We start from the raw sequence: 1,085,105 nt of genomic DNA on the forward strand, positions 1-1,085,105 counted from the left end.
ACATATGTGTGTTTCTGAAATGGAATTTTGCTCCATATAGCAAAAGTCACCATTGCATTAACGTTCCATTAAGAGATCTGTTAGACTCTGTAGGTCAAAACAGGGACAGCTACCAAAGGTACACTGAAGAGAAACTGGAGTGGGATACTGGTCCATCAAGAGTCATTCTCATGGGAAGTGACTGTTTATATCCAGCTCTTCTTTATGTGCCTGGGTCCCCTACTCTGGAAAATATGTACATCTTACAAGTGGAAAAATCTGACCCAAATGGAAGAATATTTTCCTTTCCCATGGATGCTTAATATTCCATTGTGTATATGTTCCATGTCTTTATCCATTCATCCACTGATGGGCAATTTGTATTGTTTCCGTATCTTGGCTATTATGAATAATGTTGTGATAAACAGGGGAGAATATGTATCTTTTCAAAATTCTGTTTTTATTTCTTTTTTGTATATACCCAGAAGTGGAATTGCTGGATAATATGGGAGATTTATTTTTAATTTTTTAGGAACCTCCATATTGTTTTCTTGGAACTTATATTCCCAACAAAAATATATAAAGGATCCCTTTGACACTACATCTTCTCTAGCACCTCTTGTTGCTTGTTGATAGATGTTATAACAGGCATGAGGTGATGTCTCATTGTGGTTTTGATTTGTATTTCCCTGATAATTAGTGATGTTGAGCATTTTTTTCATGAGTTTGTTGGCCATTTTGATGTTCTCTTTGAAGAAATACCTTCTGCCCATGTTTTAATTAGATTTTTTGGGGTTGTTGTTATTATTGTTATTATTGAGTTGACTGAGTTCTTTATATATTTTGAATATTAACCCCTTATCTAATATATGGTTAGCCCCATTCTGTAGACTATCTGTGACACAGTAATTTACAAAAACAAAAACAAAATTTCTATGAATGATTAAATTATGGGTGAGCAAAAAGGAATGTTGAAAAATAGTTATTTAGGTAATAGAGAATCATCATTTTATGGTGAACAGAGATGAAGCATTTTTAATTACTTTTTACTGATACATGGTGAACAAAAGACAAAACTTTATTTAGTAGTTATTCCTTTAAAAAAATTAAAGCTTAATATAGGCTCACTAAAAATAATTTTTGACAATATTTAGATTTGGGATATTGATTTTGAGATATGATAAGGATCTCTGATGAAAATTCAATAGTGACAAATTTATGATACTTAAAATACAGAGCAAAGAGTAATAGGCTTCAGAATTAGGTTGAAACAAAAAAATTGTTCATTTAATTGCTTTAAGCTTAACACTTTATATTATAGCTATGATTAACAAATATTCATAAGCCAATATAAGTTACTTGTGTTTTTTATGCAGTTTGTTTACCAAAGTAAAAGATAGATAATATACAAGTGTACCAAATAATAATCTATAAAAATATTTAATTAAAAGAAAACTTACCATATTTGGCATGTAAATTCTCAGTGAATGTTTGTAGTGGGTTTTGTATTGTTTTTTTCCATACATTATATCTACCTTTTCTTAAATCTTCCTGTCTTGGCACCTGTATTTCTTGTTAAACTTGAGAGTGACAATGGTGTCTCAGGTCATAAGATAATTTGGAGAAATCACTAGCTATCTAGAACAAAAATGTTTTTGAAATATATACATTTGTGAGGCGGAATCATGATAAATATAAACGGCAATTATCTGAGAAATAATTATAATAAATATTAATTCATCATCACTTCCATGCTGCAGTGAAAATTGTGTGGAACATTAGGAAATCAGTCATAATGAAATAAAGTTGATTTCAGTCTCCAAAAGCCATGTGATCCTGCACCACAAAATAACACAGTCATTATATATGAATAATCCAGATAAATGAGTCATTTGGGAATGCCAAAATTGGATTCCGAATGGTGATATGGCCAGAAGAAGAAGCATTTGGAAAAATGAGCTAATCAGACTACAAGATATTTTGCTATTGTCTGGCCACAATCCTTCTCTCCTTTCTCAGAGAATCAGGACTAAATATTATTAAGAGTTCCTAATAGCATCTGGATCTACTTTTTGGAATATGGATAATTAGATCATCCGTAAATTATCACAAATAAGTCTTACCTTATAAACCCAATTAAAACTGACAGATAAGTGTAAGTGTAGCCCCTAGATTATAATTACGGAAATAGAGCATAATTTTATTTGTTCTAAGACCTGATCATTTACATGCCTCATGTAGAGATCGTAGGGGTTGGGAAGATATCCTTTAGACTACAGACGTTTCTCAATTATAAAACTATTTTCATGAGTTTCATTAAAATATTCTTTAAACCAATACTAGTCCCTTAAATATCCTGCATTATTACTAAAGTGTGCTTCTGCACCATGCATTTGCATGCACATGCCAGGAAAGGCTATGTACCAAGATAAAAATAAAGCATTTCTCTCCTACCAAAATTTTATGTCTAGAGACATTTCAATTCTTTTAATCCTGTAAATCCAACTTTGACTCTTTGTCCGTTATTTTGCATACAAATCTGCATTTCATAGGCCAAATAAATGTTTCCCTTAAACTCCAAGAAAAAATGAGTTTATATGTCGCTTATATTGAATGATGTATGTTTAAAATATGACATTTAAATAATAATAATAATAATAATAATAATAATAATAATAATTAATAAAACAGAAATCAATTGTGTAGACAGCTCATATCCGATCAGCATATCCAGAGGAATCGAGAGGCAGGAGTAAATCCTGAGTCCCTAAGAAGGACTGAGATGATCTGTGCTCAGATAGCATTAATCTACACTGTTCAATCAGTAAACATCTAACTATTCTGAAAAAAATCTTAATGGTTACATGTTATTCTGGCCCTGCTGCCTGGCAAGAGTTGGAATAGAGTCCAGGGAAAAAGATTTCTCTCTGATCCTTTACCACTAGGTAACTAAAACTTGGTAAGAATTGAGGTCTCTTATCCTCTATTTCAGTTTTCACTCCATTTATAATTTAACTTAAAAATACTGATTAAAATTAGCTACACTCATAAAAAATTTGACTTTTTCTTCATTTATACCCATGAGGTCTTTCCCCTGTATATAGCCTTCTTCATATTTATTTATATTGTAATCAAGCTTTTCTGATTGACTTAGACAATCAACAATAGTGACAATTGCAAAAACAAAGACTGATAGATACATAGCCATTTCAGTGGCATCATGTAAACACAGCCCGGGTGTTCAGAAATATTTACTGGGTCAGAGAAGTTCTGTAATTAAGAAACTTCATTAAACAGTAAATTTTTCTTCCTTAAATTTTTGTTTCCCTTGTAAACATTGTATTTTACAGTAGTAATGAAGAAGTCCAGTTCATGGAACATTCTGAGATAGATGAAAAAAACTAATGCAGTTATGTGTTAGGAAAGATGGATTAGATATACCTTACCCCATTCTTTCCTCTAAATACATTAAAAAACATGGCATATGTCAAAAACAAACATAAGACGACTCTGAAAGAAGGGAAAATAAGAGCAACCGGCTAGGAACCTAAGGACCTGAGGAACAACATGGCTCTGCATTCCCTGGGTTTTCCTTTTCCTTCATGAATTAGACCAGTCTGAGAAGATGGCAACTGGGAAATGGCAATAGGCATAGAGAAAAAACAACACAAAAGAAAACAAAACACAAAATGAAACAAAACCTTGCCAAAAAAAAAAAAAGCCTGCCAGAAAAGGGGCAGACTAGCAAGAAGAAAGCTTTCAGACAATAATTGCTCTATTCCTGCCAAATACCACTGGAAAAAAACTACATCCCCACACCACCGTCGCCAGCAAAGGTCCATGAGGAGAATAACTAGATTTGCTGGGCTGCAACAAATCTTCCCAAATTCCTTTTCCTGCAAGGGTAGGTAGAGGTAAAGGGGTTGGGGGTTGGGAGTTTGAGGGGAGGGGTGATATTAAAAAAGGGTGAGTTGAGAGATGGCAGCTATTCTTGTGGGCACAGTGTAATGTATAGAGCTGCAGAATCACCATGTTGTATAGCTAGACCTAATGTGACACTGTGTGCAAACTATACTTCATTAAGTAAATAGATAAATACGTACAAACATATATAAATACATACATACATAACAAATAAATAAGTAAATAAAATAAATGTGGTTGAGTTGAGTGAGCAGGATTTTCATCCCCACCAGTCAGCAAGGACACACCGCTGTCCATCCCTGCAATGATGGTGTCAAAGGTGTCAGGCCTAGTGGTCGGTCAAGTTTCATTTTCACTCGTAAGGACATTCTTCCCACTATGGTGTCAGTGGAGGCCATGTGGTGAGCAATAATCAGGGTTCAGCTCCCCTCCCAGCTAGTGTAGTATCAGTGGAGACCTAGTGGGAACCTGATTTTCCAGAATAGCCCACTAATAATATGGAACATCCCCACCCCCTTGCTTGAGGTGGAGCAGAAACTTCCATCATGATCTGGCATAAAGAGGTGATACCCTCCTTCCCCAACAGAAGTGTGTTAGAGGGAGACTACTAAAACAGATACTTTAAATAATTTCCAGTCTCATAAGATCATACCCAATTAATCAATTTTCTTTTTTTCCAATTAATCAATTTTCAATTAAAAATCATTCATCATAGCATGAACCACAAATATTTCAACTTGAATGAGAAAGAGAAATCAACAGATGTCAACACCAAGATGACACGTATGTTGAAAATAATTCTTTAGAATTATTTTCATAAAAATGCTACAACTAACAAGAAAGAATATGCTGGGAAAAAATTCAACAAAGAAACAAGACAGAGTGTGAGCAAAGAAATAAAAAATACAAAGAAGAACTAAAATGACATTTTAGAACAGAAAAATAGAATAATTAAAAACTCAATGAATAGACTCAACAGTAGAATGGAGAAGACAGAGTAAAGAATTAGCAAAGTCAAAGATAAAATAGATAGTACCTAGTCTGAACAAGCAAGAGAAAATAGAGTGGAAAAACAAAAGCAAAACCAAAAACAGATCCTTAGGAACTTGGAGGACAAGAGCAGAAAATCTAATATGTATGCCGTCGGAACCTTGGAAAGACAAGATAAAGAGATTGGGACTGAAAAAAGTATTTGAAGAAATAATGATTGATGAGGTCTCAAATTTGGCAGGAGATATAGCCTACAGATTCAAGAGGCTCAGCAAACCCCAAATAAGTTGAACCCCAGAAAATTCACAGGAGACAAGCCATAGTGAAACTTGTGAAAACTAAAACATTATTTTTGAAAATGGCACACAAGAAATAACACTTTACCTATAGAAGCAGAATAATTTAAATGAAAGAAGTTATCTTTTTAGAGAGCATGAAGTCCAGAAAGAAGTAGTCACATTTTTTATGTGCTAAAAGAACTGTCAACTCATAATTCTATACTCAGCAGAAATATACTTCAGGAGCAGAGGAAAAATCAAGACATTTTCAGATGAAGAAAAACTAGGGGGATTTATAGACGTCAGGAAAGAAGAAGTAATAATAGAAAGAGCAAATATATGGGTAAACATAATCAACTTTCCTCTTCATCTTGAGTTTTTCTAAATTATTTTAATAGTTGAAGCAAAGCTTATAATGTCATCTAATGTTCTCAATGTATGTAGAGGAAATACTTAAGTTAATTATAATACAAACAGAGAAGCTAAACAGTATTAAAGGATATAAGGTTTCTACACTTAATTTGTAAATGTAAGATTTTGAAACTAGTAGACTATGACAGATTTGGTATATATAATGTAATACCTAAGACAACAGCCTATATATACAAAGAAATATACTGGAAAATACTATTGTAAATCAAAATGCAATTCTAAAAAGTTTCAACTCTGTAAGATGGGAGAAAAGAAAATAGAAACAAAAACCAAAAGGGCACAAAAACAAAAATAATAAAATAGTAGAATTTATCCTGGTTTATAAATTAGTAAATTAAATATAAATAGTGCAAATGCATCAACTAAACAATGTAGATTAATAGAGTGGATTAAGAAAAAAAATGACTCAGCTATATACTGTGTGTATATCATCATATGGCTGGAATAGTGAAATAGTGAAAGGGATTATAAGGAGAGGATGTGGGTGTTATACCATATGTTGGCAAATTGAACTTCAATTAAAAAAAAGAAATAAATAAATCTTTAATTTTTTTAAACGGGCAAATAACATGAGATTTACACGGAAAATGATTCAAGGGTGGAAAATAAGCATATGAGAAGATATTCAACATTACTCGTTATTAAAACCACAAAGAATGAAATATGAAATGAAAATTACAATGAGATAAAATACAAAATGAAAATCATAATAAATGAGATATTTGTATTTGATATCACTACAGATTAGGCAAGCTAAAATAAAAACTAGTGCCAATAAGAAAATGCTTTGAGGGTGTGGAGAAACTGGATCTGTCATACACTGACTGCTGTTGAAATACAAACTGGTACAGCCACTCTGTGATTAGGTTGGAAGTTTCCTCTTAAAAAACTAAATGGACATTAACAGGACCCCACAATCATACCTCTGGCTATTTATTCCAGAGAAATGAAAATAAGCCTGCAAAAAAAAAAATGTAGACATGATTTTTAAGAGTAGTTTTAAATGTAATAGCCCCAAACTGGCAACAACTAAAATATCCTAAGATAAGTGAATGGTTATACAAAGTGTGGCACATCCATTGTGCAGACTACTCTGCAATAAAAGGAAGAAACTCTTGATACAAGAAAGTTGGATGGATCTCAGAGGCATTGTGGGTGCAAATAAAAGTCAGCTTCGAAAGGATACATGCCGTATGATTCCACGTGTATAACACTCTCACAATGACAAAATAATAACAACGGACAACACATTTAGTGGGAGTCAAATCCAAGAGGTGACTGAGAGACTGGTGTGAAGTTAACGAGCCCACCTGAAAAATAAATCTGATCTTAGGGAACTTGCTGGGCAGGAGAGGCCTATATTTGTAAACAGTCTTTCTGAACAATGCTTGACATTCTATTCAGTTCATAGGATCCCACTGGCTCTAACAGGAGTGGGTCTGTTAGTTCAAGGTAGGGATGTTCCAGCATTTTCATCTGCCCAATTAAAGTTTATTTTTTCTGCTATTATAGTTTTGGCATAAAGGCATGGTATAAAGGTTTGGTATAAAGGGCTGTGATTAAAACAAACACAGGCAACTTCATTAACAACAACAAAATAACAGTTGTCTCCTGTATTCTTCATCTAATATGATTTCAGAAAAAAAAAACAAGCCTTTTTAATGTTATGTGTTTGATTTAAACAACGAGATAATTTATAACACTGATTTGAAATTTTGTCGGAAAAGAATATGAGGCGGTCAGGGGTTGGTATCTTAATAAACTCTTACTTTAAACGGAGAGGAGGAAGGCCTACCCATCAGCGTAGCCATGAACTAGAACTAAACCACTGGGGTGGTTAATTTTATGGGTCAACTTGACTAGACTATAGTGCCCAGATATTTGGTCAAATACTAATCGTGATGTTGTGAAGGAATTCTGTAGATGAGATTCACATTTAAATCAATCAATGGACTTTGATTAAAGCAAAACACCCTCCAGCATGTGGGTGGGATTCATTTAATCAGCTGAAGGCCTCAGGACAAAAACTGACTGAGGTCTTTGGGGGAAGAGTTCGTTCTGCCTCTAAACTATCTTTATCTGCAATATCAGATCTTCTCTGGGTCTGCAGCCTGCCTCCCTAACTGCAGATCTTGGACTTGCCAGTTTCATGACTGTATGAGCTAATTCCTTAAAATACATCTCTCTGTGTGTGTGTGTGTGTGTGTGTGTGTGTGTGTGTGTGTTTCCCACAAACTTGCAGCCCAGCTTTCCTCAATCTGGGGGATGTTTTCAGCAAGAACATTCACACCATCATTGTATGAGATAGAAATGGAAAACATAAACGTCTGTCAACAGTATAATGGATTATAATGGATACATATATAAATTAGTTGTATGTTTATACTATGGAATGCTGCATAGATGCAAAAAAAAAAAAACTGAAGTGACAACAGCTGTACAATAGCATAGAGAAATTTTAAAAGATGATGTTCAGCAGAAGAGTCCAGACACAAAAAAGTATATACTGTATAAGTGCATGTTGTATGATTGCTATGACTTTGTAAAAGTACCTAGAAAAGCAAGCCATTGTTTAGAAGAGATGCAAAACTTACTGGTAAAATGTAAACAAACAAACAAAAAAGAGGATATGATAATCATGAAATAAGTTTATTGGTTGCTTGTATTGTCTTTGTTTTTTTATGCAAAACGAAATAGTGAAAATATAACGAAAATGAGGAAATGAAAACCATGAAAAAATTATAATGTTCACTTTTATGGGAGAAAATGGAGGTTGGCATTAAAAGATGCTTCCAGGAGGCCTCTAGAGGGGGCAGCAATTTTCTGTTTTTTGTTTTGTTTTGTTTTGTTTTGTTTTTTAATCTGGGTAGAATTAAGTGGAGGTTAACTTTAAATAATACTGCACTAAGATACACCTTTATATTTTAGGTACTTTTCTGAAAACGTGCTGTTAAACATGTGTTATTCATTAGAAAAAAAAAAAAAGATACCGTGTACATGGGTGGCTTTTCTGAATTTGCAAAGGTAGTTCATCTAGTCCTTTAAAGTTATTTCACTTCAAACCTGGCAGGTTTTCTCTAATCTAAGGAAAAATAATGACCCACTTCACTAAGAGTAGTATCACTGCTTACTAAAGAACAATAAAGATCCCAACAGTTGCTAGAAGTAGTCATGGAATGAAATGGCAAAAGCTCTTTTCTTTCTGCTTCGTGCCATGTTTTAAAGCCATGATTTTACACCTTTGCTATGAAGACTACATTAGTAGTAAAAATTCATCCTAATTAAAAAAAATTACCAATTCCAGTCAAGATGGCTTCTAAATCTTGAGGACCCTCACCTTCGGTATATATACAAAATATCAATTATGAAAAAAAGAGATAAAAGAATAAAATTAAGCCATTTAAGATTTTAAAGTATATAACGGGCCTTATGCCCTTCACAGCAATTAACTCAAAAAGGATCATAGACAAAAAAAATAAATAAATAAAAAAAATAAAAAGGATCATAGACTTCACAAAACTCTAAAATTCTTAGAAGACAACTTAGAAACAAGTATAGATGACCTTGGGTAAGGCGATGCCTTTTTTAATACAAAACACAATCCAAGAGAGAAATAATTGATAAGCTGGACTTCATTAAAATGAAAAACTTCTGCTTGGTGAAAGGCAGTATCAAGAGAATTGGGGAAAAAAAAAAAAGCCAGAGTGAGAGAAAATATCTATTTACAAAGGACATACGGATAGAAGACGGTTATCCAAAATATGCAAAGAACGCTTAAAACTCAATAATAAGGGAACAGGCAACTTGATTAAAAAATGAGCCAAAGATTTTAATATCTACCTCATCAAAGACGAAAAGTAAACATACTCTTACACATGATCCAACAATTCCAGTTCTTGGTATTTACCTGAAGGAGGCGAACATTTACGTCCACACAAAAACCTGCCTGTGGCTGTTTATCGTAGCTTTATTTGTAACTGCCAAAACGTGTAAGCCATCAACATATCCTTAATCAGGTGAATGGCTAGATCGACTGTTGCACATTTAGGCCATGGGATATTAGTCTGCATTGAAAATAAATGAGCTATCAATTTATAGAAAGACATAAAAGAAATCTAAATGTCTTATTACTAACTGTGAAATAAGCCAGTCTGGAAAGACAATGTACTGTACGGTTGCAACTATATGACATTCTGGAAAAAGCAAAACTATGGAGACGATAAAAAGATGAGGAATGGCCAAGGGAGCGATGAATAGGTGAGAGCACCGAGGATCTTTAGGGTAGTGACGACACTCCGTAGGGTACTATCGTGGTGGCTAGCTGTCGTTAAACGTGTCTAGACCCTTAGAACGAATGTACAACATCCAGAGTGAAGCCTAAGATAAACTAGGGACTTTGGGTGGTTTTGATCTGTCCATGTAGGTTCATCTTTGGGTTAAAAAAAAAAAAAAAAAAAAAGTCTTTGTGGTGAAGGATGCTGGTAATGGAAGAGGCTACATGTGTGGGGCAGAGCGTGTGAGGGAAATCTCTGTACCTCTGTCAATTTTGTTGTAAAACTAAAACTGCCCCCCAATACAATCTTTATAAAAATGCACATACAAGATCTATTGTATATATTCTGCAATCAGAGGCAGAACTTTTTAGGAAATAAAAGGAAATAGCATAGTAAAATAAAATATAGTTTGAAAGTGTAAGATTTTATATCCCCGATAGTCCAATAGGAAATGTTAAAATTGACATTTGAATAAATGCACTCGAGGTCCCTATAGTTCTCTTGAAAGTAGGTAAGGAAAAATCTTAAATAACTAATGATAGAGGTATTTATTACTTTTTTTTCCCAGAACCCATGCAAAATATATGATAGTTTGAGCTGTACTCATTACCTTACAAGTGAAAATGATAAAAATGTCAACACTTTAAAAATAATTTCCACCCACCTTTATTGTACGACTTCACTGTGGTGGAAGTACTTAGGTGAAAGTTTCAGGGCCATTCTATGGGAATGGCTTCAAGAGCTTTGAAAGTAGCATAGGTATTCTTACAGCCCTCCTCAAACCCACTTCTTATCTCTTTGCTTAACATTTACATTTAATAGATAAGGTGATAAAAATGCGTAAGTGAATAAATTAACGTATGACTTTTACATAGAGTCAACAGTGAAATGGCTTTGTTGTTTTTTTGTTTTTTTTTTCCTTTCCTGTATTCAATAGCCATTTCCTGAGTGCGTACTCTGTGGCTGTCGCTATTTAAAGAACACAAAGATTTAAGTTAGTTCCTAGTGCCATTGACATTTGATGAGAAGAGGCCTGGGATGCTGCTACACATTTTCCAATGCACAGGGCAATCCCCACAGCAAATTACCTGTCCCGAAATGTCACGGGTGTCTACCTTGAGAAACTTTTCTCTACCGGGATATTTTCCTGCCCCCAACCAGATTCTGGAGCTTTGTGAGTTCTCACAGCGACCCGCAAATCATTACTATAGAGATAGGTCATTTAAGTTGGCAACGTGTTCCAGACCTAAACCAGCTTAATTCAAATAGAGAATCAATTATGGCCCAAGTTAGAGAGCTATTATTCATATGTCCTGTTTATAAGGGCTACCTGACCAACTCTCAGGGATTACAAAGTGCTCTCATTAGCTGCTTCCATTAGGTCCTGGGACCTGTCTTGCCTAAAATTTCTCATGCCTAGACGGAAATATCATGAAACATGGATCTGGGTCTGCTCACTCATCATCAGAAAACAAATGTGACTTTACATTCTATTTTTTTTTTCTAAGATGAATCTCACACTGTAAAAATAAAGCTTATTAAACGACGAAAGCGTAGAAAACTTCCTTATAACACCCTTCCAAGACCTCTGAGGTCTCAGGGTATGAAAAGCCGAGATGTAAACCACTCTGGATAATGACATAGTTAACACACACACATTAGGGCTCCGCCTTCTCCTTCCCAAGGAACTCAAATTAGTTGCACATTTCTCGGAATATCAGAAGTCGAGCTTTGAAAATAAAATAAATGTACGTGATTCAAAAGGAAGCAGCAATTCCTTCCAAAGTCAGGTCTTAAAGACTCTGACCAAGTGACTATCCTACATCCTGCTCTAACCACTCCAACCCTGCCCGTGGAAGAAGTTCAAGCAATGCTGTTACCTTTTCTTGATATTAAAAAAAAAAAAAAAAAAAAAAAAAAAAAAAAAAAAAAAAAAATTCTTCTAAGGAACCAGGTGCTATCTGAGCTGGGAGGTTTTCTTTCTTTCATATTGTTATTTGTTTTTTCCCTCAGAAGCATCCAAGAGTGCCAGAATGGAAGTGTCTGCTTGGAAGAAATGTAGGACTGCAAAAGCAAATACTGGGAACCTTGTAAGATCGTCTCCGAAATATGCCCTTAGAAAGAATGAAAAGAAAGTCCTAGGTGCTCTTAAAATCACATTCCTCCCTCCTCAGAAGGACACCAAACGTACACCTAGTAATAGGGGCTGCCTGATGTATGGGAAAATAACCTTCCCAGTAGTCCATGCATCTAGACTAGGTTTAGTTATTGCTTCCTTTGGATGGGTTTTGGGAGACTTAAGTGCTTTGTGATCAGTGAATGGCAGTTGAGATAAAAACTAGGAATAAAGAAAATCAACTCTTTGCCTTTAAATAGAAGTGGTTCCAGTTTCCTTTTACGAGCCCGAAGGGTTGTCGTACATATTAAAACTGCTGCACAGCTCCATCCCTGGTCGCAGAAATTCTCCCTCCACCCCACAGCCTCCCCCCACCCACACCCCCCAGGAAGATGTCAGATCTCTGGGAAACAGCAGTTACAAAAGGATGCTTTTCATAGCTTGTACTAGAAAACGCTGGCATCCCATCCCTGCATAAAATAGCACTAAACTGAGTCACAATGCCGGAAGCTGTGCCTTCTGCTCCTCTTCAATGGGATCTAGATAATTTCTAGAGAAAATATGAAATAATATATTACATAGTTGTTTTTTTTTTTTTTTTGCCCGTGCATGTGACACGCTGGTTCTTCTCATCTCCCGCTTGCCCTAGATAATTTTAAGCTTTATCCATCCGTGTACCAGGCGAGAGAGAGAGAGAGAGAGAGAGAGAGAGAGAGAGAACGCAGTTAACAAGATGACAGTGTTATCTAGGTATTTGGCATCAATATTAGCAAGAGTCTGTCATTTGACAATTATTTCCCTGGCATGCCAGACGCTAAAGAAAATGTTTTCATTCATCTGCAAATGACTAACATTTTATTGATGTCTCGGAACGCGGCTGAACACTACTGCGCTCTCCGTTTCCGAGCCGGGTTTGGGGGGTTCCTGCGTGAAGACCCACAGCAGCGGCAGCTCCGCGCTGCAAGCGACTGGGGGAGCGGCGGGCCCGCGGGCCGGAGACGCCGGTTAGGGACCCTCGGCGCAGCCGGTGCGGGCGCTCACAGGTGGCCAGGTGGCGGGAGCACCTGCCTGTCCCCGTGCCCCCCACACACACACCCTCGGTCCCGGCGATGCAAGTCACCCGGAGCACCCAGAGCGCCAGGCGAAGCCTCCCGCCCCCCGCCCGGTCGCGAGCCCGGTCCGGGGAGGCCGCGGGATGCTGACCCCGCGGAGACCCTGCTTCCTCGCGCTGGGCCGGGGGTCCCGCTGGCCCTTCGGGGGAACGGGTCAGGGACGGGCGGCTCTGCTGTACCCATTAACCCCGGGGGAGGAAGGCGAAGAAAGCGTCGAGAGACTGCCTAAGGGGGGTGAAGGGGGTGCAGGGCTGCAGGGGGTGGAGGGGGCGGGGTGGGGGGCGAGACTATTTTTTTAAAACATTTTATTCATTTATTCATGAGAGATAGAGAGAGGCAGAGGGAGAAGCAGGCTCCATGCAGGGAGCCCCACTTGGGACTCGATCCCGGGGACCCCAAGATCACACCCTGGGCCGAAGGCAGGCGCTCAACCACTGAGCCTCCCAGGGCTCCCGAGCCTTTTTTTTTTTTTTTTTTTGATTACTTGTTTCCCTCCACTTCCTCGCTGCGCTTCCCCAACTCCTGAGCAACACTGGTTGGCGTAACTGCCATCGACTCCAGCCTCGGTTCCCGCATTGATCCGCAAATGGCCCGGAAGAGCTGAAGGTTCTGCAATCTGGAAACGATAGTTTGAGAAGCAGGGTGGATGAACGGGGGGGAGGTGGGGGCACTTGATGGGATGAGCACTGGGTGTTATGCTGTATGTTGGCAAATTGAACTCCAATAAAAAAAAAAAGGAAAAGAAAAAAAGGAAAAAAAGGAAAAATAGAAAAAAAGAAAAAAGGAAAAAAGAGAAAAAGAAAAAAAGGGAAAAAAGAAAAAAGGAAAAAGAAAAAAAAAGAAAAAAGAAAAAGGAAAAAAAAAAGAAAAAAAAAGAAGCAGGGTGGAGGGGAGGAGGAGGGTGCGGGGAAGGGGTCGGGGGCGGCCCCCGGCCCGGAGGCTGCAGCGGGAGCCGCTCCGCGCCGCCGAGCTGGAAAACCTGTCCCACCTGCTTTGGGGGCTCTTGAAAAAAAAAAAGAAAGAAAAAGAAACCCAAGTGCAGCCGTGGGAGTCGTTCCACCAAAGCCGGGGCCCTGCCCGCGCTCCGAGCGCGGCTCTCTACGCCCCGTGAGCGCGCACGGGGTTAAGGGGCCGCTTACGTAACGGGGCAGCGCGTCTCTAAACAATTAGAGCGCCTGATTACAGCCCCGGGCCCGGCCGCGTCCCTCCGCCCCCCGCGCGCCTGCGCGCCGCGCGCGCCCGCGCACCGTGCCCGCGCATGCGCATGCACGCCTGCACGCCCGCGCAGGCACGCACACGCCCTCCCTCCGCCCCCGAGGCCCGCGCGCTCACACGCGCACGCGCGCCGCCCGGGTCGGGGCGCCTCCCGCGCCCGCGTCTCCGCCGCGGGGCCCCGCGCACGCGCACCCGCACGCGCACCCGCACGCGCACGCGCACCCGCGCACGCGCCCGCTCGCGGCCGTCGAGCAGCCGCGCCGCCGTCCCTACCTGGTTTCCGAAACGAGGTAGAGCGGCAGCGGGTCGGCCGAGTCCCCGCCAGCCCCCGGCGTCATGATGGCGCCGGCGGCAAGTTGGAGGACTTGAAAGTTACGGTGTCTCGGGAGGTAAAGCGCCCCCGACGGGGAGCGCGGGGCGCCCGTCCGCTCCCCCTCCCCCCTCCCCGTCCCTCCCCCCGCGCGGCGCGGGCGCGGGCGCGGGGACTTTTCCAGCGACACCTCACGGGGAGCCCCGCGGGCCCGCCCTGGGCATCACGGGCCGCCCGCCCCTGGGGTGGTTGGGCGTGTTGTTGTTGTTGTTTTCTTCTCTTTTCCTTTTCTTTTTTTTTCTTTCTTTTTTTTATCCCTTCATCCCTCCTCCCCCCTCCCCTCCCCCCCGCGCGCCCCGCTGCAGCCCCAGTCCCCGCGCGCGGTTGCTAGGCAACGGCCGCTTGGCAACGCGCGTGAGCCCGGGGGCCGCCGAGCGCCGCCGCGCCGCGCGCTGCCTGTGCCTGTGCCTGTGCCTGTGCCTGTGCCCGTGCCCGTGCCTGGGCCGCCGCCGCGACTGCAGCCGCCGCCGCTCGCCCTGCCTCCGCCGCCGCCGCCGCCGCCGCGCCTCCTCCCTCGCTAGATGGTGTGCGAGCCGCCCGAGCCCCAGACTCGCTCCGGACGCGGCCGGGAGGAGCTGTAGCGCGGTGCCAGGGGGTGGGAGGGAGGGAGGGAGGGCCCGCGAGGAGGAGGAGGAGGAGGAGGAGGAGGGGAGGAGGAGGAGGGGAGGCCAAAAGAGGAGAAACAACAGCCAACAACTACAGGGGGAAAGGAACAAGAAAAAAAAAAAAAAAGAAAGCAAGCAAGCAAGAAAGCAAGAAACAGGGAAGCAAGCTACCCACCCACCACCCCCACCCCATCGCGCTCCCCCCCCCCAAAAAAAAAAAAAAAAAAACAACTGCACAAAAAAAAAAAAAAAAAAGAAAAAAAAAGAAAGAGAGAGGGGGGGAAAAAGAGAAAAATCCTGTGGCGCGCCGCCTGGTTCCCGGGAAGCCTCGCCAGCAGCAGGGGGTGGGGAGCGCGAGCGGAGAGCTGCTGGAGAGTGAGCAGCCCTAGCAGGGATGGACATGATGCTGTTGGTGCAGGGCGCTTGTTGCTCGAACCAGTGGCTGGCGGCGGTGCTGCTCAGCCTGTGCTGCCTGCTGCCCTCCTGCCTCCCGGCCGGACAGAGCGTGGACTTCCCCTGGGCGGCCGTGGACAACATGATGGTCAGAAAAGGGGACACGGCGGTGCTTAGGTAGGAGGAGCGGCGTGCTGCTCGGACTTGTGTGTGTGTCTCTGCCTCGCTTTCCGCCCTTCTTGCCTTTTTCTTTTTCCTTTTTTCTTTTTCTTTTTTTTCCTTTTTTTTGCACTAAGTGATGACACGGATGCCGAGCCCCATCAGCATCCTGATCCAGGTGCTGGTCGCGCCGGGCCGCCGGCCGCTGGGGCAGGGGCTGGGGCAGGGGCTGGGGCAGGGGCCGGGGCAGGTGCAGGCTGGGCGCGCGCGATGCGGACGCACTTTGCGGGGACGCCAGGTGGCCCGGGGGGGAGTGAGGCGGGAGCCCCGGGAGGGGCAGGTGCGGCTCCGGTGCCGGCTCCCGGGGTCCGCGCCTCGCCGTCGGGGAGTCTGACAAGTTTATCAGGCCGCTTTCCTTTTTTTTTTTTTTTTTTAAACTCTCGGCTGAGCCACTTTTTCAAACTGCTGGCTCCCTGCTCCCGTTTATTTTTCCCTTTCCCTTGGACACTTAGGCTCAATTCTCTGCCCCTTGAGCTTGCTTGCTTTCCGCTGATGCTTTTCTCCTCTCCCTCTCTCCCCCTCTCTCTCCTTTTTTTTAATTCCTTCCCCCCTTTTCTTCTTCCAGTTTCCCTCCCTTCCTTCTTACTCTCCCTGTCCTCTCTCGCCTCTTCTCATCCTTTTTTTTTCTGTTTTCTCTGCAGTCTTCCCCTTTCTGTTTTCTTCCTGCTTGTCTTCAGCACTCCCATTTCTGATGCCATGTAACCGCCTTTCCTTCACTCTTCTTTTTCTTCCCATGTGGATGTCCCTATTCTCCCCCCTTTTGAGTCCCATTCCCCATCTCCCCCCTCCCCGTACCCCTTCCCATCCCTGTCACAGACACCCGCAGGTTCCCTCCAAGCCCTTCCAGTCCCTTTCTCTCACACTCACAAATCTCTCCCCCTTAAACACACTCGCTCACATACTGTTTCGCACCCTCACACACACTGGCACTTCCATGCTCCAACAGCCACTTTCATATCCACGTTCTCCTTCGCTGTTCCACACGCTGTCACTCGCACGTGTGCACACGGGGTCCCTCTTTCTCTCCGTCCCTTCTTCCTCCTCTCCTTCCATATTCAGTCTTACTTCTTTTCTCACTCTCTCTTCCTCCCTTCTTTTCCCCCTAAGCTTGAGCACTGAAATGTTTTGTCATTAATGAGCATCCACAGCCTGATCCTACCCCTAAGCAACACCGCAGAGTGAGCTTCTGGAAACATATTTTTGTTTTTTCTCCTCTTGTGAAAATACCAATTGATGATCAGCGCTGCTTAGATCTAAACAAGGCTAAACACTCTCATTCCTTCATTGCCGGTCGCCCTACCTTCTCCCCCTGACACCCCCAACTGACGTACACTCCAGATCTCCCTGAAAGATCTTCTTTCTCTCCACTGGGTGGTAGTTGCCTTGTAAGTGTGGATGCACAAAATCAGTATACACGGCATGTCCTAGGTGACAGAGAGTGGGACATGTTTCTGTTTGAATTGTGCAACATATCTTAAGTCTAATGATCTGGGATCTGGGTGTGGTGTAGGTTTTACACCTTCTGAAACATGCTTAGGAGTCCAGATTCGTGTGGAATGCTATTATAATTTCTGATACACTCTAATAACTCATATGCTTTTATAATACGTTATCTTTGCTGCTGGAAACACAAAATGCCACTGAACGTATACAAAAGTAACCCATGATTTGTTATGACTTAGTAACACACCTTTTCATTGCTGGTAAAAGCTATGAACTCTATGTGACATGAGGATACGAATAAAACCCACACGTATGTTCTTTATATTAAGTTTGTTTTGGAAGTTTGAACCACAGTGGAAAGCGTGAAGCCAGCCCTACCCGTAGAGGCTGCAAACACGTATCATGGGAGCTGCAGTCTATGTGTGTGTGGCAGCCTGTGGCTTATTGGTAACGGGCATGAACACTTTCAGCCCAAAGGGTCTGATGGACTCCTTGCCTTTGGATGATCTGTCTTGGCGTTTGCCTTCTAACGAATCTAATACGTGCTATATAGCTAATTAAAATCTATGTGGAGCCACATCCTGCTTCTCAGAGACCTGGGCTTATTAGTTCTCTCATTGCTTACAACAGTGAAGCTTCTCCAGCTGGTGGGGGCAATACCTTTCCGGCGTTGCTGCTCTGGGCGCAGTCCTTGTTTACTTGTATACACTGGAGCACATCCATTGACAGGCTCTATGCTGACTTCTATGATATCTTAATTAGGGAACTTTGGACTCTTAAACTTTTTAAATAGAATAAAATCTCTGCCTCTTCTAAGTGATGTTTGTACCAACTACAGTGTTCATTCATTCATTCATTCATTTATTTTTAGTAAACACAATGATTTTTTGCCATATGAAACAGAAGTCTGATCTGCATTACTTTTTACCCAAAGTAATTTGTTTATAGTAATTCTGTAAATTCTCTAGGGAGTATCCCACCTCTTTACCTTTTTATACTGTCCATAGGTTTTTAAACTATCTTAACGTATGCATTTATAAGAAACTCTCTGTTAACAATTGTGGAATCCTATCAGTTATTTTTCTTGATGCTTCTGCATCTGGCATTTGCTCTGTTCGTAGACCGATACAGATAGAGCTTAAGGACTAATTGAGTGTGTAAATCAGGTGCCGTATTTTTCATCAAGAGTAATGTCACTCATATTTTATGTGTTTACATTAGAGACTTTAGAATCATATTTGATGTTATTCCCGAATTCATTAGGAAACAAAACAAAACAAAATTTACCCTCAAACATACAACCCCTCCCATCAAAGTACAAAAACCTGGTGCTCGAAGGAACACTTTACTGAATTACGTGATATCACTTATTAAGATTTACCCACTATGCTCTATTTTTAATGTAATGCGTTCCTCAAAGTGTCTCTAATAAAGAACAAATAGTAGTATAACAGTTATCAAATAACTTTAAGAGCTAAAGGCCTGAAAGTGCAAACATGTCAGTCAGTGACTCCGTTGCTTGTGGTTACATTAATGAAATAGAAGTTTAAAGGTCAAATGATACATTTCTATCTCCAAAATGCCAGAATGTCTGTTTCAGAGGAAAAAAAAAATCAAGAAAAACAAAACTTTCCTTAAGTGGCATTATAGTACAACAGGGAACTCATTCTGTGATCTGCTGACTGTATCTATCATTTTATCAATCATCTTCTCTGTTTAGTTTAAATCGTGGACTTACAGTGGAATTCCTCTTAGTAATTGCAGCATTCCTATTATTTCAATTTTGCCTTTCAAGCCAGTAAAGCAATTTATTAAGTGTCAGAAATTCCCTTACTCCTAATAATGTTCCTCCCTGATAAATCTCTGAAGGATTGACTTGAGCTATTTGGACCTTCTTGATAGAGTATCTAATGCTGCCTCTGTGCAACTTAGGACATTTGGTAGCCCTATCACTAAACTTTGGATTTCAATACATGCATGTATGTCTTAGAATACGTTGTAATTTGCTACAAACACAATATTTTCATAGACTTACCAAGTACTGACCTCAGTTGCTGTGTTTAATGCGTGTTAGTATTTATTTTGTGCCTAACAAAATTTGTTAATCTGCCTAAGGAGAAATTACCTTTTTCTCCGGTCTTCAAACTACATCTTGTAATACATGGAGGACAGGAGTTAATGTCTCGTGGGGTGACAGAGCAAAGAACTGAAGATGCTAGAACCACATTGGTCACATTTCAGGAGCCTCTGTTCCTAGACCTGGAGAATCAATGGATTCTCCATAATAATGCTCTGGATCAATGCATAAATTTCAGAAGACTTTTGAAATGTAGTTTTGCAGTCACTTTCACGTGAGTCAGTTGTTTAATTCTCACCAGATGAACAAACACAGTTATGTTAACATGTCCAAAATGTTTAATATTCTTTGGAAACAATACAGGGAACATCCCCATTTATATCCTCCTAGTGACTGAACATTTCTTAAACACATGTCATTTTTAAGCTAATTCTTTCAATCTGTTTCTACTTCAGCTCTTCTGTATGAATTTTGTACATTTTAAGCCGCCTTCCTGATATGAATTCAAAATATCCTATTCTTTGCTTGTCATACTTTAATCAAAGAAAGGAAGAGAGATTCTTTTCTTAAATGTGATATCTTCTTTTACCTTAGCAAAGTTGAACACAACTCTGTCATTTTAATACAGTAGGTTTGAATGGAAGTTATATATGAGATCCCAGTATGCTGTTGTAATAAGAGGGACGATTTTTGCTTACAACAGGGAACATAGAGCCCATTTCTGCAGAAGACATTTTCATTGGAAGCCACAGAACTGTCACAAGTAGATTTACAGGTGGATATGATGAGTATTTATCACTTCTCAGAACTATTTGTCCTACACATTTGCCTTTTGATTAGACTACATTAGTTTTGTTTTGAAATGCCTGTTATTGGATGTAAGAGAGTAAAGGATTTTTTTTATGGAAATGCAGAATTACCTATAGCAGAAGAAATCAATTGTGCTGTACTTTTGGAATATCATTGGATTGCCTCAGATTGTCTGTTGAGTCATTCCTATACATTGATGCACTACATATTTCAAATACATTGTTTAACTATATAGGCATTTTCAATTTAGAACATCAAGGCATTATTTAAAGACTTGTGTGCTTATTCAGTAGTTTTGGACAAATATTTTCCAAATTCTGAGTTTTTTTTTTCCCCCTTCTTTAAAAAAAGAAGGGGAGATAGATTATCTTACTGAGTCATTTGGAAAAAAATGTGTTCTGGAATACAGAATAAAACGCTACTCTGTTACCTGTAGTGATTTGCAAAGCTCTTCAATTAGTGTGACTTATTACTTGGCGTATTAATACATGATCATTTGTTATATTATAGGACAATGTAGCATTTTAGAGTTTTCTAGCTAAATTAATTTTGCCCAGTCTTTTTTTGTATAGAAGAACTGATAAACCCACGTGATTGTGTAAATCTTTGAACACATTCTTGTTGATAAAGTACTTATTTTAAATGGATTGGGTTTGCAATTAAATAGCTCCATGAGGAATACGTTCGTTCTGCAATACCTGACTTCTGAAGAGCATAGGGAAATGTTCACGTCTTGTTTGTGACAGCCCTTGACCCGATTGCGCACTCCAACGTTTGTCATTCGGCTGCCCTTTGCTAGTGGAGATAGATGGTGGAGCTAATCCCCGAGCCTGCACTCCCCAGGCAGCCATGGGCATCCGTCTGTCTTCACCTTAAGCCGTTGCCCAGTGGAGGGTGGTGGTTTTGGGAGAAGGGAGGACTTGATGAGTCAGGCTCTACGGTGTTTCCCCCTTCCTTCCTTGCTTTGGACAGTGTCCAGCAGTGTCTCTGTCCCTCAGTGGGACCTCTTTCTTCCATCTTCTACCAGATAACTGCCTCTTAGGCTTCTGTTTACACTCTCATCTCTTTGTCTTTCTCTCTTAGGAGGAGTAGTGGCTTCCTGCTCTTCTGATGCCTGGGTTGTCTTACCATTACCTTTAGCTTTTCTACACATCTTGCAATTAATTTCTTTCATCACGTTCCCTGTTTTAAATATCCAGAATGTTTTAAGTTTTGCTCGTGGAACCCTGATTGATATATAGTGAAAGGTAATAATTTCAGTGATTTTAATTATATTTGATTAAATGACTGCTTTGCCCGTGGCACCATAAGTATTGCTTACCAGCGCTGGATATAATCCTTTTTGAAGGAGACATGCATCGAAGTTTAACCATAACAACATTGGAGCATATTACAAAGAAGAAAGATGGATTTATTTTCCCACGCCCAGATTATGGTGAGAATGATAAACCACATGTGTAAATATTTAATTAAATATACATTGGTTAACAATATTTGGATAAATATGGTTGCTAAGGCTGGGAAAATAAAGAGGTTGATGAATATATATTGGCAAGATTCAATTATTCTGTATCTCTTTTTTTTTTTTTTTTGGCTGAGCAAAAGGGAAGGAGGGCTAAACTCTGTTTGTGGCTATGGGATCAAAATGCTGAGATAATTCCTACAGAGTTGCCTATTGAAATCAATAGGAATCAAAGGCCTTTCTTTTATGTAGCTTAATACCTGAGAAACTAATAAAAATTTCCAGTTTCTTGTGAAGTATATGGTCATAACAATGCCCATGATTCTAGTATTTGACCTCTGTAGAAATTAGTCTCTCAAGGCATTTGAATCTTTTGATCAGAAATCAGATCATTTTCCTATCATATTTAAATGACAAATTAAAACATTACAGACGTCGTGTGACTTACATAGAAGAGCTAAGGGAAACTTCATTAATGAGTTTTTTCCCCCCTCTTCCTAACTGAGCGTTAGGTCATGTGGCAACTTCCCTTTTACTTCTTCACAGTACTACAGAGGGCGTTGTGTAGGTGTCTGGCCACAAGTACTCAACATAAAGTCCTACTTTTGGTATATTTCCCCATGCTTTTGCAAGAAAGATGTGAATTTAAACCCATTTATTAATGAGATGACCCTCTCTCATGGATGTTCAGGAGAGGATTTCTGAGTTGGGAGGGAAGTTGGACTTGCTGATCCATGCCATCCTTTGCAGAGTTTTGCTGATCCATCATAGATTGTCATTGACGCTTTCTACGTAAAAGAGAAAATAAAATTTATTGCTCTTTCCTTCCTAGGAGTATCATATTATCTGACTTTTGGCTTTCGTAAGGGGAATTTTAAAATGGGCCACATGCATTTTTGTCAGGTATTTTATGTGTTTCAGATACACCAGTGGGAACAAGATCTTCCTGTACTATTAGAGAGTAAAATTTAGGATTTTCCTAGATGGTCATAATCATTATCAAATTGGGTTTTAATTAGTCCCCTGTATCTAAAAATTTAATGTCATTTAAGAGATATTGAAGAAATTTGCTAATAGCAAAAAGTTTTCTGATGTTTTGTTAAAATGTACTTTCCATTCTTTGCTGTATTAATTTTAATGGACAGAACAGCTGGGTGTATAAGCATTATGACTCTCGTCCATCGATTTCTAGGGCCTTAACACAGAACCTTACATGTATCAGGCTAACATCTACTATTTTTTAAATTAATGACGCCGTGGAAGGATAAGTGAAGGGGTAAATGTTTTTGTTCTTTAGTTTATTAATTGTTTCACATTTTAATGATTATAATATACTTAGTACTATGTTGGATCTGCATATTTACAGTGACTAAGAACTTTTTGTTGAATCCATATATTCCAAGTTTCTGCCTTAAGTAATTCCTGCAGAAGTTCTAGTGGGTTAAGACACATACGTTGGAATCACTCAGTATCTTTTAATTGTAGGATATAACTACTAGCATTTTTAAAAATATTTTATTTATTTATTCATGAGTGACACAGAGAGAGGCAGAGACACAGGCAGAGGGAGAAGCAGGCCCCATGCAGGGAGCCCGATGTGGAACTCGATCCTAGGATCCTGGGGTCACGCCCTGAGCCGAAGGCAGATGCTCAACCACTGAGTCACCCAGGCAGCCCTCCTAGTGGGTTTTGAAGAAATGTCCTGGATATTTGCTAAAGGTATATCTTAAGGTAAATATATTAAGTAGAGTAGAAGGCATTAGATGTACTAAAGGTAAGTACTATTTGATGAAACTTATTTTATGGGTGTGTATGTGTACACACGCATGCCTATATTATGTCAAGATTTTAGATGTATTTCTTACTGAGGGTTTCAGCAGGGAAAGTTTGAAATGCAATGGTATGGTGGTAAGATTTTGAGTTGTAGTAATTTTAAGAAGATCCAAGATTTTAAGGAATGAATATATTAAGGCTTTTTACTATTTCCAATCATAATCATCAGATAAGAGGGACAGTTCAAAACAGTAAAATGTCTATTGTGATCTCCTAACATTTTTGTTTGTTTGTTTCTATCTCAACTCATGAGCCTTCTCTTCCTTTCTCCTAAGGTTTCAATTAAATCAAATCAATAAAGATACAGAGGTAGAGGGAACTGGCTCTTTGCTATGGACAAATAACTCATTTGAAAAGTAGCTATAAGCCCCAAACCGGAGCAGAACTTTTGTATCATTCTAACCATCTCCCAGAGGTAGGTCAACAGTACTTTATAAACCACAGGGTATTGATACTAGCTGATAGAATTTTAATGCGGTCATATGGCTTTGATTTATAACGTTGAAGAGGTTATCTATTAGCATAGTGGTTTCTAAGCCATATCAAGTTCTGAGTCCTGACAGAGGACCTTTGATGCTCTTAAGCAACCAGCTGGCATGGGAATTGGTCTTTTAATCACTTTTTCTAGGAAAAGGGGAATATAGGAAAGGAGGAATTTGGCAGTGTTGTCAGCATTAAGTGTTGCTCTTTTGAACAGTAGCCAATGCATTATACTTTACAGATAGCTGGTAATTTGTTCAATTTAAGGAAGATGTTTATAACCCTTTTTGGTCCAGAACTAAATTGTTCTTTAGTGAATTTCACTAAGTTGTTTGGACACATCCAGTGCCCATGTTCATGCTACAAGCTATTGCTCTAAAATACTGAAGGATTTTGTGTGATTTAAATGGGTCATGGGGAAAAATGTATTCTCTTGTCTTCAGAAACCCCTTTCTTCTCGTGTACCTAAATTAAATTTAGAGATATTCAAAGGATTTAAGAGACCTTGTGAACAGAATTGCTGTAATCAGAAGACAAGGGTATTGTTTGTGTACTCTCTGCAATAACATTATATAACATTGCATTGGGATATTAAATGAATAAATCAAAGGAATCATAACATTTTTCTAATCTTATAGATAACATTTTTTTATAGGTGAACATATTTAGATATATGTGATTTATAACTAACATGTTTTCAATCGATATAAGTGATTAGCAGAATTGATGGCATCTCTTACTGCCTAACATATTGCTTGACACATTTTTAGTACTCAAAATCTGAATGTTGACTGAAGGAACTGAAGGCAAGAAAGAGGAAGGGGCAAGGAGAGGAAAAGGAAGAGGAAGGGGGGCAGAAAACTGTGCTATGCGATATGAGCAAGTTCTTAATCAAGTTACCTAAAACTTTAGGTCACTGGGATGACCTAAAATTAAGCCCACGATTTATACTATATAACAATAAAAATGAATAATTAAATAATACTTTGAAATAAAAATAATATATAGTAATAAAATAATTCCCATTCAAAATGAATACATTTCATTTCATTTAATTCATTAAATAATAGGGATAATCCTATACCCTTCCCTACATGATGAAGTGATGTATGTTATACAAACCAAAGTTCTAAAATCGTATTTTACATTCAGGTGTATATCTTCCTTCCCAATTACTAGTCCATTTATGTTTAGTTTAAAAGATAATTAGTAACTCTGGACCTTGGCCTGCAGTGGGGTCAGGGGCTAATTTTTTGGAATATGTTCACAACAGGAAATTATGTATAAATCTTTGAATAATTGCTCCCCTGTCTTATTGAGCATATGTCACTGATCGATTTTTTTTTCTCAGACATCATTAATGTGAAATAATAGCTATAAAAAGCTATTTTTGCTTATGCACAGCGTTTATCTTCTTTTGCAGTTGTTTAGTTGCATTGAAACCCGTCATGCTCCAGGGTGTCCAGAATGGGAGTGATGAGAATTTGAGTTCCTACTTCTTTAATTACTCACTGGCTATGTAACCTTGAACCAATGCCTTACCCTCAATTAGTATGTCCCTAACAGAACCACATGGATTATATGAGATAATCCAAGTAAAATGCCACCATAGTACCTACGACATAGTGAGCACTACATTTGTATTGGCTAATAATTTTCTGTTGCCTTTTTCTCCTAATCTTAATCTGGAATTTGTTGGCACTATTTATTACCATTATTGGTATATATTTCCCCATTTAAGTCATTGCTTCAATTATCTGTGAACCAACTATACTGTAATCGTTGAGCATATATTTTTGCTGTGACATTTGTTAAATAGAGCCCCAGGACATCAGATAGCAATCTGTGGTTGAACAAAAAAACGCAAAGGAAACTGCAGTAGAGGAGCTTATTATGCACAGGTCCTGGAGGAGGCATGTGGCACACTGCCAGGGGCCCCATGGAGGGTCCAGCCAGAGAGATCAGCCAGGCCTGGGCCTGGAGCACTTGCCTCTATGAGGGCCAGCGGGTGGAGTGTTCTGGGCTTCCTTGGGTCCAACCTTATTGGTCAGTTCTAACCAAAAAAGAACAGAGTTTAATCTTAGGCTCTCACAAGGAGAAGGTACACAAGGGGAGGCAGGAGAGAATGCTGCTCACAAGGACTGCTGGGAAAGTGCACACACGAGCAAAGGGCCACTCCATTCAAGGTTGCTGCTCGCTGCTTGGCTGCATGAAATGGATGCGTAGGCAGTGAGAGCCTGGGGTAGTTTAACTAAACTCCTGACAGTTTGTATTTTACAGATTCTGCTTAATGGACATACTTGTGTGTGTCTGTGTTGTTGAGCCTGATAAGCACATGCAATGACTACAAATCTGAAAGTAGAAACATACCAAAAGAGGCTTAGCAGTTACTAGGGTGCAGACCCAAGGCCCTCCGTAGCAGAGAAACCACACATTTTATGCTCAATGGACTGATGACGGTGATTTGACTCACTTAAGAGAAGTAAAAGATCACCGTAATTGGGTGATCACACGAAACATTGGGACTAGACGAAGAAATGAAAAGAGACAGAGAAGAACAAACGAGAGATGAGAAAGTACAATGTGATGGCCGTGGAAGAGTTAGAGGGTGATGATTAATATTTGTGACAGTTCAGGAGAGAAGAAGTGATAACTAGTGACAACATTGGAAAAGTCGATAAGAGAGTGAGAATTAAAAAAAAAAAGCCAACTGTATTCTGGTTGGGGTAGCAAATAATTATTCAGGATTCGGTAGGCTCTTGTGACTCTTCAAGGCATCTGCGTGTTATGCCAAAGGCAGGAGAGTTCAGAAGCAGCCTGTATGGGCAAGAATTTTCCATATATATCACCATCTTATCCATAGACAATAAACTCAGGAGAAGCTCAGAAAATATGAATGCTTGCTTTAATTTTGCATATTTGCCAAACACACAGCAGAATGATTTAGCTTCATAATCATGATGAAGCCATCATCATCATGATTCAGATTCAACTGACAGGCACTGAGTACCTACGATATATATGACGTACTTTCACAACAATATGCAGTAAGCTATTGCTTTCCCAGTTTTATCACCAAGTAAATTCAGGCTTAGAAAAATGAGGTAACCTGCCCCGGGTAAAAGGGAGCCAGAATTCAAATCTAGGTCCTTTAATCCCAAGCCCCATGGCTTTTCTACTGTCTTGTGTCTCTCCCTAAGAAAAAGATCAAACGATTGATAAATTTGTCGCTTATTCATTTACTAAAAATTTATTGAGCACCAGTTGCATTTTACCTATTGATAAGCCAACGATGATTAAAAAAAAAATCAAGATGTGTTACATGTTTGAAGAAAAATGTGAGATTATCTTAAATGAGATTAAATGCGTAGCATATATTACATAGTCAAGCATTTACTAGATTGGAAAAGAGGGAATTCTTAAAACTATAAATATTCTGAAATAAAATTTCTCATCCAATTATGATTTCATCCCTAATGAGTAGAAGCTACAGATAATACAAGAGAAAAAAATGAACAGCTTTTGAGTAACATTTAAGGTTAGGCATTATCCATTGCCGACTTTATTGAATCCTCATAACCGCCTACAGTTTTTCTACTCTGTAATGGAGAAGCAAATTCATAGATGAATAACTATCTGAACATTATGTTCTTACTTATTTTTTAACTTTAATGCAGATAGTAAATGGCATAACCAGGACTTGATCCTAGGCATGTGTGTCTCCAAGGCTCGTGCTCATTTTTTTTTTTTTTTTAGAAGTCATAATATTTCTTGGAGCATTTTGACAAAAAGGAGAAGCAGTAGTTGCTTGCTAGAGTATTCCAAGTTCCCCGTTAAATCATTTGAATACTAATTCTGGCATAACTCCAAACAGCTGTACAGAGTTGATTTCATACCCTCTCTTGAAAAGGGCTAGGCAGCCGAAGGTGTTGAGCTGGTGCTTATTTCCCAAGATAGAATGGGAAGATAAAAAAAAAAAAAAAAATTGAGGACTTACGTAAAAGATGTTTGTATTCTGATTTCATTAAACATGTCCATGATGTTATTGAGTCTTGCAGTTAATTGTAGTCAGTGAATAAAACGAAACCTATTGGAACTAGATAGGTTGCCTTTTTCTGCTAGCTGCTAGGAGTGTATATAGTTTATAGTCTAGTTGAATGAAAATTTGTTTTTATCTGATGGTGTGTAACTGAAGCATCTTGTGTAGTGTGTTTACATATCCACCTTCGACAGATTCTACATGTGCACCCAAGAGGAGACTTTCGTGTTGACTTGTTTTGTATACCTAAAGCTTTCCCAAAATAAAGTCCTATTTTTGTCTCATATAATTCGAGAACATTTTCGACCTCTCTAGCCCCATGCTACCTCTTCCTTCTCTGAATTCCAAATTCCTACACTTTCCACGTTATAATGTTTATTCCCATCAGCTTTACATTGCAGTAGACCGTTGTATGTTTGAGTCTGCAAAGCAATACAACAGCTACCGTCTTATGTAACAGTCATTTGGCCTTTATTATTGCAAATCCTTCACAGAACTTTGCACATTGTTATTTGCATAGGATGTATTTAGTAAGTATACTTTGATTCTTCATTTTTTTTCCATTTGGGAATTTGTTTTGTATTTTTTCCCCACTCATCATATAGGTTTTTTTTTTTTTCCTCTTCTAGGGAACATGTTCTTTGAGTTGGTCATTCACCCATATGACAGCATGTGTTTGTTGAGTCCCCATCAGACACTAGACACTTCCTAGGAGTTTGGGATATAGTCACGATGAGATATAAGGTCCCTCCCATTGAATTTACATTCTGGTTCAACCTGTACCCTTTTAACAGTGCTGTGTAGTGTAAAGAACTTACGTTTGACTTTTCACTTTACCAACTATTAGCTCCGAGACTGATAGTTTCTGAGATCCTGTTTTCTTATCTGTAAAATGGAAATATTGATCACTACCCTCTACGCGTACTTTGGATCGTAGTAATAACACCAGTGACTGTGCCCCAGACAGTTTTCTGCACATAGTTGGTGTCCAATGCCAGTGTCTTCTCTTTCTCCCTTCCTCACGCTTCCTTTAATACAGCTGTAACTTAGGGCCAGGACTATCTAGGTGAAGGAATTGTTATGTATTTAATGGTGTGCTTCCTGTTTTCTGTTTGATCCCCAATAACTTCTGAGGCTTACCTATTTTTAATTCAAGGCACCTTTCTGATACTTTTAAAAAGTAGATTTGACCTGAATATGGGATGACTATCTCAATCATCTTGTTTCTATTTCTTGGGACTCATTTTTTCCTCTGGGGTGTTTTGCATCCTTCATACCATGCTCTCTTTTGAATACTTTTTGCACATGGATTTCTCCCTAAATATATTGTCAGTTTTTAACATATTATGAATGTCCATGAAGATTATATATTCTTCACAGTTTCTTCTTTTGACATCAAAACCTTGTCATTTGGTGGTTTCTTTTTTTTTTTTCCCCTAAAATCCTACCCTTTTCTCAGTATACATTCATTATGGTTTTTCTTGGTTGGAATGATAATATATGTAAGGAACACTTCATAATTTTCACCTGGTCCTCTGATTAACAATTTGGAATTCTTCAGCACATGATTCTTCATTTAAATAGCACTTCTGTACTTTTGCCACTTCATTTTCTGAATTATTCTGAGCCTCCTACCCCTAATAGAATGGATGACACTTCTCTAATCTCAACAATTGATGAGCTGATTTTCTGACTTTTCGTGGAGTATTCTAAAAATTCTCTTCATATGTGACATACACAATCAATTGGTTTCTAGCAGGCCATATCTAGACTTTTCTATATCACCTAGTTTCAAGTAAGATATAGTTTAGTGTTTATATAGGGAGAATTGCTAAAAGGTTAATTCTTGTTTATTTCCTTCATATACATTAAAAATCTCTGTTCACCCTTTTTTCTCCAGTACAGGACCATTGTGCTTTTTCATATTCATCCTAAACTTTTCAATATCCTCATCGTTTTCCTACTTCTAGCTACTCCAGATGTGTATCTAGGTTAGGCCCTTAAAAAATAGTGGCATATTTCTTTGAATCATTAAATAAAATTTAATCAGGAAATTTCTTAAGATAAGCTCTGTATAAAATGAGTTAGTGATAGCACTAACCTATAGGTTGTAAGAATTCAAGTTTATAAACTCTGTGGCATCATGTGTAGTACAAAAATAAGTAAATGCTAGCTATTAGGGCCTCTATAAATAGCATTAACAGTAGATTTTCATTAACAATTTTGGGGATTACCTGACAGGCAAAATCAAGATTCTCTGGTAATGTGCTTGCTCCTATATGATCCCGCATGCCTTAGGGACTTACCTCATGAATTATTCTTTATTTCAGATGAGGCTTCCTGCTATTGCCTCTTCTCTTGTGGGACTTTCTTTTTCTTATCAGCTGATTTTCCAAAATGGCTTTTCAATAATTTCTAAGTTCTGTTCATTTTCTACGCTTACCTTAATGCTATTTTATTTTCATGGAACCTTCACTAGTTGCCCATAATTGAAAAATTGAAAGCAAAAATGTACATGGATGTATTTATATATGTCCCCAAATTTACATATCCAAATATATACATATATGTATGTATGTGCACATTTATTTCCTTCATGACTCTGTGAGCCTAATTATCTTGCATTAATGTTGGATTTAACAAAATGGGTTTGGTGAAAATAAGAATTCCTTGAATTTTCCTTGAATTTTAGTTACATATATACATGTTTTATGAAATACCTCTACCCCACTATAGGCCGTATGAAGGCAGAATTGTTACCTTAATTGCCTTTGTATCCATTGGGCCTTGAACAGGCTTGGTGAGTAGATAAATGTTTGTGGAAATGAGTAAGTGAATCTACAAAAAATTAGTTTCTCACAGTAGAGTCATCGCATGTTTGGTTTGGGAGTTATATATGTATGAAATACACATGTATTTTTAATTTTTAAATTTAGTTTGTTAATTAACATTTTTACACAAAGTTCCATATGGAGTACGTGTTAAGGGTAATATGTATAGGTATCTCCATTTCTTTGTGTTCATCTTAGTGTCATATCAATTAGCAGAAATTTTGTGAGGTAGGGGGACCTCTTTGTCCTGTGACTATCACTGCCATGCTCTCAGAAAATGTTAAGATCTATAACATTATGAGGATAGAATAACATAGATGGGAGATATTTTCAAAAAGATCATCTCAAGAATCTGCAATGTGTTACTTTAAAAAAAAATAACAGTACCTAAAAATAAGATTTGGGGGGATTTTTTTTTTTGTATTTGATTAAGTAAAATCACTTGAGTTCTAGACTGAAGGGTGCTATAGTGTTTTCCCTCCAATTTTTTTTTTCTTTTTTGAGTAGAAGCTTATTAAATAGGATATCACAACAGAGGAGGAAGAATTAAGTTCCAAGCTAATGGGACCAAATACTTGTACGGGTGGGAGAATTGTGAAGAATAATATATCATGATAATGATGATAATGCCTGTGATTTCTATAGCCTGGTACAAAATAATTTAAAATTCATAAAATTAGGAAGGACACTCATTGGAGGTTTTCCATATCCTATAAGTTCCCAGTGGTGGGCATACTTAATATTACATGCCTTAGAGATTTAAGAAACAGATCCTTAGTTTGGTTTTAAAAGTAAAAACTTTTGGTTTTTGATGCTGCAGTATATATCACCAGGCATCAGTGGGACGTTCAGTAAATTGTTTTACATTTCCTTTAACCGCTGACTTGTTATTTCTAGTAAACTAGAGATGTATTTTAATTAATTGATTATAAAATATTTATTTATTGATTCGTAAGAGATACAGAGAGAGAGGCAGAGACATAGGCAGAGGGAGAAGCAGGCTCTTCGCAGGAGCCCGATATGGGACTTGAACCTGCATCTGGGGATCACGACCTGAGCTAAAGGCAGACACTCAACTGCTGAGCTGCTCAGGCGTCCCTAGAGATGAATTTTAGGATGAAAATTAATGCATAATATTTAAGTTAGATTGTGGCATTCATATCTCAGTTATTTTCCTTAGAAAAAATTCAAAAGAAGAAGTTGGATGTATTTTGAGATTAAATGGAAATATTGAAGCTGATCACCGTTAGTACCAAAAAACTAAAGTTAAAGGCTAACAGAAATCATCTCCTTAATGGAAGAGTCAACTTATTACCTATTTGAAATTATTTTCTTTTGGTATAAACACATAGATTGGTAGTGAAACAAGCAAACAGTTATGGTCAATCAAATTAATTAAAACAAAAAGATTGTCCAAGAGTTTAGATTTAATTTTGCATGGAGAAAAAATTTGACAGATAAAGTTATATAAATTATAATGGTGTAGTAATATAATGGTGTAGTTATATAACTTTTAATCAAGAAAAATGTTTTTATGTATAGTTATTAAACTATTTTATGAAGAATGACAATTGAATATTTAAAATTTACTTGGCATGGTGGTTTATTTAATGAATTACAAATTTATTGCATTAAAATAAATACTTTTATAAGGGACAAATATATAAGTTCTTGCTAATGATATTCCATTTATAGAAAAATTAGACTTCGGTACATTTTTTTCAAATTTTTCTTTATGTTCAATAATAGTTTTCTAAGAAGAAATAAAATATTGACATTTTAAATGGCAATTACTTCATTCCCAAAAAAGTCTATGCATTTGTAAACATTTTACGGATATCACGGACTAAAGTTGCAGTAATTAATTATAATTGACCTATTTTAAGTATTTTAAAATATTAGAACTTATTTTTTCAAAAATTTAAATAATTTGAGAACTTTAAATATTGCTATAAAACTATTGTCCATATCTTTTTGCTTTGAATGATAAACAATAAAAGATATTGTAGGATGATGGATATCAGAAAGTGAAAATGATTTAATTGCTAAAATTATATTTAATCATTTAGTATTAATTTTTCTATACTTAAAAGCCCATATAGAGTCTCTGGCTATTTAATAATAGACTATAAATAATCCCAGTAAAGTAGAAATCAAAATATGATTGCAAATATATATTTTGGATTAAAATTTAAACATAGTCATTTCATACTTGAAAATAATAATTACATTTTGAGATACAGTGTCATTTATATGTTATCTTACTTAAATATCACAACCACCTTATGGGGGAAGCAGGACCAGTGTGTTAAAATTCCAGTTTCACAAAGGAATAAACACAGGTTTAAATGTTTAAAGTCTTCTTGGTTATGAATAGTTACAATGTCTTTTCAAACTAAAGTTCAGTCTGAATTTTTAATACATTTTTCTTCATATTACTGATGACATATAGATTTTATCTTATTATTTTTTTTTTTTTTAGATTTTATCTTATTTTTAAGGGGCTCCAGAACATTTGATTTTGGCCTCCATAGTGAATATACGTATCATAACTAGTGATCTAACTTCCACTATTTGTGCTCCATCTCCCATCACACTTTACCCTATCCCTCAAAATAAATGTGTGTACAGTAAATAATGGAAACATCCAAGAAGAAATAAAATCACACGAAGGAAAGAAAATAAAGAATACTGGAGTGGAAATTAATGTTTCCCACTGTGAATTTATAGCCATTCTCTTTTGTCACTGCCATGTTTTTTCTTTTTGCTTTGATACCATCTTCCCTTCACTCTGTGCTCCAAGAGATGAAAACTACCAGGAGATGGTGAATATCTCTTAATGCCAGTTCTGTAGCTAATTACCGAATGGAGAAATTATGTTACCATCTCGCTTAATTTGGGATATAGAGCTCAGAAGAAGAAAATTCTTTGCAGAAAGAAGTGCCTACATAGCAGTAGTTTAAGAGAGAGAGAGCAGATTTTTCAAGTAAAGAACTTTAAATTCTACAGGGTCCGCTTTTTGCCTATTTTGTTTTCACTAGATGTATTCATCACAAGTTTTAAAAAAATGTGTTATTTAAAGTTGTTTTTATTAGGCATATATTTCACTTTCACAACAGATTTTCTCTTTTAACTAACAAACAAAACTACTTAAATATAGAAAGCAAGAAACATTCCTTTTGGAGAAATAAAACATCAAATTTGCATGGATAATTTCCAATAGTAAGATAATAGGAGACTTTGATCAGTTTTGGTCAGAATTTCCCTAAATGGTGTCAAGGAGGAAGTTAATCTATACAATGTTAATACAAAAGACATTCTTTTAGTTGACCTATATGTGATCAACACTCTTTATTTCTTCTAAAGATTTCCAACTGGTACCCACAGCATGCAATAAACTTTTCTTTAATGTGTACTTGAACATTTCTTTCTGTCAGTTGAATTCTGAGATTAGCAGAATCGGTTAAAATATGTGTGATGAAAAAGAGTTTTGTTTCTACAAAAACAATGTTGAATGCTTTGAAAATACTTGATAAAGGCAATCGCTAAAAATAATTATGTTTAGCTAGAAGTAGGTGGAGTAACTGTAAAATATTTGTTGGAAAATAATTAAAATTTAGATGCATTCTAACTGAGAATGCGTCACAAGTATCTTTAAATTCCCATTCCACTTTGAAGAACCAGAAACAGAACGTTTGATAATCCTAATTGGAGCATTATGTGGTACAAGAGAGGTAGTATGGTAGTTTAGTGAGTATTCATTTTTGTTAACAAAAGAAGTTTACTCAGTCTTTTGACTGGTGTATGAATATACATTTTTAAGTGGAAACAATATGTAGAGTATGCATACAGTGAACTGCTTTTTGACTGACTGATAAGTATGATCTTTTTTTTAAAGATATTTCTAAAGATTTTGCCATGAAGAAAAATTTTAGAAAGCTATGTCTTTTTTATTTTTTTATTTTTTCAGAAAGCTATGTCTTTAAAGAATGTGCCCTGGCTATCACATGAAGCGCATACCTTTACTCCATATTCCTGGAGAGGAATTAAAATGACATTTTATTTTATTTTTTATTTTATTTACTATTTTTTATTTTATTTTAGAGGTTTATTTATTTATTTTACAGAGAGAGATTGAGAGAAAGAGAGAAAGAGGATGAGCAGGAGCAGCGGCAGGTAAAGGGAGAGGGAGAAGTAGACTCCCCGCTGAGCAGGGAGCCTGATGGGGGACTTGATCCCAAGATCTTGGGGTCATGACCTGAGCAAATGGCAGAGGCTTAACCAACTGAGCCACCCAGGCATCCTTAAAGTGACATTTTAAAATAGATATTAGTGGGATGTCTGGGTGGCTCAGCGGTTTAGCACCTGCCTTTGGCCCAGGGTGCGATCCTGGGGTCCCGGGATCGAGTCCCACATCGGGCTCCTGGCATGGAGCCTGCTTCTCCCTCCTCCTGTGTCTTTGCCTCTCTCTCTCTCTCTCTATGTCTATCATTAATTAATTAATTAATTAATTAAAAATAAATAAAATAGATATTAGTAAAGGACAAAAAACTATCTCTTGTTCTTTGAGGGGAGGTGATAATCATGATTTATTTATTGATACAACTAATATTTCTTGAGCACTCAGTATATGACAGTACTATTCTAGGTTCCTGGGATTCATTAAGACCAAAAAAAAAATTTTCCCCCATCCTCAAGCATTTTATAATCTGGCAGGTAGACCAATTGTGATAGGAAAACAATTGTAGAAGAAAACAATTATTCCTAATAAGGAGGAAAGTAATGGACACACTATTCTTTTCCTTGAATGTTCAACCTACATGTCTGCTCAGGCAAAAAAAAAAAAAAAAAGTAATGATTCTTGAGCTTTCACTTCAGAACTTTCAGTCCTACCAGGATTTAGAGGAGGTCATAGCCTCATCTCCCAATTCTTCACCACCTTGTTTTTTATAGACCCTGTTATTTTCACGTTTAGTGTTGCACTTGACTTTCCCAACTTTCTGGTAGGTTAGGGAAGTAGTATTCTAAACATCTCTCTTGTTATTTTAGGTCTCAGCTTAAAAAAAGACGGCTATCTCTCCAGGAGCCTGTCGTGCCACCCAGCCTGGGGTGGACCTCTAGTCAAACATGGCAGGCTTTGGACATGAGATACCTGCCTCTCCTTTCTGATACGCTCTTTCATATGTTGTGTTAATTGTCTTTCTCTTGCTACTTTTATATAAGAGTTGGCCCGGGGGCGGGGAGGGTGCGGGGGTAGCGGGGGATCTCGCATGCTTTCTGCCAAGTTTTATCTCCAGGGCCGAAATAGTTCCTGACCCCAGTGGGTGCTCCATAAGGTTTTGTTGATAGTAAAAACTAAGGCTTCGAAACAAGATTTTTTTTTTAAACTAAAAGCTTCTCACTATTTAATGTGACAATGTTAACTATTCATTTTACCAAATAGGTAGTTTTACCAAAACTATTTTATCTTGGATTTTTTTTTTTTTTTTCTGAGAAGTATCTTTTCAGATCATCGTTTTGCGTAGCATAGTTTGGGGAACATTAGAAGGCTTGCTTATTCAATTTTCTTTTTTTAAAGAGATCAAATCAAGAATATTTTTAACATACCATGCTAGATGCTAAAATCACAATACTTGTTTCCAACTTGGTCATGAACTTAGATGTCAACAAATAGGAATTTGTAAAAAAAAAAAAAAAAAAAAGAAGTGAAAAAGTTGTATATTTCCACAGCCATCTATTTAGGCTAATAGTAATTTATAGTATTCCTTGTTTACTTTTGACATTACAGTAAAGCATGATTTTTTTTCCTTGAGTAAACATACTCTAAGGATATTTTCAGAACCTGCTTTTTTGTGATCCTTTTCAAATAAATCTCTATGAAACAAGCAAAAGTCATGATCTTATAGCTGTATTTGAAATCTTTCAGAAAGAGTATATTGGCATGCTCAAACATTTCTTACCAAAGCTTGTTCTTAAAATTTATTATTTTGAAGTCCACAAGGATCATTTTAATTATATTTTGCTTCTAGACCTTTTAAAAATAATATTTTAACTTGTTAGAAAGAAATGCATTTACCCAATCTACGTGTAAATGGTGGCTTTTAAGAATGTTGGCTCCGTATGATGAAATACGGAATCAAATGTGGGGTTGTATTGAATTCCAATTGGAATCCATCTAAAATATTTTCCAGTTTGAGCAACTATTTCAGAGTATTTCATCCACGGTGTTTTTCATGGGGACAAGGTAGTTTGAGGAGTATTTGACAGGGTTACAGAGGCACTTTCGTCTTTAGAATCACACTGTTTTGTTTTGAATCACAACTTTGCTACTAATTGTGGCTTTGGACAAATTGCTCACCCCTTGTGCCTATGCCCTGATCAGTAAAGTTGGGATAATAAGAATGCATATCCTATAGAGTTGTTATGAGGATCTATTTATATTAATTTATATAAAATTTGTGAATTAGTTAAAACCGTGTCTGGCTCACAGTACATGCTTAGTCAGTATTATAAATTATCACATGCTGTTTATGTAGTTCATAGGATTTGATGGGTGAGAAGAAAGTTTGTGTTCAGATATATTCTTCATACCAATTAGACTTACCGGTAGATAATCAAAATGGTTTTCAATGAAACCAAGGGATGATGGACGTCTCTATAATGTATAATCACCCTTTGGGGAAAGTATAGTCTTTAAGTCCTCAGATTTCAAAGTCAGAGCAGTGTTGATTCTTTTGCTTCCTAGCTGTTGTGTGTTCAGGCAGTTTACTTAACCTTTCAAAGCCGTGGTTTTGTTATCTATATAAAGAGAATGAATCCGTGCTTCATAGCGTTGCTATGAGGATCAAAAGAGGGAATTTACATAAAGCACTTAGTGCATTGCAGGATAGGGAAGGCGATTAATAGGTGTTAGTTATTGCTATTATTATTATTGTTTTAACTTTATTGTATAGCTAAATGTTTCAGAAAATCACTTTAAATGAAAAAAAGAAATCTACAAACACAAAAATTGTACGGTAAAAATCAGAATTACTACTGAGAATGAGGAGTACGAACAATAAAAGAGATGAATGATAACAAGAGATAAACTTTGCCTGCATTGCAATTTTGCCTAAGACAAAACTACATACAAGAATAGTTTTATTTGTACCTCATTATTGTCAATGAACATTTATTAGCTTGCCCGTGTTCGTGCTCCTGTAAGGGTCCATTAAATAGACAAGATACTTACCCTTTAGGAGGATATAATGAGATGTATTCTTCCTATGTATAAACTCTCTTCCTATGTACCAGGCTTGATGTGTTGGAAAACTGTGTTTTGTTGCTGCAGAATATAGTAAAAATTTCTCCTCTTGTTACAGATAAAAACTCTCCCTCTAGTTTTGAGATGTAGCCTTTACTTTTATTATCGTTTGTTTTTAAAATATTTTATTTATTTGAGAGATCAAGGGCAGGGGCAGAGGGAGAAGCAGACTCCCCACTGACCAGGGAGCTCTACCTGGGCTCAGTCCCAGGATCCTGAGATCATGACCTGAGCTGAAGGCAGATGCTTAACTGACTGAGCCACACAGGAGCCCTGAGATTGAGCTTTTAAATACTAAAATCCACTACTGTAATTTAGATGATGTCTTCATGAGCCATAATTTGTGTCTTCAGTTGCTACAAGGAGTCGCAAAGCCACTTATTTGGTCTTGCCACAGTTCAGATCACATGATACAGACTGCAATTAACAGAAACTGATTAAAAATATATAAAGATAAAAAGCTTACAAGTCAGCATAAAAAGATTATCATATTTTGTATTGATAAACACTTTTTAGGGAGCTTCCATAGCTTTCTCTTCTTGTGATCCTCATAAAGGCTCAATGAGGGGAGAATTGTAAAAGAGAGAAAATAACCAAGGTCACGTAACTATTTAGGAAAACAACCTACTTGAGATATTCTGACTGCCAATCTATTATTCTCATGAAACTGAAAAGTGACAGGTGAATTTTAATGCATAAAAATGTTAGTGCTTTTAGAATTTATTATATTAGATTATTTTGCACCTATAGGCTGTTTTTGCACTTATAGGCACTGATTATCCTTTGTAAATTTTTTAAGGCTAAGTTACAAGGTAAGAATCTACATTCTATATATTTGCATCATGTTCATTACAAACTTATATTACATATACTAATTTAGTAATAATACTCTTATGGTCTTCATAGTAATAGTTAATTTTATTTCATAAATGCCTATAGCATATCTATGTATAATTAATCTTACTTTTTCGGGCCATACTTTCTCTTGATAATTTTAATAATACAAGATGACTTGGGATGCTTGGTGGCTCAGTAGTTGAGCCTCTGCCTTTCACTTGGGTCATCCCTGGGACCTGGGATCAGGTCCTGCATCAGGCTTCCCATGGGGAGCCTGCTTCTCCCTCTGCCTGTGCCTCTGTCTCTCTTTCTCTCTCATGAATAAATAAATAAATCTTAAGAAACAAAAACAAAAACATGACCTAGGAATGAGGGTGAGCCGATGTTCAAATACACACAGGGCCATCATATAACTCTGAAAGCTCATTTTAGAGATCCTCAATAGTCTTGGCACTATTGACACTGTGGGCTAGTTAGTTAATTGTCTGCTGTGGGAGATGTCCTGTGCGTTGAGGATTTGTAGCAGTATCCTTGGCCTCTGTCCATTTGATACCAGCAACACCCAAACCCCTGAGTTGTGACAACCCAAAAGGTCTCCATGTATAGTCAGATGTCCTCCGGTTAAGAAACACTAAGTCATAGCTCATTGACCCAAGTTTAAGAAAACCTGTATGAATGGAGATTTGAGAATGGCTGGGAATATTAGGAGAGACCTGTTTGTCTATTCTCATCCTTACCTCAGGATCACACTTTTTAACCTCATCTTTACCATAGAACAATGATAAAGACTTTTTCTAAATTAGAGAATTTTAAACATGGTCACTTTGAAAAAAGAGTTCAATGATTCATCTGGGGAAACAATTCCTAAATAAGTGACATTTCAGTTTTCATTCTTGATTCTTCACAAATCCAGGATATTTTGCCTTTACCAGCTTGGTTCTGAAAAAAAGAATGATTAGGCAACTGCTGTGGCCTCAGATTATAGTTAACATCTCTGGACTGAGGACATAAAATAGGCACAAAAACAGATGCACATCCCTATCCCCAGTGAGTAACAAAGAAATACTTCATTAGATATTTCGTAGAGGTGAATATTAGGTTGCCTTCCCCTTTTAATCTTTCAATTTATTTGTGATGGAGACATTCCTACTTAAAAACAAGAAAGTATGTGAATATAAATAAGTCTCGAAATATATGGAGGAAGGACATAGAATATAGGATACATATATTAATATGGCATCGTATGTATGTATATATATCAATGTTTTTTATAAAAAGTGATGATAACAGTTCCCGTTTATTAAGTGCTTACAGTTTGCCAGGAATAGTATCAACCTACACATACATTTATGTTTTCATTCAATACTTATTCAACCTTGTAAAGTAAAATGTTACTATGAGCTATTCTTACGTGTTTGGCTAAAGAAAATAGACATAAAGGAATTAAACCACAGACATAATTTGGGTTTAAATCAGAGTTTGACCTACTCTATGTAGAACATACTAGGTTGACTAATCCAATTCATGGATTTTTGTATGCACATTCCATTTTTGTTTATCCTTTATTTTTTTTTTTTTAATTTATTTATGATAGTCACAGAGAGAGAGAGAGAGAGGCAGAGACACAGGCAGAGGAAGAAGCAGGCTCCATGCACCGGGAGCCCGATGTGGGATTCGATCCCGGGTCTCCAGGATCGCGCCCTGGGCCAAAGGCAGGCGCCAAACCGCTGCGCCACCCAGGGATCCCTGTTTATCCTTTAATATAGATTCAAATTTCAGAGTTAAGCTCTATTATTTTTCTGATCAGGTAAATAAAATTTGATTAAAAACAGTAAATAAAACTAAAAATTTTGCTTATGCATGGAATATATATTCTAGTTTTTACATAAATTTTAGCTCATTAATTTTCTTCTGTGAACTACGTAATGAAATAGATGTTAGGAAACAAATTATCTTTGATATGTATAAAGTAATGAAGTTACATGGTTAGAGTAATTATAATTCATAATTTAGTTTCAGTTTCAAATATGTATTTTCTATCTCCTCATCAGTTTAAGCTACATAAAGTAGATAAACAAACAAAAAAGCACATTCTTCTTCTTTTCTGTTATGAGTGGGGTAAAGGGAAATGATCTGGCCAGCTGGTGCAGAGTTAAAATTTACAGTAAATGGCAGTGAAAACAGACTTGTTTGGAATCTCCAGCTGGATGAGCATTGTGTCAACACTTTTGTGATATTTCTTGATGATATCATGTTAGTCTGAAGAGCACTTAGCAGACACTAATTATCATCTGGTGAACACTCTTCAGATGAAAAGGTGAAAATCTATTCAGTGTGTGCAGTGCATGCACAATTCAATTGTTAACCTAAACTGCAAGCTACAAAGACTTAATGTTTTGGTGATAGTTTAGGTGTGAACAAAACAGTTATTGTGCATTGTTCTATAAAATATATGTTTCCCAGTGATTGGATTCCAATTTCTATTATTTTTATTAATGAGTGGGTCAAATAGTTTAGCTCTATTTATTGCAGTTCATGTTATTGTGCAATTACCATGTAAAACTCTACATCCAAAGTTCTAGATTGCTCTTCTGTATGACTTTCAGCTCTCATTTAGCTTGAGAGAAAAACATGAGAAATATTTACTCTATTTCCCTGAAAGTTTAATGTTTTACAATTAATATGTATTTTTGACACATCATAGTAAACATTCTTCAATAAGAAAAATTAAGTTCCCTACATGAGACAGAGTATGTTAATGCTCAGAGTAAGTTAAGGTGATGTTCTCTTTTTTAGGGGAGGGTGGGTGATTTTTAAGATGGTGTGTTTTTTATTGTATTCTGGATATACTTTCATTCGTTCATTCATTTATTCATTTAATATCTATTTGGTACCTATTATGCACCAGTTATTTAACTATTATTTCATGGTTTTGTAAATAAAATAATTGGTTTTCATGATTTTGATCTGAATTGTCTATCGTTTGTGCTATTATTCAAATCATTTGTAAGTGAAATCAATTACTTCAAAAGCAAACAGAATTTTATTATTAATGATGTTTGTGTTAGATTAGTAGAGAAGGAGAGTATTTTACTTACCTGCACTTTCTACTCAAATATGGACTTTTTCACAGATTTATTTTTCATAAGGCTTCAGCTTCATTTCAAGGCATATTAATTGTGATAAAACCAAGTTGACAGACTGACAGAATGAAAGCTTGAGCATTTGAGAAAACAGAAAACCTGTGAATAATGAGAAAAAAACCCGAAACCACAAAAATATATTAAAATGTAGATAGAAATATATTCATTTAAACTGCATCTGTAGAGTTGGATATGTAAGTCTTCCAAGAGGCTCTCTGAAGAAGTAGGGATGGCTGTTAAGTTTCTGGAAAATTCCCTAGAAAGAAAATGAAAGATAGAAGTCTTTTGAAAAAAACAAGTATAGTTTAATGGAAAGAAGAAGACAAGACACTTTATATAAAATGTCTCAACATTTTACTGGCTTTGAAACATGTTTAACCATATGTTGAATAAAATGCTTTTTCTTGATGTATACATGAAGTGGGAGCCAAGGTATCATTTTTGAAAACACAAAAGCTTTTAGAACTTTAACTTGATGGCTTGAAAGGCAGCAGTGTTCCTCTTACATTCATTCCATCCAGGCTGCAAGCATTCTTTGAGTGCCTCCTAAATACATACAATTTTACTAGGTATTGAGGGAAAATCATAAAAGTGTTGTTCATTAGGGAACATTTGATTGCAGCTGTAAGAAACACACCCATGAAGGAGTTCTCGGTGTACTAACATATCAAATGCAGTGTAAAGACAACATATGGGACTCACATCCAGAGAAGACAGAGTGCATTTGACATAGAGACAGAAAGATAAGATTTGAGATGGACACGAGAGTGTACGAAATTTACGTTAGGAGGGTTAGTCTTGGTTCTATGAGAGCATGTCATCCAGCTCTGCCTTGGGAAATTCATTTCTTGGCCTTGGGGAAATCATTTGTACCCACTTAAGGTTTCAGTTGTTCATATGTAAAGATGGAGTTTTAAAAAGTCTCCAATTCAAGGTTTTCCTGTTGCATTAGTCTTTCATTTCAGCTTCAGCTAGTGTTTCTTTGCTGATTACGTATCTGAGATAAGTCCCCATTTCCTAGTTTCTGTTTCAGTATCGTGATTCAGTTACATATTTATTATCCTCGATATTGCATCTGTTGCTGGTATACTGCTATCCAAATACTATTGCTATTCATTTCAGTTAAAGACATTTATTGGATTACTTTTTCCTGTCTTATTTCTTATATCTATTCAGTTATAAATGACTTTGAAATCTTTTATAAATACATCATTTTCCTTTCTATTGGTAACACAATGTTCTGGTGTTTATCTCTTCCTGGGTGAACACTTACTACTTCCTGTATAACACTCTTAGCTTATTTTTCTGTCTTCTTAGTCTTTTCTGTAGTTGAATGTAAAAAAGATCTGTGCTTGGATTTGTCCCAAGGTATGGCAGAAAGCATAATGTATGGAAGTGAAGATGAGTGTTGACTTATTATTTAATCCTTCTTCAGGCTTATTGTCACTCCATAGAAGTATTCTGATTCTGTGACTTGATCTCAAATTCACTGTATGACTGACTTCCTTGCCCAAACTTCTGGGCATGTAGCCTAATGAGATGGAAGGATTTCCTAGAGAGTCCCCAAAGCATCCTGACATGAACTTTCAATTCTTCAAGTATTTTCAAATGAGAGAATGAAAATGGAACTATTAGAGATTCTTTGTTGACAAGAGGGAAGAGATGATGGATGAGGCAGTGGAGAATTATAACCCAATGTCTTAAACAAAAACCACTACCCAACAAATTCAGGATAAATTCTGAAGCTACATTCTCAGATAATTTGAAAAACCTCCACATCTTTGGGGCAATTAGAATCAATACGTCCAACTATATGAAAATTCCTAGTATTCATACTTATCAAGCTATTGTTTGGGGTAAAAAAATATCGTTTAATTAAAATAACAAGCACGATTGTAATAGCAGAGTTGCAAATATATAGCCCTCTTGTGTAGGCATCACCAATTTATTGCTTTTTAGCAATTGAGTTCTAAGAGGGGAGGTTGGTGGGGATGTGTTAAATGGGTGATGGGTATTAAGGACATTTGTGTTGAGCACTGGGTGTTATATGTAAGTGATAAATCCCTAAATTCTGCTCCTGGAGCCCCTATTACACTATATGTTAACTAGAATTTAAATAAAAATTTGGGAAAAAAAGTAAAAAAAAAAAAAGATTGCATTCTAAACTTAGAGAGTTTTTACTTTGCCCTAAATGTGATCCTTTATAAGCAAAGGTCTGAAATAGATGGTGTGAGGTTATATCATATACTGTTAGTTCCAAAAACCTCTACGGTGTAGATCATGTGGGGAAGGTATATCTGTAAATCCTCAAATGAGTACTCATCCTGACTAATTTGCAATGTCAAAAGAAACCATATATTAAAACCATTCTCTCTGTCTCCCTCTCATGCGTACCCACAGACCCACATTCCATACCCTCTCTACAAATTTTTAAAGCTAAAGTAATGCATAAACTGTAAAGCCTATTCCATATAGGAATTATGTTTTACAAGAAAGATTTTATCCATTAATTTGAGAGAGAGAGAAAGCATGAGCAGGGGGAGGGGCAGAGGGAGAAGCAGGCTCCCCACTGAGCCAGGAGCCAGATGCTGTGGGGCTCCATCCCAGGATCCAGGCATCAGACCTGAGCTGAAGGCAGACACAACTGACTCAGCCACCTGGGCGCCCCTCCATATAGGAATTATAAAGGAACAGAACATAGTTATGGAAGAGGAGATAACAAATGTGTTACAGACGTGAACCAGATTTGCGATTGTTAAGCCCAAGTCATGGTGCTAGGATTTGGTACATTAATGTTCAAAATGGTTTTTGAGCGCTGAGAGGAACTTGACACTAGACTCAGTGGCAATAGAATTCTTGAGTAAATTAATTGGCTTCCTCAGACAAATCCCTAAGAGGTTAGATTGTGTACATTTTTATGTAAAAATTCACAAATAGATGCTCTGGGAAAATTCAAATAAAATGCGGTTACTGAGAAAGATGTGCTTAATTTTTTGTAATCAAAATACTATGTTATCTACAAAATACAATATAATGTGCTAAAGTTTTTCTAAATAAAACTCTAATTTCTGATAAATCTTTTTGAGGAATAACTAACTAAATTCACCTGGATTATATTTCTTAATACAAAGGAAAACAGTTTTGAAGAAATCTTGAAATAAAAATGTTTCTAAAAAAAAAGAAAGAAAAATGTTTCTATGTAAGGATAGAATTAAATCACTCAAAATAGTGTATATTTTGTTTGTCCTTTACTTTTGTGTCTTTTTGAATATATATTGTTAAGTAAAGATTTTGTGCTTATCATCCATCAATTATTAATCTATTTTATCTATTAATAGATTGCCAACTAATATTTATGACAAATACAACTCATAGGGTAAGAGCTAAAAAATGCATAAAACTTCTTTTGTTTAAAATCATTACTTCAAAAGAATCCGTGTATAACTTACAAAGAAAAGTTATAGTGGTCAGCAAAACGTAATATGCTTTTTTTAAGGTATAGTACAACCTATCAAGATATAATGTGGTACTGGTCTTCTCTTTCTTATACATATTCACAAGAGCATTTGTGGTAAGTAGGAGTCAATTTTAATGTCCCATTACTCCTTCCACACATTTTCTGTTTTGCCAGAGGATCTCACATAAGCATAAGAAATCCTCTGGTGAATTCGGCTGGGGTTCCCTACAGGAAAAGAATTCAGGAGTTCATAAATCCTTCAGCCCCTTCAATTTATCTGGAGAATTATGGATAGCATGCTGGGGAGCAGTACATCAGAGCAGATCATCTTGAAAAATAATGCTATGTCCGTGATAGGGAGGTTGCGATTTCCCAGTGGGAGTGAGCTGTTTAGGCTGTATAGATCCGGCCCCGTTGCAGACTGCCGTTGGCAGAGACAATCACAGTCTTCTCGGTTTCCATATTGCCTTGACTATATTTTGGTGGCTGACACTTTAATTAACGGGGTCCAAAAGAGCATCTGTAATTGCTCTAAAGGTTCTGGCAAAAATGGGCAGAAGAAAAGAATTTCACAGTTCAATGTATCTTTCTCTTTATTAAAGCCCTCTAATGTGTGAAGGTACTGCAGGATTCTGAGATCACTACAAAATATTCTGTGCTCTGTATATTGTCTCTTTTGACGCAATGGCAAATAAGAAAGTAGTCTTCGTTGACTTGTTTTCCTTATTTTTTTTCTATTTGATTATTTATTATTTAAAGGTAGGGGTTTGTATTTCACTGTCCCTAATTAAACAAAACAGCAGCTACATTTCCAAACACTTTTTTTTTTCCTAACAAATTACCATTTCCCTTTTGTCTGAGTGTCATAATATGCATGTATATGTAATGACTAAAAATAATTTTCTTCTTAGTAATTAGGGAAGTAATTAGTTACAGTTCAAAGGTAGTGTATCAGTCAGAGTTCTCCAGAGAAATAGAATCTATGTGTACATCCTGTGTGTGCGTATATCTGTGTGTGTACGGATCTGTTGAGAGAGGTTGATGTAAGGAGTAGTATTAAGGGCTGTGAGGGCTGGCAAATCAAAAATTTGTAGTACGGGCTGGCAGGCTGGAGACTTACATAGGGGGTTTGCATGTTAGTCTTGAGGAGAATTCTGTTTTTCTTTAGAAACTTCCATCTTTGTACCTGATGCCTTCAACAGATTGGATAAGGCCCACCTAAAAGATGGAGGATAATCTGCTTTCCTCAAGATCTACTTATTTGAACGTTAATCACACCTGAAAAATACCTTCACAGGGAAATCCAGACTGGTGTCTGATCAAACAGCTGGGCACCATAGCCTCGTCAAATTGGCATAAAAAATTAACAAATATAGGTAGTAGAATGCAAGTTTTTGTCGTCTCTCTTTTTTTTTTTTTTTTAAGATTTTACTTATTTGAGAAAGCGTGCACAGGGATGAGTGGGAGTGGGCACAGGGAGAGGGCGAAGCCGACTCTGCTAAGTGGGGACCCTGAGGTGGAGCTGGATCCCAGGACTCTGAGATCATGACCTGAGCCAAAGGCAGATGCTTAACCCACTGAGCCATCCAGGCGCCCCTCATCTCTAATATTTTAATATAGATTTCCCAAATGGCTTGAAAAGGGGCAAGCAAACTAACCTTTTTTTTTTTTTAATTGGAGTATAGATATCATAGAATGTTATATTAGTGTCAGGTGTACAACATAATGAATCAACAATTCTTTACATTATGCAATGTTCATCTCCGTAAGTGTAATTACCGTCAGCCACCATTCCACATCATTACAGTATTATTGACCATATTCCCCATGGTATACTTTTCAGTCTCATGCCTTGCTTATTTTATAGTGGGAAGTTTGTTCCTCTTAATCTCCTTCACCTATTTCATCCATCTTCCTACTCTTCTTCCTACTCCACCTTCCTACTCCATCTTCCTACTCCTTGGGTTTGTTTTCTGGGTTTATGAGTCTGTTTTGTTTATTTGTTCATTTATTTTGTTTTTAAAATTTCACATATGAGTGCAATGATAAGACACTTGTCTTCCTCTGTCTGATTTACTTCACTCAGCATGGTACCTTGTAGGTTCATGTATTTTGTCATGAATGGTAAGATTTTATTCTTTTTTATGACTGAGTGATATTCTATTGTAAATATGCTACATCTTTATACATTTATCTGTTGATGAGTAGTTTGCTTTTATATCTTGGCTGTTGTAAGTACTGCTGCAATAAACATAAGGATGCATATTTTTTCAAATTAGTTTTCTCATTTTTTTTCTTTTTCTTTTCCTTTCCTTTTTCCTTTTTTCTTTTTCTTTTTCTTCTCTTTTTCTTTTTCTTTTCTCAAAACCCAGAGTGGAATTATTGGATTATATGGTATGTCTATTTTTAATTTTTTGCGGAACCTTCATATTGTTTTCCATAGTGCTGTACCGATTTACATTCCTACCAACAGTGCACAAGGGATGTCTTTTTTTCCATATCCTCATCAACACTTGTTAATTCTTGTCTTTTTGAAGCTAGCCATTCTGACAGATGTGAGGTGGTATCTCATTGTGGTTTTGATTTGCAATTCCCTGATGATAAATGATGTCAAGCTTCTTTTCACGTGTCTGGTGGTTGTTTGTATATCTTCTTTGGAAAAATACCTATTCAGGTCCTCTGCCCATTTTTAAATTGTATTATTTTTTGTTTGTGTTTGTTTGTTTGGTTTATTTTATTGCTGAGTTGTCGCTGAATTTGTTATTTTACTGCTGAGTTGTGTGTTTACTGCTTTCATATTTTGGACATTAACCCCTTACTGGATACATCATTTGTAAATATCCTCTCCCTTTCAGTAGGATGCCTTTTTGTTTCATTAATGCAAAAGCTTTTCAGTTTGATGTAGTCCTAACAGTTTATATTTGCTTTTGTTTCCATTGTGTGAGGAGTTACAGCCAGAAAAATGTTGCTATGGAATGAAAAGGGGCGTGGAGATAACTTTAAAGATTAAAATAAAGTTAGTAGGTATTATCAACAAATAGAGTGTGTAAACTTGTGTGGCTCTTGATTCCAACAAAACAGGTGTATGCATATATTTCAAAACACTTGAAATTTGAATATGAACTGAGTCTTATCAGTTTTGTCTTATTTATATTTATCATGATTTAGTATTTCATCTTCAGAAAGTTTTTACATTTTACATATTTTTAGAACGTAATAGATTTGTATATTAATCTTATGGATATGACAAAATACCAACAATATTCTGATCAGAAGTTTTGATTTTTAGTGTTTCAGTAAAAATTTTATTTAATCAGTATAGAAAAATAAGGTATGGCTTCTTATTAAAATGACAATAATGTATATGTTATATACAGTTAATATAGCACTACATATTCAAAATGTCTAAAATCTATAAAAGTAATATGTTAACACAAAATTCATATGCAATCTATATATAATTATATATAATAAATATATATTAAATAGAAACTGATTTGTAACTTTTTTGCCCTAATATATTCATCTTTTAAGCCAAAAAAGCTTAATTCTTTTAAGAAGAAAAATAACTAATTTCTGTGATTGTTTCCTGTGTTTATGCATTTATGCCTTGAAAAAATAGAAGTAACATTACAGTAGATGAAGGGAATTTTATATATATAATATCTATATTTCTATATATAAAATATGTAAGATATTATATATATAAAATATAATACAGTATTTAAGATACAACATTTAAGATAAATATTTTATATGATATATGCAACATATAATGTGCATCATATAATATACATTTGATATGTGTTTAAATATGATTCTAGTTCTATTAACAATCACTATCTAATGAATCTTCCATTATGAATTTAAATAATGATTGTTCGTTTATTCAATGGATTTTTTTTTTTTTTTGTCTAGAGAAATTTTAACAGCAATTTCTCAGGAATATTTCTAGGAAAGCCCATTAAATGTTTTACATATAATACATGGATACTTTAAAATAAAAAAATTGCTTAAAGTCACTATAATTTCTTATTGCTATATGAACATTCTCATGTGCTTTCCTTGGGAAGATGATAATTTCTGAGATACTTGTTAGGAACTTTTAGTTATTCCTTTTGTTTTCAAGTATAGATTCAGGAATGATATAAGCTTTCCAGTAATAGCAAACTCTTTGACTTCCTATCTCAGGCACTTAGCCATTGGATACAAAGCATACCATAGACACCTATTGAAGAAATGAAGAGAGAGAGAGAGAGAGTTTAATAGGTGTGCTCTCTTTTCATTCCTCTAGATGTTTCATAGTTTATTCCTCACAGTAAATTAGAACATCAGAGTTCAAAGCATTTGGAGCCTTTGAGCTTAATTGCCTACAGAAATATCAACACTCACTGAAACTCAGTTTAATGTGTAACTTTTTTTTTTTTTTTTTAATTTTTTATTTATTTATGATAGTCACAGAGAGAGAGAGAGAGGCAGAGACACAGGCGGAGGGAGAAGCAGGCTCCATGCACCGGGAGCCTGATGTGGGATTCGATCCCGGGTCTCCAGGATCGCGCCCTGGGCCAAAGGCAGGCGCCAAACCACTGCGCCACCCAGGGATCCCCAATGTGTAACTTTTATACCAAATAAGGCACTATGTCTTGGAAACACCCAAATTTCTGTCCCCACTCAGTCTCTTACTGTTTGACAATGAGCAAATTACATAAATTTGCCAACTCTCTTTTCTCAAAATAATACTAAAACTATACGATTCTCAGTAGGCTGTCTCTTATCCAGTTAGTCAACAGTGATTATTAAGATACTAATACATGGCCAGGTGCTAAAATGCTACTTTACAGAATTGTTTTATAGAATAATATGCAAAGTACTTGGTCTGGAGTAAGATCTTTTTTTTTTTTTATTTTTTTTGGAGTAAGATCTTAATAATTAAAAAATTATTTGTATTTGCAAAGAGTCAAAGACAGTGGAGACTGTAGTTTATTCAAGTCTAGCTGTTATTTCATAGCAAGGGTGTAGTGACATCTGCTGCATCTTTCTCTGACCTGAGCAGACAGGGTATGGAGTAGTGATTAAGATGATGAGCTCTGAAGTGGGACTAGTCAATTTGTGTCTGGCTTCTGCACCCACCGGATGAGCAACCAGGGGCAAGTGTTTTGCTATTTTTTTTTAACTTCTGTGTCTTTGTTTTGTTTTGTTTTGTTTTGCAGTGAGGATGAAGAAAGTAACACCTGAATCATTTCATGCCATGAGGATTAAATGAATCAATATAGAGACAGTACTTAGAATCAATATAGATACGGTACTAAGAAGTACTAGAAATTTTTTTTTGCTGTTATCTGCCCTATATTTTATTGCATTTTGTTTCTGCTCTTATACAATGCATACAGTCTTTTGAAAGTAGACAGTTTTTAAATTTAAGACAAAAGATGAAAATTGAGATCACTTTAGTGATATTTGGTGAATTCATCAAATGCTTAATATTAACTCTTAATCTGAGTTTTGTTAATGTGTATAATGAAAATACCCGTTTTCTGTTATTACTAATGTATCTTTATTGAGTGGACACTGACACTACTGTTGTGTTATGTATTAAACCAAACTGAAAGTGAATATGGAAAGAGACTTTTAATTTCATCTTGTCACTCAGCACACATTCATTGATCATCTGTTGATACTGTGCTAGTATTTGGATTATCAAATAATACAAAGTAAATAATATTAGCATAATGGCATTCCAAGTCTTTCGGAAACCTACCCCTATACGATAAAGCCACCAACAAATGGATGTGAAAATTTCCCATCCAAAGTGAAAAATGGCCCACATATTTCTTAAGGCAGGGAGGCAAAGTTTCATAGAGAAGGCAGTGCTTGAGTGCTGAACTCAAGTAAGAGTTCATTAGGCAAACTAAAGGAAAAGGAATTCCAAGATAGGGATGCAAAGCACAGAGATACAAAACAATAGCACACATTGGGGTGAAGTAGAGTTACTAACCTCTTGTTAGGCTGTAATGTGTGGAGGAAGCTCAGAAGAGATAAGTCTTGAGAACTGGGCAAGGACACGATCATAAAGAGATTTTTAAGACTGGTGATAACTTGAGTTTTATTTTGTAGGCTGTGAATTGTTTCAAGCATCAGAATGATCTAGTCAGAATTACATTTTAGAAAAGCAATTGATGGAAAGAAAGCAATAAGACTAGAAGAAGTATTAGTTTAGGTTATTGCAAATAGGAAATGGACATATAAAATCAATTTGATTTTTACTGAATGGGATAAAACACTTTCTGATAATTGCAATTCATCTCATTGTAAAGTTGGAATTTAAATATTTCAAGGGAGCATGCACTTTTGAGACATACTGATAAGTATGATAGTAAATAGTATTTTGATTTCTTGTTTCAAAACTTATATTTGTACAATGTGTTAATCGCCCCCCATTTAGGATTTAATTTTTTATAGCATAGAATTTTATGTCAATAATTTTAAACACTTAGGTTGAGAGTGTTAGGTTACAAAACAATTATATATATTAGAAGTCTAGAATTTAGAGTTGCTTTTAGATTAATGTAATACTTAGCTATTTATTTATTTATTTGTTTATTTATTTATTTATTTATTTGGGAGGGTGGGTAAGTAAGGGGCAGAGAGGGAGGGAGAGAATCCCAAGCAGGCTCCATGCCCAGCACAGGGCCAACAGCGGAGCTCTGTATCACAACCCTGAGATCATGACCTGAGCCGAAATCAAGAGTTGGACAGTTAATTGACCCAGTCATGCAGGTGCCCCTATTTAGCAATTTTGTTAAATTGAAATGGGAATGCCATATTTCATCACTATATATGCAGAAAATTTTTATGCCTAAAATGTTTTTCTCATCTAAATTTATTTCTCCTATATTTAAAATTAATATTTGAATCTTCTAGAAGAGTAGCAAAGTACAGTTCATTTTCTTTTTTTTTTAAGATTTTATTTATTTATTCATGAGAGACACAGAGAGAGAGGCAGAGATACAGGGAGAGGGAGAAGCAAGCTCCATGCAGGAAGCCTGATGTGGGACTTGATCCCAGTACTCCAGGATCATGCCCTGCACCGAAGACAGGTGCTCAACCACTGAGCCACCCTGGCGTCCCTTCATTTCATTTTTTAAATAAATAATAGCATCCTAATGTATTATTGTGAAATGCTGTGATTAAATAGTTGATGGGTAGCTGACTATTTGTGAAATTTGAATTATTAAAATAGAAATTGATGCCGTATAACTTTAAATTTTCTTTGGTCTTTTAAGAATTATTAATGGTGCCATGACTGTACCATTAACTCAGAAGTTAAGTAGAACTTGTGATGTAGAAGAATCTCTTTACCTGATGGGGCTCAGATTATTCTAATAGATATAGCTTTATAAGCCTTTTAATCCCATATATTTCTTAAATAAATTTTAGTTTGCTTACTGAATAAATTATTTAAATCTGTTTAATCAATTCTCAAGAAATAAAAAAACAAAACAAAAAACCTCTATTGGGCTGGGAATTTGACAACATACAACAGCTGATCCTTATTATTTGTGGATTGTGTATTTGTGAATTTGCTACAATATATTTCTAACCCCAAAATCAATACTTGTGGCCCTTCATGACCATTTGTGGACATGCACAGAGCACTGCATTGGCCAAATGCATACATTCCCACGTGAGGTCAAACAAGGTGATGATCTTGTTTCAGCCCTCATACTGTAGACTGTCCTTTTTGCAGTCTATTTAGGGCCACACTTTTCACCTTTTTTTTTTTTTTTTTTTTTTTTTTTTGCTTTTTGTTTATGATTTCACTGGTTAAAATGGCCCCCAAGCACAATGCTGAAGTATTGTGGAGTGTTCCTCAGTACAAGAGGCTGTGATGTGTCTTATGGAGAAATACATGTGTTAGGTAAGTTTCATTCGGGCCTGAGTTATAGTGCTGTTGGCTGTGAGTTCAATGAGTTAATGAAGCCTTAACTCTTGTTAAGCCTGTGAGTATCAATGTCTTAAAATGTTAAAGGATCTTTAAACAGAAACACACACAAAAACAAGGTTATGTATTGATTAGGTGATGAAAATATTGTGACTAGCGTCTCCCAGGAAACTTAAGGTTTTATTTCCCTTAGGAGCAATTGTTCAGTATTTGCTGATTCAGTGGTTGCAGCAACTTAATAGGATACAACTACTGAGGATAATACAAATTGACTGTATTTACAATTCCCAACTGGTAACTTTGGCATTATGATAGAAGATGCATAAACAAACAGTGTTTTGCTTTCATGCATACATGTGTGTGTATTAAGCAAGATTAAAAATATATTTAGTTTCTTATTTTTGAGCAGAAAACTTCTGAGTCACGTGTCATGCTACGTCAAGTAGATATGAAATCTAACATCTAAAACTTTGTGAAATTAACATCTAAAACTTCTCAATCTCTTGGGTAGTGAAAATAAGCTGGGTTCTGTCAGAAAGAGAACAATCTAAAAGTTTGTTCATCTTAAAATTAATAAACAGTAAAACTAAGGCATTTGTAGCAGCCTAGATGCAGTAATCTTCTCTCACATCCTGGAATATATATTTTGAATGTGAATAAATAAGGGATTCACATATACATGGAAGGAAAAGTTCTGTACCACATATTACCAAAACAAAACAAAATGAAACGATAGAAGAATGTAGAATAAAGTAAATTATTAATGAGACATAGAATTAACTTAGGATCAGGGACTAAATATGGTGTACTGGAAAATCAGATTAGGATGCTAAACTTAGATAAATCTGAAAGGATAAATCTAGCTTTCTCTATAAATCTCCTATTAACCTAAAACAAAGAGAATTTAATTTCCAATTCAAATTTAGTTAAAAACATTGATCAAGTATATACTAATAGCACAATGGTGTTTATCCAGACTTGCATCATACAGAAATTAATATACTTATTTTTAGAAATAATTTGAAGTGGCATAAAACAGCACTATAATTAATGCAATATTTGAGATTCTTAATGCATATAATTAGATAATGAGCAATAATAATTATATGTTATCCAGTAAATTTATACACTAAAGAGATCTCATTTTTCTACATCATTTAATTATAGTCAATTTGTGTTTTTTTGTATTATTTATAAGAAAAACAACTTTTTAAAATTTACTTAAGAAATGTATCTAGTATGAAGAGAGCTTGGATAGTAACGCAGAAATGTGACTATGACAAGACTCTGGTTCAAAATCCAATGGTGAAGACAGACACATACACCATTCCTGAAATTCTGGATTATTTACTCTTTCATTCTCATAACCGTCATATGAGGTAGATACTATTTTCCCTAAATAAATGAAAGCTTACCCATATACTTATATAAGAGACTTACACTTCTAAAGAATTAAAGTAACCCTTTTAAGTTTAGTGTTTGTAAGGATATGTTCAGTGAATTTTAATTGAGGCTAGAATTGTAACTTCATGTTGTACAAATAATTTGATTTCTATGACCTATCTTGAGTAATACAACTAAAACATTCTCTATAATTGTAGATATAATCAGTCATACTTAGAGAACATGTTGAAAATTATTTTAAGATATATAAATAATGAAAAAGGGAAAATTTTACTTAATCATTATTAATTTATACTTAATTTATATCTTAGTTCGTATTTTTGTTTTATTGGCATGATTAATGTGAGTATAATTAACATTACTTTTAGTAACCATATTACATAATGGTTTTCAAATACATTATTAATATGAAACTACTTTTGCCTTTTTAGAAATATGTTATCTTACTTTATAGAAGTATAGCATCATACCCTGGGGATTTAATAACAATATGCTATAGGAATATTTACATAAAAATTTCATTTGCCTCCAGGCAGAGTTAATGCTCCCTTCCTGTGTAACTATAATGCTGTAGTTATGTAGGAGAGTTGCAGGAATGAGACAAGAGTTTGAATCTCAGCTTTATAGTTTACTAATTTAGTAGTTTTGGGCAATACACTCAGCCTATCTACTCCTAGATTTTTTTGCATCAGACAAATGGAAATAAAGTATCTTATAGTTTTGTTTATTAAATTAAATAATACATTTATAATCTATTAAGACAATCTGAAATATAAGTACTGGGTAGATGAATATATTTTATATACAGTATTATGAGCAAATTAATGACTCATGGTAGCCAAAACTAGTAAACTGATCAGAGGTTCAATAAAGAGCTGGTGAATGAATGAATGAAAGCTCTTACTTATCATATGGACCTAAAATGAGTCAAGAGATATTTACTAAGTAACCATGTGTCAAAAAATAAATAAATAATCCCTAACTATACGATTTCACCAAATATGAAAATATTTTTCTTTAAAAAATAATTAATGCGTGTTAAATGCTTAGTCTATGTTAAACATTGTTCTAAGGACTTTCCGTATTATATCATCTTATTAACTCATAATGTCTCTTGGGTAGGTATTATTTTTAAACACATTGATAGAGAAATTGAGAAAAAATGAGGCAAAGTATTGTGTCCTCATTCACAGTCCAGTGACTGAGTTAGAATTCAAATCTAACTCCAAAATTTTAATTCTTACCACCTGTATGCTGTACTTTCTCTATTATGAACTTGCTTTATTTTGAATGATCTAGAAATAAAGGAATATGAGGATCCACTAAACTTGTATTTAACTCCCTTTGTTGTCGTTTTTCATGATTTTATGTAAAGGTCTACAAAATTTAGAAAGGTAAACATGATATTGCATGTTTTTAACTATAAATTGTAGGAAAAACCCATTTCACAGAGTATTTAATAAAATGCATTACACAGATTTATGTTGTAGGTTTAGGGTTATACCCATATCAGTTCCTTACTGTTGAATCAGTAACACTAAACAAGTATTAACTAATGTAAAACTTGAAGTCACGTTAGATCTGTGCTGTCATTTTTGTTTTATTTTACTATAAGTGATTTTTAATTTGGATGGTTTCTGGATAAGTAACAGCTCAAGAAAAAAAATAGTTCAAGGATTTAGAGTATCTGGAACATAGAACATCACTGTACTTCATGGAATGGAAGTATTGGCTACTGATTGTAAGCAAGGCACATCTTCAGAATCTTAACATGTCTAGGCACCCCCTAGCTCTTGGCGACTTAGTGTCGAAGAAGAAAAGTATGTATGGTCTCTGTTGCATGTATTTTGTAGAAAATGAGCACTTGGTCTACATTCTTGGAATTCAAAGCAAACAAACAAATTATATGTGTTTGTGTGTTTGTGTATAATAGGATTAATTAACCCATGTTTAATTAGCCTAATTTTAACTTCAGTAGAAAGGGAAAATCAGGTATCTGGAGACCAGGGTTGTGGCCCTATCTGAATTTTTGGTATTTGAATTTAAGTAATTCACATAATCTCTTAGACTCAGCTTTTTTCTAATGTTAAGACAAATAAGATACCATTTCTCAAGTTATATTCTTGACCATTTTATAACAACAGATACGATCTAATTTCCAAATCAAGATACCATGTTATAGAAATTTTCTTATATTAAAAAAGCAAGCATTTTCATAAAATTATCATGACTCATTTCCATTTCAGTTTTTTAGTTGCAGGATTTATGTGGATTATGGAGGGAAGGAGTCATACTTTTCTCATTAGATTTTTAACTTTACTGAATACGAAAATAACAACAACAGTTTTGCTGAATACAAGTCATTTCAAATCCCTTTTTGGACTCCTTCTAGCACAAAATGAGGGAAGGCTGTAGGGCAGATTTTAGGAAAATTCTATTCCGAATTTTAATATTTCCTCCTTTAATATTTTTAATATATTTTTAATATTGTTTGAGGAACTTTGTCATTTTTATTGAATGAAAATTAGATAGCTTCAATTCAGATTGCATCTACAGATTTTAATTTTAGAATAGTATTTAGCTACTCAAAACAATAGAAATTTATGTGAACAACAAATTAAGTAGCATAAAAAGAAAATGGTCAACAAATCACTGCTGAGATTCTTAAAAGGTTATATATCCTTAAAGATCTTTTGGGGTGCTTGGGTGGCTTAGTTGGTTAAGTGTCTGCCTTTGGCTCAGATCATCATCTCAGGGTTCTGGGATTGAGACCTGCATCAGGCTCCTGCGTGTTAAATGCTGTTATGAATTGCTCCTTCCTCCTCAAGACTATCTTAGCTTTTACACTTTGCCTTTAACAAAAATTGTACCTTAATGTATATGTACGTATATGTCAACATCTTTTTATTGATTTTCAGTTTCTTGAGGACAGAGCTATATTGCATTTCTTTATATTTCATTATATCTGCATTCTTCTGTACATAGATTATGAATGCTTGTTAAAATTTGGTGAAGGCAAATATATAATAGATATCTTTACCTATAAATATGGATTGAGAAGTGAAAAACCTAGCTGCAGAGCCAGCTGGTTATTTTTCAAGACTACTCTGTACACCTTTATTTTTAAATTTTATTTATTTGAGAGAGAACAAGAGTGCACAAGCAAAGGGGAGGAGCCAGAGGTAGAGAGAGCAGCGACTTCCCTCTGAGCAGGGAGCCCGAAGCAGGACTCAATTCTAGGACCCTAAGATCATGACCTGAGCTGAAACAGATGCTTAACCAGCTGAGCCACCCTGGTGCCCCTGTGTACACCTTTTAATTCACTTTCATCTTCCTGCCTTCTAGATGTCTCATGTCCTTCTTTTGTTTTCTTTAGAAGACTGAAAAAGAGGCTCAGAGGAGGTTAGATATCTCCTTACTAGTGTGGTAATATGAAATTCGTGGGAATATAAAGATGGGTAATGACCTGTGTTGTTTTAGTCGTCTGTTATCTCCTTGCTTCTTCCCTGCCCACCTTTAGAGAATGGAGTATACTTTCCTTATCTTTCCAGGGATACAAAAATCCCTTGATAAAAGTAAAAACAAAGCAAAACAACCACAACAAAAACAAAAAGGGCCCTATGATGCAATTGAAACTATTTTCTGTTATTTTAAGGGGAAAAAGTATTGCTTAAAAATCTATCACAGCAGTTTTATAGGTATTGTTTTTCAAGGCTAGGCTGTCACACAGTTATGGCTATGGTAATGGTTGGTAACACAACTCATTCAGCTACCTAAGGAGATTTTTTTTGTCTTGCTTTCTCTCTGAGGAAGCCAGCTCGTCTTACTTGAATGGATTAAAATGCAGCACAAATGTGGTTTATGTGTTTGGCTGTGCGTTAGAATTACCTTGAAGGCTTGTTAAAATAAGACTCTTAGGCTACTCTTAAGAGATTCTGGTTCAGTAGAGGTGACTGTGTCCTGTTTGTAGTTTTAAAAATGCCAATCCCCCATGTGATCCAGATGTAGGCAACTCCTGGACCAGTATTTAGTAGAATCCTTCTGCATCTGTATGAGTGAGGCTGTGTACTGGTGAATTATTAGAGGATCTTTCCAAATCTATGCTATAGGGCAAGTCCAAAATCTTCCTTCTTTTTTTTTTTTTTTTTTTTTTTTTTTTACAGAGCTCTACCCTATTTATTCCTTCATTCCTTGTATTTCCCATTCTTCCTAAAAAATTAATTAAATAGGGACCATCAGTGTTCAGATGTGATTAATTTAACATGGCTCCTGCTCTTTACCTGTTCACAGTATAGGTAGAGAACCACACAAATTAATAAGTAAAATTATTACGTAAGGTATTTGGAATATATGTACAAAGTCATTTGGGAAGAAGCATAATAAAGTAATAAATTTTGTCATGGTGGGCAAAGTCTACATAAAATTAAAAATGTTAATAATAGCAAACACATAATACTGTGATTACAAGTTCTTTTTATATATGAATCTTTAGATTAGAACAATCCTGAGATAGGTACTATTATATATATTATATATATTATATATATTATATATTATAATGTATATTATTATATACTGTTATTATCCCCATATTAAATGTGAGGAATGTGATACAAAATGAGGTCATATACTTGTCCCAGATCTTAGTCTTGAACGGTAGAGCAAGGAACCATATCCAAGCAATCATGATTTAGAATTTGTGCTCTTAGTTAAAGTAAGTGATGGAGGAGGCAGTATTTCAGCAGATACTAAAGGAAAGGAAAAATCGTTTCACAAAAAGAAAGGAAAGATGGAAAGGCAAATCCAAAAAGAAGCTATGAAAGATTTCAGAAGGACAGTCTTCCTTCTAAAGGAAGAGTTAGTCTGAAGAAATAAATATGAAATGAGTATAAATACCGTGACAATTTATCACTTTCTTTTATGGCTCTACTTTCCTTTGTTGTTCCTCTAGCCAATAAGTTTCAACCATTTGTTTATTTGGATTTGCAGTGTTATTTTGGGCAGAGCATGAATCATGATGTGGGCCCTTCTGGACACTTTTGAAATTCTTCCATGATCTCTAGAGATGACAATGAAAAATTTTAGAAATAGTAATGATTATTATTGGTAAAGTTGCACCTGCTTTTAGAATAGCTTAAAAATGTATATCAGTGACTCAGTGTTGAACTAAAATGCTATATTGAATCTTAGGTGGAAGAATGTAGTTACAAGATCAGTATTGTTTCATGTAATTCACTGTTTGGGAGGCTGAAGCAGCAGCATATTATATATCAAGTTCTGGATGATAGGAAGTTGTACAAAGTTGATAGGATCTTGGATACTAAAAGAAATAATCTTGGACCCTAGAATATTAGAATTCAAATTAATTTTGACAGATTTGAGAAATATTCAGCTTTATAGTAGACGAATAGGACCAATTCAGAGTATACGTTGAGTATAAGATGGATGAAAAGATAGAAAGTGACTAGCCAAGAGTCATATTGTAGAAATTACCTGAGATTAAGGGCTAGCAAAAGGCTCTGATTGCTTCATTTATATTAATTGAGCATAAGTCTGGATTTTTGTTTGTAATGAAGATCACCGTAATTTGATTTACATATGACTTGTGAAATACATATGAAACGTATTAGGGATTATCTGATATAGGCAAACCAGTTTCTAACAGTAAAGGTATAAAAATAACTTCATAGGTGTGGTTTGTGCCCATCAGCAATACATTTTTTGAAGTTAGGTATTCGATGCAAATAATTTTTGAAATCGATTATCATAGTCATTACACCAAAGAGAATTTTTGTGAGGGAGATAAGTAAGTCCATTTTTAAAGAGCACATTTTAACTTTTGGGGTGAACGTTACACTGCAATTCTTTGTTAGAATTAGTTTGGCAAATGATTCATGTGATATTTCCAGCAGAGAAATCTGCTAAGTATTCTTCCCAATGTGGTTGCTTAAATAGTTAAATCTTCTGCAATCAGAGAACTCCCACTGAACTAGTGATTATCTGTATGATATATTCTAATGTACTGAGCAACTGTGTAAAGATCATGTGGATTGATTGTTCATTTTACTAACTTCTTAAAGGGATTGAGTGGAAAAATTACACAGTGTACCGTTCATTGTACAAAATCTGCTTTTTGGTAAAAGCAGAACGTCTTAAAAGAATGTGGAATTTAGAAATGTAATTTTCATTACATGTTGGAACAGATTTTCTTATTTGGGAAAACATCATTGAAATCAGAGGGTGAATCTAATTCTCTAAAGAAATTTTAATTTACAGGCATTTTAGAATACATTAAAAACTGTGATCATTAGTTCTCTTTAAAAACGTACTTAAAAAACAATGAGAAGATAGATTGATTAGCATAAATATAAAACCGAAGCATTTAACAAATAGTTTAAGTATATCTTCCAGATTCTAAATTCCTTTTCCCAGACTTCAACACTGCTTCTGCAATAAAGATTAAAAACTCTCAATTGATAAATATTATCCTTGTGGAAATACTGATCATTTGTGTTGAAAAAATATGAAAATTGTTACATAATTCTGGCCCATTTTAAAAATTAAATGATGGAGTTGACTCTTGATAACTACAATATCATTTACAATTAAAATATTGATTTACATATAAGCATATTTGTGTGTGCTTATCTGACTGTAAGCAAAAAATATCAAAAAGAGCTAATTCTTTTGATTTCAATATTAAGTTGCTTAACTAACCATTATAGTAACATTGGATGATACTACTTATGTCAAGACTCTACAGAGTTTTCTACTAGTGGAGTTGGGAAGATAATTTTGGAATGTAATGGTTTTAAAAATATAAACGATTTAATTTAATATGGAAATGTAAGTCCGAACATTTGTTTATTAAATTAGGAATTAAATTTTATTGAATGCCTGCATTGCACTTTAGAAGAAGACATGTAGAGGAAGGTAGATTAAAGCTGAACACTACACAGACCCTTTAGATTTTTTTTTTCTTGTTTCTTTCTTTCTTTCTTTTCTTTTTCTTTCTTTTTTTTTTTTATTCTGGTAGTAAAGACATTAACAATAGGGTGACAGCAGTATACTCAGCAAAGGGAATTTTTGTGATAATTCCCTTACTCTATTTTTCATCACCCTACTTATGACCTCTACCTTAAGAAGCTAAATTGTGAGGAGCAGAACTTTATTAAAACGCCACAGGATTAGACTGGTTGATTTTTCCTCAAAGAAATATAGCTGAATGAAGACATGAAAGCTTTACCCTTCACAAATTTCTGATCCTTCTTTGGTCCGTAGGTATCTCAAGACTTCCTTCCTGGTGCCTAAGACATCTCTAGGACACTAGTATATTTACATCATAATAATAGCTACTAATGGAAGGTCAGCTGAGACTTTGCTAATAATAATAGTAGCCTTTATTTAAAGCTCTTTGTATGTGCCAGACGTCCTTCTAAGCATATTACATTGAATGCCTAAGACATTTTGTCAGGTAGGCTACTGCTGTAATTGCTGCCATTACCATGAGAAAAGGGAGACACAGAGAGGTTAAGTAACTTGCCCAAGAACACACAATACTGAGAAGCCAATATTCTTCTAACTTAGGCAGTTTGGCTCCATTGTGTAGATTTTTCTTCACTTGTGCTCTGGATAACACTGGCTAAAATTATAGGTCCACAGCCTATGAAATTCAAAGTATTTCTCTAGAACTTTGTGCATTCACAGTAATGCTCTTTTTTCTTTTTCTCTTCTTCTTTTTTTTTTTTAATGCTCCCTTCTGCTATTTACAGATATACAATTACTTATCCCTACCACATCAACCAGAGCTTCTTACTTGATTTCCACAAGAGAAAAATCCCTATTCATAACAAAGGGTTTGTTATGGTAAAGGAGGGTCTAAATTTAGTTTAGCAAAGCTGAACACTTTGAATGTAACATAAGCATTCACATTCTCAGAATTTTTTTTTTTGCTCCTTCATTCCAACACGATGCCCAGCTCCTGTTGCTCTACAGATTCCCGTATAGAGATTCCCCTAAATATTCCTCTACATATTAGAGATTCCCCTACAGATTAGAGATTCCCCTATAGATTCCCCTATAGATTCCCCTACAGATTAGAGATTCCCCTATAGAAATTCCCCTACAGATTTCCCTTCCAATTTTGTAATATCATCCTGGTTTTCTCAGTCCTTACCTCTTGGGAATGAAATGATTCTTGTCTCACGCAAAGCAGTCTCTTTCAGTGTTTTCCTTCATGGCCTTACTTTGAGATTTCACCTTTTTTACCTCAACCCGTCTTAACTTTTGGGTATTATCCCAAGGCAGCACTTCACACCCTTAGCTAAGGACTCTGGGAGTAGCAGTCAGAGTGATAGAATTTTAAACAACTTTCCCTACCACTTTATTAGGTGCTCATTATGAAGTGTGTGTTTTATAACGTGGCTTCTCATTCTCCCGACCTTCCCATGAGGTGGGTTTTATCATTCTCATTTTACAGATGAAGAAACTAAGGTCCAAGAAAATCAATTGGCTTGTCCAAGGTTTCAAAACCATTAAGTGCAATAGTGCACATCCCGGCTCAGATTCTGAAGTCCAGACTCTTTCCAAAACTGTCTTATCATTTAGGTCATGAATATTCTTAAATACGTTATTTAACCTAAGTATTTTGTCATTAAATGCTTTCTTTGCATGCATATAGGTTCCTTTTCCTTTGAAAAAGCTCAATTCAGTAGCTGTTCTATAAAAATGAGAACGGATGGCCATTTTGCCTACTCTAATATAACAATAATTGAGCCTCCATAGCTCTGAGTACCATTTTTAAAGTTAGAATAGAAGTGTAGCAGAAAGGCTGCTTTAATTAGTTTTCTTTCTATAGAGCTCGGAAATATAAAGGTAAATATACGTGAAAAAGATATTTTAGTTTCTGAATCACTTTATTTTCTGAACTTCAGAGGACCTTATGAATGAGAATACCATCCTTTTATTGAACAATAAGTAACATGAAGAATATTGTAAACATACATGTATATATTTATTTTATATAGTGTAAGTTATATATGTAAGTGATATAGTAGGTTATGATTAAAGGTCAAATCAGTCTCCTAATGCAACTTAAGAATTTTGAATGTTTGAATGTATGTATGGAGTCAAATGTAAAATCTCTCTAGAAAATTAGGAATTGAAGGTTGTAACATTTGCCATTTGAGAAGATAATTATTCTCTAGATATTCAATAAAGTTTGTGCCCTCTGACATGGATGATTCAGAAGCAGGTGAATGCCCACTATGAAGTATTGGCTTTGAGGACAAAGACAGTAAGTGTGTCATTTGCTAAATACAACTTTTTGTTACTTAGGTTTCTAAGTGATCTTTCATTTTTATAGACATTTATTCCTGATATTCTTATCTTTAAAAGATCTGTAATGGCAAAATAACATTTTGTAATATGTTTTGTAGCAAGTTTCTAACAACAAAGTTCCTGATAAAAAAATTCACATAGTTTGTACATAAATACCCATTTCCATAAAAGCTTAGATCCTGACTGAGCCAATAGATATTTTGAAGATCTGTTATTTTTTCACTCAAACAATATTTATGTGGATTACAATACATTTAATACATAAATTAGTTTTTTTCTGAACCTTACCTTCTTTGGTCTTTTATTCTGTAGTATACTTTTCCTTGCTAAGTCAGTTCTTCAAAATATATATTTACATCTTAATGCAACTATAAATCCTCAAGAACCTACTCCTTTTCAAAATCATCAAACATCAATAATTTTTAATAAAAACTGGGAGTAATCTGGATCCAATTCTGTATTAGTTATTGTGAAGACTATTGTCCTCTTCACAACTGTCTTTTGTCTGTCATACAATAACTATGTGAGGTTATTTGAGAAATGATGAGTTCTGAGGAAGAAATAAAAATCACTAACCAAGATAGACTATCAAAACTTAGCCATAACCTCTTAGTAAAAAAAAAAAAAATGCTAGATGGCTATTAATGACATTGAATATATGCATAGAATGAAAAATTATAATGGCAGATATTTAGGAATAGTATTAGTTTCTTAATTATATATTTTCCTTATATCTTTGCCTTCTGTTAACTATTGCTGTTCAAAGAAATAATATGCCATAGCACAGGGTATGAATAGTAGGAAAATTTTGGTAAAAAATTTCTTTAATAAAATGAATTTTTCATAAGAAGTCATTTTAAATATGTTAAAAATCAGTTTTTATCTTTAAGGAATGTAAATACTGACAAGATACTTTTCAAATATAGTATTAGTGCAAAAATCATATTTAAATAAAATAGTTTGTTTTACACTTTATGTAACAATCCTAAACTAACTTTATTTAAAAGGATACCCCTTGAATCTATCTCATTTAATCCTGCTCTGATGAGAAATGAACAGTGTGATACACGTAATAAATCATAGTCACTTGACTCAGATAGTCCTGGGTCCAGATAGAGTTCTGTCGTTTGGTCATGAGGGGATATTTAGTAAGTGACTTTTCTGGTTCTCAGATCATTCATCTGTAAATAATAAGAGACACTTCTATAAGGTTGTTGTGAGAATTTTATGAGGAAGTATATACATGGCTCCTGGCAATTACAATAAACTGAATCAGTAATTGTAACATTTGAAGTTTTTCAAGCTGATTTTAGGTTATCCTTATAAAAGCCCAGTTCTTTTTTTTTTTTTAGCCCAGTTATTTTCATTTTACATCATTTTTATGAACATTTTCTAAAATATATTATCTATTTGTTTCTTTTAGTAGGCAAAATATATTAAAATATTTTAAAATTTTCCCAATAGAATTACTACCAAGAAGATGATTGATTCTTGCCTTTTTGCTCATTTTATTTAAAGATTTTATTTATTTATACATGAGAGAGACAGAGAGAGGCAGAGACATAGGCAGAGGGAGAAACAGGCTCCATGCAGGGATCCCGATGGGGGACTCGATCCCAGCGCCCCAGGATCATGATTGGAGCTGAAGGCAGATACTCAACCACTGAGCCACCCAGGTGTCCCTGGAATAGAAAATGTTTAAAAAGAAATAAATAATGCCCTATTTAAATTATAAGCAGTAGTTTTCTTGACTATACGATACAAATTCTGGTCAAAGGCCTCAGCTCATTATCACTGACATTTGTTTAAGAGCATGGGCATTCACTTATTTTGTGCACATCTGTTGGATTTCTGCTGTCTAATGGAGAAACTAGGGCCAATAAAGATTCAGCTTTGTAATCAAGTCTTCCTTCGATGTTCAGATGTCTTCATTGACTCCCTTTTTCAAGACTATTGAGAAGATCCCAAATAAATTCCAATGCATAGTTTTAAAAACCACTGGAAAAATTGTAGCCTCTAACATGAATCGTGGTGTTAAATTAGTAAAGATAAGAACCGTTCATGTCTTTGCATGATGCTGTTTACTTAGTTAATCTTTGATATAGTCTTAAACCTGGAAACAAATCGCCTTCAGAACAGACTGGATGAAGATAAATTATGGAGTATATTTCAAATGTACTCCTGAGTTGTTGTCTCTCTGTCTCTTTCTGTCTCTGTCTCTCTGTCTCTCTCTCCTTCCAAGCATTAGAGGTAGCATGGCTTAGCAGTTAATAGCATAAGCTCGGTAAAAAGAATCATGTTTTAATTCAGATTACAATACACTACCAGTATAACCGTGGGCAGACTGTAAAGTTAGCTAATTGTGTAAGCTTGGATTTATTCATACAGTGAATGAGAATAGTATGACCTGCCTCATGGGGAAGTTACGAGAATTACATGAAATATTACATATGAAGAGCACAAAATTCAATGTTTTTGCATTTCTGCACGCCATGCGTGGAGCTTTTCTTGCAGATACTAAATGCATTCTTTCAGAGAGAATTATCCTCACCCCACTTTATTTTTTTTATCAATTTTTTTCCACACCCCACTTTATTTTTTTTTTTTTAATTAACTTTTATTGGTGTTTACCAACATACAGAAAAACACCCAGTGCTCATCCCGTCAAGTGTCCACCTCAGTGCCCGTCACCCATTCCCCTCCAACACCCGCCCTCCTCCCCTTCCACCACCCCTAGTTCGTTTCCCCGAGTTAGGAGTCTTTATGTTCTGTCTCCCTTCCTGATATTTCCACACCCCACTTTAAATAACATCCTCCACATTGCCACTTAGTCTGTCCTTAGATCTCCAATGATCTGGTCACACATTAGAATAAAAGGTCAAGGAATTTGACAGCTTTCCGAACCAGTTTTTTCTTAGGGTCATTCATGTTGACATAGTTCTCAAGATAAATATTGTTAAAAAGGAACCCCCTTTTCAAAACTTAAGGCCATGTTGCATGCATACATTAGTGAGAGCCTGAGTTCTTGCGGGACAGTAACTTCAGGAGTCAATCTGGTATACTTAAAAGCCACGATAGTCTTCGAATCTTTGTCAAGAATATTTTTAATTAAACCAATTGTTATGCAGCTGTAATGTTGTCATTTATCAGCATAATGAATTTAAACTGAAGGCCACTCTCGCTGTGAGAATGAACTGATTAACTGGAGGGTCTGCACTGGTAATAATTAGTCAGAAAAGTGCAGTGGTGCAAATCAATATCTTGGTGCTGAGACTCTCCTTGGAGAATTGAAACCATAACAAAGCTGTCAAGCTGGGGAGAGATGGGGATGTGGCGGATTTGTGTTGCTAATTTATTCTCTGATACTTTTAACTTGTATACTGAATACATCAGAAAAGGGAAAAGAGGTATTTCATTTAATAAACTCTTTTGAAGCCTTACGTGGTAAACTAATCAATTTTTTGAAGGATGCGAGTCGATAATCAGAATTATTGTAATGTTGTTTTGGGGGTCAATGTTTAGCATATATGCGTCGTTTTCTACTGAGTATTATAATTTGTATGCAGGCAGTTTTGTTTTCAATTTTTTTTTTTTTTGGCATTTTTAAGGAAAGATGATATTATAAAGTGGGAAGGACCTAATGGGATTATGGTCCTTCTATGGCCACTTACACAGCATGTTTCAGGAATGCATCGCATAGAAGAGAACCACCCCGTCACTCATAGATTTCATAGTTTGATAACTTATTATCAAAAGAGTCCACTTCTGGTAGAATTTTCAAAAGTCTCTTTCCTGTATTTTAATTTTTTTCAGCAAACCAGTCACAAAATTTTGTGCAGAAACACAACTTTTGGACTAGTTTGTTTATCTCTAATACTTTGAAGAGGCTGTAATTCTGCTTCAGAATCTGAATGCCACTCTCAAGGACATGATATTATCAGAAAACATGTAGTTGGGCAAATTCAATCCATATATATGATGACTGCTGTGTTAGAGGTAAGACAGGGTACTGTGGGAATGTGAGGAAGGAGGATCTCGTGCGGACGAGACAGGGCTTCACTGAATAGAGGGCCACCTCCTGTCCTGATCTCTGTGCTTATGTGCATTTGAGAATTTAGGTGGTCGTTATCATTGGGATTCCCTCCCCGTGATGACAGGGACGGTGGGACAGTTAGGTGATAGATTTGTGGAAGTTTGTAGAACTTGGAGGTACCTCCAGGTTACTTTGTAATTATGTTTTATTAGGAAGCAATTGTCTCTTTGAAAATAAACATTCATGATATAATAGGAAAACACATTTTTTTTTTTTAGATTTTCACTAAACAAAGTATGCCATTATATGAGCAATTTGTAAACTTCTGGACTGACCACATTTATTGGTGTCAGAATATTTCATTTTCAATATTCTTTTTCTCCCTGTAATAAAGTGTACCTGGATGCTTTCTCGTAGAAAGATGACTTAATAGTTGGTAGTAACTAACGAAGTGATTATAGGTAGTATTTCTTTTGTGAATTACATGCATGAGTCTTCATCATAACTAATAAACTTTTTAGTAAGGGTTTTTATAATCTATATAATTTATCACCATATTAGATCCATGTGTATTTTTGTTGTTGTTGTTGTTGTTGGAAAGAACAAAAATAACAAAATGATCTAAGCATATGGAAAAACTGAGTCAGTTTTGCAAACGTTTTAAAAGACTCAACAGGACAAAAATACATCTGGCTCCATAAATACCGAATTTGTCTTCATGCATTCTCATAAATTATACCCTGTTTTCACCATATACTCAGCCTTCCCTCTCTCTCTGCTCCTCCCTTAAATAACCAGAGTATAACCTAAACACTTACCTGAAATTTATAGCTTTAGAATTTTTTATGCCATTAACGTCTTCAACAGTGTGATCAGAAAGTTGCAAGATTTATTCCTCTCCATCAGAAATATTCCTGTTTCCATGCCTATTTACCTCAAATGCCCTCGCACCCTTCCTTCTTCCCACTGCTTCATGGCCTCCTGGATTGCCTACCTCAGTTGTCTTGTCTTAACCCACTCTTCTCTGTTGTTCCATCTCGGTACTTGGTCCCTTCAGTACACTTGATACGTAGCAGGGTCCTGCTTTTAAAAACTCTTCTTTTATACTTTTTATGGCAACTTTATAAATTTTACTCTTATTAAAATGTAAGTTTCAGAAAGTAGGGGTATTTTATATTTCTTTTTATATAGCTCATAGCCAGTTCTGGTTCTCCATCTTATATTCATTACATCTTGTTGTATGCATGGAAGAATTTTAAAATTATTTTTTTTTTTGAATTTTATTGATTTATTCATGAGAGACACAGAGAGAGAGGCAGAGACACAGGAAGAGGGAGGAGAAGCAGGCTCCATGCAGGGAGCCCAATATGGGACTCGATCCCAGGACCCCAGGTCACGACCTCAGCCAAAGGCAGACACTCAACCGCTGAGCCACCCAGGTGTCCCAGATTTTAAAATTCTTAATCTCATCTTTTCTACTTCCATATTTATTAATTTCTACATAACTTCCACATGGACACTGTCTATTTAGATTGTCACCTCCATATTTTTTCTACTTATCAGACAGAAAGGTTTGTAACAATTAAATGCTCAGAAGTGATAATTAAGGGTGAATATTAAATAGTGATCTAGATTATAAGACTCCCTTCAAAAATTGAACATTTGTGTCTTTAGAAATTAATCTTGGCTTCCTTTGTTGTTGAGTTTTTGATATATTTGGTGTCCAGCTGCCCACCACCAAGCTTGGCTTCCTGAGATAATTTTCAGCCAAATGTTTTAATTTGGTCCTGTCCATTTCAGGCACCTAACCTATGAGCCATCTGCCACACTGGATATAAGAATTACTGAGAAAAAATTATTTCAAAGCACAACATAATAAAAAGGCAAATAAAGCTTTTTCAGTTTCATTTGAGCGCAAAAAAAGAAAAAAACGACCATGGAATAAAGTCTAAAAATATTTTCAGAAAAAAAAAAGGCTCTATAACTCTGTTGCAAAGTCAAACCTAAAGTTATTATTTGTGTTATATGTTTTTTTTTTCAGAAAATTGTTTATTCTAGAAATTAGCTTGTAGTTTTAATTATAAACTAAGTTTTATTAAATCTAAAATAAAATAAAATTACTGTCATAAAAGGTACTTAGAACACCAAGGAGATTCTGCTTATGTGGGTTATATCTATAAACATTTATCATATTAGAAATTAAAATTGAGAAATTTCAAAATATTAATTCATATACATAACAGCAAACCTATTACATTTAATATAAATAACATGTCCTTATAAAATTAATACATTTTAAAATGAGATGAATGATATTGTCTTACTTCTTTTACATGTCTCTTTAATGTCTGCCTTAATAGAAAACAGATTCTTATTCTGATTCTGCATTCGATTTGGGACAATATGATATTTAATTACATATAGAAAGAAAATCTTGCTTTGCCAATGTAGATTTGAAAGAGGATAAGTTCTTTAATAGCCTTTTTGGGAAATTGTGATATTCTTCTTTTATACTACACCAAAACTTGACAAGTGGTGTTTTCAAAATGATTAATTACAAAATAGAGTCTCAAACCCTATCGATAAACTCTGTGTGCCCTGTTACTTAAAAAAAATTAATATATCCTGCACTTTGAATATATCTTCATCAGATAGAAAATATTGGTTTGCTGAAATGTGCACATATCCTACACTTGTATTAAATAATATTAGGAATCACATGTGTTAATATCACCACTGATATCATCCAAAAAATAATATGAGAACTGGAAAGCTCTTATGCTCATGGTGGTGGAATCAAGATGTTAGAAATGTTAATTTTTGCTGGTTTGCAAATTTTCAACCAAAGCTGTCACAACAGTGCTTTATTTCCAGGCACATGTCTGCCAGAAACTTTACTTTGTATAACTTTGATTTTGTTCATTAGTTATTCCTTCAAGTAAAAAATGATGTTCCATGAAAAATGTGAGTAATTCAGCTTACGTCTGTCATCCAAGTGCTTTCTTCAAGGCAACTGCTATAATTTGGAATGCAACAGAAACCCTTTATACATAACATTCCACTTCATTACATAGAATCTGAAAAATGTTCCTTCTCAAGGTTTTATTATTATTTTCAAAATTAGTGGCACGCACTCTGTCACTGAGTTGACGTTTGCTAGTTTTAGGTATTTTACCTGCCATTGCTTTTGCAACATCATTGCAGAGGGTAACACAGGGTAAAGGGCAAACAACGTCTCATAATTATTATGAACATAGTTTTACTTATGAAATAAATGACACTCAGGGACTTTGAGGTGTCTGTGGACCACAGTTTGAGAACTGCTACCCTAAAGAATAAAAAGTAAACTTTCCTGTTCCTGCAAGTTCAGGAATATCTTTCAAAGTCTAGTGGTGCATTCCTCAATTGCCTAATCTTTAATGCATAAAAGTGAATAATGGACATAAAATTTCAAATGCAATTCAGTAAGTATTAAATTTCTGTGGTTTGATTAGTACAAAGAAATGTCCCGAAAAAATAATTGACATTATTATAATTATAGGTACCATTTACTGAGTACCTAGTGTATGTCTGACACATAGATGAAGTACCTTGATTCCTTGCAGTAAATCTGTCCTGTTGAGGGTAAGAAAACTTGGGACAGAGATTAAGAATTCTACCTTTAACTGCAGAGTCTGTGCCTTCAATATTTCCTTTAAAAAATGTAGGAAAAAGGAAAAGATAAATAAGAAAAATAATTCTAAATGTCTCTTGGTATTGAAGAAGTGTATCTCCACAAACTTTCCTGAAAATAATAGTGCCCGATTTATTCTAAAAAAGGTATATCTATTTTTCATTTGATTTTATAACTTCATAAGAAAAATACAAAAGTAAAATTTTCAAAAATTTTAGAAATGATTCTATTACTTCTGTTGTGGGGGAAGATACAAGCAAGCAATTCACAGTGTTTTTTGTTTTGTTTTGTTTTGTTTTGTTTTGTTTCGCTAATGGTTATTTTAAACCAGTGAAGCACCCATTGTTTTTAAAACTCTGGCAGTATATTTTACCAAAGTAACACAGAATTTAACTGCTTAATTTTGTGTCTTGTTATCATACATATCAAATTGCTTTCTAATGGCATTGAATATAAAATAGCTAGCATCTTGTTACAATATATAAACAATTAAAATATTCTAACTAAAGAAACCCTTTAAATCATTACATAATTGTCAAAAGAAAATGATATATTTCTGTTGGAAATGAGGTTGCCTCAAGAGACTGATATAGACTGTAATAATGAAAAGTGTTTTCTCATTTCTGAAGTTAGCCATGTTTCAGAGGCAGTGCTGTTTAACTAATTATAATCTACTTTATTTTAATATGCCTATCATTTTAAAAATACCAATTCTAAACTTTCCAAAGAAGCTTTATTAGCAGTTCTATCCTAGGTATTCAAATCCTTATCCATAAAAATTATATGGGAAGAACAAATATCTGCAGTTTTTTTGTGGAGAGCTGGAAATATGTAACTGTAGTTCATCATTTGAATTAATAAATGTAAAGTAAAACAAAATCCCATTTCTATTCAGAGTTAATAACAAAATCTTATCACAATTTCTTGTCAACAGAAATATGTTGACATAAAAGGAAAGCTATACTTGCTTTGATTTATATGTACTATGACACTTAAAATTATATAAAGTAATATTTGAAATTTATCAGTGTTTCATAATTTGCCGTCATTTATATATATGTGTGTGTGTGTGTATATATATATATATATATATATTCCACTTTATTTTTTTAAAGATTTTATTTATTAATGAGAGAGATACAGAGAGAGGCAGAGACATAGGCAGAGGCAGAGAGAGAAGCAGGCTCCCTGCAGGGAGCCCAATGTGGGACTCCATCCCGGGTCTCCAGGATCACGCCCTGGGCTGAAGGTGGCGCTAAACCACTGAGCCACCGGGGCTGCCTGAGATTGTTTTTAATTCAAGTCGATAATCATTCAATAAACATTTTTTTAAGCAATGACCCTAACCAGGCACTGAGCACGATGGCATATCAAATCATTTATATATCAGCATTTTCCCAATGACTAACTTTCCTAAAGGAAGCATAAGATTAGTATTTTGTTGAACTTGGACTTTCATATATTTATAATATTTATAAAATACATATAAACTATTTGTAAAAAATCCTATATCAACTTAGTGCAGATGAATTCTTAATAGACATTGTTTATCAGTGATTTGGTTTTATGAAAATGTGTTTACTGGGATGCCTGGGTAGCTCAATGGTGGAGCATCTACTTTTGGCTCAGGTCCTGATCCCCGGGGTCCTGGGATTGAGTCACATTGGGCTCCCTGCAGGGAGCCTGCTTCTCCCTCCACCTGTGCCTCTGCCTCTCTCTCTGTGTCTCTCATGAATAAAAAAATAAAATCTTATAAAAAAAAGTGTGTTTACTGTTTCTCACTGTTTTATCCACAAAAACCTCTTCTAAGTCTTTATTCACCAGCTTCCCTTTTTCCATTTCTTCTGTCCAAAAAAATGACATCAATTTTTATTTTAATCAAAAGATCAAAGCTCCTGAGAGCACATACAATGCCACCTCCCTTTTTACTGTGTGTTCCACCTCCATCCTGCCCCTTTTATTTTATTTTGTGGTATTATATCCTATAAGTGCATAGTTTATTCCATATTATTTTCTTAATCTAATACTTGCTTCTTGAAGCCATTCAGTTTCCTTACCTGCTTTATTATATTAACATTCTTAAGTCCATACATTGACTTTTAGATTAGTTTAGTTTTGCCTTTCTCTCTTCTCAAACTAACATCATCTTTTTCATTCTTTTAGAGTCTTTTATGTATTATTTTTCATCCATTCCCTTTGCTTTTTTCTTTTTCTTTACTTTGATTCTTTATCTTTTGGTCCTAAACACCCTCTAACAATATGTGCCTTCAATTCCTCATGGACCTGACACTTGTTGGAATAACTAATTCCTCCTACCTTAATATATTCCTGTAACATCTACACTGTTGAAAACTAACCCTCTTTTTAAAATATATCTCCATATGTCCTTTGTTAGTCTTTGTGACTAACATTTTTGTGGTTCTTCTATTTCTCATCCCACTCCAATCTTCAAGTGTTTGTCATTGTTTGTTTTTTTGTTTTGGTGGTTGTTGTTTTGTTCCATTCCTATTATAAAACTATATATATCACCAGATCCCATCCTTAGCCTTCTTTTGGACTTTCAGAAATTTTAACCTTTTAAAGTTTGGTTTTATATAAAAGTTTCAACAAATCTCTGTCTTTAACCATAATCTTTCTGGGATACAAATGCTCAATTCCAAGAGAATGTATGCCATCTTCTTAAATTCAGGTGCCCAAATCAGCCATCATTGTATCCTTGCTCAATCCCAAATTACCCTCTCTTATATATTATAGATCATATCTTCCCATTATGGCTCATAGATACAGTATAGGAGGTATTTAAAGAAATGGATAAAGTCATATGAAGCATCATATGTGAAAGACAATGTTTGGGGCTTTAATCATACTTGTACTGCATTCAGATAAGATGTCCACAGATGATTAAAAATGATCAATTTAACATTTGCTATTATTCAAAAAGAGGTCTTCTTTAGGAAGGTATTTAATTGCTTACTAATGACTTGAAAATTTGAATTAAAACTAATATAAAACATTTCTTGAAGAAATTTACGTAAGAAAATGAATACAAGTACAAATTCTGTAGAACTCCTAGTGCTATTTATATAACATTTAAACATTTTTTTCTAATGAATTTTAAAGACACATTCATTCAGAAATATATACAGTTATATACTTTCTGAATTCTTCATCTTGGCTTTTCAACTTCTGGTTAGTGTAAAAAAGGATCCATGTATGTTACTTTTTGTTAATTGTTGAAATATTTTATTTATATATTATATATTTTTAATATTTATAACATTTTAGTATATTATACATGCTTTTCCATATAATTACCATTTTTTGAATAATGAAAATAAATACAGTGTCAGTGAAAATATAACGTGCATTTCATTTTAAACTTGTGTGAAACTTACTTTACATTATAACTTATGTTCATGTTTTTACACTCAATTCAATACATAATTCCTTCAGTACTTTGAAGTTGGTAAGGGCACTACTTATTCAGGAAAGAGAGCTAATGTGATATTATCCTGAGGCCTTTAAGCAACTAAAAAGTAAACAAACTCAGAAGCAATTTTAAGTTCTTTGCACTGACAACAAAATAAAGTCACTTTAAAGCAGTAACTGTAGTATTATGCCCGTATGGATGAAAATGAAAATGAGGCTTGATGAAACAAACTGTAAGTTGACTTGTTTTCCCTCATTTGATGGTTGTCTTGACTATGAAGACTCAGCCTCTTTGGTCTCTAACTCATTAGTCATCCTCATGTGCTGAAAAAAAAAATCAATTTGTAGAGTGAGAACAAAGTAAAATGTCAAGGTTAGTTCATCATGAGATGTGGCCATTAAATAAGGTCAGAATTGTAAATGTAGAAAGATAGCAAGTTATGTAAATAGCAGCATCAAATTATGAGGCAGTTTAACACCCCTTACAAAATTAGTATCACTGGGTACTTGCATGCAATGAACTTTAGGACACTGGTATTTCTTGAATATTCAGTGTGGCTGTTGGTTCAGATACTTTCATAAATGTTGAAGTTATTTTTGTTTTCTTCTTGTAGCATGTTACATTTCTCAGAAAGAGATTTGTGCCAAGGCTCTAGTATAATCATCTGGTAATAATGTGTATTTGATGCTTTTAAAAATAGCATTTCCCATACACATCACAAAATTTCCTGACCTTCTTCTCTCATAGAATTAATCATGCCATCTGTGCTCACACTGTATTTAATCATACTTCTAGTATAACATTTATCACATCACACTATATTAGAGTTAGTTGTATATCTCTTTGTCTTTTCCACCAAACGATAGGCCCTTGAGAGTGGGGAAATCTCATTCATCTCTATATCCTCAGCATCTGGCATCATGTCTGACACACACTAGACATTTAATAGGATAGTATCTTCATTGCTTTGATAAGCAATCAAAAAAATGAATGGAAGCACTTTTTTAATTTAATAAAAATTACCTGTTATGTATCACTTATGAATATGAAGCTTAGATTGTTTAAAAAAAAAAGTAGTGAAAAAAGTTGAAAGACTAGCAAGATTCAAGTTTTAGTTCTTGTTCAATAGAAAAAAAAAAAAAAAACAAAAAAAAACAAAAACTAGGCCAGAGCATGCAGTTTTAGCGTTCTTGGTCCAGTGTTATCTTCAAGGCAGTTTCTCAGTAGAAGAAGCCCAGAGAAGCAGTCCCTTTCCCTTCTGGCTCATAGAGTCTTGCTATGGGTGTCAATCCTTTCTAGTTTTCCCATACTGGAAATTCAAGTAGGTCGTGACCTGATATCAGGCTGTGGGTTGGGTAAGAATGGAGAAGTAATAGAGAGTCAAAGAAATTAACAAAATATAAAAAAAAGGAGAGAGGGAGGCAAGCCAAGAGACAAGACTCTTAACTATAGAAAACAAACTGATGGCTGCCAGAGGGGATGGGTAGCATAAGTGATGGGGATTCTTAGTGCACCTGTTGTGATGAGCACTGGGTGTCGTATGGAAGTGTTGAATCACTGTATTGTACACCTGAGAGTAATATCACTATGTTAACTAATTGGAATTTAAATAAAAACTTGAGGGGATCCCTGGGTGGCGCAGCGGTTTCGCGCCTGCCTTTGGCCCAGGGCGCGATCCTGGAGACCCGGGATCGAATCCCACGTCGGGCTCCCGGTGCATGGAGCCTGCTTCTCCCTCTGCATGTGTCTCTGCCTCTCTCTCTCTCTCTCTCTCTCTCTATCATAAACAAATAAAAAAAAAAAATTAAAAAAAAAAAAAAATAAATAAATAAATAAAAACTTGAAAGAAAAAGAAAATCAAAGAACCTGGTCCCTGCAAGTTGCGCATGGTTATTTTAACTCAAAATTAATTTCAAATTATGTATTAACAATGCAGTTTGTTGATACAATATTTTATATTTTGCTAAAGAAAATTGTATTTCTGTTTTCTTCCCAGTTACGATCCTGTGACAGGAAAATCCTACATTTGCAGCATAATAGAGGTTTCATAGCCCAAGCACTTAGTTTTGACTATCACTAATACAGTTTCACATTTGCTTATTGTTTTATATTGTACTCCACAGGGGCATATAACTTTATTTGTAAGCATTGTTATATGTCTCTACAGATCTGACGACTTGATTTAAATTTGCTATAAAAAGTTGTAGAAGGGAAACTGGAATTATTTTTTAGTGTTTCTCACAAATCAGATTTGAGGGCTATAGGCTATTAGCATCTTTAATTACATAACATTATATTTTCATTTTGAAATTGAACATAAGAGTCTTAGTTATTCTATATAAGGACCTTAAATTGGAAATGAGAATCTGTCCATGTATGTATGTATGTATAAATCATATAGTTCATTGACATTGGCAGGTTATTTATTTTTATACAATTTTTTTTGTCCTTGTTACCCAAACTGGAACAATACTGGAAAGAAGTCAGCATGTAATTAGTTTGGATATATGAAAAACAGATTGCATTGTTTCACATGCTGTGAACTGTGAGTGATCCACAGTGCTGTAAAAGATAGCAAGCATCAACAGTTTTTCCCCCTTAAATCTCAACATTGTTGACTTTTCACACATCACTGCTTAAAGAACTGAAAAACACAGAGGTTCTACTGATATGATGACTATTGACTGGAATGGCTGCACTGGTTAGCATTTATTGGCTTATGGCTTACTTCTTCAAAGAGTTTTATTCTTAAAATCAATCTTGATCTTATTTGGAGATTGTGTGCTAGAGAGGGGAAAGAAGGGAAAATGGTGAGGAAGGAGGAAATGATGAATCATTTTTCTCATTAAATGGGGAGTTTAGAAGATCTAAAGACTATCACAAAGATCCTATTGGATGGTCTTTTAAAAAAATATTTATTTATTCTAGAGAGAGAGAGAGAGAGCGTGAGCATAGAGGGGGGCAGAGGGAAAGGAAGGGAGAGACTCTTAAGCAGGCTCCATGCCCAGCACGGTGCCTGACTCGGGGCTCAGTCCCATAACCCTGAGGTCATGACCTGAGCCGAAACCAACAGCTGGGCGCTTAACTGACTGGTTACCCAGGTGGCCTTGGATGGACATTTTGATTATAGGTAAGAAGAACAATTAGGTAATCATTTACATAATTCCAGCTGTCACAAAATTATCACTGTGTGACTTTGTTTGATACAATTTTATTCTTGTAGCATTTTTACTTCTTATCCTGACATTTCACTCTTTGGATCTTTGGATCCAAAGCCAGAGTTATGTTAAAATAAGGTTGGATGATTTGGTGGTTGTAACCCTTCTAATTTTCATTTCTTAAGGTTTTCTATTAAAATTGGATGTCCATTAAGATGAATTGGCCTTCGGAAAATAACTAGTAAATACATACATATACCCTACATTTCATTGATTCCAAGACACTGCTCACCCTTCCCACATATTAACATCTTTGAAATTATGACGCGTCATAAAATCCATGGAATCCTAATACTTGTGGTCAGTCAGGCAGTAGTAATGACATAGGTGTCTTGTCCATGCATGTACAAACCTCTTCCAAACTATTCATATTTTTCTCACTTTACTTGTTGTATTTTCATTGTAAAGAGTCTCAGTGTGGAGTTTCCTTGCCATTCAAAATGTCTTCGACTCTTGCCCCAGTCTGCTACGTTAAAGAGAAAGTCTGAGTATGATGTTCTCAAAAGACATGAAAAAAAAAAGCAAAAGGTACACATTTGCTATTAGTGGGACAAACATTCACTCTTGGAGGAATTGATACGCTTTTTTTTTTCCGAAGCTGTAACCAAATACTTTATAAGATGGAACAAAAGAAGGTACAATTAATTGAAGATCTGTTGTTTCTTACTGACATATCTGTAGCATAACTGTCACTTCCACACAACGTAAATGAAGACAGTAGACATTAGCAGATCCTTTGAACTAAATGAAAGAAAGGTCAAAGGATATGGAGCCTGGTATTAACCACTCATGTATCAAATATAAGTATTGTTAAGTCAATTTATAGTTGTATGTAGGTAAATTTTTTTTGCTGCTGGTTCATAGAGGGAGCATGTGTTTTACGATTAAATACAACTCAGAAATGGCAAAAGGTGTAAGATAAAGGTGCTTTATCTTAATTAATTAATATTGAAAAGCTAGGTTCAGGATCATTATAACTCAGTGTAGTAGCCACTCAGTCTTACTCTGGTGTCAAATGTTGAGCTGCCTTTAACTTCCGAGTATTTGGGGTGATTTTTAATTTTGTACTTTCTGAGTAGAAGGAAGTGATGTCATTCATCACCTTTGTTTCATTTTCTGGCCAACAATTTCTCCAAATTTATCAAATTATTTCCTAAGCTGGCATGATCTATTTAATCTCTTCTAGTTATTCTTTAGACAACATAAAGTAGAAAAGGATGAAAGAAGAAAATGATAAATCAGAAAATACAGTATCTTTAAGAACAATAACATTGAGCACTTTTATATCAGGAGTAGATTTGGCCACAGTGATAGGAGACACTAAAGAGCAGTTTGAAACAAGAGAGAAACTGATTTTTGTCACACATTCCTCCCCCCCAACCCCCGCCAGAAGTCAGCAGTCCAGGGCTGATGTGATGTTCCCGACCGTCCCAGTACCGGGTTCCTTCTGCCTTGTTGGTCGGGTTGGCATTTTCTCCATCTGCAGTGACCTAATGCCTGAAGGTCCCTTCAGTTCCAATATCACACCTTGTGGTGGGGAAGGAGAAAGTCACGCACTCTCCAAAGTCCCTAGACCAACTGTCTTAACCTTTTCCTTCACTTCCCATCCTAAGGCCAACATTTAGTCATATGCATGTCCCTAGCTATGAAGGAGGCTGGGAAATGTCCTCCTGTGGGGCAGCCAGCTAAAACATGGGCATACTTTGTTATGATGAGCCTTGGTATTGAATGTAAGTGATGAACCACTGAATTCTACTCCTGGAACCAATATTGATTGCATTATATGTTGGCTAACTAGAGTTTAAATAAAATTTTGTAAAAAAAAAAAAAAATTCCTTGAAGGGGTGGAAACAAAAAGTGGAGATACTTTTCCTGCTTAAGAAGAGAACTGGCTGGTAGCAATGCCAGCAGCTTTTGCCTCATCCTCCCTCCAATCATAGGACATCTTTTGGCTACCAGGAGAGCAATGGCATATTAGACTTTGAAAGAGAAGACTTTATTTTTTATTTTGCTTAAAACATTGGAGATGAATATAATATTAATTTACTACCAAGGCTTCATTATTTCTTACAGGCCTTTATGCCCATTTCATATAATAAATATTTATTAATTATGAATTTCATGCTTTGTACGTAAGGTACCACATTTATGAACAGGATCACTTACCACTCAAATTGAATATTGTGGTCCTCATGGAGTTGTGCGATGCAGTGGCTGCATTAAAACCAAAAAGGCAAACCTGAATACTCAATCAACTTTTAACTGGTTTCATTAAAATCTGATTTCTCTATGAATAATCTAAACTGACTCTTTATTAATCTGTAGCTATGGAAAAATCTTATTTTGTCTTCCCGTCATGGAATAAACCAGATGTAGAAGTGTCTTGCTCCACTTTTGAGAGTGTATTTTAATGTACTCCTTTGCTGTGGTCTTTTATTCTTAGATCTGTAGGTTGGGAATCCAAATGCTTTTTTCTTGTTTGAATATTATGTAGTAGACAGTTTTTCTTATAGATGAAAGTAGAGAAAGTTCATTTAGAAGTTCACATTGCTGGTGTTGAACTGTGCACTGACCCTGTGCTAATGAATGGAGTGGCAGGTGCATAACTACATGTTGTTAGTCAGTGTATGAATAATTACTTTTGAAAAGCTCATTTTAAGTATTTAATCTTCAGTCTACAGTAATCTACTTCTTCTGCCAAAGAGATAGCTGAGTTAAGTGATTGATCAAAACAGTTATTATTGCAAAGTTCAATATGTAAAAACACTATCTTGAAGTCTAAAACTGAGACAGTGGAAGTAGTACTTCTGTTGATTAAGGTTTTATTTTCAACCATGCCACTTTGCAAAATAAGACTGAATAAATTAAGGTATTATATGCAATTTTTTGGTATTGTTTCTTAAATACTAAAGAGTAATGTTTTCTAATCTTTGGTTGGTATTTTTATCACTATAATGATTAAATTAATATGAGCACTCATTTCCTTCTATCTTGACATCATATCATTTTGAGAGAAGGAACAATAAAACGTTGGCTGTTGGTGAAACATAAAGGACCCATATTATATAGCTCTTTGTACTTTCTTCAATTTCCTGTGACCCAGGGAACATCCCTAAAATTTTCACATAATTTTAGCTACATAATCTAAGTAAGATCTTGTAGTATTCGACTGTGATAGAAATTTGATGCTAGATACGTTTTCTGATTGTCCCAAATTATATGTTAAGCTGTTGTCTACTTGCGACTGTTATATGGAACACAAGAAAATGAGGAAAAGGTCATTAAAGTTTTAACTTTAATCTCAATTATTAAAATGACTTCTTGTGGGACTATGTCTTATTATCTCAATTTGCCAAAACTCTTTTATTATCATTACATGTATGTCATTTTCTCTCCTTCAGTGATCATTTTTGGAAGTACAGAATTGCATCTACCCTGTAATTTTCACATTAAGTGCATATTTTTGTCAGTATTTCAGCATGTAGTGAGGTGAAAATAAATAAATGTTAGACTCAAATATAACATTATTAAGAATTTCCTTTGGTACACTTAACCCCTCCCCAAAATGCTTCCTTCATTGGCATCAGGTTTTTAGATTGTATCATTTGAAGGAAAGCAAAGGCAGGGAGTGGGCGAGCGTGAGGGAGAGAGAATGCACTAGCAAATTTACTGAAAGCTAATGCTGGAAGTACTTTGGGTTATGCCTCTGTAACTGCTCTCGGCTTTCCTCAAACTTAATTCGGCATCATCACAACAACAAGAAAAATTGCAGCTTCGTTGTTGATCTTTAAGACATAGTATTTAATGCCTTATAATTCAGTGACTGCATAGGGTATGCAATATTTTATGTGTGCAGTTACAAAGGGTACAGTTATTCCTAATTCTATTTGTATTTGTAGGAATTTCACCTAGGGTGTGTTCTGTGGGTATTATGATACAGAGTAATAAAGCTGTGAAGGTGTTAGGCCTCTCTCCTCCCACCAAAAAAACAAACATAAAACAAACACAAAACAAAACCCTCTTTAACTGTATTTTGTAGGCCTTTTCAGAAATTTGCAATCAAATATTTTGTTATTCCATGTTTCTATAAAAATACCATTTTTGCTTCTCAGATTTAAGTCTTTGGGTTTCTCTTTACCACATTGCTTGTTTTCAAACTAACATATTACATTATCTAGCAAGAAACATGATCTGAGATATTATATAGTTATTAGAAGCATAATTTTAATTAAGATTAGCATAGGTCTTTAAAATTTTAATTCACTTAGAATACATAAAGGGAGGGGAGTTGTTGGGCAGAGGGGAGGAAGAGAGAGAATCTTAAGCAGGCTCCATACCCAGCATGGAGCTTGACTCAGGGCTTGATCTTATAACCTTGAGATCATGACCTGAGCCAAAATCAAGTGTTGGATGCTTAACCAACTGAGTCACCCAGGCACTCCAACATAGATTTTTTTTTTTTTAAATTTATGTGGTCACTAAAAATGTGGAAGCACTTCAGGTCTGTCACCCCCTGGGAAACTAATTTATCTAAACGTTGTAGTGGAAATTGGGAATGGGTTGATAGAGCCACAAGTGGTGAAATTTGAAGTTACTAGGAAATACTGTCAACAACACTAATAGCAGGGACTTTTCACTCTCAAAGTGTTATTCTCACTTTTCTAAAGCACTTTGTTGATGGCTGCTTAATGATGTCATGATAAGAGCCTCCTTCAATTGGGCCGTTAGCCTATTACAGTGGTTAAGCTCGGATACTGAATGCAGGGCTCTGTGTCCTTGAAAATTCCTTGCGCCTCATTGTCATGATGTTACAGTGATATGTTGACAGAATGATGTCATCAGATACGTGCGTGAGAAAGAAGGTGCCAGATCCGACCTCCTGCACAGGTACTGTAAGTACCTATGCTGGATGCATGTTGACCACTCCACACAGCACATGATGTAGCAGGTCTTCTCCCCACTGAGGACTCATCTGGATGGCTTCCAGTGCGTGGGAAGGAACTGGAAACGTGAAAAAAAAAACATGAAAATCCAATTGGGAACCCCGAGAAGTTCTTTTTGCCATTCACATATGCATATGATCAGAAACCAAAATCTTCAGAACGAAAGAGAGAAACAAGAGAAACTTACAAACTCCTATGTGAAAGGCAAACCGAGCTTCCCCAAATCCTAACCTGATCATGTCTATTAGATGCTTTCATGATTCCAGCACCCTCCCATGTGCCCAAGTAAACAGTCTTTACCATAAGGTTGGGGAGTTCACAGTCAATCCCTGTTTACTGTTTCCCTGGAAGGTCGAATGTGTAATCTTGCTTATACTCTGGCTCTCAGTCATACAGTTGATTTTCATATTTTCGAGAGAACCAGCTAGGGAATCTTGGCAAGTTCCCTGAACACGTTTGCTCTGGACTTTGACTTTAACAGGGATTATTCCCTGAAAAGTTCCCTACTTATGAGACCTGAAGTTAGATGCTCAATAAAGTATTAATTTAGAATAGCATGTTAACACTAAGAATAAAAACTTGTCTCTTCTTTTATCTTGTTTTTTACTACTTTGTACAGGAATACTATTTCCCTACCCTTTACGATCTGATACGTGTATATGTGGAGAGGGCTAGGCTTCATGGCTCTGTCAGCATTTATCTTTGTCTGGTAAAGAAATAGGCGGCTGTCTTCATATGTACAGAGAAGTTATATGTACAGATGAACATTTGGACACATTAATGCCATTTATTGTGTTCAAATACTTCCTTTTGCAATTTCAAATGTGGATTGAATTTCCTGGTTTTTTAGTATATTTGGCAGCTCTACCCTCTTCAGATTTTCATGATATTAAAATATTTACCTTATGTATTGTTTTCTTTATAGGTATGATGTTCATTGAAGTAATGAAATAATGCCTTAGACCAACATCATTAATAGTTGTGATATTATCACTAGATTTTGTATTCCCCAAGTATGCCCTCATATTATGTACGGTAAACCCTTAGAGTTGATGAACAGAGCTGAGTTCCAAAGAATGAACATGGCACATAGTGGATATGTTTTCAGGGTTATAATTTGACCTAAGATTCTATATGTGATTGAAAATACATGATTTTAGCAAAATATACATAAAATCTTCTAAAATGAAAAGAATACCGTATAATCTAAGAATAAATAAATCTATTACATGAAAAAAATAATATCCCTGATACTGAGTTAGAAGAAGAATTAAATAACATTTCTGGCCTTAGAATATAGTTTACCCTTTTTTTTTCTTACGAGTAGGCTCTCTGCCCGATGTGGGGCTCGAACTCATGACCTCTAGATTAAGAATTGCATATTCTACCGATGGAGCTATTCAGGCTTCCCTAGTTTTACCTGTTAAGGATCCTGTAGGTGCAATTCTTTGATGCCAAAAATCTCAGCAATATGAGCGTCCAGAAGAAGTGTCAGAACAAAATAGTTCATAAATTTTCAGTTGTGAGCCTCAAAGAGATCAACGTTAAAGAGATAATATGGATTGTGTACCTGTTTTACTGACACTTTATGTTGCATTATCTATGTATTGATATCAAACTTTTTATATGCTGGCATTTTCTTGATTATTCCTTATGAAATTATTGAAAGATAGGCAAGGGAAAACTCACTTTGTTTTTCAGTTATGAAGCATCCTAATATCAGTGTTAAATTGGTGAAAGAGACAAAGTAAAAGCAATACATATTCAATTATCTGAAAAAATTAATGTTTCTATTGTCTTGAAATACTTGCTCCTTTTATATAAAGCACAGAGAAGTTAAGTATATCCTTAAAGCTCAAAGTTAGTGCTTCCATATTTCTTAGAGAGTTCCTTCCTTACAGTACCCAAAAGACATAGACTGGAAATGAATATTCTTTTCCTTAAAAAACTGTGTTAAATATTGTTGGTGTACTGAATTGGAATAATAAACAAGACAGGTGTAACCAGGCCCCTATAGCCTTATACATAGAAAAAAAAAACTCTATAAAAAGCAGGATATTGAACTGAGGGGAAACTGTCCTACTACCCAATGCTTGAGTTTCTGGGCATTTATGGAAAATCTGGATAAGATAAACCCCGTAATCCACAGACTATAATATGGTAAATCAAAAGTACCATCCAAAAAACCCACCATTCTAATTTGGCAGTACCCAATTTGATGTAATAGTGGTAATTTGTGGAATATTTAAAGCTAATTAGTTTTTTAGTTACATAAGTGAAATATTATTCTTTTTACTGAATCACTGCTAAGAATATGTCTCATAAAGACATGTGCATATGCCCTCCTAGACTGTAATTTACATTTTTAATATTTGTAATTTGCAATTAACACTATCACTTGCCTTTTATATAGAAAAGCATACTGAAGCAGTACTCTTAAAATTTTAAGAAAAAAAGTCCATATTTTGTAATGTTCTTCCTAGAGTATATTATACTGTGATGTATTTTACTATCTGCCAAAACTGCTCTCTTTTACAGCAGAAGATAAATTGTTCTTTATCTCTGAGCAGTGCCTTTTCACCATAGCCAGTGGGATTCAATACCACTGATTCTTTTTACAATCTTGGTTTAGAAAATTAAAGAAACTCAAGTAGCACTGCTGCAATCCATTCATGGCTAGTACATCTTGTCTCGCATGACTGAGGACAAGTGCCCTCCAGATTAAATTTTGCTGCTCAGCACCCTGCATTTTCATAAAATATAGTCCTTACATAGCTCCATGAATATCCCGAGCATGTGGTTTAATTTAAACCAACATGCTTGAGTCACCCATTTAAATAAAATGTTTGTAATGTTCCAAAACTATTTTATAAATGCGGCTTCTTAAGATAAAACAAGCAAACGCTGTAATTTCAAATGAGATAAGACAATATCTATACTCAATGATAAGCAGAAAGATCTTCAGGGAGGATTATCCTGAGTTATTTTAGGGACTAGGCATTGGTTTCTGAATCGGGATTTTTGAAAGAGGAAGGTGGCACTGACAGCTGGGCTACAAGTCCCTTTAAGTCCTGGACCAGCCCAGCCTGGTTCCTTATCCCCACGGCCAAAGCAGCAGAGCTACAGTTGATATGAATGGCCTATCAAAAAGTTACACTTTCCTGTAATGCTCTACGTAGGCTGCATGCTGTCCCATTTTCAATCACAGTTAAAATGTGATCTTTGATATGCATTTTGATAAAATTTATTCATAAAAATGATAATTTGTGTGTGAATGTGGCAAGGACAAATAAGAGAAAAAGGGAATGGAGAATGTATAAAGGCAGTTCCCACTAGAGAGTTACTTATTGTAATATATACATGTACCATACGGATGGTTTTTATTATAAAGAAACATACCCTGATGTCTTGGGAAGCCCTGTAGACGTGTATGTGCTCAGGAAGCAAACCAACTGAGATAGCATCTGATGCTACACGTTTTTCCTGAGGGTACGTGTGTTTGTGTGTGTGTGTGTGTGTGTGTGTGTGTGTGTGTATGAGACCAGCCTCATAATGATGAAAAATTGGGAACTATATCCATGGAACTTTTGACCACATAGAAACAAGGACAGGACCAAAATGAACCTAAAATTTTAAGTCCACTCTCTGATATGTGTACACAAGAGTAGTGTTCTATGAATCAGTTGAAGGGACAGTGCGGTCTCTATTAGGAGAAAACTAGTCCAATATCATGCATATAGGACCTAGCATGTGTGTTGGGAGTTTTAGGGGAATCACATCAAGCGATCTGTATGCATAGGGATAGGGGTTCTTAGTAATGAATTATCATGTAAACCTTTAGATAAAACATTGACTAGCATGGAAAAAAACAAAATTAATTGAGCCCCTAACAAATAGTTGAGAGTATCAAAAACCATGGAAATGACAAAAAAAATAGGTAACAGAATCTATATAACATAAAAACTAAATAACAAAGAATAATTTAATAGGTTGAAGTGCTTTAACTATTGTCTAGCATATGTTGTCATATATCAAAATTTTAAATGATTTTTATGAAAATAAAAAAATCAAGTAGTTATATTCTACATCATGGGAGTAGCAGATAATTTATTTCCAAAAAACAATTACGTGACCCTAGCTGTTTTTATCCTGCAACATTACTAGCTCTCTGTTTACATTAACAGTATATACTTTATTGTCTCTATCATAAGTTTAACCAAACTTGTCTGTGAATTTAACAGACATGACAGTTGATTATGTTATATTAACCTAATAGAAAACAAAATTAAATTGAAATGGATGTTTAGAAAAACCATTTTTTTGTTGGCAAGAAGGAAAATTTGTGATTATCTGCATTATGGATTAACAAAACTATTTTTTTGGTTTTTAATGGAGTAATAAATATCTGAATAAATATTCAGGTATCCAAAGCCATGTTTCTATTTAAGTTGCTTAGTTAAAGGTAATTCATTAGTAATTATCAGCAAGCATTTTCATATATTTAGCATTTATCAAGTCATTTCATGTAAATTACATCCTAGAATCTCACAGAAACCTGCATACAGTTAGTGCATTAACTATGTTCTGTATACACATATACACAGAGACCCGGGTACATATACAGAGCTGAGGTTTAGGGGGGTTAAATACACATTCCCAAGAAAATATGCATGACATTTCGTATAGTTGCAACATGTATCTATTTATTTGGACTCTACTTAACATTTATATTTCAAATCTCCTATTCATGTGTAATTCATTCATATTGGCCAACGTGCCAATGGTTTTCTTTATTAATAACATATTTAAACATTTTTAATTTATGGAGGCAAAAATTCTAAGGCAATGACTTCAAATGCCATGAATTAAATAAAGGAGGATTGGGAGAAGAGAGAGAAAAGAAATGAAAAGGCAGAGCCTGCACATTTCACCATCTGATTGATAGTAAAGGCACAGATAAGGTCTTTAAATCAGACAGACCTGCCTCTGAATTCTCTTTCTCCTCCTTAAAACCCATATATGTTTTAGCAAATGATTTGAGGAATACAGCCTTATATCATGAACAACATAATGCCAGTTCTTGTATGTCTCTCATTATTATACTTAACCTGCTTTGTAGGAAGGAAAATATGTAAAACGTGAAAATTAACATTTCTCAAGCAATGTAACTGCTGCCTTCTGATGCAGGTTATAATGTGTGGTTTCAATGATCCAATCATCGAACAAACACCATTTCTCCAAGGCCTGCTTTGGGCCTCCTTAAGACTAGTTGCTCAGGATAAAAAGATTAATACAATGCACTAAGCATTAGAGAGCTCATTGTCAAGAGTGAAAAACATATGCAGTGAGGGAAGCTTACGGCAACACTATTTTGGGAGCTCAGAACAGAGGTAGAGACCACAGAATGGGGGCATCAAGAATTCTCTAAAAGATTCCTAAATTGTACTTTAAAAAACAGAGTGGAATTTTCTAGATGCTGAGGCAAAGAGCGTGAGGTTAGTGTGAACAAACGGAAAGAGGTGAGAAATAGTGTGAAATTTCAAGCACATCGGTGGTATTTTCTAGTAAATGGAGTGTAGGGAAGAGGGAAGGGAAGAAGTGCTACATTGTCCTGCTTTTGGGAGAGAACACTGCAAAAATGAGCACATAGTCAAAAACACAATTATGTACTTAAAGAGAAGGAAGATACAGCAGTCGATTTTTATAATGTGATTAAAAAGTACAGTTTATCATTTGAATAGAGAAACTGTTTTCCTGCAGCTAAAAAATGAGGTAATGGGCATTGAGCTGGCTGTTGGCAAAGTATTAAAAGTGAATTGTCCAATGTGTTACATTTCTAAAATATCATATTTTCAGGTCAGGCCATGAGGAAAAGACTCTGTGTAATGAACATGTACTTGTGGACCTAAGAACAGATATTGAAGAAAGAGTAGTATTAAGAATTAATTCCTTTCTTGTTTTTGTTTTTAATTGCTCCTCGGAGCTGGCACTAAGCCATTCAAAATTGAAGTGCCAATTCTGACTTCATGGCCTGACTATTGTTTAAATAAAATCAAAATAATCACTTAATTCTTATTAGAATAGTAGAAGTGTAGAGCTCAGAAAATTGTTTATAAATCCAAATTTAATATCACCGTGAAACAGAAGAGTGATAGCTAAAATTAATATGCCAGCAGTTGTTCTCTGAGATCTTTGTGTAACATTTGCAAATAATGTAAATTTGCAAACATTTTCTAGAATGAGTAATAGTAATTGTGTAGGACTCTTTTCTTGTTTAAGCAGAAGGCTAAAAACACTATCTCGGATACTCAATAGAAATCAATTCCATTGACTTTAAATAAAAGTCACTGAAGAAATTCATCTTTAGAAATACAGGCAGTAAAAGGAAGAATATGATTAATTTTACTCCAATTAATGAGCTGTTGCCAAGAATTAAACAATGCCAATTCCATAAGGGAAGTACCATGCAGCTGAAGTATTAAATATAAAGAATGTGAAGATTTAAAAGGATATGTGGATTGGTGGTCACATTAGAAAGAGAAATTTATGTGCATAGTTATTGAGAAAAATCCCAACTTTCTTGATCTCTATAAGTTCATAATTTACTGATAAAACTGAACCTTTTGAAAGGTTCATCTTTCTAAAATAGTTTGACTTTGAAACTTAATTATGCCATTTTCAAGCACAGATATGGTTAGAGAATGGCATAGGGCAGCTAGTGTGAGTCCCTTCATATTCATGTCATGAGAGTAAAGAGATCAGCATTTAACATCAATTTAACATTCCTTTGACTTGAGGAACCAAAACTATTCTAAGGCTCTGAATGATTTAAATATGCTTGATGGTCTTAAGCTCTTCCTTATGCATCGATTAAATTTACCAGACCGGAGTGGTCCAAAGAAACATTGCATGAAGCGTACATGTAAATTAGGAAATGCAGCATAGTAATTAAAATCTTTTATCATCGCCGGGCATGCCTGAATTCTATGGCCACCCCAACTCTTGAAGTCTCAGTTACCTGTTCTTCAAAATGAGTTGAAAATAGTACCCAACCTAACAGGGTCTTGGTGAAGATTATGAATAAAATTGTGCGTGAAAAGCTGTTAGCACTCTCCTTGGCCTGCCTGTGGCTCAGTAAATGTTACTTGCTGTCGTTATTATCCCTTTAAAATATACTCGCTTTCAATTGAGAGTTATATGGAATGTTTTAAAAAAATAGTGTTTGCACAGTATATATATATATATATATATATATATATATATATATATATACTTTTTGTTTTTTTGTCCTGGACATTCAACAAAGAAGAATAGAAAGTAGAAGCATCTCAAAATCTTACAGCCTGAACCCAGGGAAACAGCAAAACCTAGAGCACTTTGTATTATCAGTTGTAAGCTCTTGTGTGTTGCATTCAGGAAGGTCCAGAGGCCTGGTCTTTGGCTTCCATTATTTTAATAAGTGTTGTTTTTTTTTTTTTTGAAGCCTTATAAAAATTAAATAAGCATCTCCTAGGTGACAAAGACTGATAGAGCTTGTTGATAAACTTTTAAAAGTCAAAAAATTTTACCATTAAAGGCTGAACTCTATAGAGGGGTGGAAATCTCAGCTATGGGTGGTTATGGGTGAGGATAAACCCAAATAAAGCAAGCCCTCATCCAGCTAAAGAGAAAAGCACCGAGAACCAGAATGCCATCTCTTCAGTAAAAGGGGAAAATATATTTTCAGTGGATTGAGATTGGCCACCTAAAAAGACAGCATCCCAAGTCCAAAGTTATTAGGCCGCAATGGTGGTTGCCTTTGAAGCAGCGTGAGAAAAGAATATTGACCCAGATTTTTTTCTTTTCCTATTGAAGAAGAAAGTTGGCAAGCACTTGACTTTCAAAAGAAAGGAAAAAAAGAAAAACAAAAACCAAACACGATGGGTATCACTTCCCTCTAGTGGCGAGTCAAGATCCCACAAAGCGCCCCGAGGAGCGTGCTGTCAGAAGACACGCCGGTCTTTTTGCAGAACATTTATCATTTTCAGAGTTCTGCCTTATGTTTCATCTCATTGACTCTGCAAAGGACCCGGTGAGGTTATGTCATTCCTCCTTTAAAGATGGGGAAGCAGACTCTTAAGTCAGAATAGGACACCATTCTAAGAGTAATACCCTAAGAATTGGGAAGCCTCAGATTAAGACTGCAGTCTGAAGATTTAATACTGATTAGCTCTTGTATTTCTTGAGGTTATATAAATGAAATGAAATGGTCTCCGTAGCATCTTAACTGCCCCTTATAATGTTAACATTGCCTCGGTTTGTCTGGTTCTATGACTAGTAAGTAGCTAAAGTAAGACTTTAGCAGTGGTCGAGTGTCAACCTGGCCCATTCTTTTGTTTTTTGGTTTTTTTTCCCCTGTTGCTGCCCCCCTTCTTGACTGGCATAGGATATACCCTACCGTAGTAAGGAATTAATGCAGTTTGCAAGGTGAACTATTTTTAAAGATACACATGCTCCAATACAATAAAAGCCACTTAAATTGAATAGGGGGAGAACAGAATGAGTGGAAAGCAGACAATGGATGTTCAAGACTTACCTGTTTTCTTGAGATACACTTAATAAATACAGTTCTTTGAATAGAGAAACACTTGCTGAGCTTGATTATACTTAAGTTTTAGAGCATCACGTAGGAAGTTATCACAATGGCCTGTTAAGCTTTAGCTAGCTTGGGACAAAACCAACAGGCAGCCAGACGAACGGAGCTGTGTCAGATGACGTGTTCCGAGTTCAGTGTGGAGAAGAGTAGTTTTTCCTGGAAGGATGTTTTTTCACCGGGTGGAGACAGATCTACTAATCTTACTAAGACCAGTCTTGCTTGACCAGTTATAGGATAAGTAATAACCACTTACGTTCCTGAAGGTTGCAACTAGCATTTAGTAAATTTTGGAACCTAGAGCCTCATTACGTATGATCTTCTGTAACTCACATTAATCAGGGTCTAAAGAGTGAAAACTTGTAATGACAAAATAGAGCATTTGTTTTTCCCTCATTAGATTGGATATAGTGTTTGTTAGCTTAAGTTGATCAGTGACACAAGGTTTTATGAATCATCTTGCCTGATTGGTTGCTTTGGATGCAGGAAGACTTCCCATAAATACAGATCTTCGGCACTTCTACGTTTACTGTACAACTAATTATACTAAGAAACATCCAAATAGTAATTTAAGAATAATTCCCAGCAGATACTGCTTTTCATCGCAGGTTTTGACCTAATAAAATAGTAGGTAGGATTTTAATTTTTGTCATCTGGTCTCCTCCCCTCACCGTCTCGGTGACCTCAAGTCGGAAATACAGTGTTAATGGTAGGAGCCCTATTTAATGCATGGAAACATCTCAATGAATTCCATTTCCATTCGTTCAGTTTTTCTCCTAATCGCTTCGCCATTCTACAGCTCTCCCGGGAGAAGGCAGCTCTTATTGTTTCTCTTCTCAGGCCCTGTGCAAGTAATTGCTAAGTTTATGAAGTCAGTCACAAGAGGTATATTCATATTTGATTGATTGCTTTGGAGAGTTCAGCTCTTGGGTTCTATCATATTTTGTTGAACTATTATGCAGTCTTCCCTGTACTCATAGTTCTTTAAGGCAGAGGCAAGCAGAACTGCAGAGCTGCACAGTGTAATTGCTCTTACTCGGAACACTCTTTAAATTATGGTCTTTTCCTTTAATAGTTGGGTAGATATTAAGATTTATGTAATTGGTGACAAAATAATAATAATAATATTAGTGATAATTAAAAGAGAGATGGGAAGAGTGAAAGAGAAGAAAAACGAGGGACACAAAGTCTGCTTTAAAGGCCTGCCATGTGCCGGGCACCATGCCAATTGCTTTGTGCTCATGTTCGCTAATCCTTACAACTAAGTGTTGTTATCCTCACTTTAAAAATAAGATCTTCAGCGTTCAGAGAGGTTAGATAACTTGCCGAAGACGATTAAAGTCGTAATAATAGCTTTTGTTGAGAACTTCCCGTATGCTATAACCGAGCTAAGCCCTTTTTTCATGTGTTATCTCATTTTAATTCTCAGAATAACCCCTTGAGATGGGCATTGTTTTTATCCACCTGTGCAGGTGAAGAAACTTCCACGTAGAGAAGTTAAATAATTGCCTAAAATTGACAAGTGGAATTGCTTGGCAGTGATTCAGAACGCGGTAACTAGTACTCAGGCCAGATGGTCCATAAAGATCAACCAAACATTTGAGGATACTTGCCGGAATTTGCTTGGTAAAACTGTGTGATGTTATGATCTAAATATGATGACTGACTTCTGTGTAACCTGCATGTGGATTTAGCTGTGCCTAAATCACATGAAGGGAAAACCAACACTTGGGCAGGGGCGCCAGGGCTACCGATTGAGGTTCGTTACCTGGTTTTCTCCTGTCCTCCCCTTCTGTCATTTTTCGTGCCTGGCATGAGGCTCACCATCTCCCTCTTCAGTTACTCGAGAGGAACCACGGTTATTTCTCTCATTGGTGATTTCCTTTCCCAAACTGTAATTTGTCACAGTCTCGCTTTCAGATCATAGAGCTTACGCCATCTCGAGTTCTTTCTCCCCTGCGCTCTTTGCTCAGTTCTGGTGCCCATTGCCTCTGATTTTGCCATCTTTCTCTCTAGCTCTCTTCTTTGGCATTTCCTTTGCTCAGTGTCTTTCTGCTGCTTTCTTGTATCTTCTGTTCCCTGCAGTCTAAACACCCTCTGTGCTGCCAGGGGTATTGCCATCGTAGCTCCTGGCCCAGACGAGCATGGAGATGAATCTCTAGACTGAACGTATTCCTTTAGTTTCTCTCATTTTTGCTTATGGCATGTGGGACCCTGGCTGCCCCTCAGCACTCCTTCCAACCCCAGTGCAAAACCTGTCCTGCCTACAGAGCCTATTGTGTGTGTGTATGTGTGTGTGTGTGTGTTCAGCTTTGGGAAGGGAAGGACCATTTGTCTGTTCAGATAACTAAGAAGAAAGTTTAAAGAAAGCAAATCAATAAAAATTTGCCTTTGGAAGCATCTTATCTGTGGTTTATGATTATAGCGTAACAGAAAGTTAAAGCTATTGGATATCCCTTTAAACATGTTGTGTACTTTCTCGCAGCTTTATCTATATTCATGTGGATCCTTCTACTTGGAATGCCCTCTTCCAACCTTCTTCCCCATCGCTGTTTTCCACTTAAGAAAATATTCATACTTGAAGGCCAGTTTCAAATGTCAGCTCATTTGTGAAATCTTTTATAGCTTGTCTTTTGGCAGAAGAAGTAACATTTCCTCAAGTTCTTATGCCTTTTGTAGACCCCTGGATTATAGAATTCATTAAATTTTACTGAATGCCATACAGGTAGCCCTCCTTGATACTCAATTTTGAGCTCCATAACTGAAGGCAGTTCCTACTCACTGACATAGCCTCAGCCATGGTATTAGACGCAGTTGGTGATCAACAGGTATTTCAGTATTTGTTTCTAGCAGGTCAGTGTAGGTACTCTGAGAAGCAGGCATCAACCCAGGATTAGATGTGTCAGGTCTCCGCAGTAACCCCTAGAAGGATAAAGGGGCTGAAGGAGAGGTAGACAGGGTTCTACCCAGGGAGGGTCTGCAGACACTGACACAGGCCTGATGGCTGTGGAAGGGAGTGCTCAGGCGAGGAAGAAGGCCTGAGGAAGAAGAGCCTCAGAAGGCAACACAGTTCTGAGACCACCTTGAACTTGCAAATATGAAGTCCCCAAGCCACAGTCAGAAGACACCCCCAGGGGTAAGAAATGTCCTAGCCTCATGCTTGGTCATTGACCAGAGGAGCTCAGGCATGCTTGGGCTTGGCATAAATACCATGGACGGCTTAATGGTGGCACACCTGGAGCTGTCAGTCGACTCTACTCCCTAAAGCAGGATCTTTAGAAGGTTTGAGGGGCCCACCCTTGCCACCTCCATGCAGTGCCTTGGTAAGAGTATTTCACTTCAGTCTCATTAAGCTGATGTATCAGAGGGAGGGGTGCTTGCCTTTAAAATCATATGCCAGGGGATCCCTGGGTGGCTCAGCGGTTTAGCACCTGCCTTTGGCCCAGGGCGCGATTCTGGAGTCCCGGGATCGAGTCCCACGTCGGGCTCCCAGCATGGAGCCTGCTTCTCCCTCCTCCTGTGTCTCTGCCTCTCTCTCTCTCTCTCTCTCTCTCTCTCTCTGTCTATCCTAAATAAATAAATAAATCTTTAAAATATCATATCCCAGTGACACTAAATTAGGAGGGCAGGAGACCTAGATTTTGGTCTTGCGTTTGGTACTTAGTTGCATGACTTTTGCATGTCATTATATATCGTTTGCCTGAATTTTCCTCTGTATGATATTATATGATATCGTTTACATTTTAAAGGAAATGTGGTGCTACAAACAGGACTATTCTTCAAGGCCACAGAGCAATGCCCCTATTTGTCCTCTTTCTAATTAACTGTGAATGGTTAATAAAACACACGCACACACAGAATGAGAGAGAGAGAGAGGGAAAGGGAGTGTGAGCACATGAGCACATACTAGACACTCTTCTGAGCATTCGATAAGCATTTTACTTCTTACTCTTCTGTGTTTGTTATCGCCACAGAAAGGCTCAGTGTAAGAAATAACTATAGAATCTCAGCAGCATTCAAAAATAAGCATATATTCAGGGTACCCATCTCCAGAACAGTCTTTAATTTGGGACGAAGGCATCAGTTGCTCTGCCTGAACCATTGTTCTGGTTTCAGTTTGGCTCATTAACAGATGTAGGGCTCTCTGGGAGATGCCTCTGGTTTGTGTCTTTCATCTCAGTTCGGGGATGGCCTGGGCAAGATCTTTTCTTGGTTATGTCAAAAGTACAAGTGGGTAAATAAAAACACTGAAGGTGTTTTTTTGAAGTCTGAGCTCAGAACCAGCACATCGTCAACCTCGTTCTGTTGGTCAGTGCGAGCCCAAAGCAGGCGAGACACTGGGAGGGAAGCTGTGTGCACAGTGCGGGTGTTTTGTGAAGTTACCGGGGACAGTGTGTGACCTTGAGAAGGGCGAATTATCGAAAATAACAATCCAATGTGATATATATGCTGAGGCAAGTAATTTTCTCATTCCCATTTCATAGATGAAGAAATTAAGGTACAAAATATAAAGACCTTCCCTAACTTTTAGGAAGTTTATATCTGGTTGGAAGATACGGAAAAAGTATGATTTTAACATAAACAGAACATGCAAGTACCATATGATTTGAGGAAAAATAGAACTTTCAATAATTGCTAGTGTAGGGTAGAAAAATAGTCAACATTGTGAGATGGAGAACTTGAAGCAGATCATGAAACATGGCTGGAATTTGAATAACCACAGGAAGAAAGATGGCATTGAGGTAAAAGATAATGGGACGCCGCAGCCTGATATCCATGTATTCGTAGGGCTGAGCCAATGAAATGTTCAAGAAAGGAGATAGAGGATATCTGACTTGGAAGCCAAGATCAGTGATTAAAGTTGTGTCTTGGGAAGAACTGATTGTCCTGGGCTGTGCCTAATGCTGAGAAACCAGCTTGATGGTTATTATTTTGAGTAAGTATAATATTACGAAGCCCAAATTTAGGTGGTATGAGAAATGGAAGAGCTGTTAGGGGACACATTGGGAGTGAAGAGTAAGTAGTCTTGCTAACTAATCCCCTATTAGGGAAGGCCCCTGGGAATTGTTAAATTTAACCACAAGTCTTTGAGCCTGAGCATAATGAAACTGTGGCCAGAAACAGGAATATTAGGAACAAGGTCCGGGGGAAAAGATGCTGATTTTGGTTTTGTGTATCTTAAGTTTTAGAGAATAATGGGGTAATATAAAGACACGGTTTTCCAGCAGAGAATTAGAAATTAGGAGCAAGCGTTCATAAAGAGAGAAGGGTGGAAGGCGTAGGCATCATTTATCCTGAGGTAAGAGTTAAAGCTTTGACATAGCCTGTTGGGAAGCTGGTATGTAGGAAGGAGCTCTGAGGGTCAGGAACTGAGCCTCGAGGAGCCCCTGCACCGGGGAGAAGGCGACAGATGGAAAGGATGACCCTGCAAGGAGCACAAGTGTGCCATCCAGGCACCAGAGCAGGATGGTACGGGGAGAGGGAGCTAAGCACAGATCAGTTTTTTGTTTTTTGTTTTTGTTTTGTTTTTAAATGTGTAATTGCCTCCAATGCCACACTCCTGTATCTACAAAAAATGTACCAGGTTTGACTTTTTGGAGGATATTGTTGACCTGAAAGGATGCTGTTTCCAATAAATTCCAGATATTTGATTTAAAAGAAAAAAAAAAAAAAAAGGATGGCCAGAGAGGATACAAAGGAAAATCAAGAGACGGCTCAGAAGTGCACTGAAGGCAGCGCAGTTGGTGTCGGCGAGGAGAACAGGGTGGGTGGCTTGTCCCCAGAGCAGGAGAAGGTGTAAGCCTCTGAGGCTGGTCTTGGGAGGAGCGTTTGAGCTTGGCCTGCTTTCCCACCTCCACGACACCGCGCTTTCAGGAAGACAGACACTCACGGAGGTCAGCACTATCCAGTTTTGCTCATTATTAGCTTCTGCGGAAGAAGAGCTACCTTGAAACAGTGTATCGCAGGGATAACGATGAATTTTTAATCTTAATTATGTTTTAGATCTTATGTTAGTCATCCCATCAAGAACTTCCAACTACACTGGCGATGGATGGTAGTAGATCATTTCATGTAAATACGGTAAGAATGCAAGAAGTCAAGATTATTTAAGCTACATCTAAAATAACCAGAAAAAAATTCATGTAAATATCCTGCAACCCCTATTAGTTTGCCTTTCTGCCATTCTTTACGTAATTAAATCAATAAATATTGCCAAGTTCTGAGATAGGTGCTGGAAATAAAACTGCGTATGAGCAAGAGCAAGAGTTCATTGCTTCTCCGTAATTATTAGGTATGCGAAGTGTATGTTTTATGTGCACACAGACCTAGATACAAATAGATGCACAGACGAGACGGTACTTTGTTTAATTAATACCTCCCGTAATGTAAGCCTGACTTACTGGCAGGCTGTCTCATTGGATACACATACGCACCAGAATATTTTTGAAGTAGATGAGTACTTACGGAAGATGTGCCCTTTACATTCTCTTTGTCTATACTTTTTAAAAAAAATTTCATTCTCGGTATATTTTAAATCGTGAGGCAGTTGACAGTTATTTCAAATAGACAGTGCTCCTAACTTGGACCATGCATGGTTCGTGTGTAGGCTTTCCATTTTTGAATTTTTGAGCTAATGCACCTGAGATCATTATGGTAATAATATACAACATCCAGTGTTGGAGCCCTTTGTAAAATTCTGTGTCTGACTCGTTTTGACAACACGCTTTGGCCTATTTCATCAGGTGGCTGAGGAAATCCAGTGCAGTCGCAATATAGAACGTACCTGGCAGGATAATGAAAAATGTAATGAACACATCTGATAAGCACATAATTGTTAGAGCCAGGGATTCTCTTAATATAGGAGAAAAGGCAGGATTACGGTGTTGCGAGACACCATCTAAGCAAGAAGAGCTTAAGAGGCCTCCAGCCTCTGTGAGTCATTTGTGTCCTGATTTAGCCTCTTGTTCTTGCAAGCTGTCAACTAGAGTCGGTAGAGGGCAAGGGAGGTGCTGTGACAAGGTGCCACCGAGAGGAGGACTAATTGGGATTCTGCAAGCCAGCGGCTGCCTGAGGTTCAGAGAAGTGGACCAGCTAATGGAATACTCTGTCTTTAGGGACTGGCCATAAAAGTCACAAAATACAATTGGCCGTTGATCACAAATTCACATCTGTGATTTTAAAGTAAAATTGACCGTTGAAGGTAAAAGAATAGAGAGAAGAGTAGTCTTTATTTCAATGAAACCTGACAAATTGTTCTCTCGAGTCTAAACCCCTCCCTCTAAAAGACGAACAAAAACAAATTAGGAAAAAAGAAAATATTTGTGCAGTATCCTGACTGCCAGTTCCACTGCATTAAATTACATGAAATATCATTTAAAAATACCCCTTTAAAGACTTTTGAGAACTGGGTTAATACCGTCCTTAATTTTTTTTTTTCGTCCTTAATTTTTTTAAGGGCCTGAAGTTCTAGAAAGGCCAGACTTTTCCAGAGCCCACAGCTGGGATATGAAAAGCAGCCGGCCATGCCCCATGTCATTGTCATTGCCTGCGCTTCCCCATGGTGGGGGATCCTGCTGGCCCTCCTTGTACTGTGTGCGTTATGGGTATACCACAGGGATCGTAAAAATAGCCTATGAATGGAGTGACCTTTTTAGAAGATGTAGACAAAAACAAAACAAAACAAAACAAAAGGAATGTCTTCTTTAATTACATTTAAATAGTAATTTTGTTTTTGTTTTTTATTTTATTTATTTTTTTTCAGGGGGGCTGTTTGGTTTTTATTATTCCGATGGTCGGAATGTTAATGCTTCAGGAAGGGGAAAATTAACCAATATGAGTAAGTTTTGGAAGAAATTATTATTTTCATATACTGTTGGTGTAAAGACTGAGTACACATGCATTAATTCCTACAAGAAGAAAATAATTCAAAACATGGAATTCTATATGCACAATGATATTGGATTTAGTATTAGTTACAAAAATATTGGGAATAAATAAAACAGATATCATTAATAGGAAAGTGGCTAAACTGTGGTATATACACTAAAGTGCTAAAATGAGCTTCTCACCCTCAGAGGCCTAGCATTCTAGTAAATTTAGCCAGAAACTAGGCATTATCTTTGACTTTTCCCGTTTCTTCTCTTATCATACTACATCGGTATGCCTGGCTTTGTTTGAATCTTAACTCTGTCAGTTGCTAACTATGCACCCTGAGTAAAGTTCCATGTCTTCCCCCTGCCCCATCTCCATCATCTGTGAAGGATCACAGTACTACCTAGAACCCATTAGGTTAGCCAAGACCATGTAACTACAGCACTTTCATCCCTGTCTGACAGATAACAGATTCTCAATGAATGTTACTTATCACTGTTGTTACGGCAATGATATAACCATTTCTCTACTTATTCCATTTTACATGTAGGATGTTCATGGAATCCATCTAGAAATTCACTTTTAATTGGTCCCAAACTTTGATTCTTTTCCCTCTGAAATCCAGCTCTTACTTTGTAGCCACTAATATCTATCCGTTTGGCCGTTCCATTCCCCAGCTCTCAGTGATCTACCCCAGTATATGTATATATATATACTGGGGTAGATATATATATGTCAAAGCATGTAGGCCCTCCCCCCATTATTTTTCCCTCCTTGTAATTGCAAGTTCCTTCTTGCCAATGCCTTCTTCTTCATTTTTTAAAATTTATTGGAGAGAGCGAGAGAAAGAGTGAGAATGAGGGAAGGAACAGAGGAAGAGGGACAAGCAGACTCCGTGCTGAGTGTGGGGGCTCAACCCCAGGGCCCTGAGATCATGACCTGAGCTGAATCCAAGAGTCAAACACTTAACCGACCGAGCTACCACTGCCTCCAATTTCATGTCCTAACCATTCTAAAGTGTTCCTCCTTTCTCTTGTAGAATTCCAAGCTGTTTTTCTTTAGCCAGTGCCTTCACCCATGTCTCCTGTGTCTGGAAATAATCACCTGTACCTAAAGTTGACAGGTTAACTTCTACTCATTCATTAGCACTTAGCTCAATGAGTGTGATATTCTTCTGGAGCTTAAGTTTTTTTTTTTTTTTTTTCCTTTTTTGGATTCTCAGGATCCTGAGTGTCTAACTCTATCGCCGTATCTACTACCTTATATTTTAATTATCTACTGTCTTCTTCCCAAGACAGTTTGGGTACATTGATAGCAAGTTCTTCATTTTTTTTAAAGATTTTATTTATTTATTTATGAGAGAGAGAGAGACAGAGACAGAGAGAGAGAGATTCAGAGACAGAGGCAGAGGGAGAAGCAGGCTCCCACAAGGAGCCTGATGTGGGACTTGAACCTGGATCCGGGGATCACACCCTGAGCCAAAGGCAGACGCTCAACCGCTGAGCCCCAGGCATCCTTGATAGCAAGTTCCTAGGAGTATGTACCCCTAGTGCTTGGCACAGTGCTCAGGGCATAGTAGCTGCTCTATAAAGGTTTTGAATGAATGAATGTGAAATTGATGTGACCATTGTGAACATTGTAGATGTGGTTATAAAAAATTATTAGTCAAAGGGAAGTATTTGTGATACTATGGAAGGTGAAATAAAACAAGGGACAAAATTTTATTTAGAATTTTACTTAACACTGTTAAAACTGTACAAAATTGGAGGGAAAAACATCATTGGCCTGTGGATATCACTAATGTAGATTTTCTAATTTCCAAGAAGAATATGTAATATTTCTTTCAGTACTAGTGCAACCAGTGTAACTTTCTTAGAAATAATATTTCTAAAAATATTTGCAAATAATATTTCTAAAAATATTTAGTCCTTGGGACACCTGGGTGGCTCAGCGGTTGAGCATCTGCCTTGGGCTGAGGGTGTGATCCTGGGATCAGGGATCAAGTCCCACAGTGGGCTCCCCACATGGAGCCTGCTTCTCCCTCTGTCTGTGTCTCTCCCTCTCTCTTTCTATGTCTCTCATGGATAAATAACTAAAATCGTAATATATATATATATAATCAATAATTAGTAAAAAGATATATATATATATATATATATATATATATATATATATATATATTTAGTCCTCTTCTGGTTGTTAACGGACTTTTAAAGCCCATAAGGTATCTTGCACTGTTCATAAACTCTCACTTCCTCCTGTTATGTATATAAGGGTGACATAAATATATTCAAACTAATGACATAAAAGAGTTGTATTCACAGTGCCCAGGCCTCAACCCAAGGCTGACTTAAGGGGTGAAGGGTATGGAATCTTTCAGTTAATAAAACGTAAAAAACTGAAAAGAATTAAAAAGCATAAAAAAGCATTTTTCAGAAAAATAATGATAATCCCAAATTTCAGTGCCTTTGTTCTATATTTCCAAAAGTTATAATCAGTAATTGTTTTAATAGAGAATATCAGCATTTGTATTTATATACTTCTTAAGTTTATCCTCCAGTTTGAACACTTGCTTGAAATAAACCCCTAGTTTTATTCTCCAACATATTTTATCTCCGCACCTTTCCTAGAAAACTTGAACCAATCATGGTGCTCTCACATTAGTAGTAATTTTAGACATTTACACACAGGAGGAGTGAACATTTTGCCAATTAGGTTACTTTTGGAAACCGATTCTGAAAGCCCAGTAGCCCTCTACCGTAAATAGAGGAAAGGACAAAATGGACAGCGTATTGACTGGAATCAGGAGACCAGTAGTATCTTCTAGATATGATTTCCCTTCTCTGTAGGTTAATTTTGGATAAAAAATAGTTTCTGATCAATTCTTGATCATTGCTTGAATCAACTCACAGACTGTCTTTATCCTTCGTTGACGGTTAGACAAGCACATGTAGTAATTACCATGTTCCATTATATTTAAAAGAACTTCATAATTTACGAGGTGATTTCAGGTGGACCCCTCTGGACCTACCACATGGTTCTTAGTGACTGAAAACATGAACCACACATTGCAGATAAAGTCTCAGAAAGTTTAAACAGTTTGCCAAAGCTGAGTGAACTCTTGCCTTCTACATCTGTGTTGTGTTTGTTTGTTTGTTTTAATCCCACACTGCTTCTCTTGCATCATGGTAATGCAATAAAACATGTTTAAAGCTGTGAAAAAAAATTGTTTTTTTTTTTTTAAGTTTTACATGAAATTACTTCTTGGCCTTTTAATCCAACAACATTAGGATGTAAACTTATAGTATTATTTGGAAAGAGTGACATGTTTAAAACAAATGCACTTAACTTCATAGGCTCAAACGATCTTCATTCTAATCCAAATCTAGATACTTCATTGGCTTGAGGAATGGCAGTGAACTTCCCAGGTTGGAGTTTACTCACCTGCAATACAGGATGTTTAAAATGCCCCGTATAGCAAAACTATGGAGAAAGTAAAAAGATCACTGGTTGCCAGAGGTAAAGTGGGATGGAGGGATGAATAGTCAGGGCACAGACGATTTTCAGAACAGAAAAACTGCTTTGTAGAATACTTTAAAGTTGGATACAAATCATTGTACATTTTCAAAACTAATAGAGCGTACAACACCAAGAGTGGATCATAATGCAGAATATAGATTTGGGGTGATAATGATGGTGATAATCAATACAGGTTATTGATTCTAACAAATATACCACATTTAGTGCAGGATTTTCATAATGGGGGCGGTTGTGTGTATGGGGTGGGGGAGATATGTAGGAAATCTCTGTACCTGCAGCTCAATTATTCTGTAAGCTTAAAACTCCTGTAGAATAATAAATTCAATGTAAGGAAAGCAGGGCAATAAATTATACAGCTTTATACCATTAAATGTAAACCTTAGATAAATTTTAAAATTTTCTTAAAAATCAAAATGAAAACAAAAGCTACTGTGCCTGTGTAAGAAGATGGTTGTGAAATTGAATGAGAGAATGAGAACCTGTTTTGATAATTATTGAGCACTCCAAAAGTTAGAATTTTTTAGCATTGCTAAAATTATTATTTAATAGAAAAAGAGTAACAATCACAAAGATATAATGAGATATGTAGCCATGGTACGAAATGGAGATGAAACCATTATCTACAATTTAGGTAGCTTAAAAAATGAGAGAGAAGAGGAAAAAAAGATCAATTAATTACTGTAGAATTTTTTTAAATTAAATTTTTAAAATCATATTTTAAGGAACGTGTTTATTTTAGTTCTGTGGAAGTTGCTAATACTACATGAAATTACAGTGAAATGAATTAGTCCCCAGAACGTGTGAATATGTTAATTTACATGGCAAAAAGGAGTTAAAATGTCAGATAGAATTAAGATTGCAAAACAGTTACTTTTGCGATGGAGAGAGATTATCCTGAGTTATCCAGGCAGACCCACCGTAATCACAAGAGTCCTTAAAGGTGGAGGAGAAACAGGAAGGTGGCAACATGGAAGGACTCAACTCCAGATTGCTGGCCTTGACGATGGAAGAGGAGGCCAAGAGTTAAGGAATGTGAGGACCCTCTGAAAACTGGAAAATAGGGATACCAGGGTGGCTCCTTGAGCTCAGGGTGTGGTTCTGGGTCCAGGGATCGAGTCCCACAAATGGGCTCCCTGTGGAGAACCTGTTTCTCCCTCTGCCTATGTCTCTCATGAATAAATAAATAAAATCTTAAAAAAAAAAAGAAACTGGAAAATATAAGGCAGCATATTCCCCCTTAGGGCCCCCAGAAGGAATGTGGCCCTACTGACACCTTAGTTTTACCCTAGTGAGATCCACGTCCTTAATTGTAATAAGTTTGTATTGTCTTAAGCCACTTGGTTTGTGGAGCATTGGTACAACAGCAACAGGAAACTAATATGTTATGTTCAGCAAGACAAGGATGGACTGCAACATTTTTTATTGAAATTTTTGTGATTTTATTTTTTTATTTTTATGAGAAACTAATTTTGAAGCTTTGTGTGCACGAGCAGATTTTTATCTGTTACTGGGGCTTCATGGAGAAGGATTATATCCTCATTTATGATTAATACAGTATTTATATTTGGATATATGGTTGTTTATAGTTAGATACGAAGTTCCTTAAAGCGTTTTTCAACGTTCCATGTTCTTATGCTAGTGCTGTCTTGTTTCCTTGGAATAATAGTATATTTTGGCAAATAGAAGTAGGTGCAGTCATGGTATTTAGTTATAATCACAAAACTATTGAAATGCTTGAAAGAAAAAGAACTACCATGGGTAGTTCATATACCTCTATAATATGGATGTAGAAGGAATACTATTTATAATTGTTTTATTGAAAAAGAATCATATTGGGCTAATAAAAAAAAGCAAAGGCCTAATCATTAATATGCTATAATCTTGGTGACTTTATTTGTCCCACACTGCTGACGATCATTTCACAATATCAAAATAGCTTTGTTTCGGTCCACTAGTATTTCTCTTCAGTTTTCTGTTAAGACAACTTTAAAATTAATGGCCTGTCAAATATGGTGTCCAGTCATCTTTCTGGAAGTCATTTGATACTACAGAAGTTTAGCTATAGGGAACACTGGATTCACAAGCTGATCAATGTGTTAGTGACCTGATAAAAAAATGTTCAGTTGCTGAAGGTATAGTTTGATATTTCAATATGCACTTCTCATAATGTTCATAATTTCCCCATAAAACTTCCACAGAAACATTACTATTCCTGTAACAGTTCTTGGGATCATTGATTTTTTTTTTCTATTAAAAGTGCTGAAATTGATTGTAATTAAAAGTTTGGCTGTTGATGTTTTCATAAATGACGTTTCTATCCTGTCTGTAGGTAGGGTATTGCTAGTATTTGTCAAGAGTAAATTACAACAATATTCTATGCCAAAGCAAAACAAAACACAAGGACCGCTTGGAGAGAAATCAGAATAACAGCAGATAAAGAATTGGCAGCAAGGATTAACTTCAGAAGCCTCTAGAATCACAGCCTAAGTTTTCCTAGGCAGACATTTACCTACCAATACCATCTCTACTTGTCAACAGCTTGTGAACTTGACCTTATTCCAAGTTTCTTTGAAAGAATCCCCAATAGATGCCCGAAAGGGCATAAGGATCCTTTGTGTTTTCTTATATATCACCGTAGATTTTTGATGCTCAGTATATACACCCCAATTTAGAGAAATACAGCATCCTAATGTGTTTTTGCAAAAATTCGTATAACGGAAATAATAGTTGTAGTCACTGTTTGACTCTGTTTCTTGAATGTGCGCTTTTTCTTTTCACTTGTAATTTTTCCACATCAAATTAGCTCGGAGAAAAAGCCCCTCATGCTTTTTTGGCAGGGGGAGGGGGGTAAGTAGCCGTGCTGAAATACCCTCAGATCTGTTTTACCAGAGCCTCGCTCCTTGGGCTTTACCAGTGCCGAACCCACCTGGGGAAGTCCTCTGTAGTCTTCCTGCCTCGTCTGAGGGTGGGGACTGGGGAGAGGGAGAAGAAGAAGCACTTGTTAAGGACGCAGCCTAGGGACACAGGCTCACTGAGGGATCCAAGGAATCACAGCGATATAAAATGCTTCCCTTCTCACCTACCTCACCACCATCAATAGAGCTCCCGTGTAATAACAGATGAATAGAACTGAAAGAGGTTCCTATCTCAGATCTCGTTCAGTGAGAACTCTCTGTGGAAACCCAAGACAACAGCGGATACATAAGCAAGGGCACCAGAGGAAATGTTAGCTTCCCATACCTACAGCATGACAAACAGTAAGGATGGAAATGAGCAAACCTGGGTACTTTTAGTGCAAAATTATTTTTTTAAAAAAGTGCTCATCGAAAGGAAACAGAAGCTTACAAGGACTGACATTGAGAAGATTAAGTAGGGACCCCTGGGTGGCTCAGCGGTTGAGCGCCTGCCTTTCAGCCCAGGGCGTGATCCTGGGGTCCCGGGATTGAGTCCCATGTCGGGCTCCCTGCAGGGAGCCCGCTTCTCCCTCTGCCTGTGTCTCTGCCTCTCTCTGTGTCTCTCATGAATAAATAAATAAGATATTAAAAAAAAGATTAAGTATATTCCTGGCTTCGCAACCCCCTAAAAGTTTCTGAGTTCCAAGAATGACAAAATTTGCGTTATCTGCTCTTTGCACGTTTCATTTGGAATACTTGCCATTAGTGTAGAGATCACAGCAGCCTAATTCTTCTCATGGAGCTTACATTCTACCGGTGGTGTCAGACAAAAAACAAATAAATGAGTAAAATTTGTACGGTGTTAGGTAGAAGTAAGTTCTACAAGATAAATCAGATAAAAATAATGAGTAAGTTTGCAATTTCAAAGAAGATGGACAAGAAAGTTCTTTAAAAGGTGATGTTTAGAGACAGGTCTGGAATACAGATTCATGTCAATTAAAAAGTGACAAAGGTAGAGATGAAACATTCATTTTTTAATTAAAAAAATTGGGAGTGCCTAGAAAGTGTGAGACCCTGAGTGCTGTGCAGGAGCACAAAACCTACCTAAGGCAAGAGAAAGATTTCTAAACCCTGAAGAGCTTACAACCTCTCCCGGTATATATTGATCATTTTGCAAGAGAGATTTATTAAAGAGGTACTGATAAAGGAATTTTGTAAAAGTCTAAATATTTGATATTATTTAAAATATGAGGACATGCGGAGTTGAATTTTCTGGTTAACTATAAACTCCAAAACCCATATTAATGGTCCGACACTTCTTATTTTTCAATGTGGTGGTCTCAAGAGATCCCTTTTACTCCTCTTCTATTGAAAATTTGCATGTGAAGTCTTCCAGTTGTCTGTCTACTTACCTCTGATTTGTCAGTGAACTTTTATCTGACATTGGTTAAAGTCCACTAAATTTGGAAAAGATTCTTAAGAATTAGGACGTGTCAGACATAATTCAGTGTTAAAAACAATGGGTCAGAAGGAAAGCCTCATTAGTATACATCCACTTAATGGAGAGTTTGGTTTAAACTATGGATCGCATAAAAACCCTTGCAGAAAAAAAAACAATTGCATGAAGATAACCTTGGCCATCTTAGACTTCATTCACCTGTTGAATTGTGCAAAAGGTCAGAAGGAAAAACAATATTAAAGACCATAAAAAAGAATTTAGTAAAGACAATATACTTACTTAATTTCTAAATTATAAGATTACATGCTAAGTCTTGGCCTGAAGCAAAATGTCTTAGAATAGATAATTAGGTTAAAAATCAGAATTAAAATTCTATTCACCAGTATACCCATTATTAAATTAATATAAAATAATAAGTTGTTCATTATGGACATTTGAACCCTTTTTAAAGTCCAGTAAGGCAGTATTTAATAGGATGTCCTGAAAGTTGCATCTTGCTGATTTTCAGGGAAAAAAATTGTCTAACGGTGATTAAAAAATATGAATGTGATTTTTAGGAGTCTGATTTATATTCAACACTTTCCTAATCTAGACATTATAGAATTTTGTTCAACAACACTTAATGTATTTTCTTTATTATTTTAGTATTGAATATGCATATTCATTGAATATGAATTTGTGACTCCTTGCAACTTCCTACTAATTATCCTGATTTTTTTAATTATGGGGGATACATTTAATTTGTTTTTCTAATCGTAGTCTTTTAAAAAAATTCCAAAAACTCTTGCCATGTCCTCCTTTTTCCCTTTTGCTTCTCCAGTTATTCTCAGTTTTACCCTAATTATTTCAGCTACTGTTCATTTGTTAAGTTTCCAAACCTACACCAAATGTGTAGATACTTTTCCCACCTCAGAGTTTCCGTAGACTGAAGTCACCTCCATGGCTACTACCTAGTAGAGCAGGTGCTTTCTCTCATGGCCTGAAAAGATAATCTCATTCTATATTAATAATACTAATTCTACCGAAATTAGTATTAACTTTTTTTTTTTTTTTTTGACAGATACACTGCAGGTCCAGAGAGAGAGAGAGAGAGAGAGAGAGAGAGAGAGAGAAATACCTTATTTTCCTCCCTTCTGATTTGTTACTTGTGTGTGTGTTCAGATAGAGAAGAGGAAAAGACAAGACAGCAAGAAAGGAGAGGTTGACTTTTCTTTCACTTCAGCTTCCAGGACCCAGTGTAAACATCTTTTAAGTAATGGCTTCGTTTTTCTATTTCTGGCAAAGAAGTTACTGCAAAATTTGTAAAGAGCCTAATTTGTAGATGTGGGACAATTCATATTTAGAAATAAATATGTGCACACCAATCAATATAGAGTGATCCTTTAGTTTGAAAGGAAAGCAGTTGATTCAGAAGTGAGAATGACAGTGTGATGTGATCCTTACAATTTCAGAGAAGGAAGTGAAACTCTTCCAAGGTTTGTTTAGATTTCATTTTCAGAGAAACTCAATTAACCTAAACTATGTCTCTGAAAAAAAGTTTTTGTTGAAAAGATGCAAAAAACACAAATTAGAGGATAATTTTCTAGTGACAGAAAGCACTAGAAAAAAAATCTCATTTAACTTTTCCCCTTTCACTCTAGATGTATTTATTTAATTATTTTATACAAATTCTCAAAATTGCATACCACTATATATGGTGGATTTAACAATTATTTATTCTATTTGGTTTACTAAAAAATTGCCTACTTAGAATATACAATAATACTGTGTGAAATTATTCAGTTCTCAATTGCTTATTCACAGTTCAGTAATTTTTAAAATATATTTCATGCATATTTTGTTTTTTCTTTAACTTCTCCCTACTATAAATAGCAGAGTAATTTTTAAAAAAAAATTTCTCTGTATTCTGTGAGATTTATTTTTTAACACCTTTTCTAACCTTAAAGGGTGACACCCAAGGAACCCAAGTCAAAGAAAAGACTAGAGGAAGTGCTGTTTGTGATACAGGTAATATGAGGGAACAATAGTTTGGCCACACAGAGTTCCTTTCTCACTTTTGAAGGAGTCTAGCTTTGAGGAACTGCTTTCCACCTCAAACTATCAATATTGTCCGAGTGGTAGTGGCCATGGTTTTTATAAAATCTCATCTCTGTACCCCCAGGGATTGGTGAGGCATTAGATTCTGACTCAGGGTGGGTCAATCATAGCACTTGACCATATCTGACCATAAAGATTAATTCAGGAGACAGTCCTTTGAACCAGATTATTTGGTTGCTATCTGGGATTTCATCTTTTTTAACCTGATGCTTGGCAGTAAAACTCCTTTTCCTTTTTAGTGATAAAACTCAAGATGTTAGTCCAAGGCTTCTCTGGCTCCAAATTTGAAGAGAAATCTCTATTTTGAGATTTCTTTTTTTTTTTTTTTAAAGATTTTATTCATTTATTCATGAGAGACACACACAGAGAGAAAGAGAGAGAGAGGCAGAGACACAGGCAGAGGGAGAAGCAGGTTCCCTTTGGGGAGCCCGATGCAGGACTCGATCCCGGGACTCCAGGATCACGCCCTGGGCCAAAGGCAGATGCTCAGCCACTGAGCCACCCAGGTGCCCCTTGAGATTTCTTTTTAAGAGAAAAAGGAACATAGCAAATAGGAGAGAAAAGAGAGGAAAAAGTGCCTGGTCTCCAATTTTGTCAACCCTACCTGTACCATTGTCCTTCCTAATTATAGAAGCTCTTTTTGTCTAAGGCAGTTTAAGTGGAATTTCTGGCACCAGAAATTAAAACAGGTCTCAATAAGACATTTAACCAAACAAAAATATCAAGTCTCCGCTCATACCTGATGAAAAGGCGGGAGGGTCTTAGGAGGGGAGGTAGACATCTAGAAATCATCCACAGACCCCCTTCCTCCCTGTCACCTATCTCACCAACTAGCAGCACCTGAAACTTGAGAGTAGTGGAGCGGACGCTTCTCAGAGCAAGAACGATATTTTATTCAAAACCCACAGCACTCTTGCCAGTTTTATGAATGTTTAGATACCGAGGATGGACATCATGCCTCGCTGCAAAATCTTCTTGAGGCTTTCAAGAAGTCAGACTTGGTAAAGAAGAGGCGGAGAACGAAAGGAAGAGCAGCAGAGGACTAGAGAGGAGCGTCGTGAAGAAAGCAAGTGCAGTGATGAAGGAGTAAGAAGCGCTCCCCGCCCTGGTGCGGGTGTGGGCAGGTAGCACCCAAAGGCGGCTGGTGATGCTGTGCCCTCCCCAGCAGTTCCTGGGTGTGCTCTTGCATTAATGACCTAGGGAACTTCCTAGAGTCGCAGCTACAGCAGAATCACTGTGTCTAAAACTGCTCAAGGCAATCCGTGTACGTCCCTGCTTCCTCACTTGTCTTTTTTGAACTCATATTTTATTAATATTGACATATTTATTTAATATGTTGTTTTGACCCACTGTTTCCTTACCCAAACCATATATCTTCTGGATATCAAAATATGTTTCACCGCAGGAGTATTTCCTCAACATAAGTGACCTTTCTAATTAAAACTTCTAATGCAGTGATCCATAAATCAGTTGGAGACAACTGTTGTTGATGTGTTGCTACGTCTCTTTTGAGCATTCTTAGTTGTTAATGGGTAATGGATCATATCCAGTGGATATTGTTCTGATAAATCATAATTTTTAATATAATACCCACAGTAAAAAAAACCTAGTATTGTGAACTATGTTGAGGCTCCTACCATCTGCACCAGCCATCCTATGGACGAGGGAACGGTCATCGTAGTTAACTTAAGAAAATTACCGAGAGGGATCCCTGGGTGGCGCAGCGGTTTGGCGCCTGCCTTTGGCCCAGGGCGTGATCCTGGAGACCCAGGATCGAATCCCACGTCGGGCTCCCAGTGCATGGAGCCTGCTTCCCCCTCTGCCTGTGTCTCTGCCCCCCCGCTCTGTGACTATCATAAATAAATTTAAAAAAATCAAAAAAAAAAAATACTGAGAGTCAGATTTTAAAGGATGTTTTTAAGAACAGAGAGGAAACATCTTAATGTACTTTTGATTGGGAAGTTATTTATAACAATACTTAGCATAAGCATGTGATATTTGAAACACTTTTCTGTTTCCTACTAGACTATCCCATGTTACAAGCATTAGTCTAACCACGTATATGTTGAAAACTCCCAATTTGATGTACTTTATTTGTTTTTTTCTACCTTGATTTCTTTCTAGACTGCCGAAAAAAAAAAAAAAAAGTAAGAAAACAAGGGAGAAATAGTAAAACAATAACAGTGAGCCATAAATATAAACATTTGAGACCCCGATGGTGTAGAAAATCGTAAGCATTAGGTAGTTTACAGAAAAAAAGTGTAAGTTCTAAAGGCAGAGAAAATATTTAAATAGCATGTATTTCAAGAGATTTTCAGTTTGATCTTAAAGTATTTGTATGAGTAAAATGATAGCTATTTGGAAGCTGAAAAAAGGGATTAAATGTAATTTGAAATGGGGACGCAGAGTACCAAGTAGAGAATTGGGGAAAGATCAGAGCTGGTGTCAGATGCTTATGACACAGCACTTGAGACAGATTGATCTCCAGAGTGAAGCCAGCAGGCGGAGATAAGTAGGGGTGATAAACAGGGAACAATCCCTGGCCTTAGGCCACTCAAGGATATTCCTTGCCTCTATCACCAAAAAAGTTTTCAAGTCAACTGGTTACATTCTGAATGTAAGCTTCATTCTTTTAGAAATGCATTAGGTCCTCTAAGTGGTCATTTAGGATCTCAGAGGAGCAGTTAACACAAGGTAAGCTTTAGTTTGAAGGAAATAATAGGCTCCGAGCCAGGCTCAGGGGACACTTCCTTCAGCGGCCTGTACACTCGCTGAACCTGGTGAAAGCCTACCCTCACATCCACCCTTGTGCTGTCGGACTTTAAATCATTTTATTTTTACTTAAAATTAAAAAAAAAAAATTGTCTGAAGATTTATGTGAGTAGAATTACTTTATACTCCTGGTATCCTGGGAGTTTTTACTCCTGTGGTATCTCTGAATGTCAAGCACAAACCTGTATTACAAGAAAATGTTCACTGTCTACAGTGCTGTTTTTATTTTGTTTGTAATTGTTTATTTTTCACTTCCTGTTAGAAAATAGGACCCCAGGATGCAGTAATCCAAATAATAAAATATAAATAAATACGTATTTTATATATGCATAAATAAATACAAACAAAAATTTAAAAGTAACACTATATTTTTACTTTCTTATGTTTAAGAATTCTTAAAAAAGGACAAAACAGTAAAAGCATATATATGCGCATATTTGACCCAAGGAGTATAATGTATCATTTGCCTTGACATCATTTAAGAGAAGGACAAAATTCATGTTTAGAAATTTCGACTTAGCTTTTATAAAAGTAGCGCCTTCAGATAATTTAATAAATCAGATAAAGAGGCCTACTCCACTCCAAGCCTAGCTTAGCAACAAAATTGTTCTAAAATAACATTTTCAGTTTGGTTTATGTGTTCTTCCGACTTCTAGCTTGAGTATTTTCAGTAGCTAATCCTTTATAATCATATTTCTGTGCTTATGTTTTAGGGCATAGTAGGAAAATTAGCCAGTAAAAGAAAAATAAGCATAAAATAGCAACAAGAATTCTTTTAAAGTGTAGAGTTATTAATCAACAGCTTTACTGCTAATGCTGAACTTCATATCAGATCAGCTGTATAGGCTGCAGAGGCTGGGTTAGGGTCTGGGGCGCATCACTTACCAAAAATAACCTTAGGCAGGTCATATATACTGTGTTTCCTGATAAAACGGGAAAAATATAGTATCTCTTACAAGGATTAAGTGACAATTTAATGATTACTCAATATGTGTAATCATCCTCATATGCTTATTGTAAAAGAAACATAATCTGGAAAACTAGCGTGCTTATATTTAGGATAGCAACGCTACAGAATACTGATGAATAAGTGCGTTACACATTTCTAGTGAATCTCACAATATTTTTCTGATTCTTTTCCCAAGAAAAACTGGCTCTTATAAAATTTTATTATGTGGATTCATTTCATGAATGGAAAATAAATGAGAGATAATATAAACCTCTATTTCCTACACACCAGCACCGTACCGCATTCTTGGAAAATCGTCTAAAATGTGGCATTCCTATTTTATCAGAAAACTACATCTCTCTCAAGAAATGTGAAGTTTTCATTGGTTATCTTTTAATTCAATATATACATGGCGGGGGGGGGGGGGTACGTTATTGCAATTGCTTTTTAATGTTCCCTTCCAAAGAGCAGGGACCTTTCTGTTTTAAACTGCTGTGTTCTTAGGGCTCAGACATTGCTTATTACGTTTATAGATGTAGGATTGTAAGTATTGAATGAAGCATCACTTAAATGCTTCTAGTTTCTGCAGCCGAGATGAGGTCACGCGGTGAGATCATGATGACTGTTAGCACCCAAATTATTAGTGTTCAGGCCTACATTGATCTAATTGCTTCAGCTTGTCTCCTGGGAATTTCTGGCATATCCCAGAGCTTCTTTGCTCTGTTTCTAAGAAAACATTTCTCATGTTCTTCTATTCTGGCTTCTCATTTTCTTGGCCACGTTGCTGTGTTTGCTGCCCTTGTCACCTAAGATGTCATTGCTGGACACAGCAGTTTTCATTGGTAACTGTCACTCTAGACTTGGGACGTTGGGAGCAATGCCTTCCCTTTGTGTCTCTATCATTTTCTTGTGTACTCAGCATCTAGTTTACTTTAATTCAATTATTGGGGCATCCGGGTGGCTCAGTTGGTGAAGCATCTGCCTGGGGCTCAGGTCATGATCCCCCAGTCTTGGGATCCAGCTGAGTACAGCTCTCTCTGCTTCTCCGCTCCCTCTGCTCCTCCCTCTGCGTGTGTTTCTCTCTCTCTCTCTCTCTCTCTCTCTCTCTCAAATAAATTAATAAAATCTTTTAAAAAATTATCTCTATTCTCTAAAGCTGGTTATGGTTACTACCATTTCCATGATTTCCAACAGCTCAACTAAGGCTAAGTTGTACCTTTTAATACGAGTTGAATGAATAGTCATGGATCAGGCTGGGCAAGTAAAAAACAGAGCCATAATGCCCATCCTGCATCTAGGGGTTGGGTTTCAAAAAAGCTGTAGTATTAATATTTTGCACTAGATATTATTTTAATATGTGCTTGCCCTATGCATTGTAGGGCATTGAGCAGCATCCCTAGGGTCACTGCTCAGGGATCGCACAGGGATCACAATTCTTTAGACATTGCCAAATGCCTTTTAGGGGCAAAACCTCTGGTTTAGATCCCACTAATTTGGGGATAAGGATCAGTTTACTTCTAACCCTTGAAATGCTCCGAGCCATCACATATCTGAGAGTCCAGATCCAAACTTCCCAAGGGATGTTGGAGAGGTTCATCCTCAGTCTGAGGCCCGTCGCCGGGTATCTTCTCCGCTGCCCCAGGAATGGCCTCTTTCCAAAGTGGGGGGTCTTTGTGCTCTCCAAGTCCATCTCTTTTCAAAATCTGTCCCAGATTATGGTTAAGAAGCTCTCGGAGCTGTGGATTCCCTCTATGGGATGTAGTTCCCTCTATCCAGGTTCTGGAGTTCTTGAAAGAAGTGTTCAGAGTAACAACTTACAAGTCAGTAAACATGGAATGAATGGATGTATCCACGCTAATTGAACATTCCGAACAGCAATTCTCTTCCTTTCACGGAATTCAATCTGCCATGAAACATGGATAGATTCTTGCTATGGAGCTATTTAAATAATGGTTTGACCTTGCGGTTTTTGTTTGTTTTTTCCTAAGAACCCGGGGACTGCCAACAACAACAAAACTCCAGGTCTCGGCCTTCAAAGGCAGAGCCTGCTTGCACATTTTTATATGGCATTCTTCTATCTTCAAATGGTTGTAAATTCTAGCCTCAAAAGGAAGGCTTTGTTACACAATGGCATTTTTTTTTTTTTTTTAACATTCTGAGAAAACTCCATTTATATAAAAGGCTTTCTAATGACCTTTCTGGAAAACACACACACACGTAAAACCTCCTTTGTTAGTTATTTTCAGTGACATGATAGTGCCAAGATAGAATTTATGTATTCCCAAATTGGGAATTTGGGTTCAATTTAAAGTTCCAAAGTTGGATTTTAATGCTTGGACTATTTAATTTATTTCTGCAGCTCCTCTGGAATTTCTCTTGTTGAAATATACTTTTTTAAGATTTAAAAATATTTTCACATAGAGTCATATAAACAACAACAACAAAAAATCCCTGAAATGTAATATCCCCTTTAAAGTCATAATTCTTATAATTGCATATTGGATTTGTAAGGGGAAGGAGAACTAATAAAACTATTGAAATATTTTTAGACCTTTTAAAGTTTAATTTGCCTTCCCACCTGGGCACTTTAGGGAATTTAAAAGTATTTTGATATAATATTCCAGTGAGAAAAGTCATCACCAAACGGTCTGTTCTTTTTAGTGCTAATATTGTTCACGCATCAACACCTGCTTCTTCCGAGATGGTAGCAGCTGTTTGAGTTGGAAAAAGGAATGAAACCTTGATAGTTTCACACTCAGTACTACTGCATAATGAGCTGAGCCAGCTTCTGAAAATCCATCTTCTCTTTTGGAGGAAAGTGAGACATTGATCACGGAATCTTTGATTATTCATTCAGAAATGAATGGTTATAAAAAAAAATATCAAGTTTTCCGAAACGCATATTAAGTGAACAAACTGTATAAAATCTACTTAGTTTAACCACTTTATCTTAGTGTCAAAGAGGCAGGAAATGCTTTTGGAAGTTACCATACACCTTAATTGTAGTTTGGTTGGTAACATGTGTCGTTTGTGAGTTTGTTTTTTATTCGAAAGCTACGTTGGTTCCAAAATATAGAATGTAAAGCCTAAAATATGGATTCCATCCATAAAATTGCCCATTTGCCCATCTGTGTCTCTCCTGCAGTATCTCGCTTAGATATGGATGATCATGTCCCCTCCAAATATTTAAGTTTTTATTTAAATCCCACTTGGTTAACATACAGGGTAATATTACTTCCAGATGTACAATACAGTGATTCAACACCTTCCTCCCCGCAATATTTTAAAGTTGTTGGAAAATAGCCAACAGCGTCTGGTATCAGAACATATTCGAATTAATTATGTGGCATCAGACACAAAGAAAACCGAAATACATATCGCCTAAGCAAGAGTCAGCCTTCTTCCATGTTCTTTAAATTCACCGAGACCAAGTATTTGATTTGTGGAGAGTGGGTATGTGACACGCTTGCAGTGTTTCATGTTTGGAGTTAGCCAGCCATTGCCCTTCCTGCTGAAGTCCTGCGATACTTTACACTTGGAGTTGTCCTTGAAGACCATGGGGAGGTTCTGTGTTGTGCAGAATTCAGTGACCCATTTACTTTATGAATGTGAACCCGATATTGCACCTGTGCTCTGCGGAGCCTCTTTTTACCTCTGAGTGATAGTCAAGGTGTTGTGTTTAATCAACCAAGACCTATATGGTTTGGCCTTTCGTTTTCTTAGAGACGAGAGTTTCTTATGAAGGATAGAAGTTATAGAAGCCTAAGGAGACCATGGGAAATGCTCTTCGTCACCTTAAAGACTCTGATCCTCTGCCAGAAATAAAAGTTTACAGCCATGAATATCACTTGAGTAGATTTTTAAACCAAAGTAACCAAAACTGAGATGGCAATAGACACCTACAGGCACAGAAGCAAATGCTCACGCCAAACCTGTAGTAGACAGTTATGGTCTATTATACTAATTTCACATTATCTAGGCAAAGTGCTCACCACCTGCAGCCTCAGCAGATGTATTACCCAGCCCCATAAGAACCTTACACCTGTGTTTGATTTCATTTCAGGTTCAGTTTAACATGTTGAATTAGAGCCTCTTAGGTCTCATCTTTATTGACTAAATTCTTAGACTAAATTCATGCCACAGAGTACTTATGATTTTAAAACACCCAGCAGTATCTCACTTCAATTCTGGTCATCATATTTTAAAACTCATCTGAAGTAATGACCTTGGGGCACTTGATCAACGAATGTATACTGTGGACCGTAAGTTTTTAGTGTTCGTTTTCATGATAGCTCAGTGTATTGCATGAATGGTCTTCCGATCTGGAATGTGGTGACCTAGAGAAAGGGCTTCATTTTATTTCTGTATAAACTGCTATTTTTCAGTTCACTCCCATTTAAAATTGCTTCCAAAATTTTGGAAGCAAAAGCATCACCCAGGGGCAAAAGGGGGAACTGGGGAACAGAAAGTGCAGGAATCATTGATGTACTGTACATTAGCGGGTGGGGCGAGCTGGAGCACAGTGCCACGTAAAATATAAATATAAAATGATCCTCCAGCACTAGCCCCTTCAACTACGTCAGTGGCCAAGGGGGCCCCGCTTCCTGAGCCTGTCCATAGGGCAGCTGGGCAAGAGCCATACCAGCACTTGAGGTAAAGGGGATGCTTTCTGCCGTATATCCCATTCCTACACTACATCATCCAAGAGCCTTCTACACCTCGCCAGTATTACAGAATATTACATTCATAGACTATTTCCTCGGGATGTCTTTTGACCCTGAGCCAACACTTCAAAATCTCTACGTGCCCCTCTTTCACAGATGACAGCATATGTAGTCTCTCAGGTGGCAAAGACCCCTGCCTGTCCCTAATGTGGAGCTTTTCAGATGTGCTCCTGGAGAAACATTCCAGGATCCCTAACCCCTTCCATGGCTAATCTGCACTCCACATGCTTTTTCCTCTGTAGGCCCACGCTCTGGCTTTGAAGAGCCCTTGCTCTACCTTCTAGTACTTCCATGGATCCTATGGTGAAAATGTGGGAGATTTGCTCAAGCAAATAATGCCAGATGTTTACTTTGACAACAGCTACTTTCTGTCCTTTTAAGCGGGGCATCGTGTGTGTGGCTTTGTTCTGAAGTGATCACTGTGTGTGGCGGTGAGAACTTTGTCAGGTTGGCGTCTGTTCTCGGCTTGAACGAGGAGCGGAAAAGTCTTCAAAGGGAATCCAATAGCGTGCATGTCAGTGGTGATGAATGGCGATTAGCACGTGAGGAGGCGATGCTGCCTTGGGTTCGTAGCAGGTAGTGGCTGTGATTAGGGCCCCACTAAGTTCCTTTGGTCGTTGTCTTCTTCGTGGTGACCCAGCTGCCGGGCTCACATCAGATCGCATGTGTAACCGAGCCTTGCTCAGGCTTAGCAGATACTGTCTTCATGCTAAGAACGGTGCTTTTATAGTCCTGCACCAGCTGCCCGTGTAAAGGGCGCAGTGGTCACACTTACAGACCCACCTGTGTGTGTGAAGCATACTTGAAAGTCACAACATGCAGAATCTGGACCTTACTGTCACAGACGTAAGTGACCAAAATGCTGAAATTAGGGATTGGATCCATATTTGCATTGAATATCTTTGTTACAACGTTTAGTTTTTATTTTTTTAAAGATTTTGTTTATTTATTCATGAGGGACCCAGAGAGAGAGGCAGAGACACAGGCAGAGGGAGAAGCAGGCTCCATGCGGGGAGCCTGACATGGGACTCGTTCCCGGGACCCCAGGATCACGCCCTGAGCCAAAGGCAGATGCTTAACCGCTGAGCCACCCAGGCGTCCCGACAATGTTTATTTTTGATGTTTGAATGAAAATATCTTTATATTTTTGAAAGCATGAGGTATTTCTATTCATCTCCTATACAACATTAAAAAAAAAAAAAAAAGAAGACATGAGCTCTGCATTATTTGGAGTTCAGCAAGTAACCTGAAAGTGTAGGCTATTTTACATCAAACAGGGTCTAGATAATTTATTTGTTACCAAGTTTTTAGAAAGCAGACAACAATGCAAAACAAATTTTTATGTTCAAAATAAGAAAAGGAAATATTTGTCATTGTGTTGATTCATTTGTGTGACACTTTATCGACTCCCGTTTGTTCTAGTCTATTAGTGCTGCTAACTGGCTCATATTGTATAGAATTTATGAGATGAAAGCACGATGATCTCAGAAACACTATGGTGCCCTGGTTAAAAAAAAAAGAAAGAAAATGAAAAAAGGAAAAGAAACCATGGCAATAAAGCAATAAGAAAAAAGAGCAACAAAAATGTGATTTGTGCACTTATTAAATAGTCCGTGTGAATAGAATCTGCCATAGACACAGTACAGTTCTATCAAGAAAAGTCAGTCTCTCACTGCAGAAAAGGGGAAGCAGTTTGCACAATAGCAAACTGCACTTAAAAGGCAAAACAATTTATTTACAAGAAACGAGATGGTAATTTTCTCCACTGCTTCCAAAGATACGTCTTTTTGTTCAAGACCTACGTTGAGTAGCTCCCTTGAAACCTTGAGAACAGGTACTAGATGGTCTCACTGACTCTCAAACCTCCAGATCGTGGGTAAGTGCTCTAGAGCGATTTTTATATTAATTGGAGATTTATAACAGGATCTGAAATAGTGTTTATGAAACATAAACCTCTGAAACAGAAGAACAGTGATCTCACAGGTAGAGGCAGAAAACATAACATCTAACCTCTTTCACCCTTCTACTGGTATGTACATTTGTAAATAGGACCTTTGTCCCCAGAGATCCATGTCAGCTTCTCATAAGAGTAGCAGATATCAAAAAAAAAAAAAAAAAAAAAGTAGCAGATCTTTTCCAAGATAATTTCCTTACGTGTAAAATTCTCGCGTAGACAGGAGCACCCTTGTGCTCGGGTGTAGTGCACCCTCTGCGCAGGCTTGTTGTTGGGTCCTTGGCTCGCTCTGAGTTGCTTAGTCGGCTCGGCTGGCCGTGGTTATCGTGGTTTGGTGTGAGAAGGATGTTCAGACGACTTCGCGTGAGGACACTGCCTACCCCGGGAAGTGAGAAGATGCGTACGGGCCGGGACTGTGCACAGGTCAGTGGCAGCTAGAGCCACAAGCTTGGCACAGAGCAAGCATTTGAAGTGTATTTTTCTTTATTATTTATTATTTATTTTATTTTATTTTATTTTATTTTATTTTATTTTATTTTATTTTATTTTATTTTATAAGATTTATTTGTTTATGATAGACATAGAGAGAGAGAGAGAGGCAGAGACCCAGGAGGAAGGAGAAGCAGGCTCCATGCAGGGAGCCCGACGTGGGACTCGATCCCAGGACTCCAGGATCGCGCCCTGGGTCAAAGGCAGGTGCTTAAACCGCTGAGCCACCTGGGGATCCCCTGAAGTGTATTTTTAAATGTGTTAGCTCCTGTGTCCCCCCATTAAAATCGAGGCTGTGGGGAGCTGAGAATGTTTCAGTCTGACCAGCAATCCCTAGAAGATCTTAAATGTGAAATACAGAAGTCTCAAAAGTATGCTTTATCCACTTCCAAGTTTTGGCATTGGCCTCCTCCTTATTTCCTGGATAAATCGCATGTGGCACTTCATGTAAACCTGCTTCGTCACTTCTTCTCCATCTTCCCTGTCACTTTAATGTTTGGGGTTTCATGTCAGTAGCTGCCCACTACGGAACCTTCTCTGCACGTCGGTGCCAGTGTTTTACCTTCATCATCTCACGTAGGTCTGCAGTATTGGTCACTATCCCCATCATGCGGTTAACAAAACTGAAGCCTAAAATTATTTGTCCAACTTCCATGCTCTTAACTCAGCATGTCCTTCTGCCTTGTAAAGAGCTCGAAAGCCTAACCCGACCCCGCAAATATTGGAATAGATTATTCCTGGCCTAACAAATGTATTAAAAAATGTTTTATATCAAAGGGCAATGAATTTAAATGTTGTCTTTTCAGTTAATAATTGCACTAGGTGAAAATATCCAAATCTCTTATGAATCACGGTGTAATTAATATATAATTTTTGAGGAATGTGGATTGGAATAAAGGACCAGCTCTAAAGAGCTACCATCCTTGCTAATATGTTAATTATTTCAAAAGGGAGATCTGATTTTTTCTTAGGAAAATTGACTAGGCCACTAGGTCGGTCATGGGATTTGGGCTGCTCATGACATTTCTTCCTTTGCAGGGTGATTCAGAAATATTATGAGGGATGGGCTTCTTCCACTGAAGTTGATAATTTTTCAGTGTCCTTTAACTGCTAACATTTGCAGAGAGCATTTTTATTACTAAAGAGAGATGCTTTTGGAACCACTACTGGGATAAGAGTCATAGTGGTTTTAGCAATAACGAAAAGGTCAGAACAATTAGAAAGTACTCATGGCATAATTGAGATGTATGAATTTCTAGTACATTATGAAATGCTTTTAAAGGATTGGAGAAAAAGTGGAATTAAAACAATCGAAGAACAATCTAACTTTAAGTCATAAAACTTCATTTGAGAATTCTCATTTTCTACCATATATATATTTTTTTCCCCCTCTGGGATAAATTTGTGGGATTATTCTCTAATATTTACCATTGTGTATATTATGTTTTATATCTGTTATTATGTTCAAACAATAAAGTTATTCATGGCCGTTCCTCTAATGTTAGTCTCATCTTTCATCTATCTGGTTGAAATACGGCACGTTGACATTCATTCTGAAGGATAATTTATTAATGTATTAATGTACCCAGTGACCTGTAGACATCTAAGAACTGCCAAAACAGCAGGGCTCAGATTTGCCCTGTGAGTCATGTGTAAAAAATACTAACCTAGAGTTATGTATGATCTGAGGATATGACTCTGAGATGTCATTACAAAGTTCTGTATACACATTGATATTCTGAGTGAGGTAGATTTTTCCGTAAAGCTCAGAGTATCTAACGTTTTGTGGATGTTTGAACCAGCTCGATGTTATTTCAAATTTGGTGAATTTTTTTGAATTGGGCATCTCTGGGATCTTTCCTGGTATTTTTATTTTTTTATTTTTTATTTTTTTTATTTTTTATTTTTTATTATGCTTCTGTTTGAAAAATGTAAACAGCCCCATTCTGACCCAAAGGAAACAAGAGCTTTCTGAACTACCTTGATGACAGAAATAAACTCCGTAAGAAGCTCTGGAAAGACTGGCTCTGACAACAATGGGCCAATCATGAACTAGAGGTCAGGAAAAATTATTTGGGTAATAGTTTGAGTGTCAGTGAATTTGGCTGAAACAATTCCTGGATTCTCAGGGACTTCCCCTCATCCCTTAAAATGTTTACTTCTATGTCTTGAACCTGTCTCACTTTATTGCCATAATCATTGGCGTGTATCCATGCTCACCCCTTGCCAAAAATTAAAAACAACCAAGTTCACCCACCAGTCTTCTTTTGGTCCAGATCTATCCCAGCGACTGTGTAACTTTTGTCTACACATTTGGAAAGCTCTTTACACTATTTTAGATTATATGTTGGCCCTGTCCTTATGTGTTTGTTGCCGATCTCATTAATTTTTTTCTCTATGGCCTCACTTTTCCCATATTTCTGAATGCCCTTAGCTAGATATCCCTATGTTTTCTTATTTCTTAGGTTGGATACTGAATTACTTATCTTTGCCTTTTTTCTTTTCTAATGTATTTGTTGAAAGCTATGGATGTCCCATTTAAGTACTGCTTCCCCTGCACTCTTTAACGTTAGATATGTACTATATTTGCTATTCAAGTCTAAGAACTTGAAAAGACTCATTATGATTTATTATTGGATTATACATTGTTTATATGTTTTAAAATCTCCAAATGTATTATTTTGTTATTTCTTTTGAAAAAGTTAATTGGATTATCACGGAATATAATTTTCTGGCCATTTTTTTACATCATTTCTATACTTAAGTCCTATTATGTGGACGATTTTGTATTGCATTATATAAGCCTGAGAAGGATGAATATTTTCCATATATTTCACCTATGTCCATTAAATCTGTGTTATTGATAATGTTTTTTTAAATATTCTATGTCAGTACTATTGTTGTTTGTTTGCTTTCTTGCCAGCATGATCTATCAATATCGATAGAAACATACTCTGGCATCCCCTACTTTGGTAATTACTGTATAAATTTTCTTCTGGTTCTGTTAATTTTTGTGCATAAAAGTTTGGCTATCTTATATACATTTTGGGGATTATTATATATTCTGGATGAATTTATTCTTTTCTCACATAATAATACTTCTATATGTACTAACTTAAGATTTTTTATAATCTGCCTGATTTTTGTCTTATTAAAGAAATCAACTCTGAGGTCATAGTAGTATTTTTTTATATTTTTTGAGATGGTGGCAATGTCATTTATTTTTCTTTTTTTTTTTTCTTTTTTTTTTTAATTTTTATTTATTATGATAGTCACACAGAGAGAGAGAGAGAGAGGCAGAGACACAGGCAGAGGGAGAGGCAGGCTCCATGCACTGGGAGCCCGACGTGGGATTCGATCTCGGGACTCCAGGATCGTGCCCTGGGCCAAAGGCAGGCGCTAAACCGCTGCACCACCCAGGGATCCCTTATTTTTCTTTTATAATTGACTCATCTCCCATTCTCTTATTATATAGACTGTGACTTTAAGTACACTTTGCATAGTAGCAATAATAGTAAATGACCTTATTTTTTTAAAAGTGCTTAACATTAACTGTGAAGTGTTAACATTTTATCATCAAGCATCATGCATATGTGAATATGTATGTGTGCACATGTACATATAGTTTTATACACTATTGTATTTTCATTTCCTATTTTTCTGTCCAGCATCCTTTTCAGCTCTAAATTTCTTCAGAGGTAATCTCCTTTTTTTTTCTTTTCTCCCTCTTTTAAGCAGTATGTCTGTATTGGCTAACATAATGCCTACATGTGGAACATATTAAATAAGTATTTATTAAATAAGATGAATAAGTATATACCATCAGAAGCAAGTGTTTATTTACTAAAGAATAAATGGTGAGAGAACCATTGTACAAATCTTTGATCCTTATTCTTTGGAGTTTTTTTTGTTTGTTTGTTTGTGTGTTTTTTTTTTTTTTTTGCTTGTGTGCTTCTATTTTAACAAATTATTTGTCTGAATTTGTATTTAATGAGGGAGATGTTTGTTTAATTAGCTGATTGTTGTTTTCTTTTTCGCTTTTTATGTTCTCCCCCCACCCCAATAACATTTGCTAAGAGTCAGAGGAGTTATTGTTGGACCAAGAAATAAACCAAGTAAAAAAGGACAGGGGACTCATGACAGTGGTGATTATGTAAGCTTTCTACTATTATATTTTTGTTGTTCAACTTGTAGAGTGGCTGTGCAAAAATTATGTGAACAATTAAAATCACCATTTTGGGCTTTATACAACGTTTACAAGTTTGTTTTATAGTGCAGACAGTAACGTGAATGTGCATATTTTAAAGAACTAAAAACTAACTTAACTTTTTGCAATTTTCTGACCAGTTGTGGCTGTAGAATTCTAGGCTTTTCCACAAACTCTAATAAACCATATTATAGAACTCTAATCAACCATATTATAGAACCATTCACTTTACAAAGTGACTGCTAACCAAATACTACCAAAAATCTCTCTATTCAAAAATTTAAGATTTGAAATAGACATAGTAAAATTTGATATATTGTCTTGGGCATTTGCTAAGGTGCCCAGCAGACTTATTTAGTTTAGTTTGAAAATTGTCAAATAATTATTGGAATTATGATTCTCCTCAAATTTATTTTCGTTCATTATTGTAATAGATTCATTCATTGTAGAAGCAAAAATTCCGATCACAGTCCCTTAATATCACATCCTTAAGAGGAAATCTCAGTCAGATTTCCTCTTTTATTATACATTCTTTTTAAATGAAGCAATGAATGGCTTTTCTTCTCAAGTCAAGGTGTGTCAGTTACAAATTCATAGTACTTTTCTAGCTTGAAAGGCTTGTGCTTCATGACAGGTGTCAGGACTGGTGGTGATTCAAATTAATATTGAAGAATAATAAAGGAATGGTAGAGGAAATTTGCAAAATCTTCTCTGAGACACTCAGCTTTGGGACTTTAATGTCCATCGAAATGAATTGCTACTATGTAAATTATGAGAGAGTTCCAAGTAGTAATATATGAAGACAAAAACACAATGATATGTGTGACAAGATTTTTGAACATGAGTCTGACACTCAAGTTATAAAACTGGTCTTACAGTTATTATATAAGGTTTTAGTATTTGGTAGATTTAAAATACCAACTTTGTAGGTAAGGTTAATTGTTTTGTGTCTCATTTTTTCTGAACAAGGTTGGATGTTAAAATATTTTATTTCTCAATACTTATTTAAATGTAGTATATAAATAGCCTATGGCATAGAATGCCAGATGATTTTAAGAACTTTCTGCTTTTGCCTTAGAAAATGTCACAGATATTTAGGAAATATCATATCAATGAAGATGTGATTGAATGTATATTTGAATGTACTGAATGTATGTTCTTAAAATGAAGTTTTTATCATCTAAATGTGGCTTATGCCGTATACATATAAATGTAAACACACACACACACATTGTGCTATTTCTAATCATAGGAGATTAACTAAGTCAGCCATAACCAAAATGCATTAATTAGAAGTATAGGTCAATGGAGAAAGTGTAAATCCCTGTGGACTAGAAATTGCGCATGATTGTGCAGTAGGAAATTACAGTTTTCTCAAAATTCCACCATAGATTCTACTTACAAATGTAGTCTCTGAATTGTATGAAGGCACACAAATGACATGTGCTATGTGCACTTATACCACCCACCCACCAGTGTTAAAAAAAATTAAAACAGCTTTACAGGGGGGCCCCGGGGAGCTCAGCGGTTTAGCGTTGCCTTCAGTTCAGGGCCTGATCTTGGAGACCCAGGATCTAGTCCCACGTCAGGCTCCCTGCATGGAGCCTGCTTCTCCCTCTGCCTCTTTCTCTGTGTCTCTCATGAATAAATAAATAAAATCTTTGAAAAAAAAATAAGTTTACAGATACAGTATTGCTATTGACATAGTAAAAAAAAAATTGCACTGCCATGAATTAAAATATAATTTTGTGTAGAGATCTTACCCTACCCCCTACCACTACAAACCAACAGAAAAAAGAAATGCCAGGAATCACATAGCATCTAACATATATATGTATGTATATTCTGAACAATAATATTCTTCAGCTTTCAGAAAAAGAAAAGTAATTCAATTCTGGAATGTTAATATAAGTCATAGCAGATAAAATTCTTCATAGTTGAGTAGAAAATAAAATTAGGCATGTAAAGTGGGTGGAATTAGTAAAAGGAAGCCCTAATTGGAGTGACAATCATGAAGGAAAAAAATCCTTTAAAAGAAGTAAAGTGATATTTTTGCAGGGTCGTTTTATGAAAATTCTGACTAAGGAAAAAGAAAAAGAATAATGAAGATGGAGAATAAAGACTGAAATGGGATCACACAGAAAAAAAAAAAAAGCCCATTTACCTATGGAGAAGCAAAAAACTAAGTTTTTATCACCCTAGCCAATCAAAACTGAACACCCAAATACCCTACTCCATAAAGCAGGTCAAGAAACAAATCCAAGAAAACCAACACCACGTATATTTTAGAAAAGTTTGGTACATGCATATTCACCTGCCAACCTAAAGCTTGCACGTGGCTGCGTCAGCGCCCCGAAGAAAACTCTCTGCTTCATCCCGACGTGCAAACTCTGTTTTCTGCTCTCATGTGTAGTGTTCAAAGCTAAGAAAAATGCTGTTCAACAACTCAATTCACTTGAAGTGAACTCCCAGTGATTAATGCACCTGGAATGAAAATACAACCGCATGGGCATACTTTAACGAAGGCAGAAGAACATGCACCATATACATTTTAAGTAGTTGGCTCTGGGAATGCCGTATTTGAGCATGTGTTTCTACTTAGTATTATCTTATCCTGGTTATTTAAAGAAGTTCTTAGCATAGGTTATTTCTCAGGAAGTTTTTTTTTTTCTTTCACTTTCTTTGAGGACCATGTAGACATCTTTTTACTCTTTTATAAAACCCTCCTTTCACTGTTGTGAATTCCAATGTCTCCTATACAATTCTTTGTTAAAAGTGACAACTGCATGACTCTGACATGCTTTTATCAAGAGTTCTTTTTTTGTAGCATAATACATGCAGATTATAGAAGGACAATACAAGCCCCGGGGTTGAGCTGCATTTCTAGATTTGAATGAAGGACCAAGATCAAGTCTTCTCTAAAAATTTTCCAAGGTAAGGGAAATTATAAAGAAATCAGAAAAAAAAATGCTATTGGTTCTGGGAATCGTGGAAGAGCAGAGAAACATAAAGAGATTAAAAAAAATCCACAGATTCTTCTAAAGTGTAGAGATCTGCTCAACAATATCCTTTTCTGTATAATTTGGATATTCTCATGAGAAAGTGAGAAGCTGTTTGGGAAAAAGTATTTGAATATAGTTTGGTTATTTGAATATAGTTTGGTTATAAATAGAATACTATTAAGGAGTACCAACTATAATAAGACTCTAGAATACTTTTTTAAATATTTTATTTATTCATGAGAGGCACAGAGAGAGAGAGGCAGAGACACAGGCAGAGGGAGAAGTAGGCTCCCTGCGGGGAGCCCAATATGGGACTAGATCCCAGGAGCCCGGGGTCACACCCTGAGCCAAAGGCAGATGGTCAACCCCTGAGCCACCCAGGCATCACAAAACTCTAAAATATTTTTGGTTTCCTAATTTCATGTGTGAAATATGTGGATATCTGATTACAAAAATGTGTGCCCCATGCACTTGTAAGTTCTATGTTCTGAATTTCTAACTTATATCCCAGAGCAATTAGCAGTTTATGCACATATATATGGTTCATTATAGATACCTTTGAACATGGGTTTCTTACAGTTTTGTGATTATTTCCTCTTTATGTTAGTAGGAAATATTTCAAATATAAATAGTATTGGAAAATATAAGATAATATTGAATGATTATGTCCTTTCCCTCACCACTATGCCCATACATAAGCCCATAGTCTAGCACATGCCTGGCTACTCAACAGCATATATTTAAGACACATGAATGAATGAGACGTAAGTGCCCGCAAGTCATGGAAGGTTTTGCATAATTTAAAATGGACAGAAAGATGACGCATGTTTAGTAGAACATTCAACTCAGAATTAGTTATGCATTTGTTTTTCAGAATCCTATTCATTTAGGAAGTGATTTTCCTTTTTAAAAAATCTTACTCCAGAATACCTGAAGAATACAACACTTCTCCATCAAAAATGGAATTGATGCAAAGGGGAAAGGGTAATGAGAAAGTCCCTAGTCATTCTGACAAGTCCTTCCCCATTTGAAAAGCACTGAATTGATGAATATATACATTTAAAACCATTTCCTTTGTTGTCAGTACATTTCCTTGGAATTAAACCAGAGTGACCTCAATTTATAATATAATGAGATACTAAAACATTGTCAATATTGAGTAAAATGTGTACCTGGAGCATTATTTTTCTATTGCTTTTCATAATTATTTAGAATATATCTACTATTGGTAGAAGAATGGCTGCATTAAGGGGTATTCTTTTGTGAACCAGACGAATGAATATTTACTCATGAGATGCAAATCCTATAAAAAGTTAATAAGGACGCCTGGGTGGCTCAGCAGTTGAGCATCTGCCTTGGGCTCAGGTTGTGATCCCGGGGTCCCGGGATTAAGTCCCACATGGGGCTCCCCGCAAGGAGCCTGCTTCTCCCTCTGCCTGTGTCTCTGCCTCTCTCTCTGTGTCTCTCATGAATAAATAAATAAAATCTTTTTTAAAAATCAATAAGAAAACTAATAAGCTAATATAATTTTTGCAAATTATACAAATTTTCGAATCCAAAATTGTTTTCATTTTATTAAGAATATTCAAGGAATGTACAGTCTAGCAGTGTTTGGCCACATTGACTCCTTATTTTCCACTCACGTTGTTGTCTCTAGCATGAAGGTATGTCGACGTATCGAAATCTTTTCCTCACCTTTCCACTAACTCTCCCTCAGAGGCGACATGATTGATTGTTAATGTGGAAAGTGTACATGGAAGTGCAAGGCCCAGATTTTTCAGGGGAAATCTGGTTGTATCAATATGACATCTTCTGGGGTTCAGAATTACTAGGCATAATTACTAGGCTGGCACATTTAACAGGTTTTCCATTTTCAGCGTTAAAAATATACTTATATTCACCTGCATTTTTCTTTGCTTTGTTTTTCTGGTAGTTCAGAAATAAAGCAGGAGGGAATAACTATTGAGTCCTTCAGCTCCCACAGAAATTTTTCTGCCAAAACTTAGAAACTATTTTTTTTTTAAATCGTGTAAAGAACACGGACACAAAATTTATCTTCTAACGAATGTTTTAATGTACAATACAGTGTTGGCAACTACAGGTCCTGTGTGGTACAGCAGATCTCTAGAACTTACTCCCTTTGTATAGCTGAAACTTTATAACCAGTGAACAACATGGCCCTATTTTCCCTTCCCCCCGGACCCTGGCAACCACCCTTAGACTTCATACTTCTTTGGCTTTGATTGTTTTAGGGATCTCCTGTAAGTGGAGTCATACAGTATTTGTTCTGTGACTGGCTTATTTGACTTAGTATAATGTCCTCTGGGTCTGGCCATGTTGTCACGTATGGGAGGGTTCCCTTATCGCGTTGTGTGTATATACCACAACCCCTTTACCCGTGTATCCGTCAAGGGACCCCTGTCCTTTCCATATCTTGGCTACTGTGAATAATGCTGTAATGACATAAGAGTGCAGACATCCCTGAAATCTTGATTTCTTTTTTGATGGAGGTAGACCTAGTAGTGGGATTGCTGCATCCCATCATAGTTCTATTTGATTTTTGGAGGGACATCCATGCTGTTTTCCATAGCAGCTGCACCATTTTAACATTCCCACCAACAATATATATCTACCAATCCTTGTTACTTTTATTTTATTTTTTAAAGACTTTTGGCCATTTATCTGTGTTCTTTGAAGACATATTTGTTCAGTCCTTTGCCATTTTGTAATAGGAGTTTTTGTTTGTTTTGGTAATTGAGTTGTAGGAGTTTCTTATATATTTTGAACGTTAATCTCTTATCAAATAGAGAGTTTGCAAATACTTTCTCCCATCCTGCAGGTTGCTTTTTCGTTTCATTGGTTGTCTCCTTTGCAGTCCAAGGGCTTCCTGGTTTGATGTAGTCCCACTTGTTTATTTTTGCTGTTGTTTTCCTGTGTTTTTAGTATCATATCCAAGAAAGCATTGCCAAGACCAAAGTTAAGAATTTTTCCTGTTTTCTCCTAGGAGTTTTACAATTATAGATCTTACACAAAAGTCTTTAATCTTGATTAAAGTTGATTTTTGTCTACGGTGCAAGATAAAGGTCCAATTTCATTGTTTTGCTTGTAGATAATCCAGTTTCAACATCATTTGTTGAAGAGACTATGATTTACCCTTTGTGTATCCTTGGCTCCTTTAGTGAAGATGAGCTAACTGTATATGCATGGGCTTATTTTTGGTCTCCCTTCTGTTTCATTGGTCGTATATGTTTGACTTTATGCCAGTACCATACTGTTGTAATTACTTTAGCTTTGTAATACACTTTCAAATCAGAAAATGTGACACCTCCAGCTTCACTCTGCTTTGTTAAATGTTGTGGCTGTTTTGGATCTTTTGGGGTTATGTATGGATTTGAGGATTATTTTTGCTATTTCTGTGAAAAATGTCCCTGGGAATTTGACGGGGAGAGCATTGAACCGTAGATTGCTTTGAGTGGTTTAGCCATTTTAATAATATTAAATCTTCTAGTACGTGAACATAGATGACTTTTCATATATTCTTGGCTTTAATTTCTTTCATCAGTATTTTACAGTTTTCATTGCACAAGTCTCTTAATGCCTGAAGTTTATTCCTGAGTATTTTATGGTTTCTGATGCTACTGTTAGTGGGATTATATTATTAATTTCCTTTTTGGACATTCCATTGTAAATAGTTTGCTGTATATTAGTTTATGTATAGAAATGTAACTGATTTTTGAATGTTCATTGTATATTCTTCAACTTCATTGAATTTATTTATTAGCTTTAACTTTTTGTGCTTGTGGACTCTTTAGGGTTTTCTTTATATATGGTCATTTCATCTACAAAGATAATTTTACTTCTTCCTTTCCAATTTAGATGTCTTTTATTTTTATTTATTTATTTTTATTTGATTTGATTTTTACAAGATTTTATTTATTCATGAGAGAGACAGAGAGAGAGAGAGAGAGAGAGGGAGGGAGAGACATAGGCAGAGGAAGAAGGAGACTCCCTGTGGGCAGCCTGATGTGGGACTCTCCAGATGTCCCTATTTTTATTATTAATTTATTTGTTTGCCTAATTACTCTGGCTGGTAATTTCATTATTATGATGAATAGCAGTGGAGAAAGTGGTCATCTTTTTCTTGATCTTGATCTTAGAGGAAAAGCTCTCAGTTTTTTTTTTACTGTTGAGTGTGGTGTTAGCTGTGGGCTTGTCATATGTGGCCTTTATCATATTGAGGTACCTTCCTTTTATACATAGTTTGCTGAAAGTTTTTATCATGAAAGGCTGTTGTATTTTGTTTTATTTCTGTCAAATGCTATTGAGATGATCATGTGATTTCTATTCTTCATTCTGTTAATATGGCCTATCATATTCATTTGTGTATATTGAGCCATCCTTGCCTTCCAGGAATAAATTCCACTGGATTATGCTGTATGATCTTTTTACCATTCTGTGAAATTTGGTTTGTTAGTATGTTATGGAGGACTTTTACATCTATGTTCATCAGGGAGTTGGGCCTCTAGTTTTTTTATTCTGGTGCCTTTGTCTGACTTTTATATGAGGGTGATACTGGCCTCAGAAGATGAGTTGGGGAATATTTTCTCCTTTTCAATTTTTTTTGAAGAGTCTGAGGATTAGTATTAATTATCCTTAAGTGTTTGAGACCATTTGATCATTGGCTTCCTTTTTGGGAGGTAGGAGTGATTTTTTTTTTTTTTAAACCAGGGAGAAGGAAGCTCTTATTTCAATATTTTAATCAGACTTCATTGCCCACAAATTTCACCAAAGTTTTCTTTGGTGAAATTCGTACATTTTTTCATCAAGTTTTTATAGAACTTTATTCTTTGGTTTAAAAAAAATCATACATACATATGAAAAAATATATAATGTATAAATAAAACTGTATATAGATATAGGTATCTCATCTAACTATCTCAATGTTCATCACTGGATTGATACACTCAAATAAAGTTAATTCTGTTATGGCCTGATTTTGCATATCACTAAGCCCCTGTCCCTTTATCATAAACAGTAAACTACATGACATCATATATTCTCAGGCAGAGCTGATTAAAAGTTTTACAGAGCATATTTAACAAATGCTGACAGAATGTCTTCTATGTATCAGACACATGATAAGCTTTCTATATATATCTACTGAATTAATTAATGAATAAACACATTTTTAAAATTACGAGGTTTTTATAGACACTTGGATGTGACATGAAAGAAATCTGTCTCCTTAACAATTTGGAAAACCTAAAAGTAACAACAGAAGTTGGTGATAGTTGTTTCTTTTGCATTTTCACTTTCGTTCCAAAATTATCAAATACCACATTAGTCTCTGTATTGGTGTTTATGTTTTACTGAATTTACATGTGGCAGAATTTGAGTTAGGTGATAATCTACATGTCACTAAAAACGTTTCCAAAAATTAAAAAAAAAATTGTAAAGGTTCACAGCAATGGTGAATACATAATTAGCTTCATATTTTTCTGTTAATTCACTTCAAGATATAAATTTTATTTTTTGCCACTTGACGATTAATAGCTCCAGAAGTAGAACTCTATACTTTGAACTTTTTGGACATAAATTTCCTAACTCTGTATGTAATATGATTGCTTATTTTTTTGGCTAAGTATAAATCTTGCATAATATTATTTTAATCCTCACTACACTCCTAAGAGAAAGACAGTATTATAATCACAATTGTTCACAAGAGAAATGAAAGCACATAAAAAGTTAATAAATTGCCTCATTGTACACATAAGCTTTGAGGCTGGGTGACGAATCCATGTAGTGTGGCCCTGGAGGCTGTGATCTTAGTAAATTCGAGTACGGACTCTCTGAAAAGGCTTTTGTAAATAAATGGTCATGATCATAGGTGAGTAATGATTCCCATCATTTTACTTCCTAGTCAATTTGTGGTCCTTTTGCCGTTGCCTAAAGATGATGAGGAAGTATTTGTTTCTAAATAATGAGCAGTATTTTAATGTTTCATCACTCATGTTCTTGATTGTATTTGTTTATGTGCTTTTCACCGTCTCATTCACCAAGTGCTTCTTGTTTGCTAGTTTCTGTGCTCTGCATTACTCAGAACCAGAAGGGTGCTTGAGTTTGATTACCTGAAGTGAGAAGAAGGGCTAAGGTATATACAGAGAATGAGTTACTCATATATTACTAAAGCCTAGACAAAATTAAAATAAAACAAAATATCATAAGCACAGGCTTATTCCACATGGTACAGAAATAGCAACATTTATGAAATTTGTCTGGTGTAGTGACCTTTGTGTTCATTCTTTATCAATCATCAAATACATCTTTACGGAGCACCACTTCTCCAGGCACTGTTCCAGGTGTGGACATAATAGGACAAAAGATGGACATATCCCCAGCCCTCAGTGAGTCTTACCCTACCAGCCATTGTTAACACGTGTCACCCTCTTATTCTCTGTTCACCACCCTGTCTCTGACCTCCCTCAGCTACTTTCCTGCTTATATTCAGCACACACAGTTGCCCCACAAATGCAGACACACACACACACACACACACACACACACACACGCGCACACATGCCTTCAGTGATTGCAAACAACTCCATATATCTGGGGAAAATATAAACTAATCAGACTGTAATTAATTTGAATGTGTTAATGAGAAATATTCTAACAGATCTTGGATCCTCTCCTTTGTAAGTATTATGCATTTTAAGTAAAGGAATATGGTTTCATGTAAACATAATTGGACCAGGAACCGAAAAAACCTAGTGTAATCCAGATTTGGTATTTGTGTTCCTGATGCTACTAGGATTAAATGAGATTGTTTATGTAAGGTCCTGTGGAAGATAATAGATACTCAACAAATTGATTATTTTGTTCGTATCAGAATATATCTACCTATTTTTAAACCCTAAAGTGATATGTATTCTCTCTCTCTGTCGTATCTATCATCTACCAATTTATCTATCAAATTATGGTTGATTAACAATTGGCTTATTTAGCTGCCTAACTGAAGTATCTCTGTCTCTGTTAGTGGAAAGTATTTCTTTTATGATGATACATCAACATCATAGCAGGTGGTAGACCAAGTTTTTTGGTATCACAAACTTCACTCTGTCCTAGAATTATATTCAATAGATGTGAATCGTGTTATTAATGTTGAAGATAATCTTACATTTTTCATATCCACAGATCTCTTTTTCCATGTGTCTCTGCTAAACAATCAGAATTACCTTTTGCCTGGGAGAAAAGAAAAGAAAAAGAAAAGAAAAAAATCATTCTCTGACAGAGTAGGACCTCCCTAAAGAAAAATTAAATTATACAGTCTTAGTACCAATTACCTCCTTGGTCGGGAGGGCATGGAATTGGAGTCTGGTGAAGTAGAATGAATAATGAACTATGGGTTCCCTTCACTTTCCACTGTTTGGTTCTCTGATCCGAATTACTGTGTTAAAGAGATGGTTACACTATTGGTTTATTTATGATGATTGTGAGTACAGTGTTCATGCAGTAACTTCATTCCTTTTCTTTATTAGCTTCTGACTTTTTTATTATCATGCTTTTCCTTTTCCCTATAAATTGTTAATTATTATCTTGATAGCACTGGGTAAAACTTCTATTAACTGTCATTGTTTGACTAACAGTTATGGAGATTTACTTTTGCTAACCCCCTACAGTACTAGACAGCCATAAACTAAGGGGCACAGTGCACTAAAGAAAAACCCTTCGCCTTTTGTGGGCCTCAGCCCAAAAGAATGTGTGTATGAGGAAGCTATTTATTGAGGGGCTGTAGATTGTGTTAGAAGGGTATAGTTAACCATCATTTAAACTGAGAGTTCCACTCATCAAATCCTTGAGAAATCTGTTGCTTTAAGTTGTCATCCTTTGACTAATATTATTATCATTGATTCACTATAGTTTAATAAAAGGTCCCAATGACTTAGTGGCAATTGCATTGATTGCATAATATTTTAACAAGAGAATAACTTATTCAAATTTTAGTAACCAATTTCCAAATACATTCAAGATAATGTATACCATAAGTCTGAATGGATGATACTATTTATAGAATGCATGATTTTTTAAAATATCCTTTAACCTAATTCCCTGATGCAAACTCATATCATGCCAATACTAGAAAATCTGGATAAAATATAATATTCATATTTAATAATTCCTTGGAAATAACATGTACAGAAATTTGCTTATTTCACAATGCTTTTTCACATTGCCCAAGGATTGGCCCATGTGTTTTAAGTTGCACCTTTGGTATTTGTGGCTTATGCTTATCTAATACAGAACTACTTCTTGGTTCCCTGAATATAATATATGAACTCATATACAACATGTGGGTTGCACATATGAGTCTTTTTCCCTTACCCTTTTCTAACATGCCATTCCTAATTTAACATGCTCCCAAGCATTTCCTGCATAATTTCACCATTATGTAATGGTGAACATTTCATTACATGCAATATTGGTGTACACAATGGTAGGGTCACATCTTTAATCTTTATATACACAGTATATTGTAGATTATCTTGCACATGTTAGGCATTTCATATAATTTCATTGGAAAAAAATAATAATCGTAACTCCTTTTCAAATCCAAATATAAGTTTTCATTAGAGAGTTACACAGAAAGAATGGATAGGTAAAAATTTTCCACCTTAACTAACTGTAGTAGTTATTAATAATGCCATATCCAATTGATGACGACCAATAATTAAGTATTTTGTATCTATTACATTGCATACATAGAATTATTTGATTGCATTATTTCTTTAATAAAATTTAACAATATATTTTAGTTTATATGAAATAAAAGTTTTAATTTAGTTCACAATATCTATTGAAAAACAGTTTTTATATTGCTCAGATTACCTGGTATAAAATTAAGTCCCTTATATTAAAAATACACATATTAAAGATTATCTCTAAAAGTTTATTACTAAAAATATAAATACCTTTTTGGATTCAGAGTTAGAGCTCTGCCCCCCAAACTGCAAGTCTTTGTTCAATTCTAACTCATTTCTAGTATTATCTTGTTATTCCAATAAATTACTAGTATCATCTTACTATTGAAGTCATTCCCTTAACTACAAATCATGTGTGACTTTCCTGAAAGCAAAAGTAACAATTCCAACCATCTACTGCTTAAGCAAGAGAAAACCTATTATTTTTAAGCAAAAATATACCATAATTGAGATTACTTGTAGTATGTAAGAAAGACAGTATATAAGGAAATAAGTACTGCTGTTTTATAATTTCTGCTAGGACCACATTTGCAATGTTTGTACAATAAACTGCTCATTTGGAAAATGTATGCTTTTGTATATTTGTGTGAATATATACAAATGAAACCATCTCTGCAATTAAAATAGTAGACATATGCTTCACTCCTCAGATTTTCCTTATGCTCTGTTAATCTTTCCCTGCTATACCCACCTAGTCTGCAGCCAAACACTGATCTGCTGTTTATAGAAGAGTTTGCATTTTGTAGACTATTACGTGAATGATATTTCACAATAAGTGTTGATAGATGATAGATAGATAGATAGATAGATAGATAGATAGATAGATAGATAGATATCTAGAACATCTCTTTGTGAGTAAATGCTGGTCATTTGTGTATCTTTCAAAGAATTTATCAACCTTGCTGAATTTGTTGGCATAAAATTTTACTTAATACTATCTTTTTATATGTTGAATATGTTGAATCTGTAGTGATGTTACCATGTTCATTTCTGATAAATTATTGCTTCTCTCTCTCTCTCTTTTATCAGTGTGACTAGAAGTTCTTTAGTTTCTTTCTTTTTGTACATAACTGCCTTTGGCTTGTTTTTTTTTGTTGTTGTTGTTTCAATTTCTACTGTGAGCTGTATCATTTTCTTTCTTATTACTTGGGTCTTATTTTCTCCTCTCCCCCCCACCCCCCAGTTTTCAGTAATACTTCAGTATAATTAGTGAAGGATAATAGGTGATGAATTAAAAAGCACTTAAAGATAATTTATAAGTTCTTTTTTTATAAGTTCCATGGTAATAATCATTTAGCACATATAGTGCCATAATACCATCTTAATTTATTCTTTAAAAGATTTATTTATTTGAGAGAGAGAGAGCAAAAGCAGGAGGGGCAGATGGAGAGGGAGAGAAAAGCTCAAGCAGACTCCAAGCTGAGCATGGAACCAATAGGACTCAAATTCATGACTCTGAGATCATGACCTGAGCAAAAACCAAGAGTTGGAAGCCTCACAAATGCACCACTGAAATGCCCCCCTCTTAATTTTTTTTAAGATGGCATTTGAATGAATTTCTTATAACAAATAAATCAGTTTTACAAGATATATGGTTGTTTTTATTAAGGCAAAACATCACAGCATTTTTTCCATTGTGTGGAAATAAGTAAACATTGCTTAGTAATTTAAAAAAATAAAAAAGTGATTGTAACATTGATATGAAATTTACTTTCCTAAGTATTTTATTCAAATGGTTAAGTATACTATAACTAAAGCTAATGTCCTTTTAGAATATTAACTACAAAGTCAAAACAGAAGTCATTCTTTGTTCTATTATTTATGTGCTAATGATTGTCTCTTAAAATATTCTCAGCTTTTGCCTAAAACGTTAATATCGTGTTTCTTTGCCTTTTTAAAAGTTAACTAATTTGAATACTATGTTTAGTTACAAATATAAGTGAAATTTTAATCACAGTGCCACTTTTTTAAGGAACAGAACACAATTGAGTACCAACACATAAATGTGGTACAACTTTGAGTAACTAAATATGAGTGGAAGAGAAACTACTGCTTGATACAAACTAATGTGATCTTTTTTTTTTTTTTTTTTGAGGAACCTTCATACTGTTTTCTATATATCGCCTGCACCAATTTGCATTCTTACCAACAGGACGTAAGGGTTCTCTTTTCACCAAGTCCTCACCAACACTTGTTATCTCTTGTCTTTTTTAATGATAGCCACTCTAACAGGTATGAGGTGATATCTCATTGTTATTTTTTAAATTTGCATTTCCCTGATGCTTAGTGTTGTCAAGCACCTTTTCATGTACCTGTTGACCATTTGCATAGCTTCTGGGTATGTATCTACAGGAAATGAAAACAAGATCTCAAGAGTTGTGTACATCCCCGTGTTCATTGTAGCTCTATTCACAATTGCCAAGATACGGAATAGCCTTAGTGTCCTTAGATGAATGGGTAGAGCAGATGTGAGCTATAGAGATAGATATATATGGCAATTTGGGGGATATTTGGGTAGCTCAGTTTGGTGTCGGCCATTGGCTCAGGTCAAGATCTTAGGGTCTTGGGATCCAGCACCCCCGGGGCTTCCCATTCAGTGGGGAGTCTGCTTCTCCCTCTTCCCCTGCCCCTGCTCCCTGCTCGTACATTCTCTCTCTCTCTCTCTCTCTCTCTCTCTCTCTCTCTGTCAAATAAACAAATAAAATCTTTAAAAATTATATGTGAGAATTTTTATACATCCCTGCAAAAGAAGAAAGTCCTTCCATGTGCAACAACATGGATAGACCCAGAGGACATTATTGATATAAATCAGACAGAGAGAGACAAATGCTGTATGATCTCACTTATGTGTGGAATCTAAAAACTTTGAATTCATAGAAACAGAGAATAGAATGGGGGTTACCAGGAGCTGAGAGGTGGGAGAAATGGGGAGAAGTCGATCACAGGTTATAAACTTCCAGTTATAAGTAAGTTCTGGGTGTCTAATAGACAATGTGGTGCTTATAGTTAATGAGGCTTTATAGTTAAAAACTTGAAATTTGCTAAGTGAATGTTAAATGTCCTCATCACAAAAAAGACATGGTAATTATGTAATCTGATAGAGATAGAGGTATTGGGTAATTCTGTGGTGGTAATTCCTGCAGATTTATGTGGCTGCTATTTTTATTTACTTTGCATTACTTTGATTAACAACTTGAATGGAGAGCCAAACGCTCCCTCTTCACCTGACCAGCGATGGCCCTTTAACTGCAGTAGGAAAAAAAAAAAAAAAAAGAAAGAAAAGAAATGGAAACCATTTTGTGTGAAGATTGGTGACAACCGGCACTTAAGATCAGAAAAAGAGTTGTTTATACCAGATGCTTTAAGATGGTGTCTGCCCAAAGCTCTGAAAGACTTTAAGATAGGAAGTAACACCTAACCACAATACCATTGAGTTTTCGTAGAATTGTTACATTTGATAATAAAAACCTGCCTGTTTAATCTCAAAAAAAATCATTGATCATTTTGCAATATATGTGTATCATATCAACACGTTGTACGCTGTAAATTTACAGTGTTATATGTCAATTATAGCCCAATAAAGTTAGAAAAAATACTACACAGTGCAAAAAAGTCTACACTGTTTCTTCCCTTTTGTTTACCTCTATAAAAAAGAATCTTTTATGAAAAACATTTCCTATTGCATTATTATGCTATTACATGTACAGTTCAACATCAAAAAAGTAAATTTTTCTTATATGAAAGAATTTTTTTATTTACCAATGCATATGAAGAGTTTATTTCCAAGCAGTAATTTGAGCCATCAGAGGTCTGTATTTTAAGCTAATCAAATTCATGGTGGATTTTTTTTTTTTCTTACATAACCACAGGAGTGCCAAGCCAGATAATTTAAAGGTATGGATTGATTAGCAACTCTCGTAATAAGTCTTTATTCACAAATGAATACAGTCCTGACAAAATAATTGTTGAATTTTAAAAGAACGGTACTTATGCATTGTCAAGGCCAAAAAAGTCTGTAGTTTTTCAAGACAAAAAATAAGAGAGTTAAAATCTAGGAGAGAAATTAGCCAGGTAGGTCTCTTTTCTTCTAATATATAACATCTCAAAAACATTCGTTGAAGCATACTTCAGGATTGTTTATTGAGGTGTGTGTGTGGGAAGGGGAATTGGTCACCCTGCTTCACTCTTCACTAGGTTTTTTTGCTTCACTAAATAGATCTTTATAATTCTCTGGCCCTTGCACTATGTTATTTATTTATTTTTTTTAAAGATTGTATTTATTTATTCATGAGAGATGCAGAAGGAGAGCGAGGTAGAGACACAGGCAGAGGGAGAAGCAGGCTCCATGCAGGGAGCCCGATGTGGGTCTTGATCCCGGGACCCTGGGGTCACACTCTGAGCTGAAGGCAGCTGCTCAACCACTGAGCCACCCTGGTGCCCCACATCTTCACCTTTAAATTTCCTTTCCAAACGATGGTTCTTTCTGAATGGTTTGTAGGCTTAGTTGTAACAGATTGCATAACGATTCTTAACATTTTTTACTGTAAGGTTTTTTTTTGTTGTTGTTGTTCCATGGCCCAGGTACCTGTTTTATTATAAGATACCCTTTTCTCCCTTTTATTCTAACCTAGGTTTGCTCTCTTCTAAACACGGCCACTTCTTGGCACTTCAGGCAAAATGACCTATAAAATGAAATTCACGCCTCTATAAAGAGAGTAAATAAATATGATTCTCTAATTCCATAATTACTTGACCAAAGTATTGAGGAGACCTCCTGAGTTCACAATTCATATTTGTGAACCAATTCATTTCATTTGTGTCCAAATGATGTCCAATTCATATTCATGGACTTTAGGAGTAAAATAATTCTAAATGGTAATCTGTTATACTAGGGGCTCACTAATCACAGGCATAAGCAATGTAAAGTGCACATGATATATTCCTAGATTCATCACCTAAGTGCATTAATATTATAAGGTGATTTTTTTAAAAAATCAATTTATTAGATGTGGTTTGTAGTTGTTGATCTAAACCATTTTACCTGGAAGGGAACCACTAAACATCCCCAAGATATCTCTTCCTAACTTTATAAAAATTAAATTGTGCTATTTCTTCAATTACTTTTAGTCTCCAAGTTACTCCAAAACATACAAGTACTTTGTTTGAGGATAGAATATTCACGCGAGTATCATACTCTGGGCCACCATTGTTTAGAAAGCCTAACCCCACTCAGTAGGAATTTGTTTTCTTTGTCTTAATCTTTATACCATTATCTTATATAGTCTCCCCTCGTGTATGTATGCATGTCGTGCTCCCTGATTATTTTGTAAGAGCCCAAGGAAAGTAGGTTCTTTCGTTATTGATCTGTATAACCTCAGAGTGCCAGGCATAATGTAATAAGTATATAATCCATATTATCATATATAAGTATATAATCCATAGTATCAGATATATTAAAAAATCGGCATATGTGGTAGATGATTTCTAGGTATTAAAGTATATGAAGTTGACCTTCCTAAAGGACCTTGATCGAGACTATGGGAAACTATGTGAACAAGTTCATCAGGAGACTCAGGTGACAGGATTTATAATGTAAAAGTGTTTTCCAGTTATATGATATAAATATGACTTAACAAATAAGACTAATAGAAAATTTGTTTTATAGAAATTAAGACCCTATAGACAGATGTTTCTTTATTGAGCCATTTCCCCATCTATTTCCTTATCGTTCCTTCCTTTATTCTATTTTCCAGCCAGCCAGCAAATATTTATTAAGAACAGTCATCGTTAGGAACTATGTTATGGGCTAGAGATGGACTCAGGTAAATGTCCCTGCCCTGTGGAGCTGTTGGGGGTGTGAGGCAGGGATTCAGGGGTATTTACCATGACTGTGGTGGCCCAAATGGCGGGAATCAGCTGGAGGGGAACAGGAGATGAGGTCTCCCAGGTAATGGGGGTAAGGGGAGCACAGGCTCTCCGTCCACCATTGTAAGGACGTGGCTTTAACTCAAAATGATACGGAAAGTATTGCGGAGTTTGAGCCCAGGTTACGTTTGAATAGGACATAATTCTGGTGCCTGGATTAAGAAAGCGTTCTAAGGGCGAAACCAGTGGAACAAGGTACCAAATTTCAGATTATTGCTGTAATCCAGGCAAGAAGCAATGGTGAAGTTGGTCAAGGATGTTAGGAAGTCATGTTAGCGAAAAGGCAATTATATTTTGAATCTATTTTGAAGGGAAAGGTAAGCAGGTAAGGGTAAGCAGTATTTTCCGATAAATCGAGTATGGAATTTGAGAGCAAAGGAGTGAAGGGTGACTCCAAGCTGTTTCTTCTGAGCAACTCTCAGTGGAATAGAAATGTCATGAACTGAGAAAGTAGTCGATATTGTTTACTTCCATTCCTTTCATTCATTCCCTTAGACGTTCCGATTCGATTCTACTCCAAACCCTAAAAATAATTGGACCTCCAGACGTCTTCCTGCTTGCCTACCCTGCAGCATTTTATCGCTTGGGTCTCTTAGGAAACCCTTTTTTTTTACTCTTAAATTCCAGTACATTTCTTTCTCACTTTCTACTTGGGATCCCACTTCCACTGATTTTCCTAAACAAAAAGTTACTAAAAAAGCTCTGTACCTATTACCAAGTAAGGATATTATAACTTAAATACTAATGAGATGTAGTTTTATTTTATTTTGCTCTAGGATGTACCTTGTCATTAGCATGATTACACATAGAAAGGTAAATGTATTTGGATTAAGCAACTGAATCATATACTGATCAAACAATATAAACGTGCTTTCAGAAATTCTTAGCCTTATTCAAGAAATTTAGGAATAACATTTAAAATCATTGAACATACTAAAATCAGAGCAAATTGGTAGAAAATGTTTATTTCACCTTTTGTAAAATAATTTTATTTAAACATATATAGAATTTTCCAAACTATTTTATATATATCATATTGAATGGTCGCTTTTATATGGCTGCCATATATATTTCTGTTTCTGAAAATCTTGTTTCATATAACTGATGAATAGTATCTATTATTGTTTAAAATTTCAAATTATTATTGTTAGTTATATCTATTTTGAGGCATCTCTGTTTGTTATACTTTCCACCCAGGGGGCAGCAATTCATTTTTTTCAGATGTACAAATTTCATGATTTATTGCTAGACTTTAGTACTGTCTTAATTGCCTGAATGTTCCACACCTGTACTCTTTGAATATGTGTTACTCTTAAAAAATTTAGCATCATTCAGACCCTTAATGTAATGTTTTGTCACGATCCCATGTGATTGTATTGTGTAATACAGTCTTAGCTTCTTATGTTGTTATAGTGCTAGATTCTTTGAGCTTTTAACAACCTATATTCCGTAGAAAATTAAAAAAAATCATGCTTTAAGTAGTATGGCCATGAAAGGAAGATAAAATTTTTATCCAGATAATTTTAAAGTCAAATTAAATAGTTCTTTAAGATTATGCTATACACGGGTAAGTCCACTATTTTTTGAAGGTAATTATTTCTATTTACCTGACTGATAGAAATACATGTTCTCATAACTATTTGCTTTCTATAATACCTTTCTAGTTAGAGTTTATTAAATATTTGTTTTTGTTTTGATTTTGTCCTTTAATTAGTTAGAGATAACAATATCTCGTTCCACTTTTTCTGAGCTTTCAGAAAGGATGATATAGATTGTTGATGTATAGTTGTATATAAAAATATTTCCTTTCGGGATCCCTGGGTGGCGCAGCGGTTTGGCGCCTGCCTTTGGCCCAGGGCGCGATCCTGGAGACCCGGGATCGAATCCCACGTCAGGCTCCCGGTGCATGGAGCCTGCTTCTCCTCTGCCTGTGTCTCTGCCTCTCTCTCTCTCTCTCTGTATGACTATCATAAATAAATAATAATAATAAAAATTAAAAAAAAATATTTCCTTTCACTTTTAGTAGTAGAAACATTCTATTTTTTTAAGATTTTATTTATTTATTCATGAGAGACACACAGAGAGAGAGAGAGAGAGAGAGAGAGAGACAGAGACACAGGCAGAGAGAGAAGCAGGCTCTGTGCAGGGAGCCCAATGTGGGACTCGATCCCGGGACCCCTGGGTCACACCCTGGGCCAAAGGCAGACACTTAATCCTGAGCCACTCGGGCGCCCCAGCAGTAGAAACATTCTAAACCATTATTCCCTGACTCTGATCAACTATGCGTGTCTTTCAGAGGCTGTTCCCTTAAAGACTTGGGTGCACTAAAGATAGTTGCTACTTGTTGACCTATTTATTTTGCACATGAAATGCACCCAAGTAAGGTGGCAGGCTTTGCTGAGAATTAAGAAATTAGACTGTTATCTCACCTTCAGAAGCTTTTAATTTTTGCAATTAAGTAAACAAAAGCCATGTATTAAAAAATAGTGCTGTTAACTTACTAATATTATATATAACAAATTACAATTTTTACAATTTTAAGTGCCATTATTCCTACATTCTGGCTGTCAGTAGTCACAAGATGGTGTTGTTAGCTCTTGCGACCAATTCTTTATGGCATTTCTACACATCTTGTGGCCACTCTTGGCCTTTACCTCTTTTTCAAGGATGTTTCTGAAGCAAACATATTTGGAGCAAAACATAATATATTCCTGCAAAACAAAGGCAGTTTGTTTGAATCCAGTATAATCAAGGTAAGATTTCCCTCTAAGGCAAATGTTGGGTAGAGTTGCTTGAAACCATCGTAAATGATTGGGGTTTTCCTAAATTCAGGGATCTTCCACTGTGGCATATGCCCACTTTTTAGATCTACATGGCTATCCAGCTTTGCCCCCATGGTTCTTGGAAGGTAACTGATAAGAATATAAGAGTAATAAAATTCTTTGTTTCTGCCTCCAAAAGTCTAGTGTCTACCACCAGTTTTATTTTTTTAAATTTTATTATTATTTTTTTATTAAAATTTTTTTAAAAATTTTATTCATGAGAGACACGGAGGCAGGGGGGCAGAGACACAGGCAGAGGGAGAAGCAGGCTCCATGCAGGGACTCGATCCTGGGTCTCCAGGATCAGGCCCTTGGTCGAAGGCGGCGCTAAACAAATGAGCCACTCGGGCTGTCCTACCACCAGCTCTAATGGAAGTGTGGTAAGCTGACATCTTAGCTTTCAAGTAGGATAAGATCTCTGACCTTTGGCAGTTCTTGACACTACTATTATTTTTCAGAAGAAATAACAGGCATGGGGGGGGAAACCCCAAAACCCTAGTTCACGGCCCTAAAAGCCATTAGTGACAGGAGAACTTGAGCTCTAGTCTTTGGCTTGTGTTATGGTGCTGCATCTAGGGAGAGGACTCTCAGCCCGTAATGTTAAATTTATGTTTTCCAGGGAAGTAACTGAGCTAAACACACAGGCAAGACTCTTTCTGGCAGCTCATTTTGGTAGTGAAGACTTAATCAGGCATAAAAAAATAATATGTATTCATTAAGATTCCGTTACATCTAACATAGAAGGGACATTTCAAAAATATTGTAATTGCTGTTTCAGAATTTTCTAGCTCCAGTTCTTTAAGATTGTAGTTTGATTTTTAAAAAAAAGATGTTCCTGGAATTTGCAAAAATCTGGGAATAAGTTGGAGGTAGTAATAAAAGACTCTCGTTTCTACTACTGCCTTTTTCTCACAAAGTGCTTTCCTAATCCATCCATCCATCTCTCCCTACCCTCTTCCTCTTCCTCTGCCTCCTTATCCCTCTCTAACACACACACACACACACACAATTGCATTTTCTGATGGCTTTCGGGAGGGAATTACATCACCTAGTAGACTATCTCTAGTAGTCCTAGTGGTTTTACGTAAGCATTCAGTGTTCTTGCCGTCATAAACTAGAATTATTTCATGGTTGGGAAAGCTGTCTTTGAGGAACACCAAAATGTAATAAAAATTCTGGATCGAGGATCTGGACAGTGAACTGTATTCTCACCTGTGTCACTGACCATTGACCTATCACACTTAACCTTGTTGCTTTTTACCCTGTCGTGCTGCAAAAACAACGTTAATACTTTCAATACTTTTAAATGCCTTATTTCTTTTTTTTTTTAAATTTTTTATTTATTTATGATAGTCACAGAGAGAGAGAGAGGCAGAGACACAGGCAGAGGGAGAAGCAGGCTCCATGCACCGGGAGCCTGATGTGGGATTCGATCCCGGGTCTCCAGGATCGCGCCCTGGGCCAAAGGCAGGCGCCAAACCGCTGCGCCACCCAGGAATCCCTAAATGCCTTATTTCTAACAGTGAAAGTCTTTTTAAAAAAGATTTGTTTATTTGAGAGAGAGAGAGAGAGCAAGCAGGGGCAAGGGCAGAGGGAGAGGGAGAGAAGCCGACTCTCCGTTGGGCACAGGGCTCAGGGTGGGCTCCACCTCAAGACCCTGACCCTGAGATCACGACCTGAACTACAACCAAGAGTCAGATGCTTAAAACTGAGTCACCCCAGCGAGCCAACAGTGAAAGTTTTTCGATTCTGTGTGAGAACTATAAAAACTTTCAATTGTAACAAATGTCTTACTAATCTATTGTATTACTTCACATATCCTTTGAACACAGTAAGCATTCGCTGCTATAGTGGGTCTATTCGCTATACTATATGCTTTACAGCTATTCATAATAGTAATGCTCTTTTCTTACTATTTTCATAAAATATAATGAAATTGCCATTGTATCTCAGTACTGGAGTTTCATCATTTTGTTTACAAACAATTTATAGATAGAAGCAGGTATATATAATTCAACATATAATTTATGGACTAAATTTAAATATTTTGTTTGGCTACATTTTTAAAAAGATTTTTATTTATTTATTTGAGAGAGCAAGAGAGAGCAAGAAGGAGCAGGAACGAGGGGAGAGGTAGAGGGAGGGGAGAAGCACTTCCCACTGAGCAGGGAGCCCGATGTGGGGCTCGATCCCAGGACTCTGGGATCATGCCCTGAGCGGAAGATAGAGCCTTAACCGACTGAGCCACCCGGGTGCCCCTGGCTATTATTTTTATTGCTCTTTATACCTTAGCCACTTACTAGCACCACTTCCCTTGGTGCTATAGTAATAACAGTGCTATGAAAATTGTGTTTTTATCACTCTTTTTTGCTATTTGAGAGACTGTGAATAAGTTCTAAAAGGAAAATTGGTTTAGTCTTAAAAAAGTGAAGTTAACTGAAGTGCATAAGCCACTTCTTGTTTGCTCATGTGGCCCTTTATTTGGGACATTTGGTTCTTCATTGTAAGGACTAAGGTTTATTCCATTTCTTGCACATTATTTCTCTTTGTTTTGCTTAGATATAACATGAAACTTGAAGAAAATGTGATCACAAGAGTTCAGTTAACAGTAACATTTTTGTACGGATGTGATTCCTTTTAACCTATTTCCTAGGGTTGCTATTCAGTGACATGTAAAAACGAACTTCTGACTTTAAACCTTAAGCATTTGGGATCCCTGAGTGGCGCAGTGGTTTAGCGCCTGCCTTTGGCCCAGGGCGCGATCCTGGAGACCCGGGATCGAATCCCACGTCAGGCTCCCGGTGCATGGAGCCTGCTTCTCCTCTGCCTGTGTCTCTGCCTCTCTCTCTCTCTCTCTGTATGACTATCATAAATAAATAATAATAATAAAAATTAAAAAAAATATTTCCTTTCACTTTTAGTAGTAGAAACATTCTATTTTTTTAAGATTTTATTTATTTATTCATGAGAGACCACAGAGAGAGAGAGAGAGAGAGAGAGAGAGACAGAGACACAGGCAGAGAGAGAAGCAGGCTCTGTGCAGGGAGCCCAATGTGGGACTCGATCCCGGGACCCCTGGGTCACACCCTGGGCCAAAGGCAGACACTTAATCCTGAGCCACTCGGGCGCCCCAGCAGTAGAAACATTCTAAACCATTATTCCCTGACTCTGATCAACTATGCGTGTCTTTCAGAGGCTGTTCCCTTAAAGACTTGGGTGCACTAAAGATAGTTGCTACTTGTTGACCTATTTATTTTGCACATGAAATGCACCCAAGTAAGGTGGCAGGCTTTGCTGAGAATTAAGAAATTAGACTGTTATCTCACCTTCAGAAGCTTTTAATTTTTGCAATTAAGTAAACAAAAGCCATGTATTAAAAAATAGTGCTGTTAACTTACTAATATTATATATAACAAATTACAATTTTTACAATTTTAAGTGCCATTATTCCTACATTCTGGCTGTCAGTAGTCACAAGATGGTGTTGTTAGCTCTTGCGACCAATTCTTTATGGCATTTCTACACATCTTGTGGCCACTCTTGGCCTTTACCTCTTTTTCAAGGATGTTTCTGAAGCAAACATATTTGGAGCAAAACATAATATATTCCTGCAAAACAAAGGCAGTTTGTTTGAATCCAGTATAATCAAGGTAAGATTTCCCTCTAAGGCAAATGTTGGGTAGAGTTGCTTGAAACCATCGTAAATGATTGGGGTTTTCCTAAATTCAGGGATCTTCCACTGTGGCATATGCCCACTTTTTAGATCTACATGGCTATCCAGCTTTGCCCCCATGGTTCTTGGAAGGTAACTGATAAGAATATAAGAGTAATAAAATTCTTTGTTTCTGCCTCCAAAAGTCTAGTGTCTACCACCAGTTTTATTTTTTTAAATTTTATTATTATTTTTTTTATTAAAATTTTTTTAAAAATTTTATTCATGAGAGACACGGAGGCAGGGGGGCAGAGACACAGGCAGAGGGAGAAGCAGGCTCCATGCAGGGACTCGATCCTGGGTCTCCAGGATCAGGCCCTTGGTCGAAGGCGGCGCTAAACAAATGAGCCACCCGGGCTGTCCTACCACCAGCTCTAATGGAAGTGTGGTAAGCTGACATATTAGCTTTCAAGTAGGATAAGATCTCTGACCTTTGGCAGTTCTTGACACTACTATTATTTTTCAGAAGAAATAACAGGCATGGGGGGGGAACCCCAAAACCCTAGCTCACGGCCCTAAAAGCCATTAGTGACAGGAGAACTTGAGCTCTAGTCTTTGGCTTGTGTTATGGTGCTGCATCTAGGGAGAGGACTCTCAGCCCGTAATGTTAAATTTATGTTTTCCAGGGAAGTAACTGAGCTAAACACACAGGCAAGACTCTTTCTGGCAGCTCATTTTGGTAGTGAAGACTTAATCAGGCATAAAAAAATAATATGTATTCATTAAGATTCCGTTACATCTAACATAGAAGGGACATTTCAAAAATATTGTAATTGCTGTTTCAGAATTTCTAGCTCCAGTTCTTTAAGATTGTAGTTTGATTTTTAAAAAAAGATGTTCCTGGAATTTGCAAAAATCTGGGAATAAGTTGCAGGTAGTAATAAAAGACTCTCGTTTCTACTACTGCCTTTTTCTCACAAAGTGCTTTCCTAATCTATCCATCCATCTCTCCCTACCCTCTTCCTCTTCCTCTGCCTCCTTATCCCTCTCTAACACACACACACACTCAATTGCATTTTCTGATGGCTTTCGGGAGGGAATTACATCGCCTAGTAGACTATCTCTAGTAGTCCTAGTGGTTTTACGTAAGCATTCAGTGTTCTTGTCGTCATAAACTAGAATTATTTCATGGTTGGGAAAGCTGTCTTTGAGGAACACCAAAATGTAATAAAAATTCTGGATCGAGGATCTGGACAGTGAACTGTATTCTCACCTGTGTCACTGACCATTGACCTGTCACACTTAACCTTGTTGCTTTTTACCCTGTCGTGCTGCAAAAACAACGTTGATACTTTCAATACTTTTAAATGCCTTATTTCTTTTTTTTTTAATTTTTTATTTATTTATGATAGTCACAGAGAGAGAGAGAGGCAGAGACACAGGCAGAGGGAGAAGCAGGCTCCATGCACCGGGAGCCTGATGTGGGATTCGATCCCGGGTCTCCAGGATCGCGCCCTGGGCCAAAGGCAGGCGCCAAACCGCTGCGCCACCCAGGAATCCCTAAATGCCTTATTTCTAACAGTGAAAGTCTTTTTAAAAAAGATTTGTTTATTTGAGAGAGAGAGAGAGAGCAAGCAGGGGCAAGGGCAGAGGGAGAGGGAGAGAAGCCGACTCTCCGTTGGGCACAGGGCTCAGGGTGGGCTCCACCTCAAGACCCTGACCCTGAGATCACGACCTGAACTACAACCAAGAGTCAGATGCTTAAAACTGAGTCACCCCAGCGAGCCAACAGTGAAAGTTTTTCGATTCTGTGTGAGAACTATAAAAACTTTCAATTGTAACAAATGTCTTACTAATCTATTGTATTACTTCACATATCCTTTGAACACAGTAAGCATTCGCTGCTATAGTGGGTCTATTCGCTATACTATATGCTTTACAGCTATTCATAATAGTAATGCTCTTTTCTTACTATTTTCATAAAATATAATGAAATTGCCATTGTATCTCAGTACTGGAGTTTCATCATTTTGTTTACAAACAATTTATAGATAGAAGCAGGTATATATAATTCAACATATAATTTATGGACTAAATTTAAATATTTTGTTTGGCTACATTTTTAAAAAGATTTTTATTTATTTATTTGAGAGAGCAAGAGAGAGCAAGAAGGAGCAGGAACGAGGGGAGAGGTAGAGGGAGGGGAGAAGCACTTCCCACTGAGCAGGGAGCCCGATGTGGGGCTCGATCCCAGGACTCTGGGATCATGACCTGAGCGGAAGATAGAGCCTTAACCGACTGAGCCACCCGGGTGCCCCTGGCTACTATTTTTATTGCTCTTTATACCTTAGCCACTTACTAGCACCACTTCCCTTGGTGCTATAGTAATAACAGTGCTATGAAAATTGTGTTTTTATCACTCTTTTTTGCTATTTGAGAGACTGTGAATAAGTTCTAAAAGGAAAATTGGTTTAGTCTTAAAAAAGTGAAGTTAACTGAAGTGCATAAGCCACTTCTTGTGTGCTCATGTGGCCCTTTATTTGGGACATTTGGTTCTTCATTGTAAGGACTAAGGTTTATTCCATTTCTTGCACATTATTTCTCTTTGTTTTGCTTAGATATAATATGAAACTTGAAGAAAATGTGATCACAAGAGTTCAGTTAACAGTAACATTTTTGTACGGATGTGATTCCTTTTAACCTGTTTCCTAGGGTTGCTATTCAGTGACATGTAAAAACGAACTTCTGACTTTAAACCTTAAGCATTTGGGATCCCTGAGTGGCGCAGTGGTTTAGCGCCTGCCTTTGGCCCAGGGCGCGATCCTGGAGACCGGGGATCATATCGGGCTCCCGGTGCATGGAGCCTGCTTCTCCCTCTGCCTGTGTCTCTGCCTCTCTCTCTCTCTCTCTCTCTCTCTCTCTCTCTCTCTGTGACTATCATAAATAAATAAAAATTTAAAAAAAAGTAATAAAAAAAATAAATAAACCTTAAGCATTTTATCATTATTAATAAATATTTTGGTTAAGGAAAAATTAGTATGCATTCTAAAATGTAACTTATATGCTATCCAAAAGGCAAATTATAATGCCTTAGCCATTTATTTTACCCTGTATGACATATTTTCAAGACAGATTATTTCTATCAGTATTTTTTAGTGAAAGTACTAGCTCAAGTTTAATTTCACATCAAATCTCATACACTTATTAGTAATTTTCTGTAAAATCCAATCTGATTCTACGAATAAAAAGTATTCAGTGCCAAGAATGCGTTAGCACCTATCACTTCTATCACTAGTGTATTTAAAGGTGGTTATTAATATAACATGGTTGGGACAGTAGAATTAGGTTTCTGTCATCTTGTGTATCCATACAGGCGACCAGAGTTCTTTCAGTTAAATTAATCCCGAATCTGTGAGCCATTTGGTCTTTATTTTCTGCTTACATTGTAGCTAAGTATTGCTGGGTTTCCAGTTAATTTTATTTATCTTCCATATTGCTCAAGTTTTATTGTTGTTTTTCTGTTTTGCTTTGTTTGTTTTTTTAAAAACCAATTTAAATTTGTCAGCCAATCTTAAAGGCTTAGGTAGCTCTGTACTACTCTTCTTTTCACTTCCCTTTCACTGTATTCCATGGGTTTCCCTGGAATTCTACAAGGGCAAGTACTGAAGGAAGGGTGACCGTAATAGCAAGAGGAAATAACCTGGAGAACTTACATTGAACCTGACGTTAGCGGAAAGCACATTTTTTTTTACTTAATGCATGTTCATTCAGAAGTGGGAAGCGTCCTAGAGATTATGGCAGAACTAAAGACTGCCTTGGTGATGGCTTGTAAATACTTTTTTTCCCCCTTACTTTGTTGCTGTTAATCATCAACAAATCTCAAGGCAAAAGATTTGCAAGCCAGCCGCTTCTGCGGTTGAAGGGAGAAAATATGTTTTCATTCCCTTTCCAGTTCCTCAAACATTACATCTCAGATTATATAAACTCCATAAATGATAAATGTCTAGTTTCAAAAAAGATGATTTATACATAACTTTAAAAGAACATCTATTTCTTAAAGTGGCTGAAGCAGCACCAGTAGTAACAGAGGCTGAATCATCCTTCTGGGCCAATGTTTGCTTTTCACTTCTGTAATTTTACATTTGCAGATAATACCAAATAAATCAATCTTTCCCTTCTGCTGTTACAGGTGTTCAAATGCTAACAACCTCAAATCCAGTATCATAATAAATTTTTTTTTAAATTCCATCTTTAAATCAATTACATAAGAGAATATGTTATCTCCTTTTAGATAATGATTTGTTCATATTGAAGAATAATTGATTAGGCTGAGAATTTTACAAAAGGATCACGGTTTCTTTGCCTATGTCATGTGCCTTTCTAGAACTTTTCCTGTTGCTTGAAAGCTGTGACAAGCTCTTTATACTTAAAAATTTTACCTTTTTCTCATAAACTTTAGACACTTAATGTATTGTTTAGTATTTAATTTTTCACCCATGCCAACACATTTGCCTTTTTCACTCATAAATGACCACCTATAGTTAGAGTTTATTGTTGCTATGATCCTAGGGCATTTTTAAAGCACTTTATATACTGTGGTATTAAGCAAAAAGTATATCTGGGCCTGCTTCCATGCTTCTAGGGGAATTTTGCCTTTTTACTTATTATATACACCTACATGAATTATGCTAATGTAATCTCAGGATTATATAATGCAAACTTAAACATTGTGGCAACATTTTATTCTTGAATATTTCTTTTGCTTATATGGCCAAAATCAACCTGTAAAATAAAACATTCTTTTACTGCAGCAGAAGATGCATGGAAATGAATACTCAAGGGTAGAAGCAATTACAAAAGAAGAATTGGGGGGTCTGTGATCCCAGTGATGAAGGAAATGGTTATCAGTTTCAAGAACTTTGCGTGGGGATTGACTAGGGCTCCCTAAATAAAAATATCTGACATGATTTCATAACCATGTACAACAAATAACAAATCTTTTAAAGAGTGTTCCAAGAGGTGTTATATGTCCTCACAGTATGTCTTGCATTATTTAGGTGTATTTACAATATGTCCAGAACCCACAAGTTACCATTATGGAATATAGAATCGTTTTATTTTATATTTTGAAAATAATACGTTTCAGTGTAATCACAGGTTAACTTGCCCTGTACCTCCCTGCTTTGTGTTAAAGTTGTTACGGGATTGCAGAGAAGAACCGCACTCCAGTTGGGTAAGGGTTCGTGACATTCGCTACTGTAAATATGTTCTGGTATTTACCTGCAGTATTTTAAATTATAATATCCTTTATTAGGTGCCTCAGTGGGAATGGAGCACTCCTTCCAGCTTAGTTTCCCTCCATTTCATATCATGCTAATATTTTCTGTAATTAAAGAGTTCATTGCATAAGAACTGCTGTTAAGATACATTTATTCCACATTAAAAAAACGACATATAACCATATACAGGCATACGTAGACACACACACACACACACACACACACACACACACGTATATTGTCTTCATAAATTTGCCCAAGGTCACAAGTTTATATATGTTTTTGTATGTGAAAAAGCATAAAGTTACTAAATGAATTGGGAATAAAATTCACGGGTTTTCTGCCAAGTATGAAACTGCACATTTGTGCATGTTCTTGCAAAGGCCATTTCTTTACAAATAGGGTCCTAGGGGATTATTAACACTAGATGAAGCTTCCTGTTTATTCATCCGCTCTGGGATTTCCCATTTGCCAACACTACAAATGCATTGTAGTATAAATGAGAACAGCTTGTTGAGAGCCGTGGTTTAATGTTTTCTGGAAATAGATGAAGACAACATGTTCTGAGATATTTGTAGCAAAATCCAGTTAGGAGTTTATTGAGTACAGGGAGGCTTTTTATGGTTTTTTTTGAACACGCATAGGAAATATGTTCTTGTAGGGGTATCATTGATAATTACGCATTCTTCATAAAGACAGTAATTATGCATACTTCAGAGTAAACCTCCTTTTAGGAAAACAATTGGTATCCAGTTTGGTATCCAGGTAAACAATATTTACATAAAAATACAAGAACACTATTTGCATATGAACCTTAAAATTCCTCTGCATTGCCCCACCAAAAAAAGCTAAAGTAGTAATAATTTGTTTAATGATTATAGAGAAGTGGTAAACCTTCCTTATTCCTATTTATTTATCTTAATGGATTTTGAACAGTATCTAGGTAATTATCATTTTTCCCGGAAAAGGGGTGGGGGGGTAAAGTCTAGTCTACATGGCCTGCCACAGATTTTTCATCTACCTTTACAGTTTTGTTTATTTCATAGTCCTAACCTAGACTTCTGTTTTTTGAGAGGTATTTACTAACATCCTTAAAAAAGTAGAGTTTAGGGCAGCCCCGGTGGCACAGCGGTTTAGCGCCGCCTGCAGCCCAGGGCATGATCCTGGAGACCCAGGATCGAGTCCCACGTCAGGCTCTCTGTGTGGAGCCTGCTTCTCCCTCTGCCTGTGTCTCTGCTTCTCTCTCTCTCTGTCTCTATGAATAAATAAAATAAAATCTTTAAAAAAAAAAAGAAAAGAAAAAAGTAGAGTTTAAAAGAGTTTTAACAGCAATTAGAAACGACAAATACCCACCATTTGCTTCTACGTGGATGGAACTGGAGGGTATTATGCTGAGTGCAGTAAGTCAATCGGAGAAGGACAAACAGTGTATGTTCTCATTCATTTGGGGAATATAAATAATAGTGAAAGGGAATATAAAGGAAGGGAAAAGAAATGTTGGGAAATATCAGGAAGGGAGACAGAACATAAAGACTCCTAACTCGGGGAAACGAACTAAGGGTGGTGGAAGGGGAGGAGGGCGGGTGTTGGAGGGGAATGGGTGACCGGGCACTGAGGTGGACACTTGACGGGATGAGTACTGGGTGTTTTTCTGTATGTTGGTAAATTGAACACCAATAAAAATTAATTAAAAAAAATAAATAAAAGAGTTTTAAAAAGTATCTTTTCATAGATAAAGATAATCTAGATGCTTGCATATGATATATTTATTATAGTTTTAGTACTTGGCTGAAGTAGAAATTTGAATGTGATGTGGCATACTTATTACTTACATAATTGCCTTTTTAATAATTTGGGCTTAGACCTCTGCAATTTTTAAAAATTTTCAGCAAGTTTCAAGAATGTCAGGGGAAGTTTAGATATTTCCTAGGTGAGCCAAAAATTGATGTGTGCTCGGAGGAACGATTTTACCCTACCCTTCTAAGGTTCTTCTAGCCAGCCTAAGAATTAAATTGACATGTTACAGATCACCAGGAGAAAATCAAATTTAGTTTCATATTGAGGGGAACCTCACATGTAGGAAAGACTCAAAGACAGAAAAGTGAAGTAGGTAGATAGACCATCCTGAGCCAGGGAATGGGATGGGGCCTTCAAAGGGGAGGAAGGCACTCCACAGGGAAAACGAAGAGCAGATGTTTGGTAATTAGATATTTGCCCTGCCATGCAATTGGGTCACTGAGATAAAATTTGTCCCTGCTATAAAACTCTCATTCTGGGCAATACCTTCAAAGTAGATTCTACTAGATAGTTAAAGGGAGGAGCAAAAACATTTTTTGAGACCCAAAGGTCTTGATAGCCTTTAGCTCAAGATAGCTCATGTGCCACAGTGGCACATTTTGGAGAGACTTGTCCTTAATCCTTTCAGATTTGTGTGGATGTGGGTGTAAGCAAGTGTGTGTGCAAATGCCAGTGTAAGAGGTGTATCATGATATGATAATAAAATTTGGGGTATGTCAGCATAAGCCTAAATAGATGCAGTTATAAGTGAGGCAAAGAGTTGATTTATCGTAAATTTTAGCAGCGTATAATGGTGAGGAAAGAATAATAATCTTCCGTCTACTCCTCTCTGTTCTTGGCTGAGATCCCTATGATAAAAAGATAAGTTAACGGGAGAAAAAGGGAAGTTAAATTACGTGTATACCTCCCGTACATTTGGGGAGAGACCCTAGAAAACCGAGTAATGTCTCAAAATGACCTAAGTCACCACTTAAATAGCATCTCTCGCAAAAGATAAACAAAGATGTTGGGAGGTGGAGGGGGCAGTTATGGGAGGTTCCTGGAAAAAGCACAGTAAAAAGGCACGGTTGTTCCAAAGATTTAAGTCATTGTCTTCTTGATAAGAGTTTCTGGAGATTTAGAGTGATTCTTCTCTTCTTGGTACAGAGAGGGAGACACTCGTACAAATGGAAATTTCCCTTGTAAATGTAAATATCTTTTTTTTTTTTTTTTACAAAAGGATAACTTCTACTCAGAGCTTTTCCTATGTCTGCTGCTTCATAAAAATAATCAGCCTAAAATAATCCTTATGCTAAAGAGGCATATTTTGTGATGGTATATTCTGTTTTGCTTCATAATGAAAGTTGTTTATATTAAAGTACATAATAGAAATATAAGAAAATGACTAACTGTAATGTGTACACCCCAGAATTTAAAGTTTAAATACAACCTTGGTATATTTACATGTGCAAAACATTTGTTCTGTCCTTCTGTAGTTAATCATGTTTCATCAGGATAGGTAACCTCCATTGCTGATCATTTTTTAAAAGCAAAGTTTTATATGACAGTATTATATGTTAAAATGAACAGTAAATATATTTTAAGTCATACACCTTCAAAATGATACATAGTCCACTGCAAATTGCAAGGGTAAGGAAAAATGGAATGTGTTTCTAAGAGACCTTAATTTCATCTTTTTAAAAAATAGGGTTTGTTAAACAAGCATCTTAAGAAGTATTAAATTATGCATAGATACATAAAACATTAATAGGATATTTATATTGGGTGGCTAATTTCATCCTTAATTGCTGAGTTTATATACAGGTTAGATGGTTATTATTCCGCTTTCCTATCTTTTCACTTCTACTCTTGAATTACTCAGCCATTTTTCGTAAAGGACTCCATGGCATTAGCAAATCACGCTTCCTTCTCATTAAATATATTTTGCAGATTGACCTTTGTCTTTTTGCATTGCAGTCAAAATGCTTTTTAGATATAAAGAAAACATGTCTAACTCTCCTTTTCAAGTATTCCTTTTACCACATTCATGCGCAACATTTTTTCTTCTTTATTTTGAAGTTTGGCATCTTTTAAATTACGTGCGAAATAGGAGATAGGACAGTGTACAAATCTAAAGTGTATACAGCTCAGTGGCTTTTTACATATATGTGAATCTGAGGTAACTATCATCCGATCGAGATATAAAATACTCCCCTCATCTCACAATGTTCTGTCTTGCCACTTGACCTGCCCATGCAGGGGTATTCACGCCTCTGGCTTCGGTAAGCATCAGTTCCCTTTGGCTGTTCTCGAATGTGATATGATGGAATCAGACGGGTTTATGATGACTTTGTTTGCTCGACGTAGCATCTGTGGGATTCCTTCACGTTGTTGTGTGTATCGGTAGTTTTTCTTTTCAAATGATTGCTCTGTATTCCACTCGAGGAATGAATACGCGGTAGACTGGCAATCCGTTTTCCTGAGAGTGGGCATCTGAATTGTTTCTGGTTTTTGACCATGTTGGATAACGCTGCTCTCAACATTCTCGTACCTGTCCTCGTCCACATGTCCATGTGTACTCATTCCATTCACATACCAGAAGTAGAACTGCAGAGTCACAGAGCAGGTTCATGTTCACCTCTAGTAGATACCGTCTAATACTTTCCAAGCTCACCTTCTCATCGGCAATTGTAGGAGAGTTTCAGTTGCCTCATGTCCCGCCCAACACGTGGTGTTTTCAGTCTTTTAAAATTCAGACTTTCTGGTGGATGTGTAATAGTATCTTGTGGTCTTAATTGTAATTTCCCTGATAAGTAATGATACTGATCATCTCTTCATACACTTATCGGACATTTCGATGTCTTGATCTATGTGGTACTTGTTCACGGTTTGACTATTCTTTAGATATTTTTTATTTGACTTGTATGAGCTTTTAAAAAATATTCTATTTATTTTTTCATGAGAGACACTCAGCGAGAGGCAGAGACACAGGCAGAGGGAGAAGCAGGCTCCATGCAGGGAGCCCGCTGCAGGACTTGATCCCAGGACCCTGGGGTCACGACCTGAGCCAAAGGTAGATGCTCAACCACTGAGCCACCCAGGTGCCCCCGACTTGTATGAGTTTTTTATTTTTTATTTTTTATTTTTTTTCTTGTATGAGTTTTTAATATAGTCTGGATATAATCTAATAGGCAGATAGATAATGTGATAATTCATACAATAAAAGATATAATTCATAATTATATAATCTTACATGATATATAATTTTTACATGAATTTATATGTCATGTATATTTTGACTAACAGATACGTGTTTTTCTGCAGGGCTCAGCTAATGTAACAGGAGACACCGTAGTAGTTTTCAAAACAAAGGGATTTGATGTAGGAAAGTGGGTCATGTTTCTAGAAGAGCTGGAGCATCAGGCTCTAGGCTGGGCCTCCAGTAGCCTTCTAGAGCAACATTGCTAGAACTACTGCTTTACCGCGATTAGAGAGAAAGGAAAGCACAATACAGCTGTGCTGACCCCAGGAACCCAGCACCCTTGCCCCTGCCACAGCTGTCGTCACCTGCCACAAAATACCTGCTTGATCCTCACTATCACAATGAAGCCCGCATGGCCCACCACCTCCCTGTACACTTCCTAACTCTGATCCGCAGCACCCAAGTCACTGCTGGAGTCTTAGCTGCAAGGGGGTATGGGAGATGTTTTCGATTCTGTGTCCTGGGCAGTACGTGCAGCGCGGTGCCAGCGGAGACTGGACGACTGAGGAACCCGATCCGGGTGCCCTACAGTTTGTAGGGTACGTCCGTGCTCTCAGGGGTCGCATCCAGCCTTGGGAAGATGAGCTGGCGGCTGCCTGAACCGAATGCTCAGCAGCGCTCGTGGCTTCCTTCCACCCCCTCTCCAGCCAACGGATGCAGGTGACTTTCTAGAGTAAGTAGCTGCAGGGTTCAGACGGTTCTCCGTAGTCACAGGATGGCTTTGCCATACTTGATGCCCCTTCTCTTAGATAACATTTGGCTGCCGCTTTAGAGCAGGTGGTGCTTGAGAATCAAAAATACCTTGAAGCAAATGAACATCCCTCTGCTTACAGTCTGGCCTATATAAAGAATGTTAAACTAGCAGGTGTCCACCCCCGGAAACATTCTGTCCGCGCACCAAAAAGAGATCTTTCTTTTCCCTTGGGAATCTGTTTCAGGCTTTGAGGGATCGGGGGACAGAAAAAAAAGTCCCTGAAATATTAGCACCATTAGGGACACGGCACGTGTAAGCGGACAGGCTGTCCCCGGTTCCACCGCCTTGATGCTACAGAGATGCTCTCTGTCTAGGCACCATGGGATTCGCCTTTTGTTTTTTGTTTTTTTGTTTTTCATCCGAGAGAACGTGGTTAGAAATCTCTTTGTAGATGTTTTTCTTTGTGCCTAGAATGCGGCAGGGGAAAGCACCGACGTCAGTGTCAGCCGCTGGATCCTGGTTTGTATTGGAGCTGTTTCCTCCGACAGGTAACTCAGCGCCCTTTCCGAGGGCTGCTAATGTGAGCAATAGAGGAACACAAGTAACCACTGAGCCTTTTTTTTTTTTTTTTTAAGAAATCATCGAAGAGAAAAAGAAGCCCTGCCAACACCTCTAGGTCGAATAAAAAAAGGGAACAAGTTAATTCAACACATCCTTAAAAGCCAACACGGACTGTTGCGGGATGTGCGTCCTAGCATGTGAAAACAGTAGGGTTTCCTGCTCCACTATATTTTGATATTTATTAGTAAACCTCACCAAGTGGAGACGAAGCTAAGAAGACAGAGGGAAGACAGAGATTCAGCTCAGCACGGTTTGCTATAGTGTCGCTGGTCTGTTCGGTCAGAGCCCACAGAAAACAGCATAAGCTCTCGCCTGAGCTTTTGGGGCAGCTGCAGTAAACGCGGATAAAAATGCTTTCCAGGGCCACATGGCAGGAAGCTAAGCGGGAACTCCCTTACCGTGCCCCTCATGAGCACGTTGCAGTTAATATTCTTGTTACAAATATCAGCGAAAAAGTCTTATTAGACATTTCTATGGGTGTGGATGCTAGAGGATATTTTACTGTTAGTAGATTGTTTCAAAAGAAATAACTGGAAATAAACATTTTCACCCACTAGCCATTTGAAGATTTAAATATTAATCTTTATATAATTAAAATGTATTTTTAAGTGTTAAGCTGTTATTTGAAAGTCAGCATAAATTGTCTACTTAAGGCAAATTAATCAAAGTACGCTTTCCATTGTTAATAGACAGTAAGAGATAAATGTGTGTGTGTGTGTGTGTGTGTGTGTGTGTCTGTACATGCGCGCATGTGTGGCAAGAGGATGGAAGTCATGTTGGGATATTTTATTTTTATGAGGTGGGAATTAAAATAACTGTAATTAAGACCACTTCTATTTTCACTCAATAGATATTTATTGATCACTTTCTATATGTACAACAATGCGCTAATGATTATCTAGTTAAATCATTAAGGCTGAATATGACTTTAATGAAATCCAAATTGCTAAATCTGAGGTTGCAAATTGGATGTTATTATTCACAATTCAAAGGGATCTATGCTTTGCAAAGCAATTCTCTTAAAATGCTGTCTCTAATGCATTTGCTGCTTTACAGATCATAGTTACTTTTCAAAGGGATTTGATGGATAGATAGATACATTTTAACTTAAAGTCTATGGCTCTACTTTTTTTTTTTCTAAGTATCTTTTAATGTGCAAAAGTTAAAAAATCAAAAAGGACAGAATGCTATTATATAAGAAATAAAAGTCTTACCCCAACACCTCCTCCACTGCACTCCCCAGAGTGGGGCTTTTATTTCCTGTATCTGTTTTGAAAATGGACATTTCTGTCATCTTTCTACTCAACTCGCAGACAGGGCCGTAGGATAATTCTGCCCAGGATTGTTTGCTTGCTGACCTGGTACGTTCCTCATGTTTTAGATCGGCCGTTTGACGTCTGCTCAATGCGTAATTCAGGGTATCCATGGAAGCATCTCAAGGTTAAGTGTAACTCGGAGGTTCTTAAGTCCCATCATTGGTGGGATCCGAATCGCTCTGTGGGTTTCAGGGGCCGGCCTGTGTGCGATGAGCCCCCCTGTGTCCCCATCCCACCGCCCCGCGAGGCTGGCCTGGGGCAAGGAAGAGCTAAGCCCCGTGCCCTCCACGCGCGCCTCCCAGTCTGCAGGTTCCTGCCGTTCGGTGGGTTGCCCAGGCTTGATTTTAGGTCAGTCTGTCCATTGTCCTCTGGGCTGCTTTCTGCATGTGGCAGGAGTGTTTCCATCTTGGGCACCCTCAGGAAGTGCCTGGGGCCCTCTCCAGCTGCCTCAGAGCCCCCTCCCTCCCGACTTCTGCACACGCACATTCCAGGTGTTACTCCCGCTTAAGATCCGTTGTGAGGCTGCAGTCGGCTCAGGCCCGCTGCGTCCAGGAGCTCGCCAGGACCAGACTTTCTGGAACAGGTGTTGTCTTCTGAGTCACTGCTGCTCATGGTCCATTGGCCTTCACACGATTACAGACCCACACTGTGGAGGTCACACTGACGGTGGATAAAACTTTCCATACGTAGAAGAGAGCTATACAATGGGTGAGCTTTAAACTTGGTGTTAGATATCGCTATGAAGCCTAATATCGGCCACATTTTTCTGGGTCTATTCAGGATGTTTCCTCCGTCTCACCTCTGATCTATGACTTAGGGTGGGGACTCTCCTCCTTTTCAGGGAAATAGCCATCTCAATCCAGAGCAAGGCAACATTATTTTACATGCTCAATGGAAAAATCATATAAAAATGTAAAAGGCCCAGGGGACCCCTGGGTGGCTCGGCGGTTTAGCGCCTGCCTTTGGCCCAGGGCGTGGTCCTGGAGTCCCGGGATCGAGTCCCGCGTCGGGCTCCAGGCATGGACCCTGCTTCTCCCTCTGCCTGTGGCTCTGCCTCTATCTCGCACTGTCTCTCATGAATAAATAAATAAATAAATCTTTAAAAAATATATATATATATATAGGGCCCAAAGCAATACACTGTTCACAGCTTCTCAAAGACTTCTATTGCCTTTTCACTGGCGCTTTCCATGTTTGAAAAGCCAGCTTTCTCAAGATTCTGCTGATCTCATTTTGGCATGAAAACCAACAGTGATGTATATGATACTATAAGTCTTAACTTGGTCAAAACCTGAAACTTTTCCTAAGTCCATCAACTTCTCTCTTGTAATAAATTGCAAGTACAGTGGACTAAAAATGTTGCTGCCCAACGTGACCAGCTGGCTCAAAAGAAGTATGTGCTTTTGCACCTGTGGAAGATGGGGAATAGAATAAAGTTTGTTTTGAGGGGGATCCCTGGGTGGCTCAGCAGTTTAGCGCCTGTCTTTGGCCCAGGGCGTGATCCTGGGGACCTGGGATCGAGTCCCATGTTGGGCTCCTTGCATGGAGTCTGCTTCTTCCTCTGCCTGTGTCTCTGCCTCTCTCTCTCTCTCTCTCTATCATGAATAAATAAATAAATAAATCTTTAAAAAAATATATCTATAAAAGTTTGTTTTGAAACCTTTCTTGTTTTCTCTCTCTAAAAAACAAAACAAAACAAAAAGTAGGGTCTTCCAGAAAGCTTTCTCACAACTTGAAATACGACAAGGGAGTGAAAATCTCCCTCCCAAGGAAGAATCTGTTTTTGTTTGTGAAATCATGTCAAGTACTGGTTTTAACGTTCAGTGTCTTAATCAGGGTTATGGATCAAACAGACTCAATGGGAGGTACCTAGATATATATCTAGATCTGTATATCTGTAGATTTCATATATGATCTACATTTTTGGGGTGAAAAGGTAGACAGCTGTAGGGAGCTTGAAGGCTACGGGGGAAGGATGCCAGAGTCTGGGGTGGACTTCATCCTGGGCTTGCCTGTTTGCGCTTTCAGTTTGGTTCTGGGCCTGGCTTCTGAGGGAGAAAGGCTTACTATCTTGGGGGGCAAGGAATTCTGTTATGGAATACATTTTTATTTATTTTCTTTATTTATTTTATTCTCTTTATTACTCCTATGCTGTATTGAACGGATGAAGACCCAACCGTGTTGTAAATAAATGATTTTTTTTCTTGTTAAAAATTGGAGAGAAAGAGAAAGAAAGAGGTTTATTTTAAGGAATTGGCTCACATGATTGTGAAGGCTTGGCAGGACCCTCATCTCTAGGGTAGGCCGAGGGAAGAGTTGCCGTTTGAGTCCAAAAGCAGTTTGGTGGCACAGTTCCTTCTTGGTTTTTGTTCTATTAAGGCCTTCCAGTTATTGGATGAAGCCCACCCAATCATGCAGAGTAATGTTTTACTCAAAGTCAACTGACTCAAATGTTAATCTCCTCTAAATAATAATAATAAAAAAAATACCTTCACAGAAAATTCTAGAATAATGTTTAACCAAATATCCAAATATGTGTCCAGGCAAATTGGCACATAAAACTAGCCATCACATTCAGTTCCGAAACCTTCAAATATAAAATTACTACTTAAATCGTTTTATGATTCATAAATGTTAACATGACGTTATCCGAGTGTTTGGAGGTGGAGAAATAGGGGCCATGGCTCAGTGGGGGCGATCTGGTAAAAGTATAAGCAATAAGATAACGGTGGCAGTGCCCTGGTTGGTAGAGCAGCCTGTGTGGTGCTGTCATTCACAGGAGTTAAATTTAGTCTCTTAGTGCTGGTTGTACTGACTGAGAAACTGGCCGCCTGATGGCATTTGCGGAAAATGAAAACCACCTACGTTTGAGAGGACAACGTCTATAGGAAATCCGGGATTAAGGGAAGAAAGATTAAGGGAAAGTCTGAATCTGCTTAAGAAAGACTAATGCAAAATACTTACCTAATGTAGGTACAGTTCCTCAGCGTGGCTCATCCTTTACCACATTTCCCCCCATGCTCTTACCTACTTCTCCACTTACCTTCTAATTTCCTTTTCCCTGATGTTGCTTCCCATACGCTCCCTTTCCTAAACACTCGCACACCAATACAGACACACACGTGCACACACACACACACACACAATCTCCTGTAACAGCCCACTCCCACTCCCACCTCCCATCACAAACGATAGCGCCTGTAAATTCTTTCCCATCGAGTCGAATGTGCAGTAATTACACTTTGCTTTTCTTTATTTGAATTTCTGATTCTGAGATGGCATTCGTTTGGGTTGGCTATAGACCCATTTGTTTGTTTGTTTTTTGGCCTTCTGCTGCTCCTGAGTTTCAGAGTCTTTTGTAGCACCATGATTCAGGCCATTTGTCCACACAGCTCGCTAGTAATGGTAGGTGCATCATCCTGGTCATCATGAAACCCTTGGGTCTAGTGCTCTCTGCGCCTCTCTGTGCTGGGTTGGCACCTTGACTTTATGCCTTCTTGGTCCCATCTTTCTAGATGCATCATGTGGCAAGGCTGAGTGTGCAATACTGACGTCTTAGGTTGCTGATGAATAAATAGATTAAAATACAAAACTAAGTGAAGTAGGTCAGACACTCCTTCTGATCACTGCCTCAGATGGCTTCTTGCCAAAAAGAAATATGTATTCAAGAAAATATTGGTGGGTAGCCATGGAGGTGATGCTAAAAGAAGGAACCTGAGGAAAAGGGAAAGTAAAAGAAAGCAACACTAGGAAAAGTAAGGGGATAGTTTGGAGGAAACTCAAATTCCCCACCAAGAACCTACTTAAGCCAGAAGCTGAAAGCATGAGGAACTATGTCTCGCCAAGGATGGTAGTCAGTGAGGAAGGTGGGAAAAGGATGATGATTTTCACTGAGGACATCATGGAAGTCTTAAAAAAAAAAAAAAAAACAGGAGCATAGACATATTAACCATATTGACTACAGATATTCCTAAAAGCTGAGATCTAAAACCTTTACATCTTTTCCGATAAACCACCCCACCCCTAGGTGGGTGGAGGGCTTTTTTCAGGTGGAGAACAGAGGAAACAGGGGGGTGGGGGATGAAAGGTCCAGAGGTCCCAGTAGTGACATTAGCAGAAAATTGAGAATAAGATATTTATATGTGCGTGTAAATACACACACACACACACACACACACACACAGTTGGGGTATTGCATGCTGCCATGGTCTTACTCCTGAGAAGATGGTGTAGATCCATTGTCTTATGTGACCTATAAACTACTCTCTGTCTCCTCTCCCCACCACTCTCCAGTCTAGGGAAATTATTACTTTTTCTCTCTGTTTTTCATCACCCAGCATGTCACGTCATCTGTGTTATGTCATTTCATGTATGTGGGCCATTCCTACTGAATTATTAATTAGGTAGGCCTCAAAATTGTTACTAATCATCTCTGTCCAGAATATATTAGTCCTTATAGAAGCAGTGTTCTCTGGGTGCTGTTCTTTTTGCAGCTGCCCTTTGCTTGTTTAAATGGCAGGATTAGATATTGTTCAAAAGAAGGACCAAATTGTATACTGAGGCGACCGAGCCTTTGTTCTTCCATATTCCTATATAGATGTGTTATTGTTACTTTCTTTTATACCTACACTATTTTTTTTCCTTCTCTTTGCACCACCCTAGTTCAGGTTTTAAATTACTTAATGCATTAGTGTCTTAAAAAAATAGATAACAATAGTTTTTTTCTGGCTCTATCGAGGTATTATTGACACATCACAGGTAAAGCTTAAATAGACAATGTGATGATTTGATGCAGAAATATATTGCTAAATGATTACCACAATCGGGTTACCTAACATCTCCATTCTTTCACATAATTACTTTCTGTGGGTGTGTGACCGTAACATTTGAGATTCCTGATAACTCTCAAGGATATTATATGGTACTGTTAATTACAGCCACCATGCTGTACATTAGATCCCTAGAATTTATTAACCTTGTAGCTGGAAATGTGGAGGAAGCCATTTTTTTGGTCAGGAAAAATTGTCTCCCTTAATGTTAGTGACCAAGACTCATATTCCTTTGGCTCAAAGAGCATAAACTTATCCATTTGCTTCAATGCAGGGGGGAAGAAATCAAATCATTATTAATGTATCATAATATTAACCAGGCCATACAAATAATATGTCAACTCCGATCTGACTGATGATTAGAAAACTAGAAAACTCTGTTTTAGAAGGAAAAAACTAAGCTGATGGAAACAGTGAATATGTTATATTCATTTCAGAACAGTGACTATTTTATTGAAAAAAAGTGGATTATGAAAAAGGTAATGGAGATATGAACTATACTGAAGATAGGACTCTGATTATCACTTTGCATTTTCAATAATTATATTAGAAAAAAATCAAAAGGTAAATAACAAGAAAAATAGTAAGACTCAGAGCATTAATATTCTAACCATAGATAAAAATTGAAAAATTGTAAAGAATTGGGTCTATTTCAACAATGCTCAGGCTGGAGAATGAAAATGGAGGAACGATGTAGGCTGTTTTGTGTTATGGATAGACCATAGGAATGGAATAAAACAAATGAATTTAAAATGTCATTCTGCTTTTTTGTCACTCTGTGGCCTCATATTGAGAACACCGAATTCCATTTTTTTCTGAGAATTCACAGAACTAGATTACTAGTTTACCACAGAACTGTGAACTAGATTACCACAGAACTGCGGACTACTCTGAAGACTTGATCATCACCATAATCAAAACAACCCAGCCCATGGTACATGGTCCGAAAAAATTGATCTACCTTCTTGTTAGTTACCTCTTGTAGGAAACACAGGGATGTATGTATGTGCAAATTCCTGCCACAAACATTTCAGGAAATTGGACAATAATCCTTACCATTCTCTGCACTTTTTCTTTGTCTGGCTCTCAGATCTCTTTTGCAAAATCAGTAATTCTCTTGGTCATATCAGTAAGGGGGTTTTGTGGAACAAAAGGTTTCTACAACTTCAAAGTGTGAGAACTTCCATAATTTGGATTACAAAAGAAAGTGAGATTTTTAAAATATTTATCATTACTTGTTTGTCATGAATGTCCTTTGTCTGTCAGTCACCATTAAATTCTAATGTCTTTGTGCACCCGTGTTGGATCTTACTCGTCTTTTCATATCATTCTATTTCTAACACTGTGCCTAATACTTATTAAAATTTGAGACAAATTGACTTAATAAGAGTACTTTATGCATGTTGGTATAATTATATTAATGAATCACTTTTTTCTCATGATGTTAAGTTCATGTTCTGCTAAGCTTTGAGAAGAAAGAGAAAAGAAACGAAGCCACATAGTTTCTATAAAACCCAGTATGAAAAGCCAAAATAAATCTAATAATTATAATTATAATAGCTAATATTCTTAGCTCCAGCTACATGCCAGACACTGTGCTACCTGCTTTTCATGGGTTACCTTACTTAATCCTCACAACAACTCCGTGAGATAGGCATGCACTGTACAGGGAAAGCTAAAGCTTAGAAAAATTGAATAACCAGCCCAAGGCCATGTAACTCATGTTCAGTATATAGTGGAGCCTAAGAAATCTGCACGCTGCTCCATACAATTACCAAATTTGTGTAACTACCATTGGCTCCTACTCAAGAAGTCAAAACTAAATCCACAAAACCAAGTAATGTATGCAACAGGATAGAATAACTAATTTATATATTGTGTTTCTATTTTTTCTCATATTCCCAAAGATAATACCTATAATTTTTGCTGACTATATCTTGATTATGAAAGCAGCTTTCTATCCATAATTAACAAATTATTGGAAATAACTTATGTATTGAAAAACCACAGATCTGATATGTGCAATATAAAGTAAAAATGAGGTGCAAAGATGTGAAAACCAGGTATGAAGGGTTCTTCACATTTTCTTAGGTCTGAGCATGTTGATTCATTGGTTAAACAATACCCTTAGGTTTCTGAATTAATAGAAATCCTGTTTGAAGTAATTAAGCCTTGATTATATAGCTTTTGATTGCAGAGGGAAAAAAGCTGTTCTACTGGTTTACAATATTTTTTAATTGTGCATACACTAAATTTTTTTAAAAAAGAACTCAGCATCAAAAAGTAGCTAATGCTGGAAAATAAATTTCTCCCATAGAGAAAGTTAAATTACCATGGCTACCATAATAAATAAAAAGTTAAGCAAACCTGAGAAAGATTTTTTTCTATTCATCCTTTTATATTTGGTACTTTCTTTGGTTTGTACTTTAGACCTATAAGTTTATGAAGTATATTTCATTTAGTGTCTAGGAACACATCTGTGATTAAAAGAATTATTCCCAAGTGTCATAAAAACAGACATGTAGAATTTTTCTCAAATCAGGAAACAAGATTCTTGTGTGTTGTATATAATTTTTATATACATGGATCTTAAAAGTCCTGGTGGAAATTGCATGTGTAAAATACCTCTTTATCCTCACAGCAAACTGAAAATTAATCCCCTGATGTTTTAGAGTTGAATTATCTCACATGTTTCCCCAGCTGGGGAATGGACAAATTCTAGAAGTATTCATTTTAAACCCTCGATTCCTACCAGTATAAATAACGGACATTGTATATTGTGGATTCCTAAGCAGTAATATCTATGTTTTCATTCTGTTGTGTATAAGCTTGATAGGAAAAGGAAGGGTTTTCTGATTATAGTTTAAGAATTTCTAATAATATAAGTAGTCTTTTACAGACAGGCAGACTGGTCCAATTTTCCCCCATTGTCCCAATTGTCACATTTTCTGGCTTCAAAAACATGAAAATAAATATGTGTTTGCTCCATGCAAATTTTGAGTATGATGTTTAAGTTAGTTAGGTGCTAACATTTGAAGTCAGTGTTTTGATTTTCTCCTAGTGGGTCCTAATCTTAGGAAGGAACTAAAGACAATTCTCAAGTTCCTGTCTTAATACTAAGAACAATGAAATTTCTGAAGCAAATAGAGAGATGAAGAAGTAACATATTTATAGTTTTGGAAGATAAAAGGTATCTGCAAAAAAAAAAAAAAAGCAGTGACTATGTTTGTCTCAGAAAGACTCTATAGAACCAGTTGAAGGTGAAAATGTTTCTGTAGCCACTTTTCAAGGAAATTTTTTATTAACAATACTTATTTCTGTAGGTATTAAAAGAAAAAGAATAAATGAATAAATTGTAGATTCATTGTACTTACACATGTTGAAAATTAGATGAAGTATTTTTATTTATGACCCTTCCTTCTTTTCCTCTGAACCATTAACCTCAATCTTCCTTGGAATAAAATGAAAGATTCAGTTAAAACAGTGAAATAATAACATAGATTGTGAATTTTTTCTTGGCATTGTATTTTAATATTTTACACAATTTTAAATATTTAATATATTTACTACTTTCCTGTAAGCTTGTTATTCCAGGCTGGATGCTGTGATGTCAAGGAATTTGTCCAGACAATTAGGTTGTTTAATTTTTTTTTTTTTTTTACTTTGTTTAGGTGAAAATGGGCTTATGTGAAAATGAGATTAAAGTAATAGAATGACACCAGCTTTCCGGATATGATAACCTTGTCTGATAATGTTGTTTGTTTACCTGGGAAGCTATTGGTTCATGGCAACCAGGAGAAAGGAGACTTTAAGTTTAGTTGGGTTTTAAGTGGGAGGAAAAAAATGGATCTAAAAAATGGCTAGAAATAGCTGCTTAATTATGACGTGCACTGGATTAAAACGAATACCCAACACAGACGACCGGAGGAAGCACAGAAAAGGGCAGTTCACGAAGAATTATGAGGCTTGGCTCATGGTCTCAGTTTTGCCATTATCTGCCTCTGCGGGGCTTTGGACAGCCCTCAGAATTCTTAAGGAGGTTGAAATATCTATTCTTTTAAAAATCGATTCTAGTTCTAATCTCCTATAATTATGCTCTCTTTGGCTTATTACTCTTCATATATATTCCTGAATTGCATAAAGCATTTCTCTAAACTATCATCTATTTCTTCTTAGAAACATGTCTTATGGGCAACACGGGTGGCCCAGGGGTTTAGTGTCACCTTCAGCCCAGGTCATGGTCCTGGAGACCCAGGATCGAGTCCCACATCGGGCCCCCTGCATGGAGCCTGCTTCTCCCTCTGCCTGTGTCTCTGCCTCTCTCTCTCTTCTCTCTGTGTCTCAATAAATAAATAAATAAATAAATAAATAAATAAATAAATCTTAAAAAAAGAAACATGTCATATCATTGCAATGATATGATACACTCCTTTCGCTAAAATTTTATATGTTTAAACGAATCATATTGTTTTGATATAGCCTCAGGCTCTAGTCTTATAAGTTGTAAATAGAGTATTATATGTCTGTCTTGGGGATGGTTAAGCATATTGCACATAGGTCGTATTTGCCAGTGTAATGGTATATATCTGAAAATAATCAATTATGACACAAAATATGAAAAATTACAAGTAGAAAAAAGGTCTGACTGAAGATGCCTCAGATGAATTTAGGAGAGAATATTAACAGTTCATAATATTGAAATTGATAAATAAGGAATGGACACAATGATTAGTCATAATAACAAAATCTTTCTGAATCTCTTTGCAACAAATGTCTGATCTTACGGGTGTGAGAGTGCATATAGGGAAATATAAGGTGTTTAAAAATTATATTTAAAAAATAAAAAATAAAATAAAATAAAAATTATATTTTTAATAGTATGTCAGATTTTTCACTTACTCATTAAGATTTCCTGACACTTGTTTGGCTATAGGTTTCATTTTATGACCCTTGAAATTTTGGTCTTTACTGAAAATTGTTCTCCCTTTTGTAGAAATTTCTGCTGCACTAAAAAAAATATTTTGAACTTAAAATATTAGATATATTTAGCAGACTGAACCACATTTTCAAAAATAGATGAAATAGGATAAAAACTCAGCCCAATATACTTTGCTAGCCTTGAAGAAAAATTGTGTATATAGAATGAAACAGTCTTATTAGATGAACCAATATATATGTGTGTGTGTGTGTGTGTGTGAGATCGAAGATTCTGTTGATATAATTATGTATTTAAATAGAGCAATATAGCTTTAGAGAAGAAAGTTTTAGAGATGTTATGAATAAGTAAACATTTTTAAGTCCAAGGCACAATGGATATGACATCTTTTTGCCTAAAAAATGCTAAATTTAACTTTTCTTTAAATGAGACTAGAAACCCAGCCAAAGGAAACATATCAAACTTTGGTTTAAGTAGGTAAAAGTGTTTAACATATTTTAAAATTTAATGTAAAAAGTTTCTTTAAAAAATTGCATTTATGCATCTACCATACTTTTCCAAGCCCGTTTTTTTTTTTTTCATATTGTTAAGTACTATTTTGTTTTGTTTTTTTCCCCAAAGCAAGGCCTTGTTCTTTGTTAGATGTGCTGAAATATATGTAAGAGTAATGAATTTTTTGGAATAGATCATTCTATTTATAAGTATGGTTTCACAAATCTTTAGTGTGGTAATTTCATATAATGAAATTTATAATATTCTTAATGTAAGTTAATTTTCTTCCTATGTTATCATTGCAGAGCAGTTCTGCAATCAGTTGATTCATTGTAACCTACTTTTAAGATGTGTGATTATTTCCCACCTTAATGATATTCCATTCAAATCATTGTATGTAGACTTAATAAGAAGAGAATTTTCTTAGCTGAAAAAATGGTTTCTTGAAGAAGCTGTATAAATCAAGCTTGAAACTTTTATAATTTGAATTTTCTTGGGTTGTTACAAAGCAGCTGAATATCTCTTACCATGACAGGAAACAAGAAAATTTCATATATCTAAGCCTGTATTTATAGCTATACTCTAATGATACTTTTGATTTTGATAGAGAGGGAACACCAGAAATACTGAATCCCAATAGATACTTCATCCACAATTGTGTCTAAAGATTTATCCAATATTTAGAACCTCAAAGTTGTAAATTAATCTCTACTACCTTTGCTCTCGGTCATTCAATCCTTCTTTGTCGAAAAGTTTGATGAGTTTCTTATTCTAAATGCATTGCTGTCTTCCTTAGTCATATTTTTATTTTAGTTTTCCATTCGAGGCAATGGGAAGAAATTTATAACCTGTCATTTTAGAGGCTAAATCCAATCATCCTAGAAATCAAAACCTTATTATTCAAGTCCATTTTTTCTTCCTCTCCTAGCCTCCCCGTTTCATAGTTGGGATTGAGAACTGATATCTGAAATTTAATATGAGTAACTTAAACTAACATAGTTAGCAATATCTACTGAACTTTTCCTACATAATGAGGCATGCCTGTGAGCAAAGAACTTTGGAGAAGTGGACAGTGAAATTTTCACATTGCATATGCCTGGGTCACTGCTTTCTCAAATTGAATTGGAGTGCTCCAATGCATCTCGCTTTTCGGCCTACAGCGTAGAGTAGCAGGGAAAGTTAACTATGAATTTTCAAATCTACCATTGAGTTCAACTCCCATTGCTTTTATCTAGTAAGTTCCTGATGTTGTTTATAAGTAATGAGTCTTTCTGCTTCTAGCTCAGCAGAAATTGTAAAATTGTACCTTTCTTAAATGTTCTTTGTACCATCATTATTGCTTTCTTACAGCTTAAACTCAGCATTATCAGCTAATACTTATCTTTACATTTTCTTCATCCAAATGCAATCACTTTAGATAAATTGTAACCTAAGTATCTTTTTCCTGTTCAAAAAAAATTAAGTTTAGATCCTACCTTTTCAAGGACAAATTTATATTCGTCATTGTATATAGGTTCTCACCGTCATCTGGCATCTTTTACGGACCTTCCCTTTTGTTTTCCATTCAACGTTTCCAAAAATCTTCTAGTCTCTGCAAACTTAATAACACTACTGTTTCTTCTCAGTTATGAAAGAAATCTACTCTCTTAAAGTAAAGACCTTTAATACAAATTTCCCCCTATCTTAGCTATGGAATGTCCACCTCCATTCTTCTTCCTTGGTTTTCCTTTCCATAACTTCATCCATACCCTAATTTTTTTCTATTATTATCACCTGTGTAATTATCGCTCTCTCCATGCCTAATCTTCGAGTTTTCTACAACCTATGGGAACCTGCCAGTCCTTAAAGTTATTTTTATTTTTCTGTTGATTTTTCCTTTATTTCAAACATGCTCGGTAAAATAATCTGTCTTCTGCCAAAGTTTTGTAATCACTCACTCCTCATAGTCACACTCCTGCCTTTTTTTGAAACTGTTCTCTCAAGTATCAGTGGTGACTTCATAATCAAATCTGGTGAGACTTGGGATGCCTCGACTATTGTATTTATCTCCCGTGAGTGCATAACATATTTTGATGAGTAAATATCTTTGGGACAAAGTAACTACTACACCTAATTTTAAAAATTTGTCCAGTAGCCTATATTAAGTCCAGTGTAACTACAGATCTGTGATGAACATGTATTTTTATGGGTACACAGATTAATTAATTAAATGCTGATTCAAGGAGGAATCAATTTTTGTCAGTTTAAAAAATACATCTCCCTTAACTGAAAACAAAATGTGATATTATAAAATCAAATATATTTCTATAGGGAAGCTGTTTAATTGTAAAATATAAGCAGCTATAATGTTGATTCTCATCAGTAAACCTGCCTAAGATGTGTATATTTATCAGGTTAACACATTTTTTTTTAGGTTAACACATTTTAATGAAATTTGTCAAATAGGTTAGGTGCATCTAAACATAGTCATACTCATTTAATATCTCCTGGAAAATGTTGAGTGGTAGACAGTTGGATAGGGAAAATGTGAAAACAAAATGAAACACATAATTTCCAACATCAGGCATCCACTGTCTCCTTCAACATGGAAGGAAATTCAGGAATATTGTGAAAATAATAGACCATGATAGAGATACGTATAAGGCCCAGGCTTGCTAACATTTCTAGAGGAGGTAATCAGAAATGTTCTCTATATAAATGATGTCTAGTGTGAATTTTAATGGGTAAGATTTTAGCCATAGGAATGTATAAGATAAAAGGGTAAGATAAGTCAAGACATTCTAGGAAGCTCAAGAAATTCAGGAAACCTAAACATATAGTGCTGGTAAGAGTGGAGGGAGGGAACTAGAGATAGGCTAAGATTGAAGGAAGGGCCACATTTTAAAAATTCACGTATGCCTATACCAGGGAATCCGGGCTTCATACTTAAGCAAAGTAGACCACTTGAGGAGTTTAAGGATAGGAATGACATAAATCAAATCCAGTTCTGGCCATAGTATGAAGAATAGACTGGAGATGGGAAAGATTAAATTTGCTATCCTTGAGTTCTATGATAAAAAGTAAAAGAGAGAGACAACCTTTAGTGTTGCTTATTATTATGCATTTGCAACACAAAGTCTTGTAAGAAACCTTTATTTAAACTATTTCTTATGTGAATGGAACGCTATCTTCGACGGAGTGACGTCAAGGCACAACAAAAGCCATGGTCATAAGCTACTCTTGATAAGCTCAGAACTTTTAAATTTTTTCTACTTGTTATAATTACAAATAATAGTTATATTTGTTTACAAATGACAGCTTGTTTTCGTAATTAGGAAATTTAATGGTGTGCTAAACAATGAGATACAAGGACAAAAAGAAAAAAAAAGTTTTTGTTTTTATAAAACTCAATGGAATGATGTAAGGTGGAGAAATTCAAGGTTCCTAAAAGATTCTATCGAATTAGTTGTGGGTGTGATAATTATAAATGAGGCTGGTTGAGAAGAATGTATTAATTTCCTCCTGTTCCTGTACCATATTACGAAGAGAATAGTAGCTTTAAACAATATCTGGAGGTCAGAAGTCCATAATCAGTCTCGGTGGGATAAAATTAACTTGTCAACAGGGCCATATTCCTTCAGGAGGCTCAAAAGTTTAATCTACTACTCACCTCTCTTAACTTCTGAAAGTTACCCTATTCCTTGGCTTTTGGTCATCTTCCAGCTTCAAAGCCAGCAGTGGCATCATTTGGACTTCTGCTTCCATGATCACATCTCTTTCATTAATTTTGACCTTCCTGCCTCCCTCTTATAAGTACCAATCGGATAAATCAGATAAATCAAGATCCTCTCCCAATCTCAAGATCTTTAATTTAACTACCTCTATAAAACTGCCTTTGCAACGCAAGGCAACATTCTCAGGTTCTGGAAATTAGGATTTGAACCTCCTTTAGGGAGCCATTATTTAGTCTACCATGAAAATAAACCCAAAATGTATACTATCCTGTACTCAAAATTGCATGTTCTCCCTGGAAGAAATCAAATCCAAATAAACCAAAAAGAGAAGAGGATGGATGTGTTTCATTGAAAGAAAGGAAGAAAGGAAAGAAGGAATGAAGGGAGGGAGGGAGGACCCAAGTGCCAACTCTTGGAACATACTAACAAGTCTTAAAGTCCTTAGTCCTTTATTAAAACACATGTATGTTGTAGCTTAAAATCAAATGTATTAATTTCTTAAAAAGGATTCTTGATTTAACTTCTTTGTTTAACTTACAATTTCATCCTTATAGCACCATGCCCTATTGACTTATACTCATCTGCTAGATGTAGAGAGGATGAACTAGCTTAAAAATAGTCCCCTAAGAGTTTCCTATTCATTATCACTCCTCTCCACACCCCACCTCCTGCCAGGGCTGAGTCAGACAAAGGTTCTCAAGGGTGACAGGGAGAGTGGAAGAAAAAGAAAGAATATAAACCAAAAAAAAAAAAAAAGAAAGAAAATAGAATCACTAACCACTCTCTCATGTCCCACTGCAGAAATTCCAGCTTCAAGCAGGTGTGAGTCAAAGGAGTTGGTAACTTAACAGTAAATCAAGTCCAGACTCTTGAGTGATATATTAGACTTTGCCATTCTTAGTAAGTTGAGAGGGTGACCCATGAGTGTCTATTATCTATGAATGAGCAGGAAAGTCAGGAATCATGCTGGCTATTTCATCCATGGGCAGAGGAGGATTTTCCCCATTAATAAGGCATAAAGAATTTGGTGGGGAATAGAACATAAAGTCTGTATTTTGCTTACATAGTGAATTTTTTTTTTTAGTGAATTATTTTTTTTTTAAGTGAAGTCATTCAATATGTTCTATCAGCATACCATATTAGGAAAGTAGGATTGGACCCAAGAAGAAATGAAGTCTGTGTGCTTTAAAATTGTCTTCATTCCCTCTTTACTCAAGTAGACTTAGTGGAACATAGTACAAAGTGAGAAGCAAGCTCATCGAGTTTTAATACTTTAATGGCCAAGCGTCCATGGTCAATGGAATGGTTTATAGAACTTTACTTTGTAGCAAATACAGAAAAGATAGTATAATGTTGAATATTTTTAAAAAAGTGTTTTTAATAGGAAGACAAAAGATAAAAGAAAAACAGTTACAAGCAATGGTGGACATTTCACAAGAAGAACAAGAAAGGGTTATAGTGATTGCTTTTGTTATGTACCTTTCCCCCCCAGCTATTCACTTTGTTTTGATCGAAAGCAATTGCCATTCAGCAAAAAGCAGAATTTTCTCTTAAAAATCATTTCATATAGTACATCTGCCGCTGAAGTGATTCGCCTCATAATTTTTTCTAGCATTTATTGAAAAGTGGATTCATTTGACTTCCTATAATACTGCTTCAGCAACGAAATGAGCAATAATTAGGTAAAATTACTATATCGGTAAATGGAAATACAGCCATAATATCGAAATATATACATAAAAGTATATGTATGTGCATATATATGTTTATATATGTATTATCACATAATATCTTATTTCTTTGTTACATAATGAGATGTAACACTCCAGTTTGCTTTAGTAAGGATTCATCTAACAAAAACCTTACTTTAAAAGCTTTCCAGTTACAACCTCATTAGCAGAGAGTTATATAGCTACCATGTTTACAGACTTAGGTGGTTTTTACTATCTTCCAAATGTGAGTAGTTCATTGAACTTAAATGCTATTTTCTCCCATTTTATAGGTGCAAGGTCACAGTTAGAGCATAGGATATTGCCCATAGCTGAGTTTCTTGTAAAATAGCAAGACTGCAATACTTATGCAAATTGGCACTTTTTCAATTTAGCATTTTAATTTTGAAGGTCACACTCATAAAGACCATGGAGACTTTTTACCATAAAGCTTCTGAATTTTTTAGAGCATAATTGAATTGTCTGGATGGGGGCGGGGGGAGATTGAAATACCAGCTATGTTTTCTAACGCGACATATTACTTACACAGAATATTTTTCGTAATGCTCGTAAAACTTTTTACAAGTATGGTTCTTTCCCGAATTGATTATAGCGTTCTTTGTAAGGCACACTTCATTCACAGTCGTTGAGTAACCTAAATGTGTCTTTAGTTTTCTCTAGAGTAACCTATTTCTCCTGACTGTTGACAGGCTCAAATGTTGCTTATTAGAGCTGCAGGTCAGCACAGCAGTTTAGATGTGAGCCTCAGGAATAGATGAGAGATGGAGAATGATGGTCACATGGACAGAGAGTCATTGAAACATATGCAAAGGCCTAAACTGTATTTAAAATAACAATCTAATGTTATTAAAGCTTAATTAATACAAAGCAGAATGAAAACCAGCTGTAAACATTTTAGCTACTTGTAACTTGACATAGAGCATTTATTTTAATAAATGCCTACATTGAGGAGTGCCTCCAACCCCTTTACTTCCTGTGGCCATAGTCAGCATTCCCCGGTCTTTGCTGTTTGAAGTGAGCATTTTGCTGGTTCTAGAGAAATCTGAAACAAAGCTTTCAGTTGTGTAGATCATCATTTTGGTTTAAGTATGTCTCTCTCTTTGAACCTTTTAAAAATCTATATTTTCCTTTTCTTATTAGTTCTTGAAAAAGAAAAATTCTCTCTACGCCTGGCCTTCGGTTCTGGTGAAATGAGTCTGCGTGAGCTTATTTATTTTATTTTAATTTTTATTTATTTATTCATAGAGACAGAGAGAGAGAGAGTGAGGCAGAGGCACAGGCAGAGGGAGAAGCAGGCTCCATGCAGGGAGCCCGACGTGAGACTCGATCTCCGGTCTCCAGGATCATGCCCTGGGCTGAAGGCGGCGCTAGACTGCTGTGCTACCGGGGCTGCCCGAGTTTATTTTATTTTGTTCAAACTTTCACCCTTAAATACAAGTTGAGATTTACTAATTTGGATTTTTAAAGTGCCAAGCTTAGTTTGATATAGTCATCACATTCAAAGTTTACGATTTAGCAATTATTTTATTTATTTTATTTTATTTTATTTATTTTTTAATTTTTTTTGTTAACTTTTTATTTATTTATGATAGTCACAGAGAGAGAGAGAGAGGCAGAGACACAGGCAGAGGGAGAAGCAGGCTCCATGCACTGGGAGCCCGACATGGGATTCGATCCCGGGTCTCCAGGATCGCGCCCTGGGCCAAAGGCAGGCGCTAAACCGCTGCGCCACCCAGGGATCCCTAGCAATTATTTTAAAGGTTTTTCTTTGTAGGGCACCTGAGTGGCTCAGTCACTTGGGTGCCTGCCCTCAGCTCAGGTCATGTTCCCATGGATTTGGGATTGAGCCGGGAGTTGGGCTCCCTGCTCAGTGGGGAGCCTGCTTCTCTGCCCTTCCTCTGCTCTTGCTGTCTCTCTCTCTCTCATATAAATAGAGGAAATCTTCTCTTTTTTTAAAGTATTTCTTTGCTTTTTTTCATGTTAAATATTTTATCATAAGACTTGAGAGAACTATTGCAGCTGCATACCTCTTTTCCTGCTGGAGACTCCTTTAGCATCTCTGTTTATTGTGCAACAAGTTTTTCTTTTACTGGATCTTCTGTTTTTATTTTGTATACTGTTATTTTTGTTGAAACTCAACTATACAGATGCCTTTTACTGAGTTTTGTTCTTTAAGATGCTTTAGAGGAGAGGAGAGAGAAAGGTAGGGTCAAGTGCATAAGTTGTACTTACGTATTGTGATGGAATGAATTGGCTCTAACCCCCATTCGCTACTGAGACCCTGTCCTCCCAGTGTGATAGCATTTGGAGATAGAGCTCTTGGGATGGAGTTTGCATTAAGTCATGAGAATGGGTTTTTTGGGGGATGATACTGGCATACAGAGGAAAGACCATTGAGGGCACAGAGAGAGAAGGTGGTCATCTGCAAGCCAGGAAGAAAGCTTTCACCAGAAACCAAATATTTCGGCTCTTTGATCATGGACTTCCAGCATAGTTCCAAGAACTATGAGAAATGTAAATTCTGTTGTTCGAGTTACCCATCCTGTAGTATTTTGTTGTGGCAGCCTTAGCAGTCTCATAAAAGGATGCGGTGTGAATACAACTGCAAAAACTTGGTGTGTAGGTCTTAGCTTATTTTGTCCTCCATAGATGAAGTTCCATATCCTATGAAACACACAACAATTAATTCTAAATAAGAAATATAATTTAGAACTGTCTATGCGTGTGCGTGATGAAAACCAGACCATACTACTTCCACAGCTGGAACATATCATTAAATTGCTCTTGATATTAATATGATTACAGTAAGTCAAGTTTAACTATGTACGCAAGTGATTAGATTCTAGAAAGGCACCAGAACTCTGAGCTCTGTAATACACTGATGAATATGTGGTTAAACAAGATCTCGTGCTGGCTCCTTTTCATGAGCAGAGACATAATGAGTTAATAGTTTTGGGTGATTGTAGTGATAAAAAAGGAGGAAGTATTGAAATTGGATAAAATCAATTGTAAGTTAGAGCAGGTTGCCCATGTATGTGGTTTTCTCTTCAGGGACTGGTATAAAAAGTTTATATTTCTAAAACTTTCCGTGTGGATGTTTTAAAATTAAGTATTGATTTGGTTTCTAGTTACACACTTGGGCCCTTGGTGATAACTACAATTCCACTGTTGTCTCTTTATTCCTCAGAAATAGAGAATCAATCAGAACATTTAACTGTATTTTAAAGAGTTATTTTAGCCCTCAGAATCAAATCAGATCATTTTATTTTTAGCATCATAGTATTTAAATATCATGTTGGCAATGCCAAGATCATTATTATTGCTTTATTTATATTTAAATGGTCAAGTAGTGTGATATATGAGGACATTTGACAGTTAAGATCCAATTCTAGATGGTATTACACCTATAGAAAGATGTTTGAATTTTTATTCATTAAAGTTGTATAAAGTTATATCGACTAAAGATATTTTATGAACTATTTACAGAGGCAAAAATAAAATGGCATGTATCATATAAAAAATAATGTCTAAGGGTGCCTGGATAGCTCGGTCGGTAGAGTGTGAGACTCTTAATCTTGGGGTTCTAAGTTCAAATCCCATTATTTAGTGTAGAGATCACTTAAAAAAAATAAACCTTAAAAAAATAAAAAATAAATAAACCTTAAAAAATGATAATATCCAAGTTTTATTTTATCATCTATAAAACAGCTTGAATGCTAACCATATCAGCAATAATTAAATTGGTGACAAAATCAAAGTTATAATGTAAATGAAGGGCCAAAGCACGGTGCAAAATAAACAAAATATTAGCTCTGAGAGGAGAAAAGTTTTTACTAAATTTACTTAACAGACTCAGTGTGAAGGGTAAGTCATTTCGTATGTATCACTAAGGAGAAAATTCCTGGGTGTAAAGACTTTTATTCATTTTATAACTTTTTTGTGTCATCCAGCTAGGAAATCAACAGGCTTAAGGCTACCATCTGTTTACAAATATGTTATTTATTTTCTTGAAACAATTTCCCTCTTTTCCATTTTTTACTTAAGAAGGAAAAAAATCGAAATCTCCAAAATCGCAATTTCTTAGTAGTCAACAGGACATAGTTTTTTTTTAGTGTCTCACTCATATTTAAGAAATAAAATGCATTCGGGACGCCTGGGTGGCTCAGGGGTTGAGCGTCTGCCTTTAGCTCAGGGTGTGATCCTGGGGTCCTGGCATCGAGTCCCGTGTCAGGCTTCCTGCATGGAGCCTGCTTCTCCCTCTGCCTGTGTCTCTGCCTCTCACTCTGTGTCTCTCATGAATAAATAAATAAAATCTTAAAAAAAAAATACACTCAACTATTTAATCAATGTATACTAGGTTACAGGAAACAGTCATTGTGTGAAATAAAATCATCTTTACTCTTATGCATAACCAAGGAATTTTAAAATATGTAAGAGTGAGAAATAACGGAGCAGGAAATACTACGGAAGTTCACTATTCAAAATAGTCCTAAACTCCTGAAAATTACCCTGAGAAACCTTAAAACATAAAATTGAAAGTAAAATTAAAGACATCCTGTAATAATTGTGCATTTTCTAGTTTAGAATAAATTCTAATAAAAATAATATATTTTTAAAATCCAGATAACATTACTGAGATGAATAAGAACTTAAAAGACTTGAAACAAATCTTAAGATTAAATTCCAAATCTTGAGAGGGAAAACATAAAACAAGATGAAATCAGAGAGGGAGAGAAACCTTAAGAGACTGTTAATCATAGGAAACAGGGTTGCTGGAGCGGAGGTGGGTGGAGGGATGGAGTAACAGGTGATGGGCATTAAGGAGGGCATGTGATGGGATGAGCACTGGGTGACATATGAGACTGATGGGGCACTGAGCTCTACCTCTGAAACCAGTAATACAGTATATGTTAATTAATTGAATTAAAAAAAACAAATAAATTCCAAGTCTTACATTACTGCTAATTTGAAAGTGAAATCCTTCAGGAAGTTTAATCAAAGTTAGGAGATTTTCATTTCACTTAGTTTTACTTTTTATTTTTTATTGTGTACTTGGAAAGGGCCACTTCACCTACAGAAGCTGAATTTTAACACAAAGAACTTGGAGAAAATGGTGTGGCTCTAAAGAAAAGGTTACATGTTAGGTTGGCAGAAAAGGAAACAAAAAAGAAGGAAGGAGGAGAGTTATCCTATGACTTGTAATGAACCACAGTCAGGAAAAAAACAACAACAACAACAACAACAACTTCTGCTATAACTCTGTTACTTGCAATTTATCTGTTATTATTAGTTATTATTGTAGATTTCCCGAAAGCTACTAGAAAATCTTGCTAAACAAGCAATGCTAAGATAATTAGATTTAGTTTAGTAAAGGGGAATATTGATTGCTTCCATAGATTCTTAGTAGATAATCCAAAAAGGAAAATCAGAAAGGATTATTTAAGATTTTTGTTTCTGGACTGGGTGACTTCCAGGTAGGTCTTGCAAAAGTAAATAATTGGTTGGGATTGGCCAGAATTATGAGGTTAATGACTTTACATTGATGGGCACAAAAGAGTCAGGAAGTAATTCTTTTTTTTTTTTTTAATTTTTATTTATTTATGATAGTCACAGAGAGAGAGAGAGGCAGAGACATAGGCAGAGGGAGAAGCAGGCTCCATGTACTGGAAGCCCGACGTGGGATTCGATCCTGGATCCCCAGGATCACGCCCTGGGCCAAAGGCAGGCGCTAAACCGCTGTGCCACCCAGGGATCCCCAGGAAGTAATTCTTAATGAGCAATCAGTTTTATCTCTTAGAAATAAGTGTAGCCAGAACTATGATTTTTTTAAAGTGGCCCCAGTATTTGGAAGAAGGAAAGAAAAGTAGAGTTGTCCTCTGTATTGTTGAACGTAGGGCAGGGGACTATGACTGTTCCTAATGGTGTTTCCTACAGCATGTGGATTAGATTGTTTCAGGTCTCTCTTTTTTTTTTTTTTTTTCTTTTTGGTCATTCTTTAGCCTAAAATGGACAGTAGACCATCGTGGTCCCAGGACATGTTCAACCCAGGTCTACACAGTTGCTTGATGTGTCATGGTCATAGTCGGATATTTTTTGAAGATAAATATTCCACATTTTTGTTTTAAAAGATTGATTAATCTACCATTTTACAAGACCATTGCTGTGCAGCAGCCTTTAAACTCTGGAAGTCACATTCGACCTTACAACACAGACAAATACTAAGAGAAGGAATGTAACCAGGGTTTTTAAGCCAGGGCTAAGAATGAGTCAGCTCATGAGGTCAATATTCAGTGTAAAGTGGCGTGTACAGTTCCTCCTTTCAGGCGAGGCATTCTCTAGTCCTAGTGAAATTGTCTGGAACTCCTGTTATTCTCTGAACCACAAAGCATGTAAGATTCTTCCCACTTTCCTGGCCTTTTGTAAATCATGAAATGGAAAAACTTTGGGGGTAGAAGCAGAACACAGTTTCTCTTCGGTGGTTAAAACTTTTGAACTCAATCAAGGCCCAGCTAACCTCTTTTTTTTTTTCTTCTATTAAACCATGTAAGACCCCTTTGAAAAGGGAAATTGGTGCCCTGGAGGCATCAGAGTTCTGTGCCCTAAAGGAAAATAATGAGACAGGGTGGAGAAAGCTTCAGGCTCTTCCTTTGACAATCTACATTATTAAATAATCTGGATAGTTTAATAGTGAGCACTTGTATTATACTTTGGGTGGGTGTCAGATATTTAGCTGTTTTTCATATTTACTCAATACTCACGGCAAACCCGAAGAGAGGTACTGTTATAGTCTTCACCTTGCTGAGACAAAGTGGGTTAAATAACTTCCAATATCTGTTAGCTAGAGGTGGGGTTGGTGGTAATGGTGGATTTCAAGCCCAGCCTAGGAGTCTTCACTTTAAACCATCATGAAACATGACCTCTCAGGTCATGAATGTGTTAATTAACTCAGTTGTGAAATCCCTTTACAATGTGTACGGATATCAAATAACCACAGTCTATATTTTAAATTTCTTAAAATTTTGTCAGCTATACCTCAATAAAGCTGAAAAATAAAACAATACCACATCTAAAGCCAGTAAAACTTGAAGAGAAAATAAAAACTAAAACTAAATAGCTCCGGGCAAGACATTATAGAATTTTATTTTGCCTAAAATTTTAAAATAAAAAGTCTTAAAATGTTTACCTCGTACAGTAGTTCCCCCTTATCAGTGGTTTTGCTTTTTGTGGGTCTTTTCCGGTTTGATCTGGAAGCAGGTGACCCTCCTGATGTCGTGTCAGAAGGTCATGCTTACAGCACTCACCTCACTGCATCTCCTCTCGGGGGCATTTTATCATCTCACATCATTCCAAGAAGCGTGAGTGTGGTACCCCGAGGTCATTGAGAGACAGAGTCCATGTTCGTATGGCTTTCGTTAGAGTAATTTGTTATAATTGTTGTTAGTCTCCTCTTGTGGTAATTTATAAACTAAACTTTATCATAGATTTGTACACGTTGCAAAAACGTAGAATGTATAGGGCTTGGTCCTATCTGCAGTTTCAGGCATCTCCCGGGGGTCTTGGAATGTATCCCCACAATGAGTGGCTACTGAATTATGGACTTTTTGAAGATACACCTTTCACATACAAATGATTTTCCTGAATGAATTCGACCCTAAAAATGTCAGAAAATGTAATTAACAGGTTATTTAGTGACCATGAGTTTTTCATCTATATGTAAAGCTATATTTTAATACGGAATGTTATATTAGGTTATGTTTGTTTGGCTCCTTCTAATGTGAAAATAAAACAAAAGAGGCAAAATCCGACAGCTTTTAAATTAGTCGAACCAAATTTCACTGAGTTGTCCAATTAATTCAACTGATTATTCCATAGTAAAGTTTTTTTTTTTTTTTTTTACATAGTGAAATAATTTGAAATAATCCTTTGCTTTATTATCTTATCTGCTCAGTTTCTGTTTACTCAAGGTCTGGGGTCTCCATAAACCAAAGACTGGAATAAATGAAGCATTTGCTTTTTTAAGAACATTTAAAATGAAATGAAGTTCAGGTTCACCTTGAAACATCAAACATCATTTCTAATTATTTGGTGTTTTTTCAAGCTTAATTGGAAAATTGATCATATAAGACTAGTATTTGAAGTGTAAAGAAATGTGATCCACAGAGAGAAGAAAGTACTACAAACCGGGTTTGAGGCCTTGTGAAAGTCTTAGCAAGATGCTTAGTCATACTTTAAGAAACACATACTTTAGATCACAGCTTAGAGAAAAAGACATTTCTAATCCATTATTTTGGTTATTAAATGTGGGAGCAGGGGAAGCAGAGATAAGAGGTGGAAGGGAGAGTTGGAAATAGACATTGCAACCGCCAAGTTGGAAAGAAAAGACAGCAGTTCTGTTTTCACTATAAATAAACCCTAAGAGGCATTCAAAACCAGAGATTGGCTTGCGGTAAGACTTGCTATCAAAATGGCAGCAGTTTTGGAATTTGTGGATTCCAAAATTTTACGACCTATTAAATAATTGTTTAAGACAGGATTGAATTAATAATTACATACAGTAGCTAATTTTAAAATTATTAGAAAAAATCCCCACCATAGTATATGTCAATGGGAAGGATGTGCTTTGATTTTGAGAAATGCAACCAGTATGTTGAACCTGGCACTCACAAAAGAACAGAACTTGATCTAAACAGGGATTTTTATTGCAAAGAGTAAGTAGGGGATAGGGGATTCATTCCTTAATATAAAGCATTCAGGGGAAATTTACCATACTGCTCGATTAGCAGAAGTGTTCCTAGGTCTTTGATTAATTTCTACTGTAATAAAGTTACACACTCTTACCAGTAGCATAATTTTGGGCACCTGGGTGATTCAGTCAATTAAACGTCCGCCTTTGGCTCAGGTCATGATCCCGGGGTCCTGGGATCGAGTCCCACATCAGGGCTCCCTGCTCAACGGGGAGTCTGCTTCTCTCTCTTTCGCCTCTGCCCCTGATCACACTCTCTCTTTCAAATAAATGAATAAAATCTTAAAAAAAAAAAAAACAAAACAACACAAACAAGTAGTATATAATTTTGCCTGAAAAAATAGCAAGCAGGAAGTTCTTGATAAAGTAAGGAAAATATGACCATTCTTATGGTGGACAATAGTTTTTCTTTTAGATTTCCAAAGTAATGTTTGTGCTTGAGTACAGGAAAAACATATGAATTATCATTGAATTATTTGATGTAGGATTTTAATGCAAAGTCACCATTAATCTATGTATGTATTGTAAAATGTGAATTCTAAGGGAGATTTATGTAGATAATGTAAAGACAAGTTTGAAAAATGAGATGTATTTGCATTTCATCTTCGTATCAGATAATTCAATTTCATTATTTTTAAATTGTGCTTTCTAGGTTTCAGGCATTGCCATAGGTAGAATAATTTCTTTTGTATATTCTGATGGTTGGGAGAATACTGGAATCTGCTATATTAAAAGAATAATTCACCAGATGAAGGTACTTGATGCTCATAAATGACCTTTTGCACTAGCTATTTACCTTTGTGAATTATGATATTTTTACAGTGTATAAATCCAACATTTTGTCTATTTCATCAACTTACTTACATCACTTTTATTCCACTCTATAGGATTATAAATGTTCATATTCCCTGCTAACATTGATATATTTTCTAACATTAGCTTCCTTTAAACATTAGTACCTTTCAAAGTTAGATTGATGAGTCTAGTAATTTCTGTGGAGACATTAGTATGGAATAATTGGGCTGTATGGTTTGTTTGGTTTCTTAATTCCTCAATGTTTAGGCATACTCAGAAGAAAAAAAATAATAATAATTCTAAATCCTTTCTAGAAGAATCCCATTATGGTTTTTAATAATGTGAAAGTACCGAGAACATTCCTTGAAGACGGTGAACGTGAATGCTTATTGAGACATCTCATGGAAACGGATCTGGGGTTAATTTCTTATTCCAGTAGCTTGAATTTAATTAGTAAATATATGTGTGTTACACGTGCATGAAGACTGAGGGAGAACCCTCGTTTTTGCAAGGACAAGAAGAAAAAGAAAGAGGAGAAGGGCTGGGCAGGCCAAGGAACAGAGGCTAACACAATGCGACAGCTAAGTGTCTGGAGGGCGTGCTGGCACCCAACTACAACTACACGATTAAATGCTCATGGGGTAGATGTTTCGGAAGAAAGGTGAACATGCAGGTCGGAGCAAACAGCTTGTGGAGGGAGGCCTTTTGTTTCTTACGCCAGCATGCTGTTACCTGTGTTAGAGTAGCTCCAAGACGGAGTTCCAATACTAAAGACATTTATTCGTGTGTTTCTTTTATAGAACGAGTTATTAAAATTAGTTTCAGAAGCAGTTCTTTTTAAATGAGGAAAATAGGATTAGAAAACAGCCAGTGAATTTCAGAGTTTCAATGGCAAATTGTTTTTTTTTTTTTTTTTTTTCTGGAGGAATTTCAGAAGTAAAATATTCTCTAGCTATAAATGTAGAGCTAGACAACTTAATTATCATTGAGAAAAGTCAGCCTTTGATTCGATTTGGCTTTTGCTCAAGGGTAATGGCCTTTCTTTCTTTCTCACCGGAGCAACAGCATCATACCATTCCCTCTTTTCTTAAAATTCATATCACCAATAAACAAACAACACACCATCCAGACAGAGTAATTGTGATGCCAGCCTAATAAATATTGTCTGGGGCTTTTCGTTGTTGTAGATGAGGGTCACAACATGCTTTCATAATGAAAATTGAGCTTCATAATTAATCAGTCCAGTTACTGCCAATTCACATTATGAAAACTTACAGCCTGTGTGAAGCATCTGTACTCATTAAATGTTTCATTGAGATAGAAAGAGCAGGAACCTCGCTTCTGACTCAGCTCCGGGCCTTTGCACAAGTCACTCTTTCTGTCCAGCATCCTCTTCTCTTCTAACATAACTGATGCTTCCCTTCATAACCCTTCCCGTACTTCACAATTACAGATTTGTGAGCTTATTTTTCAGTTCTAGTCTCCTCTATGTTTAAGCACCAGAAGAGTACCAGACTGACACTATTTTAGATTATATAAGGCCGCATCTGATCTTTTATTTAAGTGAGAGGGGACACTATTAATTATTAAATAGTAAGAAAAATTGAGGAAAGAAGTAAAAAAAAAAAAAAAAAACCCTCCGTACTTGCAATGCCTTTTTGTTACTGACTTTTATACAATGAAATTCTAACTAAACTTGTTATATTGCTTAATTCTTTTTTTTTTTTTTTAATTTTATTTATTTATGATAGTCATACAGAGAGAAAGAGAGAGGCAGAGACACAGGCAGAGGGAGAAGCAGGCTCCATGCGCCGGGAGCCTGATGTGGGATTCGATCCCGGGTCTCCAGGATCCTGCCCTGGGCCAAAGGCAGGCGCCAAACCGCTGCGCCACCCAGGGATCCCGAATTGCTTAATTCTTTAAAAAAAAGATGAATTAATCGCTCTGTGATTTCCTTTCTGTTTTGAAGCTAGATATTTATCTTCTGAGAAATGCTAGAATTTATGCTGGTTGAACAACAGCATGCTAATTATCTAACCTTTTCTGTTACAAGGAGCCCATTAAGAAATCAGAACATTAAGTTGAGAATATTTGGTGACAAGATTGATAAACTCGATCTAACCAAGCTGTGGTTTTAGTAAAATACTGGTTTATAAGTAAGGGCTTAAATGAATCTCACTATTTAACAAACATCTTTCTAGGTAGAAAAGTATGTTAACAATATCATGCAGAATTAGAATGTTCTCAAAGCTCCTGAGGTTTTGATATGTAAATATATCACATAAGCCCCTGACATCACAAATACATGATGGCTACAGAATAATCTTCCCTTTACGCCTCTGTAAACAACCTCTGACTTGCAGATAGTTTGAGAAATTTAGAGTCAGAAGCCAAAGCCAAAGATTACTAAGATAGATAATGTGAAATGGTTACCCTTATATCCCTAAAATGTTTTACTTTTCTCTTTGACATTTGAGTCTCTCTTTTTAAGGAACTTTTGTGGTACAGACTCGGCTTTCAATGTATCTGCAGTAAAATTAAAGACTCACCAGTAATGATAAGAATTTGAGGTCACTGTACATTGTAGTGCAGCAAAGACGAAGAGCTCGTCTCCAAGGCATTCATTATGGATTGGAAATGAGAAGGAGGATAATTGTATTTTACTTGTCCATTATGTCAACTGTATTACATAAAACTTTGCTAGGTCAATGAAAATTTATGGCAACACGGGTTTTAAGGCATATTTCTTTCGGAAAAAAAAAACAAATCCTCAATATATAATATATAATTATATTTTTCATATAGCTAGAACTCTAGCGCCTAGTGTGTTGCCAACAAGAAGTGGGACACATCAAGTCAGAAAGCCCTTTCTCTGGTTGGTAGAGGTGCATTTGGGCTAGACAGACTGTCATTTGCTGATAGTCTTTGCCGAGGACCATCACGTGGGCTATTCCCTGCTTCCCTATATGCGGGATGCCAGTGTGCCGGGGAGGGTATTTCAAGCTAGTCTCTACCTTTCCTGACTTTTTCCTGATACTTCCAGACGTACTACCTGAACCCTAGTTGTGCTGTCCGCATCACCCAGAACGTTGAGCCCTCACCCCTCTGTCACTCACATAAATGATACAGAATTCATTTTCTTCTTCATCAGTGTTGGGATGGAGTGTGTCTTCCCAAATTCATTTGTTGGAACCCTAATCCCCTGTGTGACTGTATTTGCATAGGGGGCCTATGAGGAGGTAATGAAGGTTAAGGGAGGTTAAAAGGGTGGGGCCCTGACTGGGCAGGATTAGTGTTCTTATAAAAAGAGACAGCAGAGCAAGACGACAGCCCCTACAAGTCAACAGAAGAGACCTTAGAATGACACCTTCCTGGCTAGTCCAGTGATCGTAGACTTCCAGCCTCTGGCACGGTGAGAAAAGAAACTACTACTATTTTGATCACCCGGTTGTGGCAGCCCCAGTTGACTAATATAATCAGTCTGATTATTCTACAGAACTAAAAGAAACCTCTGTAAGAATTCTGGAGTCCCCCCGACCTTCCGCCCAAGCAAAATTGGTTCCTCCCTGCTTTGTACTTTCATGAGACTTACATGTCACTGTAGTATGAAAATGCAGTGTCCGTTATTTTATTTATTTATTTATTTATTTATTTATTTATTTATTTATTTATTTATATTTATTCATTCATTCATTCATTCCTGTCTTTCCCATGGAGTTGTTCTGTCCTTGAAAAAATCTAGCTCAGAGTCTTCGGGTCGTCTGGGCGGCCCCGCCAGTTAAGCATCCAGTTCTTGGTTTCCAGTCAGGTGGTGATCCCAGGGTGGTGATACCAAGCCCCGCGTTGGGAGTGGAGCTTGGCGGACTCTGCTTAGGACTTGCTCTTCCTCCCCCTCTGCCCCACTCCCCACCCCTGTGCTCCCACCCTCTCTCTCAGATAATTAAATACATCTTTTTAAAAGAATAACAGTAAAGTCTGACAGTCTCTTACTGGGGCAGGCTATAGCTTTGTCTTATTCCTAGTGAAACTTCTCTAGGTTTCTTGAAGGATAGAAAAGCCTGGTTGATACCATCTTTTACAATTTGTGGGGAGGATGTTGACCAGTAGATGTTAAATATTTTAATATATCAGAGACAGATAAGGACACATGTTTTTCCAAAAAAACTCCATAGTTGAGAATTACAGCTTTATGGACACTGAGAGCTATTAAAATTATCTCCAGGAGAATTCAAAAAAAAAAAAAATTAAGGCTACTGTGCCGTGTCATAGAATATCAGCTGATAGCATCTTGGAGATCTGCTCAGTCCCTTATTTTTCAGGTGTGAAAACTAGGACTAGGGGGTTCGACGACTTACCCAAAGCCCCACGCTCTCTGGTTTACCCAAGGACAAGGCAAGCAGGCAGCTGTTCTGACTCCCTGTGAGTGGGCCTACTGCCCGCTGAGAATGTGCTCATTTTAATTTTCATGAATCTAAAGTTGTCGTTAGGCAAGCTTAGCAAATGTGTTCAGTGAGCAAACTTGCTTCCTGTTAAAAAAATTATCCAAATTATCAGGTAGATGATCCTGGAGTTATTTTAATTAAAGGCAATGGAGAAAAAAATTAGGCACTTAGATAGGTTCCTTGGACTCATAAAATTAAAGAGCCTCTTCTGTCAATATGTAGGTTAGAGGTAATTCCTGTAAATGTGAATGTAAATTAACTGTGTAAATTCCCATGCATATTAATTACAAAATAAACCCTCACTACATTATCCTTTATTTCCATGGTTGGAGCTCTTAATTTTTAAGGAAAAGAAGGCAAGAAGAAAGACCGAAAGGAAGAAAGAGACAGAAAGAAAAGAAGGAAGAAATTCTATGTACTGAAGTTGGAACATGTTAGCTTTCTCTCTCTCTCTCTCTCTCTCTCTCTCTCTCTCTCTCTCTCTCTCTCTCTCTTTTGACCCTCTCTGGCTCCAGACACCCAAATATATAATTACTCTTTGATGAATCATTTGCCTTAGGTTATTCCATTTAATATAATGATTATATACCTAAAGGACTCCCAAGTGGCATCATCTTGAGGGAAGTAATGAAATCTTTAGGGACTCCTGCTATATATATTTAAAGAAAGATGTAAACGACTATCTTTTTTAATATGAAAATTTGAGTTAGCTCTTTGGACAGTCAGGAATGATTTTACATTTTTTTATCCAACTTTTTGATTGAGGTTAAAATCTAATGAATGGTAAGCTGTTGGTCATCTGGCAAATCCCTAACTTCCAACTTTAATTTCTAATTTGACCACTTATTTGATTAAAAGGCTCATAAAATATAGTAGTAATCATTTTTCTATTTAAGAAATTAGGAGAATGTCCAACCACAAATCCCCTACGTTAGGTATGATTCAGGATTTCTTATCTCAACTAACTATGAAATTAATCAGTAGGCTAATTAGTTACATATATTTAATAGTCCATAATCTAATTTTCTGTCTTCAGGACAAGAATCTATTTAAAGTGCCCCACATGGACGTTGGGTATAACTAATGAGATGGAGATAAAGAGAAAAAAAAAAGACTATCAGGAGAAAAAAAAGGCACAGATAGAAGTTATTGATATTATCATTGATGGGGTGATGTGTAAGCACTAAGAATATGTAATTTGACCCAGGAGTCAAACAGTATTTCTTAAGAAAGAAAACCTTTTTATTCTGTTACTTTAAAAATTATTCACTTTTTTCTGTAGGATATGTGGCTTCAAATGCAGTATTTATATGCTACTTTATATGGATTAATCCCTTGAAATCATGCTTAAAAATGACTGATTCATTCATGTAGTGATAGGTAAAAATTTTTTATCTAAATATTAAAAGCTAAAAATTAATCATGTACTTATTATGTATACGACACTGTTTTAAGCATTTTGTGTATATTGACTCATTTAATATGTCAGCCGTTAAAAGATAGGCACTATTCCTAGACCCATTTTACAGGTGGGGCCCAGGAGGATTTGCTAAATTGCTTAAACTCAGATGATTATAAGTGGTAGCGGGTGGCCCTGGTCTGACTGCAGAGTTGGTCCTCTTCAACTCCATGCACTTGCTCCACCACGTAAGGTCCTTGGAACAACAACGGTACGTTTTAAATGCAGATTGCAGATTCTAGACTTTATCCTAGACCTAAGGATTCAAGATTTGTATTTGTATTTTTTATTTATTTATTTTTAAAGATTTATTTATTTACTTATTTACTACATGTTGCAGGAGGGGCAGAAAGAAACCCAAGTAGACTCTACGCTGAGCACAGAGCTTAACTTGGGGCTCAGTCTCACAAACCTGAGATCACAACAAGAGCCAAAATTAAGAGTCAGTTGCTTAACTGAGCCACCCAGGTGCAACCTCAGTATCTGTATTTTAAAAGATAGCGTAGATGATTAAAGTTTGACAAGGATGACTTTGTAAATACTGCCTCTTAGTAAAATGCTTCTTTTAGAACTATGCTGTATATTGTTTTATATTCTTAACGGGTAATCCTATGTTTCTGTTTTCTAAAGGAATTAATTTTTTTAAAGATTTTATTTATTCATGAGACACACACACACAGAGGCAGAGACACAGGGAGAATGAGAAGCAGGCTCCGTGCAGGGAGCCCGATGTGGGACTCGATCCTGGGACTCCAGGATCACGACCTGAGCTGAGGCAGACGTTCAAGCACTGAGCTACCCAGGTGCCCCTTTTAAAGGAATTTGAAAGCTCCTAGGGATCAGCACCTTTAAAACTGTATGTAAATTAAAAACCAAGATTTCAGATGTTGAATCAAGAATTATTATTTTACTATTTGCTATTTAGTATGCTTAATGGGAAGAATAAAGGTTACACATTTGAAGTGTTTAAGGGAGTTCTGGATTCACTTGTTTCAGTCCATGCTTGCTGATTGACTACAAATTCCCTAAGCTTTATTTTCTAATCTTTAACATTTGTGATGAATCAGGCCAAATGTATCTGAAATACACTAAGCAGCTGCCTTCTTCATCATCCATAATGCCAGCCCGCTGTGATAATCTAAGCCAGTAGTTCTTTAAATTTAGACTGTATTAGAATCCCCTATTGACCACCCTCTCTATGCTCCAAAGTTTCTGATTTTAGCAAGTGTGGGATGGGATCGAAGAATTTGCATTTTTTTAAAGCTTAATTTATTTATTTGTGAGGGGAGAAGGGCAGAGGGAGAGAGAGAATCTCAAGCAGACAAGCCCCTGAGCGCAGACCCTCCACCCCCAACACCAGGCTCTATCTCAGGACCCTGAGACCATGACCTGAGCTGACACGGAGAGCCTGACACTTAACTGACTGAGCCACCCAGGGAACCTCCCCCTTTTTAAAAGGTTAATTGATTTATTTTAGGGAGAGTGGAAATTTGCATTTCTAACACACTCACAGGCTGACGCCCTTACTACTGGTCTAAGGACCACGCTAACAAGTCACTTGCTCTCTGATTTCATCCACATTGATTACCAACAGTATTTTCCAAATTAGGTTAATTAGCCATTAAGGAAGGCTCTAGGCTATCCTATTCTCATTCTATACAAAACAGCCCCCGGTCTGGAAATTAGTGAGTGAAGTGATTCTTCTGAGCTGTGTAGACTTACAACCCACTTGGTGAAAACTTCTTAGGAACTTGAGGAATCCGTACTATTCTCGACACAGATATTTACCGTTTCCCCTCTGTCAGTTATTTTGTTTATTGTGGCATAGAGGCATCTCTTCCATATTAAGCAAAAATCTTCTCATAGGGTTGTACTCGTTTCTGCAAACGTACTTCTGATAGGTAAATGCCATTCTAGTATTCAATGCTTTGAATACAACCCCTGCATTGTGCGGATGACTTTTGTTATACTGAAGTTAAGACAAAATATTTTAAGTATTTGTAGATCATAGAATTTTGAGACCCTTCAAATTTATTCTATTTTATTTTTTTTTATTTTTTAAAGATTTATTTATTTATTTGAGAGAGAGAACGAGTGGGAGGTGCAGAGGGAGTGGTACAGAGAATCTTCAAGTAGAGTCCCCCGCCTCCCGAGGGGAGGCTGATGTGGGGCTCGGTCCCATGACCCATCATGACTGGACCCAAAATCAAGAGGTGGACACTTAACTGACTGTGCCACCCCGGCCCCCGTGACTGTTCGTTTTAAAGGTGAATAAGGTCTGAGGAGTCTTACCAACAACCACACAGCTCATCACAGTGCTAAAATATGATGAGATAGTTATGACTCAAACTTCCTAGGCTCTAACTATGTGTTTTTTGTTTTGTTTTGTTTTTTGTTTTTTTTTTAACTGTGTTTTTAATCATACTATAACTTGCTATACTGAATAACAACTTGTTGATGTTGGAAACTGGTTTTAATTATCTTTAGTTTGAAAATTATTAAATATTTAGTTTGAAAATTATTAAGTATCTATTGAAACAAAAGTTACAGTGTGATTATTGATTCAATGATTAAGATTAGAAAAAGTGAACATATAGTAAATAAAACTGTCTTCATAATAAATATCATAAATGACTCACATAATTTTAAATAGGCCTGTCAACACATTCCACATTCAAGAATTTATGAAATTAACCTGAACAGCCCTAAATATAGAGGAAACCAAGCAATCTGATGTCACAGTAGTATTTGCTCAGTTAAAAAGGAGCACAGCACAAGCAGTGATAGCAGTAAGTTCGACAGGTTAGGTGAGCTCATGTGCTAAACAAAATTTCTTTTCATGCTATGAATAAAGTCGGTGCTCAGTATTTTAGACAAGAAGGATGGTCTAGGAAAGAATCGGGCTCTCTTTTTTTTTTCTTTTGCTCTCTCTCTTTCATTTTTAATTTTGTAAAGTACTTTAAGGATTCCTAATAGTAATTTCTGGAAAACAAACAAAAAAAGGCAAAACAACCAATTTTGTAAAAAATCGCCATTTCTGTCCTTATGAATGTGGGGGGGGGGGGAGGCTAGTGTGGTACAGTCTGTCTTGTGCTCATTTGAAGAAATCATAATATCAGCCTCTGAAGAAAACACATTAATTGCTGGTGTTGGCAAGAATTACTCATGACTCAGTGATAGAACTTGCAACTGGTCATTCAAATATTTTTATTTCATTATCAAAATGACTGTAAATGTTGTATGGATGATGAGAAGTGCACACCGTTTTCGTAGGTGACTTAGGAGAAATGATTGCTGCTGCTCTTCTAAGTGTTCAGTGTTGGAGATGAAGGCCTCTGATCTGAATTCTTATTTGTAAGAACATAGTTTGTTGGCAAATTTAAAATTTGAAGGAACATGTTAATATTTGCAAAATGTTTTAGTTTATGATTGGATTATGTGTAAATTGTTCAGTAGCGTTACATGGTAAGGAATATGGAGAGAAAGCAAAAGCTAGAATTGCTGAGGCAATTGGTTAAGAGAGCAAAGAAATGTGCAGTATATACCTGGTCTGACAACGGCAACTCAAGGAAATAAAATTGTTTAAAACTTTTTCAAAACTGAAACTACAAAGTAAGCAGTTGTTAATTGGTTATAATAAATATTTCTAGCACATGCCAAGACCAAAGTTAATATTGGCAAATTGTTTAAAAGATTTTCAAGAGTGAAACTGCAAATAATGCAGGCCTTTTCTGCAAAATCAAACCTTCCCTGTCACTGTTAACAGGGACATAACAAATGCCAGTCATTTATATATCTATGGATGTGTAAGCCTGTGTCTGTGTCTTGGTGCAGATACTCATTATTGTGCATTGCACTTATTTCACTTAATGAAATGCCTTATCTTTACTAAAACAGAGTTGCTAATACTAAATAATTTAAATACAATTCTTTGTTCTTTTTACCCCTTGGGGCAATCTAGAAGCTGCCTAAAACCAACTGTATATGAAAACCTGAAAAATCTGCTCAATCCAACAGGTGTTTCATTTTGTCTGTGAATCTGACCATTCCACAAAAGGTGACCCAAAGTACTTCTTTTGCTTTCACTGAATTTAATGCCCACTTTTATAATTGTTTCCCTTCATTCTAAATATAGCTGCGTTTTCACTCTATGATTCTTATTAATATGTACATTTTATTTTATTTTTATTTTTTTTAAAGATTTTATTCATTCACTCACGACAGACACACACACACACACACACACACACACACACACGAGAGAGAGAGAGAGAGGCAGAGACACAGGCAGAGGGAGAAGCAGGCTCCCCGCATGGATCCTGACACAGGACTCGATTCCAGGACCCTGGGATCATGCCCTGGGCAGAAGGTAGCATCAAACTGCCAAGCCACCCGGGCTGCCCTAATATGTACATTTTAACAGAGATTTCAGCTTAAACATGATTAGTTTTTTTATTTTACTGTTCAAATAATCCAATGAGATTTTTTAAATATGCAAAATTAATTGGTCATTAATTTAGAAAATGTTGTTAAATCCTAGTATTCTTTCAAAGTATTATTAGGAAAAAAACAACAACAAAGTATTATTAGGCCCACATTAAACATTTTTTTTGGTAAATATTCTATTCCTGTAATCAACACATCATTATTAAGCTGTTATGTTCCAGACAATAATATAGGCTCTGGGATATAGTTATGAATAAAGTAGACCAAAATCCTAGCCCTCAAAGAACTCACTTTCTAGTACAAGAATATAGACAAAAAAAAAAATAATAAATGTAAGTATAACAGTATTTTGGCATTTGATAATGACTATTGGAAATAATGCAGGAAAGAGCATTAAAGGTTATGAGGAACTGTTTACAATTTTGGATGGAATTTCCAGAGGAAGCCTCAACAACAATATAAAATTTAAATAAAGCCCTGAGGAGAGAGCCATGTCGCATGCAGAAGTGTGAATAGCTTGTGAAGAAGTCTAGGACATGTGATGGGCTCCTTGGATGAACTCATCAGGTGTTGTCGTTCTTACACCCCAAGGCCAAAAATGAGTGGGTGAATTTCTCAAAGGAAAGTAAAAATACTGCTGAAAGGTCTCCAGAGTGTATGATTCCAATTACATTACATTCTGGAAACAGCAAAACTGTGGAGATAGAAAGATTAGTGTTTGCCAGGGATTAGGGGAAAGGAGAGATAAATACACAGAACACAGGATTTTTAGGGCAGTAAAATTGTTCTATATGATACTGAAATGGTAGGTAGGTGCTGTTATTTAGTTGCCAAAACCCTTACAAGGCACAACACCAAGAGTGAACCCCAGTGTAGACTATTTACTTTAGCTGATAATGATGTGTCAATGTAGGTGTATCAGTGGTAGCAAATATATGGCTCTAGTGGGAGCTGTTGAATGAGGGAGGTTGTGTATTTGTGAGGACAGAGGGTGTGTGAAAACTTTGTGCATTCCCCTCAGTTTTGCTCTGAACCTAATAATGCTCTAAAAGTATTTAAAAAAGCAAATCATAGAAAAAAAAATCCCTCCTCGCAAAATCCTGATACTAATGAGAAGGGAGGGAACATTTGCCGAGAGACCGTTAACAAATGCCCACTAGTACTAAAATGAAATCAGATAATTTTTGTATCCAATCTGATTCTAATAGTTCTTTTTGTATATCTAATTTTAAATTTATTTTTAAAAGACAGACATAGACTCTCTCACTTTCTAAAGTGTTCTTCCTTGATTGTAAATACATACTAAATATTTTAAATGTGAGTAAATATCATTGGGAGAGCTCCCATCATTGATTTATGTCTATAATCCAGAGATATTGAACCAAAATTTAAAAACCATGGGCTAGTAGTATTTTAGTTGATTTTAATTCACTTGTTAAAGAGAAATTCAGAGCATGTTTCGTGTTTTGAGTAAGATGATTGTTACAATGAAGGAATGACCACTTATAGGGATATAGCACATGTAGCCATATAGCCCTGTAGCAAGGAGACACTGCATAAGATTAGAGTCTTCTTGGTAGGATCCATTCATTTATTTTTTAAAAATTTTTATTATTTGTTTGAGAAAGAGAGAGCATGAGCAGGGTGGGGAAAGACAGAAGAGAGAGAAGCAGACCCCTGCTGAACAAGGAGCCCAACTCGGGGCTTTAATCCCAGGACTTGGAGATCTTGATCTGAGCTGAAGGCAGATGCTTAACCCACCGAGCCATTCAGTTGCCCCAGGATCCATTCATTTTTTATTTTGCTGTTGTTGTTTTATGAGCATACATTTTGCCTTTTGCCATGCACAGTATCAATGTTCATCTTTTTATGAATAACCCAGTGAGAAGTTTTGCTGAGAAAACAAAATACCTGCTTCTGTGCTGTGGTTGAAACAACAGCATAACAGATTGATAGTTTCTTTTTTTGACAGTTTTCTTCCTTTTGTGTGTCCTTAGATAATGCAAAGTTTTCTGTCTCCAAGATGGAATTGTGGTTGAAGAAAATAACGAATATCTTTAGATGGAATGTGGATTCTTATGTGGACACAAGGAATAATAAGTAACTTCTTTTATTTAAGTTAATATATTCATAAAAATGACATTTGAATTACAATAACATTATTATCCCTTTTCATTTTAATGTCATTCTTTATTGTCAGTTTCTTAAGAAACATCAAATAGTTACTGAAGAGTATGCATGATAATAGCTGTCAATTTCCAAGAAGAAGACTATTAAAGAGGTCTTTCCATTCCTCTTTCCTAAGTCCCCTCTCTCCATTCCTATTCTATTCCTTGCTGGTTAAAGAACTCTTCTCCTGGGAGAATCTAAAAGGCACGTGAGGTCTCATTATATTTTCATTGGTAAATGGGCACACATTATTTTATTTCCATGATCATAAGATGAAGAACCTATTTATAGTTTTAGACAAAATTGTGAAATGGACCAAGCTAGTGTTTAATCCTATTTTTACCACTTACACTGCTATCCCCCTTGCTAAAAATCTCCAAATTCAAATCTTCTCTGAGTCTCTCGTAAAATAGACAAAACATGTTCATATATTCGTTTACATGAAGGTTTTAGAGACATGCAGTAAGGTCTCTTGAAAAAGTGCTTATTACAAAAAAGGTGTCAGAGAGAATGTGATTAACACATGGTCATGTACTGCAACTAGGATAAGGCAGTAGATCACAATAAAAAAAGCTGCTTCTATGTGTGCCTGGATGGCTCAGTAGCTTAAGGATCCAACTCTTGATTTTGGCTCATGATCTCAGGGTCATGGAATTGACCCCTGTGTCCAGCTCCATGATAATGCTGCTATAAACATTGGGGTGCATGTGTGGTTCGAATCAGTATTTTTGTGTCCTTTATGTAAATACCTAGTAGTGCAATTGCTGAATCATAGGATAGTTCTGTTTTTGACTTTTTGAGGGGACCTCCATGCTGGTTTCCAGACTGGCCGCACCAGTTTGCATTCCCACCAACAGCGTAAGAGGTTTCCAACAAGGAGAGCTCATGGCCAGGGAGCCAATCAAAATAGATATAAGTTATATGTCTGAACTTGAATTTATTTTTTAACTATTTATTTATTCATGAGAGACACAGAGAGGCAGAGACACAGGCAAAGGGAGAAGCAGGTTCCTCATGAGGAGTCCAATATGGGACTCAACCCCAGCACCCTGGGATCACAATCTGAGCCACCCAGGTACCCCTGAACTTGAGTTTAAAGCAACAATCACAAAGATACTAGCTGGGCTTGACAAAAGCATATGAAGAAAGCAGAGAGATCCTGACTCTAATATAAAAGACCTAAAAACTAATCAGGCCAAAATAAGAAATAAAAAAATACTGTAACTTTGATACATAACTGACTGTATGTATTGACCACAAAGATGGAAGAAGTAGAGGAACAAGTAAGTGATGTAGAAGATAAAATTATGGAAAATAATGAAGCTAAAAAGAAAAGCGAGGAAAAAATATTACATCACAAATGTAGACTTAGGGAACTCAGTGATGCTATAAAGCATATGAACATTCATGTCATATGTGTCCCTGAAGAAGACAGGGAAAAGGGGGCAGAAGGTTTATTTGAGGAAAATATAGCTGAAAACTTTCTGGGGAAAGAGTCATCCAAATCTGGGAGGCACAGAGAACTCCCATCGAAATCAACAGAAGCTAACCAACGCCAAGACATATCATAGTAAAATTTTTAAAATATAGAAATAAGGAAAGAATCCTGAAAGCAGCAAGGAAAAGGAACTCCCTAACCTACAAAGGAAGACAAGTCAAGTTAGCAGCAGACCTATCCACAGAAATCTGGGGAGTCAGAAGACTGTGGCAGGATATATTCAAGGTGCTGAATGGGAAAAATCTGCAGCCAAGAATCCTCCATCCAGCAAGGCTGTCATTCAGAATAGAGTCTCCCAGACAAACAGAAACTAAAGGAATTCATGACCGCTAACAGCCCTGCAAAAAGTAATAAAGGGAACTCTTTGAGTGGGAAAGAAGTACCAAAAGCAACAAAAACTAGGAGGGAACAGAGAGCATCTCCAGAAACAAGGATTTTACTGGTAATACAAAAGCACTAAATTCATACCTGTTAATAATCACTGAGTGTTAATGTACTAAATGCTCCAATAAAAAAAATTGGGTATCAGAATGGATAAAAAAAAAAGCAAGACCCATATATATATGCTGCCTACAAGAGACTCATTTTAGACTTAAAGACACCTCCAGATTCAGAGTGAGGGGATGGAGAACCATCTGTCATGTTAGTGGACTTCAAAAGAAAGCCAGAGTAGCCATACTTATACCAGACAAACTAGATTTTAAAACAAAGACTGTGACAAGTGTTTACAAAGGGCAGTGCATTTTATTTATCCCTATGATGCTCATAGTACAGTAGAGAGAGATTGATCAGGCAGATATACAGATACGTAACTTTAAAATTTGGTTAAGGGCAATGAATACAATTTGTGCAGTTTGAGAGTATGTAATTTCTGAGGTGTCTCATTTATAATTTTATGGAATAATAACTGTAGAATTCTTGATTGGGATTTTGGGAGAGATGGGAGAGGTTTTGGATGGTGGGTCGAGGTAGGGAGACTTCACTGAGCCCCTATTATTCCATTCTTGGGGCAGGCAACCTTATTTTTGCCTTCAGGTACGGCGAGGCTTAATTAAGGAAGGAATGTTGTCTCAGCTTTCTGTTAGTTGTATCTGTTTTCTCCAGAATGTCTTGAATTTAAGACTGAGGATTACACTGCCCTTTCTTTAAGACTTCGAGGAGAGACTTCCACATCTCTTCTAAATCGAGCCCACGTCCTATGTTATTCTGAATAGCTAGAACCTATGCACGTTGAATCATTTCATTGATATCATGCTATAGCCTCACGAAACTACAAATTGTTTCCTTGAACCTACATTTTCATGTCTCTGCCCTTTTTGCTTTAACTCGTCCCTTATTCTGTAATACTACCACTGTCAGTCAGAAATTCATTTGTTCATTCATTCATTCATTTCAGGCACAGTGCTAAGTACTACTAAGTACTACAGCCCAGATCATCTACTAAAACTTGCAAGAAACCTTCCTTGATTTCTACAGGGAATGTTTTTAAAGATTTTATTTTTTTGGAGGCAGCCCGGGTGACTCAGCGGTTTAGTGCTGCCTTTGGCCCAGGGTGTGATCCTGGAGTCCCGGGATAGAGTCCCACGTCGGGCTCCCTCCATGGAGCCTGCTTCTCCCTCTGCCTGTGTCTCTGCCTCACTCTCTGTGTCTCTCATGAATAAATAAAATCTTAAAAAAAAAAGAATTTATTATTATTATTTTTATTCCAGAGAGAGAGAGGGAGCACAAGCCAAGGGAGGGGCAGAGACAGAGGGAGAAGCAGACTCCCCACTGAGCCGGGAGCCCAATGTGGGGCTTGATCCTAGGACCCTGGGATCATGACCTGAGTCGAAGGCAGACGCTTAACCAACTGAGCCACCCAAGCACCCCTCTACAGGGAAATTTGATAAGAAATAGCATGCATTTAAAAAAAAAAAAGAAAGAAAGAAATAGCATGCATTGAATGCTTTCTATGGTTAAGCATCTGTGCTGAGGACTCTTCATTCTTTCATTTCATTGAAACCTTCAACAACTCTGAGAGATACTTCCTCTTATTATTCTTATTTCACAAATGAAGAAATTGCACCCATAGCTGATAGATAGCCAAACCAGAATGCAACTCTAGGTTAGTGATTCTAGAATCTCAACTGTGAACTGCTTCACTCTCCTTCATTTTTATAGCACTTTATTCATTATCTCAGCATAGTGCTTAGTGTTTATGAATTCATTATACTTTTTAGAATTTAGATATCTAGAGAATATACTTTATGAATGCATAAATTAGTGAATCTCGTATGTTGTCTAAAAACCTATGCAAGTATTTAATTAGTGCAGTAGGTTTTGAAAACATATTTCTAGATTTAGTCTTTATCTCAATAAGAAACTGGACATTTGCACATAAATGGTTAATACATTTGAAATACTGAAAGTTGATAAAGATATAAAGTTACTTCCAATGTGTCATATTAAGTATTTTATTTAAATTTCAAAAACACTTGATGTTAAGCCCTAGAAGCATGTCAAGTGGATAGGTTACATCTCAGCTGCAAAGACAAACAATAACAGTACCAACATATGAATATCACGGAGTTTAGAAATTGTCAGAAAAAAAGTATCTCTTAATAGGAGGCTGCTAAATAAAGTAGTTGGAGTGTTATTAACTCAAAAAAAACTAACAGTTTTCTATCTGGTGAAAGAAGCATAGTAATTGTTAGAAGATAGCTCTTCCAACAAGTAGATAAATACCAATCTTGGATCTTATTAAGATAACCAAAAGGAGAAATGGAATTCAAAAACCTAGGTTTTTTGTTCAGTGATCTCCAGTTTTTAATAGATAAGGTTTTAGATAACTATATATATAGTTATTTAGTTATATATATTTATATTTAGCTATATATATACATATGTATATATATAACTAAAGTAAATGAAACAATTTCATTTTGAAACTATTAAATAGTACATTTTAGTGCATGGATATATATTTCACTACTCCAAAGCAGAGTTTGGGATTCTCTTTGATATAGATGGAAGACTGTAGATGTGTATGTATTTAGGTCTTTATTTTGGTCCTTAATGGCTTTGAATTCAAAGATAATTTGATTGCCCCAAATTCTGATAATTTTGAAATAATTCACAACTAGCATATTTTACGTATATTTGTGTTAACTGAATATTGAATGTGAAATACATGTAAACACATATATATTGTAATTATTGACAGTAATTTAGTTATCAATTTCCTAAGGAAAAAATATGTATTTCCTTTAGTTAATTATCTCTTTGCTTGTGTACTAAGATTGTTAAGTAGGACTTACTTATTCTTATATCTGATCCTGCTTTTCATTTTAAAAAATTTGGGGAAAAAATAATTACCAGTTAGCATAACATTTTCCTATGGGTTTTAATAACTGGGACAATGACTTAATTGGGTATATTTTTCTTCCCACTGGTGTATTAATTAGGTGAGATTTACTGTAAATTGGAATTGATGTGATGTTGTAGAGTTGCTTATGAAAGTAAAAAAAAGTAAAATATGATTATCAAGCAACTATATGTCACTCAAAATCACTTAGGAAGTATATTCTTAAATAAACTAATGAGTATTAGGAATGCTGAAATCACTGTCACATTCAAACTTGAATTTATGTCATTTTAGTCACGGATATATGAATATTACCTATGACACTCATTTAATTTAAATATATATATATATATATATATATATATATATATATATATTTACCTTGCAGTTGGTAACCTTTGACATGTGTCTATTAACTCCACTAATGCTTGTGATGTAAATAATTAGTTTCATGAACTTATTCCAATTTTATATGACCATAAGTTTATTTATAATTTGAGTTGCTGTTATATTCAGACGTTCTCTATCTTGAAGGGAAATAAAATTAAAAATTATGTAAGTTTATGGGAGGGTGTGCTAATAAAATAATTCATACATAGAAATATTTATATCCCTTTTATTTTAATTTATGGCTACAGGTGGGGAACTTTCACACTTAAGCACATGTTCTTTCTACTGATGTCAGTGGAGGCAAGAGTAGATCCATAAAATCTGTAGTCTTCAAGATTGTGTGTGTGTGTGTGTGTGTGTGTGTGTGTGTGCGCGCATGTGCATGAATTTCTAAAGAACCATGCATGACTTTTAATGACATTTTTAGCTCAAAGGTAAAAGATTGAAAAATAACAGTGGTGTTCAGATTAGTTTAAATCATTTTTTGTGGCCTTATAGTGAAGTAAACTCACTGAAATGTTGTAATACTAAAGCTGCCTTTTCTGATTTGACATTTGTACACCAGTGAGCTGCATTTGACATCTCTGTTGTATATGATTTTTGCTGTGACATAGGTAAGTCTTTGGGTTGAATTAGGGAGTAATAAAATGCTACCCATAGTTGATCATGGGTGAAGTAGGCTGTCTAATGGATGGGGATGTCAGAATTCTTTTCTTTTGAACCAAGTCATTGTTAGTTCCAGACTAATACATAGGGAATAAGCATTTTTTCAGCAGGGTGGCCATTAGTTGTTGCTTATTTCCATTGTGTTCTGATTATTTGTAATTATTTACTGCATGGTAATAAAGAAAAAAGACTTAAATCAATAGTTGATTTATCCTAACTTCTAGGGAATGTTCACTATTAATTTCTAGTAATATCACTTTCAATTCTTTGTCATTGATTTAAAAAGAAAAAAGCAAACCCACAGTTCTAAAAATAATCATTCAGTAAGTGAAACAAAGATTTCAATACGTTATTTTTTAGATTTTATTTATTTATTCACGAGAGACACACAGAGAGAGGCAGAGACATAGGCAGAGGGAGAAACAGGCTCCCTGCAGGGGAGCCGATGCGGGACTCGATCCCAGGACCCCAGGATCATGACCTGAGCTGAAGGTAGATGTTCAACCACTGAGTCTTCCAGGTGCCTCAGACTTCAGTATCTTTAAAAAAAAGAATTTAGTAGAGTTTTTATGTGAAGGAAAGGAGAATTTAAGTGGCTCAGCTTGCATTAGATCCGACTGCAAGTGATAAAACTCCCCCCAAAAGCCGTGGCTCTTTCTACCATCCCCAACACATGGCTAATACCTCATAGTTCAATGTGGCTGCTCTATTTGCAGACATTACATTCATGTTCCACTAACAGACAGCAGAAAAGAGTATGAGAAAAACACATAGTTTTATTCAAAGTTTTTGGAACTTGAATATTGGTTCTGGTTCTGCTTACCTCACATTGGCTAGACTGTTGTATGACTGCTTTAGATGTGAGCGATTCTGGGAAATATGGTTTATTTTTCAAAGTTAAAAAATTTTTCAAAAGCTTACAATAGAAAAATGGGGAGAAATAACCCTTGGGGTGGGGAGAACCAGCATTTTTTTCCACAGGGTATTACCACTCTTGTCAAATAAAAAAAAAAAAAAAACACTAGACTAAAAACTATAAGCAAATTGAAACTTAGGTAAGAAAATACTTTGTTCAGAAAGATTGCTGCAAGAGAAGTGATGGAGACCTTTGCAATAAGGGGATTGAGAGTTTTGAAGTACGCTTCAACCATGCAATTTGCAAGCATCTCAAAAGTCAGGCAGATAAAGGGCTTTTCTTTAATAGGGAAAAATCAACAAAACTAGAGAGAACCAGGTGTGGGGAAGTGGGGTGAGCAAGAATGCTGTGATACAACAGTAGATCAGAAGATATTTTAGGTCAGCCAATTCCTTGGAGTTCCATGGTGGCTCTGGTGGAGGGCAGGTCAAACCCAACAACAACCTGTAGGAAAGTTTGACTGACAAGCATTTTGTTCTGATTGAGCAGTGGGGACAGAATAATTCAGGTAATAATAGGAAGCAAAAAAAAAAAAAAAGAGAGAACTTGAAGAGTCTGCATCTGGCCATGCCATAGGTAAATAAGGGGGAACAGCCATTTGTTTTATCTGAATCATGTAGGGAAAGATGTTTCTTTGCATTGAGCCTTTTTCTGAAACACAAATTGTTGAGGGGATTTCCTTAAAATTCTCTTTACCAAGATCAGAGGCTTTGGGTAAAAGTGAACCTTGTCACTGAAATGGACCCTAAAGTTTAAGTCTGCTCAGACTAGGATAGATCTTGATACCGACAACACATAGCTCAGCGGTGAGACTAGTTAAACTTACCCTACTGAAGCCACTGGTCCAGTCATTTCTTCTGGGTACATTGGAATGGATTATCTCCAGTTGTTACTCATGAAGGTGAGAGACTCATCCGTAGACAAGGAAACTATGTCCTCAAAAGCAGAACTTGGACATGACTAGGAACTGTTTTCTCTGTCTTTGACTCATTCTTTTCAGTCTGAGCATTCAGTTTATTCTTTAACCTTCAGTAAAATTTAGAGATGGTCTCTGACTAGGAAGGCAGGTGGGGGTTTAAGCCAAGCATGCTCGAATGAGCTTATTTTGAAACTGAATTATCTAGTGACACATTGCTTTCTTTGTGTATCCTTTTTTTTTTGCTACTTCCAAATGCAGTAAGGCTTTTAAAATTTGCAAACCATTTCTCAAACTTAGACTTTCCTGGTATAAGAAAGAAGCTACCGTAGTGGCGATTGCAGTCGTTAGGGAAGCGTCTGGGCCATGATGTCCATCCGCCATTCCCAATGAAAAATACTTCTGCTTCTTCACTGTTGTTGATGTGAGAAGTTATGGGTGAAGAGTTATCTGCTTTTCTTGAGAAGGATATTTTACTCATTATGCCTTGGCTGACTAAAAACATATCGATAGACTGTATGAGGAGACCAAATAGATTTTTAACCAATTGAAAAGTGAAATTAAAAATAAGGTAAATGGAGTTCAAAATTACTGATATGGTCTAGGTTGAGTTCAAAGGCTTGTTCCTTACCTTCTTGGAACATTTTATCCAGGGATATGGATGGAGAGGAAAGGAATAAGAGATCCTTCTTGAAAAGTTTTAATAAACAAAATATGCATAATAAAAATGTGTATGAATCGCTGTTGGCCACTATCTTATTCTATCTTCATCATCATCAGGGTCAGTGCCCTGCCTTCTTTTCACATGGCGCCAGTGCTCTTTCATAGTTACCTTGCAGTCTCACGCATTGTGATATGGTAGGCTCATCTTGTACATTTTTTTCATCTTGTACATTTTTTTGACCCAGACTCAAGAATAAGCTTTTTTTTTTTTTTTTCCAAATGACCTTGGTCATTTTAGTAGCAAATTAAATTTGGAGACTACAACTAGATACTAAGAGTGGGTCATTATTTTATCTTTGGTCAGTTTAAGTACTCATGAATGAGTGAGTTTTAAAACTATTATATTTTCCTTACACAAATCGTTTTCCTTTTACATTATGTTACCCATTTGAACAAAAGAATAGCCAGAATATGGCAGACACATAACTCACGATTCATCAAATGTTAATATTTGTCTTATTTGCCTTATATTCCATAGAGTGAGATATGTGCAAATGTTACTATCTAGAAGTTGATGTGGGTCATAATATATGGGTGTGTTTTATACTTAAATATAGAGAAATGGCATAATGAGGTATGCATACTTCTTCAACTTGCTTTTTTAGTCAACATGCTATTTTTGAGATTTTTCCCATGTTAATATGAAGATATACTTTGCGGTATAGTGTTACGTTGAATGGATAAACAGCTGGTTAATTGTCTACTTTCCTACTAAAAGACAGTTAGGGTTGTATTTTTTTTAACAGTACTGGAACAAAACATTCTATCACATGTCCCCTGTGCTCCTATACAAAGATTTCCTCTAGAGAAGATATCTGCAAGTGGAATTTTTGCTTTGGAAGATACATACATGTTCATTATTACTAAATATTAATACATTTCTTCTCCAAATTGTTTGTATAAGCTTACATTCTTACTAGTGTGTTTCTATTGACTTAAGTCCTTATTATTATTTGGAATTGCAAGATAATATCTGTAGAGTAATAAGTTTTTAATTTGTATTTTCCTGATTACCATTAGAGTTCTGAAGTTTTTTAGAAGTCCATTTGGCTTTCTTCCCCATATTTATATTATAGGACAGTTACAGGACTAGTCAGTTTTTCTTTTTCATCACAAGTCAGTTTTGGTAATTTATTTCTTCTAGAATATTGACTTAATTCATCTAAATGTTTAGATTTATTTGCATAAGTTAGCTACTTATAAATTTAAATATAGCTATTTATTTTCAGTCTTTAAGTGGATCCTTGTTTGGCCTTCCCTATCTTCTCTCCACCCCCACCCCCAGCTTTATTGGAATATAACTGACAAATGACATTGTGCAAGTTTAAGGTATACAAAATGATGATTTGATACACATATATGATAAAATGCTTACAACAATACAGTTAGTTAACACATCCATCACTTCAGATAATTACTTTTTTTTTTGGAAAGATTTTATTTTTATATAATCCCTACACTCAGTGTGAAGCTTGAACGCACAACCCTGAGACCAAGGGTCATACACTCCACTGACTGAGCCAGCCAGGCACCCTGGTGATTACTTGTTTTTATAATGAGGGATTTAAGATTTACTCCCGTAGCAACTTTCAAGTGTATAATACAGTATTATTAGCATAGTGTAGTCACTGATATACATTCTCAGAATTTGTTCATCTCGTAACTGGAAATTTGTGCCCTTGGACCAACATCTCATTTTCTCCACTAATATTCCTTGGGAACCAGCTTTCTACAGTTTCTGAATTTGGCTTAAGTTCCACATATAACTGAGGTCATACAATATTGTATTTCTCTATCTGGCTTATTTTGCTTAGAATAATGCCCTCAGGGTCCATCTGTGTTGTTGCAAATAGCAGAATTTCCCTCGTTTTTATGTCTGAATATATCCCATTGTATATATATACCACATTTTATCCATTCATCTAGTGGACATTTAAATTGTTCCCAAGTCTTGGCTATTGTAAATAATGCTGATGTAAACATGGAGGTGCTCATGTCTCTTAGAGTAAGTTAACTTTTTGAGATACAAGAAATTGGATTGCTGCATCCTATTAGTTCTATTTTTAGCTTCTTGAGGAACTTCCATATTGTTTACCATCACAGTCATGCCAATTTACAGTTTCATGAACAGGGCACAAGCATTCCCTCTTTTCCACATCTTCAGCAACATCTATTATTTCTGGCCTTTTTTGATAACAGGTATTCTAACAAGTGAGGTGATACCTCATTGTGATTTTGATTTGAATTTCTCTGATCATTAATGATGTCAACATGTTTTCATGTATCTGTTGGCCATCTGAATGTCTTCTTTGGAAAAATGTCTATTTGAGTCCTTTGTCTATTTTTAATCAGATTGTTGTTATTATTATTATTTAGTATTGGGCCATTGAGTCACTCCTATGACTGTATATCTCATAATTAGATATATGGTTTGTAAATATTTTCTCCCATTCCTAGGTGGCCATGTCATTCTTCTCACCATTTCTTTTGTTGTAAAGAAGCTTTTTCTTTGATGTGGTTAAAGAACATTGATTTTTGCTTTTGATGCTTGTGTTTTTGGATGTGTATCCAAAAAAGTCATTGCCAAGACCATTGTCAAGGAGTATCTCCTCTATGTTTTCTTGCTTCTGTCTCCTCTATGTTTCTATGCTTCAAATATTATATCTGCTGGGGATAAAATTAATTAAACCTGCATTTTATGGTTTCAGGGTGATCTTTTCTATTTTCTTGGTCAATTTTACAAAAGTTTATCAACATTATTAGTCTTTATAAACAAGCAGCTAGAACTTTTATTGTTTTATTAGGTTGTTTGATTCAGTTTTTGTTATCAATTTTTTGACTACATATTATTATTCCCATTAAGAGATGGAGACCCTGGGGTTCAGAGAACTTTAGATTTGCCACATACACACAGTATAAACAAACAATCACCCCAAAACACACACACATGCACACAAAACTAGGAAAAGTGTTAAATTCTAACTCAAATCAAGTATTCTGACTTTAATCTTAGTTCTTTAGCCTGTTTACCAGTAATCAGGAACTGACAGTCTTGTTCATAGAGTTTTTGGAAAAATAACTTAGTAAGTACCAGAGAAATTCTATGTAGTACATATCCAGGCACATTTCCATTTTTCCAGCATGTTGACAAATGGACTTCCTAAGGATCAACCAAAATATATTTTTCCATAGCAGCAGGCATAACTTCAACTTCTGTTGAAAGGACCTGGCTAGTCATCTGTAGCATTCATTCATCCAGATGGTCAGCACCATAACAATTTGGATGAAAATTAGTATATGCAGATGAGCTGTAGATGCTTCACAGCTTGACACTGCTGAAATGATCTTTAAAAAAAATGTGCCTGAAAGCTCAGTTTTTCTTATTTTGAAACCGAGAAAGAAGTTGCCTTTTACATATCAATTGTTTTAACTCTAGTATATAATTTTAAAAATCAAACATTGTGTAATGTTTAAAGGACAATTGTTTTAAGCTTTTTTTTTTTATAACAGAATTTAGAGTAAAAGTAGTTTACCTCAATCAGACTGACTTGTCTATTTTCTGTAAAACGATAGGGAACCTTCCTTTGAAACAGGACGGAAAACAACATTCCTTGAAGAATTCATCAAATCTGTACCCTTATTTGCTACCCAGATAGTTTTTTAACTTTAATTATAATATGATATGTAATTTGTAAAAATAAAATATTCACTGAACTTCTCTATATCTATTTGGTAGCTTGAAATACTGTAATGTTCCCCAAAACATCTATTGTTTAAAAGTAGTTTACAGAGCAAAAATAACTCATTTTTTCCCATGCTTCTAATATTATATCTGTTGGGGATAAAATTAATTAAACCTGCAGTATTTTAACTGAAGATTCTTCTTACTTATGTCCTTCAAGATGAATTTGGAATTGTCAGGAAAAATATGCACTATATGTATCTGGCCCTGAAAAGAATTCTCACTTAATTAAATTAGGAACATTAAGAAGAAAAAGGAGGAGGAGAAGGAATAAGGAGGGGGAAGAGGAGAAACCCTTATTGGAAGTCACAAAATCATAACTTCAGAATAAAATATAGTAAGGCCAAAAATGGAGAAATCATTGTGTTTTGAGTTTTACAATATGAGAATGATAATCTACCTTTGTAAATGCCATGCTGTAAAAAAAGGCTTATTTGAAACTATAGAATGAAATAAAAATAAATAAATTCTAATGCTTATTCACAGTTTTAAATAGGTATTCTAGGAGTTCATTATATCATTCCCAAATAATGAAAGTCAAATTTAGACTTTTCCTTATTATCAAAAAGCTGGTGCTCTTTCAGTGCTGTAGGGGTAGCGTAGGAGAAGCATAGGAGAAGTTCCTTTTTACTGTCAAGACCCAGTGGGAAGAATAATAAAGGATGCATTTTAAAACCTGAAATAGCAGAAGATGGAGATATTTTACCCCATTATATATGTGATACATGTGCACATAAAAATGATAGTAAAGAATAATATTAATAGGATAGATAAGCTGTATAAATTTATCTGGGGCATGTGAAGATCTAATAGTTATTTTATAGGACTTCTAATATGGAAAACTATATCTTGAGTTACAATCAACTGACCCACAAATAAACTTTATGTGTATAGGCATACTAATTCATAAAGTTGTCAGACCCATTTAATATGTTTTCACTTTTATCACTTTAGGGGATAATACCATACCTCATCAAATCTAAGATTTTCTTTACATATTCGTTATATTAATCTGATCTAAAGTATTATTTCAGGTCTGTGATTTCTTACTGATTTTCTGTCTGAATGATCTATCCTTTATTGCAAAGTGTTAAACTTTTTACTATTATTGTATTGCTTTCTATCTCTATAGATCTGTTAAATTTTGCTTTATATATTTATGTGTATTATATATTATGATCCTATGCTGAAAGTTTAAACATTGACAAATGTATCCTCTTGTTGGATTAATCCCTTTATCATTATATAATAGCTTCATAATCTCTTATTGTAGTTTTTGCTTTAAAAACGTCTTTGTCTGATATAAGTGTAGCTATCCCAGCTTTCTTTTTGCTTCTGTTTATATGGAATATTATTTTTCCTTTGTCCTCCTCACAATTTTAGTCTGTGTATGTCCTTACATCTAAAGTGAGTTCCTTTTTTTTTTAACTGCATTTCTCATAGGTAGCATATAAGTAGGGCTTTTTATTTTTAATCCATTTAGCCAGTCACTCTGTGTCTTTTGATTGGAGAATTTGGTCCATTTACATTTAAAGTAATTATTGATAGGTATATTCTTCTTGCCATTTAGTTGTTTTCTGGTTGTTTTGTTGTTTCTCTGTTCCTTTCTTCTCTGTCTTTATCTCTTCCTCCTTCCTTTCTCTTCCTTTTTGCTTTGAGGCTTTCTTTAATAGTATGCTTAAATTTCTTTTTCAATGTCTTTTGTGTATCAACTATAGATTTTTGCTTGGTAGTTACCATGAGGCTTAGTTATAACATCTTATAACAGTCCATTTTAAGTTGATAATAATTTAAGTTTGAATGCATTTTAAAGCTCCACAATTTTACTTTCCCCCACACCACATATGTTTTTTGATGTCACATATTATATCTTTCACCTTGTGTATCCCTTAACTAATTATTAGAGTTATTTTTACCCCTTTTGTATTTTAGCCTTCATATGCATTTATATGTGATTAATCCATTACCTTTACTATAAATTTACATTTACAATCAGATTTATTCTTTCATATGTTTTCCTGTTATTAGTGTGCTTTATTTTCGGCTTAAATAAGTATTTTTTACATTTTATAAGGCCAGTTTATTGGTGATGGATTCTTTTAGCTTTTGCTTGTCTGAAAAACTGCTTATTCCTTCTTCAATTCTGAATAATTTTGTGGGGCAGAGTATTCTTGGATGGAAGTTTTTTGTTTGTTTAGTTTTGTTTTGCTTCATTTTTTGAATATATCCCTGGAGAGAATCCCAGTAGGACTCTGCCCTCCAGCAGACACGTTAAGATTATCAAATGAGTTTCCTTCAATATAGTCAGGGCACTATTCAAACTGCTGCTTCTGCACTGGACCCTGGGGCGAGTGAGTCTACATGTAGCCCTCTCAGGAGTGATTCTCAGTTCATTACAGTTCTCTGGGTATTGTGGACACAAACTCTGATGTGGTTTTCAAAGTCAGATGTTTTGCGGGTATGTCTCTGGTGTAGATCTTAGTTCTTGGGATGCCTAATGTATGGTACAAACTCTTTGCTCTCCAGGGAGGAGCTTGTGAGATCCCTTCTGATTGTGGGTTGCTGCACCTGTGGTGAGGTTTTTGGTGAGACCACATCTTTGCTTCTCCTACCCACCTCAGTGTGGTCTTTTTCTCCTTTGCTGATGTGAAGAAGCTGTTCATCTAGTTTTCAAATATTTTTCAATGGGGGGTTGTTCCACAAAAACCTGTAGATTTGGCTGACTCATGGGAGGAGGTGAGTTCAAGATCTTCCTATTTCACCACCTTGGACAGTCTCTTAAATGTTTGTTGTTTTTTTTTTTTTTTTTACTTTATTAATTTATTAACAGTATCTGTTAAGAGAATGAAAAGACAAGTTATAGGCTGAGAGGGAATATTTAAAAATCAAATATTTGGCAAAAGACCTTTATCAAGAATACATAAAAAATTCTTTAAAAAACTCAACAGCAAGAAAACAACATAATTTTAAACAGGCAAAAGAGTTAAATAGACACTCCATCCAAGAGGATATACAGATGGCAAATAAGCACATGCAGAGATGTTCCACATCATTAGCCTGGGGATAAGTGCAAATTAAAACCTCCATGACCCAGCAGTCCCACTCCTGGATATTTACCTTAGAGAAATGAAAACTTACATTCACACAAACAGCTATACAAGCGTGTTGGTAGCAGCTTTATTCACAATCACCAAAAGTTGGAAGCAAACCAGATTGGGAGAGTGAGTAAATGAACTGTGGTTCATGTATGGAATATTATTCAGCAGTAAAAGTGAACAAAACAATTCCTTCCTTCCTTCCCTCCCTCCTTTCTTTCTTCTTTCTGTAATTGATATACAATATTCTTTTAATTTCAGGTGTATATCATAGTGATTCAATATTTTTATACTTTATGAAATGATCCCCTGATAAGTATAGTTACTGTCTGTCACCATACAAAGTTATTTCAATATTATTGGCTATATCCCCTATGCTGTACATTATATCCCCATGACTTATTTTATAACTGAAAGTTTGTACCTCTTAAGCTCCTCTGCCTACTTTGTCTATCCCCCCTTAAATGTTATTTTAAGTTGATATATCACATTGTTTGTATATCACTTGGGGACACGTGGCTGGCTCATTTGGTAGAGCATGGACTCTTGATCTCAGGGTCATGAGGTTGAACCACATGCTGGGGATATAGTTTACTTTAAAAAAAGGGGGGGGGGATCCCTGGGTGGCTCAACGGTTTAGTGCCTGCCTTCGGCTAAGGGCCTGATCCTGGAGCCCCGGGATCGAGTCCCATGTTGGGCTCCAGGCATGGAGCCTGTCTCTCCCTCTGCCTGTGTCTCTGCCTCTCTCTCTCTCTCTATCATAAATAAATAAAATATTTTTTTTAATTTAAAAAAAAGCTGTCACCATAAGCCAGTCCTGCAACTAAAGCTCAAACTTTAATCTCAAGATCCATCCCTAGTTCAGTATTATCTAAAATGAAGCTGGAAGACATATAGTAAGAATAAAATAAAAATGTGTTTGTAAAAAGTAATAAAATAAATTTAAAAAATCATATATCACTTGCAGTAATTACAAAGTTCTTAAAATATTGCTAACTTTTTAAGCTATAGGCTTCTCTTTATCTCACTTGAATAGTTTAAGATGGATAGATAGATAGATAGATAGATAGACAATGGGCAACATAGTCCCAGCATAAAACAAATCAAAATTTAGTAACTGTGGTTGATATACAACCCATGTAATTTTCGGGAATAATAGTTATTCCTCTCATTCCTTGGAATGCTGTTAAAATATGGCCCATCACAAAAATAAATAAATAAGAATAAATAAAATAAAATAAAATAAAATAAAATAAAATAAAATACAATACAATACAATAAAATATGGCCCATCAAAGAAAGCTGCCTTGTTCAAAGTCAGGCATTGTTATGTGGTAGTCTGCATCCTGTGATTGATCATCACAGGACCTATAATGTCCTGGTGCCTTTGACCCAAGTGGAAATAAGTATGAAGGGAATAACTATGAAGCCATCAACTATAACTATGATGTCATCAGAGTTCTTCATGGGGTTGGCTGAGGTCTTTGTTTAGATTGTATCACTGCTCAAAATTTCCCTATGGTCAATCTTTCCTCCCACTCCTATGTGTTTAGTACCAAGAGCATTCCCTACTAAATGTCCTGCTTTCAGATCTCCATTTAGGAGTCTGCTCCGTGGGGAGCCCTGCTAGGACAGCAAGCTGATCTAAAATTTACAAGTGAAGTATGTAAAGATTTTTCTTCACTGAGGGGCATATAACACAAGGTGGACATATTTTGCTATTATTATCTGTATGTAGAGGTAGAACCCGCCAGTTATTTAGTAATATTTGAATGAGGCTGTCCAGCAGGTTGTGCTTTTAGCCGCACAAAGGAGATTCTCTTTCCATAAGTTAGTGGACAGAAAGCGCCAACAAAGGAGCCAGATTGATGCATTTGAGAATGTGAAGGGTAAAGTACTCAGGTTAAAAACATCATGTTAAGATGCTCAGTCTTTGTTTTATCCAGAAGGCCTGAATTCAGTGCTTTATAGGCTACATCAAATCCATTATTCGTTCTCACATTTTATTCTGAGGCAAAGATTATACGCAAAGGAATGTAGTTTTATCTCTAGAATTTTATTTGTGAAATTGTTCTCCCAAATGATTGATGCAGGTCTGTGTGCAAATAAACTTTACTTGTAAATTGCATATTTTGTCCTTTTTTTTTTAAAGATTTTATCTATTTACTCATGAGAGACACACAGAGAGAGGCAGAGACATAGGCAGACAGAGAAGCAGGCTCCATGCAGGGAGCCCGATATAGGACTCGATCCCAGGACCCCAGGATCACACCCTGAGGCAAAGGCAGACACTCAACCGCTGAGCCACCCAGGCGTCCCAGTATATTTTGTCATTTTTAAAGACTATTTTATTAGCATAAATATTTTAACAGCTGTATCTTGGCACAATAAATCATTTCTTATCTAATCTTCTATGTTTCAGCCACTATTCTAGGTATTGGAAATTCAGTGACGATTATGACAGTTCTGGTCTTCAAAGTATTCAGACATACGGGATGGAGTTCATTTATTCTACCTACAAAGCAGTATAGTAAAGGTATATTTGAGGGATATGCAAAAACACAATTCAGTGTGATTTTAAAAAAATATACTAAACTCAGACTGGTTTGTTGGGGTTTCTTATAAATAAGGGGATTGTATTAGAACTGGACTTAGGGGAAAAATAGGAATTTGCTGTGGATGGAAATAAGGAACTCTATCAATGCTGAGTAACCAAGGTTAGTAAAAGCAGAATATATTCTTAGGATGGGGTTTGCTCTAACGGTTCTTGGGAGGAATTGACGAGAATATAAAGAGTTTGGACTTTATTCTAAAATCCGCAGGGGCCATCACAAGTTTTGTAAGCAAGAGAGCATGATATTTAAATTTGTTTCAGAAAGCTCATAGCTTGGTGGAAGATGTTGGTAGTAAAACTAGAGAGGGAGGATGATAATGTCAAGGAGACCTTTTAAAACACTGGTTGTAGAAAGAAGGTTCAGGTTTCCAACAAGGGAAGTAATTGTGGGTAGGAAAGGAACTCCTTGAAGGGTACTTCGGGGGCATATTTAAATGAAATAAGAGAATAATCTGACACAGTGCAAAAGTGGGATGAGATAGAAAGGAGAGGTAAGAGTGGCACTCAGTTCTTGACTTGATGAAGAAGGAGACTTTATAAGGACCATCATGGGCAGCATGTGCATACAGACAAACTCTAATGGGGATGCTGAAAAGTGGGCCAAAAGAACAGCTCTTGTTGAGAGATCTTGATTTTTCCATATGCTAGCTCCTATTCTATAAAACTAACCACATTTTTGTTTAACAGTTTTAGTAGATAGCAGAGAACAAAGTTAAGGATCAAAGTTTAGTTGGATGGGTTTGTAGGATATATATTGTCCTTGATGTTTTGGTAGGGTCCAGGATTACGAATACCAGTGGCTCACATCTGTGCATTAGTCTAGGCTTTAATGTTCTACTGCTAGAGAACTTAATATAAAATACCTCATATTTTACTATTTTTATTTAAATATTTAGATGATTTTAGAATCCATGCATTTTTATTACTTCCTACAGGTCTGTCTGTTTTTTATTATATCCAAAACTTTTGCTACATGAAGCAATAAAATTGAAACAGAGGAAATTGCATTACTAAATATAAAAACTTGCTTGACCAAGTCACCACCGATATCTAATATTCACACAACTTCAAATGAGAATCTTATGAATCTTTGGGGAAGATAGAGAACAAGTTCAAGAAACATAGCCATTAGGAGAGAAATTTCAATTTTGTAAGTGCAAGGGAAACAACATCAAACTATGAGTTTAAAAAAAAGCTATTAGAGATCTCTAGAAAGTTTGAAGCCAATTTAATTAATGCAACCAATCTACTTTCCTTTGTACGCTTTAAAAAAAATATCTGTAATCTAAAGATCAGCTTTCTAAAGTTTATGGAATTTTACAATATACATTTTTTAAACCAAAATAAATTTTTGTTTTCCATGGAATTAATCTTAGTGTTACCCCTCTAATGTGAAGTCCACTGTTAATTTTCCTGGGTTATAGATTATGACATAAATAAATCATCACCTCATTAATAAGAACCGTATATGGCCATATGAAAAATTAATACAACCTATTTTAAAAGAACTAAAATATAAAGGTAAATATTTGAAATTATCTTGTGGGTTTTGGAATCCTGTAAAGAAAGAATGGCATTATCAAAACTGCCAGGTAACAAACAGATCATGCAATTCTGGAAAGACTAGATCATTAACGTGCCGCAGGTATTCTGCATGTATGATTGGTGGAGTGTTCAGAAGGCCTTTGTAGAACAGTTGCAGTGTTAACACAACAGGGCTCAATTATAGATACAAAATGGATTTATTTTAATAGGATACTATTCTCCTTGCCCTATAGAATGTTATTTCAGTAGGAAATTCCTGGAAGGAGTAGGGAATAGAAAAATAAAAGAAAAAAAAAAGGAAGACAGAAAGACGGGGGGGGCGGGATGGGGGGGCAGGAGGGAGACAAAGAGACAGACGGATACTCTTGGGGCAGGTAATTGAAGACTTATGACATGTAGACACAATATGATATAAACCATCTTGATCAGATTCCTTCTTATAACAGACATAAATAGTTTAGACATTTAAGTGGATATAAGAAAATTATTTTAGGTGGTTACTGACTAAAACCTGGAGGTTTCTTTATTAACCAGGATATTATTATTATTATTATTTATTAACCAGGAAACTATGATTTCCCTAAAAAAATCATTTTTCCAATAATTAATTGACCCACATATTCCTGGGTTAATGTGTCTTTGATTTTTCTTCCTGTTAAGCAGATACAATATTAAAGGGAAATATCTGTTTCATTCAATTTAAATAACTAAATATTTCACACACAATATATGCTTATATTTAACAAATTCCTTAAATATAATCCCAAGCTGGTGTTTGGAGATGAGCCATTTAATAAGATTATTGCATAATCATTAACAATAACTATTAATAGTTATCAATGCAGATAAAATATCTTTAGTCTACTTATACTGCTAGTCTTTTAAAATAGCTTCTTATTATATATGGTTATTTACTTTAAGAAGTTGTGTTGCCTTATGCAACCTTTTGAAAACCCAAGGGTAGAAGGTGTATGTGCTAAAATTCACAAACTATCCATTCTTCCATTCTCTTATGCCTCCATTTGCCCATCCACATAATGTGAAGTATAAAACAATAATTAGTCAACTGCTAATTGCACTTTGTGATATTACTAAAAAGGGATGACCCCCTCTCGTAGTACTGGTTCCTGTACTTGCCAGTAAGGATTTCACAGCGTAATGTGTCAGATATGAAGGAACAATACTTTGATGCCTTCTGGTTGGAAAGTGTTCATCAAATACTTTACGACAGTTATAGTCTTCAATAACAATAGCCATCGTACTCAGTTCAGCTAAATTTGAAAATAGACAACAGCTATTTCTTCCCATGTCTTAAGTAGAAAAAAAAAATCTGCTAAACGCTTTAATTCAAATGATATATTTTAAGGAGTTTTTTTTTTTTTCCCCCAGAACATCATGTCTATTTAAAACCCACAAAGCTGATTATTATGATGCACCGCTGACTATATTTCTTATTGTAGTGGACAACACAATTGACGAGCTAGAGCATAGATTAGGAGAATCATTCAGTCATTCAGTGTAAAACTATAGTTGAAGCAGGATTTAGCGCAAGTAAATTGTCTGTAAATTATAGCACCTTAAATTCAAAGTTTTATAAATTGAGTAACTTGTACTTCCTAAAATTGGAGTAGACATCTAGTCAATTTCTTTTTGTAGTAAGAAATGGTTATGGCGTTAAAGTACACATTTTATCTTCTGTTTGGTGCTTGAGGTATGACAAGATGAATCTCATCTTTACATAAAATCAAAATGCATTTCACACCGTGAACTTTTTACAAACCAGTTTGAGCAGAACACTCATTAAGAGTAATGGAAATTGAACATATACAGACACTGTTACACCACAACAAAATTTAAATCTCTAACGTACAGGGTATTACGAAGCATGAAAGATTCATGAGTTGAGTTGGGATCTTAAAATTAAAAGGTATATAATTTGGTTTACAAATCAAATCCATCTCTCCCGTGTTTGCAGAACTTGCTATTTTGTCACCAAATGTTGCTACAACTAGAAAAGTAGTTCTTTCCTGTTTTAACCAGGTGCAATATCACTCCCGAAATCAGAGTAAGACAAACGGATGCATGTGTGATCATACTGAGAATTTATGGCAAAAACTTAAAATGGTTTTTTGTTGGGGGGTGGGTGGGGGAAACTAAAATGTGTCCTCTCCTGCTCTGGAAATGGTTCACTAGCACCCTAACTAGTTTTTGAAATTATTTCTTACACCTCCTCTCTCGTACCTTAACTCTTCTTTCGTCGCCAAATTGATATGTGAGTTGGCCAATGTCTTCATCAACTAGGGCTGCCATAACCAAATGCTCTAGACTACGTGGCTTAAATGACAGAAGTTAGTTTCTCACAGTTCTGGAGGCTGGAAACCCAAGATTCAGGTTCCAGCAGAGCTGGTTTCTCCTGAGGCCTGTCTTTGGCTTGCAGGTGGCTTCCTTCCCGCTGTGTCCTCACATGGCCTTTCCTCTACACACTCATGTCCCTGGTGTCTCTCTCTTCTTATAAGGTCAGTGGTCCAATGGGATTAGAGCTCCACCCTTACAACCTCATTTAACCTCAGTTACCTTCTTAAAGGCCCAATTTGGAAATACAGTCACATTGAGGGATAGGACGTCAACCTGTAAATTTTTTTTAAAGGTTATATTTATTATACATATATATATTTTTTTTTTGAGAGAGAGAGAGAGAGCAAAGTGAGGGGGAGAGGGAAAAAGGGAATCTCCAGCAGACTCCCCACTGAGTGGTGTTCCCACCTCGGGGCTCAATCTCATGACCTGGGATCATGACCTGAACTGAAACCAAGAGTTATACGCTTAAACAGCTGAACCTCCAGGTGCCCCTCAACCTGTGAATTTTGAACAGATACAATTCAGTGTGTAACGGTCATTATATATTCTTTCTCTTGTGACCCTAAAAGTTAAGATTTGGTTTCAGTTGTAGCCTCTATGGGTATTAGATTGATTATGTGTATTTAGGTCATGTTTTGCACAATTATTTTCTAGTAGGAAATATTTACGATGTGATGAATATCAGTAAGTAGTGTAGTTTAGTAGCTTAGCCCTTTGAGCTGGGCCAGGTTGCCTGGATGTATATCCCAGCTCGACACTTGTTGGCTAAGAGACCATGGGGAACGTTACTTACCCTCTTACACCTATTTATGTATGGAATTGATCTAAATGCTTTAAAAGCAAAACTCCAGGCAAATAGTGAATGCCTTACAAGTATTAGCAATTTCGATTATTGAGTATATTTTTCTGTATACTTTGAATATTTAGAAGGATACTCTTTTTTAAGTAAAGGAAAATCCTAAAATTCTAAAAATGTTTTTAATTGCAAGTTGGTGGACTGGTGTCAGGCTGCCTTGGTTTATATTTTTGTATTAAAAATAGCACTTCATAGGGGTGTTGTGAACGTCACATGCAGCAACGTAGACTTAAGTATTTAGAGCATTGCTTGGCACGAAATAAGAATTATTGCTTTTATGAGTGTAATAGTGAACACCCTGTAACGTAACTGTTTACTAAGTGTCTGTTTCATACTTATTATTTTTTTAATTCAGCCAAACTGAAAAATAGCCCTAATCTCCCCAACTGCCACGGCTGTGATTTGCTTTCCTTCTACTTCCAGGGGCAGTTTTGAGTAGGCAAATGGAGAAGGTGCTCAGCTCCCAAAGCAGTCTCTGCGGAGTGATTTTGTTTGTTTGTCTGTTTGTTTGAAGTTTGGGTAGATACTGAGCGGAGCCGGTGTTTCATGTCTAAATCTGTGGGAAAGAAATGCCTAAGTAGCTCCTGTATTCCGATAAAATAGATCAAAGTCATCCCATTTAGAGCCGTTCCTTAAATGACAGGTGCAGTAGAGGAAAGCCCTGCAAGAGAATACAAGATTTTAAGGCAGAACTGGGTGATTTAATGGCAGGTCAGTAGCCTTATTAGATTCCTTAGGACCGTGCCCATTTCTTCAACTCAGAAGTTACACATCTTGTCATTTATCCTCCAAAGGTAACAAGGCAAGTTGCAAAATGCATATATGAAGATATCCTGTTAAAAAATTGGGTAAGTAGCTTATAGCCTTGTATACTTGTATGCTTGTTATCATTGTATATGCATATGAAAATACACAGATGAATATGTATCTATACATATATACATAATATATATGTAAATAAATAAATACACACACACACACACACACACACACACACCAAAAAACAGAGTTTATCTTGGGATGCTTGGAATTTGTTTTATTCAGGATGTTGATATTTGATATTGAATCTACAGTTAAATATGCAGCTTTGTCGTCATCATCATCATCATCATCATCATCATCATCATCATGACATAATAAAATAGGACCTGGGCTCGGCAGTAATTTATAATTCAGAAGCTGCAAGTAAGAGTCATGACCCTAGGCCAAGTGATGTGCGCTGTTTCTTACTTCCCTCATTGATCGAAAGGAAACAAGAAAACAGGCTTCTATCTCATAAGGTTTCTGTGGGAATAAGCAAGATGCAAGAAATGAAACTTCTTTGCAATGTTGAAAGAACAATTTAAATGTCAGATATTAGGGTTAGTGGCCATAAAAGTAATGATGATGATTCTCATCCCACATGATTAAGAGATGCAGCTTTACATTTTGCTTTTCTATTTTTTTTTTTTTTGTAAAGCATATTCTTTGGAAACACAGATCCCATTAAAAGCCCATTCTCTGCAGAAATTTAAACTAAATGCATCATAAATTGACAAGAATGACTGTATTTGGACACTGCCGATGAAAGAATGAGGCCAGCATAATGGAAGCCGTGGTGCTCAGGGCCAGTGTGCTATAGTTTGATCCCAGCTGGCCGAACCGCGGGAGCTTTTGCACAGACACTATCAACATATTGCTTGTTCAGTCAGAGTTTATCTTGCTTCAGTTATTGGGGCTCTAACAAAGCTGTGAAGGTAAAGGAGCCTCAGCTCCTGTACATGCCTGGAGAGAGGATTAGAGGGTTTCTTTTCTTTAGGTAACTGTGTCTGGTTTCTGTATTTGGAGGGCTTATTTTTAATAACTGAAGAGAAAAAGGTGAAGTGAATTTTTTTTTTCTTCTGAGAGACTGGAAAGGCAATATGATTTGAGATAAAGGCTGCTTCTTTCTATAAAATGAATGACACAGATTCAATTGCCCATCACTTCTGTGCATCCGACTTAAAGCCCGTTCCTCTTGGCCTGCACAATTTTGAGTAAAACAAATGCAAGAAGGAAGGAATTTCCTTCTTCGTCTTCATCATCGTCCATGTTGTCATCTTCTTTTTACCTTTTAGCATTTCTTTTTTTTTGGCTTCCATATAGGAAAATGTCTGAAATGCATCGCTTGAATTGTTCTTTAAGCTGAAATGGAGCCTGTAACACCATCTCATCTCTAGGCATCATTTTATACGGCGGTGGCTGTCAAAAAACTGTTAAATCTAACATGTGGCAGGCTGCCTGTTGGAGTCTGTGTGTCATAAGAGGAGCATGTAGCCAGGTACTCAGTGCTGAAGTATTAGCTTTGCAGGTGGTCACCGCACTGAAGGCTAACAGCCATGCTTCCAGTTGTGCACATATGCACATGGTGGGTTCCCCCAGGATACTACTTTTAGGATGGCACGTAAGGTAGTTTTATGAGCAGCTGAAATGTTTAATCTACCTATTTAAATCTGCATACTTATAATAGAAACCATGCCCTAGATTCATATTGTGCTAAGAATAAAAGTGGCTTTGGGTTCAGGTTCTGGTTCTGTCATTTACCGGGAATGACCTAAGACAAGTGGATTAAATACTGTGAGTCCCAGAATCTTTATGTTCTGTACTAGGGCATTTTGTAAGATCAGAGAATATGCATGTAAAAAACGGTGCCTTTTAGTTCCTTAGGATAATAGATAATCCAAGGAGAGTATTTAGTGTCAAAACTTACAGATTTATCGTATAAATGATGTCTACTGATCTAGACTCAGGAGTAATTTGGGAGTGAACAAAGCTTATTTTGTTTCAAAAGATTCAAAAGAAATACCGTATCCTGATCTAGTCTACATTTCCAAAATGCACCTTTGAAAGTACAACATATAAAAAAAAAAAAGGAAAAAAAGAAAGTACAACATATAGAAAGAACATCCTTCTTTGCCTTTCCTCCCACTTTTTAGTACTGTTGATTCATAGTTACACTCAGCTTATATACTAACGTGTGTCCTTTGGACAGAGAAAGGAGGATGGAGTTGGAGGTAAAGTCTCTCTGAAGGTGGCTAAATTGATTAATGAGACTCCATGGGCAAGTTTCTCTTCAGTGCAAGAGGTTATCTTGATAAAAATGTTCTGTCTTGGTGAAACACGCCTACTTGGGGTTTGACCGGCAGAGACCACTGTGGTCCCCTCGGTTGACAGGTCCCTTCCTGTCCCGGGTAATGGAGAACCAGTTACCCTGTGTTTACTTACGGTGGAAAGCTACTTGCTAGCGGGAGACTACGGAGACGTGTGGTGTGAGCCCCGCTCTGTGACACGGGGAGGAAGGGACTACAGGAGGTTACACATGTCTGCTGGGAGGTCATCATTCGAGTCACTAGGCAAAATACGTGTGTCCCCAAAGTCCTTCGTAACCACTTTATTTCATGCTCTGTTTATATTTATTGAACTCCTTCTGCATCTGCGCACGACTGTAGAAGCCAGGAGTTTAAGGTGAACAAGGAGAGTCTTTTTCCTTTCAAAAGAAGGAGAGGCATAAAATACATGAAGTGCAAGATACAGCACCTAATAAATATTACTAATATTGGATGTGGTAGGTGCTATCTTAGAAATACATACCAAACATTATGGTGCAAGACAGAACAGGAAGTATTTAACGATGCCTGGAGGGTTCTAGAAGGCTTCAAAGAATGGGTGATATTAGAACTGGGCTTGCCAATTGAATATAGAGGATTGAAAATCGGAAAACATTTTGTAGATGGAAGACCCAAAATAAAGGCTGAGAGGCAAATTTCTAATTCTTGGGAATATTCTAATAGGCAGACAGTAATTATACTTTGTTTAGAGGTGCACTTCAAGCAGATAAAGTTGGGACCCATTTGGAGGAGATCTTGAATGATGTGCTGAGTAGCTCGGACTTTATTCCCGAGGCGATGCAATGCTAGCTATTCGGAAAGTGTCATTAGGGAAAGACGAAGATAACATCATGTTGCCGAAAATTACCTCCAATAGAGATGTGGGAAACAGCCTGCAGTTGGGGATTGGGCTAGGACGACACTGCAGGCAGAGTCCATTATAAGAACCGTGAAGTAATCTATGGAAAGAACTCAAGAAGGTAGACCTTGCTTGCGGTTCAGCTCCTGCTTCATAGGATAGGATTTTGTTGACTGAAGAACATTAAGAATCTCCGTGAGGCAAGAAAATCTACATCAATAATATAAACAATTCTATGTAAGTTACTTGGATAAGGTTGAAAATTTCTGTGCAGACCATTTATGAAAATTAAGCTTTTAAAATTTATTTTCCCTTCCTTCTTATTCTAGCTAAGCGTCGGTGGGTTGGTAAAAGTCTGCTGATTCAATCACATAGTCAATCCACATTCCGTAAGTGTTTATGGATTGTCTTCATATGTTAGAATCCATGAAGTGCAGGAGATGGGTTAGATACAACCTCTGTCTCTTAAGGTCTCGTTGTTAAGTGACCACTGAGAAATGATGCTATGGTCAGAGAATAGCATTATGAGTCTATGTTTCACGATTTTATGTGTGATATTTTTGGAAAAATTCCCACTAGATCCCCGAGTAAATCCACTTGTTTTCAATAGATCCATTTTAAAATCTAATTTTGGGACACAATGTCTCCATTTCATCTTGAGGAAATAATGGCACACTGTTGGTAATGAAACCGATGACACTGGGCTCAACCATTGGTACAGTGAGAGCTTCATCAGGTTATTGTGTTCCTATATTTTGGATAATCCTGGACCACAGAAGACGTTTGTTCACCTCTGTCGTCCATCTGTAAATGCACGATTTTCCTTTTCTTTCCTTTATTTATTTATTTTATTGACATAGGCCCTTTCTGCCAGATAAAACTAGAGTGCCCACAAGAGTCATCCAACATTGTATTAGGGGTAAGGATGTATCTATGTCGTTGGTTTAAGCCCAGGGTGAGGAAATTCAGAAATGACCATTTATTTCTTATTTCGGGACTCGGCATATTTAGCCCACCAAAGCCTCTGTGCTGCAGAAAATACAGTTTGGGAGTAGGTGAACATTTGAGAAGGTGCTATGGAAACCATGAAGGAAAGTTTCAACAGTTCTGTTTCTGACAAAAAAAAAAAAAAGATCTCTCCTTAAACAACTATTTACCTATAACGTAAATCATTAAACACACACGCACACACACATACCCCAGTCTTGTCGAAATGGCCCTACTCAATGGCCAAGAGAATGGAGTTTGGAGAATATAACATAACGGATGGCACTAAGGTATCCATCTTAGTTAATTACATGGAAACTTCTGAAACTTGAACGCTGTTTATTGTTGATGTCCATTTCCTGCTGAGTGCGGCTCCAACTGAATGTCACCGAGTTTTATTTACCCTCAATTTGAAAAGAGTGTTCTGTAATCCCAGAGCTTATTGTATTAACTCCTCCTCTAAACAAGGGCAGAGATGCAAATAAAGAGGTTATTAAAACCGGCTGTAAAGACATAGATCTTTCATTAAAAGTTTCTAGACAAGCAGAAACACATAAGCTTAACTCAAGGAGATTAACATGGTTAGGTTAGAGGCTAATTGTGTTTTGCATCTGAAATGTAATAAAAGTTTGTACCCTTCGGGGGAAAATACAGCTAAGGTTCATCAATTTTTACCATCTTTAATTCTGCAAACCCTGGAAAACTAATTCAGAGCAATAGTACGGCTAGTTAAGATGATAAATCTCTAATTAAACATGGAGCTATCTTCTTAAATGAATAATCTGTATCTAGATCTCAATGTGTCTCAGCATATTTAACTGTCTGCATGTGGGAGAAAAATCAAAGTAGGCCCATAATTTTCAAGGTAGAGAGTTTGAGTTATTTTGGAAATGCTATTGACATGAGTGTAAATTATTAATATCATAATTTCCTAAAAGCAATTTTTGCCACTTCATGAATATGAACTTTATGAAAATTTTATTATAATTTTTCCAGCCAATTACTTTGTCAGAGGACTACAAGATGGATTCTTTAAAGCCTGAGTTTCAGTCTAAATCATGTTGAAATCTGAATGTTTCAGGGACTGTTACGGAAAGGCACCGGTCTTATGTGTGAAGCAAAGATTACAAGTCAAGAGGGAACATTTTGTTTTCCGAATGTGATTTTTGCTGTTTGTTTTATGTTTGTAAAGTAGCTTTTAGTAAAAATGTGAGTTAAGATTTAACATGCATGATTTATAAGTTTACTAAAAAGTATTTGATTTTATAATCATTATAACATGTTTGTGGAATGAATATTCATGGATAGTTCAATCTGCAGTAAAGTTGAGAATTTTGCCCAATATATGAGCAAAACCAAAGAAAAGGGAGGAAAGTACTGTTTCACTTTGTTGCACATGTGCGCACACACACATACACACACACTATCATTCAAATTATCTATTAAAATCTGTATATTACTCCCCCCCCCCCAAAAAAAAAAAAACAAATGCTGGCCAGGTTACCTGTGTGCTTATAGTTGGTTGTATATTGGATAGCTAAAGTCAGCAATGCTAAAGAAAAGAAATAATTTTAAATTTTGAACAGTTATAAGGTGGAATGAATAAATAGGCTTTCATTTGAAAATTTCTGGATCTGGTATCCCTGGGTGGCTCAGTGATTGAGTGTCTGCCTTTGGCTCAGGGCGTGGTCCTGCAGACCCAGGATCAAGTCCCACATTGGGCTCCCTGCAGGGAGCCTGCTTCTCCCTCTGCCTGTGTCTCTGCCTCTCTCTGTCTCTCATGAATAAATAAATAAAATCTTAAAAAAGAAAAGAAAATTTCTGGATCTGCTAAGCAACAACTTGACATGTCAGGGCAAAGAAGCTTTTACCCTCATGGCTCCCAAAGAACAAATGTTCTGTGAGTCTGCAAAAGAAGGATCTGGAAGAAAAAAAAAAAAAAAAAAAAAAAGATGGAAGATCTGCACTGTTAGGGATGATTAGACCATTTATTGTGGACTTGAACTGTAGACAGAATTGTGTGACTTTATTTTTTTAAAGACCTTTATCCATTTATTCATGAGAGACACAGAGAGAGAGAGAGGCAGAGACACAGGCAGAGGGAGAAGCAGGCTCCATGCAGGGAGCCCGACGTGGGACCTCCCACCTCCGGTCTTCAGGATCTTGCTCTGGGCCGAAGGCGGAGCCCAACCACTAAGCCACCGGGGCTGCCCTTGAGTGACGTCAGATGCATAGGCTTAACGCTAGGAAATCAAGGGCCCTAGTAAAGAAGACTCAGGTTATAACTAGATGCTAGCCTCAGTGCAGCTATTTGTTGACACTGTGCCCTATTCGATTACTGAAGTTAGAAGTAAAAGAAAGGAAGTAAGAAAAATGGAAGTAAAACAAAACAAAACAAAAAAAAATTGTGTTGCAGTAGGTCTTGGGACCAATCTGAAAAGATCGGCTTCTGGTTGTATTTCCAATGTGCCTTTTTCATTTTGTGATGTTGTAAAAATAGGGTCTTCATTAGATACCTCTGGTGTTTACAATCCCCACAATAGAAATAAAAAGGAAATGAGATGTTCCATTTTTAATATTACACATACAATCGTTTTAGAGTGTGGAGGTTAATTCCCCCCACGAATGTGCATGAAAGGAATTAAAGGAAACAATTTGAACATTTTAATTCTTTTCATGCATTTCAAGGAGAGGAATTAGGCACCAAAACACAAAACAATTATATGTGTAATTTAAAATACATATTGATTTTTTTTCAGAGCAATAGATAGGCAATAGCACTAAAGTGTAAAGCTTACCTTGCTCTTGCATAAAGGAAACATCTGTCTACATAATCACACAAAACTAGAAGGACAACTGTAGGAGATGCCTCACTCAACAAGATGATATTGATGGTAACACGAATCCTAATCATTATTACTTAGAAGGAACACCTGAAACAAACCAGACATAGATAAAACTACATTTAAAAATTTCATCCCAACTCCCTGTTAAATTAGAAAATTTACTGCCATGTTTATTTAGAAACCATTTGTTTTTTTTTTTTATTTTTTTTTAATTTCTTATTTATTTATGATAGTCACAGAGAGAGAGAGAGAGGCAGAGACACAGGCGGAGGGAGAAGCAGGCTCCATGCACCGGGAGCCTGATGTGGGATTCGATCCCGGGTCTCCAGGATCGCGCCCTGGGCCAAAGGCAGGCGCCAAACCGCTGCGCCACCCAGGGATCCCCTTTAGAAACCATTTGAATCCCGAGCAACCTTTGGTAGAATCAACGACCCCCAAGTCCTTCAACTTGCTCTTAACCAGATTAAAGGGCAGATATCATAGAAACTCAGAAGAACACGCTTTGAGTCCTAATGTCAGAGATTATAAAGAAGGTTCTTCTCCCGCTACCCTTTGGCAAGCTCCTCTGCTTTTGGCACTTACGAGTGCAAACATTTGTGGGCTCCATCAGCCCACAATGATGATCCCTTCATTTCTTTTCACATTACAAGACTGAGCCTTATTATACGCGAAGATCCACCCTGTATTGGGCGCAGCCAAGTTGCATGTGAGGGGAAAGCCCAGATCCTGAGCTCCAAAGGCAGATGTGTTGTGTGAAACTTCAGTGGGTGTCCTGCTTGGTGAGTTGTGTTCCGATGTGTACAATCAAGCCACGAAATATCAGGGGAAGAAATGTGAGGGGAAATCAGAGCCTGTGCATGTGCTGTGGGCTGAACTGTGCCCCACAGAATTCGTGTGCTACAGCCCCAAACCCCGAATCCCAAACCCCCAGTGTGACTATATTTGGAGATAGGACTTCTAGGAAGTAATTGAGGTTGGATGAGGTTATAAGAGTGGGGCCCTCATATGATGGGGAGTGTGCCCTTTTGGGAGGAGGAGGAGAAACCCGAGGTCACACTTTCTCTTTGCCACGTGAGGGGTAGTAGGGAGGCAGCCATCCGTGAGACTGGGAGAGGGCCCTCACTAGACTCGACCCGCTGGCACTTTGATCTTGCACTTGCAGTCTTCAGAGCTGTGAGAATATGAATGTCTGGTGTTTAAGGCACGCAGTCTACTTTTTGTGATGTTTTACTATGGGAGAGCAAATTGAGGTGAAGGAGGGCTCTACTCAAGAGTTGTGCAGAACTTATGACAATACCTCATGCTCCTCGGGGCGCAGGCTTCTACCCATACCTCGTGTCCAGGGAGTGAAGAATAGAAAACCTTTCTTTAGTCTTCTACTAAATCCTAACCTAAGTGCATCGTGAAACTGTTCCTTACTTGAGACCATGACCGAAGAAAACTGTGAAACTGTGGTAGATATGAGCATTTGAATATTTCTAGAGACTCCAGCCACCCGGCCTGGTACAGAGTCCATTTCGGTACCAACCTAGCGTGTAGAAAACTAAGTGAATGCCTAAAAAAAAAATCAAATTTGAATTCATTATCTCCCAGTTATGCTCCATCTGAATTATGTAGCCAAGAATTTAACGAGGAATTCCTTCTTCCTGAAGTTTAGACTGTGGTAAAGTAACTTTTGTAATATATTATTTTACCCATCGATTCATCCCGCCATCCAATAAATAATATCATATACCAGGCATTTGGAGAACTAATAGGACACTTTTATGAACTCTCGGCAGTGGAAGTGGTGCAGTTGAGGTTGGAGTGGGGAGGGTGGTGGCTTTAAAGAAGAGGGACGTTGCCAAGGTAGGAAGTGTGGAAAAAAAACAAAAAGGAAGTGTGTATGTACCAAGGGCTGTGGGAGTGCAAAGCACAGGGGACCCGCTCCGCCTCCGTGCAGGGGGCCTTGGCAGTGAATCCAGCTGCAGGAATGGTAGGAGGTGGACGTGGAAGGATCCATGCGTGGTTTACCTGTGTGGAATCAGAGAAACAGCTCAGAGGCCAAGTGCATAGAAATTGATGACTAGTTGGACATATAAGTGGGCAAATACAGAGAGTTTGGTTCAAATAGACTTCAAAACAAAAGTTAACTTTTACATCCTATTAGTTCTTACTTAAAACACTGCTATGTGTAATGAAAAGGAACTAATTCAATAAAAATGAATTACTGGCTACTGTTCTACATTTTAAATATAATCAAAGGACATAGATCAGTGAAAATAATATTATTAATGGGCAGAAGGGGACATTTGTTTCTTAAAATAGTAACTTAGTTAGAATCCAATAATATTCTTATCACTTCGATGAGCTTCTAAAGTAAATCACTGTAATTCCGGCAAGAACTTCACTTACTAGATAGATTACTCTAATTTCAATTTTCACCATAGACTCTGGAAGGGCACTGACAATACTAACTCTGAAAGGTTCTGAAGAAAAAGCTGTTCTCTCATATTCTTACGCAAGCCCAGCCAAGAATATCTTTTGATCCTCTGTGTGGCCATTAACAAAGTAACCCTCCTTGAACTGCCAGATTTTTTTTTTTCAATAAATGAATAGTAAATAAATTTCTCATTCTCTTTTGGGCATGTGCAAAATTAAAGTCTCTCTTTTCACTCATACTCTTCCCTGAACCAAGAAAGATCCACAAAGAGAAAAAAAAAAAAGACAAATCTGATTAACTCCTTAAGAGTAGTAGATTATTAGCTAAATCAGAACATCAAAAAGTATTATTGACTCATTATACATAATTACTCTTTTGGAACTGAGAGGGATTCAAATCCCACATAATACATACTCAGATCTCTCAAAGAGCTTACCAACTTACTAGTGTGGTGAGAATAATAAATAGGAACTAAATGGAGAAGCAAAAAAATATGCATTCAAATCATTTCACAGAATGATTGCGACCAAACTGTATTTTATTTTTCCCAAACACATCTGAATCGGTATTCATTTTTCTGCATTGTTATATTTTTGCTATAAACATTTAATATATTTAAGAATAGAATAGCACCCTCTTTTCAAATAAAATAGTCAACAAACGGTGTTTGGAGTTTCTAAATGTTGAAACCAAAGCATAATCTGTGTACCAGCATATTTAGCCATATTTCATTTTACTACCATTTTTGTAGTAAAGTTTAAAAAAAAACACCTACATTTTTATCTCTAGAGAATCAAGGGGAAGAATACATTTAAGCAGCAGAGAATTTTGGAATCGGTCAAGTCGATCAGCATTGAGAATCAGAGTGGAGAAGGTAGAGATAACAGTAAAAGAAGTAATTATTTGCTTAGCACGGGGTAAAAAATTTCATTCCACTGTGTTAACTGAAACTAACTGTAAATGCCTTGTTCAAAAGCCCTGGTCTGTCTCACTAAGGACAAAGATAATGTAAATTTAATCTTTAATGTAAACTTTTAAGCTTTGTTAAATATTCTCATAATATTAGTGAACCTGAGCTGATATTCAAATGAGCAGGAGAGATAAAAATTTGTAGTATTTGGTATCATCAATGAAAAATATGTACTGAGTTTAGCATAAGCACATTGTCATGTTTTAAAAAAATAAAACACATGGTCCACATATCACCTATTGAATGTGTAATCTTGGTAATTACTTAATATTTGGGAAAAGTCTTTGAAGATGAGGAGTGCCATATGTGTTAATATTATTTATTATAACCTCCATAAATCAAATTTATTTGTAGATGAGATAATGTTTCTTTGATCTCTAGGGATAATTAGTAATTTTTGGTCTCTCCTAAAATTGTAAATCATAACTTCTCAAAATTTATATTAGAATTCCATCCTACTAATGTAGAGAGAGAACTCTCTTTTTTAAAATATAGATATTCAGGAGAAAGTTTTTATTTTGTGTACCGATAAAGAAAGGACAAGATACTAAAAAGTGGTATTTTATTTCTATAGACAACATGTGTGGAAAATAGAATACCATAGCAAATTAATTAATGAAATACTATTTTGCAAAATAAATAAATAAATAAATAAATAAATAAATAAATAAATAAGAAATACTATTTTGCTTGTGGTGACTATTACTCTGACATGGCAAAGATCAGAAAACTGACTTTACAAAATAAGTCTGTCATCAAAGAAATTAAATAGATAATTATTGGTGAATAGAAAATCATGGTGTTTATAGGTATAATTGGATGTATTAGAGACAATTTTTTAAAAAAATAAAATTGATTTTCAGAAATTAGTTGTTTGAAATCATGCATCTTAGCTTGTAGAATTGAACCAGGCAAAATTGAATAATAAAATATTCCAGAGTTTGTGGTCTAAGACTGAGGGTTCCGAAAAGGGTTCTAAGAGAAAAAAAAAAAAGAAAAAAGAAAAGAAAAACAGAAAGAAAGAAAAAGAAAGGGAAAAGAAAAAAAGAGGTGGGGAGAGAGAAAGAGAGAGTGAGCACAAACAGATGGAAAGTGTTATGGTATCACTATAGATGTAAATAACCAGAGAATCAGGTGGTCAGTCGTCTGCTCATGGGCAGGGACCCTCTTAGGGGCTTCCTGTAGACCAAAGGGTTTCTGGTTCAATACGAAAAGGCTCTGATGATTTACTTTGCACTAGGATACAAAAGACATTTTCTTTACGGTTTTATTTTTGCCACATGTTCTATTTTTTATACAGAAGATACTTTGCTGTAATTTTCTCTAGCTAATGTACCTATTATTTTAAAATTATTCCCCAGAGCTAATTAACTTCAGCGGGTTTAGACCTTATCATCTTACCTTATGGCTTTATATTGTTCTAATTGCTTGAACAATGCTTTCTGTCAGGAAAGATGGTTTCATTCTGAATATTTGGAGTATTAAATTAAGTTCAACAAACATTTAGTTGAAATTCTCATATGCGTAAGGTATAAAAATCCTCAAATAAAATTAAGATAGAAAAAAATGTTCCTGTTAATTTTAGAGACAGTTGAAATCTCCTGATATTGAAATTCTATTGTAAATACAAAACATGAAACTAGTTTATAATTAGATATATTAGGTAAGTCTCTAAAGGGCAAGTAGGGATTGAAAATAAGGGCAGTATCTAAATAATTCAGCATTTCTCATGCTTCCTTAAGTTATATGAGTAATTTAGCTAATTATAGAAAGAATTTGGCTGGAAATATGTAGCCTTTGAATTTAATGTTAATTACCTTATCATGGTTTCTGGCAATACATTTTAGAGAATGGATCAAGTGACTTGTATCTAGAACCAAGTGCAACTTACGTGATATGAAAAATTAAAAGGATGATTTTTAAAAATCGTCATGCTGTATAGATTTTTTAATTTAATTGGCAAGAGTTTAATTACTATGTTTTTTTTTTCCTATATGGCCAACTAAGTCTAATTTAAACAGTGTGTTAAGTAGACTTTTTTTTTTTTTTTTTTTTTTTTTTTGCAATTTCAAGGTGACTGTTTACTTGGTATTGGGTAAAACCAAATGGTCACATACCATTTGTTCCTATAGGATTGGTCTTACACGGTTACCAGATCACTTACCTTTACTAACAATGGAGATGAAAATATCTTCCCACGAAAAATGATTTATCCTACAAACACAGGCTCCTGGGGGGAGAAATCAAAACAAAGGGCGTGTTTATTTGCATTTATTCACTTATGAAACATTTTGCGGGCTCCTGTCATTTCCAAGGACTTCCTAATATAGGTCCTGAATGCAAACATGAATATATACTTCCCGTCCTGAATAATTGTGATATTTCACAATCTAGTGGCATGAGAAAGAAAACTGCCATAAACCTGATGAGCAGAAAGTAGGAGCAAGAGCGTGGTGGGACAAGAAGGGTGGCGATGCTGACTTGGCCTCGCTTTAGAGAAAGCTCTGCCTAAGAGGTGAGGAGCGCGGCTCCTAATCCGTGCGGCCATCACATCCTTGGAGAATCTGCTGAAGCCCAAAGAGGCCTTACACTGGAGAAACGCAGATATGACATAAATGCAAAAACTGTTCATAAAATTTATGTAATGCATTCACATCTATTTTATCCATATACCAAATTAAACTCTTCACAAAATGTCTCACTATTTTTATGCAAAAGTTAATGGTCCAATTCTATAAATAAGGGAAAAAAGAGTGAGAAATAGAACTTGTGCAAATTAAAAATAAATTAAACTTTAACTCTGCTCAAAATTAATTTCCTTGATAAGGCAGCTGCTTGAATAAGAATTTCAATGCGTTATTTTTTTTTTAAACGTGGTTATGCACACATCATCTTTGACATAAATTGAGGTTGTCTTCCTTTTGATTGGAAATGTTTCAAACCTTACCAGTGATACCAAAAGGAATCCGGGCTTCTGTAAGTCAGCTCTGTATGTTAGGTTTTAGCTATTTTCTGTAAGACTAAGAGTTCCCCAGGATTCTTCATTTGAATTCATGTGAACACGTTGTAGGGATCAGACCACGAATGCTTTTCTGTTTTTTTTTTTTTTTTTTTTTTTTTTTTTTAGGTCAGTGTCAGAATTTCCTAGCCTGTGCTCAATTTAAAAGTCATTTCAGCAGAACCATTAATCAAGAGTTCTGTGGTGATTCCAGCGGTCTAAAGATAGTTCCTGGAAGGATGGAGCAAGGTTTCGTCACTATTAGTCCTAAAGAAGTGCTTTTTCATAACATGGGAAATTCACGTAGTTGGCTACCTCTAGACTTCTCTCCCTCATTAGGAAGCTGAACAAGGTAACCTGACATTTATTATCACTCTCGAAAATAGCATCTCAAGGGCCTGCCTGAAGAAAGCTTATTCATTTCTGTGGCCAGGAATACCCGCCTGGTCGGTCAAGCCACAAAGAAGCTCTGTGAAATTATTCTGAGGATGAGCTTTCTTCCTCGTGAACTTTTTACTCAAAGTTCAATCAGGGGTTTGGAACATGTGCTCTGGCAACTTGGCAAACTTCTATGTAGGAGAGGATGAACTTCGCATCCTCTTTTTGTCTTCTTGACATATTTCTTAAAAAGGCGGTGATTCAAGACCCTGGCTCTGATCAAGTTGAAAACTTTTAGGACAGCAGACAAAAATCCTCTCTGGGTTTCTGGCAGTGTTTTTTATTGTCAGTGTATTCCGACTCAGGAATCAGTGAGTCACGGTCTTGTGTGGAGCTCCTTTCCTCACCAAGGCAGCAAAGCCACGGATGTTGCCAAGCCTCACAGGTGCTCCGTCTGTGCTACGAGTTCCCAAGCCTCCTCTGCCAAGCTGAGTTTTCCTTGGCAAAGAGACTTTTCACACTTTTGAGATGTCAGTGGCCCTTATAGTTTTCAAAGAGGGCATTTCTAGAATATAGGCAAACGTCTTCAATCCTATAAAAATAAGATATCATAATAGAAATGTCAACAGCGTTTTGGATACAGTCACTGACAGTATTTAATTTTGCTTCAAAGCACAAATGAGCCAGGTTCTTTCCAGGGTTCATAGCATCATCATGGTCAGTACAGAACAAGTGTTTTCTTAATTTGCTTGTAAATGTAACATTTAAAACCAAATATATCTATCTTGGGGGGGGGAACAGATTAAGTACAGATGCATTCCTCTCATCTCAAGTTGTCTTCTCATGACAGTAATTTTGATTGTGTTGTATACTTTCGTGATGGACAAATGTAAGATGCTTCATCAAAATCGTTGGCCTCAGACTTCCTCTCACTAATTTTGCGCTATATTACACGCTAATTAAGTATCCTATGAAATTTGAAGTATCAAGGAGCAGACATTAACATTCAGAGAAGGTTTGGGCTTAAAATGCCTTGGGAACATCATATATAAAGGCAAAAATTACAAATGACTTTGCAGATAGTAGGTGGTTTAATGGGTGAACGTTTGGGTTATTGGAGGCCGAGAAGAATTTTTGAATGAGTCTCGAGGGTCCATGCATCAAGAACGACGACAACAAAAGCAGATCCCTCCTATTGCATTCTTTTAACCAGGAAAAATAGTTTTGTGTCGAATGAAGACAGGTTGTTGCTTCACGGTCAACCAATGTAGGCTACCAGAGGTTGTCATTATTCAAGGTCAGACCTGATGGTTTGATTGTATTTAAGGAGCTGATTCCAAGATGCCGCACTCAGGTGACTGGCAAATGGTGCTGGCTCTTGGGAGGAGACTTCAGTTCTTCTGCATGTGAACCTCTTCTTACTGCTCTGGAAGTAGCCTCGTGACACAACCTGTCTTCAGAGGAAACCATTCATGAGGGCACCAGGTAGATGCCAGAGTGACTTTTGTGGCCCAGCCTGCAAGTCCTATGTAGTCCTCTCCCCATAGACCTCTCCGGTGACAAGCAGTTTCATTCCGTGAAGGAGGGAACTGTCCAGGGTACCGCTACCAGGAGGCAGGTTATTGAGAGCTGTCTGGGGGACTGACGGCTATATCCAGGGATACTCCATTGCTATCATCACACAGGTGGACCCTCTGAAATAGTCACCCGTGGATAAGAAACAGCAGCGACAACAACCCGTCATTCCTTGTTCCGTGTCTGTTAGAATCGAGGTGGAGAAATGATTTGAGACAGTTACCCAGTTCTTTAAGGGATTGGAATGAGTCAACTAATAGACCCAACAACATATTTTCAGAGAAATGTCACACCGAAATCAATTATTCATTCCTTCATTTGATATTGCATGGACCATACCATTGTATGACAATTGTTGTTCCCGACTTAAGATTTAAAAACAATTTAAATGGTGCTCATTATATATTATTATAGAAATATCTTTCAATACCAGCGAATGCATTATGTACATCAAGTCAATCATTTATAATGCATTTAGTTTATTAAAGAATGATTCATTTTTCCCAATATGATTTTAACATTGTTGCAATTTACTTTATATACTATATATTAATTCATTTTAAAACATTGATGGCTTAATTTTTTTTTGAATTTCCCCCTTTTAGAATATAAAAATGCTACTTTGTCTAGAAAAGCAGTGTGGACTTGAACAGAATCAAATATTATAATGTAATTGAAATTTATTTTTATCTTATATTAGCAGCCATTTTTCCCACAACAGTGCAAAAACACTCAGCTATTTATAACAGAAAGTCTTTTTACCAGGTGTAGTAGCAAAAAATATAAGTACTTTTCTCCCTATTAGCCAGGGGCTGATGTATATATTGCTTTGGTCATTCAAACTTGCTGTTGTAAATCATTCTGAACTTTTTAGTCCAATTTATGAAATACAATAAAATTTAATTCAGTACCAGTTCAATTTTTATGAATGCCCTGGAATATGCTAAGAATTGGAATACAGGATGGTTTAAAGGTTCTTACCCACAAAAAGTTCACCTTTCAGCGGGGGAAACTGACGTATCCGAAATTAGCCAACTTCCTGGCTGTGGATGCACGTATTAGCCTTGTGCATACTGCTGGTGGGAACACAGAGGAATGAACTTGAGGCTAAATGCTCTGTGTAGTGGTGCTCTTCTTCCAAATAAAAAATGTGTGAAAACAACTTTCGGTTGTATACTGTATATGGTTGTTTCATTTTAAACCATGGAAAAATTCGACTTCTGATCCATAGGCCAAGCTATCACATGTGGTCATGTAAATATATCTTTGCACTATTTCCTCAGTGCAATAAACTTCTCAGATTCTTCCTGAGGCTGGTTGTCATCTCCCTTTCTCAGTTTAAACGTATCTTCCTCGCGTAAATCTTAAATACCACTCTATCTAAAATGCGCCCCCAAATTATTTTCTAATTCATCATCCTATATATTTCCTTGCAGGCTCCATCGTTAGAGTGGAAAATCAGTCTCTGTGACTTTGAGCAGGGGATATAGGGATGGTGCCGGGAGCATCCTATTCCCAGATAGTTTTTTGTTCGTTTGTTTATTTAAGGTTATTCAGTTGTTCAATTTGGTTTTTCAGGTTGTCTGAAGAATATAGTAAGAGCAGAAAAGAACTAGCCTTCTGGATATGCTTTCACTTTGACAATGTCATGGAATTAACCACTGCAGTTTGGGGGAAAAGACTAGAAGGGCATCTTAATATTAATAGTCTTTATCCTGTCCCTAGAGAATTGTGTACTCCCGAGTAGAATCAAGACTTGTTCCTGCCTACCCCGCCTCCCATTCCACCCCATTCATCAATTATTTAAGCTTGCCCTCTATAAAAAAGTTGCTGTGTAAGTATATATTAAGAAAATATGAAACTTGAAGGAGCTTATCTATTTAAAGGAATGATGAACTCCATGCAGGTCTATTCAAAGAACAAGGTAGGAAAGGAGACAAGCAAATAGAAGGTATACAGTCCCTTTTTATCTTTAATGGTACGCTCTTAAGCTTTTCGTTTAATACAGACTTCAGTTTTCTGATGTGCCAAAAAAAGAAAAAAAAAAGTGTCATGGATGAAATTACCTCTAAAGTTCCTTCACCTCTAACATTCTGTATTGTAATAAGTGTCAGAACAAATAAAAGGTCCTATGGGATTTCGGTGCTGTTCATAGCACTTCTAGAAGGAGATTTAAAAAAAAAAAAAAAAACCTTAAAAAAATAATTTTGTGTCTGAAAGTTCTCAAGAATGCATAGGGTGGCTATCGTATCAACACTTTGTAACGTGTAAGAGGAGAGATGGGGAAGGGCATTGCAGGTGAGTAGAACAGCCAGACGGCAAAAGCAAGAGTCAAAGGAGTCAGGAGTAGTTGATCCATTTAGGCTCCTTCGTATGTGGCATATATGGCCTTGAGTGGCTGGCTGTGCAGATTGGATTTTCTTTCTGTGCAAGTGAAGAGTGTTTACATATTTGGTGCAATATTCTATACAGAACAGAACCTGAAGGTATAAAGACTTCATGACCACTGGTGTATAATAAAAATTACAATTATTGAGTGTCATTGGATAAATCAGATGCTTATTAAGGTATTAATAATAACCCTGGCTAGTAAATATAAATTTTTATAGTTGAAAATTTTATTTTCTGTATTTTCTGTGTTTTTAATACATAAGAATTGAATGATTGCTTAAAACGGAAATATTCCTTGCAAATTTAAATAAGTACTGATCAAACTCAGCCTTTCAAAAAGAAGTTTACATTAGCATCGCATATTATTATGAAAGACTGGAAAAACTGTTTTTAATTTTTGAGTTCTAGTAGTTTACTGATAATTTTATGAAATTCATATTTACTGATATTTGAATGATGAATGCCATCAAGCTATCATTAACTTTTATATTAAAATGTGAAAATTTCTTTAATTATTTATCAATACATTGTATTTAAAATCATGGATTGGATGTGATTTAGAAAATAGAATTACCTAGCATAATTACTCATTAGAATAAAATGGCCTTCCGTCAGATTTTTATGTGCTCCAATTTTTATGTGCTTACATACTGGGTTGCAAGAGATACTCAGAGATAAGGGGTTTAACTTTGGATATTTTATTAATATTAAATTTCATCCTTCTGTGTGTTTGAAATGCTTGCTGAAATGGTTGAGTAGATATTAAAAGGCTAAGAACAGATTGCTGGTATGGAAAAAGAGAGAGAGAACTGCAAAAACTAATCTTTAAAATGAACTTGGGCAGAGGCCAGGAATATGAGAATGCTCAATTTAAAGTAATCTGAGCTTTTTGATGGTAAGTGTGGGAGGGTGGTTAATCTTTCTTACAATCTGTGTACCATTCTGCCTATTTGAAAATGATAGATATTTGAAGGGGATGGATGTTTATAGGTCACAGACTGCATCCCAGATAGTCTGTAAGATAGCATTCTGATATTTTTGCCCACAATATTTTTCTTTGTTACTTATTGTAGACCTTCTGACCATTTTTATTAGGATTCATTTCTTTTGTACATTGAGTTTCTTTCTGGCAAATGTCCTTATGTTGAATTAATATTTCCTTTCTCTAGTGTCTGGCATATTTGAACTGTTTTTATCCTGGTATAGTAAAGCATGCTACACGTGGAACTCTGTAATGCTTGTACGAAAGTATTTTTCTTTCATAGTTTCAAAAGGTTTATATCTTATTTTCCTTTTTAATGTTTTCATCTTGAATGGTTAAAAGTTTTAAACAATTAAAGATTTCATTTATTGCTGACTAAATTGAATCATTTACCTGCTTTGATCTATTCTAAAATAGATGCCTGTTGCTTCAGGTCATTTATCTGACTATAATCTAGAACCTATAATTGGGTTATCATTTTGAAGGATTGCAGTGACCTAAACCCAATGTGATTGAATACAAGAGTCATCTCTTTCTGAAGGCAGCTTATTGTTCTTTGTATATTCTTCCAAAAGAAAATTATTTTAAAGTTATAAACTTATGTACTTACTTCGGTTCTTTGTCCTCTTGGCTTTATTCTTCTTGATGCATCTTTGAAACACTTAATTTTTATCATTTCATCCTTTAAGTGTCAAATTCACTTTCCTAGATTTTCAATATTTACTCTCTCTCAAACTTTACCTTTTGTTCAGTTATAGGGCATTTATGTAGGACTAAGGCTAATAGTTATATATGTGGGAATGAACAATGTGGTTGAATGACTTGTTTGATAGTTAGAAATACAGGCTTCCCAGAGGCAGCAAAGACTGGGTGACAGCACTGAAGGGGTGTAATGATGACTTGTTTGTAGCATTTTTGAAAACGTGTCTTCACTGGGACCCCCCTGCTCATTTGACCCCAAGCATTAAGATGTCTTTGGCCGAGCGCCTGGGTGGCTCAGTCAGTTAAGCATCCAACTGTTGAGGAATCTTGATTTCAACTCAGGTCTTGATCTCAGGGTCATAAGTTAAGCTCCTTGTTGGGTTCCATGCCGGGTGTGGAGCTTACTTAAAAAAAAAGATGTCTTTAGATCTTTGGATTAATAAGTATGTGCCCAGATCTCTTACCATTGAAAAGGTGTTGGAGAAAAAAGGTAGTAAATCCTTCGAATGCTTTCCAGGGGCTGGGTTCCAAGCTGCCTCCACTTGTCAGAATAACCAATAAGCTTAAAGCTAACTCAACGTCAGAAACTAATGGTGGTCAGAAACTCTGTGCAGTGTATTGCTAAAACTGGTTAGCTCATAGACACTGCTATGCTCAAAGATGAATATGTATATATTTCTAATTATCTTGCAAACCTGAATGTGGAAAAAAATACAAGCCCATTGGTGGATATGTTTTTTGTTAGACTAGATTTTTTTAAGATTTTATTTATTTATTCATGAGAGACACACACACACACAGAGGCAGAGACACAGGCAGAGGGAGAAGCAGGCTCCGTGCAGGGAGCCCGACATGGGACTCGATCCCAGGTCTCCAGGATCAGGCCCTGGGGCTGAAGGTGGTGCTAAACCACTGAGCTACCCGGGCTGCCCTAGATTTCCTTTTTTAACAAGGCGCAAAATACTTTTTATATGACTAAAAAAAAAAAAAAAAGGCCAACTCTTCAAAGGCTAATTACCTAACCAGCTTGTGTTGGCCATCTTAGAATATACATTAAATGACTTTTTATAGTTTCCCTTCTAAAAAAAAATACAGGTTTTTTTTTTTCCTCCATTAATCTCTCTCTTTTCAAACACTGAATCTTTCTATTTTCCCTATTAGATCATTATCTTTTCTACTGATACTTTTCTTTCCTCTCAAGTGTCTTATTTCAGATCGAACAGGTTTCATTTATTTCCCAAAGGAATTTACAACACTGGATGAAATCATATTTTTTCTCACAGTCTGGAAAAATCTACCAGGACAACCCATGTCATTTTAAGATATTATTTCAAAACCTTAGTAGATAGGTCTCCACAAAATTACATGAATTTCCTTCAAATCTCTCAAACATTCTTCTCTTCAGGATCCTCCACTTTGGGTATTGAATTTGTTCTGTTGCTGGTAATTGAGAAGCTTATGAAATGAGACATATTTAGATGCCCTACAAATAGGCATGAGGATAGACACTGGCTTATCAAACTTGTTTCTGGTTTTAAAAAGATTATTTGATGTAATATTAAATATTTTCTCATTATTTCTGCTACTAGGATGTACTTTCAAGTGGCCATTATTATATTTTACAATATATATGTGATATATAGAAACCACTAGAGAAATTTGGAAGAACTTCCTTTCTATTACTTATGATAAAAGTAGATTTCAGTCTTAAAGCAGTTCTGTTATGCTGAACAAAGTCAGTTATGTTGAGAAGGTAAAAAGAAAGAAAAACTCAAATCGCATGTAATTACAGACATGTACTAGGATGGTTCTTAGCAGTGCTGATACAATTGCTGACTTTTTGATATTGACTCTACAGTTTATTTTAAGGAATGTGCTCAATTTGACTTTCAGTTTCCTTTACTTGAGTTAAACTGATTTTTGATATTCATTCTGAAGTCATTTAAAAATTATGAATATATTTGAATATACATTAATATATTAATATATGATATGTAACCCAGAGTTAGCATATTCACAGGGCTCAGTCAGGAAACCAAAAGCAATGCTAGTTGTTTCAAACAGAGAGCATTTAATAAAGCAAGCTGTTTATGAAAGTATTGAAAAGGCTGAAAGAGAAAAAGGAAAGTATGAGATAATCCAGAGATTACTAATTACAGGGCTCAGGGGGGCAAAATGTTGTGAGGAAAGCTCAGGAATGAATTCTGGGAGGAGCTGGGGATGAGCCTTCATGGCCTAAAGGTTCCGTGACATGTGGCCTGGGCAGCTGTATGTGGCCCAGTAGGTGGCCCCAAGGGATTCACGTGTAAATGACTAGCTATGCTTTAAAAAAGTGACACTCTGGAGTGCAGCACAAAACAGTTTTATTTCTGTCCCTGTCCCTCATGTTTGTCTGAAACTGCTACAGGGAACAGGTAAATTGGATATTACCTGGCACTGATCCTTTGAATTTTCTGGATGGTCTGGAGTAACGAAAGTCCCGGTGACTTACCGTTAGTCGGAAGTCACGTGTGTGTTAAGAGCTGATGTGTCCGCTACTTCTAGACAAGTGTGATGGACAAAATTCCAAATTTTACGCAGCCTCCTTTGACATGTTTTGACCTTCTAGTCTGTTGTGGGAAGGAGGGTGTGGGATTGGCAGGTAACTTCCATTTCTCTATGTTCTTGTCTGGTGTTTATGTGATTTCTAAACTGTTTAGTGTTGAAGAGGGAGAGGAGGGGCTGGGAAGAGGGAAGCAGCAAAGAAGGTATCTTTTCTTTTCTTTTCTTTTCTTTTCTTTTCTTTTCTTTTCTTTTCTTTTTTTTTTTTTTAACCTGGGTCATTGTAATCTGCTCTCCAGGGTTCTTTTTTACTTGGCAGATGTTCAAAACTAAGACTCTCTCAAATGTTTTTCCTAGACATTTCTGCACCAGGAATATCCGACTGCATTTCTTATGCAAGATGTGCATTCGGTGGCTCCGTGCTGCCGATTTCCTCCTCATTCTCATAATTTCTGCAGGTTCACCATGACCCGAGAAGCAGTTTCCCTAAGATGAAATGCCTCTAAGTCATCCCGGGGTGGCGTTTTCTCCATCAGGGTGCACAAATATTGCAGGTGAAATACTTACCCCTTTGCTCTGACAACTCCAGGGAAATTCCTCACACAGCCTTCTTACCTCCCCCCGCTGTTTGGGAAACAGGGTTGACACAATATCTTTCCTTTGTGTCTGTGGCTCAAAGACCTCTGGATTCTGACTGTGGAAGACCCTTTCATCTGACATGAGGTGGAGATATACCCCCACAGGCCTGCAAACATTTCTTCCAAAAAAAAAAAAAAAAAAGTTACCTCTCCCCGTCTTTTAAGTATCAATCATGTTATACCTTCAAGGCCTGGGGCCTCAAAACCAGTATCCGACTACACTCTTGGAAGCGATAACACGTAAGTGACTTAGCACCTCACTCTGAAACATTGGGGTCCCTTGCTATCTCTCCACGTTTTAGTCTTCACTCTTTGTGCAAATAATTCAAGAAGGAAACTGTCCGAATTTGATGGAATGTGTAACTTCAGAAGACCAGGAAACAAAAACAGAAACAAAACCAAACAAAACACACAGAAGGGAATCCCTGGGTGGCTCAGCAGTTTAGCGCCTGCCTTCGGCCCAGGGCGTGATCCTGGAGACCTGGGATCGGGTCCCACATCGGGCTCCCTGAATGGAGCCTGCTTCTCCCTCTGCCTATCTCTCTCTCTCTCTCTCTCTCTCTCTCTCTCTCTTTCATGAATAAATAAATAAAATCTTTAAAAAAAAACAAAAACACACAGAGAAGAAAAGAGAAGATGTGGGTGAGAAGTTATGCAAACAAAAACTATAAAATCTTGAGTATTTGCAAGCAAGACAGGAAAGTACCAGGGCGCCTGGGGGGCTCAGTCAGTTAAGCATCTGCCTTTGGCTCAGGTCACGATCTTGGGGTCCTGGGATCCAGTCCCGCATCAGGCTCCCTGCTCAGTGGGGAATCGGCTTCTCCCTCTTCTTCTGCTTCTACCCCTGCTTGTGCTCTCTACTCTCTCTCCCAGAAATAAAATCTTAAAAAAAAAAAAAGACAGGAAAGTACTATCGTATATATATTATCCAGGCATCAAACATATATAAAGGAAATCTAAATCCCTGCAAAACATTCTAGAAGAATACATGAAGGGACAAAGGCCTGGGAAAGTAGGATTGGGATTCAGTGTATTACAAACAAGTGCAAAAAAGAATTGATGGCTAAAACTCATCTGATATACATACAGTATATTTATAATTATTACCCGATTAGTCTAACTTTTAGATGGATTTTTAAAAATTTTATTTATTATTTATGATAGTCACAGAGAGAGAGAGAGAGAGAGAGAGAGAGAGAGAGAGAAAGGCAGAGAGAGAAGCAGGCTCCATGCACCGGGAGCCCGACGTGGGATTCGATCCCGGGTCTCCAGGATCGCGCCCTGGGCCGAAGGCAGGCGCCTAAACCGCTACGCCACCCAGGGATCCCCTTTTAGATGAATCAAATGCTACTTCGTCTATATGCTCTCAGGCAAATGGCTCTTTTTGTAACAAATCCCAACTAGAACCCCCCAAAGTGGCATGGGCTCCTGGAAACACACTGGCCTATGGATGAACCTAAACAGAAACCAGATAATGATGAGGTCGGTGGCCGGACAGGGGATAGACTGCCTGGATGGGGACTTGCTTAGCCATGGTCTGTAGTGGAGAGAGGAATGTTGAAAATTATGAAAATGATGTCCTAGAAATAGTTGCCAGAGGTAATTTGAGTTGGATTTAATATTTAACCAAATTTAAAGTGGCTCTTTTTCACAACCTCAATTGGAGGTTTCTTTGACATTCATCATCATCTGCATGTACTTAGTCACATATTTCATTACAAGAACCTTGTAATAGTCATTAGATCTTCTTTCTTTCTTGCATGCATATGCATACACACACGTACACACACACGTACACACACACACTCCCAATTTCTTTCCTTTCAGTGAGGTTCAGAGTTGATGGACTTGTTCTCTGATTTTTTTGTCAGCGCTCTTACCGCACTTGCCAATTTAACTGCCGAGGGTTAGCCGGCTGACAAGTTCATCATAATCAGCATCTATTCCATTTCCATTTTATACTCAGGGTCTATTGTTGCCAATTCATTCAAGGAGGTGTTTTTATTTAAGTGGTGCTTAAGTGCTGGCTTCTGTGCACTGTGAATGCAGTCCTCAGAGGGAATGATTCTGTAGAATGGTTCATTCTGTGTGATTCTGGGCCGCTGTGATGCTCTTGTCTCGTGCAGGTTCATCTGAGAATTTTCTTCCCTCTAATGTAACAAGTGTTTATCTGGCTTGTTATTATTCTCCAGCACTTTGTGAGCCGCTAGGAGGGATTCAGGGGAAGACTTGGACAAAGCCTTTACCAGCAAGGAGTTCCGAATCTATTTTGGACTTGGCAATTAGAACATGCATCACGCGATCTATAGATAGTTAATAGTCAAGCGTAAAATATGTGGTTGAATCAATTTTTTCAGGAAATGGATTTATCGAAGGTTTTGTACGTGTCCTGATACCTTACTTTCCAGCTGCATATGTGCCCAGCGAGTAGGTTTCACGGCTGTGTATATTGAACACTGCATGTTTCCCTTTCCTCGGGATGTTTGGGAAATACACTTCTGACTTACATGCCCACAGCCAGCATTTTATGTCATCAGAAGCTCTTCTAAAATATATTTCCAGAATTACCAATGATTGTCAGCAGAAGTAAAAACCTGAACAAGTCTTTAGACCCCCTCTGGTCATAAAAGATTTCCCTGTTTCGGTGAATCTGAAGATCCCTTCTCTACATTCTTGACATGCTGTTGGTGTTGTACTAAGCACGAGAAGACAGTCCTTGAGTATTTATTCCTTGCCGTCATATTCGTTCCTCTTCTCAAGTTGCTGAGAGTTTCTTTATTATGCTTTATATCCTTCAGGATTCTGCGCAGTAGAAAATGCAGACTCCTCTTGGTCCTCTTGATCACAACGTTGGGCCAATCTCTGGGAACACGAAGTATTTTGTTGTTGTTGTCGTTTTTTATTTTCTCTCCAACACTTAGATGGTCCTTATTGTTGAACAGATTAATATTGGAAGGTTAGAAGCCTGGAGAAAGGTGATTCTTCATTTTGGAGCTTTAACAGGAGCCAACCTCTGAAGTATCGCATGTTTTCTGGTGCTTATTTTCTCATCGTTGCTGGCATGATTTCACGTGACGTCGTCCGACAGGGCCACGCCACACTCGCCCAGCCATTCCTTATCTTGCTTGTACGGTGTCCTCTTTGAAATGAAGACATGTCCATGGCACGTTCTTTTTTTTTTTTTAATTTTTATTTATTTATGATAGTCGGGGGGGGGGGGCAGAGACATAGGCAGAGGGAGAAGCAGGCTCCATGCACCGGGAGCCTGACGTGGGATTCGAACCCGGGTCTCCAGGATCGTGCCTTGGGCCAAAGGCAGGTGCCAAACTGCTGCGCCACCCAGGGATCCCCATGGCACGTTCTTGATCCGCAACCTCTGTGGCTTCTCCATACTTCAGGAGAGGAGCAGTCCTCTGGCCCGATGTTCACATGCCCTCGACGTCCGACCGTCACTGTTCTCATCTACTGCTGCCCTCACATATCCTGAGCTGGGACTCTGTTGCACCCTTTGCTGTTTGGGGGAACTTTTCACAATCTGTGCTGCCTCTACGTCCTGACTCATTCTGTTCTGCTTGCCTGGAGTGGCCATCCCTGACATTGTTACCTGGAAAGGTGCTGATTCTTTTTCAAAGTCTAGGTCAGACTCTCCTGCCCTCATCCTTTGGGAAAATTTCCCTGTCGTGAACTCACAATGTATTTTGTTTATATTCATATTATGTAAATTATCTTAACCTGACCCATATGATCGTTACATGCGAATGTTCTCCTTCTCTCCTACTCAACAGTAGAATCTTCAGTGACTTGGATGACACATCCCTCACGAATCTCTGTGCCTTGTGTTCAGGGTTATGTTGGAATCTCTATATTTCATTAAAATGTGTTACTCATGGAACACCCATAATAACACCTTTCCTGTATTTTTCTGGTGTTGTTTCTAGGCGCACAGTCTTTGCATGCGTTACTTCACTTATCATCAGAGCTCACTAACGAGTGATTTAAAAGATCACAAGCTTTTTGAAATGATATATTTTATCAAAACTTTTACCAGAGTTTTTTGAGCAGAAATCATTGAGCAGATAGAAACATTTTTGAGCATATAGAAAATTATATGAGACATCTCAAAAAGGTACGCCTGAGCTTGTCTACTCAGCGGCAGGACACATCGTCTCAGCTAAGTATTCTGACTTGCTGAATAGTTCCCTTGACCTTGAAAACTACCTTTTTTTAAGGCCAACATCATGGTTTTGTGGAAGACATATGAACTTCCCATAGGACTAGACCAACTCTAATCATAGGTTACACATATAAATCTGTAATTTATTATTTAAAAATACAATCGTATGATTTATGTAAATAATGTTTTACCACCTGTTGTTGTGGTGGTTTTCTTTTTTTTTTTTTTTTTTTTTGGTCTTAACTCTATGTCATGGATTTTTCTTTCCTCACCAGCATCTGTAGAACCACTAGCTCATGCTTATTTACCACTGCAGGACATTCAGTAGTATGGATGTAAAAGACTTATTTAAAGATTTTCTAAAGAGGAAGACACTATAGGAGAGTGGTTAGCAGCTTTGATTAGGTTCAGACTTTAAACCTCTTAAACCGTGCTCTGCTACTTAACCAGTATGCATCACCTTTGCTAAGGCCTGACAGGTGGGGACGGAGTCTTTAGGATACAGCGAAGAATTACTACCACTAGAATATATGCTTAGCAGAAGAAACGTTAGCTCCCTTATAATAAGGGGATATCACCAGCAGGTGGCAGCAACTTTGAGTGGTAATCATCAACCCCGAAAATGGTGCTTTGCTAATTACAAGATGGTTCAGGGAGCAAATAAAAATAAATGACCTGGCAAAAATTACATCCTGAAAGCACACTTATTGATAGAGTTGTGCTGCATTGTTACATATTGCTCAGTATCGCGTAAAAATGAACTGATATCCGTGCTGCACATGATGAAAATGCATTCAGATGTTTGCAATGGTGCAGGTTGCATCAGTTTTGTACACAGATCTCCATGAAATAGTTTGTGGCCTGATTCTGAAATTAATTCCATTCTTTCCTCTCTGGGTATTAATAAAGGAAGTGAAAAAAGGGGCTAAGAGTGATAACAAAGGGGATTGTAGTTTAAGTTTGACAAGCAGACTGTCTTCCAAAGAACTGCTACAACAGACCTGGTTTAACAGAGTGAAAAAGTAGCCTGGATCTGCCGTGTAATTGTCTAGGTTTAAATCCTGGCTCTAGGGACGCCTGGGTGGCTCAGTGGTTGAGCATCTGCCCTTGAGCTCAGGGCGTGACCCCAGAGTCTTGGGATTGAGTCCTACCTTGGGCTCTCCGCAGGGAGCCTGCTTCTCCCTCTGCCTGTGTCTCTGCCTCTCTCTCTGTGTCTCTCATGAGTAAATAAAAAGTTTTCAATAAAACACAGCAATTATCTTTTCTAATATGGTCTGAAACCAGATTCTGAATTTATTTCTATGAAATATCATCCTTATATCTGGTTCAAATTCCGTTGTATTCAAATCAATCTCACTTTTTGTTTGTTTCCTGGATTTTATGCTTAAAATATAAGAGGTCATTTTTTTAAAAACCTTTATGTTTAAGGCAAATATCCAGATACAAATTTTTTTTTTAATTTTTTTTTTTTATTTATTTATGATAGTCACAGAGAGAGAGAGAGGCAGAGACGTAGGCAGAGGGAGAAGCAGGCTCCATGCACCGGGAGCCCGATGTGGGATTCGATCCCAGGTCTCCAGGATCGTGCCCTGGGCCAAAGGCAACAAAGATATATGTTGAAGTGGCAGGATGCAGTCCTAGGGATGAGCACAGAGTCCCAGCACTGCCATCACCCTTGTTCCATCAAATAGATCTGATATGTATCTGAGAAAGAAGTGATATTTTTGGTAAGTAAAAATATAAAGTTTATTGTGTGCATTTAAAAAAATCTTATTTTACTGTGTTTTTCTCTACTTGGGTGTCACACACTTTAATATATGCTTCATCATACCCTGCCTTCTTAAAAAGCAAACAAAAAAATTAACTACATCGTTTTTTTTTTTTTGAGTTATTTGGCCTATTTACAGTGTGCTTAATATTCATCTTCTTAACTAGCTTTACAGCTGAGAGGAAACAGTTTAGAAATATGTTTTTTCCTTTTGAACATCTTAATGTGATAGCATAATAGAACACGATTTTTAAATAAGTATAAATATTTAATTTTCCATCTTTGTAATTTAATGTAGCTTTTAATTGTAACTCTGTAGATGCCCACATTTTTTTTGCTACCATAGCCTGGGAGGACATAGAACCATATAAACATTTGTGACATTCAGAAATGTTAAATGCTTATTGGGAATGCTTCGCACTTCCCTGTAGAGGTTTTACATTTCAAGATTAAACTCATTTCTATATAAATAAATAATTTATATGGAATATCTAAGTAATCAGTCTAGGAAGACAGATCCTCTAAACGATTCTCTTCTCACGGCGTCACATCGGGGCTCACTCAGATGCGCTTATGCTGAATCAAAGTGCTGTTTCAGAAGCTGTGAATTGTTGACGTGGTGTTTGATAGAACCGAGCAGTTGTAGTATCTGAGAGAACAACTTTTGAGTCATGCACCTTAAAAAGTTCCAAGTAGGATGCACGTCCCTACAAGGACAGCGGTTCCTAAACGTGTCCGTCTGTGATTTGTGAGACTTGCAAGGCAGTGATTGAGGCCTTGGGAAGAACCCTCCTGGGGGACAGGGGAAGTGGGAGACTGTCCCGATTCGGCCACTCAGGGGCCACATGACCTTTCATAAATTATTTTAACTTTCCGGTTCTCTTTCTTCATATGTGAAACAGGGGGGTTGTAAAAGGACCTGAGCTCGTAGAATTTTTGTGGAGACTTAATGAAATCATAAAGTGCCAATCTGGCTCAGAGACCTTCTCAATTCATGTGAGTGATTTTCGTTTTTAGAGAAGCCTTTAACCCTTCACATGTTTTCTGTCCGAGTGCCCTTCCCTAACCTGGTGCCGTGGCTTCCCCGCTCCCACCCATCCATGCTCGCCTCTAAGTCACTGCGCATAAGAATGACCCTAGACATAAATTCTAAAAAATAAGTAAGTAAATAAATAAATAGGCTCTTGGGCCTGAATTCCATGATTTATTAGCTTTTTTTAAGAAAAACGTTCAGGGGGGCACCTGGGTGGCTCAGCGGTTGAGCATCTGCCTTTAGCTCAGGTCATGACCCTGGGGTCCTGGGATCGAGTCCCACATTGGGCTCCCTGCATGGAGCCTGCTTCTCCCTCTGCCTGTGTCTCTACCTCTCTCTCTCTCTCTCTCTCTCTCATGAATAAATAAATAAAATCTTTATTAAAAAAAAAAGAAAAAATTTCAAGCTTCCGGAACCCCATCTCCATGTGCACAGAAGAGGAAACTAGGCTAAATCCAGTGAGATCATGGAGGAGATGTAAGTCTCCATCCTAGTGATGTTGTGAATATCATTTGTTGTTTGTTTGTTTGTTTGTTTGTTTTTTTGATCATTTGTAATCCATCATCAACTATTCCGAGATGTTTTTCCTTTTAACTGTCATTCCACAGTAAGGTTCAGAAAAGGCGAATGCCTTTGCCGACCGATCTGTAGGCCTGAGTCAAGGAGGGCAGTTGCCCACGAATCTTCCAGTTCCTTAGGGACAAGAAATATTTCTTACCTGCTCTATTTGACATTCTGTTTAATGCAGTGTCACCAAAGAAGGTTTTTGTGGAGGAGAGGGGAAGTGGGAAACATTTACCAGAAGAAAGAACCTGAGGTACGTAGAGGTTGAGATCTCCTGCGTGGACCCCGGAGTCCGTTAATGGCAAGCGAGGAAGGAAATGCTCAGTAGCCCTCTTCCCTTCCCTTTCCTGCTCACTTACAGGGAGATACAATTTATGCTCCACAGTCGGCGCTCGCACCTGCATGCACAATAGAACCCCTTCTGGTGCTTTCTTAGGGCCAAAGAAATAAAACAATGCGACAAGGAAGTAACACACCTGTGTGCTTTTGGCCAGGACCATTATATATTGTAAATGGCCAAGTGTTTCCAAATAAGAGTGTTCTGAAGCTAATTTTATATAAAAATCAAAAAAAAAAAAAGTGTCATTTCATTCCGTGTGTGTTCGAAGGTGTCTCTGCTACCCAGCTGCTGTGCTCATTTCATTATAAGAAAGGATACAAGAAAATAATACCGCTCAGGTTTGTTCCACCTTCCTGAAACTCATGCGGTAATTGAGGTTTGCGTTCTTTAACAGAAAGAGAGCATTTCGTTACTTTTCTTGTTTAACGTAAAAATACGAAAATTAAGCAATAAATCATGGCAGGCCAATGTTTCTGTACGACTGTAGCACACCTTAGGGGATATTTTAAAGCGTGGGTCCCGCACGGCTTTGTCCTCTTCAGGGACATGGAATAATTCCCCAGAAAAGTACTGCCTGGAGTGTTATATTATTATTATGAAATAGAATTTATACATAAAAAGGAAATCTATGTGGATCTGTGCTGTTATCTGGCAGTATACACATGGCAAAACATTAACCGAGTTTAAACATGGGGGACAAAAATGCTTGGTCTGTAAACCCGGTGAGATGTCTCAGCTTGTTGATGACTCCAAAGTGGCGCATTTCCTAAAATCAACGAAATGATTAAAAGCAGACAATCGATCCTAAGATGATTGCCTTTGTTAACGCGGTTATAATTTAAGGTGTATGAATTTACTTGAAAGTGAACTAGCGTGAAAGTTGATGATTAATGTTTCATACTTTAAGAAATGGCATCATTTATGGAAATACACGGTATCAGAATAAAATTCTAACCTGTAAAAGCTTTCCTTTTAAGAGTGCTTTAAAAAAATCTTTCCATTATTGCAGGGTAATAGCTTGACTATAATGTCTCCTGTTAAAGGAGCAAGTGCCTGTACAAATATTAATCTTACATTATTACTGCTAAATATTCAACTGATTTGAATATTAAAATAGCCCAAAGGCTCTTCAATAAAATATGTGATTACTGAAATAGTGCAGTCCCTTTTATCATGCCAGGCATATCCCATACATATATTAACGGATTTCATAGTTGCTTAAGTTAAGTAAATATATTAATTTATAATAGTGGCAAAGCCTGAAGTTTAATTTTGTGCCTTTAGAAATGCTCTTCCCGTTATATTTGAACTTATCTAGTACATTGCAATAAAATTTTGATTCTGCGAGTACAATTTAACCATTGAAACTTTGTACTATGTTTTTATTTATGGGAATTCTGATAAATGTTTAAGCATATGTTTCTTTAATAATAATAATAACAATAATAATAGCTGACACCTATATAGAAGCTGTTATATTCTAAATACTTTGAGTTATTAAATTTTTTGATCCTTGTAACGGACCCATCATTATTCCCATTTTATAAATGAATAAATTGAGTCTGAGAGGGTTTAAGTAAACTGCCCAAGGCCGCATAGCCAGGAAGTGAAGAAGCCAAGAGTCTAGTCAATGTGGTCGGACGTCATGGTCTATTTATTCTCTTATTGGCTCAAATCTATTTAATGAAGACACATGTTAAATATACAAGATGCTCTTTTTAAAAGAAAATACACACATATCACTGTGTGTGTAATAACACTCTGTGAAAACATTTCATATGTGTCAATTGGCCTCTCCATTTCTGAGTGTGAATAAGCCCAAGGAGACTGATGAGAGTCAATTATGAGCTTGAGTCCCGGCGTCCTGATTTAGAACGTGCATCTTACCATCTAGAACTGATTCATGAAAGCTGTGGCGAGTACAGGAAAGCTGAAGACCTCACCTCGGGCCCTTAGTCCCCAGCTTTCTCTCTGCCATCCTGCGATGAGAGGCACCGCGCGAGCAAGGACAGGTCGCAGGTGGCAGGAGCTCCCCTCCGCCCCCCGCTCCACTCCGGCTCCTGTGCACCTGGATCCCCTCGGTCCCTGCTCCCTCCACTCCCAAGCTTCTGGTCTTCTCCACTTGCATCTCAGTTATTTAGAATTCTTACAATCGCTCGCCCCACAGTAGCCCCCACCCACAGAACCTAGATGTTAGGGGCGTGTGGAGTTATCAAACCCAACTCTTTTAAAAACTCTTGACTCCCTTATAGACACATCTATGAGAAGTGAGTCCTCTTCTGCGTGCAGGATGCTTCCTGTTAACGTAGGTGAGCAGTGATTCGAAGTAAGACAAACCTGAGTTTATTTTCCAGCTCTGGCACTTTTTAGCTGTGTGAGTTTGGGTAAGGTACTTCGTCTGGCCACATCACTTTTCTTATTTGTCCAATTGGAGGAGATAGTGGATGCTACTTTCACTGGGCTACGGTGATTGATTTTTTAATGTATGTGTTGTGCTTACCCCATGGTAGATACTCCCGAAATGAAGCTCCTCTTCTTCTTGTTGAATGTGCCCAGTGGTGGAGAGCATGTGGCTTTATGAGACATTCCATTCCAAAGGATGACCTTGTATTAGGCCGTCCTCCTCCCTCCAGATCCTTTCTACCCTTTCCTGGATCCCCCTCTGGATCCTGACTCATGTAACATGATCTGAGTCCCAGGACTTTTCTGGACCTCACGGTTCTCACCTGAAAATGGAAGGATTTCATATAAGACATTTTTTAGCCTCTTAGCTTTAAAATTCAGCAATACTTTGTTATACCCTCAGATTTAAGTCTTTCCCTTTTGTTATTCAGTAATTGTGAAGCTTGTGAAGCTAGTGACAATGTGAATATAGTTTCCTTCTCCCTAACTTGTCATTTGGGAGGGGGGTTGATTTTAAGGAGATAATTCGGATGATAATGTTTAAGGCAGGCAATGCATTTCTTGTTCAAGCAAAATCTTATGCTGAATGTCAGCATCTAATACAATTACGATTGGAATAACCCCTAACTAAAGTAGGGCTGACGATAAGGAGCCCCGCTTGGCCTCCTGGCTTCCTGGGCCTCAGATCTATCCCATTGCTACCTCTTCCCTATCGTCAGTGGCTCTTAGCTTCACTAAGACTTTGAAAATTTCGTGAAATACAATTTTAAAACCACTCCTTTAAGTCCAGAGGTGGTTCTTACGGTGGGTCTTTAGTCACTCTGACAGCTGGTGTAAGCACCTGTGCTGTTGGGGCTTCTGGCCCAGGAAGGGTCTAATTTCCAAGCAGCCTCTGGCTGCTGTATTTTTCTCTCTCCTGAATCTCAAAGGACTGGTTATCCCAGGAGTTCATAGAAAAGCCTTTTAGCATAGTCCATCTCCAAGTTGTTCCGTGAAAATAACAGAGAAAACACAATATGTAATAGAAAATATTACGACTCAATTTTAAGCAACAGTTCACAAAACACGATTAAGAGTACCGTGTGAAGAGTCTCTCTGTCAGTTGGTTTTCTTCCTGTGTCTGAATTCATCGAGTTGATAGGATTACTCTACTACTCCGTGAATAAATATAACCACATATCATATGTGATTATAATTTTAAAATGGTAAAATCCCGTTTCTTCTAATGAGACATATGCCAGGAATTAGTGTATAGTCTTGTATCCTACATATGCCTCCTCATAGACCCCTGTTTATATTTTTTGAACCTCCAACAGATGATGGTACCTAAGTACTATCCCTGGTTGAGACCTTACATGTGACAATTTTACAACCTAGTTTCCAACTTGTCTCAAGTAAACACTAGAGGATGCAGATTTGACATATTTCGCAGCTATATGAGGACTGGCTTTATATTTTTTTAACTACTGTTTGCAAAGCTGTAGACAATTCTCTACACTTCAGCTCCTTTTTAACATTTCTTAACACTTAAGAATTTTTGGAACATAGAAAAAAGCCAGTAACAATTTTTATAGCAGGTTTACATTTTTCAGTATGAATATGATTATATTTTATTCACATACTTTTTATCCATAAACCTACTTCAATTTCCAAATTAGACAGGGCATAAAGACTGAACAGTACACTATATTTGGACTTTCTGACTTATTTATCTGTTACATCTTATTATTCCTTTAATTAATCATGCATGAACATATTTTCTGTATGTTATTGAAGATCTCTTGAAATACGCTTTCATCCTTAGAATATTTCCATATTATTTAAATTCTTTTTCCATTTTGTTGTATATGGCTTTTGAGGCATAGACTATAAAGCTTGCTTTTTTTTTTAACGCGCATTGTTTTCTATTTAAAAGCCCATATTTTTCAATGTAGTATGTTTACATTCTATAGGAGACAGCACTGCTTGTCAATAAGCACATCAAAATGACTCCGTTATAGGCACACGGTACTTGATAGACTGTTAATGATCCATCCTATAAGTGCCATAGACTTAATGATCCAGAGCTGCGAGCTCACACAGCCATTTCAGTTGCTAACTAGCCATGCCTTTAGCTCACTTTTTCTTGTGTCCTGACAGCCTACAAGGCAATACTGAAATTGCCTCTGTCCCCCTACCTTTTCTTCTATCTCTAAATAAACGTCTTTGTCATTTTGTTCCCTTTCTCCTTTACACCAGTCTATTTTCTATAGGTTCTGTATTTTCAAATTATGTGTTTTGGACTCTGAGAATTAATCTTTGCATATCAATCTAAATAACTGATTGACCCAATGTCTTCCTTTACCAGTCAGTTTGACTTGGCACATTATTTGGATTTTCATACTATTTAATATTCTTAAATTTCTGTTTTTGTGATTGCTCAATTCTTTGTATCTTTCATTTCATTAATTTATTAAACACTTTATTGAGCATTAGGCACTAAGGAATATAAGTTTTTTTTTTCTTTCAAAGATCTCATGGTTTAATAAGGGAAATAAACATCGAAACTCATGCAATTTTCAAACCATACAATAGAGATATGTGTAGGATACAGTAGAGAATATAAAGCAGAAAGTGATGAAGTTTGTCTGAAGAAGGTCAGAATAATTGACAAAGTCAGAAATATTTGAGCAGGCTCTTGAAGGTTGAGTAGACATATTTCTGATTTGAAATAATGAGAGAAGTGTCGCCTGGGTGGTATAGTCAGGTAAGCATCCAGCCCTTGGTTTCAGCTCAGGTCATGATCTCAGGATCATGAAATCAAGCCTCGTGTTGGACTCTGCACAGCATGGAGTCTGCTTGAGATTCTCTCTTCTTCTCCTTTTGCCCCTCATGCTGTGCTCTCTCTCTTTCAAAAAAAGAAATAAATCTTTTAAAAGTAAATCAAAGAGTGGGAGAAGGCATTTTAGGTAAAGGTATCACTGTTTTACAAAGACAGTGAGATGAAATGACTTAATGCTTTGAACCCAGTGTTATGTGTTAAGGAAATAGCAATCTGTGGCTGAAGTGTTAAAAGAAGTATGTAGGTACTAGGAGATGGAGAGTTTATCCTATAGGCAGAGAGAAATCGTTGCACACATTTATTTTCATTCATTTATCAGATCTTCTGATCAACAGTGTATTTTCATGTGGATTCTGTTTATGCTTATGTGAAAATAGATATTTTTGTGTGAAGACCTTCAATCAGGAGAGTATAAATAAGATTTGTGCTTTTGACAAAAGGCATTCCTATATAGTGTGAAAAACAGAATAAGGATGACATAGAGTCAATCTGAAAGCCACTGAGAAAGCCAAGTTAAGAGGTGATGAAGGTTTGGATTATTGCTATGATGTGGTGAAAAGAACACATTGGAGGACCATTTAAGCTGTCAGTGAAGTAGGATTCAGTGATTGAACGTGGAGAGTGAGGAAGCCTCCAAAATAACTGATTGGATGACTGAGCGGATTTGTGGAGCCCATTATAAGGATAGAAGTTTCAGGAGAAAAAGTTAAGTGGGAGACAGGGCAGAGAGGGAAATGTTGACTATGGTGGAGGGAGAGTATTATGAGTGCAAAGTGTTGATGGCAAATCCAGGTGGAAAAATCTAGTATGACACTTCACAAAGCTTAATGCACATACGGGTCACCAGGGCATTCTCTTCACTTGCAGGTTCTAATTCAGTAAGTCCGGGGTAGGGCTTGAGCTTCTGGAATTCTGACAAGCCCCTGAGACATAGCCACGCTGTCTATCCCTGGACCACACTTTACATAATAGCAAGGATCTAAGAAATAGTTGGCTTTGATCCTCAACAAAAAATGTGAACTGGGGGTATAAGTTCACAAGTTCTCAGCATATTGGTGACAGCTGAGGCCAGGCTAGTGATTATTTATCCAGCTTAAAAAGAAACTCTTTCCTATGAGACCAAAATTTGAGAGAGTAATACAAGTACTCAGCTGGTACTGGAAATGATGCTGTTCTTTACAGATTTAAAATGTTCTATAAAGTATAGTCTTTTCATTAAATTCTGCTCTTTATTCATTCAACCTATCAACCCGAGAAGCTCATATTTACAGTTTATTTAGGAAGAAATTTGCATATATTTTACATGGAATCTCATGAACTAGTGAATCAATAATATGGTGCTGCTAAAGGTCAATTCCTTTTTAAGTGAGAAAGATCCCGTCCTTAAACCAATCATATGAAACCTTTCCTAAAATATGATAAAAAAAAAAAAAAAACAAATTGGCAGGAGAGGGAACCCAAACATTCAGGCCAGTAGTGCTTGAATTGAGGAAGGATACATAAAAGGAGAAGCAGAATAAGGTTGATCCCTGTGGAGCCAAGAACAGTTGAGAGGCAAGTAGAGAAAGGAGCCAGCTAACACATGGAGAAGAAATAAAGTCAGGAATTCATCAAAGTATTGCAGTCAAAAGAAAAAAATGCTTCCAAAAAGAATTGGTCAAAGTTATAAGCTGCAGGGAATGCAAGTAAGAGGGGTTACAGACCATGTTCATTGTACTTGGGATTTTTGTAGTTATGCCGCTGATGGCCATTTCGAGGCAACTTCCGTAGAGAAAGAGGATCAGAAGAAGGCAGACAGCCATGGCTTGAGGGTTGAATTGGGAGGTGAGGAAACAGAAGGAATGAAGATAAATAGGTTTTTGTTTGTTTGGTCAGTTAAGGAATTTCATTGTGCATAAGTGTCAAAGAGAGGAGTAGTTCATAAAATCTCAACGTTAACGTATCTTAATTTCGACATTCAGTTTTGCTGAAAAAAAATGTTTTTACTCCTTTTTGATGTAGAAGACTCCAACACTTTGGGAAAAGGAGTAGATTGGAAGTAGAGACAAAGGTTTTAGTTTGTCATGAATAATCCATTCAGTAGAATTGGAAAATAACTCTTGAAATCAACCATTCTGAATGCTGTGTTCCCATCTCTTCCCCCATCGTACAGCCCTTAATAGTAAATCAGTTGAAATGAGAACCACTTCACAGGTTGTGTAGGGATAATATTTTATTTGATCCAGTGAACCATCTGCTTTAACTATGTCACTTCTGGAAAGTGGGGCTCTTTTCTCCAGAACTGCAACTTAGATTTTGGCACAAAGTACAAAGAAAGACAAAAATTACCCAGCCTCTCCTCGGTGATATTTTTAAATACTGCTAACTGAAAAATCAGAATTCAGTACAGGATCCCAGGTAGATCACAGAAATTAAAACTTTGCTTTATTCTCTCCATTTAACCCTGGGCATGTTTATCTCTCCTTCAGTCACCTTTTCTCTCTCGGTGCCACTGACTGGTTTTGGACTGATTGTGAACTCAAAAGAGTTTGGATGGTATCTTCTTAACTTTTGATTCCCAAGCACTGGCCCAATGCCTGGAAACCTAGAAGATGTTCTCAAGATATTTACTGGGTCAATCAATAAATGATTATATTATTTAATAAGGGCTTTAAAAATCACAAGTAGTAGTAGTACTAAGCCACTTAAAATTGCCATTTTTGTGAATAGGTTGGTGTGGCTAATAGGCACTGTGGAATCACCTAGTTTCCAATATGGTAAGAATATCATGAGATAATTTTGGTTCAGTATCTATATAGGTCTTCTCCTTATTTTTAAAATGTTGTAAATAGATAGAATTTGAGCAGCTTCTGGCTTTGTGTATGTGTGTGGGGTCAACGCGAAGGTTGTATTATATGAGACGTAAAAACTTAGCAATATGTTTTATGAGTTATGTTTTGGTGTCTAGAATGAAAAGTGCTCCTTAAAAGTTTAATAGACTTTCTTGATTTTTGGAGCATAAATCATTTGTGGAAAAGTGAAATTGGATTGTTTCACTATATTCCCAAGTGGCAAATCATTTCAAGAGCTCTAAGAATAGGTGCATTTGCCCAATCTGATTGGCTACCCTAAAGGCAGAAGCAATTATGTTATGCTAATGTGCATATTATGCTCAGAATATGAATTTACTATTCTAATACATCAATGTATATTGTCTTTTTAAAGAGGTAAGCTTATAGCTGTCAAGTTTTGTGTAAGGAGAGGTTTTAAAGATTAGCAATTGTCAGCTTTAGGGAGCTTGAAGCATTCTTACATTTCATGATAATGATTGAATCTTTCCTTTGACAGTAAATACAGAGCTGAATATAGTGATAACCTTGATTAAGTATAACAGGGCTGTGGAAACATTCTGGAAGAGTTTTTTGCATCTTTATGTAAAATGTGTAACAACATGAGGAAAATTATTTTGAAATTTACTCATTAAGAGCTTCCCAGAAAAACCATTTTGTTTGTATTGTCGGATAGAATGGACTGGTGGATGCATACTTTTTCCTAAGGCATGTAGTTTATGGTCAAAAGTGTTGTGATGCTTTTGTGACACCACTTACCAAGGATTTTTGTGTATTTTATTTCATACCTCTTCAGAAGGCTTAACATGGAGAATTCCCTTTACAATTGAGTAAACAAAAGAAGATGCTAGATCTCTTGCTTCAATACAGAAACATGAAAACAGAGTAGTTACTGTACAGTTTTCAACTTTTATTTTAGATGGAGAGAAAAATAAACAATTTGGTGGCTAAAATCTTTGGTACCTAGAATTTGTCTCAAATAATTTCTGGCCTGTTTTTCAGTAATAAGTCATGTAGCCAGATGGCTGTATATGAGAAATTACCTGTGTAAGTCAAACATTTTATTCTAAATTTTAGCAAGGGTAATTCCATGAATCAAAGAGAATAACTTTTAAGGTAGAGATGGGTTCTGAATGGTGATTTTCTCTGGAAATATGATAGGTTATATAATGCTTTTTGAAGTTCTTTTCTTAATATAATTAAGGTAAGTGATATGCCCCCTAGCTGTAAGCGACCCGGTGAGTTCATGTCTTTGTCTATACCTATGGTTATTCTTTTGTTTAAACAATACGTTATATCAAGACAGGAGAGTGTGGCATAATTTGATATGAGAATATAATAAAATATAATGACATTTACTAGTCCCTAATACTCCTAGAATGTTATTTTGTTAGTTCATTAAACAGTTTTCTCTTTCATTTTAATGTTTATTGATCCCCAGTGAATATGAAAGCCTTTACATAGCTCAAGTCTTTAATTTGTTATTTCAGTAATTATTGTTCTTATATTATTTGTTAAGTTTTTTTTTTCATTAAAATGTTTTAAACATGAAATGTAATCTAGCAGTGAAGCATTATATTAACTTTAAAAATTCTTAGCTTTAATTTACAAGATATTTTCTAATCTCATTATGGGGGATTTAGCAGCATAACTCTCATTTACACCAAAACAGGCTGACTGGCCTCTCTATGAGGGGGATTTGCATCTGCATTTTAAAGCACTAAGCCTTTTTAATATACTCCTGATAAATCAGCTTTTAGGACTCATCCAGCAAATGAGTGTGGGGGAAAAACTGTAAACACTTAGTTAAGTGGTTACAGATACATAAGCAATTAAAATGAGGTAATTTTATTTGTATGAAGGGTTTAGGCTTAATTTGAAACAGGCAAGTGTCAGGGGCTTTGCTCAGCTTCCAACATCACCACAGCAATAACAATAAAAAACCCAATAACCTTTGCCTGAGCAAAGACATAAAAAGGAGTTAAGAGTTGTGTCACCTTTTTTTTTTTTTTTCAAAAACTTCTGCTGCAAAAAAATGACAGTGATGTCACTCAAATGTGAGGATTGAAGAAACAAAATGCTCTTTAATGAAAGAGATTGGATATATACAGATGTTACTCTTCTTCAGGTGCTTTTATTACTTTAGGGCATTTCATTGCACTTATATTCAATGATTTATGAAAATAAAATAACATTTAAAGACAGAAGTAGGATATGCAGAGGCTTTAGTTTTACTGCTTTGAGTATTTCTGTTGTTCTCCACTGTTTTATATGATGAGTTTTTGGTACCTTTAAAAATGCAAATAAATAAATAAATAAATAAATAAATAAATAAATAAATAAATAAAACATTTTGTTTTAGTCAAAATAATTTAACCTTAACTTGTAAATATTACCTTGTTAGATTTATTCTTAGATACCTTGTATTTTTTTTGTTATGTAGGCAACTTAAAAAAGATAGGTTCTGAATGTTTGCTGCTAGTACATAAAAATGCGATTGTTTTCTGTTATGTTGATTTTAGATAGAACAAACTTGCCAAACAATTGCTTAAACAATTGTCGAATTTAAATGTGAATTTGCATATTCTTTTGGTGCCTCCATGTGGATAATTATATTATCTGTGGATAAGGACAATTTGGATAAGTTTTCAATAATCTATAACCCTTATTTCTTTTTCTTGTCATATTATATTGGCTAAAGTATGTTTTAGATTTCAGAAGTAAGTCATGGTAACAAATATTGTGTCAAGTTCCAAAAGGAATGCATTTAGTTTTTTATTATTCTCCAAGTTTATTATAATCTTCAATATATGTACTTTATACATTCAAGCATTTTTGTATATATCTTTTTTTCAGTTTGCTAAGCTTTTTTATAAATAGGTATGAATTTTATTGGCATCCATTGAAATGATTATTTACTTTTTCTTTAACCCATTAAAAAATAATTAAATTTTTGAATAAACAAAGCACAACGTGGTCAAATGACATTATTCTTTTTATGAAGGTTCAGTTTGCTTTAGTGTATTTACTTTTGTATTTATTAATGAGTTTTGTTTATAATTTTCTATCTTCATAGTTCCTTTGTCTGGTTTTGGTAACTAGTTTGTAATTATCTCAAAAAATGAGCATGGATTCTTTTCCTCATTTCTATTCTTTGAAAGAGTTTAACATTTGGTTAGCAGTCCCTCAAATAACTAAAAGAATTTCCTATAAAAAGAAGCCCTGGTGGTCTTTAGGCCATGATGTTTTTATTAATAATTTAACTTCTTAAAGGGGTAAAATAATATTATCAAAGTCCTATTTTTTGAACAAGTTTTTCTAGGACTTTTATTAGTATGCATAGGTTCTTAAATGTTTTGGCATGAAGTATTTCAAAATACCATTTTATTGTCTTTTCAATTTCTATCTCATCTGTAATTATGTTCCCTTTTTCATTTATAACATGGTTTTATGACCTCTTTTTTTCTTTATTAACTTTGCTTGATGTTAGTTAATTTTATTAATTTTCTTGAATTAACATTTCATTCTTGGAACATTATTATCTTCTACGTTATATTTGATTTTCTAATACATTAATTTTTGTTCAGAATGTAGTCATTATAAAATTTGTGAAGGCTTTAATATGTATTTAATATCTGTAAGTGTTTCAAAGTTTCTTAGAAAGATGTGTTCTTTTAACTGTTGGGAACAAGTTCATTTATGACCATTATGTCAGTCTCATTAATTAACTTGTTTACATCTTCAGTATACTTTATTATTTTTTTTCTTTAAGTCTACTTGATCTAACAATTATGAAAAGACTTGTGTCAACACCTGCCACTATAATGATATATTTGTTATTTTATTCTAGTATCAATTTTTTGTTCAAATGTTTTGTAGTCATCTTATAAGTCTATCTAAAATTAACTATTTTATGTCTTTCTGCTGAACTTTCTATCGATTTGTAGTGACTCATTACGTTTGCTGCTTTTTTTTCATTGGTTTGATTTACTATTTTATTTCATGATTTACTTTGATATTAATATAACTATATTAGATTTCTTTTGTGTAGAATTTGCCTGACATATTTTTTTCTGTCCTTTGACTTTGAACTAAGCGAGCTTATGTTTTAGACATTTTTTTTCTGGTAAATTGCATAAATCTGGGCTGTGTTTTCTTTTATCTAATTTAACATTTTTTATTTGATTTGGCCTATTTATAAGGCCCCAAATTAGCAAGTATTCCTACTATATCTTTTTTTCCGGGAGGACTGTTTTTCCTGGTTTACTTACCAGAACTGTTGCTTTTGAGAAGTCTAGTATTAATGGAAACTAATTCTTTCAACCTCTCATCTTTCCTGGTCCCCATGTTTTATCTATTGACTTCAAGAGTGGTTTGAGATATCCAATGTAAGCTACTCAGTAAAAGAGATTTACCCATCTTTTATCAGAAAGAGTGTTTAAGTGAGAAATGCCTTTAAAGAGGAATTGGAAGTGATGAAACAAACTGCTAATGATAGGAAGAATGATTTAGATTAAAATGAATAGCTTCAAGTTTACAGTGATGCATGGAATAAAATGAAGAAAAGCAATAGTATATGGCAGATTAGCTACAGTGTTGGAAGTTCAACCGTTATTCAGCTTTTATGGAAAAAGAAGTGGCAACCTCAAAATGAAGACAAAACCATTCTAAAAATGCCTATAGTGTCTCAAAGCTTCTACTTTGTTGAAATTTATTCATTGATCTGATCAAGGCTTTTTGTCTGTCCTTGATGGTACTTTCATTTTATTAGTTCTACCTAGCTTTCATTACTCAGAGAATTTTCAGGTTCATGCTGATGGAGCCAAGATATCACAGAGATGCATTATAATGCAATATTGTCTTCTATTTTCTTTCTTCTGTCACTGTTTTCTAGTCTAGAATAAGAAAAGGCTCTTTAGACTCGAGACTGTTTTATAGTAGTGCATGTGCTTGTGCAAATATGCTTGTATGCTATGTCCATATGATTGGGGCTATATATACATGGGGAAGAGGAAAAGGATTCTAAATAGATTCTTTTACTATCCTATTTTAAGGCACTAAAACCCTGCCTTTTTATCTTTTCAGTTAGATGGAAATACATAAGCATGAAACATCAAGAGTTATGAGCCCAGCACTGCCGTTCACTTTATTGCTTGAGCTTAAAACTCCAGAATCATCATTGACTTCCCTTTTTCCTCACATCATGTCCAATCCATGAAGACATAGCCTCATTTCCAACCCCAAAATACATATATTTCTTGATTTCCAGTGATACTGTCTATCCCAAGGCTACAATCCTTTCTTGCATATCCTGACTTGTCTTGCTGCTTCTACTCTTGCTCTTCTATAGCATATTCTCTATAGAACAGTATGATGGTTGTCTCTGAAATCTGTGTCACATCATGTTATTATTCACTAAGATTTTCTAGTGTCTTCCCATCATACCTAAATGAAAGCACAAAATCCTTATAACAACCTTTGACTATTCCCTTGAAAAAGTGTACTGTGCTCTGGTTTGCTTCATCCCAGCCAGACTGGCCTTCTCTTGGTTCCTGAAATGTTCTCTCCTAGATACACACAGACTTGCACACGGCCTCTGCAAGCCCCCCCGCCCCTGCTGGCTTGTGTTACATTTACCTCATATCACTTATCATCACCTGACATTATATTTTATCTCCTTTTTGTTTTTTTTTAATTTTTTTAATTTTTTTTATTTTTTTTAATTTATTTATGATAGTCACACAAAGAGAGAGGCAGAGATACAGGCAGAGGGAGAAGCAGGCTCCATGCACTGGGAGCCTGACGTGGGATTCGATCCTGGATCCCCAGGATCGCGCCCTGGGCCAAAGGCAGGCGCCAAACCACTGTGCCACCCAGGGATCCCTCTCCTTTTGTTTATTGTGGTGGTTTTTTACCTTAGCTCCATATCAGAATTGTTCGAGAAGTTATCAAAAATTCTAAGTTATACACACATATCAGAATTACTTAAGAAGTCACACACACACACACACACACACACACACACGTAGACATGTGTAATATTTCATTTGGTGGCGTGGAGAGGAGAAGTATCCCGAAGTATTGGTAACTTTTAAAAACTCTACAGCTGGAGTTGAGAACTGCTGCATGTTTGTTTTGTTTTGGTTTAGTTTTCTCCTCTCAGACTATAAACTCAGTAAAGGCAAGGACATTTTCTATTTTGTTCACTGTTCTACCCCTAGCTCTCAGAACAGTACCTGACACATTGTAAGCTTTCAATAAATATCTGTTCATAATTTTAAAAATAATTAGTACTGCCCACCTAGAATATACAAGCAAATATGCACCATCAGCTCTATATAATTCAGTTAGCTCTATACCTCTCATTTTTCATCAATTTGTTCACTCATTTAAGAAATACTCGGTCCGTTCTATGAACCAGACAATATTCTAGGCTGTCAGAAATCAAGAATGAAATAAGTAAATATATCTGCCCTTGTGGAGCTTACATTCTCATCCTAGTGGTAAATGTGTAGATGATTGTAGCTTTAGAAATTAAAAAAAAACAAAAAACAAAACTAAGTTCTTGTAAATAATTTTTCATTATTCAGTGTGCTACCTTGAAAAATGCCACTAAATCTCTTTGGGACTAGTCATAAAAACATTTCAAATAATCCTTCTTTAATTCAATGTAATTGGAACTGTTATTTTTATGCTGCTGTTTAAAACAACTTTGTAAAGTCATTTCAGAAGATTCTTTCTTTCTTAAACTATGACTAATTAAAAGAAAACCAATTTTCTGCAAAAGAAAATAATTGGATTGTAACAGACTCACAAGACCCACTACATCTGTCTTAAGAAATCTCATAGTCTGCAGAATAAAGCCAGCCGGGGTGATAGCTCTGGGATATCACGGATGGAGAAAGAGTGGAAACCATTAGTAAGTTTGTTCCAGTTTTGCACAAAATGATCATTTATTTTTTTTTTTCATTCATTTATTCAACAAACATCCCTGGGTGCTAAAAATTACTAGGGGTTTTGCCAAAGCATAAGGTCATAATACATGTTCTCTGCTCTTAGGAAGCTCATTTTATAAATACTCATTTTATATAGAAACAATTGCAAATATTATGACAAAAGGAACATAAACCATTGCACATTGGAAGGAAGCACATAGAATTAAATTTAGGCCCTGCCCTGAGTAAGCTCACAAAATTTCTCCTTCTTTTGATGTTCTATAGCATTCAGCTTCTTTTTTGTCAACGGACACAGTCTGCTTTTATTCTAGTTATTTACCTACTGATGCTATCTATTCCTGTAACTGCCTTTGCCTTGTACATGTATATGGTACATACACTGTATTTTTATATATACGCTGTATATCCTACATATGTATGTATTCACCTTGGGTGGGATACCACATTCACTTGATACGTATATTTTGTTACATTTAAATTAAAATCAAGGATGAATTAAGATGCCTGTAAGAGTTACAGCCATACAAATTTAGAACAAAATCCAGTCAATCCAAATGCGTAGGAAACTCCAAGCCTCCCAAAGAACCTAAGTAAATTCAAATAAATAACTGTGCTCAGGTATAAAACAGAAAGAACCAGAGGTTGGAATTTACTGGGTACAACCCCAGAATTCCTAGAAAGATCAAAATGTTGTATAGTATTGTAGTGGCTGCACTGTAAGCACCATTTGGTAAACCCCACGCCCTGCCTCTGAGATGGGGGCAGAATGGTGGCTCTTAGTATGAAGCCAAGCACTTGAGGCCTTGATACCTGGGCTGTTAGGAATTGCTGCGCGTCTTCTTCCAGGCTTCCTGATTAGGATTTTCCATGTGGGCGAAAGCAGCATTTAAGAGGAAAGCCTTTTGGGTTCAATCTTATTACTTTTATCCTGGATGTATTTGGGGCCCAGGGACAATTCCAGGAACTTCAAAAGTTTACCAATTTATTGCCTATGTTTTCTTGGGTTGTTTCCTGGCTTTTTTTTTTTTTTTTTTTTAATTTGGGGAGGCAGATGAGTGTAGGAGACAGAGTTTGGGCTCCAGAAGCATATAGGCCAGAATTTCAAAATAGGTCTGTCACTCACAATTGCAACCACCTTAGAAGAATGAACTCTAATCCCGTTTCCCTGTAAAATAGGAACGCAGTTTATACCTCACAGGTCTTTTGAGTGATTGCATTAGAAATTCTTGGTAAAAACAAATGTTATTTTCTTCTTGCACCTCCCTTGCTTGCATATTACGTCAGTTACTTTCAGTTTAATTATTCCCTGTTCTTTTTACTTAGGTCAGTCTGGATTATTGTTGGTCACTCTGGGTTAAGATCGGGACTAAGATTCAAACTGATCAGTGATGCAAGAAATTTATTTAATAAATGAGGGCATTGAAACACAAAAATGTACGATGGCATGATCCCAGAATGAAAGACAATTTCTTAAATTGGGAAAATTTAACTTTATATAAAAGTCATGGCACTATTCTTGCTCTTCTCATTTCTCTTTGGACCAAACAAAATGTCAGACCGAATTTGTGTTCATGTTTAGAACGGACTAAATAACTTCAGAGGCCTGTGTTTACTGTGATATTCTTTGAGATTATTTTGGTCCTGGACACTGGACTTCCTAGCAGATTACCTAAAAAAAATATAAATGGTGACTTTATCCATGTTAAAAATCTAAAGGAGAAACTTGTAAATGACTTACAGGTTAACTATTTTTTCTCCATAACAACCTTAGTGGAATAGTGTAGATAGATACTCAAGCAAATAGAAAAATAAAATGTGCATTTTCTGTGACTGCAAAATTTTAATTCATCAATGTGCTTGTTTAATGAAACGATAAAACGTCACAATAAGTACTTTAAAATTAAAAGCAAAAATATCAGGCAAAACCAATTTTAATTAAAAACTAATTTTAATTATGCTTAGAAAAGCATCACAACGGTGATAAGCTCTTTCAAATTCAGGTAGATTTTTTTCATAAAATATTGAATTTTCTTTTTTTAAAAAAAATACTATTTTCTGGCTTAACTTCTATGAGCGCGCCTCTCAAAATACGTTACCGGGATGTTAACAATAATTGAAACAAATAAGGTGTTAGCTGTAGAATTATATGGAATGTGGTCTTACTTACTTGAGTTTCTTAAAATAGATCCTTGGAAAATACCCTGTAATATAGTTTTAATGACAAGCAAATGCTTGAAGTTTTTGTGTATTACTTGGTGAAAGAATACTTTCATTTAGTATATTCCAGGGGACTCTTGATTGTCACATTACTGCTCACTCTAAGGATTTGTGAACAATTGTTAGGAAGAAAGCTGCTTTTGTTGTAATGGATGAATAAGGAATAAGTATTTCTGGCTTGATAGGTGTGTCAGTTAAATGAAGAGCTACCTTTGAAAACTCAGTATCCGCACTGGTTTAATGAGAATATAAGATGGTAGTATTGCATCTATAAACTGGAAATTATTACTTGACACATTATTTAACTAAATCTTGGTAGATAAATATGGCACTGTTAATATATCTGAGGAAAATTCACTGCTTTAAAGGTTTCATAAATATTTAAATAACCGTTATATATTACGCCGTGTACAGGAATGACTAATATAATTTAGGAAAGCCTTAAGAAACCTGAATTTTAAAGTGAGGCTAGTAGGAATAATAACAATAATGTGACTGGGAAATGTTACATCAAGTGTCCCAGAAAGCATTTTTCAAGTGAGTTTAAAAACAGAAATTCTTTGTAAGTAACGTGGTATTGCATAGTGCCTGAGTATGTACTTTGTGGGACTCACCAGTCCCAGGTTTAATCTTTGTTATGCAACTTAAGATTTGTGGAATTTCAAGCCAGCTCCTCTTCCAGGCCTTGGGTTCCTCATATCAGAAGAGATAAAATAATCCCTAATAAGATTATTAACCAAGATAATATTTGTACTGCACCATTCTTGGCAAAGAGTAAACAGCCAATAAATAATAATAGTACTGCGATAATAATGTTGATACATATCACTTTAAAATTCAAAAAGCTATATGGTTACACAAATTTCGGAAATGCTGCATACGAAAAAGATGAGCAGTTTTTCCCCTCCTTTGGCGGTCCTCAGAGCTTTTAAGATGCTAATGTGCATTGTGAATCTTTAAAACTTCTACAGTTCCCAAATTTAATTAACTATGGAGCCACTCCCCCCCCCCCCCAACATCTCTTGGGACTAGTGTTCTTCCCACACATTTTCTTAAATTATTTCTTAGGTAAACACCTACCTATTAATCATAATCCATGTAAAATTAATATTACTTAGGTTTTCAACTGCTTGAAGTTTTACAAAAAAATTTAAATACTAAATGTCAAATGTCAGAATAGTGAATGTTTAAAAAACTTTTCTCAAGAACATGACAGTCTGATAACCAGAATTTTAAGAATGAAGTTTCCAACTGCACCAAAATTAGTCTTTCCATTCTAGAACTGTCCATTATTGCCAGAGCATAGTATTCAATTCATACCTTCTATTATTATTAATTGTTATTAATAAAGGAAATCTATTTACCTATAGTTACCTTATGTTAGCAAAAGTATTACATTATAGTGCCTGAGACCATTAACTGTCACAATTCTGTTTAGATTTCAAGTTTCCATGTTTCTAGGAAAATAATTTTAAAAATTAAGAAGCGTTAAGCTGACTTTTATTTTGCCCTCCAAAAAAAAAAAAAATCATGGATTATTTACGTAGTGGAGTATAAAAGGAGGCTGTTGGAAAGGGCACTAGTTATATATGAGACTGAAATTTAAGCCTTGGAATTTCGAAGACAAGGTTCAACTTGCATTATATTTGGTCTAATTGGTCTGCCCGCGTGCAGTCTGGAAAATACGCTTTCGGATTGCATCAGAGCGATACACTTCAATCAAAAGCTGACTTCCCTTGGTTTTCAGGGAACCTCTTTGCCACAGCAGCAGACCCTTGGCGGCCTCGCAGATGCCCACTCCCCATCGCCACCACCACACTCCCACTGTGCACCTCCTCACTTGGGGCTCCCTCACCTTTTCGAATTCTCTAGGTCCCTGCACACTTTCCATTATTTGCCTGCCTCCCCTCAGCCCTCGTGTGTTTTGTTCTTACTGGCAGCACACTGCAGTTCATCCCGTAAGGATCCCACCTGGACGCCTCTAGCCCTAGAAGCATCCTCTGACTCCTGAGTCGAAGACTGGGTTTAAGGCCGTTCGCCTCTGTTCCTGTTTCCCAGTATTGCTTCCCTCCTCCACTCGGGCATGCTGTATTTTACTAAAGCTGTGACTGCCTGACAACGTGAGTGTTTTGAGGGCAGATATTGTGGTATACTGATGTCTGGCATCTCATCGGTACCTTGCTCATTGTGGTGGCATGTGATCAACTTCACTACGTGTTAAGAGATGTTTCCAGCAGCGGAATTAACCCTAAGAATTCGTGGACCCTCCAAGTTTTCCGTCTAGTCCCTGAGCGTGTTTGATCTACTAAGTCAGAATTCCTATGTGAATGCTATTATATAACATTGAAAGATCATCCTTTCAAACCCTAAACTTGCCTTTCCCAAAGATACCAGCTCACCCACTGATTTCCTGAATTATTCTAATACCAACTGCGTCTTATTCAGGCACTTGCTGGTAATGAACTTCTCAGACATGCTGAGCCCAGTAATGTCCTTTAAATTCTTATGTTCTCTCTCGGCCCTCTTTCTGGGTAGAGTCTCAGAGTGTTCATCAACCCCCATGGTGCCTCAATTGATCTTCATTGACATGACCAAAATCATGCAGAGGGTACCATATTAGATAATTAAAAACAAAATACAGGAATTTGAAAGGAATATTAGTTTTAAATATGTACTTAATTTTTCTCCTGTTGCATTCTTCAGGCTGAATCAATCATTTTTTATGGCATCACTGATCCATTTTCCACTGTCAATTGCACTGAAAGGCTATTTGGGGGCCTCTTTTATTTATTTTTATTTTCTAAAGATTTTATTTATTTATTCATGAGAGAAGCAGAGACACAGGCAGAGGGACAAGCAGGCTCCCTGCGGGGAGCCCTATGTGGGACTCGATCCCAGGACCCTGGGATCACACCCTGAGCCAAAGGCAGATGCTCCACCGTGGAGCCACCCAGGTGCCCCAAGTTTAAAATTATCTTAAAAAAATCTAACCAAGATCCTGTTTATTTCGTTCCAATACTTAAGAAGCTCCCCCACTCCCGTCCACTTGGTCTCCTCCCAGGCTTTCATCGGCAGATATGTGCTCAGGACCTTCTGCACTTGGGCCCATGTGACCCCTCAGTGTCGTGGCCAGAGTCGGGGATGCCACACAGTTCTGCTTACGGAGAATAAATCCTTTCTTTCCACTGTTCTGGTTCGAGTGGGCCAGTGGGGAAATGAGGGGAAAAAATAGAATATAAATAGCCAGAGGAGAATATCGGGATGCTTCAGTTGAGCCTGGCAGGTATCTAGAGTTGTATACTGCACATAAGGCCAAAGCTGTCATTTTTCAACATTTTCATCACATTCTCTTCAGTGAGCAGAAGGAGGAAAAAAGAAGGAGTATGACTTTGTACTAATTAGAAAAACAAAGATAAAAATGGACGTTTTGAAATTGGACATTTTGCAGGCACCGCTTGTTCTCTCCTTTTCATCTGTTTGCGTCTAGTACTGCTTTCCTTTTGACTTTTCCCCCGGCTTGCATCCTCAGCTCACTTCATCAGCTGTCTCTAGCTGCATCTGACCCATCTCACAGGCATGGGAGGTGGCAACCACAGGTGTCAGCAGCTCTTCACAGCTGGCGGCGCCGTGCTTTCACTTGATTTCCCCCCATTAAAAAGAGAGAGAACAACAACAACAACAAACACCTGTTTTGACTCCTCAGCCTTCCTTTTCTCCAGTTGCAAATTTAACTGACAAGCTGGCTGGACAGTGGCAGAGGGGACTTAGTTCTCAGTCAAATTATTTCTGTCTCTTTGTTGCTCGTGTATTTTTTTCCTGTCACCTCCTCCATGTATGTTTGTGACAGCTGGAATTATTTTTATTGTGCATTCCAGTCTCTGCTTTTCACAGCTTGGATTTTTTTTTTTTCACTTTCCAGATTTAAGTAGCCTAGAATCGCTGTCTGACCCCAAAGTTACCAATATCTACCCTGGATTTCATTCATTCTTTGAGAACATAAATGTCCATGATTTGCCAGTGTTGCCAGAGTGAGGCCCAAGGTGTGAATTACCCGTGGATCCCATTATTGACCAGTTCAGTGAGTAACGGGCAGGTGCACACAAAAAGGGGGACTCTGCAGACATGTGGGGAGACACGTGTGGAAGCCCTGAATGGGTAATCCCTGATGCTCCACCGTAAATGCTCACAGAAGATTTCCTGCCGTGAGCATGAGGACACCACTTGTATGTTTGTAGATGGGAGTAGGGTCTTTGAGGACTACTTTGTTCCAAGAATTTTTTTTTTTTAATCTGGAGACTGTGCTTTTTATAAACAAACAAAAAACCTTGCATTTAAGAGTAGAATGATTTAAAAAAGACGGAAGGAAAACATAAGTTGAAGAGACTATGCTAATTTTGGATTTAAATGAATCCAAATTAGAATATTATATAAGGATCCATATGTTAACCTTCCCAAAGATTGGGAGAACTTAGAAGAGGAAGTGTCCCTGAGATGTAGAGGGATGTAGAATGCTTTGGGGAATCTCCAGGCCACTTTCTGTAGCTGCCGATAAAGGAACTGCCTTCCATTTGAGCTCTGATTGTTGCTGTATGGAAGATAAAGAGGAGGATTCAGGAAAGAAGCTTTGGGTTCGTTGGTCATCTGCTACAGAACAATATCATTGCATAAAATATTATGACAAAAATATCATTTAATCCATATGACAATTCTGTGAGGTTGGTATTATTAATACTACTCCTTTTTTCCTCCCTTCCTTCCCTGCTTCCTTCCTTCCAGATGATAAGTAGTTCACATAGATTTAGTGATTCTTAGTGGTGATATGTGCTAGGACCATATTTTAATGCAGACACGTTTGACTTCACTCTTTTCACTCAAGTAATTTCGGAAACATCTGTGATATAACCCAGGAGTGTGCATTTAAGAGACGCTACAGGCAATTCTAATGAAGACGGTAAAAGGAGAAATATATGTTTTGACTCATCTTTTGTTTCTGTCATCACCTACCATCCTGGGCAATGTCTATTAAGCCCTGACTCAAACATGACAGTGTGAAGTGTTGTGCAAAGGGCGTGATAGAGGCCAAGGCTCAACTTTCAGTGAATTTGTTATCAGAGATGGTTATGGAAATTCAGAATAATAAGATTTAAAAATATATGTGCACTTACTGTATGTCAGGGCCTATAGCAAGTGCTTTACGCAGACTGTGTCTTCATTCTTCAAATCAGAGCTCTGATGGGTTCCATTTCTTGAGGTACCATTGAGGTGGGTACCATTTCTAGTCTCATTTGCAGATGAGCAGCTTGAGCTTAGTACGGTAAAACAGCTTGCCGTGTACACTAGATTTATGTACAGGAAACTATAAATTTAGAGGAGGAAAATGTAGCGATGCATACTACGGGGTAGAGCACAAACAAAAAGTGCAGGCATTCGATTAGGGTAAAAAAATAAAATAAATTAAAAAATAGATAAATAAAACCCCATTTTCTTTGTAAAATGGTGAGAGAGGCTCCATAGGAGTGGATTGGAACTCCCGAAAGGAAATTTCTAGCCCTTATTTGATTAATCTATTTATTAATTTTGTGGCCTTGAGTACATCATGTCTACTAAATTCAATTTGCCATTCTATAAAGATGAAGAAAATAATTATTGACACCAACAAGAAACGCCAATGAATTGTATATACACACATTATATATTATTGTTTCCTCATCTGAGCAAAAGTGATGTTTGTGTTCTTTAAGTAAAGTTCCAGAGGAAAACAAACAAATATTTATTCAAGCAACAAGTAATACTGAGACCCACAGACTTACTTTTTTAAAATTCAGGATTTCATTATATCTCTTCTAGTTCTTCATAGTCCAGAACCAGTCCCTGTCTCCTTATCTCTTAAGAAAGTCCACTTGACATATTTTCTTGAGAAATGAAGAAAATATGAGTCAGGCCTTTGATAAAGCATTAATGTACTTAGGAAGAAATAGCTGAAATTATATAGTAAATGTAAAAAAAGATAAAAAATGGCCTTCAGCCTCAGAGTTTGTTTTGTAGAATCAAATTAGATTTTCTTTAAGTTTTCAAATTTAAAACACGTAGATTTTGAACAGAAGAAAATGATAGTAAATGCTGTATGTTTAAGAGTAGTAATTCGGTTTTATGTAGGAAGCTGTAGTTTTGCCTCTCTATTCTTTTTGTACTGACTGGCTGTAATATGCGATTTCTTAAAATAATTTTTTCAGCTGTTGGCCACAGCACAATTGGGACCCTCGCATAGCTGAGATAGAAAAAGAAAAAAAAAAATCATAGCAAGCATAGACAATGACTTTCTTCAGGAACACCCTGGATCCCCCTCTGCCAATCCATCGAGCTCTCAATGAGCTTGACCCAGTGAGCTTGACTGGTCAGGTTAGGTCAGAAAGGAGAAACTTTATTTTTCTTCTTATTCCTCTTTTTTTTTTTTTTAAGTGTCCTCTGAACTTAGAAGGAGGAAAAAAAAAATCTTTAAAGAGGGCTTAATGCCTGAGTTTACCCCAGGATGCTAATTTCAAAAGATTTCCAAACTGGAAGAAAAACATGAGAAGTCACGAAAGAAATGGCCATTTGTCGGTGAGCCCGAAGACATTCAGGATTGCAAGTGAATTCCTATCAGCATGTTTGCTTCTGGGAATAAACCTGAGATTAAATGACACCCTCTCCTTTTTATTTTTAGACTGACCCCATGTTCATGTTTATTCTCCTCCCTCATGAAAGGAAGAAGTTATGTATTTTTACATGGAGGTTTTTGACCTTTGCAAGGAAAAGAACTAGGCCTCTAACAGTAAAGCACTAGGTGGAGAAATGCACATTATTATTGAAGCACATGAAAACACACACAAGGCGGCCTCGTTGAGTTTTTTTTTTTTTTTTTTTTTTTTTTTCCTCGTTGAGTTTTTGACCTTAATCTTTCACTTTACTGGCTCATGGACTTATCCCCACTGCGCTTTGGGAGGCAGGTGAGGATGCTGCACAGGCTCTGACGTTGGGCCGCAGGGACTGTTAAAGGCTCTCTAACCTTGCCTTTGCAAGCCCACCTCATTCATTCATTCATTCATTCATTCATTCATTTGTCTGTTTATTTATTTATTTATTTTTTATAGTTTTCACCCCAGTAGATCACGAAAGTACTTTAGAAAGGGAGCCTCACCTCCACCTTGGGGTTGCTACTATTGTTATTTTTAGTGGGACTTTTGGAAACACTTTTCTTCTGATGTGGACTGCCGTGTGTCCCCGCATCACATGGTGCAGTTAGGTGCTTGGCCCATGACTGGGTGCTTCATGTCAGAGGTCGGTGAATGCAGCGCTTCACCTGCCATCCCAACCCGCCAGCAGCTCCAGGCCGTGTGGTGCCCAGGAAAGAATGGGGGGACCGCTGGTCCGGCGACCCTGGTATGGATAGAGGAAAGGACATCCCATTATTGTGCTAGGACATATATTGCATTTCGTGGTGGAGAATTATGATCACAGGCATTTCAGATGCATGGAATGTTTCTGCTCTACCTACGTTGTCCAGAAGGCCGCCTTTACACGAGGCTTATTTACTCCCAGAACTCGGAATCGACCGTGTCGTTTTAACACGTTCTTGGGGCTGACAGAGCTGGAGACACCCTCACAGGCTAATGGAAGTGGACACACAGAAGTGCCAAAGTGCATTAGGAAAATGGAAATCTACTCTGCTTCACGGTTGAATTTACCCTTCTCCAGAGACTGAATTTATTTGCATATTTTACTTCAGATATATGAGAGTTACACGGAAGAAGGTCTGAAATTAAATAAATGCCACGATTCAATGACAGACGTAGCGATGGCAAAGCGGGTACCCTCTCCTAAATTTTTCTTTTCATAGGAATTTAAGCCTTTGTTACATTTTGGTTTAAAAAAAAAAGGACTCTGAAAATGAGTGGAATTTTATTGGAAAGGTTGGCCACTGAAAGGTGTATTTGATAATTGCTATTTGTATTACTAATGCATGAAAGTTGGAGGATAAAATGAATCGAAATATAGGTGGTTATATTGTTGATTTCCTTAAGTGGCTCTTTTGACTAAATGTTCTTTCCTGAACCTGTGCATGATTGTCTGTTGCCCAATATTTCGAAACATTGAAGTCACTGGGAACATGTTATAGAAGATCAACTTAGTACTTGAAAGAAATATGAAAAAAAAAACTTAAAAAAAAAACATTTATTATAGCCATGTGTCTATTATAATTCAACTGAAACTCTTTAAAGCAATTCTTTTCCAAGTCTTTAAAATAATATTTTATACATTTCAAATAAATAACAAATCTGATATATTTAATTATAAAATAGGAATGCTTAATTTAAAAGAATATTAGGGCAGCCCGGGTGGCTCAGCGGTTTAGCGCCACCTTCGGCCCAGGGCGTGATCCTGGAGACCCGGGACTGAGTCTCACATCGGGCTCCCTGCATGGAGCCTGCTTCTCCCTCTGCCTGTGCGTCTCATGAATAAATAAATAAAATCTTTTTTTAAAAAAAAATTTTATTTATTTATGATAGTCACACAGAGAGAGAGAGAGAGAGGCAGAGACACAGGCAGAGGGAGAAGCAGGCTCCATGCACCGGGAGCCCGATGTGGGATTCGATCCCGGGTCTCCAGGATCACACCCTGGGCCAAAGGCAGGCGCCAAACCGCTGCTCCACCCAGGGATCCCAATAAATAAAATCTTTAAAAAATAAAAAAGAATATTAACAGTTTGATATTTTACCATATTTTTAATAAGTATAATTTATAAAGAAAAACGTTTCATCAGTTAAGATTTGTACTTATGGCTTGGAGATAGACTTGGATCTTCGTGATCGACTTCTTCATTGTGTGCATACACATAAAATACACAGGCACACGCAGAATGGATAGGCATACAATGAATCAAGCAAAGGGAAAAGAAAAGAGAAGAATAAAATTGTGGCTTAAGGTAGTTGTTGGTTGTAGGAAGGTCATTTACTTGTATCGCTATGGATTAAATGTGTGTCCCCCAAACCTCCGTATGTTGAAGCCCTGCTCCCTAATGTGATAGCATTTGGAAATGGGACTTTTGGACAGAAGCCCTTCTGGTGGGATTAGTGCCCTTATCAGGAAAGAGCTTCCTTCCTCCTTCTCCCTGCCATGTGGGAGCGCAGCAGGAGAGCTGTCTGCAAACCAGAACGTTCTCGCCAGAAGCTGACCATCCTGGCCCCCTTATCTCACGCTTCTTACCCTCCAGAATGGGGAGAAATAAATTTCTGTTGTTTAAGCCACCTATCGTCTATGGTATTAATTATAGCAACTGAACTAAGACCTCTATTTTTGCTGAACTTCTTTACTCCTCAAGGAAGGAGGCATGCTGATCTCACACACACAAACGGAGGAAAGTGTATTTTTTTTTACCCATTTATCTCTAAATCATTGATCTGTTCATTAATCTCTCCCTACATAAAGCATGGCTCACGTAAATGAACTGTAAATTTGTGGTCCTGGGTTCACTATACAACGCCATAATGAAAATAAATGAATTATGTGCTTTATAAATATAACATTTTAGTTCTATTTATTCTGCTCTTTCAGGTTTTGCTTGTATGGAATTAGTCCTGGAAAAGAGAATGCAGTGTATAGTCCTTCAACTTGATGTTTTCATGGAAGGCTTTATATCTTATTTTGTACCATGCTTATTTACATAAGCTCAATGGGATAAGGAAAGCCTATCAGTATAACCAAGTTCAGTTAATATGGTCTAAAACAGAATTTAATCCTATCTTCCAATGACTTCATGGCTTCCTTCATGGCCATTTTCAAGTTCCCCATTTTTCTACCAGCTTAAAAGTATCCAAATATTACCTGTTTTTTTTTTTAATGTCTTTATTTTTGCAATGTCACTCTTCTCCTCCTTCTCATGTTTTCCTTTTCCACTGATATTTCCTCTTTGCTTATTTAACTTTCTAATTAAATTCTGTCAAGATCCTTTTAGAGTGGTATCGAATGTTTGCTGACAGGCTGCGTTTGCTGTGCTGCCTCAGCTTGAGTGTAGGTACAAAACTGTTGGTATTTACAAAGCTTCCTATAAAAAGTCAACATTGCACCAGACATAGCAAAACAACAGTTGAATTGTAAAGCCTAACCTGTAGCCCCAATATTTCAGGTATGGTTCAAAGACATGAAGGTTAAATGGATATTGCAGGCATTTGAGTAAATATTTTAGGTTACGTCTAAATCAGAAAAATTTCTATGGAAGCAAAAATCTGAAGATAGAATTTAATTTCTTTCTAGCTTTTCTTTAAATCTGTTTTTCCAGTTGTGATGTGCTAACCTTGAAGATGTCCATCTGAACATTGCCTATTTTTAAGTGATACTTTCAAGCCACTTTACAGGTTAATGACAGGTGTCACCTCTTAAAATGTTTTTATTCTTATGCATTTAAATTGTACCCCATTAGCAGCGATTATTTTTAGTAAGCTTAGAAACATGGAGCATTTTACATTTGACGTGTCCTTTGCATTGATTTAAGGATACCATAAGAGATCAGTGGTCAACTCTTTGGTGTAATTTGTAAAGAATAATTAATGAATTGCTGAATTGCATTTTTGAAAGTTAGTATTGATTTACTTTTAAGAGTAGACAATCCATATGACATTATTGATTAGCAATATGAATACTAAATTTTTTATAACATTTCCTCATGTTATATGGTTCATTATCCCAACACTCCTCCACCCAAATCTTTAAACTCTTATTGTACATTTAGTCTATAGGCTATAAAATGAAACTCTACCAATTATGTGCTTTCTTTTACTGTTCTCTAATGATCATATCTATCACTACAGTGGATCAGGGCTCCTTGCGACTGCAGATTCTATCACATTGCTAATACACACCAGGGTTTGAGCAGCTCCTGTTAATTAGTTGACATTAGAGTCATCATTTTATTTTTCCAGGTAGCACTGTTGAGCTGTGCTTTGCTCATTCTCTATAGTCTGGGGACTCTTAGGAATTCAATAGGAGGAACTAAAGAAAAACATGCAATTGGAAAAAGGCAATAGCTATCACATTGCTGTACTTTAACATTTGTATTGTGTTTTTTTCTGATTTTAAAATCACCTTTTTAAAAAGATTTTATTTATTTGAGAGAGAGAGCACAAGCAGGGGGAAAGGCAGCAGGAGAGGGAGAAGTAGACTCCCTGCTGAGCAGGGAGGCTGATGTGGGGCTCAGTCCCAAGACCTTGGGATCATGACCTGAGCTGAAGGTAGGTGCTTGATCAACTGAGATGCCCAGGCACACTTTTTCTGATTTTATAATAAATTTCTTAAATCCTTATATAAAATTTTATTAAAATAAGTAACGAAGAACAAAAGTTACTTCATTACCAAACTCGCAACTTGCCCCCCCGCCATGTCCCTTATTGTATTATAACATGATTTAAAGGCACAAAAGAAATGAGCTTAAATCCAGGACCAAATTAATTTTCTTCCAAAGCAGTTTAAGAATTTTCACGTGTGGTCAAAGAACTGCGTATGTTAAACTTAGAGAAGCAGTGTCAAAAAGAAAAAAAGAAAAAAAAAAAGCAAAACAAAACAAAAGCCACCAGAAGACTAGAATTTGATTACTATCCCAATTTCAAAAGAAAATAAAAGAAAGGAAAATACTACACATAGCTAGGGCTGGGTTTTTTTTTGTTTTTTTTTTTAGGGCTGGGTTTTAAGGCTGATGACTTCAAAGCATAAGAAGGGTCATTAGCAGACCGTAAACAAAGTGAAAGGTACATATTTTCAGTGATTAAAAGTGACTACATGGAACACCAGGGCTCAGAATTGAAAGTAAAGGAAAAAAAAAAAGTATATTGGTCCAAATGCAAATATACCTTAAGGAGCCCAGGTTGGCACAGTCAGTTAAGTGTCGACTCTTGGTTTTGTTTCAGGTAGTGATCTGGATTGTGAGATGAGCCCTGAGTTGGCTCAGCACCACTTAGCACAGAGTCAGTTTAACTCCCTCTCCCTCTGCCCCTCCCCTGGCATTCTTGCTCTCTGTCTGTCTGTCTCTCTCTCTCTCTCTAAAATAAATAAATAAATCTTTAAAATATGCACAAAATGCAAATACCCCAGAATCTTGGGAATGGGACACAGTATTTCTTAGACATTTTCAGAAGACAGAATCAACAAACCCGAATGAAAATGATACTTTTAAATAGATGAGGAGCTTTGGTTCTGAAACCAGGATCCATCTGTCACAGTCCATGCTTATTCTGATATATTTAACTTTCTTAAAATCTTTTGGTGTTATGTCATCTTTCCAGGCAGGAAAAAAGAAAAATAAATGGAGAGAGAGAGAGAGAGAGAAAAAAAAAAAAAAAAAACAACTCAGTAATGCTTCAATTACCTTGAAATATAGTCTCAATCCTGTTTGTGGGAGTTAATAGTGGACATTATTAAACACAGAAGGGTTGAGTGAAAGGGGCAAGTTGTGAAATCCTATTCAAAATTGAACCCTTTGAAAATAGAAGATATTTTTCCCCCTCATTGAGTCCTGGAGTGGACATTCTTATGTTCCTTTTCACTCCTATAATTTTGTGATGTCAAAATAATTGGTACTCAGAAAGCACATTTTAGAAATTGATATCTGTCAGTGAGGCAATACTGAGAACCAGTGTAAGCCTGGCATCTGTGTATTTCATAGATGATGAAACATAAGCCAATTCATTCAATCACATAGTCATACATTTAAGAAAACTGTATTGATCATTTAATATGTGCTAGACACTGAGCTAAGATACACATCTCAGAGCTTATGACTTAGCAGAAGAGAGTTATGTACCTGAGTTATTATAATTCCAACTGTGTATGTTTTATATAACTTTACTTAAATATAATCTATATATCCTTGAGATTATATATTTGTATATATTTATATGTTCTATACATTTATTCAAGTTTAAGGGAGTATAGTAAATGAAGATATTTTGGGGGATGTGATCTTCATTTAGGCAGTATCTTGAGATCTGAGTAAGACTGTATAGGAAGAGAAGTAGGGAGCAGGAAGGGCATTGTAGGGAGAAGAAAAGACATCAGTCCTAAACGTGCATAAAATATCTTTTATTTGGCCTTAATATACTGTGTGTGAGATAAATAATAGCATAATATTGGAATGGTTGATTAGCCTTAAATTATGGAACGTACTGAATTCTAGTCCACTGATTTTGGATTTTATTTTGTGAACTGTAGGAAGCTATGTGAATTTTCTAAGCAGTAGAAGATCATAATTAGGACTGTGTGTTAAAAAGATAAGAGTGGCAATAATGGGAAGCAGTAGGATTGAAGTGTTTAGAAAGTTATTTCAGTAGTCCAGGTTAGAGATGACAGGAGCCTATACTGGGGTAGTGGCATTAAGAATGGGGAACTGAGAACTCAATCATTGAAGATCTCATGAATTTTCATAGGGATCTTTCTCCCTTTAAAAGCTGACCTTTGTTAATTATAAGAATTCAAAGTTTTGCAGAAAACCACGTAATTGCTCTGATGGTTCTAGCTTATTTCACTCCTTGTGTGCTGTAATGACACATAAATGGGGGCTTTTTTAAAATGATAAAGCCAGAAGAAATTGCAAAGGAATTATTCCAGAGTATTCTTTGAAAATTAATTTTTATGAACTGGCCTATAATACAGGTATATGATAAAATTATTTTCATTGAAACAGCCTCCTGCCTAGAAAATGGGGAATAAGATAAAATTAATGAATAAAAATGCACATTATTTATTGAATTATATGTATGCCACAAGTTATAAAGAACACATTATATGCATTCTTTTGTTTAATCTTAAAATAAAATTAAAAAAACTTTGACAGTTTAAGATAAGCCCCATTTAACAGATGAGCTCAAAGAAATTTAGATAATTTAGGCTCGCTGCAAACACAGGTTGTGGATTAAAAATCCAAGTTTATCCCTGAAGACTTTTAGACTTACCATTCACAGTTAAGACTTTTGGGAATTTCTTTTTGGAAAAGAAAAACTAAGAATTCATTTCAAAACTGTTAGTTTTTACAGTCAAAGATAAGTCTGCTAATGTGAAGAAACGTCAATGAAAAATCTTTTTAAAAAGTTCATTACACCTGGTATTACTTCCAGTAGGAAGTAGAACAGAGACAAACATCATATAAAATAGCAGGGAAGGTTAAATATTTGATAGACAGCCCAAAGATTGATCTTTGCTCTTTGGTGTGTTGGGAGAACAGTTTTCCTCTACCCTTCTAAGATTCTTCCAACTGGTCTAAGATTACCAGGAAAAAATCAAATTTAGTTTCCTACTGAGGGGAACCTCACTCACAGGAAATAATCAAAGAAGAAAGGTAAAGTGAGGTAGACATGCCATCCTGAGCTAAGGAATGACATAGGGCCCTGGAGCTTCAAGGAGGAGGAGGGCAGTTCACAGCAAATAGGACATGTTTGGTAATTAGATGTTTGCCCTACCACACAGAGGAGTCATATAGATAAAATTTATCCTTGGTGATATCTCTCATTCTGGGGAATGCTCCCAATTTAGGTTCTTCTAGGTAGATAAAGGAGGGACAGAAATATCTCTTGAGACCCCAGGGTCTTGGTTGCCTTCAACTCAAAATAGTCCACACTGCAGAGTAGCACAGTTAGGGGACACTTGATCTGAAGCCTTTCAATAACATAATAACTTGTTTCAATAAAAATAATTTTTGACTTCTCACAGCTCTATTTGGCTGCAGGTAGGTTAATGGACATAGGTAATTATTATATTGTCAAAAAAATATCCAAAATTCAACTGAGAAATGTAAAAGATCTACTTGGCTTTATTCAGGGATTCATTAATTATACAGCATCCCATCCGGAAAATAGAAAGGAGCTCCAAGGAGTTGTACAAAACGGAAGGGATTTATAGGAAGGAGGGTGGGGGCAAGGAAGTTATTAGCAGAAAAGAAGGAAGTCAAGATCACTTTGCCTTAGGAAGCAGAGCAGAGTCTTAAGCAGATTATACCCTGTAGGTGCTGATCGGGAAATTCCAGACTGATTAGCTTAAAATTCTACTGGGAGAGACTAAAACTACAATTAGGTTAGGTATTAAGTCTTGGTGACTTAATATAAGTAACTCCATGTTGGGCCTATTTCTTTTTAACAACATGAAGAGTTTTAAAGTGTATTTTGTAAGATGCGAGCAAGTTGGCTTGATCTTTTACAGCACCTGTTTTTTTATAACGGTGTCATCGTTACTGCAATTTTATTCAACACCCAAAGGCACAAAATGCCTACAAAGGACTATATAGATAGTAGTTATTTCTCCATGAAGTTTCTAATGTGGTGTATGTATTATTATTGTTATTATTTCCCATCAAATTGCTTTTCCCTAATTCTTTTTAAAGTTGCAAAGTTAACAGGTGTACACCCCCATTTATACTCCCCCATATGAAGTATCCCCAGTTCTGAAGGAAATTCGTTTTCCGAAATAATGCCAAATCATGTAACATCTTCAACAAAGCTAGCTATAGGAAAAGCAAAGGAGAGGTTTTAAAATCTCATGAATGCCATTAAAAGCAAAAGTTCAGTTAATTTGACCTGGAAAGTTGTTCTTGGATATCATGTTTGAGTTATAACCAGTGACTGATGAAGTGACCAAAGAAGGAAAATGTTGATTGTCCATTTTTTTTTTTTTTAAGTTTAGGTTTCTTGTGATTATGCACACAAACAAAGCACTGGTTTTCAGCATTTCCTTGAAAATGTTTGAGGCCTACGTGATAAAGTACGGCAGGAGAGAAGTCAAGATGCATTCAAGGTCTGTGTGGTACACTAAACAGACTAATTCCAATTGGTTCCTAAGTACAATGAAGATGATAATGGGAAAAGTTTTAAAATATTAGAATTCCCACTTTCTTCAGCTTTGTGATTATTTAGCCTATTAGTATTTCTCTGATATATTCGCATATATCCTGATTTTTTTCTCCCATGTTGTCTGACAGTGGCTTCCTAGGCATGTTGTACATGGTGTATTCAAAAGGCATAGGATTGTGTGTCCATATAACCTTCATTGGCTGTTCTTAGGGGCACTGGACAAAGGGCTTAAGCCATCCATGTCCTCACACTAATAAAGCTGAACTTCCTTAGTTCAATTAATAAAGGAGTCTGTTTAATTCTGATATGTATACCGACCCTTAATTTTTTTTTTAAGGATTTCACTTGAGTGAGAGAGAGAACATGAGTGGGGTGGGGGGGAAGAGCAGGGCAGAGGGAGAAGCGGATCCCCCAGTGAGCAGGGAGCCTGATGCAGGGCTCTATCCCAGGACCCTGAGATCATGACCTCAGCCAAAGGCAGACGCTCAAGGGACTGAGGCGTGCGGGTGCCCTGTGCTTACCCTTTTTAACCAAGGATCGATGCCTACTCTTAAATCTTCAGATCCAGCTGTGACTCAGCTACTACTATTGAAGGTTTTCTCTGCAGGTAAAGGCATGCCTGGGATTTGGTGCTTAAACATTGAGCTCATGAATTACGTTTGACTTTAGTTTAGTCTTGTTTTAGAAAATGATGGCTATTTTTGGAGGATTCCTGAAACAGGAAAGCTGTTTCTTCTTGTAATTTAGGGGATTTAGAGATTCCCTGTGCCTATATGCCTCTGCCATAACTCCCGATGCCTGGCAGGGAGGGTGGGTTTAGGTGTGAGATGCTGATGATGCCACCCTGGAATTCAAAGTATGGGTGAAAGAAATGAGTCCTGGTACCGTCGATCTCTGAGGGGCTTTGACTTTGCCCTAACAGGAAAGTCACAGAGCAGAATTGTTTTTCTAGGTAGTGAGCTCTGAAATACTCACACAGCCTATGTTTACGTGATAGGGAACTTTATTGAATAGGTTCTCTTCCTCTTCCCTTAAGTGTTCTAGGAGGTAGCCCTCTGGGAAACAGAGTGGTCTGGAAACTTTTATAATAATACTAATAATCTTTTACTGCTTAACTTCTTGGTTCTCAGCAAGCGTGAGAATGTTGGATTTTTAATGGTAAGATATGTAGGCATTTGGTTTTTTGGTATGGGTTTATATAGCACGTATAATGTCTACGGCCTTTAGCCTCATGTTTTTTTTTTTTTTTTAAGATTTTATTTATTTACTCATAAGAGACACACACAGAGAGGCCGAGACACAGGCAGAGGGAGAAGCAGGCCCCCTTTGGGGAGCCCGATGTGGGATTCGATCCCTGGACCCCAGGACCACGACCTGAGCCCAAGGCAGATGCTCAACCACTGAGCCCCCCAGGTGCCTTAACCTCATGATTCAGAAAGAAATGGATCCTGTCTCATACATTTGCTCTTTCTATATTAACAAGCTAAAGACTCATTTTTGGAAGTGATCAGCAGTACTCTACATGGCCAGCCTCATTCATTCATTTGTTCATACATTTCTTTAGCAACAGAATCATGCTGGATGTTCTTTTGGCTCTTGGGAATGTAAAGGCAGGTTTTCTACTACTCATAGAGTTTTCTACATAGCAGGTCATAGGAAGAATCGAGAAATTATAATGCATAATCCTAGGAGCCAGATCAGATGTGCCCAGATAGAAAAGAAGGACTTCTAAGAAATGGTTGGATTTGGGAAATACTCTAAGGCTCTATGGGTAGCTTCTCAGATAATAACTGTGGTTAAGATCATGGCATTGGAGGGATGCCTGGGTGGCTCAGCAGTGGAGCATCTGCCTTTGGCTCAGGGAATGACCCCGGGGTCCCAGGATCAAGTCCCACATCGGGCTCCCTGGAGGGAGCCTGCTTCTCCCTCTGCCTGTGTTTCTGCCTTTCTCTGTGTGTGTCTCTCATGAATAAATAAATAAAATCTTAAAAAAAAAAAAAGATCATGACATTGAAGGTAGAGACTTTAAATCCCGAATCTGCTACTTGCTAACTGCACGACATGGAAGAAATTCTGGATTCCCTCTTACGTCAGTTTATGCATCTGTGTGATGCCTGCGTTATAGTGAGGCCGTGAAGAATAATTTAGATGATGCATTTAACACATTTTGTGGCACCTAGAGTGCATTTAACATATGGTTGTTCTCACTATTATCATCATCATTTCTTAAATGCTCCCCAACCTCCATTTTCTTATAAGCAGAGGCATTATCCACACTTCCCTTAATAATGCAATCCATTTTTGTATAACATTAGACTTTTCAGAAACTTGAGCGGCCCAGGTTACGTGAGTTCTACAAGTACCCTCTCTCAGGTAAATAGATGAAGCGTTATCTTCCCAAGTTTGGTCCAGTGCAGCGTGAGACACAAAGAGGGAGGAGTGGCTTATGTGCATGGCCCGTCGGTGGCCAGCTCCAGCCAGAAGGTGGCCCCCCAAGTCCCCACTGCCTTCTCTCCCCATTGCGTCATGTTCATCTGCTTAAGAAGCCTTACTGCCTGCAACGTTCTCTTAGACATTTTAAGAAAGTTGTGAAGGGAGCCCATAATATTCTAATAGTTTAGAACTCCAGCTTGGGACTGGGGCCCGAGGATTGTAAATCTTCAGCTGAGGGGGAGGGCGAACTGCCGGAGTTAACCACACCAGATCTGGCCGTGAAGTAACCTGCTGAGCAATTTTCCTCATTGAATAAACCATCTACTATATTAAAAACTGCCTCCAGCAATCTCTAGTAGAGGAAACTGGCCCTCCGTAATGTGCTTTCAAATCTGCAGTCAGGATGTTTTGTTCTTTTGGCTTTAAGTGACGATAATGTGAAGGGCAGCCCCATCTACCACGTCCTGAGTCATCCTTATTTTATATGGAAGATATCCCTCCTGGTGAATTCTTTTAAAGTAATTTCAAATTCACTTTGGTCTTAGCTATTCCTCAAACAAACAAACAAAAACAAGTTTTTCTAGCCATAGCTCAAGATTTCCTTCAAAGCTGCAGTTGAGCTGATCCGTCATGGGGTGAATTTAAACCTAACAATTCCTGTGGGCCTCCCAATCCGGTAGCCACTAGCCACAGGCCGTTGTTAGACACTTATGGTGTGACTATCCTGAAATGCAATGTGCCATAACTTTAAATTGGCCCCAGATTTGGAAGACTTTGTGTAAAAAAAAGTTGGCATAAAATTTCATTAGTGACTTCACATTGATTATGTGTTGGAATGATAATATTTTCACATGTTTAAATAAAATACATTATTAAAATTAATTTCATCTTTTCCTTTTTTATGTTTTTTCTAATGGCTACTAAAAAATTAAGAGTGACATAGGTGGCTCACATTATATTTCAATTGGACATTACTATCCTAGACATATAATTAAGGATACCTTCAAGAAACCACGCATTAGTGATTATTTCAAATGTTTAAGAAGTTTTTGGTGGTGCAAGATTTAGAGTCTTACAGTAATGTGTATTTAAGTTCTAATTTTCCACATTAATATTCATTTTCAGGTATTTCTGAAATATTACCACTAATTTAATTTCAGTAGTAAATAATATATGTATGTGCATGTGTACCCATGTATACATTCCAGAGTCTTGTTCTCAAATAATTTATAACCTAGTAGATTAAACAGACAGGTGAGTATCAGTGAGAATGTAAAGAGATGCACTTTGACAGGAATAAACATAAGTTGTTGTGAGAGTACAAAGAGTAGGAAAGTCTTCCCAGAGGAGTTGATGCTGCGTTGTCAAAGCCCCATAGACCAATTAATGTTTATCAGATGAAGAAGAGGGAAGAGCATTCCAGGAGCAGCATTAGCCAAGGTACAGAGGCATGAAACGTGACCTAGTTAGGAAATAAATGTATTTTCTCTGGCTTAAACAAAGGGTGCACTTGTTCTTGGCGGGAGGAAGTAGGAGCTGAAAGTGAAGCGAGTAGTGGCAAGAGCTGAGGTTGGGACCAATGATGCTAATATACGTGATCCTAAAAGTAGGAGATCTGTTATATAATATTAAGGAGTATTAAGGAGAGCAGAATTTCAGCTCATGAGCGAACTCGGACAGAATACCAGAAGGTAAATCTCAGGGGGAGAAGAGCAGAGTTGAGGGAGTCAATTAGGAGGTTACCGCAGTAGTCTAGGCAAGAATTTATGACCATCTCAGCTACAGAATTTGTGTTCTATAAGAAATAGGGCAGGGAATAAATAAAATATAGACATCTAGGCTAGCAGTCAGGTTTCTGTCTTAGATTATAGGATATCACTTTCAAAGATAGGAAACAGAAGGAAACAAGCAGGATTGGTGTAGGGAAAACCTTGTTCAATTTTGAACACATTGAATTGGAGGTATCTGTGACTATCTAGTCATTAATTATATATATGGGCCTGGATAGAGATTGAGAGAGTCATTATTTAAGAAATAGTTCTGTTAATGTGTTTGTGGGTTGAGCTCTCAGAAACGAGATGCAGAGTGACAAGAACAGAGGCCCAGGGACTAGTTAAGTCTTTTGATGAAAATGAGGAGATATTAGAGATGTATCCAGAGAGAATTTATATTATGCATTTTTCAAAATTACTAATATAATCTATGGCTTTGGTAGGGCAGGACTGTTCTAAACACAGATGTTCTATAATTTCACTAAATTATCATCATTTTACCAGTGATAAATGATGGGAACCCATACTGCTATTCAAAATTGTATAAATCAAGTATAAAAAAATACATTTCTTGGCAGGCATTTTATGGCTGTGACCTACAATTTGCTCAGTATACCATAACCGATATTAACGTCAGATGTTAAGATGCTTCATAAACTGACCTCAAAGAGACAACCGGATCACAGGGAAGGTACCAAACCCTATAACCCTCAATTGTAATGGTCACTTACAAAAATCTAAATGAGAATGGTTTATACAGTAGAAAAGAGCAGAGCTTTTGTTCACTGATATTAAATAACAATGCTGTTGAAGAAACTGGAAGCCTTAGATGTTTCAACAAACCTGAACCTGAAATACTCTCAAATTCTGGAGAGTATCTGGGGAATCAGGTGGCTGTGACAGGTGGAATTCAACTTCTCTGTATAAGATCAACAACTTTTACAAATCCGACCTGCTCTTTGTAGCTAAAACTAGTATAACTATTGTATTGCAACCATTTGGATTCTGTGAGGAAAATAGTACTGCACATGGTAAGGACAATTTTCTATTGCCCTTCAGTAGTTAATAATAATAAAAATGCTTTGTGCATGAAGAAAAGGAAAAGTTTTATAGTAAAATGGCATGATGACTCCATATCACATGATGCATCTTTGCGATACATGGTCCCAGTTCGATTATTTCATTTTAAGACCTGTATTAGGGATCAAAAAGGTTCAGAAAAAAATAGCCAGGGTAGTTAGAAATACATTAGGATTTACATAGGATGAGTGATTGGAAAACAATGGGCAATGGTATATAAATGAGAAAATCTAGACAAGGAGTTTTGGTTGAGAGACTCGCAAATGTGAAAGCTGTGATAGAAAATGACTTCCGTGCCTTCTTTATTCTGCTTTATATTTTATAAAAGAAAAAAAAAAGATGGAGGCTTTTGGTTGTTGAGGTTGTGAGAAATATAGTGACCTATACAATTTGATAGAAATAATTAGTAGTGATTTCAGCAAGGTACTTACTGGTGCAATTTGTGGTGAGGCTCTATCTTCCCAAAATTTACAGAACAAGCAGACTGGCAGGGATTTTTTATTTTAATGGACTTTGGTCATTTTTAAAGATGGATTAAAATCATTAATAACATTTGCAGTTATGTAAGCTCATGCCATAAAATGCCATTACTCATTTGTCCTACTTAGGCAACACAAAATGCAGTTGCTGGATTGATCAGATCTGCAGCTGGATCACTTACTGGCTCATTAATTTTTATCATATATTGAGTATTCTGACCTGGTACATCAGCTTTGGAAATAGCCACTTGTCTTCTTTCCCTGGGCAAATAGCTACAGGATGCACTTTAAAAATGTTGATCTAATTTATTTTGTTCTCATTGAACATCTGTGGGAGGGAGAGCTGGTAAACATGTGTGTAGGCTTACATGTACTCGGGGACTTGTACCACCTCTGCGGAGACTCCTGCAGAACCGCCTTAGGCCAATTTGTTTAGATGGCAAAACAGGCCTTCAGCATTTCATTGCTTTTCATTCCACTCTCCCTTCTCTCAGCACCTACCCCAGGCGTTTAGTTTGCCCCTCTTACCAGCTGGTGGTCCCAGAGAAATTAAGTAATTCGGATGTTTGAGATGGGGGAAAACAAACAGACACGAAAACCCAGTGTTGTAATAATTAATATTCTTTTCCTTGGGGGCCTGGCTGGTTTACACAACCCTGAGGGTCATGAGTTCAAGACCCACACTGAGTAGAAGATCCCTTCTAGAAGAATAAAACAATAAACTAAAAAATATATATTTATTCTTCTCCCTTCATAAATCTTGTGCATCTCTCCAAATCATCTCCAGCACACAGAAAACCATTTCCCACCCAACATGATAGAGCCCGATGCCTTGACATTAGGAATCTTCGTCCAACGTATTCATTCCCTTCACCAGGAGAGTCAGAGGGCCAAGGATGGCAGTTCTGTGCTGTAGTGACCTTCACTCCCTCGTACACTGTTTTCTTCTCTTACGGCAGCCACTTGCTACCCCTTCCCAGCCCCAGTCTTCTTCTTCTGTCTCCCAGATTGATTCACCCTGGATACTACTTCCTTGGACTAATGGGTTATAAGACTCTGAACTGGCCACATTAGGGCCTCCCAAGAGGGCAATGCTTAATGCAAAGATGACCAGTGTGATTTCCAGTATCACTCGTCCTCCTGCAGCAAGGCATTGGATACGTGGCTTTTCCTTGCGCTCCAGCTCCAAGTCATCTGTGTTTAGCTACATTATCATTGCCATTTTGCTTGTTTTCAAACCATATAAAACTATCACAGACGTGATTCCGTATGCTAGACTATCCTTGTATGTGTACTGTTGTTAAATTCATACAGATACTCAACTCCCCTTTTCAGTTTAGCCTCTTTCTATATTTCTTCCATTGTATGTTTTCCTCATCTGAAAAGTTTGTAATTCTGTAGCCCCCTTATTTTTTTCTTTTATTCTTCATATCATCCCCATGACAGTTCTTCCCCATCCCTCCCTTATTCTATGTCTCTGGCCTCTCTCTATTTTTTTTTTTTAATATGTGTATATGTTTGGCAGGGAGGACCCATCTCTAAGGAGTTTAGCGACAAAAAAAGAAAGAAAGAAAGAAAGAAAGAAAGAAAGAAAGAAAGAAAGAAAGAAAGAAAGAAAGAAAGAAAGAGAAAAGAAAAGAAAGAAAAGAAAGAAGAGAAAAAGAAAAAGAAAAAAAAAGAAAAAGAAAAAGAAAGAAAAAGAAAAGAAAAAGAAAAAGAAAAAGAAAAAGAAAAAGAAAAAGAAAAAGAAAAAAAAAGAAAAAGAATTGCTGATGTATGGCATGGCTGCCATGGTGTGTCAGCGACATCATGAACTCCCCTGGGCATGGGCAGGACAGTGTCAGTAGAGTCAGGGGCTCTTTCTCCACATGCTCATCTGAATCCCTGGAATGGTCTTAGGGAACAAGAACTGCCATGTTTCTTTATTACAGACTTAGAGCTGGAGAGACTTTTCCAAATGATGTTAAAAACCACCCCAAAACATCCCCTATGAAGGGCTGTCTTTCAAATTCCATATGGCAACACTGATTATTTTATACACATCCACATCCTTTCAGTGAGTTAATTGTATAGAAAGGGAACTAAGAAGAGACTCAGAAAAAATAAATGACTTTGAAAAGGCATATTTTACAAAAATCCACCAGTTTCTTTAATTCATCATAATATTCCAGAGATTTTTTTCCCCCAGGCCCTGAATAGATGTAATTTTCTCTTTTGTGCCACAAATGGGGGTATTTATTTTCCTGCTGCTCAATGGTAGCTGAAATGCTGTGGGGAAGTGTTTCTGTGGTATCTTCTCCAATGTGCTATATCCCAGCGTCGTCAAATAAATTAGATCATTGAATACAACTAGGTACATTCATGTTGCGGCAATAGTGAGTGAGAGGGTCAATGCCTTGCATTCTGTTTCTGCCCCTTTCTTTCATTGCTCAGCAGTGTACTATTTGGTCGACATTATTTAGTCTTATTTCTGTACTCTCTCCCCCTTTGCCTACCCTTTCCATAGATCACTACTAGGTGAGTGGTTTGTATTTCTCCCTGGTAGCTGTTGCTTCCCACTCTCTCTCCTGCCTGTCCCTTTATCTCTTCTTTGTGTGCCAGACATGAAGCTGACACCAGGACTTGATTGAAACCCTCGAGTAGCTCTTTCACCACTTGCTATTCCTACATCTTGTTTCTTTTATCTGGATTCAGTAAGTGAGAGTTATAGAACATACAGGATTAAGTAGGTCTGGGAAAGAATTGGACATTAACTCTTTAGGAATTCCAGCGTGGCTGATGAGACCATCCTACTGAAAAACTAGGTAGTTACTTCCTAAGAAGCTTGATTCCAGAGACAGCAAAGAAATAAATGTCCCTTCCTGGAAATCTCTTGCTCACAAAACACTCAAAAGTCTGCTTTTCAAGCATTGAATCTTTGAGTTAAACGTTTCTACTTTAAAATATCAAGGTAGACATTGGAGTGTTTGACTTTTATAGATTGTTGTAATGACCTCTGGTTTCTGCAATTCCCTGCTGCAAAATTATCATTTACTTTTTGCTCTCAAGAACTTTGTACTGGGGCAAGGCCAAAGGACGGAAGAACTCTGAGTAATCTCTACCAGGGGAATAACTAGAAGGCAGCACTTTAAAAATACTGGTGAGAATGGGCCCTGAAAGTCTGACACAGGCCGATGAAGCTACCTATGGCAGGTCAAGATACCAGGCGCGGGTCTATCATGTTATAGGTGGCCCAGGGAGACCAGACTCTAAGAAAATATCTTGAAACATCAGTCTTTTTTTCCAGACCACCTTTGGGAGAGTCACATCACGGAGCCTCTCTGTATGTGTCTGGAATTTGGAATCGCTTCATGGTATATGTTCTTGGAGGAAAGCACAGAAAGGATGGAGATCGGGGGTAGTATGTGAACAGGTTGGAGGTGGAAAGAAGGAAAATTACAAAAAGGCACAGAGAAGCCGTGTAGGATGAAGGGTAGGTCATAGGGCCTGGCCAGATAGGGCAGGACGTCTTAGAGTTACTGAGCTGTAGAGTCTGAAAAAGTGGAAAAAGGAAACTTGGAAGCATTCATTTAGCCAAGACAAATGTTTCCTTTAAAGTTTCATAACGTACTATTGTGTGGAACATATCTGGTAGATTAATGACCAGCTGTAGAGAAGGCCTAGAGCCCAATTTTAACCCAGTGATAAATATTTTAGATTTAGAGGTTTAAACGTTTTTTAGGAGAAGGTAAGATATATTTTATGAAATGATAAAACTAATTACTACGTATAGAAGTCTCACACACTGAAACCAAGTTTAATTAGCTGTGTCTTTCCAGATGAGATTGGAGGACAAAGAAATATCAATATAAATACATACGAGCATTTTCAGTTTCGTGTACTGAAGGTTTCGCCTTCCTTTCCCTTTTACTGTATTTGCTTATGTATTTTCTTAGCTAACACATTTCAAGTGCTCTCTTTTCCAATTTCCTTCTCATGAGCAAAGTTATCCTCATTTCAAACATGAGAAACCCTGATGGTTGGAGAAAATTATTTCATCAAGTATAATGCACTTCCAAGTATGGTGAAGCAATGTGAGTTGTCTACCAATTAGAGAGTGAATAAACAAGTCTGTCAAATACCCTAATTTTCTAGATAGTCTGGGGAGCCACTGATGTAAAATAAATGGAATTCTTAATGGATTCAAAGAGATAAAGTAATTTTGCTTCTTTTCTATGCATTACTCCATGGTTACCATTTCTAGAAACTGTAAAACTGTATATGTGGGTAATCTAATATATTTATCTATATATTTTCAAAGTTATTACATGAAAAATCTAGGACATGAATATACTCTTCCCATTTCCTCCAGAAACTGTGTAAAGTGCAACATATAGTTATGTGGACTCCAGTTTTGGGCTGCCCACATTCAAATCTCAGTTCTGAGATTTATGTGTGATATAACCTTGGGCAAGTAACTTAACCTCCCTCTGCACTCCAGTTTGCTCATATACGACATCCCTATGAAGATTAAATGAGCTATTACACATAAAGTGCTTACCACAGTGCTTTGAATGTTTTTATTATATAGAATTGCAGAGAAATGTTTTCATGACTTGAAAGGTACACTGAGGAGAAGGTTCAAGGAAAATTCACCCCATCTTCATATTTTTTTCAGTATTCCAAACACTTTAATATATGTGATACTTTGCAAATTATTACGATTTATGCTTCTTTTTATTTATGGTTATGATTTTGCCTGTGACGAAGAGATTATTCTTCTTATGATATAGCAGAGGAATCTGAAGCTCACAGAGATCAGTGCCGTGTGAGGCAGAGGTTAGGAACCCAGGCTGTCTGCTAGAGACACTGCCTGGTTCTGGCATTATGCTGCCACTTGCAAGCAGGGTGGTCCCGGATGATTAACTTCTCTGAGCCTCCTGTTCTTCATCTATGAAATGGGGATAATAATAGTACTTGTCACGTATGGTTGTAAGGATTAATTCAGGTATAATATATGTGAAAGGCTTATTAAGTGCTTAGCTCGTAGTAAGGGCTCTGTATGAGTTAGCTTTTATTTTATGTCATTATTGTTATTATTAAAAGGATTCTTAATTTTATATAGCTAGAGAACAAATAGTAAAGACAGATCTAGAATCCTGGCCTCGTGAATGATAATATTTGTGTTGCTATTAGAATATTAGGAGTTTCTCTGAAAAATAAAAGAAGACATTCACTGAGCTCTTACTGTACGCCAGGAATTCTTAATTTGATCTTTACGTGCATTCTTTCAATTATTTTTCATCACAACTATATAAAGTAAGACTTTTTTTTTAAGTAAGACTTCTTATTATGCCTACCTTACAGATGATCCAACTGAGACCATGAGAAATTCAATTATTTGCCTGAGGTCTCCAGAATTCCTGCAAAGATGATCTGACTCCAGAGTCTGCATAACATTTGCAGATTTTAATTTTATTATTTTTCTCTGTGATTTCTAGATTTTCCTTGATGAGTATATGTTAGTTTTACAGGTAGGAAAAATGAATGTTAAAAGTTATTTCAACATAACTGTTCTCTTAAGCAGTAGAACCCTGAGGGAATTGTACACAATCGGTGATGACCAAGTTGTAGACTCAGAGCAAGTTGGGATCATGTGCTTGTGGTTGGGTAGGAGACAGTAAAAAGGAAAGAGGGGGAAAGGGAAAGAGAACCAAAGGTAGCAGAAAGATAACTGAAATGGCAAACTTCAACTTCTCAAAGCTTTTACTCAGGGCCAGATGCACATCATAGACTGTAATGGCACAAAATGTTTCAAAGAGATGCATTTTATGATAGTTGGATTAATGGAAGCATTGACACTCCTTTGACATTGTGATTCTGTGACTCATAGAAGAGTTTCATAAATGTGTTAAGTCACAGTTATTTAAGGAAGAGCTGATTATTTTCAGTTAAAAAATATGTTGAGGACATTTTAAAGTTACAGATAGAAGAAATAACCAATTGCGATAAAAGCAGAGTTTACTCCAGCGTGCCTCCGCTGCAGGCGTTCCTACCGTTGGGATCAAGGGACTCCGTCCATATTTGTGAACACATACTCCTCACTTGCACATGCCCGCATCCCTTTGTCTGACCTCCCTTGTGAGACTCATGATCATTTGTTCTTTAGAGGTCTTTTCTTTCTGAGGCTAGAGTTGCCTGCAATGCTGTCTGAACTTCTGAAGCCGTAGCAAGAGCAGTTGGAGAGGAGTGAAGTGTGTTTAATTTGATTCTATTTGCTGAAGGTAAAACTGACTCAAGTCAAGACCCTGTGGAGGGTGCAGACATTTTTGGAAAGTGGTGAACGATGTTCTGCTCTGCAAGTGCAGGCAGCACCCTCCCCCATTACATGCTCCAAAGGATTAAATGATGTCAGTTAAAAAAAAAAAAATCCTATTTTAATTGTCTTTACCATTAAATTAAAAAAAAACTAATTAATCTGATTTTCCTCTTAGGAAAAGAAATCTGTTTTCCATGATTTCATTTTTCAGGTATCATTGTGTAGAAATATTTATATCTTCATCAACATGTATAAGCAAAATTGCTCTCCTTAACTTCCTAAGTTCTGTCATGATTAATAGTTTTAAGAACTTGAAGTTTAACTTTGAGACAGTATTTTTTTTCTTAGCTTTTGCAGATATAGCCTGCAATAGGCAAAACAATTTAAAATGCAAAATGATCTAAATGATTAACAAGTGATTATGATTCATCCTATTTTCTCTATGACTAAACTATTAGACATAGTTTAAAAGGAACAGTTTTTATCTTAAACTTCTCAAATCTAGCTACCATGTACAGAGATTTTGTTCTATGTACAAAAACTACAATGGCGCAGTCACATGAACACCAAAGAGAATTCTGGAGGAGAAATATTCCCAGTGAAATGCGCACACATGAAATCGAATGCAGTTATCTTTCCGCCTGTGCTGATAGAAGGAGGCTCGTGACTTTCTTGATCTTAGATGTTTAGCCCCTCAAGGATTTCTCCCCTTAGGAATAGATTTTTGTGAATTATACTTCATTTGCACTTGTTGATATCCTCCTTAATTAATCTTTGTGTCAGGCACTCTGTAATTGAAATCAGTTTAATTAAATAATTTTGCTTTGTCTGTCCCTCTACTTGAGTACCTGAATCCACTTGGAGTTTTAAATGTGTCCAAACACCATGTCCTCTGCTCCACGTTAATCAGTCAACATTTATCGAACCCCTGCTGTATGCATTTTAATGAAATGAGTGATGTGGATTTACTTCAAGGAAATAATAGATGCAATTGCTAACTATATGCAACTCAGAAAGCAGCTGGAAGATAGGAGTCAAACATTTTGAAATCAATAAGTTATTTTTGGTGGGAAGAGAGAGTGGAACGAAAATTAAAGAAGCTGGAAACCTAGGCTGGCTGTACTGAACAGTTAAGATACTGTTTTCTGGGCTGTGCCAAATAACTGGGGAAAGGGATTGTACCTCTTTGAGCAAGAGTCAGTGAGGATTAATTAATGTGGTATGCTGAAAGGTGTTCAGAAGAAAAAGAGCCATGTACATTCCCATGGGCTTAATATTGAACTTTGATGTTTAAGGATTCAAAGCCAACCCATTTTTATACCTGGGCTATAGTTTAAATTTGTAAAACCTAAAGATTAGGTTAGAGAGATTGCATTTTTGAAAATCAGGGTTTCATTCACTATTGTATTTTTTTATTTTTTTTTGCTTAAGTATCTTGACATTTTTTTCTTCTTTAAGTTGAAAGAACCAGATAGTAAACATGTCACAAGTTACTTGTTTATGGGACATTATTCATCAGATGCAAAAGACATAAGTCGTTAGGCATATTGCTACCTCCGCAATATATGCAATGTTAATATATGGTTTGTTCTTCCCAATGAGAGCTGAATGCTTCTAATCCAGGTGTGGATTTAAAATTCAACAGATCACATCATGAATATAAACCACAGAGCAAGTTTCTTTTTTTTTCTTTTTCTTTTCTTTTCTTTTCTTCTCCTCACCCCTGCCCAGTGATCCATGAAGCCTTTAATCTCTCGAACCCTCTCACATCTCAGGAGACGATCTCACTTTCTATGGACTGGAAATCCTGGAGACATCAGGCGTAATCCATAGTGTTGTCAGAGTGCTGTATTCTTCAGACACTGAGATTCAAAATCTTGGATTCATAGTGACATTTCCTCCTCATTCACGTTATTCTTCCCAGTAAACCTTGCAGAGCCTATTACCTAATAGGTCTTCATAACCTTTCTTTGTTGTTCTCCACTGCTCTGTCATGATACTTCCATAAATACCTTTCAACAGCCACCTTTCCGCTGCCTACTCCATTTCCATCAAGTGTGCATCTGTCAAATACTTCAGGTACCAAGCCCTGTACTTCCATGCTCTGGAACTAAACCTCCCACCCTACACATTCACAAAACTGAACTAATCTTTCTTGGAAGGAGACTTGTGCTTGCTTCTGGCATACATAAGACTTTCTCGTATCCTTTACTGGGTAATCTGTCCTCTTTTTAAATTGTGTAATCCGGGGATCCCTGGGTGGCGCAGTGGTTTAGCGCCTGCCTTTGGCCCAGGGCGCGATCCTGGAGACCCGGGATCGAATCCCACGTCGGGCTCCCAGTGCATGGAGCCTGCTTCTCCCTCTGCCTATGTCTCTGCCTCTCTCTCTCCCTCTCTCTGTGACTATCATAAATAAATAAAAATAAAAAAAATTTAAATTGTGTAATCCGTGCAGTGATGCTCTCCTCTCACAACAAATCCTCTGTGTTACTTCTTTCTCCAGACACTCAACGAATGTTACCCATTTCTCATGGTAGCTTATCAATCTCTGTCTAGAACCGTGGCTTTCTGTGTGATTTTTCTCTCTACTATTAGATGCTAAGTTCTTTACGGTAAGGAACACTGTCATTTTTTCCCCAATTGCTGTGAGGTCTAATGAGAAGTATGACAAAGTCTCTCACAGACAAAATATCAACCACCTGCGTGTAAGTGACGAGATAGATGAAGATCCTGTTGCTACAGAGGCACAGAAGAGGGACTTATAATTCAATCTCAGAGTTTGGAAAAACTCCTAGGAAGGGATCACACATAGACTGGAATATAATCACTGAGGGTGGGCACTTGATGGGATGAGCACTGGGTGTTATTCTATATGTTGGCAAATTGAACACCAATAAAAAAATAAATAAATTTTAAAAGAGACTGGAATATAATGAAAAATGGAAGTGAATGAAAAAGAGGAAGCCAAATAAAAGAGGATGGGAAGAATATTTTTGGCAGCGAGGATAATGGGGGGAACACAGGAGTATTGAGGCATGACGCTCCAGTAGACTCTGGTATTTACAGAGCAAAGTGTATGGGTGTGACGTGCAAACAAGTTAGACTGTTGGAGCCTTGAGTTGATAATATGTGACCATAATATGGCATATTTGTGATGTTGGAGTGGAAGCTTGGATGATATTATGTGATATGCTGAGGTCTTGGACTTAAACATTTTGTGGATGAAAAGAAGCCATTGAAGGCGGGGGTCAATTATGATAAAGGGATTTTGGAAGCAGATGCTTGTTTATAGCGTAGCTTTGCCACATGCTGTGTGCCAGTGGGGGGAAGAGATGGTCCTCACTTGTAAGACATACAGGATAATATTCGACTCATTGGTAGAAGAGTTAAATGAGATAATGTAGATATGGAATCCTATGGGATGGTACTTAGATATTGTATTTTTCTCTATTGCCTAGAATACATGTTAGCACAATAATCTTTGTGAAGGAACCACGATGCTCTGCATAAAAAAACACATTTGAGGGGCACCTGGGTCGCTCAGTAGGGTAAGTGTTGGCCTTCAGCTCAGGTCATGATCTCAGTGTCCTGGGATTGGGCCCCACATTGGGCTCCCTGCTCAGCGAGGAGTCTGCTCTCTCTCTGTGTCTCTCTCTGCCCCTCCCCTCTACCCATGTGTACATACTCTCTCTGTCAAATAAATAAAATCTTAAAAAAAAACAAACAAACAAAACAGAGTTGCCACTGTGTTGCCAATGAAAATAATGGCTTTTATTTTTTCTTAGTTGTGCTTTGGATTGATTTTTATTTCCATCAAAATAATGCATATTCATACTTTAAATGTCAAAAAATAATACAGGGTTTCCCACTACTGTGTCAGAAGCAACTTCTTACAACTGTTACAACTACTTCTTCCAGAACATCTTTTTCCAAAATAATATATCTATTTCATTATTTGAAGATTTTAAATCTGAGGCATTTCTTATGAGTTACAAATAGAGAAGGTGAAATTTTAGGTCTCCTACCCCCTTGTGCCTATATGTATTTTCCCACTCTTTTCTCTATTTCTCTCTTTTACCGATGACCCTTGAACAATATGGATTTGAACTGCATGGGTTCCCTTATAGGTGGATTTTTTTTTTTTTTTAGAAATACAATTTATTACTATACATGCATTTTCTTTTTTTGTTGTTGTTGATTGTCTTAATATTTGCTTTTCCCTAGCTTAGCTTATTGTAAGAATACAGAATATGTACTGATCAACTATTTATGTTAGTGGGGCTTTTGGTCAACAGTAAGCTATTGGTTAAGTTTCAGGCGAGTCAAAAATTATATGAGGCTTTTCAACTGAAAGGGGGTTTGGTGACCCTAACCCCCACACTGTTCAAGGGTAAACTGCGGTTGTATCCCATTTTGAAGTTAAATGAATAGTCACTGACCACTATATCATGACTGTAAAGATTGTTTACTCCTGAACTGTGTAGTGTACCATGATTACATTTTCTTTCACTTAAAGTGAGCTTTTTAAAAACCGTCTTTTTTATTTCCACTTGTATAGTTTTTGAACATCTACGTTTTCATTGTCTGAAAACTTTCTAATTTAACATTCCACATGTTCTGTTTATTTTTTTTTCTTACACACTTATATTGTTTTTAGCCAGCAACTTTTTGTTGCTTCATGGTTGCAGTATCCTCTTTTACTCCTCTAAAGCCATTAATGATGTGGGGTTTTCTTTCCCCCCTAAATGTTCTGCTTTCTATATCACTCTTATTTTATTAGTGTTTCTTTGTCAGTTTCATTATTTGTCTCAAATGCTTGATGATCCCTTCTGTTTATTCATATTAAGGAACTAGATAAGTGGTAGAGCTGTGTGTAGGACTAGTTGACTTCCCAGTGGAAGGATTAAGTGTATGTAATTCAGTCATTTCTTTGGGGACTCCAAATACCAAAATCTCTTGATCATATCTTGGGGTGTGACACAGTGTTTTCTTAAAAGAAAAAAAGAAGCTGCCTATCACCTTCCTGGGACAGGATGAGAGCCTGTTTGCCAATTTTCTGGTAGATGCACAGGGAAAAAAGCTGTGCATTTCATTGTTTTAACTTCCCATTTCTATGCATGTTTTCACTATGATGTCTTAACCATCGTTGGGCACAGTGTGCCTGACTTTGGAGTCTCTGGTTTAATATTCCTGGCTTCAAAAGGCAGAGAAGTATCTAGGTTTATGCCAATTTGGAAGCAATTATCTATTTATTCAGTTTCACTCCCCACTTAGACTTTCTAAATGTCGTGCTTCTGATTTTTGAACTCTTCTAAGGTTCTGTGGCTCAGATTGGTTTGTTGGGTTTTGGTCATAATCTCAGAAGGAAACTAATTTCCAGCCTTTTCTACTTTACTAAGTCTGTAACCAGTCATCCACCAGCTTCCCGGCATCTAAAGTTTCTTCTCATCGATTCTCATTGTCCTTGTGGGTTATCCTTTATTGACATTTGAATGTGATTGTGGGAGTAATTGATGAGGTAAATGTATTTAATCTGGAACTTCAACCCCTATTTGAAAATTTCAAAATGCTTTTATATTGAACATCTGATGTGATTCTCACAACATCTGGAGTGTTTCACAGATGGAGTAAGTATTATCTCTGTTTTATAAGTTGTGGAAACAGCTTCTTGAGTTGGATTTGGTTGTTGTTATGTAGCACTTTTAGGATCTTAATGTGGTTTTCTCTTCAGTGCTCCTTTTGGGAAATGAGAAAGTCCAGGGTAGCAAACATTGTGGGCATAATATTGGGATCCCAGGCATAAATATAGGAAATGGAAAAAAAAAAAAAAAAACTTTTAACATCATGGCAGAAATAAAAGATCCTTTAAATATCTAGAGTAGTCTACATGATTTTTACATTTAACTCTTCTTTACTCAGAGAGGACAAAAGATTTTCCATATTTAAACTAAGTTATGGTTGTTGCTAAACCTCCTTTACGTGTTTGGCAGCCCCTAGTTGCCAGTTTTTTTTTTTTTTTTAATTGGAGTTCAATTTGCCAACATATAGCTTAACACCCAGTGCTCTTTCCACCAAGTGCCCCCCTCAGTCCCTGTCACCCAGTCACCCCAAACCCCTGCCCACCTCCCTTTCTACTACCCCTTGTTCATTTCCCAGAGTTAGGTGTTTCTCATGTTTTGTCACCCTCACTGATATTTCAGGTTTTAGTATGACCTATGTCTTAAGACCATTCATTATGAAGATGCACTTGATTATGAAACAGAAGGCTCCTACTTTATTAAATGTTGGAGTTCACATGAATGGCTCTAAGGAGAACTCATCTTCTCTGAAACACACTGTTGAAGATATAGGGTTATCAATTTAAGAAATGCTCATTACTAATAAGTTGAGTATAGACCACTTGCCTGGACTGTGCTATTGGTAACTCATTCCTCAAACCTTCCCCACCTTACTTGAAGCAACAACAGCAGCCACTGAGAAGACACTGTGAAGAAATAAATCCTGATAGCTAGTGATATTAGATATTAGCTATTGAATTACGTCTTTTAAGGATGCTATCTCCCCCCCCCTTTTTTTTTTGCTTTTCCTAGTTCTATTTCTTGAGATTCCCTTTTTAAAAAAACTTTGTCACTATTTTCTCTAGTATTTTGTCCAGTGTGATTTTTAGAGAGGAAAATATTCTTGTAAAATTTTTAGTAATGACAAGACAGTAAAAGTGCAATCTGATATGTGCCATGTGTTACATATAATATATATGATATATAAAACACCCTGCATTATATAAATACGTAATAAGCAGATATGCATATTCCAATGTATATATTATGTTTCACAGTGATATCACAGTGATAGCTTTAAAAAATGAAGATAGTTTAGACTTAGGTCTTTTGGAAGGAATCGTTATAGTGGTCAGCTAGACAATCAGTTTTGGGGTTTAGTCTTTCACCATTTTGAAATAGCCTAGTATCCCTTCAGGCAATGGATGGATCTCAACAATAGCATCTTTAATATTTCATAGTCTTTGAAATCCACGAACAAATAAGCCCTTTCCAGTTTTATTTTTATACTGCAAAATACATAATATTCTATAATTGTTATATAGATTTTCCAGATTTAATTTGGTTTGAAAAAAATCTCCAAATAGGTGAAATACAGTAAGGCACAAAGCCGTCTGAATTAAATATCTCATAATTAAAAAAATAAGCATTTTACATAATCTCTATATTCAATGTTGTGAATTTGAGTCTCACAATAAGATCAAGAGTTGCATGCTCTACTGACTGAGCCAGTCAGATGTCCCTTGTTTCACTATTTTTAAATTATTTATGTGAGCTCTGCAATTAAATTCATCGAAAAATGTACTGAAAATAATATGTCTTTTTTTTCTTGCTGATGTCTTATTCAAAATATATCTGTAGCTTTTAAAGGCAATGAGATTGGGGCACCTGGGTGGCACAGTTGGTTAGGTGTCCTACTCTTGGTTTTAGCTCAGTTCGTGATCTCGGGGTCGTGATCTCAAGGTCATGAGATTGAGCCCTGTGTAGGCCCTATGCTCAGCACAAGTGGGCTTGGGTTTCTCTTCCTCTCTCTACTCCTCCCACCCCCACCCCTGCCAATGTTCATGCACACTCTCTCTCAAGTAAACAAATCAATCTTTAAAAAAAGAAAATAAAGGCAATGAGATTAAAGTATTTGGAAAGAAAGATTTCTGCCCTAAATGCCCTGGTCCAAAGACAAATGCAAGTTCTAAAAGGAAATTTTCACAATGATTTGTTTTGTTTTGTTTTACTTACAAACTCAGAAAGCATTTGTTCTCAAAGTAACTTAAAACAAAGCAGAACAAAACAACTATACTAAATCCCAAATAGTGAGAGATAATTGTCTACGGTTGAGATCACTCAAAAAAATGCACCAGCTCTTATAGCCACCAGCCAGTCTCCCTCAATAAGATTCACTTATCAGGTGTTAAAAATAAATGGAATGGAAATCCTCTGGCTGGATTCAATATATTCCAAGTATGCATATCCACAGGAAATCTTCCAGTAAATCATAAAATAAAACAATAGCACTGAAATTTCAGAATACCGTCAAAGGCACTTGCCTCATTACTCTTTTATCTCTTGGTTCATGTACATATTATATAAGCTGATGGGATCCGCATTGCATCACTGATCTACATTTGGATGGATTCTCGTAACTGTGCTTCAAGGTTATGATGTTTTGTTGCAAGTTTTTGAAGTAAGGAAAAAAACAAAACAAAACCCACGAATATATAAACTTTCCTTTTGGGAGTTTTAGATGAATTCATTCTAGTTTTTGTGCTTATGCCTGTATCTTATAAATGTAAACTGTTCTATTTTCATAATGAGTAAATATGATTATGGAGCCTAATACTGAAACACTAGTAAAGACTCAATTTGTTAAGATTTTTCTGTTGAAAACTTCATGTAGGCTGAGCAATCTGCCTGATGATGACCACAGAAAACAGTCAAAGGCTCTGCACTTGGGAGGATCTGAAAATAAGTAATTTTCTTTTTTGTAAATATTGGGTGATTAAATTCATTGATACTCTCTTCCCAAAAGAGATGACTTTGACTGCATGGTAAAATAAATCTAATACTTAAAAGTTTTGAACTAGATGGGGTTTTAGAGATTGTTCCAGTTAAAGCCTTTGTTTTATAGAGAAGAAAAAGCCATGAAGAACTGAAGGGACTTCACTTAGTCACATGGCTAATAGGGATCCACAAGTAGGACTCAGCCCATTATACTGAGAGGATGTGAAATTTAGTGTCAGGCATTGTTTTCTTTTACAGAGAATATGTTTTGAGGAAAATTATGGACTCTTACCTAATATTAGATCATGCTTGTGTTGATTTCATCGTACAGATCTAGGAGCTCCCGTGAAAGTGGTGTCAGACCTTGCTTCACAAATACTGTTTATTTCCAACTTTTGTGTGAGAAATGGACAAAAAAGAATAGTTTGTAGAAGTGGCAGAGATTTAGGTTAATTCCATAATACTGCTCCTATTCCACACTATTGCATCCTTCTTATCAAATTTTCTATATCTGTTTAAGTTGCAATATTTTTAAGTCCTAAGACACAGCTCTGGCATATTAACACACTTCAGAGAGCTGTGAATAAAAGGAAAAGAAATATAAGAAGGCAAAAGAGAGAAAGAAAATAGCCACTATGCACGCCTCCGCACCTCCCAAAATATAAGCTTACATTGTTTTCCTACTTCTAAAATTATGTTGACTATATCCTGCCTTGCCACAGGAATACATTTAACATTCTTTATATAATTCTTAAGAAATGTCTGGATTCCTCTTTGACATTGGCAAGGCTTGTTCAATAAGTGATTTAACATGTATGCATTAGGAAATAACCCTTTCTGGAATTGAGAATAATGACTAAAGAGTTGCTGTGTCTTCTCCTAATGTTAGGTTTTTCCACTGGACTCCTGTTAGCATGAAGCCTATGTATGAGCACCAAACTGATAGGGAGGTGCATTAATGAAGGAATCGTTGACACAAGGGGAGAACATTCATCCTCAGTCTTTTGAGCTAGTTAAAGCTTCTGGCAATTTTAATGGAGCTTGATTAAAAGATGGTGACACACCATGATTCTGTTATATACCTTTTAATAGATTGCCTGCATTATCCTGTTGTATTTATGGAATAAATAAAAGATACCGATCTCTGATGTTGAATAAATAGATTCATATGTAAACATTTGCAAAATAATATATCATCAGCAGTAAAGGAACCTAATTAAATAATTAAATAATTTTAAAATATTACTAGTGAGTCAGGACATATGATTATTACTTTCATTAATTTTCATGATTATTTCATTAGTGCTATATTCAAAGCTAATAAATGGTATGCTTAATTTTATGTGTATAATAACTTTATGTGTATAAATTTGTGGAATCTTTTTATTTTGAATAGTAGAATAGTTTAATTTAATAATCTGTAAAAAGTTCAAAGAAAGAAACCCCAGATTTAATAATATAGCTTAAAAACTACAAAAATCCAAAATGTAGAGGCATGACTATTATTTTATTCTTTCTAGTTACTCAGATAATAATACCTGCTATTAATTAGGACCTAATCTAATTTGACTAAAATATTGTTAAGAAAGGAAAATCCTAAACCCCTTTTAATGTCAAAACAGTGAATAATTTTATAGAGAAAAATCAACATGTCAGAATCAATAGTTAGAATATCCTGGAGAAAGGTGGTTAATGTTCATGGGACCTGTTCTTTAGACTAGATTACTGAGGCAGTGGTGTGAGTGTCTGCAGTGAGAAGATAAAGAGCTCCAGGTGAGTGGAGATGATGATTTTGCTAAGTAACCTACATCCTTGACTGCATTCTGTAAAAAATTAAATTCCCCTGGTAAAATTTCTTTTGGACAATGAATGAATCAAATAAAAATACCGGATGAACAAGAGAGTGGGCTCCCAAGGTGCTCTAGAAAAGAAGGAAGGAAGAGATGGAGGGAGAGAGGGAGCAAGGAGGAAGGAGGGAAGGAAAAAAAAAGTAAGGAAAGAGGAAAAAGAGAGAGAGAGAGAAAGGAAGAGAGAAAAGGAAAAGAAAGGAGAGAGAAAGAAATCATCCTTTACCGATGCAGACACAGGATACCATAGACAAAGCCTCCACCCTGGAGCCAGGCAGTCTCTTCAGGGCATCTTCTTAACTTCTGTTCCCCTATTGTTATGTCCTCTGCATATCCTTCCCTTCCAAATAAAAGTGAGAATTGTCTCACTCATATTTATCACAAACTTGACATCTGGTTTTATCATCTCCTGTGATATATTTTGCTCAGTAATGGGGAAAAAAGATAATAATCAATCATTCACTTTTTCCCCTAAGTAATTTTCAAATATTGTTTAAAGATAAATGTTTTAAATAAGATTTTTTTTTGTCCTGTCTTTTGGCATGGTATGTTAAGTTCCTAGTGAACTTCTGAATTTTAATTCTGAATTAAAATTAAAATGTGTATTAGTTTCCAAATGTGGTGGCTTAAAACAATAGAAATGTATTGTTCCATAGACTAGAGTCCAAAAGTTCAAAGATAGGGTACAGTTAGGGAGTGTGCTTCCTCCCAAATCTCTAAGGGGGATAATGTCCTTGACCTCTTCCAAATCATGGTAGCTCCAGTTACTCGTTGGCTTCCAATCTCTACCTCCTTTATCACTTTGCTTTCTCCTCTTCCGTCTGTTAAATCTTCCCTTTATGTCTCTTATAACAACACTCATCATTGGGTTTAGGGCCCCCCTGGATGGTTTAGAATAATCTCTTCATCTCAAAGTCTGTAACATAATTATATCTGCAATTAACTTTTTTTCCCAAATAAGGGAACATTACTAGGCTCTATAAATTAGAATAAGAATGCATATTTTGGGTGCTAGATTTTGTTTGGGTTTGTTTAAAAATCTTCCTTTTTGTATGCAGTTGAATAGAGATGTAATCAGTATAATCATTAGAAGCATTAGAGCAAAAATACTGAAAACATCAATTGCAGAATGAGATGGACCTAGATTTGAATGATAGTGTCTATCACTTAATAGGTATGTGGCATTAGGTACATAATTTCCTACAGTAGAAAAAGATATAAAATACAGTATTCCAGGCATGATGACAGTAGTGCAAAGGCTTCAAATCTGGTACAAATACCTGTAGAGTACGTGACGTTCTAAGGGATGTTCTAAGGGCTATGTAGGCACATATAGTTTAAGACAATTTCTTGGTCTTAAATTTGTGTGTGTATTATTTCCTAAAAGTCATCTGATGAAAAAAAAAAAAAAAAAAAAAAAAAAGTCATCTGATGGAGAATAGGTCCTGTGGGCTCATTCCGGTTTCTATCTCACAGAATTATGGTGACAATTAAAATAATATAAAATTCCTAGTACCATGTCTAAACACTAAAAATGGTCTGAAAAATACACTTACAGCAGTATTACAGTACTTAAAACATGTTAGTATTAATATTTGTTTTTTATATTGACCCATTCAAAATGGCTTAGCATCTAATTTGAGTGCATGATCCTAGCATGACATACATTTGTATTCTCTCACACTTTTGTAACTAGAAAATCACCAGTTTTTGTTGATCAAAAATTTAAAATGTTAATAACATCAACATAATCAATTGGGGGCTGCAGAAGTAATACAGATTTCTATCTCTTGAAATGTTGGAGTTGCCAGAGCTCTTTTAGGTATTAAATATATATTAAACTATTTGTTCTATAAATATTTATGGGACACCTGCTATTCAAGATACTGTATTACAACAAAGATAGGAGATGAGGCATAGTCTCTACATAGTCTCTACACATCCCAAGGAACTTATAAAAAATAAGATGTACTGGGCTGCCTGGGTGGTTCAATCAGTTAAGCATCTGACTCTTGATCACGACTCAGGCAGGTGTTGATCTCAGGGTCGTTGAGTTCAAGTCCCATGTTGGGCTCCTCACTGGGCATGGATCCTACCTAAATTAAAAAAAAATGAGATGCATTAATATAGACAAACAAAAATATGATCAATAATATGAGGTACTACATACCTCAAATCACGAAGAAAATTATTTTAATATGGTTTATTAAAACGAAAATATTTAAAAATTACTTACAGTCCTATAGCATTTTTTATCTTAAATATTATAATTTCTTACTTGTTAAGTCTTTATCTTCTTTAAGCAGTATAGCTTCATAGAAAAACTGAGGGGAAGGTACTGAGGTTTCCCATTTTCCTTTTCTGTGCCCAAGACATGCTAACCTCCTCCCGTTATCAACATCCCCATCCAGAATGATACGTTTGCTACAGTGGATGACCCTGCATTGGCACATCATTATCTCCCAAAGACGGTAGCTCCATTAGGGTTTACCCTTGGTGTTTGGCTTTGGACTATGGGTTTGGACAAATGTATAATGACATGTTTCCATTGCTGTGATATCATACAGAATATCTGCACCACATAAAATCCTCTGTGCTTATGCTTATGCCTTCGCCCCCCAATCCAACTCCACCTAGCCACGGATCTTTTAATTTTCCACATAGTTTTGCCTTTTCCAGGATGTCAAATAGTTGGAATTCTATGGTATATAGCTTTTTCAATTTGGTTTCATTCACTTGGTAATATGAATTTAAAGCTCTTTTATGTCATTCCATGGCTTAATAGTTCATTCTTTTTAGCACTGAATAATATTCCAGTGTCTGGCCATACCACACCTTTAATCATCCATTCACCTACTGAAGGACATATTGGTTGTTTCCAAGTTTTGGCAGTTATTTATTTATTTTTGGCCTCAGTCTTTTTTTAGTTTTATTTTTTTAAATAATTAATTATTTATTTATTGCCTCAGTCTTTTTAAAAAGGAATATTAATTTATTATCTTACAGTTATGGGGCGGGGGGGTCAGAAATCCAAAATGGATTTGCAGAGCTATATTACTTCTGGAAGCCCTAGGGGAGAATCCATTCGTCTCTCTTTCCCAGCTTCTAGAGCCACCTGCATCCTTGGCTCATGGCTTCCTCTTCCATTTTTTTTAATTAAAAAAATTGTTTAATTATTACTCTTATTACATTTTTAATTTTAATTCCAATGTAGTTAACATAGTGTTATATTAGTTTCAGGTGTACGATGCAGTGACTCCACAATTCTATACATCATTCCTCAGTGCTCGTCATGATAAATGTGCTCTTAATCCTCTTCACCTATTTCACCCCTGCCCCTACCCACCTGCCTTCTGATATGCTTTATTTTAAATGAGTCCTCTCAATTAAAGTTATTTTTTTCAGGAAGAACATTTCTTACTTGAAGCATACTTCAGAATACATAGTTCCAAAAGCTATATATAAAACATTCCATCTCAGAAAATATAGAATACACATTTTCCTCAAGTACACACAGAAGAACCCCCTGGTTAAATCACATGAAGAGTTATTAATAAAACTGCTATATACATCCATGTGTAAATTTCTGTGTGGATGCGTTTTCACCTCCTTTGGGTAGATATCAAGGCGTGTGATTGCTGGATCTTATGGTAAGAAACCGCCCGACTCTCTTCCAAAGAGCCCATACATTTTACATTCCCACCAGCAGTAAACCAAGTTACTACTGTGGCGCATTTGCTGTTATCGATAATCTGGTTGGAATATTCCAACACGTTTGTAATGATATTTCATTGTTGTTTTAATTTGCATTTCCCTGAGCTAATATGACGTGGAAGATCTTTCTATATGCTTATTGGCCACTTGTATGTCTTCTTTGGTGAGGCGTCTGGTAAGGTCTTTGACCCGGTTGGATAGCTTGTTTTCTTCTTGCTCGGTTTTTAAGTGTTCCTTGTATATTTTGAGCAACAGTCCTTTATCAGATAGATGTGTCTTTTGCAAGTGTATTCTCTCTGCTGGGGGTTGTCTTCTCATTCTTTTGACACTGCCTATGGTAGAGGAGAATTTTTAATTTTGAGGAAAAGCAGCTCTTATCAATTATTTCTTTCATGGGATGTGTCTTTGGTATTCTATCTAAAAAGTCATCACCGTATGCGAAGTCTTCTAGGTTTTCTTTCCATGTGATCTAGGAGTTTTACAATTTTGTGCTTTATATTGAAGTCGGTGACCTATTTTGAGTTAATTTTTGGGAGGACTGTAAGGTCTGTGTTTAGATTTATTTTTTTTCAATGTGGGTGTACAGTTCTTCCAGCATCATTTGTGGGAGAGATTATCTTTGTGTCATTCCATTCCCCGTGTTCTTTCGTCAAAAATTAAGTTAACTAGTATGTGTCTGTTTTGGCGCTCTTCATTTTATTCTGATGATCTATTTGTTTATTCTTTGACCAAATACCACAATGTCCCGATTACTGGAGCCTCAGAGTAAGTTTTGAAGTCAGATAATGCCAGTCTTCCAACTGTGTTCTTTTTTTTTAAGGCTGGCCATTCTTGGCCTTTTGCCTCTGCATATAAACTTTAGAATAAATTTGCCAAAAATTAGCTAAAATTTTTATTGAAATTGCATTGGATCTATAGATCCAATCAGAAAGAACTGAGATCCTGGAAATACTGAACCTGTAACATCTCTCCATTGATTTGGCTCTTATTTTGATTACTTTCATCAGAGTGCTAGAGTTTGCCTCTTAAGGAGCTTTTGCATATTTTGTTAGATTCACACCTAAGCATTTCATTAATGAGATGCTAATATTTATGTTGTGTTTTTAATTTCAAAACCCACTTGTTCATTGCTTGTATATCAGAAAGTGATTGATTTGTGTATATTAACCTTATATCTTGCAACCTTTCTATAATCACTTACCTCAGGAGTTCTCACATCAATTCTTTTGGATTTTATACTTAGACGGCCTTTTCATCTGTGAACAAAAACAGCTTTATTTCTTCTTTTCCCAGTCTGTATGCATTTTATTTCCTTTTATTGTCTTATTGCATTAATTTATTGTATAAGACTTTCAGTACACTGTTAAGAAACAGTGGTGAGGGTGGAAGATTTGCCTTGTGCCTCATGTTAGTGAGAAATCTTTAAGTTTCTCACCATTAACTGTGATGTTAGCTGTAGGGTTTTTTTGTAGTTCGTTTTTATCAAATTAAAGAAGTTCCTCCTTGCTTCCTATTTTACTAAGAGTTTTTTTTTTTTTTATCATGAATGTGTAGTAGATTTCATCAAATGTTTTTTTCTGCATGTATTGATATGATCATTGTGATTTTTCTTTTTTAGCCATTACTGTGATATATTACATTAATTGATTTCTGAATATTGAACTAGCCTTGAATACCTGGCATAAATTCTACTTGGTCATGTGTATTAATTCTTTTTATCATTGTTGTACTCAATTAGCTAATATTTGGTTGAGGATTTGCATATGTGTTCATGAAAGACATTATTGTTTAGATTTTTTTTCTTTTTGTTTTTTTGTAATATCTTTGACTAGTTTTGGTGTTAGGGTAATGCTGACCTCCTAAAATGAGTTGGAAAGTATTCCCTGTGTTTCTATCTTCCAAAAGAGATTGTACAGAATTACTGCAACTTCTTCCTTAAATGTTTGGTAGAATTCACTAGTGAATCCATCTGGGCCTTAAGCTTTCTGTTTTGGAAGATTTTAACTATTGATTCATTTTATTTTATAGATATAGGCCTATTCAGATGATCCATTTCTCTGTGTGAGTTTTGGCAGTTTATGTTTTTCAAGCAATTAATCCATTTCACTTAGGTTTCAAATATTCCCACATATTTAGGCATATGAATTTGGCATAGAATTGTTATATTATCCTTTATTAACCTTTTAATATTTGTGGGATCTTTGATAATGGACCCTTTTTCATCTGATATTAGTAATTTGTTTCCTTTCTCTTTCTTTCTTACTCTGACTAGAGGCTTATTCATTTTATTGCTCTTTTAAAGGAATCAGCTTTTGGTTTTATCGATTTTCTCTATTGATTTGCAGTTTTCAGTTTCGTTATTATAAGGTAGGCTTGACAACAAATTACCTCAATTTTCTTGTTGTTGTAGGAAATCTATTTCTTCACTTTTGAAGGTCAGTTTCACAGGTTAAAGAATTTGGTTGGTAATTTTTTTCTCTCAGTACTTGAATATTTCACTTCACTCTCTTCTCACTTGCATCATTTCTGAGAAAAAGTCAGCTGTACTTATTTTTGTTCCTCTATTTGTAAGGTGTTTTGTTTATTTGTTTATTATTTTGTTTGTTTGTTTTCCTCTTCTGACTTATTTCAGGATTTTATCTTTGGTTTTCTGTAGTTTGAAAATGGTATGCCAAAGTATAGGTTTATTTTGTTATGGGTTTTTTTTTGTATTATTTTCCTTTTTGTTTCTGCATTATTTTGTTTGTTGTTCTCTAAACTCCCTGGGTCTGTGGTTTGTTGTCTGACATTAGTTTGGAGAAATCTCAGTTACTATATTCCAAATATTTCTCTTTACTTTCTCTCTTTCTTCTTTTTTTAGTATACCCACAATTCATGTTACACCTTTTGTAGTTGTCTTATGGTTGCTTGGGATATTCTGTTGTGTTTATCAGTTTTGTTCTCTTTACTTTTTATTTTTACAGCTTTCCATTACTATATCTTCAAATTCAGATATTCTCTCCTCAGCCACGTCCAATTTACTAATGAGCCTATCAGAGTCATTCATTTCTGTTATAGTTTTTGTTGTTGTTTTGTTTTGTACTTGACCTCTAGCATTTCTGTTTAGCTCTTTCTTAGAGTTTCTTTTTCTCTGTTTATGTTGCCTATCTGATCTTGCGTGTTATTTACTTTATCCATTACAGCCCTGAGCATATTAACCAGTGTTGTTTTAAATCCCCCCCCCCTCTGGTAATTCCAATATCCCTGCTATATTTGGGTATGATGCTTGTTCTGTCTCTTTAAATAGTTTTATTTTTTCTTGTCTTTTAGTATTTCTCATATATATTTTTTTCTTAGTAGCCAAAGATAGTGTAATGAGTAAAAGTAACTGCTCTAAATAAGCTTTTAGAAATATGGTGGTAAGGTATGAAGGGGAGGAGGAGTCTTCTATTGTCCTATGATTAGGCCTCAATTTTTTATTGACCCTATGTCTCTGGACTGTGAACATCACAAATATTTCTCAGGGTCTCCTTCTCACCCTTAATTAAGTGGTGTAGAATATTAAGAGTGATGTGAAATTGAGTATTTACGTTCCCCCATGTGGAAGGCTAGAGTGGGCTGGAATAGAGTATTTATCTTCTCCTTCATCAAAGCCTACGGCTGGTTGGTTGGCATTTCCCTTTCTCCAGATCAGTTTCTGATAAAACCCTGGGGAGGTTAGGCTCTGGTTAAATTAAAATTCTTTTAAGGGAAGACATTGTTAAGAACAGCAAAGTGCTCTGGTATGTTTCACAATGGTACCTTTTCCTCCCTCCCTGTTAGAATCACAAGAGAATTTTCTTCACTATTACCAGAAGAAGCTGGTTGAGCTGCTGGAGATAAAGCTCACAAGAGAATGAAAGTGTTCTTATGACTGGGTCCGCCTCCAATTTTTTACTCTCAGACTGTCCATGCCAAACCTTCACCAATTTGTCAGTTGCCTTTTAGGTATTCCCACCTTGGTACTGGTTTCCCCAGTCATTTCCATCCTTGAGTTCCTGCTCCGGTGAGCTATGACTCTTTGTATTCACCTGTATGTCCCTCCAATATACAGGGGGCAGTGGTTTGCCCTTTGTCTTCACTTTCTTCACAGCTGCAAGGATAGTTGTTGATTTTTTAGTCTGTTCAGCTTTTTATTACTTGTTATAATGAAGTGGCAACTTCGAAGGTCCTTACAGGTAGAACTGGAGATGCGAAGTTATACCATAACATGTTTATATATTTTTAGTAAGAAAATATTGAATTTACCAAGAGAATGCATCTACATGCTATTTTAATTAAAGTAAGTTTCATAAAAAAAGTACTTTTGGAAACAAATTTTAAAACATAATAACTCTGTGCCAATAGTTGATTTCTTGAAAAGTTTTAAAATTAATTTTAAGAAATAAAAGCTTCCTCAGCAAAAGCCTTTTTATTTTGGCATGTACCTATTTATTTGTGTCCAAATAATAAGCAAACCTACTCAGAGAAATCTAAAAGCAGTTTATGAGAAACTACATAAGGGCTGTAGGGCAAAAGCAGAGTAATAAAAATAATTAAAATGTTAGCTTTGTGACTTTCCTCATTTTATTATAGTTTGAAAGAAAATGATATAATTTATGTTTTAAAAACTTACCCTTTCCTGTATTTTTTGATATGTTCACTCACCTCTGCAAGTGAACCTTATAATAATTCTTGAGACTTTGTGAGAAATGCCGTTGTTTAGGGTTGTAATTTAAAATTATGTTTATTGTGTTTCCATTTTCAAAAAAAAAAAAAAACCCAGCAACAAACTAAAGTATATATCTTAAAGTGAAGAATCAACTGGGTAACAAATATTACCTAAATCATCTATATTCAATTCCACCTCATAAATTAACCTTGGGTTCTGTCATATCAAAAAAGAAAAGAAATTTCATAGCACCCAAGCATAAATAGGAACTAACTAAATATATAGTATCTATGGGTTGGAGCATAAAATTGTAGTTGTTTTGTAGATTTTGAAATCTTCTCTAGAGAGATAAATACTAATACTTCCAGCCAGTGGAGAGTGTCCTTTTACACACATCAAAAAAGCAACATAAATAAAATTTCAGATATAAAAGGAGAGGAAAAAATATAGCTAAAGTTAGGTATGCCCAAGTTCTTCCTAAAGAAATATAAAATACATTTAAAATGGCAGAAGTATTTGTGAAGAAAGACCATACAAGCAGAAGAGGTTATGTTGGTCTTAGTTTCTGCTTCTCATTCACCTCTGTCTCTCTGACTCTCTCTCTCTCTCTACACGCATATGTACACGTACACAAAGGGGGGTGGGGATGGTGAATTATCTGAATCTTTAGGTATTTTACTTTGTAGATATAGGTGTTCCAGCTTGGTGTCTATTTATATACCTGCCATTTCTAATTTGAAAAGCTTTATAATACCCCAGTAATAAATGCATTCATAACCACATCTTCTCTAATCACTACAGTGCCTGTACTGCTGTTTGGCACTCATTAGCTGAAACTGCCATTCACCTATAATTTATGACTAGCATACAATTATGTGCTAGCACTACTCCAAGTGATTACTACACTGCATGTTTTTCAGATAATGGCATGCAACACTCCATGATAAATTGTACTGCAATGGATAGTTCATTTTTTGTCATTTACTCTATTATTTTCCTTAAAACAATCTCAAGAGAATTATATTGAAATGTGAGTACCTTCTTAAAATAAGATTATTGGGTCAATGCTCTTCCTACACAAAGATGGGAAAACTGCACTTAGTGAGGGAAGCCGACTTAGTTTTAATAAATCCATTTGAAAATATTCTAATAAAAATGAAATATGCAACTTTAAGGACAGAATTTGATTTTTTTCCTTAAAGTGTATGATCATATTTTGATTAAAGCCTGACATATTGTATTTAGTAACTCTACCACAAAGTTAAGTATATTATTAACGATCATGGAGTGTGCCAGTGGATAATTGAAAAACATTACAAAGTATATGTTTCGGTACAATGCTTTACAAATTAAATATTTTGAAACTTTTAAACATTTTCATTGTACTATGTATCTATAATTTTAATTTTCGCAGTAGTTATGAGAGCTAGCTTTAATTATTTACTCTGCATCAAGCAAAGCACTGCTTTAAGTATTGCACAGATATAATCTCTATAATTCACATAGCAACTTATAAGTTAATTATTACTATCCTAACTTTACAAAGAAGGAAATGAGACACAGAGAAGTTGTGTAGCTTACCCAGGAGCTCACCACAAGGGCATGATCGTGTTTATTTTCTAGGGCTGCCCTAACAAAGTACCACAAGCTGAGTTTCTTGGAAAACAAATCCAGAAATGCATTATTCTATCAGAGTCATGGAGGCTAGAAGTCCAAATTCTAAGCGCTGACAGGGTCAAGCTACCTCTGATTGCTCCAGGCAAGAATCCTTCTCTGCCTCTCTCAGCTTCTGGTGGCCCAAGCACAGCTTGGTTTGTGGCAGCATTTCCAGGTCTCTATGGCCTCCTTCACATGTCATCCCTTATATGTCTTTCTGTGTTCTCTCCTTTCCTTATAAGGATGCCAGTTCTCAGATACAGCCCCTCACCACCCAAGTCCAGGAGGATTTCATCTTAAGATCCTTAACTATTTATATCTGCAGAGACTCGCTTTTCAAATAAGATCGCATTATGAAGTTCTGAGTGGAATTGAATTGTGTGTGTGTGTTGGGGGGGGGGCACGATTCACTCCACTACAATGTAGAACAGGAGGGTTTATTAAAATACAGCCACACTCCAGAATCTGTTCCCTTAAATACATGTGATTGTTCCAGGTTCTGTACCTAAAACGGTTCATTTAATAACTCTTCCAATTATCTACATAATGTTCCATCTCTTTTACATGTAAGAATACCCAAGGTCCTGTGTCACGGAGCAGCATCGTTTAATTTCAGAATGGATTTTCTGAAACAGACTTGGGTCGTTACCCTGCTGAAACATGTGCTTATGCCTCCTTGTTATCTTCAGAAGAAAAACCTAATTCCTTGAAGTAAGTTTTAGGCTCTATCAGGATCTGGCCCCTACCTTCCTCAGCCCATGTCTGCTTCTCTTCTAAACCTACTTACTCATCCTGGCCTCCAAGCTTTCTCCAGCGTTGTTCCTTCTGCATATAAAACTTCCTGCACCCTTTTGCCTTGCCTACTGAGTTCATCTCACTTTGCCACTTCGGTTGGGCTGCCCGCCCCCCAACCAAGGTGACCTGTAGCAGGCGTGTTGAACCTCCCATGGGCCTCCATGGCAAGCCAGGCAGTACCTGCCCTACTGGCCGTTGTGCCTTGCCAATGATTACTTGTTTAAGGGTGTGGAGGTTTCTGAGGGCAAAGCCCACAACTACATTCTCAACTGCATTTTCAGTGTCTAAGTAGAATGACTGACACTCAAAAGCGTGTTGAAAGAATACACAAGAGTGATGAATGAGAACATAAAGGCAGAATGTTTTTATGCCTGGGATGAAGCAGCATCAGAAAACTGCCTAGTAATTTATGACTCAGTGTCTTCATCTTGTTCCAGAAAGGTCTATTCTAATTTCCTGGTGCACTGTTCCTCAAGAAGGAAACACATCTGGGCTTCCAGTACGCAGCTGACTCTCAAGTAATGTGTCTATATTGTCATTTACTCCTGCTTTTTTTTTTTTTTTTTTTTTTGTATATTTTTTTCTTGGAGTTCGATTTGCCAACATATAGTAAGTATAACACCCATTGCTCATCCTGTCAAGTGCCCCCCTCAGTGCCCATCACCCAGTGACCCCATCCCCCTGCCCACCTCCCCACCTCCCCTTCCACCACCCCTTGTTTGTTTCCCAGAGTTAGGAGTCTCTCATGTTCTGTCTTTCTTCATGAGTCTAGAACTTCCTAATCATCCTCTAAGGTTTCAGACGGAATACTTACATTGCTATTCCATTTGCCCCCACTTCAGTGGTTAAGTGTTGAAAGACAATGACAAAGGTGTGGAGGCAAGTAATGATTTCAATGACAGGAGAGTCATGACTGAAAAGACAGTTGAGTTAGTGGCTTGCCCATAGCCCTGTGTCTGCAGCCTGGGGTTGCACCAAACCTAAACTCAACCACATGCTTCCTACTGTACTTCTCAAAATCACATGGTGACAGAGGCAGGGGAATGCTCTATAGCATTATTTTGCCCGGAGAAGCTCAACTGTGAGAATATGATGATGTATATACGCCACCTGCAGGATTAGACGCTTGCTGCAGGCCCCCAGCCGCCATGCTCTTTTAGGTTCACACACAGCCTCCTTGCCCTGTGGCACAGGGCACCACCCTGAAACAACATGGTAGGTGCAGCTCAGAACGTAGTTTTCCATGAGAAAAACATTACCACTCACAGCAGGGCCTCTGATCAATTTATTTCTTGCCAATAAATAATAATAACTGCCACCATGTAGAGTGTCTGAAGCTCTAGTGTACAAATGTGTGTGTGATGTGGCCTAGATGTTTCCAATTAGAAAATACATCAGATTTAGAGAGGAGCAGACCACTTTTTTCCCCAAAAGTGCTTTTAGAACATTCGGTCTTTATTTAGCAGTTGACTTTGTAAACTTTTCCTGTGCCAAATTTGGTAAACCTTTCTTCCTAGTTGCATTGTTAAGCCGGAGAATGATTATTCCACATCTCTTGAAGATTTGCAATTGATGAACTGAATGTCAGTTCCATAAGATTTCTATGTGTTCTGTTCGTTGGTATGTCCTGTGTCTAAAACCAGCCCATAAGAGGTACTCCTTAAATATTTAAATAAATATGACATGCATAGAGAACAAATGTAAAGAAATGTATGATGGGTTTAAATTCATTCACCGACCACCAGAAGTCAGATATCCCAATGGCCTTTTTAAAAAATCCTTCATTTTTCATATCAACTTCAGGATCTATTATTCACCACTTAAACCTAGCATTACACCTGTTATTGGGGTGTTGTGTCACCCGTCGATTGAGGAGTGAGTCACTTCAGACGTTTTTGTTTCAGTGAAGGATTGAAATGGAAGGTCTAGTAACGGTTCCTGTTTCCTCCTCCAAGTGCAACATGGATTTTTTTTTTTTTACACAAATATGTTTTCTACAGGGAAAGTTGATAGAGTTGCAGAGTTGTTAGAGCAGATAGTTGAAGTGATTGGTAGCAGGCTGAAGAGTGAAAGTGGTATCCTTTAAGGCATATTTGTTTAAAACATGACAATTTGAGAAATTAGCTTGGCTTCCTTAGTGCTGTTCTTGATAGTTACAAAGATGTGTAGTCTGGCTATTTTTCAAGTCTTCGCCGCCGCCGATTGCATACATTACTACAAAACGGTTTCCTACTTCAGCACATGAATCTTTTAGTAAAAAACAAAACAACACAAAACAAAAAACAAAACAAAACAAAAAACAAAATTAGTGTGTAATTTGGAGGAGATTCCACACAATCATTGGGCATAAGCTTTTGCAACCACTTCTCTTCCAAACACATGATTTTTAAGAAAATAGTATAATGTACCTGACAATATTTGCTTCATTTGCTTTATGAAGAAGTGTAGCCACCTGTGGATTATTTACATTTGAAGTAAAGGTTGAAAGAAAGGAGACGTAAGGGGCTAGTGCTACACTGTGACTGTATGCACGTATTCATGTGTGTATTGTATTTTTTGTCTCTTTTGGAATTCATCAAGCCAGAATTGTTGATCCTGTGGATATACTCTTCATTTTTAGATGTATATTTATTATGGCAGATGAACTTGCTTTGAGATAAAACTCTAGATTTAAAAATTGTCATAATGTGTGATTTCCAGTTATTCAACTCATCCATGTCATTAAAAGACTCCCTAGTAAGATAGGATTGTATTCCTTTAAAATTCAGACTTAATGATTTCTCCCTTCCTACAAAGGCTGTGGTGATATAAAATTTATATGCACCATTGTCTGGGAGTACCATAGAAGAAAAATTATTGGTGCTTTTGGATGATGGTTGGATTGAATTGCTCTATTTTCTTTCCTGGACTGCTTACTCTGAGAAGGAACACCCAGCATGGACTCTTCTCACCGTCATAATCCATTTATTACAGAGTTGTGGCATTTATTTGAATTTTGCAAGTATAATATCAGTTCTTCATTCATTATTTTTTCATAAGTGCATCCTAGTGTAATAATCCTCTGCTCTCTGCTCTCATGTTTTTGTCAGAACCTATTACATCAGTAAAGAAATCTTTGTTTTTTTTTTTTCCTTAGCTTTGAACATACTCAGAGCTCATTTAGGTTTTCTAAAACTGAAACAAATGCAGCTAATTATTCCTTGACCTGTATTAACAACCCAGCTGGTGGAGCCCAAATTTAGCCTTCTGAATATAGAATTATAATAAAATTGACTTGCACCCTTCCTCCAAGTTGTGAGCATGTTAAGTATTACGAAGAATTTTAAAAGCTGCTTTTGGTTGTTGTTCCTTAGATATGATCGACTATTTTTCTATGGTCTCAAACCGTATGTTGCTTTTTAACTCCTTTAATAACTGTTTCTCTGCTACAGAGCAGAAAATCAGAAGGGAGAAGTTACCATCTGCATTGGCTGTCATCACCTGCAGGAATTTTTGACTTGCCTGCTAAAGTGATTGAGGCAGGGTTGATTTTTCAGATGCTTTTGTTTCACTGAAAACTCAGTCTGTGAGATCTTGTATGCACGTAGCTCTTTAAAAAGCCATTTAATTTTTTTAAATAAGTTACTAACAAAAAGAACTTTATAATTTGCAAAAACTCTTGGAAAACCAAGTAGAAGGCATATTTAAAAACTAGCTTTTGAGGAATTTTGCAAAGAGTAGGTGTAGGCAAATGAGAATATAGCTCAGATATACATGGGCAGCATTAAATAGCCATCTATTCAGTTCGATTGAAGGAACACTTGGATTTATTCCCCTTTTGTCATAGTATGTGAAATTTTAATACATAGGACATTTTTTAAGGCATACACATATTGAAGGAAAATGGATGCTCTAGACAAAGGGCATTGTTAATTATTTATATTTAAAACCTTAATGTGGGTAAGCTTGATAGGTTAACTAGCTTCATTTGAAGAGGCAGTTTGGCTGTAAGGGAATAAAAAATATCTACATTTGATGAACTACTAACAATCATGAGGCATCATTATTTTTAAACTAAAAGAAAGCCTGGACATGTATTTTTGAAACTGAGACTGTAACGTTATTTCTGGGATCTACTAATATCCAGTATTATTTGAATGCTTGGAGGGAATTATTGAACTTTTGATGGCATAGTTATTAGCATCAATATTTTGTAATAAACAAATCAACAAATGCAGTAATGTAAGTATTCCTAGATTGAACATTTTTATCACGTGGCATACTATAGGAGCCCAGAAAAACATTGACACTGTTATAACCTCTTATTCTCTAACCATGCTAAATGAATATTGCTTTCTTTTCTTTTTGTATTATCAGGATCAAATGAACCTGATATCTATGGGGGTGAGAAAAATTAACCTTGCAAACATTTTCCAGGTGATTTGGATCCGAGTTCAATATTTATTTCCCAAATGTAGCTTTCTAAATGCTAATTTATTATATTGGATTCTATTTGGAAGGTTAATATATTCTTAATCAAAAATGAATCTTTACATTAAATGTAAGAAATAGTATGTGAAATCCCAAGTTGCGAGAGAGAATGGGAATATGGACAACATTGGTTTTCTTTACCAGTTCTCCACGAATAAATTAAAGCTCATCACCCTGACCAAACTTCCATTCAAAGCAGAGATCCTAGGTCTACAATGTATAATCAATCAAGAAGCTTTGGAGAAATCAGACATCCCTTTAAAAGTTAGGAAAGAGACTCCAAAGCACTTTCCCAAAGGAGATTTTTTCAGATCAAAATATCTCTCCAAAGGAAAAATATTGAGGGAATTTCTATCATTAAATTAGTTTTGGAAACCCTTACCACTCTATTCCCCATTGAAAATTTAGAATGCGCATCAGCCAGGCCACTACATTATACGAATCCAGTAATATTCACATCATAGATTATGAAGAATGACCAAGTGGCTGTATGGGGAGAGTAACTTTGTCTAAAGAGAAGCGTTTATAATACATTCAGCTGCAAGCAGCAGAAAACCTCACTGAAGCTGATTAAATCATACAGACATGCAGTATCTTGCAAAAGATAGGAAATATGTGATTCTAGGTTTGTTCAGTGGCTCAATGATGCCATATTTATGCTTCATTTCAGAGTTTCTAAAGTTCCTTTGGCATTTTGTTCACAAGATAGCCACCACTACTTCCAGCATCAAGCCTCAAGTCTTTGTATGCAAATTTTAAAAGCATAAGACAATGATAACCAGAATATTGGAAAATAACTCTCTGTGTGACCCTTGATTATTTTATCACGGACAGAAAGTATTTACCTGAACTTCTCCATTGGGTCTGAGTCTGGTTTTATTGGCTAGAACTTACATACACATCTACTGCTAAACCAATAACTTAGCAAAGAGAAGAGAATGACCATCTAGATCACCATCTAGAGCTGTTGGGCAAATAACTGACATTGTCCACTGTGTCCAGTATTTCCTCAAACTGAACCCTCTTTCATAAACTCCCTATTACTCAACACACTTAGACTATTTTTTTCTTGGGATAATTTGTAAATTCAATAGATAAATATTATTTCTTACTTCTCACAAATATAAAACAGTCTTTCAGTGATCTAGCTATCAATTACTTTGTTACAAACCACCCCGAACATAGTGGCAAAAATAACAGCCATTTTATTTTGCCAAAGGATTCTGTGGATTACGAATTCAGGCAAGGCATAATGAGGTTGGCTTATGTCTGCTCAGAAATGTCTGGGGCCTTGACCAGGAAAAATTGAATGGCTTGTGGTGACTTGAATGACTGGAAGCTAGAGTTATTTGGAGGCCTCTCATATCTGATACCTCTACTGGTAGGATTCAAAGGCTGAGCTCCTCTAAGACTGTTGATCTGATCATCTATACATGACCTTCGCCTGGCAACTGGATTAAAAAACAAATCCTAAGAGAAATAATTTGGAAAGTGAACATTACAAAAGAGCAAAGCAGAATCCATATGGTTTTCTTTGATCCAGCCTCAGATTTCCTGTCTCATCATTTTCACCATGTTCTATCAGTTAGAAGCTAATCACTAAGGCTAGCAAAGATTTAAGATAAGGGAACCTAGATGCCACCATTTGATCAAGAAATGGCAAGGTCTTCATGCAGAAAAGTGTGTGGGCTGCAAACTCTTTTTGCCATCTTTAGAAAATATAATCTGCTAAAAATATGGAGGTAGAATGGATAATGGCGCTATGATTATTCATATTTAAAAATTTTCAGGGGTAACCTTTGTGCAACTTGAACTTCCAATTCAAGGTGTATTTTAAGGAGAGAATAAGGGAATGCTGCCCTCCTCATTTTGATGTTTAATGAATCTGCATGTAGGATAAAGTCTGATGTAATGTGGAATCATAATTCCTGAACAACGTGGCTGTATAAATCACCAGAGAGATTTATGTTATATTGTCTTGTGGGTTCAGTTCATATTTACTGCATTATAAATTCTGGTGACAAATTTCCACAATATCTTTGTAACAAATCTGGTATGGTTCAAAAAAGAGGAAGTGATTACTAAATATGCTTGATAAATAGGATTATCTTTGGGATCTTTTCAGAAAAAAAAAAATTGTATCTCCAGACCAGTCACAGAAGCTCTAGTTTATTGGTTTACAATGCAGTCTTCCTCTCCATTTTATATATTTATATTTTTCACTATTAATACGTGTAATATATGTTATATATAAATGATAAGTATATATAAAATATTCCCACCAACATATATAAAATATTTCCACCAACACAGGCATGTTGGGAGTATTAACTAACACAACATTTGAGAAGGCAGTTTGGTAAAATTAAGGATGCATGTAGCCTTTGACCTCGCAATTCCACTTTATGAATGTATGCTTTAACTGTACCTACATTGTTAGCATTCAAAAGCTACTCATTGCATCCTTGGATTAGCAAAACATCTACCAGAGGTAACTAACCATCTCCACGTAAAGACATGAAGGTCAACAGTGCTCTGTATTGTCTCTATAAAATTAGAATGATTGCGATGAACCCACTGAGCTAGAAGGCCCTTTTCCCTTTAGTACACCTCTCAGTCTGATTAATGAATCATGTATGTCTTCTTTTGTAATTAATTCATGGATAAGCCTTCAAGCATTTAAAAGAAGAAGGATCTACATACATGCAACACAGAAAGATGGATATTTTATAAAGCTGAGCAAGCTACTCATAGTATATTATGTATAGGATGGTCTTATTTATGTTAACAGAAAATTTTAAATAGATATAAGTATGAAAAAATATTCTTGCCTATATAATTTCTGGAAAGACTACAAGAAATAGTCAAGAATAACTTGGGGTAGGAACACTGTGGGTTTGAGAATAAGAAATTACTATTTCTGTATGATTTGTTTAAAATCATGGGCATTCATTGTATTTGAAAACAAAAGGATATTATATTTTTGTTCTTGTGTTTAAAATGCAACAGAAATGATTCTGATATCTATCTATGGTTGAGAACAACTGTCACTTAGGTGATTCAGGGTTTTTTTTGATGTGGGGGGAGGGGCAGGTGAGAGTCAGGAAAAGAAAAAGCATACTTGCAGAAAAATACTTGGGAAATTCAGAAGGAATAAAGTAAAAGTCCAAGATTTCTCTGCCAGTGTATTCTGTGAGGGAAATCAATAGGAGACATCTTTTATTCTACTAAATTAGCATTTGTAAATGCAATAATGAGATATGCTTTAACATATCATTATCCAGGAAATAGGTGCATCTTGATTTGTAAAGGATTTTTAAGTATATTGAATAGAACCAACTAGGGCAGATTTTCATTATAAAGTGATATCATTATACCAATGATTGCAGGCTAATTCCCCACTTACACAATCTGACCACTGACCATGCTAGATCAAGAGGGTTTAATTTCCTTTATAAATGTTCATTCCTTGTTCATTTTACTTGAGAGCAACTAAAATGGTAGTTTAATAAGGGAAGAAATCATTTTTAAATGATTTAAATGTAAAAGCAAATGCTGTGGATTTTGTCACAATAATTATACATTTCCTTTTACCATCATCCCCTGACATATCTGTGTAAAACCAAAAAGAAATCATGTTTTCTGATTTGTTTCCAATAACCTTTTAAATGATGCCCACGATTGTACTGACCTTTAATGTTGACAAGAGCACATTGGACTGTTGTCTTCAGGAAATAGGTTGTAGTAATAGATCCTTTCCTTCTGTCTCATCTGACATTTTGGCATTCATCACTTTTTAAGATTGTATTGGATTTTTTTTTTCTTGAAAGCATGACTATACTTTTTTTTTTGAAAGCACGACTCTATACTTGCCAACTGTCAAGTTTGTCTGTCATTTCCCCCATCTCCAAGAATTCCTTAAGAATAATAAGAACATGGATATTAATAAAAATAGCATATTTAGATATTGCTCCCCAGCTTAAGATTATTTCATTAATTCTAGTGAAAACTGATGTCAGATTTATTACTCCAGTTTTACAAGTGAAAAAAAAAATTCGAGCTCAGAGAAGTTATGTCATTTTCCTAGCTCACAACTGAGTGACAAAATGGGATTCCAAACTAGGTCTGTTAGACCCTATATCTTTGTACTTATCCACATTTTACTTATAAGGATAATATCTTTGCAAAGTTCTTTACAGTTTACCAACTATTTGTATAGACATCATCCCATCAGTCATAAAACAGCTCTGAAGTCTGTTATTAATATTGAGATTATTAATATTGAGATTTAGCGGTATAAAGGATTGAGAAATAAAGTAAGATTCTCAAGAGATAGAATCAATAAATGACAGACCTGGAATTTGAACTCTGGCCTCTTGATTCCCATGACTCTCTCTAACATGCTTCACATGCCTAAATGGTTTTATACCCAATATAGCACCTAATTTAATCCTCACTACCACCTGTACGGTTGGTGAATTTGTAATCTTGATTTTATGGCTGAGAAAACCTGATGTTCTGGGAGGTTAAGTGACTAGAAATAGTAAGTGGCACTGCCAGCGGCTGGATCTCACATCTACAAGCTCCAAAATCACTTCTCACAAGAATGCCTCTTATTTAAGCCTTATCCTCTTGGCATTTTACACAGGGAACAAAATTAGTGTCATCTATAAATGTAGAATTTCAGTTTGTAATTCCCCTTTTAAGCCAGAGACAAATAATGTTTAATAGAACGTGTATCATGGCTAACTCCAGCGTTCCACCTCAGGATGTAGGAAGGGGAAATGCTTGACTTAGAATCATACACGAACTTTGGGGATGAAAGTACTAAACATTGAACACTTACTGGATTTGAGCATAGCCATCTGCTCACCCATAACTAAAGTTTAGTTTAAATTGTGGACTTAATAAATATCTTAGTCCATTGGACTGCTATAACAAAAATGCCCTAGACTGGGTTGCTCATTAAAAAAAAAACAAAAAACAAAAAAAAACCAATCTCTATAGTGCTAGAGGCTGGGGAGGCCAAGATCAAGGCACTGGTAGATTTGGTGCTTGTGGAGGGCCTGCCTCCTGGCCCATAGACGGTTGCCTTTTGCTATGTTTTCACACAGCAGAGGGGTGAGTGAGCTCTCCGGGGATTCTTTTCTGAGGGCTTTTATGCCAAAGCCCTCATCTAATACCATAACATTGGGAATTAGGTTTCCACATATGAATTTTAGGGAAATGTAAACATTCAGTCTGTAGCGATACATGAGCGATGCTTCTTAGAGAGCATGATCAGGGAATTGCTTAGGCGCTATGAGAATATGATACAATCCTCCCCTGTGTGTGTTTGACAATAAGTCTGGTATATGGGCATTATTGTAATTTGTTTATGGAAAAGTTAGGAGTCATCAAATTATACAAGCCATGGAGTTAATAGTATACTAAATGATGCCTGAGGAAAATAAGCATAATTTTATTTCGTATTCTGGCATTTAAGGAATTTTGCCTCAACGGGGACATTTTTGCATTTCTACAAAACGTATAGTTCATTTTAATAAAAGGTAATTTTATAAGAGCTGTTTCCAGACTGAGCTGAATTTACTACTATGACCTAGGCAATAAAATTAACCAAAATTAGATTTCTGCTTATTTCTAAGTCAGGGAAAAGCAGACCTTAATGATGGAACAAATGTTTAGCCCTGTGGATTAACTCGGAGCCTCCTAATGAGCCACTAATGTTCATGGGAATGCTGGACAGAGTTTAGGATGGATACAAGAAATGAAAGCCTAATAATAGTAAAATAATTAATTTGAGAATCTGCTCTGGCCATTAAAAATCCAGCTTTAATAGGAAATAAAGGAAACTTACATTTTCATTTTATGCTATGATAATTTTCTGTTCAGTATAAAATCTCTATAAAATTATATGTAGTTGCTTTTTATCAGATTCAAATTTGTGTGGCAATAAACCTTTCTTTAAAGGACCTACTTTATTAACAAATACCTTCTTGTGACTTTGAACATAATTTTTTTAAAAAAAGAAAAGGCGCAAATAAATTGGTAATATTATTTATAATAGACGATTAGAAGAATAAATTTATTCAAGAACCAAGGCCAAAAGATGGTTCATAAGGCAAACACAAATGTGTTACATAGGAGGTGGTCAGTAAATGTCACTGAGTTAATTTGATTGAACGAGATACGTGAGATTTTTTGAACATCTATATAAGCATAAAAAATACGCATAGACTATGCTTGAAAAATGTTTGAAAGTCCATTTTGTTAACCTAAAAGGATACCATACATGAAGTCTAATGCCATCTTTTGATACCTTTCAGAGTGCCTACCCACAGAGGTTATTAATTTAAGAGTTGGGGACAAAGGAATGTCTGTGTGAATTTACATTGTTGTCATTTCTATGACGTACAATTTTCAGCACAACTGGTAGAGAAAATATATAGTGTAATATAATTTGGATTAAACTTCCGTCTTTTGATGATGCCTTGTTTTGGGTTTTCTTATATTATTTATCAAAATTTCTGTAGAATACACTGAGAAAAAATGTTTTCATATGTGTAAACATTTTCAATTTGGAATGTGTCAGTCAAAAATAATAAATGAGGTGACTTGATGGACTTCTGTTGTGAAAATAATTAAAATAAAAATTAGTATGAAGAGATAGGTATGAGATTTGGAAGCACTGAGGCAACATGAAAAATTAACTACCCACAATTACACTATTAGGAAACACATATGTCAGGGAAAAGGTGACTAAATTAAATAGTTGCTTAAGTTTTTTATACCCCAAATAGATTTCAAAGACACATAAAGCTGTGTTGGAAAGGGAGATATTTAAAAACTTTAGATTGGGGATCCCTGGATGGCTCAGTGGTTTAGCGCCTGCCTTTAGCCCAGGGTATGACCCTGGAGTCCCAGGATCGAGTCCCACATCGGGCTCCCTGCATGGAGCCTGCTTCTCCCTCTGCCTGTGTCTCTGCCTCTCTCTCTCTCTCTCTCTCTCTCTCTGTATCTCTCAAAAATAAATAAAGGCTTTAAAAATTAAAAAAATAAATAGATTGAAGTTTATAATATATTTTGCTGTGTACTAGGGATAGAGGGGGGAGGAAGAAAGTGTTAACCCAACTAAGTGGGTAGTGCTACCAGTTAGCAAAAATAGTGAAAATAGGAAAAGATGAAAGAATGATTCATTCAATTTTAAACAATTCAGTTTGAGATGTGGATGCTTGGCCCCAAAGTTCTGGAATTCAGGAGAGGGGTCTTGGCTAGTTTTAGATTTGGGAATCATCATATTATAAAAGTGATAATAGAACAGTGAAAGTGAATTAGATCACTTACAGTGGGGAGGTAAGTTACTTGTCCTCTATTTTTTGCTTTGGTATAATGAGTGAGATCCTAATGGTATAAACAAAAATACTGAGATAATATTAAAAAAGGATTAATTTAATCTGTGTGGGAGGAGATAAGGAAGGTTTCATATAGAGGACAACATGGAGACCAAGAGGTTAAGTACTCTTACTATATACTAATTAAGTATTCTACTCTTCAAACTTTTGAAAATGATGAATCAGTATTATATTCAGAGTGAGTCTTAGGAGTAGTATGATTTCTTGGACCATGAGAAAGTCTCCTCTTAGTCCTTTCTTGATCTTCACTTCGTAGTTTATAATCTAGATGTTTTTAGTGGAGAGACAAAAATTTCAGTGTTCACTTATAAATTAGGCTTAACCATGCAAATGTCTGATTAAGGTAAAATTGACATGAATAAATATGCATTTTTAAATCTGTTCACTCCTACTTTGGGAAAAGGGTTATTAAATTGGAAATTTTTGTGATGAAAATGCTATAGTTCTACTCAGGATGTGGGAACAAATACAAAAATTTTTAAAAGCTCCATCATGACCTACATTAACTGCTTTAGTGAAAACTCTGTTCATGTGGGATGAAAAGAAAGAAGAACTTCAAAGAGGGAATTTACAGTGGATGTTAAAGGATGGATGAGGTTCTACAATGTGGTAAATACAATGGGGGCATTTCAGACAAATTTATCATTAATGGCTTATTATAATAAAATTATTTGTGGGGGAAAAAAAAGAACCTAGGTGCCTATTACCCTGTGGTCATATATGAAGGTAGTGGGAGAAATGGCTGGAAAGTAGAGGTCATATTATAAAATTTCTTTGACTCCAAGATAATGTCCTTGGGCTTAATTCTGTGGGCAATTAAGAGTTATTTGATGATATTAAGCAGAAAATTGCATAATCAAAGTAGAATTTGAGAACAATTAATTAAATAAAAGTAGATAGAGTGGTGGTAAGGTGGTAAGGTTATTCTATAAGTTCTCTGATGGCAAGGATTTTTGTCTTGTTCACTGAGTACCCCTTGCGCTTGGTAGAATGAATTACATTTTTTTTTACATTTATTGATTTGCCAGCAATAAGTTTTTATTCATCTGGATATTTGGTCTATGTTAAACAATTTTACAATACAAATGAGATGGATAGATATGCTGAATTGATTCCAAAACCCAAGTGACACTTTAATACAATTATTAGTAAAGAATGATTATTGAGAGATATTTTGGTCACATACAAAAATAATATCTTAGAAAGAACTTATTTAAGCAATGCTTTATTCTTCTCAGCTCCAGAAACTTAAGCATTTTCTTGCTACACATTTTAACAATTTGATATTTATTATTCATGAATCACTATATTGATTTGTATTTATCCATATAAATGCCAATTACATATCTATCTTGTTCAATTCATTTTTATATAAAGCAAACTAATTCTCCACCTAGGATTGATTTGATATAATTTCGGTGCTTCTAAAACTAGATTTCAGAGCTTCAAATTACCCAAGTAGATCAAACACATGATGATATCATGCTATCCTTGAATTTAATCATACTATTGTTTGCATTTAGGTTTCTGCTCTATAGACCAAGTCTGTAAATGAGCCAGAGTGACTAAAGTGAAGTTCACTGAAACAGTCACTAGAATATAGGCATGATTTTCAGTTTGTCATCCTTTTTTGCTCTCTGTGGAATATTAATTCTGCAAGATTAATCTTGGACATGGTGTTTAGAGACAAATCAGTGTGGGGAGACCTATGTATTATCTCTCTTGGAGTGTATGAAAATTAATAAACTAAATGTTCGGAGAATTCCTGCAATAAGGAAACCTGATTATTTTAATTCATTTATATGTATACACGACTTTATTTCAAAGGTACATAGGGAAAGGAAATAGTTCCATGGAACCCACTTTGAAAAATATTGATTTTACTTCATAAATGAGGCAACTTCGATCTACAAAGACTAAATCAATAGCAGTTGATTAGTCATTATTAGAATAAAAACTAGAGTCCAGGTCTTCAGATTTGATTTTCAAGCCATTTATACTAGATTATGTTACCAAGAATCCCACATGCTCTGCTGTTAGAATTTAGACCAAGTGTACTTACATGACCATTAAAATTCACAGAAAGTAAAACAGAAATACTTCCTGCTGATATGACTGAAATGTATTGACAAAAAAAAAATTCACAAACATTGTATAGCTTTTAAAGTATCAGTGTTAAAAACATTGATTTTCATTTCTCACTTTGACTTTAGTAATAAATTTTTACTAATCAAGGGTATGGTTATTTATTTCTCATTATTTTTACCATGTATGGAAAGAGTTCTCCTTTCCCCATGCTACCTGCAGTTTTAAGCAATAAACATATTTCAGAGAGCAAATTGAAAGGTGAGAATTTAGTTTTGTAAGAGGATAGTACTTCATCATTATTTCTTGGGTTGAAGATGTGTTTTTTAATCCTCTTTAATGAACCTTGGTATACTTGTAATTTATGTTATTAATAGTAATTCTAAAAGATGACTTACTTAATTCATGATTTATTCAACCAATAATTGTTGAGCACTTGGTAGGTGTCCAACACCGTGCTAGGCTCTGTGAATATATATTGACAGCATTTGTACTTAAGGAGTTGGTAATCAAGTTTAGATATTGGAGATATGTTTAGTATTGAAACAAATTAGAAAAAAAAAATGACTTTGTTACTGTTTGGTGACCCTAACTACACAATAGTAGCTCTGAATTCTTAAAATATTTACTTATATTCTTTTTTTAGAAGTATTTATTTATTTATTTATTTATTTGAGGGGGAGAGACAGAGGTAGCAACAGAGAGCACGAGTGGAGAGGAGAAGGAGAAGACTCCTTGCTGAGCATGGTGCCTGATGCGGGACTCAATCCCAGGACCCTGGGATCATGACCTGAGCAAAAGGCAGACGCTTAACTGAGCCACCCAGGGGCACCCAGTTGCCCCTCTTTATATTCTTGAGCTATGCCTGGTTTACTGGTAAACACAAATGAATAGAAATGGAACTTATCCATTTTAATGCTGTCTTCAGCACCTCTTCATTTATAAAACAGAGCAAATGTTCTGTATAGACAACATGTGAACATAACCCTCCACACAGAAATGTGACTTGTTTACAAGCCGTTCTTTCCTCAGCAACAGCATGGTTAACTGGTTCAGTTAGGTTTAGTTTCCACAGGCTGCAGGTTCTGGTGAAGCTAAATTTCATGCCCTCAAGCACAAAGGCACAAAGGAGGATAACGTCAAAGATGTGTATCATGACCCATGTCACGGCTCACCTACCACTGAGGTTTAGTTACAAACATTGACCTAATAATTCCCACTGGCAATAATTCCCTAATAATTCTTGGAAAACATGGATGCAAAATTACAAACAAATTAATAAAATTTCCTCATTTAACGCTGCAGCAAAAGACTGATTGAAAGCAAATGATGACTGGCTTGCACTGGTTTACTAGGGAGGATAAAGACTTGAACTTTACGCATGGTCCCTGGAGTACAAAGAAGGGAGCAGGCAATTTTATGCAAGACACAAGCATATAAGAGCACCTCGGTGGCTCAGTGGTTGAGCATCTGCCTTCGGTTCAGGGCGTGATCCCGAGGTCCCGGGATCGAGTCCCACATTGGGCTCCCTGCATGGAGCCTGCTTCTCCCTCTGCTTATGTCTCTGCCTCTCTCTCTCTCTCTCTCTCTCTCTCTCTCTCTCTCTCTCTGTCTCTTATGAATAAATATGTAAATCTTAAAAAAAAAAAAGACATGACCGTATAAGTGAAGAGGCATTCTTTGTTCTATAGGGAGGCCTGCTTGACCTTTGGTGGTCAAAGCTGTCTTCAGGGAGTTTGCAATCTATTATAACAGAGCCCTGAGTTCACTGCCACTTATATCTGTAGGGTAGGAAAAAGAAGAATTAGTATTCAAGAATTTATCCCCTACCATGTATGAATTGCTTTTTATGCAGTATTTTTTGCTTCCCTGTTCCATTACTAAACATGTCACTAGGCCCATGTAGGAGCTGACCATGACGTACTAAAAATATTATTTATTTCCTGGACTTATTCACATAATTCATTGTAGCATACTAAGATAAAAAGGATTGTTCAGTGGTATATGAGTAAACTAGTTTCATAATAGTCTGGAGACTCTGATAGAAAGGGCCAGGAGTTTGGATTCAGTTGGATCTTGATTTCAAAACCCAGATGTAACCATTTCTAGTTTGTAGCTTTGGGCTATTAATTTCCTTGAGGTTCATCTTATTTTCCTGTAAAATATAGCAACAACAGGTATATTTTAAAGTGCTTTTGCATATTTGATTAGTGTTTAGTATATATTTAATGATGAAATGGTGGTAATCATGATTTGATCATTTACAATGTGTGGCTGACAGCTACAAGACTGCAATGGTTTTCATTAGGATTGATTGTATTATTGAACTTTGTATTTTCAGCAATGTGCTCACAAGGATTTTCATTTTTAAGATCTTGACTCCCCCAATTGCCTTTTTGGAAGACAGAAAAGCATGGATTATTGAAGATAATTGTGATTATTCCAACACTTCTCTCATCCTTGAATTTAATGTTCATTTAATATTGAGGTATTATCTGTGTGAATTATCCTGATAATTGCCTAGGCCAGTAAGATTTTTTAAAGAGTCTACTATGTTATTTAGGTTTGTATCCAACTAAATTTAAAATATTGTCATTCAGATTTTCAAAGCCTGAATTTATGACCTAAGGTACACAGTCTTTCAGAAAAATAGAGAAAGAAGTTGAATCCATGACAATCAGTATACAGTAAATCAACTTATGTGAAAGCCTTTTTCCCTAAAGTAATTTCTCCCTTCCTTGGTTTGTCTCTGCTATCTAAGTATAGCTGGCTATAAAGTAGCCATTTTTGAATGGCAAGAAACAGGGATATACTGTTTAAAGATTACACATACTCCTCCCAGGACATGTGGGTGGCTCAGTCAGTTAAGCATCTGGCTCTTGATTTCAGCTCAGGTCTCATTTTCACGGTCCTAAAACTGAGCCCCAGTGAAGAGTCTGCTTAGGATTCTCTCCCTCTCCCTCCTCCCTTCCCCAGCTCAGCTCTCTCTCTTTCAAATGAATAAATAAATAAATCTTTAAAAAAAATACCCTCCCACACACAGTAATTGAAAATGTAATTATGAGAAGGAAATAAATGATCTAAGAAGCATTTTTGTTTTTCTACGGTCCTAAGTGAGTAATAAGCATGTCAGATGCTGTCCCAGAGTCATACATTTAAAATCATACAAATAAGTTAAATGAGATGGAAATATAGAATCTAGTGATTATATTATTTTTTGGACAAAAAATATTGATTAGACTATAAACAAACTTTAGTACAAAAATATTGGCTGAAGACAGACTTTGAATATAATTTTATTTTTATTTTTTTTATTTTTAAAATTTTTTTAAATATAATTTTTAAAAAAGAAAATTGTTGGCAGTTGAACGATTCTTGCCAATTTGGTGATGACCAGATAGGGAGGATTTGTGATTTACGCTTTCAAAGGCTATAGGTCCTGGATGTACATGACCTAATTGGTCAGTTTTATCTCTGACTAAAGGCAGCTGTACATAAGTAGTAAACTAGGAGAAGAATACTTAGAGACATTAGATGCAATGAGATTGAAATAACAGGAAGATTGGGAAAGCTCCTGAAAGCTTTATTTTTCCATAAATCTAGTTCTTATAAAAAGAGTATGATTGAGCACTGATGAACCTACAGTTCCTGTCGATCCTCATTCTCTCTCATAAACCTCTTGAAAAACTTACTTCCTTACAGCATCTCCACTCTAATGAAACTGCTCTCTGTAATGTCACTGAGAAATAACCTAGTTGATGGCATGTTTTCGGTTCCCCTCTTTGACTCCTCTGTAGTGTTAGACACTTAGGAATGTTTTGTTAAAACTTTCCTTGGCTTTCATGTTAAAATATGTTTGTTTTCCCTACTTTCCTGAATATACGCAGGATTTCCAAATTTCTGTCCTTCAGACTCAATTCATAATATCCTATAGCATGACCATATGTAATTCTACTATGAATAATTCTTAAATATGTCTTTTTCCTAATGACTGCATTTATAATCACTTGTTGCCCACCTTCCCTTGGTGATGCTACCTGTGACTCAAGTGCAATATGCTAAAAAGAAAGTAATTATTATTATCCAGTCCATAGGTGAGGCTAAGAAAAAAGACCTCTTTCCAGACTTTTTCAAGAATATCACTTACCTACTCTAACACATCTTTATTGCCTACAAAAACTGTTCCAAAATCTTTAGGTTGGTATTTGGAGTCATCGGTCATTCACCTCCAGAAGAATTTTGGAAACTTAATCCTCACTTGTCTCTTATACTCCTCTTCAGTCATGTCAGAGTGCATGTAACTCTATACTTTCCCTATTTTGTACTCTTTACCTGTACTTCTGTTCCTTTTCTTTGGAGGACAGTTCCGTTGACGGCTCTTATCTTTTTCCTTTCTAACTTTCGGAACGATTCTTGTCTGTAAACAGCCATCTTGCATCCTGATCTTTGAGTAGTTTCCCTAATTATTTTAATCCAGTGAGGTGCAATCTGTACCTTCTTGAAGTTCTATAAACCACTGTACCTACTATGGTACTTATATCATGGCTATATCGTGGTGTAAATATTTTGCATATCCTCCATTCTTTTTTGTAAACCTAATGAAAGCAAGGAAATATTCTTTTTATTTGTCTTAATTTTCTAGCATACCTGCATAGACAGAACTAATATGAAAATCTGTTGAGGGAGTTGAAATGGGAATTGGCTCAGGCTCTGCCTCAAAATAGCAATTTTGAATTCATTATGAAGTGTGGTTATTTCCCAATAAGATATATCTGAGTCTCACCTTGTTTTCTGTATTTAAGCACAAAGTGGAGTTTACTTAGTGATAGGTACTATTGGTGATTGGCCTGCTATAGTTGCCTGCTCATTAATAGCTGATTGGAATGAGCAACTCATTTCACAAGGGTCACTGGGAATTTGTTAGTGGCGACTTTCAACCATTCCTGAAGATGAAAGACAAATGTTTCTCATTATTTATAAGGAAATTTGGCGTTTGGCAAAATCAAAAGTACACTTTGCTGAAAATGGTTTCTTCTAATTATTGGACCAATGTGTGTTTCAAAGGAAAATCAATACATTCATGTACTTATGATTTAGTAAAATGCCACTTTAAAATCTATTAGGTCTTCATAAAGTACTATATTTATTTTATAACTCATTGTTTTTCCTTTTGTACTAATACATGAAAAATAAAGTAGGGCTTTAAAAGAACTGCACAGTGTTGATTTGAAATCCTGAAAATACTTATATGATAAACTGATACTTTACAGAAAGCAAAGAGAAATGTGCGATAGCTTCTTTCAAAGGCTCATAATTAGAGGCCAATTAGAGAGAGAGAAAAAGATGCATGTGTGTATGTGGTCCGACGTATATGAAGTCCTTTTGATTCAGACGATAGTCGTAGATGAAGGAGCTCAGGAGACAAGCAAGCCAGGAAACAATAGCCCCGTGTGCTCAGTATTGATTGCAAAGACAATCGTGAAATATTGGTAACAGAAGAAAAGCTAAGGAAAGTGTGGCTGTATTTCTAACATGATTTTTACAAGGCAGTTTGAGCTTAACTAACTTGCAGGGCCGCTTGGAAATAAGGCAGCGTGAAAGATAAGAAAAGTGGACACAGTACACTTCGATTTTCATAAAGATTTTGACAGCTTCACATGAGAGATTAATGGCTAAGGTAGAGAATCACAGAATAAACGGTAAGAAGTTCCTTACATAAGAAACCAGTTCAAGAGTAAAACAAAGTCTTTGAGGATGAAAATGTTTGAAATACAAAGAATTCCAAGGGTAGTAAGGCTCAACATTTTAAAGTTCATTTAATTTCACATTTCTAATTTTATTATTTTTTTTATTTGTTTTTATATTTCTAATTTTATTTTTTAAGTGGTTTTTTTCTTTTTTTAATTTTTTTTAATTTTTATTTATTTATGATAGTCACAGAGAGAAAGAGAGGCAAAGACATAGGCAGAGGGAGAAGCAGGCTCCATACACCGGGAGCCTGATGTGGGATTCGATCCCGGGTCTCCAGGATCGCGCCCTGGGCCAAAGGCAGGCGCCAAACCGCTGCGCCACCCAGGGATCCCTATATTTCTAATTTTAAAAAGCACTTAATGTCCTTTCTTTTCTTTCTCTAATTTATTATCGCCATACATGTATTATGTATAATTATATTCCCCCAAATATATATTGTGTTACCTACAAGTTATACTAAAAGCAATTACTATTACGTTCATCAGGAAAGTACAGATAAATTTAAGGAGAGTAAATGACATGGTTATCTTTTGCTAAGAAATGGAAGACTTGCTGCCTCGAACTAGAAACTCTGAACTAAATGACATGAACATTAATAATATTTAACCAAGAACATATCTATAGATCATCAAATGAAAATTTACAGACCTACTTTTGCATTTATAAGGACAACTATTAAAAATGTCATACTGTCTGATCAAATGAAAGTCAAATGAGTAAGGCTTTCCCATATTTAGACAAAATATTTCTTTATTAAGTGCACTTTCATTGTGACTACTTCTCAACCACTTTTTATCGAACCTGCCCCCACCCCCGGAATTTTTCCTCACATGTTAGAGAAATTTAGGAAAGAAAATATCACAAGATGAGCTTCCATTATGTTTTTCTGAGACAAATAGCATTTCTGCTTTCAGTGCCTGAAAGCTAGATTTCTGTATCACTATTATTTTTATAGTACAATGGACAAGCAGTAAACCCTGTAGACAGTGGGCTTGCCCATTTGTTCTAGATGATATAGTCCATTCTGAACCCTAGAGGCAACCCGGAGATTTCTGTATGGGTTTCAATTTAGGATGACCAGGAGCAAAGGAATTAAAGAACAACAGGAGTAAGGAGTATGCGCAATGCTACTACCTCTTGTATTTAAGCCTTTTTCCCCTGACCTAGTCTTACCTCACTCCTGTTTCTGGCAGTTTATGATGTCTCCTCTTTTATTCACCAGTCAAGCAGTATTTTCTGTAAGGTTCCCATAGTATTCAACACACACACACACACACACACACACACACACAACTTTTTGTTGTTGTTTTTTAAAGCACTAACTATGTGGCAGACACTAGACTCATTTCTGGGCTTCACCATGAATAAGTCGACCGGGGCCCTTAATAGTTTAGCAGGGTCAATACATGGTTTAAACAAGCAGGTTTACAATGTGGGTTAGTAAAGCCACACGGTTAATGTGCCGGGGGCAATGCAAGCTTTAAGAGAGTTCCATTAAACTTGTCTGAAGGCTTGGGATAGGGATGTCAGGATGAACTTCCCAGAGAAATAACATCTGAGGTTCAGAGTTAGGTCTTGTCCTTGGGACATTTCAGTTTAATCCTCATAAAATAGCCCTTTCAAGTATATGTTACTATTTCCATTTTAAAGAATTAAATGTGAAGGCTTAAAAAATTGAACAGTGCCCAAATTTCTAAGGCTAGCAAGTGTCAGGATGTATTGTGATTCAACCCTACGTTGTTCTAAATTCGGGGTAGAATCCTTGGAGAAACCGTATCAGCATTTCCCCAGATTCCAGTTCACCTGTTTTTAGAGAACAGTACGGTGGGGGGTTTACTTCTCTGCTCTTCGGGTTTACTTGCAGAGTGACTTGAGGAAGTGATGGCAAAATCACAGAATTCTGACCTTGAGAAATGATTTATTCATGGAGATAAGAAAATATGCAGCATTCCAGCAAGGAAAGGTCCAGCCAGAAACCCATGGCTGAAATTTCAGCTTCGCCTAAGTCACAGTGGAATTTTACATCCCTTGGAGGCACTTGATTTTCTGTGCCAGCCAGGCACTGAGATATGACGGGGCCAGCTGTCCATTAGATGCTACTGCTGGATGGATTCTCAAGCAAGAAACGCATTGATATTTGGGGAAGTTCTGGTACTTTCTGTAGGAAAGAGTTCAGATCAAATGAATATAAATTGTATGTTGGTTACATATTCAAATTTTGCCATAATTTACTATTCTTGTAATTATAAATATTCACTTTCATTTCTTATTTATTTTAGCCCAAGATGTCTTCTCTCTCTCTTGCTCTCTCACTCTCTGTCCCTCATGCACTTGCACACACACACACACACACACACACATACACACACACTTCTTGAGGCACACAAGTATCTCTCAAAGCAGCAAAGATTTAAGAATAACAAAAGAATTGATGATGATAGAGAAAGGGTAAGTATATTTTAGGTTTCTCAAGAGATTACCAACACATATATTTTAAAAAATGTTGAGCAAACAACAGCAACAACAACAAAAAAATAAGCTTATGGGATTTAACAAAACTAAGACATTATTATTAGTATTAAGAGACAGGATATTTTTAGTTTACTGATATATGCATGGGCAATTATAATACAGCCTGTCCTACCCAGGTTATGTCTTTAACATATTTCTAGCAATTTAAACATAGAATTAGCACAGCGGGAAAAGACTTTTTTAAGCAACTATACTTGAAAAGTAAATGTTCTTTATAAAGAATGTTTTTGGGACACTGTAGTTGATCTATAAGCTAATATTCTAATAATTCTCACACAAATTCTGATTCCCCTAACCCTGTGTAGATAGAAACTGAAGGTTAAAAGGTAGAAAAATTAGAGGCAAATATGCTTATAGTTTTAAAAAAGTAGTTAAATAGCTTAACAGTAAAAACAGTAATATATATAATATATTATAATAAATTAATAATTAGCTTTAAAATAGTAATATATGTATATATATCTTTTAAGAAGTAGTTAAATAGCTTAATGGTAAAAAAATATAAAATACAATATTAATACATCATATTGTGTTACAATATAATAATATTATATATATATTAGCTTTAAAAAAGTAGTAAAAGTAGTTTTATATATATAGCTTTAAAAAGTAGTTAAATAGCTTAACAGTAAAAGCAATTTTATATATAAAATTTTATATATATATATATATGTTACAGTGCTCCAGGTACCAGAAAGTTTTAAACTGTAGAAAAAATATCCTTAAGGGTTATGATGATTTTTCTAAGTCTTGTGCAGAAACAGATAGGTTTTAAATATTTTTCTCTTAAATTATCGTATGAATTCTTTCTTAAAAGTCACCTGCCTTGGAGTAGGTTGGATTGGTAGCTCCTGCTTTCACCATTGTCTTTCCCAAAATCTTGTGAATGTGCAGACACATCAAGGAGCATCACTCAAAGTGCAAATCCTTCAGTCACAAAACCAAGAGACTAAAATATTGCTGTTGACATAGAGACAGTGAGTAATTCTAGAGTCTGGCAAATCCTTCCACAGTTTAGGCAATTCTCACTTTGCTTCCAGCATGTCTGCAGAAAGATCTAATAGTTACACACTGATAGAGCATTAGGAATTATAACAGAATTACATCACCCTAATGGATCTAGGGATTTGAGTGGTGTCACTATAACGGGACTTTTTCCAGCCTTATTTAAGAGAACAAAATTTCTCAGAATTGATTCTAGACCTTGTCTCGTGTAAGCAAATCATATGCTCATTTAAGCAAGGAAGTTTGTTCATGTATCTTAATAAAACCGCCTCATTAAGACATCCATTATTAACTATGTGAAGTAAAAAAAAACGTTTAAAAAGATATGTATCAAAATGTGACATATATAATTCGATCACTTATACACTCCTAAGTAATTGTAAAAATAAAGTCATCCAGAATATTGTTTTCAACTTAGATTCTTACAGTCATACAGAGCTTCTTATAACCACTTTTTATATGTTTGGTTTTATTGAAGAGAAAATAAAGTATCAATAAAATACTTGAAAAAAATTTTTTTAAATTGGCTTAGGATCAAACTACATGGCAGAAATAGAATGGAAATACGAGTTAGGGAATAAAAAGAAACAATATAACATTTCTTTTAAAGTAGAACTTGTTCATTTTTTTTAAATGGATGATTTGAATATCCAATCACTATGTTATTTAGATTTCCTTGGACACATTTAAAAGTGAGAAATAACAAGTTTATTATAAAATAGCCATATTTATAATAACCAGAAATTATCATTTTTGCAAATATATAAAATTATGTTAAAAATTTTAGGTGGCAGTTTAAAAATTAAAAGAGTTTACATAGGATAGAAAATCATTTCATGGACCATGGGAGTAAAAAGGAAACAGTAACCTTTTTTTCATCTCACCGAATTTGGGAACATCATCTTGCTCATGTAATCTCCAAACAGAGATTCGTATAACCGTGGTCTAGAATTCTGAGGAAAGTTAACTCATAAAATGCTGTAATATAAAGTATTTACAGTTATATTTTGCTGTATAACTTTATAAATCTATCTCCCATGCACAGTCTCATTTGATCTTATTCCAAAATTGGAGTTCTTAGTACCGGTGGTACTGTTTCCTTTTTGCAAATAAGTAAAGCTTTAATAGAGATTGAATTACTTGCCCCAAACCATAGTTAGTAAACCAGGGAGCTAGTTTCTAAACATAAGTGTCCCATCTCAATATAATTATATATTTATTTATTGAATATATATAAAATGCCAACGCTCTCTTTTTCTGTATATTCTGCTTATAAGTTATAAGATAGAGAAAACAGAAAGAAAAAAAAAAGCCTTTCTGAAAGTTCAAGAATGATAAAATAGGAGAGGTACTTTAAGGTTCACTCATTTATCTGTAAAATTATTTCATGCGATCCAGCACTTTGCTATGACACTGTAGATAATGTTTTGCAGTATCAAGCCAGACTCTCCAAATGCCTCTTTTCCTCTTCTTTCTCTTATGCTTCATATTGCGGGGCCATTTGTTGGTGGTGATGGTGGTAGTAGTTGGTTTTGGTTTTAAACAGAGCTCACTGGGTGTTATGCTATATGTTGGCAGATTGAACTCCAATAAAAAATATTTAAAAAATAAACAGAGCTAACCACAGGAAGGTATTTTAATAATAGTTGCTCTTAATTACACACTAACCACATAACTGTCTTCATCCTGAACACCTTAAACAAACCAATATGATCATCATAACCATCTTGTCAGATGAATTTTACTAACCCCCTTTTACAGGTTAGAAAATTTAGGTAAATTAAGTTGTTCAGTGTCCCACAGCTAGTACACGTGAACACTTGCATTTGAACTCCAACATAAACTATGATAATTAATCACTCCACTGTGCTTCCTCTCAGTGACAAATAATTTGTCCATGTGATCTAACAAAAAACCTTAAATTTAAGACTTCTTTTTAACATCTTTTTGAGGAAATATAATCAGTTTAAATTTATTGGCAGGAAGCGATGGAAAAAAAAACTACTTTTTTTTTCCTCTGGGGCATATTTCCTAATTTATATTTTAAGGCATAGCTCATACTGAAATATGGTTTAGTCAATTTTCTCAAGAGAGGACAGATAAATATGGATTAATGGCTACTTTAGTTAATGATTGCAAGGCTGGCTTTAATTAATTGTGCTATGTAGCCATTCTTTATTCATAAAATAAAATTTGTGCTCAGAATATTTTTATTAGGAAAAAAATGTGCAAGAAGAAAAATCCAGCAGTGACCAGCAGCATGTTTAAAGACCAACACAAGCAGAGAGAGCACGGGGGAGAATAATCTTTATAATTCTTTTTGTTTTCTGAATTTGTGCATTCACGATGCTGTAAAGAAGCAGCGTATACTGATAATTAGTTTGACCTAAGAGATACGTTCAGATTTTCTGTGTACCCATTTGGTATATCTCTTATTTTATCATCTGTATTTACGTGCACATAGAATACTTTCTAAATGACTTAAACAGAAAGCTGGTTGTTGGAAGAGAGTAGAGTTGCTGATAATTGTCTTTAGTACAGAATTCCATTTTATTTTTCCTCTTGTTTTGAGAATGAGGTGTCTGTCCCTGGCTCCATCCCAAAGAGGCTGTAATGGAGAGGCCTGCCTAGGCCCCAGAGCTTTCGCAGCCACTTCTCCGGGCCTGACTGCATTCTCCCTCTCTGGTGCTGCTATTTTAAACATCTCCTGCCTGCATTTTGAATGTAGTGTTCATTCCCTTTATTGCTCCTGAGGTGAAAGTCCAACTTCTCCAGGAAGCAGCTGCTGGGGAGACAGTACTGCAGACAAATTCTCCCCACAGCGGTTCAGAGCACCTGCCAGTTAACAGAAAATTTGAAGTCCTTCCAGATCCAAATATCTCACATTCAAGTCCATGTGGGAGAAAGCAAGCTGGTTTAGTTGAATTCGAAAGCTAAAAAAGTGGCAAAGACAAAGAAATTTTTTATTTGATTCATGGTTAAAACCATTGGAGCCAAGCTAGTCCTCAACTAAATTTTCAAAAATGTGGCACCTCTTCCGGTTTACGTTCTCTGCCTCCTTCATCAATCCTGCACTCATGCATTCACGGTTCGTAATGCAGGGATAGTAGGACCTACCTAACTCGCAGCGTGGTTTTGTTAGTTTTAAATGAGACCATATATTTAAACGTTTTTCTCTACCTCTTAACCCAGAATCGTCATTCCGCAAGTGGGACTTACTACTATTATCAGAGGATGATGGTTAGACCTCAGTAACGACTTTCCTACTTCTTTTAGTTATAATGTACCCAGGCTCTTTTTCACTCTATCTATACTTACCTTATGTAATAAATGAGAATTTATATGTTGAGTGATTTACAAATAGTGTCTTGAAGAACTCTAAGCATAAGCGTTCTTAGCATTGACCCTTCCAAAAACATATACACCCAAAAAGTATTATTTACAGGTCTTCCCCCTCCAATTTACAGTATCAAAAATATATAAGTAGTTTGAGAATTTGGTTGTATAGGTAGATAGTAGCTGATAACTTTCAATCTCTTATTCAAGATATTTTTTTTAATATAGCTGTATTATTGAAAAGCAGTGCTGGAATGAAATATATAGGAAAGAGATTTATTTCTCTTGCAAAATAAGAAATCAATGTTATTGGATATTTTGTTTATAAAATATGCCCAACATGACATAATATCCATTCTAGAAATAAATGTACACGTGTCATTAATATTACTTGGGGAATGTTAATTAGCTAATAAGTGCCTAGATATTTAATGCAATTGTTTCATAATAAAGATATTTCCATGCATTACGGATTGTGATAAGCAGGTCATCTGCAAGTTACTCACCCTCTCTATACCTCACTTTCTCCTTTGTAAAATGGGCATTGTAACAGTACTCGACAGGAGCTATTTTAAAAGTTCTTTGTGAAGAAATGTATGCGTTGGGCTTACAACAATATCTGGCCGTCGTGATATCATGTTATCATAGACGACATGCGGCATTACTGAACCATTACCTGCAGAAGGGCATTTTCACCTACGTATCTCTTAAAAATATTTATTATTTATTTATTTATTTTTACATTTTTTAAAATTTAAAAGTATAATTCTCATCATCTCTAGGGGCGAGTACTTCACCAAATTACTGAAACTCGTTGGACAAATCACTGATTTGGTGGATTTCCCTTGACAAAAATCTCACACTCCCTGCACATGAGAAAATAGAAAGATAATAGAGTTTGTTTTCTGCCCCAGGGCGGTTTCTACTATAGTAGTGGTAAAGGAGATCTGGAAATATTAAATCAACCTAATGTTATATATAATATTATTATCTAGCAAACATCATGCATTATATAATGTAGATATCCATATGTATGATATTACCTAGGGAATGACTATCATCAAAGACATTAAGAAGTCTGTGCCTTAAAAGCAAAGGCAGGTAGGAAAGGGAATAGAATTTGTCCTGGTCTGTTTAATCTCTGCTTTACTTCCTTTACTTCGTTTCGGTCTGGAAGCCAGGATATCAAAACTCTTTGTAGGAGGAATTAGCATGGCGATTGTATGGGATTGTGAATTATTTTTTCTTTTTTCTTTACGCTTTTGAAAGCTCTCCTGTCACATTTAGAACTTTGTGATACAATGAAAAGACAGCTGTGAAGGTAGCTGGCCAGCTCCTTCATAGGAATATCATTTTCACATGGTTTAGCTTTGATTCCAAGGGTAATAGCACTTTTCTTCTTTTATTAATTAGTGCCTTTAATGGGAGCTTTCATTAATCAACATGTCTTATGAAAAGCTGGTCTCTTTCCATAGAGCTGAATAAATCCTGCTGTGTGGGGTACTGGTAATGGTGCTAAGGCTTATGTTTTTGGAATGTGTTATGGAGAATTAGAGATATGAAAGAAAAAGAAATCAATCCTCAGCAGCCATAGGCTTTTTTTTTCTTAATAGAGCTTTAAGAAATAATAAATAGCCCCAATACGCTAATTTCTGCCAAATTTTCTGATATCCACCTTTCAGATTTAATCATCACAGGAGGTATCATCACAGAGCCTGTTAGAATTATTCCACCATCATTTTGATCAACTAGCAGCTCACCAAATGGGACTTTTTACCCCCCCAGATCAGGGCCTGCCTAAGAGTGTGTAGTAATGTCATTTCAGAAACAGCAATGGCATTCTTATTAAAAAACACCCACTGTCTTAAGCCCAGGTTTATATAATTAACAACCATAAAACAAAATTAAATATTCAGGTTATTTTCTATACATTTTCCGGCGACCAGATGTTTGGAGCTATGATTACAAAACATCCAGATGATTGACTCAAAATGTAAGTATTTGTCATGATATTTGGCATGGTGTTAACGCAGCTTATGGGGAAGAGTGTATTTTTGGATCCGCTTCACTCATCTCCCAATGAAGTGTAGGTAGTCTAGCAGGTTTTTCAAGTGAAAAAAACCTTTTTTTTTTTTTCAAGAAAAGCCACGCCGTACTCAATTAAAGATATATTCATTATCAAATATTTTTTTATTCAGATAATGCCGTTGTCTCTACTTCAAAGGGATCCTAAGATCACTAGCTGTTAAAATGTTTCGTTTTGGAGTCCAGAGGGGAAAAAGGATCTGAGTCTGTGACCTGAGAATTGTTGTTCCGTCCAGCCTGTGATCTGTCTACCTCACCAACTGGTCCCTCATGCATTAATCCCTCCAGCACCAGTGGGACAATCCCTCACCCTGGGAATGTCTGACATAGTTTAGCCCAGGGTTGAGTGTAGACCAACTGGCTTCGTTCAAGACACAATCTCTCAGTCCCTTTGTTTCTCCATTATTAAAATGGATAATAGTATCTGGCTTGTATAGGGTTATGTGAAGATTAAGTAGGATAGTAATTGCAAGTGCCTAACAAAGTGCCTAGCACATATAAGGAGGATATGCAGTGGGTTAGAGGGGTTCCTAAAGTATAGGGTTAAATGCAGTTCGTTTTATTTCCAGTAGTTCTGAGCCCAGTTCACCTGTGCCTCATACCTCCCACTTTGCTCTCTTCACTGAGCTTGGTTCCCCACCTGCTGTCTCAGATCGCTTAGTTCATCCTGGGTATCCTGCAGCAGTTACTGTTTGTACCGCATTTATTTGCATTTAATTGTACGTTATTGTACGTTAATGTGGGCTTGGCTTTGCTTTCCCGACGACGAGGTTGCACTTTGGAAGTTTTCGTTGACCTTATCATCGGGTTCCTTCTTCTTCTAAAAGTATCTTAATTTTTGCCTTCATTCCTCCATTCAATAAATATTTTTATTTATTTTCAACTCTATGTAGGCCCCTGGAATACACAGAAGTGACCAGATAGAGGTCCTGAATGCTATTTCTAGCAGGAGAGACAGAAAATAACCCATCAACTAAATAGATAATGCACCTCATGGGACTGTGACGGTGGTGTTATTTTTGCTTTAATATGTAAGAACTTCAGTAAAAACCTAAGGAAGATAGGGAATAAGTTATATGGATCTCTGGGGGAAGAGAGTTCCAGGTAGGAGGAACAGCAGATGCAAACTTCCTGGGGCACGAGCACACAGGACATGGAAGCACAGCTAGGGGACCTCAATCTGGAACAGAGAAAACTGGAGGAGGGGTAGCTGCTAAGGTCAGAGAGGCATCAGGGACAAGATTACGTGAGATCATTGACCACTGTCAGGATTGGAATTTTTCCTATGAGGGAAATAGGAAATGAAAAAGAAGGGTTGTTGATGATCTGATTTAAACTTTGCAAAGTTTATTCTGTTTATTGTAGAGAGAATAAATGATGCTCTACAGATGTCAGGGGCAGAAACCAGACACTCAGGCAATTGCAATAATCCAATTATAATAACAACGGAATTATTTATTTTTACTTCCTATTCTGCATGATGGGGCTCTTCAAGAATGTATTTTATCATCCTTCCTAAATTATGAATTTTATATGGGCCAGGATTCCAACATGCTTATATCTTTAGACATTAGAATTCTTAAAACCAGAAAAAGAAATTTTTGTGGTGCCCAAAAGTACAAAACTAAGTTATCCCCACTTGCCATTCTTCTTTCATCCTTCCCCACACACCTACCTTACTCGGTCATGCCCTGATGATCTTCCTTCCAGAATTCCTTCTTAATATACTATATGCATGTCCAGCAATACCTCTTTCTATTGTAAAGGGAAGAAAATAGGGTGGATGTGAAGAACAAAGAGGAGGTAGAAAGAAGACATAGTCCTTATAATTAGGAAACTTATGTGTGTGTTTGACCTATTTCATATATTTGATAGAATTATCTCATAGTTCTCCTTAAAACTATACATCTCTATGTAAAGTATCTTATGGTTTTATATATATAAAAAAAAAGCCATTCCTAGATTCTGCTATTCCTAATTCATAAAATTCCATCTAGGATAATTTGAGAATAATGCTACAGAAATTGAAAGAAGTAATACCAAAAAAAAAAAAGTTTTTGGCTTTTGTTTTTCAGTTGAGTCTCATTCAAGGATCTTTATAACGTATGTCTTGGGAATCTTTGGGTCAGGACCAATAGCAATTGTGAGATATACTTATCCAAGCAAGGAGACATAGAAAGCTCCCTTTTCATTTTTTCATGGAGAAGAAGTTAAATTCTAAGATGATCCCAGAATGGAGGAAATAGTGCTTATGCTAAGACCAGGATTTATAACCCAGATTTGGTCTATGAACGCTCAGGTATCTAAGGGCTAGTTAATCTCTGTGGTCTTCCTGATGATACCTCCCCAAATAAAGATAAAGCTGTTTCTGTCTCAAGGGAAAGGAAAATGCCAGGCCGAGGGTTCTAAGTCACACTTTCACGGTAAAACGTCCATGAATAATTAATTTTCTGCTTCCTTTAGAATAGGACAGGTTAAACAGTCGGTCATATTCGGTAAATAAGAAATTACTTGCAGTAATTTCTGCAACATTCTGATCATCTTCCCATTCCTGAAGCCTATCTTAAAAGTCTTTGATCTACATCATGGAAGAAAGGATATCGGATAATATAGAAACACCAGGCTTGATTCTGAATTCCACTTTGTCACCCACTAACAGGGTGGTTTGGGCAAGTCATTTGACCTAAACATTCCATTTATTTTTCTAGTGATGAATCGGGCACAGCAATCCATACCCCGGAGGGTTGTAATGAGCACCGGATAGGATGATGTGCCAAGGCCGTGAATGCAGAGGTCACGCAGCAACCGCTTGATGGACCCATATATCACCTACAAGCCTTGTAATGATCAGAGTCCTGGTCGCGGTGATTCCGTGATCTACGCTATACCAGGGGACACGTTATCTTGTGAAATGGGAACTATGTCCCCTCTATCTTCTTTCCGCACAGCATTAAGGATGACAGTATTCCATAATTGTTTAATTATGTCATGAAAGTGGGTTTTATTTTCTTCATTAATTACATAAGGAAAAGCTTTTCAATTAGCAATGACCTTTATGACTTTACTAGGGTGGATTCTGTAGATGGTGAAGCTGACTGCAAATTAGATTTTGCAGCGTACCTTGTCCCTTATTTTTTTCCCCCACTGATGAGTTTTATACAGTTTGCAGGAGCCTACCCTGTTGCATTCAGCCTGCAGTTTTGTAGTAATCTCAAACCCTGTGTTCCATCCCCGGAGGTGTTCTGTAGAAATCCTGTCAAACTATTTCGATGTATGTGTATTTTCATTCCGTAGATGTGCTTTGTACTCATTTAAGAAAACTAGTCTTTAATTTGTGTCAGGACGTTTTCCAGATGAAACACAGAATTCCAGGCCTCAGCAAAGTCATAGGACCGCAGCCTTCTTCTCTCCTGAATCACGATGTCTGACTTCTAGTAGATACAAAGCTGTATTTCTGAATCTTGTAATAAATAGGCAACTCTGAATAAATGGCTTCAAAATTGGCCTTAAAATCTACTAAGTGTCATCACCCCTGCTGTCATCATCTGGCTCCAGTTTCCCTTTCCAGTTTCACCTCTCGCCCCTCCCACGCCGCACTCATGCTTCTTTGTACTTCCTCGGCATGTGTGGCTTTCTCCCTCTCACCTTCCCCTGGTGTTACCCACAGATGGCACCTCTGTCTAAGTGTCACGGCTCCCACTCCTTACCTCTTTATCCAAGGCATTCCTTGTTCCATAAAGTCTTCCTCTATACCCCCAATGGCTCCTTCTGAGTCAGATAACTCTCTTCCATACTTTGTGCCTGATTTAATCAAACGATCTCTCTGTCTAGTGTTGATTCGCTTGCTTGACTCTCTTCCTTACTGGACTAAAAGTTTTGGGGAGCAAAGGCAATACCGTTTTTAAATCCATAAATAGTAGATGCTCCCTGGATGTTTGTGGGTTAAATGAATGCTTCCTCGAGAGACTATTGGTTACTTTATTGAAAAGACAGCAAGAATTTGCTCCTAAAGGTAGCCTGTAAGCCTGGTCTTCCTTAATTACAACAGCAATATTTTCAGTAAAATGCAATTTATAGCTTCAATGTACAGGCTTACCACTCTTTAAAGGCATAATTTTAAAAATAAACATGGTATGGCTCTCTATTCTCTGCTTTCTATCTAGTATCTGGTCCACTGTATTAGAATTGGATGTGGTTAAAACAAGCCAACTCATTGACCTTTCCCACTTCTAATTCCAGAGGAAAAATGTTTTAGTGTTGAATATGGCTATTTGAATGAATTTAACTTTATTTAAATTTACTTGTCATCCAGACAGAACAAAAAACGGTTTTGACTGGTTTCAAGTTAAAACGCGCACACACACACACACACACATCCCACACACATATTTAAAACAGCACAAAACGGTATATACGTATTGTTTCACAGTTGCGTTGGGAATGGAAGATGTAGCGGTGTGTTCAGATGTTCGCATTTTCTGCATTTCTGTCCGATGTTTGCGTCGGATGCAGTGCTATAATTCAGCATATGGAAATGTACTCGGAACAAAGATAATGTTGTCTTCCATTTTCATTTTGATTAATAGTGTTCTATCCCTGGTAATTTGTAGGTGTTATTTGGAAGATGGAGCTTCAAAGGGTGCCTGGCTGAACCGGTCAAGTATTATTTTTGCTGGAGGTGATAAATGGTCAGTGGATCCTCGGGTTTCAATTTCAACATTGAATAAAAGGGACTACAGCCTCCAGATACAGAATGTGGACGTGACAGACGATGGCCCCTACACGTGTTCTGTTCAGACTCAACATACGCCGAGGACAATGCAGGTGCATCTAACCGTGCAAGGTATGCATTTCTGAAACTGCTATACTGTGAAGGACTAAACAATGTTCAATATTTGGGTATCAGAATGACTCAGAAGTAACTGACAGTGTTGAAAGGTACGTTGTCATTGTCTTCAGGGATTTATGTTCCTGGATTCCATTAAGTGCAACGGCTATTATAGACATGCAAATCCCCACTTGCCAAGATCAAAAATTATCCATTAACACCACATTAGGATTTTTTTGTATGTATGCTTCACTTAGTATCTTTCTTTGAGTCACCCCTTCAATAAATCTTTGAGAACCCGTGATTGATACATTAAAATTAATGTTTGATAACCCATCATGGATTCGTTAAAATATTTGAACTTTTTGAAATATATATAGTAACTCTTTAAAAGTAATCCTGCAGATTTCCAACACTCTGTCTCAATCCAAATTCTGCTTACTTTTACGATTCGAGTCACAATGGAAAGAAACAGCCTTCTAGAATTACTTTATTTAAATACAGAGTAATTAAAAAAATATGGTACACAATGCTTTATAGTTTGATTTACTTTCAGTAGATCGTAAATCATTCTAGCTAACTTATAATCTCCAAATACGAACAGAATCGTCAAGTTATTTTATTTTTCCTGAATACTAAAATGTAACAGCATATTTATCCCCAATATAAATACTTCTCAAGAAAAATGCAATTATAATGCTAGTAGAATAGAAAATGTATATTCTTGCCCTTTTACATTATTTCCTTGTGCTTTACAGATTAATCATGTGGTGGTTGCATAGAAATATTATGCTGTGGATCTCAAAACGACATCATAGCATTTCTAAGTAAAATTAATAACAAATTATATGATAATGTGGTGCCGGGGAGTGCATGTTTTATTCCTAATAAGAAAGCTGAGTGAGCAAGCTAGTTGTTTTATCTCTGAGTTTACCCTTCAAAAATTAATTTAGGTACATGGCTTACATCTGGAACTTTATTAACTTACATCTGGAGCTTTATTTCCTTATATAAAGGCAAACCTGGATTCAAATACAGCTTCAGTTATAAGGTAAATATTTTAACTCTGTGATGAAGTCTAAACATATTAAATAATTAACTTTAAGGAGGTAAGTATAAGGTAAACAATAAGTCCAGAAATTTCCCCAGTGGTTTTTCTTATTACAGACCATTGCACACCATGGTGATGTTCTTATGAGAATATAATAAAGTTTTTGCAGAAGTCTATCTTTATTCAGAGATTACCAGGGATTCTAGAGGGCAGAAGAGTTTGTCCAGCTTCAGAAACTGGCATGGGATTACAAGTCAAAAACACAATTCTTCTGTTATCCAGGCCTAATCTTGTTCTCTTGTTTAGTCTGCGCCCTTTGACTTGACTCTCTAGCTCAAAGACTATGAAAGATTTTTATTGGATGAGAAAAAAGTACACTTGGTTAATAATTATATTTGAATCACTGGAGATATAGATGCTTTGCTTCTGATAAATCTAAATGATGTATTTCTGGACACTAAATATGTCCTCTTTTCTTTTGCCCATTGTGTCCTGTTCCATAGTAGGCTTATATTTTTAAACCAGACTATGGATATATGGATATAGGAGCCATGGGCAGGCACATATTAATTTCATAGCATGTCTTTATAACTTTATGCTACATAAATTGTTTGACATTGTCCAGATTTTTAAAACCCTTACACACCTTACTATGGCATTCTTTTTTGTTGGCCATTTGGTGATGGTGAACTTTTGAACTCCATTTTAGGAAGTGCATTGTAGGAACATACTTACTGAATGTAATATTTTGTTCTTCTAGAAAAAGAAAATCCATGTTACTCTTTTGAAAGTATGTGTTTGGGTCAAATTAAAAGCTAATAATTTTACAGTATTTATGAACATAATTACTTATTAGAAGTTGATTGACATGTGGGCCATTTTCCAATTACATTAATAAAGTTCAGGGAATACATTAATAGGCTTGTCAGTCAATTCAAGAACTAAGCAAATGTCACAAAAAGTCAACCCCACTTAAGCTACATTTCCTCTTGATGAATGAAAATAAGCTGATGTGCACATCTCTTCGGTCTTTATATTTCCTAGGTTGTCTGATACTCAGGTATATCTCAATAGTTTTGAAGTGTACGCTCTTTGCCTAACAATTTGTCAAGTCTTTATTCACCAGGATAAAGAAATTTAGCAACTGAGAGAAGATTGTATTAATCACTGATGTCAAACACATGCATGGGTAGTAAAAACAAAGCTTGTCTTTAATTGTTGCAACTCTATACTCAAGGAAGCTATTTAAAGAAATCATTTGAGAAAGGGGATAATAGAAGGGATATCTTGCCAACACAGACATTGTGCACTGGAGATTTGTTGGTGCTTTGATTTCTTAAAGCTATTAATACCAATGGTTGGAACAATGGGGGGAAAATACTGAAGTAGGAGTTGGAAAGCCTGGATTCCAATTCTGAATTTTCTCTCATGGATGGGTAATTATCAAGCCTCTCTAAACTCTAGTTTTCTCATCTGAAAGAGCAAGACTTGGGTTAGAAGATCAAATGGTGCATGCCAACGGAAATCAAAAAAGATGATGATAACAACAACAACCACCAAAAAAAAAAAAAACAACCAAGCCAAACAAAAACAAACAAACAAATGAACAAACAAAAGGCCACAGATGATTTTCAAGGGAAAAAAATGTTATCTAGGTTAAAAAATGAAAAATATTCCATAATACTTGCGTGACACTTGCAATGAACACAATGCAAACTAAGTTTGACATAGTAGTACCTTTCAGTATATATGCTGCAAGTATGTTCTCTTCTATTTTTTGCACTTACCAATTTAGCAGAACAATATACATAATGATGGGATGTGAAGAATATGTAGAACTGGAGTTTCGCTTCAAGGGCTTAGAAATAGACTCAATGAGAAAATAACGTTTTCATTACCTATATAATATATCATGATAAATGAAGTGACCTAAATATCCAGTGTTTTAAATAATGTGGTGCAGCATTTACTAAGAGTAACATTTCTTGTTCATGAGTGTGAGAGCGTCCAGGGCTGGAGGGCTAGCTATGAAGCCAGGGCTGCCTATTAACAATCCTGCAATAACAGGGATCGTGGAACGTAAATACTGCACACTTGAGAATATGATAGAGATGGCTTCTATTTGAGTCCATGTCTGAGGTCTAGGTTGCTTTTATAGCACAAAGTAGACACTCAGAGATACTGTGTATTAAACAAACACACGTAGACCGAATAGCCCCCAATAATACCTTGACTACAGTTTTATGAGACTATGGACAGATGATCCACTAAGATGTACACGGGCAGAAAGTGAGGTAATAATTGTGGAGTCAAAGATTTGCCCGGCTCACATGACTCTGTGACCAAAATAACTTCTTAAGGTGTTTAAGTTAACTTCCCCGGGTCGTTCCTATTTTCTCAGCCTGTCTGGCTTACCTAGAGTATCGGTGATCGAGGGTTTGGCACACTTCCCTTTCCAGGGATGGGTTTGGTTTTCTCGCTGCTGGGAGTGTTTTCAACATACAGCAACATTGAGATTCTCATGAATAAATAAATAAAATCTTAAAAAGAGAGAAAATGAGAGAGGCCCCTCCCTTTCAGCCCAAAGTAGGATAACTCTTATGAGTCATTTCGACTCCAGAACAGTGGACCAGCTCTACTGCTGAACTTTTTGCTCTCTTCCATCCTATCTCATTCCTCTTCCTTCTCCAAGGATTTACATGGGAGTATTCCCTAATAAATACCCTGCATTGTAGACTCCTTCTCATGTCAGTGTCTGCTTCCCAAAGATCCCAAACTATGACAGTGTTATTAGCCCCTTGTCTCTGGCTTAGTCATTGTTTGGAGAAGGCCTTTGTAAAACAGAAAGACAACACATTCAAACACCATTTATTATTAACATTCTGTTTTTACATCGGAAAGGATTTAAAGAGGCTTATAAAGAAGTAGTTAATACACCAGGATAAATAGAAGAAATTGGAGGCAATGATAACAAAGCAGAGCGGGATGCAGTCCGTGGTGAGGTTAGAACATAAAAGTTAACGTCATGATTTCCAAGTAATTTTCGAGCTCGGTTGGGGGGGGGGCGGCGGGGGTCAAGTTAGCTCTAAGATTTGTAGCAGCCAGTACATGGAGAGAAAAGGATTAATTATTTATTCCATGATCCACAAAGTTAACACTTATATTTTTTAGTATCCTGGTCCTGTCACTCAAGACGGAGCAGCATCTCTACTGTGAATCAGCCCAGAGAAGCACTGTGAGCTGTAAGGGGCATCTCAACAGTAGCTGTACGGTACTCCCCGCACTGGTTGGGAGACTTGTTCTTTATAGCACCTCTTAATATAACCCAAAGTGCAGGGGAGTAAAGAAAAAAATTAAAAACCTGCAAGTAAATTTACGAAGATGCCAGTTCAATAACAGGAAGATAGCTTTTTGATTATTACCTAAATCTGTAAGTAAATGTTAGGACCTGTCCTTTCTTAGTCAAACTTCAACAAATATTATTTCTCTCAGTGGGTCTTTGAAAAGGAATTCAGGTACAGATATTTCAAGATTAGACCTGCCAATGAGTATCTGGAGAGCAATTATTCCATGTGGCCACAATTATAGAGCTGTATTCTTTAAAGTGCAGCACACTTTAGTATATTGTTAACATTCTTTTTATGAATATTAAGGCCTTGACAAGGTACATGGTGGAAGAGAAAGACACCACACTTCTGCTCCAGGTTGAACTGATGGGCAATAACACAGCATCACAGATCATAGACCTGCCTTCCTTGAAAGACCCACAAGCTATGATGGTCAAAAAAGCATGTCAAAATACCACATGCATTAGAAAATTCAAGTTGGCGTTCTGCAACAGTAAACATTAAAATTTTTTCAATAAGCTACAAAATGAAACCAAAGAAAAATTGTCAGCACTAGGAAAAGTCTTACAGAATCCACACATGTCAAAATAGTCATTGCTTGAGTAACAGCTCAGGACAAGGCCGGCAGACTGCCTGCCACTCGGTTTTGTTTACGCTCCTTTTATACTTGTTGGGGAGATTAAGATTATACATAGGAACCCAACTTTGGACGTGCTGTCAAATGCAAAGAAAAGACCCAAAATCTATACCCTTAATAATTTTAGCATAGAAACAAATAATAAGCCACCTGAAATAATGGTCCTTACAATCATGATGTTTCATTATCCCATCTGAAGAACCGTTAGCTTTAGGGAAGGTAACGTCATTCCCTGTATACATAGAAGATAAAATAGTTATAAAAGATAGACTTTAAAAAATATTACATAGAATTGACATAGAACATTATGTTATTTTCAGGCATGCCATGTACAATGAGTCAATATTTGTACATATTGTGAAATGATCACCACAAGAAGTCTGGTAAACACCCATCACCACACATTATACATTTTTTTTTATGGTTGAGAACTTTTAAGATCTATTCCCTTAACAACTTTAAAGTATGTACCACAATATTATTAACTGTAGTCCTCATGATGGGCATTCTATCCCCATGACTTACTTTGTTTTATAGCTGGACATTTGTACCTTTAACCCCCCCCCCACCCACCCATTTTGCCATTCCCCGCATTATCTTGCTGTTGGCAACCACCAGTTATCATCTCTGAATCCATGAGGTCATTTTTTTGGTTTTGGTTTTTTAAGGGAGAAATTAAGAGGAATATTTCCCAAAAATAAATTAGTGTCTTATACACAATCCATATCATTAATGTATTAACTATATATCAGAGACATATTTCTAAGTTCACCTTATATGTGATAATAAATATATATTATCTACCTATAAGAAAACATAGTTCACTCTCTAAAATTAATATCAAATTATTGATATAAAACTTACATGGATGGGGTGTACATACTCATTCTCGATCCCTCTACAGGGAATTCCTACTTGTTCTACCGTTAATCATTCTTTGCTTGCCCCACTTCTCATTATGGTGAGAGCCAAGAGGAGCCAAAATACACAGAGCTCACCCAGACTAATGAATATCTGATAACTGATCACTGCGTCAAAAGTTGAATAAATGATGTAAATAAGGGTCTATAAGTCTAGTAGTAATGATGGAGCCATACCTAAAATTATGCCTTTTTCTATTTCTATTGGTTTAAAATGTCCAGATTTGCAATTTATGGAAAAATAACTTATAAGCATTTTGGAGCATACATCTTATTATTTAATTGGACTGTCATTGTATTCCCCTGGTTCTTCATGCAATGGGAAGTACTTATATTGACATACATAAGGTAGTATTTATTGATGTTCAGATAGATAACGATGTGGAATCTAAACAGTTAGAACAATTTTGCCTAATTTGTGAAACTTTGGAAAAAAATAAGTCCTTTGGGTATCATTTGGGATGTAGACTTCAATAAAATTGTTCCCTCAAGAATATCTTCACAAACTCTGGTTTGCTCATCTGGATTTATGTGAATAGGCTTTTTTAGGCAGTGCATATTAACACAGTAATTTTTTTTTAAATAATGCATTGTTTCTGGTGGGTGTTTTCGGTTTTTTTCTTTTTTCAGAAATTCCAGTCCAGCTGGAATCATTGTGGTTACATGGCAGTTGGCAGTGTGTATCAGGCCAGCTTCCAGGAAATCTTTACCTTACTTCTACCTATGAGTGTATCGACATTGATTAGGTTATTGGTTTAACTATTAGAGTCCATGAAAAAATAAGGTTAATTGAGCTATTTTTTAGTGAAATTCTCATTTGAATAATGGCACTTCTTCCAGAATAGACACTTTCTTCTAAATATTCTTTTTTCTTTTATAGTCTTTAGAAAAGGTTATTGGCTGTGATTTTTCTGTAATCGAAGTAAAATAAAGGTAAAGAGAAGGTAAATTCCAATGAAATAATATTTTTCTTTGAAAAAGATTTTCTCAGTGAGGTTAGTAATCCTATTTTCCTGGCCACAAATTAGTACATGAAGTTTTATGTACTGTCAATACAAGATCCTATATTAGAACAGTTTTGTAGATCAAAACGGTGCAAAAATCCATAATGTACTGCTTCCTGTACATAGAAGGAATGAGTAAGTTGATGGTATTTCTGATAAACTTTCAATAGGCTGTCATTTGTGAATGAGAGAGAAATGAGAAAGAGAAAAAAAAGTAATATTGATAGATATTGCGCACTGTTGGCTTCCATCTGAATCATCCCTTTTTCTATAGAAGGAAGTTTCATGAAAACTGCTGAGCTTCATAATTGGAGCAAGAAGGATAATATTGGAATTTAAATAAGCAGCTTTGCTTACTAGTGAGTTGTGACAAGGAAGGTTCTTCTTCGGTACTTCTGATTTGCTCACGAGTTGCATCATTTTTGAGGTGTGGCTGGATAGGGGCAATGAAATCAAAGGGTTGAATAGTTTGTAGCCCGTCCTGTTGAAAAGAAACTCTGCTCTGACATGCTTTGTCCTTGCTTTTAAGTTTTAAATCACGTCGGCAAATAGTAATTAAAGGGATATCTAAGAATGGATGTATAAGAAGTAGGACAATATTTATCACTCATTTTAAGACTCAGTAAAGTAGTACTTGCTTTTTTTTTTTTTTTACCACACTGTTCAAAATACAATGTGACAATATTTTAGAGGAACTAACCCTCTAAGCAAGATCTGCTGCCTGTTAAAAGTCCCTTCAACAATTAATGGATATTTATTCTACTTCTTGAAACACGTATTTTGGTTAAGTATCTAAAAGCTCAGACTGATGACATTTTTATTTTCTCGGTTGTAATTCTGAGTTGTTTTATGTGTTGAATTTCAGAATAGCTGCATTTGTTGCCTATCTTGGAGTATCTTTATTTTTTCCCCTAAAAAACAAAGAAAATAACTATGTAAGTAATACGTGTCAAATCCCAATGCAATGTACACTATCAGTATGAAAATCTCTCTATAAATAAAAGATTACCAAGCTTTAGCTGGTCTGCTTATTTTGAGAAACCCTGCAAATAAAATGAGAGCCTGGTGAAATGATTTGTCTTCTTGGAAGTCATTGCAATACGATTTGATCTACGAAATAATTTTACTGTTTACTTCCCCCAAATTATGTGGCTAGTTAAGAAATTACTGCCAAGATAATTAGGGTTTTGCTGTTTCCATTAACTAAATTCTAAATGGCATACCCCTTTAGAACCCTTATATATGTCAAACTTAGCAGAGTAGAAAATTTGGATCTCTGAATGCTATTGTTTTACATCTTATGATTTGCAGCAGAACAATAAGAATTAATTATGTGTAGGGCCGAGGGGAAGATAGGCATAGTGAAGGCTGGTGGCAAAGTTCGGTTTGCAGAATCGTAGAGTGGCTCCATGTCCTCGCGTCTCTCTGCCCCACACCACTTACCTCCCCATCCCTTCAGCATCTTCTGGTTCGTGATCTCACGGGAGCAGTAGAGGCTCAGAAAAGGTAGCGTCTATGCTAAGCTGTCAGAACTTCCTCACCCACACTTGTCTTGCATCCAGACCAGTGGTCCTTACACATTTTTTTGTGGTCACGAACCCACTTGAAAATCTGATGAAACTTGTACACCTGGGAGAAAAATATATATACCGTTAACATTTTACTGACTACTTTATGTGAGCAGGATGCACGCGACCCCCCTCAATCTGCGTGTGGACTCCCATTAAGAACCCCAGTGAACTCCTTGTAGGGAGGGCTGAGTCTTAATCCTTTTATTTTTTGACTCCGAAATATCCAGGAAAGTGCCTGACAAATGTTAGGGACTCAATAGCCATTTATTGGTTGTACGCACGTACATACTTCTTTCTCCCTGGCTTCATGCCAGTCACTTCGCTTAAGCTGTGACTTAATGTATTGATGCTATCTTTAGGGCATAACATCAGGAATGCTGACATAACAGGAAAAATTTTAAATTAAAAGGATTAGTTAGGCATTCATGACTTAGGTTGCTTATTTCCATTCCAGGTCATAGCATCTTTATCCTCTGCTAATCCCCATGTTTTTACAAGTGCAGAATAGTGATTGCATTTTGTAGTGAAAAAATAATAAATGGAATACCAGCATTTTTTGAATATATATAGATTCATAATTTATGAATCTATATATAGAGCAGTGTTATTTTGAGAAAAAAATATATATGTATGAGACAGAGTTAGCTACTAAGATAATAGCCAAGGGTTCCTTGTCAGACCAAGTAAGAGGTTAACTTTTTAAAAGCGATAAGAATAACACAATTTGAATTTCCTCTCAGATATTTCACTCATTATTTTAGGGTTTTGATTTGAGCCAGTTGGTGGATGGACACATTTTAAAATGACATATTAAAGAGTTGAGGAGGGACAGATTTCAGAGCTATTTGAATTAGGCAAGACGTGTATATTGTTTTCCCTTTGCTTATGACCTTTTCATTTAAAGCTAATCATTTTAAAGGGACATCTAGGATTCATTCAGCTTAATTAAAAAAAAAATACTTGGGTGGTCTCATTTCAATTCAGTACCAAGTCTGTGCAAATAACTTTGCTAAAAGTTGCACATGTGTTCTTCCTTATGCTACACAGAAGGGTCCCTAGAGATGACCATGTCCTCATTTCTGGAACCAATGAATATGTTAGATTACATGGCAAAAAGGAAATAAGTATGCAAACCACCTAACCTGAAAACGGGGATGGTATCTGGGATTACCCAGGTGGACCAGATGAAGCCACTAGGCCCCTTAATAGTGGGAGAGGAAGCAGAGGCGAATCAGAGGGATATACGACTAGGGAAGTAGGTCAGGGCAATTGATAGAAGGAGGACTGGACGTGCCTTTACTGGCGTCAAAGATAGAAGATGATGACTTGAGCAATATGGGTAGCCTCTAGAAGCAGAACAAGGTAAGGACATGGATTCTCCAGTAAAGACTTCAGAAGAGAAATCAGGCCTGGCAATACTTTGATTTTTGCTGGGAGAGACTTATAACATCTAACATATAGAACGGTAAGACCAATTTGTTTAAAGATAAATTTATTTTAAGGGGCGCCTGGATGGCTCAGTCAGTTAAGCATCTGCCTTTGGTCATGACCTCAGGGTCCTGGGATGGAGCCTCTGCTCAGTGGGGAGCCTGCTTCTCTCTCTCCCCTATCTCCCCCCTTCTCCCCCAACTCGTGCGATCCCTTTCTTTCTTTTTCTCTTTATCTCTCTCTCATTTTCTCTCTCAAACAAATAAATAAAATCTTCCCCCAAAAAAGAAAATGTATTTTAAGCTTCTTAGTTGGTAGTAATTTATGGCAGCAAATAGAAAACCAGCGCACACACACATTCAAAAATAAAGACAACTTCTTATACACCTCGAACAGGATTTCTCAACCTTTGCACTATTGACATTTTGGACCATAGTGAGTGTGTGTGTGTGTGTGTGTGTGTGTTGGAGGGGGTGGGAATGACTGTGTACTGTAGTATGTTTAGGAGCAGTCCTGGCTGCTAAAGATTGTATGCCCCCAAACCTAGTGCCCAATGTGATGGTATTTAGAGGTGGAATCTTCAGGAGGAGCGTAGGTCACGAGGGTGGAAACCTCATGAAAGCGATTACTGCCCTTACCGAAGAGACCCCTGCAGTGACCGCTCGCCCTTCCACACCATGTGAGGCTGTAAAAATGAAAATTTGGCCGTCTAGGAAATGGGTCCTCATCAGACATTGGATCTGGTGACATCACGATCTTGGACTTCTCAACCCCCAGAACTAGGAGAAATAAATGTCTGCTGTTTATAAACCACTCCGTTAATGATATTTTGTGATAGTAGCCTGAATGGACTTAGAATACTGGCCCCGACACTAGAGACACCAGTAGCATTTCCCGATTGTGACACCCCACAATATCTCAGGACCTTGCTAGGGTAAAAATCACCCCAGAATTAGATACTACTCAACTAAGAGAAAAGATAGAGACGTGCTTTAATTCTCCAATGTGTGGCAGATTGTGATAAGCTCCACGAAACTAGAAATCTCATTCATCTTATTGCCTAACCCTTAGTGAATGGAACAGGGGCTGGCAAGTACTTGGGCCTAAAATAAATGCTGTGTACACAGTAGAGCGACTGAGTGAAGTTCCTTGGAGTAGAAGCTAGCTAGTGACCTGAAAAAATTCCTCCAGATTCTTTTTTTCTCATTCAATAATGATTTGGGCTATTTCTCCCTTTGAATCTAGTTAAGACCAGTGTTCTCCTAAGTAGTTTAGTGTGGCGTTCGTATTAGATGGACCGCAGGTGGCAGCCCGCTCTGATGTGTATAAAGTTGATGAGCTTAAGTGTCTCCATCTTTTTACAACTCATTCTCTTTCTCTGAGAAGTAAAAAATAGTACCTAACGCTCCAGCTTTCTGTGAATTTTTTTTTAAAAAACACAATTAGGCATGTGAACAAATCCTCTGTCTGATTCAGAGTAGATATTTAATAAATTTTACCGTCTTTCTACTCCAATGAACCAATCATGTATAGGCAGATCCCTTCCTCTTTCCTTTTTTGAATTAGGACGTAATTGAGATTGCTCTCACTATTGATTCCCAGTGACGTCTGTTGAAGGATATAGATAACAGAGTTAGTTGTAAAATATTAATAAAATTGATGATTTTTCCTTCCAGGGGACAAATATCATGTGAAAAGATATGATTGGTATATACCAATGTTAGGTATACCTTGTTAGGTATACATTTTGAGCTACAATAATTAGGATTCTACATTTTTTTTGGAAAGCTAATTACTACCTAAAATTAAGGAAAGGTACAGCAGTGGTCACTTTTGCCCTATTGATTTCAGAGTCATGCTTCGTACCTCTTCTGCTGTGCCCTGTATAGTGGAATTGGCCGACCCCGTGGGCATGTTCCCAGGCTGTTACCTTTTCTGGTTTCTGATGGGACTCACCCAGTAGGGGACCCTGGCAGGAGGTCAGGAAGGGAGGAAGTCGGGCTACCCCCTGTCTCTTGGCTGCAGGCCGTGTGTTCTGAGAGCCCTTCTCCTCCTGGGCTCCAGCCCCACTGGACAGCCCGTCCTCCCGTTGGCGCAGCTCCTGCAAGGCCGGCCCATGCTGTGGCTCTCCTCCCCGGGAGCGCTCCCGAACTCTGGGTTCTGATAACCGTACGTGTTTGTGGGAGTTATGAGTGTCTTCTCCCTGCTGCGAATCCGAGTCTCTCTGCTCTTACATGCTTTGGTTTGTTAGCCCTTTATAACAACTCACTGTATTAAACCCCTTTTATTTGAAATACTTAAATTGGTTTCTCTTTTCCTGGCTGGATCTTGACATTTTTTTTTTCCTAAAATGTCAAGCGTTTCCTACTTGTAAATACTCTCAAGAGGTATGTTTTAAGCTCTATCGTCTATATAGGTAACCATTTTATATAATGATGATTACCTCTTTACATTCTGGAAAAAAAATTTATATCTCGTTCCTGAGTATAAAAGAAAACAAATTTAAAAGCAAATTTTAAAATTAATTACGCATACATTGGGATCTCAGATTTACTAAACTAATTATCAGAAAGTAAGATAAATTAAGGAGAAAAGATAAAAGTATGCATAATTATTAAATGCTGGCATTTATGTGAGCCTTGGGCTCCTCTTTATTAGCTTTTTGGGTGCAATTATCATTAACATTTCAGTTGCATCTTTAATGAATATTAGAGCTACATATACACAATGGCGTGAGTGGAAATGGCAGTCTTTCATTATTCACACAGATTGTAACTTTAAGAAAAATAACCTAAAGAGAGGCTATAGAGCTGTGGTTGTGTATTTACCCCGGGAGCTATGAGCTGTGCAACAATATCCTGGGTCTTGATTTTTACAGCTGCCCCTGTGCCTTGTGGGGAAACCAGTGAAGCACTTTGGGACTTCTTCTCTCGTAAACCAGTCACCCTACTTTGGACACCACTTCTAAGGCAACCTAGGCACATTCCGTAAGCATCCGCCCTATGCTCAGCATTGTTGTAGGCGTTATGAAAACGAATACCCACAAATAAGGATTCATTTTTCCCTTCAAGGAATTGTATACAAATCAGTGGGACAATACTGTCATGAGGCAAATGAGTGCACCAAGGGTAGATGAGGGCTGGGACACATGTTTACCTGGGTGCCTATGAAGGAAGTGGCCCTTTTGACGGAGGTCGCATCTAACTTTCGGAGTGAGGTAGTTGGGAGGTAGAGAGGCTTGAGGTTTGATTACCATGGGGGAAGTGATGGTCAGCCATAGGGAAGTGCATGGAACTTCCTCTCTGTGTGCACGACAAATCACTCAGAACTGAGTGAGAAGCTACTTCAAGACCCAGCAAGTGCTGAGGAAGCAGTTAAAAGTCTGACATGACACCACATTGGCTTGTTCCATAAAGTGGAATGAGGGTTGGGGGGTGGGCTGTTTGGGAACAGGACCAGCTCTTAAGATTGGGGGGAATGGCTCCATTAGAGCATTGCCACGAGACATCCTTTAAAGCGGTGCTGACAAAGAAGTGCTCGAATGTGCAGCTGCTGGGGGATCAAGATGCTGTTGGAGGTTGTTTGAGCATGTGAGAAGCAATGGGACTCTTGGGGAGCAGCTGTAGGAGGCTGTAATTGCTGGGCTCGACTGCTGACTGGAGCCATTCATTGCTGAGAGGAGCAGCTGCCGAGAGTTTAAGCAGGGGTCCCCGGGGAGCTACGGCTGGGAGCTTCCCCAGATTGAGAAGCTGCCACGGGAAGCGCCAGTCATGAGTGGCATCCTATGGCAACTTTAGAGTCATCCATCCAGTCCCACCATCTCGGCAGTTGGCCATGGTTGAAACACAGTCCTACGTACATAAAGAAATGATGAGTGAATGAGTCACAAGATTGACAAAGTAGGTGTGAGGTTTGTTGTTGTTGTTATTTTTTTTTAAGATTTTATTTATTTATTCATGGGACACAGAGAGAGAAAGGGAGAGGCAGAGACACAGGCAGAGGGAGAAGCAGGCTCCATGCAGGGACCTGATGTGAGACTCGATCCCAGGACTCCAGGGTCATGCCCTGGGCCCAAGGCAGACGCTCAACCGCTGAGCCCCCCGGGTGCCCCAGTTTGAGATTTTTAAATAGCAAATTTCCTCAAACTCTGACCCAGGCATCCTTGGCTGATGTGCTGTGTCATTTTGTTTTTGTTTTTTTGTTTACTGAGGAACATTTTCACCCTGAAGACTGTTGAGCTGTTACACCAACTAAAGAAGGAGATGTGACTCTAAAATGAGGGATTCTTTAACCATAAAACGTGTGAGAATATATCTAAAGTTTGATACTTTTTCATATTCCCACCGCCCCCCGGGAAGAATAATTGTCATTTTTATCCTGTTCTTAAAGTTCCTGACACTAAAATAGGTTAAGACATTTGAATTAAGAAGGCAGAAAAGAAGGTCAGCCATGGAGAACTTGGTAACATCTGTCACCAGCTTATCCACACACGGCACTGTTGTTGGATGAATTTGTGTTACAGTCACGTTAGCACGATCTAGCATTCCTATGAGACTGCCCTTCTCAAATATTTTGTGACATAATATACCTTGATGCGTTAATGATTCAATTTGCATCTTTGGGAACCAATATAGACTCACTTAAATGGGGTAAATAAAAGCAGAATAACAGATTTTTATTTCTTTCTTTATTTTTATTTATTTATTTATTTATTTATTTATTTATTTATTTATTTATTTTGAGTAAACGAAAGATGTGGTGTAAGGACTTGAGAAAGAAAATCCAGTTGGGGAAGTATCGCAAGAGTCCGCACTTGAAGAAGCTCTGAGAACTAACATGGAACTGGGGGAGCGGAAGGGACGACATGAAGGGGGAGATGTTTAACTTGTGAATGTGAACATTTTCATCTTATACTATATCTAGTTATATGGTTATCTTCTTTAAATCTTGCAGTGTTGCTGATTTCCTTCAAAATCATTTCATCTAGAAAAACTCCATGTGGATTAAGCCACGTGAGAGTCCGTTACCCTCACTTAATAGAAACTTCATTGCTGTGGGTTTTAATCAATAAACTTGACCTTCAGTCCTTGCCCATTATATAATCTGTACTGAGCGTACAAAAACATGAAGGGAGGTGAGTCAGATTTTGAGTATATTAGTGAATTGGGGTTTGAGGGACCTGAGAATGCAATGTCAGAATAACAACAAAAAGGAGAAAACTCATTTTTTTTTTTTTTTTAGGTTTGGCATACTCATTTTTTTTAGGTGCAACAAACCGTATTCTTTTTTTTTTTTTTTCAAAAGACCATTTTTAACAGGAAAGCTAGTGTTTTTTTCAAAGTAAATTTACCCTTGAAGCTCCTGACCTCCTAAAGACTCTTGGAAACAGTTACTTTAAGTCTGATCTGGACAAATAGAAATTGGTCTCAAGGTATTTATTTAGCGAATGAAGATGCCTCGCAGAGCATTTGAACAATTGTTCGAAGGCAGAGAATGGTCCATGTGGCTCTTCAGCTTTGCGTACCTTGGAGCGTTTCCCCCCCCCACCCCCATCTCCAAAGGAGGCCCTGCCCCACTTTCTGAGACTTGGCATGTGGTTGGGATTACTGGGAGGCTTTTGAGCTTGCAGTTCACACAGCCCACTTGTCTTTGACAGTATGATATGTTCCTCTTTTAACTTCGCAGTACACAGCAGCGAGATCTCCGTTAAAGGCAACCTAACTCAATCTGTGCTTTCTGAAGTGTGGTTTGTTATCCACTTTGGCTGCTGCCAAAGTATAATATGACTTACTTTTTGCATTTGCATATAGTAAAAAAAAAAATGGTGTGGCCTTATCAAGATCAAGGGAGGGAATGCATGAAATCCCTGGACACTTTGAATTCACAGGAACTTCTTGGAGCACACTAAGGCTTAAAATATGGTTTTAATCAAAATAGGAAGAGCTAGAGATTTCAGAAGCACAATTGTCCTTTACTTTGTTTCTTTAAGATAGGGGTAGGGGTCAGCCTTCTGGTTCCTCACCTTCTGAAAGAAGAGGGGTTATTTTTAGATTTATTTTATATTCATTATTTAATGTCACGTTACTATCCAAATGTTATGTTACCACTCTGATTTAATATGCTGCATAAACTTGAGTCCTGTCCTTGTCCCCCTCGCTGCAGTACTTGCCATTCCCTGTCATCCTCAGAAGGATATTTAAGAGTAGCCACGTACTGTGCCAAGAATGTCCTCAGTTGTCCCCGAGTATCACATACAGGCGGAAACGTTCACCTGGCCAGAGACGTAGAGGGCACACACATACACATGGAGCTTACCCCAGCCTCTACCTTTGTTTCCTGGGCTCCTCTCATCAATGAAATAATCAAAAGTTTTCCATCACGTGCGGCTCCAGGGCACCCCCTTGCCCAACAACTTTGCATATGGCTTAGATAAGACACTAACTAGCCTTATCATTTGGAATAGCCTCTCTGATGGAAATGATACTCCGTATTTGGGATCGAAAAGTCTCCGTGTTCTGATATTTTGAGCTGCTGATCCTACATGTTGTCTTTATATTTTCAGTGTTTCATGACGAAGGGGTATTTTTTTAAGGATCTCCGGATGATCCAGAACATTGCCACCAAATTGGCAATTGCTTACAATCCCGATGGCTACAAGAAAGAATATGAGGCTCTAGGTTTCTAATAAGATTCATTATGTTTTTCACTTCTACTTTGATTTTTTCAGTTACAAAATTAACAAAGACTTATGTGAATGTCAAATAGTACATAATAGGCCTCGAAGTAAATGATTAGAGTTGGAAGCAGTCTCTGGCAAGAAGTATGGCCAGAAGGACGAGCAAACCCTTCACTACCTGTTTCCCCCAATGAAACAATCCTTACCCAGCAGGTGCCGCCTTGAAGAACTCCGGTGTTTCACACCACTGGGTTCTTGTTCTTTCTTGACTTTCTCCTTTCCCTCCAATTAGAGTTAATCACCCTTTCTCTCAGTTGTCCTTGACCCTCTTCACTTCTTTCATAGTTTATTATTAGTTAATGTATCTTGTGTTTCTGGCTAAGATGTAAAGCACATGAGGACAGGCAATATGTTTCATTTGTACTTAATAAATATTTTCATAATGAATTCATGCTGTCAGGATTGCTGTGCCTCTGGTCCTAGGACCATGTTTTGTAAAAAAAAAAAACAAAAACAAGAAACAAAAAATAGCTTCTCCAGCACTATGATGCTATTACAGGGTTTAGGCCGTGGAAAGGGCTAATGTGTTGGAGCCTTACCTGAGCATGTGTCTTAGCTCTCATGCTTAGTAACTGTGTGAGTTTAGGTTTAAGACACTTAATCCCTTTGGGGCTTTGTGGATTATGAAATCTAGGTTACACAATTACCTTAAGAATTAGAAGATGAGATATGTTAAGTACTGGACAGAGTCAGTACTCAATAAATGATGCTATTACTATTTGAAGTGCAGGTCTTCTAAAAGATCTTAATGTATGTTTATAGTCAGATGAAAAGATCCGTGATTTATTTAAATGCTTCAACTTCTCTTCCGTGTTGCTCTAACTTCTTATTTAATAGAGGTATCAAAGAGAATCTTTATAAATACTAGTTGCCTATTTCTCTAATTTCCTATATTTTTTCTAGGTCTTTTCTTTTCTTTCTTTCTTTTTCTTTTTCTTTTGGAGGGGAGATGACCACTAACATAGGAGACTGAATAGGCCAAGACATTTTTCAACTTCATAATGACAAAAAAGGCTTTCTTGTCAAAACTAAATGTCTTAAAATGCCACCCAAGCGCTTTATTAGAATTGATGAAATTCTTGCCAATCTTTTTTTTTTTTTTTTTTTAGACCCATTATCTCCCAGGCTGACAAATAAAGCTATTTAAAAAGTATATATATTTCATTGTGTGGCCTCTAACTTGCATAATGGCAGACTAATTACAGACCATATTAATGGGAAAACTTTTGGTGTCAGCTAAAGGAAGAGATTTCCTTACGAATCTTATTTTTACATTCCCATGTCTACTGAGAGGTCGCCTACGGAAACTTTGGTGATATACTTTGGAAATCCAGAGGCAAGTGGTATTTCTAGTTAGTTTGTTCATTTGCAGCAATAGCCTTGTGCCTCATGTACCTTTTCTGTGAAATACAGTGGAAGAAAATGTGAGTGGAGGGAAAAAAACAGAAATGATAGGGTTGAACATGTATCAACATAACAAGCACTGACATTTTGATTGTTGAAGTCAAGGATGAAGTCTGTCAGTGGTGAGACTGGCCCCAGGGTCCTGCATTCCCATGAGTGTCCTCTTACAGGATACAGATGGTAGCGTGGGTTTGTTCAGAAAGGGTTAATTCTCACTCAGGCTTGCTGTCTGTGAGTCCTCTCTTGGGTTGACCATAAACTCTGGTCTCAAGGGCCTGAAATACCTCCCAATCTTCTCATATTGTTCAAATTAGAATGCTTTTGTTTTAAGTTTAGCATTTGTTATGTTAATGGGAGAGAACGTTCCTATTGTGATCAATTCTTCACGTAAGAGCTTATACCAACTGAGGGATTAGAGATATGCCCAGAAATATATTGATTGTCTTGCTTAAACCAAAGGCTGTACTTAGTTATCAGTGTTTTTTCTTCCTTTGTCTTCAGAGAAATATTTTGTGTCAGAGTTTGTAACCATGTGTTAATGACTATAAAATAATGAAATTCAGGAATGGCAGCTCTATTTTTTTTTCTTTTGTGTGTATGTGCCATCTATTCTTTTGTTATAAGAGATTAGAAAGTGCTGAACAACTAGAAAGAAAATAATTGGAAATGAAATCAGGGTAAAATGAATAGAAAAAAAATTCTAATCAGTTGATGAAAGCATGCCATTTGGCATTGGGTCTTCTTTCAGTTCTAACATATTGTCTTATTCTTAAAAATCTAATCTCTAAGACTTAGAAATCCAAAACTAGGAAAAAGAGGAATATCACACAAAAACCAGGAGTTTACAAGTGACATCATGCAGGCTTCCTTTTTTGTGTCTTTGCCTATTCTAAATAAAACTGGAAAATGTAACGTAGAAAAGTATTCTTTATTTTAGTATTAGTACATTCTTTATTAGTATTACAGAATAAAAGTATTCTGTATTTTAGTAAATATACGCGGCTAAAAATATTTGAATTAGGGCCTATTGTGAACTTTTAAACCCATTCAAACTGATAAGGATTTCCTCTACAGAATTGCACTGAATCATTTGTATCAAACAATTAAAATTAGTGCTAAAGATATGTCAGAAAAAAAGGGAAAATTACTTCAAAGAGTAATTTACTCTTTTTCAAAGAGTAAAATTGGAAATTACTATGAAGTAATTAAAATATGCAATCTAATAGTAAATTTTACTTATTTTTATTTATTTTATTTACACATATACACACATATATAACAGTATGCATACATACATATACATATACAGGTGCATGTAAATGCTTGCATACACACTCGTGTGTAAAATCGTAAATGCATTGGAGATAATATGGTAGAAGTATGATAAATACATCATTGTCTAAAGTATATTCTTTGGAGCAATAATTCCAAATAGTAGTCTGCAAATAAACGGTTTCAAATAAACTTAAAAGCTGTAATTACTATATTCTCCTCTAAAACATGTACAGAGTAAATGTGTATAAGATTCTTTAAAAGCAATTTTTCATCATAGCATCTGTGGTAGTCACGATATTGGCCTTCAGAGGCGTTCATGTCCTAATCCCTGGAGGATGTACATATGTTACCTTAATGGTAAGGAGTAATTAGAGTTGAATATGGAATTAAGGTTGCTTATTAACTGAATTTAAAATAGATTATCCTAGATTATTGGGTAGGCTCATTGTAATCGCAGGTGTCCATGAAAGTCGAAGAGAAGGATAGAAAATAGATCATAATGATGTGATGTGAAGACTAACCTAGCTTTGAAGATGGAGGAAGGAGCCATTGGCCACTGAATGTTGACAACCTTTAGAATTTGGAAAAAAAAAAACGAGAAACATCACTCCTAGAACATTCAGAAAGGAATGCAGCAGACCTGCCTATGTCTTAATTGTAGCCCTGGAAGACTGTTTTTGAATTTCTAACCTACAGAACCGTAAGACAGTAAGTTTCATGTTGTTTTAAGCCAGGAAGTTTCTGGTAATTTGTCAGAGCAGCCATAAACAACTAATACATGGGTTGTGTCTGTTGGATTATTTACTGTGTGCCACTCTCTGTACTAAGTGCTTATTATATTATATGTAATGAACCACAAAGTAGATGAAATATAAATATTATAATTATCCCTATTTTATGAACAAGGAAATTGAGGGAGGGGAGCTCATGTAGGTTTGACAAATTATACAAAATAATACAAATAAGAAATAGCAAATCTACGGCTCAAATTAAAGACCAACTACAGAATTGGTGCTTTACATTTCTTATCGTTCAACTTTTACCAAACTTACTTGACACTAAAACTTTCCATTTCTCTCCAATATGCCTGTTTATTTTGGGAAACTCTACTGTAAGTGGAAAGACACTATATTTAAGAGACAAAGATCCAAATTCCAAATTTGCTATTAAATTCCCATATAATTTTGGCTAAATAATCTTACAGTTCTTGGCCTCATTTTATTTAGGTATTGATGGCCCACAAACACTCCTTGTTCTCATGGGACTGAGTCCCTTCCTTGACTTTATTTATACCTACAGTTAAAAGGATTTTGTATCCATCAACTTATTTGCATTATTTACAATTCCCGAAGGGCTGATGAATAGGTACATTTTTCCCATTTTATAAATATGAAAAATTGAAGTGCAAGGAAAGTTGAATTTCTTGCTGCAGATCAAAGAGATAGTAAATAGCAGAGCCAGGTCTTAAATGGATGTCATCTGTCTCCTAACCAAAGCTCTTTCCACTGTAATCCATTTAGTCATATTTTAATAAACATTGCAATGCAAGATTCTAAAAACTGATAACATTAATATACTGCCAGCCAATGTATACTTGAATCAAATCCATTGAGGAAATGTCACTAACAACATATTGTCTTAGTTTTCCTTTGCAAAATGTTTAATATATTTACATCTAGAGAATAATTCCAATAAAAGAAAACAAACAGAATAATGTTACTCTTACCATGGTGGTGTCAGTAGTTGGAAATATTTTTGTAAAGCTCCACAGGATACTCTGACTAAAAGCCAAGGCTATAAGAAAAGCTTGAGATATCATCATGTAACCTATTCTAGAAGCTTAGAATTTTGCCAAATAAACTGAATGCTACTTTGAATATAATTTTACTTATTAATTGATGAGAATGTAGGCAGAGCTGTAAATCAGAAATAGAATGGAGTTTTTAAGTGAAATTACCTAGATTTCAATTCCCACTCTACCGTGATTAGCATCATTTCCTTTCATGAAAAATGTTAAGTTATATAATCAATGAGGGTCAGTTTAATCAGCTGTGAAATGAGGATAATCAGGCCTGTCTTTGAGGGTTCTTCTCACCTAATAGGTATGTAAGTATTTCATTTCATTACTGACACACCTCTAAAATCAGTTTGGACTAAGAACCTTTTCAAAATATTCCAATATTTAATGCTCAAACTTCGATCGTAGTTATTTGTTTGCCTATTTATCCACTGGATTCTAACTGTCTCAGAGGTTAAGATGATGTCTTATTTACGGTTTATCTTCAGCTTCTAGCATGTGGTCTGTCCTCCAAGAGACATTCGTTAAATATTTGTTGAATGAATGAGACTCTTCCCTGACTATTAATTAGCTGACTTAGAATGTCTGACTTTGTGGAGTTATTTTTAAAAATCAGTGATAAGGAGGGAAAAAAGCTTAAAACGAAAAACAAAATGCACTTTCCTACTCCATCTGTCAATTCTAACTTTTTCCTTTTCTGTCTGTAAGCATCCAATCATATGATAGTCTCATTTGAATCTGTAACATATTTAAGTAAATCTCTGTACTATATATAGAGTCTATGCATAACTACAATTGATGACTTTGATTAAACATGTTTAACATATCTGTTGTAAAATTTGCTATCTTTTTGTGGTTAATAAATCTTTCAAACACCTCCTCAATATTAATATATTGATTCAGTATTCATAATGTTTGTGAAGTCTGATTTATTTTCCATATCTGGCCAAGAGAGACTTACATCTAGAACTAACAAGATAAATCTTACACAGATTTGTGTAAAGTGGAACAAAATAAATATTCAAAAGACTTCTAAAATCACATAAAATCCCCTTTCCAGTTTAAAACTGACAATTCATTACTCTTTTAAATTGTGGGTACTTGAATGGGATGTCAGTTTTGGTTATAAAATTAACTCACTCTTGCCAGCCACTGTTATCATCTTGTCCTAGCTCAGAACAAAAAGAGCAAGATAGAAAAAAAAAAATTGCCTTTGAATTTAGAAGTGGTTTGGTGAGATTAACCAAACAATAACAAAGCAATCATGTTCAACAAACACAAGGAACATTAAAAGGCTATGTTTTATTCCAGGGTGTATCTTTGAAGAAAGACAAAAGTGAACTTTCAGAATCATGCCCAGTAGAGAAACACTCTTCGGTTTTCAGTCCTATTTTGCCTGATTTTGGGGGCCACTTTATGAGAGAAAAGCCACAAGCCATTTCAGATGGGCTCCTGCAGATACGCCCTGCTATGTAGCAGCATGAAGCAATCCCTTCTCCAAAGCAGTCGTCTCTGTGAAATCAACCATTACACCTTTCATCTTTAGGATGGTGCCCACAGAGCATTGTAGCAGACTTAATTGTTTTGAATGCCTCATAAGCAATCCAAGGGGAACTCTCCAAGTATCTCAGCAGCAAGAGCCCTTAAAACCACTGGTACCATTGGAAATCCATATTTAAAAATCCGAGTGCTTTCAAATGATTTGCCCTATGTCAACAGTTAAACTTTACCCTGTTTTAAAACTGCACGTGTATTTAAGAAATAAGGAAAGATAAGTCAGCTCATTTTCTTAGAGTTGAGAAAAGAAGGAAATAGAAAATAGGAAATAGAAATATCAACACACGAATTAATTTGGAATAGAGACACATGATGGTTTAGATGCTGCTGTAAGGGATTAATAACTATGACAACGGATTACACAGAGTTAAGATAATATATTTTATACGTGGAAGATGTTTTAGACATCAAACTGAAATTACCATAAGGGTCCCAAGACCCATTGGAGTTGAGCGATTTGATAGGTCATAAAGGTAGTAACAAAAGGAGTCAAGTAGACCTAAGTTTAAAATCTGTTTCTTTCCCAGTTGGAGGACCTCTTAGAGCCTCCTTTCTTCAACCTTTTGAGGTGAGTTGTCCACCTTCTGAGGACGTTATATAGTCCTGAAGCATCTGACTGGGTTCCTGCCACACTTCATGTTGGACTCATGTTCGTTTTTTTCTCTTTGTGTTCTTCTCTTTAGAGTTCCAGCGCATTTGCTAGAATAGTTCAGTGTTTGAATTAAAATTGTCATAATTCAGACTTGTAACTGTGGTTAAATTTTTGGACATATTTGCATTAAATGAGGATGAAAGCTGTGCTGGAGAAGATTTAGAGGCATGTTATAGAGAAGAGACCAAGTGACTATTTCAGCTGGACCTAACTGGTGTCTTTTTCACATTCTGTCTCTGCTATTTTTTTTTTATCTCTTTAAATACATTATTTCATGCTTTTAACAAAGGTTAAGTCAATGTATTGGCCAGTTATGTTCACATTAAATTGGAGTCAGTAAGTGCTATGTAGTTTCTAGACAACTACTTTGGAGATAGAGTAATGAACACAGAGACCAGACCTAGAATTTGCTTTTAAATCTTTATGAAAATGCTCTTTTCTTATGTGTTTCATCTGCATTGAATTAGAAATAGTATATTCTCTTATAAATATTGATCACTTTTGGTTTAAAGTTTTTCAAATAAAGTACTGATAGAGAATGAAATAATGCACCATATGGCAGAGACAAGAGGAAATTATTTCCTATCATGTTTTTCCCTAGAAACAACTGGAGTTACCTCATGGGCTGGTAATTAAAATACGAATAATAAAAATAAGAAAATCCTAGAGGTGAAAGTAAAAGGGAGAATCTTTCTGATCCTCAGCTGACTTACTAAAGACTGTCTTTACTAGTTGCTCCTTGGAGGTAGGTAAGAGTTAAGCATAGCTAAGAGATAAGGGGCTGCCTCAGGAACACCTTCTGAAATCCAGGTTATCAGGATGCAAAATACACAATATTCACCTAATACTGTATTGTGTTGTTTAGTATTGTGTTGTTTAGTTGGTTGGATGGTTCTGATAGAGAGAAAGAGTTAATAGACCGTATATTACTAATGAGGCTTCAAAATGTCATTTTATTAAATCATAAGTGTATTTAATGTGCTTGTCCAATCTGCCTGTGAGAATAATGTGTTAAATCTCTTACTATATATGGATTCATTTCTTCGGAAAGCAATTACTTTTGGATCCTGTTTTAAACATATTCTCTTTTTATTTTACTTTCTAATTCTTCCTTAATCAGAGAGACTATCCTAGACTATAGTTAAACTCAGAAAGTAAATTTTATTTTATTTGTTCCATCAAGAACCTGAAAGACGAGTTAATGGCCAGTGGGTCTCAAATTGTTTAACTTAATAAGTAATCTTCATGATTTTGATTTTTATTGATTATATTTACATTGTTCTAAGAATTTGATTCTAGATCAGAGGAAAACTCCAACTAAACAGTGAACTTCATTAATATGAGTAATATATAAATGTAAAGAAAACTGTTTATCTAAAAATACAGGAATCCATGGGAATTTTACATTTTAATTCATCAAATATTTAATTCAACGAAAATATTATGATTTTAAAGTAAATAAATATTATCTAAACACACGGTTTCAGTTATAGTGAGAAAAAGTTAACTTTTTGTTGTTGCACACAGAAGCATTAAAAACTCATTTGAAAATTGAAACTGAGTATTTTTTCAAATATCTCAACCAAAATATTGGATCAAATATCTGTATTCTTAAGACAGAGTTACATAGTGAGAAAAAAAAAAAAAAAGTTTATTACACAAGAATGCCCTGATTAAAGAAGAAGAAGAAGGAGAAAAAAAAAAAACCTTCCATAATCCTTTGGGAGCATTCTATTTCTGCAAATACTGAAGGTTGCTGCTGTAGCATTCATTCAAAAGTTGTACTAGGGATAGACTGAATTACTGAGCCTGTATGGGAAGCTTTGTACGGAGTAAGCTTGCATGTTTGGTATGTTTCGTAGTAGAATCCGCACTGCTGACTGTGGGGTCACACAGCCTTGTTCTACACAGATGTGTGTATCAAGTAAAATTGCCAGGTGCCAGTGTTGTCTTGATTTTGAGTTCTTTCTGGACACCAATTGAGTGCGTGGATGCCAAATGAGTAGAAATTCTAATAAATGTGACCATTCTTCGGTGAGTTTGCTTGCAGAAACAGGAAATTGTGTAAGGATTGGCTTATGCAAACTCTAGTGTAAATTTGTTCCCAGCTGCCTTCATGCAGACAGACATTACTTCTTAAGAAGAGACTGTTAGTCTTGGGCAGCCCTAGTGGCACAGTGGTTTGGCACTGCCTGCAGCCTGGGGTGTGATCCTGGGGACCTGGGATCGAGTCCCACGTCGGGCTCCCTGCATGGAGCCTGCTTCTCCCTCTGCCTGTGTCTCTGCCTCTCAGTCTCTCTCTCTCTCTGAATAAAATAAATAAATCTTAAAAAAAAAAAAAAAAAAAGAGACTGCTAGTCTTGCCAAGCCCTATGTTGGAAGAAACACAGAGATTATTCCTGACTTACAGTGTTCAAAACTTTAAGGAACATTGCTACTACATTAAGTTTATAGTACTTTATGAGACTTTGTGTCTACCATGACAATTGTAGAATGAAAAGAAAGTCAACTTGATTATTATTTGGAGATCATGCCACAGACATCAAACAATTATGTCCAGTCATGTAGAATTGGCACATAAAAGTTATTAACCATGCTATTTTATAATGTATAATATGATTTCTTTGTTAATAATATAAATTAATTTCATTAAGTAGTATCTCTGAAATAATGTTATTTTTTTAAGAATTTATTTATTTATTTATTTATTTATTTATTTATTTATTTAAGAGAGAGAACACAGCAGGAGGAGGAGCAAAGGGAGAGAGACAGAAAATCTCAAGCAGACTTTGTGCCAAACCCAGAGCCTGATGGGGGATTAGGATCCACAACCCTGAGATCATGACCTGAGCCAAAATTAAGTCAGCCCCCAACTGACTGAGCTACCCAGGTGCACCAAAATAATGTTATTAATAAACATACCCAAGCTCCCTCTTTTTCTCTTGGTATGATGCTGATAGATGTAGCTGCTCCCCTTAGCAGTGGCATCACAACTGCTTTTGTCCCTAAGGCACTGTTTTGTACTGGATTTCATTTGGGCTCAATAAAAAGATAGACTACAGCACTTTAATATAATACATACCAGAGTGATGAAGTCATCACTGTAAGCTCTTGTACCATGTAAATAGTAAAAGCAAAGTAATAAATCAGTTGTTATTAAATGAATAAATAAGACTGATATAAATTATAAGACCAGAAATTTGTTTCTGCACACTAACATTAAAGTCAATAAATAATAGCATGCATACCACTTATCTGACTGATTAATCGATAGGAAAATTATTATTTATATAAATATATATGTGAAATCCCTTAAAGAAAGAGAGAAAATGTGTAACGGAAATGTGTTTGAGCACATACCAAAATTTATAGATGATCAGTCTTGTCACATGATTAAATGCATCACCTTAGTCATGGGACTTCCAGGACATCTCTAGATGAAAGATTGAGGTCATAATGGGGCTCGTTGACTGATTTAAAGCTAACAATACCTGACATATTAAATGTCTTAGTTGAAATGCTATCATCATATAAAAATCTTTTGTCAAGTTTGGTTAATATTTTATAAAATGAAGTGCAAAGAAATAGCATTGAAAATAAAATTCCTGCTTTAATTTTGCTGGAGAGCAGAAGAATTTTAAGCCAAATAAGATTTATTATTTTAGCAAATATACTAAAGATATGACCGGACATTAAAAAGTGGTTATATACCATCACAGTGGTATCAAAAGTCAGCAAGGCTTGTATTGGCGCAGAGAAGTGAATGTGGGCTTGCGTAATAGTAATATGAAGACAACTTAGTTTTATGATCTTTTGACTGTGATCTCTGGAGGTTTACATATTTTGAACAAGTTTCTTCACCTTTATTTGATCTAAATATCCCTATTATTTTTTTAAAAAAGATTATTTATTAATTTGAGAGGGAGAGAGTAAGAGAGAGAGGATGCACTAGTGCAGGGGGAGGGAGAAGCAGACTCCCGGCTGAGCTGGGAGCCCAATACAGGGCTCGATCCCTGAGCCCTGGGGAGGTGCTTAACCAGCTGAGCCACCCAGGTGCCCCAGGATATCCCTATTCTTAACGTAACTAACTTTCATAGATAGATTAAAAACTACAAATAGGAAATTGATAAAGGAGGATTAATCATAGCATTTTAACAATTCATTGGTCTATTCTAGCCTCAAATAGTTTATCCTGGTCCCATAATATAGCTAATAAGTAATTATCACAAGGAAACATGAAAATATAATCTATAAGTGAATATGAATAACATATAATAATAATAATAATATATAATAATATATATTAGAAAGTGTATTTTACAATTAGCAATAACATCTTGTTGCTTATATTGTACTTATTGTACTACCTAAATGTATTCATTAAAAAATTTATAGGGGTGCCTGGGTGACTCAGTTGGTTAAGCATCCCAACTTCTGATTTTGGCTTAGGTCATGATCTCAGGGTTATGGGGTCGGGCTCCATGTTCACCAGGGAGTCTGCTGGAGATTCTCTCTCCTTCCACCTCTCCTCCACACTTGTGCTCTCTCTCTCTCTCTCAAATAAGTAAAATCAATCAATCAATCAATCAATCAATCTTTTTTAAAAAAGGATAAATTATATGTGCTCTAGTAGAGCACTTAGCGACGAATGTTTTAAAAATGATCATAGTTTCAGTCATGACCTTACGGATATTGGGTTAGAGTATGAAAAGGTAAAATGTATTAAGTTCTGAAGTGATAGATTCATATTTGAGATAAAAGAACAACTTATAAGAGGTTTAGGTCAAACTTGAATTGAAGAAGTGGGTGGATCCCACTGTATAGCACTGAATTTTGGGGCTAAATAAATAAACAGTATCTGACCAAGCAAATCATCACATGGAGCACAGCTGCTATGAATACAGTGCCTATAATAGGTTTGAGCTCCTCGTAAGAATAAATGATTCTGAGTATCTTGTGAATTAAAATGAACTAAGATATTTTTCAGTAGTAACCCTTATGGGAAGATTCTTAAGTGCTATTAATTTCTAACTTTTCTGAGGGGATAATAAAAATACATAAACTGACAAATGCCCTTGTATTAAACAAGCCTTAATGAATGCATATCTGGGTTCTTCAGGATTTAAGTTTTTAAAAGCACACTGATCACATATTGCACTTATATTTTATCATCTAGGAAATAAGTACTGGAGCAGTGGGTCTTGGTGCTGTGATATCCAGTCTTGTCCTTACTAATGGGTCCTTAAACTTATATATACTTCTATGTCTGCCTCTTTCAGTTTCTAAGAAAAAGGAATGAGAAGACCTTTTCTTCCTTAATTTGCCTGAACTTGCAATTAACAATACAAATATTTGTGATATTTTGAAGAAAAATAAACATTATGATAATTATATTATTTCCCCATTTTTGTGATGTTATGGTTAAAAATCAAATATAAGATATTTATACCTCGGGCAGCCCAGGTGGCTCAGCGGTTTAGCATCATCTTCAGCCCAGGGCGTGATCCTGGAGACCCAGGAATGAGTCCCACATCAGGCTCCCTGCTTGGAGCCTGCTTCTCCCTCTGCTTGTGTCTCTGCCTCTCTCTCTCTCTCTCTCTCTGTATGTGTGTCTCTCATGAATTAAAAAAAATAAAAGGTAATGGGCTTACAAAAAAAGATATTTATACCTCATATTTAAGAAAAAGTTCTTTGAAAAGACACTCATCTGGTGTTACAAGACCCTGCATTGGTTAGGAGGTTCCTATCCAACTCCTCTCCCAGGGTTCCATCTTGATGATTGTTCCATCTTCTGTAAGCCAGTTTCCTACGTTAGTAATCAATGAACTTGGTTGTTCATTCAATAATAGTATTTTTAGCACTTAGATCATACCATGTACAGTAGGACCTAGGGATTCAGCAGTATTTAAGATAACCTTTGGAAGTTGTTTTCATGAAGTTTACATTCTAGTTGAAGGGAAAAGCATAATAAATAAGACATGTATCAAGTACTAATAATATTACCTATATGTCAGAGGTAGTTAATAAAAGATACTTATTATTAGCACTAGTAGTAGCAGTAGGAGTAGGAGTAGTAGTAACGATATAGTAGTAGTAGTAGTAATGATAGGTTCTTAGGGAAATAAGTATCAAGGTCATTCTTTATTTTTGCATCATTTTGTTTCTACTTACAATGTCTCAAATTCAAACGTCATTTTCAGATTTCAACCACACGTTAATATAATGTTTTGGACAGGTCCATATGGCTGCTTCATTGATACCTCAACAAATACAGATCACATAGCTAAGATTAATGTCAACATCAGATGACTTTAGTGTAGAAAAAGGTTGTTTTAAGGTTTGATGGATTTATGTTCAAATCACTTTCTTATACATTACGTGAAGATTAAATAGGAAATATTTTTAAACTCTTTTACACCTTTTAGCTATGAAGATAATAATGGTGATGATGATTATATATTTTCTTTCACTATTCTCTATTTCATACCTACACACAATTAGAGCCTGCATTATTTCTCTGTTTCAGTCTCTTCCATTCAATGTATCTTTCCCAGGATAAATTAATATTAACTAAGCAAAACATCTGCATTTTGTGTGGAATAATTCTGTACATACTGAGAGATGAGTTGAGCAAATAAATGTGCTTTCCATCTCTATCTTCTGTAATTGTGGTTACAGCTTAAATCTTATGTTTCCTCTTAAAAGTTATTAAAACATGCAAACATTCTTTTCCCACATTAATTGGAGCCCTGCCCTCATTTTCCAGTCCATAGTTGGCTACCCTGCAAGTTAAATAACTCTAATTATTAAGATTCAAAACATTACATGTATCAGTGAAGGCAATTAAGATGATTTGAATATTATTAAATGAAAATGAACTATTTCTGTTTCAAAAAACTAAATAAATATGCTTAGGGATTTTTTACATTGTTAAATTGCCTCAAAAATAATTGGACAATTCAATATAATAAAGTGAATGTAATAAATAATTTTAATTCATAACAATAAGTAATGTGCTTATTTGCATGACTAGGATAAAGAATGCATGTGTAAATACTAAACCAGAGACTAATAGGGGAAAACATGAGTTATTTTACTTCTAAACTTCTGGTTCACGAGTTATGACACTCTACTGTGATGAAATTTGGTCTAACTCCACTGTACCATCCTTTATAAGAGTTCTTAACCCCCCCCCCCATGTACCATGTGATAAAATATCAGATCAAAGAAATTGCATAGGCCTTTCCTTGAGCAGGATTTCACACTCAATGGCATAATTGTTTGGTGTGATATAGAGAATGGAAAAATACTTAAGCAGTCAGTGCATCAGCAAGGGTTCTACTGGTTGTGTAAAACTCAGACATTTTCCTTCATTAGTTATGTTTTCTCTGTAGGCCTTTGAAAAGACTCAGGTGTTCCCGATGGTTATCTTATAGGAAGGCCATAAGGAGAACTGCGGGGCCAGAGGAGAATTTACACCCATGAGAATGGACCCTCTACTCATAGTACCAACATTTTGGATAATTGATAAAAGCCAACAATAGTTCCTGTTGGATGAGATCTGGATACTAAGAGGCGAATATGGAAAATTTCAGACCAACCTGCTTTGAAACGAAAGAAAATGGCTTCTTATCTAAATAAAGTAGTTCCTAACTATGAATAATACGACCTTGGGTTAAAGACCTTTTAACCCTAATTAAAAAGCTTTCACACATGAATTTAGATCACATTTAATTGGAATTATAAATATTGATTTTAATTTGGGTAATTGGGGCTACATGCATATACTATAAAACTGAAATGCAGTTGTGTAACATTTTAACTGTTTCAAGGAGTTGGGGCTCCTAATGTTTGTGCTCTCAATAATTTCTTCCTCAGTATTTGTTCCTTTCCATTGTAAAACTATCCCTGCTCAAGGACTCTTTCAAGGCTTAAATCCCTATCTTCTTTTCCCAACCATCTGGTATCAAAGAATCTCTGTCGACTACTTGTTGATCCTTTGAGCAGGTCAGCTCCTACAGATGGCCTTGCTTGCACTGTCTCCCTATTAACCCTTGGATGATCCTCCATTTCTGAAATGCAGAGGTCAGTACTGACTCAACGTGGAACTTCCCCCTTTCCCCAGGTCTCATTTTTTAAGGTCTACATTCTAAACTTTTATATATTTATGTAAGCAGTTCAGAAGCCAGTGACAAATGACTTGGTGCAACTGTTTAGCAGGCATCCAAAGAGGGACAATGGTTTGATTTTCCAGTTTTCTGAAAGAGATGAAAAAAAAAAATGGACTTTTTCCCCATGGAATTTTAACTTTGCACACGTTTTTCCATGGTAGTCCTAGGCATATATGTAAAAGATGGCTTTTTTTTTTCACTGAAGCAGAACGTTTGGATATCAATTATTTCAAGATATGTTTTAAACTTCAAAAGTTTATTTAAACTTTAAGGGAAACAAATTGTATAGTGATTTTTTCATTAAAATTTTTTTGATGTCTATAAACATTTTATAGGATAAATCTTAGAGAGGATAAAATTTATTAAGAAGAAAACAAATGGGATGCTCAGTTGGTTAAGCATCTGGCTTCAGCTCAGGTCATGATCCCAGGGTCCTGGGATCCAGCCTCATATCAGGCTCCCTGCCCAGCAGGAAGTCTGCTTCTCCCTCTCCCTCTGCCTCCTCCTCCCTGCTCATGTTCTGACTCTGTCTCTGCCTCTCTCTCCCTCTCAAGTAGGTGAATAAGATCTTTAAAAAATAAAATAAAAAATTTTAAAAAGGAGAAAAAATTAAAAGACCCTGACTTACCGCTGAGAAAGAACATATTAGCCTCCCTAGTCACTGATACTATAAACACCAACCAGACTGATTTTAAAATGTCATTAGGTGCCTTTAGTAAGTCAGACTTGGGAAGAAAAATTATTTACTATTTATAGACTCTCCGTCATTCCTGGTTAATGAATCTTATGATTAGTCATGGCGCACTGGCCATTGTGACGTTGAAAACGTAAAACTTCTCAGTTCGTTCAAAAAAAATACTATCTCTAGGCCAAAATCCTCTTCTGACTTTGTGAATGAGTCAAACTATTATCTTAACATTTCTAAATTGAAAATGCTTTTCTTCCTCTGAACACGTGAATAGGCGATGTCTCATTCCTCTGATCATTATTAGGTGAATATACTGTTAAACTGACTAATTTTAGATTAGTATTCCTCAATTTTTTAATAGAAACTTAATATCTAACACCAAAGAGATTGACCAATTTGAGATAAAAAAATACAAATACCCTAAAGTTTTAGATACTTTTTATACTTTTACTGTAGAATTTCTTTGATTTTTATGCCATCGGTAAGTTTTTATTGTAGGAAATCAATCTACTCTGTATTTTAAAGTAGAGCTAATATGCTTTTTTCTTCCTGTGTATAAATATCAAATATAAGCTTTTTGTTTACAGATTTTATTTTTAAGTAATTTTTACATTCAACATGGGGTTTGGACATACAAGCCTGAGGTCAAGAGTCATATGCTCTACTGACTCAGCCAACCAGGCCCCCCTTCAAATATAAATTTATAAGCTGTATTTGTTATCAGCCCTAAATAATGTCTTTCAAACTAGGGTCACAAATATAGAAACAATTTTAAATATTTTAGACTAGTATTTCAGATTTCTCCTTTTGCAGGTGAAAAAGGTTACAACAAAGCGGTTGCAGGATTTATCAAGGAACAAGTAACTAACTAGCTGCACAGCTGGGATCTGAGAGCTATCTTTTTTTATTTTAAATCCAATGTAGAACATCACCTTTTTGTCCTGCTTATCTGATTTTATGTTATATTGAGCTATCCATATTGGGGTGTGGGAGAAAATCTGATGTTTTTGCATTTATACATGTTTTCAAAATGGAAAACAGGGGCATAATACTTTGAGTTATAGAATATACACAGTGATACTGTACTTTAAACCTGAACAAAAAAGAAATACTCAGCAATTATTTTATCAGCTGAGAAATTCAAAAGGGAGTCAGTCCAGGATGGATCAGTGTAGATGGTATGTGTAACACGGCTTCAGAAGTGCGTAAGGACACAACATTTGCAGTCAGTCCAACCAACTTTGAATCTCAGTTTACTAGATTGTTACCTTTGACTTTAATCTCTTCACACCTCAATTTTCTCATTTCTAAAATGGAGATAATCTAAATTGAGAATCCAGAAATAAACCTTCATATTTATGGCCAATTGATTTTTCACAAGGATGGCAAGACAGCTCAACAGAGAAACAATAGCCTTTTCAACAAATGGTGCCGGAACTACTGGATATCCACATGCAAAAAAATGACATTGAACCCCTACCTCAGGTTATGTCCAAGAAAAAAATGAACTCAAAATGGATTAAACACTTGAAGGTCAGAGCTGCAGCTATGAAATTCTTAACAAGAAAACATAAGAGTAAATCTTCAGGGCCTTAGGTTAGGCAGTGGTTTCTTGAATATGGCACCAAGAATACAAGCATTAAAAGGGGAAAAAAAAAGATAAATTGTACTTACTGAAAATTTAAAATGTCCTTGCTTCAAAGGATCTCATCAAGAAACTGAAACAACTACAGAGTGGGAGAAATTTGCAAATCATGTCTCAGGTAGGGCACTAGTACTAAAATATATAAAGAATTCTTACAAGTAAACAAGGAAATGACAATCCGATTAGAAAATATTCAAAACATTTTGAACATATGTTTCTCTAAAGAAAATATACAACTGGCCCATAAGCACATAAAAATATGTTTAACACGTTTCAATAGGGAAATGCAAATCAAAACCATAATATACCAATTCACACACACTGAGATGGCTATAACTAAAATGATGAATGATAACAAATATTGGCAAAGATGTGGAGCAATGATAACCCTCAAAACATTACTGTTGGGAATGTAAAAAGGTATAGGTGTTGTGATAAACAGTGTGGTGGCTATTCCTCAAAAACTTGAAGAGTTTACCATATGACACAGCATTTCTACTCCTATGTATATATACAGTAGAACCAAAAATATATGTTCACATAAAAACTTGTACCTGGGTGTTCTAACAGCATTACTGACAACAGCCCAAAACTGGAAACAACTCAAATGTCCATTAACTGATAAAAATATAAGCAAATGTGATATATGTGATTATGGAATAGTATTTGGCCAAAAGAAGGAATAATGTGCTGATATGCTGCAATATGGTTGAATTTTCATATATTATATTAAGTGAAAGAAGCCAGAAACAGACAGCCACATAATTTATGATTCTGTGTACATGAAATGCTTAGAACAAAAAAATCCCTAAGGTTGAAAAATAAATTGGTGGTTGCCAAGGGCCAGAGGGAGAGGGGAATGAAAAGTGAATGCTAATGGATGGGATATTTCTTTTTGGGGTGATGAAAATATGGGGATGGTTGCATAATCTTGTGAATATACTAAAAACCATTGAACTGTGCAAATAAAAGGGTGACTTTTGTCGAATTTAGATTTTATCTCCATAAAAATGAAAAATACTCATCTGCTTTAAAGGACTATTGTGAGAATAAAATAATATATGAAAAAGGAAGCACTGTACCTAGTAAATAGTAAGTACCCTTTAGGTTATATAATAATGATGATGAAAATAACAAAATCTTGGACCATTTGAGACATACAAGAAAGATACACACTAGGACCTAACTTAAAACCTAATATACCTATTTTCTTAGTCTCTCTTGTACAAGGTTCCAAAATGTCCTTATGAGGACAAAATTGTAGCTAACGCCAGAACCATGCCATGAGTATGCTTGGAGACCATAGATGTTTCTGATATATTTTAGTAGTATATATATGATCTCATTTCCTAGAGTTCGTCCTTCTCCTTTTATTTTTTTCTTTTCTTTTCTCTTCTCTTTACCTTCTTTCCTTCTTTCCTTCCTTCCTTCCTTCCTTCCTTCCTTCCTTCCTTCCTTCCTTCCTTCCTTTCCTTAATGAAACTCATTGAAGGACTTTAGATTTTATTAGGGAAAGATATTTGTCTTTAGCAAATTAGCTAACATTAGTAATCAAGATCCTCTAGTCTCAATCGAATCCCAAACAGTATCCCAGTTACTTAACATCTTTGGTTTTTATTTTCCTTACCTATAAACCATAAACTGAGGATAAATCATATATCTCGGTGTTGTTTTAAGATGAAGTGATATCATGCATTTAAAGCATTTAGTATAGTACTTGTTGCATGGTAACTGCTAAATAAATAGAAATATTGTTATTATTAATTGTTATTAATTCTAGCAGGGTTCTTCTAAGGACGCCTACTCCTGCTTGAATTTACCTCCTTTTATGCTTGAAGTATTTAGGATATTTTGTGCGGGTCTAATTGTAGGACTCAAGAGAATACCAAAAGACCGTCTGTACTTCTATTCTAAGTCAGTTTCTTTTTCTATTCATAGAAAACTCAGAATTTAAAATGATATAGCACATTGGCTAACCACTCTGGGAGAGGAACAAAATGAAGAATAAATTATGGGACTGTCCGGCTATTCAGACATATGTTTGTCATTCTAAAGACATGTAAATGTGTAGTCTTAGAAGTTTGAGCTCCCTGAATTTCTCTCTTACTAGCCATGGCAGCAAGATCACAGCAGCAAAGGACATGTGAATAGTATTCGGGTATGGCATGTAAGGATGGTTAGACTGTAGGAATTCACACAGAGAAAGTTTACTTCCACCCGAGTGTCCAAGAGAATATATATTTCTTATCCTTAGGAAACAAAGAAATGATGTAGAGCACAATACAGGGGAGCAAGAACCATGGTGGTAAAATAAAAAAAAAAGAAGAAGAAAATCCTAAGAAGGGGGAAAAAGTAAATAAAAGGCTTGAATTTTAAAAAGCTGTTAAGGGGAGCACCTGGGTGGCGCAGTGGGTTCATCAGCCAACTCTTTTTTTTTTTTTTTTTTTTTTGCCTCCAGTCGTGATTTCAGCGTGGTAAGAATCAGCTAGTGTCTGGCTCCCTGCTCAGTGCAGAGTCTTCCTAGGTTTTCCTCTCCCTCGCCCTGCCCCTTGACTCCTTCAAATAAATAAGTAAATCTAAAATGAATAAATTTAGACAGATAAGTTTTTTAAATATTTTTTCTTTATTTATTTATGATAGTCACACAAGAGAGAGAGAGAGGCAGAGACACAGGCAGAGGGAGAAGCAGGCACCATGCACATCGGGGAGCCCGATGTGGGATTCGATCCCGGGTCTCCAGGATCGCGCCCTGGGCCAAAGGCAGGCGCCACACCACTGCGCCATCCAGGGAGCCCGACAGATAGATAAAATTTTTAAAAAATTGTTAAGCTTTCATATAAATGCATTAATAGTTTGTGCCCTAAATGGAATCTTGTCTTAGCGCTGGTCAATATAAAAGAAGCTGAGTGACAAGAGTCAGCTCTGCTCGTTCCTCACTTGTTAGTATCTCCCTGCTTCAGACAACTAGTAAACATAATGAATATAAAAATATAATAATAAATAGCTCTCAAGTAGTGTTACATCTGGTTTATCTTCACTGAAGATATTGCTGCCTGTTTAAGGCAAATTGAGGAGGGGCTGAAATGATATAACAAGTGTAGTGTGGCTCGCACAACCTATCATTCCATTGCAGAAGATGATTAATGTTAAAAAGTGAAGATAAGTCTGGTACCCAAAATAAAATAAAATAAATAACTTACCGGAGGAGATGTAAAGAACTATGGACTCATTTATCTGTCCCACCCACAATTTCCCCTTCCATCTCTCCCTTCCTTCAGTATCTTTTCCCCCATAACCCTTGACTAAGCATGTACTCTGCACACGCCCTTGTAGTATAATTGGTGGCCACGGAGACAGATAATATAATATCCAGTAACCGTTGCCATGGAATCCCCACGTTAAGATTAGGGAAGAAGAATGCAATGTAAACTTTAGGTCTTAAGTGTTCTCAGATCATCGCTGCTACAGGAAACACTAACATTTTTGTTTACTATCCTTACTAGGACATAACTAATCATCGTCATTCTCAAAAGAATATGTTTATCAGGTTTTGACTTCAAGAAACTCCCCTGGACTGGTCCAAGCCCTTTGTTAAAGTTTTCAACACCTCTTGTTCCTTTGTGTATAATTAGCAACTCCTTTGAAAGCCTGCAAACATTAGAGTTCAGGTTTGTCATAAGGACTGTTAATTGTTTATGGTCTTTTCTCAGAGGTGCATAAATGAAAGAGCTCTCTTTTGATACAGAAACTTCATCATCAGATTTAGTTAGCATTTTAAGTCTTTCCAAAAAGAAAAAAAAAATCTGCTTATTGAAAGCATGTTTACATCCTACTCGTTTTATAGTTGGTGAAGAACATATTTTGTAAGTTTTTATGCTGAATGTAAAGACCCACAAGTATGGTTAAGAAAAACGTCCAGGTAAATATTGAACAGATGAAAGTTCAGAGAGAAACATATTTTCCTAGATATTTGGATAAGTCATAATAATGCTAATATGTATAATCAAGGAAAGACTCCCTACAATATTAAGTGCTTCCCTATTCTCTAGTGTTTCTATGCATATTAAAAAATCATGTTCAGTGTGATTAATTAATGTCTTGCGAACCACTTTCTAGGAAGTTTGGAGATTTTATTGCATATTCCAGCCTCAGTGTGTAAACTTCATGTGCTTTCTGTTCACCCAGACCCTCTTACGTATAGTTGCATTGCTAATTTTGTGCTTTACTGAAGAAGTTTTAAAAAGTGCTAATGTGAAATTTTTCCCCTTATAATAAAAAAATCTTTAAAAAAAATCTAAACAAGTAGAAATCTTGCAAGAAACATTGCTACGTGAGTCAGGTCTTCTGGGAGAATTGCAAGCTGGCGTTCAGCCCACTTATGCAGGGTTTCTTAATTTGTTCTACTACAAAATATTGTGAGTCTTTTCCCTAGCCATAAGTACCTCACCAGTTTGAAATGCAGAAATTGTAATTAGACTTGAAGTTGAAAAGGAAGGTACCGTGGAGAGTCCTGGCTCTTATTAGCTCTAGAGCTGGGGACAAACAGATGCCACAGACTATTTGAGGGCTGTTTCTTGGATGATGCTAATTGTTTATTGTGCTCATTATTCTGTGACATCCTTAGAATCACCCAGGTGCAGAGATGTTAGACTAAAATTACCAGTATCTGTGCTAAGACAAATTCACCCCTCCCCAGTTTAACTCCATTTTGGCCAAGGCCAAGGGATTCAAAAGCCGTTGTGACTTTCATCAACAAGATTAAGAAAGCATTTGACACTGGCCTTAGCATATGAAAGTGGAGCCCTCAGTAAGTTGTTTTAGATTCTTTTGCATCTTCAAATATATAGAGAAATATGTTTACAAGAAGAAATAGGATCAAGTATATAGAGAAATATATAGAGAAATATGTTTACAAGAAGAAATAGGATCAAGGACAAGTCCAACTATTTCCCAGGTGAATTTAAACTAACAACTAGGCAACTGCTTTGATTCATTACAAGTTATTACCTATTGACAGGTATGCCAGTCTTATTCTGAACAATCACTATTTTTTTTAATGCAACTTTTATTTGGTGAACTTGTTTCATGAAAGTGGTGAGTGAATGTGTCATCTAGTTCTCAGTTCCCCACATGCCAATGACAGGCTTTTGTATACCATAGATATAGAATAAGAAATTCAGTTTTCAAATTCTGTGATTTTAATCATTTTTGGATTTGGTTTTGTCAGTCCACTTATCAAATTATCAAATAGAAGAGAAGTGTTTTATAAACCTATCAATCAAAGGCACTAATATTTGAATGTTTCACCTATACAGTGTTCAACTACAGTATGAGTTTAGACCGTGGGTCTGTATGTGTGGGTGTGGTCCAGTCACAGCGAAAAATAGATGACTTGCAGGACAATTGGCATTCTTTGAACAACTTTCATACCCTCTATTACCAAGAAATGAGGCAAAATATCACTCTTAAAGCTAACATGATAAAAAGCAAGATATAAGCTGCTCAAAAACCAAGGTGGAGGAAAGAATAGTCAATTAACGATAGTGTTGGAGAAAATATAGAATAAGGAAGGGATAAATAGAATTACTTCCAGTACACTTTAAGAAGACTTTTAGAGAAATTGAGACATTTGATTTTCATTGATTTGAGTAAAGCATAAAGACCATAGCATTATAGTTAAGGACGCAAAAGAGTCATTATATCAAGAGAGTAAAGAAAATGATTTTAAATAGCTGTTGTTAACTCTTCCGTTTACTTTTCAAAACTTTTATTTTGTTACATATTTGGTATTGTTTCTAACAATAATAGCAAACAATTTGTGTTATGTGTGTTTATCAAGTTGAGTCAATCTTAACTTTGCAAAAACACTTTGTTTCACTGTGAAAAGTACATTTCAATAACCTATAATCATCACTATGCTAGACACACTATATCTCCTCTGGGATGTTTATTAAATAGTGAGATTCTCGTGTTGTATTATCTGTGCTACAGTTTTAGTTAAACAGAAAGATCATCCCTTTGAGTTTTCTGTTTGTTTAGCAGAAATTCCAAAATTGGCCATCATGACAGGATATCAAATAACAGAAACTTAATGTGTGTGTGATGATTTTATAGTACAAGTATTTTAATCTAGAGGAAATTATGGAAATAATTTTTATTATTACAAATAATGTATAATGTCATAAAATCAAGATGGAATTTTATGTTGTCAAAGGAATTTAATTGAAGACATATACTTCTGTAGTAAGTAAAAAAATTAATAAATCCTACAGTAGTGGTATTGATGAGGTGAATGAGGCAAATACATTAATAAATCCTACAGTGCTGGTATTGCTGAAGTAATGCTTTATACATAGAAGAAATGAGGCTCAGAGAGACTGAGGTTCCAAAGCCAAGCAGTAACAAATCTGAAATTATACCTTTTGAGTTCACAAATATTGATGTGAGTTAAACCAAGGTAAATATTGTGGCATTTACCAAATGATTACAAAGTATCATTTAAGTACTTATCACTATGGTAGATATTTTTCACAAATTTTCTCCAATATTTATAACCCACAAAGTGGATAACTCCCAAATGAAACAATAAAACCTCAGAAGGAAAAGAAAATTATCCATAATCACATAGTTAATAATTGTTGTTAGCAAAAAGTCTTCCTGTAACCTCCTCCAGATAGAGATTGAGAACGACTGAAACTAAGTCCTCAGGAAGAGCTCAGTTCAACTTGTGTTTTTGTTTTGGTTTGTTTTTTTTTGTTTTGTTTTGTTTCTAATATCTTGAAGATGATTTTTTTTTTTTTTTTTTTTTTTTTAGTGTGTGGAGCTGATAACCTGTTATCACAAGGACTGGGGGATGAAAAAAACAGGGCTACTAAAGATAGGTCCCTTTTAAGCCTTATTAAATTTCAGTGTCTCTTTAATTTTTAAGGAACTAAAAATTTTACACATTGTGTTTGCAAGAAAGTCAGCCATGAAAGATTCAGTGTTCTTATGGGAAACATTCTCTTCTCTAAATGAAAAAATAAATTCCCTGTTAACTCTCTTGAAAGGTCTTCTAATTGAGGAAGTCCATTCTTCCCTCAAAGCACGTGGGCAGTTTCCATTAATAATAAAGCCCTTAGGAGAAAAATAATTCCCTAAGATGCTATAAAATGCCCAAATAGAATGAAATCTTCTGCCAAGGTTTATACTGACTCTGAGTTTTGATATAAGCAACTAACGGTGCCTTCCACAGGACTTGGAGAATTTTATCAGCAGTTATACAACTAACTGAATTAAAGGGAAAGGGGCAAATGTGAAAGTCAACAGATTTAAATTGCACCCTCTAACTACAAAGCAGCGTTTGCATCTGTTTATTTAGATGACAGTCCATCTTGGTGCCGTGCTTTAGGATCCAAAAGTCTAGGAGAGTGAGATAACAGTGCTCTTGAATTCCACAGGAAAGCAACATGTTTGGAACAGAATATTCCCAAGCTGTGTTAATAGGAAAACATCTGTCAGTTACAGATTAATTTTCTTCACAGATTTTCTACCTTTGGAAACATCTGCAGCTGAAATGCATTTCTCTAAAATGTAGATTACAGAGGTCAACTAGTTTATCAGCCATTCTAAGAACTGGCTGCTTTCTACAGTACACAGATATAGCTGAAATAGCAAGATTAAGTGCATACCCTTAAAATCACAAGCAAAAAGCAGTTGGGTGAAAGGGAAAGTCTTTCAAAAAGAGGATATTAGTACTAAAATAATTCAGCTGGGAACTTAACTTGTAGTCCGCCACATTTTAATAGAGTTATGTGATACTCATTATATTCAAGAAATATTTACACCAATCTTGTCCACATGGATTTTCATAATAAAAACATATCCCTGCAAATTTAATAGTTGATAATCAAATGAAAATAAATAGAGCAAACATATGCACCTTGCAGAATCTTTGTTTTAAATGGTTTATTTATAGCTTCATACTTAGTTTATTTTAAAATACACATGCCTATTAGCAAGTTAGGAAAATGTAAATGTAGAAATCTGTGCAAACACCTAATTGAGGTGAACCCTGCCAAACTATTAACAGTTACGGTTTATTTTAGACTAAGATTTAAGTCTAGGGAACTTACGTGCAAGTGCCAGAAGGCTTGGTGATGTCACAGATATTACAAGGAAGAAACTGTCAATAGTATTCTTATTAAAAGCTGAATTTGCTGCGAAGCAGATCGTTTCCTTTTCTCCTCATCCTCTTATCGTCTTTCTTTCTTTTTTTTCTGATACCTTTCTGCATCAGACCCCGATTGTCCCAAATGAAAGCCTCTCATAAAACATCTGCATATTTGGGGATCCTGTTATCTACATAATCTTTAGAAGAGCAATTTCCTTCAAGCTTGAAACATGCTGCATTGTAGGAAGGATTGAAACTGAATAGAATTCTCTTGAGAATCCTTTATAGGTAAAAAGTGTGAGATACCAAGACCAGGTGGGTCCATAAAATAAATTTCTTATATATAAGAATACCACCCATCTTTTGTTGTTCTGAGTATTTACCACTGTTATTATAACTACTAGATATGTTGCCTGTCATTCCCATGGAATTCCAGGAAGTTTAATTTCAGGCTGAAAATCTAATCTAAATATTCAAGGTTAATAATTAAATAAATATTAATCCCCCTCCACTATTAATTCTTTATTGTGGCAAAATGTGAGGTCTTAAGGGAAATTCTAGCGGCTGTAAGCATAGAGCCTTTGTCCGAAGGTCTTAACCTTTTCTGAGGTGATGCATTTGTGGGTAGGGAGAAGGAAAATATTTATGCATACAGTCGGAATTGAAGGCAGTAGGTTATCTTGGTAGGGAGTTGAAAAATAATATTTTACTAGAGGGTAAAAGAGTACTTTGAAAAGCTTCATTGAAACTATCAGTATCAAAATGCTTAGAGCTCATTTCAAAGGAGTTTAAAAAAAAGTCTACAAAAAGAATATTCATATGGAACCAAAGGTTGTCTTAAATTTGAACAGAGAACAGTTAATGAAAAAATATCAACAAGGACTCTTTGTTCGGCCAACACTAGCTTGCATATATTCTAAAGGATTCATTTGGGTAAGTAATTGGAAACCACCATTTTGGACTCTAGAAATACATTTTTAAATGGATTAAAATGAGAAATTTATTAACCCTAGGAAGATTTGATACAAAAAGCATTCAAAATACAGCCATTCTTCTTTGAAATATGAACAATAAGAATAGTTTATTAGGGAGGATATCAATAAAAAGCTGAAAGATCATAAAATATTCTCTATATAAAGTAGCTAAATTTTTTATTATTATGAAAACATATCCTTATGGTTTGCTACCCTTGATACCTGGGGGAGTTTTGAAATATAAAGCTTTTATCTTTCCATTATAAAATCCTAAGGTTTAAAGTTAAAATTATGCACTTCTAAAAATCCTACTGTAAATTGTTTTTATATTGTTAGCTATCTTGATAATCTTGAAATGTTTCAAGACAAGTTGTACTAAAGTTACCATGGTTGGTGGCTATGAAAACGTATTTATTCTTATATAACTCACACAAATGCTTCAATTTCTAAAGCAAGTGTTGGAAATAATATTTTACCAATGTTTACATTAGTCTGTTTAAAGTTTCTAAATTGGGCCTTCAGAAAAGAGATTTTTAGTTCTTTTACACTTTGTCTTTAAATAAAAGATTTTCAGTTAAAAAAATCTGAAATTGTACTCAATACTCCATCTAAAGATAGGGAGGAAAATTATACAGCCCCAAGAAATGTTGTGAATGCCATGTTAAAAACTTGGCATTTCTAAGATTTTTGTGAAATGCTTTAGTAAAGAGCATGAAAGTTATCTTAAGGTATTTTTCATAGAGAACAAAGAAATATTTTTAAATTTGTGATAAACTGGAACATTTTGCATGTTTAAAGATTTTTTTAAATAAAACACTCAGACATCATTTTATTCTGTCAACTTCAGCAAATAAAGAATATGTATCAATTATAAACTCTTGAACAAAGGGGTTTGTTGTGTAATTATCATGGTGCATTTAATTATCTTCCCACCTACAATGTCATCAAAGGGTCATCAGAAAAGTTTACATTTCCATAAATGTCTCCTCCTGTGGTTGATTGGCTTCACTAATAGTTGGGCTTGAGCCAGCTTGCGTATGGGTCTTGTCTTCTTGAAGGCACCTTTAGTCTTTAAAAACTATTCTCTTGTCTTAGGTACTGAAGTTCTTTGTTCCTTTTACTATTCTTTTTATATTGCTGAATGGGTGTCGAAGGAGCATATTTTATCCTCAATTTATTCCTCAGCCTCAATTCCAGGGCAACAAGAAAAAAGATACCTCACCACTCACCATCCTTTACACATTTTTATAATTTACATGATGGCTAATAGTTAGGACGTGCCTATGTTATACTTGTTGCTGGGGGGTGTTTTGTTTGTTTGGGTTTTTTAAGATTTATTTATTTATTTGAATAAATAAGAGAGAGAGAACTTGATCGACAGAAGAGGCAGAGGGAGAGAGAGAGAAAGAATCTCAAGCAGATTCCCCCCATGCTGAGCAACCAGGCTGTACCTCACAACCCTGTGATTGTGACCTGAGTTCAAATCAAGAGTCGGGCGCTCAACTGACCCAGCCACCCTGACGCCCCTACTTGTTGCTGTTTTTTTAAGGTTTCAGTACTGGTCCCTATCTCATCCATTGCTATGTGGCAATAGAGATATATATTTCATTGACCCATAAGGAATTCATTGGTAGATATGATTTTGATCTATATTCCTTTTTATTTTCCTCACACTAACATGGCCAAGCAACATGCTTAACATGGTCAAGCAACAAATATTTTAAGACTTCTTAGAGCTATTAACCCCTTGAGTTAGATCTTGGTGGTGATACTGCAATTAATTCTATATCTTCTAAGATACCATGCATTTTGTAATCGCTTCTAGAAATTTTTTCATCATTCATAATAGTGACTTCAATGAGTTTCTTTGGTTAAAACTATACATTTCCATGATGGAAAATATATTCTCAAAGTAAAATGGCATAATTTGATTCTTTTTTTTTTTTAAGATCTTATTTATTTATTCATGAGACATGGAGAGAGAGAGAGAGAGAGAGAGAGAAGCAGGTTCGATGTAGGGAGCCTGACGTAGGACTCGATCCTGGGCCTCCAGAATAAGGCCCTGGGCTGAAGGCGGTGCTAAACCGCTGAGCCACCCGGGCTGCCCGCATAATTTGATTCTATAGTTACAAACAGTGGGGCAGAGGTTTCCAGAGTGGTCCCTGCACCAGCAAACTGAGCTGGTTAAAAACACAAATTCTGAGGCTCCACTCCAGACTACGAACAAGAAACTCCAGGTGAGGTCCAACCATCCCTGTTTTAACAAGCCCTCCAGGTGATTCTTATTTATGTCAAAGTAGAAGAACCACTGCTAGGTGCTTTATCCATAAATGGATAATTTTGCTAAACAACTTTATGAGGGAACCAAATTTTAACTTATATGTTCTAATTTTTTTGAGTTAAAGAATACACTGACTACAAAAATCGTCCAAAATTTGTTTTGGATTATTTATTGATTTAAAATCACTCACTCTCTATTCTCCACTCACCGAACAAAAATTAAATAGTAAGAGTAGACTTTTTTTTTCTAATATTTGAAATTATGGTCAGGAGAGGATGATTTTGAAGTTATTTCAAATTTGAATGAGGAAAACCAAAAACAGTAAGTTATTACCCTGACATCCCTATGTGAAGCTTAAATGAAGTCCAGGCCATTACAGGCCATGGTATATTTTGTCGTAATCCTTACACTACCATGTAAAAGATGGAGGACCATCTCCATCAAGGACTAAGGAGTCAGTCTTTCGTGCTGGGGCAGCTCAACAGAATGTTCACATTGGATACGGACTATCTTCAGTGGCAAATAATCCCTAAATAATGTTTTATTGTTTTCTTCTTGTTTAAAAAAATATTTTACTCATTTGAGATAGAGAGTACAAGCAGGGGGCAGAGGGAGGGGGAGAAGCAGGCTCCCCAAGAGCAGGGAGCCCGATGTAGGGCTCCATCCCGGGACCCTGAGATGGTGACCAGAGCTGAAGGCAAAGGCAGATGCTTAACCAACTGAGCCACCCAGGTGCCCCAATATTGTTTTTATCTTACAAAAATAATGTGTAGTGGATGGTGAACTGATTTATGTTTCTCAGATTGTTAGCTTAAAATCATAGAATCATCACAGTATAGAACTGTATTGGACTCACACACACACACACACACACACACACACACACGCACACAAACCCTCCTGTATTATATACAATAGCTGGTTATTTTTTAGGGTCAGCATGTTTAAGAAATGCTTAAGGATGCTCCCCAAAAGAATCTAGAGCTTCTTGTTATCTTCATTAGCCTACAAAACAGAGAATCATAAGTAGTACTAACTTCAGAGAAGAAGCAGAGTGTGGAAGCCACATGGAGGCTTGTCTAAATCAGAAAAATATTTTAACACTAGAACTATTTTTACCTGGTGGGTAACATTTCTGGGTCAGGATAGGCTCATGAAAGTAACATGGAAGGGTCTCATTTAACTGAGTCTTTCCATCTATTTAGTTGTGCCTTAGAATAGGAAGAAATCTAAGAACAATATTTGTAGAAAGTTATTTTCTATTATTTTCTAAAGAATGGTCCATGTTAGCCCAGATGTTTAGGTGAGTCCTTTACTAAAATATTGGTTCTTCTTCCAGGGACTCCTTGGTGGCTCAGTCAGTAAAGCAACTGACTCTCAGTTTGGGCTCAGGTCATGATTTCAGGGCCCTGGGATTGAACCCCGAGTCAGGCTCCACCCTCAGTGGGGAGTCTGCTTGAGGATTCTCTCTCTCTCTCTCCCCTCCCACCCTTTCCCCCACACTCTCTCTCTCAAATAATTTTTTTAAAGTCTTGGTTCTTAGTGCTGTTAGTATTTAAACTGTATGCTCTGAAATGCAGATGTTTCCAGGTCTCTAGGATCTAAAACCAGGACTGCAGCATGCCATTTCAAAAGGTTCCTTGCACAGGGATGCCTGGCCAAGAGAGCAAGCTTCGGCTTAAATCCAGTCCACATCTGCTCACCAAGATGTAATCCCTGGCACTGGTCTGCTCCTTTTCTATTTAGTATGAAGACATTTTCCTGATCTTCAGCAGCACTGTTGAAATTATTTGACATTATCAACTGCCACCGTCATTATTGACAGCATGAATTAGCTAAATTCCAAAGATTCAAAATAGCAAGAAATCTGCTTTTATAGAGAGAAACAGGATTATTCTGGAACCAAGTTAGGAGATTTAGTTTAAGATTTTTTTTTATTAATCAGATACTTGCTTTCAGTACAATTAAAGTGAATAAGTGGCAGCAAAGAAGCTTTCAGTACAATTAAAGCAAATAAATGGCAGCAAAGAAGGAGATGACAAATTGTGCCTAGGATTTATTTTTCTTAAAACTCATTATAAGACAGTATCTACTAGATTGTCATTTTTAAGGTATACCAATTTATGCTTTGTCTTTGTGATTTAATAAAAGCATATTTCATGTAGAAAAGAAAAAACATTGCTGTGGAAACCGTAGTTTCCTGGGCAATCAATATGCAGAATATTTATTTGTGATGTTATAATACTGAATGAAAACCCGAGTTTTCTAGTCTTGAACATCTTTTAATTGAAGACGCTTGGACCTCTAGGGGGCTAACACACATAAGCAGCAGGCCTGGCAGCTTTAGCCCATTTCAGTAAAAGCAAATCCACATCCTTTCAATATTTTTCAGAGCAGGCTAATTTTAATATTAGGTTGATATACTTAAAAGGCAGAAAGTAATGATGGAGAAGACACACCATAAGGTAGAAGAATCAGACGACACGAGCTTGTGAGTAGGAGAATGGCCACCAGGGATGCAGTTAAAGATGGAGTCTTGCAAACCTAGGTAGACAGGAAGAGGAAAATGACAAATTGGTGCATAAGGATAATAAGCACTATAACTATTTTATACTCAAACATAAGGATCAATTTTTATTTTATTTCCTACCTTGTACATCATTCCAGAGTACAGTGTTCAATTCTTCTATTTTCACCTATTAAATAATGTACTTTCATAGATGCTTTGAGATCCTTAGATGAAAGGTACTAAGTGCAAATTAGTGTCATCTAAAAGCTGTCTTAATGACTTCATAAACAAGAGTGGAATGGCTTCCAATTTAGTTCTAAATAGGTGTAAATCATTTCATGTGAAGAACCAAGTGAATTAATTGCAGAAGAATAGTTCAGCATGCACCAAATCTATTAGGATACTTGAACACAGCTGCAACTCAGAGGATAAACTAGATTAGAATACTGTTTGCAGAAAATAGCAAATCGAAGCCCTCTTTGAGGCAATTAACAAAATCAGAGCATCCTTTGAAGCAAATAAGCATGAAAAATGCCTTTCTTACTCTGATTTTTCCAATTGCCTAATTTTGCTACTGTCTTGAGTGTCTTAGATTATGTTCAAAGCCCAACACAACAGAGTTTCTGTCATACAGATGAGATTTTGTTTTGATGTGAACTAAACAACCACAACTAAATGCACATTTTTAACCATAGCAATGATGAATATGAACTATTACAGTAACACCCACTACAGCCTGACTCACTGGTAGCATTACCCATCATATTCTGCTTATAATTTTTCCATTGATTGTGCAGGGGGAGGGAAAACTAGAAAAAATTATTAACAAAACAATAAAATATATTTGCTTATGTAGATTATTTGCGATATATAGTGTCTTTGTATACATTATCTTAATTGTATGTAGCTATCTTATGAATTAGTAGGGCAGATGTTTTTTCTCTATATTTGAAAGAAAAGACAATAATAATCCATATGCATTAATTAACTGGTGCAGTGTCAAATATTGTGAGAGAGTTGTACATCGGGGATTTAACCTATTTTTTTTTTTTCGAAAACCTTTCTACTAACCCATGCTACAATGACATTTCTTCTCTTAAAATTTTTTGTAGTTATTTTTTTCTTGCTAATAGATATTTCAGCTACTCCACACTGGGGGAAAAACATTGGAAATAGTATTTTGCCATGGGCTTTATTTACTTTATATATATTTTTCTATATTAAAATGTACACATTTTGTTTCAAATCTGAAACTCAAAATACTTTACAAATATAAATATTATTCTGTAGAAGTAGGTAAATAATTCCTGCATTAATACCAAACAAACAAAGGAGATTTAGTCAAAGCATCCTATTTGCCCTTTCTCTTCTACAGCTAGGAATGCATAAGAATTGAGAGATATGGGAAGAAAGAATATGTTTCAGGCATAAAATGTAGGTTATTTTGTCTTCAAGTGTGAAACATTGGTGAAGCCTAAGGGCAACCCATCTTCCACTAACCTCCTGAAACATTTTTAGGAGGAAAAATAAAGAAGAAATGAAGTAGAAAAAGACAGGTAAAATATCCACGTGGGAACAAATAAGAATAAATATTTGTGGTAATGTTAGTTTATTTATCAAAAATCTTATATGCCATAAATTGTTGCCTCTTCTGAGCCATGTGGCCAGGAGTGTACTACTGAAATTTAAACTAGATTCAGCCTATATCTATCAGAATGGGCTAAATAAATTACATCGCAATGTTATAATTTTCAGTGACTAAAACTTGTTTTGTATTTTGCACATATTTTATGTCTGTCATGGTAGATTGAGGCATGATGTTCATGATAGTCACTAAGAGATCCAGGAAGACAGAGAGGCAACCATCTTGAATGTTATGTGTTAAAGGGAAAAGAAAATGCTTTGGAAAGTCCCACACCAAACAGGAAATGACATATCCTTCTGCTCATTTTACTTCCTGGGCCCCTGGTAACTGGTTTTCCATAAAAATATTTGGCAGACAGTGCCAATGTTTATAACACAACAATACTAGTTTAGTTGTTAGAATAATCCATAAAATCATGTCTTGGAGCATCACGGAGCCTAAGAAGACAAGTGGTTAATTCAGCAGAATGTATCACAACTATCTCACAAAATCACAGTGTACCACTCACATGAACCTAGAGGAAAACATCGTCAGCTCTCTGTATGTTACACCTCTTCAAAGCAAGTTTTAGACAATATTTAATTATATGATTATTTCAGAAAGTGTTTACCAATTACATGCACTACATATTTTTTTATCAGTCTTTTGACATCTCTGATGATTGCCACCATTTATTTTTATGTCTACTGTATTATTTAGTGGGCCAGAATACGAATGTTAAAGACTGCACAACCTAAAAAACCCTAATGTGGTGTTTCTGAAAGCATTTGCTTCTATGCAAACCATATTAAGAGGGGACTGCTGTGGGTAATGCTTTCCACACTTCTCAGAAAGGACAAATTGATGTCTTTCTTATTCTCAAATAGAAATAGATCATTTGAGCTAAAGTTAACAGAAAACGCAATTCATGAGTTAAACCTAATGGAAAGAGAACCCAGATAGGTAGTATGGAAAATAAATCTCTTCTAAAACAAAGGGAAAAATTTGAGTCTGAATAAAAGCTATTTTGTTGACAGTAAATAAGGTAATGAGATTAAAGCCTTCATTACTGGTTTTATGGTTTCAAAGTCTGCTAGGTTCTTATTTGTCTAGTACAAATTAATTAAAATTGCCATGTATCGGCATACCAATATAAAGCATATTGTTTTATGACTGACAACAAATGTACAAGGTGTGAAAGGTGCATGCAATTTACAAGACTGCTTAATATGCATTCTGGACTTGGAATGAACATAAAGCTACCACAACAATGAAGACACATGAAAAGGTATGTGTTCCTGTCAGTCACTCTTATTTTGACTTTTCTCATGATACTTGAAATGCTGACCTTAGAGGTGCCTTGAAAAGCAAAATGATCACAAAACATTGCAACCCACACACACAAAAAGTCTACCAGATACACTGTTCCATCAATTTTGAGTCTGAGGAACTATTGCAATTTTAGAGATCCAAGATTGAGATAAGACCTTCCAAATAACTGGGTCACTCGCTTCTGAGCCACTCCTAGGGCTGTGTCTTTCATGTGTCAGCACAGTATGCCATCTACAGTCATAAACCTACATAAGTAATGCTTTACAAGATACACTCTACACTTCCCAAGTCCCTGAAACATTGATGATAAATAGTAAAATACTTGGTATTCTCAACATACAATAGAGTAAAAGCTCTAAGAAGAACTTCTGTACAGCTCTTCTACTTAATGCAATCCTGCAATAGAATTTAACTTCTATTAGACTTGCTTCTCACAGTTCTCTTATCCCCAGGTGTTCATATGAAAGCTGAGATTCTTACAAACAAAATATTCTAGCCTTCAGGGTGAATTTTCAAAATCCTGCTTAGGCAAGGCACATACAAAACCTGTTTATTGCATTTTGGGTACATGTTGCCTCTGTAGTGTTTTGAACATTCACCCCTTCAGGTTAACACATTCATTAAAAAACATCTCATGAGTGTGATATGAACTCAAATTTGAGCACACAGATTTGAATGAATAAAAAGCCACTTACAGAGCCAGATAATAGTCACATTCATAGGTCTGTGATTTTTCAACCTAGCTCTAGGCCAACATAATTTCACACAGTGTAAAAGAATGAACAGTAAAGTTATTACCTAATCTTTAAGACAGCACAATATGAAATTCTGAAATTAAAAATATGAGGCAGCTATGCTTAATTGTTCCCTCCCCTCCACAAAGTTTTAATCATAATGTTAATGAAGTATGAATTTAATTTAGGTTAGATATGTATGTGTGTATTTTACATCTTCAACCAATTTCTGAATTTTAAGATGTTTTTCTTTGACCACTGGTGATCTTTTAAAACTAATATCTGCTTTTTCACCAAAGTCCAGGGAAGAACTTATTAAATATTTAATATTTAATAATAAATCAATTATATAGTGCTCAAATATTATTGTGCATGAACTATTTTAATTACTCATATTTAAATTAATCTTTAAAAATTATAACCTTTTATAGCAGATTTTTGTCAATATAATAATACCTATGTCTGAAAATGCTCAAAGTGAGTGTTGTGTTTTACAGTGCTGATGCATTAGAATGATCAGTTAATGACAATACTTCACAAAAATTTCCTTATATTTTGGTGAATCCATTAATATATATGAAGACTATTATTACATATCAGAGATTATTGGAAAAATGCAATTATTATATTATTAAGTGAAAAGGAGGCAAGATAAAAATCAAAATTATTCTTCAGAGCTGTTATATTCTTTTGACCTGACTACATATTCCATATGCTTTTTATTATGTTTCAATTTTTATCTACACAAATATTGGCTGGGCAAGTTTCCAACCTCCACTCTGTTTAGCTTACCTTTTCCATGCTACTCTGTTACTTGAATATAACAAGCCTTGTATAGATAGCACTTCCTGTGTTATCTAGCAAGCAGTGCCTATAATATTAAATAAATGTGAGACTAATTGAATTTCCCTTATGAACTATCTGTCTTTCAGAATTCTGGTAATCACTTTTGCCTGCTATATTTTCCAGTAAGACTTATTTATTACCATAGAACTATATTCTAAGTTTTTTTCTTATCATTTTCACAATTATTCATTTCTTTTCTTATAATACTATAGATTTACTTTATGGGCTCACTATATTTATATTTATCACTTTCCCTCTCTATATATATGATCAGGGTTTGGAGGACTTACATCAGTTTTCGTAAATATTTCATCTAGAATTCTTTTCTCCCATCTATTCACTCATTCAGCAAATATTTACTTAACTATTTTAATCCAGGAACTCTACTTGATATTGAATATTAATCTATAAACAGGATATGGAAGTAAAACCTAGTGAAGGATTCAGATAAGCTAATAAGAGTTTTGGTGTAGTGTAGTGTAGTGTAGGGAGAGTGCAGTGTGCTGACAGCACTCAGGAGGGGTCCTGGCTAAGATTTTGGAGATGAGGGAATACTCCTAAGATATATTGATGTCTATGCTAAAATACAAAGGATACGGAGAAGTGAACCAGACAAGAGGGCTACCTTCTTGTGTGTGCGTGTGTGTGTAACAGAGAAGAGTGCGCATGTGTGTATGCTAGGGTGTTATTAGGATAAGGAGCAAGAGAAGTAGAAATGCAAAGTGGAGCAAGAGTGGGAGGAAAGAGTAGAAGTGTGTTTCAGAAATAGAATACAATTTTCAGTGAACTAGGAGAAGTCTGATATGGCTAAGATAATACTGGAAAATGCCTCGAATATTGTTTGGCAACAAAAATGGATTGCCCATGAAGCTAATGAAAGTTAACTTCCAAGTGTCCTCTTTTGTATAAGCATCTTCCAAAGCCCTGGGAGGGACAAAAGCAATGTGCTTAATTAAATATGTAAAACTACACTAATGAAAATAAGGGATTTTACCTCAATTGATCAAGTCCCCTGTGTCTTTCTACACTTTCTCCTATGTCGGGAGACATTGGAGAGGCTCCCTGAAAGAAACTGGAGTTGGGGATTCATTTGATTGAGGCACAGTGGGATAATTTTTTTGTGATTCACAATTACTTCTATGTCACATAGTTATTTTTTAGTTTTACCCATGAGACTATCATCCAGGAATGTCTCTTCTGAGTAATGAGGAGTGGATTAAAAAATACATTGGAAAACATTTAAATTTCTGGCTGATTAGACGTGAAAAAATGAATTAATACAGCTAATATAAAAATCACTAAATACAATATAATGGGGGGGGGACATTGACCACAAATTGTTTAATGATGTCCCCAATTAAAAGAACAAAGACTTGATACCAAACATATTATATCTGAGACACAATTGATAGAGCTTTTTCCAAATTCATAAAAATTCTATTTTCAGCACAAAACTATTAATGAATTTGTGTGCTGAAATATATTTTCTTAAACTAATAAAGTGAAGAAGCCTGAACAGTGTTGCTAAGGGAGAATTAGAAATAATATCTTTTTCTCTATAGAAAATTTAACAAAGTAATTATCCTATAAAAGGCAAAAATATCTAAACACCTTGTAGGAAAAATCATTATAGAGGTGAATTAGACAAACTAATAAAGATATTATATGTTTTCTGAATTTTGGGTGTTTCTAATATGTGTCAGGTTTTAAAAATTTGTAATCTATTTTTGTCTGAATTTTGTTCTCTCAATTTTTTAAAAAATCTTTTTTCTTACTGGAGAGGAGGTAGTGCTGAAAATGTAAAAAGCCCCTCAAAATCCTGGACCTTCCTCTGCCTGGCAAACAGTTATGCTCAAAAAATGGTAGCTGTATTTTTTGAAGACCAGATTAATTCACCAAATCCATTAATTCTTCCCTCAGTGTCACTAATTTTGGCACTTCTAACAATTTCTCATTGTAGGACCATCGTGCTTTGCATGCACTTTGCACTTGGTAATTTTTTATTGATAATGGCGAACTCATAAACACAAATCTGGATTCTCCAAATCTAGGAAAATTTCAGATTGAAGGTTTACCATTACTACTTTTCAAAGGAAATCTAAGCACTTTAATTATTTCAAGTTATCCTCTCTCTGCTCCTTAATTCTGGTTATTTCATCTTAATCATCTTTTTCAGTGTTGATATAGTTGTATCTTTGTACTTGACCCTGAGTTTCAAATAGAAATCATCTTCTTTTCAAGAAATCTTATAAAAACCAGTATCATTATTTCATTTCATTGTCTGTACAGAACAACAACAATTGAATCACTTACTTTAATTTGACCTGTGATGATATTTCATTAATTATGTGTACTGTCTGGTTCAAACCATCATGTTCCTTGTAATTATCCAATAGATCATTGCTAGTTGATTTAGAATTTTGCAATTTAAAGTTGACTTTCATTTGGGTTTTTGAAACTAAGTAACAAATAGATTTTTTGTTTTTGTTTTCATTTTAGTTTTTATAGAGAGATGGGCCTCCCAAAATAATGTTTCTTTAAATCAGTCTGTGTGTTTTCCTTTATTTCCTTGTGTATAAAATAACTAATTGACACTCAGATGTGTAAAATCTACAAAAAAAAAAAAATGAGCAAATGTGTTTCTGTGTTGGTATTATGTGATGCACATGTTTGAAAGGATCAGAATGAGAGAAGATATTTGCAAATGACATATCAGATAAAGGGTTAGTATCCAAAATATATAAAGAACTTCTAAAACTCAGCACCCAAAAAACAGATAATACATTGAAACAGTGGGCAGAAGGCATGAGTAGACAGTTCTCAAAAAGAAAGGCATACAGATGGCCAACTGATACATGAAAAGATGCTCCCCGTCGCATCACTCACCATCAGGGAAATACAGATCATGCATTTTCAAGTTGGGAGGGGACTTAAATGTCCATAGCCGATAAAATACTTTTTTCTGTTTTTAGTGTGACAGTTTCTCATTCACTGGTAATCTGTTCCTGTGGAGACAAAGTTATAGTGTCTATGTCTGATCCCAAGAGCCTTAATTAACAAATTAGTCCTCTCAACACCAAAAGAGAAGGCTACCCCTTTATCTATTTCACTAACATTCAGATATCTTAAAATCACTATTGACTACCTCTTAAGTATTTCTTTCTCTAAACAATCCCAATTCCTTCATTATTCTTTATCTGTCATAATAGTCAAACAAGTTGGGTTCATTCTTTCCATTCCAGTAGATTTAAATCCCCTTTAGGATACAGATAAGTTACCTATCTTTTCAGTATTTCCCCTTTCCAAAGCACAGGTACAATGATACTTACCATTTGTATGATCTTTATGCCTTACAAATAGCTGCCATTTACACTGTCTTATTTAATAGTTACAATAAAAAGGTGGTAAATATATTCCCATTTTTCAGTGATGAAACTACAGTTCAGAAAGGTTAAATGATTTACCAAATTCATAATTCTAGGTGTAGAGCCTCATCTTCTGACATTGCATCCACAGAGCATCCCCATTATATTATCTCTCCATACCACGTTTATTTATGGAATATATAATCACTGTTAAAATATACTAGATTTTTCTCTCATAAACATGATTTATTAACCATAAAATCAGCCACAAGTTAAACATAAAAGTAACCCTGTGCTCTCAGGATGAATCTATAAACTACCAGTAATGATGTTGAGAGTTGCTAAACAGTGCAGACTATTTAAAGGGTCAAAATATTGGAGGGAAGTTTTGATGAAACAATTTAATATCTCAGCCATTTTAATTAAAATGTGCAAAACTTGGTAGGGTCAGATATTTGTGTCATTATTTAAAGTACAGCTTACATTATTCACAATAGCTATGGCCTTTTATCATTTTTTAAATATTGAAATATTAAAAGAATTAAATGGTTGGGAAAGTGTCTGCTCTTCATTATTATTTGATTAGCCTATTCTTACTGACATTATAATGGATGAATATGATATGTTGTGGAACATCATGTCAAAAACAATTCCAACATTGCCTCTGAAGCCAAAATTCTTTTTTTTTAATAATACTTAATGGTCTAGTTAGGAGATACTTTACTATTCTTCCTGTGTTTTTTTAAAAATTATTCTATTAGAGATTTTTAAATTATTTAAATACTTTTTTTCAACCCAAGAGAGAATACCATTGGCGTTTCACTTGCCACTTTTTTCTTTTTCTCCACATCTTCCATTCCTTTAAGTAAAGAATTTAAGTAAAGCTGTTTGCAGCCTTTTCTGTGTATGCTTATATGGTAAGGTGTTTCTACCTCTGTTGGGAAAATTGTGGACTATTTTAAACGTTGGCATTTTAAAACTAGTGCTTTGAACACCAAAGAAGAACAATAGGATATAATAGTATGATTCATAAGACATGTTTAAGATGTAATTTTTTTGTTCAGTACAGGGAAAACAAACTATTCAAGATATTTAAAACCCAGAGGGATTTTTATCCATGGGATTAGTTGCTTACACAATTGTTGGAGATGCTCTATATGGAGCCTCCAGCCATAGCTAAACATATTTCAGGTCTGTTCTTCCAGGGAACTAAAACTGAAATAAGAAAGATGGAAAATCCAGAAGTGACCACTGGGAAGTTCTGAACATTTTATTCTTCCTATTGTTTTCCATTTCTTTTTTAGCCACCATGTCATTCCTTGCTAGGGTTCTGCAAACATCAAATCAGAACTGACCTCGAACGTCTCTTCATTAAAAACCTACTAGAAATTGTCCTCTCGAAAAAATGACCCATTGAACTGTTTTCAGTGTATTGCTTTTCTTCATAGGAAATAGTCTATACGGTCCTCCTGTTCTCAACGTATTCCTAAATCAGCAGCCCTACAGGATACGGTTTTTGTTTCTCGTATGATATTCAATAGTATATAAAACCATGTGCACCTACAGCACTGTATAAATAATAAATAATAATATTTATGTCCTTCAGGGGAAGACTGGAAACTTTCCTACTTTAATTGAGTTCTTCTGTTTGTGCTTTTGATGTTTTATTTATTGTGTGCTTTGTTGGAGGGATTTTTCTGTTTATTGTGTGGTTCCTGTTCTATTTCAGCACTGGAAATAGCTCCTGTCTTGTGTTGCCCTTTTCTTTGAAATTTTGTTTAATTTCTGTCAGATGAAGGTGCTTTGGAGGCTGGAGGGCACTTGTGTCAATAAATTAAGGATATAAAAAATGTCATCTGCTACTTTTTCACCTACCCTACAATATTTATCAAGGTATCAGGAAAAATTACTTTAGTCACAATTTCCTTACAGAGATATTTATTTTCTTGTTTTCCTCTGATGACCTTCTAATTTTTAAGTGTAATCAAATTCTAGCGAAAGCCAGTAAATTATGCGCATGTGGTTGTTAAGTTTAAACTCTAGCCACTGCTAGAGCATTCGGGCCGTGGCGCTACAGCCCTAGGGACAACGTGGGGAATGGGACAGACTTCCCGTTCAGGGAGCATCTGTGACAATAAAAACCCCTGCATGCCTGTGCCCTCCAACGGAGAGAAGCTGCACAGCTACACCTGCAAGTCCCTAAGCATGAGCAATGTCAAGAGGTCATATCTTAAAACCTGTGGGACCAGGTGGCCTTTTGCTACTATGGCTTCCTGGAAATGTGGTCAATGCATCAGTGCATGCAGCCCACCAGGATGGAGGGAGACACCAGGGAGAGAATATAAGTTAGTGTCGTAGGGAACCAACTTTGTGTCAGAGAGATGCGAGGTAGTATCTGAGCTCTCCCGTGTGACTTAGGGTATTTCACTTACTTTGCAGACTTTCAGTTTTCTCATCTATAGAAACAAGAAAAAAAAATCATCTTAAAATGCTGTAGGAGGATTGAATAAGATGACATATATAAAGTGATTAGCACATAGTAAATGTTAAGAAATGGTATTTTAATATCCTATTAATAATGGACAGTCTTCCTGTTCATTAGCTATAATCACCACTTTGGGTGGGTGCCAGACTAGTCAAAGTTATACTCCCTGAGGGAATCTGGAAGACTTGCACTTTCTATTTCTGATTGAGGAGCATCCATCTGCTTTGGGATCTTAATAACCATGTGAAGGAACTCTAATTGGGGGAAAAATAGTGATAACTAGTGTTGTCTTCATTGAATCACCTTCCTATTCAAATACATTTTGGGAGGTACATTATATGCTCAGCATTGTGCCAGCAACTGAGTCGCTAAAGATAAATAAAGGTATGGTCCTCTTTTGAGAAGCACACAGTATGTGAAGAGATTGATTTTGGTGCAACATAACCTAAAATAAAAGGCAGAGGATACAAAATCGAGTGGAGAGCCACCGCCCTTTAGTGGAAGTACAGAGCAGAGGAACCTCATGCAATGCCAGGATTTAACTCAGGAAGCACGTTGAGTTTTTGTTTTTGTTTGTTTGTTTTTTTTTTTTTTTTTTTTAATCCGTAGGCCAGGACAGTTTTGAGTAAGAAACATCCAGGAGGAGAGTGAGAGAAGAAGTTACCTCATGCTAACTTTTTTTTTACTGGTGAATAGTGGCGTAGTGGAAAGGAGCATGGAATGGGAACTTGAGCATAGCTTTGTAGCACAGTTAGGGGCGTGAGTTATAAGGTCAGTACATCAAGACTTCTCTCTTCTGCCCTCTTCTAGCTGTGTTCTTAATCACTTTCTGTTTGAGGTTTTTTTTTTTTGTATTTAGTAAATTTTGCAAGGGCATTGTGAAGATTAAAGAGATTTTTTAAGTGATTAGTAGAGGACTTGCATATTATTTTTAAAAGCTGATTGTTATTCATATGAAAAAAATAACCAATATTATGAACTACACATAATGCAGGGGAAAGCATACAAAAGTGCAAAAAAATATCTTAAATGTTAAGATACATTCTGTCTTCTACCTTCAATAACTAAATCCTGTCTTCGGATTTTTACTGCGTTGTGTGTTAAAACCTACATAAGGTCCTAAAAGAGGTGGTATGATTTTCAAATGATATCCTGGCAGGGTGTACATTATCGAAACACATGGTTTCTCTTCTTGTGGAATAAAATCTTGTTCATTCGGTTCAACCCTGTGAAATGGTTAAAGAGGAAAAAAAAGGAAACAGTGATAATTACTCACTAACTTGAATTAATGTGACTGCATTATGCCTTAATAACTGCAGTTTACTCATGTCTCCCCTGTAATAATCCGAAATTAATTTCATTTTATGCTTGCAAATAATCAGTTTATTTATAAAGGTTAGCCATCTTTCTTAGCAAAGTTATTCCTTTCTCATTACTTGCTGGATTGTGCTAATGAAAACAAGCCTGCAGATGCAGACAAATCTATTTCTCCTGTTCTTGGCGTGGAAGGAACAGCGTGGGTCTGCAGACAACTGGATTCGGGGCCTAGAAATATGATTCCAGTCTCAATCATTTGCAATAAATATAAACACTTAAGTGTCTCCTAACATCCTCAGTGGAGGAGACCAAAACTGCCCCTAGGGTGGCACAGAAGCACTCCAGACTCTCTCAAGGAACGATGCAGCCCACCTCCTCAGATACTAGTAGTAGCACAGAGGCTTTTTGTATGCCCGGAACTCTTCTAAGTGTTCTACACTTAATACTTACATTGATTCTGGGAAGTAGGTGCTGTTATTATCCTCATTTTATAGGTGGGGACACTGAGTCACAGAGAGATTAAGGAACTTGCCCAAGTCTGCGCAGCTATTAGATATTTAAGCTGTTATTCTAAGCCAGGCTGCTGGCTCCAGAGTCTGACCTCCAAAACATGAAGCTCTGTGGCTTCTAAGTATACAGGACCCACAAAACATCCTATGATTTACAGGTGATCATCTGTTTCCCTATTTCAGATGAAAGCCAAGAATAAAGTTCTTACCTTTTGGTAGTTTGCAAACTAGCAACTGTCCTCTCCTCGGCCTCTTTCCACTTTGGGTTTCATTGGATGCCCAACTATACTATTTTAATTTGATTAGACAGACTTGCTATTTTATAGAAATAATCTTCAATTTTTGTGTGTGCCCATATGTTCCCCATTCCTAAGCACAGAGATGTTTTTATAACTTGGGAAGTTATTTATCCTTTCCGGAGCTCAGTTTCTCCATCTGTACACAAAAGTCAAAGATAAAACTTAAATCTCGAAAGACTTTTCCACTCTAAGTGTTGTCCTTCTGTAGTTTCATGAGTGCGACCGAAGTCTCCTATTGTTTTGCTTTTGGTATTTATCCATCCCAGTAAATTAAGTTCTTTGTTTTGTACATATGGAATTTTAAGTAAGTCTCTCATTTTGGTATTTTGTAATGATCTAAATTCTACTCTCGTGACCTTTTAAAAACTACTTTAATTAGACATTGAGGTGGAAGGGTTACTCAGCCACACAGGAAATTTCAATCATAATATTCTGAAACTTAATTTATGTTGTTGTTCTGAAACTTTGAAAGTTCTAAAACAGAACTGAACGTGCCTGGACAATACCAGGTGGCACGTAAGACCTACTGGCAGGCATTGAATAGGCTGCTAGAGGAGGCATTGCAAGGATCTTGTGATGAGGAGAGTGGCTGCATTGTGCGTGCCCCCCACCCCCCACTTCTTCAAAGACGTGTGAAGTCATGTTCTCAGAAGTACGTGCTAGAAGGGAAGAAAGAAACAGGACCTTGCCCTTCTCAAGCTTCCCCTCTGAGATAGCTCAGGACTGAGTAGACTTTCTGTCCCTCTACTCCAGCCACCCATGAGAACATACACCACAGGGCTACCAGCTTCGTGGCGCACCCAGGATAACAGGGTCCTGGATGACCCGGATTGGCAGATTTTGGAAGGGAATGCTCAGGCATATTGCAAGAATTTGCAGAGCAGTAGGGATCTGGAAACAGCCTGTTGGCAGCTCCTCCTCCTTTATTAATCATCACAGGTGTGGCAGATGGTCCTTCTGTTAGTATCCCAGAGAAGGGGGAGCAGTGGTGTGGAGTGAGAGGGCCTCCTCTTCTACTGCCCTCTCTCAAGAAGGTGAGCTATTACCTTGAGATTTAGGTGGATAAGTCAAAAGCGTTCATTGAACAATTGATTTATTGAATGTCACTTATGTTCCAGATACTGTCGTAGGTTTTGCTAACAGAGCAGTGAATCAAACTCTTACCTTCGTGGAGTTTGCATCTAAATTGTGGCAAGAAACAGACGATGGACAAAATAAGTAAAAGACATAAAATACAGTATATTCACTGTCAGCAAATTAGGGCCTTTGCACCAAATCTGCACCACCAGATGGTGATAATGTTTTTCAAATAAAGTTTTATCAGAACATGGGCATGCTGGGGCACCTGGGTGGCTCAGTTGGTTGGGTGTCTGACTCTTGATTTCGGGGACCGAGCCCTGCATGGGGCTCCACGCTCAGTGGGGAGTCTGCTGGGGAATCTCTCTCTCCCTCTCCCTCTGTCCCTCCCACTTGTGTTCTCTCCCCCCCCAATAAATAAATCAATCTTAAAAAAAAAAAAAAGAAAGGGACACAGTTGTGCTCCTCCATTTACCTATTGTCTGTGGCTGCTTTTGTGCTACAATGTCAGTGGTGAGAGGTTACAACAAAGACTATCTGGCCTGCATCTGTCCTTTTACAGAAAAATGTCTCTGACATCTGGATTAGATACTAGTAAGTACTATGGACAGAAATAAATGCAGGAAGGAGGAGAACAAGGTGTTTTTGTGTTTCTGTTTTTTGTTTTTTTAGATAGAGTGACCAGAGGACAAGCCACTGGGAAGGTCATGTTTGTGTAAAGCTCTAAGGAAGTGAAAGAGCAAGTTGTAGAGCTTTTAAGGAAAGATCATGCTGGGCAGAGAGAACCACAAGTTCACAAGCTCTGAGCTAGGAAACAGCTTGGAATATTCTATAAACAGCAAAGAGGCTGATGCTGGAACGGCGTAAGGGAGAGGGAGGTTGGAGATCATGTCAAGCGGCAAAAGTGTCAAGTAGTCACGTAGGGCCTTGGAGGCAATCATATTCAGAGTCAGTTGCGAACTTTGGAGGATTTGGACCAAGTGACTATTTGACTTAGATTTTAACAAGATTTCCTGGTGCCACTGAGTTGAGAGTGCAGAGACAGGGAACAAGGAGAGAGCACGGAGAACTTTGGGTGAATGCAATAAAGAGTGGAGTTGGTAAAAAACCTCAGTGATAATAATTGAGACCTGATTTCCAATTAAATGCTACTTTTATTTAGTTTAGGGCAATAAAATGATGTCATTTTGAAATAGAATAAAATATTATCTCTTATTTTCATGCAAATATATTTGTTTTGTATAGCTTTCGGTTTATATACAAATGCAGGGCTAGTCATACGATGTTTACTAATTAGGATTTAAGGGTGTTTTTGTTTGTTCATTTGTTTTTGTTTGTTCATTTATTTTCCATAAGAATGTCCCATTTTGAAGATGCACGCAGTCTGAAAGGGGGGATGAAATATCAGCTACGTTCCTTTATATTCTCTTTCCTTTACTTTTCTTCAATTATCACTGAGAAATTCAGCAATTTAAAATAGGACTCTCCATCACTAAGATGAATTAGCAAGGTTCCACTGTAATAATTTCCCATTAAAATCCATGAAGTTCAGGTTTTACATGATGAGTTCAGAGATGGCTACAAAAACTCGTTGCTCTGCAGGCAGTCTGTTTAATCTAATGTAAAAGCTATCATGGCTTTTAAAACATACCTGCAAAAATAGCTGGAAACCACAGTCTGAGGAATAGAGTCCTGAGTTTTAGAAATGAATATTAAAAAAAGAAGAAGGAAAATAAGAAGAGTGTATTCCACCTTGAGCTTTAGATAGTCGTGTGAGAAAGACATCTCAATAGTAGTCTCTAGGGTTTGACCACTAGTCAAAAATGTGTCGTGCTGCTGCAGAGTGGTCATCGATAGTCATCACTTCAGCAGAAAACTAGAGAGAATACATTTAGAAGAATGGAAATCGGCATAAAAGAAAATGAAGGCCAAATTACAGCACTTGGTGTTCCAGAGTGGGAGGGAAAAACTAAGTTTGCCAAATTCAGTGCCCTAGAGAATATTCTGAGGGAAAGGAAGTCCTGAAAGATTCTTCAGCTTTTCGTGGAAGGAAAGAAGAGAGATTTTCTACAGCATGCCTTTTAGAAAAACCATCCCGTCTTTCTCCTTTCTCCACATCCTCACCAACAACTACTGTTTCTTGTGTTGTTGACTTTAGCCATTCTGGCTGGTGTGAGGTGATGCTTCACCGTAGTTTCCTTTTCTATTTCCCTGATGATGAGTGATGGTGAGCATCATTTCATGTGTCAGGTGGCCAATAGACATGAAAAATGTCTATTCGTGTCTTCTGCCCATTTTAATTGGATTATTTGTTGTTTGGTTATTGAGTTTTATAAGTTCTTTATATATTTTGGATACTGACATTTTATCGGATATGTCATTTGCAAGTATCTTCTCCCTTTCCTAGGGTTGTCTTTTAGTTCTGTTGATTGTTTCCTTGGAGAAAGGGGAACCTTCTTACACTGTCAGGAATGCGAACTGGTACAGCTACTCTTGAAGACAGTAGGGACGTTTCTCAAAAATTTAAAAATAGAGCTACCCTATGGTCTAGCAATTGTACTACTAGGTATTTACCAACGGATACATAAATACTAATTCAAAGGGATACATGCCTCCCAGTGTTTATAGCAGCATTACCTACAATAGCAAAGTATGGAAACAGTCCAAGTGCCCATCAACTGATGAGTGGATAGAGGTGAAATATATGTATATACACAATAGAATAATTATTCAGCAATAAATAAATGAAATCTTGCCATTTGCAGTGCAATGGATGGAACTAGAGAGTATTACACTAAGCGAAATAAGTCAAAGACAAATATTCTATGATTTCACTCAAACTTGATTTCTATTCATATGTGGAATTTACGAAACAAAACAAATGAGCAGAAGGGAAAAAATTGAAAAAGGGGGGGGGCAAACCAAGAAATAAATGTCTACTATAGAGCACAAACTGATGGCTACCAAAGGAGATGTTGGGAGGTGGGAATGGGTGAAATAGGTGATGGGGATTAAGGAGGGCACTTGTGATGAGCACCAGATGTTGTATGGAAGTGGTGAATCACTATGTTGTACACTTAAACTAATATTATACTATATGTTACTAACTGGAATTTAAAAACTCAAAAACAACAGAGGGAAGGAAGAAACAAAAAACAAAAACACACTTGCCGTTGTTAATTCTCTTCTTTGTTCTTTTTTTTTTCTTTTCTGCCATTTTACTTTATTGGACTTATTTGTTCTTTTCTAATTTCTTATATCAGTGGTTAGCTCATTAATTTTTAGAATTTTCTTTTTGATATAACCATTGAAGTATATAAATTCCCCTCCAACTACTGCTTTAGCTGCGGTAAATAAATTAGCATTCAGTTCAAAAAAAAAAATCATCCCATTAATTACATTACATTGTAATTACATTACAATTCTTTACATATTATAGGGCAGCACAGAATTTATAGAATATTTGAGATAAAGGGAAAATGTATTTTGTTGAAACCAAACTGGACAGAATTAATTTATCATGGTCAAGAGGTATGTAATAGCACCATATTATTCTACAGATCTTTATAACTTATAAAGCATTTTGAATACACTCTCTCATAAAACCAAGGAGGATTGTGGAACAGAATCTTTTCCAAGGGATAAAACTTACTTAAATTAAGTGGCAAAGAATTTTGGAACCCAGATGACAACCCTGTTCTTTTGAGTTCTAACATAGGACATTTTCAATATCCATGTTTTCTTTGAAATCAATGAATATTGTATTCAAATACGATATTGGACTTTTATCATCAGCTAGAAATTAGAGGGAGAGAATCATTAGCTACCACCTTTTATCCTAGAATTTTCTCTCTGCAAGTCATTCCTATAGTATCTCATTTGCTCCTTCTAATTTTCCCGATGAGGAAACCAAGTCTGAGGTACTTGTCCAAGGTCGTCAATACAGGAATGATAACGGAAATCTGGCTCTTGTGATTCCAGAGCTCTTGCTCTTTCTATTACCCATTACACCACAAAAACCATGCACAAATCATATATATTTATTTATAATTACATACCTTTAATCTATAATATATTTATAATTTATAAATATATATAATTATAATATATTTATAACTAAATCTATATCCCGCCTTAAAAAAAAACTCATGATAATGTGAATCATATGCCTTGCAGATCCTAATGACATCAACACTAATAAAAATAATTCCCATTACCTTAAACGTTGCTGTTAGACTGTGAACTTCCCATAGAGGAGCTGACATTTGAGCTAGGACTCGGAGATTTAGAGTATTTTTACAAAACTATTAGCATACTGATAATAAATATTAAAATGGACAAAAGAATAAGTGGATGGATAGATGGATGATATTTGTAACAAGTGTGAAAGTCTTTTTATCTCAGTATTGAAGAAACCTTATTTGAAATGTTTGAAACCTTGGAAGCCTTTCTTGACATTGCCCTGCCCAAGCCGAGTGATGGTACTTGCACATCCTTGTCCTTCCACAACGTGAGTTCTATTAGACTGTTAGTTCCTTGGAACAAGGAATAGAATTTTGCTAACTGGGGATCCCTGGGTGGCGCAGCGGTTTGGCGCCTGCCTTTGGCCCAGGGCGCGATCCTGGAGACTCGGGATCGAATCCCACGTCGGGCTCCCGGTACATGGAGCCTGCTTCTCCCTCTGCCTGTGTCTCTGCCTCTCTCTCTCACTGTGTTCCTATCATAAATAAATAAAAATTAAAAAAAAAAGAATTTTGCTAACTACTCTATCTTGGCACACCCTAAGGACACATATTTGTTAAGTGGATGAATACAAATAGATGAAATGATTGAAACAAATGGTTAAATAAGTAAGTGGTACAACAGTTCTATTGGGAATCACGTCCCTCCTCACAGAACTTCCATGAAATTTTCCCTCATATCACCTCCTCAAGCAGAGCTTTGCCCTTGTGACCCTGCATTATATTATGGAGGCCTCTTAATGAACGTGTATGTGTGTGTGTGTGTGTGTGTGTGTGTAGCATGGTAGGGCACTGAACTGAGTAGGTAGCAGTCTTTACCTTAGACGGAGAACTCCATGAAAATAAGCACTATTTCCTACTCTTAATTTGACTTAAGTATTTTGAAAATAGATATTTTGTAAGTATCTGCCTTTTTAATGCCTCACCCTTACTCTCAGCCAGAGGGCTTGTAGGGATAGGACTAAGAAGGATGGGATAGTTGTGGAGCAAATGCAGCATGCCAAGACGTGCCAGGACATGCCAAGACGTGCCAGGACATGCCAAGACGTGCCAAGAAAATTGTACAAAGGCATCTGGTATAGGTAGAGGGTGTAGGTGGTGTATGGCTGCAGACCAGAATGCAATGATATCCGCTTACCGGAATCATGGTCCATAGTCCATATGGTCCATATCTTTAGGCGTGAAATTCCCAACATGAAGTACTTAGAAGATATTTCTGTAAATTCAACCATTTTTAACAGAATTTATTTCACCTTGTCACCTTAATTATCTATTGAAACAGTGTTTTTTTTATGATAGTATAAATATTACCTGTGTCTTCTAAAATGTTTTGAGTACCTTAAAGAAGAATGTGATGCAAATTTAAGAAGGCATTATTAATTTTAAGACTCTTAAAAATATATATATATATACATATATATATAACTTGAAGTTGTGACTATGGTGCCATAGGATAATTAAGCATAATCGAGATAATAACTTTATTCTTCTTAATACAGTCTAGGTCTCAAAATTAAACATCTTTTCAATTAATTTTCAGCATCTTCCAAATGCCAATGTGCATATCTTATAAAGGACTTTTTATTTTTCTTCTAGAGGTTAAATGCCTGTGGCAGCTTCCTCCAGAGTTGGGTTGACTATTTATGCTTCATAAATCAACTGCTTTTCTCCTAGGACTGAGGAAGCCTCCAGATTCATTTATTCCATTTTGAAAGAAAAAAAAATATATTATTAAGGGTCTTCCAAATAACCTCACTAGCGGGAAAAAAAAAAAATGAAGTTTCTTCAAGGTCCATCAGGGAAAACCAGAGATTATACAAACATTATTTGTCAGCAAATACATATCGATCGAATAAAAGTTGTTTTGCCTTCTAATTGCCACATTTCCTTACAAGGAACTTGGCAGGTCAGGGATTTGAGTTTATTGAAAGAAAATGAAACGAGTTGCAGTTTGACCTGACAGCCTGCATATGGGAAAATACGCAACTGAGTTACATTTTTCGAAAGGGACTTTGAGCAATGAAAGTGATTTAGAGAACCTCTGCATCCCTAAACTTGGTGTTCACTGGGGAGTATTTACTGGTACAAAGCGTGAAAGAGCTTAAACTCAAACATCAAAACTCCTGGGTCAAGAAAAGGGTAAACTCAAAAACAGAATACGGCTGATGTTGCGCTGATACAATCTCACAATTCTTAGGTCTTGATTCCAAGGGTCAGCAGCCTTTACAACCCTTATCTTAATTCTCATAATTCTCATTACCTCCCGACTGATGAACTGATTTACAGTATTGAGATTAATCTATTTTTATTGAATATTTTAAAGTATCAGGCACTGTTTTCGATGTTGGGGGTACAGCGTACGCTTTAATTCATTTATTAATGTCAATATACTTTTATTCATTCACTCATTTATTCAACATGCATTTACTGAGAACCTACTGTAATGCAGGCCCTCTCGTAGATTCTGGGGATATAGAGATTAATATAATTTGGGCCTGGAGGGGATCCCTGGGTGGCGCAAAGGTTTGACGCCTGCCTTTGGTCCTGGGCGCGATCCTGGAGACCCCGGATTGAATCCCACATCGGGCTCCCGGTGCATGGAGCCTGCTTCTCCCTCTGCCTGTGTCTCTGCCTCTCTCTCTGTCTCTCTCTCTGTGACTATCATAAAAAAAAAAAAAAAAAAAAAAAAAAAAAAAAAAAAAAAAAAAAAAAAATTTGGGCCTGGACTACGAGAGCTTACAGAGCAAATATTTCTAGAGCTCACAGGGGAAGTAATTTCTAGGCCGTGTGCAAAATAGAGAAATAGAGGTCTATGAAAGGGACCAGATAAATTTTGAAGGAAGGAATTAATGAAACTTTCAAAGAGGTTGTAAGGGCTTGAGATGTGTTTTAATGAGTAAATAGGCGTTTTCCAGGTCGACAAGGTGTAGGACAAAGGAGAATGAACAAAATATGTAAAGACAAAGAGATAAAATAGATTAAATTTTCAGAGAAAGCATTCACAGAAGAAATTAGGTCCTCAACAGACCAGAACACAGAATCAACAGCATCAGCTGGAAATGGCTCTGCCCTTTGCAGTGTGGGCTGAAAAGCACAAGTCTCCTCTCACGTTTAGTGATTCATTTCGCATATTTCATGGCTGCTCCATTTTGCCGTGAACCAGACACATTCATAGGAAAACAGACATACAGCAACGCTGCCAACCAGAGTGGGTAGGACCGCACGAATGCACTCTTCTCTCAGTGACGCAGCACACAACTTTTGGTACCTTTTACACAGAAATTTTAGTTTGTGATACCAGAAAGCTCCTTTCTTTCTTTCTTTCTTTCTTTCTTTCTTTCTTTCTTTCTTTCTTTCTTTCTTTCTTTCTTTCTCTTTCCCTGTCTCCTTTCTTCCTCTCATTGATTCTTTTCTGGATCTAGCTGTTGTGAACAGGCAGCCTGCGGATTCAGAGGCACAGAGGAATGGACCAAAGAGAATCTAGGTCTGTCCAGTTAACCCTCGGTCTCCGCTGCTAGGAACTCCTCCTTCCAGCCTCTTTCCGACTACTTTGAATAAATGAAATCCCTGGTGTGCTACGTAGCCCACTCTCAGGCCAGAGGCACACTTTGGTGGAATTGCACTCGCTATCAAGGACGCTGTGGTCTCTATGAAACCTCTCACACCAACATGTATCTTTGAAGAGCCTTCTAAACATAGCTCAGAATCCTTATAATTATCATTCATCAATGTCACATTAAATTCATATATGTCATTACCGCATATGGAATAATTTACAAAAGTATGTAAATCTGTGTGTCTGAGACTCTGTTAGGCTGTAGATTTTAAAATGGCCAAGTATTATCTCTTAATTGCAGAAAACATTAGTAGATCTGGGAAAATATGCCAGAATTCTAAAAAATGGATAAAACTTGTACGTATTTTCTATAATTCAATTCCATAAATATTTATCATGCTCTTTGACAAATCCGGAGATTACACAAAGAGAAATCATTTCATCCTTGCCCTGAAGGCTCACAATTTATCACTGATTAGGACCTGCAGACATTTCTGAGGGTCAGCATAGATTTTTACCATGAGTCACGGCAATGGGAAATTTCCTTAAGTTTTCTTAAGTTTAAGTTTACATTGGAAATTCAGGAGTATGCCCTAAGTTGAAATTTCTGCCCTCTCTAGTCATACTCTGATTCATTCCATTTTGATTAAGTGCACTAACCATCCTTTAGTAAGACTAATCTTTTTTTTTTTTTTTCCTCCCTCCTTCTTTTCCCAACTAGTTACCAAAGTCTTCTTGATGATACCTTTGGAATAACTTTCACCCAAACTCTTTTCAGGCCATTTCTGTATCTTAACATCTGTTTGTTTCTTGTCTATACAATTGAAAACCTTCTCTTTACTTACCCCCTATCTCATCCATCCCCTACTCAAATCTGCAAATTGAAGAGACATAATACTCCTGAAAACATCTATACAAACCACCAGTAAATCAATATTGGCTTATCGTCCTTAAGGTCACAAAATCAAGTGCCTAAAAAGACCAAGTAGGGAATAAAATGAGTGAAGTGGGTAAAGTCAAGGCAATAGAGAATGGTGGAGGCTCGGGCATGCATGGGTTCCAAATAAGAACTTAGTTCTAATTGATTGTTTTTGTATCAGAATATGGAGTTATTTTTTTGGAAAATTTTAGAAGAAAAAAACATGTAAAATTTTGTGATTTTTAAGACACTGTGTAGACCAAACGAAATATTCTATATCTGTAGCTGTAGTTCTCATACACTTCCCTCTTGGCTATGGAAGGCAGGCCAATGGCACGTCAACTCTGGTTTCCAGAATTACTTGAGTTTGTGTCGCCTGGATTGTAAGGCTCTGCAGAGTTAGCCCCGGTGTCTCTTTCCAATATCATCTCTTATTATTATCTACCATTGATATTATACCGCTTTTATGGGTATAATGCCTGGTATTTACTCCCTAAAACCACTTAATGCAATCGGGATTGTCATGCCCATTTAAAAGATGAGAAAGTTATGTTACTGAGAAGTTAAAATGTTTAACAGTAGCTACCTGGTTAGTAATTGGTAGCTTTTGATTCGACTAAAACATTGTCTGATTCCAAAGTCTATGCACTTCACACTTCGCCGTTTCCCAGATACATTCATAGTAAGGATAGGTGTCCTCCCAAGAAACCTGTGAAACAGGAACTAATTTTGTCCTTATTTTACAAGTGAGGGAAGTGAATTACATGACAGGTCTAAATTCATGAAACTGCTAATGGGAAGAGCCAGGATATAAATCCGGAGTTTCAATCTAGTGTCTCTTTTCTTATTAAACTTTATGCTACACTAAATTAATAGAAAAATGAATAAATAAGAAATCTTATTTTGAAAGCCAGCTGAAATGCCACTTTTCCTACAATAATTTCCTTGTTCCTCATCACCTGAAGTAATCTCTTTCTCCACTGAGCTACCATATTACTTCACCAGTATTTCTCTCGTCTACCACGTGTTAGAAGGTGCATACCCATCTTCACCTCTTTCACAAAACGTGTTAAAATCATGCGGAGCCCCTTGCTCATAGCTGGAGCTCGATAAAATGGTATTGAATGAAACCAGAAACTTGCAAATTAAGCAGTTTTATATATTTCTTGATGCAGGAAGAGTGCTGTGTCTAAATGTAGTAAAAATAATAATTAAAAATAAAGTGCCGTTTAAAAGAAAACTCATGTATTTCTCAGCATACCTCCTGCTGGCAATGCTTAAAAATCTTGGTTCTGTGGAAGCCATCAATGCCATTTATTAAACTGTGTAGAAAGCAAGATGTATGTGTAAAATATTAGGAGGAAAAAAAAAACTCATTTAGTAGGGAAATAAACTAGGCCTTATGTGTGGGCAGTAGTGTCAACATGCAACCCAATTCCCCTGGTAACACATTGCATAAAAACATTTTGTTCAAACCAGGGTGTCATGCTGTGTTGTGTAGTTTCCTGCCAAAATGTTCCTTTGCTGTCGTGTAGATAGCCAAAACTATCTGTTAGGAGAGCTCCCCTCTGTACTCAAACAGGCCAACTCAGCACTTCCAAGGGTCTAAAAGGAAACAGACACTCATCTTGAAGTCACCAGGGATGGTCAGGGTAAGTACAGATAGCCTGTCATATAGTCCAAGAGACTCCCCTCTCCTAAACTCTGACCCAGGAATGACTTAAGCCATATCCCTCGCTCTCAGGGAAATCTCAGTGCTCCAGGATTGGTTTATTTTTTAAGTGTACTTTGCTAAGGAAATTTCCTAAGAGCAGGGCTGGGATCTTTACAGATAACTGTGGTACTCAGAGATGGTAAACTAGACTACATTCTCTAGACGCCCTATAGTTTAATTAGAACATCTGAATGCATGACATGACGCCAAATTTTTCCCACTTCACTGCTCTCTTTGCCATATTAACACGAAAAAATATCACTCTAAAATCAAAAGGATAAGCATTTAGAAATAATCCCCCATCATTCTGCTCCAAAACAAATAAGATAAATAAATAGCATATAGATGATAGCATCTATATACAGACCCACTTAGCAGAAATTCTGATTTGTCCGGCAGAGAACGTTCCTAAATAGGGCTGGGCACTACAGGTAACGAAATTCCCAGTAGTAGTTGAGATAGTCCATCTCAGCGTATCAGAGGAGACATCGTGAGTCTTCACTCCCCCACTGTAGTCAATGTTCTTAACCCTGGGGTTCCTGATCTGGGATCTGAAGCAGACTTGGGTCAAGTAGTCCATAGTGAGGGAATCGGGGGTTTTGCCTGTCGATACTAGTGAAGAAGAGTGGTAATATGTGGGAAGAAGAAGGAAGAGGTATTCATTTTTGAGAGTAGGATACAGGCCAAGAAGAAAATGTTGAACGAGATGTTAGAGAGTACGCGGTGTAGAAGGAACGAGCGGACAGCTGGAGAGGGGGACATGGAGATTGCTCCTGGGGGTTGTGGGATGGACATCGAAAGATGAATGAGACAGGCAGGAAGGTAGAAAGTGGCCATTGGCTACCTCTACTCTTTGCCCACTTTTCCTGTCCCAGAAAACATACTCCAGAGAACATGTCAGCGATCCTAGTTTAGTTAAATTGTGTAGAAAATAAGATGAATTCTTCAAAACTTGAATGCTCACCATTAAGGTTTAGATAATTAAAGATAGTTCTGAAAAGTCTTCTTGTTGCAGAGCAAGTGTGATTTTTCTTTTTTCCTTCTTCCCCCCACCCTTTATTTATTTATTTATTTATTTATTTACTTTTGTCTTAACTAAAATGGATGTTGATTCATTAATACACTTGTCTCTTTTGTGAACATTAAAGTGTTATAAGCATCAGGAGGCCCTGATTTGCACACTGTGGTGACTCAGACCCAGGTTTTTATGAGGAGAGGCCTACTTCATAAAATTCTTCCTTTCTGCTCCTTTCCCCGTTGAGGCGTTACGTCTTCGTTAAGGGATGGTTACATCCATAGTTCTCATTAGTTTGATTAATGGTGTACCTCTAATAGAGGCCGCCACCTGACATTTGGGGAAAAAAATACATGGCAGGTAATTTTTAAAAATACAGAACCTGTCCCCTTAACCTAGTTTCATTCCCTTTGGTAAGGGTGGCAATTGGATGTGACACTCATCAATGGGAGCAGTCTGACATCTTCTCTTCCCTCCCTCCCCAGTTCAATTAAAAGAACGATAGGCTGGCTTTCTGGAGAAACTGAAGCAAATGTACGGAGAGAGCTATTAGATATCCCCAGTGCAGTAGGTGCTGGGTTTCACGTCCACAAATTTTAAACTTTACATTTCCTGTCAATTAGACACGTTAAGGTTTCACTAGAATATTGAATTAATGGAGCGATTCTGTTCGTAATAGATAATGCATCTCATGTGCCTTGCTTGTCTTTTCAATTAGAAAAACAGCGAGGTGTAAAAATAGGCCAATTCCAAATTTTTCAAACGCGGAGCTAAAATTTGTATTTAAAAGTCTTGGCTTTCGAGCTAGCTGTGGGTCTCACTAATAAGACTACTTACTTCTCTTTCACCCTTCAGAATTATTTCAGTTGTTTCCTCTGGTCCTGATGGTTACTGACTTTTATTCATTTATGATAGTCACACAGAGAGAGAGAAAGAGGATGTGATGTTAGTTGCAGAATTTATTTTGTTCTGAGAGAAAGCCCCTTTAATGCTAGGAGCTACAAAACTCGGCCTTGGCCAACCCTTGTCACCAAGGCTTGGCTTGGTCAGTGTGCTCCTCCTAGAATCACCCTGTTTGCTTCCATTTCAGCGCACAGTACTCAGTAACCCCCCCCCCCAATTTCTGTTCTCTCATGGCTTAATGAGAAAGGGGCTTATTTTAAATTTCTTAAAACGAATTGCAAGGTTCTTCTGTTGGTTTTCATCACCTTGCTTTTTCACTGAATGCTGAGTTTCTGTACCTAAGCCTGTCTCCCTCCAAAGAACAGACAGCCCATGTCTCTGAGCAACAGTGTAAGCCCTTCCCCGTGCCCACACGACAAACAGGATGTTGCTTCAGCCTGGGAGCTGATGACAGCAGCTGTCCTTGGGCATGGATGTCCTCTTTAATCAAAGTGAGTTCCCTAATGGGTCCTATAATGACATTCATTTGCCATTTGGATGTACCTGATGTGACACTTGAGGCAATGCCACGATTACGTTCCCTTAAAAATGTGAAATAATTTTACAAAATCAAAAAGGCAGAAATACTGCCTAAAGAAGTTCAGTTAAAAAAAAAACAATATTATCATGGATTTGAGAAAGTGCTGTAATCTTCCATCTCTCAACTGATAAGAGGGTCATCTCCTATTTTACTTGGTAACAGAATTCTGCATTTGAGGATAACAGGTCTTTTGGTTACAAAAAAATTAGTCCATAGACTCCATAACAGGATGTGCTGAGTTAAGATCCAGGATAACAACAGTAATTTAATGATAACATTGTTAGGCGCATCCTAGAAATCCAGCGTTTTACTCTTGAATTTTAAAGGTGTTGAACAATGGAGGAAATCACCCTCCACCAGAACTCATATTTAGAACATTTAGAAAAGATCTAATATTTTCAAGTTTCTTTTTACATGAAATCTCCAATACTACTGTAGCTAAAATGCATGCAACAGTTTGTCCCATGAAGAGCTGAAAGACATGTTTACTAGTGGACATGGACACATCTCTCCAGTGTGTCTATTCCTATAGTATTTATTAGCTGCAATGAGAAACATTTTCACAAATTTTAGAAAAATGCTTTAATAGTTTCTTATTTTGTTAAGATCATAGACCTGGGGATCTTCAAGAATCTTCAGAACATACACAATGTATCTTCAGCCTCCTGAAAAGGCATCGAAAGGTAGATGCTGCCCATGAGGAGTTTGTATCTTGTCCAAGCATGATGAATCTAAAAAAAAATTAAACTCAAAATATAGTGTATTTTCCCTTCAAAAGATTCACCAGGGAAGACCCTTCCATAACCTTCCCTTTTACCCTGTTTTGCTGCCTAACAAGCCATAACAGCCAGACTTCCAGCTCCCAAAGTGTGACAGAGCCAAACCATCAAACAGCATTAAAAGGAAATAAAAGGACAGACTATTGTGGTCGATGGCAACTTCCCATGTGATTTTTGGAAGTAACAAATGCCTATTACCAAGCATCTAATAGGCAGCGACCGTGAGTTGCAAAACAAAGTGAGCCCTTTGGATTTTTGACCTGAGTTAAAGGCTGACTATTGTTGAATTAGCTGTGTGTGATCTCCAAAGCTCTTATGCTCAAACCTCGGTTTCCTCATTGAAAAATGGGGATAACAGTAGTTACGTTGAAGGGTTTTGTGAGAATTTTTAAAGAATTCATTCAGGCATGTTATAAACACACAGTGATTGCTTGCTATTATTTTTAGTTATTGACAGACCAAGTGAAAAATGCTGAGCCAAGTGACCCGTGGAAATGTATATGAAACCCCATTCGTGCTCTTTAAGGAGACTAAAAGCAAGAAATGGACTCCTGCAGTGTTCTGTGGAAAGTGCTGCATTTTGGAGGATACGAGAAAGAGGTGTTGTTATTCCAGTTCTACAAACGAGGGACCTGAGGGTTTGAGGATTGATTGCCTAAACTCCTAGCATCGTGACCCCAGGGTGGGTGCTCATAACCTATTATACTGAGTAGTGCACTGTCTCTAGGGGAAAGGACAGGTACAAACAATCTGTAAAACAGAGTAAATGAGGAGATTTTTGTTGTGGGGCACAGAGAAGTGCTTCTCTGTCTCAGTCTTTCAAATTTAGGAGTTGACACCGTGGAGTACAGTGAACTAATAAACTGAACCTAATTTTTGGTCATACACTTTAAAGAGCTGATTCTTGAATCCTGGAATGATAGAAAGTGTCCATACTTTTTTTCCCAAAAGGAGCCCTGTTTCTTCTGAAAATGAAGGGTTTAATTTAAATTCACACTTGATGTTTTCATATTTACATGGAAACTGGGGGAACATTTATATTTTACATATTCCTCTTCACCACGGATTTCCTGTATAACTCCTTGTTCCTTCTGTTGAGTGGGTACCTGGAGGCCATGCATGGTGCATTAGCCAAGGTTCTACAGAGAAAAAAGAACTAGTAGGATATCTATCATCTATCTACCATCTATCTATCATCCATCTATTGATGTCTTGTAAGGAATCTGCTCATGCAATTATAAAGGAAGACAAATCCCAATTCTGAAGGGTGCACCAGCAGGCTGGAGACCCAGGGAAAAGTTTATGAGGTAGTTCAAGTCTAGAGGTCATCTGCCAGCAGAAGTCCCTTTTGCGAAGGGAGGTCAGTCTTTTGTTTTATTTGGGCCTTCAACTGATTGGATGGGGCCCATCCACGTTATGGAGAACAAACCTCTTTACTCAATGTCCACCGATGTAAATGTTAATCTCATCCCGAAATATCCTCACAGAAACATCCAGAACAATTCTGACCAACTATCTGTCCGCCGCGGCTCAGCCAACTTGACCCATAAAATTAATGACTGCAGAGGTTTTGTTGCAGCACAAACCTACCTACAGTATTCCAAATGTCCCCATGCGGTCGTTCAGCCCCTGGAATACTTCAGGTTTTGATTACTGCATGTATTGTGACCTTTATCTAGTAGACTGAGCCCTGTGTACTCTAAGTGAGCTTTACTTTTGAAAGTAAAAAATGAAAATAGGTATACCGAATCGTTTATTTCTCAATGTGACAGTGAAGAAGGAGAATAGTTAAAGCTTTAGTTTTCATGCCGAAATAACACAGAAACAGTGTAATGTCCCTGAAAAGGGACTCAGTTTCTTGAATGGACTCCCATTACACTGTGAATCTACTTCTTAGGAGTCTTCTCATTTATTCTTTTAAATTCTGGAGATCAAATGAAGGATTGCTTTGGAACATATATAAAATACTGGTTTTTAGCACCATCTCATGACACGGTAATTCTGAACATTTTAGAGTAATTATGATGGCAAACCTCTAACCCTGCTTGCAGCAGTTGAACCATATTTTACTCACTATGCATAATCCTACAGATGTTGATGTACAGTGTTTCCTAATTCACTTAAATCAGGTATGATAAAGAACCTCAGACTGAGCCCACTTCTATGATCCTTCCATAAAACAAGCTCTTCCAGGAATTATATTTACAGAAAAAGAGAAATCTGCTTGGAGATAATGCATATAATCACATTTGCTAAAAATGGAAAAGCCTTATTACATTCTTGTTTGGTATCTATTTTACATCATCACCTGCAGCTATGTTCTGTGCCAGTAAGAAGAAATCGCCACTAAGAACCTCAAAATAGAGGACTTACTTTGTAAAGCTGTAATTATGTAACTTGGGCTTCACCATCTTCAGAGAATAACAATGTGAAGGCTCCAAGACTAGTGCAAAAGAAGCACTTTCAAGAACCTTTTGTGGACATATTTTCTCCAAAAACAAACTCAACTCTTTGCAGAAACAAGGGTGAAGTTTCTCTTATGAAGAAGTGATTAAATGCCTTGTTTAAAAGAAATCATAAATAAATAAATAAATAAATAAATAAATAAATAAAAGCAAAAGCAAATCTGGAATATTTGCAAATGATAGACTCAGTTTTGCTAATGAAGAAACAGCATATTTTCTAAGCCTTATTTTTCTGTCGATCTTGATTTTTGTGTTTCATGGTTTTGATATTTTTACTTCTTTAGAAAAGTTTTCTTCCTTTGAAAAGTTTGTAGAAAATTGTCAACAATTCTGATGTCATTTCATCCAGCTGTACTTCTTTTTCAATTTTTTTCCCCAAGGATTTTTTTGTAGGATCCTAGTTCTTTCTATTGGGTAGATGTCAGACGTTCATAAAGGTCCTGTTAAGCACCAAACATCCATAGCATTTCAACTTTTCTGTTGCAGTCAGTCATCCGCCACTAGAATTTTTTAGGTGGTGATTACTATGAGGATTTCATATTCATTTCTATTTTAAAATAGTTTGCATTTTCCCAAAGCCCATTACAGAATATCAAATCAACTTTATATTAGCTATTGGAAATACCTCTTTATTGAAACCAATTTTTAATTTTATTTCAACTTTTATTGGATCTATTTTTTAATCAAATACTGGCCTTGCAATTGAAGATTAAATCTCATTTGATTAATTTCAGGTGTTTTTTTTAGTCTTTTCGTATTATATTATATGATGTTTCGCTGCTTGATATTCTCTCTCATCTGAGAATTTAATTAATGTCATTAACAACCAACTGCAGATCATTTATGAAGATGTTTAACAGAGTAGAGTTCAAGTCTACTCTGAATGAAACAAAACACTTCTCACTCACTACCAAAGACTCTTAATATGCCTCTATATGTCCCGTTTGGGTCATCGGTAAATGAGATACAACCCTTTATTATGACCTAAATAGTTCCCAGTGGGATTTTCAGTATCTTAACATACCAATAATTTTACCTTCATCAAAACTAAGTTTTTTTTCACTTGGCAAGGATAATGAATGCATTTCTTCTGTATAAAAGGTTCATTTGTAGTATTAAAAACTAATTCCCAAAAAGGCACCTAGCCCCAAAGTATACAAAATCATGTGTTTTATTTCTGTGGTTCAATATTAAAAATAATTTTTGATGCCATTTGACCTGTGTGTTATATTAGAATTTTTTTTCATTCGGTGTCTAACCTCTGGATTATTTGTATTATCCAAGTTAATTTTATTGTAAAGTGAGTACTTTGCTTAAAAGTATAAAAGTATATAGTTATGTTTAACTTTTTAACCAGATTAACCAGATAACTTTTACAAAATATGTATTTTAAGTATATACTATTTTGAATTTAAAAAAAACAAATGAGACCATAGAACCTGGAAAAATAAGATCATATTTTTTTCATAAATGTACTTCAAGTAATGTGAATGAAGAGGATATAGTCTAGGGATTATAGAACTTTTAGAAAAATAGATCCTGCCAGTTTTATTTAATAGTTTTTTGTGACATTAATATATTTAGAACATCAAGGAGAATCCAAATGCATTTTGCATGTTCTTTCTATTGATCTATCTGGAAAATAACTGAGAAAACTGGAATATATAGCTTAGTATTTCTCTAATTAGATGAATGCCCAATTGTGAGTGATTAACAATAACTCAATATCTGTTTCATGGACCTGACTTGACTGTCTTAAATGGATGTTAATTAAAGCTGTCCAAATGGCAGGGGTGATTGCAGTCATATATTCAGAAATATTAAAAGTACATTTCATGTAGGAAACATAAGGTTATCTACTCTTTTTTTTTTTTAATATAGGGTAGGTAGAGTGCTGTGTTCAATCAGGGATCCATTAGTAAAAGATAGAATGTGGAGAGTTTATTTCAAGAAGCTGAAGAGAAATACAATGTCAGTGTTCAAGTATTTTTACAATAACAGCACATAGTCTGGAATTAGAGAAACTTGTGTGTGAATAATAAGTGTTACTCTTGTTGGCTGGCTGGCTTTGAATCTCTCCTATACATAAAACTGGAATAGTATCTACTTTGCTAGACTACTGTTAGGAATAAGGATGATCTAAGTAAAGTGCCTACAGTAGTGTCATATATATGTAAAAGTTCTTCTGTAAATTATGGTTGGTGTTATTTCCACTATTTGGGTCAGAGACTCCTCACAAGCAGTTGCCTGGCTGTGTCACAGGGGCCCAGTGGAATTGCTGACCATCTAGTGGCCTGGTACTAGGTCATCAGTAGTATTGGGGAAGGATGGAGAACCATAGGAAGAGCCTGGTTGACCATAGGACAAGCTCTTTATGGAACATACTAATACACAGATAAATTTAGCAGAATTCAAGTTTTGCTGAATACAATGAGGTATGACTTTGGTTTCTGTTTTTTCTCCCTCATTCCTCTCTCCCTTCCTTCCTTTCTTCTTTCCTTTCTTTCTTAGAAATGTTGCTAAATAGAGCTGTGTGCCTCTGCAGGGGATTCAATCATCAGGTCTAATGTTGCCATATTCCTTTTTTCAGAAGTGTGGTGTAGGGTGATAATGGCAGAAAAGTAATCAGGGGTTGGTTGGATTTTGTTTCTTCTTTGTTTGGAAACAGCAAGGGAGGGTGGTGCCTGGATGACTCAGTCGGTTAAGAGTCTGCCTTTGGCTCAGGCTATGATCCCATGGTTCTGGGATCAAGCCCTGCATCGGGCTCCCTGCTTGAGCCTGCTTCTCCTTCTCCCTCTGCTGCTCCCCTTGCTTATTCTCTCTTTCTCTCTGTCTAATTAATTAATTAATTAATTAATTAATTTTTAAAAACCCACCAAAGATATACACATATATAGGCTCACTGTATACCAGGCACAGATGTAGATAGATAAATACATAGATAAATACATAGATGGGATCTCAACTAAATTTCTCAGTAACTCAACTCCATTATAGAGACAAGAAAAGTGAAGAAAAACGCACAAGGCCACATAGCTCTAAATGGGCAGTCGTGATTCAAGACAAAGTACCTACTAGAGACTGTTGTTCAACCATTATGCCTTTCTTGGCTTCAACAATGAATTGGAAGATTCAGAAACCAGAGGAGTAAAGAAAAGAAGAAGCCATCCCTTGTAGGTATTGGTTGCCCTGTGGGGGACTGACTGGGGCACTAGGTGGATAGCCAGGTGGTTTCCTTCATCAATCACCCTCTTTTGTTAGAGCTGTGGAATTTCACACATAAAAGAAATGAGGTGAGAGTGAAAGAAAAAGGCTACCAAGCATAGACTCTTGGTTAATAATAACAAATGCTATTTATTAAACACATACATGCATATACTATGGCAACATTCTTCTTTTATGTTGTGGGAGACTACAAAAATGGTGATGAGTCTCTACTGTTCCCTTTCTCCTTGCCTCTTTGCAATGTGACTTTGCTGTTCTTCCCATTAAAAGATAGAATCTCTGTCCCAATCCTTGAATCTTGGCAGCCCTTGTGACTTGTTTTGGCAAATTGAATATGGCAGAGGCAGCATTGTGACAGCTCTTGAGTTTTGGTTTCAGGAGAACTAAGGGCAGTCATTTGTTCTCGGTCTTGAACCTCTGCCTACCACAAGAAAAGGCTGATAGAAACGCACGGCTCAGTTACCCTCATTGCCCTGGATGGCATTTAGCCAACTACCAGGCAAAAACCAGGAGAAGGTCTTGCTGAAACCAGCCAAGCCTGGCCCGAATCGATGGAGCTTCCCAGCTGTTCCACACACTTGAGAGCAAAAGGGATAAGCTGAGAAGTCTGCATGTTTATTTGAGCAGCAAATATAAGTGTTCTATGCACGTTGTCTTCTCAGTTCAAAACAACACTATTTCATTGATATTTTTTAACGTTTCAGACATAACAGAGCTCTTTTTGGTAACCTAGTTAATGGGAGAGGCCAGTCGTTTCTCTCAAGTTGCATGACCTTATGTCTAGGTCTTGTCTTGCTCAGAAGAGAACACGTTAAGTAATTACCAGTTAATGAAGCTCTAGATACACAACTCACTTCTACTCCAAATCTCTAAATCAGGAATCAAGTTTTGTGAAGCAAATTCCAGTATCCATGGAGGTGGCTTCGCATGCCAACACAAAGCCTGTTTATGTGGTTAACATTATAAAAGATAGGCCACAATCCAAGATGAAGCAAAACTCATTTATTTATTCCATAAACATTTATTAAGTGCCTGCCATATGCTAGGCCCTGTGCTTGGCACTATTACGCAATTAATTCAAAAAGAATCTATGATTTTAGAAACAACTCTAAGCTGCCTAATTTAAGGAGAACAAGGCAAGTTACTCATAAAGATGCAGAGCAACTGGAAATGTCCTAGTTTAAATGCTATACTTCTACTGCAGCGAGAGTGCTATGGATCTAAAGGGAAATGCATATAAAGTTCTAAAACAATTTGTCAAAATAATTATGCTTATTAAGAAGGGGACTTGGAACCAGATTTCTTCAATGCACTCTGCAGAGAACACAGGATAAATCTGGTGCGACTGCTTGATAACACTGGGTCTAGTACAAGTCAAACACTGAAAGATTGACGTAGCTTTATATATTGCCAGAGACAGAATAGGGAATCACATCAAGGACCGACATGCTAGAGCCACCAACTCGGAATGGCATTTGCCATTTGTTTTGTATGCAGCTTTGCTTTCTTCTCCATTGCCTCTAGCTCATAAAAACACTGGTGTCTTCCAGAAAGATTCTCTCTGTAGAGAATTCTAGGCTTGACCAACCATGGAGAAATAAATTTTCTTTTCTCTCACAGTGTATAATTTTCTCTTTCTAACTCCTGAGAAGGAACCATTGAGAGGAGTTAACGGTATTTGCCTTTAGAAAACAATAGGGTCTGACTCAGAATTTTACAAGGCCTATTTTATTTTCCTATTACAAAGAAAAGTTCCAATACTTTTTCACTGACAGCTGCATGGCATACTTTCCTCAGGTTATCAAACACACACACACACACACAAACACATACACACACACACAAAACAAAACAAAAAAAACAAAAAACCACACGCACACACACAGTTCCACTGTATTTGACTTAAATTTATATTACTGAGAATAAATACATATTAAATAATAAAAATTCTATTTTCTGATGATCTCAAAGATGGTAAGCTATGTTGATGAAAATACATAATTTCTTTTTACTGGTTGACGTAATAAAAATCTATTCCCTCTGTATCACATCTGTGGACCTGTTTTCGTGATACTTTTATCTCCCTGTATCTGTGTGACCCGAGAGCCCAAGGGCATAACTGATTCTTTCCACTTTGACTTTACAGATACGTAGATAACTCACTTATTTAATAACCCTGTATGTTGTAAACATGTTGTTTATGATCCAGACCACTCTGTCAAGGCCGACCATGCAGAAGGTCAGAAGGAATCAGATCTCCAGAGATGATGGGCGTCCTTGATTGAAATTCTCCATGGAGTAATTGCAACGCACTTGACACTTGAGTTTTAGAAGAGGCCATCCCATTTTGCCTAACTGGGCGTTGGCTTTGTAATTTATTAAAGCTGTTCTTTTCTCCACATTGCTTGCGTGGTGTGCAGTGTTAAAGAGTTAGACCTAATCCCCACTGACTTGTTAACCCCCTTATCCTCAGTCCAGTTCAGCAAATCTTTATTGAAAACCTACCAAGTATTGTTATTTGATGTTTTATTATGGTTTATAGGTGACCTGAATGAAACTTCACAAGGAGAATGTGATGTCTATTTGCAGTTTCAAATTGTATAGACATCAGAGCTGACCCTCACTCTGTGGGCCTTTAATTTGGTTTGACACATGAGGTCACATCAGCTAGTGCCTTAGAGGACTTCTTTTTGTAAAGTTCATCATTTACCCATATACTCCTGCGCAAGAAAAATCCAGAGACAACTTTCCTTTCAGCTTTGTGTTTCTGATGAAGAGCTTTCAGATACATGGCACAAGTGGTATGTCACTTTGATCGCCTGGTTGTCAGTTCCTAGTGCTGTGTTGACTCTGTCCCTGGTATCACCATTCTTCCAGACTATCTTTTACTCTTCCCTCTCATTCAAACCTAGTATTCAGGCTGTCATTGCATCCTGTCATTTCCTCCTTTGAACTGTCTTTCAGTGCCTGCCCTCCCCTCCTTTCCCATTACCACCACGCTAATCTAGACTTGTCATTACTGCAAGGGTGCTCAGGTGATTTTCTCATTCTAGTCTCTACTTATCTCTCATCCATCTTGGGTATTTATACCGGTCCAGTGTTCCTAAAGCCATACTTTCCCTCTATTACTTCCTGTTCAATAACCTGGGTTTTTTCCCCCTCTTACCATTTTGCAGACATGTTCTTACTTTCTTCAAACCAGGGCTCAGACTCCCAGGGCACCACATGGACATCACACTTATAAATACCATGCTTATCCCTGCCTCATCTTTCCTCTAATGTTTCTCTTGTAAGCCCAAATTTCCTTAGCATCCTCTGTCTTACAATGTCCTCAGAGACTGACACAAGTTCCAGTTCTTCCAGCATCTCTAACCACTTCAGCCCATCCTCACATCCTCTGATTCTGTAGATAATACTAATCAATACTCTGTTGCAGTACCCATCACAGTGTGCTGTAATTGTCCGTTCACAGGATTATGTCTCACACTCAATAATGAGCCTTCTGATTACAGAAAACAAACTTTCATGTTCCACCTTATAACCCTGTGTGCCCAGAAGTGTTTGACTTATAGTAGGTTCTCAGTGAAAATTTCTCAAAGTGGTTAATCTCTTCCTTCTAGAAATGCTTAACTCTAATAAGTCAGGATAGAAGTTTAGCAATATGCCAGGTATCTAAAGATAAGGAATGTAGTAAATAACATCCATGATCCCTGGATAAAGGAGCTTGTATGGACACAAGCAACCTGTTTTATTTGTAACTGTTTTTTTTTTTCCTAAAAGCTTTTTAGGGGTAGAAACCCCATATTTTGAGCCTGTGGATCCTTTGCTACTGTCTAGCATAGTGCTGATAACAAGAACCTGGTGACTTGATTTTTTAGGCTTCTAGAACACATTTTCCAGTGTCTATTGCAGCAACAATTGGCTGAGATAAACCATTTTAAAAGAATATTGATTTTCTATTTAGGAAAAAAATACATATATATATATATATATATTTTACTCACAGGAAAAATATATATATTTATAGGGAAAATATACATATTAAAGTGTGTGTATATACACCTAGTTTGTGTGTTTGTATATATACATATATATATATATAATATATTTTACTCACAGGAAAATATGTATATATTTACAGGGAAAAATATATATATTAAAAGTGTGTGTGTATAGACACCTAGCAAATACTATATTATATGTATATATATATGTGTATATAAATATATAAATGCTTTCTAATTAGCAAATACTATATATAGTATAGTATCTAGCAAATACTATATATATATGTGGATATATATGTGGATATATATATGTGTGTGTATATAAATATATAAATGCTTTCTAATTTAACAGGTTAAAATGTCTTCAGAACTTCTAGATCCAGACAATGCTAACAGTACACAAACTGTCCCTGCAACTATGATGTGATCTTCTTAAAGGCAATTTGGCCTATACACTTGTTTTTTGCGATAGCATGTGGTATTTTGCACACAGTAAATACTAAGCAAATATTTGCTGAGTGAACAACTGAACTAAAACAACTAAGCTAATCTTAGTGACCCGAGAGGGATATCTCAATACAGAATAAAGTAGAGAACTATCCTAATGGAATGGTATTTCATACCTTCCCATATAAACATTTCTTACCTTCCTTTGTGTTTTCTCGAACGCAGCCACTCCCATTGGATTGCATGCTGTCGGTGACTGTCGTAGTGCTATAATCAGCAGAATGAAATTGTTGCAACAGGCACTATATGGCCCCCAGAGCCAAAACATTTACTATCAGCTCCTTTCCAGAAATGGTTTTTACACTTTGATCTTAGAGCAATGCCTGACACCCAGTAGATATTCAGTAAATGTTATTTGAATAAATAAAGTGATAAATACACGAGTCACAGATAAAACTCAGATAACACCCCATCATACCTTCAAAAGTCCTTTGTGTGTCTTGAAATATTTGCAGGCCCTGAAGTAGATGTTCAGACATATTCCCTGATCTATAGGAGGCCCACAATCCTGTGGAAGAGAATTTTAGTTTAGCTTAAAATTAGGATCGATTTATATACACCTTTTCTCATGGGCTGGTATCTTTAAGGAAGATCAGATTAGAGGGAAGGATGCATGAGATTACTGAAAGAAAATCACTATTGCGTAAAGAGATCTGGTCATGTTGGGTTGGCTGCGCATGGAACTACTTGGAGAGACTCGTTATTCTGGGTAATGAAAGGCCGTGTCATCTCCCTACCCTACTAACTTGGGAGAGATTGTGCTGCAATATCAAGAAAAGAACTAGATACGTCACTGTGTGCCCAAAACTGGACTGTGAAGTCCCTCTTCTTGGAAGAAATATGCCAAAGGGAACAGAGGTTTTTCCCTGCTGGCCAGAGAGAGAGGGAATTTTTGTATCTTAGTTCAGGCTACTATAACTGAGGTAGGCTAGGTGGCTGATAAACAACAGAGATTTATTTCTCGAAATTCTGGAAGCTGGAAGTCTCAGATCAGCGTGTCAGCCTGGTTGGATTCTGGTGAGAGCTCTATTTCTGGGGTGTAGATGGCTGTCTTTCTTGCATCCTCACACGGCAGAGAGCAGAGAGAGAAAGAGAGGAAGGAAGCTCTCTACTGTTTCTTCTTATAGAGGCACCAATCTCAAGTCTCAATGCCCTTCTTATAAGGGCGCCAGGTGGGCTCTATTTTTATGACCTAATATTCTCCAAATGGCCGCACTTCCTAAAATCATCACATTGGGGACCGTGATTTGAACAGGTGCCTTTTGGGGGAGGCAAACATTTGGTCCCTGACATTTTGGTCGTTACTATTTTGGTGGAAACGAGCACGTAGTTAGGGGTCAAATCACAAGTTAGAGGTCAAGAGATCAAAAGGTGTTTGGAACCTCAGAATCCAGAGCTGAGGTATTGCGGAGCTGCAGGCAGCAGCTCTGGTTATAGATCAGAATCCCCTGCCAGAAATAATTGGAGTGTGGTATCTCTGAAAAAGACTAGCTGTCTGCCTCATCAAGTTGATAGGAGCTTATTGCATTGAGATTTGGAGTATTGCTGGAAATGTAGCAGAGTCTTACTTACTGGTTGGCGATGCCAGAGATATGCTGCATCCAATATCTGTTCAACCTCAGAAGAAATAATTTCTGTTTAATTTTTCATAGAAAAGAAACTGAAAGGAACTTATACCGTGACTAAAAAAAAAAAAGAAGAAGAAGAAGAAAAAAGGGGGGGGGATTTAATTCTAATTGATTTAAGTTTGATTTTACATAATAGCCAAATCCAGGCAAACTCCCATCTCCTCCAAACTCAGGAATCATTTTTAAAAATTACGAAGTACACCGAAAGCTTGTTTCCAGCGTAATTTGGATTCAGACTTCAAGTAATAGCAATAGACTGTGAGAAGAGGGCTAACCCATACGTATGTTGTACAATTTCCAAATGTGATCATTTCCCTCCTCCCTTTCAGAGAATGGAGCCTGCCCTGAAACCTATACACGGGCCCTGGACTCATCTAATTGCTCGGCTGTCAGTAGTATTCATTGTGCATTGATTGGGAGGAAAACATAAGCCAAACCTTTTTTCCTTGAAGGAGCACAGCTCACACTCAGGCAATAAATAATGACACAGAATCAGAACAAACAGCTTCTCCTGTGGAGTGCAGGACAGCAGGTGTACTTTGCTAGAAAGTTAGAAACTCAAGAATTTGGTCTCTGATGGCAATAGGCATAGGTTACTGGGAAATATGAAGCGATGTGGACTTGTATCCCACAGACATGACCAACATACTCATTAGAAGAGTGAAAAGACAGAGTGGAGTTGTGGGGAGCTGTGTGGGTTGTATAGGTGAACAGCTGAAAAAAAAATAAAGGGAAGAAAGAAAGGAGAGAAAACCTATCTTTTGTAGTGAGAGAAAAAGAAAAGGTCAAAAGTATGTGTAATGACAACACGGTGTGTTTCTCAATTGTGCCCTTGAGGACCCAAAATACAACTGCTCTTTCTTCCTTATTATGTCCCTTTTCTTTGTTTTCTAGTCCTACTCTACTTTCCATATGAAGGGGTAAAAAGACAGAATTCAGGGCTCTAGAAATATTTTAATCATTTATTGAGCACTAATAAAAAGCAGAGAAGTGAATTAAATAATATTTCACACACACACACACACAATCTTGCTCTGAAATTCACAGTCTAGTTGGCTGGAGAGTAAGAGAGATAAATAATTGGGATCCCTGGGTGGCGCAGCGGTTTGGCGCCTGCCTTTGGCCCAGGGCGCGATCTTGGGGAGCCGGGATCGAATCCCACGTCAGGCTCCCGGTGCATGGAGCCTGCCTCTCCCTCTGCCTGTGTCTCTGCCTCTCTCACTCTCCCTCTCTCTCTGTGACTATCATAAATAAATAAAAAATTATAAAAAAAGAGAGATAAATAATTATAATACAGAGTAATAACAACCAATTAGCTATTCCATCCCAATTGCCACAAAATATTTAGTCCATATCTTTATTAGTGTACTTATTACACAGTATTATAATGGTATAATTCCATAATTTGAACACTCCTCTGGCTTTAAAAGCAATTGCTGCTATTTATCTGATTCTGAAATTTCAAATGTGTTAGAAGGAATCAAATTCTTATAGAAACTGTTGGAAATGGAGTATTTATTTCCCGAACTTTTAACCTGACTTTACATTTGGCTCCACGCTTTCTTCCCCCTCATTTTTACATGTTTAGAGTTGACATGGAATTTGTATTTTTATCTGAGTTAGTTAAGATAAAGAGAAAATCTTGAAGATGGTTTACTGACTTTTTTGTTTTGTTAGTTTGGTTTGGTTTTAGTGCATGCTTATCTCTTAGCATAGTTATATAATGGTTCCGATCCAAGGAGCAAGCACAGTTTGGGAAAAACAAAGTACAAATTCTGTGGTGCTTGTTTTTGTCGTCAGATAGTTGACTTCAGAAACAAATGTGTTAGAAAAGAATTCTGTGTTATCACGTTTGTTTAATTTCTGTGTTTTCTGAGTCACAAATTGAGAACAGTAAATATATATACACACATATATATGTATGTATGACTGACCAAAGGGTTCAGCAAGTACTGGTGCTAGTCATCCCTTTCTGTTGGCATTTACCATGAAAACACTGAGTCGCAAACTGTAGGGGAAAATGTATGGCATCCAAAATTGAAGAATGATTATCTACAGTCTTTCATCCTCTTGACTGATTGAACAGGGTCACATTAAAAAATAAGTTTTGGGGAGAGATGTACACTCTTCAATTTACTTGAAAAATGGAAAAGCAGTCATTCTTATGAGAATTTTCAGCAGCCTATCACACTTTACCCATCAAAGTTAAAGTTGGGATTGTTCCTATCTCTCAGTAGTAAAAAGCTTTATGTATTTCTCAAGGAAAAAACTTTTCCTTTTCTTCTCTGTTCCATTTCCTGAATAAATAAAATAGGAAACAAAAAATAAGGACTTGTAGAAAACTTTTCTATACAATTATTGGATATCTACTGAGCAGTCACACCAAGCGGGATGTCACCATTAGTCTCATGTTTTCGGAAACTACTGTCAAAGGAGAAAAGCCAAGAGTGGAAACTGCTCTGAGCAAAAGTTAAGCATAAAAGCAGTAGCTTGCTAAAAGCCCTATTAATAAAAGTTAGTTGTTCTCACCTTTCTTCACTAAAGGAATGTTTACTGTCATTATTAATAAATGTTACTTATAGATAAATCTCCATTTAGTTTTAATGGATGTTCCTTTTGCCTTTGTCATTATCCCTCAGTCCCACTAATGCATTAAAAAGTATTCCATAAAGAGAGTCATTTTATTTTAGTATGATAGAAATATAGTTATGTAGGTAACTAGCTAACCCTGTCCTCATCAATAAGCAGAAAAATTTAACAACTCGAAAAGAATTGTCCTTTTTCATCTGTATACTTTCAATACAGATGCACAACAGAGGAATCCGGGGAGCTTGAAACCAAGATTTACACATTACTCTTCACAGAAAAAAAAAAAGGCAAAGGGAGGGGGATCTTTTTTCTTCATTTCCAGAGGCTTACCTATAATCTTAAGAGAATGAAAATCTACTTATCCCTCTTGTTAGAAAGTGTAGGTCATGTTGATTACAAATTACTCAGGTCCAGGAAGGAAGGCCCATAGAAGTAGGGAGCTTTAGCTGACTTATAAGCAACAACAAAGCAAAACAAACAAAATACCGGAAACTAAAAGGATCTCAAATATGGAAAACCCATGTTTTAATTTAAAAAGAGAGTAGATTTAGTGAATAGAATGATTAGTAGGTAGAATCATGGTTACTATGGTAGGAAAGGTAAACTCTATACTGATAATCAAAAATATCGTTATGGGAGTGCTAATGGAGTAGAGCTATGCAGATGCATAGATGAGAAAAACAACCTGAGGCAGGCAGAAAGAGAGAAGGTGCTTAGTAGTATATTTTGTATTGTATGCATGAAGGGAAGGGAAGAGAGAGCTGTGAATCCAGAAACCAGGACCCAACAGTTTTAGATGTGAATATCAGATGGAAAACAGGGAACTACGGGAGGAGGCCAGAGGTCATCCATGAGACTTTGCACTGGGAGGTAAACCACTTGACAGAAGCACACCTTCTACAGCCTATCACTTACGTGGTTGGTGAAAATGGAGAATGTCGGGACCTGGACAATGTTTCAGTCTACAAAAGTGCTTATAGGGTTGGGAAAAAGGCAAAATAAAGTAAGAAAACAGTTTGGAAGAGTATCTCAAGTTTATTATTGAATTGAACAGTAGTAGTAAAGGGGACATATCAAGATAGTAGCATTAAGTGCTCTGATTTGTTTAGCTCATTCATAGTGTTTTCACATTTTATCCACTCTTCTCCTGTGTATCGAGTGTTTACTATGAGGTTGGCAGGATAGTAACCATTTTATATGCATCATCATGTTCGATCTTCTCCGCAGAACTATGGGATAACTATTATATGAAGAATCCGAGATTTAGAGAGAGTGTATAGCTTGCCTCAAATTACATAGATAGTGTAAACTAGTATCCAAGATCTAGTCTTCTTTATTTTAAAGTCTATGCTCTCAGCTATTATTGTGCGTTGCCTTGTTATGATCTAACAAAGATCAGTAGTATAACAAAACCTGTCACATACCTGGAGCATAATCCAGTGGTTTGCTTGTGAATCAGAATCATATTTCTAGCCTTTACGCCAGATTTTCCAAATTAGAAAGTATGTAAATAGGGTTAAAGCATGTGCATGTGCATGTGTGTGTTTTAAAATTTTTATTTATTTATTTTAGAGAGAGAAAAAGAGCACATGCAAGCAGGGTGGAGGAGCAGAGGGAGAGAGACAAGCAGACTCTGTGTGAAGCGCTGAGCCTGATGCAGGGCTTGATCCCAAGACCCTGAGTTCAAGACCTGTGCCAAAATTAAGAGTCAGACCCACTGACTGAGCCACCCAGGCACCCCACATGTGTCAATTTTAAAAGCTACGTAGGTGACTAATATAATACCAAGGGAAAACTAGTTAGTCTAAGTTCTATGCAGTTTACATATGTAAGGGAGCTTAGCCTCGGTAGTCATCTGAGAAATAAAAGTTAAAACAATGAAATGATATTTATACTTAGCAGAATGAATAAAATTAAAAATGTTATAAAACCAAGGTTGGTGAAGATGGGGAGTCTCTAGAACTTCCGGCGAGAGTATGAAATAGTATCACCTAAAAAATCAAAACAAAACAAAAACCCGCTAACACAAAAACAACATAAAAACAACAACAAAGGGATCCCTGGATGGCTCAGTGATTTAGTGCCGCCTTCCACCCAGGGCGTGATCCTGGGGTCCTGGGATTGAGTCCCACATCGGGCTCCCTACATGGAGCCTGCTCCTCCCTCTGCCTGTGTCTCTGCCTCTCTCTCTCTCTCTCTCTCTCTCTCTCTCTCTCTGTGTCTCTCATGAATAAATAAATAAAATCTTAAAAAACAAACAAACACACAAAAAGGAAATAATACCACCATCTTGGAGAACCGCTTGGCAGTTTCTTATAAAGTTAAGCACATCTATCCTGCAATGCAGAAAGTTCACACCTAGACACAGACCCACGAGGAATGAAAATGTATGTACAAACGACTTGTACATGGATGTCCACAGCAACTGAACTCGTGAGAGTCAAAAATTGAAAATAACTCAAATACCCATAAACAGAAAAATAAAAGAATTGTTGTATATTTGTGTACTGGTCTGCTCCTCAGAAATAATAGAGAGCAAACAAGTGGTGCACCCAGCATAGACAAAGCTTATAGCCATAGTGAGCAAAAGAAGCTAGAGAAGTCTTTTATATGAAGCTCAAAAATAGGCAAAACTAATGTCCGGTAATAGAAACCAGAAAGTGCTTATTTGTATGTGGAGGGGCCTGGGGATAGATTGAAAAGGAGTGTGATAAACTTTTCTGGTGGGATGGAAATATTCTGTATCTTGTTTCGGAGGATGGGTTACAGAGAAGTAAAAACTCATTGTTTTGAACACAGTGCCTGTGCATGTAAATGATTGCTTTCTTTGATTAAAAAACATATATGCACTTTCTAGTATCATTCCCTTTCCTCTATTTACAGAAGAGAAAACTGCGGCTCAGTGGGGGTAGGTAAGATTGTACGGCTCTCACGTTGTAGAACCAACATCAGAATCCAGCTCTTTTTACTTCCAGCTTCATGCTTTTTTCCAATAGTTCTTATATAATCATAAATCTCTCCTTAACAACGTATCTATATAACAACCCCCCAAAAAATACACCAAACAGACAGCAACATTTTTTTTTTCAACAATAAACGTGTTAAGATGAGAAAATTGCAAAGGCTAATGCATCAAAATTAACTAGTTTGGGTGCTTTTCTGGACCGATGCCCATCACCAACGCTGATACTGCCTTTGTGCAGATGACAGTAGCCTCGATGTCCAAGAGGAACCAATTGCTCTTTCCTGAGTGCCACAGTCTATACCTCTGGAAACAACCTCCCTGGTTGTTGGAAGATGACTTGGCACCTTTCTCGGGATTACATTTGATGTTAAAGGAGTCCCCCCTCCGCTGGTAAACGTAATGAATAGAGCGCACTCCATTTCATTGAATCGCTTCTGTAGACATTCACAAAAGATCAGCTTCTGTGCACTTCAGTCAGACGTGCAGTTATGAAAGTGCCATAAAACCTGTGTGATCACCACCTGCATGTAAAAAATGCCAGCAATAACTTACCAAAATATTTCCAGTGAAAATATGACTTTGACCCAGATGGCAAAATAGGCTGCGTTGGCCATAAATCTGCAGGCAGTAAATGGGCAGGTGGTAAATCTGCTATCATTGCTACTGTTTTCTCAACACTTTATCTGTACAGCCTTTTCCTAAGGAAATAAAAATTCTGGAAATATGGAAGGAGAAACAAAGCACTGACTGCAAACTCTAGTGTGAGGCTCTAAGTGTCTTGAAATTTAGGAAACCTGTCCTTCGAGGGAAGCTCGGGTCTGAGACTGGAAAGTAGAAAATAAAAAGCGTTCAGAGAAGGGAAGATGAAATACAGAAAAGGCCTGAGGTTCATTCCCTATAAGTTTGGTGACAAGGATCACCCTGGAAATGCGAAGTCTGTTGTCTTGTTCAAATTGTTTTGGACATGGGAAGACCTTTCAGCTTAGAGGGAAGAGTAAACATTCCTTAAACACTCAGTACCGTTATTTACCTCCCAACCTCCATCCCGAATCACAGTTGCCTCCACCCAGCGCACGGGGGAAAGGGTAAACAAGGTTGCCGTGAAGATGGTGGAATAAATAGAGTCGATTTAGGAATAAATTGTGATTATCTAGGGTAGATATCAGGGCAAGATTGCACCCTATTAAGTGGGGATTTAGTTTTCATCAGAAGAAAATGGATTTGTTCATTGCCCATCGTCCTATAAAGAGGAGTTTGATCCTGGGGCAAGAAATGATGCAGAAATCTGGACTGTGGAGGGAAACACCTCCATTACCCTTTAGACTTGAGATATTTGAGCCTGAACCCGAGCCGTGCATTCCAGTGGTCAAGGGGAGCTTTCATGTTTATGTAAAGTTACATTAGGATCAAGTTACTCCTACCCTCTGGACTCCTGGACCTGTGACTTATTCTAGACAGCACCGTATGAAGGGCTTGATTCAGTGCATATCCTGGCTCCTGGACAACGGTACATTCTCTTCAGAAAAGTACCTGCAACTTGGCATTTACTCCAGCGGGCCGTTGTGACGCATCGTAAGGTCAGCAGTGTAGGTGAAGGATGTGATACAGTTAGGGGATCACGGGGTGAAGGGCCCATTCCTGTGCCTCCCTTCCTGTAGAAGGGGAACTCTGGTCCGTGAGATCCAGGCCTGTGGCTCAAGTGCACTGGGAGCCTTTGACTAGTGGGGCTGAGTAAGGCCCGAGTGGCGGGAAAAGAAAACCTATCTGGGGAGTAGATGCCTGTGCCTATGGGAACAAAACATGTGTCCTCTCTGGATGCGAGGGAAATGAGGGAGTCCACTAGCCTCCTCGGGAAATGCCGCGTCCGCTGCCCAGCACTCCAGCACCGGCTGTGCTTACAGGCAGCTTGCACACTTGGCAGCAGCCGCAGCCCCGTCAGCCTTGGGAAGCGGGAGCTGATGCTCTTGGACCCACGTGCATTTGCCGTCACGGCTACTTGTTTATACGCTCACTGTGCCAGCGTCTATGCAGCCAAAGACAGGAGTCGTTTTTATCTACTTGGTCGGATCATTTTATCTACGTGGTTTTTTGGTGCCTCCCCCATCATCGACTTTCTCTAGTGGGTATTAAGAGGTGATGATATAAAGAGCTTCCCGCTCCGTGCCCACTCCCTCGGGGCCGTCCACTTGCTTCTCCCTCGCTGCTCCCTTCCTATGACGTTCCAAACTTTGACTGCAGGCCATTTGGGTAGGCGACCTCTTAAACACTTTCTGAGCCTTGTCTCTCTCCACGGGATGTAGAAGGCCAGTTTCCCAGCCCGAATCTCCCACTCCTTAGGAGACTCTTCCTTGGCCCTGTCTTTTAAGGGTGCCCTGAGTGTCCCAAGTCTGTAGTGCAGTCACTATGTACTTCTGACTCGTACATAAAGAGAATCTTCCACGAACTGAACTGGGACTCTTTCCCCCACTATCAGTCGGTCATACCCCATCCCCATGTGGAATAGATGTGGGCTGAGGATGGAGGAACTGTTACAACAGTGCTGGGAGTCATGAGGTTCCAAGCTATCTTGTGTCTTCCCATCCTGCTCATCGTCCCATACCAAATGAATGACGGTTGCAAGGAGGGATACAGCAACAATCCCAAGGACTTGGTAGATCTGAAAGGACCAAGCTCAGGATCACGTAACTTCTGACAGTCACTATGCGGTGTGTCATGCTCATGATTAGGTGCTCTGTCTCAACCAGGACCCAGGGACATGCCAAGAAGTGTTCCTCAGAAAAGCATATTGTCCTTCCACTGCAAGTGGCATGGCATTCCTTCAGAATCATAGGGCCCCGGGTTGTGATTCTCCCCCTGGGCCTTACCACACCTTCTGGGTACCATCTTTTTTCCACCCCTGATGGCTCTAAGACCACAGGGTCTACCAGGTTTATGACCCACAGGGCGGGGCATCTTCACCTTACCCTGCACCTGCTGCAAAGCTCTTTTCTGCATGGGGCTTTACTCAAATGTGTGTCAACTTTGTGTGTCAACCAGTATATTTCTAGGTATGGAATGAATCTGTACTGGTTTAGGACCTGAAAAGACCCACTAAGACGTTGTGTTTCCTTCTCTGTGTTAGAAAGTGCAAGATGAAATAATTTATCCTTTACTAGGGATCTTTCAAATGGCTTTGGACATGGGAAGACCTTTCCTCTCGTTAGGTTTTCTCTCACTGGAATGCACGTGTTCTGGGAAGGCCTCTAGAAAGCCGGCTACCTCTTGCTCATCTGGCATGATCAATATAATGTCATTGATGTGATGGTTAATGGGAAGTACTATGGGTTGTCCAGATGGTTCAGATCTCTTCAGACTAGATTATGATAGAGGGCAGAAGAGCTAATATAGCCCTGGGGCAGAACCGTAAATTACTATTGTTGTTCAATCCATGGGAATGTGAACTGTTTCTAATTGTCTTTTCTGACTGAGATAGACAAGAATACATGTTCCAGAAAAATGGCTTCCTACCAAGTTCCTGAGGCCATATTAATCTGCTCTAGCAAATATACCACATCTGGCATGGCAGCTGCCAAGGGACTATTACTGGGCTATGCGTGTAGTTATCTTCCAGGATTTATCTTGTTCCTCTAGGTTTCGGACTAGTGATTTAAATGATGATGTTATGAGAACAAATCCTCCTGCATCCTTTAGATCCATACGATGGCCATTTTCTCTCCAACCCCTTTTCCCACTCTTAGGATTCAACAATGTTTTCTTATTCCCTATTGTCTGGGTATGCCGGGATCAGGCTTAGGGGCTTTCACTTGCTCTTACTCAGTAGTATAGCTATTACTCAGTGACCAAAGATCCAATAGCACTTTTCCACCAACTTCTGGGTGTCATTCTTGATTATGCTTTTAAGGAAAAGAGAAATGACCACTGGTGGATATACCATAGGTAGACATTGATCGCAACTCCATTTATTCATTTATCATTATGTCCCCTGTGCCTTCACTCTAACAGGAAGGTCATGATGCTGGTTTCTGGATATCAGTGACAATTCAGATCCTGTATCCAACAGTTGTCAAAATATCTGGGTATTTTCCTTTCTCAAGTAAATGGTCATAATCCCTTTGAGGAAGGACTGGAGGAATCCTGACCGTGTACACTTGCCATACAATTGTGAGGTCCTTCCACCTCAACATCCTACCACACCTTCAGCAAATGGGTCCTCCCTCTGGGAACTGTGTTTCCAGGTCTGGAAACTGTGGAAGGATCATGAATTTTTATTCATATGGCTACCCTCAACATCCTGGGAATCTAAACTTGAGTTATTTTGCTAGTGCAAGTTGAGTAGTATTGCTATTCTTGGCAGCTTATCGATGTTGGACTTAAGGATGCTATATTTCATTAGCATCTTTACATTCATCTTTGGGTCATGCCCCCTTAAATACCAATCTGCTGTTGCATTCAATACAAAAGAAAAAGGAAAACCAACCCTCTTGGATTCTGGGAGTTAGCTAAACACTGAGTTGACACTCAGTTTCAGTTGGTTGGGGGCCGTATCATCCATACTGTTATCAGTGGGATCTGTAATAGCCCCTACTCCTTCCAGCCCTATCCAGAGGGTTACCACTGAACTTTTACTGAAGCTGGTGTCATCCCATTAGTATATTTCCCAAGGCCTTAGTAAGTAGTATGTCCTCTATCTTTCATGAGGAGCAAAATCAGCTCCTGGGTCTTCTAGCCATACATTGAATATCCATTCCAGCATTTCCTCAAGTCTCTGAAACCCTCCCTCCAGAGATTGCCATGGCAATTCTAACATATCAGCTTTGCTCCGTGTGGGCCACCACTGTTTCCGTTGTTCTTGGAGTCATCCTATGAGGGATTTTCTGGGGTGGATCTTGGGTAGTTAAACCCAGTACCCTGGGAAGACATACTCAAGGCAATAAATCCTTCCCTATCCAATTGTATTTTCTAGTCCCCTTGAATAAACATCCTTAAAATCAAGTCCTTTACGCACTTACCCAACCCCAGTTAATACTTGCTGGTACTAACTAGGTGTGGCAGCTCCTTTAGGATATAGGCCGTTTCATCCCACCTGGGTTATGCAGTGACTTTATTGCATTTGAGGCCTAGTGCCAGGAGGGGTGGGAGGGCAGGTCTTAAGGTGGGTACTTATTGCTTTGGATGGGAGAGGACTTTGCACTACCTTCCAGCAGGGCTGGCATCACATGCAAGCTCTCAATAGGGTAGATAGGGCATGTCACTGTCTACCAAACTCAGAGAGTCTGGGGAATCATAATTCTTAGGGGCATGTACCCAGATGTCTCCATCCTGCCCCTGGCCTTTGTTGGTATTTAAACTTCTTTCATGTTTGTACAATCTGACTATAAAATTCAGAACTGAGCCCTCAGCTTTCTCCAACCTCTTACTAGAGCAGATGCTAACAACTTTATATAAAACCAGAGAGGCCCGCTGGCTGCTATATCTAGTTTTCAGCTTCCTGTTACTCAATTTCAACTGTCTTATTTTGTTTTGTTTTTCTGTAGAGCAGTATTTTACATTAGAAATATAATGTGAGCCACGTTATACTTTCAAATATCTCTAGCAGTCACATTTTTAAAAAGTAAAACAAAACAACATGAATTTAATTGATATATTTTATTTAATACAATATATCCAAAGTATCATTTCAACATGTAATCAGCATTAAAAGGTAACGTGATTTTTTTATAATAAATCTTTAAAATCTCATGTAGTTACCTCAGTTTGGACTAGCCACATTTCAGTTGCACAACAGCCACACATGCAAGTGGTTACTATACTGGGAAGCATGGCTGGTGAGTACCTGGGGTACTTGGCTATAGCCACCTAATCCTGTTATGCTTCCATCTATTATTTTCTCCATACATTTCAACAGCAGCAGTGACATCAGCTGCTAGTGTATGTCCGTGCATCAGCATATACTCGTGCTCTACCAAATTACCAAAGGTGAAAATTTCAGTTGGATGGACTTTTTGTCCCAGGTTCCATCTGTATTCCCTCTTTCCAATGATGGGTTGTCATTGCCTACCAGATAACATGTGATCCACTTTGCAAAAGCAAACCCCATCTTACAACCCACCTTCTCAAATTGCCCCTGGTACTGACTGTCACAGGGTGGATTCTCTCGAAGCAGATACTGAATTTGGGTAGAAGACATTTATTAGGAACACACCTATGAAGGGAAGGAGGAAGGAAACAGGTCCTCGCAAAGGTAGATGTCACTCTGCAATGAGCACCTGACAAAGCTTTGGCCATCCTGGTGGGGAAGTTCTAGAGCAAAAGTGAACATGAGAATTGTTCCGTGTCAGCACAATGGCTGGGACTTTATATTCCTCCCTTGCTCATTGAATGTTGGCTGTTCAGAAGAGGCGCATCTCTGCCCCTAATGCCAACTAGGAAGAAGCTGATGGCTAGAGGTAGCCTGTTCACCGCACTCCCTCACAGCTGCACAGCAAATCCTTTATTAAAGAGGAGTGGGGGTAGCACACTCCACATCTGTGCAGAGGCCATTGGTAACTTTCAGGGAGTCTCTGCTAGAGGGATGGAAGCAAAAACCCAACCGGAGTGGGTTAAGGAGAGAATGAAGTTATAGAAAAACTTGGTAAGTCGGTCTGCTATGAAGGCGAATAAAAGATGGGGTATGGATGGAGGGGATTGAGGTGACTTTTGTCATTTTTTTAAAAAAGGATATAACAAAAGATGACCCTCTAGAAAATGAGAAATAATACGGCTGGTAAACAAGGGATAATTTGAAGAAGACAATCTCTGCGAAGCTGTAATGGATGTAATATAGGCCCTATTTGAAGAGCTGACCTTTGATAGAGTCAGAAATAATTTATCAGGGGATGATTTATTCTTTTGATAGACTCAGGAATAATAGTGAAGAAGAGAATATGGATATAGATGCAGATTAATTAATAGATTTCGGGGTGAGAAGAGGAGAGATTTCCTATTTCTGTATATAAACAAGTATTCCACTAAGGTAATGAAATGGAGGGGCAGGGGTAGGAAGGGAGAGAAATCGTACACAATATTTGAGGAAAGAGAAGGCATAGAATTGTTAAACATAGGAAAACAAGCAAGCTCAAGAAGTCATTTGGATTTCATGTATTACTATGATCTAAGTTTTGTGGCCATGAATTTGAATTCAAACCATACAGCACATAGGTAGGCAAATATTTTGCTTTTACTGGGTTTTCTGAGTTTCCCAGATAAATACAATAAAGAACAATTGAAAAAAAAAAGTAAAAGAATTGAAGTGAGTTAATTAAGGGTGTCTGAAAGGAATTGATCATATTGATACATTTTGAAATCCAACTTGAGTAAAGAGCAAATGAAGGACATGAGAGGGGTCCTGACTAATAGTGGAAAACTCATAGTGCAAAACTCCATGAAAGAATAATAGGTTGAGTCTTTTATGACCTGTAAGTATGGTCCCATTTATCAAAGATCACTGGCTCACTTAACTGGAAAGAAAAAGCGATGAATAGAAGAAAAGAAGGAAGAGGATGTTGATGATGTATTTCACCAGTAACACATTGGATTAGAGAGTTTTTTCCTTCGGATCTGCAAGGAACAGAGACACAGATTGGAATCCTCAGATTTAGAGTATCTGTAGACAATGTGATGTGGTATAAAAAGAACATTGGATATTTAATAAAAAGGCCTGGATTTGAATGCTGACTCTATTATTTCCATTCATTCATTCATTCATTTATGCACACGTGCATGCATACACTTATTCAACAAATATTAATTTTGCAACTATTAAGTGCCTGACACTTCCGGAAAAGCTGAAGAACAATAAACTAATTGAAAAGATTTTCTTTCACGGGCTTACATTCTAGTGGAAGGGAGAAAGACCATACACGAGTGAATGAATGAGTGAATGAATGAATGAGGTAGTTTCAAATGGTAAGTACTACATAAAGAAAATAAAATGAAGTAGTGAGATACTCACTGGCCTGTAGCTGACCCTGTACAGTTACTACTGAATTAGGTGGTCACGGAAGGGCTGCCCAAGGAAGTAAAGACTTGAATGGCCGCAAGGAGCCATTTATACAAAAGAAATACTCTGGTCAGAGGGTTGAGTCGCTAGCTTTGTCATCTGCGATGAGGCAATGCGACATTGTGAGCTTTAATTTCTTCATTCATAAATAGTAATAATATTCTTTTCAAGTTTGCTCTAAAAATAAATAACATCTGGCCCAAAGTCGAGGAGATAGTCAGTAATCACTAAAATGAAATTTGCCTCTTGTGTTTCTTCACAGAGATGGTAAATCTCTGAAAGATTGAAGGGTGAATCTGATGCACCTTTTGTGCTGACTCCTTCCTTTCATTGCTGAAGTTCCTACAAGGTGGTTCACAAAGCCTACAGCGCAAGTTCTTGATGTTGCATCTGCTGTTAAAAGCCACCAGAATGGCACTGGAAGATTTTCTTGACACTGAGGCCTAGGGATGTCCCATTCAGGGGAAAGCAAATTTGCGAACTCCATATCTTAATAAATAAGAGTTAACAAATTTGACAAGTCTGGTACAGTATCCCTGTTTCAGTAAACTCATTAAAAAGCTTTTAATGTGTTTCAATACTGTATGTTTGATATGGTTTTAATCCTGCCTCAGTTCTAGCCATGGTGATGATTAGATTACCTGGCTGGAAAATTGTGAAATTAACTCTAAGGTGAGTGGCTCAAAGGCATGCTAGAGATTGTGCAGGGAAATCTCATGCTGTTCATTCCAGTCTCGTGTAGAACGAAAGCTGGGATTTTAAAAAAATCACTCTAATATCATTGGACATGATTTTTGAAAGTTTAAAATGAACAGGAGAGCTGTCGTCAGGTCCTAGAACACAAAGGAAAGTGCACCCTCAGTGTAGGAACCCTCTTCCCAACCCAAAAGCTGCTCCTCTGTCTATCGCCAATTGAGTCAGAGTTTTAATAACTCTAAATAGTACAGATTTCTAGCTTGAATAGATGGAAATGTATTATTTCCTCTAACATAAAACAGCTCATGGCTCATAATCAACTTTATTTGGATCAGCTATCTCAGTTTGCTGACAGTAAAACCCTTCAGAAGATCCTTTTCTAGACAATCACCATTTGCCTGAGATGGTTTTAGTTTCCCTCTGTACGCAGCATTTATGCACACATGCATGCACGCGGCTATTCAACAAATATTAGTTTTGCAACTACTAAGTGCAAAATCTTCTCCATCTTTTTTTTTCTTCTCCATCTTATGTATTATTCTTTCCTCCTTGACTTGCTCAGCATAATTTTTCCTAACCTACACATATTTCAGGATCGCAAGAGAGCAAAAGCCTTTGAGAACTCATATGTCACGTTTCTGTATCTGCCACCCAAGCCCCGCTGGCGTCCCTTTAAAGCGTTAAGCATACTCGTGCATGCACACTTACGCACACACACGACTTCTCGGTACCGATTAGACATACCAGCTTTCTGTCGGCAGAAAATCACATGCCCTAGATGATAAGGATATTACCATGTAAACTGGGAGCATAGTTAATAAATCTCTATTTTTATTTGCTATTGTCATGAATACCTTTGATGAAGAGGGGAATTTTTAGATGTGGGATGTTTAATTAGTATTTTTTGATCATCTAGATACATTACATTGCTAAGACTCGGAGGGCAGCCTTCAGGTATCATCGTGGCCCCGGTGCCTAGGACAGAGCCTGTGAAATAGGCGATGCACAAAGAAATCGTTTGTGAATGAGTGAATGCATACTTAGGGCCGCTGTTGTTGCACCCTGTGGGGGGCACGTAGATCACTCTCTGGCAAGGGAGCTAAAGGAGATAGCTAGCTCGATTTCCACAGCACCGAGTTTCTAGAGATGGGACTTAGAGGTCTCTTATATCTGTTTTACTTAACTATTATGTCTCTTTACTTACCCGCCTGTGTAATGATGCTGGGAGAAGCGTGAGGATACAGGTTAATCAAAACCTCCAAAAAGCACAACTTTCGACCAGGGCCCAGACGCTTCTGCAACACCAGTAAATTGGAAACAATGAGTGGAGGCCTGGCCATTTTTCTTTCCTCCGGAGCCATCACTTATCTTGTCACTCCCCCTGCTGCTGCCGCTTTTGCACACATGGAGATGTATGTTTAATAAGCAATAGGTGGAGATCTTTAAAGGGATGCTCTTCAATCACAATGCTGTTAAGGATCTAATCATGTAAATGGCAAAAACCACATACACACTCTTATTAGGTTTTGCCAGCCGTGATGAATGGCCATATATAGAAAACAAGCTACAGCTAGACGGGCATCGGCGTCATCATTTTTATTTGCGTCGAGCTAATTTGGTGTGCGTTGATTTAAAAGCTGTAGATCATTTACTGGTAGGGGAAGAAATCACACCTCCTTTTAGGGTGACTACCACTCTGCGAGATCTCTCATTTCTCCCCATTGTTCTCCTTTGCCGAAATAACAATACGTAACAGAAGTGGGAGGAAGTAACTATGCAAAAGATCCTATTCATTTTCACTTTAGTGCTTTTAGAAGAACGAGGCCACCTTGGATTCCGAGGCGACGAAGCACGTTGGTTTGTGTGTGCAAAGACTGTGCAGCCGCAGCACTAAGGCCGGCAGGCCCGCTGCACCTGCGTGCAGTCGAGCTGCAGGCCCGGGCCAGCCCTGGGGCCTGGGGGCTCCCAGCTGCCTCCTCCAGCGGCTTCCTCACCTGCCCATCGGGAGGTCCTCACCTGGCCCAGTGAGTGTGGGAAGTCAAGACCACGAGGCATGTAGCTGGCCTGGCCCGCTGCACCTGGTAGGCCCTGCGGGGTGTCCGCTTCACACGCAGCCTGGGCACAGGGCCCAGCAGGCTCTGCCTGGAGCTGACCCAGAACCTGAGAGATCAGGAGCAGCTAATGAAGAAGTCAAAGTGAGTACCAAATTTCATAAAGTCTGAACGATTTTGGCACATAGACGCCTCCTTGCGCTGGACTCAGGTCCTCATTTTAGGTGATTCCGTGTGGTTTGGCCTCATCCGAGTTATAACTTTTGGCTGTTTGGTGGTGGTGTTGGGGGCGGGTAGGGGGGAGCTTGCTTTACTTTCCCCAGCACAGAGCTGTATCATGCCGTCCGCAATTTTATGCTTTAGGAGCCAAGATCCTTCCTTATAGTCATCTATCTCTGAGATGTTCGGTTTGATATAAATAAATGAAGTTTTTTAAAAAATTAAAGACTAATATAAAAGAATTGAGGATAAAATATTTTCGAGTAGAGCGTAAGCAGTCACGGCACATGACCATCTCTTTATATTTTTTCTGTTTATGAAAAGAGGAGGGTAAAAAGAGCCTCCCCCAAAATCTCAGGGCTTCTGGATGGGACCCATTATTTTCCTCTAAGTTGCAGACGAGCTTCTGTAGCGTGAAAGTTATTTATGCGGGAAGTCAGAATAAGCCTTGTTAAGAGAAACCACTTACTTGATTTCTCCCCCTCTGAATTTCGGAATTATGTTGCCAGTACTCAGTTGGGTCTCCTTGGTTGCAATGTTGATTTTCAACATTTTGAAATGGTTTGCAAAGACATGGATGGAGCTAGAGAATATTCTGCTACGCGAGATAGGTCAGAGAAAGACAAACACCATATGATTTCACTCATATGTGGAATTTAGGAAACAAATGAGCAAAGGGAAAAAGAGAGAACATTCCAACCCAAGAAACACTAACTATAGAGAACAAACTGATGGTTACCGGAGAGGAGGTAGGGTGGGGAGGGTGAGATAGGTGGTGGGGAGTGAGGAGGGCACCTGTCCTGATAAACACCAGGTGATGTATGGAGGTGTTGAATTACTAAATTGTACACCTGAAAGTAATATTACACTGTATGCTAACTACCTGGAATTTGAATAAAAAGTTTAATTTTTTTTCAAATGGTGTGTTACCTTAGACTCTGTAGATGTAAAGAAGCAGCATGAGCTGTAACTAAATCTGTACCATAGAATAAGAATCACATAAGGCATTGTTTTGTAGTTGAAAATTAAAAATTTTTGTCAGTTCCTCTTCACAAGGAATTCATTAAATCATTAGATTTGTGACATAGTATGTCACATAGTATTGTCCTTATTTCTATTTTTATCCATTGTTACTTCTATTTATCCACTCCTAGTAGGTCCATTTTCAGGATGTTTTGTTATTATTTCTTTGTTTCATTGATTTATATTTTCTTACCTATATGGAAAGGGTTCAATCTCTCCATAAATGTTAAAGTTTGCATTTTAAGCCGAGGTCTTTATTAGCCATATTTTGGTGTCACATTATGAAAAAAAATCAATGTTACCTGCTTCCGAGTAATTCTTCAAAATGCCCCGTATAATATTTCAAAAGCAGAGACGGACATGACAGTGAGGCACTTAAATTTGTGTGGCATACGAGCATTATGGTGATTAAGGACGATGATTTTAGTACCGAAGGACATCCAAGCTCAGCTGTGCTATATACTTGGCTCATAACTGCGGCAGATTATTTACTCAGTTTTTAAAATCTGTCAATTAGGAATAACAAATATAGCACTTATAAGGCCACTGTGAGGATTAAATGAGAAATGTATACCAATCGCTTTCCATATTCTGGAAAAATAATAAGTTTTAAGTATGAACTATTATTTATAATGATTTTCTGGGCCAGTTTATGGCCTTCACATGTGGAAGCTATAGCTGAGGTGAGAAAAATACCTGCCAGATTTTTTTTTTTTTTTTTTTTTTGGTAGAAGGAGGCAGTAGGATTTCCAAGAGGATTTTGAGTTGCGATTATGCCTTACATTGCATAGATCTACACACTCATTTGATACTTCTTATATTACAGTATTAAAAATCTTTATTACCTTAGGGCTTTACTCTGACCATTTTAAGCCCCAAATCATAGGGATTCCAACTTCAGTATGAAAGAGAGAACTTTAAGATCCTTTAAGTCAAATGGTGCTGAGCTTCAGGAGTTAGATTTGTGAATGTCTTATGTATTTTCTTTAAAAATTCTCAATATCATATTCACTATATTTTCTTGGCCAGACTGAAAAAAAACAACTGATGAAAGGATTAGGCCAGGGAACTAATATTGTCCAAATGGGCATATTAAAGCCTTGGTTATGATGTGATTTTTCATGGCACATGATTATTTTGATTATTTCTTATCCATCCCCAAATTGAGACTCTTGAGTTGCAACTTCCTTAACTTTAGAAATAATAATGATTTTTTGAGGTAGATGGGTGGCAGTTATTTTGCATATGCAAAAAAAATAATAATTTCTTGTATCATTTGAGATGATTTTGGGTCATTTTTATTTTGATCACGAGAGCCTGAGAGGTTCGCAAAAGCAAATTTTTTAGACTGATTGTTTTTTCGTTAACCTGTTAATTTCTGCTTGCCTTTCCAATGTCTATAACTGAGTACATGAACAAAAACGTATTTAAATCAACCAGGTGGACACAGACTCCACTTCTCCCCCTGTTATACATCACAGCAGGCAAATAGTTAAGCATTTTACAAAAAGAAACATGAGAAATTGTAAATATTGTTTGCAAACTGCAATGAGCTTGCAGTGAAATCTCTAGCTATACACAACATTCTCCAAAATTGTGCTAGTGTGGTATCATTGAAAGTGATATTCAAAAAGAGTGTAAAGCCATCTCTGTGATTCCACATGTGAACCTAACTTGGATGATGTCTACGTATGAATATGTACTTTATTTACACTGTACTGTGAAGCCAGCCTCTGGACCATGGCCAGATCTCTTGGAACTGCATTGCATCTGTTCTTACTAATTAATTCACCTTGTACCATTCACAGTGTTGGGAAGATTGGCTCCAAGGCATGTGATTGCTGTTTATTATCAAGTTTATACCACACGAGTAAACAAACATACTGCATAATAACTCTCGTATTGTTATTAATCATTTACAAATAGTCCATAGAAACGTTCTGATAGAAATATCAGAAATGATAGAAATGGTCGGGTTGTGATTTTCGATTCCATGTTCCTTTCCCTAATAGCATCAAGCATTTAGTCTCTCACTTAAGGCTGATGCTTGATTTATTGCTTTGTTTTAATTCCATTTTGTATTTAATAAGATATAAAAAAAATTCAATATAAAATTTAGTATTGTACATTCACCCCATAGGTGCTAGTGATACAAAGATGAAGGAAGTTATTCTCTATCAGAGAAGAAAATCTAAATATAGTTCAGTTAGTTTAATAAATGTTTATTGGTTTCTGTCCTGTTCTATGTAGGCTCTCTGAGATGGCTCCAGGCATTTTTCAGGGGCTGCCTACCCCATTCAAACCCAGGAGTTGCCTCCCCGTCTTACACTGGAGGAAGTAGCCTCGCCTCCTGGGCCTGTGTGCTCCAGACCTCTGCTGGCAGTGGCAGCCATCCAGATCTCTGGAGTCTTCAGGTTCCATTTATTTTTTATTTTTTATTTATTTTTTTTTTAAGGACAAAGCATATTCATAGCTGAATAGCTCTACTGTCCCATCCTGGCTGTTGCCAAAGGGACAGCTGATTAAACCCATGGGTAATCTATCTCTTTATGGAGTGATTAGCCAGCCACATCTTGGGTGTTCTCTCCAGAACAGGCTTTCATCTTTTACAGTATGAACGGGCTGAGAATTTTTCCAAATCTTTAAGTTCTGGTTCCTTTTTTGCTTAACAGTTTGTTCCTTAGTTCGTCTGTCTCCTTTCTCTTTCAACTATGAGTAGTAAAGACAACCCAGCTGCAGCTTCAACACTTTGCTTAGAAACCTCTTCTGCTCAATATCCAATTTCGTAGCTTGTAAGTTCTCCCACAAAAGAATAGGTCACAACTCAACCACGTTCTTTGCCACTTTATAATAAGAACCACCCTTCCTCCAGTTTCTAATAACATGTTTCTTATTTCCATCTGAGATCTCACCAGAAACACCCTTAATGTTCATATTTCCACTAGCATTCTGTTCGTGATGATATATATCTTCTCTGAGACGATAGGAGGTTTTTGTGTGGCTCTCTTCTCTTTTCTTTCTGAGCTCTCACCAGAACTGCCTTTAGCATTCATATTTTGACCAATAACACGATTCAGTCCACAACGGGCAGGAAGAAAACTATTGGAATGTTTTGAGCAGAATAACAATGCAACAATGCAACCTGATTTATTTTATTGGGATTACTCTGGCTTCTATGTTGAGAATCAATTGCAGAGGACAAGCATGGCAGCGGGGAAAACAGTTAAGAGGCTCTAAAGACAAAGTCAAAAAGAGTCGCTTCCATTGGATGTGGAGGGTGAGAGAAAGCAAGACTCTAAGGGTGATTTCAAGGATTTTGGTGTGAGCAAATTGGGATTACCAGTTATCGTTAATTGAAAATGAGGAAGACGGATAGCAAAGAACATTTGAGTAGTGAGAATGGGTTCTTGTTGGAAACGTTAGGGTTGCGAGATGTATTAGACACCACCACGAGCTGAGCGGGAATTTGTATACGTGTGCCTGCAAGTCCGTGGAATGATTTGGGAGAGATCTCTACCTAGAATTCAGGAGAGAGTTGTCTGCTTTTGACTTCGTATTTAAAATGATGAAATTGGGGATGCCTGGGGGGCTCAATGGTTGAGCATCTGCCTTTGGCTCAGGGCGTGACCCCGGGGTCCTGGTTTCGAGTCCCGTATTGGGCTCCCTGCATGGAGCCTGCTTCTCCCTCTGCCTGTGTCTCGGCCTCTCTCTGTGTGTCTCTCATGAATAAATAAATTGAAAACATAATGAAATCTGATGAAATCACTAGTTATGTAGAAAAAGGAGAGGTCCAAGGAGCCATCCTTGAGATGCTCTAACATCAGGAGGTTGGTGAGACAGCAGCAGAGCTGACTGGGGGACGAGGCCAGTGAGGGAGAGAACCAGGAGAGTGTGATATCCTGGGGACAAAGTGAGAGAGAGTTTCAAGGAGAAGAAAATGATCAACTGTGTCAAGTATTGGGTAGGAGGTTAAGTAAAAGGGCGACTGAAAATGACCGCAGGACGCAGCAGCATGTGGGTCACTGTAGGATAACAAGAGAGGAGATAATGCACAGGAGTCGTGGTGCCCGAAATCTAATGAGTGTGAAGCCAATGAGAAGGGTATTAAGACCATTGGAACTGGAAGACTAGAAACTATCCTGAGAAACTGTCCTGTAAAAACGGTGCAGTATTTGCAGAGGGAAGAGGTCTCAAGAGGTTTTCTTGGTATATTTCCATTTCTGTGTTTGTTTTGTTTTTGTTTGTTTTGTTTTTGCTTTTTGTTTTTTTTAAGATTGAAGAAATTACACATGTGATGGGAAGGATCCAGTAAAGGTGGAACACTGGGTAATAGAAGAGAAAGCCGGAGAATTAATGTGATGAATCCCTTGAGTAGTTGGGGATTGGGGGACTCAGTGGTTTCGTCATAGGCACAGAGGGATGTATGTCTTCTTTAACACAGAAGAAGTTGAAGCATAAGGGCACAGGGGATTGTATGTAGAAAGGAAGCAAATAATTTTGATTGAAAGTGGAATGTGGAGGGGAGCGTACATGGCTCGGTCATTTGGGAATCCAACTCTTGATTTCAGGTCAGCTCATGATCTTGGGTTCGTGAAATTGAGCCCTGGCAGGTTCCACACTGAATATGGGGTCTGTTTAAGCCTCTCCCTCCACCCCTCCCCACCGCTCACATGTATGCGCATGCTCACTCTCTCTCTTAAATAAAAAGTGAAGATGTGAATAGCGTGTTTGGGGGATAAAGAAAAGGAATGAGGAGAGGAGTGGACTAGGAGTTTTGAGCACCTGCAAAATATCAGGGATTTTGCCAATGACTGAGAACACAGATCGATGCAAGACCTTTCCCCCTGTGCTCCAGAGGCACCCAGTCGGGGTAGATCAGGCCAGTGACACAGGGGTGTGATAGCGAGGGAGGTAGATGTCTTGGGACAGGAGAGCGGCTGCTTGCATGGACCGCATACGTCCCCGTCAGGAGTGCATCCTGCACAAAGCCACCACAGGATGCAGAGGATGGGAAGGCCAGGGGACCAGCACCTTGCCCTTGCGCTCCGAGCGCTGGGTTTTCTCGTGCAATATGCTTCTCTTCTCAGTTTGCTTGACACACGTCTGCTGCTTCCTCTGCTGTTGCTGTGTAGACTCGGACGTGGAGATTGGGCTGAAGTCACAATCAGCCAGCTCAGCGGAATCCTGGAGTCCCAGTTAAGAGCCAAGCTATCAAAAAAAAAAAAAAAAAAAAAAAAGGAGCCAAGCTATCCAAGCAAGTTAATGAAGCTGCCTCAGTCTCCCCGTCAGCAAAATGGAAATAACGTCTCATGTAAACACTGTGAAGATGGGCTTCCCTAGTATAGACGAGTCTTTAGAAGCGTGGCGGGCATCCAGGGAACTGTACTCCGTGTTAGTCATTTATATAGCCTGTGGTTTTAAAAATTTTTTTTTAATTTTTATTTATGTATTATAGTCACAGAGAGAGAGAGAGAGAGGCAGAGACACAGGCAGAGGGAGAAGCAGGCTCCATGCACCGGGAGCCCGACGTGGGATTCGATCCCGGGTCTCCAGGATCGCGCCCTGGGCCAAAGGCAGGCGCCAAACCGCTGCGCCACCCAGGGATCCCAGCCTGTGGTTTTATTGCGTGTCAGTTTTTGTATTTTCCACCTGGTGGCTTAGCTTTCTTGGCCATCTTTCTTTATATATATATATAAATATAAAATCTTTTTTATAGATATATATAATATATATATATATATATATAAAATCTTTTTTTCTTGCTCTTGAGTGGGGAGTTCATTGTTTTTCTGTTGGCTCTTTGCACCTTTTATTTCCTACTTAGGATGAGTCCTCATCTTAACTTTCTCTTTAAGACCAACTCTTTCTGCATTATTTTTTTTGTTTTTCTGTTGCTGTGTGTCTTTGGGCTAACCGTGGGCATTCTCTGCTTCTCCAGGTCTGGCCCTTCCTGCTACAGGGGTGGGGTCACTGGCGATATCAAAAAGCCGGTCACAGCCTCAGGTGAAGCTGTGCTGTTTGCTTTGTGTGAAGAGAAAACAGCTGGGGCTGGAAGGGTGAGCATGTTGGGTCTTTGTGTCCTTCAACCTTGGCCCTGGATGGGCTAATGTTAAAGACACATAGGATTTTTCTTTTCTTTCTTTTTCTTTTTCTTTTTTTTTTTTTAAGTGACAAGGAGTGACACCTAATGGGGAAAAAAAAAAGATATTTTTATACTCGAGCACATTCTGTAACTAGATACTGCCGCAATTCACATTAAACAGAATAAGGCCTGTTGGGTTTTTCTAAAGATGCTGGGCACAGAGAGAACATGCACGACAAAGCTTGGGGGGCAGGTGGCCTGATGGTAGAAGAGGAGTCCGAACCCAGGAAGTTTTGGTAACAAGGAAACAAAGACGACCAGGCATATGAAGAGAAATGTATACGCTGTCCGGAATATTTTTTTTTTTTTAATTCCCCTGGAAAATTACTACAATGTGATTGCTGAAGCTGTTCAGTGGGAGAATATTTAATTCTTGTATGAAGGTAACGTTTATCAAGTGTGTCGTTTAGGTCGGGTAACAGTCTAGTTCTGTACACCTTATGTCACCCATTCCCTCCCTCTCCCCCTCCCTCCCCCTCCTTCCCTCGCTTTCTCCCCCTCCCCTCTCTCCCTCTCTCTCCCTCCCTCCCTCTCTCTCCCTCCCTCTCTCTCTCTCCCTCCCTGTCTCTCTCTCCCTCCCTCTCTCCCTCTCCCTCCGTCTCTCTCTATCCTTCCCTCTCTCTCGCCCTCTCTCCCCCTCTCTCTCCCTCACCCCGCTGGGGTGACCAGCCCTCCCCGGTCTCCACCGCCCCCCCCGCCCGGGCCCCCACCGAGTGTGACCAGCCCTCCCCAGGCTCCTCTGCCACCTGCCACGGGCCACCTGATGCCACCTGCCAGGGCTCTCTGTCACCTCCTGGGGTGGGGGCATCCCTGCGGGAGCAGAGAGGAGACAGCCAGGTGCCGGGAACCCAGGCAGGGGTTGCCCCCCAGGTTGGCAGTGACACCCCAGATCCCAATTAGCGCGCAGTCGACAGAGTGAAATCCACCCTTTATTGCTGCAAAAGCGACATTTTCACGACCAGAAGTTGGCTTCTCGGGGACCTATGTGCGTCCGCAGAGATGCAGCATTTCTCTGGGACCGGATGCACCTGCACGATGACCTCCGGGGCCAGCCTGGGTGCACGTTGTCACTGCCCTTTATTTCACAGGCAGCACTGCTCCCTACCTCAGGAACATGATCGTCCAGTTTCCAGGAAATCGGGGGAAAGGACATCCCTTTAGTATCCTGACAGGCGCCCCAGAACTTCCTAGACATGAAGCCAACCCCTAACTAATGCTTTTCCATGGGATGTTGTGTTTTTTCACATATTTGTTGCATCTGTTTTGATTTTAAAGGATCCAGCTGGATCGCAACACCCACCATCCCATTAGGTCGAACACATTAATTCCCTGACAGAGGGAAAGTCTTTGTCAAAACTCGAGGATCATTTCCTGGCATAACTGCTACATGTCACCCTCAGAATGCATCTCGGGAGAAACAGGAAAAATGTACAAAAGGAGACGGGAAGCAGGAAATGTGCGGATTGCATCCCGAAGCAGTGAGCAAGTAAGGATGAGAGAGAGGAAATAGGAAATGGAAAGAATAAGGTAAAGAAAAAGGATGGGGCAGAGGATTAGATTGAACCTCCCCACAAGATGGAAAAACCTAAAATTTAGGGAAAGAACCACTGGAAAGAAGCCTAGTTACAAGTCTGGAAAATGATGGATGCTTTTGGTCCATTTTATAGTGATTTTTGTGTCCATCGAGCAATAAGGTAATATTTGTGATTTTGTCATAGTTTCCATCAAAACACTTTTACTGATAATGCCAGTGAGCACCAAGGTCGCATTCCCTTCCTCCAAGCATCATGTCTCGTGAAACGAGGGCCCTTTTAATTGAGATTTTGTTGGAAATTTTATTGTTTTTTTGAATCCTGAAAAGTACAGACACCTTAAAACAACATGAGCATCAATATACCAATACTCAAACTCAACTACCTAATAGTATTGATTCCGTTGACTTAAAAAATGGAAATAACATGTGAAGCCGAGCTAACCATTTCTTCCTAATTCCTCCCGTGTTTCCTCTCTACTCTAAGTTAGTGGGTATCTCACCGACTAAAACTGTCTTTGCATTTTTATTACATATATGTCACCCTCATAATTTGCAGAATATTTTACATATTCTAAATATTTTTGTTAATGGTGTCACACTTTCAGGTCGCATAATTCTTTCTCCGCTGGTGTTTTTTTTGTTGTTGTTGTTTTTTCTCTCCCTTGAACATCTGTTAATTTTGAAATGTTGTAAGATGAGTAATCTTCTATTTATATGCTTCTATCTTATGTTGCTTTGTGTTTTTTTGAAAATTGATTTCTTTATTGGAGAGAGAGGAAGCATCCACACATGAGCCCAGCAGCGGAAGGGGCCGAGGGAGAGGGAGAGAGACTCTCAAGTTGACTCCACACTGATGATGGAGACCAATGGAGGGGGCGGGGGGGCTCCATCTCACAACCTGGGCTCCCGACCTGAGCCGAAACCAAGAGTCAGATGCTTAACTGACTGGGTCACCAGGACTCCCCTTATTTTGTATTTGCATTTTTTTCTTTTTCTTTTTTTTTTTTTTTTTACTTTTAGGGCAGGTTTAGGTACGTGAAGGGGAGTGACAACCACGTGTCATTACCCCCTGCCTCCCCCGTCATCGACACCCCTGAGCACAGCGGTGCGGCTGTTCCGACCCATGAACCCACATGGACACATTGTACTCACACTCAGCCCAGACTTCACGTTCCGGCCACCCTCAGTATTGTCTGTTCTGTGCAATGACGTGCGTCCATCAGTAGGCTGCCATGTAGTAGTTTCATAGTGTTTACACTACCCTGAACGTCCTTCATGCTCTTCCTCTTCATCCCTCTGCCCACCCCTTTCACCCCTGCCTGGTAAACTCCTCGCCTTTTCACCGTTTCCATATTTGTGCCCCAGCCAGAGGGTCATGTAGGTGGAATCGTGGTGCGTGTGGCCCTCTCAGATCTGCCCTTCCACTCAGAAATAGGCATTTGAGCTTCCTCCGTGTTTCTTTATGGCTCAGTAGGCCAGTTCTTGTTTGCAGTGAATACTCTCCCCTCTGCTGCAGGTGCACGGTTGGGTTTATCTGCTCACCGACTAAAGAGTGTCTTTGCTGCTTCCAAGTTGGGGCAATAATGAAGTCAGCATAAATATTTGGGTGCAGGTTTTTGTATGGACGTAAGTTTCCAAATCCCTTGAGTGGACCCCGGAGAGCATGTCCTATGCTAAGAGGATAACAATAAGCCAGAACAACACCATCTGCCTCTCCCAGTGGCTACGCCGTTTTGCTTGCCCACCAGCAATGGGGGAGGGTTCTGTTTTCCCGTATCCACTCCAGCCTTTGGTATTATCAGTGTTCCAGGTTAACAGGTGTGTAATGGTATTTCATTATTGTTTTAATTTACATTTCCCCGATGACTTATAATGTGGAGCAGCTTTTCATATGCTTATTTGCCATCTCTAAATCTTCCTTTGCGAGAATGTCTGTTAAGGCCTTCGGGCTCATCGTTTAATAGGGTTGTTTGTTTTCATATTGTTGAATTTTCAGAATTCTTTGTATATTTGGGCAGCAGTTTTAACCGGATGTATCTTTTGCAAATATTTTCCCCAGTCTGTGGTTTGTGTTCTTATTCTTGTGACACTTTTCCTTTGCATTGCAGAGGTTTTTCATTTTAATGAGGTTCAGCTCATCAATTATTTCTTTCATGGATTGTGCCTTTGGTGTTGTGTCTAAAAAGTCTTCACCATACCTGAAGTCTTCTAGGTTTCCTTCTATGTCATGTTCTAGGATTTTTTTAAATTTTCATGTTACATTTAGGTCTATGATCCGTTTTGAGTTGATTTTTATGAAAGATGCAAGGCCTGTGTCTGCATTATTTTTATTTATTTGTTTTTTAACATGTGGGTGTCCAGTTGCTCATTGAAAAGGCAATCTTTGTGGGGTTCCTGGGTGGCTCAGTGGTGGAGCGTCTGCCTTTGGCTCAGGTCGTGACCCCAGGGTCCTGGGATCGAGTCCCACATCGGGCTCCCTGCAGGGAGCCTGCTTCTCCCTCTGCCTGTGTCTCTGCCTCTCTGTGTCTCTCATGAATAAATAAATAAAATCTTTAAAAAAGAAAAGACAAGACTGTCTTTGCTCCATTCTGTTGTCTTTGCTTCTTTATTAAAGTTCATTTGACTATACTTATGTGGGTCTATTTCTGGGCCCTCTATTCTATTCCATTGACCTATTTGCCTATTGGTCACCAAGTGTCTTTTTGCACTCAATGTTTTATTTTTTAGAGTAGTCAATATTAATACATATAGACCCAGTTAAAGCATTCAGTCTGCAGTTCAGGATACTATTGTCTAATGTAATAGTTTATAAACCTATGGCCTTTTAGGATTTATCCAGATTTTTGCTTTTTTTCGAATTGTATTATCTTTGATCGATTTCCTTGTGCATATGTGAGATTTTCTCTAGCACAGAGGTTCTCAACCGTGTAAACCTAGTGAAATCATCTGAAAAGCTTTTGAATACTATATATAAATGACAATTCAGTTTGTCTGGAGTAGAGCATTGGAATATATTAAGAACATCCCAGGTTCTCCTAATGTGCATCCAGTCTTGAGAACTACTATTTTTGTCTAGGACCATGCTTCTTAAACTTTCATATGTGTCTAAGTTTCCTAAAGATCTCATTCAATTGCAGCTTTTGATTTAGTAGATCTGGGTGCACCTGAGAATCTGCATTTGAAACAAGCTTCAGGGGCTGGAAAACCACACTTTAAAGCAACAAGGCTCTAAGATATGTAAATACTTAGAAATGAATTGTAGAGATATATGTGCATCCTCAGTTTTATTAGCTGTTTTCAAGTTGTTTGCAGACTTATACTATTTTCATCACTGTATGACATTTCATTTTTCGATATCCTTATCACCTTGGTTGCATTTAATTTTTAAAGTTTTGCCAATATTATGAATTTGAAATTATGCTGTTTTAACTTAATCTTTTGTGGTTATTCATGAAGTTCTACTAGTCAAAGAAGTGGCCATTAAAGTTACCTCTTTTATGAATGTCCTACTTATATCCTTTATCCATTCTTTTATTTTATTTTATTTTAAAGATTTTATTTATTTATTCATGAGAGACACAGAGAGAGAGAGAGAGAGGCAGAGACACAGGCAGAGGGAGAAGCAGGCTCCATGCAGGGAGCCCAAGGCAGGACTCGATCCTGGGACCCCAGGATCACGCCCTGGGCTGAAGGCAGACGCTCAGCCGCTGAGCCACCCAGGCGTCCCTATCCATTCTTTTAAAGACTTATTTATTTTTTAGAGATCATCAGAGAGCACACACAAGCAGGGGAAGGACAGAATAAGAAGGAGAGAAGCAGATTCCCCGCTGCCCGTGGAGCAGGACCAAGGCCTCATCTCATGATCCTGAGCTCATGACCTAAGCTTAAATCAAAAGTTGTTTGCTTAAAGACTGAGCCACCCAGGCACCCCTCCTTCATCCATTTCCATTATACTGTTCTTTGTACTTTTTAAAACAATTGTCTCCTTGAAGTTATTTATATATTCATGATACTAATCTTTTTGTTTATTTGCTTGCATTCATTATAAATACTCCCAAAGTCTGGAGTTTTACTTAATTTGTTTATGGTGTCTCACGTGTACACAACCAAGTACATGCTTTTAAATTTAATAAATTTAAATTTAATACAGTCACATTTATTGATTTATGATTGGGATATGTTTTATATCTTACTCTTTCCAACCTAAATGTAATATAGTTTCTTCTTATATAATGTTTTCTCTATAGCTATTGGCATCATATATATATATATATATATATATATATACACACACTTCTCATTCAATCTGTTTCTGTATTAATTTAGTATATTGTTGAAAAAAACACCAGTCTGGTAGTAATGCATTGTATATATATATATATACACATATATATGTATGTGTGTATCTATATATATGTATATAGATGATAGATACATACATAAAGATATATATGTATATATATATTTGAATTTCACTTAATTGGTTCAATATTATAATCATATTTTTTCTATGTTCATAAGTGAAATTACTCATATAGTTCTTGTCCATGTTTTTAAATATCACATCATATGTCTTATAAAATGAATTGTTGATGGTTTGGCGCTCCTGGGTGGCTCAGTCAGTTGAGCGTCTGACTCTTGATTTTGGCTCAGGTCATCATAATCTCAGGGTCGTGAGACTGAGCCCTGCCTTGGACTCTGCACTCAGCTGAGAGACTGCTTGAAATTCTTTCCCTCTCCCTCCACCTCTACCCCTTCCCCTGTTATAAGCATGTGCTCTCTCTCTCTGTCTCACATGAATAAACAAATCTTTAAAAAATAAAATAAAATGTACTAGTGATGTTTCTAATTGCAGGAATAGGTTCTATAATAGCAATTACTTCCTTACATTTTGTTTCTTTAATCTTCTTTTGTAATAAAATTACTTAAAGTTATAAAACATAGAGATTCGTTCCTCAAATATTAGTAGATCTCTTTTATGAGAATGGGCATATTCTTTATTTCTTGCTAAAGAACATCCAAACCAGTTGTTCCTTAGGGGCAGGCTGCCTTCTCTAAAGACCAGTTCTCTGTCTTGTATTTCTGTCATCTTCAGTAAATGATTTTCAGTTCCCAAGGCCCCATGCACAGCTATGTATGGGGAAATAACATGGAGGAGCATCAATGGGAAGTTTCTGTGGGCCACAGCTGGACGTATCACGCATCACATTGTTTAAAATCAGCTACAAATAACAGCAAGGGATTCTGGAAACACAGTCTAGTCATGTGCCAAGAAGAGATCAATTTGGTGATCAATTAGCAGACTTAACTGCACCCACAAAGGAATATATTAAATTTCCCTACTACAAAAGTTTTTTTTTTCTCCTATAAATTCTGTTTAATTCCCCTTTCTACAAAGCATCATGTAGTATAGCAAGTGCACAACTCAGTCATTTAAGGTGCCATTTGAGGGGTACAGCTCTCAGCCTGATAGAAACAGTTTGATATTAAAATCTTAGCACAGTGCTACCGACTTCCTACCATAAACCACGATGTTATATACATAACAAATCCGCTCATCAGCTGGCGACTCTGCTGTCATTTGGTACATGTTTTCTTCCATAAAATAACTGACTGGAAGAAACCAACCATAGCCACTGCTGTTTTTGCAATATGTTTGAAAGGCAGGTGGTCATCCCATCTCTGGAGATTAAAAGCAATTCAAAGATAAATGTTGAAAAAAAGAGAAACCAGGGCAGAAAGTGTGTGGGTTTAGGTGTTTGTTGAAACAGGATGAGAAGGGCTCTTATGTTACTCATCAACTGAGAAACATATTTCCATCTGTTTACACTAACACACTGATCTGGATGCATACACTGTGACTGCTGTAATGCACACAAACTCAAAAAAAAATGTGCTTAGGTTTAAACACGTGATGTAATACTCATATTATTTTGGCAAAGGAACCTATGAAATTGGCCAATGGAGTTTTCAGATAGCAGAGAACAGTTTTTTTTCCCCTACAAAGATATTAATCAAATATTCTTTCCATGACAAAAATCCAACAAGAACTTACTCGGGCCTCTTATGCTTGAAGCGCTGAAAGGAAACATAGTAAATAACCATTTATCCAGGCCCTTTAACATGTCCGTGGTGTTTCACCTGGATTGGCTTCCTCATATGTATTCAGTACGGAGAAGAGTCAAAGGACACGACTGTTGAAAAGTCCCAAGAGTATATTTGACCCACGCACCCAGACCATGGTGTAATCCTTTCTTTGATTCTATTGTTCGTCCACATTCTCTGAGACCCTCTTGATGATGGAGAACTTACATCTTAATAAAATAATCTCTATCATTGTGAGGACACATTTTTTTTTTGTATACTTCATAATAATTAACTGAAATCTACCATTATTCTGTTTACTGGAACCAATCAGAATAAATTCACAGATCAATCCAAAAAAGTGTCTTTCCCTACATTTCTTTTTTTTTAAGATTTTATTTATTTATTCATTTGAGACAGAGAGAGAGAGGCAGAGAGACAGAGACACAGGCAGAAGGCGAAGCAGGCTCCATACAGGGACTCGATCCCAGGTCCCCAGGATCAGGCCCTGGGCCGAAGGCGGCACTAAACCGCTGAGCCACCCAGGCTGCCCCATTTCTTACCTTTATCTACACATTCTTAACCCAATTTCTTATCTTTATATACACATTCTTAACTCCTTACATGGTGTCCTTACATGTTTATTGTATCCGGCCACTTTCCTTTTCTAACTGACTTATAGTTGTGAAATAACACGTCAGTGTTTCACTCTTAAACTGTAGAGACTATAATTGAACACATGCCCCTTGATATAATTTTATCAATAAATATGCTTCCAGGAGTTTTATCCAAATGGTTTAAAATTGAGGAGTGGAAGGAGCCAAGCACAGATTCCTGTGGTACTCCTCTGACATTCCCCCCATCATATTGACTGAATCTACCCATCAACATTGGTTATAGTGGCTTAGCCAGATAAGACTCTTCCTGGCTGCATGAGCTCCTTGTCCACACTTCTCTACTACTCCATTTTATTGCTTAAAGTATCATTAATGACTGTCAAATGACTCCTGAATATATATATATTCATTCTATGAACAGTTGGTTAACCTACTCAAAGGGTAAATTTGGTTACTTTAACGTGGTTAACCTTACTCTTCATTTCTCTCAATGCTCAAAACAAAAATTTAGATATACTTTCTACTCTTCCAGTATAGTAGTATCTGTGAAAAAAAGAAAGTTATGATGGGTATAGGCAAAAATACAGAATGAAAGAATTAATGTTTATTGAGTAGGTTATTTGAGTTTTCCAATTTTCACGAAGAACAGGGGATTTGACTTATTTTTAGAGGATTTGCCAACTGATAAGACTGGAGTATTCAAAAAAAGAAAGTTCAGTAGGTAGGAGAGGTAGTTCGGAACACTCATGTACAAGGGAATATACTTTTCAGTCTTAACTGCATTTTTAAACTCTTAAAAATATAATATGACATTATCTAGGAAGCCAAAATAAAAATGTGTGATACTTTTTGACTGAGATATGAAAATATGTGAACACCTCATACCTTGGAGAAGCTAAATTAAACCAATGATTTTTTTTTTTTTTTTTACTTAATACCCCAAGGAGTTTACTCACAATGTTCTTTAATTCAAAAAGGAGAAGTAGTAAAATATTTGTTTTTCAGAGTGTTGCAATTAACATCAGGGAGAATAACTTTTTAATGAATGTGTTAAAGACTAGCTCTCCAAATAAGAAACATTTAGAGCAGATGAAAACATTCTTCGGACACCTGGGTGGCTCAGCAGTTGAGCATCTGCCTTTGACTCAGGTCATGACCCCGGGGTCCCGGGATCGAGTCCCACATCAGGCTCCCCACAGGGAGCCTGCTTCTCCCTCTACCTGTGTCTCTGCCTCTCCTCTCTGTGTCTCTCATAAATAAATAAAAATTTTTTTTAAAGAAAACACTCTTATTCAGCACTTTCTGAGCTGATGTCCAAGTGTTATCCTATACAGTACTCAAGGATCAATATAAAATAGTTCCTGCGTTCATATTACTTTTCCTGAAATATGTAAGTGATAAAAGAGATTTGTTCAGGTCTTGAAAGCAGATAAAGGGTATAATTTTTGTTGTGACCAGCCAAGTAGTTCAATCAACTATTGCAACCATGATGATGTTCTATAAATGGACCATGATAATTTCCCAGCTCTGTGCCTTCATACATGTGTCACATTCAACTTGGCATGCACTTCTCCAGATAGTTACAGCTTATTATCCTAAAAATTGTATCTTTGTATCTTCATCACAACCCTTCCATCTCCATCTGGGTTGGGTGATTTCTTCTTGGATTTACATAATATTTTATGCACTTGTCTCTCCTATAACTTTATATAATTATATTTTTAATTTACCTCTGTTTGTTTCTTCCCATAATATATAAGCTACTGGAAAGCAGCAATTCTATTTTATTAAATTTTAAATCACTAGCACCTAGCATAGTCCCTGGTGCATAGCAAGTGATAAATAAATATCTTCTAACTAAATGAATAATATATAAATCTGTAGAGAGAGACCTTTTGAGGTTAGCTTCCTATAATTACACTTGCTCCTTTATTATCATATTCTGGCATTATTAACAAAGGCATGTAATGATGTTAAAAGATACATAAACACATAAATACATATATCCAGTATAATGCATGCCCCCATTTGACAATATTCATGCATATACCCATGTATATAATTTATATATGTGCATATGTATATATAAGATATATAATTGACTGGTTATATAGATTTCATATTGTATTCAAAAATAGTAAATGAACGAAAGTCATCAAATTTCAGTATTTTTATATGGATCCTTTCTATCACTTTATCATAACTTACAAAGAACTACCTATGGATATTTTCCTTACAAATGCTCAGACTAGCTTAGACCAACACCTAGATACAAGACAATTTGTAATATTTAATACACTTGATGGAAATCAATGAATTAAAGAGACAAACCTTTTATTCAATGCCAAAAAAATTATGAGTATCTGAAATTTCCAGAGTTTTTGTGATTCATATTTAAATGTAAGTCCCAGAAGCTAGCCCCAGTATAAAACAATTTCTGGCAAGGGACTGACTTTTTTTCCAATGAATAATTTAAAATGCAACTTTTTCCATGTGAACTGTCTTATATCTTGGCAGTAGGCATAGGATTTCAATAATTTATACAATTTTGAATATAATACAGTTAATGCCATAAAAGCAATTTCTTTGATATTGAATTATAAGAGAATGCACTTAGGCCACTGTGACTAATGATCCAGGAGCCAGCAACATGGCAAATTACCTTTTAACCCAATTTTAGAAGGAATCTGTACATGTAACCATAGGACTGTGCTGAGATCTCCTGGTATAGAGTCACATCATAACACTTGGTTGTTACATTCTAAAAACATAAATAAAGCATTATCATAGAGAAGACGAGTTAAAGAAACATGATTTTTTTAAAGGTAGATGAAAATTATTTTGGTGGGAGTAGAACATTAATAGGAATCATGATTTTTTAAAAATTTCTAAATAAAACCTATTCTCAGAATATTTCCTAAGGCAAGACTATAGTCACCCTGCAGATCTAATCATGGTTATTCCATGACAGGTGAGCAACTGCACATTTGTGTGATAATGTACAGCTTTTATGAGAAACCAAGCAATGTAATGTGAAAATAGATTCCTTGGGTCCTCCAAGGCAAACGGAGAGGCTCAGGGCTTGCCAGGATGTAAGGCAAAACTGGCAAGATTAAAATTCCATGACTGAATCCAGACTGCACAGGGCCTGCAGGGCATGGTCAGGATTTTGTAAGTACGTAACTCCATGGTACTGTTTACTTTCATAGACCATATAGAGTTCTACATCATGACAGTTTTCATCACGTGATGATCAAGTGTCTCCAATAAGTGTCAAATGTTTCTAATTCCCAGGATGGTCCAATTTGAGTCAATGCCAGGAGAAATCTACAGATATTTTAATGTAATGAGTTTTTTTTTTAAAAAAAATGAAAATTTCATGTCTAAAGATCTGGCAAGCCTGGACTTCCATTTTCTAAATGGAAATTATCAGTGATCATTGCCCTCTTCAGACTGGTGCTTCCACTCGGCCCCGTCCCTCGCAGTGTAAAGGTGCACATTTTCTCTTGACCTACATTACTCACTCATGTTTTAGATATCTTAGTTTTTAGTCAAAGTCATTAGGGGTTTGATCCTCAAGGGAAGTTTTCTCATCTATTTTTGGAGTCTCCATTTTGTTCCACTGTCTATCTTGATGCAAAGCCCCACTGTCTTTGCTGTAGTTTTATAAGAGTAAGTCTTGTAGTCAGATGGTGTAAGTCTTCAAACTTCCAATTTTTTTTTTCAAGCCATGCCTGAACTGGGTGATTTTAAACAACTACATTTATATACCTTACTCACGACACTGTGTTGAACACAATATTTGGAGTCTTAATTTTCCTTAAGAAAATTCCTGGAAGGGTATGACTGGAAGAGCTAAGAGCCCAGAAGAGTTAGCGTGTTTCCTAGGTGCCCTTTTTGTTTCTATTGTCTCAAAACTTCTCCATGTGGGGTCCATGTATAGGGTCTCCATGTGTCCTGTCCACCATGGTGGCTCCAGGGGGGTTGGTCTAATTATATGGCAACTCAGACCTCCAAGAGTGAGTGTTCTGAGATAACAGGCCAAAACACAAGTGGTACCTTGTGATCCAGTCTCAGAAGTCACACAGCATTACTCCTTCCCCAACTCTATTATTTTAGGTGGCCAGGAACCTACTCAAATTATAGTGAAGGCACTACTAGGCCCTCACTCATGATGGAAGAAGTGGTAAAGAATTGGGGGCCACGTTATAAAATTGCTGTATGAGCCAACTCACAAAATAGCAGGTGAGTGGGGAGAAGAAGAAATTGGGGACTGAACGTAGAGAACTCTGCCCACGATAGACCCCACCCCTGTCAACAACAATAAAAGTGTCATTAAATTCTCAGTACATCACAGATGGTAAATGTCCAATAAATATTGACCTTTGCTGCATGTATCCTTTTGTTAGACATGTTCCCAATAAGAAAGGGAAGAGAACCATGATGTCCATTTTTTTTTTAATCCTTCTCCAACCACTTTCTAGCTCAATTTCCAAAGGACGTATGACTTAGATAATCGGACAGTGTTTTTTGCCAAGGCTTAACACAATTCCTTGGTGAGCTCGTGGGACCACATGGAAATCTCTGGGATCTATGTAAAAAATATGCTGCATAAAAAGGCCAGAATGAAACATAGGAAACTATTCGTAGTGATTCTCTCAAAACTGTGAGATTATATTACACTGAATGACATGAAAGCATCGGCAGCCATCTGTTTGTAACCTACCAAAGGACAATTTTGGATGTTTCAACCTAATAGGTGATGTGGCGGTTGTTTTCCTCCTACCTTCATAATTAGGGGAAAAAAATATTACAGTCAAAGAACAAAGACACCGGAGTACTTTAGAGAAGGCCTTATTTTTCTGATTACGCTGAAATGACACATCTCCTCTGCAAGTACAAAAAACAGCATAGCAGCCTTTAGATACAAAAATCTGCTAAAACATATTTATAGAAACCTCAGCCTCACAGGGAAAACTCACATAGAACCAGAACAGGCTTTACCTCGACGAGATCGGGAGCCAGGTGTTACATCATAACTCCATGACTCCGAGGGTAGACATTGGGCTTTCTTGTGTTTCAGCAACACTAAAGCAAGCTTTTAGCTACGGGAAATATTTGCTAAGAAGGCAGCTGGGTTGTAGTATGGCACAGCTGGGCCGTTGCCTCTGTTTTATGTGCAGAATAATTCAGCGCCAAGGATGAGGCGAGGAGTGTCCACCCCGGCCATTGCAGAGGGCACTTTGCTGGCACATTTTCAAACAGAACAGCCGAGCCGGCCCCCAGGTTTATGGCAATAGTGACTGTACTGAAAGAAGTTACCCACTTTCCTTAAGAAAATTCCTGGAAGGTATCATTAGCTCACTAGGCCGGAATTTTTTTTTTTAACGTTCTTAAAGCACACTGCCAGATTGTTTCCAGGAAAAAGCTCATGATGAATTCTTAATAAAATGTGACCAGGTTTAAAGATAAGGCATTGGTTCCCTGAGAATTCTGTGTGCCTTGGTATAGACAACTGCACGTGCGTGCTCCAAGGCATCTCCGTTGCGATGCTCTTCCTCTGGATCTCTCCGAGGGAGGCGGGGTGACCCAGGCAGGCAGGCGTCCTGGATCCTTGGGACATAGGCCCCGTGGAAGGGGTGCCCCAGCCTTCCTGCTGCTGCCGCCTGAGGGGGGAGCTGCTCTTATGGTCCTGATTTTAAGCAGCATTTTATATCTTTGAACCATGCAAGTAAGCGCAGCTGAAGCCAGCCTGAGGTACAGCAGGGATTTGAACTCTGGTGTATAAACACTCGTGTAGGAGAGGCCAGCTATTGATCCTCTAGCTGAAAATGAAGCAAAAATAAAAATCTCCACGGTCCAAAATATTGAAACCCTTGTTAGAACCATGTTGCGCTTTTTCTGCCTTCAATATGTTTAAATAGCAGGGGAGAAAGTTGCCATCAACCAAAAATTTAAGGATCATTAAATAAACGGTAGCTTACCAACAGGTGATCCTTTCCAAATCGGTACCCTTTATTCTTTTATCACGTTTAATCCTCACGTATGCTAAACTGTCTTAATATAGCCTATTTACGCGGAAGAAACGTATATTTCTTTTGCCATGGAGAATCTACTTGGCAAATACACCTTTCTTCAGTGAGGGGATCTGTCTTAAATTTAAAAGATTCCTTGTGTCCTTCTCTCATCCTTCTGATGCATAGCCCATGGATTAGGTAATCAAAGTCAGAGGGACAGAAGGGAAGAGATGGAAGCTATTTCCACGTTGTTGTTGTTGTTGTTGTTGTTGTTGTTTTTTTTGATAACTCCATATCCTGTGAGGTTTGTTCCCCTCGGAGGTTTATTTCCTTCCCTCCACCGCTGATTGCCTTGCTCACTGCCATGCAGAACCAATGCTGGGTTTTCCCAAGAGAAAATTACAACTGGGGAAAAAGGTACCTGTAACATCTTTCTACCTTCAGTGTGGAGTCCTCTCTACAGCCCCCGTGCTGCTCCCAGGAAGTGTGAAAATAAATACAAGCTATTAAGGCATCATCTCTTCTAGGGGTAGCTACACTTTAATATTAAGCCCTTGAAGGCAGATAACAGCTCTGAAGATATGAAGGAAGGCCTCTGGAATTACAATGGAGACTTTGGATAAATAGGAGGGAATATTTATAGAGAAGGCTTCCTGTTGGCCTGTGAAATAGGGTTTCCAAAGTCTATAGGTTTTGGAACTCACTCTACACTTTTTGGTCTAGGATCTCCTGAATCAGCCCTTCCACCGTCCCAAGATTGAAAATACGCACCAGATTATGCTGATGCTTAGCTGAGTACAGGAAACTACTGTTTTAAACCCTCAAAAGTCCACTCAAATCCCATCTGTTTCATACGGCCTTATCTACTATCAGTAGCCCACCTAATTCTGACTCCCTAGGCAGAGGTAGATTTACTACCTCTTTGTGTTCCCAAAACTCCTTATATTATATGATCTACTTTGTAGGATTTATGATTCCGCATTGTAATTAATAACGTTAGGTCTTTCACTCTGCGGACATTGACTTCTTAAGATTAGTCACTGTAATCAAGTCAGTGCTCAGAAATATTTGTTCAATGAAGGGATGGATGGATGGCTTAAGAGAGGTCACCACCTGTTTTGCCATTTTATATCGCTGACCTCCGAAAGGTCGATTGAGAAAAACGTGGACATCGATTTTCTAGAAAAGGAAAAACACTGAGTTAAGTAAGCAATATGATTCAAAATTTGAACCCAATTCTGAGAGATACATTTTTTCCCCTCAAACATGTTCTTCGCCCCCCAAAGTAGTACTGGCATGTTCCATCGGTAGGTAGTCACAGATCTCGCAAGTTTGCATTTACAAGTCACACTTGGGTTATTTTTTCCTCCTATCACTATCTGAGTGATGGGATGAGAGGAGAAGCCATCGAAATCTCTGAAATGTCATAAGCTATAAAAAGTCGGTTGTAGTCTATGAGCTGGAGAAAACAATGTTGCTCGTTAGATGGAAGCCAGGAAACCATCAGGCACCCACAAGCAAACCAATTTAGGAAAAAAAAAAAAAATCATGAAACCATTTCTTCTCTCAGTTTGAGAACAGCACCTTTTCCAGGAGGTTTGTTATGTAACGTGGATCCGCTTTCCCTTCCTGGGGGCTGGCCAAGACCGAAAAGGGAAGTGCCAGCCTAGGGAGACGAAGACTGTTCTTTTGATGCTGCCAGCCATTACCAGATATGGGAGCGCACAAAAAGCCAATTCTCCAAAGATTTATAGTTGTGTCTAGCTTGTTGACTCAAGCAGTTTGGAAAATCTTCAGAGAGAGAGTTTATTCGAACTAACCTAGACTCGACGTCTGTGGAGAGGGGAAAAAAGAAGCAGAGATAATATGTACAGACTCTTAGAGGCAAATCCTGTTGACCCCAAATTTACATACCTTTTTAAGTAAAAATAAATAAATAAATAAATACTCCTAACCAGTGCAAACAGTACTGCCTAAGATGTGACGGCCTGTTCTGTTGAATATAAATGCATATGATTATTGTTATTTCTTGGAGTTTGCATGGCAAAAAAACTATGGCAGGGAGTGAAATAGGAAAACACTGTGCCTTTAAATGAGTTAAAAAGAATATGAAATCGCCCAAATTGGAGAATCCTTGAAAACAGTCACAAAGGACCCTTGACACTGTAATTGCATGTTCACTGTATTCTCAGAACTTATAGTTTATCATCCTTGCAGTGGTATGAAATCCTGGGGGAAATCCTCATTACGAAGTCAAGGAAATATTAGCTCAGCCGTAAAAGAAGAATAAAACAAGTATTTGTGGAATATCTTCCCCGGGCCAGGCCCTTTCCTAGGCGTTGGCGACAGGCTGTTGAGTAAAGTAAACCAGGTTCCTACCCAGGGTCTTTACTTACGTCCTATGAGGAGAAGGGGCGATAAACAAAGAAGTAAATATCAGCGACACTGACAGGTTTAAAAGGTGTGGTGACAGGGACACTACAGAAGCAGCAGTGGGGCGCTACGGGGAGAGGCAGGTGCACGCGGTCAGTTCAGCAAGTCACATACCTGCAAACGTCTCTCTTGCTTTAGGATGATCAAAGCCACCCGTGACCCGGTGCTTTAAGATGAAATTTTAACCCTTTAACCTTCACTCCGAAATTCCCATTTCAGTGTTCCTTCTTTGTAGGAAGTTTTTAGGGACAGAGGATGTCCCTGTGGAGAAAGGTAGGTGGAGCAGGACACCAAAGAGATGGAGTAACTTTTTCTTTTCTTTTTTAATTTTTTTTTTGTAATCTCATTTGGCCTAGTGAACGTTGGGAGAGCAGATCTAGTGACTGTGTGCCTAATTCAACTGGATGTGCCAAAAGCTTTAGGGGGTTTTAGCAATAGCTTAAGACATGGGAAGAGTGCACTTGCCCATAAAACACTGCTGTGATTTTTAATGCCCTGACTAAGGAAACCAGCGGGTTTGCGCCCTGAATGTCATGGCTGGGATAAATACCAAACTGATCCCGCTTTTAGTAACCTGCGAATGTTTGGGACCAGATTAAATATGCACTTCACCCACTTTGGGCCCTGGCGACCTTGGAGAAGTCTTCCACGTGGATTCGTGTGTGCTGTGGTCTTTCATGGACTCTTTCAACTTAAGAATTCAATGGGGCATTTGGTTGATTGCAGTGAGCCAGTGCAACTCTCTAGATCCAAACATTCGGTGTCTTGCCCTTGTGGTTAAGATAACCATCAGCCCGGTCTCCTAGGGTTTTCAGTGTAATGGGTGACCTGGCCTCACATCTGATGGAACTTCCTACAGGTGTGAACTCTATTGTATCTATTATTTATGAAAATCATCTGCACAGACATTTAATATGACAAAACACTGTGTTCGCCGGATTCCTGTGATGTACAGATTAGTCATCCTTATGTTGACTTCTCAGATTCTTATTGGTTATGTTCCAGACTTCTAAGATGGGTTCTTTAGAAGAAATTTAAGTTAAATCTGTGAAGGCTGCTCATTAAACAAACAAGCAAAAAAAAAAAAAAAAACCCTGATGTTATTTATGTAGATAAAAAAAAAAATGTACACGTGAAAAAAACAGAACAAAAAGCAGATGAACCCACTCATAGATTCAGTTGCACATCATGAGCTAAATGGTGGCAAATAATCCCAAATGGTTGGTTGTATAAAATCATTAGTATTTCTCTGACTTATTTCACTTATATGTGGAATTTAAGAAGAACAGATGAACATACAGGAGGAAGAAAAAAGAGAGAAGAGAGGGAGACAAGTCATGAGAGACTCTTAACTATAGAGAATCAAACCGAGGGTTGATGGAGGGAAGTGGTGGGGAATGGGCTAGATGGATGATGGGCCTTAAGGAGGGCACTTGTCACGACGAGCACTGGGTGTTATATGTAAGTGCTGAACTACTGAACTCTGTTCCTGAAACCAATATTGAACTGTCCATTAACTAGAACTTAAAGAAAAGATCATTAATATTTGGTTTTGATATATATTGTGCGATTTTCCCTACTGATACTGCCCCCTTCCCTTCCTGAGGACACTGTCATAGATGACTGAACCGAGAGAAGGTAGTCGGGGCAAGTCAAACTTCACAATATTCAGTGAAAGTGAAACTAACAAGAAATTTAAATTCTAACCTTTAGTGAATTGAAATCCAGAGATACACCCAAATGTGTGCATCATCGTGTCACCGTGGCATCCACTGAATAGGAGTTGAGGGCAGAGTAGTAGGTAGTTGAATTGGAGGCCCGCAAATAATTAAAGGCAAAGCAGATTATCAATGGGAGGGTCTAAGAGTGATTTTTTATTTTTATTTTTTTTAAGAGTGATTTTTTAAATGCATCTGGGAGTATAAAAAACATTCCACCCCTACACAACCTTTAAATCCTCTTCCAACCTCTGTTGTTCAGAAAGTTTCCAGTGGCTTTCAGTCTCTCTGACCGGTAATATAGAGCGATTTATTATGACTGCCGTTGCAAAGTCCTGTATGCCCCCAATTAGGGTCCCATTAGGAGAGAGATATTCTGTGATTTGTAACGAAATCTAGAACTTCCACCCTTCTTTTTTTTTTTTTTAAGATCTATTAATTTGAGAGTGAGTGCACATGGTGGGTGGGGGGCGCAAAGGGAGAGGGTCTTCAGCAGACTGAGCTAAGCAACGAGCCTGACGTGGGGCTCAATCTCACGACCCTGAGATCACAACCTGAGCCAAAACCAAGAGTCTGACACTTAACCGACTGCACCGCCCAGGCGCCCCCGCCCTCACTGTTTTCACATATGGTGTCATGCTGCTGCTGATGACAGTGATGATAATGTCACAGTAATTACTTCCTGTGAATTAAACAAGTCTACATTTAGATGAATAATTTATTCCTTTATTATTCTGCTCTAAGTCATAAATACTTAAATATGTGCACAGCAATTCAAAATATTACTAAAATCCGTGGTTACTTAATGATTTAAAAAATCGTGGAATTGGCTGAACACATTCGCTCCTTTTCAAACAGATTCATTTTAAGCTAAATTTCTAAATGAGAAGAGTTTGAGGAAGTTTAAAATAAGGTGTACGGAAAAGGAACCTACCCTACCATAGTAAGGTCCCTTAGGTCTCCTCATTGTTCTGTTCTAGGCAAGTGCATAGGGGATTGGAAATACCATAGGACGTGTTGCTTTGTTGTTCCCAGAGCTCAGTAGAGTCCTCCGACCCGTGTGCATTCATGATTTATGCACAAGCTATAATGTAGGAACAGCTACCAGAGCCAGTTGGTCTTCAGATGCCAGAGACGTTACCGTTCTTCCCCGCTCATGTCACCCAGAGTAAAAACATCTTTTTTTTTTTCCTATTCTGTTTTCTCCTAGTCGAGTGCTCCCTCAGATCATACCAAGTCCTTTCCCCGTACCATACCTTATTCTGGATGCAGAGCTGATAATACTTCTATTTCGGTCATCCTACACTGAGGTTATTCATGGTTTTTCTCTATTGTAAACAGCACCACACTGAATAGCTTGGTGCCTGAACTCTCCTGCATGATTGAAGAAACCAGGATGAAACTAAGGTTTGCTGATTCGAACCCAGAAGGCATACCTATTAGACACGTGTTACTCATGGAAAATGGAAAAGGAAACATGGAAAATATTTGTCTTCTCTTAGTTACTCACCTGTTTGGCTCCCTCTTTTAATTTTAAGTTCCTTGAGGGCAAGGATTATGCCTTGAAAATTGTGCATTTCCTGTGAGTCCAGAATTACTCCCTCCATAATACTCAAAGTTTGCAATCTTGAACAGGCTATGAAATGGCTTTGAATAGTCAGCAAGCCAACACCTGTGTTTGCCTCCACAAGCTGCGATGCGCGTGAAGGATTTCACTGGTTCTCTTTACATGCAGCATCTGCTGCCAACAGGTGATGCATTTTAGGGAGAAGAGCCTTGCCAGAGGGATTTTCCTTTACTAGCATCCTCTTTCCAGATGTTTCTTCCCTGTAGTATATCCTGAATGATGAGGCCCCGGGAGGCAGTTGCCATCACTGAGATGACATGTCACACCTGGACTTTGACACTCTTCCCCCACACCACATAATTTCCCAAAGTTAAATGTCAAATCTAAGTTTATTGCTAAGGGACTTGGTTGTTTCTCTGTGAAGCCAAATATTGTGCTTTGTACTAGTTTACCGCTCATGCTCGCCACTTTAAATACAGGTAGACGTGTAAAGATGAAACTAAACTATTTTTAAGATCGGATTGAATTGACAAAATAATATAGAAGATAGAATTCACGGTCTTACAGCCCTCCATCATTTTTCTTGAATATACATACCACTGTTGAAAATTGAGTCAGTTATATGTTTGGAATATGTGAATAAACTAGAATGATCTCTGTGTGCTGTCTTCTGTATGAAGGAAGAAACTACTGTATAACTTTTTTTTAAAAAATAATGGGTGTTGGTATGTAATTGTGTGTATGTATATATGAACATATGTACACATATATTTCATGGTTCATGATTTCTAACCTGTACCTACGCCCACATATCCAGATGATAGTTTTTTCATGTAAGTTGATTGTTATGAACTTTCCTATTCACCAATGAGTCATGCACACTTTGCTCTACTTTCCTCATAGGATATCTTCATGTCTTTATTTCTGTTCTGTTTCAGTTAAGCTGAAAAGAGTCTTCTCTTTGGAATGGTTTTTATTTTATTTTATTTTATTTTGCTTGGGAAGAGCTCACTGAAGAATTTAATGATAATATGTTTCAAATGCCAATTAGGGAATGTCAAACAGTCACAACGGTATATATTACTTAGGAATAAGCTTTTCTTCAATCCTAACAACAGTTACATATGATCGAATACTTTACATTTACAGTCAAATCATTCTAGGGTTTTTTGGTGGTGGTGGTGTTGTTGCCAAGTTTTAGTTTCATTTTAAAAAAATCAAAGATGATATTCAAAGTATAGATCATTTAATTTATCCTTGTAACAAATTTTAATTACCTGTGAAAATATATCTCTTGTATACAGGAAGCCTAAGAATGGAACAATGAAAAGAATTCCAGTAAAAGGCATATTTTCTCTAAAAATGATCTTGATCTCTAATTGTGATTTATTAGTTTCAACCTTGAGTGTCCACATACTATAATTTGTATGGAGGAAACGAAAATTTATGGCACAGGCTGGTCTTATACACTAACAAACTGATGAAGTGATGAAAGCGTGAGAAAAGGGCAGTACTGAAATCAGATTCAAAAATCATATATGTCTTTTAGGGCATCTGATACTAATAAGCTAATACTGATGCCAGGGCCTTTTCAAAATTCTTTAAAATATTCTGGCTTATTTAATCCTTATAGAGGCTATATGGGGTCTCCATCTTTCAGATGAAGACACGGAGCCTGAGATATATGCATACCTTGCCCTGGGTAACAGCTAGTAGAGAACCCAGGATTCACATCCAGGCCGTTTGAGGATGACGTGAGACCATTTGATATTTGAGAGGATGTGAACGTTTTAATTGGAAGCGCATTCAGAGATTTTCCCATACGGCATTCCCAAAGTGCATTCTGTGGTCACTAGTTTAATCAAATACTCTTGGATAAAAGCTTTCGTCTTCTAGTATGTCAGAAGAAAAAAACAGAAACAAATACAATATAAGCTTTTTCCCTTTACTTGTGGAGATTTACAATGAGCATAACAAGGTTTCTAAGAAATCCCAGGATGAAGAGATCTATTTTTACTGGTGGTTTGCAGCCATCACTGACAAAACAACATAATGAAGACACCATTCAAGCCCTTAGGAAATGAGTCCCTACGGATATAAATGATTAGAAAGTCCAGCCCTACTAAGTGGCACATAGAAAACTGAGGTCGCCAATGCCTTTGTACCGCTGAAATCTTACCTCCTAATCTCACACGTGTTTTACCTCACTCAGCTCTTAAAACAGCATGTTGGCATAACTGTTCTGCTATTTTAAGTTTCGTTCAGATTTTCATTTTTTATTACATCATCTCACCGAGGAAACCATCATTATAGTGAAGGTACATGGAACAAAGAGTAGATACATTCTAGTTTACTTAATACAAGTCCGCACAATAAAATTTTAACTTAAGTAATATTCGTGTTTTTCCGGTTATTAAACATCTCATTTATCTTCAAGTGTTTAATATCTAAAAGTTAGAGAAAAACAAAACCAACCGATGAACAGAAAACTCTAGGAGAGTCCTGAGGGTCTAGAGAATCTATCTTTGGAGTGTTGACCATGGGCCACAAGTGGATTTCTCCACCACAGCTTGCTGTCTATCGTGGAGTTGATCATATATATTTCAACAGAATTTTGTATGTGTCTTTCTGACCACTGCGTGTTTTGCTATTTCAGTTCCTCCGAAGATATATGACATCTCAAGTGACATGACCATCAACGAAGGAACCAATGTCACCCTTACTTGTTTGGCCACTGGGAAACCAGAGCCTTCCATCTCTTGGCGGCACATCTCTCCATCAGGTAAAGTAAAAATATATCAGCGTCGTTTGTGCTGCTGTTCAACAGTCCCCCGTAACCTCACGTGTTCAGAACCTAAGAACCAGCTTATATTTTTTACATCTTTTTCACGAGATAAGCGGGGTGCGTATTTTTATACTTAATCTTTATACCTAAAGGCACTGCGGTTCACCAAAGTTAAATGAACAGTTTCTGTCAGAGCCCAGGAATAGAATCTATGTCTCTTGATTCTCAGTCAAGGTTATTTTCATTTTAGTGTACTGGATAATCACAAATCAATAGACAAAGAGCTCAGATGGAAATATCACAAGAGAAATATCTTCATTTAAATGTGTAAGGCTTTTATTCAGTCGTCATTCACATGTTAATAGGCCAGCATGAACTGCTAAGGTAATCAAGAGAGAATGAAATTATACAAATTACGAGGTTGCTGGGTCTAATTTCAAAATGCAGTTCAGAATCAAGGATTTGGCAGTTAGAATTAAATTTTAACTGATGAGGGATCTAAAAACCCAAGACTTTCAGTAACTTGTACAAGATCACGTAGCTCGGTGAAGTGAAGAGATATGGCATTTCCAAGGGCTTCTGGCTACCATGCACAAAAATGGGGACAATCATCATCAAAACAAGGCTTTGCACAGTCACTCGTCACCGAATCACCAATTTGTGTCAAGTTTCAGTACTTGAATTATAGAGCTTTGCGTCGTACCCTGGAAGTAACAGTGGTAGCTTTAATGAATAGGATCCCGTGATGTTTCCGGTAAGTGAAATTCGGTTTTATTTGCGTTATGCAGTTTTGGTGGAAATAGCTCTAATAGGGCTAGTGTGATGACATGGCTTTTAAAGAAATCAGAAAGGCACCTTTACGTAGGTGTGGAGAGAGTACAATTGCCACATCCTTTTTATCTGCTAATGCTTTCTTGAGCATCGCTTATCCTTAAGTGTCTTTCAGTTTCCTCATTTGTGCAGTAGGTCTAATGAGACCTGCATCACGTGCTAAGTATTACTATTAATGTGCGAAAAAAATCGATATAACAGCAGTGTACACTTACATAATATGCATTATGGCCTCTATAGTATTTCTGAAGCATGAGTGTGCTCTTGCCTGCCAGTACTCCACTCCTTAGAGCAGCTGCGGGATCATAAAACGGGTAGATAAGCACTGGATTAGTGGCAGGACTCGACGGTTGGAGCCGTCAGGATACATGCGCTTTGATCTCCAGGTCCTCATACATCAATTCAGCCAATCCTACTGCAAATCTCGTAGCCTCAGTTACCCTCAGCTAGTTGTCTACTTTCCAAATATCGAGCGATAAAAACCCCTAGCTATTGTGAGACTCGAAAAAGAGAATGAGCGTAAGCGTGCTTTAAAAAGTATAAGGTGATATGCAAATGTATGGCTGACTTTTAATCATCTTTCCAGGGATTTAAATCTGATACGGCAATATAATTTTTGTAAGAATGAAGCACATAATCTCCATCTTCATATAATTTAAGATTAATATTTTGGATTGAACTCTCCTGCTTTGCAGTGCTTGTTATTATGCATATTCTTCTTTTTTAAGTGCTTGGATACATTTTGGTTTAATTAAATAGCGTGAATGTTGGTTAGTAAAGTTATTAGAATAATGATAATGGATAACATCATGAAGCTGAAAGAAGACAGATTGGGTTTATAAGTTAAACTGTGCATGGATTTATTTTTCTGATCCTGCCGTACAGAGTAAATGAGTAAAATTAGCATAAATATTAACCGTTATCCAATGAATAGCTAGACATGGCTGATATATTTATAAATGCTCCCAATAATTTCAAATTATAATTTAATGATCTGTATTCAAATGCACACCACTGTGGAGTTTCTGCTTTAAGTAATGTGTCTGATAATTCTATTAAATTTCTTCAACTTACATATTTATATTTGAGAGCCAAATTATAAATGTCATTGATCTGTCTATATTTTACCTAAGAAATATCAACATTTTGTATACCCTCATCTTCTGTTACATCACAAAAGAAGATGTGTCTCAAAATAGCGGTCACCATATGAACAGTGGAGAGTGTTAAAAACATCCAGATACACGCCCTGTCAATACGAGAAATAATGGCTAGTTTTTGTGCAAGGGTGATTCGTCTAGGTTTTTTTGTTTTTTCTTTTACCAGTACTTTTGTTAGTTCTTACTGACTCATTCATGGTCTATATCAGTTTTAAAAATCAATAATAAGAAAAAAAAATGTCTGGTCCCAGGATGATAGCTCCACAGAGCCTCTCCCTAATTCACACAAAAATTAGGTTGTGGGTCCCAGCATATCCCCAACATTGCCTGAGCTAACCGGAGGTGTCGTTCTACTTGGTCATTCAAACCGCTCGGTGTACATTCTTGCAAAGACGTCTGTCTTGAGAAGTTTCTGGATATATGAGCTTCCGTAGGGTTTACGTATACGGATGATTTATTTCTCCCTGCATTTTCTATTCTATATTTAGGAATTAATTTCAAATTCGTGTAAAAACTGTTAGAGAAATAATACAATCTACGCCCTGTACCCTTTACTCGGTTTCGTCCATCATCGTTTCCCATTTGCTTCAACATTTGCTCTCTGGAGAGTCTGTGGAAATTTATATATTTTTCCATCGAGTCATTCGAGAACAATCGGTGTATACTGTGCCCTCTTCTTCCTAGTTATGTCAGGAATAAGGACAGGCTTTTATCTAGTCACAGGGCCGTTTTCAGCTTGTGTACGTATCATACTTTTGTCCCATTGCTATCCGTATTTCAATTTTGTCAATTGATGGAATAGTGTCCTTTATAGTTTTGGGTTTTCTTCCCCTCTAGTACAAAATCCAAGTATCACATTTGACTGTCACATCACTTTACTCCTCTTTATCCTGGGGTCTAATTCCTTGGTCTTCTTTGTCCTTTCCAAGCATTGATAATTTTCAGCAAAGCATGCGCCACCCCCACCCCTGCTTTTTCAATAGGATGTTTCTCATTTGAGGTATGACTCCTGTTTTCTCATGATTAGGTTCCATTATGCCCATCTGGGATCAAATAAGTGAAGTTATAGGCTTCCCAGGGAATGATATCCAGAGGCACAGGCCATCCATCTGTCCCTCATTTGTGCTGTTAATTTTGATTACCTAATCAAGGTGTCTGATTTCTGCATAGTATAGTTCCTTTTTGTTTTTTTCCTTCCCCATGCTGCCAATAGGCAATAGGGAGAAATTTTAAAATCATAAAATACAAATGTCTGTTACTTGTTAACCTTCCCGCAGATTTTACATTCTCAGTGATTCTTTTGTGAACTAATCTTTACTTTGATGATTATGGATTGATGATTTTTCTAGCTTGAGCAATCCTACTTAAACAGCACTTGGCCTTCTACTAGAAATAAGAACCTTACTTCCCCCCATTTCTTCCTCATTTTTTCCTTTTATTCCTTTCTCTTTCTCCTTTCTTTCTTTCTTTCTTTCTTTCTTTCTTTCTTTCTTTCTTTCTTTCTTTCTTTCTTTCTTTCTTTCTTTCTTTCTTTCTTTCTTTCTTTCTTTCTTTCTTTCTTTCTTTCTTCTTTCCATCTTTCTGTCTTTCCATCTTTCTCTATTATGGCAGAAGCTCATGGATTCCCAACATTTAAAAAATGTTTATAATTCATTACTGTCTTTAGTTATTTTGATGCTCAGATTGTTCCTTATTCGGGGAGTGGAAGTCACTTCATCCTGATTCTTATGTCCTTGCAATGTGATCCCATTATTATTATTTTTTTTTTAGCATTTTGCACTTTCTGGCATGACAAAATATTCCAGTTTCATCTTGTGTTTTAGCTGCCCTGTCTCTGGAATCAGCCATTTTACATTCCTTTGATGACTGGATACTCTATATGTGGGGTTATGATAATTATATATTGGCCTCAAATATATAACTCCAATGATCTACTTTATAGTAAAATTATCGGAAACTCAGACACCTAGACTAGTTCTTATGATAGTCTATTAAGCAGTAGAATTTAAATAACTTTAGTGCAAAGGATTAACCATATTATATTTGGTTTTATCTAACAATAATCCTGGAATAGGGCCTAGGAACTGGTGTGCTTGCAGAAGATGATTATAGAATTAGTAGTAAAAAATATTTATATTTAGCAAAATATAAGGAGGCAATTGATCTATCGTGAGATATTAGAAAGGTACATACATCTTTATTTACAAGAAATACTGCTTTAACTAATCAATGACTCATTTCTTAAATACTTAGGAAATTTTTAAGGTTTTCTCAAAATTCAACTATAAGATAAATGATTCCCTTCATTTCTACCTGTAATTTCTTAGGCATCACATGGTACCAATATAGTACAGTAATTAAAATCATTAACTTTATATCAGTCAGAATTGGGTGTGAGACCCAGATCTTTGTCTTACAAACTGTAAGATCTGAGACAAAATTGTTAAATCTTTTTTAAACTTTAAATATACGATAGTGATACTAATTTCCCAATTCACAGAATTGTTATGAATATTAAATGGAATAGTATAAAGCTTTGAACAGAGTTCATGACTTACCGTAACTATGCCATCATATTAGCTATTAATTGGGATGCCTGGGTAGCTCAGTGTTGTGCATCTGCCTTTGGCTCAGGGCATGATCCTGGTTCAGGAATCAAATCCCACATCGGGCTCCCTACATGGAGCCTGCTTCTTCCTCTGCCTGTGTCTCTGCTTCTCTCTGTGTGTCTCTTGTGAATAAAATAAATAAAATCTTAATATATATATATAATATAATAGCTAAGCTGTTAATTTACTAATAAAGTGTGTTTCAGATTTTGATAAAATGGAATCTCCAACCCTGTTTCTAACATTGAAGGTCCTACTTATAGCTGTTGAATGCAAGTCACACAGCTGTTCTCAAATGAGGGTATCATAAAGCTAAAACTCCTAGAGAACATTGACAAATTACAGAAGGCATTTGATTTTTAATATCTTTATATTCAAAATAAAATTCTTAATCATATATCACTGTATTAATATATCTAGATAGTAATCAATTACAAAAAAATACCAGAAAAATACAAAAGAAAATAATAGATTACAGACAGATAACAAATATGGAGGCATTTTGAAAGCCTCTATCAAGTTTCCACTTATTAATTGCTACTCATCTTAGTCTTTGCTTCCAGGTCATTTTATACTTTGAGATCTGGAATCTCCAGGCATGTTCTCACTCTACCCTGCTGGTGTTTATTAACTGACAAAGATATTCTTTTGTCTCTGGAGCTAAAATATGATCATAAACACTGGTTTGTATGTCTTAAACTCTTTTTTGTCTAGTTTCCATATGCTTCATTCTGTTTGACGGAATATATCACTCCTATATGACTCCATAGGAGTTAAGGCCTAACTCAAAATAAAGACTGTTCAATTATGTCTCTTTGTCCTATTATGTTCTAGATTCCCTTCATTCCTTCATATTTGTCAGTTCCATATTCTGTTAAAATCCTTTCTCTCCTGCATCTTTAACCTCTTCCCCTCCATTAACTCCATCCTGTCCATAAACTCAAGTTATTCTTTATTGACATCAATCCCTCGGCATTTTTGTTTAAATCAACAGCTATTGAGCTTGCAAAAGGAGATTGCAAACAAGTAGTCAAAGATGTAGGAATAAAACCAAAAAGCCATAATTTCAAGAGACCAAAAGAGGAAAAGCATTTCTGGAATGGTGAGTAATAAACAATGCAAGTCAGGTCAAGTAAGATAAGACCCAAACAGTTACTTTTTAGGTCAGGTGGTTTGTTGACCATTATGGCAATTCAGTGACATAATGGTCCAGAAACCCAGTTGTGGAGAATTAAAGAGCAAATAAGAAGTGAAGAATCTTGACATGGAGACAAAACTATGCATCCAGTTAGTCATAATGGAAATTTGGTTTCTCCACTTTTACACATGCTATTTCCTCTATTAGGAGTATTTTTTCCCCTCTAGACAAGTGACAGACTCCTACTCATCCTTCAACTTTTTGTAAAATTATTCCTGAGAAATCTAGGAAAAATTGGGTGCTTCTTCTTCCATAGTCACATTGTACAGTATGCCACCACTTGTGTGGAACTAATTCTCTAAATTATAGTCATTGGTCTAAATATAGTCATTTATTTGTCTGTGGCCTCAGGGAACAGAGAATCCCTTCTCCCAGAAACTGTTCATCTTTGTAACTCTTGGCTTAACTTAGGGCCTGGTACAAAGTAGGGACTCCATAAATATTGAAAAGTTAATGGATGCTGCCATCTGTCCTTGCTTCCCCCATAGCCTCTTAGAAGTTGAAATTAAAATTTAAAGTAATAACAGTGTAATGACACAAGCAAGTATTTCTGTTCTTATATTCCCCCAATCCCTACCCCTAATATAAAGACTCACATACCCCTAAATATAAATCAGCCCTTTACTTTTCTTATCGTTTCAGTATGGCTGCACATCTGTGATATTGTGATTTATCATAAGAAATATATATTTGGGTTTTGTCCCAATTCTTGCGCACAGCTCCCAAAACCCTTGAAATTTCCTATGATGAAACCAGCAAAGTTATCTTTTGGTATGTTAATGAAGCAACTTTGGAGACCTACCTAAGGTTGGGACTGGGGTTACCATGAGAACCAACCAAGAGAATGGAGAGTTGGAATTTTCAGTCTCACCCACCTAGACTTTGCGGGAAGGGAGAGGGACGGGAGGTTGAATTATTCACCAATGGCTACTGATTCAGTCAATTGTGTGTATGTAATGAAGCCTCCATAAAGACCCAAAAGGACCAAGTTCAGAGAGCATCTGGGTTGGTAAACAAGTAGACACTCAGGGAGGATGGCACACTCTGAGAGGGCGTGGAGCTCTTCATCATTTCCTCATACTTTGCCCTATCCATCTCTTCCATCTGCTGCTCCTGAATTGTAGCCTTTTAAAATCAATTGATAATCTAGTAAGTAAAATGTTTCTCTGAGTTCTCTGAGCTGTTCTAGCAAATTAATTGAACCCAAGGATGGGATTGTTGGAAGCTCTAATCTACAGCCAGTTGGTTAGAAGCACAGGTGACAATCTAGATTGCCTCTGAAGTAAGGGACGAGGGCAGTCTTGTGGGACTGAGCTTTTACTAGTGGCAGAACTGAGTTGAATTGTAGGACACCCAGCTGGTCTCGGATAATTGTTTGTTGATATGGGAAACTTCCCCACTACATTAGAATTGGGTTCTGAACCTTGACCGCATTAACATATAAAGAGCAGCTTGCACCAAAATAATTTTAGCTAGCAGGGTTCCACTAAGATGTATTCATTACCATCCATTCATTCCACAAAGTGGAAGGTTCTTGCACAAACATGTCCCATTTAAACCTCAAAAATAAAATGTGAAGTAAAAAATAACATGGGTCTCATAGTACTTACATAAATTACCCCAAACAAATATGAATTCTTTTTTTTTTTTTTTTTTTTTTTTACTTTTTGCTTTGAAAAGTTATAAGCTTATGGGAGGTTACAACATTAGTACAGAGAGCTTCCATCCATGTATCTGGTTTCTCCAATTGGTTACGTTATATGTACCAATAGTGTGACACCAAAGCAAATGGACGTTAGTGCAATACATGCGTGTGGTTCTATATCATTTTTATCATATGAGTTGATTTGTGGAACCACCACCACGATCAAGAGACAGAACTGTTCCCTCAGCACCAAGATTTGTCTTACGCTATCCCTTTGTAGTCACATCCACTGCTTATCCATCCACCATCCCTAACCTGTGACAACCTGTTTCTAACCTCTTCCTCTTCTCTATAATTTTGTGATTTAAAGAATGGATGTAAATGGAATTATCACTTGAAATTGGCCTTTTTATTCAACATAATGCTCATGAGATTTATCCAAGTTTCACATATAGCAGTACTTTGTTCCTTTTTATTGCTGAACGATACCTAGTGATGTGAATGCACCATAACTTGTTTAACCACAAACATACCATAGCATATTTTGGGGTTTTTTTTCCCAATTTTTTGCTATAACAGATAAGGCTACTATGAACAATCCTGTTTCTTTTTTCTTTCTATCCTTTTACTTTAAATCTACATGTTGGATTATATTGTAAGTGATTCATTTGTAGAAAGCTTATAGGTAAGACTCTTTAAAAAAAAGAAAATCTACTCTGACAAGCTCAGTATTTTGCTTGGTGTATTTAGGCCGTTTACATTTAATTTGATTATTGATGACTGGCATCTTATTTTTGTTGATTCATATTTGTTCCTTCTAGTCTTTGTCTCCCTGTTTTCTTTTTCCTGACTTTCTGTGGGTTATTGAGCATATTTTGAATTCTGCTTTATTTTATCTATAATGTTTTTGAGTGTGTTTCTTTACATAGGTTTAAAGTATTACATTGTATAAGCATAACTTATTGTAGTCTATGGGTAGCCACATTTTACTTTTTCTAGTGAAGTATGGAAAACTTACCTCCCTTTATTCTCCTGCTTTTTAGAGTATAATAATCTTGAGGTTTTTTTCTACATATGTAAGAACTACCTCAGATAGTGGCATAATTTTTATTTCAACTGTCAAAAATATATTAGAAAAGAAGGGAAGCGGTTCGTAGTTATCTATTCTTTTACTCATTCTCTTGTCTATTAGAAAACTTCGTTTAGCCATTCTCTTATGGTAGGTCCACTGCAGACAAGTTCTTTTAGAGTAGTCTCTGAGAATGTATTGATTTTGCCTTTTTTCTTGAGAATATTTCTGCTTGGGATAGAATACTGAGTTTAACAAAACATGCACTTACTTAACATTCAAGTAACCTTAAAATGGCCTAAAGGCAACATTTGGAAATCTTGCAGATTAAAGTATAGAACCTTTGAAAACTAAAGAACAGTGTTTTCCATGCTTTCCATTAAGTATTTCTATAGATTTAACATATAGCTATAACATATAGTGTAAACTGTCCATTAAAAATATAATAGATATGGGGATCCCTGAGTGGCTCAGTGGTTTAGCACCTGCCTTCCGCCCAGGGCGTGATCCTGGAGTCCTGGGCTCAAGTCCCATATCAGGCTCCCGGCATGGAGCCTGCTTCTCCCTCTGCCTATGTCTCTGCCTCTCTCTGTGTCTCTCATGAATAAATAAATAAAATCTTAAAAAAATATATAATAGATATTGCCAAACTAAGAGATTTTAAGGACCTTGAAATTGTCAAATGAGAGCCATTTCAGAATAAATAAAGTCAGCATTTATTAGGCCATGGATTAGCAACCTAAGGCCTATGGGCCAACTGGCTTACTGTTTATTTCTGTAAATGATGTTTTAATTATTGTTGTTGGAACGTAGCCATGCTCAAATAGCCTATCACTGCTTTCTCATGCTACAGTAGAGAGTTGAGTAGCTGTAGTAGAAACCATATAACCCACAAGGCCTAAACTATTTACTGTCTGTTCCTTTAAGGAAAAGCTTCTGACTCTTGCCTTAGGTATTTTAAAAGAGGTTTAGGTTTTAAATATGATTTCCTAGCTGTAAGACATACAGGTTTAGCCCATTAAAATTTCTATAATCTTTAAAGAGAATTAAATACAATCTTAAGACAGAAATGTTAATTATGAATGATCAGCAAAAATAGAAAAATGTAAAAAATGGAAATTACTAACCCAAAACCATGTAATACCATTCAAATCTATCATTAAAAATAATTCTGAAAATAATTTGAGTCTGTACAGGTACAAACTGGAAAGAATTACTTTCTATTAGTGCTCTTGATTCTGTTGTCATTTCCCTCTTGTGAGAGAAAGTCTTCTTTGAAATGCCTGAGAGCTGGGCCAACACCGAGGGTGATATGATGAAGAGGCTGTGTGTGTGATCCTTGCAAGCTGGCAGCCTGTCGCCCAAACACTGTAATTCTTTAGGAGTCTTTTCGTAGGTTTGCAATCCTGACACTGCACTTTACTCTTTAATGTTAGGAAGAAAAATTTAGTAAAACTAGCAATTTATGCTGATGACATTCCAACAATACCAGATCTTCAGATTACAAGCTATGGTTCTAGTTCCATTGTAGAGTTACACTCTGTGTGGAGCTTTTGTGAATTTCCATAATGGTTTAACAGAATGGATAATTATATAATGAATGAATCTACATAATGATGGCAAGTTAAACTTTTACCATAAGATTGCACACCAATAATTTATACATGCAGTTAAAAGTGCCTCTTTGTTCTGAGAGTTTTCTTTATAATTTTAACTTTCATTTGTCTGTTCCCAGAGTCCTCTCTACTTCTATTTAGTTTGTGGTGGGCTATGAGAAATTGTTTGTATTCAGAACTGTTAATGCCTGCTATTTGAATTTAGAAAGCAAGAAAATTTTCATTATTTTAAGATATATGTAAGGCTAAGCAATGAGTCTGATGATATGATGAATCAATATAAAAAATAATCCACTATTCTCAGAGGAAAATGCTTACCCTATAAAACAGAAAACAGGAACCATTAAGCATTTCAAAGCATTTTATAAAAGATTTTTTTTTCCTATGAAACTTGGTTTTCTGAAGGAGATGGGCATTAGGAAAAAAATACATGTATATACATACACACTGTACTATGTCTCCCCTTGGTGGACTGAATTTGGGCATGATCGCTTACATATGTGTTTACATAAATTTTTAAAATTTAATTTATTTTGATGAAATTTAAGCATAATAAACATGCACTTTTAAGTTAGTTTCAGATATTCAGTATAGTGATTCAATAATTCTATACATTACTCAATGCTTATCATGATAAGGTACTTTTAATCCCCTTCACCTATTTCATCCATCCCCATACTCTACATTTCCCTTCTGGTAACCATCAGTGTATTCTCTATAATTAAGAGTTTTTAGTTTGTCTATTTTTCTTTGTTTCTTAAATTCCACATAGGAACAAAATGATACAGTGTTTATCTTTCTCTTATTTCACTTATGATTTTGCCCTCTACATCCACACATGTTGTTTCAAAGGGCAAGGCTACATTCTTTGAGGCTGTTTATATTTTAGGAATTAGATTTTTCTAGAGTATTTTTTCAGAGTGATTTCAATGTCACATTACATATGTTAGGAAAGGGCGTTACATAAGTGTATAGATTTAAATAAGTTAGGAGCTTGTTTATATTATTGTTTATAATCTTAGAAAATGCAGCTTTTAACTTGGTTATAAATTTCATGCTAATTCATGCTGAGGTGAGACACCGTGGGTAAAAATTTCATTCGTAATACTGTATTAGATCCTATAGGGATCCCGGAAGACCACCAGTAGGTTGTGTGAATGTGTAGAATGAACCCAGCTAATATGTATGTTAGGTACTATTTATTGAGCATTTGGTATGCCTAGGCACTGTTCTAACATATGTTAGGTTAACATATGCTACTATTTTACATGCAAAGTTTTATAACTTCCTGTATCACATTCATGAAGAAAAAAGCATGATGTTCATTTGAAGCCAGGTTGTACTAATCTTTGAGCCCCAGCAGTCAGTGAAGATACCACTTGGTTTTATAGCCCATAAATATAAGATCATGTCCATCAAGGCTGTATGTATATACAAACAGGCCCTACTGGAACTTAAGTGCCATTTCTGATGTATTAATAAAATATATGTAAGTAAGAAAAAGAAAATATCTTGGCTCCTCAGTGGCTCAGTGGTTGAGTGTCTGCCTTCAGCTCAGGGTGTGGCCCCAGGGTCCTGGGATCAAGTCCCACATCAGGCTCCCTGCATGAAGCCTGCTTCTCCCTCTGCCTGTGTCTCTCCCTCTCTCTGTGTCTCTGATGAATAAATAAATAAAATCTTTAAAAAAGAAGAAAATATGTTAATAATGATTTTAAAAAAAAATCAAGACCCAAAGTGTCCTTGATAGTTATAGACATGAGCATATGGTTGGCTGGAAATAAATTAGAGGAGTTACGATTTCTAGTGTAAAAGAACACCATATCCATTTTTCTTCACTCAAAATTAATATATTACTATTGAATTTTAATTATACTCCACCTTCTTCTAAAATTATATTTTTCTTGATTAACTTAACCATAATTAGGAATAATCATTACTAGTGGAACATTAAAATGGTTTTAGTAATCTTGGATTATAGGTCAATAAAACTGCAAAACACGTTTTATTCTCCCTTTTTGTGGTCTCTTTATGACTCATGATTCAGACAAATATATCTACATAGTAGGCATTCAATAAATATCTGCTAGAGAATATTTTAGAATACTATCAATTCTTTATATGATTAATAAATTTATATTTACTAATTAATGGATTCAAAATTAATATGACTAATCATTATTTTCCTTATAACCTTTATGAATAGATCATTCCCCAAAGAAGTTATAGAAAAAGCTAATAACATTTTTTATAATTATCAAGGTCCTATTAAACAAGACACAATAGCATAGTGCTACAAAAAAACACTATTCTGCATGTGTTAAACTGGGCAAACCTCTTAAGCTCTCTGTGCATTTTCTTCATCTGCAAAGTGGAGATGATAATAGTAATAAAATACCACAGGGATGTGATTTAAAGCAGATGTTATAAAGAGTTTGAAAGAATACTCAAGCAAAATTAAGAGCACCAAATTCTTAGCTACTATTATTAAATTTCTTTTATAGTTCACTTTCAGATGAAAATTGCTTGAGGACAGATGATAAAAGATGGCGATGAGACATACCAATAAATACAATGTTCTTATGTGATAAAAATCAGGTAAATGCAACGTAATGATTGCATTTCTAAATTTGTGAGATGTTATTTTGTATTTAGTTGTTTCCCTATAGAAGATGGAAGAAGGATTGCTTTACTGAGCACCTAGTTCGAGTTCCTTATCCAGATGACCCAATGGTGGCTGGGCCATGAGAGGAGAGGACAAGAACACTATGTATTAGAGTAGGAATACGTTTGTTTACTTTTATTCTTTGCTGTAGGAAAAAATCTATAAAAATCAAGAATAGAAGAAAAGTCTTTCAGGCATTTGTAGAATCCTAAGAAGTTGTCCTCTTCTGTGACCAGGAGACCAGGACTTATGGTACCCTATTTTGCTGTTTATCATTATTATTATTTACAAATTCCCCAATTCTGGTTTATTGTGCAACCCAATTTCAGGCTGTTAAAGTTCCCCAAAATTTTATGGAACATATTCTATCAAAAGACAGTACTTTCACTCTCTGTGAAAATATTACGAAAGTAATTTTGTCCGGAGGGAAGAGGTTCAGCATTCATGAAATGTCTGCTAGTAAAATACATAATGAAGATGTCTTATCAATGTTGAGAGACTAATTTTGCCAGACTGACAAAAGAGGCAAAATGCAACATTTATTGCATATAAACTTTGTGTGTAAACTTTGCCTGAGAGATTAAAACTAAAAAACTAAAATAAAAATCATTGTGTATTTTTGTCTAACTAAGGCTATGTTTCATTGTAATCTTCAGAAATTTACAAACGATATTCCTGCATACATTTGCAAATTAATAATGGACCATAGTAAAGTTTCAAAAACTCGTCTTTAAAATATACAAGATTAAAAAAAAATAATAAAAGAATAAAACATATAGGATTATGGAATTCATTAAAGTGACATTTTTTATTCAGGGTTCTTTTTTTTTTTTCACCTTCGTTGTTAGCCAGTTTTTAAAAATGTTTCCTTTTGCATTAGGTTTGAATTTAATCCAGTACCAGCTGTATTGTTTCTGGACAGTGCTGAAGCTCTGAAGATGTATTATACCCATGCATCATCATAGCATTGTCATTCTGAGGATATATTAGTGTAATACATCTTCAGAGCCCTCAAATGAGAAGCTGTCTGGGAGGAATGGGGCGAGGAGCAAATTCAATTCAATTACAGGACAAAAGAACCAGCTGAAGAGAAGGAGAGAACTCTCAAAGCGGGATCCTCAGTGGAGTTGATTACAACCAGGAATTTCACGGAAGTATATTCCGTTTTTCCTTTTGTGACATGACAAGGAATAATTATGGATTTTGAATACACATCTGTAAAGATGAAATGGCTTCTCAACCCTGTGCTTGACTCAGGAGAAGCCCGATGGCTTTTTGTGAAGCGTTTAATTGCTTTTTGAGAAAGTCGTCATAAGCATTTGCGTTCATTTAACATATAAACCTAAAGCATACAATCAACTTACAGTTTGGCTTATTAAAATGCGATAAGTACAAAGGAATGTTTGCCTTTCTAATAAAGTCTTAGTTTATTAACTTTTTAAAATTTTCAGACATAAGAGAGACAGCAGCTAACTGAAAAGTGATCAACAGGCAAGAAATGAGAAAACCACCTCTTGCTTAGCCAGCGCTTGACTATTCCGACTAGGCTGGGCTGTCTGGAGTGATCAATAAGTCTTATTGCTAGGGTAAATTTTTCTTGGATAGTTCTTGTATGTTAAAAAGCGGAGAGATTCTTAATTCTGTCATGGTACAGATGCATTCAGCGTTCAAAGTGTTCGGTCGCTTACAAAAATAGATTGCTTAGGGAAAAAATCTCTAGCTCGTTATATAACGGTTATATTATGAATATTTATTTTACATTTATTTCCTTAAAAACCATCTATTAAACACTTACAGGCCAGACGATTGGCAAAACCCTGAGTACACAGATGTAAGGGGAAAAAATATAGCTACTCCCTTGGAAGAGTTTGCAGGGGCGTTGGAAGACACAGGCAGAGGGGGAAATAGTTGCCCATTGACTAAAGACTTTGTGTAAGGTCATCGAGACCCTGAATGCAAGAAGGTGTCTTTGAGAAGTTGACTTTTAAACCAAGCCCTGAAGTTGGCAGAAGGGAGACTGCTGCGTGAAGCCACCGTGCGAATGGCTGGAGGCGGGAGACAGGTTGGTGTGTTGGGCCTGGAACCAGCAGAGAAGAGGGAAGAGAAAAGCTTCGGGTGAGGGTGCGGAAGCTTAGCTGGGGGTGGCCAGGTCACCAGGGGTTGGAGGCCGCGTGAAAATAGGAGAATAGGTCTTTGTTGTTGTCGTAGGGTTTTTTTTTCTATATGCAGAGGGAAGCCTTGGGAGCATGGGAGTGACCTGATTTTATTTTACTTTATTTTTTTAAAGGTTTTATGTATTTATTGGAAAGAGAGTGAGTGAGCGAGCATGAGCTGGGGGAGGCACAGAGGGAGAGGGAGGAGCAGACCGGTGCTGGGCTGGGGCTCCATCCCAGGGCCCGGGGTCACGACCTGAGTCGAAGGCAGTTGCTTAGCCCCCTGAGCACCCCCCCCTTGCCTGTACCAGGCCAAGGATGTTTCTGGTCCTGGGCAGAATGTGAGTTGCAGGGAGCCCAGAGCAGAAGCGGGAGAGCACCCAGGAGACCAAGGCGACCGTCGCAGAGGGGCACGATGCCACCTCCACCAAGGGTGCTGGCAGTGGCCGGAGACAAGTGGCCGAGTCCCTGTTGCGCAGGTAAAACCAAAGGCTGAGGGTTGGCAGGTGGAGAAGGCCTGTGGGTTTTCTGGTTTTACCCACTTGGAGAACTGGGCATCCTGTTAAGGGAAGCGAGGCCAAGCGGAAGAGAAACAGGTTTTCGAGAAGGATCCAGGTTCTCCTTTTGGCCAGGTGAAGGCAACCTGCGTGGTGGCCGCCAGGGATCCGTGAATCCTGGCTCCGTGGGGCTCGATCTCACAGGCGAGGCCAGGGCAGAGGTGAGACCTGAGGTCAGGAGGGTGAGGGAGTCCAGCCCAGAAGGCAGCAGCCGGAGAAGGTCCAGGACCACGTCCAAGGCTTGGGGGGCAGAGGCCTGCACGAAAAGCCAGTGTTGCTAGTGTGGCCGGTGAGGACGGCGGACTCCGTCGTGGATTTAAAAATAAATGACACTAGAAGTAAATGCACAGCACAGAGAGGAGAGGTCTTAACAATTAGAAGGACAGCTTAAGGAGTTGAACTGTAGCCAGAGGTGGGCCAAGACCTAGGGACAAGTGTCCGTTGTGTTCGGCAACGGGGACACCATCCCTGACCTTGATGAAAGCCGTGCTGTGACCCCGTTGGAAGCCGGAGCCACACCGGGTGGCCTAATAGGGACCCCGGGGTGGGGGATGCTCATCTCTCTCGGGAAATGTCGTGGTGTGATGGGGAGAAGACGTGGTGTGATGGGTTGGGCTGCGGGTGGGGTCCAGGAGAGGAATGCCTGTCTGCAGAGAGGGCTACTAGGACCCGTCCGCCCACCCCTCATCTGGTCCAGCAGTCATCAGGACGTGGCTAATTCTGCTCATCTCACTGTCTTTCCCCACCTGAATGAGGATTTTTATTTTCCTTTTCTTTATTTCACAAAAACGTCCGGGTTAAAAGGCCGCAGTGGTGCCCTACCACAGGAATCGCACGACACTTAAACTCCAGCGGATCGTAGAACAAAACAGAATTAGTGGCGATTTAAAAAAAAAAAATAACATCCCCTTCTCTTTTATGTTTTATTCTTAAACCCACGATGTAGAGGCTCCGGTGTGACCAACAGGGAGTGTGCAAGGAGCCGAGAAACTCTCAGGAGCGTATCGTGCAAGCTTCTTGCCCTCAGCTCCTTCGTTGGCACATTCTTGTCACTGAGAGGGACACAACGTTTCTCAGTTCCAGCTCTTTCAGGAAAGCTTCTATTTTCCTCTTTTTTGATAACATGCTCTGTCTCTTAGTTCTGTTCCATTGCTTTGCCCTGAAATCGTGTGTGCTTTATACCCAATTCATCACCCCAGGTGTCTGCTGCCCTGACTGGCACCAGCCTGGAAATGTCACCTGGCAGTTTATTGCTCAAAGGAATCACAATCCTTTACCTTTCCTTGTGGTCTGTAACAGGAGGTGCAGTCTTCGGAAAAGTCAGCCTTTCTCTTCCCAGGTGTTCTCTTGCTCTGCAGCCATCACATCTTGCCAACTGTTCCTATCACCATTCTAAAATGTTACAGAGCATATGTTGGATCCACAGAGGTAAATCAGGAAGAAGGAAGAAAGTGAATTGATGTCGTTTCTAGATAGTTGGGGGGGGGGGGGAATGCTTCTATCGACACACCTGTTGAATCTGATTTGTCCAATAATAGGTGTACTAACTCACTCTGCATAAGAAGACACTCAGTGAATATAATTTGAGCCTATAAGCCAAAAACACAGTCTTTAGATGATATGTTCGATGAGTTTGTTAGACTCTGAAATCTGTGTTGGATCTGTCAAATGCTGCTTCTGTGATACACTGAGCCCGTGTTGTCTAAGCCTGTAATCTAACGGGGTTAAGGTGGAATTAAAATTCTGATTTAGGTAGTTTGGTAATGGAATTGGAACTCAACCTTTACTTGGCTCCGGTATGCAAATTTATCCTCTCTAGGATTTCTTCCTACAGATGGTGGGGTAATCAGATGTAAGGGGGTTGAATAGAATATGATTTCTCCAAACCCCACTAAAGCAAAGAAGGACACATGTTGAGCTTGTTAAGGCCCTGACATAATCATCTTTAATCATGATGTCTAGACTACACATCAAACATGTCTAGATTAAGATATGCAATTTGGATTGTTGTTCAGCATCAGTTTTCTTATACATCACCTTCCAATTTCATTATTTTGGAATTATTCTCTTCCTTTGTGTCTCCAAAACACTCACAAATCTGAAATCTATCAATGAACAGGGACATATTTAGTAGCAGGCCATCCTCAGAATATAAAGAAGGGCGTGTGTATAATGGCTAGAAAGTCAGAGGAGGAATCTTGTTAACAGTTCATAGGCCGAAGACAGCGTCGATATGACCGATTTCCTATTGTTAATGTTGGGAAGGGCAGCATGCAGTCCTACGGCTGCTAATAGGGAGGTGTATACATCATTCTGGAAGTATTCGGACTAGTAGAGAGGTGTATACGTCTTTCTGGAAGTATTCAGACATGGGTAAAAGACTCCTGAGGTTTAGCAAACCCACTGACCATGACCCACTTCTGAGGATTCATGTGGCTACAGACAATGCCATGTTTTATCTCTGCTAGGATGTAAGATCCACAAGGGTCAGATCTGCTTTTTATCCTGACCGTTGTGCTTGCAATATGATGAGGGCCTAAAAATATTTTTGAACGGAGAGTAAAACTTAAAATATATTTTTGGTGACTTTGGCAAATGGTTTGATCTCTTCTTCTACTAACATTGGAAGCTAATGGTGTCAATAGTATCTTTTTGTGAGAACTTATTATCTGCCAGGTAATTTATATTTATTTTCTTAATTAAACTTCAGAAAACTCCCTGTTTTGTAGGTGGTGTTTGTTATTTGCATATTGGAGCTAAAGAAGCTAAAACTCAGGATGCCTGGGTGGCTCAGTGGTTGAGCGTCTGCCTTTGGCTCTGGGATTGATCCCAGGGTTCCTGGATCCAGTCTCGAATTGGGCTTGCTAAGGAGGTGGGGGCTGCTTCTCCCTCTGCCTGTGTCTCTACCTCTCTCTCTGTCTCTTTCCTGAATAAGTAAATAAAATATTAAAAATCAATCAATCAATCAAACAACCTAAAACTCAGCATTTAGTAAATTTACCAAGAACTAAAACTAGTATGTATTAGGGTCAGAATCTATTTATTTATTTATTTATCTATTTATTTATTATTTATTTATTTATTTATTTATTTATTTATTTATTTATTTATTTTATTTGTCAGAATTTACACTCAATTTTGATAGACCCCAAAGCCCAAGCTATTAACCATCACTAAAAGTAGGCTATAGGGTATAAAGTCTGGCTATGTAGAGGTGTCAATAATAGAATTAGAATTTAAAAAAAAAATAGAATTTCTGGTTCATGTGTTTACTACTATAGAATGATATTTGTCTCAAAATGGTCAAGATTTTCTAGAACAATTTCCAACAAAGAAAGGTATCATAAAATAGAATTGATACTCTATGTCTTAGGTAATAAACTCCCTATCACTGAGGTAATAATAAAGACTGCATAATTTCTTATCGGGAATGCTGCCTGTATGAACTCTGGCACTTATGAAAGTGAGAAGGTGCTCTAATGATTGATACCATTGTCTTTTATTACAGACCAGTGTATTAAGGTCCTCCAGAGAAACAGAATCAGTAAGTGAGAGACCTATAATCAACTATCTGTTTTTACGTAGCACTGGCTTTTATTCTAAATGTATGTCCTATATTCTTACTTTGCACTAATATATTTTTATAAAACAAATGTGAGACCAAATGACAAAATTTTGTTTAATGTACATATAAAAATATATATCATATTTTCATTAACATTATAAAATTTTGTTTAATGTGTGTATATATCCATTATATTTTTATTAAGTTTTTATTTTAATTTTAGTTAACATACAGTGTTATATTAGTTTCCAGTGTACAATATAGAGATTCAACAATTCTATACAATAGCCAGTGCTCATCACAAGTCCGCTCCTTAATCCCCATCACCCATCCCTTCCACCATCCTCCCCTCTGGTGACCATCAGTTTGTTCTCTATAATTAAGAATCTGTTTCTTGATTTCTCTATTTTTCTCTTTTTTTCCCTTTTTGCTCATCTGTTTTGTTTCTTAAATTCTACATATGAGTAAAATCATATGGTATTTGTCTTTCTCTGATTGACTTACTGAGTTTAGCATAAGATTCTCTAGATCCATCCATGTTGCTGCAAATGGCAAGATTTCATTCTTTTTGATGGCCGAATGATATGCCATCATATATATGTATATGTATGAAATATCTGTATCCAGTCATCAACCAGTGGACACTTGAGCTGCTTCCATCTCTTGGCTATTATAAATAGTGAGGCTATACATCTGCGGTACATGTATTCCTTTGAGTTAGCATTTTTGTATTCTTTGGGAATATTTGTATTCTTTGCGAAAATACCTAGCTGTGCCATACTATATTGTAGGGTATAACTTTTTGCGGAACCTCCATGCTGTTCTTCCACAGTGGCTGCACAGTTTGCATCCTACCAACAGTGCACAAGGGTTCCTTTTTCTCCACATCCTCACCAACACCTGTTGCTTTTTGTGTTGTTGATGTTAGTCATTCTCACAGGTGTGAGGTGATATCTTATTGCAGTCTTGAATTGCATTTCCCTGATGGTAAGTGGTGATGAGCATCTTCTCATATGTCCGTTGGCTATATGTACATTTTAAATGAAATAATGGTGAAGCCAAATGGCAAAATTTTATTTAATATTATATATTATATGTACATTAAAATTATAACATTTTGTTTAGTATATATGTGTGCGTGTGTGTGCACATAAAACACAATTTTGCCATTTGATCTCAGTATCATTTCATTTAAAAAATGTGTTAATGCAATAAAAGAAGACAGAGCGAACATTCAGAATAAAAGGCGGTCCTTGGTAAAAATGGATAGTTGGCCATCCTATTAGAGTCCCCTCTTTATCAGTTTGTTTGTCTTTCTAGTCGATTAAACCCAAACTGTATATTTCCTGTCGATCGGGAATCAGTAAACTACAACCTGCGGGACAGATTCCTTCTGCTGCCTGTTTCTGTAAGTAAAGTTTTATTGGAACACAGCCTCCCCCATTTATCTTGAATTGTCTGTGGCTGTTGTCACGTGGCACCAGCAGAGCTGAGCAGCTGCAACAGAGAATTTTTGGTCTGCAGATCTGAAAACATCTACCATGTGGCCCCTTAAGGACAAAGTTTACTGACCCTTGCTGTAGATTATAAAAATATCCTGTCTCAAGTATTTCCTTTACAGTATTACGCTGTGTATGGACGACTGCTGTATTTTTAGGAGGTCAATGGCATTTGATTTCATGGTTAGTACTTCTTAGACATTAGGTAATCTCAATAGAGGACTATTTCTACATTTTTCCTTCAACTAATTCTCCAAGCATATTCCTTTCTTTTCTTCATTCTGCCAAGTTTCAGTCAAGCAGTGAACCAGATGACCACTGAATTTTTCTCAAATTCTCAGAGTTTAAAATTTCACATTCTCATGTTGTTATAGATGTTATTTTCACACAATTTCCTCCATATCTATGCCAAGAAATTTTTATTACAGAATTTGGAAGGGATATATCCTTGTCCGCATTGTTCCATTGACAGAGAAAATGTGTCTCTAGACTTCTCTCCAGGAAGAATGCTGTTCTGAGCCAATTTATGTGGCCACTTTTGAGTAAGGCAGGATTTTTTTCTTGGAAGAAGGAGCTGATAGCTGGCACATTTGCCCAGGAGGCCTGCGGGCCTTCATTGAGTGACAGCCACAGAAGCAGCTCTAGGCTGAATATCTCCCGCCTAGTAAGATAAAAGTTGCTGTTTGATCAACATCCAATGGGTAGAGAAAGCACAAGAAACAAACAGTGGGGGGAAAAAAGTTGTCAAGTAAAATCAATAAGGCCTCTGTCTGGGATTTGGGAAGTCAAACAATGGGAAAATGTGTGATTTAATAGTATTGATCTTCAGAGACATCCTCAGCAGAGCCTCTTATGCCCTTAACAGGGATTTGTTGTGTTAAATGTTGATCATTCACTGTGCCAGGAGTCAAATACATTTCTTGATGTGTTCAAATTATACTGCAATCTAAACCATAATAAGTATCATCTCTGCACTTTAGAGGTGAAATAAGTAAACTCTGTTAACAAATTTGAAATAGCAGATGAAGATAATGCATCATGGGATGCTCATTACTGGCCTCATCTAAGAGGCCATCTTTTTTTAAGGAGGAGGTAAAACCTGAAACCCCTGAATTTTTCAATCCCATCGGATATGAGGTTGTGTTGGAGAATACAGGCTAAAGAAAACAAAAACAAAATAAACAATGAAAGATTAACACCAGATGTTTTACGGCATTCTCATGTAATAGTATGTATTTCCAGACCAAGGTAACGTGGCTAATGAAATGAGGAAAAGTCATAAATTTAAGCTCTGCCACCTTACTATGGGATCTTAGGCAAGGGCCTTAACTTCTTAAGAACACAGTTTTGTCACCCCTCAAATGAAGGTCTAAGAGAATCCCTAAGATATTTTCTGTTCCAGAATTCTTTAATTCAGTGGATCTAGTTATAAGCTGAGCTCCATAGGTGGGGTATACGAACTTCGGTCTCGTTACCTTGTCCTAAAATACAGATGTATGAAATTTGCATATGGGAATACACATGTACACAGAGTCATACTCTGACTATGAAAAGACAAAAGAAGACAAAACCTTTGAGATACAATCAAAGCAAAGCTTCTTAACAAGATCTGAAAGACAAAAATGAAGCTACAGACATGCTTTCTGGGGAAAGAAATAGCAGCTCGGTAAAAATGTAAAGTCTGAGCTACTTGGCACTCAGGGCAAAAAGAACTGCATGATGGCTCGTATATAAAGCTTGTCTAAAAATGGGAGCAAACATTTCATCAGGAGAGACTGATCTTTCGTGAACTTTGAGAAGAATTTGTGCATATGTCTGTAGTATCCATAAATGTAGGACACTAAACAGTCAACAGGACTCTCATGGCTGTTTTCACATTAATCTTTGGTTAATATTAAAAATTAGCGACTATTCGAGAAGGGAGAAGTGATGTGGTCCAAGTGTGTGTTTCTTCACAGCGTTCTGATCTAACAGAGATACAGCATTGAAATGCTGGAGGAAGAAATGATCAGCACAACCGATTGTCTCTTCTAAATTTTGCACAAGAGCTGTTCTTCAGGAACTTTTAAAGTGAGGTTGCAACCATCTGGTCCGATGCTATGAGATGGAGCTAAAGCTGAAGCAGAAAGTTTCTTCCCAAGGATAAAAACAGCCACAGTAGGATGAAGAGGGCGACCTAGTCCAAGGACAGGAAATACGAACACAAGCTTGAGGACCCGGGTGGCAGTCAGAGATAAGAGTCTGAAGGTATAAATAGCTATCCTCCTGTTAATATTTATATCACGGCAGGTCCTATGCTAAGTGCTTTAGGTAGGCTGTATTATATATCCTTGTAACAACGCAAAGACCTGCTGTTACTATCCTGTGTATTTTACTCACAAAGAAACCAGGTTTAGATAAGTTAAATGAAAATGCCAAATTAAAAGAAACCATTGCTCTATAGTTAGCCTGTATAAATTTACATTGAAATAATACCGCATTCGGTGTTTGTTCATGATGAAATTAGACAAATGGTAATTCAGTGAATATGTCATCTCCCATAGTAATAATAAGAGGACAAACTGTTCCTCCATAGTGCCTCAGACTCCATCCCAGATGCTGTTGCTTTGAACAAGTGTCTTGTTACTTTGGGGTCATATGAGCATATTTCAGGAGCACATAGTGAAAGTATCCATCTTGTTTCAAATCAACAAACTCTTATTAGTTTCCAGAAAACCAATAGTATTATGTTCTTGGTATAATATTTATGATGAACTCTTTCTAATTTGCTTCCATTCTCCCAGTGCAACCTTTTGATTCTGTTTTCTTCAGATAATTTTCTTTGATCAGTCTCAATGTTTTTTTTTCCCTCCTCTTGTGTGAATCATGAGAAGCATATTATAGTTCTTTATAGAACTCAGTCCTTCCATGTGTTAGAGCTTCAGAGACACTGTTCATTTTTCATACCAAAATGAAGTTGTATTTATTTCCTTTCGTTTGTATTAAATTATGCCATCGTGTTAGAACTAAATGCTCCCTGGGTATTTTTTTTCTGAAAGTGATAATAATTCTTTAAAGGCAGAACATGCATTCCATTGGTGTTAGTCACGTAAAAACTAATAAACTCACTCAAATAAACATACAAAATCAAAAGCATAGACTTTGAACTTTTCATCTATTTTTTTCAGGTCGCAGACATCATAAGTCATTGATAAGGTCTTGCTAGACCATCATATTTCTCTCTTTATCTGGAGACCGGCATTGGTTTGAAACATAACAAAAGATCATTTTTTTTTAATTAAAACAAGAACAGTAAAGACATATATATCTCCTCAATGAGTAAATGCAGGACTGCTTGTATTTTTCATTAGGAAAGAGCTTCACATTTATACATAGAAAAACCATGTTATAAACCACCTTAAACAATTATCAAGAAACTTATAAAACTGACATTAGAAAGAAGGACTCTCCTTAAAAGGCTAATTATACACTGTCACTCATTTTGTAAGGTGAGGAAGGAAATTGGGAAGAGCACTGTACTGGGAGTCCAAAGAATAGTTTACTCTCAAAGCTCTGCTATTAATAGACTTGTGTCATTAAAAAGATGTTTAACTCTTTTGGAATTTAATTTTTCCAGCATTAACTTGATTTTATTTTTTTCAGAATGAGGAAAGTTACATTTGTCCAACTTGTTTATTTTAATGACAAGATGAAACAATCAGCACAAAAACATTTAGGGGCAGCCCGGGTGGCTCAGTGGTTTAACGCCACCTTTGGCCCAGGGCCTGATCCTGGAGACCCGGGATCGAGTCCCACGTCGGGCTCCCTGCATGGAGCCTGCTTCTCCCTCTGCCTGTGCCTCTGCCTCTCTCTCTCTCTCTCTTTCTCTCTCTCATGAATAAATAAATAAAATCTTAAAAAAAATAAAAATTTGAAAATCAGAAGTCTTGAACAAACACGAGATACTAGCAGACTTCCTGGGTCCCATAAAACCGGGTTTGAAGGGTTGTGAACGCTAGGAAGTAGTTTCAGTTTTCCCAATTCTCTCTCTTTTTTTTTTTTTTCTTCCTAACACTTTGTAATCTAGATTTCACTGATAAACCTAGAATGTAAAAACCCAGGGTGAAGGTCGAGGTATGGATAACACAGCATTCAAGGTAAAACTGTAGGAAGGAGAAGTCAATCCGTCCACCCCTTCTGTTAAATGATTCTATCATTACATAAAGATGATGAAAGAAATTTCTCCCCGGCTGCTGTTTTCACTCAGAAGCAACATTAAGTGATTCCGACATTTATTTTTATATGTTTTAATATTGATTCTATGTGCTATGCTGAGCTGGATTTAATGGAAGAAGGTTGGCTGACGGCTCTGCCTAAGATATCTCGTCCCTTCTTGTAAATATCAATAGAGGAAACACCTCATCTTGTGTTTTCCTTTCTTGATGAGATTTATATGCCTGACTTCAGAACAGCTCTCTTCAAGTGCGTCTATTTGTCACTAAGTCAATTGCTCCTTTATATGATAAAAAGCTGATGTATTTTACTACTCACTAGAGGAAATAGTCTCAAGGAAGAGAGCCGCCCTCCTACACTCCATTTAATTGTCATTTGAAAGCCAGTAATGCAAAGGAATCATTTACGCTAGCTATATCCTTTATTTTCGGAAGAGGGTTGGAAACTTCAGTGACCCTTAGAATCAGATAAGCTTTTTACATAATTGAGACGACCGATATCCCATTTTTAATGGCTAATACTCTGGTCGAGGGAAAGGCGTTTTACGGAGGGAATCTGCCATGCAATTAAAAAAAGGGAATGGGACTGCAGAAAACATCCATGAATTTCATTTTGGAAAATTTAGAAGCTTCTAAGTGTATATTACAACACACACACACACACACACACACACACACACAGCCCTATAGGAGTGTAGACGCGGTATTTTTTTTTCCAGATAAGGTGATGCTGCACCAGCATTGTGAGAGAAGTGATGGAACAGAGAACGCACGAACTGATGTATCTGAAAATTTCAAAGTCAAGTTCCGGGAAAAGTTAACAGAAAACACACACACACACACACACATACACAAAAACACACAAAAACAAAAACAAAACACTGGGTTCAATGGTAGTCACTTGAGAATTTAAGATGATACGCAGATGAAGATAACGGGCGCGTCCTTGCATTCAAAACTTTTGAATTTTAGGGTATTTAGTAGCTTTCAGGTGTAATCAGATAATCTGGACAAGTTATGTGTTTCAAGTTTACGTCAACAGACTGTCGGGGTTTGCTCTCCCCCATCAGAAATCCCCCTACTTCCCCCAAGTACCCTTTTACTCTTCACTCGTGTGCCTCGATTTCCGTGACTCCGTGTCTCACGCGGCACAGGCCCGGTCACAGGCCGACCCAGGGCCCACCGCAGGCCTTTGCTGGCTGAGTTTCTTTTCCCCTTGGTTCAAAGCCCAACCTCTGGGAGCTAAGGTGACATTATTTTCACTGTACCTGTTCCCTCACAGGCATCCTTTCCCCTTACAAGTCTTGAACCCTGGAAGCAAGCCTTCTTGTTCTTTTTTTTTTTTTTTTTTTTTGCCCCTTTTTTTGCCCCAAATCCTTTCTCCTCTTTCTAGCCCCAGCGAAGCCGTTCACTCCCTGAGATCCAGGACCACATCCTCCCCATAATGTGGGTTTGAGTGCATGACACCATCTCTTGCTAGAATATTCTTCTCAGCAATCTCTCCTTTTCACCTGCCTGCTGTTGGCTCACAGATGACGAGGCGAATTAGAAAACCAAAAGAAGTCGGAAGTCGTTTTCTTTCTGAAGCTACTCTTGTTTTTAATTAAACACAACTGGTCCTATGAAATATCTTTCCAGCATTCAGGCTAAACCTGTTTCTTGCTGGTTAGGAAGTAGTTTAGACCTTTTTCCCACAAAGTGTTGGCACGTGCTTTCTTTTTAAAAACCTGATGAAATATGCTCGAACTATTGAAAGTTTAATTCAAATGTGCTTCAGTTCCATTTGGTTTTATTATTATTACTATTCAATTTTTAGAACCCTCGTGCACAACATCAATATAATGCTGTTCTTCAGTTCATAGCACATGGTCATCGGTCCACACAGCCCCTTGTCTTTTACTTTTATCTTTCAACTTTTATTCTCAGTCCCCTTGTCCTCTCCTGGCTTATGTCACCCAATCTAATGTGTTTACTATAGATTCATGAACGTGAATATATATATTTTTTTATTTTATCTATTTAGTCATGAGAGACACACGGAGAGAGAGGCAGAGACACAGGCAGAGGGAGAAGCAGGCTCCATGCGGGGAGCACGATGTGGGACTCGATCCCAGGACCCCGGGGTCACGCCCTGAGCCAAAGGCAGATGCTCAACCGCTGAGCCACCTGGGTGCCCCGTGAATGGACTCTTATAATGCATGTAGACTTATTGGGGGTTTTGAATTCATAAAAGCGCTCGTGTTTTAAAAGTTTCCACGGCTCCAACCAAGTTTCCCCCTTGCTGAAACTTAGTGTTATACAACTTTGCTGATTTTTGCTGATCTTATGGGTATAAAGTGATATCTCATTGTTTTTTAATTTGAATTTATTTGATAACCAGTGAATTTGAGCATCTATTCACATATATTAACTACTCAAATCTCCCCTTTGGAGTATTTCTTTTAACAGTTGATTATTTCTCTGTTTTTAATTTCAGTGTTTTTAATTGATGATTTAATGATATTCTTTGTATATCACTAATGTTAATCTCTTTGTCCTAGACATCGTTAATAATTTCTCGTATTCTGTTAATTTTGCCTAAACTATCTTTTGTTGGAAATCTCTTATTTGTCTGAGACATTTTAAATAATCCTCCCTGCCTGTCATTGTGTCTTAATTTAGCTTAAATTTTCTTTTGCTGAACAGAAGTCCTTAATTTTGATGTGGCTAAACCATTAAATCCATCCTTATATTTCTCATTTTTTACTTTTAAGTCACAAATATACTCTGCTATACTTTTTTCTATTAGCTTCGTATTTTTAATATCATATTTAGTTATTTAATCCAGCAAGATCTTTGTATATAGCATAAGGTGAGGGATCCAACAATAATTTTCTCCATATGGTGAACCAGATTCCCCAATGTCATGTAACAATTTATTCTCTCCTTATTGATCGGTGGGTGCTACCTTCTTCTAAGTGAGTGATTCTCTTCCATTAGTATAATTATCTCTTCCTGTACTTCGGCCACATTTTTTTATTAAAATGGCTTTATAGCAAACCTTAACAGTGGTAACACAATTATACTCTGCATTTTTTTTTTTACCAACCTAACTTAGCTCCCTTTGGATTTTTATTCTTTTGTGTAAAATATATGTAATAGTTTTGAAGAGTTCTTCGACAAAAACAACAGCCAACAGCCAAAAGCCCACAGGAATTTATGGATTTATGATTAAATAGGGAGCACGTTTTCAACATTAAGCCATCTATCTAAGGACATGATAGATTTCTTTTTTATAACAATCTTAATGTATCATCTTAATGAAATGTTTAAAATTTCAATATAACGATTATAGACATGCAAATGCTGGTAACGTGATAATCAGAACCTGTGATATTTCTCATATGACTCCTTACATGTTATCCATGACATATCAACACAAAATCTTCAGCCAATAATGAGGATAAAAAATAGATATCGGGTGTTGAAAGAAAAATTGAAGGAACAGAAAGAATTTATCTTGGTAAGTGGACATGAGGTTTTGGATTTTGTTCTACTTTACTTTGTGGATGAGAACTGTCTTCAAATATCAAAAGGTATTATATGGATAAGACTTTTAATTGTTTTTGTGTGATTCTAGAGGGTAAGCAAGGAACCTCTACATTCTGGAAGTTATAGGAAGAAAGATTTGTTTTTACTTTTATGTAAAAAAATAAAAAGAACATTTTCTGTTACAGCTGTAAAAATACAACGAGCTTACACTGTGGTAGTGACATTAGAAGTGTTCAAAGAGGGCCTCTTGCTTATTGGGAATCTATGAGGTATGCTAGAGCGGCAATTCAAGCATAGGTTAAGGGTTGGACTGAAAGTCCTTGCTAGTCACCTTATAAATATAGTTCTACACTCTAATAATAAAGTATTTTCTTTGAGAAATTAAAATAATAATTTTGCGCTACCTCTGTCGGCCATGCAGTTGCTTTTGGACAGAGTCGGCTTTTATGCGATCAAATAAAGTCATTAAAAAATAACGTACATCATCTATCACCATCGAGTCTTCAGTTAAATGTTTTAATGCAAAAGAGAAGAAAGGACAGTTAGAATAAAGGAAATCTCTTTAACTCAATCTTTACTTGTCTTTTGAAAGAAACCCTTATATACCCTCATTTCTTTACTAAACCTCTTTCATGGATAGGCATTTGTCATTTTACCAGTTCCTAAATCCAGGAACATTATGTTGGAGATACATGAATTGGAAAATTTTGTGTAAAACTCTCAATGATTTAGAACAGGGTTAGCAGTCGACTTGGGCTGCTATCACAAAAATACCATGGATGGGGTTGTTTGAACAGCAGGTACTTATTTCTCACAGTTTTGGAGGACAGAAAGGTCAAGATAAAGGCACCAGCAGATTCTGATTCTGGTGAGGACCGGTGGTTCACAAATGGTTACCTTTTTGCTATGCCCTACATGGCTTTACGGGGCAGAAAGGTCGCTTCTGGGTCTCTTCTTTAAAATATATTCAAATCACTTATTTTTGAACAGTATTCATTTCAAAAAAAATTAAGAGAAAGATACAGAGATTTCCCATATGCCCCATACCCAGCATGTGCATAACCAACCCTGTTACCAGTATCATTCACGAGAATGGTACATTTGTTCTCAGGGATGAACTTATATGACAACATATCAGCCAAACTCCATGGTTCACCTTAGCGTTCACTCTGGGTTTTTATATTCTGGGGGTTTAGATATGTGTATAATGGCATATAGCCATTATTATAATATCATATAGGGTGTTTACCATGCCCTAAAAATTCCCTACTCTCTACTAATTCATTCCTCCACCCTCCCTCTACTCCTGGCAAAATCACTGATCTTTATATCATCTCCTTAGTTTTGCTTTTCCAGCATTCCGATAGTACAGTCATATAGTAGATGGCATTTCAGGCTAGCTGCTCTCACTTCGTAATATGTTTTTAAGTTTCCTCCAGGCCTTTTCATGGCTTGAATAGCTCATCTCTTTTTAGCACTGAATACTAGTCCCTTGTTTGGATGTACCACAGTTTATTTATCCATTCACCCACTGAAGAACATCTTTGTTGCTTCCAAGTTTTGGCAATTAGGAATAAAGTTGCTATAAACATCCATGTGCAGGTTTTTGTGAGGACATAAGTTTTCAACTCCTTTGGGTGATTACCAAGGGGCACAATTGTTGGATCATATGGTAAGAGTATTTTTAGTTTTGTACGAAGCTGCCAAACCGCCTTACAAAGTAACGGTTGTACCATTTTGCATTTCTACCAGCAATGTATGACGTTGCTCCACATCCTGGCTAACATCTGGTGTTGTCAGTGCTCCAGATTTTGGCCATTCTAGTAGGTGGTGGTGGTGTCCTATTGTTGTCTGAATCTGAATTTCCTTGATGATGTACCAAACTTGGTGGGGCCTTTTTTTTCCTATTCTTATTTGACATCAGTATATCTTCTTTGGTAAGTTTTCTATTCAGGTGTTTGGCCCATTTTTCTTTTTTAATTGGATTGTTCTTTTTTTTTTTTTTAATATTGGTCCGTTTTCAAAGTTGTCTGTGTATTTTGGGTAAGACTCCTTTATCAGATGTGTCTTTTGCAAATATTTTCTTCCAGTTTACAGTTACCTTCTCAATTCTCTTGATTTGTCTTTGTTTGTTTTTAATTTTAATGAAGCCCAGCGTAGCAATTATTGTTTAGTGGATTATGTGTTTAGTGTTAGAAGGGGTCTCTTTTACAAGGGCTCTAAATCCATTTATGAGAGCTCCGCCCTCATGACTTAATCACCTTCCAAAGGCCCCACTTCCAAATACTATTACAATGGAGATTAGACTTCAACATTTGAGTGTATGGATTACACAAATATTCAGTCCATAGTAGTCAGGAAAGTATATACAGCTCTCTTGTCAAATCCAACCTACTGACTCTTTCTTTAAATAAAATGTCTTTGGAACATAGGCATATCCATCATTTAAATATTCTTTTTTTTTCATTTACATATTCTTGATGGCTGCCTTCATGCTACAACAACATAGTTCCAGGTTGCAACAGAGACATCACGTCCCATGAAACCTGTAGAAAGTGTTTTCTGACCCCTAGTTTTAAAAATGGAGATGAAAAAAAAAATAAAAAATAAATAAAAATGGAGATGAAAGATGAGGAGGTGTGGGCACTAATGAAAACTGCCTGCCATGGATTTGGATGTATGATATGAGTGTTGACTTAAAGCTACATACCCTGTTATCATCATCGCTGCTATTTGGAACACCTCCTATATACTGCATTTGCCAAGCACTTTATAGCCTTACCTCATTGAACTATCATAAGCATTCTATTATTATTCTTTCTTTACAGAGGAGAAGTTAAGGCTAAAGAATAGTTAGGACTTGGAACCTGACTTTATAATTAGAAAATACATGATCTTGTTCTTTATATTATAATCTGAGGCTTAAAATAGTCATAATAAAGTCCAAATGCCATCTGCATTGTCTTAGTTGACAACTTTGCCTCCCCAGATATAGAACTACATCAGCATCACTCTTTCTGATAATGAATGCCGCAATCATCTAAGACTCCAGTGAAAATGGATAGCAGAATTAACTAGAGGGGAGGGCTAAATAATTGCTAGACAGATCATATTTCCAATTTTCAACAGAAAAGATAAAATTATTTTATATGTAATTTTCAGCGTAGAGATGATGCTTGAATAGAGAGGATCTAAGAGGAGAGTCTGCTGCTTCTATTATCTAAGGGAGGACAATTCAATTCATAGGACCTAAGTGTCAATTAGCTAAATGAGAAACTCAAGCATGATACTCAGCTTCAGGGCAGAAAGACACTCAGTGAGGCAACAGCGCTCTTCAGCTGCAGGCGGATCTTCAGACACACCCACACAGAGACCCTGGGCAGGATCTGACCCATTGAAGATTATGTAGCAGCTTATTAGGGCCCCCGAGTAGGGCACCTGAGAGAGCAGTGCCATTTAAAGAGAGTCTATAAATAACATTCCATTTGAACATGGAGGAGATTATCTTTAATAATACCATACTGAAATGCACTTTCATATTCAACATATTAAGCGTTAGTTAAGATCAAGATTCTTTGCGAACAAAGAGGTGGCTGATCTGGTTATAAAAATTTTAGAGGAAATTGTTCTCAAGCTGAAGAAATCAACGACACTGTATTTTAAAAGTATCCATCCAAGGCAAATTTTTACCTACAGAACTAGGTAGCTGCAATTGCCAGGACTACATGCACCGTTTGAACCTCTGTAAAAACCATTTCAGATGTATCTTCAACTATGTCTTACTTTCCTGGAGAAAGATAGTTCTGCATTACATGTTTTGATCCTCCATAGTTCCTAATGTAAGAAATAGTGACTGTGGTAGGTACTTGGCATATACGTATAGGGGGGATGAATGGATACTTGGAGAAACGAATGAGTTTTCCTATGAAAATGAACCTGTAAGAACTAAAGCCTAGATTACTTACTTTTGAAATACAAAACTAGAGTGAATCGAGGAAGCGACTACCAGATGACTTAAAAACTGACTGACTCATAGTGGCAAAAGAGGCTGAACACGAAGGTGGTGCTTACTGGCATTGCTAAGATGTTTGCGCTGCTCATAGCTGCGCAGAGCCTCATGTCATTGGCGAGATATTTCCTGAGCCCTCATTTTCGTGCAGCTTTACACCATGTTCTGCAACTACAGTTGTGGAACCTCCAGCCCAGAAGGGATTCACATAGAGAATTAACAGACCAACCCAAGATTCCGGGTGCCTCCTCCTTAGAACAGTAATGAATGTGCTGAAATGAAGTATAAAATGAAATCAAGTGGTTGAGCGCCTAACTGGGACACAGTAAATGGAAGAAATCATTAGTTCAGATTCTCTTTGTGAGTAATTTAGTTCCCATTTTCTGAAGGGAAATCAGGCAATTGCGGTAACCTCTGCAGGTGTCTCTTTTAGGACACTGAGTCATACTGAAGTCGAGCAGCAGCCTCACCAAATAATTCCTGAAAATCGATTTTCACTTGTCAACTCTGAAATGTCCAATGGCCTAACTTGACAATAGAATTATTATTTAAAATATCCCCATCACTTTAATATGAAGGTAATGCAAGGATAATAATAAAATGTGCCTGCCTCCTGGTTCCAGAAGGAACCAAAGATGTGGTCCCCTGAGACTTGCCGTGGCTAATATGAAGTGATATATCTTATAAATTGCCACTAAATCTAAGTCTCAGTCACTCAAGCATTTATTTTATTTTCCTGTGTACAGCGGGCGAGCCCCTCTGCTATTGCTCCAGGAAGCATCTTTGAGACATGAATAAGCTCATTTTCATCCCCTCTAATCCCAATATTTTTTTCCTAGGTTGTGGGTTTTTTTCATGAGGGAAATTAGGCTTCATAATTTTTAGTGGGCTAGATATTTAATTCCATTGCTTTTGTGTATTCCTCTCTAAGATCCATATATGGCATAGAGTAGAAAAGCAAAAGAATAATACAAATATTACATAGCAATAATGGAATGATCGTTCACAATTTTTTGAGAACCATTGACATTTCATGCTCTGTTAGAGGTCCAGATGCTGAAGAATGATTGAAAGACAGAACAACTCTTATTAACTGCCATCAAAAGTTTACAATGCTTTAGGAAGACAAGGATATGAGTAGCTGTATTATAGAAATTAATGTAAATTTCTTAAGAGAAATAATAAAATTCTAGGTTGTCACAAATAAGATAGACCATATCTAGATGGGACAAGTCTAATTCTGATATCATGAAGTACTTGAACTTGGTAATAATCGCCCCACTGTAGAGATGGTGAGAGAGGGGACAATGTCTGGAGTCGAGTGTCATGAGCGATAATATGCAAGGCTTCTTTGGGGAACGGCATGAGTATGGACAAATGGTAGGGATCTTAGATTTTATTTTTCATTGGTAAACATTGAAAGCCATTAAATATTTTTGAGCAATGAAATAACATAAGTTGAATCATCCTTTACAGAGATACAATCTATGGGGATATGGAAGCAGGAAGATAAAAATCTATGGACGCCACAATGGCAGCGATTTTTTATCCCTTTGGTTCACTACTGAACTCCCATCACCTAGACCTTAATATGTGCTCAGTAAAATTTCTATTGAATGAATGAGTCAATTGCCTGATTTTTGTGAAGATCACAAAAGAAAAGTAAACTTTTATTTGAGATACTCTTAGATTTCATTGGAATAAAGGCGCGATTGCATAAAAGTGGACTATGAGGGAAATATCCAGCTTTTAGAAAGGAATAAGAATGACTTAAGAGGGTTTTTGATTTTTTGCTTTGGATCTGTGTGTATTTTTGTTTAATTGTCCTTGGGCTCTCTTTAGTCTAATAATAAAGAGGTAATAATTTGAATTAAATAAGGAAAACAGGGAACTCATACTATGCAATTCTGTGAATTCTCAATAATTAAAAGGACATCCTGAGGTTCATAAAAGGCTTTGCACGGAGCACTGGTGAAGTCAGGAGGTTTTAGAGGTCTACTTCAGAAAAAAATAGATGGGATATTAATAACCCAGAAAAGGAAGAGCATTGATAAAAAGTCTTTACTCCAGGATGGCCTCCTGCCTCTATAGCTATGTAGATAGATGGGACTTTCACCTGCTAGAAGTAGCAGGGGTTGTCTCTGGGCAGAGGCGTGATTGCCTAAGTGGACTGTAACTTCTGACAACCACGTGGGAAGTAAACCAGAGGGACCAAGGATCCCCATAATGGGTCAGGAATGAGGAGGGGGTATTACTTGTGGAGGAAGCTATTAAATCCAGCTTTTTTCTTTATAGTAAATACCACTGTAAGAACGTTAGTGGGGTTTGCTGCCTATTTTAATTTTTTTCAAACTTCTTTTTTTTCCTGAAAAGATAAAAAGTGAAAAGGTATAAATATGTTTTACTGTGGGATTTCTTTGTCATGTTTATACCGAAGAATTCTGAAAAGTAATGTCATGATAAATAGACCAAATTGCATGCTGAAAGGGTTCTCCTCTCCACTTCATTACTTACTTCTTTTATTATTGTTGTTGGGGTAACAATAACATTTCTATACTTTAATCTCCATTTTTGAGAGCTAGAAAGAAGAAAGACCTAGGCCTTCAGACAACATTAGTGTTCTTGAACAAGAAAAAAAAAAAGTTATTTTCTTACCTCCATCCCAGAGGTGTTTAAATGTGAAATATGTAGAAAAATCAAGACCTGAATTTGTAATTCTAGAACTGTTGAAAGACTAGAAGTAAAAGGTCACACTTTACCAGAATTTGGGGAAATAATATGGTTGAGCCTGTTTCATATCCTTTTTCATAAGTTGAAAAATCAAAAAGATTTATCTTAAAATTCAGGTTACATCTCTACTTTTGCTTGGAGCTTATTATAGCTGAAAGACTTTTTTCACATTTTTCTTTTTTCTTTCTTTCTTTTTTTATTTTTTATTTATTTATTCATTTATTTTGCTTAAAAGATTCATGAATGGTTTCTGATTTCTTCTCATCCAGATATTAGAGAACAATTTTAGGAAGCACCCAACTGTACTGCATTGCATTCTCAAGTGTTCCTTCCAGTCTCCTCTCACAGAGCCCATCCAAAATGTGCCTTCGTGTTGTTAAATACCACTTGACATTTTTAGTTTGGTTGGAATAGAATTGCAGAATTTTGCTTTTCGTAATTGTGAAAGAGGCAGATAGTTATCCACATTTTTTCTCCTTCAGCATGTCTAAAAATGCATTTGATTCTTCGGCAAATACTTAGTTCTATTATTCCAGAAACTAGAAGGCATTAACCTGAAGACTGATTATAGCAGAGGTTCCTGGTTGTCAAATAATCTGCAGAAACTTTGGTCTAGGAAGGACGTTTGATTCCATTCAACCAATGTCCTGGAGGCAACCGTTAGATGACTTTACCATTTGAACCACTCTGAGAGGCTCAGACAGGAAATGTACCTTTTCTAGAAACTGTACTCTGTGCCAATTACAAAGTAATTTAGGAATTACTGATTATTGCAAGGTTTTCTACAATGCTGCTGCTTAACCTCAGAAAGACAAAGTGCATTTTGACGGTAATTTAATGGTGAACTGCAAAATAGATATTTACAACCAAATGTACTGCTGACATTTTTATAATCTCTGAATGTATCCCTACAAAGAAGAAAATAGTTTTTATGAAGATACATATATGTGTTTATATGATTCAACAAAGTCTTTAAATGCCAAATCCCAGGCTATTTTGGACATAAAATTCATCACAATATTTTCTTTTTATTTAAAGATTTTTTTTTTTTTAATTTACTTATGAGAGAGACAGAGAGAGGCAGAGACACAGGCAGAGGGAGAAGCAGGCTCCATGCAGGGAGCCCAATGCGGGACTCGATCCCAGCACCCCTGGGGTCACGCCCTGAGCCGGAGGCAGACGCGCATCCGCTAAGCCACCCAGGCACCCCTCATCACAATATTTTCAACAGATATCTAAAAAGTGAAAAGTATCTAATAATATAATACATGATTAAGCCAACAGAAAATAGCCAATAAAAATTTATTAAATATAACTTCAAATGTTAGAAGGTAGTATTTTCTTTTAAGAAAAAAACAGATATTTCATCTAATTAGCTAATATGGCTTTGGTGAATGTCTCTGATAATTCTGAGCTTTTTACACTGAAAATATTGAAACAATAAAAATCTAGGGACATTGTGAGGCACATTGTCAGGAACTCGATGGGCATTCTCTTTCTCTGAATATTAATCGATTATTTCAATAGAATGTAAAAACTTTAAACCCTGAGGCAGAGGTATAAAGTAGATGACTTTCTCAGTCCTTCCTAGCTCTTTGATTCATATGTAACAATTTAAAACTAATTTTTTTCTCAAATGCCCTTGAGCACACAATATTATTCTAGGATGAATTATCTTCGGTTGTTGCCTTCTGGTACTAGTCATCACAAAAATAGCCCACGTGATGACATATATGAAATACCATGCAAAATATATTCTGTATATTGCACACACTTAATTACATAAATGTATAATTAATTATATACTTTAACATTTATAAATTTAATTATATGTATACACATTATATATGACAATGTATATATAAATATTTATTTTAGCAGTCCTTATCATAGTCATTAGAATCTTCTGCTCCAACATCTGCAATTGTACTATGGTCATATGTTTTGTACAAATCATGTAATCACTATATCTCATTTACCATTTCAAGAGGTAATGTCTTGTTTTACATTCAGTCATTCAATTGGGCAACCTATTCATTAGATATCACATTTTTGTTCACCCTGTCATTTCTGAATACTTTGATAATTATAGTGGTATGTTGGGCTCTCAACAGCTTACAGTTAGTGGTGGGTTAAAACTGATATATAGATAAAAATGACTATAAGAAAGAGACTCAAAGATTGAAGTACTGGTAAAATTTTACTCAGAGCTCTTAGAAGACTCTATAAAGGAGGTTCTGTTTGAAGAATGGTTTGAAGGATGAATACTAAATCTGGCAGCATTATAATGGATGAATCAGAGAATCAAGAAATGGGAAAACACATGCTGAGCTCGAGGTGCTGATGGGGCATCCACGTGAAACTGTCAATGTAACTAGTGGCTGAAAATCAAGAAATAGGTTACATCTAGTGAAGAAATTTGCAAGTTAGCAAGATATAACTTACAGAGTAAAAGAGATTCCCAAAGTATATGGATTGAGCTTTAAGATGCCAGTGGTGTGGAGGCTTAGGGGAATGACTCTAATTAAGTGGCACGCGGAGGGAAGAACTACTGAAGCGGCCGAAGAGGAGCAGGATTCCCCAACAAGGAGAAGGCATGTAAGCTTACCCAGGGCAAAGACGTCAAGACTAGGCATGGGTCACTGCACTGACGAGTGGGAGGCCGTGGGTGAGTTTAGTGAAAGCTGTTTCAGTGATACCCTAGCAGTTAGAGTCAAATGACAGAGGTTTGAGGACAGATCGCATTTGGGAGGAATGAGGGAGGCCAGGCATTAATGAACTGTGGCAGGAAGAGAAGGAGAAAGATGGGATGGTTGGAAGCATGAAAGATTAAGTTGGAAGCATGATTCATGAAACGCTTATTTTCACACTGGAGAGATCAAACTCAAAGGGAGGAGCCAGTGCAGAGGAGAGATTGATAGAGAAGAAAGAAACCCAGGCCTGTCCGATTCCAAAGCCCTCCTTCCTAACCTTGCTAATAAGAATAATGGCAATAATTATTTATTAAGGCATTACTATATGCCAGGCACTATTCCAACCAAGCATGTTATGTAAAACAGGCCAATGTATTCTTCCAACAATTCCTTAACATAGATCCTATGATTATCCCTATTTTACAGGGAAGAACACTGAACACTGAAGGTTTAGTGTCACTTGCCCACCTTATGTGACTCGTCCAAGGTGACCCAGCTGGGAAAGGATAGAGATGTGACATGAAGTGAGGCTATCCTCATCAGAGCCCCAGCTCTATAGATACACCAGTCTGTGTCTCTTATTTCTTCAGCTGCTAGTTGGCAGTCCTGCTCTTTTTGTGAAATAACACAATTTTTAACCAGAGAGGAAAGTCCAACACTTCTTTATTCTCTCTATGCTCTCCCATCGTTCCGGGCTTTGGTTCTATTTGGGCTACATCAGCCCCACTCTTCCCAGACTGCAGTAAGCAAGAGGAGAAAACCTAGGAATCACAGAAAACTATGAGAAGTCGTGTGATATCAGTAGTGAGAGACCAAATACTTTTCAATTTTAGAAGTTTCAACATAGTGGTGAGGAATGCGTAATCAGTCGTCTATGGTTGTAGGGGCGGATGGAGGGTGTATGACCCCTCTGGGTTCTCGTTTGTAGGAAACCGTCATTGACCTGTCCTGCCCTTGGGGAAGGGATACTATATGTACAATTAGAGGCCACATCTAATCCTGTGTCGTTTGACTTTGGGCAAATTAGTACATTACTATCACTTGATATGCTGACATTTTAATAAATGGGCTCTGACTAATTTGTCAGTATTTATGCTGACTTTTCCTACATCTCTCATTCCTCACTCCCCTTGTCCTAACTTCTCTAGTCTCTGACTAACTTCTATTGGGTTCGCTTTACTGAAAAGTTCTTAGAGCCTTGGGCTCTTCAGCCAAAAGTCTGATGTGAAGTTGAAATATAAATAATGCATCAGATCTACTTTACTAACTTCCACTCAATCTGGGCAAGTGACATTTACAATTTTAACAAACTGGAGGCATGGTGGTGAATGAGAGAATATTTGGAGCAGAGTAAGCTGCAGTTCCAAAGTAGACTAAAATTTCTAAGAAAGCGTTTCTTTTCATGTGGCTAATATATATATAATTCAAGTTCACTGGAGGAATGTGACCACTCGGATGCTAAAAGGCACATCTGCAAACTGTTCCCACAAACACGATCTGAATGCCCGCCACCCTCAGACCCTCACTGATTTTTATCATTTTCTACAAAGATAGTGTTTTTGTTCTTCCAAAGAGCAGCAGATCTATCAGATGCTTGAGTATTAAAATGTAGTTACCCTTGCCTTTTAAATCTGTCTCTTCGCTGGAGCTAATCAGCATACCGTGCAGCTTTTACAACGTGTTTTCTTTGGAATAATCACTCCAGTAGATGATGTGTAAGAAGAAATAAACAAAACCTGTCCTTTGACCATATTGACTTGAGAAAAGCTGAGCATACCTGTCGTGGAGATTCACAAAGCACGTCAGAATATTAAAGGCTCTAAGAAGTCCAGGAAAAAAAAAAAAAAGAAGTCCAGGAATAGGGAAATATGTATCTTCCATTTAATCCAGTATTTCCCGAGCTTAGGGACAAATAGAAAAACATTTTCTCCATAATCCAGTCAGGAGAACTGCTTATAAAATGGATTTTTGTTGATGGTGGATGTTTTGTGGTCTCCTACAAATTCCCCAAAACACATCTTATGTAATCCTGCAGTCTCTGATTGTCCTGTGCTTTCTGGTAGAATTGGGATAAAGAGAAAATTTAACATTCTCAAGTATTTCTGTATTAGTCGTATAAATTCATACTTTAATAATACAAAATTCACAAATCTTCAGTAAGTGTCAGAAAAGTAAACTTGATTTCATCTAAAGGCGCTGTGTCCTCATAGAGCTTTGTAGCTAACTAGCAGGAGACACCGTCTTACCAATGCCAATGCAAATGGCTTTAAAAAGAACTATGAAATGCAATCTTATGCAATTGATACCCATTTTTTTTTTTTTTTTTACTTTTCGGTGAAAGAATGTCGTGCTAAATTTTCCTCCCACGTCTCTCTAAAATTACCAAGTATTAGGCTAAAGACAAAACATCTGCAATATAGAAGAAAAACAAGCATATTAATTAAGCAAACACTTTTTTACATGCTTTATACTTTGAGTGTCTAACATGGAAATTGGGGGAAAAAAAGTCTGTGTGTTTAGTGTGTCACTAATAAATAAAAGGTAGTAATTGAGGAGTACAAAATTGAACACTTTGAGCCTAAATCTTTGATATAAAATCAAGATTATCTTCAATTTATATATACTTATGAAATCTAAATATTTTATTATTCATTGCTGGTAAGCACCAACGTAATAAAAACTAGAAGCTTTAATTTAAATTAATTAATGTCTTTACAAAGTGTTAATAAAAGCCTAGTGAGTGACGATCATGCTTATGGATTCTCCCCTTTTTCTTTCATTTGGTTGTTTATGAATGGGGGCAGATATCAAGTTTTCCTAGAAGTATTACTTCAAAACTTTAAACAGCCTTAAAATTAAATTTCATCAATTTTATACCAGTTCTATGTAATGTTTATGTGCTAGTTAAGCACTAGTTCAGAAGATGCTGTATATGAAAACATTATGCCAATCTCATGTCTTCTTCTACAGAGGAATAACAGAAACCAGCATTTTAAGCAAGTCCCACTTTGCCTGTCTCACTGGTTGGGAGCCAAAAAGAAGCAGTGTATTTTTTAAATTAAATTTGTACAAAGAAAGAGGGAACTCGTGTCTCTACGGTCCTTACTGGCAAGGTTATCCTTTCCCATTTGCATCATTGTTCTTACCAAAAGAATTATTTTTAATTAGCAATGCTATTGTTAATTTACATATGTGAGATATATATAGATTTAGGTATATAGATATATAGTTATATAACTATATATCACTAAATTCTCTGTTGTTTTTTTTTTTTTAATGAACTCACATCTTTTTTGGAATGTTTGTTTTGAAAGACCAAAGTGAGTGCTCCTCACACTGAGTACTGATCAAGAGAGTTGGGCCCCACCGTCTCGTAATGCTGCAGTGATGGCCATTTGACAGTACTGCTATTCTGTTCTGAATAGAGGGAGTTCCTCGCAGGGCAGTGCTCAGACTTGAGTTGTATGTATCTTATTCTACAAAATATGTCAGATGTGGGTTTAAAAAGGGAGGAGAAAAGCTGTAGAATACATACCACGTAAAATTCATCATATAGAATTTACTTTTCTGACATATCATCTCTGGTTCACAAAAATGATCTTCTTGGTATGATCTCCATAAAATTGCTGAAATCGCTAATCCATGAAAGACCGAAATCCCACTACTTTCTTTTCTTGCTTTCTGAGCCTCAAAGCTTACTAGAAAAAAAAATGTATATAATAAAAAGCCTAATGATGACTACATTAAACCACTTCTTACCTGCTATTTATTTTTCAGTCTTTTTCATGGTCATTTCTTTCTAAAACACACACAGAGAGACATACAGACACAGAGACTTTGAGAGAGAGAAAGAGAAAGAGAGAGAAAGAGAGATTGGTGCTTCTGTATTACATGCACCCATGAAATCAGTTGGTAGCGATAAAGAAAACTCCTAGAGTTAAATGCTGAACAATTTGGCTACAAAAGCTAAATTAAAACAGATGCTTGTGAATATTAGAAAGAATTTTTTAATTACATTTTGTCTTTTCATAACTAATTACGGATGGTAATTATCTATTTGATAGTGTTTCGGAAAATGTGGCAGTGAATCTAAAATGCTTTTCAAAAATACGTTTTCAAAATTTGGAAAGTCGTATAATCTTCCCAGATAATATTGATAGGTGTACAAGGAGAGCATACAATAGTGTGCATCATATATGACTTGAAAACTGTCTTTCACAAACCTTAGTCGAGCACAAAGACTTGTAAATTTTATGGAAATAATTCTGGGGTTTGGGGGAAGAGTTTTTTCTTGTGGTTGTTGTGTTTTGTTTGTTCATTATTTTGTCATGGTCATCATTACTGTCATCTCAACACAAGTTGCAGGTTAAACATGTGGACCTATTTCTAGACCTCTGAATGCTCTCTCTTCTTCCAAATCTTCACTGGTTCTTCACTATTGCTGTTATCACTTCTCGATCGGAGTGAAAAATAAGCACTTCAGCAGCTCCCTCTGATGCTCAGGTGGTCTATCCCCTTACTGGACCAAATAATATTTATTTACAAATAAGTAATATTATTACAAATAATATTTATGTACAGAAATCTATACACATATAAGTTACTTTTCACATATAAGTTACTAACTTTACCTTACACATATAAGTTACTAACTCTGGGTTTTCCATATCTCCTTTTTATAAAAACAAAACAAAAAGCCACATTTTTTTAGGAAGCTTCCCATACCCCTTGGCATTAAAGTTTGTATTTGTCACCAAATTCACTTTCCGGATCCCCATTCCAATTACCAGATTTAGCAAAAATGTCCCCATTTTGAAATCACTTTGGTTGATTTTTGCCCAATTTTATTTCAAAGTTACCTTTGGATTCCCTCTCATTAGTGTGATCTCCCAATCAAAGAAAAAAAGTAATTAATTCTTTTCTTATTAAAATTCTTCAACCATATATCTCTTAATGAGTTCTGTGAAGTTGCTAATGTACGTCTCTCGGACTTATTTTGTAAAATACAACCTTGAAAAATAAATAAATACATAAATAAATACACACATACATACATACAACCTTGATTAATTCAATAAGTATTTATTAAGAGCTTACCATGTGCTAAAACTTGGGATAGAATAGTGCATAAAGCAGTCAAAAGTTTCTTTCTTCATAGAGTTTTCATTTCAGTAAGGAAAATGGACAATAAATCATAAGTAATCATGTAGTGTGTTAAATCATGTCATAATCAAATTAAAAGGGAATAAAGTAAAGCTTAGTAAAATGGGTTGGGAATGCTGGAACAGGGGAGGAAGATGCTGCAATTTAAATATGGTTGTCAGGGTAGGCACACAGAAAATGAGACATGTGAGCAAAGATATGAAGGCAAAAAAGAAGAAAGAAGTAGTGAAGGACTGAAGGAAACTTGCATTAATGAGCATGAACTTGGCATAGCTTTGTGCTGATTACTAGGATATAATTTGCATCATTTAATCTTCAAAAGTCTAAGAAGCAGTCATTGTTTTCACTTTTATAGAGGAGTAGAATGAAGTTCAGAGAGGTTAAATAAATTGCCTAAAATGACACAGCCACTCAAGTCTACTCTCAAATCAAGCGTTAACAGAAGCAGTTATTAATTCTGGTGAAAGATTTTTTTTTTGCAAGAATATCAATAAAATATTTGTAAAGAATGTGTAAGAAAAGATAGAAAATCAGAATATAGAACTGCTGTCCTGTCTTAGGTCAGTGGCCTCCAGCTTACTCGTATCCACATTTTAGTCTAATTCTGAAGGGCAGTAAATAAATATAAACCTCACAGTAATTTTCTCAGTAGCAAGATCAATTCTGCTTCTTGTGTCCTCATATTTTTTAAGCTTTTATTTATTTGAGAGAGAGAGAGGGAGGGAGAACACATCAGAAGCAGACTCCCCACTGAGCAGGGAGCCCAATGCGGGGCTCGAACCCAGGACCCCGGGATCATGACCTGAGCCGAAGGCACATGCTTAATGCACTGAGCCACCAGGTGCCCCACATCCTCGTCTTTTTAACTCCTTCTTCTAGGGTCCCAATCTGTTGTTTTATCTATGTCTGTGTTTGTATCTATGTCTCTGTGTCTCCAGTTATTTGTTTCTTCTTCCAGAATCTAGTTGTGTATTTGTTGAAATGAAATGACTACTGTCTACTTTCCACTGGCTCCTTGGAGCCTATGCAAGCAACCCACTTTGGTCAGTGCCCTCCTCTCTGACTGGAAACTTCTGGTCATGGCCTTCCTGCCTGGGCTAGGAACTTTTCCTCTGCTCTTTGGGATTCACTCCAGGACCCTATCTGCCATCTTGACTGCATGATTTTTATACATCTGTCCTCGTGTCGAACAGCTGAGAGTCCTGATTCCCTGCTTACTAGCTAGCTACTCACTCTGCATCAAGCTTTGTTGCCTCTCTCTAACATCTCATCCTGGCTGTGAAGTTGCTTCCCAACTTTTTATACTAATAAGGCCTCGTACCCATGAGCAGTTCTCAGGCATGCCCACTGTTGGTTAGCATCAACCGAAAATACTGCTCAAGGAGACTTAGGACTACTTCTTACCATCTCTATGTAGAGGAAGATTATTCTCACCTCTGGACCTTTTTTTTTTGTTTGTCATTAACTAGAAATGCCCTCCAAGAATGTACATCATTTTTTTTTTCAGACTACACAAGTCTTGATTTTCTCTCCAAGACATCACTGAGTGCTCCACCCTATGAATTGCTGTTATATATAATTATTATAATTGCTGACCCCACAATACATGAGAGACAATTGTTCTTTCTTATATCAGGGTTTTAAATGCTGGCATATCCTCTGAATCAGACGGCGGTACCCTAGAGAGCTATACAAGTGTTATATACTTCTCTTGATTTGTTTTTCCTTCACCACCTAACAATATATTAGTACCCTAGCAAATTCTTACTGCCTGTAGTGTTGACTGTTAGCAATGTCCTTTATCAAAGTATTAGCCCTTCAGCCTATACCATGTTCATGGATCTTGTGGCATATCTTAAATTCATTTTATTGATTCATTCAAAATGGTTATTTGTTTACCTCTCCATGTGACATATTAAACTTGTATACCCTTAAAAAATAAAAATAAAAAATAAATAAATAAATAAATAAATAAATAAATAAATAAATAAATAAACAAACTTATATACCCTTAGAAATGACCTTAGGGGCACCTGCATGGCTCAGTCAGTTAAATGTCTGGCTCTTGGTTTTGGCTCAGGATGTAATCTCAGGGTCCTGAGATTAAGGCCTCCATCAGGTTTCCCGCTCAGTCTAGAGTCTGCTTGAAGATTCTTTCCCTCTGCTCTTCCCCCAACTCATTCCTTCTCTCTCTCTCTCTCTCAAAGAAATAAATATTTTTTTAAAAAGTCCTTAAAATTTTAACAGCAAAACAAAGTAAGTTACAAGAAATAGAAGAACATCTAGATAAGAAATTGAAAGGAAGTGGATGGAATAGAGAGAAACAAATGACAGTTTCTGTACCATAGTGCTACAGAAAATAAAGCCTAGCTTCTGATAACAAATGGTGCCTAGTTGGAGCTCTGGATGATTACTAAGGAACAGAAATAAATAAGACAGCAGAAAGCCTAGCATCTTGCGGATGTTCTAACCCTCAGTCCTGTGCTGACCACAGTAAAGGTGTCCTATTCCTTGGACCTAAGAGGATTCCAGCTGTACACTAGGGCTTAGGTGACACAGAGTAAGACGTGTCACAGAAGCATGCCTGGGGCATTAAGAATAGACATTTGTTCCATATGTATGCCCAACATTTTTTCTTTCTCCCCTGGTAACAGAAGTCGGTACTTCTTGAGAGGAACTGTACTAGGCTGTTATAGGATGCTGGCTTCACTGTGTCTCCTCCAGGATGAGTGTGGAAGGAAAACTTCAATAGTCCTATTCCCTAATTCCCTTTGCTACGCTGACTGCTCTAGAGATGGACATGTGACCCAAATTGTTTGGGTACTAGGAAAAAAAAAAGAATCTGGATCCTTCAGAGATTAAGGGCATTGAGGACAATATAAACCTGTAGGTACGGGGGCTGTTTTTATTATCACACAGAAACCTGGCTGAGAGTAAAAACAACCTAAGAGAAAACATCACCAAGAACTGTAGATCTTGTGAATTCTGATGACAAATGCCTGAGTTCCTGCTTCTGCTCCTAACTTTGGACTCTTCAATTACCTAAGACAATAAATTTCCCTTTCTGTGTAGTTTAAACTGAATTTCTGTCACTTTTTGAAAGGAAAAAAAATAATGACTAGTGCAGTTGTCTGTGGTACCCTTAGAGCAAAACACCGTTGTATTTGTGAGATGAGAGAAAATCAGAAAAACCATAATTTCTCTTTCTCCTACTCACTCCAAACTGAATGGGGACAGAAATCCATACTTTATGATTACTTGCAAAAAGTATAAAAGAAACTCTCAGAGTCTGGATTTCAAAGAAAAAAAAAAAAACCAGAGATCCCAGCTAATACTTGACAGTAACAGCTGTACTTCAATAGGATCATGTAAGTACTCTCAAAGTTTTCTAAATACTAATTCCAATAACTCACAACAGCAGCAATTTGCCATCCAGCATTCTTTGCAAGAATCAGTACCAGGAAGCTATCTTTGATCCGTTCTTCAGTCCACTTGCTGAAGGAAGCATATTTGTTCTTTTTTTTTTTTTTTTCAACCAGAAGCAACAAGAATAAATGCTACTTATGTAGAAGTAGAGGGATCCTGAGCGGGTAGTCATTCCTTCTATCACTGAGGAGCAGCAGTGGCCCTGGGATATTATCCTACCCACGCTTCTGACTTCAAAATAAATACTAGAAACTGTGCTGTCCCCAAGACAGAGTAAGAAGTATATTGAAGAAAACAAAAAGAGAGAAAAGGATGGCAAGTTTAGTTCCCTCAGAATATTCTCAAACACAAGAATAGCAATAGCAACAAAGCCCTGCCTGCAGAGATTTGCTGAAAGTGGACTCCGGAAACAAATTCTCTAGAGATTCTGAGAAAACTAACATTGTGTTTTGAACAGTCTGTGTTAATTTGGAGACGCCATTACTTAAAATAGAAAATGATTAATCTTGAAGTTCAGCATATTCCTTTCACTTGTGATGCAATTCCATGCTCACAACTGAAGATTAAGGTTGAAAAGTAAAAGGGCCACAGAATTAAATGGTGATAATGTATGTAAGTCATTTTCTCAGTCTTCGTCAGCAGGGATGACATTTAAATCCTAAGGCTCTACTCAAAGACATATCAAGGTGAGAGGTCTATACCCATAAAACTTCCCATGAAATATAAATGGATGGAATAAGTGGTAGGGTGAGGGTCACGGAGAGAAAATGCCATGTACCTAAAGAAACTAGCATAGGTCCTTGTATGTAGAAGACTAAGAATAAAAGTTTGACGCAGAGTAAATTTCAGCTATTACTTATTGAGATCCCTCTGTGGGTCAGATCTTTTGAAAACATCTTGACTTCTACTTCCAGTAAGAAGTAATGGAGACTAGATTTCCTCTCTCAAAGACACACCAAAAAGAAAAAAAAAACAAAAACAAAATAAATGAAATATTTTGGAACAGTTCCAAACAACAGTTTGGAAGATGCTGGACATTGGACAATGAAGAGTGGCTATTCCTCAGAGACAATAAATAAATAAATAAATAAATAAATAAATAAATAAATAAATAAATAAATAAATAAATAAATAAATAAATAAATAAATAAATAAATAACTGAGGAAAGCCCTACAGTTGCCCCAGCTTACTGCTCTGAGATGGTAACTAGGCTGTGATGTAGGCAAGTGAAACCCAAGCAGGGTGTGGCTGATGCACGGAGCTGAGAAGATGAAGCAGGGACTCCAGGGAGCGCAAGATGGTGAGATTCAGCAGCACAGAGTACCCGAAAGTAGGACCCTGAAAAGATAGGAAGGAGGTGGGGAGGAAGGAGGGAAAGAGAGGAAGGAGGGAGAGAGAGAAAGAGGCAGAGACAAGGAGAGAGGGAGGAAGGGCGAGAGAGAAGAGAGAACTCAAGATCTGCAGACCTTGAGTACATGCTGGAGGAAGAATCATCCAAAAGAACTAAAGGTAACAGTGTCTGAAACAGTGGGAATAACTAGCCCTGGACTGAGCACTGTGCTGGTCCCACCCACCTAAAAAAATTCTTAAAAGTGAGACTAGAAAAAAGTAAAAACATTTTCAAGTAACTTAAATGCATCCAGGAAGAAGGCTTGGGAATATTTATAGAAATGCAAAAATACCCACTAATCAATTAAGCAAAATTGATAATGTATGCTCCTCAGTGAAAAATTGCCAGGCATGCAAATAAGCAGGAAACTATAACCCAAAATGCGGAGATAAATCAGTTAATCAAAGCTGGTCTGGCACAAATGATAGAATTACCAAATAAGGCATTAAAATAGTTTTACATCTGTATTCCGTATTTGTAAAAAGCTAGGGAAAGACATGGAAAGCTTCTGTCTATCCGTATTCTTAAAAGAACCTAAATGAACTCCTATAGACTAAAGCTACAATGAATCATAGAGAAAAAGGGGGAAAAAAGAACCCTAGGTGCATAAAAGTAGATTAGATTGTATAAGAAAGTATGCATAAACTTTAATATATACCCATAGAAACTATCCAAACTGAAGCAGGGAAAAGAGAATTCTTAAAATGAAGCCAGGACCAATAAGCTATGGCACAGCTTCGAACAGCCTCGTCTTTCTGTCACTAGATTCCCCAAAGGAGAGGAGGAGAGAGGGATAGTTTTTAAGAGATTGAGAACCGTATGGAAAATTTCCCAAGTTTGGTGAAAACTCTGAACTCGGAAGTCTTTTCTTCTCCCCCGACACCAAGTAAGCGGTGCCTTCCCGACCCCACTTCTCCAGTGCTGACCGGACGCCCAACAAGTCCATGAAACTCTGGCACGTTGACCTGGAGCTGGCGTCAGCTCATAGAGGTGAGGGTCAGTCTCACAAAGCTGCCTCCCCTTCACCCCCCACTGCGGGCAACATTCACAAGTCTGAGCCCCCCCACCCCAGTCCTTCTGAATGCCTGGCTATAATCGGGGGTTCTAATGCACCCCTCCTTGGATTCACTAAGTTTCTAGAACAACTTGCAAAATTTGGAGAGGAACAATACTTATGTTTACTGGTTTGTGATAGGGATACAAGTGAACAGCCGGATAAAGAGGTACGTTGGGCTCAATCCAGAAGGGTCCCTGAGCACAGGCGCTTCTGTCCCCATGGAGCTGGGGTACACCACCCTTGCAGCATATAGATGCAGTCACTAACCTGGAAGCTCTCTGAACCCATCATTTAGGGGTTTTCATGGAATTTTCATTATATAGCTGTGATTGATTAAATCATTGAGCATTGGTGATAAATTCAATTTCTGGCCCCTGCCCCCTGGATAGAGATTAGGGGATGGAGTGAAAAGTTCCAAACTTCTTTTTTTTAAATATTTTATTTATTTATTCATGAAAGACACAGGTAGAGAGAGAGGCAGAGACACAGGCAGAGGGAGAAGCAGGCGCCATGCAGGGAGCCCGACGTGGGACTCGATCCCTGGTCTCCAGGATCACACTCGGCTGAAGGCAGCACTAAACTGCTGAGCCACCTGGACTGCCCGAAAGTTCCAAACTTCTAATCAGTTTTTGGACTTTCTGATGATTGGTTCCCATCCTGAAAAAATCCAGGGACCCAGCAAGTCAGTTCACTTAAAGAAAGGATGCTCCTATGACCTGCATGACTCAGGGAATTTCAGAGTTTTAGGAGCTCTGTTCCAGGAACCAAGGACAAAGATCTTTCTATGATACCACACCCAGAGACCAAAGGTCAATGAAATCCAAACCCAAGAAGGATGAAGATAAATAACTACACCAATGCATGTCATAAACAAATTACCAAAATCCAGCCAAAAGAGAGAAAAAAGATATAGTATAAATGGAGGACCAAAGACCAGGACGACGGATTTTTTTTGTCAGAAACTATGCAAGCAAGAGTATGGTTTTATTCATATAAAATATTAGAAAATACAAACTAATATATGATGATAGGAGAAGTTGTGGTTACATGGATATGGGAGGACGGGGGTCAGGGAGCTGGAGGGAAGGATTACAAAGGTTCACGAGGCAATTTTTGAGGGTAATGAATATGTTCATTATCTTGATTGTGGTTATGGCTCAGAGGGTGTATTCATGTTAAAACTGATAAAATTATATTTAAATGTGTGCAATTTATTATGGAAGTCATATCTGTATATTAAAAATAAAAAAATGCATTAAATGACCAAATTTTTTCTCATAATTGATATACCATGCAAAATACATAGATCCCGTGTTTTATAGCGAATCAAATCAATCAAGCAATGTTAAAAATATTTGACCAAGGCTAGTTAAAAAGAAAAAAAAAAACCCACCACATCTATCTGACTTTAGTGGCCATTTATTCCCATTATTCTTCGTTGTCATACAGATAAAAGAAACAAATTTTAAAAGATCTCTCTGACTATAGGAGACAAAAATTATAAGCATGATGTATTGTCATTGAAACATTATACTGGTGGAAAATTAGCTCCTAATAACAGAGGTCATCTTTTATTTCTTAAAACCCTTAGGGTTATCCAGGAAATAATTAATAAAATAAGTGTCGCATTAATAAATTAATGGATGGAAAATTGTGTCCTGTGAAAATAGGACAATTTACTGCAGGTCTGAAGATAGGAAAGAGAAGAGATGGTCCATACTCAAGAGAGGGAATGGGAACAAACACAGAAAATGTCTAAATTCCAGTCATGCTTCTATGTATAGTCTTGTATTTTAAAAAATTATGTTTGCAGGTAATAGAAACCATTATCACCTGATATTTTGCTTTTGTTACCTCCTAAGTAGTCTTCCATCTTCTACATATGCCTCTTCAGTTCATTTTCCAGACAGAAGCCAGAGAGATTATTTTTGTTGTTGTTGTTGTTGTTGTTGTTTTTAATATAATTTTTATTTATGATAGTCACAGAGAGAGAGAGAGAGAGAGAGAGAGGCAGAGACACAGGCAGAGGGAGAAGCAGGCCCCATGCACTGGGAGCCCGACGTGGGATTCGATCCCGGGGCTCCAGGATCGCGCCCTGGGCCAAAGGCAGGTGCTAAACCGCTGCGCCACCCAGGGATCCCCCAGAGAGATTATTTTTAAACATCAGCCAGCGGATATCACTTCATTGATAAAAACCCTCCAATGGGCACCTCATTATATTTAGAAGAAAATAAAAACTCCTCACCTGGAGGAGAACCGTATGTGAACTGACTTCACCCCTCCACTGCCATCTCACACTTCCCTTCCCCTTCTTGGCATTCTTTCTATCCCTCAAACCTGTCCCCCCTTATTTCTGCCTTGGAGCTGTTACACTCACCATTCTCTTTGCCTGGATTGTTCTCTCCTAAGTCTTTGCATGGATGGCGCCTCCATGACATGAAAATCTCAGCTTAAATGGCCTTTTGGGACCATCAAGTCCCATCCATCCAGCGACTAGGTGTCACTCTCATGTCACTCTACTTACATGGTTCTCAACTGGCGACACCATGCACCGCCCCCCCAAGGGATGTTTGGAAACATGTGAGAAAAAAAAAATGGAGATAGGTTCTCTCGGGGATAGAGGCCAGGGAGGCTCTAACCATCTTGGAGTGTATAGGAAATCACCCTTCCACACAAGGAATCATATGGGCCCAAATATCAGAAACTGGTGCCAAAAATCAGTGTCAAATTTCAGAAATCTTGCTGTATTTTAATTCCATGCTCATCATATATTGATGATGATGCATGATATATTGATATCATGATGAGCATGATATAGAGAACATTATCTAATGTTCTCTTCTGTATTTACTTTTTTCTTTCATTTTTTTAATACTTTAATAGCCTGAAAGTCCAATGGGAGCAGGAATATTAGGGTATGTTGTTCATCTTTATATTCCCAGCTCTTAGAGTGATGGCTGGCACAGGGTGTTTTGTCAATAAGTATTTACTGAATGACTGAATGTCACTGAATGCTTCCTCTGAAAGCATTCTGTGTGACTTGAGTATTTCTGCAAATGACCCCATCATGAGCTGAAGACGTGTTTTCTGCAAATGACCCCATCATGAGCTGAAGACGTGTTTTCCCCAGAGTATGTTTCGAGACTATAAGACAGGGGAATCAACTTTCTATCCGTTTTAAAAAAGGAAAGTGACGTGAGTACCAGAAGTCTTCAGGGAAGGAAAGTTGCCAAGCACACATGATTTTTTAGTAAAGTTGTTTTCATGGCCCATGCAACAAATCTACTTTCCCAAACTCTGGCAGGGTCAATGATTTGTGTTTAAATGTGCAAACTTGTTGCATCTGTGATTTCTCCTCTGTTGTGCTATAAATAAATTAACACTTTTATCCAATCTGACTCGCTTCCACCTGTTATATTTGGAAGGCTATTGCAGTGCTAGCTGCTGTTTTCTCTGAAGAAATGACTATTGACCTCACTCTTCCAAAGTAAAGGTAATAGTTTTAACTGTTGATTTCCTGCAGGGAACGAGTTCCCGGGAAGCGAGGATTGCGAATAGTGGTGCTCACATTTAGGCAGATTATGACGAAACTGAGCATGTGAGAGTCATGGAAGCATCTGTCTCGTAGCTTCTATAAAACAAACATACCTGATTCCACTTTATACTTTTAAGGATTTTATTTATTAATTTATGTATGTATGTATGTATTTATGTATTTATTTATTTGAGAGAGCGAGCGAGCATGAGCAGGGGCAAAGGTGGTAGAGGAAGAGGGAGAAGCAGGCCCCTCGTTCAGCAGGAAGCCCAATGTGGGGCTCCATCCTGGGACCTGGGGATCATAACCCGAGAAGAAGGCAGACACTTACCCTGCTGAGCCACCCAGGTCCCTTCTACTCTATTTTGCCCAATATCTCCTTCTCTGTCTGGTAGCTACTTCGGTATAATGAATGTACCAAAGACAGAAATCATGGCTGTTGAAACGAGATCAGATAATTCGCTTAGACTTAGACTTACAGGGGGGTAGAAGGAGGACTTGACGTTAGGACCCTTAAAGAAATGGGTACTTATAGGTTTATATGTTTTGCTTCTTAATTGTTTGCAATTTAAGCAAGAGTTTCTATGAGGAAAATAAAAGAGAAGTTTTCAACTAAAAGAATAACTGACAATGTTGGGAATTTCAGGCATTAGGAAAACCAGCAGTGGATGTGTATGATAGTTGGCAAAGCCTGCGATGCCCATCAGCACGGCCCGTGATCCGTGCATCTGCATGGCTCGTGTACACACTACCCTCTGACTTAGCTACGGAGACACGGGCATTTATGGCTTCGGGAGAGTTTTGCTTTCCTCCTTTTGCAGAGACGTGGCACCGATAGAATCAAAAGATTGCATCACTTATACTGACCAATATATTCCAATCACCCACCAATACATTCCTCCATTTACTGACCCAACATTGTACAATAGAAACACTTGGGTTTACTTGTTATTTTAAGAAAGCCATTTAATTGCTTTTGGATAAGCATCATCTCTGCGTTTACTTTTTCTTCAATACAGTTGTCATTTTCTTCTTATTTTCTCTTATAATCATAGAGTAATATCATCAAAAGGAGAATGATTGTATTCCGTTGTATACCTTTATCACAAGGAACTTTTCAGCTTAGCGGTTTTCTTCTTAGTGAATGGACGCTATATAGTCATCACGTTGAGCACATGCTCCCTTATGGGTTCATGATATTTTATTTTGTAAAACTAGATTTTTTTTTAATCATAAGTACTCTAAAGTTTCTGGCTTTCTCACTTTGGTCTTGACATTTCAAAAATAGCGGGATCTATCTAGGCTTTCCAGAAATGTTGGAAAGATAAGGGAATGCAATGTTGATAGAAGGTTTCTCCATCACGGATAGCCTGAGGTCTCCAGAAGATGGCGATAATAATTGCTTTGCTTCTATTTTTCTACATTAATTCCAGATCCACCAAGAAGAGGGTAGACGATATTGGGGTAGGCAGAGAGGTGCAATGATGGTCAACTCTGGGAAGGCGAGGCAGTTCATTACTTCGTATATTCATTCTTGCTTCATTCTATCATTCTTTCAACCATTTGCCTCTCGTTCTTTAACTTAAGAAATGTAATGGGGGGATCCCTGGGTGGCTCAGCAGTTTAGCGCCTGTCTTTGGCCCAGGGCACGATCCTGGAGTCCCGGGATCGAGTCCCAGTTCGGGCTCCCGGCATGGAGCCTGCTTCTCCCTCCTCCTGTGTCTCTGCCCACCCCCCTCATTCATAAATAAATAAATAAATAAATAATAAATAAATAATAATAATAAATAAATAAATAAATCTTTGAAAAAAAAGAAATGTAATGAACATTTCTCTATATTAATAAGTCAGAACTTTCGAGTTCCCTAATTTTCTAAGTTAATGGCTGTAGGGAGTGTAGGGAATCAAGAACAGACCCTTCTTATTAAACCTTATGCATCATCATGTTGGTTTGCATTCAGCAAGGGCTGACCCAAACAGTACTTTTGCAGAAAGCAAAGTTTTGACAAAGTTTGAGGCAAATCATGAAGGACTTTAGAACTCTTTCCCCGACAGTAGCATAATAAAATTGGACAGACTCAAACTTTTTCCCATGTTACCTTGTAACACAAATTCTTACTTTATCCTTTTTCCCAGTACCAACCCAAGTATGAGGTAAACAGTATTTTTTTTGCTCATAACAGAAAATCTTATGGATTTTTTTGGAAGTCCTTTAAGAGAGATTAAGGGATCGGGACAAATAGGCAGATTCTTAAATATGCAGAAAGGGATACCTGGTTTACTGGGATGAGAAGGGGGTATAAGAATAGAGAGGGATGCCTGGGGGCTCAGCGGTGGCGCCTCTGCCTTCGGCTCAGGTCATGATCCCGGGGTCCTGGGATCGAGTCCCATCTTCTCCCTCTGCCTGTGTCTCTGCCTCTCTCTCCGTGTCTCTCGTGAATAAATAAAAAATAAAAATCTAAAAAAAAGAATAGAAGCATATAAAGGGAACAGAAAAGAAATAGTGAAAGGATTACAGCTTTCATTTTTATTTTACATGCCACAAGTGTTTAAAAATAAATGACAGGCCCTTACATATATCCTGTGATACCTTGTATGCTGTTTGAAGATAAGTAAGAGAAACAAATACTTAGAATTTGTAAAAATCAAATGAAAAGCCAACCAATAATAAGAGGCAATGTGTCAAATTTCAAGCATTTTTTTTTTTACGATTTTATTTATGTATATCAGAGAGAGAGAGAGAGGGGCAGAGACACAGGCGGAGGGAGAAGCAAGCTCCAGGCTGGGAGCCTGATGTGGGACTCGATCCTGGGACTCCAGGATCACGCCGTGGGCCAAAGGCAGGTGCCAAACCGCTGAGCCACCCAAGGATCCCCGAATTTCAAACATTCTAAATATAGCTAACGTCCCTGAACAGACAAGATCTGCTTTCACTGCCTTCCTACGCCATCTGTGTTAGTTCGCTAGGGCTGCCATACCTAGTACCTTAGACTACGTGGTTTAACCAGCAGACACGTATGTTCTCACAGCTCTAGGGGTACCGGTCCCAGATCAAGGTATTGACAAAGCTTCCTTCTGAGGGCTCTGAGGGAGGGGTCCGTTCGCAGCCCCTCTCTGGTCTGCTGGATGGCTGGGGTCTCTCAGTGCCCTCACCGCATCTTCCCTCCGTGCCTACCTGGGTCCACATGTGTTCATTTTATAAGACACCAGTCTTATTGGATTAAGGTCTCCCATTTTTAACTTAAATTCCTGCTTTAAAGACCTCATCTGCAAATATGATCACATACCTGCAAATATGGTCCCATTCGGAAGCACCACAGGTTGAAACGTCGACAACTGTATGACTTCTTGGGGTCACACAGTTCAGCCCATAGTGTTCAACAATGTTAGTGAAAAATAATTTATTGAAGATTTTTTTTTTCTGGAACAAAAGTTCATACTAAGTGCCGTTTTAAAAAATAGTGGTAGATTGAGTCTTTGGTCTTGATGAAAAATTTAAAATATATAGAAATACACATAGAAGAGTGATGGCACATGGTTTGGGTTAGTTCTACAGATCAACGTAGGCACTGGGCCGTCTCACATGCCGGAGAAGCAGAGTGTCCATAACTGGAGTTGACTCAACAGGAGTGATACTAGGAACAAAACAACTACTATTTTGCAGATGCAAAAATGAGGGACAAATATGTGGAGGGGCGTATATATAAAACCATACGGTGCGTTCCGGGCACAGTGGAGGTGTGCCCAGCATTTCATGATACCCAGTTGACTCTCCCATGACTGCAGCTCTTGTCACTTGGGGAAGGTAGTTTTAGTAGATGGTAGAGTACGGTGGCGGCGTTCGTTCAGGCAAGTTACGGTGCTTTCAAATGGAACAAGTGGAGGCCTCCTGGGTGCAGGCTCTGTTCTTGGGGCCCCGAATGAGACAGAGACCTATGGCCTCCACCCGGTCAGAACAGAACCTCGTTGGTTCTATGGTTGCAAACAACCATATGAACGGGAACAGCCCGTCCCTTCGCAAGCCCTCCCTTTTGGTAGTGTACCCCCCTCTACGTGTTAGAGGCAGGGCTTGGAAGGAGACGGGGCGCAGTGCTCCCCCAGTGTAAGCTACAATGTGCTATCTCCCCTTTCTCTTTTTTCCTTCCTTCCTTCCCTCCTTCCTTTCTTTCTTTCTTTCTTTCTTTCTTTCTTTCTTTCTTTCTTTCTTTCTTCCTTCCTTCCTTCCTTCCTTCCTTCCTTCCTTCCTTCCTTCCTTCCTTTCTTTCTTTCTTTCTTTCTTTCTTTCTTTCTTCCTTCCTTCCTTCCTTCCTTCCTTCCTTCCTTCCTTCCTTCCTTCCTTTCTTTCTTTCTTTCTTTCTTTCTTTCTTTCTTTTCTTTCTTTTTCTTTCTTTTTCTTTCTTTCTTTCTTTCTATTTAAATTTTGAAAGGCAAAACAACTAACCTTGCCACCACCAATAGAATCGCTTATTTTCCAGGGAAAAATGCATCTCAAACCACCAAATACAGGGAAGCCAGAAAAATCGCCACATAATCCAAAGTGCACGATGGCAGTTAGGAGGGATCTGCTAGTGCTATGCTGAGTGAGTAAGAGCCCTACCCTAAGATACCCTAAGATAATAAGATACCCTAAGATGATAAGAGCCCTATATTCGGGGATAGGCGTATATATGTGCTGTGTCTTTTACTTTATTAAACTGCTTTCCTGGCTCTGTAAGCTTTGGTTAACAAAATCAATTTACGTTGTGAGATCTGACCACAGAATTCTTACCTCTTAAATACAAACACTATGGGCACTGAATAACACATCATAATTTCAACTCTATTTTTATTAATAATTTTTATCAATAAAAATACTCCTTTTGGATACTGGGGTGGCTGTCGGTAAAGTGTCTGCCTGCAGCTCAGGTCGTGATCCCAGAGTCCTGGGATCCAAGACCCACATCGGCTCCCTACTCAGCCTGCTTCTCCCTCTCCCTCTGCCACTCCCCCTGCTTGTGCTCTCCTCTCTCTCTCAAATAAGTAAAATAAAATCTTTGAATACTATATTCATTTTACTTTTATTGGGATTTTGCACCAGGCTTTATACATATTCCTTTTTTAGTTTCAATTTTTGTGTTTGCTTATTTATGTATTTAGGGGAAGGGGGGGAGGTGAAGAGGGAGAGGGAGAGAGAGAATCTTAAGCAGGCTCCATGCCCAGAGTGAAGCCCCATGAGGGGATAGATCTTACGACCCTGAGATCATGACCTGAACCGAAATCAAGAGTCTGATGCTTAACCAACTGAGCCACCGGGCGCCCCAGCTTTATACATATTCTTACATTCAGTGGTCATCATAGCCTTGTGAAGCTGGTATTGTTTTCTTTGTTTACATGACAAAACTGACCCAGAAAAAGTTAAAAATGTTGACCCAGATCACGTGAAACCTAGCGCATCTACTTGAAGCCTGCATTCTTAATTACTTCCTTCTCTATTATTGTTATAAAATATCTTTTTTTCTTTTTTCTTTGTGTTTGACAAGACCCACCCCTATGAATACATTCTGTGCTAAAGGTGGGTATTTGTCTACTTCCTCAGGATGCTAAATCACTTAGAAGCATCACTATGATTATTCATTTAAATGCTGTTTGATGCTCTTGAGGTGGTGTCCCAATTACTCTAACTTTCTTATTAAGACACCGGGCTTCTTTGTTTTCTGTATGCTGAGCAAATATTTCAGCTTGTACACAAAGTAAGATCCAAAGGCTCTGTGGTAATATCTGATAGGAAATCATCTAATCTATTTGATTTTAACACAATTCTGCTCCATTATATGTAATATAGCTATTTTCCAAATAGCTGTGGCTATTCTTATTTATGATGTCCTGATCTGTCCACATATTACTTAATGATCCTCAAAACACCATTAAGCATAGAGACATCAAAAGTATATTTTCCTTTATCTTGGTTTTAAATTTCCTAGCAGCCTAGAAAAAAAAAAAGAGAGAAAGTTTATAAGATCATGGATCATAATATCAAAGCAAATTAGGATGTCAGAAATAGAGCTCTTCCTGGTACTAAGATGCACAAAGAATTTCTCCCATGGATCCTCAGAAAGTCAATACATTGATTATAACAGCAGGACTCAGTAACTTTTCTGATAAAAATGTAACAGGAAGTTTCATATGGCCTTTCTTATATTGTCCCTCAGTGAAGACTTGTGTGATAACACCAAAGCGAGGGCTGGTAAAGGAAATTCAATAGGAACCAAAATAAAGTGGTGAAAATGTACAGGTTTTTTTTTTTTTTTTAAATATACTGGTTTTACTCTGAAAAGAAAAATTTTAAATAGCTACAGAAATGAATGAATTTCCTTCAGGTAATCTTTTATGAATACTATTTCTGCATGTGAACTTGTAATAATAATTAAACACCAAAGAAGTCAAAGTTCTATTCTCTGGCCAGACCTTAGAGTAGAGAGGATATTACTCACAGAAAGCCCTAGGTCACAAAGCTAATATAATAAGATGCTAAAATGGAACCTTCAGCTGAAATCCTAAGGCAACAGATAGCAAAATGAGGTGTAATTCACATCACCTCTGTGGAACTTCTAAAATGTGATTAACCAAGAACCAAATTAGAATACTCCTCAATTTCTCTCCTTCCCTGTAGGACTCTAAGCACCGGAAAAGAGGGATTTTGATGTGCCTTCTTAAGAGAGAGCTGCGCGACATGCTCCAACCGTTACCCAAATCCTTTTAATTTGTCCATTTTAGTGCATGTCTAGCAGTATGTCAATATGCTTTTGTCTTTAAATTTACATAAAGTAAATAATCACTTCTTGTAGTATAAAATTTTATGGGTTTTGGTAAATGCGTCCTCATGTATCCATACCCATAGCCAAGATACAGAACCGTTCCATCTCTCCAAGAAAGCCCCTCAGGCTGCCCTTCTGTGGTCAACCAGCCTCTCATCCCCCAGGCCCTGGCAAAAACTGATCTATTCTTGACCTCCAGTTCTGCTGATTCCGGAATGTCTCGTACACGAGACCATGCATGTAGCTTTCTGAGTGTAGCGTCTTTCACTCAGTAAAATGTATTTGAGACCCAGCCGAGTTATGTATATATGAATAATTGTATTGGCAAATGGTATTGCATTATATGAATTCACCATAGTTTACTGATTCACTAAAGTGACATTTGGGTTATTTCCACTTTTTGATAATTGTCAATAAAACTAATGTAAACAGGGATGCCTGGGTAGTTCCACTGGTTAAGTGTCAGCTCTTGGTTTCGGCTCAAGTCATGATCTCATGGGTTGTAAGATCAAGCCCTGCATCAGGTCCTGCGCTCGGCCCGGAGTCAGCTTGAGATTCTCTGCCTCCCCACTCATGCATGCTCTCTCTCTCTCTCTCAAATAAATAAGCAAAATCTTAAGATAATAATATAAACATTCGTATACAGGCTTTGGTGTGCATTTTTCTAGGAGTGAGATTACTAGGTCACATGGTAAATGCATGTTTAATTTTATGAACAACTGGTAAACTATTTTCCAAAAGGACCGTACCGTCTTTCACTCCCACCAGCGATGTTGGAGAGCTGTAGATGCTCTGATTCCTGCTAGCACTAATCAGTTTTGTTTGTTTTAGCCATTCTAATATATACACACCAGAATCTCACTTTGATTTTTTTCATCTCATATTCTTAATGACTAATCATGTTCATGTTATCTTTTGACGTGCCTATTTACTAAGTATTTTCATTTAATAAAGTGTATTTAGATTTTTTTTTTTTTGCCCATTTCTTTATTAAGTTCTATGCTTTTACTGAGTTTTGAGACCTTCCTATATATTTTGGATACAAGTCCTCTGTTATTTACACAGTTTTCACTGATTATTTGGCTTGCCATTAATTAATGGTGCTTTTTGCACAGCAAACATTATTTACTTTTGATGAATTGCAGTTTATCAGTATCTTCTCATATGACTTGTGTTCTTGTTGTCATATCTGAGAACTCTTAGGCCAATTCAAGGTCCTAAAGATTCCATTTTCTTCTAGAATGTTTAAGGTTTCATGATTCTCATTTAGGTCAGTAGCGATTGCTAAGTTACTTTATGTATAAGATGTGTGATATGGGTCAGAGTGGACAGTCTTGCCTTGACCTTCATCTTAGATGGGAAACTTTTTACCCTTACGTCATTAAATATGAAGTCAGATGTAGTGTTCTCATAAAAGTTTTTGTCAGATTGAGAAAGTAGCATTCAATTCTGAGTTTTCTGAAACTTTTTTATTTTCTGAAATGAAGATAGAATTTTTTCAATGTGCTATCTGCATCCAGAGACTCTCATATATTTTTGTTGTTGTTTGTAATACAGTGAATTACATTTTTTTTTCTTAGTTGTACAACTAGCCTTTCAATCCTGGGATGAACCACACTTGGTCATGGTGTATTATTTTAAATATCACTAGATTCGTTTACCAAATATTTGTCAAAATGGTGTCTGCTTATGAGGTGTCTGTTTTCTCTTTAGTTCGACATTAAGGATAATGATAGCCTCATAAAATAAATTGGGGAAATTTCCTCCTCCTTCTTTTTCAGAAAAAAATTGTATTTGTGGTATTATTTCTTTCTTAAAATCTTAATATACATGATCCTGAAGTTCCTTGTTCATAATTTTTTAAATTATAAAATTAGTTTCTTTTAATTGAATATATATTGACTATTCAGATTTTCCTTGTAAATCAGTTTGAAGATTCATGTATTTCAAGGAATTTGCCCATTTCATCGAAATTCTTGAGTTAAATGTAGGTAGTTTTTCTTCTTAATATTTACTTAGTAGCCATTCAGTTGCTTTTATGACTGTAGTAACATTCTCTTTTTTATCTCTGATAGTGGTAATTTGTGTGGTCTTTCTTTTTATTCTTTATCAGTATGGCTAAGTTTTATCCCTTTCAGTAATCTTTTGAAAGACTGGCTTTTGGTATCATTGATTCTCTCTATTGATTGTCCATTTTTAACTTTGCTGATTTTCACTCTTTATTGTTTTCACAACTCTATTCACTTTAGGTCTTATTATTTTTCTAGCTTCTTAAGGTTGAAGCTTACAGGACTGATTTTAGACTTTTATTCTGATGTACTGTTGTCAGCTGGATTATATAGTTTCAGATAAAAAGTCTGAAAAATACTTATTTCTCTTTCTTCACATGTAGTGTGTATTTTGTCTCTGGCTGCTTTTTGGATTTTCTTCCCTTCTCTGATTTTCAGAAACTTGGTTATTATGTGCTTTTGAGTAATTTTATTTATGTTTATCCGGCTTGAAGATTTTTGACTTTTTGGATTTGCCATTTTATTGTACACATCAAATTTGGAAAAAATTCAGCCTTCGTTTCTTCAAATATTTTTTTCTACCCACTTCACAGGGTCCCAATATCCATATATAAGAAATTTTTATATTGTTCCATATGACACTGAGATTTCTATTTAATTGATTATTAATATTTTTTTCGCTCTTTACTTCACTTTGGATATATGCTAAATACTCTTGCTTTCAAGTATAATAGTTTTTTCTTCAGTGTCTACTCTGCTGTTAATTTCAGCCAATTAGTATTTCACCTGAGATATTTTGTGTTTCTATGTCAAGAACCTTCATTGGATTTTTTTTTCTATTTTCCATTATTTTACTCATTATATCCACATTTTACCTTAAATACTTGAACATAGTTATAATGAAGGCAATTTAAAATTTTTTGTCTGACCTATCATTTCTATCATTTCTAGATCTCTTTCTACTGACTGATTTTTCTCCTAGTTATTGTTCACAGGTTCCTGACTATTTGAATATATAGTCATTTTTTTTAACTGGATACTGAACATTGTGTCATTAGCCTGTGGATTGTCAAGGGTGTGTTTCATTCCTTTAAAAAGTGTTGGACTTTTTCTTACATGAACCTGTATAACTTATAGATAATTTTGGCCCATTGAACCTTGTTTTTAAGCTTTAAAGAGCAGATCTAGAAGGCTCTTTACCCCAGTTTTTGTTTTGTTTTTTGTTGTTGTTGTTGTTTGTCCTTACTAAGACATAAGCCCTCTGGAGTCCCCACTGAATAATTACAGAGGCCTGCCCATTCTGGTCAGAGATCAAATGTCATCTCAGCTTGTTCAAACTCTAGGGATTGTTCACCTTACAAATTCTCCAATTATTCTTTTCTTAACACTTTGGGATTTCTCCCTATGCGTATACAGCCTAATCTGCAGATAAGGAGACACCTGTATATATCTGTGGTATTTTTTTTGTCACGGCGTTTCTTCTGTTTCAAACTCTGCACGACTGTATGTGACATATCAGAATTCCAGTCTTTCTTTGCTCAACTCAACAATATCATTGGGCTCAGGGAGGCGAAAATTGCCTCTGGAGAGTAAGTTACAGAGATCAATTGTAGGGCTCACCTTGCTTGCTTCAGGGGTCACAGTCTTGTGCCGCCTGTTGTCCAATGTCTGAAACGAGTTGTTTTATATAGTTTTTCCGTTTCTCTTGGCTTATGGCAAGGAGGTAGGTTTGATCTTTATTCCCAAATGTAACTGGGAGCAGAATTCCAGGGTTCTCTTTAAAATATAAAATTTTAAAATATTCAATATTTAAAATATTCAATATTCAATATGTTAGATTCTTCGACTTCTAGCACTGTAATTATTCTTTAAGTTAAGGGGAAAACATAGTTCTTCAGAGGCATACAAGGTCTTCCACGACATGAATGCTCTGGCCTGACCAAATTTTTCTTTTTTTTTTTCTTGAAGTTATACCAGCACAATTATGACAGCATAATAGTATCTATATTTACTTCAAATATACTTAACACTTTACTGAAATTGCCTGCTTATACTTTTGTTTCCATTGTAAGCTATTGGCTCTTTGAAATGGAAACAGTTTTGTTCCCTGGTCAGTGATCTTGGCTCAATTAATGTCATTTGAATGGAAGGAAAGAAGCCAGGCAGGCAGGAAGGAAATGATTGTGAGCTGACTTAAGAACTTTCCTTCATTAATGTCTGGTGGACTATTATATATGGGTAACAAAACCAATCAAAATGCTGAGCTTTTTATTTACTGGTTGCTTTTGTTTGCTTCTGAAACCTCTGTTGCAATCATTTCAGTAGGTGGCTTCTATAATTTTATCTGCCCATACACCTTCCTCTCATTGCTCTCACTTCTGTGCTCTAACAACACTTCTTCAAATCACCTGCTAGGTTTGTAGTACATTCTCCTGAAAAGCATTTGCTTCCAAAATAACGTCTTAATTAAATTTATTTTTCTGAGCTTCACTCATATTTTTCAGAGGTATTAATGAACTCAGCAACTTTATCAATTCAACCACACATTTTCTTTTCCTGCTGTCTTTGAAAATTATAGGCAAATCACAACGCGTATGTGTGAAGTAACTGCGAGTTTAATGAACAAATCTAGTGGGCGGAATAATGGCCCCCAGAGATGTCCACATCCCAATCCCTGGAAGCTGTGACTATGTTACCTCACATGATAAAGAGATTTTGTAGATGTGATTAAAATTAAGAACTAAATATGAGAAGATTATCTTGCATTAGGCCCAAATGAATCACATGAGTTCTTAAAAGTAGAAGAGGATCTTTCAGAGAGATACACCTGGAGAAGAAGCCCTGAAGATTCAAAGTGGGAAAGGACTTAACCTACCATTTACTAGCTTGGAAGATGAAAGAAGGAGCTATGAGTCAAGGAATGAGGGGAACCGCTAGAAGCTAGGAATGGCCTTCCACCAAGGAAATGAGGTTCTCAGTATCATAGCAGCAAGAAACTTAATTCTCCCAATGACCTGAATGAGCAAATGAGCCTCCAGAAAAGAATCCTGTGCTGCTGACACTTTGATTTTAGTTCAAGGAGGCCCTGTTTGAGTTCTATATTGTTTCTGTGACAAATCACTACAAAGTTAGTAGCTTAAAACACTTCTGCTTTATACTTCTAGAGTTCAGAAATCTGATACTGGTCTCACTGGATTAAAAGGAAAGTATTGACAGGCTGTGTTCTTTTTTTAAGCTCTGGAGGAGAATCAATTTTTTGCTGTCAGCTGAGGGCCATTCCCAGTTTCCAGAGGACACAGCTTTCCTTGGCTTGTGTTCCACTTTCTCCATCTTCCTCACATCTTACTGACCCACTCTTCCACACGCTACACTTAAAAAAACTTATGATTAGACTGAGCTCTCCATTATCGTCTATCACAAGACGATATGTACTTTAGACATTTGCAAAGTCCTTTTTTCCATGAAAGTCACAGACTCCAAATATTTGGACGTGGATATCTTTGGAGGACACTTTATTCCAGTTACCATGTACCTGTTCTGGACTTCTGACTTACAGAAATATAAGCTGGTAAATTTGTATGATTTTAAACCAGCAAATTTATGGTCATTTGTTATGGCATCTATGGAAAACTAAGAATTCAGATATTCAGTTACTATCCATATAGTGATTTATAGTTGTAAAAGCAAGGATTACATATATATGGTCTAATTTAGTTCTTACAGTGAATAAACATTTTCATTATTACCATATTCAAATGAGAAAACTAATACAGCATTTCAATGGCATATAAATCAGGCATGTAAGTTTTGGAATTCTGACTTTCATATCTGTCACTGGGTCCATTAACAAAATATCTAACTGCTTTAACCATATAGAGTCTTATTCTATATAATGGAATGCCTGATGCATTTACCTAAGGTTAACTGATGAATTCGTAATGAAAAGCACTTATTGGAGCACTTATTGTACACCTGGGTGACTCAGTCACTTAAGTGTTCAACTCTTGATTTTGGCTCCGGTCATGATCCCAGGGATGTGAGATTGAGTCCCGCATCAGGCTCCGCACTCAGTGGGGAGTCTGCTTAAGAGTCTCTCTCTTCTTCTGCCTCTCCTATTTACACTCTCTCTAAAATAAAGGAACAAATTAAAAAACAAAAAAACAAAAAAAAAAGCATTTATCATGGTACCTTACACATAATAAGGAATCAATAAAAAATAAACATTATTTTTATTTATTGATGTCATGGGTAATAATTGTTTGAAGAAGAAAGCTAATCTCTAATGAAATGTCATATTTTCTGGACTTTCTATCGCGTTATTTTTCTTTAATGATAGAGTCAACAAATGTGCATAGAGCCCATATTAAACATGAAATAAGATGTAGCCTTTATTATCACAAAATTTTTTAAAGATGTATTTATTTATTTAGGAAAGAGATCATGGACACATAAGCTGGGAGAGGGGCAGGACGAGAGGGGGAGACTCTCAAGCAGACTCCCTGTTGAGCATGAAATCTAGCACCAGACTTGATCTCAGAACTCTGAGATCATGACCTGAGCTGAAACCAAGAGTCTGAAGCTCAACTGACTGAGCCACCCAGGCATCCCTATATCACAATATCTATAGTATAACAGAAAGACGAGTATTTTTTAAGTCGGTAATAATTAAATAATAGTGAATGTGTCTGTGCCACATAACATTAGTGCAGGCTTTTTGGTTTTATTTTTCAAAGTATGTAACATGGAGCTACCAGACTGAATAGTCATGAAATAAAGAAAGGTTCCTCTGTGCAGATATTGCTTAATCATACCTGGGAGATGAGAAGAAGTTATCAGGGAGAACTGAAGGATAAAGAATCCGGGCAGCAGAAAGAGGAACATATAAAGAGAAAGCAGCCTATGAGGATCTATCTCAGCCTGTGATCCCTATCAGAAACTCAAAGTTGAAAGCTATCTTTCAATTCTGCTTTAGAGCAATGATATATATATATATATACACACCTCCATATCCATCCCCCAGGGACATTCAATAGATATGAAATAGGAATGTTCATGTAATGTTGTAATACTGAAAATAAATTAGACCCTAATAAATTTATTTTTACAAAGTTTCCCATTTTTTTTACCCTTTCACACATGACTAACTTCATTTTTAACTATATTTTTTACTCCATTTTTACTTCATTTTCAACTATTTTTTTTTCAACCGGGTGATTTAATCCTGATATATCAATTTTACCCATACTTTAATTTTCATTTGATATCTCCTGACTTTATAATTCAAGTTACACTTTAAGAATTCTTGGATGTGGGGATCCCTGGGTGGCTCAGCGGTTTGGCGCCTGCCTTTGGCCCTGGGCGCGATCCTGAAGTCCCGAGATCAAGTTCCACGTCGGGCTCCCGGCATGGAGCCTGCTTCTCCCTCCTCCTGTGTCTCTGCCTCTCTCTCTCTCACTCTCTCTCTCTCTCTGTGTCTATCATAAATAAAAATAAATAAATAAATCTTTAAAAAAAAAAAGAATTCTTGGATGTGAAGGAGGATTTTGTCCTCCCTATATTTCACTAGTTTTTACAGACACTAGTAAGCCTAGATAATCTTCATTATAAGGGTGAAAATAAGATAAAAAGAAGGAAACAGTAGAAAATCAATATTATATTAGTATCAGGAGTCAGATAAGAGTATTCGGTTGAGCAAAGGAAATGGTTATAAAATCATATTTTAAGAATCTGAATTTAAGGACAATTGCTGCTTTTGTAAGCTCACCTCTGTATACCTTAAATAGTGTCTCAGCCGCCTGTCATCTTGGAAGTATAACTTGTCCACAATTCAGGAGCAGCTAGTCAAATGGAGAAATGGCATAGTCATCTATATTCTAAACACTCCAGGTATCAATTAATGAAGTCAAAGCTACCTGAGGGCAAACAGTGTGGTGACTAGCATTGGCCCAGACAAGAGAGCCCACAGGAAAAATATTTTTTGTTGCTAACTGACAAAGATTTTAGATTGGGAGCACTGAAACTAAATTTCATTTTGCTTTATTCATAGGCAATGAAATCCTCTTACGAGCTTTCTAACTTCTACAGCATTACAGTAGGTTTGGCAAGAGAGTAAGATGAAAACAAAAATAAGGTTGACTTTTCAAAATATGCCATTTAATGGAATCATTGTGTCATTTTCCAGTTCTCTTTGGTATGCATTGAAATGTGATTTTTCAAGACTTGGTTAAGGAGGGAGAAGAGCCACTACCCCTGGAAAGTCACATAGGCCCATTCTGTCTCCATAGCTCTGATGATCAGGATCCTTCCTGCCTGAGGAGTCTCTGCTTTCAAATAAGTAAAAATTCTATTCAGAAAAGAATCTTTTTTTTTAAAAATTTTGTTCATTTGCAACTATTTTTTTTCATCTGTGATTATGTCTTTATGCTTTTACTCTAGTGCTATTTTTTTTTTGGTCAAAAAAAGAATATTTTCCCTGGAATATTAAAAACTAAGGACAATTTCATTTTTATAACCACTTAACTTTTAGTCTGAGAACGATATTTTTTTCCGGAAGCTTACTGGATCAGTTATATATAGTAAATACAGTGTGCCTCTCTTAAAAAATTAATAACTTTGGGAGCTGAAATGCGGCAACGGTTTCATGTAGCTCTATCCTCTTATCAAGCCATCTGGCTTGAAACCTTGAGAATGAGCATGAGATTTTCCCAAAAGAAAAGCAACATTTAGTTAGGTTAAGTGTCAACTTGCTAGCTTACACTGTATAAAAGTCAATATGTACCAAGCCATATTAGTGAGTCTCATCTATACTGCGAGAAGGTTGTTGAACTCAATTACAGAAATGTGCAGAGCTCTATTTGATGTGTGACGAGGTTAGGAGACCACAATCAATTAAAAAGAACACATGTATATCCTGTTCTGGGGAAACGGTTGTTATAGTATCCCTTGTTCAGTTTCTGCTTTTTTCTCTGACTTTTCCTCTGAACATAGGAGAACAAAGGGTTTAATAATTCCCCAGTTTCATTTGGGATTGTTTTGTCAGCAGTACCTAATAGGAAGACATGAGATTGTTATTTTATTTGAATGAAGCCTCAGGCGGCTACCATTAAACATACTTTTCTTTCTTGTAGCAAAACCATTTGAAAATGGACAATATTTGGACATCTATGGAATTACAAGGGACCAGGCCGGAGAATATGAATGCAGTGCGGAAAATGATGTGTCATTCCCAGACGTGAAAAAAGTAAAAGTTGTCGTAAACTGTAAGTCCTGGAACCTTTTATCAACATAACTGTAGAGGAAAGATGAACATCTGAAATATACTGTCTGAATTGATGTTGCTGTGTTTTGAGAGGTGCTCTTATTGATAAAGACCCCCTATTGACAGTGAAAGTGTGTACATGTTGGAATATTGATCACATTGTTTTATGTTACATCAGTTGTCCCAAGTAATCCCAGAATAATTCAGTTTGATGTGCAAATGGAAACATTTCCAATATCACTGTAGTCCGCGGCATTCTAAACTGTGGTATCTTTATCTCTAGAGCACTGTAGGCACATGGCATTTCCTTTGTTCTCATGGGTTTCACCTGGAGTATATGCTGATTAAATTTAAGTGTGAAACTCCCAGTCAAACCTGATGGAAATTAAGTATGCTGGTCTGTACTCAAAGAGAAGAGCTGTTGCTGTGACAGTTTTATTACTTGGGTTATTCAATTCTATTTAGTCAGAAAAATATTGAGAAAATTAATAAAGATTTTTTCCAGGAGCATCATTATTAGGAAGTTAGAATAATAAGAGAAACCTGCAGAACTACCTACCTTACACCCTCTCTAAATGCACCTCAAACACTGATGTAAGATATTTTTCACTAACATCTTATATCTGATGATTCCAACAGCAATGAATGAAATAGTCTGTACTTTTCAAAAATGCCTCCTTATTAGTCTTTCATAAGTTTTCATATTAACATATTCAAATAAGATACTTTTAGGATAACAGTATTTTACCAAAAGTGTTTATAAACTAAAGATTCCTATTTCTTCATTCACTTAGATATCTTTCTGTATATGGCCATTGCTAATAATATACATATCATTAGAAGAAGGAATCATTCCAAATATATCCCAAAATGTTTAAACCAAGTAGTTTTTTTTTTTTTTCGTACTAATATGAATCTTTCAATTTCATGGGCCAAAAATTAACTATCAAAACACACCTGGCAGTTGAATGTCTGCCAGGGCAAATCACTGCCATCAACTAACATTTGTCAGTGACTTATCTATGTATTTGGGGTTGAACTATCTCTTTGAGACTCAAGGGGCAGTTTCCAGTTTCTCATATTCTGTGGACAAAGTTTAGCAAATTGACCCAAAAAGCTCAACAGAAATGGAAAAATCAAGTCTACTAAATCAGAATCTATGGGGTATATGACCTGGAAATTTGCATTTATAGTAAGTTTCTACTGATTCGCAGGACGCATGTTGCAGGGGGCCACTGCTCATTCCTCAAGAACACTCTGAAATAAGAGATAATAAGCAAGTAAAAATTCCTTATTTTTTAAAACCAGAACTGTATTTATCTGAATATGAGCCTACTGGTTTTATTGTTAGAAGGTTGGGAAAAGGGCAGCCCGGGTGGCTTAGCAGTTTAGCGCTGCCGTCAGCCCAGGACGTGATCCTGGAGTCCAGGGATCGAGTCCCACGTCGGGCTCCCTGCATGGAGTTTGCTTCTCCCTCTGCCTGTATCTCTGCCTCTCTTTCTCTCTCTGTGTCTCTCATGAATGAATAAATAATTTTTTAAGAAAAGGCTGGAAAAAGATATAAAGAAGTAATATTTTTAGTAGGGAACACTAAGAAATGAAAAGGAGAATCAAACTGTCAGATCAGCAAGACCCCTCACCCAGTAATGGAGTCCCTCCAGCCCCCAGACTCAATACGTCTTTAAAAGGATGTCTCTAACGGGGATAGACTTGAAGACCCAGCTGTTGTATGGATTCTCCTGGACCCATACTCCGTGTATAACCTACACTTTCCCTTGTATTCACACTTTCTCTTTCATCCTTTTTATCCCTCTGTCTTTAATTCATTGTCACTTATCATTTAATCAGATCCTCTTTTTTCCCAGAGAAGTGGGAACCTTAGACAAAAAAAGTCAACTCAGGAGGCAGACATGGGGAGAGGAACTGAATTAAAAGAAAAATAGACCAACCCAATGAGTCATCATCTAAAGGATAAGAGTGGAGAAGAGAATCTACTTACAAACCAGAAACTGGGGAAGAAAATGGCAAGAAATGTGAAAGATCTGCCACAATTTCATGGATGCTGGCAGAAAGCAGAGACAAAGGGTAGCTTATTACTCATAGTAATAGCAGTAGCCAGAGTATCGTCATCTTTTGCATCAGTTCCCCAAACTCCACTTACTACAGGATGACATGATGAGGGCCAGCTGACACCTATATATACCGTGGGTCTGTGTCCTAAGCTCCTTGAGCTTAGGAAACCTAATTTTTTTTAATAATGGCACCAAACAAACCTGCCCTTTGCTGCAGAGGGAGAACTTATCTTTATTATTATATTGGACTGTAACGTGCTCTTTGCTCCAGAGATAGAACTTCTGTGTTTCAAGACTGTTCCCTATGCAAACATTCTCAAAAAGATAGTCAAGAACAAAAGCAAGCATTCAGTGTTTCAGCTTCCAAGACATGCATAAATAGGAGAAAGTTATGGAGAATTGTCTTTCGATACAGGAGAGCAGCAAAAAAGTTTGAAGGAGAGCCTAGAGATATTCCATCAGCTGGAAAGAGTGCTTCAGTGGCTTTTGTAGGGTTCCAGACACCTAAGAATAGGTAGGAAAGAAGACTTTGTTAATTGACTTTCATTTAGGAAGGAAAAGATGAAAAGTTAAAAAAAAAAAAAAAAGCTAAGAAGGTGCTTTTTAAATGATAACTACAGGGGCACCTGGGTGGCTTAGTCAGTTGAGCCTAGGACTCTTGATTTCAGCTCAGGTTATGATCTCAGGGCAGGCTCCAGGTGCAGCAGGGAGCCGGCTTGGGATTCTTTCTTCCTCTTCCTCTGCCCCTTCGTCTCTCTCTCTCTCTCTCTCTCTCTCTCTCTCTCTCTCATTTTCTTGCTCTAAAATAAATAAATAAATAAATCTTTAAAAAAAATAAATTATACCTCCAGGCTATATTTTTTAAAGAATTTTCAGTTAGATAAAGTAAGGTCATAAATGGAAATATCAGTGTCCACATAACATTAACATAGCTCACATATTTTAAAAAAGTAAACCCACCAGAACTTTTTAATGATTTTAAACAGTATTTTCTTCTGTTCCTTCCCAAATTATACCTCTGATAGCTCACCTTTCCCTAAATGTGCTGTAAAGAATTGGGTTTAATACTGATTGATTAATTAGAGTCATACCTATGGAATCAATATTTTATGTAAGAGATGAGTTGTGTTCAGACTTCTGGTCAAGACCTAAATTTTGCCTTAGTTTGGAATGGTTAGGTCACACAAATACCAGCGATTTCTAAGCCGTGTAGGTATGTAAGTGTATGCCTATATATGTTCCTGGTTATGAGGAGGTTTGGAAAGTGTTAATTTTGTGAATTTGTCCCTTTAAAAGTCAAAAATCGGGCACTATCTATGGATTTCACTGAGCTGATTTCCCAAAGGAAATTAGCCAAAGCCTACTGAATAAACTTTAGTTTGTCAAATCCCAAAATTGAGCACAGTGGTCTATGTTACCAGCACGGAACTGCACATCTCCTGATAACCTGAAGATTCCCTGAAGATAGAATCATGCCAAGCCGAAGGCAGAGCTTCTTTTCACTGTTATTAATCAATATGATGTGCATATAGAATTGCAGTAGCTTTGTGAGTTATAATTTGAAGAGAAACTTTGTCCCTTTTCCCAGGTGGGGTTCAAGATGAAATGTAATAAATTTTCATAAGCTCTGGTAGATTCAGTTATGCGGTAAGTTAATTTGAGAAAGGGATTTAGGTTCTCTTCAAGTTAGAAATGTTTAATATTTTACTATTTATCTAAAATGTCTGCCCTATTTAATACACACACACGCATGTGTCGAAAAACCACACGCATACAATAAATAACATATTTGCCACATACTTTGTACCTATAGTACCTTGATGTGGATCTCTATCCAATTTAATTAAACAGCGATATAGTGAAATCACTAGGATACACTTATTTGATACAGATTGAATGAGGTGGTTGAGTAAATCAGCATATTTTGAATTATTTACAGAAAGGCTTACTATAGATAGGAAGAAATCTATAGGATAGGAGGATTCTATGCAAAAGCTTGTTTCTGAGTAGGGAGATTTTGTGGGTGATTATTCTCCTTCCCTTTATGTGTATTTTCTCTTACTCTTTTATATATACATGTAAAGTTATATACATATGTATATATAAAAATTTCTGTGTGTAAACATATTCACATCTACATACATACGTACGGTAAGTATGTGTACATATTTCTTGTCAAATTGAAAAACAAATGAAAATAATAAAAAAGGAGTTGTGACCTTTATCATAGCCAGACCCTGAGAGATTTAAAAAGCACATACACACACCAAACAAGAAAGAACAAATTTAAACTGGTTGATTAGCTAAGCCAGAGGGAGCTAGTGGATTAGATTTGAACAGATTCTGTTTTTAATTGCATCCATATTCCATTCCTAGAAGCAGCCTAGAAGAGTCTAGTCTCATAATTTTAATTGTTAATTAAAAATAGAAGAGTGGATGAGTTTCAGAAAGCTCATATATTCAACTGAGGTGGGAAAGACGCAAACCGGTGAAGATCTGGTTCAGAAGGAAGAGACCAGCGTCTAGAAAATCAGCAATGCTAACTCACTGGAAGCCAAAGCTAGAATCTGGAAAATTTAGAAAGTATCACAGACTAATAAAGGAATGTAGATCTCTATAGGGAAGCGGAATCCCAGATATTAGAAATCAGGAAAGCCTGTAAGACCTAGCCCTTTGAGATGATGCTGTCAGTAGAAGGAGGTAGAGTTCTCTGCTCTTGTGACAAGCTGTTTGTTCTACACCCTATTTATGTATATTCTTTCAGTTAATGGTAACTGTTTGGGAAATAATGGGCCTTACGGTCAGAGATTACTTACTTGAATACCCATTGTCTCATTTACTGAATTTTCAGACCTTGGGAAACCACATCACCTCACTGAGTCTCAATTTTCAATTCTGTAACTTAGGGCAACAGTACGTAATTTTCACGTTTTGGGTAAGGGTTAAATGAAATAATGGACATATATGGTGTCTGGCTCACTGCAGCCAATTGAAAAAATCTCTCTCTCTCTCTCTCTCTCTCTCTCTGTCTCTGCCTCTGTCTCTCCTTGTATATAGTTACTCTAGAATGCAAGCTCTATGTAGTAAGGGATTTTCCTTTCCTTTTACAATGATGTGTTCATAGACTAGCACCTGATCCATAGGAGGCACCCAAAAAAGTAGTCTTTGATTGAATGAATTACTAAAAACATTGGTGTTCTAGTGAATCATTCTACTAGACAGAAAAAAAAAAAAAATACTATATTTGCTCCATGATTACATTTTTTCTCCCAAGATAGTAAGTAAATAGATGTTGAGTAATTTACTTTCAATACAGATTTTTAACCAAATTTTTCAGTGATAACCTGACATTTATATAGTGCTTTCACCCAAAAAGAGGAAACACTAATTCCATTTTTTTACACCTAAGAAAACTGAGGTTCAAGGAGCTTAAAACATTTAATAACGTCCCTTCTTTTCAAGCACAAAACAGACATGAACAAAAGAAGGTTAATTAACCAGAAAAAATAGTGGGTCAACTGGATTAAGGTAAAAAGAGGTCTCAACATTACTTCAATTTTCACTGATGAGAGTCAGATTTTACATTGATTATTTTATTTGGTATTGGAAATTACTTTGCACACACAATTTCTAGTAAAATAGAATTGAGTATTCTTCCTATGGTCAAACAGTAAAGATATTTTTGGGTGTACTGTGAACTAAGTTTTCATCCAATAAATCATAGGCACATATTTGTGCATTATTTTGCATCTTATACATATTCATTTATGCAAATGTGCACTTTATCTTCCAATATAACTAGCTCCAAACATGTGGGAAAGAATGTACCAATTAGTGTAACTTAGTACAATTGTATCAAAGCTTGAAATGAGGGGCCGCTGGGGAGACAGAGGAGGAGGCTTTCTAGGGAAATGACCAGTTTTTTTAGTCTATTCACAAGTTTTCTCCAAAACCTTGGAAGTTGGACAGACATCTCAGATTTAGGATTATAAGAAATTGCAGATGACAGACAAGAACATATCACCTCAAATAAAGAGAAATCCCAATTCAGAGCTGGAATATGTAAGATACTATTGCAGGACCAGAAGAAAAATGAGTATTATTTGAATTCATAATTATCACATTAGCTTTTATTTCTGGTCCATTTTATGCTTCTACCTTTACTTTACATTTGCCTCATCTTTCACATTTGCTTATGATTTAGGCCACTGGCCTATACTTTATATTTTATTACAAGCTAATTAACATTTATCTGAAATAAGGCAGATATAAAAAAATGCATATTGTTGTCTGTTCAATAAAGTACTAGTTCATATGCCATTTCTAGAGTAATAATGAAGCGCCACAATAAACCTGCATTTATATATGTATTTACTTACCTATTTACTTATTACTTACCATGACACTATCAAGGTTTTACGGCCTGGGATACTGATCTCCAAGGAAAGAGAAGGATAAGAGAGATACATAGAATACTGTGGCAAGTGCTTTGATAAACCATCATTAAGTACTACACAAGGGTATCAGAAGAGCTCCAGACACAGCCTTGGGGAATCATGGAAGGCTTCTAAGAGGCCTTGACCCTGACGGAATAAAATTGAGTTTGGCAGATTTTTTTTAAGAAAATCAAGAAAAAGGGAGTCTCACACGAAAGCAGCAGCATTTGCTTAGCGCCGTAGGAGTCAGGGACAAGGCACTGCTTGGACTGTTGCTGCAGTGAGCTGGAGGAGACCAAAAAAGAGACCGTAAAGGGGGGGCAGGTACCTAAGAGGCTAGAAGGCAGGGCACCATTAAGGAAGAGTTCATGGATTTTCATAGGTAGTTATAGATCCAGCTTCACAATCAAAGAATAGCTATGAGATGATGGAACTATTCAGAGATACATCTAAATACTAAGAGATGCAATGAAATACTTTTATTTCCTACACCTATAGGGTACACTTCAATGATTTCCATTTTGTCACGGAGAGGGCAAAATAAAGGCTTAAAATGATATCAACTCTAGCTAACGGAGGTCTGAGGAGCTAAGAAATTTGAAAGGAAAAATCCCTACATATATTGGATATTGAATATCAGAAACATATGGATAATCACCGAGAAAATATATTATTTAATTTTTTCAGAAAACATATTTTTAAATAAAACATTTCTCCTCAATAGACTATAAAAATCTAAGAATTAAACCTGTTCTTTTCACCTTGGGATTTCCATGGCATAAGAAGTTCAGATTTAATTTATGGTTTATATAATTCCTCAGTTGAAGTAAAACTGTGTTATTAAACATGCAGTTAAGGAATACACGATTTCTTCTATTGAAGGAGGCATAATTGGTCCTTTGTTTTAAATCTTAGACATACACTTCAATTAATGACTAGTGTGCCAAGACTATTTTTACTTAATGAGGCTATTTTTACTTAATGAGTGTGCTTCCCAATTTAACTTAAATGTGTCCTCCCATACTTTTATCTTAGTGCTGAGAGTTTTAGTGTTAAGGGTCTCTGAGTGATCTTTTACCCTTTCGTTCATGGAAAATCAAAACTCATCTGCGGTAAACAAGTGTGCATATTTTTATTGTTCCTCTTTTTCATGAAAGCGAAAGATGGAACAATGTCCTTGCATTGAGCAAACACATGAGCGAAACTTTCTGCTAGATGAGAGTCTGTTTTGTTTTGTTATTTCTAAGTTGACATTTATCAGTTCAAAATATATACTTGTGTCTGTGTGTGTGTATATATAAAGCAAAAGCAAAGTTTCATGTGTATATACATAAAACAATAGATATAATAAGAGTTTGACTATCAGCCAGTACTAAGAAAGCAGTTTCTTAACAGGATGAAAATGCTTTAGGTTGAAAATGATACCATGCCAGACTGATGGAAAGTGGTGACGATCCGGAAAGGAACAATTATGTGTACTTCCCTGACTCACTCATCCAGATTCATGCCCTAGGAAGACCCCTAAGGCTAAACTCTGAGGACTACAGGGTGGCCTTTTCAGAATATATTCTTCAGGGATCCCTGGGTGGCGCAGCGGTTTGGCGCCTGCCTTTGGCCCAGGGCGGGATCCTGGAGACCCAGGAACAAATCCCACATTGGGCTCCTGGTGCATGGAGCCTGCTTCTCCCTCTGCCTGTGTCTCTGCCTCTCTCTCTCTCTCTCTCTCTGTGTGACTATCATAAATAAATAAAATTTAAAAAAAAAGAATATATTCTTCAAACTGATCGTGAAAGTTCAAACTTTGCACAAACCTACAGCGTATGTAGACCTATATTTATTTAAATCCAACATTATCAGGGTACTTCCTCATGAGCATGCATCTCAAACAAAATAATATGTAATTCAATTATTTTTAACCAAACACAGAGAGCCATTCATAGAATGGGAACAACTGTAAATTAGGGTTTAGGGGTCAATTTTCCCTGTCATTAGGATTAAACTTGCAAGAACTGTCATGAGTTTTTAAGCCTGCTATTGAACGTATCCGTATGTTGTGTGCAGATGTAGGTGTGTGTGAAAAGACCAAAAGAAGAGTGGTTAATATTACAGAAATAGTATAAATAAAGACAGGTTGGTAAGCACCTCAGTGGCTCAGTTGGTTAAGCTTTGACTCTTGATTTCGGCTCAGGTCATGATCTCAGGGTTGTTGGGCTCTGTGGTCAGCATGGAATCTGCTTGAGATTCTCTCCCCCTCTGCCCGTCCACATGCTCACCACACACAAGTGCTCTCTCTTTTTCTCTAAGTAAATAAATAAATCTTAAAAAAAACAAAAGCAGTATGTAGTAGAGTCGTGGGAGACAAATTTGGAACAAAGGCGAGCAAATCACAGGAAAAGTTCCTTTGTACACTGAAGCGAGTCCTGCCACCTGTCCCCACTCATTTCTTCTTTTTCATATTCATTCTCTCTTGCTTTCTCACCATCATTCACACATTACTACTGTTTCTCATTATCTTTATTTTTATCTTTTGGCTTCCTCCTCTCTCTTTCCCCTTATTTCTACTTATGTATATGATCGTAATAAACAAATTTTTGAAAGAGTTTCTCATGTATATAAAGGGAATCAGCAGTGAGTCTTATGTAGTCATCTTGGAAACATTTTAAATATACAGATTCCTAAATAACCACTCCCCATCCTCAGTTTTTCAGTCTATATTATATTTACCTAAAAACAAGTGTGTAAAACTTTTTTTTTGTAAAACTTTTTTTTTTAAAAATTGTGTTTATGTTTGGAGATGACAGGGTGATGAGTAGAAGGCGGAAAGGTGGAGGACCTGAATTCGGTTTTTTTAACCCAGTTACTTAACTAATCATATAACTTTGGACAGAGAATTTAAATTTCTGCCTACTGATCCCCTTATTTGTAGAATGAGGGTATCATATCTCTAGGACATCCCCTAGTTATGAGAATCTATGTGCTTCTCTAATCTAAGTATCCAAATTTTAGGGAATGCATGGATTCAGTTCCCAGCAGGCAGGGAGCAAAGGCTAAAAGCAACTGTCTGGCCTCCGGGTCAAATATTCTAGATAATCTTATTATTTTACTTTGTGAATTCTTTGAGAAGTTATGAAGGATGATAATTTTGTTCTCTCATGCACTCTTGTCAAATTTGGGCCAACATTTTCCCTTTTACTTTAAATTTTAATTTCGTGGAGAGAATAAGTACAACAATGGAGAAATAAACTTCAGAGAATTTCAAAGTAAGGATTCTCTGTAAGCAACGCAGTGTGATAGAGGCCAACAAAAATAGGATTTGGAATTAAACGTGATTTCTAATCCCAGCTCAAGTCAATTTGGAGTATTGGGAAAATTAGTTAACCTCTCTGGAGCAGTTTCCTTACATTAAAAAAACGAGATAATTATAGCTACCTTCAAGCTTTGTTCTGAGGATTAAGTGCTCTGCGTAAAACGATGAAGTGGGTAGCACGAGACAAACAATTTTCTATACTGTGAGTATTTATGGGCTGCATTTATCACATTGCCCTATATGTCTACATATCTACCTTTCTCTGTGGCCTGCCAGCTATTTGAGGAGGGAGGCCCCTCTTGCTCACCTTTGTGCTTCAAGTAGTACAGCGCGGTGGTTATGAGGACAAGCCCTGGAGCTGGTCCCCCTGACTTTGAATCCTCGCCCTGCCACTAACTACTGCTGTGTGAGCTTGATCAAATTATTAAGCTTTGTGGATGTCAGTATCTTCAGCCATTAAGAGGAGCAGTACAAGGATTAACCCAGTTAATATATGAAAAGATCTAGGATACATTATTATTACTCCCAATACTCAGCACAGTGCCTGGTAATAAATGTCTGTTTGAATGGATGAATGAATGGGTGAGTGAATGAATGGACTCATGGACTTCTGTAGCTGATAACTGTCATGTCACCCTGACTCCCTGGTCCTGTGGGTATACGCGTGTGGGTCAGACAGCTTTGGAAATTAGATCACACAGTTTACAGAAATACTCCGAATGGATTCCTGAAATCCTGATTCTCAGTCTGAGGCTCTTCTATTATATCCTCCTGACTCCACGTAAATCAAAGTGGAATTTAATTATTTTCTGTAAATTGTGCAAACTCCAGAGACTTTCAGAAAGATAGTGTAGTCTGAAGGGTAAGGAGACAGGATCACTGTGTGCAATGAGGGGAAGATTTGAAAAACCAGAATATGCACAGGTGTTAGCTGTCAGAATGGCTGACACTGAAATAAAGTGAAGAACCGAGAAAATTAGGATTCTCGGTGCAGAGATAAAACAATCACAATAAATAATCCTGAGGAATGATGCTGCACTCGAAAGAAGTTTGTTCGCATATTGTCTGAAATAAGAGCTTTTGTTTAATAGTGAATGTAATGAAGTCTCAATGTCATGTAGCCTGTCTGCTTGCTGCTACACCGTAAAGTTAACAGCAGTGCAAAACAACAAGCAAATAAAAACAAAACCAAAAAGAAAAAAAGGGGGAGAAGAAAGCCCACCACCATGCTGGAGAATTTAAACAGTGTGGTTTTCATAGATAAAATGAATGATGATAAAACTTCATTTAAACACGAATCACTCTGTTTCACTACTCGGCTCTTACAGCCATGAGATCAATAGTTCATTCCAGTCTAACAAAAAGTTAAAAGTGGTTTGGTGGCAATTCATATCTTAGACCCGGTTCCCAGTTGCTTCCGAGGTAGAGTTAAAAATTTGGATAGAATTTTTAAATTTTTATATAATATAATGAAACATATTAGCTTAGTGCATATTAATTTGTTTCTGTAATAAATCATACTTTTTTCCTAGTCTACACAAATAGGCCCTCTGTGGCCTAGAGCAGATATTGAGAATGTTTCCACGTTTAGTGCAACCAGCTAGCATACATTTACATGATAGGATGGGGGTGAGGGGGTTGTATCAGCCCTTAGGTTGAGCTTCACAAACGCTCCATTTGTTGATGCTGTTTTACACTTGTGAACAGGCTGGTTGTGCAAACCCTACTGTTGCTATTGTTCTTTGAGGATGTCAGAAGGACTCTGAAGCTCAGGGCAATTCACGTGCAGATGCGATCTCTGCCAAAGCCTCTCCTGAGGTGTTTGGCACAGCCCAACAGGAAATAGAGGAATCTGATGATTTATGAATTTTTTTGGAGTCAAGTTACATAACTTCAAGAGTCCAGTGTCCTGAAAAAAATTTCTAGATTGCCCATGTGATAGAAATGTCCAGTTATTTATCAAAATCAGTGTTTATAGCCTTCCTTCATCCACAGCTTGGACTACAGTGTGTAGCCCACTTAGGGGTTCCTTTTGGCATGTGGCTGTGTGCCAGGGAACGAAATATGAGCACATAGGACCTGGGCCACTTACACGCTTGGCTTATACGAACTTGCTCGTGCATACATCCTTGCTTGGTCCACTTTCTGGCCAACAGGGTGAGTAACCCTCAGGGTGACCTTGAAAGTTTCCATTGAAGAGAACAAAGCTACCATGCATGATCTTGAGCCCCTGACTGATTGTATGCAAAGGCCACCCTACTCTCTTACCTCGTTTCACTCCTGGCCTTTCACTGGTCTGAACCATTACGGACTATTAGATGAGTGAGAATTGAACTTGTTGACTCACTGCAAGTTTGGGTCTATTTGTTACTGTACTTTAGCCTTTCCTAATACATTCAAGTCTATAAGCTCTGTATAGAGTAGGAAGTTTTGGATCATATCTTTCTTTAAAACAAATCTAGCCCGGAAGCAATGATTAAAAGCTCCCTGAGAAGAGTAGGGAGATAATGGATCTCTCTTTCTTCCAAGGTGAAGCATAGCCAACTGAATTTATACTTGCAAATTTTGTCAGTCATGGTGAGAAAAATAATCTATGAATATCATGCCTTTGAGGCTTCATATCATTTTGCTCAGAAATACAGTTAGATTCAAAAATAGCACATGGCCATCAACCTTTGACATGAACTTTCCTAAAAAAAACACGACTTGAAGACTAAGAACAATTGCTCCAAAACCTCCAAAACCTAAAATAGACCCAAAGCCAATATTCCGAAGGAATTTCCACAATAAAAAGCTCAGAGAGTCAGGAAAAGGCAAGCAAAGAAGCAAACACACACACACACACACACACACACACACAAAAACCAAAATCACGATGATGTACCTAGCTTAGTTTCAAGGAAGAAACAGCCCTGCCTTCCTGAAAGAACACAGAGAACTTTGTCTCCCTCATGTCTGCTTCTTGGCTCAGAAACTTCCAGAATCTACAAAGGCAAAATTGGACAATCCCCCCTCTGTATTTCATTGCAACTTTTGGAAGCAGTTAGAGTATTAGTCCCTTGCTTTCATCCTAGCCTCCTTTAGCCACTGGTCTGTTGCAGGTCAAGGTGTATGTTTTTACAATTTAAAACTTTATATGTAGGGGGAAAAATGAGAGGAATACTAGAACCAGACCATGTTGGGGACAGCTTTCCACTGGCTCCAAGTATAGTATCAGGGACTAGAGGTAGAGGAAGAACTAAAGTAGATCTTGCAAATTATACTTGCTTCATCCTGCTAGACACAGGAAGGAGGAGGAAGGTTGTGACCGGAGACATGCTCTGCACTTTGGCCCGGGAAATACATCCAGTCAGAAATCAGGGAGATAGTGAGTAGAGTATTTGCAAACTATGTACCTGTGTGTTGGGAAGCATCAGTTCATTTCAGAGAGGAACTTTGCACAGTAAGAGATCAGCAGTTGGGGATCCCTGGGTGGCGCAGTGGTTTGGCGCCTGCCTTTGGCCCAGGGCGCGATCCTGGAGACCCAGGATCGAATCCCACATCAGGCTCCCGGTGCATGGAGCCTGCTTCTCCCTCTGCCTGTGTCTCTGCCTCTCTCTATCTCTCTCTCTCTCTCTCTCTCTCTCTCTCTCTCTCTCTCTGTGACTATCATAAGTAAATTTAAAAAAAAAAAAGAGATCAGCAGTTGGGGGGCAGGGTTGGGGAAATAAGCAAATTCTCAGATACACCCTAGAACAAGGGGGAAAACACATTTAAAAATAAAACTTGACGAAGAATATATTATTTAAATGATTGGCGACAGCAAAACAGAGAAAATGTTAGAAAATGTTTTAGCATATTTAATATGAAACAAGAAGACATTTCCTTCACAAAAAAATGGTATCACAAAATTACAAAGAGAGAGAGAAGAGGCTGAGATGAAGAGACGAGGAAAAACAATAAGGTGCATTATAAAGATGACCAATTGTGATGCAAAGAAAGCTGGTGACATGTTATTTCCTCCCATCAACCATGCCAGATGTGTAGAAAAACCCCTCCTAGTATTAAACACCTAAAATTGCTAGAAGCTAGATAGACTGGAAAAATATGTTGTTGACAGCATGGCTAAGCTTGTAGCAATACAAGAAACACAAATTGGAAGTCTGACTGCCAAAAAAATGCTATTCTGTGGGACAAGGTGCCCTGTCCAGCTACTCTCTGAAGGTGTGGAATCTGGTTTCACCTTGCCAATCCTAGAAGTCTGGACTCAAAAGCTAGGTCCCGTTTGGTATGGGAACTCACATTAGTAAGTTATAAAGGTGGGGCAAGGAAAGGGTGACCCCCTGAGGGATGAAGCAGGACACAAACAGAAAAAAGCTCCTGCTATTCCTATCCCCCTCTTGGCACAGAGCAGTGAGGCAAAGGAAGAAAGTTGTAGGAAAGAAAATTATTTCTGAGAAGAAAAAGCAATATTCTGTGTAGAAAACAGTTTGAATGCAGGCCTCAAAATGTTCTATAAGTGGTGTTCAAGAAACACAAAATCTCAATCAAAAATCCAGTGCACAAAAGAGAAAGCAAGCATCTAACAGAAAAACAACAAACTACAATATCAGATACACAAATATTGGAAATATCCCAAGTAGAACAGTAACAAGATGTTAACATACTTAAAGAAATAAAAAGAGAACCAAAGTATTCTGAAACAATATGATGCTATCCAAATTGGTCATTTTTCTTACAAAATATCTTAGCAAACCAGAAATATATTTAGCTGACAAAGAGCACCTATGAGAAGCTACAGCAAGTATCATACACGTGGATGAAATGTAAATACATTTCCTTTAAAATCAGCTGAGACAAGGATGACCCTTTTCATTACTTTTCCTGGCAAGGCTAGGACAATCAGACCAATAAAAGATTAGCAGTAAAATTATTTGACAAAAAAGAATGAAAAATGGCATTATTCCAAGATGATGTCATCACCTATATACCAAATCCAGAAGAGTGTATAGATAAATTAATAGAATAAATAAGAGTTTATCATGATTCATAGATATAAAATCAATATACCAAATTAAATTGTATTGCTGTAACCCAGCAAAAAGAGCAAATCTAATTAGGAAAAACAATGATACTTAGAATATCAACAAAATATAAAACTATTGAGGATAAACCTAACAAAATATACATACAAATTATTTAAATACATTTAAGAAGACCTATTTAAATGGAGAGGCATGACATACTCAGAGATGTTTTAAAGATGTCATTACCCTCAACATGAAAAGACAGATTCATTAGAATTTGAATAAAAATCAAGCTCAGTTTTTCATGAAACTTCATAAGTTAGCTGTAAAACTTACAATGATAATATAATAATTTTCTAAAGAAAAACATCAAATCAGGTGGGCAATATACACCATCAGGTATCACAATACAACTATACAACTATTATATATATAAAATTATATATACATGATACTGTATATAGCTATATACACATGATATCATGAAACAGTGCAGCAATGGACAAATATACAATTAAAGGAAAACCCACAAGTATATGGAGTGGTGGTATATGAAAGAGAAGATACTGCAGATCAGTAGGGAGAAAAATAAACCTTTAAAGAGATGGTTTGGGAGCAATTAGTTTTCATGAATAAAAAACAAAAGGAAATGAAACTCTACCTCACAACATAGGCAAAATCAATTCCAGATAAATTGAGGATGTAATTATGAAAGGCAAATCATTAAAAACCTCTAAAATACAATGTAGGAGACTATCTATCTGACCCGTGGTAGAGAAATTTTCATTAACCTAAACAGGAAAATGAAAACCATAAAAACAATGACATATTTCATATCACATTAAAATTAACAATTTTTTTAACAAAAGAGAGCAAAACGAAAAGCCACAAACTGAGAACGGTATTGAAATACATAAAGTCAACAAAGATTAAATATATAGAAAAGATGAGGAACATCTATTTAAAAATGAAGAAATCCTATATCATTTAAAAAGGTGCATGACAGGCACTTCACAAAAGAGGAAAGTCTAGTGGATCATAAACATATAATAAGATGTTCAATGTCACTTTTGTTATGATGCAAATACAAATTAAAACCCTAATGTCATTTCACATGAATGGATCAGCAACAATATAAATTTTAAAATATGCTTTTGTGAGAATGTGTAAAGAAGAACTCTCACATATTGTTGGGGAAAATATAGATTGAAACAACAACATGGGCAGCCCAGGTGGCTCAGCGGTTTAGCGCCACCTTCAGCCCAGGGCATGATCCTGGAGACCCAGGATCAAGTCCCATGTCAGGCTCCCTACATGGAGCCTGCTTCTCCCTCTGCATGTGTCTCTGCCCCCCCCCCTCTCTCTGTGTGTCTCATGAATAAATAAATAAAATTTTTTAAAAAAGAAACAATAACCTAGGAAAGCAATTTTATATCACTAACTAAAGTTGATGATGTACATGCTCTACGACCTGGCAGTTTCTGTGTGAGGAGTACTCCCTGCATGTGCATACATGTGAGTCAGGGGCTGGGCGCAAGAATGTGTAGAGGCATTCTTTCTAGTAGCAACAAAACTAAAAACAAGGAAATGATCATCAACACTAAATTGTTCACCATACACTAAAAATGCACATAAATATATCTACATGAATCAGTCTGGATGAATTGCAAAAATATAGTACTAAAGAAAAAAATAGAAAAAGATATAGAACATGAGATTATTGATATAAAGTTCAGAAATAAGCTACACAAAATAATGTATTGTTTAGGGGTGATTATTTACATAGGTGAGTACCCTCCACAGATTTGTGTAGCTTGCAGTTGATAGGTTAACATTAGTAGCAATAGAATCAAATTCCTGACAATTGTCTTTGAAACCAGCTAAGTACAGGTGTGATAATTCCACACAATGCCATGCACGATATTTCATAAGTTACTTCAAAAAAGTTTGGCATTCAAATCTATATAATATAAATCTAGGATTTAAATACAAAAGAACTGATATGAAAACTGTGGTCATATTCTGTAAACACCAGGAATGGACAGGGATGTTGAGGGGAATGGAAGAATGGAGAGCAGAATGGTTAGGGAGGCAAGAGGACCCATAGAGAGGCAAGAATGCATGTTAAATGTTATCTGTCATTTGTCAGAGAGAGTGACATTTAATTATTTAATCTAAGAAACATAAGTAATTTTTTTTAAAGACTAAAAGCAAACCCCGATAAAAAATACATGCCGGAAATGTGAATGAAAAATCTCTTCTACATAGAAATATAGAAAGGGACATCATTGAAGCATAAAGATTTAAACTCTCAGACAAGAAAGAAAAGAGCAAATGAAAGCATCAGTTATAATAATAATTAATGTGATTAACTCTCCTATCAAAAGGAAAATAATATGAAGTTCATATTTAAAAACATTCGTGTTTAGGGAACCTGGGTGGCTCAGTCAGTTAAGCACCAGACTCTTGATTTTGGCTCAGGTCATGATCCCAGGGTCAGGGATCCAGTCCCAAGTTGGACTCCATACTCAGCGGGGAGTCTGCTTGAGATTCTCTCTCTCCCTCTCCCTCTGCCTCTTCCCTCCCACTCATGTGCTCTCACTCTCTCTCTAAAATAAGTTAATAAAACTTTTTTTAAAAATTCATGTTTATTATATACTAATACAATAAGCAATAATATATTCCTTACATAAGACAAATCTAAAGAAAAATAACAAAAATATTAAAGGATGGATAAAGATTTATTAAAGTGAAGGGAAACAAAAAAAGGAATAAAACAATTTTAAAATACTGAATTTGAGAGAGTGCAGTACATAGTCTAAGAAGTTTCCTTCATGTATTTGAAACTGAGAGAAACATTCAGGAGCTTGACAAATGGAAAACCTACCCCCTTTATTTACAGTATGGGCTAGAATCGATGAGTCCTTTGGGAAAGGATGGCTCTAAACAAAGAAGGTAACTAATAGAACATGACTAAGTCCACCTTTCAATTCAACATTCCATTAGCTCACTCTTCCTCCCCTGGGCATGATGAGGCCATCCAGGAGAATTACTGTAGCAAAAGACCTATCTCAAGGACCAATGAAGCCAGGGAAATGGAAGTTTCCTAACAATCCATGCCAGTAAAGAACAATCAAATAACATAGAATAAAGATGTTTATATAAACAAATATAGATGTATAAAAATATATACACATAGATTTATACATCTATACATCTACATCTATACATCTACATATTACACATGTATATACATATCTTTATTGGGAAAAAACAGAGGAAATATTTAGAAATTTAAAAATGCTAGAGAAACTTTGATTTAAAAGTTACGAGGACATGTAGAAATAAATAAGAAAATAAAAAATTTTAACGATAATATTAGCAATATTGAATCAATATACATATTAGATTGTGCACCCTGAAAGAACAAGCTATGTTTCAGGGCAGCCACAGAATTTTTATAAATAGTGTGTACTTAGCAGGCCACAAAAATTCTCAATAAATCTCCAAAAGCAGAAATTGTATAGGTCATATTTTCTGATCCAACTTCAATAGCAAATGTTTAAATCTTCAAACCACACTGACAAGATTCCAAACTTCTAGGAAAAAAATCTTAAACTTTTTTTTGGGGGGGGTGCCTATATAAAAAAATAGTGAGAACAAGTACATTATATAGCAAAACAGGCCAGATTCAAGAAAAACCATACTCAGAAGCAACTCTATACGCTTAATAGCTTTCAGCTATGAAAAAAAAAAAGAAAGAAAGAAAGAAAGAAAGCTAGCAAATTAAGCAAGTTATCAGCATGAGAAGTTAAAAAATAAAACCTGAAGGAGATTTTTCTCTGTTAGAAGTAAGTGGGTTAGATAGCCAAGAGCAACCCTCTAGACTGAAACAACTAGAATGCTGGATAAAATTTGAAGTGTCTTTTAAAATACATCATTGTATTTTATTGAATGAAGCAAAAAGAAATGCTGAGCCCTAAAATTAATTGAAATGAGGACTACTAGAAGAGTAAAAAAAATAAGAAAATAAATTTGCAAAAGTTTCAGATACTGAATTTCAGAAATAGAAGTCAAAATAAGCAGTGGTGAAGCTTGAATATGAGTAAGGAGTAAACAATTTTGAATTAAAATCCAGATATGAAAATTAGAATAACAACAATTAAAAACACCACAATCAGATAAATGGGTTATATATAGCTAAAGAGAAAATTGGTGAATTGGAATACAGGTCTGAAGAAATTACATAAAAAATAAATTTTACATTTCAGTGATACCAAGTGATAGATTTTAAGGAAAAGATATGAAGAGTACAGTATAAATGTCTAAAAGATATAAAATATAATTCATAAAGACATATTACAGAAAACAGGGAAGTGGGTAATAGGCAATATTTTAAAAATGGCTTAGAATTTTTTCAGAATTATTGAGAAATATTAAAAAACCATAAGATCATGGTAATAGGTTTAAGGGAAAAAAAATCAGTAAAATCCAACATATTTATCACCTAAACTCAGTCAAGTATAAAGAGAAGGGGACTTAGTTAATCTGACGAGAGGCAAGTAGAAAGGTTTTACATCAAGCATCTTAATACTGAAAAATGATATGCTTTCTCTTTCATATCAGGAAAAGACTTGACTGTCAGCACCCATATTCAACATTTCAGCAGAGGTTCTTCCTATTGCAAAATACAAAGGAAAAAAAGATGTACAAACTTAAAAGGAAAAACAACTCACCAAATTATTTTTATTTGTAGATGTTAACATATCCTATATCATAAAGCCAAAAGAACCTATGGGAAAATTATTCAAGTAAGAGATGTTATCAATATGATAAGAATGATCTGTCAACATCAGAAACTAATTATTTTTAAAAATCCATTTATAATTGCATATATATATATATATATATATATATATATAATTATATCTTAGGGAAGAATGTGTAAAGCTTTCATGGAGAAAAATTACCAAGTTTATTGAAAGACATTTAAGAGACTTTAAAATGAATAGACAGGTATGGCATATTTTTCACCTGAAAACTCCATATTGTAAATGTAGTAAACAAATTAATTGTCCCCAGATAGATCTATAAATTAAATACAATTCCAATTGAGATTCCAACAGATATCTGTCAAACTTGATAAGCTGATTTTAAAAATTGGCCCTGGAGGAGCAAGAAGCCAAAACTCAAGACAGTCCTAAAGAAGAAAACAAATTGGAAGTATTCCACTATTATAATTTAGGCAATTTGGTGTTGATGGAAGGAAAGAAAAATAGAGCACTAATTAGAGAGGCCAGAAACAACCTAATGGGCAAAAATTGCAGCACACAGATCTATTGGATTTCTAGGCTCCTCCATGTGGCTTCCGCAGTAATTTTTACAAAATACAAATCTCATATTTTCACTGTTCTGCTTAAAATTCTTCCGTGGCTTAGCATGCCTTTAGGTCTGTGGCGGTCCCTGACATGGCCAACTAGCCTCTTCCTTATCTGACCTGTACCTGCTTGCCCACAATTCTTCCAGAACCCCATTCCTTTTCTTCTTAATATGATGTCTCAGCGATTCAGAGGTACTCAACAGTTTCCTGAATTAATCATGTCTGAACACATCATCTTGAAGATTCTCTTTTCTGCCCTCCTACTGTTGCACTGGTGTCCACTCTGCCCTCAATACTGTGCCTTGGATCCGACGGCTAACCGTTGAATAAAATATTCAACCAATAAGACAAAAATGGCACATTCCTGGCAGTCTGTTCACCTGGGAAGGAAATTCCCACACATGAGTGTTATATGAACTGAATTCTTGTTAAGGGCATTACAGGAGACCCTTGCTCTGGGTGGACCTGACAGGCAGTTGGTAAGAAGACATTATGAAATCGATGGTCAGTCACTCAGAATGCATTCAGAGGTAAGCACTGAAGGTAAATCTTGAATAAACACTTCATTAGTCCCTGCATTATACCAATTTTGTTATAGAACAAATCACATTCTTACCATGCCATGTAATTGACTGATGGAATAGTCGCTGGGTTTCAATACAATACAGGAGGAAGCAAAGCTTTTAATATGAATATTCATTTTATCATATATCATAGCTGCTCAGTGTTCCACATACACATAAGGAAAGTATCCTGTTTAAATTACTTTTATCCCCTTTTGATTACTTTCAACTAGACATAAACAGCCAATTCTCTCTCTCCTCATAGTATAAATATAATAATATTTTATATTTTTTCCAGCACTTGTTTACATAAATTGTTTTAGAGGCGTGTGTGCATTCTTTTCCTTTTATTACAATACTTTACAAATCTACCAGTAAGCATCTGCATGTGCTCTGTGGAAAAAAAAAAAAATAATAGGATCTGAGGCTCGGTCCATATCAGGACACAAATTTTGAGGCCAATTTTCAAATGGACTTAAAATAGATACGTTATAATCCAATTTCCTGTTACCAGTAAATCTTATTAGCATTTTTCCATTACATTTTATAAGGCAAATGCTGATTTATGCTTGATAATCTTGATTTTTTTTCCTTCACAACTTGAGTCTCAGATTAACAAGATTTTAATGTCAGAGGAAGCTAGACTGCAAGTTAGATATACATTACTCCAGCCCCACTAACTTTCTCATTTGTAAATTATGTTTAAGGACATTACTAAGCACCAGAATCAGTGTGGTCATGCTGAGACAGTGAAGAATGAGACACATGCTCCGTGAAACAGGCTTTTATTTTAATTTATGTTAAATTGTCAAGTCCTAAATTAATGAATAGCAAATGTGAGTTTCCAAATGGGCTCATGTGGAAATATTTCTATTTGTGGTTATTTTTAAACATTATATTAAGGATTTGCTTTTTTTTGTGTCTGTAAAATAAATACACTTTGCACCAGAACCCCATGTTCATGCAATGAGAATACCGCTGATATCAAATAAAAGCAGCCATGCAACTAAAATTAAAGTTCAATATCATTAATTTAATTATAGTACATAATCATTTGACAGTGCTTCGGATTGGATTTAAAGGATGATATTGTAATTGATTGTTAATCGTTAAAAAGCATGCAATAAAGATAATGCTGCCTGGGTGGTAGTGAGTTACGATTTTATCCAATCCAGGGACCAGATTGTGGGAACAAATGGCTCCTATCACCATCAATGAATCATGGAGGATGGAAATTGAAACAGAGGTCTGCCGTGGAAGCACGCAGGGCAGGGTGATGACCACCATGATAGACAGCTAACAACATACCAGCCTGTAGCTAAATGCTTTATGTACATTAGCTCATTTAATCTTTACAACAATCCAAGGGGGTAAATACCATTATCTCCATTTTACAGAAGAAGGAAACAAAGTCCTAAGAGTTTTAAGTCACCCACACATGGTCAAACACTCCTGGGCAATGTGATACTGCTCTGACTGGCAAGCCCAAGCTTTGAACTGCTATTTACGCTCTCTCCAGTGAAGCTCTGCAAAATGTGCTACCTGCAGTCTTAAAGTGCTTGGTGCTTGCTAGTCATGACATTTCTAATTTACATTCTAACAGATGTTTGCTGGGAATGTCCTCATTCCCTCAGAATTCTTTCACGTCTCTCCTCCCTATTTTTTTCCTTCATGATTTACAAGGGGAAAATAGTAAAATCATCTTACTTTTTGATCTTTTTTATCAGACAGCTATTTCTTATAAGAAAAGAACGATCAGAAAGGTCCTGTGATACACTCTTTGGGTTACACTGAAAAGAGATAGTGGTTAGCAGGGCAGTGGAGATCACTGGCTGCGAGATTCATACCAAGAAATGCACCCAAGGCTTGAAGAAGGTGCTGATAGAGAAGAAATATCGTACTTCATGGAAGTTCACTCAGAGTTCATTGTTGCTGTTTTCCCTGTCTAGCAGCAATCATTTCATTGTATGGCCACTGCATTTGCATTTATTATAGCTCATTGGAGCTTGGGACCTAGAGAAAATATGATATGGGGCCAATAGATTTTTTTTTTCTTACTAGATGCTAATAGTCTTAGTCGAGAGATAAAACTTAGAAGACAATGACTTTCCTTATTTTCATCACTAAGCCACAAAACCTTTGAGGCATAGTGGAAGAAAAATCAAAAACTTTTTCCTTCTTTCAAAGCACTATTGTAACTGTAACCCAGGTTTTTTCCAAAGATGACCTTTCATAACAATGGGGCAATTTGAAGGTTGCAGTTTATGGTATTTCCTCATAATTCTTCCTCAGTGTCTCCAGGTGTATAGAACTCTCTGCTATTACCAGGAACAAACATATAAACTACATTACAAGATAGAGTCTTTTATGCTCTGGAACAACCCAAAAATGATGTGGAGTTGTCCTCACCTTGCTCTATCATATTGACCAATTGACCTCAGTTATCCAATAAACATAATGATGAATATATAAATTTATTTTACTGCAGAGTTAAAGTAACAAAATGTAAACAAAGTAAGGATTGATATTAGCACATTAAAATTTCAGTTTATTATAATTCTCCAAGTAGGATGGAATACTTTGAGATTGACTTGTGCTCAGATGAAACACAAGAGAAAAATAGAAAACTACCAAAGAATTATTTAAAGAGTTGCATCAAAGTGTTCCTGAGGCAAATATTTGTGAGGGGGGAAATTTGTGAGTTAACATTCTGCAGCTCCTTTATTTCAGGCACCTGCTGATTTAAAGTTCAGGGCAGGAGTCTGAGAACCTAGTTTTTTCTTGAGCAGAGGGATAGTGTCATGGAGAAGAAAGAAGAAAGAAAGAAAGAAAGAAAGAAAGAAAGAAAGAAAGAAAGAAAGAAAGAAAGAAAGAAAGAAAGAAAGAAAGAAAGAAAAAAGAAGAGAGGAAGATGAATTATTTTTGTAAATATCAGAGAGATGAGGAGGCAAAATGAGGATTTAAGGGCTCAAGATCCAAGTGAGAAAAAATAAGTAAATTATGAAGCTGGACAAATAGTTTCCCTCAAAATATATGACAGTTCTTAAGATATACACAACAGGAATTTAAAAAACTAAATGGAAAGCCTCAAAATCAAAACAAAAAAAATAGAAAACACAGTAGAGTTTCTATCAGTCTGTCTTTACTGAGGAGAAAAGATCTGGTATGTCAGACTTACAAGGCGTAAGGGCCCTGGTAAACACCCAGGCTTTCATTTGGAACTTAAAGAAGGCTATAGCCTTGAATAGGGCCAACCAGATATATGTAGGCTTTGAAAATTCTCAATGGAAACCTAATTGAGATCAGTTACATTTGATTAAAACAATCAGTTCTCCACTCTTTTTCTAGAAGAAAGGTATTTTCTTCAGGAATTTAGCATAATCTAGAGCCTCCATAATTTTTAATGCACTGTGTAGGGCATTCAGTTTAAAAAATACCATACCGTACACATATGCACACCCACATACACAGACAGCATACCAAAGACAGACAGAAACAGCAAAACCCAAGAGATTAAAAATAGATAATAGGTACAGACCCACATACATATAACTGGAGTTAAAGATAATACTAAAAGCTATTTATAATGAATAATTTCAAGGAAATAGATGAATGATAATCTCATCAGCTTATCAGAATCAGTAGAAAAAATCAAGTAGAAATTCTAAAACTGAAAAATAAGATATCTAAAATTAAGAAATCAGTAGGTTTGATAGCATGCCAGACAGCAGAAGCAAGGGTAAGTGAATTGGATAGGCCAATAGCAAATACTCAAAGTCAACCCAAAGAAAAAAAACAAGACAGGGGCACCTGGGTGGCTCATTTGGTTGGGCACCTGCCTTTGGCTCCAATCATGATCTCAGGATCCTGGGATAGAGCCCCATACTAGGATCCATACTCAGCATGGAGTCTGCTTGATATCCTCTCTCCCTCTGCCCCTCTTCCTCCCCTTCTTCCTCTCTCTCTCTCTCTCAAATAAATAAATAAATAAACAATACAAATAAGCAAATTAATGAACAAGACAAAGAGTAGAAAAACAACTACAAGTCACAGTAGACACAATACCAATTATATATGGATAATTGGAGTTCCAAGAGAACAGAAAAAAATTGGACCAGAAGAATTTGAAGAAATAATGGCTAAGATTTTTCCAAAACTGATGAAACACATGAATTTATCATTCAATAAATGTATGAGCCACAAGAAGGATAATACAAAGAACTTTATGCTAAATACATCATAGGCAAACTTCTGAAAATGAAAGACAATGAGAAAAATCATAAAAACAGCCAAAAAAAAAAAAAGTATCTTCATAGAGCATCAACAGCTAATTTTAAGACAGCCAGCTTTTCAATAAAATATAATAAAAGGTAAAAGGTCCTAGATAGATAACTTTGGATGCTGAAAGAAAATAACTCCAAACTAAAATGTATACTCAAGAAGATATTCTTAAAAAATTAAGCAAAAGAAGACTTTCATATAGACCAAAGTGGAGATAATTCATCACTGACAAATGAGCACTAAAAGAAAACCTAAAAATGTTCTTCAGGCAGAAGAAAAATGATTACAAAGGGTGATACAAAAATGACGGAAGGAATGGAGAGCCACAAAAAGGATAAATGTGCAGTATATTTAAATGAATATTGACTGCATAAAATGTCTTAGAGTACTAAAATCATATTTGGAATTAAAATATATGATGGCCACAACACAAAATATAGGAGGGGAATAATAAAGATATCACATTTTAAGGTCTTAGAATTATAGGTAAAATGGTAAAAGTAATCATTTAAAGTAGACTGCAGGGGCAGCCTGGGTGGCTCAGTGGTTTAGCACCGCCTTTGGCCCAGGGCACAATCCTAGAGACCAGGGACCAAGTCCCACATTGGGCTCCATGCATGGAGCCTACTTCTTCCTCTGCCTGTGTCTCTGCCTCTCTCTCTGTGTCTCTCATGAGTATATATATAAAATCTTTTTAAAAATTGTTAAAAATAAAGTAGACTGCAGTAACTCAAGGGTGCATGTTTTAAAATCTAGGAAACACACTGAAAAGATAGAAAAATATTGTAAACTACAAAAGTGATAGAGGAAAAATAAAATAATAAAATATTTAATTATTCTTAGGGAAGCAAGATAAAATGGAACATAAAATAATAAGTTAAAGCAAATAGTAAGTTTGTGGATATATACCCAAATATATTATTAATTACATTAAAAGTAAATGGAATATATACTCTGGATAGAAGACTAAGGTTGTTCAGGTGTGCCTGGCTGGCTCAGTTGGACAAGTCTGTGACTCTTAATCGCTAGGTCGTGAGTTCAAGGCCCACATTAGGTGTAGATTACTTAAGTAAATAAAAAAACTTAAAAAAGACTTAAAAGACTAAGGTTGTTCAGACATACTTTAAATATAAGGCTATGTCATTGGATACAAGATGGAAAGAGATATACTGTGGAACATGAACCAAAAGAAAGTCAGTGTAGTTTTACTGATATCAGACAAATTAGATAATAATATAAGAGGCTATATTAGAGATAAAGAGGAACATATCACAATGATAGATATTTACTGCTGAGAATATATAAAAATTATAAATCGGCATGTATTCAGTAACAGAATCAAAGTATATAAAGAAAAGATTGATGTAATTAAAAAGAGATATAGGCAGATCAACAAATTATATGAGAAACTTTAACAAACTTCTCTCAATAAATAGCTGATAGAACAAGCAAACCCCAAAGTAACAATACAGTAGGTGAGAAAAACATATATGTTGTCACATACGTGACCTAAAACTTGTCTCACACAAAACAGGCTGCTGACTGGAACATTCCTTCCACTCCTGGCCTGGCTTTTCATCTTTATATCCTCAGCTATAATCACAGGGATGCCTCTCTGCTAGACTTCGCTCCTTCCTTGAGAAAATACCAACTTTTCTATACAAGGTATTCTCGTGTTTAGTCCTTTGTTAAGTTTCCAAGAAAGACCAGGCGTCACCCAGATGACTGATGTTTTCAGGCTCTTGGTAAAGGATGGATCTAGGCCCCAAGCAAAAGTGATATGCTAGGCCCCCTTATCACTCCCCCCGTGGTCAAAGGTAACCTGGAAGCAGATGATCCTTCTGACATACCGTCGGGAGGTCAATGGTAGCTGAAAGGCCATCACGACACCTGTGCCATTCAACTTACGTAGTTCATCTCATCACACAGGCATCATACCGTCTCCCGTCATCCCAAGAAGGGTACAGGACCATAAATAATTTTGAGAGACCATATTCACGTGACTTTCATTACAGTCTTTTGTTATAATCGTCTATCACAGTCTATTGTTACAATACTTCATTATAGGTATGTTTTATAGAAAAAACATAGTCCGTATAGGGCTCAGTACGATCTGCAGTTTCAGGCATTCCTTAGGGGTCTCAGAGCAAATCCTCTGCAGATAAGAGGAACTATGGGGTAGGTCCTCTCAGTTTGGTTCTCTTTTCCGACTAGTGAGAACTGTGAAACTGCTCTTTTCGGGACTAATGACATCTTTAATGATGTGTAGCCCTCAAAGACAAATCCTCTATCGGTTGAGAAAAGAGTTGTTATCCAAGAATGAGCCTCAACTCTAACTTTTAATCATCCTGTGTTCTCCTCATTGTGTTAAGGAACACTGGGCTCTTTCCTTCTCTGTCAAGCCCAGCAGTCACAGAAAAATGACACACTGGCTCTCAATGGCAGCTTCCTCTGCCACCCTGGGAATGGCACAGGCTTTAATTACCAAAGTCTTCCTCTAATAAAAGGAGAGTTAAAAGAGTTTCAGTTTCCTGTGGTCAAATAAGGATGCATTCTTCTCCCATGAGAAAGGAGCAAGGGTAATGGGCAATTTACCAGCTGAATGAACCTCTATGTGATACTCTGAGAGCTGTTCAAACATGTCCAGATGACACCCAAAAAAGATTTTCTTATCAAGAAGAAATATTTTTATCAATCCAACTAAAATAATGATTTTAACAATTAGTGCCTAGTATATTTAAAAAAAAACTGATGAAAGGAGGGAAAATAGTAAAAAGAAAATCTGTACTTCAGCAAAAGGGGAAAAGGGTAAACTGATGGATTAGATATAATCCCTTGGGATTTATCGCAAAAGTTGGTATCTATGATAATAATACTAACACCTAAAATTTACATAGTGGCTAAACCCTATGAAAGCATCGTTCTAAGCACTGAACAATTATTAATCCTTTGCAACCTACTCTGACACTTATTTTAAAGGTATGAAAAATGACAGCAGGAGAGGTTAGTTTGCCCAGAGTCACAAATCTAGTGGGTATATGAAGGAATTCGAACCCAGAAACTCTGGTTTGGGAGGCTGTGGCTTAATCATTTGCTACAATAAATTCAAAGGTAAAGGATGAGTTTTAGTAAAACCCTCATTAAACAATGCATTGTTGATACACTTTATTCTGGCCAGCTCTCTCCACCACATACCAAAGCACACAGGTGGAGCTAGAGAACCCAGACATCCTGAACACATCCAGGCCACCATGACACCAGACCATAATGCTGATTTTTCTATCTGGCACCGTATTTCTGGAATTCTTATTCACATTCTCAGATGTGTGTATTCACAGACTTTGATTTTATTGCACTGTTACATAGAAGAGCTTCATGCATTACCGTCTAACAAACCAGTTTTTTACCCTCGCTGTGGCGGCTTGCTTTGAATTACTCAAAACATTCTAAATTGATTTTTCAACTGACTTACAACAGTCAGAGTTGAAAACTAAACTTTTGTAATTCTAGCCTTAAAGCTAGCAAGGAATAAATTAGATTTTTGCATTGGGTCAAATTCTATTTACTCAATACCCAGCTCTCACCTTTTCTGTTAGGGGACACTTAACATTGGTGAAGTGTGCGGCCTTCTGTGTACCTGCGTACTCCGGTTTCTTTTGCCTTATGGACTTCAATTTATGACCAAACAATATAATATTTTCCTGTAGAAAAGTACACTATAATCATATTAGAAATGTTAATACCCAGCCAAATATTTGTTAATGCCCCCAGACAGATGCCTTCGGAATACTGGATATTAGTTTGTTAAATATGAGGTCGTGAGACATTCTTCTATAGGCTCCTGGAGTTGGGAAATAATAGAATGACTTCAGCAGCAAAAATAAATCTTGGGTGGGAATGTGGTTTACAATGCAACTTAAGAAAAAAAATTGTTCGAAATCATACTTTAAAGGATGATGAAATGCAGAACTTACTCAGCCCTGTCTGCAGAACTTTCTCTGGTATGTTAAACCTTTCAAGTAATAACAAGAACTATACTTTGGCATAAATTTACAGAACCAAAGGAGAGCGAGCTTTTACTACCGAGTAGGTATATTGCTAGACAGAGGATTTGTAGTAAATCCCAACATAATTGCGATCCGGGCTTGAAATATTTCACCATGGATGCGGTGCTTATGTCTGCGAAAGTCTTGAATGGCATTTCCAAAGATAAACACTGCTTATTCCGTGCCCCAATCAAAATAAAAGGTCTGCAGTAACAGATCCAGAGTGGATGTTAGGATGTTTCATTTCCAACGCTGATTGAGTGCCTAAGCTTTGGCTTCCAAAAGAACTGACTGTTCTATTTCCATGGTGGGGCTTTTTTTCCCCCCACACTTTGCAATCAAAGGTAGACAAATAAAACCCCCTCAAGGCTTTCTTAGCATGTGGCGTCCATGAAAGAATTATTTATGGCTTGAGGTCCATGCTTTTAACGCAGATGGGCATTGTCAGGAGTGATCGTGAAAACCCTAAGGAAGTATTTTAACTATTTTCAGAACAGGAAAATGGCATAAAAGATAAGATCATTGCTTGGGAGTAGATTGTAAATAATGTACTTGAGCGACTGAGAGGTGTAGATGATCAGGTTCTCTCAAGCATTTAGTTTTATTTGTGCATTTGCATTGAGGAGCAGTGTTAGTGTTTAATGGGAACACAGAGTAAGATGAAATGAGATTGATGGCCGATGAACTGTTAACCTCTTGAAGGCAGAGGCTATCTCTGGTTTGTCCCAAATACCCAGTCATAATCTGTAAAATAAACCTATTTAATATTTTAAGGAATAGATGAACCTGACATTAGAATCTGAGCTCTATCTTGTAGGCACCAAGTTACCCCACAGAGTTTCAAATACAACACAAGACAAGATAAATGCATACCTTAGAGGAGGATAACTAGAGTGTTAAGAGGTCTGGAACACACATTCTATAAGGGACAGTTGCAATAATTGGAACTATTTTGCCCAGAAAAACAAAGATCAGGACGGTATAATCAGTCTTCAAATATATGAAGTCCTACTCCATGAAAAGGGGGATAGACATCTATGGAGTTCCAAAGGAAAGAATTAGAATCAATGGATGACAGTTTAATGAAGAACAGTGGAGCTCCATTTTAGGGGGGAAATATTTTTAAATTAGTATTGTCTAACACGGGACAGCCTACCCACTGTGAGTGGGTGCACGTTGCTGCGAGTGTTCTAGCAACGTTGAATGTGCATTCCTAAAAGGCAAGGCTCGTGCTGTATCCTTTGCTCTGCACGTATCAGTCCCATGGTAAGATGCAGTGCTTTGGTAGAGAATGAACATAGCAGAGCCTCACTTGAAATCTCGCAGGAATAAGCAAAGTCCTGCTCATTTTCCCTCTGTTTAACCTATACATCCGTTTAGTTTGCAGAAGCCCCTATAATTTGAGGTCAGTAGGAAGGACATTGAACTTAAGAACTGAAATAAAGTCATATGTATTTTTGTCCCCAGACTGCTGAGATGGATGAAAATTGGGTATAAAGGAAACTATTGTTTTAGGAAAGTTAGTTTATTAATACAGAATATTGTACTTTCTGCTTCCTAAGTATCCCTCATTTGACACATGAAAGTTAGCTTATTTTAAAGTGTTTCATATATTTTCATGAATGATTTAACTTTTTGCAAATAGCTTTCGTAAATATTTGATATGCTGTTATTAAATTTTCTTTTGCTGACCTAACCTTTTGACAGTTATTTTACTTTGGCCTGATCTTGTTGGATTTAAGTCATTTCCACATTTGGATAGTCATTCCAAAGAAAGATTTGATAGAAAATGTATGTTTATACCTTCTTATTAAAGGTTATCTATCCCAGAAACTTACATTTTTTCTAGATAAAGTAAGTCCAAATGGCAGGCTACTCTTCTACCACAATAATAGGATCAACTTAAACAGATCAAGGGGAAAGAGTGTCAGAAACACAAAGAGATATTTTGTACAATATACCCTAACCTTGTCGGGGAGATATGATCTTTTTTTCTTTCTCTGTAAGAGGCCAAATAACACAAGGCAAGGTTTTGATTGATAGTGAGAAAAAGACCATTGAATTTTCACAAGGTCTCATTTTAAATTATGTTCAAAAGCAGTGTAATTGATTTAATATTATTTACTTTAGTAAAAATAACAGACTTGACACACAACTACCTCCCTTCTTTTCTAAATTCCCACTGGAATTACAAAAAAAATTATAGACATATCGGAAAGAACTTGAGAAAATCATAGTGGTCTTAGTGAGAAAGGGAAGGCACTGGCAAACTGTAAATTATGAGGAAATCTTAGAAGACGAAATATTAGTCAGACTGAGAATGCAGTGGAAAAGAATCAAACAGCAAATACAAGAAAAGGAGTCGTCTTTTCCAAGTTCAGAACCATCATGTGCCAGTTTCGGAAGTGAGTCTTCTGGCAATCATCAAGGTAATTATGAAAAAATTACTTCTAGAACAGGAACTGGGAGACTCCATTCTTTCATCTCACTGGCTTTCATTCAGCATATGGATGAAACCCAACTATTCTATTCCAAGAAGAGAATTTTTTGCAACCAGTGAACTTATGATGTGGACATGCGGAATCTAAGAAAGAGAAGGAGTAGTTTTTGAAAATGCGAGGTGTTGACAGAGGACATGGAGAACGTAAGCGGGAAAATGGTCAACTGTACTTAAGTGGGAAATGCAGTAGAGTTCTCCATCGCTGAGCTAAAATGGAATCTTATTTTGACAAGTAAGGGTCTCAGCATGGCTAACATACATCCTAAAACGGAAGTGGCCAATTGGTATATATTCAGTGTACCCACTGGTACAGACCCCCACAATTATCTCAAGAAACATAGTTCCCTTTCAACACAGCAGTCTGATAGAGAAATAGACAACTTACAAACCTTCAGAGAAAACCTATGATTGCTACCCAGGTGAATAAACCTAGTCCTTTAGTAACCTCCATTTACAACTAGGAAAGTAATACTTTGGGACCTAGAAGTCCATACAAGCCAAAGTAGCATTCGTATGTGAAGGCAAAATAGAGATTTTCAAGTAGGCAAAGACACAGAGTTTAGCTCAATTTCTCAATGAGGTCCTCCAGTAAAATTGTAAAAGACCACCACAAAGAAGATGGTAAGAGATAAATTAAAAAGTGAGTAAACTGAATAAACTGGAAGCAAAGAAAATTCAGAAAGTCATTAAATGGAATCCTAGTTGGCTTTGACATTTTGGAATTTCTTCTAGGAGTAGGCGCTTAATGACAGCAAAACACAATTTCCTTTTGTAATTAAGAATATTTATTCCTAAAATTACAAGGATTGATTTTGTTGTGTTGAAATTACTAGACTCAGCATATAGGCAAAGAAGACTTAATTACAGATAATAAAATAATAAGCATGTTACAAACATTGACAATATAAAATGATAACATGACAAAAATTAAGATATAGGAAAGTGAGGAGAAGAAATGAGAATTAATTTATAATCTATTCATCTTTCATGTTCAAGATACAATATGTATAATTTAAGTGTGATCAGCAAAAATAATGTACTATTTTAAGTTATAAGAGTAGCCACTACAAAAACTGAAAATCAGAGCCACTAAAAGTAATTAATTCCAGAGAGAAGGTAGATAGTACTAGATAGTAATACTTGGATATTTTTTGAGGTGTTTCTATATAGATGAAAATTTTGTCACATTCAGATATTACATTAATAGAGTAGAACCGGTTTTAATTCTTTTTAAAGAGTAAGCTATGGGATCTTGAATTTCAGATGAATATAATTTTTATAGAAATGTTTTAAATGTGTTTTCCATTTCTACTTTTTAATATAATAGCTATATAGTCTTAGTGAATATTTTCTGAGGTTATAATCACATACCCCACATGCAAAGTTCTGATGTATGTAGTAACTATGTGATATATCCATTATTAATAATCTAATGCTTTAGGCAAAAAAACAGTCTCAAAAAACTTAAATGTCTTGTTAGTGAGTAGTATAACCAATTCAGTCCATAAATCTGGGACATGGTAGTCACTGAATATCTCTCATTATATGCTACTTTCCAATAAAAGGAGTGAGCTATACTAAAAGCTGCTTTTCCATCCCATGATTCACACAGAATCATCTCTAGTTTCCCTTAGATACTATTGGATTTCAGAATGGTAAGAGCAGAAACATCTATGCTTTATTGATAACTTAGAATGATACTGGCACTGTGTTAATTAAATTTGATTATTTAATTCTTTCCCAATTACTTTGAGAAGGGACTGATATTAGTCTCATTTACTGATGAGGAAAATGGAAGCTTAAAGTGGTTGAATAACTTATTTGGGGTCTTGTACCAAGTCAGTGACCAACTTGACATTCAAACTACAAATTCTTACAGACTCCAAAATCTGCACACTTAAGCATTAGACTATATTGCTTCCCATAAAAAGGTTATTGTCCATTTATTATGCGCCAGGCATGGCACACTAACAACTCTACATATATTATCTCATATAATCTTTCCAACAACTCTTAAGGCAAAGGTATTGCCATCATCCTTGTTCTACAAAGAAAGCATAAACAATTTTCACAATGTCACACAGTTGTTCAGTGGCAGAGCATATTTTAAACCCAAGTCTTTGGTCCCTGAGCCTAAAATCTTAATCTCCAATGCTAAATTTCTTCTAAGCAATTAGCCAGAAGCCATCGAAGAGCAGAAGAGGGAGAAATATTTTTAACCCTGTATCCTACCACCTTGACCCTATCCACCTTGACTGGGAGGTAGGTAGGATGAAAAGTAAAAACGTAGAGCTTAACATCAGGTAGATTTATGTTCTGATTTTCATTTTTTCACATACCAGCTGTCTTGCCTTTGAACATTTACTTCTTTTCTCTGAATTTCATTCTCTTCTGAAATGGTCATAATAATAATTATATGGCAAAACTATCATGAGGATTAAAGAGAGTATTTATGTGATATATGGGACATTTGGTAGATGGCCCATAAATGGTAGCAATATCTATTATATTTTCATTTATCCAACCTTTGGATAAACATTGCTACTAGAATTCATTTAGTGATTTACATAATGGAAAAAAAATGTTTGCATGACCCATAGAATATTTATCACTTACATTATATGATATAAATTTAAAGCATAATTAGTTGGTCCACAGTTTGGTAATACATCTCCTATAGCATGCACTATAAAATGAAAAAAAAAGCACATCAAAAAGTCAAAGATGTTTACAATTAATATTTTCTATATATGTGGAATTTTATAGCTATGGATTTTGGTTTGTTTTTTTCACAAGCAAAGCCTCAGCTTGCCTGTGTGGTAACTTTGAACGAAAAGAAAGCTCCTGTTCCGGGCAAGTGCAGCCCTGAAGATCTAATGGGCAGTAAGCAGGATACTCTGATACAAACAGTGTTCCTTCTCCTCAAGGACAGACCCCAACGCCAGGACTTGCAGTTTGGTTGTTGAAGAACAGAATGGACCCTAAGCCCCCTGTTCTCCTGTATGGGGGCTTTTGTGTAGCACTCACACTCCCCAACTGACTGTGGTTGCCTGTTCAAATAACACTGAGAAATTTAAACATCTTCTCTGGGTGGTTATAAACTGAACTCAGAGAGGCTAAGCACTTAAGTAGGGTCCAGTGGCCACTAAGTAAGAAAGTTGAAGGACAGTAAAGACCCTCCAATATCAGGTGCAGCGAGCTTTCCAGGATTTTACTTCCCCACCTGTGGTCGGGCCAAACCTGTGACACCAAATCAAAGAGGTCTTAGCCCACATAGTTGTGATACAAAAATAATCATCAAAACCTTTATGTCTCTCCTTATTAGATGAGACTTCTTACCTCACATTCTGGTTTTGTTGAACAGCTAGTTTGAGTATAATTTTGCAGCCTACAATAATATTTTCACACTAACTGCCAAGCATAAAACTAATCAAAATAGAATATATCCAAAAGCCTAGCATTCTCTAAGGATTCTCAGCTTTCAAAGGCCTTTTAAAATTGCTCACTTAAATGTGCATCTTTGTGGATACCCTAGTTAATTTTATGTTTTCTAATCATTTATTATTATTTTATTATTTAATTATTAAATAGGCCTACATCTAATTAGAGTCCTTGTCTTAAAAATGTTCTACCCAGAAGAAAAAGTAAGTACATGTATGAGACAGAGGTGCAATAGCCACCATTTGCCATAATAAGCCATTCAGCAGCTCTTTAACACATGGCCCATATTAAGCAGTTGAGAAGTCTGGCACATTTAAGAGGCATTTGGCACAGTATTGAAAACGCAGGTTCCTGAATTCTTTGGTGAAAAAAAAAAAAAAGAAAAGAAAAGAAATGTAGCTTGTTCCTACCCACATAAAATGATAATTATTGCCAAGTTAATGAATAAATCATAAAGCAAGTAGGCATCACAACGTTCATTTAAGAATTTAGCCATATACTCATTTTTCTCTTAAGAAAAACCTTAACGTGTGTCAATCTCTGGGCATCAAGCACCCTGCTGAGTCCTGTGAATCTGAATGGATTCCTGCCCCCAAGGAGCTCACTCTCTAATATAAAAGTAAAGCACACACAAAGTCCTTCCAGTACAGTCAGAGGGCGCATATGCTGTTTTGCGTATGCACAGACTAAGAAGCAATTAGGCTTTGGACGGGGCTGTGCAGAGACCGTGGAAGAAAATGACATTTGAATTGTGACTGAAAAGATTAGACATTTGGTGGAGAAAGGAAGACTGTCTAGCCCGGGGACTTTGGACGAGTCCCTGAGCCTGTTCGGGGTAAGGTTACTACACCAGAGGACAGGAGGAGGTGGTTGTAGGGCCTAGGCCCGTAGCTATCACCTTAGTTCTCAATCTAGTCTCAACGTTTGAAGACAACATTTCTTTTCTCTATTGTGAAAGCGCTTGCGATGCATTCCCCACAGTTTGTTGTAACAAACTTCCTCCTCATTATCTGTGACCAAAGGAGGCACACCCCCAGGGACGTCAGGCCATCAAGGCTGGCATATGTAAAGTCCAGGCCCAGGCTCCCCAGCCTGCTTTTTTGTAAGCTTGTTTTCGTACTTGTTGGCATCTGCTCCCTTCTCCTGCCAGAACCCTAGTGCTGCCTTTCGATTTTATCTTTGCCATTATTAGAATCCTCTTTCCTGAAAGATCTCCTTGCTTCTAAATTAGTTTCTTCATGTTGGACATTTCTCATGAGAACAAAACCGACTGTTTCTTTCTGAATGTAGTAGCAAAAGCAGGCATCCCATGTGGCTTGAGATTTGGTTTTATGGTAACGTAAGTCAACGTACATATTAATGTTGTTTATCGTGTGCGATGTTTAGAGAGAATATGAGCATTTGATTCACCAAAGAGCAGATGTTTGGCAGAGAATTTCATTTTATTCTTGATCTCCAGACTTTTTCCAACACTTATTACGGTTTTTGTAAAGGTCGAGATGGAATCCCTTTGAACCATTGTTAGAGCCCATTCCCGGAGATGGTTCCTGTGAAGAAACATGAGGTTTTGTTTGCCTTTTAAAGAATTCACTAGTTCTTTATACTATTGTGATTCACTGTCTGAGTGTAAAGCTATTTCAAGACATTCTTTGTGGACTGCTGTTTCAGATCTCCTTTATCAAACTACAGGGGCCCATGGGGTTCCTTGCTCAATACTCTTGCATCTTTCTATATTCTGTGTGACAAATCCTAGCTATTATTTTTGAAGTGAACAGTATTATTAGATATCTACCTAGCAATATTATGACCTTGGGGCCAATTTGGGGACACCCATTTCGTGTGTTAATAAATGAATTAGAGACATGTTGCAATTGCTTGGAAAATCCAGGTCAAAATCTTCCCCAAGAACCTAACCAGATATGTCTAGATAATTAAGACTCAGAAGGTTTTCCTTAGATCATCAATAGATTTAAGCCACCAAATTTTCTCCTTTATGAGGAAAATTCCCCTTATGTCAGGGCTACAGAAGCTAATTAATAAAAAGAATTAAAAAAAAAAAACGTTCATAATTAACAGTGATAGACGAAGCTTTAGTCCAACCTCTCATTTTATAGATACACCCAGGCTCAGAGGAGTTTAAGAGATGCTTTCCAATGCTAGAAGGGGTGGAGGGGCCACGAGCATTGTTTTGCCTTCTAATGGGAAATTCTTCCTTTTCAGGACACCATGAGGGCTTAAGGCTAATAATTCCATTTTTATGTTAATGAACTAGATGTTTGAAACCAGCAATGCACCTAGTTGGGAGGGCGGGGCCAGAGTGAGAACTCAGGTGTGGTTCTCAAATACTCTGAAGTTGGGCAAGCTTCCTTTATTTCCTTCACTTTTAAATTGGGGGAAATCCCTGGGGTCCTATGTAGTTTAACTGAGATGTTATGTATGGTGCTCCAGGCTTAGGGTTCTGGGTAGGGTAGGCACTTCAAAAAGGTGATAATGTAATTGGTGTAACAATAGTGGCACTAGATGTTACTAAACTGGAGTTTGGTAGACATTCAGGAGACCACGGGGTAAGAATTAAATCATGCTTCCTAGTGGACCATGCTGGTGGCTTTTCCTTTTCCTTGGTGGTACCTCTCACAACTTAAACAGTCACTTGTGTAATAATTTCTTCAGTGTCTTCTACACGTGCAGAAGGACAAGGATTTCTCTGTCTTGTTTACCGTTGTAACTGGCACAGGGCCTGGCAAACAGACAATACCTACGGGGCGTTATTATCCTGGTTTTCAAGCTCTGAGATGGCAGAGGGAGAGTGGATGGGAGGAAGAGGGTCTTTGGAAGGCCAAGCTCTGGGTCACAACTGCAAAGCTACACCCAAGGCAAGTAGTGGAGAGGAATTTGAGTGAGTTTTTGTGAGACCTCCCCAGCCCCCCCACCAAAAGCAAGAATTAGTGTTTCCCCAGAGACCCCGAATACCATAGGGCTGCAAGACCACTTTATGATACAGCTACTCAGCTTTTCACCCCTGCAAGACATATATTCTATTTGTATACATTTGCTAGGAGATTCCTATTACTGAAGAATCATTCACTTTAGGAAGAATGGGAGTCCCCAGATTCCTTAAATTTAGATGCATATATATTTGTTTAAATGTTTTTATGCAATTTTCATTCTAGGAATCTATTATTTTAAAGTTTATTATAAGGCTGCAGACTACAGATGGTGCCATTTCCATATTCCTCCCTGTTGAGTACATTTGGTCTGATCACCACTGTGCTTCAAATACGTCAGTACGCAGGGCCTTCCCTGTGTCGGCTGTAATTTCCTTTGCTTAAGATATTTCTTCAACTTTTTGAAAGCTTCTTAATGGTTCAGAACATCACGATAATTTCTTTTAAACCTCCCACTTCGGCAATTAGTTCTGGACTCTGCCAAAATGAAGACACTTAATAAATGCTTCTTGAATAAATGAATATAAGCACACATAATACATTCTTCTCTGAATGGAATTAAAAGTGTGTGGTTTTGACTCCAGAGGAGGAGTTTCAGTTGGATACAGCCAAAACAGAACTGAAAATTCGACTGGCAAATACGCAAATTCAAATGTATGTAGACTAGCTGTGTCGGGCCGTTTTAGTAGAACTTTGAGCCCTGACCCTCATGATACAAAATGTATTCATTTCTCCATCACCATTTATCTAAGGGATTTTTTTTTGACAGTGGGAAAATATTTAGTATTCTATCGTTGAACTGATGTGTTAGAAATCCCCTCCCAAATTTATGTATTCATTGAAAACCAGCACCCCATAATGTCAAAACTTTATTTATGCTCAGAATGTATCCACTTGTGTTAAAAGTGTCACTTGTCATCTCTGTCAGAATGGGTTCAGAAATTATCTATCACTTGACCTATTTGATATTAACCTACAGTAAATCTCGCATCCTATCTCCTAGCTGGCCCGGCCTTTCCACACCCCACTGAAAATGTTCAGGGTACGGAATAGGCACTTTCAAAAACAGATACTGGACAAAGGAATGGAGTTAATTATGAGTGAAGTCACAACCGTATTTGAAGTTTATTTAGTAGACCTTATTTAAAAAAAAAGACTTTGCTTTTTGGAGAAGTTTTAGATTTTTAACATAAAGAGGAAGGTAGAGAGATTTCTACCTGCCCCAATGCATGCATTGCATCCCCCAGTTTCAACAGCACTCACCAGAATAGTGTGTTTGTTACCAAAGATGAACCTTACGTTAATTAAGGCGCATTATATTAAGTGAGATTAACACTTCATGATCACCCAAACTATAGTTTATCTTAGAGTCCATTCTTGGTGTTGTACATTCTACTGATTTGCACAAAAGTATAAGGATAAGTATCCATCATTATAATATCATACAAACTATTTTCACTGTTCTAAAAATCCTCTGTGCTCTATCTGTTCATGTCTACCCCTACCCCACCTCCCCAGAAACCACTGATATTTTTGTTTTCTATAATTTTGCTTATATAAAATGACTTACAGTTGGAATCATAAAGTATGTAGCCCTTTGAGATTGGCTTCTTACAGTTAGTAAGATGCATGTAAGTTCCCTCTGTGTCTTTTCCTTGCTTGACCATTTATTTTTAGCAATGAATAAAATACTCCATCTTCTAAGTGTACCTGGTTTGTTCACCTACCTAAGAGCTTCTTGGTTGCTTCCAAACATTGGCAATTGTGAATAAAGCTTCTATAAACATCCGTGTGCAGGTTTTGGTGTGGATAAAGGTTTTGAATTCCTTTAGGGAAACACCAAGGACCATGACTGCTGGAACTCATAGTTGGAGTATGTTGAGTTTTGAAAGAAACCTCCCAAAGGCACTTGGTCATTGTGCAATCCCACCAGCACGTGTGTGAGAGCTGCTGGAGCTCCACATCCTCGACAGCATTTGATATCGTCAGTGTTGTCAGCATTCTGGATGTGGGCCATTCTATTTTTTTTTTTTTGAAGTTGAATACAAACTTTTTATAACTTCTTGAGGTAAACCATTAGCATTCAGGGAAGTTGTGTAATTAGAGTTAGTCCATTTGGGCTATAGCCCAGACTTCTGGAGGGCAAGTTCACCACTCGTTTTTTTTTAATTTTTTAATTTTTTAATTTTTTTTATTGGAGTTCAATTTGCCAACATATAGCATAACACCCAGTTCTCATCCCATCAAGTGCCCCCCTCAGTGCTCGTCACCCAGTCACCCCCACCCCCCGCCCACCTCCCCTTCCACCACCCCTTGTTCGTTTCCCAGTTAGGAGTCTCTCATGTTCTGTCTCCCTCTCTGATATTTCCCACCCATTTCTTCTCCCTTCCCTTCTATTCCCTTTCACTATTATTTATATTCCCCAAATGAATGAGAACATATAATGTTTGTCCTTCTCTGACTGACTTATTTCACTCAGCATAATACCCTCCAGTTCCATCCACGTTGAAGCAAATGGTGGGTATTTGTCATTTCTAATGGATTTACCCCAAAGATACAGATGCAGTGAAATGCCCAGACACCTGCACCCGATGTTTATAGCGGCAACGTCCACAATAGCCAAACTGGATGTGGGCCATTCTAGGAGGAGTGTAGCGATATCTCCTTGTTGTTTTAATTTACATGTCCCTGGTGATGTCTGTTGTGGGACATCCTCTCATGGGCTTGTTTCATCTCTATGGGCTTTTATGCTTAAAGTGGGTTTCTTATTGTGGAAAGAGTTGTGTTTGGGAATCTACTGTGACAATCTCTTTCAATTGTGCATTTAGATGTTGAAATTCAAAGTAATTATTGATAGTGTTGGCACTTTATAGGTAGGATGAGCACCATATTACAAAATGAACCTAACTCCTTCTTCTTACCCCTTGTATCATTACTGTCGCTCATTCTATTTATATATATGCATACATAAGCATACATACATATAATATACATAAGCTTAAAATTTTTAGTATATTGTTGATATTAATTTAAGGAAATTATCAAAAAAAAAAAACCAAATTATCTGTTAGACCTCTTACGAATAAGAAAATTAAAAGTTTTTACCTTCCTTTCACTTATTCCTTCTTTGGTAGTCTTCCTTTCTTTATGTAGATCCAAGTTTATAAACATGTATTATTTTATTTTATTTTATTTTTTTAGCTTTTTTTTTTTAAAATTTATTTATGATAGTCACAAACAGAGAGAGAGAGAGGCAGAGACACAGGCAGAGGGAGAAGCAGGCTCCATGCACCGGGAGCCCGACGTGGGACTCGATCCCGGGTCTCCAGGATCGCGCCCTAGGCCAAAGGCAGGCGCCAAACCGCTGCGCCACCCAGGGATCCCCAACATGTATTATTTACATGTATTGTTCTAAGGAACTTATTTTAATACTTATGACAAGGCAAATCTACTGACAACAAATTCCCTCGATTTTTGTTTATCTGAGAAAGTCTCTACTTCTTCAGTTTTGAAAGATAATTTTGTAAAGTATAGAATCCTAGGTATTGTGGTCTTTTTGTCTATTTTTTTTTTTTTAATGCTTCAGGTATTTTACTCTGTTCTCTCCTTACTAGCAATGCTTTTCTTAGGAGAAGTCAGACATTATCTTTGTTTTTCTAAGTAAGATTTTTTTTTTCCCTCTAGCTTCTTGCAGGATTTTTTTTTACATTGATTTTCTGTAATTTGAAAATGATATGGCCAAATGTAGTTTTTTTAATATTTTATTTTATTTTGTATTATCAGGTTTATTATTTTTCAAGCTTCCTAGATCTGTGACATGGTGTCTGACACTAATTTGGGGAATTTTCAATTATTGCTTCCAAAAACATCCTCTGTCCTTTCTCTCTTCTTCTGATATTCCTATTGTTCATATATTACACTTTTTGTGGTTGTCCCACATCTTTGGATATTCTGCTGTATTTTTTTTCTGTCTTTGTTCTCTTTATTTTCCAGAATTCTGTTAATATCTTCTACCTCAAAGATTCTTTTCTTTACTATGTAGTTCTTTCTTAGGATTTCCATTTCTCTGCTTTTATTGCCCATGCTGTCTAATTTATTCTGTAGAGGTCTTAGCATATTAATCATAGTTTTTTAACCCAATCAATAATTCCACCCTCCTTGCAATGTCTAGTTCTGTTGCTTGCTCTGTCTCTTCATTTTATTTTTATTTATTTTTTAAATATTTATTATTTATATTGAGACAGAGGGAGAGATATAGGCAGAAGGAGAAGCAGGCTTCTTGCAGGGAGCCTGATGCAGGACTTGATCCTGGGACCTGGATCACATGCCCTGAGGCCCTGAGCCTAGGCAGATGCTCAACTGCTGAGCCACCCAGATATCCTGCTCTTTGTCTTTAAATTATGTAGTTACTTTGTGGTACAGGGTTTTGTTTTGTTTTGTTTTGTTTTGTTTTGTTTTGTTTTGTTAGCTCTGCATGACGGATAAAAGGAACTGCTATAAATAGGCCTTTAGTAATATGGTGGTGAGGTAGGGGGCAAAGCCGAAGTGCTCCATAGTTTTACGATTAGATCCCAGTTTCTAGCGAGTCTACACTGCTGGACTGTGAACTTTACAAAATTTTTAAATCCACCCTTTGCTGGGACAGGATAGATAGAGTGGGCTAGAACTGGGTATTTCCCTTCCTCCAGGTAAATTAGGCCCTGATAATACCCCAGCTAGTTAAGCTCTGATTAACTAGTTTCCCCTAAGGGCAGGCCTTGATAAGAATGAGTGCTCTGGTGTATTTCAAGATGGTTCCTTTTTCCTTCCCCCTACTGGAAGCCCAGAGAGATTTTTCTCAAGTACTTCCTGTGGGAATCCAATTGAGCTCCTGGAGGTAAGTCTCACACTATCGTGGGTGCCCCCCCACCCCCAATGACTATGTCTCCCTCTGAAGTTTTTAACCCTCACAGTTGTAACCTCTGAACCTCCAGCATTTGTTAGTTATAGTTTAGGTTTTCCTACCTGTGTTCCTGCTTCTCTGGGTGGTTTCTGCTCATGAGTCTGTGCTCCTGTAAATTGGAATTGCTTATTCTTACTTGTCTTTCTCGCCAATCTTGAGCAATGCAGTTTTCCCTGTGTCCTCCCCCATTTTAGGATACAAAATGAGTCATTTGTCAGTCTGCTCATTTTTTCACTCACTTGCAGGATTGAATGGTGACTTCCAAGCTCCTTACATGCAGAACAGGAAACCAGAAGTCCTAGACTTTTGTTCTTAGGGCCAGCATTAGGTTCAGAGCAAACCTGTGCAGAAATTACTGAGAGTCCCCAAGTATCTCCTCCACCTCTCCTAGCACCAGTTTCCTCTGTTATCAACATCTTACATTAGTGTAACAAATAATTGTTGACAATTGAGGAACTAATATCAATACATTCGTATTAGCAAAGTCTATAGTTTACATTGGGGTCTGCTCTTGATATTATATGCTTTATGGATTTGGGCAAATGCATAATGTCATGTTTTCACCATTACAGTGTAATACAGAATAGTCTCATTGCCCTAAAGATGCCCCATGCTCCACCCATTCATCCCGTCCTCCAAACCCTTGGCAACTACTGATTTTTTTTTTTACTATCTCCATAGTTTTGCCTTTGCCAATCATGTCTTATCATTGAAATCATGCCATAGGTAGTCTTTTCAGACTGACTTCTTAGCAATGTGTGTATAATTCTTTGTTCCCTCATGTCTTTTCCTGTATTGATAGCTCACCTTTCTCAAGTGCTAAATAATAGACTATTTATATAATGATTGTTTTCTACTAACAAAAGGAGTTATCTGAGGTGTCATGTAGTAGAATGGGACTTTGGAGCTTTATAGCCAGGGGTCTTAAAAGTGGCTTTGCCATGTTTTAGGTATGAGCTTGGGCAGTTTAATAAAGATCTCAGAATGCACTTTTGTCATCTCTTAAATTAAAGTACTATTTCCCATGACATGGCATTGATAAGAACATAACATGTACAGCTTTCGCACAATTCCTGGTTATGCTGGCGGCAATGGCGGCTGCAGCTATGGTGATCACCGAAGTAGTATCAACCAACATACAAGTCTTTCCAGTGATAAATGTCTACTTTGATAGATACCACTTTTTTCCTAAATACAGATAGACTAGTACAATAATGATTAGCAATCAGACAAGATGTCTAGTCAGTTGACAAAAAATACAATAAATGAAAACCAAAAGGGCTTCATTCTAATACAAAGAAATGGGCAGCAAAATAAAGGGAAAATAAGATGGGAAAAAAGAATTTCTATTTACTGCATCCAGTTGGAGAGGGATTTCTGAAATGGAAAGTTTTTGTTTGTTTTTTTTTAAGTTGTCAGTGTAATTTTCAGTTTCAAGAAAAAAGTTGCTGCACATGAATATTAGGCTTCTGAACTATTTTAAAGTTACTTCCTATTTACAAAGTATATGTATATGTATATAATATGGCTTCAGAAATACTCCAAAGACTGTCTTAGTTAAATCAAAGACTATAGATTAAAAGGAGAATCAACAGTTACAGAGTCACAGATTATATTTACAGTCACCATAATCCCTCTTTATTCTTTCAGCCTTTTATTAAGATTATAATAAATTATGAGCCTGAAAATAGAAAAATTGAAGAAAGCAAATTATTCTTATCATTAACTTTGATTATACTTCGTATTTGAAATACCTGAGACAGAGCCTTGAACTCCAAGACCTGGCATCAATGAATTTACTTTGCTGGGGCGGGCGGGGGGAGTGGGTGTCAATGAGTCAGTGAATTTCTACATCTGCCAAGATGATTTAAAATGCCGAGTTTAGAGAGAAGGAGATAATTTACCAAAGATAGGACCGTAAGATAGAACCCATGATGATTTAGAATAGAGGCTGACAAACTTTTTCTACAAATGGCCAAATAGTAAATATCTTAGGCTTCATGGGCCCTATGTAGGTCTCTATTGCAACTACTCAAAATGATATTGTAATGTGTAAGTAGCCACAAAAATATATGTACTATACATGCTTGCATATACAGATGAATATGGTATATTTCAATAAAACTTTATTTGTAAATATCATCAGATTTATGGATTTTACCCTAGTTTCCTGACGTCTGGGTTAGAAATAAGAAAAAAGAGTGAAATTAACCTCAAAACATTTTATTCACATTACAAATTAAAAGGACTAATCAACTTTCTTTCCCCCCCCAAAACTGACAGATTGTGTATGAGACATGTACATTCCTAAGTGGATTCAAAATGTGCAGGATAGAATGTGATAAATGCTGTCATGGAGATCTAGAAGTTTTATTTGACTGAGGCCATCAGAAAAAGATTCATTTGAGTTTTCTGGGTCAAATGGATTGTGTTTTTCAATTAGAGGAGCTGAAAGGTATTCAATATAAAACAAAGGATGAGAGCAAGGAAGAAAAGCAGGAATTTGATAGGCATGCGCAGTAAGCGATGACTTAATATGATACTCTTTATAGAATCTACACATTTCTTGTTCAGCCCTCAAAGCAACCCCATGTGCTGGACATTATTATACATAATTTGTGGAAAACAATCTGGATTCGAAAGATTTAATGACTTTCCTAAGGTCACACAAGTAATATGCTCATCCTAGAACTCCTGTCATTCCTCCCCCGTAGCCAGTCAGTGCTATTACCGCTGTGCCTTACAAACCCTCTAAAAGCAAGTAGAGCTAAGTGGCAGCTTCTTCCCTTTTATGTAGGTCAATTATTATTCTTGATGCTGTAAATGTTTTTATATTTCACATTTCATTCATTAATCATAAATATTTATATTCTTACATTTCATTTCCTTCTGCATTCAAAAAAATCCCTTTTGAGTCCCTATCATGTGCCAGGCACTATTCTAGAGGAAAGCATAAATCAGTAGAGAAAACAGATAAAGATATTTATTACATAGTTATGGGGTTTTGTTTGTTTTTATTTTTGGAAAATTATTTTTAAGATTGACATAAGAATTTATTACTAAAGCACTGTTAATATTTCCCTCAGAGAAAAGCACAAATCCATTTGTTACCGAATTATCATCCTATTCTCCTAGAGGTATTAAAAAAACTGATGTCTCAAAGTCCTTAGAAAGCAAAATAAGATCCCCATATGGTTGATATGAGCAATTTTTAAATTTGTTTTTTAACACTAAAAATCACAACTCTTTTAAAGAACATCATGATATTATATTTATTTTAACCAAAATTTAGAAAAATACAACTGAAAGAATAAAGCTTTTTCAGTAGAAAGTTTTCTTTCTAGAAAAATATCAAAAGACAGAAAGTACTCTCGTAAGCGAGCAGCAGGGAGAAAGCCTGCATGATCTTTTCTCAATAACTGCAATAAAAATACAGGCTTCATTTATGGTAAGACAGACACAAGTTTACATTTCAAAATTTGTCATTTCTGCGTGTATTCTTCACAGGTTCACAATGCTCTTTAAAATGTGAAACTTGTGCAAACTAGTTTTAAGGCCTACAGTTAAAGATGCAGCTTCCATGGAACAGCTGGATCTAATTAGAAACCAAAGTTCTGATTCCACTTGATCTGATTTCCCCATCTGTATGGAGTCATTACACCATAAATAGTGCAAGCTAAAACTTCCAGTTCAAACCAGAAAGGAACTGGCAATCACAGCCCCTGTTATGCAGGGGTCACTGAAATTTCTGTTTAACATCACGGCATTTCCATATGGGCTGACTTAATCACTTAGAACTTTTCTACCAATAAATGAATAAGGGAGAAATAAGTTTTCTTTTTCTGCTATGTACCTCTTCAATTTATTTTAATTTGGAAATCCTTAAATATCTGAAGCATCAGACTTAGTATTAAAATATTCTCTGTTATCACCCATGGCATGTTGCATACTTTCATAGGCATTCATTTTTGTTCCCTGTTTCGTGCATAAGAACAAAACTGTCCCTATATTTTCCCTCTTGTTTCTCATATTTTAAGGATTTTAATGGGCTTCTAGATTAAACAATTGTTAAGATGGTAAAAGAGATCGTCTTTTCCCAAACACATCATTTTAGAAATGTGGAGACTGAAGATCAAATAATTTGTCTGACTTGTCTTCTCTTCACACACAGGGGGGGACACAGGAGTGAAGCCACGGACTTCTGAGTTCCCAAGTCGCATCCATCTCAGTATTCAAACTGACTAGAGTAGGAAACCCTTCCAGGAAAAACATAACATGTCTCCACATTTATAGCCTGGCTTCTTCTCATTGAGTAATACGTGTTCATCGTGGGTTTTACAAATCAAAGTATAAAGAGAATAAGAAAACTCATCCAAAATCAATCACCGTCCACATTTTGAATTTTGTGTTTCCCTATACTTTGTGCATACAGTTTTGTGCCCTTCCCATTTTGATATATCTTATCCTGTTCCCCAGATAATTAATCATTCTTCATGAACATGCTTTTTAATGGCCAAATGGTATCTTATATAGATATACCACAATTTAAAACTAAGTTTTGTTGACAGGTTGTTTGCAATTTGGTAATATAATAATACTGTGATGATAATCCCTGCACGTTGCTCTTCAGTGCATCTTTGCTTTTGTCCTTGGGTTAAATTCTTTGCATTGGAATTCTTGGGTTATAAGATATGCATTTTAAGCCTTCTGATATGTGTTGTCAGATTAGCCTTCTGAAAAGGCTGTACCAGTTTACAGTTACACACTCAGAAAGTGAAAGTTCTGTTTCTCTGCACACGCAACTAACAGTGTATGTTATCATTTCCTAATAATTTAAGATTTGGTTAGAAATATAACATCCAATTTTAATTTACATGGATGAAAAGCAAAATTGGACACTTTCCACGTGCTTCTTAGATATTTCTACACATATAAAAATAACTACAGAGAATGATAAAACTTAAAAAACCCTGGACAAGGAAAGGAATAATCAATTTCAGCCGAGAGGATCAGAGAAAGCATTTAGGTTGAGTCTAGAAAGCATCATTGGAAAATCATTTGAAGTGTGGAACTGAATGGAAAAAATAAACTGAAATGAAAGAAGAGTGTGGTGTCATCAAGAGAAGGTAATGGTGAAAACTGAACATGATGGCGGTCCATACTGAACAAGCCAGAGAAACCCAAGTACGAGTTTTGGGAATGCAGCCCTGTGAGTAATCGACTGGAAGGGTTGTGGCCAGGGCACCATTACAGGCTCACAGAAAACAAACCAAAGGAAAGAGAAACAATTTCGGTGATTGAGTCATGGCTCTTCAGAGTTGGAAAGGACCTCTGGAGATGTTCCAGCTCAACGGTACAGTTTCCCCATGAAGAAACTGAGCAGTTACGTGTTTCGTCTGGGGTCTCATCTTGTTAAAAAAGTAAGACCCAGCACTCAGGCCTCCTAATTCCAAGTTTAATGCTGTCTGGACAATTTTCTAGGACTAAACCATCTTCAAACAGAGTCACCATGTCATGTGTGTTCCTTAAATGAGTCATTGAATCTCAGAAACTCACTTTCCTCATCGTTAAAGTGGGAAGGCAGGGTCCCCTTAGCATGAACATTGTTTGCTTTTATCATAATTATTGGATTTTGGCTCCTTGACACTCAAGTTCTTTATTTTCTAGGCCATACTAATCTTTCTTTTTTTTCCTCTTGGATTCCTTGCATATATACTTTTAGATAGCTGGATTCTTTTTCTTCTTCCCTGTGGTCAGGTAATTCAGAAACTCTTCTGGTTTTTGTTTTAAATTGAATTTTCTGAACAAAATTGTTTCTTGGCCAAGATGATTTATAAGGTATTTTAGCCCCCAAAGCATTATTTTAAGGAAGTTATAAACAACCGTGAATGGAGACAGCGCCAGTTGACTACATATTTTTCTGGCTCAAGAAAAACCAGTAGGATATATTGAATATTATTTTTCATTGGAATTGAAAGAGTTCTCCATTGCTTTCCCTCATATACATTTTTTTTCCTTCTTTCCTTCCTGCATATGCTTTTATGGATAATATTTGAAACAGCCATGACACAACAATTTGGTTTTCATGGAAATGTATCAGTGGCATGGCCACATGCACAGAGCACTAAGTGTAGATACTGTCACAAGCCAGGTTGTTTGATGTTTGTAGGTATGACATGACTGCCATAGATCACTTGTGTGGTTTTAATAAGGCTGAGGTCATACATTCAATTCCTGTTCTTTGGTTCTCTTTCACCCCTGGCTGCAAGTAGTAATATTAGTCGTAAAGATGAATAAAGGAGAAAGTGTGGAAGACTCAATATAAATCTATCTCTACCACAGGAAAACTAACAAATGAACAGAAGCTCACACATGGGTCATTGAATGGTCATCGGAGCTTGTCGGGGGAAGGAGGAAGGAAAAAGGAAAATAGATCATAGGTAGTTCATCTATTAGCCCAGAATCAAAGTACTTAACTGTGTGACCTCAAATGTTTACTGGGAACTAGTGACTATTTCTTCACCAATTGTGTTATAAATAAGATTATGAGAAAGATGCATAGCTCTCTTTCCATACCAGGGAAGTGATGAGGCCATTGCAAATTCTGTGGGTTTAGTGGCATTTTGGCTGGTTGAATTTTTTTTTTTTTAAGATTTTATTTATTTATTCATGAGAGACACAGAGAGAGAGAAGCAGAGACACAGGGAGAGGGAGAAGCAGGCTCCCTGCAGGGAGCCCGAAGTGGGACTTAAACCCGGGAATCCGGGATCACACTCTGAGCCAAAGGCAGGCGCTCAACCACTGAGCCACCCAGGCATCCCTGGTCAAATTTTTGAAAGTCGTTTGTAAGTCTAGGTTAATGGACACCTGGGTTACAGAAGAACCACTGCATACAAGCACTTAGAAACCCTACAAAACGAATCAAGTTTCAAACCCCGTTGGTTCCCAAAGACAGAAAATGTTGGGCAAAGAAACTGTCCTATGGCTTAGACTTGGGACTGCATAGAGCATAGGAAGAATGGGGGTGAATTAAGAGTCCTGAGAGTGTTTGGTATAATATAGAGCATTCTGTTCGTTTTACTTTTATTGGATAAAGAAGCTTATTCCTCTGCACATCTTTTTATTTATTTATTTATTTTTTAAAGATTTTATTTGAGAGAGAGAGAGAGAGAGAGCAAGCACTAGCAGTGGGGTGGGGGGAGGGCAAAGGGAGAAGGAGAAGCAGACTCCCAGCTGAGAAGGGAGCCCGATGCAGAACTCAATCCCAGGACCCCGGGGTCAAGGCCTGGGCTGAAGGTAGACGGTCAACCCCTGAGCCACCCAGGCGCCCCTCTGCATATCTTTTCAAGTAAAGCTAACTTAATGTGGATAGAACCAACACATTCTAGATATTAAGATTATTTTCCTTAAAGTGAAATACCATGACCATAGCTAACTAGTTTCTTCACATAATCACTCATATTCTGTAGCTTTAATAATAATGAGTAGAAATATTAATATATGGAAGGGCAGTATTTTCAGTTAGAAGCAACAATTCAAGAGTAGATAAGTTGTTCTGTTTTGGCCTCACTCACAACCTTTCGATATTTCTGTCGGGACGTCCCCAAAGATTTTTCTCAGCAACGCACCAGCACAACAGATCAGCTTTTCTCTGAGATTCAGATATTACCTCTGGTCAAGGACAAACAGACTCAGTTAAGCCTCGCTTTGAAATAATATATGTATTTTTAAACATAAAGAGAGAAGCCATTTTTCAAATGCGTAGTGCCCATTAATTATACTATCATCCTGTGAACAGATTGCCTTGCTCTCTGGGACACATTCTAGCTTCACAGAGCCAGGATGAAACAATGTGTTAGGTCTGACCTAAAATCAATCTTTCTCTTAATCATCATCGTTCTACAGTTCTCAGGGAAAAAAAAAATCAGTTAATTTCTTGATACTGCTGGCAGATTTTCCTAAGTAATGAGGGTTAAGGTCAATTATATTACTGTTAAATTTCTAGTATCTGATCCTCTTCCAGAAGAAATACTAAGCCAGTTCGGGGCCACCTACCAGTTTTTACCTTAGGAGACCACAGGGAAGAAAATGAAATGCTGCTGAAAAGATTAATTTACAGCATTCATATATGAATGAACTACTATATATATATGTAGTATATATATGTGTGTTTATATATATATACTCATATATAAATATATATGAATGGACTCATATATAAATATATATATATAAATGGATTATATATGTATGTGTATGTAAATACACCCAGTTGGAAATGGCAAAGAATCCATCCTCTACGAAGACCAAAATATTCTGATGGTTAACTTTCACATCTGGTGGCAAAGCGCCAATACTATTTCCGTTTCTGTAAGGTAGTGGGAGCCATCGAGGAGCAGAATAACATCCTGAGATGCAATTTTTCTTTCCTAAGGGTGCTACAATCCAAAAATACCTACCTGGAGTTCATGACCTATGCAAGGCAAGGCAGCCAACCAATGATTAAATATGGAACTTCCCAATCATCACTCAACCTCTCACCAGCCCAATACGTGTCTGCTGATTAACCCTGATTGAAATTTAATACCCATGTTTCCTATTCTACCTAACTTGTCAAAGAACTGCGGACAGTGTGGAGATAGATATTAGCCTCTTACTTCCGGTAGATCCTTCAAGTGTCCAGAAACTTCAGGCGTAGTCATTTCCTCTGAAAGAAATTAAACCTTACCGTGGGCTTCAAAAATGGTTCTACTGAATATTTTACAAAGCATGAAAAGTCCTCAGGTAATGATTTATTTCGCTCATCTGTTACTTCATTATAAAAATAATTATTGAGAGACTGCTATTGTTTGCTGCCGTGGGAATGAGAAAAACCACCTACATCAGGAATAGGCTGTCTTCCTAAAACTGTGTTATCTAAACAATACTTAACGTGTGATAAATAGTGCCATTACTTAGTGCTCGCGTTTTTTCTGCATACAAGGATTAAGCTGTTTGAGGGTACACTGCTGTCCCGAATATTCAGTATATTGAGTGTTGTGCTCAAAATATATCACAGTTTTATTTACCTAATATTCAACAAATACGCATTCGATGCATACTGTGTGCAGAGCACTCTAAAAGTGCCTGCCTTTTTCAAAGGTCAGAAAAATGCGTGGTTGCTCTAAAAATAACTCTGAACTGGAACATAATCTAAGATTCCTGCTAGAATTGAAGAAAAAAAAAAAGCAAAACTGAAAGGGCATGATCCAAAGCTGACTTATTACATGGGTTGGTTTCTAATTTGGGTTGGAGGGGTGAGGTGATTAGGGCGTGTGTTAGTATAGCTTGTCAAGGTAGCAGCATTGCATGAGATGAAGAGTTGTGTAAGTGTATAAATGGTCTGAGAACAGCCGGTAAGAAAAACCAGCAGGAAAGTGACTAAAGATGGAAATCATGAGAGGGGGACAAAATAATTCTTTCTGGCAGACTTCAGAGACCTTCATTAACAATATATGAGCAGAACTAGTCTGGGAGAGTTATCAGAACAAGCCCCCGGGTCAAGACAACTGTGCTACAGAAAGTAACACGGGAAGATGGAGAAGGTCTTTTAATGCCAACAGTGAGGATGTTACCTCTTCTGGATGTTGTTGAGCATGGTGTTGCTTGTCTGGAAAACTAAGATGGGGACGCCTGGGCGGCTCAGTGGCTGAGCATCTGCCTTCTGCTCAGGTCATGACCCGGGGTCCTGGGATCGAGTCCCCCATGGGGCTCCCCACAGGGAGCCTGCTTCTACCTCGCCAGGCTCAGTGGCAAACACATTAATACCCTCCTGCTTAATCCTCGCCACAAAGGACACTATTTCCACTTAAACATGGAGGCGTGTGTTTTAAGTTCCTTCCCAAGATCTCAACACCGATTACCTTAACTTAACAACTATGTACGGACTGCTTGTCACGTGGCAGGCGCTGCCTTGGAGTCTTGAGCTACATGAATAAATGAAACAGGAGCTGGCTTCGTGGCGCTTCCGCTTTGGCAGAAGAAGACAGGTAATAATTGGCATGAAAAACGAAATTATGCATTAGGCTGCGATAGTGCAATGGAAAAAAAAAAAGAAGTAGAGAAGGTAGCGAGAGATTGGGTGGGGGTCGGGGATTGTAATTTTGACAGAGTTCTAGGTGGAGTCCTCTTTGAGAAGGTGACCTTGAAGCAAGGACTTGAGGGAAGTGAAGAAATTGGCCAGGTGGTTACCTGGGGAAGAGCGTTCCAGCCTCAGGGAGAAACTGCTGAGGCCTACAGGTGGGACAGTGTATCCTGAGAGGATGACATCAGAGGAAGCTCATCGGAGGCAGAGTCCCGCGGGTCAGGCTGGCGGGCCAGGGTAAGGGCTGCGGTCTTCGTTTTGACTTGCGCTCCCAGTGGAAAGAGGAGCTCCCTTGGGCTGCTCGGATCCCTGCCATTTTCCACTGGATAGAAGAAGCTTTTACTAAACTGGGCAAGAAAGAATACTCCATCACTTTGTGTTCCCTTCCCTGTCATGGTGTGAGGGTTTTCTGCAGTCAACATAACGTATTTCCTGTAAGTAATGAAAACTGCCATCAGTTGTTTATCGTTCATCTAAATTTGATCTACTTTTTGCAAAATCCACAAGAAAAGCTAATTAATGATTCCTATCCACCGCTTCCAGTGCCAAATCCTATCAAATACCAGTCCTAAAGGCCTTTTATTTACCCCTGAATGAGTCCGGGTTGTTTCTGGGGTCTTATTGAATTTAGGGAAATTACAATATGTCTGAGCCAGAATTTGAAGAAGCTTGGAGTTTACAAATTGTAGCAACCACGCACACGCATAAGCGTTTGTATTTGGATCCTGATTGGAGGAGCGGCAGTTTAAAGGATGAGGATATCCTCTTCTCTCCAACGTACTCACTCTCTCCTCTATGGATCCTGCTTCCTAAGAGTTGAGTCTTGGAAACTTAAGAGGCGATACAAGAGGCTGGTGTATTTTCTTCAGGGTAAGGTGAGCCCAGTACAGTTGAAAGGCAAATAAAATAGGCATCCAGTGCAACCCTTGCTACGTGACCTTGCAGTGTATTCCCAGGTCTAACCACCAGTTTCCAGTGGCCCATTCAGCCGGGGGCGATCCTACAGTCACTGTGTCACCAGTACCACCATCGTCACTCAGAGGCATGTCGCCCGACACGTAAAGGCTCTTCTGCCGAAAGGGTTGCATTAATGTCCTGTGGCCATTGTATTCGATAGACTTATTGACAGGGCTCATCGTGGGAAGAAGGGAGGAGACTTCAGGTCAACTCAAGGAGAAGGCAAGGACAGATATCTGGGGGTAGGTGTCCTTTAGTATCATCTCATATGACACTGAAGAAGAGGCTGCCTTCATCAGGAGACCTGTTCCCTTGGAACAGAACAGCAGTTGTCTCCATTTGAAGAGACTGGCAACACCAAATTCATGGTCTCTTTATCTGGCCTCGTTCACGTCCCTTCTTTATTTCTAACCCTTCTTATTCACTCCTGAGTGTATTTAGCCTTGCCCAAAAGTCCCAATGGGAGAAAATAATGAAAATAAAATAAAATAAAATAAAATAAAATAAAATAAAATAAAATAAAATAAAATAAAATAAAATAAAATAAAATAAAATAAAATAACAAATAAAATAATAAAATAAAAATAAAGTAAAATAAAATATAAAATAAAATAAATTAAATTAATTTAAAAATAAATAATTAATATAAAATAAGTCCCAATGATACTTATCAGCCTAATCTGAGGTTGAACAGTGACTATGCACCTGCCTGGGACTCCTGCAGCTACAGACTCTCGGAAAAAGAAATCCTGGAAGGGAAGAGGGGGAAACACATTTGACTTTAATGGGACAGATATTTAATAAATTGCCTACTGTAAGCTCTAATAAACATTTATAGATTTCCCACTGCATACTAAATAATGAAGCGAGAACACTGTATTTTATTAGTCCTAGTGAATAAATGAATGAACAAATTAAATGGAACAAAAAACTACGCTGCCCCAATTGATTTGTGATCTTCCTCGTATTCTAAAAATATTTATACACGAATGACCTCCTTCCTTCTTACTCTTTCTTTCTCCCTTTTTTCCCCTCCCTCCCTCCCTCCCTTCCTTCCTTTCTCCCCCTCTCTCTTTCCTTCTCCATATTCACTCAATTACGCTTTACTCCTCTTTCTCTTAAAAAAGAAGTGGTCCACGTTATGACTTGTCTTTCCTCGGTGGTTTGAGCAGTTCCCGGCCAGCCCCGGTGCTCCCCGCCCGGCCTGCAGGGGGTTGGTCGTTCTGATCCTGTCTCTCACTGGTAGAGAGGCTAGAAGCTCTGCCAAGTGATGTGATGGTGACAAATGGGAACTTGGACAAAGCTATCAGGTAAATGCATTAACTCGCCCTACTCCCCGAGGCCCCAAGCATATGGATCATTCCAAGGAAGAGCTTAGGGAACATAAATTAGTGAACCTTGCAGAGAAGTCCAAATGAGTGAATCTGGCGCTTCCTGTTCCAGTGAAATGTCATTCTTGTCACTTTTCAAGTAACCCCAGAACATCTGAACTATTCTTATCCCCACATTTCCACTCAGGCAGAGGCCCTGAGCTGCTGAAACAGAAGCTTTTCAGCATCGAAGGACGGCGTCAGGTCTGTGCTCGGTGGCATCCGTCGCACTTGCCTGATTATGCACGACTGCTTCTGCCTACTAATGTCATCCCCACTCTGCTCCCGGTACTTCCACCCCAAGTTCAAATGTGGGAAGGGAGTCCCCACCCCCCTCCCCCACATTCATGCTGTGACAGCCCCGAGAGTTAAGAAGCCACGAGAACATGCTTCGCCCCAAAAGTTCTGTCTTCCCATTGGCCTCCTCCTGTTGCAAATAAAAGTCCTACAGTGGGAAGACTAATTTAAGACAATGCACAGAAAACCCACCTACGGGGTCACCCGTCACGCTTTCACATGCACTTTGATGGGGAGGTGAGGGTTTGTGTGTTGTTATTGTTGTTTTTTTTTCCCATAAGCAAACGGTGGTTTATACGCTAATAGCCCTGCTTTGTAAGAACTTCATTCTTTTTAATGTAGTTCATGAAGCTGTAGCTTCTCCACCTTTCATGGGTATTCAGCAACTGTCTCATTTTTCATGAGATACATATGTATATCAACTCTAACACACTGTCAGTGAACAGTGGTTTTCAATCAAACAGGCTGTCAGTAAAGCTGATTCACTAACAAGAAAGCTGTCAAGCTGTGACAGCTGCTGTCTTTGCTACCCAAACAATCTGTTCTGTGCTAATGGTGACTTGTGCACTCTCATTTATTATACAGTCGTAATGAGCAGTGTCCTCGGAAACACAATCTGAATTAGTGGATTTACATACTTTGTTGTGTGGGTTCTGCAAAATCAACACCAGAAGAATTAGCAGCTGGTTTTCCACAAAGACTTTGGAGGAGCTTTTTTTGTCTCAGAAGTTTTGGTGAATTGTCCAATGGGGAGGAGTCGCCCGGGATGCATCCCATATAAGTATCTGTTGAGTTTGTACCGTGTCTGGCATGCGTCAGTGTCAGAAATACAAAAAGAAGTAAGAATAATGGCTGTCATCACCCATGCGTTTCAATCTATTAATAAAGCGGGTATCTGGTCACTCCGGGTCAGACTACTTGGACACTGTGTTCCAGAAGTTCCCAATTCTGGGTAAATACTAAATGGCTTCTTAACTTTTCAATCTGAGATTGAATATGTGAGCTCTTAGAGAGTCAGCTCTTGAAATCCTTTTCTCTCCAGTTGATACTGAATTATTAATGAAGAACTTTATTTTTCAAGTGATTGTCTCCTTGGGAGCGATGTGGATTGGTGGGAATATTTAGTTCCAAAGACTTAAAATCTACCAACTGCTCATTACGTTCTATCACTTTTGCTAAGAGAAGGAGCTTACTGTCATTACTAGGAGCCAGGGTGTTTCGCTCATGTTGTTTTCCTGGCTTGAATCACTAGGGGAGACTAGAGAAGAAGGTGAAGGGGAATAATTCGGTTTGACACCCTGAGACATTTTCCCCCCCCTCTGCAATGTACCTTTTGAAGCCAAGAGCATCGTTTTAGTTTCAAGGGGGCTCCGTGTTCCAGGCAGATTAGTGGTCTGACTCCACGAGTCTCTGCAGAGCCAAATTTTGCATACCACACAGCTTTCTCTACAGCCAAGGTTTCTGCTTTCATTGTGATAGCAGGGTGGCCACAAATCATCCGAGAGAGAATCCCAAGTTGCATTGCAATCTCTTCCTGCACAAGGTAACCCATACTCTAAACTGTTGACCAGACCGCAGTTTGTTCATGTTACAAATGTCACTTGCTCTCAGAGCGTAATAATAGATGCTACATAGTAGGCCCGTAATTGTGGTAACGAAACTATGACCTGCGAGGGCAGGTCATACGTAAGGAAAGCTGCCATGGACCATTCCAGAAAAAAAGCAGAGCTGTTCCGCCTTGACCCATGGATGTCTGTTTGCAAAAAGACGAGCCGTCATCCTTAGGACTGCAGTGAGGATAGGTGTGTGCTGAAGACAAGTGGCCTGATTTCTCTCCCGGGATAGGCTTAGTTGGCTGCACGTTCTCCCGTCCCCTTGCTCCATCCCTCTACGGATATATTATGAAGACACCACCGATGAAATGTGCCTTTGCATTCATGCTGCCTCTGGTACACAGGTGCGTGAGTGACACGTGCTCGTCGGGCCCACCCCGTATTAGTTGGCAGGTCACGGACGCCGGGAGCCCACACACAAGTGAGTAATGGTTGGTGACTCTGATTTTCCCCTTCACCAGCAGTGCAGTAATTGCTCTGAGTAAAGTTTTTATTTATTTTTTTTAAGGATTTAAAATAAGAGTGTCCAAGGACTATGCCTCGCCTTTCAACTTCCTACACACACACACACACACACACACACACACACGCATTCTTCTACCGAAGCACAGACCACCGTACACACCAACCCACACACGACCTGCAGCAGAGGCTGAGAAAATATTGACAAAATGTTTTCAGCAAGAGCAGCAAGAAAAGAAATAGGAATACGAACCTTTGTGATGAAAGGGGGCTTTGTTGAGCCAGTCCTTTGTGGCTGCGCGTTGAAGAATTGTGAAAATCCTCAGTAATTGCAACTCTTTCTTTCTGCTGATGAAAATCGTAAAGCATAAACTCACCTAGTTGGTGAAGCCTGTGATTGGGCATGGAGAGCTGCTCTATGCCCCGTCCTCCGCCCCCCCAAAGCGCACATATATTCATCTTCAAATATGCATTAGCATTCCACGCAAAGATGGTCTCTTTTTCTGTTTACTCACACAGCACTCTGAGCACAGGCATATATGGCAAAGAAAATGAACGTGCATTCCCTTTGACACCGTGCTCCCCGCACACGAGAGGCTCCAGCTCTCCTGTGAAGATGCGAATGCGGAGTAGAGCTCATTTTAACTCCTAGTGTCTTTTACTCCTTCCACCTGTAACAGGTGAAATGAAGATGAGGACCACTGTTAAAAACTAGAAGTCGTCTTTTCCCCCTCAGTATTTAGGCACCGTGGTATTATCTAGCAAAAGATTCTGAATATGGGGAACAAAGAGATGCGTAAAGGTTCCAGAAAATACTGACTGCTATGCCTGGAAACCTCTTGGGGAATGCCACAGTGTGTTAATAATGGCTTTCTCTGAGAACATGAAGGGTTATAAAATGCAAAGGTTTAGCACCCGTAAGATGGTGGCCATTAAGGGTGTGACCTCAGACACCTTAGCTCTCTCTCTGTCTCAGGTGCAAAATAGAAATCATGATAAATGGTTATGGAATTGTGAAAGTTAAATGAGTTGGCATATGGAGAGGGCTTAGAATAGTTCCCGGCTTGGAGTAAGTGCTCAGTCTATGCTAGTTCTGGTCATGCACCTTGTCTTTCATTGGGGTAGGATATAATTGACTAATTTTTAATTTTCCGTCCTCCTATGGGCCGGCTCGTCTGGGTAATTGTGAGAAGATGAAGAATGACTCTGTTCTTATCACCGTGTAACGTGCATCCTACTCAGAGAGTCAAACATCAAACAGAAATTCTTGTTTCTGAGTTCCTTTCTTGAGCCAGACACTTGCTAAATGCTTTATTTTCATGATCTAATCTTCACAGCAGCTCTACGGTGAAGGTGTTATTCCCATTTTACCAATGAGTAAACAGGATTATGGAGGTTAGGGAAATTGCTCAAAGACTCACCAAGAATTTAAATCCATTCCAAAGCTGCATGATGTGGTCCCAAGTGCTCACAGGTCCCAAGTGATCCACAAGATGAGAACACGCGGGAGGGAAGGAGGGAGGATGTCTTTCTGGAAGGATTTAGCTGGGCTTCAAAGAAGAAGTGGTATCTTCGTTGAGATGAGAAGAATATTCTCTCATGATGAAATTAATTGAGCGGAGATAGCCATGTCCAGACTGCTTGCAGAATGATCTATGTTTATCTATGTAATGAAAATGTCTGAGTCCCACAGATCTGCATTTGAATCTAATTTGTCAGCTAAGTGAACTTAGGAAGGTTACTTAACCTCTCTAACTGCAGCTTCTTCATCTGTAAGATAAAAATAAAAAGGCATCAGACAGTGTGGTTCTTAAGTAAGATAAAGCATTTTAAGAACTTTGTTGTCTCCGACACATAGTTTATGCTTAATTTAGATTAATTACCATTATTAGTATTTGTCTGGGGTCTGTATGAGTGAGGAGAGATTGGATTTATGAGGCTTGGAGACAGTGACTTCTGCAAGTCTCTACCAACCTTATTATTCGGCGATTCATCTTTTTTTTTTTTCTCTTCCCTTCATCCTCGTCCTCTTCTTTTTTTCTTCTCTTTCTCCTGGAGAAAAAAAAAAAAAAATATATATATATATATATATAATGTTGATTGACTATATTGACACCAATGGGAGTGCTTCCCTGTTTTAACTTCATCACAATTAGCATTACATAGAGTATGTGTAGTTTTATTGAGAGTTTTTTATACGATTTCTATGGACAGTGAACATTTAGATTTTTCTTCTTACTACCATGCTATCGACAGAAATCAGAATGCATAAAACCAAATTACACACTTAGAGATAGTCCTCACCCTGAAGTCCATCTCATTTAAAACAAGCACTCCTTTAATTTTATATTAAGATATTTTATTTTTGGATGATCACGGATTGTTGAACATATAATCAAACAGTTGTATGGGAAAGGCCTCTTTGAAATGAGCAGAATTTGTTCTGTTAAATCTGTAAATACCCTAAAGTTCTGTGACGTATAAATTACTTAACAAATATTTTTTTCTAAAAAACTTGGAGCTTGACACTATGTAGTACTGTGCCGGCGTATTGGTCAGTTTAGATATGCTCACGAGGGGGAGGCCGTCTCAAAGCAGGTCACATCAGTGGGATGTGTTGAGATTTATCCAGTCTGTTACTAGCATCCCATGACTTCGGGGAATGTTGGAAAACCTTTGTTTTTTTCTCCTCTGTCATAAAAAGGGAGACCTAGAACAAATCTCTATTGGTACTCCTCATTCCGTGAGATAAATGTCTCCTTAATTACCCTTTTCCTGTTCCCCATATAAATGCTTGTAAGGACCTGTATTCCTGTCCCTGACCTCAAAGAATTGGGCTACTGTTATAGAAACAGGACCTTGGGTATATGATAAAAGATCACTAAAGAGCTCTAAGCACATGAATACTGTCCAGCCTACTGATGAGTAGAACACGTATTTTACATTTGTGGCCCAAATCTCCATAACATTCAGTTAAAAAAATAACTATTTTTGTAATTTTTAAAAAATGATAAACAATATGGTGGCCAATTCTAAATAGTGTAGGCATTCTATAAAATCAGATACAAATATATTGTGAATGTCTGGAAGGTATTTTTTGATGATGTCTCTCAGAAAACATTGAAATCTGATAGAAAATTAGGGAATCTTCTCTCAAAATAGAGAAGCTTGGCTTTTGATGACAATGATTTAGTGCTATTTCCTGTCAATCCATCATCCCAGGGTAAGCCTAGTCTTAACAGTAATTCCAATCTCCCATAGATTCACTCCTCACATGGAAGTCAATTTACCTTTGCCTTTCAAACAACAACAAAAAAAATTCTACCATTTTGATAATAAAAAATAAAAGATATAAAGAGAAAATGGTTTAATAAAGACTAGAAAGGTATGAAATATACATAAGAGAACTTCCAGATAATTAATTTCCCTGAAACCAATTAGAAATCGAAATGATTTTATGTCTCTTGAATTTTTTATTTCTTCTATTATTTAGTTTCTCTTTTGACAAAACCAAAAATAACCATTCTCAGAACTGACTATAATACACGTTAAACAAAATATTTAGTTGTTTCCAGGCCTACCGCAATGCTACCACTCCACGAATTTCTATTCAGAAGATATTTAAAGGGTATGAATAATTCATCTATATTTGTGTAATACAGATCATTATATGTACATGAGAAAGAGGAAGAGCACTTTTAAGATACAAGTTACTTCTTTTTTTAAATTGTATTTATTTACTTGAGAGAGAGAGAGAGAACACAAGCAGGCGGAGGGCAGAGGGACAAGCAGACACCCCGCTGAGCAGGGAGCCTGATGTGGGGCTCCATCCCACGACCCTGGGGTCATGACCTGAGCCAAAGTCAGATGCTTAACCAACTGAGCCACCCAGGTGCCCCACTAATTACTTTTATCTGTGACTTGATTTGTCCCCAAGTGTTTGTTGGCTTTTTCTTTTTCTTTTTTTAAAAACATTTTCCACTTTTATACGATGTTATTTTTCCTGGGGCAAGAATGTGAAATATTTGTTAGTGACCAATATACTATTTGAGTCATGGAACTTACTCAATATGAAAGATTCATAAAGTGCATTGTAACGAAGTAGGAGACACCAGTTTTTGAAAAGCTGCCTCTCAATCCTACAGTCTTAGGCCTTTCCATGGCATTAATCTGCACCTTTGACTCCAACATTCATCTCCCAGGCCAGCCTTCTCTGGGCCCTAGACCTCTCTGCCCATCTCTTCATCTGTTAGTGATGCTTCATCCGTTAGTGACATTTCAAAAGCGTCTCAAACTTGGTGTGTTCCCAAACTGAACTTAGGTTCCCATGCGCCTTCTATCATCACCCATTTGCATTGTTTTCTTCTGTCACGATCATCCATCCAATTGTGCTGGCCAAAGATCCAGGAGTAATTTTCAACATCCCCATCTCTCTCTCTCCTCGTACCCAATCTATTACTAACCCCGTCCATTTTACCTCTCAAATCGTGTTCTCAAATCCTTTCTCATCTCGCATCTCTACCACTGGTAGGTAGTCTCCTTCTATTCCTTGACCTTGATTACTATAATCGTTCCCTACTCTTCTCTCCCATCTTCTCTGTCTCTCCTCCAATGTTAGATTTACTCCACAGCCAAAATGATAACTTGTTTTATTTTTTTAAAGGGGTAATAGGAGAGGTGCTTGTTTTGTTTTTGAGCTAGAATAACTAATGCACGTCTCCCTTTTGTGAAGTCCTGACTGAGAGCAGTTGAAACCAGGTATCCTTTTCTCCCCTAAATCACTGTCTTTAGGCTTTCAGTATGCCATATTCCTCCTTAAGATCTATTTGGACTGGCCCTACCATTTAAGTAGCCTAGATTCCTTTTTTTTTTTTTTTCCTGCTTCTATTCACCCATTGCTGCTCCATTATGATTGAAACAAGTATTTTGTATCCTTCCATTTTTTTTCCTTAACTTCACGAGCAAACCCAATCAATCCCTTATTTCTGCCCAGGCCTTTTTAAAACTGACTTTTTAAAAGGCAGCATTGTTATTGAATTCTTTCTCTACCTCCATCTAAGAAGATAGAATATTCTCTTCATAATAAGCGTTCTGATTTCTTTTTATTCTTATTTATCAATGAAATCTAAGACTCTTCTCTGGATGAAGCAATGATTTGGATCTCAGCAATCCGAAGCCATTTCCTAAGCCTGTTCTAATGATTAATAATTAATTAATAAGTCCAGACTCGAGACAGTAGTGGGAAATAACCCATAAGGACCTATGGACAAGCCTCGTGTTTCAGAGGTTAGCCCCTTCAGAGTTTCCTCTTTTAGTTCTGACATAAATTCAAAATGTAAAAGAGAAACAAAATTAGTGGCAGCTGAACTAGCAGTTTCTACCTATTTGGGAATTTAGGATCTCTGCAGTCAAGAGGATTTGGCCTTTCACCTTGCATACTTGGCTGAAAATCACATTAGAAGTATGAAAGATGCCACCTTATGAATGTGACCAGACTACTTGGGTTTGTTTGTTTGTTTTTGTTTTTTAAAGATTTTATGTATTGATTCATGAGAGACACAGAGAGAGGCAGAGACACAGGCAGAGGGAGAAGCAGACAACCCAGAGGGAACCCGATGCGGGACTCGATCCCAGGACCCCAGGATCATGACCTGAGCCAAAGGCAGTTGCTCAACCACTGAGCCACCCAGGTGCCCCATGACCAGGCTATCTTTGCCAGTAGAGTTCAAAGTTAAGCCTCAGCAGGCTACACGTCGTAGCCAGCTTGGCTGGTGCCTGCCAAGGCCCCCTAGTGCTGCCTGTGTTGGCCATAGTTGGCCTGGCATATTGCTCCAGCACTTGGCTAAGGCCACCCACTGGGCCCACCTGTTCTTTGCTTAAATCCAGTCACGGTCTGCCTGCTTACTCAGGCCACTCATGTTAAAAATGGCTCTACTATATGATATTTCTGCTTTCCCGTATCATAAAAGTCCTTCTCCTAGGACAAGTATCTAGGAGAAAGGCCCACAAGCTGATTATGAACATCCCATATGACCCACACCTAAGATCTAAGTCTGCATTTTTTGGTCAGAGCAGTTCAAAGACAATCACATAACTATTAAAAATTACCCACAGAGTTTCTTATAATTCCAGGTGCAAAATAACTTGGCCCTTCCAAAAACTTCTTTATCTGAATGCTAATATTGCTCCTTAAATCCATCTAGGTGTCTGTTCCTCAAGGATTCTAGCCCAATGCCCTGGATTGTAACACTCACAAAAAGTGAACTTATCGCCCACTTACAGACACAACTGGAAAACCATAGACCTCTCCACATGGGCTGCCTGATTTTGGAAAACTCCTTCATGGAGTTACTGAGCAGAATATTTGTGTCCTGCTGAGAAACAGCTACCCAAGGGTAAAGGGAGAGAAGCGTCAACGTGTAATAATCATTCCTCTTCTGCACTTGAAAACTTCAGCTACTCTTTCTTCTTTGTGTAGGAGTGAGCATGTGGGTAGGAAAAAGACAAATATACTAAATCGAAATCCTTTGTATGAGGATGAATATTTCTTCCCAATTCCCAGTTGAGTTAATCCTTTCTCTTAGGACTTCCCATTCCTCTTGAAACTTCCATAGTTCAACCCTTGACTACTTTCCATTTTTCTTGAAACTTCCATAGTTCAGCCCTTGACTGCTAAACTAAACTGAGCCAGTTCCTACAATTTTAGACTCAAACTCCTCCAGTCCACCTTACCTGCAATATAATTACTCAAGATTCAACTAGCACCAAAGAAAAAGTGCCAGCAGTACACGTAATGGGCCTTTGAAATCACTCAGTAAAAGTTTGAAGCACAACTATCAGATCATTGACTGCCCAGGGACTTTAATATATATTTATTGAAGAGATGACAAAGCATTTCGGTGGCATCCACCAGTGACAGGGAACCCCAGGTATCAAGAAGCACTGAGTACATTAATGAGTAAGAGAACAGACACTATACAGTTTGGCACAAGCTCAATGTCAGTTATTTAAGATTTCAGAATTAAATCTTGTTAGAAATATTTTAAAAGAGGTTTGTAGTTATGCTTATTTCTTAACCAAATATCTTATTAATTAATTCATGAAATTAAATAGTCAGAGAATCTTGTCATGAAAACACTTACTGGGTTGATAGGAAGTTTCACCTGTCAGTTCATTATGTTCCCTTCCCCCGCAGGCACAGCCTACTAAACGAAAAATAATCTCAAAAGAGCTTTCCCATAAGTCAATAGGCTATACGGTAGGCAAGCTATAATTCACTCATCTATTCTCTCGGATTACAAAGATTTATTATGTGTAAGACATAGTTCTAGCTACTAAGGCCATAACATAGTAAGTAATGTGCAATAAATACTCAATAAATATTTGCTATTTACAGAAAAAAAAAAGATAACTAAGGAATAAATTCTACCTTAGAGACTATAATGTACTAAAGGAGATAGTAGCATTACTTTTGAAATAATGACACACTATATTACTACATAGTATGTATATTTTTTCTGTATATAATCATATAACTTGCATAAAATAATACAATGACTTTTTATTAATAATACAGAAATTCAACAAAATCAATTAATATGTGTAAATAAGTGTCGTACAAGTCTATAGATGATTGTTTTCATAAAAGTAATTCAAAGAGTGAACTACTAATTCCAGTGCATGGTAAACAACGAGATAGTATATGAGATCATTATATCTATATCATAAGTGGTCAACTAATAGCAAATTAATGGTTTTTAATTTAAAAATAATTTTCTAATTTTTTTATTTTTTATTTTATTATTTTCAAAATCTATGCACATGTATACATATATACTTATATATGTATAAGTAAATGTATAAGTAAATTTAATTTTCATTAAATAAATGAAAATCTAATACATATATGCCTACATAATTATATATGTACATGCACACAAACCAGTGGATACATTTACTGGAGGACTTTCAAGAAGATAAATATTAGCTACAGACATTGCTCTGCGAAATAAATAATCACTTTTGGGGTCCCTGGGTGGCTCAGTGGTTGAGCGTCTGCCTTGGGCTCAGGTCGTGATCCCAGGGTCCTGGGATCGAGTCCCACATCGGGCTCCCAGCAGGGAACCTGCTTCTCCCTCTGCCTGTGTCTCTGCCTCTCTCTCTCTGTGTCTCTCATGAATAAATAAATAAAATCTTCAAAAACTAAAAAAAAAAATCACTTTGAATCAGGGTGGCAGTAACATTTGTGTGAGAGTGTCTCACATTTTTAAATTTTCAAATGCTCTTTATATGCCAGCTTTCCTTGTAGTCTTTCTTTATATACAACTTCCTCCTTGGATTGCAACAAGTCTTTGAGGTAGAATGTGTCATCCCTGTATACAGAGGAAGGAATTAAAGCTTTAAAATGTTATATTTACCCAGCATCCCTCAACTAGTAACTGGTCAAAATCTAAGATCCTAAATGAATTCTTAACACAAAGCTCTTAACTGCTACACTATATAAAGGAATTTTTCAGATAAAAACCTCCTCACTCATTCTTGTCTGATCTTTGTCTTTCCGATCCCCCTTTGTTCTTTGAAAGTAAATATTACCTGGGTTAGGAATAAGACCATCCAGAATCCAAAAATATAGACTTCATCTGACAAAGTGATAATTTCATTCACATTCAAGTTTTTGTTATCTTTATTTCCCTCTAAGTGAATGTGAATTTTTACAAGAAAACCTTATTAACATCCTAATTATCAATTAACATGTATTGATGGCCCACTTGAAACAGAGCCGTGTACTAAATTTTAAGGATGGGAAATAAATCTGGAGCTGCTGTGTTTTGATTTTTTTTTCAATATGAACAATTTGGCAAAGAATTAACATCTAAGACTGGTGGAAATACATTTTGCCAAATGGAAAAAAAATTCTTGTTGATGGTAGACAGCTATTCTTAATGTTTACAAAATATGAGAATTATTATTTTTTAAATGCATATCTTTACATTTAGGATATGCATAAGGTAACTTTTCCTAGCTATTTGTACCCTAGCAGAAAGCACCTGATCATCTGACCTTGGGCTCCCTTGTTGAAATGTCTTAACAGGCCTAAAATCTTTTAAATAATTAAGAAAAATAATAATACTTTAACATTTTTAAATGAGCTTGTCTAGCTATGAAATAAGTTAAGAAAAATAAAATCTGATGAAAATTGGCAAAAAAGCAAAAACGTGGGCACCGTTCTTTGTCATTTACAATTAATTCCACACAAATATTTGTTTAATCAGACAATGTGGTTAATCACCAAGGTGAAAATGAAAGTTACCAACACTAAATGCTGGTATAAAAGTTAATAAATTCAGTTCATAATCATTATGCACATGCTAGTTATAATAATTTACTGTCCATACCAAATCTTTATAAGCATTGTAATTAAATATAAAATGCTCATTAGAATTATAATGAGTAATTAGGGCAACATAACTAATATGCATGAAAGTCCCAAAGCTCATTAAAATGTTAAAAGACAAAACCTGCTCTACCTAGTGTTTTTGCATATTTTGTATAGCTAAATGAATGCTAGTAGAGTCTGTGCATTGTTTTACCATTTTTGGTTTTTATGAATTATGCATTTAAAATGCCCTGGAAACATTTGGTTCAGTTACCAAACGCAGACTTATTTCCATTTTGGACGGAGCTAACACCCAAACCACACATGCACGCACACACCCCACAAAATCACATTGAAATAGTTTTATTTAATGCCATTACTAAGCCACCTCATAGGATTACTTGAGCAAGAAAAATATAATAACTGTGATGGGCCATTATTTTATGGGATACATAGTGGGATGCACTGGAAGGAGCTTGAGATAATAGACTCAATGGGGAGCATTATCTTGACCAGTCTTTACACTTTTTACACTACAATCATACTCATCTCCCACTGTGAATTTCCATTTTAAAAAATAGTGAACTCAAATTCAGGCAGAAATGCTAAACTGAGCACTTAGCCAAGATGACAAAGAAGCAGCATATACTACAACTTCTAATATCGTTCTGAAATCCGTCTGCCCTGTGTCTCTTATAAACAGTGTCCAGTATGCCCAGTATACATACATCAACTTTCTAGTCTAAATTATAGTCCCCATTCATCTGCAGTCTCACTTTCGAGGGTTTCAGTAACCCATGGTCACCCATGGTCTGGAAGTACATGATCCTTCTTCTGACCTGTCATCAGAAGGTCTTAGTACCTTACTAGATCACATTACCGACATTATTCACCTCACTTCATCTCATCACAGAGGAATTTATCATTAATAGGAAGAATAATGGTGAGTACAGTATGATAAGTTATTTTGAGAAAGACCATATTCATGTAACCTTTATTACAGTATTGTCATTACAGTTCTATTATTATTTATTATCATTAATGTTTTACTGTCTTAATTCTTAAACTTTATCACAGGTATGTAGAAATGGGGAAAAACATAGCCTACTTGGGGTTCCATCCCGTCCAAGATTTCAGGCATCCACTGGAGGCTGTGACATGTATGACCCATGGATAAGGAGGGATGGTACTCAGATCTTGCAAATTATACAAGTGAATAAATTGTCTGGACTCATTATGTGTTTCACATTCAACTAATAACAAAGATTTGAGGTCAAAATAAATACTCATTTCCTTAGCAAGTATATCCATTTATTTGATCAAAATAGACCCCTTTATGTCTAGAATGTACAACTTCTTCAGAGAAATTTTTAGTGTCAGATTAAATTTTAGGTGAAATATGCCCAGAAATTTTTCTGTTTCCATATCCCTACTCACTAAACATTAATTTATTAAAGAAATGCTTTAAGAAATGTACATTTTTAGGAAATGCCATTGATACCAATATTTGGCCATGTAGTATGTATGCGTTTAAGCATCACTTACGTACTATGTGAACATAATAAGCCTATAACACCGAATGTAACTCATTAAAATTTAACTATATTACATTGAAAAAGCCTAGAGTGTAAATTTTAGTAATATCATAGAATCACAGTATTCCACAGAGTTCATTCATTCATCACATTCATTTATTCAATGAACATTTTTGAAGTGTCTCATTTTCCTCCTATTAGGCTAGGCCTTGGAGAAACACAAAAGTTTATGACACTTTATGAGCCAGTTCCTAATTTCACTAGAGCCCTGAGCTTCTCTAGGAACCATTTTAATACATTCCTTGACCAATTGCAATGAGTGTGTTAATGAATAACAGAACAGACAAAAACTCAGAATAAATATTGAATCAGGGTGCAGGTGTCCCGGCGTTTCATTGCATCTGTATCTTTGACTCCTAACTCTGGGAAACGAACTAGGTGGTGGAAGGGGAGGTGGGCGGGGGGGGTGGGGGTGACTGGGTGTTGGGCACTGAGGTGGGCACTTGACGGGATGAGCACTGGGTGTTATTCTATATGTTGACAAATTGAACACCAATAAAAAATAAATTTATTAAAAAAATATTGAGTCAGTGGATGACATATGACCATGGAAAAATCTCTCCCAATTCTCAAATGTGTCTCATTTTCAGCAGCTGAAGAAGTCAGGAGTCCTTCTCTGGTGGATCCTCCATATCCACCTTTCCGGGAGATCTAATAACGCCTTCCTGACATGCTGCCTTACCACGGCACTTGGTTTGCGTAGTACTTGGCTATCCTTGTGGTTTCCACAGCAGCTCTGCTCTCTGCCGTAGATCTTCAGTCCAATATCCCTCACGTTAAATCACCCTGGAATCCACAATTCATTCCAGACCACTCTCTTTCCTTAGCAGAAGATGTAACAGACTTTCTTTCTCCAGGCAGACCCATGGAGCTCTCTTTAGCTTTGGTATGAAAGAGACTTGGAGCCTGAATGGCTTTGGAAAATTCTACCTGCAAGTAATGGTCTGGATGATTCCTTGGCAGTATTGTCTCCCATCCTCCCCTAAACGTAGGTGGAGTATTTCCCAGCCCCATTGACAACAGCCTTGACTATATGACTGTTTCGACTAATGGGCATTACAGATACAAGAGAGTAAGACACATGAGGGAGAGATCAGTGTTGATGCTTGTCACTAAGTCGTAGTGGTTGTTACACCGTATTACTGTGGCAATGGCTGAGTAGAACAGGGCATAAGTGTAAAGTTTATCTGCGATGGTTTTCTGAATCACAGTGTTTGGGGGGATGTGATAGAAACACTGCTTAGTTGAATTTTTTTTCTACAACTCAGCTGCCCAGCTGTATTGTATTTAAGTGCTGAGTTGTATAATGTTGCATGCGATACTGCATAACATGTAAAAATGAAGCACTAAAATTAACCACTTGATTTCAGACAATTTATTATAAATCATATTGAAGTACTCTAAGGAATACATTAAATTTACATATATAATATATAAATATAGCACATTTCTATATATACCATATAAGTATATAAAACATATTTATTATATATTAAATATATATATACACACACATAGTTATATATTAACCTAATTCAGTATGAAAGGATGAAAAACCACAAGGTATTATTATATAGTATAACTTACCAAAAACACTAAGGTGATATATTTGGACACATTGCACTGTTCATTGTACAGGCAAACAATATTAGAGGTATTTTTAAAAGATCCTATTTATTTATTTGAGAGAGAGTAAGAGAGAACATGAGCAGTGGGGAGAGAGAGAAGCAGGCTCCCTGCTGAGTAGGGAGCCCAATGTGGGGCTCGATCCCAAGACCCCAGGATCGTGACCTGAGCCGAAGGCAGACCCTCAACCAACTGAGCCACCCAGGTATGCCCCAAATTAGAGATTTTAAACATAGAAATGATAACGGTACGGAAACTTTCTGCTCAGCAAAGAGAAATGACAGTAGGACACCTGCCTTGGCTTACATCAAGATAGACCATATTTTTGTAACAGAGAATTGAACAGTCGTTGTAGTTTTTACTCATCCCATAGTGATAATACAACTTTTTTTTTTTTATCGAGTGCCTACCATGTGCCAGCCACTAGTCTAGGATACATCGTTGAACGAAACAAGACTGTTTCCTCATGGACTGTACCCTCCAGGGAGGAAAGAGAGACTCTCAGCAAGTGGAGAAGTACATATATACTATGTCAGAGGGAAATTGTCGGTACAGAGCCCAGTGCGGGTGGTTAAGAAGGAAGGGGTTGGAGGGTGAGGGGATGGTAGAGCTACTTTATACAGAGGGACTGGGAGGCCCTCTTCAATGTGGGGGAATTGGAGGCGATGAGGATGCAAGCACAAAATGAAGATTGTCTGAAGGGTGAGGATTTCAGACTGAGGAGTGCCAAGTAATAAGAACCTAAAGCAGACACATTGGTAAATGTTCCATGACCATCAGGGGGTTCAGCGTGGCCCGAGAAGACCGGACAAGACAGGGAGCGCACAGTAATGTGGTCAGAGAGAAGGCGGGAGGATCAGATCGTGTAGGGTTTTGGGGACCACTGTCCTGAACTTGACTTGTATTCTGGATGGACGTTGGACGCCGGGGCGTGGTTGTGTGTGGGAGTGGGAATGAGGACTTGGCGGGTGGTAGCAGAAACACGCCGGCTGCCCCATGGAGAATGGCCAGCATGGGGGGGCAAGGGCACAAGCGGGGGGCCACTGAAGAAGCCTCCAGTATCTCCAGCCAGGGGGAGTGTTGGCTCGCACCTGCAGGACAGCTATGGGGTGGTGAGGAGTGATAAGATGCATTTTAAAGGCAGAATTTACAAGATTACAGTCTCTCGAGACTTGGAAACGTTTCGTAATGACATTGATGAAACGGCAATAGTAACTGTTCATCAAATGCACAGATAAGCTTTGCAGGATGAGAGCAATAAATAGTGAGAAATCCAGCGATTTTGACATAAGAGGCAGTAAATAAGATTGAGATTATAAGGAGGGTATCAGCTGCGTTTTAGGCATATATATATATTTCTGAGAAGAGGAAAGAGCCTAAACATTTTCTCTAATAATTTATTTATGTGCTCCTCTTGCTGACATGGAATTTCTTATTTGTCAGTCAGACTTTCCCTTTCCTGACACACCCTTCAGTTGTCAAATTACTTTTGCTGTTAGGCAGAGTTTTCTCATACCACGTTTTATTTAATCATTTTAGGAAGGTTGACATTTTTTCCCCCTTGTTAAACATTCTCAGTTTCAAAAACATCCATACTGTTGTTCCTGAAAATTACAGTTTTCCCTGCCATCCTCCTCCCATATCTTCTTATTTCTCTAAGATGTATTATTTGTAGGTAAATGTTTCTCCTACTTTATGTCTTCTTATTCTTCTGCTCTTAGGTACTCCTTACCGTGTTTGTTCTGATCTAGCCTCCTTTCTCCGTAAGTAGAAGTGTCTGAGACTGTGTTTTTCAGATGGGAAGAAAAATTACCTCTCAATTCTACAACGAGGATCACTTCCTGCTCTGTCGTTTTTCTCCTTGTTCGTCAGTTCAGAGCAAGTCGATGGGTAAAGCACATCTGCTTCACAGTCATGACCTCCGTCGCTTTACTCGTTGAACCATACCGAAATTCTAGAACGGTACAAACTCCAGGATGCGGGCCTGAGCACACAGCTGATTACCACTTCAAAATAGATGGAGAAGTGGAAGTGGTTCAGTTTCGTGTTCATTTCCTTACTAGGGAATCTAGGCATAGAGTTTTGAAAATGCCATTCGCTTAACACACTCCCTGTAGTCTTGCTAGACTTCCAGCATTCACCCTCATGCACTTGAGGGCATCAGGCAAGAAGAAATGGGTAGTTTACAACTAGATTTCTCTAATACAAAGTTTGTCTCTTAATTTCCCTTTTTTCCTTTTCTTTCTAGCTACTCAGAGCCTTTCTTTTCTCTTCCTCCAAGACAGTGTATTTGGAAAGTAATCCTTTGGAATACATTAGCAATATGAATTATTCATTTTTCAGAACTAAATAATTTTAATAACTGAATTCTAATCAACTTTTTTTAATGTGCTATTTTAAGATTATTGAAGGCTACAGAAACAAGAAGAAATAATAAACCATTTAGTCAACTAAGAAATAGACTTCAGTGATTATTCTGCAGAGGGCAGAAGTCATACCAGCCCAAGGCTCCCTGGTGCCTTCAGGTTCACTAGTAGGTTTTTGGAGGAAGCTGGCCCTGAAATCAGAAGGAGACTTGATCTGGTGAGAATCAGCCTGAGGAAACCCTCCACCCGTGTTTTCCCCACCGATTACCAAGTACAGCCTTTGGTGTCATTTTTTACATTGATTGGCTGCAAAAACCATAAATTTATATATGTCTAGTTTATTTCTATTCTGACGGACTGATTCTAATCATGACTTAAAACATACCAAAAAACACAATAGAAGCTTAAGTAACGTATCTTGACTGATTCATCGAACAAGAAGGTTTTCCCCATGAGAAAAAGATTCCCAAGAATATTTTTGTGTTTTGTAAGTAATCTAAAGACAGCATCCGAATGCTTCTAATCTTTATTTTGGAGGGATTCGGTAAGACATGATCTTTATATCAGGAAGTTCATAATAGCTTCAACATGAAAAGAATGCATGTGCACATTTAGGGACTCAGAAAGTTTGTGCTGATGGACAACTTGTGTTGCAAGATCATACGTGCTGAGAATAGAGATGCCTTCAGAGAGTCCCAGCTTCAAAATTCTCGCAAACTTGTCCACTGTATCCAAATCAATCACATTCAGCTATAATTTCAGCATGACTGACAACAGAGAAGAGATCAAATCATGAATAAAGTCTAAAGAAAGAAAGTTTGGTGAACAGCTAGGAAAACAGTGAACCATTTAATTCCTATTGATACAGCTGGTGGCCCAATAAATCTCAGACATATTTTACAGTGGATGCATCACTGAAGTGAGCATTGCTGACTGTAAGGGATCAGCTACTTCAGGCTGTGATTTCAGTGCTGCTGACCCTTGCCCAAAGCACGCTATGAATGAGTTATGCCGAAGCACCAACAAACTCCTCATTAGACAACCCTTTCTCGCCTTATTGTTCTTTTATCTACTTCTTCATGAGTCACAGGCCACCCGACCATCCATCCTTCAAGGCCTCTTGCAGATGTGTGCTCACAATCAACACAATATCAGAGCATTCACACCACCATATAAATGACTAATGCAACCTTAAATATAGTTAACCTCCTTGAAAGTGTGAAATACTCTAATAGCATTAAGCCATGACTTTAGGAAAAGAATCCCTTATTTTGTACTTTTAAACAATTCACAGATTTTTCTTTGCCTGTTTAGGGGGCCAGTGCAAGCGCCTTCACCAGTGCCCCTAAGATCAGACTTCATCTGTAGCTGTATGTCTTAGCTCTGGAATTTTGTTTACAAAATACTTCGCTTTTTATGCACCTGTGCAAATGCAAGGGAGTCAGAGATCACAGTTTAGTCAACTAGGATGGATATCGAGCCTTTAATGAAACCACTGAAGTCAATTTCGTGTGAAATTCATGCGAATTTAATGTGAAATTCCACTTCTCATTGTCTTTCATATGAAAGACAAAATGATCTCATCATAAGCTTAACTGAATCGATACATTGATCTTTTATATGCCCTAACACATAATGTATGTCCACAATTGCATATTTTTCTAGAAGGAACTCATTTGATGTTTTAGCGCATTATCGAACCTAAGCCTCTTACTTGTTGATCGTTGAGAAATTAAGATGAGATCTACCAGAAATGTCCTTTTTGGTTAACTGCAATTAAAAAGCAGGGTATGGGTGGAATTCTGGGAGAGTAAAAGTTATACTGATATAGCTTTTAATTACATTAATCAGTCACTTGCTTACAAGACAATGAATTTCTGAAAAAGTAGTTCCCTTTCAATCCATATCTTATCATGATCTCACGTTCTTAAAGGGAGTATAACTCTCATCTCCTATCCACTGGTAGTAATACCTGTTTAATGGTAGCTAATGTTTTTATTGGCTGCTGACTCAGTGCCAAACACTAAGGTAAACACTTTTCATGAAGTTTTTTTTTTGTTGTTTTTGTTTTTAATTCCAGTGTAGTTAATATACAGTGTTATATGAGTTTCAGTTGTATAATTTAGCAATTTGAGAATTCCATATATTACTCAGTGCTTATCAAGATATGTGTGCTCTTAATCCCCTTCGCCTATTTCGCCCATCCCCAACTCACCTCTCTGGGAACCATCTTTTTGTTTTCTATAGTGAAGTGTCTGTTTTATTGGTTTGTCTCTCTCTCTTTTTTTTTTTTTTTTATTTTTTCCTTTTGTTCACTTGTTTGGTTTCTTAAATTCCACACATGAGTGAAATCATATGGTATTTGTCTCCCTTGACGAGCTTATTGACTTAATATTATATTCTCTAGCTCCATCCATGTTGTTGCAAATGGCAAGATTTCATTCTTTTTTGGCTGTATAATATTCCATTATATATCTATATGTATATAGTCCACTTTTTTTATATACGTTACTATATAGAAATATATTCACACACACACACACACACACACACACACACACACACACCGCATTTTCTCTATCCATTCATCTATATGCCCATTTGGGCTGCTTCCATAATTTAGCTATTGTAAATAATGCTGCAATAAACATTGGGGTAAATGTATCCTTCTGAATTAGTATTTTGGTATTCTTTAAGGAAACATCCAGTAATGGGATTCCTGAATGTCAGGGTAGTTCTATTCTTAATGTTTTGAGGGGGCTCCACACAGTCTTCCACAGTGGCTGCACTGGTTTGCGTTCCTACCAGCAGTGCAGAAGCGTTCCTTTTTCTCCAGATCCTCATCAACACTTGTTTCCTGAGCTTTTGATTTTAGCCATTCTGACAGGTGTGAGATGATATGTCATGGTTTTGATTTGTATTTCCCTGATGATGAGTGATGTTGAGCATCACTTCATGTGTCTGTCGGCCCTCTGTGTCTTCTTTGGAGAAATGTCTGTTCATGTCTTCTGCTCATTTTTTAACTGGATAATTTGGGTTTGGGGTGTTGTATGAGTGCTTTATATATTTTGGATACTGACCCTTTATCAGATATCATTTGCAAATATCTTCTCCCATTCAGTAGGTTGTCTTTAGCTTTTTTGGTCATTTCCTTTGCTGTTCAGAAGCATTTTGTTTTGATGAAATCTCAATGGTTTGTTTTCCCTTGCCTCGGGAGACGTATTTAGAAAGATGTTATTATGACCAATGTCAGAGAAATTACTGCCTGTGCTCTCTTCTAGGATTTCTTATACTTTCAGGTCTCCAATTTAGATTCTTAATCCACTTTGAGTTAATTTTTGTGTATGGTGTGAGAAAGTGGTCCGGTTTCATTCTTTTGCCTGTAGCTGTCCAGTTTTCCCAACACTTTGAAGACACTACCTTTCTCTCAGTGCATATTCTTGCCTTCTTTCTTGACCCTAAAATTGTGGGTTTATTTCTGGGCCTCTGTAAGTGTTTTATGTTGTCTATACAGCCGTCCCTGAAGTAGGCACTATTTATTTTACGGATGAAAAAACTGGAACTTAGAAGGGTTAAGTAACTCAGATAGTGAATGTTACAACCACTTTTGTTTGACTGCAAAGAAAAGCCTTTTCACTGCACTATTTTGTGACTGTGTAAATGTTTAAGGTCTTGGGGAAGCTGGAGGAACATTACAAACTGTATTATTTCCATCCCCTGTGAAAACTGGGCAGAGGTGTTATTCAATGTCAAAGTCCTTTAGGTCACAAAGATTATTTTTCAACTGTATTTCAGTGGTTTGATTTTTTTAAAAAATCTGACTGCATAAACTATTTTTTTTATTTTTTTCTCTTAGCAATAAGATGGAGTTTTTAGCTTTCTTTAAGATCCAATTAGTCCATAAGGCGAGGACATATTTGCTTCATGGAAAGGGTTTATTGACCTTGTGATCCATTTCTGTGAGATCTATGACAGCCTTTGAGAGATTGTCATTATTCCTACCCTAAGGTGCAACCTGTCTTCAAGGAAGACATTTTTCAACTATCATCATCCTCATCTGTAACAATTGTGTACTGAGCACATCCTATATGATGTGTTCTCTGGTAGGTACTAGAAACCTTAAATTTTTTTCAAAGACTGTTTATTTGACTGAGGCTTCTTTGATGTAGCTCACAAGTTCTAGAATTTCAACCAAGGTCAACATGCTTATTTACCACAGTGTTTTCCTACATAGTTTCTGTAGGACAGACTTCCCCACGATTTACTTCTCTTTACTATTCCTCACTCTTCTTTTTTGCTGTAATTCTTTAATATGGCACCTTCGTCATTGTCCATCATTTTGAGGGAGAGGGATGGTGTCAAATTTGTTTGCCTTTGGAACTATAAGGTTTCATTTGAACTACCTTAATTCACTAAGGCTATTGAAATAATTCTTGGATTCATTCATCTTTTTGATAACAGGACTTTGTACAAAACCAAAGCTCCCACTGAGAATGACAAGAGAGGAAGAAGGTCTTTGTGGCTATTGTCATGTAACTAAGAAAACTTGAATCTTGATTAGGCTTATTGGGTGCCAAGTGCAGAGGTTCTGTTGCTTGCACCTGCAGAGCCTGGAGTTTTGGATGAAGAACCTTTAATTATCTTCATCCTGAAATGACTGGCTAAACAATGAATGGAAATAATCCCACTGAGTAAATGAAAAGGGAAGACTCCTCTTTTATGAGCATCTAATCACACAGGTGTTAAATACCCCTTCTTGACCCTTTCACTGCTGGCTTTTCCCAACATCCGTTCTTTGCTGTTCCCCACATCTATCTAATAATACTTCTCTAAAATTAACTCATTTCAGTATACAATTGCTTCAGCTTACAGCTATATACAATTTGATATAAGGGCAGTATTTTGAAATTTCAGCAGTGCACACAAATCCATCTCTTCCAAAGGATGCCATTACTTATGAATTTGAGATGCTCAAGTAATCAGTTTCTTTGCTACTTTGGTGTAATTGAAAGAAGTTGCATCTGAGCAAAACAAAAATGGTCTTTCTGGAAAGAAAAACAGTTCCAGAAACACAAACACGTGCAGATGCCTACCTTTACACTCCCATTCCCTGTAAAAGAAACTTACACTACTGGGTCATGGCCAAAATTCATAGAGCAATGGGATATGATGGTAAAAAGAAATAGGTTCTGGGAGCAATCATTCAGATTTTACCATTTGGTTATCTCTTCTAGGAAGGGTTCAATATGATTTCTTAAAACAATATTTTTTTGGTGGAAAATGAGTGTTTTGTACAACTTACTAAGCATACTTATAATTCATTGTTATAGCTCCAGTTTGAGACTTAATTAATCATAGTTGTTGTAAGGTATATATTTCCGGCAAATAAATGACTATATATTTATGATGCAAATAACTGCGGCCTTTTCCCCACATAAAATTCATGAGTGCATTATACCTCATGAGCATATAGAAACCTGTTTAACCAGGGATGATTGTTGACCTGAAAAGTAATAAATCACATAACATAGGATGTGGACTAGACCTTAGACATCTACAAGTCGCACTGTCCAACATACCCAGATTATATCCAAAAACATAAAGCCCCACAGGACTTTAATATAGAATCTTCTACAGGGACACTTGGGATGGCTCAGCAGTCAAGCATCCGCCTTCAGCAAAGGGTGTGATCCCGGGTCCAGGGATTGAGTCCTGCATCGGGCTCCCTGTGAGAGCCTGCTTCTCCCTCTGCCTGTGTCTCTGTGTTTCTCATGAATAAATGAATAAAATATTTTTTAAAAAGCTTCTGCAATTCCATGGTCTCATAAGTTTGGAAAAAGCTTCATACCAAAAAATATTCATAAGACATACATGTACGTCACAGTCTCTGAGATGTGCTCTAGAAAAGAAACCTGCTGGGTATAATCAGACATTTTTGTCTCCATAGAATTCTTCTATTTATACAAAGTAATAGAGTTCAGAATGGTATAAACTTGGAATTTCACTAAAAATGTCCTGTCACTGCCAGTTAACTAAAATGAGTTGACTCAGGTCCAATGTGACCAATGATCTATTTAATTAAATTTTCTCTAAATTCCTTCCTTTTTTATGGATTGGCCAATGGCTTTCTCATCATCCTAAAAATTACTACAATAGCCTCCTAGCACTTCTGCAGTTCTGTTTCCCTTCCTGCCTCTCTGCAGACCATGATCTACTCAGCAGCCAAAGAATATTTATAAAAAGTTAATCAAGCCATGTCTCTCTGCTCAAAACCTCCAAACCTCATCTCCTTGTAACAAAATTCAAAGGCTTTACCATGGGCTACCAGACTCTACAGAATCTGAGCCCCAGCTGCCTGCCCAATTTTCTCTTCTGGATTCTTCCTCTCACTTATCTGCTCAGGCCATGATGACTGTTTGCTGCTACTTAAACCTTAAGAATGTTTCCATCTCAAACATGCTCTCTCAACTCAAGGCCTATCGCTTTTCTGTTTCCTTTTCATATGTTACTGCAGATAACCGCATGATTCCTTTTCTCTATCATTCAATTCTCTGCTCAAATGTTGCCTTATCAATAAGGAGCTCCGTGACCGCACCACATAAAACAATGTATCTCAATATATCTCCTTTTTCTTTTATTCTGCTCAATTCTCATCTTAGTTCATACAGCTTTTTTACTATTTATTTACATACTTTTTGTACATGCATGCACACACATACACACCTCAAATATGTTAACCCTATGAGGCAAGAATACCATTTTTTAAATTAACATAGTCCCTAATAAAAATATTTAATTGATAAAGGAATGAAGAATAGATAGGTGGATGAATCCACTTTTTTTTTTTTTGAATAGTCATTTTTAAGAGAGGTAGAAGAATATGGATAAGGGCTCATTCATGTCTCCAAGAAAAATCAATAGAGCCTTTAAGTTTAAGTGTATAATTTTAACGTCAAAATGAAATCTACATCAGACTCCCCTCTCTGTATTGATTACCCATAGCCCTTTAATTCCCTAACACAAAAAATGTTCTTAGGACTTTTTCTTACAAACAGCGTTAATTCTTGACTCATTCTTCATGTATGATTCCATATGACATTTTAGGTATCTTTCCATTTTCAGTGTCCATTATAGCAGCCTGTGAACCTCTAGACAACAGGATCATGTCCCTTTAACTTGTGTGGTAAAGCACCTAGTTGAGCCATATGCACAAAGAACTGCATAAAAGCCTTTTAATGACAAATTAGATTTTATTTCGGTTCATTACGCATGGGTTTTCAGGCAATGTTCCGGATTTCATGGTTTTGTTTATAATGAGTCATGGCCCCCTTGACAAACAAGAGAGTAATTAAACTAACCAGGTTATCAATAGAAGCTTGTGATGGATCTCCTGTTGCATATGGTTATTTCATCTTCAATAATAGTTGGATATTATAAAAGATTATGGCCTCTGAGTGCGACAGGGAAAGAAAGAGATTAAAGCCTATGAGAGCAAGAGTGGAAATATAATCCTACCTATGCCTCTCACAAGCAAAAATGTGTCATAATAATTGACAAATAAGTGGGGTTTTAATTATAGATGTCTTTTGTATATTTTATTGCCTTTTATGGGGAGATGTGATTTTTGCTTTATAAAGATAATTAAATTTATTAAATGATTGCTTATATGAGACAGTGTGTGTGTATATATATATTTGTGTATATATATGTACATATATACACAAATTCATAGGCCTATACACATACAGATATATACTTACATATATAATATATACTAACATATCCACATACATATACTACATATATAAATATATAAAAGGACATGTGTATTATCTCATAGCATTTTCTTCAAATATGTATGGCAACATTTTTTTATTATTTTTTCATCAAGTTATTAGCAAGCACTTTAATAAAAATAATATTTCTTTGTAAGTTTCTTTCCAGAACTATAAACTGAACTTTTACTATTAAGAATAAAAATACCACAGAGAAATAGAGGTGTTATAATTTCAAAGTGAAGTATCACCTTTAAAAGAAAATGATGAATTTCCTAGAGTATTTTTAAAAGGAAAGGCAATGTTCTGTTGTAAGGGTGTTTACAGTTTTCACATTCACTGCATATTGAAAAATCATTAAACTCTGTACTTTTTTATTGCTTTCTAAAGAAACTCAAATATATCCAGGGTGCACACTTAACTCAGGTCATTTGTCTGAATGAATTAGTATTTGCATTTTCAAGGTTCCTGTTGTGTTAAACACTTTCCTATAGTGTTATTTAAAATATGTAGTATGTTAAAAAGATGGATAGAAGAGAAAATATTTATGAAAATAGATATGCATATAAAACTCCTAGAAGATAACAGAGGGGAAAATCTAGATGACCTTGGAATGGGTGATGACTTTTTAGCTGCAACACCAAAAGCCATACATAATCCATAGAAGAAATAATTGATAAGATGAACTTCATTACAATTAGAAATTTCAGCTCTGTGAAACGCACTGTTAAGAATATGAAAACATAAGCCACAGACTGGGGGAAAGTACTTGTAAAAGGCACATCAGATAAAGGACGGTTATTCAAAATACACAAAGAACTCTTAAAGCTCAACCCAATTAGGGATCCCTGTGTGGCGCAGCGGTTTGGCGCCTGCCTTTGGCCCAGGGCGCGATCCTGGAGACCCGGGATCGAATCCCACGTCAGGCTCCCGGTGCATGGAGCCTGCTTCTCCCTCTGCCTGTGTCTCTGCCTCTCTCTCTCTCTCTCTGTGACTATCATAAATAAAATAAAATAAATTTAAAAAAAAAATAAATTTATAAAAAAAAAAAAAAAAAAAAAAAAAGCTCAACCCAATTAAATAAGAATATAAACAACCCAATTAAAAAATGGGCCAAACACCTTAACAGAAACTTCTCCAAAGATACACAGATGGCAATTAAGTATATGAAAAAATGTTCCACATCAAATAATGAGATACCACTACACAATTAATAGGATGACCAAAATCTGGAACACCGATGGCCCCAAGTGCTGATGAGGTTGTGGAGCAAAAAGAGCGCTCATACGTCGCTGGTAGAAATGCAAAATGATAGAGCCACTTTGGAAAATAGTTTGTAGTTTCTTATAAAACTAAACATAACTTTGTCACGTGATCCAACAATTGCACTCCTTGGTATTTACCCAAAGGAACTTAAAGCTTACATACGCAAAGCTTGTGCGTGGATGTTTAGGAAGCTGCATTTCTAATTACCAGTGCTTGGAAGCAAACAAGATACTTTCAAGTAAGTGAATGGATAAATAAACTGTGGTACTTCCAAATGATGGAATATCATTCAAGTGCTAGGAAGAATTGATCTTTCAAGCCATCAGAGGACATTGGAGGAACCGTAAATGCATTACACTAAGTGAAAGAAGCCAGTCTGTAAAGGTTAATCTCTATGATTACAACTATATAACAGTCTGAAAATGCAGAACCTTGGAGACAATAAAAAGATCAGTGGTTTCCAGGGGTGGCAGGGTGGTAGAGATTAATAGGCAGAGAACACAGAAGATTTTTAGGGCAGTGAAAATAATTTGTACCATATCATAATGACAGATATATGTCATTAAGTTTTTGTCTAAACCCATAGGATATACAACCCCAAGAAGGAGACCTAATGTAAACTATGGATTTTAGATGATCGTGAGGTGTCGATGTAGGTTCATCAGCTGAGACAAAGGTTCTGCTGTGGTAGGGAACGTCCATACAGAGAGGCTAGGCATGGATTGGGGCAAGGGGTATATGGGATATCTCTGTAGCTTCCACTCAGTTTTGTGTGAAGGGACACTGCTCTAAAAAATAAAATCTATTAAAAGACAATGACACCTGCATACAGCTCCTAATGCTTCTCTCCCAAACTCATCAACTAATTATCTTACCCATCTCGGGCAAAGGGTAGTCTAACCTTCCAGTGAAGCCAAATGAAGTCACCCTGGACTCCTGGTTTTTGTTTGTTCATTTTTTACTACATTAGGAAAATCCCATTGGCTTCAATTTCACAACAGACTCCAAAGCCAGTTACTTTTCTACCCCTAGTGCTACCCCCCCTAATCTGAGCTACTGGCATCACTTGCCTTGCTTCCTGCAACAGCTTCCTGTGAGTGCTCAGCTTCCCTCCTGGCCTCACTATCGTGTTTTCTCAACACAGCACCCAAAATACTTTTGAAAAAAAAAGCCAGATTATATCTCTCTTCCATAGTCGTTCACCATTTTGCTCAGAGTAAAGCCAAGTCCTTAAAATGGCCCTCAGGGTCCTATCTGATCTTCTATCCTTTGGCCCCAAGTATTAGTCAGGGTTCTCCAGAGAAACCGAACCAGTAACCTGTGTGTGTGTGTCTACGTCCATATAGAAATAAGTCTATATATGGTGTGGATGTATACATATACTTATACGCATAAAACCTACAGATATCTAGATAGATACACACATACATATTTACCCGAATCTACCTACTTACACACACACAAAGAGATTGTATTATCAGGAATAGCTCACATGAGGTTGCGGAGGCCCCTGAATTACTGTCTGCAAGTGAAAACTCAGGTAAGCCAGTGGTATAGCTCAGCCCAAGTCTGAAGGCTTGAGAACCAGGGGAGCCAGTGGTGTGAATCTCAGTCTGAGAGCAGAAGGCCAGTGTTTTACCTCCAACAGTCGGGTAAGGAAGGGGGGGATTTCTCCCTTCCTCTGCCTCTCGTTCTGGTCAGGCCTTCAGGGGACTCTGTGGTATGCATACACTTCACTGAGTCCACTGCTCTGAATGTTATTTCCTACAGAACCAGACACACCCAGAAATAGCAAATACCCGGACGCTGTGACGCAGTCAAGTTGACGCAAATTTAATCATCACACTCCATCTCCCGATAATCCTCCTTCTTTTTGCTTTCCTTCAGCCACATGGTTATCTTTGTTATTTTTCAAGCCAGTCAGGCTTGCCTCAGCCTCAGGGCCTTACTGCAAGCTCTTCCCTCTTCCTGAAAGGCTCTTTCTCTGGATATCCACAGAGCGAACTCACTCATCTACAGCTAGTCTCTACGTAAATCTCGCTTTCTCAGTGAATCTTCCTCAGATTACCCTACATAGAACTATAATCTATTCCTTGCTCAGACTCCTCTTATCTTGCCCTAATTTTTTTATCATCTCTATTATCACTGTCTAATGTTTTATTTGAATTACTTATTTTATTTACCGCTTATAATCTGTCTCCCCTTCCCTCCTCCATCTAGAACATAGACTTCATCACATCAGGGAATTGCACTGCTTTGTGCCTTGAGAAATGTCTGGTGTGTGTTGATGGCTCAACAACTATTTGATAAGTAAAGGAGTGGCTGTATTAGAAAGAAGCTTTTTAAGCATCATTTTGTGGGTTTTGATTTCTGAACATGAACCAGATACTCACCCTGCCTTCAGGCAGCTAACAAGCAAGCCTGGCATTCCCATAAATAATTACCATACAAGATGGAAAGCAATGGGACGAGAGATTTAGATAAACTATTTCGAGACTGGAAAGCTATTTTCAACCGGAGCAACAGGAAAGAGAATGGAGACACCTAATTGAGCCTAAATCTGTAGAAATGGAAAAGAATAGCATTCCAGGTAGAAGAAACAACCCCGCAAAAAATCACTAATGTGCTAAAGTGCAGGAAGTAGGCAGAAGAAAACACAGAATAATGGAAGAGCTCAGGCTTTGAGTCCATGTGCCTAAGTCAGTATGCCCCTACTAAGCCCAAATTCTTCAGCTAAGTAGCTGTGTGACGTTAGATAAATTATTTAACCTCTCTGAGCTTCCAGTTTTCACATTTATGATGTTGGGATAATCCCATCTAGCTTACAGTATTACCCTGAGGAAATCCTGAACATAATGCACCTAGCCCAGTGACTGGCTCTCAGTGATCACTCAATAAATGAGAGCTATTATGGGAGTGTAGTCTGACTGGAGTACAGATGAAGTGTTCCCCTCAACAATGCCATTTTTCCAACAGGAAGCAAGCCCAAAATGTATTGCATTTACTGTGCACTCCTTGGGAACATTCATCTATTGTCCAACTTGAAAAATGAAGCTGAAAATGACTAGTCTTGTATGAGAAGCATAAAACACTGAAAATGTGATGCATTGGCCTATCAGGCACAAGATTGCTTTGAATATAGAAGGAATAAAAATATATGTGTGTTATATTTCTGCTGCAGATTAGTTTCACTTACCCACTGGTTTCTTGCTTTGTTTGTTTCTTTTTCAGTCGCTCCTACGATTCAGGAAATTAAATCTGGCACCGTGGCCCCGGGACGCAGTGGATTGATAAGATGCGAAGGTGCAGGTGTGCCGCCTCCGGCCTTTGAATGGTACAAAGGAGAGAAGAAGTAAGGACTTTGTGATTATTACTGTGTTTCCAGCACTTTGAGCTAATGTGTTTGTGTTTCAGATACTTACTTGAAACCATTTTTTTTTTTTAACTGGCTTGAATGATTCTCAGCAGCCTCCTCGAAGGCAGGCAAACCAAAGGGGCTCACCTGGGAGGGAGGAGTAGCTAATAGCATCTAGAAGAAACGTCCACTTTGGTTTTCTATGATCTCAGGAAGGCCACTGATGCATTTTGCTTCTTCTCCTCCTTTCGGACCCAGCACACGGTTGCTCTTGCTGGCAACCATGTTTACTTGGGAAGTAAACCAGCTTTTAAAGGACTTGGGCACAGCTTTCCTGAGAGCACTCCAGAAGCAATCAGAGCTGCTGCCTTTGCCTCGCTTCCTTGAGAAGTCTCAACCCTTTCACCTGCCTTACTCTCCCGCGAGGCGTTTTAACATTGCATTGTACAGAACGCTGTGTTTTAGATATTTTAACACGAAAGGGCCTGTCGAGAAGATAAAATACATGGTTAAAGGACTAACCAAGGGGATTTTAGGGCCACTGTAACTTTAGCTCTCTATGATTGTCCCCTTGAGGAGCCCCAGGACAAGCCTTGACAAGAGCTGTTGAACAAGAGAAGACAGGACTTGACTACTTTCTCTTTACTTTCAACCAGTGGGCTCGTTCACACCTCTTCAGCTGCTCTTATCAAGCCATCAAAGAAGAGGGGGACCCCTGCGGGTTAGCAGGAAGATGTGATGCAGACGGGAGGATGTTATCTGGAACATATATTTTTTGCCTCAAAACTAGGGAAGAGTGTTCAAGAAAATGTTAGGTTGGACCATATGCAACTGCCATTTTTAGTCAAAAAAGCTCAATATTGGTGATTCCATACTGTTCGACGTGTACATGCGTGGGGTTTACTTATTTACACCGTGGCTCATGACTATTGTCAGCTCAATGTCTGAACTGAAAACTAGTGAAATGAAGTAAGAGCTGAGACGTTGCCGTAGTGGATGACAGTGGATAGGACGGAGCAGGTACTTTTTTACTTAAACTGTAATCCAAAGAAGATTTGTAGGAGAGCTTCCCCCTCTTCAAGCCTTAACAACCAAGGATATCCAATGACTACCTCATTGGATCTGAGTAACTGACTCTGCTTTTGTCTACAATTATTTGCAACTATCTTTATGCAACCTCTTCTACAATTTGAGGCACTCAATTTTTAACTCTTTTGACTATTTAATGTCTTTACTAATTCTAAATCTACCTCTTTGTGGCTTCATTAGAAGCCCCATTTTTTACATACTTAGAATTAGATAAACTAGTCTGCAGTCACCCTTGTCCTATCATACAATATTGTATATCAGCCAATATAACCTTTCTCAGATTCTGATAATCCAGATTCAGAAGTTCAAGTTTGGGATTATCTATATAGACAAACATCTAGAAGAGTGGTTCCCAATCCTCTGAAAGTCATGAAACCCTTTTTTCAAATACAATCTTATGTGGAAGCCCAGTAAGTAATATCAATGAAAGCATGACTTCTCTCTCGGTAGATGAGAGGTGAATGGAGTTTCAGTTCCATGGTCTCAGAGCCCTCCCTTGCAAGCTCCCCCCGCCCCCCCAATTCCTGGTTCTTCCACAAAACACAGTTTAAATAATGACAAACTACTTTACATATCTCTCAAAGTCTCTTTTGAATCCATGTCATACCTTTCTTACAAGCCTGCAGAATTATCCCCAGTAGTACAAGTGAGAGCTCCTTTGTTAAAGTCCTTTTGGTTTCCAGTGTTTTGTGAAATGATGTCCTGAATTTTTTTTTTTCTATTTCTCTCTCTCTTGTCCTTTCCTAAATTCAGCAACCATTGTCATAAAAGGCTGCAATAATCCTTAGTCGACTTTCTTGGCCTATAGCAAAAACAGCAAAGGACCCATTGGTGTCCATAGTCATAACTTTAGTGACTTTTTTTTTTTCCTACTGGAGAGGTGGACTATAGCTTTTATTACATTTTCAAAGGAGTTCAGAACCACTGCTAAAAAAGGTAGATTGATTCTCCCCAATCAATGCCCTTTCCCAAAACACTCACACACCTAGAGAAAATCTGAGAGCTGTGAAAATCAAATGCACCGGGCAAAGGCAAACATACTTTCATTTCAGAGTGAAGTATACATCTGTCATTTGTTAAGGTTTTATTTGAGGAAATACTCAAATTATCAAATACCACAAGAGTATATAAAATCCTCTCAAAATCTCAGTGAAGCAAATTTGAGAATGTGCAAGGAGTAGGAAAAGGAAGGGTTCTGGTTGCTGAATGGTGGTTGTTTACCTTCTGGGCCCAGGCCATTCAAATATTTATCTCATTAAAATGAAAAATGATGTAAAAAACCTGCTGTTGGACAGGCAGTGTTCTAAATTGTTAACAGACTAACCCTTTTTATTATATTTTCACACTTATAACTTCTAAGATAGATACTATAAGTATTCTTACCTTTCGCTTGGGGGAAACCAAAGCACAGAGTGTTTTTAATTTGCACAGGTTCACAGAGTAGTGGCAGAGCTGGGATTTGAACTCAAGAAGTCTCGCAAGTCTTCACGCAGAGTCCCTGCACCTAGTGTAGGTCATGGCACTTCAGAGACTATCAAAAATAATTTGAAATGTCAGTGTTAAATGGCAAGGGTAAGGGCATTGCAGGTCATTTATGAATTAGCAAAATAAAAGACTGCACATACAAACACTCACACTTTCTGAATTTACTTAGTCAAAGACACAGAAATAATGGAATCAAGATAGACACACAGAGAAGAAACAGATACAGCACGTTCCCAAGCTGTTTTCTTGACCTCCAGGTCGCTAACAGAAACACGAAGCTGTCAGAGACCCTGTCAAAGTGTAGCAGAGTTTTTCCAAGATCTGGAGAAGTTGTATTTCCTCAAGATATTTTATACTTTGAGCTTACAAAAATATTCAGGAATAACTTACCCTCTTCACTTCTACTTAAGAGAATGTTTATAAAAACTCATCTCTTTTAAATTAAGATCTTCAAAGCCAAAGCTTTATTCAAATAAATATAAACAAATAATTTTAAAAAGGCAGTACCTGAACATCCATAGTCTCATCTCTGCCTCTAGTTCTTCCACAACCTATAAAATCTATGTCTGTGTGCTAAGAATAATCTCAAAACCTTAAAACCTTGCAAAATAGAGCACATTAAAAAAAAAAAAAAAAGAAACAAATGCTTGCTGAGGACAAATCACTTTCCAGGTTCTTTAAATTCTTTTATCTCACTTATTCTTCAGACTTCTGTGAGACACAATTTATTGCCCTCAATTTACTGATGACAGAACTGAGGCACAAGAGACTTAACCTGTCCAAGAGCTCTCAGCTTCAAAGATGCCATCAAGACACATTTTATCGTTAACCTCTCAGTCCAAATTCTTTCCCCTGTATACCCTGCCATCCTTAGTTATCTACGGCCAAGTAACAAATTAGCCCCAAACTTAGCAGCTGAATCCAGTAAGCAGTTACTACCACAGTTTCTGTGGGTCAAGGTGGGAGCAGCTTAGCTGGGTAGTGATGACTCAGTGTCTCTCATCAGGTCCAGTCAAGTGTCACTGGTGCTGGTCATCTGAAGGCTCGACTAGGGCTGGGGGATCTGCTCCCAGGGCAGCTCACTCACATGCCTGGCAAGTTAGTTCTTGTTATTGGCAGAAGGCCTCAGTTAATCACCACTAGACCTCTTCCTAAGGCTGTTTGTCATCTTGACGTGGTTGTTAACTTTTCCCAGAACTAGTAATCCAAGAGAGAGCAAGTTAGAAACTGTTTATGACCTAGTCCCAGAAGTTATGTTCTAGAATTTCTGTAACATCTTATTGGTTACACAGGGTGACTCTGTTCGATGTGCAAGGGGCAAAATAGGGACACGAACATCGAGAGCTGAGAATCATCAGATGCTATCTTCAAGGCTAGATTCCATACTGTCTCCTTCAGGGATAACATGGATGACAATAAAAAGTACATATATTTACATTAGAAATATTAGCCATTTGGGGATCCCTGGGTGACTCAGCAGTTTAGCATCTGCCTTCAGCCCAGGGCGTGATCCTAGGGTCTGAGGATCAAGTCCCATGTCAGGCTCCCTGCATGGAATCTGCTTCTTCCTCTCCCTGTATCTCTCTCTCTCTCTCTCTCTCTCTCTCTTTCTCTGTCTGTCTTTCATGAATAAATAAATAAAATCTTAAAAAAAAATATTAGCCATTTGACCTTTAGTTTGTTAAACTGTTTAGATAAGCACCATGAGAATGACTAAAGTTATATACTTATTATTAAAATATTATCCTTTGGTATAAAATGGTTACTTTTTTTTACACGACAGGCCCTTTTAGCATTCCTGGGAGGGGCAATGCTCACAGACTTAATTTTACTTCATATACATTTTAGTATTAAATTTAGTATTTTAGTATTAAAATTTAGTATTAAAATTCAATGCTATGGAAAGCAAAAAATATAAACTTTTTTCTTGGTAATAGAGAAGATATATAAAAAAGAAATAGATTCCTTAAATCCAGTGCAGGGCACTTTCAGAATAGGCAAAGTACTATGAAGCAAGTAATATCTTTGATGACATGAAATTAAGTTAATCTATGGCTTGAGAAGAAGAGTGTATTTATCTAGGATTAAGACTAAAAGTATAAACTAAATTGTAATGGACTAATGTTTAAATAGGCATTGCAAAAACTTGAGTTTTGTTTTGTTTTGTTTTGTTTTTTTTGTGAAGATGGCATTACTATTTTGTAGATCAGTGGTAAACAGTGGTCCACGACATTTTCAAAATATATATCCCTATGAATAAAACTTTAAACTTAGGAAAAATTGCCAGTATATGCATATTTATTTGTAAATTGTGCATATGCACTTTTGAACTAATATTTGGCCAACATTAAATGACCTACACCAGATAAAATTTAAAAGATGAGATATAATTATAATATAAACGGGCGTTCTATTATTTTCTTTTCAACTCCAACAGATCACTCGGTACCCACCTTGGAGCACTCACCCTACATTTTGGAGACTCTTGTAAAGTATGTTATTTTATTTACAATAAGGAATTTTAAGGGATTTTCAAGGGCAATTTTAATGACATGCAAATTTTACCGTACATGCTGACTTTGCGATCTTATAACACGTATAGCTCTCTACATACTCTCCTACCCATTCCTCACACAATTCTAACTACATTTTTTAAAACTTAATTTTATTTTAGAGACAGAGTGGGGAAAAGAGAGTGCGCTCATGAGCAAGGGCAGGTGGAGGAGCAGAGGGAGAGGAAACAGAATCTTAAGCAGACTCCATGCTCAGTGCAAAGCCCAACATGGGGCTTGATCTCATGACCCTGAGATTATGACAGAGATGAAATCAAGTCAGATGCTTAACTGACTGAGCCATTCAGGCACCCCATACTATTCTAACTAGATTATACCTAAGGAAAAAAATCTTTATCTCATAAAGTTAAAATGACTTGTTTAAGAGAAGTAAGTGGGAAAGCTGAATGGGAAGTAAAATCTAAGTTTAAGGAAACCTTCGTAGTGGGTGATAGATCTACTTTCGGACTTGGCAGTGATGGTTTCACAGGTGTACACTTACCCCAAACTCATTGAGTTGTATATATTAAATATGTACATCCATGTATATACACACACATACATACACACACACACACACACACATATATATATAAATCATACCTCAACAAAGTGATTTTCAAAGATTTTATTTATTCATGAGAGATGCACAGAGAGAGACAGAGAGAGACAGACAGAGACATAGGCAGAGGGAAAAGCAGGCTCCACGCAGGGAGCCTGATGCGGATTCGATCCCGGGTCTCCAGGATCACACCCCAGGCTGAAGGTGGCATTAAACTGCTGAGCCACCTGGGCTGCCCTACAAAGTAATTTTTAAAAACAAAAACAACCCCAATTTCCTGAGTCTTGTGTCAAGATATCCCTTTTTTATATTTTATAGAATCTAGAAAATTAATTAATTTATTTCAGGAGAGGCTAGAAATAAGTTAATTCTCTCTCTCTTTTCCATCCCCTTCTTTCTCCCTCTCTTCTTTTTTGCAAGGCCATTCTTATAAGATTAAGCAGTTACATATTTTTATTTAGAAGGGTACTGGAAATAACCCATTACCATCCCATGTTAAAAATAATCTTCTTTGATGACCTGGGATTTTATGCATTTGTTAAAAAAAATATGCATTGGGCACTTAACTGTGACATAATTGTAAAAAGACTGAAAATGAAGTAAATTCCTGCATTGAAGAATCTTCTTTATCTAATGTTATTTCACTGTGTATCTATAATTTTATTCTGATGCTATGTCACTCTTTTTTTTTTTTACAGCATAAATCTTGTCAGTACAGTTTTGTTACCCCTGTAATGACTTTATGATCATAGGCTGGGGAAGAGATAAAGGCTAAATATATGAAATAAGTGAGAGCATTTCAACTCCGGGAAATGGAAAGCACATGTCCATATAAGACAGACATGCAAATTATTGTACATAAAACTTTGGGCCAGCCAAACAAAATTGAAAGTGGGCTACCTCAGTTTGCATTCCCTGACTTAGAGCTTACAGTTTGTCATAGAAATCACCAAAATGAAATAATGACCAAGTAAGAAGATCTTAAAGGAGCCCTAAGTCAAGTCCAGAAAACTGCACAGCAGGGGTCCTTCACCTCCAATCAGAGCATTAACACATACTTCAGGGAAAAGGTAGCTTTTATGAGTGATACCAATGAGCACTATTTCCAAACATTGCAAGGAGTCAAGAATAATCATAAGCAAGGAAAGAACATGGTCAATGTGATGTAGGCATTCTGTGGAGAGAGGTATTTTTTTATGCCTTGAGGTAGAGGATGTGAAATCAGGTGTAATAGGAGGTAGGGTTAGAAATGCATTTTAGGGCAAGACTTAGAGCATTTTATTTGTTCTTTTTTTTTTTAATTTTTTTAAAATTTAAATTCAACTAGCCAACATACAGTACATCATTAATTTCAGATGTAGTGTTCAGTAGTTTTCAGTTGGGTAGAACACCCAGTGTTCAGCACATCATGTGCCTTCCTTAATGCCTGTTGCCCCATTACCCCACCCCCCACGCCCCTCCACTCCAGCAACTCTCGGTTTATCGCCTATCGATAAGAGTCTCTCATGGTTTTTCTCCCTCATACAAATGGCCAACAGACACAAGACTTGGAGCCCTTTACTTGTCATGATAATACATTTAGACTTGATTCAACAGGCTCTGGGAAGCCACTTTTCTACCCAGAAAAGTCCTCTGGGAAGGACTTTTCAAGGGTAGTAAACATATCCATTCCCTGTCTTCACAAAATGTTTCTCAGAGCAGTTGGGATGGGAAATTTACAAAATATGGTTTAACTAGGGTATTAGTTGTGAATTAAAAAGCAAGAGAGGAGGAGGGGTACTTGGGTGGTGCTTTCGGTTGAGCATCCAACTCTTGGTTTCAGCTAAAATCCTGTTCTCAGGGTCATGAGATCCAGCAGCACGTAGTAGGACTCTATGCTCAGTGCTGGGTCTACTTCACATTTTCTCTTCCTCTCCCTCTACCCCTCCTACTTGTGTATGTTCTCTCGCTCGCTTGCTCACTTGCTCAAATAAATAAATAAATCCTTTAAAAAAATAAAAGCAAGAGAGGAAAAAGTTAATATTTGTATACTTCAGTGATCGGTTAGATACACAAGGAAAGGACCATGTGAAGATGATTTTAAGTTTTCCAACTCAATGATAAGGTGAATGGTGAAGTCACTGAGTCTGGGAACATAGGAAAAGAGATTGGGAGAGGTTGCATTGAGTCTGGTTTAGAACATCCTGAAATCGAGATGTTAATACTACACACACAGTCCACCAATAGCTAGATTTGGGTTGTGTTCTTTAAAATTCACAGCAATATTTACAAAATAAACATCCAATCTTGTCACTTTATACCTAAATCTCTTCAAGGATTCCTGAATGTCCCTAGAATCAAGTCCTAACATCCCAGTTTGGGTATGGGAGGCCTTCATATCCTTGCCCCTATTGACCTGTCAGGCTCACCTGTCATGTACCATCTCACAATGGCGTTAGAAGTGTCCTAAAATATTTTAGTTCACAAACTATGACATGATCTTTATCTTTAAGGCCTTTTCATATGTTGGCCATTTAGCTCATAAGCCCCTCCCCCCACACCTACACACACACACACACACACACACACACACACCCTCACACACTCACACCTATCCTGGCCTCCTTGGGCTGGCTGCCCTTCACTGCTCCTTTAGTCTCCATTCAGATATCACCTTCTCTCAGAAAACTACCCTGACCCCTCTCTACACAGAAAGGAGTCTGTCCAGATGAACTGCCTGCCACGGGCTTGCCTGTATCAAAGCACCCCTTCAACTATACTCAACTTTGTTACCCATCTCTCTCCTCCTGAGCTATAATCTACTACGAGCAAGCATCCCGCCCTCTTTGTCACCGTGTTCCCAGCCTCTAACATGGTGTTTGAAATACACTCCGTTGCAAAAGTGAGGCGTGGCCTCTTAATCACGATGAAGAATAGCCATTCTTATTTTAATTCATTTTCACACCGAGAAGACAATATTAGTCCCATATTCGTCTGTTACCTTAGGTTGCAGGGTACTGTCAACCCACTCTGTGACTGCAGAAAAGAAGCTGCTCCCCGTTGCTCAGTTCTAAGGCCCCAGGATCTCTTTTTTTGTGGATGTGATCCCTGCAAAATGGTTGTGTTGGTATATTGTGGAATGAAATTTGACATTAAAATCATGATCACAATGATATTAGAAAAGCAGTGCAAGCGGAGGGGAAGTATCTAGTCACAGGCCAGGTTGTCAGGGATACAAGACTCAACTGCAGCCAGAGGAGGATTGACACTTGCACTATAGCCTTTGTTTATTTGATATAAAGTTAAAGGCAGTGTCTTCCCTGCGTGAATCAAACTGTCACGAGTAAGGCAGCCCAAAGGTCTCTAATCTAAAATTATTAATTTCATTAAAATTGATAAAGTAAACAAGACATACATTTTAAATAGCCTAATAAAGTCTAAAATCATTAAAATGTCCTAATATATTATAATACATTAATTTATTCAAATGTGCAACTAAAGATAGATACCCCTTGGGGCTGAGACATTGATGCATGATATTCTTCAGTCTGTTCCTAGGAATAAATGATATCATATTGTATTCAAGCCTTAAGTAGCAAGCAACACAGTAAACCGTAGGTTGCTATAGCAGCATGTTCACATCAATTTTCATTTCTTTCTGCTATCTAGCAGTTCTTACTCCTCCTCCTTTTTACTCTTATTTATTTATTTTTTTATCTACCGGAACATCTGTGAAAAACCTAGATGAGGTTGATGATACACAAGTAATTGAGACTGAGTTTGGCACGTCTTGAAATCATGATGCTCTGATCTTTCCAGTCACTCTCATAGATCTTTCCTTTAAAAATAATTTCCTGTATTTTCAATATTTAATATTTTGCTGCCATCTGAGAGGAAATGTATCTGTTCTGTCTAAGAAACAGACCCCATCATTGAACAATAATAACACCCATCAAATTTCTAGTGCCTACTGCATTTGATATATGTGCGTGTGTATGTGTGTGTATGTAGAGATATTGCATTTTGTGCATTTAAAAACCATTCTTACACCAACACTTTGAGACTGGCTTCATTTTTTTTTCCATTTCCCAGATGAAAAAACTAAGCAGTACAAAAATGTAAAAGCATAATTTATTCAGTCAAGCATACAATAACTACTTAACCACATACCTATTAAGTACCAACATTATGCTCCGTGCTTAAAACACAATGAATAGCAAAAGCTAGGAAGCTTGCCTAATGGAGTTGCACTCTAATGGGGAATATGGATGGAAATCAAAAATCATGCAAATGTATGAAGACTTGTACCTGAAATGGTGTGGTAAAGAGAAATTTTTGACATGATGGTTTGAGAAACTCAGAACGGACACAGTAACTCCATAGCATCACCAGGACTCAAACTTTAGAGGCAGTTTTGAACTTACTTAAAATTATTGCGTTCTTGCCACTCATCTAGGTTATGTGTTTTTTTTTTTTCTGCCATCCTTGACTATATTCCACATATACGTTATGGAAAGAGATTTACTACAACCGAAATATTTAATGAACGCAGGGGAAGAAAAAAAAAAAAACAATAGTCAATGCTGAGAGTATGTGTTGTCTGGCAGGTAGTTTGAGGTGGAAAAAGGGCAAGAGACCATTTCATGCTTCTCATCTTGAGCCTGAGTAGCCTGAAAGGGTGAGTAGCCTGAAAGGGTGACTCCACTGGGAGCAAAAGACAGTTGCTATAAGAGACTAATGGACATAGCTAAGCCCCACGTAGATAGTTAAGAGACCTCTGGCCCAGGGAATCTGCAGATAGCTAGCTGAACTGGACCCTACTTTTTTTTTTTTACTCTCTATCCCATCAGATTCACCCCACAGGTTGGGCCTGCCTTTCCTGGCACATATTACTTGGTTATTTCGCTCTCCTGGTTCTATTCCCTAGCTTGACTTAATTTCCTTGAACCACTCATGATTTCTGACATGTCTTTTCAAACTCAAATACAATATCCTGGTTTCTACTTAATGATTTGAAGACCAGTTGCTACTTTGGGACAAGACCAAAAATCAGAAGCTCTGGAATTTGAATGTTGGTTCTACCACTTACCAGATGATAGAAGATAACTTAATCTCCCTAAACTTTTTTCCCCTCATCTGTAAAATCTGCACTCTTGGGCTTGCTGTGAAGATGAGTTGATACGCATTTGGAAATGCTGAACTGTTTCCTGAATGTCAGTTTCCCTCACTCGTCACACCAAACTTTTTGTACAACGTTGAAACTCTTTAAAGTTAGGTTACTTCAGTCATAAATATGTTGAGTATAGCTAACATTTTCCTTATACATAAAGCATTGCTGCTTACATTGAAAAGGCTAGAAATACAGCCATGATTCAGAGCCAAAATATATGTTAGCTGGAAATCTATCACTGGGAGAGGCATTGAGATGTGTTGTGCAAAGACCTACATGCCATCTCAGTGTCATCATCACATTTTTAAGTGTAGCCAAGTCCTCAGACAGAACTGTGTCCTATTTATCTTTTTCCCCTTCTGGTTCTTACATCCAGTACCTTCAGGCTGGGAGATATTTAATCATCATCTGATGACCAAGTAAAACTTCATTTTCATTAAAACCATATCACCTGTAACTTTTTTACCATCAACCATGATTTTTTTTTTCTAAAGCTCTTTTTTTAAGTCATATTCTTAGCTCTAACCACCTCCTGGAACTCAGAAGCCTGTAATCCACTGTTGGAAGTTACATTCCTTCTCTTCATACATAGAATTCTTATGATTCAAGAACTCCTTCTGCCCCTACTGTCTTCCATCTCTGCTATGCTAACCACCCAAAGGTCAATTAATAAGACAATGATAATCTTATCCAGTTATATGACATGATATATAATTACCGTATTTCCGTGTAATTCTAGTTCGATAAGAGATCTATTACCATTTGCGAACACCTCTCCCACTCCTATTTCAGGTTACTTTGATTTTTTAAAGGTTGTTATCTGACAGACTTATGTATGTTTCCTCTATGAGCAATGAAGTATTTCAGGGACTATGCGCACTTGAAAGCTTGTTTCTCCAGAATATTTATTGTTACTCCTGACCTGGAAGGGCAGATAGTAAACAAGAGCCCCAAACTGTGTCATGAGGCTTGATTTATATATAAAATGAATGAGGCCTGGTATAGCTGTTCCTTTATTTTTGCAATCTTAACAATCAGTGCCAATGGCTTTGTTGTCAATTTTGCTGTTGGACGTTGCAGTGGACTCACCTGTCCATCCTACTTACTGCCTGAGAGAGGCTCTGATTGTAAAGTTCGTGAACATTTCATGAACCAGATATATGAGTATCCTCAGTTATTAGCATGCTTTCTATGTGCCACTTCTTTCAGACTGACACTTGAAAATATAAGGGACTGTTCTAATTCCAAACTAGTCATTTGGTCAGGCTGTGCTGTTTATGAGTTGCCTGCAGCATCTGCTGGCAGGGCACATAGCCTGTGGTTCACAGATTTATGAAGCATTAGTGAAAGGCAGAAGGAAGAAGAATGAGGGCAATGGTCCTCAGTATGTGTCTCCATCCTTCTGGGCTGCTATAACAAATTCCGTGGATTGGGTGGTTTTTAAACAACAAAGTTATCTCATAGTTCTGGAGGCTAGAAGTCCAAGATCTAGGTGCAAGCATGTCCTCTTCTGCGTTACTAACCTCTTATTGTATCATCAGATGACCAAAGGGGCTATGGGAGCTCTCTGGAGGCACTAATCCCATTCATCTTGGTTTCACCTTCATGATTTTTAAGCACCTTCCAAAGGCCCCACCCACTAACACTATAATCTTTGGAGCTCAGGTTTTCAACATATGAATTTGGGAGGACACAAACATTCTGATCCTAGTGGTACGCAACAAACTACCATAGGTGGCAGAGGGTAGAAGACAGCAAGGTCCACAATAATAGAAGGATCTCATAGCCGAGGGGTCCACTGAAAGGTAAAAACACAAAAACTAAAAATGCTTGGGGATTTCTAGGCAAGCACCAAATGCTGCTGATCTACTTCTGAGGGAAGGAATACCATGTTTAACCACAAACGCAACAGAACTGTTTTCTCTCTTTTTGGGGGAAGGGACTATAAGAAAACATCTCTTATTCTCTAATCTAAGTCAATACAAGAATGATTCTCTTAGAACTTGAAAGACTTATTTAGGGAAAGGAGAGAACTCCAAATAAGGCAATATTCCAGATTTAGTTCTCTGGTTTTATTGCAAGGTATATTGTGAACTATTGCTTGAATTGTCACTTCAAGATTTCATATCACTGATGTAAGGAAGTCTGGTTTCAAACAAGTCTGAGATGGATATAAAAAATTCAGTGGGGCCAGGATCATTCTGTTAATAGGCTGATATGTGCATTTTTGAAAGCTATCAAGGAATTTCTTTAACACAGAGTAACAATTAAATTTCTCATTTATATGTATTAATAAAAATGATTTTCTTTGTAGAAAATATAAGTATATCCAACCATTTGGGAATAAAACTGTTTCATTAAAAAATCATCAATTAAGGAGCCCTTTTATTATTTTTTTTTTAGTCAAAGATTGAAATTATATTACAGACATACATAATGGGTCTTATAAGTGTGGTTTAAATTTCGATAGTCAGTAACTAAGGATAGAAGTATTCGTCTCAACAGAGTCCCCATTGTGATTAAAATAAACCCAATTGTAAATGCCTGTTTATATATCTGATTGATTCTTCTCTTCAGTTCTCACCTTCTGAAGGGCCTTGAAAGATCTTCAAAGACATGTGCTGCCCAGCCAAGTCCCTAATCACCTAAGCATAGGATTCATCTTTGTAGCAATGACAATTTTCAGAATTGATTTGAATAGCTGAGAAAGCCCCTCACCCCATGTACCCTCAGGACTCTGTAGGAAAACCATAGAAGTAAACCTCCAGAGATACATACCATCTCAGAAGGCATTTCCCCTCAAGCTCAGTTTTGGAAAAGCTGTCTCAGCCAGCTACTGGGTAAAGATGGATTCTTGCAGGGTATTTGAGGAGTCAGCATTTATAAAACTCCCAATTCTACAAGAAAGTAAGTTTTGGACTACTCCAGTAATCTCAGAAAGGTAACTTCCTCTAGAGGGAAGACAATCCCCCCAGGGGAAGGTACTTCTCTTTTTTATTGGCCATAATTACTTGCCAGACTGAGTGGAGCAGCAGGAGTTGCTGCTGCTGCTGTGCCATTGATGTGCCACCCAAGAGTGGGCCTACACATCCAGAGCATGGATAGGCTGCGTGATTTAGCAACATCTGGGACTTTGCCTTCAGACACATTGAAGGGCAGAGAATTGAAAGCCAACTCAGAAAGACAGCCCAGAGGAACAGAAGCAAATAGTACCATCAAGTTACTGACTATCCTCCCTTGAGAGTTTCTCCCCAGAGTCAAGCCAAATGAAGACCCTGACTGATTTCTTCTTAACTCTTCAGCAGCAAAATGAATCTGAGTTTTGGTAGGTGGGGCGCAATGGAGAGCTGGAGAACGTGTCCATAGTGTAGCTGTGGGCAGATAGATTTAAGCCATAATGCTGAAGCTTCCTGCACAGTGAGGCTGTGGGTGTTTATACATAGTATTCACTAATTTGTTAAGAATAAAATTACTAATGTGATGCAGAAAAATATGCAATAATCATGGTAGTATTTTGGCAATAATATTGATAGATTTGCAATATGAGACAGCGGAGTAAAAATTACTATATCCTTGATATTTTATGATCTATTTTCTTGTGTCAGAATTGCAGATCATTAGGTTTATTGCTCAAGTTAAAGTTTTTCAATGTTTATTTAACTCAAAGTTTTATTAATCTGATTAAAGTTTGAGTTTTGGATAAGTCAAATTCAGCTATTACCTGAAATATAACTAATTCCCAAGGTAATCAAGCATGGCTGCTTATTTTAATCTGCATGTAACTACAGTATATTTTATCTGAATTCAGATGCAAGTCACATAATGTAATGCAAAGGAGTTCAACCTAAACTCTCAGGGGAATGCCATTTATTAGCATCTTCGTGATTAAAGAAATATTTAGTACTAAAACTTGAACATATTAAGGAGGAAAAAGCACCATGCCATTTGGGCTGTGAGCTTTCATAGCCCATATTGTGATCAGCACGTCTTTTCATAGTAAACTTTGGTTTTGTTTTTTTTTTTAACTTTGGGGTTTTTTAGGGAGACATTATCAGCTGGTTGGTATCCTCATTATTTCAGAATTCATCTATAGAAAGAGAATTTCTTGAGGAGGCTTACCATTCCCTGCAATGTGGGGATGTGATCCTAACTCTGTTGATCTGTGAACTATTTATCGTGGACCATTAAGTACTATGCAGGACTCAAATATAAAATAAATTATGTCCATATGACCTTGCCTTTTGACGAATTTAAAGCAATTGAACTTCCTTGGATTAAAGAGACCTGTGTGCACAGAAACTACTACAGAGCAGTTTGGTTTCATAAATCTCACAACAATTTTGAGAAAAACATGCAGAGAGAGAGCGAGAGAGAAGGAAGAGTCATTTAAGGAGCATTAGAGTAGGACCGTAGGACACAGATCAGACCTGAGCGAGGAGGGAAGGTTCCAGCTGGCAGAGATACCATTTTTGGTATCTGATGGCTGATGACCACTGGATGCAGATCAGGAAAAAGAAAGCAGAGGTGGGCATGGCAAGCTCTGAGGATGGTGACCCTCTGCCATCCAGCCTATCTGAGAATGAGGCCTCTGCTGGTAAGCCTGGAGACAGATTGTTGGGTAGTCAGTGGAATTGGGAAAAATCAAATCTTATATGGAGGCCCAGAAAGGTTAGAGGACTCTCCCAGGCATATTCCTAAGATGTGGTCAAGGTGAGACTCAACTTGAAATGCTCTCAATGCTAGACAGCTGCTTTTCTTTCTAGGGTTACCAGCAAGTCACCTGTCCGGGTTGTACATAGCAGCAGCAAAGCAGTGTCAGCCCTGGATTCAGAACTATCCTGTCACAGTTGTGGGATTAACTTGCACCGGAGTGTTCCAATAACAGCAACTGAAATGGCCTAGACGTATTCTAGGCAGCTTTTTAGAAACCATCAGCTTGTGTTTTTTAATAAAATCATTATATTTAATTTGCTTTGCTCTTTCTCAACTTTAACAGATGAGGTGCCATGGCTGTGGTGTGTTTAGTTTTCTAAAATACAAATCAATGTATGAATAGGACATGCAGAAATCTAAATTCAGTTTGTTGCAGAGTACAAATAATCCCGTAGTAACAATCTACAGCTGTCAAACAGCCTCTCCTCCCCGGTACCTACTAATGTAAGGAAAATATAATTGCACCATTATTACATTATGTGCTAACACTTGTGTGGCCAAAACTGTCTTTGGGTTGCCATGACAACGTCAACTAAGGTAAAACTAAAAATGGTATTCACGATGCATATTTACCTATTTTGTCTTCTAGGCTCTTCAATGGCCAACAAGGAATTATTATTCAAAACTTTAGCACAAGGTCCATTCTCACGGTTACCAATGTGACACAGGAGCACTTCGGCAACTATACTTGTGTGGCTGCCAACAAGCTAGGCACAACCAATGCGAGCCTGCCTCTCAACCGTAAGTAACACAGTGTTGCCAGAATGCTCCCAGGGGCCCCTCGGCTCCTGTCCATCAGCAGAGATAAAACGTGAGAATGGCCAATGTTCCTTTTAGAACTCAGCCCGATGGGACACATCCCATACACAGAGGAAACCTGGCCCCTAAGTGGTATGAGTGTTTGAGAATTTTTTAATCCCTTCTGAAGTCTACATGGGTTGAGAAAAATGTCTTAGAGCTGAGAAAAGGGAAAAAAAATCCCCAAACAATAGGACCCTCTGAAAAATGTCTTCTGACTGAAGATGGTGTGGTGGGCTTTTGTTTGTTTTTGTTTTGTTTTTAAAAATGCATGACATTATCCTTAAGCATAGGTTAATTTCAGTTGAATTTGCTCATGGTTGGTTTTCTTTAGACATTCATCTGGAAATAGTGAGAATTTCACATGCCATATATAATATGAAAGAGTAAGTAAATGATCATGGACAGAATATTTCATCCTATATGATAATGTTTTTACCTAAAACTGTATTTGAAATACAATTTAAGGTTTTGCTACAGTAAGTACTATATTTCTAATATATCTTGGTTCCTAAGGACTAGAAATGGAACAGACTTGAGGATTAGTTGAAGAGAAACCTGAGCTGATGTTTTCTCCCATGATTACTTTCAGTGCTTGTTGGAAGCTGAATAAACAACACATTTTCATAACCATAAAATATTCCTAATTTTGAAGTGGAGTGTTTCTCAAAGTGTTCAAAGATTACACAGCATAGACTGTCTTTTCAGTTCCACAAAGTTATCTGAATCGTCCTTATCTTTTACAGTTAATATTTTTATAGTAAGCTGACACATATATATTTGTATTATCATCCTGTGATAATAAGCCGTCTCTGAAAATTGTGAATATTGTGTAATTCATCACAGACATGATCATGTCTATTTTGCCGATGTGAAGATGGGATATATAATACTCCTACTACTTAAAAATATACTATAAGAAATTTCATGATTTATGAACTTTGAACTACCACAATTTAAGAACTTCTGATTCTAGATAAAGCATATTGGTTGTTTGTAGAAAATAATCATTTGAAAATTATTTGCTCTATGCACACTTTAAAAGCAACACATCACGTATTATTCCAGCTTAATATTATTTAATATTTCTTAATGCCCCCACTCTGAAAAATACTACTTGCCGTGCTATAGCCATAGTGTAATAAACTTGCTTAAGTTTCTTCCATGAGGAGGATTTATTTAGTGTAATTATGAATAATATAAGCCATTAAAAATATTACAGCAGTGTGAATTTCAATTTAATGTAAATATTGATACTTCTTTGGTGTACTATTAATATTTTAAATGGTTTAAATATTCAAGAACCTGAAAGAATAAATGAATTAAAAAGGCAAAGTAAAGAAAAATTTAAGGCTTAATAACACATTAACTTTTTGCTATTTGAATTTCTAAATCATATCCTGATATTTGAAACTGAAACATTAATAAAAGTGACAAATTAGGAACAAATGACACTTACTTAGGCATTTGTGGTACTCTGGCAACCTCACCACAGTCATCTGGAGATAATGCACTGCTGAAAGGGCTCCTAAACATGGTGTCTTTAGAATGTAGTCTAATCATCTTCCTTTGCCACTGGCTTCCTATATGTAGACATTAGTGCAATTTGATTAATTTGTCAACAAAGACATAATATGCAAATCTTGTCTGCAATTATGAGCATAACCATAGAAGTCTGGGAAAATGTCTATATATTCAGAACCCTTATATAACCTCATCTGAAGCTCTTATTGCACTGAGCATTCCTGTTTTGTACAATAATTATTTTTATATGTTTTTCATCTCTCTCCACCAAATTATGTTTCTTAAGAATATGGAATCAATACCTGATTCATTGCATTATCTCCCATATCACCAAGCATAGCGTCTGGTATTTAATAGGTAATCGGGAAATCTTTAGGGAATAAATGAATTTGTTAAACAGTGAATGAGTGATTGAATGGCTAATGAATAAGTGAATGAATGAACTGGGGTTTAGATGTAAAATGTGCATTTGTAATCTCTAGATATGCAAGGCAATACCAGGAGGATTATAAGTAACACTCCTTGTGAGCTTACTGTAGACCAGATCCCATTCTAATCTCTTTATATGAATTTGTTCACTTAATCCTCATGTGATCCAAAGAGGTAAATTCTATCATCGCCTTCTTACAGATGAGGAAACTAAGATGAGGAGAGATTGAAAGCTTGGCCAAAGTCTAATGGTTAATAAGTGACAAAGCAAAACCCTGCATCCCTACGGATTGCTGCAGAGCCCAAGTTTTTAACTCTTACCTTTCCCTGTCTCTTGCTTTGAATATGAAAACATCAGGGGAGTGAAAGATAAATCGCATCACTTGCAACACACTCTGCCAAAGCTAAACCTCCACATACAACATATTTGTCCTCCTTGTGTTTTTTTATCAACTCTTCTTTAATAATACAGGGTGCTATACTTCAACATATAAAAGTTTTTAAAATAAGTGTTTAGATGTAAACAACATATGCCAGATATCTAATTTAAGTATATGAAAGATGAATGGGCTGAATGTTTGACTAAAAGCTTATACAAAAATGAGACTCAGGGACATTTAAACATACATATTTATGACAAATTTTAAGTCTCTTTGGATGGCACAGTTACCCGACACAGGCATTGTGAATCTATAAACTATATTATGGGGAAAGGCAGCTTTCTTAAAGTTCATGTGATGCTAGCTGGAAAGTGCACTGTGTCACTGTGAGAAGAACTTTTATCAGAGCTTCACAAGGTCTATGAATGGGAGCATCTTCAACCTCTAAATTGATCCAAGACTAGAAGCCAATCCTAAGCTGGTCTAGTATTGGCCTATGACCAACTGTTAAAAATCTATTGCTGAAGATCAGCCCGTCCTATAGTTAAGGGAGTGTGTAAAGCTAACTTGCCCGTATTCTTATCCAGGAGAAAAGAAATAGACTGTGGGAAGTCTGCCACTTGTGTACGTGTTAATATTTGGAACATGCCATGAATAAGAATATTTTCATGTTTTCATGGTTTGTATCACTAAGTAGTTCGTACACTCAGAGACAGGGTTATCAGAAATGTGAGTTTCCTAGTATAGTGTCTATACATAGCAAACACCCAAACTGACTGCTTTCTAACAGCTTTAGCCACTAGGAATCAGTTCCCCATCCATAACCATTTAGGATGAAACTTGGACTGATACAGTCTACTCCTGGTTTGTGACAACCTAGATCACCAAGAAGACAGAAAACAAGAAGCTATAATTTAGAGCTTTTCTATAACTAAGACCATCCAAAAAAGAATGCAGCATTCTTTGGGGGGGACGGGGTGTGCGTGCATTTCACGTAAAATGAATCAAGGAGGCCTGGGTTTCAATTCCAGTTTTACTACATATCAGTTATGTGTGACTTTGAGTAAGCAAATGCCAAAGGCTCAGTTAACTCATTGATAAAATGAGGATATGATAGGATAAAAATTAAATGGGATAATGCATGTAAAGCATTTATCACTCAGCCTGGAACAAAGTAAACAACAAACATTAGCCATTGTTACTATATTATATCCCCTAACAGCACTCATTTCAAAAAGTGATATATAGATGGCTGCCCTTATTTGTTAACCCAGAGCTCAACACTTTACTAAGGATTTAGAGGGTAAAGTGTCACTGGCAAGCCAGGGAGAAGTCATGCAAATCTGAAATAATGCCCCAACTCTTGTTCATAACTTAACCTCATTCTTGGTCAGTGAAGGAACCAGACTTTGTGGCGCTAATTCCAGATTAAATATGATGTTTGCTGCATCGAAGTTCAGGAAACTAGAAGATTCAAAGAGTAAAGGCAAACTAAAACTTTCAGGCTCAAATAATTTATTGAATAGCAGCCTTCATTCATTAGATAGATGATAGATAGATAGATAGATAGATAGATAGATAGATAGATAGATGTATTTGGATATGTATATTGACTGCCTACAATGTACAAAGCACTGTGCTCAATGTTGAAAAGAAAAGAATTAATAGATCTAGAAGACCAATCCTCAGAGAGTTCTCTGATGGATGAGAGGAAAGGAATTAGAAACAGACAACTGTAATGCAATACAGTAATGGTGGCAACTAAAGCAGAGAAGAGGCTCTTAATCTGGTCTTGAGGGCCATGAAAGGACTGTCAACTAGAATAGGCAATGTCAGTATGAGAATTATAACCAAGATACAACTCAAAATACCACCATTGGGTCATTTTCAAAGGTCGAAGTTTGCAGGGTTCATTCAAGAACAATCATGAGCACAGTGCACAGTGACACAAACGAGAGAATGATCAACTCAGTCTCAGCGACTGATGGTGAGCTATAGAGATGACCCTTGAACAAAGGACGTGATAGGATTGAGCCTGGGTGTGAAATGGGTGGGGGGGTGGGGGTGATAATACTCTGGAATGAAGTAGCTACTCTAAAGACATGGCAGGCTGAAACAATCAGATACATTTGAAGACATAGTAGTACCTTTATAGGATTGGGGTAGAAGATGGGAGAAGAGAGTATTGAGAGATGGCTGGACAAGTTGGTAGAATTAGGACAGGAGGGGCTGCACATGAGCTTGGACCTTATCTTTCTGGTTTTGGAGATCTGTTGAAGGATTTTTGATAAAGGAAGGATCTGATCAATTTACTTCCTGAAAGACATTCTTAGGTAATGTGAAGGCTAAACCCAGATATTGGACTTATAAGAAGAGAATTGCACAAAAAGGGGAGCAGAGGTGAAAGAGTAGAGAGAGGAGTTCATGACTAAATGTGGAGAGAATCTAGACAAATCCCACCATTTACTTGGGTGAGATTAACCAGGATAGAACATGAGAGGAGGATTAGCATTTTCAGATCTGGGGAGAAGGTAGAGGTGGAAAGAAGAAAAATGACTTTAATTTTAGACATACTCAGTTGGAGGCAATCTCCAGGATGGAGATATGAATTAGAAGTTACTAGAATGAAGGTGGTAATTTCAGTTAGGTATGGCAAAGAGATGAGCAAGGGCCAAAATCCAAGTAAAATCAGCATTGAGGAATGAGCAGAAGATGAAACATCCCGCAGAAGCTCGTGGATTCCGTGTGGGCAGAGATGCCCGAGGCAGATCAGTGCCATGGAAGCCGTAGGAGGAGACCTGTTCAAGAAAAGGGAAGGTCAGCAGTGTCCAACGGTACAGCAGATCGGAGACGTCTTAAACTCCATCACTGTCCCTGACAATTGGCAATTATTGGTGATCTTTGCCAAAGCAGCTTCTGTAGCAAATTGGGGGTGGAAGTCACGATGCTGTGGATAGAAAAGTGAAGGAAGTGGGTGAGGAAGTAGAGGCATGGGCAGTACACTACCGCTTCCACAGGCGAGGGTGTGAAAGGAAGAACGTGGGCTGAAGATCTGCCTTGATGCCTCAGGGCCTGGTCTGCACTGGGCCTTGCTCAGTAATAGGCCCAGTGGCCGACAGAGACGCGGCACCCCAGTCATTGGTGATCGTCCCTCCTGCGCTTCTTGCTCTTCTGCAAGCCTCTCTCATTCTGTTTGTTTGCCCCTTTCCTCACATCTTTCTTCAGTCCTAGAGAAGCAACAAAGGACTGATTAAAAGTGAAGTCACCTTAAACCCCTTTGCCTTCCGTGGCCTGTGGACTTTTAGACTGCAATAGTCAGAGGACATCTCATTCTGAGCAGAAATGTTAGTCCTCTCATCAGTAGAATGACTTTAGGTAAAGAATATATAGTTTCTCAAGTGAGGGCAAAGCAGAATTTTGTAGGAAAACTGTGGGAAACCTAGTATACAGTGAATCCCTCACCTTCTAGACCATCTGTCCAGAAATTTCTGAAATATAACCTGCCTTGAAAACATCTCTTAAAAAAGAAAAAGAAAACATCTCTTAGTGTGTGTGCGTGTGTGTGTGTGTGTGAGAAAGAGAAAGAGAGAGAGAAAAAAATATTCTGTGGATCAGTATAGACCAGCCGCAGGGAACAAGTGCTTGAACAAAATTAATAATAGATGACAGCATGCCAACTATTCATAGCAAAATTCCTTATTAAGTAAAAAATGTGGGATTCAGAATTATTTGGGATTTTATACTATTTTTCAGTTGTGGTTTTTACTTCCTGAACATGAGCAACTGAAAGAGATGATTCCTTTAAGTCTTTCCCTAAAATGATGTGAACGGAATGATCCCATCCTGCCATCTATGGGTCCAATTCATCAAATTTACACCATTATTTGATCAGCAATTCAGTAACTGATCGAATTCATTTCTATAGGCAAAATACGTTGTATATGCTTTGTTTCCCACCTTCTTTAAAAAAAGAAACCGGATATTCATGATAGGACCCAAAGAATCACACTCTAAAGGGAAAGAAAGAAGATTAGTTAAGAAGAAGAAAATCTTAGCCATATAAGCAAAGTGCTTAAAATTCACATAGCTTCGATGTAATACACGCTTCTCCTGAGACCTAATCTATGAAAATATTGGGGACGAGTCAAGCTTTAATAGCAACAGAGTCCTGGCACACAGGCCTGCATAGACAACGATGATATTGCTACAGTCTGTGGGCGCCAAATCCCCGTGTCGTGTGTGTCCAAAAGTGGGGTGTCAAACCTATTGTTAGAATATAGGTCCTCATGATGCCATAAGGACTTCTCTCCTGTGTGTGTGTGTGTGTGTGTGTGTGTGCGCGCACGCACATGCGTTTATTCAAACAACAAAGCATTTGCCTCAGAAATATTGCACAAAGTCTCCGAAAGCCTCACCATAACTTTGTCTTTTCCCTGCCTTGGCAACCCTGTGGAGACAATAATGAAGTTCCAATTTCAAATGTTTTATACAATCAGGGCTATTTAACTTTCTGGAAAATCCCCTTTCATGTTAGAGGCTCTTTCTTCCCAATCTGTTTAATTTGATGGACACCTTCTCATTGAGACTAAAAAAAAAAATAATAATAAAGTCAGTAGCTGATACCCAAAAGGAAAATGGAAGAGGCTGTTGGAGAAAGTGAGAATGTGGCTGGCATAACAGTTTTTCCTTGTTTAGATCTGACTGAGGCAGGCAAACGTTATTTTTTGACTGATTTGTTGAATATGGAGCCAGCTGTGCCCTTGCAAGTAATATTTCAGCTCTCTGCTTGCTTCAAATGTCCCCACATGCCAGTAAGCAACTGTATGGGCTCTCTGTTACTTTTGTGTATTATAATAAACCCTGATTCCGTGTGAAAGGTGATACCACAAATTTGAATGATTCATATTTTAGATTGAAATTGATCTCCCCTCCTGGAGCTTAAAAGAGATAGGAATTTCATTTTGGTTGAAAGAGGCAGTAATAAATTTAGACGTGGTGATTATTGAAGACAGTGTGCTACGTGAGCCAACTAGCTTTATCCTCACAGCTTTAAGATGTTAATGGAAAGCCTTTCCTGGATGTTCTAGTAATAAATATTTGACAAAAAATCAGGTTTGCAGTTACAGGTAGATTTTGATAGAGCTGCACCAACCTACTGAATGGCACTCTGCTGGGCTGGAATCCGCACAGACGTAATCGTCATACAAATACTGGATGTACACAAATGTGCTGAAATGCAGTAGGAGTGGAGCGAGAAGATTTTTTATTTTCCTCCCTGACCTTATGCCTAGAAGCTTTGTGTGTTCTCGAGGAGCTAGACACAAAATAGTCATCCAGTGCCATCCGTGAGACGTGATACCCAACAGGTCGAAGCACTCAGAACAACTGCTGGAACCTATGATGCTCCCGGTCACCGGATCAGCACGAGTAAGAGCCAACCCAACCCAAGTGCTAAAGATGCGCTAGTGAAGCCACGTCAAAAGACAGACCCTTAGAGCAAGAGCAGTCTTGGGTAGTACCTGGTTTTTTTCCAGCTTTTTGAAGCAGTGGATTCCTTTCTTTCCCCCAAATAAGACCTGGTGCTCATGCCCTTACTCTGTAACAACGATGAAGTTGGGGTTCATTTGCCTGATGGGGAGGGAAGCGTGGAAAAGCCTGTCTGTGTCCCTCCCTCGCACGCTGCACAGTGACCCCGGGGCCTGGCCAACAGCCATGGGCCTGCACAAACCAGGTTTGGAAGCTTTCAGTCTAGGAGTTCTTTCCATCTGGGGGTGCGGGAACTCCCAAGTTGCGTATTGTCACAGCAGATGGAAAGCTGCAGCCGGCTCCGTTTCTCCTGCTCCTGGTGCAGTGCTCTTTCCACCACACAGGCCAACCACCGAAAGCTCTGGAAGCAAGCGATCGTCGTCGCCCGTGCAGGATGTTGGTCGGTTCCTGCAATCCCCGTCTTTAAGCTTCCTTGTCTCACCTGATTTTTACCGGGTCGTTGTGAAGATCAAATGATACAGGACACGTAAAATAGCAAATACGGTGCCTCATTACGTGTCACTTTTCCTTTTCTTCCCTCTCCGGTACGGATGATGCAAACACTGAAGGGTAAACCAGTGGAAACCCAATCCCTGTAGCCCCAGGAACAGTGTGGCTTCATCTCAGTGGAGGTTCCAGGACGGCGCTGGTTCTTCAATTCATTTATCCATGTACTTATGTATACCGCTAGGATACTGTCTTTTTTATTAGAATTATTAATTAAATCAGCCATGCACATAAGCATTCACTTGTAATGATGTAAAAAAAAAAAAAGTGGCCAGGTTGATAGAGAGGGTTGTACAAGATTAATTACTCTACTGATGTGTTTCCTTCAGGTTAAGAGGCAATTTGACAGCTGCATCCTCCAGCTCCTGAAGCTACACGTGCCTCCCGATGGCTGACGAGGGGTCAGTAAATGCCAAAGGGAGGATGGAGCGTTGCTATTTGCTGGTGCCATTGATCAGCCCCGAAATGTAGCAGTTTTGAGGGAATTAGGTACCAAAAAGATATTGAAAAATCAAAAAGAGTTTCAAACTCAGCCATAAAATTTTACTAGGGGGTCCTAGGCTGAGAGGCAGGCTATTTAGGTTCTTGCCTTTCCTTGGAGAAGTCCTTACTTCTGAACTGAACTTTCTGGCCTCAGTTTCCTCATCTATAAAATGAGGGGAATAAAATAAATAGCCAAATTCTCTTTCGGCCATAATGCTTCAAGAGTCTAGGAAAAAAAAAATCTATGTATGTTTAAAAGAAGTAGTATTCACGTATTGACTGATATTAAAAACAGTTACACTTACCCCTTAACATAGTAGAAAGGCTGCCAATATTTTTCCCTTCTGTACGTTTTTGTCATTGAACCCGAAATTATTTTTTATTGACAGGGGAAGAAAAAAAAAGTATTTTAATGTGTTTTGCTCTGTGGCGAGTTTCCATAAAGTTTAGCTCAATAGCACTGCTGGCCTAATCATTTTGTCATCTCTACAAAGAATTTTACTCTCCAGGGAAATTTCCTTTATGTTCACAGTTTCAATTCTGTCGGCCAATAAACCTATGGAAAGGCACGAGAATAGATCTTCCTGCTTGCTATTTCACAAAACTCTGACCCTTATAACAAATCAGGCCAAAATGTGACCCTGTGTATATGGGAGTTGTGGCTATGAAGATTTTGTGAAAATGAAAAGGTGCCAGCATTTCCAGCTTGGAGAAGGTATTAGCAGCCTCTGGCTTCCTGAGGGCCTCAGCTGGCCTCCCCCCGACAGCCCGGGGGGCCCGGGAGCGATTCCCCTCGCGGGGACGTCTCAGGTGGTCTCCCCAGAACACTCGCCCAGCACGCAGTGTGTCCCCTGTAGCCGGGACGGGATCCGGGGCAGGATCCAGTAGTGTGAGCACGGCTAGGTGGCTCGGGCGCTGCCTCCCACCCCTACTCTGGGGCTGTGGTGTCTTCTCCTGGGAAATGCTGAGTCCGAGAGAGAAGTGAAGGAGAGGATCATCCCCAAGTGCCAGTTTATGAGCCTTCCTGTTTGTCCTCAGGCCACGCGAAGTGCAATTAATAGAGCACATCACCATAAAGGAAAAGTAAAGTGGAATTGGATTTTTTTTTCTCCCCTGTTTTGATGTTCCAAATAAAGGAAAAAAAAGAGGAAGAACTAATTGCAAAAGCAATGATATTTCAGTGGGCCACGCTTGCTCTGAAGCTCTGTCAATTCTGCTTTCGTAGCCGTAAAGTGGCTGGGGAAGTGACTAGAAATGGCACATCCTCATTGACTGTGTCTATTCAGCATGGACTGGATTTCCCTACTTATAAATATAATTCAATTGAGATTTCTCTCCGGAGACACAAATGAGATATCTGCGCGCTACATGTTTAAGTAAGATTTGGATAAATCAAGCAAGACTTGCTTGCGTGGAGATGTTGTTTCACCTCTGGCATGGCCAGAAATTCTTAGTCAGTTGGGTATTTCCAATTTTATCTTTTTCTTTTTTTTTTTTTACAAGATTTCTCTTTCAATGATTTTAAAGCAAAGAAATAACTCGAGTAACCCAGCTCTAAAATGTGGTATGAGGTAGGTTGCATGCTCTTCAGTTTCCTTTCTTTGATTTTTTAAATCAATCCAATTAGTGCATATGTGGAACAGCCTAATTAGTGAGGCAGCTCATAATTCTTGTCAAAGAACCGTTAGAGTCACCACTCGGGCCACTTAGAAAGAATTAAGTTTTCTAAAATACTTCATAAGACAACATACAGCATGTGCTTTTTCTAAAACTGGCGGGATTATAGTCATGTTTTAAGGATGAGTGGTCATACCTATAAGGAAAATTCATATTTACTCAAAAAATAACAATTTCTTGGGAGCCCTATAGCTTATAATAATATGCCTACCCAAATGTAGACAATATCTATACTTGAACTATTTAACTAAGCAAACACATTTTTAGGAAGACTTGCAAAAGCTATGAATGCACGACTCTGTGGTCTTGACTCTGCTGGAAAAAGATAAAGCAGAAGTGTTTATTTCTCTCAAGCTGGCGTATTGCTGTTGGAGTCCATATTTGACATCCTTTCTTACACCCATTTCACCTCATACTTCAGAACCACCTGTATTTCCCCAACATCCCTCCTGCCAGCAGCACCTGAAGGAATGGGTCTCGTATGCCAAAATATTCTTAGACTGCCACACGTCACCTCCATTAGAATCTTCTGTTATTTACTTTTTTTTCTTTGTTAGCATATTCCCTGATTCTTCCTCCTTCTTATTCTTGTTTTTATATTTTCTGAAGGACAAAGGACATGATTACTCACATATTTTAGTTCTAGATTCACCTGCTTTCTGGATCATACCCTCTTTTTGTTTTTGTTTTTTTTTCTTCCTCTCCTTTTTTCCTCAACTCCAGGACTTCATCATCACCAAAACAGATAAATAGAAGCTTCTCTAACCAGGAATATAAATTTCGGAACGGCAACAAAGAGCCCCAGAATGGGCAGCTCAAAAATTGCTTTTGAGAGCTTCATCACCAAAAATGTAATCAAACTTAGCTTACCCAAAATTGATTTAAGTTGCAGCCTAAGGCCCAACCTTTGACCAGGGCAGCGTTCGCACTTGCATCGATTCAGCCCACAATTGAATTACTCAGCAATTCTGCGCACTTTCAGCTCCAGCCCTGGAGTGCAAATGGCCAATTTGGGAAACAACCTGGTTGAGCTTGAAATTTGCAGGAAGATTTCCTCATACATTCCTGGGAAAAAAGCAGGCTTACTTTTAAAAAATAGTCTTAGTCACAGAATTGGCTGCCCAGACCATCTTTTGTTTGTTTTTTATGTTCATTTTGATGTAAGAAAACTGCTTCTCCCAGAGAATCTCTTGACTGAAAAGATGAGTTCAAATCTTAAGATATGTGTACAAAAATTTGGAGAAAATGAAATTAATGGTGTTAAAATAAGGCAGTATAATATTCTAGTAGATAAAGAGAAAGGTCGTGTACACGTTGTATTTTATAGCTCTAGATGCGGCAGTTAAAGAAAAAAGCAAGACATGGTTTTTGTGTTGTAAGCAAAAGAACCTTCCACAGGTATCCATCGAATCGTATTCTATGAAACACATCCCACCCTTCCTTTCCAAAATATTTTATAAGATTAGCACAAAAAAATTATAAATACTCTTTCTAGGACATGGCGGGCTTTTGTTATACATTTTTATTTTTCATATTTACCCCGTTGTGCTGTAAATTAGTTGTAATGTCATCTGTCATCCTCATAGAGCTCCTTTTATTTTCACATAAACCTTCCTATCTTTATGTGCTTATTTTACATATTTATAATTATAACATAGATTGAATTTTATACCTTGCAAAAACCTCCCCATATTTCTATTCAGTATTACTTAATAAAAATCGTATGGCTTCACTGTTATGTATTCAGTGAGTGGTGCAGGGGTAGAAGTGTAACTGCAACAAAGAATGCGTATCACAAAATTTACAAATAATGATAAAATGTTATTTTATCCCATCTAGCCAATTCCCTCTCATAGAATCCTTTCACTGATTCTGGCCAAAATCATGCATCTGTGGCCAGCTATGGCTGCGATTCAATCATGATTTGACAAGTGGAGGTGTATCCCAACTACGAGTGTTATTCTGCTATGAGTATCTGTTGCTAGTTTTATTTATGGTGGTGAGTAAGATGAAGGTAACCTCTTTGCTAAAACATATAACGGTTTTAGATCCTGAAAGAAAATCCTCTTAGTTATGTTTTCTACTCACGATTTAATGGCTACATTCAATATACTTTTATGTTTAATTTCCATTACCATTTTCACAGTCATTTTCTTAAGTGTCAACAATCAACAACAATAATGAAAAATCAACCCCAAATTTGGAGCGTTTGCCAATCATTCTCTCTTTGGCTTCATGGGATTAAAACATTACAAGATAAGCATCCCCTGTGGCCTCACAATTTTGGTCTAAAATGTTGCTTAAGGACTAGTGTAAAGTAGGGATGAGGCATAGGGATGGAGTCATGGGAAAAACCTGAAGATCATAGATCATAGTATTAATGTCACAAAATAATTTTGAAATAATGAGTTTTGAGGAGCTGTAACATGCTTTTAATATCATTTATTTAATTGCAAGCTTATAAAACTTCATTTTAACAAAGGAAACATTTAGCAAACTGCTCACATTCCTTCAGGTTTAACAGCCGGCTCCCGTGACCTGATACACGCCGGTTTCAATATGCCTCTACTGACCCGAGTGAGTATTAAGGACGAGTAGCTTCCTTCCCCGTCTACGAACTACAAGATTCTAGGCAAACTACATAACCTTTTTTATCTTCAATTTACTCATGAAAAATGGACTTAATCATACTTTATTCACATGGAAGTGAAAGCATCTTATATATTAAACAAGATACGTGTTTATATGCACTTGGTGCATGGTAAGAATTCATCCGTTTGTCTTTCCTCCACCTCTTATATAACTCCAAGCCGCCTCATTTTAACTCTAATTTCCTTAACTTTACTGTGAGGTAGGGGTGACTTGATACAATATCTCCAAATCAATATACTGACCCCTGATGGAGGTGAGACTTTTTTCTGTCTCTGTGATAAGCTCATGCACCCCCGAATGCCCACACGTGCATGCAGCATTTCTTGTTCACATTTGCTGCAACACAGAACGTTTCCCTCTTAAAATTGACTCCATCCCTTTGCCTCATCCCTGCATGACACTAGTTCTCAAGCAACATTTTAGACCAAAGTTGAGGCTGCAGGGGATGCTTATCCTGTCATGTTTGAATCCCATGAAGCCAAAGAGAAAAATATATCACCGGGTCATAAAAAATTTTCAGTATTTCATATTAACATCACAACAGGTTCCAGATTTTGGAATATAACCAGACCAGGGTCAGGGGACAAGGAATACATATTTTGAGTTGCTTTGAAGTAGTTGGAATCTGTTTCCTCTTATCCCCCCAAAGTATCTTAAAGTGTTTTGTTTCCTTGCTCTTCCTACCTGTTTAAAGCAAGAAAATTATAGTGTGTAGGCTGCGTACTTTGGGACATGAAATTAGCCAGTAATGTCATAATCTTGAAACTGCAGTATCTATTCACTTATTCAGCTTACTGACTATCTTAAGTGCCTAGCCCCGTGCTGTGCTGGGAATACAGAGGTGAGCCGGTAAGACTTGATTCCTAACCCTTTGAAGACTGCTCTTTTTGACGGGAAGGCTGGAGACAGAGGCAGTTGCACAGAATGTGGTAAATTCCTGGAGGTGAAACACAGAATGACAGATGTGAAGCAATAAAATAAATTTCGTATGGCTGGAGCACAGAGGACAATGAAGGGAAAAGCGGGCGGACACAAGGAAGGAAAGGAAGGCAGCACTAGCTTGTGAATAGCCGTGTAGGCATGTGCTACCATCTTTTAATGTGTTATACGAATGTGATGTGCATCCTTCTCATACACTATTGATCGCTTTTAAAATGTGAGTGACAATTTCAGTGATAAATACTTATTACCGAAATATTGGGATACTTTGGTTCTTAAGAAGTCTCACCATGCATGTGCAGCAACCCCAGTCCCTAACATAAAGGCTACTAAAGTTACTAAGATAAAGGCTACTTTTGGTCCGAACTTTAATTCCTCTGCCACGTGTGGCCATCCTCAGACACGTATAACCTATTTATCGCTTCCTCATATATTTCTAGAAGAATCATATACACTTGTGCCAACTTGCATTTAAAGGAAGAACAGTTGCTTCAATCTCTTGACACATTATGCTGATCCAATAGTAAAATAATTAGTACTGAACTATTTTTTCTAATATGGTCTTCCCTAACTTTTTTCTAGGACACTGTTAATCTGTTCAGTAAATCAGACTATAATTGTCTGGTCTCAGATTACACAGGATGTTGCAAGAAGCTCTCCAAAGATACTTCGGAGTAAAATCTTTCATCTCTGACTACTGTAATAAAGTCAAATACTCTTGCCCCTGAATGAACCCATGGAGAACTTTCCTATATAGATTTTTAACACATTGTCTCCTGGTTAGATAGAAAATCACCTGACTTGTAAGGTCACAGTAGTGATTGATAGCCAAACATTAAAAAATTATTTCTGTGTCCTGGAAAATAGCCCGTCAAGATAGTTCTACCAATTTAGTTACAGTCCACTATATGCAATGGAATATCCAGCGTAGTATGTACTTTCTCCAGTCCCAGACAAGGAAGAGTTAAGCTCTCTAGAACTTGCCTTTGTTTATCTATGTGTTTTGTTATGTTTTGCTTTGGTTTTGAATAACTGATATCTCCAGTCCCATCTTTCAACTGGTTATGATAGGAACTGGATGAGAGAGCTAAGATGGCTTAGTACAAATCCAGCCCCACAGTTAATCAGCGAGTCAATACAAATGCCTGTGTCCACCACGCTGTACTAATGGCTGGAGGGTGAGGATGCGAGGAAAGGGAAGTGTGAGGAGAAAAGTCTAGCAGCCTCTGTTCGGTACAGCTGGTAGGAGATCAGACTTAGTATCTAGGTTCAATTAGAGAATGAGGAGAGGCAAGATGTAATGCAGTGTTCTATCTAGATAAGGTAATTATGGCTTCGGGAGTTCAGAAAAAGTGAGTATCAAGGTACTGGAAAAAGATAACTCCAAGGCAGGATTCTGCTGATGGAGATTCAGAAGCATTATCTTCAAATACAAAGACAACATTATTATCCTTTGTGATTTACAGTTGTTTAATTCAATGGGAGATAGGCCTGACTTTTAACAGTTTTGAAAAGTACTGTGTTCTGTTCCTGTGGTTATTGTTGTTGTTTAAGGAAGAAAGTGCAGCAAAGTAACAAGCTTACACAGAGGACAGTTTCAGACTGGAAATGGTGCCAATTACCACGTCGGTGGAAAATAGAAAAAATCTGGAATCTATTATAGTGATTGGAAATGATTCTTTTAGCTATGCACGTGAGTGTGTGTATGTGTGTGTGCACGTGCGTATGTATCTGTGCATAAGGCTGAATTAAAAATCACCTCATATTGATTTCAGTTCTTCAAGACCATCATTATGTGTACGGTTTATAACCTCTCCATCCTAAAAGACCATCAGATGCATGGTCATTTAAGTACTTACTCATATTTGTCATTTTATAGGAGCTTGGTCGTTCCCCCAACATTGTTGGTAGCTTTTTGGTGATTGCCACCATGCTGTAGGCTTCTTCATAGGGGAGACTTTAAAGCTATAAATTCTAACATTTGTTATTTAAAATGACTTTTTAAAAATGTCCAAAACAGAAGTCTAGGAACAAAAGCAAATTATTTTATCTATATTCTACTTTACCATTAAAATTCTGTTGAACCAAAGTGCTGAAGGGCTGTATTCCAAAAATAATTTATCAATGCTTATTCATTAATATTAAAATCCTGTGAGACTTGTCAGGAATGAACACAAAATTTTAAAATCTGTGAATAACTTTCTAGATAAGTTTTCTAAAGCATCTGTGTTAGGATTAGGGAACAGTTGCAAGTAATGAAACCCAAAATTGACTTAAACAAAATGCTTATTTCCCTATCACATGGAAGCCTGGGATATAGATAGTCCAGGGCAAGAATGGCATCATAATATTAAAAACATAGTCTCCTTGCGTGATTTTGTTCCACTTTGTACCATCTGTTCCCAAGTTACGTTACGGTCCCAAGTATCCCACCTAGTTCAAAACGTAATATTGGTACTTCAGGCTGTGGGAAGAAGAATAGAGGGGTGGGGATCTTACTCCTTTCTTTTATCAATGCTTCCCCAAATCTGAACACACTATTTACGTTTTTTTTTTCATGTAAGGCAGTGTCTTTATTGTTTTTAAATTAAAACCTGTATATCCTTAAAGTGCACAACATGATTTTCATGTATATGTATACGTCACTATATACATTTCACTATATTCGCACATATATTTAGTGAAACAATTACTCCAGTCAAGGTAATTACCATATCTTATTACCATGTAGTTACCACTTTTTGTCTGTGTAATGAGAGCACCTGATACCCACTCTCTACTCTCATAGCACATTTCCAGTATTTAACACATTATTTAAGGTAGTCATCGTGCCGTACACTAGACCCCTAACATTCTTCCTACATAATTGCACCTTTGTACCCTTTGATCAACATCTCCTCCCTGTTTCCCCCACCTCCTAGCCCCTGGTAACCACAGTTCTACTCTTTGTTTCTATGTATTTGATTTTTTTTTAATTCCACATGTGAGATCATACCATTTTTTTTTCTTTCCGACTGATGTATTTCACTTAGCATAATATTCTTGGTTAGTGACAGCTGAATTCTGTGCCAAAACCATATTTTTTTTATTATAGGAAAAGGATACATGGCTATTGAGGGACAACCAGTAAGTAGTATTTACTACAGTCTATCTGTGACTCAAATAGCCAGGCATGCCCTTCTTCCTCTATATAAAACATACCCGTTCCTATCAAAGGTAGATGATCACAGTGCTCTATCAGATGTTGGATCTGAGATCCAAGACCTCTCGGTGATGCACAGTCCTTTCTGTCAGCCTGAATGTGACACATCGTGTGCAGCTCAACTTGGGATTCAAACAAACATTTTCTGCCACATACGGGCTGAATGTACTATGGTAAACTAAGACACTGTAATAGCACTTCCGTTATAAAAGGGGAAGGGGAAACCCACAACAGCCATTATCACAGCAATGGTCAGCTCCTGCCCGTTTGAAGAGTCAAGATCCCTTTTTCTGCCTGTATTATATGTTCCTCAGGTAGAGCACAAGGCAGCTACTCATTCTCTGCTCTGGAAAGAACTCCCAAGTCCATTGTCCTCTGTGGCCCTTGTCTTTTTCCTTTGGGAACTCTGGATGCTGGGCTCCATGAGTCTCTCTGAGGAAAGCGTTGGGGACCGAACAAGCTGTGTGGCCCACTTTGTACGGAGGCAGATTGACGACACAGAACTCTCTTTAAAGTTAACAACTACAATAGGAGACCAGGTTGGTGGTTTACTTTGACAAAACCGTGTGCCCTGAAACTTAATTGGCTTCCAGTCTAGTTAATCTAATTTGTTAGCAGCCTTAGGAAAATGTTTTTGGTAGAAAGAATTTTGAATACTGGTAGCTTCGATGTTTTACTTACTATCATCTTTGTTCTCTCTCGGTCGAACATGGCTACATTATTAAGGAGATCAAAAATGGTGGGCTTGGTTGGAAAGACAAGAGTCATAGTTTTGTCTCTGTTCTAAGGCTCACAGACTTTCCATGACCACTTTGTTTGATGTGGAGGTTGATGCTTTATAGCCACTTCTTAGGTGCTTTAACTGGGGACAGAAGCAATTGGCTTTTTCAGTGCTGCACGATATGTTACCAGACTCTCCATCGCTTTAGGTTGTAGGGTGCAGGTAGCTCCTCCTTCAGCAAAGGTGTATTCCTTCCCATCTCTGTAGACCAGCCAGCAGTACAATGAATTCATGATCTCAGAGTGGCAAATGCAGGCAGCACACATTAACCCCTTGAATTCTCCTATTGTTCTTTCATCTTTGAAAATCATATGTGTAGGCTCAATGTCAGAAGAATTTTATATTACATATTGAACAAATAGTTGTTCTTCCAAAGACACTAGAATACCCCAAGTGAGTAGGGTCATGAAAATTACCAAGATTACACCAAACCAGAGAAAATGAAAGAAATTTGTATATTTTGAGTTCAATGAAAAATGAACTATCTTCACCAAATGAAGCACCACGTATGCATAGAATACAGGCCCATCATTTAAGGTAGAATGAGAGTGGGTACAGAAAATAACTTATTAAGCTTTTCTAAGAAAGTATCAAGTCCCTATGGCTAAATGAGAGCATATATTTACTGATATCACCAACATTCAAAGAAATGTCTGGTTCTTGGGAGAACAATAACAAAGAATTCTTATGGCATGGACCTTGCATCCCTTTCCCTGCTCCCTTTACTTTATACATGAAGAAATCATTCCAGAGAAGAGAGGTAATAACTATTCTTCGGCATAACAAGTTAACGGGAGAACCTAGATAAGAACTCAGTTCTCCTAACACTTTGCTTTTTGCAATTGTGCAAGGAAAAAAAAAAAAAGACTGAAGAAATATGTGACAATGATTGTGAAATATCTGAGATTATCCTACTTATAAGTTAATGTTAGCTTGCCATAGTTTCTTTAGCAGAAAACACAAGACCCCTGGATCAAAGAAACAAGATTTTATTACTCAGCAAGAATGATAGCCCTGGAGTCAGTATATTTGCATCCATTCCCTGAGCCCCACATTCCCACAGAGTCCATATAAATAGCCCAGATGGGTGCTTGTACATGCCAGGGGTTCTGTTAAAGGGGAAGAACACTGAGTTTTGGGAGCCCGGAGTTTCTAGCGGCCAGTAAGCAAGCCTGCCCAGGAGACACTACCTCATCCCACAAGAAGTGGCCTGAGTAAAGAGCATGTACTCTTTATTATCTACGGAAGACTTACATTGTTGGCATTCCCAACAACAACAACAAAAAAAAATGTAGCAGTGTGCAATACCCATGAAGGAGTAGCTCCCAATAACCCAGATAGAGAGATACAGATTGTGGGTGTATCCCCTAAAACAGCACTTCTTAAATTACATACTCAAATATACTGAAACCTTGATAGAAGGCAGACTGATTCAGTGATTCGGACCAGAGGCTAAACTTCTGAATTTCTTCAAGTAAGCAGGGATACTAATGCTGCGAGACAAAGGACCACTCTACATTAAATAGAAGGGCTATTAGGAGAAGTCTGGTTGGGTCTGGGAATGGCTTAAAGGTCACCATATTCTAGATTCTGGACATCTATCTCAAATGCGCAGTCCTTCTAGTCCATTGCCTAGACTTAGCAATTGTGTGAGACTGACACTGACTCTAAACTCTATGAGACCACAGCATACATTCTGAATGGACCCCCAAATACTGATTTATTAATGTACAATAAGAAATTGACTTGGACTATAATGTTCATTTTTGCATCATCACCTCGTTCTGGTGCTAAAAGGGAGCAACATGAAAAGCTACATCATAATCAGAAGTTGTTTTATTAATTCTTCCTAAGAAATCACTGAGGACAGAAAATACTTGAAATCCATAGGATCAGCCATTCTCTCCCCTGTAGCCAGACCTGCGTTAGACACCAAATCACAATCAGCAGATTGCTTCGTGGTCATGGAATCTGACAAGGGGAGAAAAATTAATCAAACAGTAAATGGCATTAGTCTACAACCAACAGCCCTTCATTCATCTCACCAAAAAAATGGCAATTCTAGCAGTGGGGTAAATATGCATAAAGTTCAATGATTCTGGCTCCCTTTTCTCCGAGTGGTACAGACATCCCATCCATCTCTAAAGCACCCCCTCCTATCCTATTTGCCCCTGTGATTTTGCTGTGCCTGCAGCTGACCAAATCCTGGATCTCTACCTCCTTCCTCTTAGGAGTAGCATATTCTTTGTTTAGATGTGTTAATGTATTCAATCAGGTTTCTGTCAAGTTCTGTTTGCTGTATAATTTCTTTTGTCTTTAAAAGGTAATTTTGCATATATCTGTTCTGATCTGTTGCTTTCATAATTTAACTCTCAGAAGGCAAGCTAATTTCCCTCATTTTCAATTCTGCAAGTGAGATGGGGGCATAGCCCATCCAAAAGGCAATTCATTCAAAGTCCAGCCAATTATCTCATTGCTTATTTATTCAACTGATTATTTGATACCCTGTAAAAATAAGAAAAATACTCTCAAATAAAAATTTTTAAATGAGCTTTTCCTTCTCCTTGAAATATTTTTAGGAAAGTTGCCATTGAAGACCATATGTATGAATTATCCTACCAGTGTTCAAACCACATTAAATATTATGCAGTATTCCTCTTAGTTTCTATGAATAATACAGTCAGAGCCTATGTGTACTTAGCAAATTTATCTAAAACCTACTATTATGAAAAGGCTTCAGTCTTATATAGGAGCTATAGCCAAACTACCTCCACACACAAATAAACCGTGTTCCATTGGGAAGTATTGCTTTATTAGCCTATTATTTGAAAACTAGAATATCTTTTCCCTACAGAAACAACGTTTCTTCATGTATTCATTCATCTTTTCATTACTGATTCTGGACTTGGTGTCGGGATCTACATCTGTTGCTGGAATACAATGGCAATAAGGCAGACGTAACCCCAATCTTCGAGAAATTTATAATCTGTGGTAGATATCAGCATGTTATCAGACAAATATAACATACAAGGGTCAGGCAGGACTTTCTGAATAGATTGATATTGAGTATGAGACTTGAAGAACGAGTGAATGTTAGCCAGGCAAAAAGGAGGAACGAGGAGATTTCAGATGAAAGAGTATATAAGAATTCCCAAGGCAAAAGAGACTTGTTTAACCCACCATACACTGAAAGTGGAATCACAGATTGATTGAAATAAGGGAAAGAGAAGAGATCTAGTTGTTGAACCTTAGGTCTAAAGGTATTAAGAGTCTTAAGAAGTTCGTATTATCTAACACACAGCATTTTGGTGGGGGGAAACTGAGGCCCAATAACTAGCCTCGCACATTTTCCTGAGAGTTAACGGGAGAGCCCACATCACCTGATTCTCCCTACAATCACTGCCTCCAGGATGTAATTAAATACACATGCCTAATAGGATAGGCATCATTTGTACGACTGTATTCCGAGTTCTCATTCAAAATAACATGAATTCCTAGCACTATGCGTTAGACTCCGAGACTTCAATCAGCACGTTCTTAGGTGAGCACGCCTACATTTATATGCTTATGTATATCTGTTAGGGATTAAGCTCCATAGCACTTAAAGATGTTTGCTGAACGAGGTCTTAAACAAATTGGGAGCTTTGTTTTTCTCGTGTAACTAAAAGTCTGGAGGTAGGTAAACTGGTCCGCAATGTCGGCACCATAGTGTTAACAGGGACCGGTCTGTCCTTTTAATTTCCCTTTGCGTGTTCTTGTCTCACTTGCAAAGGAGGGCAGAGAGCATTCAAACATCCCCACCATATCCCAAGCGGGAAGAAGAGAGGGGCATAGGATGGCTGGACTTGGCTATCTTTTGAGGAACTTTCCCAGAAGCTTCCCCCACTGACCGCTACTTGCACTACTTTGCCTGAAATGTACCGCATAACCACAGATGTGAGGAAGGCAAGGAAATATGGTTGTTTTCTCGTTGGCCCCACTGATGCCCCAACATGACCAGCTCTTCTTGTCTACATCAGAAGCCTGTCCTGGGACTCAGGACAGGTTACTTCTTTTCCTGGTTCAGCCATTTCCTTGATCTGTGACTCTGAGCAGGTCACACCATGCCTGTGAAATTCATTGTCCTGACTCATGAAATGGAGTGGGATTGAATAAATATAGTCTAGCAAGTTCCGATAAACTTGCATCTTCTGGTCTTTTATTGTAGCTGGCCATTTTACCCAGAGATTGGCCAGGAAGAAAGGAAAAGTCAAAAGTCAGTTCAGGTCCCTACGTGGATACCTTGCCCTCTTCTGTAACTCTTGGAACCTTCACCCAGGACAGATAGTGAGGCGTGGGGCAGAAACACAGGCCGAGAGAAGCAGATCGGTCTGGCAGGCTTGCTGGTTTACACGATACACCTCACAGCGTTGGATGTCATTGGCTGATGAACAGAGAGCCACAGAGGCCTCAACCAAATCTTTTAACCTTCCAAATGGCCATCAGGAAGATGGGGAGCCTGAATATCCCAGTGTCTGAGCTCTTTGCCAACATGCAGCAGTTCTTTCTGTTCACGTAACTATGATCCACTTGGGTCTCACTTTGATATAAACAGTCGTTCATTTCTAGAAAGAACACTCTTTGCATTCCTCTTAGGTGGCATGCAAAGGCTAACTCATATTTTATTTGTTATACATCCGTCTAGTTCAACAAACTTCCTGATTTCAATCACAGACTATTTACGTTCTTAACACACAATAATCCACACCCGTATTAAGCAAACCCACAATATTCCTAAACCTGAAGCAGTGTCACTGTGCGCCTTCATATGAGGGAGGGGGTAGGGGGCCTCCAGCAAATGAGAAAGCTCCACAAAACTCTTATCTGCTACAAGAACTCAGACTCTGGAGGTTTCCTTCAGCCTTAGGCTCCTCCAAGGGCACTTTCTTTGCCAGTCATCTCAGGAACTGAAAATTGCTTTTAAGATGATATTAGCAAACCAATCTAAATGGCCATCCTTTTTCAAGTGTTCATTGATTACTCCTCTAGAGGTCCCTTTGGGGATGTAACAAACCAGAAGCCAAGGTGCCATATCTATCCATTTATTAGCGTCTAGCACAATGATATGTGCAGTCAGACATTTATTAAGTAGTGTTGTTTCCATAGCAATGACTCCAACCTCGAGGAGGTTAATACACTTAGACGTTTGCAAAAACACAGAGAGATGTATTTAAATGAACATATAAGTCTGATATTTAAAGTCTCTAGACCTCACACACACATGTCTGGACCCTGTGCTGGAAATCAATGTTTAAGCAAGAGTTTGCACCGGTGGTATAAAATGCCTGTCAATTAGCAGCAACAGATGCTTTGCTTTTCTCAATAGTGAGAGAGGAGTTAATGTGCAGGATACTGGTATTGAGCATATTTTCTCCTGTTCAGAATACTGAAAAAAAAGTATGGATTATGAGCTTGTGCTCACCTCAAACAGCAACAACAACAAAAAAACCCCTTTTAAACAGCAATGGTAACGAAATGGTCTTGGTCCAAACAGAGCCTTGCATTTCAGTTGTTTACTTGTCCTTTTCCCTAGGAGCAATTAGAATTTCCCAGAATCTCACCGTCCTGCTTTCTGCCTTTGTTTAGACTTGCTGGATGCTGTAAGCTTAATGGGCATTTTCAGTAGTTGTGATTAAGAATAAGGAATGGAGATCAGGGAGGTCACAAATGCTTAGATGGTTTGTTAAAACATAGAGTTTTAAACTCTAATGAACAACTTGCAACAGAGCTAAATAAAGCCTATTTTGGGCCCAGATATCATCAGCACTCTAATATAGGAGACAAGGGCTGATGCCCAGAGTTATTTTGAAAACTTAAAGCTCCCACATATGGTCTAAACATGGCATGAATTTACAGCACAGAAAATTGCCCTGCCCCAATCCAAGCTCGTATTGGATATTATGTGAAAATTAGCTGGGTTGTAGGCAAGGCATATTGTGTGTGTGCCAGCTTTACACTCTTGACTTTTGACAAACATGTGCTCTAAAAAGTCTACTTTGAAGATATCAGCTTTATATATAATCATCTCATTTGCTTCGACGTGGATGGAACTGGAGGGTATTATGCTGAGTGAAATAAGTCAATCGGAGAAGGACAAACATTATATGGTCTCATTCATTTGGGGGATATAAAAAAAATGAGTGGGAAATACATTTCAGATTTTTAAAGTCTTTTTATTGTTTTTGTTGCTATTAGTTTTGTATGTTTCAGCCAATTATTTTGCCTGACCTGGATCTTGGCAAAATCGATTTGGTCAATCATACAGAAAACTACTATTTATTTTTAAAAATGGTAAATTCACGATGCTGACTCAGACTATGATTAACAATAGATATATGTGTGCTTCGGGGAATTATGAGAATAATATTGTATTGATTAAGTAATGTAATGGCTTCTTTCCCAAATATACTTTGTGAGGCAACTCAACACATGGTGACTCCTCTATCTTGACTTTCAGAAAACTTTAGATGAGTCTGCCCCAAAATATATTCATGACTAAGAAGGAAGTAATAATAAAATGCTATTCTGGACTAAAATGTGTCCCAATTTCTAATATGAATGTTCACATATATATGAGCTCTTCACTCAATGTATTTGTGTGTTTCATTCAAGGCTCAAAATAGAAACTCCCTTTACTTCTTGACCCATCATCAATTTATTTGGCAATTAGCTAACATATTAGAACATCTTAGAATGTTAGAATCACAGATAGACATCACCAAAACCGTCTTTTTCCATAAACGTAAAGCAAACGAACGAGCAAAAGCCATACTGGCACGACAAAAACAACAGCATCGAACAATTACAAAAGCTCTGAACCAAGCTACCATCTACAAACTAAATGCTTTATTAACTCTCTAGTCTTTCAATTTCGTTAAAGCTTATAAACATTTTAGCTAGTTTTCCTCTGGGGACTATGATGATTTGTTCTATGAAATTTAATCGTCACGCCTCCATGTATTAAACAGAAAGAGGTGGCTAGAGCCATACAGTAATATTTCAGAATATATTCCTTTAAAAAGTAATAATAATAATAATAATAAGTGCCCAGTATAAACAAAGTTTATAAGTATCATTAAGGAAAAATTTTACTGTGCAGCATAAAATAACTTGACCACTGGAAGTATGCATTTACAAGTAAGAAAAGTATTTATAATACGAAGACTTTTATATTGTATCTTTTAGCTGAAAGGTATATTTAACTACTGGGTAGTGGCAATATGTCACTTTCCAATTTATAAGTGTAGGTAATTCTATTACTTCTAAAGCCATACAGATCCAGTATATTATTCAAGTTAATGTACCAGGGCTAGTGGGGAAAAAAAAATTTCTATTCAAGACCCCCAGTGAGCTATCTATAGTCTTAGGCTGGGAGGACAAATATAAAGGTCCGTGAGAGTGTCTGTGGTTTTGGGGTACAAATGTCACTGTGTGCCACTTGTCAAAGAAACTACCATGTATAAAAAACCCAAGCCTATGACAGTAAATTAGAAATAGCTTCTTGTTTTAAAAATTACAAGCTATTCTCTCCCTTTAAAACGTGGGCTCCCCTTGGAAAACTGCTCTGTGTGTCAACGGATTATGAAAATCAATAGATAACATTGTCTAAATTGCACTAAATATTTAAGATGCTTCATCTGGTCTTCAAAATGATCTTGCATAGGAAGGTGTCTGGTTCATTTTTGTTTTGGGGAGGGTTTTTTTTTTTTTTTTTTGTATTTCAGATTTTTTAGGAGGTTGAAGCACCAAGAGATGAAGTAAGTAACCCAAAGTCACAGAAATAGTGGGAGTTTTACTTTGTTTTACAAAGTTTAGTAGTACTTGTTACACTACAACCACAGCCGCCGAAGAAGAAATAGTGCTTAAGCAAGATCGGGGAAGGTAAAATGACCCCCGCCCCGTTGGTGAGCCACCTGAGTGTCTGAACTGTATGAGGGTCACCTGAAACATGACTCAGGTCACCAGCTTATAGCTCACCTGGGAAGAGAAATTCTCAGTGACCTCACATACAATGGTGCTTTCTGTCTCATTTGGTCAAGGAGACACATTGCAGCTTTCTCTTAACGTAACCCAAATAAAATCCAAGCATCAGATATTTATGACCTCACCTCTGTGCTTAGTGAGGGCAAGAACCATGTGTAACCCCAATAAAATTGGGTTATCTTATTTTGAAATAAGTAAATGTGACTTTAAAAACCTTAACACAATAATTTAGATCATTGCTGAAAATTTTCTAAAGGATTCAGGAGAATTACCAAATTATTCCAACAGCAGCAATAAAGATCAATCTGTTTATTTCTCTCCAAAATGCACTAAGCCTCGTGGTAAGTGCTCATATATAGGTTTTGTGGGGTTTTTTTTGTTGTTGTTGTTTTGGTTCCGTTTTGGTTTTTTTCTATCTCTCTTCCAAGCTCAAGCTGTGCTGGTTTGCATTCTTTCCCCCTCCTTTCCTTCCTCTCAACCCCTCCTTCTACCACTAGGTTATTAATTTTTCCTTCTTAGTTCCTTGCTTGTGAGAAATGACATATCTAAGATTTTAAAATTCATGCATTACTGTTAACAACAGATAACAAAGGATCCTTACCCTCCAGAAAATCTATATGCACACACACACATAGATAAGTACACATATAAAAAGATTCTTACCCTTTTATTTTAGGGTGTTTATTCACATCTCCACTTATATGTTCTTTAATTTATTTACCCTTGGAAAGCCAGTTTCCAGTACTAGACTCATCACATAGTAATTTCAGTAAATAATTGACTGACTAATCATGAACAAATTACTTTTTTTCTGAGTTTGCTCATCTGGGATATCCAAATGACCCGAGGGCCTTGGGGGACTCCCGGAAGCCCAGCCCTGTTTCTGTTCTCCCAAGTTTTCTCCCTGGGGTCTCTAAACAGTCTCTCAGGGGTAAAAGAATAGAATCAGTGGTGCAAGGACTAAACATTTAGCAGAAATGATTCTTCACTAGAGTGCATCATACTCTCAGGTCTTAGGACCCTTGGGTATGGAATGCATATCCCTTGTCAAGGAAGCTTGGAGAGGTCTTTAACCTGCAAATTTCATAAACACAGGTGAATAAAACGACTTCCCCGAAACAACCAAGGAAATCCATAATCTAACAGGCAATAAACAACAGTACCTATTCTCTTGATGCACCATGTTGATTGAATGGGTGGGACGGAGATGCTATCATTTTATGAATCTTCCAACTTATACATTGCATACGCTGATATCCTTTATTGTGAGCTGAACAATGACAGAAATCAGTTACAAAGTGAAATCCAGAATGAGTAACAGAAAACTGTGAATCCTCACACGTCTTCATTACGTGGAAATCAAGCAATGGTAGAGCAATTGTGCAATTTACCTGAATTTTATTCTAAGTGTAAAGAAAGCAGAAAAGTAGCTGCATATAAACAAACATTACTAGAAAATGTAAGGAACTGTTCAAAAAAGCACAGACGATTAGACTAAAGTATAGGTAATAGCAAATGCTTATCAATCCCCGTATATCATTTCTGCCTTTTGCTGGGAATATTTTTTTTTTTTTGCTGGGAATATTATTTTTAGAACAATCTTCCCTCAAGTCATTTTTCTAATACTCAGCTACTACATTGATAGCCGACTCTCTATAGAAAATACACTTTGGAAACTGCACCAAACTCTGCAATACTTAATAAAATTTATCTCAAGTACACAGTTTTGGAATATGATGGAAATGGGGATGAGAGCAGGAAAATCACAATGAAAAAGCAAAGAGCATAATGTTGGTGGGTCTGCATTTCTCTAAAATTGCGGCATCTCCTTGTCTCCATTTTAGTCTCAAATTGTCCTCAAGGAATCAGAAAGCTTCATGGGACTCCTAACGCTTAATTCTTTGATCAATACGTGATTTGATTCAATACATTACTGTATTCTCTCTTTCTGTGTTAGTGACAGTTAAGATTTTAAGTGATAGATTGATTGCCTTACATTTAAAATTTGAAATGTGATTAAAGAGAGAGAGGAGAGTGCTAAACCGCAGACTTAGGGTATTAATAAGGGGCACCACAAAATATTCCCACGTCTCAAGGGTCACGTTCGTTCATCCCACCTCCCATAGCCTCCGATGGAGGAGACTGGGGACATGACTTTTTTTATGGTTTTACCAGATGGCCTGTCAGTGTGGTGATGTGGTATCTACATGGAGAGGAAAGGAGCCAAGAAAGGACCTAAACATCTCTTGCTCCATCTAACATTTAGTTGTGTTGTGCACGGTGATGGGCCTCGGGAAAGGTGATGAGCCTGTGGAGAGCCCCCCTGCAGGCAGGTTGGGGATCCGCTGGCTTATGCCTCGGTGAAAGGTATTCTGAAGTCAGGCCTCTCCACTGTCGAGAAGAAAGCTCAAGTTTGCCTCCTGGTCCCTTCAAAATTGCCATTTACTGGTGTCTCTCCAGGGTCCGCTCCCCTGCCAGCTCCTAACCTACTTCCTCTCCATTCCCCATGGCAGTTCTTTGGCAACCCCCTCTGGATCAAGGCCCAGGTGACAGAGACCTAAACTGTAACATTCTCCCTTGTTTCTCCTCCATATGGGCCAATCCAACCCCATTGTGGCCTCTACCCACACCGGGTTTACCCTTCTACACAAAAACTTTATTCACTTGGCTTTCACAGGAGACCTTACTGGCCAATTAAACTTGACTTTAGAGAGTGGAGAAGACGAGGCACCTTTGTGCCATAAGAGAGATACTTTCCTTCAATTTTTTGAATTTTCTAAATGCAACGAAGAAATTTAAAGCCAAAGATTTGTTTCTTGATTCGAAAAAGTAAAATTGTTGTATCCTAATAGAGTATATTTTGCGTTTAACTTCCCAGGACTTTTTCATGGCTGGCTCCTCCTACCTTGTTATTGTTAAAGCAGAGGTCTGTAAACTATGGCCTGTGAACCAAATCCAGCCCCTACCAACGTTCGTATGACCCGTGACCTAAGAATGGCTTCTACCTTTACAAATGGTTGGAGAAGTCAATAAAATGATGTTTCATGACATATGAAAATCACATGAATTCAAGTTTCATTGCCAATAAAGTTTTGCCGTCAATAGCCTTGCCCGTTTGCGTGTGTGTTATGATTATGGCTACTTACGAGCCGAGTTAAGAAGTCACTAAGATCTTCCAGCCTACGTAGCCGAAAGGGTTTACTATCTGGCCCTTTGGTGACAAAGTTTGCTGATGCCTGTTTAAGAGCATGAACATAGTTAGACTAGAAAGACTTGGGTTCAAATCCAACTCTGTTACTTAGCAGCATGTTACTTAATCTGGAGGATGTGCTACCCATCCGACAGTATTTTCTCTAGGAATAAATAAAAGGATGTGCAAAGACCACCATAGCAAATTGCCAGATGTAGAATAATGTTAAAAATGTACTTTAAAAAAAAAAAAAAGCTGGCTAGCAATTTTGTTACAACTTGCTGCCTTCTCTGCGCCTTAGTTTCCTTACCTATAAAGTACACAAAATATAAAGTTAGAAAATTTTAAAGGATTACAGAAGTCTGGGAAAGAGAACGCTCCTACCCACAGTGTTCCTAGGGACATCGTCTTCTCCAGCCTAATCCGTCCCCTCAGTGCCCTCAATAGGGCATCTCTGACTTCACTTGCTCCACCGTGTTTGTGTCGCGTTCCTTCCTCCTCCAAGCTCCCCTTGCTGTGTCTTACTTTCTGTCTCTCTGTACCTGGTGAAGAAACTCAAGAGTCAGCTGGCACTCTCTGCGTCTTCCTGTCTGCATGCCAATACTTGTTGCTCTATCCTATTTAGAGGGCCTGAGTTCTTGATGAGGAAATATGCTCTGCACAGAGACCAGTACAATGTTGGCAATCATAGGGAGAGACTTATTTTCCCTGCTAAGCAAATAGCTTATTACCGAAAACCACTAAGAACCGTGATGAAGTCTGTATACAAGAAATGACATGAATCATAAAAGTCTTAGTCAGGCTTAAACTATTGTGTATATATATACATAGAAGCATGCACAAGCACACAAACTCCAGCTGTTTATTTTTTCCTTTTCTTTTCTTTTGAATATGCCATAATTCTTTAGTAACCTCAAGCCAAGGATTAAGTCAAGTAGGATCTCAGTGGGAATCTGATCCAGCCCTGTTTCTGGGTAGAATTCATAGAAAGGCTCAACGCAGTAGAAGCATGGCTTCCTCCCAGGAACCATCGGGGGGTGTTCTCCTTACTACCATTTTATTCTATCTAGTTACCTCTCAATAAATGGGCCATTGGCCCACGTAAGGAGATACCAGTGCTGGCTCTTCACGTGAAAATACTATGCAAGATTTGTGTGCTTTCCCAATTATTTCTAACTGGCAAGTGCTCCTGGCTTCTCTTTAGAGGTCATGTGATATGTAGTAGAAGGAGGTGAATCCCAAACTAGGAATCAGAAGACCTGAGTTTTAACCATAGCTCTGCAATAAGAGAGTGTGGAAAGTCACCTGAGGTCTTAGGACCTGGGAGAAAGTTATCTCTAAATCTTCTTCTGAAAAAAAAAATAAAAATAAAAAAAAATAAATCTTCTTCTGGCTCTGAGTCAATGATTATATGATCTGTGAGTTCCGGTTTTATCCTTGAGACAGATTTATAAGTAGTCTGTAGTATCCACATAGTATTTGTTGCCTTGGAATTTTATGAAAACTATTGATATCTAGAACTGATAAAACATAGTTATTCCTAAAAAAGTTTTCTTATTTCTTTGAACTACAGAAGAAAATATAATCAGATTTTTTCCTTTTTCCTTTTTTTGGGGGGAGGGGGAGCTGGAGTACATCTTTGTACTTGTGAGTTCTAAGGGAGAAGAGGGAGATGAGAAAATGACAGTAAAGGGAGCACTGAGTTTCGATTGTAGAAAATTGAGGTGCTAAAGAAACAAGAGTTTCTATTTTTCTCTGGTTTTTAGAGACAAAAACTAAAATAAGGAAACATGGTAGAGTGAGGGAAATAAAAGCTAATAGACTCACTAGTTACCATGTAGAAATTCTTGCCAAATTTATGATCCCTGATACCAAGTGCCCTAATTCTTAAATTTCAGAAGCAAAAACATGACTATATGGTGATAATTATGTAAAATGACACACATACCTTCCCCAGCCTGGAGCTGGTCTTCCTAAAGCAGTATTTCTCAAAAATCAAAGTCCATGAAAATCACCTGGGAATCTTGTTAAAATGCAGATTCTGATCCACTGGGCTATTGAGATGGACCTAAGATTCTGCATTTCTAAAAAGCTCCCAGGTAAGGACAAAGGTTTTTGAGTGACAAGAGTAGAGGTTTTAATAAATGTGGAGTGCCTTTGCCCTTCATTTTTCCCCTACAAACATAAGTACATATTTACTTTGAAATGATAGATTGGAAGGTTGGTTTTAGTTTTCTTGTTTTGTTTTGTTTTTCTGATCCGCATGCCCATTCCGTATCAAAGTCATCTATCACCTACAGTCAGGACAAAGGACACCGACAGTGTATCATTTTCAAGTCATCTTATGTCAACCTGCTGGGACAAGTCCCCCACACTTTCACTCAGCACTGCGATTCTTTCTTTCTTTCGGCTACCATTGCCAGTTTTCAAATGCTAAAAATCATTGATTAAAGTTGTCACCCTTCTTTACACGAGAAAAGCAGTGTTCCCTGTAAAATTCTATGCCTGTGCTTATATCAAACTTCCCTCTATTATGAAAATGTAACAAAAAATAAATAAATCTCACTCCTACGGTCCTTCAAGCTCATGGTTTTACTATTTTTGATACTCACTTATTTCTCCAAGTGATAGCAAAAGGCTTAGCAACCATTTACTTGTCTTTCTAGTTCTTTCAGTAATAATAGAAGATAATTTACTCTCCCTCTGTATGATTGGAGCATATTTTAAATTATCCATTTAAGCTTGGTCTGTAATTAAAATTACATGGGCATTTAGGACATTATTCTGCAAAAATGCTCTGTGGGCTTTCTCTGATCTAGCTCATAGAGTCCAGGTGCAAAGCAGCAAAAAACATTGAGGAAAAAAATCAACCATATCTTGGGTTCATGAACTGTCCATTTATCTACCAGCTTCCAGGCAAAAGCCATAGATATGTCTTTCCAGAAGATTAAGTATCTTCCAGAGTCAGCAGGAAACCTGAAATCTTCTTTTGCTGCACTTAAGTAGAGGATATTATTCGTGCCCCAATGTGTTGCATAGAGCAAAAGCTCTCCAAGAAACAAGCAAACAAAGAAGTATATGCCTGTAGAATATAGTATTATTTTTCATAAATAATTTTTCACCTCCCTCCTGTAAGCCAATTATATGACTCTACCAATTTTTAAATGATGTGCAAGTCTTCCCTACCGTCAACATGCGAGGAGGCTATGTGACTTGCTCTGGCCAATGAAATAGCAGAAGTGGTGCATTCTGCATCTAGACAGAAGTCCCAAGAACTGTCAGTAGTCCTTTCTCAGACTTTCCCTCAGCCATGTGAGGGGCCCGTGTCAGGTGATAGGCCTTGGACCTTGCCTTAAAACAAAGAAGACACATGGGAGAAGGGTAGTGTTGCAGTTGACCTACAATCAGCGATTTATGTGGGCAAGAAATAAATGTTGTTGGAATCACTGAGATTTTAAGACTACTGCCACAGTATAACCTAGCAAAAGATGCTGTTATTCAATGATTTAAAGGAGAGGGGAATGAAATCCCTCAACTGGAGAGTAAAAAGTAGGCTAAATATCTGAGTAATTTTCTACAGCAGTTCTTAAAGGTGAGGGAGAACTCAAAGGCCTTGTGCTTGATCAGTAAATCTATACTGGAAGGGTATTTAGATTTCATCTGGATTCTAGTGCTGCCTACTTGAATGCTGGAATGCAAATAACTGTGAGGTATGTGGGGAAGATATCCAGATGATTAATATTTGCAGATATGCGATGGGAGTAATGGTAAGCACTGCAACGTATTTGCTATCCTAGTCCTAGAACCAGGAAAAATACCAAGGAAAACCTGAAGATATATATGCAGCATTTTAAAGAAGGAAATAAGATTTTTCTATAGTCTAGGGAAAATTCATTCCTTCAAAGAGATGTCAAAATAACAACAGAAAAGTTAACAATGCAGAATAAGTTCTAATGAGAAAGTTTGCTCTTTTTACTCTCATTATTTTTTAAAATTTTGCTAAATAATCTATATGATTTATTCATGATAATCTGAATCAAACCTTTGGCACCTACATTGCAACTAGAAAGATTTGTAGCCACAAGGGAATAAAAAGAACTTTAATAATTCATCATTAGTATATCTTTATGCTTCCATTTCACTCCAGCCCACAAGCCAGCAGTGGAACCGATTCAGAAAATGACCTCTAAGTAAGGAAGTGTAATTACTCAGAGTCAAAAGTATGGTTAATCATGTTTTTTTAAACTCTAGCAAAAATGCAATTTAACAGTCTCCTACATCTCAGTGATTCATGAATGCTATATTTATGCATATTCATGAAAGAAAGATCTAAAAAGAATACTTTGTCACTTTTTTTTTCTCTTTTTGATAGAGGCAGAACAGATACTAAAATGACACCTAAACCATCTGTTCAACTCTGAAAACTCTAGAATTCAACATGATTGGTCACACAGGACTCTTAAGTATCTGTGCTTCCAGGATTTGTGGTTGCTTTTAACTATTTGAACACCAAACTACATGGAGAAACAATGATATTGAAAATTTGGGATCTTAAACATTTCTACTTAAAATGACTGTTTTAGTCGCTTCTCTAGAGGCGCCTGGGTGGCTCAGTCAGTTAAGCTTCTGACTCTTGGTTTCAGCTCAGGTCATGATCTTATGGGTCAAAGGATCAAGCCCCACACGGGGCTCTGCAATCAGTGGGGAGTCTGCTTGAGGATTCTCTCTCTCTGCCCCTCCCCCCTCTCTTTCTCTCTCTCTAATAAATAAATAAATCTTTAGAAAAATAGCTGCTCTGTTGTCATCATATAAAATGTTTAGGATTATCTGTTCAAATCTGTCTTATGGTTGGCATTTATAAATTCAAGTGGGCACATCATTTTATCTAATTCAGTATCTTCTGTTTATCTTTAAGGAGAAAAAGAGGAACTAGTGAATGCAGAAGAAAAATACCCTTTTAAATAGTGTGATCATGTAGCTTATCATCCAAATTAAGAAACTTCTGAGAGTAAAAGAAGGCCCTGTTAAAAATTACATAAGGATCATCCCAAGCAAACTAGGATGTATGATCACGGTGGTTATGGAAACATTTGGAAAATAAATGCTGAATCCAAAGTAATAGGACCATTGATCTTTGTTAGAGGTTTGCTTTGGTTATGCTCGTGCTAAAGTTTTGAAACTTGCACACTTTGTTGGCTGACAAAAAGTTGGGGGGGTTGAAATGGGTTAGTGAGATTGAGAGTTGCCTGTCCTAAGACTTGATCCCATATTTATAGCCAGGATGTACTAAGGACTTTATGTACAGCCTAGTATTTCATCCTTCCTGCAACATTATGACGTAGTTCCCAATTTTACAGAACATCACATTGAGTCTCGGAGCCATTAAGTAGCTTGTCCGACTCCATATCGCTAGTACAAAGTGGACCGTGTTTCAAATCCAGTTCAAGCTAGTTAGCAAGAGCTACACGCTTTCGTATGGTTCCTGACTTAGATCCAGCCTTCAGAGAGCTGGGAAACTAAAGTCAGGAGAATCTTTCCTACTTCACAGAAGAGAATGGATATCAAGCTCACCCTTGTATATAGTGTCAAATCCTTTCTCATTTAGTGGCTATTTGAATCTCAGCTAGTCCTTCATGAGACCCAAAATGTTTATCTTCATGAGATAAAACATTGGGTTTGAGGGCTGAGGGTAATTCTAATCACTCTAAGAAAAGTCTAGTGTGATCTTGTGGAAAGAAGATGGAATTTGTGCTCAAGCATTTTGAGATTGAAACCCAGTAGATGACTTTGGGAAAGTTGTTCTTCATGTACTTAGAATATTAGTGTCTTCATTTGCTAGTATTTACAGCATTGAAAGAATGGCAGTAAATTGGATAAGATGGAATATTAACGCAATGCCTGGCACACATTAAGATCATACGTAATGAATGTTGATTTTATTACATCTTCCCTTTGATAGTACTAAAGGGCTTCAAAATAGATAAGGGAAAGGATAAGAAATATGAAAAAGAAAATCTGAGTTCAAGCCCTAGGTCTGCTATTTATCAGCTTTATAGCCTGGAGATTATCTCTGAGATTCAATTTCCTCATCTTTAAGTAGATATGATAATATCTCTCAGGATCATTGTAAGTTACATATGAAAGTTCTTTTTTTAAAAAGATTTTATTTATTCATTCATGAAAGACACACAGAGAGAGAGAGGCAGAGACAGGCAGAGGGAGAAGCAGGCTCCATGCAGGAAACCTGATGTGGGACTCTATCCTGGTACTCCAGGATCATGCCCTAGGCCAAAGGCAGATGCTTAACCGCTAAGCCACCCAGGTATCCCTGAAAGTTCTTTATAAAAGTGCATGTAAGGGGCGCCTGGGTGGCAAAAGTTGGTTAAGAGGCTGACTCTTAGTTTTGGCTCAGGTGGTTATCTTAGGATCCTGGGATCAAGCCCCACGTCAGGCTCCATGCTCAGTAGGGAGTCTGCTTCAGGATTCTCTGTCTCTCTCTCTGCCCCTCCCCACTAAAAATATGTCTTTTAAAAAGATGTATGTAAAAGTTCCTTATAAATGATAACTTCTAAATATAGGCATTATCATCATCATCATCATCATCATCATCGTCACCAGCCCCACAACCACCACAGCCTCTCATGACTAGGGCAATATCTGTGTAAGTGATAACCATGGACCTTGAAGTTGAAGTGAAGGTGGTGCAGCCTGGTCTTCAGACAATACTTTGAAAAAATACTGTGTAGAATATAAAAGGCAAAGAGAGAAAAGGTAGGATAGAAGGTTGAAAAGCAGGTCCGAGCTGAGATCTTGGGAGTCTTTTTCAGATTGAGAAGCAGGCATAGCATTTGGAATCCCTGAAGACTTACTCTGCCAGAATGCAAAGTGTGGTGGGGCTCTGGGTGGCGCAGTTAGTTAAGTGTCCAAATCTTGGTTTGGGCTTAGGTCAAGATCTTGGGGTCCTGAGGTGGAGCCATTCTCTCCCTCTCTCCCTGCCCTTCCCCCCAACTTATGTGCTCTCTCTCTCACATGCTCTCTCTCTCTAAAATAAATAAATAAATCTTAAAGAGAGAGAGAGAGATTAGTGTGGAAAAGTGTGTGCACTTGATGGTATTTTTCTGAGTATTAGGTTCTTTGAAAATAGTGGGATCTGTCTGGAGCCAGTCACAATCCAACCTGGCAGGTACTTCACATACATATTTTAGGAATTCAATTAAAAGTGTAAAGTGCTTTCATTGCTATTATTGTTTTGTTCATTTGTTTGTATCAAAATATTTTTTTGGAACTTTCGGGATGCTGTGATACTATGGTAGTGGATACACAACTCTATGCCTTTATGAAAACCTACAGAATTGTGCACATTAAATCACAACTTTATTGTATACAGATTTTTAAAAATCAAACAGGGTGTCAGGAAAACCCAAGATGGAATGCATACTGTGACAAATGAATCTAACTCTGTAGCAAATGAATCACATAACCACACTGAAACGAGTAAGGAAGAAAGGAGCTGATTTAAGGAACTTTATAAAAATTGTCTTTTGATTTGATACCATAAAGATAAAAATGAGCTATACTCCCTTTGGCCAATTCATCTCTCATAAGATTATGGTTAGCGATTCTGAAACAAATATTGCGTGTATACCAGGGTTAGCAAATAAGTAGATATCATAAATGAGAATCAACTTTCCCATAGTCTAAGAGAGAAATTATAGATAAGCAAAGGTAAAATGCTAGAATTAACCATGTGGTGTTTGATTGGATCTGAGAATATCAGTATGAACTCAAGGTGATTTTAATGTGTATACAGAGAGATTTAGAAATTAAATTAGATGTGTGTGTTTGTATGGGTTAATATACATGCAAACGTTCTCTAAGACTGCCTCCTGACAAGCCTAGAAACACAGACACCCCAGTAGCAATAAGCACTCCAGAGACCCAGATCTTGATTTTTAATCCTATTTTCCAATAAAAGAGAGCAGATATCCTTGGAGAAATACCGGATTCTAGCAGGGAAAATACAAGATAAGCCTAGAACAAGATGTAAGGAATTGGGGCAGGGAGGAGATGAGAGGCATGCCAGAAGGACCCAGAAAATACGCAAAAGAGCTCCGGATAACCAAAACTGGAGTAATTTGAGCTACAAAATAAATATTGATAGTCTTGGACTATAATTCATAAAATAAATACCCATAAGTCCATACTGATATAAAGAAATTAGTTAATACATATACAAAGGAGGAAGACAATCCTTCCTTAGAGAATTCCAATTATTAAACGTAGGAATAAAGGAAACAGAAAGCCACCATCAAAACACCTTAGTAATTATTGCTGCAGGTAAAATCTGACGTATTTTTAAATAAGTAGAACAATTTTAAATAGAAACAGGATATTTCATAACCCCAAAGTATCTGCCCCAAAATATGTATTAATTAGAGTGGTGACCTGAACATATAGTCACAAATTGTTCGATACTCTACCCTCTAGAGGTGGAGTTTAATTCCCCTCGCCTTCATATGGACTGGATTTAGTGACTCGCTGCTAATGAATGGAGTATGCAAAAGCAAAAATAATAACTTTACAGTGGAGATGCATGATAGAAACTATTGCAACTCAGCAATTAAAGTTAATGTCACCAGTAGTAAGACATATTGATATAATGTTTGGAAGAGATATGATCAAAAGAGAAAGGGGCATCGACTCTGTGGTATTTTTCCCCAAAAATAGATATTTAGTCTAATCATGCAAACACATCAGAGAAAGCTAAATTGAAGGACATTCTGCAGAGTGTCAAGCAGTACTCTTCAAAGTGTCAGGGTAATGAAAGACACTGAAGGAATATTACAGGCTGACTACAGACAGGGAGACTGATGCAACATGGTACCCTCAAGTAGATCTTGGTATGGAAGAAGAATATTAAAGGAAAAACTGGGAAAATCTCAAAAAAGTTTATAGTTTAGTTGATGGTGTTTTATGAATGTTGATTTTTAGTATTAATAATTATAGTGACTATTGGTAATTGATACTTGATTATTGTCTCATGGCTCCATAAGATTTTATCTTAGTGGGAGCTGGCTGAGGGCTATATATATGGATTCTCTGCTCTGTCATTGCAACTTCTTTTTTTTTTTTAAGATTTTATTTATTTATTCATGAGAGAGGCAGAGATACAGGCAGAGGGAGAAGCAAGCTTCATGCAGGGAGCCCGATGTGGAACTCGATCCCCGAGGGATCACACTCTGAGCCAAAAGCAGACACTCAACCGCTGAGCCACCCAGGCGTCCCTGTGATTGCAAACTTCTGAGTCCAAAATTATTTCAGATTAAAAAGTTAAGAAAATGTATGTCAAAATAAAGACTTTATTGAAGTCATGAACAAGTTAATTTTTAATGGAATCAAATAATTAGAAAGACCAGAGAAGCCTGATCAATATTTTCTTTCTTCCTCATTTTGATGGATGTCTTCCACGTATTTGGCATAACTTCCCAAACTGTTTGAACTTGACATCCCCCCATCCTGTGCCACCTCCGCTAACATTCATCTGGAATAAGCCAAATTTCCCTGGTTTCCCCATACTTAAGAACCAGCAATTCCAAGCCCTCGCATACCAACTCAGTATTTAAGACTCTGCTACCTTCCATTCTGTCTATGATTTCTCTCGGTTTTTCACGCAGTCCTCAAAGTGGTTGTTCTTCACATGTGCCTGCCCAAAGGTATTTGTGTCTTTCAAAAAGAAATGTGGGAGATGAACTATATCTACCTTAAAGAACTAATTCTTTAACTACAATCAGACGTCACAGCATTTAAGTGTCTGCAGTGGGGTGGGGACAGTCTTTCCTGAATTCTTCAATCCATAGCACGTTTCTAAAACCATTCGAACCCATAGCTTTCCTAATTGAAGGGCTTTTCATGCTTTGCAAAATGTACTTTCCACATTCCTATTCATTTCATGTAAAATAAAGATTATACAGCTGCCGAGGTGTTTTTATTTTGCTGTTTTACACATCTGTTGTTCCGTACTCCTTCTTATTAGGGAGATTTGTCACCATACATAGTCATAAAAAAAGGACATGAGAAATAGGTTAATTGAACATTTATGTCCACTTCCAAAACAGGATATATATCCCTCCCTGCATGTTTGTTTTTTAGCTCTCTCTCTCTTTATGTTTCATTTCCCCTGAGTGTGGGTTTTGTTAGTGTGAGTTTGTGTGCATCTATTCACTTGTGTGTATAATTAGGAAATGACTAAACTTCATTTTCAAACATTGTCATTAAGAGGATAGAATGATAAGTTGTTACACGTTAATGATTTTTTTTTCTTAGAATTTTGTGTATATCCGAGATAATGTGTGCACCAGGATTTATACGTTATCGTAGTAAATGCTTCTGGAATTGCTAAGTAAACCATAACATTCAATTCGACATAATGGCCACATCATATTAATTCTTCAGAGAGTCCCGAAATTCTCTCCTATCAACTAACTAATAGAGCTTGTGGGCCTCTTTCTTCAGCAAACACTTCCCACTTGATGTGTGGTCATTCTCTTGAGTAGACAATGAGAAGACTGTCTCAGGCACATAAGGCAGGAACGTTTTCAGAATATTACATGGAAATATGAATTCTGCGTTTCAAAAGCTGAAATCCAGCAGGGGAACCCTAGGTTTCAATGCAATATAGAGACTGCTATTGTGCATTAAAGTTTGATGAATCTGGGCTTTCAAAATTCATCTAAAAACTATTTTATTTTCATTTAAGGGGAAGAGGTCTAGCAAGTACGTTTTATAGTACATTAAGTAATATTATCTAACTATGTATGTCAAGTTCAGAACTCTGTACCATTTTTCATGATCTAGTCATATCAGGTAGGAAACGAACTATATTTATATTTTCTTGGATTACATGACTTCATAGAAAATACCTTTTACTAAGTTTATTGGCTGAGATATAAGAACATTATCAAGTAAAAATCCAACAAATCTGGAAGAATGTCTCCAAGAGAACATCCTCAGATCTATGTGTTACTAATAGTCCAGTGAGGGTAAAGGATATTTAAAGATATTCTCAATTCTTAGCATTCCCGGGAGCAACAAAGGGGCACCAGAAATGATTTCCATCAAAAACAGAGCGCATCCGGTCTTAGTGGAGAATATTTGTTTTCCTTTAAGGTGTATCTTTGTTGACTTTCTTAGGTCACCTCTGAAGGGAATAGAATTTGGCAACATATTAAGCCTCAAGCATTGAGACGGACTCTTCCTATGCTGTGTACATACTAAGTGGTATTCTTGTCAAACTCTCAGTCCTGGCCACTATTTAGAGGAACGGGTTAATTTTCTCCTTCCTTGTGGACAGAGAACAAATATAGTTCATCTTTACCTATAGATCCTTTGAAAGAAGCAAACATTCTAAAAATGTCTGATCTTATGTAACAAGTGATATCATGAACCAAGATTCAGGTAGGAAATTCTCTCTCTCTGAGGCAGGAAGGGTGGCATGGCATGTGGGCATCTTCTTCCCCCTTCACCCCCCTGGCACACATTGCTGATCAACCTTGGCCCTATTTGCTATTTAACGAATCACAGCCTCCAGACATCCGCCACCGACCATCAGAGTCGGCAAGCAGGAAATACAGATTTTCCTAGAGATAGTTGAGAGTGGCTACTGTTTAAATTGGGGTATGATGTAAAATAAGTGTCATCTGTAATTCGAGAGTGACGGGAATGCAGAGCAGCAATATTCAAGGAGGGCCTCTCAATCCATTACTCAAAAGGCTAGTCACTCTTTGTCTCAAATTGAATTCCAAGTGGCTCCTCCTCATCTATTAGAGGGAAAATCGATTCCTTTGAAAGAGTATACTTTCAGAAGGGATAGTAAAGCAAAACTGCTGAGAACTTTCAGGGTAACTTCTTGGAGTTTTTCACCAGAGATACCGAAAAGATCTTAAGTTTAAGATTCTTGGTCTCCTGGGACATTGGTGCTCCAAAGTGTCCTCTTTAAATGCCTGAACTCTTCTCTCCCAACCTTCTGGCAGGCTCTACATGCAGGGCATCTTTGATTCTGGCAACCTGCTTGGTGAAGCCAGGAGCCCAATGCTCAAAATATATGTTGTAACTAAGAGAAATGATAAATGAGGCTGTGAGTTTTTCCTCTTAGATTGGCCAGATACTCTTACCAAGAAAAGGAGAATAATGGGGTCTGTGAAAGAGTCCCATCCCAGAATAGAGATTTAACACCCCATGTTGTATTTCTTGGAACTTGAGAACAATAATAGGATACAGGAGGGCGAGAAACTCCAAATAACAGATGATTTTCTGGCTGCAAACTCTTCACCTTTTGAACAATTAAGTGACTCATTCTTCCTTAACACACAAATTCTCTATCTTGAAAACTAAAGAACATTCTCTCCCAAGGCTGAGCAGGTCACTGCCTCATGGATAATTAAATGGCCTCCGCTAACTGAAGTACTAAGGGAATAATACAATTGTTTGCTTTTATATTAGTATTCCATTCTTTAAAAATATTGTCTCTAATTAGCAGCCTAATACTGTCTAATTAGCAAAATAAGATGATCTACAACTAACACTTGATTGACACCTGCCTCATTTATGCTTGATTAGTGCCCAGTTTTTCAATAACAGAAGAAAATGAATATTCTCAAAAGGAAGCCTTTTTAGGGCTAAAAAGTTAAGTAAAGTTATTTATATAATGATAAAACATTTTTATTTGCCTACTCTAGCATCTAGTATGTCTGAAAGGCATAAAGATGAAAGCTAAACAACAAAATTATTTTTATTAATTCTCAAAAGTATTAATTAAAGCAATGAATCCTCATTTAGGATGCTGACTTGGTTATTGCAATAAAAAGTCCTTTTTTGCAAGCCTAATTTACTATTAAATCTTACTTTTAAAATGTCCTGTGATGAAGATATTCAATAGTAACAAAAGGAAATGTGTTAAATAAGGAAAGCAATTTTGTACCAAATTAAATGCAATTATTAGGAGTATGCTAATAGTATAAGGACACTTGGGCTATATCTACATACGCAAATTTGAGTTCAGTCAAATAACAAGTAATCTTGAAAACCATCAGCTATCAAACTTTTTTTGGCAGATTAGCTTGTGTGTGCAACCACAGTCTTAGGTAAAATTTTTAAAAACTATGCACCAACAGATGTGTTCATCTCTGTTCAATTCCTACAAAAGGATCAAACCTTTCAGCAATATATTTCAGATGGCTTATGTCTCCGCTATGACTTAAAACTATCTCCATCGTACCATTTCTTTTCAACCTTTTCATCCGAAAGTTTTATCTTTGAGTTAGATTTCTTCACTGATGACACATTCTGATAGCGTCTGGCCTACTTCTACAGCTTAAAGAGTGTTCATTAAAATGAAATACATTAACATATAAGCCACAGACAGGGAAGATGAAATTGCCTTAAATAACTACTGAGGAAGTAGGTGTAAATGAAAACAGTTATAAGTTGAAAATTAATTCAGGCATTAATACTTTGATACCAGGCGGATTTCAGGCTAGGCAATTAATTACTCATTTTGAAATGCTTGAAATAACCTCATTATTTAAAGATATAGGAAAATTTAGAGATGAGACTGGTCATTCAAAAAAGAGGGTAAGTGTAAAATATAAGATACTATGGCATATGCTCTTAAGAAACATACCCTATGGGAAGGAATGTAGTTCTAAATATAATCTTATTTCTAGAAAGTATATATACTCGGTAGAATTTTTAATAATAGGAGTAAGAAAAGAAAAGCAGGAAATTACATTATAAGTATATGTAATTTTTACAAGCTGACTCAATTCTTATGTAGAAGGATATCGAACATACATAAAATCTGTGTTACAAAAAGATAAGAATAGAAATATTACTGTGTGTCCTCATATTTAGGTCAAATGCAAAGAAACATCTTTTCCTGATAATGCTAGTTTTCTGTGTTGTCAAGGAATCAGGGGAGTTTCCATTGCTGAATTCTCCTGAGGCTGTGCTGCAATATAAAATGCATTTTTTTGCCAATTTATATGCAGTGTAGTCTGAGAGAAGAAGGAATATCTGTGATTGAAGATATACAAGTTTACATACTTTTAGCACTTATTTTGCTCTTATGCACATGAATGTGAATGAGTTATCTTCAAGCTCCAAATTCTTTCAATATGAAAGAAGGCACATATATTTTTAAGGATCTTACAGAAGGAATAGTCATGGTCATCCACCTGGGATGACCAATGGATTTTATATCAAGTGTGAAATCAAATCAATTGGAGGTGTTGCCTGGAGCCTAGTACTGAAAAGTTTGGAGACTGCCACCCTGGGCAGCAGAAATGAATGTCCAGATAAATTAGCAATGTCCACCACATGCTGGAGAAGGGAAATTAGCATACATGTTCTTTGCCCTGATTTAAATTTTTATTCGATAGCTCACTAAACAAAGTTAAGTAATTTGTCTAAGATCTTAAACATGAATACGTGCAGAAAAGGACAAGACCTCAAGTTTCTGGCTTTCTAATCTTTCTTTTGTATGTTACACCGAATATACCCGAATATGTGCTCCTTGTGTACTTATGCTTGTGTGTGTGTGCACATGTGTATGGGTGTCTGGATATACCTTTAAAACACTCAGCCATAGGGGTGGCCCATCAGGCAATGTATTTCTCAGTTTCTCCTTTTCAGTATTTATTGGAAAGTAGGCAAAATTTGTTTGAAATTTCCTCAATAAATTAAGCCATGATTTTTTTTTTTTAATTCACGATTGTCTGTACTGGGATCTGATCTATTCTCAGAAAGGTTCAATGTTCAGATTTTGTAATAAGATCACTGTGAAAGAATAATGTTACAAATTATAAAAGAGTAATGCTTGCACTTTTACATGGAGGTAGGAAAAATCCCATTGGCAATCCTGATGGAGTATGCAATATCATTTAATTAAGTACTTATAAACAATATCTATAAAAATTCTTCTTAAGGGCATAAAATGTAGAGTGCCATACTGTGGTATAGTAAATTCCTTTTATAATGCCGGGCTCTGCGACAACATAATGCCCATGATGTAGGCATTCGATGTTATACTCAGAGAGATGTATTATACACTTAAAACAGTAGGCACATATGTAAGGCAGATTTCATGGCTTTCCTCGGTGGTGTATTTCAGGATCCTAGAAAGGGAATAAAATTCCCTAAATTCTTTCCCACATGCTGATTGTTGCGCTTAATACTGCAAGTAGATTTTCCTGTACCATGGAAAAGTATGGTCCAATTTCTCCTACCAAGCTATTTGGAGAAAGAGCAAAAAGTGGATGGCGAGGGGCTTATGGTAGTCTAGGCTGTGGGCTAAGGACCTAGAACAGAGGCTGACCCAGGGATACAGAGTATCATACAGAAAAGGGTAAAAATTTGTGAGCTCAACCAGTGAGTGTAGATGTCCCATATCTGTGGTCACCATGTTCCTGCATAAAGGGCTGGATTCAAACAAACAAAAAAAAAGTCACATTCACAGCAGTAGACAAAGCAATTGGGTCAGTAGCAAAAAGTCAGCTGCAGGATCCTGATAGAAGCAAGTGTGAGCTCGAGCCTGGAAAGGTGTCTTAAAGCCATGATTGTTCTAGGAAATAGCGGCTCCAGGTCTTAGGAGAGGAAGGGGTTCTTAAGGACCTAGCATAGCAGGGCCCAGACAGTTTAAATGCTGTGACATTTATGCATAAACATCTGTGGAAAAAAAAGCTGTGAAGGACTAGGAAGGTCACCTGGCCATGAGAATGAGAAGAATAACGATAGGTGGAGCAGTTCACATGTGGAGAAGCCCCGGAGCTCCAGACAACACACACGGGTGGCAAAAGATGGGGAAGCCGAAAGAAAAATTCAGACTAACTGAGCGCTCCACCACCTGGCCTTGGAGAGGAGAAATGATTGTCCCACAATCCTGCTACGCTCACGGAGGAGCAGATAACATATATTGTGGTTCGATTTACTATTCTACTAGGTGAGTGAGGAAGGGGGTGTCGATTACTGGGGACACCCACAGGACTCCTGCTTTGGGAGGGGGCTGTCTGCATCCTGGCGTACAGGACACGAGAGAGCCTGTGGCACAAGCCAGGCGTCCGGGCCATAGATTCCAACCGCGATTCGCTGGACGCTTGCTGCGTGCCTGGCACCGTCCTACAGCTGGAGCTTTCGGTGGTGGGCAAAACCGACACGGGCCTCGCCCTCATCCACTTAGGGCTTTTGGAATAAGTAACTGAAATAATCCACCCAGCGCCGTCCCCCGCCTCAGGTGCACGGCCGGGCAAAGCCACGTCCCCTCCCAGGGTCACGGTGTTCCGCATGCCAGCCAGCTCGGTTCCGAGAAAGGATTTCAGGGACCTAGGACCTAGACCGGGTTCTTCTTTCCTTGTGGGTATACAGGAAGGCTCTAGGATCATGTGGCTTATTTCAACCCGTGAGATTCTGAGCAGCCTGGACGTGTGGAGCCAGCACATAGACGGGGAGACGGTGAATGACGCTCTGTCCCTTGCCCCCACACCGATCGGTTGCTCTTTCCCAGTGGTGGTGGGGTAGGCAGCGGGTCACCCTGAGCTCGGAGGCACACAGAGACGCCCGGGCAAGGCAACGGTGAAGTATGTGCTGCGCCGACTCCTCGAGGTCTCCGGCCGCTCCCTCCTGCAGCCTGGTCCCACTTGTCCTGGGTCAGCCGGCGCGTCCGAAGGCTTCAGATCGGATTCGGCAGGTGGGTGTTCAGCAGAGGCCGGGGACCCGTAAGTACTCGGCGCAGGCTGCCCGAGGCTCTAGACACCCAGGGCGTCTCTGCAAAGGTTTTAGCTGCTTCGTGTGGTGTCCAGGAGGATGGAGTTTTTCGACATGTGTCTCCGTCTAGGCGCTCTGCTGTCCCTGGTACCGGGAAGCTCTCCACCTCTCTGCACACAGGCTCCTATGAAATGACTAGCTGCTTCTTTTATTTAAATCGCTGTACGTTGACAATATTTGCTGTACCAAAGGGGCTCATGTTATTCAGCTCTACAAAGTCGCAAATAATATATATTTGAAAACAAGTGGTAGCTGATGTAAGCACCAGATGGCTCAAACATAAAATCAAGGGAGCTGCTTTTAGCTCTACCCCAGGGCTCTTAAAGCCGCCTTCTCAGTGCTCCTTTATATGTTGTAGTTTATTTCTGAAGTGACAATAAAATTGGGAACAGCAGAATGGAAAGGAGCACCACAGCCTCGGCATGTTTTAACAATCTGCTATGCATATGAGATGAAACGTTGCCATCACTAGAATCAACAACATCTTGACACATGATTCAAACGTCAAGAATATCCAAGACTGTAAGATGTCTTTGAAACAGTGACAAGAAGCTAAAGTCAAATCCAGACTGGAACCCAGTGCCTGAAAGGATCTTGTCTCCTGTCTCCTGAAAGTTGAGAGATTCCAGAGCACAGCTTTGGCCTCGAGGGACCAAGCTCCGCGGGGTCCATCCTTCCCCTCCTGTGCCCCTGCCCCATGGAGTGCGCCTCCCCGAGCGGGCAGGTGTGTCACGGCTGGGCCCAGGGCCGCGGGAACGTCCAGTGTGGCCCGGGAGCACAGGCCCAGGAGGACTGTTCTGGTTATGTTTTGCTGCATGATACATTGCCCTAAGTTTATCAGCTGAAATATTACCCAGACTTCTCTCTTCTCAGTTTCTGTGGGTTCGGCCCCCAGGTGTGCTGTAGCCAGGTGCTTCTAGCTCGGAGTCTCTCACAAGGTGACCGAGGAGGCCGGAGTCACCGGAGCCTCCACGACTGTGGAGGATTTGCTCCAGGATGGCTCAGGGTGCTTGTTGGCCGGAGGGTCTCGGCCACTTGCCGTGTGGGCTCCTCATCAGAGTGGGTGAGGGGCTGGAGACTAAAGCTGCAGCAGCCTTTTAACCTGCAGAAAAGTGACCCCCAACCCTGCTGCCCCACGTTGTTGGTGAATCGCCCCAGCTCTGGGGCGATGATGTGCGACACAGGTCAGCCTCCTGGAGGCCACCCCGAGGGCACCTGCCGAGAGGCCGAGGCTACAGCACACCTGGCAGGACAGAGTTCCCCCCTGGCCCCCGTTTTCTTCCAGGCATCGATTTTCCGAGGGGTGTGTGCAGTCCTCACTGTTGTCTGGGATCACACGATGCACATGAACATCCTACCTACGAATCTCATGTTGTCGAAGTATCTTTCACTTGATTTAACCTTTTTTTTTTTTTTTTTTTTTTGGTGATGGGCCATCCTTGTTGGGTCCATCTCCAAGAGATACTAAAGCTGCAGAGCTGTGACTCCAGTTTTTAGAAGACCTCCTCCCGAACAAGAGAGACACAAGAATAGACCATGAGTGGCAGAAACAACCTCTCCCCTTTCCACGCCAGTGACTCCTAAATTGCAAAATGCACCTCCTCTCATTTCCAATTAATTATCCCCAAACAGATATTTCCCAGTCCGTCGTCTCTGTGTCTTGACAAATGAGCAAGTTAGATGGACAGTATCAGACAGCAAGGGAAGGGATTGTTGCTTCGAATTGGCAGCGCGATGAAGATTTAAACAAAGACGCGTCGATGAAAAGAATAGGAGAGCTATTCAAAAGCGATTTTCCCACCTCTTACTTTAGCTCTATGAAAGCATCAAAAACATCAAAACACTCTGGAAGGAGGGAAGTTGGCAGACGCAGTTGTTGGTCATCATAGAATATTTGTTTTAAAAATATAAGCAACGTTAGCAGTGATTGGAGTGTCAGACCAACCTGCCAACTTCCCTCTAGTTTTTTTTTTTTTTCCCCCAACTTTATTCTGGTCAATCTAAATCCGTGGCCTGATTGACTGGTAGCTAGAAATGATTTACAGAAGCAGCCACCGACAGAGCGCTTCCTTATACAGACCGGCCTGGTAACAGGTAATGGGGGTCTGAATGCGTATCACGCTTGTCCCCTCTGTCCTGTCCCCTCTGTCCGTCTTTCCGACCCAGTGGTACCGAAGGCCACTCCTTACCCAGTTCATTCCCAGGACTGTGGGCTGAAGTGCTAAGCGCATGGGCTCTAGGGTCGGGGCACACTGGATTTGAAGTGTGGCCATGTCACTTCCTTTCTGCGTCACATTGGACGGATGGCTCAATTTCTCCATTTTCTTCTTTTTAATAATGAAAATAATAATAATAATAGTAAGAATAATATCCACTTCCCTGGACTGTTCGGAGGATTTAAAAGGGTTAATATGCTTAAAGCACTTAGAACACTGCCTGACAGTTAACATCCACGCTGCTAAAATCACCATCTTAAAAACACATCTGCCTTCTTTGTTATCTGGAAGCGATTAATGTTTTCCGGCAGAGGTGGTATCAATTCTATTTTAACGACTTCGCCCCACGTGAAAGCAGGTGCCATCATGTATGTTCGTAGTCTCGGCACAGGGTATAACCCTTGGCACATAGCAGGCCTTCAGCCCTTGGGGTGAATGAATGAACAGATACGCTCAGTAATTTTATCTTTATTTATTTTATTTTATTCTTCACTGTGAAATTTCCATTTCCCCCTCTGTTTAATGAATGAGAATTTCTGGGAATTGTTTTTGCCGCAAGCATTCTTTATTTACACGAGTAAGAAAATTTTGCTCAATTTACCTTCATACCGACTCTAACCAACCCTCGTCAGCTAACTTTGCGTGAACACTACTGACCCAAGAGCTGTTACGGAAAAAAAAAAAAAAAAAGAAGAGCTGTTACGTTAATTCTTTTTTTTATAATCTTTAAAAGATTTCTTTTGTTTTTGGTAGTTTGCTCTGATATGCTTATCAGATCCAAAGTCCTCTTCACGTTGGTGACCCGTGAGCCGTAGAATCCCCGCCTTTCCAAGGTGGATTGCATCGCGGCTACCCTATGTTCCGATGGCTAATTTCACAGGCAGGGGAAAAGCAAATGATGCCAAAATTGCATCGCTAATCAGGACCCCAAATAGAGAAATCTAGATGAGAAAGTAGCTGCAGAGAGAGAGTCCATCCTTACCAACCCTAACATCGTGCCTCAGTGGGCCACTTCTGGACACACAGCTCGAGGCTCTACTCCCAGGTGTGGGCTCCGCCCGTGGAGGCACCTGCCAGGCCGCCTGCCCCGTGTGGCTTCTCAGGCTCACGGGAGACACAGGCACGGGGAAGTGAATCCCGCTTACAAGAGCGCCACACCTCCCATCCAATTAAAAAGGAAAGGGGAAAAGTAGAGGCAGGAGGATGGCAAAAGAGAGAGAGACGGAAAAAAAAAATAAATAAAAAGGAGAAAGAAAAGATACCGAAGGCAGCAAGACATCCAGGACACGGGGGCTTAAAAGGGACAGTAGGAGGCCGGAGTCAGCAGAGGGCACGGGCTCTTGAGGGCCTCTAATCACCTCCAGGCTGGAATAGTTCAGGAGAGATTTTCTTTTCTGGAAGCGCTGCTTGGCGGTTGCCGTGGAAACCAGCACAGCTCAAAGCAAAACGCCCAGAAACGAGAAACGAGAAACGAGAAGCTCGGCCCGGCCCGTGGCTTCTACCCGGTAAATATGAATCGCTCTTGGTTCCTTCTGCGAACCGGTCAGAGGGACAGACGGACCCCGATCTGGGGCTTTTGAGCTCATTCGGGGTTCCCCACTTGGGCAGGGCACCCACCCTCGATGGGCTGGCCCCCCTGGGTCAGACCCAGGTCAGCAGGGCCTAGGCCTGGGGCGGCCGGAGGCGTCAGGTGTGGGAGCACCTGAAGGGATGGAGCCGGGCCTGAAGGCGGGGACCCCAAGGTCCTGACACTCTGATGTGTGGCATCAGCTCTTGCCCTTCTCCAGGCTCCTGCCCCCTTTCGGATTGAGGAAGCAGCCCTGGAAAGTTCCCAGGCCCGGCCCAGGGCCGCCGGGTTCCCAACCTGGCCGGGATGGAGGCTCTAGTCTACTTCCTTCCTCCCAACCTAGCTCGCGCCCGTGGAGTAGAGGAGCGTGAGCGGAATCATCGGGGAGACCCACTGGCTCAGCCCCCCCAGCCCCACTGCCCCCGCCTCGGCCACCTGCCCCCGGGCTCTCCGTAGACAGACGACGGCGACAACTCGAGTACTCACCGGGTAACGTGTCTAGAACGTATTTAAGTGGAATTAACGATTACTAACGTTTTTTAGCGTCCGGTAGGTACCAGGCACGATGCTAAAATTCTTACAGAAATCATTTAACTCGCACAACGGCCCTAGGAGGCGAGTCGTTATTTTCTCCATTTGGCAACCAGGTAGATTGAAACCGAGAGAAGGTACTTAGTCCAGTCAAGGCTCCCACCGTGAGACACCCGGAAACTTCGATAAATGAGCCCTAAGCAAATAAGCCACTTGGAACACGCCGGTTCAGCGGACGGTAGGGACAGTGAGGGAGCGAGAGTGAGAGGGAAGCCCACGCATGAGAGGGAGGCTGAGGACTCACTGAATTTCACAAAAAAAAAATAAATAAAAACACCAAAAACCCAAATAGGTAGAGTCACAGATAAGGTTGTTTGCCGACCGTGACCCCAATGTGGGCACCCCCCTCCCCGTTCAGCTGTGGGGAACCCAACAAGTCAAACAAATGAGGCTCGCTGGCCACGCCGCGGCCCTGACTCCGCACGACGCCGAGATGTCCTGCGGCTCGGGTGACTGACCCCCCCCGCGACCTCCCCAACCGGTGCTCTGCCCGCATCGCCCTAGACTTCCATCTCGGGCCAAGAGAACGACCTGCCTCACTGCAATATGGGACCTGGGGTCAAAGCCAGCCGCACCTGGTCGTCTCACATTTTTGAACTTTAACTTTCTCTGCGTCTATCAAAGGTCTGGGTATGAATAATATCTTCTAGAAGATCCGGGCCGAGGAAGATCTCGGTGCCTGGAGCTGGAAACCAGCTTGTTCTCTAAAACCAAACCTGACTCAAAACCATATGTGTTTCCTTTACGTACACGTGGAGGATTGTGCGGTTAGACCCCGTTTCTGCCCAGCTCCTCATGCCCGCCTGCCTTATCTGTCTCTTCTTCCTTCGTGATAATGAAACATGTTGCGATTAAATGCAGGAGCATAAAATATAGAAAAATCATCATCTGGTCGGGGCAGCAAGGATCTTGGTCAGACTTTACTATTTCAATTTGCATAATAGTGACTGCCTCACCCCTGCCAAATTGTTTTAAGAAGTCTCGAAACAAATTTATATGCCCACGAAGCTGAAACTTGCATTTGGACTCAGTAATAGAACTCCTCTCGTCCCGAGAACGTATTTAGACTATGACCTTGAGATGTTTGGTTGGAGGCTGTGAGCCACTGCTCCTCACAAGTCCTCCTGTTCCAGCAGATCTGACGGGGTTGTCGCAAGTGCACAGCATGGACGTGGTGTCGGTGTCACCCCAAAACACTCACACGTGAGCAGAGGTACCCACACATTTGCAATCGTACGCATGTTCTTTCTTTTATCTAGTAAGCAGGTATGGAGTGTCGAGTGCGTGCCTGGCGGTGTTCTAGGCACTGAGAATACATCGGCAAAACAGGTAAATCTCCTGCCTCTGTGATGTTGTAGTCTGCCTGGAAAGGGAAAAAAATGTTTATCGTATCAGGTATGTTCATATAAGACACATGTACCTGTCCCTAGATACACACATGTTCATGCATGTGAGTATACACACACTTACCTTACACTCTGCTATATGCATATATATGTATGTGTATGTATTTGCACTTTTTTTTTAAATTTTTTTTTATTTATTTATGATAGTCACAGAGAGAGAGAGGGAGAGAGGCAGAGACACAGGCAGAGGGAGAAGCAGGCTCCATGCACCAGGAGCCCGACGTGGGATTCGATCCTGGGTCTCCAGGATCGCGCCCTGGGCCAAAGGCAGGCGCCAAACCGCTGCGCCACCCAGGGTTCCCGTATTTGCACTTTTTAAAGTCGATTTAAGACAAAGTAGGAAATTTTTCCGAAGTCGGGTGTGCTCCAGAATTCACAAGGCCGGACTTTGATCCCAGGGGAATTGCTTGTGGAGTCCTTGATCATCAGTCACTTGCTCTCCCTGCCCCAGGTGGTGAGGGCCAGATGTCCTGACAGGAATGGAATGACGGTGGCACGTACCCTGGCACGCTGCTAGGAAGACTTGGCTCTCGTCGGTTTGCCACTTCGGGCCTCCTGTCGTCGGAGAGGGCATCGCAAAGGTTGCTCTCTTCTTCGGTGACCCTGGATTGGGAGTGGCAAGGTTGGGTCTCTGATCCCATCTCTGTGACCTACCGGCTGTACGGGCGTTAACGTATCGGTGTGGTCCTCATTCTCCTTGCCTCGTGGTGAACCAGTAGGATCAGGATAGCCTTTGCGATGGCTTCAGGCTAGTGTCCTCTGCTACCAACCAGAATCATTTACCTCATTACTTTGCTGCTGAGAGAGCACATCTCGTCGTACCCTCTTGGCGTCTCGTATTCCAAAGAGCCCTGCTCAGTGTAGACTATGCTGTAGCTAAACTAGTTGTTGGCTGACACTGAACCTGGCAAGCCTGGTGTTCTGCTAGCACTGGTCCCCCCGGAGAGCTGCATCCTTGCTACACGGCGTCCAACAGAGCGTTGGTGCGACTGTAGTAGCACGTCTCCTGCCAGCCTATTCTGTTCCTGCTGTCCCACGTCAGACTTGTGCTTGTCACCTGACTCAAGGAAGCAGCGACCGTGACCTCCCTCAGTGCCCATAATGGAGCTCCCATAGCATCCTCCTCTATGAAAGAGTTTGTCACTGTAAACCACGTCACGCTGGCCGACGGGTGGCCTCGTTGAGCACATCTTCAATGGAGCCAATATTTGTCCTCAAGCTGCCTTTTTATTGCCAGTTTTCAGGGATTATTTCTTCTATTCTGCATTTGTTTGCAAATATATTGCCTAAGTAAGGCCTATGAATAGCTAGAGATGAAGAGATTTCTTCCGAGACATCAGAAATGTTAGATCTTGATCAGAGACAAAGGACACAGAAATGGCTATCTTCCCACTTGGGGCCAGTCGCTACGCCAGGCACCGCGCGTTGGTTGTTCCACGTGAAAAACCCACCTTATCTATGATCGTTAACTTGTAAAAGATCGTGAAGCTAATGCATGGCGGACACTTGAATCCATTTCTGTATGACTCCAAGGGTATTAAAGACTTACCTCGCGTGGCTCGATCTCAGTAATAGCGTCAATTTGAATTCATCAAACTCCCTTTTAGATTTAACAATTCGCACTGATGAGTAATATGCTAATGCAGTGAAGTGGGTAGCTCAAGGTATCTGGTCATTTGCCAAACCCTTGGAGATCCCTGTGCCAACAAGAATCTGGAGGCAATCAAGAAAAGCCATTCCTCCGTACAGTCATACGCAGAGAAGGGCTGGACAGGGCTCCCAGGCTACAATTCCGTCTTAGAAGTCATCAAGATTTTGTAGGTTTAAGACAATAAACAGTTCAACTCTTAATTACTAGCTGCCTAGGCCCTGAAATTCATTGCATGACGTCAATACAATGGACTTTTATAAATATATCGATGGTTTGTAAATATGCCAGGGGTTAATAGTCCTCTTTTGGGTTCTTGCTGTATCCTTAACTACATCCCCTTTATGTGGATTTTTCCTTCTAACTTGTATTAAGGAGGAAACCAAGTATGTCTGCTAAGGGCTGGGACACTTATTATTCTGTGATTCTGGGAAACATGTTCCAGAAATAACATTGTACTCTCATCAGACCGTTTCTGGAGATTATCTGTATAATGATGAAAGCCACACAGTCCCTGGCATCACAGTGCCATATAAAAGAGTGGCTAAAACCCAACATTCCTCAATGGCCTTTGGAGTCAATATTATTTTTGCTGAAAGCTGGTAGTTTCTGTCGAAGAAGTCTGGGACAGACATTTCAATCCGTGGTCATCCATAGCATGGACCAAAATTCTTCCAAAACTCTTCCCTCAAGATCTCATCCAGTAGAGATCTATTGCGGAGCCACTGTGAATAGAAGTCTAGGAAGTAATTTTTTTAATATCGTGGTAAGCATACGAATGTGCCACTTGTTGTTAGTGCCCCTTTGCTAACACAGAAGACATTTTCCTCCTTCCAAACAGGCTTTGGGTGGACTGAGAGAATATTTTGCATCCAAAGACGTAGTTTTGACAAGGTTAAGTACAGACCGTCTCTAACTTGTGGTGGTTCAACTTACAGATTTTCTTTTTCCTTTATGATGGTGCACAAGCAATACGCATTCAGCTGAAACCTTACTTCGAATTTTAAATTTTGATCTTTTCCCGGGTTAGGAGGCTTCCTCCTGATGCTGGGCAGTGGCAGGCAGCCGTGGGATCAGCAGGGGAACGCCCGTACGCGTAAACCCATTCTGCACCTGCACAGCCATTCTGGTTTTCACTTTCAGCAGAGTATCCAATAAATTACATGAGATACTCGATACTTGATTATAAAATAGCCTTTATGCTGGATGACTTGCCCAACCGTAGGCTGACCCGGGCGTTCTTAGCGTGTTTTAGTAGGCAGGCGGGGCTAAGCTATGATGTTTGGTAGGTTAGGGGCATTAAATGCATTTTTACTTATTTTCAAATTATGCTGGGTTTATCAGGACATGCCCCCATCATAAGTCACCCCCAACATTTGTACCACCTTGGGACATTTACCAGGATGTAACAGACATGCATCTTTTTTTTTTTTTTTTTTTTTTTTTTTTTAGTTTCACGTGGGGCTTTGTCTTCAAGTGGATGCTGGAGGTACGCAAACATAGATACTTAATCAACCCTCTAATGCTTATGCCTCCGTGAGCCCTGCGTTATCCTATCACATCTCACATATCCACACTCAGGTATCCGCAAGCAGTGACTCCACGTGGGATATTCCTTTCACTAGGCCCAAAGTTTCTCCTCCCAAATAAACGCAGACTAATTTTGTGCACGTGTAAAGCTACTGCGTGTTGGTCATTGAGGGCAGCTAACGTCAACCTGTGGGCTTCTTGTTGTAAACATTTGGAAATGCTGTTGCCACTGTTTGATTAATAGAAATGGTTTTTCTTAAGAGGAACATGTTTTAAAGTTGAATCACCGGGTAGTCTCTTAGAATAACACCAAGTGTTGGAAGTGCTGTGATGATTTTAAAGGTCATTTATCATAATTTCAATTAAAAAGTAAGTTAGCTTTTATAGAGCCACGTGTATTTATTTGCCAGGCAGTTATTGTGCGAAGTGATTTATCTCCGCCCTCACTGCAGTGTGAACTTGTGGATACATCACTATCCCCAGTGTATTAAATGTGCAAGCGGAGGGGGTGGCGAGTGGCTTCCGAGTACTGCAGCCAGGATTCGTCCTGGGTAGGTTTCCCCCAGAACCTCTATCAGGGACCACTGTGCTCAGTCCCCTTTTTAACCACAACCATGTGATGGAAGCAAAAACAGCCCAGTGACGTGTGTGTGCAAATCGTTATAACTTCTTAATGATATGCTAGAAAAGTGAGAATCCAGAACTTGAGGTAGGGTCATACCACCTAGGGTTGGCAGGGGGGGCGGGACCTGTCCTCTGACTGCCGAGATACCGCGTAGTCACTGATGTCACCTGCAACCCCAAGAATGTTCACAGATGATGAACATTCTTCTCCGGAGGCAAGAATGTGATGCCTGCATGGCCCTCCCTGCACAGTCTCCGCTGTCCGGGTGCCTAGCAGCCTGACCAACAGGCTCGGGGCCCCCCCATAGGGGTAAACAGGAAAGGGTCACCTTTTTTTTTTTTTTTTTTGACCTCCTATGTCCATTCTACTCGCAGTCTGCCTTCCGTCAGCCCTAACCTTGGTCGTTCCTGGGCAACGTCTTCTTCATTCTCCTGTGAAAATGACATTGCTTCCACTCCACAATGTTGGAAGTCAGAGCTTTCAGAGGAAACCATGGCAACCAAAAGGATTAATTTCTGCCGTGTCTCAACACACAGTCATGCTCTCTCTCCACGGTCTAGATCACTCACACGCGTCGTGGCTGTGTCATAACGTACAGATAGAATCATCCAGAAACCAAATATGAACTCCAAAACGCACAGAAGTGCAGGGGGCTGGTACTAGACAATCCTAACCACCTACCGTGGGTGCAGGGTGACAGATGGGACACCGGTGAGGCCCCTACAAGGGGCTGTTACACGTGGCTCCTCCCCAGAGCACCCTCTCCGCCCTCAGTACCTTGCTTTAATAGCATTTCCTCCTGTCCTAGCCCAAATCACATTTACTAACAAAGTCAAATCTTGTTTTACCCGATACCTCCTTTTTTTTCCACATAGAATGTTGAAAATGTCCTTGTTGGTGAACTTCCCTTCACCTCTGTTTTATGTACAATTAAAACCACCTCTTTGGCGGGGCTGGTCCCTGCAGGGCTACAGTTGCCCACGATGACAGATGCTGCCCTTAGCCCCGGAGCGCTCCCTCCGATGATTCTCCACATAATGAGACACGTAGGAGAGTCTCACTGAGGACTTTGACTGTTGCTCCTCAGGAGAGCCCACTGGGCACCTCCTGAGGAAAATCTCACACTCACAAGTTGATTACTAGTGCAGCGGAGCAGCAGCCCACGTCGGATCCGTGTCCAGCGTTCTTAAAGTCAAGGGATATCTGGGGTCAGACTACCGTGTTGCCAGAGGGGGAGTTTACAAGTTCAAGATTCCCCTTTGATTGGGTAACTCGGTTGTGATAATGTCCTCTGAGCTGTTTGGAGAACAGACCCTCAGTGGCATCAAGGCCTATACAGAAGCAAACAACTCTAGTTGGTGTTGGCTGAAATATGGCGACAAGATCGGAAAACCATGTGTTATAAACCATTTTTCTCCCATGCAAAGCCCCATATGATAGGAGCCTCCGTTATTTAACGTTGAATTTGCCTCTCTTCCATTTTTGGTGACACAAGCCACTCACTTATTAGCTGCCTCTAGCAGAAAGACCCTATTGTCGGGAAAGCTAGTGCTGGTAGAGAGTTGTAAGAGCCATCACATAGGAATGTCCTATTTAAGCAATTCTAGAAATACTGCAAGTGAGCAGGCTGTTTGTTCCGGGAGGTGAGGAAATGGAATGCTAAGATCCTCACCCAAAGGCTTTCCCATCTCTACTCCTTATTCGCTGTGTGGTTATGAGCAAAATAGTTGACCTCTCTGTACTCCAATATCTCATCTGTAAAAGGGGAATTAATAATAGTGTGCACCTCACAGGGTTTTGGGGAGAAGGGAATAAGTCAATACATGTAACTGTGTCTGGCACATAGCAAGAGTTCAATAAATGTCAGCGATTGTAATTAATACGATAATAATAATTACTGTTGTTATAGCAACTGTTCACAAAGTTGTTCTGGAAAGATTAAATCAGTATCTGAAGAGTATAAGAAAATCTCTAGGAGCTTTATTGGCTCCAGCCAGCTTCAACTCTTACCCAAACTGTATTTTGAAGTAATAAAATATCATTATTTTATAGGAAAAGAACTTGGCTATATGGAGTAAATGGGGTCATTCAAATCTGTTTGACCACAGGAGGAGAAGTGTATTTTTAAATACCTCTGTGTATGTTAATACTAATGCCTATAATTTGGCCCCGTTTTGAAACTGAAGTGTGTTCATTGTCACCAAAATCGTAAGATCTATACATTCCTACCCTTACTTAAACCAGAACTGTTAAAAAATACTTTGGATCCTGTAGTTATCTTTTAAAATCCAGTACAATTCCCAAATAATTACCCAAAAGCATGATATATTAACCTTTTGAATAAGAAAAAAAAATCAGCATCCACACACTAGGTGGAATTTTGTTATTTACATATTTCCGCTACTCCTGATATTCTCCATCTTTGCTTCTCCTCAGTAAAGTTAAATCTCCCCAGATGCCAACAGTCTACTTAATTTTCTCTTCAGTGATTCAGATACCAATTTTTCCATTCACTTCTATAAGCAATAACAGAAACTACTGCTGCTACTCACTCTCACTTGGTTGTTTATATAAAGGATCTTTAATCCTACCAACAACCCTACAAAGTAGGAGCTATTATCTAAATTCAATAAATGAGGACACTGGGGGGTTGGAGAGATTCATTAGCATGCTCACCATCACGCAGCTGAATAATGGCAGGTTTGAGATTTAATCCCAGTTTTATCTGGCTCCTTTTAACTTCCCAAACTATCTCGCTTCAAGAAATCTCGCGGACTCTCGTTATCCTCAACCCTCAGCACCAGCTTGCCTCACTCTTGGTACCTTGACCTCATTTCCTCTGCTTTCTCTTCTGCTTCCTGCCCATCTGGCCCTAGGGGTGACCACTTATTATTTTATAATTTGGAATCTCCAACTCAGTCAACTTCTCTGGTCCTGAAGAGGTTTTACATAAAATTACCTCATTAGGGCTTTTCCTGTATTTTGGCCTACGTGGGAAAAATATCTTGTATTGACTACAAAATTAAATTATGTATTGGCTATGAAACTAAACTAAATTATGGAGTAGATGCTACATGCAACATAATTTGTCATGCACTAAACTCCTGTATTCTTCTAAAAACCCTTTCTAGGAGACAATGTAGCTTTACATAAGTAATTTAGCTCTACATAAGCAAGCACAATGAAGAGCTTGGTTCAATAGGATAGCTATTTGTTTCTACATCCTTCCACTGAGATGAAGTTGTTGTCGTACGCCACGCCATCTTTTTCAACGAAGTCTCAAATCAGCAATAAGAATTCAGAACAACAGAAGCTAAACAGTTAAAGAAATTAAAGTTCTGTTGTCCAAATTACTGAACATAGAAAACTCTGTTCACAGTCCTACTGAATTTAGTTTTCCTGTGGACACACATTCTGATTAAGCTTCTACCTCAAAAGTCATTTTATGCTTTCATTTTGCTTTTGAATTATAAAATCCTTTTATGTGGGTTGTACACTCCTGATGTATATTAATGAGATTTGCCATATTGCATTAAAATAAGTTTAACATAAATTTTCATTATTTTTAAAGGAGATTTTTTTTTAATAGGACAAGAGCATAAAAATGTTTGGGGGTTTATGCTAGCCCTAAAAGGGTAGTTTTTAAATTAGAACAGTGTTTCTCTATGATTTTTTATTTCGAATTTTAATTTTCTATAAATATTGGCATTTCGACATAAGGATTGAATGTGCTAATATTTTAAAGTCCTACATTATATAGTCCACAGGCTTCCTGAGACCAGGTTTCATTAACTGCTATAATCCTACTATCTAGAATATTGCTTAACACATAGAAGGGATTGAAATATTAATGGTGAATACATATATTTATATTTCATATATATAACTTGAATACAAGTGCATATATATATATATACACACATATATCCTTAGAGAAGGAAAAGGAAAACTGGAATATTTCCACATTTTTAAGTAATCTAATGCAGAGCTGTAGAAAGGTTCCACTTCTCAATAATACCAAATCACATTGTCAGAAGAATGACTGGGACTTTGGAATTTTCAATCATGGCTTGTTACCTGAGTAATTATTTGACTACTTGAGAATGTCTCTCTCCAAAAGTTTACATTCCCCCATCCCAGATCTTTTGTAACCTAAGCCATAATCCTTGTCAACTGCCCTAAACATCTTGCCTGGTCCATTAGCTCTGAACACTCAGGAAAGGACCCAGGAAATCAGCTGTGCAGACCAGGACACACACAGACTTTAATTACCCAAATAATAGACCCCCTCAAAATGTGTTTTGCAGGTTCCATTTCATAACTGTTGTTAAATTATGGTTTTATTATTCAAACGAGTAGCTGAGCTAGATGGTTAGTGAGTTCACTATTGAATGGAATCGAGAATTGCCATAGCTTTACCTGTGGAAGAATCAGTGAAAGACAACAAGAGGCCCAATAAGGTTAGCAAGTTAAAAATAAGACAAAAAAAATTGTTTTGGATCTCTAACATCTTTTGTAGGTTTTTGGGTACTTAGCTGAGCAAGGTGGGAATTCTTGCTCAGAGATATGATTTTGTGTGAAAGTCTCTGCTTTTACCTCTCACAGCCACACTCACTGTGTTTGATCATAAGAATCTGAACTTTATTTATTTTTACTATTATGGGACATACTTATTAACTCAGTTAAAAGGCAGCAGGTTACCTGTGTGTATTTAGTACTGAAAAAAGTCTCTCCAACCACTGTTATTAGAGTTCCTCAAAATGCCATGTTTTCCCGATATTTGCATTCTTCCTCATTAAAAATTATTCATATATTTTAGGATTGCTAATGATGGTGTTTAATCTTTGTAGTACTATTATTTTGTTTTGGGGTGTTTTTAAGAGTTTATTTATTTATTCATGAGAGAACACAGAGAAAGGCAGAGACACAGGCAGAGGGAGAAGCAGGCCCCATGCAGGGAGCCCGATGCAGGACTGGGTCCCAGGACCCCGGGATCACGACCTGAGCCGAAGTCAGACGCTCAACCAGTGAGCCACACAGGCGCCCCTTTATATTACTATTACTTTGATGATCACCACTATTTAATACTTGAAATAATCCTATTTAAAAAAAAAAGAAAAAAAAAGAAATAATCCTATTAAAAGTTAAGTTAAAATGGAAATCTTAAATACAATTATTATTTAAAATGCCATAGAGTTTATTATTCATTAGATACTTGCTGAAAAATTTATTGATAGACCAAGGATACAGTTAATGCTTTAATTATGCTTACACTATAGCCAGCGGTGCGTGTAGATATGCAAATATATTTCAGGTAATTAAAAATGCATACATGTTTGTGTATATGTGTGGTGTGTTAACTTTTTACATAGAGACATAAAGGCAGACGTAATTGGTCCTTTAAATGGCCAAATTCTGTAGATATACTTGTAAAATAGGAAATGTATCTTCAAAGAGGCATTTTTAGGTATTTGAATTTTACCCATGATTTTTATTTTAAATACATACTAAGAAACAATAACTGGTTGAATGAATATAGGGAGTGGCATCAGCTTTCTTAGAAGTCATATTATGTGCAGGTTTTAGTGTTTTTCTGGAAGGGACGCTTGAAAACTTGCTTGAGAACCCTGGGGCTGGTCCTTAACCTTTGCACAGCGAAAGTTGATGCTCCAGACCAGAATGGGAAAGGACTCCTACATGTTGGCTCGAAGACGGTGGTGGGGTGTTGTGTAAGCCCCAGAGACTAGACTCTGTTCAGTGGTTTCCATGGTCAGGGAAGCCTTCAAACGAAAGACCTCCTGTGTATATGTTGCATGACTGTTGATTGTCTCATGAGTGTTTGTCTTTTATGTATGATTAATACACAAAATGTTTTTCTTTTCTTTCCTTTTCCCTTTTTGTAGAAATTATTGAGCCTACTACCTCTAGTCCTGTCACAAGTCCAGGTCAGTATCCACATACATTCACAAAGTATGTTTGGGTACTTTCTCCATTAAACAAGACCTCTGCATTGTCGTAGAAATAAACCGATTTGAATATGGGCCGCATGCTTGCGGCACCGCTCTAATGTCTGTTACTTGTCCTTGTCTATCTGTGATTTGTCCTCCCTTTAGATTTTGTGATCTGACCCTGATCTGAGGCCAGTATATTTTACTTCACTCTCCAGGGCTTATGCACTAAATCTGTGTCATGTTGTATAATAGTTGCAAGGTGATTAGTTTCTACAATATCTTTGCAAACAGCTGCAAAGAGTGCACAAGATTTTCTGAGTACCTATTAAAAAACTATATACTTTGGTTTGGTATCTCATTGTTATAAAATCATTATGAAACAGGACAGCATTTAGTGCTTCTAAGGGGAATAACTGAGGGAAAACCTATTCTTGCACTCTTGGAATATGATAGTGGGAGATTTTGGTCTCTTGAAACTGTCAAATCAAAGGACTTATTTCAGTTGTGTTTTATTTTCAGATTGTTCCTAATTCAACCACAAATACTCAGTCTGAAAAGATAGCCCATTGCTATAAGTGTGTTTTTAAGTGTTGTTTTTAACTGTGAGCATTTCTGGGTGACATGAAATCGAGATAAAAGCTATTGATATTAGAAACAACCTTTATCTTGTTATATAGGAATTTAGCAGTTCATTTTGAATGTTGGCTGCTGGCTATTTAAAGAAGAAAGTGGAGCTGCTAAAGTTATTTAGCTTTGAAAAGTTCATAGGGATTTCTTGTAACTGCTGAGTTAAAGGATTTGTTGATGCTGCCTACCCATAAAGAGGTATAAGTTGGTTAAATAGTTGTTTCTCCTCTCATTCCAGAAATGGCTCTAAATTTTAGTCTAAAACAAGATTTGCTGATCTGAGAAACTGAGTGTTTTAGAAATGAAAAAAAAATTCTATCTCAAATTGTAATCAATCAAAAATGCTTAAAATTACTTTAGATGATTATGAATTATCCCCACCCCCTGAATGAAACAAGTTTGAGCAAGTCTATGATTATGTATTTAAAGAATCTCATATTATAACACTTTCTGGTCAAATTATAGAATACGTTTCCATAACCTCTCAAACCAAAGCATATTTGGAATTCTATTTTAAATTATTTCACAGTTGATGCATACAGGGTTTAAGTTATATGGTTAGGAAAACTTCTCCCTCTCATGGATAGGTTTAATAGCCTCCCAAGTTCGAGTGACATGTCAATATAATTAGAGCTATTAATCATTTAAATCTGATTTTTCTCTTATAAAAAGACTTACTAACTCTGATTCCTATGAATACCTAGGGCCTCCACAGAGGTATATAATCTCACATCCATATGAGATCTTAGAATTATTAATCGTGTTAGTAAACTTTTTGATCTCTTTTTCCATCAATTTTAAAGAGGATATTAAATAATTTACATATCACTGTGTCACCTAGTGGATTGAAGTAAAGATGAGATAAGTATTTACTTTTCTTCTCAGGCCATGCTCTAATTATTAGATGAAGTTTTCATAAATTAAAGGGGCAGATTACCTTCCCTTTGTATTCAGATAAAGAGTGGAATGCCAAATGTTTTAAGAAGTGGTGTCTGGTGGCGTTCAATAATAGTACTGCCGACTTTATGTTTTTGGAGAAAGTTTTATTGATTGACGATAAGCATAAAAAGACTCTTTTTCAAGAGGCTATCTGTATCAAAAGTTCTTTCAATGGAAAAGATTCTTACAAAAAAAGATCCCAAGTCATAAAGCAAACAAATACATTGTTCTTACCTCTACAAAGATTCATATGTCTTTGAACAATGCAGGGCACAAGGGTTAAGAACATGGCCAACTGCCTGGGCTAGAATCCTAGCTCTGCTACCTGTCAGCTGTGTAAACTTAATCAAGTAACTTAACCTCTCTCTGCCTCAGAGTCATCATTTAGTAAATGGGTTGAAGGTGGAATAATAATAGTACCTATCGTGTAGCGTTACTGTGAAAATTGAGTAAGTCTGGTAAGGTTCCTATAAGAGTACCTACTACAGAAAAAGTATGATAAAAGGATAGGTTAAAATGTGAGGGAAAATAGACACAAATATAACATATTAGTATATAAAATATACACATATATAGCATATATATGTAGATATATTGGGCTATATATCAATTGGACTATGTGGGCCCTCAAGTACTGTGCGACCTAATACTTTAGCAACTTTCTCTAGATTTGCCTAAGGCAACAGTCATTCAAATGGTCAAATGGTCAGTGGCCCCAAATTGGTCAATTCATTGCCAGGATTCAAGGTTTCAAAGCAGTGAAACATGAAAAATAGTTTAAAATCGAATTCCTTAGCACTGCAATCTTAGGGGGGAAATCAGGTAAGCTTTTTCTTTAAAAAAAAAAAAGGATTATTGTAGAAAGATTAATAAATGTAGGTTGAATTGAACGGAATTGAAGGGTAGAAACACAAAACCAGCGTTCAATGAAACTCATCCTTCATTAATTGTGAATTTGTTAAAGGCCTCCAGAGAATGGTTTGGTTAGTCAGGGATTTGAAGAGCATGTGGTTATAGCAGGATTTAAAGAGTGGTATAAATGATAAACAAAAGCTTTTAAAAGTATGTGCAGTCTGCTGTGCAAGATACGAAAGAGAAGAATTTGGCAATATATAACTAAGCCAAAGATCATTAAAGGTAGATGAGAAAATAATTTACCCTATGAATAAAGCCAAACTATTAAAAGTCCCAGTTATTTAAAACAAAGCTTTAAAAACATTTTATTCAATAAAAAAATAGTAAATGAAAATTTTCACAACAGTATTCGGGGGTAAGAAGTCTCAGATTTTCAAACTAGTTCACTTACGGCTTCCACAGAAGTGGAAAAAGAGAATGTAAAATAACTCAAGACAGATTTCATATTTTGTAATATTACTGTCAGAGAGTTAAAGCAGAGATAAAGTGGATATAGTTATGAAAATGTTGGACACATTGAGAATATATTGAAGAAAGTAGATTTATATCATTTATGTCCATAAGTTCTAGAGAAATGAAGGTCCTGGAGTTATAACTTATATTTTTTTATACAGTCATGACAAGTCAGATTCTGTTTCAATTGAAGGGAATGAAAATTGAATTATTAACATCATTATTCAAGAAAAGGCCATGAAATATAGTAAGTAACAAGAACAAAAGCAAACTCTTCTTTGATCAGTCTCAGAGTCTCAGAGTTTGAAAGGTAAGGGACATTTTTCATGGTGAATGAGATATGCAGTGAATTTGAAAATTTAGAGTACTATTATTGTAATTACCACAATAGACCCCATGCTATCCTGGGCAATGGTCATCTGGCTTAAAAATGACTCCCATTAGGCCAATAACAACACCACCCTGATAAAGCAACTTAAACATTTACATTCATTTTTTAAAAATTACATTTTGTGATCACCTTTGAAGTACATCGTAATATTAATATTTGACTCTTATTAGTTAAAGGATGGAAAAGAGGTAAGGCTGAGGTCTGTCTACCTTATTCAGTATAAACCATTGAATCTGCCATAGCAATCTGTTGGTTTGCTAGTGCAGCCTGTGTCTGAATACCCTATACACAAATTACTCTCTCCTGTGACCTTGAGCCCATCAAGTGAAGGCTGAAGTTCCTGGTCTGGAATCAAATTTACAATGATGCTTAAATTCTGGTTTTATATTCCTAGGTTATCACTGTCTACAAAGTGATCATCAAAAAAGTGAAGAGTCCAGCCATTTATTTGGCTCCCTGTAGACTCACAATAATTAGGTAAACATTAATTTAGCCAACATTGTTTAGTCTGTAGGCAGAAGATTAAAATTGGGGTCTTGTTGAAGTATTACAGATTCCCCCACCTAATATTTGTCTTTACTTTGTCCCTAGAAATAATCTTTACCAGTCATCAATTAAAAATTATGATTTTGTAAATACTTTAATTGTAACTGCATGCCATTGTTATTTGTAGTAAAAATGGCTTCATTTTATAACTCTTTAGCCAACTGGAAATGTGGTTTAAAAGTGATGTTTTTCATTTCTGAAAACAAACAAAGTCAATGCAGACCCTTGAGTTGAACCTGGAAAACCACCATTTAAAACTGGTTATTGTTAAACACTTTGTATTTATTGGTGTTTTAAGAACATATTAAGTCCATGCAACAAACCCGGTTCCATTTTACAGTCAAATAAAAAGGCAAAACGAATAGTTCACTCAAAGTCACTCAGAAAGTATATGGCAAAACCAAATTAAAATGCCCAATACTTAGTCATCAAATATATGTGCCTCACTTTAAAGAGCAGAAATCTCTTGTGGAAAAAAAAAAATAATGTTTATAAACTGAAATCATTTCTGTTCACCAGAAGACACCACAGTATATAAAATCCCACTTTAAATTGAATAATTCCTGATTCATCTACTTTGCAAATAATATTTCACTTCTCTGGTTTCCTGAGTTTTCTTACGAAGGAAAATGCTTTCATTCAGCTTACCCCAGGAAGCCCCATTTTCTATTTGGAGGCTATTGTTCATCATTTAGCAAACATTTATTGAGTAACAACTGTATCAGACACCAATCGCTGAGAGCATAAGTTTATTATTTTAAAGGGGTTAATAATCTATTAAGGAAACAGGCATATGTGTAACTAACCATTATGCAAGATAATATATTCTATAATTTCTGTATAGAGAAAAGGCAGACAATTCCGCCTAGACGTAATCTTCATATATACGGACAGCATCATAGATTAAACTTAGTTGGCAAGGAATATGGGTACCATCACAAGCAAAGGAAATGCTTAAGAAGTCAAAGGGGTACAAAGTATAGAAAATGAGAAAAATCTGATTGGATTTCTGTATTTTTACTGTCTACCACTGTGCTGGTCCTTAGCGGGTCCTCTATGCATGCCAGATGGTTTCAGCGAAAATACCAAACCACTAAACAAAGCATTTGAACTGAAAATTAAACACAAGAATTAGGAGATTTCCTGACAACAAACTATATCATAGCTTTTGGGTTATATTAGGTCATATCTAACTTCCAGCATTTTTTAAACCCCTGTAAAAGGAAGGTAATAAAATAAAAAACACAAATTTACTACCAATTAAACCAAAACTTGCTCTCTTGAATCAGTTTATAGATATTAACAGTTCCTAAAAATACTTTTTATGCTAGCATTTTTATGGTAATTGAGAAAGGGCATTAAGTCAGGTTTTTTTTCAATTGCATTATCAAGTTTTATACTAAAAAACAAAAATGTCCACTTTTCAAGGGGTTGTCTTTTCTCAACAAATGAATGAATGAATGAGTGTGTGAATGGCTTAGAAATTCATATATAGTCCACAGAGCTAGAGCGTAAGGAGAATTTTATAAATAACAGTAGTGTGCTTCAGTAAAACTTATTTAGGAATAGAGAAAATAATCAAAAATCAAGTAGTTACGTGATAGCAAGGAAAGATTGGATAATTTGTTTACTTGTTTACTAAATAGAAAATTTAAAAATATCAATGCCTGGATCAAAGGAATATACCTAACTACCCATAGATGGATGGATGGATGGATGGATGGATGGATGGATGGATGGAAGAGTGAGTGGGTGGATGGATGAGTGAATGGGTGGATGGATGAGTGAATGAATGCATGGATGGATGGGTGTGTGAATGGATAACAAACATGTAGTTCATAGGGCTGCAGCATCAGAAAAGCAAGAAAACTGGCAGAAATTATAAAGGTAAGACAGCTGGTGAAGTTTCTCTGAGTTCCCAAGAACAGCTTAATGGGCACCTAAATGTGTCAGACCTGCATTATCTACTGGAGATGCAGGTGATTGGCCCGCCGCTTGTCTTTTAAGAATCTCACATTCCACTGGAGGAGAAAGTCATGGAAACAGAAGAAATAAATATAAGGCAATAGTTTCTATAATACAGATATGTGTGATGCACTCTGAGAACTCTGATTCCTGCCTGAGGAATGTCAGGAAAGGCTTTCTGAAAGAGAGGTGATTTCTGAATAGTTTAAACAGAGAGATAAAGGGGGAAAGCCATTCAAGACAGGGAGCTCAGCATGGGCAAAAAAAAAGTAGGGGCATAAAATAGCACAGTGTGTTTGAGAGAGATTCCAGATAAGCTCTAAAGTGTAAATTGAGCAGAGGTTCAGTGGGACTGTGGATGAACAGAGCAAGGTCATGAAGGGTGTTGTGTAGGTTGGAAGTTTGGTCTATTTAACCCTAGGCATAGGCTGATCATTAGGCTTCCTATGCAACTCTGTGGTTCAAGGTACAGAATTAATTGGTTTCAGAAGACTGACACTGGAAAATATTCTTATATAATATCTGGGAAGAGATGAAAGCCTGATGTAGGACAGTGTTAGTAGCAAAGGAGAGAAGGGAATCTTCAAAAATTATTTTTTTTAAAGATTTTATTTATTTATTCACGAGAGACGCAGAGAGAGGCAGAGACACAGGCAGAGGGAGAAGCAGGCTCCCTGCAGGGAGCCCGATGCAGGACTTGATCCCGGGACCCTGAGCCGAAGGCAGATGCTCAACCACTGAGCCACCCAGGTGCCCTTCAATACTTACATAAAAGGAAGATTTATCAGGGCTTGTCACTGATTAGAAGGACAAGGAGAAGGTCAAACCAGGATGACTCTCATCTCCTTCTGCAGATGGTGGGACACCAACCACGATAGGGAAAAGAAACCACTTGTCTTTGCCAAATGGTTTGGACTTCATCCTGTTGTTTGGGAAAGGATTCAGTGTTTTGTTTTATGGTAAACCGGGGAATAATATTACTGTGTATTCTGCAGACATAATTCTCTAAGAGTAGAAAAGTAAGAATGGAAGTGAGGAGGCACCAAGTGAAGTCTCTGAAATCCCAATCCCTACAGGTTTGTTGCCATCTCTTAAGAAAGTGTCCACCTACGCACAGAAATCTCTCCGCAAAGCTGGTGATGAGTTCTAGCAAAAGAAGTACCGAACTTGTGGTATTATTTCAAAATGTATTTTAAGGTCTGTGGGGGTTTTCCTCCTAATTCAAAACAATCAGGCTTCCATTATTCTCTGATTGTTAGAGTGTAAAGAGTTTAAGACAGCTCAGAATATATTTCAAATTCTAATTAATATGCCTGAATATAATGAATTCGGATATTAATTATAATTATCCATAATTAGTTGATTAATTTCCAGATAATATATAGCAGAAAATCTATGATGCAATTTTCTAATGTGATGACCTTTTTTTTTTACAGATGAAGAAAGTGGGGTGCTCTCTACTCTCACTGCTTATTTGGTCCTTTCTTCCTTGACATATATTCAGCTTTGTCTCAAAATATCATCTTAGGCTGTTGGTCTTTTGGTTTACTCTGGGTTCAGAGTATAGCACTACCAAAGATATAGATCAAGGCCTCAAAGTCAAACACCACACAGACTAATAACAAGCCTTTAATATGTTAAATCAAATGATTAACATATAGCAGAAGTATTAAGATTATTAATGATTACCATGTCTCTGCTTTACATACCTAAAACAAATGGACTTATGAATGGGACCTTCTAATAAGTACTTACCAGGTACATACTAGTACATTATATTATATAAGAAATCATGGAGTTCTTTCACAATCATCAAAGGTCTCAATGTCTTGCATTGTATTTTGGAGGCCTGTGTCTATCGCAGCTCTAGACGGTAAGGTCTTTTATAGAGGGAGATAAGTTTTTTGCTCCTTCTTTTTATTTTGAATCTTTAAAAAAAAATCTATCTACAGCGTCTTGAAGAGTGACTGGAATATGCAAACTTGCCGCGTGAATGCATACATGAATGAGTGAATTGACACGAGGAGTTTCTCAGCAGCTTGGAAAATTAGAATTGAAGTGCGTACCTTTATATTTTATATTTTAAAAGAAATAAACATGCATTTTTCCAGTCCACCATAGAGCTTAAATCCATATAGGGATGGAGTTCCCATAATATATCTAGTCAAAAAGAGAGAATCAAAAGGTGATGGAAAGTAAAATTTCCTCCCAAAATCCTTACTAAAGGGGAAGTTTACTTCTCATCTCATCATTCCTGGTTTACCAGTAGAAAGAAAGAAAATAAAAGTTACCTCTATTAGCTAGACACTGATTAGATGAATGTGGCAATGTCCTGCATTTCAGAGACGTGCAACATTCATTGAATGCGTGAACAGACGGATGGATGGATGATTTCCTAGGCATATTAGGTCTTATTGCTGCAACAACAAATTGCCGCACACATAGTGATTTAAAACAACACAGATTTATTATCTGATGGCTCTGGAGGTCAGAAATCTAAAATGAATCTCACTGGTTCACATCAAGGCGTCAGCAGGAATACATTCTTTTTTTTCGGAGGCGCTAGGGAAGTCTGTTTTCTTGCCTTTTCCGGATTCTAGAGGTGGTCCACGTTCCTTTATTTGTATTCTTACTCCAGCCTCAAAGCCACCAACAGCCATTCAAGTTTTTCTCCTATTGCGCCGCTGACTCTTGCTTCGCTCTTCTACGTTTAAGTGCCCTGGGATTACATTGGATCCACTCAAGTAATCTAGGATGATCTGTCTATTTTATAGTTACTTGGTTAGCAACCATAATTCTATCTGCTACCTTAATTCCCTTTTGCACATGACGAAATGATTTATTTTCTCTACATCTAATATTTTACCTCAAAACCTACTAAACCTTCTTGGATTTTCCAATATTCAGGTCATGAATTTTTTAGAATACTGATTACATGAACATTGAATTTTACATTAAATGTTTATAATCACCCATTTCATCGTATAAGAGGTAAAAAATACCCATTAAATTAGTCCTGTTTGTTAAGCCGCATTATGACCAGCAATATTACAATATTTCATAAAAACAATAAGCTGATACTACACCCACACACACACACACACACACACACACAAGACTAAAAGATCTTAATGTAGGAGATAAATCCCAACTGCCCAGTGGTCAATTAGAGAAGGAATCCATACAGGAAAGAATCAGAAATGCTAGTAAATCTTGAAACAATTGGAGTTAATGACTTTTGGTGTAATAAGTGATTATTCTTTCAATAATACATGTAGGAAACAGTTCCTTTGTTCTTGGACATATGCTCCCATAAATGCCAACAAACAAATGCTTATTTGTTGATTCCAAGTAGGAATGCATATATTTTAAGTTGGCTTTAACTTTAAAAGGAAAAAGGTAGGTTTTTTTTCATTTAGGAAAATAGGAGTAAAACTGCTGGGAAGGTAAACCCTCTGATTTTTGCTTTTCTTGACAACATTTGGAGAACACAATTTTCACTTTCATGCTTCTTGCCTCCTGTAGAACATCCATATCCTCAGTCATTCCTCCCGGCCCAGAGATTCTCACTGTACCAGGAATACTTATAGTTGGCAATGAATGAATTTCAGCCTGTTTTTATTAATGGAATCAGTTGTTAAACCAATGCAGGTTTGTGTGACACTTTTAATGAAAAATAACCTCAAATACACAGCTTCCTAGGAGTAGCTGTGTTTTTAAAGGCCCTGCCTGCTTAACCCTAAATAATTTATTTCTAATGATGGAAATTTCACAGTTGATCGTGCACGTTAAGAGGATATTATTGGTCAGAAGAGCCTTTCTGTTGCCATGTAAATCACTAAATCCAGAGATCCAAATCTTAGATCTCTGCTGATCATCCAGTCAGGTTTATTTGCCAACTTTCATCTTTGTCACATTATTTACCATAAGTAGACTAAATAAGGACTTCACAAATGCAAATAGACAGGGCTATTTTGTACTTTGTTTGAAAATGGCGATCTTATAACTCATATTTCAACGTGAGTTACAGTTTTTTCAACAGACATCTTCTCAAAATAGTCTCGTGATCTATGAATTACTTGTCTCAACACTTTACAGGTAAGGAATGTGAAGCGCAGACAGGTCAAACGACTTACCCAAGGACCCACAAAACCAGCAAACATTTTTTTTGTATTTTCCTGCATTTTAAAGGGTTTTATTTCTGTTCTCTTGCCATTGTCACAACAGTCTAGCAACCCAAGCTCATCTGCTGACCGACTTCTTCATAATGATCACAAATCTGAGCTGTCGTAGATTGGGAGGCCCTTGCTTGGGCCCTTTTATTTTAATAGGGATGCCAATAGTCTTCTTCTTGAAGTGAACCAAGACTCTTTTGTTCATCTAAACAAACAAAAAGAAAGTGCCATCCATTAATGTCACATCTTGTGTCTTAGAGGTTTTTGAAAAGTAGTTTTTAAAAATCCATTTATTGGTTTATGCGCATATGGACTCTCTGCCTCTAATTATGCAGCCAGACAATGAAAATCTTTCCAATTCATGAACTGCCCACCACATTTACTTACTGCTTTTTATTGTATAAAAGTAGAGCCAATCAATTCAGCAGGGCATTACAGTTGTTAGGCAACCACACATGTCGACATGCGAGCCCGTGCCCTTACTGTGAGGCCTGATTTTAGAAAAGTATTGTGTGGGGGGAAGGGAGAGAGACAAAGGAAGAGAGAGAGGAGAGAGAGAGGGGACAAGGGCATCTTGTATACTCATTTTTTAATTAATAATGGCAACTTGACTAGATCCTTATCGTCAATAAGTTTATCCTATCAGAAGTGATTTCTGCTGCCAAACAGAAGTGGTGGTACATCTCACCAATCCTCATATTTCATTTATAGCGCTTTTTTTTTTTTTACCCTTTTCTGACTTTACCTCCTCCTCTACCATTCTCCTCAACTTCAGGGAGATTTCAGGATTTCTCTTAATTTCAAAATGAGAGCACACCCAGATATGAGTTGGCTGTCTTACTATTGATCATCTAGGTGGTGAGGACAAATCAGCCCTGTCCACTTTCCAAGGCAACATGAGCTCACTTGAAACTCCTTAAGTTCAAGGATTCATGTAGTTATCCATTCATTAATGCATGCACTCATTCAACATCCTTTATCGAGTATCTATTACGTGCAATACACTGCGCTAAATAAATCGTAGGGATGGCCCTAGGATATAATAGTGGAGGCAGGAATGTATTCTACTCTTCTTATCACATTATATGTTAGAAATTCTGCTTATTGGGTTTATCTAGAACTGGTGGTACGTGCACCCAGAAGAAGCAAAGCACTTTGATGAACATCTTACACTGTTTTGTCTGTGCTATTTAAAGGCTTCTAGAGAATTCTTCAGTTTATCTTCTGAACTTGAGCAGAGCAAATTATGAGTAGACACTTTGTATTATAATGTATTTGCAGATGACCCAAAGTATAAACAAATCCCATTCTCTGTGCTAACAAATCTGTACTTTTCATAGGCAGAAGAATGCAGTCACTAGGTGGCACCTCGGTGCCATATTCTCTACTGAAGACTTAAGTGTCTTTGCCACATACAGAGGGTCCTGGATTTAGAATGGTTCGACTTCAGGATTTTTCAACTTCAGAATGATGTGAAAACAACTTGCATTCAATAGAAACTGTACCCTGAATTATGAATTTTGATCTTTCCCTGGGCTAGCAATATGCAGTACAGGACTCTTTTTGGGATGCTGGGCATCAGTAGTGAGCCACAGCTCCCACTCAGCCACGTGATCACAAAGGTAAACAACCGATAAATCTACAACTGTGCTGCTTTTCCTTTTCAGTACAGTATTCAGTAAATTACCAAGATTTTCAACACTTTATTATAAAATGGGCTTTGTGTTAGATGATTTTGCCCAACCGTAGGCTGATGTAAGTGTTCTGAGCGTATTGAGATAGACTGAGCTGATGATGTTCAATAGACTGAGTGCATTAAATGTATTTTTGACTTACAGGTATTTTCAATTTGTATTATTCAGGGTGTGAACCCGTCGTAAGCCAAAAAAGATTTGTACTGATTTATATTAGAATTTTACGTCTTTTCCCCTCCTACAGTAATATTCACCAAAGTGTGATTTGCTCTAACCCCTGAGCAAAGATTGCTTCTATAGACATGATAATAATATATTGAAATTGTTTGTATCCTTGACCACCGAAATTGAAAAATTCAATCCTGTGGCCTGGTTGTTGAAGCACACTGTGCAGTGCTATCTTTTCGCATTTAATATTTCATTTGTTGGGGACTGAGTGATATAGGATAATCTACTTACACAACATAGTACAGTGATCAGAAGGGCACTGTTAATTATCCAAAAATGCCTGAGAAAACAAGTCAATGATGAGTTTAGGGGCTTAGACTTGTCTCAACTCATTCAAGAATATTGATGATTAAGATGTGGCCCCTGTCCTCAATGAACTCTCTCATTACCCTGAGAATATAGGTTCTATAAAATGGAGTGGTTGGGGTAGATGATCTTAAAGTTTGCTTCCAACTCTTAAATTCTATGACTTTCCTATAAAGAGGATATAAAAGGTCTACGGGTCTAAATCGGCTGTGAAATTGCTTTGGTGTTCCTTATGAGCTTAGTTAAATTGACTGTTTCCCAGTCAGATGGGTACATAGCACTTTGTGAATATAGTTTATTGTGAAATATCTGTGTTGAACCCAGGAATTTAGAATGAGAAAGATTCGGCTCAGACATAAATCTCCGCCTCAGGTCAGAGAACTAAGCTGGAACTAAGCTCAGTAAGAGAAAACAACTCTGCCAATTCCTATATTATCAGGCCACTAATTAAAATTCTCAAGAGTGATAAATCACTACTAACTTGTCCTTCACTCTGGCAAGTTCCAGGAACGATGGGTCTTATGCAAATGCAAAAATTTCCAATGTGCTCATCTAACCGTAGATCAATGAACCCTTCAAAGCCTGCTGTCGTGGGATGGAGCGACAAAAAGCTCTTGGTGGCAAGTGAAAGCAGGTGATCTTGTACCTTCTTGAGCAGATTTCATATCACCTTCCCACGTTCTCTGTCTGTTCACCCTTGATGCCTTTCCCTGCCCCACACGTGCCTATGACCCTCTGGAGGAGTTAATGGAGGAGGTGACTTGACGTTTTTCACACCAGTTATCTTTCATAGTAGGTAGTACACAGGAGCCAAAATGAAGTGCTACTTTAAGAACTTGGCAAAGGACCTACCTTCCAAGAATAAAGAGCTAAGACTTAACACGTTGCCTTACATACACAAACAAATAAGCAAAACATTGTTCTAGGTCTTTGACTTCCTTATAAACAGTTGACAGATCTTAGCACATCTAATTAAAGAATGTAGGGTATGAATTGGTATCCTGCCAAGGGAGTCACGAGATAAACCATTTATTGTCCCTCTAAGCCCTGACCAGGAGAGATTTCTCTGGCAGACAGAGGCGAACTGGATCTGCCTAGCGGGGAGCCATGAGTGCTTGGGACCGAATCTGATTCCAGGCTTAATGAGCTAGCGATGATACCCCAGGAAGGAGGTCAGAGTGTGTCTGAGTGGACAGCGTTGGGATGGAAATACGAATCATAGTCATTACACTTATTGAGCAATTTACTGTGTAGTGGACACTGTGTTCAATAATTCTAAATACCTTATCTCAGTTAATGTTTATGATAATCCTAAGACTCAATATTTTCATCCCAACTTACAGAAGAAACTGAAGCCAGGAGAGCTAATGAGTGAGCGATGGCAGTCAGGATTTATCTGACTACAAATCCTGTAATCTTAAAAATTGAGCCACTTTTTCGGCTGAGAGTCTCACCCATCCTCTTAAAGGCCCATAAATTCTATGAGAATTTCAAAGTTTTGTCTTCTCATTTTCTGTGATAATCCTTAAAGAACCACTTTTACCAAATATATATATATTTAAAAAGACATTTCCTTATGCAGAATGATGAATAGGTTGTGGGTTTGTTTGTTTTTTTTTAATCCTTGGTCCATGCCCATAGTCTCAGGTTGACTAGATCATAACATCTCCTTTAAAGGAATTTGGACAGATCTTGATTGGAAAAACCCACATCAAAACAAGCTGCCTAAGACCTCAGTTTGAATCTGACTTTGTGTTTTTCCAGCTGTGTGTTCTTAACCAGGTTGCTTAACTTCCCCGAGTCTCAGTTTCTTCTGTTCATTATTAAGGGAAAAACAGATATCTATTAGGACTTTGAGATAGTTTAGAAAAATATATATAAATTCCATTGTACCTAATAAAGGTAGGCTGAGTGTTAATTGTGGCTTGCTTTCAGGAGAAAGATGCTGATCAACCAGAGTTTTTATTCTATGCTTAGAAACTGGCATCTCTTCTTGAGCATCTTCTGAATATATTGAGCAAGAGTTCCTCTCCTAATCTTATCAACTAAAAACATAGGAAAAATAAGTTTCTGCTCTCACAAGAGTGAAAGCCAGGACCTAAGTGTTGGCAGATTTGCCAAGATACTAAACACTCCGTGTGCTTTTCCTCATAACTTACTTTTTTTGGGGGGGGGGGTGAAGGTGGGGGCACATTTATTTCTGGGTTCAGCAGGAAATAAGTAGGAAAATATTTCAGTGAACTGGCACGCATAAATATGCCCAGTTAACACAAAGAAATGTCCCAAACTTTAACTTTTTAAATTACTGTGGGAAGTCTACTTATAAGGTAATAAAACTGATTTCTACAATATTCATCTAAATTCAGTCTTTGTAAATTGTATGTATAATTATATCTATAATTCTTCTATAGGAGAAATTGCGTAATCTGTCACATTTATTAGTTTTATTCTCTATATCGTATTTCTTGTCCATGTTTTATATAGCAGAACTATCATATACAAATAGCAAAGCCATTAGCTTCTTGATAATCCTAGTTTCCAGTGTGTCTTATTCTTATAGCATTTTTATTGACACAGTTTTTAAAATTATCTTAGTATTTGTTTCCTTCCAAGTACTACTTAATTCAGTCATACCATGCATAGCTTTTCTGTAAACTGATATCACACAAATTTTGTGTCACTGGTGTTTAGTCCTCATATAAACTGAACTCAAATACCACAACATTTAAAACTTTGGAAAATGCAACATTACAGGGTACAGATTATTTTTCCTCAAATACACTCCAGGTATCACAAATGTTTTCATTTTTACCTTTGTTTAGTAAAGCATTATGTTAAAATGTTTCTGTTCATATAGTGTATATTATGTATGGGATGGGGGTGGTTTAGAAGTGCTTTACATTTAATATTCCCAACAGAAAAAAATTCATCTCATAAAAGATTTCATATAATGTAATTGACAGTTATTTTAAAAATAGGATATTTTAGGGGCAGCTGGGTGGCTCAGTCAGTTGGGCGGCTGCCTTTGGCTTGGGTAGCTCTGGAGTCCTGGGACTGAGCCCCCCACGGGGCTCTCTGCTCAGGGAGTCTCCTTCTCCCTCTCCCTGCTTGTGTGCTCTCTCTTCTCTCTCTCTCTCAAATAAATTAATAAAATCTTTTAAAAATATGAAACACTTGATTCCACAAAACAGAAGGAATATTTCTATTTTGAAAGGAAAATACTGGTTTGTGTTTGAGAATAAAAAATAGCAGTACTTCAGTTTAAGCAAGCTATTATGGAGTTCCTCATGCATCATGTTTTATCATTTATTTACATCTAGAATCCCAGTTATTCCTACTTTTAACATATTTTCAGGGAACTAACCTATGTTTGCAGAGTATTATCATACTGCGGATATTACAATATGAACCCTACACTGGATGCTTTATTTGAGGTTTTTGTTTTTGTTTTGTTTTGCTTCACTTTTTCTAAAATCCTGATGTAGAATTAGCCAATTTAAGTTTAGATATAAAGGAAGAAAGATAGGCGCATTATGTGCTCGTACTACAAGGTTATTCACATCTGTTATATTTAATATTGGTTCTGTGTATCTTTGACCGATCATCTCAGCACAAAGATGCTGATATTTTGTGACCCTAAGAATATTAATGAAGGAATATATCTCTCTTTGACTTAGCTTACCTCAACACAACCAGAAACGTATTCCTATCAGATGATTTATTTTACAACATCCTGGCATTGATCTACACGGAATCAATAAGTAAAAATAATGCTTCTATTCTGTGGAACTTCTGTGGAAGTCTCTGGGCTCCTGGGAGCTAAACTCTGTCCATTTTGTTTAGCTGAGGCCTCTGATGAACAATTAAATGTAACGTGATATGTAAGAGTGAAACAAAGGCTTTTGGAGCAAAGGGGAATTTGTATACTTCACCGCAAATACTAGTCCTGTGGCATATTTTGAGACAAAACGGTTCTGTTGGTCAAATAGATTTGATGACTCTGCACACCATGTCATTGCCTTGAAGACTCAAGCAATGCGGTCAACACACTAGAGATTCTGAAAAACCCCGCAATAAAGAAACCTGGTAAACTGTTTAACGCAGGATTTCCGAAACTTACTTAAGCATGAAATACCACTCCTCCTTTTTTATTAACCAACACTCAGCGTTGCGGAGCATATTATGCTGAACATGCTGTCGATTGTGGCTAAGGTGCCTGAAACGCCGTCAAAACGCTCTGTCTTCATTCCGCTCCTTCTTCTCAAGTCACACTCCAAAGGCTCTTTGGAGCCTGGATCTGCAAAGTCATCAAGCCAATTCCAGAAAGTCAGCCCTGGACTTGGTGAGCATTTCAACGTTGTTTCAGGCCACAGGAGTTTTACTGATTAAATAAATTATGCCCCAGGATACATTTCACAACCCAAGAGAATTACGTGTACGCTCAACGTTACAACCTTCAGGTCTTGAGTGTATCTTTCTTTTCCAACAGATCTGGCTTCTGGCCAGATAACCATAGGGCATCCCTAATTACATATTCAAATTTACAATGAACCTGAAGGTTAAATAGAGTCACTTTTGATTCATTGTTGATTATTTCAGTGTATTTTGTCTTCTGAAAGTGTAGAACTCCATAGACATAGGACAGTGCTGATCAATGTTTAACTTTTGACTCTATAAATAAGTAATGTTTTATTTTAACAAAGCGTTTTGGTGTGACTTACAAGAACTATAATAGACTCTATTGAAGGCAGATATATGAGTAGTTCTTACATTTTTTTCCTTGTTCTCATTCCCATTTCTTATTATTTACATTTTTATAAACCTTGTCTTTTCACTATCACATTGTGCATCTCGGCTTTCTTTGACGTGTTACCAGGGAGTGGACTTTTTTGTATCAACACAGAATCATTGGAGGTTTTGTTGTTATTGTTTTAAAGGTCCCATGGAAATCACCTACTCCTCATTTTATAGATAGATAAACTAAGGTTTGTCAGGCTGAAAGAATTTTCTTGAGTCGTATAGCTCTTAGAAGCAGAGTCAGGTGATAAAACCTAGAATTAATGTTTCTCAATTCAGGTCAAATCTGTTTCATAATGTGGAAAATGGATGGTTGAGACTTTCAGCAATATTCCAGATTGTGGGATCGTTTATACCCCAAATGACATTAAAAATCATGTTGAAAATATTTACTTTGTGATAAAGTTAAAATTCATTTTATTCACTGAATCACCACAAATGTGTCGCAAATGATATTTTGTTTATTTTTTTGAAAGATTTTACTTATTCACTTATTTTAGAGAGAGCACATGCATGAGGGGGGCACAAGCAGAGTGACAGGGAGGGAGAAAGAAACTCAGGTAGACTCCACGCTGAGCATGGAGCCCCATGAGGTGCTCAATCCCATGACCCTGAGATCATGACCTGAGCTGAAACCAAGAATCGGAACCTTGAGTGACTGTGCCACCCATATGCCCCACAAGTGATATAATTTTAGAGAAAACATGCCACCATTGTCTTAAGGATATAAATCAATTTTATATACATACCAAGTGACTAAAAAAAAATCACATCTTTATTGGACCCACTCTATTATTATTAGGTTTCAAATAGAAGAGAATGTGTGTGCACACTAGGGCATGTGTGTATAGAGTAAGTAGATAATAATAAATATGGGGCCAATAATAAATACATGGAAAAGCTGATATTCACTCTTTGATATCATTTGCATGTTAATGCCAATCCTCCTATGGAGTGAGACAAAATCTGTAACATTTAAAATACCACAGAGCAGTTACACTATACTGTTTTTAAATCAGCATATTTAAATGTACTATTATTATTATACATATTAAATACTGACAGATCTTAGAGAAAGGTTTATTGCAGATGAAGGAGTACTTTGAGGATAAGGTGGCACTTCATCTGATCTTTGGAAGTTCAAAAACATTTACACAGGCAAAGAAGATGAGACATCTTTGCGTAACAGATGTGAGGAAGTTGGCCCATTCCAAAAGTAAGACGTTACCTTTGTCAAAACTGAGTCTTCACTTTAAAACCTGGTTAGGAAAAGTAAAACTAGGGTTCTAGTGAAGAGTTCAGGCAAGGATAAAATGAAGAAAGTGATTATTGTCATTTCCTCATTTAGGTTAGTCCTATAAAACAGGAATTTGGCCATACGTGGCTTTATTCATTCTCAGTTTGACATGAGCCTGATAGGTGGAGCTAAAACTTGCTTAAATCAAGATGTCATTGGCGATAAGATATTTAACACAGTTTTAGCCATATTAACTTATGAAATGGTGAGTTAAACAAAACTTAAGCACATTTCATGTTCTTGGAATACGTTTCTATACACAGAAGAGGAGCCATGAAGAAATTGTACAACTAATTTTTTGGTATTATGTTCCATTTTTTTGGCTCATAAAAATCCCTTTGTTAATAATCTGTTAACAAACCCTTTAAAACGTATTTCTAAAATTAAAGTTTAATTCATTAAACAGAGAGTATTATGCTAAGCGAAATAAATCAGAGAAAGGCAAATACCATATGACTTCACTCGCATGTGGAGTTTAAGAAACACAACAAATGAACATGGAGGGGAACAAGAGACAAATGAAGAAACAAGCAGACTCTTAGGTGTAGAGGACAAACTGCTGGTTACTGGAGGGAGGGAGGAGGAGTTGGTGAAATAGGTGATGGAGATTAAGGAGGGCACATGTGATGAGCACCAGGTCTTGTATGTAAGAGATGCATCAATGAATTCTGCACCTGAAAGTATTACACTGTATGTCAGTATTACAATATATGTTAACTAACAGAAATTTAAATAAAAACTTGGGGAAAAATCACATTATTTGGCAATCCAGTAAGACTCAGTGTTGAGAAGTGTAGGTTAAATAGTTAATGGCCCATACGTTGATCTGGCATTTATTATGGCTTAAAGATTTTGATTCAGGTGTTTCGATATACTGTGGTGTGAATTTTTTTTTTTTTTTTTGTAGCTAAGCTATTTCTCCATCACTGATAGACCGTACTAAGTCAGGGACTACTAGTAGTTCTTATTCTGCGTGCCTACTCTTCTAGACAGATAGTGACTCTCTAAAGCAAAGGTTGCAAAGGATGCCGTGGCTGTGTCAGGGCTCAGGAAGAAATGATTTTGTGATAAGGTTACTGATATTCCTATCCCCACTAGAATATAAACGCCTTGAGGGTGGGAAGGTTGTATTCTTTCTTTTCTGTTGCATCTTGACTGCTTATAATAATGCCCAGCACATAACAGACACCATATAAATAAGTATATATAGATTTATATTTATTTATTTTATTGATTGATTTGTTGATTTATTTATATGCACACACACCAGTGGGCTATACCCAGTGAGCAAAATAATAGAAACAGGGCAGTCTGGCAGACAGTAGCATGTATATCACGTACATATGTATGGAGAGAGGAAGGAGAAGAGCAGTATACATGGTGCATCTTTGCCTTCTCCACATTAGGTGGTTGTGTACTTCAGGCTCTATGAGACACGGTCCCTGGGTATGTGTTGAACTATACTGATCTAGTCCACTTTTAAAAAGGAGTTTTTTTAATATTAAAAATCCAAACAGTAATTTATGGCCATGGAGAGTTATTTATCACAATCCCAAAAAATCCCATCAACAGGTCTGATATTTGGAAGACCTTTTTTTAAAATTTTATTTTGATACCCAATGAAAGTCTATCTTGCTACATGGAAGAGATTAAACTCTTGCCAACAACTAACATTACTATTAAAAAGACAAGAAGAAGAAAAAGAAAGAAACCTTAATCCTGAAGTATCCTCAAGGTTTCTGTATTTATCCTGCTGCCTCAGCAGTCAGTAGTCAGCAGAGGGTTTCTCACTGATAGGGAATGGATTTGCCTTTGAAGCATCTTTGGATAGAACTGGCCTCATCTGAGAGATGAAAATAATAAAAGCCAAGAGACCTGGCAGGCAGCTGCGTAGTGGGCAACCCCATAACCATCTCCACTGAATATATTCCCTATGGCGGAGTAACGACCTAGAGGTCTCCTATGATTAAGGCAAATAATCTTATGAGTGGTCATGAGTATGCACATTGATTGGGTTTGGCAGATTGCATAATCAACTGCAAATTAGCTTTTGGAAATGACTGGTTATACCCGGTGCGCAGAAGAAATAGAAGCAAGGGGATCTGGCAGGCAGCAGGTACCCATAGCAGCTGCATGAGTTGCATTCCCATAATTTACTATTGAAGAGAGCCAAGCCTGGACATTTCATAGCTGTGCTTTTCATTTTTGGTATTTGGAGGGACTGCAGGAGGTTGCTCTGCACTCAAGCAATTTACCTTCAGAGTAGCAGTAAGGCAGTGAGAGTTGTCCTACTTACATTGGTACACCTCTCGAAGCATGATATGCACATCCCTTTTCTTTATACCCAGCAGAAAAGCACAACATCTGCTCTACTGATAATTGGATGCCAGCCTCATCTGATGAAAGGATATTAATTTTCACTTCATAGATTAATAGACCTTGGAAAGTCAACTAGTCCATCACACTATCTTATTGCAGGATACTTCCCAACCCAGAAGGACGTGTTGGAGAGAGATAAAGGCGTATTTTACAATGTTATGATTTCGAATGCGATGAACTTCATCTCCATATAGACGGAGAACTGCTTAACCACCCCAAAGAAAGGAGGGTTCTCGATGACCACTACCTCTCAGTTGTTAAAGCAGTTCATGTTTTTCTGTTTGTATATTTTATCAGACAGGCCCAGGCCCCGACTTACAGAAACAATATCCATTTCAATAATTATTAATGGACTCATGTTGAGTGTTGAGTACTGTGCTAGGGACCATGGGGGCTATTAGCTCATAAATTTTAATCAGCATACATTTGTTTCTGTAATGGAAAAAGGTATGAGATGACTTCTCATCTTGTTTAGCATCCTATCCCGACTGAAACACCGAAGTTACATGATTTAATATCTTATCCTGAGTAAAATAGATATTAACAAACGAAAAAAGTTCTAATCATAAGAAACATCAGTGTTAGGCCCTATTTCGCCTAACATGTTTTGTTTGATATATAACTATGGAACATATGACATATGTGTTTGTGATATATATAATATATATATATTCATCTTTCCCTATGCTGCATGTATTTACATCTGTATATTGTATAATTACATATTTTTCCTCATCATCTCTATACAGCTTTTAAAAGAAGTAGGGAATGTGTATTGAAAAAAGTATATCTGAGATCTTAAACCACCACAATTTAGAGAAGCAACAAACCAAATCTACCCTGGGGAATCACCTACCTTGAAAGTAATTTATTCATCTGATCTCATAAAAGAGATTGAAAACCCTCAGTTTCAAAAAGGTTCTCAAATTGTCTTGAGCAAAGCATATTTGGAATTTTTTTAAACTACGGAACAAGAGTAAATGTTTCTGTTTAAACGCGAGATACATATTTCAAACAATTCACAGGGTTACTCCGGGTAGTTCCAAATACATTTATAATACGTGTACACACTCAGTATTATTTCACAAAATTATTCGAACACAGAAAATCATAAAGATATATGTTGTTTGCTAATAAATGCGCCGCCTTCAATCAGGAATAGTAGTTTGTCTTTACTTAATAACAGCATCATTTGTTGATTGATCAGCACTTATCAGCCCAGTACGTAAAGTACTAGCTAATGTCACTTCAATTAAACATGCATCTCTTATTGGAAATTTCAATATTAATAAGCTCTTCTCCCCATTCTTTCTAGCATACTGGAATCAGATAGCAATTATGGGAACTGGATGCACAACTCTTTACTTATCTAATTCGTAAATGCTCGTGTTTCAAACAAAGACCAGATTAAGCACATCAAAATCTAGTGCATTATTTTGATTGATCTGTTTTCCAGTATTGGATGTTAGCAAAGTTGCAGGTGGTGTAGCCGTCCAGGAAAGTGTCCAGTGGAATGTGGATACTGCTTATAAAGTAGGGATTTGCACCTGTATCCCGTTGATAGGTTATCATAGCACGCTAGCAGGTCAATAGTGAATTCCTGTCTACTGCACATCTCCCTAGCTCAGCCAGGATCTGTAGTGTTATTCGAACAGAACAAGCAGATAATCAAACATTCTGTTTGTATAGAATTGTCCCAATTTAAGGTCCTTCAGGATCCTCCAAGGTGCCTATTTGAGTTTTTTTTTTTTCTTTCTGAAAAGCATTATCTTGGGAAACACACACACACACACACACACACACACACACAATGTAGTCTGTCATAATCCCAGCCCCAAGAAATGTGAATCCTGGCCCCCGAACACAAATTCATTCCTAAAGAAGTAAAAAATAAAACCAAGAAAGCAACATGGATTATATTTCTATAAGGCAAGGATATCAAACTTTTGATTGATGTGTCCTTTACTCTTCCCATCCCCTCTTCCACCACCTGCTGTTCTACTCAAACCAAGACTCAGTTCATCACCATTTCTGATCTTAGGACCTAAGTTTCCCAGTGTGAGCCCATTCCTAGCCCTTTAATTCCCCTATTCCCCATGGCTTCTTACGCTGTTTCCATATAGCCCTACGCATGTGCTGCTCATGACCGTTCTTTCTATTTTGGAGTCTCTTACATTACTGGGAATCCTCCCTTCCTGTTCCACTGGGCAGGAGCCCTACACTGACCTTTAACGTCGTTTACATGACAGAGGAATAGGCAGAGGTTATCAGGAAGAGATGACCCTCCAGTCCTAGGCAGCGAGGATGGAGACAGTACTCCTCAGCTGAAACTAGAAGATGTGGGAAAGGCAGAGACGGACTCCAAGGCCTGAAGCCTCTGGCACAATTTTCTGTCAAACCAAAGCCAACGCACACCATGTTGTAACAGTTATCAGGTAGCTCCATCAAGGATCCCTCCTGGAAAGCTGGTGTCGCCTCTTCAGGGCCTAACGTGTGCTCAGTGTGCATTGTCAGAACCACAGAACTTTAATGCAGCGATTCCTTGGGAAGCGGCTGAACGTCTTCTTCCCGGCATCACTACCATCTCCTCTTCTTCCACCTTTTCACAACACTACATACGTAGTCTTTTCTCTCCCCTTCCTTTACTTCTCCCTGACCCCAGAAGCTACGAGATCACTACATTTTCTCGGTCACAAAAATTCCAACCTCAGCTGGTAATAATCATAATATCTGCTTAATAACCTACCTGCAGTGCTACAGGCCAGCGACGGATTTTGCGATACTCGATATAAATGCTATAGGTATTTAGGGCAAGAGGGCATGGGTGAGGTAGACGCACTTAGAGGATGCTTCAAGAAGGAAGTGGCTCTGTGCGATGAGTTGAGCCGGCTACGGCGTGAGGAGGCAGTGCCTGCAAGTCTGCCCTCATTTCAGATATAAGGTGAATTCGTGAGTCCCCAGGACCACTTTCTTTTCAAACCAGCTGGCTGTGAATTCAGACACCCCCGCAGTCATCCTTGGGTTTGATAATTCACAGGACTCAAGAACGCACGGCAAGCTATTACACTCGTGGTATGATAACTTTATAAAGTTTTATAAAACTTCATAAAAAATCAAGTTCTTATTAGGGCTTAATCACATAAGGCCCATGTGGCTTCCTTTTGATTTCCAGCTACTCACAAAGGTCAGGCTATGTTTTGTCATCTGTTCCCCCAGAGGTCAGAAGGGCCATGGCCTGGCCTCCAAGCCCCTTGTCATACATCACATTATTAGATGCCTAGTGATGGTCAAGGCCCTCGGGCAAACAGAGACTCCTGTCAAACAGAGTCTGGAGCCTTATGACCTCCTCCCAGGTGCCAACAGCAAAGCTGAGACTCCTTACCTATAGTCTGGAGGCCGTGCTTCTTAGGAGATAGTCTGGAACGGATGTTAGGGCCAAGAGATTAAGATAGGTAGAATGGAGATAAGTAATTTCAAACAAAAGGATAAATATAAGGAAAGGCTTGGATGTGTGAACAAATGAATGAATGAATGGGAATGGGAATGGGAATGGGAATGGGAATGGGAAGAACCCCAGTCGAGCTAAAGCAGAAGATACTTTAAGAAACTGAAGATAAATAAATTGGGCTATAACTGTCATGTATAGCTCAGGAGCTGTGCTTTGGAGCAATAAAAACTGGGAATATTTAAGATTCCTGAATTTGTGGGGTGAGTCGAATAATGATCATTCAGGGTAGAGAAGTTTCAAAGTACTCTTTTTAGTTCTGGACACTACATTTTCAGTCATGCTAGCAATTGTAAAGTGCTAACAGGAGCGCAATCAAGATGGTGAGGGCTAACGTTTTTATCAGACTCAGTTATGGGGGGTGTATATTTAACCAGTTTTTAAAAGGTAGAGCTTAAAGAGACAAAATAGCTTTCTTTAAAGGTGGATGGAACTTATATTTCAGATATGCAAAACTAGAATTCAAGGGAGAAACATAGCAAAGAAATGTGTAGACTTAGCAATATAAAGAACATTTTTCTATCAATCAAAATAATCTATAAATTTAATAAGAAATGTTTTGGGGAATTGAGTTTCCATCAGTAAGTATGTGGGTAATAGATGGCTATTCGCTTGCAATGCTGAATTAATTTGTACAGATTTTTGCATTGGAGGGCAATGCCTCTCCCGATTTTAGGATGCTGTGGGGTTTTTTTGAAGTACACGGGATGATTTAGGCGAGGGAAGGACTGGATCCAAAGACATCTGCTAGGAAATGGCCAGAACATAGGTATAAAGTGATCCAATTTTGGACTAGGGAGGTTGTAATGACCATAGAACAGAAGGATAAAAGAGACATTTCAAAAGAAAAATGAACAGAACTTGGTGAATGGCTAGATGGGGAGCGTGAATCTGAGGAAAATGCAAAGAATACCCATCTTTCAAGCATGAGTGACTAGGCTAACTGTGAAACTGCTAGTAGAAATAGTCATCACAATGGAGAACAATTTTTGGAGGAAAGCTGGTGAATTCTTTCCTAAATATGGTGAGTCTGAATTGAAGGGAGAGGCTCGATAAGCAGTAGGCGGGAGACAGTTTACGTTTAGACTCCAGTGGGGAGCCAGTTACTTCTATTTTCATTACTTAAAGATTTCTGTCACGGCATTTATCACAGCGTGTCTCGTACTGGAGCTGCCTCAGTGTCTGTCTCCTGAACTCGATTCTGAGATTCTTGAGAGTGGGGTCAACATTTTATGCATCCTTTTATGTTACCAAACCAGTTTTGCATCTTGCACGCTTCCAGTCAATATTTTTGTAATAAATTACTTAGAGACAAGAATCTGAGAGAAATCGGGGCACCTGGGTGCCTCAGTCGGTTAAGCGTCTTCCCTTGGCTCAGGTCATGATCTCAGGGCCCTGGGATGGTGCTTAGCCGGGGAGTCCACTTCTCTCTCTCCCATTGCCCCTTCCCCCAGCTTATGCTCCCGCTCGCTCACTCTCTCTCTTTCAAATAAATAAGTAAAAGATTTAAAAAAAAAAAAAGAATCTGAGAGAAATCAATAAAGGTAAAAACTCTTAAATAAATATAGAGAAAAAATAGAAAGAGGTTACTGACTGCTTGGAGAAGGGAGGGGGGCAAAGCTGAAGTAGGAGCCAGGGAGCTGGAGAAAGACCGGGCCCTGCGCTGTGGTGGATACTGGAGCGTGAGATGCTCAAATGCTTGGTTGTGAGATCTCGATAACGAGAATGGAGAAAGGGCCTTTATGTTTTTTTCAATAAAGGTTTAATTGATCATTTTCAAGAGGTACTGACACTATTGTAAATGGTTTGGAACTTCTCATTAGAAGGAGAATTTATCCTGTGCCTAAGGGCTGCCTAGGCAAGGCCACGCTCTCTCCTTGTGAGTGATTCGCTCTTCGCTCTTCGGTGTTGAGCCTCCCTCATCTGAAATCCTTCCTTGCATTTTAGTGTGTATTTTCCTCTCATCCAACTAAATGAGTCTTCACAGGACAAGTTTCTCTCTCCTGGAAGCTGATAGAAGGAACAACCCATAAGCACACTGTTCTGCTTTGTTTTGGAGTTTACACGTTTGGTGGCCGAGCTATTTTTCCATCTTGGAAATATGCTATTTTCCCTATGGGAAGGAGAGAATGTGTACAAGTGTGGTGCCTGGAGGCTACACGTGTGGAGGGGCCAGCCTTTGCCGCGACACTTGAGTGACATTCACACTCGGATGAAGGCTCAGGAAAGACACTGGGTTGTGAGTTCTTGTTTTCACTTCAAGAAAAGGGCCAAGCTCTGACGTGGTCCCTAGAGGTTCTAAAATGTGCCTTCTCCCCCATCGTGACGCTTCCATCATAACCATTATTTCCTTGTAGTCACCCTCATTATCATCGTCCTTAGCCCAAATAAATCTCGATTCCTTAATGTTTCCTCAAGTCTGTAGGGTAACATTAACCTCCTTTCATCCATCATTTATATGATAAATACTCCTGGAACGCTCTCGATGGACCAGCGATTGTCCTCAGGTCTTCTCTGAAATGCTTGCTACGTACATCAGTTACAGCGCCTTGGGCATCACGTAACCGAACACCCCAAGTCAGATTTGCCTACAAAATAAAGAAACATTATTCTCTCATGGAATAAGACAGCAGCTCCAGAGTTCGTTAATTCAATGATTCAAGGAGTCCACCCCCCACCCCCACCCCCATTTATGGGCTGTGTGTTCCACTAACGCCTCTTGAAATCACAAGTTGACTGCTGCTGTTCTAGGCTTTCCATGCAGACATATCCACGTCCAAAGGAAACGAAGGAGCCTTTTTTCCTTCTGGGTCTCTTTTCATCAGTGAGGAAACATTTCCCAGAATCCTTTAGCAGTATGTTAAGATGGGACTCAGTCCTTGCCAAAACTGAGTCACATGTTGACTTCTTAACCCAATCACAGTTGAGAGGAGCAATATTACCTGGACTGGTGGCAATAAGAATATGCCTGTTTAATCTGTGACATTATATATGTACAGATGTTGTGTTAGAAGATAAAGCATACCCATGGAAAGCTGGAGAAACGATGCTTGTCTAGGTCATGCTCTGTGTTTTCCATGATGTTTTCCAAGGAGTATCATTGGCCATGTACCTTGTATCCTGTTGTCTTTGAGTAAGGACAATGCCGTTTCCTATCCGGTTACGTCGGTAACAAATGCATATTAGTTCTAAATTTGTATTTCAAAGTTGAAGCAAATATCTGATAGAGATAGCTACCTTTGGCTCAGATTTCATAAAAATTTTGATATGAACAAAAAGAACACAGTCCTACAAAAGAATATTTTAGAAAATCGTACTTCTTTATTTAAAGATATGAAATGTGTGAGGGTTTGCAATAGACATCGCATTGGCAGTCCTAGGATTATTTTATAATGTGAGAACAATACATAGCATGCATCTATTCAAACTCTGAGTCATACATTTAAATTTTAAGTAGGTTATATAGATTAGTACATAAGTGATAATGGGATTCAATTTAATTCATGGATTAACATAAGGTTATTGCTTTATTTGGGGGTGATGGCCTATTTTTTTTCTCTTCGGAAGTGCAATGATTTCAGTTATCCCATTTTGGTGCCAACATGTAATGAACTGAAAGCAATGTAGCAAATCCTCCTCCCTTACAACTGTATGGGCTTTTGTTTTCTCCCCTTCCTATTTTAAAGTAACTCAAATTGGCTTGAGTGGAAGCTTCCTGGGTTTACTCCAGAGAAATAAGACCAGTTAGACAAATCCGAGCTTAGGAGTCAGCTCTGTTTAAACAGAAACACAGCTTTTACAGGGGTTTTTGCCGTGTGAAATGCCCGATCTAAATAATGGCTTTATCACTTACTAGCTTTGTGACCTTGGGTTAGTAACACAACCTTTCTACAGCTTAGTTTCCTCTTTCACAGAGTAGAAAAGTAATTATCAGTCAGTGTTCTTTATAGGAAACAGCAGAAACCAACTATGAAGAACCTAAATAGAAAAAAACTTATTAGAAAGATATCTTAGGAGCTAAGGATATCAACAAGAGCCAGGGGAACCTTGCCTGAGCATGGATCAGGAATGATGGAATGCTCCAGAGCCAAGAATTGGAAAACTGGAAACAGCATGAAACTGTCTGGGCAGGACTCCGCTGCTCCTATGTAGGTCTCTTGGCTATATGTGCTGTCAAAGCAAGCACCACCTGGTCTCTTTAATGAGTATCCTTCAGTCTACCTGGAACATTTTAAATCTCAGGAAAGAGCTTCCTATTGCCTATGTAGCCTAAGGCAGAAAAGGGAAATACATCCGTACTTGGGTTTGTATGATAGAGCTTGTTTCTCTATAACACTTCCATATACAAAGCTACATGCTATGGAGAAGAGTCATCCTCCAACAGGAAAAACATGGGCAGCGTTGATGTACATACACGTCTCACTAATCTTCCCAAGAACTGTAGGAAATATTTGAATCTCAAGGAACAGACTCGAAGAAGTTAAATAATTATTCCAAAGCCACACCAATAATAAGGAAAATGGTGGAGCCAGCTTCCAAGTTCAGATCCACTTGTTTCCAGATTTTTATTATGCCGCAACATCTTTGTGTGTTGGGGCGGGGGGGAAGAACCTCTGTGTTGTTGAATCGTGAATAATACAATCTTTCTGATTGCAGATAAGCACACATTCAAAGATAGGGCTCAGACATGGATTTTCTGAACAGTTTGTGTGTAAGTCAAGGGAAATCTGTTCATAAGAGAAGACACAAAATAGATCATAGTGCTTGGTAGCAAAAGTGGAGATTTGGTTAACGGAGCCAAAAGTCGACTGAAGAATCTGCTTCTGTGAGTTACTAAATGACCATGTGGGTAGAAAATTATGGAGTAGAATGGTGACTTTGGAGAAGCTTCAAAAATATTCAGTGCCTTGAACCTTCATCTCAAGACCTCAGACTTGAATTAGTGAGAGTTCGTCACAAAAACCAGCCTAGATTCATAGGCTGAAAGCTGCTGTTTAGAAGAAATAGGCTGACAAAATTGTTTGAGAGAACCACAGTAACAGGCTGTAGGCTGGCCTTCAGGACAGGCTCCCCGAACAACGCTGCATACCTTTCCACCCAGAGGGCTACTGTTCCCCAAACCAGGAAGCTGAAGTATTCAGGAAGTCCATTATAGAACTATGGGCTCTCTGGAAAATTCCTGCCTTAATGAGACTCTTGAGATCAGCAAGGAGTAGCCGGCACCGTGAACTCCAGACACACACCACCACATCTATAAATCTCACATGGGCAAAAGGGGGGCCCACACACCACTGCTTCCCTGGTCAACTGTTAGAGGTTCTGATTTTTAAGTTTTGAGCATATTCATCTGATTTTCAGATTTTAAATCGCGCCTGGAAACCTAACTCCAAAGGAGTCAGAGAATGTCATTTTTAGCTTCCCAGTCTCTTCAGTATAAGAAAACACATCAGAAGGATGTTGAGGGAAAAAAATGCCAAGTAAGCTAATTTGTCCTACTTAACACATCATTAACATGTTTTAGGAAATGTGTATTTTGAATAGGAACGTGGTTGCTGTAAATTTGTTACATTATAATGAAAATTAAAGAGCAAATACGACTCTGCATTTCGAGGAAAAGCATATTGGCTTACAAAAGGAAACTTTTACATCATTTCTAACAATTTTTTTGTTTGTTTTGAGGTTTTTGTTTTGTTTTGTTTTGTCTTGTTTTTGCTCCATAGTAGGATATGTAGTCATCATAGCAAACTACTTACGCCAGAAGTAAAGTTTGTGAGCAAAACTTTGTCATTCCTCAATCAGTATTATTTACTCCTCAGCGAGCTCATTATTTTCATTTTGAACCATCCTGGGCAGCTTTCATATTAGTCATTTTGGCTAATGTCAGAAAAAGGGGGGCAAATAGTGTAGAACAGCATGTGCAAACTCAAAGGGGTTTGGAAGACCTGCGTTATGAGCCAGTAAGTGACTCGTGGAATTTAGAATAACAATGTGTAAAAGGCCTGAAACTCTGGGACCAAAATAATCAGAGAAGCTACAACTTAAAAGGGTTCAGAGAACAAAGTACACATCAGGAGAGAGCTCTTGAGTAGTTACGGGTATTATCCTAAAATCACCTGCCCGGAGACAGAAGCAAGGAAAAGAGGAAAGAAGGTAGGCCCTCGGCGGATGGAGGGGACTGCGCATCTTCAGATGTCGTCGCAGCATTAGACAGAGCATTAGTATGTACAACTGTTTCATCAAGAACATTCCTAATCTGCTCTGCTGGGCCCTCACCATGACAACTGGGGATTCCTTCCTAAAAAGGTGGTGTGGTCGTATAAAGACTGGATGTTTTAAAGATACACCTTTTTTTCCGTTTTCAAACAACTTGAGAGGTGAAGAAAATTCTGTGTTTTCTGTGTCTTCCTCTTAGTGTCTCTGTCCCCACGTGGGGACAAGGAGTTCAAGGAGGCAAGACCGTTCCAGCTCCGTATCACCTTGCTGTTTGGGCCAATTAAGTAAACGCAGCTCTTTACCTGCCCAGTGTCTCAAGGCTGTTGTACAGAGCGTTGTAGGGGCAAAGTAACAAGCAGGTTGGACACTGTATGATTTCACATAATAAAAATAGGAACAATGACATTGTTAATTATAACGTGTTGTCAATATTATCATTGGAGGCATTTACTGACCTATTAACCATCGCCAGGAACCGTGCTAATAACTACATTACACACATTAGCTTATGTGTTTTTATCTCTAGTTCTTATTTGATTTTCATTCGGGGCCGGGGGGAGGGAAGAGGGACCCTGAAATGTCTATGTGGGAGTCATACACCCTCAAAAATATTCCATTACAAACCAACTTTCCAACAGTAGAAACTTAAAATAGGGGCTAAAAGGACTAGGCCTGTTTTGTTGCCTTCACAGGCTGTGGTTGAGTCTGAATGTCGCTTTGTTTGGGAACATGCTGAAGATAGGTGCAGTGTCAGCTGGGTTATTAGAAAGGTAGGTCCTGGGGCATCTGGGTGGCACAGTCGGTTAAACAACGGACTCTCAGTTTCAGCTCAGGTCGTGATCTCAGGGTCCTGAGGTCGAACCTGACAATGGGCTCCACACTCAGCAGAGTCCACTTGAATATTTCTCGGTCCCTCTGCCTCTGTGCCCCATGCCCCATCCCCACTCCCTCCCTCTAAAATAAACCAGTCTTAAAAAAAAAAAAAAAAAAAAAAAAAAGGAAAAAAAGAAAGAAAGGTACCTCCCAATCCTTCCTCTCAAACCTAAGGAAATAGGCTAAATTTTGCCTTTCTTTTGCCATGAAAATCGTATGGTAACTGATATGACCAGGATGATAAGAAGTGGCATGATTTTGCCATTCCTTCCACTTTGCCTTTTCTCCTTTCCCCATCAGCTCCCACGTTTATCCAGGAACAAAGCAAAGACTGAAATTACCAAGGTCAGAACCCTGTCCCTCATCTCCCTGGAATGGCCTCGATTTTTTTATCTGCTATTAGGAAAAACTCTGTAGAATATTTTCATTAGCCAAAAAATATCAAAGCTGAGCTGTGACCTCCACATAGTGCAGGTTTATTGTGCTCTGTTTGATTATAGGGAAGCTGGAGATAGAGTTTTATATGAGGAAAAGTCAGATAAAATTGGTGTAATGTCATGAGAAAAATTCTTAGAGAGTTAAATGAATTAGTTTATTTTTTTTAAGATTGTTAATTTATTTATTCATAAGAGACCCAGAGAGAGAGACAGAGACACAGGCAGAGGGAGAAGCAGGCTCCATGCAGGGAGCCCCCGTGGGACTCGATCCCAGGACCCCAGGGTCACGCCCTGGGCCAAAGGCAGAGGCTTCACCGCTGAGCCACCCAGGGGTCCCAGATGAAGTAGTTTCTTGTCTTTGTTGTTCACTAGCTGTTATTCGCTTTCTGAACCTCAGTTTCCATCCCTGTAATGAAGAAACAGGACTGGAAGATTTGATTTGTATAATCCTATGCTGACTTTCTCAGCTATAAAAGGGTGGGAGATTATTAATACTATTGGATAGAGGCTGGTAATATATTTTTAAAGGGAAAACCTACATTAGGAATTCAACAATAAATCGTTGTCTTAAAACATTTAAGTTGCACATACTTTCTGGTAATATCCAATATATTAAAGGCCATTTGTAAGGTTTCCATATCTTGATTTATTTTAGTCTGGGATTGCTTTCTGAAGGGATAATCTCATTTATGATATTGCCTTTTTAAGATGTAGCAGCATTATACAGAAAGATAAATTTGCACTGCCTGCTAAATGCAAATGATGGCTGTTTTGAAGAAATAATTTCAAGGCTTTATTTTATACAGATGTGTATGGAGATTCTTATATATTTAAGGGCTATAGGCAGTAGCAATAAATAAAATTAGCTGACCCTGGGAATGAAAAATATAACATTATGTGATGAAGGAGAAGAGAGGATAGCATCTAGCTGGTATTTTATCCGTGGGCCCGAATGGAGTCACTTCAAGAATGCTTAAATAATCACAAAAATTGGCGTACATAAGTAAGGCCTATGTGAAAAGCTGGAATAGGACAGAAGGCTGACATCCTGATGGAAGGCCAGCTCCCAGCCTTGGCTCCAAGGCCACAGTCGTGTCAGGAGAACAGGGCAGCAGCTGCCTCAAAACCCTGTGTGGGTTTCGATTTTATATTTCTCAAGAACAGACCAGTCATTCTCCACGGAGCATAGAAACTGACCTGGACATTTTTGCCCTTTGGTCCTAAGGAGGAGAAATCTAGGTGATGGAAATTCTTCGTGAAAGTGCCATTTTCAAGACCTTTCTAGATACCGCTTCGCCACTGTCAAAATCACTGTTAAATGCTAGGCACTTTCCTTTATCTTATGTGGTTTTCTAAAAATTTTTTTTAAGATTTTATTTATTTATTCATGAGAGACACAGAGAGAGAGAGAGGCGGAGACACAGGCAGAGGGAGAAGCAGGCCCCATGCAGGGAGCCCGATGCAGGACTCGATCCTGGGACCCTGGGGTCACATCCTGGGGTCACATCCTCAGCGCTAAACCGCTGAGCCTCCCAGGAATTCCCTATCTTACGTGTTTTAGGCCAAAAGGAAGCCCTCCCCTGCTCACAGTCCACTAGTGAGAGTTGCCCCCCACTGGAGGCGAGGTGCCCAGCCCGCTGCCAGGCCCACCTGACGGCTGTGGCCTCGCCCTCGCCCCATGGGCCCGGCCGAGCTTCCTTCCCGTCCATCCCCTCTGGCAGCGGGGGGCCAGGGCTGTGCTGGAGATAAACCCTACGGGCCGTGCCCGGAGTACGGGTTGTACACGCGTGTGCACACACGCACACACTGACTGTGACCACTCATCTTGGAGGCTGGAACACAGGCTGATACCTTCCCCTCCAGCTTGGGTTGGCGCAAAACTCCCTGAGTGCTCCCCACGCTGCTCTTCCCTCACCTGCAGTCTATTCCCAACTTCTATTTATGTGCTTATGTATGCATGTAGGTGCTTGATTTTTTAAAAGATTTAATTAATTTATTTATCTACTTAGAGAACAAAGGGGGGGGGAGCAGAGGGAGAGGGACAAGCAGACCCTGCCCTGAGTGCGAGCCTGACGCGGGGCTTGATCCCACGACCCTAAGAGCACGACCTCAGCTGAATCCAGAGGTCGGGTGCTTATCAGACTGAGCCGACCACGCCCCCGTATTCCCAACTTTTAAAGTATAAGTCATGTCATCTCATTGTTTCCCCCTCAAAACTCTTCGGAGCCTTCCCTTTCTTGCAGGAAAAGCCCAAGACCTTATCGTCGTCCTTCTAACCCTGCATGACCTGGCACCTGTTCCTTTACCCTGACGTCATCTCTTAATTTTCTTTCTTTCGGCCGGCCTGCTTCCATCAGACTGACCTCGGTGCTAGTTCTAGAACGTGTCTTGACGCACGGACCCTGCCCCGTGGCCTCTCCTTGGCTTCTTCACGGCTCTGCCCAGGTGTCCACTCTCGCCAGGCCCCCCTCACCCCGACCATCTTTCTGCTGATTATGCTCCACCCTGACATTCCCAATCAACATTTACTGATCTACTTATTTATTTATCTCATTGATATTAAATAAATAAGTCTTGTATTTTTTAAAAATTTTTTCCCTCCTCAATTAGAATGTAAATTTCACCAGGACAGTGCTTGATTGACAACATTATCCCCAGAAACCAGGGCAGGAAAAAAAAAAAAAAAAGAAAGAAACCAGGGCAGATGGCACAAAGTTAGCTGTTAATTATTTGTTGAATTAATGCCTACATGACTCAATGAGTTAAGAACAGTCACGTCCACGAGGACTCCGAGAGGTACGGATGTGAAGTAGGCCTTGAAATAATCCTGATAAACGCGACTTCTGTTTCCCGGGTCCAGTTTGGAGATTTGTTACGTGGGGGCTTAAGCATGAAAGATATTGAAAAACATTTTTATTTTGTAATAAACAGCCCCAAAGTCCTGTAATGGCACAAGTTCCCATGAAAAGCTACATAAATGAGAATTAAAAACGGGAAGGCAGGACACAAAAATTTCTTAGTCCTATTATTTGATCCTGGAGCTTCTTTAAAGTACTGATTCCTAAAAAAATAAAAATAAAAAATAAATAAAAATAAAAAATAAAAAATAAAAAGTACTGATTCCTCTCTTGACAAGTGTAAGGGATTTTTAATCGGAAGAGGTTTTATGAGTTAGGTAAACATATTTCATCACTGTCTCACACCACCAGTTTATTCTGTTTTGTTTAGAAAGATGATCTGTGGCATTTTTTTTCCTCCCATGTTGAAGAAAAAATTGCATATATGCAAAATGCTTCTCAGCAACTCAGCCCAAAATACCTTTTTTGCTTACTGTTTCCAAAACTAGTCATTTATTATTATTGTTACTGTGCTTTGGCAACAGTGAGGATGAACAGCTCTTCGTGGTGTGGATTCTGTTTCCTTCTCCTGACTATTTAGCACGTAGAGCTATCAGTATGAAGAGTCAATGGCACTTTAAAAATTGAGCAAGTCTGTTGCTCCTGATTTGGTGTTTCATCGATATCAAAAGACCTGGTTCTGGAAATAAGAGGGCACATTAGTCCTCAAGCTCAGTGGTTTGTCATTTGCTGCAGAAATTGGGCTGAAAGAAAGAAAGAAAGAAAGAAAGAAAGAAAGAAAGAAAGAGAAAGAAAAAAGAAAGAAAGAAAGAAAGAAAGAAAGAAGAAAGAAAGAAAGAAAGAAAGAGAAAAAGAAAGGAAGGAAGGAAGGAAGGAAAGAAAGAAAGAAAGAGAAAGAAAGAAAAGGAAAAGAAAAGAAAGAAAAGAAAAAAAAGAAAAGAAAAGAAAAGAAAAAAGAAAAGAAAGAAAAGAAAAAAAAGAAAAGAAATGAAATTGGGCTTCTAGTCTTTAGGATTAGGCTAATGTCCAGAAAATAGACGGAGAGAACGAGAAAAACAAACCTGGGCTGGTGCGGGGGGGGGGGGGGGGGGGCAGGGGGAGGAAAATGAAAATTAATAAATGTTAAACCAGAGGCATGAATGTAACTTTTACCTCCAAAGTGACTAAAGAACATTTCTTCATCAGGCAACATTTAAAATTTGTACTTATTAAAATGGTCTCTTAAATAAAACCTTTTTGTAAAAGGGGGAAAAAGAGAAAAAGGCGAGAAGGGAGGATCATGACAGTCGGCGCCCAAGATCCCATGTCAGTCTTACTAATCCGGTTTGCGAGGGCGCCGGGCTGGATCCGTCAGCGCAGCGTCTACCCTCCGCTCAGGCCCTGACCCCGGGACCTGGGGTGGAGCCTCCCTCTCCCTCTGCTGCTCCCCCTGCTTGTGCTCTCTCCCTCTCCCTGTCAAATAAACAAAATCTTTAAAAACAAGATTTATGGAGTGATCCCATCTTGAAAGAACATACAGCGAATAATTACGGTCCTCTTGATCGGTAGAAATATCTGAAAACCATTCCTATAAAACTGTGCTCCAAGGAATGCAATCAGCTCAAAAGTTGTTTTTTTTTTTTTTTTAATTTTAATATTCAGTAGACTTTTTTTTTTTTTTTTTTTGCCATTTGTGCCTCTTTGGAAAAGGAAACACGAAAGGAAGCAACATGCCTCATCTGTGTAGGTTGATTAGATGTGGACACCATCAAGAGAAGGGCTGCCTTCCTGCAAGGGATGCAGCTCCCCCCAAAACAGTCATTGCTTGCAGGATGCTTGTAGTAAAAAGAAAGGCCTAGAACTTGCAGAAGTATCTGTGGATAGAAACTGCATTTATGACATACTGTTCTCTGATCCCTTCAAGCAGGTGGGCACCGCTTCAGCCCCCGCCGCACCGAGCTGGGCAGGACTCAGGATGGCGAGGGCAGGCCTGGCTTCGCTCTGAGCTGTAGGGTCTTGGGTGGGGCCACAGCCGTTTCCTTCCCTGGCGAAATCTTAGCGGTGCCTGCCCCTGGGGGTGTCAAGGGAAATTTATTCCATGACGGAGGCATGTAGGACCATACAAGGATGTGTCGCCTTTTACTAAGCGTCAGCTGCTGTTACCATCATGCGGGAACTCGGGCCTCATAGAGGAGTCTAACCAGACGTAGGCTCCAATCTTTTTTTCTTTTTAATAATAAATTTATTTTTCATTGGTGTTCAATTTGCCAACATACAGAACAACACCCAGTGCTCATCCCATCAAGTGCCCCCCTCAGTGCCCGTCACCCATTCACCCCCACCCCCCGCCCTCCTCCCCTTCCACCACCCCTAGTTCATTTCCCCGAGTTAGGAGTCTTCATGTTCTGTCTCCCTTTCTGATATTTCCCACTCATTTCTTCTCCCTTCCCTTATATTCCCTTTCACTATTATTTATATTCCCCAAATGAATGAGACCATATAATGTGTGTCCTTCTCCTATTGACTTACTTCACTCAGCATAATACCCTCCAGGTCCATCCACGCTGAAGCAAATGGTGGGTATTTGGGTATTTGTTGTCTCTAATGGCTGAGGAATATTCCGGTGTATACACAGACCACAGCTTCTCTATCCATCCTCTGTCGATGGACACCGAGGCTCCTTCCACAGTGTGGCTACTGTGGACATTGCTGCTGTGCAATCTCTGTTAGTCGTCAGACTTTTGGGTCGGTCCTTTGACCCCTCTGAGCCCCCGTTTCGTTAACTCTAAATAAGAAATAAGCATTCTTCCCTTCAAGGGTCCTGGAGAGAATTAGAGATTAGGGACGTACAATGCTAATCCCGATTCCAGATGTGGCCGGGATCCCTAAGTTATTATTTTAAATATCTCTTCTTGCTTTTCCATAGGGCACAGTTCCACTTGCTGCCCGTTGGCTCTGAGGCAGCAGAGTGTTGGGGATAAATGCAGGGATTCTGATGATAGACCCCCTGCTTTTTTAATATTGGTGCTACACCTTCATCCCTCCCTCCCTCCCTCCCTCCCTCCCTCCCTCCCTCCCTTCCTCCCTCCCTTCCTTCCTCCCTCCCTTCCTTCCTCCCTCCCTCCCTTCCTCCCTCCTTCCTCCCTCCCTCCCTTCCTCCCTCCTTCCTCCCTCCCTCCCTTCCTCCCTCCTTCCTCCCTCCCTCCCTTCCTCCCTCCTTCCTCCCTCCCTTCCTTTGTCCATCCCTCCCTCCTCCATGCCTTCCTCCCTCCCTCCCTCCCTCCCTCTCTCACCCTCACTCCCTTCCTCCCTCCCTCTCTTCCTCCCTCCCTTCCTTCCCTCCTCCCTTCCTTCCTTCCTTCAGCACATCGGTACCGCCTACCCTCTACTCCATCAACGTTCCAAGCCTGGGATCCAGCAGTAAATAAACAAAAATTCCTCCCTTCAAGGACAGCAGATAGAACAGTTTTACTCAGCAGTTACTTATTATTCCAAAACCTTAAGCAGATAACCTCTCTGTTTGCCTCTCAGTTACTTCTGAGAAACGTCTCCGTTTCTTCATCTGTGAAATGGGGGGAAAATACTGCAAATAACAGGATTGGTTTGATGAACTGTTTCCTGCAAAGAACTTAGAAAAATGCCTGACACATAGCAAACACTCAGTAGGTATTGACTATTACTGTTGTAGTTGTTATTAATAGGAATTAGTTGGGGAAATAAGCCCACTGTGATTATACGGGTTGACTGAACTGTAATCTAGCAAATTCTCTGTGTTCAGGCCATCCCAATTATTCAGTTTTCACTCTCCAAAAAGCCCGGAAATGTGAACTGAGCCATCCTCAGGAATTTCATAACCAAGTAAAATTTAGCTAAACCATGTAAAAGAAGTGCAAATATTCAAAGCAGACTAAACAATTGTGTTGCTGTAACCTATTTACATGCAAGCAATCACAAAGCTACTAGGAAACTTTAATAAGCACCAACACCATGTAGATAACAAAATCAATGACAATATTAATTACATATTGGCAGGGGGAAAAAAGATGCCCTACCAATCAGAGTCTCTAATTTTCCCATGAATGAGAGAATACAAATAGTTTAAAGTATATCCACTACCTATAAATAAATATTTTAAGCAAGAGATATTTAAGCTATAACTCAATTGGACTGGGATTGGTGTGAAAATAGTTTCCCAGAAGCGAAGTTTTCTCCCTTACACGTATATTTACCTTAATTGCCCATCACAATGCAGGATTGGGTGTCAGAAGGACCTAATAAAAATGAATAAATAACACCTGGATTCTTATTAAATATTTAGCCTGTCTGGAAGAGAAAACAAGCAAGTGAGTCATACTTTTATAATGACTTTTTTTTTTTCCCTACTGATTGATTCTACTGGATAGTGAATTTATCTGGACTGCATCCAACCAGCTAAAATGGGATGCTGGTTTTCTGATTGTTTTCTCCGCCCCACGTCAGGGCAGTGCCGGAGTGCATAGTGAGTAAGAGGGATGCAGCAGGTGAAGAGAAGAGCAGGCGGGGGTAAGACCACAGGAAGCTGATCCAGGCCGACTAAAGAAACACGGTGCAAATCACTAGAGCACATTCAACTGACCAGCGCTAATCAGCCCAAGGATAAGTAGAGTGAAGACTGGGAAACTCCTAAATCTCAGGTTCTACATAATAGTTTTGTGTTAGTAAAGTAAAATGATTATTTCTGCTTAGTTCCTATGAAAAAGAAAAAAAAAAAAAACTTTAGGGATGCCTGGGGGGCTCAGCAGTTGAGCATCTGCCTTCAGCTCAGGGCGTGACCCCAGGGCTCCCAGATCGGGCTCCCTGCATGGAGCCTGCTTCTCCCTCTGCCTGTGTCTCTGCCTCTCTCTCTGTGTCTCTCATGAATAAATAAATAAAGCCTTTTAAAAAAAGAAAAAAAAACTTTATTAATAAAGAAAATTTTAAACTTAGATTATACGTTTTGTATGGCGTAAGCAGCGGTTTGTAGGACTGTAATGTTTTAAAGCATCAGCCAAAGACTCAGAACAGCTTAGTAAAAATAATAGGTTGGTTCATGTAACTGAAAAGATTGGCTTCCGGTAAGTCGTTCCTTGGTGGTAATAGTTTTGCAACATACACGTGTATCAAAGTTGTGTACCTTAAACGTATGTGATGTTGTATGTCGATTATATCCCCGTGAATCTAGGGAAAAACAGGTAAGAGGTAGCCTTTAGGTAAGGTTTGATCTAGCTGCTAGAGAATGTCACTGACCCGTTATATTTCCCATTTGTCTATCTACCCAGCACCCATGATACCAGTTCCGTCTTCTGGTGCCTCCACTAACAATCAACAACTCTAATTCTCTCTCTGTAGTAGCAAAATGATTCATAAGTTACAGACCTCCCGTTCTCACACAGTATCATCCAGGGGGCCAAAAAGTGATTTCTTCTGGTTGCTTCTACCTATATTTTGGGATCTGCTTTTATTGCATGGCCCAAAGCGCTTCATTAACTATCTACTAGATCCAGAGGAATAGGATAAGCTGATGTGTAGAATTAAGTGGGGACTCAATCCATTTTTTTTTTCATTTTCTGTATTCATATATTTATTATTCAGAGAGAGAATGCAAGCAGAGGGAGGCACTGAGCTGCAGAAACACAAGCAGACTCCATGCTAAGGACAGAGCCTGACGTGGGGCCTGGTCCCACAACCTGGAGATCATGTCCTGAGCTGAAATCAAGAGTTGGAAGCCCAATCGACTGAGCCACCCGGGCGCCCTGGGGTCGATACTTTTCAAACTGAGACCAGGAGAAGAATGTAGTTTAATATCAAGTTACTGTGGGCAGAAGAGAATGAGATAGATGCTGGGAAGGCAAAATTAACAGACATTTAACTAAGTATTCTTTTCAAAGGCTCAACCTATTTCCTACTAAAGATGTTTTATATAAGAGTGGAGCAGAGTCACAAAAAATCTTTATAACTGTGAACTATATTTCTTGAGACTGGCCTAGGGGTGCGGGGGGCGGTGCGGTCTACAGGCCACATCATTTAAAAGCCATGCCAAGGAATCTAATCTTCCCTCGCTACTGAGAATTGTGAACGATTTTAATCAACGGACTAAAATATTCAGGCTTTACCTCCTTTAGAATGGTCAGAATATTTTTATATGATGTACACGTGCATGTACACGCACGTCATGAGTTTGTCAACGTGATCGGGTCTTTGAATAGCGGAAGAAGTCAGTAGTATGAGGATCAGTCCTCAGATAACAAAGTAGAGAGAGTGGAACAAAGGATTAAGGCATACGTTCGTCTTATGAGCAACCTATACAAAAAAAAAAAAAAAACACACACAATTCAATGGAGACAGCCTTTGATTTATTTGAAAACACTGATAAAATGATACAAGAAAAGTATCAGATCACTGTGAGCTTTTGTTTTGTTTTGTTTTCGTGTTTCATTTCTCATGCCCTGATGTCTCCCTATAGGTTTTGATCTCCAACCCTGTGCGTCATAAATAAATAAATAAATAAATAAATAAATAAATAAATAAATAAATCCATCCATCCATCCATCCCAGACTGAAATATCATCGCCTATTAGGATGTCTCCTCAGTCTCTATGAGACCTCGAGTTCGAAACCTAAAATGTATACTGAAAATAAATATAACGAAGCACCATTATGTACTAAGGGAGCCAAATGCCTGCAGCGGAAGGGTCACGGAGTTTTGAGCAAGAGCTTCACCTTTTCCTAACCCTGCTCCTCCTCGGAAGTGCCACCCTGCCCAGCTGGGACCCACTGCAGCCACTGGGCTCCGGGAACTAGACACTTTCTCCCATAAATTCAGTAGACAAGCATAAGAAAAAGGTGAAAGAGGAAGTCCCAGCAAAGCAGGGAAGGTGGCAGCCAGCCACGCTGCAGGCATAAACAGCGGATTTAGAAGGCAAGAAGCATGGACTCAAGAGGAAGCAAGAGTCGGGAAATGCTAACTTGCCTTCAGCTCTCTGGCAGCCCCAAGGGAGACAATTAACGCAGTGTCACCAAAAGCAAACCTCAGCCTTTGACCAGTCCCTGTGAAAGGCAAAAAATAGCTTTTCATACACAGTTGTCAAGAAACCCGCTGAACAAAAGCATCTGCCAAATTTTCTGCCCTAAAGATGGGTTTCCAGTGAGTGTCAACAAAATTTGCTGCTAAAACACACACAAAAGCAGCCTTTGAAATAACTGCCAGTTACTTCATACTGTTGACATTAAGCAAGGCTGCCCGATTTTGTTTTTTTTAAAAAAAAAAAACACATTAAAACTGCACGGGTTAAGCAGCTTACTAATATAAGGAACGGTCACCAATAGCCTTGCTTAGAATTAAAATTGATTCACAGAATCAGAATTCTCCGTGTGCGTAACACGCCAGTCCTCAACAATGCTTGCTCATTATCGACAAGTCATGGCGAAGGAAATAAACTTATAATTGCATGGCTGAGCGTGCGTTCAGCACTTTTATTTTACATGGTACCAGCTAAATGCACCCCCAAAACCTCTCCCTCTCTCAGTTTTCCTAATTCGCTACGAGGACTCCACAGAAATCACTGACCTCGACTGTACCTCCGATTGGTGTCTATGATAGCTGAAGGACACATAGGACACTCAGCCAAGAGAGGAACATGGAACCAAGTCCAGGAAGCATCCCAAACATGGAGCTTCCACTGTCCCCTTGTTCCCCTTGGAGTCAAGACCAAGTTCTTTTCCCCGGTATTGGTGGGTAACAACCTGTCAGGGGAAGCTCACCTGAACCGTAGTGTCCGAGGCCTTTACTGGGGCTCTACCCTGGATACACAGTTGACTGCCCACCTAAAGGGTCTGCTGCCAGGCCTTCAGAAGGTAGAGCTGGTGCCACGTGACCCAAAGCCCCCGCCCTAAGTCACACTATGGATGTGGCTCAAAGCTTCTCCACCATGTTGTTATTCTCAGGCTGGGCCAAGACACCCAATCCATCCAAGACACCCAAGCCACCCTTCCTATCAAGCATGGCATCTTAGAGGCCAAGGGGTCACCTCCCAGAAGCCAGGAGCAAAGCGAAGACCTCTCCTGGGGTGACCTTAAATTCCTCACTACACACCTGATAAGATACGGGTGGCCGTATATTGCTTTTCTGATTTCATTTTATTTTGATTTGTATTGTCAAAAATGACAGTCGAACGGTAGAAGAGAAAGATGTGAATCAGGAATTGCCTCTAAAGACCCCAATAGTCTTCCTTTTCGTTTTTTTCTTTCCTGTCATTTAATTATAAGCCAATCCAGTAACTCCTGTTTTCTCTAGATAGATCGTTTTGACATAAGGAAAGATTCACAAGAGGCTATGTAAAATATGACACATATTAAGGGTTTTAAATATGCTTTAAAAAATGTACTTTAAGCAGTATTGGGAAAAATAGAAAAGCCGTCTTACTACAACCCCCAGACAGAACTCTCAAGGGAGAAATTGAGCTTTATAAACACCAATTGGATATTACTAGGAGGTGATTCTAAATGAAGTCTTGTAAATTAAAGGCTAAATAGTTAAACAAGTGAACATAAAGGAAATAAAGAAAAATTGAAGATATCATACTCTCTAGAGAAAAACAGTATGGGAATAACATCTACAACACTACATTATTAGAATCTATATTGAATAAATCAGATAATATCAAAATTTTATCAGATAGGAAAGGAAGATAAAAATGGTTAATTGAACTTTGTGAGAACACTTTGTATTCTAAATTGCAGGCCAGGGTTTATTTCCCTAACTCAATTGAGAATAATAATTTTTTTAAAAAGATGTTTATATTCGTCCATAAAGACTATATGTTTGGGGGTATTGTGCTTCTAAATTTACAGGTTCTTTTTTTTCCTCTTTACCTGCCCTCTGTTTCTTTTTTCACACTTTTTCCTCTGTTAATTTGAATGTTAAATCTTTATGATGCATATTTCAATTCTTTTCCGTGGTTTCTCTTACATTTTTAACATGCGGAGTTAGCTACAAAATTTTCTAGCTTGTTTACATTTATTCAGTAACCTCTTCCCAAAAAGACAAGAAACTTAGTATGATTTACTTACCCAGCAAACTCCTCTCATCTGCACACACACACACACACACACACACACACACACACACTCTTGTACTGTTTTGAATTTTTATTTTGCTGTTTAGTCACACGCAAACACAGACACATATCCACTGTTTTCGTTGTGTTTTCTTTCTTTGATCAATAGTTCATTAACTTTACCAAAATGCACAACTCTCTTTGTTCACCGTTGTTTCTTTAGTAGCGTCCTTCCCTCTGGGTTAACTTTTATTTTTGTTAAAACGTTTTTAGTTTATTCAGTGTGAGCCTGTTGGTGGCAAGCACTCTTACACTAGGTAAGCTTGAAAATTTGTTCAGGATTTTTGAACGATAGCTGTATTAACTCAAAGAGTTGAATTGTCAGAGAACATTGCAGCACATTATAGATCTTACCCAGCACCGAGCTTTATTAATGAGTCCAAGGATATGGGCAAGCAGTGGGCTGAGGCAAAACATTCATTTCCTGCAGGAACTCAAGACCGCCATATGCAGCTTCCAAAAATGTTTCTTTTCCTATTTTAGGAGGTGTTTTAATTTCAGATAGACAAAATCCTGTTGGGCAATATATGCTAAATTATTCAGAGAAGAAGCCATCAGGGATTTGGAGCTCTTTCATTTTATACTCTGATAATTACAGAGACGGGGAAAGTCTAGATGACCACCCCCCGTTCTCCAGCAAGCGGTGCTCCTTACATCCATAAAGTCCAGGCTTATTTACAATAAACTATCTAGTTACACCACGTATATCCTATAAAAAAAACATTTTCTACACAAAGACTCCCTATCTGTAAGAAATACCGTTGTCAGACTGCAAAGAGGTCTGTTCAAAGCCATTGACATGTTTATAAGAAAGTTCGTGAAGGTCATTCACTACTTCTCTTCTCCCCCCACCAACCAGGACCCCAGTAGGGAATGAGTGTGTCACAGGCCTGGTATTAACCCTTCCCCCCCCCCCAATTGTTTTATGAAATGTCTAATTCCAATTTCAGGGCTTTTGTTTTTGCTTTTTGTCTCTTCCGTCAGTACTTTGAAGCTGTCATTCATTATCTCCTGACATCCACTAGTTACCCCTGAGAAATTTGCAGTCAACCAGATTGTTGCTCCTTTGTAGGTAAATCTGTCCTCTATTTCTATTTGCCTTTAAGATATTCTCCTTATTATTGTCCTGTGCGGGTTCAGTGTAGCCTCAGAATTAGTCTGAGTATGTACTAAGCTTCATTTATCTTGACTGCTATGCAATGAGCACTTTCAATCTCAGTACTCATATGTTTATTTAAGTCTGAAAAAGCCTCATCTGTTTTGTTGTTGTTTTTTTATCAAATATTTCTTCCATGTTATTCCCTGCTTTCTTCTGCCGAAATTCACTTCAGACATTTTTTGGAACCCTTCAAACCATTTTCTGTTCTCTTTAACTACACACATACTCATCTACACATTTTGAAATCACTTCATCACTCTGGCTATGAATTTCTTTTATGGTTCACTTTTTCTCTGTTCCACTGTCCCAAAGTAAAGTTTACCACATCTTTAGTCTTTTATGTCAAGTCTTCACTTACAGAACATCTAATGTATTTTTTCCCATATTTAAATCTTTTGTTTCATTTTGAACCTCATTTTGTTTTATAATTTTCCCACCTGCTCCTCCTCATCCTTATTCTTCCAAATTGATGTATAAATGATACTTGGGTCTGGATTCTCACTTAGAGAATATAAATGTACTGTCTTTCATGAATCAGAGTGAAACAAAAATAGTTTGTTTTTTTTTTCATCACCAACTCCCAAACAGTCTAAGGAAAGGCTTCCCCAGTGTTCCATTCTTTCTAAACAAACAGAGACCAGTTAGCTAAGGATGAGTCAACTTGGCTCTACTGCCTAAAAAGATAATGGGCCTGCAGATAAATGAAGTTGCTTCCAATTTTGAAGTCCCTAAAAGATCTTGGAGGACTAAGAAAGAATCAATACGTCTTTATGAAGCACACCTCACTAGGCCAGTTGAATTTCATTTTTCACAGCACAATCTTGATCCCAGAGGATGAAGAATCAAAAAGTTCATATACTGAGATTTCAAGAAAGCTATGTTGAGGCAAACTTAAACCGTGGAAGAAAGAAGTAAAATCCCAAGTTTGTAAATATCTCTAAATTAAGAAAAAATAATAGCCCATCAGGTTATTTTGTGGTGCATATATCATTGATCAACACCATCCCATTCTTTCAGCCAATACTTCTTCCATCTCTCACTCCATGTATCACTGATATTACAGGTTCCATGATAGATCTAAAGTCAAAAGACTCAAAAGGACCTTAGAGGTCATCTAATCTTAGTTGTTTAATAGTATTTTTAAGTCTCCCATAAATGTTAGTTCTAGGGAAAACCACACTGAAGGGGGATTTCAGTATGAGGGAACGGCAGGTAGTAAGAAAGGTTGTGAGGTCCACAAAGAGTTAAGTTTGCCCAGATGGTCCGGAATGCAGGGTAGTTAAAACAGAATGGTAAGGAAGGTAAGAAAGGCGGCTGGGGGTCAGCTTGTGCAAGATCTGGAACGTCAGGGTGAGAAAAAATTCTGGGACACTGTTCTGTTGGAAGAAATGTCGAAGACTGGCTTCTCGGACGTCACTAACACAACATGTTGGTAAGACCGTGCTGGGTTTGTTGTTCATGTAGGTGACTCAGAAGACTTCCTCAAGACATTTCATAGTGTCTCAGAGGATGAAGACAAGTTTAGGTTTTACTGAGAACTTGACGTTTGGTTTGAGTCAGCCTTTCAGCGTGGAACTCGGTCAGGATTGGGGAAGGGCAACAATACAGTAGCTTCCTGAGGATTGGCAGGCACGGCAGGGAGCAGATTTTGAGGTGAGAGGGTTAAAAAGTCTTAGGAATAAATTGTTGATGCCTTTTATGGAAGAGTGGATGGGTGTCTCAGAAAGGCTGTGTAATGAGCAATACACTTCATTTATATACCGATCAAGAATCTACTTTGATAATAAAGACCACTGAATGGTAATGCCACATTAACATAACTAGTAAACTGTAGGGATAGATGGTTTCAGGTCTCAGCGCCATTGGAAGTTACTGAGTGGAGGCATAATTTGATGAGAACTGTTTTACCAAGATTTTCCTAGCATTTATCAGTGGAATAAAAAGACCTGTGAGAGGAAGGAAACAGCATGAGCTGGGAAAGCTTTTCAACGGCCATTAGTAAATGTGCCTGAATACATGCAACACAATGAGGAGAAAGAAAAAGGAAATCAGCGAAGAATGAACAGCTGGGTAGGTTGGTAGTGGTGGGAGGAGGGAAGGTTAAAGGGCAGGGTGTTAGGAACAGGTAGAAACTCAGGACAGCACCCAATTTTAAGTCTGAATGACTGTAGGATAATTCTAACAGAAACAGAGCTTTCCCATTCATCGCACATTACTTCAATACTGCCCGTGTCCTCCCAGTGCTTCGTAACCCTGGTGCACATCGGGATGTAAAGATGCCAGTGCTTGGTCCCTACTCTGGAACAATTGAACCTGCATATATGGAATAGAGGCTAGGCATCAGAATTTTCTAAAAGCTTCCAGATGATTTTGGTGCTCTGTGAGCGTATAGACCCCGACGGGGAATGGCGTCATCTCACGCGTGGTTCTTGTCTGCCAGGGACTTGGTTGGAGTCAGGGAGTTTGATTCTTGGTCAGTAAAAGATCTCCCTTAATCTGCAACTAAGGGCGCAATTCCCGTAATTGCACACAAGTTTGTGCAATATCGCGAAGCCCTTCAGGGCAACCTGGGAGTAATAAGACTGGAAAGATCTTACTTTCCAGGTTCAAAGTAAGTGTACATCCTAACAGATTTTTGTACTTTTGGTTAACAGATGTGTTCCTTGTTGGGCAATGTCACCGCTGTATCAGTGTAGGAAGAGACTGAGCACACCGCGTGACTTGAGCCCTCGCACTCACACACACACACACACACACGTGCTAACTTTTTAATGACTTTTGGGCACTGAAATGAATATATTTAACACCTTCCTTTTTTCCAGACACACCTTTCTTAGGAGAAAAGTTTGATGATCTCTGCTATTTCCTCAATAACTCATCAGTTGTCCCCTTCCCTCTGTCCCAGGCTATCTCTGATCATATTAACCAGGCCGCAGACAAGGTCTCAGCTGGGTCCGCAGTGATGTAAGTGCTTCTGCTGGAAGAGTTTTTTTCCCCCAGATATTTTTAATTCAGCCTATTGCTTTTCGCTTGAAGCCCTCTATTTTCCTGCAGATACGAAATCCGGCTAGAGGATTTTCTCTTCTCAGAAAGTTCAACATCTGCTAATGAAAAATGACCAGAAGTAAAGTACTTATTAGAATTTAATTACAGAGCAAATTATGTTTTTTTAATAGTTTACAATGTGATCCTGCTTACTAAAAGTGGCGTACTCTATTTTACAAATCTTCAACTTTATCCCTATGCAACAACCAAATTATCTTAATGGGTGTCCAAGTGACAAATTAGACGAATGCCTTCCCCCTGAGTCATTTTCTGATAAAGACACATCGTTTAGTTGCAAGATGACAAACTATGTGCTCAAAGTGACAAATCATTTAATTAAAATTTACAAGCGGTTAAATACTGTTTGACCCAAATGGAGGCTGTTATCATGAATCAATTTCAGAGGAGGAACAGGCCTTTTAGAAAAATCAATTCCAAATAACTCTAGCACTTTGGACATATCGTACAATCTCTTTACAGTGTTCTCGAACACCTCTTCAGGTTAGTGGCAGTTTTTACCTGGTTCACAAAGAATTTCAATCTCGTTGAAAAGAATTTGAGTTTTACTTAGTCCTTAAACTCTTTTCAGTTTCATGAATATTTAATATCACGTTCAATGTTCAAGCAAAACGCTCTTCTATCTTAAGAGAAAATAGCTAAAATTTTGATGAGTTATGGTTTTTTATTGCATATACAGGCCAATGGAAATTGCAATCATCTTTCATGAAAAGGCTGGGTAGTTTTTATTGTTTGAGAATAAGGGTGGCCATTGCATTTACTTACTAATACAGTAAATGTAAAATTGCTTAAGTAACATGCTTTATTATTTATGCTCCCAACCACATAATGTGAGGGTAGTTTCATAAAAAATATAAATTAGAGAAATTTCACATGCCAGCAGGCTGTAGATCTGTTTTATGGCTCTGACTTAGCAGGTGCCCTTCTATTTTCGTTGTGCCCTGTAATGAAGTACATATTCAAGCAGTATTGAAATGCAGATAAAAATATGATGCATATAAGGCGAGTCAGTTCCCTTCTCCGGAGAGGCTGTACTTTACAAGCCCCATCATTAGTTGTGCACGACTTCGGATACTTTTCATCAATTCAGCTGAGCTCTTTGCTCTTCCGCTCTGCTCCAAGGTTGATGAGGTCTTAGGAAATGTATTTGCTCAATTTCGGTAGTAGGACTTTTAGCATTGATGGAGTCATCAGACGTGGAAGACTCATCTATGAATTCATCAGTAGTCAGTGTTAGACGTAGCCTATAGCTCTGCCGTCTAAGCTAATGCAAAAGATAGAAATGGTCGGTGAAACATCAAAATAATCATCTAATATATATATATATAATTTCTGTCCCCCAGATGATTCAGTTTGATCATAAAGAAAAGGCAGATGATGCTGCTGGGCCATTATTTTAAGTTGTTAACATTACATTTGTGTATGTAGAAGCTATTTTGTTTTCTTGTCCATGGCACAGAAACTTAAGCTTTTCACCTTTAGATATGCTAAGAAGAAAGATAATTAAACCTGCTGAAAAGCACAGGACTTTCACTAGAAGGTAATAACAATTTATTATTTGCAATATGCTATATTGCTCCATTTAAAATACACAAGGCCAATGATTTTTTACTTATGAGGACAATTATCAATGGCTACCACCAAATACTTTAAATGTGCTAGATGAAGTCAAGAGCTTGCTTACAATACCAGGTCTCAGTTGGACACATAGCTGTAACTTGGACAAACAGTTTTTTTTAAACAAGAGAATATTTTATGAAAGGTCAAAAGTATAAAGTGTCTCATACTCTATTGAAATTAATGCTCAGCTACTGTTTATAATGCTGTTTGCAGCATTCTGAGAAAACACATAACCCCTAATTATCTATAGTAGTCATAAATAATCGTCAAAAAGTGCAAATGAGAAAAATTCGATCGAATTAAAATCACCAGTTCGCTAGTTAAAATTTCCTCTCATATTAAAACCTCTGACTTTGTAAAATGCGACAGTGAAAACTGAAAGGGTCCTTTAGCATACTGCTATTGGAGCATTATTGAAATTCGACCTGAAATACAAGCATAAATGACAGATAACAAGAGCGATGCAGATTATATAATTCTCTGGGCATTCATTTATTACCTTGTTTTCCACATTTACACCATGACACCTGTTCTAGCAAACTAACAGACCTCAGGCGTGCTTCTCTCACACCTTAAACACAACACAGCCTCAGAATTCATTCATATGATTCCAGTTCTAAATTTAACTTGCTGATTAACCTAATGAAATAATCCAGCCTCAAGCTTTGTGCCACACGGCGTGACCTCTGAGAAGGCACATGCCAATTTTCTCTTATTTTCCTTTCACTTATTACTTTTGCAAGGTGTATTTTATGAATGCATGGTTTGAGCATTACTACCAAAAAGGCTGGCAACGGATAGGGACTAGATCTTCTGGCCATGGCATGTAAAACAAAAAGCCATTAAAGTTACAAGAAAAAGCTTTCCAGATTTTTTTTCGAGATGTGGCTCAGGGGCAGCTCACCATTTGGACAGCAGGTTGGCCAGTCTTGTGCAAAAGAGTGTATGGATCTTTACATCGCACCGCAGAACTGGATTTAGACTCTCCCCTGCCCCAGCCTGAAGCTGGATCAACCGTTGTTGAAGTGTGGTGTGTGGACCGCTGTGGACTCCACCCCTGCTGTATCTCCATAACGTGCCCCCACCCCTTCTCCCTGGCTCGCTCCACTCCGTGCACCCTGGCCTCTTGTCCTTGCTGCACACCAGACGAGCTCCACCTCGGGGCCGGAGAGTCCTTCTCCTGGCGCGTTCTTCCCCAGATATCACATGCTTCTCCTTCCCCTTCCTCTCAAATCTTTCTGCATTTCCCACCGCCTCGCTGAGTGAGGTCAGCTCTGGCCATGTCTGCACACTGGCCGTGCTTCCCTGACTCTTCCTCTCCCTTCCCAGGCTCTGTTTTTGCTTAGTGCCTCTCACTTCCTGTCTGTAATTTGACTATTCCTTATGTTTATACTCTGTAACCTCCCTACTCGCATGGAGCATCAGCTCCAAGAAGGCAGCTCCCAGAGGGCTCTCAGGGGGGTTTGTTAAGTAAATGTGTCCTTGGGGCCCAGAGCGATGAGGGCCAGAAAGGAAGTAGTCAGTAGATACCTGTTGAAAAAATGAGTTGAAAGTAGTAAACAGATACTTCCGGTCCTGAACACTGAATATGCATAAGGATAGAGCATTTTGGTCCTACTACTACTGCTATTATTCTTGAACTGAGGCTACCCACTGTGCCCACATAACGTGTACCAGCCGACATTGACTGTTTCACACAAATCATCATAATTCTGTTCGATGCTCCTATTACTTGAATATTATCACCATTTTCCACGTGAGAAGGCTGAAATTCGGAGGGGTTAGGTGGTCACACAGCGAGGAAATGCAGAAGTTAGATAGAACATGTCAGTCTCCAAAGGTTTTCCCATTAAGCATTAGGCAGCACGTAAAATTATCGTCTCTATTATTAATTTGGTAACAGTTGGTCATGATAATCTGTTGTTCTTAATATCGTGTATATGTACCCTCTTAGTCAAGGACCTATGACTTATCACATGGACCCAGATAAAAATTTCCCAACTAACATTCCCCTTTTTCTACTCCAATCCTTTCTATATTCACTGCGAGTTTAATCTACCTAATTTACAGCTATAATTATGCTACTTGTTAATCTGATCAGAGGCCGTCAATGTGTTTCCATCAAGTACACACTTTTCATTATATGACTTCAGTTCATTTATTACTGGTGCAGCTTTCTCTCCCCAGTACCCCCCCCCCCCAAAGCAAGCTGGACCTGAAGAAACTCGCATGGAGATGAGTGCAAGGATCTACAAAGCTGAAGTTAACAAGAAGGTCATGAATATACAAGTTTCCAATGACCCTAGTATCTTTATTGTCTTCAAGAAGATTATCACTCATTGTTTCCACGTCAGCATGGGTGCACACTGTTTGTCACCTGGGTCATTGGACACCCAGATATACCCGGATTATAATCACCTCAGTAGTGACCAGAAGACAAGGGGCCCGTTGTCAGCAGGTTGTGTACCTTTCTGCTACTGAAATGAGGAAGGAGGTAACTTGGGGAGCCTGCTGGTAGCCGCTGGAGAACTACAAGCTCCACGGGGGTAGCGCTGTCCTAGTCGCCGCTGTAGTTCAGCGTCCACTGCGGCAGGTGGCACAGAGCAAAATCCAGTAATACTTTATTGTTTTCAGAGCTCTCGTTCTCACTGAGGCTCTAATTTTCCAGTCTTTCTCTTTCCCCCCATTACGTGTACTATGGTTTCAGTAACGTTGCAGGAAACACAGGGATTTGAAGTCTTTAATGAAATAAATGGGGCAGGTTCTAAGGAATACAAACATTTCCCAGATGCTCCTTCCCCAGTGAAGGAAGGGTCCGAAGCGCCTTTCCCTGTTGAATCCCTAATTGTCTTTTGAAGATAACTGGTGTGAGTTTTCTTAGGAGGGAGTGAGTGGCCCAGCTTCCTTTTCTCCTCCAGAACTGCCTTTGCTGGCGTCTCCACCTTGAGGGCGAGGTTGCAGTGGGCTGCGATGGGCCACTCCGCCGGTGGACTTGCCTCAACACCTGGATCCTGCAGTTCACGGTGTGAATTTGTCTGTCTAGTCAACAATACACATACGACGGAGGCAGCGTGTTTTTATCTAATTACGGAAAACGTACTTTGCCGGGCGCATTGGCTCACAGGTGCTCTTCATTTTCTGTGCTCGGCTGTGGAGAAAGCTCTTTAATTTATATACGTCGAGGTTTTGTGTGGACTTGATTCTGCAACATAGTTGTATCCTTGGGAGGATATGGTACTTCGTAATGGAAAAACTCAATCTTTCATTTTTCATTTCTGACAGATTTAAAAAAAAAAATACTGGTTTAGTTAATTTGGCAAAGTTAAATCAAAAATGGGGATGGCACTACTGTGAGTGAAGCTGTGATTTGAGACGTTATTCACTGCTTCTTCTGTTCTTCTCCTTAACCCTTTCCTCTGGTTCGCGCTCTTTAATTATTTTTATTAGTTGATTAGCTTTCCCTTTTAAGCCTACCACGTTGCTGGTGATGCCAAAAATCACTGCACGCTCTCTCAGTCTAACAGGTGTGCCATAGGCACACTTAAATAAAACCAGAGATGTACGTGGCCTAGTAATAGTATGTGATGCTTTTATAACCTTGACCTGATGATACGATGTTGGGTCAACTCTGACCTGAGATTCTGTTTGTTTCTTTAGTGAAGAGTTTAAATAAGCAAGCTTTTGGCAGAAGATAAGAACTGGACTCTAATCCACTTTTATCAACTGCACAGAGCCTTTGCAGAGGTCTTGAAACCCAACTAGGGTTTAAGAGCAGAAGCAGCAGCCCAGAGAAGAGATGAGTCTAACTCTTTCTCCTGAACACATGCCCCACTTTTAAGATACGCTCCACTTCTGAGTGATCTGCTCTCCCCTGGATCCCTGGCTGTACCATTAGCCTAGCACAAGCGCCATCTATTTATTTTTAGCATCTTTTTGGAGCCTTTCTCTCTAATTAGACTACAGATTCCTTGAGGGTTAAGGCCAGAGTCTAGCACAGATCCTTGTATAAAATGCGTAGTTGCCTCGTTTTGTCCCAATGTGGGATTGCTTTTAATGAGCTACGAGTTTACCGTCAATACACCACAGTAGGAAGTGCAGGTAAGAAACTCTCCCAGTGGGATCCCTGGGTGGTGCAGCAGTTTAGCGCCTGCCTTTGGCCCAGGGCGCGATCCTGGAGACCCTGGGATCGAATCCCACATCAGGCTCCCTGCATGGAGCCTGCTTCTCTCTCTGCCTCTCTCTCTCTCTCTCTCTCTCTGTGATGACTATCATAAATAAATAAATTAAAAAAAAAAAAAAGAAACTCTCCCAGTGAACTTGTTCGCTGCATCCCCCGGGTTCTTCCGTCAGAGGATCTGTTGACAGACATTTGTACGCTAGGGGGGTCTCATGCCCAGGAAGAGAGAGTGTACATTTTCTGAGGAAGGATATGAGCCAGGTGACTCCTATAAAACAAGGTTCAGCAACACTTAGCTGTAAAGGGCCCTGTTGCCTTTTGGGCTTTGCAATCTCAACCCAACTATTCAACTCCAACACGACTTCTCAGCTCTGTTGTTGTAGCAGGGAAGCAGCCGTGAACGATACACTATGAATGCATGTGGCTGTGTGCCAATAACATTTTATTTATAGGCACTAAAATTTGAATTCTCTGTGATCTTCATGGGTCACAAAGTAGGGTTTATCCTTTGATTTTCTTTTTTTTTTTTTTTTTTTTGGTAATCACTTAAAAATGTAAAAAATCCTTACGTCTCAGACCATCCAAAACAGGTAGGGGCTCAGAGTGGGCCTGTAGTGCCCTGAGCCCTGCTCTGTAAAGGAGGCCACCGTCCCACACTGTCTTCCAGTGCCTGAGAAAAACACAATGGCAGCTGGGCTTTAGCACCTACTGAAAATGGACTCTGACCCTCTATTCTTCTCAGGATGAGCAGTAATAGTGCGTAACAAATGGCCAGCACGTCTGTTTCTTGACCACATTGCCTGATCATCAGCATCCGCAGAGGGAGCTGCTCCCTGTGCCCTTAACCACAGGACTCTATCACCTCCATCAGCTAGTCGGGGATTGCCACGGGAGGGGAGAGGACACTTGGAGAATCACCAACTTTTCTTTAAGATCTCTGTCCAGCTGTGGCCCTACGTGGTTTCCGTTCCCACTCCACCGGTCAGGGTGAGTCCCACGACCCCACCGAAGTCCTGCAAGGTCGGGTGGGGCAGTCATATCGTGTACCTGGAAGGAGATGAACAAGACTGTACTGAATCTCCTTAATGACCAGAACACCTGCCCTGATTGAAACAGTAATAAGCGTCTCTCCCAGCATTCCCCAGTGTCCTTGTCACTGTACGATTCCGGTTCCATCACTTTTGTCACCTGTTTGCATACAATGTGTGTATTGTACCTCCCGTAAGGAGGTAGGATGTTCATCTGTCCCTCTCACCCCCGTCCAGCCTGCACTGTAACTTGCATGAGGACGGGAATTTTTATCTTTTTTGTTCACTGCAAACAGTCTAGTGTCCAGAGGAGTGTCAAGTACGTAAGAAGCACGCAATGAATATTTGTTGAATAAACGAGTGACCCAATAGGAGAATAAAGGCACCACACGAGTCCTTACAGCACACATACACCCACCTTCATCTGATCTTCTTGCCGTAGCTTCCCCTCCAATTTCCTTCTAGGCTTACAGTGTCTGATGTGGTGACAAACACACATACCCACATACACACGCACACGCACACACACACACACGTTTCTAAGTCTCCTCAATTTGGTTATCGTGAATGGATTATTCCTTCTGCAAATCACGGTGCTAAATGAAATTTGCTACCAAAACTTGTTTATCAGTTGGTTGATTGATTGACTGTTTCTAAATAAGCTGCTCTCAAAAGATGAAAACAAAAGTTCTCCTCATATTCTCTTATAAAAGAGTCATTGGGGTTATTGTTTTCATCGTGGCTGGATGTCTCCTCTCACCGCACTTCTAGTGTAATCTCTGGTTTTTAATACAAAAGCCTCCGGCTACACTCCCACGGTAAAATCATTTGAAATATCTTCTTCTATGATTGGCCTGCAGCTCACGGCCACCAGACGGGTAGGGGGCCGTCCTGCTGGGCTCAGGCCCCGCTTTCTAAGGCCTGCTTTGCACTACAAAAGGGAATTACCTTGAGAGCACCTATTAGTGCTTGATTTTCCTCTTTGCATCCCCATTGCTCTCTAACCGGCACACATCATGAAAGGGCTCTTCTTCTAAAAAAGGTCTGTTGAATTTCCCAAATACCAGCTATTAAATTCTTACTTGATCTTAAAAGAGTTGTCCCATCCTGAAAGAAGGATAAAAGGCCTCCCTAACAAACTTAGGCCATTCTCACTTAAGGAACAATTACAGGTTTCAGGATAATGCTGCTGAGTACTTTCCCCCCAGTAAAGTAGGGTACATCGTTGATTCTATCCTAAGTAGGTTTTATGTTAAGGATCCGTATGCAATTGTCTGCTGCTCCAGTAATGCTAACTAGTCTATAACACCTAGTTTTAAAAGGATAGTAGGCAGGCTAATAGGTTAATGTAGCCAAACCCATGTATGACTGACTCAGTGGTTAAAATCGAAAACCCAGAAATGAAGACAGACAGACGAGGGTTCGAATCCCATTTCCTCAGCGGCTAAGGGACACATGAAGATGAAATAGGAAAAATCATGCAAAGCCTTTATAACCATGGCTAGCACATGGCCTCCAGAAAGAAAATGGCTTTGCTTCTATTTTCCTCAACAGCATCTTCACTTAAAGTCTTTCTCAATACATGCCTTTTTTCAAAAGCTTCCCTCGGACTTTTATGCTCTATTCATCCCCTGCATCCCAACAGTTTCTTGCAAGCTAAAAATTAGTCTTCTCTAATCAGTCCTATATGTAGATTGTCTCTTCCTAGGGCCATCTTATGGATATTTGACATTGGACATGTGTCCGAGATTCATTTGTGACATTTATATAACTCAGATGGGAAGATTAGACATAAGCAAACAGTGTGTCCCTCTATCAACATTTGTTCAGCCTTCTGTGGGAAATACCAAGAGAACTTATTAGAGTAATTTGCAAAATTTTCTGGGCCAGTTTGCTTATTCAAATTAGAAACTGATTATGCATTCAAGCTTTATAAGAGAATAAATTAATTCAGGCTTCTTCAACAAAAATGGAAGTAAGACCTTCAAATTTGGCAATCATGACCAAGTTCAGGATGTTAATTTAGTTTAGCTAATTATGCAAATCTTAAAGACAATCATTTAGAAGTGATCTGTCTTATTTTAAAAAGTATGCATTAGGATAATGTATGATTTGGGAGGGAAAAAAAGCTTTGTGACATGATAGATTGGCAAACATTCTTTATGATATTTTTGTTAATTTAGCCAAAGACTTGGAACAGCTGTCCTTTTTGGAGAACAGCAATAGACAATTATGTTTTTTATACACTAAGGAGTTTCTCACATGATATTTTAAATAGGTAATATTGGATGAACACCCATTCATTGGAAACAAAGCAGCAGGTTTTTGGGTGTTTTGGTTTTTTTTTTTTTTTTTCATAAAGAAAACAAGCCCTGAGTGGAAAGTTCACCGTCCATGAGAAAGACAAGATAGGCTTGCTTCATGTTCAGATACGAGTCAGACTCAAAAAAATGTATTTGGCGATGATGTAGAACAAGTTTTTAAAAAATTATACAACTAGAATTAAGCAAAAACCAAAAACCCCAATACTTGTTTTTATTTATAGTATGAAAGTTTCCAGGCCTGGGCAAATTGTGAAGTACGAAAATGAACTTGTGTCTGGCAGTTTTCTACTCTTCCTTTATACCTGCTGTGTATATATTTCTTCCAGCTGTCTGGAGGGCTTTCTGATTTCTTTCTCCAGATAACTTCAAAGTGTTATCCCTGCTTTGTGATGCCATCCAAACCTACTCTGGGTCTATGACCTCAAGATTCTACTCGAGGCTGAGTGACCATGGGTAATAAAGCTAATTAACCTGTTGAGTTGTTCTATACACCAGGAATCTTATCATCCTGTCTCATATAACGTCTAAAACAACCTTAAACCGTGGATGCAGTTTTTTTTTTTTTTTACCCTCATTTTATAATTGTGAGAACCAGAGCTCACAGAGGTTAAGGAAATTGCCTTCAAGGCTTGGAGGCTGGGGTGAAGAAAGCAAGGTACTTAGGATGCAAAATTTAGACTGGTAGACACTCTCTGAGCCGTGAGTAAAACCCTACTTAAATTTTCTACCCTAGGCTTCGGTGCCTTGCTTGCCTCACCGTAGCCCAGGCCCTTTGCCCATAGACCCACAAAGAGTATGTAGAAGAACTGAAGCCTTCCAACTCCAATACCTGTGCTTGGCCTCTTCAACAAACACTGTCCGGCTCAGAAATCCTGCTGGCCTCGATCAGTTGACAAATCATTTTAATATGTGATCTCTTCTAGGAAACTTCATCCCCAACCTGAAATAGAGGATGTGTGTCATTCATTCATTTATTCAACTAACATCAATTAAGTACCCGCTACGATCCAAATACTGTGCCTAGTTAGGAACGTGTCCACTGATGGAGCAAAAGACTTGCTGGTGACTTGCTCTTACGACCCTAATAGTTCTAAAAAGAGAGGCAGACAGTAATGAAGTAATTATACAACTGAAAGTAAATTACGACTGTGACAAGTGCCATGAACAAGTACACTGTATTGTGGATGACAGTGATTATACAAATAAAAATAGTAGCCCTGGTCAGGTTATTTTTAGAAGGAGTCTGAGGGTGAGGATTGAGCTGATATCTAAAAAATGAAGAAATTACGAAAGTGGAGGAGAGTAAGGATATTCCAGGCATGGGAGCAGATAAGGAAAGACACCTGGTAGGTAGTTCATATACAGTGCAGAATGTGACACATTGTGCAAAGAAATCAGCATGAGCGCTCCAGGAAGGATCTGGGCTAGAACTCACTCAGGGAAGCCCCATGGAAGAGTTGGCCCTTATTGGGAGGATTTGGACATGCAGACATGGGGCAAAGGGAAGCATTCTAGGCAGAAGGATGTATTAAGAGCAAAGGAACAGAGGGAAGAAAGCTTAGCTGGGGACAAAGAAAAATTTGCCAGGACGTGGTACGGTGGGTGCAGTATAGAGTAAATTAGGACGAGATCATCTGAGGCTTTAAATGCCAGGCCAAGGTAATGGGCAGCAGAAAGTCTTTGAAGAGTATTGAGTGGGAAAGTTACCTAATAAGACCTGTAAAATGAGATCACTCTCATCCCAGGTGAATGAACCCTTTGGAAGATGCGCTTACTATCTATAGGGAGGGAGACTTTGTGTGTGTGTGTGTGTGTGTGTGTGTGTGTGTGTGTTTTCTTTTTTCTTTGAGGAGGGTCAGAGGAGACATGATGGAAGGGGAAAGTCTCAGAGCTGATCTTTTAAACTTTTTTTAAAGTTAAGAATGGCTATGATGGGGAGAAAAGTCATCCCCGAGTTGGGAAAAGTGTGTTTCAAAATATGACTAGAAGATGGAAGGGGGGAGTTTAATTTTAACTTTAAAAAAAAAAAAAAAAGATGTTTAAAGCAATGAAAAGAGATAAATGAGACCAAAAAAGAAAAAAAAAAAAAGAATTAGCCAGCACCGATAAAGAAGTTGACACTTGCACTCTGTAATTTGGACTTGTTTTGTGTGTCAGGGGAGGGTTTTGAGGAATGAGATGACATGATCAGTGCGGCAGAGGAGAGATAACTTCGTCAGAGACGTGTGGGGCCGATAGAAACTGGGGGAAACTAAGGCATGAGAGCCGTTAAAGACAAAGTCAAACTCATTTAGGAAACAAATGGCACGTTCAGAATCCAGAATAAGTCCCCCTTGAAGGTGTACAGTAACCCTCTCTCCCCGCAGTTTTGCTTCACACGGTTTCGGTTACCCACCATCAACCACAGTCCCGAAGCACATGACCCTCCTTTTTACAAACTGTCGGTCAGGGGTAGCCTAACACCATGTCACAATGCCTACAGCATCCACCTCACTTCATCTCATCATGTAGGAGTTTTTATCAACTCCCACTATCACAAGTAGAAGGGTGAGTACAGTGCAACAGCATATTTTGAGACAGAGAGAGAGAGACCACGTTCACATAATTTTTATTACAGTGCATTGTTATCAGTGTCCTATTTTATGATTGGCTATTGTCCTCATCTCGTACTGTGCCTAATGTAGAAATCAAACTTTATCGTAGGTATGTAAAAGAAAAAATACATCTATGGCTTCAGGCATCCGCTGGGGCTTTGGGAATGTATCCCTGCGGAGTAGGGGTTACTTGGCTAACATTTGGAAAAGGATCTACCGAACGCATCCCTCCTTACCCTGAGGAAGTCAGAGCCCCTAAGTCAGTGATTCATCCATTTAAGGAGTATGTGTTTTGTCACGTGCACCAAATCCCATGATAGGAGCTGGGCTCACAAAAGTTGATAAAGTTGGGGCAGCCCGGGTGGCTCAGCGGTTTAGCACCGTCTTCGGCCCAGGTTGTGATCCTGGAGACCTGGGGCTTCCTGCATGGAGCCTGCTTCTCCCTCTGCCTGTGTCTCTGCCTCTCTCTCTCCTCGCTCTGTGTCTCTCATAATAAAATAAATAAAATAAAATAAAAATAATAAAATAAAATAAAATAAAATAAAATAAAATAAAATAAAATAAAATAAAATAAAATAAAATAAAAAACTAAAATAAACTAAAATAAAATAAATAAAATAAATAAAATAAATAAAATAAATAAAATAAAATAAATAAAATAAAATAAAATAAAATAAATAAAATAAAATGAAATAAAATAAAATAAGATAAAATAATAAAATAACATAAAACAAAAAATAAATAAAATAAAATAAAAAAATAAAAAATAAAATAAAATAAAAAATAAATAAAATAAAATAAATATAATAAAATAATAGAATAAAATAAATAAAATAAAATAAAATAAATTAAATTAAATAAAATAAAATAAAATAAAAAATAAAATTTGATAAAGTTACCGTGCCAACTTTCAAAATACTTTTAGCTTACTGGTACGGCCAAAGCCATGTCCAAATTGAGCAGCAAGGAGACAATCCAGATGAAAGTATGCAGAACATAGCAATGTAATTGAGCGATCAAGTATTTAATACGAACTTGGTCTGTGTGAAGTCCCAGTATGGTGGGCATTACAGAAGCTGTTGTAAAATACACAACTCAATCCCAGTCAGCAAAGAGCCTAAAATCTCTGAGTCTGCAAGGCACAAAGGCACAACAGATGAAAAGAAGACAGTGTTTAATCTAGGGACAAAGGACCGGTGCAGATAATCAGAGTCAGAGTGCTTAGAGTCTAGAGACTGCAGTGACAGCAGGGGAAGAACTGATGGAGCCCGCACCTTGTCTGATGGAGTCTGGAGTTCACCAGACTGTGAACTGCACCTTGATGGATCCGTCAGATTTGTATCCAGCTCAGCCAAGGGTCTCACAGGATCTAGGAATGAATGAATGAGCTCATCAGAGCAGCAGTACGCTATAAAGGAATAAGACGGAAACTTTCTGGTCAAACACACGTGGGGTAAACCACGTATCCGTGTGGTACGTGGTGTAGTTTCTCTGAGCCTCAGGTACCTTTCTTATAAGGTAGGTGAAGTCGGGTCCAAGCATGCACGTGTAAAATGTTGGTGTCTCCGCTGAATCTGCAACGAGGAAAACTTCATCGACGGCAGTTTACGTAAGGATAGGGACCCGTCTGTCTCGTTTCCTCTTTCCCTGGGACCTAGCACGATCCCTAGACCATGCAGGGACTATAAATGTGTGATGAATGACCGAAAAAAATTAAAAGTGGATTTGGATCGTAAGTAGATCTGTTTGTGTGCCAGAGTTCACGTCAGAAAGAACCGAGAGAAAAATACTGGAAATGGAAGTAGGAGGCTGATCCTGTCCTCTGGATTCTAGCTCTGCCTGTGATGCAGCGAAGTATCACTGAAAGCCCTTCAGCAGAGGAGCTGTGCGACCCGGTGGCACGTTACAATACAGTCCTGGCGTCCAGGCAGTGGGGAGAAGGGCGGAGGACCTAGAGCAGGAGAATGGAAGACACTCAGGAAGGTCCCGGTGCTTCCGACAGACTCCCTTCGAGGGAGGGACATCCCTTGACCAGCCATCCTGGTTTGCCCACATCTGAGGAGTTTCCACGGGCTGGTGACCGTAGTGCTAACACCAGTAAAGTTCTGGGCAAACTGGGAAAAGTTGGTCATCTCTTGCACTTCATTCACCCAGTTGGAACTTCATTCCAAATTGTCGGCGTGACAAAAAATAAAGCATCTCAAGAACCAGCTAGAGGCGGGGAAGGGCATGGGGGTGGGGGGGAAGAAGTTGGCATAAGAAAGGGAGAAATTTAGGGAAAAAGAAAGAAATGAGACTTATGGATTCCAAAGTACACGGTAAAATGGTCATGACAGGTCCACTGAGGCTCCTTGTCGCTCTTCGTGTGTCTTCTAAAAAATATCTACAGGATTTTCAGAATTGCCTCTGCCTCTCAGCTTTCCATGGTTTTGCGTACTCGCAGCCTAGGAACGATCCCACAAATATGGAAGGAAGATTTGCCGTGAACCAGCCATTGTGGGGAATAAAAAATGATGAAAGCACGTTTAACGGCTTCCAAACTGGCCGGGCCCCTCCCAGCCTACACAGGCCTCCGGCCTCACGGCGCGGTGCTCTCCACCTGGGCTGTGAACAGGGGCCTAGCAGTCGAATCCTCGACCCTGCTACCCTTCCTGAAACCCAGCAGTGGTTCCCTTTTCTTTCATGGGCCAGATTTTTTAGAGTCCCTCTTTGCCTAGAGTGGCTTAAACCATGTCTCTCTGTTGTACGGGGGCAAGTACCTAACTCTAGCATCAAGCCTTTGAGAAATCTTAAAAGTTGTCTCGTTTGACTCTAGTGTTGAATTTTGGTTGTGTTGCTTTTCCGTGATTACCTTTCTTACTCCTATTTATTAAACACTAATTACAGAGTCACATGCTTTTGTTGAAGAAAAAAAACACCTGTTATAATTAAGGAATCTTTCTCCATATTTTTGAAATTCCAAACCAACTGGCAGCAACACCCAATACTTCATCTAGTGGTAAATCGTACATACACCGTAACCTGAAGTCTCACGTCTTTGGGTCTATGAGTCACAGAAGGTGAAAAGGAGATTTAAAAAATATATTTATGATTCAACAGGGATAAATTATAAATTAAGAACTTTAATTTGGTGACATGAAGAGGTAAAGACTGCAGACAAAAGCTCCAACTTGATAGTGAAAAGATCTTAACTCAAGTCCCATCTTTGCTGAGAGCTACCTGGATGAACTTGAAAAAGCTATTTTTTTTTTAAGATTTTATTTATTTGAGAGAGAGAGGGGAGGGGGGGCACAAGCGGGGCTCCATTCCAGGACCCTGGGAACATGACCTGAGCTGAAGGCAGATGTTTTCACCAACTGAGCCACCCAGGTGCCTCGAAAAAGCTCTCAATCATATCATTCTTCCATCTGAGCACCTACGTTCATTTATTCGGCCATTTAGTCATCCCACTAATGCTTATCGAGAGAGTTGTAATGACTGAACGATTGTATTAAATACCAGGCACTGTACGAACCTCCAGAGCAAGGTTCCTCAGCCTCAGCACCACTGATAACTTTGAGTTGAATACGGACTTTCTCCGGAATTGTAGGAAATATTGAAAACCTTGTCTTTGCAAAAGGGTAGAAACCAATTCTTAGAATCGACGTCGTAGAGGACAATGGGTGGCTTCTTCAGAATGCCATTGCCGGGTTCGGTAAGGCGCTGCCAACTATTATTCAATATTTAAGACCCTGGCAGGCCGTCTCATTGCCTCACTTGCGTCTCTGCCTTTCCTTAAAGCAATTGATGTGGGATCCCATCGGCCAAGCTTTGATGATAGCATGACTGTCCTCAAGGTAGGGCTGAAGGGGACTAGAGCCAACCTCACTCAGACTCCAAGTTATGAAAGGGAAAGGGTGGTGTCCTCAGAAAGGATGCTGAGCAAGAGAAGGCATCCGGTGGCCACTCCAGTCGTTTAGAAAGCCGCTTTGCATTTATCACATTTGACTCCCGGCTTCACCCAGTGACATAGGCTGAGCCAATGTGACAAGTATAAAATGTATGTGATGCCTGTATAATCTTTCACCTTCTTTTTTCAAATAAAATCTATTTGGGAGCTTATTCCATATTTGGTATAATATATTCACACTTACATAGTATTCCCGTAGAATATCTGTAATTTTTAAAATCTTTAATCAGCCCCCTATTGATGGAATTAAGATAATTTTCTCCTGAGTTTACTAGTAAAAATTGTGCTACAATAAAATAGTTATAATCTTAAACAACAGCAAAACAAGAAGTGTCTTCATCCTGTAAACAAGGCGAGAGAAAGGAGTGATTTGTCCGAGCTTACCCAGTGGGTGGCAGGGCCAAGACCTGGACCTGGGTCTCATCACGTAGAAAAGGGGTCGGATCCAGAATTAATGACAACAGAACTGCATAATCTCTCAGGAAAAGGAGAGCTGGAAATTCGCTCTAGTTAGGATTCCTTAAATGCAAAAATGCACAAAAAATGCTGAAAGTCAGTGAAAACTCTGATTTGTCATTTATGCGCTCTGGACAGAGCGTCGCTGCGAAGGAGGTGGAAAATAAATAGGCTGTGGACGTTCTTGAGAAACGGAGAAAGCAAGGCCGTGGACTGAGATTTAAGTTCAAACACGGGAAAGCAAGCTCACGGTGAAGGCGGGAGAGAAGGCGAAGGTCAGAGGTTACTGCTTGTGTGTACGGTTCTGCTTTCTGACCTCCGACCGCTGAGTGGGGCTTTCTCCAGCAGTGGGGTCCCGGCCCGCTCGCAGGCACCCGGGTTCCACGTCGTCTTCACCGGCCCTCACCTGCCCTCCTCACCTGCTCTCACCTGCCCTCCTCACCTGCTCTCACCTGCCCTCACCTGCCCCCACCTGCCCTCATCTGCCCCCACCTGCCCTCATCTGCCCCCACCTGCCTTCACCTGCCCTCACCTGCCCTCACCGGCCCTCACTGGCCCTCACCAGCCCTCACCTGCCCTCACCGGCCCTCACCGATGCTCACCGGTCCTCATCGGTCCTCACCGGTCCTCGTGGATCCTCCCCCATCCTCCTCGATCCTCCTCGGTCCTCAGCGGCCCTCCCGGATCCTCACGGGCCCTGCCTTCCCCGGTGTCCCTCGGACCGGAGCGGTACTCTGCAGCCACAGGCGCTCCTGCCACGGGACCCCACCAAGGCCGGGGGCGCTCCCTTGAACTCCTTTTCCCCGCATCGCCCTGAGAGAGCTGCCCGGGTCATTTCAAGATCTTCCTCCAGCTTCTGCTGACTTGTGATCCCACCAGGTGACAGACCGATCCACCTCCGGTTTTCCCATTTCTTCTTGGACCCTTGGCACCCCACGTGGCCCAGTGTCTGTTGTCCTGGCCCGAAGCGGCACACCCACCTGTGTGTCCGCGGGTGCCAGCGAGCCCCCAGGGCGAGTGCGCTGACCAAGTGGCTGCGTCCCCGGCACAGGGCCAGCCGTGGGGATGGCACATGCCACGGCCAAGGCTTACCCAGGGTTGCGGCCTGGTCCCCGCAAGCCGCAGACGCGCCCCTGCAGGAGTAGGGAGGGCTCGGGGCGCGGGGAGCACAAGATGACACAGAACCCGTAAAGCATGAGTGGGCAAATGGCCTGTCCCCCGAGTCCATAGAGCACGACTCTGAATCCCAGCCCGTATCATCTGCCCCTAAATGCGTAAGAGCTGCTTCAGTTTCCAACTGCCACCGCGTTTCTGTGCCTTCGGAAAGCTACTGAGACACTTGGGCTATGAAAGATGCCGTATAAGACCAGATTTAATTCCGTACTATTCCGGTAATTTGCCTCATAAATACATCTTGAAGTGGTGAAATACTTTCCATTATAGAAATAAAACTTACGTATTCATGACCCACGTATTATTTCATCTTCTTGGAAGTCAAAGGACTCTCCCAGTGTTTATGCGACTGAAATAAATCTGCTGTAGGTATTTTTATAAAGGTTGTTAGTACAAGTGACACTGTTGGAGCTGGCACTATTGTGCGTTGTATCTCCCTTGCAATTAGTTTTTATGCACCTTTCTTAGTTGTTGTTTTTTTTTAAGTGAATAAGGCTCCAAGTTTTCCTCATTAATAACTACTTTCATCTTTCTGGAACTTCATAATTTGAGAGGTAGTAGGGAGTGTTATTGTGATCTGATGGCCAAGAAAAATCCATGGGGGTGGGGGCAGTCAAAATCATGACTGATGAGACAGTGTGGACCCTATTTGGCTTCGGGACAGGGGCATGGATTTGATGGCTACTCAGCTTCATGGTTTCCCCCCAAAAATCGTGTCTTCACAAAGTTTTTTCTCCTACTCTGACCGCTGTCTACAAACAATCCTTTTATCTCGTCCCTTTGGAGGCCAATGCTAGATCTGGAACATTAAATGAGGTACTTCAGCACGTTAGTTATAAAAGCTAGAAATTGCTTTAAGTAGCAATGGAGATTGCTGCTTTAACAAGAAGGCTTCTTATAGAATAATTAATAATAATAATAATTAATAATAATGCATTTTGTGGCATGCTGTGTAGTGATTTCATTGAGAATAATCCTTCCATCTCTACACTAGGAACATGTGATGGTAGAGTAGGAGGGTGGTGCGGTATGAGAATTAGCCATCCAAATAGATACTTAAAAGAAGGAAAGAAAAGAAAAGGAGGTTCATGCTAATTTTAAGTATGAGTGTACGTGTGTGTGTGCGTGTGTATACGAGATGGTTTATAAAGTTGCACACCTTATCGGGTGTCAGAAACTACTATTCCCCTCATAGTAAAATCACAACTGTTTGCAGTGTAACCTAGGAGACTGCTTCATGATGTTTGAGTGGAATCCATTCGTCCAATTCAGCTGATAATTTTGCGTGCTTCCTGATGTTGGGGAATAGGGTATGGGTGTAAATGGATGGTGAGAAACGGACCCTGCCCTAAAGGAAGTCACAGTCTGGTGAAGATTACATGGTCAAAAATAAAATCCCATTTGTGACACCTTTTTTTTTTCAGGATTATGTACTAGAATATAGAATAAGGTTGTTGAGTATTTTTTTTTAATTTTTTTTTTTTTGGTTGTTGAGTATTTTTAATGGACATGGTCAGATTTTAAAAATCCTTTTTCAAGGGAATCCTAAATAATCACCTTTATAAACTAGTAACATAGTTTTCACACAGTCTCTTCGAGGACAAGGACATGGGTGTCGTATTAGCCTCAGGATCAAGATTCTAGGTTCTAGAATGAGCAGTGGTACCACTTACTGTGAAACCTGTAGCCCTTACTGGGTGCCTTTTGATGCTACTGGCTCTTTCCTGGGATCATTTTTTTCGCTGTATAATTGACTAAAGAAAAGAAACTCAGACTTTGGTTAGATTGGTTCTAGAACAGGTTTAAAAAACTTCTGCTGTTAAAGCTCCCATCATGAAGGGGCAGATCTGACCCACCGGAGGAAGCTGTCTTCACACTCTCGGGTTAGGAGGGGCATCTTTTCAGGGCCCAGCTGGTATAATTGGTTAGGAAGTGAGTGGTGATTTCTGGTCTGGAGAAGTGGTGATAACAATTGGACTTTTCCCTGATTACACTAGTAGTTAGATCAGATCAAAGATCTAAAAACATTGAAGACCATGAGGTGGCCACATACTTTCCCTTAAAACATGTTTTTTTCGGGGAGCCTGGGTGGTTCAGTGGTTGCGCGTCTGCCTTGGGCTCAGGGCGTGATCCTGGAGTGTCGGGATCGAGTCCCACATCCAGGTCCCCACAGGGAGCCTGATTCTCCCTCTGCCTGTGTCTCTGCCTCTCTCTCTATCATGAATAAATAAGCAAAATCTTTAAAAAGATTAAAAAATCACGTGTTTTTCAGGGACATCATGACTGTTACAGTCATTAAAGATTATCTAGGAAATGCAGAAACATAAAAGAAAGTCACCCATATTTGCAACACCCAAAAATAACCAGTCTTGACACTAAATTCACTTGGTATAGGATATATTAATAATTCTCAAACAATGCCTCATATTTTTGTTATATGCAGTATTTACAATTTAATTGATATGTAGCATCCTACCATGCTATGCCACAGATTTTGCTTTTCACTAAATTGTTATCAGAAAGGTATCTTGCGGCTAAAAAAATAATCCTGTATTAAAATTTCAATAAGCTCCTAAAATTTTTGAAAATAGACAGCAAATATAAAAAATATTTTTTTTTTTTTAGATTCTATTCCAGACTTGGGTTAATCAATAGGAATACTAAGAAATATGAGAGACAGGGCAGCCCGGGTGGCTCAGCGGTTAAGCACCTGCCTTCAGCCCAGTGTGTGATCCTGGAGGCCCGGGATCGAGTCCCACGTTGGGCTCCCTGCATGGAGCCTGCTTCTCCCTCTGTCTGTCTGTCTGTCTCTCTCTCTGTGTGTCTCTCATGAATAAATAAATAAAAATCTTAAAAAAAAGAAATAAAGAAATATGAGAGACAGTCCAGGTGGAGACAATGGTGTTCTGTAACGAGGTTCAGGATTTAGAGTTCTGAGACAGAGCCTGAGTCCTCAGTTCACTGAATGGCCATAGAGTCCTGAGCACACTGGTGAGCCTCTCTGAGCCTCAGTTCTACCACCTATAAAATGGGGGAAATATTAAAGCTTGCCTAAAAACTTGTTGTGAGAATTAAATGATATAAATGTACATGGAATTGGGTTATAAACTTGAAGTTGCTACTCAGATGATGCTAGCACTAGTTTAGGAAGTTGGACTTAAAATTATCTCTTGAATTTAATTCCTAAAATTGAATTATAGTTCTCTTTGTCTGTCATCACATGAGGGTTCACAGAACCTAACTTAAAATTAATACTACCAACAAGGCCCGTCTTCCAAGTTAAAAAATTCAGAGGTGACTTTGAGGCTTGGATTTGAATATCAGTAGGCTGATCCCATTAATCCAAATAACAGTCTTGAATGCAGTTTTATTTTTCCCATAAAAGTGATTGTTCAAAATCGATAAAACTTTAAATGTAGATACCACCGAATATAGGTTTAGTCAATGTGAATGGTGTCAGACATGATGGTAGGAATTTCTAACAATAAAATCTCCATATGGATGGTGGAAATTTTGCATTAACTGTCCTCCCTCTCCCAGCCTTGATATTGCAATAGAGAATATGAATTGTGCTGTGATCAGGGGAGGGTTTGCAGAGCGGAGGGGAGCCAGTGAGCGTGTGAAGCATCTAACATCTACATCTCTTGGATAACGTGGATTATGGCATGACACTTCCGTGTGAATAGCACGCGGATGAGGTGTGAGAGCATTAAGCTTTCAGACTATCGCTGTGACAGCCCACGTTACTCTTTGACAACTCAAATAAATTTGACAAAGACATAGCATCAAACCATATCATAATCCTCTTGAAAGGGGAAAAAAAAGAAAAGTAATGAGATTTTTATCCTATGCCCTTGTATTGTAGAGTTGTCACCGTAATCAAAGATTCCAGAAAGCTTTTCATGATGTAACTTACAATGTTTACTACCATCCAGTTGGAGCCAATCGTATCAATTGCATCTAAGTTGGGGATCACCTTTACCGTCTTTGTGATTTTGTCAGACTGTGTTTGTTGTAACCCTGCCCTGCATCTACTGGGAGACCTTGCCCTACCACCTGCTTTCAGAGTTTTCTGCTTCTGGAATGTTACATCACCTTCTCTAATCTCTCTCAGCCTGTTCTTACCAAGGACTCCTCTTATCTGACAGGTCACAAGGAATAATGGCTTTTTTTTTCCCCCTCAGCAGGGACTGCAAACCCTCTCTTTCTTCTAAGCTCTGCTAAGCCTCCCTTCTATCCTTCTCTTTCAACACTGACCAAAGACACCAGCTACTAAAATTTCTAAATAACCTTTCAATGACCGGTAAACAGGGCTTTTCTTGGCCAGGCAGACAAAAGGAAAAAAGTTTTCACTGTCCTTCTCTTGGGTCATTCTGTTCTTGACCGTGGGCTTGTCATTTAGGACTGTGAACGTGTCAAACACGCAAGTTTATTGATGTTTCCTCCTCAGCCCCCAAAGCAAACATAAGCCTTTATTCTTTTTTTTTTAATTATTCCTTATGACAAGAGACATAATTTTTATGATCAAATTTTATTGATATTTTTAAAAGTATTTTTGAAAGGGAAGAAAAGAACTTAGAGAAAAGCACGGTTCATTAATTTACTCAACGAATTCATACCAGACATTTCTGGGGTCTGTTCTAGGCATTGTGCTCTCAAACACGAGTAGGATGTTGGTCTCTGGCTGAAGCTCCGCAGTCTCAGAAAAAAAAAAAAAAAATTACTAACGAGGAGAGAAGTATGTTATGTTCGAACATTTGGGCAGCACAGATGGTGGAATTAACTGTGTTTAGGAAGGTCAGGAAGGCTTTTCAAAGGTAGTAAACTATGAACAGAGGTTTAAAGGAGGAGTCAGAGGTCAGCAGGGCTGTACTCCCCTGTTGTTCAAGGAGCTACAGGTAAAGCCAGGTGATGGGTGGTGGAGGTTGGGGGGGGCAGCAACCGTCTTCTATCATGGCCTCATCTGCTGCTCCAAGGGCTTGAATTTACCCAAAGGCATTGGAATATCTTGACCCAGGAAGTGATTGATGTCAGTGTGAAGGTGTCTCTGGTAATAAGAAAGGGCAGAAGTAGAACAGACGCTACAGGGGCACTAGTTAGGAGAGTAACACAAAACACAGCAAGCTCCATGGAGTCACATATGGCGAAGGAAGAAGTTGGTGGCATAGGAATACCGGGTATGACACACACAGACTCATAAAGCCAGTAATATATCATTATTTCTACTTTCCATGATCTTCAAGACTTGTGTGCATTCGTTCCTATTTAAAATTTCAAAAGGCTGTATTTTTTATTCTTTTTTAAAATATATTTTAAATATACGAATTTCAGTAATTATAAACCGAAACACTGGGAGCAGATTAGTTTGATGATTCAAAAGGTAGAGCACATGTTATATAGCCTGATTTTGTACATTGTGCCTTTGGGGCGAAATTCCTAAATGCAATTTTAGAACATGGGCTGATAGGGATCCCTGGGTGGCGCAGCGGTTTGGCGCCTGCCTTTGGCCCAGGGCGCGATCCTGGAGACCCGGGATCGAATCCCACGTCGGGCTCCCGGTGCATGGAGCCTGCTTCTCCCTCTGCCTGTGTCTCTGCATCTCTCTCTCTCTCTCTGTGTGACTATCATAAATAAATTAAAATTTAAAAAAAAAAAAAAAAAGAACATGGGCTGATATGCAAGGATGCTGCTTAAATAGATCTTCCTATTTGGGGCCTCATAAGACACAGACACACAATGTGTTTTACTATGATGGGTGAGTCAAAGAAAAATAATAATGGAGATAATATTAAAAAGTGACAATGTCTTCATTAAATAATATGACACAAGACATCATAAAACATAAAAAGGGAAACCACAGTTTTGGAGAAGATGTCTGTAACTTGGGTGTATATCCAAATTGTATTTCAAATACATAAAACATTCCTATAAAAATAAGATTAGGCAGGGACGCCTGGGGGGCTCAGCGGTTGAGCATCTGCCTTAGGCCCAGGGTGTGAACCTGGGGTCTTGGGATTGAGTCCCACGTCGGGCTCCTGCTTCTCCCTCTGCCTGTGCCTCTGCTTCTCCCCATGTGTCTCTCATGGATAAATAAAAAATATAAGATTAGGGCAGAACATATAACGGGACACAAGTTTAAAAAAACGTGAATAAATACTTCACGAGAGAGTACATCATATCATGAATAAAAGTGCGAAAAGACATTGAATGTCATTAGTCGTTAAACGAGTGAAAATTAAAACTGTAATCTGGAAGTTCTGGAGACCCATCAGAATGGCTAAAATGGAAAAGACAGAAATGTCTGGCTAGGATCACCCCTACCTTTGGGTGGGAGTGTAAATAGACATAAGCCCTGGGCCAAGTGTTGGACATTCTCAGCGTAAGCAGAGGACTTTCCTACCGCGTGACCCCGCCGTTCCCCTCGCAGGGAGGACGCCTACAGGAACGGGGGGTGTGCCTGGAGTCACACGCGCCCCAGACGTGCTCCTGGGGGCCCGCAGCCAGAAACACCCGCAGTGTCCTCTGCAGCACACCGTGAAGTATTGGGCAACCGGGTGAGCTGCAGGGCGTAACAGGCCATGAAGGACTTGCACAAACATAACACTGAGCGCAAATAAGCCGAACATCACGAAGTATATTCTGTGTGATTCCATTTATTGAAAGTTAAAATAATAATTGCCGCAATTAGCAGTCAACAAAGTGCTTACTCTTAAGAATTGGGATATTTACTGGAAGGGCCACGGTGGCTCCGGGGGGTGCTTCTGGATCAGAATGCCAGTCGCGTGGATTTATTTCCTCTGAAAAGTCATCAAGCTGGACGGTTGCAATTTATGCCTCGTTCTGCTCTGTTGCAATTAAAAGTTTACACTAAAGAGAAAGACAGAAAAAAGGAAGGTGAGTAACTAGACTCTGTTATGAACATGCAACAGCCTAATACTGTCGTCTGCAATTAAGATGTAAACGTGCCAACTAAAATTATAGTCACTTAAATTGGTCACAGGGACGTAATCCATGGAAAACATGCCAGTTTGGAATTTTTTTCCCCTTCCAAAAATATTGCGTACAATTCTTAAAAGTCAATCTTGTCAAAAATAATCCATCTTACCGTCTCAAAATAATAAGCACGTTGTAAAGGTTTGCCTCCTGATTTTATGAAACAATTTGCCATTTGATGACATTTAAGAAAATCTAGCTTCTTCCTCCCCTTCTGAAACAACACGAAACCACCCCAGCTTTGTTTTCTGAGACAGTGGTCTCAGAATAAACTAAACAGAAATCTATTTGGTACACAACTGATTTGAAATGCCTCCTATTTCCTCTTCCTCACGGTTTTCCGTGAAATGATTTCCAATGAGTTCATCTCAAATGAGGCAACTTGGCTTCTAGCAAAAGGGAAAATATCTTCTAACGTGGTCGCAGATGCTCTAAGGACCGCATGACATTCCTCTATCCTTCTAACTTTACAGCGATATGATTCAAGTCTCGGATTCTTTGTCTTGACTATTTCGCAAACAATATGAGCGTCTATTTTAATGCCCTTTTGACAATCCCTCATGAAAGAATATTCTAATAAGTAATGCAAAAACATCATGGCAAATTTAAAATAAAAATGCGATACAGGCTCTTTCCCCTTTTTTCCTTTCTTTTCCTTCTCAATTCTTAGAGCAGAAAGCTAGGAAATTCAGTGACAGAGGTTTCACCTTGGCCAGAGCATCTCCTCAATGCCCCTGGGAATGCCCGGGAGGTCACACAACCGTGACTGTGACTTTGGACCCGACCATCGCACTTCTCTCAGGCAGGTTCCCATCAGGAAGCCGACTGCTTGCTGAACCATCAGAATAAGCGTATTGGGGCTTTCTATTTTTATTTAAAGCCATATACATTTCCCAGGTTTTATTCCCCCACTGTCATAAATCCAAGTCCTCCCAGGTGTCTGCGGTTTAGATCGAAGTTTCTTACTTTGAGAACTTTGCTGGAGTCAGAACATTCAGGAGTCAGTGTGTCAGATCACTTCCGCTATGTCCAGTCATCATTTCTAATTCAGTTTTTTATAGCCCATCAACCTCCTCCTCTAAAGCTATAAATCCTCAGCTAACTTCAAGTGCAACAATATTTAGAGATTTTTATCTCTAGAGCTCCATAGAGAATTCCAAATTTCTCTAATTATATTGTCCCATTATCTATAATCTTTGCTTAAAGACAGTTTTGATAGCCTAAGCTGGTTTAAAAAGTACATTGAGGCTGTCTTCACCTTGAGCTTATATTTTCTCCTTGATTTATCGCAGTTTCTGAGAAGACAAAGTTTAAGCTTTTCCTCATGTCATTAACCCCGACTAGAGTTTAAACGGGCAGGCCGGGAGCATCCAGCTTGGAATAACCCTGCAAGCGGGTGGTTGGTATCTTCTGTCCTTTCCAATTTGATTCAGAAGCCGGAAGTGTTTGTGGAAGTCGTTTTGACTGCACTTATATTTACGCATCGTGTATACCCATATTTATGCTTTATCGTGTGGTTCTAATCCAAAAATGTAAATTCCATGAGGGCAGGAGTCATTCCCATTGATCAGCCCGGGCTGCAGTATCGCCGGTGCCTACAATAGTGCCCTCGCACGGTAATTGCTCAAAACATATTATTTGAAATGTTCCTGCATATTAGGTTAGGCTGTTTGTTGCCCTTTGGGAGAAATTCTGTCTCACGTTGTCCTTCGTACGGCATGTCGTTTGAACACATATTGCTTTTTGTTGGAATTACGTTACTTTCTAAACGAGGGATTGGCAAACTTTTTTTTGAAGGCCAAATCAGATGTCGTTTTGGCTTTGTGGGCCTTATTGTCTTTCTTACGAGTACTCAACCCTGCCAGGATAATTCAACTCCGCGGTCGTAGCACACACACAGCACATAAATGAATCAACAGCGAGCCCCCTCCTGTTGTAGGAGGCCCTTGAGCTAAAAATGGATTTTTATTTTTCAGCTATTTTTAAATATCAAAAATACCATGACACTTGAAAATTATATAAACTTAAAATTTCCAAGTTTAGAAATAAAATTTTATTGGAACACAGCCATGTCCATTGACTTACTACATTCTGTCTAGAAATGCTCTGGTGTTCTAATGGCAGCGTTGAGCAGTTGCAACTATAAAATTAGCAGCAGAAGAGTTTGAAAAAAGAGAAATAGGAAGTGACGGGGAATTTGTCCTTGTCTCTTTCACACCTCTGATGATAACAATCTCCATATCTTCAAGACATGTAAAAAGTTTAAAACTTTAATTTTGGAAGCCAGGTTTCCTATAATTAAAACGTAGTCACGATTCAACAGAAAAAAAAAAAATGTTATTTCACACCTGCTGGTGAAAATCTGTAAACACAGAACACAATTTTCAGCAATAATTATTGATTCAAGAATCAAATGCATAAATGATGTCCACAGGTGATGTTAAAGAATCACACTAATCAGTGTGACCAGGCTTTTCATCTCTCTGTCAACTTTACAACAATTATTTACAAAAGAAAAAAAAAAGAATTAATTTCTCATTTTTATTCTTCAACACGATTGAAGGTGTTAATGAAAAATCTAGAAAATCTGTACATCAATTAATCAAGAGTTGACTATAGATTACCATCTTCTATAAATTGTAAGCATCAAATGAATACCACTTAAATCTATTAAAAAAGTAAGCTAATACATGTTTTGCACAAATTATAAAAAACTATTAGCATTAGATGAAATTCATCCAACTTATAAAAAACCAAGGAGATGAGCCTTCTCTAATTGGAATAGGAATTTCACAAGAACAGGCCCTATATAATTTGAAAGAATTAATGAATGATTATCACAAAGCCACTTACTCGTTCATGCATCTGGTCAATAAATACACATTGATGGCTGTTGTGCACCACGTGTTGTGGGGACGCAAGGATAGATGAGAGACTGGGTCTGCCCCCCAGCAACGCTTGAATTGGGGAGAATAACACAGAATTAATGAAAGTAGACCTAATGAAAGGTTTTAATATAGATTTTAAATAAAAGGCCTTCTATGGAAATATCTTTTTAAAGTGTCAAATAAGTAATACAGGAAATAAAAGCTGGAAACCATTGTGGGGAGAAATGGATCATTGAGATTTAGAGTGTTCAATGAAGGCTTTTTGGTAAAGGAGAGGCTTACAAGGAATTTTAAGAGTGATCTAAGAGGTAATTTTTTTTTAAGAGTGAATAGACACCCAGGAAACATTTGATTCATAAATAAGTAAGTCTAAGACTCACATAGCTGAAGAGGAAGAAAGACCCAAGTAGGTAAAATTGCTAACTTTCTGGACCCCCGTTCCCAGATTCACCAGAGGTTTGAAGAACTCAGGGCCGGACTCATCAGTTCTGCCCCATATTCTTCCCCCACCTCCCACTGCTGACAGGATGGTAGAGTGTACAGGTCGGGGATCAACCCAAACACAGTAGGGTCCTAAAAAGGGGAGATAAAGCAACATAGAATTTTCCCTGAAAACTCATACTCTTTCACGTTTGGAAGACGATCGTCCACGGCAACATTGAACTTTTTCTAAAAATAAGTCAGAGCCAGCCATCACCTTCTACCCAGAGGGGCCCGTTAGAGGGCTTCCTAGTGTTGTGTCAGAACTTTCCCACCTTTCAGTTCCAAGCTTTTCCAACTATGAATAATTCCCATTACCCTGGCCTATTGCCATTGCAATTTTAAAAAGTTGCTAGGATTGGGCCATGTAAAGTTAAAATGTCTGTTTTATGATGGCAGATTTTTTTTCCGTTGCTCATTGAAGATAAAGAGGCATATAATATCCAGTTTTTAAGAAAGTAATTTTAAGCTATTAAAAGTATTTTCAAACGCTTCATATTTGAATGTTCATGTAGCATGTGGAACCACTCTTTGCTGATGCATTTATGTAGAGGTAATTTTTTTTAGATTAATCATGGAAATGTGTTTCCTAACATGGTAAGTGAACACCTATATTTTTATGATATGGTATCTTTTTTTAAGATTTTATTTATTTATTCATGATACACAGAGACAGAGGCAGAGACACAGGCAGAGGAGAAGCAGGCTCCATGCAGGGATCCCGATGTGGGACTTGATCCCCAGACTCCAGGATCATGCCCTGGGCCGAAGGCAGGCGCCAAACCGCTGAGCCACCCGGGGATCCCTGATATGGTATCTTTTATAGAATGTAAATCATCAGCGTTTTTTTAACATATTGACTTACAAATTGCATGTACCCATCCCAGTTACCACTTGACATGCTTACCAAATGCCCTTGTGCTTACACGGAAGTATTCCATGACAGATAATATACAGTCCCATCTTCAAGGAGCTAAAAATACAGTAAAGGCAATAACACATATTCAGACAGCTAGATTGCAGAGCAGAGTGGAGTTCCTTAAAAATCCATCGTCACTAAAAATAAAATCCAGTTTTATTACTGTTGTCTGCAGGACTCTGAATGCTCTGACCTCTGCTCATTGCTTCAGCCTCACTTTACGCAATCTTGCTCATCGTGGGTCACCAAGTTCTTTTGATGTGTAGGGTCAGAAGTGGCACAGTGTCATTTCTATCTCATGTCATTGAGTGAAGCAAGTCTGATGGCTAAACAAAAGTCATGAGGCAGGAAAGTGCAGCGCTCTCCACAGCGGGTGGGCTCTGAAAAGTACATGGCAAAGGGTATGGACACCAGGATGGATAGCTAAAGGTTTGGGTCAAATAGCACGATCTACCACACTAGGTTATGTGCAAACTTATGATTTTGTGTCTTCCTACTTCCTGACTCTTTTCAACACCCAGCCACACTGATTTCAAACTAGTTGATATCCCCCTTTTACTTCTCAGTGATTATTGGTCACCCAGCACATTGATCGTGTGGTTGACCACATTTCCAGACGTGGTCATGCATTTTGCCTGGGAGAAGAATATTCTGGCCTCGTTTGTACGATAATAATTTTGGACATACGTCTCCTATGTTCAGCTGCAGGTATCTTAACACACATCTTCTAAGAAATATATTCATTTGTAATGAGCCAGAGAGCATCACCTAGATGTCTGCACACAGTGAGCGTCCTATACATGCTACCTTTTAACTGACCACTCTAGCTCATGTCAAAATATGTGTGACCAATATATTTCCATGATTCTGATTATATAGAAGCATTAATATTCAAAACCTTACTAAGCTGCTCACCTGCATCAGCCAAGCTGATTGAGGTTGTAGGATCAATCAAAAACAGACACAACAAGACTTTATTCTTTCAATTCTATAAATAAGATATTTCTAATTCCAATGACAGAAATAAAGGCCTAAGGTAGGCCCTCTCAAACTTGAATGTGCATTTGAATCACCCAGGGATCTTGTTAAAATGCACATTCTGATTCAGTATTCTGGGGGAAGGTTTGATAGTCTACATTTCTAATAAGCTCCAGCTGATGTTGATGCCATTGGTGTTCAAACCACATTGAACTGGCAAGGGTCTAAAGGATTCAGTAGTGTCCTTTCCTAAATAAAATCCTTATCCATGAGTCATAACAACTGCATTTTTAAAAAGTAATAAGTGACCTCAACATATAAATTATTGTAAGATTTTTTTTCTTTTGTATATCAAGAGGCCAGCTATGCTTCTGCGTGTGTGCTGAAAATGAATAGAAATTATATTTGGAGACAGATCCGTAATCAAAATAAAATTATATTCATCATATAGCAATATTTGATGCTCTATCACAGGCCCTGATTATTGGCAATGAATTCAGAATTACACCTGGACAAGTAAATTGGACTAATGCCCATGAGAATTCACTGGTAATTATTTCTCACTTCATAGTAAGTCATCAGTTGTTGTGTTAATCAATTTACGAAACACATTGCTTTACTTCTAGAATAAGGTGCAGTATGTTTTAGAAAAAGATTCTCATTTACTCAAAATATTTAGCACCCCATTAGAACATAACATAGTGATAGGCAGTATATGAAATAGTGATGGACGACACGTGACACCTATTCTGAATAGGCTTACAAACCAGGGAACAGATGTGGTTAGTCAGATAACAATAAAACAATGCAGGAAGCATGAATTTCCTTAAGAAATGAACAGAAGTGCAAGGAAGTCCATAAAGGGAAAAATAGGACTCTTTCAGCTAGACTCTTATTTAGAACCTGTAATGAAGCATGGTAAGGTAAGCATAGGGCATCAGCCTTGGGTGGGAGTATTTGGTATATTTTTAAATTTACCAAAGAAAATGTAATAAATATGGTGAAATTCCATTTGAACCCTAGGAAACCAATCAATAAATTGTAGTCACACTTTACATTTTCACTCCAACCCGAACATTCAATTTTTCCCACTTACCTTTCTCAGTTTTTGTTTCTGTAAAATTAGTTGATCTTTTTTTTTTTAAATATTTATTCATTTTACAGAGAGAGAGAGAGAGAGCAGGAGGAAGGACAGAGAGAGGGGGGAGAGAAAGAATCTCAAGCAGACTCCCCACTGAGTGGGGGCTTAATCTCAAAACCCAGACATCATGACCTGAGCTGAAACCAAGAGTCAGACACTTAACTGCCTGAACCACCAGACACCCTGTGGGTTGAGCTTCTAATACACACACACCTAGTCAGAATTGATTATTGCTCTGAATAGCATTTTAAAGAAATGATTACTTGGAGAAGAAAAAAATAGAAAATGGAATCGATAGTAAAGATTAGAGAAAATGGGAGTTAGGGGTCTGTTCCCTTGGAAAACTCTACAAGAGAACTTTGGTTTTAGTGTGAATGTTAGATTTAGGATAGTGAACAGCTATTTGCTGGTCAGAGCAGGACAAAAAGGAAAATACTCTAGCCAGACGCGTAAGTGAGCACCTGTCCACATGTGTTCCTGGCCTCACAGCCTGCTACTGCTGTGAGCATACCAGGGACAGGCCAGGTTGCCACTGCTCCACCACTGGCCAGGGACCCTTGCCAGTCTTCCAGATCAGCATATCCAGGCTCTGGCCATGACAGCATCAGATAGGGCCAGGTGCTCTCTCAAGAGTGCCTGGCCCCATTTCATTTGTGATAGTCTGTATGAGATGTCTAGGCTCCTGTCACAACCAAAATTATGAGCTTGGATTGAGACCAGTTCATCACAGAACCCTAATTCAGGGCCATCTTTTGTCTGGTGGCCCCAGGCCACAACAAAATACCATTGTGCCTCCGTACTTTTTCAACCTAAAAAACAAAACAAAACATTAACAACAACCTTTTCTTTATTGTCCTGAAAGTAGTGCATCATTCCTCTTTTCAGTGGGATGAGAAGGTAATTATGTTTGTTTAGAAAGTTTATTATTATGCAGAATAATTTTTCAGCACCACACACACATACACACACACACACACGCACACACACAAATGCTAGGATAGATCACAGTTGAAGTATCATTATAATCTGATAAAAATGCTTCACAATACAGAAATATTGTAGGAATTTGGGTATAAGCACAGATATATTTTTCACAAGAAACAATTCTAAGTACCTCTGCATAAGATCATTAATTCTTGGTGCAAAATTTAAGCATAACCTCAGACATCAGAACACCTGTTATTTTGTCATTTGTACACACTAACCTCAGCAATCTTTGACTAAGACCTCATAAATAATATTTATGCAACCTCAAATCTACCCAAACAGTTTACACAGACATAGATTGAATGAATTGCTATTGTAACGCCAAGAGCATTGTAATGTGGTAGGCAGCTGGTTTGAACCACGGATTAGCAGCTATTGCTAATAGAAAGAGATAGAAGAACCGTGTCCATGAGGGCATGCAGCCCCTGTGAGAAAGTCTCTCCACATAAAAAATATTACTCAAAAATAAGAAATCTAAGAAGCCTCCGAAAGGCAGTGTTGCTTTAAGAGGTACATGTTCATATAGATCTCCTTCTTTGGACTTCCATACATCCGCCTGGCCTGGGGCACGCCCCTTGCCTGAAATTTACTATGGGTATTAAGGATACTTCAAAAAAATCTTCTAGACCTATCTTAGACAAACACAAACTCAAGCATTTAACCTCCATGGAGCAGCTAATTCATGATAAATGATACTTAATGAATAATTTTTTCTTTCTAAGACGTTCACGCTCAATCTGGGAACCCTTCTCCCAGATTTTCCCAAATAGCGAACATAAGACACACAGATGACCATAACTATTCATTAATGGACAGAGTGGATAGAAAGTTTGTAATCCTTCTCATAAGATGTTTAGCACAGAAGCACTTTAATTTCTTGACTCACTGGTATATTAGCTTTTTTTTTATATTAACGTGGATTTATGTGACCATTGCTTTATATGGGTAAGGCTTCATCCATCAGTTTTATCATCACTTTTTGGATAACAGCTTTATTGAGATATAATTCACATACCATACAGTTTACCCGTTGAAAATGTAAAATTTAATGGCTTTTAGTGTATTCATGGTGTTGTGCAACCATCAACTCAATCAATTTTAGAACATTTTTATCATCTATAAAACAAGCCCTGTACCCTGTAATTATCATCCCCCACACCCCCATCCCTCTCAGCCCTAAGCAACCACTAATCTTTCTGTATCTATATATTTGCCTATTCTGGACATTTCATATAAATGGAATCATAAGGTTTTATAATTATTTTTGTTGATTCCATGAAGGTAGATGTATATCATATTCTAAAAAAAATTACTTTGTTTTTCTGAGCCATATATTTACAATGTCACGAACCTATAGTTTGGTAGTACAACAATTACAGCTTGTGTTAAAGCTCTGTGAATGAACATACAGTCAACAATATATACAAATACACTTTGGCCAGCCATTGAAATAAGACTTATTTTTTAACTTGTTGGCTCAAGACCCATTCAACAACCTCAATATGTCTTCGATTTAAAAAAAAAAAAACAGATTTTATTAAATAACACTTTTTTTTAGTAAAATATATTTCTCATGGTTTCTATTTGCTTAGGAAGTTGCTTTAGAATATAGAGAACTGCCATGTTTATTACTAGTAACGACATTTAAGTTTGTAGAGAAAGACAGTCTCTCTGTCTCTCACGCACACCGGGCCCCAGGTGTCATACTCCTTTATTGCTCGGGGAAGTTGCTAGGTGGTGATTGGTGTCCACTTTGAAGATTCCTTAAAAGCAACAGCTAAAACATATGTTCCACTTGGACTGTTGCTATGGACTCCTGACTCGTCTCTGCGGCCTCCTGCACTCCCTCATCTTAATCTCTGTACCGCAAATGGCCCCAGCGATATATTTAAAACTGGTCACTTCTCTGCCCAAAACCATCATCCAGTAGCTTCCTGTCTCACTAAAAATAAAATCCAGAATCCCCATGGTGGTGTGTATGATATTGTCTCCAGTTCTATAACCTCATCTCTTACAATCCCTCTCTCACTGGACTATCCCACTGCACTCCAGCCATTCTGATTTTATTGCCATTTTTCAACACACCAGGTGTGCTCCCGCCTTGGGACCGTAGTGCTAACTGGTCCCTCTACCTAATACAATTTTCCCTCAGTTACTTGTATGGCTCGTGTTGTTACTTTCTTCAAATATCTAGACAAAAGTCTCCAAATTCTTTTTTCAAAGGGGAGAGAGAGCGCACGCACACAAGTGGGAGGTGGAGGGTGAGGTGCGTGGGGAGAGAGAGAGGGAGAGAGACTCCTAAGCAGTCTCCATGCCCAGTGTGGAGATGGATGCAGGATCCCAGGACCCTGAGGTGATGACCTGAGCCCAAACCAAGAGTCAGACACTTAACTGACTGAGCCACTCAGGTGCCCTAACTCTCCAAATTCTTAACGATACATAAGAGAGCACCCTGCTCTTCCATTCACTTTCTGTTCCCTTATCCTATTTAATCTTCTTAACACATCACTACCTGACGATTAGTTGGTGGATTGTTTTTTCTCCATTTTCCTGCCCCAGTGTAGGTTCCCTGATAGCAGGAAACTCATTTATCCACTGCTGTTTCCCTAGTTCCTAAGAAGCACTTGGGTAATAGTAGGTATTTCATGAATGTCTGTTGAATGAATGCGATGGATGAATAATTGGACAAATGGTGAATGAATGAATGAAAGAAAATATTGACCCTTTCCTTTGGATAAAATACCTCCAAAATAGAAGTGTGGAATTTCTATAGACTTTTATTTTTTCCAAGTACAATTAAAGTGATTAACTCTGTTTTTAGGGCTTTGAATTAGCCTTTAGTCCTAACATTATTTCTGACATTGCATAGCATGAGTAGAATCCTGGATGGATTCAGTCAGGTAAAAAGAATGTCTGATTTGACTTTGACCTAAAAAAGAGTTTGAAAGACCCAAAAAATAAGGGAGTTTTCTATTCAGACAAGATAACTATAAACCCAGTTTTAGAGCTGACATTTTATAGTCACTAGGTGAAATATTAGAAGAAATAAGAGGCTTGAGCACCAGTGTTGTGCCACTGGGTCTTGCATAGACGTCTTTCATCTCTTCCCTTTCCATAAGTGCATGTTTTACTGGAAAATTTGGCAGCTTATAACCATTTTTTACTTAATCCAAAATGTATTTTTTGTGTATTTAACACTAAATAAGCTGAATTCATGATTTGTGGCTGCATTATATTTTCATATGCATTTTCATTTGCTTTCAAATCAGTATTTGTGGGTTTTGAATACTGCTAAACAATGCCAGGGAATATGTATTTATTGTCTGATCACAAAAAAATAATTGCTCCTATTTTTATTCTTACATGGGGAGTCAAAACTATAAAAAGCTATGACACACCATTTCTGAAAATTCAGTAAAATGTGTGAATTATACACTTTGTGTATTAGCACGCTAAAATTTAGATGTTTTATAAGCAACTGTGCTGTAAGTACTTTGGCACATCTGGATAATCTAAGAGTTTTAGAGTGAAAATATAGTATGAGTGCTTTAACGACAAGAAATTGAATTCCATTTTTAAGAATCTAACACATGAGATTTAATTTTAAATAGACAAGGGAAAAAAAAGGTGCGTTATGTTTCCCAGTCACCTCGTTGATCCCCAAGACAAAAGAACACAGAGCCATAGACGAAGGGTATCGTAGGGCAAAACCAGGGAGAAGGAGCCAGATTCGAAAGGAGCTCAGGTCCACATGAGACCAAAGAGCCAAAAGCAATGAGGAAAAGTACCTTCAAACCTGGAGTCAGAAGCTACAATGGCCAAAGTTTGCCAGAGGTGCCAAAAATCGAAAGTTTAGAGCTGAGTTGCCCAAGTAGGTTGGAAGGCCTTTGTCTCCTTCAGGTACGGCAGGAGGAGGCCGCGAATAGGGGGCCTTGGGGCTCGTGTAGCCTTTGCTTCCCGTGTCCTACCAGGCAGGGGGCACTCTGAGAAAGGAGACCAGGCTGGCAAAGAGCCTCAAACCTAGGGCAGGCCGGCAGCACACCTGGTTGCATAAGTGTGAACTCTCCTCCTCCCTACCCCCAGCCCCCGGGGAATGCTTCATAAATAAGCAAGGGTAACCCACAGGCGTGTTTTTACTTGCAAACGGATCCATCTCTTCAATATTTCTCGTACAGAGTCACTTCAAACTGAAAGCAAACACCAGGTTTCCCATGTGAAGGATATTTGGGGAAAGTTCTAAGCATGACAAAACAGTGGTTTTGAAGACGGAGGAGCCCTCTGGACCATACCACAGTGTGTCATCCCTACCACAAGGCTGTAGTTGCCCCCATTTGTGTGGCTGCACAGTAAGGGGGTAGGGCCGGGTCTGGGGCCGACTGGAGAGCTCCGGACGGGAGCAGAAGGATGCACCATGCGGGGGACCTCAGGGATGGAAGGGGCCTCCCACAGATGGCTCTCGGGCCTGAAGGCCTCAGGTTGGCTCAGGCTCTCAACAAACAGAATTCTGTCTTGGACAGCCTTTCATCAGTAAGGATTTTGTTGTGCGATCCACTGAGCATTCGAATTAAAAATGAAACACAATGTAGAATTTTCTTAATCTTTTGGAACTTTTTTTTTTTACTTGCTTTAATTTTACCTCAAAAATAATTTTTAAAAAACTGCTGTGGTACATAGCGATGTTTATTACTGACTTATAAAATAATTCATTTAAATAACGGGTGGTATTTTTTTCCTTCTTTAGAAATAGATTTTTTTTTCACTGAATCTGAGTTCGTCGAAAATAACAGGGCCGTGCTTGCCAGTATCAGCTGTCTAGTCAATGTGGTTTATGAAAAAAATTCTAAAATTACCCAAATCTTATGTCTTAATTATAAAACCAAAAATTGTGTGCTGATCATGCCAAGGTTTCTCCTTACTTCCTATTGGTTTGTTTGTGAAAGGGAACCTGTAGGTGATAAAGATTTTTAAGTAACTTTTCCTTTTTTTATTGGAGAAACTCCTGATGTAGTTTTGCTTGTTTCTTTTTCAGTGGCGGATCTTCTAAAATGTTTTAACCTTTATAATCTTTGCTTATCTCCGAAGAGTACAATAGTCAAGTAGTTAAGGGCAAAGATCTTAAAACTATGGAGACCAGATTAAAATAGATGTCTAACCCTCACCTGTATCAGTTTTTGCCTACGTATAAAGTGTGTGTGGAGGGGGGGGGGCCGATATAGGCTATTGTGAGGAGTAAATAAATGTATATATACGATGTTTTTAGAATAATACACACAGTAGGTCTAGGTAATATTCAGTTATTCTTGTTAATATTTTGTTCTAAGGTCCCCAAACATACAAATTATTCCTTCTCCGTGAGCTGTGTGACATTATATCCCCAGAATTTGAAATTCTCAGGGCTCACACTCAGTACCTTAACACCACAGCAGTGATGGGGGCCTTTCAGTAAACACAAGTCGTTTTGTTTTTGTGACGTTTTGGTTTGAGCATCGTTACCACCTGTGTGCACTTGCGGGTGGGGCCTAACACACACTGCCTTGAGGGCAAGTGTGAAAACTTGCAGCCCGTAGGCCGAGCATGCACATCTGCTTGATGTCATCTCGACAGAAGGGCCAGCACTGAGAGCTGTGAAGATACAAGAGGGTATTTGGTCCCTTGGAGCATTAGCCTACAAACGCGGATGCTGGGCTGTCCTCCTCCCTGCCCATAATTTTGATAATTCTCATTCTCCTCTTGCCCTTTCAATGAGTGTCTAGATGACTCTCCGAGCCGTTGGTATGTATGAGGAGTGTGTGTGTGTGTGTGTGTGTGTGTGTGTGTGTGTGTGTTGTCGATCTCTCTGTGCTCTTACGCGTGGCTGCATAGCTCCCCTTGAGCACATCTTGCATTATTTGTTCTGTCGTCTTTCTTGGCCATTGTCTTCGTGCAGCTCCTACCACATCTGAAGTGCGGCATTCTCCATCTTTCTTCACTCCCTTCATGTCATTGTCTCAGGTTATTAAAGTTCCAAAATGTTAGAATTCAAATGGAGTACTGACTAATTTTACTGACTTATTTTACTGACTTATTTTACTGTATTTTAGTTAATACAATTCCTTCATATAACACCAAACTCTGTATTTTATTGCTTACTGAAGTTATTGACTATATCTCATTTGCTCAACATTTAACTATGTTAGGAACTGGAAATAGAGTTTGTTTTCATTATCCTCATTTTTTAGAAGCGCATGGACGACTGTACACTTCTATTAGCTAAAGCATAGCAATTTATTTTCTTTTTAAAGATGTGTTTATTTCAGAGAGAGAGAGAGAGCACGATCGGAAGGGGCAGAGGGAAAGAGAGAGAATCCAAAGCAGACTCCACACGAGCATGGAGCCCGCAATGAGGCTGGATCTCACAACCATGAGATCATGACGGGGTACCAAGAGGAGGGCTAAAACATTGCAATTTAGGTACCTTTTAACCTATCGATTTACTGCCCCTGACCAAGTCCTCATAGAAAAAGTAAAGGATTTCTTCCCTTGCTCCAAACACAAGATGGGAAGTTATTGGTGCAAGAATATATAAGATGAGACATATAGTCACAAAGAAATCAAGCTACGGGAATGCCACTCAATGCAGATCCCCAATATGAATGAACTTAACCAATTAACCTTAACATCAAAGGATTTTCTTCTTAGAGCAAAGAAAGAATGAGGACTGGCCTTTCCGTTGGCCACTGACTCGAGATGCCTGTGCCATCTGGCTCGCAGGCTTTGTCTTCTTACACAGACAGAGCACACCGCAGTTCAGGGGGCTTCTGCGTCTGTGAGGAAGATAATCTGGGAGTTTTGGCCCAGATACATACCCAACTACTTGCATGTGCAAACTCTGTGCCTCTGCAGCCTCAAAGCTGGGCAGACATTTTTAGGTGAGCTAACAAAGTCAACAATTATTCAGGCAATGAACCTAAGCAGGCTTACAGGAGAGGGGGTAGGAACTGGTACAAACTAAGGAGTAGATGAAGAACTTCGACGTGGCTGGCTGCCTTCTGGACTTCCTGCTCCTCGCTGGCATTTCTTTGATATGTGATTTTCAAAGCAGGTGTTATTCTTATTGCAATCACATTGTCACACTCCATTATGAGGAAGCAATTAAGCCCATAATAAGTTAAGAGGTGATGTCTTGTAATTTTTTTTTTTTATCTCACACAACTGTTGATTTGTTAGCTTTTGAAAACAGATAGGAATTTTTCAATTACATCCTGCAAAATACCTTTTTTCATTCTGAGTGTTTGAAAAGCAAATGTATCTTGGATCCAGTGCTTTTGTGTTTACAAATCTGGATATGATTTAGTAAGCTTTAAAGAGATAGCAAACGCATAGTAAGGAAATCAGATTTACATAATTTTCTGCTTGCTTACAGAACACAGCAGTTGAGATTATCTTTTACATTTGGGAAGACTGTTTTAATATGATAAGATGAAATACCACCTACAGAACACTTGATCTTGCTAGTTTGACTTCTTAAAATAAATTACGGGCTGATTTGTCATAGTGACTTTTAACATAAATTGCTATTATAATCTAAAGCAGCAATTCTAAAGGAGACTGCTTTTTCGCTTCATCTACATAAAAAGATTTAGGTTATTTCTACATTTATTCTTTCCTCCGTACAATCTATTTGCTGTAACTTTACATGGCAGGAACAACAAAAATCCATGCTTTGTTCATTCCATCCATTCTTCTATTCATACATGATAAGTAGCAAATAGCAGCTTAAATGGAGAAATGGCACAAGTAAAAAAGCATGTTGGCTTTACCTTTTGTATATAAAAAAGCGTTTTGGGTTTTGTTTTGTTTTGTTTTGTTTTGTTTTGTTTTGTTTTAGGAGAGCACGTGTGTGCCTTTTTCCCCACTGGAAACACAATTAGATTGCAAAATCGGGGAATGAACCCAGGGCTTTACTCTTTTATCTTCTACACATTTATTCACTTCCTTATCCATTCGTTTGTTTATTTATTTAGGTATTCTTGCAGCTTCAGTAGCTACGGTAAATAATGAGTGCTATGGTGCAAACATCTTTCAGCTGGAGGAGTGTGAATTGCTAGAAAAAGAGGAGGTTACACTAAACCCAAGGACTCTAAAGTCAGACCCTCTTATGCAATCAGGAGCCTCTGGGGAATGTTTGATGTTTTTCTTCCTGATTTTTGCTTTATGTTTTGTGAGCATTATGCTTGACTAAGCTTTCTGTCACTGTCTCTAAATTCTATTTGTCTAAATTTGCCATGGTGCCTATTTTCTGTATCATCTGTATTCATTATTTGACCACAAAGGAGTTAGAAAATAAGCATGGCTATGTGCTTACTAGGATTAGTTATTCATTGATAAGTGTTCAGATTTAGGCATTTTACATTTAAAAAGTGGGGGGTGGGGGGAGGGAAGTGCTCACAGGGCTTCTGGTCAAGCTTTTTCTCTATACTCTGGATGGAGATTACATATATGTACATATTATCTCATTCAGGGCTCAGCATGAATTGGAGTAATCTTGGATTTATAAGTAGCTCATGATTATTTCCTTTCAACTGAAAGGAACAATAGTCCTGACCCCCTGGAGTCTCTGATTGGAGGCTTTGTTTTTATTGTTTGCAAAGGTGAGGAAAGGTTTGTTTAAAACACGGAGAACAGACACAGCATAGGATTGTAGAATGTCATCTGCACAAAAACTTGAAGTAAAGACAGACATACGGGTTCAAAAACAGATTTGTTTGAAATCCTAAGCGGAAGTCTGCCCTGCCAAACCTTCCCGGGCCCTACGCACCCCTGCTCCAGGAAGGACTCAGAATTCGGTGAAACGTCCTCTGGGAAGTAAGAGCATGTACGCCTGCTGCTCGTTTGGTGCTTAGTCATTTCACCTTGACGTAGTATCCTTGGTCTCCCATTTCTAACTTGTGTCTCTTTAACTCTGTCATTGTTCTTGACACTTTACGTGATGTGTCCGGGTATGAAAGGAAATCATTGATTGCGTTCATTTCTCTGGCCATGAAACAAGTGCTGCAAATGTAGTCGTTTCCAGCAACACTTACTAGCTCGCAGCTCTGTAGGTCTGAAGCGTGGCTCAAGTGGATTGTCTGTGTTTGATCCCACGAGGCTGAAGTCAAGGTGTCTTGACTTTCAAGCTCCACAGAAGAACCCACTTTCAGGTTCACACAGCCTGTTGTCAGGAGTCAGTTCCTTATGGTTGTTGGACTGAGGTCCTCATGGCCTTGCTGGCTGCTGGACAGAGGCTGCTCGCTGCTTCTAATGGTCACTTGCATTCCTCAACACATGGGCCCTTCTGAACTCAAGCCCCCTGTTACCCTTCTGGGTCTTAATCTCTGACTTACTTACTCTAGTCAGAGATTAAGACCCAGAAGGGTGACAGTGAAGAAAACTAACAATGAAGAAAACTAACTGCCTACTTTCAGAGGGGCTCATGAGACTAGGCCGGGCCCACCCAAATCATCTCTATATTTTGAGGTCAATTGACTTTAATTACATCTGTAAAATTCTTTTATGGCAGCACCTAGGTTCCTGTTTGATCCATCAACCAGGGGGCAGGAATCTTGGGAGGTGAAGGAGCACCTGTGACACCCAGGCAGTTCTGCACGGAGTAGATACTACAGAAATGTTTCATAAATGAATCCACAAATGCATGAATGAATAAATGATAAAAGAGACACTTTTAGAAGTCAGATATATCACCTTGCCCATTACTAATAGATAAAACTAAACTTTAGGAGAATAGAAGTTTATTTCACCAAAGTAAGTAATCTTTGGTCATTTACACTTCATCTAACAACCATGATTGAGTTGATGGATCATTTGAAGACATTCCATTCTTGGTTTAACAAATGACAAATTTAAGAGGGATTTTTTTTTCCCCTTAAAGACCCAATTATCAGCCCTGGACCCACATTGCTTGTATAAACTGATTTATGCATCACAGAGCATGGTCACCAACACCTTCTCCTCTTGTACTCACAATAACCCTGTTCTAGAGATGGAAAAACCAAAGCTCAGGGTACTTAAGTATTTTGTTGAAGGTCTAATTCTTTGTACTCAAAACTTTCTAAAAGCAATTAACTTTGAAAAAAAAATGGGGGAGGGAGTCATAATGATGTAATTATAGAATTAAATAAAGAAATTTTTAAAAAACACTCTGGGCAGTCCTTTACATGCCTTGCCCATATGTTTGATAATTATCATGCGATTGTTATTCTACTCTATATTTAACGCTGGAAATACATCTTCTCAGGAATTAAAATAGTAAGTCATCTATGTCAAGTACAAGAGTCTAGTTTTTTTCCAGCATTGTCTAACCAGCTGGAAAAGGACCTCTCTCTGTTCTTTACCTACTAGTGAAAAGGTAATATCTTCAAACAAACAACATGCAATTAAATGCCTCTAATTGGCACCTAAGAAATAGTGACATTTGATTTTTCTTCCAGGGTTTTGTAGTTTTTCCTTATTTAAAAATAACTTTTTTCAATCTATTCTTTTCGTGATTCAGTGATCTGGCAATCAAATCATATTTACTGATTCGAGGTTTCTTTCCTTTAACTTAAACCCCAAAGCAATTCAATGACATAAAAATGAAAGCATGAATGAATGAATTGAAAATGAATTAATTGGGACGCCTGGGTGGCTCAGTGGTTGAGTATCTGCCTTTGGCTCAGGGTGTGATCCTGGGATCCTGGGATCCAGTCCCACATTAGGTCCCCGCAGGGAGTCTGCCTCTCCCTCTGCCTGTGTCTCCTCTACCTCTCTGTGTGTGTCATAATGAATAAATAAAATCTAAAACAAGAAAGAAAGAAAATGAATTAATTGAGTAAGCATTTTAGGATGCATACTCTAAGGATATTGGGATTACTAGACTCATATAATTTAGTAAACATACGTAGGACTAGAGAAGGACTCCTAATGCCCAATATGAAGAGATGTATTTGCAAGGCTCCAAAGTGAGTACCTTTGTGTTTCTGCTGATATTTTTAATCAGGGGATCTCCCTAGACCAGTCTTTCCCCCCAACATTGTTTAAGTTTCAATATCTTTTCCAACACTCACCTTGCTGTGTCTCAGCCACTCCCTTTCACTTACAACATCCTTTTCATAAGATGTCCACATCGTTTTCACTTCATTGTCATCAAACAATGAAGTAAAGCTTCCCGTGGTTTTTCTGTGGCTGCTAAACCCAGATTTAGTCCGAGGTGGCTTTCATAGTTCTATACGTGACTTTGAACTTGACTCAAGACCCTATTCTTAGCACTGAACTGTGAGATTTCACAGGAATCGTCACCCTGTTTTTTTATGAAATAAAAATGGCATTATGACTGCCTTAAAGGAGAAAAACACTCGCACAAAAACCATTATGACAAATTGAGGAATATTGAACCAGTCAATTTGTGCATTTCATTGAACATTCTGAACCATACAAATTTGAATGAAGCTTTCAATACACAAATAAGCCGGTTCTGTAACAATAGACACTGCCATTGTATATCAGACATTATGCATTGTGCAACCAGCTGCATCAAAAAGATGGGAGAATTGGGATTTGTTTTCACTGTTAAATGGAAATCCAAAAAAAATTTATTGTTCCTCTGTAATAAACAGGAATGCTGCTTAATGAAAAACTCTATTTGTATTATTGGTGAGTTTCTTGTTCCTAATACAGACGTGAAGGTAAAGCTGCTCTATTACTCTTTATAAGCTGGTCGCTGCCATAATGCTTAAACCCAGCAAAGGATCATCTTGTTCATATGTGAAGAATATCAGAAGAACAGTTTAAATAGGATAGACAAGAACTAGTTTAATATAGGAGGAGATTCTGGTAAGATTAGTAGGAACATGCATAGTGCTTATTGCTTCCTTTTTATATCCCTTTATCTTCAGGGGGAAAAAAGTGTAACAGTGAGATATTAACGTTCAATATCTTTTCTCTTTCCAGTGAAGGGAGAAAATAATCATCTGCCTTTTCTAATTTTAAGATTAAAAGTACACCCGAGTACAGTTATATAGCCCAAACTTTTTTATAAGATACATTTCTAAGAATACACAAGAAAGGAAATGACTTCATGGTTGCTTTCCTTAAATCTTGCACATAAGCTTACAGGAAATTTTAGAAATTCTCTTTTGACTGTTAGAATGATGCTAAATTTCCTTTATAATTGTGACGATAATTAAATTTAGTGTGAAATGGAAAATGCATATTAGAATGCAGGCATTTAAATGTGGCTCTCTGATTTCACTAGCAATTCCTCTTAGGTATTGGTGTAGTAGGAAGGTCAAGAAATGTTACTGCAATAAAACCAAATTGACATATTTGTATTTTTTGTGTGTTTGGGTATTTTTTTTTTGACACATTTGTTTTTAAACTAGGCTATGCTCTCTAAGAATCTGTGGTTTCTTTAATTCCTTTTTCAAGCTTTCAGGTCCTGACTTCAGGTATAAACATCAAATGGACATGGATCCTTCTCGTGAAAAAACAAACTGCATTTTATGCAAAGATGCTAATTTGGCTAATTTCCAGATTTCATGTGTACCTTTGAGAAACCGATGAATCAAGACAGTTTAGATATATATGCAGAATGTTATAGATACCTATTGTTTTCGTGCCAGGCAGCATTCTCACTCTCCTTGGTATAAATTAAAATTAACTGTTCATAATATAAGCTAATATGAAAATTATTCAAACATCACTGATATTTTTATCAAAGATTTTATTTACTTGAGAGAGAGAGATAGATAAAAACCTCATTTTGTGTTTTGTTGGTTGAAATCACTAAAGTGGTATGTAACTGTGACATAATTTGCTAGGCTATGAAATTTTCTTGATCATATTATATTTAGAAAAATTTTTAAGATTGTATTTGCTATATTCAGTATCGATAAACAGTAGGAGTTATAAAAATCTGAAACAAGATACTAAATAAATTAATGTGGGTAGTGCAGTGTGCTGGATAGGACACCAAACTCAGAAGTCTAGAGAATTAAATTAATCCTCTGTGTAGCTATTCCCTCTCTAGACGTAAGTCCCTTCTGGCTTTAAAATGGCATAAACCTGAAATGTCTTTCTCTAACAAGATTCCGGATTTGATTATACTTTGACAAAAAAGAATAGAGTCTCTCAAAGTTTCTTTTAATCCTGGAATTCTAATAATATATGAGTTAGTGAAAATCAACCCTTTTCTTCTAGATAGTTTTGTTCCTACTTGACATTAAGTTCCTGAAAGCCAAGGCTTAGATCTTATTCATCTTTGTAAATTCAGCACTAAGCACAACAATGTCTAACACACAGTAGGTGTTCAGTAAGCATTTGTTGTGTGAATAATGTGATTACTGTAAAAACCAGTTACTCCTAAATTACTCTTTTTCTGACTTACCTGAGAATAATTTTCCAGCTTGAGAGTTAAATGTGCATATTTTGGCTAGGATAATAGAAAAGCATGTTATAGTAGAGACATCTCTAACAAACTAAGGTTTGATCTAATGAAATAACAAGGCTTCTCATGATTTGTGATCAAAGAACTGTGAATATAAATTTATCAGCTGATCGGGGCACCTGGGTGGCTGTCTGTTAAGCATCAGACTCTTAGTTTCAGCTCAGGTTCTGATCATCTGGGTCACAGGATCCAGCCCTAGGGCTGTCTCTGTGCTCAGTGGGGAGTCTGCTTGAAGATTCTCTTCCTCTGCCTCTTCCCTCATGCAGGTGTAGGCTCCAGCACTCTCTCCCTTTCCCTCTCTCTTTTTCTCTCAAATAAATAAAAATAAATCTTTAAGAAAATTTATCAACTGATAGACTGAAAAACTTACTAATGTGATCCCAGAAGTCATATTTCAATTACAGTCAAAACTCTTTTGAACAATGAAATAAGTGGCTAAGTTTATAATATCCATAAAACGAGGTAGAGGTAAGGTGTTCTGATGTGACAGTTTAAAACATTCCCAACCCTCTTTTAAAAATGCCTTTAAAAGGTGTCCAAAAAAAATAAAATATAAAAGGTGTCCAGAAAAATTATGAGCAGTATATTCTTTCCATTTTGGGAGAAGAATATTACTAACATCTTTAAAAAGCAGTATGAATCCAGACTGAGTAATGCATTCAGTGGTAGGATCACTATTGGTCTTTTTTCTTTTCATCTTTTGTGGGACCACCCAACATCTGACTTTTGCATGCATGTCCCCACGTTCCTTTCCTAGAAGTTGTATTTCCCATTTTCCCATCTTACAAGTTGGATCACTTTAGGCAGAAAGTGTAAGGCGGGCTGGAGCTTTGAGGAAAGAGCATTTCAAGGTTGTGGGGAGAGGGGTATTTTATAGTTGAGATCATAATAAAAATATAAGAACCATGAGTGCTTTTAAATATTTAAGAAATACAATAGGAGACAGAACTTTCATTAGGTGATATTGCTGGTGTAGCAAAAACCAAAATGATAATAGTGTAGAGCAGTGGGTAATATTCCTGGGATAAAATCTATGAGGAAAAAATATAAGATTTAATTAAGATTTTAAGACCTCTTCTACATTATTAAGGGGAGGTGCCTGCTAACAATGTAATTAATGCAGACCTCATAAAAGTGATGCAACTGAATTATCAAGAGCCAAGAAGAGTAGAGGTGAAGAGATAGGATAAATATTGACTTTGGCTTAATTTATGTATCCAAAACTAACTTATTGTATACCTACTATGTGCAAAGCACTATCCATCATGGGGGGTGCAGGGCATGAAATTGCCCTAGACACAGTACTTATAACCTGTTCTTCTCTTCTTCACATAAGAGTGTTGTCTTTGTGTGGATCCTTGCAATATGAGCTTCTCACTAATAGGTGATTATTTTGGAAAGGAATTTCGAGGAGCACTGGTAGGAGATTGGAACAAGTTAAACAGAGAAAGAGAGAAAGCCAGTCCAAGAATGTGTTATTGAGCTGGTCCCTGCTATGGGTCACTAAGCACCATCCCACTGGGAACCCTGTGAGGAGCCATGTGGAATATATCTCAGAATTGTTTGCCCTGCATGCAGCTGGTTGTCATAGCAGCAGCTAAAGTAAAAAGGCAACGGAGGGGACGGAAGGCAAGACACAAAAGGTGCGTGAAACAAATATATTTTGCAAATTTATCTCATGTGGAGATAAAAAGGGCAGTTATTTATTAAGCCCTTATTATGTGCAGTCATTGTGCTAGCCACTGGGGAAGGGAAAAAGAGAAGTAAAGAAAGATGAAATATCAAGGTCCCTGTTCTTTAGAAACCCACAGTTCAGGGAAGGAGGCAAGTCAGCAAGCAAGGCCATGAGAGAGGAGTTTGAATTGGAGTTGAACCTCAAAGGAGGGAGCAAATAATGGTTAAAAGGGCCAAGTAAGTTATCACAGAAGCGACCCTTGAACTAAGTCCTTAAGAGAAACTAAAAGTAGGGCAAATGGAGCCTGGAAATTTGGGAGGAAGTGGAAGAAGGTGATTTCAAGTTGAAGAAATACGAATTGTGGGCCAGGGGGGTTACGAGTATGGTTTGTTCAGAGCACCGTGACCTACTTGGAGAACTGTAGGCTAAGACTGGAGTCCAGCGCCCAGAACGGTGTACGGAGTTTAGTAAGTGATCAATAAGCATCTGTAGCTGCTCAAGCATTACTTGTGTGATGAGTGAATTTTCTCATCTGCATTCTTGGAGCTGTCCTTTCGAAGGAGAGCATCGTTGGCGTGGTTGTTATCGTCTCAAATGTATAGAATTTTGACATACACATTGCCTTATTCCAGCAAGATACTTCTTCTTGGGCCGAAGGAAAGGGCTTCCATTGGTGCTTCTTGCATAAATACTAATCCATCTTAAAAGCTCCTGTTGGGTGAACCCTTAACAGAGCACTGTGCTAAGCATTTTACTCAGCTCATCTGCTACTCACTCATAACAACACTACCAGGAAGACAAAACCAGAGCATAGAGGTGCTAAGCTAACACGTGGTTGCTTGGTTGTTACCAACACCGTCTCCATCTCTGACCGGCGCCTCTAGCTGGGAGTCCCCGACAAGAGCGATTCTTCAGCAGTTCTCTGGGAGCATGTGCAACTCTGTAGGTTTGTCATACGATGTCTCCAGAGACGTCCAGGAATACGAGATTCTTGGTTTCAGTAACATAGAACCAGTGGTAGTCAATGTTCCCAAATCCTGAAATCTCCACTGGTGATATGACCTTCCCTATTGTGCTCCTTTCTTTTATAGTGAAAGCTCATTAAACTGCAGAAATTAAAATAATTCATCTGTAGTCCTCTGTAATAAATATTTCGATAGTGCCAACTACTTGATCAAATGCTCTGAATAACACAGAAGTAAATTAAATATAATCCTTATTTTCAAGAGACTCAGACTCTATTGAAGTTGATGAACATGAGAGTGGTAAAGTGTTGGTAAAAGCAAATGGCTAGTGGATAAAAAAGAGAAATTGGCAGATTAATTCCAATTAGAGTCAGGTATTAATGCAGGGAGGCTACCCGGAAAGGGAAGCACGGAGAACCAGGATACCTCAGCTTGAGCCTTATTTTCAGCTGTGACATCACCACATCATTCATCTGCACCTTGTCTCCTCATCCATACCATTAGAGGGTTGCAGATGACCCCCGAGACCCCTTAGAGTTCTGACAGGCTCTAACTTTATGAGCAGGTTGCATTTGAGCTGGGCACTGAGGGATGGGTACATTCCAGCATGTAGAGATGCGGAAACCCATCTCAGATGAAGCCAGAACATGAGCAAGTACACGAATGGAGCAAAGACCCAGGCGTGTCCAGAGAACGTAGAGCCCTTCCTGGCTGGGGCGACTAGCGCAGCCCACGTCAGGCAGCAGCCCGGGGAGGGCTGTCAAGGCAGCTTCAGGAAAGCTTACAGCGGGTCTTGAATTCTATACAAAGTCATTTGGATTTAATAAGGTTTTTTAAATAGCCAAAATATAATGGTAATGATTAGAGAATCATTGAGAATAACTGAAAATCAATCTGGAGCATAACAAGTGGAACAATTTAAGTAAATCAGAACTACAGGGCCAGATAATCACTGGCCTTTATTGCGTTTGAAAAGCTAAGGGAAAAACATTGGAAGGTAAAGGTAATATTCTAAAAAACGAAAAGGATCATCAAACCTTATGAAATTCTGGATCCTTAATGCTGAAAGAGCAGTGTTGTAGAATAACACAAGAAGCTGCTTTAGGATAATGTGCCTAACCCAAAAGAGGTAAAAAATAAAATTTAATCAATAAGATAACTCGATCATTAAAGCCCCAAGTTTAAACACTTATGTAAAAACTGAAATCATTTCACTCCCACCCATATAAAATCTTAAAAACTCATTCGACTTGCAGAAACGTTTACTGGTTTGCAATGTCTCCCGCTTTTTACCACATGAGCAATGTCACATTGATGATACAGCTGATGGCAGTGACTATTAGTGACCTTAAGAACACAGCTGGGTTTCTATTTTTATTTCTGTAAAACCCTCTTTTCTTCAGCTCAGTGGTGCCTTAAAGGCCCACACTAAAATCTGTGTGGTCGAGGCAGTTTGTATCATATGTTTATATATACATTTCACACAACAAAGCCGGCTTTTGAAACGCTCATACGCACTCCCACACACGCACACACGCATGCTCCAAAATATGTAATGATGCTTATATAGAAACTTGTTTTCAAACCAACCAAGAATAAATAACTAATCTCTGCCCAAGTTCAAAGCAGCATTGAGGGCTACACAAAATTACCTCTGTTGGCAACGCACTTCGAAACGGAGCTACTATAGATCAATGTAAACCACTTCTGATCTGCTAAAAACAGAGTGAGAAAAAAAAAAAATTCCACACATTTAGAAAATATTGATGAATAATCTGGGCTTTGAAACTTTTTTTCAATGACTATGAAGGACAGAAGAAAGGCTGCAGAATTTGTTTCTATTCGGGTGATTGCTTACTTATTCTCCTTAGCTCAAATGAGAGGTGATAGTCTTGGATAGTTTCATCTGGCATTTGCAGATAAAAGTATTTATCGGCAAATAGGCAGATTTCTGAATATGGGTAATGACGGAGACAAACGTATGTTTAAAATTCCTAATGTAGTTGATGCTGAGTAAATAGGATTGTATAGTGTGAACTTTGGCAGAATGGCTCTCCAGTAGGCAGAAAAGGATTCGAGGATGGTGGTCTGCCAGAGAAATAGCTTCGGACTTGCTCACAACAGGCCGGCAGGGAAATACCACGAGTTGGAAAGAGGAAGGAATCGTGTGATTTCTCTAGCCATTCTCCTCATTGTTCATAATATAAGATAAAGGCGCTTTCTGCGAAAAAGGTGTTGTTAACATTTTTATGCTTGTGAAGGCTCTTGTCTGTAAAAGATGCTGGAACTTCCCGAAGACAGGCATTCGGTTTTTGATCAAATGAAAAAATAAAAAAATCTAAAATGTAAGCCTAAGTATCTACGTATGGATTTGCTATAACCTTAGGCCTTGGTTTTGAAAAAAAGTGCACCAATGCACACTTGTCAGACTGATTACGTCTAAAGAAGATAAAAAGAAGGCTGATAGGCAGGAATTTGAAGCCATTTACCAACTCCTACTTTCTCTCCCCAAATAACTAAGCGAAGCTCGCTAGGCAAGAGGCTCATAAATTAAGCCTGACTCTACCAGACGGAGAGCGGCATGGAACATGGGCCATGCTTACCTCTCTGTATTCTAGGAAATAGTTGATGGCACGATAAGGGTGTGCTACGAAAAAGAGAATCTGGAAATCCACGCATCGTTAGCTCCACCACACCATCACCGTGCTACCCAGGCATCCTCAACCCTAGAGCCCGGGGAAGGAGGCCTTAGAGGACCTAGTGCAAGAGCAGGGGTAGCCACACATCCCTACCTCTGGACCACAGGTGGGAGATGGTACATGAGGAGACGGAGTCTTTAACACAGCACATCCAATCTTAGGGTCTGGGCCACTTGATTGCACAAGAAATAGCAGAGAAAGGAAGAGTGAGCTGATGTCACCTGTGCTGAGACTTGCGTGCTTCTTCTAGACACCATGGCCCAAAGTGGTAAAACAAATCCCATTCTAGTACCCTTTTCCTCCCCTAAACTCCATCCAGTATCTAGGCTGAATTAAATGATCCAGAAAATCTGGGTGTGATCTGAATCCAGCTATCCCCTCCACCTGCTGATGGTGGTGTTAAGGGGTGGGTTTTGCTAACGAGAGCATTAAAATATCTTTTGAGCTGACGCCTCCCACAGTCTGTAATAAAACAGAGCTGTGCTGTCTTTTTGGAGAGAATGAATGATGCATAATTTCTCAGTAAACTAATGTGCAATCTATTTTGAATCCACATTAATCACCTTCTTTTTATATGAAATCTAATTTAGGTGTAAATCATTCACTTCCCAGGTATAAGCTTTCTCAGTAAAACATAAGTTGAGGCCAGCTTTTTCTTACGGAGGCAGAGTTAATGTAACTAAAGTAACTCCACCTAAGATTTTAGCAAGAATCTTAAAAATATGACTCAAAGCTAGTTTAGTTAAAGCTTGAGTAATTTAAGGAAATTGCCTAGGCAAGTAATTGGTATTATACCAAAACTAAATATTTCACAGTTACATTTGCTTTTGCCTAAAAATAAAAACTGGAGCAATACAAGGGAAAACTGCCAAGACTGAAAATAATATGCAGCAGCTGTAAGTAATTGGGAGTGATAATCATAATTAGACAAGATGTAAGACGTGTGTTAAAACCCAGATTGGATCTTCCTGTTGACAACTGGGAGAAATCCCAAAGGCCTGGACTCCACACCTAGCCCAGGCACTTCCGCTCCCTGCCTGAGAGCCCCAGAAAAGCAAAACTCAGCACTAGATCAGTCATGAAACCACCCTCTAAAGGCCAGGCCTCCAATGGGGGGGTGAGGGTGGGAGGGTGGGAAGGGGTCATACTCCCTGGCCTCAAGGACTCTGCAAACCAGGGGGAGACTGGACAATAATCTAGCAGTAAATGACATTGAATAAAAGTCCTTCAAAAGAAACCAAGATAATGAAGAGAAAAGAGAAAATAAGAAAAATAAATAGATAACATGGAGGACAAGTTTGTAAGACAAGAGAAACATTGATTTGATCAAGTGTGGGTTAACAATGAAGTAAAATATTCTTGTTCCATGGAAAACATCTCAAGCTGAAGAGAAAAACCTTATAGGGGCAGGAACAATTCCTATTTTGCTCAGAGAATGGCTCGAGAAGGCCTAGCACATCGCACACACTGAATTTGCTAGATAAGCGCGTGACTAGGTGTTTGGATGATCTTGAGGCAGTGCTCATCCTGGTCAGATGCTGTGCTGGGGGCTTTCAGGGTAGTGACACGTTTAATCTTCGTGGTAACTTCGGAGATAGACTCTTCATTTGCAGATGAAGATACTGAACTAAGCACAGTTAAGAAATGTGTCCAGGTAGGAAGAGGTGGAGCTACACTTGGAACCAACACCATCCGGATCCGCGGTCCATAGATTATACATATTTAAAAACTAGGACACCTTTAACCTTACTAAGAAAGTGGGTGGAACGACAACCTACTTTTCCTGTTATTTGTTTTAAATTCTGACTTACAAACTACACCAAAGGATAAAACGGTGAACATGAAGGCATCTAACACTTGACTTGAAGGCTGTGTCTTCTCTCTCTCTCTCTCTCTCTCTCTCTCTCTCTCTCTCTCTCCCTCTCCTTTTTTAAATTCTTCCCCCTTTTGTTTCTTCCTCCTTTTTCTCTTCTTTTTTTCTTACTCCCTTTCTTCTCAATGCAAACCTCTTGTCCTTTCCACATTCTTCTCCTTAAGGCCAAAGACAAGGAGCAGCTAGTGGGCTCCGTCAGTTAAGTGTCTGCCTTCAGCTCCGGTCATGATCCCAGGGTCCTGGGATCCAGCCTCATATCGGCTCCTGCTTCTCGCTCTGCCTGCCACTCCCCCCTGCTTGTGCTCTCTCCCTCTATCTCTTTCTCTCACTTTCTCTATCAAATAAAAAAATAAAATCTTAAAAAAAAAAACAAGACAGTTAAACAGGGAGTGGGAAAGAAACATGGAATAGTTTTCCTCTCACATACTTTGCCTTCAGTGCAAGAAAGCATAGGGACAACGGGTGTTGTATCAGAGTTGTCCTGGATTAGACAAATGAATATTTAGGAATATCTTCCCACATTTAATTTGACAAACATCTGTTGAACGCATTGGATATAAGAAACAGATGTACACATTATAAGGAGGACTGTTCCGTAACTTCAACATGCTTACAGTCCAGTGGAAGAGAAATACATAACTTATTATATAAGTTCAAGAAGAACTATTTCTGAAGTCAGATAAAAATGGGGGACAAAAAAATGGGGGACTAAATATTCTTAGATTGGGGGGCTTCATGGACTAAGTGGTATCTTAGGTATCAAAGGATGAGTAGGACTTTGGTACGTAGAGAAGGGGAACTGGAAGGAAGGTTGTTTAAGCTTCTGAATATGGCAGATGCAAATGACAACGAGGAATGACAATATTCTATGTGCTCAGAAAACGGCTGGCAACTGGAGCTAAGGGCCTGTATGAGTCTGGATCAGTTGACTAGAACCAGATAACAGAGTCCCCTGAATGCTGAGCTACGGTGCTTTGGCTTTCCTCAGTAGGCAGTGGAGAGTCCTAATGGCCTGGGATTAACAGAGGCTTCTACTCTTGCCTACAGTAGTATGATCTATTTTCCACAGACTAGCCAAGTGATCACTAAAAAATGTCAGCTGGCCTCAGAACTCTCCTTGGATTCCATATCACTCAGAACAAAACCAGAATTCTTACCATAGCACCGCAGCTCCTTTGATCGTAGGCCATCGGCCTCCTAATTTTATTTAGGATGAGCAGCAGTGTGATATTCACAGAGAATACCCAACAGATCTGACCACCCCAGAGGCACCACTACAGGTCTCCTAGGAAATTCAGGACTGTGTCTGGGCGGCGTGGGTTCATCTACATTCTCTATTGTTTGCTGCAAGAGAGTGATGCTCAGAGTTTGAGGCCTGCTCTTCCTCATAATCAGCCTTATAATCTATCTTCTTGCTCAAGCGCCAAAGACAAGGTCTTTGCAGGTCTTAGGAGGTCCTAAGTCTCAAAGTAGGGAGGGAAGAAAGGCAGTAAAACATGAGTGAGGAAAGACAATATTCTTCTGAAAAAAGAAGTCAAGGTATTTTGTCCCTTTATGTGTTTATGGTAATAGTGTGGGAAGTGGGTATTGGCGTATGAGACGTTATCGAAACTTTTCTCTTTTTGAAGTAGATGATATTTGAACTGAGCCTTCAAGCTAATATCTAATAGTGAACAGTTATTTAATTTATTAACATATTCTACAATTTCTCAAATAGCTGGTTGAGATTTAACATGCCAAACAAATCTAATTGGCCCAAGGAGTACTGAGACTCCTAACGTTAGTACCATTGGCCCGGTGCTCTGAATCACCCAGTTAATGAATCACACACGCTACAAATCCATAATAGATATCAATCAAGGTTATACAGCCAGACTAAGTTTACATAATAATAGGGAACCCCCCAAGTAAAAGGACTACTATGCCACCATTTTGAAAAGTGAGATATCTATGTCCCCGTGTGTGTATCATCGCATATTGTAAAAAATACTTGTATTTGCATCTGCTCTCTGGACTGCTTACCTCCCATGACTCCTTGGAGAGCCCTCCCATGTTTGTTCATTATTCTTATAATTATATATATCCTAATGTCCTATATATGCCTTTTTATTTATACCTCCAACTATAATAAAACCTTCCTCCAAGATTGAGTTTTACTCATCTTAGCCGATATTTAATCCCCAGCACACGAAACATGCTCAATATATACTTAAGGAGTGTGAATCACGATACATGACTTAGCATTAGATATCTGACTAAAAGTTCCCTTGACTAACTTTACTCTTTGTTTTTCTGGCTTACTAATTATCAATAGCTATTCTACAGTCCATTTCCTATAATAATTGCAGGCTAACGATGCAGCAACAGGCTCCTACTTTATTTTAGGACTAATAGAGTATTGCATTTACAAACAACTTAAGAGCACAGTGGGAAAAAAAAAGATATACTCTCTTAATTAAAAAGTATTATTTAATTTTAATTATTGACAAACCTTTGTCATGTTTAAGACAATAGGAGGGTGAATAGAAGATAAAGGCGCACTGGGGAAGAGGTGGGGTATATGGAATTAAGTAACAAAAGGACCATCTCTACCTTGTTAGCTAGTGTATTCCCAATGTCTGGTACCTAATTCAATAAATATTTCTAAATGAATGAAAGATGATGTATTGTAGGTTCTCTGGCCTGTATATGCAAGTGGTTTGCTTCAGAAGAGATTCTCTTTTGTAGGAGAGAAATACTACTTTTAACTCTAACTCATTCGTTTGGTTAATGGAATCATTCATTAAAGAGACATTTCTTGAGCATCTACTATACTTTGCCACTCTCTGTGCATGGAAACACAGAGACAAAAAAACATGACCCAGGAGAATTCACAATCAGGGTGAAAAAATATATATGTATATGAATATTTGCAATGTAGTATGATAGTCATAAAAAGGAATATATATGGCGGCCTAATGACACCATAGAGTCATCTACACAGCTTGCTGGAAGAGGAGAGGGGATTCAGGAAAGAGTGCCCCCAAAAATGCACTTTAGAGGAGGGATTAAAAAAAAAGATAAAAAAGGGATAAGGAGTTTTCAGGATTCTTTATACTTTACCCACTTAATGTACTATTTAATTTGTCATGATAATAAAAATTTTATCTTTGCTTTGTATGCTTGACTTTTAAGATCTATTTCTTATTTATGAAATCATTTTATATGCTTTGCTTATTATTAGTCCTTTACCATTATACTGGTTTTACTGCATTCAAGATTCTTAAAAAACAACAGCAAAATAACTCTTAAATAGCTGTCATTGAGAAGGTAACAGACCAATTAAATATTTATTTATGTTTTAAAAAACAAAACACTTTTCTAGGTCTTGAACAAGAGAAAATAATTTAAGGAGTTTCATGGTTTTAAATTAGACTTCTTATATATCAGAACTTCAAAATCTTTGTGCTTCACAATATGCTGCTCCTCTTCACTGTCTCACTTTTTAAAACTCATTTGTGATGCCAATGGAAGCGTTAAATAGTGGATTTTGCTCTGTGTTTACTAAAGAGTAGTAGTCTCAGCCCTTGAGCTTCATTCAGCTGGAATCAACAAGTGTACTGTCAAGGAAACTTCCCGCTGCAGAGGTTAATGCATCTTTCATTCCCTTTAATTTCTAGAGATATAAACAACACAATTTATTCTTCTTGTAATATGGAAATATAGTCATTGGTGAAAGTTCCATTAAAAAACTACCTGCTGGTAATTTAAACTCCGTGTGACTAAAACTGCTCCTGGGTTTGAGTTATGGATTTGAGGATGAAGTAGTATATATATTTTTTTTTATTACACGATTCATTTTCTATTAGAAAACATTGCTTGAAATCCAAGTTTCATTAAGAAAGGGTAGTTAAAGATAGGTTGGTGGGGTTTTTTATTATCACTATTATTTTTATTATGGCAAAGGAGAGTCAGTCTCAAGCAAAGCTGAGAATGCCTGCAATATCCAACTTCTGAAACACAGTATAATTCACATTCAGAGAAGCAACGGTCCTCTTGTGAAATGAAGTGGAATCCATTCAGTCGACTCTCAAAATATTCCAGGCTTTGGTGAATCTCTAGGTGAAATCTCTCAGTGAAAATTTAACATGACTCTTGGCCAAGTACGACATAAGCTTCTCTACGTATGAAACTGTGATCTTTCCAATGTATAAAAGTAATCATACGATTCAACAGCTCCAAATTCTTTAAAAGCTCCTTCAGTATAAAAAATTAAATTCTTTTTCCTTACAGCTGAGGTCATGTTTTATCTGCCTAGAGTTCCAGTTTCAATTCCCTCGACTCCAAGCCTCAAACTTCATGGTCCAGCAAGACTAATCTACTAGAATATAGGCCATGCTCTCTCCTTTCCTCGTCCTTTTGAATAAATTGTTTCCTCTACCCAAATGGCTGTCCCCTTTGGTAAAACTGTTAAATCATCCCTCTCTTGCCCAGGCAGATTTAAATACACAATTTTCTGTGTCACTCCATTACAATTGTTTGAACATCTTTCTTCACCTCACCCCCTGACCCACTCAAAAAAAAAAAAAAAAAAGATTTTGGAAGAGAGAATCTCTTGTTTTGCCAGCATTTAGCACAGTATTTGGCCAATAAAAGGATCCACAAATATACATATGTGTATATGTATGATATGACTTACATGTGAAATCTAAAAAAGCTGAACTTGTAAAAACAGAGCAGAATGGTGGTTACCAGAGGTTGGGGTAGAGGCATCAGGGAGATGGTGTTTGAATGTACGAACTCAGACCTGGGGAGCAGATGACTCCTGGAGAACTAACGTACCGCACAGTGATTGTAGACAACAACCCTACATTATAACCTCCAAAGTTACTCTGAAACTAGATTTTAATTATTTCCATCACAGAAGGGAAATGATAAGTATATGATGTGCTAGACCGGTTAGCCCATGCCGTGGCGGTGATCCTGTTTGCAATTCATAAAGGCATCAAAACAACACTGCTGAACACCTTACACTAACACGATGTTATTTGTAACACGATGTCGATTACACATCTCGATAACGATAAATGTTAAAAAATGTGCGCCTGAACTACACATTATCCACTGATCCAAATAGTAACGCCCCATATAGAAGGAATAATGAGCAGAGCGGCTGTGTGCGGACTACTTAGCATGTGTCCAGCCCAGTGCAGTGTGGCCTGTGTGCTTCCCCTCCAGTCCACACTGCAGCCCTGCCAGGTGGGTTGTATTATTTCTGTCTTGCCCTGGAGAAAACTGAAGCTCAGAGCAGTTAGCTGAAGAGGCCACACATTGTCACGGAGCAGAACCAGATGTGAACCTAAGTGTGTCTGACTCCAGTGCACCCAGCTGCCTTTTGATGATTGTTAAGATCCTGAAAGACACAAATTAGATTTTGATTTAATCTTTTCCGTTTCTTTCCAGCTCCAAGTACAGCCCAGTATGGAATTACCGGGAGCGCTGACGTGCTTTTCTCCTGCTGGTACCTTGTGTTGACACTGTCCTCTTTCACCAGCATATGCTACCTGAAGAATGCCATTCTACAATAAATTTAAAGACCCATAAAAGGCTTTTAAGGATTCTCTGAAAGTGCTGATGGCTGGATCCAATCTGGTACAGTTTGTTAAAAGCAGCGTGGGATATAATCAGCAGTGCTTACATGGGGATGATCGCCTTCTGTAGAATTGCTCATTATGTAAATACTTTAATTCTACTCTTTTTTTGATTAGCTACATTACCTTGTGAAGCAGTACACATTGTCCTTTTTTTAAGACGTGAAAGCTCTGAAATTACTTTTAGAGGATATTAATTGTGATTTCATGTTTGTAATCTACAACTTTTCAAAAGCATTCAGTCATGGTCTGCTAGGTTGCAGGCTGTAGTTTACAAAAACGAATATTGCAGTGAATATGTGATTCTTTAAGGCTGCAATACAAGCATTCATTTCCCTGTTTCAATAGGAGTCAATCCACATTTACAAAGATGCATTTTTTCTTTTTTGATAAAAAAGCAAATAATATTGCCTTCAGATCATTTCTTCAAAATATAACTAACACATATCTAGATTTTTTCTGCTCGCATGATATTCAGGTTTCAGGAATGAGCCTTGTAATATAACTGGCTGTGCAGCTCTGCTTCTCTTCCCTGTAAGTTCAGCATGGGTGTGCCTTCATATAAAAATACTAATTTTCTCTTCGTTTCCAACTAATAAAAATGTTTTGCCAAATCCTAAAATTTGAAAGCAAAAATAAATCACAAGATAAAGTTGAGCTTTATCCTATTTCTAGAGAACGAAGGAGCTGTTAGACTATAAAAATCTCATCCCTCCTTCCCAATGGGCTGTGAGGATTTTGCCCCACATAAACTCAGTTTTGTGATGAAAACAATTTAGTTAATATAGTACAGGTAAATTTATTACCATATGATTTCTTTAGTTGTAGTTGAATGTTGGATCCACTTTGGGAAACAGTTCCCCTTAAGATGACAGCACAGTCCATCCTTGAAATCGCCTAGCAATACAGCATCCTTTCCCTTCACTATTCCACGCCAAAATTTTTAAGATGGTTTGTCAGAAAGAACACAAAGTCCGATCAACTAGTATTACATGAGCATTCCAAATTCAACTGGCTCTGAGGCAGGTAAATAGTTGGAGTGCTCCTGTAGACAGGGGCATTTCGCATATTCCCCACCTGAAAACATCACTCAGTTGATAGTTTGGTATATGTGTTGCCAAAGCAAGCACTCAGTTGATAGTTTGGAATGCGTGTTATATAAAAGAAAATGTTCCAGAATATATTATAACAGATATTCCATGCTGGTATGCAGCAGATCAATCCCTGAAATAACTAATTCTGCAATAAAATCTCTGTAGCCATGTCAATTCAAACAAGTAAAGGCAAAAAACAAACAAACAAACAAACAAACAAACAGAAGCAACAAAATTAACCGTGCTTTATTTCTTCTTACGTGGCATATATAAGATGTGATCAAGTGAAGACAAGACACCAGTGATTAGAATATCTAAAGATGTATCATTAAATTATCATGAATATTTCATTGTTTCTATCCTAAAGAATGAAAACTACACTTTTGAATGAACATGGAAGTATTATATTACAAGAGTATTTTGATGGTTTTACTCTTTACTAAAGAAAGACCATAGACTTGAAAGCCATTTTCCAAGTTTGATGAAATTAGGCGTTTCACTACATAGAGAGATTTCCACACATAGTTCCCTCTTGCAAGTCACATTTACAACAAAAAACCTACTAATAAAGTGAGACACAAGATATTTCATGGAGGTTGTACATCCTTAAGATATCTAATAGTTTGCCCCAAAAGCAATGGCTTGAAAATCATGACTTTTTTTTTCAAGTAAAGCTTAGCCCTGAAGTACGCCATAAATCTATTTTAATTAGAAAAAATGAATCCTAAATGAGGAGGCATAAATATACAGTGTTTCCACAAAATGGCAATAATATGGCATAATGCTATTAAATTTACTCACCATAATAATTCATGACATTGTTTCGCCGGATGTATTAAAAACTTTTTTAACACACATGGCATTTTAATTTTGATTATTACTGATTTGCTTTTTTAAAATATTTTTTTGTGGAATTGGTGAGTAAACTATATATATATTTTTTTGTATTGCAGCTTTAAAGTGGCACACTCCATAATAATCTACTTACTAGAAATAGTGGTGCTACCACAAAAAGTGTTAACCATCAGTACCATTGTTTGGGAGAAAGAAACAGATCAAGAATGCATATTATACAGTGACCGCTTTCCTAGAGTTAAAAATACCTCCTCTTTGTAAGGTCTGTAGGGTAAATGTGAGGTAAATCGAGGTATAAACTATGGATGAACCAAATAATTAGTTCAAAGTGTTGTCATGATTCCGAATTTGTGGTCTGGTGTTTTTCCCATAGAATGTGACAGAAGTACAGTCATAGCTCAGTAGCTATATGTATTTGCCTTTATGTTAGAAGAGACTTTCTTGAGTGACATTTTAAATAGAGGAGGTATTCACTATGTTTTTCTGTATCACAGCAGCATTCCTAGTCCGTAGGCCCCTGAACAGAGTGAAACCATGAGTATTTATGAGTTCAATATTGTTCAAATAAGGCTACAGTATTTGCTTTTTTGTGTGAATGTATGCATATAATGTTCAAGTAGATGATTTTACATTTATAGACATATGAAATGTCTGATTACTCCATTTTATCAGTCCTGACTGTACAAGATTGTTGCAATTTCAGAACAGCAGTTTTATGAAATTGATTTATCTTTTGATCTGAAATAATTTTTTCTAGGTATTCATTTCAGCGTTATATTTCCACAAGTTCCATTTGTGGGACTCCTTTGGTTGCCCCTAGTTTTGTTTTTTTTTTCAAAGAAAGAAAAATAAGGAGCAGTGGAGGAAAGAGAGTGAAAAGAAAAGAAAAAGACAGAAAGGGTGGAGGTAAAGAGAGAGGGGACAAAATGGAGGCAGGAAGGATGAGAAGAAGGAAGGAAGGGAAGAAGGAAGGGAGAGAGGGAAGAAAAGAACATTAGGGTAGTTGACTTAATTCATTTGCATTCTTGGTTTAACTGCAAGTCGTGTAATTATGTTTTACAATGATCCCATTTGAAACGTAAGTCCTGTGACACCATTAAGTTCCTATTATGCAGCAATTATATAATGAAAAGTGCTGCCCAAATTATAGTATTGTGTTTTTCGGGAAACACTAAAAGATTCAAGAGAGAGAATGTCAAACTTAAAACCACTTTTGGGGGTGTTTAAAACTTAACTGAAAAATTAATGCTTCATCATAACATTCAAGCTATATCTAGAAAGTAGACTGGAGAACTAAGAAAATTACCCAGGTAATTCAGGACACTATATATATATGTATATACATATATATATATATATGTATATATATATGTATGTGTATCTATGCATAGATACACACACACACACACACACACACATATATAAATACCCCAATGTGTGAACTCAGAAACCTCTGAGAATTTTATCAAAGCCAATCATCTATATTGATCAAATTTACTGAATAATTGTTAATTTATCCATTGTGCTTAGCTTTGTGACAGCCAAAAGTTACCTATTTAATCTTTTCAATAAAAATTGTTTTTTGAAATTCAGAAATGATTTAAAAAGAGGTCAGGTTTTTAACTATTTATTGAAGTATGTGGATGTACAGTATTTCAATAGATATGAATATGAATAAATGGTATGCCTTAAGATCCTTTGAATATGTATTTACTTTAAAAGACTGGAAAAAGTCCTTCCTGTCTTTTAGTAAAACATCCATATTTCATAATCTGATGTAAAATATGTTGTACTGTTTCCAATAGGTGAATATAAAGTCAGTTTATCAAGTAAAATATGTATTTGACTCATTTTAAATATTCTATTAGTTTAAGAGAAAAAGGAAGAAAATAATTTAAACATACTTCTGCTATTCCCTTCTTTATTTTCTGCTGCATTCACTGTGCCACACTCGCATCTCTCAGGTGCCCCAACCCAATATAGGCTGAAAATCATAGATGCTACCATTTCAAAGGGTTCCACAATGCAGCCTTCCTTTTTGTTGCTGATTCCCAAAAGGTTTCACAGGTTGAACTACATGTCGCCTAGAGAGGCAACTTGCTGCAGAGACTTTATTTTCAATGATTTGGAATTTTTACCTGCCCAAATGCAGCAGTTAGCCACAGAGACTGTTGGTCAAATCTTGTTGGTTTTTATAGGCCAAACATTCAAAAACTCAAATACCTGTAGGAGTGAGGCAAGTGATATAATTTCATAAGACAGTTGGGTATAAAACAGGGAGGACATATTCCACCTCAAGGCGTTCAGAGATGATTTCCTTAAAAACACCCTGCTCCCCAAACAAAACATGATTTGGCTGAGGGCCCTGCGTTTGTGACTGCTGCCATATCCACGTGAGAGGTACCCCAAATGAATGATCTAAGCCATCTTCTCCAAGTCTGTCCATCTATGATGATCAACCAAATGAAATGGAACACTATGGTGGATGAACAAAACAACAAACCACGAAAAAGATCCACTTTGTGTAGTAAGGTCTTTTGAGATATGGGTGTCATTGCTCTTCCAGGAAAACTATATCTACTAAAACCCTCCTTCCCCCAAAATGAAAACACATTAATAAACACCTGATTTTCCAAGTGTCTCATCACTTCTCCCTGTGTAACTTCTACCCTGTACCCAATCACATGGAAACAGAAGCACCAAGTCTCAGATCCTGAAAGGTGGCATATGAAACAGCTATTTTGTCCCTAAGCATGAAGGTCAAAACAGAGAAACACCAAAATGACATCCAGGTATTTGGAAAATGATCACCTGCATTAGCCTGTTAGGCAGAAATTTATGAATTTTCAAAGAAAAACTTCTAAGAATTCATTCAAGATAATGGAATTTGATTCAACCACCAGAGAGTTGATGCACTCTTTCTGAACTTCCCAAGAAGCATATGCTTTCACATTCACATGCGCTTCGAATAATTCTAAATTCACTGAAAATATTTAAGAATTGACATCTCTAGTGGATGGAATAAAAATTGGCAAATGAATCACATAAATACTTGCCAGTCTTCCTGGAGAGAAAAAAAGAAAAAAGTTTTTAGTCTTCTTCCTGAAAGCTCTGCCCACAGTCATACTAAAGTTAGCATAACTCACCCAATGCCTTCAATCTCAGAAATGTGCTCCACCTCAGAGACAGCTAGAATTACTGGTGGCAGCTAGAATTACTCCTGAAAGGTCACGACTATCTCTACCATGCATTTTACAATGGCAAAGCACTTTAGCAGACATTGCTACTTTGACTTTCACAATACTTAAAAGTGTTATTATTGTCATGCGTTGATGATGAAAACAAGATTCAGAAACCTTAAGTCACTTACTAAAGATCATACCTCTACTAAGTGGCAAATTTGAATCAAATAGGCAATGCAAAGTACCCCCAAGTTGTTTCTGTTTTTATTAATTTTCTTAGAAAGAGGAAAAGGGGGTGATCATATTACTAGCTTCACAAACAACTATATGGATATTTATATTTATAAATAAGTAACTTTGTTTTTACATTTTCTTCTTTAATGCCATCCTTTTATTTTCCAACCCTTCCAGAGCGTTTGTGGCTTAAAGGCAAATCACATTTTACATTTCATCTAAAATTTAGGGGGAGTGGAACATTGAATAAATTGCCTTTGACAAGCAGGCTTAATTAATATTAGATCCATCACACCAAATGGAGGATCTTGTCATAATCATATGTATCTTTTCTATACAGCATTTTGCAAAAGACCCGCCAAGTTTTGGATAATCCATTAAGATTATTTCCCGGAATTCTTAGGAAAATGGAGACCAAAATATATATATTTTTTAATTTACAATAGAATACCGATGTTAACCTTGAATGATGTTGTTTGGGCCAATTTATATCAAAATACTACTTATATGTTTGTGCTGGGGCAGTAGGACAAAAAGGAGATTCTAATTTTAGAAATTTATACAACCTAAGGAATACATTTGTATATTACTGTCAAAATTATAAATGTAATGCAAATCCTGTGAACTTCATTCTAGTCAGAAAAAAATGAAGAGCATGCTTTCATACCATGTAACGTGAACATATTAATCATTAATGAAGGTCTGAGTAAGATGCTACAACCAGATAAAAGGAACAGACACATTTACAGATCAAGAATATTGAAATTAATATGCTAATGGAGGCAAAACTGACTTTTTCCAGAGTAAGGAAGAGTAATTCAATTCACCCAATTGAATCTTTAACTAAGAGAAGTTATTTACATGTCTACAGACAAGAAATATTTGGCCTTCGCCTCACTTATCTACAACTTGTAAAATAGTTCGAATATAATGAATGATAATAGACTCCCCTAGAAATGGAATCAGGTGACCTGAAGAGGTGTACTTTTGCATGGGTATTTTACTGCAAAACAAATTTTTTCCTAAAATAATGAGATGTAAAAATCTTTAAAACAGCTGAATTAAATGCGTTGACCAAGTTATCTATATATCTAATAGTCTACATTCTCTATACTCTAATTGTTCATTTTCCTCCTACTCCACAAATCATTACCTAACAGTTTGGGACATAGAGACGGTGAAGTAAACAATTAAACATAACAAGGACCACCTTGCTTCAACAGTGTACCTTGGTGAAAATGAATATACTTTGGATACTTGTAAAGAAAAAAAATACGTTTGTCATTTGGAAGGAGAGCATTTAGTTTGTGGGATAACAGGAATTTTACATGAACCACAATAAGAAAAATAAAGTACCAGTTGAGATAAGAGTATTTTATCAACCAAACACAATGATAATGGTGAAAACGTTGCAAGAAGCTATTGCAAGAGCTGAATGGTCTGCTTCCACTTAATGCTAATGAGCCTACTCCTTGCACAAATTTTGGTTCTGTAGAAACTACAGGAGGTAGCATGGTTCATTAGGCTTTCAAAGCTTTAAAATGTTAAAGGGGGTTTTCCTCCTTCAATTCTAGTGAATTGCTAAAAGCATTGGGATGTTCCTCAGTGGAACTTTGAATTTGCTAGTTTCTTCATTAATTTTGACCTTTTTTACATTCGAAAAAGTTAACTTTACACTAAACTACAGTAGACTTCTACCTCCTGCAGTTTTGAATTGTGCTTAAGCGAGTACTCCAAGCACATGGAATTTCCGAAGAAAATTGAGGGACCATATTTTAGAAAAGGGCTTATAAAATAGTCTTTGGAGACTATAATATGCTAATAATAATAAAGAACAAGAGTTTCTTGATTGCCATAAAATACCTAGTAGGGCCCACAGAACTCTCACATCGTTTTCTAAGTAGTTTCATGAATGTGGAGGGGGGTTGCACTGAAACGTGACATCACCCATTTGACAAGTGACCTGGCAAAATGTGGTCAATAGCTCATATGTGACACACTCCTTAAGAAATTGTTGCCAGAGATTTGAACTGCTTCAGCTGATGTCTTTCAAAACAATACACACACTCACATACGCAAGTGCAAAATCACGTTGCTATCAGTGATCTGGAAAATAAGCCTGCAAGCCAGCCACGTGGAGTCCCGGATAATTCAAAAAGAAGAAATGACAACAGCGCAGGCAACAGTTTCTGTTTAAGTTTTATTTGCTAAGATTTTGAAATAAGTAACATCTTGCGTTTAATTAATCAGAGGTTGGCACCTGCTCTAAATGCTGACATAGAGAAAAGCAGATTTTTTTTCTTAATTTGGAGTCAGATTTATTTCTGGAAATACATCTCTCCTGTTGATAGATAACTAATTTATGCCTTGGGAAGTCTCACTGTCTAATAACTTTAAATGTTAAAGAGAAAGACTGTTGGTTTTTTTTTTTTTTGAGAAGCATTTTTTTCCTAGAAATGTATATTTCCAGTTTATGGATAGGCAAACTCGTATGTGTGTTCAGAAGTTCTTATTCTCTCATAATTCAATTTTATCAACATATTAGAAAGATTCTATGGCTTAACATATGGCAAATGTAGAAGAGGAAAAATTTCCTCTGTCCGTCAAGGTTCTTCTAACTGAACTAAGAATTAAATTGACATGAGACAGATGAACAGGTGAAAATCTAATTTTTTATATACAGAAAACCCACATAGACACGAAATCCTAAAGACACTCAGGCAAAATGAGGTATTTATGTCATCCTGGACGAAGGAGAAGGAAGAATGGAAAGACATAAATGTTTTGGTAAACAAATGTTTGGTGGCCTTTCAGAAGCAATGGGACATAGAGAGGATTTTAATCAAACAGGCCTTGCTAAGATCCTCCCCATCTGCCACACACAGTTCATATTATCACCTGTTATCTATGGTGGGAGCTTTCTCTTCCTGGAGGAAGTCTTCCATCTAAATTAGAGGGAAGGTCAAGTTTCTTCCTGAGTCTTTTAGGCTTTGATCAGTTTAATAAAATAGGCATACCAAAGTGGCACATCTTGGGGTGGCCTACCCTTGACCCCTACACAAATATATATCTTTTATCCACTAACACGAGAATTTATATAGTGATCTTCATTTTTATGTTGAGGTACATTCTCAGGATTATGTCATTTCAAGAAGAATCTGTCATCTGTTGATTTTGGATATTTTATAAATCAAATTTAGTTTAGACCAACAAGATCTTTAACTTTGTCAGATAACTTGAAATGTTCACATGACATCCATCCATTCATCCATCCATTCATTCATTCACTGGAAAGTGTAATTAGGCAACCTTCAAGAGCCACCTCAAAGGATTGTCTGGTAGAGTTAATTTGGATGCCTAGAAGACAGTCACCACGCTAAAGAAAAAGGCATCTATTTCTCTAACCCTTACTCTAAAGCCAACTTGGCCTTAAATCTGAAAAAGAGGGAGAAGGAAAAGAAGAGGGGGGGAGGTAGGGAGGAAGGGGAGAGTTGGTGAGAGAGAGAGAGTAATTAACAATATACATAAGTTTCCCCCAGGAAAAATTGTAGGAAAATGTTGCCAAACACTTCCTTCGTGTGTGTGTGTGTGTGTGTGTGTGTGTGTGTGCATGCATGTATGTGTGTGTGTGTATTTCCTGCTACCTGGATCTACCATGAAATAGATAGAAAAATCTCTGCAATGTGACTTCAATTTCCCCATTTATATTTAGTAAATACAGTGATGTGAATAAAGGTTGCTATTCTATGTTTTCCAGAGTTGTCACTTCTCTTGTTTCTTTAAAGGTTTAATTTTTATTCCTCTAAAAATAGATTCTGAAAGTAGTAGTATATCATACCCCCTTTCTAAAAAAAGATAGACAAGATTGCATTTCATCACATAACATAATGAAAGAGATAAAACTTGCATTGCTATGTAACTCTGGTAGTTAACAAAGAATTCTCCCAGACAATTGCTGAAATTGCTTAGAAAGAAAATAAAATCGGAATTTGAATAGGTCATCATTTTATAAATATGCACAATAAAATAAAGACTCAGACCATCTGTGATTGTCAGGTATAAGCTTTTTTGTGATGTTTGCACACACACACAAATCCCCAGATTCTTGAGAATTTAACTCTTTGGATTTCAAGCTACCAGAAACACTGCAAAATGTTTTTCAAAAGCAAATAAACATTTATTTTAGTGGGTCTCAGCTTTATAAATCTGTGATATCAGTATATTCATATGTCATACTCTATCGGTCTTGCTTGCAAACAACAGAAACACACTGGCTAACTTGAGGAGAAAAGGAACATTGAAATAAACATTTATTTTAGTGGGTCTCAGTTCTCATAAATCTGTGATATCAGTATATTCATATGTCATACTCTATCAGTCTTGCTTGCAAACAACAGAAACACACTGGCTAACTTGAGGGAAAAAGGAACGTTGAAACAATTGTGGATAGCTCTCTGAATGATGGGAAACAGAATGACACCAGACTGGAAACGTTGGGCGCCTGGGTGGCTCAGTCAGTTAAGCAGCTGCCTTTGGCTCAGGTCCTGACCTGGGGTCCTGGGATCCAGCTGGACCCCGGCTCTCTGATCAGCAAGGAGTCTGCTGCTGCTCCCTCTCCCTCTGCCCTTCTCCCCTGCTCATGCTCTCTCTTTCACATCCTCTCTTTCTCTCAAATAAATACAGAATTTTTTTTTTAAAGACAAAAAACGTAACTGAAATTGCAGCCAGTAGACAGCCAAACATACCTCTATGCTCACACCAGGTAAGGACACCACCTCTATGGACAGCTGTCACATTTACTGGATCTCAGCTCTACTACTGCTATACTGGGTAATATCTAACTACTCCCATATCTGCATCACTTGCCCAAGATCCAAAGTTCTGAGCAGCTGGCCAAATCTCAGTTTATATGCTTAAGAACTAAGATGCCAGATACAAGAAAATCTGCCCTGCTGAGTTCTAGAAACAGGAAACGGGGCCCTTTCTTCCAATAAGATCCCTTCACTGAAGAGGTTTCCAAAGAGGTAGAGCATTCAGATACTATTTAACATAAATAGGAAAATTGTCCATGCCGTTTGTCTGTAAGCAGGTGAGTTTGTAGAAAGTCATACTTGGAAAGCCATTATACAATTGCCTTCATGCTAATTTAGTAAACAGTCTCTATTTTAACTATAATCTCAGAAAACAATTCAATTATGCCTGTATATTTGTTATAGGATCTTCTACATCCAAACTCTTTAGCTGCTCATTAAAATGAATCTAATGAGGGGCACCTGGGTGGCTCATTCAGTTGAGTGTTCCACTCTTGAGTTCAGCTCAGGTTATGATCTCAGAATAGTGAGATGAGCCCCTGAGAAGGGCTCCAGGCAAAGCACGGAGTTGGCTTGCCCCTCTCCCTCCTCCTCTTTTCCTTCCCTCACTCGAGCACATGCAAGCTATCTAAAAACAAATAAATAGAATGTCTTTAAAAAATGAATACAATGAACAATTCATCAGAATTTCATATTTTATTTGATGTAGTCTTGAAAAAGTATAGTGGAGTTGATATAAATTCTCATGTTAATATTTCGTAAGGACTGGAAATTCAATTTGGGAAGACAGATTTTAGATAAGAGTAGTAGATGGATGACAGAGAGACAGATGAAAAGAGAAAGAGAGGCATTACTTTTTTTTTCCCTTCATGATGGACATTTCCTAGTAGGGAAAAAAATGTGCAAGAATTTCTTTGCCTATAGTTTCCTTTTTAAAAACAATCAAAAGAGACAAAAAGTCTTACTCATTTGTCTGATGTTATTTGCAACAGAATTAGCATACTGATGTGAACTTGTACATTTCTTTCCTTTCAGTGCATGGTTCAAGTAAGGGGTATATTACAGGTAGTTTGGCTTCCATGACAATTATTTGTTTAAAGTATAGAGAAGCATAAAAGATTTTATACACATATTTAATATTTTAGTTTTAATAGGCTTTTTTCTTACACTCTAATTCCGTGCTTCAAACAGGATCATGTGTGTGAGCAAGCTATAAAACAGCCCAATTAAAAATTAATATCAAAACTAATCATCCTTGGGAAAGCAGCTTTACAGAACAGCCCAGTATTCCAAATCAGATCAACTGTCTCTCTTTTAAATTGAAATCATAGGACTGTTACTTTGAGCACTGATAATCTCTGATGACAAGGAAATTTTCAAAAAGTCTATGGACTTAATTCCAGATTTCTATTCCAGAGGGGGAAAAAAAATTTACCTAGATTCTATTATCTGTAAAGGTATTAAATTAATAATTTGAATAATGTTATAATGAGAAAAAGACTTAAAATTTGGGGATCTGAGAAAAAAACAAAAAACATAAAAGCAGAATAATTAGTTGAATGACACATTCATGATGAATTGTTCTGTAGGGCCTTTATCTCATAATAGATGTATGTCTACATTCCAAGAAATAGGTGCCATAATTTCCCTAAAATGGCAGACATCAGATCTTGAGAAAAGTAAATGAGATCCTGTACTTGTTTATTGTCCTTAACATCCAATAAGCCTCTTGTTTCCATTGCCCGACATCATTTAGATTGACTTAAGATAATATTCAGTCAACACATTTATTCAGTGCATACTTTTACCAAAACACTGTGTCGGTATGTAAAGATGAGGGACTCCCAACGTAATGGGACAGACAGACACAGAAATAAATGATTAAACACAAAGTCTGCAAATGCTGCAACACAATAGTAAAACACAAATATTGCAAATGCATTTATGAAGTGTTCAGGAGCACAAAGAGCACAGCAACTAGCTGTACGAGGGAGGCAGAAAAGACTTCACAGAAAAGGTGACACTGAAGCCTAATCCTGCAATATGACAGTTTCATGCTAATTGTAAATTGCAATAAATATTTGATAAGTATGAGCCTGAGTCCTCATTTGGAGCAATGTACATCAATATACTGAAATTTACTGTAATTTATGACCAAAACTTTATCACTTGTATCTATCAAATGCAAAGCTGATACTGCCTCCAACTATCCCTTTCCCCTGTCAAATCCACTCCAATCCTCTTTCTGTCCCCACACTTAGGTAAAATTGTGTCATCGATGACCTCCACATTGCTAAATCTAAACATAATTTCTCAGTCCTCCTTTGACTTGACTTGATTAATGGATAACTTGCTTCGACGTGAAACATTTTCAGTACTTGGCTTCCATGAAACCGTGTTTGCTTCATTTTTCTCCCCTCTTTCTGGCTACTCCTTTTCAGATTCTTTTGAAGATTCTTCCTTTTCTTCTAAATACTAAATGTGAGGGTACAGTCCTCAAATTGTTTCTTTTTCTCCTGCTACGCTTGATCCATAAGTGATATCATTCAATCTCTGAGCGCTGAGCAGTATCTATGCGCGGCTCCCTAGGTGCACCACCAGCCCTAAAGTCTACACTGAACTCAACCCTTAAATACCCAAGCACATGCTCAGTAGCTCCACTTGGAATATCTAGAAAACAACCCGAACTTAATTATGTTAACTCTGGTCACATCCTACATCCCTCTGAATTCGCTCCTCCTGCTCTCATCCTCATCTCAGGAAATAGTAATTCCATATTCTTCCAGGTGTTCAGGGTCAAAAGCTTGGCGTCATCGTTGCTTCTTCTCTTTCTCTCAGACTCCACATCCAGTCCATCATTCAATCCTGTCCAGTCTAACTGCAAAATACAACTAGACCGTGAAGACCTCCTCACTCTCGCTGCCCTGGTCTGAGTCACATCATGTCCTGCCTGGATTTGTGTCGTAACCTTCGGACTGGTCACCCTGATTCTAATCCAGGCTTCTTCATTCTATTTTCAACACTGGAGCCATAGTCATTCTGTTAGATCTGCTAAAAAGCCTCTCAGATTTCCCCCATGTCATTCTGAGTGGACTAAAACTTTTGCTATGAATCACAAAGGATTTTTTTAAAGATTGTATTTATTTATTTGACACAGAGAGAGAGAGAGAGCACAAGCAGGGGCAGTGACTGACAGAGGGAGAAGGAGAAGCAGGCTCCCTGCTGAGCAGAGGGCCCGATGCTGGGGCTCAATCCCAGGATCTTGGGATCATGACTTGAGCCAAAGGCCAACGCTTGACTGAGCCCCCCAGGTGACCTGAATCACAGTTTTATGTCATTGAACATCTCAATACCCCCTAAAACTCTTGCCTCGTATCCATTGATGCCAGTCTCACCTGCCTCCTTACGGTTCCTCACATAGGCCAGGCGTGCTCCCACTTCAGGTGTTCACACTTACTCTTCCTTCTGCTTGGAATGAACTTCCCTGTGGATCAGCATGGGCCAGATCACACCTTCCCTTAGGTCTTTCCTCAATTTTTACCTTTCCAGTGAAATTTGATTCTTCACTCGAAATTTTACTCTTTCTAAAATTGTAATTTCCATCCCAATAATTTGTGTCCTTCTACTTTGTTTTATTTTTCTTTTTAGCACTCATAACCAACACTATGTAATATACCCACTTACCTTTTTAGTTTTCTGTCTTTCCTCTCTGCTCCATGATGGCAGAGATTTTTGTAAGTTTTGATCACTACTGTTTCTCTGATATTTAAAAGCAGTGCCTGACACATCATTGATGCTCAATAAACACTTGTTAAATAATAACAAGTAATATACAACAGGAGGATTCAGGATTATGAAAATTAGTGCCAATACTGAATATTTAGTCACCTGTGTCCTGAGGAAGTTATTAAAAAGGAGATGTGAATATGTCTATTTCTTGTCATATCAGAGGCCTTTTTGACTGGGAGGAGAAGGGGAGCAATACACCAAGGCATGGATCCCTGTCCCAGAGGCTCCACTGATTTCTTCCCAGGCCAGAATCTCAGCTGAAAAGTTAAGGTGGTGGCAGTTCTGAAGCTGAATCTTAATGAATGCCAGCATTCTTGCGATTTCTCTTCTGTTTTCCCAAAACTTACCCGGTTTTAACTCTAGTCAAAGACTCATTTTACATTTGTCCTGATGTTTCAGACTGGAATTATTCATTCTGCTGAAGAATTTGCTAATGTACAAATGGTCGACCTTGTGTGCAATATTGTGATTTTTGCAACCAACTGTTCCGTTTCTTTCCCCAAATTTATACAGTGTTTTCACTGGAATATAAAAAATTAACTCTCTTGGCTTCCCATGCCAATAACAGCAATGTGATTGAAAACAGAAGAGTTGTTTCGTTGTTGAGATGGGAACATCATCCAAACTTTCATAATTTCAAACACAATCTCAACTGAAATCAGCAATAAGCTATTCTGGATTTCTTAATCTTAAAAAAAATACTATTTGTAAGGGCACCTAAGTGGCTTAGTTGGTTGAGGGCCTTATTCTTGGTTTTGGCTTGGGTCATGATCTTGGTTTTGGTTCAGGTCATTCTGCTGGGCACAGCATCTGCTGGAGATTCTCTCCCTCTGTCCCTACACCTATTCGTAGACACTCTCTCTCCCTTTCTCTCTTTATATAAAATAAATAAATAAATCTTTTTTTTTAAATAGTATTTTCAGTGGGACTTTTAAAAAGCTGTCTATTTTTACTATATATATTTTTACCCACCCTAACTTTCATATAACAGATAAATGCTAAAATCTCAGTGGCTTATCTCAATTGAGATGTATTTTTCATTTATGTCCTAACCAAATAGCAGCAAGGTTGGGGAGGGGGATTGTCCTCCTTGCAGGGATTCAGGGCCCAGGCTGATGAAGCCTCTGCCATGTTTAAACATGTCTTCTACAGCGAACTTAGTCATTACATATGCAATGACAAGGCAAAGGAAGAGAAAGAGTAGAGGAACATGCAAGAAGTTTATATAGGCTATGCTTAGACGTGGCATATATCGTATTTACACTCCATCAGCCAGCACTCAGACTTTGGGCTTTAATCTAAGTCAAGAGAGGCTGGAAAATGTGTGCCAAGGACAAAGGGGAAATGGATTTTTGCTAAATTTAGCTAGTTTCTGTTTTCAGTCTTCTCTTTTAGACAGTAATTGTTTATTTTTCTTTTGCTCCCACATACAGAACTCATTCTTCCACCCCCCTAAAGTTTTGCCTAGTCATTGCATCCAGCAAGAAGTCCAGTATCTTCTGGTGATGCAAAACCTCTCCAGTAAGTCCAAATGTGGTTCTTTTAAATTAGCAAACTTGTGAATATGAAACAACATATTTCCATTACCTACTTCCCATCTATATGTATGCCCAATGACAAAGGTAGTGAAAAATAAGAAAATCACAATAGAATCTTCCATTCAGGAACAAAGAGCACCTGTGGCAAGAATTTATGAAATCCTTCAGAGCAGATGTTTTGAAGGGCCCCCTACGCCTCAGAAGGGGGACATTTCTTGATTAGACTCTGAGTTTAATTTCTTTGAACATCTCCCTTATCCAGTTTTCTCCCTGGCCCTTTCCTCTATCCTATGAAAACTCCTCTCTTGATCACTATCATCATACCTGAAGTTGGTGTGGGAGATCGGATTTCCTCTAGGGCTGTAGAAGCTTTGGAATCGTGATTCCCACTTCAGTAGGAAGGTCACACCCTTAATCTGATCTTTGTCATGGATCATCGGATCCTCCAAAGATACTTCAATTTTATTTCTTATTTTTAGGAGCGTAGTGATAGCCATCTACATCTTTCATCCCTTTCAACTCCCAAATCTCTGGACTTTCTTCATCGTCTTTGATTTCTAGAGCCAGGCCTCAAAGTAAGATATATCAGGTCCACTTACAATCCACAGACAGGTGAACCAGACATCAGTCAGGTGACCTCACCCAACTTCAAGAAAAGCAAAGTTTTTCTTTCATTCATGTCATTTTAGAAATGAAGTCTAGCTGTGGACTCAATGCAGAAAGGAAAACGAGTTTGATTAGCAGCTAGCTAATATCTGCCATCACTATTAAGTTCGAAGGATTGTTATAATTTGGAGAGTGGATTTTCATTTTGTTTTGTGTTAAAGTTTCATGATAGAGATGGTGATGATGACAAGAAAGTCTCAGAACTTCTGTGAAATATATAATATTTATGAGAATTCTATGTTCTGAGAACTCATGCTCTTATATTAACGCAAGATTTCTAAAAGTGAGAAATGACAAATAGTATAAGTTTGAAGAATTAAAAATTCACTCTGTCCTGGGTTTTGGGGGGCATAGGTTTAGAGTCCTGCATTTTGAGCATGCTTCTCGTGCATCTTCCTCACTCACTCTTAGCTCATGATAGGGAATTTTCAGTTATAGACTCACACCAATCTTGGTAAATGTTCCAGACTCAGGGAAACAGAAGAGGATATGAATACATTTTTATGAATTTTTAAAAAATCAACTAATAATTTATAACATCAACAACATATCCTTAATAAGATGTTTAAGCATTAGAAGAAACATGTTTCCTATGACAACAGAGTTTTTCTTCAGTGAAAGTTATAAATCATTGAGTTAAATTATCTCTCTAGTTTATGTATGAATTATTAGTACACAGAATTTTTCATGCAGAAATTCCAGGATGATCTTAGGATGAAGACAGATGTTGCAGGGTTTTGGAGTCCTTATATCAAGTTCAGGATAGGCTTTCCCATCTACACACCACAGATTGCAGTTCCTAGTAGTAGTTTAGTTAAAAGCATGATTTGGGACAGGGATAAAAATGTGAGCTTACTGGGAGGCTTCACATACAAATAGAATTTTCCTGATGGTTAGTGATAGAACCAGGAGCAGGAATAAAAATATTACAAGTCTATCTCTAGAATTCCTTGATGGAGTTTTCCCGGGACAAATCAACAAGTAGTAAGATGTGTCCATATATCTCAAAAGGAATAACTTAGATAATTACCTCATTTTAACCTGTAATTATTATTTTAACCCCTTCATTATTAGTTTTAATATCTAATAGGTGACCTAACAGCATCTTTGTGAACCACCAGGAGTTATAATCACCCGGTTACAGACTGACAGATTGTGTCCCTTGCTCTCTGAATTCATGTGTGGAAATACTCATATACAATGCAGTGGCGTTAAAAAGTGAGACCTTTGGGAGCTGACTAGGTTATGAGAGTGGAGCCCTCAGGAATGAGGTCAGTACCCTAAAGGAGACCCCACAGAGCTCTCTTGGCCCTTTGAACAGGTGAGCATGTAGCAAGAAGGCTGCTGTCCATGAAGCAGGAAGCAGCTCTGAATCCGTCAGGCACCTCGACGGCGTTAGACTTCTGAGCTCCAGAACTGTGAGAAATAAGTGTTCTTTATGTAAACCACCAGTTTAAGGTAATTTGCCTAAACTAAGATATATCCACAGGAGCTACGCTCTTGTCTGTGGACATTTTCTCAGGTTTCTTTTGGAATGCAAGAAAAACCACTTTGGTATTGATGTGAAGACACAGAACTTCTTACTCTTCTGCCCCCATGAAAAGCGTATATTTTCTCTCAATTACTCAGCCAATCCTATTTCCTTTTCTCCCCTAAATAGCAGGTGACTCAGTATTCTTTATCATATATATTTATAATGTCTACTAGAACTACTTCTTCAACAATTTTTCGTCTCTACGCTACAAATTGAATAGAATCCTAAATCATCAATTGAGATGATTAACAGTAATTTTCTGTGCTAAAAATGTGAAAAGAAAAAAGAAAAGGGAAAAGTGAAGAGTTTTATTTCTCTTTGACTAGCGTGGACCTAGAAACTGAAGTTAGGATTTTTTTTTTCCTCCGAGTGATTAAAGCTTGGATTCTATCATCCATTTAATTTTATCCTCATTATACATTTTATTTTCACCAGTTACCACAGACTTAATGGATCTAAATCTATAGTTCTGTCAGCCCAGGACATTTGCAATAAGCATTTTTTCTTCACCTTGATTATGGCATAGAAAACCTTGAGCAAATTACACAAAGCCTATACTATTTATTCCATTTTTAATCCATCCCTCCAAATTAAAGGTTTCTATTAATTACACAACAAAGACTGAAAAGGGAAAAAGTGGAGGGTGCAGTGTTTTTCATCTAAAGGTGCACTGCTGTAAGAGATGTTAAACAGTTGAGCCAGATTTTAATGAATTCCGAGATAGGTTTTAATTAGGGTTGACATATGAACTGAATAGTTCTACAGTACCCTATACATGAAGGGTTCTTTTAAAAACTAAAACCTAGAATTATTATATGTAATTAGTGTTATAAATGAGAAGATATGAATGGCACATTTTTGGCGCCAGGAGAATACTAATGCAGCCCTCCCTCCTAACAGGCCTCCAGCTCACACCCGCTGCCATTTCCTAGCTGCGCCTCGCTTCACGAGAGTCAACGTTTAGACATCCAGTCAGTAAACAAAATGTACAAGAGCAATTTATCTGTTGTTGTCCTACTGGTAATTTTAAGCTCCAACTAATTTAATCTCTAGATATACATGATTTTTATAGTTCGTGTAGTTCCTAAAAATATCCTGCATGTGCCTACGGACAGATCCAACTTAATCTGAAAGGTGGTCAATAGCCTCGACAAGCACACAGTTCGGGTAAACGTAGTAGACGGCAGCACTATAGATGAGCCAACTGGGTCAACTCTCATGCAAGCACAGGACTGGTTAATTAGCCCGCAAATAATGACTCACTTTAAAGAGGAAATTTATCTGGCCCATTGGACAATGAGCTAGAATTCCTGTAACTCTTTTAATTCAATACCAAAGAGACAGAATGAGGTTACTTTAAAATTACTGTGCTCCCCCTCACACTTTTAAAAGCGTTCGGGCAAAAAACTCAAAATCGTTTCCAAGGTTGCCTGATAATTTTTTGGTCAGAGAAAATGAAGGCCGTCTGGTTCTTGGAGAAAAACCTATTTTTAATTCATAAACCAAATTAACAATTTGAAACATGACAATACTCTGTAGAGAAGTACAGTGTCAGAGGACCGAAGGGCTAGCCGACACCTTGACACAGCCAGAAAGGTGACCTGGAAGATTTTCTAGTAAACAGGAAATTATAGGCCAGGTGACCCGAGTCCCAGGAACGTGCCCGACCACATTGGCAGCCTACTGCGTGTGGCCCAGGGCGTGCAAGAGGGAGACCCGCCTGTGTAACCCGTGCTGTTGGAAAGACGGGTCTGGTCCCATTGAAACTAGGGTTACTCTGCCTCAACAGTCAGCATACCTTTTCTCTAAAGATTAAAACAGTAAATGTTCTAGGAAATACGTTGTGTTTTTGCCACCACAACATGATAGCAGCCATACACGATTTGACGGGACCGTGTTCCAATAAAACTTTATTTATAACAAATTATTTTGTATGACCTTCACATGTCATGAAATATTATTCTTCCCTTGATTTTTTCCAACCATTGAAAAATGAAAAAAAAAATCACTCTTAGTCTCTGGGCTATTCAAAAACAGGTGGTGAAAAAACAAACAAAAACAGGCAGTGACCTGGATTTGCTCCATGGGACAGATTCTTCCCAGGGCAGTCCCAGTATGCACCTGTTGACCTGGCATAATTATCAATAACTTCGTCTTTCAAATTCAAAAGTGTTCTGGTATGGACAATAAATTATACGGTCGCTCTAGCTGTGGTGAAAATGTATGGAGACAAAAAACCAACAAAGCATGTGACATGCCCAGCTTTATAGCAGGAAGGACATTATGAAAAGCATTTTCCTTATAAATGCCAATACATTAGCATTATCGAATGTGTTACCTGACCGACACTGTGTACATTCGAAAGCATAATTGAGTAAATGAAGGAAACTATTCAGCAGCTAACGAAAGGACCCACCTGTTTGAGAAAAGTGCATACAACAGATAATAATTAGGTTTGTCTGGGATCAGCCAAAGGAGTGTTGGGAAGAACAAGGAGAAAGGAGACCAGCCCCCTATTTTTATTTTGATAGAAGATTATTCATGAAATGCCACGTTCTGACGTGGGTCGAGCAGTCCTGTTCATGTTACTAAAGATAAGGTGAGGCTTGACATGTAAGCTCAGGAAAACAAGTTTAGCCTGAAATTGTATTATTATTATTATTATTATTATTATTATTATTGAAATATAGTCAACACAGGATGTCTTATTAGTTTCATGTGTACCACATATTGACTCAACAATCCACACATTACTCATTGCTCACCCTAATAAGCTTAGTCACCAACTGTCACCATACAACACCATCCGGTATTATAGGCAATACTGCCTATGCTCTATTTCTCATCTCCATGACTTATCTTATAACTGGAAGCTTGCACATCTTAATCCTTTTTACCTTTTTTATCCATCTCCCCATCCACTCTCCTTGGGCAACCACCAATTTATTCTCTGTATTTAAGAGTTTTGTTTTGCTTGTTTGCTTGTTTGCTCATTTGGGGTTTTTTGTTCTTGGTTTTGTTTCGTTTTGTTTTTTCAGATTCCACATATAAGTGAAAGCATATGGTACCTGCCTTTCTCTGATTTATCTCACTTAGCATGATACACGCTAGGTCCATCCGTGTTGTCATAAACAGGCCTGAAATTGCTTTTCATGAGTTAAGTGAGCCAAAAACTGGAGGTCTAGACACGTAATAGAGAAATAACAGAAAGTGAGTCTTTCTGGAAGCCTCACACATCAAGAGTATTTTCATCCCAAGACTGCATAATTAATTCAACTCTGATTTTACAACATCAACCTAATGTACAAGCTACTTCTTCCAGACTCTGCAGTCTGCAATCACGTTTGCTGGGTAGACCCAAGGCACCATTACATTTTCCCTAGGAAGGTTTCATTTGTCACTAAGACTGACCAATAATGACAACATAAATTTTAGGTTGACAGTCACAATTTCATCAAGAGGATGCACAATTCAAAGAACGTATTTTCTTCTTCCAGCTTATAGGTTCAGACGTATCGTGGCAGATAAAAGCAACACTTTGTACCCCATGAAGACAGGAAATAATAGCCATGGTTATGGAAAAACATGCTATGGGGTCTTGTAACCTGTGGTAAAAGCTCATTGACAACCCCAGGCGGTATTGTGATGACTCCATAACATACCCTTCCTCTCTGGTGGTTGGACAAGCACAACTCCGTAAAGTGGTTTTCTAATTATAAGGGAAAAGAATTTCTATCATAACTTCTCTCCCACAGTCTTTTTATTTTTTCTTCTTCATCTAAACACCAGGTTCTGTTGGAACCCGTATCATAGAGGGAGCAGATCCTGAGAAACCCAGCAGGATTCAAGGGCATCCTGGACCAAGAGGGCTGAGAACCAGACTTCCCTGTACAAACTGCATGCCGCTAGTTCTATGACCTCATTCTTTCTTGGCCGTAAATGTACCCTAGGAAACCACGCTTTAACAGTGACCGAATTAATCATCCATGACTTTATAGAAGTATATTATGAAGAAAAGACATTTAAGAACATAAACCAAGGGGCACCTGGGTGGTTCAGTCCTTTAAGCATCTGTCTCCAGCTCAAGGCATGATCCTGAGGTCCTGGGATCAAGCCTCGCTTCAGGCTCATTGTTCAGTGGGGAACCTGCTTTTCTCTCTCCCTTTGCCCCTTCCCCCTACTCATGCTCTCTCTCCTTCTCTCTTTCTAATAAATAAATAAAATCTGGAAAAAATAAAATAAAAACATAAACTGACAAGTCAATAAAAGAAAATCAATCCCTATGATAGACCAGGGAATAAGATTTACAGCCTAATCGAAAGACATGGAAGGATGAGTAGGACACCAAGATCACGTCTGGGCAACCCATTCCTTGGCTGAGAATAATTCACAAAAAAAGGGACCGTTCCCTTTACTTTGAATCTTCCAGTACGTTCTGCCGAAGTGCCCAGATACTGGAGTCTAATCCCTGCCAATCCATGCCTCCTTTCAGCGACTTCCTGATGTGACGGACAGGCAGCGGACATGTACTTGGAAAACCATCCACACTAGAAGCTGGTCTCAGTGAATCTCACTTCCTATTTTGGCCCAGTTTTAAGTGTTAAAAATATTTATACCTGGCACCAGAAGGAATATATTGACGGCACTACTTAAAGTCAACTTACATAAGCAAATGTGTTTTTAAATGAAAGTTAAATTTAGCACGAAAATCAAAATTTTAATAAAATGAACTTTTCAAAGTCTGTAACACATATTTGCTTATTAAACTTTTAGAACATCTTCTGTCTTTTTGCTGACTTATTTGAGGTTTTTTTACATATGATTTCCAAACAACAAAAACCATGTTTGTTTGTTTCTTTCATAAAGTTTGAAGACTAAAACTTGATGTTGGCTTAAAACCAGGATATAATAGAATCTACTTCTTTTTCTTGGACTTCCTTAACTGTACGACAAATTTATGATTTTTTTTCTTAAGCATGAATTTGAGTATCATATAATTGAGATTAAAATATCAACAATAAGCTCAGCCCCTATAGAGTAATAGTTAATATTCTGGGATGTTTATCCAGTGCGGGCTATTTGCCACCTATTTCACACTTAATTATCATATATTCTTCACAGTAACCCAATAGTATAAAGCTATTATTTTGCCTATTTTGCAAATGGGGAATCTGGGGCACAAATAGGTGAAATATCCTATCCGTTGAGTGATGGGTGGAACTAGGTTTAAAATAAAGTGACCAGATTTCAGAGTCAGTGCTTTCAACCATCATTGTACTGTACTTCCTGCATCTTATTTATAAAATGAACTGTTTGCAAATCTTCAAAATCTAGGACATTACAGTGACTGATACGATTCACTAAAATATACGAGGGCATGAACCATCTGTGTCAATCTGTGTGCAAATTGTCACTTACATGAAACTCATTACGTTTACTGTATTTGACAAACAGACATCAATTAATTTCATTTAGGTATTGAATCAATGTAACTTCCCATTATTGGGAGCTGTCAGACAAATTGCAAATATCTGCACTTGTACCACACCATCTCTCTTGAGGAATGCATTCATTACTTTCACAATCTATTGAGGTCATAGGATTTCGGGAGAGTCACTTGCTCTTCTCTATCTTTTGAATCTATTGCTGATATCAGGAAACTATTGGCTGAAATTTCATAAAAATGACAGGGTTACTACTTCAGCAATGCTCTCATTATGTGTGACTTTTCAGGTCGACATCTTTGGAAAATACAAACAAGCAACTTTCACTTACGAGATTTCAGGTTGCAGCAAGAATATGGTTCAGTAGGGTCACTGAGTTTCTCCTCTAATATCAGTTACTCGGGATGGGACGATTTGTATTTTGAGCTCTATTAGGGGATCAAATCTGAAACGCTTCCAAAACTAAAACCATAGTACAAATGTCCAACCGCTGGATCTCATTAATCTTGTCTCATCACAAAATTTGATAAATGTATAATTTTAAGGCAAGATACTGTATTAAAATATCATCCAAATAGCTAATTCCTTTCTGTAATCTCATTGTAATGTTATTTAAAAAATCAAGAAGGTAGCTTTTGTTAGCCCAGTAAGGCCCATTTTGGACTTCTGGCCTCCAGAACTATGAGAAAATAAATTTGTGATTATTACACTTGTGGTAATTTGACACAGCCATAATAGGAGACTAATACATCATCAAATTTCATTCTCTTTCTATTGCTCTCATCCTTGTGATTCTATATGTAAAGAGAAAGAGAGGAGGGGAGAGAGACAAAATATGAGAAACAATGAGTTTTCATAGTCGGGCATGTGTCAATACCCATCCTTATTAGGTAGATTTTAGGTTCCTACAGCAACTGCTTTCCCGTTGGTCTGATAAATAATATGCAATCTTAAAGAGGACTTTAAAAATTAAAGTTAAACAAGTCGCCTGGGTGGTGGCTCAGTTGATTAAGTGTCTGCCTTCGGCTCGGGTCACAATCCCGGGGTCATGGGATGGAGCCTCACATCAGGCTTCCTGCTCAATGAGGAACCTGCTTCTCCTTCTCTCTCCACCTGCCACCTCCCTGCTTGTCAAATAAATAAATAAAATCTTTAAAAAAATTAAAGTTGAAAGGACTTGAAAATTCAAGTTAATAAATGCTTCTTTGGATTAATTAACAATACAAATAGAGAGCAGAGTGCAAATCAGTTTGGGCCTCCTGTAGGATGCTATTAGAGAAAAAAATGTTGCTGTCATTTTCACTAGAATAAGATATAATTTTGTTTCTGTCTGCTCACTCAGTTTGTAATACATGAAAACTCAGACACCATTGTGTTTGAGTAATGACTTAATGCATTACCTAAAAACACAATAATGGGAAATTCTGATAAATTAAACAAATATCTATTGAAATTAGAATTTAGGAAAAAATGCTCCCATGTGATAATTACAAAATAAGCTGTTGCTAGCAGTAAACTTTACCTGTTATATCATGAGGGCAATTAATGGTCCTGTTGAAATAATTTTATAGCTATAAAATGTAATTGCATTTTGTTAACCCAATATGAACTTCTTTCTCAAATGAAAAAAAGTAAGTTCAGAATGTGAGTTCCCTTGTTTTGCTTCTAGCCAAAAGACTATCCAGTTAATAATTATATGTTATCTGATCAAGAAGCTATCTTATTTTTTTTATCCCAGTACTAATTTTCAATTTACATCAGTTACCAATGGTCACAAGTCGCCTGGGTGGTGGCTGAAAGCCAAAAGCACCTTTTTTTCTTCTAGGACCAAGCATTTGAAAAGGAGTTAGGTTGATCACAAGTCCCTACAACTTTTAGTCTCCTTTTCTTCTAGTAACATTCCCACCCATTCTATATTTAGAGCAACTTCCTGTAAAATAATTTAATTTTACTGTGATAAAAGGCTTTCTTCTCTAGACATGGAAATCTTTTGACAGGTGTTCATTCTATTACAGGAGTGTTAACTTCTGAGATTATTAACCTTTAAAAATACCTTAGGTGTTGAAACAATGGGATACCGCTCTATGCCTGTTTAGAAGAGCCAAAACCCAAAATACGACAGCATCAAACGCTAGTAAGAATGTGAAGCAATGGGAACTCTCATTCATCGCTAATGGGAATGCAAAATGGTACATTCACATTGGAAGACAATTTGGCAGTTTCATACAAAATCAAACAGACTTTTAACATATGCACCAGCAATTGTGCTCCTTGGTATTTTCAAGAAGTTTTATCTACACAAAAACCTCCACACTGAGCTTTCCTCATTGTTTCCAAAACCTGGAAGAAACCAAGGTGTCCTTCAGTAAGTGAATGGAGGCATAAACTGAGGCACATTCAGACACTAGAATATTATTCAGCACTAAAAAGGGATAAGCTATCAAGCCATGAAAAGACATGAAAGAATCTTAAATGCATGTTGCTAAGTGAAAGAAGCCAATCTTTGGCTTCTGGAAAGGCTGCATAGTGTGTAATTCCAACTATACATCATTCCAGAAGAGGCAAAACTGTAGAGACAGTAGAAGAATCCACGGTTGCCGAGGACTAGGATGGAGAGAGGCATGAAAAGGCAAAATACAGAGGATCTTTATGGCAGGGAAACTATCCTCTATGACACTACAGTGGAGGATATGTGTCATTGTTTAATGGTATCCATTTTTTTTTAAGTCCATGGAATGTATATCAAGAGTGAACTTCAATATAAACTATGGACAGAGGGTAACAATAATGTGTCGTTGCAGGTTCATCCACCGTAATTAATGTACCATGGTGGTGCAGGATATTGATAAAGGAAAAAAAAAAAAAGGATATTGATAAAGGAAGAGATTGTGGCCGGCGGGGGGAGGGGGAGAGGATTATGGGGGCCGGGAAGAGATGGGATTTATAGAAACTCTCTGTATAGTTTGCTCAATTTTGTCATGAAGCTAAAACTGCTCTAAAACATAAAGGTTATTAATTTATTATTTTTTTAAATTTTATTTATTTATTCATGAGAGACACAGAGAGAGGAGAGAGAGAGAAAGCGGGGGAGGGCAAAGACACAGGCAGAGGGAGAAGCAGGCTCCATGCAGGGAGACGGATGTGGGACTCGATCCCCGGTCTCCAGGATCATGCCCTGGGCTGAAGGCGGCGCTAAACCACTAAGCCACCGGGGCTGCCCAAGGTTATGAATTTAAAGAAAAATGCCCTAAGCGGCACTGTGGTTGTCCAAGCCAAAAATGGCAACAGCAGGCCTGGTTTTCTGAGCTGCTTGCCTGGTCCCAGCCACCGCTGGGGAGGCCTATGTTGATGGGTACCCATGGGGAGAGGAGCTCAGCTTGCAGGTGGGAGGGTCAGGCCCCCCCTGTGGGACTGAGCATGCTGAACACCTTCCCGAAGTTTCCTTAAGAAGAGGATGATAGACTCAAGTTCATTGCCTACGCCTATCTCTGCATCAGGCCCAAGCCCTTTCCCTGGGGAGATGGGAGCAATACTCTATTCTAGAACCCTTGTGTGAATAGGCTTTCCACTGGCTTTGAAGATGACTAAACCCAACCTGAGCTACCACCAAGGTACCACCGGCCACAGGTCTGGTTTGGTCCATTAACCTCACACAGACCAGAAAAATATGAGGGACTTTGAGTGTCCTTCATTTGTATCAAATGACTATCCCTTTGTTTGTGGCAGGAAATAGCTTAAATAAATAAAATATATATTTAAGTATTATATATATATAAATATATGATACATAATATTTAATAATTAAATATTAAATTATTGTATTAAACAATAATATAATACTTAAATATAATATATATTTATATATAATACTTAATTGTGATATTTAAAATATAGTTTTATAATTTTTATAGTTTATTGTGTTTAAAATATAATTTATATATGATATTAAATATATATATTTAAATGCTTTATAAAGTCTAACTAATTTGTTTAATTATGTTAATAATGAGTACAGATCACTGACATTGTCCCCTAATAAACACCCTTGCTTCTTAGGGGATCCTATGCAAATTTTGATGGTGTTGGAGGCATTTACTTAATATATTAAACATTCCTACAGTACAGAATCTACAGATGTATTCTAACTTAGAGAATGGTAATTTTGTCATTATTTAGCTGGTATTGTTAATACCATAAGGTTCCACTAAGACAACTTTCTTGTCTGCCTAGAAAATAGTATCTTCAGTGATTTGTCCTTTTATTATAAAGTTGGTTACATTCCCTCAAGTCAACTTGTATGGAAGCCAAAACAACACAATGTATTACCATGAGGAATAATTTCCCAACAGCATTCTGAATGTAGGACACCAATGATTAGTTTGATTCATTTTCAGTCTGCTACAATATTCTTCGAAGAAATATTTATCCAGCGCACTCCCACATCATTCAAACACTGTATTGTTAATTGTTTGACTTCAAAGCCAAATAATTTGATAGGACATCCAATAACTATAAACAAAGGCAAATTAGAAAAAACAAAATCAATTCTCCAACTGTCTATCATTAAAGTACCATTAAAAAGTGTGCAACAAGTTGCGCACTACACACATGCCTGCACACATACAAGAGATGAAAGGAAAACTAGTATTTTTGATAGAGCCTGGACTAAAAGAAATAAATAAATAAAAACAAGAAAAAGACATTGACAATATGGCTACCTGGATTTCCAATGAGTCAGTGAAGGAGTAAGTGAGGTACACCGCTAAGGGCATTAACACTTTTGTGGTCATTACCCACCATAATGACAATTTCTGAAACAGTATCCTAGCAGCAGACAAGAAATGTTCTTCTCAAATGAGCCTAATTTGTTCCTTGACTGGATCTAACAATGCAATCATGCTACTAATGGCGCCAGATATAAAGATTTTTCTACACGCAATAGAAAATGAAAGCAAATACTGTATTTAATCTAGAAGCTAAACACAAACTACTTGTTCAGATCAAAGATCTGGGCACTGGGTTGCCGAGAGAGACAAAATAAACAAAAAGCATTTTTACAGATTTTTTTTTTTTGGGGGGGGGCCACAGCTTAGCTCAGTTACTGCTCAATCTCAACACAACTCCCTTAACAATAGCACAAGATAATTGAGTTATAAATAGATGTAAAACAGTGGGAAGTGGTACATCACCATATGTGGCTTTTACAAATTGTACGGAATGACTTCATTATTAGCAGGCAGCTTGCTCCACGATCATTATAAATCATTTCATTGATAGAGATAATAATAATGGCTTATGATATTATCCCCTGTCCATTGTCACAGCTGTCCTATAGGGCTCTGCAGGTAGAGAAAAAGTCTAGCATTTATATCCTTCCTTTGGTTGTATATTCATAGCAATCTGCACTTAAAAAGTCTTGCAAAAGTAAGAAAGTCTGCACTTAAAAAGTCTAACAAAAGTTAGAAAACATAAGACCCCCCCCCATATATGCTGGCAAATTGAATTTAAATTTAAAAAAAGAGAGAGGCTCTCTCTGCCAAAAGATGCTATTAAGAGATCAACACGCATTTGTGAAAACGATTGATGAGGGTAATTTGAGCCAGTCTCAGCCATTCATTTTAGAAAACCTTGAGCTCCATACGTTGTCGTGTTCAGGGGAGAAAGGAAGGTAAAAGGCCAGTCTTCCCCCATTGCTGAGCACCTGCCATGTGCAGGTACACGGTGTGACTTATGTCCCTTGATCCTCACGACAACCCTGCAAGAGACACCAGTGACATCCCAGGAGTGAGAAAGCCCAGCCTCCGCTGTGAGTCACAGGGATGGGACTGGACCCAGGTCACTTTTGGTCCAGGTTCCATTTGGCGCTTTCCACCTCCATCCCTGAAATGATCCACCTCAATTAAATTGGGAAGCGGGGCCAAATCCAACAGTTACCGATTAGCGTGTTTTACCCAGTGCAGGCATCTGTGGGGCCAGACCACCCACGGGCCAGTGTGGGACACTCCTGACACGTCCATGGTGGCCTGTGGCCCGGGCCTAGCATGCACAGCAGTGCTTCTGTGTGGCCAGGAAACCTGTTTTGTGTGGTCTTTCTTTCCCATCTGTGGCACGCCGCTACTTTGGGAAATGCAACGAAAATAAGTCACAAAAATGAAGTAAAAACCCGCAGCGAGTATGTAGAGTGGGCTCAAGGACCTCATGAGCCGCTGCAACCCCGCAGCCCACCGCTCTCGAGCTGAGACCCAGCAGCAACGCTGAAGGTCCTGGGGGTCCCTGACACGGGCCGCCCCGGCGTGGACGGGCCCGCAGGCCGCTCAGGGACCCGCTGGGGCGCACAGAGCCTCTGCCCTGGTTTCTCCTGGTTCTGGAAGCCCATCCAGCCACTGCCCACATCTCAGGGCTTCCCACAGCCTGGGTCATCCTGCTGGGAAACTTCTAGACGTCCTCGGGTTTACACCCCTGCAGCTGATTGAAAACACGGGGTCGACCTTCTGCCTTTTGCAGTCGTCTCCCAATGACACAGCCCCACCGGGTGCGGTGACCAGCGGCCTGTGGCTTCTGTGCCCCCCGGCCCCGAGAGTCATTAGGCTGCTGCTGCGGGCAAGTCTCCTGCTCCCAGGGGACAGGCTCCTGCTTGCGCTCCTCCTTGTAAGTGGAACCACTGATTCTTTGCCTTAAAATTAGCTTTTCAACATCGAGATTGTTCCACGTGTCTATATTCTTGGTACTCTCAAGTTGGCGTCTGGCCTCGTTATGCCTTTTAACAGTGTTCACTTGTAATCATCAACCAACTGCTTTAACATATTTGGGTGAAAACACCAACAATAAATGCTGTGTGGGAAGAGCGAGCTCTGTGTAGGAATAGATGCCTCGTGTGGGCGCACGGGCCCCGTCCTGGCCTCGAGCGAGCAACGTCCCCGCGTGTGAGCAGCTTCCTGACAGCCCTTACCCGCGACAACATGATGCCCTAGGCCGTAGGGTTATCACATCAGTTACAACAGAACGGACGGTATTTTAAGACCCACAGTCTTCTGTTATAAGCCGGACTGCTCATTGACATGAGATTTAGATTTACATAAAAATATCTTCAGAATCATCGTGCCCTTTTCTTTAAAAATGTAGAAAACTTAGGACAACGATAAAATAGCAGTCAACTTCCATGCAACTTCTTCTTCCTTGAAGGAACGTTGTTAGAGCTGATGACTCTGCTTCTCCAGGGGTAAGATGCTCTCTCTTTGGTTGTCTTCTAGAAAAGTGGGAGACTACATCAACAAATGGGAGTAAAATTTAGATTTCAGAACTGAAGTAGAATTTCAGTTGCCTAGTTTCATTATCACACATTTCGTTACTCCAGATAATCAGATTTCCATCCATTAAAATCCCAGTATCGAACACCAATGGAGTTTACAAGACAAAGAATGTGAAGTTATGTTGCAATTTTACTTTGCAATGGCATGTATGACGAGTATGTAATAACCAAAATTAGAAATAAATTTGAACTTTGGGACATGAAATAAGAATGAATATAAGACGCTTAGGAGTGCCTGGGTGGCTCGGGCAGTTAAGAATCCAACTCTCGATCTCAGCTCAGGTCTTCATCTCAGGGTTGTGAGTTCCAGCTCCACACTGGGAACCATGTGGGGCCTGCAGCCTACTTCAAAAAAAAAAAAAAATGGAAGACTTTAACTTCTTCTTCTTCTTTTTTTTTTTAATTTTTATTTATTTATGATAGTCACACAGAGAGAGAGAGAGGCAGAGACACAGGCAGAGGGAGAAGCAGGCTCCATGCACCAGGAGCCCGACGTGGGATTCGATCCTGGGTCTCCAGGATCGCGCCCTGGGCCAAAGGCAGGCGCCAAACCGCTGCGCCACCCAGCGTTCCTTCTTCTTCGTCTTCTTTATTTTTTCTTCTTCTTCTTCTTCTCCTTCTTCTTCTTCTTCTTCTTCTTCTTCTTCTTCTTCTTCTTCTTCCTCTTCTGAATATACTTATTACTAAATAATAATCACTACTGAAAACCCTAGAAATTGCTGTTGATGTCAATCATATTTTGATACTTAAATGTATGATGTTGGGGCGCCTGGCTGGCTCAGTTAGAAGAGCGTGCAAGTTTTGCTCTCCGGGTCATGAGTTCTTGCCCCATGCTGGGTGCCAAGATTCTTAAATAAATAGACCATTAAATAAATAAATAAGGTATCATGTTATTTCTCACTAATTCCATCTTAAAAATCAAATTTGTACTAAAGACATTAAAACAAGTGATAAATCGTAGCTATATAAAAAATAAAACCACTCATTTTGTCAAAATCTCCACTGGCATCTAGGGGAGAGTGATCTTAAATTAGAAACGATTTTTTTTTTTTTGAAAACACAAAACAAAAACTGCTTGGCATCTTAGCTAATGAGATGATAACAACCATTATAGTAGTATTTCATCGTTTGTAAAAAGAAGCAACATTTGCACATTTGTTGCCATTACCAGAATGACTTTTTAATGGATATTGCAATAGCTTCTATCAGATAATCAGACTGAGATTCAGTTTATTCTGCTAAATACAAAATTCAACAGCATGTTCCTGTGGTACAGAAACGTTGATGCCACGCTCTTAAATCACTAAAAGAGAATAGCATTGTTTATCCAACGATATGTTTATGTAACAAGTACCTTTGTCATAGTGCTGCGATCCACCCAACCTTTCTTCCTTAAGTTACACGTAGAAAAATAGTACAGGTTTTACTCACTAAGAGCCCTTGTTTCTTGAAAGGCAAGCATATTTACTTGAGGAAAAACATGCAACCGCTGTGCAAAAGCTCAAAGATACCAAATGGGTAAATCTCGAAGACAGAAAGAGTGTTGGGTTGTTGGGAAGAAAACTCTTTGCAGGGGCCCTGGATGGCGTAATGGCAGATGATGTGAGAAGGATCTGGATATCCTAGTAGATCACACCGAAGTGAGGCAATGATAACACGAAGTGGCAGAAAGAGAACAAAATCTAGACTGAGTTCATGGAAGTGGCGGTCTTGGGCTTGGCGCCAGACCATGACTGGGTTCAGCTCCATGAGCACATTTCAGGAAGGCGATGGGTGAATTTCCGTGCCTCCAGAGGAAGCCGCCCAGGAGTCGGGATATTTGTCACATTGAGAATGATTAACACAGAAATCACAACTGGCAGTTGACAAAGAGACTCCGACCACACAAATGTATTTTATTTGGTTTGCTTGGTGCTGAGCCGCACGGTGCTCTGAAGTCCAGAATGTGTGCTGATGTGTCGAAGGCAAGAGATTTCTCCTACAAACCACATTTCTAGCTTTTCTTGGAAATTAAAAGATCTGGTGGCATTAAGTCCCACATTTTTCACCTTGGTGACAGTCTACCAAAGCGGGGGAGCTGCTGCTGACCCTCTTTAGATACAGTACGAGTCCTTCGTCGTAGCCAGGCCACCTTCACACATTCCCGCCACCTCCTGGCCTCCGTCGGCATTCGAGACGGTGACGGGACAGCTCTCCCGGGAGGCTCTGGTGACGCGTGTGCTAAAAAGGAGCCACGGAGTGCTTTTCAATTATTTGCAGATTGTCGCGTAGATGAGAAAATGCATTCACTCAGAGTTTTCACAGAAAGCGTGAGTAGGACTTAGATGTGGAGTTTATAGGAAGACAGGTTGTAAGAGGACATAAGAAAAATATCGCATCCTTTGAGATACACTGACGATCGAGATGTTTTTTCGGAAAGGAGTGTGCACACTTACATTGGAGATATTCAGGCAAAAGCTCAGGGGCCAATAGCATTGTTCCCTTGGTCCTGAAAAATTAATGATTCTATGTATTAAAAAAAAAACCCACTGCATTATATCTATGTAAATGACAGTAGTCGGTGTTAGTTGTTACACCGCTGCTCAACCAGAAAATTCCTCTTGCCTTGCTCTCAAAGTCCTCTCCACCTTTCATGCACCATGTAGACACGGGAAATGGGACTTCTGCAGGATAAAGGTAGTTGTTTAGAACTTCTCATTTTTTAACCTTAAACTTGCGTACATGGGGCATATTTTCTGTTAGTCACCTCTCTATTTTTGGTCATCAGCTGCGGTAAAATGCTTACGGGCAAGGAAATGTTGATTTGAAAACTTGTCCCGTTACTTGGTGGATTAAGCCTGAAAGTGATGGCATTTGCCACACAAGTGGTGAATTCATAGTTATTCGATAGACTCATGTTGGTTATGGTCAGACCACTGCAGGACCAAAACCAAGTAAGATTCTCTTAAGAGACATACAGAAAGTGCTCATCCCCAGCTTTAAAGTAAGTGCCTTTAACAATCTGAAATGGAAAAAAAAAAATAATAAAAAAATAATAAAAAATTAAAAAAAACAACAACAATCTGAAATGGAATTTAGTCAAGCGTCTAGATCTCAAAGCTGTTTATGGTTTCCCACTTCATACGGGAAACCGAAGACCAAGTTGAATACAACACAAGGAAATGATCGCTCTCCAAGGCAGCTGACCCAATTTCTCTAACAAAGCAGTGAGGGGAGTGACAAGAGAGATGGAGTGTGGACAGTGGGAAGGGGGACTCTTAGAGAACAAGAGAATGTAAGACACACCAAAATGAAACAGAACATCTAAACCTTGTCTGGGTCATGATTTGAGCAAAACAACTCCTGCTATTTGCGGGGCAAACGGGCAATTTGGAGCACAGATTGGATGTAAGATAATATAATAAAGATAGCTACAACCGAGTGAAGAAACTTTGTTGGGGAGCATGATGTTCACATACTCTTGAAGTTTCATTCCACATATTACCGATGATTACAGGTGGGAAAAATTACGATGGAGAAATCTGGTGAACACGCTCTTAACCAAATGGGAAAAGGTAACCTTACCAATAATGAACTTTTTTTTTTTTAATTGAAGTACAGTTGACCCACAATGCTGTATTAGCTTCAAGTGTGTAACATGGGGATTCCACAAGCCTTTACCTTATGCTATGCTCACTGCAAGTGCCAACGTGTATCTTCTGAGGTGTCACATCCATATAATATTATGCTAAAAAAAAAATAAGGTGTTAACTGAAATAGTGAGGCAACACATTTGGTTTATTGAAGAGCAGTTGACATACAACATTATACTAGTTTCAGGTGTATGACTTAGTGATTCAACATTTACATACATCGCAAGGTGATCACCATGATGAATCCAGCTACCACCCATCAAGACACAGTTGTAACAACCTTATGAACTATATGCTCTATGCTGTACATTGCATCCCCTGTCTGACTTATTTTATAACTGGAAGTTTGTACATTTTGAACCCCTTCCTCTATTTCTCCTGTCCTCCCTTCTCTTGAGAATCTCAGGTAGACTCCACATCGAGTGTGGAGCCCGACAAGAGGCTCGATCTTACAACCCTGAATTACAGCCTAAGCCAGACATTCAACCTACTGCACCATCCAGGTGTCCCTAAAAATCCTTATCAATTTATGAAGCATATTGCTTTAACTGTTTACAGGTAAAATGACATAATGTCTAAGATTTTCTTTAAAATATTTCAGTTTAAAAACAAAAGTGGGGAGGAAATAAAACAAAACTGGCAAAATTGTTGAAGGGGATGATGAGTATGCAGAAGGGATGGTTATTCTATTTAAAAGTTTTCCTTCTGAAGGCCTTATAAAAATATTTCATCTTTTTTTTTCCATTTTAAACTATTGCTTCTAAAGAAGTTTTGGACATAATCTTTGGTAGTAAATAAAAATTTAGAGTCGAATAGTGGCAAGTACATAAAGTAACATATTCTCTGGTATCATTTAGAAATTTATTTAAAGATAGCCTCCAGGCAACTTCTGACTATCTTTCAGATTCTCAGGAAGAATAAAGAAGATGTTGAAAGTCTTTAAGCTTAAGGGCATGCATTTTGAAAATGAGGAAGCCACCCATCATAAATAGAGAAGATATTCCAGTTCTAGGGTAGCATTCTGTTGATATTAGATTGTTGGAATCAAGATTATTAACAGAAGATGGACTTTATCATACTCACCATTTTTATGCCTCTCTAAATAGACCCTTTCTGAAATCAAATTGGGCATGTCCAATTTTGTTACATTATCATGGCAAATTATTAAAGTAATTTTTTCCTTCTGAAAAAATCAGTGTTCATAATATAACAAAGCTCTTCATACTCAGCCATGTACAGAATGAAAACATCTGTTCCAAAATTCCATAAAAATAAATCTACTTGAGATTATCTCTCTCCCTCTGTCTCTCCCCCCACTGGCAATGCCCCATGCCACGGAGCCACGTGTGCACTCTCTCTGTGTCTCTCAAATAAATAAATAAATATTTAAAAAATATATAATGGGAAAGATTTAGTCAGTCCCTCAGAAATACTTAATATATTTCAGAAACTGAATACAACTGTCTTCTAATCATGTACTGAATTATAAAATGTTGTATAAAGAATTTTGAAAGAAATATATCTACATATAGGTCTTGATTTAAACTTTATAGGAAATATAAGTCTTATAAGACAAGATTTCAGGTAAACTCTTCAAATCCTGTACTTTCTTCAGTTGATATCTTCATCTTTTCTTTCCTGTTCTGACATGTAGTTAGAACAATGACCTACGATGGAAAAGATATTCTTGTGTTCTTTGTACACCCAGCTGAGATACAAGACATCTTAAAACAACTATCTATAAAAAGAAAAAAAAATCAATAACAAAATCAAAGGCATCTAATGAAAAAGATGTACCATGTCAGAACATATAAATCAAGTCTTTGCAGAGTATGATTTTCTGCTTCCAACACTTCCAGGTAAATTTTTAAAATTTAATTATCTGTAAGTTTTGTTCATACACTGGTAATTATTCAGATATTTCCTAAGAAACAGTCTAGAGTATTTACTTTTTTTTTGAAAGATCATGACCAGATACCTGTATTTAAATTTAAGTATTATGTCCGCTCTAAAAACAAACATGTTATAATTTGTATAATTCCCTTTTGTAACAGCTTTGCTGAAATTTCCATCCATTATTCATATAAGTCAAGATCTTGTTCATATCAAATTATTAATGGGTTAACTCTAAAATGCCTACCTGTATTACCTATTATCTACAAATAATCTTATAAATGAAATATTTTAAATAACCATTTAGATAAAGTATTTTGTAGAATATTCTTAGTCATTGAATGTTAAAGCTGGTGTAGTTTGGATTTTGACATAAACAATGCTACACTGGGAAAAAAAAAAAAAGCCTTAGTTCTAAGCCATCTGCCTCACAACTCATACATACATTTCCTTTACTAATTCTAATTGGCGGGCGAGGGTTGGGGGACCTCTAATGTCCAAGAAGACATATCAAAACAGGAATAATTAGAAAAAAAACAGGAATAATTCAAAAGAAAAAAAACAAGAATAATTCTAGTTTCATATTTTTTAGAATAATATGAATAATTAGTGTATATGCTATTCAATAGCATATTTCATGTCTTAATACAGTTAAAATAACATAAACTTGAATTTTTTGAATAATGATTAGCAACTGTCTGCATCCTCCTTGTTATATATGAAACAGTCTAAGGTTACAATGGTAGCAAAGTGTAGAGGGAATGAGTGTGTTGAACAAGGTTTCAAATAATCTCCTAATGATGACCTAGTCTTCAAGTGTGTCTTGCACAGGAGGGAGATGCTGAGCCTGAGATTCTCCTCCAGGAGAGTTTTCATGCACAGGAGCAAAAAATCTCTGCTGCCAGTTTTCTTTTCCTTTTTGCTCTCCCACTCCTATCCCTCCAAGGATCAGGGTTGTAGAAAGTCGCTTATTTCCCAGCTCTGAATATCTTAGAGAAATTAGGTAAGAACCACTGTGTATTCTCATGTCTCCCAAAATGGTTGACTTATGGCAGCTGCATCAAACCTTCTCAAGATTTAAAAAAAATAATAATAATTAATGAAAAAAACTGAAGTCCAAATTCTCTCAGATTTGCCAGAAGAATCAACATTTGACAGTCTTCGAGAATTAGAAAACAAAGTATCTAAGACAATCTCACATGCTTAGAACATCCACATTGAACCTACCCATTCCATAAATATCTTATGAAAATTCTCTATAGGCCACACAGTCTACTAGGTGTTGCAAGATGTGCTGGTGCACAACACAGCCGTGGCCTCAGTCCTTGGGAAGTTTAAAGTCTAGGACGAGATTTCCCACTGCACAAAAAAGTACAAGGGAGAAAGAAGCACATGATTGGTGAAGGTTGCTAAGAAAGCATCCACATGGGGGGATTAATGTAACCTGTATGGAGAGCTGGGGTTACCTGAAGAAGTGAGACTTCACAGAAAAGGCAAGAAGATGAGTAAGACGTTGTTGGGAGAAGGAGTAAAGACTGTAAGTAAAATCTGGAGATCATAATTAATACTAGAGAATATGTCAGAAAACAAAGCTAAAGTTAAAATGATCTTTTGTTATTTATAGAACAAACCAACAGAACTTTTTATATTAGGCTTAGGGCATAAAATAGTCCTTTAAATCATATTTTCAATGAAACATGACAACCAGAAAGATCAAGTTCAGCCATGTATTTCTAGGCCCTAACTCAGGTAAAGGGGGATAACACAGTGGACCAAAGATTATATGATATTGATATGTTTCTGGAACTAACAACCTCTATTTTACTAATATTCTGAATGTGCCAGAATAGTTATAACTATGACAATTTCCAGAATATTTAACTTTGAACTTTGCTTTACTTAAATAGGTTAAGCCTAATTACCTGGCTTTCTAGTGTTTCTTAATCTGGAAGTTAATCAAATAAAACCATTCGAAATGGAAAAATGGATATATCCTTTGAGTGGGAAAAAGACTAAAGTTACATGCATTAGCATTAAAGAAAAGTTTAACTTGTATTTATTTTGATCTTTTCAATTGGGTGTTTATTGAAATTAGAGAACTAAGTTTTTATTTGTGTTGAATTTAAGTCTTTTAAGATTGTATATTTGCACAGCAGTTCCTTCTGCAATGAAAGCCAGTACTTTAAGAACATATTTAAACTTAACAACATCAAATTTTCATTTATAATAATTATTTTATTTTTAACATTAAAAGAATTTTACTCCAGTAATATAGAGATTTTTTTTAAAGTAAGGAAATCACAAACACAGCTAAACAAATTGTTACAAAGTACATATACCCATAGAATCACAAGTCAGGTCAAGAAATAGAACATTACCAGAACCTCAAGAGCATCTCACAAACCACTCCCCATCGCTATATGCCCTCCTTCCTAAAGGTAAGCAACCTTCCTGACTTCTATAACATAGAGTATTCATGCCAGTTTTTGAACAGCATAAATACTGAAGCATAAAGTATGATAATTGATAGTAATAAAAATATGAAATATCAAAGCTTGTAGTATGCAGCTAAAACTCTTCCTAAAGGAAAATCTGCAACCTTAAAATGCATTTTTAAAAGAGCTGAAAATCAATGATCTGAGTCACGAGCTTGAAAAGTTGAAAAACAAGAGCAAATTTAACACAAAGAAAATAGGAAAACAATAAATATAACAAATTAGAACAGAAAAGTAATATACCAGAGAAAAATCAGTTAAGTCAAATTTTGATTTGTAGAAAAGTCTAATAAAATGGATTAAACCTTGGGGTGCCTGGATGGCTCAGTCAGTTGGGCATCTGCCTTCAGCTTGGGTCACGATCTCGGGGTCGGAGCATTGAGTCCCACATCAGGCTCCCTGCTCGATGGGAAATCTGCTTCTCCATCTCTCTTGACCCCTCCTCATTCATGTTCTCTCTCTCTCTCTCAAATAAGTAAAACCTTTTTTAAAAAATTATTAAACCTTGATAAAAATAATGAGGAGAAAGAACAGTCACAAGGAACCACATTAGGAACAAAAACAAAGAAGGACATCACTACAAATCCTATAGACATTAAAAACATGAAGGTTGGAAAGCCAGAGATCGACAATCAAGCTTATGACATTCTTATAGCTATAAATCTTTGAGAATCTGATGAAAGCTTTGGACAATCTTTCTAGATGAATATACATGTGGATGTGTGCATAGAATTTAATGCCAAGAAGCCTCTTTATTGACTTATTAGTTTGGAAGGCCTATGGTAGATCTCATTTACCAGGTGAAGAAATGAAGCTCTACGATCCATGGCTACTCTAAGATAATGCTCACATTCTAAATAAATGGACAAATAGCATCTAAATGTTCTATATTATTGAAAGGTCATGCATGTGGCAAGAAGGATATGATTATCTTATCATAGTAGCACCTTGCCCGTTTAAATTTAATTCAGAATGTTCTCAAAGAATAATGGAATTTTTTTTTAACTAAAAACCATTTATATTAATATCCTAGTGATCTATCTAGTAACAAGACTGCCCAACATTCAGTAAGCTTTGCTTTCTCTGGAATCTCCTTAAATAAGGGTTAAGAAGGAGTAAATATGGCTAGTATACACTAATATGTTCCCTTGAACTTTAAGGAAACACTTTTAAAAATAGTTTGACGTTCTTATGTCCATTTTAAAAAAAAAAACCTAAAATACAAAGAATAACTGAGGTACAATCTTCTAAATTCCTGGTCATCAGGAAGAAAGGCATAATATATTTTTACGGTGAAAGCTACCACAAAGCAAAAATCAAGGTGTATTTACAGAAGAAATAGTCAAGGGGGAAAAAGCAGGCACCAACTATAGTGATAGTCTTATTCGTGACTAGGGTTGAAAAATATCTAACAAAAATGTGTTTGCTCCATGAGTATTCCGAGAAAATGGAGGGACACTTTTAAAGAATGTGGGTGAGATTTTGTTTACAATAACACAAAGCTGTAAAACCTTGTTCCAAAGACTAGAAATTGCAATCGTAACATATATGATCTTTTCATTCCTTTTGCTGGTCTCGGTGTGCAAAGAATAGAACCCTAAATACGCATAGCATTTGCTTTCATACACTTGAAGTGTCTGACCTTTACACCACATGAGTTTACAATTTAATTATATGACGGCACTAGCAAGACTACAAAATAAAATTACTCAATAGTAAAACACACATGCAATATAACGTTGCACACTGTGAAGTATAGCCAATATTACACAGTACGACTCCTCAAGCATTTGAGAAACCATTGAACAGAATTACAGCTTTTCAGAACATAGATTTTTTTTTTTTAAGAGCAAAATAAGGTCAAAATTTCATTAAGGGGCATGCAACACAGCCTGGCATTATTAGTCAGTATAGAATATAAATCCTTTCGTGACAGCTCTTGGCAGCTAAAGCAAGTATTTACCTAATGTTTCACGTAAAATAAATCAAAATAATAACAGAATGAATTATTTGAGTTTTGCCAAATAATTCCAAACAAGTAAGATACCTTGGTAAAAGAGGGATGCGAAAAAGTTCTCACATTTGTGCTTTAACAAAGATTCCCAAGTACTCTGGAAGTGAAGATCATGCTGGAGAATGAAGGGAAAGCATGTTTATTTTAGTTTTTAGTATAATACTTTTCAATGTGAGAAAGCGAAATTTCCCAGTACCCGGGACAGAATTAAACATCTTACGTGTTTCTTTTCTATTCCATGCATATATTATTTTTCATGTTTCTGAAGTTGACTGAGCTCTTTTTCTGCTCCATACAGTATCCGCTGGGGTCACTCTGAGGCTGTATCTGTCTACACAGGCTGAGCCGGACGGTCTGTCACATACCTGGGCCTTGGAGTTGACCGCCGCCCGGTGGCCTGCTGCTAGTTCCTGGTGAGGTTGCACCCCCCGGGGCCCCTCCGCGTGAGAAAGCCAGGACCAACCTACAGGATGGCCCCTGAGGCCCCAGAGAAACAACTCTGAGACGGCGAGCCCCGGTACGGAAGTGCATGGCAAGTTGCAGCTTCTATCACTTTTGTTAGTGTCTAATGGACCAAAACCGTGATATGACGAAGCCCAACATGATTGTGTGAAGACAGAACAAAAGACCTAAATATGGGGTCAGGGGGCAAGTTCCTTGCCCTGTCTCAATGTAGTACCACCCCACCCCACACCAGATGTCCTCTTACACCATCGTGAAGTCCTAGGAGATCGAATTTCTTATCGCCCTGTGATAAGAAGAAAAAAAAATGTCTGTTATCCACTTATATCTCAAGCAAAAACAATTCCATAACTAAGAAATAGTGCAGATGAAGCGTATTTCACTTCTAAAGAAACAATGGTCAGTTTTTAGTAAGTTGAGAAGAGTATGTCTAAACCCAAACCGGTAAAGTGGATTTTCAAAAGTAACAAAACCAGTTGCTCTCTGTGCGTGATGTAGAATCATGTTTCCAGACACTTAGGATTCTGTTTTGTCTTTTCTAAGAAACAGTTCTTAAACCAAAGGAAGATCTGAAGTTGCACAGCCGACGTTTGAAAAACCCCATTCGTTCCGAAAGGCTGCTCATTGTTGGCTGTGAGAACTGCAAATAACAATCATCATACAGACAAAAATGAAGAGTAAACTAGGGCCTAGTGATTGATGATTCCACTGAGAACAACCAAGCATTTGCATCAACCACAGATTTGTTTAAATGCATTGGTAAACCTGAAAGAGCCTTAGGTATAATGGGACCAAAAAGTAAATGAAAGAAGGAGTCAAGGTAAGTTGCTGGGCACTTTATTTGGCTTTCCTTGAGATCATTTGATGAATGAGGTGAACCTCAGCTTTGATTTTTAAGGCCACAAGGGGCAGCGAGCTCAGTATACAAGGCCCAAGAGTCCTCAACCTCATTATAAGAGTGAATTAAAAATAAACCAAGAATACCACAAACAAAGTGGCTTGTCTCAAATTTTCACACCAGACAGAAAGAGAAAAAAATCTTCCTCAAGAGTTCCTAACCCCAAAACTTTTCTCCAGAGCAGCTTTGGTGTGGAAATGCATGCTACGTGGGTCATCCAAGAAAACCTGGTGTGAAGAAATTAATCGGGTAACAAAACTAACTTCGTGCCGTAGGCTGGCACCGCAGATCCCTCGGAGAAGCAAACGTGGTATCGTCTACGGGAACCGCCTTCCTCCTACAGCTCAAAGGATTTTCACAGATGAACGGAGAACATAGAACTTCACAGTCAAAAGGGAGAGGGACACAGAGTCCTCTGAGCAAGACACAGGTGGCGAAGTCCCAGAGCAGAGGACCCAGGAACAGTTCTGGTACCAGAAGCATCAAACTCTGAGGAGGGGTAGAGAATTGCAATGCAAAGACTGAGCATGAAACTTTAAAATACACCCCATTGGATTAAAAGTAATACTGAAAATGTCTACGAATGGAACCTGTACGTGTTAAAATTCTTAAAAACCGGTCACTGTGCTTATGGGAAAGGAGAGATTGCCTTAAAGAGTAAAAATAGACCTGCCCTACGACCCAGCAATTGCACTGCTGGGGATTTACCCCAAAGATACAGATGCAGTGAAACGCCGGGACACCTGCACCCCGATGTTCACAGCAGCAATGTCCACAATAGCCAAACTGTGGAAGGAGCCTCGGTGTCCATCGACAGATGATGGATAAAGAAGATGTGGGTTCTGTATACAATGGAATATTCCTCAGCCATTAGAAACGACAAATACCCACCATTTGCTTCAACGTGGATGGACCTGGAGGGTATGATGCTGAGTGAAATGAGTCAATTGGAGAAGGACAAACATATGTTCTCATTCATTTGGGGAATATAAAAATTGTTGAAAGGGAATAAAGGGAAAGGAGAGAAAAAAAAAAGAAAGAAAGAAAGGAGAGATCACCGAGAAACAGATGACGGACTGAGTGATTATGGAGCAGCGTGGGCAAGGCAAGGGTGACAATTAAAAATGTGAAGGAGGTGACAAGGCATGAAGGGTCTGACACCCGATCATCGGAGTTTCAGAACGAGAGGAAGGAGAAAATGAGGTGGCAGCAGTTTTGGGGGAGAACTGATGAAATATCACATAAACACACGGGAGAGGCTCTTGGCAAGAGAAGTAGAGACAGACTCAGATGTGGAGAGAAAAAAGCCGCAGGAAACAATATCCTAAAGGAGGGATGAGTGGATGGTGAAAGGCTCCGTAAGGGCGAGTCTCGCTCCGCGTGTGACCTTCACCTGCTGCCACCTTTCAAGTCCCACCTTGGACCAACTGGAGAGGAGAGCCCAGGTGCTCCCTCCCTTGGCACCAGCAAGAAATTCCAACCACGCAAGCTCTCACCTCACAGAAGCCCCCACTCCCCCCCCAGGACAACAGATGAATTTTGAGGGGGCATGAACGTCTGGTTTAGAACCTCAGCTGAATTGGAAGTTTTTGATAATTAGCGTTTAGGGACAAGATTGCGGCCCAGAGGCCTTCCCTGAACTGGCTTAGGTAGTACCTCTCGGCCTGGACCCGGGTGACCCCGGTTGAAGTGTGAGTCTTCACTGCAGCGTAAGCCATGACCAACAGTAGGATCAGGAGAGCAATGCTCCCCTGTGGCCACTGGACGTGTGTCTCAACTGGACATCGGTCCTACTCTACGGGGAGTTAAGGGGAAGGACTGATTCTTTGTACGAGCTGTGGGCCCACCGGGTGATGGCTCGTGTGGAGAAGGGGAAATTGCAAGGTGGCACCATAAAGAGCAAGAGGCCCACTGGGACCCTACAGATCGCCATGGTTGCTGATGCTCGCCAAGCCTGTGTCCCAGCAAAGATCCTGATCCCTGTGACACACTCGCACCTTCCCTATGGAGCTGCCACAGAGGTCACACAGGGGAGGGCCCTGCCCTGGCCCTAACAAGGGCTGATTTGAAGCTCTCTGGAAAGAGAAACGTCTAAATGTGAGCAGAGCAGAGAGGACATCCTGCCCTGTCAAAATAGGTCTAATGACCAACAAAAATGGCCAAAAAAAAAAAAAAAAAAACACTCCCCTAAAAAAAAAAAAATGAATAAGGGGAAGGAAACAAACAATAAATGGAAACAGAGGTCCCAAATTTGACCCAACTAAAAACCCAAGGTTCCCTGGGAAGCTGTGCAGGGGGAGCAGGGGGAGCAGGGGCTGCGGCCTGCGTGTGGTTCGCGCTGGACAAGGGCTGGAGTCAGCAGCGGGCGCAGCTCGCGGCCTCCCCGCCCCCCCCCGGCGGGGCTCGACCCCGGGCCCTACCTTAGGGCACGATGCCCCGGGGCCCTCGACGGGCACCAGGTGTGCCCCCCCCCCGGGACCGGTGCGTCCGGCCCCTGCGGTCCTCGAACCCAGACTTCTACAGTGTCCCCGCTGGTGTGGCCGCTGCCACCCACCGAGCAAAGGACTAGAATCCAACCGAGTCTTTGGCCCCCACCCCGGCCCCACAGATGACACCCTGGGGTCCTCCCCCCAGATAAAACCGCTCCTGCGGCCCAGCGGGAATCAAGACGCGGGGTCCTGGGGGTCCTGGGGGTCCCCGGGGGCTCCGCGGTTCCGCACCTGCCTGCAGCCCAGGGCGTGGCCCCGGGGTCCCGGGATCGAGTCCCGCCTCGGCTCCCCGCGGGGCTGCGTCTCCCTCTGCCTGGGCCTCGGCCTCTCCCTGTGTGTCTCATGAATAAGTAAATAAAATCCTTAAAAAGAAAAAAGATGGGGGATCCCTGGGTGGCGCAGCGGTTTGGCGCCTGCCTTTGGCCCAGGGCGCGATCCTGGAGACCCGGGATCGAATCCCACGTCGGGCTCCCAGTGCATGGAGCCTGCTTCTCCCTCTGCCTGTGTCTCTGCCTCTCTCTCTCTCTCACTGTGTGCCTATCATAAATAAATAAAATTAAAAAATTAAAAAAAAAAAGAAAAAAGAAAAAAGATGGGGTGTCCTGGACGGAAACCGTTATCTGAGACCCAGGAGGCGGGGTGGCCTTCCGCCCCCAAGGTGGCCTTGGGTCCAAGCGGATGGAACAGCTCCGGGGGGGCCGGGACTCCATCCCGCCCAACACGCCACGCTCCCAGCCTCCGCCACCGGTGCCGCGCACCTGCACAGCCTGCGGGGCACCTGCCTGCCTCCCGGGACGCCCCGCCCCGGCCCCCGGACCCCCGGACCTCACCTCCCCCTGCAGCCCTCCCCCTGGGCCCGGCCCCGAGCCCCCCGCAGCCTCCCCGCAGCCCTCCCCTGGCCCCCCGCAGCTCTCCCCTGTGCCCCCCCGCAGCCCTCCACTGGCCCCTGCAGCCCTCCCCCGTGCCCCCCCGCAGCCCTCCCCTGGCCCCTGCAGCCCTCCCCTGTGCCCCCCCACAGCCCTCCCCTGGCCCCTGCAGCCCTCCCCTGTGCCCCCCCACAGCCCTCCCCTGGCCCCTGCAGCCCTCCCCCTGGGCCCGGCCCCGAGCCCCGCGCAGCCCCCCACAGCCCTCCTCTGGCCCCCGCAGCCCTCCCCCATCCCCCCGCCCCTGCAGCCCTCCCCCTGGGCCCGCTCCCCGCCCCTGCAGCCCTCCCCCGTCCCCCCGCCCCTGCAGCCCTCCCCCTGGCCCCCGCTCCCCGCCCCCGCAGCCCTCCCCCTGGCCCCCGCTCCCCGCCCCCGCAGCCCTCCCCCGTGCCCCCGCCCCTGCAGCCCTCCCTCGCAGCCCTCCCCCACGCCCCCCCTTGTAGCCCCCCCCCTGGCCCCGCTCCCCGCCCCTGCAGCCCTCCCTCGCAGCCCTCCCCCACGCCCCCCCTTGTAGCCCTCCCCCTGGCCCCGCTCCCCGCCCCTGCAGCCCTCCCCTGGCCTCTACAGCCCTCCCCGCCCCCCCGCCCCCGAAGCCCTGCGGCGTGGAGCATCGCGGTGCCCCCCTGTGCCCCGGCTCCTCGCATCCCGCTGTCCCCGCAGCACCGGCCTCCCCGCCCACGACGTCCTTCTCCTCGGACCGACACCAACGGGCACTCCGGGGGGGCCGGGGGGGCCAGGCCTCCGCCCCCCCGGTGCACCAGCCCCCCCCACGACTCCATCCCTGCCCCCGGCCAGAGCTGCTGCAGGGCGGAGGCGGCGGTGGGGTGGGGGCCGCCCCCGACCCCGGGCCTGTGGTCCCAGGGCCTGCGCGGAGGGGGGGGACAGGCCACCAGCACCTTGCGCCAGGCCCGGGGAGACGCCGAGGGGCCGGGCTCCGTGGCCCCCAGGGTCGCACCTGCCGAGCCGCGGGGTCAGCCGGGCGGCCTCGGGGGTCGCGTGGGGCGTCGGTCGGGGCCCGGGGCGCAGGCGGCCTTGGCGGGGCCTCGGCGGGAAGGGGGGCCCCGCCCGGCAGCTCCCCGACCCCGCCGGGGCCCCTTGAGGCTGGGGTGCTCCCGCCGCGTGGTCCCGGAGCCGGGGACGACCCCAACCTGCACCGCCGCAGGCCCAGCCCTGTAGGGCCCAAGGGCGGCTGCCCCGGGGCGCTCGGGTCACTCCCCGCGATGGTCCCGGCCGCCCCCGACGGCGGGTGGCCCAGCGGCTGCAGGTGCAACACGACCTCCCCGCTGCACGCTGCACGTGAGCTTTGCTGCAAACAGGGGCTCTACGGGACCGAGCCTGTGCCCCCCCCCGCCCCCCGATGATGGATGCGGTTCCCGGGAGCTCAGCGGGCTCCTTGGAGCCTCCTGGACCCAACCCGCGCCTCCGGGCGCAGCTCCCCTGCAGGGGCCAGGGGGGAGGGGCGGCCCCGCTCGGCCTCAGGCCCCTGCCACCGCCTCCGCAGTGATGGAGGAGTGACCGAGGCGGCTGCCTGCCAAGCCCCGAGGTATCACTTGGATGAGCCCCCGGGAGTTCACGCAGCGGGGGCAGAGCCCGTCACACACCGTGGAGCTCTCCGGGGCGTCACTGCTCCTTAGCGTTCAGCTCCGTGTTCCAGAATGACAGTGGAACCCGAGAATCAGCAACACTGGCTGAAGTTTAGCCAGCCGTCTATTTCTTTTTTTCTTTCTTTAATTTTTTTAAATTTTTTTCTTTTTAAATAGGCTCCACACCCAGCATGGAGCCCAATGCAGGCCTTGAACTCATAGACCTGAAACTAAGACCTGAGTTGACCTAGAGTCAGATGCTTGGCCAGCTGAGCCACCCGCATGCCCTTAGCTGTCTTAACAGGGGTGCCTTGGCCAGCGGTGCACCTCCTCACTGGTACATCCCCACCAACTCCAGAGGCTGGCCCAGTCTAATGGAAGCAACAGTTCTTTATTCAAGATTTTTCCCTTTGAAATAAAGAAATCCCGGTATCTCTTGCTTCACCTGATACCCAAAATGTAAATTAAGGTCATACATCTCTCTGCACACGCGGAAGCAAGCCACACTCTAAGCATCGCCAAGATAAGGCTTCACTCCTTATCCATCCCCCTGGAGTTCCAGATATTATTGATAGTGACCAAAGCACTTAATTCTCTTCTCAAAATACACAGCGCTGGGCTCTTCAACAAGGAGTTCAGTGGAACTTCCCACATTCTTACCAGTTTCAGGCTACGGGCCTCATCAAGCACCATAACGTCTTAAAGATCAAATTCAGTTACATGAAAGGTGGCACATTTTAGTCGTCAGTCAAGTATCGAACCCTGGCCGGTACACAAAACCCTCACTCCAGTTCAAAACTCCAACTCCAAGTTTCCTTTCCCTGTGCTCTCAGAAACATTTGGGGACCAGCTTGGGAGCCTTGCCTTACTGTCTCCACAAAACCTCATTAAATGAATAAAAAACTTTTTCAAACCTTCTTGATTTATGTGCAGGGTCCCCAGTTTTGACATTTAAAACAAATTGTAGATGGGAGCATGTGCCCCATCCCATCTCTACAAAGTGACTTCAGATATCATCGAAGCTTTAAGAATCAAATAAAAATTATTTTTAAAATAAGCTAAATTTATTCAAAAGGAAAGTGTTCAATGGACCCGGTGCTATTCGAAATAGAAGGAAAATATTTATTGTCCAATGCTGATAAGTTAATTCTATATGTTAAAAATTTCTAACTAACCAATAGAGAATAGGAATAAATAACTTAATATCTAGTGTATAAGAGAAATTGATATGAGAAAAAATCCATTTGCCATAAGGCAAGAGTGGAGAAAAAATTAGAAAAGAAATAATGAAAAGCATACAATACTATGTCAGAAATTAAATTATGATTAATTAGGGAAAATGCAAATTGCCTAAATGTTTCCATAAAAAGATAAGAATTTGCAAGCTATATTTTAAAATTCTGCTCTCTGCTGTCTACAAGTACATTCCAAATACAGGAATACACGCATGCTCAAAGTAAAAGGATAAAATAAAATGCAGGTAAATGCCAAATTTAAAAATCTGACCCAACAATTAATAACAGATAAAGTAGACCTTAAGACAAAAATTAGTAAAGAAAAAAGAGAGCATTATATGGTAACAAAATTTAAGTGTGTATGCATCAAGTAACATAACCTAAAACATATAAATAAAAAAACACAAGAAAAGTCCTCAACTGAAATGGGAGATATCTTTTCAGTAATTGATTGTTCAAGCAGCAAAAGATGAATGTCCCAGAAGCTCTAGAATTTTGACAAGAATGGACATGGTCAGTCTTTTTAAATTTTAATACTCCAAATATATACGTAGTTATGTAACATCTCATTGTGGTATTTCCTTGCATTTCTCATTTATATACAGGCATACCTCAGAGATATTGCAGGTTCGGTCCCAAACCACCACAATAAAGTATCACAATAAAGTAATAAATCTATAAACGCTTTGGTTTCCCAGCACGTAATATGCAAGTTTTGTTGACACTATACCGTCATCTATTAAGTGTGCAATAGCACCGTGTCTCAAAAACCAATGTACATACCTTAATTTTAAAATATTGTATTTCTCCCAATAAAACAAAACAAAATAAAATAAAAAATAAAAATACCTTATGGCTGACAACCTGCATTTCGTTTCAGCGGTTGTTGTAATTACCGACCGCAGATACCAGTAACAAATATAGTAATAAGGAAAGGGTTTGAAATATGGTGACAATTACCAAACTGCGACCCGAGACATATAGTGAGCAAATGTTATTCAAAAAGTGGAGCCGATAGCCTGACTTGATGCAGAGTTGCCACAAACCTTCAATTTATGATAAGGAAATATCTGCAAAGTGCAGTAAAGTGGGGCACAATACAACAAAGTATGCCTGCGTGTCCTTTGATGAAGTGGCCGTTCACATCTTTTGCCCCCATGTTTTGGGAGCTTTCTTCCTTCCTAAGGAGTTTTGAGAGATTATCATAAATTCTAGTTGCAGTCCTTTATGAAATATATGATTTATGAATATTTTCCCCAGTCTATGGTTTTTCTCTTCATCCTTAGCAATCTTTCAAATTTTCAGATTTCAATTTGGATAAAGCTCAATTTATTAATTCATTATTTTATAGATTGTGATTCACATTTTAGTTGTCATATCTAAGAATTCTTTGCCTAAGTCAAAGACAAAATTTTTTCTGCTGTTTTTTTCTTCTAGAAGTTTTACAACTCTAGGTTTGATGCTATAAACTTGCCCTTAAGCACTGCTTAGTGACAGCTCATCAGGTAAGCTATATTGTTTTTATTTTTACTCAGATAAAAATAACTTCTAATTTCTGTTTTTATTTCTTCGTTGACTGCTTATTTAGATGTGTGTTGTTCAATTTCAAATACCTGGGAATTTTCCAGAAATCTGTCTATTATTTATTTTAAATTTGATTTGATTGTAGTCCAAAAACGTACTTTGAATGGCTTGGATATTTCAAAAATGTATTAACACTTGCGGTCCAGGATGTGATGTAACTTAATAAATGTTCTTTGTACAGTTGAAAAGAGCCTAGAGTCTGCTCGTGTTGAATGTAATAGACTAAAGATAAAAATTAGATCAGGTTAGTTGATAGCCTTGTTCAAACCTTCTCTGTCCTTACCGATTTCCTGTAAACCTGCTCTATCAATTATTGAAAGAGGGGTATGGATATCTCCAACTATTGCTGTGGATTTACCTATTTCTTCATTCAGTCCTATCAATTTCTGCTTCATGTGTTTTCATGTTCTGTCAGCTGCATAATCGTTTACGACTGTTAGGCCTATATCAAAAAATACAAAATAAGACCGTTAAAAGTAAATATGCCTTGTTCATAAATGAGATTCAGTATTACACAAATGTTAATTCTCTGCATATTGACCCAAGGAATCAATGCTATTCCAATCAGAACTGTAATATGCTTATTTTAGGGGATTTAATTAGTTCTTTTGCATATGAAGGACAAATAGCCAAGAATAGTCCAGATTCTTCAAAAGTAAAGATAAAAGGGATGCTTGTCTTTCTATGTATTAAGACTTATTATGAATTTATAGTAATTAAAACATTGTAGTACTGTTCAGGAAGAGAATATTACCAGTAGGACAAAATAAAGAACCAAGAAATCAAGTCATAATTGTTAGACTCGAGTGTGACAGAGTTGTCCCTGCGTATCAGAGGGAAAGAATGGTCTCTCCATTTAACAGTACTGGGCACAAATGCATTAATGAAAAAAAAATCAGGTTGCTTTCCTGCCCTGTACCATAAGCATAAATCAATTCCATATAATTAAAGTCCTAAATATTAAAAGTAAAAATAAAATTCGGAGAAAACCATACCTAAAATCATTTGACCGTTGGGTAGAGATGAACCTCTTAAACAAGACATGAAGCTCAATTTGAAAGACAAGGAATTGACGAATTTAACTAACAACATAAAAACGTCTATTTAAGAAATTTACTTTAAGCGGAATGAAAATTAAAACCATAAATAGGATCTACTAATTAAAAACATATAACTGACAAAAAAATTGTACACAGAATATATCCTTCTTAAATCATTGAAGAAAAGGAAAAAAATGAGCACAAAAAAAAGACTTGAAGCACAGAGCTGAAGAAACCTGAACTATCAATAAACATAAAACATACTCAGCCTTATTAATAATTAGGGAAATAGAAATTAAATCTCTAGTGAATTAGCATTTCATAGCAGACAAATTGGCAAAAGTTATAAAGTACAACCACTTTGGAAAATAATTTAGCATCATTTTATAATAAAAGCTATTTTCCTAGGCAGTGTGATACAACAATTTCATTTTGTTTTGTTTTTTTTTTTTAATCCTAAACAAACAAACTGATGCACATATGCCCCAGGCAACTGTTGAAGACTATACTGGCAATGTTATAGTAGCAGAAAGTCATAAACAAACAAAATATCCATTGAAGTAAAGTAAGTAAATAAATGTTTACATGCTAGAAGAATATGCAGCAATGAAAATAAGAAGCAAAAAATAATACATCATTGCTACATGGGAAAACATAGATAAATTTTTGAAGTATAAGGTTGAGCAGAAAAACAGTCAATTGTAATCAAATATACAAAGTATGACTAAGTTATAAAAGACACAAAATAGTAAACATCAGATAGCGATACGAGTATATGGTAAAACTAAAGGAAAGGAGGGGGATTAGATATGTAAAATTCAGAACAGTGCTGGAAGAAAAATTAGGATTTAAGAGAATTTACAGGAGATTATCAAGCAGATGGCGAAAATTTTTTTTCTGAAAACCATTTGATGGGTATATATGGGTATTTTTAAAAAGACTTTATTTTTATTTATTTATTCATGAGAGAGACAGAGAGAGAGAGAGAGAGAGAGAAGCAGGCTCCATGAAGGGAGCCCGATGTGGGACTCGATCCCAGGACTCCAGGACCACGCCCTGGGCCACAGGCAGGCTCTAACCTGCTGAGACACCCAGGGATCCCATTATGTATTTTTTACAGATACATTTTATGAATATTACTTCATTGATTCAAAATTTAATATAGATAATGAAAAACTCAGTTTTTTTTAAAGAATAAGTTATTTATTTTAGAGAGAGAGCAAAGAGGAGGGGCAGAGGGGGGAAAAATGGGGGAGAAACTCTAGTGCGACACCTGGCTCGATCTCCCACAACCCTAAGGCCACACCTGGGCCCAAACCAAGAGTTCGACCCTTAACCAACTGTGCCACTCAGGTGCCCCAAAACACAGCCTTCTTCAAATAGGGGCACCTGCCAGCCCGGTCAGCAGGACACGGGACTCTGGTTGATCTCAGAGCTGTGAGTTTGAGCCTCTGGTTGGGTGCAGAGATGACTTAAATTAAAAAAAAAAAAAAAAAAGAATAAAGAATAAACCTCAGAGTTCTTCAGATAAAAACAGTTGTCATAAAATGTGTTTGGCCTGAGGCTTTTAGGAAGAACATAAGACTAGAAGGACATCTGAGGCATAGACGCGCGCGGTGCACGGCTGTGTATCAGGTGTTCGCCTCTGTATCTGTACGTCAGACCGTCGAACAGCTCCCGCTGCAGCACCTGTGATACCTTGTGTGTGTGGACTGCACATTCTCCAGGAAGTGAGGCTAGTAAGTTTCATTCACAATTTTTTTTTAATTTTTGATAAAACAGAAACATAATGCACTATTTGTTTTACATCGATGTGTGACGTTGTAAAATACGATCTTTGCAACAAATGATTTCCCCTTTATGGGTTTGAATGAAACCACGAATGATTAGGGAAGGAAAGGTGTCCAAAAGCTCCCAAGGATGAGATACCACTGGACAGGCCACCACTGAGGTGAGTGAACAGTGCCTGCATAGAAAAATAGAAAATTCATGATTCACTATGAATATACAAACACAAATATTAAAGGCATTAGAGAACCAAATACAGTTTTACGAAAATGGATGCGTGACCTACACTCTAGGGGAACAATCAACTTAATTAGGGTTTGTTACAGTCGTTCCTCTTTTTGAACGAAGTCCAGCTCTAATTAAAATCTTCTCATTGGATCAGATGGAGTTGCAGATGAGATTAGTTGAAACTATCTATTGTTCTTACTCATTTTAATGGGCTGCATTTCAACAGTAAGGAGACGTGCAAAAGGAAAGCATTTCACAAGCTCTTCAAAAGGGTCTGTTATGATTCTAATTTTAATTAAATTAGATTAGTGGCACATCATTTCTATTACTAAAAATCTCAAGCAATTTCTGAGACTCTCTCCCCCCTCCTGTCTCATCCTTGGCCTCATCCATCACACCCAAATTCAACATTACAAAAGCGGTGTTGAGCTCCCGTTACACCTTCTAGTAAACAACAGAATATTTTTAATAAAATACTCTTCCTTTCCTCTCGGCTGTCCAGCAAGTATAAATAGGACTCAATCTACCAGTCACTTCATATCCATGTAAAAGATAATTCGCCAGTTAAGAAAAAAAAGGCCATGTGCGGTTATGAATTGCAGTGATGAATAACCCTTCATTTCTCTAGAGCGTCTGTGTTTAACCCCCCCACACACCCATTATACTTTGCACATTTCTCCGACTTGCTTCCTATGAATGCAGTGGGACAGGACAGACCTAGAATTAGCACCTGTACGTATTTTTAGGTGCCTGGCACTTATCCAGCTGCTTCGGGGGCTCTTTACGTGCCTTTCAGCAGGAGGATGCGGCCGGCTGGGTGGCCCAAGCACACCTCTGTGCACCTGTCAGTGCCAATCGAGGGCAGCGGTGTACTGTCTTCTGCGTGGAAGCAGCCAGGTCGTGGGGCAGCGTGCTGGGGCGGGGGGACCTGGAGCAGACCCTTGACCTGAAGTGGACGGGCCTCGAGGTGACAGCTGGTGGCAGCTGTAGGGAGGGCTCAGGGCCTGCGGAGAGGCCGCGGGCCAGGGTGTCCCTGCGGTGGCGCTGGAAGGCCCAGCCACAAGGCCTCTGTGACTGCACCTGCCTAGAAGCAGTCTCTAACCTGCTGAGGATCCGGCTCCAGCACATCCCAAGGCAGAGGCTGGAAACACCACCGGGTGTCCTCGAGGCAACATTTACTGGTAGTAAAACGTAAGGAGAAGGAGAAGAGCCATGGCCTGGTGGTCCTGGACCCTGCCGGCGTCTCCAGGTGGCAGAGGCAGCCCTGGAATCAGGAGGACGGCCTGGGAAGCAAGACCCAACCCTGGGCTTCCTCAGGAAAGAGAATTCAAAGCATAAGCAGAGGGTGTCACGGCTTCCGGCACTCAGGAGTAGGGCCCGATGCGGCCCTGTTGGGTACCAGGCCTCCGGATAAACACACAGCCCCGGCCACGTCTGCTGCGGTGTCTGTCCCGGGCATGGGCCACCCTGGTAGGGATGCAGTGGCACCTCATTGCTGTTCAGGGACCCGGGGCGCGGAGTAGCTCTTCAGACGCTCGCTTGGTAAGGTGTCGGCTCTGGGCCTTTGCTCACTTTTTATCAGATTATTCATTTTATCACTGAGTGTTGAGAGGGGTTTGTGTCTTCTGGAAGAGTTCTCCGTCACGTAGGTGTTCACGAATATTCTCTCCCAGCCTGTGGCTTGTCTTCTCATCCCCTGACTGGTGTCTGTTGCAAAGCACAGTGAAGACCACCAAGGATTTCTTTCACGGATCCTGCCTTTGGTGTTGTGCTGGCAGGTCCTCAGTGATGGGGGCGCAGGGCCCAGAGCACAGCTGAGGCCCCCCAGGAGACCCGCTGGGGGGATGGGCGGCTTTCCTCAGGACGCTTCCCGTGGTCTTTAGGTCAACGTCTTGCTAGAGGGAGAAGCAGTCTTTTCCTGACAATGGCAGGGCCTCCCACACCTCCCACGTCCTCTTAGCACAGGAAAATCCTTTTGAAATCTCCTTTTTGCTTATGTCCCCCAACTCCCAACTCCCGGGTGTAAAATGGGCCACCCTCCCAGGCCCGGGGCAGCCCAGCCGCCCTCCTACCCGCGGGCCCATCCCCTGGGCCTTCATAAAACCCCCATTTTGCACCAAAGACACCTCAAGGATTCTTTCTTGGTCGTCGGCTCCGGACCTCACCTACGTTCCAAAACTTCATCACCATCATGCCCCAGGTTATCCAGACGGTCTTTTATATTATCTTTTGGAGCTTTATGGTTTTATATTTACATCCAGCTCCCTGACCAACGTTGAGTTAATTTTCGGGGAAGGTGCCTAAATTCGTTTTCTTGTAATGTGACGTTGAGTTGTTCCAACTCCGTTGGTTGAAGAGAATATCTTTTCTCCAATGTGTTGTCTTGCTCCTTTGTCAAAAGTCAATTGACTCTATTTACGTGGGTCAATCTCTTGGCTCTCTATTCTGTTCCCTTGATTCCTCATCTGTTCTTTCAAAAATACCATACTCTCTTGATTACTATAGTTTTATGGTAAATCTGTGTGATTGCATGATTTTTTTGAAATTGTGTGTGTGTGTGTGTGTGTGATAGTGTGATTTAAATAAGAAATATATACTTTGTCTTTATCCCCCTCCCAGAGGATAAAGAGCTTCTAAAATCACTGGAATTTCCTAAGTAAGAAGAGCAAAAAGGTGAAAGAATGTCTTTCGTTTCTCCCAAGAAGTCCCTTTCACCCAGGCCTCTTTTATGTCACAGAGATGACTTTTGAGAAGTCCCTAAGGAGACGCAGCTGGTTTCCAGGGGAACGACATCTGTGATTAGGAGGGTAGGACTTCCAGCCCCATCTCCCAGCCGGAGGAGGTTGCGGCGAGGAGGCTGGAGACTGAATCAAGGGCCAAGGACGGACAGGGACGCCTCGCTTTATTGGGCTTCTCTGTACCGCACTTCGCAGATACCGCATTTTACACACACAGGTTAGTGGCCCCCCTGCTTCCCGCAAGGCTGTCAGCATCCTCCTTCCAACAGCATTTGCTCACTTCACGTCTCTGTGTCACATTTCGGTAATTCTCACAATATCCCTTTTTTTTTTCATTATCATTACATTTCTTTTTTAAAAAAAATCTTGCATTTATTTATTTGTTTATTTATTTATTTATTTATTTATTTATTTATTTATTTATTTATTTATGAGCGAGAGAGCTTGTGCACACACAGGTGCACTCTGGAGCGGGAGACAGGGGATGGTGGGGGTGGGCAGGGGGCAAGGGAAAGAATCCCAAACAGACTCCACACTGAACATAGTGCCCAACACAGGGCTCCAGCTCACAACCCTGAAATCATGACCTGAGCTGAACCTAAGAGTCGGGCGGACGCTTAACAGCTGAGCCACCCAGGCGCCCCATTGTCGTTACATGTCTTATGATGATTTGCGATCAGTGATTATGACTTGCTGAAAGCTCAGGTGATGGTTAACATGTGTTAGCAGGAAAGCACTTTAAAATCAGGCACATTTTGAAGACATAATGCTGTTGCACACTCGATAGACCACAGGATTCTGCAAACATAACTTTTATAGGTACTGGGAAACCAAAAAATTCACGTGACTGACTTCATCGCAGCATCCGCTTTCTTGCGGAGGTCTGTAACCAAACCCTCACTGTCTCTAGGTGTGCTTGTAATCTATCACGCCTGGGGAATAAAGCCTCCGTAAAAATCCCTGAGGTACAGAGTCCAGAGAGCTTCCAGGTTCATGGACATGTAGCGGCACCAAAAGGATAGCATGCCAGCAGAGGGCATGGAAGCTTCCTGCCCCCATACCTGCCCGCACACCTGCCCACACACCTGCCTGCATACCTGCCCGCACACCTGCCTGCATACCTTCCCACATACCTGCCTGCACACCTGCCCTCATACCTGCCCTCATACATGCCCACACACCTGCCCTCATACCTGCCCACACACCTGCCCATACCTGCCCGGACACCAGCCCGGATACCTGCCCATATCTGCCTGCATACTTGCCCTCTTTCCTGCCCATGCGTGCTCTCTTACCTGCACATACCTGCCCTCAGACTTGCCCACACACCTGCCCACATGTGCATCCATCTTTTTCACTGACTGTTCCTGAGTTGTATCCTTTTGTAATAAACTCGAAATTAGTAGGTAACTGCTTCCGGAGTCCTATGAGCTATTCTGGCATATTATCAAACCTGAGGAAGAGGTCAGTGGAACCTCCAGTTTATCGCCGGCTAATCAGAATCCCAGGTGATCACACCTGGACTTGTGATGGGTGTCGGAAGTTGCAGGAGGGGGCAGTGTTCTGGGGCTGAGCTCTTAAACAGTGGGATAAGGGCTTATTCCAGGCCCTTATCCAGGGGCCAGGCTTATTCCAGTGCTGGCCCCGAGGAGAGTCATGGGACATCCAGTTTGTGTCTGTAAGGAACTGGAGAGTCGGTTGCTGCGTCGGACACCCACACTTATGGTGTCGCAAGTCATGAGTCATGAACAGGGAGAAACAGTCTTTCTTTCAAACTTAGAGTTGAGTAGTGAGTGTCAGTTCCCTAGTTTTATTTCTCTTCAGTACTGTACTGGCTCTTCTGGCCTTCTGCCTCTCCATACAAAGTTTAAAATCAGTTTAAAGGGACCCTTGGGGGGGTTAAGCATTGAGTGTCTGCCCTCAGCTCAGGGCGTGACCCCGAGGTCCTGGGATCGAGTTCCCACACCGGGCCCCTGCAGGGAGCCTGCTTCTCCCTCTGCCTGTGTCTCTGCCTCTCTCTCTCTCTGTCCCTCATGAATAAATAAAATCTTTTAAAAATAAAAAGTAAAAAAATTCAGTTTATAAATATCCACAAAATCACCTGCCATAATTGTGTTGAATCTCCCGATGAACTCAGAAAGCACTGACGCGTTGATCGTACTGAGTCTTCCTATCCATGAACATTGAACATTTCATTTATTTGTGTTGTTCTTTGATTGCATGCGTTGTGTCTTATAGTTTTTTTGTGGATAGATTCTGTACCGATTTTGTTAGACTTAAGCCTGTTTCACTTTTTGGTGGTGCTAATGTAAATGGTATTGCGTTTTTCATTCCAGATGCCATTTCTTCATTGCTGGTATATTGGATAGTAATTGACTTTCACGTATTACCTGTGTATCGTTCGATCTTGCTATAATTGCTTACTAACCTTAGGAGAACTTGAAATCCCAAGTTCACTAAACACAAAGAGGTACACAGCTAAATGCAGTGTAGGCAGCTGCTGAGAGACAAAGACAAAGAAAATAGTTTAAGAGCAGAAAAAAGAAAACTCATATACAAAGGAGCCGCAACGTGATTAAAAGTTCAGTCTTCCTCAGCAACAGGGGAGGGTGGTATAATTTAAAGTACTGGAGATAAAAAAAAAAAAAAAACTTAATCAAGAATTCTACACCCGGCAAAACTGATGTTAAAAGTGAAACCAAAGCGATGACCATTCCTTTATAAATGCAATGGAGGGAATTTGTTTCGGGCAAATCTGATTTAAGCTGGAGCAAAGCAAAGCAAAACTAAAGGAAGTCCTTCAGGCTGAAAGGAAATTTCAACAGATAATAACTTAAATCAAAAAGAAGGCATAAAAAGCAGGGAAAATCTCAAGCCTGTGAGCACATGTCAAATAAAGGAAGGAGAAGGAGGGAGTCACACATACACACCCACAAGGGGTGGGAGAGGGGACAGAGACAGAGCTTGACTTTCTCTTCGATTCACTTAGTTGCTCAAAGAAAGAAACTTTTTTTCCCCTATTCTTTCCTTAGAATTTTAGTCCTCTTCAAAATGGCATGAAAACTAAAAATGTTTAATTCCTTTCGGCAGCACCACCTTTTGGAGATTGTCCATTGGTTTCCACATCCCAGACTCCTAAACCTGCTCCGATTGTTGCTTACTTACTATTTCTTTTGATTCTACGAGCTGCCCAGTATCTACCCAACATATTCTTTCGGTGCCTATGTTAGTCCAAAAATTTGTGCTGTTTGCAATTGAAGGCAGATAATGTTTATTTATCAAGAAATAACAGTAGCTATTTTTTCACCATGTATTCATCAAGTCATTATATTTATTAAATAACCATTGTGCTAGTTCCTGGGCTTACTTTAGTTAAAAAGATAGATTTGTTTCTCTGTCTCTGCCCTCATAGAACTACCAATTATCCAGGTGATCAGAAATTAAACCCCCAAAAAATCATACTTCCTTTCAATTAAAACTGTGGTAAACTCTACAGAAGAAAAAATATTACGAGAATAAAAAATAGGGTACGTAATTGCCTATGGATGGTCAGGGAAGACTTCTCTGACTTTTAAATTGAGTTGCAATACAGAATTTTCCAGGGGCACAGATTATGGGATGCTTAACTAGCTTGTCGTTTAATTGGTTGTATCTGTAAATCATTTCCAAATCCCAGAGACACTCCATGAAGAACCACAGCACATTTGTTTTTTCTTCATCTATTGTCTACTCATCAAATAAAAAACCTGTTTATACAAAGCTGATCTCGCTCAAATCCCTGGAGACAGGCTGGAAGCATATTTATATTATGGAAACACTTGATGTTATTGATCTGTGGGTAGTAGCCTAGTTGGACTCTCTCTGCATAAAAGTTTTCTCTTTCTATATCTTACTAATTGTCAGGGAAAAAAATGACATGACTACAGATCTTTAACACACCATCCGTTTAAAAACAAACTGCATGCCTGCAAGCCACAAAAGAAGGTCAAATGAATAGCCTCCGTGTCATATTGCCAACATTCTCTACTACTTGAATATTTAGGCCATTATTTTTAATTGCATCTCTAGATACAAAGAGGGTCAGCATGCCATATTTTCAAAGCAATGCTTAAAACTTAAAAGGAAGTACTGTGTGAACCATGAACAATTTAACAAGCCCAAACTTCAAGCATCATATAGTTTTATATAAAACATGTGGTATTTTTGGTTGCAAATAATGGAACATTTGCAAACTAGCAAAATATCACTGATTTCTGCATCAATGCAATACTTTCAGTAGGTGTAGTAGAGACGGATTCTATTGTAAATTGTTTGGAAAAGGTTTCTTATCATATATGATACAAAATACATCAAAGAAAAAATTATATTTATTATGAGAGAAAATACATTTCGTAAACATAAAAGCTTTATAGCTACCAAAAATGGCAACTGTCCAATGTATAGTATCTGTGTCTTTCACACAAAAAATACTGTGGCTGTAGTGGTTTAAAATATTACCCTTTAAAAACATCAAGCAATTGTGCAAATAGATTATAGGTAGGATGTTTAAATCATGACCACGAGTGAATTTGTTGTAAACATAAAGCCAGTTCTTGTCAAACGTTGATGAAACGTCAAAACTTGTATTTAACATTATACTTCAGGCTGGGGTATGTAAAGAGGTAAGAATAACATTTACTTTTATTTACATTTAGATATTATTTGTAAAATATATTTATATTTATTATTGTTTATTTTTATTATAAGAATAATAATTTATAGAAGAACCAAGACAGCCTTTATTTGCGGATGTGTTATCTATACATATAGAAAACACAAGAGGGGTGCCTGGGTAGCTCAGTAGGTTGAGCGTCTGACTCTTGATTTTTGCTCAGGTCATGATCTCAGGGTCTTGAGATGGAGCCCCGCATCAGGCCTGCTTAAGATTCTCTCTCTCTCCCTCTTCCTGCCCGTCTACTCCCTTTCTTTCTCAAAAAACAAAAACAAGACCCAGGAAAGTCTCTTGATAAATTACCAGAAATGATAAAAAGTTCAGAAAAGCTTCTAGATATGAGATCAGCATGCGGAAATCAATTACATTTCTATAGACCACGAAAAAAACCTTTTAAAATACTGTTTTAAAAGATTATTTCGACAGCAACCACATTTAAAAAGTGTTTAAAAATAAATATGTGAAATTTAAAGGAGAAAATTACAAGACTTTATTGCAAACATTACAGAAAGACTATTTGTAGAGCATATCATGTTTATATACATCAAATGGCTCGATACCATGAAGATGTCGAATTAATATATAAACTTAAAACAACTATGATGAAAATCCCAAAGTGATTCTAAACTTTGTATACAAAAAAAAATTTTTAATGAACTTTGTATATAAGAACAGAAGTCCGAACGAAATACTCCTATTGAAAATAAGTAAGATGGTGGGACTTACTTTACTCTAGACAGTAAGCCTTATAATAAAGCTACAGTAATTAGAACCGTGAAGTAATAACACAGAAATCAACAAATAGTAATGAAGCAAAATAAATGTTTGAGAACAAAATATATAATGAAATGTAGTGTCTTACAGCAGCAGCATGCAAATCAGTGGAGGATAAAATGGAGTATTCAACACACAGGCCTGGCGTTATCCACAAGGAAAAAAATTAGATCTTAATTGTCACTCCATAGAACACACAAAATAAATTCTCTGACTTTAGGATCAGCACCAGATGCAGAAAAAACAGCAAAAACAGACTTTTTTTTTTTTTTTTTAACCAGATTCCACAGTCCTTAAAGAAAGTCAAGTCCCTAAATAAATTCCTATTCTCTGTCATTCCTAGAGCTTCCTGATTGAACCAATCTTTGCAAAGAGTCCACTTGGCTGAACGCCACTGTGTCTCCTAGAATTCCTTCCTCTGCAGGCTGCTGGGGGTTAGATGTGGCCACCAGAGAAACCTGCTGGAGAAACTTGGAGGAAGAGAACGGTAAGCATGTTGACTCTTGGAAGGCCCAAGTAGGCTAGGGGCCCTCCTGCCTTAGACACACTTGTGCAGGCGGGTGCCTGGGCTTGTTGGCACGGCCGGTCGCTGAGTTCCATGGCCTCTTGAGCTCCGATGGGGTATCTCGCTTTGGGTTTTCCACCTCCTGGGCCAGGTGCCCTTGCGGCTCTGTGACGAGTGGCAGCCAGGCTCCCACGCAGGTCATCCTCTGTTGCAAATTGGTGGCTTGGGAACAAGGAGCGCATGATGCCCAACGAGAAACAAGGGCAGGCTCCATCCAGTTGGCTCCTCGAGGTTCCAGTTATGCTGCTCTCCAAGGTTGACATGTGCCTTCCCTTCCCTATTGTGTACCCTGTGGCTTTAGGATCAGCACCAAATGCAGACAGAAACGACAGAAACAAGACTTTTCACCAGATTTCACAGTGACAGTGAAAAGTCAAGTCCCTAAATAAGTTCCTTTTCTTCGTCATCACTAGTGGTTCTGCTTCCTGAATGTACCAACTGATACACCACCTTCATGGGAGAGGTGACATTCTAAAATTCTTACAGGATGGTAGCAGGATATTTTTGTGATTTCAGAAGAAAAATTAAAAAAAAAAAACTAGATACAAAGCCATAAAAACATCGACAAATTCATTAACACTGTCACTTAAAAACTTTTGTTAGTCAGAAAAGATCATAAAAAAATGAAATCATAGGCAAAAAAAAAAGAAAAAAGAAAGACAAGAAAAGAAAAGAAAGAAAAGAAAAAAGGCAAAGAAAAAAAGAAAAGAAAGAAAAGAAAAGAAAGAAAAAAAATGAAAAGAAAAGAAAAAAAGAAAAGAAGAAAAGAAAAGAAAAGAAAAGAAAAGAAAAGAAAAAAGAAAAGAAAAGCCCCAGACTTGGGAAAAGATATTTGCAACACACGCAACCAAGAAAGGATTATTACTTAGAATATAAAAAACAGTCCACATATCAGCCAATAAAACTGGTGGGGAAAGGATATAAATAGATAATTTATCAAGGATTTATCTCAAATGGCCAATAAGCCTATTTAAAGATAGTGTATCTCAGTGATCAAAAAAAATGCCACTTAAAAGTACAATAAAATATCTTTCACACCTATTGTATTGGTAAAAACTAAGAACTCTGACCATCTTGAGGGCTGGCAAAGGTGTGGATTAAAGCCAATATTGTGTACTTTTGGTAAGAATGCACATCCATACGACCACCTCGAAGAAAAATCTGGCAATAACCAATAAAATTGAAGATGTAAATACCCTAACCCAGCAATTTTATTCCGAGATATACACCCTGGATGAACTCTCGCTTGTGAACACAAGTGGACATGTAATCTAAAAAGACACAAGTGCATTCTTGGCAGAGATATTGATGATAGCAAAACTTAATGTCCCCTTAATAGGAGGTAGACAAAAGTCTTGTGTTCAATTCATACAATGCTGGACAATAGTGAACACGAATGAGCCAAGGTTACATAAATGAATAGGGATGGATTTCATGAGCATCGTGGGAGGGGGATGAAGCTACGGGAGAGTACTTGAAGAATGACCCCACTCCTATATAAGTGAATCCATACAAGACAACGATACCCGTGTTCGCATCTAAGGAGATGCACGTCGGTTAAGAATGTAAGTGCGCGGGACTGATGAACATCGAACTCAGGAGAGGGGTTATCTTGGTGGAGGTGAAGTGGGTCATGAAGCAGGCCCCGGAGACTCTGGTCAGGAAGGGTCAGACAGCAAGCTCCCACTCTCTAGTTTTAAATTCAGACAAGTGTTTTGAGAGTTTTGCGGATCCCTCTTTTCCTGTAATTTCTTATGAGAATCTGCTGAGAACAGCTACACCTCCAGAAGTAAAACGCCATTCCAGATCTTCTCCAGATTTTATCAAAAGACAACTCAGACCTAACAACTCCAGTGGCAGTGAAAGCCGTGCCACCCAGCAAAGGGCTCCTCACTAACTATGAGGGACCCAACGTCCGAGGCGTCGGCAACAAAGAAAACTGGTGAAGAAATTCTAGTGGATCCACTCATTGTAGACACTGAAGAGATAAGATGGAAGCAGAGCTGGGCTTGCTTTGTTGTTCACATTGCCTGACATCCTCCTCCCTCTTTAAAAACCAACGCAGATTAAAGATGAACACGGACACTGATGTCATAAAAAAAAATTGTTTCTTAAACGCGAAGAATCACTGCGGAGGCCGAAGCCAGGACCCCGAGGCCGAGGGTCTATCAAAGACTCTCAGATGCACGCCACAGGACTGGCCACCCAATAAAGCTGCTGCCTCTGCCACAGCCAAGGATCCGCCAAATCAGAGACCTGCGCCCCTGGCTGCCAACTCCAGAGCCACGCTGCCAGGAACGCGTGTACAATACGTTGGCGGGCAGGGCCTCCTGGACGGTCTATCTCACGCTCAGGTCATGATCTCAGGGTCCTGGCATCGAGCCCCACGTCTGAGCCTGGCTCTCCGCTTAGCAGAGAGTCTGCTTTTCCCTCTCCCTCTGCTCCTCACCTTTCACGTTCTCTCTCTCTCTCTCTCTCTCAAATAAATTTTAAAAAATATTTTTTTAAAGATGCATTTGTGTGTATTTCCAGTGCCACCATCAGGGAGCCCTGTGTCAGGAAGTTCCCCTGGTCGCTCCTGACTCCAGAATCACGAAGCTCCTGCCACAATCTGCTCCTGCAGACGGGAACCCTGAACCCAACTTCTTTCCCCACGTAACTCAATTCTAAATCAGAGCTTCACAGGGTTGCTTTAGCTGGCGCAGCCTGAATCACACACATCTGTCCCCTGGCTGAGAGAAAAACTGCAAAATATAGGTTTATTCTTCTTTAGCAAAATGAGGCTGATGGTGCGGAGCACTTAGGAACAGAGGCTATTCAGAATGTTTAAGCAGACTACAAGAGTCCCTGGGAGTGACAGGCGGGGAAACGTCGACTTTCACCTGCATTCTTCTACACCGTTGGTATGTTTTGCTGCTCGTTTTTAATTTTTTCACCATGGGCATATGCTTGGTTTTTTTTTTTCTGTTTTCTTTCTTTCTTTTTTTTTTATCATGTTACAGAAACTGCTGGTTGCCTTTCAATATGCTGCTGAGCATCTTTCTCATTAATAGGAAGAGAACCTGGCCATTAAGATAAACAATGAACTTCTATGTGCAAATTCCAAGAAGTCTCTTAAAAGGGAAAAAAATAAATAAGAGGCTCTTCTTGGCATTTTCTTCCTATTTCTTGGAATGTAAATACAATGACTGATGTGATCGGCCACTTAAAATCGTAACCAATGTGCTAAAATTGAAAAAAACAGCAAGAGAGAAAGAACCTAGATCTCTATTAAAAGTGGAAGCTAAGCTTTTGTTATGTAAACACACGTACAACAGAGAAAAATAAATGTCTGTCTTATTTAAGCCACTGTCAGGGCCAGGGTGGATGGTGGGAGGTTGCATCTTCGTTACTAGAAGCCTAACCCTATCCTAACTGATATGGAAAGTAGTATCACTATATTTTTTTTTTTTTAGAGAGAGAGAGAGAAAAGAGAAGAGGCGGAAGGGAGGGACAGAGGGAAGGAGAGAGAGAGTCTTAAGCGGGCTCCATGCTCCATGTGACATCACAGCCTGAGCCAAAATCTAAAGTTAGTCACTTAACCAACGGAGCCATCCAGATGCCCCTGTAGCATCATTAGTTTTCTTCTTTTTTTTTTTTTAAGATTTTATTTATTCATTAGAGAGAGAGAAAGAGCGTGAACACACAAGCAGGGGGGAGGGACAGAGGGAGAAGCAGACTCCCCGCTAAGCAGGGAGCCTGACCCACGACCCCGGGGTCATGACCTAAGCCAGAGGCAGGTGCTTAACCAACGGAGCCACTCAGGCACCCCTGTAATATCACTATTTTTAAATCTACTTAAAAATCAACCTTAAGGACAGCTAGACAAATAGCCTTAGGATTAAGAGTCCTGTACTTTAATAAATCCATATTTATTAAATAAAATAAAATAAATAAAAATAAAATTATAATAAATAAAATAAAATAAATAAAAATAAAAATTTATTTAATAAATAAAATATTAATATATAATATTAAATAAAATAATAATAAAATATAATAAAATATGTAATAAATAAAATTTTATTAAATAAAATAAAATTTATTAAATAAAATCCATATTTATTAAGTAAAATGCCACGGGAATGTGCCTAATCTTTTGGATTACTCAATATGAATACAAACTTCACATCTTTTTCAACAATGAGTGATGTTAATCTTCTTTCTAGCCTATCAAGTTTTTCAACACTGTTCTTGTAGATTCTACTCCAAAAGGAATTCATGATTTAGAAGATCCTGCTTCATGTTAACCACGGAGCACAGATTATTTTTAGCTCTTAATTTTACTGCCCTCTTAACACAGCTGTAGATTAAATTTCATAATTATATTTTAGTTATTTTGTGTTTAATTAACTAATTAAATTATCAGCACCTAATTAATTAATTAAAAACCCTTGCAAAACTGGAGTAAAGCAGGCCCTGGTTAGGTGCTGCCCATACAATGACGAATATCATAGTCTAGGACACCGGATGGGCTCATAGTTTGATGGGAGGACCCTGGGCACAGAAACCTTTACCATTCATTCTAACAACTACTACAGTACACGATTATTAATGGCACTAAAGTACCACTTGAGGCACCAAAGTACTACTAAAGGCACATCCTAGTTGCCGCTGATTAACCTTTAGTGCTCTCACTCTGACTTCTAGCTCTTTTAAAAAAACTTCGAGTCACACCTATGTATTTCTCACTACCTTGTAACTCTATAGGCTGGTACTGATCCCTGCTCTCATTTTTGATAAACAATTTACAATCAACATTTTAAAAACATCAGACTTACGAATTCTATTTCCACTTTTGACGTAGAGCGAGTTTTCCCTAAATTTTTCATCATCTGAAAATTTCTCTCAAATACCCAGGCGAACGAACCTACAGGTGTACATTGCTAAGTATCAGACAGGACTCATTTCCCACTCACGGACCGCATTAAAAAAGCATGTTCTCTAGATCGGCGAAAACTAACTGCCTTCTCTTTATGATTGTCTTGTAAGTAGTGAACTCACATTTTGGAAGAAAGCTTTCTGAGCCATTAATCTTTAGTTTCGTCAGTGAAAATATGATACGAGACAGAATCAAATCTTCCTGAAAGAGATATTTTACATGTATTGTTTCTTCTTTATTCACAAGGATGATCACTTTATCACTATGCAAAATAACTCCGCGTCTGGAAATGAATGGGCCGAGCAGTAGATTATAAAATACTGTAATCTCTTGATATCTATCTAATGACACCTGAACGGGCAGATATCAAAGTCCTGAGGCTTGGAACCAATAGGAAGCCTCACCTGTCTTCCTAGTGCCGTATACAATTAGTAATCACATAGCAACTAGGAAATGTAACAGGCCGTTATGAGAATTAACCCGGTATGGAGGAAGCTGAGGTATTTCCGTTAAGACTTGGTGTGGAAGCACAGTCCTGCCTCACTCTCAGCACAGCTATATATCTCTTATTCAAAAAGCCAGTAAGATGCATTGTATTTTTAAAGGCCAGATGCTTGGGGGCAAAACAAACAGCTAGCATGAAAGGGCTAAGCCAGCAGATCAAATCACATAATGAAAAAAGTTTAGGGAAAGAAGTGGAACGTGAATTGTGTGGCTATCAATAAAAGCATAATATTGACATACTACTTCTTTGGGAGGCAATGGGGAGATTTCAGGAGGAGTTGTAGGCTGAGACAGCCGGGATCTCAGGAGACACGAGGCGGCGGCATGCTGAATGCATCAGAGTTGATGAAGTATACCCTCTGGTAACCTAGCAAATAATGAGTTACAATCATCTAACGGAGGCTAAAAATAAGGAATCAACCCAATTTCCCCTTCTTTCCCATTTGAGCCTAATGCTGGCGGCATTCTGCAAAAGGGAAAGAACTGCATTACTTAGAATAACTTTCAGTTCTCCAAAAATTCTCTTATAATAGGTCTTACATATTTGTGTGACTTTAAATATCATTAAAACAGCCACCAGATGTGTTAAGAGTTTACACACCAAGCAGTGTTATCCGATTTTGAAAGAAAAAGGAAAGATACTGTCTTTTTTTTTTTTTGTAAATTCACCTTAGAATATTTCAGAGGGAGTGTTTCTTTTTCTCTTTCTTTCTTTCTTTCTTTTTTTTTTTTTTTTTAGAAAGAGAGAGGGGAGGGGAGGGGCAGAGGGAGAAGGAGAGAGAGAATCTTAAGCAGGCTCCATGCCCAGCGCAGAGCCCACGTGACATGCAACCTTATGACTCTGAGATCATGATCTGAGCCAAAATCGAGGCCAACGCTGCAGCGACTGAGGGCACCCCAAATGGAGAATCTCTGCCATTAGCCAACTGAGCTTATGAACATGACATGATAGACATTCACTAGGTGTACCAGTTACGTAGTTGGGTTTACTAACAACATGCATCCGTTCATCCTACATTCGCTGAGTTCCTGTGTCAGATACTATGCTACGGTCTGTAGAGGAACGAAGTTTGGATGCATGAGCTCTATGCTAAAGGAGCTTACCCCGTAATACAAGAGACCATACGACTGACAAGACCCCACTGTAGACTGTGGTAGACGCCTGTAGACAAGTAGAGTAAACGTGCCGTGGTGGTGGCCTCAGTGATGAGGAAAGGAAGAATAATATTTATTCATTCGCTCGGCAAATATTTTAAGGAATCTTCTAGGCATTGGGGATAGATTGGTAAACAAGATAGACAGGGACCAAGCCCTTCTGTGCTTTTACAAAGGTTAACCCACTTTGTCTTCATGAGAACTCAGTAAGGCAAGTATTATTCTAAGAGGGTGACTGTTTTACTGTTTGGAGCATAAATAATGGCCTCCCAGGAGTGTTGAAAGCACACAGTTTAGAATCGCAGGAAATCCAGTCTCCCGACTCCTGTCCTCCCTACAACATAGCCTGAAGGGCTAACATATATCAAAGGACCGGTCCTATTTGTTTCCACTTTTTGGCTGGGGATAGAATTTAAAGCTCCCACTTGAGGAGGGAGATCTCTAGGGTTGATAACAGATGTTCCTGCATGGGACTATCCCACATCCCATCCTCCAGGTGACTGACGCGGCCAGGAATGGATCAAACAGTGATTTCTGTGAAAAACAAGAACCAAACGAAAAGCAGTGAAACAACCTCCCAGACGGATTCCGGATATCTGAACACCTCATCCTGGTCTTCAATAAGCAAGGCCTGTACTGCCATTCGATGAAAACGTTGCCGTCCTGAATGATAACACTGTGGTACTGGAAATCATCAAAAATGATTCAATTACGTGCACTATCCTCGATTATTTTTTAAGGCAGAAAAGACTATTAGATTTTAGGAATATTTTCAGCAAGGAGAATTCAATCAAAATTTATTTTCCGGCTAGCCCAGAGAAGTAAGTTAATTAGAATATCTAATTCCATGATCATTCTGGGTAAACCCAGTAGCACTTTATAAATTCAAAAGTGTTAATATTGATAATAATGTTATATTTTTGCCAATCCCTCAAATCCCTTCAGATTTAGAATGACGTCTTCCTTACAACATGTCTTTAGGGACACAAATATTAATGATGAATAGTTGGTATTATCTCTGGTTACCACAGTAACTTTAGAATGTTATTCTCGCTTTAAAAATGAAAAAAAAAAGAAAAACCCTAAGCATCCATAAGTAACAATATCTGAAACTGTAATTCAAACAAAGTTAATAAAAAAGCATTTTGTATACTAATAGTTTTCAACAAAAGCTATGCCTCCGAACCATCTGTGGACTTGCCCAAAATATAAGGATCTGGCACCACGCTGAGAACTATCGATCAGTTTCTGTAATGGAGTCTCTATTTTTTTTTTTTAATTTCTACTGGTAAATCTGACCCAGCTTAAGAGTCAAACCCATCAGATAGCAAATTGAAAGTAAGATGTTCCAGCATCTGAATAAAATGGGAGCTAAAAAAACTAATGGGAAGAACTAAAGTGGAAGGAACATTTGTTTTACCGAGTCTAAAGGAAATGATGCCAGGGGAGAAGTCGTGCTCATGAGCTGCGTAATTGGGCTTTTGATCGTGACCACCACAACCTCCTCTGATGCCAGTCCTTCCAAGGTGAGTGTGGGGACCTTGTTTGTCTCTTCTAACAAAGAGCAAGTGGACCAGAAGGAAACACCGTCACCGTAATTCCAACCTCTGATTTCCATCCTTGACAGACTAAGGACCAAGGCCTGGGTCAATCCTTGGTGCTCCTGGTGCCACTCGCTGTGCTCATACCCTGGTTACACAGACAGCAGATTGCGTGTTGCAGCCAAGCACATAGGTACCCCAATAATTCTTCCTGAATCCTACCATGTAGACTTGGCACAGAAGAAGAAACTTACTTGGGCTCCTTCTAGATTATTCATTCTTTCATTTACTCATTTATTTATTTTTTTTAATTTTTTTTTAATTTTTATTTATTTATGATAGTCACAGAGAGACAAAGAGAGAGGCAGAGACACAGGCAGAGGGAGAAACAGGCTCCATGCAGCAGGAGCCCGATGTGGGATTCGATCCCGGGTCTCCAGGATCGCGCCCTGGGCCAAAGGCAGGCGCCAAACCACTGCGCCACCCAGGGATCCCCCTATTTACTCATTTATTGAGCAAACTCTGAATGCCTCTCATTATTTTAAAAATAATGTTTAATACTGGAAATACAAGGATGAATAAGTCTTGCACCCAGCAAACAATAAATGGCAGAAGAATCCCTCCTACGAAAAGGCCTGGCCTCTATTTTCAGGGCATTTTATTATTATTTTTTAAGATTTTATTTATTTATTTGATAGAGAGAGAGCACATGTGCCCATGAGCAGGTGTGGGGGGCAAAGGGAGAGGGAGAGGCAGGGAGCCTCGCCATAGGGCTTAATCCCAGGACCCTGGGATCATGACCAGAGCCGAAGGCAGATGCTCAACCAACCGAGCCATCCAGGAGCCCCCAGGCACTTTTTAAAGCCCTCTTGTACCATAGCTCTTCATTCAAAGGTGTTTAAAACATATTTATCTAAGTCTTATAACACGTTGAGTGCTTGCTATCGTTTAATTCTTGAACAAACCTATAAGGTAAATAATATTCTGTATGTTCCAGAGGAGGGCAATGAGATTTAGAGAGGATAAGCACACTGCTGAAGGTCACACAGCCAGCCAGCGATACGATAGAGACTTGAGCCTGGGTCCGTATGGCTTCAGATCTCATGTTTTTAACCACTAAGCTCACTCTGACTCCTTTGAGGACAAGTTCATTAACGTCTGTCTAAGGCTTGAAGGGAGCCCTACAGAGAAGCTTTCCGTCTTCGTGAAGTGGGAATAATATTGTTTTGTCCATAAATGAGAATAAGGAAGAAAGGGAAGGAGGGAGGGAGGGAAGAAAATGAATGTACGGAAGCGGATGTCCGGAGCTCATTACGAAGACCACCGAAGGGGCACGCTTCCACACGCCTCTCCATTCATGGGAAATTTCAGCCTTACTCATTTGCAAATATATTGAGAAATGATCAGCACGTTCCCACTACCGATCTGCAAAATCCTATGCGAAGAAGGGATTTGTTATCTTCTCCAGCCCACTCCTGCTCAGGCCCCTTCCGGTCATCAGCTGTGCCATCTCCAGTCGGGTCTCAGGGCCCCTTAATGTTGCTTGATTGGCGGTTGGTTTGGTTGGTCGATTTGCCTTATAACTGTGATCAGTTAAATTTACTTTTGCTCTCAGTTAAGTAAGACTGACTTGGTCTCCAGGGGTCCAAGAAGGCCACGGTTAAGGTGAACTCAGCAATAGCGCCTGTCAAGTTCTCTACCATACACTACAGACATTAACGTATTTAACCAGCCCCCGTCTCTGTTCGTCCGTAAGGTTGTTTGCTTGGATTTAGTCAGGTAAGAGTTCTTGCTAGGGGTTCTAGGAAGGAGAGCAGCGGGAATGGTGTACAGGGTGGCAAGGAGAAAGGAGGAGAAGCAGATTCCCGTTTAGTGCTGTGCACCCTGCAAAGCAAAGCGAATGATAATCAAACTTAAGAACTTAAAAAGCTGCCTTTAGATTTGTTGTCAGTGGTGAGAATTAAACTAATTTTCTTTTGTCAAAAGTGAAAATATGTTTATGCCAAAAAAATTTCAGCATGAAAGGAGATAAAAGGAAGTTGTATCCTTGCATGATTATGAGAGAAAACATGTTTTCACTCAACTCTTCACGTAACACAAAATTAAGATGGGGGGGTTGCTCGCTTAGAGTTTTGAACACGGTGCCTAGAACATTGCGGGTGCTCGGTAAATACTGGTAGAGTAAATGAATGAATTAAAGGAAAGATCTGGAAAACAAGTTGAACGTTGTCTCGTAAGACATCATAAGAAATTCTAGGACAGAATTCCTAAGAATTCATTGATTGTGCCTTCAAATAAACAAACAAACAAAAATGTGATCTTTGGAAAAGGAAACATCTATCTGAAACACGTAATCTTTGCAAATAGTGTATTTAGTTCAGTTTTCTAGTGAAACTATTTGTAACGTGCGTGGTTGAGAGGATGAGATTTCCCCTCCCTGCTTATAAACGAGAAAACATCTTTACCTAATTCCATTTGTTTATCCTAGAAGGTCTCCTCCTTTACCTACTAAGTACTTTTTTTCAAAACATCGTAGAGAAAGTCATTGAACCTTAATCAACTATTTAAAGAGTAGCTATTCTCTTTTATTCTGGCTCTATAATTACCAATTACATTATTTTTTTTTTCTCAAGAAGAAACACTTCTGGACTTATTTTGATTGATTTTTATCAGGCAGCTCTCTTGCATCTTTAAGTAGCATCTTTTATAAGAGTTTCAGTTTTGCTTAGTTTATGCTAATAATAACATTTACATTTTCCACTTATTAATAGATTCAAATGTCTCATTCGTGTTGGAAAACAAAGCCAATTTTTTTTAAAAAAAGAGGAGAAAATATTAATTAATTCTGCTTTTGTGTAGTTCGAAAACCAGATCAGTTAAACACCATTTGCAAGAAAAGTGAATATTATTCAGGGGCCACTAGAGCCGAGTTCGTTTAACTCCGTTTTCCACGTTATAAACCACACATATTTGCATGTTCTCCTTCAGTAGATCCTGTTTTCCTCCTTATCATATGCATGACAAAACAAGAAAAATATGACATTGATTTATTTTCTTAATTCTGAGGAAAAATGAAAGATCTACCCTTTGGAGGGAGGCAGAATGGGATTGACTCTTGAGTGCCATACCCAGTTGTGGCGTTTTGGTAGAGTAGCTACGGTTCCTGGATCCCCCCCGGGAAAGAAGCAATGGGTGGGGGGTAGGGGGGTGGGCTAAGGGTGGGGTAGGGGTGTGGAGCTCGCAGGAGCCTGAAGCTAGACTTCCAAGTATTCCCCTGAGGCATGGCTAGCTGAGGCTGGGTTTGGAGAGGGGGACGAAGGAGAGAGGCGGCTGGTCCTCCTCTTCACCTAGAAAGACACTCGAGTCAAAGAACAGTCTTAGAGAGCACGGGGGGCCCAACAGCTGCGCAGCCGCCCTCAGCAGTGCTGGGTAGTTGGAGCACGGGGGGCCCTGTCCAGGGACACGACGGCCTCTACTGGGCGGCCCCTTGGGTTCCCCAACTGGGAGGAGACTTCTCAGGCCTGGTACCTTGAGGCCGTTGAGTTGCAGATCTAAGGCAGGAGGGTCTCAGGCACGAGGATCCTGAGGAAACCTCATGGGAAGGGTTTCTCCAAACTCCACCTGTCCTCTGCCTCGAGCGCGGTTGTGAGCCTAATACGGACACTGACGGGGACCACGGAGTAGGCACCCGAAGGGCACAGCCCTCACTCCCTCTGCCCTCAACTACATTCGCTTCTGAGGCTCCGACTTTCCCTTTGTCGTGCCCCCCGGAGCGGGCTCCTCACATCTTTCCTCTGGGTTGCGACGTGTGAGGCAACGGCAAGGACCTGGGTCGTCGCCTGTAGTACTCTTGGCGCTCTGGGTGGCTCCCGGCCTACGGGCCGCAGGCTCTCGGGGTCAGAGGCCACTTCGTTGGTCCTTCACCTCATGGCACAGGGGTGACCTCGCCCTTACTATTTCCCCTTCCTGATGTGCTGTGGCTCCAGGATGGCCACGATCCCCCAACTCTACAAGATGCGCGTCTCTACATCTCCTCCTTTCCCCCCCATGTTTTTTTGCCCCACGTTCTCTGCATCCTCTTCATCCCACTGCCTCCAATTTTTCCTTAAATACAGTATTTTCCAGGCTCCTATTCTTTCCCAGCCTGAACGTTAACTCCCCATCGGCCACCTGTCCCAAGTGTGCCTGGTGCACAGCGCTCAGCCGCTGGTGTCTTCTCCACCCAAACACTTTACCAGACCACGGGACAACGCACCCCCACATAGGAACCCTCTCCCCGGATCTAGCTCATTCTTTGTCTTCTTTTTCTTCCTTCTGGTCCTTTTACCGGCGTCCCTCACTGACGTCTCGCACCACCGTCTCCCCAAACAGTCACAGAAGCAGGTGAGGGCCCGGACCCCGTCCCACTCCTCGCTCATGCCGGCGCCTGCCTGCACCCTTGCCTCACCCTGCACCACTGGGTCTCCCACATGGGTCACACTCTTTCCCTGACCACACCATTGGGCTCCGCCACCCTCTGCCTCCCGTGTCTGGAGGACAGCCCGGCGCTCCCTGAGAGCATTTGTGCCTCCTGCAGCCCAGGTCTATCTGGTCTCAGGTGCCCTCCCAGCACCCAGTCATCTCCAGCCCAGGGAGCTATGCTCCTTTCGGGGACAGTGTTGGGAGAAGGGTCTCGAGGCAGAAGTCAGTGCTCTGTGGAAGTCGGGGATGGCCCCTTTGCCACAGTGGGCCTCGTGTGGCCTCCCTTCCTGCTGGGGATGCTGGGACGGTCGTGCATTCCCACCGGGCCCTCCCACCCCAGCCCTGGCCTATGGGCCATCCCCTCCCCTCCCACCCCTCACTGGGGCTGGCCGCTCTATCTGCACTGGGCTCCAACTGCGAGGCGTTCATGGGATTTCCTAGGGCTCCCGAGGCCCGGACAGATCAGGGAGCGTGGCCGGGCCCCTGCTTGTGTCCCTTGGCAGCTGCCAGGCCAAGGGCCCTTCCCAACTCCACTGGCTGGCACCCTGGCGGTCACCTGTGGTGCAGCCCGGACACGCTGCTGCTCAGTCTCCCTGAAGTTCTGGGGAGACAGAGGGGGGCTACCGGGGAAATCGGACTTCGCAGGGGGTATGTTACTCATCTATTTGGGACCCCCCGCCCCCAGCCTCTGTCCACCTGAAGCCCCCTCCCCTCCTGATGGGATCCTCAGCCCTTTCCTGAGACTCCAGGCCCAGGACTGAGACACGCCCCCCCCCCCGCCCCCAGGGAGCAGGAATCCCTTCTGCAGGTGGAGGAACACCACTCCAGTCCAAGGAGGCCCTGAGACACTGGCCCCCTGGAGGGGATGAAGGGCCACAGGGAAGAGGCCTCGAGTGCCTCGGGCAGGGCTGGAGCCCACAGTGGCCCAAGCCCCCCCGCGCATCCCAGATGGCGGGCCTGGGTGCAGAGCTGCTCCCCTTTCCGAGGGTGCCCACCGGCTTGGCCCGTTCTGAGCTGACCTCTGTTGACCCCTGCCAGGCCCCCGCTGATCGCCTCACCCCTGCACCTGCCGCTCTGCCCAACCCAGGCCTGCCCGGGCCCCTGGGGTGCGCAAATCCGCCTCATTTCCTCTTCCCAGCTCCTCTTGACACTTTTTTTTAAAAAAAAGATTTTATTTATTCATGAGAGATACAGAGACAGAGACAGAGAGAGAAGAAGGCTCCATGCAGGGAGCCCAATCGGGGGACTCGATCCCAGGACCCCGGGGTCACGCCCTGGGCCAAAGGCAGGCACCTAACTGCTGAGCCCCCCAGGCGTCCCCTTCTGGCACTTTTCACTTTGTTTTCAGGCTTTCACGCCTCTCAAAGAAGTCTCAAGGAGTCTCTACTAAAGGATATTTTCATTTTTTTGGTACCACTACTAGATGCTCCCTGGCATGGAGCGAGTATCAGTAAAGGCTTCAGGAATAAAGAATTGGATCTTTCTGGGCTTTGCCCCCTCAGGATTCCCATGTTCCCTTTGATGTTGACTGTCAGGCTCAGAAAGTTGCCGATCAGTCCACGCTGATGGTTCGAGTCTAGACGAACAGCCCTGCCAAAGCGTGCTTATCCGTGCCCGCAGCAGACGTCACAAGCCAACCAGAACACTGGTTTTCCTGAACCGAGGGCTGCAGGCTGGCTTCTCTGGAGTCAGACCCTGAGATGCAGGGAGCAGGGTACAGGATATGGATCAGGGATCCACCCTCTGGAAAGTAGGGGGAGGAAACACGAGAGGCAGGGGGAAAAAGTGGAAGGCGACCTGGGCGAGAAGGCCTCAATGTTCCAGCGAGCTGGGGAGCTCCTGCCCTTCGCAGCTGTTCTGCCCGAGGCTGAAGTGCGGGGACCCTGGGCCCCTCCCCACGGTTACCCAGGTGGGCTGCCTTGGCAGGGGCACGAGCCTGAGGCAGCTGGCCGCTGGAGGCTCTCCCAGCAGCTGGGGCCAAAGTGGCTCCGTGAGGACTGGTGTGAGTGGCGTGTGTCACGTCTACCCTGCCCGGCAGCAACCCTGCACCCCTCTGATAGACCACCCAGCGAGAGCTGGCGGGTAACATGGAACTGTCACGGCCTCCAATCTCTGGGCCATCTTCCTGTTTGAACTTTCATAAATGTATCCCTGTTCCAGAGCCTCCGAACTAGGGACAAAACGGCTGTTATTTAAAATTCAGAAGTGCTGTTAACATGGAAACAGCTACTATGCCAATAAAACAGCACTTTCAGCAGTTTTAAAATTTTTAATTAAGTCTTTTCCATCAGGCAGGAACTGAGACAGCTCCTTCTTTCCTCTCTATCCAGGCGATTTCGGGAGAAATTAACCCTCATTTTCTAATGTAAGTCCCACCCCTGCCTTTGCTGGCTCCCTGCCTCTCCCTCCTCGCTGGTTCTCCTCACCCCTCCCTGTCTTGCCCTCCCTCAGGCCTTATGGCCTCTCTCCCGCTCCCTCTGATTTCTCCTCTTTCTTTTTTTTCCCTCTCCCTCTAAAGTTTTGGTCAGAATTAATCAAACTTGACCACCATGGGGTTGATGTCCTGATCCATATCTTTGTCCTAGAAAATATTCTGCAAAAAAAGTCTCAGATTAAATTTTCACAAGGGAAGTTTGGAGAAAAGAAAACAGCGAAAGCCTGATTTTGTCCTATATTTTATTTGGATTTTAGAGCAGAAAATATATTCCACAGTCTGAAATACCACAAGCACGTCAAATAGCTGTAGGTACCAAGGGATATGTTATAACCTGTCCTTGACAAACGATAACCAGTTCCATCCTGGTCAGTGATGAGTTTCCATTAATGGGCTTCCTTATCCCTCTAAAGGGAGTTAGGGAGTTTGGTCAGTGCGTTTATCTGAGCAAGTGCAGATGTGTGTAACCTAATAGTGCTTTGCTGTAGTTGTCACAGTGAATTCCCAGTTTAAATGTCAGTATCTACTGAAATGGAGTTGAAAATACTTGTAGTGCTGAATCACACTTTAACAATTTCTGGGTTTGTGCTTGCATTTAACTATGATTCATCCATTACTGGGCCATTTCTTCTTGTTCCATGATGGGGGGCCAGGGGGAGACACAGTCCAGCCTCTTGTTTATTCTTGTCTGTATGAAATACTACATTTTGAAAGTGTTTGAAACACAATATTGCCTTTAAGAATACCCTTACAGCACTGAGTAGTAATATTTTTGGCATAAAAAATTGTGTGTGCCTCGGTAGATGGTTAAATATGCACATTCTCCGAAGTACCTGACCTTCTAAGAGGGCAGGTCCCACAGAGAGCATTTGGGCTTTGCTTATCAGAGATGAAAGATAAAATGAAAATGGAATAAAAAATGATAAGGGAATAAATTGTTTTACATAACAAATAACTTGGGGTACAAGCGTGGGAATTAAAGGGCCTAGGATCTGGCAGGGAGAGAAAAAGAGTACAAGAGGGCAGATGAAGTTTGAACAGCTACTATCAGAAGTGAATCTTTGATAAGAGGGTGGTGTCTATAAAGGATTTTTCAGAATATTTGCTGTGATGGGCTATAGATGATCCACCTTGGGTGGTAAAGAGTATTTCAGGCCAGACTATAAAACTCAGTACCTTAAAGTGGGGGTCAACAAACCATTTTTGTCCAAGGAGCCAAATCCAACCTGCCACTTTTTTTTTTTTTTATAGCCAGTGAGTTAAGAATGGTTTTTATGTACTTAAATAGTTGAGGGGAAAAAAATCAAAATAAGAATAATATCTTATATGTGTGAAATTTTATGGATTTAAAATTTTTATGTCCATAGTCTTCTTAGAACACAGCCATGCTCATTTATGGATTGTCTATGGTTGCTTTTGTACTACAGACAACCAGATCACATGGCCCACAACACCCAAAATATTTATTATCTGCTCCTTTAAAGAAAAAGTTTGCCAACTACTGCCTTAAAAAAGTTGTTTATTTTTAAGGATCTACAGACAAACTGAATCAGCTCTGCTGGTCTAGGATGGGCTCAGCTGGGCAGTCCTGCTTCCTTCGTGTGGCCTTGGCTGCACATATGTTCATTCTAGGGCCCAGGTGGGAGGGGAAGAAGCCACTGGAACAAGTTCTTCTCATGATGCAAATAGATATGCAAGAGGAAAATGTAAATGTCATACGGCCAAGCGCAAAGTCAGGGTAAGGATATATACTCTGCCCATGATGAGGCATGCTGCAAGAAATAAAGAGCAGAGGCCGATAATTCAGACTACCTCAAGCACTCTTAAAAAGTCTAATCCAATCATGGCATCAGGCTCAAAGTTGAGGTTCTTATGATCTACATCAGGTCTAAGTGCAATTTCTCTTAATCCAGAGACCTAGGGACTTAAAAAAAACAAGTTACCCCTCTATCTTTCCCCTCCTCCCCATGCAAGGTACCCAATATCCGTGGACCAAGGGACAGGCTAATCACAAGGCAGCTATTGCTCCAATAGCAGTTCTGGAAATCCAACTGATCAAATGCCACCAACTCACCCTACTTTGGCATAGGGAATATTTGTTGATCAGGTTCTGGTTCTGCTCCACTTATGTTTCGGAGAGCATCTCCGGTTGGTTATTATCCACAGACTTTGGTTGCGCATTCTGTGAGCTACATCACCATCCATCATCTTTGTTGCCCACTTCTGATGAAGGCTTTGGAAAACATGCTCTTTTTTGATTGCTCAGCAGTATTCTCAGCCTACTTCTTGCTTGTAGAAATTTGAAGGCCTAAAGTCCTTTACAAGTCTCTAAAAGTCTGTTTCTTTTGGCTCAGACTGGTTCTGTCTTCAGAACTTTATGTATTATCTACATATTTGATGCAAGTTAACTCCATTTGTCAAGGCCACACTTACAATTCCTTTTTAGACCTGCCTCTCTATTTAATCAGCTTCTCTGGGCCCATCAAGCCTCTATGGGACTCGAGTTTATGCTTCCTAGAAAGGTCTTCACAAAGGTTTGACTCTGCTTCCTCAGTTTGGCCTGTCTCACCGGTTGATTCATAATGTCCATGCATTTGATATAATCTTTGCCTTGAAATTCAATCTTAATTTGAGGATCTTCTGCTGACTCTAGAAATTGGAGATAAGAAAACAGTTTATTTTCCAAATAATAGAATAAACTTACATGCTGGACTAATTTTTTAAAAAAGATTTAGATCCATATGTTTTTATCATAAATGTAGTATATACTCATAACATACTTTAAACTAATATTGAACACTATAAAACCCAGAGAGTTAAGGTTTGGTTGCAATGGGAAAGAACTTACAAATAGATTCTGGTGTATATATGGGAAATAAATATCATACAAATATAATCACAGAAGAGTGGAGAAAGAAAAACTCAGTAGTGATGCTGATACAATTGGCCATCCAGATGGAAGAAAGTTAGAACATTATCTCGTGCTTACCTAAAAATAAATTTTATATTGAGTTTAAAGCTAAATATAAAAAGCAAAGCTTTAAAATATATAGAAAAAGATGTAGACATATTTGTTTATTTTTTAAAAATATTTTATTTATTTATTTATTTATTTATTTATTTATTTATTTATTTATAAAAGACACAGAAAGAGAGGCAGACACATAGGCAGAGAGAGAAGCAGGCTCCCTGTAGGGAGCCAGAAGCAGGACTCGACCCCAGGACCCTAGGATCACGCCCTGAGCCCAAGGCAAACACTCAACCACTCAGCCACCCAGGCATCCCATATTTGTTAATTTTTTAAACAAGACACAGAAAGGCATAAAGGAAAGGATAAATTTAAGTACATTAAGACCAACTTCTGTATGTCAAGAGTTAAATAAAATGATAATACAAGCCACCATTGGGAGAATAAGTTTGCCTTGCAAATTCTCATCAAAGGATTGTTATCTGGACTATGTCAAGAAGAGGGGGACCTGGGTGGCTCAGTCAGTTAAGCGTCTGGCTCTTGGTTCTTCTCAGGTCATAATCTCATGGGTCATGGGATCAGTGCTGCATTGGCCTCCACGCTCAACGGAGAGTTGCTTGAAGATTCTCTATGTCCTTCCTGCCCCTAAAATAAATAGATAAATCTTAAAAAAACAAAAAAAGAATATATAAAAAACAAATACTACACAAAAGTAAATTATAAAGGTGAGCAAAAGATAGAAACAGGGAGTTTATAGAGGAAAGCCATCCGAGTGACCAACAGTCATGAAAAGATCCTCAATATTACTATTAATTAAGAGAATGCAAATTAAAGCAGTTGGTTGGATACTCCTCGGCAGTTATCAAACTGCAAAAATTTAAGAGTTGATCATTTCAAGAGTTGACTAAGATGTGAGAATAGCAAAGCACTCATATTGTGATTTGATGTTTAAAACAAGTTGCAGATTTATTCACTAAGACTCAGCAGTTGCACTTATAAGTGCATGTCCTAGACAGACCTTTATAAGTGGGCACGAGGAGACATACGTAAGGATTCTGTGGCAGAAAGTGACAGCGCTTGACCAAATCTATTTCCTCCTTTTCCTAGGCATACAGTTAGACTATATTTTCTAACCTCCTTATCATTAGTTGTGGCCCTGCAGCTGAAATCTAGCAACAGGTGAGCAGAATCAATGCACAACACATCCAGACCTGCCTCATGAAAAACAGCCGCACATAATCCCCATGCTTCTTCTTCTTCCACTGGCTTGAAGCAAACAAGCAGAGACTTTGGAAGCCATATGATGAAAGAGTGGAGTCTTAAGATGGAAGGACCGAGGCCCTCCTACCTGGAGGAAAGCCATCACCAATCTAGAATGTGCATTTTGGTCTGTATGTGAGCTAGGAATGAAGTCCTATCATGTCTGAGCCATCACACATTGGCGGATTTGTCACCAGAGCTCCTAATGTCCTGTTAATTAATATAAATGCTTATTGCAGCATTGTTGATAATAAACATTGGAAAAGCTCATCAGTAGGAGATTTGGTAAACTGTGAGATATTCGTGGGATAAAATACTATTTAAGAGTTAAAATTAACGTACTTGATCTATGTGTATCAATATAGTTAGGCCTTAAACTGTTAGACTTACATATGTAAGTATGTACATATATTTATATATATACACATATATATGTATATATGTACACATATTCATGTGTATAAAGTATGTACATATATTTATATATGTATATACATTTATTAAAACATCAAGTATGTTTGGGGAGTCATGTAATCTCTCAGTCTCAGTTCCCACATCTATGTTGTTTTCAATAAATCTGATATATCATTGATTATAACATGTATTATTATTTTATGTACCAATAAAGAAAAAAAAAGACTACCAATTACACTTTTAGAAAATAATTTCTTTGAAACTCTATTTAATATTCATGGAAAGAGTCCTCAGGCTTAATTACACATAGCTTACAATCATTTATTATACGCCTATATAAAAAAAGCAAAATAAATTGGTTGAAGTTCTTCTGAAATATATTCACTTTCAGATTCCAATTCTTTGGAATCAGTTCTTGACTCTGAGTCATTTGATGGGCTTTCTTCCCTACACTATCACATCTTGTGTGCCATCAAGATTATGGTTGATGCAGCAGTTGAAAGAAAAAGAATCCTGAGAGAACTAAAGCCTTCAGTGCTGGACTTTTAAGAAGGCTTTGCAGCAATTATGTAGAACTAGTTTCCTTTAGGAACTCCCCTTCTCTACATTTCCCTTAAAACCAGTTAGTTTAGAGGAAGAGTTCCCAAAGTGTTGTACTATTACCTCTGGAATTTTCCTCTAGACTGCTGGCACTCGTTCTGTAAATTCTGATTCCGATTATCCTGCTCTTTACAAAAGCACAGGACACCGTAAACAACTCTATGTCCTACGTGCTGTCTCGTTGACAGTTGTATTTGCATGTAGACATTCCTTAGGAAATTTATATGTGTTTCCGAATCCAAAATCTTGTGAAAAAAAAAAAAATCAAAAGAGAAAACAGGAAAAAATGTTATAATTTTCCTGTGAAAATTAAAGCTTAATAATTATACTAATCAATCATTCCTGCTCGCAGTTGTGAGTTCGTAGTCCTTTCTGCAGCTCATAGTAAGCCATTCTCGCCAATGAAATAATTATTAAGAAGTGTGAGCACTGCATATTCACATGAATTTCATGAGTGGGTGTTCCATGAATTAACAAATTTGAGTCCTTGAATCAGCAAGATCGACCTATGAACATCTGTAGTACTGTTCATTTTGCTGGGAAATCCGAATGTTATGCTATTCTAATACTTCCCCGCAGTATCCACTGGCATCTTGTAGTGTTTGGATATTTGCCATCAGTACGCTTCTTTGCAAATATTTTAACAAAAGAAATGTAACAGAAAGAAGATGAGAATGTTGTTGTGGAACACTGCGAAACGACACTGGAAACTGATCTAAAATATGTACTAGCAAAAGCAAAAAAATAAAAATAAAAAAATAAAAAAGAAATAGCAAAAGCAACATTGACTTCAACATCGCAATCAAGGCAAGTTGAAAAAATAGTTTTATACTGTTGTGGTTGTTGCTGCTAAAGAGTTTCTATGAAGCAGCACATACCTTAACAAACTTGCAGAAGTTGAGGCTGCTTTGGATAAACTCTTAATTCAATCAAATCAACATCAGTGCAAAATGGAAGAAATGTTTTGAACACCTGGAATATTTGTTGTGAAACAAAGATCAAGATTTTCAGATGAGTCAATTAATGTTTTGTACTTTACATTTTCCTTTTAAGAGTAATAACTTCTAATATTAAATACTTGGCACAATCTTTCATTAAGTGACTTTTATTCGACTTCATAAATGTGTCCTATTATAATGTCTATATCAGGTAGAGATTTATGGGTTATTACAACATATTGATTCATGATATTGACAAACCACACATTCACTCATTCGTTGCTTTTTAATAGGAAACCTCTGAAATTCTCACTATAACCCTATCATGGAAAAATGATTCATTTTTTATTACTGTGGCCACTCATTATTATGTAAAACACATAAACAGTGTGTTAGGAAAAATGCAGAATATACAGTTCAGGGAAGTCCTGATAAGTCCCCTAAATTCTGGTTTTTCGTTAATGAATTCCAAGGATGAATACTTATGAGAAATTTGGAAACATTAGCCAACAGCAATAATAAGATACTTTTGATTTTAGGATGCATTTCAATTTCACTGATGTTAAAATAAGAAAAAAAAATGTGGGTCTTAGAATCAAGGAAATGCAGTATTAAATGAAAACATCATATTAAAGGATAATCTGTCTTGCTATCCTTCTAGGTCTAAAATATTCAGTGAGCTTATGGTTTAGAATTTTCTAGGAAGTAGAGTACACTAATAATTGCCCAGAATAGTAATTAGCCATGTCTCTCTTTTTTTTTCTACTTCCTCTAGTCTTATCCTAATGGACAGATTTCTCTGTTTGTTTTTGTTTTTAGATTTCTATCATCTCCTCTGGCTTTATGTAAATTGTAACCAAACCTTAATTTTCTGGTTTTCATAGTGTTCAATGACATTGGTGTGAACAGTTTTATAAGTGTAGACACTACCTTCATCAGAAAAACAAATTGATCTAATTTTTAATAAAAATATTTTATTGTAGAAGGTAGAGATATCCTGTAGAATGTAAATAATTTCTAAAAATATACTTTTCTCAAAAAATATATATATATACTTTTCTCAAAAAAATAAAAATAAAAAATAAAAATAAAAATATACTTTTCTCAGTTTGGTTTTTCCTCAGAACAGCACATGGTATAAAACCAACCATCCAAAAAATACCTTTTCGTCTGCTTACTTTTTTTTAACTGTGATGGTAACATTAGCGCTAAAAGAAGGGGACGATCGGATACTGGGGATAATGCTTAGTTTACCGGATAACCACAAAATCTATATTGCCCTTCCCTAAATGTCCTCGATAGGAATATTCTCAGAGAAGACGTTCTTTTCAAGAATTTTCTGAGGGTTGAATGGGAGTGAGCTTTGGGAGTACCCCAGGTTGTAACAGGATTTCTAAAGCTTATCATTCATTACATTAGAGTTTTTGTTGGTCCCATTTTACTTTTTATTGTAATCCCAACCTTCTGAATTAGGGAAACAGAAATCTACCCGGCAAAGTACAAATCCACTTAACTAAATAGTCTTTAATATCTTCGTGTCTCTAGATTTCACTTTCCATTAGGGAGCCCACATCCAAAAATGGCTTTGCCGAGACCAGATTGTTGATCTTAGCTGTTGCTGGCCCCAGAATCTTAACCCCGGTCCTGTCCTTCGCTCTCCTACGCAGTTATAGGACAAGTCACTCACCCTCAGTTGTCCCTTCTTTAGGAAGGGAGAGAACTACATCGCAGGGGAGTTCCATGAGTTTTCGGGGTGAATATCTGCAAAGTGCGTTGGTGACTAGAGGGATTCTCCAATTGACAATTACTATTAGACGGAGCAGCACAGTGAAGGGGTCTAACTGGAAGATTGGCAGCCTGCAAAATTTTAGGTTGGTTGCAAGAGTTATTATTAAGAATGGCTGCTTTCCGAAAATGTATATTTAAATATTAACAACATTTGAGGAGCAAATACTCCCAGAGATAAACATATGCTTTGAATCCGCAATTACTTATGCATCTTCCCGCTGCCTCCTCCATGTCTGTGTTTTTAAAATTCTGTAGGTGAAGGACTGAGGTTCAGTCTCAAGGTCATTGAAGCGGCTGTGATTTTATTAGTATGCTCATTGAGTGTGCTATAGAAATGTAATTTAAGGCATTAATATGTACACACTAAATAAAACCACACAGGCCGTGGGAAAGTTATTTATGATGCTGGAATTTTACCAGTTATGGAAATAAATAATATAATGTGTGTATCTCTGGAAACAATGTAAACTCGGCTTACTCAACAGCAGCAGTAAAAGAAATCTAAACAATTCTGTAATTCTATGAGGAGGGTAATTTCACTGATGACAGCTTTCCATAATTTTACTCTTGTAGATAGCAAATAATTTTCCTTATTCTTTATTTTATTACTATTTTGAATTGCACTTCTTGTTGGAGTTTCACCTTTTACTAATAATTCTTCGGGAAATGTATTTCCACTGTTTTTCATAAGGCAGTTACTGCTGGCAGTACCTAGTTGAAACCAACAGAATTACAACTCTCTTCAATATCCCTACATGACATGGGTAATATTTCAGTTTAATCCAGGGGCATGAATTGAGCCAGGAACAACCATTTCAATTTCTACTGCAGTTTGTTTAGGCTTAACATGGACTAGCTACCATACCCTCTCTCGGTGAACCATATTAAATTGCTTACAGAGACCTGCTCAGAAAGCAAAAGGCATGGCTTTACTATTCTCATGACATGCTTTTGCCTAATAATCATGAAAGCTATAAAAAGAAATCCACTGCGAATGCCCCCCAAAAGCTCCTGACTGCTGCCCAATAACCAAGTTCCAGCGAGAGAGTTAAATAGCCATTAAGATTATTTCATTTTTATATAACATTATATTTAGGACATTATTTCCTAAAAACCAGTAGATCCCATCTATTATAATAGACCGATCTCGTTTCCCTGTATCCTTATTCATAACAAAATGACTGTGCTCCACACTTACCACATAAAAGACTGAAAGTGCAATGACGCATCTATATTCTCAACAGTTCTGGAATTAAGGGCATTGGTTTACAAATGACTGACTGAGGTTAAAGGAATTGTTTATAGCCAGGGAAGAAAATAGGTTGAGCGCCCAATGAAAAGGTCTTAAATAATGTGCCTTATAAACCCTTTTTATTTCCCCTTAAACTCTCTGAATGTGCTTGTTTGCATCAAAAACTCATCATTGGTAAGGATATTGTCAATGAACTGAAACAATAGATTTGGGTGAGACTAATCCATGGGAGGACCACAGTAAATGTTGGTCAAGTGAATGAATGAATGAATGAATGAAGGCATTTGGTTATCAGCTACTCCTTTTAGTGAGAGATAAATATGCATCACCACACACAAAGATAATTAAAGAATGTTATAAATTGTCCTGATTTTTAAGAAATTAAGGCTTCAAAATGCTTTATGGTAAATGATCAGAATAGTTGTTGCATATATCGTTCAATAAATAGGGTTTGTCTTTGGCACTGCGATGAGTAGAAAAAGCATAAGTGAACCCAAAGAAGAGGTGGCTGGAATTCTAGTCCTGGCTTTTCCACTAATTAGCTTTGCACAGGACTAAAGGAGTTCAGAAATCTGTGCACTAGCCCCCCCTATGCATAACAAGGAACTACGAGGGTTTTTTTTGATGTTATAACCTGTTCTAACATGCTGTGGATTTATTTTGGCATCATGATTTGCCAACTTTCGCAATATAGAAAAAAGGTATTTTTTTTTATTACTTCTGTTACTTCTTTCCGATCGGCTTATAACTGTCAATTAATACTTACTCACCATTGACCAGATTTGAGGCATTAACCTTATTACTCCCTTACCGAGTAGATATAATGTGGCAAAGTACTAGCCGGTTAGCTACTCCTTTTGCTCGATTCTTAAAAACACCTAATCCTCTATATTCTTGTATTCTCATTGTGTGTGTGTGTGTGTGTGTGTGCCATACTACTGCCTGGTCGCATGTACAGTATGCAGGGAAAAAAACGTTGCTCTATTTTTGCTGTGATGACCCAGCCGTGGAACAAACAAGATGAGGAAATCCTTGGTTATCACTCAGTAATGCTGTACAACGTTGAAAAGTTATACTGTTTGTTATATTGAAATGTGTGTTGGTTTCAAGGAAGTCAAACTCTTCTGAAATTATTGAGGCCAACCTATCTTCACTCCTCTGAATTTCCTATTCCGTGGCACAGATCAATGCACTGAAGCTTCATGATTCCCTGAAGGGCTTTTAGTACATTGGTAGTGCCACTTCTTTATACTCAAAACCTCTTGGGGAAAAACTACTAGATGTATCATCTGCTTAGTTCTGCTCTCTTCCCTTCTTAAACTACTGCTCTCTGCTCTCAATTCTGCTTTAGCAGGAATATCTCCTAAACAGACATCTTCTTCATTTTCTGTTATTCTAATAATAGCCAAAGATACTCCTGGAGTCTTTTTGTACTTAACAGACCGACAGGTCTTTATTAAATTTGTCCTAAAACCTTTTCTTATGAGTCTATGTAATCAGTTTTCAAGACTATCCTTTAATCTTTATAAATGCAAAAAAAAAAAAAGGAAAGAAAGAAAGAAAGAAAGAAAGAAAGAAAGAAAGAAAGAAAAAAGAAAGAAAAAAAAAACAAATCCCCCACATTACCTATGTAACACAAAAATTAAGTATGATTTTGGATTTACAATGCTTTGGTTGGGTTTGAATTTGGCAGGAGGATGCAGAACAGTATTAAAAGCAGATTTAGCTTTCTAATTATTTCATAGAGATTAGTATTTAAATAAGTTCATATTTCCCATTAGTTATCCACTAAGGTCACTGTGACCTAGGAATTTAATTCAAATCAACAAATTTTATTGAGCTCTTGCTAAATGAAATGTAGTTCCATAGGCACTCATGAGGAATTGACCGAAACTTTATGTTCTAGATGCTTTTAGTGCAGTAAGAATAATATACTCACAATTTGACTACAATCAAGTAAGGGCCAGAAGAGGAATAGAAATATTAAATCCAAAAGAGAGAGAAAACATCTAGTTAGGAGCCTCAAAAAAGATGACTTTTGAGGTGGGCTTTGAAAAATGGAAAGGATTTTAACAAATGAAGATGAATTATCACTTAAAATCATCTAAAAAGGAAGAAATACACCAAACAAATACACACAGGTTGAAATCTGTGAGGCATGTTTGAAGAACAAGCTGCTAATCCGGTTGGACTCTACACAGAGTTTGTCTAGGCAAGTAATAAGAACCGAAACCAAAAGCTGCCTTGGGCCAGATTATCTTTTCTGAGTGTTATTGTGTGATGTGGTATCATTTTGTTAGGTATCGACCCAGGTTTATACATAAAAATTTCACCAAATCCATAGTAATGAGAACCAATGTTAGATATAATGTTGATAATTTCCTGGATAATACTCCTTCTATGTAATTAATCCTGTAAAAATAAACACATTGATCACTAGGGATAGAACTTTTGCACAATTAATAATAAGGAATCCATCAGGATTTAGTATTTAGAACGAGGTTTTAGGACCTTAATGTCTTATTAAACAAAACTAAAAATAACATAGCAGATTCTAGACTAAATTAACCACAAAGCATTGCATCCGCAGATTATCTCCACACCATCATGAAATCCTCCTAGAATGATTATAAAGAAAGGAAAAAAATGTATAAAATCAAATGATAAAGTGAATAAGAGAAAAGACAACAGAGAGTAAAAAATGCCAACAATGTTTCAGACGGCAAGAAGTAGCTGTATGACTAGTCACTGAATGTGATTTGAGTTTTTTATGTTTTCTTAAGTGAGTAGTAGAGGAAAGAAGTAAAGGAGGGGGGATGAGAGGAGCTCAGAAGACACAGACTGATTTCATGCCATTAGCATCATAAGGCTTAGGAATTAGAGATGCCAGGTATCCCTAAAGGTGGGAAAGGCAAGTAGAAGGATCCCAGACCTCTTCCCTTAGGCCCACGGCCAGATGAGTGTCTCTCCCAGCAGAAGTTACTGAGATTCTATCATCCATCTATCTATCTATCTATCTATCTATCTATCTATCTATCTATCTATCATGGGCTGAATTGCATCCCATCAAAATTCATGTGTTGAAGTTCCAGTCCTTACTACCTCCGAATGTCACTATGTTTGGGGGCCTTTAAAAGGGTAATTAAGGAAAATTGGATTGTATGGGTAGGCCAATGACTAATCCAGTATGTCCTGTGTCCCCACAAGAAAAAGGAAATTAAGACACAGATACACACAGAGAAAAGACCATGAGGATATAGCAAGACAGAGGCCATCTGCCAGCCAAGAAGAGAAGCCTCGGAAGAAATTAAGCCTGCCAACACCTTGATTTTGGATTTCAGGCCTCCAGAACTGTGAGAAAATAAATTTCTGCTGTTAAGGCACTCAGTCTGTGGTGTTTGGCATGGCGGGTCTAGAAAAATAATATCCTTTTCATCTATCTATCTATCATCTATCTATCTATCTATCTATCTATCTATCTATCTATCTATCATCAATCACTCTACCTATCTAACTGGTTTATGATAATTCCGAAGAAGGAATACAAAGTAGGGTAAGTGAGAATAACCACTTTGTGATAGAAGTGGCTGTGAGAGAAGGATCTTTTCATTAGCATGACCAGGGATAACCTCTCCTAGGAAATGACATTTCAAGCAAGATCTGAAAGGTGAGGAGAAGCCAGTCATGCAAATATTTGAAGGAGCATTTTTCAGGCAAAAGGAAGTTAAAACACAAAGATCCTCAGGGATAAAGGAGGAGGGCAGCTTGAGGACTAATCAGCTCAGCTAGAGTACGGTAAGCAAGGCAGAGGTAGGTTTGGGGACGGAAGCAAGGATTACAATATACTCTTATCCTTAAGGTAAATGTTTCACTTCCACCGAAGTATAGCGGGTCTATATGTCGGTCCATAAACTATGAAAAATATCACATTTTATTTACTTTTCTAAGTCTGCTTAAATTCATCTCCCGTCCTCATCCTACCATGCCGGCCAGAGTATCAGCTCATTTGCTTTTGCTCCTACTCTCACGTCCACTCAAAGATTCCAGGGGTTTGGGCAACATCAGTGCTTCAGGAAGTCTCCCTCACCAAGTGGCCGTTAGTCAGCAGGAATTAATGCTAAAATACATGTTATCTCAGCCCTCAAGGTCTCCTTGGGTTTGAAGGCTCGGCTGCTTTCTTGCCCAGCTTAGCGAGTGTGAAACTCTAATGAAGCTGGAGGATCTTGTGCCTTCGGTCTAGGCTCCAGCAGTGGCCACAGTTCCATCCCCTCTGAGGTTATGCCCCTTCTGAGGTCACTGCCACGAGCACTGAGCAAGACTCTGCTACCAACACGACCCACAAAAGCTATTCTCTCACCATAATAGGAGAGGGAAAAAACCTCTCGTTCTTGAACTCCTCTTCTCCCTTCTAAACTCTCTTAAGAGCATTTCTTTTTCTCTCCTTCCTTACATAATGTGTTCAAAGAGTGTAAACTTTCACAAAGGACAGAAAGAGCTAAAGCCTTCAAGCAACTTCTGGTCTGCATCCTGCAAATGACCCTGAACCCGTGAAATATAAAGAGCCTGGAGATCCGGCAATGTGTCGTAGCCAAGCCATGGAAGCACCCAAGTGTCCATCGATGAATGAGAATAAAGAAGTGGTGGTATAAATAGACAATAGAAAAAAAAAAAAAAGGATATAATTCAGCCATAAAAAGGTGAGGAAAATGCACCATTTGTGATCAAACATGGATGGACCTTGAGGGCCTTATGCTAAGTGAAATAGCCAGAGAAGGACAAATACTCTATGACGTGACTTGTAGGTGGAATCTAAAACAAAACAGCAAACTCATAAAACTTATAGAAAAGAAGATCAGATGTGTGGTGACCAGCGGTGGGGGAAAGGGAGAGGAAATTGGAAGAAGGTGGTCAAAAGATACAAGCTCCCAGTTATAAGATAAATAAATCCTGGAGATGCCGCGTATAGCATGATGGCTAGGGTGAGCCCCGCGGTCTGATACACAGAGGAGGTGTTCAGAGAGGAAATCCTAACAGTTCTCATCACAAGGAGAAAATGATTTTTTTCTCCCCTCCTCCGTTTATTTTTAGTGTGTCTATATGAGATGACGGATATTAGTGAAACTTAACTGTGGTGATCAGGTCGCAATATGTGTAAGTCAAATCTTCATGCAAGAGGCCTGAAATTCAGACAGCGACGTACATCAATTGTATCTCGGTGAAGCTGGAAAAAAAAAAATAAGAGTGGAAAATAACTACATTTAAAAAAAATGTCTGGCCATCAATTTGAAATGAGGAAAGAAGAGGTTGAAGGACAACCACAAATCACAAATTAATATCTCGATTATTTTGTCTCACTAGCTTGAGCGAATTTTTGCTACTTGCCAAGAATAACGACACTTAACTAATGAAAACATCAGGCGTCCCCCCCCGAAAGCTTATAGTGCTCATATAATTTACTACTTTGGCTTAGAATCTCTAATCCCTTTTCCTCACCCTTCTCTCTACTCGGACACGTGCTGGTTTTCCGGGTAATAGATCCTTTGGCCTGTCCAGAAGCTTCCGCACAGTACTCGGCTGATTTAGTCACCTCTCTCTTCTGTTGGGAATTGGTGGCTACGGGCGCTAAGTCAGACCTTCCTGACTTTTCTTCCTGACGAATTTAGACTTCGGCTAAGTATCTTTTCAAAGAATAGGAACACATAAGCCACACAAAATCAAGAACGTCAAACCACTGAGGAGTTAACAAGATTAAAAAAAAAAAAAAAAAAAAAACTGTGGGGGAAGCACTATTCTAATTTGGAAAAGTATCCCCAATGAAATATGTTGTATTCTTCTCTCGGCAATCTTACATCGGTCTTCGTGCAGAGTTTCCAGAAGACATACTCTCCAGACAGTCCTTGAAGTGGGGAAAGCTTTTATTTTAAGGCTAAAGAAGATGGATTTTCTAAATTGTCATAGGTTGTGGTTTAGCGGCTGCATTCTGCATGGTCCCTACGCAGCTTATTCTTCTAATTATGCCGCTGACAGCTTCCCAATTGGATTAAAATCCACACTCAGAGTTCTCTTATCTATAACCTTTCATCCCCATGACTCCCTGCTCCACAGATGCTTCTCCTAATGCCTCGCTCTAAGTGTGGGGACTTCTTAGACAGGTACTTTCACAATAGAAGAAAAAGGCGATTGTAGTCTCTACTCTGATCTTTAACGTCTAATTTCTACATACATATTAAACACAGAAAAATGAAAAAGTCATCTATTTTATAATACAAATGTTATCTGGTCCTTCGTTCAGCTTTTAGAAAGTGATAAGCCTTTGAAGACTCTATGTGGGGCAACTTAACTTTAAAAAGAAAAAGGAAAAAGCAGGCTTTGCTATACTGTAATGTCTCATTCGAATGGTATAAAACAAGGCCTGAGTAGCCCACAGTAGATTAATTACTCACGTCACTGAGGCTTACTTCTCAATAAGTCAAATCTTTAACCTTTTTGGGTTTCTTTCTTTTGGTTCAAAATCTTTCAGAAGGTATATGGCCTCCTCATTCAGAAGATGCTGAAAACAATTCAATATTCCTTCATTCAGGACAATCATTGACAGCAGCCAGAGCATGAAGGGAATCTGGCCTTGCTCCTTTTGTCTCTCCATCTTCCTTCCTTCCTGTTTCTCCACCAAACCCAGGTTTACTGTAAGGACATGTGTATTTTTGTATTGTTTCCAGTCTCCTCATCCATCTCCTCATCAAGTGCTCGCGGTTTTGATGGCCTGCCAACGGCAGGGAGATGAGACACACACGTCTGTGAAGAACTCTCTAATAAGTGTAGCCAGGGATCAAGGATAAAGCTGCTTGATTTTCCAGGTGCTATTTAAGAACTGGTCTTCCTTTAATCAGGCAGGGCTATTGTTCCGAAGAGCTGCATTTACCAAAGTCGGTTGTGGTAGGCTTTTCTAGCACCTGATATGACTAAATACATTGAATGTATGCTTTTAAGGTAAATTAAGATCCCTGGACTTAGGATGACAATTTGGGATCTGGAAGGTTCCCCTTGGGGGCAAGAAGTGAGAGGCCTGTAGAAAAATCCTCATTTCCTGCATTCATCTAAAGAATAAATTATTTTCTCTCAGAGGAAAAAGAAAATGAAGATAAAGAAAGGGATTCCAAGGAAGAAACATGAGAGAGAATACAGGCCCGAGGCAGAGGCTGATGTTTCTTCCCTAACCTCTCAGAGGCTCTAAGGGACCTTTCAAAGATTGGAGTAAGGAAGAAAGAGAGGAGAAAGAGAACTACAAGACCTGTGGACCCAAGGGAGTGGAAAGACGTGGATCCCCTGACTCCCCAACCAAGTACTAACCATGTGCCAGGAGACACGCCAAGGGCAGCAGTCGTTGCACTATTACTCCCTGAGCCACTCTTTGCCTTCCCACCAGTCCCTGTAGATCCCAGGGGAGTTGGGTCCAGCAGGCTGCTGTATTTCTCGGGCTGGCCCCCGTGTCTGGCAGCTTCTGGATGAGTTCAGCTAATGGGATGCAAGGGATGGAGGCTGGAGGGTGAGATGTTTCTCCTCCTCTCTCTGTTTCCGAGAGCAGCGCTGCCGGCGTGTCCTCCGCGGAGACATGTGGGTGCAGTGGGGCTCCCTGAAACCAACATAATCCCCGAGTTCCCGGTCCCCCCTCCTTCCAGCCTCTCGGCAAGTCTGCTGCTAACCACGAGGTGCCTGACCATTCTCTGCTTGTCTTTTGAGCTATTCTATTACATGGGTCACACGTTCTCTGCATCCAGTTTCCCGTACGATACACTCATGGGGTTTGCACACCACAGGGCAGTTTGGTTTTTCCAGGTGGACCCTAAATGGTGCAAAAGGCATTTCACATCTTATTTAATCCTAACAGGTTCCCTGCAAGTTTGTCATTATTACTTGTATTTTACAGATGAGAAAAAGCAAAACTCAGCAAATTTAAGGTCTTTGCTCAGTCACAGCCCTAGTACGTGGTGGAGCTATGGTTCAAACCTGGTTGCCAAGTCGCCCTTAAACTGCTCTGCTTTCCAAGGGAAATGGCAACTACGGGGTGGGGGGCAGCTTGAGTCCTCAAAGCAGCCGTTTACCCTGCAGCCTAGAGCACCCTCACTACAGGGAGCTCCCCCCACCCCCGTGGAGCGCACACGGCCTGGAAGGGCAGGCGGTCAGTGATCGGGGCCAAGTGGCCGAGAGGCAGTGCTGTCTCCACCCCAGGCCACGGAAGGAGCCCGTCCCGTGCAAGGCTGCGCAGTCAGAGCCGGTGGACGAGAGGCAGATATGTCTGAGCTTGATCCTCCCCACGGCCTGCGTTTCACTCTTGCCATTTAAAAAAACGTTTCCCACCTCTGTCCTGCCATCCTGGCCTGCGGACATGCTTCGGAATGGGATGTCACGTTCCTGCTGAGTGATCCTTAATCCCAGGTATCCGCGTTACCTGTAAGACATAACACCGAAGACAGTCCCGTGTGGCTACTGAACTCTGAGTGCTGATCTTTAGCCAAACGACAGATTAGGACAGAAAAAGGGAGTCGAAAGATCCTTCACGGGATATCTTGGTAACAGCCCCCTCTACCAGTAGATACAGTCTAGGAACTCATCATCACGTGTGAGAGGAGGTGTGCGATCACGACGCCACGCTCACGACAATTCCGACCGGTGGGCTTTCATTGCTTCTCACCCCGGCCTTTCCAAATGCACCGTGGAGATCGTCAGCATAGTCTTAATTATAAGGATAGATGTAGATGTATACCCAACACCGAAATTCTTTTTTTTTTTTTTTTTTTTTAGATTTTTTTATTTACTTATGAGAGACCCAGAGTGAGAGGCAGAGACACAGGCCGAGGGAGAAGCAGGCTCCCTGCAGGGAGCTGATGTGGGACTCGATCCCGGGATCCCGGGGTCACGCCCTGGGCTGAAGGCAGGTGCTAAACCGCTGAGTCCCCCAGGTTCCCCCAACACCAAAATTCTTCATGAGTATACAGACTAGAGGGGACACTTGCTCTTTAAAAACAAATAAAACACAAGCACATATCCCTGGTCCAGTTTTCTACCAAGGCGGCAGGAAAGAACAAGTGGAAAATACAAGAAACACCGTTTTACAGACTTCGAATTCCTCTGGGGTTTTGTGTGTGTGTGTGTGTGTGTGTTTTTTCTCTCCCTCTCCTCATTTCTCCTGGAAAAAAAAAAAAGCCTCCGTTGCTCTGTCAGTCCCTTCTTTTATGTGCTACAGAACACCTGGTGGCCAATTGCTAGGTGGAGGATAATTAGCCCCTCAATTATCACCAGTTTATTTTCACCTGTTCCACTAGCATTTCCCTAGAACTTGAAGCCTGTCTAATTAGTCTTTTCTGACCCATTCCCCACCATCAGACTCAAGAAATAGCCCTTTTACTAAGTAATTAACCCATGGTAGGCCAATCCTTCAGCTTTTGTTTCAACTCCTGTTGGAATCATTAGAATCAAATGAACAAAGAAACATCGTGGGACAGGGTAATAAAAAACTTACAAGTCCTGTCTTCCTTCTCCTTCGCCAGCTTCTAAATCCAAATTATAGAAATCTTAAGCACAGTGACATTTAGTCAGACACATATGTGCTTGCTGTTGAATGTCTCGAAAGAGCAAAATAGCGCCGCCAGAATTATCAAGTTCAGTTCTCTGAAATGCCAGAGGAAATATGGTGTTTATTTTATACCTAAAAGGTGAAAGAGATCAAAAAGAATCCAAATTTTAAAATGCAGGCCAAGATCTCAACTTGTAAAACCTTTTCAGGATGCTTTAATGGAGTCTAACAATTTCCTCTTTGCATTAGTTTGACCATCGTTGACCATTTCCCCCAAACCATTTATGCGCATACACGGAAATCCTTATTTTGCTTGATTGCACAAGTCGATAGCAAAGTCCGGCAACGATTTCTACGAACTTCAGGGACGTCTCATGTTCACTCATTCACCCAACAAGTATTGTGGAGAGCGTGCTTTATGGCATGAAGTCCCAGGGACACAAAGACAATGCAAGGTCTCTCCATTGGTGAAGCTGAAAGCCTACTGTACCTCTAAGTACCGTCGACTCAAACAAACAAAAACGAGTGTCTTGAAGCCACACACAAGTGCTTAAAACTTGACGGACGATATTCATTCTGCCATTTTCTATTCCTTCTTCCCAATAGTATTCCAAGGTCCTTCGAGGAACCATTTCTTTTATGCCACACAGACCGGCTTAGGGCGCATGTCCAAATGTGAACCCGTGAGAGCCAAGCTCAGGACGTTTGTTCCACTGTTGCGGGTCTCTCTTCCTCACTGAAAATCAGAAGATGTGAGCTGACGCCGCCATCCTGTAACCATTTGGGAATAAAGCTAAAAGTAAAGAGCAAAGATATAAAATAAGGGAAAGGAACCCCTGGCAACATCATGTAAACCCTGTTGAAGTGACTTCCCAAGGTAGGCCTTATGCCGGTTTCGGTTTGTTTCTGTTTTGTTTTTTTTTTTTTGGTTTTTGTCATATGAGTTGATAAGTATTCTCTGTACCTTCGACTGCTGGGGTTTGGACTTCAGTGGTTGTATCCCAAAGTTTTCTAATTGATACAGACGTCTCGCTAACATCACGAATAACAGCTTAAAGTAGTTATGTTTTCTTTGAAGCAATTAAAGAAGGACCTAGTTCTTATCTGTTTTTTGAACTTTTATCATCCAAAGAAGAAAATGTCTATTTTTCCAACCATAAATGTATTTTATACTTGCTTTTCACCTGTAAACATTCTGGTTTCTTTCTGGACTATAAATTTGCTGGTGTGAATCATGTCATCCTATACATGCGTTGCCAAGAAGCCGCATCCTTTATTCTTACAGCACCCCACGTGCCCTGTGGTTTGTAACACAGCAGCTGTTATTCTCTCAAGTCGAATAATTTTACATTTACCTCTATGTCTTCCATTCGTTCCACAAACACTTACTGGACGGGACCTAGGTCACGGCTGTGATAATCCAAAGATGAGTAGGAAGGGTCACGGCTTTTCAAGGGTCTCCCAGGCTCCTCAGGAGAGCACACAGGGACATGCAGGGATGACAGTACTGTGTGGTGACAACCGTTCTGGGGCTTTGCGCCTCTCAGGTGCTGCACCCACCATGGCACCACTCTTGCCATCACTTCTCACATCAACACACCAACAAGTCCTATTGGCACTGTCCCCCAAACCTTCCCCAGATCTGACAATGTCTTGTAGCTTGGTTCTTAAAACCCTAGTCCAAGCAACCGTCACTACTCACCTGGACCGCAACAGTCGGCTCCCAACTGGTTTCCCAGCCTCAGTGCTTATGACCTCACCATCCTCCTCTGGGCTCCAGACAACAGCCCAAATGATCTTCTCCAAGCACAAATCAGATCAATCCCCTCTGCTGCTGGAAACACTCCAGTCTCTTTTGATGGCCTTTAGGAGGACAGAAAAAAACCGTGAACACCTTACCACACCTGGCCAGGCCCCACAGGACCTGACTCCCACCCCCCTCTTCAGCATCGGTTCCTGCCACGCTCTCCGTCGTCCGCCTTCGCCCCAGAAATGCTAACCCTGACTTCCTGCCTCAGAAATGCCAGGCCCGCTCCACTCTCAGGGCCTTTCTACCCGCTGCTCCTCGGCCTGGAATGGTTTTCTGTAAGCCTGGAAACCAGAGAAATAGCAAAGGAAGTTAAGGACGATAAAATTTTTGGAAAATGAGGGGAACGGCTCAATGAATAAAATGTAGGCTATATGAGTTAATGGGACATTTGAAGGAAGTACAATAGCTCAAGGAATTACTTCAAATGTGTTTTCTGTAATATTCTGCAAACTGACCACCAGGCCGCAGAGCGGAGCAATGACAAATAGGGAGAAGTTAAATTCTAGGACTATTTTCAGTTGCTCTCTCTAGGCTGTGAGATTTGTGCTTATTGAACGTTAGTATTAGTGACCTGGAAAAAAAGCAATCCGTATCATGGTAATGGAGCTGTAAGTAACCCTAAATTGAGTTTTATTGTAAATATTAGTAAGGACCCAATTCTCAAGTAATACCGATCACCTCAAAAGTCTAAACTGACCTCGAGGATTTGATTTGAACTCTTTTACAAATACAAATATTTGCATAAAATTCAGTTGAATCTAATCATTCATCACAAAGGAGAGAGCTGAAGAGCTAAAGGGACCTCTGGAAGACACCGAGCCGAAAATTAGACACCACTTGAGAATTCAAAAGAATTTTGTTTTGTTTGTTGTTTAAGTTTTCTGAATAGATGAGGCATTTATTGAGCATCTACTATGTGCAAAGAACTCTATGTGGCAGTTCGTTTTCTCCTTCGTTTAACCTGTAACATGTCTGTCGTCTCCATTTTCCAAGGGAGAGAATTGATGGAAGTGAAATGCAAACTTTGACCTACCTGTTCCCAAAGTTCTTTCTCATCAACAACATGTTTCTGCTGTAAACCCTAAGATACAAAGCACTGCACAGGGCTCATCAGAAAAGACCATTGTACTTTGCTTAACACTTGGCGACTCACCCCGGGAAAGCCAGTGGGTGCAAACAAAGGTGAGGAAACCTTAACAAGGACTTCTCGATGAAAAATGAAACCAAAAGAATATACAGCCCAGCTAAGAAAGCAACAGTAGGAGAAAAAAAAATTTTTTTAAATATCAACCAAGAAGAGAATATTTTATAAACTGAAATGAAATAAATTTTCACACCAAACAGCGAAGAAAAACACTACCTGCCAGTGAACTTGTAAAGGACGCCTCCCGCCTCCCATACACCGGGGCATTTAGAAGCAGACTGATGAACAACGGAATGAATGAATGAGTGAGTGAGTGAATGAAGGAGCGAATAAATTAACAAAGGTACGCTGCAGAAGACAATCTGGAGCTCGCAGAACCGGGGCTCCAAGGAAAAACTCAGCCATGAATTTAGGATCATCATCATTTTTTTTTTTCTTTCCGTGCCAAGAATTCTGCGTTTCTCAAGTAATTCCGTGTTACCTTTCACCAAAGTAAATGAGGTTTTAATTGGCTCCCTCCCTCGAACTAGAAGACAGGCCCCGGGTATCGCCATCAGTAGGAACCACTTCACCAGGATTTTATGGGAACTGGGGCGTCACGTCTCTAGTATTTTCAGCCTTCACATCTTTAATTTTTGTCAGGCGGCACTGTAACAAGATCCCCGAAGTCGGTGTGCTACCAGAGGGGGGAAAAAGCGAAATAAAGAAAGCATCCATATAAAGTAAACAAGTTAGAAAGGCTCATTTTTCATTTGTTAACTAGCCTCCACCCGGCTGTTGGCTGTGACAACAAATGATTTAATGAGTCCAATTTAAAATAGTCTTGTCTGTATAAGATAGATGTCTCGGAAAATACTTTTTAAGATCTCACAGCTATGGCCAAGGCTTCCCCAGTACACCCCGAGAAAAGCCTGCCGGGCCGGCCCAGTCTCTTGCCTCGATATCTCGGTGGGCCAGACACCAGCACCAGCGAGGGCCGGAGGCTGCCCGATCGTCCCTGTGAGCGCTCCTGCTAGGAACTGTAACGACACGGAGCAGAAATACCAGCTTTAAGAAAAATAAACAAAACATAAAAATGTATCAGCTGTGTGGAAAAGTGATCAGTGGGCGAGGGCCTTTCTGAACTACCAGTTGGTCTTGTCTTGAGTCCCCTAAGTGGTCCATTAAGAGTGATGCTTCGCCAGGAAAGGACAGGGATGGGGAGAGCCAGGTGTGCAGCGCACGGGGACAGGGACGGGACCCGGCTGGGGGTGGGCACCCTCCAGGTGGCCGCAGGTGCTTTCACAGGGCTTGTGGATACTTAGGTGGAGGCCCCATTCCCCAAGCCCACGACCGCACGTCTCCCTCCCCAGGGACATTCCTTCGCTTGCAAGAGTGGAGCAGGTAAGGAGCGTCGGAGCTGAGTTCGCACGATGCTTCCCCTCATGTAAAGAGCAATTGCATCTTTCTGATCCTCCTCTGACAACAGGTAAAACACATTATGGAGCTTCTGAGAGGGTCAGATGGATCCAATTTTGTTGAATGACCTGCCTCGGCTCAGAACTAAGTACCTTGTTTTGTTCTTAGAACATGAATGAGCCTAAATGTGATTAGTCTCAATGGGTAGCTCTACTTTTTTTTTTTTTTTTTTTTTTTCCGGAATGTCTCGAGGAGGGTGATTATCCAGAATTAACCTTCAGAAATGAGATTGCCTAAAGTCACCTCCATAATAATATTCCAATTTGCTCAAAATGTTTTAAGATTTCGAGAACAAGAGGCTTGAGCACCAGGGCTGAAGGATGTCTACTCTAAATAATAAGGCTGGAAGCCCAGAGAGCAGATGTGCTTCAGAGGCAGACTCACGAGAGAATTATTCAAGAAGTCAAAGAAATGAGAAAAAGCAATGTCAAAATATTTCCACGTTAAAAAAGTAATTAACATATACTGCATAAATTAAAGAAATGTAGACAAACAGACCTAGCCATAATACAAATACCTTTCCAAGCCAAGTTTTAGTTTAGATAAATATAGTTTCATGCAAGTAGAAAAATTTAGACCACTTCTCGAAGGCGCACGCGTGTGTCTGTCTTCCCTGACTTCTGTAGGGATCTCAAGGAAAGCAGCGGAGGAGGGAGTGGGAGAAACAAATGGTACCAGGAGGGTTGAGGAAATTACCAACTGTCTAGCCCGTGCGGGGCGCCCGCCTCCCTGAGCTCTTGTTGTGGTCCACACCTCAGACTAGCACTGGAGCAGGCTGTTCTTTGGGTTTTGTTTGTTTGTTTGTTTGTAATTTGTTTGTTTTTAAGATTTTATTAATTTATTCATGAGAGACACAGAGAGAGAGAGGCAGAGACACAGGCAGAGGGAGAAGCAGGCCTCATGCAGGGAGCCCGACGTGGGACTCGATCCCGGGTCTCCAGGATCACGCCCTGGGCCAAAAGCAGGTGCTCAACCGCTGAGCCAGCCAGGGATCCCTGTCCTTTGTATGAACTAGTGGAAAACAAATTTTAAAATGTCAAATGCTGCATGTTATTTTCACACTCCATACTTGTTCCTTCAGTCTTGGATGATTAAAAAAAAAAAGAGAGAGAGAGAGAGAAAGAAAAGGAACCGAATTTACTAAGAAGCCTTTGTGTGGGTAACTGTAACGACCTCTCCTCAATCCAACCATATACACGATGCGGCAGCCCCAAAACTTTTGGGGGGTGTGTGTTTTTGAAATGGCAATGCATTCAGAGGTCTAACCTCGAATCATTTGCATTCATTTATTGTAGTGCAAATATATCATTAATAACTGATATTTGCTTCGTTGGAGTCTGGCATCGTTGGTAGTTGCGAGTGATATTATTTTGATCCTTGCTTTGTGTCCTGTAGCGTGCAACTTCCCTTCTGATCTCATTCTGCTGTTCTAGCGTCTCTTTGATTTCTTGTTTTATTTAATTTTATTCTTAAGTCATTTCATAGCATAAATCTCTTGTGAGGAATTTCTGTCTGTTCCTTGGGTTTTTGTTTCTTCAAAGCTGGGTTGAGTCGTTTGCATTGTAAATTTTTTAAAAAAACAAGGTTTTTTTAAATTTTTTTTTTTAGGTTGCTAAGATAGCTGTGCAAAGGCATTTTTTTTCCCCATTTGTTCATCCTTGAGCAGTTGTATCCCAATTCTCTAATTTTATTTATTTTCATTTCTGTAGCATGAATATCTTCCTGATTCCTTCTCTCAATATCAGAAACCGGTTTGTTTTCTCTTCCAAGCCACCCATGTACTTTGCGGTGTTAGAGTGTTTATGTTCCCCGCACACTTTCTGTAATGTGAGGACCTCGCATGAAGAGCTCAGAGTTGCCATACGCTCATCTGCAGTCTCTTCTATAAGCCAAGGTTTCTGGTCTGCTTGAATTTGTTAAAGCCCCTAAGCTATAGCTAAAATTCCTCTAATTATGGAAAATACGCTACTTCCCAAGGAATTGGACATCAGGTTGGTCCTTAAAATCAGTACTAGGATTGCTTCTCTCCAATATCTATCCCATTGCTTTTTTGTGAAGTCATAGAACTCCTGATCATGAGATATGCTCACTGCTCATCAGAATAAAGACTACATATTTGTATCTCCCTTACAGTCGAGTGTAGTCACCAGTTTCTGGTTGGTGGGACACAAGTAAAGTGTAAAAGCTTTCAGGAACCTTCCACAAAAGGCAATATGCTGTTCTTTTCTCCATCTCACTGCTTAGAATGTGAAGGTCACCTTCTTCTACATGAAGTCCGAACGACAACAGTGGATCACAAAGTGAGGAGAAGCCTCAAGTGGCCCCTAATATGCAGCATCATAACCCAAACCAAGGTCGCCTCCCGGGACATTTATGTGAGTAAGAAATATGTGCATGTCTTAACTAGCTACTATTTTCAGTTCTCTGTCATTTGTAGCCTAATTTTGACCTAAAGAATACAACCTCTTTCAGAGAAAATCAGCACTTGGTCCTTTCTACGGTTTCATACTGTCAACCAACCAGTTTGAGAAAGGAACACAGAAGTATGTGCTCCTAAGGTCCCTGTGATTGTTCACTATGTGTATCAATTGGACTGGGCCATGGGTGCCCAGATGCTAGGTCAAACATTTAGATAGTGTCCATGACGGTGTTTTGGATGAGATAAACATTTGAATCTGTAGGCTGAATAAAGCAGATTGCTCTCCCTAATGTAGGTGAGCCTCATCTAATCAGTTGAAGGATTGAATGTAACAAAAAGGCTGACCTTCTTTTGAGTAGGAGGAAATGCCTTCCTGTCTTCAAGCTGAAATATTAGTTTTTTTCCTGGCTTACGATTCAAATTGAAACATTGGGTCTTTCTGGACCTCAGATCAGCTGGCACTTAGATTGTAAGCACACCATTGGCTCTTCTGAGTCTCCAGTTTGCCAACCACATATCCTGGGACTTCTCAGGCTTCATAGTGCATGAGCCAATTCCACACACACACACACATACGTATATATTTGTATATGTATGAGAAACCTGACTAATACAGTCCTTGAATACGTCTCCTCACTTCCAAAAAAAGGGAGGGTTCCAATGAATATGTGGGTATGATCTCTAGGGAGTATCTGGCCACCAATAGACGTATCTTGGGACTTAGGAACAAAACTGATTACAGAAGCTGATGAGGTCACAGTTGAGCCAAGGCTCACAGTCAGACATGACTGTCATATGGAACTAGATGGCATCCTACACGTTATTTGTATTCACTGATTTATATGGGGGTTGATCTACAACATAGTGAGAATAATTCAGATTTATATACACAGACATATTTTTTTTGGATTGGATTGGGAGAGGGAGAAAGTGAGGTTGCCAGATGGCACAGAAATATGTCAACCCCCCTGAGAAAGAATTCATACCGAGGGAAAAAGGAATCTAGAATGGCAATTTCATGAAAGGGTTTGGGGGTTACATGACAGTAAAGACATAGTGAGGTGGCAAATGATAAAATTTCACCCCAATCTGGCTGCCCTGGTGGCCATATATACTCCATGGAGATAAAGAATCATGAATGTGAAGAGAAAGCGGATCTCTCCCTAAATAGCTTAACATTTCAAGACCCAAACAACCTCTGCTAACCTTGTATGTGAATATTTTGTGCCTGTAGGAGACTGCCAAATTTTATAGTGCCATAAAGATTCAGAAGCTTCAGAACTAGGATGAATCAGCAGAAGCCTTAGTGACTTTAGTAGAAGCAAAAATGAAATGGTGTAACAGACACACTAATATACAGAATTAGGGAAAAAAAAACTCTTCTGGGTTTCCCAAAATATTTGTGGGATGGTGGAACTTTGAAAAGTACCAAAATTACTACATGAGCTTAGAAATGAAGGGCCTGGGTATCGATAAAATTGACCTCATTCATGCCCATGGACTGGTAAGATCTTGGAACTTCTGGGTGATGATGGGCCTCTTGCAGACCTCCCACAGTGGTGTCCTAGACACAAAGCCTGTAAATAAATAACCTGTTTGTTGTTCTAACCTGGATGAAACAACTTTTTCTTTAGGAGAAGAGTATGGAAGACTAAGGTCCAAGGGGCATTTGTACTTCATGGTTCAGTCTAGTTGATTATACTCTCTTGTAAATAAAATTGTCGTTAAAATGGAGCACATTTTCAGGATTCTGGGATTCCTGTCATGCCGAGTTATATCTCAAGGCTTTTCAGAAACTGAAGTAAAAGTAAAAGCTTTTGAGAAAACTCTTCTCTTGTTTCTCATCTGAGTCCACTGCCTTCTGCCTGCCATTGGCAATATCCTCGTTAACCTTGCTCTGTAATACTACGGCCTATGATAGTAGAAAATGAGGGGGGATGTGAGTTTCTCGAAGGAAAGATGCACAATGGTGTTATATCCACTTCCTGCTTTGGTATTTAAGTCCAAAAGGGCCTAATTTGTTTCAGTCTTTCTGGTTGACACTGGTCATTCAGTAAATACTTCTTTGGACGTTTTTTGGACATTTATGTACGTAGCACGAGGTTAGCTTCTGGGAACTCCATGGTAAGCCAAACAGACTCAGTCCCCATTCGTATGGAGCTTACAAATTGGTGAAAATATACATAGGAACAGGTCCACAGACAACTACAATACAATGTGCAGGAGCCATATCATGTTATGCTGTGATGGATCATATTATATTGTATTATATTATATAGAACAGAATGATATAGTACAGTTTTTAAAATCACGCATCCCGAAGCCATTGTTTCAAACTTCAGCTTATGCTATTTGCTTATTATTTTCTTAGTTTGCTGTATGAATAGATAAGCGTAAAACATTCATTAGGTGCTAAATAATTCTTAGCCACCATCATTGGCTCTGTACTTTCTCTGATATTGCCTGTTTTATACTGCCATTATACATATGTTGTCTGTTCCACACACTGTTGCAATTATTATTGTTGTTGTGGCTGTTGTTGTTTATAATGGTGACCACTACCGCCCTGAAATCTCCTCTAGTGGCACACGTTAATTTTTGTGGGATTTTCTTTTAAGCTTCTTTTTACAGTTCTAGGGCAAGAGATTCTCAGAAAATGTTACTCACCGGAAATCTATTGCCTGGTAATCTGAAGAGGCAAAATGTTGTTGTTGATCTATTCCTTCTAAAAGTTAGTCAGTTCTAATCATTATCCATCCAGCAGACAGTCCCTTCTCTCCTGGTTTTCCTACCAGGGGCACCCACCAGGCCCTCAGAGAGGTTCAGTGGCAGATTCTTTGTGACTCTTAGTAAGTTCAGCAGTAGGATCGCCAGAAGGGTAACCGTCATTAGTGTCTCATCAAACTTGATGGGCATTACCCGATCTTTGAACTTGTGTGTCTACAAAATCAACAAACTGAAATGACTCAGTTAATGACTCACCAGAGCTGTCCCTAACAATAATATATTCTCTACATAACACTAAGATCTTGCTTTTTGTATTTCCTTAGTTTAAAATAAAATTAATGTTCTTATTTCAACCTCTGCTGGCACATATCCCTGATGTGGAAAATTCAACCAAGAAAAAATGATAGCGTTGTCTGTCTCTCGCACTGTTTGGCAGTTTTAGTATTCCCAGACAGAAATCCTGGTGGGAAAAGAAACTGCCTTGCTGTATCTATAATTTATCAACATGGAAACATTGTGGTTCTAATCATAAAACTTGAGAGGTCAGTCTTATCTCCACAATTGTGCTCTGAAGAATTTCTAATAGGAGGGAAGGTGTTTCCTAAGAATAAACTTATAATTACTCAAAGCTGGTGAGAGGAGAGGGGGTGCAGATATGGAACATTCTATGAAGATAAACGTAAAATCTGCAGCATTGGGGAGGGCGACTATAGGGCATGAGCAGAGGAAAGGGTAGAAAGGGAGATAGCAGCCCCAAAATGTCTACCGAAGAGCAGCAAACAGTGAGGAGGGGGAGGCTGAGGGCTGTCTTGAAGCTACAGTTGTATAGCAGGGATAGCAGGGTCATGCCTTCACCTGAGTGGATTTAATGGGGGGTAGTGTTGGAGATGCCTTCAGGAGAACATGGGAGGGCTCAGCCTCATAAATCCCTTTTGAAATCAGCACTAGGGAGGAGTGGAAAAGGTCAGGAAAGCAAAAACATGATCTAGACCAGGGTATGTTCAACATTAAGTAGCTACGATGGAGCAGATGATAAAGTCAACACATACAGCCCACGGCCCTTGCAGAGACTGGATTACTCTGCCTTGGGGAGCAGGCTGTTACCTCTAGAGTGAGGAAATGCTAAATCTAATTAGAAGGCTTGGCATTTGCTCCACCTCTTTTCTCATGATGTGCTTATTCTTAGACCATGCTCTTTAAGAACATTCACAGAAAAACAACAGTTCAGTCAATATTTCCTGAGCATATCTACATGTCGCCACATCACAGATGCCCCATTCATGCGAAACTGTTGTCACAGTACCTGGCTTGGTGGTTGGCCTATTGTATACCCATATCTTCCTCCCTAGGTTGCAGCCTTTACCAAAGCCCATTCCTATCTCAGTTATCATTAGTAATAATAACTGTTAGCTACTATCAGCTCATCACTTATTTTCTGCCAGGAACTATGCATTTAACCTTCTTAACCACCTATGAAGTACTTATTCTTTCACTTATGCATACAGTTCTATTTCTGGAGCACCTAATTGGGTCGAGTACTGTGCCAGCCACTAGAACTAGCTGAGCAAACCACACACACTCTGGGCCAGCTTGATGAAGCTGATTTTCTAGTAGAGGAAATCAGCTATAAACAAGCAAACAATGAGACCCCAAAAAATGTTAATATGGTAATTATAACAAATAATGTATCCATTTTGATAAATAAGGTCAGAGAGAATGACTAGATGATGAGGGAGATGGGAAGCAGAGGGCTACTTTAGATAAGGTGGGCAGTAAAGGCTTCCGGGAAGAGGTGAATTTGAATAAACATTGGAATGTGCCTGTCATATGACAGTACAAAGGACGCAAGTGGAGAAAGGTGCTTGGCTTGCTTGAAAAACAGAAAATAGACCACTCTAAGGAAGCACATGAGAGGTTAGAATGAGTTTGTGTGGGTAGAGGGCAGTCAGATCATGTAGGTCTGGGCTCTAAAAATTTGAATTTAATTCCATGAACAAAGGAAAGCACTGGCATGCTTATCTCCATTTACTCAAGTGACAGTTGAAGAAACTCAGGCTTAGCGATGGCAATTAACTGGTTTAGAGTCCCGCACCTCATAAGCAATGGAGCCGGGATGTGCACGCCGATCAGTCTGATGCCAGACGTGAGTTCCTGGTTTTTATTCTGGATAGAGTACTCCCTACACTGTGCACCACCACCACCACCACCACCACCACCACCACCACCACCGCCATCACCAGAATCATTGTCATCATCAGTTTACAGATGAAGGCTTTAGATTCTCAGGAACCTGCCTGAAGTCACAGCCAGTAAGTGGAAGGGGTTAGCGTTTAAGCCCAGGATCTCTAACTCCAGAGGAGTTTGAGGTAGGGCGTGCAAACCCAGCACCTGTACAGTTTCTAGCAGATGGCAGGCATTCAGCAAGGACTTCCTGAGAAATGAAGAAATCAGGAAGTATACAGCACCGGACTCAGCTCCGAGGAGAACTGAAAACTTTGGTAGAGACCCTATCTTTAAAATGCTTAAAAACTGGGATAAAGTAGGGATTACAGATTAGTTAAATGTACAGATAACCACACCAGAAGGCAAAATTCTTGCTTCCTTGCTTCTTTCCTTCCTTCTTTTTAAGCAAATGTTTATTGGCTTCCTGCTATGTCTCCGACCCTTCCCAAGCCCCAAAAGAACAAAGGATTATTGCAAGTGCAACACAGTAACTTAAAAGTAGGATATCTTGCCCATCACTTGTCTTGGTGAATCAAAAAGACTTCACAGAAAGGCCCCGAAAAAGGAGTACACTTTTAACAGATGAAAATGTGGGGACATTCGTTACACAGACCATTGTCTGACAAACTTCAACTGAACTTTGAACAAGGAGTTAAAGAATAGAGAGTGCAGGGAACTGCTAAGTTCTATATTTTCAAGTCGTTGAAGTGAAGAGGAGCGTTTAGTGATGGGTACCCATTCTCAAGACCCCTTCTATTGTTTTATATTCGTTCCGTGGGAGAAGGAAAGATGCTGTCTCGTTTCACTGCACGAATAAGACAGCCTCTGGATCAGCACCTTTCACGCGGAGGTACTCAGTAAGGTGTGTTGAATACATGAGTGAATGTGTTTCTATGGATTTCTGCCACAAAACTCACATCTGCTTATTAGGAATGATATTTTAAACCTCTTACCCAGTGACTTGCAAGGAGGCAGTCTTGCACCCACGAGAGGCGTTTTGAAAACTGTGGAATGCTTCTGGTTAGCATGAAGCATAGGAGACAGCAGTGGTATATGATATGTAGAGGCCAACAGTGCGGAGGGCGATCTCGTAGGACGGAACACTGACCCACGCCGCACAGGACTTCTGAATGTCACATCAAATAGTCATGGAGGTAAAACACCCACTTACAATTATCTGAAGTCACACCTAATCCCATCTTACAAATAAACTCAAATAAGGTGTACGCAGTTTGTTATAACCTGAGGGAGCTTGGAAATAAATCCTTCTGCGGTTAAGCATCTGATAAGAACCCAACCTTGTGGAATCCTTGATTACAGCCTTAGGAGACACCTAACCAGAGGCTCCACTGTGCCGTGTGCACATTCCTGACCCACAGAAACCAAGTGACAATAAATATGTGCTGCTGGAAGCCATGAACTTTGTGGTCATCTGTTAAGCAGTAATAGAAAACTAATACAGCTAGGGTAAGTGATTTGCCCCAATTTGTATAACTAGTAAGTGATGAGTATATAAAAAAAAAAAATCAAACGCAGTTCTGTGTCCAATGCCAGTGCTTTTTCAATTATCAGACACTTTAAGATTGGGAGAAGAGAGGTGAAGATGGCTTGTGTTGAAGAGCTTCAAGGAACTAAGAGAGGCGACAATATGCCCAAAGCAGGACAGAACATACCGTTCTGGTGCCCAGGCAAGTGGTCTAGCTGGGAGATACGGATTTATTAAAAGCTATATGTTTTTGGTGTGCAGCCAGGAGCATGAATGGGATCACATCCAGAGAGTAGTAAAATCATGAAGAGCACAGATGAATATTTAAGGGGTGCACAGAAGTGAAATTAGAGAAGGAAGAGGAATATTTACAGGGTTCAGAGGGAACCTAGAAGAACAATACCTTGGAAGTCAAAGGTGGCATTTCTAAAAACAAGAAGTCAGGGCTGGATGGCACAGAAGCAGCAGAGGGGTTGGTCAGAAGAGGGCCCCGGAAAGGGTCGAAAAAGTAAATATTAAATAGTAAATATCTAACTATGAAGAAGCCCTTTGGTAAAACAGGACGACGGAAGGCATGTGATCTACAGGGTGGTTCTGGAAACCCTCAGACATCTGCGGTCAGCACCCGGGACAAGGCTGGGTTTAGAAACGTTCAGCTGCATCGCACGCCATAGGATGAGCCTAGATCCACTCAGCTCAATTTAGCTCCACAAACACTGACCGAGTATCTCTAGTCACATAGACTAAGCGAGGATGGTTGTGAAGATTCACTTAACGACACTTCATTCCACTCACATTTTTCCAGCTTAGGGACAGTATGGAGGCACTTTATCACATCTTCTGCTGAGTTCAAGACGAGATGTGTGTACACGTTTCCCTGATCCATGGCTCTGCGGGCCGTCTCCCATGTGGATTTCAGAAGCCTGCAAAAGTTTTCACATGTGAAATACAAATTATGTCTCATAGCTGAGTACAGCCACACCACAAGGAACTTAGGAGATTAGCTCAGCAGCATTTTCTTTTTTTTTTTTAATTTATTTATTCACGAGAGACACACACACACACAGAGGCAGAGACACAGGCAGAGGGAGAAGCAGGCTCCATGCAGGAAGCCTGACGTGGGACTCGATCCCGGGTCTCCAGGATCAGGCCCTGGGCTGAAGGTGGGGCTAACCTGCTAAGCCACCCGGGCTGCCCATCAGCAGCATTTTCTTAATTCCATGGGAGCCCCTATTTTCCCTCCTCTCAGATATGTGCCCTGGTTTCTAAAAACTCCGAAGGAAACTTTTTTAACAGCAATGTAACTTTTATAATAAACCATAGCTGTGTTATTGCTGCTTACATTTTTTTATTTTCAACCTGATTAACAAAATTGCAATTTTCCAGACTTCTCTGGTATGAGCCTGGAGCAATGTGTAAACCAACAGGTTTTTAAGATTTTATTTTTTATTTTTTAAAAATTTTGCCTGGGGGCCAAGAACCTACTAACCTGAAAGTAATGGTCACTGATAAAGAACAGGGTGTTAGACAAAATATGATACTCAGAATCAGTGCATGGTTACAAATAGCATTAGCTCACCCTTCACTAGAACAAGTGTCCAGGGAGCCTGGAGTGCCACGTCCGGGTAACACAGTCACAAAACCTAAGAAAAATTTCATGCACGTTCATTCCTGGAAACAGATGCCTTACACACAAACTTACTGGTAGTTATAATCGTATTTATTCCGACTACACGTGTTTCCGTTAAAAGGAAATAGATACAACATGGAAGCGGAATTTAATACCAAGGCAGTCCGAATGTGAAAGTGGGAAGTTCTAAGTTTGGCAAAGATTTTTTTAAAAAAATACTTAGAAAGTATCTACCAAATAGACACCAAATCAAAATTTCATTTGCGAAGTTTTGTTCATTGATGAGCTTCAAGCATCTAGAACTGCATCTGGCAAATAAGAGTCCAACGAGTTTAACCACAGAAATGGGGGCAGCACCTCATGAGGACGGGGAGCCTTGAGAGGAGCACAGGCCCATGGGGAGAGTCTTCCACAGGAGCCCGTCGGGGGAGCGCAGGCCGCCGGGGAGAGTGTTCCACAGGAGCCCAGCGGAGGAGCGCCCACCGCCAGGGAGTCTTCCACGTGAACACACTGGGCAGGTGTCAGTCCTCCACCTTCTCACTCCTTGCCAGAAGAGGCTGTCCTTACAAAGGGCGGGTGCAGGTGGCACCTGCCAGGTGACACCTCTGAACAGTCAACCCCGTTGTGTCTCAATCATTTGAGTTGTCATTTTGTCATGGTCGTCGGTGGGAGTGGCTTGAGGGCAGGCTGGGGAGGACAGGTTCCTCGAGGCAGGGCAGCGCGAAGCCTGACCCAGGCTGTGCCCCGGAGGGAGAGCTTCACCCGTCGGGCAGCTGTAACAAGATGCCACGGCCTGGGTGTCTCGCCGGCCGCCAGCGTGTTCCCTGCGGCCCTCAGGCGGGGAGTCCAGGACCAGGCTGCCAGCGGGTCAGGTATCTGGGGGGAGCCACTTACCTGTTTGCAGCCGCGGCCTTCCCACCAGAGCCTCTCCTGGCCCAGAGCATAGGGAGCAAGCGCTCGCCCGGCCCTCCTGGTGGGGGCACCAGTCCCCGCAGAGGGCCCGGCCTCCTGACTCAGTTACTCCCAGAGGCCCGCCTGGAAAGCCTGGTAGCTCCGGGGCCGGGGCTCAGGGCAGCCGGAGCCTAGCTCCTAAAGGTCCCAGGGAAGCTTCCAGATGGGGGCTGGTGGCCAGGCTCCTGCAGCACCGCAGGGTGGAGGATCGGCCGGGTCTCCCCTGCTGAAGGCCCAGGAGTGCAGTCGCCAGGAAGACCTCGGGAAGGGCGGCCTTACTCTCCCGCGCCCCGTGTTCGCCCCCACGGGTGCAGAGGCCTCACGGGCACGGCCATCAGTGTCCTTCACCTGAGTGTGAGGCGACGGATTCCGTGCAGGCGGGATGTCTGCACGAGGCCACGTCTTCCCCGAATCTTCTCTTAGTTCGTGTTCCTCCGGGAGCTCCGCCCTCCTGCATTCTCACCGCGTCCTGCAGGCCTGGTGCTTGCAGGTACTGTCCGTCTTTGTCCGTCCTCCACTCACGTCGGTGCATGCTGAGCTCCTCGGTGTCCTCGGTCCTCGGGGTGGGCCAGCAAGGGACAGAGCGTGTCCGGGTCTGTGGGAGGAAATGACCACACGGGTCGTCCCCACTTGCACGACCTCAGGTAGGCCCCAGGGCCCAGCCTTCCCCCACGCTGGGCTGCTGGCCCGAGGGGTTGCTGCAGACCACTCAGGGGCACCCAGGTGGGGGGCCCGGGGCACCCCCGCCCGCTCCTTTGCTTTCAGCCCCAGCATACAAGCAAGGCCACGGAGGGTTGGCTGTGCTCTGGCGTAGACCCCACACAGCTGGGGGAGCCCTCTTTAAGCAAAGTAACACAAAATTACAGGTGCATCATGAAGTAGGAAAGTCAAGATGTGATCTCTATTCTAAACAAGAAATCACGACAAATTAACAAATTTAAAAAACTGGCAAATACCACAAAGCCCGTAACAATTAACACACATAATTGATCACCTGCCTGACATACCTCATACTGATGGATTTCATTTATGTTCTTTGGCTGTGATTTTTTTTTTATCATTTCTTTGTACAACGAAAAATTTAAAATATTGTATCCTCTAGAGAGAAGAGGGAGATAATTCAGTCTTTCCTCTAGCATGACCGATTGCATTGCTTTTAATGCCAGAAAAACTTGTTTCAGCTTCATCTATGAAAAAGAAACTTCTGAAAACTGTCAGTGAAAGTGGTCACGTTATGTAACTTCTTATGATTATTGTATAATTTGGAAATATTTTATCTAATTCATTTTCCATATGAGCTGTGGGATTTCAAAGCATTTCCACTTTTCTTTGAATCCACAGATCATTCTCCAGTTTCCTGTTGATGTAGTGAAGTCTCATAAATGCTGTTATTTTCAGGTTTGCCAGGATTTCATCTCAAATGTCTCTCCCAGTGTGTTCACATAATTTATCCTTCTTCACTAATTGGATATCAAAGGATCAAAGAATTTATTCAGTATTTTTCCTTGAACTTTCTCTCTTCCTCTCATTGAATGTTGGCGTCACCCAGTGAATTTTTGTTACTACTATTGGCCTCTCAATGTTGGAATAATTTCTCTTAATGCCATCACTCAATTCCACTGCATCTGAGTCAGCTTCTATTACTTTGCATTCATATTTTCTCCCCAATATTTTTTTAACGAATTACTTAATTTTTTTAAAGATTTTTTTTTTTTATTTATTCCTGAGAGACACAGATAGAGAGGCAGAGACACAGGCAGAGGGAGAAGCAGGCTCCCTGCAGGGAGCCCGATGTGGGACTCGATCCCAGGACCCCGGGGTCATGCCCTCGGCCTAAGGCCGAAGCTCAAGCACTGAGCCACCCAGGCGCCCCTTCCCTCAATCCTTAAAGAAAACTTAAAGATGACAGAATGACATTTTTTTATATACTTACACATCAGGAGGCTGTACTTCCCCACTTGTTTTATTGAGACATTTCAAAATCTCTTCAGAAGAGCAGGTAAAATGACACAGTTAAATTCATTTGCTTTCCCTACAAACTTTTTATGTATTCCAACTCTTAGAAAAAGAACACTTTAGGTCCTTAAACTATCCTTGTGTCTATCACACGAGGCTCAAGCAACTTTGCAACAGAACGATCCTTTTGTACATTGAGATTTTTTTTTTTAATGAAAATATAAGTTGCATGTGCATTTAAGTACCCCATTGTTTAAAATACTCCAGGAGATGAACCTGAAAAGGAAACATAGCTGTTGCGAAATACTAGAGTAGTCAACGGCTTCATGTACTGTCACAGCAGCTTTTTCTCTGACAAGATTAAAGAAATGAGCTGGCATGGCACATATTCTGCTTATTTATTAAAGTATTTAAAGAACGTTTGCAGACCCTTGTCCCCACCTTTCAAAACAGCTGCATTGTCATACAATTGATCGCTAGTGTTTTTCAGCAGTTGGTCACCATTTTCCAGAACTTGCTTCTTTTTTTATTTTTTTTTAATTTAAAGTCACAATATCTATGTAGGTGGTTGTCAGTGGGCAAAAAAGTGCCACATCAAGTTTGTGGTTGTCACTGTTAAATCAGTGGGACCTAATAATTACTACTTAATCAGTGTTTTGTACCCAGTTTAGAAGCTAGAAGAAGGGATTAATATTTGGTGTCCCTTTTTTTCAATCTTGTTTACTACTTCAGTTTTTACACACTTTCCCATTACTACAGTTAATTTTTAAACTGTTTCAGATATGTCACACTTACTTTTTTTTTCTTTCACCTGAACATTTCCCAACTGTTCATGGATGAAATTTAGCAATTTGAAGGAAGCCAATCTTTATTGTGAACTCTGAACAGCAAAAGTCTTTCACTTAAAAACTTAATAATCCTAATTACTTTTGTTAAGCTCTTTAAAATAATACCGAATGTTCTCTCCTTCTTACTTGTTATTCAAGACGTTACTATAGAGGCATTTGTAATTGATTTACTTTTTTGTAACTCAAGTACGTAAATATAGATTTCTTGTGCTCTGTGGAGTCTTTGCGACTTTCAAGGGTTCTCAATATATACATCTGGTCTGGAAACTCGTCTGTTGTAATGACTGTCTTGATAAAATTGGCTTAAACAAAACAAGAGATACCACCGTGTAGTCTTGGAACGGACAAGCCAGGATCTACAACGGTTTGGTAATTTTATCTCATTTTCAGAATATTTGTTTGAGTCATATTCTTTCTATTCCATTGTCTGTGTGATTCTCTGTAGTTATTGGAAACAATCTCAAAGAAAAAACACCACCCCAATTTTTTGTTAAGCCGTGTTAGGAGACATTCCCTCTCGGTGAGACAGACTATAAGGAAAGATCACACGACTTAGTGAATCTCAGTGACTTCATCAATATAAAGCTGTGGCTGACCTCTGTGACCATAACACTCAGATTTACGCCTGTCTTCTAGCTCACCCCCTTCCTTTTCTGAGGTCACCGATGTGAGTCTCCACCCCTTTCTACCATCTGTAAAAGGGGCAATCGTCCTTCTCCTGTACAGAATCTGTAAAGGAAGAATCAAAAAGGAGACGTTAGTCTATAGGTCTCACAAAACACTGCAATGCTGTGCAGACTCCCTAAGAAGCAAGATCTTCTCTGCCATCTAACCACTCAAAGCAGGAGGAATGTCTGTTGGAACCAAACTACACATATCCCAAGGAAAAGTATTCATTCTCAGCAATAGTACTGAATGTTTTCTGAATCCTTAGAGAAGTCTGCCTATCTTCCATCGAATTATGCAAATCACATCATTAGGTAGAGCTGAGCATATTCCTCTTAATAGCTTTCTCTCACTTAAAAAAAAAAAAATGCTTTGTGATCACAGTTCTAATAGGGACGATGTGAAATTTTTAGCCATGGGGCCCTCACCTTCCAAGAAAGGAGGAGCTATCATTTTATTTAATCCTCACAACAACTATTCAAAGCAGATGTAATTTTTACTCTTACCTTTCGTTTGCGAACACTAAGGCTTAAAGAAGAAATATAAATTTCACATGGCCGCACGGCTTGTAAGTGGCAGAGCGAGGAATCAAATTCAGAACTATCGAACTTTAAGTCTATACTCGGACGCAATGATGTAGGGGAGACACCTGGCACTAGCTCACAGAAGCCAATTATTAAATTTTTAGGACTTTTTCGAGTGGGTTGTTAAACATAACCATTAGTAAAAATCAAATCATACCAACTGACCATTAACTCGATTATTTGAAAACAAAGGTGATAAATAGTCAAAACACAATACTTCCTCATTATTTAACTGTACTTTACTATTACCAATGCTCTTGGGTTTACGTATGTCTTTCTATATTTGCATGGTGGAAACCGGATGTAATGGTGGGCCACTGCACATCTTGTTCCACGTCCATGGTCAAGGATGTCATGTTCATGACTTGAAAATGACCATTATAAAAATAGTTACATCATGAAAGTTAGTAACACTCCCTCCCCACCAGGGCTGGTTTTTAATTACACTACATTACACTATTCCTCTTAACAGTTAAACTATCTTACCCTTAAAACAGTGATCATTTCTCTCTATCAAAGAGATTAATTTCACATGGCCACATGTCATGTGACACAATGCACGTGTCACAAGAATTGCTCTCATCAGGGCCATATACTCCTGCACCCTTTGGTCTAGGATGCCACATAGCCTCAGATATCATAACACATGTTACGGACTAGAGTAAGTACGTAAATGTTCTACTTTCTACAGTAATAGAAGAACAAAGTCCATTCTCCTCAGAGTTCTGGGTGCCCAACACATTAGATATGTCACTTACTTAACAAGTATTGTGAAGGGACAGACTGTTGTCCCTCTTAAATGAACTTTCTGAGCAAGGGAGGAAGTTAACATTTAGAAAACAAAATAAAAAATACAAAAGATAGAACTTCTTGTTTAGACTACAGCGAAAGAGACATCTTGAAGGATTTTACATCAACTCTGCCTGCTGAAAATTCAGATATTAAGAACATCTGAAGAATGTTAAGAATTCAGATATTAAGATATTAAGAACCCTGCTAGTTGGGGCTGAAAGAGCCTCTGCTTCCTCTCTTTCCATTGGTTATTATTTTGATTCTAGTCACAAGAGCCGGAAGAGCCAAAATCTTTATTCTCAATTCCCTCTTGAACTTAAAACTATTTATTTTGCATAAAATCACGTGCTGATGTATGCCCAGTGAAATAAAAATGAATTATCCTCCTCTATTAATGCTACGCGGTACTGTTGTTCAACGATATTTATGAAATTGTTCAGATCTTGGCATATTTGAAGCACTGCAACAGCCAAGTATTTAGTAATATATTCTAAGTTTTCCTCTAAATCCCGAGTTTTCAGAAACCATAGGTAAATAAGAAACACAAAAATAATATAAAATTAGAAAATTGCTTCATTAAGAATGAATCTTTGACACAGTTCCTTACTCTCCACTAAGGAGCAGCTATAAAGCATGGAATAACAACCCTGAAACCGAGAGTTTAGCTAAGGCTGTTTTTTAAATTGGCCTCTTTGGATGACAGGTCCAATTCTAAAATTTCATAGAACCATAAAATTAGGAATACTGTCAAGAGGAATCATTTAGTTTACCTCATTAGGCAAGAATACATCCATACCAGCATCTCCCAAAGTTCCACAAGATGGTAACAGATATTACATGAAAAAAAGGATTAGCCAAATAAGCTTGAGAAAGGCTGGGTTTGTTTTTTAAAAAAATTCTCTAGGTTCTGGAAACTACTGTCTCCCCTTAGCCCGTCAGGTCTTAGGAAGGTAAACCTGCTGTAGCTTGCCACAGGGTATTGTGTTACCTTCACTGATGCTCCTAAACCTCTCCAAACCTTCATAAATGTCATTAAACTCTTCTAACATCACCCAGTTAACTGTATTAACTCTTTCCTGCTGGGCTCCTGACTGATAAATACCATTTCTGCCATTTCCTCACTGGGAATCCTGGAACCATACTTTCTACTATTTTGGCTTAAAATCATCCCAGGCCATGAAAGTGAGGCTCTTCACACTGACAGGATCATTTAAAAGCTAAGCAAAACCTCAAGGCCTCAACCTTCCAGGAGAATAAACCAGCACCTTGGTGACCACTGTCAGCTGGGGGCCCTCACCAACAGGAACAAAAAGAACTTTTATCAGCTGCTCAGTCCAGGCAATGTGTGCCATTCACTGGAATGGAGACTGGGTCATATCCAGAAATAGCCCCCCAGTCCCTGGCATCCCCCAGAAAATAGTCGCAGAAAGTTCTGGCTTGAACAGAGTTTACCGTTCTCTTGATGCCGGCATCACACTAGGTCACAGAGTCCCCTTTTCTCTCCCTTCCTATTGCATTCCCTTCCTTAGCTAGTCTAAAGATAGGAAAATAATGCAACTGTCCAAATGTTTTCTGTGTTGAACTTAAAACCAAAAACTGCTTCTTGGATTCTTACTTTCACCATTTCAGGACAGATGGGGAGGCTCCCAAAATATCAGAGAAGAAACGCGATAAAGCATAAAGCGGGTGGAAACCTATCAGTATATTCCCAAGTGCATTTTCTTGCACATAAATTTTGATAAGTTCTAGTTCAGAATGGTGGAGCCAGTACTTATACTTCTCCTTTCCTCCCAAAGTCCTCTTAAAATAATGCCATAAAATGACAAAAGGGATAAATGTATAAAGGCAATGCGAATATAATGGCCAGCTAAAGATTTTAACACGCATTTGCAAAACCAAAGGCAGGTAAAATCAAATCCATAGAGAAGTCCTAACTGAGGGATCCAGAACTCAGGATTCCTCTACGGAGGAGAAGCTCGCAGTAGAGGCAGGGACGCTTCTCCTGACAGATGAAATGCAAGCTCTGGTCCCCACCTGCTTTGGTGCAATCTTCTCTCTGACCCTTACAAGCTGCGTGATGTTGACTTTTCACACCTCGGTTTTCTCACTTCCAAGATGGGGACAGTATTTCAGCTCTCAATGCACCTAAGGATCCTATGAGGTTTCGATGAGTTAAAACATATAAAATCCCATGTACCCGTCACATAGAAAATATCATAAATTATCATTTTACTACAGCTGTCTTAAAACAGGTCTGTAAACACTTTCTATAAAAGACCAGATAGTAAATATTTTAGATTTTGCAGGCCAAACATGATCCGGGTCGCACATTCTTGTGCGCGTATGTGTGTGTGTGACTCTCTAAGAACATAAAAACTGTGTTTACCTTACGAGCTGTACCAAAACAGGCTGCAGGCCAAATCTGGCCTACTGTCTGCAGCTTGCTAGTCCCCGTTTTAAAACATTCTTTCGCCTTCTCTTGTAGGAAGGAATATCCACCCCTTTTCTATTAAGAAAACATCAGCCGTACATTGAGATTCAGAAAAGCACCTATTATAAAATGAATGAAAAGATAAAAGACAAATTATTTCCCCAAGATTTGCAGATGTACAGAAAACTAGTGCATTCCAGTCTCCTCCTTATCTCAACTGGGCCCTGTTGGAGAGTATCATCTTTTCTGAATACAATTATGTCCGTGAGAAAAGATTATTTATCCTCTCTAGATGACTTAGGTCAGCACGACAGTCCAGGGTGGTTAGGAATCACGCATCATCCTGGAAATGAACTTACAGATGTCAGTTTCCCAGACGCTTCCATCTAAACTGAAATTTTCCTACTTAAACTGAAGAGGAGGGGTTATCCGATGGATAGTGCTGACCTAGAAGGATAGTATATTATGGAAGGAAATTTATGAATGGATTGAGTTAGCAAAATATCAGGAATTCTAGTACAAGGAATATGGGAGAGGGATGAGCCCGGAGCAGCCCCGTGTTGAACCCTGGGGCACGAGAACCCAAGTTGCCCCGGAAGCCTGGCAGTAAGGTCAGCCGTCTTCTGTGAAAGTGACCTTTGAAGGAACTGGGAGGACCATGGAGGGCCCTCAAATGGCAGGATCTAATGAATTCTGATGCGAATTGGACACGCACGATGAGAGGGTGTAGTTTTACAGGGTCAACCTGAAAGCATCTGACCTCCTGGGGATCTCTTTGGTGGCAAAGCATTTAAAATAAACCACAGAATCTTAAGAACAAATTTCTGATCAAAACCAAAAGCAGGAAGCCAGTGCCTGGTCAGCCTGTCTAGACTTTGGGAAACTGTGCTCTACATTTGTGGATCTTCTGGAGATGAATTTACCGAGTTAGAAGAATAAGGCTATTTGGGTTTTCTCTTGGAAGAATGATTCAATTAATGCAAATATGTGCGTATGTGTGCACGCACCACCTCGGCGTGCACGTACGTACATGAATGTACACATGTGCGTATATGTGGGTGTATGTACGAACATACATCCTTTAGGAAAGGATATTTGAGTTGGAACTTCATGTGGCTAAGACTTGATAAGCTCTGTTTTTATTTTCTGTGAAAATGAAAAGGCTAGGAATGGACCCAACATTTCTGGAGTTACTAGTAAGAGAATTATAGAATACTTAAATATGATTAAAGCATAATATTGAATATGAAATTTATTATAATCCAATATGCTGTTGTCTATTTTGAGTCGAGTCCCATGAAACCAGGTGACGTTACCTGCAGAAATCTTTCCACTTGAACTTTGCAGGTTTGAAAACATTCTGAGGATTCTTGGCATTTATTTAGATGTGAGGTCTGACATTCTCTAATTGAAAACCTAGACTGATGCAGTAATACTGAGCTGATGGTACTTGCATAGATCCCCTGTAACCCCAAACCATCGGTGAGGCCGTGTGGACTAAAGTTCTCATGAAAATAAGAGGCTAAAGGCCAACTGTAGGCAAAATTTCGAAGACTTGCCCCTTGTATTGCTGATACCTACTAACTGCATAGAATTCCACAGGACATACTAGATGTCTGCTGCTTGTATTTCCTGTTTGTTTGTTTCTTTTGAGTTTTATGTATTTATTCGACACACACAGAGAGAGAGAATGAGAGAGAGAGAGAGCAGAAGCAGGGGGAGCAGCAGAGAGAGACGGAGGGAGACGGAGACGCTGGGACCGTGACCTGAGAGGAGGGCAAACGCTTAATCCACTGAGCCAATGCAGGTGCCTCTGCCTGTCTCTTCTTTATAATTTTTCAGGAAGTGGGGTAGAATTTCTTTTACTTCTCACATACTTTATCCCCTAAAATGATGATAAGAACGGTTGTTTGGGTAGCTGTTCTAGGGCACGTGAGGCATCGTATAGAAGTAGAGTAGGACTTGTACACACAGGAGGCCAAACGTTGCTTGGTGCGGCGATGGGTTACACTAAAACTACTGGAGAAAAAAAGAAATTAGATTTAAAAGTCTCATATTATGGTGAAAGAAATACTTGGTTAAATTCAAAATCATCATAAAATTGTTATCTTTTCTTTAAAAAGAAATTGTACTTTCTGCCTTGTAACCCAAGTGGTTTTATCAGCGTGCTGTATATTCCCCAAATCTTCACATAAACTACTAGAATCTTTACTTCTAGCCCCTAGATTTGATCTTTATTGCTATTTTTTAACAAAAGGAACTAGAGTCCCCTAGGGAGTGTGGCTGATTGCATTTGAAAAGTTGTAGAACCAAAAAAAATAATAATAATAAAAAATAAAATAAAATAAAATAAAAGTTGTAGAACCAGGATGAGACCGGAGCATCTTATTGACGTTAGAAAGCAAGAAATTTTATTTTTGTTGTTGGGCATTTGTTACCTTGTCTGGATCATTTAGGCATTTGTTACCTTGTCTGTATATGTGTAAGTGTCTAGTTATAAATAAGTAAATAAAATGTAAGTACTGTTTATGATATGTCAAGTCCACATCGTATAACAATAGGCTCCAGACAGGCCCCCTTTCTGTACATGCCTTCCCTCAGGGCTGCAGTAAGAAACTTAGCTCACAGGAAACACCATTCGATGAGTGGATAATGGACATTTGGGTAAAGAGAGTTTTCATTCCATAGGCCAGCCATAAATCTGCGAATGGTGCTCTGGCCTACTCCTGGTGACCAGGGAAGTGGAGGGTCGCCTCTATTCTCAGTTCTACAAGCTTCCCAGTCCTCAGTTCTACAAGCACCCACAGACAGTCCTGCAGGCCCTGGCTTATCTTCAGTTACAGTATTACTTCTCTTAGAGGCTATTCAAGTTCACATACACAATACCCATAATTTTACCCACCAGGAAACTGAAAAAAATTCTGGAGTTGTCATTTCCATTGGTGGGCTAGTAAAGCAACTTATTGGGGGTTTTTTTGTTTTGTTTTGAAGATTTTTTTAAATTTTTATTTATTTATGATAGTCACACACAGAGAGAGAGAGAGAGAGAGAGAGGCAGAGACACAGGCAGAGGGAGAAGCAGGCTCCATGCACCGGGAGCCCGACGTGGGGTTCGATCCCGGGTCTCCAGGATCGCGCCCTGGGCCAAAGGCTGGCACCAAACCACTGTGCCACCCAGGGATCCCGCAACTCATTGTTTTTGTTTGAGTTTTTGTTTTAAGTCGTGATTTACAGCATTTACTCATTCTGTGATATAAATATGTCTACCATGGCCGATTTCAAGCTGCTCACAGCTTAACATCTGGGTCGCAAAATTCCTCACTACTTGACAAGCATAACCCATGAATGTGAGCTAGTTCCAACACGCTACTGGCCCTACCTTTTCTTCATTCTGCCGTATCTCAGCTTTCTCTGTGGTTTTACCTTAAAAAAAAAAAAAAGTTATGTCTGGTTACACTGGGAAACAGTATTTCCTATCAATTTAAAGATCCCACTCTTTTTGCCCCTCCTAAATTCTAGTGCCCATGTCTACCAACCCAGACTTGGTAGTAGAGACCTGGTATTTCCTACTTGTTTATAAAACTTTTACACATTATGTATGCCAGCCCTGATGGAGAGGAAAAGGCGGCGAAGGGAAGGGAGGAGAAAGAAAGTGAAAAAAAAAAATGGAGTATCACCATCCCCTGCCTTTGACAAACTCACTAGTTGCTGTGTGTCACAGTCCTTCTTGCACATGAATTGTCACTTTCCCAAGTTGAAAATGAGGACTTAACCTGTGTCTCGTTCATTTCTGTGCCTCCTACAACACCAGCTCAATGGCTAGCCCAGGATGAGGCTCATATTTGTTGGGGGGAAAAAGAAGGAGTGAATGAGTAAAAGAATTCACAAGTAAAAATGATTAAAAATGAAAAGCTTGTTTCCATATCAAGCCACATAGGTAAGTGGGCAGCGTTCTGACTTACAAATTTCAAAATTGTTTGTCATCAATTCACCACCAATGTCAAGTTGGTTTTGCCATCATCAACATGCTCTTGGAGTAGACCTGTTGCCTCTGCATCTTCCTCTGTAACGGGGAACACATACCCGACTGCCTTATTCTGTTTAAGGAAATGCTTCTGTGCTTCACTGAGATAGTCACTCTTTACTGATAATAGGTCAACTATTTGTTGGAAGACTGGTGCTCACTGTTAGTTTTTTTCTTCTAGATAAAGAGGGCAGCCCCCACATGACATGGGCAGAATGAATTAAAATTGGGTTTATTTATTACTCTTATCATCGGGGTACTGTTAAGTGCTGTCTACTGATGATGATATCAGTTCAATGCAGATAGTTTGGTCCTGAGCTCCTTGCATATTTAAGAAATTTTAAAATCATTAAATAAAAATGAACTGTCCCTTCAAAATGGGAAAAGAAGACTAGTTTACCTTTTCTTTATTACTGTTCACTTGTTTAAAGTGGCAGGTATGATTCTTAATTGGATGAACAAGTAAAATCACATTTCATTATTGTCTGTAAATCACTGAATTTCTCTTCTGAGAACCCAGGCCCACTGAGCTGGTGACAGTCAACCTCAGGTCTTTCCAGGCTTTCTCCCACACTCAGGTTTGTGTTGAGAGTCTAAGGTCTCCAGGACCAGGCATTAGAACATTGGTATCTGACCACATTGGTACCGGCCAGATTTCTCCACAACCACATGACCTTATCCAGAATCCCACTGTGTCACTTCTACGCCTTGCACAGGACAAGGGACTCTTTAGCAGGGCTAGGATTCTAGCATGGTTCCTAACCTACCTGGTTTATCACTTGGAGACTTCCTCTGAAGTCCTCCTATCCTCGTAGGTGCTTCCAGGGAGGACTGTTCACGTCCCCTCTGTTTAAGGACTAGCAGACCTTCCCTTCGATGTGGAAAAAACTCTCCTTTCCTTGAAGAACTTTCTTTCTCTCCTGATTTCACACAGGGATACCAATTTCCCTCTGTCTTTAAATTCTGTTATCCTCGCTGGGCAAACAGAAGCCAAGAAACCCTGCCACAAACCTTTCTCGTGGCAAGAACAGATGGAGGCGTGCCTGAGTGGTGCAGTCCACTGAGCGTCTGACCGTTGGTTTTGGCTCAGGTCCTAATCTCAGCTCATGATCTCAGGATTGTGAGATCGGCCCTGCGTTGGGCTCCACATTCAGCGTGGAGTCTGTTTAAGGTTCTCTCTCCCTCTCCTTCTGCACCCCTCCCCTCAAATAAATAAATAAATCTTTAAAGACAGAAAGTATGGAGCTGATTGTCTGGTTGAATGGAGGACAGAGCAGGGGGAGAATTCAAGAAGAAAAACAAACATCTCAAAATTTCACTTAATACCTTAAAAAAAAAATCCATGCTAGCAAAATATCTATTGAACATCCTCCTTCTGCTTAGGATTGTCTGTATTTAGGGATTTCGTTGCTTCAGTGTAGGTCGTCGAATCTCCCACCCTCCATTCTCCTCTCTCCAGATGCAAGTTCAGGTGCATTTCTGTCCTTTCCATCTACTTGCTCTTTGCCTCACAAATATAGCCTTCTTCTTGAGTAGGCACTGCCTAAGCAACGTGGTCTAAGCGTTAGTGGGAAGGTCCCTCCCTACTGGAAGATGCTTATTTCTCTGGTATGGAAGAGCAACTATTGGTGCTGCCATGAGAGAAGCCAACGCTACAGATTAAGGCATAGCTGCTCCATGTTTAACAACAATCCCTGGATCTCACTATTCATTCAACACATATTTGCTGATGACTGAGATATGCCGGACACCGTGCTGGGTACGAGACATACCATGATGATAAAGCAAACACGGTTCCTCTCTCATCGAGTTTGTAGTCTGCTCGTGACAAAAGATAATTTTTTTTTTTGAGGAAGCATTTCTAAATGATCACTAATCCCAGTTACGAGGACTATGAAAGGATAATGGAGGTGTCTGTGAAAATACGTAACGGGGAACTTCCCGATGAAGCAACACTCAGGCACGAACTTAAAGGCGAAGTGAAGAGTGTTCTCAGTTCCAGGACACAGCGTGTCTGGAGGCCTGGAAATAAGCAGAATGTTGTTCAGCATTTTTTTTTTTTTTTGTACTTGATTAAAGACGCTGGCAGCTGAATCCTAGAGGTGGGACAGGGTGCCTCAAAGAAATGCCAGAAGGTGAGCAGGGACTAGAGTATGCAGGGCTGTGTAAATAGTGACCAAGATTTTGGTTTTTATCCAAAAAGTCTCTGAAGTGTTTTATGCAGAACAAAGGAAGATCGGGTTTCTATTTAAGAATTCTGGCTGCTGTGCAGAGAATGACTGGGAGGGAGGCAACGACTGAGTGCGTAAAACGTCATGCCGTTATCAGCTATCAGTGTCCTCGCCGCTCTGAGTCTCTCCAAGTGGCTATCGACACAGGAGTGTGACAGTTGAGGCCCTAAGATGAAGCTCCTCCCTTGGTCATATTGTCCCCCCATGGGGCTTTCCCTCTCTAAGTCCCCTTCCTTTTTCTCGGGCCCTTTTGCATATCCCAAAGTCTCTCCCTGGCATGTCAGCTCCACGGCCAGGACTTTTATTCCCACCAGGGCACCTGCAAACTCCAACACCTTGCCTCTTTAGGCCTCCTCTCTCTTCCTACTCACGCCCTCCACACGTGGACCAGACTCCTGCTGGTGAACTCCAGGCCCGGGCAGGGAGCTCTGGCGTCTGCCCACAGGTTCACCTGAGAAGGCCTTCTCTGGCGTCATCTGTCAGCCTGTTAGTGCACCAACACACACCCTGAACTCTACTTCCCTCCATCCTTACTGCCACTCTCTTTGTTCCAGCTGCTATCACTTAGTGTTTTGTAAGATTTATTTATTTATTTATTTGAGAGAGAGAGAGAGAAAGGGCACATGAGAGTGGAGGGGGGGCTGCAGGGAGGTGGGTGCAGGAGGAAAGAGAATCTGCAGCACACTCCCTGCTGTGCTTCGAGCCCCCCGTGGGCTCCAGCTCACCACCCTGAGGTCGTGACCTGAGCCCAAAGCAAGCCTGATGCTTAACCAACTGACCCCATCTGCGTCCCAGGCCACTGTCATTTCTTACCTTCACCCCCCCACACACATTCTAGATGCGTTTTCCTCTATCAGCCTGGCCCCATGCCAATGCCCTGGCTCACACGGCAGCAGGGAAGACCTCTCTAGAGCGTGAGGGACACGGGCCTCACTGACTTGGTCCCCGGGTTTTATTTAACTGGGGAAACTGACACTGCTGTTGCTCCTGGAAAAAGGAGTCCGCACACCCAAGTGGGAGAAAAAATACCCACATATCCCCCAGATATGCTGACTCAATAAGTATTTCTGCAAAATGTATTGAGAGTAACAGCCAAAAGTCGGCAGTGAGTTGAGTTTCTAACACCAAATAACACGTGGCATGGTGCTATTTATCGGGGACGAGTAGTTTATTTTATTATCTAAATTTTACATTTCTAGTATGCCGCCCAAGAAGCTCTCTGGTTCAAAACACACACCAACTGGGGAGAAGGGAGAGAAGAGAGAACACTTCACTGAATAATTCCACAGTATCGACTCTGCTTTGACCCAGCTGAAGTGAATTACTAAGTGAATGTGTTTTGCATATAATTTTTTGTAATAGAAAAATCAATTTCTTCCTGGCCTCAAGAAATAAATATCGAACAAATAGTTTTTAAATATCCATTTTAAGGGGTGACAGGATGTTGGCCCGCCTAACAGGCCCTGGTTCTCAGCACACTCCTGCAAGCAGGGCTCTGCAATCCCTCAGCCTATTACCTTAAAGAACACTCCTCTGAGGGGCCTGCCTGCCCGACCCCTAGGCTAAGGTAGGTCTCTATCCTTTCTGTCTTCCCGCATTGGTCATTTTATTGCGTATCCAACAAATAAATCCAGTCTGTTTTACTGTGTACCTATCCTGCTAGACCTTAAGCTTCTGAAACAGGACAGTCTTTGTTTTGTTCCCAACATCTTAACCAGTGCATGGAGCACAGAGGGCCTTCTCATTAGGCGAATGAATGAATCCATGGATGAGTAAATGCAGGAGTAAGAGAGGGCTCCCTGTTAGGGCTCCCCGCTCCCGTGCCTGAACTGCCCCTGTCATCTATCACCAAGGCATCCAGTTACCATATTCTGTTTGAAGCCGTGTCTATGAACCAAGTTAATGGTGGGTCTAGAGTTAACCACGGCTGCTGCCACACAGGTTCCCAGGCGCACGACAGTCCTCACCAAAGGGTACAGAAGAAGAAAATGCGAAGACGTTAAACACCACAAATTGTCTCCTTCGTTATTTTGTTTATGGCCAAAGCTCCTCACATTTCTCCCTGGTTTTCCACAGGGAGCTCCCCAGACATGGGGGAGAACCACTTAGTTAATGAATCTCAGCTCGGCAACTCCCAAAGGACTGTGGATCCAGTGAATTCGGAGCTACGGAGAAGGTCGGGCTGAGGGAGGTGCCTGGGGAATTACTGATGGACTATGGGGAAGGCAAAGCTTTCTCCTGGCTGACACGGTCACTCCAGAGTTGCACCAAGTGCTCACCGTATTCAATGCGTTGTGTTGTCTTTTGCAAAAATTATTTAATTTCAAAAACATGAAATCCTTAGAAGGTAGGCGCAGCTGTGTTATATCCATTCTATATATGAGAAAACTGAGGCCCAGGGAAGTTCAAAGAATTGTCCAGGTTCACCCAACTAGCAGATGGCAGAGCCAGAATTTCAAGTGGATCTAACAGTCCCAGCATACAGACACCCTTAATAAGCCTACATCCTTTCATAGTCACCCCTTGCTCAATTTTTAGAAGAAATGCAAACTGGTTTCAAAAACCAAAATGAGTTCATAAAAAAGAAAATTAATTTTTCTGTTCATGACGCTGTGATTCTTTATTTTGGGTTCTTTCAAGCAGCTGTTGCATACATTACTTCGGGGTAAATAATATTTCTTTAAATAGAAAAAAAAAGTCTCATTCTGTTTACATCTAAAATTAATTAAGAGGGGTGCCTGGCCGGTTCAGTTGGTGGAGCATACAACGCTCCATCTCGAGGTTGTGAGTTCAAGCCCCACATTGGGTGTAGAGCTTACTTAAAAAAATAATAATAATAACATAAAGAATGATTGGGAACCATTCAGGGAAAAAAGAATCTAAGCAAACGATCTAGAATGCATTCTCTGAAGTATACAAAAAAAAAAAAAATCACTGAAAGATGTTGCCATTATTATACAAAGAAATATATTTAAAATTGCCCAAATTGTTATCACTCATGATAGTTTTATTAATGAATATACAACGCTATGGTTAGGGATAAACAGCTCATGAACTTTGGAAGATTCCATGGGGAGAGAGGTCAGCATATTGGTTAAAGGGGAAAATAAATTTAGAAGAGGCTGGCATTTGGGAATATAAATAATAGTGAAAGGGAATAGAAGGGAAGGGAGAAGAAATGGGTAGGAAATATCAGAAAGGGAGACAGAACATAAAGACTCCTAACTCTGGGAAATGAACTAGGGGAGGTGGAAGGGGAGGAGGGCGGGGGGTGGGGGGGAATGGGTGACGGGCACTGAGGGGGGCACTTGACGGGATGAGCACCGGGTGTTGTTCTGTATGTTGGCAAATTGAACACCAATAAAAAATAAATTTATTATTAAAAAAGAAAAAGAAAATCTTAAAAAAAAAAAAAAAGAAGAGGCTGGCAATAAGAGTGACTAATGGAAAGAAGTATTATGGCAGTGGTGGGAAGAGAGAAGAAATAGTGACCCCAAGAAGGGTGAAATAGGGTTACCCTTCCTCCCTGAGGCCTTGGAGAAAACTGGAGGGCACGTGTTTTTAGGGAGGACTAAGTTTGAAACATATTCTCTGCTGACACACGACCTGTGCTGTGAGAAACAAAGCCAGTGAGGGGGAGGGCAATAAGGCTAATATTTACTGTGCATTTAGCATACACCACAGTCTACACTAGGCTCTTTGCATGGCTCTCTACAGAATTAAAAAGATTAAAAAAGAAGAGAATTCAAAGTAAATGAAAGACAGTTTGGGGTTATCAAAAATGCTTCCATTTGAATTAGAAAAAAATGGTTAGAAATCACTTAGACCTGGGGATCCCCGGGTGGCTCAGTGGTTTGGTGCCTGCCTTTGACCCAGGGTGCAAACCTGGAGTCCTGGGATCAAGTCCCACATCCCATCCGGCTCCCAGCATGGAGCCTGCCCATCTCTCTCTCTCTATGTCTATCGTGAATGAATAAATAAAATATTTTTTTAAAAAAATCACTTAGACCTTTATAATCAATAAATCTGTGTGGACTTATTGTATTTCCAACACTCCATTAGAGATGATGAGAAGCAAAAAAAAAAAAAAAAAACTCAGGCATAAGAGGGCCATATAATCTATGAGTTAAATCTGATGAGCATAAAATATAATAATAGTTTAGGAAAAGGATAAATGTGTAAGGTTTATAGGACCAAATGGGCCAGATGGACTTGATCTGGATCTTAGATGTACAAGAATGAGATGCGTGGTGGCGAAGGTGTCAGACTGTTACACCCAAGGCATCATGAGCCAAACCCCACAGGTGAGGTTCTTACTAAAGGCCCTTAGGATTTGCCTAATTGGGATTTAGGGTGGTTTAGGGGAGAAAGGAAGAAGAGATCTATACACTGAGATGAGATTAGGGCAAGCCCTGGAGCACCTTATGGATTAAAATCTACAGGAGCCTGAGTCCCAGTTGGCCTCGAAGTACCTCTGTCGCCCCACCCAGCCCACCTAAACCCCTGCCCCTACCCTGCCCCTGCCCCTGGCCGCCTCTATCTACACGTCCCCAGCTGGGACTGGGAGGGGAGGCCCTGAAGGAGGAGCCTCCCGCGGTCAGGGTCTTGGGCCTGCAGCTGCCTGCCTGGCCCTCTGGCCTCCCCCCTGGGAGACGCATGGGCTCCACTGCTCTGGGGGGCAGGCAGGTCACCCGCAGGCCCAGCCCTGGGGCCCCGGGGGCAGAGCGCTGGGCCCGGGCACAGCGGGGTTGTCCCAGGCACTCACTGGGGGCAGGACACGCTTTCCCGAGACAGAGCAAGGTGAGCGTGGTGCGGCCTCCCCTGCAGCCTGCCCCTCCCCCCGCCTCCCCCGTCCAGGTGCCTGTGGCCCAGCCTGGCCCTGAGGCCCAGGGGACTGTGCAGCCACTGCAGGGTGTTGTGGGGGAGACCCCTGGAAGCCTGAGGACTGTCAGCAGGGACTTGTCACCCCAAGTAGGACAGTGCCCGATGGTGATAAAGGAAATGAGGCAATGCTGACATTAAATCCCCTTTATCATGTTTTCGTAGAAGTTGGAAGGACACCTACACAGTCCTAACCCCCAGGCAGGACCTCGAAAAGGAAAATAGAGTCTTTCGTGACATGGACTTTCGTAACCGGATGGTTTGCTCAACATCATCAATGACAACTCATTAATAATAACTTCACCTTCCCAGGTGAAGAAGCCATTAAGACTTCGAAAAGTCACCAGATGTGACCCAAGCTCATCTGGCTCCTGGAAGCCGAGCACAGGTGGTTGGATGATGTCCCCAAACTCACCTTTCCTGATGGACGCTATGCTGAAACAGCAAAAGTCCACAAAACAGTAGGGCGCATACAGCTATGTGTGATCTTTACTGCGACCCTACAGAGTAGTGCGACTATCCCTGTCCACAGATCCGAAAGCCAAGGCTCAGAAAAATCAGCCGAGCTGTCCGAAGAGCTTTGGGCGATGGTGGGGATCGTACCGCATCTTTGGCCCGAGGGACCCAGCCGGGGCAAGCTGCCCGGCTGCAGATGGAACCCCCAGGCCCCTCCCGTCTATTCGCCGCTGCACCGACGCGGGAAGCGTGGCTATTAAAAGGAGGAGGCTGCTCGTCAGCCACCTCATTCAGCACGCGGGCCTGCGCCCCTACCGCCTTTCAGGCCGTGATCTGCATCCAGAGTTAGAGCAGTAAGAACAACGGACAGAGCCACTACCTTCATGGAGATCGACGATACACGAAAACATAGAGGGCAGGTGGAAGTAAGTTCTATACAAGAAAAATAAAATATCATAAAAATATAAAGGGTGTTGGAGGTAGCAATTCCCAGTCACCCAGTGGCTCTGTCCCACCCCGAGCAAATCGGCATGCACAGATCTCCTTTTTTTTTTTTTTGGGTTTTATATAAATTCCAGGTAGTTGACATACGGGGTGATACTGGTTTCGGGCGTACAGTATAGGGATGCAACACTTCCCTACGACACCCAGTGCTCCTCACAACAAGGGGGATCCTTAATGCCCATCAGGCATCTAACCCGTCCCCCTGCCCACCTCCCTTTGGTAACCATCAGTGTGTGGTCAGCAGGTAGGAGCACACACCTTCTATGTAACGATCCGTAAGTAAGAGCAACAAGCCCACGGTGACCGGTCCTTAGTGGTCCGTGGCTATACTTAGAGTTTGGGCAAAAATATAAAATCATAAGCTGACTATCTATGTAACCAGAGAAGACTAGAGAGGCTGTTTTTTCAACTTTGAAGACAGATGATATCAACTCTGCGGAAGCACAGACTATCTAGACTTACCCATAAATCCTGATTGGCACATCTACATGCCATAAAAACGGGGGCTCCAATTGCTTATAAATGCAATTTGCTTGGTAGAAAAAACAAAAATGAATCCTTCCAAAAACTTAGGAATTCTACAAAGCGCCCTTGTTCATGATAAGGATGTAAGTCACCATCCACCCCAGGACAAAGCCGAGGGAATCTTTGCTCTAGTCTGTCTCGGAGACAAGCTTTGCCCTCTCGGCATCAGGACACACTGCTCCGAGGAGACTCTGGGCATGTCCTTATTGCTGCTGGCTAGGCCCTGGGTGAACCTGAGCCATCGGTAAAATGTGTGTCCTTTTTCACCTTCTGAAACATCTCTCACTCGAGGTAAGCGTACTCACCCTTCCGCTCCCAATAGTCCCTTAGGAGCCAAAGGACGTCCTGTGCTGCTGGCTGCCCACAGCCCACAACGGTGGTATCCTCCCCACGCTGCTCTCGTCATTCCCAAGAGCTTGAGAATTAAGCTTAATAGTTAAGCACCACAGAAGGTCCTTTACATTTCTGTTATATTATTTACTCCTCAGAACAACCTGGTGAAGTAAACACAGCTATTTGCACTTTGCACATGAAGAAACTGACGTTTATGGAGGTGGAGCATGAGGCCTGGGGTCGCACACATGGTCTCCTTCTCCTTCCATGATAACATGCTGAGTGACCAGGGAATCTACTGGGTGAAAGGGCAAGACCTATGTTCTTACATAATATTTCAATATCTTTAAGACCATAATAGAATTACGTATAAACATCACAAAGAACTTCATCGTTTCTTGCACATTCACTATCACAGTGATGAGTCAATGAGGGAAAGAAAATCTAAGTCCTCACCATCCTCAAAAAAGAAATTTAAGTTTCTGTATAGCTATAAATTTGGGGCCTATAATTTTTTGAACTTCAGTTAGAATTAAAAATAAAGGGATCCCTGGGTGGCGCAGCGGTTTGGCGCCTGCCTTTGGCCCAGGGCGCGATCCTAGAGACCCGGGATCGAATTCCACATCGGGCTCCCGGTGCATGGAGCCTGCTTCTCCTTCTGCCTATGTCTCTGCCCCTCTCTCTCTCTCTCTCTGTGACTATCATAAATAAATAAAAATTTTAAAAAAAGAATTAAAAATAAAGCAGGAGTGCCTGGGTGGCTCAGTTGGTTAAGTGGTCAAATGTCTGACTCTTGACCTTGGCTCAGGTCATGATCTTATGGGTCCTGAGATCGAGCCCTGCCTCGGGCTCCACACTCAGTGAGGAGTCTGTTAGAGGTTCTCCCTCTCCTTCTACCCCCCACCCTGGCCACTCTTCCCTCATGTAAAATAAATAAAAATAAAATAAATATTTTAAATAAATATTTTTAAAAAAACTTTTTTTATATAAACGAGGTGTTTGCAGTGCTGTGGTGACTTAGTCAATTAAGTGTTGGGCTCGTGATCTTGGCTCAGGTCATGATCTTGGGGTTGTGGGATGGAGCCCCGCTTCAGGCTCCATGCTGTGCGTGAAGCCTGCTTAGGATTCTCTCTCTCCCTCTTCCTTCCCCCACCTGGAAATAATAAAATCATGAAATCATAAAATCATAAAATCATAAAATAAAGTAAGTGTGTTTGGGGTTATTTTCCTAAGAATATTGCTATGTTTATCCTTCCCCTAAGATTAGAAGCGCAGGCTATGACAAGCACGTTTATGGCTAAATAATGAAAATATAAAGTATGTGTTTAAAATATACAACAGGTTAGAGATAATTAGAAGCTAGTCAACATTATTTGGCTAGAGAAATGTTTTGATTTCTAGTATTGTCAAATTTTATCTCCCCAGATAGGTTAATAATAGTTCAGCTAATGCAGTTTTAGACCTCATTTAATCCACAAAACAACAACTAGAGGATGAGAATTATGATCCTCACTTTACAAATGAGGAAACTTGGACTCAGAGGAGTAAAATACATTTCTAAGGGACAGAGTCATCATTTGGGCCCAGGTGTATCTCTCCCAAGGTTTGTGCTCCTAAACACCCCAAGGCTTTTTACGTATCTCTTCCCACCAAAGCCCAAGCCTTACACACGACCTGACTTTATACATCTCTAAGCAGTGCCGGGGTGGGGCGGGGCGGGCGTCCAGGTCTAGACACAGACCAGCTCCCGCCAGAGATGAACAGTGCCGGACATTCAGCAAAAGGCACTCGGAAGAGATGAATATTTCGACCATTGCTTTGACAGCCCAAAAACCTTTTAAATATTAAGTGCATCTGCCAATGCACAATGAATCATATTCTCGACTTCATATGGACGTTAAATATCTTATCTTTGCATGATTTGTTCCCAAATTAATACGCTGATGGTTCACAAGCCCTTGTAATATCACCTTCGGCCTACAGTTTTTCATCACTGCATTATGTTAGAAATGGTCTCTTTGGGTTAAATCGTGTTCATCTGGAGGTTGTTATGGTCTGCGTAAATAGCACTCAGTTATTTTTGAAGAATTATTTTCTCCATCTGTTCAAATCTGTATTTGTTACCCTCACACAGGTAACATTACCTACCAGAACTCCTGATTCTAAGGAACTTCCTTAGCCCCCTCTCTGACCTTTTATTAAATGATCTGGATCTGTTTTACTTCTTTAACAAGTTTTGCCTGACTGTTGTTTTGGTCACGCAAAAGAAAAATCATAAACCAAGATTTTAAAAAATACTGTACAGATTGCACACGGGGAGGCTGGCAGTCTTCCACACAGTGTTCATTCTTTGCAGCACAAATCGTCACCACAATAGAGAGCCTAAAACAAAAGCCAAACGCTGCAGAAGGAGTCCTTTTCCTCCTGAAAAAATTCCAACATTGGGGAGCATACTTTCCTATGGATGCACACGTATAATTTCCATTATTGTTAATGGGAACTATACATGCATAACACCCATTACTGCTAATGGGAGCTAAGTGCACACACAAGAGTAGAATACAGTGAAATCTGTCTTAGAAAATCACCCAAGAGACTAGCAAAAATCAGTTGCCTGGTAGAGAATGGTTTTAAATTAAAAGCAGAACAGAACTGAACTTGAAACCACAGGGGAACTATTTAAACTTCAGGGAGCAGTGGGAATTGGCTCCTCTCGTTCTTGCTCTATTCCAGTATCTTGTTTTCCTCATCCACGTTCTTGATGGGAGCCAATGACCTTGTGATATCCTAAAGAGATGGTGTGAGAATGAATTTCACACCTCCACTGATTCAAATGGTAGACTTGGGGATCTTCTGGTGGGGGAAGGAATTCAGCTTCTGGATGGTAACATCACCGCACGTGCAAAACACAAGTCACGTGGCATCTTTAATGACAGCTAATGAACCAGGACGAAAACAGTAAAGCAATATTATTATGGCAATTTATATCAATCATTCATTAAACATCAAAAACATCTGTTCTGTTGTAATGTTATTGTAAAAGTCAATGAAAGATAAACCAGAAAGTGATTTCGGTCGACCCAAGTGGCCTTACCACGCCTCAGGGCTGGAAGCAGACTGTTCTGATGGTATCTTAAAATCATAGGCTGTTGTCCTTAGTCTAATCTCCTCATTTTGCAATAAATTGTAGAGGAATCAAGTGTTTCTTCCAAGGTCACATAGTATTAAAGGCAGATATTGGACCCAGAGTTCAGAATTTTCTTGACCCCAGATCCAGTGGTTTTAATGTTCAAAAGCCTAAAGATTCCCAAAGACTTTTGTCTCTTTTGGTTTTGCGTGGGGCTCTGGGGACCAAATGCACAGATGGGTAGATGGGACCAAAAGGGACAATTCTGGAGCTCTGGAGACATGGGGACTAAACGTTCTGCATGTTACTCAGGTGATGGCATGCTCCAGTTATTTCCAAAAATAGCCTCAAATATAAATCTCAACAAGCACTTTTAAAAAGGCAGGAACAAAACAGGCAGAAGGGCAAGGTTTGTTACTTCGTGTCTAGAAAAGAGGAATGAGAACATTGTTCTTAGAGTGACTTTTCTGTTCAGTCTCTTGCTTCTTAGCTGTCCTTCCAAGGCTGTGATTACAGGGCACCAGCTATAAAGTCATTCTCACGGCATGTGTGTCACATACGTGACACATGCAATTTCTGTTATTCTTCATATGTAGATGTTTCCAGTTGGCCTAATTTGGAGTCGATTCTCCCACAAATGGGCAGGAGCGACAGAAAACAACATTGGGAACTGTTTCCAAGGGCTGTCAATGTACAAAGACCCGTATCACTCTGCTCGGGCTCTTTCTCAATGAAGGTGTCCTTGGCTGCCTTGGCTGCCAGTCCCTTGCCCCTCATACTTTGAATATCAGGCCTAAGGAAACCAACTGCCCAGTGGAAGAATCAGAAATAATTGAATTTCCATTCCAACCAAGATGTTCTACGTATCCTGGCTTATGATTTTACAACGAACACAACCTGTTCTGTATCCTCCTTTTAGATCAAGAGCCCTGTTGATCCAAACCATTAAGGGGGGGCAGTTTGATCGGGGAGGTCCTCTCTCAGCTGGCCAGCGATCGTCTAGCAATCAGTTCCTAGGAAAAGGAGAAAAAGAGGCAGAAGAAGAATGAAAGGGAAGGGGAAGGAAGGAAAAGAATGTGAAATGGAGAGTAGAGTGAGGAAGGGAAAGATGGGGCAGGGAGAGAAAGGCTGAAGAGAAGGAGCGGAGAGATGGAAGAAAAGGAAGGCAGTGAACAAGGCAGCATGCTGTTTGGGATGGCACGTCATGGACGCTGGTGTGCTGGAGCGAAAACTGCCAAGATTCCGGAGCCTGAAATAACTGGGTCGTACTTACTCTCAGCTTGGTCTTTATTCTACATGTGATACTGAACAAACTAAAAAAAATGTGCCATCTCTCAACTTCCCCATGTCAGAGAAGGACAAAGGGGGACCCATCCTATTTTGCAAGGTTGTTATATGATGAGGTAATGTATGAAAATGCTTAATAAACCATAAAGATCTGTGAGGTAGGATTCATCTGCTTAATGAAACAGATGATCAGAGAGAAAAAGTCATACTGAAGGTACCAGCTTCATTCAGGTGTCAGAACACCTCTTGATAGCCTTTGATCACCAGCCTAACGAGCTCTGAACACCTTCACTCCTACTCTGTCTCTATTCTATGACAAAAGCAACCAAAAAGAGACCAAATACTCAGTGCAAAAAAAAAAAAAAAAAAATTCAGTCTGCCCGACTATACTAACAGGATGTAATTTGACAGAACGAATATGGAAGGACAAGTCCCTAAACTAAAAGTAAGGGTCTTGGATATGAATAGAAGCTATTCCTGATGACTCCAGAAAAATCAACTCCAGTTCTATGGAGACATGATTACAGGCAGGGAAGTGCCCAAAGGGGCAGGGCTCAACCCAGTGGTTGATGCCAAGAACTAGAAAGCGCTTCAAGGTGCACAAATCTCCCAGAGTCCCTTCAGCTCTTTGCAGAAAAAGACGTAGGCCTCTCATTCATTCTCTGGAATCCCGAAATGGTGTGTTTCTGTTATTTTTGTGACCTGTATTGCAAACTAGCTTTAACTGAAAGTTCTTTTGTGTATATATTTTCATTGTCTATTCATTTTTTTCCTTCCAGCAAATTATAATCTCTTTGAGGGCAATAACTTTGTCTTTTGTCATTGTGTTAATCTCTGGGGCCTCACATAGTACGAGATACATAGTAGGAGCTCAATAAATATTTCCTTGATTTATTTACATATGTATTTATTTACCTACCTTAAATAGATTACAAAACCACGTAGACGTCAGCCATCTTACATATGCACAGACCAGCACATAGTTTACATAGTAAAATGGTTATATAATTATTTGCATAATTAATTAATTCATCTGAGTATAAACAAATGCCCACAAAGCCAACTAGAAAGAATAATTTATTCTATAACAAGCATGTGTTCCTGCCAAACAGTGCTAGAACATCTAATGATCATGTTCCTAAAACTCATGTTGTAACTCTTTAAAAAGACAAAGAAACAGTGGTTTGGTTTTCACACACACATTTGGGGATTATATCTTCTGAGGAAATGTTGAGATAATTGTTTTGTTTCTAAGAAACATTGTTTCTTGCAATTCTATTTAATGGTTTATTTTCTATGACTTGGAGTTGACATTCTTTTCTTTCATTAATATTAGCATTGCATAAACTATGCGACTGCTATTTTTCACCTATTTTAGAGACATTAAAAATATTTTTTTTCTTGTAGGAAGATGGCACTATTCCTTCACTCTTAGTCTAACATGGTTTAGTGAAAGGAATATTAGTTAAAAATCGTGACTTGGGTTTGGGTCCCAGCTTTAATGTTTTGTCAACATGTGACCTGACGAGTTGCCAATTTTGCTAATCTTGCTGACCCTCCACTTCTTATCTATATCATGGCGGAAGCAGGGGTTGGGCTGCAAGAATCAAATCGAATGTGTAACGTGACTATTGTATGTCCACTGCAAAACACCATAAAAAGCAATGTTTGTAACAATAGATACCGTTTGTATGATACTTGCTGGAAGTCAGGAATTGAGCATCCATTATTTCTATTGCTTCTAAAAGTTATGCATTTTGGGTGTTATCATCCCTATTTAATAGATGAGGAAAATGAGGTTTAAGGAGGTTAGGTAAGTAACTTGTCCAGGATCAAACAGTGATAAAAGGGAGGAAACAGTGAGCTACTCAATAGAATTTGCAGTCAGTTTGTTACATTGGTGCCCCCGCCCTTTTTCTTTTCCCTTATCAATATGGCCTCCAATAATCCTTCAGTTTTCTAACTTTGGAGAGGGCCATCTGGTGATCATCCACATTGCTTTATGCCTTATATCTTTTGAAGTTCATTTCCATCCCCCCTCTTCCCCATATGATACGTAGTATTTATGTAATGTTGCTGTTCATCTGCTCTACTTTTGTTTTACTGGACATTGGACAGATACTAACAATATTGAAGGTGACGAAAGGGTAGGAAGGGTCTGATCTGTGAGAGAGATCTCCCAAGTATTTTTGGGTAGACACTGTCATAAAATGACAAAAGGCCACACTAGGAAGACAAAATTACTGGATGGTACGTCTAAAGAAAAAGACATTTCTGAGTTGAGAATGAATGTCACATTCACAAGTTCACCTTCCCCAGATCTTTTGATAATATTCCTATCATTTGTCATGGGATGTGGATTAGTATGGTGTGGGGAAATAAGCTGAAGTGTAAAAGAAATGGTTCAGCGGACTAACGCGTTTTCGTCTCTGTAAATATCTATTAAAATCTGCTTCTTCAAAAAGGGCCTTTGCAATGAAGAAATCTGATGAATACTAATACCATCAATGGGAAAGATTGATATAATATCACCTCTTATATAATATACTTGAAGGTTACACCATCTATGTAATATTAACTGTGAAGAAACATTCAGGCAAATCTAAATCGAAGATTCTACAGAACAACTGGTCTGTACACTTCAAAAATGGTAATGCCATAAAAGACCAAAAAATAAATAAATAAATAAAAATGGTAGGGGAGGAGGGCAGAGGAAATAACTAAAGAATACTAAAGAGACATGCAACTAAATTCAGTGTATTTTTTACTAGATCTCAAAAAAAAAAGGATATTTTGAGACAATTGGGGAAATTTGAAGGTGGATTATACATTAGAGATAACATAACAATATTAAATATTGGGGTCTGATCATTATTTTGTGCATTGTTATTATTAAGTGAAAATTCTTATATTTGGGAAATACACGGTAAAGTATTTCATGGTCAACTACGTGGAGATCTGAAACTAGCTTTCAAATAACTGGGTTATTGCATCTGTATCATCTGTATCTTTGGGGTAAACGCCGGGACACCTGCACCCCGATGTTTATAGCAGCGATGTCCACAACAGCCAAACTGGGGAAGGAGCCTCGGTGTCCATCGACAGATGATGGATAAAAAAGATGTGGTTCATGTATACAATGGGATATTCCTCAGCCATTAGAAACGACAAATACCCACCATTTGCTTCGACGTGAATGGACCTGGAGGGTATTATGCTGAGTGAAGTAAGTCAATCGGAGAAGGACAAACATTATATGTTCTCATTCATTTGGGGAATATAAAAAATAGTGAAAGGGAATAAAGGGGAAAGGAGAAAAAATGAGTGGGAAATATCAGAAAGGGAGACAGAACATGAAGACTCCTAACTCTGGAAAACGAACTAGGGGTGGTGGAAGGGGAGGAGGGCGGGGGGTGGGGGCGACTGGGTGACGGGCACTGAGGGGGGCACTTGATGGGATGAGCACTGGGTGTTATGCTATATGTTGGCAAATTGAACACCAATAAAAAATAAATTTATAAAAATAAAAAAAGAAAATTGAACTAGGAAAAAAAAACAAAACAAATAACTGAGTTAAAAATACATACAGTTGACCCTCCAACAACACTGAGGTAAGGGGCACTGACCCTCACCCTGTGCATTCAGAAATTTATATGTAAATTTTGATTCCCCCAAAACTGAACTAATAGCCTACTGTTGACTGGAAGCCTTTAGTGAGAACATAAACAGTTAACATGTATTTTGTATGTTATATGTGTCACGTACTACATTCTTACAAAAAAAGTAAGCTAAGGAATAGATTTCCATACACACATATACACGTATGTAAACACACACGGGAAACACGGCAGCCTGGATTCATACTTGATTAATCCAGGTAAAGTATAGTCTCACAAGTTTTCTGAAGAGTTGGATTTTGTTTCAGATTCGTTTATTTATTTTAGAGAGAGGGAGCGGGCGAGAGCAGGTGGGGGGCAAGGGAGAGCGAAAGAGCAGCAGACTCCACGCTGAGTGTGGAGCCCGCCTCGGGCCTTGATCTCACGGCCCTGAGATGATGACCTGAGTTAAAACCAGGAGTCAGAGGTTTAACCGACTGAGCTACCCACGTGCCTCAAGAGTTTAAACTTTTTAAGTCAAAACGTTTTTTGGGGAAAAAAATGAAACTGCCTATGTTATGCATAAGCATATTCTGACGTGGAAGAAAGACCATGATTTAGTCAAAAAACATACGAACAGATGTGTCGATCTGTGAATGTACACACACACACACACACACACACACACACGGGTTCAGATATAAAGGGATCCGATTTTACACAAATTATATACACACATTGGAAACAAAAGAAAACAAGAACGATCCGTGGAAACACTGGTGGTCGGGTGACTCAGGCTGTGAAGTTAGTTGTGGGTCTACACACAGACATCCCCTGCCTTTGCTTGCGAGCACGCTGTATCGAGCTTGAAGCAGATGAGCAGGCGGAGCGGGATCACACCGCGGCAGGTTGGGGGCTCCAGGAAGCAGAGCGTGCAGGATGCTACACAGGTGTGGTGGATGGATTGGCGCTCACAGTGGGGAGGGGGCGCCAGGTGTGCGCCCAGGTTCACCCCCACCCCCCACCCCGGGGACTCTGGAGCTCCCCGGGCCCAGGAGAGCATCCCATAGTCGTGAGGACAGGGCAACCTCCTACCATCCTTGGCCCTCAGGCTCTGGATGTCGGCTGCTCGGGGAAGCGTGCGACCTTGGGCAGCTGAAGGGCACCTGCAGGGGCCCACCCCCTGGAATCTGCCTGCAAGAAGCATTCCCGGCAGCTTGACAACAAGCCCTTCCTTGAAAAAGGAATGGGTGGCACAGCTCTATATTCATCGCACAATTTACCTTCTTCTGTCCCGCCAGTTATATATTGCTTTTTTGAATTTTGGTTTAGTTGGATCTGGGATTCTAAATTCAACTGCTCGGTAACAGAATCAGCCGGTTTCTATAGCTCCACCCTCTTCATTCATAGCCCTGTTACTGCAACAGGCTGGACATTTATTTATTCTTAGGTTCTAATTATATCTCTTCGTCGTTCTTCGGCCCTGCTATGGACTGAAGTCTGTCTCCCTAAAATTTACATGTTGCAGCCCTAACTCCCAATGTGACTATATTTGGAGAGAGTGTCTTTAGGAGGTTATTAAGGCTAAATGAGGTCATAAGAGTGAGAGACTCTAGCCCAAAAGGACTGGTGGCCTTATAGGAAAAGAGAGAGAAAAGACAGAGGTTCCTCTCTCCTTTTCTCTCTTTTTCTCAGAGCACGCAAAGCAAAGTCCATGTGAGGACAAAAGCTGCCATCTGCAAGCCAGAAAAAGAGCTCTCTCACCAGAAACCAAACCCTTCCAGGGACTTGATCTTGAATTTTCCAGCTTTCAGAACTTCGAGAAAATAAATTTTTGTTGTTTAAGACATGGAATCTGCGGCAGGCATACGTATGTGTGTGTCTGTGTACCTACATTATGACAGCCAAGCAGACTCACACAGGGCCTCAACTGAGGGTCAGATCTAAAACCTGCCAAGTAATTAGCCGCTGTAATTTCCGGTTCCTAGGCTGGCATGACTGAATGCACGGCACAACTCAAGTACAGTAATAAAGAATCTGTGCTATACAGAAAACGTATCCGGTGACTCCTCTCTCTCCTGCTCGGTCCCTAAATACTCCCGTAACTGTCCTATCTGTACTTTAGTTATCATTCTTTACCTTTTGCATTTTTTTCTGTTTAAGTAAATCATTAAACTATGTTATGGAAAAACTGTTTGCCTTCGAATCGGGCTCAATTTGTTTTGTTACGTTGCTTGTTTTTTATGATCCCAGTGTCATTATAAGCACAATAAAGTTCTCTAGGATTCTATGAGCCAGGCTGGTCCATTTTTTCCTTACCTTACCCTAGGAGTCTCAGGAAACTAAGAAAGGGTTCCAGTAACAGTAATAATTCCCTCTTGGCCAAGCGGCTTGCTCCATTTTTTTTTTTTTTTTTAAAGAAGGAAAGAATGCCCTTGGGGAAAAAAAAAATCAGTCCAATCTCACTTTTGAGTTTTGTTTTGTGGGTTTTTTGTTTTGTTTTGTTTCGTTTTTACCACAACTGAAAAAGGACTAGCCAAAGTGTGGACATGGACAAGGCATATTTTCATGTTCTGTTCAGTGAATACCAATTGTCTTTTATGGGATCAGATCCATGGTTTGGGGTTTATTATCATTGGGCCTTCAGGAGGAGAGAGAGCTAAGCAGCCCAAGAGAGTAAATTGGGAGATGTCATTAATTGAAGGGCATAAAGCAAAAGCATGTCCAAATGTAAGTTAATGTATTACATCCCTAGGCAGAAATCAGAATATGTGCTTTTTCAGATGTAACATTTTAATTGGCCTACCTGATAGAAGGTTACATAAAATGTACACTAAATCTCATTACTCCTCGATTGTCAAATACCCTCCCTAAAACTTGACTACAACCAGCAGTGAGTGGGTACAACCTAGAATTATGGGAGACTTAAAAGTTCTCTTTAGCAACACTATTTGCAACACAGAATTTTAAATGGTCCCATTAGGCCAACTCTACTCTTGCTGTTTTATCCAAGAGTTTTAAGCAGAGAAATGAGTATTTGAGAATTTCTTTTCCATAGAAGAATCCATATCAAATGCCCTCCTGGAAACTATCGATGATAGCACATTTCTAATAAAATGCTGCTCTTGAATGAAGCCTAACCACCTGGCACAAAAACAAAATAGTACACATTCTCACGATGTTTGAAAATCTTTCTGGCACAAAATGATTTCAGAAATAAGAGATTGTCTTCCCTTACCCACCCTTATCCAAAACAAACAAACAAACCAAAACACCTTGTAAAGAATCATCCTATTCATAACAAAGGTAGAGTATAAAGATGAATATTATAGAATATCAGAAGCTATTAAAACTCCCCCAAAATAAAGATGATAATTCAAACGAAGATGAACTCAAAATCTGCCATGGTCATGTTTCTTGGTTCTCCCCCATGTTAGGGGCTGCTTAGCTCTTTCTCCTCCTGAAGGCCCAATGATAATAAACCCCAAACCATGGATCTGATCCCATAATCCCATACCCTCCATGTGGGTTCTGCCCACATTCGCTCTTTATCTCTTTAAGTGAACTACCTGTCGACTGGTGGTTCCAACCATCTCTGCTGTCTACACTCTGTACAGGGAAATACCATAGCAACTGTCACTACGCTACTGAAATTTTTTTCTGCCAACAAGTATTTCTTGAACCTCTAGCTTGCACCAAGCCCTCTGGGGAATAGCCCAGTGAAAAAGACAATTCCTGTCCTTCACACACTTATTGTCTAGTGTGGTAGAGCACAGAAACAAATGATGGCAATACAGCGTGGTAAGAATGAAAATGGTGGAAATACCCGGCAATGGAAAAACATAAAGGGGATATCTGACTGGGTCTTGAAGGGAGGGTCAAGTTAAAAGTTCCTAGAGGAGGAACTAAATTTAAATTAAAACCTATAGTGGAGTAAAGAACAGGTTTTTTTAAAAAAGGTAAAAGCTCTAGCAAGTGCAATGGCCATGAGGTAAGAACAGATGTGGCAAATTTGTGGAAATTCAGTCGCCTCACTCCTTAGTTTCCCAGGTGAGGTGGTAGGCATCGGCGAGAAATAAAGCAAGAGACGTAGGCTCACAAGATAATGGAAAACTTGCGAGCTGCCTTGCAGACTCTGAACTTTATTTTAAAGGCAATGTGGAGCACGAAAAGATTTTAAACTGGGAAGTCATGTTGGCATTTGGGAAAAATCACCCTGGCTGAGATACAAAGAACAGATTGGATCGAGGTACAACTGGAGGCCAAATGGCTGGTTATAAAAAGACTATTGCAACAACCCAGTGGCGGTAGAATGAAGAAAAAGCGATGAATTTGAGAAATATTTAGGAGGTAGTTTCGACAAGTCCTAGTGATTGTCTAACATGGAAAATGAGGAAGAAGATGAATCAGAGAATGAGGTTTCTATTATAAGAGATTGGATGTATTGGGTAAGAAAACAATGATGAAACGGAAGGGGCTGGAATCAGAGGACTGGCTTTAAAACAGGATTTGCATTTCAGTTTTTCACTGGAAGATACAAGAACAGGGAAGAAGTAGTTGAACACAGTAAGTTTGTGGATAAGGTGGTGGAACTTTGAAGTAGTTTCAATCTAAATGAGTCTCAGTCTCTCTCTCTCTCTCTCTCTCTCTCTCTCTCTCTCTTTTAATGAAGCCAGAGACAGAGTCGTCTGCCGAAAGGAAGAGACGGGAAGTATGGATGTTCAGAAAGACTGGAAACGTTTTGAAAAGTTGGAGCCCAGAGTGGGACAGAAAGTTAAGAGGGATCCGTAGAAGAAATTTTAGGTGGTATTGATCCATTTGGGGTTGGAGATCGTGAAATTAATTGGCATGAACAGCACTTACATGACATTCACTTTCAGAATTGCGGGACTGTATCTTCGTTTTGTAACATTCATCATCCTGGATAAGAAGGGGGGGGGGGAATCAGATTGATCTAAAGTTGGGAGATTTTCCAGATGGCTGAGACATAAGAAAACAGGGCAAGGGATTTAAGATAACAGCGCCACACCCCACCCCCCCGCACCCCCGCCACCACCACCACCAAAAATGTTTGAAGTAATAGACAATAGGATTTAAGCTGAGTACAAAGTGACGATGAGTGGGAACTGACAGAGGAAAAGTAAAAGGATCAAGGGATTAGCAGTCCCAGGAACTTGGAAAAACCTAGTGAGGATAATAGAGAGAGAGACAAAGACAGGAAAAGATAGAAAGATGTGGTCAGAGATTAGAACGTTTTCAATTAATATTTCAGAATTGAGGCAGTGAACGACAGCAGGGGCTGACAAGCTCTGGCAAGTAAGCAAAGCAAGCAAAGTTCCCTGAAGTCGAGGGACACGGGAATGGATGTCCTATCTTTGGGGATACTGAGGTTACTCCGGGAGGTGGGGAGAAAGGCAGTGAAGAGAAAGACCATACAGCCGGTGTCCATTTCTTCAAGGAAAGAGGGGAAGCAACTGTTAGTCGGGTGATGATGTGGACAATCTGGGGTGCAGGACGGAGCGTGCCTTCGCGAACAGGGGTTGTATGAAAGTGAGAGTTATGACCCCAAATATAAATCTAGAAGTAAAATCTACCAAAACACCAGACCCCCTGAGACGTGTTGGGGACACGATGTTCAGGGCAGTGGCCTTTTCTTCGGTGACTCCATCTCAGTCCCCTTCCCTACAATTCTGAGGGGGAGTGCCCTCCTTGGTGGGCTTATTCAAATTTAATCACCATTTTGAATTGAGCTTTATCGTATTTATATTCATGGGCAATAAATCCTTTCCACTCTTTTCAGAACTAGCTGGGTTTTCACGGCACGCGTACTTGGGACCCTGCCCTACAGCAGCTCCACATCAATCTTTCATGAACCCTAACCAAAAACGAGTGCATGTGCCAGCAGCGCGTAAGGGCCACACTGGGTTTTTCCACCCAGGGATGGTCAACCCTGATGTGTAATCAATCAACAGGAAAGGTGTGCCTTTTGCAAGGAAACTCTAAGAGGTCACTTTCCTAGGTGTGATCGATCTCCCCCATGCTGATCGTGTTACGGCGATTACCGCTCCACTCTAACAGCTTCTTCTCGAGGGAGACGCAAAACTGTGTCTGTGAATGTTTAGGATGGTGTGTCTTGTCAGGTTGAATTACCTTGTAACATAACTCACTGTAAATTCACCTCATAAGTAAAAACCAATTGGAGATTATAAAACACCATCAAAAAGCATTCTATTTGGGGGGTAGAATTATGTTGCGCAATTACAAGTGAACCGTGTCCATGACCCTCATCATCAGCAAGAGAGTCAGTGTTTCTTCAATTCAGCACATAAGGAGGAAAAAAAAAAAAATCCCCCATGCTTTATGGCCTGAAAAGTTCTCAGTAGGCCAAAGAGTATTACTTGTTCTCATGACCTTTGAAAGAGAAAGAAAAACTAGAATTTAACGAGCATCTATGTTAGGCTAATACGTTACACATACACTTTCTTACACAGGGCGCAGCATTGAGTGCCACCCCCTGAGAAGCCTTCCTCGACCACCTTCCCCATCAGCGTCCGATGGTTAATTTCATGGTCAACTTGACTGGGCCAAGAGACGCCCAGATATTTGGTTAAACATTATATCAAGCACATCTGTGAGGGTATTTTTGGGTAAGGTCGGCGTTTGCATCAGGGGCTGACTGATTAAGCAGGTTGCCCTCTCAGATGTGTGTGTGTCGGGAGGCGGGGGCCGGGGGACCTCACCCAATCTGGCAAAGGCATGAATAGAGTAAAAAGGCTTGAGTGAAGGAGAATTCATTCTCTCCGCCCGTTCTTGAGCGGCCTTATCCTGCTTCCAGACCCAGACTCAGGGGACAACTTACGCTGTTGGCTCTTCTGCTTCTCGGGTCTTTGGGCTCAGAGTAGAATTAACCATCAGCTCTTGGGGGGCCTCCAGGTTACGGACTATAGATCTTGTGCTGCTCAACCTCCGTAACTAATGAGCTAATTCCTTATAATGAATCTTGTAAGAAATGGAGTAATATAGATCTTATTGGTTCTGTTTCTCTGGAGAACCCTAATAAATACACAAGGTTAGGACTCCACCGTCCGTGCTCCTGATCGGTCCTGTGCTACGTGGTTGCCATCCCCTTCGTCTTGCTGCCCTCCTGTCTGTGTTTGCTTCTAGACTGTAGCTCTTGGAGTATTACTTTCAGTATCGGGAGTACCTAGAACGGTATCTAGTACAGAAGAGGTGCTCAGGGAGTGGGATTAACGAAGCGATGAACACTCACTACTGTTATTTGACTATAAATTCAGAGTCCTTGGGTAATTTACACAAAGCTACACAGCTAGTAAGTGGCGGAGCTGAGATTTGAACCTGGGAATGTCTAACATCAAAATCCCTGCAGATTTTTTTTTTTAATACCACATTGCCTCTGCAGTGGTAGAGACAGAACAGAATTCAAAACAGAATTCCCAAATAATTAAATATCCTTGGAGAATTATTCCCATTAGAATATCAGAGAGGCGGTGCATAGGATTAGGGAACTTTGGCTATGGAGACAGAGGGTCTTTGAGTTCTAGATCCTCTGCTTACTGAGCAACCCTTAGCAACCTGGCCTTTCTGCGCCTCCATTTCTTTACCCATAAAATAGGAATAACAAATAGCATTACCTATGCATGTTAGCAACCCATCGCCATGGTAATGCTACGTAAGAAACCGCTGTTAAACTTAGTAGCTTAAAGAATAATCATTTTTTAAAGAAAAATCATTCTTACAGATCTACAAATAGGTTGGGCTTGGCCCAAGGATACGAGGGGTTGTGGTCTTCTCACTGCAGCAGCTGGGGCAGCTCTGCTTTTTACTGGAAGTCTGTGCGTCAGTTGGGGCAGCTTGTGCGTTGAGCATCCCTCCTCCTTGCTGGCTGGTTTCTCCGACGGCAATGACAGGGGCAGGAGGAGGAGTGGACACACGCAGGGTTGCAAGGCCCACGTGTAACTGGGCACCGGGGCTTCTGTGGCCGAACCAAGCGGTGAGGGCATAGACGTCTCCCTCCACGGGACCGTGGCAAAGATGTGAGGAACCGAAGGGAGGAGTTAGGAACCGGGACGAAGTTTCAGCCCACCATCCCACTTCTGAGGGTTGTCGTAAAGATGTGACAGGTTAACCTTTGTGTCATATAAGGAGCAGCCCCGGCACACGCTAAGAGCCGAAGGAATGTTCTGAATGCTCTGTCTACATATTAAAAATGAGATGGCTCCCTCATTAACCAGCTGTAAGACTGTGCAAAGCTACAGAGCTTCCCTGGGTCTTTTTTTTTTTAAACCTACCAGTTGAGTTCATAATAACTGCCTCACTTTCCTCCTTGTGTTGCTAAAAGGATCCAATAACGAACGGCGGCCGATCATGATTCAAAGAATAAAACATCCTAGGAATGCAAAGTATAATACATGGCTAATTCTAGATAACCATTTGGTTAAGGTCAGTAAATCCCTCCAATTCTAAGTGATGGGAAGCCATAGTTCTTGTTTTATAGATGAGGTAAATGCTTCAAGGAACTAAAGTACTTCTTTTCTGGCCGTAAATCCAAATATTGGCTGAGAAGGGATAGAATTAATGTTTCCTAACTTCTAGATGTTAGCCGGCTCCGGAACTGAACGCCGGTGCTGAGTTTTATCCTCCTCCAGCGCCAGGCTGTCCACGCTCCCATCGCAGAGCTCCAGGGGGAAGGGGAACCTCCAAACCACGAGGGCGTCTCATGCACCTGTCCGGCTGCTAGGTCCCCAGGGTGTGGGCTGCAAGGATGAGGGGCCGGGGCCCCTGCCCAGAGACTCGCGGCCCGGCCCAGAGGCAGGAGGCCCAGCAGTGCCCCGGGGACACTCACACTCTGGTGGCCCCAACAGGGCCTGGTGCCCGCGGGCCGGATCCGGCCTCCGCCCAACCCCGCTGAAGACAGAGGAAGGGGGCAGAGCTGGTTACCGGGGAGATGCCCTCCAGAGAGAAGGGCATGGGCTGAAAGGGGCGCGAGAAGGTCGGGTGCAGATGCCCTGGGCGCGGGGAGGCCTGGCCCCGAGCTGCCGGGGCCGCTGGGGAAGCCTCGGGCCTGCCCTGTGCAGGGCAGCGTGGGGCCAAGCAGTCACCCACCGTGCGGCCGCGCTCACTGACACCTAGGACCCCCAGGGCTCACCCCAGGCCAAGCACGCAGGGCCGGGCTTCCAAAAGCAAAGGTTGTGCAATGTCCCGCATGCTGTCCTGAAGACACACTACATGCAAAGGCCAGCAGCGCAGAGGAAGAGGCCTCCGTGTGCCGGGACTGAGGGCCTTGCAGGGCCGCCTCCCGCAGGTGCAGCCCCGGGCCCTGCCCTCACTGCGCACCGGCGCTGACTTCCCACCACAGCACATCCCTCAACTCAGGCAAACTCTTCTTTGCATGACCCCACTGCTTCCCCCGCCCCTTTGATTCTGCTGTGTCAAATGCCCCTGAACTCCACGTCCCATGGACGGGGTTCAAGGTCTCTCCCGGGGGGCTCCCAGATCTTGGAAATCAGGCGGTTTGGCTGGATACCAGTTTCACCACCATTCTCCTTTCCATGCACAGTTGTGTATTCATCACGAGCTGTGTGTCAGGCATGGAGCTAGGAACTGGGGACACAGCAGTGCATAATGTGGCTTTTCAGGCCCTACAGGGTGTCCACTCCAACATCTCAGGGTCTCAGTTCTATTCCTCTAATCCATCTAGGGGGTCAGATGAAAGAGGTATGATAGAAATCCAGAGTTAAGAACATAAGGGTCATCAGGAGGTTAGGGCAGAGAAGTACCGGGCCTGCAGAACCGCCATCTAGAATACATGCCCACGTAACAGGGCCAATGAGGCGCAATCCTGTGGATTAGCTGATTCACAATGTCTTTCTCTCCTATTTTCTCTGTTCCTACCTCCCAACTCTTGGTTTGTTTTTTCCTTAATTCCTGTTCGAAGAAGTAAGATGTGAATGAAGATCTGCGATTTCGTCCACATTTTACTGTAAAACAGCATTGTTTGCATTCCTATTCCTAGTGTTTTATCTTGAAAAGCAGAGTCTGTAGTTTATCTTATGGTAGCTAATTCTTTATATTTGTTTAGCTCCTGAATTTATCGCGTTAATCATTAAAAGAGCTTTAACTGATTGCTAAGAAAGGTGGCTGAAATCCCTTCCACGTCTCCAGCATACCACACCTCCCAGTGACCCCCAAAGAGGGGACCCATTCATGACTCCATTACGTTTGGTCTTTAGATATAAATGGAGTCACATCTCATGCATATTTAAGTTGCACTTACTTAACTTTAGTCCCTTGGAGAAAAAGAGAGAGGGAAGTTAAACAGTGCAGGTAATTCCACTCAGGATTCCACTCAAGAAGCACATGCCCTAAATTAATTATGAAAACAGAAGTTATGTTATTTTTCTCAGTCTCAGGTCTCATGTGCCTCTCAAAGAATGAATATGATTCCAATGTTTAAAGACAGTCTATTTTTCATACAACATTGCCCCCCAAATGCAAGCCAACCACTTCATCTGCTCAACTGCAGAGACAGCTCTTTCCAATGCTTAACATAAACCTGAGAGTTGGATCTATTGAGAAACTGTATGCCAGTGTACGAAATGATGTCGTCCTAATGTATTTCCAAAGGAAACGCTGCTTTCCGTAACAGTTGCCTTATCTTCTGTGTCAGCCTCAGGCTAAAATATTATTTCATTCTATTGCCAAAGTGAGATTGATCCAAGATCTTTGAACCTTGTATCTCTGACCTCCCGTAGCAGATGCTGTAAGTGTCCTCTCATGAGCTCTCCACTTTGACCATTCCTGTAAACACCTTTCAAACACCACTGTCGGCGCTGGCCAATGTGTGAGGGCTGTCTCTGGCTACTAAGGCTTGTTCTTCACATGCCTGGGGCAGGCCAGAAGTGCAAGGATATGAGGGAACCCTAAAAACAGCCCGTAACCAATGACTGACAAGTGCCAGGGAGATCTAACTCGGAAGTGCCCATGTCAGTGTCCCCCAGAGATACCCAAGGAGATTAAGGTAGAGCTGCTTAATGAATGAAGCCATTTATTGTCTTTCTTCTTCTTTCTTTTTTTTTAATCTTTTGGCTTCTTCACTCCCCTTTTTATTTTTAATTTTTTAATTTAAATTCAATTAATGAACATACAGTGTATTATTAGTTTCAGGCATAGCGGTCAGTGATTCATCAGTTGCATATAACACCCAGGGCTCATTACATCACATGCCCTCCTTCATGCCCATCACCCAGTTAGCCCGTCACCCCACCCACCTCCCCTCCAGCAACTCTCAGTTTGTTTCTATGATTAAGAGAGAGAGACAAACCATAGGAGACTATTGTCTGTCTTTCATTCCCTGTCCCTCTTTCCTGCTCTTCTGTGTTTCCTGGGATCTCTCCTAAGAAACTAGATGCCCTGGAATCCTCAGGGTCTACTTCTGAAGGAACTCAAACCATGACATCCAGAATTCTTACCCTCCATGTCAGACCTAAAAAATAATAAAAATGAATACTGGATTGAAAACGTCCAATTCCTACAGACACACCTCATGTCATCTCTCACATGCAGCCTGAGCTGGGCTCTACTCCAGTGAATACAGCCTGAAACAGGTTTCTTATGCGGATCTTATGCCTAAGGTTTTATATAATCTTTGGAACATTTGTAACATTTCTCAACCTCTATGCCTAGAAAAATAGGTATTTGTGGTAGTGTTTGGTACAAAATTTGATCTGAACCAAATAAACCAGTTCTAATTTGATACCTGATACTTTATACAACTCAACACCACAAACAAACAATCCAATTAAAAAATGAGCAGAGAACCAGAACAGACATTTTTCCCAAGAAGATATGCAGATGGCCAACAGATACATGAAAAGATGTTCAACATCACTGATCATCAGGGAAATGCAAAGTAAAACCAAAATGAGGGGCGCGTGGGTGGCTCAGTCCATTGAGCAGCTGACTCTTTTTTCTTTTTTTTTTTTTTTTTAAGATTTTATTTATTTATGAGAGAGAGAAGTAGAGACACAGGCAGAGGGAGAAGCAGGACTCCATCCCGGGGGATCCCTGAGTGGCGCAGCGGTTTGGCGCCTGCTTTTGGCCCAGGGCGCGGTCCTGGAGACCCGGGATCGAATCCCACGTCGGGCTCCCGGTGCATGGAGCCTGCTTCTCCCTCTGCCTATGTCTCTGCCTCTCTCTCTCTCTCTCTCTCTCTCTCTCTATCACAAATAAATTAAAAATAAAAAATAAATCCTTTAAAAAAAAAAAAAAAGGACTCCATCCCGGGTCTCCAGGATCACGTTCTGGGCTGAAGGTGGCGCTAAACCGCTGAGCCACCTGGGCTGCCCGAGCACCTGACTCTTGATCTTAGCTCAGGTCTTGATCTCAGGGTCATGAGTTCAAGCCTTACCTTGGACTCCAACTGGGGCATGGTGCCTACTTAAAAAAACCCAACACAATGACATACCGCTTTACACCAGTCAGAATGGCTAAAATCAGAAGCACAAGAACTGACAAGTGTTGGTAAGGATATTGAGAAAAAGGAAACCTGCATAGTTGATGGGAATGTAAATAGGTATGATCACCATGGAAAACAGTATGGAGGTTTTTCAAAAATTAAAAATAAAATTATTGTATGATCCAGTAACCCCATTACTGGATATTTACCCAAAGAAAACAAAACATTAATTCAAAAAGATAGGCACCCCTATGTTCACTGTAGCATTGTTTACAGTAGTCAAGATACGGAAGCAGTCCAAGTGTCCATCATAAATGAATGGATAAATAAGAGGTGATTATATATATATATATACACAATTGGATATTATTCAGCTATAAGAAAACAATGAAACCTTGCCATTTGCAACAACATGGATGGAACTAGGGAGTATAATGCTGAGTGAAATAAGTTGGTCAGAGAAAGACAAATACCATATGATTTCAGTCCCCTGTGGAATTTAAGAAACAAAACCAATCAACCAATCAACAGAAAAAGACACAAGGAACAGACGCTTAAATACAGGGAACAAACTGGTGATTGACAGAGGAAAGGTGTAGGGGGATGGGTGAAAGAGATAAAAGGGATTAAAAGTACACTTATCTTGCTGAGCACCGAGAAATGTATAGAATTGTTCGATCATTATCGTGTGCACTTGAAACTAATATAGCATTATTAACTATACTTGAATTAAAAAAATTTTTTTTAATTTTTTAAAAGCGAAAATTCCAGAGTTTCTTAGCTGTATGTTGGTGCTTAGGGAAATACTTTGATCTTTCAGCAAAAGCATCATATCTCTGCTAACTCTATCCAAAAGTTAAAAAAAAAAAAATCACAGTTTAAGTGTGTGGATCTGTGGGTATATTGTGTTTGAATAACTGTTGGCAGAATTTACCTGCATGAACTACATTATTTTAAGTTATATACTTAAGATTTTCCTTGGGGTTAGGGGCCTTGAAAGACGGTGCATATACTCACATAAACCAAAATAGACAAATTAGTAAGACTCTATATTAAATGAGGAAAATAATTTCTGTTATTCCTGAGTAGGACAAATCCATGATACCATAAAATTTCACTCTCGAAAAGACAGGTGTTTTCAGAACTATCTTCCTGGAATAAAGCTTGAGACTAAAAGGTTGAGGCAGAAATACAGAGGAAATATATTACATTTTGGGGCAAGCAGAAATATAATACTCTCCTATAATGCTGTTAAATGTTGTCTGAGAGACTGTGGATTTTTATTGTGAAGGAACAAAAAGATTAAACACATGTATTTTTCAACAGTGCTTTTGGCCCTGTTTCCCCTTCAGTTGTGTTTTAAGGCAAATTTTTTCCTGTGGACGTTTAAGATTTTAAGAGATGAACATGTTCGCTTCAAAGGGTTGTAGTGAATTGAGGTGAAACAGCATTTGCTGCCTCTCGTTATGGTTCTTAACAAATATTTCATTAACTGGACACCCCAGTTATAGTCTCTGAAATCTGTATTTATATTTTATGACAGCAATCTCCTTTTGTTCCTGATGGGGTGGGAATGCTCTTCCCTTACACCTCCTCCGTGCTGAAACGTTCTCTATGCCAACTGATGCGGAGTGTTCTTGGCAGCCTCAGGCCCCCAAATGACTGACTCCGGAATACATTGTATTTTTCCAGCAGTGACATTTGGGCCTCTAGCTTGTTCCCTGACTGGGGTCTCAGGGCAACCCACACACAGGGACGCCTTAGGCCTGAGACAGAGTCAGCCTGTTGAGTTGGTGCCTCTAAAAATTATTCTTCGCTGACTCCCCGTGGATGACCAGCAATTGTTAATTTTCAATTTAAAAAATAAAATAAACTCGTCTGCTCTGTGTATTTCAGGAAAATAATAAACACACAGAATCTTACCACATTGATTTTATGTAGACTATAAATCCCTTTTTCTAGAAAAGGATTATTTCATGGTCAGATTAATATAATGCAAAAAAAATAATCTACAATCCTACTCAGTGGAGACATAACCTGTCTCATTAAAATTACAGAAAATAATTTCTAAATCATGGTATATCATGTGATTATATGCATAGAAAACACTGAAATAGCCTTTTTCTTTTCTCTAATGTTTCACCCATGCAGGATTGGATCTCATTTCTTTCAGAACAACCCTTTGGTGCTTATTACTATGCCATCTCTGAGAGCCAGATCTCCTGACTTCTGTTATAATGAGCCCTAAAGAGAGAGAAAGACACACACACAAAGGATTTTAATGGGAGGATATCTTGTTGTTAGAACAATAAAGCTAAAACAGCCCTAGAATGATAAATTATTTTAAGTTTCATCATTTTCAGAACAACATTTGAAGAATATGCCAACATCTTCTTAAAACGCAGTTCTTTCTTTCTGCTTATAATCCCAAGCAGAAGCCTTCAGATATTGTGAAAGCACATTCACATTTCATTACCACAGCTGCCCAGGCAGCTGTATAGAAACCTATCAGTTGTTGATGTTTTTGAAGCACTGACAGGCAGTCTGCAGGGAAAATCAAATAAAAAGAGCTAACCCTGAATTAAAAGGTATGCAGATCATTCTCATTTTTATGATGAATAAAATTCAAATAAAATTCAAACAAAACTACCTATCTCTATCTCTCTCACACACACACATACACACACACACACACACACACACACACGAGTTAATACCAGCAACTGTACAGTAAAACTCTCGGAGACTAGTTTCATACACTGACAAAAATAAATAGACAGACACTGGAGATTATACAGCAGCAGCATGGCACCAGGATATTTGTTTCTCTGACCGGTAGAGTCAGTTGAACTCTAAATCTGCATTCTCCTTAAAGGATTATGGTCCATTAGAGCCACTCATTTTAATCAACTTCATAATCAATATCCATCAGTGAGATGGTATGGTGTAAGGATCAAAGTCTAGCCATTGAAACCAAAATACATGACCTCAAGTGAAAAAGATTAGATTTCTAGGGTACTCATGGGAACACACACACACACACACACACACTCGCTCTTCAATATCTTACCCCATTTCTTGAGCCCAACACCAAAGAAAATGCCTCACTCACATGGCAGAAAGGAGTGTGGGCGAATGGCAAATGATTGATAAAACAAGTTAAAGCATCATCAGGTGTAATGAAACAAAAACTGATGAACAGGCTAAAACAATCCATCTTGGATGGATTGGAAAGAGGTAAGTGAAGATGTTGGTAAGGAAAATCTATGCTTTAAATGTTTAAAACCCATGAATTAAATCTGGAAGAAGAATAAATCTACTTAAGATGAGTGAAGCCAATATGCAAACTTGAATTGTTTCTAAACACCATTATACCAAAAGAGAGTAAGAACCGTAAGGCCCAAGCTCTGAAGAACTGGACCCTCATAACCATCTCCCTATGCCCTACTCCCAATCCCCTTTCTTCTACGTACAGAAGCAGGGAGTGTTGGTATGTACCAAAGGTCTTATTTAGAATGTTTGTTACTTAATCCAAATGAAAAGCTACTGGAGTCTTAAAGCACATTTTCTTTCCCCTGGCGTGAATAATTCTGGCTAACAGAAGTCCTGGTGGTGAATACATACTAATTTTTGTCACCGATCATGACACCAAGTAGTCTGGTAATTACTGGGTAATTGTATGTCTTAGAATCTGTCCATGCTCCTACTGTTCCTTGTTATCTGAAGAGGACTCTCTCTCCAACGATTTGGATTAAGTGTATGATAGGGTTTCGTGTCCAGGGACACAAAACTGAAGTATGGTCTTCAATCTCCCACGCGGTGATTGCATATGGCAGATTAATGTCAAAGATGCTTTGAACAAGCTAGGTTCATAATCAGAATTTTCCTCCAGTATTGAGTTATGACCTAATGTGTTTCCCTGCAGTGTCCCAAAGAGATGAGAAAAAATGGTTGGAAATATTATATAGTGCTCATGAAAGAGGTGTTCTTTCCCATCATTCAGGCAACGGCAAGGAAAAGATTCGCTAAACCTTCATCTCCAGAAAGCAGTCTATTGTGTGACTGTGGAAACTCATCTAAATTATTTTACGGTGGACCATACTTTGAATGCCATGTTACCATATTCACTTGATCACGTACATAGTATAGTACTCCGACCACTTACTCACTTTGGTATGTAGTCATCACATACAGTGACCTAAGAGTTTTGTGGGTAAGAACAGAATAAAAGTGAGGCCACAGTTATGGTTTTGATCTCCAATAAACCATGTAGCTTGGTTTTCTTACAGGACCAAAGACTATATTCATCATAGTGATGAATACAGTTGATGATCATATGGCTGGTAGTCAACAATTTGAATTTCACATTGTTGGTATCAAGATGAACTACCGTGGGTGGCTTAGTATAGGCTAGATCAGTGGTTCCTTCATCTGTTTAACTGGCTGCACCTCAAAATTGCTGTTATTTTTATTTTTGTTTTTCTGTTCTTTAGCCCATATATTTTGAATTTTGAACTCTGAGACAATTCTGAAACAGGCATTTAAAAGCACTTACAAAATATTGGACTAGGGACACCCGGGGGTCTCAGTGGTTGAGCGCCGGCCTTCGGCTCAGGGCATGACCCCAGAGTCCTGGGATTGAGTCCCACATGGGGCTCCCCGCAGGGAACCTGCTTCTCCCTCTGCCTGTGTCTCTGCCTCTCTCTTTGCATTTCTCATGAATAAATAAATGAAATCTTTAAAAAACTATACTGGACTGTAATGACCACAAAGTAGTGGTAGGTCAGTGAAGCCATCTTCAGACCCCATGTGCTGTCCCATTTAATAATGATGCTCTCTGTTCCTAGTCTGGTAACACAACTCCTAGAACTTTCAAGCAAGAAATGGCTCATTGTTTAGAAATCATGAAGACCCTCCCTAACTAAACTAAGTGGTTCTAATCTGCACCCTGAGCACACTTCCATCATTAAATTTGTTAAAATTTATTTGGATAATCTATTAATGTTTTTGATTTTTCAATGATTTTCCAAAATCCTTGGGAATAAGGATAATTTTTAAGTCTGCTTGGAGTCTACTACAGAATTTTGCACATGTTCTCTAGATAGATAGATGGATAGAGAGATTTTTGTTTGTTTTTTCCTAAAATGAACTAGAATTCTGAAATAAGACTCATGCTTACATGCTAGCTTTTATGCTTCAAGCAAGACCTCTTTGGTCATCAATATCTTCATGGAAATGCTACACTAAATGTTTTCCCTGGCTTTTTCCAGGTTTCCTCCCTCAGATACTGTATTTTTACATATAATGAAATGACAACGGCTGGACGAGTAAGACTCTACTCTTAAGGAAACGAGGATGTTTTGACTTCTTAAGCCATTTCAGTTTGATACAAGGCCTGATCTACTTAGCTCAGCCACAGAACTGAGCAATTTCCTAGGAAATTGTGTTCTGTATGCCAAGAATCTCAAAAACTTGTGTCAACTTTAGAATCTGGTGGAAGCATGAATTATACATATTATCTTCCACTTAATGTTGATCAACTATCCATTTGGCTTTATTGGGGTGCATATTACTAGAAGTGGTTTTAATGTGTTCCAGAGGAGCTGGAATCTTAATATTGAGGAGGAAAAAAAAGAGTAATTCCAAAAAACCACTTTGCCAAAAACTTTATGGCTGAAATTACATCCTAATGAGATTTTTAAAAACCCTTCAGTGTCCCTTTCTGATTTTAAGCAGATGCAACCTAAAATTACTCAAATATTTACATTTATGTCAATGACTTTAATCCATTTTGTCACTTAATTGTATAAAGCTATCTTCTACAAAATAGTATACTGGTATTTTGAAATAAATTGATTTTTAAAAATGGACATGGATAAAAAAGCTACAGATGGGGTTTTTATATACAGTTGTTTGCTTGGTGGATGGAATATTGAATCCTTCACCCATTAAATGTATCCTCACCACAGATTTGCTGCACCTGCTATTTTACATCTCAGTATATTTCATACTGAATATTTATGGTCCTTTCAAAATAATATGGAGATGGATGAAATGGTCAGAAACAGCCCAATGCTGACATCTACTGGATACACAAAAGGATGCACTTGACTATCAAAAGAATCCCTGTATTCTACTTTTAAGGCATAAAATAAAGGTATAATAAAGGTGAAAAAAAAAAACTTATTTTGCTTTATTTAATAAAAGTATACACTGGTCCTCTCTAATTTCATGTTAATATATCAAATAAAATATCACTTGATTTCAAAATGGCTAAAATTGGGAAGTTGACACTATTGGACTCCGAGACCCTAAAAAAGAAAGGAGAAGAGACTGTGATGTTCTTTTTTTTTTTTTTTTTTCTTAGACTGTGATGTTCTGAAGGGAATGGAGCTCAGGAATAATAACTTCAGCCACTGATAATGTCCCTCAACCACTAATCTACCTTTTCAGTAAATGGTTCTTTACCTGTGTATAAACAGGAAAGGGAGTTCCAACTCCCTCCTCTTTTGGTCTTGAAAAACTGTGTGAATCCTGCTCTAACTGTTCTTTTCCCCACAAATGTGGCTTCTTTGGCAGATTTCTCTTGGCATCTCTGAGCCTATTATGAATTATATTCTTCTTTTGCCAAGGTATATTCAATTGCTAGATAAGTTGTTACAAGGGAAAGTCACACATCTTTGGGTTCAATTTCTGTCTCAGTGTTTTATATATGTATCTGAGTTAATTGGGGGAAGTTATTTGATTAAAATGCAAATAAATTGCATTTTATTGCACTATTGTCAAAAGAATTGATGGCAATATATATAAAACACATAGCCTTGTCTGAAAAGTAGGTGCTAAGTAGTGTTTGTCATCATCATCATCATCATCATCATCATTACATTTATCCTTATTTTCCACTAACCCTACAGAATACCCCAAACTCAAATTCCCCTATAACATGGAGTCCTCGAAGACAGCGGCCTTGGCTTATTTTTGTATCCCCTGTACCTGATATAGTACCAACACAAATAGGCTCAATAAATGCTACTCTGAGTTCTATTTCTGAAATGGGTGATACCAGGAATTCGCCTTGCATTACACCAAGACGGCATAATGCTACAACACGTGGCTATCCTCTTACTTAAAAATACCACAAACAGAGCGGTAATAAATAGGCAAAGAGGATGTCCAGCTAACCTACTATCAATTTCCTGAGCCAAGACCATAACACACTGTCTGTCTCCTACCACAGGAGGGCCTGAACTTGTACTACTCTGATGTTTCATTAGCGTAGCAGGTCGCATGGCCAGAGAGTAGGTGCAGGGAAAGCGGCAATCCCATACTGAGCAGAGAAACTGATCCAGGTACCGGGTGCCCCCCGCGCTCACACAGCACATTTACAGCTCATGCTCTTTGCCCTGCATAGGTTTCTATCCGTGGTTGTTCCTGCCACTAAACGCAGACTCTCTACCATTTCAGCCCTGATATGTGTTCTAGGCACTAAAATTTAGACATTTTACACCTGAGAAAAATTGTAAAACTGAGTCTTGAAACTAAAGTTGAGAACCCCAGAATTAGGGCGCTCTCCCCAAATCACATAATCAAAGCACATATTTCGAGACCCAGTGATAAGTGGGATTTGATGGAGAAGGACCTTGGAGGAGAGGCACCCTGTCACATTTCACGCATTACGAGCTTATGATTTAATTTCATTATAGGGGCTAGTAATTAACATATTATAAACCCAGTTACGTGAAAAATATGAGTTCTTTATTTTCTATGACTGACCTTATCTTGCTCTCAAGTTCCCAATTTTACTGGATGGTGGGAAAATTTAAACTTATCAAGTCAAATAACTCAATCACGTTCACATTAAATGACCAGATTAATGTGAGCTCTTGGGGTACTTGCAAAATCTTTCAAGGTTTCTTCCATCTTTCTTTCTCCAAGCCAACATCTCCTGTGGATATAAATAATATCTCAAAATCGTAAATGTCCTAATGGCACAGGGAAGAAGGATCCCTAAATCAGAGAGCTGTCCCTTGTTCTTTCCTCCAGAATCTTGTTGGCTTCCTTAAAAATGTTCATTGCCCCTTACCATTATTTACATCCCTCTAGTAGGTGCTACTGAGATTTATGGCTGGTGAAAGTTGGCTATTTTCTTGGCATGACTGGGAAATCTCCAGGCCCACTCTGATGTCTTGGCCTATTCTGGCTTCCATTCATAGTTCGGATTATCTAAAATCTCAAGCTACACTCTCCATGTGGCCTCGACCCAAAGTAGGCCTTCTGGCTCTCTCCTCTTAGCTGTCTCCATGTCATCTCCTCTGATTATACACGGACATTCTGCATCCTTTCTTTATGGGAGCTCAGGGAAACTTCTGTAGCCAGATTTCCCTCTACCTAAATGAAGCACACAACCGTTCTCCTGAGCCCGGCACCCATGCCAACACCGTGCTAATGCTGATGATCCTGTTAGATGGTTTATTTCTAGAAACTCAAAGAGGAAGTGAGGCACAAGCTCTTATTTCCATTTCTTCCACAAATTCTACATTTTATGTTTACACACCTGGCCCCTACATTTCAAGGATGACCTGGGCGAGGCCGGTGGGGTACATGGGTAGAAATGATTAATATCTGATCTGTTCTCTCTTATCTTCCATCTATCACTTTCCTCAGAGAACTAAAGGGCCTTTATTTTTTCTCCTCATTCCTGTCTTGCAGACACCTCCTCTATATCATAATGTACCTTTCTATTCTCTTTCCAAAGGATCTTCAAACTCTGGGAAATGAACAGGGGTGCTGGAAGGGGAAGTGGGCGGGGGGTTGGGGTGACTGGGTGATGGGCAATGAGGGGGGCACTTGGTGGGATGAGCACTGGATGTTATGCTATATGTTGGCAAATTGAATTCCAATAAAAAAAATTAAAAAAAAAAAAAAAGGATCTTCAAGCTAAAAGTCTATAGTCGCAGAAGCCACTGTATTGAAGAAGAAGAACACATAAGGGAAAGGTTTTCACATGATAACACCCATTACCTGAGGAAAACTTTTTTTTCTCTCAGAGGCAATTATGATGGTTACTTTGATTTTAGTCATTAAATGAAAATTTGTCTACATGGTCCTGGAAAGAATTGTGTTAGCTTAAAAGAAACAAGCACATAAGGATTAAGATTCAATTCCTTGAAAGGCCCCTCTCCAGCTTCTGTCCCTGGTCATTCTTCAAGAAAGAGTTCCCTTACTAAGCCTCCCTCTCTGTCAAGAGCTTAAACTGGGCTCACTCGTATGCAGACTTCTCTTTCCCAATACCAAACGCTGAAGTTGAGAGGCCCTGGAGTTCAAATCCCTGAACCTTCTCAAATGGACCAAGACGATGATTAATCCTAGATCCTACTTTTCAGTAAGCCTGAGGTTGTTTGTATTGGACGACCCAGTCAGAACCGGGCTGAAAATTCAGTAGAGCTGATCGACAAGAAAGGGGCATATGGGGAGTGACAGTAGGTAGGGAAGGCAGGAGCTGCCACCCCTGTGAGATGCTCCAACAGTCGATGAGCCAAAGGGAGAAAGGAGAAGCCCCAGTCACGATTGTCATCTGCCCCTCGTCGTCATGTTCAGAATATATCCATCACTCGGGGGGCAACTGGGCCGAACGAAGAAGAGGGATGTCCACGTCTCACAGTCAAAAAGCGGGTCAGGTTTAGTGCAACATCGACCCTTTATGTAGCACTAGGGGCTCTCGGAGAGTGACTTTGGTCGAGCCATGAGATCGCGGCGGGTGTAGATGCCCAGTGCGCTTTACGTGCTGGCAGTTACTCCAACCTTCCTCAGGAGTTCTGAGGACTCCTTTCCAGCAGACAGACAGACAACGTCCTCACTCCGCCGGCTGTGGGTGAGATATAAAAGAGCATAAAGGAGGCAACTTTTTACCCGGAATAGCCACCGCGTCCAACTATTTTTCTGCCATTAAGGTTTCATTCTTAATGAAAAAAAAAAAAAAAAAAGACTAGTAAGTTTGCTCAGAAGTTCAAATGCTATTGTTGGAAGAGCGTGAACAGCGAGTGGCATCAGCAAGATCCAAAGCTCGGCCTCTGCCACCAACGGCAACTGGACCAAGTGTCCGTGAATGAGGACACCCTCGCGGGCCCGAGGGCCCCGGGGACAGCACAGAGTAGGACACGACACCCTGAAGGCCCGGCCAGGACGTTCCATCATGTCCTCACCTGCCTGGGCACAGAGGGCACCCTCGCGGTGCGGTGAAGGGGCTCACGGCCCCCCCCCAGGCTGGCAGCAGGCTGGGCCCAGTCCCCGGGGCCCCCGCAGATCCGGGATCAGCCCCCCGCGCCCCGAGGCCCGGGGATCCAGCCGCCTCTGCAGCCTTGGCACCTGCCCGGGGTTCAGGGCACAGGTGAGGCCTCGGGGTCCTGCAGGTGTCTGTGGGCGTCGCCCCAACGGCTGCACTCAGGAAGGGCCACGGTCCTGCGTGGGCAGAGCAGGAGGGCGATCCTGAACCTGGCCTTAAAGGGTCTCCTGGCTAATGGGGGAAAGGTTGGGGGAACCAGAAGCCGAGAAGATCATGTGAGAGCCAGTGGAGAGTGCAGGCGACAGGTGGCCGGGGACCCATGCCCGGGGTGGTGCGGGTGTCCAACGTGGCCCGGAGCTGCTGGTGACCCAGGTGGGTCAGGCACAGGGGAACCCATCTAGAAATGGGGGGGTGGTCAGGCACGTTAGACCCACTGCCTCTGCCCGCTCCAGGGCCCACTGAGGGGCAGCCAGACGCAGGGGTCTGGGCCGGGTGGGCCTGCTCCCACCCTCCCCCTCCTCCTGCCCTCCCCCCCCACTAAAATACATACGCAATAATAATAACAAAAAGAAAAGAAATAAAGCCAGGAGGCCAGCTGAGATCACAAGCCGGGTGATGGGACAGGAACAAGCGGCAGGCGGGGACCCCGAGGTGCCAAGGCCGGCTCTGCGAGCTGCCGACGCCCCGGGGCACGTTGGGGACCTGACACCCACCCGAGGCTGCGGGGCAGCAGGTACGAGGCCCCGACCCCCGCTGCCTGCTTCAGTGGATGCGGAGGGGAGCCCGTGAAAGGCTTTTAACGTCCCCCACAAGGACTGCATGGGCAGCTTTCAGACAGCTCGTTAGAAAGACATCGGACGAACAGCTAAAAACAATGAAAAAATAAGTGTAAATGAGAGGAGGAGAGTGAGCCGGCACAGCTCCTGGAGCCCCGCACCCACAACCGCGGCCGAGCCAGTGGGGCGGCTGCAGAGAAGGCCCGGCGGCCCCGACCCCGCGGCCGGCCCACACCGAAGGGAGGGCGCTTCCAAAGAGGCATTTATTTACTCTCCGGCTGGCTCCCCAGGGAAGATCCTCCTGCTGGTGCCACCTAAAGTCCCACGACCTGGTCCACCATGGCAGGCGCCTCCTGGGCCTGTGGCCCGGACCTCCCGGCCCGCCACCCGCTTGGTGATGGTCAGAGCTCTCTTAGAGAATCCGGATTCCTAGGCTGAGCCCGGGCCTCAGGATTCAGAGTCTCAGAGATCTAGGAATCCTTTTTTTATATATATATAATTTTCCTACTAGATTCTTACGTGCCGGGTCAGTGTCCGTGGGTGAACTCGTATATTAAAACCACTGTTGTAGAGATTTAAATCCCATGGGTCTTTTTCCCGGGTCCTTAGGTTAGGCTAGAAATCCCTCCCTGAATGGTGCACCGACGCTTTGGACATAAATAGTCTTCTTGGACATAAATGCAGACTTACCACTACACGGTTCAGGCCACGAGCCGCTGGTGGCCACCGAGTACTGGAACCGCGGCTCGTCCCAATCGGCGCGCGCCGTCTGTGAAACAAGCACTGACCTCCAACACTTTAGCGGACAAAAAGGAGTGTGAACTTTTTAATGACTCCATATCTATTATCTGCTGAAACAGTATTTTAGGGATATTGGAAATATATTACTGAAGCTCATTTCTCTGGTCTCTTTTGACTCTTTTCAGCGTACATCCTAAAACGCTGAAATTACATATTTTAATGACCAGTCGCCGTGTTTAGCACCGAGCAGCACTGACTATCATGTGTCCTCGTGGATCTTCCCCTTGTTGATCACACTGTAGTCCGAATTCCCAGGGCCCATTGCTCATAACCCTGTAAGATGCCTCGGAAGGGGCTCCACTCCCCCTTTCACGCGTCAGTCTCCGCCAGGGGGCTGTGAGCGCCTGGGGACCCCAGCTGCGCCCTCATCACTCTCCTCCGGATCCAGCACGGTGCGTGGCACCTGACCGATGTTCACGAACAGCTGATGTCCTCACCTTCCTTGCCCAGAGCCACACAGCTTGTTGACTGCAGAACGGACCCTCGAGCCCAGGTCACTTGGCTTTGGCTCGCATGACCCTAGTGCCATCTCTGACGTCTCGCTGTCTTACACCCTCTCTCAAAAGATTAGCACAAGAAGCAAATTGAACTAAAACTCAAATCAGTCCAATTTACTACTCATTAGCAGTTTTTTATGAAGACTGGTTATAGGAGAGATTGAAACTCAAAGCTAATGTGACACTTTGAATTATCTCAAGTTGTCACTTTTCCATGCTGTGCTTCACTCTCATTAGGAAAAGTAATCAAGAGCTGGGCGTATTATTGTACGGTGGCCCTCCCTGGTATGAAAGCTTAGCACTTGGAGGTATCTTATGCTCATGCTGATGCTACACTTTCTTACTGGCACAAAATGTTCTCTGTTCATTTTTCCTTGATTAATGTTCTGGGGAGTTTCTGCTTTTTTGGACAACTTCTTCAGCCTGCCAATGAGATACACATATTAATTTCCTCCAGAGGCACTTGCTTCACGACTTGAAGACAACATTTAGGGTCCTTACAAGGGAGACATCCTGCCATGGCTTTACTCTCCTCTGCTAACGTCAGGGAAGACCTAGGTCACGCAGGATCTCCAAGGGGGGAAAAATTATAGACAATATAAACGATTTGACTTTAAAATGTATTTAAAAATTCACAAGCCCACGTAAGCTATGGTGAGGTATCTGAATAAAGATCCAGAATAGTGAGTAGAGAAGAAATATTTATATATTTTATTTTTTAATCAGTGCCTGGGAAGGTTCGTTATAGTGTCCGACCACCATCCCTTTTTGTTCAGATCCTGAAACCAGCTGTTTGTGTTCTTTATCGTCAAATCCCCGATTTCTGCTTAATTTCGTATCCCTTGCAAAGAGAAAAATGTAGCAGTGCCGTTATTACTCACAATGCGATGGCTCTTTGAAACCTGTTGTATGGAAACATGATAGATCTTCTTGCCTCTGAGGTTCTTTAATACCATTTGTTTAATGCTGGTTGCATCATTATTTATATAATAGCACAATCATTCATTGTGCCACCCGTGAATATTGGCTTCCGATGGCTGTTTCAAAGGTTGTTGCCATGTCTCATTGATAATAGCCCCAAAGGCAGATCTTATCCAGGGTATTGAGGAAAATGTGACTAATCATTCATTTTCTGATTGCTGAATTTATCATTTAAAATTCTGTAACCTAGGGTAGCCCTGGTGGCTCAGCGGTTTAGCGCCGCCTGCAGCCCGGGGTGTGATCCTGAAGACCCAGGATCAAGTCCCACATCGGGCTTCCTGAATGGAGCCTGCTTCTCCCTCTGCCTGTGTCTCTGCCTCTCTCTCGCTCTCTCTGAATGAATAAATAAATAAATCTTTAAAAAAAAAATTCTGTAACCTAAATGTAGGGAAACACCTTACATTCCCACCCATATCTTCTCTTGAACTCTGTCGTAGTCTATTTGGGCTACTAAAATAGCATACAACAGACCAGCTGGTTCATAAACACCAGAAATTTATTTTATCAGGGTAAATAAAGACTCTTGCACATCCACTTGAATCTGGCTCTGAAAGCCGGTTTGGGGATTTGGAATGTTTTCTCTCCCCAAAAGTAACCTTAGGCTCTCAAGAAAATTTGCACATTCCTATCCCAGTGACCTCCAGAGCTCTGAAGGGGAGGCTGTTCTTGTCAAATAAAAAAAAAAAAAAATGCATCCTATTCTACATTATATTCTCTTCTAACTCCTTACATTCAGCCTAATGAAAGTATGTAGTGTTAGGCAAGCATTAATAACGCAAAACTGCAAAGTTATCAAAGTTTGTATCAACTTTTTCTCTTCTAGGCAATATGGTAATAGCAGTAAGAGCATGAATTTTAGCCCTTTTAGAACAGAATTCAAATCCGACCTTCATGATGTTTAAATTCTGAAACATTAGCAAGTTATTTCACCTCTCTGAACTATGATTTTTTTTCCTGCAAAATAGGGTCAACAACAATTGTAAAGATTCAATAGCATAATGCGTGTAAAGTCCTTGGCTAATAAAAGGCCAGCAGTACACATTAGTGAACCCTCCTACTTTACTCTGTCGGTGGCTCCTGGCTCCTAAGACCCAAGCAAGTGTGCTCCCATTTACCCAGGACCCATTACTGCAGTTTGTTGGCTCCAGACAAGCCCATGCTCACATTTCCAACCTCATACTCCCCCTTCTAGAGGAGTTTACTGCATTTGATTCTCTTGGGAATTCTCTGTTCATGACAATGGCAGGAATAAAGGGTTCCTACAAAGGTTAGCCAGGTCCTAACCCATGCTGGAAGTCAGGTCTGGCTTAACGGCTGATGGGTGGGAAAGTGGGCTTCTAAAACAGGCACCAGGCTACATCCATCCCCGCCTGCTTCCCGTAATATCTTTAGATCATAGTCTGAAGCGTGAAATACTATTTTACCTCTAACATATTGTCAAGCTTTTTCTGAAAGTTTACGGGGCAAAACCCTCCTTATCCCATGGAAGATCCTATCCTTTAAAACGTAGGCGTTTCTCTACCAGTATTGGCTACGTTTTGTTACAAATGGTCACTGCAGGTACATAATGCAGTATTTTGACCAAAACTCAGGCTTTGAGCTTACAGCTTCGTTCAATTACAGAATCTGGAGATAAATGAACATTTTGTACTGGTAAAGATAAATCAGTAAGACAAGAGATGCAATGATCGCAAATGGAAATAATGTCAAAAAGAAAGTGCTAAGGTTTTGCAATGTAATCGCTTCCTCTTAATGAGTAAAATTTTAACACATTAATTTGCTTGTCAGTGGTCAAACACCTGTGTGCATGTGGATATGTGTGGGTATGTGTGCACATATGACCTTCACTTGAAAGCAACTTTCACTCCATATAAGAGTTCAAAAACAAAATTAATCATTTTAGGGGATGATGAAACAAAGAATTAGGGATTGCTTTCCAAAGACCACAACTCTCCTTAATACCTCACATTTCTCATTTTATAACGTGTATTCATTCATTAGTTCAGCAAATACTGTACACTTATTATGCATCAGACACTTAAACAGCCCTTGTGGAATTTACCGGCTAAGGGGAGGGGTAGGTGAAAAAAGTTTTCTAATAAAATGTCAAGGAGAAATCAGTTCTGTGAAGCAAACTAAAGCAGGGTAAGAGGACAAAGAGATGGGGAAATGTCTACTTGAGATAGGATAGTAAGGGAAGATCTTCCTGAGGAGGGGGCACTGAGCAGACTTGAAAAACAGCACGGGAGTTCAAGTGGTTGTTTGGAGGAAGCCATAAAAGGCCTGGAACAGGAGCATGGGGTCTGAGGAACATGCAGGAACTGGCACTGCTGGAGCAGACTCGCCAAGGCAGAGAGTAGGTCAAAGAAGTAGCCAGGACCTGCTGCCTGTGAACAGTGGCTCTCAACAGAGGGTATAAAGAAGGACTCTGCCCCCCACTCAGGACATCTGGCAGTGTGGGGAGACATTTTTGTTTATTAAAACTTACAGGAAAAAATAAATAAATAAAATAAATAAAACTTACAGGAAGTGCTATTAGCACCTAGAGGCCAGGGACACTGCTGAATCCCCTACCATGGACAGGGCAGCAGCCCTACAACAAATCACCCCGGATGTCAATAGCACAGAGAGTGGGGATCCCTGGGTGGCGCAGCAGTTTGGCGCCTGCCTTTGGCCCAGGGCGCGATCCTGGAGACCCGGGATCGAATCCCACGTCGGGCTCCCAGTGCATGGAGCCTGCTTCTCCCTCTGCCTGTGTCTCTGCCTCTCTCTCTCTCTCTGTGTGACTATCATAAATAAATAAAAATTTAAAAAAATTAATAGCGCAGAGACTGAGAAACCCTGATACGGGACAATGATTCTCAGTCCTGCAGGCACAGTAGAACCATCTGGAGAGTTTTCAAAACTGCTATGCTCATGGCCTTACCCAGAAAGCCTAGTCAGCTTTGGGGCCTAAGGTATCAGTAATTTTTCAAAAGCAGGAAAAGATTTAGAACTGATGTTTGACTTGGTAAGTACTACCCATACTCACAGTCAGTGAAGTGTCTAAACGCTTTTGCCTTCTAGACTGCAAGTTGCATAAGGCCTGGGACCCTGAGGACCTTGTTCTCAGCAGTATCTCAGTCTGGCATAGTCACTGACACAGAGGAAGAACTATAAAGAAAGAAGGAGGAAGAGGAGGAGGAGGGGGAGGAGAGGAGGGGGAGGAGGAGGGGAGGAAGAGGAGGTGAAGGAGGAGGGGGAGGAGGAGAGAAAGAAGAAAGAAAGAAAGAAAGAAAGAAAGAAAGAAAGAAAGAAAGAAAGAAAGAAAGAAAGAAAGAAAGAAAGAAAGAAGAAAAAGAAAGAAAGAAAGAAAAAAAGAAGAAAGAAAAAGAAAGAAAAGAAAGAAAGAAAGAAAGAAAGAAAGAAAGAAAAGAAAGAAAGAAAGAAGAAAGAAAGAAAAAGAAAGAAAGAAAGAAAGAAAGAAAGAAAGAAAGAAAGAAAGAAAAAAAGAGAAAACTGAAATGTGAACTCAAAACATGACAAACAATAGTTTTATGATCCTCATCACCAGCCTTGTGAGTAACTTCAATCAGATGGCCAACAGGGGAGTTATTTAGAATTTCTTACTTAAGCCACAAAATTTTGGCATCCAGATAGCTCCAGTTAAACTTCTCATTACCTGTTTTCTTCCAGGACTCAGCGATGTCACAACCCCACAGCACCTCCAATTTCTTATATCTAGTAAACACGGTCACCTGGCCATATCCAGTATTCCCCCATCCTAAAATGTTTTGCCTTCATGGTTCCCCTAGTTGGTATAAAGGATATGATACTTAGGTATTTGTTAAATCTATTGATGCTGGGAACCAAGCGGTATCTCTAAAGCAAGATTTCAAGTAAAGCTTCAGGAAGCACGAGAGGGTACAAAAAGTCACTTCGCCTACGAACTCACAAGAAAAAGAGGAAAAGGAAGACCCCCAAGGGAGAAGATCTGCGAGATTTCTGTTCATGTCTTTTGCCCATTTCATGATTTGATTGTTTGTTTCTTTACTGTTGAGTTTAATAAGTTCTTTATAGATCTTGGATATTAGCCCTTTATCTGATAGGTCATTTGCAAACATCTCCTCCCAATCTGTAGGTTGTCTTTGAGTTTTATTGATTGTTTATTTTCCTGTGCAGGAGCTTCTTATCTTGATGAAGTCCCAATAGTTCATTTTTGCCTTGGTTTCTCTTGCCTTCGTGGATGTATCTTGCAAGAAGTTACTGTGGCCGAGTTCAAAAAGGGTGTTGCCTGTGTTCTCCTCTAGGATTTTGATGGATTCTTGTCTCACATTTAGATCTTTCATCCATTTGAGTTTATCTTTGTGTCTGGTGCAAGAGAATGTTCTAGTTTCATTCTTCTGCATGTGGATGTCCAATTTTCCCAGCACCATTTATTGAAGAGACTTTTTTCCAGTGGATGGTCTTTCCTCCTTTATCGAATATTAGTTGACCATAAAGTTATTCCTCAAAGAGTTAAAAATAGACCTGCCCTACGACCCAGCAATTGCACTGTTGGGGATTTACCCCAAAGATTCAGATGCAATGAAACGCTGGGACACCTGCACCCCGATGTTTCTAGCAGCAATGTCCACAATAGCCAAACTGTGGAAGGAGCCTCGGTGTCCATCGAAAGATGATGGATAAAGAAGATGTGGTCTATGTATACAATGGAATATTCCTCAGCCATTAGAAATGACAAATACCCACCATTTGCTTCGACATGGATGGACCTGGAGGGTATGATGCTGAGTGAAGTAAGTCAATCGGAGAAGGACAAACATTGTATGGTCTCATTCATTTGGGGAATATAAAAAATAGTGAAAGGGAACAAAGGGAAAGGAGAAAAAATGAGTGGGAAATATCAGAAAGGGAGACAGAACATGAGAGACTCCTAACTCTGGGAAACGAACTAGGGGTGGTGGAAGGGGAGGAGGGCGGGGGGTGGGGGGTGAGTGGGTGATGGGCAGTGAGGGGGGCACTTGACGGGATGAGCAGTAGGTGTTATGCTATATGTTGGCAAATTGAACACCAATAAAAATAAATTTATATTAAAAAAAAAGAACATCTGCTAATTAGCCAGCCCTCTTCCTCTGTCTCCTTCTTGTGAGTTTTTAGTATCATTTGACCTTCCATATAGCAGCCAAAGTAATCGATTGAAAATAGCACCACCCTGTAAAAAAAGCTCTGATGACTTCCCATGGATTTACAATAAAATCCAAGCTCCTTAACACGCCTACAAAGCCTTAGATGACGTGGCCTCTGCCTACCTCTCTCATATCAGCTCCTTCCCTTCTTCCTCTCACCCAGAACTGTTCTTCAGCTATCCTGGCTGCCATAGGTCCTCTAGTCTAACAGCACATATTCCTTCTAGCCCTTAGGGACTTGGCCCTGCCAGGAGTCTTGTCCTTCTAAACTATACACTGCTCATGGCTGTTTGTTATTCAGCAAGCATTTAAATATTGTCTCTTTGACGAAGCCTCCAGGATCATCTAAAGTAGCTCCAATCACACCCTATCACACCATGCCATTTTAACACTGCGCATAACACTTAACCTGATATTTTTCGTCTTTCCTTGCGAACGTTTTTTTTTTTTTTTTGTCTGTCTTCCCACCAACAGAATATACACTTCAGCAAAGTCTGAGCTTGGTCTGCCTTGTTCATCACCGTTTCCTCTGTGCCTAAAGAGATTCTTGTCCCACGGCAGGCACTCAGTTACATTTATTACATGCATGAATCAAGACTGGTCCCTGAATCTGGAATTCTGAACCTGGTTTCCAAAGTCATTTCCCAAGCAACATAGAGAATAGCCTATAAAAACTAAAGTGTTTACTATCAGATTATGGAGCAGGAAAGCAATTATTGGAACTTCAGGAAAATCACAGATATCTATTATTTCTGAAAAGACAAAGCCAAGGGTACCTGGGTGGCTCAGTTAGTTAAGCGTCTGCCTTAGGCTCAGGTCATGATCCCAGGGTCCTGGGATGGAGCTCGGCATCCAGCCCCCTGCTCAGCAGAGGCCGCTTCTCCCTCCCCTCCATGCTCATGCTCTCTCTCACTATCTCAGTTGTTATCTCTGTCTTTCTCTCATAAATAAATAAATAAATAACATTTTTTTAGAAAAAGACAAGGCCAGAGACATGCTAATCAAGCAACAATTTTTTCCTTCAATATGAGCTTAAACTACATTGCATCAAAGTAAATTTAATGTTTTTTGGAGGGTTTGCCAATAGCCGGAAGCTCTCAGGAGTGACAAAGCTGAGCTAGAATTGGAGAACTCAGGGACATCCTCACTCTCAGCCCCTCCTGGGCTCCAGCAAGAAAGTGTCCTCAATCATTTCAGAAGGAAGAGTCATCATGGCTTTTGATGATGCCAAAGAGATCCACACTCCTAGAGACACAGAAGACACGTGCAAGACAGGAAAGGCAAAAGGCCATCGTGAGGATGGCGCACAGTAAGAAGCTTTAACTGGGGTCAAATTTCATTAAGTTTGAAATTTTATTTGCAGGCACTCCTAAACATACCAATTGTTATTTAGCTTTTTAATCTACCTCCTAATATAGGCATCTCTTCATTCCCAATATATCTCAAGAAATTTTTTTTAAAAAGTCCCCAAATTACTATTCAGGGTTTTAAATGAAAAGATTAAAATACCATAAATGTGCAAGCTGGAGAGAGTACTATGCCAGTTTTTGCATGGAATTTATTTGCAAAAGTAAATGTCAACTTTAAGATCCCAAAATGGAATATAAGACGATACTACTGTATTTAATTCATAATCACATTCAAAAATGCTACAGCGAGACACATTACCAAATTGCAAATGATTTCAGGGTCTGTACATATAGATGGATCTTGCCTAAGGTGTTTAAGTGCTAAGAGTCAATAGGTTAAAACAAATATACTCTACATGACATTAATTCAAGTTAAAAGTTTTAAAACGGAAAGTGCTCTTCCACTAAATGGTAATGTTGTTCCCTAACAAACTGCCAAATCATGCCCTTGTCAGGAGAAATAAGCAGAATAACAAAAGACGTGCCCCCAAGTGCCTGAGAGGCAGAGCGTGGCATATTAACTAAATCGCGTCTTCCAGAGTACATGGTTCCCCGCACCCACCCCCAGGCAGCAGGTAGGAGCAGCGCGGCACTACCCTGCACCCACAGAGCTCAGCACGGCAGCATGCCACCACGGGAGGGCCCTGCGCCCCCCACACGAGCACAGGAGCTAAAGGTCATGCACCTCTGCTCCTCTGAAGGTATCAGAGATGCCTTTTAAATTCTACAAATACAACCGGATCTAAGTCTTTGCACTCCTAAGAGTGAGAATCGATGAGATGGAGAAACAATGCAGTGCCCAGGTTTCTCATCCACTGTGATTCAATCAAGTAAGAGCATCGTCCTGACAGCAGATGTTCCTAGAGTACATTCCTCTCATTGCCATCATGGGCTGTGCCCATTATTACTCGGTTTTCTTTCTGACTTAAGCTACACACATGCACCTTCCTCAAAGACCCAACACTTCCTCTCCAGCAAGGCAGGACCTCTCCCCCACCGTGCCCCCAAAGAAGGCTTGTCAAATGGATAAAAATTATATCAAAATTGTTGCTTGATCTTATGACCGGTGGGTTTCCAAGGAAATCCCCAAGATCGTGGAGAGTTTCTCTATGAAGGAAAGAAAGGTGTTAGTCAATGTTCATACTCAAGGAGGAAGCCCAGTTGGGAGGAACATTCCGGTTTCCAGGTCTAGAAATGGCAGAGGCTTTGGAATGACTCTTCTCTGACAGGCCTACAGGCAGATGTTTGTGACTTGTTTTCCTGATGGCTGAGACCAGCATAACCAGGACCTTCCCCTGAGCACCAGGCATATTGGCACAGGCATGAGACCTCTAGTGGGACATGGAGGAAGGCAAGATTGGGTGGAGCAGAAATATTTATACTGAATCAGAACACCCGAATTCTGGTTCTGCTATAAATCAGTTCTCTTCCATGGCTTCAGTTATGTAATGTCTCTAAGCCCTATTTACATCCTCTGTCAAGCTAAGATGATAATGCCTGCCTACAAAGGTGTGGTATTGTTATTTTTTTCACTCAACAGTTAGTGTCTGTGTTCTAAGTGCTGAAAATGAAAAAAGCAAAAATATAGGAACCTATTTATTGTTAAGCTGTAATCATAGTAATGAGAACAAACATGGAAACAGATACCTAAAATAGGTAGTAAGACAGTATGTCACCCTGACAGATTCTGACAACTGGGAGCAGATGGGCATGATCCCTCATGACATTGCAAAAACATCACCACCACCAGGACTACTCAACCAGAACTTGAAGAGAAGGGAGAAGGGCTCCGATGGCAGAAATTCTGAATTGGCTGAGATTAAATCTGAAGTTTCAAGGTTTACTCAGAATTCAATTAGATAGGGACGCCTGGGTGGATCAGTGGCTGAGGGCCTGCCTTTGGCTCAGGTTGTGATGCCAAAAGCCCGAGATCAAGCCCCTCGTCCGGCTCCCTGAATGGAGCCTGCTTCTCCCTCTGCCTGTATTTCTGCCTCTCTCTGTGTGTCCCTCATGAATAAATACAAATCTTAAAAAAAAAAAAAAGAATTAAATTAGATAAATGTTTTTTGTAATCAAACCAAACAGACTTGAAAGGGAGATTAAGTGACGTCTTAGGCCAAGATCCCCAGAAGTCCATCCTGAGGCAAGGAGTCCTGCACAAGTGAATGATTGGGGAAGTGTTCCTGGGAGAAACCAATAAGGCAGAAGGGCAAGCAGTGCGTGGAAGAGAAAAACTCGAGTAAGAGTTCAGGCAACGTCCCACAGAAGAGGCTTTAGCCCACGTCTCAGGGTGGAGAGTGCTCCTGTCTCTTCAGTCTTTGGCTAAGAGCCCCCTCGAGAGTTCTAATTCCCACGCACCTCCAGCTGTCCGGGCTTCTGGAAGAAGCAGCCCCATAGTCTGAGGGCAGTCCTCCAGAGAAGAATTTCAGGCCGAGGGAAGTGAAGACACGACGACATCAGGGGAAGAATACACATGAGTCATAAAAGGGATACGAGGGACTCTGGGAGCGACACTGATGGCATCCGACAGAGGGCCCAATCGAAGTGCCAGGTTCACTCCTCCCACCCGACAGACAATGTGGTCTGAACTATTCCAGGAGCTATGACTACAAGAGAGGTACGAATACAGAATGACCAATGCGGCCTGAGAAGAATGGGAAGATTTTTAACAGACTGTATGGTCTCTCTTTTGAGGGACATCGGACTTATAGGAGTCTCCTGAAAGCTGACTGAATCTGGGGTTAAAGCTTCATCCTGGGGGGCAGTTGCCTGGCAAAGCTTAGGGACAAAATCGGAAGTGGAACCCGATCGAAAACTTAGTGAAGAACCAAGTCATGGAATCTACACTGATTTTTATAAACAAAAGGTTGGGAGTTGAGCAAGAAAAGTGTCCGTGCCCAGGAGCCAGATGAAAATGAGACACAAGAGTCTTGGCCTTGAATCGTGGCAGGGCAGGGTTGTCCTGGGCAACACGATGGTAGGTGGTTAGAGACGCTGCATTAAGAGTGCCCAGGAGTCAGGTCAGGGTCAGACCTCAATAGAATGTGTGCGTTTTCAGATACGGAAGCAGGAAATGACGTTGAGGAAGGAGCTACAAGCGTGTACAAGGAGGGCCAGCAGTTGCTGCGATGCGCACTGAGAGGAGAGGGAGATGAGGTGGAGAGGTCATTTTCAGCCAACTTTGTCAAATGCCCTGCGAGCCATTCTGAAACAATTTCCACCTAATCCAGTGGCCCATAGATTTGTTTTTCCATTTTTAGGAAGGTTATGCAGAGGATAAATTAGAGCAGAAGGAGAGAGACAAGTTTGAAGTTTGCAAAGTCCCTGTGAGAGATAATGTGCAATGTAATTAATAACCTCTCCAAAGAGATTTTTTTAGATCAGGGAACTAGCCCACAGAAAAATACACCAGGTGGGATCCCTGGGTGGCGCAGCGGTTTAGCGCCTGCCTTTGGCCCAGGGCGCGATCCTGGAGACCCGGGATCGAATCCCACGTCAGGCTCCCAGTGCATGGAGCCTGCTTCTCCCTCTGCCTGTGTCTCTGCCTCTCTCTCTCTCTCTCTCTCTCTCTCTGTGACTATCATAAAAAAAAAAAAAATACACCAGGTTTCTCTTAAAAGATCTTTATTTCTTTGTGTGCTAGTTATGCCAATGGTAATTGCTAAGGGAAACACACACACACACACGCACACACATGCACATGCACACAAACTATTTTTTAAAACTCTGAAAAAAAGGCTCGATCTTGAAAGCATCTTGTTCTTACAGAAGAATATTACTGAGATAAAATAGGAACTGGATTCTTTCCTAGCAAATAGAAGGCAGAAAGCTAGCTCAAGAGACAAAATTCCAGCTCAGGCCTGGGATATTGGTGAAATAACAGTAATGACTGAAAGATCTCAAACCGCAGAGAAAGCTGGTATAAGCGACCAGCACCCTGTTCAAACAGTAACTTGAAACAAGGGAAAATCATTAATGGATGATAAGACAATAGAAAATGAGCACCTACCCACAGATGCTAACCTAGAGCAATAATAGTGAGATTAGACTTCAGGGGCAAGAGTACAGAGCCACCAGAGGCCAGAAGCAAGAGAAACGGGTGCCAGATCAGACCATGGGAGAAGAAAGAGCCTGGAGAATCCATGGTTGGGCTTAGAGACTGGAAGTGCAGCGACTTGGGGAGAGTGAGGCAGATGGGGAGTTCAGTGTTGTATGTGCTCAGCATCCCAGGCGGAGATGCCTGGTAAGTGGTTGGAAATGTCTTCAGCTCAGGGAGAAGGTGGCTCTGGAGATACAGATGTAAGATTCATTTCTATTTAGATTGTAGATGAGCCGTAGACATAAGGGAGAGAGGCTTTAGAGGTAGAAAACAAACATTTCAAGAACAGAACCCTGGGAAACTCCAATATTCAAGAACCATCCCATCTCAAGAGGAAGCTCGAATAAAGGATATGAAGAAGGAGTGGGCAGAAAGATGGGAAATGATTAGTGTGCTCTACACCCAAAGAGCAAAGAGGTTCCCAGAATGAAAATCCGACCACGATGACCTGGGCCTGACTATTCACTTCGTATCTCAGTCTCCTCACCTACAAATTGGGGATAATGGCATCCACTTTCTAGAGCTGTTGTGAGCCTAAATGATTTAATATATGTAAAGCGTTTAGAGAAGGGCCAGGAAGAGAGCAAATGCTATATATGAGTTAATAAAAAACCAAAGTGCTACAGAGATATCCCTTTGGGTAAGTGTGTTGGTGCCCGAAAGCAGTTCATTGGTTGTTATTGGTGACAGGTGCTGTCTATGAAAGCACAACACATGATAATTATCATTTAAAACTTTTATTTCCTTACTTGCTATTATTTAGAGTTTGTGAATTCGAGGGAGAAAATGACAGCAATGTCTTTATAAAGAAAAAATGCATGGGCTAACACAGAAACCAAAAATATACCAAAGACTAGATTAAGGGTGATTTTAGCACAGCAAACTAAAGTATGAAATTATCACCCACACAAATGAAAAAGACACATGGAGTTTTTATTAATAACAATATTAGGTGTCTGAAATCTCACTAGAATTATTTTAGAAACACAGATGATCAAACAGATGTATGCTGCATGTGAATATGTGAATAGTAAGTGACACAAATTGTAGCTGGGATAGTCACCTTAAGCTTATACATTTTTCTGTCTCATTATGACATTTGATGAAAAATGAGATATGGCTCTGAAGAATATATTTTTTTATTTATGAGCACTGGTATGTCTATCATATTGTACAATCTTATACCCAGAAATGATTGCTATCCTTTATACTTTATACTTATTGAGTGTTTGTTATGTGCCAGGCACTACTGAGTATGTTATATTATTCATCCATTTAAACTTCACAGCAACCCAATGGGGTAGTTAGGAACATCTTCATTTCACATGCAAGGAAGCCACCATACAGAGAAGTCAAGCAACTTGTCTTTGGTTACACATAGAATAAGTGGCACTGCCAAGCCTGGATTTGAGTGGTGCCCATGCTCCTCCGGTGCCTGCGCTCTTAGTCGTTATGCTACATAACTTTTCTCACTTAAGAACGAGAAAATAAAGCTAAGTAAGATGGAAAGGTAGAGCATACGCTGCCTTTTTGAGATCTGTAACATTTTGTTCTAGACTGAATTGTGTTCCCCTAAAATTCATATGTTGATGCCTCAACCCCCAATACTCAGAGTGCGACTATATTTGGAGATAGGGTCTTTAAAAAGGTAATTAAGGTTCAATGAGGTCATATGGGTGGGCCCTAATCCAATCTGACTAGTGTCCTTATAAGAGGAAACTGGACACAGAGAGACATTAGGGACAGGAGAGCACCAAGATCATTTGAGGACACAGCAAGTAGGCAACCAGCTGAAAGTCAAGGAAAAAGGCCTTGGGAGAAACCCAGACCTCCTAGACATCTTGATCTCGGGCTTCTAGTTTTCAGAACCATGTAAAAATTAATGTCTATTATTTAAGACCTGGGATGTTGTACTTCGTTATGGCAGCCCTAGCAAAATAACACGCATTTGAAATATCAGAGATGAGTTATTAAGATGCATGCTCAGACATTACTTTCCCTAGAAAGTCCTCCTTAGCTTAGTGGTATCCTGTTTCTACATTTAGCTGTTCTTATGGTGGCCTGTTTATATAAATGTATTCCCCATTCACCTAGATTCGAGGCAGGAACTGTGTCTTTATCATCTTTATATCCCTATAAGGCACGTGGGTGCTTAGCTCAACATGGACACTTTGTTTACTTTCTTCCTTTTGCCTAATATTGGAACTGTTCCTATGGGTTTATTTTCAAGACCATTTCTTACCTATCCCTTATTCCTACAGCTGCCATCTAAATATCTTCATCCAGAGATTATCTCTGATTCACATACATACATACATATATATTATCTCTGATTCACATATATATATACACATATATCTCTGATTTATATATATACAGACCAAGAATTTTATTTGCCTTCCTTAAATAAATAGTAAAAACTTTTCCAAACAAAGTTTTTCACACAATGCTGAACCAGAGATTAGGGGGAAAACATGGTGTACCCCTTTAAAATATTACTGGTCAGGCCTTTGAAATTCCAGGAATTCTGCAACAAGTCATATATGCTCATGTTCTAATTAAATTCTGGGTAGGGCGCCTGGGGGGCTCAGCGATTGAGCATCTGCCTTCAGCCCAGGGCGTGATCCTGGGGTCCTGGGATCGAGTCCCACATCGGGCTCCCTGCATGGAGCCTGCTTCTCCCTCTGCCTGTGTCTCTGCCTCTCTCCCTGGGTCTCTCATGAATAAATAAATAAAACCTTTAAAAAAAAAAAACAAGTTCTGGGTAAAGAGGGCACCACTCATTGTGTTACCTGGGAACCATTGCTCAGGATTCCTAGGAGCTTCTCTTCTTCTCTTTTTAGGTAAGTAAACTCACCTCTGGCTCCCTGAGAGCTCTTTCTAATCACCCCTCACAAAGCCTCAGAAACTTCTTTACAATGAGGTTTATTACATCTTCATGTCTTCCAAAGTGAGTGGGAACAAGCAAGCCCTGGATAGACAACAAGTCTACTTGATCGAGTTTGGCCTGCAAAGAAGCAAATCATGATGGTAGCTTCATAGTAGATACGATTCCAATAAATGAAAAAAGGGGATATAAAAGAAAAGAAAGCGGGATCCATTGCAAGACAAACCATCTCTATTTATGACATTTTTGAAGACACACTGCCAAGATAGAGATGGATAGAACATTATAATTCAAGGATGTTCTGCCTAAATCAAGTGAGTCTACACAAAGAACACTGTATTTATACTACAACATGATTTGTTAGCTATTCGAGGCGCTACAAAGCAACATGAGTTTCCTCATTTTCCTTTCAGAGTGTACAGTGTATAGTTGGCCACATGGAAGTTACCTATAAAAAAAAGCTCAATTTTGAGACCTATTTGAATTTTTTTCTATTACTGCAAAGCTATACATTGTAAGACTCAGCATATTTTAAGAATTCTCCTCCGTATCTTATGTCATTTTAAAAAATATATTATTTTATGGTACGTCTGCCATACTCTAAAAATATTGTAACACTGCAAAGTTGGCCAGGCATAGAAGCAATTCAGGTATGAACTAGAGAAGTGATACTGGTGCGTAAGGTAGACTTCTGCCAACTAAGAAGGAAACGCGGTCAGTGGCTTATTGACAGCAGAGCAGAGTGATGGCATAGCACATCTGGTGCACAGATCACGGGCCTGGAGTCAGGAGGCTCGGACTATATCTCAGCCAGGCTATTGGTTCCCATAGTGATCTTGAGCAAGTCAATTAGCCTCTCTGCCAAGTTCCCCACCTGTAGAGTTGAGATAAGAATATTCTTAATTCATAGGAATGTGTCAGAATTAATGGTTTGTTATGATGGGACCTGGTAAAATAAGGATCTGGCCACGTAGAAGCAAGCAATGAAACCACCCTTCCCCCAGAACTCTTTTCTATCTGATTTAATCTTTCAGGAGAATCCAATGTTTTAAGAATTACAGTGAAGTCTAATTAATATAGCCTCAGAAACTCTAATACTACAAAGGATCCAAGGCCATCAGAATAACTCACCGACCAAGTGAAGTTGAGTTGATGAAACCCACCTCAACAAGAAACAAAATAAGAGTCTCAGTGGGTCTCAGGAGGGGGCGGCCGGAGGAGAATAGACACAGACACAGAAGATATAGATATATATGATTTTGAGATCTAGGTTCAAATCAGCAAGCCTTCCAAAGTGAGGAACTGATTAGGATTAGGCAAATTAATTAATAATAGTCCACGACTGACAGACACAGTGAGACAGGAGTTCTAAAGCAAGTCTTCATAAATAAGCTCTTGTTACATAAGCAAGCTCTTTGCCCACGTAAGTCATCAATTTTCCCGGACAAGTTAGGAATTTCCTGAAGCAGGGAAGTTGCTTACTAGTTAGTTTATAAGCCATGTCCTCCTAGATAAGCACTTTCTGGAACAAATAAGTCAGTCATGTTAAGACGCGCATTCTCAAATCGTGGTCCTGATCATTAAGCTCTGTGGCTGCACAGGGTCTTAATTGTCACAGAAGTTGATACTAAGAAGTGGAGGTTCTGCTATAAAAAAAAAAAAACCTACAAATGTGGAAGTGGCTTTGGAACTGGATAATGGTCAGAGGCTGGAAGAGTTTTGAGGTGCATTCCAGAGAGAGCTTACATTGTCATAAATGGATCATTAATGGTGATCTTGAGGTAGGCTTAAAAAGAAGAAAAGTGTAGAGAAAACCTCCATCCTAGGGAGTAACTAAATTATGATGAACAAAATCTTGGGAGAATTAGGGACAAGTGAAGGCCATTCTGAAGTCTCAGAAGTGAGGAACATGGTGTCAGACAATGGAGATCCTTGTTAAGAAGCGACGAAGAACTTGGCTGAATTGTGTTCATATTCTAGTGTATTGTGAGAGGTACAACTTATGAGCGATGAAACTGGGTATTTAGCTGAAGAAACTCCTCAGCAAAGGTGCAGTTTGGTTCCTTCTGACCGCTTGTAGTAAATGTGAGAAGAGAGAAAGGACTTGAAGAGGGAATTATTAACCGAAAGAAACTAGAAATTAAAGACTTGGAAAATTCTCAGCCTATCCACTTTGCAAAAAAAAATGAGAAAGCGTGGTATAAAGAGAGCACTGACGATGCGGCCAAGTGACCATGAACAATTAACAGGAGACCAGTATAGCTGTGAACCACAAACTTAATCAGCCACCCTGGCAGGAGAACTGCCAGTTTGAACTGACGGGAGAAAAGGACGGAATGAAGAAAAGTACTGGGCTTGGATTTTATAGGACGGGATAGCAGAACTTCCTCTGCTGTGAGCACACACTAGTAAAGACCCTGAAGGTGAGTCAGAGATCATCAGGGATGCCTGTGTGGCTTCAAAAGGGAGGCTCATCACCTTGCTTTAAACACGACAGATAACCTCTGCCCAAAGCTGAGGGGGTAGGGCCACAAGTGGGACCCCTGCCCCTGTGGGTGTAGAAATTGGGACCTGGAGGCCAGGAGGGCTGAACATCGAGCAAAAGAGGATTATTCTTTTGCTAATTATTCTTATTCTACAATCTCATGGATTTTGCCTTGAAGTTTGGACTAGTTGGGACCTGCTGCCTCTTTCTTTCATAGTTCTCTCTTTTAGAAAGGAAATATCTGTCCTATGCCTGTCCCACTGCTATATTTTGGAAAGGACATAACAGGTTGAGAGCTGGAGAGGAGTTTCCCTCAGGATGAACGGTATCTTGAGTCTCATCCGTATCTAACTTAGATGATATTTAGAAGAGACGTCGGAACTGAGATTTTAGAACTGTGCTGGAAAAGTGAAGACTTTCTGGGGCTGTTGGGACATAATAAGTGTATGCAGGAAAGGAAAAATTCTTCTCTCCCCGCAAGGCCTTCCAGCTGAACTAAGAAATAAATTTATGTGAGATGGAGTAACAAGAGAAAAAAACCAAAGTTTTATTAGATGCACACAGAGGCCCACTGATAAAACTGAGACCTAAAGAAATGACCAAGGCAGGTAGTTATATATTTTAGACAAAAAGACAACACATTTGTAAGGAATTTGCAGGATAAGGGAAACAAGTGTGGGAACTTTAATTAGTAAGGAATTCTAAGCAGAAGTTGGGCTGAGGTAGTACAGATTAGTAAAAAGTAACAAGCTTTATTTCTGCAAATTTTTTTAAATCTTAAAGTCACTACCTGGTGATAAAAATCAGGTTTTTTTCTTAAAAAAGAAAATTTTTATTTCTTATCATAGGGAGGGTATGTTTCACATAGAATATTTGTTTCCTGCTTTTAGGAGGACAGAGGGAGGGTCTGAGGTCCTTGCACTAGTTGTTTCTTAAGTAACATTTAAAAAAATAATATGCCCAAGTGGCATATTTTGGGAGCCCCCCCCCTTGGCCCCTACATGTATTCTATGTATGAGGACATCAATGGGGGGGGGTGCAGAATGCTATTGACTGAATGTTTGTGTTCCCCAAAATTCATTTGTTGAGACCTAATCCCCAGTTTGGTGGTATTTAGAGATGGGGCCTCTGGGAGGTAAGTAGATCATGAGAGCAGAACCATCATGAATGAGACTAGAGCCCTTTCATGAAGAGAGTCCATATAAAAGAGACCCCAGAAAGCTCCCTGGCCCCTTCCATCATGTGAGGACAGAGAGAGAAGTCTTTCTTTGCACCAAGAGGGAGGCTCTTACCAGACAAATCTGCCAGCATGATCTTGGACTTCCCAGCCTCCAGAAATGTGAGAAATAAACTCCACTCAGACCACCAAATTCTGCTACAGAAACCCAAAGAGACTAAGAAAGTTATGTTGAGAGGAGTATTCTCAAATCTTGTTTCTGATAGTTGGGTTACATGGCCACACAGAACTTAATATTCACAACAGAACATATTCTAGTCACCTTAGTAGGAGTTTCTGAGAGAAACAACAAAAATAAACACAAATACTGAAAGACAAGAGATACTGAGAAAGGAGAGAAAGGAAAAAGTAATGTATGGTTTTCCAGTAACAAAACTGAATCCATGCAGGAGCCAAATACAACTGCCCTTGTCAGGGGGGTCTTTAATTATTCCCAAGGATGTCGTAGCAACGGGGGATTACGTGATTTCCATCCCAACCGAGAAACGTGTATGATTGAAAACGGGTGCTGACATAAGTTACAGGGCTTAACTTCTTTACAACTGGTATAACCAGGAGCCCAGGCAACCCTACAGTCATCCACGTTAGAGCCTAACACAAACCAGTATAAAACTTAGAGGGCACAAGAGAGGAAATTAACTATGCATGGACTTCGGTTTCAGCTCCGACATGTAAAGAGCTTGAATGTCACTCCTATCCTTATAATAAGAAAAAAAGCTGAACAAATTAAAAATCAACAACTTTTCTTGGATTTTCTTATTAAAGAAATGAGGTCTCAGGGCCAATTCCCAACTGTAAAATCTGGAGAGACAGTTGAATGGAAGGAATCAAAGCTCTGTGGGATTTTTCTACGCTGAGCAATTCTCCAGCACCAATGGGGTGTCCTAGAGTTCAGTTCCAGGCTAACTGACCACCTGGAATTAGCATCTTAAGTTAAGGCTCAGTTCCACAAGAGGGATCCCGCTTCAAAAGTCAGTCATAAAGCCAGGCCTCCCATACTTCTGACCAGCTGGCTATTCATCAAGAGTTTCCATGGCCCCTCTTCGGGTTCAACATTTCCCAGAATGGCTCACAGACTCAGGAATACATGCACTTATAGTTGCCAATTTATTATGTAATAAAGGATGTGACAGAGGATATAGACAAACAGCCAGATAGAGAGGCACACAGAACAAGGGCGAAGAAGTCCTGCGTGCAGAAGCTTCTGTCCCAGTGGAGCTGAAGTATGCCACCATTCCAGCATGCGTGTTCACTAGTCTGGTAGCTTGCAAAACCCCTTCAGTTAGGGTCTTTTATGAAGGTTTACCACATAGGTATGATAGATTATTAACTCAATCTTTAGCCCCTCTCCCCTCCCTAGAGGATGGGGATGGAACTGAGAGTTCTAACCCTCTAACCAAGCCTTGGTCTTTCTGAAAACCAGCCCCCATCCTGAGGCTGTCTAGGGAACACAAACAGCCTGTGTTTGGGATGTTTGGGGAACACAAACATTCAGTCCCATCCTCCCCGCTACCAGGCATCTCATTAATATACAAAAAGACACCCTTGGGGCACCTGGGTGGCTCACCTCAGTTGAGCCTCCAACTCTTGATTCTGGAGGTCATGATCTCAGGGTCATGAGACTAAGCGCTCATCAGGCTCTGCTCTCAGCAGAGCCTACTCGGGTTTCTCTCTCCCTCTCACTTTGCCCCCCACCCCCCGCCATGCTGTCTCCTAAAATAAGTTCAAAAATCTTAAAAAAAAAAGATACCCTTAACACTCCAGAGATCCCAAGGGTCTTAGAAGATCTGTGTCCAGAACAGGGGCAAAGACCAAACATAGATTTATTTTTATGTCATAGTCCAACCTCCTGATCACAGGTCATGACCCCTTGTAGCAAAAACATCATAAAAGCCAAAAAATAATGTCTCATTAATAGAATTCCGCTCAGTCATTAATAATTAGTCCAGTCCATGACCATATTGTATGAACATGTCTCCCAGGGCAAGGCCTTTCAGGTTTTCAGGCTTCTATTCAAACTTGCCAGGTTCCAAAAGCAGGAGTGGTCTCAGCAACATATGACTTCATCTTTCAAGCATCTGGTATAATTGAGCTAAGAGACAATATCATCTTTTGCTCTGGGCTTCTTTTAGAGTGTTAATGTATTCGATTTCCCTCATTAAATAACCCATTTATTCATTTCTTTATCCTCAGCTACCATTCCTTCTTCTCTTCATTTACACTCAAATTTTTCCACCCTTGGGAGGAATGCTAGGTTCAGCCGCTGTGCTAGTCTGACTGCAGGCAGCAGGACCAGCCTAGCAAGTGCTTCCCCCTCAGTCTGCTCTCATCCATGCAGATGAGGTACAGAACTAGATGCAGGTGCAGAACTAGGAGGCTACTTCTACCAGCAGGCAGGAGAGCCACATTCATTGTTAGCCCTTAATTTTGCCAGATGAGGTGAAGGAACAACCCACCCCCTCAGGCTCTTAGGAGTTCTGACATACAGGTTTAAAAATACAATTTCTTGCTTAGGAATCACCCCTGCTTCCAGTATTTTTAATTGAGGCTTTGGTCCTATGACTACTGTATTAAAGAAAAAATAAAACTGAGATGATGTGGAGAAGAAAGAAAAACGTAGTCGTTATACCCACATCCTCCCAGTTTGGCACGAATCGCATGTTCATAGGAGCATCCTCCTCCTCTCAGTCTTCCCCAGATAAACCAGAAAAACAGAGGACTCTCACCAGTGGGAACATTCCTACGGACCCACTTCTGTTCACCGCGAGCACACTCGTGAAGCTGTGCGAGCCAGTGCTTCATGCCTAGATCTACCCCCGCCCCACATTAGACAACTGACGTCTGAATTCCCCGTCCCAATTCTCTATTAGGCTATTACTCTGAAGAAAATATCTCTCTGCCAATTGTTGGAAATTTTAAGCTGTAAAGTGTGTTCCTCGGTCTGAAGAAATATGACTCAGAGGTCCAAATTGGTGCAGTATCTTCTGTTCCAGCTCTTTTATAGCACTCTGAGCATTTGCACGTACCACCCGGTAAGCAAAGCCCAATCCAGAGCCAGTGTCTATTCTTGTCACAACCCGTTTGTAGCCCCCAGGACTACTAGCATCGGTGTGACTCGCCAGGAATGCTCAGGGCCTTCCCACCAGGGAATCTGCCACGGAGCCATCTGCAGTCTCTGTCTCTTCTGCTGGCAAACAGAACAGCTCTCACTAGCATTTTGTGCCTCAGAGGGTATAAGAGGACTATGTCTAGATTTAATGCAAGGCCATCCTCGCATTGCTGCAGTACCCTCACATCCACCCTTCCATGGACCGAGGTGGCCATCGTAACAAGCACGTGGGAATATCTGCGTAGGGATTCCAATCACTCTCTGAACCTGGCAAGGAGTTCTGTAGGGCATCAACGTGTCCTATAGTGATTTCCATAGGGATAGGAGCCTGTGGGCATTCCTTTAATAGGGTAGTTTCCACTGCCCTCCTGTCTGCCCTCCTGCCTTCTGGTTTTTTTAGTTTTCTCCAAACCGCAGTAAATTGAGGAACCTGTTTGGAAACTTTTAATATTGGAGAGCTAGCTGGGGGCCCCTTTGGCCCACCCAACTTTAAGGACATTGTAGTTAGACCTTTATTTTAATACCATTTTAAAATTAATTTAGTGAAGAGGCCATTACACCGAGATGTCTTTAATGCCGTTGTAGTAAGCAAACCAAAACCCAAGACTGTAGTGCCTCAAAGGTTAAGAAATTAAAAACTGAGGATAACCAATCACCAGCAGCCCACCAGACCTTCCCAAATAAGGCAACCACTTAACCTATAGCCAATCAAATAATTTCCTTGCTTTGCTTCTGCACTTCATAAAAATCTTTCCCCTAAACAAACAAAAATAAAAAATAAAGTCTGTGTAGTGCTCCTACCATTTCTGGTTTGGGACTGCTTGATTCAAAATCAGATTTTACTCATATAAACTCAAAATTTTTGCTCAGGGCATGCTCCCAGGGTTCTGGAATCGAGTCCAGCGTTGGGTTCCCACAGGGAGCCTACTTCTCCCTCTGCCTATGTCTCTGTCTCTGTGTGTGTCTCTCATGAATAAATAAAATCTTTAAAAAATAATAAAAAAATAAACTCAAAAGTTTTGATATGCCTCGGTTTACCTTTTAACACCATCATTATGCATTTTATTCAACCCATTCTTAATAACCATTCACCTGCTGTGATAATTCCTATGACTTTTGTTTTTCCTCTTTGTTTCCCCTCTATCAACATTTGCTTTATCCACTCCATTTCTTAATAACAGTGTAAAAATCTTCACTTTCCTGCAAGGAGTCCCTAGACTCTCTCTTCTGCCTCCTTGCATTCTATTGTTAATTAACTTAATGTTTTTATTAGTATCTGTGAGACCCATACGGGGAAACTGAAAGAGCAAATTCTATAAGGCTGTTGCTTGACTTTGCAGCAGTAAAGTGATATTGGGCGCCCGTGCAAAAGAAGCCTCCTAAATCACAGGATTAACCGTAAATGGCATGTTCAGTAGGTACATATCCTAATTATCATAAAGTCAGTCTTACATGGCTTGCATATGAAGCGTATCAACTACTTCATCTGCAGCATTCCACTTAGCACTTAGGGCGGGATTGGGCAGTTCCCTTAGTCAATGTAAGCAGACCTTACAGTGGCTCGTATCCAGTTCTCCAGCCGAGCTGTTCTCTCAGGAATAACTCCCTATGTGTAAATTATAAATATTTGTGATTGTTCAACCGTGAGCTGCAGGTCCTGTATCAATGCAAACATTCTCTTCCACCCTGCAGCATTCAAAACCAAAGACAAGGTCCCTAACTTAGTTGCTCATCCATTTTAGTAAAAGTTCTTCAGGGAACTGATGATAACAATCTACAAAATGAAATAACTCCTTCACACAAGAGCACCTGGTTTCAGTAGTTTTTTGGTTTTGCCTTCCTTCCATGGTAACCACCTTCTTGGTGACCAGAAGTCCTAGAGGTACTTTCTGTTATCCGAGGATAACATTTACCTTTGTGGGCAGAAAGTTTTTTAGGATATACTTGACCTAAATGAAACCGTTAATTATATCTCACTAAGGTTTATGCAATCCTTCATCCAACAATAGAATACACATTCTTTTCAAGCTCACATGAAACATTCACCATTCCTGGCTATAAAATACACCTTAACGAAATTTAAAAACTAGAAGTCACACAAAGTGTGTTCTCAGACCCCAAAACACAAATTAGAAACAGAAAAACAGCAGGATAATCATAAATCATTTGAAGATTAAACAACACACTACCAAATAGCACACAAATCAAAGAATAAATCTCAAGAGAAATTTAAATAACTAAATTTTACTAAATGAAAATGAAAATATAACCAATAAAAAAAAAAACTTGTGGATGCAACAAAAGCAGTGCTTAAAGGGAAATTTATAGCGTCAAATTAATACATTAGGAAAAAAAGGTCAAAATCAATAATCTAAGCTTCCATCTTAGAAAACTAGAAAAAGGAGATCAATTTAATTCTATATCAAGCACAAGAAAAGAAATAATAAAAATTAGAGCAGAAAGCAAGGAAATCTAACACAGGAAAAGAATAGTGAAAATCAACAAAAACAAAAGATCTTCGAAAAGATCAACAAAATTGACAAACCTCTAGCCATACTAAGATAAAAAGACAGTACACAAATTACTAGTATCAGAAACAAAGGGGGATCATCATGACAGAGCCCAAGGGCATTGAAAGAATAATAATGGAATACCTTAAATAACTGTATGCCCACAAATTTGATAATTTAGATGAAATGGGTTAATTCCTTGAAGGATACAAACCACCCAAACTTAGATAAGAAGAAATAGATAATCTGAATAAGCCTAGCTATACCTGTGAAAGAAACTGAATCAGTAATAATCCTTCCAAAAGTGAAAGCACCAAGGCCAGATGGTTTCACTGGTGAATCTATCAAACATTTAATAAAGGAATGATATCAATTCTGTACAATCTCTTCCAAAAAACAGAAGCAGATGGAACACTTCCTCCTTTATTCTATGAAGCCAGTCTTTCCCTAATACCAAAAGCAAATAAAGAGAATACAATAAAGGAAAATCACAGACTAAGATTTCTCACAGATGCAAAACCCTCAACAAAATATTAGCAAATCTAATCTAACAGTGAACAAAAAGAATTATAAACCATAATCAAGGAATTTCTTCCAGGTATGCAAAGGTTGGTTCAATATTTGAAAATCAGTTAATGTAATCCATCACATAAGCTACAGAAGAAAATTATATGATCATATCAATTGATGCAGAAAAAGCATTTGACATAATCCAACACCAATTCATTATCCGACTCTCACACACTAAGGATATAAGAGAACTTCTTCAACTTGATAAAGAATATCTGCAAAAAATCCACAGCTAATATCACACTTACTGGTGAGAAACTGGATGTTTTCCCTGCTAAGAATGGAACAAAGGCAAACATGTTCCCTCTCACCATTCCTATCAATATCATTCTCGGAGACCCAGCGTACAGTCAGACAAGAAAAGAGAATAAAATGGTGTACAAATTGAGAATAAAGAAAGAAAATTGTCTTTGTTCACGGATGACATAATTGTCTATGTAGAAAATCTCAAAGGATCAGCAACAACAATAAAAGCCTCCTGCAACTAATAATAAGTGGTGGTTATAGCAAGGTTGTGGGATACAAGTTAATATGGAAAAATCAATTGCTTTCCTACATAACAGCAGAAAACAATTGGAATTTGAAATTAAAAACACATTACACGTACAATAACACCTCCCAAAATTATATACTTAAGGATCAATCTAACAAATCTATACGCAGAAAACTATAAAGCTCTAATGAAAGAAATTAAAGATCTACTTACTGTATTTGATTTATCCTCCCCCGTTAGGGAAGATGAACACGATGCTGGAATAGGACAGGAACTAACCAGCTGAACATGTATCATATGTCAAATATCATGTGGGGCTCCTGGGTGGCTCAGTCAGTTAAGCCTTAGACTCATGATTTCGGCTCAGATCATGATCTCAGGGTTGTGAGATTGAGCCCCACATTGGCTCCACTCAATGTGTAGTGTGCTTGAGATTTTCTCTGTCTCTCCCTTGGTCCCTCCCCCAACCTGTGCACACACACAAATAAAAAAATAAAATCTTAAAAAAGATATATTATGTAAAGTACTACCTTATATTATTACTTTTTTTTTATAAAAACCCCTCTATATGGATATGACTATTACTGTTGTAGAGTTGAAGAAAATTAAATTCAGACAATAGTGGTGGGAGATAACAACAACCTTACAATCAAATATTATGCAGCCATTAAAAATAATATTTCTTGAAAATATTTAACATGGTTATGTTGTGAGGTTAAGTAGAAGAAAAGTTCAAAGAGCGAGTTTCGAATATCTGAATACCGTATGAGACAAATTTTATTAAAAATTATAAAATTTTTAAAATAAACCAGAAGGTATTGCTCTATAATTCTGTGAACAATACATCAAAATATCACTATGTGCGTCAACTGGAATGCTCATACACTGCTGGTGAGAGTGTACTTAGTACAACCACACTGGGAGACTATTTCAAAATATCTATAAATTTGCACATATGCATGTTCTAAACTCCAGCAATCTCATTCCTAGGAACGTACCTGACAGATATATGTACTGTTCGTCCAAGGACGTATACGAGGATGTTTATAGCAATCCTACTTTTAAGAACCCAATGCTAGAAATAATTTAATAACCATACACAGCAGAAAGGCTATGTAAGTTTGGGCATGTCCATACAGTGGGAAACTATGAAACAGTAACAGTGAATGGACCAGAGCTACATGCAACATGGATGAAACTTAGAAAGGTAGTTTTGAGCTAAAGGAAGTAGACACAAAGAAAATAATTCCATATATGAATTTCAAAAACAGACAAAACTAAGCTCTGGTGTTACTAACTTGAGGATTTACTGCTTAGAAAGAGACAGGAGACATGTTTCTGGAGTGCTAGGTAATGTTCTGGTTCGTTAGCTTGGTCATAGTTATATGTGCATATTCACTTTGTGAAAATTCATTGAGTTGTACGAGTATGATTTTGCATTTTCTGCAGTATTCAACTCTTCAAATAAAGCTTTACTAAAAAATATTTATAGTAGTTATATTACATAGGAAATGAATTTTTATTTTTATAGCTTTCTGTATTTTCCATATTATTTATGATAAATAAGCATTCTCTTTTTTAACAGCTTCATTAAAGCATAACTTATATAGATAATAACTCATTTTAAGAGTAGAGTTCAATGAAGTTTGGCAAATGTGTAAAGGTATTTACCCACCACCTTTCTCAAGACAGAAGACATTTTCCATCTCCCCAAAAGTTCCCTAACACCCTTTTGAGATAAATCCCTTTGCCCAGGTCTTTCAGGTCAGCTTTCTGTTACTACAGTTTTGCCTTTTCTAAAAATTGTACATAAATGTGATCATACAAAATGAAGCCTTCTGTGTCTCTCTTTTTTCAGCTGGAGTGATGTTTTTAAGATGGAGCCAAATTATTGTATGTATCAGTAGTTCTTCCTTTCTATTGCTGAGTAGGATTTCATTGTGTAAATATAGCACAATTTATCTTTCAGCAGCTAATGGCCATGTGGGTTGGTTTTTTTTTTTCTTTCTTATATTTTGTATAAGTGGCTAAGAGCATTTGTATACATTTCTCTTTCTCTTGGGTAAATAACTAGGAGTGGGATTTCTCAGCTTTATGGTAAATATATTTTTAATTTTATAAGAAGCTGTAGCACCATTTCCCAAAATGGCAGTGCTATTTTGTATTTCCAGCAATAAGGTATGAGAGCTCCAATTGCTCCACCTCCTCACCAACACTTGGTATTACTGGCTAATTTTCATTTTATATCATCGTACCTCATTGTGGTTTTAATTTGCATTATCCTGATGACTAGTGACACCATTTGTATATCTTTTTGGAGAAGTATCTGATCAAATTATTCTATTTATTTTTTACTGGTTTGTATTTGCTGAGATGTCAGTTCTCTTGATATATTTTGGAATGCAAGTCCTTTGTCAGATGTACGTGACATATCTTTTCAGCTTCTTAATGATATCTTTCAATGAGCAAATGTTTTTCATTTGAGGAAGTTCAATTTATCACTTTTTAAATGATCTGTGCTATTTGTGCAATATTCCCTTAATAGAAGAAAATACATTCTATAAAAAGGAGCTGACAGTAACTGAAAGGTTAAAGAGAATTAACCAATCTAACTGAAAGCAATTCAAATATAGAGATTTAAACCATCTATTTCTATAGCTGAAATGGACTGGAGAATAATTAGCGTGAATACAAAAAAGGTTGCACAGCCTGGCTCATAATGCATGACTTCAACAGTATTTGAGAAGGGATGGGGGGAAAGAAGAAGATCAACTCCATAACAGAAGTTACTATTTTAAGATAGTCTAGTCTCAGTTTAGAGAAGTGAAGCCAACCATGCTTATCTTTGGTCAAAACTCCGTCAAAATAAAGTCCAAAGCAATAGGGAATTAGCTTCCAAAGAATTAAGAATACTAAAGGGTGGGGCGGCTGCATGGCTCCCATCACAGTTGGTCTGACTCTTAGTTTCAGTTCAAGCCCTGATCTCAGGATCCTGAAATCGAGCCCCCACATCCAGGTCTACACTCAGTGCAGTCCGCTAAGGATTCTCTCTTCCTTTCCCTCTGCCCCTCCCTCCCTCTCTCTCTCTCTCAAATAAAATCTTAATTAAAAAAAAAAAATACTTCAAGGGAGAAGAATTCTTATGTGTTAAGAAACAGGTAGGAAAAATAATAGAAAGTGGAAGTTGGAGAATGGCTTAGCTGAAATATTAAGCCATATTTTGGATAAGAACAGAAAAGGATGTGTTTTTAAAATGAAAACAAATATTTAATTCCAGTACACAATCAACTTTGGATTATATGTGAAAATAAGCAAAAACACCTAACTACTGTTAGAGGGAGACAACTTTTGAGAATGGGGTTTTCTAACTATGTTGTATTTTTTAATACCCCATGTTAGTCAATAAGCCAACATTCCACATCTCCACAAACATAACTGTGTCCTTCACTGCTATTAATCCACGTTGTAAAACTGAAAGAAATATAATTTCTATAACCATAGAACATTAGTAGGCTTTACAGATAAATTAAAAATAAAGGAGAGGTTAATCTAGTTTTCTAGTATTCCTACTATGTTCAAAAACACAATTTAATCACACACAAAACCAATTGCCCAAGTTTAAAGATAGACAAGGCTTAAGATGTGCTCCCCCTTGAAATTATAACTTCAATAAAAAAAAATTGAGGGTTCCTCCCTCCTCCAGCCAAGCAACTGCATGAGGATAATGTATTCATCTCTAGGAGAAAAATAAATTAATAGGCTTAATGCATATTGTAATGTTATTTCTATAGAAAAAGTAGAAGCTAAAAGAAAATGCATACAAACTCAATATTTGATATTTTCAATATAATTGTGATTCAGATAGGGAATGCATTTTTAATGTTGCCTTTTCAACATATTGAGTTGTTGTGTTTTTTTTTTTTTTTAAGACAGAAAAGCTTTCCTAAATTAGATTTTCTTTTAATTCTCCAGGATACTAAGAAAACAAGGGAACAGCTTGCCTTCGATAAGAATCTTTCTTTTAAATGTGACAGAGAGAGATCCAATTTTCCTAGCTAACCGGATTAGAGTAATCCTAAATAATTTAGCCTCCATTTACGGTTTGGGCAAGTTCATTACATGTGAACTCCCAGCATCTCCTCTCTTTAAACTCTTTTTGATCAATTAATGCACACTTTTAAGTAGGAAATGTACAAAATCTCCATAGACTATTGCTCCAAGTATTTTTCCTTATTATTTTATTCATGTCTTTATGCTAAGAAGGAGAATGAAGATTTGCTGAAGCCTGGGATATAAACTCAGAAGTGAGTCAGTGTCTTCCTAGACATAAGACCCTCACTAGAATGAAATCTTCTTGAGGGTGAGAATTTTGTCTTGTTCGTCGCTATAACCCCAGTTCTAAGAACAGGACCAAAGACACAGTGGGCATGTTCAATCCAAGTGTTACCACCGTCTGCCTGCTATATACTAGGGGAATATTAAACACTTTAATACATTATTTAGCACATTAACAGCTGCAAAAATATGAAGAAATCTGTATTACTCCTTTTCTCAGATGAAAAACTGATTCTCAAAGCAAGAGGTAACTTACCCCAAATCTCTCAACTGTTAAAGTAATGTTAACTCACCCAAACCCAGACCATATGAACTCCCAAGCATGGTGCTGATATCTGTTTTATATAAACCAAATACAAATTCTTTTTTTTTTTTTTCAAATACAAATTCAACTAGATCTCAAGACATATTTTATTGATCCTTCTCTCCATACCCACCATATTCCCGGCTCTTTTTTTTTTTTAATTATGATAGTCACACAGAGAGAGAGAGAGAGGCAGAGACATAGGCAGAGGGAGAAGCAGGCTCCATGCACCGGGAGCCTGATGTGGGATTCGATCCTGGGTCTCCAGGATCGCGCCCTGGGCCAAAGGCAGGCACCAAACCACTGCGCCACCCAGGGATCCCCCGGCTCCTTACTCTTTGACTGTCTCGCCACATAACAACAATTTTTCTAATATTATTTTATAGAAAGAGAACAGAATGGTAATTCAGATTTGCCCCTAGTGCTGTTGACTGATTTTTTTTTTATTATTGATAGCTTAGTGATCTCTTTAAGATTCACAACTTCCTATCATTAGATTAATGATCAGAATTTTTGTCAAATTGGGAAATCTTACATGGTAGAGTACAAAAAAGTGACCATAAGTTCCCACCTCAAGGTAAAAATGCCTGTCTCCCCACTTCTTGAATCTGGGCTGGCCTTGTGACTTCCTTTGATTAATGGAAGTGACATTGTGTGAGTGACGCGAGCCCAGACCTTAAGAGACCTGGCTCATGCTCTCACTTGGGAAACAAACCAACCTTGGCTTTGTGGAGGATCAATACTGTTAGGGGGAGAGGAAAAAGCACTAGCCACCACAGCTGAGATCCCAGCCTTAAGTTCATGTCCAGCAAGCACCACATGGAATAAGATAAGCCATCTTAGAAGAGCCCAGGCCAAATCACTAATAACAGAGTAATGATTTTTGTTTTAAGCTAATAAGTTTGGGAAAGTTTGATATATGAGAGTAAATAGCCGGTACAGCTCTCTAAAGTTTCTTCTGTATATGGTTACTATAAGCACCATTTGTGGAAATACTACACATGTGTCCCACAAATACAGAGTTCTGACAAAGTCTTTTTCACACAATTTCCCTCCCCCCCCCAAAAAAAGCAAAAATGTGATTAACTTACATGCTGTATTATTAAGTACATTCCTGACAGGTAGGATTATAGATAGAAACCAAATGCTCCAATTACAGTTTTACATATCTGATGATTAGAACAATTTTCTACAGACATCTGAGTGGCTCAGTGGTTGAGCGTCTGCCTTTGGCTCAGGGCGTGACCCCGGGGTCCTGGGATCAAGTCCCACATCAGGCTCCCTGTAAGGCACCTGTTTCTCCCTCTGCCTGTGTCTCTGCCTCTTCTCTGTGTCTCTCATGAATAAATAAATATGATCTTTAAAAAAAAAAAGTTTTCTAGACTAGCTTCTGGCTCCATGTATTTCAAGCCTTGTTTCTCCACTACACACGTACATCAGATGCTAGGCCCCTTAAGACATGTTCATATTGTTTTGGTCACATACCTGTGAGTCATATCAACCAGGTTGGCAGAATGGACAATAGGAATATTCCTGGAAGCTATTCCTATCCTAGAAGGAGGAAGTACTAACTTAAATCTATGCGAAGTGATGATGGGAATCACATAAATATATTTCACTAAACTAAAACAAACGTCGGGACACCTGCACCCTGATGTTTCTATCAGCAATGGCCATAATAGCCAAACTGTGGAAGGAGCCTCGGTGTCCATCAAAAGATGAATGGATAAAGAAGCTGTGGTTTATGTATACAATGGAATATTACTCAGCAATTAGAAACGACAAATACAAAAAAAAAAAAAAAAAAAAAAGAAACGACAAATACCACCATTTGCTTCAACGTGGATAGAACTGGAGGGTATGATGCTGAGTGAAATAAGTCAATCGGAGAAGGACAAACAGTGTATGTTCTCATTCATTTGGGGAATATGAATAATAGTGAAAGGGAATATAAAGGAAGGGAAAAGAAATGTTGGGAAATATCAGGAAGGGAGACAGAACATAAAGACTCCTAACTCGGGGAAACGAACTAGGGGTGGTGGAAGGGGAGGAGGGCGGGTGTTGGAGGGGAATGGGTGACGGGCACTGAGGTGGACACTTGACGGGATGAGCACTGGGTGTTTTTCTGTATGTTGGTAAATTGAACACCAATAAAAATTAATTAAAAAAAAGGATTAAAGAAAAAAATAAAACAAAATGTATTCTCCACTCAAGTTTTCTTTCTTTTTTTTTTTTTAAGGATTTTATTTATTTATCTGAGAGTGAGAGCAAGCACAAGTGGGGTTAGGGGCAGAGGAAAAGGAAGAAGCAGCAGCAGCAGACACCCCACGCTGAGCAGGGATCCCGATGCGGGGATATGGGGCTTGATCCCAGGGCCCTGAGATCATGACCTGAGCTGAAAGCAGATGCTTAACTGACTGAGCCACCCAGGCGCCCCTCCATTCAAATTTTCTTAGGTAGATCTCAAGCAATGTCTGAGGTCTCTCCAAAACCACCCAAAGGAAGGAGGAATTTAATGGAAGTCAGGGCAGGAAGAAACAGCAGACTTAACTGATTTAGTTAAGTAGCTTGCACGAATTTTACAAAAGAATATGGCTGTGTGTACATATTAGTAGGGTCTCTATCAAAGCCTTGGTGTGACCTCCATCTGTAAGGGAGCCTGAAGCCTGAAGTCAGGTGGACCCACATCCAATCTGCCCCCTTCTTCTTGCCTTCCTTCCTGTTCGCTAATCTCGAACGTAGCAGACAATTACCCACTGCCTAATTCAGGCCCCTTAGGAACCTTACTTTTCTGACCTAAGCACTTTTACAATAAAAAAGTTATAAATATATAACTAATATATAAATAAATAAATATAAATATATATAAATATATATAGTTATAAATATATAACTAATATATAAATATATAACTATATACTATATTATATATAACTATAATATATAACTATAACTATATATAACTATAAAAGTTATAAATATATAAATATATATATTTATATTATAAATATAAAAGTTATTATCTTTTCTGGTGGCTTGCACCACCATGAAATCCAAGTTTTGGAAGCAAAGAGAAAAACAGTATGTATGTGACCAATCCAAAACTTGGATTTCATGGTGGTGCAAGCCACCAGAAAAGATAATTGCTTGAGTGTGATAATGGTGACTGACAATTTCATCTCTAAACTATTTATCAGTTCACACTCCATGTATCAGGAATCAAGAGAACATGACACCTCTGTCAGTAAAACAAAAGAATCTCGTGACAGCATTTCAATTGAATTTTTCACCTGGCACTCACCACATTAGCACTCCGTTAAAATAACTCCATTCACTATTCCAAAACAAGAAAAAAGCAAAACACAAAAATGGATGCTCTAGACAATGTAAATGAAATTATATACATATATTTAAAAAGCTAATACCTCACCAGGTCCCAGGTTTTTGCTGCCTTCAAAATAACCTGTCTTGGTTTATTATAACTTTTTTAGTGTTTCTGACAATAAGTCAATCCCAGGTCATTCTTTTATACGAGTGAGTTATTCTTTTCAGCAGAGAATGACTATTGTGCAGAACAGTAAGCAAAATATGTCAATCTCAAAGTTCAACTGAAAGTGTCTCTCATTTACTTCTAAACCTAAATTCTAGGTAAACCTTCAGTTGGCTTAATTGCCACTCTCATATTTTAAGGTCAGATTTCTGATGGTTTGGGTAACTTCTCCAAAGTTGTCTAAATCGTAGGCCATCCCTGGTCTCCAAGATTCCCTCCTTTTTTATTTCCAAAAACATTTCTTAGCCTTCAGGTGACAGTGGAGTGTGGTGGTCAAAGTCTGAGGACAGACTAGGGAGTGTTTCCATTTTGGTTCTGCCATGACTGGTGGTAGGATTTAGGCAAATTGCTCAAATCCTCTGAGCTTATTTTCTAGTTTATAAATTGCAGATAATAACACTGTGTTTTATATAGAGTAATTGTGTGGATTAAATGAGCTGATATACATAACTTAGCACATTGACTGGCAAGAAAGTATAATCCCTTCCCATTATTTTTTCCTATTTGTATTTCTCATTATAATTGTCACTTTGCTCTGAGAAAGAGCACTGGAGAGGGGCATAATGAGAACGGAAAAACATTCAGCCTGTCCGAGGACTGATCCCAGCTTCTTATTTCAACCAGCTGGGCTGGGTCACTCTAAGACAAGTGCTTTCTATCACTCTACCACTTTAGTTTGAAGACATGGCCTCTGTCTCTGCAGCTCTTCACATATATCTTCTTCCAAATATATGCTCTTCTAAAAGAATAAGTGCAAAGGCAAAAAATAAATTTAGCCCATCAAGCTGTATTGAAAATGCTATATCAATTTTTTAAGAAAGAAAAATACAAAAACTTTCAAAATAGAGATCTGAAGATAGTTCTCATAAAAAAAAAAAAAATGTGTTCTGGTAAAAGCCCTAATAAGTCTGAATAATGCCCTTCATACACTAGACAACTTCATCATCAAAAATTTACTGAATGCCTACTCAATGCCAAACACTCGTGGATTCTGGAAATACAAAAAGGTGAATGACAAGGCACCTGTTCCACAGGAACACGCTGTCCAATTGGGGACACAGGGCAACACATAAAAAGGCACCCTAAAGTCTAGAAAATATGGAATCAACTAGACAGACACAAAGTGCCTCAGCACAGGAGAAGATAAAGCAGCTGCAGGGCCACCACTATAATTTCTACACAACATTGTGTATAAAACATGAAGACTTGAAACCTCAGACTTTGAAAGTATCCATAGTGACTACTTACGAGGCCAACATCAGCACAGGGATCTTTGGCTCCTCGGAGGCGTCGTGGGTCTTAGTCACTCCTGCTGTCCCCACGAGCCTACCTCATCCCAGTGCTGATTCAGATGGCCAGACTCTGGTCTCTGAATGGGATCACAGAGGAACACTCATGGGGGTAAAAGTCACATACTTGCACGATCTGGCCCTTCACTTCTCTTTCTCCTTAGATGCGGTCATCGCAGTAAGAAGAGGAAAAGACTGGCTAGCTGTCCCTCAATCTCTGCCGTTCTGGACTCTCTCACTTCTAGGAGTGTGGGGAAGTAAGGCTAAGCTTAGAACCTGACTGCCCCAGCAGAAAGCTTGGTCCTTCTCTCCCTTCCTCTCTTTATCTGCTCTCCTTCTCTTCCGCAAGGGGACTCACCGGCAGCCCAGGCAGGTCCAGGGAGGGCACATGACAGCACTGGGATAGAACACCTGTCTCCAGCTGTCCTTATGTCTCACACCTTGGCACTGGTTAATGGAATTTTCACGACTTGTGAGAATGGTGAGATCCAAGTGTGGCTTGGATATTGGGGTAGAAATGGTCAGAACAAGTCTTTTGGCCTTCTTGGCTTCCAGACCTTCTAAGCCATCCCAGGATATGTAGATTGGAGATTTCCTGTGGATTCCTGGTTAGTTCTCTCTTGTCCTGCTTTGGAGCTTGGGAGTGACATCCTAGCAGGTGTTATGGTGTGATGTCACTGTGCTGTATTGGTCAGTTTATCCGACACATATGCTCTCTTTGAAGATTCCTCAGGAAAAGATGACCAAGACAGGAAAGAATTTGAACATTTATGAATCCTCTGGCCAAAAGCCATCCAAATATCATATTGACATCAATTCTTAACAGCACTCATTCCTTTATTTTGAATAGCTCTGCCTAGAAGGCATAAGAACAAGTAAATAGGAATACTATCCTCTGTCATAAATACGTCTTTTCTTTGAGTTTTCAAAACAGGAGCAAGTAGTTGGGGGGCAGAGTTGAACTCCCAGTCTCTCTGAATTGGAGGAGCACAGAAGCCAAAAGACAGATGCCTTTTTATTTCTAATGATTACATACTGGCCAGTCACACAGGAATTTCTTCACCTTCAATTTTAGCAACAAAAATAGCTATATTCCCCTGAAAGATCATGTTCACTTTAATATGCAAGATAAAAAAAAAGAGAAAAAAAGTGGTGGCCGTTAATTCTAGTCAGGTGCATTTAGGACAGGAGAAAGAAAAATAGGAAGCAGGGGCAGGTTGGTGGCAGTAGATCAAGTCTAGCCCCTTCCTAGCTGGCCCTGGGGGTGGTTTCTGAACCTAATTTTGGCTGTCCTCACAATCTTTAGAATGTGAGGAATTTAACATCTCTTGTGCTCAGTTTCTGGCCTGCATTGAAAATTTAAGACAATAGGAAAAGTCTCACTTAACAACCTATTAAATTTGTACACCCGCTCCAAATTCTGGAAAATGTCAGTAAAACCAGCAATATCTAAGATAAACTCTGGAAATGCCAAAATAATCAATGAAATATCATAATCATTAAAGTTTCCTTCACAGTTGGAAAATTATCAAACCTCTTTGCCACAAGCAGCTCTGATTTTATTCTCAAAGGTCTCTATTAAAAATATGTATATAGAATATATTTATAGCTGTGCATCACACTCAGAGGACGTGCCAAATAGATATGCCTACCCAGAAAAATGGTAATATTCACAAGTCAGTTATTGACTTTCCCTTTAAACTCTCTAGGCTGGCTATTTGTCATTTGGCTCACAGCTTTCTGGAATCTCCTCTGTATGGCAGGATGGCTGGGAGCCTGTAAACCACATCTCACAGACTTCCTTGCCAGCTGCTTTCTAGTGGGTCCTGCCAATGGGAGGCACTGTTACAGGCTTGATTTTTTTTTTTTTTTCCCAAGGAGAGGGGCAGGGCACCTGCAGGCTGTGGAGTCAGGCAGTGTAATTGCTCAGCAAAGGCAGAGATTGTGCTCCATTTGCCCCAGCAGAGCAGTGTTCATGAGCTCTGGCTCCAGAAGCAGTGGCTGCTACAGCCTCTGAAGCAAGAGACCGTGGGCCCCTGGGTTCCTGCAGCATAGAGACTGTGGGCTCCTAACTGCCAGCACAGGGTGGTGATCATCGGAACAGCAGTGAGCAGCGGTCGGACCCCACCTGACTCCTCAGCACAGCAATCCTGGGCTCTGGGCAACCCCATTTCCTCTGCTGCTTCTCCAGCCACACAGGTGGTGGGTGGGTAACCTCACCTTTCCCTCCTCACTCCTTCAGTCTTTCCAACTATTTCAAAACCAATTTTTATGTTTTCCTAGTCCATTCATCCTGAATGAACACTTAATAGCACACCACTGTCTCTCTTCATATCAATGAATCAAAAGAAAACACAGGATGTATTTTTGTTAATTTTTCATATAGGTATATATGTAACGTGATGAATGCTGAAAATCATACGATTTAAAAATAAGAGGGCAGGATTAGTACATCTCTAAAGTGAAAAACGTTAGAAAGCTAGAGAATGCAGGTTGAATATGATAGAACACATACATTCAACCTTGAACTACCTCATCTAAGGTATAAAACCACAAAGAAAGAGGAAGAGGGGATGAGACAACGAGGACAATAGATGAATATGAAAACGCCACTTTGTAAGACGGAAATGTCATGGCTAGTGGAATCTGGCTAACAGCACTCAGAAAGCTGAATCCAAAGATTCAAGCAACAAATCATCAGAAAGTCTCAGTAATATATAAATATATGTAATATCAGAAATCCATGTAGCTTCAGACTGAAAAACTGTAATAGCAAATCAACAGAAATTAAAGTAACACTTTAAATTCTAAGAGAAAGTTATTTCTAACCTAAAACTCTACCTTCAGCTCTACTTTAATCAAAAGTAAATGTAGAATTAAAATATTCTCAACATGTAAGATCTCCAAAAATTTTATCTTGTATGCAGCCTTTGTAAACACACACACACACACACACACACACACACACACACACAAAATCCTAGATGTGCTCCATCAAGACCAAGAAATCGACCAAGAAAGAGGAAGACAAAATCTAAGAAAAAATTCAATTCAGGAGGAAAGAAAAAAGAAAGTCAATTCCTAGCAATGACTGCCTAGAATATCAGCTAGAGTCCTTGGCCTAGAAAGCAAAGAATCTTGATTGGCATAGGAAGATAATGGGCTCAGGAAAGGCAAAGAAAGAGAGAGAGAGGCAGAAAGAAAGAGAGGGAAAGGAGGGAGGGATGGAAGGAAGGAGGGGGGGAAGGAAAAGGACTGAAGAGAAGGAAGGAAGGAAGAAAGAAAGGGGGAAAGAACGGGAAGGAAGAAAGACATGGAAGGAAGGAAAGATGGAAGAAAGGAAGGGAGAAAGGAACCTAGAAATTATATGTTCAAAGGCATGAGATTAATTGCTGCTTCTCCCTCTGCCCATGTCTCTGTCTCTGTCTCCCTCTCTCTCTGTGTGCGTCTCTCATGAATAAATAATAAAATCTTAAAAAAAAAAAGCTGTTTTATAGTCTGTGAAAAAGTTTGGGGCTAAAATAGTCATAGGGACCTAGATAACCAAACAACATAACAAAAATTTGTGAAAAGAGGATAAATGTAATCAGAGTGTAATACAGATATAAACTACAAATACTGATGTATCAGGAAAACATGATATAACTCTAATGGGAGAATGGGAGGAAAAACAAGTGTATGCATCAACATTAGGGCTAAGGAGGCTTTGCAAAAGAGATAATCATAAACTTCCAGTGAAGGAAGCTAATAGATAATTTGTAAAATTAAAAACAAAAATACTAAACTATCAATAAAGTATAGCATGAGAAACTGAGATGTAAATACCAGATTAAGCAGCTAAAAAAAGATCAAAAATAAAAGTTTGCTTGAGGAGAATGAGAAGGGGCTAGGGGTTTGCTTCTATTTGTTTGCTTGTTTGTTTGTCTTAAGCTTTTACTGTTTGGATTTTAAATTTAAGTACAAGTATTACTCTGAGAATATAACTAAATTTTTTAAAATTAAGGAAAAGATAAGGCGTTTGGGTAATGTCATATGCATGCAGTACTCTAAACAACAATAAATTGGAACATATGAAAATCAAGCTATATTTTCCTTAATGAAATTAAAGATTAACATATTCCTTGCCATCTTTATGCACTACTAATGTACTTTGTGATTTTTCACCACGTGCAAAAATAAACTTCACTCAACATCAGGTAACACTTCCACAAATTATGAATCAACTGGATGTGAATTTAGTTTGGTTACTAAAAAATTCTGTTAGGTCCTGTTCTGATTATTATTACTACATAATGAATCATCCCAAAACACAGTAGTTTAAAGCAATGGTAATACTATTATTTCCCTCAGTTTTGGGGTTCTTGCTTGAGGTCTTTCATGCGGTCACATCCGGATAACCCAGGTGGCTGAAGTCAGAGAAACCCCAAAGGCTCCCTCACACACAGGTGTGCTGTTGATGCTGGCTGCTGTCTGTCTGGGACCTCACCTGAGGCCGTCAGCCAAAACACCTGTTCACAGCCTTCCCATGTAGTCGGGCTTCCCCACAGCACGGCAGTTGGGTTTTAATGATGAACATCCCAAGTGGACAGGCAGGAGCTTTATTATCTTAATGACCTAGCCTCAGAATTCATAGAGAATTATTTCCTCAATAGTCCCAATCCCCTCAGAATCCAAAGAAAAGGAAAATAGACTGCCACTTCTCAACAAGAGGAGTGCCAATGTCACAGTGTAAGTACAGCATGTGGGAAAGGGGATTTTTTTTACAGCTATTTTAGAATAATTTACCATAGGTCTCTTGTTCCAATATAGAAAAATCTACATTCACATGATGTTGAACGATGAGTAACTATCTTCAAAAAGAGACATGCTTACACCATCAGATTTTTCACTGGGACATGTATGCTTTGGGGATAAGAATAATTTTTAGGAAATAATCTTCAGAACCCAAGTTTCACATGTACTCTTTCCAAAATTTGACTGCCTAAGGATATTCATGCCAGTTGTTCCTTTTAAAAGAGAGGCATGCCTATCATCCATTTTACCATCTTACTAATGGTACATTGACCCTAAGTGTAAAAATCTCCAGAGCTGCAAACAATAGGACAATTAAAAATATCAGTGTTGGTATTGAGAAAATAAATGACTAATAACTGAGTCATAAAATCTGGAATCAGTTTCGATTCTTTGCCTTTAACAAAATTGAAAGTAGACCTAATTAATATGACAGCTGGTAGATCATTAAAAATAATTTTTGATGATAGATAACTATGTGATTTTGGCATATAACTTGGAAGGAGTTCAAATATTTGAGTGACATTGCTAAAACAAAACTCTCTCCATTCTCATCTACTTATTTATGGGAGTATGTTTTCTCAGATCTTACATCCATAAAAACAAAAATAGAAGAGATTGATGCTGAGCTTTGTCTCATCTAGGAATAAGTAATATGCATTCACAGATACATACATTTATTGAACAAAAAATAGCCCAACTATTTGAATAGTGGATACATTTTTAATAAATTTTATCTTTATGTTTATCTAAATGTACAATTATTTATGTTGTTTAGGTTAATTTTGTATTGACTTGTGTAATGAAAATCAATTCAGAAGAAATTTTAACACAATCTTATAGTTACAAATTTTTAATTACTTTTCAATCTACATATCTTTTTTATGGCAGGAAAAGTGATTACTAAAAGACTTTCAGGCAGAAAAAAATGTATTAAACTAGGATGAAATTTTATTGGAAAAGTGCTATAGAAATAGCAGTTCGGAGGGGAAAAAATAAATGAAGAATTTCTGACTGTTAAAATGAATTTGTTCATGTATTTTTATATGGATTATGGCAGGAATCAAATGGATACATCTCAAAAACTAATGAAATTTTTATGTTAATGTTCACAATTTTCTGTAAACTATATATTTTACAACTAGTTAAGCTTATGATGAGAAATTTTAGAGGTCAACAAAAATTTGTGAGATGGGATGTAAGTTTCAAAATTGACTTGAGACCATCAATTTAGAATCTTAAAATACCCTCCAAAATAATATGAAACCTGAGTGAGCCTAATTTAACAGCAAGTATTTTGCATAGAGTTATTTTTGTTGTTAGCCGAAAGAAGGAGCCTCTGAACATTTTCATATCCTGTTCAACTATACAGTTGTTTTTACTGTACATTATGTGTGTAACTGTGAGGCAAGTCCACAGCACAACAAAAGAAGAGAATCTTGTGTTATTAAACATGGTATGAGGGAACCCTGGGTGGCGCAGCAGTTTGGCGCCTGCCTTTGGCCCAGGGCGCGATCCTAGAGAGCCGGGATTGAATCCCACGTCGGGCTCCCGGTGCATGGAGCCTGCTTCTCCCTCTGCCTGTGTCTCTGCATCTCTCTCTCTCTCTCTGTGACTATCATAAATAAAAATTTAAAAAAAAAAAGAATTATTAAAAAAATAAAAAATAAAAAATAAAATAAACATGGTAAGAAATTAGTATGGTTGAACTATGTCCAAGACTAATTAATTAGAGCTGAGATTTCTGGTTTTACCTAGAACCATTTTTTTTTTACATACATGAAGGAACATACCTAGAAATTAAAAATCTACATTGTTACATTTTTGGGGAGTGTGGAGTATATTGAAATACAGAAAGAAATGCTTGTTCATTTCTTTTGAAGATTACTGGTGACATGTACTGAATACAAGATGTGGAAATCCAGATACGTGCTCTTTGCTCTTTTTTTCAGTGCCTCAGTGCCCACCAATAACAAGTTTGAAATAATCTTAATGGTATCATACATCCCAAGGCTCATGATGGTTCCTGGCACAGTGTAGATGTTCAATATCTGTTTGTTGAATTATTGAGTGAATGAAAGAACTGGGATTCATTCATTTAATGAGGTGGTCAGCAAGCCTTTTCCAATTTCAGAAAATTTTTATTGAAGTGCAAATTTACATTTGAGTTATATCATATGAGCGGTGGTTCCCAAAAGTCAGCCCATAATCTGACTGCATCAGTGTCACCCAGAGGATGTGTTATAAATTTAACTTCCTGTACCCATACCCCATATTACTAAATTACATACTTGAGGGGGGCGAGGTATGGGATTCTTCATGTTTAATAGGCTCCCCAGTTGATTGTCATACACATCATTGACAGGATGCAGGAGAATCAGTTTTGGAAACAAGAAAAAACAGGGTAGATTCATTCGGAGAATGAGAAGGCAGAAAATGTAGGCAGTCTTAGGGGGAAAAAATAGTCTGGTCAGGGCACCAGTGCTAGAAATGAAACATCTGTCATTGTGTTCAAAGTTCAAATTTGAGAGAGAAGGTGGCAGGTCTATCTTGGGTCATGTTGGTATCCCATTTAGGATGGGGTCGGACAGGACCATGATTAGGAAGTAGTTCCACTAGGCCACATTTAGTAGAGAAGAGGGTTTCTCATAAACATAAATCACAATGCTGCCAGAAATCAGAAAAGTTGTTTAGCCAAAAAAATTTACAAATACTGTACACAATGAGATGAGATACCTCCTAAAATAACATGTACGTCAACAGAGAGCCAAACACTGGATTATTACTCAACATGAACATTATAAAAAAGAATTCCTATTATCGAGAGCAAGTGGATAACCTTGAAATTTTTCTCCCGTTCTGAGTCTGTGGCTCTGTATTACTAATTGAATTCTAAAGTCATCTAGCTCATTTTTTAAAAATTAGTCAAGCACTGTTAAAAACCCTCTAGAAAAACTAAAGAATTGACCACATTTGTAACTTGATGCTACATATTTTAAATTGTGTCTAATGAGAGAATACTAGATAACGTCTATCGTAGGGAAGAGTAATCAATAATCATCTGCTCAACTCCTGGCTCCTTTAGCCATCCTGACCTCTTCCACTCATCATGTGTCCACTGTTCTATAAAGAAAAACCTCAATCACCTCATCCTCTAGCATTGTCAGATGAAGAAATTGTCAAGTAACTATGTGTTCATTCCCATTGGCTTTTGCTTTTGTCCTATCTTATTTTTTGGTTAAAATTTTTTTGGGCTGGGGTGCCTGGGTGGCTCTCAGTTAAGGGTCCATCTCTTGGTCTCAGCTCAGATCTTGATCTCAGGGTCGTGATTCAAGCCCCATGTGGACTCCATGCTGGGTATGGAGTGAGTGAGTGAGTGAGTAAATAAATAAATAAATAAATAAATATTTTTGGCCTAATTTTTGGCTGTGCAAATCTAATGTCCCCTTTTTCCTCTTAACTCTACAGATTTAAGGTTCATATTTGCCAGTTTCTTTGGCTCACAGAATCCTCATAGTCTTGAATAAGAATTGACTACATCTCATCATTCTAGAACCTAATTAATAACTCCCTTTCTCCAGCTTTGTTCATGTTGGTTGGATTATCATAGAATCAGGTAAGTTGAAATATGTTCATAAATCTGTTACGTGGCTAAATATAAAAATGCTCCCTGCTTAGTCAGCAAGTAAACATTGACAAAATATCCAAATAATTAAATAACTGCAAACCCACATCATTTTTCAGGAATTTAAATGTATATGTGTTCAGCTTTTCTGACTCATGTCATTATTCTTTCAGTGATAGAATGGACATGGTACACTGCTCTGTGAAGAATACCTCATTACCTTTCACAGTTCTCTGAATTTCATAGTGTTGCCTAAAAATGTATTTTCACTAGAAGAACCTAGAAAAACAGCACTCAAGAGAGTTGTGCTTTCCATTACATTGATCTTAGTCAGTAGACTCCAATGTGTGATTGAGTTGCATACTGCTAATAAATTAACAAACATTACATCTGTTCTCACCTACATTTTAGTCTTTCATCTGGGTGCTAATATTTAATGTTAAGCTAATACAAGAGTTGCTTTCCCTCACTTTGGCTTGTTTTGGATTATTTTCTTTAATACATTTACCAATGACCAATCTGTTAAAAAAAAAATACACACATACTGATGATCTATATAACATATCCAGGAAAATACATTTATTTCTAGCAAGAAAAATATTACATATGCAATGACTCAACTCTTAGATTCTGAAAACCAACTTTTTGGCAATATAATCAGATAATGGTTGGCAGCTTTTATTGGTGCCCAAAAAAGGTCACATGTAAGACAGGCCTGTAATAAAAGTTCATTGGCTATTCCCCTAAACCTATTCATACAGTGAGGTAATATTGGTTCAAGCAAATAAGAAAAAGATAGGGATGCCTGGGTGGCTCGGTGGTGGAGTATCTGCCTTCGGCTCAGGGCGTGATCCTGGAGTGCTGGGATTGAGCCCCACATCAGGATCCCTGCATGGAGCCTGTGTCTCTGCCTCTCTCTGTGTCTCTCATGAATAAATAAATAAAATCTTTAAAACATTTTTAAAAGATAAATGGTAAATTCTTATGCCATGAGATTAACTTCCGAATGTAGACTGGTTCTGATGTAGGCTGGCTGGGTCTAAAGATACCAACGGGGTCTTGCAGGACAAGACAAGAGGATTCTTGGCTTTGCATATGATGAAAATCAAACTCAAGCTAAGAGGAATTGAGAGCAGAGTTTATTGAAGATGTAGAGAGACTGCAGATAAAGAGAATCTGGAAGACTTGTAAAGGAGAAGAGAGAAAATCTCATCTTTGCTTGGGGCTTGGGGTTTTTATTGAGGATGGTGATCTGGTGTACATGCCCTTTCAGGCATCCAAGAACTGGACAAAACAAGAACAAGTGCTCAGGTGTCTCCCGCTAAATCACTTATGCACTGGAACCAAGGGCCTTGGCATCAAGGTGTTTGGAGTGAGTGGTCTTAGAAAACATGCATGACAACTTCAACTGGTCAGACATACATTAAGGCAATGTGTAAGGTGGCGGTTCAGGACCTAGGAAGAAGAGAGGCAGCAAAAAAAGCAACTCTTCCAGGGGGCCCTTCAGTTTCCCCATCTCAGTTCCAAGTACTAAATTAACCTGATAACTTTGAGAATTACTGATGTTTCAATGCTAAAGTATACATACTCAATACACAGACAATCCTCACCTGGCAGGAATATAGTTCCTGCCTAATAGTTGAAGGATAACAGGAAAGCCTATAGCTAGACTCAAAAGGTAATCAGGGCAGAAGCACTCCAAAGGGCACTGCATTGGTCAGGATTCTCCAGAAAAACTAAATCAAGAGAAGCATGAGATATATTATAAGGGATAGGCTCACATGATTATGGTGTCTAAGAAGTCCCACCATTTGCAGTCCACAAATTGGAGACCCAGGAAAACCAGTGGTATAAGTTTTGACATAAGTCTACAGGCCTGAGAACCAGGAGTGTTGATAGTGTGAGTCTCAGTCCAAGGGCAGGAGAAGACTGATGTTTTGGCTCTAACAGGCAGAGAGAATATTCGCCCTTCTTCCATCATTTTGTTCTACTCAGGCCCTCAGCAGATTGGATGATGCCCACCCACGTTAGGGATGGCAATCTGCTTTACTCAGTCCTCCAATTCAAATGCTAATCTCTTCCAGACATACCCAGAATCAATATTTAACCAGATAGCTGGGCAGATGATGGCCCAGTCAAATTGACACACAAAATTAACCATCACAGGTGCTGATCTGATTTGAAGTCCTGGCTGTGACACCATATATGACCTTGAGCCCAGTTTTCTTCATCTGGAAGACGAAAATAATAACACCTCATGCCCAAGTTGATGGCGAGAGTAAAGGGAAATAAAATAGATGTAAACATGCCTTGAAATTTTGAAAGTAGTCTAGAAATATAAGGTAGTGTTATTTCTGTTTCCTGTTAGTGCCACACTGTAAGCTACTAAGATATAGTAAGAGGCTTAGAAAGTAGAAATTTAAGACAAATCCTTCGTCAAGTGATTTCATTGGAGGAAACAATATAAATAAGCTTAACAAGTCATTTTAAGCTTTTGGATATAATGGTAGGTAAAATATTAGCAAAGGTATAAAATGAAAACCTTTGCCAAAGAAGCTGTGCTAAAACTGACACACCGCCTATGAGATCCATTTGACGGGAATGCATATAGAGAGGCCAACTCAGCACCGCCGGCGCTGTTATGCAAGCAAACTGTCTCAAAAACTAAAATAATCAATTGGAGTTACCATCTCAACACCAGCACCTGTGAAGGTAGCGGAGTGCTGGTCCTGGAGCACCTACATGTTTGGCACATCTCTGTGAGTACCCAGTTAGACAAAGAAAGTATTGCAAAAATAGGAGAAGCAATGGCATATGTCAGTGATAAAAACAAATGTCTAGAGAGAAAGAAAGAATTAGTGATGGAAGTGAGCACACAGAACAGCTCCTACTTTAAAAGCTGTGTGGACTTTAGGCTTCCCAGAAGTCCCAGACCTGTCACTTTGCTAGCTACTATCACTCCTTACACCAAAGCTGTCAGGTTTGAATAATAGAAAACCTTCTGTTGCTTCCTCTGGATACTGAGTTCACAGAGAGGGAGGCAATTTAACTATCCCACCACAGTCCTGGTTCTTTCTTCTCTGACAGATCCAACTTCTACTGAGAGTGATCTTCCAGTGATAAGAAATGAGAATTGGAAAAAAAAAAAAAAAGATTGTCACAGCTTTAAATTCTTTATACTAAGTCTGGGGAAAAGTTAAATAAGGTAAATGACATAATTTGAGTAAAAAGTGATTTCCCCCAAACCATAATTTTCTCCCAAGCTTTCTGGTGGTTCAGACTCTGCAATGTCTTGAGCTCAAGCATGTGCTCTTCTTCAGTTACCCTTGCTGCCTTTACCTGTATAATTTATTAATTGCCAAATCTCATTATTTACAGGCACACACTACATACAGTAGCATCTCTTGTCTCTTCCTTTTTAGCCCCTCTGTTAATACTCTAGTTTGTTTTCACATTATGAAATCACTGGAAGAATGCTCCCACTCGACTCCCCCCTCATGTGTTTCTTTCACTCTCATCTATGCAACACTACCAGTGTAGCTCTCCTGTTCTCACCGCTTTCCAACTGAAAATCCTTCAGGGGATCTCCTCTGCCTTAAAAATTAAGTTTAAATATCCCACACGAAAATAAATAAATAAATAAATAAATATCCCACACGAAGGAGTAAGTTGGAAAATACCAAGTGCTGGGTGGGTCATGAAACAACAAGATTCTGCTGGTGTATTGCCAGAACTATTTTGGAAAGTTGATTCTCAGAATCTTCTAGAGTGAAACACATGGTTATCCTAAAACTCCCAAATTCCACTTAAATGGGCACTTTGATAAGTAAACAGTGGTGTATTCCTACACTGGAGTACTTACAAAGCAATGAAAATTAATGAACTATACATTCATTCAATAGCATGTATAAATTTCATAACAATATTGAATGAAGTTAGACACAAAATAATTCATGCTATCTAATGACATTATGTAGAATCAAAAACAGGTGGAGTGCCGGGGTGGCTCAGTCAGTTAAGCACCTGACTCTTGATTTCGATTCAGGTTATGATCTGGGGGTCGTGAGATTGAGCCCCAGTGCAGGGAGTCTGCTTGAGATTCTCTCTCTCCCTCCCCTCACCCCTGCATTCTCTCTCTCTTTCACACACACACACACAAAAGTAAATCTTAAAAAAAAAAAAAAAGAATTCAAAAACAGCACTAATACACAGTGTTAGAAGTCAGTGTAGTTTCTTTTAGGGAGAAAGAAAGACGTCATGGTGTTTCTTTCCCTTCATTCCCCCAATCGTCATGTCTTCATCCACTCCCCTCCCATTTTGTATTTTCTTCCTTTGTCTTCTTACTTATCAGAGGTCAATACTGACATAGAGCCAACAAGATGGGGTGTAGGGAAGGAATTTATTTTAAGAAACTGGCTCATGTGGTTATGGATGCTAACAAGTCCCAAGATCTACAGTTGGCAAACTAGAGACCCAGGAGAGCTGACTGTATAGTCCCAGCCCAAAAGCTGACAGGCTCATGATTCAATAAGAGCAAAATTCGTAACTGATGTAGAAATTGATATGAGAAGTAGGGTATTAGGAGTGACAAATCCTAGAAAGAAGAAGTGAGGGCAGCCCCGGTGATGCAGCGGTTTAGCGCCACCTGCAGCCCAGGGTGTGATTCTGGAGACCCCGGATCGAGTCCCGGGGTCCCTGCATGGAGCCTGCTTCTCTCTCTGCCTGTGTCTCTGCCTCTCTTTCGCTCTCTCTGAATAAATAAATAAATAAATCTTAAAAAAAAAAAAAAAAGAATGAAGAAGTGATTGTCTCCAGGTAGGTAGATGGTGGTAAACTGAGAATCCCTCATGGACACAGCAATAGGATCATGGATGTGTGTGTAACCCAACCCAAGCTATTGACATGTAAGGAGATAGAGCTGGGGCTTCTAGGGAAAAGTTTGGAGTCTTCAAATAGATTTGATAGTTTAAAAATATAATATGTGAAGCCACAAAAAGAAAGCCCAGCTGAGATGAAAATAGCCAAAGGGAAACATAGTCAAGAGACTTCTCCTGGTAATAATTTTTGAGCCTTAAGAAAAAGTCTATCAGTCTGAGTCCAATCAGGAGATAGAAACTATGCAGAAACATAAACATAATAATATAAAGGACTATTAAACTGTGATAAGAGAGACTATAAAATATAAGGAAATTTTATATGGCACCCTAGGGCTGAGGAAGACTACCATAGGAAGGACAAACTTGGAAGGAGACCCCCCTCACCAGTGCTGGTGTTCAGACCTCCTCAGAGAAGGTACAGTTAGTTTAGCTCCACCATTGCATAGCCCAGAAATTAAATTGGTTTCCCAGACCTGAGCTGCTCTGCAATTTCTGGGCAATCGAGAAGCAGCCCTATGGAGTGCAGGTGGGCAGCAGGCAGTCAGCAAGCTGTAGAGGGTAGATACCTTCTGGATGCAAAGCTTTCAGAGGGAGCAGAAGCTGGCTCGGTGGGGACCCTCTAGGACCCTCTTTGTGCAGGGACCTGTAAAGGGAAATGGGGCACTGGTACAGACATTGGGTGCTAATCTATATCCAGTGTCCAGCACAGTGGTAGCTGCCAGCCTGGAAGGTGGCCAGAGGACCACGTTCTGAGGCACACCTTCACCAGACGTCCGCATACCCACACTACTGGCCCATCAAGCAGCAGCTACACAAGGCACGAGAGCCTTTTTCTTCTCTGAGGTCTATGCAGTGCCCTCAACTGAGAATGCTTAACATAAAAGTCTCACTTTAAAGGAGAAACATTAAAGGGGATTGTCTGTTACTATAGAATATATATCCAAGGGTGAATTTGTAGCCTAGAGGCAATAAACTGATAAATGGCACACAAGCTGTAAGTACCAGTCATGAGAACCAAAAAATTCCCTCTGGTTTTAGACATTTTCTGCGGGATTTTCTAAATGCTGCAACTAAAAAATCGCTGTTAGAGGACCCAGCCCTCATATCATCTGTAGCTAAACAGCGTTTATCATTGAGTATGGCATCTTTCCTGCCAGCCTCTCTGCCACATTTCCCATCTGAAATCTTTCTGTCTGGGTCTCATTTTGTTGTTGTTGCTGTTGTTGTTGTTGTTGTTGTTGTTGTTGTTGTTAGAATCCAAAGAGCCAATGTTTTAGTTCAAGTCCAAAGTCAGGAAAAGACTGATGTCCCACTGCAGTAGTCAGGTAGGAGGCGCTCCTACTTATTCATGGAAGGTCATCCCTTTTTTCTTCATTTGGGCCTTCAACTCTTTGGATAAGACTCACCCCCTTTAAGGAGAGCTATCTGCTCTACTCAAGCTACTGACTGAAATGTTAGTCTCATCCAAAAATATCCTCAGAGATACACTCAGAATAACATTTGACCAAATATCCAAGCACCCCATGGCCCACTCAGATTGACACATAAAGTAAACCATCACAATTGTCATGCCAGTTTTTTTTTATACCCTTATTTCTAGCAAAAAATACTCTATTGATCCTTGAGAGAATTTATAATCCTTTCTTTTCAAATATATAATTTGTATAGGATTGAACACCTTCCCCTAAAACTCTAAGGATCTTAAAACTAGCTAGATATTCTGTTTGACTACAGTGCTTGGTAGAGAGGTGCACAAATAGCACAAACTAAAGGGGATAATGATAATAGTAACTAACAAAACAAATACTACTGTTTTTAACCATCACAATAACCCACTGGAACATATGCTCCTGGAGAAGAGAAATTTTGACTTTCAACTGGAATTACTAGAGACATGATGAATTGGAATTGCCTTATCTATTATGTTCACAAGTAAAGTCAGCCTGAGAATAGAAGCAACCCAGAGAGGGCTCTTGATGATTGGAGCTCTAAATTATGCTGCATGTGAGTCAAGGCTCACCTGTGGAGTTTTCAGTTACAAGTTGGGAGATTTATTACTTTGATTTAAGCTAGTTTGAGTTGGATTTAGGTCACTTGCAACAGCAAAAACTCCTGGCCATTCTAGAATTCTCCAATGAGAACAAAACATGGGCCAAGAAGGAGTGACTTATTTTCAGTAAGAAAAAAAGAAATCTAATTAAGCAACCATAATAGTCATAGACTAGGTAAGAAGACAATTGCTTCTGGTGTTTAAAAAAAAAAAAAAAAGGAAATAGAACTCTCAGGGAGTGGAATTAAGGAAGTGAAAAAATTAGTCAGTAGACTTGGTGATTAAAGCAATTACTTTATGGAGTAGATTCCCAAGGAATTTATAAACGTCCCCAATTAGACAATATTGCCCCTCTAAAAAGTTTGGTTTTTAAGATTTACACTAATTTATCTCTCTTTCTTTAAACATCAGTGATTTTTTCTAACTTCCTCAGTAGTCTTGTCTATATAATGGTAAAGTTGTTTATTTCTCTTTGTTTATAAGTGTTTCCTAGTCCTAGGATTTTATAACCACAAGTTTATTATGAAAAAGTTTTCTTTACTTCAAATCCTTTCTCTGCTATTTGGAAAAAGTATCTAGGGGAAAATTCATGTAAGAAGAGTAAATTCAATTTAACAGAAAAACATGAAACATTGTTGATGAAGTGCTGTGTGTGTGTGTGTTTGGCCCAAAGGAAGCATCGGACTGGCTCTGGGAGTGGGAGGCAGAGTGAAAAGATGCAGTATCTCTTCCTTTGCCAGCCTATGTTGGATAAATGGATCATTTTATTGTCAGGCTGGTTGAGGCTGAATGTCAACAGTACACAGGAAGGTCCCCAAGGTATGCAGTACATAGGATGCTACTGTAGCTTCTCTTGCTTGATGCCATTAAATGAGCTCACATTCCATAAGATAAAAGTCAGATGAATTGAAGGCCGTTAAGTACCAAGTTTTATAGCAGTAGTTTAAGTTCAAACTCCTTGTGAGTTTATGTGTGTTTCTATGGAAAGACTGCATCTTAAAACAACCCTCTAACAGATGAAATTTCCACAGAAAACGAACAAAATTTACCTGTGAATTGCTGTGTTAATTAGTGGAGTTTTATTTTTTTGTTGTTTTTTTTTTTCAATAACAGTAACACAACCGTCATTTAGAATGCATGAACACTCTGAGCCCTCACAATGCAGGGTACTTTTACATTGAAATATCAGAGATACATTCCATGTTCATGTAGAAAATTCTGGCTATGTTACGTATAAGAAACATTCATTATTTGTTCCAGAGAAATATATTGATTATCTACTATGTGCTAGGAAACCATGACTCCTGTCTTCTTAAATCTGTCTAGCATATGAGAAATCTGTGATTGCCTTGTGTTAAATGGACATCACACTTCAAGAGAGATGTAATAATTTTTATATAGTATAATATAGTATAGTATATAATTTTTGTAGATTTTATCAGTAATCGTAATATTCAATTTATTTAACAATTGGTACAATATAGGCTCCAACAAACCAAAATAAAAATAGAATAACACTGATTTTTCTAGGAAATCTGTGGATACAGAATCTCAGCCATTATGTCTACTTGTATGTGTGGGTTTGCAAGTTCCACCGTGCCAGGGGCAGGACTTTAAAATGGAACCTGTCCCTCACCTCTCACAATAAGTAAAATGAGGGCTAAAAAGAGATCATAATATTGGCAATTAGAAATTGATCACCAATAAGTTTATTTTCTGCACGTGTATCATGTGTCAGAAACTGCATGACATTGGATCAAGACTTAAATTGCCGGCTGCTAAGAAGTAAGTGTGAAATAAGAGAATCAGCAGGGGGTACACTGAGAGATTACTGATTGAGGGAGTAGCGAGGCTGAAGAAAATGCTGATAAGGTGAGGAAGACTTTTCCATGTTTCAGGCTGAGAAGAAAGGTGTGGGAAGAGACAGATCGAAAAATCACATAAGAAAGGACATAATTGTTGGAGCAAGAACTTGCAAGGGGTGGAAGGCTTGGGGTATGAGCATAGGTGAAGGACAGAAGGAATCATGACTGTGGAAGGAAGGGCAATAAAAGTGGATGAAAACTGTGAACCAATTCAGACAGAGGTGTAGGAGAAGTAAAGTAAGTCCCGGGCAGATGACAGGAATTGGGACGGAAAGGAAGGGGATGATCCAGGAGAAAGAATAAGTGAACTTCAAAGAGGCGCTGTGAAGCAAGTTTTTCACAGCTATTTCCTCTGTGAAATAGTCAGGGAATCCACTAAGGGGAAAAGGTGCAGCATTAAGTGCAAAACTTAAAAAGACCAGCAAAGCAATGACCAGCATGGGGATGGGCAAGGGTACGTGAAGATTTGCTAGAGGATATTAAGAGCCCAACAGAGGTTGGAAATCATAAATGTGTAAGGCAGACAATCAACATGGTTATGTGATTTGCTCCAGTATTATCCAATGCCTGTGTTAGGATCAGAACAAACAGAGGGTTAGGTTATTCTAGAATGGAGGCTTAGGATAATGGAATGAAAAAAAGGTCATGAGAGTGTTGGGCTGGTGAGAGAGAGATTTAAGTGAATACCATGTGTTGTAGGTTGGATTGAATAAGGAAAGAAAGTCAAAGGCTTATTGATCAAGAACATACAAAGCCAGCAAAGTAGAAGAATCAATGAGAGTAAAGAGCAGCCGCTCCCCTACAGAAAACCTCTTTAAGGCTATTCTGCAGCCTTTATCTGGAAGATGAAGTTCAATTTACTTCTTATAACAAGGCTTTCCATAATCTTACTTGCCTAGCAAGTATGTTTCTCATTCCTCCCCACAAATGCCCACAGGCATTCCACATGTCCTGGCAACCGAATGACTATGTTGCTTCTTGCCTTCACGTCACTCTTGTTTTCCCTGAAGAGCTGCTCTTCTAAATCCCCATTCATCTGAAAGACTTCCAAATTTCTCAAGCCTTTGAGACCCATCCCAGGCGTCTCATCCTTCTTAAAGTCTCCTGCAGTAATTTGTCTGAATAATAATAATAATAATAATAATAATAATAATAATAACTGCTGAACTTTTATCCCATACCTGTAACACTCATGCCATTACTCCCACAAATAATGCCTGGCCCTTGACAATTAAATGCTATAAAATTGGCACTGTGCCAATTCCAGTGTAACCGAAGGAAGGAAGGAAGTTCAGATTACTGTGCCCCAAATCTATCATGTGGAGAGAAAGGCCACCAGGAGGGAAAGTTGGCACACAGCACCTATACCCAGACATATGAGTAAAACCTTCTTGGCTCTTCCTACCTATCCGCTGAATGTAGGTGGAGCCTAGTCAATCCATAGAACCATGAGAAATAATAAATCACTGATAATTCAAGCCTCTACATTTAGGGGTTTAGTTATGCAATTATAGGCAAATAGTATGTCTCCCATTCCCAACTCAAGTGCAACTGCTCAACCTTTCTATCATATCACGCTACTGTTCCTAGAATATATCTTTATCATTTTACTTATTATACTGAGATTGCAAAAAATGCTTATACATCTGCTCCTTCCTATTAAGTGAAATTCTTGAGATTAAGGACAATGCCTCAGTGCTAAGATCTATAGATACAGATACAGATATAGATACAGTTATAGATGGAGATGGAGATAGATACATATATGTAAATACATATATACTCAGATATATATACACATATGTATATATATCTCCTGAATCCTAGCATACAACATATGATAAATACTCAGTAAGTGAGGTGAACTAACTTGAGTCCGAATTTAGTTAGCAGAAAGGAGACAGGACGACGTTATGCTCAGTCATTGGAATTTCACGGTCAAGTATTTTACAAGCAGGGAAGTTCCTGGAACAACAGGGAAACATGTTGGAGGTGAAGCTGGATCAAGCACAGTCTAGAAATTGAGGTGAGAATGGGCACACCCATCATCATCAAAGATGTGGACTCATGGTCTAGTACAATGATGGGAATCCGTGTGGAGCAGAAGATGGTGACCCTGAATGGGAAGAGATTATGAACTCCAGAAAAGAAGAGCCTAAGAGTGACAGTTTTTCACAGTTGTAAGAATGCTCTTAATAGTGAACAATGAAGATGATGGTCCAACCTTCTGCCCAACATATGCTCAAGGGAGAAAACTAAGTTTCTACTACTTCACAGACCTGTGTGGAAGTTTTATTATGCTGGTTTCCCTTTAAGCCATTTGAATCCTCCTTCTCAGTCTCCTTCCCTGGACTTTTTTTGTTCCACTGCCACTATAAGCTTTTTCTGTTCAATTCTCTTCCCTATGTCTATTCTTTGGGCCATCAAGTCACTCTTATGGCTTCAGCCATCACTCATGCATTGATATCCCCTAAATCTGAACTTTCTGACTCCACATCTTTCATGAGTTTTAGGACTGTTATTTCCAATCCTTTTAGGAATATTTCCACTGTATGGTCTTTCAAACTCAAGATGCTGAAGGTCAGACTGATTATCTTCTGTTCAAAACCTCAAAAAAAAAGATTTTTTTTTTTTTTTTAGAGAGAGAGAGAGAGCATGAGAGCATACATGTGGCGAGGAGGCAGAGGCAGAGGGAGAGGCAGAGAGAGAATCTCAAGCAGCCTCCCCACTGAACATCAAGCCAGACATGGGGCTCAATCTCAGGACCTTGAGATCATGACCTGAGCTGAAATCAAGAGTCAGACGCTTAACCAACTGAGCCACCTAGTGCCCCAAAACATTTTTTTTATATTTCCCAGCCCAGGAAATGGGTGTCACTGTCCACTCAGTACAGAAAGAAATAGCACAGTGATTAAGAGCTTGGTTCTCGGTTCTCGAATTACTCGAACAGGATGTGCTCAGATCTGGTTTCCACAAGTTACTACCTATGTGATAACCTTGTCAAATTCCTTAACTTTTCAAAACTTTGGTTTTTCTCATCTGTTATAATCTTCAAAAGCTTGTGAAGAAGATTACATAAGTGTGTTCCAAGCCTTGAAACGAATCATGCCAACTAGACCTCCTGAGGCCATCCACTTTTCCCTTTCCTTTAGCACCTGTCTCTCCCAAGCAACTGACCACTGAGTGCAGTTTCTAAAACACATTTTAATACACCTTCATCCATTGTCACTTCCATTGTCCAAGTTTAACACCAAAAGCATACTTCAACATGTCTATCACTAGTCAACAGCTTTTCAAAAATATAAGTCAGATGATATCCTTGTCTTCACTTTTACATTTTTTTTCAATTGTGCCCTATTTCCTACAAAAGTAATGCCAGACTCTTTATAATCTGATATTTGCAGTCTTTCCTTGAATTAACTTTCCAAGTCTGACTCTGTATCACTTCTCACCATTCCATACATTTCACACACTCTCCAAACATACTCTTCTGCCTTCATATCTATTTCCTCTCCTAGATCCTCCGCCCCCACTTCTCCTTTGAGAATTCCTGCTCCAGCTCAAATGTGATTTCCTGTTGTTGCCTTCAAAAAACCCCCAAGTGACATAGATTGCTTCCACACCATTTTCCCCACACGATTACACACAAACCTGTCTTAGCCTTTATCCTACCACTGCAGAGTTATTAACTTATTTGTCTACTTTCCCAGCTATCCTCTGAGTTCCTCCTCAGAGGCAGAAAGAGTGAAATATTTATCCTTGCATTACCAATCTCTAACATAATTCCTGGAAGATACCAGTTATGTGAGATGCTTAATAAATAAATATCTGTTGAGATGACATGATACTGTACATAGAAAACCCAAAAGACTCCACCCCAAGATTGCTAGAATTCATACAGCAATTCAGCAGTGTGGCAGGATACAAAATCAATGCCCAGAAGTAAGTGGCATTTCTATATACTAACAATGAGACTGAAGAAAGAGAAATTAAGGAGTCAATCCCATTTATAATTGTACCCAAAAGCATCAGATACCTAGGAATAAGCCTAACCAAAGAGGTAAAGGATCTATACCCTAAACACTATAGAACACTTCTGAAAGAAATTGAGGAAGACACAAAGAGATAGAAAAATATTCCATGCTTATGGATTGGAAGAATTAATATTGTGAAAATTTCAATGTTACCCAGGGCAATTTATACATTTTAATGCAATCCCTATCAAAATACCATGGACTTTCTTCAGAGAGTTGGAACAAATCATCTTAAGGTTTGTGTGGAATCAGAAAAGGGGAATCAGCCAGGGGAATTTTAAAAAAGAAAACCATAGCTGGGGGCAAAACAATGCCGGATTTCAGGTTGTACTACAAAGTCGTGGTCATCAAGACAGTGTGGTACCGGCACAAAAACAGACACATAGATCAACGGAACAGAATAGAGAACCCAGAAGTGGACCCTCAACTTTATGGTCAACTAATATTCGACAAAGGAGGAAAGACTATCCACTGGAAGAAAGTCTCTTCAATAAATAGTGCTGGGAAAATTGGACATCCACATGCAGAAGAATGAAACTAGACCACTCTCTTGCACCATACACCAAGATAAACTCAAAATGGATGAAAGATCTAAATGTGAGACAAGAGTCCATCAAAATCCTAGAGGAGAACACAGGCAACACCCTTTTTGAACTCGGCCACAGCAACTTCTTGCAAGATACATCCACGAAGGCAAAAGAAACAAAAGCAAAAATGAACTATTGGGACTTCATCAAGATAAGAAGCTTTTGCGCAGCAAAGGATACAGTCAACAAAACTAAAAGACAACCTACAGAATGGGAGAAGATATTTGCAAATGACGTATCAGATAAAGGGCTAGTCTCCAAGATCTATAAAGAACTTATTAAACTCAGCAAAGAAACAAACCATCCAATCATGAAATGGGCAAAAGACATGAAGAGAAATCTCACAGAGGAAGACATGGACATGGCCAACATGCACATGAGGAAATGCTCAGCATCACTTGCCATCAGGGAAATACAAATCAAAACCACAATGAGATCCCACCTCACACCAGTGAGGATGGGGAAAATTAACCAGGCAGGAAACCACAAATGTTGGAGAGGATGCGGAGAAAAGGGAACCCTCCTGCACTGTTGGTGGGAATGGGAACTGGTGCAGCCACTCTGGAAAACTGTGTGGAGGTTCCTCAAAGAGTTAAAAATAGACCTGCCCTATGACCCAGCAATTGCACTGCTGGGGATTTACCCCAAAGATACAGATGCAATGAAATGCCGGGACACCTGCACCCTCATGTTTCTAGCAGCAATGTCCACAATAGCCAAACTGTGGAAGGAGCCTCGGTGTCCATCGAAAGATGATGGATAATGAAGATGTGGTCTATGTATACAATGGAATATTCCTCAGCCATTAGAGACGACAAATACCCAAATACCCACCATTTGCTTAGACATGGACGGACCTGGAGGGTATTATGCTGAGTGAAATAAGTCAATCGGAAAAGGACAAACATATGGTCTCATTCATTTGGGGAATATAAAAATTAGTGAAAGGGAATAAAGGGAAAAGAGAGAAAATGAGTGAAAATATCAGTGAGGGAGACAGAACATGAGAGACTCCTAACTCTAGGAAATGAACAAGGGAAAGTGGAAGGGGAAGGTGGGTGGGGTGTTGGGGTGACTGGGTGATGAGCCCTGGGTGTTATGCTACATGTTGGCAAACTGAACTCCAATAAAAATAAAAATAATAAAAATTAAAATAAATAAATAAATATCTGTTGAGAGAATGAGTGAATGTATGAAGAAACTATGTTCATGTCATTTACAACCTGAATGGTGCTTGCTGTATCTTATTTGAATTATTAAATTCAACCAATATTCAAAATTCAAATATATTCCTTATATATGTATATATGTATATATATATATACACACACACACACGTATACACATATATCTATAAAGTCTTTAAAAGTAGGCATTAATTTGAAATAGATGATCTTGCAGTCTCTCTCCCAACTCCAAAATCCTATGATCCTACTGTAAGCTAAACTAATGCTTTTCTCTAGGCATGTACGATTAGAATTTTGTCTGGGACAGACAAATTTGTAGAATAGTATCTAGTCGGTTGTTTAGGGTATATTTGCAATTAATTCTATCATATTAACTTTAATAAGTCATATTTTGTGAAGTTTATACTTTTCAATTAAGCAAAATTGAATTACGCTGCAATTATGTGCAGTTAATTTTTCAAACTGGTCACATGGTGACAAAAATGGGTTTTTTCCCTAAAACCTTGTCAGCTTGAGTGACATGTGAGTACCCAGCACTAAGCATCTGTTAGGGAAATCTTATTACTCTGTGTCTGTCACTAGAAAATTAGAACAAACGTTGCAAGACCTACACACTTAAAATGTTATGATGTGTTTTTAAAACTGCTTTCCACAGAAGGCCCTTTATTTTATTAGCAAATTATAAGCAAACAAGTCTTGTTTAATGGCTTTCAAAGGATAAGCACATTTCATGTCAAAATTGTATCACTCTCAACTGCTTACTTGTGTGAGAAATCTGTCAAGCCCTGGTGCCCAAGAAAACAGGGCACCATGGCAGCAGCCTTCTTGCTGAAGGATATAATGTATGCTCAATTAAACCAACAGAGCATGTGTAATGGTCTGATTCCATTGTAGGAAGAACTGTCAGCTTTCTGTTCTGATCAGAATGTTTTTAATGCCTGGACTCTTGGTGAATTCCATGTGACAAGTGATGTAATCTTCAGCTTGTAACTCAGGGAAAGTTGGGTTCTTTTTTTCTCCATGCAAAAAAACTTGGAAACTTTAACTTCTCTTCCTAATATTCTCTGTCCCTGCTCCCTTTGCACACCTCTCTTAATTTGTTAAGTGCTTTCACAATTAAAGAACTGTGCATGAAATGCTAAAATTACAGCCAGTTTTTCTTAAGAATCAGTTGTTGGCTTTAGCGTTATTTTACTTGAGAGTAATTCCCAAGTGCATTATTGCTTCAAATACACACACACACACACACACACACACACATAATCTGTATGTGCCTCGAAATGAATAAGATGCCAATAAAATGTGGTGTAAAAATCCCAGAGCACCCCAATGTCCCTTTCAGATTCTGTGCTATTCGACAAGTTTATAACAATTCTGTTTCTCTAAGCCAACAGAGATCACACGCAGAACTTTTCCCAAGAAAGATGACAATATATAAAACATAAGATAAATATATTTTTCTACATATTCTTTAAAAAGATGACTTTTAAACGTGACAAAATGATATTGGGTGTTACTAAACTGCCATCTACTGTACTTGCTCACCCAGTACACAATATCATCATTTATAGGCTCGCCTTTTTCAGATGAATACATGATTTCTTTTTTCCAGCTGTTTCTTGACATTTTTTCCCTTATTCTAGCCATGTGTACTCCTAAAGACCAAGAAAAAAAATTGTTTCAACTAATTATACTCCTACCAAAGCCTTTCACATCATTTAAGGCTTAGATTGATTATTCACAGTGCCATGAAGACGTGTCAGTTTGAGACAAGAAGAGGTTTAGAGAGGTTTACACTTTGCAGAGTGCCACCTGTCTCCAAAGGGCACATTCATTAAAAAGCTCCAGGTGCAAGTTGTGGGAGCAAGACAGCATAATGAAGTCCTTTGCCTTCTCGTGCACCTTTTGATTAATAACATTCTCCTTCAGTTCTAGCAGATTGTGCACCATGTTCACTGCAAGACACTTGAAATACCAGCCTACTTCTCTATCCTCTGAATAGAGTAAATCGCCATTTACCCGTGACCTGAATCAAACTAATACATAAAAATGGGTATTCCTGGCACAATCTTCTTTAATAAGAAAGAACAGCCAATAAGCCAAAAGAACAGCCTGCATACTCATTTAATAAACAACATTTAGTATGTGTCACTGATCAAATTTTACCTAATCCTATCTGTCCTACAACCATACGCTTGATATTTATACTGACAACCTTAATGCATGGTAAAATTCTGAGTTGTCTCCTGAATCATAAAAATGGGAAAGAAAACTGGCATTTATGAAATATCTAGTATTTACCAGACATTTTCACTGGAATGATCACAATTTACCCACATTCCAGTCTGGTCAGGTAGGTATCTTTATACTCATTTTTACTACTGAAAGTGGCTGAGGCTCAGAGCAATTATAAGAGCTAACATTTATTGCCTGCTTACTATTTTTCTGGCATTGTGTTTATTACTTTAGAGGCACTGCCTCAATTAGTCTTTGGGACTACATCACCAAGCAGATACTATCATTACTCCTCTTTTATTAGCGGGGGCTCAGAGAAGTTAAATAACTTGCCCAAGATCACATGAGTAACAGGTAGTAGAGCTGAGACCTGAACCCAGGCAGGCTGGTTTCAGTGTCTGTACCGTTAACCCCCACACTATACTACTTGAGGGTATATGAGTGTGTTTTAATGTGAAATGAGTTACCCTATTGCTTTGTTTTTGAAAACTGGTAATGCAGGTTTGGTACACATGGTAACTTTCAATTAATCTAACTATACCCTAGTCATAGCTATTAATACTTGCTCTGTATTGTGCATTTACTGTCAAGCATTTTAGAGGCATGATCTTATTTGAATTGTGCACACAGGTATGATTTTATACCCATTTTCCTGTGATAAAAGTGAGGCCCGGAGCGCAATAAGAATAATCACAGCAAACACATGGCACTTACTGTGCGCTAGATTCTCTTTTGCCAAAGAGCTTTAAATGTAGCATTCGCTTAATATCGACAATGACAGTGTGACATCTTTTGATACAGCACTTTGACCATGGTTACAGAGCTAGCACAGCAGAGCAGAAATCCTAGTTCCGAAAGCCTGTGATTTTAACCACAGCTCTCAACCGTGCAGCAATTTAAAGTAGTCATTCCTTGCTCACTGCAAATGTTAGCAACAAGCCTTAACTAGGATAGCATTCATCACAATCTAACAAGTTTGCTGCATACCAAGCAATATAATTATGCACATTTGGTAGAGAGTAAGAAGGAATCAAGCCTGTGCAATTTCACATCGGTCAGGCTCGTGTAGAGCTGCAATGATGGCAAAGGCAAAAAACGCTTCTCTTTGTTCTACAAATATTAAGCACTAACCGTGTTCTAGGTGCTGAGGTTGAAGAAATAAATACGGTTTATCTCCTCCCTGTGAGGAATCAGGGATGGATAAAGCACAGAGGTAAGGACAACATAAAGGGACAACTTCTAAAATGGAGCTCTGCTTCCTGAGCCAAAGACAAAGCTGCAAAACTGTCTTACTTGGTCACACAGCCGCAAAAGAGGTTCACGGGGTACAGCTGGCAAAATAAAAAGGCAGAAAGGCATATATCTCTGCACTGCTTAGGATAAAATGGTTTAAAACACTGTTGTAATAGTCGTAATCTTAATCTTTCTTGATGTTTGTGAACCAGAGGCGGAAGTTCTGAATGGCTTTATGATGTGTGTTTTCTTGGTTTCTCATCTGATTTTTATCCCTGAGCACTACTCTCTCCTGGATGGTGGCTTGTCTGCTCCTGAGCTCTGAGGTCTTCCTCTTAGTCTGGTCTATACCGAATTTCAGCTATGGCATTAGCCAGAATTCTCGGTGGCGAGGGGCAGCAGCCCAGCATAATGTAGCTTAAGCAAAAAGAGAACGTGTGCTGACTCGGCTCATGGAGGAAGTCCGGGGGATAGACACGGCTCCGGACAGAACAAAATTCAGGCATTCAAATGTTATGTTCAGAATTCACTCTCTCTCTCCATCCCTTATTTCTCCCCCCGATTCTCTCCCTCCACCAGCTCTTATTGTGTCTGCTGGACTTGTTTTATGTGGGTGGACTCTCTCCCTACAATGCGCTGCACATCCACGTTTACCCGCTTAGGAACTCCAATGGAGAGAGAACTTTTCTCACCCAATGTTCCTAAACGAACCCTAGGGAATATTCTGATTGGTTTTTCCTGGTTCACATATTCATTCCTCAACCAAGTACCGCGGCCAGTCAAGGCTAACGCGAACAGGATTATCATATCAAAACCCACAAAAAAATCGGAGATAGTTCCTAGCATCAAGCTTTATTAACAAATGTCAAGAGTACAGGAAATCAAGAGACAAAGACAAAGCAGACAAAGGTCTGGGGCATTTTTGCAAGGTCCTTTCCACCCCACCAGCCCAGGACAACAGATCAAAATTTCTGTGGGAGGTTTTGCGGATTATTACCTCACAGAAGAGGGGGCGTGTGTTTTTTGTGAAACATCTTCGTTTTATACCTCCACGAGTTGTGTAGGTTTGATGACATGATCCTGGGAAGCCACGTCCCATAAATCAACAGATTCTGGGTTTATTTACTGGAGGCGATTTTTACTTAGGGAGATCCTGCTCAGGGCATTCTGCAGCCAAGGCTTCCACCTGTGTCTAAAATCATCATGCTCTTCGCCTCAAGTCCAGTTGACAAGATTAGACCATATCACTTTTCTTCTTTTCTTTCCCCTCATGGTGTTCCCGATGGAGGAAGCGATTTTCCTCTTTCGAGAGACTGGGTATTCCAACGGGACAGCTTGGGCAAGAATCCCATCTGTCCCTCGGGCTGAAGGGACCATGACTGACAGGCCCCTCAGAAGCACCTGGACTTTCCTATACTTTGACCACTCTGGTCTCCTATACTACTCCTGTCTAGACGAGACACGCTTAAGGCTCCTAGTGATGCTGCTGCAACTTTTTTTTTTTTCCTGAACGTGATCTACTTCTCGACAGTTTCTAGCTGTGAAAAACTTTCCAGTTATGTCTTGTGACTCATGGAATACAGGCAAGACAGTAAGCTGTTACGGCACAAAGTGGCAATAACTAGGCCAGATCTCAGGGTCAGTGGGAAAGAAAGCCAAAGAAACGTGTAATAAGGCCTCACAGGAAGAGTTTGATTGGAGAAATAATACCCCAAGTAGGTATTCTCCATCCAATTCTCGTTACGTCCGTACACCATTTGCCTAGAGAGATTCTAACATAGCAACTGAATTTTTTTTAACCTCAGGCAGAGAACACAACTATTTTACTGATCTAATAATCCAGCAGGTACTTCTTGTTTGGCCAAAGCAGTCCCTATTTTTAGGTTGCATTTGAAGGTGTCTGAATAGCCCGCCCGTCCCTGCCCTAGCATCTTACACAGGCTTCATTCATGCCTGCTACCGTCTGGCCCTGTCAATATTTGAGGTTTTGAGCTACGGTTTAAGGGCTTGATGATTTCTGCTAAACTGAAAACCCTTTTAAAAGAATGTGTACTGTGGGGGCACCGGGCTGGCTCAGTCAGTTAAGCATCTGACTCTCGATTATAGCTCAGGTCATGGTCACGGCCTTGTGAGATTGAACCAGAGCCCCACACTGGGTTCCAGGCTTCTGGAATCTGCTGGAGACTCTCTCTCCTTCTGCCCCTCCCCCTGCTCATGCTGTCTCTCTCTCTCTCTCTCAAATAAATAAAATCTTAAAAAAAAAAATAAAAGAATGTGTACTTTAAATTGTTTTTGGGGGATCCCTGGGTGGCGCAGCGGTTTGGCGCCTGCCTTTGGCCCAGGGCGCGATCCTGGAGACCCGGGATCGAATCCCACGTCGGGCTCCTGGTGCATGGAGCCTGCTTCTCCCTCTGCCTGTGTCTCTGCCTCTCTCTCTCTCTCTGTGTGTGACTATCATAAATAAATAAAAATTTAAAAAAAAATTTAAAAAAAATAAATAAATAAATAAATAAATAAATAAATTGTTTTTGGTTATTTACACCATTGTGAATGCTTTTCTCAACTGTTTTTCATGGGAAAGAAAACTAGAAAAAAAAAAAAGTCTTGACTATGCTGGTAAGACTGGAGGATAAAACAGGACCAAGACTGCAGTAAGCAGGTGCCTATCCCCCAAATTGAAGGGGGGGGGGGCTGCTCACTCTCCAATGACACCTCCAGGCCCAGTAGCTCTGAGTGTCGCCTCCACTTTCACGCCCCGTGTGACTGACTGGCTTGCTCCCTTGTCCTGGCACCAAAGGATAAGGGTAACGTTTAACCAGATTCGGTTTCCGTGACTTGCAGTGAACTCACCCGGATGAATGTCCCTGCCCCCCACCGTGAACTGGGCGACTTGCTCCACCGGGAGTGCCCACAATATTCTGGCCATGCCGACCCGTTCTCCTGACCCTTGCTTCTACCCCCTTACACACCCAGAGGCACCAGCACTCCGCGAGCACCAGGCTGTGGTACTGTCCTCTTCGCTGCTACATCTGGCCCTGGCCCTGTGGGGTGTGAGGGAACGATGAAGGAATGTGCTTGTAGCATTAAGCAGCCCATTCCTCCCATGGCAGGGGACACTTGTGAAGTCCCACGTCCGCCAAAATACCTTGTCCTTGCCATAGACTGATGGCAAATTTCAGCAAATTTTTATTCTAATTATGATGCGATTTTTCACAAATTTGCATGTAATTTCAACATTGCTCACTTTTTCCCCCCCAACATGTGTTCAAAAAAAAGCACTGAGCTACATTTGCAAGTGATGCCTTACGCGTGCTTTGCCGCTCGGTCTCCAGCAGGGCCAGCCTCCTTGACCCAATTAGACTTCTCCACTCCCACATGGCTAGTAAATACAATAATTAATTTATAAGGAACTCTGAAACACCAGCTGGCAAAGATTCCCTATTCGTGGTTTGCAGAGAACGGAAGGAGAATTTAAGTTGTAGGGGACTCACGAAGCGTGCGTGTCTACTCACATCATTTAACCCACCAAATTTCTGAGAATGTCAAATTTCAAGTGTACTAAGTAAACGTTTGATAATTTGTCATCGATTTGCAGAAAAAAGAAACCTGCGTGACAAAATACTCAAGATGTATTTTGGGAGTCCAAGAGACTTTGGATATCTAGGAATATTCACACACATCCTAAGCACTTTATAAACTATGTTGTTCTTAAGGGAATGTTGAGAAGAAGGACAGTCAGCTTCAAGATTTCCCCGTGCTTCAAGGTAGAGGCACCAGCACCGGCCATCTCCTAGAGCACTGGCCCGGCCGAGAGCCGTGGTAGGCACAATTTTAAGGTGGCTTCCAAGATTCTTCCTCCTGGCATACGAGTATTATGCCCCTCTCTGAATACAGCCAGAACCTGTGACTATGACGGGATGCCACTCCTTGCATCCAGCTACATTAACATGGCAAAGGTGATGAGATCACATTGCACTCTGTAAGACGACAGTAGCCGTAGTGGTGGTGGCAGCAAGTAATAATAATAGTGATGGTGGCAGTGGCAGCAGCAGCACCAGAAATAGCCTATGGAGACATTCTCTTGCAGGCTTTGGAGAAGTAAACCCCATGTTGTAAGAGGGTCAAAGGCTTAGGACCTAAGGGCAGTCGCTTGGAGCTGGCCCTGGCTGACATCTGGCCAGAAAATGAGACTCTGTAGCTGCGAGGCACTGACTTGTGTCAAAAACCTGAATGAGCCTGGAAGAGGACTCTGAGCCTCAGACGGAATTGTGTACCCGTGGAGTAACTTCACTGTTGTCTGGTGAGACGCTGGGGTCAGACCTCTGACCGACAGATACTAGGAGATCATAAAATAGGTTGTTTTAAGCTAAGTTTGTGGTCGATTGTTACAGAGCACTAGAAAACTGACACAAGAACCAACTGCTTTTTCTTTTCTCTGAGTCCTACCCTTTCCCCCTCTGCCTCCCAGCAGTCAGGGTTGTACAGTACATCATGCTCTTGACTGCCTGACCTGGCGGACGGGACCAAGGGCCTCTGTCTGGAAATCAGAAGTCGGGGCCAAGAGATTCCCAACTGGAATCTCTTGAATGGAAAAGAGATATAAAGGTGTATGCTTTCTTAACACTGCCTCCGGGGTATACGAGGCTCTGTGCAAATACTTGGGGGTGTGCTGGTGGAAGCCATCAATAGCAATAATTTGATTAGAAAAGTCATGACAAAAATCACAGGCCCACGTGAGGTATAGCACTTTACTGACAAAAATTTAGGGCAAAAAAAGGTATTAACACAGATGTTTATTGTCCAGTCAGCGCACATGAAAACTTTTCCTAGTTTCCAGGATCTACTTTTTACGTTATTTACTGTCAAGGAGACCATTCCTGGCTAATTTCATATATCCATCCCGCTGCAAGGAAAAGGTAGCAACACTATTATTATTCACAATGCTATGGCTCTTTGGAACCTTTTAAAATTGAAACAGTATAGATCTTCTGGCCTCTGCAGTTCCCTAATGCCATTTATTGAATTCTGATTATATCATCACTCATCTCCTGGCAACATCCATTGTGCTGCCCTTGAATAATGGTTTCCAATGACTCTCAAATGTTGTTAATGTGCTTTGTCAATGATGACCACAAATGCAAGTCTTAGCCAGAGGATGCGGGAAAATGTAAACAATTACTCTGTTTTATGGTCATGTTAAATCATCATTTAGAGGTTTATAACATTTATTTATGGAGTTTGAAGCATTAACATAGAACAACACATCTTCCGACCATGTCTTCTCCTGAACTAATAAGCCTTGATCACTGCACTGCCAGAACGTGACCTTTCTCATGTTGACCACAATCCTGCCGCCACCCACCAGTTAGCAGTAGTAAGGATAGATGAGGGGCCCTGGGCAGAGCAAGAAGGGCAGTAAGCCATATCTATCCCTTGTCCCACAGGGCTTAAGACCAACCCAGGACAGCAGAATGTCACCACACTGATTAAAGGCAAGAAATGACTTTGATAGGAAGGGGCCATTCACTTTGCAGTACTAGTCTAGAAAGTTCTGGGAAAGGACAAGAATGACCATGACCAGGATTTTCTGACATATAGCACATAGCTTACAAAAGGGTGGTATGACTGCCCTGGTCACCAACAATGGGTTGAGGGGGAACCCCGGATCAAAGACCTGTGAGCTACTCATAACTCTCTCAGTTGCTCCTCACCAGGTGGCTCCTAGGTCTGAGTACAAACAGGTAAGCACCTGTGTACCACCTCATACAGGCTGCCCACGGAGGACAGTGGCTAGCCCAGGTCCTGAACCCATTCTGTGTCCACAGTATTGAAAATCACCCCCAAAACAGTGAATCAGTCTCATTCTCGTGGCTAAACATTGGTGCAACCCCATGGAAAAAATACTGCCCTTGTGATGGAATGAGCACTGGGAATTATAGAAGACAGATGGATCGCTGATCTCTACCTCCGAAACCAATAATATACTATATGTTAACTCACTGAATTTTTTTTAAAAATTTAAAAATAAGATAAAGACAGACTGCCCTGGCCAGTGGCTCACCAGGAATAGACGATGCAGCCCGAGACCTACCCCCATAGGTATAAGTCCCAGACCTTGTCGGGCACCTGGTGGGCCCCACCGACAGTAAGAGGGAGTTATTGTTGAGAGGACTTTGCAAGGGAGAAATAGGAACTGAGGCCCATAAGGTCCAGGTCCAGGTGTAGAGTGTCCCACCCAGAAAGGTTTGCTGACCAGGCCAAACCCACCAGCAACAACAGAATATTTGAGGGCTTCCATTGCCAAGACCCACACTGAAACCGGGTTCTGGCTCCAGGGCACCAGAGGGGTCCTAGAATATCTGGAGAAGGTTCTCCAAAGGGTGGGCCCTTTGTTAGGAGCCCTGCTTGTTCGGGTCTAAGTCAGTATGTACTCCTTCTACCCATCCCGTAAATGAAGCAACAGGGGAAGTTGGTCTACGAAAAGGAAAGAACCATACTCAAGCAGAGAGGCAGTGACGAGAGAATGGCGAAGAGTGCCAGACGCCCTGTCACTCTCCTGGACTGGTGTCGCGCTCTTGCCCTGCTAGTCCATTAAACACCTTCTCTTTACATTAGCTCCTTCCCCTTTCTGTTGGTTAAGCCATATCACTGTGATGTTTGTTATTTGCAAAGAGCTGTAGTGCAATACCCAGAACCAGATTCTTAGCTTTGTAGATGCAGGAACTCGACTTTATTGCTTCCATCAGTGCTAATTAACCTCTTGGGGATCAACATGCTAAGAGGACCCATAAGAAACTGATGTGCGTCTCAGAATGTCAATTTACCAATCTATAAAGAGGGCTAACTCTAAAAAAAAAAAAATAGTGTGTGTGGAGTATTCACTCTGGGTGTTTTGCCACAGTAGTGTCAGTGTACTCGGGAGGAGAAAAATCACTCAGAGGCTTGTTCGGTGAGCATAAGATTAGAAGAAAGAGAATGGGTGGTCTGGAGGAATTTTTCTTTCAAGTTGGGATACTTGAAATTCCTTTTCTGTTCTAGGAATATTTCTCTTTGACAAGTTAGTTGTAATCCCTGAACACAAACAGCCCTCCCTTCTGGTCATTACCAGATGTATTCTTATGTCTTGTTTCATTGTTATCTCAGACTTACTGTAAATCATCTTTCTGTTGACATACGATTCTCACAGAAAACGTTTACCAACTACACCTGATTGACTTTGGTACATTAACTGGATGTCATTCGCCAGCTCTAGCCTTTAATGGAATAATGATAGCCATCACTTATTGAGTTATAGTTATCAGGCACCTTAAGTGAGTTATCACACTCCTTTTGGTGATTCTGAAATACAGGTGCCATTATCATCATCTTTACTTCCTCCACGAAGAAACAAAATACAGATCAAGTAATTCGCCTGAGGTCACATAGTTAACATGTAGTGGAGCTGGAACTGCAAACCAAGAAATCAGACTTGAGTCCCCGTATGTTCACCGTATGTTACGTTTTACAGCCCTTCAAGAGGTACCTACCCGTTTTAAACCTTGATTTCCCATCTGAACAAAGCTAATAGTATCTTTCCTAAAGATTGGGAGGATTCTAAATGTTATCACGAGTAAAAAGCTCTTACCACACCACTGAATATATAGTGACAAATAAAGAGTAGCTTTTATTACCTGTGAAAGAATTCTCTCAGGCATATGGATTGGCTTTAGGAGATCTTTGTTCACCTTCATGTCAAAACTACAAACCAGATGCTAGAATGAGTTGATTCTATTTTCACGGGGCTGGTTTAATCAATTGCATGCTAATCCTTCCAACCTCACTTCTAAATCGTATTTTATTACTCCATTTCCAAATTCTGAGGACCTTTCTGGAGGGTAGAGCCACCCTCCCCTCTGTCCTGTAATATCTGTACATATTGCACTAACCCCAGCCACCACTTCACACCACGCCACAACTTCGCCTAATGTCGCTGCCGTACTTGTAACCTAAGGAGTGAATTTTACTTTCCACAGGTTCCCAGATTAAAATTAGGGAGTTTCTTAGGTATGAGTGTTAAATCCAGTGACATTTTATTTACTTAAATTCCTTGTTCTTTTGAGTAAGACCTATTTATTTCAAGAGCAAACGTTTTTATAGTTGCTTGTTAAGTCATAATTCTAGCTATTTTATAACACAAGGATTTATGTACCTTAATTAAGGAAAAAAAACTCTGGTCAATTAAAAAAATTTACTTGAATATATCTCAATTATGACTCAAGTGAATTTATGATTTGGAACTTTATTAAAAGTTATCTTCCATTCTTTTTGAGTAGCATTTTTTTTCCCCCTGAATGTGAACTGAACATGCATAAACAAGAACGTTGATTTATCTGGACTTTTAGAAAATTCTCCTTGGATCTACAAATGTAAACCTTAGAGACTGGATAATTGCCACCTTAGACTCTCAATTCATTCTAGAACCAAGAATAGATCTCTTCCTAACAGCTTTGTAATACGAGTTAATATAAGGTATGGTAGACTCGATATTACAACTGTAAGGGAGTTCAATCACCATTAGGACCAGAAGGTACCCACTCACCCGTGATACTCACGATGTCAAGGGGGTCTGTGATCATGCCCTCTGCCGCTCAAGTTAGTAGAATATTTAGCAAGCATCTACCTGAATGAGGGGATAGGTGAGCTAGGTAAATCGAAATATTTTTTAAACTTTTTCTTTAAAAAAAAAAAAAAAGCCCAAATGGTAAGTGTGCAGCTCAATGGATTTTTAGGAAATAAAGATACTTAGGTTTTGCCTGCTTTTGAACTTGATGTAAACGTACAAGTTTCATCTGGCTTTTTCAATATTATACTTTGGAGTGGCAGCCACACTGTTTAATGCGGTTGCAATTTATTTTCATTTCTATATATAATATTTCAGTGTGTGAATACATGACTATTTTCCAGGGTATCATTAATAAGCAATTGGAAAATTCTAGTTTGGGGTTATTATGAATGTGTAGCAATGACCATTATTATACACATCTTTTGGTGAACATATGTGCATTTCTGTTGGGAATATACTTAGGAGTGGAATTTCAGGGTCATATGGTATACGTTTGCTCAGACTTAATAGATTCTGGACAAATGTTCTCTCAAGGAGATACATCAATTGACACTTTCACTATGTATATGAATGTGTAAGAATTTGTTGTTCCACACCCGTCTCCGACACTTGGAATTGTCTGAATTTTTCATTTTAATCATTCTGATGAATATGTAGTAGTGATTTGCATTTCCTTGACTTGCACTGCCAGAGCCAAGATAAAATAAGACCACGACTCTTTCCTGCTGATTGCAGCTAAAAGCTCAGATCAAAATACAAAAAGCAACCACCCGAGGACTCCGAAAAGTAAACAAAAATGGGCAGATTGGGTTGAATCAAAAGTTGGAGAAATGCCCTCTTTGTTTTTCCTATTTTCTCCCACAGCTTTGACCTGAAGCCCGGCATCTAGTAAAACTAACAGCAGCACAGGCAGCAGAAACTAAGAAAAATCCTGTCTTTCGAGCCAGACAAATTGAGAGAAGGGGTTCCTGTGAGTCAAAGTTGGTCAGGAAATACCTGGCTTTTTTTTTTCCCCCCTCTCCTTTTCTCCCTCTGGGCTTTGCCCTGAGAGCTGGGGCCTGGGCTCAGACCAAGAGAAACCCTAACTTTCCAAACAAGAGAAATAGAAAAGGAGGCCTCTGTGGTATGAAGACTATGGAGGGAATCCACATTTTTTTTTTCTCTCACCTCTTTGCCCCAGTGTGGGCCCTAGTCAGCAGCTGCAGCTATGGAAGGCAGCTAGAACTCCAAGAAAAATCTCCTATTTCTGGCAGGAGGGCCAGAAAGAGGTTACTCTGCAAAAGAGAGAACATGAGTATCAAAAGGGGAGCTCTGTAGAAGGGGACCCCCAAATTCTATGCATAAACCCACATAAATGGTTCTCACACCTGAACTAAGAATTTGCAGAAAAACACAAAGCTGTTTAGCAAAGGTCTGTGAAATGAACTACAATTTAAACTACAGTAGCCTCCCCTTTTCAACTGGGGATACGTTCCAACACCCCCCAGAAGATGCCGGAAACTGCAGATAAAACCCTATGTATACTGTTTTTTTTCCCCTCTACATTCATTGCTATGATAAATTATAGCTTAATTTATAAACCAGGCAAGAACTAATAATGAAATAGAACAATTCCAATAATATACTGTAATAAAATTTATATTAATGTGGTCTCTCACTCTTAAAGTATATTTTTGGACTTTACTCACCCTTTTATTAGATTGTATTTATTTAGAAAGCGCATGTGCAAGCAGGGCAGGGTTGGGGGCTGGGGGTAGGGACAGAAGGAGAAAGAGAATCTCAAGCTGACCCTGCCCTGAGCCCAGAGCCTGACGTGGGGCTGCATCTCACAACCCTGATATCATGACTTGAGCTGAATGCTCAACCAGACCAGCCATCCAGGTGCTCCTCAACCTTTTATTTCTATGTGAAATGCTAAAATGCCTGTAGGATGAGATGAAGGGAGGTGTATAACAGGCATTTGTAACTGTCCGAGGATGAGTCAGAAGGAGAATCATCTGCTTCTCATAGTTGATCACAGGTTAACTGAAACCAGGGAAAGCGGGCAGCCCGGGTGGCCCAGTGGTTTAGCACCTGCCTTGGGCCCAGGGCGGGATCCTGAAGACACGGGATGGAGTCCCACATCGGGCTCCCTGCATGGAGCCTGCCTGCTTCTGCCTCTCCCTCTGCCTGTGTCTCTCACGAACAAATAAATAAAATCTTTAAAAAAATTGAAACCAAAGGAAAGCAAAACCGCAGATACCAGGAATTAACATACTGCCCGAGCTCCAAAATAATGCTGGGGTGCTGCCCGTATAGGGCAGGCTCCAAGCAGAATAACAGCTCTGAGAGCTGAGCTGAAAGGGACCAGCGTGCACGGAAAGTGAGAAAGAATTTGAACTTGTGGATCTAAATCAAACTGGACCCACCGCCTTTTAAAACCGAACAGGGCAGCACCAGTAGCCCAGCGGTTTAGCGCCTGATTTTGGCCCAGGGCCTGATCCTGGAGACCCGGGATCCAGTCCCGCGTCGGGCTCCCTGCATGGAGCCTGCTTCTCCCTCTGCCTGTGTCTCTGCCCCTCTCTCTGTCTCTCATGAGTAGATAAATAAAATCTTAAAAAAATAAAACAGATCATCAATAGTCCCCCAAAGCCTTTTCACAGGAACCCAGAGTGTACGCAACATGATATACTCAACACATCCAAGATTAAAAAAAAACACACACACACACAATTACTCAAGGCCACCGAGGATCCATCAATCTTCAAAGTGAGAACACATAACCAGTTCTCAAGGCAGAATAAGATCAACAACAGCTGCCACCTGCCAGCCACCAGGTGAGAAGACGTTCTTGGGACCAGCAGTAGCGGACGACGTCCTCCCTCCAGGCGCCTGCTGCGACCTTAGGAAGCCTCGCGCTTGGTCACCTCGTGCCTAAGAGCGTTCGCGGGAGCGTCGCTGGGACGGAGGCGGCACAACGGAGCAGCCGGACACCTGCACGCACGTGCTGCGGCCTAAGAGGAACCTGGGGGTACCTCGCGGGAGCGGGGGGGTGCTGCGTATTCTACCACCGACTATCCTTGTAGTTTATAAACAAACTAATTTAAATAATAATAATAATAAAATAATAATAATAATAAACCGGGCAGCCCCGGGGGGGTTGCTCAGCGGTTTAGCGCCACCTTCGGCCCAGGGCCTGATCTTAGAGACCCGGGATAGAGTCCCACGTGGGGCTCCCTGCGTGGAGCCTGCTTCTCCCTCTGCCTGTGTCTCTGCCTCTCTCCTCTCTATGTCTATCATAAATAAATAAATAAATCTTTAAAAAATAATAAAAAAATAAAATTAAAAAAAAAAAAACACAAGAGAATCCCCCCCCCCCGGAGAAAAGCAATGGGTCAAAGACAAAATTCCAACAACGCTGGCAAATACCCCGGTTGCACGCGCATAAGGGTTAAGGCGCTGCATCTACGCAGGTGTCGAAAGCAGCGAGTCTCTAAACGACGTCAGAGCGCCGCGTGCGCAAACAGCAGCGTCCCTAACCGCGGGTTAAAGCAGCTGCCACGCCCCCGCGACCCCACGCGCGACCCCGGCTGCCGTCACTTCCGCCTGGCCGCCCGGCCCGGCCCACGTGACCGGAAGTACTTCCCCGTGGGGTCCTCCCGCCCGCAGGGGGCTCTCCGAGGCCGCCGGTGCCACGAAGGCCTCCCGCCCGGGCTGGCCCCTGCGGCGCCTGAGGGTTCGGCTGCGGAGCCTGCGTGTGCGCTACAAGTCTTCCGGCCGGAGAACCGTGTCCCGGGCGTCGGGCCGCGGCGACGACGTTCACGCTCACCCCGGGCCCGTGCGCGTCTCGGTCACCGCGGGGCGCGGGCGCGCGTCGGAGTCAGGCGCGCAGCGGGCAGCCCCGGGCGGCCGCGAGGCCCCAGCCCGCTTCCTCCTGCGAAGACGCAGCTGCGGGCGGCGGTGGCGGCGGCGGCCAAGATGTCGACCAAGAATTTCCGAGTCAGCGACGGAGACTGGATCTGCCCTGACAAAAAGTGAGTCCGCGAAGGGGCCCGGGTCGGGGCCGAGGGTGTGAGGGCCCCGGTTCCGTCGGCGTCGGCGTCGGCGGGGGCTCGGATCGCCCGGGCCGGGTGCAGGCGGCGAACCGCCGGCCCCCCCCCCGCGCCCGCCCCCCACCCCCGCCCCGGCGGCGGGAAGCAGGTTCCCGGCTCTTCGCCGCGAGCGGCCCCGGGAGCCTCGGCGGGGCGCGGCGGTGGGGCCGCGGCGGCGTCTCGGGGCCACGCGGGCTGCCTGGGCCGCGACCCCGCCGCCCCCGGTCCCGCGCGCCCCCGTGGCCCCCGCGCGCGCCCCCGAGCCCCGCGCGCTCCCAGGCGCCCCCGCGCGCGCGCCCCCGCCGCCCCCGCGCGCCCCGTGCACCTGCCCACGTGACTCCTCCTGCAGAACTTTCCTCCGGTCCGCGGGAAGCGCTTTCCTCCGTCTCGGCCCTTTCGCTCCTCGTCCTCCGCCTGGGATTTTAGACTTTCCAATTTTCGCTTTCTTCCCTAATGCGTGGGCCTCCCCCATCCCCTCCCCTCCCCGAGACACTGCCTGCGTTTGCTTTGATTTTTAGGAAATTCGGACTTTCTTTTTTTTTTCTCTTCTTTTCTCTTTATTTGATCTTTAATCACCCGCTAACAGCCGAAATGCAAGAGGCCTGTGTTATTTTGTTGTTCTGCCTTTTTTTTTTTTTTTGCCTGATCAGCCCTGAGATCCCATCCCTGCAGCAGAGAGGCAAGCACGTGCTTCAGTGGCCCAGCCTTTTTTTTTCTTTTTTTTTTTTTTTTTTTGAAACGTCGTTGCGGGAGCCTGGGAGCTGTGTGTGCCACGGCCGGGTTCTCCCCGAAGGCTCCCGCCCGAGCACAGACATACACACGCGGTGCCTGATTGGGAACGCACGGAAAGGAAGCGCCCGGAACCTTGAGCACGCACATTTCGGATCCAGATTAAAATCCTGCATCTCCTGCTCTTGAGCTAGCAGCCACACACGCGGTAGAGCCCCTGGTATAGTAAGGACGAGAGTTGGAAGCAAGCAAGCAAACGCGGGGTGTGATTTCCAGGTCTGTGGCTTACAGACCCCGTTAAGTAGGTTGTTTATCTTGACTGAGACGCCAGGGTCGGATAGCGCCCTTATCGATGAATACCCGGGAGCCTCGATGGGGTGTCCAGCGGGGAAGTATCCCGGAGATGAAGGCTCTGCATTGGTAGCAATTGGTTGGTGGTAGTTCTAGAAAGGTCAGCTCACACAACGTCCTCACACGTTGCCTCCTTAAAGGATGTGGAGCCCGTAGTCCCCAATATTTGACGCCCATTCACATTTTAAGTTTTTTTACACAGAGAGAGAAGCAGAGACACAGGAAGAAGAAAAGCAGGCTTCGTGCAGGGAGCCTGTAGTTCCCCAATATTTGACACCCATTCACGTTTTAAGCGCATATATATATATTTGCATTTTATTTATTTATTCATGAGAGAGGGAGAGGCAGAGACACAGGCAGAGAGAGAAGCAGGCTCCATGCGTAGGACTTTATCCCGGGACTCCAGGATCACGCCCTGGAATGAAGTTGGTGCTAAACCGCTGAGCCATCCGGGGATTCCCCACATTTTAAGTAGTTTAAGTGAAACATCCGTCAGATTTATTTCATAATTAATTGACAACTCATTTGCATAAAGATTAAGATGATCTCAAGGATCAGGTCTGCTTAATAGCATGGAATCGAATGGATTCATATGCAAGAACAGCATCGCTCTAAAGGATACTATGGAAAACGTTCGAAAGATAACACAACTTCTGATTTTTGTGTTGGTTACTTGTAGAACGACATGCCTGTGACAGCATTAATGACAGCATGGGCAAATATTTGACGTAGGTCTAAGTACATTCAGCTCGTTGCGAATATGCGAACAGACTATTATTCTTACAGTGCATATATTCAAGATTTTTTTTTTAAAGATTTTATTTATTAGAGAACAATCGGGGAGGGACAGAGAGATGGAGAGACAGAGGCAGACCCCTCATTGAGCAAGGAGCCTGATGCGGGGCTCGATCCCAGGACCCTTGGATCATGACCTGAGCTGAGGGCAGGTGCTTAACCAACTGAGCCACCCAGGTGCCCCACAGGATATATTTTCAATGCTTATATGAGTCATAAGGCATTTTTTTTTTTTTTTTTTTTATGATAGTCCCAGAGAGAGAGAGGCAGAGACACAGGCAGAGGGAGAAGCAGGCTCCATGCACCGGGAGCCTGACGTGGGATTCGATCCCGGGTCTCCAGGATCGCGCCCTGGGACAAAAGCAGGCGCCAAACCGCTGTGCCACCCAGGGATCCCCATAAGGCATATTAAAGGGAAAGAAAGATGTAAGAATTATTTGGAGCACTCAGTTTAGTGGCCATTCCATATTACGTGCTTATTTTATTCTAGTAGAACAACTAAAAGAAATCAGCTTTTTAAGATTTAAGCTTTGCATGTCATTCCGAGCATTTACCATGCTTTTACAATATGCAGATGCAGTGTTAAGACCACTGTTAGTGAACCTGATGGTTGTTTTAAGTTTGCTGAATATAAACATCAAGTGATACTGTGTTGCATCATGTTGAGTTTGTTGGTTGTGGTTGGTTATTTTTTTCAACTAGGTTTCAGAGTTTTGATAAATATCCCCAGAAAACTCCCCATTTCCTTGCAATCGAAGCTATTTATAGTTTTAGTTGGTATAACCTATTTTCTTTCCTTAAATTCCATCTCCTGCTTGTAAAGAGATTATCTTGTCAAGATCCATGAAGCCGCCTCTGATTTATCTATCTATATTTTCCCCATTGGCCCATCTGTAGGATTATGTATTTCTCATAATATTGATTACATTTTTGTGTATATCTTATTTTCTTTATTAGGAGTCATTTTGAATTTTTTTTTTTACTTGGTGCCCCCGCAGTAATTACTGAAGTGCAGTCATACCTCACTTCAGCTTTGCCAAGGGGATTTTGTTACAGTCAGTGATAGGTGCTAATAGAACACTGAAGCACACAGATCCTAAATGACTCAACCAGGATCCCCATAACCAGTTAGTGAAAGGTTGGAATTTCTTATCCTGGACTTGTGACTTTAAATATTAAGTTTTTTCCATTTACATTGTGATTTTGTTGAGGGGGGGGGTGTTGGTTTTTTGTTTTTGTTTTGTAACTTATGTGACTGAGATGGCGTAAGTTCTGGATGCAGGTGATACAGTAAGGGCACGTTAAAAAGTTACGCATTTAGAATTTTAAGAATTCTGTAGATTTAAATGACATCCTTATATTGTTTATTTTCAGATGTGGAAATGTAAACTTTGCCAGAAGAACCAGCTGTAATAGATGTGGTCGGGGTAAGCATTTAAGGAAGCTTCTATTATGACTGTATACAGATCATTTTTTTAATTTCCCCAGTTTCATAACGCATTATTTTCCTATTTTCAGAGAAAACAACCGAGGCTAAGATGATGAAAGCTGGGGGTACTGAAATAGGGAAGACACTTGCAGAAAAAAGCCGAGGCCTTTTTAGTGCTAATGACTGGCAGTGCAAAACGTATGTGTTTTAAATTATCTACTTTTTCTTCCATAATATGTCTAGCCACTGCTTATTAATATTTCCAGTTCTTACTAGGCACATTAACAAATCAGGGAAATCATTTAAATCAAAGATGTATTGATTAGTCTATCTGATACAGAAGTATAAAGAATTTTTAAATTCTATTATTTTAATGGTAGTGTTAGTTTTTATTGTGATGGATGATGTGTACTGGTAAATGAATGCCTAAGGTAAGCTTCCATTCAAAAAAAAAAGAGGAAGGGCTATTTAAAACCATTAAAGCCTACTTCTTTTTATTACTGAAAAATCTCAATAACTTTTAGCCTCTATCATTAATAGGAAATATACTACAAGATACATTCTGTGTTTTTACAAAGTAGTTTTAGAATCATAGGTTCTTTGCCATAACTATCTCTAATGAGGTAGTTTTCCTTAATACTTTTGATTTTCAAGTTCTGTATAGATTGTTTCCAACTTCCATCTTTTTCTGTTGTGCAGATAAATATATGAGAAAGGACTGAATCAGAAGAGGGTCTTACATAAGTTTCTGATACTGTGGTTATTACACTTATATTGGACAATTCTCTAACAGATTAAGTCATTGGATTTGATAATGCTGTGAAATGCAGTGCTTGAACTGATTCCTCAAAAAAAAAAAAAAGTAAAAAATATAAATGTTTGGAAGGTATAACTTTACTGTCCTTTGAGGTTAATTTAGAAACTAAAAATTAGTAAAACTTTTAATTTAAAATGAATTTTCCCCCCAAGGCATCAAAATCTCTGTATGATTTGTCTTATGTTTTTGAAAAAAAATGACAAATGCACTCAAACCATATAGCTCTTGCTTCTCTGCTTAAATAGTTCAGTCTTTTGTTGGAATCCACACATTTTCTTTGTTTGCAGTATCCTTTATAAATGGTTCTTTATGGTAGTGGTTTTATCCTAATTTTTATTTTAAAATTAAAATTCTAGAATGTCTAAAAATTTACTTTTTCCCCTATATTGTAGTATAGCCTACTAATTTCGTATTTGTCTCTTCTAAAGGTGCAGTAATGTGAATTGGGCCAGAAGATCAGAGTGTAACATGTGTAATACTCCGAAATATGCTAAGTTAGAAGAAAGAACAGGTAAAATCCGATCATGTTCTAACTAAATGATTTCAAAAGAACTAAAAGTTTAATGGACAATTCAATGACCTTCTCTTATAAGAGCACAGTAGTTGATCGTTCCCTCTGTTCTGCCCTTAGGTTTTTTAACTGGATTTTTTTCTCTCCCACTCAAAAAAAGACTTTTTGTTTCCTAATATCCCATTTTACTAAGTACAGTGGTAGAGAGTCCTATGCTCACAAATTAAGAAGGGCAGAGAGGCACCTTTTAAGGTACTTGTCTAAAGCTTAGGCAGTAATTCTCAAAGTTGGCTGTGCATTGGAGTTATTTGGGAAACTTTAAAAATACAGATTTCAAAACAGAACTGTGAAAGCTCTTGGAGTGTGGGTCCCTGAAATTCGTCGGTGATTTGGATGGTGTTTGGTAAGCACTGACCAAAGTAGTCGGTTACCACTGGCTCTGTGTGTTCTGTGGTGAGATGATTTACCTAACTATATAGTGTTTCAGTTACCAGCAGTTAGCCCAACCACATTATCCGTATACTTCAAATCTGATTTTATCACGTAGTGACTCATATGTCATATAATCAAAGGTTTCCTTCTTTATATAGTTACCATTGTCAGACTTATTTACTAAACTACTTCCCTGTTTTCTTTTCCTTGAGAACTTCAGACCACTTCCACTCTGGTTTCTAGGAATAGGAGACCCGTGAGCTTTCAAGAATCGTCTGGATTTGGACATTCAAGACTGTAACTGAAATCTTTGTTTTATTCCCCCTGTGTTTTTGTTTTTTAAATAATCTCTAATGTGAGATTATAGTCCAATGCCCTAGATACTTTTTCTTTTTCAATCTTCAAATCCTACCTCACTCCTATTTTTGGCCTTTGTACTAACTGAGTAGATTGGGGCCTTTTAATAAGAATCTCCCCTTTTTTCCCCTCCTTCCCCTCCTAAAACATAAAAGATGTCTTCTATCTTTTTTCTTCCCATACCTCAGGTAATTTGTGTCCTTTTTAGGTTCACCATCTTCTGCCTGTCCACAGACTGTTGAGGTTCTTTAAGGTCCAATCCCTAGGTTTTCTTTCTTTGCTCTTTATTTTTTGGGCGTTGTTTCCCTAAGCCCTAAGTTTAAGTAACCTATGGCACACCATGGTACTTAGGTATATGTCTTCAGCTGAGACTCCTTTGACCTATATATCCAGCTGCCTATTCAACGTTACCATGTAAATGTCAGACTTATTATATCCAAACTGAGCTCATAATTTTCCCCCAGGACCTGGCCCTCTTCTAAGTGATCTCTTTCTCATGATTCGTGCTCCCCACCACGTGCTTGTTGCGTAAGCCAGAAATCTAGATGTCCTTAGTAACTCCTTCATTTCTCCTCTACTCCCTCCAGGATGCTTTTCCACCACTCCCCTAGGTAGTAGAAATACCACTTTATCTTGTGTTGGAGAAATCGCCGTTTAGCTGATGTCTCTACACATTCTGCCTCCTGCCCTGTTGGTAGCCAGAGATGTTTTACTTTTTTTCCAAAGTGAAGACCTAATTGGTTTAAAATGGTCTTGTTTTTAGGATAAAATCCAAAATCTTTATCGGTTTTTTTAAATTTCCAAAGAGCTTTTTATCTCTTCATATTCTTTGATCTGTTTTGTGACTCTTCTTTAAAGTTCCACTATTGCGAAAACTATAGTCTAACAACTAAAATCAATCCTCAAAGTTTGCTGTCTTCTCACTTTTCCTTTACTCAGTCTTTTTTCCTATGATTCTGATATCTTGACCCTTTCCCACTTCTTTGGCTATAGCTAGTTCTTTGGTTATAACTGATTGTCTTTGCTGAAGGTTGAAATAACCTATAGCTTTGCTCCTCAGTGTCTCTTTACTGTTTTTAATAAGGAAGTCCAAGGTTCTGGGGAACATTTCCTAAGCGTGGGATAGTCTGCAAGTAAAAGAAAACTTGATGTGCTACTGAAAGATTGCTGACTTCTGCATTATCCCTTCAAATAATTATACAAATAATTAGCCGTTCTCCTATTTTTGTATAGTTTATTTATACTTTAGTAATTGCGTTCTTGTCAAAAATTAAGTTCTTTTTCTGTAGCCTGTATGAAAACATGAAAATAGTTTTATGTTTGCTGCGATATATTTTAAAGTAGTTTTACCTATATACCTATGGAAAATTACTTGTGAATTATAGGTCACTTTCTGAATCCTGCAATAATTTATTTGCCATGTCATTTTTCAGCTTCAGATTCCTTTTTTTTTTTTAATTAATTAATTTATTTATTTATGATAGTCACACAGAGAGAGAGAGAGAGAGAGAGGCAGAGACACAAGCAGAGGGAGAAGCAGGCTCCTTGCAGGGAGCCCGACGTGGGATTCGATCCCGGTTCTCCAGGATCGCGCCCTGGGCCAAAGGCAGGCGCTAAACCGCTGCGCCACCCAGGGATCCCCAGCTGCAGATTCCTTGAATGTGAACAAAGAACTCTAAAAGCCCAACTACTGATTTTAAGTAGAATTTAGTATTTTCACATGTTTCCACATATAAATAGTCTATCAGGCATTTTTCTGCACTGCTGACCTGAAGACAATCATGCTATTGCATTGTATTCACTTTGCTTTTAATTTTTTCCTATGTGAATTTCCATCTAAATTCTGTGGTGGGTTTTTTGGTTTGCTTTAGTTTTAGCTTTTCTTTTAAGTTTTTGAAGTTTAGATCTTTACTATTAATCATCTCTTAAAGTGAATATTCTATCTAGATCTTGTGAAGTTTTTTTTTTTTTTTTTTTTCTACTTTTAAGTACTTGGAAGCTTAGGTCTCTATTAGTGGTCATGTTTTAAAATTTGTTGTTTATTAGACTACTCCTACCTTAATCTCAAGACATTGATATTATATTAAATATACCTAGACGTAAGAAACTATATTGAATTATAACTTTCCACAGTATTTATAATCTAAAAATTAGTATTGAATATGAGCTGTTTTCTTTTTTTTTTTTTTAAATTTTTTTTATTTATTTATGATAGTCACAGAGAGAGAGAGAGAGGCAGAGACACAGGCAGAGGGAGAAGCAGGCTCCATGCACCGGGAGCCCGATGTGGGATTCGATCCCGGTTCTCCAGGATCGCGCCCTGGGCCAAAGGCAGGCGCCAAACCGCTGCGCCACCCAGGGATCCCTATGAGCTGTTTTCTTGAGGTTCAGCATATACTCACTTGTTTTTGTCTTTTTATATTTAATTTCTGAAAAGCTAGAGCCAAGATTTTACTAAGGAAAAATTGTTACTGGTGTTTAATACACTCTTCATTTGTATGTCATGTATAGAAGCAAAAGGAAATTCTTGTATATCACAATTGAAGTCCATATTGTCTCTGAAATAAGGTAGGAAGAGAAGGAAAGGGATCACATGCAAGTATTTGAGGGATAAGCACTGACACATTTAGTTTTCACTGGTATAAATTATAATGAAGATGATTGTGTTTTTTGGTTTTTTTTTTTTTTAAGAAAGTTAAACTTATTACATTATTTTGTTGGGACAGTTATCCCTTCTACTATTTGTGACTCTTATAAAATGATGGTAGGGTAAGTGATCGTTTTTTTTAAATGCCCATGAGCGATCATTTTAAAGTCATGTATCTTAAATTTTTAAAAAATACTTTCTTGCTCAAATTTATTTAGCATTTTGCTGGTTCATAAAATCCTTAAGCCTTGGAATCACTGCTTTTATGTACTGCCACTGCTCTGCAGCCTATGAAGTAGTTAGGTGATGTTGCCCTTGCCTACATACATCTCCATCATTTTTCCAGTGGGAGATTTATTCACAATCTCACTCACTTTCTCTAAAAGTAACCCCAGCTCCTCTTAAGTGTGTGTCAAAAAACTGTCAGTCCAATTGAAGATGTTGGCTGTGACATCAAAGAATTGTGATTTGCTGATCTTGAGTATTTTTTAATAGAATATTTTCAGTTTAAAAGTCTACTGCCTACTTTATTGTACCTCAGTGACTTTTAACAGTATGTTAAAAATAATTGTATTAAAATGAATTTGGGTGTTCTTTTATTATGTCATCGTATTCGTTTTTTTATAATTAGGACTGTTCCAAACCCTAGCTACATTTTAGCTCAGCAAAATTTCGACATATCAAAAGATTTCAGACTATCTATAGCTAGTAATCAGTGAAATTTGGTTTTTAGTTCTTACTGAGCCCAGTCCTCCCAGAAGAACCATGATAAATTACAGAAGAAAGTCGTTTTTCCACTTGTGTATTCCATGCATAGTCTAAGTCATACAGGATATTTTGAAATTGAGAAGAGCTAGAAGTGTAGCAACAGGTTTTTTTTAGCCAAGGTGTCTAACTTTGACACTGTTCTGATGTTTTTTAATGTGCTTTTTTTTAAACTAGTAATTTATTAGCTAGGCAAATGTCATTGATGAGATTTTTCTTTTTTTCTAATGCTGGGAGATGATTTTATTACGTTTTTGTTATTTTAATGAATTGTCATAGGGTAACAGTTTATGTCCCCTCCCTTTTTAGGCTATGGTGGTGGTTTTAATGAAAGAGAAAACGTTGAATATATAGAAAGAGAAGAGTCTGATGGCGAATACGATGAGGTAGGCTATACACTAGTGTGCAGGTTGAACACAAAATAGAAAACGTTAAAAACGTCTTAAATGCAAAGGAATAATAAATATATATCTTATTTTTGTAAGTACACATTGATTCTTTTAAAGCAGCTGACAATTTTTAAAGAAGTCCTGATTGGCTTAAATATATAATTTTAACAATTAACTTGAAAATGCATATTGACTTAAATATATAAAAGGAATTTTTTAGAAAAATAGTAATTTTAAAACATTTTTAGCTGACAGAAATATCATGAAACTTTTTCTCTAGTTTGGACGTAAAAAGAAAAAATACAGAGGGAAGGCAGTTGGTCCTGCATCTATTTTAAAGGAAGTTGAAGACAAAGAGTCTGAGGGAGAAGAAGAGGATGAGGATGAAGATCTTTCTAAATATAAATTAGATGAGGTAAATGATTTCCTTGTCTTATGTTCTCCTGAGTTTTATTTGAGCTATGAATATAACATGAGTCTTTCAGTGATCTTTGTCCAGTAGTGAAGGTAGGTTCTATATATTCATTTGTTCTCAAAAAAGGTTTTGAGCTTTACTCTTCCAAGCACTATACTGCCTCTGGAAATAGAATAACGGAGACCGAACCATCTTTTTTTTTTTTTCTTTTTTTTTTTTTTTTCCTTTTTTTTTAGGATTTTATTTATTTATTAGAGACACAGAAACATGGGACCCGATTGCGGGTCTCCAGGATCACGCCCCAGGCCAAAGGTGGCGCTAAACCACTGAGCCACCAGGGCTGCCCAAACCATCCTTCTTTTAATGGAACTTCAATTCTAGAGGGGAAAGACATAAATGGATAAGACATAAATGGACAAGATAATTTAAGTAGCAATGATATTATAAAGACAAATGTGATAACACATCATGAGAAGATCTACTTTGGTTTCAGTGGATGGGGAGATTTTCTGGGGAGGTGAAATTTGAGCTGAGATCTTGAATGATAGAATGATACTACATGCTGGCTTCAGGAGCTGTGGTCAGAACACTTTCAGGTGGAGAACAGCAAATAAAAGTCATTTAAATAGGAAATAAACAACATCAAAAAATCATTCATAAGGTAATGTGATTAGAGCAGAGGGCAGAATGTGGTGAGAGGGACAGCCACTACCATCAGGTCAGGTGGTATTCGAGGCCAGAGTATAAAGTTCTATGGCCTGATGTATAGATACCATTATAGGTACACTTTGAGGTCTCATCATAAGAATCCCTCAAATGCAACTACACAGATGACTGAAACCATTTCTAAAGGTTGTTTCTTAGCAAATGAGGTATGTTTATCTGACCTGTTTCAAGGTAGTAACAGTCAATATATTGAGGTAGTGGGGAGGCAGGATGGATCTCTAGATTTAAGGAGACCAAGTGAAAGGTAATACTGTAGTAGACTGGAGAAGAGAGTAAAAGTTCTGAACTAAGACTAAAGATGGATTCAAGGATTTTTAAGGGGTTAAAATTGAAAAAAAAATTATTTTTTTTTTTTAATTCATGAGAGAGATGTTGGGGGGGGGGGTGGACAGAGATATAGGCAGAGGGAGAAGCAGGCTGCCTGCAGGGAACCTGAAGCAGGGCTCAATCCTAGAAGCCCAGGATCATGATCTGAGCCAAAAGCAGATGCTCAATCACTGAGCCACCCAGGTGCCCCTAAAATTGAAAATTCTTGGCAGCTTACTTGGTAATACATTGTGACTGAAAAAGAAGAAATAATATGAGTTCCAGGTTTACTTTGTTGAAATGTCTGAGATAATCTGTGTATCTGAGATAAGTAATACTGTAGGCAGATTTTAGGATTGAGACATTGCTGAGATATTGATGATATCGTATCCCTTGATGATACCATGTATCCATATGGAGATGTCCAGTGCACAGAACTGTTCAGCATTCCTAGTAGATCGTATCCAAATGTCTAAATAATTGAATTTTTGTTAGGATGAGGATGAAGATGATGCTGATCTCTCAAAATATAATCTTGATGCCAGTGAAGAAGAAGATAGTAATAAAAAGAAATCTAATAGACGAAGTCGCTCAAAGTCCCGATCTTCACATTCACGATCTTCATCACGCTCATCCTCCCCCTCAAGTTCAAGGTCTAGGTCCAGGTAAACGGGTACAGGTCAAGGGTAACACCAGTCAAAATGTCAGTATCTAACTTCTTTATTTATAAATTTTGTTTTTCTTTACTGAATAAGCTTTCCTTTGTACCTTAGGGATTTTATTCAAGTCAACATAATATAATTATTTCTTACAAAATAATTATTTCTTAGTGCCATGAAGTTATTGTCCAGTATTTTCAGAATTGCAAAGTTTTAATGTGAAATTTCCTTGGTTCATTTTTAGCACCATGCCTTTCTTAAAGTAGACTTTAAAAATCCGTTTAAATCATTACACTAGTGAGATTTAGTTATCTAAAAGATAGTTTACATTTAGGAACTTTCAGGTAAAGTGATGTTAAAGGCTAGTATGGAAATTTTCTAGACACTTTTCTAGACACTTCTTAGACGTATTGCTTTTAATATACAGTAGTTTAATAATTTATTTGGTTAAAGGTATTTTGAATAAAGGAGCAAATTTCTGATATATTGGTTCTATTGCCCTAATGCTCATGATTTTGAGATGTCCAGGAAAAAGGATTTAGTTGGTGTACTTGAATATTACATTGCTAGAAATGTAAAATTTCAATAAAATTACCTGATTAGTCAACAATGAAAATAAAATTTTAGGCGAGCAAAAGCAGTACCTCATATAGGCAATGCTCTCTTGAAGAATTCCTATTCACAGTACAGTGAAACCATGGGCAATTAATTTTAACGGTATTTAGGGATAAAAACAGCTTGTTTGAATACTTAATATATTTTTGTTTGAGTACTATAAAGCCTGAGAGCATACAATTGTGATTATAAAGATAGTAATTTTAAGATGTAAATGTAATAGTAATCTTTTTCAATAAGGTATTATCTTAAGAGGTAAAGGTTATTTATATACTAGGTTAGTAAGTGAATTTTATTTAATTTGTGATTTTTTTTAAATTTAAGAGGGCCATAACTCCCCATGTATCATTTTTCAATAATATAATTACCTAAGACAATGACATTATTGTTAATGTATTTTCTTTTTAATTCTCTAACCTTTGAGTAGACAGAAAAACAACAAATGGTCTTACACATGTCGTCATACTTCAAGTGTCATGTTAGAGACTAAGGGAACAGAAGGAGTTTTATTAGGGAAATTGCTAGAGCTCTGTCAAAGAAATTATAAACAACATTCAGTATTCCTGGATGTGAAGTCCTGAGTTGCTTTAAAAACTATTTGTGAGCAGAGAGTCTTCAATGTTAATGAAGTGAAAATGTTTAGTGTTTTTACTTGTTCAATTTTGAGTGACTTCTAGAGTAATTTAGTCAAATTTAGAAAGTGGTAGTTGATTTAAAAATATATATTAGCTTAAATTTGGCATAAATATTTAAATAATAATGTTTAGTTACTTTAAATATTTTTGAAAATATATGTATCTCAAATAGTTGTCTTTTTATATGAAAATGAACTCTAATATGTATTTTTCTTTCAGTTTTCATATCACAAAGTTCATGTAAGTGGTCCTGGAAAAAAAAATCCTTCCATGTTGTTCCAGGTCCCGTTCAAGAAGTTCTTCCAGTTCGCAGTCAAGATCTCGTTCCAGTTCCAGAGAACGTTCGAGATCTCGTGGGTCGAAATCAAGGTGAATGAGGTAGCATCTCTCTGTAAAGCAGAGAGAAAAAATATTTAAGGCTGCAGAGGGCGTTGCTGCTTTTTTTCTCTTATTTTGCTTCTACTTGTCAATTTTATTTTAGCATTAGAAAACTAATGCACTTGCCTCAGCTTAATTTTCTCACCATGAGATGTTTTCATTGCCAGCAGTGTGCCAAGACATTCCCATGATTGAATTAAGGTTGCTATTTTGCATTATGCAAGCAAGGTTTGATTTTTTTTTTTTTTTTTTGTGCTAGCTAAAATGAGATGAAGTAGGAAGATGGAGCCAAGTCTTATCACTGTATCTCTAGTGCATTAAAGTTATGTTTGCAGTAAAAGTTCAAATACAGTTAGAGATATGCAAAGGAAAAGTTTGCTGTGTTTTTAAAAGGAAGAAAATTAACCTTGCCTTAAAACAGATTTTGTTTTGTAGGGCAATTCTTTCCGTATTTACAGAAACTGTTTTGTCATTTATGTCATAAAGTTTCTGGAATATTTTATACATTTTTCCATTTTTTTAAAATTACACAAAATATTATTAAATTATAGAATACTACACATGAATATTATATGTAGAATAAGCAGTCCTCTTAAATTGTACAAACTAAATCAAGAAGTATGGTTGGTTTAAAAAACAACAGTGTGGTCTGTTAGTCTAGGTAGGTTGTGGTCTTAAGTAAGTGTTACTGTTAATTAACTTCAGGTTGCATTTGGTCCAACCTGTAGAAAGAATTTATGAAGAAGCAAATGAAACATTAGTCTTTACTTTCTTGAAGTGTTTTTCCTAAACTTAGTCAAAATATGCTGCCTTTTTTTTTTTTTTAAGTTGATTTATTGATCATGTATTTAAAGCACCTCACAAGAATAAGAAAATGACTAAGATTGCACTTGTGTGGAAATTCTCCCCGAAGTGTAATGGTAGGTCTTTTGGTAAAAATAATTGCTTACTAGAGCCAAATCTGTAGCATTAGAGGGCAACTGCAATTTAACATTAAAGGAAGAAAGAATGATATGCAAGCTTGTATTAAGCCAGTACAAAATGGAGAGCAAGTGAGTTTATTGTTCTGTATTATCAATGTTTTAGTGCTTTTATTTGAGTGCTGCTTAAGTGAAGATTCTTAAGTCCTAGTTCCCTTTGGGGAAGTAATAGAATTAAGATTTACAGAACAGCCTTCATGTTCTTCCCAAACATTTTTTTCATTGCTTATAACTTTCCAAAGAATTCTCCTTTTGGGCTTTCTGATTTTATTTTAAGCCCAAAGGTGAATTTTTTGGGAAGTTTGAGCTAAATTCCTTCAACCAAAATATGTAAATGAAGAAAAAACTTTGCATTTAAACATTTGCACATTTACTTCTACCTGAAACATGTGAATGTCAACACTTCATACTTCATGAATAGTAGCCCTTCATAAAAACAAATACTGTTAATATAAATCAAAGTTTCAAAGTTACTCATTTTATTTTTATTTATTTGGCAGTTTAATAGTTACTGTTCTTTCTCATTGCTGTCCCCTATCCCTGCCTTTTGTATAGCAACTTAAGTAATAAGTTGCATAATTCCACAAGGAATTGTTCTGTTTATTTGCCTCAGGAAGTTGTATATAACATACATGTTTGTTTCCCAAATGGGAGGATGTTTTCTAGACAAAAAATCATGTAAATGCACTTCCTTTTGGTTTTGTTATTTATGTATACTTTAAAATGAAAGCCTTAAGTTACAAAAAAAAAAAAAAAAATCTTTAATATATTAAGCTGGTTCTTAATTATAAGTGATAAACACCTAGAATGTTAAAAAGATTAAAACATAAAGTAATTATACTTAAATAGAATTGTTTTCATGGTTGAACCAGAAGTCTTCTGTTGCATATGCAGTAAGTATTCCTGCTTATAAAATTTTCAGTTGTAAATCCTGTTTATTTTTGGAGCTGTCTGTTAACTAAATGATCTGCCTTACTTCTTCTTTTAATGAAATGTTTGATTTGTTTCTCAATCAATGAAGATCCAGCTCCAGGTCCCACAGGGGCTCTTCTTCCCCACGAAAAAGATCTTATTCAAGTTCATCATCTTCTCCTGAGAGGAACAGAAAGAGAAGTCGTTCTAGATCTTCTTCATCTGGTGATCGAAAAAAAAGACGAACAAGATCACGGTCACCCGAAAGGTTTGGGTTTCTGTAGAAATAAGAATGGGTGTTCTTAAGTGTGTTTAATAAATTAACTTCCTAGTCAAGGATTAGATTTTCATTATCTCTTTGTTCCGATTTTAAGTTACACTTTTTGACTTTGAACTTCAAAACCATTAATTACTTTGTTTACCTGTGTGCTTTGATCAGGTTGCTTAGAAAAGTTGTAGATCAATCCACTCTTCCACTATCTGATCATTTTATTGTTTAAATTTTTATTTTCGTATATGATTATTATAGCCAACTCTCGGTTATTTCTGTCTTTTAAGATTGTAATTCAGAGGCTATATGTTGAAGTAATTTAGAAGTTGATTTTTAAATGTATGCTATTGATTTTACATTAAATATTAGAAATCATCGAATTCTGGGGCCTCTAGTAAAAAAATTATTTTAGATCATTGGAAATCTATTCTCATTTAAATATGTATATAAATGAATTTCCACAGCAAATTACTGTTTCATGCCCTTTATCTATAAGGAAATTGTTCTTGTAGCTAATGCATTTTTCATCTTGCGGTCCAAATCTTTTTCTTTTTCTTCTCTTTTTTCTTTTCTTTTCTTTTTTCTTTTCTTTTCTTTTTCTTTTTTTTTTTTTTTTTAAGAGAAAGACCTTTTATTTGACCACCTTACTGTTGACATTTTTTAAATTTGGAAAGTGCAGGTGTCATCTGTCAGCCTTTTCTGCAAGAGGCTAATTACTCAGTTTAATTAACTTTTTCTACATTCTCAGTATCTAATCATATAGGCATTTTAATGATTTCCTTTGTAATCTTTACAAATTTTCCATATCCTTTCAGCTTGTGAATATAAGAATTAGGCAGAATCTGATTATTGCTGGGTTCAGTGGTAGGATTACCTCATGATTCCTTCTTGTACAGAATAATTAATTTTGCTTCACATTTTGAAGTTTAGATATTAAGGTTACACACAACTAGTATCGTTTCTGTGCATTTGTTTCTTTGTAAGAAAAATCACTCCATACTTGAATGAAATTCATTCTGTTGCTTTCTTACCACTCTGCAAATTTTTATCTTAGCCACATATAATCCCCCTAGTTTGTTGTCATCTAAACTTAATGAACATGTTCTCTATTCCATAAGCCAGGTGATTGGTGAAAACACTAAACAACCCTGAGCCCAGGGCCAACCCCTCGGAACACCACTACTTTACCCAGGTTGATATATTGACTTATTCATAATTAGCTGCATGAATATAACCCTATAACTAATTGTACAATCATCTTGTGTGACCTAGATTTCCAAAACGTAATTATTTAAGAATATATATTCTCATACACAGTATGAAGCCTTGCTGTATTTGTTTTACATGTAGACCTACCACACTTGTCTACAGTGTATCACAAGGATTGATTTAGTCACACTCCCATTTCCAAGTTTATATGCCCTTGTTTTATGTAATCGGTAATTTTACACATTTTTTGCAAGGCTTTCCTTCATTACCTTAAATAATTGAGAGGTGGCTATATCTTGAGAAGATACTTGTAAATTACAGAGAATTTTCAATTATGGTTATGCTATTACTGGTCTCACATCCAACATCTAAACACTGGTTAATTTTGTGTGTATACATTTGTATCTTATATTTTAATTATTATTTTTGCCAGCAAAATGAGGTTTTGTTTTTTATATTCTCATAGTCTTATGAATGAATGCTGGATAACCAGCTCCAGCTTACTAGATGATCTGCTTTTTCCTTATGTCTTACAGGCACCACAGGTCATCTTCTGGATCATCCCATTCTGGTTCCCGTTCAAGTTCAAAAAAGAAATAATGTATTAAAATTTACATCTTAAAAAAAAATCAGTACAGTGCATGAAGCATATTTTTTAAGAAGTTGGTGTCTTACTTGGTCAGAAGTGCTAAATCTGCTAGTAGAGGTGCATGCCTTTCATTGCTTTTCAGAACAATACAGCTGTGTTTTTTTGTGAAATTAAAAGTAAATAGTATTTTAAGCCATAATGTCCCAAAATAGATGCTCTTGTTTATCATTCATTATTTACAACCATTTGCTTCATTTGAAACCATTTCAGCTATGACAGAAGTTTCCTAATTTGAACTCTTGTTTTTTTCATTTCCGAATATGAACTGTCTATTGACTGAAGACAGGATAACCTAGGCTTGCCTGAACTTTGGTCATGGAGGCAAGACTGTGGTAAAGTAGTTGGAAACAATCTGTTTATGTTAATCTGGGAAAAGGAGTCAATCTGCTTGTGTTAGTCTATGTCAAAGTGATTTTTATCAGAAAGAAAAAGTAAAACTGGTTGAAAACAGCCAAATGGAAACTTATTTTGAAATTCCCTAAGCTGAGGGTGCCTTAGAATCTTTGTTTCTCTTAACTGGTTTTACTTTTGTATCAGCACATTTAATGAAGAAAAATCTTGTGAATTGCAGAAGGAAGAGGGTGTTACTCATTTCTCTTTGCCTGACATGTGATTTTGAGCAGATGTGTAAAACCAGTTCTGTTCTTTACTGATATAATTGATGAGAAAAACCTCCATTTCAGAATGTTTATCTTAATATTTTAAGAAGCTTTATGTGATATCCTTTAAAAACGCAGTTATCACATAACAGTGGTGTAGACAAGGTAAAATCATAGTTAATGAGGAACAAATTGAAGAAAGCTTCAGAAGTGTATTTCTCGGGTTGAAAGACCAACAGAGATTATGAATTTAAGTGAACGTTTATTTGCCTTGAGATGTTCAAACGCTGCATAAAATTTTCTTCTGAGTAACAAATGAATGCTTATTTCTGCATGACACGCAGAAATACTTATTGTTCCTATTCACTTGAAATTACTTATGGCTTAAAATACTTTGAGTTTGTTTTATTTCTCGAAATCTGGTCACTTGAGCTCCATTTTGTCCTCTGGCTTAAAAACAGAAAGGTTTCTCTTAGCAGTATCTTCAGTGACAATGCAAGGTAAGTATATTTAAGGGAAATCAACAATTGTGCTTGGGGACTTTTTGTCATGGGGATCAATACCCACTGTTTGGTTTTTTTTCCTTAGTTTTAAATTATTGTCTACTGCAATTAAAAATGTAAGGGTTTTAAGGTATTTAGTAGACAGACCAAACAAAATTTTTTTATTTTAAAATGAGTGATTTTTCTCTTCAGTGGATCTAAAGATGAAAGCAAAATATCTTATGTAGAAGTATTTTGATAATATTTTTACAACGAATTTCCCCTTGTTTTTTTACGTCTTAATTTTCTTTGCTACGTTTACTGTAGGTTGCACAAGAACTTTTACTCTCTTGTAATTGTGCCTCAGACTTCTTGAAAGTCCACCTTCTAAATTGCCCAGATGATCTTCTAGAGTCTACTTGTTACCATTGGTTTATTCTTGTGCTTTCTGTATTTGAAACTTTGGCTGTACTAAGCAAATGCAAGGTTATAAATTTAGCTAATAGTTTACAAACAATTCAGATGATTATGATTTCATTTGGTTTAACTAAGCTGTACTAGTTCATTTCATGAGGAAATGATGCTGTAGACAAATGTAAATAAAGCTGTGAGTCAAGCATCAAGTGGCATTTGTGAGAAATAAATTAGAATTTTTAAGCTCTGAGTTAATGTTCATTTTTAAGCCTATTATAGTCCTGTGACTTTCGATTGTGCCAAACTTTAAACTCCTTATATTCATTTACCTTTGGATTACATCACACTGTTCATAATAAGAGTGCTTGGCTTAAAACATACCAAGGTCATGATCAGCTATAACTTTGGATACTCAAAAATTGTGTGTGTGTGTGTGTGTGTGTGTGTGTGTGTGTGTTTAATGAGAATACCCAAATTCATTGAATATTTCCTACCATGACGTCACACACTTTATTTCATGCGGTAAAATAGCACTCCATAGTGTGCTGCTTGAATTAATTTTTAAAACTGTGACTATAACACTCAACAGCTGTCTCTTAACTGCTGAATTGTCTTTAAGTTCTCATTTAGAATCCTTTAAACTATTTGAATGGTATCTAGCAGTGTTTAAGTTCGAGGCAAGCTCTAAACACAAGGCCATCTCTAGGCACGATTATGAAAGTTAAACCAGTCTTTGTTTCCCATCTTTTGTATCGTGGCATCCACAGCCAGTGTTACAGATGTTGGTAAGAAGCAGGGAATTTCTCCTCTCCGCCCCCTGTTTTTAATATAGTCACGAAAAATTTTTTTTTTAATTTTTTTATTTATTTATTATAGTCACAGAGAGAGAGAGAGAGGCAGAGACACAGGCAGAGGGAGAAGCAGGCTCCATGCACCGGGAGCCCGACGTGGGATTCGATCCCGGGTCTCCAGGATCGCGCCCTGGGCCAAAGGCAGGCGCCAAACCGCTGCGCCACCCAGGGATCCCATGAAATATTTTTTAAATAACCTTGTAGCTTTCCTGAGCTGGAAATTGTATTATTTCTAGAAAATAGAGTGGGCAGTTTTTAATTAAAAGACAGTTTAAGGTATGTCATAAGAGATTTATAGGCATTATATGATTCTCCTGTCAGCTTTATATATGGTTTTACAAAAAGGAAGGTTGCAACTTGAGGGAATTTAAAACTTGCCCAGAGAAGCTACAAGAGTGGCTAAATGGGGATTTACCCCCAAGCCCAATGGCAAATTTCAGTATTACTCCTAATAACCAAATAATTTGTCTTAAAAGGTAAATGTTAAGCCAAAATGGTCAAAGTTTCTTAGTGGTGTGGTACGAGGGTGTGAATTTCAGTCATTTGTAGGTAGGTAGGCAGATAGAGTCATTAATTTGGAATAACTTTAGATTTACAGAAAAGTTGCAAAAATTGCTGAGTTCCAGTATGTCCGCATCATTTTCACCATCCTTAACACATGATTACCATATGCTTTTAACAAAGCTGAGAAACTAGAATTGATGTATTAATAGTAATTAGAACCCAGATTTCATGTGAATTTCACCATTTGTCATTACTCTGTTCTAGGATCCAGTCCAGGTACCACAGTGCAGTTACTTTGTTGTATCTCTGCAGTCTCTTCTGGTCTGACAGTTTTTCATTAGTTCCTTGACAATCTTGAGGAATACTAAGTGGATATGCTGAAGAATATCCCCCATTCTGAATTAGTATGGTTTTTCTGGTGTTTAGACTGGGAGAAGGGGAAATTGGAAAGAGTATTTGAAGAAAAATGCCTTTTTTTATCATAAATCTGGGGTACATAATATCTGGATTTGCCCAGATTCGTCACTGTAGTTAGTCGTTACCCTTTAACCTACTCCACTCTTTGGAAGCAAGTTACTAAGTATAGCCCACCTTCAGAGTAGAGATCAGGGAATTAATTCCTGTTGCGCAGGGCTGTCTACTCCCTTGACTTCTTCTGTTAAAACCTCTCCCATGTATCTGTATGGACTCCTGCATATTTCTTTTATACTTTAGGCCATAGTCCAATGCTGTTGCTGTGTTATTGTTCAGATTGTTCCAGCTTTGCTCTTGGGGAAGTTCTTTGAGATTGGCTCCTGTGGGCTTTTTTTTTTTGACATGCCTCCCATTCTTCAATATAACAGAAAGTAGGTGATGGAGGAGGAGGGAGGGAAGAATTTGTCAGAGATATCATCAAACAGGTGAAGGGGAACCGGATTCATCGTGGGTGAGGGGCAAGGGTTGCGGTGCTTTGACCTTAAAAAGGTGCCTAGGCTATTAATTTCGGTATCAGGAAGGATAGATCCAGGTAGCATTAGAACCAAGTTTGTAGTCACTGAGTGACCAGTAAGTCATATGTTTTCTTTATATAGCATTATACACACGTATACAAAAACGTAGTAATAGTTCCTACATACGTATTTAGCAAAATAAAAGGTATACTAGCATAAAGAATATTTTCAACAACCAGGTAAATTCCTAAATATATCTAAGAAGATTACGAGGAAAGTTGTGTTACTCAAGGATCTATATAAAGGACTGGGCTTGAAGCTAAAATTATGTAGGACAGCCCTTTTCCATTTTAATTTAGTGAGGGAGTGCTTACAAAATATTTTACAGTAGAATAAAGTGATAAAAATGGGAAGAATTAGTCTTGCCTGAATGAAAGCAAAACTCTATAGTCTTGAAGTTTATAGAGGAGTATGAGCTAATTTGCAAAGGCTCAACTTTTGATCGTGTATTTAGGGTACTAAAAATATAACTGGGAAAACTTAGGGAAAGAAGGAACCTCATAATCTGTCAGAAATAAACTGGACCACATTGAACGCTGACTAAAAATGGCAAAGGATCTTAGTGTTGTGGTCAGAGCAAAGAGTTTTGTACCTACTAAAAGATAAAACAGCTGTAGCCTATTTATCAGGGTTACCACAAAGACCGAGGATCTCCAACCTGCAAGTATCGGCTGTTCTATTCCCCCACTCGTGTTATTTCGCAGATACCAGTGCTCAAGTGCTTATTTCATCACGGACAAGCCGTTCTGTTTGTCATTGCTTTGCTGAAAACCTGTGCAGCTTTCAGGATTAAATTAAAATCCTTCTACATAGCATTAAGAAGTCATGATTTTCTTCTTTTTCCAGTATTCACACCTTTCCCTCCCCCACAACTCCTGCTGAACCACTTGTGTTAGATTTTCATCATTATACAAGTTTCCTATGCCTGCAATGCTCTGTACACACACACCCCACACACACTTTCCACTTTCTCCTTTGGCCTCATGACTCAATTCAGAATGCTGGGATGCTCTCCTTGGTTCCTGAGCGTTCATAGGAATTATGTGAATTCCCTTTGAGCCCTTGTCTTTAACCCAGTATTCCTAGCTCTTAACACTGTCCTGGCAAGCACTCCGTGTTTGACAAAGGAGCCTCTAATCGCTGTTCTGTTTCCTAAGAAGTTTTGATTGTGTTTCTTCCAGTATTTAAATATAGGAAAAGTTTTTGTTCTTTACCAAAAATAAAGTTTCTGTTTGCTGGAATTTTTCTGAAGTTCTAGCTCTGCAAGATAAACCAGCATGAAAGTTAGTTCCCAGACTTAAGAACAGATAACTTCTCTACTTAAGTTTTAATAAGGCCATTTCTTCATAAACTGTAAAAGCTTTTAAGTTACCAGTGCAACTATGCTTCGTTGAGGTATAGAATCTAGAATTTTCATATAAATGAGCTGTTTTCCTCAGTGTTGTGTTTAAAGGACGCAACTTGTATTTATTGGAAACAAAATGGAATTGGGACCCAACAGCCTCACTGATGTACATTTTGAAACCTGTTTAGATTTTTTTTAAGGGCAAAAGCACTAAAAATTATTAAGCTGGAAGTAAGATGATCTGGTCAGCTACTGATTTATTCCTAACATGCCTCAGCAAAAATATTAACCTGAGCGACTTTGCTATAAATTGAGTTCTGTAGAGCACATGATCATTGAACTAAGGGTAATGGGGTGCCTCATTTGCAAAATAATTTAAAATACAGTTTGCCTTATTCTGA

At 38.4% G+C, this 1,085,105-nt stretch overlaps 2 protein-coding genes and 2 long non-coding RNA genes across 26 annotated transcripts; 3 read left to right on the forward strand and 1 right to left on the reverse strand.

The window, feature by feature from the left end:
* Nucleotides 1-15,521: 15,521 nt before the first annotated feature.
* NEGR1 (neuronal growth regulator 1) lies at nucleotides 15,522-828,510 on the forward strand. Its single transcript, XM_041750612.1, has 7 exons — nucleotides 15,522-15,865; nucleotides 353,683-353,915; nucleotides 487,177-487,302; nucleotides 555,546-555,677; nucleotides 640,653-640,773; nucleotides 656,916-657,067; nucleotides 824,539-828,510. Exons 1-7 carry the CDS (start codon nucleotides 15,690-15,692, stop codon nucleotides 824,661-824,663), a joined length of 1,065 nt encoding a protein of 354 aa, XP_041606546.1. The 5' UTR covers nucleotides 15,522-15,689; the 3' UTR covers nucleotides 824,664-828,510.
* LOC121488216 lies at nucleotides 21,603-50,962 on the forward strand. The gene is made up of 3 exons (XR_005986995.1): nucleotides 21,603-21,672; nucleotides 23,808-23,947; nucleotides 50,833-50,962. It is a non-coding gene; the product is annotated as an uncharacterized LOC121488216 (long non-coding RNA).
* Nucleotides 828,511-901,518: 73,008 nt separating the features above from the next.
* LOC121486507 lies at nucleotides 901,519-1,061,989 on the reverse strand. 21 transcript variants are annotated; one of them, XR_005986665.1, is made up of 14 exons: nucleotides 1,061,178-1,061,670; nucleotides 1,059,641-1,059,747; nucleotides 1,058,463-1,058,530; nucleotides 939,290-939,422; nucleotides 935,296-936,484; nucleotides 934,888-934,951; nucleotides 934,104-934,231; nucleotides 921,744-921,904; nucleotides 919,988-920,834; nucleotides 918,826-918,916; nucleotides 909,118-915,691; nucleotides 907,371-907,464; nucleotides 906,556-906,737; nucleotides 904,435-904,863 (listed from the first exon to the last, which is right to left on the reverse strand). It is a non-coding gene; the product is annotated as an uncharacterized LOC121486507 (long non-coding RNA). The 21 variants fall into 21 exon arrangements; XR_005986669.1 differs by adding an exon at nucleotides 917,818-918,100 and having other exon boundaries at nucleotides 906,556-909,287; nucleotides 915,598-915,691; XR_005986656.1 differs by lacking the exons at nucleotides 904,435-904,863; nucleotides 906,556-906,737 and adding an exon at nucleotides 901,519-903,899.
* Nucleotides 1,061,990-1,062,162: 173 nt separating this feature from the next.
* Nucleotides 1,062,163-1,081,265, forward strand: ZRANB2 (zinc finger RANBP2-type containing 2). 3 transcript variants are annotated; one of them, XR_005986651.1, is made up of 11 exons: nucleotides 1,062,165-1,062,486; nucleotides 1,065,793-1,065,845; nucleotides 1,065,937-1,066,045; nucleotides 1,067,093-1,067,175; nucleotides 1,071,686-1,071,762; nucleotides 1,072,046-1,072,180; nucleotides 1,073,708-1,073,877; nucleotides 1,075,404-1,075,490; nucleotides 1,077,501-1,077,659; nucleotides 1,078,785-1,078,854; nucleotides 1,079,408-1,079,500. XR_005986651.1 is itself a non-coding variant. In XM_041747420.1 (11 exons), the coding sequence occupies exons 1-10, from the start codon at nucleotides 1,062,431-1,062,433 to the stop codon at nucleotides 1,078,812-1,078,814; spliced, it is 963 nt and encodes a 320-aa protein (XP_041603354.1). In that variant the 5' UTR covers nucleotides 1,062,168-1,062,430; the 3' UTR covers nucleotides 1,078,815-1,078,854; nucleotides 1,079,408-1,081,265. The 3 variants fall into 3 exon arrangements, 2 of the variants coding, with proteins under 2 accessions (XP_041603353.1, XP_041603354.1); XM_041747420.1 differs by having other exon boundaries at nucleotides 1,062,168-1,062,486; nucleotides 1,078,781-1,078,854; nucleotides 1,079,408-1,081,265; XM_041747419.1 differs by lacking the exon at nucleotides 1,078,785-1,078,854 and having other exon boundaries at nucleotides 1,062,163-1,062,486; nucleotides 1,079,408-1,081,265.
* The last annotated feature ends 3,840 nt before the right edge of the window (nucleotides 1,081,266-1,085,105 follow it).

The sequence above is a fragment of the Vulpes lagopus genome, chromosome 3, assembly GCF_018345385.1.
Source record: "Vulpes lagopus strain Blue_001 chromosome 3, ASM1834538v1, whole genome shotgun sequence".
In the NCBI taxonomy this organism is placed as follows: domain Eukaryota; kingdom Metazoa; phylum Chordata; class Mammalia; order Carnivora; family Canidae; genus Vulpes; species Vulpes lagopus.

What these genes read in the sequence shown, in the direction of transcription:
- NEGR1 (XM_041750612.1), top strand. Translation starts at nt 15,690, where the DNA reads ATGGACATGATGCTGTTGGTGCAGGGCGCTTGTTGCTCGAACCAGTGG. An exon ending in GCGGCACATCTCTCCATCAG is followed by an intron (nt 487,303 to 555,545) that starts GTAAAGTAAAAA and finishes TCTTTCTTGTAG; the next exon opens with CAAAACCATTTGAAAATGGA. An exon ending in TGGTACAAAGGAGAGAAGAA is followed by an intron (nt 640,774 to 656,915) that starts GTAAGGACTTTG and finishes TTTGTCTTCTAG; the next exon opens with GCTCTTCAATGGCCAACAAG.
- ZRANB2 (XM_041747419.1), top strand. Translation starts at nt 1,062,431, where the DNA reads ATGTCGACCAAGAATTTCCGAGTCAGCGACGGAGACTGGATCTGCCCT. An exon ending in TGGATCTGCCCTGACAAAAA is followed by an intron (nt 1,062,487 to 1,065,792) that starts GTGAGTCCGCGA and finishes GTTTATTTTCAG; the next exon opens with ATGTGGAAATGTAAACTTTG. An exon ending in AGATCACGGTCACCCGAAAG is followed by an intron (nt 1,077,660 to 1,079,407) that starts GTTTGGGTTTCT and finishes TATGTCTTACAG; the next exon opens with GCACCACAGGTCATCTTCTG.